Source organism: Drosophila arizonae, chromosome 2, assembly GCF_054131065.1.
Source record: "Drosophila arizonae isolate 15081-1271.41 chromosome 2, UAZ_ARI_1.0, whole genome shotgun sequence".
Classification (NCBI taxonomy): domain Eukaryota; kingdom Metazoa; phylum Arthropoda; class Insecta; order Diptera; family Drosophilidae; genus Drosophila; species Drosophila arizonae.
This window is the reverse complement of record NC_142922.1, coordinates 34,149,190-35,138,380: the sequence shown is the minus strand read 5'-3', so window position 1 is coordinate 35,138,380 and position 989,191 is coordinate 34,149,190. Positions and strand designations below refer to the sequence as shown.

At 39.2% G+C, this 989,191-nt stretch overlaps 12 protein-coding genes, 18 long non-coding RNA genes and 1 pseudogene across 82 annotated transcripts; 20 read left to right on the top strand and 11 right to left on the bottom strand.

Moving 5' to 3' along the window:
• Positions 1–24,087: 24,087 nt before the first annotated feature.
• Positions 24,088–25,750, bottom strand: LOC149270972 (uncharacterized). The gene is made up of 2 exons (XR_016271654.1): positions 24,455–25,750; positions 24,088–24,304 (listed from the first exon to the last, which is right to left on the bottom strand). It is a non-coding gene; the product is annotated as an uncharacterized LOC149270972 (long non-coding RNA).
• A 4,306-nt stretch (positions 25,751–30,056) lies between these two features.
• LOC149270971 (uncharacterized) lies at positions 30,057–52,951 on the top strand. The gene is made up of 2 exons (XR_016268491.1): positions 30,057–42,394; positions 42,480–52,951. It is a non-coding gene; the product is annotated as an uncharacterized LOC149270971 (long non-coding RNA).
• On the bottom strand, positions 42,849–324,266 carry Myo81F (unconventional myosin 81F). 25 transcript variants are annotated; one of them, XM_089461766.1, is made up of 23 exons: positions 324,127–324,266; positions 220,448–220,563; positions 219,223–219,285; positions 218,583–218,690; positions 215,230–215,374; positions 200,741–201,315; positions 184,459–184,701; positions 183,942–184,307; positions 183,230–183,366; positions 179,128–179,647; positions 166,585–166,697; positions 141,040–141,292; positions 137,876–138,472; positions 131,171–131,394; positions 108,283–108,421; positions 92,234–92,629; positions 91,118–92,093; positions 73,287–73,585; positions 54,257–54,589; positions 53,810–53,839; positions 53,325–53,732; positions 52,750–52,953; positions 42,849–43,119 (listed from the first exon to the last, which is right to left on the bottom strand). In XM_089461766.1, the coding sequence occupies exons 2-23, from the start codon at positions 220,556–220,558 to the stop codon at positions 43,042–43,044; spliced, it is 6,318 nt and encodes a 2,105-aa protein (XP_089317892.1). In that variant the 5' UTR covers positions 220,559–220,563; positions 324,127–324,266; the 3' UTR covers positions 42,849–43,041. The 25 variants fall into 25 exon arrangements, 21 of the variants coding, with proteins under 21 accessions (XP_089317892.1, XP_089317891.1, XP_089317894.1 ...); XM_089461765.1 differs by lacking the exon at positions 324,127–324,266 and adding an exon at positions 229,939–230,144; XM_089461768.1 differs by lacking the exon at positions 324,127–324,266 and adding an exon at positions 229,581–229,599.
• On the top strand, positions 176,069–177,567 carry LOC149270970 (uncharacterized). Its single transcript, XR_016268487.1, has 3 exons — positions 176,069–176,231; positions 176,318–176,849; positions 176,974–177,567. It is a non-coding gene; the product is annotated as an uncharacterized LOC149270970 (long non-coding RNA).
• On the bottom strand, positions 176,216–179,121 carry LOC149270969 (uncharacterized). Its single transcript, XR_016268490.1, has 2 exons — positions 177,587–179,121; positions 176,216–177,511 (listed from the first exon to the last, which is right to left on the bottom strand). It is a non-coding gene; the product is annotated as an uncharacterized LOC149270969 (long non-coding RNA).
• LOC149270968 (uncharacterized) lies at positions 180,168–182,055 on the top strand. Its single transcript, XR_016268488.1, has 2 exons — positions 180,168–181,404; positions 181,466–182,055. It is a non-coding gene; the product is annotated as an uncharacterized LOC149270968 (long non-coding RNA).
• LOC149270965 (uncharacterized) lies at positions 200,313–284,014 on the top strand. Its single transcript, XR_016268489.1, has 3 exons — positions 200,313–200,499; positions 282,953–283,475; positions 283,567–284,014. It is a non-coding gene; the product is annotated as an uncharacterized LOC149270965 (long non-coding RNA).
• Positions 236,549–511,038, bottom strand: Atg2 (Autophagy-related 2). Of its 19 annotated transcripts, none has more exons than XM_089461789.1 (21): positions 510,791–511,037; positions 506,293–506,614; positions 501,262–502,388; positions 500,835–501,109; positions 496,721–496,880; positions 480,628–480,707; positions 454,583–454,725; positions 447,140–447,260; positions 438,650–438,954; positions 423,914–424,077; positions 422,295–422,399; positions 389,684–389,766; positions 387,940–388,072; positions 386,768–387,388; positions 385,913–386,136; positions 379,775–380,551; positions 361,425–361,552; positions 334,116–334,270; positions 324,127–324,270; positions 241,041–241,331; positions 236,549–237,253 (listed from the first exon to the last, which is right to left on the bottom strand). In XM_089461789.1, the coding sequence occupies exons 1-21, from the start codon at positions 510,953–510,955 to the stop codon at positions 237,209–237,211; spliced, it is 5,568 nt and encodes a 1,855-aa protein (XP_089317915.1). In that variant the 5' UTR covers positions 510,956–511,037; the 3' UTR covers positions 236,549–237,208. The 19 variants fall into 19 exon arrangements, 17 of the variants coding, with proteins under 17 accessions (XP_089317915.1, XP_089317916.1, XP_089317919.1 ...); XM_089461790.1 differs by having other exon boundaries at positions 387,940–388,018; XM_089461793.1 differs by lacking the exon at positions 241,041–241,331.
• Positions 252,605–255,152, bottom strand: LOC149270967 (uncharacterized). Its single transcript, XM_089476321.1, has 2 exons — positions 254,658–255,152; positions 252,605–254,569 (listed from the first exon to the last, which is right to left on the bottom strand). The coding sequence occupies exon 2, from the start codon at positions 253,123–253,125 to the stop codon at positions 252,751–252,753; it is 375 nt and encodes a 124-aa protein (XP_089332447.1). The 5' UTR covers positions 253,126–254,569; positions 254,658–255,152; the 3' UTR covers positions 252,605–252,750.
• LOC149270966 (uncharacterized) lies at positions 259,240–261,681 on the top strand. The gene is made up of 2 exons (XR_016271265.1): positions 259,240–260,320; positions 260,407–261,681. It is a non-coding gene; the product is annotated as an uncharacterized LOC149270966 (long non-coding RNA).
• On the top strand, positions 301,913–302,758 carry LOC149270964 (uncharacterized; annotated as a pseudogene).
• Positions 304,517–311,385, bottom strand: LOC149270963 (uncharacterized). The gene has a single exon (XM_089461807.1). It carries the CDS (start codon positions 310,077–310,079, stop codon positions 304,857–304,859), a length of 5,223 nt encoding a protein of 1,740 aa, XP_089317933.1. The 5' UTR covers positions 310,080–311,385; the 3' UTR covers positions 304,517–304,856.
• Positions 362,113–364,182, top strand: LOC149270962 (uncharacterized). The gene is made up of 2 exons (XR_016270976.1): positions 362,113–362,830; positions 362,917–364,182. It is a non-coding gene; the product is annotated as an uncharacterized LOC149270962 (long non-coding RNA).
• On the top strand, positions 398,011–405,631 carry LOC149270961 (uncharacterized). Of its 3 annotated transcripts, XR_016270120.1 has the most exons (3): positions 399,153–404,297; positions 404,384–404,913; positions 405,038–405,631. It is a non-coding gene; the product is annotated as an uncharacterized LOC149270961 (long non-coding RNA). The 3 variants fall into 3 exon arrangements; XR_016270118.1 differs by having other exon boundaries at positions 398,011–404,913; XR_016270119.1 differs by having other exon boundaries at positions 398,011–404,913; positions 404,975–405,631.
• Positions 511,039–521,756: 10,718 nt separating the features above from the next.
• LOC149270960 (uncharacterized) lies at positions 521,757–527,295 on the top strand. Its single transcript, XM_089464388.1, has one exon. It carries the CDS (start codon positions 521,965–521,967, stop codon positions 526,954–526,956), a length of 4,992 nt encoding a protein of 1,663 aa, XP_089320514.1. The 5' UTR covers positions 521,757–521,964; the 3' UTR covers positions 526,957–527,295.
• A 6,460-nt stretch (positions 527,296–533,755) lies between these two features.
• Positions 533,756–534,462, top strand: ND-MLRQ (NADH dehydrogenase (ubiquinone) MLRQ subunit). 2 transcript variants are annotated; one of them, XM_089472876.1, is made up of 4 exons: positions 533,756–533,908; positions 533,968–534,021; positions 534,117–534,263; positions 534,347–534,462. In XM_089472876.1, exons 2-4 carry the CDS (start codon positions 533,980–533,982, stop codon positions 534,407–534,409), a joined length of 252 nt encoding a protein of 83 aa, XP_089329002.1. In that variant the 5' UTR covers positions 533,756–533,908; positions 533,968–533,979; the 3' UTR covers positions 534,410–534,462. The 2 variants fall into 2 exon arrangements, with proteins under 2 accessions (XP_089329002.1, XP_089329011.1); XM_089472885.1 differs by having other exon boundaries at positions 533,792–533,864.
• An 8,749-nt stretch (positions 534,463–543,211) lies between these two features.
• Positions 543,212–565,321, bottom strand: mRpS5 (mitochondrial ribosomal protein S5). Its single transcript, XM_089463310.1, has 2 exons — positions 565,043–565,321; positions 543,212–544,377 (listed from the first exon to the last, which is right to left on the bottom strand). Exons 1-2 carry the CDS (start codon positions 565,176–565,178, stop codon positions 543,296–543,298), a joined length of 1,218 nt encoding a protein of 405 aa, XP_089319436.1. The 5' UTR covers positions 565,179–565,321; the 3' UTR covers positions 543,212–543,295.
• On the top strand, positions 564,296–565,224 carry LOC149270959 (uncharacterized). Its single transcript, XR_016268875.1, has 2 exons — positions 564,296–564,380; positions 564,456–565,224. It is a non-coding gene; the product is annotated as an uncharacterized LOC149270959 (long non-coding RNA).
• Positions 565,322–568,460: 3,139 nt separating the features above from the next.
• On the top strand, positions 568,461–569,207 carry LOC149270958 (uncharacterized). The gene is made up of 2 exons (XR_016268879.1): positions 568,461–568,663; positions 568,768–569,207. It is a non-coding gene; the product is annotated as an uncharacterized LOC149270958 (long non-coding RNA).
• Positions 569,208–623,886: 54,679 nt separating this feature from the next.
• Positions 623,887–625,647, top strand: LOC149270957 (uncharacterized). Of its 2 annotated transcripts, XR_016268474.1 has the most exons (3): positions 623,956–624,152; positions 624,237–624,325; positions 624,404–625,647. It is a non-coding gene; the product is annotated as an uncharacterized LOC149270957 (long non-coding RNA). The 2 variants fall into 2 exon arrangements; XR_016268473.1 differs by having other exon boundaries at positions 623,887–624,152; positions 624,237–625,647.
• A 5,164-nt stretch (positions 625,648–630,811) lies between these two features.
• Positions 630,812–838,562, bottom strand: Snap25 (Synaptosomal-associated protein 25kDa). Of its 7 annotated transcripts, none has more exons than XM_089461738.1 (8): positions 838,376–838,562; positions 811,082–811,178; positions 807,995–808,036; positions 748,461–748,509; positions 694,677–694,794; positions 643,149–643,277; positions 637,852–637,996; positions 630,812–631,028 (listed from the first exon to the last, which is right to left on the bottom strand). In XM_089461738.1, the coding sequence occupies exons 2-8, from the start codon at positions 811,175–811,177 to the stop codon at positions 630,966–630,968; spliced, it is 642 nt and encodes a 213-aa protein (XP_089317864.1). In that variant the 5' UTR covers position 811,178; positions 838,376–838,562; the 3' UTR covers positions 630,812–630,965. The 7 variants fall into 7 exon arrangements, with proteins under 7 accessions (XP_089317864.1, XP_089317869.1, XP_089317863.1 ...); XM_089461743.1 differs by lacking the exon at positions 811,082–811,178 and adding an exon at positions 759,667–759,715; XM_089461737.1 differs by lacking the exon at positions 748,461–748,509 and adding an exon at positions 759,667–759,715 and having other exon boundaries at positions 838,376–838,561.
• On the top strand, positions 734,624–739,446 carry LOC149270956 (uncharacterized). The gene is made up of 2 exons (XR_016268477.1): positions 734,624–739,163; positions 739,259–739,446. It is a non-coding gene; the product is annotated as an uncharacterized LOC149270956 (long non-coding RNA).
• Positions 756,059–756,670, top strand: LOC149270955 (uncharacterized). Its single transcript, XR_016268475.1, has 3 exons — positions 756,059–756,160; positions 756,221–756,285; positions 756,359–756,670. It is a non-coding gene; the product is annotated as an uncharacterized LOC149270955 (long non-coding RNA).
• Positions 820,081–820,940, top strand: LOC149270954 (uncharacterized). Its single transcript, XR_016268476.1, has 2 exons — positions 820,081–820,227; positions 820,285–820,940. It is a non-coding gene; the product is annotated as an uncharacterized LOC149270954 (long non-coding RNA).
• Positions 838,563–849,258: 10,696 nt separating the features above from the next.
• Positions 849,259–852,816, top strand: LOC149270952 (uncharacterized). The gene is made up of 2 exons (XR_016270187.1): positions 849,259–851,891; positions 852,195–852,816. It is a non-coding gene; the product is annotated as an uncharacterized LOC149270952 (long non-coding RNA).
• A 21,123-nt stretch (positions 852,817–873,939) lies between these two features.
• Positions 873,940–884,099, bottom strand: LOC149270951 (uncharacterized). The gene is made up of 2 exons (XR_016269045.1): positions 883,837–884,099; positions 873,940–881,726 (listed from the first exon to the last, which is right to left on the bottom strand). It is a non-coding gene; the product is annotated as an uncharacterized LOC149270951 (long non-coding RNA).
• Positions 884,100–913,044: 28,945 nt separating this feature from the next.
• Positions 913,045–915,804, bottom strand: Vps11 (vacuolar protein sorting 11). Its single transcript, XM_018017234.2, has one exon. The coding sequence runs from the start codon at positions 915,721–915,723 to the stop codon at positions 913,243–913,245; it is 2,481 nt and encodes an 826-aa protein (XP_017872723.1). The 5' UTR covers positions 915,724–915,804; the 3' UTR covers positions 913,045–913,242.
• A 1,694-nt stretch (positions 915,805–917,498) lies between these two features.
• On the top strand, positions 917,499–918,132 carry LOC108620394 (NADH dehydrogenase [ubiquinone] 1 beta subcomplex subunit 2, mitochondrial-like). Its single transcript, XM_018017303.2, has 3 exons — positions 917,499–917,676; positions 917,785–917,908; positions 917,971–918,132. Exons 1-3 carry the CDS (start codon positions 917,576–917,578, stop codon positions 918,040–918,042), a joined length of 297 nt encoding a protein of 98 aa, XP_017872792.1. The 5' UTR covers positions 917,499–917,575; the 3' UTR covers positions 918,043–918,132.
• Positions 918,133–918,786: 654 nt separating this feature from the next.
• Positions 918,787–920,537, bottom strand: RpL10 (ribosomal protein L10). Its single transcript, XM_018017295.2, has 5 exons — positions 920,409–920,537; positions 920,227–920,256; positions 919,856–920,161; positions 919,065–919,227; positions 918,787–919,010 (listed from the first exon to the last, which is right to left on the bottom strand). Exons 2-5 carry the CDS (start codon positions 920,247–920,249, stop codon positions 918,846–918,848), a joined length of 657 nt encoding a protein of 218 aa, XP_017872784.1. The 5' UTR covers positions 920,250–920,256; positions 920,409–920,537; the 3' UTR covers positions 918,787–918,845.
• Positions 920,538–922,889: 2,352 nt separating this feature from the next.
• Positions 922,890–931,724, top strand: LOC108620432 (U3 small nucleolar ribonucleoprotein IMP4). The gene is made up of 2 exons (XM_089476287.1): positions 922,890–923,148; positions 931,000–931,724. Exons 1-2 carry the CDS (start codon positions 922,965–922,967, stop codon positions 931,710–931,712), a joined length of 897 nt encoding a protein of 298 aa, XP_089332413.1. The 5' UTR covers positions 922,890–922,964; the 3' UTR covers positions 931,713–931,724.
• A 27,162-nt stretch (positions 931,725–958,886) lies between these two features.
• LOC149270950 (uncharacterized) lies at positions 958,887–959,563 on the top strand. The gene is made up of 3 exons (XR_016270230.1): positions 958,887–959,035; positions 959,096–959,160; positions 959,238–959,563. It is a non-coding gene; the product is annotated as an uncharacterized LOC149270950 (long non-coding RNA).
• Positions 959,564–989,191: the final 29,628 nt, after the last annotated feature.

Genomic DNA, 989,191 nt, shown 5'->3' with positions numbered 1-989,191 from the left:
AGAAGTTGTCCGCTCTGATGGAGCGGCCCACTGCCTCTTCCAGACGACGCCCTCTCCTTCCAGGAACCGTCCACATTCGAAAAGAATGTGGTTGGCGTCTTCCACATGCCCTCGCTCGCACCAGGGGCACTCGTCAGATTCCTCGTGGTTAAAGCGCTTCAACATAGCTCCGAAAGCATCCATGACCCGAGAAGGATCTGCGTAAGGTAGAAGTTAACCTCGCCATGTTTGCGGTTAAACCCATGGTTCAAGCTCCGGGATGAGCTTGTGCGTCCACCGCCTTTTAGCTGAGCTATTCCACCTTCTTGGCCATCGTGCGATGCTGTTCGCCCTGACAGCGTTGAGTCGCGTAGGCCCGTGCGAATCCGCTCCACGGGCTTTCGGCGACCAAATACTCCAGTGGCACCATACCGGCTATGACGAGCGCCGCGTCATCGGAGATAGTCCTGAAAGCGCGCTGACTCTGTTGCGCTCACCTGTAGATCGCGCAAATGCCTCGCTGTAGCTCGGCGTTGCCATCGCTCTTGCCCATATTGGCGCAGCATAGAGGATGACAGACCTAATGACGCTCATTAGGAGGAGACGTCGTTGCTGTTTAGGTCCCCGCGTGTAAAGCATGATTCTCGAGAGAGCTCTACAAGAATCAGCTGCCTTTTTATGCACATATTCTAAGTGCTCGCGGAAAGTTAATCTTGTGTCTATCATGACACCAAGATATTTTATCGCCCTCTTTGACGCAATGGTGACGCTGCCGATCTTTATATTGGCAGTTTCCACTCTTTTGCGACTGCTGACTAGTACAACTTCGGTCTTGTGTGCCGCAAGCTCGAGCCCAGCTCCTGTCAACCAGCTTCGTATGCGATTGATACTTTCGCTGCACATATCCTCTGTATCTTTGAGCTCCTTTCCTATGGCTACGACAGCTACATCATCAGCAAAGCCAATGGTGTGCGCGCCTGCTGGTAGTTCCAAGCGCAGTACGCCGTCGTACATGATGTTCCATAGGAGAGGCCCCAGCACTGAGCCTTGGGGTACTCCAGCTGACACTGTATGAGTTTGGGGACCCTCACTCGTGTTGTATACCAGTGTTCTTCCTCTGAAGTAGCTCTTTATTATCTCTCTTAGATATTTAGGGATATTATATTGTGACAGCGCATTCAGTATCATATCCCAATTAGCTGTGTTGAAGGCATTCCTTACATCCAGGGTCGCGATGATACAGTATTCCTTCGTCCCGTGCCTCCATCTGGAGCCTTGAATAGCGGAAGTGGCCAGACCAACAACTTTGTTAAGCGCGTCCGTTGTTGACCGGGCCTTCCGGAATCTAAATTGGTTTGGTGACAGGCCTCCGGCGCTTGCAATCGCAGTCTCCAGCCTAGAGCAGATCAGTTTCTCAAACACCTTTCCCATGGTGTCTAAGAGACAGATCGGTCTGTACGAAGATGGCTCATCTGGTGGTTTGCCAGCCTTGGGTAGCAATACCAGATTCTGGGCTTTCCATTTTACCGGGAACGTCTCTTGGATCAGGCATTCGTTAAATAATTCGGCGAACGTACTTGGGTGCAAGGCGAGGGCTAGCTTTAGCGCACGATTGCGGTTGTGTTTGTATGCGTGTGTGTGTGGGTATGTGTGTCTGTATGCGTGTGTGTGTATGTGTGCCTGTGTGTGGCGTTTGTGTGTGTATGCATGTGTGAGTGTATGTGTCGCAGTTCGCAGTTCGCAGTTCGTGTCGTGTTTCTTATGTAAGCTGAAAGACGCGAAAAATTATTGAAATATCTATTGCTCCAAGGGTTCAGGGGATCTCGTAGTCGAGCAGTCTCGACTAGAGCTTTCTTACTTGTTATATATCAAATTCAACTATGCAACAGCTGACTTTGAGTATGTGTCCCTATATTACAAAAAAAAAATACTATTTAATCTATTTGAGGTATATATATTCATAGTAAAAGAAAATTTTAAATTGTGAACAAAAATTTTTTTTGAATAAATGTCAAATAAAAACAAGTAAGAAGACTCTAGTCGAGACTGCTCGACTAGGAGATACCCTGAACCCTCCAAGCTGATATTCTAATCATTCTGCACTTCTTTTATGCACACATACATACAGATGCATCCACACGCACGCATAAGCCTGCGCTCTGCTAACTGCGCAGTAAGCAGCGACTGCGCTTGGGCTGCGCTGCAGTGTGGGCAATATTATGAGAATTTATTTGTCGAATAATTTCTTTTGTAAACATATGATCTTAATGAAACTTTTAGAGTGTAATCATATGGTAAATATGTGTGTACATTCCAAAGCACATGTCTCTAGTACTTGAAATGCGTTTTTTACGATTTGGAGGAGAAGGGGGCGTGGTATCCAAAATCTGTAAATTACAAAATCTTTGTATCTATTAACTTTATATACAACACAAATTTGAAGACTCCAGGTTTAAAAGTGTTCAAATTAGGCTAAAAAAACAAAATCAATTTTTCGATTATTCTCGATAAAAAAGTTATCGGACGATTTATCGAAAAAATAAAGCAAACTCGTACTGCGTATGGTACACACGAGTATGCAAATTAACTTCTTGACTTTGCAAGTTGATAAAAAAATAATTTTATATTTAGTGAACTTAGTGTTCTTTTATTAAACTCCAAAATTGAACTGATTACAAGATATGATCTTATGCTGCAAGTCAGCTAATGTTTATGCTAAAGCTTCCCTCATTAAAGCTCAAAGCTCAAAAGCTCCCAAGATTGGCTTACGTGATTTTATATCGGAATTGTGAAATTAAGATTTGTTTACATCAAAGCTGGGTTTCCGGCTCTATGGGCTCATGGAAACAACGCAGGGAGATCTTATGTTTATATTGAGGCTAAAACTGCTTACTCTGTGGGAATAGTGCAAGAAGCTTTTATGTCTGGGCTGAGTGGCGTGATACTATAGAGGGAATTATGTTATTTGACAGTTGTTTACATTTGTCATAAGATTTGCCTGAGTTGCGTGGTGATAACTCCCCCCTTTCTTAAGAAGGATCGTCCTCGATTCTTAACGATTTCTCATTAGAAATTCGATTTGATTATTTATGCCATTTAGTATATCAGAATTTTGAATATTTTGATTATTTGACGGGTTTGAAAATAACAAGTAAGAACGTTGCAGTCGGGCGTTACCGACTGCGGAATACTCATTCACATCCCATCAACAATTTAGTAGTTAAGTTTCGTTCTAATACTGTAGAATATACAGGTTTTTCCGATTTGCCACGCCCCAACTGGGCGTAGACACCTCATTTTTGGTCAGTTTTTAGAAAGAGATAACGTTACCCTAACTGCAAAGTTTGAATGCTTACCCTAAAAAAATGTGAAAATTACAGGGTATTTTTCGATATGCCACGCCCCTAAAGAGGCCTAAAAATTATTTTTGGGGAATCGATAGAGGAGGCTACCAGTAACTCAACTATCCAAATTTGAAGCTTCTAGTATTATACTTTAGGAGATATAAACTTTTGCGGTTTGCCACGCCCCCTGTGGGCGGACATATATCCGACAAAACTTTTTGGTCTTGGGTGATCAGTCCGAGTATATATACAAAATTTGAGGTCTCTGCCATCAATAGTGTCCAAAATATAGGAGAATTTAAAAAATCACTATATCTTCAGGTCCGATTTGCCACGCCCCCAACGGGCGTAGACTTATAATTTATCTTCAGACTTTATAGAATCATACCATTAGCTGACGTGCAAAATTTCAGCATTCTAGGTTTACAACTTTAGGAGATACAGTTTTATCCGATTTGCCACGTCCCCAATGGGCGTAGATATATCCGCCATAGCTCGTAATCTTGGGTGGTCAACGCGGACCTACATACCAAGTTTCAGCTTTCTAGCTCTTCAACAAACATGATTTCTGGTATATCGGAAAATGCATTTTCCGATTTGCCACGCCCCTAGTGGGCGGATCGGGAAAATTTTAACACTTTATAAATCGGAGATATACACGAGTATGTGTTCCAAATTTCAAGTCTCTAGCTTCAATAGCGCCGAAATAAATTGCGTTCATACGGACAGACGGACAGACGGACGGACGGACAGACGGACAGACAGCAAGACGGACATTGCACAAAACCAATATACTGATTCACTTTCGTGAATGAGTATAAAAATGTAATAGGGTTGAAATTGTTCCTTGAACAAAATTTGAGAAGCTTTATCATAATGAATGTAAAAATTATTAAAAAGATAATGACTGTTAGCTGAAACTTGGTAATGTAGGTCCGCGTTACCACCCAAGATCACGAGCTATGGCGGATATACTAGCCCATTGGGGGCGTGGCAAATCGGAAAAACTGTATCTCCTAAAGTTGTAAACTAGAATGCTGAAATTTTGGCACGTCAGCTAATGGTATGATTCTATAGTCTGAAGATAACTTATAAGCCTACGCCCGTTGGGGCGTGGCAAATCGGACCTGAAGATATAGTGATGTTTTTTACTTCTCATATTTTGGACACTATTGATGGCTGAGACTCAAATTTTGTATATATACTCGGACTGATCACCCAAGACCAAAAGTTTTGTCGGATATTGTCCCCCACAGGGCGTGGCATAACCGCAAAAGTTTATATCTCCTAAAGTATAATAGCTAGAAGCTTTCAATTTGGGATAGTTGATGTACTGGTAGCCTCCTCTATCGATTCCCCAAAATAATTTTTCGCCTCTTTAGGGGGCGTGGCATATCGAAAAATACCCCGTATTTTCACATTTTTTAGGGTAGCATCAAACTTTGCAGTTAGGGTAACGTTATCTCTTTCTATTAAAATCTGACCAAAAATGAGGTGTCTACGCCCAGTTGGGGCGTGGCAAATCGGAAAACCCTGTATATTCTACAGTATTAAATTAAATTGTTGATGGGATGTGAATGAGTATTCCGCAGTCGGTAACGCCCGACTGCAACGTTCTTACTTGTTTTTTTCTGATATTTTTGTGCAGCTTGTGAATTTCTTATTAACTAAATCGATGAAGCAGTTCTTTTCGTAGACAATTTGAGCAAAGGTATTATAAATTTCGGCTTTAAAGTTTTTTATAAGATAAAAAGTGTTCTTACATTTAGCGATCTTATCGTCTATAAATAGTTTTCCATCTGATGGGGAAATTGCTTTACCATGGTATAACTTACAATTATGGTTAATAGTTGGATATTTATGAAAACTATAATTAAACCTTGGTATGAGATAATTGAAAAAGAGGATACGTCTAGGAGGTCAATAAGAGTAATATTGAATGCTTCGTGATAAATATGTTTGTCATGTCTTGTTTATTTAAAATTTTGGGTTTATTATGTTGGCTTTTGAAATGTAATAGTGTCGAGCAGATTTTGTAGGTCAAGTGATAATAGTTTTAATCGATATTTTTTCAATAATATTTCTTGATTGACTTTAATATTTTCTAGAAATTTGTTATTTTAGTAACTTCTTTAAAAATGCAGAATTATTTGATTTTGGTATATTATTATTTTCAATGATTTATTTTGAATTGTTAACATGTCATTATGGTCTGGTGTTCCAGTAATCCATTTAAAAATAGTACCTAATTCATTGATACTTCGCTTAGAGACTCTATGGGGTGTAAGTTGAGAAAGAAGGGTTTTAATTAAATTTAGTTCCATAGTTATTTCCCAGTCAGTAGAGTTACTTCTATTACTAAAAAATGTTAGCTCTTTTTCAAATATGTCATTATAAAAACTTAAATTAGTAACGTGGAAGACTTCTCCGAATGTTTCGTATAATAAAAAATTGTCAACGTCCTCAAGTAAAACGTAGTCGTCATTGGAGTAGTTTATGATATCGGGGCGGCAGAAGGGCAGTAAAGTGATTAGTACATATAAAATGGTCATGCTAAAAATTAAAAAAAAAAATTGTTTATTAAGATCTTATATTATCTTTATGAATTATGCGGTCTCTATTATTTATTTTTACTGTATTTCCTAAATCTTCTTTGACTACTTGTTTTTTATATTTCGGCTGTAATTTATTTCTTTCGCCGCCATGTTTTTTTTCATAAATGACTTGACCTACTTATAATTTTTAGATATCCTTTTTTTGTTATGGTATTCTAGCTTTTGGATTGAGCTGATTCTAGTTTTTCGGGGCAATTCAGAATGATTTATTTTGTTGAATAGAATTTCGCATGGTTTTTGCTGGGTTGTTGATTGTATTGTGTTATTATATTCTTTAACTGCGCGGTATATGACTTCAGAATAGTTAATTATATTAAATTCTTCTTGGATGCATCGAGAAATTTCAATAAGTGTTGAGTGAACTCTTTCTACTTGACCGTTACTAAGGCTGTGTCTGGGGTCTGTATAATAAATAGTTATGCCTGAACGGGACATTGTTTGATTGAATTGTGCTGATGAAAAACTAGGTTCATTATCTAGCATTATTGATTTAGCAAATGGAAAGATTTGGATCAATTCTAATACCTTGTTAGCCATATCAGACTTGTTATTGATTTCTTAATAACTAGGAATTGGAATAAGCATCTATACAAGTGATGAATGAAAGTTTTGTGAGCATAAAAAATATCTATATGTAACTGTTCACCTTCTGTTTTTGGAATCGGTGCTTTGGAATAAGTATTTGTTTTGGGTTTCTGTCGTATTTATTTTTATTGCAGATTTCGCAATGTCGTATGTATTGTTTGAGATTTTGTATAGTGTTGGCCAATAGTAATATTTAAGAATTTGTTTGAGATTTTCATCGAAACCTCTATGAGCACGAGCATGTGTTTCTTCTATAATGATTTCTTGGTCGTTTTTGTTTCGATATCTACGACAAATTTTCTGGTAAATAAAAATTTATTTGTAAAGGATTTTTAGCTTATTTTGAATTTCGTATAAGTCTTCAGACTGCAATGGATTCCTGTAGTTATATTTGGCTGTAGAAACTCTTTAAGTATTGTGATTAGTTGTCTAGTATATCATATTCTATAATATGTCTAGTTTTATTGAATGGGTTACATTTTTTGTGGATAGTGAAACTATGTTGTTTCTTCTAATATGTAATCATGACTGCTGTCGGCTGAATGTATGGTTTCTATATCGGATGAAGATTCATTGTCAGACGAGGGTTTGTTATCGGACATTTGATTGTTTTCAGTGGAGATGTGGTTTATTACTACTCTGGATAATGCGTCAGCAACAACATTGGTTGACCCAGGTTTATAGAGAATGGTTGGGGAAAATTCCTCAATGAAAGCGTGCCATCTTTTCATTTTTTTAATTAGGATTTCGTGCAGAAACCGCGAAAGAAAGTGGTTGATGGTCTGTTTGAATTTCTAGATTTGTAATACCATATAAGTAATTACGAAGATTTTTTAATGCCCAGACAATGGCATATAATTCCCTTTCGTTTGTTGCATAATTTTTCTCTGTTTTATTTAAAGTTTTTGAAATGAATGTTATTGGTTTTATTTTCTGTGAAAGGACGGCGCCTATAGCGATGTCGGAAGCGTCTGTAGTAAGAACGAACTTTTTGGAATAGTCTGGTTGAGTTAATTCAACCTTTGTAGCTAAATGTGATTTTAAGGCTTCGAATGCTAAATGGGCTTCGTCGTTTGGAGATATTTTTGTTTTTTTTTGACATATGTTTTGAAATCATACCATTATGTCCTTGTAGCAGTTTGTCAGTGGCTTGGCTATATTTGCGTAGTTTTGTACGAATTTTCTGTAATAATTAGTTAGACCTAGAAAGCTTCGTAATTCTCTCAAGTTATTGGGAGGGGGATATTTCAAAATAGTTTCTATCTTTTTGGGGTCGGTTGCGATAGTGTTATGAGATACCATATATCCTAAGAATTCGATTCTTTTTAAAGAATTTAGATTTTTCTAGAGATATTTTCATATTGGCTTTAAATAATATTTCAATGATTTCTCGTAGGTCGTTGAAATGTTGTTCGATATTTTCTGAAAAGACTATTATGTCATCTATATAGATGTGGCAAGTTTTGCCAATTTTGTCGCGTAGAATATTGTCCATTGCTCTTTGGAAAATGCTAGGTGCGTTCGCAAGTGAAGAAATTCATATTTTCCATTATTAATGGAAAAGGCGGTTTTTTCAATGTCTGCGTTTTTCATCAAGATCTGATGAAAACCAGACTCTAGATCAATAGTTGAGAAGAACTTTGCTTTACCTAAATTAGATAGTATTACCGAGGGATCTGGCATCGGATATCTATCAGGGATTGTATTGCTATTCAGTTTTTTATAATCAATAACCAACCTGTGTTTTGGTGTGCCATCTTCATTAAAACCCTTTTTTCCTACAACCCATACTGGAGAGTTATAAGGATTGGAGTATCTGTTACCGTTCTGATTTCACCTCTTATATCTGTTCTAAAAGGAAGAGATATTTGTATTTGGGAGTGTTTGGTTTTAATTTCCTGAATGATTTGTCTTCAAGATTTGCGGATTAACCATTTCATCAATGGAATGGTTTACTTTGCATATAGAAGTACTTGTAGAGGATACCGACAATTCTTGTTGCCTGCTCTTTTTAGCTTTCTTCATTTTATGCTTATTTCTCTTGAAGTTCAGTTTGGGGCAATCAGAGTCACTTGATGACGATGATTCTATGTCAGATACATTGAATAATGAATCGGATTTAAGAGTTTCATAATTTAGATAAGGAATGGCACAATGCTCCTTATCTAGATTTGAATTTACTAAATTAATTTTTTCCGTTTTATTATTATACTGCAAGGAACCTTTGATAGGTCAATTATTGCATTGATATCTTTTAATAGATTATAGCCGATTAACAACAGCTTCTAGGTTACTGATTTCATAAATCTATTGTATAACGTTTGCCAAAAATATTTATATTATGAAAGTGTGTTATGATGCTGTATCCGTTTACAGTTTTTACTCTTTTTTAATAGCTAGCTCCTCTGGGTTATCATATATTCCCTTTTAATATAACAACATGTAGCACCTGTATCTATTAGTACTTTTAATTGTTTGTTTATTTTTTTATCTATTCTATAGATGAATGGGAGGTCTCCCTTGCTCTCTAAAAAATGATCTTCCTGAATATTATTTACGCGCATAACCTTTTTCGGTTGTTGAATTGTTTGTGAAGAGAATCCTCTTTTATTGGCTTGCTCCAAATTTGGATTCTGTTGAAAGGACGGGTTTTGTATTTGAATGGATCTATCTACATCCATCGGTTCTTGAGGGGTTGAGCGTTTGGATGTTTCTGATTTTGCGAGCTTTGATTGAATCGCAAGCGGTTATCATATTTTTTATAAGGTTGATCAGATTTGTTTTGCTTCGTTGTTCCGTTTTATTCGCATGTGATTGTTGCGAATTAAAGGAATGGTTATAAGCGAAATTAGCTCTTTGATGATTCGCTTCTAGTTCTTGAGCTTTTGCTAAAGCATTTGGAAGGTTTTCTGGGTTAAGAGAAAACAAAATGTTGGATAATGAGCCGTTAAGGCCTGTAATGAAAACTCGCAAAGCGTTATCCCTATTTTTAGTATTTAATTCGTTAATTAAATTAGCTTTATCGCCGTATGTCATGATAGTTTTGTTTATTATCTGAGTTAGTTTTTTGTTGACCAGATTGTAATAGTCAAGAACTGATAAGTTACCCTGTCGTAATAAGCTTAATTCTTGTTCCAAAATATGCATCGGACGCTTGTCACTATATGCAAAATCTAATCTAGCAAGTATCGCCTCAAAGTTAAGTACGGTTCCATGATTGGTTAGGACATCGTTTGCCCTACCAGTGACCTTGTTTCGAAGTATTGTTAAAGCACCTACGTATCTTCTACTGCCTTTTATACATTCGCATAGCGCCGCAAGCTGCTTCACGCCAGCTTACATACGCGTTATGGCTTCCTGAGAACTCAGTAAAGATTTAATTATATCAAACGATTCATCGCATCGAATCGCTTCATTGATAACTGTTGCTCTAAACTCCGTTCATTAGTAGATGATAGTGTTAATTGGGATTTTAATTCTGAAATTTGATCTTGCAGTGCTCTAGTATGAGTTGCTATCAGTTGAGCTATAATATCTGCTGTCAGATTATTAGCCATTTTGAATTATCTGTAGTCACCTTTAATTTTCCTAAATTTCAATTAACTCGTCCAGGTTTAGTACAATTTTAAATGAATGTTGGTTTAGTAAAAATTTAAATGAATGTTGTTTTAGTACAATTTAAAACAATCAATATTTTAATAATAATTTTCTTATTTAAAAAATTCACGATCGCTCACGTAGTAGTGCTTCTTTCTGGGGGTTTCAGCAAATTGGGTAGGTCGTCCTTCCTTCCTTCCTTCCTTCTTAATCGTCTTTTTGGTCGCAGATTTTTGTTGTTTACTTTTAGATTTTGGTTTGGCCACAGATTTTTGTTGTTTACTTTTAGTTTTTGGTTTGGTACTTTTACACTTGTTCATTGAATATTCTATATATTAATAATCGATTCTTTAACTTTTGTTAACGTTATGGTTTTTTTGTAAGCACAATTGTTTTGTTCTTTTATCAAAACTTTTTAATGCACTTTTTGGTTGAGTTCCAGAAACCTTTTGTTTCTGTTGGGTTTAATTTTTTTAACACTTTTTAGTTCACGTTTAAAATTTCGGCGGCGTACGATTACATTAAAAGGTTTTTATATTCTTTCAATGTGTTTTCTTATTTAACGTATGCCCCACGTTGGGCGCCAATTAACTTCTTGACTTTGCAAGTTGATAAAAAAATAATTTTATATTTAGTGAACTTAGTGTTCTTTTATTAAACTCCAAAATTGAACTGATTACAAGATATGATCTTATGCTGCAAGTCAGCTAATGTTTATGCTAAAGCTTCCCTCATTAAAGCTCAAAGCTCAAAGCTCCCAAGATTGGCTTACGTGATTTTATATCGGAATTGTGAAATTAAGATTTGTTTACATCAAAGCTGGGTTGCCGGCTCTATGGGCTCATGGAAACAACGCAGGGAGATCTTATGTTTATATTGAGGCTAAAACTGCTTACTCTGTGGGAATAGTGCAAGAAGCTTTTATGTCTGGGCTGAGTGGCGTGATACTATAGAGGGAATTATGTTATTTGAAAGTTGTTTACATTTGTCATAAGATTTGCCTGAGTTGCGTGGTGATAACTTGCATACGTAAGCGGACCGCTGCTCTGGCGACGTCACTGGCAGGGTAGCCAACCGATTTTAGCTGTACGTGACAATTGTCTTAGAATTAAGAATTAATTCAATAAAACACAAGCAATCCAATCGGATGTGTTTTCAACCAATTGCAATAATATAAGTGAGAACATATGATTTCTGGCATATCGGAAAATGCACAGAGAGAGTTCTCAGTGAGAGTTAACAGACGTGTTTACTATTGTGCTCTTGTTTTCCTTGTTGAATATTCTTATAAATTTCAAATAATTGCGGTTCGGTTGTATATAGCAAATATCTATATTTTCCTGTGCAAGGTTTGATCCGTTGTTCACTGTTTTTAATAATTTGCTTTTTTTTTTAATTTGTGAAGTTTTGTGTGCAGCGGCGGTTCATTAGTTTCATTATTTGCATTTTTGCTTTAGTGTTTCTATTTGTTGGCGGTCCACCAGTTCACTCTTTCTAAGTGTGTTAGTGTGAGTGTTTGCATAATTTGCTCTCACTATCTACTGTTGTTGTATTTGCCTCTCTTGAATCTTTGATTTTTGTGCTGTGCAAGTATACTCTCTCGCTGTGGACTTTTGATCCGCTCTGTAACGGCTGTTTTTGTTGTTGACTCGCTCTCTCAACATATATTTCCGTTGCGCTCTGTAACGGCTGTTTGTTGTTGGACTCGCTCTCAACACATTTATACCTCTCTTGGTGCTTACATTTCTGTTTACATTCAGCAATTTTGTGATCTATCCCAATTGCCAATATGAGTTGCTGCAAAAAGCTTGCACTTTCAGGCAAACAGTTGATTCTGCACAAGTGAAATTTATAAGTTGCTGGCTGTGTGATAACATGATGCATACTAAGTGTGCAGGTCTTACTGGGCGTGAATATGACAAGATTATGTCTACTACTAAAGCTGTTAGTGAAGGCGTACGCTGGTCTTGTCCGATTTGCTTGGAAAAACAGATCAACTTTTCTAAAATGTATAGTGCTGTGAGGGCTCAATTTTTAAAACTGAAGAAGATTTCTATGCAGTTGACCAGTGACATGGCAAGAAATATTAAATCAGTATGGCTTTCAAAGTCCTCTCCCTCAATTGGAGACTCCTTTGTTGTCGGTAACTCCTTCTGTAATAGTACCGTCACCTAATTCGCTTGCTCCTCCCTCACCTTGCGCTTCTGTTTTATCGTCGGCTCCAAATTCTCTAGATCCTCCTTCAGCTTGTCCCATATCTGTTTCTCCTATTGAGGCTTCTATTGAAACTCAAGCCCCTGTCCCAAATTTGGTTACTACTTCTATTGTTGCTCAAACAAAGAGTGACAATAAGTCAGCCTCTCCTAGCATTACCTTATCTGTTGTCTCTCTTGAAAGCACTAGGCACTACCATTGAGGCAGTATCGGCTTTTATCTCAAATAAGATTCCGGCTAATGTTTTTATATCGAAGTTTAGTTTCGCGACACCGAAATTGCTTCGTTCAAAATCAATGTGCCTATAGAATACTTTATAGAATACTTTATAGAATACTACTTGTGATCCTAATTTCTGGCCACCTCATGTAGTGTTCATGAATTTAAACCCAAAAATCGTAACAGATCGATGCCTATTTCAGTAAATTTACCTTCGGTGCAATCTTCATCAAACGTTGTACCAAAAAACTAAATTACTTACCAACCTCTTCTCAGCTGTCCCTGATTTATCAAAATGTTCATGGATTTAAACCCAAAAATCGTACCAGATCGATGCCTATTTCAGTAAATTTACCTTCGGTGCAATCATCATCAAACGTTGTACCAAAAATGTACGTGGCTAAAACTCAAAACTTAAAAGTCTTTTCTTGCATAGTTTTAGTGTACAATATGATATTATCGGTTTCACTGAAACATGGCTAAGTAATAATTTTATTAATAGTGAAATTCTTTCAAGTAACTTCACTATTTATAGACTCGACCGTTCGTCGCGCAGAGGTGGGGGGGGTGGGGTGTAATTGCGGTTTAAATCCATTATCCACTCTGAATTGTTTACCTTTTCGTCCCTTCATGATGTGGAGATTATAATGGAGATTATGCTCACCACATAAATTGTATTAAAGAAGTTAATGAACATGTAAATGATAGAGATTGTCTTCTTGTGTTCGGTGATTTTAATATTCGTCTTCAACTTGTAATGCAAATTACTTTATTCCGACAATTGATCACTATCTTTTTGATGAATTTTTTAACCTGTCTATGTTTCAGATGAACTCTATTTCAAACCATCTTAATAGCACTCTTAATCTTGTGTTTATTAATCATGATTCGCTCATTAATGTCGGGAGATCAACTCCTTTCTGCTTACCTGAGGATATATATCACCCACATTAGAGGTTTTATTAACTATCGCTAATCCTCCCTCTACTACTCCAATGCCTTCTAAACTTAGTCGCTGTTATCGTAAATGCAATTTCGTTTTGCTTAACGAATTAATTAATTCAACAGACTGGTCTATTTTATATGAGTCGGTTGATATTAATTTAGCAGCATCGTTTTTTTATTCTACCTTAAACTCTATTCTGTATGTTTGTGTCCCTCTCCGCTGTATTTCGCTAGTTTCAAATAAGCCACCTTGGTTTACCAAAACTCTTTCGAACTTGAGAAACATTAAAACTAAATGTTTTAAAAATTACAAAAAGTCTGGTTCAAGTATTGACTGGTCCAAATATTCCATTGCCAAGTCAAACTTCAGTCTTTTAAATTCTAGCTGTTATGAGAATTATCTTACACGTTGCAAATGTCAGTTTACTCGAGATCCCAAACAATTTTTTCATTTGTAAACTCGAAGCGCAAATCTTCTGGTTTGCCGTCCTCATTTGTCCTTGGAGGAGAAAAAAACTTGCAACGATCAGGATTCCTCTAATCTATTTGCTGATTTTTTTCTTCTGCTGATCTCCACAGCAGTTAATATCCATATTCACTTCCTGAATATGGATCTATAAATAAATAAATAAAATAAATGTTTTTCTGCATAAATTGATTAGTGGTGATATTGATTCGTCCTCTTTGTTGGGTCGTCTAAATTTTTCGGTTCCGTCCCGAGCAACTAGACACTATCGTCCGCTTCATTTACTTGTATGCACTAGGGATTATTCTTTGCACAGTGCGTTTCATGTTCTTTGTGTTGATTTTAATAAATATTATCACGTTTTTATACCCTGAACCCATTTTCAATGGGAAATCAGGGTATAATGGTTTTGTTGAAATGTATGTAACAGGCAGAAGGAGGCGTGGCAGACCCCACAAAGTATATATATTCTTGATCAGGGCGACGAGCTGAGTTGATTTGGCCCTGTCCGTCTGTCTGTCCGTCTGTCCGTCCGTCCGTCTGTCCGTCTGTCCGTATATATGAACGCGTCGATTTCAGAAGATATATGAGCTAGAGACTTCAAATTGTTTTTTTAATGTCCGTAATTACAGCGCGCATATCAAGTTTATCATTAACAAGTAAGAACGTTGCAGTCGGGCGTTACCGACTGCGGAATACTCATTCACATCCCATCAACTATAGTTAAGTTTCACTCTAATACTGTATAATATAGAGGCTTTTCCAATTTGCCACGCCCCTACTGGGCGTAGACACCTAATTTTTGGTTAGTTTCTAGAACGAGATAACAGTACCCTAACTGCAAACTTTGAATGCTTACTCTCAAAAAAGTGAAAATTACAGGGTATTTTTCGATATGCCACGCCCCTAAAGAGACGTAAAAATTATTTTTTGGAGAATCGATAGAGGAGGCTACCAGTAACTCAACTATCCAAATTGAAGCTTCTAGCTATTATGCTTTAGGAGATATAAATTTTTGCGGTTTGCCACGCCCCCTATGGGCGGACATATATCTACCATAGCTCGTTGGACTTGGGCGATCAACCCGCGTATATATACCAAATTTCAGATCTCTAGCATCAATAGTGCCTAAAATATACCAGAATTCGAAAAATCACAATATCTTCAGGTCCGATTTGCCACGCCCCTAGTGGGCGTAGATATATAATTTTTACCCATCTTCATAGAATCAAAACATCAGCTTACGTGCAAAATTTCAGCATTCTAGGTTTATAACTTTAGGAGATACAGTTTTATCCGATTTGCCACGCCCCTAATGGGCGGAGATATATCCGCCATAGCTTGTGATCTTGGATGGTCGGCGCGGACCTACATACCAAATTTCAGTTTTCTAGCTCTTTAACTAACATGATTTCTGGTATATCGGAAAATGCATTTTCCGATTTGCAACGCCCCTAGTGGGCGGATCGGGAAAATTTTAACACTTTATAAATCGGAGATATACACGAGTATGTGTTCCAAATTTCAAGTCTCTAGCTTCGATAGCGCCGAAATAGATTGCGTTCATACGGACAGACGGACAGACGGACGGACGGACAGACGGACAGACGGACGGACAGCAAGACGGACATTGCACAAAACCAATATACTGATTCACTTTCGTGAATGAGTATAACAAGTAAGAACGTTGCAGTCGGGCGTTACCGACTGCGGAATACTCATTCACATCCCATCAACTATAGTTAAGTTTCACTCTAATACTGTATAATATAGAGGCTTTTCCAATTTGCCACGCCCCTACTGGGCGTAGACACCTAATTTTGGTTAGTTTCTAGAACGAGATAACAGTACCCTAACTGCAAACTTTGAATGCTTACTCTCAAAAAAGTGAAAATTACAGGGTATTTTTCGATATGCCACGCCCCTAAAGAGACGTAAAAATTATTTTTTGGAGAATCGATAGAGGAGGCTACCAGTAACTCAACTATCCAAATTGAAGCTTCTAGCTATTATGCTTTAGGAGATATAAATTTTTGCGGTTTGCCACGCCCCCTATGGGCGGACATATATCTACCATAGCTCGTTGGACTTGGGCGATCAACCCGCGTATATATACCAAATTTCAGATCTCTAGCATCAATAGTGCCTAAAATATACCAGAATTCGAAAAATCACAATATCTTCAGGTCCGATTTGCCACGCCCCTAGTGGGCGTAGATATATATCTTCATAGAATCAAAACATCAGCTTACGTGCAAAATTTCAGCATTCTAGGTTTATAACTTTAGGAGATACAGTTTTATCCGATTTGCCACGCCCCTAATGGGCGGAGATATATCCGCCATAGCTTGTGATCTTGGATGGTCGGCGCGGACCTACATACCAAATTTCAGTTTTCTAGCTCTTTAACTAACATGATTTCTGGTATATCGGAAAATGCATTTTCCGATTTGCAACGCCCCTAGTGGGCGGATCGGGAAAATTTTAACACTTTATAAATCGGAGATATACACGAGTATGTGTTCCAAATTTCAAGTCTCTAGCTTCGATAGCGCCGAAATAGATTGCGTTCATACGGACAGACGGACAGACGGACGGACGGACAGACGGACAGACGGACGGACAGCAAGACGGACATTGCACAAAACCAATATACTGATTCACTTTCGTGAATGAGTATAAAAAGCGATAACTCATTCCGATCTTTTTTATCGATAAAAAACCTTATCGAAAACCAGTTATAAAATTATATCTTCTACACCTTTATTGCTAGAGTCTCCAAATTTTTAATGTATGCTTATATGCAATTTATACAAATTCGGTTTTTGTTAAAATTTACCCATACCCTTAAATTCACCCCTCACCCTCACTTTTGTAAAAAGCGTATTTCAAATACTAGAGACTTGTGCTTTGGAAATTACATGCATATTCATGTTATAATCATGAAAGTTTCATGAAGATCGTATGTCCACAAAAAAAGTTTTTAAGCAATTAAGTTCTCATATTAAGCGCACACTGCAGCCCATGCGTGTTTATGCGTGGGTGCTTGTGTGTGTATGTGTTTGTGTATGTGTGTATGTATGTGTGTGTGTGTTTTTTTTTTTTTTTTTTTTTATATTCATTTATTGACAAAATTATATAACAAATTACAAGTTGCGTGGTGGCTAGGATAGCGCGCGGTGCTTGCGGGACGGCGGGTAAAGCATTGCTTCGCAAGCACTATGCGCTACCTTAGCCTGAGACAGCTCGTCTTCTCAGTCGCTCGACTCTGCGGAGCTCCATCATCACCGTGGCCACGAAGGTGCTTGTTAGTTCCCAAGCTTCCTCCGATTCCAGCATGGCGTTGACTAAGCTGTCCGCTCTGATGGAGCGGCCCACTGCCTCTTCCAGACGACGCCTCTCCTCCAGGAACCGTCCACATTCGAAAAGAATGTGGTTGGCGTCTTCCACATGCCCTCGCTCGCACCAGGGGCACTCGTCAGATTCCTCGTGGCCAAAGCGCTTCAAATAGCTCCGAAAGCATCCATGACCCGAGAGGATCTGCGTAAGGTAGAAGTTAACCTCGCCATGTTTGCGGTTAACCCATGGTTCAAGCTCCGGGATGAGCTTGTGCGTCCACCGCCCTTTAGCTGAGCTATTCCACCTTCTTTGCCATCGTGCGATGCTGTTCGCCTTGACAGCGTTGAGTCGCGTAGGCCCGTGCGAATTCCGCTCCACGGCTTCGGCGACCAAATACTCCAGTGGCACCATACCGGCTATGACGAGCGCCGCGTCATCGGAGATAGTCCTGAAAGCGCAGCTGACTCTGATTGCGCTCAGCCTGTAGATCGCGCAAATACCTCGGCTGTAGCTCGGCGTTGCCATCGCTCTTGCCCATATTGGCGCAGCATAGAGGATGACAGACCTAATGACGCTCATTAGGAGGAGACGTCGTTGCTGTTCAGGTCCCCGCGTGTTAAGCATGATTCTCGAGAGAGCTCTACAAGAATCAGCTGCCTTTTTATGCAAATATTCTAAGTGCTCGCGGAAAGTTAATCTTGTGTCACCAAGATATCTTATCGCCCTCTTTGACGCAATGGTGACGCTGCCGATCTTTATATTGGCAGTTTCCACTCTTTTGCGACTGCTGACTAGTACAACTTCGGTCTTGTGTGCCGCTAGCTCGAGCCCAGCTCCTGTCAACCAGCTTCGTATGCGATTGATACTTTCGCTGCACATATCCTCTGCCAATGGTGTGCGCGCCTGCTGGTAGTTCCAAGCGCAGTACGCCGTCGTACATGATGTTCCATAGGAGAGGCCCCAGCACTGAGCCTTGGGGTACTCCAGCTGACACTGTATGAGTTTGGGGACCCTCACTCGTGTTGTATACCAGTGTTCTTCCTCTGAAGTATCTCTTTATTATCTCTCTTAGATATTTAGGGATATTATATTGTGACAGCGCATTCAATATCATATCCCAACTAGCTGTGTTGAAGGCATTCCTTACATCCAGGGTCGCGATGATGCAGCATTCCTTCGTCCAGTGCCTCCATCTGGTGCCTTGAATAGCGGAAGTGGCCAGACCAACAACTTTGTTAAGCGCGTCAGTTGTTGACCGGGCCTTCCGGAATCCAAATTGGTTTGGTGACAGGCCTCCGGCGCTTGCAATCGCAGTCTCCAGCCTAGAGCAGATCAGTTTCTCAAACACCTTTCCCATGGTGTCTAAGAGACAGATCGGTATGTACGAAGATGGCTCATCTGGTGGTTTGCCAGCCTTGGGTAGCAATACCAGATTCTGGGCTTTCCATTTTGCCGGGAACGTCTCTTGGATCAGGCATTCGTTAAATAATTCGGCGAACGTACTTGGGTGCAAGGCGAGGTCTAGCTTTAGCGCACGATTTGGGATCCCGTCCGGCCCTGGAGCTGTGTTGGTTCTAAGACCTCGGAGAACTACTGATATTTCTTCCTCTGTAACTAAAACAATTTCAGTGCTCGTTGAGCCCTGATCAGCAGACTCGGACTCAGGGGCGTGAATGGAGCTTAAACTTTCTGGAAAGAGTGTTTCCACAATCGATTTAAGCTCCAGACGATCCGTAGGCTGCACCTGTCTACCTGCGTATAGTCTTTTAACTACTATCTTATATGCCCTGTCCCAAGGGTCATATTCGGCTGAGTCGCACAACTGTAAAAAACATTCTCTTTTGCTTGCCCGAATGGCCTTCTTCAGCTGTCTTCTAGCTGCCTGGTAAGCTAACTGTTTCTCAAAAAACGTTGACCTACCGCGAGCCCGTTGGTAGCTGCTTTTCGCCTGGATGCATTTGCGACGAATGTCACCTATTTGCGTATTCCACCAATACGTAGGCTCATGTTGTCGCATGAACTGCTTGCGGCGTAACATGCTGCTATTTGGGCTACCATTTGGCATGCTCTGGCCTCAGCATTACCAATTGTACCCAGAGACTGAATGGCCTCTGAAAAGACCGCGGGATCAAAAGTATCTAGCCGATACGACTCCCTCCACAATGTTGACGCCCTGGCAGGTGGCTCACCTATTGTGAACAGAAGTGCCGTATGATCGCTGCCTGTATAGCTATCGCAATGGCTCCATGTTGCTCCCCGAAAGAGGGATGAAGTGACAAAAGTAATGTCGATAACAGACCCGTATCCCGCCCGACTGAAGGTGTACTCATGGCCAGTGTTGAGCAGTGCAACATCTAGTGTCGCGAAGATCTCCAGTAGGATACGACCTCTGGCATTTGTTGTGGGGCTACCCCATTCTAGCGCCCAGGAGTTAAAATCTCCAGCTATAATGGCCTTCCGACCCCTAGCATCCTCGGCAAGCTCGTCGAGCACCGTCGTGAATTCACTGAGCTGCAAGCTGGGGGCCAGATAGCAACTGTAAAGCCATAAGCTACCATATCGGCCACGTACGAACCCATTGAATGACTTAACATTCGAAAGTACGTTCGTTGAGTTGCCGCATAACCACAACGCAGCTTTGCCATGAACGTCTGTTGACCATGTCCTAGGGCAGCTGGTTATACAGTGGTGGGGCTCACTGAGAAAAGCTACGTCTATACATTTTTCCCTAATGGTCTGCTCTAGAAGATCTTGGGCAGCAACACAATGATTTAAGTTAAGCTGCAAAAACCTTAACATTTCATTTTACGAGCAGCTTCACGGTAAGATGGGCACTTGAAGCTGCCTGCTGAATGGTCCGTCTGCTTTTCACCTTTCCGGATGCAGAGGCTACATTTTGGTGGCTTGGTGCATGCTTTGGCACTGCGACCCATCTCTCCACACCTGAAACAGGCGCCCTTTAAGTCACAGTCGCTGCCGCAGTTTGCTGCCATATGACCGTAATCGAGGCACTTGAAACAGCGTTTAGGCTGCTCCACGGCTCGGATACGGCAAACTACCCATCCTATTCTAATTTTGGACAGCTCGAGCAGAGTTTTAGCTTTCCCAATTGGAAGACCAACCGTAGATCTTTGCTGTCCACCAAAAGCTGGCCGAAGCGATTTGATAGCCTCAATGGGGAGTGAGCTATCCTTCAACTCCACCCTAATTGCCTCCAAGATCTCCTCTTTGGTCGCTAACTCATCTAGATCGCGAATCTCAACTTGAGCCGATTCGGTAAGTGTTTTAACTACCGCTCGGTCTCCCAAGGCCTTGCCTACAGCTTCGTGCAGAGCCTCAGCGCTATGCTCCGGCTTCCTACTCAGTTGCAATAAAAGGTCCCCCTTAGCTGTCTTCCTAATGCCTTGAACGTCGCTGCTCAGATGCTTCAAATTTGGGTCGCTTTTAACTACACGAAGCATGTCCGCATAGCTGCAACCCCCTACGCCTGAAATCACAATCGCGTCAGTCCTGGGACGTTTTTGCATAGGCTTTCGCCCTTTAACGACTGTCCAGTTGCTCTGGTTTGTCTGTCGAGCGGCCTGGTTTGAAGTTTCAGCTGTAGCCCGTAGAGCCATTGGTTCTTTTGGGTTCGATGCACTTCTATTCGGCCTCGGCTTTTTGAGGGAGTTTTCCTCTGTTCGGAGGCAACTTCCCTCGACCGCTTGGGAGTATTGCTACCTACTGTAGCACTTATGCGCGCTGCCTTAACATTTTCGCCTACTTTTTTGAGTGGCGTGGTCTGCACGTCCAGGTGGCGCATAGTGCTTGCGAAGCAATGCTTTACGGCCGTCCCGCAAGCACCGCGCGCTAACCTAGCCACCACGCAACTTGTAATTTGTTATATAATTTTGTCAATAAATGAATATAAAAAAAAACACACACACACACATACACAAACATCGATCTTCACGATCTTCATGAAACTTCCAGATTATGATTATAACATGGATATGCATGTAATTGCCAAAGCACAAGTCTCTAGTATTTGAAATACGTTTTTTACAAAGTGAGGGTGAGGGGGTGAATTTAAGGGTGGGGGTAAATTTTAACAAAAACCGAAATTGTATAAATTGCATATAAGCATACATTAAAAATTTGGAGACTCTAAAGGTATAGAAGATATAATTTTATAACTGGTTTTCGATAAGGTTTTTTATCGATAAAAAAGACCGGACAGACGGACAGACAGACGGACAGGGCCAAATCAACTCAGCTCGTCGCCCTGATCAAGAATATATATACTTTGTCTCTGCCACGCCTCCTTCTCCCTGTTACATACATTTCAGCAATACCATTATACCCTGATTTCCCATTGAAAATGGGTTCAGGGTATAAAAAGAATATCAATTTCCAATGGTCTGAGGAATGCCAAAATGCATTCGAATATTTAAAGAAAGCCTTAATTAAGCCCACATTGTTGAAATATCCTGATTTTAATAAAGAATTTCGCATAATTACAGATGCAAGCAAATACGCATCTGGAGCTGTACTAACACAAAACTATGGAAATAAACAACTCCCAGTTGCATACAACAGAACAAGAACTAGCAGCAATGCGCTTTCACGCATAACTATTGAAGAGTTAAAAAATATAACGTATACTTTTAGTATACTTAAAGTCACTACAAGAAATCAAAGTAAACAGAAAAAATCCCGCGCGGGGATTTGCCTACAACGCTTCTAAGCCCATCGTATATGAAGTCATTTGCAATGACGAAATACGGAAAGTAGTGACCTTTCACATAACGAATTATATATGTTTTTTGAAGCATGGAAAGAAAGTTATGGCAAGAATTGATGTTGACGATCTGTACACCAATGAAACCCTTGACTTAAGTCAATTCTTCCAAAGGCTTGAAAAGCAAGCCGGTATGCTTAGAATCAGCCAACTCAAAGTGGCACCGAGCGAAAAGATCTTTGAAATAACTTCAATAGAATCTCTCAAAAAAAATGGGCAATGTAATATTGAAAACATTAAGAGTAGCGCTACTCAAGCGGGTGACCCTAATTAATAATAATGAAGATCGAGAAGCGATACTATTTACATACCATGATAATCCAATTCAAGAAGATCATACAGGCATTACAAAAACTTTGGCCAAAGTGAAAAGATATTATTATTCGAAAAATATGACACGTCATATCAAAGAGTACATTAAGAAATGTCCAAAATGCCTAAAATCAAAAGAAACGACAAACGTAAAGACTCCAATGACAATAAAGGAAAGCCTGATACATTCTTTTGACAGAGTGATAGTAGACACTATAGGTCCACACTTACGTTAATATGTGATTTAACAAAATACTTAGTTTCAATCCCAATTCCGAATAAAAGTGCAACAACTGTTGCCAAAGCAACAAATTTTATTCTGAAGTACGGTCCAATGAAGACGTTCATTACGGACATGGGAACAGAATATAAAAACTCAATTATAAAGGTCTGGTGGTGATATGCAGTAGACGTTATGTTGTCTATTTTTAAATATTTGCAAAAGTCCTTTATAATTGAGTTTTTATATTATATATAAGTTAAGCGCTCCCACACTAGAGTACTAGTGATTGGGAACGCTGTGTTGGGTTGTTGTGAATATATAACAACTTGGTGTTCAATGAAATAATATATTTTATATCATTTGGAACAATAGGTCTAATATATTTTAACTAGCAGTCCCAGCAAGCGTTGCATTGCCCTACCCTTATTTCTAGGTAAAAAATGATTAAAAGGTATGTTGTTCAGGTTGGGATACACTCTAATTAATTTATTAATCAGATTTTCATTCAAGCACCTTGTGGTAAACGACATTCTTCGTTTTTTGGTCAGGTGCAAGAACAATAATGCGGATGGTTTGCCAACACGTGAGCATGCCACGTACAATTGACCATGAGAAAAACACGCATTTTCTAGATTGAGGCCACAAATAGTCAAAGATTGGCCCTGTGATTTGTTGATCGTCATGGCGAAGGCAAGACGAATCGGGAATTGAATTCGTTTTAAACTCAAAGGGCATATCTGTTGGGATCATCGGAATCCTTGGAATAAGAACTTCCTCATCTTTAAATTTTCCTTTGAGTATCGACGCGTGAATAACATTGCTCAACAGTTTTCTTATTACTAAACGCGTTCCATTGCACAGTTTTGGTTGGTTTAAATTTCTAAGCATGATAACTACCGAGCCAACCTTCAGTTGTAAATTGTGCGGTGGTAAACCAGGCACATCCAAGGAGTTCAAAAATTCAGTTGGATAATTAGTGGCTTCATCTTCGTTTGTTACACAGTCGATAGATTTAAATGAATACAGAGTACCAACGATTTTATTTTGAATTATAAAATTAAGGTCATCCACATCTTTATTTTTAGCTGCCAAAATTGCTCGCTCACTTAACCATTTAGTATTTTTGTGGAAAGCAATGATATTCGAAAATACTTTGTTGATAAGCTCATCTTTTGAGGAGACGAAATTGCAAAAATTTTGAGGAAATGAAATCAAGCCACTCCTTTCGTCAACAGGAATACGGCCATTACCGATATTCAGCAACTGCTTCGAGAAATCATCAGCAGATAGATCGTTCAACAATGCAACTCTCATATTTACAGACAGTTGAAGTTTGGTTACATATCGCCACAGATTTGATGCTTTAAGGCAAGCGTTTATTTCGTCGGCAAACAACGTCCATTGGACCAATGCAAACTAAACGATTCAAGCTGTAGTCAATGGTACAATCATATCGAAACGCTGCTCGATTCAAATCAATCCTTGAACCATTTCTTATTGCCGTTTCACGGGCTGCCTCTCTTTGAGAAGCACGAATTAAGGCCCTTCTTTGCTGGGTACTAACGCGGCGCCTTTCTCGTTCTTCGTCAGATAATTGACTCGCGGTATTCCGTAGCCTAATTGCATTATGGGTCCGCTGGGAAAGATTAGATCTTCTAGGACGCGGCATTTTCATTAATAGTAATACTGAATATGCACAATCGCACAAAACCACATAAAATATCGAGAAATCGAGAAATATAAATAAAAATTATTTACAAAAATAATGTCGAGAAATACAAATATAAATTATTTACAAAAATAATGTCTGAGAAAAACAAATTCAACAATACCTACCTGAACTTTCGAGATATTTTGCTTTTGTCCGTATGCGTATTGTTTTTCAAAATTTTTTTTTTTTAACAAATGTGCTTTTTTATGAATAGTCAGGTTCGCCTGAGGCTGTGCCGTAGACTGACTGACTACATTTGTTTATTTACTTCTACACTATTGTCAAAACTGTCACTGTTACCAAGCCTACTGGGTATAAAAAAAATTTGAACATTTGGGGAAAAAACCGCGTTTTTCAAGTATTCGGCAAATTTTTTCAGTATTTTTAAGACCCTATACTAAACTCGTTGCGGAGACAAATCCAACAAATCAAAAACCATGAAAATTGGTTCAGCCCAAATCAAGTTATAAGCAGTCTTCACTTTTACACAACTTTCTTTTATATATATAGATAATTTGGAACAATAGGTCTAAACTCTCTCTAGTCCGAATATAAACTGAACTAAATCGTTAGGTTCTCCCGTTGAATGTCTGACTGGACTCGCCAGCCTCCTTAGATTGTCGATAGTCTTAACTCTTCCTCATCTAAATATCTGCGTCCCGCAGATCAGGGTGCATATGTCCATTATAATGATATTCATCCAATATAAATAGTCCAATATAATGATATTTATCCAATATAAATTTTTTATCCATAGTCGATAGTTCCAGAATCCATAAATTAGCATAAAGAGGGCCATCGATATCCACCTTCAAGTTAATTCAAAGCATTCATAGTTCCATACATTTAGTATTTATTGTAAGCGCATTTATTTCATTCCCTCTGGCATCTCGGAAATACCTATTACCATGAATGATCGAAACTAGGAAGGATATACCACGTGTAAAATGCTGTGGATGCTATGGGTGCTAAGGAAGTTAAGGAAGCTAAGAGGATCATAACAACTTAATTAATTAAAATGTGCATTTTCCTTGTTATACCCTGAACCCATTGAAAATGGGAAATCAGGGTATAATGGTTTTGTTGAAATGTATGTAACAGGCAGAAGGAGGCGTGGCAGACCCCACAAAGTATATATATTCTTGATCAGGGCGACGAGCTGAGTCGATTTGGCCCTGTCCGTCTGTCTGTCTGTCCGTCTGTCCGTCTGTCCGTATGTTTGAACGCGTCGATTTCCGAAGATATAAGAGCTAGAGACTTGAATTTTTTTTTAAATGACCGTATATACAGCGCGGACGTCGAGTTTGCTTTTAAAATTCGATAAATCATCCCGTTATGTTTTTATCGAGTAAAAACATTCAAACATTCATAGCTAATTGTGAATGATTTTTCTTTTTTTTTAATTTCTTAAATATTCAATATAATATGTAGATCATATGCTGAAAGTTTCATTAAATTCCGTTCAGTCAAAAATTAATAAAAAATAATCAAATATTTGGCCAATTAACAAACGCACGTGCAGCAGCTACAACAAATACATCACATCAACTGTTAGTTTCGTTTAGTTTTGGTAGATGGCGCAGCAGCAGTGAATCTATTTGAGTTTTGCCAGCGCCACCAGCAGGAGTGGGGTGGCCTAGTGTGTTAGATGCATGACGCTCGATCAAGAAGTCGCGGTTCGAATCCCGATCGGTGCAACACTGATGTTATTTTTTTTTTAATTGTTTCAAAATATTTTTATATTTTTATAAATGCGTTTTCTATTTAATTTATATTTTTAAATACACCGAAATTGAAATTTTAACTATACTTTATGTGCGTTTTTAATAGTTTGGTTATTCTAGCAGATTCTTAGAATCACATCAGCAGTTAGTTTCGTTTAGTTTTGGTAGATGGCGCTGTAGCAGTGAATCTTTTTGAGTTTAGCCAGTGCCACTAGCAGGAGTGAGGTGGCCTAGTGTGTTAGCAGCATGACGCTCGATCGAGGAGTCGCGGTTCGAATCCCGATCGATGCAACTGATGTTAATTTTTTTTAATTGTTTCAAAATATTTTTATATTTTGTTAAATGAGTTTGGTATTTTATTTATATTTTTAAATACATCGAAATTGAAATTTCAGCCATACTAAATGAGCATTTTTATTTGTTGGGTTCAGGGTAGTATCTAGTCGAGCACTCTCGACTAGAGTTTTCTTAATTGTTTTTTCCTATTTTCTTAAGTGTGATTTATGAAGAATTTTTCCAGTTTTTGTTTTGATTGTCATATTTCGGTTTTCCTTTACTTCGTCTTTTGCAAATCTTAATTTGATTGTTTCTTTTATATTATTTCATTGAATTACTAATTGTATTGAATTACGTGTGTTATGTGTATTACAACGTGTGTTATTGAGTTGTCTGTTATAGAATTACTTGTATTACTAATTACTAGTTGTATTATCTTTTGTTAACGAACCGGCAAACAGTTTTTATTATTTTATATGGCTTGGGAAGCCCTCAGGATCATTTTTGGTGAGGGTGGTTCCACAATCATCTGGTCTCTCTATTACTTTCGTTTCATTTATTTATTTATTTTACTTCTTTTTTTATATATTTTTGCCAGACTTATTCTTTTCCGAAAGGGAAGCCCAAAGTATTCCTCTTTCATTCTAGGACCTACTAGGGTATGGTTATTCCACGATCGAATAGAAGGTCTCTGCAATTCATGTTTTTAGACTCATTCACGAATGTGAAATGAGTATATTGGATTTGTGCAATGTCCGTCTTGCTGTCCGTCCGTCCGTCTGTCCGTATGAACGCAATCTATTTCGGCGCTATTGAAGCTAGAGACTTGAAATTTGGAACACATACTCGTGTATATCTCCGATTTATAAAGTGTTAAAATTTTCCCGATCCGCCCACTAGGGGCGTGGCAAATCGGAATATGCATTTTCCGATATACCAGAAATCATGTTTGTTGAAGAGCTAGAAAGCTGAAATTTGGTATGTAGGTCCGCGCCGATCACCCAAGATCACAAGCTATGGCGGATATATCTCCGCCCATTAGGGGCGTGGCAAATCGGATAAAACTGTATCTCCTAAAGTTGTAAACCTAGAATGCTGAAATTTTGCATGTAAGCTGATGTTTTAATTCTATGAAGATAGGTGAAAAAATTATATATCTACGCCCACTAGGGGCGTGGAAAATCGGACCTGAAGATATAGTGATTTTTCGAATTCTGCTATATTTTAGGCACTATTGATGCTAGAGACCTGAAATTTTGTATATATACGCGGGTTGACCACCCACGTCCAACGAGTAGATATATGTCCGCCTATAGGGGGCGTGGCAAACCGCAAAAGTTTATATCTCCTACAGTTTAAGAGCTAGAAGCTTCAAATTTGGATAGTTAAGTTACTGGTGGCCTCCTCTATCGATACCCCAAAAATAATTTTTAAGCCTCTTTAGGGGCGTGGCATATCGAAAAATACCCTGTAATTTTCACATTTTTTGAGCGTACGAATTCAAATTTTACATTTAGGTAACCGGTTGCTCGTTCTAAAAACTGGCTAAAATTGAGGAGTCTACGGCCATTAGGGGCGTGGCAATCGGCATTTACATTTATGTATATGTACACATAAGTAGGCTTAATAGGCATTGATAGCACGGAAGGAAACATTTGTATAAAATTAATAAAATATAAAAAAGCTAAACTAACAAAAATTTGCAATTTACAAAAAAGTGTTTTCAGCGGGATTTGAACTCGCACCCAACCCAAACAGCATGTTTGTCAAAATAGCTAAAATAAAGATCGTCGGCGCTTCAGCCACCGCGTCGTTTCGATCAAGAGTAGTTAAAACGAAATCACATTATTGTTATGACGCCGCATAGCAAAGAAAAGCCAGTGTAGCGGCTGGAAATTCAAAAACAATGCAAAGACAAATCAATCGCAACGGGATTCTTAGAATATGCTAGAGCACGCATTTATGGGTACATACATACACACATACAAATGAGCGCGTGTATAAGGCTGGAATGCTTGATGCTATGCGTGCAGGCTTACATATATAATTATATATACATATGTATGTATTTGCGTATATGTATTTGAGGGCTATTTATGAAGAAACAAATTAAAACTTATAAAATCATTCGACTAAGAAAATGAAAAATATTAAGTGCCATTCAGTCAAGCTCGCACCTTCCCAATAAAATATCTATTTTATAAAAAACGAAATATGTATGACAAAATAAAAAAAATAACACAGCAAAGGTTCGAACCTCCCCTACTCTAACATTACTTGCGTCGCCCTTAGCACCCGCGCCATTGCTTTGCTCGAGCAATCGGTTGCTAAAATAGAATAGCTTAATAAGAGAGCGTCATCAGACAAAACTACAGTAACGGCTAGAAAGTCCAGAAATCAATCGAAATTCTAAGAATGTGAGAAAAGGCGCGCTTCTGTCTGTACGCATAGAATAGACTATGAGTGTGTGCACAAGCATAGGAAAATCGCGCTGATCTGCTGTTAGCTTGAAGCCGGTATCCAATGTATGGATATAAATATATAATAAAAATCAAAATTGTATAAATTATATATGTATGTAATTTGAATGCAATAGCTATCGATGATTTTCCAATTTTAATGGCATCATGCCGTGTTTTTTGCTGCGCACTAGACTTGAAAATTGCACTATATACTCTGGTTGACAGCGTTTGGGCTGTGAATGAGTCTTCTGCTATCGGTATCGCCCGATTGCAACGTTCTTACTTGTTATTTTTGCATATTTATGCTTTGCTTGTTGATTAGAGATTTCCAGACAAACGCCTTTTAATTTTGTTATATAGTTAGTGCTTTAAACTTAACTTTAACCACTAGGTTTCTTTTAATTTATACGGAAACCCATCATTCAACACAGGTGGAAATTGTGACGTTTATTTGTTTATGACATTTGTCTTACGGCAAGGATTTGAACCTCGATACGAGAATCAATCTCGTACCTGCAAATTTCTTGTATTTTCGTTTTAAGAGTCGTCTCGACACGGATTTGAACCTAGGTATTGCCATTATGTTATAGAATTATCTAGTGCACCAACACTTGCTAGAAATTATGTTATTATTTACTGTATTATTATGTTATGGCAAGGACTTTCACCCCATTACTTTGCAAATCGCAGAAGTACTTCGAAATTTTGCCAACAATTGCCCAATTGGATTGGAACAATTTATTTGTACTTGCTTTTTATACCCTGAACCCATTTTCAATGGGAAATCAGGGTATAATGGTTTTGTTAAAATGTATGTAACAGGGAGAAGGAGGCGTGGCAGACCCCACAAAGTATATATATTCTTGATCAGGGTGACGAGCTGAGTTGATTTGGCCCTGTCCGTCTGTCTGTCCGTATGTATGAACGCGTCGATTTCAGAAGATATAAGAGCTAGAGACTTCAAATTTTTTTAAAATGCCCGTAATTAAAGCGCGCATTTCAAGTTTCTTATCGATAAAAAACCGTATCGAAAACCAGTTATAAAATTATATCTTCTACACCTTTATTGCTAGTCTCCAAATTTTTAATGTATGCTTATATGCAATTTATACAATTTCGGTTTTTGTTAAAATTTACCCCCCACCTCTAAATTCACCCCCTCACCCTCACTTTTGTAAAAAGCGTATTTCAAATACTAGAGACTTGTGCTTTGTTAATTACATGCATATGCATGTTATAATCATAATCTGAAAGTTTCATGCAGATCGTACGTCCACAAAAAAAGTTATTAAACAATTAAGTTCTCATAGTAAGCGCACACTGCAGCCCATGCGTGTTTATGCGTGGGTGCTTGTGTGTGTGTGTGTGTATGCGTTTGTGTGTGTATGCGTGTGTGTGTGTGTATGTGTGTCTGTATGCGTGTGTATGTGTATGTGTGCCTGTGTGTGCGTACGTGCCTGTGTGTGTGTGTGTGCGTGTTTCGTGTGTAATCTGAAAGACTCGAAAAATTATTGAATTGCTCCAAGGGTTCAGGGGATCTCGTAGTCGAGCAGTCTCGACTAGAGCTTTCTTACTTGTTTAATAAGTTATTTTAATAGAATTATTGACGTCACCATTTCCCTTTATTTCCGTGAAGAATGTATGTCCCTGCTCGGGCGCCAGTTAAGCTCTCCCACACTAGAATACTAGTGATTGGGGACGCTGTGTTGGGTTCTTGTGAATATATAACAACTTGGTGTTCAATGAAATAATATATTTTATATAATTTGGAACAATAGGTCTAATATATTTTATATAATTTGGAACAATAGGTCTAAACTCTCTCTATTCCGAATATATTGTATCACAATATTTATGCTCATAACAATCGAGTGCAAAGGTCTTTAAATCCATTGCTGAGTAGGCAGATCTTACAGCGCAAGACTCTGTCGCAATAAGTAATATGATACATCACCCGCTGCTGTGGCATACATATAAACATATTTTTATGTAAACATTATATATATACATATACACTTTTATATATTTATGCATTTATACATTAATACACATAATTATTTTTACACTAGAAGACATATACATTTATACATAAACAGACCGCCGCTCCGCCGGCAACATATGTATATGCATACATAAGCGGACCGCTGCTCTGGCGACGTCACTGGCAGGGTAGCCAACCGATTTTAGCTGTACGTGACAATTGTCTTAGAATTAAGAATTAATTCAATAAACCACAAGCAAACCAATCGGATGTGTTTTCAACCAATTGCAATAATATAAGTGAGAACATATGATTTCTGGCATATCGGAAAATGCACAGAGAGAGTTCTCAGTGAGAGTTAACAGACGTGTTTACTATTGTGCTCTTGTTTTCCTTGTTGAATATTCTTATAAATTTCACATAATTGCGGTTCGGTTGTATATAGAAAATATCTATATTTTCCTGTGCAAGGTTTAATCCGTTGTTCACTGTGTTTTTAATAATTCGCTTTTTTAATTTGTGAAGTTTTGTGTGCAGCGTCGGTTCATTATTCGTTGTATTTTCGTTGCGCTCTGTAACGGCTGTTTGTTGTTGGACTCGCTCTCAACACATTTATACCTCTCTTGGTGCTTACATTTCTGTTTACATTCAGCAATTTTGTGATCTATCCCAATTGCCAATATGAGTTGCTGCAAAAAAGCTTGCACTTTCAGGCAAACAGTTGATTCTGCACAAGTGAAATTTATAAGTTGCTGGCTGTGTGATAACATGATGCATACTAAGTGTGCAGGTCTTACTGGGCGTGAATATGACAAGATTATGTCTACTACTAAAGCTGTTAGTGAAGGCGTACGCTGGTCTTGTCCGATTTGCTTGGAAAAACAGATCAACTTTTCTAAAATGTATACTGCTGTGAGGGCTCAATTTTTAAAACTGAAGAAGATTTCTATGCAGTTGACCAGTGACATGGCAAGAAATATTAAATCAGTATGGCTTTCAAAGTCCTCTCCCTCAATTGGAGACTCCTTTGTTGTCGGTAACTCCTTCTGTAATAGTACCGTCACCTAATTCGCTTGCTCCTCCCTCACCTTGCGCTTCTGTTTTATCGTCGGCTCCAAATTCTCTAGATCCTCCTTCAGCTTGTCCCATATCTGTTTCTCCTATTGAGGCTTCTATTGAAACTCAAGCCCCTGTCCCAAATTTGGTTACTACTTCTATTGTTGCTCAAACAAAGAGTGACAATAAGTCAGCCTCTCCTAGCATTACCTTATCTGTTGTCTCTCCTTGAAAGCACTAGGCACTACCATTGAGGCAGTATCGGCTTTTATCTCAAATAAGATTCCGGCTAATGTTTTTATATCGAAGTTTAGTTTCGCGACACCGAAATTGCTTCGTTCAAAATCAATGTGCCTATAGAATACTTTATAGAATACTTTATAGAATACTACTTGTGATCCTAATTTCTGGCCACCTCATGTAGTTGTTCATGAATTTAAACCCAAAAATCGTAACAGATCGATGCCTATTTCAGTAAATTTACCTTCGGTGCAATCTTCATCAAACGTTGTACCAAAAAACTAAATTACTTACCAACCTCTTCTCAGCTGTCCCTGATTTATCAAAATGTTCATGGATTTAAACCCAAAAATCGTACCAGATCGATGCCTATTTCAGTAAATTTACCTTCGGTGCAATCATCATCAAACGTTGTACCAAAAATGTACGTGGCTAAAACTCAAAACTTAAAAGTCTTTTCTTGCATAGTTTTAGTGTACAATATGATATTATCGGTTTCACTGAAACATGGCTAAGTAATAATTTTATTAATAGTGAAATTCTTTCAAGTAACTTCACTATTTATAGACTCGACCGTTCGTCGCGCAGAGGTGGGGGGTGGGGTGTTAATTGCGGTTAAGTCCATTATCCACTCTGAATTGTTTACCTTTTCGTCCCTTCATGATGTGGAGATTATAATGGAGATTATGCTCACCACATAAATTGTATTAAAGAAGTTAATGAACATGTAAATGATAGAGATTGTCTTCTTGTGTTCGGTGATTTTAATATTCGTCTTCAACTTGTAATGCAAATTACTTTATTCCGACAATTGATCACTATCTTTTTGATGAATTTTTTAACCTGTCTATGTTTCAGATGAACTCTATTTCAAACCATCTTAATAGCACTCTTGATCTTGTGTTTATTAATCATGATTCGCTCATTAATGTCGGGAGATCAACTCCTTTCTGCTTACCTGAGGATATATATCACCCCACATTAGAGGTTTTATTAACTATCGCTAATCCTCCCTCTACTACTCCAATGCCTTCTAAACCTAGTCGCTGTTATCGTAAATGCAATTTCGTTTTGCTTAACGAATTAATTAATTCAACAGGCTGGTCTATTTTATATGAGTCGGTTGATATTAATTTAGCAGCATCGTTTTTTTATTCTACCTTAAATTCTATTCTGTATGTTTGTGTTATTAAACAATTAAGTTCTCATAGTAAGCGCACACTGCAGCCCATGCGTGCTTATGCGTGGGTGCTTGTGTGTGTGTGTGTGTATGCGTTTGTGTGTGTATGCGTGTGTGTGTGTGTATGTGTGTCTGTATGCGTGTGTATGTGTATGTGTGCCTGTGTGTGCGTACGTGCCTGTGTGTGTGTGTGTGCATGTTTCGTGTGTAATCTGAAAGACTCGAAAAATTATTGAATTGCTCTAAGGGTTCAGGGGATCTCGTAGTCGAGCAGTCTCGACTAGAGCTTTCTTACTTGTTTAATAAGTTATTTTAATAGAATTATTGACACGTCACCATTTCCCTTTATTTCCGTGAAGAATGTATGTCCCTGCTCGGGCGCCAGTTAAGCTCTCCCACACTAGAGTACTAGTGATTGGGGACGCTGTGTTGGGTTCTTGTGAATATATAACAACTTGGTGTTCAATGAAATAATATATTTTATATAATTTGGAACAATAGGTCTAATATATTTTATATAATTTGGAACAATAGGTCTAAACTCTCTCTATTCCGAATATATTGTATCACAATATTTATGCTCATAACAATCGAGTGCAAAGGTCTTTAAATCCATTGCTGAGTAGGCAGATCTTACAGCGCAAGACTCTGTCGCAATAAGTAATATGATACATCACCCGCTGCTGTGGCATACATATAAACATATTTTTATGTAAACATTATATATATACATATACACTTTTATATATTTATGCATTTATACATTAATACACATAATTATTTTTACACTAGAAGACATATACATTTATACATAAACAGACCGCCGCTCCGCCGGCAACATATGTATATGCATACATAAGCGGACCGCTGCTCTGGCGACGTCACTGGCAGGGTAGCCAACCGATTTTAGCTGTACGTGACAATTGTCTTAGAATTAAGAATTAATTCAATAAACCACAAGCAAACCAATCGGATGTGTTTTCAACCAATTGCAATAATATAAGTGAGAACATATGATTTCTGGCATATCGGAAAATGCACAGAGAGAGTTCTCAGTGAGAGTTAACAGACGTGTTTACTATTGTGCTCTTGTTTTCCTTGTTGAATATTCTTATAAATTTCACATAATTGCGGTTCGGTTGTATATAGAAAATATCTATATTTTCCTGTGCAAGGTTTAATCCGTTGTTCACTGTGTTTTTAATAATTCGCTTTTTTAATTTGTGAAGTTTTGTGTGCAGCGTCGGTTCATTATTCGTTGTATTTTCGTTGCGCTCTGTAACGGCTGTTTGTTGTTGGACTCGCTCTCAACACATTTATACCTCTCTTGGTGCTTACATTTCTGTTTACATTCAGCAATTTTGTGATCTATCCCAATTGCCAATATGAGTTGCTGCAAAAAAGCTTGCACTTTCAGGCAAACAGTTGATTCTGCACAAGTGAAATTTATAAGTTGCTGGCTGTGTGATAACATGATGCATACTATGTGTGCAGGTCTTACTGGGCGTGAATATGACAAGATTATGTCTACTACTAAAGCTGGTAGTGGAGGCGTACGCTGGTCTTGTCCGATTTGCTTGGAAAAACAGATCAACTTTTCTAAAATGTATACTGCTGTGAGGGCTCAATTTTTAAAACTGAAGAAGATTTCTATGCAGTTGACCAGTAACATGGCAAGAAATATTAAATCAGTATGGCTTTCAAAGTCCTCTCCCTCAATTGGAGACTCCTTTGTTGTCGGTAACTCCTTCTGTAATAGTACCGTCACCTAATTCGCTTGCTCCTCCCTCACCTTGCGCTTCTGTTTTATCGTCGGCTCCAAATTCTCTAGATCCTCCTTCAGCTTGTCCCATATCTGTTTCTCCTATTGAGGCTTCTATTGAAACTCAAGCCCCTGTCCCAAATTTGGTTACTACTTCTATTGTTGCTCAAACAAAGAGTGACAATAAGTCAGCCTCTCCTAGCATTACCTTATCTGTTGTCTCTCCTTGAAAGCACTAGGCACTACCATTGAGGCAGTATCGGCTTTTATCTCAAATAAGATTCCGGCTAATGTTTTTATATCGAAGTTTAGTTTCGCGACACCGAAATTGCTTCGTTCAAAATCAATGTGCCTATAGAATACTTTATAGAATACTACTTGTGATCCTAATTTCTGGCCACCTCATGTAGTTGTTCATGAATTTAAACCCAAAAATCGTACCAGATCGATGCCTATTTCAGTAAATTTACCTTCGGTGCAATCTTCATCAAACGTTGTACCAAAAAACTAAATTACTTACCAACCTCTTCTCAGCTGTCCCTGATTTATCAAAATGTTCATGAATTTAAACCCAAAAATCGTACCAGATCGATGCCTATTTCAGTAAATTTACCTTCGGTGCAATCATCATCAAACGTTGTACCAAAAATGTACGTGGCTAAAACTCAAAACTTAAAAGTCTTTTCTTGCATAGTTTTAGTGTACAATATGATATTATCGGTTTCACTGAAACATGGCTAAGTAATAATTTTATTAATAGTGAAATTCTTTCAAGTAACTTCACTATTTATAGACTCGACCGTTCGTCGCGCAGAGGTGGGGGGTGGGGTGTTAATTGCGGTTAAGTCCATTATCCACTCTGAATTGTTTACCTTTTCGTCCCTTCATGATGTGGAGATTATAATGGAGATTATGCTCACCACATAAATTGTATTAAAGAAGTTAATGAACATGTAAATGATAGAGATTGTCTTCTTGTGTTCGGTGATTTTAATATTCGTCTTCAACTTGTAATGCAAATTACTTTATTCCGACAATTGATCACTATCTTTTTGATGAATTTTTTAACCTGTCTATGTTTCAGATGAACTCTATTTCAAACCATCTTAATAGCACTCTTGATCTTGTGTTTATTAATCATGATTCGCTCATTAATGTCGGGAGATCAACTCCTTTCTGCTTACCTGAGGATATATATCACCCCACATTAGAGGTTTTATTAACTATCGCTAATCCTCCCTCTACTACTCCAATGCCTTCTAAACCTAGTCGCTGTTATCGTAAATGCAATTTCGTTTTGCTTAACGAATTAATTAATTCAACAGGCTGGTCTCTTTTATATGAGTCGGTTGATATTAATTTAGCAGCATCGTTTTTTTATTCTACCTTAAATTCTATTCTGTATGTTTGTGTCCCTCTCCGCCGTATTTCGCCAGTTTCAAATAAGCCACCTTGGTTTACCAAAACTCTTTCGAGCTTGAGAAACATTAAAACTAAATGTTTTAAAAATTACAAAAAGTCTGGTTCAAGTATTGACTGGTCCAAATATTCCATTGCCAAGTCAAACTTCAGTCTTTTAAATTCTAGCTGTTATGAGAATTATCTTACACGTTGCAAATGTCAGTTTACTCGAGATCCCAAACAAATTTTTTCATTTGTAAACTCGAAGCGCAAATCTTCTGGTTTGCCGTCCTCATTTGTCCTTGGAGGAGAAAAAACTTGCAACGATCAGGATTCCTCTAATCTATTTGCTGATTTTTTTCTTCTGCTGATCTCCACAGCAGTTAATATCCATATTCACTTCCTGAATATGGATCTAAAAATAAATAAATAAAATAAATGTTTTTCTGTATAAATTGATTAGTGGTGATATTGATTCGTCCTCTTTGTTGGGTCGTCTAAATTTTTCGGTTCCGTCCCGAGCAACTAGACACTATCGTCCGCTTCATTTACTTGTATGCACTAGGGATTATTCTTTGCACAGTGCGTTTCATGTTCTTTGTGTTGATTTTAATAAATATTATCACGTTTTTATACCCTGAACCCATTTTCAATGGGAAATCAGGGTATAATGGTTTTGTTGAAATGTATGTAACAGGCAGAAAGAGGCGTGGCAGACCCCACAAAGTATATATATTCTTGATCAGGGCGACGAGCTGAGTTGATTTGGCCCTGTCCGTCTGTCTGTCCGTCTGTCCGTCCGTCCGTCCGTCTGTCCGTCTGTCCGTATATATGAACGCGTCGATTTCAGAAGATATATGAGCTAGAGACTTCAAATTTTTTTTTTAATGTCCGTAATTACAGCGCGCATATCAAGTTTATCATTAAAAATCGATAACTCATCCCGATCTTTTTTATCGATAAAAAACCTTATCGAAAACCAGTTATAAAATTATATCTTCTACACCTTTATTACTAGAGTCTCCAAATTTTTAATGTATGCTTATATGCAATTTATACAATTTCGGTTTTTGTTAAAATTTACCCCCACCCTTAAATTCACCTCCTCACCCTCACTTTTGTAAAAAGCGTATTTCAAATACTAGAGACTTGTGCTTTGGCAATTACATGCATATCCATGTTATAATAATAACAATCTGAAAGTTTCATGAGGATCGTACGTCCACAAAAAAAGTTATTAAGCAATTAAGTTCTCATAGTAAGCGCTCACTGCCGCCCATGCGGGTTTATGCTTGTGTGTGTAAATGTTTGTGTATGTGTGTGTATGTTTTTTTTTTTTTTTTTTTTTTTATATTCATTTATTGACAAAATTATATAACAAATTGCAAGTCGCGTGGTGGCTAGGATAGCGCGCGGTGCTTGCGGGACGGCGGGTAAAGCATTGCTTCGCAAGCACTATGCGCTACCTTAGCCTGAGACAGCTCGTCTTCTCAGTCGCTCGACTCTGCGGAGCTCCATCATCACCGTGGCCACGAAGGTGCTTGTTAGTTCCCAAGCTTCCTCCGATTCCAGCATGGCGTTGACTAAGTTGTCCGCTTTGATGGAGCGGCCCACTGCCTCTTCCAGACGACGCCTCTCCTCCAGGAAATGTCCACATTCGAAAAGAATGTGGTTGGCGTCTTCCACATGCCCTCGCTCGCACCAGGGGCACTCGTCAGATTCCTCGTGGCCAAAGCGCTTCAAATAGCTCCGAAAGCATCCATGACCCGAGAGGATCTGCGTAAGGTAGAAGTTAACCTCGCCATGTTTGCGGTTAACCCATGGTTCAAGCTCCGGGATGAGCTTGTGCGTCCACCGCCCTTTAGCTGAGCTATTCCACCTTCTTTGCCATCGTGCGATGCTGTTCGCCCTGACAGCGTTGAGTCGCGTAGGCCCGTGCGAATTCCGCTCCACGGCTTCGGCGACCAAATACTCCAGTGGCACCATACCGGCTATGACGAACGCCGCGTCATCGGAGATAGTCCTGAAAGCGCAGCTGACTCTGATTGCGCTCAGCCTGTAGATCGCGCAAATGCCTCGGCTGTAGCTCGGCGTTGCCATCGCTCTTGCCCATATTGGCGCAGCATAGAGGATGACAGACCTAATGACGCTCATTAGGAGGAGACGTCGTTGCTGTTCAGGTCCCCGCGTGTTAAGCATGATTCTCGAGAGAGCTCTACAAGAATCAGCTGCCTTTTTATGCAAATATTCTAAGTGCTCGCGGAAAGTTAATCTTGTGTCACCAAGATATCTTATCGCCCTCTTTGACGCAATGGTGACGCTGCCGATCTTTATATTGGCAGTTTCCACTCTTTTGCGACTGCTGACTAGTACAACTTCGGTCTTGTGTGCCGCTAGCTCGAGCCCAGCTCCTGTCAACCAGCTTCGTATGCGATTGATACTTTCGCGGCACATATCCTCTGCCAATGGTGTGCGCGCCTGCTGGTAGTTCCAAGCGCAGTACGCCGTCGTACATGATGTTCCATAGGAGAGGCCCCAGCACTGAGCCTTGGGGTACTCCAGCTGACACTGTATGAGTTTGGGGACCCTCACTCGTGTTGTATACCAGTGTTCTTCCTCTGAAGTAGCTCTTAATTATCTCTCTTAGATATTTAGGGATATTATATTGTGACAGCGCATTCAGTATCATATCCCAACTAGCTGTGTTGAAGGCATTCCTTACATCCAGGGTCGCGATGATGCAGTATTCCTTCGTCCCGTGCCTCCATCTGGTGCCTTGAATAGCGGAAGTGACCAGACCAACAACTTTGTTAAGCGCGTCCGTTGTTGACCGGGCCTTCCGGAATCCAAATTGGTTTGGTGACAGGCCTCCGGCGCTTGCAATCGCAGTCTCCAGCCTAGAGCAGATCAGTTTCTCAAACACCTTTCCCATGGTGTCTAAGAGACAGATCGGTATGTACGAAGATGGCTCATCTGGTGGTTTGCCAGCCTTGGGTAGCAATACCAGATTCTGGGCTTTCCATTTTGCCGGGAACGTCTCTTGGATCAGGCATTCGTTAAATAATTCGGCGAACGTACTTGGGTGCAAGGCGAGGGCTAGCTTTAGCGCACGATTTGGGATCCCGTCCGGCCCTGGAGCTGTGTTGGTTCTAAGACCTCGGAGAACTACTGATATTTCTTCCTCTGTAACTAAAACAATTTCAGTGCTCGTTGAGCCCTGATCAGCAGACTCGGACTCAGGGGCGTGAATGGAGCTTAAACTTTCTGGAAAGAGTGTTTCCACAATCGATTTAAGCTCCAGACGATCCGTAGGCTGCACCTGTCTACCTGCGTATAGTCTTTTAACTACTATCTTATATGCCCTGTCCCAAGGGTCATATTCGGCTGAGTCGCACAACTGTAAAAAACATTCTCTTTTGCTTGCCCGAATGGCCTTCTTCAGCTGTCTTCTAGCTGCCTGGTAAGCTAACTGTTTCTCAAAAAACGTTGACCTACCGCGAGCCCGTTGGTAGCTGCTTTTCGCCTGGATGCATTTGCGACGAATGTCACCTATTTGCGTATTCCACCAATACGTAGGCTCATGTTGTCGCATGAACTGCTTGCGGCGTAACATGCTGCTATTTGGGCTACCATTTGGCATGCTCTGGCCTCAGCATTACCAATTGTACCCAGAGACTGAATGGCCTCTGAAAAGACCGTGGGATCAAAAGTATCTAGCCGATACGACTCCCTCCACAATGTTGACGCCCTGGCAGGTGGCTCACCTATTGTGAACAGAAGTGCCGTATGATCGCTGCCTGTATAGCTATCGCAATGGCTCCATGTTGCTCCCCGAAAGAGGGATGAAGTGACAAAAGTAATGTCGATAACAGACCCGTATCCCGCCCGACTGAAGGTGTACTCATGGCCAGTGTTGAGCAGTGCAACATCTAGTGTCGCGAAGATCTCCAGTAGGATACGACCTCTGGCATTTGTTGTGGGGCTACCCCATTCTAGCGCCCAGGAGTTAAAATCTCCAGCTATAATGGCCTTCCGACCCCTAGCATCCTCGGCAAGCTCGTCGAGCACCGTCGTGAATTCACTGAGCTGCATGATGGGGGCCAGATAGCAACTGTAAAGCCATAAGCTACAATATCGGCCACGTACGAACCCATTGAATGACTTAACATTCGAAAGTACGTTCGTTGAGTTGCCGCATACCCACAACGCAGCTTTGCCATTAACGTCTGTTGACCATGTCCTAGGGCAGCTGGTTCTACAGTGGTGAGGCTCACAGAGAAAAGCTACATCTATACATTTTTCCCTAATGGTCTGCTCTAGAAGATCTTGGGCAGCAACACAATGATTTAAGTTAAGCTGCAAAAACCTTAACATTTCATTTTACGAGCAGCTTCACGGTAAGATGGGCACTTGAAGCTGCCTGCTGAATGGTCCGTCTGCTTTTCACCTTTCCGGATGCAGAGGCTGCATTTTGGTGGCTTGGTGCACTGTGACCCATTTCTCCACACCTGAAACAGGCGCCCTTTAAGTCACAGTCGCTGACGCAGTTTGCTGCCATATGACCGTAATCGAGGCACTTGAAACAGCGTTTAGGCTGCTCCACGGCTCGGATACGGCAAACTACCCATCCTATTCTAATTTTGGACAGCTCGAGCAGAGTTTTAGCTTTCCCAATTGGAAGACCAACCGTAGCTCTTTGCTGTCCACCAAAAGCTGGCCGAAGCGATTTGATAGCCTCAATGGGGAGTGAGCTATCCCTCAACTCCACCCTAATTGCCTCCAAGATCTCCTCTTTGGTCGCTAACTCATCTAGATCGCGAATCTCAACTTGAGCCGATTCGGTAAGTATTTTAACTACCGCTCGGTCTCCCAAGGCCTTGCCTACAGCTTCGTGCAGAGCCTCAGCGCTATGCTCCGGCTTCCTACTCAGTTGCAATAAAAGGTAACCCTTAGCTGTCTTCCTAATGCCTTGAACGTCGCTGTTCAGATGCTTCAAATTTGGGTCGCTTTTAACTACACGAAGCATGTCCGCATAGCTGCAACCCCCTACGCCTGAAATCGCAATCGCGTCAATCCTGGGACGTTTTTGCATAGGCTTTCGCCCTTCAACGACTGTCCAGCTGCTCTGGTTTGTCTGTCGAGCGGCATGGTTTGAAGTTTCAGCTGTAGCCCGTAGAGCCATTGGTTCTTTTGGGTTCGCTGCACTTCTATTGGGCCTCGGCTTTTTTGAGGGAGTTTTCCTCTGTTCGGAGGCAACTTCCCTCGACCGCTTGGGAGTATTGCTACCCACTGTAGCACTAATGCTCGCTGCCTTAACATTTTCGCCTACTTTTTAGAGTGGCGTGGTCTGCACTTCACAGTTTTTAACCGAACAGTTGCAGAACGCTTCGGCCGTCTTGTGAAGGCTGACCGCCTAGCCAGCTCCTCTCTCATTAAGGCATTTATATGCCGCTGACCCCCAAATAAGGCAGACAAACCCTCTAGTGTGGCTCCTATTTGAGCTAACGCTTCTTTTAGTGACTTGGGTGCGTGGCACTCAGCCACTGGAGCCTGATTAGAAGTCGACGGCTGCGCCAACGCCCTCTGTTGTTGCTGCGGCGATCGCTGCAACGAGGAACGACGCGCAAAAGCTTGCAGCTCGTCCTACTGGCTACTAATATAATCTGAGTTTACAACCCGCAGTAACTTAAACTCAACTACAGCGAGAGCCCGAAAGTATGCACTACTTTTAATAACTGCTACTTCACTCCAGCAGCTAGGTTGCTGTCTTTGCTAAGGCTTAGCAACGCACCAACGTTAGTGAGCAGCTGATTGCCCGATGCAATTTCCACCAATTTGCGCAAGTGTGACGCCTAAAGTAACAAAATTTACGCGCCCACAAAAGACAAGGAAAGGAAAGAAGCCCTGACGCCAAAACACTGACGCTATCGCCCCCCCTCTCTTGCACCTCCGAATTATACCGCTTGGGAATTCCACGAACCGAGTAAGTCTCTGGTAGTTTTTTGAGGTCGCTGGGTACGCCGCGCCCACAGCAAACACGTTGACTTCAGTTCTTTCCACTTTCACAGGGGAAAACACAGTTCAAGCTATTGTCTACGATGGACCACGATGATATCGACCGCACTCCGTGAAAACGCAACTCGAACTCCATGTGTGTGTATGTGTTTATGTATGTGTATGTATGTGTTTGTGTATGTGTGTTTGTATGTGAGTGTGTGTATGCGTTTGTGTCTGTAAGCCTGTGTGTGTATGTATGCCTGTGTGTGCGTACGTGCGTGTGTGTGTGTGCGTGTTTCTTGTGTAAGCTGAAAGACGCGAAAAATTATTGAAATAGCTATTGCTCCAAGGGTTCAGGGGATCTCGTAGTCGAGCAGTCTCGACTAGAGCTTTCTTACTTGTTGTCAATAGCTTTAAGAAATAAATAAATATTATATTCATTACAAACATGTCATTTCTTTATTAAATAATACAGTTTTTATTAATATTAGCTGTACTCACCACCTTGAATATATTATATTCATTACAAACATGTAATTTCTTTATTAAATAATACAATTTTTATTAATAATTAGCTATAAGGTCCAATTTTAACTGATCGTCTTAATATAAGGAACACGTTGGTGTGAGAATTTATTGATTTAAATTGGAATTCATCGCCTTTTTCACTATTTCAGAGTATTCATTTATAAGCGTTGCTATCTGGAAAGCCTGAAAAATAAAAATAAATTATGTTAATATTATATAAATTTATGAAACAAGTAAGAAAGCTCTAGTCGAGACTGCTCGCTTACGAGATCCCCTGAGCCCCTCGAGCAACTGATACTTCAATAATTATTTCAACGCACACATACACGCACACACACAGACATAGACACGCATAAACGCGCATTGTCTGCAGTGTGGGCTTACTATGGGAACTTAATTTTTCAATAACTTGTGGATGTACTTTTCTCATGAAACTTTCAGATTATAATTATAGCATGGATATGCATGTAATTGCCAAAGCAAAAGTCTCTAGTATTTGAAGTACGCTTTTTACAAAAGTGATGGTGAGGGGGTGAATTTAAGGGTGGGGGTAAATTTTAACAAAAACCGAAATTGTATAAATTGCATATAAGCATACATTAAAAATTTGGAGACTCTAGCAATAAAGGTGTAGAAGATATAATTTTATAACTGGCTTTCGATAAGGTTTTTTATCGATAAGAAAAGATCGGGATGAGTTATCGATTTTTAATGATAAACTTGATATGCGTGCTGTAATTACGGGCATTTTAAAAAAAAATTTGAAGTCTCTAGCTCTTATATCTTCTGAAATCGACGCGTTCATACATACGGACAGACGGACAGACAGACGGACAGGGCCAAATCAACTCAGCTCATCGCCCTGATCAAGAATATATATACTTTGTGGGGTCTGCCACGCCTCCTTCTGCCTGTTACATACATTTCATTCATTTGTCACTAATGCATGCACAAGTCTCTAGTATTTGAAAAACACCTTTTACAAATATGTGGGTGAGCGGGTGAAAACAAGGGGGGGAAATTTTAACAAAAACCGAAATTGTATGATATATTCTAGCTTTAAAGATGTAGGAGATATAATGTTGAAACTATAGAGTGAAAGCAAAAAAAAAAAAAAAAAACAAGTAAGAAAGCTCTAGTCGAGACTGCTGACTACGAGATCCCCTGAACCCTTCGAGAAATAGCTATTTTAATCATTTTTTGCGTATTTCTGCTTACACAAAAAACACTCACACACACACACAAACACATACACACACAAGCAGCCACAGAGGAAGAAATCATAGTAACTCTCCGGGGTCTTAGAACCAACACTGCTCCAGGGCCGGACGGGATCCCAAATCGTGCGCTAAAGCTAGCCCTCGCCTTGCACCCTAGTACGTTCGCTGAATTATTCAACGAATGTCTAATTCAAGAGACTTTCCCGGCAATATGGAACGCCCAGAACCTGGGGTTGCTACCCAAGGCTGGCAAACCACCAGATGAGCCATCTTCATACAGACCGATCTGTCTCTTAGACACCATGGGAAAGGTGTTTGAGAAATTGATCTGCTCTAGACTGGAGACTGCGATTACTAGCGCCGGAGGCCTGTCACCAAATCAATTTGGATTCCGGAAGGCCCGGCAACAACGGATGCGCTAAACAAAGTTGTTGGTCTGGCCACTTCCGCCATCCATGGCACAAGATGGAAGCATGGGACGAAGGAATACTGCATTATTGCGACCCTGGACGTAAAGAATGCCTTTAATACAGCTAGTTGGGATATGATACTGAATGCGCTGTCACAATATAATATCCATAAATATCTTAAAGAAACAATAAAGAGTTACTTCAGAGGAGAACACTGGTATACAACACGAGTGAGGGTCCCCAAACTCATACAGTGTCAGCTGGAGTACCCCAAGGCTCAGTGCTGGAGCCTCTCCTATGGAACATCATGTACGACGGCGTACTGCGCTTGGAAACACAAGCAGGCGCGCACAGTCGCAAAAGAGTGGAAACTGCCAATATAAAGATCGGCAGCGTCACCATTGCGTCAAATAGGGCGATAAGATATCTTGGTGTCATGATAGACACAAGATTAACTTTCCGCGAGCACTTAGAGTATGTGCATAAAAAGGCAGCTGATTCTTGTAGAGCTCTCTCGAGAATCATGCTTAACACGCGGGGACCTAAACAGCAACGACGTCTCCTCCTAATGAGCGTCATTAAGTCTGTCACCCTCTATGCTGCGCCAATATGGGCAAGAGCGATGGCAACGCCGAGCTACAGCCGAGGCATTTGCGCGATCTACAGGCTGAGCGCAATCAGAGTCAGCTGCGCTTTCAGGACTATCTCCGATGACGCGGCACTCGACATAGCCGGTATGGTGCCACTGGAGTATTTGGTCGCCGAAGCCGTGGAGCGGAATTCGCACGGGCCTACACGACTCAACGCTGTCAGGGCGAACAGCATCGCACGATGGCAAAGAAAGTGGAATAGCTCAGCTAAAGGGCGGTGGACGCACAAGCTCATCCCGGAGCTTGAACCATGGGTTAACCGCAAACATGGCGAGGTTATAAATTGCATATAAGCATACATTAAAAATTTGGAGACTCTAGCAATAAAGGTGTAGAAGATATAATTTTATAACTGGCTTTCGATAAGGTTTTTTATCGATAAGAAAAGATCGGGATGAGTTATCGATTTTTAATGATAAACTTGATATGCGTGCTGTAATTACGGGCATTTTAAAAAAAAATTTGAAGTCTCTAGCTCTTATATCTTCTGAAATCGACGCGTTCATACATACGGACAGACGGACAGACAGACGGACAGGGCCAAATCAACTCAGCTCATCGCCCTGATCAAGAATATATATACTTTGTGGGGTCTGCCACGCCTCCTTCTGCCTGTTACATACATTTCATTCATTTGTCACTAATGCATGCACAAGTCTCTAGTATTTGAAAAACACCTTTTACAAATATGTGGGTGAGCGGGTGAAAACAAGGGGGGGGAAATTTTAACAAAAACCGAAATTGTATGATATATTCTAGCTTTAAAGATGTAGGAGATATAATGTTGAAACTATAGAGTGAAAGCAAAAAAAAAAAAAAAACAAGTAAGAAAGCTCTAGTCGAGACTGCTGACTACGAGATCCCCTGAACCCTTCGAGAAATAGCTATTTTAATCATTTTTTGCGTATTTCTGCTTACACAAAAAACACTCACACACACACACAAACACATACACACACAAGCAGCCACAGAGGAAGAAATCATAGTAACTCTCCGGGGTCTTAGAACCAACACTGCTCCAGGGCCGGACGGGATCCCAAATCGTGCGCTAAAGCTAGCCCTCGCCTTGCACCCTAGTACGTTCGCTGAATTATTCAACGAATGTCTAATTCAAGAGACTTTCCCGGCAATATGGAACGCCCAGAACCTGGGGTTGCTACCCAAGGCTGGCAAACCACCAGATGAGCCATCTTCATACAGACCGATCTGTCTCTTAGACACCATGGGAAAGGTGTTTGAGAAATTGATCTGCTCTAGACTGGAGACTGCGATTACTAGCGCCGGAGGCCTGTCACCAAATCAATTTGGATTCCGGAAGGCCCGGCAACAACGGATGCGCTAAACAAAGTTGTTGGTCTGGCCACTTCCGCCATCCATGGCACAAGATGGAAGCATGGGACGAAGGAATACTGCATTATTGCGACCCTGGACGTAAAGAATGCCTTTAATACAGCTAGTTGGGATATGATACTGAATGCGCTGTCACAATATAATATCCATAAATATCTTAAAGAAACAATAAAGAGTTACTTCAGAGGAGAACACTGGTATACAACACGAGTGAGGGTCCCCAAACTCATACAGTGTCAGCTGGAGTACCCCAAGGCTCAGTGCTGGAGCCTCTCCTATGGAACATCATGTACGACGGCGTACTGCGCTTGGAAACACAAGCAGGCGCGCACAGTCGCAAAAGAGTGGAAACTGCCAATATAAAGATCGGCAGCGTCACCATTGCGTCAAATAGGGCGATAAGATATCTTGGTGTCATGATAGACACAAGATTAACTTTCCGCGAGCACTTAGAGTATGTGCATAAAAAGGCAGCTGATTCTTGTAGAGCTCTCTCGAGAATCATGCTTAACACGCGGGGACCTAAACAGCAACGACGTCTCCTCCTAATGAGCGTCATTAAGTCTGTCACCCTCTATGCTGCGCCAATATGGAGCGATGGCAACGCCGAGCTACAGCCGAGGCATTTGCGCGATCTACAGGCTGAGCGCAATCAGAGTCAGCTGCGCTTTCAGGACTATCTCCGATGACGCGGCACTCGACATAGCCGGTATGGTGCCACTGGAGTATTTGGTCGCCGAAGCCGTGGAGCGGAATTCGCACGGGCCTACACGACTCAACGCTGTCAGGGCGAACAGCATCGCACGATGGCAAAGAAAGTGGAATAGCTCAGCTAAAGGGCGGTGGACGCACAAGCTCATCCCGGAGCTTGAACCATGGGTTAACCGCAAACATGGCGAGGTTAACTTCTACCTTACGCAGATCCTCTCGGGTCATGGAAGCTTTCGGAGCTATTTGAAGCGCTTTGGCCACGAGGAATCTGACGAGTGCCCCTGGTGTGAGCGAGGGCATGTGGAAGACGCCAACCACATTCTTTTCGAATGTGGACGGTTCCTGGAGGAGGGCGTCGTCTGGAAGAGGCAGTGGGCCGCTCCATCAAAGCGGACAACTTAGTCAACGCCATGTTGGAATCGGAGGAAGCTTGGGAGCTAACAAGCACCTTCGCGGCCACAGTGATGATGGAGCTCCGCAGAGTCGAGCGAATGAGAAGACGAGCTGTTCCAGGCCAGGCATTGTGCTTGCGAAGCAATGATTTACGGCCGTTCCGCAAGCATCGCGCACTATCCTAGCCACCACGCAACTTGCAACTTGCAAACGAATATATAAAAAAAAAAAAAAAAAACATTGTAAACGCATGGGCTGCAGTGTGCGCTTACTATGAGAACTTAATTTTGTAATCACTTTTTTGTGGACATACGATCTTCATTATACTTTTAGATCGTAATTATAACAATAATATTCGTGCATTTGTCAAAGCACAAGTCTCTAGTATTTGAAATACGCCTTTTACAAAGGTGAGGGTGAGAAGGTTGATTTAGGAGTGGTGGGTAAATTTCAACAAAAACAGAAATTGTATAAAATAGGAGATATAATTTTATAACTGATTTTCGATAAGGTTTTTTATCGATAAAAAAGATCGGGATGATTTATCGATTTTTAGTGATAAACTCGATATCCGCGCTGTAAATACGGACATTTAAAAAAATGGAAGTCTCTAGCTCTTATATATATATTGGAAAATCACCGATAGCTATTGCTATCATCATTGCATCATGGCATTTAAATTACATATACAATTTATAAAGTTTTGATTTTTATTATATATTTATATCCATATATTGAATACCGGCTTCAGCTAACAGCAGATCTGCGCGATTTTCCTATACATGTGCACACACTCATCGTCTATTCTATGCGTATAGACAGAAGCGCGCCTTTTCTCACATTCTTAGAGTTTCGATTGATTTCTGGACTTTCTAGCCGTTATTGTAGTTTTGTTTGATGGCGCTCTCTTATTAAGCTATTCTATTTCAGCAACTGGCTGATCAAGCAAAGCAGTGGCGCGGGTGCTAAGGGTGACGCAAATTATGTTAGAGTAGAGGAGGTTTGAAACCTCTTCGATGTTATTATTATTATTATTTTTTGTTTTTTTTTTTCATACATATTTCGTTTTATATAAAATAGATATTTTATTGGGTAGATGCGAGCTTGAATGAATGGCACTTAATACTTTTCTTTTTCTTAGTCAAATAATTTTATAAGTTTAAATTTACGCAAATACATCGATAGAGGAGGCCACCAGTAACTCAACTATTTAAATTTGAAGCTTCTAGCTCTCAAACTGTAGGAGATATAAACTTTTGCGGTTTGCCACGCCCTCTATGGGCGAACATATGTCTACCATAGCTCGTTGGACTTGGGTGGTCAACCCGCATATGTATACCAAATTTCAGGTCTCTAGCATCAATAGTGTACAGAATATAGCCGAATTCGAAAAATCTCTAGCTTCACTAGCGCCGAAATAGACTGCATTCATAGGGACAGACGGACGGACAGTAAGACGGATATTGCACTTATTTATAATAAGTATAACTATTCCAGACATAGAATTGCCACACACGCACACATAACGAAGCGAGAGCAAGCAGCCGTAGGCAAGGGTCAAGGGCCTACGTCGGCTGCTCAGCGATCGTGCGCTAGCACGAAGCGGCATGAAGGTGTCAATTAGAGCGATACATAAAACAGTCAACAACAAAAAAAGGAGAGATACATAAAACGGCCAACAACATTGAAGCGCAGTAGAAGAGCTTGCAAAGAAATGTTTGGCCACAGCAGGGCTGTGTATGCGTGCGCAAATGAGCGTACGAAAAACGGTATCAGGGCGATACCGTACCCGGCCTAGAACCCAGCAATAAGGCAGGGTAGGCTAGAATACGCTGGAAGAGGACAAACAGGACCAATTATAAGTTAAAAGTCTCGGCAGCGGTGGCAGTTGCGAAAGACATGGATTTTACCAGTTCTCAACACCAACCCGAAAATTTTTCTGCAGCGTTTCAACAGAGTGTGGTTGCGGACGCCTGTCACACGACTGATGTCACCAGCTGTGAGATTTAGGCGTCGGAAGCAACGACGCACAGTTGGACCTCTGCTGAAAGAGCGTGGCAAAAATAAGTAAAGTCATAATCACCGATTTTGGATTTTTTGATGCCATTGGAAATTAACCATTGGGACAGGGGTTCCAAAAATTTTTGAAAAAAGGTGAATGTAAAGGGTAGTTATACCCCTCAAAGTTGGGTAAATTTTCAAACTGAACCGAAACCTAGAAATTTTGTAAAAAAAAGTTGCAATTTGCGACCGAACTGAAGCAAATATAATGTACGGATTATTGACTTCTTGGTATCGTTGGAAAAATTGGCTTATTCCCAACAAAATAAAAGAAAAACAAGTAAGAAAGCTCCAGTCGAGACTGCTCGACTAGGAGATACCCTGAACCCTCCAAGCTGATATTCTAATCATTCTGCACTTCTTTTATGCACACAGACATAAACATGCATCCACACGCACGCATAAGCCTACGCTCTGCTAACTGCGCAGTAAGCAGCGACTGCGCTTGGGCTGCGCTGCAGTGTGGGCAATATTATGAGAATTTATTTGTTGAATAACTTCTTTTGTAGACATAAGATCTTAATGAAACTTTTAGAGCGTAATCATATGGTGAATATGTGTGCACATTCCAAGTCCCAAGTCTCTAGTACTTGAAATGCGTCTTTTACAAATTGGGGGTGAAGGGGGCGTGGTATCCAAAATCTGTAAATTACAAAATCTTTGTATCGATTAACTTTATATACAACGCAAATTTGGAGACTCCATCTCTAAAAATGTTCAAATTAGGCTTAAAAAACAAAATCAATTTTTCGATTATTCTCGATAAAAAAGTTATCGGACGATTTATCGAAAAAATAAAGCAAACTCGTACTGCGTATGGTACTCACGAGTATGCATGCCAAATTTCAGCTCTCTAGCTCTTATAACTTCTGAGATCGACGCACTCATACGGACGGACGGACGGACGGACGGACAGACGGACAGGGCTATATCGACTCAGCTCGTCGCGCTGATCAAGAATGTATATACTTTGTGGGGTCTGCCACGCCTCCTTCTGCCCGTTACATACTTTTTCACAAAACCATTATACCCTGATTTCCCATTTTCAATGGGTTCAGGGTATAATTATGTCAATTCGTTATTAGTTTACGAGATAGATTCATTCTAGGTAACGTTAAAATTTTGCCCTTTTTTTTACCTAAAGTGGATTAAATATATTGATTCCCGGCGATTCCCAAACTTCGGTTTATACACACGAGTTAAGAAATGTATATTCTACATTCATAAAAAATTGGCTGCGCGAATTTGCGATATTGGTTTCCTATAGAAAAAAACTAACCCAAAATCGGCATAAAAACGCACAAAATGTACTAAAAACGGTCAAATTTGCATACAGCTGTATGCAGTAGGTAAAAATGCCGACGGCAAAACGTTTGTTGAATAGGGTTGGGTTTTTTATAAATTGTTGTTAAAATTTCCGTTGCTGTCCCTTTTTGTTTCTACCTAATCAAAAATATTGTCAACAAACACTTGTTATTGGTCCCTTTTTTTTTCTACATTAAGTTTATTAGATATTAACCCATATATAAAAGAGTGCAAGCAGAAAAACTAAAAAAAAAAAAGAAAAAAAATAACAAAAAATCTGATTTCTAAGAAATAATTATTAAACTAGTAATATTTAAGAAATATAATAAAATAAAAAATATATTTTCAATCAAAAAGTTTACTTTTTCATACAAAAATGTGTAATTTTTGACTAAAATCACATTTTTTATGTTTGAGGTAATACTGTGAAGCAACCTATTCACACATCACCTTATGCTTTAGCTCAGCTCAAGCTTGAAGAATTCTCTTTCGAATGATTTTTAAATTTTCGAAATACCTTGCTTGGTTCAAAAGTTATGATTTTTGCAGCGCAAAATGAGCAAAGGTCCTACTGTGCGACGTCTGTGGCACGAATTCCTAGCAGCAGTAACAGAAACGACTGCAGAGCCCCACCGGAACACCCTCAATAGTCAGAATAACAGCCGGAACCAGCAAAGAGACGTCTACAACGGCGAGTGATAACGAGTGGCAAATGGTATAAATGCCAACTGCCACTCGCACATGCGTCAATTCCACCGGGGGCTGCAAACACAATATGTAAGTTTTGCATGACGTTCAGCGATCAGCGCGAACGGAATCTTCGCTTCAACAGATTCTGCAATGGTTTCGTGTCGCACGCACGACGATAATTAGCCGCGACCGTTAGCCGAGATGCCGTTCGGGCCCAGGTGATAGTAGTGGACACTTTCACTCGCAGGGCAACAATGGTACATCGGCCAATGGGAGGCTGTCACGTGATTTGGCGGGAAAGCGGCGTCACCCCACTTTACCGTTTTCTGGCACGCGAACAAGCCACGAATCAGGGCCTGTGGCTGGGCCACAGAGAAATTAAAGTGAGAGCGATGAGTAAAGAGAGATAAATGGAGAGCCGAACAAACTCCCAATGAAAGTGCAATGTACCGAAAATCAACGCTAGTGGAAAATAAGGACATCGAAGGACTTCCTGGAGATCGTGGGAACAGAAAAGACATCCAAAGGGGATCCTTGCAACGACTATAAAAGGATAAGAGACATTGGTAGAGACGAAGACAACGCCAGCAGCTTTAGCGAGGTCTGCACAGACAGGAGCGAGTCAGCTAGTAGCGAGTCGCATAGTAGGAGTGGCCTGTATATCCCAGCGAACCGCCGGAGCTTATAGAACCAAATCCTGGCGCTCTCTGAAACGCTCAACACTCTCCCAGCCGGAGTACGCTGAGCTTGCTCTCGTTCATCCTGTGGCAGGTGTGTCTTGCAGAGGCGAGTCGCCATAAATTGTACTCTAATTGAAGTGTCAAATATACATTACGTTTAAATCTAGATCCCAATTGACTAATTATTATCGCAGGGGCTTCAACAATTACATTTGTTGGCACGAACTCATAGTCGGCTGAAACTAGCTTATTATGCGAAATTTACGTTATCTATAGATTTTGATTTAACTTAATCATTAGGAAAATTCGAAACTTATTTTATAAACGTATATTATATCATTACCTGAGATGTACTTAAAATAACTTTAGATTGCTTCTTTTCCGTTCCAGTAAAAATCATCAGTGAATTCATATTAGGCGAGAATGATATCAAAGATTCATATTCATGTGAGCATAAAATATTTCGTGATCTGTGCTCTAGTAAATGGATACCATTTTGATCAACTGCTAACCACAACATCCTCGGCCAATTAGAAGTAAAAGATTGCTGCAATATATATTATTTAGATTTTAATTACATTTAGTACGGTTAAGTAATTTAGATAATTTTGTGTAAGTCTGTAAATATACATATATTAAAACATTAACTTCCTGGGCTAACATACATACATTTTTCTATTGCTGAATAACAACATGTACTAGAATCTCTATTTATTAATCTTAAATGATTATCTTAAGGAGATTATCTTAAGGAGAGCAATTCACCACCAGTCAGAATAATGACACACAATACGTGTCTAATCTCTTTTATATAAATACAACCTGCAGAACTGGAATTATATATATGCAAAAGTGGCCCCTGTGCTGTGGCCATATCAATGTTATCAATAAGACAACACATTTTTAATAATTACTTACCATTACGTCAAAAATTGTTGCACGATGAAGCGGCCAACTTTGTATTAGGTTCAAGAATGCTTTTTTCGCTTCTACCGGCAACATTCCTTTTAAACTTTGGTGATGCATCGCAACGGCTCCATGAGGAATATTTGGTACGAACCGTGGTGGTAAACAATGACTGGCAACAGATCCGTAGTCATTGACATTGTCAGAATAATCTCCAAGTTCCAATTGCGCTTGAAGGGCAGTAAGCATTATAGCTTCCATTTCGGTTATAGGATATCGTTCACTTCTTAGAGAATGTAATATTTGATGATAAAGTAATTCTTTTTCTATTGCGTCATCCAGATTGATGTAAGCATCACAAAACAAATGCTTCTTAAATAAAAACGCCTGATGTTGTTGGGGTTGCATAGAACTGTTGATCTGTGGAACAGAGTTTAGAAAAAATTACAAATAATTTAATGATAAGCAGTGACTATGGCTATGGGTTTTTAGTTTACCATATATCTTGATATATTTTGATGGTGAGGCTAAAAATAAGATAGAATTATTTATAGAGAAATTATTCAGGCAAAAGAGACATGCTTATCAGTTTCAAACTAGCGAGCTTATTTGATATGCTTCACTATTTTACAAATTCCAAATTACAAACAATTCAGAGTACTTAAGTTGAGACTGCTCCACTAAGAGATCCCCTGATACCCGCAAAAATGTGATATTCCAATCATATGCATCTAAACGTACGAATAATTATTATGCTGTTAACTGTACAGTTGCAGCAATTGCGCTTGGAATATACAGCTTAACCTGATTGTTCCAATTATTTGTTTTTAATATTTTTGCATATCTATCAAATAGTTAGCATGGATCTATAGGCAAAATTTTGAGTTTCTAAGTTTAAAGATGTAAGATGTATAATTTAATGGTAGCAAATTAAAATCACTCACCGAAGGATGATAATCCTTTTTGGATACACTGCGATAACGCTCCCATTTTGCCATTACATCACAAACCTTCTCTTCATTTGATAAACTTCTTTCAGTATTCCCCAACATTTCATACAATGCATATCCTAAAGAATTTTCCTGTAGGCCAATTGTTTTTTTAATTATTTGAATAACGTCATTGGCCGTTGAGCTGGGATGAAACTCAAACGAATAATATTGTCCATCCATAAAAAAGACTTTGGAATAGCATGGCCTTCGATTTGTCGTACATAATATCTCTTCACAGCTCGGGGTCCATTGTCGACGCCTTGTTCCTTGGGTCCTTAGAAAACACTTAAAAAAATATTGAAATTGAAAATAGTTACATTTATAAATTAAAGTATAAGCAGACAATTCAGTCCGGCACCATCAAAATATTCAGTCAACCAAAATAAAACAAGTAAGAAAGCTCAAGTCGAGACTGCTCGACTACGAGATCCCCTGAACCCTTGGAGCAATAGGTATTTCAATAAATTTTCGCGTCTTTCAGCTTACACAAGAAACACGCACACACAGGCATACATACACACGCACGCATACAGACACAAACGCATACACACACTCACATACACACACACATACACATACACAAGCACATACACACACACACACAAACACATACACACATAAGCACCCACGCATAAACACGCATGGGCTGCAGTGTGCGCTTGCTATGAGAACTTAATTGTTTAATAACTTTTTTTATGGACGTACGATCTTCATGAAACTTTCAGATTATGATTATAACATGAATATGCATGTAATTGCCAAAGCACAAGTCTCTAGTATTTGAAATACGCTTTTTACAAAAGTGAGGGTGAGTTGGTGAATTTTGAGGTGGGGGGTAAATTTTAACAAAAACCGAAATTGTATAAATTGCATGTAAGCATACATTAAAAATTTGGAGACTCTAGCAATAAAGGTGTAGAAGATATAATTTTATAACTGGTTTTCGATAAGGTTTTTTATCGATAAAAAATATTGGGATAAGTTATCGATTTTTAATGATAAACTTGATATGCGCGCTGTAATTACGGACATTTTAAAAAAAATTTGAAGTCTCTAGCTCTTATATCTTCTGAAATCGACGCGTTCATACATACGGACAGACGGACAGACGGACGGACGGACAGACGGACAGACGGACAGACAGGGCCAAATCAACTCAGCTCGTCGCCCTGATCAAGAATATATATACTTTGTGGGGTCTGCCACGCCTCCTTCTGCCTGTTACATACATTTCAACAAAACCATTATACCCGGATTTCCCATTGAAAATGGGTTCAGGGTATAACAAGTAAGAAAGCTCTAGTCGAGACTACTCGACTACGAGATCCCCTGAACCCTTGGAGTAATAGCTATTTCAATCATTTTTCGCGTCTTTCAGCTTACACAAGAAACACGCACACACACACACACACGCACGCACACACAGGCATACATACACACACATACACACACATACACATACACAAACACAGGAGTTCGAGTTGCGTTTTCACGGAGTGCGGTCGATGTCAACGTGGTCCATCGTAGACAATAGCTTGAACTGTGTTTTCCCCTGTGAAAGTGGAAAGAACTGAAGTCAACGTGTTTGCTGTGGGCGCGGCGTACCCAGCGACCTCAAAAAACTACCAGAGACTTACTGCGCGGCGGTTCGTGGAATTCCCAAGCGGTATAATTCGGAGGTGCAAGAGAGGGGGGGCGATAGCGTCAGTGTTTTGGCGTCAGGGCTTCTTTCCTTTCCTTGTCTTTTGTGAGCGCGTAAATTTTGTTACTTTAGGCGTCACACTTGCGCAATAAGAAAAATCAAGTGCATTCACTCTAACAGCTGTTAGTAGTGCTGGAAATTGCATCGGGCAATCAGCTGCTCACTAACGTTGGTGAGTTGCTAAGCCTTAGCAAAGACAGCAACCTAGCTGCTGGAGTGAAGTAGCAGTTATTAAAAGTAGTGCATACTTTCGGGCTCTCGCTGTAGTCAAGTTGAGTTTAAGTTACTGCGGGTTGTAAACTCAGATTATAGTAGTAGCCATTGCCCACTACAGGCTTCACGCCGTGGTAGTCGGAGCAGAAATGGATGCCTTGATGGAGGACGAGCTGCAAGCTTTTGCGCGTCGTTCCTCGTTGCAGCGATCGCCGCAGCAACAACAGAGGGTGTTGGCGCAGCCGTCGACTTCTATCCAGGCTCCAGTGGCTGAGTGCCAGGCACCCAAGTCACTAAAAGAAGCGTTAGCTCAAATAGGAGCTACACTAGAGGGTTTGTCTGCCTTATTTGGGGGTCAGCGGCATATAAATGCCGTAATGAGAGAGGAGCTGGCTAGGCTGGTCAGCCTTCACAAGACGGCCGAAGCGTTCTGCAACCGTTCGGTTAAAAACTGTGAGGTGCAGACCACGCCACTCAAAAAAGTAGGCGAAAACTTTAAGGCAGCGAGCATTAGTGCTACAGTAGGTAGCAATACTCCCAAGCGGTCGAGGGAAGTTGCCTCCGAACAGAGGAAAACTCCCTCAAAAAAGCCGAGGCCCAATAGAAGTGCAGCGAACCCAAAAGAACCAATGGCTCTACGGGCTACAGCTGAATCTGAAACTTCAAACCAGGCCGCCCGACAGACAAACCAGAGCAGCTGGACAGTCGTCAAAGGGCGAAAGCCTATGCAAAAACGTCCCAGGACTGACGCGATTGCGATTTCAGGCGTAGGGGGCTGCAGCTATGCGGACATGCTTCGTGTAGTTAAAAACGACCCAAATTTGAAGCATCTGAGCAGCGACGTTCAAGGCATTAGGAAGACAGCTAAGGGGGACCTTTTACTGCAACTGAGTAGGAAGCCGGAGCATAGCGCTGAGGCTCTGCACGAAGCTTTAGGCAAGGCCTTGGGAGACCGAGCGGTAGTTAAAACACTTACCGAATCGGCGCAAGTTGAGATTCGCGATCTAGATGAGTTAGCGACCAAAGAGGAGATCTTGGAGGCAATTAGGGTGGAGTTGAAGGATAGCTCACTCCCCATTGAGGCTATCAAATCGCTTCGGCCAGCTTTCGGTGGACAGCAAAGAGCTACGGTTGCTCTTCCAATTGGGAAAGCTAAAACTCTGCTCGAGCTGTCCAAAATTGGAATAGGATGGGTAGTTTGCCGTATCCGAGCCGTGGAGCAGCCTAAACGCTGTTTCAAGTGCCTCGATTACGGTCATATGGCAGCAAACTGCGGCAGCGACTGTGACTTAAAGGGCGCCTGTTTCAGGTGTGGAGAGATGGGTCACAGTGCCAAAGCATGCACCAAGCCACCAAAATGCCACCTCTGCATCCGGAAAGGTGAAAAGCAGACGGACCATTCAGCAGGCAGCTTCAAGTGCCCATCTTACCGTGAAGCTGCTCGTAAAATGAAATGTTAAGGTTTTTGCAGCTTAACTTAAATCATTGTGTTGCTGCCCAAGATCTTCTAGAGCAGACCATTAGGGAAAAATGTATAGATGTAGCTTTTCTCAGTGAGCCTCACCACTGTAGAACCAGCTGCCCTAGGACATGGTCAACAGATGTTAATGGCAAAGCTGCGTTGTGGGTATGCGGCAACTCAACGAACGTACTTTCGAATGTTAAGTCATTCAATGGGTTCGTACGTGGCCGATATGGTAGCTTGTGGCTTTACAGTTGCTATCTGGCCCCCAGCATGCAGCTCAATGAATTCACGACGGTGCTCGACGAGCTTGCCGAGGATGCCAGGGGTCGGAAGGCCATTATAGCTGGAGATTTTAACTCCTGGGCGCTAGAATGGGGTAGCCCAACAACAAATGCCAGAGGTCGTATCCTACTGGAGATCTTCGCGACACTAGATGTTGCACTGCTCAACACTGGCCATGAGTACACCTTCAGTCGGGCGGGATACGGGTCTGTTATCGACATTACTTTTGTCACTTCATCCCTCTTTCGGGGAGCAACATGGAGCCATTGCGATAGCTATACAGGCAGCGATCATACGGCACTTCTGTTCATAATAGGTGAGCCACCTGCCAGGGCGTCAACATTGTGGAGGGAGTCGTATCGGCTAGATACTTTTGATCCCGCGGTCTTTTCAGAGGCCATTCAGTCTCTGGGTACAATTGGTAATGCTGAGGCCAGAGCATGCCAAATGGTAGCCCAAATACAGTGTGCCTGCAATAGCAGCATGTTACGTCGCAAGCAGTTCACGCGACAACATGATCCTACGTATTGGTGGAATACGCAAATAGGTGACATTCGTCGCAAATGCATCCAGGCGAGAAGAAGCTACCAACGGGCTCGCGGTAGGTCAACGTTTTTTGAGAAACAGTTAGCTTACCAGGCAGCTAGAAGACAGCTGAAGAAGGCCATTCGGGCAAGCAAAAGAGAATGTTTTTTACAGTTCTGCGACTCAGCCGAATATGACCCTTGGGGCAGGGCATATAAGATAGTAGTTAAAAGACTATACGCAAATAGACAGGTGCAGCCTACGGATCGTCTGGAGCTTAAATCGATTGTGGAAACACTCTTTCCAGAAAGTTTAAGCTCCATTCACGCCCCTGAGTCCGAGTCTGCTGATCAGGGCCCAACGAGCACTGAAATTGTTTTAGTTACAGAGGAAGAAATATCAGTAGTTCTCCGAGGTCTTAGAACCAACACAGCTCCAGGGCCGGACGGGATCCCAAATCGTGCGCTAAAGCTAGCCCTCGCCTTGCACCCAAGTACGTTCGCCGAATTATTTAACGAATGCCTGATCCAAGAGACGTTCCCGGCAAAATGGAAAGCCCAGAATCTGGTATTGCTACCCAAGGCTGGCAAACCACCAGATGAGCCATCTTCGTACAGACCGATCTGTCTCTTAGACACCATGGGAAAGGTGTTTGAGAAACTGATCTGCTCTAGGCTGGAGACTGCGATTGCAAGCGCCGGAGGCCTGTCACCAAACCAATTTGGATTCCGGAAGGCCCGGTCAACAACGGACGCGCTTAACAAAGTTGTTGGTCTGGCCACTTCCGCTATTCAAGGCACCAGATGGAGGCACGGGACGAAGGAATACTGTATCATCGCGACCCTGGATGTAAGGAATGCCTTCAACACAGCTAGTTGGGATATGATACTGAATGCGCTGTCACAATATAATATCCCTAAATATCTAAGAGAGATAATAAAGAGCTACTTCAGAGGAAGAACACTGGTATACAACACGAGTGAGGGTCCCCAAACTCATACAGTGTCAGCTGGAGTACCCCAAGGCTCAGTACTGGGGCCTCTCCTATGGAACATCATGTACGACGGCGTACTGCGCTTGGAACTACCAGCAGGCGCGCACACCATTGGCTTTGCTGATGATGTAGCTATCGTAGCCATAGGAAAGGAGCTCAAAGATACAGAGGATATGTGCAGCGAAAGTATCAATCGCATACGAAGCTGGTTGACAGGAGCTGGGCTCGAGCTTGCGGCACACAAGACCGAAGTTGTACTAGTCAGCAGTCGCAAAAGAGTGGACACTGCCAATATAAAGATCGGCAGCGTCACCATTGCGTCAAAGAGGGCGATAAAATATCTTGGTGTCATGATAGACACAAGATTAACTTTCCGCGAGCACTTAGAATATGTGCATAAAAAGGCAGCTGATTCTTGTAGAGCTCTCTCGAGAATCATGCTTAACACGCGGGGACCTAAACAGCAACGACGTCTCCTCCTAATGAGCGTCATTAAGTCTGTCACCCTCTATGCTGCGCCAATATGGGCAAGAGCGATGGCAACGCCGAGCTACAGCCGAGGCATTTGCGCGATCTACAGGCTGAGCGCAATCAGAGTCAGCTGCGCTTTCAGGACTATCTCCGATGACGCGGCGCTCGTCATAGCCGGTATGGTGCCACTGGAGTATTTGGTCGCCGAAGCCGTGGAGCGGAATTCGCATGAGCCTACGCGACTCAACGCTGTCAGGGCGAACAGCATCGCACGATGGCAAAGAAGGTGGAATAGCTCAGCTAAAGGGCGGTGGACGCACAAGCTCATCCCGGAGCTTGAACCATGGGTTAACCACAAACATGGCGAGGTTAACTTCTACCTTACGCATATCCTCTCGGGTCATGGATGCTTTCGGAGCAATTTGAAGCGCTTTGGCCACGAGGAATCTGACGAGTGCCCCTGGTGCGAGCGAGGGCATGTGGAAGACGCCAACCACATTCTTTTCGAATGTGGACGGTTCCTGGAGGAGAGGCGTCGTCTGGAAGAGGCAGTGGGCCGCTCCATCAGAGCGGACAACTTATTCAACGCCATGCTGGAATCAGAGAAAGCTTGGGAACTAACAAGCACCTTCGCGGCCACGGTGATGATGGAGCTCCGCAGAGTCGAGCGATCGAGAAGACGAGCTGTCCCAGGCTAAGGTAGCGCATAGTGCTTGCGAAGCAATGCTTTACGGCCGTCCCGCAAGCACCGCGCGCTATCCTAGCCACCACGCAACTTGCAATTTGTATAATTTTGTCAATAAATGAATATAAAAAAAAAAAAAAAAAAAAAAAAAAAAAAAAAAAACATACACAAACACATACACACACACATACACAAACACATACACACACAATTACATACATATACACACACAAGCATAAACACGCATGGGCGGCAGTGAGCGCTTACTATGAGAACTAAATTGCTTAATAACTTTTTTTGTGGACATACGATCTTCATGAAACTTTCAGATTATGATTATAACATGGATATGCATGTAATTGCCAAAGCACATGTCTCTAGTATTTGAAATACGCTTTTTACAAAAGTGAGGGTGAGGGGGTGAATTTAAGGGTGGGGGGTAAATTTTAACAAAAACCGAAATCGTATAAATTGCATATAAGCATACATTAAAAATTTGGAGACTATCAATAAAGGTGTAGAAGATACAATTTTATAACTAGTTTTCGATAAGGTTTTTTAGCGTTAAAAAAAGATCGGGATAAGTTATCGATTTTTAATGATAAACTTGATATGCGCGCTGTAATTACGGGCATTTTAAAAAAAAATTTGAAGTCTCTAGCTCTTATATCTTCTGAAATCGACGCGTTCATACATACGGACAGACGGACAGACAGACGGACAGGGCCAAATCAACTCAGCTCGTCGCCCTGATCAAGAATATATATACTTTGTGGTGTTTGCCACGCCTCCTTCTGCCTGTTACATACATTTCAACAAAACCATTATACCCTGATTTCCCATTGAAAATGAGTTCAGGGTATAAATATTGAAATATTGAAAGGTGTAAGAGACAAACTCTGACCCCTACAACCTCATCGATATGATGAGAATAACTAATAGACCAACGCGGAGTCTTAGAAACACAGCGATAAAATAAGAATATGTAATAGACCAAAACCTTACACACTCAGCAATAGACGCACTAGATTTAAGGGTTGAAATTACGTATGAGTATCAAAATCAAGTGTATTCACAAGGTATATACTTTTATGATTTGCCACAAATGGTTAATCTTGGTAGTTATGCGAGTAAAAATTCCATATTTTTAAACTCCTTCATTTTGAAATTTTCATGATTCCGAAATCGAATTTTAAAAAATAATAATTTTTACACAAATAGCAAATAGCAGGTACTGCGATGGGAAAAGAAAAGACAAAATTAACAAAATGTTCCCCAAATCATGACGGACCCACCTCCAAAGTCTGTCCTTGAAAAAAACATAGGACGATTTCTCCAATCATGCCAATAAGAATCAAACCAATCAGGATTATTCAGGTTAAACTTCTTCCCATCAGAAAATATGACCTGTTAGGTAAAAGTTTATAAATACAGGTATCCCTTGTATAACGCGGTCTTATACAACACGGTTTCGAAATAACGCGTCGATCTCAGAAGATATAAGAGCTAGAGACTTGAATTTTTTTCCTTTGTCCGTGTATAGCATGCGCATATCGACTTTTGCTTGAAATATCGATAAATTGCCCCGTTAATTTGTTATCGACTAATAACATAATTGAAAACCAGTAATAAATTTATATCTCCTACATCTTTAAAGCTAGAGTCTCCAAATAATATATAATAATATATATAATATAATAATATGCATTTTATACAATTTCGGTTTTTGTCAAAATTTACCCCCCACCCTTAATTTATCCCCTCACCATCACATTTGTAAGAGGCGTATTTCAAATACTAAAGACTTGTGCTTTGGTAAATACATGCATATCAATGATATAATAATAAAAAAAAGTTTCATGAAGAAAGTACATCCACAAGAAAAGTTATTGAACAATTAAGTTCCCTTAGTAAGCGTGCGTGCGTACCTCTGTGTGTGTGTGTGTGTGTGTGTTTTTTTTTATACCCTGAACCCATTGAAAATGGGAAATCAGGGTATAATGGTTTTGTTAAAAGTATGTAACAGGCAGAAGGAGGCGTGGCAGACCCTACAAAGTATATATATTCTTGATCAGGGCGACGAGCAAAGTCGATTTAGCCCTGTCCGTCTGTCTGTCCGTCCGTCCGTCCGTCCGTCCGTCCGTCCGTCCGTCCGTCCGTATGTATGAACGCGTCGATCTAAGAAGATATAAGAGCTGAAGACTTGAAATTTTTTTTCCTACGTCCTTGTATACCACGCGCATATCAAGTTTTTCTCTATATATCGATAACTACTCCCGATATTTTATTATCGATTAAAAACCTTATCGAAAGCTAGTTATTTAATTATATCTCCTACACCTTTAGAGCTAGAGCTTCCAAATTTTAAATGTATGTATTTTATATAATTTCGATTTTTGTTGTAATTTACCTCCCACCCCTATATCCACCTTTTCACCATCACCTTTGTAAAAGGCGTATTTCAAGTACTAGAGACGTGTGCTTGGAATGTACATACATGTGGAATGTACATACATTTTCACCATATGACTACACCTTGAAAGTTTCATTAAGATTGTACGTCTAGAAATTAAATTATTCAACAAAAAAATTCTAATAATGTTGCCCACACTACAGCGCAGCCCAAGCGCAGTCGCTTCTAATACATGCGTGTGTATGTATGTGTGTCGAAAAAAAAGTGCAGACTGATTAGAATATCAGATTAGAGGGTTCAGGGTATTTCCTAGTCGAGCAGTCTCGACCAGAGTCTTCTTACTTGTTTTTTATACCCTGAACCCATTTTCAATGGGAAATCAGGGTATAATGGTTTTGTTGAAATGTATGTAACAGGCAGAAGGAGGCGTGGCAAACACCACAAAGTATATATATTCTTGATCAGGGCGACGAGCTGAGTTGATTTGGCCCTGTCCGTCTGTCTGTCCGTCTGTCCGTATGTATGAACGCGTCGATTTCAGAAGATATAAGAGCTAGAGACTTCAAATTTTTTTTTAAAATGTCCGTAATTACAGCGCGCATATCAAGTTTATCATTAAAAATCGATAGCCCATCCCGATCTTTTTTGATCGATTAAAAACCTCCTCGAAAACTAGTTATAAAATTATATCTTCTACACCTTTATTGCTAGAGTCTCCAAATTTTTAATGTATGCTTATATGCAATTTATAAAATTTCGGTTTTTGTTAAAATTTACCCCCCACCTCTAAATTCACCCCCTCACCCACACTTTTGTAAAAAGCGTATTTCAAATATTAGAGACTTGTGCTTTGGCAATTACATGCATATCCATGTTATAATCATAATCTGAAAGTTTCATGAAGATCGTACGTCCACAAAAAAAGTTATTAAACATAGTAAGCGCTCACTGCCGCCCATGCGTGTTTAGCTTGTGTATATGTATGTAATGGATTGTCTATGTGTGTGTGTGTGTGTGTGTGTGTGCGTGTATCTTGTGTAAGCTGAAAGACGCGAAAAATTATTGAAATAGCTATTACTCCAAGGGTTCAGGGGATCTAGTAGTCGAGCAGTCTCGACTAGAGCTTTCTTACTTTTTTTTTTTTTTTTTTTATATATATATTCTTTTATTGACAAAATTATATAACAAATTGCAAGTTGCGTGGTGGCTAGGATAGCGCGCGGTGCTTGCGGGACGGCCGTAAAGCATTGCTTCGCAAGCACTATGCGCTACCTTAGCCTGGGACAGCTCGTCTTCTCAGTCGCTCGACTCTGCGGAGCTCCATCATCACCGTGGCCGCGAAGGTGCTTGTTAGTTCCCAAGCTTCCTCCGATTCCAGCATGGCGTTGACTAAGCTGTCCGCTCTGATGGAGCGGCCCACTGCCTCTTCCAGACGACGCCTCTCCTCCAGGAACCGTCCACATTCGAAAAGAATGTGGTTGGCGTCTTCCACATGCCCTCGCTCGCACCAGGGGCACTCGTCAGATTCCTCGTGGCCAAAGCGCTTCAAATAGCTCCGAAAGCATCCATGACCCGAGAGGATCTGCGTAAGGTAGAAGTTAACCTCGCCATGTTTGCGGTTAACCCATGGTTCAAGCTCCGGGATGAGCTTGTGCGTCCACCGCCCTTTAGCTGAGCTATTCCACCTTCTTTGCCATCGTGCGATGCTGTTCGCCTTGACAGCGTTGAGTCGCGTAGGCCCGTGCGAATTCCGCTCCACGGCTTCGGCGACCAAATACTCCAGTGGCACCATACCGGCTATGACGAGCGCCGCGTCATCGGAGATAGTCCTGAAAGCGCAGCTGACTCTGATTGCGCTCAGCCTGTAGATCGCGCAAATGCCTCGGCTGTAGCTCGGCGTTGCCATCGCTCTTGCCCATATTGGCGCAGCATAGAGGATGACAGACCTAATGACGCTCATTAGGAGGAGACGTCGTTGCTGTTTAGGTCCCCGCGTGTTAAGCATGATTCTCGAGAGAGCTCTACAAGAATCAGCTGCCTTTTTATGCACATATTCTAAGTGCTCGCGGAAAGTCAATCTTGTGTCTATCATGACACCAAGATATCTTATCGCCCTCTTTGACGCAATGGTGACGCTGCCGATCTTTATATTGGCAGTTTCCACTCTTTTGCGACTGCTGACTAGTACAACTTCGGTCTTGTGTGCTGCTAGCTCGAGCCCAGTTCCTGTCAACCAGCTTCGTATGCGATTGATACTTTCGCTGCACATATCCTCTGTATCTTTGAGCTCCTTTCCTATGGCTACGACAGCTACATCATCAGCAAACGCCGTCGTACATGATGTTCCATAGGAGAGGCCCCAGCACTGAGCCTTGGGGTACTACAGCTGACACTGTATGAGTTTGGGGACCCTCACTCGTGTTGTATACCAGTGTTCTTCCTCTGAAGTAGCTCTTTATTATCTCTCTTAGATATTTAGGGATATTATATTGTGACAGCGCATTCAGTATCATATCCCAACTAGCTGTGTTGAAGGCATTCCTTACATCCAGGGTCGCGATGATGCAGTATTCCTTCGTCCCGTGCCTCCATCTGGTGCCTTGAAAAGCGGAAGTGGCCAGACCGACAACTTTGTTAAGCGCGTCCGTTGTTGACCGGGCCTTCCGGAATCCAAATTGGTTTGGTGACAGGCCTCCGGCGCTGGCAATCGCAGTCTCCAGCCTAGAGCAGATCAATTTCTCAAACACCTTTCCCATGGTGTCTAAGAGACAGATCGGTCTTTACGCAGATGGCTCATCTGGTGGTTTGCCAGCCTTGGGTAGCAATACCAGATTCTGGGCTTTCCATTTTGCCGGGAACGTCTCTTGGATCAGGCATTCGTTAAATAATTCGGCGAACGTACTTGGGTGCAAGGCGAGGGCTAGCTTTAGCGCACGATTTGGGATCCCGTCCGGCCCTGGAGCTGTGTTGGTTCTAAGACCTCGGAGAACTTCTGATATTTCTTCCTTTGTAAAACAATTTCAGTGCTCGTTGAGCCCTGATCAGCAGACTCGGACTCAGGGGCGTGAATGGAGCTTAGACTTTCTGGAAAGAGTGTTTCCACAATCGATTTAAGCTCCAGACGATCCGTAGGCTGCACCTGTCTACCTGCGTATAGTCTTTTAACTACTATCTTATATGCCCTGCCCCAAGGGTCATATTCGGCTGAGTCGCACAACTGTAAAAAACATTCTCTTTTGCTTGCCCGAATGGCCTTCTTCAGCTGTCTTCTAGCTGCCTGGTAAGCTAACTGTTTCTCAAAAAACGTTGACCTATCGCGAGCCCGTTGGTAGCTTCTTCTCGCCTGGATGCATTTGCGACGAATTTCACCTATTTGCGTATTCCACCAATACGTAGGCTCATGTTGTCGCGTGAACTGTTTGCGACGTAACATGCTGCTATTGCAGGCACACTGTATTTGGGCTACCATTTGGCATGCTCTGGCCTCAGCATTACCAATTGTACCCAGAGACTGAATGGCCTCTGAAAAGACCGCGGGATCAAAAGTATCTAGTCGATACGACTCCCTTCATAAGGTGCCCTGGCAGGTGGCTCACCTATTGTGAACAGAAGTGCCGTATGAAATCTGCCTGTATAGCTATCGCAATGGCTCCATGTTGCTCCCCGAAAGAGGGATGAAGTGACAAAAGTAATGTCGATAACAGACCCGTATCCCGCCCGACTGAAGGTGTACTCATGGCCAGTGTTGAGCAGTGCAACATCTAGTGTCGCGAAGATCTCCAGTAGGATACGACCTCTGGCATTTGTTGTGGGGCTACCCCATTCTAGCGCCCAGGAGTTAAAATCTCCAGCTATAATGGCCTTCCGACCCCTAGCATCCTCGGCAAGCTCGTCGAGCACCGTCGTGAATTCACTGAGCTGCATGCTGGGGGCCAGATAGCAACTGTAAAGCCATAAGCTACCATATCGGCCGCGTACGAACCCATTGAATGACTTAACATTCGAAAGTACGTTCGTTGAGTTGCCGCATACCCACAACGCAGCTTTGCCATTAACGTCTGTTGACCATGTCCTAGGGCAGCTGGTTCTACAGTGGTGAGGCTCACTGAGAAAAGCTACATCTATACATTTTTCCCTAATGGTCTGCTCTAGAAGATCTTGGGCAGCAACACAATGATTTAAGTTAAGCTGCAAAAACCTTAACATTTCATTTTACGAGCAGCTTCACGGTAAGATGGGCACTTGAAGCTGCCTGCTGAATGGTCCGTCTGCTTTTCACCTTTCCGGATGCAGAGGTGGCATTTTGGTGGCTTGGTGCATGCTTTGGCACTGTGACCCATCTCTCCACACCTGAAACAGGCGCCCTTTAAGTCACAGTCGCTGCCGCAGTTTGCTGCCATATGACCGTAATCGAGGCACTTGAAACAGCGTTTAGGCTGCTCCACGGCTCGGATACGGCAAACTACCCATCCTATTCTAATTTTGGACAGCTCGAGCAGAGTTTTAGCTTTCCCAGCTTTGGAAGACCAACCGTAGCTCTTTGCTGTCCACCAAAAGCTGGCCGAAGCGATTTGATAGCCTCAATGGGGAGTGAGCTATCCTTCAACTCCACCCTAATTGCCTCCAAGATCTCCTCTTTGGTCGCTAACTCATCTAATGCCCTTTAACGACTGTCCAGCTGCTCTGGTTTGTCTGTCGAGCGGCCTGGTTTGAAGTTTCAGCTGTAGCCCGTAGAGCCATTGGTTCTTTTGGGTTCGCTGCACTTCTATTCGGCCTCGGCTTTTTTGAGGGAGTTTTCCTCTGTTCGGAGGCAACTTCCCTCGACCGCTTGGGAGTATTGCTACCTACTGTAGCACTAATGCTCGCTGCCCTAACATTTTCGCCTACTTGTTTGAGTGGCGTGGTCTGCACCTCACAGTTTTTAACCGAACGGTTGCAGAACGCTTCGGCCGTCTTCGACCAGCCTAGCCAGCTCCTCTCTCATTACGGCATTTATATGCCGCTGACCCCCAAATAAGGCAGACAAACCCTCTAGTGTAGCTCCTATTTGAGCTGACTTGGGTGCCTGGCACTCAGGCACTGGAGCCTGATTAGAAGTCGACGGCTGCGCCAACGCCCTCTGTTGTTGCTGCGGCGATCGCTGCAACGAGGAACGACGCGCAAAAGCTTGCAGCTCGTCCACCATCATGGCATCCATTTCTGCTCCGACTACCACGGCGTGAAGCCTGTAGTGGGCAATGGCTACTAATATAATCTGATTTTTATTATTGCGCAATTGTGACGCCTAAAGTAACAAAATTTACGCGCCCACAAAAGACAAGGAAAGGAAAGAAGCCCTGACGCCAAAACAATGACGCTATCGCCCCCCCCCCCCCCCCCCCTCTCTTGCACCTCCGAATTATACCGGTATTATCTGGTAGTTTTTTTTGAGGTCGCTGGGTACGCCACGCCCACAGCAAACACGTTGACTTCAGTTCTTTCCACTTTCACAGGGGAAAACACAGTTCAAGCTATTGTCTACGATGGATCACGATGACATCGACCGCACTCCGTGAAAACGCAACGTAACTCTGTGTGTGTGTGTGTTTGTGTGTGAGTGTGTGTGTGTGTGTGTGTTTGTGTGTGTGTGTGTGTGTGTGTTTGTGTGTGAGTGTGTGTGTGTGTGTGTGTGTATATGTGTGTGTATGCGTGTGTGTGTCTTGTGTAAGCAACAAGACGCTTACTTATTTTTTGTTTTGTTTTTTTAGACTCATTCACGAAAGTGAAATGAGTATATTGGTTTTGTGCAATGTCCGTCTTGCTGTCCGTCCGTCTGTCCGTATGAACGCAATCTATTTCGGCGCTATTGAAGCTAGAGACTTGAAATTTGGAAAACATTTTCGTGTATATTTCCGATTTATAAAGTGTTAAAATTTTCCTGATCCGCCCACTAGGGGCGGTATACCGATATACCAGAAATCATGTTTGTTGAAGAGCTAGAAAGCTGAAATTTGGTATGTAGGTCCGCGCCGATCACCCAAGATCACAAGCTATGGCGGATATATCTCCGCCCATTAGGGGCGTGGCAAATCGGATAAAACTGTATCTCCTAAAGTTGTAAACCTAGAATGCTGAAATTTTGCATGTAAGCTGATGTTTTAATTCTATGAAGACAGGTGAAAAAATTATATATCTACGCGCACTAGGGGCGTGGCAAATCGGACCTGAAGATATAGTGATTTTTCGAATTCTGCTATATTTTAGGCACTATTGATGCTAGAGACCTGAAATTTTGTATATATACGCGGGTTGACCACCCACGTCCAACCAGCTATGGTAGATATATGTCCGCCTATAGGGGCGTGGCAAATCGCAAAAGTTTATATCTCCTACCGTTTAAGAGCTAGAAGCTTCAAATTTGGATAGTTAAGTTACTGGTGGCCTCCTCTATCGATGCCCCACAAATAATTTTTAAGCCTCTTTAGGGGTGTGGCATATCGAAAAATAACCTGTAATTTTCACATTTTTTGAGCGTAAGAATTCAAATTTTGCATTTAGGTAACCGGTTGCTCGTTCTAAAAACTGGCTAAAATTGAGGAGTCTACGGCCACTAGGGGCGTGGCAATCGGCATTTACAGTGCCCGGATTGCGACATTTATATGCGTCAGCCATCTATTTATGTATATGTACACATAAGTAGGCTTAATAGGCATTGATAGCACGGAAGGAAACATTTTTATAAAATTAATAAAATATAAAAAAGCTAAAATAACAAAAATTTGCAATTTACAAAAAAGTGTTTTCAGCGGGATTTGAACTCGCACCCAACCCAAACAGCATGTTTGTCAAAATAGCTAAAATAAAGATCGTCGGCGCTTCAGCCTACAGCACCACCGCGTCGTCTCGATCAAGGTTAGTTAAATTGAAATCACATTATTGTTATGACGCCGCATAGCAAAGAAAAGCCAGTGTAGCGGCTGGAAATTCAAAAACAATGCAAAGACAAATCAATCGCAACGGGATTCTTAGAATATGCTAGAGCACGCATTTATGTGTACATACATACACACATACAAATGAGCGCGTGTATAAGGCTGGAATGCTTGATGCTATGCGTGCAGGCTTACATATATAATTATATATACATATGTATGTATTTGCGTATATGTATTTGAGGGCTATTTAAGAAGAAACAAATTAAAACTTATAAAATCATTCGACTAAGAAAATGAAAAATATGAAGTGCCATTCAGTCAAGCTCGCACCTTCCCAATAAAATATCTATTTTATAAAAAACGAAATATGTATGACAAAATAAAAAAAATAACACTTTACTGTGGTTCGAACCTCCCCTACTCTAACATTACTTGCGTCGCCCTTAGCACCCGCGCCATTGCTTTGCTCGAGCAATCGGTTGCTAAAATAGAATAGCTTAATAAGAGAGCGTCATCAGACAAAACTACAGTAACGGCTAGAAAGTCCAGAAATCAATCAAAATTCTAAGAATGTGAGAAAAGGCGCGCTTCTGTCTGTACGCATATAAAAGACGATGAGTGTGTGCACAAGCATAGGAAAATCGCGCTGATCTGCTGTTAGCTTGAAGCCGGTATCCAATGTATGGATATAAATATATAATAAAAATCAAAATTGTATAAATTATATATGTATGTAATTTGAATGCAATAGCTATCGATGATTTTCCAATTTTAATGGCATCATGCCGTGTTTTTTGCTGCGCACTAGACTTGAAAATTGCACTATATACTCTGGTTAACAGCGTTTGGGCTGTAAAGGAGTCTTCTGCTATCGGTATCGCCCGATTGCAACGTTCTTACTTGTTTTTATTCTCATTCTGTATGTTTTCATCATCGTTCATCATAATAAAATACTTTTGTATATCTATCTATACTAATATTGTTTTGTATTATTGTATGACGTTCATCAAAGCCTAAATTATTTTAGCTAAAAGGTAACATGACATTCTTTGACTTTTGGGCGGTACGAAGTTCGCCGGGTCACCTAGCTACATATATATATTTAGAGTTTATGTACAAATAAAACAGCAAACAATATTTGCAAATAAACTTAAATTGTTGCTTGAAAAAATTTAATTTCTTTTAATCCACAAGGCAAAATAATGTGAAGACCGTTTGCGTCAATAAATCATTAATCATATAACTCGCTCGATCGATTCTCGTCGAAAGAACGTCACACGAATAGCTGAACTCAATTCTCTCAAGAGAAAACAAATAAGTAGGCTCCAGTCGAGACTTCTCGACTAGGAAATACCATGAGATCTCCAAGCTGATATTCTACTCATTCTGCACATCTTTTATGCACACATGCATAAACACGCATCCACACGCACGTAAATCACACGCTCTGCTGAATGCGCAATAAGCAGCGACTGCGCCTGGGCTGAGCTACAGTGAGGGCAATATTATGATTATTGTAGTAGGACTATCTTTATGAAACTTTTAGAGCGTGATCATTTGCTGAACATGTGTGTAAATTTCAAATCACAAGTCTCTAGTACTGAAATACGTTTTTTTACAAATTGGGGCGAAGGAGGCGTGGTATATAAAATGTTGGTATATAAATCTGTGAATTAAAAAATTAATTTTTATTCATCGAATGTATATACACAGTGAATCCGAAATCTCTAGGTCTAAAAGTGTTCGAATTAGGCTGAAAAAATAGGGTCGACTTTACGATTATTCTCGATAGAAAAAGAAAAACTAAGACAAATTTTTACTGGGTATGGTATACACGAGTATGCATGTTCTCTAGCTCTTATATCTTCTGAGATCGGCTTGCTCATACGGACGGACGGACAGACGGGCGGGGCTATATCGACTCAGCTCGTCGCCCTGATCAAGAATATATATACTTTAAGGGGTCTGCCGCGCCTCATTCTGCCTGTTACATACATTTCAACAAAACCATTATACCCTATTTTCCCATTGAAAATGGGTTCAGGGTATATAAAAGAAACAGAAGTAAGAAAGCTCTAGTCGAGACTGCTCGACTACGAGATCCCCTGAACCCTTGGAGCAATAGATATTTCAATAATTTTTCGCATCTTTCAGCTTACACAAGAAACACGCACACACACACACGCACGTACGCACACACAGGCATACATACACACACACGCATACAGACACACTTACACAAACACACACTCACATACACACACACTTACACAAACACATACACACACATACACACACAAGCACCCACGCATAAACACGCATGGGCTGCAGTGTGCGCTTACTATGAGAACTTAATTGCTTAATAACTTTTTTTATGAGCGTACGATCTTCATGAAAGATTATGATTATAACATGAATATGCATGTAATTGCCAAAGCACAAGTCTCTAGTATTTGAAATACGCTTTTTACAAAAGTGAGGGTGAGGGGGTGAATTTAGAGGTGGGGGTACATTTTAACAAAAACCGAAATTGTATAAATTGCATATAAGCATACATTAAAAATTTGGAGACTCTAGCAATAAAGGTGTAGAAGATATAATTTTATAACTGGTTTTCGATAAGGGTTTTATCGATAAAAAAGATCGTGATGAGTTATCGATTTTTAATGATAAACTCGATATCCGCGCTGTAATTACGGACATTTTAAAAAATATTTGAAGTCTCTAGCAACGAAAGATAGATCTGTTCCATTACCCATATTGCACATGTATTTAAAGATATTAAATATTTTGAACTTCAAAAAAAAATTTGGTGACTATATCTCTATATATATATCTATATATCTATACTTGAAATTTGGAGAGTTGTAGGAAATATGATTGTATAGCTAATTTTCAATAAAATTTGTAATTGATAACAAAATAATGGGACTAGTTATCAATTTTTATGAAGAAACAAAAAATTTAAAGTTCCTAGCACTTTTAACATATAAACGGACAGGCGGAAATGGCTAAATAGACGGCGTTTGTCGTCATGATAAGGAATATATATACTTTATGGGGTCTGTCACGCCTGCTTCTGACTGTTATATACGTTTAATGAAAACTTAATACCCCGATTTCACATATTCAAGCGGTTCAGTTATACCTATGTGTATATTAGCGCCAAAGACCGATAATAGATTTTAAAATTTTAATAAAATTTGGAAAATTTTTGGATTATAACCATAAAATTCTCTACTGTTTATAATAATTAATTAAATAATATTATTTATAAATAATTAATTAAACTGCATCGACCATTATTCAATTACTTACTTTTTCTGCAAATCTGGCATACTTTCCTTCTTCAGATATGAAATCACTAGAACACCGTTTTAAATGTGCCATCAAGTATTTTCGAATAACTTTTGTAGATGGCAATATAACACTGCATGCAACAGACAATAAAGCCCAATTTCGCAGGTTTACCCTTGAGTTAGCATCAGGGTGATCCGTAGTTTGTTTAATAAGTTGAAGATAAAGTTCATTTAGTAGAGAATCCTTTCTCATGCATTTATCCATAATGGATTGTACTATACGTGTATGCTCATCCTCCGCTCGCTTTATTGTGTCGCCTGAAATAATATTAAATTATTTTTGTCAAATCAATGAACTGATAAGAGAAACAAGTAAGAAAGCTCTAGACGAGACTGCTAGACGACGAGATCCCCTGAACCATTCGAGCAATAGTTATTTCAATAATTGTTCGCTATACGAATGCTCTTGGTGCGGACGAGGTCTAGTGGAGGATGCCAACCACGTCTTATTCGATTGTGGACGCTTCCTAGAGGAGAGGTGTTTCCTTGAAAAAGTGGGTCACTCCATTAGAGCGGACAACATAGTCAACGTAATGCTGGAATCGGAGGCAGCTGGGCAACTTATAAGCACCTTCGTACCCACAATTATGATGGAGCTTCGCAGAATCGAGCGAAGACGAGCTGTCCCAGGCTAAGGGAGTGCAAAGTACTTGCGAAGCAATGCTTTACGGCCGTCCCGCAAGCATCGTGCGCTAAACGTAAAGCTGTTAATAAATGAATAACAAGTAAGAAAGCTCTAGTCGAGACTGTTCGACTACGAGATCTCCTGAACCCTTGCAGTAATAGCTATTTCAATAATTTTTCGCGTCTTTCAGCGTACACAAGAAACACGCACACACACACACACGCAAGCACGCACACACAGGCATACATACACACACACACATACACATAAACATTTACACACACACACACACACACACACACACACACACACACACACACACATACACACACAAGCATAAACACGCATGGGCGGCAGTGAGCGCTTACTATGAGAACTCAATTGTTTAATAACTTTTTTTGTGGACGTACGATCTTCATGAAACTTTTAGATTATGATTATAACATGAATATGCATGTAATTGCCAAAGCACAAGTCTCTAGAGGGTTCGGGGGTGAATTTAGGGGTGGGGGTTAAATTTTAACAAAAACCGAAATTGTATAAATTTGAAGTCTCTAGCTCTTATATCTTCGGAAATCGACGCGTTCAAGCATACGGACAGACGGACAGACGGACAGACAGACAGGGCCAAATCAACTCAGCTCGTCGCCCTGATCAAGAATATATATATTTTGTGAGGTCTGCCACGCCTCCTTCTCCCTGTTACATACATTTCAACAAAACCATTATACCCTGATTTCCCATTGGGTTCAGGGTATAAAAAACAAGTAAGAAAGGTCTAGTCAAGACTGCTCGACTTCGAGATTCCCTGAGCCCTTAGAGCATTTCAATCATTTTTTGCGTCAATCTGCTTACACAAGACACACGCACACACACATACATACACACACACACCCACACACACATATACACGCACACAAGCACCCAAGCCTAAACACACATGGACTGCAGTGTGCACTTACTATGAGAACTAATAACTTATAATAACTTTTCTTATGGATGTACTTTGATCATGAAACTTTCAGATTATGATTATAACATGGTTATGCTGGGAGAGTGAGGGGATGGATATAGGGGTGAGGGGTAAATTTCAACAAAAATTTAAATTATATTAAATACACATAAGAATACGTTTAAAATTTGGAAGCTCTTGCTCTAAAGGGGTAGGAGATATAATTAAATAGCTAATTTTCGATAAGGTTTTTAATCGATAATAAAATATCGATATTTAGAGAAAAACTCGATATGCGCGTGATATACACGGATCTATAAAAAAAATGAAGTCTTATATCTTCTGAGATGGACGCGTTCATACATACGGACGGACGGACGGACGGACAGACAGACGGACAGAGCTAAATCGACTCAGCTCGTCCGCCTGATCAAGAATATATATACTTTGTGGGGTCTGCCGCGCCTCATTCTGCCTGTTACATACATTTCAACAAAACCAGTATACCCTATTTTCCCATTGAAAATGGGTTCAGGGTATATAAAAGAAACAGAAGTAAGAAAACTCTAGTCGAGACTGCTCGACTACGAGATCTCCTGAACCCTTCGAGCAATAGGTATTTCAATCATTTTTCGCGTCTTTCTGCTTACACAAGACACACGCACACACACACAAGCACACACGCACAAACACACACACGCATACACACACACACACACAAGCACACACACGGCAGTTCGAATTAAGTTTTCGTGAAGTCAACGAGTATGCAGTGGGCGCGCCGTACCCAGCGACTCTTGAAAAGAACAAAGACTTACATCGCAGCGGTTCGCGGAGTACCCCGGTGCTAGAATCCAGTGGTACAAGAGAGGGGGCAATAACGTCACTGTTTTGGCGTCAGGACTTTTTTCTTTCCTTTTCTTTTTCACGCGAAAATATTTGTCACTTTAGACATCACACTTGCGCAATTAATAAAAAGCAGGTGCACTTACGCGTCCGCTGTTAGTAGTGCTGCGAATTGCAGCGGACAATCAACTGCTCACTAACTTTGATGAGTTTCTAAGTCTTAGCAAAAACAGCAACCTAACTTCTGTAGTGAAGTTGCAGTTTTTAAAGTAGTGCATACTTTAGGCTCTCGTCGTAGTTAAGCTGAGTTTAAGTTACTGCGGTCTTTAAACTCAAATTATATTAGTAGCCATTGCCCACTACAGGCTTCACGTCCCTCAAAAAAGCCAAAGCCTAATAGAAGTGCAGCGAACCCAATAGAGCCAATGGCTCTACGGGCTGCAGCTGATAAATCAAACCAGACAGGTCGACAGACAAACGCAAACAGCAGGACGATCATTAAAGGACGCAAGCCTTTGCAAAAACAACCCAAAAGTGATGCAATCGCGATCTCAGGCGTAGGTCGTTGCAGCTATTTGGACATGCTTCGCGTAGTCAAGAGCGACCCAAATCCAAAATATCTGAGCTGCGATGTTCAGGGCATTGGGAAGACAGCTAAGGGGGACCTTTTGTTGCAATTGACTAGGAAGCCGGAGCATAGTGCTGAGGCACTGCACGAAGCTGTAGGCAAGGCCTTGGGCGACCGAGCGGTAGTTAAAACACTTACCGAATCGGCGCAAGTTGAGATTCGTGACCTAGATGAGTTAGCTAGCAAGGAGGAGATCTTGGAGGCAATCAGAGTTGAGTTGAGGGATAGCTCACTCCCCATTGAGGCCATCAAATCGCTACAGCCTGCGTTTGGTGGACAGCAAAGAGCTACGGTTGCTCTTCTAGTTGGGAAAGACAAAACTCTGCTCGAGCTGTCTAAAATTAGAATTGGATGGGTTGTATTCCGTATCCGCGCCGTGGACCAGCCTAAACGCTGTTTCAAGTGTCGCAGCCAATGTGACCTAAAGGACGCCTGTTTTAGGTGTGGAGAGATGGGTCACAGTGCAAAACCATGCACCAAGCCACCTAAATGTAGCCTCTGCGTCCGGAAAGGTGAAAAGCAGATGGAGGTACGGGACGAAACAATACTACATTATTGCGACTCTCGACGTTAAGAATGCCTTCAACACAGCTATTGGGATATGATACTGGATGCTCTGTCACAATATAATATCCCTAAATATCTAAAAGAGACAATAAAGAGCTACTTCAGAGGAAGAATACTGGTATACAACACGAGTGAGGGTACCCAAACTCATACAGTGTCGGAGTATCCCAAGGCTCAGTGCTAGGGCCACTCCTATGGAACATCATGTACGACGGCGTTTGCTGATGATGTAGCTGTCGTAGCCATAGGAAAGGAGCTCAAAGATACAGAGGATATGTGCAGCGAAAGTATCAATCGCATACGAAGCTGGTTGACTCGAGCTGGGCTCGAGCTTGCGGCGCACAAGACGGTAATCGTCCTAGTAAGCAGTCGCAAAAAAGTGGAGACTGCCAATATAAAGATAGACAACGTCACCATCGCATCAAAGAGGGCGATAAAGTATCTTGGCAGCATGATAGACACAAGATTAACTTTCCGCGAGCACTTAGAATATGATCATAAAAAGGCAGCTGATTCTTGTTGAGAGACCGTCTCCGATGACGCGGCGCTCGTCATAGCCGGCATGGTGCCACTGGAGGATTTGGTCGACGAAGCCGTGGAGCGGCTGTCCCGCAAGCATCCCGCACTATCCTAGTCATCACGCATATTGTAAAATAGCTATATAACACAGAGCATACAAGATAGTAGTTAAAAACAATACGCAGGTAAACAGGTGCAGCCTACGGGTCGCTTGGAGCTTAAATCGATTGTGGAAACGCTATTTCCAGATAGATTAAGCTCCATTCATGCACCTGAGTCCGTGTCTGCAAGTCAGGGCTCAACGAGCACTCAAATTGTTCTAGTTACAAATGAAATCTTAGTAGCTCTCAGAGGTCATAAATCAAACACAGCTCCAGGGCCGGACGGGATCCCAAATCGTGCGCTAAAGCTAGCCTCGCCGTCCACCCTAGTACGTTTGCCGAAGTATACAACGAATGTTTAATTCAGGAGAAGTTCCCTGCAGCCTGGAAAACCCAGAATCGACTCAGCTCGTCGCCCTGATCAAGAATATATATACTTTGTGAGGTCTGCCACGCCTCCTTCTACCTGATACATACATTTCAACAAAACCATTACACCCTGATTTCCCATTGAAAATGGGTTCAGGGTATAAATATTTGGAGACTCTATCATTAAAGATGTAGGAGATATCATTTTATATATGATTTTCGATAAGGTTTTATATTGATAAAATTGCAATCAATAGTGTTCAATATATAGCCGAATTCGAAAAATCACTATATCTCAAGGTCCGATTTGCCACGCCCCTAGTAGGCCCCTAGGTTTACAACTTTAGGAGATACAGTTTTATCCGATTTGCCACGCCCCTAATGGGCGGAGATATATCCGCCATAGCTCTCTTGATCTTGGGTGGTCGACGCGGAACTACATACCAAATTTCAGCTTTCTAGTTCTTCAACAAACATGATTTCTGGTATATCGGAAAATGCATTTTCCGATTTGCCACACCCATAGTGGGCGGACCGGGAAAATTTTAGCACTTAATAAATCGGAGATATACACGAGTATGCGTTCTAAATTTCAAGTCTCTAGCTTCAATAGCGCCGAAATAGAATGCGTTCATACGGACAGACGGACAACAAGACGGACATTGCACAAAACCAATATACTCATTTCACTGCGGAATACTCATTCCATACTGGGCGTAGACACCTCATTTTCGGTCAGTTTTTAAAACGAGATAACGGTACCCTAACTGCGAAGTTTGAATGCTGACGCTAAAAAAAATTTGAAAATTACAGGGTATTTTTCGATATTCCACGCCCCATTGAATCATCGCAGACCCCATAAAGTACAAATATTCTTGATCAGGACGACGAACTAAGTCGATATAGGTCTGTCCTCTGTCCGTCCGTATGAGCAAAAGGTTCTCAGAAGATATATGAGCTAGAGAAAATTGGCATGCATACTCGTGTATACCATAAGCAGTACAAGTTTATCATATTTTTTCGATAACTCATCCGATATCCTTTTTATCGAGAATAATCGAAAAATCGATTTTGTTTTTTAACACTTTTAGACCCGGAGACTTCAAATGTTATTAGAACATAAATGGGATACGTTAGGTTTTGTGGTCTAATTATAAACCAATCCTCTGACCTATTAATAATCTAATCTGCAATTAAATCTTTTAGTGAAGTCTAGTTCTATTATTCGATTACCCCTGTTGTTTTGTCTCTGATAATACAGGACAGCGTTTGACATCCCTGTTGCCTCAGTGCAACTGTTGACAAATTTGCATACGGCTTCGTTCATGTTATTACACGTTCCCGCCTGCATGATAAGTTTTACATTATCTATAGAGCAGTTTTGGGTCATGGCTTTTACGACTTGTCAAACTCTACACGTTGTTGTTTGATGTTGGTCACAATTTCTGACCATTCCATCAATTATAGTTCGTATTTTGTGTTTATGACTGCATCTTATCGATGTAATCGTATAAGCAGTATCGTAGCTGAACCAAGTATGGGATGTTCCTCAACTACGGTTTTAACAATTACATAAGGTAATGTGCTAAGTGCTATGCCCTTTTCTATTTGAATTAAGCCAAATAGTGGGCTTGCGATACTTTCAAAGGTATCTATATTTTTCGAAGTCAGATACTATAATGAATTCGGGATGCCTTTGTAATATTCTCAACGAGTTTATTCTACAATTCGGGTCTTTGTTATAAATTCAATTTATTTTTCCCATCATTTTAGAAAATTTCGAATTACTTACTATTTTTAGCGAATTTTATATGTCAGACAATATGTGTGCCTGGGTTTCTAGATGTGTTTTGCTGAATTATCAGCAGCCTTTGAGGTTTTGCCTCCATTATTTTTATACCCTGAACCCATTGTAAATGGGAAATCAGGGTATAATGGTTTTGTGAAAAAGTATGTAACGGGAAGAAGGAGGCGTGGCAGACCCCACAAAGTATATATATTCTGGATCAGCGCGACGAGCCTAGTCGATATAGCCCTGTCCGTCTGTCCGTCCGTCCGTCCGTCCGTATGAGTGCGTCGATCTCAGAAGTTACAAGAGCTAGAGAGTTGAAATTTGGCATGTATACACGAGTTTGCTTTTTTTTTTTTGATAAATCAACCGATAACTTTTTTATCGAGAATAATCGAAAAATCGACATTGTTTTTTCAGCCTAATTTTAACACTTTTAGACCTGGAGACTTCAAATTTGCGTTGTATATGTCGCGCCCTCACAATATTATGAATATCGTGCTATCACTATTATAAGCAGTGTGTCATCTCTATATTTTAAGATTAAGAGCGTAAAGAGGAAAGAATAAAATGTACTTCGAAATAACGCTTAATGTTGTATGTGTGTCTATGCGACGGCCGTTGTTTCAATTCCATTCGTTTATTCACCGATCCGTTATCCTAACCTGGCAGACGTTTCTGTCTGACGCAGTCTGGGCCCGACAGTAAGTTAGAGCGAGATAAGAATAACAATTGCAATACATGTGAGCGAGAATGTGTGTGAGTACACAAAAATTAGCAGAGAGATGGCACAGCGAAGGTTGGCAGTTTCGAAAAGAGATTGAAAGAGCAAACATGTCGCGGCCCAGAAAGCGTCCGGTTATGGATTTTAATGATATTGAAAGTGCTAATCCGACATCAGAAGTGGGATCAGATCCACCCCAAACAAATCCCGATGACCGATTGTGCGCGATCTTGGAATCGCAACACCGAAACTTGCTGGAAGTTATAAACGCAGTGAAAAGTGGCCAAAATGAACAAAATACAAAAAAAAATAATTACATTGCCAAAATTCAATCCCAATGTTACGGGATCGAGTGCAGCAGCTTGGTGTGCTATAGCCGACTTTATACTGACCGAAAACCCTTTGAAAAGCTCTGCCCTTCTCATGGCACTTAGTAAATCGTTGGACGGCGACGCAGCTTATTGGCTGTCTCAAATATCGTTTGCTGGGATGACATGGATGCAGTTCCAGGAATTGTTTCTACAGAACTTTGAAGGCCACGAAACAACAGCTGCAACTATCTTCAACATCTTAAATAGTGGTCCAAATGTTGATGAGGGTCTGGCTGAACAGTTACGTCACTTGTCTCCAAATGGAAGGATGTGAGCATCGAGGAAATCGCTGTATCGGTTGTGTTGGCGCATGCAGCTAAAATTGAGCCGAAATTACAACGAACGATATTTACAACCAATATTAAATCTCGTAATGAGATGCGAAACGAGCTTAGTGCATTTGATTTTGGCAAGAGGAAAAGCAACTCGGTTCCCGAAAACTCTGCGAGTAAGAATATGCGACTTCAACCCATCTCTAAGTGTCACTTTTGTGGGAAGCAAGGACGTAAAGTGGCCGATTGTCGTGCAAGACGAATCCCAGGAAATTCACAACAGAACTCAACTCAGCCGATACACGTGTCTTGGAGAAGCAGCGAAAATCTACAATAATCTGTTTTAAATGTGGAGAAGCTGGACATATTCAATCGGCCTGCCCTAGAGGATCATCAGCACCAGTTAAAAATAGAGTAGAAGAAAAACGTGTAAACATTTGTCATGTAAAAGAGCCTCTTGATAATTTAATACAGTCCGGTGAGTCGTATCCATTTTATTTTGATTCTGGAGCTGAGTGTTCTCTTGTAAGAGAAGCTGTGTCCCGAAAGTTTTCTGGCAAGAGAATTAATAACGTTGTTCACCTTAAAGGTATCGGAAATAATTCTATAACTAGCACGATGAAAATTTTATCAAATGTCATTATAGACGAATATTCACTTGAAGTTGTATTTCATATTATGTTGAATGAGTACCTAAATTACGATATAATAATAGGTCGAGAAATCCTGTGTAATGGTTTTAGCGTTACAATATCAAACGAAAAAGTAGAATTTTTAAAATCAAAATCTATATGTGCGGTAGCAGTTTCAGATAACCTCGTTGATTTGACCACTGTAGATAGTGGAGTAAGCGGCCTAGACAAAGTTCGTTTGTTACCAATTTTAAAAAAATATTCTAATTCTTTTATTAATGGGATACCAAAAAGCCGAGTTATAACAGGTCAACTGGAAATACGCTTAGTGAACCCAAATAAGACAGTACAACGAAGACCGTATAGACTAGGATTGGAAGAGAAACAAATAGTGAGGAATATGATTGAGGAATTATTAAAAGCAAATATTATCCGGCCTAGTTGTTCGCCATTTGCCAGTCCCATCATACTAGTTAAAAAGAAGAACGGGTCAGACCGACTCTGCGTAGATTTTCGAGAACTAAATTCTAACACAGTGGATGATAAGTATCCGTTGCCGTTGATAAACGATCAAATAGCTAGGCTTTGCGGCGCAAAGTATTTTTCTTGTCTAGATATGGCGAGCGGGTTCTATCAGATTCCTATCCACGCAAATTCGATAGATCGCACAGCTTTCGTCACTCCAGACGGGCAATATGAGTTCTTAGCAATGCCCTTCGGGCTAAAAAATGCCCCGTCAGTGTTTCAACGAGCAGTGATGAAAGCTCTAGGAGAACTTGCATATTCATACGTAATCGTTTACATGGACGACATTATTATAGTTGCTGAAACGATAGACGACGCATTTAACCGGTTGGAATATGTGTTGAAAATATTGTCGGAGGCTGGATTTTCTTTTAACGTTGCTAAGTGCTCGTTTTTAAAATCCAGCGTTGAATATCTGGGCTTTGAAGTCAGAGAGGGTGAAATTCGCCCAAATCCCCGCAAGAAACGTTCACTGTCTGACTTGCCCCGTCCACAATCTGTAACTCAAGTTAGACAATTTATTGGACTGGCGTCATATTTTCGACAATTTATCCCACAGTTTTCACAAATAATGAAGCCACTGTATGGTCTCACTTGTAAAGACAAAGTATTTGAATGGAAATTAGAGCATGAAGAGATTCGTCAAAAAATTATTAAAGCATTGACAGATGAACCGGTTCTTATCATATTTAATCCGGATTATCCGATCGAACTGCATACTGATGCCAGTATGGATGGATACGGAGCGATTTTGCTGCATAGGATTGATGGTAAGCCTCGCGTAGTCGAATATTATAGTAGACGAACTTCTTCCGTTGAGTCTCGATATCACTCGTACGAATTAGAAACTTTAGCTCTATACAACTCAATGAAGCATTTTCGCCACTATTTACAGGGCAAACATTTTGTAGTTTATACAGACTGTAATTCGTTGAAAGCCTCACGTTTAAAGGCTGAACTGACGCCAAGAGTCCATCGTTGGTGGGCTTATATGCAATCTTTCAACTTTGACATACAATATAGACCTGGTAGTAAAATGGCGCATGTAGACTTCTTTTCTAGAAATCTTTTACCCAATAAAATGAATACCCAAGTACCTATCAAGCGGGTACAGCTAGCTGAGATTTCGAATAACTGGCTTTTGGCGGAGCAACAAAGAGATCCAGAGACTTCTTTGATAATTTCGAAACTTCAAAATGATGAGCTTGAGGAAAGCATAGCAAAGACTTATGAGCTTCGATCAAAAATTCTTTATCGAAAAGTTCAAAGGAATGGAAAAACACGATGCCTTCCAGTTATCCCCCGACCGTTTAGATGGTCTGTTGTGAACCATGTCCACGAGGCAATTGTACACCTTGGTTGGGAAAAGACCTTAGACAAAATGTATGAGTTTTACTGGTTTGATAACATGCGTAAATATGTGCGCAAATTTGTAGAGAACTGCATTACATGCAAATTGACAAAACCATCGTCAGGCAAACCACAAGTAGAGCTCCATCCCATACCAAAAGTAGATATTCCGTGGCACACGGTTCACATTGACATCACTGGTAAATTAAGCGGAAAAAGTGATCAAAAGGAATATGTAATAGTTCAAATCGATGCCTTCACCAAATTCGTTTACTTATATCACACAGTCAATATTAACGCAGAAAGTTGCATTAGTGCAGTCAAATCCTTGATTTCGTTTTTTGGTGTGCCAACAAGGATAATTGCAGATCAGGGCAGATGCTTTACAGGCAATGACTTTAACAAATTTTGCACCATGCAAAAAATTGACTTACATTTGATAGCAACGGGGGCTAGTCGAGCAAATGGCCAAGTTGAACGCGTTATGAGTGTACTGAAACATATGCTAACCGCCATTGAGAGTAGTGAGCGTTCTTGGCAAGACGCTTTAGGTGAAATTCAATTGGCTATAAACTGTACAACAAAGCGAACTACAAAAGCCAGCCCATTAGAATTACTAATTGGAAAAGAAGTAAGACCTTTAAATATGTTACATGTTTGTGAAAATGAAGATAAGACAGATATAAGTAATGTAAGAAAGATTGCCAAAGAAAATATTGAACAGAACGCTCGTTACGAAAAAGAGAGATTCGACAAAAATAAATCTAAAATTGTTAGATTTAAGCTCGGCGATTATGCACTGCTCAAGAATGAGGAAAGACACCAAACTAAATTAGATCCCAAATTTAAAGGTCCGTTCTTAGTGACAGAGGTTCTCGATGGAGACCGTTATGTTTTGAAGTCCTTAGTCAACAAGCGAACTTATAAGTATTCGCATGAGTCGTTGAGGCGTATGCCGGCGGAGGGGATTCCCATTGAGTTGGAAATGTGTAGAGACGGCGTTGAAAGAGACGTCAATGAAGGCGTTGAAAGAGACGTCAATGAAGGCGTTGAAAGAGACGTCAATGAAGGCGTTGAAAGAGACGTCAGTGACATGTTAGTGGAGTCTAACATGTGAGATATCAGACACTATGCCGGGGAATCTTGCTGATATGTGACTTAACTACTAAAGCTATTAGTCGCTGGTAGGCACGTATAGTAAGATTTTGAGTGGGCTGTTGTCCTGATGATCTGAGTAAACCTCACATAACTAGTGGAAATCCTTTTGCTACCGGATACATCACAAGAATAATTGTTCTATCTTGGAGACTCTGTCAATTGAATGACCTACTCGAGAAAATATAAATTGACTGGATTTTTATTTAAAGTAATAGGTTTGGACTGATTTGTCTTTTAAATTGAGCTGTGCATACTGCCGTTTAGTTTATTTTATTAGTTTTTTTTAGATTGTAACACACGAGGACGTGTGAACGTCAGAATGGCCGTGTCGCGCCCTCACAATATTATGAATATCGTGCTATCACTATTATAAGCAGTGTGTCATCTCTATATTTTAAGATTAAGAGCGTAAAGAGGAAAGAATAAAATGCACTTCGAAATAACGCTTAATGTTGTATGTGTGTCTATGCGACGGCCGTTGTTTCAATTCGATTCGTTTTTTCACCGATCCGTTATCCTAACCTGGCAGACGTTTCTGTCTGACGCAGTCTGGGCCCGACAGTAAGTTAGAGCGAGATAAGAATAACAATTGCAATACATGTGAGCGAGAATGTGTGTGAGTACACAAAAATTAGCAGAGAGATGGCACAGCGAAGGTTGGCAGTTTCGAAAAGAGATTGAAAGAGCAAACATGTCGCGGCCCAGAAAGCGTCCGGTTATGGATTTTAATGATATTGAAAGTGCTAATCCGACATCAGAAGTGGGATCAGATCCACCCCAAACAAATCCCGATGACCGATTGTGCGCGATCTTGGAATCGCAACACCGAAACTTGCTGGAAGTTATAAACGCAGTGAAAAGTGGCCAAAATGAACAAAATACAAAAAAAAATAATTACATTGCCAAAATTCAATCCCAATGTTACGGGATCGAGTGCAGCAGCTTGGTGTGCTATAGCCGACTTTATACTGACCGAAAACCCTTTGAAAAGCTCTGCCCTTCTCATGGCACTTAGTAAATCGTTGGACGGCGACGCAGCTTATTGGCTGTCTCAAATATCGTTTGCTGGGATGACATGGATGCAGTTCCAGGAATTGTTTCTACAGAACTTTGAAGGCCACGAAACAACAGCTGCAACTATCTTCAACATCTTAAATAGTGGTCCAAATGTTGATGAGGGTCTGGCTGAACAGTTACGTCACTTGTCTCCAAATGGAAGGATGTGAGCATCGAGGAAATCGCTGTATCGGTTGTGTTGGCGCATGCAGCTAAAATTGAGCCGAAATTACAACGAACGATATTTACAACCAATATTAAATCTCGTAATGAGATGCGAAACGAGCTTAGTGCATTTGATTTTGGCAAGAGGAAAAGCAACTCGGTTCCCGAAAACTCTGCGAGTAAGAATATGCGACTTCAACCCATCTCTAAGTGTCACTTTTGTGGGAAGCAAGGACGTAAAGTGGCCGATTGTCGTGCAAGACGAATCCCAGGAAATTCACAACAGAACTCAACTCAGCCGATACACGTGTCTTGGAGAAGCAGCGAAAATCTACAATAATCTGTTTTAAATGTGGAGAAGCTGGACATATTCAATCGGCCTGCCCTAGAGGATCATCAGCACCAGTTAAAAATAGAGTAGAAGAAAAACGTGTAAACATTTGTCATGTAAAAGAGCCTCTTGATAATTTAATACAGTCCGGTGAGTCGTATCCATTTTATTTTGATTCTGGAGCTGAGTGTTCTCTTGTAAGAGAAGCTGTGTCCCGAAAGTTTTCTGGCAAGAGAATTAATAACGTTGTTCACCTTAAAGGTATCGGAAATAATTCTATAACTAGCACGATGAAAATTTTATCAAATGTCATTATAGACGAATATTCACTTGAAGTTGTATTTCATATTATGTTGAATGAGTACCTAAATTACGATATAATAATAGGTCGAGAAATCCTGTGTAATGGTTTTAGCGTTACAATATCAAACGAAAAAGTAGAATTTTTAAAATCAAAATCTATATGTGCGGTAGCAGTTTCAGATAACCTCGTTGATTTGACCACTGTAGATAGTGGAGTAAGCGGCCTAGACAAAGTTCGTTTGTTACCAATTTTAAAAAAATATTCTAATTCTTTTATTAATGGGATACCAAAAAGCCGAGTTATAACAGGTCAACTGGAAATACGCTTAGTGAACCCAAATAAGACAGTACAACGAAGACCGTATAGACTAGGATTGGAAGAGAAACAAATAGTGAGGAATATGATTGAGGAATTATTAAAAGCAAATATTATCCGGCCTAGTTGTTCGCCATTTGCCAGTCCCATCATACTAGTTAAAAAGAAGAACGGGTCAGACCGACTCTGCGTAGATTTTCGAGAACTAAATTCTAACACAGTGGATGATAAGTATCCGTTGCCGTTGATAAACGATCAAATAGCTAGGCTTTGCGGCGCAAAGTATTTTTCTTGTCTAGATATGGCGAGCGGGTTCTATCAGATTCCTATCCACGCAAATTCGATAGATCGCACAGCTTTCGTCACTCCAGACGGGCAATATGAGTTCTTAGCAATGCCCTTCGGGCTAAAAAATGCCCCGTCAGTGTTTCAACGAGCAGTGATGAAAGCTCTAGGAGAACTTGCATATTCATACGTAATCGTTTACATGGACGACATTATTATAGTTGCTGAAACGATAGACGACGCATTTAACCGGTTGGAATATGTGTTGAAAATATTGTCGGAGGCTGGATTTTCTTTTAACGTTGCTAAGTGCTCGTTTTTAAAATCCAGCGTTGAATATCTGGGCTTTGAAGTCAGAGAGGGTGAAATTCGCCCAAATCCCCGCAAGAAACGTTCACTGTCTGACTTGCCCCGTCCACAATCTGTAACTCAAGTTAGACAATTTATTGGACTGGCGTCATATTTTCGACAATTTATCCCACAGTTTTCACAAATAATGAAGCCACTGTATGGTCTCACTTGTAAAGACAAAGTATTTGAATGGAAATTAGAGCATGAAGAGATTCGTCAAAAAATTATTAAAGCATTGACAGATGAACCGGTTCTTATCATATTTAATCCGGATTATCCGATCGAACTGCATACTGATGCCAGTATGGATGGATACGGAGCGATTTTGCTGCATAGGATTGATGGTAAGCCTCGCGTAGTCGAATATTATAGTAGACGAACTTCTTCCGTTGAGTCTCGATATCACTCGTACGAATTAGAAACTTTAGCTCTATACAACTCAATGAAGCATTTTCGCCACTATTTACAGGGCAAACATTTTGTAGTTTATACAGACTGTAATTCGTTGAAAGCCTCACGTTTAAAGGCTGAACTGACGCCAAGAGTCCATCGTTGGTGGGCTTATATGCAATCTTTCAACTTTGACATACAATATAGACCTGGTAGTAAAATGGCGCATGTAGACTTCTTTTCTAGAAATCTTTTACCCAATAAAATGAATACCCAAGTACCTATCAAGCGGGTACAGCTAGCTGAGATTTCGAATAACTGGCTTTTGGCGGAGCAACAAAGAGATCCAGAGACTTCTTTGATAATTTCGAAACTTCAAAATGATGAGCTTGAGGAAAGCATAGCAAAGACTTATGAGCTTCGATCAAAAATTCTTTATCGAAAAGTTCAAAGGAATGGAAAAACACGATGCCTTCCAGTTATCCCCCGACCGTTTAGATGGTCTGTTGTGAACCATGTCCACGAGGCAATTGTACACCTTGGTTGGGAAAAGACCTTAGACAAAATGTATGAGTTTTACTGGTTTGATAACATGCGTAAATATGTGCGCAAATTTGTAGAGAACTGCATTACATGCAAATTGACAAAACCATCGTCAGGCAAACCACAAGTAGAGCTCCATCCCATACCAAAAGTAGATATTCCGTGGCACACGGTTCACATTGACATCACTGGTAAATTAAGCGGAAAAAGTGATCAAAAGGAATATGTAATAGTTCAAATCGATGCCTTCACCAAATTCGTTTACTTATATCACACAGTCAATATTAACGCAGAAAGTTGCATTAGTGCAGTCAAATCCTTGATTTCGTTTTTTGGTGTGCCAACAAGGATAATTGCAGATCAGGGCAGATGCTTTACAGGCAATGACTTTAACAAATTTTGCACCATGCAAAAAATTGACTTACATTTGATAGCAACGGGGGCTAGTCGAGCAAATGGCCAAGTTGAACGCGTTATGAGTGTACTGAAACATATGCTAACCGCCATTGAGAGTAGTGAGCGTTCTTGGCAAGACGCTTTAGGTGAAATTCAATTGGCTATAAACTGTACAACAAAGCGAACTACAAAAGCCAGCCCATTAGAATTACTAATTGGAAAAGAAGTAAGACCTTTAAATATGTTACATGTTTGTGAAAATGAAGATAAGACAGATATAAGTAATGTAAGAAAGATTGCCAAAGAAAATATTGAACAGAACGCTCGTTACGAAAAAGAGAGATTCGACAAAAATAAATCTAAAATTGTTAGATTTAAGCTCGGCGATTATGCACTGCTCAAGAATGAGGAAAGACACCAAACTAAATTAGATCCCAAATTTAAAGGTCCGTTCTTAGTGACAGAGGTTCTCGATGGAGACCGTTATGTTTTGAAGTCCTTAGTCAACAAGCGAACTTATAAGTATTCGCATGAGTCGTTGAGGCGTATGCCGGCGGAGGGGATTCCCATTGAGTTGGAAATGTGTAGAGACGGCGTTGAAAGAGACGTCAATGAAGGCGTTGAAAGAGACGTCAATGAAGGCGTTGAAAGAGACGTCAATGAAGGCGTTGAAAGAGACGTCAGTGACATGTTAGTGGAGTCTAACATGTGAGATATCAGACACTATGCCGGGGAATCTTGCTGATATGTGACTTAACTACTAAAGCTATTAGTCGCTGGTAGGCACGTATAGTAAGATTTTGAGTGGGCTGTTGTCCTGATGATCTGAGTAAACCTCACATAACTAGTGGAAATCCTTTTGCTACCGGATACATCACAAGAATAATTGTTCTATCTTGGAGACTCTGTCAATTGAATGACCTACTCGAGAAAATATAAATTGACTGGATTTTTATTTAAAGTAATAGGTTTGGACTGATTTGTCTTTTAAATTGAGCTGTGCATACTGCCGTTTAGTTTATTTTATTAGTTTTTTTTAGATTGTAACACACGAGGACGTGTGAACGTCAGAATGGCCGTGTCGCGCCCTCACAATATTATGAATATCGTGCTATCACTATTATAAGCAGTGTGTCATCTCTATATTTTAAGATTAAGAGCGTAAAGAGGAAAGAATAAAATGCACTTCGAAATAACGCTTAATGTTGTATGTGTGTCTATGCGACGGCCGTTGTTTCAATTCCATTCGTTTATTCACCGATCCGTTATCCTAACCTGGCAGACGTTTCTGTCTGACGCAGTCTGGGCCCGACAGTAAGTTAGAGCGAGATAAGAATAACAATTGCAATACATGTGAGCGAGAATGTGTGTGAGTACACAAAAATTAGCAGAGAGATGGCACAGCGAAGGTTGGCAGTTTCGAAAAGAGATTGAAAGAGCAAACATGTCGCGGCCCAGAAAGCGTCCGGTTATGGATTTTAATGATATTGAAAGTGCTAATCCGACATATACAATGTTAATGGATACAAAGATTTTGTAATTTACAGATTTTGGATACCACGCACCCTTCGCCACCAATTTGATCGCATTTCAAGTGGTTTGGAATGTACACATATTTTTGCTATGTGATTACGCTCTGAAAGTTTCATTAAGATTGTATGTCTACAAAGATATAAGAATTTTTTTTCCTAGATCCGTGTATATCACGCGCATATCGAGTTTTTCTCTAAATATCGATAACTAACTCCAATATTTTATTATCGATTAAAAACCTTATCGAGAGCTAGTTATTTAATTATATCTCCTACACCTTTGGAGCTATAGTTTCCAAATTTTAAATATAGATTTATTTGTATTTTATACAATTTCGGGTTTTGTTAAAATTTACCCCCTACCCCTATATCCACCCCCTCACCCTCAGCTTTTTAAAAGGCGTATTTCAAATACTAGAGACTTTTTCCTTGGCAAAAACATGCATATCCATGTTATAATCATAATCATGAAGAAAGTACGTTCTAAAGTTCTTATAGAAAGCGCACATGGTGTTTAGGCTTCTGTGCGTGTATGTGTGTGTATGCATGTGTGTGTGTATATGTATGTGTGTGTATGCGTAAGTGTATGTTTGTGTGTAGCTTTTGCTCGAAGGGTTCAGGGGATCTCGTAATCGATCAGTCTCACTAGAGCTTTCTTACTTGTTGGGAATTAATTAACTAAATTCAAAAGTACCTGATATTCCAAGGCCGGAAAATTGTAATATTAAATCAAATATTTGAATCATTGTTGTTTCATCTTGATCCGTCAATGAGCTTAGACAAAACGTGAGTTGCTGTTTACTGAATGCCCAAAATGAATGAGAAAATCCTTTATATGTTTCTCCGTGGTCTTGAGGACTTGTCCTTTGTTCTGCACGTAATTTTTCGATACGATGCTTGGATAGGCGTCTCAGCGTGTTTCGTAAGAAACCGCCTGATTCATGAGGTTTTCGCACTATATTTAAGTCTATTAATTGCCTGCGGCATATAATAACATTTTGATACAATCTGGTTCTATCCTCATTGGTGATTCCTTTTCCTTTTTTAGTGCAATCAAAATTACTTAATATCCAATTTGATAATGATGGATAATATGAAATAATAAGAGCGCCAATTTCATGCTTTTGTACTGTTTCAAATACAAAACATTTTTGCAAATCCAGAAAAATGCTATCATCTTTCGTAAGTCTGGGCGATTGATTAGTAGTGCGATTGAGAGATATTGTAAGAAAACTATCACTTGGATCTATAAAAATTGATTCTATATCTGTATATTTAAACTGATATATAATGACTTTATCTTCAGGTTGAATGAGTAAAACTCCTTCACAATTGATTCCTAAAATTATATTATTGACAAAACTCCAATATCCTTTATAAATTACGTTAAACATGGTTGTTCCGTAAAGTGGGTATTGCATAACACAACTTAAGTACAACACTTTAGCAGTTAATTCATTTCTTGATGATCCATATTGTCGATGTGCTTGAGCAAGAATCGGTATCCAAAACTGTTGTTCTCTTGTTTTAGAAATTCGGTTTGGTAAAAAGCTATTGATATCACAATAATACTCAGGCTTCGGCTGATTAGATGGATCCCCAAGTGCTACCTGTGCTTGCAAACCAGCTAATTGTAAAGCAACTTTTTCACTTACTGGAAATTCATCACACTAAAGAAAATAAATAAATTATTCAATTTTTATGCCGTACATATTTATATTACATATTATTATTAATATTAGTCAAAGAAATAGCGATCAAAATAGTTTTCTTATTTTGTTTGAATACTTAAGAAATATGAATATCTTACCTTTACAATACTGTATACTGCTTGGGCGTACAACATTCCAACTTCAACAGGATCCTGGGATAATTCTCGAGTTGGTTTGAACAATCTTTTTTTAAAGACAAATCTATTTTCCCCGTAAGTAGAAGCATTTGAAAGTCTTTTGTAACTATTAGGCGAGTTTTGCTTAGACTCCCATTCAGAGATAATATCATATAAATATTCAAAGCTTTTTATATGCTCTTCGCCATCTGGACGGGATTGAAATATTGCCCAACCTTCAATTGATGCCAAATTAAGTTTATCTGCAAGTTTCTGTACTGCATCGATAGCTGTATCTGTGGGATGAACGTCAATAGCCTTTGTTCGAGAATCTAAAAAGAAAAATCGACAGACAATTGTGCCGAGTCGTCTCATAGCCTACAAATAAAAACATTTATAAATTTAAATTAGCAACTAAGATCTTTGTAAATATGAAGCTATATAATATGGCTCACTTGTAGTAACAAGAGCATTAAGCAAAAAGAGTTTTACTAGACTCCCATTCAGAGATAATATCATATAAATATTCAAAGCTTTATTACATTTTATACATATGCTCTTCGCCATCTGGACGTGATTGGAAAATTATCACCTAAAATACGCCGCTCTCGACGCATCCGCTTGATGTCATAATGAGTATAACTCATTCACGAAAATGAATTTGTTTTTTTTTTTTTTTTCGGCGCTATTGAAGCTAGGGAAATTCGGAACACATACTAGTGTATTTATTTATTTCTTAAGGATAATTGACAAACATAGAGTCAACTTAAAACAAGTAAGAACGCTCCAGTCGAGACTGCTCGACTAGGAGATACCCTGAACCCTCTAAGCTGATACTCTAATCATTCCGCACTTCTTTTATGCACACATACATACACATGCATCCACACGCACGCATAAGCCTGCTCTCTGCTAACTGCGCAGTAAGCGGCGACTGCGCTTGGGCTGCGCTGCAGTGTGGGCAATATTATGAGAATTTATTTGTCGAATAATCTTTTGTAGACATACGATCTTAATGAAACTTTTAGGGTGTAATCATATGGTGAATATGTGTGTATATTCCAAAGCACAAGTCTCTAGTATTTGAAATGCGTTTTTTACAAATTGGGGGAGAAGGGGGCGTGGTATCCAAAATCTGTAAATTACAAAATATTTGTATCGATTAACTTTATATACAACGCAAATTTGAAAACTCCAGGTTTTAAAATGTTCAAATTAGGCTAAAAAAAACAAAATCAATTTTTCGATTATTCTCGATAAAAAAGTTATCGGACGATTTATCGAAAAAAATAAAGCAAACTCGTACTGCGTATGGTACTCACGAGTGTGCATGCCAAAATTCAGCTCTCTTGCTCTTATAACTTCTGAGATCGACGCACTCATACGGACGGACGGACGGACGGACGGACGGACGGACAGACGGACAGGGCTATATCGACTCAGCTCGTCACGCTGATCAAGAATATATATACTTTGTGGGGTCTGCCACGCCTCCTTCTGCCCGTTACATACTTTTTCACAAAACCATTATACCCTGATTTCCCATTTTCAATGGGTTCAGGGTATAATAAAAAAGCCTAAACAAAGTACAGAGAATATCACTAGTAGCACCGACCCGATGGGGGTGTTTTATTTGCCAGTCCGGCCACCTATGCCCACATTTCACAGTCAAATATGGTCAGTGCTACTAGTGAAGCTATGAAAAACAAAGGTGTTAGTAAGAAAACTTAAACAACATATTAAATGCATAAATATTAACTATATAAAACTAAAAAAAAAAAAAAAAAAAAAAAAAAAAAAAAAAAAAAAAAAAGAAAAACATTAATAAAATAAACAAAAAAGAAAAAAAAATTATAATAATTATAATAAATACGAAAAAAAGAGAAAAGAAAAAAAAAATTGAGAAAGATTTAGTACTGAAAAAGGAAAATGAAGATATTAAAAGAAGTTGCGAAAGAGATAATACAGATTATGAGAAATCAAAAAAGAAAAGAGTAAGGGAATAGTTGAAATAGAGTATAGGATAGAATTGAGAATTCACAGCACAACATTGGCAACGAAAAATGTATACCAATGCTTAGGCCTGGGCATTGTGAGTGGTTTCCCTAAGATAAGCTGACAGAGTAGATTTGAGTTTAGGAAGAGAGAGCTCTAAGGGAAAAACGTGATAGTATTTATTAAAATTCACGCAAAGGACATAAAACGCACTGTGCAAAGAATAATCCCTAGTGCAGACTGGTAAGTGGAGAGGCCGATAGTGTCTAGTTGATCGGGACGGAACCGAAAAACTTAGACGACTCAAAACAGAGGCTGAATCAATGTCACCACTAATCAATTTATGCAAAAAAACAATTCCTAGAATTGTTCTGCGATTGTTTAGCGATGGAAGGTCAATCAGCTGGAGCCTACTATGATAAGACGGTAATCGTACATTACTGTCCCATCTAAGGTCTCTTAAGGCAAAGAGAACAAACTGTTTTTGGACCGATTCAATACGATCCTGATACAGTTTATGCTGAGGAGACCATACAACAGAGTAGTACTCTAAGATAGGACGCACAAGCGAAGTAAATAATCGCTTGGTGGTAAAAGGGTCTTTAAATTCCTTAGACCAACGTTTAATAAAGCCGAGCACACTTTTGGCTTCATTAACTATGGTAGAAATTTGAAGATTGAAGTTAAGTTTACAGTTAAAGAGCACACCAAGATCTTTGACTGTATAAATGCGTCTTAGGGAAATGTTGCTAATTTTATAATCAGCAATTAGAGGAACGGTACGACTGAAGGTCATTATCATACACTTTGAACCATTTAAGTCCAGCTGGTTTGCCACACACCAAAGTTGAAATGCATTAAGGTCATCTTGAAGGTGAGGATGACCATTTGCATTGGAGTATGGAAGGCAAAGTTTAACATCATCAGCATACATAAATATAGTAGAATATGAGATACAGCTAGGAAGGTCATTTATGAAAAGGGAAAAGAGCAATGGACCCAAATGGCTACCCTGAGGTACACCAGACGATACAAAGATCTCTTTAGACATAGCTGTTCTCAGCAAGACTCTTTGGGTTCTACCCATTAAATAGGAAGAAATCCAAGACACAAGTCTAGGAGAAAATCCTAAGCGTTCAAGCTTCAGAATTAATATGTGATGATGTACAGAGTCAAATGCTTTACTGAAGTCAGTATAAATAACATCAGTTTGCATTTTTTTACCAAAGCTGTCATTAACGAGCGAAGTAAACTCAAGTAAATTAGAGGATGTTGATCGATTTTGAACAAAACCATGTTGAGATGGTTGAATAATCGATTTGCAAAAATGCTGCAAGGCCGACGTTATTATTTTCTCAAATAACTTCGGAATAGCAGATAATTTGGCAATGCCTCTATAATTGGAAATATCAGATCTTCCACCTTTTTATACCCTGAACCCATTTTCAATGGGAAATCAGGGTATAATGGTTTTGTTGAAATGTATGTAACAGGCAGAAGGAGGCGTGGCAGACCCCACAAAGTATATATATTCTTGATCAGGGCGACGAGCTGAGTTGATTTGGCCCTGTCCGTCTGTCTGTCCGTCTGTCCGTCTGTCCGTCCGTCCGTCTGTCCGTCTGTCCGTCTGTCCGTATGTATGAACGCGTCGATTTCAGAAGATATAAGAGCTAGAGACTTCAATTTTTTTTTTAAATGTCCGTAATTACAGCGCGCATATCAAGTTTATCATTAAAAATCGATAACTCATCCCAATCTTTTTTTATCGATAAAAAACCTTATCGAAAACCAGTTATAAAATTATATCTTCTACACCTTTATTGCTATAGTCTCCAAATTTTTAATGTATGCTTATATGCAATTTATACAATTTCGGTTTTTGTTAAAATTTACCCCCCACCCTTAAATTCACCCCCTCACCCTCACTTTTGTAAAAAGCGTATTTCAAATACTAGAGACTTGTGCTTTGGCAATTACATGCATATTGATGTTATAATCATAATCTTTCATGAAGATCGTACGTCCACAAAAAAAGTTATTAAGCAATTAAGTTCTCATAGTAAGCGCTCACTGCCGCCCATGCGTGTTTATGCGTGTGTGTGTATATGTATGTAATTGTTTGTGTATGTGTGTGTGTGTATGTGTGTGTGTGTATGCGTTTGTGTGTGTATGCATGTGTGTGTGTGTGTGTCGCAGTTCGCAGTTCGTGTCGTGTTTCTTATGTAAGCTGAAAGACGCGAAAAATTATTGAAATATCTATTGCTCCAAGGGTTCAGGGGATCTCGTAGTCGAGCAGTCTCGACTAGAGCTTTCTTACTTGTTTATATAAGGGAATGATAAAAGAATCTTTCCAAATTGACGGGAACACAGAAGTATCCAAGGACAAGTTAAACAATTTTAGTAGTTGTGACTGAAGAGAAACACTGCACTCTTTAAACACACAATATTATCTGCACCAGGAGAGAAAGATGATTTCAATGTCCTAATGGCTACAGCCAGAGAGGCAGCAGTAACTTTAGGAGCATTTATAGACCCAAATTCAGGAAGTAAATATGGATATGAGTTGCTGTAGAGATCAGCAGAAGAATAAGTGGATTGAAAAAAATCAGCAAATAGATCAGAGGAATCCTGGTCATTGCAAGTTTTTACACCACCAAGGACAAATGAGGACGGCAAACCAGAAGATTTACGCTTCGAATTAACAAATGAGTAAAATTGTTTGAGATCTTGAGCAAACTGACGTATAAGATAATTCTCATAACAACTAGAATTTAAAAGATTGAAATTTGACTTGGCAATGGAATATTTGGACCAGTCAATACTTGAACCAGATTTTTTATAATTTCTGAAACATTTGGTTTTAATGTTTCTTAAGTTCGAAAGTGTTTCGGTAAACCAAGGTGGCTTATTTGAAACCGGCGAAATACGGCAGAGAGGGACACAAACATCCAAAATAGAGTTTAAGGTAGAATAAAAGAACGATGCTGCTAAATTAATATCAACCGACTCATATAAAATAGACCAGTCTGTTGAATTAATTAATTCATTAAGCAGAACAAAATTGCATTTACTATAACAGCGACTAAGCTTAGAAGGTATTGGAGTATTAGTGGGAGGATTATCAACACTGAATAAAACCTCTAAAGTGGGATGATGTGTATCCTCTGGTAAGCAGAAAGGAGTTGATCTCGCGACATTAATGAGCGAATCATGATTAACAAACACAAGATCTAGAGTGCGATTTAGATGGTTTGAAATAGAGTTAATCTGAAACATAGACAGGTTAAACAATTCATCAAAGAGATAGTGATCGATAGTCGGAATAAACTAATTTGCATTAAAAATTGATGACCAAGAAGTGTTGGGAATATTAAAATCACCCAAAACCAGAAACAAGTTTTTATCATTTACATACTCATACATTTCTTTAATACAAGTTATATGTTGAACATAAATTTGTATATCAGACGATGGAGGGATGTAAGAGCAAGTGATAAATAATTAGTACGATGGGAGAGTTAATTTAACCCCTATAATCTCTGCATCATGAAGGGACGAAAAGCTAAACCCTTCGGAGAGAATACAGGATTTAACAGCAATTAACACCCCACCCCCTCTACGCATAGCACGGTCAAGCCTATAAATAGTGAAATAACTTGAAAGGATCTCGCTATTATGAACATTTTTACACAACCATGTTTCAGTGAAGCAATAATATAATATTGAACACTAAAACTATGTAAGAATAAATTTTTAAGTTTAGTATTAGGGCCGCGTACATTTTGATAAACCAGGGACATATGAGAAGAGGAATGTAAACTATTTAGTTTTTTGGTATAATGTTTGATGTTGATTGCACCGAAGGTGGATTCAAGGAAACAGGAGTTGATTTGTTGCGATTCTTAGGTTTGAATTCATACACGTGAGGTGGCCAGAATTTAGGGTCACATATGGTTGTAAAATATTCCATCGGCACATTAATCTTAAATGAAGCAATTTCTCGCGGAGTTGCGAAACTAAACTTCGATATAAAAACATTGGCTGATATCTTGCTAGAATTAAAAGCAGATACTGCCTCACATGTAGTATCAGATGAAAGCCTAGATAAAAATACTTGCTTTCGAGGAGAGACAACGGATAAGGTGATGCCCGGAGTGGCCGACTTATTGTCACTCTTTGTTTGAGCAACAATAGAAGTAGTATCCAATTTTGGAACAGGGGCTTGGGTTTCAATAGAAGCATCAACAGGAGAAACAGATATGGGACCAGGTGAAGGAGGATCAAGTGAATTAGGAGCCGATGACAAAACAGAGGCGCAAGGTGAGGGAGGAGCAAGCGAATTAGGTGACGGTACTATTACAGAAGGAGTTACCGACAACAAAGGAGTATCCAATTGAGAGAGAGGATTTTCAAAGCCGTACTGATTTAATATTTCTTCAGCAGCAGCCATGTCACTGGTCAACTGCATAGAAATCTTCTTCAGTTTCAACAAGTAAGAAAGCTCCAGTCGAGACTGCTCGACTAGGAGATACCCTGAACCCTCCAAGCTGATATTCTAATCATTCTGCACTTCTTTTATGCACACATACCTACACATGCATCCATGCATAAGCCTGCGCTCTGCTAACTGCGCAGTAAGCAGCGACTGCGCTTGGGCTGCGCTGCAGTGTGGGCAATATTATGAGAATTTATTTGTCGAATAATTTCTTTGGTAGACATACGATCTTAATGAAACTTTCAGAGTGTAATCATATGGTGAATATGTGTGTACATTCCAAAGCACAAGTGTCTAGTACTTGAAATGCGTTTTTTACAAATTGGGGGAGAAAGGGGCGTGGTATCCAAAATCTGTAAATTACAAAATATTTGTATCGATTAACTTTATATACAACGCAAATTTGAAGACTCCAGGTCTAAAAGTGTTCAAATTAGGCTAGAAAAACAAAATCAATTTTTCGATTATTCTCGATAAAACAGTTATCGGACGATTTATCGAAAAAATAAAGCAAACTCGTACTGCGTATGGTGCACACGAGTATGCATGCCAAATTTCAGCTCTCTAGCTCTTATAACTTCTGAGATCGACGCACTCATACGGACGGACGGACGGACGGACGGACAGACGGACAGGGCTATATCGACTCAGCTCGTCACGCTGATCAAGAATATATACACTTTGTGGGGTCTGCCACGCCTCCTTCTGCCCGTTACATACTTTTTCACAAAACCATTATACCCTGATTTCCCATTTTCAATGGGTTCAGGGTATACAAATTGAGCCCTCACAGCACTACAGTTGATCTGTTTTTCCAAGCAAGTCGGACAAGACCAGCGTACGCCTCCACTACCAGCTTTAGTAGTGGACATAATCTTGTAATCACGCCCAGTAAGACCTGCACACTTAATATGCATCATATTATCGCACAACCAGCAATTTATAAATTGCGGTTGAGCAGAATCAACTGCCTGCCTGTAACTGCAAGATTTTTTACAGCAACTCATATTGGCAATTGGGATCAAACACAAATTACTGAATGTAAACACAAATGTAAAAAACAAAGAGAGATATAAATGTGTTGAGATCGAGTCCAACAACAAAACAGCCGTTACAGAGCGCAACGAAAATATATGTTGAGAGAGCGAGTCAACAACAAAGACAGCCGTTAAAGAGCAGATCGAAAGTACACAGCGAAAGAGTATACTTGCACAACACGAAAATCAAAAATTCGAGAGAGGCAAATACAACAACCGTAGATAGTGAAAGCAAATTATGCACACACTACACTAACAAAACTTAGAAAGAGTGAACTGGGGAGAGCGCCAACAAATAGAAACACTAAAGCAAAAATGCAAATAATGAAACTAATGAACCGACGCTGCACACAAAACTTCACAAAATAAAAAAGCAAATTATTAACAAGTAAGAAAGCTCTAGTCGAGACTGCTCGACTACGAGATCCCCTGAACCCTTGGAGTGCTAGCTATTTCAATAATTTTTCGCGTCTTTCAGCTTACACAAGAAACACACACACATGCATAAACACATACACACACAAGCACCCACGCATAAACACGCATGGGCTGCAGTGTGCGCTTACTATGAGAACTTAATTGTTTAATAACTTTTTTTATGGACGTACGATCTTCATGAAACAAAGCACAAGTCTCTAGTATTTGAAATACGCGTTTTACAAAAGTGAGGGTGAGGGGGTGAATTTAGAGATGGGGGGTAAATTTTAACAAAAACCGAAATTGTATAAATTGCATATAAGCATATATAAAAAATTTGGAGACTCTAGCAATAAAGGTGTAGAAGATATAATTTTATAACTGGTTTTCGATAAGGTTTTTTATCGATAAAAAAAGATCGGGATGAGTTATCGAATTTTAATGATAAACTCGATATCCGCGCTGTAATTACGAACATTTTACAAACAAGTAAGAACGTTGCAGTCGGGCGATACCGATTGCAGAAGACTCATTCACAGCCCAAACGCTGTCAACCAGAGTATATAGTGCAATTTTCAAGTCTAGTGCGCAACAAAAAACAGGGCATGATCCCATTTAAAATGGGAAAATCATCGATAGCTATTGCTATGATCATTGCATAATTGCATTCAAATTACATGCATATGTATATAATTTATACAATTTTGACTTTTAATAATATACATGTATTTATATCCATATATTGGATACCGGCTTCAAGCTAGCAGCAGATCAGCGCGATTTTACTATACATGTGCACACACTCATCGTCTATTCTATGCGTACAGACAGAAGCGCGCCTTTTCTCACATTCTTAGAATTTCGATTGATTTCTGGACTTTCTAGCCGTTACTGTAGTTTTGTCTGATGACGCTCTCTTATTAAGCTATTCTATTTTAGCAGCTGAGTGCTCGAGCAAAGCAATGGCGCGGTTGCTAAGGGCGACGCAAGTAACGTTAGAGTAGGGAGGTTCGAACCTCTACTATGTTTTTTTTTTTTTTTTCATACATTTTTCGTTTTTTATAAAATAGATATTTTATTGGGAAGGTGCGAGCTTGACTGAATGGCACTTAATACTTTTCATTTTCTTAGTCGAATAATTTTATAAGTTTTAATTTGTTTCTTCTTAAATAGCCCTCAAATACATATATGCAAATACATACATAGTATATATGTAAGTCTGCACGCATAGCATCAAGCATTCCAGCCTTATACACGCGCTCATTTGTATGTGTGTATGTATGCACACATAAATGCGTACTCTAGCATATTCTAAGAATCTCGTTGCGATTGATTTGTCTTTGCATTGTTTTTGAATTTCCAGCCACCACTCTGGCTTTTCTTTGCTATGTGGCGTCATAACAATAATGTGATTTCGTTTTAACTTCTACTGATCGAAGCGACGCGGTGGTGCTGTAGGCTGAAGCGCCGACGACCATTATTTTAGCTATTTTGACAAACATGCTGTTTGGGTTGGGTGCGAGTTCAAATCCCGCGGAAAACACTTTTTTGTAAATTGCAAATTTTTGTTATTTTAGCTTCTTTTAAATTTTTTTAAATTCATAAAAATGTTTCCTTTTGTATTATGAATATCTATTAAGCTTATTTATATGTACAAATGCATAAATAGATGGCTGACGCATATAAATGTCGCGATACGGGCACTGTAAATGCCGATTGCCACGCCCCTAGTGGCCGTCGACTCCTCAATTTTAGCCAGTTCTTAGAACGAGTAACCGGTTACCTAAAGGCAAAATTTGAATTCTTACGCTCAAAAAATGTGAAAATTACAGGGTATTTTTCGATATGCCACGCCCCTAAAGAGGCTTAAAAATTATTTTTGGGGCATCGATAGAGGAGGCTACCAGTAACTTAACTATCCAAATTTGAAGCTTCTAGCTCTTAAATTGTAGGAGATATAAACTTTTGCGGTTTGCCACGCCCCCTATGGGCGGACATATATCTACCATAGCTCGTTGGACTTGGGTGATCAACCCGCGTATATATACCAAATTTCAGATCTCTAGCATCAATAGTGCCTAAAATATAGCAGAATTCGAAAAATCACTATATCTTCAGGTCCGATTTGCCACGCCCCTAAGGGACGTAGATATATAATTTTTCCACCCATCTTCATAGAATTAAAACATTAGCTTACGTGCAAAATTTCAGCATTCTAGGTTTATAACTTTAGGAGATACAGTTTTGTCCGATTTGCCACGCCCCTAATGGGCGGAGATATATCCGCCATAGCTTGTGATCTTGGGTGGTTGGCGCGGACCTACATACCAAATTTCAGCTTTCTAGCTCTTCAACAAACATGATTTCTGGTATATCGGAAAATGCATTTTCCGATTTGCCACGCCCCTAGTGGGCGGATCGGGAAAATTTTAACAGTTTATAAATCGGAGATATACACGAGTATGTGTTCCAAATTTCAAGTCTCTAGCTTCAATAGCGCCGAAATAGATTGCGTTCATACGGACAGACGGACAGACGGACAGACGGACAGACGGACAGACGGACGGACAGCAAGACGGACATTGCACAAAACCAATATACTCATTTCACTTTCGTGAATGAGTCTAAAAATTTGAAGTCTCTAGCTCTTATATCTTCGGAAATCGACGCGTTCAAACATACGGACAGACGGACAGACGGACAGACAGACAGACGGACAGGGCCAAATCAACTCAGCTCGTCACCCTGATCAAGAATATATATACTTTGTGGGGTCTGCCACGCCTCCTTCTGCCTGTTACATACATTTCAACAAAACCATTATACCCTGATTTCCCATTTTCAATGGGTTCAGGGTATAAAAACACAAGCGAACCACGGATATTTGCAATATTATATATAGATATTTGCAATATTCAAATTTAACATTACAATATAACTAAGAAAACAATAATAATTGCAGAGCACAAAAATAAACACGTCTGTTAACTCTCACTGAGAACTCTCTCTCAGTATATCTCCGATTTATATAGTGTTAAAATTTTCCCGATCCATCCACTAGGGGCGTGGCAAATCGGAAAATGCATTTTCCAATATACCAGAAATAATATTAGTTAAAGAGCTAGAAAGCTGAAATGGCGAGCTATGGCGAATATATCTACGCTCATTGGGGGCGTGGCAAATCGGATAAAACTGTATCCCCAAAAGTTTTACATCTAGAGCGCTGAAATTTTGCACGTAAGCTAATGTTATGATTTTTAAAAGTTTACTAACTACTACTACTAAAATTATATGTCTGCGTCCATTAGGGGCGTGGAAAATCGGATCTGAAGATATAGTGATTTTTTAAATTCTGCTAATTCTAATATATTATATTCTATAATAATATACTCGGGCTGACCCAACAAGACCAAAAAGCTTCCACGGATATATGTATGTCCGCCCACAGGGGCCTGGCAAACCGCAAAAGTTTATATCTACTAAAGTATAATAGCTAGAAGCTTCAGATTTGGATAGTTGAGTTACTAGTATGGATTACCCAAATATAATTTTTACGCCTCTTTAGGGGCGTGACATATCGAAAAATACCCTGTAATTTTCACATTTTTGGAGCATTCAAATTTTGTAGTTAGGCTACCGTTAGCTCGTTCTAGGAACTAACCAGTAGGGCCGTAGCAAATCGGGGTGTAAATGAGTATTCCAAAAGTCGGTAACGCCCGACTGCAACGTTCTTAGTTACGGCGTTATAGCTTAAGGCCTTCAATAAAATAAGCGAGCATAAATGAAGTCTTAAAACAGAATTAAAAAGATGCCAAGCGTAAAGGTGTCGAATAACTTAGGTTTTTGCATGCAGTTTTTTCTTCGTATTTGATCGACTTGAGAAAATCAGTGCGTTACGACCACTCAAACATGCAAGACTACATTTTCATATGCTATGCGCTATTTTCGCGTTACTCTCTGTTACTTATTCATTCTGTTTCTCTAATCTCTTTCCCATTATGTGCGCCCAAGCAACTGCGCAGAAAAATTTTCATCTGTTCACGACCAGCATGCTACTTACAGGTCCCGTGCTACATGAATGATCATTTTTGTGACTGTATGCGAACTTATCAACTCATGTACTCGCACTCAATCTCTTACTCCTTCACTTCTTTTTTGCTCAGCTGAATATTCTGCCTGAGTCATATATGAGTGCACTCTTTCACTCAATGCGTATTCGGTTAAGCTTTCATGTCACTCAACATACATACATATATATGTCAAAGCACAAAAAACAGTTTCCCTTAGCGCAGCAAGTTTCGGTGGCCGTCCACTTCTCAAACGATTGTGAATTCTTTGTCTCACTAATTTCTACTGCCTACCACCGAGCCCCACTTGACGACAACTACAACTACTACAACTACAACTACAACTGCACTTTTCCAGCCTACAAAACATAACCGACCAGCCACGATACATCCAGTCGCGAAACACACAAAATAGCAAAACCATACGTATTCACATGCTGCACTCTAAATACTCTTAACAACTTTACTATGCATGCTGCGCTCGTGTGAGACCAAAACAATCACCATACCCTGTCATAGTACTCGCATTCTTTGTTCAAGGGAATCGAACACACACGCACAAGTACGAAGGCATGCAAAAAGGGAAATAGGCAAGTAGGTAGAAAGCACCATTACAGTGCGCGCCAATTTATTAATTCTACTTGCGCTTCGACACGGCCATCCTGACCTTATCACGGCCTCGGGTAACTCTTACAAAAAAACTTTACTCAATAAATCAATTTATTCAAAAATTATCAACCATATTTCATTCCCGTTTCTTCTCAAAAATTTATTGATAATAACTATTTTCCATACAGAATCTTATCTTCAGGTTTTAGTTTCATTTTTGAACTAACATAATTCATCTTCTTTAACTTAATTCAACTTCCTTTATAATTCTTTACAGTTTCATAGTTCCAACTGATCTACATAAAATTATCTTATGTGCCAGGCGCCATCATCAAAACATTTAACAGTTTCTCAATACGTTACTGTCTCTTGCAACAGCTTTTCAAAACATTACTGTCTCTTTCAACAGTTTCTCAATACATTACTGTCTCTTTTAACAGCTTTTCTTTCAATCATTCATATCATCATCACGACCCTTTAATTCAACTGATAGCTCATAGTACCTTTAACTTGTACATTTGCTCTACAAACTTTTAATATTATTATTTATATTTTTATACTCTGAACCCATTGAAAATGGGAAATCAGGGTATAATGGTTTTGTGAAAAAGTATGTAACGGGCAGAAGGAGGCGTGGCAGACCCCACAAAGTACATATATTCTTGATCAGCATGACGAGCTGAGTCGATTTGGCCCTGTCCGTCTGTCCGTCCGTCCGTATGAGTGCGTCGATCTCAGAAGTTATAAGAGCTAGAGAGCTGAAATTTGGCGTGCATACTCGTGAGTACCATACGCAGTACGAATTTGCTTTATTTTTTCGATAAATCGTCCGATAACTGTTTTATCGAGAATAATCGAAAAATTGATTTTGTTTTTTTAGCCTAATTTGAACAGTTTTAGACCTGGAGTCTTCAAATTTGCGTTGTATATAAAGTTCATCGATACACAGATTTTGTAATTTACAGATTTTGGATACCACGCCCCCTTCTCCCCCAATTTGTAAAAAACGCATTTCAAATACTAGAGACTTGTGCTTTGGAATATACACACATATTTACCATATGATTACACTCTGAAAGTTTCATTCAAGATCGTATGTCTACAAAAGAAATTATTCGACAAATAAATTCTCCTAATATTGCCCACACTGCAGCGCAGCCCAAGCGCAGTCGCTGCTTACTGCGCAGTTAGCAGAACGCAGGCTTATGCATGGATGCATGTGTATGTATGTGTGCATAAAAGAAGTGCAGAATGATTAGAATATCAGCTTGGAGGGTTCAGGGTATCTCCTAGTCGAGCAGTCTCGACTGGAGCGTTTTTTTTTTTTTTTTTTTTTTTTTTTTTTTTTTAGAATCTTGTGTATTACAAAGTATTAACAAATACAAAAAACTGAGTTTCCAAATAATAATTTTAGAAAAAGGCTTAATACTAGCTAACTACTCTTACTGGACATTACTTAGATCATCTGGACAACACACCCAAAGTCACACTTTCAGTGACTACCAGCGACTCAATAGAATAACCCATAAACTCGTGTCCCTAATAGCAACAGATCAGTCACATGCTTATCAGTAAGACTCTCTGGTATAGTGTCTGATACCCACCAATGTATCTCACATGTTAGGTTCTACTACTTCCACTTCTCTCTACTGGCGTTTTTTCAACGTCTTCAATTTCACATCTCCTTCCCCTCTAAGACTTTCTTTTCTTATACTCATTTATAAAACTAAAATACAAATAAAATAAAAAATCTCATTTACATCAAAATTTAAATCTTGGCAATTTTACAACAAACTATTTCTGCTCTTATTTCAAAAATTGCGAATTATTCACAATAATAATAATAATAATAATTATATCAGAATCTTTGTGTAAAATAATCACAAATGCATGAGAAAAATTTCTGGAGAAGAGGTCAACATGACCCATTCTTTTGACTTTTTTGACTTTTTTATCGAGAATAATCGAAATTGATTTTGTTTTTCAGCCAAATTTGAACACTTTTAGACCTAGAGACTTAAGATTTACTGTGTATATACAGTTTATCGATACGAAGATTTTGTAATTTACAGATTTTGGATACCATGCCCCCTTCGCCACCAATTTCTAACTACACAGTCAGCAGAGCGCGTGATATATGTGCGTATGGATACATGTGTGCATAAAAGTGCAGACTGATTAGAATATAAGCTTGGAGGGTTCAGGGTATCTCCTAGTCAAGCAGTCTCGACTAGAGCCTCCTTACTTGTTTTTTTTTTTTTTTAATTTTTATCACCCCATGCACAGACGATCTAGACACATTTAATTGCTTGTTGATCTCCGTAAGTGTCATCCCAGATTTAAAATAATCTCTAATCAATACTCTGATTTCATTGCAAATAGGCTTACCAATTACCATCGTTGCTAAACTTTCACTGATCTGCACCAATTTTAAAATTTTTGCATTCTGTTTTGCTATATTATTAGCAGACGACTATAACTAAAAAAAGATTCTGTTACATTGATTGCTTTTTTTTTTGCTTTTATTTTGAGATAAAGTTAAGCTTACGCAGCGTTCGAATAAATAGTCCTAATTTTTTATTATCTCTTAAGTCATCCATTTGAATAAATTACTCATAATGTTGTTTCGTTTTTATAAATAGATGAGAATAAAATTCTCTTTAAAACGAAATGCATTTGTATGTGTCATCTTTAGTATTATTGATAATATAGTGTTTTATTGTTCAAATTAATAGTGGTTTGGGGTGCTGCACGTGCGTTTGTTAAATTACAAAACATTTCAATATTTTTTTACCGGAATTTAATGAAACTTTCAGCATATGATCTACATATTCTATTGAATATTTGACAAATTAAAAAAATTAAACATAATTCACAATTAGCTATACTAGCATCTGACTTTAGCCTGAATGTTTTTATTCGATAAAAACATAACGGGATGGTTTATCGAATTTTAAAAGCAAACTTGACATCCGCGCTGTATATACGATCATTCAAAAAAATTAAAATCTCTAGCTCTTACGAACTTACAAACAGACGGACAGACGGACAGGGCTAAATCGACTCAGCTCGTCGCCCTGATCAAGAATATATAATTTGTGGGGTATGCCACGCCTCCTTCTGCCTGTTACATACATTTCAACAAAACGATTTTACCCTGATTTCCCATTTTTAATGGGTTCAGGGTAATGCCGAAAGGGGCTGACCTATTGTCACTCTTTGTTTGAACAACAATTGAAGAATCCAATTTTTGAACAGGGACTTGAGTTTCTTTAGCAGCATCAACAGGAGAACAGGAGATTCGTGACCAGGTGGTGTAGACAAAACAAAACACAAGGTGAAGGAGGAGCAAGCGAATTTGGTGACGATGTTAGTATAGAAGTGGGGGGAAAGAGTTTTCTTAATACTTACAGCAACTTCTACACTTGAAGGCGGTTGTAATCGCGTCGATACTTTTGTACATTTACAATTATCGAAACACCACTGAGCATACTGCCTTAGTTTTCCATCCAGAACTTCCAGTTTTTCTTTTAAAAATGAAAAGTAATATCTGAAAGAAACATATTAATAACGAAGAGTAAGTTGTTAAATAAATCCACTTTTACCGAATTCAAATTTTGAACTGTTTTACATACCTACTAACATACTAATCACCCTTTCACCCTCTAAAAGGGTACATTTTCATAATGTATAGTCAAGTGGCCCTTTTTATACCTTTATCCTTTATTCTATTTTGGCTCTTCCTTTACTCTTTTAATTTATTATTTCTTATTCTTTGTCATTATCAACTATTCTTGCAACAACTGTTAATACTTTCCGTTTTATACCATGAACCCATTTTCAATGGGAAATCAGGGTATAATGGTATTGTTCAAATGTATGTAACAGGCAGAAGGAGGCGTATCAGACCCCACAAAGTATATATATCAGGGCGACGAGCTGAGTCGTCCGTCTGTCCGTATTTATGAACACGTCGATTTCAGAAAATATAAGAGCTAGAGACTTAAAATTTTTAGACTCATTCACGAAAATGAAATGAGTATATTGGTTTTGTGCAATGTCCGTCTTGCTGTCCGTCCGTCTGTCCGTCTGTCCGTCCGTCCGTCTGTCCGTCTGTCCGTATGAACGCAATCTATTTCGGCGCTATTGAAGCTAGAGACTTGAAATTTGGAAAACATTTTCGTGTATATCTCCGATTTATAAAGTGTTAAAATTTTCCCGATCCGCCCACTAGGGGCGTGGCAAATCGGAAAATGCATTTTCCGATATACCAGAAATCATGTTTGTTGAAGAGCTAGAAAGCTGAAATTTGGTATGTAGGTCCGCGCCGATCACCCAAGATCACAAGCTATGGCGGATATACCTCCGCCCATTAGGGGCGTGGCAAATCGGATAAAACTGTATCTCCTAAAGTTATAAACCTAGAATGCTGAATGCACGTAAGCTGATGTTTTGATTCTATGAAGATAGGTGAAAAAATTATATAGCTACGTCCACTAGGGGCGTGGCAAATCGGACCTGAAGATATAGTGATTTTTCGAATTCTGCTATATTTTAGGCACTATTGATGCTAGAGACCTGAAATTTGGTATATATACGCGGGTTGGTCACCCAAGTCCAACGAGCTATCTCCTACAGTTTAAGAGCTAGAAGCTTCAAATTTGGATAGTTAAGTTACTGGTAGCCTCCTCTATCGATATTTAAGCCTCTTTAGGGGCGTGGCATATCGAAAAATACCCTGTAGTTTTCACAATTTTTGAGCGTAAGAATTCAAATTTTGCATTTAGGTAACCGGTTGCTCGTTCTAAAAACTGGCTAAAATTGAGGAGTCTACGGCCACTAGGGGCGTGGCAATCGGCATTTACAGTGCCCGGATTGCGACATTTATATGCGTCAGCCATCTATTTATGTATATGTACACATAAGTAGGCTTAATAGGCATTGATAGCACGGAAGGAAACATTTTTATAAAATTAATAAAATATAAAAAAGCTAAAATAACAAAAATTTGCAATTTAATAAAAAGTGTTTTCAGCGGGATTTGAACTCGCACCCAACCCAAACAGCATGTTTGTCAAAATAGCTAAAATAAAGATCGTCGGCGCTTCAGCCTACAGCACCACCGCGTCGTTTCGATCAAGAGTAGTTAAAACGAAATCACATTATTGTTATGACGCCGCATAGCAAAGAAAATCCAGTGTAGCGGCTGGAAATTCAAAAACAATGCAAAGACAAATCAATCGCAACGGGATTCTTAGAATATGCTAGAGCACGCATTTATGTGTACATACATACACACATACAAATGAGCGCGTGTATAAGGCTGGAATGCTTGATGCTATGCGTGCAGGCTTACATATATAATTATATATACATATGTATGTATTTGCGTATATGTATTTGAGGGCTATTTAAGAAGAAACAAATTTAATCTTATAAAATTATTCGACTAAGAAAATGAAAAGTATTAAGTGCCATTCAGTCAAGCTCGCACCTTCCCAATAAAATATCTATTTTATAAAAAACGAAATATGTATGAAAATATAAGAAAAATAACACAGCAAAGGTTCGAACCTCCCCTACTCTAACATTACTTGCGTCGCCCTTAGCACCCGCGCCATTGCTTTGCTCGAGCAATCGGTTGCTAAAATAGAATAGCTTAATAAGAGAGCGTCATCAGACAAAACTACAGTAACGGCTCGAAAAACCAGAAATCAATCAAAATTCTAAGAATGTGAGAAAAGGCGCGCTTCTGTCTGTACGCATAGAATAGACGATGAGTGTGTGCACATGCATAGGAAAATCGCGCTGATCTGCTGTTAGCTTGAAGCCGTATCCAATATATGGATATAAATATATGTCAAAATTGTATAAATTATATATGTATGTAATTTGAATGCAATAGCTATCGATGATTTTCCAATTTTAATGGCATCATGCCGTGTTTTTTGTTGCGCACTAGACTTGAAAATTGCACTATATACTCTGGTTACAGCATTTGGGCTGTGAATGAGTCTTCTGCAATCGGTATCGCCCGACTGCAACGTTCTTACTTGTTTTTATATGTCCGTATTTACAGCGCGGATATCGAGTTTATCATTAAAAATCAATAACTCATCCCGTTATTTTTAATAGATAAAAAACGTTATCCAAAACCAGTTATAAAATTATATCTTCTACACCTTTATTGCTGGAGTCTCCAAATTTTTAATGCATGCTTATATGCAATTTATGCAATTTCTGTTTTTGCTAAAATTTACCCCACCTCTATATCCACCCTTCACCCTCAGCTTTTTTAATAAGCCTATTTCAAATACTACAGACTTGTGCTTTGGCAAATATATGCATATCCATGTTATAATCATAATCTGAAAGTTTCATGGAGATCGTATGTCCACAAATAAGGTTATTAAACTATTAAGTTCTCATAGTAAGCGCACACTGCAGGCAATGCATGTTTAGGCGCTCGTGCGTATCCCTGTGTTTGTGCATGCGTGTGTGTATGTATGCGTGTGTGTGTCCGTGCGTGTGTGTGTGTGTGTGTGTATGTGCGTGTTTCTTGTGTAAGCTGAAAGACGCGAAAAATTATTGAAATAGCTATTGCTCCAAGGGTTCAGGGGATCTCGTAGTTAAGCAGTCTCGACTAGAGCTTTCTTAAACCCATTGAAAATGGGAAATCAGGGTATGATGGTTTTGGGAAAAGTATATAACAGCCAGAACTTCTGGCCCAGAAGCAAGCGTGGCAGACTCGACAAAGTATATATATTCTTGATCAGGGCGACGAGCTGATTCGATTTAGCCCTGTCGCCTGTCTGTTCGTCCGTATGTATGAAAGCGTCGATCTCAGAAGATATAAGAGCTAGACACTTGAAATATTTTTTCCTAGGTCCGTGTGTACCATGCGCATATAGAGTTTTGCTTTAAAAATCGTAATATATATATATTTCATATATTCACCCCCTCACCCACATATTTATAAAAGGCGTACTTCAAATACTAGAGACAAGATCCCAAACAATTTTTCTCGTTTGTAAACTCGAAGCGTAAATCCTCTGGTTTGCCGTCCTCATTTGTCCTTGGAGGTGAAAAAACATGCAATGATCAGGATTCCTCTGATCTATTTGCTGATTTTTTTCAATCCACTTATTCTTCTCCTGATCTCTACAGCAACTCATATCCTTATTCTCTTCCTGAATATGGATCTATAAATACTCCCAAAGTTACTGCATCCTCTCTGGCTGCAGCCATTAGGACATTGAAATCATCTTTCTCTCCTGGTGCTGATAATATTCCTAATTGTGTGATTAAAGAGTGCAGTGTTTCTCTTCAGTCACAATTACTAAAATTGTTTAACTTGTCCTTAGATACTTCTGTGTTCCCTTCAATTTGGAAAGAATCTTTTATCATTCCCTTATATAAAAAAGGTGGAAGATCTGATATTTCCAATTATAGAGGCATCGCGAAATTATCTGCTATTCCGAAGTTATTTGAGAAAATCATAACATCGGCCTTGCAGCATTTTTGCAAATCGATTATTCAACCATCTCAACATGGTTTTGTTCAAAATCGATCTACGTCCTCTAATTTACTTGAGTTCACTTCGCTAGTTAATGACAGCTTTTCCAAAAAAATGCAAACCGATGTTATTTATACGGACTTCAGTAAAGCATTTGACTCAGTACATCATCACATACTAATTCTTAAGCTTGAACGCTTAGGATTTTCACCCTGTCTTGTCTCTTGGATTTCATCCTATTTAACGGGTAGAACCCAAAGAGTCTTGCTGAGAACAGCTATGTCTAAACTTATCTTTGTTTCGTCTGGTGTACCTCAGGGTAGCCATTTGGGCCCATTGCTCTTTTCCCTTTTTATAAACGACCTTCCTAGTTGTATCTCGTACTCCACTATATTTATGTATGCTGATGATGTAAAACTTTGCCTTCCATACTCCAGGGCAAATGGACATCTTCACCTTCAAGATGACCTAAATGCATTTCAACTTTGGTGTGTGGCAAACCAGCTTGACCTAAATTGCTCAAAGTGTATGACAATGACCTTCAGTCGTACCGTTCCTCTAATTGTTGATTATAAAATTAGCAATATTTCCTTACGACGCATCTTTACAGTCAAAGATCTTGGTGTGTTCTTTGACTGTAAACTTAACTTTAATCTTCATATTTCTACCATCATTAATGAAGCCAAAAGTGTGCTTGGCTTTATTAAACGTTGGTCTAAGGAATTTAAAGATCCTTTTATTACCAAGCGCTTATTTACTTCGCTTGTGCGTCCTATTCTAGAGTATTGCTCTGTCGTATGGTCTCCGCAACATAAACTGTATCAGGATCGTATCGAATCGGTCCAAAAACAGTTTCTTCTCTTTGCCTTAAGAGACCTTAGATGGGACAGTAATTTACGATTACCGTCTTATCATAGTAGGCTCCAGCTAATTGATCTTCCATCGCTAACCAATCGCAGAACAATTTTAGGAATTGTTTTTCTGCATAAATTGATTAGATGTGATATTGATTCGTCCTCTTTGTTGGGTCGTCTAAATTTTTTGGTTCCGTCCCGAGCAACTAGACACTATCGTCCACTTCATTTACCTGTGTGCACTAGGGATTATTCTTTGCACAGTGCGTTTCATGTTCTTTGTGTTAATTTTAATAAATATTATCACGTTTTTTCCTTAGAGCTCTCTCCTTCTAAAATAAAAAGTGTACTATCAGCTTATCTTAGGGAAATCACTCACAATGCCCAGGCATAAGCATTGGCCTACGTTTTTGCTGCTAATGTTGTGTTAGTGATTTCTCAATTCTATTCTTATACTCTATTTTTGGCTCTTCCCTTTCTCTTTTCTTGTTATTATTTCTTATTCTTTTTATTATCTTTTCTTGCAACTTCTTTTATTACCGTCCTTTTTCTTTTTCTATACTTTATCTCTTCTTATTTTCTTTTTTTTTATTATTGTTTTTTTTAACTTTTATTTATTTATTTATTTTTTTTTATATTATTATTATTATTTTTTATTTTTATTATTATTTTAAGAATTATTTTAATTATGCTAGATATTGTTAATAACCAACATTTTAATATTTTATTTTTTTTAAGTTTCTTACTAACACTTTCTTTTCATAGCTTCAATAGTATCACTGACCATATTTGGCTGTGAGACGTGGGCATAGCCGGCCGGACTGGCAAATAAAATACCCCCATCGGGTTGGTGTTACTATTTGAAATTATATCGTGTACTTTGTATAGGCTTTTTTAAATTAAAATTGACTCTCGTTTTTGTCAATAGCTTTAAGAAATAAATAAATAAATAAATAAACAACGAACAATGAAGTTACCATAGTAAACCCACACTACAGCCAATGCGCGCGTGCGTATCCGTGTGTGTGCATTTGCGAATCAGTATTGAAATATCAGTTGCTCCAAGGGATCTCGTAGTCGAGCCGTCTCGACTAGAGCTTTCTTATTTTTCGAGTAACAACTTCACATATTGACTTTTTGGCCGGGAGTGGCCCCATATTAGTTCTACTCCTTAATTCACGTGAAGTCTAGTCTAGTTTTTAAGAAAAATATATACTACAACACAAGACACATATACAACTTTGAACACATACTACAAAATTCTAAACTAGAATTTATATCAAGCACACCTGACTCTGTACGAATAATTACTTCGTCTAAATAAAGTCACCAAAAATTTTGAAAGCTTGTAAATGTAAAGAAAGTTTTGGCCACATGTTTGACTTTGGGCCCTTGTTCTCACGCAGGGTTGCATCAACTAATCTATATTTACTATTATTTATGCTGCTCCAAAGACGAATTTCATCCTTTTTGGTCCATGGTCAATTTTAGCTAAGGATATAAATTTTGAGCTATCTTTGGTGATAAAAAATATTACAGGTCGTTTTTTTCATTTGCTGCTATTCTGCATTGCTTCAGTGTTTATTTTCTTAAAATACTAATATTATACAATTGATTACGAAATGGGAGCAGTAATGAACAGCACGTAGGTTAATAATAACAAGTAAGAAAACTCTAGTCGAAAGTGCTCGACTAGATACTTCCCTGAACCAATCTAATAAAAACGTATATTTAGTAATGTAGTATAGTTTTAGTTTCAATTTCGTAATTTTTAAAAATATAAAAGAAGGAGAAAACTTATTTAATTAAATATATAAAAATTTTGAAACAATTAAAAATCAAACATCAAATGCGCGCGCTTTGAATACGAGCCCGAGACGTCTCGAACGAGCGTCACGCCACTAGTCACGATGCCACTCAATAGTTAATTCGAAATTTTTACGGCAAAACTGAAATAGCTTCACGCTGCAGAGCCATCTAGCAAACCTAAACCAAGTAAGAAGACTAGTCGAAACTGCTCGACTAGGAGATACCCTGAACCCTTTAATCTGATATTCTAATCAGTCTGCACTTCTTTTCGACACCCATACATACACACGCACGTATTAGAACGCGCTCTGCTAACTGCGCAGTAAGCAGCGACTGCGCTTGGGCTGTGCTGTAGTGTGGGCAACATTATACGAATTTATTTGTTGAATAATTTAATTTCTAGACGTACAATTAATGAAACTTTCAGGGCGTAATCATATTGTGAAAGTGTATGTGCGTTCCAAAGCACACGTCTCTAGTACTTGAAATACGTCTTTTACAATAGTGAGGGTGAGGGGGTGGATTTAGAGGTGGGGGGTAAATTTTGATAAAAACCGAAATTATATAAAATACATATAAATCTACGTTTAAAGTTGGGAAGCTCTATCTCTAAAGGTGTAGGAGATATCATTAAATAACTAGCTTTCGATAAGGTTTTTAATCGATAATAAAATATCGGGAGTAGTTTTCAATATATAAAGAAAAACTTTATATGCGCGTGATATACACGGACCTAGGAAACAAAATTCAAGTCTCTAGCTCTTATATCTTCTGAGATCGACGCGTTCATACATACGGACGGACGGACGAACGGACGGACGGACAGACAGACGGACAGGGCTAAATCGACTCAGCTCGTCGCGCTGATCAAGAATATATATACTTTATGGGGTCTGCCACGCCTCCTTCTACCCGTTACATACTGTTTCACAAAACCATTATACCCTGATTTCGCATTTTCAATGGGTTCAGGGTATAAAAACGTACAGTTAGTATGGTAACATTTCAATTTCGATGTATTTAAAAATATATAAAGGAATTATAAAGCTCATTTAATAAAATATATAAATATTTTGAAACAATTAAAAAATATACATCAATTGCGCGCACTCTGGATTCGAACCCGAGAGCTTCCGAACGAGCGTCACGCCGATAGCCTCAACGCCACTTCACGTTTCGAAATTTTGATGGAAAAACTGAAATTGATTCACTGATGCAGCGCCATCTAGCAAACCTAAACGGAACTAACTGCTTATGTGATTCTGAGAATGTGCTAGAAGTGTATATGTATGTGTGCACACGTATATGATAACTGTTGTAGCTGCTGCATGTGCGTTTTTTAATTGGAAAAACATTTTATTGTTGCTTAATTTTATTCGATTGACTTTACGGAATTTAATGAAACTTTCAGCATATTATCTACATATTCTATTGAATATTTGACAAACTAAACAATTAAGAAAGCTCTAGTCCACACTGCTCGACTACGAGATCCCCTGAACTCTTCTTCTTCCCCTGAGCTCTTGTATCTTCTGAAATCGACGCGTTCAAGCATACTGACAGAAGGACAGACAGACGGATAGAGCCAAATCAACTCAGCTCGTCGTCCTGATTAAGAATATATATATATACTTTGTGGGGTCTGCTACGTCTCCTTCTGCCTGTTACATACATTTCAACAAAATCATTATACTCTGATTTATCATTTTCAATGGATTCAGGGTATAACAAGTAAGAACGTTGCAGTCGGGCCTTACCGACTGCGGAATACTCATTCACATCCCATCAACAATTTAGTAGTTAAGTTTCACTCTAATACTGTATAAAATACAGTTTTTCCCGATTTGCCACACCCCTACTGGGCGTAGACACCATTTTTGGTCAGTTCTTAGAACGTGATAACGGTACTCTAACTGCAGAGGCGGTGATCTCACCAAGGCATGAGTACATGTTGAAACTCCGGGCCGAGGAAGAGGATGCCATTCTAATATGTCGCCAGGCGCTGCGGCGTATAAAAACCGCTGTCACTAAGCAAAAAAATATCAGTCTGGATGTTAAAAGCGGGGTATCCGACTTAGACGAACTGCTCGATATTCTAGGACACTGCAGGAACTCCTGGAAGAAGCTGGAGGCTGAAGCAACTAAGCAGAAGCAATTAGAACCAGCAGCAGAGAGAAAGGCATGGATCTTGGAAACGGTGGAAACACCTACCATTCAAAAGAGACAGGCCTCTAGCCCCTTAGATTCTGACAAAAAACTTTGCAAGGGACAACAGAATCTGTGGCAAAAAGTCACCAGAAAAGGGGTTTCAAAACAAAGAGCGGAAAAGACTTCTTCGGCACCCGCAGTGAAGCCGAAAGCAGTAGCACAACCAACAAGAAAAGAGAAGAAAAACCCTCCCCGCACAGAAGCAGTCCTCATAAAACCTGAAAGTGGACAAAGCTACGTAGATGTTTTACGAAACATACGCAGCACAATCCAATAGGACGAAAAGGAAAATGTGAGAGCCATAAGAAAAACCCGAAACGGGGCACTCCTTGTAGAACTCAGCAAAGGGGAAAAGTTACAACCGGAGCAGGTTGAAAAACTTAAGGCTACCGTTGAGAAAACAGCTACGGTAGCCGAGTCAAAGCCTACAGCGACAGTAGAGATCCGAGATCTTGACTCACTAACTGTAGAGTCTGAGGTGGCTGAGGCAGTGCGACAAGTCCTTGATAATTCATCAGCGGACTTGCGCATAAAAGTCATTGCACCAAACAGTCGAGAGCAAGTAAGGGCTTTTGTAACTTTAGAAAGCCAATTAGCGGAGGCGTTGCTGAGCTCAAATATTAAAATTGGCTATGTCAGGGCTAGGTCCAGGATGTGTAAGCCCATCCGTAGATGCTACAGATGCTTCGGGGTCGGTCATCTGCAGACCAACTGTACAGGACCGGACCGAAGTGGTGGTGGCATCTGCATTAAATGTGGTGAATCAGGTCACAAGATGAAAAAGTGCACAAACCCACCAAAATGCTGCATTTGCACGGATGCAGGGCGCACTTCTGTTGATCACATGCCGGGATCGCAGAAATGACCAAGCACTCGACAAACTACAGCAAAATGTTGAATTCTCCAAGGAAATCTACAACGGAGCAAAACGGCGGATGCACTTTTCACACAGATAGTAGCAGAACATGCTATTGATGTAGTGATCATCAGTGAGCAATATAAGCGAAAAGAAACCGGTGTCTGGTTAGAGGATAACACTAAGACTGCTGCCATATAGATCCCCAGTAGTAGTGGACAACGAACACTAGAAAGCAGGATGGGAAACTGCTACGTCTACGCACGCTTCAGAGAAGTTGCAGTAGTCAGTTGCTACCTAACTCCTAGCGATGACATAAACACCTTCCAGAATAAACTGAATGCAGTCGAGGATATGCTCGTGGATCGACGCCAGCCCTTCATTGTGGCAGGCGATCTGAATGCACGACAAGTAGACTGGGGTATATCCTCTATTAACTCTAGAGGACGGAAAATCATGGATATGGCCGCTAGGTCCGGGTTAGTGGTAGCAAACTTCCATAGGCCGGGATGTGAAGGCACAATACCGGACGTAACCTTTGGATCCGAACACATCGTAGATCGGATAAAAGACCGGAAGATACTCGATGACTTCGCGGGCAGTGATTACGAGTATATATCATATATATATATACCAATCAGCAAAACCCTCCACTATGCCCAAGAAAGGCTTCCCACAGATGGGACATAAACAAGGTGGATACACGCAAATTACTAGCTGAACTAGATAGACGTGAACGACAGTTCGACGGCACATTGACCTCGAAGCAAGTGGTCGAAAGAAGCCTAACAGCTATGGAAAGAGCGTGTAACGCTTCGATGCCAAAAACTCACAGCAAACACGGGGGTAGACGACATGCGTACTGGTGGAACCACGATATTGCAGAAAAAAGGAAAGTATGCATACAATGTAGAAGAAGGCTAACAAGGGCACGACGCTCTGGAAATTTTATGACGGAAGCATTTGCAGCTAAGATTGCGAGAATAGAACCATCGATTGCTATCACACGCAGTAAGCCTGACAAGTGGAAAGAGCTCTGCAAAGATATAAATAAAGACCCTTGGGGACTTGGTTACAAGATAGTCACGAAGAAGCTGAGAAACCACGGAGCAGTGCCAAGCGTGGATGATTAAACGATGGATCACAAAGTGGAAACACTATTTTCAACACACATCCACGAGACGCATGTGCGAACAACCGTAGAGTTCGATGGTTCAGTCCCAAATTTCACCGAGGAAGAACTCAAGACTGCGGCTCTCTCCCTAAAGAATAAGAAAGCGCCGGGACCAGATAATATACCGGCAGAGATACTGAAGGTGATAGCATCAGGACGGCCTACTTTCCTCCTTAGGATGTATAACGCATGTCTAAAAGAAAGGATATTCCCAGAAGCGTGGAAAGAACAGAGACTGGTGCTCATTAGCAAAGGCAAAGGTGATCCCAACTCACCTTCGGCTTATCGCCCATTGTGTATGCTAAACACAGCGGGCAAGCTGTTAGAAAATCTCATAAGACCCAGACTACTCGCCGCAGTAGAGGCCGCTGGAGGACTTAGCTCCAGGCAACACGGGTTCAGAGCTGGAAAATCCACAATGGGAGCTATCGATGAAGTGGTTCAGGCAGCCAGAGCTACGCAAGGAGGAAATGCATACTCGCGCCCAGTGGTCCTGCTAGTAGCGCTGGACGTTAAAAACGCGTTTAATAGTGTAAAGTGGACCGATATGCTTACTTCCTTGGAGCATCGTTTCCATATAACGGAGTACCTGATGAATATGATCAGAAGCTATTTGCAGGATCGAATACTTTTGTACTCCACATAGACTGGTACGAAACGGTATAGAGTGACTGGAGGAGCTGCACAGGGGTCAATCCTGGGACCTGTGGAATATAAGCTACGACGACATCCTAGGACTGCCAGAAACACGATAGAGGCCCAAAAGAGACTTACCCAAGTCATGATCCGCACGCGGACATGGCTCAGCTCTCGAGGATTGGAACTAGAAGTGTATATGTATGTGTGCACACGTATATGATAACTGTTGTAGCTGCTGCATGTGCGTTTTTTAATTGGAAAAACATTTTATTGTTGCTTAATTTTATTCGATTGACTTTACGGAATTTAATGAAACTTTCAGCATATTATCTACATATTCTATTGAATATTTGACAAACTAAACAATTAAGAAAGCTATAGTCCACACTGCACGACTACGAGATCCCCTGAACTCTTCAAGCAATAGCTATTTCAATCGTTGTATAAAATGCATATAAATCTACATTAAAAATTTGCAGACTTTAACTTCAAAGTTGTAGGAGATATGATTTTATAACTGATTTTCGATAAGGTGTTTTATCGATAAAAAAAATAACGGAACAACTTATCGATTTTTAAAGCAATAGCGGACACGGACCACACGGACATTTTACAAACAAAATTGAGCTCTCTAGCTCTTTTATCTTCTGAAATCGACGCGTTCAAGCATACTGACAGAAGGACAGACAGACGGATAGAGCCAAATCAACTCAGCTCGTCGTCCTGATTAAGAATATATATATATACTTTGTGGGGTCTGCTACGTCTCCTTCTGCCTGTTACATACATTTCAACAAAATCATTATACTCTGATTTATCATTTTCAATGGATTCAGGGTATAACAAGTAAGAACGTTGCAGTCGCACACACAAGCACCCACGCATAAACACGCATGGGCTGCAGTGTGCACTTACTATGGGAACTTAATTGTTTAATAACTTTTTTTGGCGACGTACGATCTTCATGAAACTTTCAGATTATGATTATAACATGAATATGCAAGCACATGTCTCTAGTATTTGAAATACGCTTTTTACAAAAGTGAGGGTGAGGGGGTGAATTTAGGGTGAATTTAACAAAAACCGAAATTGTATAAATTGCATATAAGCATACATTAAAAATTTGGAGACTCTAGCAATAAAGGTGTAGAAGATATAATTTTATAACTGGTTTTCGATAAAAAAGATCGGGATAAGTTATCGCTTTTTAATGATAAACTTGATATGCGCGCTGTAATTACGGACATTTAAAAAAAATTTGAAGTCTCTAGCCCTTATATCTTCTGAATTCGACGCGTTCATATAAACGGACAGACGGACGGACGGACAGACGGACAGGGCCAAAACAACTCAGCTCGTCGCCCTGATCAAGAATATATATACTTTATGGGGTCTGCCTGTTACATACATTTCAACAAAACCATTATACCCTGATTTCCCATTGAAAATGGGTTCAGGGTATAAAAATGGAATCTTCGGAAAAGAAGAGACTTCTCAGAACAGGCGGCAAAGAGTAATCGACAGCAAACCATAGTCTCGTGGAAGGCGAGATGGTCAAGCGAAAGGTATGGAAGTTGGGCCGCTAGAATAATTCCCGATCTAGAGAAGTGGATAAATAGAAAACACGGTGAAACGTCGTTCTATTTGGCACAACTACTGTCCGGACATGAATACTTTCGAAAGTATCTAAATAAGATGGGGAAAACTGCTGAATCCAGCTGTATTTACTGCGAAAATGCAATGGACGATGCAGAACACACTTTCTTTAACTGCAACAGGTGGTCGGAAGAAAGAATCGAACTGGCATAAACAGTCGTTGAAGTCGAAGTAGAGACATTAGTACAGCAAATGTGCAGTAGCATAGATGCTTGGAAAAAAGTCTATGACTTCGCCGAAAAGGTTCTTCGGTGGAAAAGTATGACCTGGACGCAGGCACACAAAGGGCAACGCTCATTTAGAGCACAATTGCGGGATAGCTCCTGGCTCCAAGGTGGTTTCGAGCCCCAGAAGAGGAGTTTTTTTTAGTCGGTAAGCAGTCATGCAGTCCGACACACCGGCTAGAGTGACGACCTGACTGACAGTGCATAAAGCATTTTTTCCTACCTCAACCCACAAAAAAAGAAAAACAAGTAAGAAAGCTCTAGTCGAGACTGCTCGACTACAAGATCCCCTGAACCCTTGGAGCAATAGATATTTCAATAATTTTTCGCGTCTTTCAGCTTACACAAGAAACACACACACACACACACGTACGCACACACAGGCACGCATAAACACGCATGGGCTGCAGTGTGCGCTTACTATCAGAACTTAATTGTTAAATAACTTTTTTTATGGACGTACGATCTTCGTGAAACTTTCAGATTATGATTATAACATGAATATGCATGTAATTTTAGCATTTTACAAATGTGAGGGTGAGGGGGTGAATTTAAGGGTGCAGGGGTAAATTTTAACAAAACCCGAAATTGTATAAATTGCATATAAGCATACATTAAAAATTTGGAGATTCTAGAAATAAAGGTGTAGAAGATATAATTTTATAACTGGTTTTCGATAAGGTTTTTTATCGATAAAAAAAGATCGGGATGAGTTATCGATTTTTAATGATAAACTTGATATCCGCGCTGTAATTACGGACATTTAAAAAAAAATTGAAGTCTCTAGCTCTTATATCTTCTGAAATCCACGCGTTCATATATACGGACAGACGGACAAACAGACAGACGGACAGGGCCAAATCGACTCAGCTCGTCGCCCTGATCAAGAATATATATACTTTGTGGGGTCTGCCACGCCTCCTTCTGCCTGTTACAACAAAACCATTATACCCTGATTTCTCATTGAAAATGGGATCAGGGTATAAAAAACAAGTAAGAATGCTCCAGTCGAGACTGCTCGACTAGGAGATACCCTGAACACTCCAACCTGATATTCTAATCATTCTGGACTTCTTTTATGCACACATACATACACATGCACTTATAAGCCTGCGCTCTGCTAACTGCGCAGTAAGCAGCGGCTGCGCTTGGGCTGCGCTGCAGTGTGGGCAATATTATGAGAATTTATTTGTTGAATTTCTTTTGTAGACATACGATCTCAATAAAACTTTCAGAGCGTAATCATATGGTTAAAATGTGTGTGCATTCCAAAGCACAAGTCTCCAGTACTTGAAATTTTTTACAAATTGAGGGCGAAGGGGACGTGGTATCCAAAATCTGTAAATTGCAAAATCTTTGTATCCCTTAACTTTATATACAACGTAAATTCTCCAGGTCTAAAAGTGTTCAAATTAGGCTGAAAAAACCAAGTCGATTTTTCGATTATTCTCGATACAAAAGTTATCGGATGAGGTTTCGAAAAAATATGATAAACTCGTACTGCCTATGGTATACACAAGTATGCATGCCGAATTTCAGCTCTCTAGCTCTTATATCTTCTGAGATCCTTTTGCTCATACGGACGGACGGACGGACGGACGGACGGACAGACGGACAGGGCTATATCGACTCAGCTCGTCGTCCTGATCAAGAATATATATACTTTATAGGGTCTGCGATGATTCCTTCTGCCTGTTACATACTTTTCACAAAACCATTATACAACAAGTAAGAAAGTTCTAGTCGAGACTGCTCGACTACGAGATTCCCTGAACCCTTGGAGCAATAGATATTTCAATAATTTTTCGCGTCTTTCAGCTTAAACAAGAAACACGCACACACACACACAGGCACGTACGCACACACAGGCATACATACACACACACGCATACAGACACACATACACACACACATACGCATACACACACAAACGCATACACACACACATACACAAACACATACACACACAAGCACCCACGCATAAACACGCATGGGCTGCAGTGTGCGCTTACTATGAGAACTTAATTGTTTAATAACTTTTTTTTATGGACGTACGATCTTCGTGAAACTTTCAGATTGTGTATGTATGTGTTTGTGTATGTGTGTGTGTATATGAGTGTGTGTATGCGTTTGTGTCTGTATGCGTGTGTGTGTATGTATGCCTGTGTGTGCGTACGTGCGTGTGTGTGTGTGTGTGTGTTTCTTGTGTAAGCTGAAAGACGCGAAAAATTATTGAATTATCTATTGCTCCAAGGGTTCAGGGGATCTTGTAGTCGAGCAGTCTCGACTAGAGCTTTCTTACTTGTTAATGATAAACTTGATATGTGCGCTGTAATTACGGACATTTTAAAAAAAAATTTGAAGTCTCTAGCTCTTATATCTTCTAAAATCGACGCGTTCATACATACGGACAGACGGACAGACGGACGGACGGACAGACGGACAGACAGACGGACAGGGTCAAATCAACTCAGCTCGTCGCCATGATCAAGAATATATATACTTTGTGGGGTCTCTCACGCCTCCTTCTCCCTGTTACATACATTTCAACAAAACCATTATACCCTGATTTCCCATTGAAAATGGGTTCAGGGTATAACAAGTAAGAACGTTGCAATCGGGCGATACCGATAGCAGAAGACTCATTCACAGCCCAAACGCTGTCAACCAGAGTATATAGTGCAATTTTCAAGTCTAGTGCGCAGCAAAAACCACGGCATGATGCCATTAAAATTGGAAAATCATCGATAGCTATTGCATTCAAATTACATACATATATAATTTATACAATTTTGATTTTTATTATATATTTATGTCCATACATTGGATACGGCTTCAAGCTAACAGCAGATCAGCGCGAGTTTCCTATGCATGTGCACACGCTCATCGTCTATTCAATGCGTACAGACAGAAGCGCGCCTTTTCTCACATTCTTAGAATTTTGATTGATTTCTGGACTTTCTAGCCGTTACTGTAGTTTTGTCTGATGACGCTCTCTTATTAAGCTATTCTATTTTAGCAACCGATTGCTCGAGCAAAGCAATGGCGCGGGTGCTAAGGGCGACGCAAGTAATGTTAGAGTAGGGGAGGTTCGAACCACAGTAAAGTGTTATTTTTTTTATTTTGTCATACATATTTCGTTTTTTATAAAATAGATATTTTATTGGGAAGGTGCGAGCTTGACTGAATGGCACTTCATATTTTTCATTTTCTTAGTCGAATGATTTTATAAGTTTTAATTTGTTTCTTCTTAAATAGCCCTCAAATACATATACGCAAATACATACATATGTATATATAATTATATATGTAAGCCTGCACGCATAGCATCAAGCATTCCAGCCTTATACACGCGCTCATTTGTATGTGTGTATGTATGTACACATAAATGCGTGCTCTAGCATATTCTAAGAATCCCGTTGCGATTGATTTGTCTTTGCATTGTTTTTGAATTTCCAGCCGCTACACTGGCTTTTCTTTGCTATGCGGCGTCATAACAATAATGTGATTTCGTTTTAACTACTCTTGATCGAAACGACGCGGTGGTGCTGTAGGCTGAAGCGCCGACGATCTTTATTTTAGCTATTTTGACAAACATGCTGTTTGGGTTGGGTGCGAGTTCAAATCCCGCTGAAAACACTTTTTATTAAATTGCAAATTTTTGTTGTTTTAGCTTTTTTATATTTTATTAATTTTATAAAAATGTTTCCTTCCGTGCTATCAATGCCTATTAAGCCTACTTATGTGTACATATACATAAATAGATGGCTGACGCATATAAATGTCGCAATCCGGGCACTGTAAATGCCGATTGCCACGCCCCTAGTGGCCGTAGACTCCTCAATTTTAGCCAGTTTTTAGAACGAGCAACCGGTTACCTAAATGCGCAATTTAAATTCTTACGCTCAAAAAATGTGAAAATTACAGGGTATTTTTCGATATGCCACGCCCCTAAAGAGGCTTAAAAATTATTTGTGGGGCATCGATAGAGGAGGCCACCAGTAACTTAACTATCCAAATTTGAAGCTTCTAGCTCTTAAACGGTAGGAGATATAAACTTTTGCGATTTGCCACGCCCCTATAGGCGGACATATATCTACCATAGCTGGTTGGACGTGGGTGGTCAACCCGCGTATATATACCAAATTTCAGGTCTCTAGCATCAATAGTGCCTAAAATATAGCAGAATTCGAAAAATCACTATATCTTCAGGTCCGATTTTCCACGCCCCTAGTGGGCGTAGATATATAATTTTTTCACCTATCTTCATAGAATTAAAACATCATTTCATCAGAATTTCAGCATTCTAGGTTTACAACTTTAGGAGATACAGTTTTATCCGATTTGCGATCTTGGGTGATCGGCGCGGACCTACATACCAAATTTCAGCTTTCTAGCTCTTCAACAAACATGATTTCTGGTATATCGGAAAATGCATTTTCCGATTTGCCACGCCCCTAGTGGGCGGATCGGGAAAATTTTAACACTTTATAAATCGGAGATATACACGAGTATGTGTTCCAAATTTCAAGTCTCTAGCTTCAATAGCGCCGAAATAGATTGCGTTCATACGGACAGACGGCCAGACGGATTCACTTTCGTGAATGAGTCTAACAATGATTTCCCATTGAAAATGGGTTCAGGGTATAAGAAAAAAAAAAACAAGTAAGAAAGCTCTAGTCGAGACTGCTCGACTACGAGGTCCCCTGAACCCTTGGAGTAATAGCTACTTCAATAAGTTCTCGCGTCACAAGAAACACGCACACACACAAACACGCAGGAGTTCGAGTTGCGTTTTCGTGGAGTACGGTCGACGTCATCGTAATCCGTCGTGGACAATAGCTTGATCTGTGTTTTTCCCTGTGAAAGTGGAAGAACTGTAGACAACGTGGTTGCTGTGGGCGCGAAGCACCCAGCGACGGCAAAAACTATCAAAGACTTACTTCGCGGCGATCTCGCGGAGTACCCCAGTGGTACAATCCGGTGGTGCAAGAGAGGGGGGCAATAGCACTGCTCCAGTGCTGAGGCTCTGCACGAAGCTGTAGGCAAAGCCTTGGGTGACCGAGCGGTAGTTATAACACTTACCGAATCGGCTCAAATTGAGATTCGGGACCTAGATGAGTTAGCAAGCAAAGAGGAGATCTTGGAGGCAATTAGGGTGGAGTTGAAGGATAGCTCATTACCCATTGAGGCTATCACGTCGCTTCGACCGGCTTTTGGTGGACAGCAAAGAGCTACAGCTGCTCTTCCAATTGAAAAAGCCAAAACTCTACTCGTACTGTCCAAAATCAGAATTGGATGGGTTGTATGCCGTATCCGCGCTGTGGACCAGCCTAAACGCTGTTTCAAGTGCCTCGATTACGGTCATATGGCAGCAAACTGCGGCAGCGACTGTGACTTAAAGGGCGCGTGTTTCAGGTGTGGAGAGATGGGTCACAGTGCCAAAGCATGCACCAAGCCACCAAAATGCAGCCTCTGCATCCGGAAAGGTGAAAAGCAGACGGACCATTCAGCAGGCAGCTTCAAGTGCCCATCTTACCGTGAAGCTACTCGTAAAATGAAATGTTAAGGTTTTTGCAGCTTAACTTAAATCATTGTGTTGCTGCCCAAGATCTTCTAGAGCAGACCATTAGGGAAAAATGTATAGATGTAGCTTTTCTCTGTGAGCCTCACCACTGTAGAACCAGCTGCCCTAGGACATGGTCAACAGACGTTAATGGCAAAGCTGCGTTGTGGGTATGCGGCAACTCAACGAACGTACTTTCGAATGTTAAGTCATTCAATGGGTTTGTACGCGGCCGAAATGGTAACTTATGGCTTTACAGTTGCTATCTGGCCCCCGGCATGCAGCTTAGTGAGTTCACGACGGTGCTCGACGAGCTTGCCGAGGATGCTAGGGGTCGGAAGGCTATTATAGCTGGAGATTTTAACTCATGGGCGTTAGAATGGGGTAGCCTCACAACAAATGCCAGAGGTCGTATCCTACTGGAGATCTTCGCGACACTAGATGTTGCACTGCTCAACACTAGCCACGAGTACACTTTCAGTCGGGCGGGATATGGATCTGTTATCGACATTACTTTTGTCACTTCATCCCTCGTTCGGGGAGCAACATGGAGCCATTGCGATAGCTATACGGGCTGCGACCATACGGCACTTCTATTCACAATAGGTGAGCCACCTGCCAGGCCGCCAACCTTGTGGAGGGAGTCGTATCGGCTATATACTTTCGATCCCGCGGTCTTTTCAGAGGCCATTCAGTCTCTGGGCACAATTGGTAATGCTGAGGCCAGAGCATGCCAAATGGTAGCCCAAATACAGAGTGCCTGCAATAGCAGCATGTTACGCCGCAAGCAGTTCACGCGACAACAAGAGCCTACGTATTGGTGGAATGCACAAATATGTGACATTCGTCGCAAATGCATCCAAGCGAGAAGAAGCTACCAACGGGCTCGCGGTAGGTCAACGTTTTTTGAGAAACAATTAGCTTACCAGGCAGCTAGAAGACAGCTGAAAAGGGCCATTCGGGCAAGCAAAAGAGAATGCTTTTTAGAGCTGTGCCCTTGGGGCGGGGCATATAAGATAGTAGTTAAAAGACTATACGCAGGTAGACAGGTGCAGCCTACGGATCGTCTGGAGCTTAAATCGATTGTGGAAACGCTCTTTCCAGAAAGTTTAAGCTCCATTCACGCCCCTGGGTCCGAGTCTGCTGATCAGGGCTTAACGAGCACTGAAATTGTTTTAGTCACAGAGATAGAAATCGTAGTAACGGTCCGGGGTCTTAGAACCAACACTGCTCCACAGCCGGACGGGATCCCAAATCGTGCGCTAAAGCTAGCCCTCGCCTTGCACCCTAGTACGTTCGCTGAATTATTCAACGAATGTCTAATTCAAGAGAAAGCCCAGAACCTGGTGTTGCTATCAAAGGCTGGAAAACCACCAGATGAGCCATCTTCATACAGACCGATCTGTCTCTTAGACACCATGGGAAAGGTGTTTGAGAAATTGATTTGCTCTAGACTGCAATTACTAGCGCCGGAGACCTAAACAGCAACGACGTCTCCTTCTAATGAGCGTCATTAGGTCCGCCATCCTCTATGCTTCGCCAATATGGGCAAGAGCGATGGCAACGCCGAGCTACAGCCGAGGCATTTGCGCGATCTACAGACTGAGCGCAATCAGAGTCAGCTGCGCTTTCAGGACTATCTCCGATGACGCGGCGCTCGTCATAGCTGGTATGGTACCACTGGAGTACTTGGTCGCCGAAGCCGTGGAGCGGAATTCGCACGCGCCTGCGCGACTCAACGCTGTCAGGGCGAACAGCATTGCACGATGGCAAAGAAAGTGGAAAAGCTCAGCTAAAGGGCGGTGGACGCACAAGCTCATCCCGGAGCTTGAACCATGGGTCAATCGCAAACACAGCGAGGTAAACTTCTATCTTTCGCATATCCTCTCGGGCCATGGATGCTTCGGAGCTATTTGAAGCGCTTTGGTCACGAGGAAACTGACGAGTGCCCCTGGTGCGGGCGAGGGCATGTGGAAGACGCCACATCCTTTTCGTATGTGGACGGTTCCTGCACGAGAGGCGTCGTCTAGAAGTGGCACTGAGCCGCTCCATCAGAGCGGACAACATTGTCAATGCCATGATGGAATCGGAGGAAGCTTGGGAACTAACAAGCACCTTCGCGGCCTCAGTGATGATGGAGCTCCGCAGAGTCGAGCGAATAAGAAGACGAGCTGTCCCAGGCTAAGGTAGCGCACAGTGCTTGCGAAGCAATGCTTTACGGCCGTCCCGCAAGCATCGCGCACTATCCTAGCCACCACGCAACTTGCAATTTGTATTATAACAAGTAAGAAAGCTCTAGTCGAGACTACTCGACTACGAGATCCCCTGAACCCTTGGAGCAATAGCTATTTCAATAATTTTTCGCGTCTCTCAGCTTACACAAGAAACACGCACACACACACACACACACGCACGCACACACAGGCATACATACACACACATACATACACACACATACATACACACACATACACACACACACACATACACAAACAATTACATACATATACACACACAAGCATAAACACGCATGGGCGGCAGTGAGCGCTTACTATGAGAACTTAATTGATTAATAACTTTTTTTGTGGACGTACGATCTTCATGAATGACACACAAACATTTACATACATATACACACACAAGCATAAACACGCATGGGCTTAATTGCTTAATAACTTTTTTTGTGGACATACGATCTTCATGAAACTTTCAGATTATGATTATAACATGGATATGCATGTAATTGCCAAAGCAATTAATTAGCAATAAAGGTGTAGAAGATATAATTTTATAACTGGTTTTCGATAAGGTTTTTTATCGATAAAAAAATATCGTGATGAGTTATCGATTTTTAATGATAAACTCGATATCCGTGCTGTAATTACGGACATTTAAAAAAAATTTGAAGTCTCTAGCTCTTATATCTTCGGAAATCGACGCGTTCAAACATACGGACAGACAGACGAACAGGGCCAAATCAACTCAGCTCGTCGCCCTGATCAAGAATATATATACTTTGTGGGGTCTGCCACGCCTCCTTCTGCCTGTTACATACATTTCAACAAAACCATTATACCCTGATTTCTCATTGAAAATGGGTTCAGGGTATAAAAAAAAATAACATTAACTGACGTGCAAAATTTCAGTGTTCGTGATGTAAAACTCTTCGAGATACAGTTTTATCCGATTTGCCACGCCCTCAATGGGCGGAGATCCGCTATAGCTCGTGGTCTAGGGTGGTCAACGCGGATCTATATTCCAAATTTCAGCTTTCTAACTTTTCAATTAATAAGATTTTTGGCATATCGGAAAATGCATTTGCCACGCCCCTAGTGGGCGGATCGAGAAAATTTTAACACTTTATAAATTGGAGATATATATGTATGAGTATGTATTCCAGCTTCAATAGCGCCGAAATAGATTGCGTTCATAAGGACAGACGAACAGGCGGACGGACAGCAAGACGGACATTGCACAAAACCAATATACTAATTCACTTTCGTGAATGAGTATAAAAACTGAAGTTCTATAAAATGCACATGAATCTATATTGAAGACTCTAGCTCTAAAGATGTAATAGATATTATTTTAGTTTTCTATATAAGGGCATGCCTCCACCTACTCATTACATACATTTCAAGAATACCATTATATCTTGATTTCCCGTATTAAATGGGCTCAGTTCCTATTCCCTTAAGGTATTTTTATCGACCCTTTCAAAATACGGACAGACGGTCGGGCGAACATATATAATAGTACGAAAAATGTTTAAATACAATAATTTATCTTATACATACCTAAATAATAATTTACTTGGTTGGAAAGCAACTATTGTCAGACACATTAGAAGCCACAAACGGTCCGTCCACTCCAAATTGGGATTATTTGTTGTTTGTCGCATGCATTGCACAAAAATTTCATCTCTCAATTCTTCTCTTTCAATACCCAAGCCAATGATATATTGAATGCTTTGGAGCTCACGTTCCGCATTTTGTTCACCACGCATATATTTAGAAAGTTCCTAAAGATAAGGACAATAATTTTATTAAAATATTAAATGATTATATAATTTAATCTATATATATAAAAGAAAGTTGTGTAAAAGTGCTCCAACACTTATAGCTCGAGATCTGCTCGACCAATTTTCATGGTTTTTGATTTGTTGAATTTGTCTCCGCCACGAGTATAATAGTAGATCTTAAAAATACTGAAAAAATTTGACGAATACTTGAAAAATCGCGGTTTTTTCCTTAAAGTTTCAAATTTCAATTGATACTCAGTAGGCTTGATAGCAGTGACAGTTTTCCGTCCTGCTCTCATATTATACAATAGTATAGAAGTAAATAAACAAATGTAGTCAGTCAGTCTACGACACAGCCTCAGGCGAACCTGACTATTCATAAAAAAAGCACATTTGATAAAAATAATACGCGTGCGTACAGAAGCTAAATATCTCGAAAGTTCAGGTATTTGTTTGTATCAAACATAAATTTGTGTAAATTATTTATATTTATATTTCTCGATTGTTTTATGTGGTTTTGTGCGAGGGCATATTCAGTGATACTATTGATAACAAGTAAGAACGTTGCAGTCGGGCGTTACCGACTGCGGAATACTTATTCACATCCCATCAACAATTTAGTAGTTAAGTTTTGCTCTAATACTGTAGAATATACAGGTTTTTCCGATTTGCCACGCCCCAACTGGGCGTAGACGCCACATTTTTGGTCAGTTTTTAGAATGAGATAACGGCACCCTAATGCATTTTCCGATTTGCCACGCCCCTAGTGGGCGGATCTGGAAAATTTTAACACTTTATAAATCGGAAATATACACGAGTATGTGTTCCAAATTTCAGTCTCTAGCTTCAATAGCGCCGAAATAGATTGCGTTTATACGGACAGACGGACGGACGGACAGCAAAACCAATATACTGACTCACTTTCGTGAATGAGTATAAAAATGCCGAGTCCTAGAAGATCTAATCTTTCCCGGCGGACCCATAATGCACGTAGGCATCGGAATATCGCGAGTCAATTATCTGACGAAGAACAAAGGGGCCTTAACCCTCTAAGCCCCAAGCGAGCCTCTAGGCACATATTTTATTTTTAATTTTTTAAAAATAACTAAGAGCTTTTAGTAAATTTAAAAAACGTAGGACTGTTAAAAATACTTGCCAAAATGCCCTAAAAAAGTTTTAAAGCTCTCAGACACTTTAAATATATACTTTTCATAAACAAATGTTCACATCACATAAAATTTCGCGCCAAAAATTTCAGCTGCTGCATATTGTCTTTAGAAGTGTTGATAAAAGCGAATTTATAAAACCTATTGAACTCAATATTTTTTTCGTGAAAGTTAGGATAATTTACTATACAAATGAAGTTTAAATGGTGCGAATATGTTGAAATTGAGCTTAGTAGCATCGTAAAAGTGATAAGAGCCTTGAGGCACTCTTGGGGCTTAACGGCAAAATTTGTTGTCATCAGCTATTCCACAACTGCTTGCACTTCTTGTATGATTTCTGTGTGATTTTTATTTATTGTTGAAAATTGTTAATAGAGATTGAAAAATAGCTTCAAGAGGGCACTATAAATGGTCTGATGAATGAACAACTCCTGGAGTTGCTCGAATCAGTACCTTCGGATATGGACATGTCGAGTATATGAAGTGACAAAGAGGATGAAAACCTGGAAGAGTTTCTAAAGACTGTATTAGAAGATGCGTCTACGGTACCCTTAATGTGCAGTACTTTTGAAAACATTGACAATAATGTGCAGAACTATGAGCCTACTCGAAAATCTCCTAATAGGCCTCAATCAGCATTGCCAGTTATTGAAGTAGCAACACGTGTATCTTTACCGTCTTCTGGTGGCTTATTTAGGCTTAGTAGGCAAATCATTACTTTTATTTGTAGTCCAACTCATTAATTTGTTATGAGTAGATATCAAGTAAATTAAAAAGGAAGTTATATGGCACAACAATCAAAGATATTGCACATTAACAATATATATTTTCAAGGCGACTCTTCGTTAGCATCCTAAATTAACTCATCTGAAAACTCCGCATCAACTATTTTTTTTTTTTTTTAACTCTGATATTATAAATATGATAGTCGAGGACGCGCATCCCTGAAGGAAAATATTGCCAACAAGGTTAAAATCACAACGGAAGATATTTATCACTATATCAGCACTTTAATTTACATGCCAATATACCGCCATCACATACTATGAGGTCGCCAATTTCTCGGCGACCCTTGCAGCCACAACTCAAATAATGCCAAAAATTAAATAACCACCCAATAAAGGACTTGAGGTGTAACTTTTTGAATCATTAGACCCCATGAGCCAGAGCAGTTGGATCGCAATGTGGGAAAAAGATGGTCAAGCACTGCAAAACTTCACAAACGCAGTGCATTTGCATATTGTGCAAACTGCATTTATGCCTCTCGGCCAATGAAAATTGTTTTGCTGAGTATTACAGCAACAAATAATATGATTTAAAGAAAAAAAAATTTAAAAAAATAAAAAAAAAATTATTTTTTTTGGGAAATATTTTTTTTACCCTTTAAGCCCCAAGAGTGCCTTGAGGCACTTATTTAAATTTTCTCACCTTCCAGGTAAACGAAAGCTTCTACATTTTTTCTGAGTTCATATTTGAACTCAGGAGCCCCTATTTACTTAAAAAAAAATTATTCGAATTAATTTCTGCCTTTATTTTAGAAAGTAGTCTTAGAGGGTTAATTCGTTAATTAATTTAAAGAGAGGCAGCCCGTGAATCGGCAATAAGAAATGGTTTAAGAATTGATTTGAATCGAGCAGCGTTTCGATATGATTGCACCATTGACTACAGCTTGAATCGTTTAGTTTGCATTGGTCCAATGGACGTTGTTTGCCAGCATGCTATGCTATGAACAATTCTCCAAGATTTAATGCTCCAACAATCGATGAAGTGGCAATCCTAATTGTTGGTGAAAGCTTGGAAGCACGCGATATTGTGCTTACACGACGCAGTACTGGGCAACTACTAAGAATATCTGAAACGCACGGTTCACCGCTGATGTTTTGGCAAGGAGACGATCAACAAATCACAGGGCCAATCTTTGACTATTTGTGGCCTCAATCTAGAAAATCCGTGTTTTTCTCAAGTGTTGCTCACGTGTTGGCAAACCATCCGCATTATTTGTTCTTGCACCTGACCAAAAAACGAAGAATGTCGTTTATCACAAGATGCTTGAATGAAAATCCGATTAATAAATTAATCAGAGTTTATCCCAACCTGAGCAACATAGCTTTCAACAATTTTTTACCTAGAAATAATGGATAGGGCAATGCAACGTTTGCCGGGCCAGCTAGTTACAAATAAGTAAGAAGGCTCGAATCGAGACTGCTCGACTATGCAATCAAGAAGAAACACCACATGCACACACACATACATACATATGCACATAGGCACACATAGGAACTTAATTGATTAATACAATTTTTTGTAGATGGATTACCTTTCAACAAGTTAGAACGTTGCAGTCAAGCTTTGCAAACTGCAGAATACTCATTCACATCCCATCAGCACATTCACTACTCATTCACATCTAATACTGTAGAGAATTCGGGTTTTCCGGTTTGCCACGCCCCTACTGGGCGTATACATATCATTTTTTGTCAAATCAGAAAAATATTTACAAATTTTCTTAGGTAATCTACACTGGAGGAAAACTGCAGATACACTTTTGACATATATCGTAGCGGAATACGCTATCAATATAGTGATCATCAGTGAGAAATACAAGCGAAAAGAAACCAGAGTGGTTAAAGGACGACACTAAGACTGCTGTCATATGAATACCCAGTAGCAGTTGACACCTGCTACTAGAGAACAAGTTAAGAAACTACTACCTTTACGCATGCTTCAGAGAAGTCGCAGATGCTATCTAACTCCTAGCGACGACATAAACAAATTTCAAAATAAATTGGACGCAACCGAGGATCTGACGGCAGCCATTCATTTTGGCAATCGATCTGAATGCTCGAGCAGTAGAATATGGTTAGTGGATTTAACACTTGGATCCGAGCACATTGTAGATGGGATAAAGGACTGGAAAATAATCAATGACTTCACTGGCAGTGATCACGAGTATATCTTATATACTCGTCGGATACCAGTCGACAAAACCCCATCGTATCCTAGAAAGACTTCACAGACACAGATGGGGTATAAGTAAGGTGGATACGAAAAAATTAATAGCTAAATTACATAGACGAGAGCGACAATTCGACGGTACATTGAGCTCAAAGCAAGTGATCGAAAGATGGCAATAACTATAGGAAGAGCGTGCAGCGTTTCGACACGAAAAACGCTTAGTAAACACGGAGGTAGAGGATAGGCGTACTTGTGGAACTAAAAAAAACACTAACAAGTAAGAAAGCTCTAGTCGAGACTGCTCGACTACGAGATCCCCTGAACCCTTGGAGTGCTAGCTATTTCAATAATTTTTCGCGTCTTTCAGCTTACACAAGAAACACACACACATACACAAACACATACACATACAAGCACCCACGCATAAACACGCATGGGCTGCAGTGTGCGCTTACTATGAGAACTTAATTGTTTAATAACTTTTTTTGTGGACGTACGATCTTCATGAAACTTTCAGATTATGATTATAACATGAATATGCATGTAATTGCCAAAGCACAAGTCTCTAGTATTTGAAATACGCGTTTTACAAAAGTGAGGGTGAGGGGGTGAATTTAGAGGTGGGGGGTAAATTTTAACAAAAACCGAAATTGTATAAATTGCATATAAGCATACATTCAAAATTTGGAGACTCTAGCAATAAAGATGTAGAAGATATAATTTTATAACTGGTTTTCGATAAGGTTTTTCATCGATAAAAAAAGATCGGGATGAGTTATCGAATTTTAATGATAAACTCGATATCCGCGCTGTAATTACGAACATTTTACAAAAAATTTGAAGTCTCTAGCTCTTATATCTTCGGAAATCGACGCGTTCAAACATACGGACAGACGGACAGACGGACAGACGGACAGACAGACAGACGGACAGGGCCAAATCAACTCAGCTCGTCACCCTGATCAAGAATATATATACTTTGTGGGGTCTGCCACGCCTCCTTCTGCCTGTTACATACATTTCAACAAAACCATTATACCCTGATTTCCCATTTTCAATGGGTTCAGGGTATAAAAAGAGCACGACGCTCTGCAAATTTCACGACGGAAGCGGGGCAGATACTGAAGGTGATAGAACCAGGACGGCTTATTTTTCTACTCTAAAAGAAAGGTTATTCCCAGAAGCATGGAAAGAGCAGACTCTCATTAGCAAACTCAAAGGCGGTCCCAACAAACCTTCGAGTTACCGCCTATTCTGTATGCTGAACACAGCTGGCAAGCTGTTAGAAAAGGTCCTAAAACCCAGACTAGTCGCTGCAGTAGAGACTGCTGGAGGACTTAGTCCCAGACAACATGGTCAGAGCTATCGATGAAGTGGTTTAGGCAACCAGAGTTAGGAAAGAGGAATAACATACTCGCGCCCGGTGGGTAGCGATGTATGAACGCACATCTTAAATGCAGAAGTAATAAGGCGAAACCCCATGTTATCTGTGCAGAGAAAAGAAGCCTTAAGGATAACATCGGCGTACTGCACAGTCTTTCGAGCTGCCGTGACCGTGATAGCAGGAGTCATACCGGTCATATTTGCTTGCCCAAAGGCGCAAGAAAATATGGATTCTCCGGCAAAGTGGAGAATTCTCGGAACAGACGGCAAAAAGCATACAACAGAAAACCATAGCCTCTTGGAAGTCAAGATGATCATGCAAATGATATGGAAGATGAACTGCAAAAGTTATCCCCGATCTAGAGCAGTAGATATATTGAAAGTAAGTGAAAAGTCTTTCTATTTGACAGAAATACTCTCCGGTTATGGACATTTTCGAAAGTACCTAAATAAGATGGAAAAACTGTAGAGTCTAACTGTATTTACTGAGAAAAAGCTGCAAAAGGTAGTATGAGGATAGTATCGAGTTGGCAAAAAACTGTCGGTGAAGTGAAATCATAGATACTTGCAAAACATTTGTATCTTCCAAAATGTATAATGTTGTGATGACTCAATTTTTAAAGCAGATATATGTCTAGGGAATGGCGTGGTAAATGCGAAAGTGCATTTTCAGATACCACCTAAGATCAAAAAGCTATGGCGGGTATATCTACGCCCATAAGGGGCGTGGCAAATCGGCTAGAACATTGAAATTTGTCACATGACCTAATGTTACGATTATATAAAGATTGAGTAGTCGAGTTGTCTCGACTTCAGCTTTCTTACTTCTTAATCCATGATTTTTTAATATTATATAAAAATGTAATTAGTCAAAATATATTGTACTTTGCTTCTTATAAATAAAATTCGATTTAATGTAACAGTTTTGATAAGGCGATCGTGACCGAATTTATGCATTTATTAGTGAATATACTTACTCGAAATATATTACAAGATAGAGAAATGTTTTCAGGATCATACATGTGTATATGTGATGTCGCAATTTTTTCAGATCTAGTAAATGTAATCATTTCATTTTTTGGCACGAGATCCATAGCTTTCTTGCCTTTTCTAGTTATTGTTGAAATTAAAGTTCCATCTACGAAACGCTCGTGAGCATTAAAAAAATGTTCGGCAAAATTCAAAATATTATAGCGTGAGTCATTGTTGTAGACCTCATTTTGAATTTCATTTTGATGCATTTCTAATAGTTTTTTTTCAACTCTGAACTTTCTTCTTTGTTCACGTTCATTTTCTACAAGTGTTGGTGATACTGTCAGTTTTATCCCGTTTTCTGTTTCTCGTGTGGATAAAGGTAAAGCTGTATTTATATCTGTAGTATGTTTAATTTCATTTGAATGTGTCAGTGCTTCATATATGGGTTCCGGTTTCGAATTTCGAGATCTAGTTTCGATGCTATTTATTGGAGGTGGAGGTGGAGCCATTAAAGGTTCAGGAAGTGATGAAGTTGGTAACATATTCTTCTTTTGTTCATCTACGAAATTTAATGGTTCCTTTTGCATGCAAGTTTCAATCTAAAAGAAAACGAATTTATTAATAATATTATAATATGTTATCTATTAACTTTTTTGTATACTCTGAACCCATTGAAAATAGGAAATCATAATAGTTATGTGAAAATGTAATATATTAACATTTGAATATTATGAGCATGTTCTGAAAGTAGAATGGAAATAGTCCCATAATTAACAAATAGATTTCATAATACATAATCGCTGCTAGCTGCGTGTTTATAATATACAGTATGAATAGAATATCTGTTCCTAGTCGAGCAACCTCTACTAGAGCAGTTTTACTTGTAATGCTGTAGCCACCATTTATTGAGAAGTTTTGCCAATTTAATATATAGTAGTCACTATTTTCCCATGTCATAACTGACAATACTTAAGAATTTAATATACCCTCCAGAGAGCGTTCTCAGTGAGAGTTAACAGGCGTGTTTACTTTGTGCTCTGCGAATTTGCTTGTTTTATCAATTAATTTTGATAAAGATTCACATAATTGCGGTCGGTTTATATTTGCAAATATCTATATATTCCTGCTGATCCGTGGTTCGCTGTGTCATTAATAATTGCTTCTTATACCCTGAACCCATTGAAAATGGGAAATATAATATATAAATAAATATAATAATATAATTATTTGAATGGTTTATAATGGTATAATGGTTTTGTTGAAATGTATGTAACAGGCAGAAGGAGGCGTGGCAGACCCCACAAAGTATATATATATTCTTGATCAGGGTGACGAGCTGAGTCGATTTGGCTTTAACCGTCTGTCTGTCCGTCCGTCTGTCCGTATATATGAACGCGTCGATTTTAGAAAATAGAGATTAAAAAAATTTTTTTAATGTCCGTATTTATTGGATATTGAGTTAATCATTAAAAATCTATAACTCATCCCTATATATTTATCGATATAAACCTTATCGAAAATCAGTTATAAAATTATATCTCCTACATCTTTTGAGCTACAGTCTCCAAATTTTGAATGTATATGCATTTTATACAATTTCGGCTTTTGTTACAATTTACCCCCGCCCCTATATCCACCTCCTCACCTACATGTTCGTAATAGGCGTATTTCATATATATATATACATATACATATACTTTTGTTCCGCTCCGTAACGGCTATTTCTTGTTTGACTCGCTCTATCAACATATTTACTGGTCTTACTGGGCGTGAATATGACTAAATCGATAACTCATCCCGATATTTTTATCGATAAAAAACCTTATCGAAAATCAGTTATAAAATTATATCTTCTATACCTTTATTGCTAGTCTCCAAATTTTTAATGTATGCTTATATGCAATTTATACAATTTCGGTTTTTGTTAAAATTTACCCCTATATTCACCCCCTCACCATCACATTTGTAAAAGGCGTATTTCAAATACTAGAGACTTCTGCTTTGGCAATTGCATGCATATCCATGTTTTAATCATAATTAAAAAAAAAGTTATTAAGCAATTAAGTTCTCATAGTAAGCACTCACTGCCGCCCATGCGTGTTTATGCTTGTGTGTGTATATGTATGTAATTGTTTGTGTATGTGTGTGTGTGTGTGTGTGTGTGTGTGTGCATGTTTCTTGTGTAAGCTGAAAGACGCGAAAAATTATTGAAATAGCTATTACTCCAAGGGTTCAGAGGATCTCGTAGTCGAGTAGTCTCGACTAGAGCTTTCTTACTTGTTTAAAGTGAAGAAGATTTCTAAGCAGTTATCCAGTGACATGGCTGCTGCTAAAGAAATTTTAAATCAGTATAGCTTTGAAAGTCCTCTCTCTCAATTGGAGACTCCTTCGTTGTTGGTAATTCCTTCCGTAATAACAACGTCACCTAATTCGCTTGCTCCTCCCTCACTTTGTGCTTCTGTATTGTCATCAGCTCCCAATTCCCAATATTTAACAACTATATGTGATCTTAAATTCTGGCCACCTCATGTATGTAGTTGTGCATGAATTCAAACCTAAGAATCGTAACAAATCGACTCCTTTTTTCCGAAAATCAACCTTCGGTGCAATCATCATCGAAAGTTATACCAAAAAACTAAATAGTATGCAATCTTCTTCTCAGAAGCTTAAAGTCTGCAGTTAAAAATATATTCTTGCATAGTTCATAGGGGTTTAATTAAGCCTCCATCATGCTCATTATTTATCATATGCTCTTATATCCCTTCCTTTTCTGATGTGCAAGTTTATGCTCAACATACATCTTCTATTAAAGAAATTCATGAGCATGTAAATGATAGACTTGCTTCTTGTGTTGGGTGATTTTAATATTCCGGTCATCAACTTGTAATGCAAATTACTTAATTCCGAAAATTTACCACTATCTTTTTTATGAATTGTGAATCTTTTTTAGATCTTGTGTTTAAACCTTATTATGGATGAGATCGATATTTTTAAATAAGCTCGACGGACGGACGGACAGACGGGCAGGACTAAATCAAATCAGCTCGTCACCCTGATCAAGAATATATATATTGTCACGCCTCCTTCTGTCCACGATACCTTAATTTCCCAGTTTTTATTTTCTTTAGGATATAAAAAGCATTGAGGGTTCATTATAGTTACTCACTTCGCCATCAAGATCCTGTACCAAACTACTCATAGTGTCATTAATTTCTTCAATTACTGAATTAGTTGGTACGGTTGTTCCTTCTGTCAAGAATGCAAACAAATTATCTAAATCCACCGTATCTAAGTTTTGCGCAGATCCATCTTCAGTAGAATTATTTTCAGAAACTGTGTTTTTGTCAATTGATTTTCCTATACTATTATTCATGTGTTCCGCCATATTAGTAAGCACTTTCATTTCTGTTTGTACTAATCTGAAAGGAAATTCAATAAGTTAAAATATTAACACATTTGTATTTGGAAATGTTAAGTAAAATAATTTCCATCGAGAAAAACAATATTGTTACTGCGTAAAATATATATTTATATAGTATCTGTGTTAATAATGAATGTACCATACCGTTTCCAACTACATATCACCAAAATATTAGTAAGAAACAAGTAAGAAAACTCTAGTCGAGAGTGCTCGACTAGATACTACCCTGAACCCAACTAATAAAAATGCCCATTTACTATGTTTAAAATTTCAATTTCGGTTTATTTAAAAATGTAAATCAAATAGAAAACTTATTTATCAAAATAAAAAATACTTTGCAACAATTAAAACAAGTAAGAAAGCTCTAGTCGAGACTGCTCGACTACGAGATCCCCTGAATCATTGGAGTAATAGCTATTTCATCTTTCGTCTTTCAGCTTACACAAGAAACACGCACACACACCCACAGACACACGCAGGCACGCACACACAGGCATACAAACACACATACACAAACATACGTACACAAACACATACACACACAAGCAGCCACGCATAAACACGCATGGGGTGCAGTGTGCGCTTATTATGAGAACTTAATTGTTTAATTACTTTTTTTGCGGACATACGATCTTCATGAAAGGTTATGATTATAACATGAATATACAGGTATTTGCCAAAGCACAAGTCTCTAGTATTTGTAATACGCTTTTTACAAATGTGAGGGTGAGGGGGTGAATATAGGGGTGGAGGATAAATTTTAACAAAAACCGAAATTGTATAAATAGCATATAAGCATACATTAAAAATTTGGAGGCTCTAGCAATAAAGGTGTAGAAGATATAATTTTAAAACTGGGTTTCGATACGGTTTTTATCGATAAAAAAAGATCGGGATGAGTTATCGATTTTTAATTATAAACTCGATATCCGCGCTGTAATTACCAACATTTAAAAAAAAATTTAAGTCTCTAGCTCCTATATCTTCGGAAATCGACGCGTTCAAACATACGGACAGACGGACAGGGCCAAATCAACTCAGGTCGTCGCCCTGATCAAGAACATATATACTTTGTGGGGTCTGTCACGCCGCCTTCTCCCTGTTACATACATTTCAACAAAACCATTATACCCCGATTTCCCATTGAAAATGGGTTCAGGGTATAAAAATTAACAATATATATATACACTCATGGTCAAATTAATAGGTGTGACCCAAAGATTCTAGCATATTTTAGAATAAGTACGGTATGAAATTTATTTTGTTAGGTATGGCCACACTTTTTGAAAAGGAAATAGGCAAAATCCCCCTAAAAAAATTTACTCGCTAAAAGGTTTAGGCTGTTATACATTCTCTACCTCAAAATTGGCCTGGACACATTAATAGGTGTGTTTAACTAAACAAAAAATTATTAAAATATTAAAGAGTTTTTAAGTAAGCAAAGGTACTATTTTTATTGAATATAATTTGATTGGAGCATCAAAATTTTTATTTTTATTAATTGAGTAGTGTTATGCTGCCATATGCCCACGACAACATACATCTAAAATAGAAATTCCAACAGGATAACGATCCTAAATAGGACTCCCCAGTAGTTAAGGATTGGTTTCATGAAAATAGGATTGAAGTTTATGAGTGGCAAGTCAGCCTCCAGATCTCAATCCAATTGAGAACCGTTGGGGACACCTGAAAAGGCAAGTTTCCAAGACTACCTGCTTCAATTACTCCCAATTATTGGAAAATACTCAGGAGGAATGGAGCACCATTCCTGTGGAAAGGTGTTGAAAGTTAATATCCTCTATGCCCCAAAGAATCAGCAGTCAGCAGTCAACAGTCATTGCGAATAAATGCGGATATACAGGGTATTAACCATACTTATCTAAATATGTTCTAAATATTCTACAATATTTCAGAAAATTTATATATATTTTTTTTTTTATTTGCTGGGCACACCTATTAACCTGGCTAGCGAAATTTTGAGTTTTTTGTGAAGTATGCCGAATTTATGCTAAAAATTTTTATTGTTTAAACTGGTTTTTTGTTGTTGTTATTCTATGATGTGTCTATTTTTTAATATAAGTTGAATTTTTTAGTTACATGAAAAAATATAGACGTTATTCCCATTTCAAAAAAAAAACAAAAAAATTTCACACATACAATAACATACAATATATCAATGTAGACATATACCCAACATAAGTAAGGGTATCATGCTCACACTTTGGTGCTTCTTTTATATTATAACAGCTAAACATAAGTGCAGTAATATGATCGATCACTTATGTATAAGCCGCAGAGCTCGCAAATAAGAGTTGATCGTTTTTTATACCCTGAACCCATTTTCAATGGGAAATCGGGGTATAATGGTTTTGTTGAAATGTATGTAACAGGCATAAGGCGGCGTGGCAGACCCCACAAAGTATATATATTCTTGATCAGGGCGACGAGCTGAGTTGATTTGGCCCTGTCCGTCTGTCTGTCCGTTTGTCCGTCTGTCCGTCCGTCCGTATGTCCGTATATATGAACGCGTCGATTTCAGAAGATATAAGGGCTAGAGACTTCAAACTTTTTTAAAATGTCCGTAATTACAGCGCGCATATCAAGTTTATCATTAAAAATCGATAACTCATCCCGATCTTTTTTTATCGATAAAAACCGTATCGAAAACCAGTTATAAAATTATATCTTCTACACCTTTATTGCTAGAGTCTCCAAATTTTTAATGTATGCTTATATGCAATTTATACAATTTCGGTTTTTGTTAAAATTTACCCCCCACCCTTAAATTCACCCCCTCACCCTCACTTTTGTAAAAAGCGTATTTCAAATACTAGAGACATGATCTTGCATATTCATGTTATAATCACAATCTGAAAGTTTCATGAAGATCGTACGTCCACAAAAAAGTTATTAAGCAATTAAGTTCTCATAGTAAGCGCTCACTGCCGCCCATGCGTGTGTGTGTGTGTGTGTGTGTGTGTGTGTGTGTGCGTGTTTCTTGTGTAAGCTGAAAGACGCGAAAAATTATTGAAATAGCTATTACTCCAAGGGTTCAGGCGATCTCGTAGTCGAATAGTCTCGACTAGAGCTTTCTTACTTGTTTGTATATGCTTTGCTTCGTATCATAACCGGAAAAATTGTGCAGACACGATCTCGCTCTGAGCGGCAGTCTTTGTATTGCTTAGAATCGATTTCGATTAGACCCATTGAAATGACTCATTCGTGTGACGTTCTCAAATAACAGTCGCATAAAGACTAATATGATTTTCGGTCACACAAAGACTCTTAGCAAGAGACTATTTGACTAAAAAACTCAACCGAAATGATCTTTGCCTTCGTGTGCATGAGCGCATGAACGCAACAATCGCGTGTGATTACCCATACATACCCAAAAGACTGTTTGCTTCATTTAATTCAGGTAAACGATCAGTGACTGACTTGAGGGAAACGAAAACAGAAAAAATAACAGTCTCGCTCAGAGCGTGAGCAGACCTAAGCCAGTCGCGACAAAATCAGTTTCTATCTAAGTCTTTTTGATTATTTGCAGACAACGAAAAAGTGTCAACTGTTATTTGCGAGCTATGATAAACCGGCCTTCAGCGTGAGATCTGCAACGTACTTAAACGCTAAAATCTATATGCCTTCTGCATGTATATACAAACATATATACACACACATACGGCATGCTATACTCCCATTCTGCCGCTGCTTTAAGCGACAGAATTCTTTATGTAGACTTTTTTTTATTTTAGGCTAAGACATTAATTGAATAAAATACGGAGAGCATTCGCTGTCCAGAACTCAAACCAAAGAGTTCATGCCTTTCAATTAAAAACGTTGTTTACATGGCGACCGTGACATGTGTCACTTTTGTGCATTTTACGTGGCAAAAGCAGCAGCAACTGCAGCAATAACCAAACAACAACAACAGCAAAAACAACAAAAGCAACAACAGCAGCAACAGCGACAGCAAAAGCAACAGCAACTGCAGCAATAACAACAACAACAACAACAGTAACAACAGCAGCAAAAGCGACAGCAAAAGCAACAGCAACTGCAGCAATAACAACGAGGACAACAACAGCGATAGCAGCAATAACAACAGCAAAAACAACAACAGTAACAACAGCGGCAGCAAAAGCAACAGGAACTGCAGCAATGACAACAACAACAACAACAGCGAAAGCAGCAACAACAACAGCGACAGCAGCAACAACAACAAACCAGAATAACAACAATAACTTATTAAAAAAGCAAGTACATATAAATTGTTCCAATCCAATTGGGCAATTGTTGGCAAAATTACGAAGTACTTCTGCGATTTGCAAAGTAATGGGGTGAAAGTCCTTGCCATAACATAATAATAACATAATAACATAATTTCTAGCAAGTGTTGGTGCACTAGATAATTCTATAACATAAAAGAAATCGTGGCTGAATGGTGGTATTGGCAATACCTAGGTTCAAATCCGTGCCGAGACGACTCTTAAAACGAAAATACAATAAATTTTCAGGCATAATGGTGGTACGAGATTGATTCTCGTATCGAGGTTCAAATCCTTGCCGTAAGACAAATGTCATAAACAAATAAACGTCACAATTTCCACCTGTGTTGAATGATGGGTTTCCGTATAAATTAAAAGAAACCTAGTCGTCAAGGTTAAGTTTAAAGCACTAACTATATAACAAAATTAAAAGGCGGTTGTCTGGAAATCTCTAATCAACAAACATTGCATAAATATGCAAAAATAAAAACATGAATTGCAGAGACCTTCTATTCGATCGTGGAATAACCATTACCCTAGTAGGTCTTAGAACCAAAAAGGTATACTTTGGGCTTCCCTTTCGGAAGAGAATAAGTCTGGCAACAATATATAAAAGAAAAAAGTAAAATAAATAAAGAAATGAAAGAGAGAGACCAGATGATTGTGGAACCACCCTCACCTAAGTAGGTCTTACACCAAAAAGGATCCTGATTATTATTATTATTTTTTGATAAGGCTTGGGAAGCCAAGCCATATAAAATAATAAAAACTGTTTGCCGGTTCGGTAACAAAAGATAATACAACTAGTAATTGGTAATTCAAGTAATTCTATAACAGACAACGCAATAACACACGTTGTAATACACATAACACACGTAATTCAATACAATTAGTAATTCAATGATATAATGTAAAAGAAACAATCAAATTAAGATTTGCAAAAGACGAAGTAAAGGAAACCCGAAATGTGACAATCAAAACAAAAACTGGAAAATTTCTTCATAAATCACACTTAAGAAAATAGGAAAAAAAAGGGAAATGCACATTTTAATTAATTAAGTTGTAATAATCCTCTTTTAACTTCCTTAACTTCCTTAGCACCCATAGCATCCACAGAATTTTACACGTGGTATATCCTTCCTAGTTTCGATCATTCATTGTAATAGGGATTTCCGAGATGCCAAAGGGAATGAAATAAATGCGCTTACAATAAATACTAAATGCATGGAACTATGAATGCTGTGAATTAACTTGAAGGTGGATATCGATGGCCCTCTTTATGCTAATGGACTCTGGAACTATCGATAAATATCATTATATTGGGCAATTTATATTGGATAAATACACTGACCAGAGAACACATAGACTAGACATGTAGTACAAAGTTTTTCAACACCGAAAAATCTGTCTCCTAGGGCCTATCAATTTCGTATTTGCTCGGCTCTTCACTTTTTAGGTTCGGGCTACGAAAATATGCGAAAGTACAATCATTCCGCTTCATGCGCTCGACCTAGATGGTCAAATGTTGAATAAAAGATGCCTCTATTCTCAATTTTTGTTCTTGCTCTCTCGCTTTCTCAAATATGTATATGTATGTATGCATGTGAGCACAAGCAGCAGCTCACGAAAATTGAAATTTCTTCGGGTTAGACTGCCGAGTATTCCGAACTCTTCAAACCGTTTACCAAGCTCGTAGAAAATATTTGCGTTTTCGTTATTATTTGTGGGAAGGGTATGAAAGCGTTGGTGCGCATAATGAAAATGTTTTCGCGATGAGCATGCACACACAAACTCTCGCTTGCTACATGTACTATGAGCATTTGTATGCCTGTGTGCGAAGCTCTTGCCGCCTGTAGCATTTTTACAGTCCAGCATTTGCATTTGGTCGATCTTGTGAAGTCCTCACATACATATGTATGTATGTATATACATTTGATTGATGGGATGTGCTGTTCACAATTATAGGATATCACTTGTAGAAGCTTTTGTATACCTATGTGCCTTTACATGCGCGTGTGTGTATATCTTTGTTTGTATGCTTGGGAGATGAACATTGGCGTGTGCCTACCTCAACTTTTAATGGTGTGAACCAATTTGAGGAAGCGCGCTTATATTTAAATAGCGGACTAACTAAAGTGTCAGGTGCACTTCCCATTACTTTTGATACGTTTTTTTACTTGCATGCACCTGTACATGTATGTACATATATGAACGGGTACAGGGGACCGAAAATTTTATCCCATTTTTCCCACTGAGTTTAATTTTTAAAAATGCATTCTGATAGGCCAACAGTCATTGAAATAAATGTGTGTGTGCATGCTCGTCGCGAAAATGTATTCTTTATGTGTACAACAGGCAGCAAGAGCTTCCTTCACTGTCATACATTTGGCCATACATGTACTAAGTGTGCAAGTGAGTGTGCATGCTCGTCGCGAAATCATATTCTTTGTGCGCATCAAAACTTTCATACCCTTCCCACGAATATCCATCGAAACGCTACATTTTGTTTGCATGGGCGTGGCAAACGCTTTTTAAATTTCGGTGTAACCTTCACTCAAAAGGGGATCGTGGCGAACAAATTTCAACAAAAAACGCAGAGCGCATAGAACGTGCCGGCGAGTAACTCATACACATATGTATGTATGTACATACATGTATGTACATATATGTGTGTGTGGTATAGTGACTGGGTAACTCGCGCTTATCTTTAAGCATCTGATTTTATTTCAATGACTGTGGGTTTGCCTATCAGAATGCATTTTTAATATTCGGAATACACTTCACGTAAGGGAAGAAACGGCAGTCTAACCCGAAGAAATTTCAATTTTCGTGAGCTGCTGCTTGTGCTCACATGCATACATACGTATTTGAGAGAGCGAGAGAGCAAGAACAACAAGTAAGAAGGCTCCAGTCGAGACTGCTCGACTGGGAGATACCCTGAACCCTCTAAGCTGATATTCTAATCATTCTGCACTTCTTTTATGCACACATACATACACATGCATCCACACGCACGCATAAGCCTGCGATCTGCTAACTGCGCAGTAAGCAGCGACTGCGCTTGGGCTGCGCTGCAGTGTGGGCAATATTATAAGAATTTATTTGTCAAATAATTTCTTTTGTAGACGTACGATCTTCATGAAACTTTCAGAGGGTAATCATAATGTTCAAATATATGTACATTCCAAAGCACAAGTCCCTAGTATTTGAAATGCGTTTTTTACAAATTGGGGGCGAAGGGGGCATGGTATCCAAAATCTGTAAATTACAATCTTTGTATCCATTAATTTCATATACAACGCAAATTTGAAGTCTCCAGGTTTAATAGTATTCTAATGAGGCTGAAAAAACAAAATCAATTTTTCGATTATTCTCGATAAAAAAGTTATCGGATGATTTATCGAAAAAATAAAGCAAACTCGTACTGCGTATGGTACACACGAGTATGCATGCCAAATTTCAGCTCTCTAGCTCTTGTAACTTCTGAGATCGACGCACTCATACGGACGGACGGACGGACGGACGGACAGACAGACGAACAGGGCTATATCGACTCAGCTCGTCACGCTGATCAAGAATATATATACTTTGTGGGGTCTGCCACGCCTCCTTCTGCCCGTTACATACTTTTTCACAAAACCATTATACCCTGATTTCCCATTTTCAATGGGTTCAGGGTATAAAAATCGAGCATAGAGTCATCTTTTATTCAACATTTGACCATCTCGGTCGAGCGCATGAAGCGGAATGATTTTACTTTCGCATATTTTCGTAGCCCGAACCTAAAAAGTGAAAAGCCGAGCAAATACGAAATTGATAGGCCCTAGGAGACAGTCTATGTGTTCTCTGGTCAGTGATAAATATCATTATATTGGACAATTTATATTGCATGAATATCATTATATTGGAAAATTTATATTGGATGAATACCATTATATTGGACAATTTATATTGGATGAATATCATTATATTGGACAATTTATATCGGATGAATGTCATTATAATGGACATATGCACCCTGATCTGCGGGACGCAGATATTTAGATGGGGAAGAGTTAAGACTATCGACAATCTAAGGAGCTGGAGAGTCCAGTCAGACATTCAAGGGGAGAACCTAACGAGTAGAACAGATTTAGTTCAGTTTATATTCGGACTAGAGAGAGTTTAGACCTATTGTTCCAAATTATATAAAATATATTATACCTATTGTTCCAAATTATATAAAATATATTATTTCATTGAACACAAAGTTGTTATATATTCACAAGAACCCAACACAGCGTCCCCAATCACTAGTACTCTAGTGTGGGAGCGCTTAACTGGCGCCCGAGCAGAGAAATAAAGGGAAATGGTGACGTGTCAATAATTCTATAAAAATAACTTATTAAAAAAGCAAGTACAAATAAATTGTTCCAATCCAATTGGGCAATTTTTGGCAAAATTACGAAGTACTTCTGCGATTTGCAAAGTAATGGGGTGAAAGTCCTTGCCATAACATAATTATACAATAAATAATAACATAATTTCTAGCAAGTTTTGGTGCACTAGATAATTCGATAACCTAAAAGAAATCGTGGCTAAATGGTGGTATAGGCAATACCTAGGTTCAAATCCGTGCCGAGACGACTCTTAAAACGAAAATACAATACATTTTCAGGCATAATGGTGGTACGAGATAGATTCTGGTATCGGGGCTCAAATCCTTGCCGTAAGACAAATGTCATAAACAAATAAACGTCACAATTTCCACCTGTGTTGAATGATGGGTTTCCGTATAAATTAAAAGAAACCTAGTGGTCAAAGTTAAGTTTAAAGCACTAACTATATAACAAAACAAGTAAGAAAGCTCTAGTCGAGAACTGTGGTTGCTGTGTGCGCGACGCACCCAGCGACGGCAAAAACTATCAAAGACTTACTTCGCGGCGGTCTCGCGGAGTACCCCAGTGGTACAATCCGGTGGTGCAAGAGAGGGGGGCAATAGCGTCACCGTTTCTGGCGTCAGGGCATTCCTCTTTCCCTTTCTTTTTTTAAGCGCGAAAACATTTGTCACATTAGGCGTCACATTTATGCAAATAATAAAAAATCAGGTGCATTCACTCTAACAGCTGTTAGTAATGCTGGAAATTACAGCGGACAATCAGCTGCTCACTAACTTTGGTGAGAGGAGATCTTGGAGGCAATTAGGGTGGGGTTGAAGGATAGCTCACTCCCCATTGAGGCTATCAAATCGCTTCGGCCAGCTTTTGGTGGACAGCAAAGAGCTACGGTTGCTCTTCCAATTGGGAAAGCTAAAACTCTCCTCGAGCTGTCCAAAATTAGAATAGGATGGGTAGTATGCCGTATCCGAGCCGTGGAACAGCCTAAACGCTGTTTCAAGTGCCTCGATTACGGTCATATGGCAGCAAACTGTCGCAGCGACTGTGACCTAAAGGGCGCCTGTTTCAGGTGTGGAGAGATGGGTCACAATGCAAAAGCATGCACCAAGCCACCAAAATGTAGCCTTTGCATCCGGAAAGGTGAAAAGCAGACGGACCATTCAGCAGGCAGCTTCAAGTGCCCATCTTACCGTGAAGCTGCTCGTAAAATGAAATGTTAAGGTTTTTGCAGCTTAACTTAAATCATTGTGTTGCTGCCCAAGATCTTCTAGAGCAGACCATTAGGGAAAAATGTATAGATGTAGCTTTTCTCAGTGAGCCTCACCACTGTAGAACCAGCTGCCCTAGGACATGGTCAACAGACGTTAATGGCAAAGCTGCGTTGTGGGTATGCGGCAACTCAACGAACGTACTTTCGAATGTTAAGTCATTCAATGGGTTTGTACGCGGCCGAAATGGTAACTTATGGCTTTACAGTTGCTATCTGGCCCCCAGCATGCAGCTCAGTGAATTCACGACGGTGCTCGACGAGCTTGCCGAGGATGCTAGGGGTCGGAAGGCCATTATAGCTGGAGATTTTAACTCCTGGGCGCTAGAATGGGGTAGCCCCACAACAAATGCCAGAGGTCGTATCCTACTGGAGATCTTCGCGACACTAGATGTTGCACTGCTCAACACTGGCCATGAGTACACCTTCAGTCGGGCGGGATACGGGTCTGTTATCGACATTACTTTTGTCACTTCATCCCTCTTTCGGGGAGCAACATGGAGCCATTGCGATAGCTATACAGGCAGATTTCATACGGCACTTCTGTTCACAATAGGTGAGCCACCTGCCAGGGCACCTTATGAAGGGAGTCGTATCGACTAGATACTTTTGATCCCGCGGTCTTTTCAGAGGCCATTCAGTCTCTGGGTACAATTGGTAATGCTGAGGCCAGAGCATGCCAAATGGTAGCCCAAATACAGTGTGCCTGCAATAGCAGCATGTTACGTCGCAAACAGTTCACGCGACAACATGAGCCTACGTATTGGTGGAATACGCAAATAGGTGAAATTCGTCGCAAATGCATCCAGGCGAGAAGAAGCTACCAACGGGCTCGCGATAGGTCAACGTTTTTTGAGAAACAGTTAGCTTACCAGGCAGCTAGAAGACAGCTGAAGAAGGCCATTCGGGCAAGCAAAAGAGAATGTTTTTTACAGTTGTGCGACTCAGCCGAATATGACCCTTGGGGCAGGGCATATAAGATAGTAGTTAAAAGACTATACGCAGGTAGACAGGTGCAGCCTACGGATCGTCTGGAGCTTAAATCGATTGTGGAAACACTCTTTCCAGAAAGTCTAAGCTCCATTCACGCCCCTGAGTCCGAGTCTGCTGATCAGGGCTCAACGAGCACTGAAATTGTTTTACAGAGGAAGAAATATCAGAAGTTCTCCGAGGTCTTAGAACCAACACAGCTCCAGGGCTCCAGGGCAAATCGTGCGCTAAAGCTAGCCCTCGCCTTGCATCCAAGTACGTTCGCCGAATTATTTAACGAATGCCTGATCCAAGAGACGTTCCCGGCAAAATGGAAAGCCCAGAATCTGGTATTGCTACCCAAGGCTGGCAAACCACTAGATGAGCCATCTTCGTACAGACCGATCTGTCTCTTAGACACCATGGGAAAGGTGTTTGAGAAACTGATCTGCTCTAGGCTGTAGACTGCGATTGCAAGCGCCGGAGGCCTGTCACCAAACCAATTTGGATTCCGGAAGGCCCGGTCAACAACGGACGCGCTTAACAAAGTTGTCGGTCTGGCCACTTCCGCTATTCAAGGCACCAGATGGAGGCACGGGACGAAGGAATACTGCATCATCGCGACCCTGGATGTAAGGAATGCCTTCAACACAGCTAGTTGGGATATGATACTGAATGCGCTGTCACAATATAATATCCCTAAATATCTAAGAGAGATAATAAAGAGCTACTTCAGTGGAAGAACACTGGTATACAACACGAGTGAGGGTCCCCAAACTCATACAGTGTCAGCTGGAGTACCCCAAGGCTCAGTGCTGGGGCCTCTCCTATGGAACATCATGTACGACGGCGTACTGCGCTTGGTAGTCGTGGCCATAGGAAAGGAGCTCAAAGATACAGAGGATATGTGCTGCGAAAGTATCAATCGCATACGAAGCTGGTTGACAGGAGCTGGGCTCGAGCTTGCGGCACACAAGACCGAAGTTGTACTAGTCAGCAGTCGCAAAAGAGTGGAAACTGCCAATATAAAGATCGGCAGCGTCACCATTGCGTCAAAGAGGGCGATAAAATATCTTGGTGTCATGATAGACACAAGATTAACTTTCCGCGAGCACTTAGAATATGTGCATAAAAAGGCAGCTGATTCTTGTAGAGCTCTCTCGAGAATCATGCTTAACACGCGGGGACCTAAACAGCAACGACGTCTCCTCCTAATGAGCGTCATTAGGTCTGTCATCCTCTATGCTGCGCCAATATGGGCAAGAGCGATGGCAACGCCGAGCTACAGCCGAGGCATTTGCGCGATCTACAGGCTGAGCGCAATCAGAGTCAGCTGCGCTTTCAGGACTATCTCCGATGACGCGGCGCTCGTCATAGCCGGTATGGTGCCACTGGAGTATTTGGTCGCCGAAGCCGTGGAGCGGAATTCGCACGGGCCTACGCGACTCAACGCTGTCAAGGCGAACAGCATCGCACGATGGCAAAGAAGGTGGAATAGCTCAGCTAAAGGGCGGTGGACGCACAAGCTCATCCCGGAGCTTGAACCTTGGGTTAACCGCAAACATGGCGAGGTTAACTTCTACCTTACGCAGATCCTCTCGGGTCATGGATGCTTTCGGAGCTATTTGAAGCGCTTTGGCCACGAGGAATCTGACGAGTGCCCCTGGTGCGAGCGAGGGCATGTGGAAGACGCCAACCACATTCTTTTCGAATGTGGACGGTTCCTGGAGGAGAGGCGTCGTCTGGAAGAGGCAGTGGGCCGCTCCATCAGAGCGGACAACTTAGTCAACGCCATGCTGGAATCGGAGGAAGCTTGGGAACTAACAAGCACCTTCGCGGCCACGGTGATGATGGAGCTCCGCAGAGTCGAGCGATCGAGAAGACGAGCTGTCCCAGGCTAAGGTAGCGCATAGTGATTGCGAAGCAATGCTTTACGGCCGTCCCGCAAGCACCGCGCGCTATCCTAGCCACCACGCAACTTGTAATTTGTTATATAATTTTGTCAATAAATGAATATAAAAAAAAAAAAAAAAAAAAAAACACACACACACATACATACACACATACACAAACACATACACACACAAGCACCCACGCATAAACACGCATGGGCTGCAGTGTGCGCTTAATATGAGAACTTAATTGCTTAAAAACTTTTTTTGTGGACATACGATCTTCATGAAACTTTCATGATTATAACATGAATATGCATGTAATTTCCAAAGCACAAGTCTCTAGTATTTGAAATACGCTTTTTACAAAAATGAGGGTGAGGGGGTGAATTTAGAGGTGGGGGGTTTATTTTAACAAAAACCGAAATTGTATAAATTGCATATAAGCATACATTAAAAATCTGGAGACTCTAGCAATAAAGGTGTAGAAGATATAATTTTATAACTGGTTTTCGATAAGGTTTTTTATCGATAAAAAAGATCGGGATGAGTTATCGATTTTTAATGATAAACTTGATATGCGCGCTGTAATTACAGACATTTTAAAAAAAATTGAAGTCTCTAGCTCTTATATCTTCTGAAATCGACGCGTTCATACATACGGACAGACGGACAGACGGACAGGGCCAAATCAACTCAGCTCGTCGCCCTGATCAAGAATATATATACTTTGTGGGGTCTGCCACGCCTCCTTCTCCCTGTTACATACATTTCAACAAAACCATTATACCCTGATTTCCCATTGAAAATGGGTTCAGGGTATAAAAAAGAAGTGTCCAATAGACGGCGATGGCCCTCTTGTTAGTCCTTATTGTGTTTATACATGCACAGAGGTGCGTAAATAAATTTAAAAAAAAAAAAATTTTCAGATTTAAGAAAAATTTAATAATAAATTCATATAATCCAATGGTACACTTATAAGGATAAGCTGTTAATACTATATTAAAAAACAAGTAAGAAAACTCTAGTCGAGAGTGCTCGACTAGATACTACCTTGAACCCAACTAATAAAAATGCCTATTTAGTATGGCTAAAGTTTCAATTTCGATGTATTTAAATATATAAATTAAATAAAAACTCTGATGAAAATATAAAAATATTTTGAAACAATTAAAAAAATTAACATTAATTGCCTCGATCGGGATTCGATCGAGCGTCATGCAGCTAACACACTACGCCACCTTACTTCTGAAAGCGGCGCTGGCAAAACTCAAATAGATTCACTGCTGCAGCGCCATCTACCAAAAATAAACCAAACTAACAGCTGATGTGACTCAAAGAATGTTTCAGAAGAAGTTTGAATGTATGTGTGCACACGTATACGATGCGGTTGTAGCTGCTGCACGTGCGTTTGTTAATTGGCCAAATATTTGATTATTTTTTATTAATTTTTGACTGAACGGAATTTAATGAAACTTTCAGCATATGATCTACATATTATATTGAATATTTAAGAAATTAAAATAAATGAAAAATCATTCACAATTAGCTGGCATCTGACTTGAACTTGAATGTTTTTACTCGATAAAAACATAACGGGATGATTTATCGAATTTTAAAAGCAAACTCGACATCGCGCTGTATATACGGTCATTTAAAAAAAACAAGTAAGAAAGCTCTATTCGAGACTGCTCGACTACGAGATCCCCTGAACCCTTGGAGTAATAGCTATTTCAATAATTTTTCGCGTCTTTCAGCTTACACAAAAAACACGCACACACACACACACACACACACACGCACGTACGCACACACAGGCATACATACACACACGCATACAGACACAAACGCATACACACACTCACATACACACACACATACACAAACACATACATACACATACACACACAAGCACCCACGCATAAACACGCATGGGCTGCAGTGTGCGCTTACTATGAGAACATAATTGTTTAATTGTTGTTTTTTATGGACGTACGATCTTCATGAAACTTTCAGATTATGATTATAACATGAATATGCATGTAATTGCCAAAGCACAAGTCTCTAGTATTTGAAATACGCTTTTTACAAAAGTGAGGGTGAGGGGGTGAATTTAGAGGTGGGACTACATTTTAACAAAAACCGAAATTGTATAAGCATACATTAAAAAATTTGGAGACTCTAGCAATAAAGGTGTAGAAGATATAATTTTATAACTGGTTTTCGATAAGGATGAGTTATCGATTTTTAATGATAAACTTGATATGCGCGCTGTAATTACGGACATTTAAAAAAAATTTGAAGTCTCTAGCTCTTATATCTTCTGAAATCGACGCGTTCATACATACGGACAGACGGACAGACAGACGGATAGGGCCAAATCAACTCAGCTCGTCGCCCTGATCAAGAATATATATACTTTGTGGGGTCTGCCACGCCTCCTTCTGTTTGTTACATACAACCGACAAAAATTTTGAAAGGTGTTCGACGTGTGGAAAGGAGTATAATCAAAAGCCCAAAACACAAAATATGTTTATCATTTTCTTTTATAAATTTTTACTTCATTGAATTTAGTAAAATAACTGATTTTTTATATTATTTTACATTAACCGAATTTTAAAGAGCTTTAATTGTTTAAAACATTTAATAGGCCAAGTTTTTTAATACTTAATTACAGTTGTTTCATATTGACGACTATCGGGGTACTATCGACGATACAATCGACAAATATCGATGGGTCTGAATTTACAATCGCCCACTATCGATAGTTTCGCACCTCTAATAGACACATATACGCACGCACGCATAAATAAGCATGAGCTGCAGTGTGACTTTACTATGGGAATGTTAAATATTTAATAGGTTGTGGATGAACTTCCTTCATGAAACTTTTAGATTGTGATTGTATTATTATGAGTTCATTTATCACAATTTAGCACAATTCTCTAGTATTTGAGATACGCTTGTTACAAATATGGTCGAGTTTATCACAAAAAATCGATTACGCATCCCGTGCGTTTTTATCGTTTTTAAAACCAGTTATGAAATGATATCTTCTACACCTTTATTGCTAGAGTCTCCAAATTTTTTATGTATTATACAATTTCGGTTTTTGATCAAATTTACCCCCACCCCTAGATCCACCCCCTCACCGTCACTTTTGTAAAAAGCGTATTTCAAATACTAGAGACTAGTGCTTTGGCAATTACAAGCAAATCCATGTTATAATCATTATCTAAAAGTGATATGAAGATCGTATGTCCACAAAAAGTTATTAAACAATGATTTGCTCATGGTAAGCGTACACTGCAGCCCATGCGTGCTTATGCATGTTTGTGTCTGTGTGTGTGAGTGTGTATGCGTGTTTGTGTGCGTGTATGTATGTATATATGCGTGTGTGCGTGTTTCTTGTGTAAGCTGAAAGACGCGAAAAATGATTGAAATAGCTATTGGTCCAAGGGTTCAGAAGATCTCGTAGTCGAGCAGTCTCTATTAGAGGCTACCTACCTGTCTTTGGATAAACTCGATATCCGCATATATACGGACATTTAAAAAAAATTAAAGTCTCTAGCTCTTATATCTTCTGAAATCGACGCATTCAAACATACAGACAGACGGACACGGCAACATGATTTCTTCTTCTTCTTCTCTTCCTGCATTGAATTTTATTCTGCTAAAGCAACCTCTAAAGAAACAAGTAAGAAGAGTCTAGTCGAGACTGCTCGACTAGGAGATACCCTGAACCCTCTAATCTGATATTCTAATCACTCTGCACTTCTTTTCGGCACACATACATACACACGCACGTATTAGAACGCGCTCTGTTAACTGCGCAGTAAGCAGCGACTGCGGTTAGGCTGCGCTGCAGTGTGAGCAACATTATAAAAATTTATTTGTTGAATAATTTAATTTCTAGACGTACAATCTCAATGAAACTTTCAGAACATAATCATAATGTATATACATTCCAAAGCACAAATCTCTAGTACTTCCAACAAAAACCGAAATTTTATAAAATACATATAAGTCTACATTTAAAATAGGGAAGCTCTAGCTCTAAAGGTGTAGGAGATATAACTAATATGATCGATAATAAAATATCGGGAGCAGTTATCAATATATAGAGAAAAACTCGATATGCGCGTGATATACACGGACCTAGACAAAAAATTTCAAGTCTTTAGCTCGTATAGCTTCTGAGATCGACGCGTTCATACATACGGACAGACGGACGGACGGATAGACATACGGACAGGGCCAAGTCGACTCAGCTCGTCTCCCTAATCAAGAATATCCTATTGCATACTTTTAACAAAACCATTATACCCCGATTTCCTATTTTCAATGGGTTCAAGGTAAAATCCAAGTCGCAAAATTAAATGAAATTTTTACAAGCATGCACTATCAAACCCTATCTATTCTCTAAAGATGGAAGTACTATTACAAAAACTAGCAGCCTATTTTCCCCGAACGATAACTAGCAACATCGATGCTTTTGTCTCGATATTTTTATGAGTACGATGCTTTTCTTTTGATACCTCTCATCATGTACTCGATCGATAGATCGATACTTTGCATTCGATATCATATCTCCAGATGTGGCAAATGTGTTGGTAACGCTCGACTGAAACGTTCTTACCTGGTTTTGTATATTATAATTGAATATTTATTTATAGTGTTAAGCTTAGTGACCGGTAACTTATTTCACGCACCTTATAAGTTAACAACAAATATATTCTTCAAGTTAAAAACAAAAATATTCTACATTGCAACAAAACCCAATGGGAATTGTTGCAACACAAATAAAACGTAACAAGCTGATCAGACCAATAAGCCAAAACTGCTGACACAATGTCTAGCGGACTTCTTGCACACGCCAACCAGAGCTCCAGCAATTCTAAGAAGAATTGCACAACGGTTCAACAACACCACGAGCGACGCCGCTGCCAACGTCGTCGACTGAACCACAGCTCAGCTAGGGATAGAATTGATTTAAGTAATTTAGTTGCAAATTTGTTCTTGAATAAAACGGACTGCATTTAAGCAGTAAAATATAAAAACATCTTTTTTTACCGTTTAAATAAAGAAAGAACTTAACTGGCGCCCGAGCAGGGACCGGCTTCGCGCGCAATACAGCAAAACGTTTAGTACGTGCGTGATACTGCAAGTTAAAAGCAGAGTCGGTTTAAATAAAATGAATATTCGATCGCGTTACAACACAGCAAAACGCCTGTACGAGCGCGACCGAAAATCACTAAAGCAACTCACATCGCGTAACTTCGACGTTCAGTGAAATTTGTGAAAGGTAGTCTGGAACGTAATAGTTCGATTGCCCATCGGTGGACGGTAATCCTGTACGGCCCGCCCACAGGATACTTCAACGGATTCTGGTCGCAGGATCCCCAGTAGGAACAGCCAAAAAGGATGAAATCCGAATCAGCAGTGAAGACCGCCACATCATCATTATTGTAAGTTAGAAATATAAAAATACGAAACTAACAAAACTAAAACGAACAAGTGTAATACAATATAAGAATATTTAAGAAAACCCAAAAGTAAATAAGTGTAATAAAATATAAGAAAAATTTTTGAGAAAAATAAAAGTTAAACAAGTTTAAGAAAATTTAAGAAAAATTTTGAGAAAAATAAAGAGAAAAAATAAAATATTAAGAAAACACAAAAATTAAAAAAGCGTAAAGCGATCAAATTCAAAGTGACTACAATAGTAGTATAAAATCACTCAACTTTGCGATTCCCAAGGGACCCTCCAAAGTAGAAGGGAAAAACCAGCCACTGGTCTTAATATAAAATAAAAATAAAAAATTTAAATTTAAAAGAAAAAAAAAAAAACAATTTTTTATAATAAAAATTTATTTATGGAAATTAAGTTGTACTAATGATAATCATAAACTAACACTAACATCAATAAATTCAATCAGAAATCCACCTGTAAACATAAAACAATAGATCAAAGCCACAAAAAAAGGCAATTAATAACGTATGGCTAACGAGAATAATTTGATTAGGCCCCCAGTGTTAGTCGAACAACCCCAAGTAGGTGCACATATTATCAATAGACAGCAACAACGACATATAGACCGTCAGAACGAACACTTACAGAACAGAGGCATGGCGAATAACGCAGAACAGTTGATTGCAGCCACTGTCGCTCAAATTTTGACAGAACAACTTCCGACGCTAGTGAGACAAATAATTAATCCTTCCAGGGAATTCAATGACGTGGACGATCAGACCATAAATGACAATCAAAATTTGAACGACCTTAACAGAGTACCAGACATTGTCAAAAGTCTTAGGGAATTTTCCGGCAATAAGATCGAATTTAGCTCATGGAAAAAGAGTGTGGATCGCATACTCTCCATATATGCAAGCCAAGTTGGATCACCAATGTACTATGGCATTTTGCATACAGTGAGAAATAAGATCATCGGCCAAGCCGACGCGGCCCTCGAATCGTACAATGTACCCCTTAATTGGAATGCCATCTCCAAGTGTCTCACACTGCACTATGCAGATAAAAGAGATATAAATACATTAGAATACGAGATGACTATGTTAATACAGGGCAACAACCAGACAGTAGAACAGTTTTATCAGGTTGTCTATAACCAGCTGACTTTAATACTGAACAAGGTAGGATGTATGGAACTCAGTAGAGAGTCAGAACTACTCATGACGAAAATGTACAGAGAAAAAGCACGTGGAGACTTGCCACGTATTCTTAGCATAAAGGAACCAGCAGACCTTCCCTCAGCCCTCCATTTATGTTTGAAATTAGAAAATCAGAACTATAGAACAAACATAGCCTTCAATAAAAGCCATCAAACAGGTCACAAAAGCGTAGCCCGAAACACAACACCAACCATGTTACCACCGTGTATGGTTCAATACGCACAAAATTCCCCTCAGATGATGAGAACTGTACCAATTGATTTCAGAGCTCAAGTGCCAATGCAACATGCATGGCCAAATACCATGAATCAGGGACACCAATACCATAGACAACAATATTACCAAACGCAACCTCATCAGACAAACGTACCGCCCCGACCATTAGCACCCAAACCACAGCCACGCCCCGAACCAATGGACGTTGACAAAAGCATCCAAACACGGATGGTAAATTACATGAACAGGCCAAATTTTGAACCAGGGAAAAGACCTCCACCAATAGCAAATACAACAGATAAAAGACAAAGAAATTTTAATATTCAAATGGGAGAGGAATATCCCGACAATGACTACCACAACGCTTCCATAAGTATGGAAGAATACGGACAGACCATCGAAAGCTACGAACAACAGACCGAACACGAACAATCACTACAAGAGTACGCACAACAAATTGAACAAAATGACGACGAACAAGAGAGCCTCATTGAACATGATAACATCAATTTTTTTAGAATAACTAGCTCTTCGCTTCCTTACATAGAATGTAAGACAAAAAGCGGAGAAATACTTAAAATACTAATAGACACAGGTTCAAACAGAAACTACATACAGCCCAAACTAGTTTCTAACCCTATTCCCAATCAAAAGCCTTTCGAAGCCGTAACAGTCGGCGGAAATATAAAAATAACTCACCATAAAATCGCTAATCTCTTTGACAGACAAGATATCCAAGTAAAATTTTTCCTATTACCTACGTTAAAAGCATTTGACGCAATTCTGGGCAACGACAGCCTTAAAGAACTAGACGCCGTAATCCATAGCAGCAAGAATCAATTAATAATTAAAGATACCATATTTATACCCCTTAGACAGAAAAAAATCGAGGCAGTTAACATTGTCATACCACGGACAGATCACATGACTATCGAACAGAAACAAAGATTAAAACAGTTAGTTACGAAATACCCCAATTTATTTGCCACCCCAAACGAAAAATTAACCTACACAACCAATGTAAAAGCAGAAATTCGAACCAAGACAGATTCACCCATATATTCTAAATTTTACCAATTCCCAATGTCTTTAAAAGACGAAGTCCATAAACAAATACGAGAACTTTTAGAGGACGGAATTATTCGCCCATCCCGATCACCCTACAATTCACCAGGGTGGATTGTTCCCAAGAAAATGGATGCTTCCCAAGAAAAAAAAGTATATAATGGTTATTGATTACAGAAAGCTTAATAAAGAAACAATAGCACACAAGTACCCTATTCCAGAAATAAACGAAGTACTAGCACAACTTGGGAATAATAAAATTTTTTCAGTGCTTGACTTAAAAAGTGGCTTCCACCAAATTCCATTAAAAGAAGCAGATATTGAAAAGACCGCCTTCTCCGTAAACAACGGAAAATACGAGTTTACAAGACTCCCTTTCGGTCTGAAAAACGCACCTTCTATTTTTCGTAGGGCGTTAGATGACATTCTTCGTGATATATCGGCAAGATATGCCTATTTAGCATATATGCATATTTAGAAAAGATAATGAAACACATGCTGAAAATCTGGACACAATTTTTCGAACTCTTCAAGAAGCTAACATGAAATGTCAGTTAGACAAATGCGAGTTCTTTAAAGACAAAGTAGAATTTCTCGGCTTTGTCATCTCAGATAAAGGCGTCGAGACTAACCCAGACAAAATAGCAACCATAGCCAAGTATCCCTATCCAAAAACACTCAAAGATTTGAGATCCTTCCTCGGACTCTCTAGCTACTATAGAAGGTTCATAAGAGATTTCGCTATGTTGGCAAAACCACTTAGCTCTCTTTTAAGAGGGGAGGATGGACGAGTGTCCAAAAGCCAGTCTTCAAAAAAACTAATTAATCTCAATCAAGAAGCCATTGATTCCTTTGATAAAATCAAAAACGCTCTAATATCCAATGAAGTCATTTTACAATACCCAGACTTTAATAAGGAATTTCAATTAACAACAGACGCATCTAATTATGCAATTGGAGCAGTCTTATCTCAGAATAAACGACCCATATGCTTCCTTTCAAGAACATTGTCAAAATCTGAAGAAAATTATGCCACTAATGAAAAATAAATGTTGGCGATTATTTGGGCACTAAAAGCCCTCAAAAATTACCTTTACGGTAAGGCAAAAGTAAAAATATACACAGACCATCAACCACTTACACATTCGCTTAGCAGTTGGAATGGCAACGCTCGAATCAAACGATGGAAAACGTACCTAGAAGAGTTTGATTATGAACTCCTTTATAAACCAGGCAGGGATAACACAGTAGCAGACGCATTGTCAAGAATACCCATAGTAAACCAAATCAATTCAGTAACATCCACTCAGCATAGCGCAGAAAGTTCAAGTCATAACCTAATACCTAGTATGGAGGTCCCGATAAACGTATTCAAGAATCAAATATTCTTAAACAAAGCTAACACAGACGACTATAAATTCCAAATTCCGTTCCCAACTTTCCATAGACACCTACTAACTAGACAAGAGCTCACAGAAAATAACTTAGTTCAGATATTAAAAAAGTATTTAAACCCTTCTGTAATTAACGGAATAATAACGTCAGAAGAAATCATGAACCAAATTCAACAAATATACCCCAAACACTTTAGGAATTATAAAATCAGATTCACCCAGACACAAGTGAAGGACTTGACTAATGAAACAGAGCAGGATGAACATATACTAAAAATACACAATAGAGCTCACCGCAACGCAATAGAAAATAAAAAACAATTATCAGAAACCCATTACTTCCCTAAAATGAAACAGAAAATAGCGACATTAGTCAAACAATGTCAAGTTTGTAAAGAAGAAAAATACGGCAGACAACCAAACAACCCTAAACTAAACGAAACACCCATACCTCAATATCCTGGACATATAATTCATGTAGACATATACACGACAGGCAAAAACTTAGTCCTGACAGCAATAGATAAATTTTCGAAACTAGCCCAAGGACGCATCATCAAATCTAGAGCAATAGAGGACATTAAAAAACCACTTCACGACATTTTATTTTATTATGGAGTTCCGAAATTCGTGGTCATAGATAACGAAAAATCTCTGAATTCAGCATCCATAACATTCATGATGCGAGATCAATTAGGGATTGAAATTTATAACGCTCCACCTTATAAAAGCACAGTCAACGGCCAAGTCGAACGATTTCACTCTACGCTTTTAGACATCATGAGATGTAACAAAAGAAAACAAGAATATAAAACCTTTCAAGAATTAATTGACAAATCAATATACGAATATAACTACACCATTCATTCAACGACTAACAGACGACCACTAGATTTGTTTTTTGGCAGAAACCTAACGACGAACCCAGAACAATATGAAAAATCTAGACAAGACAACATTGACAGACTTAGACAGAAACAAATGATGGACTTACAGAACCACAATAAAAGACGCAACGAAATACGTACCTACACACCAGGACAAGAAATATACGTCAAGATCAACAACAGACTAGGAACTAAATTGTCTCCCAGATATAAAAAAGAAACAGTAAAAGAGGACAGAAACATAACAGTACTAACCTCAACAAATAGAGTCATACATAAAAGTAATATAAAAAACGTTTGACATTTATATACTACTCGCAATAATGGCGATGATGGTACAACCTATCGAACCGAATATGGACATAACGAATCATACGGAAGCACAAACCATAACGATCTACGACGGATTAGGCAAGATACAAACAACGACAACAAGAATTATTCATATTATTAACTTAGGCAAAATTAAAGAAGCTTTAGAGCAGATAGAATTTCATACAGAAAAAATTTTAAATTTAGCAGTTTATACCACACCTTGCACCACGAAATTAACCAAACTCACTTGACTTTACGCACTATAGATTATGACATTAACAAGAGGACCACAAGGACCATTAATATTCTAGGCACAGCTTGGAAATACATAGCAGGCAACCCAGATCATGATGACTTCGTGCAGATAGAAGAACATATTAATAAAGTCATAGATAACAATAACAAACAAGTAATAATAAACTCACAGTTAGAACAAAGATTAAATAAGCTGACCACAGTTACCAATACCCTTACAAACAATATACGGAAAGACGATAGATTCACACATGATATAGCGGAAAGTTTACAGAACCAAGTTAGATTGATCAAAGAGGAGGTTATTAATATAAAATATGCCATACAATGGGCAAAAGTTAACGTAATAAACTCATTTTTACTAAAAAAGGCAGAAATAGATGAAATAGAGAGAATCTTCAAAGCTGGTAGAATGCCTTCATTGTCTGTAGAAGAAATGCTAGAATATTCAGACGTGGCCATATTTCACAATACTACTACTTTGTTTTATGTAATAAAAATACCTAACGTAGAAGAAACTGATTATGAAAGAAATAACGTTATCATAAACATAGAGTATAAAGAAATATTGTCTCGCACAAATGTAATGTTTGGAATTATAAAAAATTGTAAAAAATATAATAACATTAAGATTTGTTCAAAAAATAACATTGTCAACATTAGCAATAGTACATGTTTGCCTAGGCTCCTCAATGGAGAAAAGTCGCTGTGTGAGTTCAGTAACGCCGAGCATGTGGAACCCATCGAAGAAGTGGCCAACGGTCTTCTGATCCTCAACAACTTTGATGGAGTGGTGAGATCGACGACAAAGAGTACATGGTTAAATGGCACCTATGTCATTCGCTTTACCAACGAGTCCATTTCAATTGGCAACCGGACTTTCAACAACCTAGAGAGCAGCACACTGAGAGTCGGCTCCTCGATAATACAGATGACACCAGAAGAATCGAGACGACTCCAAATTCTATCACTAAATGCTTTGCAGGCATTACACATCAACAATACCCAAAGACTAGAACACCTAAAACTTACGACACAGGCAATATCATCCATAATATTGGTCTGCATAGTCGTGATTATCATTGTCATTGCCTTCCTCTACACAAAGAGGGCGAAAAAAATTACGTTACTATTGGACAATAGCCAGGTACAGAAAGTAACAGAGGCACCAAGACGAACCATAGAAAACATACAGTTCAACGACATTCCCTTCTTTTAATGATCGCTTGAGGACAAGCTCAAGTCAAAGGGGGAAGAGTTAACAACAAATATATTCTTCAAAAAAACCCAATGGGAATTGTTGCAACACAAATAAAACGTAACAAACTGATCAGACCAATAAGCCAAAACTGCTGACACAATGTCTAGCGGACTTCTTGCACACGCCAACCAGAGCTCCAGCAATTCTAAGAATTGCACAACGGTTCAACAACACCACGAGCGACGCCGCTGCCAACGTCGTCGACTGAACCACAGCTCAGCTAGGGATAGAATTGATTTAAGTAATTTAGTTGCAAATTTGTTCTTGAATAAAACGGACTGCATTTAAGCAGTAAAATATAAAAACATCTTTTTTTACCGTTTAAATAAAGAAAGAACTTAACTTATATAATTATATATAGTAGTATATATTATATGTATATAGTAGTAATTATATAGTATATATAAGTAGACTGCTATTCGTATATTTAATTACCTCTCGCAATCTTCAATTGCCTTATAATCATTCGTAGGAGTTTCAAATGTGATTCTTTCGCGTTTTTTCATTTCTTCATCAACACGACGCATTTCACGTAAAGCAGTTGCCACCTATGAAATATTGATACTATTAATTTAACACGTCGTTTCAGTTATTAATGGGATTGATAAGAAAAATATATTATTATGGTATGGTAGAATGAATATACATAAAAAAATTGTACATTTTTTCTGGCGTGTGATACTTAAAAGATGTAAAAAACCTCACGTAATAAAGGATAAAGAGAGAGATAATATTATTTTTGGGTCACGATGTAAGAAAATATTCGAAGTATGATATAGAAATACTTTAAATTTGTATTCAGTTTTTAATTTCACAACTGATTGCTTCATTTAATTTGATCATCAAACTATATATATTAGTTTCGAATATAATACAGATTTTTCATAGACCAGACTTCAATTATTTACGAGTGCTAAAAAAGGACTTCTCAATTTAGTTTGATTAGCCTATTATCTTGTCCGTGGCATTAGTGATTAGTTATTAGATTAACTACTAATAAATTACTAAACATAAAGAAGTTATAAAGAGGTTGCGCAGTCAAAAATGATACATGTACAGTCGGCAAAAAAAAGTTTAGGTACACTCCTTAAATCAACATTCATTGTTAAAAATACCCTTTAAGTTATATGGCAATTAATGAATTAAGATTAGTTTACAGATAATAGAGGTATTTATTTATGAAATTGGCAAAACAAAATTTGTTCGCTTCATGTGTGACCTTTTTATGCACCAAAAAAGGGTTAAGCTACCTAAATGCAGGCCAAAATATAATAATATCCCACGAAAAAACGGCAACACTTGAAGTTCAACCAAGATCAGGCCGTCCTGAACAATTGAGTATCAATGATAATCGTGTGCATCACCAAACTGTGCGAAATGTGCTCCACAAGGAGGGGCACAATGCCCGAACTTCGCGCAAGAAACCTTTGATTTCCGACGCCAATTAAAAACAAGTAAGAAGACTCTAGTCGAGACTGCTCGACTAGGAGATACCCTGAACCCTCTAATCTGATATTCTAATCAGTCTGCATTTCTTTTCGACACACATACATACACACGCACGTATTAGAACTCGCTCTGCTAACTGCGCAGTAAGCAGCGACTGCGCTTGGGCGGCGCTGTAGTGTGGGCAACATTATACGAATTTACTTGTTGAATAATTTCTAGACGTACAATCTTAATGAATCTCTAGTACTTGAAATACGCCTTTTACAAAGGTGAGGGTGAGGGGGTGGATATAGGGGTGGGGGTAAATTTTGATAAAACCCGAAATTATATAAAATACATATAAGTCTACATTTAAAATTTGGAAGCTCTAGCTCTAATGGTGTAGGAGATATAATTAAATAACTAGCTTTCGATAAGGTTTTTAATCGATAATAAAATATCGGGAGTAGTTATCGATATATAAAGAAAAACTTGATATGCGCGTGATATACACGGACCTTTTCAATGGGAAATCAGGGTATAATGGTTTTGTTGAAATGTATGTAATAGGCAGAAGGCGTGGCAGACCCCACAAAGTATATATATTCTTGATCAGGGCGACGAGCTGAGTTGATTTGGCCCTGTCCGTATGTCTGTCCGTATGTTTGAACGCGTCGATTTCCGAAGATATAAGAGCTAGAGACTTGAATTTTTTTTAACATGTCCGTAATTACAGCGCGGATATCGAGTTTATCATTAAAAATCGATAGCTCATCCCGATCTTTTTTTTACCAATAAAAACCCTTATCGAAAACCAGTTATATTATTATATATATAAATTATATCTTCTACACCTTTCCAAGTCTCCAAATTTTTAATGTATGCTTATATGCAATTTATACAATTTCGGTTTTTGTTAAAATTTACCCCCCACCCTTAAATTCACCCCTCACCATCACTTTTGTAAAAAGCGTATTTCAAATACTAGAGACTTGTGCTTTTGCAATTACATGCATATCCATGTTATAATCATAATCTGATCTAATCTGATAATCTAATTTTCATGAAGATCGTATGTCCATAAAACAAGTTATTAAACAATTGAGTTCTCATAGTAAGCGCTCACTGTCGCCCATGCGTGTTTATGCTTGTGTGTGTATATGTATGTAATTGTTTGTGTATGTGTGTGTGTGTGTGTGTGTGTGTGTGTATGCCTGTGTGTGCGTGCGTGTGTGTGTGTGTGCGTGTTTTTTGTGTAAGCTGAAAGACGCGAAAAATTATTGAAATAGCTATTACTCCAAGGGTTCAGGGGATCTCGTAGTCGAGTAGTCTCGACTAGAGCTTTCTTACTTGTTGGAATAAGTTAATAGTAAGGTTTTTATGTGGCCAAATATATCATAAAAGATCGCATCAACATTTTTGTTTATTTTGTAACATATGTGAGTGTGTTGGTGTTTGCTAGCTGCTTGACTGCTATGTAAAAAGCACTGACTTGGCTCTACCAATATTCGGTCCCTACTCGGGCGCCAAAATTTACGTAGTGCTAGCTAGCTATAGATCATGAGGTAACGTGCGGGATCTCCTGGTCCCGTAGCTCATTCGGGAGTGTGGGGAGGTTCGTTGTTACCTCTCAGATCTTTGTACACAAATTTTAATATTTTAAGATCCCTAAAGTTTTTTTATTATTTAGTCCTCATGACCGAAGTGAAAGGGAAAGGGGAAGACGAACACAGAGTTTGTGAGTATAACAGAACCGAAAAAACCTGAATGGCCAAGCCTTAGATGATGTTTGGCACACGCTTCTCTACCCTACCCTACCATGGTTTTTATTAGAAATTTGGTAAAAACCCCCAAAGAGAAATTTATACGTCTTCCTACCCCAATATATTACCAAATTTATTTGACGTCATACCTCCTTTTCAATAAGTGGCGAAAATTTTCAAATTCATTTTTTTTTTTTTCAACTTTATTGGCGGGTGCACAGACTCAAAAAAAAAAACTAATGTTCTTAGAACTAATATACAAAACTTATATATAAACTCTCGCACTGCTACCCAACTTCATCTTCATTCAAAAATAATTTTTAAACATTATTTACAAATTCTTATTTACAGTTTTTTTTCTGGTCGTATATATTTAAAACATTTTTTTTTCTATTTAATATTCATCTATTTATTTTCATACTCCTACTACTACTATATTGTATTTATTTATCTATTTTCATTTGTATTTACCAGAGCTTGCAAATGAGAGTTGAGCGTTTTTTCGTTTATTCTCTTTCTCGCATCATACTCAAAAAAAATTGTGTAGACACGTCTCTCTCTGAGCGTCACTCTCTGTTTTTCTTCAGCATCTGTTTCGCTCAGACGCAGTGCGATGACTCATTCGTGTGACGCACTCACATGAGTGTCGCGTAAAACTAACACGATTTTCTCTCACACAAAGCCTCTCAGCAAGAAACACTTTGACTAACAAACTCAGCAGAAAATGTTTTTGCCTTCGTGTGCATGTAAATACACGCATACATACATACAAAAAGAACGCAGCAATCGCGCATGATTACCCATACAAACGCAACTTACCGTTACTTCATTTAACTCAAGCAAACGATCAGTGTTTGACTTGAGGAAACGAAAACAGAAACAACTATCTCCCTCAGAGCGCGAGAGAGCTAAGCCAGACGCGACAAAAACACTTTCTGTCTGAGTATTTTTTGCCTGTGTCACTGAAAGACACTTTTTTGCAGACAACGAAAAAGTGTTAACAGTTTTTTGCAAGCTATGGTATTTACCAAATGTTTTCTATATATATATTTGTTTGATTATTTAAAAAAAAAAATTTTTTTATATATTTATTTATTTTTTTCTACCATTATTAGTTTTATCTATTTTAGTAATATTTATTTATTTATTTATTTATTTATTATTTTTTTATTTATTTATTTAATTTAAATTTGAATGGATTTATTTTGATTTATTCTGTATATTTACTGCATAAAAAAAACGAATGAATTCACAGAACTAATATATAATATAATAATATATAAAAACGCAAGGAAAAGAAACTTGTATTCATTGTGATATTTTTTTTCTTTTCTTCAAAAAAAATAAATTTTTTTTTTTAATTTTTTTGTTCCATTCTATTTAAACATTTTTTTCAATTCAAATCATTGGGGATAGGGGCACATAGGGGTTAAACACTTACAGTTTGCTTTTACTCCCGCGTCGAAAGGCCTTTCTGCGTGGTGGTGTCAGCTGTGAAGTGTATATAAACCATATATAAACTTTTTTTTTCTTTCTTTCGCGTTAAGTTTTCGTTGAAGGGTATTAACTGTGTGATTCATTGCTCTTATTTTTTTTTTTTTGTTTTTTTTTTTATTTATATGTTATTTATAGATTTTATTTTTTTTTTGAATTATTACAACATTATATTTGTCTGCTCTTCTCTTTAAGCACTTCTTCTTCCAAAAAAATGGCTTCTCACTTGTTGTCGGCGATGTAATTGTCTTGCACAATTCTCTTTTTTTTTTCGAGCTCTTTTCTTTCAAGTTCTTTTCTTGATGTTTCGAAGTTTTTTTTATCTGTTATATATATGCTACATTACACTAGTGCTACACTAAGTTTAAAAATTACTATTTCATTAATTATATATTTTTATATCTATATTTTTTTCTCTACGCTTTCAGTTTTGCATATATATTATATATGCATATTTATGCACTGTTTTTTTTTTTTTTTTTTTTTGTGGGTTGTTTTCTATTTGGTTTTATGTGTTTCGCGACTAAAATTTGGTTCTAGTTTTTGTCACTTTATTTTTTTTCTGCACTCTGCCGTTCCTCTCCCCCGTCGCTGAGATCTTCTGAGACTGCAGTTTTTTTCGTGCCCTAACCTCCGCTCGACAAGGTGACCCTTGTTGGCGCGAAGTTAGGGTATTTAAGACAAGAAATGGACAGAAGTCCACTGAAAAACCAAAAATCTTTCTTAATTTTTTTTTTTTTTTTACACTGCTCATATATATGTATATATATATCATATATATGCTTATATATGTAAATCCTGAAAATCCCGCCGCCACCACGATCGTTTACGCTTTTTGCGTTTTGATAGCGCTTGGGTTTGTTCTTTTTAAATTATAATTTTTTATTTATATAATCAAGTTGTTTTTTTTTTTTTTTTCTTTCTTTGTAACTCTAAGTACAAAAAAAAATTTGTTTATTTTTTATAAGCAAAAATTGGTGCACAATTCTTCGTGATGCGGCCGGAAAAGACTAAATTGACCAATGTGGCTCTTTTTATACCTACACATTCCAGTCTCCGCTCTTCCTCTTCTTGGAAAGTAAGAAGCGAAGATGGGTGCAATTAACCAGCTGTGTCCCAAGCTTTGAAGGTTCTTGCAAAAGCTTGCTCTCGCAATGTTAGCTTTTGCAAGATCAGCTGGTATTGCAGTGCAGGCGACAAAATTGTCGCGAATGATATGCACTGCAATTATTTATTATCATTACATCTATTCTTTGACCATTGCATACACGATAATCTGATACGATAGTTAGAAGATTAGCGGGAATCAGATACGAACATCTTTCGCATGATAAATTCCAACTTCTTTGCCTAGTACATTTTCCATATTTTTATTATTTGTGCGACTTTGCTCTGATGAACTGATGTGACTTGACGGTGACATTTGAACAGACGGACGCTGTAAAGCATTAGGCGGAGACCCATTGCTTACATTCAAGGACGACATTACTCGAGTTAAGGTTTTCTCGATCATATTTTATAGTGGAACAATAAACTGGGGCGTGATCCTCGCGACGATTGGTACCTGCACGACCTCTTCTTCGCGTGTTTATTCCCCGTGAAAGAGGATGTTCATTTTGGTTGGTGCCGATACTGTCGTCTACTTCTACTAACGGCTCTTCACTCACCTCTAACGCACGCTGATCTGATGTGACTCTTTGAGTATCTACGTCTTTTAATGATTTGGCCAAGTTACGAGTTACTGCTCGAGTACTTGGACCTGGGACTGACGGATCTGCTTGGTTCGAATGAGGCGAACAATTTCCTATAACTACCTTCAAATCTTGTATATTTATCACAGCTGCACAATTAGGACAAGTGTTGCGATCATTCAATCACTCTTCCAAGCAACGCTTATGGTAAATATGCTTACAATTAGTGATATAGCACGATTGAGTATTTGTCAAAACCTGACCACATATGTCGCAATTCTTCCCAGCATCATCCGAAGATGCGGAATGACGTTGTGGACTACAAGCAAGAGGGATAGTGGCTTCAACTATTACCTCACAACGGTTCTACAAAAAAACTCCTATAAGATTTAAAAAAATAAATTTTACTAATTCAAATGAATTCTTTTGGTTAATATAAATGGGGAGGAAGTCAATTCCATATTTTTTTTTACATTCTGGTATAAACACATAAGGAATACAAACTGGGCTATTGCATCTAACATCCGATGTCGAATTGGCGAAGCAATATTCATCAATGAAGTAATATACTTATTACAACATGAATGTACTATATCGACCAACTTTTCTTATCGGGAATGAAAACCCGATAATAAATTTATTGTCATATTATCTTGAAAATATAGGGTATCCATCTTCGGCAGGGTATCCAATCTTAGCTTAATACACAAAATTCCAGAAGCGGACCTTTATTACTAAAGTCACATGTACTTCAATAAAAATATAAAAGGTTATCGAAAACAAACGAGCTATTGTGAAAACAGATCTTAATTCTGATTGTTTTGTTTGTGTATAAATGAGTGTGCTAGTAAAGAAAATGCGTTGTCGGCAATGCATCCGCTCTCAGTCAAATGCAAAAGTTCCAATACAACTGCATTTAATTTACCAATCTTTAAACTAACTGTTAACTAACTATCGTTAGTGTATCGGATATTCACAATACGGTGTGCGGCTACTAGCTCCTTATTTTAACTAAAGAGTAAAATCGAATCTAGCATGCCCCATCTTGAATTCGGATCACTGAAAGCATATCATTTTTAACGACTACTACGCTCACTACCTCATGATGAAATCGATGGGTAAAAAGCATAATATCGCTAAAGATTAACGCTCCTCAGTGCCCCACGTTGGGCGCCAAAAATTTATGTAACATATGTGAGTGTGTTGGTGTTTGCTAGCTGCTTGGCTGCTATGTAAAAAGCACTGACTTGGCTCTACTAATATTCGGTCCCTACTCGGGCGCCAAAATTTACGTAGTGTTAGCTAGCTATAGATCATGAGGTAACGTGCGGGATCTCCTGGTCCCGTAGCTCATTCGGGAGTGTGGGGAGGTTCGTTGTTACCTCTCAGATCTTTGTACACAAATTTTAATATTTTAAGATCCCTAAAGTTTTTTTATTATTTAGTCCTCATGACCGAAGTGAAAGGGAAAGGGGAAGACGAACACAGAGTTTGTGAGTATAACAGAACCGAAAAAACCTGAATGGCCAAGCCTTAGATGATGTTTGGCACACGCTTCTCTACCCTACCCTACCATGGTTTTTATTAGAAATTTGGTAAAAACCCCCAAAGAGAAATTTATACGACTTCCTACCCCAATATATTACCAAATTTATTTGACGTCATACCTCCTTTTCAATAAGTGGCGAAAATTTTCAAATTCATTTTTTTTTTTTTTCAACTTTATTGGCGGGTGCACAGACTCAAAAAAAAAAACTAATGTTCTTAGAACTAATATACAAAACTTATATATAAACTCTCGCACTGCTACCCAACTTCATCTTCATTCAAAAATAATTTTTAAACATTATTTACAAATTCTTATTTACAGTTTTTTTTCTGGTCGTATATATTTAAAACATTTTTTTTTTTTCTATTTAATATTCATCTATTTATTTTCATACTCCTGCTACTACTATATTGTATTTATTTATCTATTTTCATTTGTATTTACCAAATGTTTTCTATATATATATATTTGTTTGATTATTTAAAAAAAAAAAAAAATTTATATATTTATTTATTTTTTTCTACCATTATTAGTTTTATCTATTTTAGTAATATTTATTTATTTATTTATTATTTTTTATTTATTTATTTAATTTAAATTTGAATGGATTTATTTTGATTTATTCTGTATATTTACTGCATAAAAAAACGAATGAATTCACAGAACTAATATATAATATAATAATATATAAAAACGCAAGGAAAAGAAACTTGTATTCATTGTGATATTTTTTTTCTTTTCTTCAAAAAAAATAAATTTTTTTTTTAAATTTTTTTGTTCCATTCTATTTAAACATTTTTTTCAATTCAAATCATTGGGGATAGGGGCACATAGGGGTTAAACACTTACAGTTTGCTTTTACTCCCGCGTCGAAAGGCCTTTCTGCGTGGTGTTAGCTGTGAAGTGTAGAAATATGGGGTATATGGCAGACGGGGACGAACAAAACAAACTTTAAATTTGTTTAACACACAATTGTTTTTTTTTTTTTTTTTTTTTTTGATTTCCTTTTGTTAGCTATCTAATTATTGAATTTTTATTTATTTAACCATATATAAACTTTTTTTCTTTCTTTCGCGTTAAGTTTTCGTTGAAGGGTATTAACTGTGTGATTCATTGCTCTTTTTTTTTTTTTTTTTTTTTTATTTATATGTTAATTATAGATTTTATTTTTTTGAATTATTACAACATTATATTTGTCTGCTCTTCTCTTTAAGCACTTCTTCTGCCAAAAAAAGATAGCTTCTCATTTGTCGTCGGCGATGTAATTGTCTTGCACAATTCTCTTTTTTTTCGAGTTCTTTTCTTTCAAGTTCTTTTCTTGATGTTTCGAAGTTTTTTCTCTGTTACACATATGCTACATTACACTATTGCTACACTATGTTTAAAAATTACTATTTCAATAAATATATATTTTTATATCTATATTTTTTTTTTCTCTACGCTTTCAGTTTTGCATATCTATATATATAAAAGAGAGTTGTGTAAAAGTGTCCAAGCACTTATAACTCGAGATCTGCTGGACCAATTTTCATGGTTTTTGATTTGTTGGATTTGTCTCCGCCACGAGTAGGTCAGAAGATCTTTAAAATACTGAAAAAATTTGACGAATACTTGAAAAACACGGTTTTTTCCCTAAAGATTCAAATTTCCATTTATACTCAGTAAACTTGACAACAGTGACAGTTTCGGCCCTGTATAGAAGTAAATAAACAAATGTAGTCAGTCAGTCTACGGTCTCCTGACCTCGAGCAGACCTGACTATTCAAAAAAAAAAAAAAAAAAAAAAAAAAAAAAAAAAAAATTTCAAATCAAAAGGAAAAATATTTCAAATCAAAAATCTGCAAAAAATCAAAAGATTAAAACCTGACTGTTCAAAAAATAAATAAAAAATTAAAAATTCGAAATTAAAAAAAAAAAAAAAGGTAATTATTAAAAAGTGTATTTTTGGCTTTTTATATTTTCGGACTTTTAAACTTTATAAATATTTCAAATCAAAAATCTGCAAAAATAAAAAAAAAAAATAAAAAGATTAAAACCTAACAATCAAAAATAAATAAAAAATTCAAAATTCAAAATTCGAAATTAAAAAAAAAAAAGTTAATTATTAAAAATTGTATTTTTGGACTTTTACAAAAGCTAAATATCTCGAAAGTTCAGGTATTTGTTTGTCTCAAACATAAATTTGTGTAAATTATTTATATTTATATTTCTCGATTGTTTTATATGGTTTTGTGCGAGGGCAGTATTACTATTAATAAAAATGCCGCGTCCTAGAAGATCTAATCTTTCCCGGCGGACCCATAATGCAATTAGGCAACGGAATAGCGCGAGTCAATTATCTGAAGAAGAGCGAGAAATCGCCCGAGAAAGGCTCCGCGTTAGTACCCAGCAAAGAAGGGCCTTAATTCGTGCTTCTCAAAGAGAGACGCAGCCCGTGAAAAGGCAATAAGAAATGGTTCAAGGATTGATTTGAATCGAGCAGCGTTTCGATATGATTGCACCATTGATTACAGCTTGAATCGTTTAGTTTGCATTGGTCCAATGGACGTTGTTTGCTAGCATTGTGGCGCATTGAAGTTTGCTGGTGAAACGCCCGGTTTGTGCTGCCTTAGTGGTAAAGTGACATTGCCATTAGCGGTCACCATAGCCATTGCGTTCCCTGCTTTATGGCGAAACACTAGAATCACGACATTTTCTAGCGAACACTCAAAAATACAATGCCTGTTTCCAAATGACATAATTTGGGGCGGAAAATATTGGAGACGGATATTTAAGGTAATTTACGTTAAAAATTTTATTTTCTATGACTGCCAAAAAAAAATTTTGAATAATGTAGTTTGTTAGATTTCTGTAAATAGTGTTTGTAAATATAACTATAACTATGGCTTTGAATTTAAAGATTCAAGGCCAGATTTGCCATCGCATTGGATCATTGCAACCTATTGAAGATGCACAGCAAAAATTCTTGCAAATATACTTCATGGGCAATATGGAAGAACAACTTGACCGGCGTCAAGAAATGAACACAGCTATGAAAAGAGCAATTCTCCATGATTTGCATGCTTAGAAATTTAAACCAACCAAAACTGTGCAATGGAACGCGTTTGGTGATAAGAAAACTGATGAGCAATGTGATTCACGCGTTGATACTCAAAGGAAAATTTAAAGATGAGGAAGTTCTTATTCCTAGGATTCCGATGAGCTCAACAGATATGCCCTTTGAATTTAAACGAATTCAATTCCCGCTTCGTCTTGCCTTCGCCATGACGATCAACAAGTCACAGGGCCAATCTTTGACTATTTGTGGCCTCAATCTAGAAAATGCGTGTTTTTCTCATGGTCAATTGTACGTGGCATGCTCACGTGTTGGCAAACGATCCGCATTATTTGTTCTTGCACCCGACCAAAAAACGAAGAATGTCGTTTACAACAAGGTGCTTGAATGAAAATCCGATTAATAAATTTATCAGTGTATCCCAGCCTGAACAACATAGCTTTCAACAATTTTTTACCTAGAAATAATATAGAGGGCAATGCAACGTTTGCCGGGCCAGCTAGTATGCTTATATATATGTAAATCCTGAAAATCCCGCCGCCACCACGATCGTTTACGCTTTTTGCGTTTTGATAGCGCTTGGGTTTGTTCTTTTTAAATTATAATTTTTTATTTATATAATCAAGTTGTTTTTTTTTTTTTATCTTTCTTTGTAACTCTAAGTACAAAAAAAATTTGTTTATTTTTTATAAGCAAAAATTGGTGCACAATTCTTCGTGATGCGGCCGGAAAAGACTGAATTGACCAATGTGGCTCTTTTTATACCTACACATTCCAGTCTCCGCTCTTCCTCTTCTTGGAAAGTAAGAAGCGAAGATGGGTGCAATTAACCAGCTGTGTCCCAAGCTTTGAAGGTTCTTGCAAAAGCTTGCTCTCGCAATGTTAGCTTTTGCAAGATCAGCTGGTATTGCAGTGCAGGCGACAAAATTATCGCTAATGATATGCACTGCAATTATTTATTATCATTACATCTATTCCTTGAGCATTACAATTTCGTTTCGTTTAACCACTTTTTAATACTGTTAAATTGAAAAATCGTTGTGTACCTAAACTTATTTTTCGACTGTATATACATCAAACTGCAGAAGTTGCATGAGCACATAGAATGAAATACACGTATGCCGACAAAAAAAAAAAAAACAAGTAAGAAAGCTCCAGTCGAGACTGCTCGACTAGGAGATACCCTGAACCCTCCAAGCTGATATGCTAATCATTCTGCACTTCTTTTATGCAAACATACATACACATGTATCCACACGCACGCATAAGCCAGCGCTCTGCTAACTGCGCAGTAAGCAGCGACTGCGCTTGGGCTGCGCTGCAGTGTGGGCAATATTATGAGAATTTATTTGTCGAATAATTTCTTTTGTAAACATATGATCTTAATGAAACTTTCAGAGTGTAATCGTATGATGAATATGGGTGTATATTTCAAAGCACAAGTCTCTAGTACTTGAAATGCGTTTTTTACAAATTGGGGGGAAAGGGGGCTTGGTATCCAAAATCTGTAAATTACAAAATCTTTGTATCCATTAACTTTATGTGCAACGCAAATTTGAAGACTCCAGGTCTAAAAATGTTCAAATTAGGCTAAAAAAACAAAATCAATTTTTCGATTATTCTCGATAAAAAAGTTATCGGACGATTTATCGAAAAAATAAAGCAAACTCGTACTGCGTATGGTACACACGAGTATGCATGCCAAAATTCAGTTCTCTAGCTCTTATAACTTCTGAGATCGACGCACTCATACGGACGGACGGACGGACGGACAGACGGACAGGACTATATCGACTCAGCTCGTCGCGCTGATCAAGAATATATATACTTCGTGGGGTCTGCCACGCCTCCTTCTGCCCGTTACATACTTTTTCACAAAACCATTATACCCTGATTTCCCATTTTCAATGGGTTCAGGGTATAAAAAAAATGATAGGCTATGCTTCGATCAACCTATATAAATAGTATGTTTAAAGCTTATTAGTTGTATTTTCTTACCTCTCTTGCAAATACACCACGTAGTCGACTTTGTATTATTATTACGCTTCGACGTATTCTTAAAAATTTAATTCGCAATTTCCAACCCCTATACGCGTGTTGTATAATAAGTATAGATTTCTTTACATGCATATAATTCTTATTGTTTAAGTAACGTCTCCAGTTTTTCTGTATAATTATTGAGTTGGCACATCTTATCCTTTTTCTTTCATCCTCCAACGGCTCAATTGCAGAGCTTCTTAAAAATATTTTTGTTTTGCCAATTTGCCACTCAGTTTCTGGGACTTTAAGCTCTTTTAATACAAGCAGTATATCATTAAGGCTATTTGAAAATGTTTTATTTCTTATCACACATTTATATTTTGATATGAATTCTGAGAAAGTCAGATGAATTGGAAAGCCTTCGCGTCTAATTCGAATTATATCTAAAATTCCAAGGTACCTCAATTGATCGAGAACTAAGGACTCATTGTATATATTTGCTTGTTTAAGAGAATTTGGTTTTATACATCGAATATACCTGTAAAAAATTGTTTAAAGTAATTATTAAAGATTATTTCAATGCAAAGACTTCCATATTTGTAAACTCTAATATTATAAAAGTATTATACATATTTTGAAAATTCTAAATAAGAAGGGTCTTGTCGAGGAGATACCTTGAACCCTCCAAGCAGATATTCTAATCATTCTGCACTTCTTTTATGCATACATACATATAAATATTACGCACATATAAACACGAGCTGTGATAACTGCGCAGCTAGCAGCATTTGCGCTTGGGCTGCAATGTGAGCAATATTAAGACTTTTTGTTGAATAATTTCTCTTGTAGTGGGACTATTTTCATAAAACTTTCAGAACGCGATCAAATGTTCATTTCAAAGCAAAAAAAAAAAAACAAGTAAGAAGGCTCCAGTCGAGACTGTTCGACTAGGAGATACCCTGAACCCTCTAAGCTGATATTCTAATTATTCTGCACTTCTTTTATGCACACATACATAAACATGCATCCACACACACGCATAAGCTTGCGCCATAAGCTTGCTAACTCTGCTAACTGCGCAGTAAGCAGCGGCTGCGCTTGGGCTGCACTGCAGTGTGGGCAATATTATGAGAATTTATTTGTCTAATAATTTCTTTTGTAGACATACGATCTTAATGAAACTTTCAGATGTAATCATATGGTGAACATGTGTGTACATTCCAATGCACAAGTCTCTAGTACTTGAAATTGGAAATTGGGGGAGAAGGGGGCGTGGTATCCAAATTTTGTAAATTACAAAATCTTTGTATTGATGAACTTTATATAAAACCAAATTTGAAGACACGAGGTCTAAAAATGTTCAAATTAGGCTAAAAAAAAACAAATTCAATTTTTCGATTATTCTCCATAAAAAAGTTATCGGACGATTTATCGAAAAAATAAAGCAAACTCGTACTGCGTATGGTATACACGAGTATGCATGCCAAATTTCAGCTCTCTAGCTCTTATAACATCTGAGATCGACGCACTCATACGGACGGACGAACAGACGGACAGGGCTATATCGACTCAGCTCGTCACGCTGATCAACAATATTTATACTCTGTGGGGTCTGCCACGCCTCCTTCTGCCCGTTACATACTTTTTCACAAAACCATTATACCCTGATTTCGCATTTTCAATGGGTTCAGGGTATAAAAAATAATCGAGTATGCATTAAAATTTTAGCTCTCTAGATCTTATATCTTCTGAGATCTCGACGTTGAGACTTACGGTCGGACGGACAGGGCTATATCGACTCAGCTCGTCACCTTGATTAAGAATATATGTATATATACTTTATGAGATCTGCGAAGCTTTCTTCTGTAGTATTACTTTTCATTCTTTTCATTTTATAGCTTAGAATCTATTTATATAGAAGAGAGTTGTGTAAAAGTGTACCGAGACTTATATATACATATATATACTTATATTTGATATGTGCTGGACCAATTTTCATGGTTTTTGATTTGTTGGATTTGTCTCCGCCACGAGTAGGATAGATCTTAAAAATACTGAAAAAATTTGACGAATACTTGAAAAACGCGGTTTTATCCATTGATACTCAGTAGGCTTGATAACAGTGACAGATTTAGGTCCTGCTCTCATATTATACAATAGTATAGAAGTAAATAAACAAATGTAGTCAGTCAGTCTACGGCACAGCCTCAGGCGAATCTGACTATTCATAAAAAAAAGCACATTTGATAAAAGTAATACGCGTGCGTACAGAAGCTAAATATCTCGAAAGTTCAGGTATTTGTTTGTCTCAAACATAAATTTGTGTAAATTATTTATATTTATATTTCTCAATAAGGCATCGGAATATTAAATCTTCAAGCTACTGAACAACCGACATGTAACATTTCAAAACACTCCGCAATGGCCAAAGTTTAAGTAGCATCAAAAATTATCAGAGATGTTTTGGTGGTTCAATGATTTTATTGTCTGGCGATATCCGACAAACACTACCAGTAATTCCAAGATTACTGTAATTCCAAGATTACTGTAATTCCAAGATTACTGCTGCCGAAATAAACGCTTGCCTCAAAGCATCAAATCTGTGGAGATATCTAACCAAACTTCAACTGTCTGTAAATATGAGAGTTGCATTGTTGAACAATCGATCTATCTGCTGATGATTTCTCGAAGCAATTGCTGAATATCGGTAATGGCCGTAATCCTGTTGACGAATCGAGTGGCTTGATTTCATTTCATCAAAATTTTTGCAATTTCGTCTTATCAAAAGATGAGCTTATCAACAAAGTATTTTCGAATATCATTGCTTTCCACAAAAATACTAAATGGTTAACTGAGCGACCAATTTTGGCGGCTAAAAATAAAGATGTAGATGACCTTAATTTTATAAATCAAAATAAATTCGTTGGCACTCTGTATTCATTCAAATCTATCGACTGTGTAACAAACGAAGAAGAAGCCACTAATTATCCAACTGAATTTTTGAACTCCTTGGATGTGCCTGGTTTACCACCGCAAAATTTACAACTGAAGGTTGGGTTGGCTCGGTAGTTATCATGCTTAAAAATTAAAACCAACCAAAACTGATGAGCAATGTGATTCACGCGTCGATACTCAAAGAAAAATTTAAAGATGAGGATTCCTAGGATTCCGATGATCCCAACAGATATGCTCTTTGAGTTTAAATGAATTCAATTCCCGATTCGTCTTGCCTTCGCCATGACGGTCGAGAGTGCTCGACTACATACTACCCTGAACCCAACTAATAAAAATGCCCATTTAGTATGGCTAAAATTTCAATTTTGATGTATTTAAAAATATAAATGAAATACAAAATTCATTTAATAAAATTTAATATAACATTTTCAATGGGTTCAGGGTATAAGAAATAAAAAGAAGCACTAAGTATGATGCTTTTGAGTACCGAATACTGAAGTTAAGCAGGCTTAGTCATTTAAATATTCTTGACTTTTGGGACGGATAATAAATTTATTGTGGGAAAAACTTTTTTTTTTTAATCGAAACTATTGATATTTTTTCTACGATACGATCTATAAAAAATAATCGACAACCTTACTCAAAATGCTTCAATTTTTATACTTATTCACGAAAGTGAATTGTACTAATTCCTTTGTACTATACAACGCGGTTTGGAAAAATTAGGTTTCAGTACAATGCGAAATATAGGTTTATATAACGCGAAGGGGATTCGAGATTATCACAAAGAATCGATATCATTCCGTTATTCACCCCCTCACCATCACTTTTGTAAAAGGCGTATTTCAAATACTAGGGACTTGTGCTTTGGCAAATACATGCATATCTATGTTATATTCATAATCTGAAAGTTTCTTGAAGATAGTCCATCCACAAGAAAAGTTATTAAACAATAGTTCCTATAGTAAGCAGCCAATGCGTATTTATGTGTGCGTACGTATGTCTGTGTGTGTGCGTGTATGTGTGCATATGCGAATAATTATTGAAATATCAGTTGCTCGAAGGGTTCAGGGGATCTCGTAGTCGAGCAGTCTCTACTAGAGATTTCTTACTTGTTTAATTTAGTTTTGTCTATACACATTAACTAATACTGATATAAACTTACCATAGTTTTGTATTCTGGAGTACGTCGATCAAAGACTGTAATTGTTGACGAAATTGATCGCTGACTGTAGATTTGGATTTACTTGTACCCCGTTGGTTGGTTGAAACGTTAGGTATTAAATTAGAGCACGATTGATCCTTTATATAATGAAATAAAATTACGGTTGTTGTGAAGCGACGAGAAAAATAATCTCATTTAACTATTTAGTTTCCTATATAGTAGTATGTATTGTATTGTTGCCAGGATTACGAACTAGGAGATTATCTGAGGACCGATTCGTTTTTAAATATACGCAATACATTTAACACTGACTAATAAAATTTTTGCTTTTGCAAGTAATCTAAAACCTTCAAAATTAAATAACATACAAAATAAAATAAACCTGAGCATCACGAGAATTCAAACCTGATGATTATGTGCCGGCAATAATGATCCCACGGAGAGAAAAGCGAAAATTACCAACTATCACTATCTGTGTGCATTGTGAGCCATATTGAACTATTAAAAACTTCATCTAGAACAGAATTACGGTATTACAAAATTTGTATCTTATTCGCATACTTAAATACATAGTACATGAATAACAACATATGCAATACGTTGATTGTGGGAATTGGTGTATCTCCTAGTTGGGTATTTCCAACTTTAGCTTTATTTTGAAAAGTCCTTAAACGACATTTGTCGTTTTATTAAAAAAAAAAAAAAAACTTACCTGGCTTTTAGCAAGATCGCAAAGAAATGTGTGTTCACTACGACTCATATAATCAAAAAGAACATCTTGTTGCATATCTCGATTTTTATCAACAAATCCCTCTACTGAATAAATTACTTTTCCTGCGTAGTGTCTAATACCAAACTCTGTTTCCCAATGGCGACGATCTAAACCCTTTATGTACATAGGATTGTATTCGAATTCCGCATGCAGATTATTCAAATACGCTGAATCCGATCCCTTGGGCATGTGACATTGTTCAGTGAGAAGTTTGAATATGCACCGAGGAGGTTTTTCTATAAGCTCCAAGCATAATGAGTTATCTGTAAACTCAACGTGAGTATAATGTATATCTTCTTGCTTATACTAAAAAAGAGATTTAGATTTTAGTTACAATATTATCAGAATAAAAGTCTAGTATATGCGATACGAAAAATTAAAATTCGTTCATAATTGAGAACCAATTGATGAAAAAATAATTTAATATTATAATATTATATATTTCTTGTATACTTACTATTGAAAGTTCCAACGCGAAGACGTAATGATTAAAAAATTTGTGCAACTTTTCATTCGTATAGTTAATACAAAGTTGTTCGAATGAATTCCTTGTAAAATTCTCGAAACCGAAAATATCAAGAACTCCTAGAAATTGATTAAAATCTTTTCCAGGACTTGTGCATATGTTTATTTTATTTACAAGCCAAGTAAAAGTCTTAGAGTACAAGGCTCTAGCCATCGCATGTCGATTTTCTCTAGCCTTTAATGAAAGAAAAAATTATGGTTTCAATGAGTTCTATTTTTATCAAGTTGCACAACCAAATGCACTTGTGCAGGGGAATAACGATAATGACCAGATCAGGATAATCATGCAGAAATATTTAAAAAGACATCAGATTACCGAAGTATAAACAACGGAAGCGGCGGCGATGCTTAGTCTACTGTGCTCGAGCTGTCCAAAATTAGAATAGGATGGGTAGTATGCCGTATCCGAGCCGTGGAACAGCCTAAACGCTGTTTCAGTCATATGGCAGCAAACTGTCGCAGCGACTGTGACTTAAAGGGCGCCTGTTTCAGGTGTGGAGAGAAGGGTCACAGTGCAAAAGCATGCACCAAGCCACCAAAATGAAGACTCAGCATCCGGAAAGGTGAAAAGCAGACGGACCATTCAGCAGGCAGCTTCAAGTGCCCATCCTACCGTGAAGCTGCTCGTAAAATGAAATGTTAAGGTTTTTGCAGCTTAACTTAAATCATTGTATTGCTGCCCAAGATCTTCTAGAGCAGACCATAAGGGAAAAATGTATAGACGTAGCTTTTCTCAGTGAGCCCCACCACTGTATAACCAGCTGCCCTAGGACATGGTCAACAGACGTTTATGGCAAAGCTGCGTTGTGGGTATGCGGCAACTTTCACGAACGTAATTTCGAATGTTAAGTCATTCAATGGGTTCGTACGCGGCCGATATGGTAACTTATGGCTTTACAGTTGCTATCTGGCCCCCAGCATGCAGCTCAGTGAATTCACGACGGTGCTCGACGAGCTTGCCGAGGATGCTAGGGGTCGGAAGGCCATTATAGCTGGTGATTTTAACTCCTGGGCGTTAGAATGGGGTAGCCTCACAACAAACGCCAGAGGTCGTATCCTACTGGAGATCTTCGCGACACTAGATGTTGCACTGCTCAACACTAGCCACGAGTACACCTTCAGTCGGGCGGGATACGGATCTGTTATCGACATTACTTTTGTCACTTCATCCCTCTTTCGGGGAGCAACATGGAGCCGGGGTCTTAGAACCAACACTGCTCCAGGGCTGGACGGGATCCCAAATCGTGCGCTAAAGCTAGCCCTCGCCTTGCACCCTAGTACGTTCGCTGAATTATTCAACGAATGTCTAATTCAAGAGACGTTCCCGGCAATATGGAAAGCCCAGAACCTGGTGTTGCTACCCAAGGCTGGCAAACCACCAGATGAGCCATCTTCATACAGACCGATCTGTCTCTTAGACACCATGGGAAAGGTGTTTGAGAAATTGATCTGCTCTAGACTGGAGACTGCGATTACTAGCGCCGGAGGCCTGTCACCAAATCAATTTGGATTCCGGAAGGCCCGGTCAACAACGGATGCGCTAAACAAAGTTGTTGGTCTGGCCACTTCCGCCATCCATGGCACAAGATGGAAGCATGGGACGAAGCAGTACTGCATTATTGCGACCCTGGACGTAAAGAATGCCTTCAATACAGCTAGTTGGGATATGATACTGAATGCGCTGTCACAATATAATATCCCTAAATATCTTAAAGAAACAATAAAGAGTTACTTCAGAGGAAGAATACTGGTATACAATACGAGTGAGGGTCCCCAAACTCATACAGTGTTAGCTGGAGTACCCCAAAGCTCTGTGCTGGGGCCTCTCCTATGGAATATCATGTACGACGACGTACTGCGCTTGGAACTACCAGCAGGTGCGCACACCATTGGCTTTGCTGATGATGTAGCTGTCGTAGCCATAGGAAAGGAACTCAAAGATACAGAGGATATATGCAGCGAAAGTATCAATCGCATACGAAGCTGGTTGACTGAAGCTGGGCTCGAGCTAGCGTCACACAAAACTGAAGTTGTCCTAGTCAGCAGTCGCAAAAGAGTGGAAACTGCCAATATAAAGATCGGCAGCGTTACCATTGCGTCAAAGAGGGCGATAAAGTATCTTGGTGTCATGATAGACATAAGATTAATTTTTCGCGAGCACTTAGAGTATGTGCATAAAGAGGCAGCTGATTCTTGTGGAGCTCTCTCGAGAATTATGCTTAACACGCGGGGACCTAAACAGCAACGACGTCTCCTTCTAATGAGCGTCATTAGGTCCGTCATCCTCTATGCTGCGCCAATATGGGCAAGAGCGATGGAAACGCCGAGCTACAGCCGGGGCATTTGCGCGATCTACAGACTGAGCGCAATCAGAGTCAGCTGCGCTTTCAGGACTATCTCCGATGACGCGGCGCTCGTCATAGCCGGTATGGTACCATTGGAGTACTTGGTCGCCGAAGCCGTGGAACGGAATTCGCACGCGCCTGCGCGACTCAACGCTATCAGGGCGAACAGCATTGCACGATGGCAAAGAAAGTGGAATAGCTCAGCTAAAGGGCGGTGGACGCACAAGCTCATCCCGGAGCTTGAACCATGGGTAAACCGTAAACATGGCGAGGTAATCTTCTACCTTACGCAGATCCTCTCTGGACATGGATGCTTTCGGAGCTATTTGAAGCGCTTTGGCCACGAAGAATCTGACGAGTGCCCCTGGTGCGAGCAGGGCATGTGGAAGACGCCAACCACATTCTTTTCGAATGTGGACGGTTCATGGAGGAGAGGCGTCGTCTGGAAGAGGCAGTGGGCCGCTCCATCAGAGCGGACAACATAGTCAACGTCATGCTGGAATCGGAGGAAGCTTGGGAACTAACAAGCACCTTCGCGGCCACAGTGATGATGGAGCTCTGCAGAGTCGAGCGAATGAGAAGACGAGCTGTCCCTCCACCTCCTTGCAAAGCAATGCTTTAAGGCCGTCCCGCAAGCTCCGCGCAATATCCTAGCCACCACGCAGCTTGCAACTTGTACTATAAAGATTGTCAATAAACGAACATAATAAAAAAAAAAAAAAAAAACACACAGACGGACGGACAGACAGACGGACAGGGTCAAATCGACTCAGCTCGTCACCCTGATTAAGAATATTTGCGGGGTCTGCCACGCCTCCTTCTGCCTGTTACATACATTTCAACAAAACCATTATACCCTGATTTCCCATTGAAAATGGGTTCAGCGATTTACTGCTTTTATTGTGCTTGTGTATCTAAAGATATATAAATAAAACCATATTTCGCACATACCGAGTTTTCTCTATATATCGTTAACTACTCCCGATATTTTACTATCGATCAAAAACCTTATCGAAAGCTAGTTATTTAATTATATCTCCTACACCTGTAGAACTAGAGCTTCCAAATTTAAAATGTGGACTTATATGTATTTTATATAATTTCGGTTTTTGTTGTAGTTTACCCCCATCCCTATATCCACCCCTTCACCAGCACCTTTGTAAAAGGCGTATTTCAAGTACTAGAGACTTGTTCTTGGCAAGTGCACGCAAATTACTGATATAATTACGATCTGAAGATCGTATATCCACAAAAAAAAACATTATTAAACAAGTAAGAACGTTGCAATCGGGCGATACCGATAGCAGAAGACTCATTCACAGCCCAAACGCTGTCAACCAGAGTATATAGTGCAATTTTCAAGTCTAGTGCGCAGCAAAAAACACGGCATGATGCCATTAAAATTGGAAAATCATCGATAGCTATTGCATTCAAATTACATACATATATAATTTATACAATTTTGATTTTTATTATATATTTATATCCATACATTGGATACCGGCTTCAAGCTAACAGCAGATCAGCGCGATTTTCCTATGCTTGCGCCTTTTCTCACATTCTTAGAATTTCGATTGATTTCTGGACTTTCTAGCCGTTACTTTAGTTGTGTCTGATGACGCTCTCTTATTAAGCTATTCTATTTTAGCAACTGGTGGCTCGAGCAAAGCAGTGGCGCGGGTGCTAAGGGCGACGCAAGTAATGTTAGAGTAGGGGAGGTTCGAACCTTTACTGTGTTATTTTTTTTTATTTTTTCATACATATTTCGTTTTTTATAAAATAGATATTTTATTGGGAAAGTGCGAGCTTGACTGAATGGCACTTAATACTTTTCATTTTCTTAGTCGAATAATTTTATAAGTTTAAATTTGTTTCTTCTTAAATAGCCCTCAAATACATATACGCAAATACATACATATGTATATATAATTATATATGTAAGCCTGCACGCATAGCATCAAGCATTCCAGCCTTATACACGCGCTCATTTGTATGTGTGTATATATGTACACATAAATGCGTGCTCTAGCATATTCTAAGAATCCCGTTGCGATTGATTTGTCTTTGCATTGTTTAACTACTCTTGATCGAAACGACGCGGTGGTGCTGTAGGCTGAAGCGCCGACGATCTTTATTTTAGCTATTTTGACAAACATGCTGTTTGGGTTGGGTGCGAGTTCAAATCCCGCTGAAAATACTTTTTTGTAAATTGCAAATTTTTGTTAGTTTAGCTTTTTTATATTTTATTAATTTTATAAAAATGTTTCCTTCCGTGCTATCAATGCCTATTAAGCCTACTTATGTGTACATATACATAAATGTAAATGCCGATTGCCACGCCCCTAATGGCCGTAGACTCCTCAATTTTAGCCAGTTTTTAGAACGAGCAACCGGTTACCTAAATGTAAAATTTGAATTCTTACGCTCAAAAAATGTGAAAATTACAGGGTATTTTTTCGATATGCCACGCACCTAAAGAGGCTTAAAAATTTTTTATGGCATCGATAGAGGAGGCCGCCAGTAACTTAACTATCCAAATTTGAAGCTTCTAGCTCTTAAACTGTAGGAGATATAAACTTTTGCGGTTTTATCCGATTTGCCACGCCCCTAATGGGAGATATATCCGCCATAGCTTGTGATCTTGGGTGATCGGCGCGGGCCTACATACCAAATTTCAGCTTTCTAGCTCTTCAACAAACATGATTTCTGGTATATCGGAAAATGCATTTTCCGATTTGCCACGCCGATCGAGAACATTTTAACACTTTATAAATCGGAGATATACACGAGTATGTGTTCCAAATTTCAAGTCTCTAGCTTCAATAGCGCCGAAATAGATTGCGTTCATACGGACAGACGGACAGACGGACGGACAGCAAGACGGACATTGCACAAAACCAATATACTCATTTCACATTCGTGAATGAGTCTAACAATTCCCATAGTTCCCATAGTAAGCGCACACTGCAGCCCATGCGTGCTTAGGCGTGGATGCTTGTGTGCGGGTATGTGTGTGTGTAATATATACGGACATTGAAAACAGGTAAGGCTCTAGTCGAGACTGCTCGACTAGGAGATACCCTGAACCCTCCTTGCTGGTATTTTAATCATTCTGCACTTCTTCTATGCATACATATATAAACATGCTTCCAGACGCACGTATAACAACGCGCTCTGTTCACGGCGCAGAAAGCAGCGACTGCGCTTGGGCTCGCTGCAATGTGGGCAATGTTATACGAATTTATTTGTTGGATAATTTAATTTCTAGACGTACAATCTTAATGAAACTTTCAGAACGTAATCATAATATTTAAATGTATGTACATTCTAAAGCACAAGTCTCAAGAATTTTTTTACAAATTGGGGGCGAAGGGGGCATGGTATCCAAAATCTGTAAATTACAAAATGTTTGTATTCATCATACGTATATACACAGTAAATCTGAAGTTTCTAGGTCTAATAGTATTCCAATGAGGCTGAAAAAACAAAATCAATGTTTCGATTATTCTCGATAAAAAAGTTATCGAATGATTTATCGAAAAAATAAAGCAAACTCGCACTGCGTATGGTACACTCGAGTATGCATGCCAAATTTCAGCTCTCTAGCTCTTATAGCTTCTGAGATCGACGCATTCATACGGACGGACAGATGGACAGGACTATATCGACTCAGCTCGTCGCGCTGATCATGAATATATATACTTTGTGGGGTCTGCCACGCCTCCTTCTGCCCGTTAAATAATAAATAGACGGACAAACAGATCTACAGGGCTAAGTCGACTTAGCTCATTGCCCTGATCAAGCATATTATAGTATGTTGCACATCGTATAAGCATATGCTCACAGTATTGTAGGGTATACAATATATCAATGTAGACATATACCCAACATAAGTAAGAGTATCATGCGCACAACATAGCAACACTTTGTTGCTTCTTTTATATTTAAACAGTTATACATAAGTGCCGTAATATGATCGGTCACTTATGTATAATACGCCCTGCAGCGTGAGATCTTCAACGTAAGCATTATTACGTTCTCGTCAACGCCGTAGCTTAAACGCTAAAATCTATATGCCTTCTGCATATACATATATACACACACATACGGCATGCTATATACTCCCGTTCTGCCGATGCTTTTAGCGATAGAATTCTTTATATGCACTTTATGTATTTTAGGCATAGCTCGCAAATAACTGCAAAAAAGTGTCTTTCAGTGACACAGTCAAAAAAACTCAGACAGAAACTGTTTTTGTCGCGTCTGGCTTAGCTCTCTCGCGCTCTGAGGGAGATAGTTTTTTCTGAAGTAACGGTAAGTTGCGTTTGTATGGGTAATCACGCGCGGTTGCTGCGTTCTTTTTGTATGTATGTATGCGTGTATTTACATGCACGCGAAGGCAAAAACATTTTCTGCTGAGTTTGTTAGTCAAAGTGTTTTTTGCTGGGAGGCTTTGTGTGAGGGAAAATCGTGTTAGTTTTACGCGACACTCATGTGAGAGCGTCACACGAATGAGTCATCGCATTGCGTCTGAGCGAAACAGATGCTAAAGAAAACAGAGAGTGACGCTCAGAGAGAGACGTGTCTGCACAATTTTTTTTGGTTATGATGAGAATAAACGAAAAAACGCTCAACTCTCATTTGCAAGCTCTGATTTTAGGCTAAGACATTTATGGAATACGGAGAGCATACGCTGTCCAGAACTCAAACCAAAGAGTACATGTCTTTTAATTAAAAACGTTGTTTACATGGCGACCGTGACAAGTGTAACTTTTGTGCATTTTACGTGGTTGCATACCTTTTGGCTGTTCGAGGCGGACAAGATGGCCCCGCCAATGAAGATCTAAAGAAAATTCTCAACTCTGTCGATATGGATATCAAGGAGCTGAAGGGCAAAAGCATAGACTATCTGATCAAAGAGAATCGTGAGCAGCTATCATCGATGCCCGTTGGTGGTGTAGATGACGTCATGAGCTTCGCCCTCTTCGAATAAGCCAACTTCCTTTAACATTCGTATGTACTAAACATACGAAAATCAACAGCAGCAACAGCGACAGCAGCAATAACAACAGCAAAAACAACAACAGCGACAGCAGCAACAGCAACAACAACAAACCAGAATAATAACAACAGCAATGATCCGCAGCAACAGTGGACAAATTCATATCTACGAAAAAAAAGCCTGTGCGAAACCTGCACCGGCCACGCCCAGCGCGCCAAGCTGGGCCCTGAAACCGACAGCGCTACTTAGGGCTCACAAATAAATAAATAAATAAATTTTAACAAAAACCGAAATTGTATAAATAAAGGTATAGGAGATATATTTTTATAACTGGTTTTCGATAACGTTTTTTATCGATAAAAAAATAACGGAATGAGTTACCGGTTTTTAGTGATAAACTCGAAATCCGCACTGTAAATACGGACATTTACAAAAAATTTGAAATCTCTAGCTCTTATATTTTCTGAAATCGACGCGTTCATACATACGGACAGACGGACAGACAGACGGGCAGGGCCCATTGAAAATGGGTTCAGGGTATAAAATAAAAAAAAATTGTAAGAATATATAATATTTGTTTTAAGAATACAACATAGCATATAAAGATATAAATACACAAAAAAAAATGTTTTTTATTTTAACTACATTATATTACGTTATTTTTTTAAAAAAGGGAGGTGTAGCATGTTGCATGTCGTATAAGCATATGCTCACAGTATTGTAGGGTATACAATATATCAATGTAGACATATGGCCAACATAAGTAAGAGTATCATGCTCACAACATAGCAACACTTTGTTGCTTCTTTTATATTATAACAGCTATACATAAGTGCCATAATATGATGGTTCACTTATGTATAAACCGTAAGCATCATTACGTTCTCGTTAACGCCGTAGCTTAAACGCTAAAATCTATATGCCTTCTGCATGTACATACAAACATATATACACACACATACGGCATGCTATATACTCCCATTCTGCCGATGCTTTTAGTGACAGAATTCTTTATATACACTTTATGTATTTTAAGCTAAGACATTTATTGAATAAAATACGGAGAGCATACGCTGTCCAGAACTCAAACCAAAAGGTACATGTCTTTTAATTAAAAACGTTGTTTACAATATATACTCTATGGGGTCTGCCATCCCTCCTTTTGCCTTCTAGATACATTTCAACAAAATCAGCATACCCATTTTCCCATTTCCCAATTTCAATGGGTTCAAGGTATAAAAACTTCAAAGCGGCATATTTATAATATACAGTACGTATATACCTCTCAGTGCGATAAACCTTAAACCAGTTTTAGCAACATTTTTAAGGGTTTTCAAAAATAAATTTTACAGGACTTTGTTGACAGAGGCATGTTCGTAGAATTTACAGAAATTTGTGTTCAATTTAAAGAAAACTAAGAAAGAGCCGTGAACTTTCGCTGTGTTGACATCTTTGCTTGCATTTTGATGTATCAAAATTACAGGCTACAGTAGCAAATTTGACTTTATTAAGTTCGGAGCAGACTTTTAGATTTACAGACAATGTAATTAAGTAAATTTAGATAATTTTTAAGAAATGCTACTTGGAAAGCAATTATCTTATTATGAATAGGACCGTATCTTTTTCAAGGAGAGGCTTTGGAGTTGGCTCCTTCATAATTTGGTGAGCATTTTGTTCATTTGGTACCTGGGAATTGAGGTTTGTAACAAGCCGAATTAACAGCGAAGAGTATATTCAAACTCTGGATAGTAGTCTCATTCCATATTTAAGGGAATTTCATGAAAAACCAATGGTTTTCCTAAGTAGTATTTGAAGGAATGTCATGTTGATGTCCTTCACTGTCCACCATGTTGTCCAGATCTCAACCTGATACAAAATGTCTGGAGTATTCTTGCAAGACGGGTGTATGCCAATAATCGCCAATTTGGGACAGTTGGAGATCTTAAAAAGAAAATTCTAAATTAATGGCAAAGTCTTTAAAAGGACCTTTTATTAAATTTGTTGGTTTCAATGAAGAAGCGAATTTTTAAAGTAACTATTGCAAATAGAGGCCACATTAAATATTAATATTCGTTTTTCCATCAGTCCGGATTTTGTTTTTACCAAATAATGAAATTGAGCTTATAGCTTAGTTCTATTCTTTTTTTTACTTCTTTTTAAGAAATTGTTTTAAAATCGTTAATTTTAAGTGCAATTCATAATTGAAATATAAAACTACTCATTTATCATGATTTTGAGGGAATATGTCATAGGGTAAAATTTTCAGCCAATTTGTTGAAAAATTTCTTTTGCAGACATAAAATCTTAATGAAACTTTCCGAGAGTAATCGTATGGTGAAATATGTGTACATTGTAGTACTTTTTACAAATTGGGTGCGAAGGGGGCATGGTGGCCAAAATCTGTAAAACAAAATCTTTGTATCCATTAACTTTATATACAAAGCAAATTTGAAGTCTCCAGGTCTAAAAGTGTTCAAATAAGGCTGAAAAAACAAAGTCGACTTTTCGATTATTCTCGATAAGAAAGTTATCGGGTGAGTTATCGAAAAAATAAGATTAACTTGTACTGCCTATTGTATGCATGAGTATGCATGCCAAATTGCTCTCTAGCCCTTATATCTTCTGAGATCGACGCACTCATACGGACGGACAGACGGACAGGGTTATATCGATTCATCTCGTCGCCCTGATCAAAAATATACAGTAGAATCCGGTTATAGCGACACTCAAGGGACCGTCGATTTTAAATCGCTATACCCGGCGAACGATTTAACCAGAAAGAGTAAAAAATATTTTTTTAAATTCTTTTTTACGGTTGCCATGTTCGTAATAGCTTTTACTATAAAACAATTTAAATTTGTAATCAAAACAACCATCTTTTAGAAACTTATTTCAATAACATAGTTTAGAAACATTTTTTTGACGTCGGCATTGTACTTTGTCTCTCTCCCTCTCTATGTCTTAGCAGCATTTGTGGCGTTGCTACGCACACAAGCAAGGGTATTGATCACTGACACTAACCAGAGAGCACATAGACTAGTGGAAAGCTTTTTGCACGCTTTTTCTGAGGCTTTAACACCCCAGACAGCTTTGGATTCGCTCGGCTCCTTACTTTTAAGTTCGAGCTACGAAAATATATGAACGCTCAATCATTTCGCTTCATGCGCTCGACCGAGATGGTCAAATGTTGAACAAAAGATCCCTCTATGCTCAATGTTTCCCTTGCTCTCTCTCTCTCTCTCTCTCTCTCTCTCTCTCTCTCTCTCTCTCTCTCTCTGTCGATACTCTCTGCTCTCTCAAATGTTTATATGTATGTATCAGCTTTTTTCCCGTCAAATCTGGCTTTTTTGAAAAGCCGATCGCGGGAAAAATTCCAAAACAGCGTGCAGCGGGAATTCTGGATTTTTTGAAGAATAATTTGCTTTATTTCCGCTTTTATTTTATTTATTGAAGAAATTTTCGTATTTTGTATGGATAATTCGTATGAAAAATTAAGTTTTCTTCATTGTAGGTAAATTAAAACCAAATAGTTCTGTAATTCAATTTTCAGTGAACGAACCAAGCGGTAATAATATGGAGCTAACCAAACTAGTATATGATTTATATTTAATTCAGAACAACTTATTGTGAACAACAATATCGAACTTTTTGATTCTATGTAAATGAAACGAAAAGACTAAAGAAAGTATGCAACTCTTTTTGTACAAGAATTTATGTCTTTAAAGTTGCCGACAAATTTTCAAATAGTGAAAAATGTTGATTCCTTTTCATGCATATATATTTTTGGAGAACATTGATAGTATTGAACCCCAATATAAGAACATCCACTCAATTCAGTAGGAAACTACTCAAGACGCTACAAAGTTTTGAGCTGAGAAGCGTGTTCTAAGGGTTTGATAGGATATATGAAATTTAGGAACTTGGCCACTTTTGCATTACTTTCTTTGCCAATGCCCAAGTGGGTAACATTTTTCGTCAGATCAATACTGTGATGCTTAACTCAATTCCAAGCATCAGGTAAAACATATATATTATAAAACTTCACAGATACGGCTTGCGGGGGTTGAAGAAATGATGCCATGATTATAAGTTGTTAAAAATATATTTAAATATCAATCAAATCAAAGCAAAAACCATCAGCTTTTTTCCGATTTTTTTCACAAAATTTCGGCTTTTTTTTAAAGTATCTTCCCACTAAAAACAGCTTTTTTTGCTCAACAAAAATTGGCAACACTGGTATGTATGCATGTGAGCACAAGCAGCAGCTCACAAAAATTGAAATTTCTTCGCAGCAAGAACCTATGCCTTCCCTTCTGTGTGAAGAGTATACCGAACTTTTCAAACCGTTTGCCAAGCTCCTACAAAACATTTGCGTTTTCGTTATTATTTGTGGGAAGGGTATGAAAGCGTTGGTGCTTATCATGAAAATGCTTTCGCGACGAGCGTGCACGCACGCACTCATCCTTGCTACATGTACTATGCCTGGGTGCGAGGCTCTTACTGGCTGTAGCAATTTGAAATCCTAGCATTTGAATTTGGTCGATCTTGTTAAGTGCTCACATACATATGTACAGCTGCGAAAAATAAAATAGCACCACTTGCAAACGCAAAGTTTAAGAAGTTCTCCTAGGTGCATTTATCAGTGTATTGATCTACTTTTTTCTTGTATATAAGCAGAAAATAATTAATAATCGCAACAAGCCAGAATTATCCCAAAAATATTAATCGTTTTTATATAATTCAAAAAATTCTCAAAAAAGTCGTAAAAAAAACCGAAAAAAATAATAGCACCACTAACCCTTTTCAAGTGAAAATCTGTATTTTTCGCAGATTTGAATATCTTCAAAAGCACTTATTGATGAGATTTGTTGTTTATATATCTATTTTGATTTAAAAATTTTCAGAATTTGTGAAAATTTGCAAAAAAAAAATGGGTCGTGAAAAGCATTACCCCACCGAACAACCCAATCTCATCAAAAAGTTGATTTTAACTCGAAATTCTCACAGGAAAGTTGGTCATTTGATGGGTTGTTAAAATCAAATGATCCACAATGCATTAATACATAAAAAAAATTGATGAAAAGCGCGGATTGCGTTGAGTTCTGACGCAAAATCATGTCACTCGTCTCATTCACGGGAGTAAAAGGATCCTTTTAAGCCGGCTACTCAACTGAAAAAGGACCTAAACATATCAGCAATGGACCAAACAGTACGGAAATATTTAAGACATCTCGATTTGAACACTTTTCGTTCAAGAAAAGTACCATATTTGAATATAAAACACATTTCCAAACGGATGGCGTTTGCAAAAAAGCAGTCTCATACTAATACACTTGATCCGCCATGTTTAAGGGTTTTTTTTATATCTAGGACCGAATTTTAAGTTCTGTGGATGTCTCACGTAGGACCGCGATCCTTTTCCACTAAAAATTAGCATCTTACTTTCATTATTCAAAAGTATGTTTCTCCATTCCTGTGTAGACCAATTTTTGTGTTTCCCTTGCAAACGCCATCCGTTTGGAAATGTGTTTTATATTCAAATATGGTACTTTTCTTAAACGGAAAGTGTTCAAATCGAGATGTCTTAAATATTTCCGTACTGTTTGGTCTATTGCTGATATGTTTAGGTCCTTTTTCAGTTGAGTAGCCGGCTTAAAAGGATCCTTTTACTCCCGTGAATGAGACGAGTGACATGATTTTGCGTCAGAACTCAACGCAATCCGCGCTTTTCATCAATTTTTTTTATGTATTAATGCATTGTGGATCATTTGATTTTAACAACCCATCAAATGACCAACTTTCCTGTGAGAATTTCGAGTTAAAATCAACTTTTTGATGAGATTGGGTTGTTCGGTGGGGTAATGCTTTTCACGACCCATTTTTTTTTGCAAATTTTCACAAATTCTGAAAATTTTTTAATCAAAATAGATATATAAACAACAAATCTAATCAATAAGTGCTTTTGAAGATATTCAAATCTGCGAAAAATACAGATTTTCACTCGAAAAGGGTTAGTGGTGCTATTATTTTTTTCGGCATTTTTACGACTTTTTTGAATTATATAAAAACGATTAATATTTTTGGGATAATTCTGGCTTGTTGCGATTATTAATTTTTTTCTGCTTACATACAAGAAAAAAGTAGATCAATATATTGATAAATGCACCTAGGAGAACTTCTTAAACTTTGCGTTTGCAAGTGGTGCTATTTTATTTTTCGCAACTGTATGTATTTATGTATATACATTTGATTGTGTGTACGCATGGGAGGCGTTGCACACAATTATGGGATATAACTTGTAGAAGCATTTGTATGCCTGTGTGCATTTGCTTGTGCGTGTGTATGTATGTATGTATGCAAGGGAGATGAACATTGGCGTGTGACTCCCTCAACTTAGAATGGTGTGAACGATTTTGGGTTTTATTTGAAGAGGCGTGTTTAAATTTAAGTAGCTGACTAACTAAAGCAACAAATGCACTTCCCATTACTTTTATAGGTATATTTTAATTGCATGAGTTTTATGACATCTAACAGATGCACCCTTTAAAATGAGTCTATTTGGCCCGTATATGTATGTATGTATGTACATACATATGCTTCTTATTAAAAAGGTAAATTTCACCTGTATATGTGCAGGTGCTAGGGATCGAAAATTGCATTCCAATTTGTCCACTGGGATTAATCAGGTACTACATTTAAAAACAAGTAAGCTCTAGTCGAGACTGCTCGACTACGAGATCCCCTGAACCCTTGGAGTGTTAGCTATTTCAATCATTTTTCGCGTCTTTCAGCTTACACAAGAAACACGCACACACACACACACACACACACACACGCACGTACGCACACACAGGCATACATACACACACACGCATACAGACACAAACGCATACACACACTCACATACACACACACTCACATACACACACACATACACAAACACATACACACATACACAAACACATACCCACACAAGCACCCACGCATAAACACGCATGGGCTGCAGTGTGCGCTTACTATGAGAAATTAATTGACTAATAACTTTTTTTGTGGACGTACGATCTTCATGAAACTTTCAGATTGTGATTATAACATGGATATGCATGTAATTGACAAAGCACAAGTCTCTAGTATTTGAAATACGCTTTTTACAAAAGTGAGGGTGAGGGGGTGAATTTAGAGGTGGAGGGTAAATTTTAACAAAAAACCGAAATTGTATAAATTGCATATAAGCATATATAAAAAATTTGGAGACTCTAGCAACAAAGGTGTAGAAGATATAATTTTATAACTGGTTTTCGATAAGGGTTTTTATCGATAAAAAAAGATCGGGATGAGTTATTGATTTTTAATGATAAACTTGATATGCGCGCTGTAATTACGGACATGTTAAAAAAAATTCAAGTCTCTAGCTCTTATATCTTCGGAAATCGACGCGTTCAAACATACGGACAGACGGACGGACGGACAGACAGACAGACGGACAGGGCCAAATCAACTCAGCTCGTCACCCTGATCAAGAATATATATACTTTGTGGGGTCTTCCACGCCTCCTTATGCCTGTTACATACATTTCAACAAAACCATTATACCCTGATCTCCCATTTTCAATGGGTTCAGGGTATAAAAAATCATTCGGATAGGCAAACTCACGATCATTGAAATAAAATCATCTACTTAAATGTAAGTGCGCCTCTTCAAATAAAACCCAAAAATCGTTCACACCATTCTAAGTTGAGGGAGGCACACGTCAATGCTCATGTAGCATGCATACACACATAAACACACACAAACATACGCACATACATATAAAGGCACTCAAATGCTTCTACAATGATTACCCCATCATTTGTGAGCATCGCGGCCCCTGCGTACACACAATCAAACATATGTATGTAAGTGTGAGCAGTTTACAAAATCGACCTAATGCAAGTGCTGGGCATGTAGCAAGGGAGAGTGTGTGTGCATGCTCGTCGTAAAAACTTTTTCATTATGCGCCCCAACGGTTTTATACTCTTCCCACAAATAGTAACGAAAACGCAAACATTCTGCACGAGCATGGCAAACGGCTTGAAAAGTTCGGAATACTCTTCACTCAGAAGGGAAGGCATGGGTTCCTGCTGCGAAGAAATTTCAATTTTCGTGAGCTGCTGCTTGTGCGCACATTCATACATATATATACACATTCGAGAGAGAGAGAGAGCAAGGGAAACATTGAGCATAGAGGGATCTTTTGTTCAACATTTGACCATCTCGGTCGAGCGCATGAAGCGAAATGATTCAGCGTTCGTATATTTTCGCAGCTCGAGCCTAAAAGTAAGGAGCCGAGCGAATCCAAAGCTGTCCGAGGTGTTAAAGCTTCAGAAAAAGCGTGCAAAAAGCTTTCGACTAGTTGTCTAGTCTATGTGCTCTCTGGTTAGTGTCACTAATCAATAAATACATGCATACATTTCTAGCAGAGTCTTTTTATGCTGAAATTTGTTGTCATTATTTCGGATTTTTTTTTTTTTTTTTTTATCACGTCGTGCTAACCAGTGATAGACTCAAAAATATGAAAAAAAATCGTCGGCATAGCGGATTGTCGTTAAAAGCGGAGACGTACTAAGCGGAGGCTCTTTCATATAAGTTTGTATTTGAATTTTCGTCGACATAACCGGTTGGACGCTTTAAGCGGAGTCGTTATAACCGGATTCTACTGTATATACTTTATAGGGTCTGCGATGATTCCTTCTGTCTGTTACATATTTTTCACAAAACCCTTATACCCTGATTTCCCATTTTCAATGGGTTCAGGGTATTACTAGATTTATTGATTCAGCGAATCGATGATTTAGATTTAATAATTTAAAAACATATTTCCACTTACTTCATGGAGCTTTAATGGTATTTCCGTTATGTTTCCTCGCACGTTTATCTGGCGTAGCAATAGGACCATTTTAAGCTCATTAGTGCTGAGACCCATCATTTTAGATAATATGACAATAATTTCTTCATCAGTTTTGGAAAACTCGCATCGTTCACCATCTATATCCATAAATTCGATATTACCCAACCATAATATAGAACTTAAGACCTTAAAAATACAATCTATATCTGACTGTGGAATTTGCAATACAGTAAGAGCCATTGTTAGTTCATTGAATTTCCTTGATTCTAAGTTTATGTCCACTGAAATATCTTCAATGGTATTTAAATATCTGTAAAATTCTGGAGGTCTTAAGCAAAAATTTTCTTGCATTTGCTTGTTTGTTTGTCCTTGCGCTACTAATTGATACATAACGTGATAATTTCGTTCTCCTGGTCCTTGAAATGTTATCCGTGATTGCTCTAGTAAATAATCTTGTATTACGCAACCTTCGATAGTGTGTTTCTCATTGAAGCAGACTTGCATAAATTTTCCAAACCGGGAACTATTGTCGTTACGAATAGTTTTAGCATTGCCTGAAAAAAAAAATCATTTTTATAAAAATAATTTAATTCTGATATTGCAATCATTTTGCAACTCTATAATGCAGTTGAAATTAAATTGTTGGATAAATATGAGCTTTCTTAAGCAAGCTCGAAAGTTTGGCATAAACTCTAAAAGTAAAGCTAGAGGGTTAAAATACTTAAAGTAGACTAAAACAGAACTTCGGAAAATTTATTTTAAATATCACGCCTTCACACCGGACCTTTGTTACCTATTGATTCAATCATGTCATAATTTTTACTAAAATTTTACATCAAGCTTACAGCACATATTTTTATATAAAAACAAGTAAGAAGGCTCTACATATTTTTATATAAAAGCAAGTAAGAAGGCTCAAGTCGACACTGCTCGACTAGGAGATACCCTGAACCCTCCAAGCTGGTATTTTAATCATTCTGCACTTCTTTTATGCACACATACATACACATGTATCCACACGAACGTATAAGTACGCAATCTGCTAACTGCGAAGGGGCGAAGAGGGCGTGGTATTCCTATTGTGCACGCTTTTGCAACAGCAAGCACGCAAAAAACAAGCGAAGGCGTGCACAAAAAAAACCGCAACTCTGCACATAGTATACTTTCAGCTTGTGTGTGTCAAGTATTTTTGCGAGGCGAGCGATCGTACGCATTAAAAACACCGGGGTGTCAAAATCACCCAAGATTTACGTGATGTGCAGGCCTCTCTTAAGCCGCTGATATGCACCGATGTCCTGATCGGTGCCGCTGATGATCCGCAAGGATTCCCTCTGGATGTCCTTGCTTTTCCCACGATGTCCTTGCTGTTCCCACGATGTCCCACGATGGAGCTGCTGGTGGCCTTTTATACCCCAGCCACAGGCCCTGCTTCGTGTGGTAACGGGGCCTGTTCGGCTCTGGAGCGGGGCCTTTTTGTTGGCTCGTGCCCATAAAAACGGTAAAGTGGCGTAATCTGGGTGACGCCACTTTCCCGCCAAATTGCGTGGCAGCCTCCCATTGGCCGAAGTACCGTTGTTGCCATGCTAGTGAAAATGTCCACTGCATCTCGGCCCGAACGGCACCTCGGCTAACGGTCACCGATGATCTTCGTGTGCGACGTGAACCCATTGCTGAATCTGTAGGAGTGAAAGAGACCGCCTCTAACAGGACTTTGACCCCCTTTCCAGTGCGAGGGTCGCTCCTATAGTATTCGCGTCGCTGTGTGGAGCAACATGTATATGCACGTATATATAAACGCACAAATACGTACGTTCACATACATTAATACGTGCATACCTATATTGCTCCTCACACAAAGGTGAGGGTGAGGGGGTGAATATAGGGGTGGGGGGTAAATTTTGATAAAAACCGAAATTGTATAAGATGCATATAAGCATACATATAAAATTTGGAGACTCTAGCAATAAAGTTGTAGGAGATATAATTTAATAACTAACTTTCGATACGGGTTTCAATCGATAAGAAAATATCGGGAATCAGCTCGTCGCCCTGATCAAGAATATATATTGTAGGCTCTGCCACGCCTCCTTCTGCCTGTTACATACTTTTAACAAAACCATTATACCTTGATTTCCCATTTCCCAACGCAAATTTGAAGACTCCAGGTCTAAGTGTTCAAATTAGGCTAAAAAAAACCAAATCAATTTTTCGATTATTCTCGATAAAAAAAGGTTTCGGATGATTTATCAAAAAAATGACAAATTTCAGCTCTCTAGCTCTTATAACTTCTGAGATCGACGCACTCATACGGACGGACGGACGGACGGACAGGGCTATATCGACTCAGCTCGTCGCGCTGATCAAGAATATATATACTTTGTAGGGCCTGCCACGCCTCCTTCTGCCCGTTACATACTTTTTCACAAAACCATTATACCCCAATTTCCCATTTTCAATGGGTTCAGGGTATAACAAGTAAGAAAACTCTAGTCGAGAGTGCTCGACTAGATACTACCCTGAACCCAACAAATAAAAATGCTCATTTAGTATGGCTGAAATATCAATTTCAATGTATTTAAAAATATAAATAAAATACCAAACTCATTTAATAAAATATAAAAATATTTTGAAACAATTAAAAAAGTTAACATCAGTTGCACCGATCGGGATTCGAACAACTTCTCGATCGAGCGTCATGCAGCTAACACACTAGACCACCTCACTCCTTCGAGTGCCTCTGACAAAACTCAAATAGATTCACTGCTGCAGCGCCATCTACCAAAACTAAACGAAACTAACTGCTGATGTGATTCTAAGAATCTGCTAGAATAACCAAACTATTAAAAACGCACATAAAGTATAGTTAAAATTTCAATTTCGGTGTATTTAAAAATATAAATTAAATAGAAAACTCATTTATGAAAATATACAAATATTTTGAAACAATTAAAAAAAATTAACATCAGTTGCATCGATCGGGATTCAAACCGCGACTTCTCGATCGAGCGTCATGCAGCTAACACACTAGGCCACCCCACTCCTGCTAGTGGCGCTGGCAAAACTCAAATACACTGCTGCTGCGCCATCTACCAAAACTAAACGAAACTAACAGCTGATGTGATTCAACGAATGTTTCTAGAAGAAGTTTGAATGTATTTGTGCACACGCACGTGCGTTTGTTAATTGGCCAAATATTTGATTATTATACTCATTCACGAAAGTGAATCAGTATATTGGTTTTGTGCAATGTCCGTCTTGCTGTCCGTCCGTCTGTCCGTCTGTCCGTCCGTCTGTCCGTCTGTCCGTATGAACGCAATCTATTTCGGCGCTATTGAAGCTAGAGACTTGAAATTTGGAACACATATTCGTGTATATCTCCGATTTATAAAGTGTTAAAATTTTCCCGATCCGCCCACTAGGGGCGTGGCAAATCGGAAAATGCATTTTCCGATATACCAGAAATCATGTTTGTTGAAGAGCTAGAAAGCTGAAACTTGGTATGTAGGTCCGCGTTGACCACCCAAGATCACGAGCTATGGCGGATATATCTACGCCCATTGGGGGCGTGGCAAATCGGATAAAACTGTATCTCCTAAAGTTGTAAACCTAGAATGCTGAAATTTTGCACGTCAGCTAATGGTATGATTCTATAAAGTCTGAAGATAAATTATAAGTCTACGCCCGTTGGGGGCGTGGCAAATCGGACCTGAAGATATAGTGATTTTTTAAATTCTCCTATATTTTGGACACTATTGATGCCAGAGATCTCAAATTTTGTATATATACTCGGACTGATCACCCAAGACCAAAAAGTTTTGTCGGATATATGTCCGCCCACAGGGGGCGTGGCAAACCGCAAAAGTTTATATCTCCTAAAGTATAATAGCTAGAAGCTTCAAATTTGGATAGTTGAGTTACTGGTGGCCTCCTCTATCGATGCACCAAAAATAATTTTTACGCCTCTTTAGGGGCGTGGCATATCGAAAAATACCCTGTAATTTTCACATTTTTTTAGGGTAAGCATTTAAACTTTGCAGTTAGGGTAACGTTATCTCTTTCTAAAAACTGACCAAAAATGAGGTGTCTACGCCCAGTTGGGGCGTGGCAAATCGGAAAAACCTGTATATTCTACAGTATTAGAACGAAACTTAACTACTAAGTTGTTGATGGGATGTGAATGAGTATTCCGCAGTCGGTAACGCCCGACTGCAACGTTCTTACTTGTTTTTTATTAATTTTTGACTGAACGGAATTTAATGAAACTTTCAGCATATGATCTACATATTATATTGAATATTTGAGAAATTAAAAAAAAAGAAAAATCATTCACAATTAGATATAGTGGCATCTGATTTGAACTTGAATGTTTTTACTCGATAAAAACTTAACGGGATGCTTTATCGAATTTTAAAAGCAAACTCGACGTCCGCGCTGTATATACGGTCATTTAAAAAAAAATTCAAGTCTTTAGCTCTTATATCTTCGGAAATCGACGCGTTCAAACATACGGACAGACGGACGGACGGACGGACAGACAGACAGACGGACAGGGCCAAATCGACTCAGCTCGTCGCCCTGATCAAGAATATATATATACTTTGTGGGGTCTTCCACGCCTCCTTCTGCCTGTTACATACATTTCAACAAAACCATTATACCCTGATTTCCCATTGAAAATGGGTTCAGGGTATAAAAAGAAACGATAATTAACGATAATTAACGAAAATGGTAATGAGTGCGTGACAGGCGAAAAACGTCTCGAGTGAGTTTACAGTGAAGTGCGCTCAAGGCGTCATAGCTTTCGCTTTTCAATATAAGCGAGAATAAATGTCTTAAAACGGAATGAAAAAGGTGCCAAATCGTAAAGGCGTCAAGTCACTCGCTGTATGCATTCCTGCATGCATTTTCTACTTCGTATTTGCTCAGATTGATGCGTAACTCTTGCCCTACCTCTTTCTGCTTCCCTACTTATTATTAACTCATATACTCGCACTCACACTCCCACTCCTTCAATTATTTTTTGCTCGGCTGAATATTTTGTCTTAATATACGTAGTAATATATGAGCACACTCTTTCACCCAATCCTTTTTCGGTTAGCTTCCATTAATCAACATATGTATGTACATACATATGTATATCTCGAAGTGCCCTAGTGCATGCACACATACATACATACATACAGTGGTTCACAGCTTATTTCAACCAGCACCTCAAAAAAAGTTTGCTGATCTATAAAATCTAAACTATAAAATCTATCAAAAAAAATTAAACGCTGGTTGTTAGTGTGATGTTTAAACTAATACAAAATCAATTTATTTATTTTTTAAATATTTTTTTAATATTTCAAATTGATTAAAATCTAAAAAATGACACCAAAACAGTTCCACAGCTTATTTCAACCACTTATGAAATAAAATTATTAAAACTATGTGTTTTTTTAAATAACAGAAAATTAATATTTTGTGTGACTGCCCTTTTGGTTAACTACCATTTTAAACCATTTTGGGATAGATTCCACCAACTTTTAAGTGACTTCTGCAGTAATTTTATCCCATTCCGCAACCAATGCAGATTTTGTGTTCGACTTCTTTGATATTTTGTGTTTGCGAATGTTTATTTCCGAAACCCACTACCAATTTTCGATTACATTTATTTCTGATGACTGGGCTAGTGGCTCATAATGTAGATCAGCCAAGTTTGGAGAATTTCCGCAGTGCATTTCGGATCAATATCTTGGTAAAATCTGAAGTCATCCTTTATGCCCAGTTTTTGAGCACTTTGAATTAAATTAGACTTCACAATATCAAGATATTTCCCTTTATCCATCGTAGTCTCTATAAACTCCATGTTCCCAACGCCGGCTGCTGACATACAGGCCCAAACCATAACGTTACCTCAGCCATGCTTTACTATAGCCATCAAATTATTTGCGTCAAGCGCTGTATTAGGCTTATGCCAACAATATGAGAGCCATTTCAAGCCAAATAAATTGAATTTGGACTCATCGCAAACTATGAAAAGGTTCCAGAATCGAATGTCCTTGTGCAAGTGCTCCTCGGCAAATTTTTGGCGACACTTCATTATTTTGTAGTTAATAAAGGCCTTCTTGCGTGGTACTCTGTCATTAAAGTCATGTTCCCGAAGCGTACGGCGAATAGTTTCTGGGTGGCATGACTTGCCAACTCTTCCTTAACATCATTGGCCACTTGTCGTACCGATAGCCTTGGGTAGTCTCGGATTTTTATGACAATACAGCGCTCATCCATGGGATTCAAAATTTTGTTCGGAGCAGTTCTACCTTTATTGTGGGTTCTATTTTCACGGAAAAATCGGTATATGATGCTTTTAACTGTAGAATCGCTAGATCCAACCACCTCATCGATTTTTGTACGGGAATGGTCATTTTCATAGAGTTTGACAACAAGTTCCCGCTTCTCAATAGTTGTGCGTGGTCCCACTTTGCTAAATTCACTCTTCTGCAAGTTGAGCTCTCCAAATTCAACACAAACTTATATCATCACATTGCGAAGCCATTGAATGAAGCATATAACAAGAATCTACATCTGCATTGCTAAATAACGGACTTTAATCAGCTGCAAAGTTTGTGGTTGAAATAAGCTGTGGAATTTTTTTGGTCTCATTTTTTAGTTTTTAAGCAATTTTAAATCTCTAAAAAATATTTAAAAAATAAATTTTTATTTATTTTTATTTTACAAAGTTAGCTATAATACACAAGAATATTAAAGCTAAGTATATAATAAGAGCGCTAGCGACCAGGCCTTCGGACCTATGTAGGATTATATCTTATTTGTTAAATTACAATCTTGTAAATATCTATATATTTTATTTATATTTATTGTTGTGACGTAGGGTAAGATGGATGAGGGTAGTATATTTGGAAAATGAGCTTTTCTAATGCTAACTAATTTTTTGCAGGTGTCCAGCAGGTGTGCGGTAGAGAGCTCTAGACCACATAAGTGGCAGTTCCACTGCTACTGCTGTGTCCTATCCGGAGGCGGGTGAAAATAGTGCTTTTCGTTCGGGATGTGTTGATAGGGAACTTGACTTTCTCCAAATTTGGGTTGCAGTTCCTGTATCTGTGATGAAAATTAGCCCAGATTTCGATTTTTTGCGAGTGGAGCTGTTTGAGAATAACTTTTCGCAGATCTTTTTCCGCTGAAGGGAGTATCATGATTGTGGGATACTTTGACATTGCTTTTGCTGCATTGTCAGCCAACTCATTGCCCCTAATGCCCCTGTGGCTGGGAACCCAAAATATGTTAAGTTTTAGAGGGGTTTTTATTAAACTTTCCCGTATCTGGACGATTGTTGGGTTTGTGTTAGATAGATTTTTGACAGATTCTACAGTCGATAGGCTATCGGTACATATCGTAAACTTTCCAGTTCTGCCTTGTGCGTAAACGATGGCTTTCAGAATAGTAGTGTTCCTGCTGATAGAATTTTACCATTGATGTCAACGCATGCGAATGCAGTGAGTTCAGCTGATTTTGTTGCGTCAGTGAATATCCACGTTCGATTAACATAAAATTCCTTGGCTGTTTCATTATAAAATAGTTGGCGGAAAGTTTCCCCGTTTGTGTGATTTTTTGGAAATTCCTGTAGCCCGCAGTTAATAGAGGATTGGCTAAGAAGCCATGAAGGGGCGCTGGGGATTTTCGGTGTTGTTGGAGTTGCGATATTCCATTCTTTGGAGAGAGCGGCGCATCGGCGTATTGTGGAGAGGTATCGGTAGGTTCTCCGTTGATTTATAGCTTTCCGTACCACAGTTTGAAGGAGCTGGTTGGGTGAGCAGAACATTTTCGGGATAAGCAGGACTGTTGTTTCTGCAACTCTGTCCTCCATTGTGGACAAACCCGCTTCTGCTAGGACGCATTTTATTGGAGATGTTGGGAAGGCGTTGATACTGCGACGAACCGCTATGTGGTAGGCTGGTTTAAACAGGCGGATATGTGACTTTGCACACCAGCCGAATATTGGCAACGCGTAATCTATTTTTGCCAGTATAAGAGCCCTGGCGACATTTATAAGACTATTTGTATTTATTAAGGAATGTTTGGAGCTAAGATATTTTATAATGTTTAGTTTTTTTTCAAGGTTATCTCTGAGATACAGCCAGTGATTTTTAAATGACATTCTCTTGTCGAAATATAGGCCTAATATCTTAAGAGCCTGGACGCATTCTATAGTAAAGTTATTAAAGCTTAAACTAGAGTATGTACATCTTTTTTTTTACAAATGTGCAAAATTTTACATTTACTGGGAGATAGGGTTGCACCAGAGCCCAGACCCCAGTTGTATATTTCCTTAAGTATATCTTTTAAAATATTGTTAAGTTTTGTTAAGTCCTTGATTTTACTAAAGATTATGGCATCATCTGCGTACATGATTGATTGAATTTTTTTATGATTAGATACAATTTTGTTGATTTTTTCAAATGCTATAATGAAGAGAATAACCGATAATGGTGATCCTTGGGGAATGCCAGTATATAAATTGTGATAGTTTGAAAGTACGTTGTTGATCCTGACTCGAAATGAGCGGCGGGTCATAAAAGCCTTCACTATATTGAAGACTTTTGTACCCACCCTCCATTGTTCGAGTTGCTGAAGAACAGTATGAGCTCCTACGCGATCAAATGCCTTTTCGCCAAAAGCGTGACATGATTTCTTGAGGAAAGGGCGTCTGACACGAAGTGCTGCAAGTGCAGCAGAGAGTCCATCGTACTGTGTTTGGGTTTGAAGCCTACTTGGTTCGAGCTGATCAGTTTATTTTTGGTAGCGTACCATAAGAGTCTACGGGCGATCATTTTTTCGAATGTTTTGGCTATACATAGAAGTAATGAGATGGGTCGGTAGCTAGCAGCTTCATCAGATGGTTTGTTTGGTTTTGGGATAGGTACAATGATAGCAGATTTCCACACGTGGGGGTACTGACCAACAGAAAATATATTGTTGTATAGCTTTAAAAGCTCTGCTTTGCCTGTGGCGGGCAGTTGTTTAAGCATCGGATACGAGATTCTGTCGTGACCTGGTGTTTTGCCTTTAGCCTTTGTTAGGGCAGTTTCTAGTTCTAACTCTGTGAAATCGTATTCGAGTTGTTTAGCAGATAGACTAAGTCTACCAGGAGCATGAACATACTCAAGGGATGCTGCCTTTTGTTGCCTGTATTGAATGTTGAAGTTGCAGTCTTCGGAATACTTTGACCAAGTTGTGGCAAATATGTTCGATATTTCTATTCCGTTATTGATGTATTATTAGCTCTGATACACTTAAGCTGGGGAGGGGGGACTCCCACCAGGGATTTAATGTCGTGCCAGATTTTTTTGGAGGAGGATTGAGGAGAAATATTGGATGTGAAGGCACCGAGGCTCTCACGTTTGGCTTCTTTAACTGCACGCTTAAAGAACGCATTTGCTCTTTTGTAAGCTATGAGGTTAGCATCTGTCATTATACTCATTCACGAAAGTGAATCAGTATATTGGTTTTGTGCAATGTCCGTTTTGCTGTCCGTCCGTCTGTCCGTCTGTCCGTCCGTCCGTCTGTCCGTCTGTCCGTATGAACGCAATCTATTTCGGCGCTATTGAAGCTAGAGACTTGAAATTTGGAACACATACTCGTGTATATCTCCGATTTATAAAGTGTTAAAATTTTCCCGATCCGCCCACTAGGGGCGTGGCAAATCGGAAAATGCATTTTCCGATATACCAGAAATCATGTTTGTTGAAGAGCTAGAAAGCTGAAACTTGGTATGTAGGTCCGCGTTGACCACCCAAGATCACGAGCTATGGCGGATATATCTACGCCCATTGGGGGCGTGGCAAATCGGATAAAACTGTATCTCCTAAAGTTGTAAACCTAGAATGCTGAAATTTTGCACGTCAGCTAATGGTATGATTCTATAAAGTCTAAAGACAAAATTATAAGTCTACACCCGTTGGGGGCGTGGCAAATCTGACCTGAAGATATAGTGATTTTTTAAATTCTCCTATATTTTGGACACTATTGATGGCAGAGACCTCAAATTTTGTATATATACTCGGACTGATCACCCAAGACCAAAAAGTTTTGTCGGATATATGTCCGCCCACAGGGGGCGTGGCAAACCGCAAAAGTTTATATCTCCTAAAGTATAATAGCTAGAAGCTTCAAATTTGGATAGTTGAGTTACTGGTAGCCTCCTCTATCGATTCCCCAAAAATAATTTTTACGCCTCTTTAGGGGCGTGGCATATCGAAAAATACCCTGTAATTTTCACATTTTTTTAGGGTAAGCATTCAAACTTTGCAGTTAGGGTAACGTTATCTCTTTCTAAAAACTGACCAAAAATGAGGTGTCTACGCCCAGTTGGGGCGTGGCAAATCGGAAAAACCTGTATATTCTACAGTATTAGAACGAAACTTAACTACTAAATTGTTGATGGGATGTGAATGAGTATTCCGCAGTCGGTAACGCCCGACTGCAACGTTCTTACTTGTTTTGTATTTATAGGTTTGCCATAATTTTTGCTTTTTATCCCGATGATCTCCCAGATTTTTCTTCCACCAAATTATCTTTCTTTTAAATGTGTGGGGTTTGTTTTGTGGAATTGCTTTATTTGTCGCCATTCGAATTGATTTGGTCATTTGGGAGACTTGCAGTTGAATGTCTGCATTTTGTGTGAATGAGGTGTGGGTATTATAGTTTAAACGAAACAATTCCCAATTGGCTAAATCAATTTTGAATTTAGGGGAGAATTTAGACATTTCAAAATGAAACTGATTTAGTATTTCGGTTATGACTGGGAAATGATCGCTGCTGTATAAGTCGTTTAAAACTTCCCAATTGCAGTGTGGATGCAGATTAGAGGAGATAAACGTGAGGTCTATGTGTGTGTAAGTCTTATGTGTGGAAAAATGTGTTGGACTGCCATTATTCAAAAGAGATAGGTTAGTTTTTTACCTCTGGAGGTGGTGCGTGGAGAGCCCCAAGCAAAACCCCAGGCATTGAAATCTCCAGTAAACAATAGTGGAGCGGAGAAGCTGTTTATTATTGTAAGTATTTCGTTCCCAGAAAAATATTGATCAGGGGGGATATAGCTGTTAAGAATAGTAAATTTTTCGTTAAGTTTTAATTGAATGGCCAAGTGAAGTATACTTGAGCTAGTCAGAGAAGGGAGCAGAGACTGCGGTAGGTGCCTTTTAACAAGAATTCCTATTCCTTGTTTGGCATTAAGGTTGTGTGGTAGGTTAGTGAAGTAACCTATGTATTGTTTGTTGCAGATTATGTTTTTTGAGTTAAAAGGTAAGTTAGTTTCTTGAAGACATATTATATCTGGATTTATATTATTTATTAGAATCGTTAATTCATCAAAATTATTTATATATCCTTTTAGGTTCTATTAAATAACTTTAAATAAATGAAGTAATAATTGATATATGTATGTCTTCAGGGAACATAGTATTTTTTTTTTTTTTTTTTTATTTATTATTTATTATTATTGTTGTATCAGTCGGATATTGAATCAGTTGGTTCAAGATCGATGGTGTTATTTGGGGTTGAATCAGATAATGACTCAATTGAGCCACAATCGGTGGTGTTGTTTTGTGTTAAGTGTGAGTGAGTAGGTGATTTTGGTTTTGTTCGGTTATTGAGTGTTTTTTTCTAAGAAATGAGATAGAGAAGGGGACAGCTGGGATGAAGAGGGAAGTGGTGAGGAGAGAGTAGAAGGAGATTGAGAGTTATTATGTGGAAGCGAGTCGGGCGACGAGAGGCGATCGTCAGAGCCAGCAATATTGCTCTTATCAGTGTAACGGTTTATGTTGTACTTTGCTTTTTGTGCTGTGCTATTTTCGTTTTCTATGTTTGCTGTGACTGCGGCGTAGCTGTCGGGCTTGGATTGTTTAGGCAAGGCAACTTTGTAATGAAGCTTTGCCTCTCTCATTGTACACTTCTTCGTGGTTTTTATTTTCAGTATTTCTTTTTGCTGTAAGAACGCACTACATTTTTTTGTCTGAGGCAGCATGGTTCTGTGAGCAATTCACGCACTTTGGAGAGCAGGTACCAGAGTGCGGGGTGAGTCCACAGTTACTACACCTTGGTTCGTTCTTGCAGTATTTTTGGGTATGGACGAGTTTTTGGCAAGATTTGCACCGCATGGGATTCGGAACAAATTCGGATACCTTTACAGTGTGCCAGCATATGTCGATTTTCGATGGAAGGTTGTAGAGATCGAAAGTAAGAAGCATAACACCCGACGGTTTCGCTACACCCTCAACTTGCTTGGTGAATTTGTAGATTGCGATAACTTTTTGGGAGGCGAGCTCTTCAAGAATTTCGTTTTCGGGCACGTTAATAAAGTAGGGTGCATAAAGTCCCTTTAACCGAATTAAGTGATTGGTGGAGTTGGCATTCTATTTTGCATATACCTGGGAGTTCTTTTGCGTTGATGAATTTGTTGGCGTCGTCGATTGATTGAACCAACATTAGTAGATTTCCGTCTTTTAAATTTGTTATTGCATTAATATTCTTATTGATGTGCTTAAGCGCCTTGTGTACAGCGAAGCAAGAATATTCTGAGATTGTTTTATCACTGTCTTTGGCGGAGATTATTATATATTTTGGGTTAGCAATGTTGTTAGATGGCAGTTCGGGAAAGTCATTTAAAGTTTTTGAAGGTGGTTTACGTTTTTTTGTTGGGGGACTGTCGGCCAGAGTGCTGAACCGATTATGTCCCAGGTTTGGGGGCCCCGGGCCACCCATGGTTTTTTTTTTTTTTTTTTATCTGCGATCAAGCGCTTTGAACTAATATTTTGTAAAAGTAACGGTTGATAGAAAGAGTGTGAGGAGAGAAGAGAACTGATAACAGCACGATTGGTTAGCAACTAACGTCTGCTCGCGATGAGTGTTAGTCGGTGACTGATTTAAAAAATAAATAAATTGATTTTGTATTAGTTTAAACATCACACTAACACCTTGCGTTTTAATTTTTTCAATATCCCCAATAGTTTAGATTTTATAGATCAGCAAACATTTTTTTTTTAGGTGCTGGTTGAAATAAGCTGTGAACCACTGTATATACATACCGTCGCATTCCCACGAAATGATCGAGTCTTTATTTTTTTGCAAAATTGAGATTTTAATGCAGAACGGTTAGAAAACATCTGTCTCACATACTATCACATACCTACATATTCTAAAATACAGTGACATTAACATCCTGTAAAATTAAATTTTTCGACATACGATCATTTTGCGCAAATGCGACGATATGTTTTACCAAATAAATGACATGACGATCTCAATAGTTTCAATTGGGAAAATTATATCATTAATTATATTTTTATGTATTTTGAAACAATTAAAATACACATCAATTGCGCGCTGTGGGGTCGAACCCGAGACTTCTCGGTCGAGCGCCCCACTCTTAGTAAAAAAGTGTTATGGCAAAACTGAAATAGGTTCATTGCTGCAGAGCCATCTAGCAAATCTAGAGTGAACTAACTGCTGAGAACTATAATAATTGTTAATTCATTAACGTCGATTGACTTAACTTAACGATTAATAAATGACAAATCATCCACAATTAACTGTACCGCCATCTGACCTTCACTGGGAATTCTTGTGAATTAGGAGCCGGCATCCAAAATATAACGAATTGTATATATATATATTTAAAATTTTGAGACTCTGGCTTTAATGATGTAGGAAATATATTTTAGTACCGATTTTCGATAAGTTTTAATCGATAACAAAATAACGGGACTAGTTATCGATTTTTGGAGATAAACTCGATATGCTATGTATAAATTTGAAGTCTCTAGCTCTTATATCTTATAAGATCGGCGCGTTCAAACATACGGAGAGACGGGTGGACGGACAGACAGACGGATAGGGCAGACAGAATTGAACTCAGGGTATAATAAACTGCCTGTTACATACATTTTAAGAAAACCATTATACCCAGATTTCCTATTGAAAATGGGTTCAGGGTATACAAATGTAAAGTCTGTAGCTATCATATATCTGCGTTCAAGCATAGGGACAGCTCATCGCCAAGAATATACATACACTTCAACGACCATTACACCCAGAATTCACACTTTGAATGGGTTTAGGGTATAAAAAACAAACTTCTTTTATTGGATAAAAACGCTAAAAGAAACGCATGTAATGTCTCTAGTATTTGAAATACCATTTTACAAAATATGATGAAAATTTGAAATACTTTAGTTATATACAGACCGCTACAAAAAAGGAAAGCTAGGGAGAGGATCCTTCTGAGATCGACAGAAAGCTATCATCATTCAATAATATATACATATAGGATCTGCCTGTTGGATACATATTTATAAAAACATTTAATGGATTTAGTGAATAATAATAGGTCAAATTTCTTACTTTAACGAAGCTCGTCTTTTCTGTTATGCTTTTATTTCTATTAAATTAAAAACTAGAATAATTTTATTTACCGAATGCTTCCAATATGGTATTCGCTTCTAATATTTGTTGTTGAATCCAAGACGAAACATTAGATGTGATGGCACACAAGTATTGTAAAACAAATTTTGTTGACTCTGTCTTTCCAGCTCCAGATTCTCCAGAAATAAGGCATGACTAATTAACATTAAAAAAAAAACTTTACATAAATTTATTTCTTGTTAAAAGCATTATAACATTAAAACAAACAACTCAAACATCTATTTATTTGTGAAACTGGACAAATAAAAAACTGCTCGACAAGAAGATACCCTGAACTCTGCAAATGATATTCCAATCATTCTGCACTTTTGCACTTTTATACACACATAAAAGAAACACATGTCCATCTATATCTATGCGCACCTATTAGAACGCGCTCTGCTATCTGCGTATTAATCAGCGACTGCGCTCGGGCTATGTTCAAGAAAATTTCATCACGTGATCATATTGTGTGTATATTCCAAGGAACAAGTCTCTAGTATTTAAAATACGTTTTTCACAAATTGCAGTTAAAACGGGTGAGGTATCGAAAATCTGTGTATTTATCAAATGTAAAGCACATAAAATCTGAAATCTCCATGTCTAATAGTGCTCAAATTAGGTTGAACAAGTAAGTGTTCTACTCGACTACGAGATACCCTGAGCCCTCGAAGCTGATATTATAATCATAAAATAAGATAAACTTGCAATGTGTATGGTAGTCTAGTCTCTAGCTCTTATATCTTCTGAGATTTTGGCGTTCGAACAGACAGAAGCAAAAACGGACAGCTAGGACTAAATCGACTTAGCTCGTCGCCCTGATCAAGGATATATATACTTTAACAGGCAAAAGGAAGCCTCGCAGACCCTATAAAATATATATTCCTGATTAGGGCGACGAGTTGAGTCGATACAACCTTATCCGTCCGTCCGTCTCGGGAGATATAAGAGGCATATACGTTTTTTTCAAGTCCATGTATATCACGCTCATATCGAGATTTTTTCCAAAAATCGATAACTTCTCCCGTTATTTTGTTACCGATTAAAGCTCTTATCAGAAATTAGTTATATAATTATATCTCCTACACCTTTAGAGCTAGAGTCGTCAAATTTTAAATGTAGGTTCATAATTATTTTATATAATTTCGATTGATATTATAATTTACCCACCCGCCCATATATCCACCCTCTAACCATTAAATTTGCAATTCAATGTTATAATCACGATCTTAAAGTTTCATACAGATAGTCCATTTACACAATAAAAAGTTATTAAACATTACGGGTGTGGGGTTAATTTTGACAAAAACATATAAAATTTTGAGACTCTAGCTTTTAAGATGTAGGAGATATAAATTTATTACTGGTTTTCGATAATGTTTTTAATCGATAAAAAAATAACGGAGCAAGTTATCGATATTTAAAGCAAAACTCAATATGCGCGTGCTATACACGGACCTAGGAAAAATTTCAAGTCACTAGCTCTTGTATCTTCTGAGATCGACGCGTTCAAACATACGGACAGACGGATAGAGCTAAATCGACTTAGCTTGTCGCCCTGGTCAAGAATGTGGCGAGCATGTATGGATACATGTTGGCCAAGTCGACTTTAAAATGCCTGTAAAAACCAAAAATTTCATGAATCTGTCTGAAATTTTGGAAGTAGATTCATTTGATATATTTAAGTAAGATGGTAAAATCATTTGTTTCACTTTTTGATTATAATTTCAAGTTTTTCAGATGGATACATAAAAAGAGCTATGTATCCACTTTTGCTCGTTTTAAACTTTTTTAAAATATTTACTATTTTTAATATTTTGTCCAAAGCTCTTTAGCTGTAATCACACTAGCAATGCACTTAGGCAAACTCTCCACCACTTTTCCAAAAGAGGCATGCGAAATTTCGCTCAACTTTGCCCGGATCCGACACTAAAACCCCTTCATCCCAGTCGGTGGTGTAGCTTACATTGAGAGCATTTTTTTAACTAATGCCCAGAAATTTTCATGGGGTTTTGGTCTAGGCTTTGAGTAGGCCACTTCTTTATCAAAAATTTTTGATAATCGAGTTAATTCTTGACGATTTTCGCTTTGTTCTGGGGTTCATTGTCCTGCTGAAACACGACTTCTTCCCCGAGAGACGCACTATTATCCATAAAGTCTGGAAGGTAGACCTTCATAATATTCAGAAGTTCTTCCTTAATCATAAGTCCATCGATCTCAACCAGCTGGTAGAGGTTCCACATGGGAAACAGCCTCATACCATCAGGCACACTCCACTATGCTTCATGACATAATTCTTATAAAGCTTTCCCTGTTGCCGGTGCTAATAATACTCCTTTCCGTCACACTGGTAGTGATTTATTTTGGTATCATTTGACCAAATAACCCTCTTCCAATCGTATTCGGTTCGATTTCTATGGTCTTCGTAGAATTTGAGGCGAGCGGACATCTGTAAAATTATTAGCTCAAAATGACCATGAAGCATAGTGGAGTGTGCCTGATGGTATGAGGCTGTTTCACATAGTGGAACCTCTACCAGCTGGTTGAGATCGATGTACTTATGATTAAGGAAGACTGTCCGAATATTATGAAGGTCTACCTTCATGACTTTGTGGATAATAGTGCATCTCCCGAGGAAGAAGTCGTGTTTCAGCAGGACAATGAACCCCAGAACAAAGCGAAAATCGTCAAGAATTAACTCGATTATCAAAAATTTTTGATAAAGAAGTGGCCTACTCAAAGTCCAGACCAAAACCTCATGAAAATTTCTGGGCATTAGTTAAAAAAATGCTCTCAATGTAAGCTACACCACCGACTGGGATGAAGGGGTTTTAGTGTCGGATCCAGGCGAAGTTGAGCGAAATTTCGCATGCCTCTTTTGGAAAAGTGGTGGAGAGTATACCTAAGCGCATTGCTAGTGTGATTACAGCTAAAGATCTTTGGACAAAATATTAAAAATAGTAAATATTTTAAAAAAGTTTAAAACGAGCAAAAATGGCTACATAGCTCTTTTTATGTATCCATCTAAAAAACTTGAATTTAGAATCAAAAAGCGAAACAAATGATTTTACCATCTTACTTAAATATATCAAATGAATCTAATTCCAAAATTTCAGATAGATTCATGAAATTTTTATGTTTTTACAGGCATTTTAAAGTCGACTTGGCCAACATGTATCCATATGTTCTCGCCACTGTATATGCTTAATGGAGTCTGCCACGCATCCTTCTGTCTGTTACATACATTTAACAAAACCATTATACCCTGATTTCCCATTTTCAATGGGTACAATAAATATTGTGGCTTGGCAAGTTTTTAAAATAATAATAAATAAGTAATACATATATAATAAACACTAGTTACCTGATTAATTTTTTCTTCAACAATGCTTCTATAGGCAGCTTCAGCTAATGCAAAAACATGGGGATCTAATGAACCCATTTTGGCCATGTGGTATTGCTGAACATAATCCTTAATAAAAATGTTTGATCAAAATAATTAGTTAAGTAATCTTTAGGTTTAGGATTTAAGCAGTGAAATAAAATACATATAACCGGGTTTAATTTACTTTAAAATAAATATTTAAGCTTATCTAAGGAGAATAAAGTCTGACATTTAAGCAAAGAACACAAACGCTCAGGGCTATATGGTTCAGTTCGATCCAGAGACTTTAGACCTAATTTTTACTAATTTATTCACTAAAGAATATTATTTCATTTAGTTGTCTTCGCGGAATAGAGTTTCGCTAGTGCTTTAGTGGAGATATGCTTAACTGCTTAACAACAGTTCTAGTCTATATTGCTCGATATCCCCCGAACTCTTCTCCACATCAGTTTAATAATAACGCGTGGATTTTTGAAAGCAGAAGTCTCTAGTAGTTGATTGACCAACAATGTTTTACAATGTAGTATTATTAGAAAAAATACCCATATAGAAAACGATTTTTAAAATAAAAATAACATATCTATTATTATTATTAATTAACCTAAACGGAAATACGTACCTTATTAAAAATATTAATACATTTGTATGGATTTACTGCGATTAATATCGTTCCAGAGTATGTCTAAACTTATATGTTAAGAGTAACCAATGGTCTAAGTAATTAACTAATTCTTTTTTTTTTTGTAATTTATATTTTTTTATTTAAAAAATATATTCTATATAAATAATAAATTTAAATAATAGTAAAATTTTATTTTAGGCTAATGATTAATTTTACCATATTATTAAAAAGCCCTAAAATAGATACGATTTATTTCATTTTACGTGTTTTAGTTGAATACTTATAAATCTATAATTATCGATCAAAATCCGTAATTTTTTTCGTAGCTCAACAGTCACGAAGGAAATTAATCTGATTGTACCAAGTCTCAAAACTCAAAACCCAGCAGTTAATATTTATAATAATTATATTTAAACAAACAAAATTACCTATTATAATTTTTTTCTAAGCTTGGAAAAACTAAATTTTCTATAATTTCTTGATAATCTTTAATGATTGACCGAAAATACACGATCATTATAGGTGTGGCAAAACGAATATAGATTCAACAGCGTCAGTCCATTTCGCATGGACATAGTAGAAAAACTGCAGCGACTTTACAGCTAAACAGTCATCTTGCAAATATACGTATAGGGAACATGGTTGTGCGATGATCAACGCTACTTGCAAGTTGATGTATTCAATAAAATTGAATGAAAAAGTATGCGATCTACATATAATAAAAAAATGATAAAAATACACCAAAATGTATATGCAAAAGTTAGTGAGTCTAGCTCTAAAATTGTAGGATGTATAACTTTATAATTGTATTTCGATAGTTATTTTAAGCGCTAAAAACGGTAATGGTTATCGAGAAACAGACGGCCGCACACAGACGAACAGGGTATAAACGACTCAGCTCCTCGCCATTCGAATGGGTTCAGGCTGTACAAATGTACTATGTAAATGGGCGTATCAGAGTATTTTCTATGTGGCTTCGTTTATATATTTCATGAATATAGATTATGAAATAAAGATGGTCAATGTTCTAAAATTTTATTGTTTTAATAGAATAGACATTTCATATTGTAGATTTCAGTAAGGCGTAAATCGAATTATTTAAAGTTGATTATGAACTTCGTCTTTTTGAATTCCATCAATAGAAAATTACGTTTATATCTGTAAGGTATATAAATATATAATAATAATAATAGAATGCAATCAATTAGTTTTAAAAGGATACATATATTATATCTTTAGAATATCGAAGTCTTAAATTATAGTTTATTCCATCTTCGTCTATTTCGCTTATTGTTGTCATGTCAGCAACACTATTGTTTGAAGTAGTCGCCATTTTTTCTGAAAAGTAATAAATAAATAATTAAATTAAATTTTCAATGTTAAAATCTTTCACTATAAAACTATACAAATTTAACGTTGTTGTCCGTATAAACGCCAAGATATCTCTCTACAGATATAAGAGCTAGAGACATTTTACATGTATACTTATATAGTCGATATCAACGTCCTTCCTCTCGCTGGCAACCAATATTCATCCAACATATTATAAACTTTTGATGGCCGCAGAGTAATCGCTATTCGGTTTGAAATATAACAAGTAAGAAAACTCTAGTCGAGAATGCTCGACTAGATACTACCCTGAACCCAACAAATAAAAATGCTCATTTAGTATGGCTGAAATTTCAATTTCGATGTATTTAAAAATATAAATCAAATACCAAACTCATTTAATAAAATATAAAAATAATTTGAAACAATTAAAAAAAGTTAACATCAGTTGCATCGATCGGGATTCGAACCGCGACTTCTCGATCGACCGTCATGCAGCTAGTGGCGCTGGCAAAACTTAAATAGATTCACTGCTGCAGCGCCATCTACCAAAACTAAACGAAACTAGCTGCTGATGTGATTCTAAGAATCTGCTAGAATAACCAAACTATTAAAAACGCACATAAAGTATAGTTAAAATTTCAATTTCGGTGTATTTAAAAATATAAATTAAATAGAAAACTCATCTATGAAAATATAAAAATATTTTGAAACAATTAAAAAAAAATTGACGTCAGTTGCATCGATCGGGATTCGAACCTCGACTTCTCGATCGAGCGTCATGCAGCTAACACACTAGGCCACCCCACTCCTGCAAGTGGCGCTGGCAAAACTCAAATAGATTCACTGCTGCTGCGCCATCTACCAAAACTAAATGAAACTAACAGCTGATGTGATTCAACGAATGTTTTTGTTGTAGCTGCTGCACGTGCGTTTGTTAATTGGCCAAATATTTAATTTTTTTTTTATTAATTTTTGACTGAACGGAATTTAATGAAACTTTCAGCATATGATTTACATATTATATTGAATATTTGAGAAATTTAAAAAAAAAGAAAAATCATTCACAATTAGCTATAGTGGCATCTGATTTGAACTTGAATGTTTTTACTCGATAAAAACATAACGGGATGATTTACCGAATTTTAAAAGCAAACTCGACGTCCGCGCTGTATAAACGGTCATTTAAAAAAAAAATTTAAGTCTCTAGCTCTTATATCTTCGGAAATCGACGCGTTCAAACATACGGACAGACGGACAGACGGACAGACAGACAGACGGACAGGGCCAAATCAACTCAGCTCGTCACCCTGATCAAGAATATAAGTACTTTTTGGGGTCTGCAACGCTTCCTTCTGCCTGTTACATACATTTCAAGAAACCCATTATACCCTGATTTCCCATTGAACGCGTCGATCTCAGAAGATATAAGAGCTAGAGACTTGAAAGTTTTTTCCTAGGTCCGTGTATATCACGCGCATATCGAGTCACTAAAGCTAGAGAGCTAGAGCTTCCAAATTTTATAGAGCTAGAGATTCCAAATTTTATATATAGACTTATGTATTTTATCTACCCCTATATCTACCTCCTCACCATCACCTTTGTAAAAGGCGTATTTCAAGTACTAGAGACGTGTGCTTTAGAAGGTACACACATTTTCATATGATTACGGTCTGAAAGTTTCATTAAGATTGTACGTTTAGAAATTAAATTATTCAACAAATAAATTCTCATAATATTGCCCACACTGCAGCGCAGCCCAAACGCAGGTCGCTGCTTACTGCGCAGTTAGCAGAGCGCGTTCTACTACGTGCGTGTGTATGTATGTGTGTCGAAAAGAAGTGCAGACTGATTAGAATATCAGATTAGATGGTTCAGGGTATCTCCTAGTCGAGCAGTCTCGACTAGAGTCTTCTTACTTGTTATAAAATATATATTTTATTTTGAAGGTACGAGATTGAATAAATAGCACTTTGCGCTCATTTGTATTTGCGTATGTATGTACATATAAATGCATACTCTAGCATATTCTAAGAATCTCGCTGCGATTGATTTGTCTTTGCATCGATTTTTAATTTCCAGCCGCTACACTGGCTTTCCTTTGCTATATGGCGTCATAACAATAATATGATTTCGTTTTAACTACTGTTGTTCGAAACGGCGCGGTGATGCTGTAGGCAGAAGCGCTGGGGATCTTTATTTTAGTTATTTTGAAAAACATACTATTTGGCTTGGGTTCGAGTTCAAATCCCGCGGAAAACACTTTTTTGTAAATTGCAAATTTTTTAAAATTTAGCTTGTTTTATATTTTTTAATATATGAATATCTATTTAGTAGAAATACATAATTAGATGGCTGACGCATATAAATGTCGCAATTCAGGCACAATAAATGCCGATTGCCACGCCCCTAGTAGCCGTAGATTCCTCATTTTTTGGCCAGTTCTTAGAACGAGCAACTGGTAACCTAAACGCAAAATCGATAGAGAAGACTACCAGTAACACAACTATCCAAATTTGAAGCTATTATATATCTAGCAATAGCTAGCTAAAGTATAATAATACTTTAGAAGATATAAACTTTTGCAGTTTACCACGCCCCCTATGGGCGGACATATATTTACCATAACTCGTTGGACTTGGGTGGTCAACCCGATATATATACGAAATTTAAGGTCTCTGAATAGTGCCTAAAATGTAGCAGAATTCGAAAAATCACTATATCTTCAGGTCCGATTTGCCACGCCCCTAGTAGGCGTAGATATATAATTTTTACACCCATCTTTATTGAAACGAAACATCAGCTCATACGCAAAATTTCTATATTTACAACTTTAGGAAATACAGTTTTCTCCGATTTATAGATATATATATATATATCCGCCATAACTCGTGATCTTGGGTGGTCGACGCGGACCTGCATAGCACATTTCAGCTTTCTAGCTTTTCAACAAACATGATTTCTGGTATATCGGAAAATGCATTTTCCGACTTGCCACGCCCCTAGTGGGCGGATCGGGAAAATTTTAACACTTTTTAGATCGGAGATATACACGAGTATGCGTTCCAAATTTCAAGTCTCTAGCTTCAATAGCGACGAAATAGATTGCGTTCATACGGACAGACGGAAGGACAGCAAGATAGACATTGCACAAAACCAATATACTCATTTCACTTTTGTGAATGGATATTAAAAAAAAACCTTTACAAAGTTTTTGACATATTATTTTTCGTTTTTATACCCTGAACTCATTTTCAATGGGAAATCAGGGTATAATGGTTTTGTTAAATGTATGTATCAGGCAGAAGCAAGGCATGGCAGACCCCATAAAGTATATATATTCTTGATCAGGGCGATGAGCTGAGTTGACTTAGTCCTGTCTGTCTGTCAGTATGTTTGAACGTGTCGATTTCAGAAGATATAAGAGCTAGAGACTTTTTTAATGACCCTATATACAGCGCGGATGTCGAGTTTGCTTTTAGATTTCGATAAATCATCCAGTTATGTTTTTATCGAATAAAACATTCAAGTTCAAATCAGATGCCAGTATAGCTAATTGTGAATAATTTTTAATTTTTTTGTTAAATATTCAATAGAATGTGTAGATCATATGCTGAAAGTTTCATTAAATTCCGTTAAGTCAATCGACGTTTAAAAATAAGAAAATGTTTGGCCAATTAACATACGTACGTGTAGCAGCTACAACAGTTATCATATACGTGTGTACACATACATTCAAACTTCTTGCACATTCTTAGAATCACATCAGCAGTGAGTTTGGTTAAGTTTTGCTAGATGGCGCTGTGGCAGTGAATCTATTTCAGTGTTGCCAACGCAGCTTCTAAAAGTGAGGTGGCGTAGTGAGTTACGACGTGACGCTCGATCGATAAGTCGTGAGCTCGAATCCAGAGCGGCGCAGCTAAAGTTAACTTTTTTAATTGTTTCAAAATATTTATATATTTAATTAAATGAGTTTTCTATTTCTCCAATATTTTTAGAATACATCGAAATTGAAATTTTTTCTATACTTAATGCATTTTTATTAGTTTGGTTTAGGGTAGTATCTATTCGAGCACTCTCGACTAGTGTTTTCTTACTTTTTTTTTTTTTTTTTTTTTTTTTTTTTTTTTTTTAACAATAAGAATGATTGAGCAAAATCGTTTTGGCAATTTCACCATATATTATGAATTATGAATTTTAATATAGAAAATTTTGTAAGAATTGAGCAACCGTTTATAATTTTCTTAATAATGTCACCTAAGCTAAAATATACATCAGTAGCTCAGAGAAAAATGATCCTGCATTTGCTCGATCAAGGTAAATTTTATGCAGAAATTAGAGAGATAATGGAAAGAAACCGTTTCACCATTCGAAGCTACGTTCATAAACATACAGGTCGCCTTAAATTGTTGAACAGCCATGAATGCAGGAAAATCGTTCGAAAGGGGCAAGTGAATTCCAAAATAACATCAACATAGATTGCTGCCGAGCTTACAAAAGAAATAGGGAGGGATTTTTATTTATTTATATCTTAAAGATATTGACAAAATCGGGAGTCAACATAAAATTAAAAGGCCTACACAAAGTACAGAAAATAATTACAATAGTATCACCAACCGATGGGGGTATTTTATTTGCCAGTCAGGCCAGCTATGCCCACGTTTCACACCCAAATATGGTCAGTGATACTACTGAGACTATGAAAAGAAAGTGTTAAAAAGAAAATAAATATTAAATATGGAAATATTAAGTATAGATAATATAATAATTAAAATAATTCTTCATATAAAAAAAAAAATCATAATAAAAATAAAAACAAGAAAACTCTAGTCGAGACTGCCCGATTAAGAGATCCCCTGAACCCTTCGAGCAATAGTTGTTTCGATCATTTTTCGCGTCTTTCTGCTTACACAAGACACACACACACACAAACGTATACACACAAGCATACAAACACACATATATACAAACACACGCACACACACAGAGATACACACGTTATCGATATTTAAAGCAAAACTCGATATGCGCGTGCTATACAAGAACTTAGGAAAATAAATTGCAAATCTCTAGCTCTTATATCTTCTGAGATCGACGCGTTCAAAAATACGGACAGACGAACGGACGGACAGACGGACAGAGCTAAATCGACTCAGCTCGTCGCCCTGAACAAGAATATATATATATATATATATATATATATATATATATATATATATATATATATATATATATGGCGTCTGCCACGCCTCCTTCTGCCTGTTACATACATTTAACAAAACCATTATACCCTGATTTCCCATTTTCAATGGGTTCAGGGTATAAAAAGGAAAGTATTAACAGTTGTTGCAAGAATAGTTGATAATGACAAAGAATAAGAAATAATAAATGAAAAGAGTAAAGGAGGAGCCAAAATAGAATAAAGGATAGGGTTGAGAAATCACTACACAAAATTGGCAACGAAATCTATACCAGTGCTTATGCTTGGGCACTGAGAGTGATTTCCCAAAGATAAGCTAAAAGAATTTTATTTTAAGAAGAGAGCTCTAAGGAAAATACATGATAATATTTATTAAAATTAAGGCAAAGAACATGAAACGCACTGTGCAAAGAATAATCCGTAGTGCGCACAGGTAAATGAAGCGGACGAAATTGTCTAGTTGTTCTAGTTGTTATACAACAGAGCAATACTCTAAGATAGGACGCACAAGCGAAATAAATAATTGCTTGGTAATCAAAGGATCTTTAAGTTCCTTAGGCCAACGTTTAATAAAGCCAAGCACGCTTTTGGCTTCATTAATGATGGCTTCATAATGATGGCGTGTGGCTAGACGGAAGCCGCGCTTCAAAGATGCTTAAAAAAGAAGCGTTTGAGCTACACTAAGGAATATTTTAGCAAGCAATCTGATTAAAGTCAAGTCTTGTTCTGTGATGAGTGCAAATTCAATATATTTCGATCGGATGGGCGTAAAACTGTTTGAACAATTCCAAATACGGCGTTTCACAAAAACAATATTACGCCAAGATTAAGCATGGTGGTTGTGGGGTTGCATTTCTGCTGCAAGTGTGTCCGAATTGGTATTTGTATTCAAATGTTTTGAAAGATAACCTTTAAAAAGTGCCGAAAAGCTAGAACTGCCAAGTTCGTTCACATTTCAACATGACAACGACCCCGAGCATTCTGCCCATATAATACCGCCCATGTGTTACTCCACCCATCTCCGGACCTAAATCCAGTTAAACACTTTTGGAAAAAATTGGATGGGCTCATCTCAAAACGGGTAAAAACAAATCAAGCTCTTATCGAAGTATGGCAAAAAATTAGTGAAGACGTCACTAAAAATAATTTTGTTCGATGCCAAACCTCTTATCTGCCATTATTAAAGTGTTAAAGGCTTACATACCAAATGTTATAGTTATTATCATTTTTTTTTTTTTTTTTCATGATATTTTTACGTTTTTAAAGTTTGATTTTGGTGTGGCGTGTACGTTAAAGTTTTTCGCAATATTCTTACTGTATAATTAAATAAATACCGAATTCTATTTAGTAAATTTTTTGTTTTATTAAAAAAACGTTAGAAAACTCTTTAAAAATTTCTACAAAGTTAAAAAAAAAAAAACCTGCTGAGCCAATCATTTAGTTCGCCACTGTAAATAAAGTTTGGCAAGAAAGCGTTTACACACAAGGAAAAAATTTTATTTTTTTACTTTGAAGCGAAATAAAAGCAGTAAGAATATGCATATTCTGCATATTCAATTTTTTATACCATGAACCCATTTTCAATGGGAAATCAGGGTATAATGGTTTTGTTGAAATGTATGTAACAGGGAGAAGGAGGCGTGGCAGACCCCACAAAGTATATATATTCTTGATTAGGTCGTCCCGTGTTGATTTGGCCCGGTCTGTCTGTCTGTCCGTATGTTTGAACGCGTCGATTTCCGAAGGTATAAGAGCTAGACACTTCCATTTTTTTAAAATGTTCGTTATTACAGCGCGGATATTGAGTTTATCATTCAAAATCGATAACTCATCCCGATCTTTTTTTCATCGATAAAAAACCTAATCGAAAACCAGTCATAAAATTATATCTTCTACACCCTTATTGCTAGAGTCTCCAAATTTTTAATGTATGCTTATATGTAATTTATAAAATTTTGGGCTTTCTTAAAATTTACCATCCACCCCTATATTCTCCCCCTCACCCACACATTTATAAAAAGCGTATTTCAAATACTAGAGACTTGTGCTTTGGCAAATACATGCATATCCATGTTATAATCATAATCTGAAAGTTTCATGAAGATCGTACGTCCATAAAAAAGTTATAAAACAATTAAGTTCTCATAGTAAGCACACACTGCCGCCCATGCGTGTTTATGCTTGTGTGTGTGAATGTATGTGTAAATGTTTATATGTATGTGTATATGTATGTATGCCTGTGTGTGCGTGCGTGCGTGTGTGTGTGTGTATGTGCGTGTTTCTTGTGTAATCTGAAAGACGCGAAAAATTATTGAAATAGCTTTTACTCCAAGGGTTCAGGGGATCTCGTAGTCGAGCAGTCTCGGCTAGAGCTTTCTTACTTGTTTTTTAATGAAACTAGATAAATTAGACTATAAACTATATTAGTAAGTAAAAAAATAATAACAATATGTTTCCATTAACAAAAGAAAATAACAAAAAACAAAAGAAGTAACAAAAATCAGCTGACAAGAAAGTGTTTACACAACTAAAACAATTAATTCATTATAGTGTTTTAACTACTTTTTAGTTAAAACTAATACTTTTTTTTGGCCACCGTTGGCATCTATGACTGCTCCCAAGCGTCTATTCATCGATTGGGCCAAGTTTCTGACATATTCCACTGGGATATTTTGCCATTCTTCCAAAACAATGGTTTTCAGCTCATTTTTATTCTTTGGATGCCTCTTGGCGGTCCTCTTATTCAGATAAGCCCACAAAATCTAAACGAGGCTTAAGTCCAGGCTTTTAGCTTGCGTATCCAACACATTTTCCAGTTATAAAGTAGCCAGCACCTCACAATATGTGTGGGATTATTGTCTTGACAAAACCTAAAAGTTGGTTTGCCATTGACAAAGCACTAGTTACTAAATGTGTGCGCAAAATGTCCAAATACTGTCCAATATCCATGGTGTTCTCAATAAAACATAGATATTCAACTCCTTTGCCTGAGATGCACCCCCGGACCATTACCGAAAGCTTTCCAAAATCAACAATCGGTATTATATTTTTCTTCTCGAGGGCTTTTATGGGTTCGCGCCGCTCTCTAGTTGGACCATTCTTATAATATACCATCATTTTGGATTCATCGCAAAATATTATTATTATGATTTCCGTACATTCTATGAAACGTTAGACGCTTTTGAGCGTGATCTACCGACATCAGTGTTTTTTTCCGGGCTGGTCGGGACGACAGATCGTTACGTTTTAGTGCCCTTCCGACACTTTCCCGGGAAATGGTTATGCCACACTCCTCCTTTAGGTCACTGGCAAGCTTTCTTGTCAAAATAATGGGTTTCTCGTCCATTTTTCTGAGTATAATTCATAATAGATGAGGCCGTCCTTTAACTTTAACCTTTAACTCAAGCCTATCCTCTTTTTTATTGCACGGCTTAGTATGTTATATACCTTTTTCCAAGAAATCAAAAACATTTGGCCAATCTCTGTGGCAGTTTTACCCACCAAAAGGCATCCAAAGAATAAAAATGAGCTGAAAACCATTGTTTTGGAAGAATGGTAAAATATCCCAGTGGAATATGTCAGAAACTTGGTCCAATCGAAAAAATAGTATTATTTTTAACTAAAAAGTAGTTAAAACACTATAATGAATTAATTGTTTTAGTCGTGTAAACACTTTCTTGTCAGCTGATTTTTGTTACTTCTTTTGTTATTTTCTTTTGTTAATGGAAACATATTGTTTTTTTTTTTTTTACTTACTAATATAGTTTATAGTCTAATTTACCTATTTTTATCAAAAAAAAAAAAAATTGAATATGCATATTCTTACTGTTTTTATTTCGCTTCAAAGTAAAAAATTAAAATTTTTTCCTTGGGTGTAAACACTTTCTTGCCAAACTGTATACGGTCACAATAACTTATACTTTTATAAGACATTATAGTGATATGTAATTCATACACATACATACATATGTACATATGAATGTTAAATGTATGAGGTTAGCTTTTATATGCTTCAATACAAATTATAATGTAAATAAATAATTATTTTTGTTGTTATTAAGAGCTTACTTTATACACACGCATATAATGAGAAATATACATATTCATAATATTTTACATGTACATATCTAGTACGCTTATCACTGAAGTGTTGAGAATAGAATAGCATTCATGTATGTACTTACAAATAAAATATTTTATATCTCCAGACTTATATTTTTCATTAATATTTCCTAAGACTTTAGGCAGAGAAAACTATTTTAAGAAATACGTCGTCGGCACATGCTTTTTGTTTTAACTATTAAATGTTTTCAAAAAAACTGTCCACATTACTGTTGATTGCTCGACAACACAATCGCTAACTAATGACGGCAAATAGTCCTTGAAATAATCGACATGAAATGGAATGGAACATACTCTGCGATTCTCGATTAATTTCAAATTCCATGTACATATATACCTCCACTAACCAGAGAACACATAGACTAGACATCTAGAACAAATTTTTTCACCGATGAAAAAATGCGCTGAGAAGACTACACAACTTTGTATTTGATCGGCTCAGTCTCTTGAGGCTCAAGCAGTGAAAATATTGCACGATAAAATCAGTGTGCGGCAAGCGCTCAAGTCATAAAGGCTCATTTGACAGTAACTCTACAATTCAAAGAATACAAAATTGGCAAACTACTGAATCGCTAGACAATTATTATCCCATCTCATGCATCCATACACATATGTATGCAAATGTATGTGCTCCCTCAAAGGCCGATCAACGGTAAATTTTGGGCATTACAATTTACTCAGACAGCAAATGTTACGCACACAAGCCACAAATGCTCACACATGTTTCCAGAGACTGCAAGTGTGTGTGTACTTGCCCGTCGCGAAATTATATTCTTTATACGTATCAACGCATTCATACCCTTCCCACGAATAACCATCGAAACGCTTACATTTTGTTTGCATGAGCGTGACAAACGCTTTTATGATTTCGGTATACCCTTCACTCAAAAGGAAAGAGCTGGGATCGTCGCGAACAATTTTTAATTTCTGTGCGCTGCTGCTATTCGAGAGACCATAAATAGAGGGAGAGTGAGAGAGTAGGACAAATAGCGCATATGCGTGCTTCATATAAGAATGACACCATTTCGTTTGAGCGCTTGCAGTACAGTGATTTTGTCGTGCAATATTTTCACTGCTTGAGCCTCAAGAGACTGAGCCGAGCAAATACGAAGTTGTGTAGTCTCCACAGCGCATTTTTTCGTCGATGAAAAAATTTGTTCTAGATGTCTAGTCTATGTGTTCTCTGGTTAGTGTAATAACATAGAAATGTGTGCATATGCCTTTTAGAAATATATGATGAGGGGGTGGATATAGGGGTGGAAATAAAATTTAAAAACAAAAATCGAAATTGTATCTAGCAGATATAAATTTATTACGGGGAAAGTTATCGATTTTTTAAGAACTTAGAAAACAAATTTCAAGACTCTAGTTCTTATATCATCTTAGATCGACACGTTCAAACTAGGGCTGCAAAACCATCGATAGATGTTCCCCTCGATAGATTTATCCATCGATGGAATTAACCATCGATACTATCGATAGTTCCATCGAAAATTTGAAGTTCTTAGAAATGAACAAATTTTCAATAATTTAAATCATACATCCAACATAAAATGATTCATGCAATATTGTATAAGAATACAATACATACAATACAAAAGTAATCGGATAGTTATTTGATGGTTGTTTATCTAATAAAATATATATTTTATTACATATGGATAATTGTTAATCAGTGCAAATAATTAAATTCATTTTTATATGTTTCAAGCTGTTTATATTAATTTTATATGGTATTTAAAGCAGTTTCGTCTTAACAATATAAAATTAAAATAGGTCTTAATACAAAAAAGGTACATGATTTCATTTTGAGATGCCTTTGATACAAAAATTATAAAAATTAAGTAATTTCTAGAGAAAAAAAAAAAACACACACACACACACACATTTACTTGCACAACATCGTATTCGCTCGGCTTGGTATTGGCTGGCTCGGGTAATGAAAGATAGCACGACGAAATCAGTGCGCTCTAAGCACGCAAACGAAATGGTCATGTGTGCGCTTTGCGTTTTTTGTCTTACTCTCCCTCTCTCTCTATATGTATGTATGCATGTGCTCACTTCACATGGCAGAACAACGGCAAATTTTGGGCTTTACAATTTGCACAGGCTGTTGTCCACAGAAAGAATACATTTTCGCTACGAGCATGCACACACACATATACATCCTTGCTACGTGTATGTGCTTTTGTGTGCGTGCGTCGCGAAACTCAATTCTTTCTCAGTATTTTCGTCAATCATCAGCCAGTGCAAATTGTAAAGCTCAAAATTTTCCGTTGTTCTGCCATGTGAAGTGATGATTACACCGCAAGCAGACGAAGAATAGATGATAGCGCGGCTGCGCTTAGCGCCACTTAATCCAGCGTGATATTGAAAAGATCTTTAACGATAGCAGACGCGACGTTCAGATCATATATTTTATTAAAGGCAAAACGTGGGTGAAATATCATACTATATAAAAAAATTATATCTGTGCAAGATAGTGCAAGCAACAAACCATTTAATTAGTTGTCTAGTGATTTGGCAATAGGTACGTTAAAGTACAAGTGTTTATAATTCGCTAATTATTTATTAATTTAGGTGACCACCTTGATTTAGCTCAATAGCTAGAACTGTCACTGTGTTTCTTGTGTAAGCTGAAAGACGCGAAAAATTTCTGAAATATCTATTGCTCCAAGGGTTCAGGGGATCTCGTAGTCGAGCAGTGTCGACTAGAGCTTTCTTACTTGTTTTTATACGATTCGTGCGGTCAATTGCACGCAGCTATAAAATAAAAGACCTGACTGCGCAGCAGATTAATTACCACAAAGACAAGACATCCTCACCGACACAGAGATAACTCTCAACGGCATAAGATTCCATTAACGGCCAAAAGAGAGATTCCACCCACAAGAACCGGAAATAAAGAAATCGTGAACTCTAAAACAACGTGGGACACATCATCTAGATCTTGGCCTTGCCCAAATACATGAGTTAAGTAAGGACCCGGCGGAATGTAGAGCAATGCGTCAGCTGAGGCGCTGATGTAGGAACACAGCGAAGATAGCCAGAGCAGACTATGTGTGTTGCTCTGAAAAGGTTTTTATAAAGCAAACAAAAAAAAAAAAAAAAAAAACAAGTAAGAAAGCTCTAGTCGAGACTACTCGACTACGAGATCCCCTGAACCCTTGATTAATAGCTATTTCAATCATTTTTCGCGTCTTTCAGCTTACACAAGAAATACGCACACACACACACACACAAACATTTACATACATATACACACACAAGCATAAACACGCATGGGCGGCAGTGAGCGCTTACTATGAGAACTTAATTGCTTAATAACTTTCAGATTATGATTATAACATGGATACGCATGTAATTCCCAAAGCACAAGTCTCTAGTATTTGAAATACGCTTTTTACAAAAGTGAGGGTGAGGGGGTGAATTTAAGGGTGGGGGGTAAATTTTAACAAAAACCGAAATTGTATAAATTGCATATAAGCATACATTAACAAGTGAGAACGTTGCAATCGGGCGATACCGATAGCAGAAGACTCATTCACAGCCCAAACGCTGTCAACCAGAGTATATAGTGCAATTTTCAAGTCTAGTGCGCAGCAAAAAACACGGCATGATGCCATTAAAATTGGAAAATCATCGATAGCTATTGCATTCAAATTACATACATATATAATTTATACAATTTTGATTTTTATTATATATTTATATCCATACATTGGATACCGGCTTCAAGCTAACAGCAGATCAGCGCGATTTTCCTATGCGTGTGCACACACTCATCGTCTATTCTATGCGTACAGACAGAAGCGCGCCTTTTCTCACATTCTTAGAATTTCGATTGATTTCTGGACTTTCTAGCCGTTACTGTAGTTGTGTCTGATGACGCTCTCTTATTAAGCTATTCTATTTTAGCAACTGGTGGCTCGAGCAAAGCAGTGGCGCGGGTGCTAAGGGCGACGCAAGTAATGTTAGAGTAGGGGAGGTTCGAACCTTTACTGTGTTATTTTTTTTATTTTTTCATACATATTTCGTTTTTTATAAAATAGATATTTTATTGGGAAAGTGCGAGCTTGACTGAATGGCACTTAATACTTTTCATTTTCTTAGTCGAATAATTTTATAAGTTTAAATTTGTTTCTTCTTAAATAGCCCTCAAATACATATACGCAAATACATACATATGTATATATAATTATGTATGTAAGCCTGCACGCATAGCATCAAGCATTCCAGCCTTATACACGCGCTCATTTGTATGTGTGTATTTATGTACACATAAATGCGTGCTCTAGCATATTCTAAGAATCCCGTTGCGATTGATTTGTCTTTGCATTGTTTTTGAATTTCCAGCCGCTACACTGGCTTTTCTTTACTATGCGGCGTCATAACAATAATGTGATTTCGTTTTAACTACTCTTGATCGAAACGACGCGGTGGTGCTGTAGGCTGAAGCGCCGACGATCTTTATTTTAGCTATTTTGACAAACATGCTGTTTGGGTTGGGTGCGAGTTCAAATCCCGCTGAAAATACTTTTTTGTAAATTGCAAATTTTTGTTAGTTTAGCTTTTTTATATTTTATTAATTTTATAAAAATGTTTCCTTCCGTGCTATCAATGCCTATTAAGCCTACTTATGTGTACATATACATAAATGTAAATGCCGATTGCCACGCCCCTAATGGCCGTAGACTCCTCAATTTTAGCCAGTTTTTAGAACGAGCAACCTAAATGTAAAATTTGAATTCTTACGCTCAAAAAATGTGAAAATTACAGGGTATTTTTCGATATGCCACGCCCCTAAAGAGGCTTAAAAATTATTTTTAGGGCATCGATAGAGGAGGCCACCAGTAACTCGTTTTTTATAAAATAGATATTTTATTGGGAAAGTGCGAGCTTGACTGAATGGCACTTAATACTTTTCATTTTCTTAGTCGAATAATTTTATAAGTTTAAATTTGTTTCTTCTTAAATAGCCCTCAAATACATATACGCAAATACATACATATGTATATATAATTATGTATGTAAGCCTGCACGCATAGCATCAAGCATTCCAGCCTTATACACGCGCTCATTTGTATGTGTGTATTTATGTACACATAAATGCGTGCTCTAGCATATTCTAAGAATCCCGTTGCGATTGATTTGTCTTTGCATTGTTTTTGAATTTCCAGCCGCTACACTGGCTTTTCTTTACTATGCGGCGTCATAACAATAATGTGATTTCGTTTTAACTACTCTTGATCGAAACGACGCGGTGGTGCTGTAGGCTGAAGCGCCGACGATCTTTATTTTAGCTATTTTGACAAACATGCTGTTTGGGTTGGGTGCGAGTTCAAATCCCGCTGAAAATACTTTTTTGTAAATTGCAAATTTTTGTTAGTTTAGCTTTTTTATATTTTATTAATTTTATAAAAATGTTTCCTTCCGTGCTATCAATGCCTATTAAGCCTACTTATGTGTACATATACATAAATGTAAATGCCGATTGCCACGCCCCTAATGGCCGTAGACTCCTCAATTTTAGCCAGTTTTTAGAACGAGCAACCTAAATGTAAAATTTGAATTCTTACGCTCAAAAAATGTGAAAATTACAGGGTATTTTTCGATATGCCACGCCCCTAAAGAGGCTTAAAAATTATTTTTAGGGCATCGATAGAGGAGGCCACCAGTAACTTAACTATTCAAATTTGAAGCTTCTAGCTCTTAAACTGTAGGAGATATAAACTTTTGCGGTTTGCCACGCCCCCTATAGGCGGACATATATCTACCATAGCTCGTTGGACGTGGGTGGTCAACCCGCGTATATATACAAAATTTCAGGTCTCTAGCATCAATAGTGCCTAAAATATAGCAGAATTCGAAAAATCACTATATCTTCAGGTCCGATTTGTCACGCCCCTAGTGGTCGTAGATATATAATTTTTTCACCTATCTTCATAGAATTAAAACATCAGCGTACATGCAAAATTTCAGCATTCTAGGTTTACAACTTTGGGAGATACAGTTTTATCCGATTTGCCACGCCCCTAATGGGCGGAGATATATCCGCCATAGCTTGTGATCTTGGGTGATCGAATTGCTAAATTACGAAATTTTTACACTAAGTATGGCTAGACTATGGACAATTAAAGAAATAAATAAAGTAGAGAATCATTTCATGTCCGCAAATAATGGAATGGAATGATTTATATAAAGAGCTAAATAACATAAAAGTTGACTTTGATAAATCATATATGTAAGTCACTCACACAAAACAGGCCGATTCAAAAAACTATAGTTAAAAAACATGTAGAAATATTAGTAAACTGCTTTAATGAAGCACGTATACTAATACATGGCCAGAGAGAGAAATTAAATCAGAATCATTGGTCTCAAGTATCAAAATTTTTGATCAGAGTACGATCTAATTTAATATCTATTAAACTAAAGTACAATTTAGATATTTCGGTACCAACCATACTTAACACTTCTTTATCGATTGAAACTGGTGATAAACCACAATCAACAGAAGAAACTAACACTGACCAAATAGAATCAGAAGAACTAAACACAGATCTTAAAATAGAAGAACAGGATTTAAATAACTGTTTGAAGCTGCCGAGCTTTTTCGACAACTCTGGCTCCAATCATTTACGAAGGCAAAAAATAAAAACCAAAACGATATAATTTAGCTTATTATTTATTAATTTAATGTGGACACTGTTTAGGCAAAGTTATTTCGATGCGAGGGTGACAAATTTGTAGGTGTTGCGCGAATGAAGACTATTTTTGTACAGAGTTTAAAAGAATATAAATAAAGAGGAGTATGCAATTAACAGAGCGGATGAGATTTACATATGTATGTGTGTTATGCTTTGTTATGTGCAAGAGTGCGCTAACAGCGAATGAGAATGACAAAGGCAAGAGATTAACTTAAGAGAAGCTTATTTAACTATTAAGAGCAATTATTAGCTGCTGCGCCGAACATCCTCTCCACCGTTAAAATACCATGACTTTTAACAGGATCATCAACCGGAAGGACGCACAGCTTATTGACAGCTCGACGTGTAGTTCCATCGGCTCCAGCGATGATCTCAACGACCCGGGCTAATGGCCACTTCAAAGGTGGCAGGTTTTCGTCTTTTACACAGACGACATCGTTGACCTTGATAGAAGGCCGTGGGGTCCGCCATTTTCCACGCTGTTGCAGAATCGTGAGGTATTCCTCACTCCATCACTTCCAAAACAACTGCTGTATGTATGTCATACGCTGCCAGCGATCGAGGCGATTACAGTTAATCCGAGATAGATCTGGTTCGGGGAAGTCGATAAGTGGTCGACCAATCAGGAAATGCCCTGGAGTGAGAACTCCAAGATCATCAGGGTTTTCTGAAATTGGAACAAGAGGACGAGAATTGATTATAGCCTGAATTTGGCACACCAATGTGCGCAGTTCATCGAAACCAAGTGCCGATCCCATAGACCGATATAGGTGCCTTTTAGCTGTCTTCACTGCTGCCTCCCAAAGACCGCCAAAATGTGGCGAACGAGGAGGTATGAATTTCCAATCGAAGCTGTTGTTGATGCAGTAGTTGTGAACTTCAGTACGATGTTCCTGGCTCAAAAATAAACGTCTCAGATCCGCCAACTCGTTCCGTGCACCCACAAAGTTGGTTGCGTTGTCTGACCAGATGCATGTTGGAATGAGGGCGCCCAAAAAGGCAGCTGTCGACAAATCCTTTGCAAGCTCCACCCATACATCCTTAGTTGTGAAACAAACGAACACGCAGACGTAGCATTTTACTGATGCTCTATTTCGTCCATCGGGCTTGTAATAAAAAGGTCCACAATAGTCAACTCCAGTGATTGTGAATGCCGGTGAGCACTGTGCACGCTCCTTAGGCAAGTCTGCCATTATATGCTCAACTAGGCGAGGCCGGGATCTGCAGCAAATTATGCATTTTCGCAATGCTCGGGCAACAGTTTTCATGCCGCCTATGGGCCAAAACTGCAATCGAATAGCTGCAAGCAAAGCCTGCGGTCCGGCGTGGTGATGCATTTGATGAAAATGGGATATTATAGCGAAGGTTAAGGGATGGTTTTTGAGTAAAATAATTGGGTGACGTGCATCGAAGCCGAGAGTAGCATGCCCCAAACGACCACCAACTCTTAGTAGACCAAAATCATCCATAAACGGAAATAGCGAAAGAATGGCGCTTGACGAGTGTATATTCCTTCCATTCTGTAGGGCAGAGTATTCCGTTTGCAACTGAGCTCTTTGAGCAAGACGACATAATAGGAACGATCCTTGACGCAGATCATCCGATGATAACTCAGGTGATTTTATTTTCCGGATGAATTTATGAACATAACCAAAGATTCGCTTCATTATTCCGAATGAATTTATGTACTTGAATGACAAAGAGATGTCCACATGCTCTGCCGACAGCAAGACTCTATGACGCATTTCAGGCAAGCATGCTTCAGGCAAGCAGTGCCTAGGCCAATAACATTTTTCCTCTTGCAAAAAAGAAGGTCCATGCATCCATAATTTCGAGTGCAAGAGCTCTAACGGTGCTGCTCCTTTAGATAACATATCTGCAGGATTCATCTCAGCTGGCACGTAATGCCACTCCATGCCGATTGTGAACTGCTGTATGGCACAAACCTTGTTAGCAACACAAACATTGAATTTGGATGGTTCTTCCTTTAGCCAAGACAAGACCACCGCTGAATCTGACCAGCAATGCATCTCACATTCGAACAAGTTCAGTTTCTCTATCTCGCTTATCAAGTTCGCAAGCAGAAATGCAGCGCATAACTCAAGCTTAGGCACAGTGAGGGTCTTTAGTGGGGCGACTCTAGCCTTGGAACAGAGTAGATGCACTTTAACAGCATTATTCTTCGATGACCGAACATAAACACAAGAGCCATAGGCCTGAAGGCTAGCATCGCAGAAGGCATGTAATTCAACTCTTGCTTTAAGTTGGAGTACATAACGAGGAAATGTTGCATTTCTCACTTGATGAAAGTCCTTACAAAATTCGCTCCAAATCGTTTCCAATGATTGTGGTAGACTCTCATCCCATTGTAGCTTGTCTCTCCACATGCGTTGCAAGATGATTTTTGCCCTAGTTAATATTGGTCCGATCAAACCTAACGGATCGTAGCATCGCGCCATGGTTGACAGAACTGAACGTTTTGTGTGTTTTCCAACACTAATTTTGGGCTCGAAACTGAATACGAAGCTATCCTTTCGAGGCTCCCAGATGAGTCCAAGAGTTTTTGTCACATCGGTCCCATCGCCGAGTTTGAGAAAACTCTCCTGCTCGATTTCTGGAACCCCGCGAAGAATGTTGATTGAGTTTGAGCACCATTTTCTCAATTTGAAGTTGCCTCGCTCAAGAAGATTTTTAGTTTGTTCCATTATGTCGCGAACTTCTTCAACTGAATTGCCTCCTGAGATCAGATCGTCAACATAGAAATCTCGCAAAACAGTTTTAGCTCCTAGGGGGTATGATGATGACTCATCCATTGCTAATTGGTGCATTGCACGAATAGCCAAAAAGGAAGCGGGCTTAGTCCCATAAGTGACGGTATTCAATTTGAAGACTAGAATGTCGTCGTCTGATGAGTTTCGCCATAAGATACATTGAAGCGTTGCATCAGGCTCTGAAACCTTCACACACCTATACATTTTACTAATATCACCTGTAAGTGCAATGGAAAATGTGGGAAAACGAACGAGTGTGTGAAACAATGTAGCTTGTATGGTCGGTCCTGACATAAGAATATCATTTAATGAATGCCCAGATGTGGTAACAGCCGAACCGTCGAATACCACTCTCAGCTTTGTTGTCGAACTTTCTTCCTTGTATACACAATGATGAGGCAAGAAGTATTTGCATTTAGAAATCTCTGCGCTGGGCACCGGTGACATATGGCCGAGATCAATATATTCTTTCATAAATGCAGAGTATTTTTCCTTCATAGCATGATTTCTAGCAAACTTACGCTCCAAATTTAAGAGCCGACGCTTGGCCTGCACATAAGAGTCGCCCAAAGATTCGAAGCCATGCTTTTTTGGCAAGCAGACTAAGTATTCCCCTGAAGACAATCGACGATGAGTTGCGATGAAATGCTGCTGACAGTGGAGCTCCTCTGTTGTTACCTTGGCGATAGGCTCGTGCTCCACTTCCCAAAACCAAATCATCAAGCCGAGTGCTGAGATTGGTATCATCGGAAGCTCTTTGAGTTACGATGAACGATGAGAGTTTGGGGGCCGATTGCCCGCCACCTGATATGATCCAGCCGAGTTGAGTTTTCTGCAAAACTGGCAACCCAGGTGCCAACATAATTTGCCCAATACACAACAGCTCAAAGAAAAGACCAGCTCCGATGAGAAGATCAATCCGCTGTGACTTATAAAATAAGGGATCAGCTAGGGGTATGAGGGTATGTTCCAACTATTAGTAGACATGGAAATTCCAGGCTGATTATCAGTAATCGTCTTGGCGATGATTGCGCTGATGGTAGTTGAGTAATCTGAAATCCGCGATTTCAGAACGAGATCGACTGAGTATCCTTCAGTTGAGCAGCTAGCATCTCCAATGCCAGAAACTGCAGTAAGCGACTTTCTTTTTCGGAGCTGAAGCTGATTAGCGAATTGCGTGGTAACAAAGTGAAATTGAGATCCTGAATCTAAGAGTACACGACACGGAACGAATGTTTCAGCTCGATTCTTAACAAGGATTATAGCAGTGGCTAGAAGCACAACATCAGACGAATGAGGCGACAGATGGGCTTGAGGCAAAGAAGGTGACATTGCAACCATAGCAGAGGAATGTATTGCATTTGTTTGTTGGACAGTGTTGGATGTATCTACTGAAGATTGATTGTAATGCAATAAGGTATGGTGCTCCGATTAACAAGTGCGGCAGGTACTAGATTTGCAATCTTTCAGCTGATGCCCCTTTCTTAGGCAATTTAGGCACAGAGCGAGTCTCTTGGCCTCCTTATGTCGTGCAATGGGTGGCAATTGCTCAAAACGCTTACATTGAAATATCATGTGGCTCGTGTCTTCGCAAAAGACACAACGACTGGGAGTTTTGGAAGCAACAAATGATTTTCTTAAATGTGTACTCACGATCTTCCCTGACTTGCCAACCTGACCAACCTGCAAAACTTGATCCACATTTTCAAGCATTCGACACCGCTCTTGCAAGAACGTTGACAACTTGGCCCACGACGGTAACTCATTTGCTGATGATCGTTCCTCCCATTTGGCCTGAGTGCATTTGTCCAATTGCTGCAACACTGTTTGCACGATGATACAATCAGCGACTTCTTCCCTCGATGCAAGAGAATCCATAGCACGAATGTGAGATGTAACCTTATCCGCCAACTGCCTCAGTCTGCCCACAGATGAATCTGCCTTCTCAAGCCCAAATATCGCTCTGATGTGTGCCTGTAAAATAAAACGTTTATTATCAAATCGACGTTGAAGAATATCCAGAGCGACGCTATTGTTAGCCCTATTTATTTCCAATGAGCCGATGGTATCCAGCGCAGCACCACTTAAGCAGGACCGAAGATGTTGGAGCTTCTCAATAGGGCTGAGATCAGAGCCAGCATCTATGATCGTTTTGAACATAGAGAAAAAGTTTTCCCACTCAGTATAGATTCCACTAAATTTTGGCAATTCCAACTGCGGCAAACGCGACCGATTTGACATAATGAGCACTGGATGAGCATTTGTAAAGCTTGTATTAAGTGTCGAAGAAAACTGTTGATTTGGCCGACTTCCCAGTTCACGTTGAAGCAGGGCCTTAAACTTCAGTAGAATTGATTCAAGTTTCGCAGGTAAATCACTGGATATGGACTCAAAATCTGATTCTTCTAAGTTCGTGTGAACCGCATCGAAATTTGACTCTAATTTGGTGATTGAGTCCAAAAGTACACGTAAATCACACGAATCCATATGGCTCAATTTGTCCGCGTCTGATTCGGCATATAGACTTTCAAGTCTATCGAACAGCGCTTTCGTTTTACCACTAACCAGAGAACACATAGACTAGACAACTAGTGGAAAGCTCTTTGCACGCTTTTTTTGAGGCTTTAGCACCCCAGACAGCTTTGGACTCGCTCGGCTCCTTACTTTTAGGTTCGAGCTACGAAAAAATACGAACGCACAATCATTTCGCTTCATGCGCTCGACCGAGATGGTCAACTTTTGAACAAAAGATCCCTCTATGCTCAATGTTTCCCTTGCTCTCTCTCTCTCTCGATGCTCTCTGCTCTCTCGAATGTGTATATGTATGTATACATGTGAGGCTCACATTGTGAGCACAAGCTGCAGCTCACGAAAATTGAAATTTCTTCGCAGCAAGAACCCATGTCTTCCCTTCTGTGAAGAGTATACCGAACTTTTCAAACCGTTTGCCATGTGTTTTCGTTATTATTTGTGGGAAGGGTATAAAAGGGTTGGTGCGCATAATGAAAATGTTTTCGCGACGAGCATGCACACACACACTGTCCCTTGCTACATGTACTATGTACTGCATGTGAGCACAAGTAGCGCTCACAAGAATTGAAATTTCTTCGCAGCAAGAACCCATGCTTTCCCTTCTGTGTGAAGAGTATACCGAACTTTTCAAACCGGTTGACATGCGTTTTCGTTATTATTTGTGGGAAGGGTATGAAAGCGTTGATGCGCATAATGAAAATTTTTCGCGACGAGCATGGACACACACACTTACAGTATGCTACATGTACTATGAGCATTTGTATGCCTGTGTGCGCCCTTGCTGGCTGTAGCAATTTGAAATCCTAGCATTTGAATTTGGTCGATCTTGTGAAGTGCTCACACTTACAGAAATATGTTTGATTGTGTGTACGCAGGGGCCGCGATGCTCACAAATGATGGGGTAATCATTGTAGAAGCATTTTAGTGCCTTTATATGCATGTGCGTGTGTGTATGTTTATATGTATGTGTATGCATGCGACATGAGCATTGACGTGTGCCTACGACAACTTAGAATTGTGTGAACGATTTTGGGTTTGACCGGAAGAGGCGCGCTTATATTTGAGTAGATGATTAACTGAAGTAACAAGTGCACTTCCTATTACTTTTAAAGGTATTTTTTAATTGCATGATTTTTATGACATCTAACGGATGCACTCTTTAAAATGGGTCCATTTAGCCAGTATACGTATGTATGTACATACATATGCTTCTTATTAAAAAGGTAAATTTCACCTGTATATGTGCAGGTACAAGGGATCGAAAATCGCATTCCAATTAGGCCACTGGGATTGATCAGGTACTACATTTCTAGCAAAAATCATTCTGATAGGCAAACCCACGATCATTGAAATAAAATCATCTACTTAAATATAAGCGCGCCTCTTCCGGTCAAACCCAAAATCCTTCACACAATTCTAAGTTGTCGTAGGCACACGTCAATGCTCATGTCGCATGCATACACTTATAAACATATACACACGCACATACATATAAAGGCACTGAACTGCTTCTACAATGATTACCCCATCATTTGTGAGCATCGCGGCCCCTGCGTACACACAATCAAACATATTTATGTAAGTGTGAGCACTTCACAAGATCGACCAAATGCAAATGCTAGGATTTCAAATTGCTATAGCCAGCAAGGGCTTTGCACACAGGCATACAAATGCTCATAGTACATGTAGCAAGGGACAGTGTATGTGTGCATGCTCGTCGCGAAAACATTTTCATTATGCGCACCAACGCTTTCATACTCTTCCCACAAATAATAACGCAAACGCATGGCAAACGGTTTGAAAAGTTCGGTATACTCTTCACTCAGAAGGGAAGACATGGGTTCTTGTTGCGAAGAAATTTCAATTCTTGTGAGCGCTACTTGTGCTCACATGCAGTACATAGTACATGTAGCAAGGGACAGTGTGTGTGTGCATGCTCGTCGCGAAAACATTTTCATTATGCGCACCAACCCTTTTATACCCTTCCCACAAATAATAACGAAAACACATGGCAAACGGTTTGAAAAGTTCGGTATACTCTTCACAGAAGGGAAGACATGGGTTCTTGCTGCGAAGAAATTTCAATTTTCGTGAGCTGCAGCTTGTGCTCACAATGTGAGCCTCACATGTATACATACATATACACATTCGAGAGAGCAGAGAACATCGAGAGAGAGAGAGAGCAAGGGAAACATTGAGCATAGAGGGATCTTTTGTTCAAAAGTTGACCATCTCGGTCGAGCGCATGAAGCGAAATGATTGTGCGTTCGTATTTTTCGTAGCTCGAACCTAAAAGTAAGGAGCCGAGCGAGTCCAAAGCTGTCTGGGGTGCTAAAGCCTCAAAAAAAGCGTGCAAAGAGCTTTCCACTAGTTGTCTAGTCTATGTGTTCTCTGGTTAGTGGTTTTACGCTTTAGATAAGTGACCTGAGATGCAGGCACTTGATCAGCACTCGATTCTAAATTATTCATTTTAGTCACAAATTTATTTGTTTTATGTTCACTTTTGAAAGAACACTTGCAATTGCAAAGTTAATGTACAAGCTAATAGTTCCACTTATGCACATATAATTTATCTGCACATTTTATATGCAAGCCCACTGTACGTATATACATATGTATGTACGTGTGTGATCGAGACAACTATTTTCGGAATAGTTGTGCAGACGCTACATAAAAGGCGCTAAACGCGATGATCCACGGACGAAAGAAAAAATGATAAAGATAATCAGAATGCAAAGCCACTGCATGCAGATTATCTGAGTTTTGATTTATGTATGTGTGTGTGTCCTCTACGATTGACACAGCTTTTTAGGTTTGCGCGCTTTCTATGCAGATGCAGCTGAGAAGGCGCCAACCGCGACGAACGAAACGGCAATTAAAAGAGGATGCAAAAAACTCAAGACAATTGCATACACATACATATATGCAGTTCGAACGAAATGTTAAATGTTTTACAAGGTTGTGTCACAATGAAATTGATAATTTGAATGCACTATCTTGCACAAATGTTTTGTAAATTTCACTGATGAGCGACGCCAAGATGGTGTAATAACTTATAACGCGCTAAGCGAGCACCACAGAGTGTATTAGGATCACGTCGGGGTCACCAGAATGTTTGAAGCTGCCGAGCTTTTTCGACAACTCTGGCTCCAATCATTTACGAAGGCAAAAAATAAAAACCAAAACGATATAATTTAGCTTATTATTTATTAATTTAATGTGGACACTGTTTAGGCAAAGTTATTTCGATGCGAGGGTGACAAATTTGTAGGTGTTGCGCGAATGAAGACTATTTATACCCTGAACCCATTTTCAATGGGAAATCAGGGTATAATGGTTTTGTTGAAATGTATGTAACAGGCAGAAGGAGGCGTGGCAGACCCCACAAAGTATATATATTCTTGATCAGGGCGACGAGCTGAGTTGATTTGGCCCTGTCCGTCTGTCTGTCCGTCTGTCCGTCTGTCCGTCCGTCCGTCTGTCTGTCCGTCCGTCCGTCCGTCCGTATGTATGAACGCGTCGATTTCAGAAGTTATAAGAGCTAGAGACTTCAAATTTTTTTTAAAATGTCCGTAATTACAGCGCGCATATCAAGTTTATCATTAAAAATCGATAACTCATCCCGATCTTTTTTTTATCGATAAAAAACCTTATCGAAAACCAGTTATAAAATTATATCTTCTACACCCTTATTGCTAGAGTCTCCAAATTTTTAATGTATGCTTATATGCAATTTATACAATTTCGGTTTTTGTTAAAATTTACCCCCCACCCTTAAATTCACCCCCTCACCATCACTTTTGTAAAAAGCGTATTTCAAATACTAGAGACTTTAGCTTTGGAATATACACACATATTCACTATATGATTACGCTCTAAAAGTTTCATTAACATCGTATGTCTACAAAAGAAATTATTTAACAAATAAATTCTCATAATATTGCCCACACTGCAGCGCAGCACAAGCGCAGTCGCTGCTTACTGCGCAGTTAGCAGAGCGCAGGCTTATGCGTGCGTGTGGATGCATCTGTATGTATGTGTGCATAAAAGAAGTGCAGAATGATTAGAATATCAGATTAGAGGGTTCAGGGTATCTCCTAGTCGAGCAGTCTCGACTAGAGCTTTCTTACTTGTTTTGTACAGTGTTTAAAAGAATATAAATAAAGAGGAGTATGCAATTAACAGAGCGGATGAGATTTACATACGTATGTGTGTTATGCTTTGTTATGTGCAAGAGTGCGCTAACAGCGAATGAGAATGACAAAGGCAAGAGATTAACTTAAGAGAAGCTTATTTAACTATTAAGAGCAATTATTAGCTGCTGCGCCGAACAATAACCTTACTATTCCCGCTGTTTTGATGCCAGATCCAGATAATTTTACAGATTCTGATACTTCTTCAGATAACAATATCACAATGGCACAAACAAATATTGAATTCATAAATACGGCAACTAAGCTTATACCAGCCTTTGACGGTAAAGCTGAAAATTTGCAAAGTTTTGTAGATGCACTAAAAATATTGAATTTAAAAGGCGAACACGAAGAATTAGCAATTTCGATAATAAAATCAAGGCTAAAAGGTGTCGCTAGAAATTTACTAGAAAATGAAACATCTATATCTGAAATCATTTCTAAATTAAAACTCAATGTAAAAGGCGAAACTGTACAGGTGTACAGGAAATTATAAAGGTAGTTTTCGCGCTCGTAAGAATAACATGAAACTTTCAGATTATGATTATAACATGGATATGCATGTAATTCCCACAAGCACAAGTCTCTAGTATTTGAAATACGCTTTTTACAAAAGTGAGGGTGAGGGGGTGAATTTAAGGGTGGGGGGTAAATTTTAACAAAAACCGAAATTGTATAAATTGCATATAAGCATACATTAAAAATTTGGAGACTCTAGCAATAAAGGTGTAGAAGATATAATTTTATAACTGGTTTTCGATAAGGTTTTTTATCGATAAAAAAAGATCGGGGTGAGTCATCGATTTTTAATGATAAACTTGATTTGCGCGTTGTAATTACGGACATTTTATTATATCTTATATCTTCTGAAATCGACGCGTTCATACATACGGACAGACGGACGGACGGATAGACGGACAGACGGACAGACAGACAGACAGGGCCAAATCAACTCAGAATATATATACTTTGTGGGGTCTGCCACGCCTCCTTCTGCCTGTTACATACATTTCAACAAAACCATTATACCCTGATTTCCCATTGAAAAGAGGTTCAGGGTATAATAACAATAATTATAATAATAATAATTATAATAACAATAATGGACGAGGCCAATATAGAGGAAACTCAAGAGGCCGTGGCAACTCGAATAGAGGCCACAACAATAATAACCAGGGCAATATAAGAGTTACCAATAATACATCGGAAAACTCGAATCCCCCTTTAAATGCTCAACAGTAGAAAATGCAAGGGTTCATACAATTAATCTCAGTCCGAACATATTTGTATCATTCAACCATGTGCCTACAGGAAAAGAAATTGTCTTTTTAGTAGACACAGGTGCAGACATTTCAGTAGTTAAAGAAAATTTTGATGTCTTTCATGACATACAAAGCACTTATATAATATAGACATGAAAATAGAAAGCAATCTGTATTATCTCAACTAGAAAACTTTCCTCCACAATTCAAATCGCAGCTTTCAAACTTATGCACCCAATATAATGATATATTTGGATTGGAATCCGAACCAATCAGCACAAATAATTTTTATAAACAAATACTGAGATTAAAAGATGATGAACCAGTGTACACAAAAAACTATAGAAGCCCACACAGTCATGTTGATGAAATACAAAAACAAGTCGGAAAGTTGATAAAAGACGGAATTGTCGAACAATCTGTATCTGAATATGATAGCCCATTATTACTTGTCCCTAAAAAATCATCCCCAGGATCAGATCAAAAAAAATGGCGATTGGTAATTGACTATCGTCAAATTAATAAAAAACTACTGTCCGATAAATTTCCACTCCCAAGAATTGATGATATTTTGGATCAACTTGGACGAGCAAAATATTTTTCATGCCTTGACTTAATGTCAGGATTTCATCAAATTGAACTCGAAGAAAGTTCAAGAGACATAACGTCATTTTCAACGAGCAATGGCTCGTATCGCTTCACGCGATTACCGTTTGGTCTAAAAATAGCGCCTAATTCATTTCAAAGAATGATGACTATAGCATTCTCTGGATTAGAACCTTCACAAGCATTCCTTTATATGGATGACTTAATAGTTATAGGTTGTTCCGAAAAACATATGCTTAAAAACTTAACAGACGTTTTTGAGAAATGTAGGAAATACAATCTAAAGTTACATCCAGAAAAATGTTCATTTTTTATGCATGAGGTGACTTTTCTTGGTCATAGATGCACAGATAAAGGAATACTTCCAGATGACAAGAAATATGAAGTCATCATGAATTACCCAGTCCCGCACAATGCGGATAGCGCCAGACGTTTTGTAGCCTTTTGCAATTATTATAGACGATTTATTAAAAATTTCGCCGAATATTCCCGGCACATAACAAGATTATGTAAAAAGAATGTTCCTTTTGAATGGACAGAGGAGTGCCAAAATGCATTCCGATATTTAAAAACAAAACTCATGGAACCTACTTTACTACAATATCCAGATTTCAGCAAGGAATTCTGTATAATAACTGACGCAAGTAAGCAAGCGTGTGGAGCGGTTTTAACTCAAAACCATAACGGAATCCAACTTCCCATTGCATACGCGTCAAGAGCTTTTAGTAAAGGAGAAAGTAATAAATGTACAACTGAGCAGGAATTATGTAGCTGCAATACACTGGGCAATATTACATTTTCGACCATATATTTATGGAAAACACTTTACGATCAAAACAGATCACAGACCCTTAAATATATCTATTCTCAATGATCAATCCGAGTTCTAAACTGACACGTATGAGGCTAGAATTAGAAGAGTACGATTTTACAGTCGAATATTTAAAGGGAAAAGATAATCATGTAGCTGATGCGTTATCAAGAATAACCATTAAAGATCTACAAAATATTACAGGAAAGTCACTACGAGATATCAAAATAGACAGAAAATCCGCGCGGATAAGAAAGAAATAGAATTGCCTAGGCAATCTATAGAAAAAGCTATAGAAAAAGGAGAAAGTAATAAATGTACAACTGAGCAGGAATTATGTAGCTGCAATACACTGGGCAATATTACATTTTCGACCATATATTTATGGAAAACACTTTACGATCAAAACAGATCACAGACCTTTAATATATCTATTCTCAATGATCAATCCGAGTTCTAAACTGACACGTATGAGGCTAGAATTAGAAGAGTACGATTTTACAGTCGAATATTTAAAGGGAAAAGATAATCATGTAGCTGATGCGTTATCAAGAATAACCATTAAAGATCTACAAAATATTACAGGAAAGTCACTACGAGATATCAAAATAGACAGAAAATCCGCGCGGATAAGAAAGAAATAGAATTGCCTAGGCAATCTATAGAAAAAGCTTCAAAGCCCAACGTATATGAAGTCATAAACAATGACGAAGTACGTAAAGTAGTGACCTTGCATGTAAAGAATACTATTTGTTTATTAAAACATGGTAGGAAGATTACTGCAAGATATGATGTTAGCGATTTATATACCAATGGAATCCTAGACCTAGGTCAATTTTTCCAAAGGCTTGAAATGCAAGCCGGTATAAACAAAATCAGCCAACTCAAAATGGCACCGTGGGAAAATATCTTTGAACATGTTTCAATAGATAATTTTAAACAAATGGGCAATAAAATATTGAATACAAGGAAAGGGACTATTCTGTCTAAATTCCATGACGATGCAATACAAGGAGGTCATACTGGCATTACAAAAACCTTGGCCAAGGTCAAAAGACATTATTTTTGGAAAGGTATGACTCGAGATATTACTGAGTACATACGAAAATGTCAAAAATGCCAATTAGCTAAAATAACCAAGCACAATAAGACTCCATTGATAATAACTGATACGCCAATAAACGCTTTCGACAGGGTGATAGTAGACACTATTGGTCCACTACCAAAATCAGAAAATGGCAACGAATATACAATCACTCTAATATGTGACCTAACTAAATATTTAGTTGCCATACCAGTTCCAAATAAGAACGCGAACACTGTCGCTAAAGCAATTTTTGAATCATTTATTCTAAAGTACGGTCCAATGAAGACGTTTATTACGGATATGAGAGCAGAATATAAGAATTCAATTATAAATGATCTATGCAAATATTTAAAAATTGAAAATATAACATCTACCGCACACCACCACCAGACAGTCGGAACAATAGAACGCAGTCATAGAACTTTCAATGAATACATACGCTCTTATATATCGGTTGATAAAACTGATTGGGACATATGGCTTCAATACTTCGTTTTCTGTTTCAACACTACACCCTCAATGGCACATAATTACTTTCCATATGAGTTAGTGTTTGGTAAAACAAATAATTTACCAAAACAATTTAATAGTATAGATAATATAGAAACCATATACAATATAGATGACTATGCTAAAGAAAGTAAATATAGATTAGAAGTAGCATATAAAAGAGCTAGAATAATGTTAGAAAAAAATAAGGAAAATAATAAGATACTATATGATCAGAAAGTAAACAACATAGATATATCAGTAGGAGATAAAGTCTTGTTAAGGAATGAAACAGGTCATAAGTTAGATTATAAATATACTGGTCCTTATAAAGTATCGGAAATAGGAGATAAAAATAACATTATAATAACAAATAATAAAAACAAAAAACAAACAGTACATAAGGATAGGTTAAAAATGTTTATTTCATAATTGTGTTTAGTATGGCCATGCTAAAACAAAAACACTACTTTAAATTTGAATGTTATTTGTAATTTCACATATACACTAAAAAAAAAAAAAAAAAAAAAAAAAAAAAAAAAATAAAAGCTGCCCCAGGACATGGTCAACAGACGTTAATGGCAAAGCTGCGTTGTGGGTATGCGGCAACTCAATGAACGTACTTTCGAATGTTAAGTCATTCAATGGGTTCGTACGTGGCCGATATGGTAGCTTATGGCTTTACAGTTGCTATCTGGCTCCCAGCATGCAGCTCAGTGAATTCACGACGGTGCTCGACGAGCTTGCCGAGGATGCTAGGGGTCGGAAGGCCATTATAGCTGGAGATTTTAACTCCTGGGCGCTAGAATGGGGTAGCCCCACAACAAATGCCAGAGGTCGTATCCTACTGGAGATCTTCGCGACACTAGATGTTGCACTGCTCAAAACTGGCCATGAGTACACCTTCAGTCGGGCGGGATACGGGTCTGTTATCGACATTACTTTTGTCACTTCATCCCTCGTCGCAAATGCATCCAGGCTCGCGGTAGGTCAACGTTTTTTGAGAAACAGTTAGCTTACCAGGCAGCTAGAAGACAGCTGAAGAAGGCCATTCGGGCAAGCAAAAGAGAATGTTTTTTACAGTTGTGCGACTCAGCCGAATATGACCCTTGGGGCAGGGCATATAAGATAGTAGTTAAAAGACTATACGCAGGTAGACAGGTGCAGCCTACGGATCGTCTGGAGCTTAAATCGATTGTGGAAACACTCTTTCCAGAAAGTTTAAGCTCCATTCACGCCCCTGAGTCCGAGTTTGCTGATCAGGGCTCAACGAGCACTGAAATTGTTTTAGTTACAGAGGAAGAAATATCAGTAGTTCTCCGAGGTCTTAGAACCAACACAGCTCCAGGGCCGGACGGGATCCCAAATCGTGCGCTAAAGCTAGCCCTCGCCTTTCACCCAAGTACGTTCGCCGAATTATTTAACGAATCCCTGATCCAAGAGACGTTCCCGGCAAAATGGAAAGCCCAGAATCTGGTATTGCTACCCAAGGCTGGCAAACCACCAGATGAGCCATCTTCGTACAGACCGATCTGTCTCTTAGACACCATGGGAAAGGTGTTTGAGAAACTAATCTGCTCTAGGCTGGAGACTGCGATTGCAAGCGCCGGAGGCCTGTCACCAAACCAATTTGAATTCCTGAAGGCCCGGTCAACAACGGACGCGCTTAACAAAGTTGTTGGTCTGGCCACTTCCGCTATTCAAGGCACCAGATGGAGGCACGGGACGAAGGAATACTGCATCATCGCGACCCTGGATGTAAGGAATGCCTTCAACACAGCTAGTTGGGATATGATACTGAATGCGCTGTCACAATATAATATCCCTAAATATCTAAGAGAGATAATAAAGAGCTACTTCAGAGGAAGAACACTGGTATACAACGCGAGTGAGGGTCCCCAAACTCATACAGTGTCAGCTGGAGTACCCCAAGGCTCAGTGCTGGCGCCTCTCCTATGGAACATCATGTACGACGGCGTACTGCGCTTGGAACTACCAGCAGGCGCGCACACCATTGGCTTTGCTGATGATGTAGCTGTCGTAGCCATAGGAAAGGAGCTCAAAGATACAGAGGATATGTGCAGCGAAAGTATCAATCGCATACGAAGCTGGTTGACAGGAGCTGGGCTCGAGCTTGCGGCACACAAAACCGAAGTTGTACCAGTCAGCAGTCGCAAAAGAGTGGAAACTGCCAATATAAAGATCGGCAGCGTCACCATTGCGTCAAAGAGGGCGATAAGATATCTTGGTGTCATGATAGACACAAGATTAACTTTCCGCGAGCACTTAGAATATGTGCATAAAAAGGCAGCTGATTCTTGTAGAGCGTCATTAGGTCTGTCATCCTCTATGCTGCGCCAATATGGGCAAGAGCGATGGCAACGCCGAGCTACAGCCGAGGCATTTGCGCGATCTACAGGCTGAGCGCAATCAGAGTCAGCTGCGCTTTCAGGACTATCTCCGATGACGCGGCGCTCGTCATAGCCGGTATGGGGCCACTGGAGTATTTGGTCGCCGAAGCTGTGGAGCGGAATTCGCACGGGCCTACGCGACTCAACGCTGTCAGGGCGAACAGCATCGCACGATGGCAAAGAAAGTGGAATAGCTCAGCTAAAGACGGTGGACGCACAAGCTCATCCCGGAGCTTGAACCATGGGTTAACCGCAAGCATGGCGAGGTTAACTTCTACCTTACGCAGATCCTCTCGGGTCATGGATGCTTTCGGAGCTATTTGAAGCGCTTTGGCCACGAGGAATCTGACGAGTGCCCCTGGTGCGAGCGAGGGCATGTGGAAGACGCCAACCACATTCTTTTCGAATGTGGACGGTTCCTGGAGGAGAGGCGTCGTCTGGAAGAGGCAGTGGGCCGCTCCATCAGAGCGGACAACTTAGTCAACGCCATGCTGGAATCGGAGGAAGCTTGGGAACTAACAAGCACCTTCGCGGCCACGGTGATGATGGAGCTCCGCAGAGTCGAGCGACTGAGGTAGCGCATAGTGCTTGCGAAGCAATGCTTTACGGCCGTCCCGCAAGCACCGCGCGCTATCCTAGCCACCACGCAACTTGCAATTTGTTATATAATTTTGTCAATAAATGAATATAAAAAAAAAACAAAAAAAAACACACACATACACAAACAATTACATACATATACACAGACAAGCATAAACACGCATGGGCGGCAGTGAGCGCTTACGGACAGACAGACAGACGGACAGGGCCAAATCAACTCAGCTCGTCGCCCTGATCAAGAATATATATACTTTTTGGGGTCTGCCACGCCTTCTTCTGCCCGTTACATACATTTCAACAAAACCATTATACCCTGATTTCCCATTGAAAATGGGTTCAGGGTATAAAAAGCTTGGATGCAGACCAACAACTCCCCATTAAGTATTCTCCAAAAGAAGCATTGGTGCTTTATATTGATGGCGATTACACAAAGAACTCATACAATCTATTGCAATCAGGTTTGTTTTGCGATCGGCGAAAAAAATGTGCTATCCGGATTGCATCAGAACGGAAGAAAGTTGGGCTGAAGTTCCATTACAACAAATGCTGGACCACACAATTACGAGAATTGTTGGTGCGCATCCCGAAGTTTTTAGCCAAATCTCGGATAATGGAAATAAATATAAGTCTTTGAGCCTCATTTCTACATGGGGTTGCAATGGGAGTTCGGGACACGCGACATACCGACAGAGCTTCAGTAATTTGGAGCTTAAGATGGCAGATGAGCGCATATTTTTCATATGCATAGTACCGCTACAATTACAATATGAAAGCCTAGTACTTTGGAAAAATCCTCGCCCGGCATCGACTCGGTATTGCAGACCTTTAAAAATAATGTTTGCCAAAGAATCAACAGAATTGGTTAGAGCGGAAATTAAAAGAAAACAAGTAAGAAAGCTCTAGTCGAGACTACTCGACTACGAGATCCCCTGAACCCTTGGAGTAATAGATATTTCAATAATTTTTCGCGTCTTTCAGCTTACACAAGAAACACGCACACACACACGCACGCACGCACGCACGCACACACAGGCATACATACACACACATACTAACACACACACACACACACACACACACACACACACACGCACACACACACACACATACATACATATACATACGCATGCACAAACATTGAGAGTTCGAGTTGCGTTTTCACGGAGTGCGGTCTATGTCATCGTGATCCATCGTAGACAATAGCTTGAACTGTGTTTTCCCCTGTGAAAGTGGAAAGAACTGAAGTCAACGTGTTTGCTGTGGGCGCGGCGTACCCACCGACCTCAAAAAAAAACTACCAGAGACTTACTGCGCGGCGGTTCGTGGAATTCCCAAGCGGTATAATTCGGTGGTGCAAGAGAGGGGGGCGATAGCGTCAGTGTTTTGGCGTCAGGGCTTCTTTCCTTTCCTTGTCTTTTGTGGGCGCGTAAATTTTGTTACTTTAGGCGTCACACTTGCGCAATAAGAAAAATCAGGTGCATTCACTCTAACAGCTGTTAGTAGTGCTGGAAATTGCATCGGGCAATCAGCTGCTCACTAACGTTGGTTAGTTGCTAAGCCTTAGCAAAGACAGCAACCTAGCTGCTGAAGTGAAGTAGCAGTTATTAAAAGTAGTGCATACTTTCGGGCTCTCGCTGTAGTCAAGTTGAGTTTAAGTTACTGCGGGTTGTAAACTCAGATTATATTAGTAGCCATTGCCCACTACAGGCTTCACGCCGTGGTAGTCGGACGAGCTGTAAGCTTTTGCGCGTCGTTCCTCGTTGCAGCGATCGCCGCAGCAACAACAGAGGGTGTTGGCGCAGCCGTCGACTTCTAACCAGGCTCCAGTGCCTGAGTGCCAGGCACCCAAGTCACTAAAAGAAGCGTTAGCTCAAATAGGAGCTACACTAGAGGGTTTGTCTGCCTTATTTGGGGGTCAGCGGCATATAAATGCCGTAATGAGAGAGGAGCTGGCTAGGCTGGTCAGCCTTCACAAGACGGCCGAAGCGTTCTGCAACCGTTCGGTTAAAAACTGTGAGGTGCAGACCACGCCACTCAAAAAAGTAGGCGAAAACGTTAAGGCAGCGAGCATTAGTGCTACAGTAGGTAGCAATACTCCCAAGCGGTCGAGGGAAGTTGCCTCCGAACAGAGGAAAACTCCCTCAAAAAAGCCGAGGCCGAATAGAAGTGCAGCGAACCCAAAAGAACCAATGGCTCTACGGGCTACAGCTGAAACTGAAACTCCAAACCAGGCCGCTCGACAGACAAACCAGAGCAGTTGGACAGTCGTCAAAGGGCGAAAGCCTATGCGAAAACGTCCCAGGACTGACGCGATTGCGATTTCAGGCGTAGGGCGTTGCAGCTATGCGGACATGGTTCGTGTAGTTAAAAGCGACCCAAATTTGAAGCATCTGAGCAGCGACGTTCAAGGCATTAGGAAGACAGCTAAGGGGGACCTTTTACTGCAACTGAGTAGGAAGCCGGAGCATAGCGCTGAAGCTCTGCACGAAGCTGTAGGCAAGGCCTTGGGAGACCGAGCGGTAGTTAAAACACTTACCGAATCGGCGCAAGTTGAGATTCGCGATCTAGATGAGTTAGCGACCAAAGAGGAGATCTTGGAGGCAATTAGGGTGGAGTTGAAGGATAGCTCACTCCCCATTGAGGCTATCAAATCGCTTCGGCCAGCTTTTGGTGGACAGCAAAGAGCTACGGTTGGTCTTCCAATTGGGAAAGCTAAAACTCTGCTCGAGCTGTCCAAAATTAGAATAGGATGGGTAGTTTGCCGTATCCGAGCCGTGGAGCAGCCTAATCGCTGTTTCAAGTGCCTCGATTACGGTCATATGGCAGCAAACTGCGGCAGCGACTGTGACTTAAAGGGCGCCTGTTTCAGGTGTGGAGAGATGGGTCACAGTGCCAAAGCATGCACCAAGCCACCAAAATGTAGCCTCTGCATCCGGAAAGGTGAAAAGCAGACGGACCATTCAGCAGGCAGCTTCAAGTGCCCATCTTACCGTGAAGCTGCTCGTAAAATGAAATGTTAAGGTTTTTGCAGCTTAACTTAAATCATTGTGTTGCTGTCCAAGATCTTCTAGAGCAGACCATTAGGGAAAAATGTATAGATGTAGATTTTCTCAGTGAGCCTCACCACTGTAGAAACAGCTGCAATAGGACATGGTCAACAGACGTTAATGGCAAAGCTGCGTTGTGGGTATGCGGCAACTCAACGAACGTACTTTCGAATGTTAAGTCATTCAATGGGTTCGTACGTGGCCGATATGGTAGCTTATGGCTTTACAGTTGCTATCTTGCCCCCAGCATGCAGCTCAGTGAATTCACGACGGTGCTCGACGAGCTTGCCGAGGATGCTAGGGGTCGGAAGGCCATTATAGCTGGAGATTTTAACTCCTGGGCGCTAGAATGGGGTAGCCCAACAACAAATGCCAGAGGTCGTATCCTACTGGAGATCTTCGCGACACTAGATGTTGCACTGCTCAACACTGGCCATGAGTACACCTTCAGTCGGGCGGGATACGGGTCTGTTATCGACATTACTTTTGTCACTTCATCCCTCTTTCGGGGAGCAACATGGAGCCATTGCGATAGCTATACAGGCAGCGATCATACGGCACTTCTGTTTACAATAGGTGAGCCACCTGCCAGGGCGTCAACATTGTGGAGGGAGTCGTATCGGCTAGATACTTTTGATCCCGCGGTCTTTTCAGAGGCCATTCAGTCTCTGGGTACAATTGGTAATGCTGAGGCCAGAGCATGCCAAATGGTAGCCCAAATACAGAGTGCCTGCAATAGCAGCATGTTACGTCGCAAGCAGCTCACGTGACAACATGAGCCTACGTATTGGTGGAATACGCAAATAGGTGACATTCGTCGCAAATGCATCCAGGCGAGAAGAAGCTACCAACGGGCTCGCGGTAGGTCAACGTTTTTTGAGAAACAGTTAGCTTACCAGGCAGCTAGAAGACAGCTGAAGAAGGCCATTCGGGCAAGCAAAAGAGAATGTTTTTTACAGTTGTGCGACTCAGCCGAATATGACCCTTGGGGGCATATAAGATAATAGTTAAAAGACTATACGCAGGTAGACAGGTGCAGCCTACGGATCGTCTGGAGCTTAAATCGATTGTGGAAACACTCTTTCCAGAAAGTTTAAGCTCCATTCACGCCCCTGAGTCCAAGTCTGCTCAACGAGCTCAACGAGCACTGAAATTGTTTTAGTTACAGAGGAAGAAATATCAGTAGTTCTCCGAGGTCTTAGAACCAACACAGCTCCAGGGCCGGACGGGATCCCAAATCGTGCGCTAAAGCTAGCCCTCGCCTTTCACCCAAGTACGTTCGCCGAATTATTTAACGAATCCCTGATCCAAGAGACGTTCCCGGCAAAATGGAAAGCCCAGAATCTGGTATTGCTACCCAAGGCTGGCAAACCACCAGATGAGCCATCTTCGTACAGACCGATCTGTCTCTTAGACACCATGGGAAAGGTGTTTGAGAAACTGATCTGCTCTAGGCTGGAGACTGCGATTGCAAGCGCCGGAGGCGTGTCACCAAACCAATTTGGATTCCGGAAGGCCCGGTCAACAACGGACGCGCTTAACAAAGTTGTTGGTCTGGCCACTTCCGCTATTCAAGGCACCAGATGGAGGCACGGGACGAAGGAATACTGCATCATCGCGACCCTGGAAGTAAGGAATGCCTTCAACACAGCTAGTTGGGATATGATACTGAATGCGCTGTCACAATATAATATCCCTAAATATCTAAGAGAGATAATAAAGAGCTACTTCAGAGGAAGAACACTGGTATACAACACGAGTGAGGGTCCCCAAACTCATACAGTGTCAGCTGGAGTACCCCAAGGCTCAGTGCTGGGGCTTCTCCTATGGAACATCATGTACGACGGCGTACTGCGCTTGGAACTACCAGCAGGCGCGCACACCATTGGCTTTGCTGATGATGTAGCTGTCGTAGCCATAGGAAAGGAGCTCAAAGATACAGAGGATATGTGCAGCGAAAGTATCAATCGCATACGAAGCTGGTTGACAGGAGCTGGGCTCGAGCTTGCGGCACACAAGACCGAAGTTGTACTAGTCAGCAGTCGCAAAAGAGTGGAAACTGCCAATATAAAGATCGGCAGCGTCACCATTGCGTCAAAGAGGGCGATAAGATATCTTGGTGTCATGATAGACACAAGATTAACTTTCCGCGAGCACTTAGAGCTCTCTCGAGAATCATGCTTAACACGCGGGGACCTAAACAGCAACGACGTCCCCTCCTAATGAGCGTCATTAGGTCTGTCATCCTCTATGCTGCGCCAATATGGGCAAGAGCGATGGCAACGCCGAGCTACAGCCGAGGAATTCGCGCGATCTACAGGCTGAGCGCAATCAGAGTCAGCTGCGCTTTCAGGACTATCTCCGATGACGCGGCGCTCGTCATAGCCGGTATGGTGCCACTGGAGTATTTGGTCGCCGAAGCCGTGGAGCGGAACTCGCACGGGCCTACGCGACTCAACGCTGTCAGGGCGAACAGCATCGCACGATGGCAAAGAAAGTGGAATAGCTCAGCTAAAGTGCGGTGGACGCACAAGCTCATCCCGGAGCTTGAACCATGGGTTAACCGCAAACACGGCGAGGTTAACTTCTACCTTACGCAGATCCTCTCGGGTCATGGATGCTTTCAGAGCTATTTGAAGCGCTTTGGCCACGAGGAATCTGACGAGTGCCCCTGGTGCGAGCGAGGGCATGTGGAAGACGCCAACCACATTCTTTTCGAATGTGGACGGTTCCTGGAGGAGAGGCGTCGTCTGGAAGAGGCAGTGGGCCGCTCCATCAGAGCGGACAACTTAGTCAACGCCATGCTGGAATCGGAGGAAGCTTGGGAACTAACAATCACCTTCGCGGCCACGGTGATGATGGAGCTCCGCAGAGTCGAGCGACTGAGAAGACGAGCTGTCCCAGGCTAAGGTAGCGCATAGTGCTTGCGAAGCAATGCTTTACGGCCGTCCCGCAAGCACCGCGCGCTATCCTAGCCACCACGCAACTTGCAATTTGTTATATAATTTTGTCAATAAATGAATATATAACAAGTAAGAAAGCTCTAGTCGAGACTGCTCGACTACGAGATCCCCTGAACCCTTGGAGTGCTAGCTATTTCAATAATTTTTCGCGTCTTTCAGCTTACACAAGAAACACACACATATACACAAACACATACACACACAAGCACCCACGCATAAACACGCATGGGCTGCAGTGTGCGCTTACTATGAGAACTTAATCTATATATATAAAAGTGTCCAAGCACTTATAACTCGAGATCTGCTGGACCAATTTTCATGGTTTTTGATTTGTTGGATTTGTCTCCGCAACGAGTTTAGTATAGGGTCTTAAAAATACTGAAAAAATTTGCCGAATACTTGAAAAACGCGGTTTTTTCCCCAAATGTTCAAATTTTTTTTATACCCAGTAGGCTTGGTAACAGTGACAGTTTTGACAATAGTGTAGAAGTAAATAAACAAATGTAGTCAGTCAGTCTACGGCACAGCCTCGAGCAGGCCAGACTATTCAACAAAAAAAAAAAAGACTATTCAACAAAAAAAATTTTTTCCTAATCAAAAAGAAAAATATTTCAAATCAAAAATCTGCAAAAATTCAAAAAAAAAAAATCAAAAGATTAAAACCTGACTGTTCAAAAAATAAATAAAAAATTTAAAATTCGAAATTCAAAAAAAAAAAGGTAATTATTAAAAAGTGTATTTTTGGCTTTTTATATTTTTGGACTTTTAAACATTCTAAATATTTCAAATCAAAAATCTGAAAAAATTAAAAAAAAAAATCAAAAGATTAAAACCTAACAATCAAAAATAAATAAAAAATTAAAAATTCGAAATTTAAAAAAAAAAGTTAATTATTAAAAAGTGTATTTTTGGCTTTTTATATTTTTGGACTTTTACAAAAGCTAAATATCTCGAAAGTTCAGGTATTTGTTTGTCTCAAACATAAATTTGTGTAAATTATTTATATTTATATTTCTCGATTGATTTATATGGTTTTGTGCGAGGGCAGTATTACTATTAATAAAAATGCCGCGTCCTAGAAGATCTAATCTTTCCCGGCGGACCCATAATGCAATTAGGCAACGGAATAGCGCGAGTCAATTATCTGACGAAGAGCGAGAAATCGCCCGAGAAAGGCTCCGCGTTAGTACCCAGCAAAGAAGGGCCTTAATTCGTGCTTCTCAAAGAGAGGCAGCCCGTGAAATGGCAATAAGAAATGGTTCAAGGATTGATTTGAATCGAGCAGCGTTTCGATATGATTGCACCATTGATTACAGCTTGAATCGTTTAGTTTGCATTGGTCCAATGGACGTTGTTTGCCAGCATTGTGGCGCATTGAAGTTTGCTGGTGAAACGCCCGGTTTGTGCTGCCTTAGTGGTAAAGTGACATTGCCATTAGTGGTCTCGCCACCAGAGCATTGCGTTCCCTGCTTTACGGCGAAACACTAGAATCACGACATTTTCTAACGAGCACTCAAAAATACAATGCCTGTTTTCAAATGACTTCATTTGGGGCGGAAATTATTGGTAACGGATATAATCCGACATTTAAGGTAATTTACGTTAAAAATGTTATTTTCTATGACTGTCAAAATAAAAAAAAAAAAAAAAAAAAAAAAAATTTTGGAATAATGTAGTTTGTTAGATTTATGTAAAAAGTGTTTGTAAATCTAACTATAACTATGGCTTTGAATTTAAAGATTCAAGGCCAGATTTGCCATCGCATTGGATCATTGCAACCTATTGAAGATGCACAGCAAAAATTCTTGCAAATATACTTCATGGGCAATATGGAAGAACAACTTGACCGGCGTCAAGAAATGAACACAGCTATGAAAAGAGCAATTCTCCAAGATTTGCATGCTTAGAAATTTAAACCAACCAAAACTGTGCAATGGAACGCGTTTGGTGATAAGAAAACTGATGAGCAATGTGATTCACGCGTCGATACTCAAAGGAAAATTTAAAGATGAGGAAGTTCTTATTCCTAGGATTCCGATGATCTCAAAAGATATGCCCTTTGAATTTATTTGAATTCTCGCTTCGTCTTGCCTTCGCCATGACGATCAACAAGTCATAGGGCCAATATTTGACTATTTGTGGCCTCAATCTAGAAAATGTGTGTTTTTCTCATGGTCAATTGAACGTGGCAAGCTCACGTGTTGGCAAACCATCCGCATTATTTGTTCTTGCACCTGACCAAAAAACGAAGAATGTCCTTTACAAGGCGCTTGAATGAAAATCCGATTAATAAATTAATCAGAGTGTATCCCAACCTGAACAACATAGCTTTCAACAATTTTTTACCTAGAAATAATATAGAGGGCAATGCAACGTTTGCCGGGCCAGCTAGTTGTTTAATAACTTTTTTTTTTTTTTTGGGACGTACGATCTTCATGAAACTTTCAGATTATGATTATAACATGAATATGCATGTAATTGCCAAAGCACAAGTCTCTAGTATTTGAAATACGCGTTTTACAAAAGTGAGGGTGAGGGGGTGAATTTAGAGGTGGGGCGTAAATTTTAACAAAAACCGAAATTGTATAAATTGCATATAAGCATACATTAAAAATTTGGAGATTCTAGCAATAAAGGTGTAGAAGATATAATTTTATAACTGGTTTTCGATAAGGGTTTTTATCGATAAAAAAAGATCGGGGTGAGTTATCGATTTTTAATGATAAACTCGATATCCGCGCTGTAATTACGAACATTTTACAAAAAATTTGAAGTCTCTAGCTCTTATATCTTCGGAAATCGACGCGTTCAAACATACGGACAGACGGACAGACGGACAGACAGACAGACGGACAGGGCCAAATCAACTCAGCTCGTCACCCTGATCAAGAATATATATACTTTGTGGGGTCTGCCACGCCTCCTTCTGCCTGTTACATACATTTCAACAAAACCATTATACCCTGATTTCCCATTTTCAATGGGTTCAGGGTATAAAAAAAAAAAAAAACATACACAAACATTTACATACATATACACACACAAGCATAAACACGCATGGGCGGCAGTGAGCGCTTATTATGAGAACTTAATTATACCCTGAACCCATTTTCAATGGGAAATCAGGGTATAATGGTTTTGTTGAAATGTATGTAACAGGCAGAAGGAGGCGTGGCAGACCCCACAAAGTATATATATTCTTGATCAGGGCGACGAGCTGAGTTGATTTGGCCCTGTCCGTCTGTCTGCCCGTATGTCCGCCTGTCCGTCTGTCCGTCCGTCCGTCTGTCCGTCTGTCCGTCTGTCCGTATGTATTAACGCGTCGATTTCAGAAGATATAAGAGCTAGAGACTTCAAATTTTTTTTTAAATGTCCGTAATTACAGCGCGCATATCAAGTTTATCATTAAAAATCGATAACTCATCCCGATCTTTTTTATCGATAAAAAACCTTATCGAAAACCAGTTCTAAAATTATATCTTCTACACCTTTATTGCTAGAGTCTCCAAATTTTTAATGTATGCTTATATGCAATTTATACAATTTCGATTTTTGTTAAAATTTACCCCCCACCCTTAAATTCATCCCCTCACCCTCACTTTTGTAAAAAGCGTATTTCAAATACTAGAGACTTGTGCTTTGGCATTTACATGCATATCCATGTTATAATCATAATCTTAAATTTTCATGAAGATCGTACGTCCACGAAAAAAGTTATTAAGCAATTAAGTTCTCATAGTAAGCGCACACTGCCGCCCATGCGTGTTTATGCTTGTGTGTGTATATGTATGTAAATGTTTGTGTATGTGTGTGTGTGTGTGTGTGTGTGTGCGTGTGTTCTTGTGTAAGCTGAAAGACGCGAAAAATTATTAAAATATCTATTGCTCCAAGGGTTCAGGGGATCTCGTAGTCGAGCAGTCTCGACTAGAGCTTTCTTACTTGTTGCTTAATAACTTTATTTGTGGACGTACGATCTTCATGAAACTTTCAGATTGTGATTATAACATGGATATGCATGCAATATGCATAATTGCCAAAGCACAAGTCTCTAGTATTTGAAATACGCTTTTTACAAAAGTGAGGGTGAGGGGGTGAATTTAGAGGTGGGGGGTAAATTTTAACAAAAATCGAAAAATTTGGAGACTCTAGCAATAAAGGTGTAAAAGATATAATTTGATAACTGGTTTTCGATAAGGGTTTTTATCGATAAAAAAGATCGGGATGAGTTATCGATTTTTAATGATAAACTTGATATGCGCGCTGTAATTACGGACATTTTTAAAAAAATTTGAAGTCTCTAGCTCTTATATCTTCTGAAATCGACGCGTTCATACATACGGACAGACGGACGAACGGACGGACAGACGGACAGACAGACGGACAGGGCCAAATCAACTCAGCTCGTCGCCCTGATCAAGAATATATATACTTTGTGGGGTCTGCCACGCCTCCTTCTGCCTGTTACATACATTTCAACAAAACCATTATACCCTGATTTCCCATTGAAAATGGGTTCAGGGTATAAAAAGTAAGAAAACTCTAGTCGAGAGTGCTTGACTAAATACTACCCTGAACCCAACAAATAAAAATGTCTATTTAGTATGGCTGAAATATCAATTTCGATGTATTTAAAAATATAAGTAAAATACAAAACTTATTTAATAAAATATAAAAATATTTTGAAACAATTAAAAAAGTTAACATCAGTTGCACCGATCGGGATTCGAACCGCGACTTCTCGTTCCAGCGTCATGCAGCTAACACACTACGCCACCTCACTTCTACAAATGGCTCTGGCAAAACTCAAATAGATTCACTGCTGCAGCGCCATCTATCAAAACTAAACGAAACAAACAGCTGATGTGATTCAACGAATGTTTCTAGAAGAATGTATGTGTGCACACGCATACGATGCTGTTGTAGCTGCTGCTCGTGCGTTTGTTAATTGGCCAAATATTTGATTATTTTTTATTAATTTTTGACTGAACGGAATTTAATGAAACTTTCAGCATATGATATACATATTATATTGAAGATTTGAGAAATTTAAAAAAATGAAAAATCATTCACAATTAGCTATAGTGGCATCTGACTTAAACTTGAATGTTTTTACTCGATAAAAAAAATAACGGGATGATTTATCGAATTTTAAAAGCCAACTCGACGTCCGCGCGTATATACGGTCATTTGAAAAAAAATTCAAGTCTCTAGCTCTTATATCTTCGGAAATCGACGCGTTCAAGCATACGGACAGACGGACGGACGGACAGACGGACAGGGCCAAATCAACTCAGCTCGTCGCCCTGATCAAGAATATATATATACTTTGTGGGGTCTGCCACGCCTCCTTCTACCTGTTACATACATTTCAACAAAACAATTATACCCTGATTTCCCATTGAAAATGGGTTCAGGGTATAACAAGTAAGAAGCTCTAGTCAAGACTGCTCGACTACGAGATCCCCTGAACCCTTCGAGCAATAGCTGTTTCAATCATTTTTCGCGTCTTTCTGCTCACAAAAGACACACACACACGCACATACACAGAGATACGCACGCACGCATAAATACGCATTGGCTGCAATGGTGGCTTACTATGGGAACTTAATTGTCTAATAACTTTTCTTGTGAATAGACAATCTTCATGAAACTTTCATATTATAAATATAACATAGATATGCATATATTTACTAAAGCACAAGTACCTAGTATTTGAAATACGCCTTTTACAAATGTGACGGTGAGGGGTAAATTTTGACAAAACCCGAAATTGTATAAAATGCATATAAGTATACATTTAAAATTCGGAAGCTCTTGCTCTAGTTTTGGTTTTCGATAATGTTTTTAACCGATAACAAAATAACGGGTAAAGTTATCGATATTTAAGCAAAGTTCGATATGCGCGTGCTATACACGGACCTAGGAAAAAAAGTCTCTAGCTCTTATATCTTCCGATATTGACGCGTTCATACATACGGACGGACGGACGATCGGACGAACAGACAGACGGACAGGGCCAAATACATACATTTCAACAAAACCAAGAGATATACCAAGATTTCCTATTGAAAATTGGTTCAGGGTATAAAAAATTTCCCCAGGTTGGCGCGATTGTTAGCCACTATCACTAACCAGAGAACACATAGACTAGACATCTAGAACAAATTTTTTCACCGACGAAAAAATGCGCTGAGGAGACTACACAACTTCGTATTTGCTCGGCTCAGTCTCTTGAGGCTCAAGCAGTGAAAATATTGCACGACAAAATCAGTGTGCTGCAAGCGCTCGAACGAAATGGTGCCATTCTTATATGAAGCACGGCTATGCGCTATTTGTCCTACTCTCTCTCTCTCTCACTCTATCTCTCTCTCTATGGCCTCTCAAATAGCAGCAGCGCACAGAAATTGAAAATTGTTCGCGACGATCCCAGCTCTTTCCTTTTGAGTGAAGGGTATACCGAAATCATAAAAGCGTTTGTCACGCTCATGCAAGCAACATGTAAGCGTTTCGATGGTTATTCGTGGGAAGGGTATGAAAGCGTTGATACGCATAAAGAATATGATTTCGCGACGGGCATGCACACACACACTTGTAGTCCCTTGCCACATGTATGAGCATTTGTGACCTGCGTTCGTTACTCTTGCTGCTTGTAGCCATTTTATAGCCCAGCATTTGCATTTGGTCGGTCTTACGGACTGTCATAACCACATTACACAGATGTACTATGTATGAACATACATATGTATGTACATAAGTACATTTATATATTATTATTGCTAATCATGTTTATAAATGTGTTTATATCCGTAAATAATTATATATAATTAAAATTATTTTATACACATTTTCAACCGAAAAAATTATCGTAAAACACTACTAACTTTATTAAATGCTTTGCGATATATGAAATACACATGACATATTATACTCAAGCTTTACTCATTATTGTCAAAAATTTCTAATTAAGTCATAATGGCCCATTTGATAGTCACCCTACGATTCAAATCATACAAAATTTACAAACTACTAAATCCAGAGACAATTAGCTTGCCATCCCATACAAGCATACACATACACAAATGTATGTATGCATGTGCTCACTTCACAAGGCAGACCAACGGTAAATTTTGGGCTGATGATAGACGAAAATACTGAGAAAGAATTGAGTTTCGCGACGCACGCACACAAAAGCACATACACGTAGCAAGGATGTAAATGTGTGTGTGCATGCTCGTCGCGAAAATGTATTCTTTCTGTGCAGAACAGGCTGTGCAAATTGTAAAGCCCAAAATTTGCCGTTGGTCTGCCTTGTGAAGTGAGGACATGCATACATACGTTTGTGTATGTGTATGCTTGTATGGGATGGCAAGCTAATTGTCTCTGGATTTAGTAGTTTGTAAATTTTGTATGATTTGAATCGTAGGGTGACTATCAAATGGGCCATTATGACTTAATTAGAAATTTTTGACAATAATGAGTAAAGCTTGAGTATAATATGTCATCTGTATTTCATATATCGCAAAGCATTTAATAAAGTTAGTAGTGTTTTACGATAATTTTTTCGGTTGAAAATGTGTATAAAATAATTTTAATTATATATAAATATTTACGGATATAAACACATTTATAAACATGATTAGCAATAATAATATATAAATGTACTTATGTACATACATATGTATGTTCATACATAGTACATCTGTGTAATGTGGTTATGACAGTCCGTAAGACCGACCAAATGCAAATGCTGGGCTATAAAATGGCTACAAGCAGCAAGAGTAACGAACGCAGGTCACAAATGCTCATACATGTGGCAAGGGACTACAAGTGTGTGTGTGCATGCCCGTCGCGAAATCATATTCTTTATGCGTATCAACGCTTTCATACCCTTCCCACGAATAACCATCGAAACGCTTACATGTTGCTTGCATGAGCGTGACAAACGCTTTTATGATTTCGGTATACCCTTCACTCAAAAGGAAAGAGCTGGGATCGTCGCGAACAATTTTCAATTTCTGTGCGCTGCTGCTATTTGAGAGGCCATAGAGAGAGAGATAGAGTGAGAGAGAGAGAGAGTAGGACAAATAGCGCATAGCCGTGCTTCATATAAGAATGGCACCATTTCGTTTGAGCGCTTGCAGCACACTGATTTTGTCGTGCAATATTTTCACTGCTTGAGCCTCAAGAGACTGAGCCGAGCAAATACGAAGTTGTGTAGTCTCCTCAGCGCATTTTTTCGTCGGTGAAAAAATTTGTTCTAGATGTCTAGTCTATGTGTTCTCTGGTTAGTGCCACTATTCTTTGAATTTTCAATGCTGTGTGTCATTTGTGTCATTTAGTGTGATTACAGTGTCATTAGGAGCCAATCAACCTTTTTTGTGCGTTGCGATTTTTATTATAGATAAAAATATCGAACAAAGAGTTTGTGTGAAATTTTGTGTTTCATACAAAATTTCTTATGCCAAAACGTTGGAAATGTTGAAAAAAACATTTGTTGATACAACCATTTCGAAAACTCAAGTTTACGTTAGGTATCAATCGTTCAAAGAGAGGTGAACGATTTAACACGTTCAGGACGACCTTTGACCTCTTCAACTGAAGAATTCGTGGTGTTGTTCAATCGGAATTCTTACTGGAGGGCCAGACCGTCAATAAAGAATATATTATCTTGGCGTTATAAAGCGTTTGAGAGAGAATGTTCGTCGCAAAAGACCAGAACAACAGTTGGATTTTCCACCACAGTAATGCACAAGCACACAAAGCGATCATTGTGAACGAGTTTTTGAACAAAAATTCAACAAATATCATCGAACAACCACCGTACTCTGTGACTTTTTCCTGTTTCCAAAACAGAAACAAGTAAGAACTTTGCAATCGGGCGATACCGATAGCAGAAGACTCATTCACAGCCCAAACGCTGTCAACCAGAGTATATAGTGCAATTTTCAAGTCTAGTGCGCAGCAAAAAACACGGCATGATGCCATTAAAATTGGAAAATCATCGATAGCTATTGCATTCAAATTACATACATATATAATTTATACAATTTTGATTTTTATTATATATTTATATCCATACATTGGATACCGGCTTCAAGCTAACAGCAGATCAGCGCGATTTTCCTATGCTTGCGCCTTTTCTCACATTCTTAGAATTTCGATTGATTTCTGGACTTTCTAGCCGTTACTGTAGTTGTGTCTGATGACGCTCTCTTATTAAGCTGTTCTATTTTAGCAACTGATGGCTCGAGCAAAGCAGTGGCGCGGGTGCTAAGGGCGACGCAAGTAATGTTAGAGTAGGGGAGGTTCGAACCTTTACTGTGTTATTTTTTTTTATTTTTTCATACATATTTCATTTTTTATAAAATAGATATTTTATTGGGAAAGTGCGAGCTTGACTGAATGGCACTTAATACTTTTCATTTTCTTAGTCGAATAATTTTATAAGTTTAAATTTGTTTCTTCTTAAATAGCCCTCAAATACATATACGCAAATACATACATATGTATATATAATTATATATGTAGGCCTGCACGCATAGCATCAAGCATTCCAGCCTTATACACGCGCTCATTTGTATGTGTGTATTTATGTACACATAAATGCGTGCTCTAGCATATTCTAAGAATCCCGTTGCGATTGATTTGTCTTTGCATTGTTTAACTACTCTTGATCGAAACGACGCGGTGGTGCTGTAGGCTGAAGCGCCGACGATCTTTATTTTAGCTATTTTGACAAACATGCTGTTTGGGTTGGGTGCGAGTTCAAATCCCGCTGAAAATACTTTTTTGTAAATTGCAAATTTTTGTTAGTTTAGCTTTTTTATATTTTATTAATTTTATAAAAATGTTTCCTTCCGTGCTATCAATGCCTATTAAGCCTACTTATGTGTACATATACATAAATGTAAATGCCGATTGCCACGCCCCTAATGGCCGTAGACTCCTCAATTTTAGCCAGTTTTTAGAACGAGCAACCGGTTACCTAAATGTAAAATTTGAATTCTTACGCTCAAAAAATGTGAAAATTACAGGGTATTTTTCGATATGCCACGCCCCTAAAGAGGCTTAAAAATTATTTTTAGGGCATCGATAGAGGAGGCCACCAGTAACTTAACTATTCAAATTTGAAGCTTCTAGCTCTTAAACTGTAGGAGATATAAACTTTTGCGGTTTGCCACGCCCCCTATAGGCGGACATATATCTACCATAGCTCGTTGGACGTGGGTGGTCAACCCGCGTATATATACAAAATTTCAGTCTCTAGCATCAATAGTGCCTAAAATATAGCAGAATTCGAAAAATCACTATATCTTCAGGTCCGATTTGCCACGCCCCTAGTGGGCGTAGATATATAATTTTTTCATCTATCTTCATAGAATTAAAACATCAGCTTACATGCAAAATTTCAGCATTCTAGGTTTACAACTTTGGGAGATACAGTTTTATCCGATTTGCCACGCCCCTAATGGGCGGAGATATATCCGCCATAGCTTGTGATCTTGGGTGATCGGCGCGGACCTACATACCAAATTTCAGCTTTCTAGCTTTTCAACAAACATGATTTCTGGTATATCGGAAAATGCATTTTCCGATTTGCCACGCCCCTAGTGAGCGGATCGGGAAAATTTTAACACTTTATAAATCGGAGATATACACGAGTATCTGTTCCAAATTTCAAGTCTCTAGCTTCAATAGCGCCGAAATAGATTGCGTTCATACGGACAGACGGACATACGGACGGACGGACAGACGGATAGACGGACGGACAGCAAGACGGACATTGCACAAAACCAATATACTCATTTCACATTCGTGAATGAGTCTAATTACCACTTCGTGGATCCCGTTATGAGAGTACTGAAGACATAAAAACTAATTCGCAACGAGAAGTGAATGCCATCCCAGAATATAGCTTTAAAAAGTGTTTCGAGGACTGGATTTTTCGTTGCAAGAAGGGTATTGCATCAGAAGAGGCCTATTTGAAGGGGATATAATAATAATAAATTTAGATGATTGATAAGTTGTTTTTGTTTTATTTGAAATTTCTGGGTACTTATTTGACAGAATGTATGTCTTTATTAACCACATCAGCCATTGCTGGTATTTTCAAGTTGTCCGTTCGTTAGCTTAATCGACAAAAATTCGCTTATAAAGACATTTAGCGTATATTATATATTTTAATTTTTTGTCTGCTTCCATTTGTCCTTAGCTTCACGTGTAGCTTCCGGGACAAGAGAACTTTTAGCTCCTCCCAAAATATTTGATGTTGCTTGAGTTGCTAGTGCTGCCGAACACAACACTAATTGAGGCAATTGTCTAACTACAGCACCAACTGCTCCACTATATCCTTTTTGATCATGCTGATGAAATGAGCTGTTACACGTTAAACGGACAAAAAACAAGAACGTTGCAGCCGGGCGTTACAGACAGAGTTAAATCGATTCATCTCGTCGCCCTGATCAAGAATATATATACTTTATGGGGTCTGTCACGCCTCCTTCTGCCTGTTACATACATTTCAACAAAACCTTATACCCTGATTAACATCAGTTGCACCGATCGGGATTCGAACTGCGACTTCTCGGTCGAGCGTCATGTCGTATGCATTCAAAACTCAAAAAACTAAACCAAACTAACATCTGAGGTGGATGTTCTAGAAGAAGTTTGAATGTATGTGTGCACACGTATACGGTACTGTTGTAGCTGCTGCACGTGCGTTTGTGAATTGGCCAAATATTTGATTATTTTTTATTAATTTTTGACTGAACGGAGTTTAATGAAACTTTTCAGCATATGATATAAATATTATATTAAATATTTGAGAAATTTAAAAAAATTAAAAATCATTCACATTTAGCTGTAGTAGCCTCTGACTTGAACTTGAATGTTTTTATTCGATAAAAAACATAATGAGATGATTTGTCGAATTTTAAAAGCAAACTCGACATCCGCGATGTATATACGGTCATTAAAAAAAAATCAAGTCTCTAGCTCTTATATCTTCGGAAATCGACGCGTTCAAACATACGGACAGGCGGACAGACGGACAGCATCAGCATCGTTTTTTTTTTTATAACACTTTAAACTCTATTCTGGATGTTTGTGTCCCTCTCTGCCTTGGTTAACCAAGTCTCTTTCGACCTTAAGAAACATTAAAACTAAATGTCTTAAAAATTATAAAAAGTCTGGTTCAAGTGTTGACAATTATATATTTCGCTTGTGCGTCCCATCTTATAGTATTGCTCAGTTGTATGGTCTCCGCAGCATAAACTGTATCAGGATCGTATCGAATCGGTTCAAAAACAGTTTCTTCTCTTTGCCGTAAGGAACCTTAGCTGGGACAGTAATATACGATTACCGTCTTACCATAGTAGGCTTCAGCTCATTGATCTTCCATCGTTAATCAATCGCAGAACAATTTTAGGAATTGGATTTTTGCACAAATTGATTAGCGGTGACATTGATTCGTCCTCTTTGCTGATGCGTCTTAATTTTTCGGTTCCGTCCCGAACAACTAGACATTATCGTCCGCTTCATTTACCTTTGTGCACTACGGATTATTCTTGGCATTGTGCGTTTTATGTTCTAAGTGTTAATTTTAATAAATATTATCACGTATTTTCCTTAGAGCTCTCTTCTTAAAATAAAAAGTTTACTTTTAGCTTATCTTCGGGAAATCACTCTCAGTGCCCAGGCATAAGCACTGGTTACATTTCCTTGCCAATGTTGCGTAGTGATTTCTCGATCCTATCCTATATTCCTTTTTGTCTCTTGTTAACTCATTTCTTTTTATACCCTGAACCCATTTTCAATGGGAAATCAGGGTATAATGGCTTTGTTGAGATGTATATAACAGGCAGAAGGAGGCGTGGCAGACCCCAGAAAGTATATATATTCTTGACCAGGGCGACGAGCTGAGTTGATTTGGCCCTGTCCGTCTGTCTGTCTGTCCGTCTGTCCGTATGTTTGAACGCTTCGATTTCCTAAGATATAAGAGCTAGAGACTTCAAATTTTTTGGAAAATGTTCGTAATTACAGCGCGGATATCGAGTTTATCATTAAAAATCGATAACTCATCCCGATCTTTTTATCGATAAAAAACCTTATCGAAAACCAGTTATAAAATTATATCTTCCACACCTTTATTGCTAGTCTCCAAGTTTTTTATGTATGCTTATATGCAATTTATACAATTTCGGTTTTTGTTAAAATTTACCCCCCACCCCTATATTCACCCCTCACCCACACTTTTGTATTAAAGGCGTATTTCAAATACTAGAGACTTGTGTTTTGTACATCCATATATAATCATAATTTGAAAGTTTCATGAAGATCGTATGTCCACAAAAAAAGTTATTAAACAATTAAGTTCTCATAGTAAGCGCACACTGCGCCCATGCGTGTTTATGCTTGTGTGTGTATGTGTTTGTGTATGTGCGTGTAAATGTTTGTGTATGTGTGTGCATGTTTCTTGTGTCCAAGGGTTCAGGTTGTGTCCAAGGGTTCAGGGGATCTCGTAGTAGAGCAGTCTCAACTACAACTTTCTTACTTGTTATTTCCTGTTCTTTGCTCTTTTTACTATTTCTTGCAATATTTGTAATACTTTCCTTTTTATACCCTGAACCCATTTTCAATGGGAAATCAGGGTATAAAGGTTTTGTTAAATGTATGTAACAGGCAGAAGGAGGCGTGGCAGACCCCACAAGGTATATATATTCTTGATCAGGGCAACGAGCTGAGTCGATTTGGCCCTGTCTGTCTATCCGTCTGTCCGAAGATATAAGAGCTAGAGACTTGACTTGTCCGTGTATATCACGCGCATATCGACTTTTTCGTTAAATATCGATTACTCCGGATATTTTATTATCGATTAAAAGCCTTATCGAAAGCTAGTTATTACTTATATCTACTACACCTTTAGAGCTAGAGCTTCCACATTTTATGTGTAGACTTATATGCATTTAATATAATTTCTATTTTTGTTGTAATGTACCCCCCTCACTATCACCTTTGTAAAAGGCGTATTTCAAGTACTAGAGACTTGTGCTTTAGAATGTACATACATTAGAACAATATGATTATGTTCTGAAAGTTTCATTAAGATTGTACGTCTAGAAATTAAATTATTTTTTTTTATTTATTTACTTTTTACAAATGATTATTTTATTAATTTTCACACAACTGCGGACGGTTGCTAGTGGCTACATATTCCTGTGAAAGGTTTCATCCGTGGTTTGCTGTATCTTTTATAATTACTTTTTTAATTTGTGAAGTTTGGTGAAGCGTAGATTTGCTATTTTTTGGCGCTCTCCCCATTTCACACTTTATACTTTTGATTAGTGTGATTGTTTAGTATTCTTGCTCTCTCGATTTCTATTGTGGTGCTGTGATACTCTCTGTTTTTCTTTCGTTACGCTCTGTAATGGCTGTTTTGTTGTTGGACTTGCTCTCTCAACATAATCTTTCTTTCTGCTCTTTAACGGCTGTTTGTTGTTGGACTCGCTCTGTCAACATATTTTAAGCTCTCTTTATTTATGTTTCTGCTTAATTTCTACTTGATCCCAGATGCCAATATGAGTTGCTGCAAAAAATCTTTCTCGTTCAGGCAGGCAGTGGACTCTGCACAAGCGCAGTTTGTAAATTGCTGGTTGTGCGATGATTTGATGCATACTAAATGTTCAGGTCTCAGTGGTCGTGACTATGACAAGATTATGTCCACAGGAAAAATTGGTAGTGGGTCTTGTCCGATTTGCTTAGAAAACAGATTATATTTTCTAAAATGTATAACGCTGTAAGGGCTCAATTTTCAACCGAAGAAGATTTGTAAGCAGTTATCCATATAGCTGCTACGGAAGAAATATAAACTCAATATAGCTTTGAGAGTTGCCCTTCTCAATTGGAGGCTCTTTCGTTGTTGGTACCTCCTTCTGTGCTAACATCGTCACCTAATTCGCTTGCCCCTCCCTCACCTTGATTTTCAGTTTTGTCATCCGCTCCTAGTTCACTTGTTCCCGCATCACCTGTTCTTGAATCTATTGTTTCTCCTGTTGAGGCTGCTATAGAAATTCAAGTCCCTGTTCGAAAATTGGACTTTGCTGTTGTTCAAACAAAGAGTGACAATAAGTCAGTCACTCCCGGCAATACTGTCGTCTCTCCTCGAAAGCAAGTTTTCTTATCTAGGCTTTTATCTGATACGACCTGTGAGGCAGTATCTGCTTTTATTACAAGCAAGTTTAGTTTCGCAACTCCGCGAGAAATTGCTTCATTCAAGATTAATGTGCCGGTAGAATATTTTAAAACTGTATGTGATCCTAATTTCTGGCCACCTCATGTATTTTTTCATGAGTTCAAACCTAAAAATCATAGCAGATCGACTCCTATTTCAGTAAATTTACCTTATAATTTACAATCTTCTTCTCAGCTGTCTCTGATTTATCAAAATGTACGTGGCTTAAATTCTAAATTTAAATATCTATTCTTTCACAGTTTTAGTGTACAATATGATATTATTGCACTCACTGAAACTAAAATAATATTCATAATAGTGAACTCCTTTCAGGTAATTTCACTACTTATAGAATCGATCGTTCGGTGCGCAGAGGGGGTGGGGTGTTAATTGCTGTTAAATGTATTATCCTTTCTGAATCGTTTACCTTTTCGTCCTTCGTGCTCATTGTTTATCACATGTTCTTATATCCTTCCCTCTTCTGATGTACAAGTTTATGCTCAACATATTAATTGTATTAAAGATAGAGACGTGCTTCTTGTGTAGAGTGATTTTAGTATTCCGAACACTTCTGGGTCATCAACTTGTAATGCAAATTACTTTACTCCGACAATTGATCACTATCTTTTTGATGAATTTTTAACCTGTCTATGTTTCAGCTGAACTCTATTTGTAAAAATCTGAATCGCATTAATCATTCATTAATCATGATTCGCTCATTAATGTCATGAGATCAACTCTTTTCTGCTCACCTGAGGATATACACCACCCCACTTTAGAGGTTTTTTTAACTGTTGATAATCCTCCCACTAATACTCGTTTGCCGTCTAAACTTAGCTGCTGTTATCGTATGAGCAATTTTGTTTTGCTCATCGAATTAATTAATTAAACAGACTGGTCTCTTTTATATGAGTCGGTTGATATTAATTGGGCAGCATCGATTTCTTTTATACCACCTTAAACTCTATTCTGGATGTTTGTGTCCCTCTCTGCCGTATTTCGCCAGTTTCAAATAAGCCACCTTGGTTAACCAAGTCTCTTTCGACCTTAAGAAACATTAAAACTAAATGTTTTAAAAATTATAAAAAGTCTGCCAAGTCAAATTTCAATCTATTAAATTTTAGTTGTTATGAGAACTATCTTATACGTTGCAAACGTCAGTTTTCTCGAGATCCTAAACAATTTTACTCATTTGTAAACTCGAAGCGTAAATCTTCTGGTTTGCCGTCCTCATTTGGCCTTGGTGGTGAAAAAAAATCTTCAGGATTCCTGTGATCTATTTGAATATTTTTTCAATCCACTTATTCTTCTGCTGATCTCTACAGCAACTCATATCCATATTCACTTCCTGAATATGGGTCTATAAATACTCCTAAAGTTACTGCAGCCTCTCTGGCTGCAGCCATTAGGACATTGAAATCATCTTTCTCTCCCGGTGCCGATAATATTCCTAGTTGTGTGATTAAAGAGTGCAGTGTTTCTCTTCAGTCACAACTACTAAAATTGTTTAACTTGTCCTTAGGTACTTCTGTGTTCCCTTCAATTTGGAAAGAATCTTTCATCATTACTGTTGAAGGTTTTTCTTAAATGAAACACGGTATATGTAGGCGCAACGCAAAAAGTTTATTTAACACAATATTCAGTAACAAGTACACTTCTTCACGTACCGCGACTTAACTAACCGAGCCGACACACTGACATTGATCTTTCACAATGAACTTACTGAATGAATTTTGGCTCGACTTACAGCACGCTTATATACCTACTTCTACTGCATATCGAATGTTCTGGATGTCTCCTTATGCTTCTATGTTTGCGTCTATTTCATAATCCAGAACATTCGGTTTCTTATTCTAGAGACAAATGTGCGATCAGCCGACGACTGTGTTTACCGTTAGCTCAAATGCTCACTTGATGATGAGTTTTTCTAGATCAATCCTCAACACCCTCCCTAAAACTCAACATCTCTATAACAAATTTGTCCCTTATTCCTCATTCCCAATTTCTCTCTTAGATACAAAAATCTGGGCTTTGGCAAAGCTTTAGTAAAAATGTCAGCGATCTGCTCTTCACTCTTTACATACCTTACATCTATCTCACCTTTCTCAAATAAATCGCGTACAAAATGATATTTAACATCTATATGTTTGCTTCGTTGATGAAATTCAGGATTTTTGATTAGCTTAATCGCACTTGTATTATCTATAAACAAGATGTAGTTACTTAAATTAATGTTACAATCAAAAAACAATTTCTTTAGCCATATCATTTCCTTACTTGCTAGAGCTGCACTTACATATTCGGCTTCTGTTGTTGATAAAGATACACTTTGTTGTTTTTTACTTTGCCACGTTATTGCAGCATTCGCATATTTACACAAAATTCCAGATGTAGATTTCCGAGTTTTCTTATCACCTGCATAATCAGCATCACTATATGTCTCAAAAATATTATTATTTTTACTGTATAAAATTCCCAAATCCATCGTTCCTTTCAAATAACGAAATATTCTCTTAACTAACGTCCAGTGATGCTGCTTCGGGTTTTCTAGCTCTCGGGAAACTACATTAACAGAAAAACTTATATCTGGCCTTGAAACAACTTGTAAAAACATTAAATTTCCTATTGCTTCGCGGTAAGGTGCATTACAATTATTTTGTTCAGATACATTTTCATCATTATTACATTCAACTGGCGTGGAGACAATGTTCGCATTTATCATATTACATTTTTCTAAAATTTTCTTTATATAATTTAAAGGCAAGCTTTGTGTAATAAATGTAACAGGGCAACCATAAAAATCTGGCATACGAATCTGTGATCTATCTCGCAATCGCCGACCCATTTCACTATTATTATGTTCAGTTGATTCATCTTCAATTTTATTATTTTCGTATTCACTTTCATTAGTCTCACTTTCAGAATTGTCAACTAAAATTTCAGGTTTTTTAAACTGAGCTGTAAAGTTTTCTGGTTTAAAACATACATCTCTACTTATAATTACATCTCTCATATTTGGAACATATACACGATATCCTTTGCAATTTTCAACGTATCCTACTATAAATCCTTTAATAGACTTTTTATCTAATTTTCTCCTTTTTTCTTTTGGTACATGTACAAAACATTCAGTCCCGAAAATTTTAAGATTTCCGATATCTGGCTCTTTCTTGAACCACAACTCATATGGAGTTTTATTCCCATGTTTTGTTGGACCTGTGCGGTTAATTACATAAACTGCAGTGTTTACTGCTTCTGCCCATAGAAATAATGGTAACTCAGAATTAGAATGCAACATTGATCGTGCAGCTTCAATAATAGTTCTGTTCTCACGTTCCGCAACTCCATTCTGTTCAGGTGTATAAGGAGCATTAACAATATGTTTTATTCCCTTCTTATTAAAGAACAGTTTAACTTCTTTATTAATATATTCTCTACCCCCATCGCTGTGAATTTCTTTAATGTTTTCATGAAATTGATTCTGAATTGCCTGAATAAAAATTTGGAGTTTTTCAAATACTTCCGACTTATGACGTATAAAATAAACTTCCCGATAACTTGAATCTTTAAAGCTAACAAAATACAACTTTTTACCAATAGACTCTACCTCTATCGGACCGCAAACATCAGTATGAATTATCTCTCGTGTCTTTGTTGCACGGTCAATATTTTTGTGAAATGTTAGCCGATGCTGCTTCCCATAAGCACATCCTTCACAAAAGAAATCATTTTCTAGAAAATCAATATTCTTATTTTTCAAATAATCGCGAACATGTCGAACGTTTTGATGACAAAACCTCTCGTGCCATACTTGTAAAGAATCACTTTCTTTCGATTCTATTTTTCTTGTTAAATTACACAATTTTGGCATCGAAACATTCGCATCTAATTTTAATAAGTTTCCGAACCTAGAACCCGTTGCAATTATTTTATTATCACGTCTCAACAAACACTGTGTTCCTTTATTTTTAATAAGACAATCAACACCCCTTTTTGCAGCTGACATAATAGAAAATAAATTGTAAACTATTTCCGGAACATACAAAACATCAAACATTGTCGTCGCCCTTTTATTATTATTGACATAAGTTTCAATATCAATATTACCTTTTCCGTGCGCCGTGATATATTTACCGTTACCTACGCCTATCCTCAGGGGCTCCAAAAATTCTTCATAAGTAGAATACCAATCTCGACGCCTTGACATGTGATCAGAAGCTCCTGAGTCGATCACCCACACGTCATCTTCTCTGCCGTCCCTGCTCGCAATCAATCCTTTCCTCGATGATTCACCCGATTCTCCTTGATTATTTTCCGCTTGACTTCCTGCATTTCTCCTTTGGTGACAGGTGTTGCTCTTGTGGCCTTTCTTCTTGCATATATAACACCTGTAGCAGTCCTTCTTCAGATGTCCCATCACGCCGCAGTTATAGCACTTCATAATTTTCTTCTTATTTTCATGTTCTCTTTTATTTTTGCCGTTGTCGGCAACTAACGCTGTTGACTCTTCAGGTACCACTTCTTGTTCTTTTGACCGCATTTCTTCTGTCATTAAACGAGTCGTCAAATTGTTCAATGTTCTTTTGCTGTCTTCGACCGAATCCCACGCACTATGAAAATAGTTAAACTTTTGAGGCAACGATGACAGGATTCGCGACATTAACATTGTTTCAGGCACAGCACTTCCAAGATTTTTCATCTTGCTCCACAAAACTTCCAACTTTGAAATATTGTAGTCCACACTCTCACTTTCAATCCATTTGAAATCAAAAAATTGTTTCTGAATAGCCGATAAATTTTCTTCTGATTTCATATCATACACTGAGTTCAATTTTATCCACATTTCTCTTGCTGTTTTGCAGCTCACAATCAATTCCATCGGTCTTCTCTCGATAGAATGAATAATTATTTTCCTTGCAGTCTTATCAGCTTTCAAGAACCTTTTCGAGTCTCTCTCGTATGTTGCAGACTCCTGTGTCGGACACGTCAAACTACCTTCACAAACGGCAAGAACATCGTCGTCTTCTTCCAATAGCGTACGAATCATAAAACACCACAAATGCCAATTGTCTTTGTCGCGTAATCGTTCAATTCTCATATTTAATGGCTCCATTTTCATTGTCTTTATTTAGTTACAAATTTGCCACTAATTCACTTTTGTACTTGCACTCGATTTCACACTACATTACACGTTTAGCACTGTCTGGGCCCATAACCTGTTGAAGGTTTTTCTTAAATGAAACACGGTATATGTAGGCGCAACGCAAAAAGTTTATTTAACACAATATTCAGTAACAAGTACACTTCTTCACGTACCGCGACTTAACTAACCGAGCCGACACACTGACATTGATCTTTCACAATGAACTTACTGAATGAATTTTGGCTCGACTTACAGCACGCTTATATACCTACTTCTACTGCATATCGAATGTTCTGGATGTCTCCTTATGCTTCTATGTTTGCGTCTATTTCATAATCCAGAACATTCGGTTTCTTATTCTAGAGACAAATGTGCGATCAGCCGACGACTGTGTTTACCGTTAGCTCAAATGCTCACTTGATGATGAGTTTTTCTAGATCAATCCTCAACAATTACCCTTCATAAAATTATCTGCTATTCCGAAGTTATTTGAGAAAATTATAACATCGGCCTTGCAGCATTTTGGCAAATCGATTATTCAACCATCTCAACACGGTTTTGTTCAAAATCAATCAACGTCGTCTAATTTACTTGAATTTACTTTGCTTGTTAATGCTTTTCTAAAAAAATGCAAACTAATGTTATTTATACTGACTTCAGTAAAATATTTGACTCAGTACATCATCACATACTAATTCTAAAGCTTAGGATATTCACCTAAACTTGTGTCTGGGATTTCATCTTATTTAATGGGTAGAACTCAAAGAGTCTTGCTGAGAACAGCTATTTCTAAACTTATCTTTGTTTCATCTGGTGTGCCTCAGGGTTGCCATTTGGGTCCTTTGCTCTCTTCCCTTTTTATACCCTGAACAAATTTTCAATGGGAAATCAGGGTATAATGTTTTTTATACTCATTCACGAAAGTGAATCAGTATATTGGTTTTGTGCAATGTCCGTCTTGCTGTCCGTCCGTCTGTCCGTCTGTCCGTCTGTCCGTCTGTCCGTATGAACGCAATCTATTTCGGCGCTATTGAAGCTAGAGACTTGAAATTTGGAACACATACTCGTGTATATCTCCGATTTATAAAGTGTTAAAATTTTCCCGATCCGCCCACTAGGGGCGTGGCAAATCGGAAAATGCATTTTCCGATATACCAGAAATCATGTTTGTTGAAGAGCTAGAAAGCTGAAACTTGGTATGTAGGTCCGCGTTGACCACCCAAGATCACGAGCTATGGCGGATATATCTACGCCCATTGGGGGCGTGGCAAATCGGATAAAACTGTATCTCCTAAAGTTGTAAACCTAGAATGCTGAAATTTTGCACGTCAGCTAATGGTATGATTCTATAAAGTCTGAAGATAAATTATAAGTCTACGCCCGTTGGGGGCGTGGCAAATCGGACCTGAAGATATAGTGATTTTTTAAATTCTCCTATATTTTGGACACTATTGATGGCAGAGACCTCAAATTTTGTATATATACTCGGACTGATCACCCAAGACCAAAAAGTTTTGTCGGATATATGTCCGCCCACAGGGGGCGTGGCAAACCGCAAAAGTTTATATCTCCTAAAGTATAATAGCTAGAAGCTTCAAATTTGGATAGTTGAGTTACTGGTAGCCTCCTCTATCGATTCCCCAAAAATAATTTTTACGCCTCTTTAGGGGCGTGGCATATCGAAAAATACCCTGTAATTTTCACATTTTTTTAGGGTAAGCATTCAAACTTTGCAGTTAGGGTAACGTTATCTCTTTCTAAAAACTGACCAAAAATGAGGTGTCTACGCCCAGTTGGGGCGTGGCAAATCGGAAAAACCTGTATATTCTACAGTATTAGAACGAAACTTAACTACTAAATTGTTGATGGGATGTGAATGAGTATTCCGCAGTCGGTAACGCCCAACTGCAACGTTCTTACTTGTTTTTTTTTTAAATGTATGTAACAGGCAGAAGGAGGCGTTGCAGACCCCATAAAGTATATATATCATGATCAGGGCGACGAGCTGAGTCGATTTGGCGCTGCCCGTCTGTCTGTCCGTCCGTCTGTCCGTATGTATGAACGCGTCAATCTCAGAAGATATAAGAGCTAGAGACTTTTTTTCCTAGGTTCGTGTATAGCTTTGTGTAGAACTTTTCGTGTAGAACTTTGCTTTAAATATCGATAACTGTACCCGTTATTTTATTATCGGTTAAAAACATTATCGAAAACCAGAGCTAGAGCTTCCGAATTTTAAATGTATACTTATATGCATTTTTTACAATTTCGGGTTTTGTCAAAATTTATACATACATTTAACAAAACTATTATACCCTGATTTCCCATTGAAAATGGGTTCAGGGTATAAAAACTATTAAACTTCATCATGACTATAACTCTTCTACGGCAGGTAAAAAATGGGAAATCAGAGTATAATGGTTTTGTGAAAAGTATGTAACAGGTAGAAGGAATTATCGCAGACCCCAAAAAGTATATATATTCTGGATTTGGACGACGAGCTGAGTCGATATAATCCTATCCGTCTGTCCGTCCGTCCGTATGAGCAAAAGGATCTGAGAAGATATAAGAGCTGAAATTTGGCATGCATACTCGTGTATACCATAGGCAGTACAAGTTTATCATATTTTTTTCGATAACTCATCCGATAACTTTTGTATCGAAAAATGGCCTTTGTTTTTCAGCCTAATTTTAACATCATTTGACCTGAAGACTTCAAATTGGCGCTGTATAGAAAGTTAATCGATACGAAGATTTTGTCGTTTTCAGATTTTGGATACCACGCCCCCTGAAATGAGTATATTGGTTTTGTGCAATGTCCGTCTTGCTGTCCATCCGTCTGTCTGTCTGTCCGTATGAACGCAATCTATTTCGGCGGTATTGAAGCTAGAGACTTGAAATTTGGATATATTTGTATATCTCCGATTTGTAAAGTGTTAAAGTTTTCCCGATCCGTTCACTAGGGGCGTGGCAAATCGGAAAATGCATTTTCCGATATACCAGAAATCATGTTTGTTGAAGAGCTAGAAAGCTGAAATTTGGTATGTAGGTCCGCGTCGACATCCCAAGTTCACGAGCCATGGCGGATAAATATTTTAGATATTCTGTTTCTAACTGTACAGTCAAATTGAAGCTCATGAGTATTTCAACTAATAAGCTTTACTGGTTTTCTACCCCGCCATTTATATATATATATGTATATTTATGGGTATATATGTATTCCAGATTTCAAAATTGCTTGGAACTGGCTTGTATTCATACGGATAGATGTCAAAACGGTCATATCTAGGGATACAATATCGAATGCAAAGTATCGATCATGTACTTGTCGGAGAGTTATTTGAATATAGATATCGATTGGCAATACCGATAGTTATATGCTTTGAGTGGCATTTTAAGTTATTAAACTCCCTAATTGCTGAGCGTAGTCCGTGCACGTAGTGTTGGGAAGTGGCAACGAGTAGAATTGCCATATCGTCTGAAAACGGCTCCAGAGCAGTTGAGATGCAATAGTCGAGATGAACGCACGCATACGTAATTCCTGAAGCTCCAACGCTATAAACAAAACGGCGGCAAGGCCGTTACAAATGTGGAGCCGATTTCATCAGATGGTGAAATAGCGAATTGGGAAAATATTGCTGAAGACCCGACATCAGAAGTGGGATTGGTCCGCCCTAACACTAATGTCGACACACGTTTCGCCGACCTAGAGAAGCAAGTCAGAGATCTCAAGGAAATAGTCGCACAGGTAAGCAATCCATTGAGGGCAAAACTAATGCAAAACAAGTTTGTCTGCCAAAATATAATGCGTATTAACTGAGTGCGGATGATTTCTCCAGGCGCACGACGGTTGACTTAATCATTGCAGATAATCCTCTCCAAGGTAGCGATCTCGTCATGTCGCTTAGTCGAGCTCTGGAAAACAGCGCTTCGCAGTCCTGTCCAACAGCAAACAGAGACAAGGAAATGTCGGCGTACATGAGAAGCATGTGGTTGTCTGTTCTGTGGTAGAGCCTCTCGGACAATTAAGCGTATCTGGTGAGAGTGTAACATTTTGTTTCGATTCTGGTGCCGAATGCACTTTAGTAAAAGAATCAGTAGGCAAGAAAAATTGTGTAACATGGTAGTCTTAAAACAATGTACAATGTTTGGAGAGATATTACCAGATTCCTAGACTAAAGCGTTCAGTATACTTTTCTTGTTTAGATATGGCAAAGCGAATTCTATGAAATACCCGTACATCCAGATTCAGTAGAGTGAATAGCCCTCGAAACGTCGGAAGGGCAGTACGAGTTTTTGGTGATGCCGTTCGGATTAAAGAATGCTCCGTCAGTGTTTCAACGTGCGGTAATTAGGGCATTAGGTGACCTATCTTATTCATACAGTATCTTTTATATTGCCGATATTTGTATTATTGCACAGACAAGAGAAGACGCAAACAGTTCTAGATATTTTGACAAAAACGGGGGTTTCTTTCTCTCTCTCGGGTAGACAATTAGGCCCAATGAACGACAGATAGCAGCACTCGTGGTATTACCACCACCGCAATCAGTTACATAAGTAAGACAGTTTATAGGACTTACCTATTTTCGTCAATTTATTTATTCTAATGTTTTCAGAAATAATGATGCTTCTGTTTTAACTTCTCACTAATAATAATGTATTTGTATGGAATGAACAATACGAAGAAACAAGACGACCAATCATATCAATTTAAGCTATATTCGACCCTCAACAACCTTTCGAATTGCATACAGATATCAGTAGTGTAGTATCCATGTACGGATGTAATTCTACTGCACAAAATTTACAATAAGCGGCATGTGGTCGAGTATTTTAGCAAAATAACTTCTCTTGCTGAGTTCAAGTATCACTCTTACGAGTTGGAGACAGTTTTTAATGTAGTGAAGCATTTCCGCCATTACTTGCTTGGCAATGATTTCGCCCTATTCACGGACTGCAATTCGTTAAAGGCAAGCTTCAACAACATTAATATATCTCCAAGAGTCTTTAGGTGGTGGGTATAACTTCAGGGAGATATGGGCTTGGAAGAAAATACATACATTGTTTTGTTTAGAAAAATTCAAAGGAATGACAGAAATCTTTGTTTTCCTATGATACCCAGAGCATTCAAGTGGTCGGTCATAAACCACGTACATAAAGCAATAATGCATTTTGGATGGCCAAATACGTTATTTGTTCAACAATATGTCGAAATACGGTAGAAAATTGGTTGAAAATTTCATTATCTGCAAATTATCCAAATCAAAGTCTGACAAAATTCAATCAGAGCTGCATTCTATACCAAAAATAGAGATCCCGTGTCATACCCTGCATATTGATATAACGGGAAAGTTAAGTGGAAAAGAGAGGTTAAGAAATACGTAATTGTCTTAATTGATTCGATCACCAGATATATTTTGTTATATCATTCCACACAGATTGAGATCTTTTACTAACCCTAAAGAGGCGTAAAAATTATTTTTGGGTCATCGATAGAGGAGGTTACTAATAACTCAACTATTAAAATTTGAAGCTTCTAGTTTTTATACTTTAGGAGATATAAACTTTTGCGGTTTGTCACGCCCCCTGTGGGCGGACATATATCCGTCGAAGCTTTTTGGTCTTGGGTCGTCAGCCCGAGTATATATACCAAATCTAGCATTAATAGTGTGCAACATATAGCAGAATACAAAAAATCCCTATATAATCAGGTCCTATTTGCCACGCTCCTAATGGGCGTCCACATATAATTTTGAATTTATTTTTTCATTTCATTTATCTTTATAGAATCATAACATTAGCCTACGTGCGAAATTTCAGCGTTCTAGTTTTAAAACTCGAGGAGATACAGTTTTAACAAACAACAAATATTTGATTATTTTTTATTAATTTTTGACTGAACGGAATTTAATGAAACTTTTCAGCATATGATATACATATTATATTGAAGATTTGAGAAATTAAAAAAAATGAAAAATCATTCACAATTAGCTATAGTGGCATCTGACTTGAACTTGAATGTTTTTACTCGAAAAAAAAAATAACGGGATGATTTATCGAATTTTAAAAGCCAACTCGACGTCCGAGCTGTATATACGGTCATTTTAAAAATTCAAAATTCAAGTCTCTAGCTCTTATATCTTCGGAAATCGACGCGTTCAAACATACGGACAGACGGACGGACGGACAGACGGACAGGGCCAAATCAACTCAGCTCGTCGCCCTGATCAAGAATATATATACTTTGTGGGGTCTGCCACGCCTCCTTCTACCTGTTACATACATTTCAACAAAACAATTATACCCTGATTTCCCATTGAAAATGGGTTCAGGGTATAACAAGTAAGAAGCTCTAGTCAAGACTGCTCGACTACGAGATCCCCTGAACCCTTCGAGCAATAGCTGTTTCAATCATTTTTCGCGTCTTTCTGCTCACAAAAGACACACACACACGCACATACACAGAGATACGCACGCACGCATAAATACGCATTGGCTGCAATGGTGGCTTACTATGGGAACTTAATTGTCTAATAACTTTTCTTGTGAATAGACAATCTTCATGAAACTTTCATATTATAAGTATAACATAGATATGCATATATTTACTAAAGCACAAGTACCTAGTATTTGAAATACGCCTTTTACAAATGTGATGGTGAGGGGGTGGGGGGTAAATTTTGACAAAACCCGAAATTGTATAAAATGCATATAAGTATACATTTAAAATTCGGAAGCTCTTGCTCTAGCTCTGGTTTTCGATAATGTTTTTAACCGATAACAAAATAACGGGTAAAGTTATCGATATTTAAGCAAAGTTCGATATGCGCGTGCTATACACGGACCTAGGAAAAAAAGTCTCTAGCTCTTATATCTTCCGACATCGACGCGTTCATACATACGGACGGACGGACGAACAGACAGACGGACAGGGCCAAATCAACTCAGCTCGTCGCCCTGATCAAAAATATATATACTTTATGGGGTCTGCCACGCCTTCTTCTGCCTGTTACATACATTTCAACAAAACCAAGAGATATACCAAGATTTCCTATTGAAAATTGGCTCAGGGTATAAAAAATTTCCCCAGGTTGGCGCGATTGTTAGCCACTATTCTTTGAATTTTCAATGCTGTGTGTCATTTGTGTCATTTAGTGTGATTACGGTGTCATTAGGAGCCAATCAACCTTTTTTGTGCGTTGCGATTTTTATTATAGATAAAAATATCGAACAATGAGTTTGTGTGAAATTTTGTGTTTCATACAAAATTTCTTATGCCAAAACGTTGGAAATGTTGAAAAAAACATTTGTTGATACAACCATTTCGAAAACTCAAGTTTACGTTAGGTATCAATCGTTCAAAGAGAGGTGAACGATTTAACACGTTCAGGACGACCTTTGACCTCTTCAACTGAAGAATTCGTGGTGTTGTTCAATCGGAATTCTTACTGGAGGGCCAGACCGTCAATAAAGAATATATTATCTTGGCGTTATGAGGCGTTTGAGAGAGAATGTTCGTCGCAAAAGACCAGAACAACACACCACAGTAATGCACCAGCACACAAAGCGATCATTGTGAACGAGTTTTTGAACAAAAATTCAACAAATATCATCGAACAACCACCGTACTCTGTGACTTTTTCCTGTTTCCAAAACAAAAATTACCACTTCGTGGATCCCGTTATGAGAGTACTGAAGACATAAAAACTAATTCGCAACGAGAAGTGAATGCCATCCCAGAATATAGCTTTAAAAAGTGTTTCGAGGATTGAATTTTTCGTTGCAAGAAGGGTATTGCATCAGAAGAGGCCTATTTGAAGGGGATATAATAATAATAAATTTAGATGATTGATAAGTTGTTTGTGTTTTATTTGAAATTTCTGGGTACTTATTTGACAGAATGTATGTCTTTATTAACCATATCAGCCATTGCTGGTATTTTCAAGTTGTCCGTTCGTTAGCTTAATCGACAAAAGTTCGCTTATAAAGACATTTAGCGTATATTATATATTTTAATTTTTTGTCTGCTTCCATTTGTCCTTAGCTTCACGTGTAGCTTCCGGGACAAGAGAACTTTTAGCTCCTCCCAAAATATTTGATGTTGCTTGAGTTGCTAGTACTGCCGGACACAACACTAATTGAGGCAATTGTCTAACTACAGCACCAACTGCTCCACTATATCCTTTTTGATCATGCTCCTCAATGGCTGCTTCCAGAAGTGTAGTCGCAGATTCATTTATTCCCTTAAATTAAAATTTAAAAAAATTTATTTTTTTGTATTATTTATTATTTCTTCTACAACATTAAAAAAAAAACATAATTTGCATTATTTATACAGTTTATCAAGAAAAATTGTACATACTGAGAAAAAGTTTTGAGTTCAGATGCATAATTAATAAGTTTTTTTTTTTTTTGAAAAAGAAATTTCCGATGATTTAAAAAGGCTATTATATATGCATCTAACGTCAAAAAGTGAAAAATGAGCTTTTACAGCCTAGCGGTAATTTTTATATGTAGCTCTAAACGGACAAAAAACAAGAACGTTGCACACGGGCGTTACAGACAGAGTTAAATCGATTCATCTCGTCGCCCTGATCAAGAATATATATACTTTATGGGGTCTGTCACGCCTCCTTCTGCCTGTTACATACATTTCAACAAAACCTTATACCCTGATTTTCCATTGAAAATGGGTTCAGGGTATAAAAAGGAAAGTATTACAAATATTGCAAGAAATAGTAAAAAGAGCAAAGAACAAACCTAAAAATCATAGCAGATCGACTCCTATTTCAGTAAATTTACCTTATAATTTACAATCTTCTTCTCAGCTGTCTCTGATTTATCAAAATGTACGTGGCTTAAATTCTAAATTTAAATATCTATTCTTTCACAGTTGTAGTGTACAATATGATATTATTGCACTCACTGAAACTAAAATAATATTCATAATAGTGAACTCCTTTCAGGTAATTTCACTACTTATAGAATCGATCGTTCGGTGCGCAGAGGGGGTGGGGTGTTAATTGCTGTTAAATGTATTATCCTTTCTGAATCGTTTACCTTTTCGTCCTTCATGATGCGGAGATTATAGGGGTTACATTAACTCTCCAATCGTGCTCATTGTTTATCACATGTTCTTATATCCTTCCCTCTTCTGATGTACAAGTTTATGCTCAACATATTAATTGTATTAAAGATAGAGACGTGCTTCTTGTGTAGAGTGATTTTAGTATTCCGAACACTTCTGGGTCATCAACTTGTAATGCAAATTACTTTACTCCGACAATTGATCACTATCTTTTTGATGAATTTTTAACCTGTCTATGTTTCAGCTGAACTCTATTTGTAAAAATCTGAATCGCATTAATCATTCATTAATCATGATTCGCTCATTAATGTCATGAGATCAACTCTTTTCTGCTCACCTGAGGATATACACCACCCCACTTTAGAGGTTTTATTAACTGTTGATAATCCTCCCACTCATACTCCTTTGCCTTCTAAACTTAGCTGCTGTTATCGTATGAGCAATTTTGCTTTGCTCATCGAATTAATTAATTAAACAGACTGGTCTCTTTTATATGAGTCGGTTGATATTAATTGGGCAGCATCGATTTCTTTTATACCACCTTAAACTCTATTCTGGATGTTTGTGTCCCTCTCTGCCGTATTTCGCCAGTTTCAAATAAGCCACCTTGGTTAACCAAGTCTCTTTCGACCTTAAGAAACATTAAAACTAAATGTTTTAAAAATTATAAAAAGTCTGCCAAGTCAAATTTCAATCTTTTAAATTTTAGTTGTTATGAGAACTATCTTATACGTTCCAAACGTCAGTTTTCTCGAGATCCTAAACAATTTTACTCATTTGTAAACTCGAAGCGTAAATCTTCTGGTTTGCCGTCCTCATTTGTCCTTGGTGGTGAAAAAAAATCTTCAGGATTCCTGTGATCTATTTGCAGATTTTTTCAATCCACTTATTCTTCTGCTGATCTCTACAGCAAATCATATCCATATTCACTTCCTGAATATGGGTCTATAAATACTCCTAAAGTTACTGCAGCCTCTCTGGCTGCAGCCATTAGGACATTGAAATCATCTTTCTCTCCCGGTGCCGATAATATTCCTAGTTGTGTGATTAAAGAGTGCAGTGTTTCTCTTCAGTCACAACTACTAAAATTGTTTAACTTGTCCTTAGGTACTTCTGTGTTCCCTTCAATTTGGAAAGAATCTTTCATCATTACCCTTCATAAAATTATCTGCTATTCCGAAGTTATTTGAGAAAATTATAACATCGGCCTTGCAGCATTTTGGCAAATCGATTATTCAACCATCTCAACACGGTTTTGTTCAAAATCAATCAACGTCGTCTAATTTACTTGAATTTACTTTGCTTGTTAATGCTTTTCTAAAAAAATGCAAACTAATGTTATTTATACTGACTTCAGTAAAATATTTGACTCAGTACATCATCACATACTAATTCTAAAGCTTAAGCGCTTAGGATATTCACCTAAACTTGTGTCTGGGATTTCATCTTATTTAATGGGTAGAACTCAAAGAGTCTTGCTGAGAACAGCTATTTCTAAACTTATCTTTGTTTCATCTGGTGTGCCTCAGGGTTGCCATTTGGGTCCTTTGCTCTCTTCCCTTTTTATACCCTGAACAAATTTTCAATGGGAAATCAGGGTATAATGTTTTTTTTTTTTTAAATGTATGTAACAGGCAGAAGGAGGCGTTGCAGACCCCATAAAGTATATATATCATGATCAGGGCGACGAGCTGAGTCGATTTGGCACTGCCCGTCTGTCTGTCCGTCCGTCTGTCCGTATGTATGAACGCGTCAATCTCAGAAGATATAAGAGCTAGAGACTGTTTTTCCTAGGTTCGTGTATAGCTTTGTGTAGAACTTTTCGTGTAGAACTTTGCTTTAAATATCGATAACTGTACCCGTTATTTTATTATCGGTTAAAAACATTATCGAAAACCAGAGCTAGAGCTAGAGCTTCCGAATTTTAAATGTATACTTATATGCATTTTATACAATTTCGGGTTTTGTCAAAATTTATACATACATTTAACAAAACTATTATACCCTGATTTCCCATTGAAAATGGGTTCAGGGTATAAAAACTATTAAACTTCATCATGACTATAACTCTTCTACGGCAGGTAAAAAATGGGAAATCAGAGTATAATGGTTTTGTGAAAAGTATGTAACAGGTAGAAGGAATTATCGCAGACCCCAAAAAGTATATATATTCTGGATTTGGACGACGAGCTGAGTCGATATAATCCTATCCGTCTGTCCGTCCGTCCGTATGAGCAAAAGGATCTGAGAAGATATAAGAGCTAGAGAGCTGAAATTTGGCATGCATACTCGTGTATACCATAGGCAGTACAAGTTTATCATATTTTTTTCGATAACTCATCCGATAACTTTTGTATCGAAAAATGGCCTTTGTTTTTCAGCCTAATTTGAACATCATTTGACCTGAAGACTTCAAATTTGCGCTGTATAGAAAGTTAATCGATACGAAGATTTTGTCGTTTTCAGATTTTGGATACCACGCCCCCTGAAATGAGTATATTGGTTTTGTGCAATGTCCGTCTTGCTGTCCATCCGTCTGTCTGTCTGTCCGTATGAACGCAATCTATTTCGGCGGTATTGAAGCTAGAGACTTGAAATTTGGAACACATGCTCGTGTATATCTCCGATTTGTAAAGTGTTAAAGTTTTCCCGATCCGCTCACTAAGGGCGTGGCGAATCGAAAAATGCATTTTCCAATATACTAGAAATAATGTTTGTTGAAGAGCTAGAAAGCTGAAATTTGGTATGTAGGTCCGCGTCGACATCCCAAGTTCACGAGCTATGGCGGATAAATATTTTAGATATTCTGTTTCTAACTGTACAGTCAAATTGAAGCTCATGAGTATTTCAACTAATAAGCTTTACTGGTTTTCTACCCCGCCATTTATATATATATATATGTATATTTATGGGTATATATGTATTCCAGATTTCAAAATTGCTTGGAACTGGCTTGTATTCATACGGATAGATGTCAAAACGGTCATATCTAGGGATACAATATCGAATGCAAAGTATCGATCATGTACTTGTCGGAGAGTTATTTGAATATAGATATCGATTGGCAATACCGATAGTTATATGCTTTGACTGGCATTTTAAGTTATTAAACTCTCTAATTGCTGAGCGTAGTCCGTGCACGTAGTGTTGGGAAGTGGCAACGAGTAGAATTGCCATATCGTCTGAAGACGGCTCCAGAGCAGTTGAGATGCAATAGTCGAGATGAACGCACGCATACGTAATTCCTGAAGCTCCAACGCTATAAACAAAACGGCGGCAAGGCCGTTACAAATGTGGCGCCGATTTCATCAGATGGTGAAATAGCGAATTGGGAAAATATTGCTGAAGACCCGACATCAGAAGTGGGATTGGTCCGGCCTAACACTAATGTCGACACACGTTTCGCCGACCTAGAGAAGCAAGTCAGAGATCTCAAGGAAATAGTCGCACAGGTAAGCAATCCATTGAGGGCAAAACTAATGCAAAACAAGTTTGTCTGCCAAAATATAATGCGTATTAACTGAGTGCGGATGACTTCTCCAGGCGCACGACGATTGACTTAATCATTGCAGATAATCCTCTCCAAGGTAGCGATCTCGTCATGTCGCTTAGTCGAGCTCTGGAAAGCAGCGCTTCGCAGTCCTGTCCAACAGCAAACAGAGACAATTAAGCGTATCTGGTGAGAGTGTACCATTTTGTTTCGATTGCCGAATGCACTTTAGTAAAAGAATCAGTAGGCAAGAAGTTAGCAGGGAAAAAATTGTGTAAGATGGTAACATGGTCTTAAAACAATGTACAATCTTTGGAGAGATATTACCAGATTCCTAGACTAAAGCGTTCAGTATACTTTTCTTGTTTAGATATGGCAAAGCGAATTCTATGAAATACCCGTACATCCAGATTCAGTAGAGTGAATAGCCCTCGAAACGTCGGAACGGCAGTACGAGTTTTTGGTGATGCCGTTCGGATTAAAGAATGCCCCGTCAGTGTTTCAACGTGCGGTAATTAGGGCATTAGGTGACCTATCTTATTCATACAGTATCTTTTATATTGCCGATATTTGTATTATTGCACAGACAAGAGAAGACGCAAACAGTTCTAGATATTTTGACAAAAACGGGGGTTTCTTTCGTTCTTGAGAACCACTATTGCCAACCTAGATTATGAGATCTCGGGTAGACAATTAGGCCCAATGAACGACAGATAGCAGCACTCGTGGTATTACCACCACCGCAATCAGTTACATAAGTAAGACAGTTTATAGGACTTACCTATTTTCGTCAATTTATTTATTCTAATGTTTTCAGGCTGCAGCCATTAGGACATTGAAATCATCTTTCTCTCCCGGTGCCGATAATATTCCTAGTTGTGTGATTAAAGAGTGCAGTGTTTCTCTTCAGTCACAACTACTAAAATTGTTTAACTTGTCCTTAGGTACTTCTGTGTTCCCTTCAATTTGGAAAGAATCTTTCATCATTACCCTTCATAAAATTATCTGCTATTCCGAAGTTATTTGAGAAAATTATAACATCGGCCTTGCAGCATTTTGGCAAATCGATTATTCAACCATCTCAACACGGTTTTGTTCAAAATCAATCAACGTCGTCTAATTTACTTGAATTTACTTTGCTTGTTAATGCTTTTCTAAAAAAATGCAAACTAATGTTATTTATACTGACTTCAGTAAAATATTTGACTCAGTACATCATCACATACTAATTCTAAAGCTTAAGCGCTTAGGATATTCACCTAAACTTGTGTCTGGGATTTCATCTTATTTAATGGGTAGAACTCAAAGAGTCTTGCTGAGAACAGCTATTTCTAAACTTATCTTTGTTTCATCTGGTGTGCCTCAGGGTTGCCATTTGGGTCCTTTGCTCTCTTCCCTTTTTATACCCTGAACAAATTTTCAATGGGAAATCAGGGTATAATGTTTTTTTTTTTTTTAAATGTATGTAACAGGCAGAAGGAGGCGTTGCAGACCCCATAAAGTATATATATCATGATCAGGGCGATGAGCTGAGTCGATTTGGCGCTGCCCGTCTGTCTGTCCGTCCGTCTGTCCGTATGTATGAACGCGTCAATCTCAGAAGATATAAGAGCTAGAGACTGTTTTTCCTAGGTTCGTGTATAGCTTTGTGTAGAACTTTTCGTGTAGAACTTTGCTTTAAATATCGATAACTGTACCCGTTATTTTATTATCGGTTAAAAACATTATCGAAAACCAGAGCTAGAGCTAGAGCTTCCGAATTTTAAATGTATACTTATATGCATTTTATACAATTTCGGGTTTTGTCAAAATTTATACATACATTTAACAAAACTATTATACCCTGATTTCCCATTGAAAATGGGTTCAGGGTATAAAAACTATTAAACTTCATCATGACTATAACTCTTCTACGGCAGGTAAAAAATGGGAAATCAGAGTATAATGGTTTTGTGAAAAGTATGTAACAGGTAGAAGGAATTATCGCAGACCCCAAAAAGTATATATATTCTGGATTTGGACGACGAGCTGAGTCGATATAATCCTATCCGTCTGTCCGTCCGTCCGTATGAGCAAAAGGATCTGAGAAGATATAAGAGCTAGAGAGCTGAAATTTGGCATGCATACTCGTGTATACCATAGGCAGTACAAGTTTATCATATTTTTTTCGATAACTCATCCGATAACTTTTGTATCGAAAAATGGCCTTTGTTTTTCAGCCTAATTTGAACATCATTTGACCTGAAGACTTCAAATTTGCGCTGTATAGAAAGTTAATCGATACGAAGATTTTGTCGTTTTCAGATTTTGGATACCACGCCCCCTGAAATGAGTATATTGGTTTTGTGCAATGTCCGTCTTGCTGTCCATCCGTCTGTCTGTCTGTCCGTATGAACGCAATCTATTTCGGCGGTATTGAAGCTAGAGACTTGAAATTTGGAACACATGCTCGTGTATATCTCCGATTTGTAAAGTGTTAAAGTTTTCCCGATCCGCTCACTAAGGGCGTGGCGAATCGAAAAATGCATTTTCCAATATACTAGAAATAATGTTTGTTGAAGAGCTAGAAAGCTGAAATTTGGTATGTAGGTCCGCGTCGACATCCCAAGTTCACGAGCTATGGCGGATAAATATTTTAGATATTCTGTTTCTAACTGTACAGTCAAATTGAAGCTCATGAGTATTTCAACTAATAAGCTTTACTGGTTTTCTACCCCGCCATTTATATATATATATATGTATATTTATGGGTATATATGTATTCCAGATTTCAAAATTGCTTGGAACTGGCTTGTATTCATACGGATAGATGTCAAAACGGTCATATCTAGGGATACAATATCGAATGCAAAGTATCGATCATGTACTTGTCGGAGAGTTATTTGAATATAGATATCGATTGGCAATACCGATAGTTATATGCTTTGACTGGCATTTTAAGTTATTAAACTCTCTAATTGCTGAGCGTAGTCCGTGCACGTAGTGTTGGGAAGTGGCAACGAGTAGAATTGCCATATCGTCTGAAGACGGCTCCAGAGCAGTTGAGATGCAATAGTCGAGATGAACGCACGCATACGTAATTCCTGAAGCTCCAACGCTATAAACAAAACGGCGGCAAGGCCGTTACAAATGTGGCGCCGATTTCATCAGATGGTGAAATAGCGAATTGGGAAAATATTGCTGAAGACCCGACATCAGAAGTGGGATTGGTCCGGCCTAACACTAATGTCGACACACGTTTCGCCGACCTAGAGAAGCAAGTCAGAGATCTCAAGGAAATAGTCGCACAGGTAAGCAATCCATTGAGGGCAAAACTAATGCAAAACAAGTTTGTCTGCCAAAATATAATGCGTATTAACTGAGTGCGGATGACTTCTCCAGGCGCACGACGATTGACTTAATCATTGCAGATAATCCTCTCCAAGGTAGCGATCTCGTCATGTCGCTTAGTCGAGCTCTGGAAAGCAGCGCTTCGCAGTCCTGTCCAACAGCAAACAGAGACAATTAAGCGTATCTGGTGAGAGTGTACCATTTTGTTTCGATTGCCGAATGCACTTTAGTAAAAGAATCAGTAGGCAAGAAGTTAGCAGGGAAAAAATTGTGTAACATGGTAACATGGTCTTAAAACAATGTACAATCTTTGGAGAGATATTACCAGATTCCTAGACTAAAGCGTTCAGTATACTTTTCTTGTTTAGATATGGCAAAGCGAATTCTATGAAATACCCGTACATCCAGATTCAGTAGAGTGAATAGCCCTCGAAACGTCGGAACGGCAGTACGAGTTTTTGGTGATGCCGTTCGGATTAAAGAATGCCCCGTCAGTGTTTCAACGTGCGGTAATTAGGGCATTAGGTGACCTATCTTATTCATACAGTATCTTTTATATTGCCGATATTTGTATTATTGCACAGACAAGAGAAGACGCAAACAGTTCTAGATATTTTGACAAAAACGGGGGTTTCTTTCGTTCTTGAGAACCACTATTGCCAACCTAGATTATGAGATCTCGGGTAGACAATTAGGCCCAATGAACGACAGATAGCAGCACTCGTGGTATTACCACCACCGCAATCAGTTACATAAGTAAGACAGTTTATAGGACTTACCTATTTTCGTCAATTTATTTATTCTAATGTTTTCAGAAATAATGATGCTTCTGTTTTAACTTCTCACTAATAATAATGTATTTGTTAAGGCATTTGGATTTGCCTTCTGAAATATTATTATATATTATTATAAGAAATTGAATTATTATGAAGTATTAATTATATATTATTATCGAAATTGTATAGGTTAAGTAATTGAAGCTGAACCACTGTACAGAGAAGTTGTTATTGTACACGCTAGCACGGGAGTGTCGCTCTCCAAAAGATCGCTCTCTCGCTGCTCGCTGTTAGATGCGCATAGGTGCGCTCTCTACTGTGCAAGCTGCGCTTGCGTTCATGTTAAATTTAATAAATTCAGTACAAAATTGAACACCGGTGCCAGCACTTCGTATATTTCAGAGAGACCGCAAGTTGCTGTCTACTTTTTTTTATATTATACACTGGCCATCGAAGGACCAGACTCCTTTTGGAAGGACATTTTTGGCGCCCCCGGGTGGACACTCTCTGGAATTGAAGGAAGCTGGATTATGGATTTTGTGGATAATCAGGGAAGTACATAAATACATAGAGCACATAGATGACCAAGTAATGCAAGCCATAAATAAATAAATGCATTACTTGAGACATACAAAATATTAATGTATGTACAATCTACGCCTATGTACATTGTGTTGAGCTTATTTCAAATTGAAATTAAAAAAAAAAAATAAATAAAAATAATAATAAGGTGCATATTGACCTTTGATCTGCAAATAATTCAATCTCTATTGCCTCGCATAATCCAAGTTTTCTTTGGCGCCGTTAGTGTGTTACAGTTTTTTTGCTCATTTTCGTCTCGCACTTTCGTTTTGCGCTTGCGCTCACAGCTCGCTCTCGCTCGCACATAAAAGTTCGTTCTCGCTTGCACAGATAATTGCGCTCTTAATTTACGCTCTTCATTTGCATGCGCGCTTGCAATATCGTTTGCACTCGCGCTTGCACTTATAGTTGCGCTCTCGTTTTACTGTCTCGCTTGCACATATTAGTGCGCGCTCACTTTGCGCTCAGTGCATACTCACTTGCTATATCGTTTGCACTCGCGCTTACACAGCAAATTTCGCTTTAATTTACGCTCATCATTTGCATGCGCGCTTGCAATATCGTTTGCACTCGCGCTTGCACTTATAGTTGCGCTCTCGTTTTACTGTCTCGCTTGCACATATTAGTGCGCGCTCACTTTGCGCTCATTGCATACTCACTTGCAATATCGTTTGCACCCACGCTTGCACACGCAGCAGCGCTCTCGCTTTGCGCTCAAAACGTGCGCTCGTCACTTGGATCTATTTTCGCTCAAAACTTGCACTCTCGCTTTGCGCTCATTGTATGAGCTCGATCTGCACTTATATTTTGGCATTCATACCGGCGCGCTCTCGCTTGTGAATGCATTGCACTCAGTCGCTCAACAGTCAAATATAACTCAATAGACCACTTGCCCAAATAGTCACTCAACATTTTGGTTGTTGTCTTCGCTATATCGTATCAACTGTCTGTAACAGTCACTCAAGTATAGTTTAACACTGCCAGCGTAATATATTGAGATTTATTACGATCGCGCGCATTTGTTAACATTCTTGAATTGCTCTTCGCTTGTTGTCATACATTAAGTGAACTTTTATTTGTTTCGATTGAAATTGGTTTCAACTGAGCATCACTTATAGCATCATGACTAACAAGCGAGGAAAGAATAGGTCTATGGACGAGTCATCATCAGAGCGTGTCGAAGCTCTGTTGGCCGTTTACAAAAATGTTACAAACGACATAACACGCATTAATAAATCATTAAAAGATTACACTAAACCAGTAGAGCCATTTGAAATTGAATGTCGACTTGAGATATTGAACCGCTACATAGAAAAGGCCTTTAAGACACAACAAGAGTTGGACGACATTAACGCAGATTTAGTGCCTCGGTCAACGTTAGAAGATTTGTGTGTATCGACAAAGGCACTTCTTATGAAGCGAGGTAGTGATAGCCAACCTAAAAGTGAGAGTCCCGCGAACTCTACAATGATTAGCTCAGTGTCACATTCTAGGAATCTACCGAATATAAAGCTGCCAAAGTTTAGCGGAGAATATTCGGAATATAAGAATTTCATTGGACTTTTTGAGAGTTTAGTCGACAACGAGCCAGGGTTATCAAATATAGAAAAGTTTAACCACTTGTTGTCATGCTTGGACAAAGAAGCATTAGGCACTGTCAAGGCATATCAGGTGACAGATGCAAATTATCCAAAAGCGTTAGCTGCTTTAAAAAATGTGTACGACAATCAGTGTCTCATATTTTTTAACAGCATTTCAAAACTATTTGATCTCCCACACATGTCCGAACCGTCAGCATCATCTTTGCGCATGCTGATAGACTCAGTCCGTGCCATTTACGAATCTCTTTTATCGCTAGGATCTGATAAGCAGATTTCGAATGCCATGCTCATCCATTTGGTAATGATGAAAGTGGACGCTGGCACGCGCTCTAGGTGGGAAGAGAATCTTGACTACAATAAGCTTCCATTGTGGCAAGATTGTGAAGCTGCCTTGAACAGACGGTATCAGCATTTAAGTGCTGAAGACTCATCTGGTCCACGTCGTAAGGTAGCTCAGGATAATAAGAAAAGAATTGGGAAAACTTCTCTAGCTGTCGCTCTGCCAAGTGAGCCGCAGAGTCCCAAATGCGTGTTTTGTAAAAAGAACGATCACTTCATTCACTCGTGCTCGTCGTTCGCAGCAATACCTTGCCAGAAACGTTTTACGTTCGCAAAGAGCTATCCGCTCTGTATAAATTGTTTGCGAACAGGACACTCAGTGGCTGCTTGCAAATCAGCCCACTGTCGTGTGTGCTCTAAGCCGCACCATACCATACTGCATAGATACAGCTCTGAAGCGGCTCAAAGTAGCTCAGCAGTTGTATCAGCAGTCCCTCGTGTCACTTCGTCACAGATTTCATCTGTAAATCACGCACGGATAGCCTCTGATCAAGTTCTTTTGGCAACTGCAGTTGTGAAGATAAAAGATCAATCTGGATCTTATCACTTAGCTAGAGCTTTATTAGATTCCGGCTCGCAAGTAAATTTCATAACTGAAGAACTGGCAAAACAGTTGAAATTAAAACGGCAAAGATCTGGGATTCAATTGTTGGGCATTGCTAATTGTCAGTCATCTGTTCGGCACAGCGTTCAAACTTCGATAGCGTCCCGAACGGACGACATAGAAATCCGAACAGACTTTGGTGTGTTACGTTCCATTTCGTCGTATCAACCAGAGAAGCACACTGAAGAGATCAAGGTACCTGATAATGTACAATTAGCTGATCCTCAATTCCACAAGCCGCAACGTATTGATTTGTTGCTCGGTGCTGATATCTTTTTTGATATATTAAGAGAAGGCAAAATAAAAGGATCCGATAACAACCCAACATTGCAATTGACTGCCTTTGGTTGGATTGTATCTGGTCGCTGCCGAACATTGAATGCAGCTACTAGTTCGTCGACTTTCATTAGCGTCGTAAACGACGACATAGCTATAGATTCAATAGTTCGCAAGTTCTGGGAGTTGGAAGAAAAGCCAAATACAATTAATTCGAATTTGTATACCCCAGAGCAACAACTGTGCGAGAAGTCATTTGTGGAGACTATTTGCCAAACTACCTCGGGTCGTTTCAGAGTGTCGCTGCCATTCAAATCAAGCCCACATTGTCTTGGTACGTCTTACGACACAGCCAAGCGACGATTTCTGGCCTTGGAAAGAAGAATGAGCAAGCAAGAAGACATTCGGCCAATGTATATTGACTTTATGAAAGAATACTTGGCCTTGGGTCACATGAGCCCAACTAACAATCAAATTCCGAGAGAGCCGCATTATTTCATCCCATATCAATGCGTGCTAAGACCGCGCAGCGCATCCACTAAACTTCGAGTAGTGTTTGATGCCTCTAGCAAGTCCTCCTCTCAATTGTCGCTGAATGATCTACTCATGGTGGGTCCGACCATCCAGCCGCAGTTATGGGAGACTTTGCTAAGATTTCGACTTCGTCCTTGGGCTGCTACAGCAGACATCGCTAAAATGTACCGTCAAATTGAACTTGACGAGTCCCACCGCAACTTTCAACTTATTGTGTGGAGGGAAACGCCCACTGATCCGTTACAAATCTTTCGATTAAACACAGTAACGTACGGGACAGCGACTGCTCCATTCTTAGCAATTCGATGTTTAAAACATCTAAGCGACTTGCATGCTTCCACTCATCCAGCTGCTGCAAGATCGTTAGCCCGAGATTTCTATGTTGATGACCTGTTGACAGGAGCAGATAGCGTCGAAGAATTGTGCTTGTTGCATCGAGACTTGATAGCAATTCTTCAAAAGTTTGGATTTCCTCTCACAAAATGGTCGTCCAATTGTAAACAACTCGCAGCACAACCAGCTAGAAACGATATAGTTATTGGTCATCAAGAGGACACAAAAACATTGGGATTAATTTGGAATCCAATGAATGACAGCTTTAGATATTCCATGAACTGTCCAGTAGAAGTTCAACAGACCAAAAGATCCGTTTTGTCATTTGTAGCAAGGTTATACGACCCCTTAGGTTTGTTAAGTCCGATCGTAACTCGTGCGAAGGTCCTTTTACAGGAAATGTGGTTGCACAAACTTGGGTGGGATGACCAATTGCCTGTTCAAATGAGGCAAGAATTTGAGGCAGTAACTAGCTGTTTCTCAAATCTAAACTCGTTGCATATACCTCGTTACGTTGGCACACTTAAATCGAAAGGATGTCAAATCCATGGATTTGCTGATGCCTCAACGAGAGCTTACGGTTGTTGTTTATACGTAAGAATGCAAACAGATAAGGGTATCACTACCAGGCTGCTAGTCGCTAAATCTAAGGTAGCGCCCTTGAAAACAAAATCTGTTCCGCGGCTGGAGTTGTGTGCTGCAGAATTGTTAGCTACCTTATGGGATGCGGTAAGGAAAGTACTTGATTGTCCTATTAATCAAGTCACATTTTGGTCAGACTCTGAGGTGGTGCTTCATTGGCTGCGAATGCATTCATCTAGCTTGAACACATTCGTTGCTAATCGCGTTGCAACCATCCAAGAGTTGACAACTAATGTATCTTGGCGTCATGTACCAACGAAAGACGACCCAGCAGATATTGTATCTCGGGGATGTTCAGTTGAGGAGCTTAAAACATCATTGTGGTTTTGCGGACCAGGATTTTTAAAGCTCTCTGACACATTGTGGCCAGCCAACCCACAAATCACCCTATCAAAGGAGTTAGAGCTGCTAGAGAAGCGTAGAACTGCAATTACTATGATCGCGGTCGATGAGGTAGCAAATCCTATGGGCAATCTTCCCGCTGATCGCTTACATGGAAATAGGCCATTTGAGATCAGTGGAGTGGACTTTTGCGGTCCAATACTAGTTTCGCTGGGAATTCGGGGCAAATCGCCAGTCAAAATGTATATTGCCATATTTGTTTGCTTTACTTCGAAGGCAGTGCATCTTGAATTAGTCACCGATTTAACCACAAATTCATTTCTAATGTGTTTATCCAGGTTCGTTGGTCGACGTGGGCTTGTCCGGAAGCTGTACTGCGACAATGCCACCAATTTCGTGGGTGCTGCACGCACGCTGGACCTCAAAGCTACGTTCCATGGCAACACAGCGGACATGGAAATGTTTGCTGCGGAGCGGGGCATGGAGTTTGTATTCATCCCTCCTCGAGCGCCGCATTTTGGCGGCCTTTGGGAAGCGGCGGTGAAATCCGCCAAAGGTTTGCTGCTGAAAGCGATGGGCAGCGCTCGACTACGGCAAGACGAGGTGGCCACCGTGCTGGTCGAGGTCGAGGCCGTGCTCAATTCGCGGCCAATGGTCGCTCCCAGCAGCAACCCCAACGACGGCGAAGTGCTCACGCCAGGGCACTTCCTGATAGGAGCAACGCTCGTGCCGCTGCCAATCGCGTCCACAGAGCCAGTCGACGACGCCAAGCTGACACTCTTAAAAAGATGGCAGCTGACATCCAACATCAAGCGTCGATTTTGGAACGACTGGTCAAGGGACTACCTGCTCAGCCTGCAGCAGAAGTCAAAATGGACGAAGGAGAGACAGAACATACAGGTCGGAGCAGTCGTGCTCGTGGGAGAGGACAACGCTCCTCCACAACAGTGGATGCTAGGCGTGGTGACGGAAGCCATAGTCGGAGGAGATGGTAGAGTGCGCGTAATTGTCGTTAAGACAAAAAATGGCACATATAAAAGGGCAATTCATCGCGTTGCACCACTGCCACTCCACTAATACACCATGTTATTGAAGCCCTGCGGCCTTTCAACGCGGCCGATGTTAAGGCATTTGGATTTGCCTTCTGAAATATTATTATATATTATTATAAGAAATTGAATTATTATGAAGTATTAATTATATATTATTATCGAAATTGTATAGGTTAAGTAATTGAAGCTGAACCACTGTACAGAGAAGTTGTTATTGTACACGCTAGCACGGGAGTGTCGCTCTCCAAAAGATCGCTCTCTCGCTGCTCGCTGTTAGATGCGCATAGGTGCGCTCTCTACTGTGCAAGCTGCGCTTGCGTTCATGTTAAATTTAATAAATTCAGTACAAAATTGAACACCGGTGCCAGCACTTCGTATATTTCAGAGAGACCGCAAGTTGCTGTCTACTTTTTTTTATATTATACACTGGCCATCGAAGGACCAGACTCCTTTTGGAAGGACAGTATTTGTATGGAATGAACAATACAAAGAAACAAGACGACCAATCATATCAATTTAAGCTATATTCGACCCTCAACAACCTTTCGAATTGCATACAGATATCAGTAGTGTAGTATCCATGTACGGATGTAATTCTACTGCACAAAATTTACAATAAGCGGCATGTGGTCGAGTATTTTAGCAAAATAACTTCTCTTGCTGAGTTCAAGTATCACTCTTACGAGTTGGAGACAGTTTTTAATGTAGTGAAGCATTTCCGCCATTACTTGCTTGGCAATGATTTCGCCCTATTCACGGACTGCAATTCGTTAAAGGCAAGCTTCAACAACATTAATATATCTCCAAGAGTCTTTAGGTGGTGGGTATAACTTCAGGGAGATATGGGCTTGGAAGAAAATACATACATTGTTTTGTTTAGAAAAATTCAAAGGAATGACAGAAATCTTTGTTTTCCTATGATACCCAGAGCATTCAAGTGGTCGGTCATAAACCACGTACATAAAGCAATAATGCATTTTGGATGGCCAAATACGTTAGAGAAGACATTTTGTCATTATTTGTTCAACAATATGTCGAAATACGGTAGAAAATTGGTTGAAAATTTCATTATCTGCAAATTATCCAAATCAAAGTCTGACAAAATTCAATCAGAGCTGCATTCTATACCAAAAATAGAGATCCCGTGTCATACCCTGCATATTGATATAACGGGAAAGTTAAGTGGAAAAGAGAGGTTAAGAAATACGTAATTGTCTTAATTGATTCGATCACCAGATATATTTTGTTATATCATTCCACACAGATTGAGATCTTTTACTAACCCTAAAGAGGCGTAAAAATTATTTTTGGGTCATCGATAGAGGAGGTTACTAATAACTCAACTATTAAAATTTGAAGCTTCTAGTTTTTATACTTTAGGAGATATAAACTTTTGCGGTTTGTCACGCCCCCTGTGGGCGGACATATATCCGTCGAAGCTTTTTGGTCTTGGGTCGTCAGCCCGAGTATATATACCAAATCTAGCATTAATATATATAATCAGGTCCGATTTGCCACGCTCCTAATGGGTGTCCACATATAATTTTGAATTTATTTTTTCATTTCATTTATCTTTATAGAATCATAACATTAGCCTACGTGCGAAATTTCAGCGTTCTAGTTTTAAAACTCGAGGAGATACAGTATTAACCGATTTGCCACGCCCCCAGTGGGCGTAGATATATTCGGGATGGGCGTAGATGGGTGGTCGATGCAATTCTGCATTCCAAATTTCAGCTTTCTAGCTGTTGAGCTATCGAGATTTTTCGAATAGCCTTAAATTATTAAACGATTGAATTTACTTAATGATTAGTTTATTAGCGATTATTAGAGTTTACAGAGTTTATGTGATAGACGCGAGCAAGCGACTAGGCTGTCGTGCTGTCCGCTACTATGTTTGGAATAGTCAATCTAACACTGCATCTGCTCTAAACAAGAGTTAATTGCATACTAAGTACAATGTACGCGAGCCGGCGGATTAAGCTGAGCCGGTGCGTGGGTGAAAAAGACAACGCAAAAGGGAGAGCGTGATCTCCGTTACAAATTCTCTTAAATGATAGCATATTCTATGAACTGCCGCTCTTAATCATAATGAAGCGATGATTGCTGAGCCCAACATCCTCCCCCCGTTGAAGACTTAGTCTTCAACAGAATCCTTAAGGGGCAGCAAGCACAGCTTATTTGTAGCTCTTCTTATCTCGCCAGCTTCAGTTTTTAGTAGGGCTACCCGTGCAACGCCATCACTTCCAGGGATAAGTTCGATTATTCTGGCTAGTGGCCACTTAAGTGAAGGTAGATTCTCATCCTTCACAAGAACTATGTTGCCAACAGCCAAGCCAGGTTTGGAGGTTCTCCATTTCGCTCGCTGTTGTAACAAGTTGAGATATTCGTCCCGCCAACGAGTCCAGAACACCTGCTGGAGATAGCTTACGCGCTGCCAAGCATCCAAACGATTAAAATTGAGCCCTGTCAGGTTTGGCTCACTGAAGGACGAAGGAGGGCCACCGTTGAGGAAATGCGCAGGAGTCAACACGTCTATGTCTGATGGGTGCTCTGAAATCGAAACTAAAGGGCGTGAATTAACGACAGCAGCGATGTTGCAAACCAGTGTGCGAAGCTCATCGTAGGTTAGGACGGAGGACCCAACACATCGGTAAAAATGATGCTTCGCTGTCTTCACTGCAGCCTCCCACAAGCCACCAAAGTGAGGCGATCGTGGAGGGATGAAATGCCATTCGATTGAGTCTGCCAAACAGAAATCCTTCACAGCCTTCTGGTGGGTGTCTGACAGAAATAGACGCTTCAACTCCTGAAGCTGATTGCGGGCACCAAGAAAGTTTGTGGCGTTATCCGACCAGATTTGACTTGGCTTTCCTCTGGTGCATATGAAACGTTGAAGTGCATGCAAAAATGCCGCGGTAGTTAAATTCTTGACTAACTCCAACCAAATAGCCTTCGTAGCAAAACAAATAAACACACAAACGTAGCATTTCACAGGCGCCTTGTTTCGTGACTCAGGCTTGTAAAAGAAGGGTCCGCAAAAGTCGACTCCAGTCACTCCAAAGACCCGATAGCCGTCGACTCGATCCTTGGGTAGATCTGCCATTATGTGTTCAACGAGTCGGGGCCTTGCACGAAAGCAAATTACGCATCTCTGAATTACACTGGCTACAGTTTTTCTACCACCAATTGGCCAGTATTGGGAACGAACCAACGCTAGCACTGCTCGGGGACCAGCGTGCAAGTTTCGCTGATGGAAATGCATTATGATGGCTCTAGTTACTGGATGAACCTTGGGCAAAATAATTGGATGGCGACTATCAAAATTTAAAGTTGAGTTTTTGAGACGGCCATCGACACGTAGCAGCCCAATTTCATCAAGGAACGGTGACAGCGAGGCTAGACTGCTGGATGACGGAATCATTCCTTTATTTCGAAGAGCATTTATGTCGTCTGAGAGATGTGTTCGTTGAATCATTCTTAACAGTATATGAGTGCCGTTCCGGATGTCTGCTAGGGTTATTCCTGGACCATGACTTTTTTTAATAAACTTTGATACGTATGCAAACGTACGCTGCAAGCGGCCGAAAGAATTAACAAACTTGCAGTCCATAGAGACATCATGGACTGCGTCCTTTACAAGAAGCACAGTTCTTCGACGCTCAATTGAAGTTCTTTCTGGAAGTGCTGAGACTGGCCACTGAGATCTGGGCTTGCAGAGGAAACCTGGACCGTTGAACCAATGTAATGATGCATTTAAATCCGAGGGCAATGCACCCCGAGATAATATATCCGCGGGATTCAGTGTTGTAGGTATATAGTGCCATTCCATTGCTGATGTGAGATCTTGTATCGTGGCGATGCGATTTGAAACAAAAACGTTAAATCGTCCGGGCTCGTCATTGATCCAAGAAAGCGCAACAGTAGAGTCAGACCAACAATGAAACTCGCCTGCGAAAATGCCTAAGCGAGCCACTTCATTCATTAGACGCGCAAGCAACTCTGCCCCGCATAGTTCCAGCTTGGGAACCGTGAGCGTTTTTAGAGGCGCAACTCGAGACTTAGAGCAAAGCAACCTGCTGATGGTATGCTGACCTCTGGATACAATATAAATGCAAGCTCCGTATGCCTCGATGCTGGCATCGCAGAATCCATGGACCTCAACCTTCGATCCTGGTATTAATGATAGCCTGGGAAATGCACTACTAAGACCATTGCCAAAGTTGCTGCAAATGTCTAGCCATGCAGTGTGACATGCAGACGGGAGACTCTCGTCCCAATCAAGTTTATGCCTCCAGAGTTGTTGCAAGAAGATTTTAGCTTTCGTTATTACTGGGCCGACCAGGCCGAGGGGATCATAAAACCTAGCAATAGAAGAGAGAACAGAGCGCCTGGTGGGCTTAGAGGCTGAATTCAGGGCTAGATATGAGAAAAGAAGTTGATCAGATGCCGGATCCCATGCAAGGCCAAGTGTCTTTGTAATGTCGCTGCCATCGTTGAACCTAATGAGTGATTCCTTGTCGCAGTCTGTTACGCCGTCCAGTACCATGGGATGGCTTGAACACCACTTCCTCAATTTAAACTTCCCACATGCCAAGATTCCAGCTGTCTCTTGCATAACAAGTCTTGCTTCTTCGACTGAATTTCCTCCACTAATCAAATCATCAACATAGAAATCGCGAAGCAGTACGTCGGACCCGACTGGGAATGCGTTCCTTTCATCTACGGCAAGCTGATGCATGGCGCGCACAGACAAAAATGACGCTGGTTTTGTTCCATATGTTACCGTATCAAGCCTGAAAACTTCCAACTCATCATCTGGCGAATTCCTCCATAAAATGCATTGTAGATAGCTGTCCGGCTCAGGTACTTTCACGCAACGATACATTTTGCAAATATCGCCGGTGAGTGCAACTGGATAAGATCGGAAGCGCAATAATATGTCGACTAATTTTGGCTGAATGACGGGACCTGACATTAGAATGTCATTCAACGAATGCCCAGTTGTTGTAGATGCAGATCCATCAAAGACGACGCGAAGCTTGGTAGTTGTGCTATCATCCTTCAGAACGCAGTGATGAGGAAGAAAATATCTGCATAGATGCAATGAATCTAGAGGAACGCGTGACATATGACCAAGTTCAAGATACTCTTTCAGAAATGCTGAGTATTGAGACTTTATATGCGGCGAACGACTCAATTTCTTCTCCAAATTGAGAAACCGATGTCGCGCTTGCTCATAAGAATCTCCAAGAAGCTCGCAACTAAGCTTAACAGGCAGGCGTACTGTATATTGGCCACTAGCCAATCGATTGTAATGCCTCGCAAAATGCGCTTCGCAGTCTGAGTCTTCCTTGCTGAACTTTACAATGGAATCGCTGCAGCGCTCAACTTCCCAAAAGCGACGAACTAGAGTGTCCAACTTGATGTCAGCACAGGAGTCTGTAATCGGATCCAAAGGCGTCTTTGAAGCTATTAGCACGGAGTTGTGGTTGCGAGCCTCGCCACCTGATACAACCCAACCAAGACGAGTCTTCTGTAACAATGGAAGTCCAGGCATCAACTTGATTTGTCCCACACAGAGCAAATCATAAAACAGGCTAGCTCCGATAAGCAGATCTACTCGTTGCGGCCTATGGAAAGCTGGATCTGCCAACACTATATTTTGCGGTATGCTCCAATTGCTCGTATTCACATTAGAACTGGGCTGCCTGCCAGTTATATTTGTAGCTACCATAGCCGTTATGCTAGTTGTATATTCAGATGCATGAGCTTGAAGAGTGAGGCAAATGCTGCTGCCATCCATGGCAACATTGGAGTCGCCTACGCCGCATACAGATGCAACCGCTTTTGTTCTCTTAAGTTGCAGGAGATTCGCAAATCTGGCTGTAATGAGATGTAGTTGAGAGCCTGAATCTAAAAGTGCACGACAAGGAACAAGCTCGCCAAACCGATTCCTTGCCAGAACCACTGCGGTAGCCAGGAGCACAACGTCGCTGTGCCGATCCTGGGATAAGAGAGTAGTGGCTGGTGCTGAGGGCTGAGGGATGGTCTGTACTCTTGATGTTGAAGATTGTTGATGGGGCGGAATTGCTGCCTGCGATGTGCTGGAGTGGCCGAGGTGAAGAAGCGTATGATGCTTGACTCCACAGACCCGACAACTGCGCGAGCCACATTGTCGCGACTGATGACCTCCCTTGAGACAATTCAAACATAAGCCAGCCTTTCGGACCTCATTCAGGCGAAGACCAGGAGACAAGTTTGCGAATCTTGGGCATTTGTAGATTGTGTGCTCAAGATCATTACAAAAATTGCAACTGTGCGTACTGTGGCCGGTTATTAGAAATGCTGATCTGCTGGTAGCAACCTTACTGCAAGAATTCATCGGCTTACTTGACGAATAGTTTGTAAGAGCAAATTTCATCGATTCCAAAGTACGGCAACGAAGCTCAAGAAACGAGGAGACTTCTTCATATCTGGGTATCTGAAGAGCCATCTCTGAGTTGTCCAATTTCTCTTCCCATTTAGCTTGTGAGGCCTCATCAAGCTTCTGTAGCAGTATCTGAGCAATCATGGCACTGGCTATCTGCTCTGTTGTGCCCAGACTACTGAGCGCACGCATATGGACATTGAAGCTGTCAGATAGCTCACGCAGCTTGGTTATGGATCCGTTTTCTACTCTTTTGAGACCTAAGATCTTTACGATGTGGGCCTGGAAGATTAAACGTCGATTATCATATCTCTGCTTTAATAAATTTATGGCAATTGTATAATTATCATTAGAAATTTCCAAAGAGCGAACCGTATCCAACGCTGCGCCATCGAGGCAGGACCGGAGGTGCTGAAGTCTTTCCATATTGCTGATTTCTGGCCGACTTTCAATGATTGTAGAAAACATTGAGTAGAAATCAGCCCAATTAGCATATCCACCGCTGAACGTAGGTAGCTTTAATGGCGGCAACGCAGGTGCAGTCTGCAATCTGGGAGCGGATGCGCGAGGAGGGTCACTTGGACGACTAAACGTGGAACTGTGATGCACTTGAGCAGTACGACTTTGCACTTCGGACATTATTGTTGACTGCATGACCATTATTAAATCATCAAAGTCAGTGCGCAAATTGCTGGACATCTCAGTAAAGTCGAGCTCCTCTAGACTTTCATGGGCCTTGCTAAAAGAGTGGCTTAGCTTGTCGATATGCTCCAGTAGAACATTTAGAGTGCTGTCACTGTGATCGGCAAGAGCATCTGAATCGACCTTGGATTGTAGCTTTTTTACGCGTTCAAACACCGACTGTACCTTGAGCTTATAAAACCGCACGCGATCTTCGGGAGCAACTGCACTAGCATCTAAATTCGCCATGACGAGTACAGCAAGAGTAACACGATAGAGTTCAAAGTCGTTGGTGCGAGCGCGATTGCAAGAGTAAAGTAAATGTATATATGCTATAGCGCAGACACAAACTTGGAATAAGTCGTATTTGTCGAGCAGAGTACTTGCAACTTTAATAAACTGGCAAAGAATTATATTATGATACTCAAATAATATACACGTATGAATTGTTGCACACCGGTACGATTATTATGGACGCGCTCGTATCGCAGCCGTGGCGAAAGAGTGCAATGTCAACGAAGAATAACGGCAAGCATGTAATTACACTGTGCTTATGCAAACTTAATCACTTATAGATTGAAGCTATAGAACACGCAGTCACTAACCATAGACATAGTTCAGAAATTAGCAGATTCTTTATTAGATTGTCATTTGCAGAAGTTTTCGCATGTGTACTACTTTTACGGGCGCCAGTGTATTGCAGACCGAACGAAAGAGTGTCTGGCGAATTGGCAAAGTAACGGCACGCAACTAATCGCTATATACACTGCTTATGTTCACGGGTGTATGTATGTGTGTGATGCTGTCAATATATATATATGCAAATATGTAGAAAGAAACGAAAAGAGAATCACGTCGGGGTCACCAAATGTTGAGCTATCGAGATTTTTCGAATAGCTTTAAATTATTAAACGATTGAATTTACTTAATGATTAGTTTATTAGCGATTATTAGAGTTTACAGAGTTTATGTGATAGACGCGAGCAAGCGACTAGGCTGTCGTGCTGTCCGCTACTATGTTTGGAATAGTCAATCTAACACTGCATCTGCTCTAAACAAGAGTTAATTGCATACTAAGTACAATGTACGCGAGCCGGCGGATTAAGCTGAGCCGGTGCGTGGGTGAAAAAGACAACGCAAAAGGGAGAGCGTGATCTCCGTTACAAATTCTCTTAAATGATAGCATATTCTATGAACTGCCGCTCTTAATCATAATGAAGCGATGATTGCTGAGCCCAACACTAGCTCTTCAATTAATATGATTTCTGGCATATCGGAAAGGCATTTTCCAATTTACCAGAGATAAACGAGTATGTCTTCCAAATTTCAAGTCTCTAGCTTTAATAGCACCCATTCTTATGTGACAGCCAAATATAATTCAAGCCTTAAATTGATCAAACTAGTAACACGTCAAATATGGCAAATCAAGCACTATGATGCTTACACTGTGCAGTACACTGTGGTTAGGACTTGCAGAGGGGACTTGAGATGTGCCGCAGCTCGCCGCAAACTTCTAGGGAAAACATTACGAAGCCTAACCACCGCTGGTAGCTTAGTGCTTTCAGAGCGACTTGCTTGAGAAATCAGGGTATAATGGTTTTGTTGAAATGTATGTAACAGGCAGAAGGAGGCGTGGCAGACCCCACAAAGTATTTATATTCTTGATCAGGGTGACGAGCTGAGTTGATTTGGCCCTGTCCGTCTGACCGTCTGTCCGTATGTATGAACGCGTCGATTTCAGAAGATATAAGAGCTAGAGACTTCAAATTTTTTTAAAATGTCCGTAATTACAGCGCGCATATCAAGTTTATCATTAAAAATCGATAACTCATCCCGATCTTTTTTTATCGATAAAAAACCTTATCGAAAACCAGTTATAAAATTATATCTTCTACACCTTTATTGCTAGAGTCTTCAAATTTTTAATGTATGCTTATATGCAATTTATAGAATTTCGGCTTTTGTTAAAATTTACCCCCCACCCTTAAATTCACCCCCTCACCCTCACTTTTGTAAAAAGCGTATTTCAAATACTAGAGTATAAACGCGTCGATTTCAGAAGATATAAGAGCTAGAGACTTCAAATTTTTTTTTAAATGTCCGTAATTACAGCGCGCATATCAAGTTTATCATTAAAATTCGATAACTCATCCCGATCTTTTTTTATCTATAAAAAACCTTATCGAAAACTAGTTATAAAATTATATCTTCTACACCTTTATTGCTAGAGTCTCCAAATTTTTAATGTATGCTTACATGCAATTTATACAATTTCGGTTTTTGTTAAAATTTACCCCCCACCCTTAAATTCACCCCCTTACCCTCACTTTTGTAAAAAGCGTATTACAAATACTAGAGACTTGTGCTTTGGCAATTACATGCATATCTATGTTATAATCATAATCTGAAAGTTTCATGAAGATCGTACGTCCATAAAAAAAGTTATTAAACAATTAAGTTCTCATAGTAAGCGCACACTGCAGCCCATGCGTGTTTATGCGTGGGTGCTTGTGTGTGTATGTGTTTGTGTATGTGTGTGTGTGTATGTGTATGTGTGTGTGTATGCGTTTGTGTATGTATGCGTGTGTGTGTGTGTATGTGTGTCTGTATACGTGTGTGTGTATGTATGCATGTGTGTGCGTACGTGCCTGTGTGTGTGTGTGTGCGTGTTTCTTGTGTAAGCTGAAAGACGCGAAAAATTATTGAAATATCTATTGCTCCAAGGGTTCAGGGGATCTCGTAGTCGAGCAGTCTCGACTAGAGCTTTCTTACTTGTTAAGTTAGTATTAATTTTATAAAAATTCTAATCTCTAATAAATAGATGGGCTGTAAGGTGGCTCACCTGCGACCCACTTTACATTGCACTCGCGCCATGAGCAAATAGGAGTTTGTAAGTAATAAGATTTGTACTAGATAGGAGTTTGTAGTTGATAAGATCCGATTTAGTAGAATATAAACTGGTTAATTTTTTTATTTTTGTAGTGACTAAGTTAAGTAATAAGTAATATTAAGTAAGTAATAAGTTAATAATAAGACATTGTTAATGTAGATTAAGTAGGATTTGAATAGTGGGTGGGCCCGCGATCGGCAATGCGACCATGCAGCTTAAAAGCTCGCTGTGGTGAGTCTGCATTGCCGACGCCGACCAAGCAGAATAGCAGCGAAAGCTGCAAGCGGAGTTTAATTAGTTTTTGGCAGGCACCGCGATCAAACGCATTTTGTTGGAGTTTTCGACATTCGGCACGAGCGGTCGCGTGCGGGTCAGAGTTTGACACTCGGCGCGAGACAGACGTTTTGTATTAGATGTAGCGAGAAGACGAATAGTTATAATGAATAAACTGAGTATAACCGAAGAAAATATCGTGTTTTTATTGGTAGTTAGTTCCTATCACCCTATTAACCTTCGTCATTAACAATGGGCGTGGTCGGCGAGGCACACCCCACGTGGTCACCTAACCTCTATCTGGTATATTTCCCCCCTTTTTCTCTAACACTGCATGTCCCGTAGAAACTTAAAAATTTCTTGTAAGTTCAGGCCCTGGTGAGACTGAGTCTCTTACCCCGGCCTAAGAAAAGTAACCTTACAAATGGCGCCCGAGCAAGGAATGCAGGATAGCGTAGTATACGGACGGCGTAAAGACCCGCCGGTATGCTCAAGTAAAGGTGCTGGGTAATAGAGGTGATCGGTGGGCTGTTTGTGGAGGTTAGTTTTGTGGGAAAATAGGAAGCTGAGGTAATGTGCGGATATAAAGCAGCGAAAATTAAAGGGAAAACAAGTAAGAACGTTGCAGTCGGGCGTTACCGACTGCGGAATGCTCATTCACATCCCATCAGCAATTTCGTAGTTAAGTTTCGCTCTAATACTATAGAAAATACACCTAGACAATGCATTGACCTAGGAAAATGCATTTTCCGATTTTCCATGCCTCTAGTGGGCGGATCGGGAAAATTTTAACACTCTATAAATCGGAGATATGTTCCAAATTTTAAGTCTCTAGCTTCAATAGCGCCGAAATAGATTGCGTTCATACGGACAGACGGACGGACAGCAAGACGGAGACTGCACAAAACCAATATACTAATTCACTTTCGTGAATGAGAACAAGTAAGAAAGCTCTAATCGAGACTGCTCGACTACGAGATCCCCTGAACCCTTGGAGCAATAGATATTTCAATAATTTTTTGCGTCTTTCAGCTTACACAAGAAACACGCACACACACACACACAGGCATACATACACACACACGCATACAGACACAAACGCATACACACACTCACATGCACACACACACACAAACACATACATACACATACACATGCACACACACATACACAAACACATACATACACATACACAAACACATACACTCACAAGCACCCACGCATAAACACGCATGGGCTGCACTGAGCGCTTACTATGAGAACTTAATTGCTTAATAACTTTTTTTTATGGACGTACGATCTTCATGAAACTTTCAGATTATGATTATAACATGGATATGCATGTAATTGCCAAAGCACAAGTCTCTAGTATTTGAAATACGCATTTTACAAAAGTGAGGGTGAGGGGGTGAATTTAAGGGTGGGGGGTAAATTTTAACAAAAACCGAAATTGTATAAATTGCATATAAGCATACATTAAAAATTTGGAGACTCTGGCAATAAAGGTGTAGAAGATATAATTTTATAACTGGTTTTCGATAAGGGTTTTTATCGATAAAAAAAGATCGGGATGAGTTATCGATTTTTAATGATTAATTACGGACATGTAATTACGGACATTTTAAAAAAAATTTGAAGTCTCTAGCTCTTATATCTTCTGAAATCGACGCGTTCATACATACGGACAGACGGACAGACGAACAGACGGACAGACAGACGGACAGGGCCAAATCAACTCAGCTCGTCGCCCTGATCAAGAATATATATACTTTGTGGGGTCTGCCACGCCTACTTCTCCCTGTTACATACATTTCAAGAAAACCATTATACCCTGATTTCCCATTGAAAATGGGTTTAGGCTATAATAAAAAGGAGAACGAGAAAAGTATACATATAGTGAGTGCGGAAGCTCATAACGGGTATACCCTACGGTGGTCACGTGGTTGAGGGTAGAAAGTTCGAAAATCGGCGAGAGAGAAACGAAAAGCGGTAACGGTGCCAAAAGTACAGCACGTGCAAAAGATCGGAAACATGCCCATGCACAAGCATGGGCACACGCCGGGTCGTCATGACGCGCGTCGCCGAGAATAAGTGTTTAAAGTGAAGAAAGGAATAAACGAATAGATCAACAAAAAAGCAGTGAAAATTGGGAAATATATATGCATATGTATATATAAGAAAAGTTTTTTTTTGGTTTTTATTTTCTTGTGGCAAGTCGAGCATACCCTGCGAGTGAAAATTCGAAAATATACATATATACGCGCATATATGTATGTATGTATAAGAATTGTTTTTTTGTTTTTTTTTGGCAAGTCGGGCATACCCAGCGAGTGGAAAACAAGTAAGAACGTTGCAATCGGGCGATACCGATAGCAGAAGACTCATTCACAGCCCAAACGCTGTCAACCAGAGTATATAGTGCAATTTTCAAGTCTAGTGCGCAGCAAAAAACACGGCATGATGCCATTAAAATTGGAAAATCATCGATAGCTATTGCATTCAAATTACATACATATATAATTTATACAATTTTGATTTTTATTATATATTTATATCCATACATTGGATACCGGCTTCAAGCTAACAGCAGATCAGCGCGATTTTCCTATGCTTGCGCCTTTTCTCACATTGTTAGAATTTCGATTGATTTCTGGACTTTCTAGCCGTTACTGTAGTTGTGTCTGATGACGCTCTCTTATTAAGCTATTCTATTTTAGCAACTGATGGCTCGAGCAAAGCAGTGGTGCGGGTGCTAAGGGCGACGCAAGTAATGTTAGAGTAGGGGAGGTTCGAACCACAGTAAAGTGTTATTTTTTTTTTATTTTTTCATACATATTTCGTTTTTTATAAAATAGATATTTTATTGGGAAGGTGCGAGCTTGACTGAATGGCACTTAATATTTTTCATTTTCTTAGTCGAATAATTTTATAAGTTTTAATTTGTGTCTTCTTAAATAGCCCTCAAATACATATACGCAAATACATACATATGTATATATAATTATATATGTAAGCCTGCACGCATAGCATCAAGCATTCTAGCCTTATACACGCGATCATTTGTATGTGTGTATGTATGTACCCATAAATGCGTGCTCTAGCATATTCTAAGAATCCCGTTGCGATTGATTTGTCTTTGCATTGTTTTTGAATTTCCAGCCGCTACACTGGCTTTTCTTTGCTATGCGGCGTCATAACAGTAATGTGATTTCGTTTTAACTACTCTTGATCGAAACGACGCGGTGGTGCTGTAGGCTGAAGCGCCGACGATCTTTATTTTAGCTATTTTGACAAACATGCTGTTTGGGTTGGGTGCGAGTTCAAATCCCGCTGAAAACACTTTTTTTGTAAATTGCATATTTTTGTTAGCTTAGCTTTTTTATATTTTATTAATTTTATAAAAATATTTTCTTCCGTGCTATCAATGCCTATTAAGCCTACTTATGTGTACATATACATAAATGTAAATGCCGATTGCCACGCCCCTAATGGCCGTAGACTCCTCAATTTTAGCCAGTTTTTAGAACTGCCACGAAGTCCTAGTCCTAGCCAGTCTCGCACCCAGCTAAACTGACTGTCGCCACGATTCAACTCCGGTGTATCACGCTCGGCTTTGAGTCGCGTGACCAATGCAGCGGGCTGTGGTGACACATGTAACGAGAAGAGCACCTCTGCCTAGCACACAGCCAAGCTGACCATCGCCACGATTCAACTCTGGCGTGTAACACTCAGCTTTGGATCGCGCGATCAGGGCTGTGAGCTGTGGCGAGATACCTGCGACGAAAAGAGCCCCCTGCCTGGCACACAGCCGAGCTGACTATCGCTACGATTCAACTCTGGGGTATAACACTCAGGTTTGTATCGTGCGATCAGTACTGCGGGCTATGGCGAAACACTTGCATCCCAGAGAGTCAATCTCGAGGACAAAATAGCCGGTGGCCGCCCAGAACCAGCTCTGGTGTATAACACTCAGAGTCTCGTGTGTTGGCCACCGCGCATTCAACCTCGAAACCGGCCACTCTGGCCCACTTCACGATATTTCACAGTCACTTGGTATTTTTTTCTTCGATGAAGCCTTTATTTCATTTTCACTAATAATAACCTAGCATAACATTGTTCCGGCACTCGCCCTCACTAAGAAAAGAAAACACGTGTCCTATGAAAAGTTGCTGGCTGTCATGTCAAAGTCGTTGTGTTCCGTGTGTACGTCTGTCCGCTTCCAGAGTCCAAGTTCAAGTCCCCTAGCTCAAATTTGGCAATTAGCGCTGAGCCTCCAGCTTAGAACGCTGCAGCTTTTAATTCTGCTTGGCGCGGCGTCGCTGCTTCGATCTGCATCCTATTGTGCGAGAGCATCTTACTCTTAGCGTCGCTCTGCACTCTTAACTCTGCACCGCTGCATTGCGTGGTATGCGTATGCATTGCTAAAGCTTTTTGCTCTTTGCGCAGCTTTGCGCCGCTGTGTTGTCGTATGCGCTTTGCCGCGCGCTCTTTTGTTTCGGCTGCACTGCTGTGCAGAAAAGAGAAGCGCCGGTAGATTTCTTTTCGTTGTCGTCCGATGCTGCGCTGTTTCGTTTTAGTGCTCGCCGTTGTTGTTGTTGTTGTTGTCTCTATGCTGCACTGTGTGAATTGCCCGTCGATGCAGACTGTACCCGGTCGATCGCAGTTAGATTTCTCCGTGTCGTTTTCTGTCGCTGTCCGTTTTGTCGTTGTTGTTGTCCGTTGCTTGCCTTGTTAATGTTGTTGTTACTATGTTCAATTGCGTAGCCTGCGAGCAATGCAAGTTGTGCGTTTGCTGAGCGCCGTTAATCTTACTCCGTTGCGTTTTCTGTCCTCGTCCGTTTTGTCATTGCGTCCGTCTGCTGTTGCGTCGCCCTGTTACTACCCTACACTATAAGGATAAAATGGGTATATCTACTTTGCTTAAATTATGACTTCATTATTTTCTCTTAATTCTAACAAGTGTACTTAAAACTATTGTATTACTGGGGCGTAAAAATGTGATACTTCACACCCCCCCCCCCCCCCCCCTTTGTTACCGCGTGAAAAATGAACGAGCTGGTGAGTGTTACCGCGTCGACCCTACCTGGTACGAGTGCCTTTGATATTAACCTACTACACCGTTCAGTTGGCCCCCTTAAACTACTCCAGCATATCAAATCAAATATCCCACGACGATGCTTCTTGAAATTCCACGACGATATATCTAATATCCCACGACGATGCAGTGTAGCTCTGTAAATATCCTACGGCGATGCTCCGAGGCTGTGAAATGCCCTGCGGCGATGCACTGAAAGGCTGAGGTGAGATGCGCAGGTGATGTGTACCCGTCGAAGGCTGGTTGACCAGTGAAAATGTGTGCCCAGCTCTGTCTCTGCCTCCTATCTGCGATGCTGCTGACACCCGAGTTCGGCCTCGGCTACTCAGTCCGATCTTGTCTCTGTCCGTTACTAACTCTCACTTAACAGTGCTGTTTTCTTTAATTTTTCTTTGCTATGCCAATCGATACGCTGTCTCGTGGTTGCTACTGCGCCATTTTGCCGCTATCGGCGGCCGTTTTGCAGTATAGAAGTTTCTATTGCGCGTTTCTACTGTTTCGCTGTTTTTCTAAGGATCTTCTACCGCTATCTGGTTTCTCACTAGTCTCTACTGGTGCCTTGTGTAGTTCTTTCTAAACGGGGCTTTAATCCCAGAAAGAATCCACTCTCATTAATCCCGTGTCCCTGCTCGGGCGCCACTTGTAAAGAAGTAATTTCTACGGCCGGGGTACAACTCTCAGTCTTCCCCAGAGTCACTTACAAGAAATTTGTAAATTCGCCGAGACCACGGAATGAGAGCATATAGTGAGCCGAAATGGCCGAGCTATCCGTGTTTGGGGCACCAATATACCTTACTGGAGAAACTGCAGTTGGAATGGGGTGGCCTGGGAATGCTGCGGTCCAGCTCTGGCGTATAACGCTAAGAAGCGGGATAGCAGTGCCTGCCGTGTGCTACCTAGCGTGCCTAGAGTACGCTGACCCAGCCTCGAGAACAGCCGCGTGGATCGCCACCTCGACTCGGCTCTGGCGTATAACTGCTGGAGCGCCACTCTTGGTGTTCTCGAGGACCGATAACCAGTCCTCGAAAACCACCACCGACCACTGTTTCGACCCAGCTATGGTGTCCAGAGTCCAAGTTCAAGTCCCCTAGCTCAAATTTGGCAATTAGCGCTGAGCCTCCAGCTTAGAACGCTGCAGCTTTTAATTCTGCTTGGCGCGGCGTCGCTGCTTCGATCTGCATCCTATTGTGCGAGAGCATCTTACTCTTAGCGTCGCTCTGCACTCTTAACTCTGAACCGCTGCATTGCGTGGTATGCGTATGCATTGCTAAAGCTTTTTGCTCTTTGCGCAGCTTTGCGCCGCTGTGTTGTCGTATGCGCTTTGCCGCGCGCACTTTTGTTTCGGCTGCACTGCTGTGCAGAAAAGAGAAGCGCCGGTAGATTTCTTTTCGTTGTCGTCCGATGCTGCGCTGTTTCGTTTTAGTGCTCGCCGTTGTTGTTGTTGTTGTTGTCTCTATGCTGCACTGTGTGAATTGCCCGTCGATGCAGACTGTACCCGGTCGATCGCAGTAAGATTTCTCCGTGTCGTTTTCTGTCGCTGTCCGTTTTGTCGTTGTTGTTGTCCGTTGCTTGCCTTGTTAATGTTGTTGTTACTATGTTCAATTGCGTAGCCTGCGAGCAATGCAAGTTGTGCGTTTGCTGAGCGCCGTTAATCTTACTCCGTTGCGTTTTCTGTCCTCGTCCGTTTTGTCATTGCGTCCGTCTGCTGTTGCGTCGCCCTGTTACTACCCTACACTATAAGGATAAAATCTACTTTGCTTAAATTATGACTTCATTATTTTCTCTTAATTCTAACAAGTGTACTTAAAACTATTGTATTACTGGGGCGTAAAAATGTGATACTTCACAAGTTATCGGATAAGTTATCGAAAAAATACGATAAACTTGTATACACGAGTATGCATGCCAAATTTCAGCTCTCTAGGTCTTATATCTTATGAGATCCTTTTGCTCATACGGACGGAGGGCGGACAGACGGACAGGGCTATATCGACTCAGCTCGTCCTCCTGATCGAGAATATATATACTTTATGGGGTCTGCGATGATTCCTTCTGCCTGTTACATACTTTTCACAAAACCATTATACCCTGATTTCCCAATTTCAATGGGTTCAGGGTATAAAGACAAGTAAGAAGGCTCCAGTCGAGACTGCTCGACTAGGAGATACCCTGAACCGTCTAAGCTGATATTCTAATCATTCTGCACTTCTTTTATGCACACATACATACACATGCATCCACACGCACGCATAAGCCTGCGTTCTGCTAACTGCGCAGTAAGCAACGACTGCGCTTGGACTGCACTGCAATGTGGGCAATATTATGAGAATTTATTTGTTGAATAATTTCTTTTGTAGACATACGATAACGCTCTTTTAGAGCGTAATCATATGGTACAAAAGTGTGTACATTCCAAAGCACAAGTCTCTAGTACTTGAAATGCGTTTTTCACAAATTGGGTGAGAAGGGGGCGTGGTATCCAAAATCTGTAAATTACAAAATCTTTGTATCGATTAACTTTATATACAACGCAAATTTGAAGACTCAAATTAGCCCAAAAAACAAAATCAATTTTTCGATTATTCTCGATAAAAAATAATAAAGCAAACTCGTACTGCGTATGGTACACACGTGCATACACATATGCATGCCAAATTTCAGCTCTCTAGCTCTTATAACTTCTGAGATCGACGCACTCATACGGACGGACGGACGGACAGAAGGACAGGGCTACATCGACTCAGCTCCTCGCGCTGATCAAGAACATATATACTTTGTGGGGTCTGCCATGCCTCCTTCTGCCCGTTACATACTTTTTCACAAAGCCATTATACCCTGATAAGAGCAAGTGAAATCAAAAATGGACTAAGTGAAAATGAAATAAAACAAATAAAACAAAATAAAGTTAAACAAAGCTCGCAAATAACTGTTAACACTTTTTCGTTGTCTGCAAAAAAGTGTCTTTCACTGACACAGCCAAAAAAACTCAGACAGAAGCTGTTTTTGTCGCGTCTGGCGTAGCTCTCTCGCGCTCTGAGGGAGACAGTTGTTTCTGTTTTCGTTTCAAGTCAAACACTGATCGTTTGCTTGAGTTAAATGAAGCAAACGGTAAGTTGCGTTTGTATGGGTAATACGCGATTGCTGCTTTCTTTTTGTATGTATGTATGCGTGTATTTACATGCACACGAAGGCAAAAACATTTTCTGCTGAGTTTTTTAGTCAAAGTGTTTTTTGCTGAGAGGCTTTGTGTGAGGTAAAAACGTGCTAGTTTTACGCGACACTCATGTGAGAGCGTCACACGAATGAGTCATCGCATTGCGTCTGAGCGAAGCAGATGCTAAAGAAAACAGAGAGTGACGCTCAGAGTGAGACGTGGCTGCACAATTTTTTTGGTTATGATGCGAGGAAGAGAATAAACGAAAAAACGCTCAACTCTCATTTGCAAGCTCAGAAATTAAATAAAATTAAATTTAAAAAAAAAAAAAAAAAATTAAAATAAAATAAATTGAAGCGAAGCGAAACCGTTTTTTATCAATAAAAAATATCGGGATGAGTTATCGATTTTTAATGATAAACTCGATAATCGCGCTGTAAATACGGACATTTCAAAAAATTTAAAGTCTCTAGCTCTTATATCTTTTGAAATCGACGCGTTCATACATACGGACAGACGGACGAATAGACAGACGGACAAGGCCAAATCAGCTCAGCTCGTCGCTCTGATCAAGAATATATACACTTTGTGGGGTCTGCCACGCCTCTTTCTGCCTGTTAGATACATTTCAACAAAACCAATATACCCTGATTTCCCATTGAAAATGGGTACAGGGTATAAAAGGGTAAAATGCGAAAACGAGAGAAAAGAGGTAAAATGAGGAAATCAAGAGACAGAGAGAAAAAAAAAGATGTAAGAGACAAAAGAGAAAAAAATAAAGAAAGTAGAGAGGTAAAGCAAAAAAAAAACAAAAAACAAAAAGGAATATAAAAAGATCAAGAAAATGAGAAGAAAAGGTGGAACAAGCAGGAATAATAGACTAGACGGGAAAGCGGAACTATCGAGACGTCGAGGAGTGAGGAAGACGGCAGCACGACTGGCGAAGATGTACCATTGGCCGGGCATGATCAGAGATGCCGTAAAGTACATAAAGCGCTGCGAGACGTGCCAGGAGTTCAAAAGCGTGCAACAAGAGCCGGCCGGGCAGAAGCTGACCAGACAGGTGGCGGAGCTAATGGCGGTCTTATGGGCGAATTTCGTGGGTCTCTGGCCTCGTTCCAATTGTGGGAACACAATGCTGTTGGTGTTTCATGATGCTCTCGCCAAGTGGGTGTTCCGAGAGCTCACGCTGAGCAGATTTGGAGTGCTCAAGACGTTCGGTTGCGACAACAGGATGCAGTTTGTGAGCAGGAGTTTCGAGTCTTTGATGAAACCTTTGGGTGTGGTACTCCAATACACGGCGCCTTACTCGCCGTAGGAAAACCCAACGGATTGGACGAATCGCACAGTGATGATCATGAGAGCGCAATACATCGAGGGTCATCAAAGTTCGTGGGACGAACTTTTGTCCGAGATAACGCTGGCGGTCAATTCCCGTGAGGCAGATCCTACGGGCTTTACACCGGCATTCCGAATGTTAGGGCGGGAGCCACGTTAGCCCGCCGCATCATACGACGACGGAAATAGAGCAGCGGATATGGAGTCACGGATCAGGCTGGCTCACGGGCCAGCGCTGAACGTCAGGAGGATAAAGGCGGATTCAGTAGAGGTAGCGTCGCCACTGGATGGGCAAGACGCGCAGGAAGGGAGCGGCCGATCCAGAGGTTAGGACTGGCTCGCTCGGGGAAACATGGAGGGGACGGGCCCGGAGGTGTTGCACGGGGTCGCGGCACCAAAGGAAGGCCCGAGGTCGTCGGTCGCGATATTGCCAGTCGACGTGCAGGGCGCGTCCAGTCTGGGCACGCTGTCCGACGGAAGGAAAAGGATGAACGAGAGGAAAAAAAAGAACGAAGGAACGCCAGATGAGTTGGAGGATGATTTGAAGAAGTTTCTGGAAGCGGAGTTGGCAGGTGGGCAGATGGACGAGTCGCTTCGAGCTGAGGTCATGGAGCTGTCGACGTGGCGCATGTGCGTAGATTATCGACGGATCCGCAGTGCCCAGAAGAAAGCTGTTCCAGCGACGGGTGATGCCGTTTGGACAAATTCCTGCAGGCGCAGCGTTCCAGAGGACCTTGGGTGACTGACGGCGCCCACAACATAACGGTGGCGGCAGGAGACGAGGTTACCCGGTTAGGTAAAAGGGGGGGGGGGGGGGGGGGGGGGGGTGTGAGGTGGCTCACCTGCGACCCACCTTACATTGCACTCGCAGCCTTGAGTAGATAGGAGTTTGTAGGTAATAAGATTTGTAATAGATAGGAGTTTGTAATTGATAAGGTTAGTAGTTGATAAGATCCGATTTAGTAGAATATAAGCTGGTTAAGTTTGTGATTTTTGTAGTAAGTTAAGTAATAAGTTGGTAGTTTGTAAGACATTGTTAATTAGATATTAAATGGTCATTAGTGACATAGCAAGTAGCTTTTGTAGATTAAGTAGGATTTGAATAGTTGGCGGGCGCGCGATGCCGACCAAGCAGAATAGCAGCGAAAGCTGCAAGCGGAGTTTAATTAGCTTTTGGCAGGCAGCGCGAACAGACGAATTTTGGAGGGTTGGAATTTTCGGTGTTCGGCGCGAGCGGTCGCGCGCGGGTCCGAGTTTGAAACTCGGCGCGAGCAGAAGTTTTGTATTAGATTTAACCTATAACCTTTTTTTTTCTCTAACACTGCATGTCCCGTAGAAACTTACAAATTTCTTGTAAGTTCTGGCCCTGGTGAGACTGAGTCTCTTACCCCGGCCTAAGAAAAGTAACCTTACAGGGTTTGCCTATCAAGGGTTATAATCTCCTCTTTTACTTCATACATGATTGCTGTTGTCTGTTTTATTGTATCTTACTATTATTTATTTTTTATCAATAGATATCCTTAATTATTATTAATATAAAAATTACCTCTTTTACGATTGAGTACGCATTTGCAACACCTTCTCGTAAATCCTTTGGGCGGAAGTGTCGTTTCCTGTCATGCTTAGATTTTCTTTTTCTTTTTAATGATGGTCCAGAAGACAACATGTCAAATGTGGTTTCTGCCGTAAGCTAAAATAATTTTAAAAAAATTGGATTATATATTACCATAGCATTATATATTACCTGAATCATGGTTTTATACGCTGAACTTATTTAATGATTTCAAGGTTTTATTTCCGCATTTGCATAGTTCATAGCTGGTTTTATTATGCCTCAATGGTATCGAAAAGCACACATTAACAGGAATTGCTTACATATCTATCATATCATAAAATTACACAAAAAACGCAGCTATCATCATCATCAAAGTTTGTGATATACCAGAAATAGTATTTTCCGGTTCCATACATAGCTGTGTGAGTTAGTTATTATACCCTGAACCCATTTTCAATGGGAAATCAGGGTATAATGGTTTTGTATGTAACAGGCAGAAGGAGGCGTGGCAGACCCCATAAAGTATTCTTGATCAGGGTGACGAGTTGAGTCGATTTGGCCCTGCCCGTCTGTCCGAGCAGTCTCGACTAGAGCTTTCTTACATGTTTTTATACCCTGAACCCATTGAAAATGGGAAATCTGGGTATAATGGTTTCGTTAAATGTATGTAACAGGCAGAAGGAGGCGTGGTAGACCCCATAAAGTATATATATTTTTTTGATCAGGACGACGAGCAAAGCCGATTTAGCCCTGTCCGTCTGTCTGTCCGTATGAATGAACGCGTCTATCTCAGAAGATATAAGAGCTAGAGAGTTAAAATTTCTTTCCTACGTCCATGTATATCACGCGCATAACGAGATTTTCTCTAAATATAGATAACTCCTCCCGATACTTTATTATCGATTAAAAACCTTATTGAAAGCTAATTATTTAATTATATCTTCTACACCTTTAGAGCCGCATATGCATTTTATAGAAATTCGATTTTTGTTGTAATTTACCCCTCACCCCTATATCCACCCTCACCATCACCTTTGTAAAAGGCGTATTTCATGTACTAGAGACGTGTGCTTTGGAATGTACATACATTTTTAACATATGATTACGCCCTGAAAGTTTCATTAAGATTGTACGTCTAAAAATGAAATTATTCAACAAATAAATTCTTATAATGTTGCACACACTACAGCGCAACCTAAGCGCAATCGCTGCATACTGCGCTTCAAGTGCCCATCCTACCGTGAGGCTGCTCATAAAATGAAATGTTAAGGTTCCTTCAGCTTAACTTAAATCATTGTGTTGCTGCCCAAGATCTTCTAGAGCAGACCATAAGGGAAAAATGTATAGACGTAGCCCTAGGACATGGGCAACAGATGATAATGGCAAAGCGGTGTTGTGGGTATGTGGCAACACAACGAATGTTCTTTCGAATGTTAAGTCATTTAATGGGTTCGTACGTGGCCAATACGGTAGCTTATGGCTTTACAGTTGCTATCTGGCCCCCAGCATGCAGCTCAGTGAATTCACGACGGTGCTCGACGAGCTTGCCGAGGATGCTAGGGGTCGGAAGGCCATTATAGCTGGAGATTTTAACTCATGGGCGTTAGAATGGGGTAGCCACACAACAAATGCCAGAGGTCGTATCTTACTGGAGATTTTCGCGACACTAGATGTTGCACTGCTCAACACTGGCCATGAGTACACCTTCAGTCGGGCGGGATACGGGTCTGTTATCGACATTACTTTTGTCACTTCATCCCTCTTTCGGGGAGCAACATGGAGCCATTGCGATAGCTATACAGGCAGCGATCATACGGCACTTCTGTTCACAATAGGTGAGCAACCTGCCAGGCCGCCAACCTTGTGGAGGGAATCGTATCGGCTGGATACTTTTGATCCCGCGGCTTTTTCAGAGGCCATTCAGTCTCAGGGCACAATTGGTAATGCTGAGGCCAGAGCATGCCAAATGGTGGCCCAAATACAGAGTGCCTGCAATAGCAGCATGTTACGCCGCAAGCAGTTAACGCGACAATAAGAGCCTACGTATTGGTGGAATGCGCAAATAGGTGACATTCGACGCAAATGCATCCAGGCGAGAAGAAGCTATCAACGGGCTCGGGGTAGGTCAACGTTTTTTGAGAAACAATTAGCTTACCAGGCAGCTAGAAGACAGCTGAAGAAGGCCATTCGGGCAAGCAAAAGAGAATGCTTTCTAGAGTTGTGCGACTCAGCCGAATATGACCCTTGGGGCAGGGCATACAAGACAGTAGTTAAGAGACTATACGCAGGTAAACAGGTGCAGCCGACGGATTGTCTGGAGCTTAAATCGATTGTGGAAACACTCTTTCCAGAAAGATTAAGCTCCATTCATGCCCCGAAGTCCGAGTCTGCTAATCAGGGCTCAACGAGCACTCAAATTGCTTTAGTTATAGACGAGGAAATCTTAGTAGCTCTCAGAGGTCTTAGAACCAACACAGCTCCAGGGCCGGGCGGGATCTCAAACCGTGCGCTAAAGCTAGCCCTCGTCTTGCACCCTAGTACGTTCGCCGAATTATTCAACGAATGCTTAATAAAAGAGTCGTTCCTTGCAAAATGGAAAACCCAGAACCTGGTATTGCTACCTAAGGCTGGAAAACCACCAGACGAGCCACCTTCATACAGACCGATCTGCCTCTTAGACACCATAGAAAAGGTGTTTGAGAAATTTATCTGCTCTAGACTGGAGACTGCTATTGCTAGCGCCGAAGGCTTATCACCATATCAATTTGGATTCCGGAAGGCCCGGTCAACAACAGTTGCTCTAGAAAAAGTTGTTGCCCTGGCCACTTCCGCTATTCAAGGCACCAGATGGAGGCACGGGACGAAGGAATACTGTATCATCGCGACCCTGGATGTAAGGAATGCCTTCAACACAGCTAGTTGGGATATGATACTGAATGCGCTGTCACAATATAATATCCCTAAATATCTAAGAGAGATAATAAAGAGCTACTTCAGAGGAAGAACACTGGTATACAACACGAGTGAGGGTCCCCAAACTCATACAGTGTCAGCTGGAGTACCCCAAGGCTCAGTGCTGGGGCCTTTCCTATGGAACATCATGTACGACGGCGTACTGCGCTTGGAACTACCAGCAGGCGCGCACACCATTGGCTTTGCTGATGATGTAGCTGTCGTAGCCATAGGAAAGGAGCTCAAAGATACAGAGGATATGTGCAGCGAAAGTATCAATCGCATACGAAGCTGGTTGACAGGAGCTGGGCTCGAGCTAGCGGCACACAAGACGGAAGTCATCCTAGTAAGCAGTCGCAAAAAAGTGGAGACTGCCAATATAAGGATAGGCAGCGTCAGCATCGCGTCAAAGAGGGCGAGTATCTTGGCGTCATGTTAGACACAAGATTAATTTTCCGCGAGCACTTAGAATATGTGCATAAAAAGGCAGCTGATTCTTGTAGAGCTCTCAAGAATTAGCTTAACACGCGGGGACCTAAACAGCAACGACGTCTTCTTCTAATGAGCGTCATTAGGTCCGCCATCCTCCCAATATGGGCAAGAGCGATGGCAACGCCGAGCTACAGCCGAGGAATTTGCGCGATCTACAGGCTGAGCGCAATCAGAGTCAGCTGCGCTGTCAGGACTATATCCGATGATGCGACCTTGTCATAGCCGGCATGGTGCCACTGGAGTACCTGGTCGCCGAAGCCGTGGAGCGGAACTCGCACGCGCCTGTGCGACACAACGCTATCAGGGCGAACAGCATTGCACGATGACAAATGAAGTGGAATAGCTCAGCTAAAGGGCAGTGGACGCACAAGCTCATCCCGGAGCTCGAACCATGGGTTAACCGTAAGTACGCGAGGTTAACTTCTATCTTTCGCAGAACCTCTCGGGCCATGGATGCTTTCGGAGCTATTTGAAGCGCTTTGGTCACGAGGAAACTGACTAGTGCCCCTGGTGCGGGCGAGGGCATGTGGAAGACGCCAACCACACCCTTTTCGTATGAGGACGGTTCCTAAAGGAGAGGTGTCGTCTAGAAGAGGCACTGGGCCGCTCCATCAGAGCGGACAACATAGTCAACGCCATGCTGGAATCGGAGGAAGCTTGGCAACTAACAAGCACAATCGCGGCCACAGTGATGATGGAGCTCCGCAGAGTCGAGCGAATAAGAAGACGAGCTGTACCAGGCTAAGGTAGCGCATTGTGCTTGCGAAGCAATGCTTTACGGCCGTCCCGCAAGCATGGCGCGCTATCCGAGCCACCACTCAACTTGCAACTTGTAATACAATAAGATTGTCAATAAACGAATATAAAACAAGTAAGAAAGCTCTAGTCGAGACTGCTCGACTACGAGATCCCCTGCACCCTTGGAGCAATAGATATTTCAATAATTTTTCGCGTCTTTCAGCTTACACAAGAAACACGCACACACACACAGGCACGTACGCACACACAGGCATACATACACACACACGCATACAGACACAAACGCATACACACACTCACATACACACACACATACACAAACACGTACATACACAAACACATACACAGTGCAGTGTGCGCTTACTATGAGAACTCAATTGTTTAATAACTTTTTTTATGGACGTACGATCTTCATGAAACTTTCAGATTATGAGTATAACATGGATATGCATGTAATTGCCAAAGCACAAGTCTCTAGTATTTAAAATACGCCTTTTACAAAAGTGAGGGTGAGGGGGTGAATTTAGAGGTGGGGGGTTAATTTTAACAAAAACCGAAATTGTATAAATTGCATGTAAGCATTAGAGAGCTGCATGGCAGCACTCATAACCTAGCAAAATTGAGTCCACTTGAATTGAGACTGAGTGAGTGAGTGAGGGAATACAAACTAGTTGATAGAATGTGAGTTCGTATGGACTCTTTCTTTCAGCTTACACAAGAAACACGCACACACACAGACATACACACACGCACGTACGCACACACAGGCATACATACACACACACGCATACAGACACAAACGCATACACACACTCACATACACACACTCACATACACACACACATACACATGCACAAACACATACACACACATACACAAACACATACACACTCAAGCACCCACGCATAAACACGCATGGGCTGCAGTGTGCGCTTACTATGAGAACTTAATTGTTTAATAACTTTTTTTATGGACGTACGATCTTCATGAAACTTTCAGATTATGATTATAACATGGATATGCATGTAATTGCCAAAGCACAAGTCTCTAGTATTTGAAATACGCTTTTTACAAAAGTGAGGGTGAGGGGGTGAATTTTGAGGTGGGGGTACATTTTAACAAAAACTGAAATTGTATAAATTGCATATAAGCATACATTAAAAATTTGGAGACTCTAGCAATAAAGGTGTAGAAGATATAATTTTATAACTGGTTTTCGATAAGGTTTTTATCGATAAAAAAGATCGGGGTGAGTTATCGACATTAAAAAAAAAATTTGAAGTCTCTAGCTCTTATATCTTCTGAAATCGACGCGTTCATACATACGGACAGACGGACAGACGGACGGACGAACAGACGGACAGAAGGACGGACAGGGCCAAATCAACTCAGCTCGTCGCCCTGATCAAGAATATATATACATAATTTGTGGGGTCTGCCACGCCTCCTTCTGCCTGTTATATACATTTCAACAAAACCATTATACCCTGATTTCCCATTGAAAATGGGTTCAGGGTATAAAAAGGATGAGAATAAATAAGACGTAAATAGGAATACAACATATAACCGAAGCATACAGGCGTCGAGGCACTTGAGTTTCTGCATGCATATATCTTCGTGTCAACACTTCGTATTTGCTCGGCTCCGTCGCTTGAGGGTTGAGCAGTGAAAAAATCGAATGCCAAAATCAGTGCGCTGCGAGCGGTCAAGCAGAAAGCACGCATTTTAATATGAGGCCTGGTTGCGCACTTATTTTTTCTTATTTTCGTTCTCTCTCTCTGCCCTTTCCATTTATATCGAACTTTTGAAAGGGTTTGCCTTGCTCATGCATGTTAGTGTTTTCATGTCATTATGTTATGTTTCGATCTATCCATAATCTTATTAACTTTTATATTAATTAATTATAATACAAAGTATCTAATTGAGCATTCAGAATTTACTAAGCGGACCAAAAAGATTTATGCGGGTCATAAAATTCATACTTATGTACTATTTAAAAATGCCAGGATGCTTATGCCAATCGCTTATGTATTTGCTGTTTATTCTCGTATGAGACACTAATATTTGCTAATCTTTTTTGGTACTCTATCTATCTCCCTCTCTCAATATGAGCGAAAATTGAAATTCCTTCGCGACGATCCCGTTATAAACACACTGTTGCAATCCCTTGCTATATGTAACGCCTGTGTGCGTTAGTCTTGCTGCCTATGTAATATGCCTGTAGAAAATGTGAGCGAAAATTGAAATTCCTTCGCGACGATCCCGTTATAAACACACTGTTGCAGTCCCTTGCTGTATGTAACGCCTGTGTGCGTTAGTCTTGCTGCCTATGTACAATGTAAATTCGAAAATTTACCGTTTGTTTTGTCTAATTACAATGCTTAATGGTATTATGAAAAAGTTCATTCCTTCGACAAGTTGTAAGCAAGCCGACCTTTCAGCTATGGACGGAGAAAATAATTCTATCGAAATTGCATGTAAACTTTGGTTGTTTAAATTTACTTGAAATAAACATATGTACATATGTATGTAGGTTCCTGAAAACGCAGAGGATATTAAGCAACATCTTCTGAGTGGCATATATAAACTGACTGCGAAGAGAGGCCGTAGCGAAGTGTGGAATTATTTCTCAGTAATTGAAAAAGAAAATGGAACGCAATTGGCTGACACTGTAGCCTGTAAGATGTGTTATTCTGTTTTCAAGTTTACAGGAAGCACGTCGAATTTGGTCAAACATAAATGTTATAAAGTGAACGCAAAAGAAATACGCAAATCTTTAGCTATCGAAGTAAATGCTGAAACAAAACAGGAATGTGTAACTATCTCAACTGAATGGGTTATTAAAAACTGTCGCCCTCTAAAAATGATAGACGATTCTGGTCTAAAAAAGTTTTCATCATTTTTAATTAATGTTGGCGCAACGTTTGGTTCCAATGTCAACGTAGACAAATTACTGTCATGCCCAACAACAATATCCCGAAATATTATAACATTGTATGAGTCACATTTTGGCCCAATAAAAGCCGAAATACAAAAATATAAATCCTTCGGTTATGCTATTACCACTGACTTATGGACGGATAGCTTTTTAAAATCGTCATATTTGTCTTGTACGGTGCATTACATAAAGGAAGGGGTTCTTGTGGAGCGTTTAATGGCCATGAAATTTATGAAAGAAACGACATGCACTGGTTTGTTATTATAATTTATTTATTTTTATTTATTTATTTTTTTATTATTACTTTTATTTATTTATATTTTTTCATAAATATTCGAGCCTAAATAGTGGAAATACTAACTCAATTCGGATGCGATTTGGAATTGGATAATCCCGTAATTGTAACAGATCGTGGGTCAAATATGGTGAAAGCATTTTGCGGCTTCGAAAAAAACCACCTGCTTAACAATGCTATAGAGAAAGCTATTGATGCTGTCCCCGCGGTAGGAAATATTGTCTCCATTTGTACGAAGCTTGTAAAATATTTTAAGAAATCCGGTATTAACTTTTCATTAGGATTATCATTAAAAAACTTTTGCCCTACTCGCTGGAATACAGTCTATTACCTATTAAAATCAATTGAAGTTAATTGGATTGAGATAACAACCATATTAAGAGATAAAAATCAAATAGCCAGAATTGAAGGAATTAATGTAAGTGAGGTAGGTTCCATAGTCCGTATCCTAGAGGCATTTGAAACTGTGTCAAAAAAAATTGAAGCTTCTCAACGGCCAACAATACATTTAATTCTTCCAAATTTAAATAAATTACACAAAATCTGTGAAATCGATTACACAGATATTGAAAATATTCAAGATCTCAAGCTAAAACTCCAAACCCAAATTTCAATTACCATCCTTTCGAATTTATCTAAATATCACAACATAGCTCTATTTCTCTTCCCCCCCACAAACAAATTAAAGCAGTTCACAGACACTGAAAAGGATACTATAATAAATGAATGCAAAAATATTATGAAACATTTTCGTGCAGAAAGTATTGCTACTACTGACATCACAGAAGCAGAAGAAGATGAATTTGCTGAATATATTGAGCATCAGCAAGTTGATAGCACTACAGACATTGTAGGACAGGAAATAGCCGGGTACTCGAATCTAAACATTACATACCATTCAAACTTTGATGTCTTAGCTTGGTGGAATATGCACCAACATATTTTCCCATTATTACATAAAACTAGCTGCAAAATTTTCTGTATTCCAGCGAGTAGCGCCGCTTCAGAGAGAGTATTTTCTAAGGCTAGAAACTTGATTACTGAGAAACGCTGTTACTAGCCACGAATCCAGATCACATAAATAAAATTATGTTTCTCAATTCTAATATGAACTAAACAAATAAATATATTGTATTACAAAATTACATAGTCTTTCGTTTGTTTGTTATTTATGAGAAGGGTATAAAAGCATTCGTACGCACAAAGAATGTGTTGTCGCTACGAAATTGCAACGCTAAATTTGCCGTGTGTCAGCCGTCTGGTTTGCACACACACAATTACATTGCCCTTCGTGTTTTCCTTTTTTTTTTTTTTTCGTTGCTGGCAGCGCAGCAACTCATACACTCGGCAAAGCAACTCATATACTCAGACTCAAACTTATTTATTCTTTTTCGCTCAATACAATATTGTGCATCCAAGTCATATACGAGCGCACTCACACACTCATACAATTTTCGTTTTGCGCTCGGTGCCACTCATCTCAATATGAGCATTGTTAATTCGAAGTCGTTTTTTCGGCACTCATGCAGCTCTCTAGTAAGCATACAGTAAAAATTTGGAGACTCTAGCAATAAAGGTGTAGAAGATATAATTTTATAACTGGTTTTCGATAAGGGTTTTTATCGATAAAAAAAAGATCGGGATGAGTTATCGATTTTTAATGATAAACTTGATATGCGCGCTGTAATTACGGACATTTTTAAAAAAATTTGAAGTCTCTAGCTCTTATATCTTCTGAAATCGACGCGTTCATACATCGAAGAAAAATATCGGGATGAGTTATCGATTTTTAATGATAAACTCGATATCAGCGCTGTAATATATGCAATGTATACAGTTTCGGTGTTTGTTAAAATTTCCCTCCCACCCCTATATTCACCCCTTCACCATCACTTTTGTTAAAGGCGTATTTCAAATACTAGAGACTTGTGCTTTAGCAAATACATGCATATCCATATTATCATAATCATAATCTGAAAGTTTCATGAAGATCGTATGTCCACAAAAAAAGTTATTAAACAATTAAGTTCTCATAGTGTGCGTGTGCGTATTTCTTGTGTAAGCTGAAAGACGCGAAAAATGATTGAAATAGCTATTACTCCAAGGGTTCAGGGGATCTCGTAGTCGAGCAGTCTCGACTAGAGCCTTCTTACTTGATATGGTTGATTTTTATCCAAAAACTCTAGAAATTCAAGATTCAAATTTGTCGGAGAGTTCTCATTTCTCGCGTCCTATATTAAATCATTTTGCATATCACAAATTTCAACCATCATGCTTCTCTAAAATATGATTTTTCGGGTAAAACGGGTTGAGCGGCGTAACCCGCACCTTCCCGCACCCAACCCGAAACTCGACTTTTCAGTCCATACCCACGGGTAGCCGCGGGTGCCCACGGGTACCCGATAAAAGCCCGGCCCGTGCCCACCTCTAATTAGAATATCAGATTGAAGGGTTCAGGGTATCTCCTAGTCGAGTAGTCTTATATAAATAATTTATTGTAATTATTCGACCCGATTTTTGATGGCACAGTTCATTTGAATTTACCTGAAGTAGCTGAATTAACCTTGTTGTTATCTCAAGTGCAGCAAATGCAGTTCGGGCACTAAAGCTTTGTGCCCCCAGTTGAAAGCCACGAATGAATCTTCCGTCCTTGTTATATTGCTGTAAAGGTAGTCTGAACAAGTCGAAAAAACCTTGAACTGAAATAAAATGGTGGTTAATATATTAATTAATTATACTTCAATAAAATACATAAAAAGCTATTGAAGTACTTAAAAGCCCTGTAAATTATACTTGAAAATTATAAATTATACTTATACAAAATGATTTCCGCTTACGTATACATAACACAATAATAAAACAAGTAAGAAAGCTCTAGTCGAGACTGCTCGACTACGATATCCCCCGAACCCTTCGAGCAATGGCACCTTCAGTTATTTTTCTTACACAAGAAACACGCACACATACAAGGACCCACGCATAAACACGCATGGGCTGCAGAGTGCGCTTACTAATACTGAGAACTTAATCAGATCGTAATTATAACAATAATATGCGTGCACTTACTAAAGCACAATTCTCTAGTATTTGAAATACGCCTTTTACAAAGGTGAGGGTGAGAGGGTTAATTAGAGGTGGGGGGTAAATTCTGACAAAAACCGAAATTGTATGAAATGCATATAAGCACACATTTAAAATTTGGAGACTCTAGCTTTAAAGATGTAGGAGATATCATTTTAAACTTGTGTTTTCGATACGGTTTTTTATCAAAAAAAAGATCGGGATGAGTTATCCATTTTTGATGATATACTTGAAATCCGCGCTGTAATTACGGACATTTTGAAAAAAAATTTGAAGTCTCTAGCTCTTATATATTCTGAAATCGACAGACGGACGGACAGACAGACGGACAGGGCCAAATCAACTAAGCTCGTCGCCCTGATCAAGAATATATATACTTTGTGGGGTCTGCCACGCCTCCTTCTCCCTGTTACATACATTTCAACAAAACCATGATTTCCCATTGAAAATGGGTTCAGGGTATAAAAAACAAGTAAGAAAGCTCTAGTCGAGACTGCTCGACTACGAGATCCCCTAAACCCTTGGAGCAATAGATATTTCAATAATTTTTCGCGTCTTTCAGCTTACACAAGAAACACGCACACACACACGCACGCACGCATACAGACACACAGGCATACATACACACACACGCATACAGACACACATACACACACACACACACGCATACACACACAAACGCATATCACTCTAACAGCTGTTAGTAGTGCTGGAAATTGCATCGGGCAATCAGCTGCTCACTAACGTTGGTGAGTTGCTAAGCCTTAGCAAAGACAGCAACCTAGCTGCTGGAGTGAAGTAGCAGTTATTAAAAGTAGTGCATACTTTCGGGCTCTCGCTGTAGTCAAGTTGAGTTTAAGTTACTGCGGGTTGTAAACTCAGATTATAGTAGTAGCCATTGCCCACTACAGGCTTCACGCCGTGGTAGTCGGAGCAGAAATGGATGCCATGATGGAGGACGAGCTGCAAGCTTTTGCGCGTCGTTCCTCGTTGCAGCGATCGCCGCAGCAACAACAGAGGGTGTTGGCGCAGCCGTCGACCTCTATCCAGGCTCCAGTGGCTGAGTGCCAGGCACCCAAGTCACTAAAAGAAGCGTTAGCTCAAATAGGAGCTACACTAGAGGGTTTGTCTGCCTTATTTGGGGGTCAGCGGCATATAAATGCCTTAATGAGAGAGGAGCTGGCTAGGTTGGTCAGCCTTCACAAGACGGCCGAAGCGTTCTGCAACCGTTCGGTTAAAAACTGTGAGGTGCAGACCACGCCACTCAAAAAAGTAGGCGAAAACTTTAAGGCAGCGAGCATTAGTGCTACAGTAGGTAGCAATACTCCCAAGCGGTCGAGGGGAGTTGCCTCCGAACAGAGGAAAACTCCCTCAAAAAAGCCGAGGCCCAATAGAAGTGCAGCGAACCCAAAAGAACCAATGGCTCTACGGGCTACAGCTGAATCTGAAACTTCAAACCAGGCCGCCCGACAGACAAACCAGAGCAGCTGGACAGTCGTCAAAGGGCGAAAGCCTATGCAAAAACGTCCCAGGACTGACGCGATTGCGATTTCAGGCGTAGGGGGTTGCAGCTATGCGGACATGCTTCGTGTAGTTAAAAACGACCCAAATTTGAAGCATCTGAGCAGCGACGTTCAAGGCATTAGGAAGACAGCTAAGGGGGACCTTTTACTGCAACTGAGTAGGAAGCCGGAGCATAGCGCTGAGGCTCTGCACGAAGCTGTAGGCAAGGCCTTGGGAGACCGAGCGGTAGTTAAAACACTTACCGAATCGGCGCAAGTTGAGATTCGCGATCTAGATGAGTTAGCGACCAAAGAGGAGATCTTGGAGGCAATTAGGGTGGAGTTGAAGGATAGCTCACTCCCCATTAAGGCTATCAAATCGCTTCGGCCAGCTTTCGGTGGACAGCAAAGAGCCACGGTTGCTCTTCCAATTGGGAAAGCTAAAACTCTGCTCGAGCTGTTCAAAATTAGAATAGGATGGGTAGTTTGCCGTATCCGAGCCGTGGAGCAGCCTAAACGCTGTTTCAAGTGCCTCGATTACGGTCATATGGCAGCAAACTGCGGCAGCGACTGTGACTTAAAGGGCGCCTGTTTCAGGTGTGGAGAGATGGGTCACAGTGCCAAAGCATGCACCAAGCCACCAAAATGTAGCCTCTGCATCCGGAAAGGTGAAAAGCAGATGGACCATTCAGCAGGCAGCTTCAAGCGCCCATCTTACCGTGAAGCTGCTCGTAAAATGAAATGTTAAGGTTTTTGCAGCTTAACTTAAATCATTGTGTTGCTGCCCAAGATCTTCTAGAGCAGACCATTAGGGAAAAATGTATAGATGTAGCTTTTCTCAGTGAGCCTCACCACTGTAGAACCAGCTGCCCTAGGACATGGTCAACAGACGTTAATGGCAAAGCTGCGTTGTGGCTATGCGGCAACTCAACGAACGTACTTTCGAATGTTAAGTCCTTCAATGGGTTCGTACGTGGCCGATATGGTAGCTTGTGGCTTTACAGTTGCTATCTGGCCCCCAGCATGCAGCTCAGTGAATTCACGACGGTGCTCGACGAGCTTGCCGAGGATGCCAGGGGTCGGAAGGCCATTATAGCTGGAGATTTTAACTCCTGGGCGCTAGAATGGGGTAGCCCAACAACAAATGCCAGAGGTCGTATCCTACTGGAGATCTTCGCGACACTAGATGTTGCACTGCTCAACACTGGCCATGAGTACACCTTCAGTCGGGCGGGATACGGGTCTGTTATCGACATTACTTTTGTCACTTCATCCCTCTTTCGGGGAGCAACATGGAGCCATTGCGATAGCTATACAGGCAGCGATCATACGGCACTTTTGTTCACAATAGGTGAGCCACCTGCCAGGGCGTCAACATTGTGGAGGGAGTCGTATCGGCTAGATACTTTTGATCCCGCGGTCTTTTCAGAGGCCATTCAGTCTCTAGGTACAATTGGTAATGCTGAGGCCAGAGCATGTCAAATGGTAGCCCAAATACAGTGTGCCTGCAATAGCAGCATGTTACGTCGCAAGCAGTTCACGCGACAACATGAGCCTACGTATTGGTGGAATACGCAAATAGGTGACATTCGTCGCAAATGCATCCAGGCGAGAAGAAGCTACCAACGGGCTCGCGGTAGGTCAACGTTTTTTGAGAAACAGTTATCTTACCAGGCAGCTAGAAGACAGCTGAAGAAGGCCATTCGGGCAAGCAAAAGAGAATGTTTTTTACAGTTGTGCGACTCAGCCGAATATGACCCTTGGGGCAGGGCATATAAGATAGTAGTTAAAAGACTATACGCAGGTAGACAGGTGCAGCCTACGGATCGTCTGGAGCTTAAATCGATTGTGGAAACACTCTTTCCAGAAAGTTTAAGCTCCATTCACGCCCCTGAGTCCGAGTCTGCTGATCAGGGCTCAACGAGCACTGAAATTGTTTTAGTTACAGAGGAAGAAATATCAGTAGTTCTCCGAGGTCTTAGAACCAACACAGCTCCAGGGCCGGACGGGATCCCAAATCGTGCGCTAAAGCTAGCCCTCGCCTTGCACCCAAGTACGTTCGCCGAATTATTTAACGAATGCCTGATCCAAGAGACGTTCCCGGCAAAATGGAAAGCCCAGAATCTGGTATTGCTACCCAAGGCTGGCAAACCACCAGATGAGCCATCTTCGTACAGACCGATCTGTCTCTTAGACACCATGGGAAAGGTGTTTGAGAAACTGATCTGCTCTAGGCTGGAGACTGCGATTGCAAGCGCCGGAGGCCTGTCACCAAACCAATTTGGATTCCGGAGGGCCCGGTCAACAACGGACGCGCTTAACAAAGTTGTTGGTCTGGCCACTTCCGCTATTCAAGGCACCAGATGGAGGCACGGGACGAAGGAATACTGTATCATCGCGACCCTGGATGTAAGGAATGCCTTCAACACAGCTAGTTGGGATATGATACTGAATGCGCTGTCACAATATAATATCCCTAAATATCTAAGAGAGATAATAAAGAGCTACTTCAGAGGAAGAACACTGGTATACAACACGAGTGAGGGTCCCCAAACTCATACAGTGTCAGCTGGAGTACCCCAAGGCTCAGTGCTGGGGCCTCTCCTATGGAACATCATGTACGACGGCGTACTGCGCTTGGAACTACCAGCAGGCGCGCACACCATTGGCTTTGCTGATGATGTAGCTGTCGTAGCCATAGGAAAGGAGCTCAAAGATACAGAGGATATGTGCAGCGAAAGTATCAATCGCATACGAAGCTGGTTGACAGGAGCTGGGCTCGAGCTTGCGGCACACAAGACCGAAGTTGTACTAGTCAGCAGTCGCAAAAGAGTGGAAACTGCCAATATAAAGATCGGCAGCGTCACCATTGCGTCAAAGAGGGCGATAAAATATCTTGGTGTCATGATAGACACAAGATTAACTTTCCGCGAGCACTTAGAATATGTGCATAAAAAGGCAGCTGATTCTTGTAGAGCTCTCTCGAGAATCATGCTTAACACGCGGGGACCTAAACAGCAACGACGTCTCCTCCTAATGAGCGTCATTAGGTCTGTCATCCTCTATGCTGCGCCAATATGGGCAAGAGCGATGGCAACGCCGAGCTACAGCCGAGGCATTTGCGCGATCTACAGGCTGAGCGCAATCAGAGTCAGCTGCGCTTTCAGGACTATCTCCGATGACGCGGCGCTCGTCATAGCCGGTATGGTGCCACTGGAGTATTTGGTCGCCGAAGCCGTGGAGCGGAATTCGCACGGGCCTACGCGACTCAACGCTGTCAGGGCTAACAGCATCGCACGATGGCAAAGAAGGTGGAATAGCTCAGCTAAAGGGCGGTGGACGCACAAGCTCATCCCGGAGCTTGAACCATGGGTTAACCGCAAACATGGCGAGGTTAACTTCTACCTTACGCAGATCCTCTCGGGTCATGGATGCTTTCGGAGCTATTTGAAGCGCTTTGGCCACGAGGAATCTGACGAGTGCCCCTGGTGCGAGCGAGGGCATGTGGAAGACGCCAACCACATTCTTTTCGAATGTGGACGGTTTCTGGAGGAGAGGCGTCGTCTGGAAGAGGCAGTGGGCCGCTCCATCAGAGCGGACAACTTAGTCAACGCCATGCTGGAATCGGAGGAAGCTTGGGAACTAACAAGCACCTTCGCGGCCACGGTGATGATGGAGCTCCGCAGAGTCGAGCGATCGAGAAGACGAGCTGTCCCAGGCTAAGGTAGCGCATAGAGCTTGCGAAGCAATGCTTTACGGCCGTCCCGCAAGCACCGCGCGCTATCCTAGCCACCACGCATCTTGCAATTTGTATAATTTTGTCAATAAATGAATATAAAAAAAAAAAAAAAAAAAAAAAAAAAAAAAAAAAAAAACACACAAACGCATACACACACACACATACACACACACACATACACACACACATACACAAACACATACACACACACACATACACACACACACATACACACACACATACACAAACACATACACACACACATACACACACACACATACACACACACATACACAAACACATACACACACATACACAAACATTTACATACATATACACACACATACACAAACATTTACATACATATACACACACAAGCATAAACACGCATGGGCGGCAGTGAGCGCTTACTATGAGAACTTAATTGCTTAATAACTTTTTTGTGGACGTACGATCTTCATGAAACTTTCAGATTATGATTATAACATGAATATGCATGTAATTGCCAAAGCACAAGTCTCTAGTACGCTTTTTACAAAAGTCAGGGTGAGTGGGTGAATTTAACCGAATTTGTATAAATTGCATATAAGCATACATTAAAAATTTGGACACTCTAGCAATAAAGGTTTAGAAGATATAATTTTATAACTGGTTTTCGATAAGGTTTTTTATCGATAAAAAAGATCGGGATGAGTTATCGATTTTTAATGATAAACTTGATATGCGCGCTGAAGTCTCTAGCTCTTATATCTTCTGAAATCGACGCGTTCATACATACGGACAGACGGACAGACAGACGGACAGGGCCAAATCAACTCAGCTCGTCGCCCTGATCAAGAATATATATACTTTGTGGGGTCTGCCACGCCTCCTTCTCCATGTTACATACATTTCAACAAAACCATTCTACCCTGATTTCCCATTGAAAATGGGTTCAGGGTATAAAAACACTATACCCTGATTTCCCATTGAAAATGGGTTTAGGGTATAACAATAAAGAAAGCTCTAGTCGAGGCTGGTCGACTACGAAATCCTCTGAACTCTTCTAAATATTGATATTTCAATAATTATTTCTACTTACATAAAAAACACACACATAGGCTTACTATGAGAACTGAATTGTTTAATTACTTTTCTTGTCGATGGACTATCTCAATGAAATAGATCGTAGATCGTGATCATAGCATTTAAAAGCGGGTATGCGCCAAAGCACAAGTCTCTATATTTAAAATACGCCTTTTAAAAATATGTAGGTAAGGGGTGGATTTATGCGTGGGGGTTAAATTACAACAAAAATCGCAATTATATAAAATACATTTAAGTCTATATTTAAAGTTTGGAGACTATAGCTAAAAAGGTGTGGGAGATATAATTAAATAACTAGTTTTCGATAAGATTATTAAGCGATAACAAAATATCGTGAGTAGTTACAGATTTGGTATACAGGGACCCAGAAAAATTTCAAATCTCTAGCTCTTATATCTTCTGAAATCGACGCGTTCATACATACGGACAGACGGACAGACGGACAGACAGACGGACAGGGCCAAATCAACTCAGCTCGTCACCCTGATCAAGAATATATATACTTTGTGGGGTCTGCCACGCCTCCTTCTCCCTGTTACATACATTTCAACAAAACCATTATACCCTGATTTCCCATTGAAAATGGGTTCAGGGTATAAAAAAGAAAAAAAGAATAAAATAAGAAGAGATAAAGTATAGAAAAAGAAAAAGGACGGTAATAAAAGAAGTTGCAAGAAAAGTTAATAAAAAGAATAAAAAATAATAAAAAAAAAAGAGTAAGGGAAGAGCCAAAAATAGAGTATAAGAATAGAATTGAGAAATCACTAACACAACATTAGCAGCAAAAACGTATGCCAATGCTTATGCCTGGGCATTGTGAGTGATTTCCCTAAGATAAGCTGATAGTACACTTTTTATTTTAGGAGGAGAGAGCTCTAAGGAAAAAACGTGATAATATTTATTAAAATTAACACAAAGAACATGAAACGCACTGTGCAAAGAATAATCCCTAGTGCACACAGATAAATGAAGCGGACGATAGTGTCTAATTGCTCGGGACGTACCCAAAAAATTTAGACGACCCAACAAAGAGGACGAATCAATATCACCACTAATCAATTTATGCAGAAAAACAATTCCTAAAAATGTTCTGCGATTGGTTAGCGATGGAAGATCAATTAGCTGGAGCCTACTATGATAAGACGGTAATCGTAAATTACTGTCCCATCTAAGGTCTCTTAAGGCAAAGAGAAGAAACTGTTTTTGGACCGATTCGATACGATCCTGATACAGTTTATGTTGCGGAGACCATAGGACAGAGCAATACTCTAGGATAGAACGCACAAGCGAAGTAAATAAGCGCTTGGTAATAAAAGGATCTTTAAATTTCTTAGACCAACGTTTAATAAAACCAAGCACACTTTTGGCTTCATTAATGATGGTAGAAATATGAAGATTAAAGTTAAGTTTACAGTCAAAGAACACACCAAGATCTTTGACTGTATAGATGCGTCGTAAGGAAATATTGCTAATTTTATAATCAATTAGAGGAACGGAACGACTGAAGGTCATTTTCATACACTTTGAGCAATTTAGGTCAAGCTGGTTTGCCACACACCAATGTTGAAATGCATTTAGGTCATCTTGAAGGTGAAGATGTCCATTTGCCCTGGAGTATGGAAGGCAAAGTTTTACATCATCAGCATACATAAATATAGTGGAATACGAGATACAACTAGGAAGGTCATTTATAAAAAGGGAAAAGAGCAATGGGCCCAAATGGCTACCCTGAGGTACACCAGACGAAACAAAGATAAGTTTAGACATAGCTGTTCTCAGCAAGACTCTTTGGGTTCTACCCGTTAAATAGGATGAAATCCAAGAGACAAGACTGGGTGAAAATCCTAAGCGTTCAAGCTTAATAATTAGTATGTGATGATGTACTGAGTCAAATGCTTTACTGAAGTCCGTATAAATAACATCGGTTTGCATTTTTTTGGAAAAGCTGTCATTAACAAGCGAAGTGAACTCAAGTAAATTAGAGGACGTAGATCGATTTTGAACAAAACCATGTTGAGATGGTTGAATAATCGATTTGCAAAAATGCTGCAAGGCCGATGTTATGACTTTCTCAAATAACTTCGGAATAGCAGATAATTTCCCGATGCCTCTATAATTGGAAATATCAGATCTTCCACCTTTTTTATATAAGGGAATGATGAAAGATTCTTTCCAAATTGAAGGGAACACAGAAGTATCCAAGGACAAGTTAAACAATTTTAGTAATTGTGACTGAAGAGAAACACTGCACTCTTTAATCACACAACTAGGAATATTATCAGCAACAGGAGAGAAAGATGATTTCAATGTCCTAATGGCTGCAGCCAGAGAGGATGCAGTAACTTTGGGAGTATTTATAGATCCATATTCAGGAAGAGAATAAGGATATGAGTTGCTGTAGAGATCAGCAGAAGAATAAGTGGATTGAAAAAAATCAGCAAATAGATCAGAGGAATCCTGATCATTGCATGGTTTTTCACCTCCAAGGACAAATGAGGACGGCAAACCAGAGGATTTACGATTCGAGTTTACAAATGAGAAAAATTGTTTGGGATCTCGAGTAAACTGACGTTGGCAACGTGTAAGATAATTCTCATAACAGCTAGAATTTAAAAGATTGAAGTTTGACTTGGCAATGGAATATTTGGACCAGTCAATACTTGAACCAGACTTTTTGTAATTTTTAAAACATTTAGTTTTAATGTTTCTCAAGTTCGAAAGAGTTTTGGTGAACCAAAGTGGCTTATTTGAAACTGGCGAAATACGGCGGAGTGGGACACAAACATCCAGAATAGAGTTTAAGGTAGAATAAAAAAACGATGCTGCTAAATTAATATCAACCGACTCATATAAAATAGACTAGTCTGTTGAATTAATTAGTTCGTTAAGCAAAACGAAATTGCATTTACGATAACAGCGACTAAGTTTAGAAGGCATTGGAGTAGTAGAGGGAGGATTATCGATAGTTAATAAAACCTCTAAAGTGTGGTGATATATATCCTCAGGTAAGGAGAAAGGAGTTGATCTCGCGACATTAATGAGCGAATCACACAAGATCAAGAGTGCGATTAAAATGGTTTGAAATAGAGTTCATCTGAAACATAGACAGGTTAAACAATTCATCAAAAAGATTGTGATCAATTATCGGAATAAAGTAATTTGCATTACAAGTTGAAGACCAAGAAGTGTTCGGAATATTAAAATCACCCAACACAAGAATACAATCATTTACATGTTCATTAACTTGTTTAATACAATTTATGTGGTGAGTCGTGCGGACGTAAATTTAAAGGGAAGTATCTGGTATGTATTAGACGTCTGCATGATTACATTCATAACAAAGCCACATTGAGTAAATTCGAACTGAGTAGAATATGAGTGAGTGAAAAGGACAGAATGAGACGAATGTGTATACTACTGTTTCGCAAGACGAACATGTTGTGTCTCATGCCGAATGACTGAGTATAACGAAAGAAGAGCAAAGTGAAATGAAAACTTCGAAAACACTCGAACTACTTAAGTAGTTCGAAGAATATTTTGTGTATTCATTTTGTGCTTTGAGAAATTGTGAGCAGACGTGAGAAAAAATGGAAGCGGAACCTGCAGGAAAAAATGTATGTATTTTTCGGCAAATACCAGCGTGTTGTTTTTTTGTGTTTTGTTTTGTTTAAAGCTTGTGTTTTAGTTTTACTAACAAAATGTGTAGTTGTGACCGTCTATATATGTTTCCTGTGTTGTTATTTGCAGATTTAATATTTATTTGGCCAATAGCTTCCAACCCTGATAGCATTAATAAAATTATGTTTTTAAATTCTAATATTATTAATTAATTATTTGTAATAAATATATAAGTTAAAAATTCCACAACAAAAAATACATTGCACACATATTTCTTTATTTTTTCCTCTTTCTTTTAACAGATACACACAGCAGAAAACAGCTGACAATATTCGAATGTATTCAATATACAACATTTAATAGCTTCTGCTCTTCACTCACTCTTTTCGTTTCTTTTCGGATATATTTTTGTGCTGCCGAGAGAAACACGACTTCAGTCGCTCACTCATTCTCATTTCGTTTTGTACAAGTTTTCACTCAATTCAATGATGACTTTGTACAGTTGAATGTGCTTTTTATGCCATTCATGTATGTATCTTACATGTATTTTTAATGACAAAAAAATTAATAATGTTTAATTTACAGATGCTATAAAAACCGAAGGGTCCGCTAAGAATACCTATATAAGTACAATAAGAAACTGCTTTCGCGTCCGGAAAGGTCGACTGGCAAAGCAGAAGTTCGATAATAAGGACAAACTAGATAATAAGACATAGCTTAAGATTTAGATGTAGATAAATATAATAAAATAGTAATAAGACATAGACTATACATTTCTTTATAGGTATTAATAAATAATAAATAATAATTTTTTAAAATTAAAACAAAAATACTACATTACTCAACCGTTTCTATCTTTCAATTAGTAATCAATTATTTCTGCAATTACATTGCATTAAGAAGTAAGCCATTTTATATAGTGGGAAAATGGTTTGCAGGTATATTGTGTTGTAATGTACGCACATTACTAACCCATAAGCGATTTTGAAAATGTATAAGGCGTTTTCTTCAGGCTGCGGAATTTCTACATTACAATATTTAAAAAGCATACGCATGGGTAATGCAGAGCCGAAGGAAACTTCGTCACCTCATTACTTTCTGCATTACAAAATTCAATAATTTCATGCACCCGGGAGAACAAGCGGCCATTCCTTAAAAAAGTAAGGCAGCTTGTAATCGATCTTTTCATGCACACAGGCGACAAGTAATGCATTAGTAATGGACAAAATAATGGGCATTTCCGCCACTGGTCATGTAGAGCAAACTTTTTCAGCACGGAAAAAATGCGCTGAAGAGACCGGACAACTTCGTATTTTGTCGGCTCGGTCTTCTGAGGCTCAAGCAGTGAAAATAAGGCACGACAAAATCAGTGTGCTGCCACTGCTGCAACGAAATGCACGCATTACCAAATGAATATTTAACGAATGCCTGATCCAAGAGACGTTCCCGGCAAAATGGAAAGCCCAGAATCTGGTATTGCTACCCAAGGCTGGCAAACCACCAGATGAGCCATCTTCGTACAGACCGATCTGTCTCTTAGACACCATGGGAAAGGTGTTTGAGAAACTGATCTGCTCTAGGCTGGAGACTGCGATTGCAAGCGCCGGAGGCCTGTCACCAAACCAATTTGGATTCCGGAAGGCCCGGTCAACAACGGACGCGCTTAACAAATTTGTTGGTCTGGCCACTTCCGCTATTCAAGGCACCAGATGGAGGCACGGGACGAAGGAATACTGTATCATCGCGACCCTGGATGTAAGGAATGCCTTCAACACAGCTAGTTGGGATATGATACTGAATGCGCTGTCACAATATAATATCCCTAAATATCTAAGAGAGATAATAAAGAGCTACTTCAGAGGAAGAACACTGGTATACAACACGAGTGAGGGTCCCCAAACTCATACAGTGTCAGCTGGAGTACCCCAAGGCTCAGTGCTGGGGCCTTTCCTATGGAACATCATGTACGACGGCGTACTGCGCTTGGAACTACCAGCAGGCGCGCACACCATTGGCTTTGCTGATGATGTAGCTGTCGTATCCATAGGAAAGGAGCTCAAAGATACAGAGGATATGTGCAGCGAAAGTATCAATCGCATACGAAGCTGGTTGACAGGAGCTGGGCTCGAGCTTGCGGCACACAAGACCGAAGTTGTACTAGTCAGCAGTCGCAAAAGAGTGGAAACTGCCAATATAAAGATCGGCAGCGTCACCATTGCGTCAAAGAGGGCGATAAAATATCTTGGTGTCATGATAGACACAAGATTAACTTTCCGCGAGCACTTAGAATATGTGCATAAAAAGGCAGATGATTCTTGTAGAGCTCTCTCGAGAATCATGCTTAACACGCGGGGACCCAAACAGCAACGACGTCTCCTCCTAATGAGCGTCATTAGGTCTGTCATCCTCTATGCTGCGCCAATATGGGCAAGAGCGATGGCAACGCCGAGCTACAGCCGAGGCATTTGCGCGATCTACCGATGATGCGGCGCTCGTCATAGCCGGTATGGTGCCACTGGAGTATTTGGTCGCCGAAGCCGTGGAGCGGAATTCGCACGGGCCTACGCGACTCAACGCTGTCAGGGCGAACAGCATCGCACGATGGCAAAGAAGGTGGAATAGCTCAGCTAAAGGGCGGTGGACGCACAAGCTCATCCCGGAGCTTGAACCATGGGTTAACCGCAAACATGGCGAGGTTAACTTCTACCTTACGCAGATCCTCTCGGGTCATGGATGCTTTCGGAGCTATTTGAAGCGCTTTGGCCACGAGGAATCTGACGAGTGCCCCTGGTGCGAGCGAGGGCATGTGGAAGACGCCAACCACATTCTTTTCGAATGTGGACGGTTCCTGGAGGAGAGGCGTCGTCTGGAAGAGGCAGTGGGCCGCTCCATCAGAGCGGACAACTTAGTCAACGCCATGCTGGAATCGGAGGAAGCTTGGGAACTAACAAGCACCTTCGCGGCCAAGGTGATGATGGAGCTCCGCAGAGTCGAGCGATCGAGAAGACGAGCTGTCCCAGGCTAAGGTAGCGCATAGTGCTTGCGAAGCAATGCTTTACGGCCGTCCCGCAAGCACCGCGCGCTATCCTAGCCACCACGCAACTTGCAATTTGTTATAATTTTGTCAATAAATGAATATAAAAAAAAAAAAAAAAAAAAAAAAAAACATGTACAATCACATACACACACATACACAAACACATACATACACAAGCACCCACGCATAAACACGCATGGGCTGCAGTATGCGCTTACTATGAGAACTTAATTGTTTAATAACTTTTTTATGGAAACTTTCAGATTATGATTATAAGATGAATATGCATGTAATTGCCAAAGCACAAGTCTCTAATATTTGAAATACGCTTCTTACAAAAGTGAGGGTGAAGGGGTGAATTTAGAGGTGGGGAGTTAATTTTAACAAAAACCGAAATTGTATAAATTGCATGTAAGCATACATTAAAAATTTGGAGACTCTAGCAATAAAGGTGTAGAAGATATAATTTTATAACTGGTTTTCGATAAGGTTTTTTATCGATAAAAAAGATCGGGATGAGTTATCGATTTTTAATGATAAACTTGATATGCGCGCTGTAATTACGGACATTTTAAAAAAATGAAAGTCTCTAGCGCTTATATCTTCTGAAATCGACGCGTTCATACATACGGACAGACGGACAGACGGACAGACAGACGGACAGGGCCAAATCAACTCAGCTCGTCACCCTGATCAAGAATATATATACTTTGTGGGGTCTGCCACGCCTCCTTCTCCCTGTTACATACATTTCAACAAAACCATTATACCCTGATTTCCCATTGAAAATGGGTTCAGGGTATAAAAAGAAAAGTATTAAGTGTTATTCATTTAAGATCGCACCTTCCCAATAAAATATCCATTTTAAGTAAGAAGTTTCTAGTCGAGACTGCTCGTTTTTTACGAATTAGGGGAGAAGAGGGCGTGGTATCCAAAATCTGTAAATTACAAAATCTTTGTATCGATTAACTTTATATACAACACAAATTTGAAGACTCCAGATCTAAAAATGTTCTAATTAGGCTCAAAAAACAAAATTAATTTTTCGATTATTCTCGATAAAAAAGTTATCGGGCGATTTATCGGAAAAATAAAGCAAACACGTACTACGTATGGTACACACGAGTATGCATGCCAAATTTCAGCTCTCTAGCTCTTATAACTTCTGAGATCGACGCACTCATACGGACGGACGGACAGACGGACAGGGCTATATCGACTCAGCTCGTCGCACTGATCAAGAATATATATACTTTGTGGGGTCTGCCACGCCTCCTTCTGCCCGTTACATACTTTTTCACAAAACCATTATACCCTGATTTCCCATTTTCAATGGGTTCAGGGTATAAAAATATTATACATATATATATATATATATATATATATATATATATATATATATATATATATATATATATGTCGGGGCGATGCGTTTCTCATTCTGACCCTTACACGTCCCTGTGTTATATAGGGCATCATTCTACATTACCTTCTATGCTTTATTATTTATTCTATTTTATTTATTCATAGCTACTTTTATTTAATTTATTCATTTATTATTTTTATTTATTTATTTGTTTTATTTTATTCATTTTGTTTTGTTTATTTATTTCCTTATTATTTATTTTATTTATTATTTTATTTTATTTATTTATTTATTTATTTATTATTTTTATTATTATCATTATTTATTTGTTTTATTTTAGTTAAAGATATTTTTAATTTAATTTCTATTTATTTATTTTTATTCTTTACTATTAATAGTTATTACAGTTCGATTTTACATTCGCATTTTCTTAGATTTCGGTATCTTTCAATATTATCATTAACATTACTCTTCTGTTATTCTCGATTCTGCAAACTTCGTCCTGCCAAGACGGACGGATACCACATCGTCTCTCTTAGACGGTTAACTCATCGTCACACCTGACGGCTACCACATCGTCTCTCTTAGACGGATAACTCATCGTCGCACCTGACGGCTACCACATCGTCTCTCTTAGACGGATAACTCATCGTCACACTGACGGATACCACATCGTCTCTCTTAGACGGATAACTCACCGTCACATCTGACGGATACCACATCGTCTCTCTTAGACGGATAACTCATCGTCGCACCTGACGGATAACCCATTGTCTAACCGTTATTCCTCTTTTGTCTTTTGCTTTGCATCTTGCATATTCTATGTAGCGACACAGTCTCGTCACTATGAAGTTTTACTACATTGCAAAGAAGCACCGCAACATTGTGTCTGACTGACTGACGCAACAGTGCACCAATACATTGCTACATCATCAACATTTCACTTCCATGTTGTTATCATACTCCTGTTATGTCAAATTCTCATGTTAATTACATAAATATCTAACACGGCCTCAACGCAGCGCAGCCCAAGCGCAGCCGCCGCCCACAGCGCAGCCAGCAGACGCGTGCATGCGCCACCGTATGCGTACACAAAAATGCGGAAAATAACCAGAACAACAGCCCAAGGAGCCAAGGGCATCTCACAGTCGAGCAGTCTCGACCCGAGTACTGTCACTTGTTTCATATAGCCTTTTTTGCAAAGCTATCTTTAACCAAGGAATAATACACAAGAATCAAAGATAATTGGAAAGCTCTCACCTCGGCTCAGTATACTTATATTCGATTCATCTACCACACATATTTCAGCTACAGTCGCACATAAATTTTCAGCGTCAACGTCTGCCACGTCAGCGTTAAATTTTCGGAGAATGACGTCACGTTTCTGCTGCTAACTTTACGTATTGATAGTCTTGACAAATTTGGTTTTGTAGGCCCAAAATCGTACGCCACTGCTCCTCCGAGAACGTAGGAGGTGGTGCCGATCCCACTTCTGATGTCGGGGCGATGCGTTTCTCATTCTGGTTTTCCATTTTAGCTGCGTGTAATAACGAATTCCCGGCGTGTCGCTAAACTTTTTTAAATGCACTTACTCGTTCAATCGTCCTCGACCAAGTGTGTCTTCTCTTCTACTCTCGAAACTTCTAATCATGGTCGCATATTCTTGTTCATCGAAAGCACAGCGACCCTGCTGCGAACGACATGACTAGCAGTTTCGCTCTCACCCAGCGACACCCGGGACTACGTTCAGCAACAGCTATTGTTGTCTCTCTCCTAGTGACAGTGCATCCTTTAATTGCACCACAACATTATATCAATCGATTAACACGATATCAAGATATCTAATTGCAATTTCAACAGTGTAATATCGCACTGACACGACATATATAAAGTTTACATATATATACATATATAAAATATACTCCCGTTCTGCCGCTGCTTTTAGCGACAGAACTCTTTATGTATATATATATATATATATATATATATATACATATATAAAATATACTCCCGTTCTGCCGCTGCTTTTAGCGACAGAACTCTTTATGTAAACTTTATGTATTTAGGCTAAGACTTTTAATGAAACATAGAGAACATTCTCTGAAGAACACTCGAAGTCACAACTGAGTCGCTATATTCGTTTATCTACAATAAAGCGCACCGCTGTCCAAAAGAAGTAAAGTTACAGATTTTGGAAAAATTTTATTTTATCAAAATAAGCTATCAAATCAAATTATGGAGCTCATCCTGTCAAGCTTATAAAATGCAAAAATATGATAACCTACACCGGTATCAGCACATCCATGCGAAATAATACACGTGGACATCTTAACATTACGGATATCGGTAAAATTTAAAAATTTGCAAAGCTTTTTCAAATCGATTTAAACCTAAGACCTATACAACACCTCAGTACACTGTTAACAAACAAAAAACAGACATATTCAACAGAACTTCTAGGATAAATTATCAAGGGTTTGAAAATTTTACTGTAGTAAATGTCCACTTTATGTCCACTTTATCAAATGTTCACTGTACTCAGTAACATACATATATACATATACAAAGAATGTCACAAATACATTGTTACAATTGAACTGCCATATTCATAAATAACTCGCAGTCACAACATAAGAGGTAACATGATCACTCGCAAGTGCATGTGCCTTAACAGAGCGCGAGTACTAACTCCACTGAGTCGGCTATACTTTACATGCGCGACTGTTTCGTAAACAAGTGGACACATTACCCCCTCTCCGTCTGCGACTCTCGCCAGACCACTAAGCTAACATATATGTATATGTACGAAGCCGCTCCGCTGCTGGCGTAACTGCGGCTCTAACCATAAGAATATAATGAATAAAGAACATTCGTGAGTAAAGTCAAAAGAGGCACTGACGTGCCATCGTATAAATTCTTTTATGTTAAAACTGCGGCAATTCTTCAGCAACATGGCGACCGTGACCAGTCCTTTTAAGGACTAACCTGATCAACATTGGAAATTGGAGAAATTGGAAATAAGGCAAAACTAACCACAACGGGAACAACAACGTCCACCGGAAGCGAAGCAGCAGCAGGCAATAGCATCAGGAAAAACTGTGGCTAAATACTGAGTGAGTAGAGGCTCTGAGCAATGCCTAAGACTAGGCGCAGTGGAGTTGAAAGAAGGCTTAAAAATAAAAAAGCCTAGCTCCTCAAACTGCTGTTTACCACCAACACAAAAATAAGTTGGGAAACAGGCAATAAACTACAATATCGAGTCAATTCAGCAACAATATAAAAGCTCATCCTCTACAAATTAAGAAAATATTAAGAAAATAAAACAACAGCCTGTGCGAGTACCGCCAGCGGCGTTCCAACAGCCTGACCAAGGACCATAGGGCCGGCAGCGCTACATAGAGCGCGCAACATACTTCTAAATATAAAAAAATACTTCTAAATCTAAAAATTTGTTAAGCTAAGAATTATATTAAGTCTAAACACATGCAATGTCAAGAAATGTTTGTAATACTGAGCGATAATTGCGTTGCTCGTAATAGAGTATGGCCTGAAAGCCATACGAAACATTAGCCAGGAGATCACTGTGCTCGACTAGATACTACCCTGAACCGATACGATGTATTTAAAAATATAAATAAAATACCAAACTCATTTCATAAAATATAAAAATATTTTGAAACAATTAAAAAGTTAACATCAGTTGCACCGATCGCGACTCGAACCACAACTTCTCGATCGAGCGTCATGCAGCTAACACACTAGGCCACCTCACTCCTGCTAGTGGCGCTGGCAAAACTCAAATAGATTCACTGCTGCAGCGCCATCTACCAAAACTGAACGAAACTAACTGCTGATGTGATTCTAAGAATCTGCTAGAATAACCAAACTATTAAAAACGCACATTAAGTATGGTTAAAATTTCAATTTCGGTGTATTTAAAAATATAAATTAAATAGAAAACTCATTTATGAAAATATAAAAATATTTTGAAACAATAAAAAAAAAATTAACATCAGTTGGATCGATGGGGATTCGAACCGCGACTTTTCGATCGAACGTCATGCATCTAATACACTAGGCCACCCCACTCCTGCTGGTGGCGCTGGCAAAACTCAAATAGATTCACTGCTGCTGCGCCATCTGCCAAAACTAAACGAAACTAACAGCTGATGTGATTCAACAAATGTTTCTAGAAGAAGTTTGAATGTATGTGTGCACACGCATACGATGCTGTTGTAGCTGCTGCACGTGCGTTTGTTAATTGGCCAAATATTTTATTATTTTTTATTAATTTTTGGCTGAACGGAATTTAATGAAACTCAGCATATGATCTACATATTATATTGAATATTTGAGAAATTTAAGAAAAGAAAAATCATTCACAATTAGCTATAGTGGCATCTGATTTGAACTTGAATGTTTTTACTCGATAAAAACATAACGGGATGATTTATCGAATTTTAAAAGCAAACTCGACGTCCGCGCTGTATATACGGTCATTTAAAAAAAAAAAGTCTCTAGCTCTTATATCTTCGGAAATCGACGCGTTCAAACATACGGACAGACGGACAGACGGACAGACAGACAGACGGACAGGGCCAAATCAACTCAGCTCGTCGCCCTGATCAAGAATATATATACTTTGTGGGGTCTGCCTCGCCTCCTTCTGCCTGTTACATACATTTCAACAAAACCATTATACCCTGATTTCCCATTGAAAATGGGTTCAGGGTATAAAAACAAGAAAGAAGGCTCTAGTCGAGACTGCTCGACTAGGAGATACCCTGAACCCTCTAAGCTGACTTTCTAATTATTCCGCTCTGCTAACTGCGCAGTAAGCAGCGACTGCGCTTGGGCTGCGCTGCAGTGTGGACAATATTATGAGAGTTTATTTGTTGAATAACTTCTTTTGTAGACATACGATCTTAAATGAAACTTTCAGAGTGTAATCATATGGTGAATATGTGTGTACATTCCAAAGCACAAGTCTCTAGTACTTGAAATTCGTTTTTTACAAATTGGGGGAGAAGGGGGCGTGGGATCCAAAATCTGTAAATTACAAAATCTGTGTATCCATTAACTTTATATACAACGCAAATTTGAAGACTCCAGGTCTAAAACTGTTCAAATAAGGCTGAAAAAACAAAATTAATTTTTCGATTATTCTCGATAAAAAGTTATCGGATGAGTTATCGAAATAATAAAGCAAACTCGTACTGCGTATGGTACACACGAGTATGAATGCCAAATTTCAGCTCTCTAGCTCTTATAACTTCTGAGATCGACGCACTCATACGAACGGACAGACGGACAGAGTTAAATCAACTCAGCACGTCGTGCTGATCAAGAATATATATACTTTATGAGGTCTGCGATGACTCCTTCTGCCCGTTACATACTTTTTCACAAAACCATTATACCCAGATTTCCCATTTTCAATGGGTTCAGGGTATAAAAATAATCCACATACCTCTTTTAGCTTCCCGAAAAGCACCCACAGAATTTATATTCCGACGAGAGAGAGTTTAGACATATTGTTACTAAATTATATAAAATATATTACTTCATTGAACATAAAGCTATTTCCGTCCGTCCGTCTGTCCATATGAACGCAATCTATTTCGGCGCTATTGATGCTATAGACTTGAAATTTGGAACACACTCGTGTATATCTCCGATTAATAAAGTGTTAAAATGCATTTTCTGATATGCCAGAAATCAAATTAGTTGAAGAGCTAGAAAGCTGGAATGTAGGTCCGCGTCGACCACCCAAGATCACGAGCTATGGCGGATATATCTACGCCCATTGGGGGCGTGACAAATCGGATAAAACTGTATCTCCTAAAGTAATAAGTCTCAAACGCTGGAATTTTGCACGTGACTTGATGTTTTAAATCTATAAAAATGGGCGAAATAATTTTATATCTACGCCTACTAGGGGCGTGGCAAATCGGACCTGAAGATATAGTGATTTTTCCAATTCTGCTATATTTTAGGCACTATTGATCCTAGAGACATAAAATTTGGTATATATACGCGGGTTGACCACCCAAGTCCAACGAGCTATGGTAGATTTATGTCCGCAAAAGTTTATATCTCCTACAGTTTAAGAGCTAGAAGCTTCAAATTTGGATAGTTGAATTACTGGTAGGCTCCTCTATCGATGCCCCAAAAATAATTTTAACGCCTCTTTAAGGGCGTAGCATATCGAAAGATACCCTGTAATTTTCACATATTTTTGAGCGTATGAATTCAAACTTTGCATTTAGGTAACCGGTTGCTCGTTCTAAGAACTGGCCAAAAATGAGGAGTCTACGGTAACTAGGGACGTGGCAATCGGCATTTATAGTGCCCGAATTGCGATATTTGTGTATTCTAATTATCTAATTATGTATTTGTACATATAAATAAGCATAATAATACGGAAAGAAACATTTTTATGAAATTTAAAAATTATTAAAGAAGCTAAAATAACAAAAATTTGCAATTAAAAAAAAAAAAGAGTTTTCCGCGGGATTTGAACTCGCACCCAAGCCAAAAAGCATAATTGTGAAAATAACTAAAATAAAGATCGCCGGCGCTTATGCCTATAGCACCGCGTCGTTTCGAGAAACAGTAATTAAAACCACTAACTAGAGTTAGTGGTTAGTGTTAAAATGTGTAGGTGGCTCATTTGTCCATTTTGTAGGGGAGAGGACTTTGTAGACGATAAGATTGGGAGTGAATAAGCTGAAGTTGTCAAGTTATATTTTGAGTTGCATTTCGTAGCGAATAACTTCAAGCCAGTGGATATATTTTGTAGCAAATACGTGAAATTGTTGAATTATATTTAGAGTTAAATTTTGTAGTGAATAAACTGAGCTATATTTTATAGCAGATAAGTTGAAGTCATGAAAGTAAGTTAGGTAATAAGTAGGATAAGTGTTAGTTTGTAAAGTATTGCTAATTAATTAATAAGTAGTCGTAAGTGTGATAGAAACTAATTTTAGAATATAAGCATAATTCAAATTAGTGGGCGAGCGCACGATCAGCAATGCAGCAAGCTCGCGGTGGTGAAAGTTGCATTGCTGATGCCGTGATGAAATCTGCACAGCAGCAGAAGATAATTAAAAGCTGCGTGCAGATTTTAATGAATTTTGAGCGCCCGAAGCGAGCAGATGTGTTCGGGTGATCTGGAGTATTTTCGACGCGAGGTATAAAGTAAGCATACATGAATATGGTCGTGTACTCATTTACTGCCCCACTAACTCCCCACAGCACGCATCGCAACCCCAACCCCAGCGATCTCGAGTGCGTTTGATCGCGCCACTCGATTGCTGCCGCCCTCCCGCGTGCAGACGCGTGGGCGCGGTCGGCGAGTTCAGGCCGCGTGGTTGCCTAACCTATAACAGCGCCCCCCTCTCCCATTTCTCTAACTCTGTATGTCCCGTAATAACTTATAAATTCCTTCTAAGTTTTAGCCCTGGGCAGACTGAGACTCTGACCCCGGCCTGAGAATAAAGTAACTTTACAAACGAAATCACATTATTGTTATGACGCCATATAGCAAAGAAAAGCCAGTGTAGCGGCTGTAAATTAAAAAACAATGCAAAGACAAATCAATCGCAACGAGATTCTTAGAAAATGCTAGAGTACGCATTTATGTGTGCATACATACACACATACAAATGAGCGCGTGTATAAGGCTGGAGTGCTTGATGCTATGCGTGCGGACTTATATATACATATTTACACCTATATATGTATTGTATATGTATATGTATATGTATTTGAGGGCTATTTAAGAAAAAACAAATTTAAACTTATAAAATTATTCGACTAAGAAAAAGGAAAGTATTAAGTGAAATTCATTCAAGTTCGCACCTTCCCAACAAAATATTTTATAAAAACCGAAAACGAACGCCAATTCCGAAGAACGCAAAATGAGCCATACCAGCTAGTGTGCCAAAATGAGTAATATTGAAAAAACAAGTTCAGTGGCTCAGTTCAGTGAACTCACTCACTCATGAGCTATCCAAGTCTAATTCAAAGCTCGAACGCGTAAGTAAATTGTAAAAATTTTAATTTTAGTTATTTCATTTTGGATTTTTCCCTCAGAAGTACTTATTATCAATTCAATTATAATATTAATATTATATTTGTTGAAGATTTTCGGTTTAAGTTGTTTAAATACTTTTAAGTTTGAATATTGTTTTCATTTCTTTTTTATCTTATATTACATTCCATTACATATTTACCTATTACTGCTGTGAAAATTATGAATGAATCTATTTTTAACTTGCTTCAAATATTGGTTTTTGTTTTCGTTTTATATAAATATACAACAGTTATAAATAATAGCTGTAAATGAAGTCAGAAACATTTTTTAGTATCGTTCTATATATGCAGACTTTAAGAAAAAATTGAGTAAATTGTAATTATTTTAAATTGTCGATAGTACTATCGATAATATCGATGGTTTTCACTATCGGATATGAAAAGGTTGATGGCCTCACCATCGATAGTTTTGTATCCCTAACGCCTAGTCTAGTCGGGCGTTACCGACATCCCATCCGCAATTTGTTAGTTTTACTTTTATACAGTAGTTTTTCCCGATTTGCCACGCCCCTACTGGGCGTAGACACCTCATTTTTGGCCAGTTCTTAGAACGACCTAACGGTGCCCTAACAGAAAAATTTGAACGCTTATGCTCAAAAATTTTGAAAATTACAGGGCATTTTCCGATATACCACGCCTTTAAAGAGGCGTAAAAATTAATGTTGGGGTATCGATACAGGAGCTTACCAGTAATTTGAAGCTTCTAACTATTATACTTTAGGAGATATAAGCTTTTACGGTTTGCGCAAAACCAATATACTAATTCACTTTCGTGAATGAGTGATTTCCCTTAGGTAAGCTAAAAGCAAGGATTTTATTTTAGGAAGAGGAATCTAAAAGGAAAATATGTTATATCTATATATATAGCAGAAAGTGTGTAAAAGTGCTCCAACACTTATAACTCGAGATCTGCTGGACCAATTTTCATGGTTATTGATTTGTTGGATTTGTCTCCGCCACGAGTAGGATAGTAGATAAAAATACTGAAAAAATTTGACAAATACTTGAAAAACGCGGTTTTTTCCCTAAAGTTTCAAATTTTTATTGATACTCAGTAGGCTTGATAACACTGACAGTTTTCGGTCCTGCTCTCATATTATATGTACAATAGTATAGAAGTAATTAAACAAATGTAGTCAGTCAGTCTACGGGAAAGCCTCAGGCGAACCTGACTATTCATAAACAAGTAAAAAAGCTCTAGTCGAGACTACTCGACTACGAGATCCCCTGAACCCTTGGAGTAATAGCTATTTCAATAATTTTTCGCGTCTTTCAGCTTACACAAGAAACACGCACACACACACACACACACACACAGGCACGCACACACAGGCATATATACACACACATACACACACATACACAAACACATACACACACAAGCACCCACGCATGGACGGCAGTGAGCGCTTACTATGAGAACTTAATTGTTTAATAATTTTTTTGTGGACGTACGATCTCCATGAAACTTTCAGATTATGATTATAACATGGATATGCATGTAAATGCCAAAGCACAAGTCTCTAGTATTTGAAATACGCTTTTTACAAAAGTGAGGGTGAGGGGGTGAATTTAAGGGTGGCGGGTAAATTTTAACAAAAACCGAAATTGTATTAATTGCATATAAGCATACATTAAAAATTTGGAGACTCTAGCAATAAAGGTGTAGAAGATATAATTTTATAACTGGTTTTCGATAAGGGTTTTTATCGAGAAAAAAAGATCGGGATGAGTTATCGATTTTTAATGATAAACTTGATATGCGCGCTGTAATTACGGACATTTAAAAAAAAATTTGAAGTCTCTAGCTTTTATATCTTCTGAAATCGACGCGTTCATACATACGGACGGACGGACGGACGGACGGACGGACAGACAGACGGACAGGGCCAAATCAACTCAGCTCGTCGCCCTGATCAAGAATATATATACTTTGTGGGGTCTGCCACGCCTCCTTCTGCCTGTTACATACTTTTAACAAAACCATTATACCCTGATTTCCCATTGAAAATGGGTTCAGGGTATAAAAAAGCCCATTTGATAAAAATAATAAGCGTACGTACAGAAGCTGAATATCTCGAAAGTTCAGGTATTTGTTTATCTCAAACATAAATTTGTGTAAATTATTTATATTTATATTTCTCGATTGTTTTATGTGGTTTTATGCGAGGGCATATTCAGTGTTACTATTGATAAAAATGCCGCGTCCTAGAAGATCTCATCTTTTCCGGCGGACCCATAATGCAATTAGGCAACGGAATAGCGCGAGTCAATTATCTGACGAAGAGCGAGAAATCGCCCGAGAAAGGCTCCGCGTTAAAATTGCCATTAAATCTTCAAGCTACTGAACAACCGACATGTAACATTTCAAAACACTCCGCCATGGCCAAAGTTTTAGTAGCATCAAAAATTATCATATGGGACGAATGCACAATGGCAACGTTCATTGGAAGCACTAGACCGAACATTAAAAGATCTGCGCAATGACTCGAGATGTTTTGGTGGTTCAATGATTTTATCTGGCGATTTTCAGTAATTCCAAGATCTACTGCTGTCGACGAAATAAACGGTGTAACCAAACTTCAACTGTCTGTAAATATGTTGCATTGTTGAACGATCTATCTGCTGATGATTTCTCGAAGCAATTGCTGAATATCGGTAATGACCGTATTCCTGTTGACGAGTCGAGTGGCTTGATTTCATTTCTAAAAATTTTTGCAATTTCGTCTCATCAAAAGATGAGCTTATCAACAAAGTATTTCCGAGCAATTTTGGCGGCTAAAAATAAAGATGTGGATGACCTTAATTTTATAATTCAAAATAAAATCGTTGGTACTCTGTATTCAATTAAATCTATCGACTGTGTAACAAACTAATTATCCAACTGAATTTTTGAACTCCTTGGATGTGCCTGGACTATTTGGCCTCAATCTGAAACTGAGTTTCGATAAGGATTTTTATCGATAAAAAAATTATTATTATCGATTTTTGGCGATAAACTCGATATCCGCGCTGTATATACGAACATTAAAAAAAAATTTCAAGTCTCTAGCTCTTATCTCTTCTGAAATCGACACGATCATACATATGAGACGAACAGGGTCAAATCGACTCAGCTCGTCGTCCTAATCAAAAATATATATACTTTGTGGGGTCTGCCACGCCTCCTTCTGCCTGTTACATACATTTCAACAAAACCATTATACCCTGATTTCCCATTGAAAATGGGTTCAGGGTATCAAAAACTGTTTTAAGTGGGAAGATACTAAAAACACGTGAACCCATTGAAAATGGGAAGTAAAGTATATATATTCTTGATCAGGTTGACGAGCTTAGTCAATATAGCGGGAAGATACTAAAAAAACACCTGAACCCATTCAAAATGGGAAATAAAGTATATATTCTTGATCAGAATGACGAGCTGAGTCTATATAGCCCTGTCCGCATGTCCGTCCGTCCGTATTAACGCCTATATCTCAGAAATTATTAGAGCTAGAGATTTGAAATTTAGCTTACACACTTGGGTATACCATACGCAGGTTTTCATATTTTTTCGATAACTCATCCGATAACTTTTTTAAAGAGAGTAATCGAAAAATTGATTTTGTCTTTTTCCAGCCTAGTTTGATTACTTTTAGACCTAGAGACTTCAGATTTAGTGTTTATATCAGGCACCGTAAGGATTATAACATTAATATAATGATTGAAAATAATTTTTTTACAAAAAATTGCTAATAAAAGTTTATCCTTTTATTGAATTTTCCGTAAAATAATAACGGTCCCTGGTTTATACACATTTGATGAATACAAAAATTTTGTAAATTACAGATCTTGGATACCGCTAAGTACTAGAAACTTGTGCTTTGGAGTGTACACACATTCTAGCCATATGATCACGCATTGAAAGTGCTTACTACAAGAGAAATTATTCAACTAATAAAATCTCATGATATGCCCACACGGAAGTGTGGTCGCTTCTAGCTACGCAGTCAGCCGAGCGCGTGATTATATGTGCGTGCGGATGCATGTGTATTCATGTCTGCATAAAAGAAGTGCAGAATGAGTTTAGCGGGCTCAGGGTATCTCCTAGTCGAGCAGTCTCGACTGATACCGCCTTACTTGTTTTGCATACAAACTCTTTAAAATGCATTGTACTGACAATGCTAACTGCGCATTTAGCTAGGCGCGTGCATATTGATGCATAACAATATGTGTGCAAAAAAGAATCTTAAAAAAATTAGCTCTTCGCAGAGTCCTGTAGATCTCCTAGTCGACAATAGTGTAAAAATAATTAATATATACATTATTTTAAACTGATACTACTTACATAATTGCAAAACAGCATTTGTAGGCCCGATTCCACTCAATATGTTTGGTAGTTGATTTCTTTTTATGTCTTTTAGCCACTCCTTACTTACAAATTCAAAAAGTTTATTCCAACCAAGAATCCCTCTTCTAAAATGAAAGGCAAAGGATATATATTAACTTTTACAAATTAATTATGGAAACTGACTTATTTAGTTTTCCTAATTTATAAATTTAACACATTTGATATATTTATGTTTTTGTCAACCCTGTTTCATGGCTTTATTATTCCGGAAACATACATATTAACAAGTAAGAAAGCTCTAGTTGAGACTACTAGACTACGAAATCCGCTGAACCCTTCGAGCAACTGATATTTTAATATTTATTCGCACATGCACACACAGACACAGACATACTCACGCACGCATGGGCTGTAGTGGCTTGTTATGGGAAATTGATTGTTTAATAAATTTTTTCGTGGGTGGACTATCTTTATGAAACTTTTAGATTATGAATATACATAGATATGCATGTATTTGTCAAAGCACAAGTCTCTAGTATTTGAAATAAGCCTTTCACAAATATGTGGGTGAGGGGGTGAAACTGCTTAAACTAACTTAAACTACAAACCGGTCTTTTTACTTATGATAATCACTGTAGATTCAAATAAAATTTATGATAGATTCAAATATTTAATATATTATCTATATATATAAAAAAAAGTTGTGTAAAAGTGTCCAAGCACTTATAACTCGAGATCTGCTGGACCAATTTTCATGGTTTTTGATTTGTTGGATTTGTCTCCGCAACGAGTTTAGTATAGGGTCTTAAAAATACTGAAAAAATTTGCCGAATACTTGAAAAACGCGGTTTTTTCCCCAAATATTCAAATTTTTTTTATACCCAGTAGGCTTGGTAACAGTGACAGTTTTGACAATAGTGTAGAAGTAAATAAACAAATGTAGTCAGTCAGTCTACGGCACAGCCTCGAGCAGGCCAGACTATTCAACAAAAAAAAAAAAGACTATTCAACAAAAAAAAATTTTTTCCTAATCAAAAAGAAAAATATTTCAAATCAAAAATCTGCAAAAATTCAAAAAAAAAATCAAAAGATTAAAACCTGACTGTTCAAAAAATAAATAAAAAATTTAAAATTCGAAATTCAAAAAAAAAAAAAAACAGTTAATTATTAAAAAGTGTATTTTTGGCTTTTTATATTTTTGGACTTTTAAACATTCTAAATATTTCAAATCAAAAATCTGAAAAAATTAAAAAAAAAAATCAAAAGATTAAAACCTGACTAATCAAAAATAAATAAAAAATTAAAAATTCGAAATTTAAAAAAAAAGTTAATTATTAAAAAGTGTATTTTTGGCTTTTTATATTTTTGGACTTTTACAAAAGCTAAATATCTCGAAAGTTCAGGTATTTGTTTGTCTCAAACATAAATTTGTGTAAATTATTTATATTTATATTTCTCGATTGATTTATATGGTTTTGTGCGAGGGCAGTATTACTATTAATAAAAATGCCGCGTCCTAGAAGATCTAATCTTTCCCGGCGGACCCATAATGCAATTAGGCAACGGAATAGCGCGAGTCAATTATCTGACGAAGAGCGAGAAATCGCCCGAGAAAGGCTCCGCGTTAGTACCCAGCAAAGAAGGGCCTTAATTCGTGCTTCTCAAAGAGAGGCAGCCCGTGAAATGGCAATAAGAAATGGTTCAAGGATTGATTTGAATCGAGCAGCGTTTCGATATGATTGCACCATTGATTACAGCTTGAATCGTTTAGTTTGCATTGGTCCAATGGACGTTGTTTGCCAGCATTGTGGCGCATTGAAGTTTGCTGGTGAAACGCCCGGTTTGTGCTGCCTTAGTGGTAAAGTGACATTGCCATTAGTGGTCTCGCCACCAGAGCATTGCGTTCCCTGCTTTACGGCGAAACACTAGAATCACGACATTTTCTAACGAGCACTCAAAAATACAATGCCTGTTTTCAAATGACTTCATTTGGGGCGGAAATTATTGGTAACGGATATAATCCGACATTTAAGGTAATTTACGTTAAAAATGTTATTTTCTATGACTGTCAAAATAAAAAAAAAAAAAAAATTTTTGGAATAATGTAGTTTGTTAGATTTATGTAAAAAGTGTTTGTAAATCTAACTATAACTATGGCTTTGAATTTAAAGATTCAAGGCCAGATTTGCCATCGCATTGGATCATTGCAACCTATTGAAGATGCACAGCAAAAATTCTTGCAAATATACTTCATGGGCAATATGGAAGAACAACTTGACCGGCGTCAAGAAATGAACACAGCTATGAAAAGAGCAATTCTCCAAGATTTGCATGCTTAGAAATTTAAACCAACCAAAACTGTGCAATGGAACGCGTTTGGTGATAAGAAAACTGATGAGCAATGTGATTCACGCGTCGATACTCAAAGGAAAATTTAAAGATGAGGAAGTTCTTATTCCTAGGATTCCGATGATCTCAAAAGATATGCCCTTTGAATTTATTTGAATTCTCGCTTCGTCTTGCCTTCGCCATGACGATCAACAAGTCACAGGGCCAATCTTTGACTATTTGTGGCCTCAATCTAGAAAATGTGTGTTTTTCTCATGGTCAATTGAACGTGGCAAGCTCACGTGTTGGCAAACCATCCGCATTATTTGTTCTTGCACCTGACCAAAAAACGAAGAATGTCCTTTACAAGGCGCTTGAATGAAAATCCGATTAATAAATTAATCAGAGTGTATCCCAACCTGAACAACATAGCTTTCAACAATTTTTTACCTAGAAATAATATAGAGGGCAATGCAACGTTTGCCGGGCCAGCTAGTATATTAATATATTATATATTATAATTGTGGATGGGTTGTACAAAACCGATTTCATGATTTTCTTTAACAGACATATCTACTTATCTCTACAGATGGCGTTGTGTAACCCTAATTATGTATGATGATGATTAGTGAAATATTGAACTCTTTTCTGAAGCAATTGCACTGCTGTCAGTTAGTTTACTGGTCACATTTAGACTAACTGATAGTAATATTTGTTCTCTTTGCAAATTAATTCAATATTTGTCTCTTCCCATGTAGACTATTCATTAATCTATGTATGTTGTAAACGACTTTTATTATACCCTGAGCCCATTAAAAATGGGAAATCAGTGTATAATGGTTTTGTTAAATGTATGTAACAGGCAGAAGGAGGCGTGACAGACCATAAAGTATATATATTCTTGATCAGGGCGACGAGCTGAGTCTATTAAGCTCTGTCCGTCCGTCTGTCCGTATGTTTGAACGCGTCGATCTCAGAAAATATAAGAGACTTGAAATTTTTTTCCTAGGTCCGTGTATAGCACACGCATATCGAGTTTTGCTTTAAATATCGATAACTTGCCCCGTTATTTTGTTATCAATTAAGTTCCCATAGTAAGCCAACACTGCAGCCAATGCGTGTTTATGCGTCCGTACTTATGTCAGTGTGTGTGCGTGTATGTGTGCATATGCGAATAATTATTGAAATATCACTTGCTCGAAGGATTCAGGGGATCTCGTGTTCGTGCAGTCTCGACTAGAGCTTTCTTACTTATTATATGTATGTAACAGGCAGAAGGAGGCATGGCAGACCCCACAAAGTATATATATTTTTGATCAGGGCGACGAGCTGAGTTTATTTAGCCCTGTCCGTCTGTCCGTATGTTTGAATGCGTCGATCTCAGAAGATATAAGAGCTAGAGACTTGAAATTTTTATACCCTGAACCCATTGAAAATGGGAAATCAGGGTATAATGGTTTTGTGAAAAAGTATGTAACGGGCAGAAGGAGGCGTGGCAGACCCCATAAAGTATATATATTCTTGATGAGCGCGACGATCTAAGTAGATTTTGGCCGCCTGTCTGTCTGTATGCTTAAGCGCGTCGATCTCAGAAGATATAAGAGCTAGACACTTTAATTTTTTGTATACCTTGAACCCATTGAAAATGGGAAATAATTGTATAATGGTTTTGTTGAAATGTATGTAACAGGCAGAAGGAGGCGTGCTCGAATTAACAGTTCGCAATATACATACATATGTATGTATATGTATGTGACATAGAAGCTAAGCTGAAAACGGGTAAGTGAAGGAGTGCGCTCGTATATGACTCAAGACAGCATATTCAGCTGAGTTCGACTACATGAGCTGATAAGTTTACATACAGCCACAAAAATGATCATACATGTAGCATGCTTGTGCGCACGTAGAGGGAGAGATCATAGGGAGCCAGAAAGAGTAAGAGAGATTGTGAGGCGGCGCCCCAGTTACCGCCTCACGATCATAAGAGAATGAAGAAATGTTTAATGTTTATTTTGAGTTTGAGCCGATGAAATGTCTAGTTTGGAGAAGTGTTTATTTACGAATTTGAATTAATGAAAAGTTCAGTTGGTATCAGAATTGATGAAATGTTTAGTTTATTTTGTATTCGCTAAGATGTAGAGTTAAATTAATAAATTAAGTAGGCTTAATTAGGGTTAGTTTTGTAGTCGTTGGGGTTTAGATTTAGCAAGTAGAAATTAAGTTAGTAAAGTAAGTAGTATTGGTTTTGAATTGATAATTAATAGTTTTTAGATTTATAATTAATAGTTAAACAAGTAGGTTAAGCAGAAGTTGATATTAGGTACACAGAGAATTGAATTGATATTTGAAAATGCCGCCCAAAGCGCTGACAATTTATCGGCGATCGGCGGCGCAACCCTGCGTGGAGAGTTGTGAGCGGAGAGTTGCGTCGCCGACGCCGAGCGCTTTGGGCAAGCGCAGAAAAGAAACGATTAGTCGAGTGGTGGGCGAGCAATAGTCAAGTGGTTAAGCGCGAAATTGAATTGTGAAACGCGGTTAGATTAAGCGGCATCTCAAATAAAAAGGAAAGAAACTGGAGAACGGATTGGCAACTTTTATTAAATTAAACGGCAACTGGAGCAAAGTTTGACGGCGACGAGGCAAAAGAAAAGGGGTGAGAAGACACTGGAGAAGAAAAGGTACACGTGAGTGGCGGTCCCCATATTAGATTTTCCCCCTCTCCCATTTCCCGACCAATAACGTTAAATATTCCCCACCCCCCCCCCCCTGGTGTCTCACTATTACATAAAAATAAATTCCTTGTGAGTACACCCTGGGTAGACTGAGTCTATCCCAGCATCCGTAATTTACTACTTTACAAGTGGCGCCCGAGCAGGGACACAGGGAGGTGCGCGGTGTATCGTATGGCCGAGGGGAAACGGCGGAAATTATAATAAATATATAAAAGTGCTATATTTTGATATATAAAACCTTAAAAATCTTGATCGAGAAGAGTAGAAAATTTATGTGTATATATATATATGTGCATGTGTGTTTAACGATTTTGGCGCAAGCTGTACTTTTCGGCGCCATAATCGTTTTACCGTTGGTTTTCTTCTCTCGTCGCTTTTGAATCTTTATACCCTGGACAGCGCGATCGCTGTGAGGTATATCTGTTTGGTTGCTTACATTTCATCACGTATTTACTCATTGCTTATATGTCTGGTTTTGGTGGTAGTTGATTAAATATATTATATGTCGGAATTAATATATATGGTATATTGAAGTAAATATATATATGTGGTGCATATAAGCGTATATGCATGAAGGAGTGTAATGGTATATGGGTATGTTTGTGCGAGTAAATACCCGAGAATATTGTTATATGTGCAAGTAGTGGTTGATTTTGACATGTGAATATCTTCTCTGAGTGGCAAGTCGAGTATACCTTGCGAGTGAGAAAAGAAAAAGTAGAGTATACTGGTAACGGTAAAGAGGCGAATTGCGCGTCTAATTCGAATTTCGGCGCGTCGATTTTGTGCATATTTATTCGCCAATATATGAGTATACGCATTTGCATATATGTATGTATGTTTGTGTGCATGTCTGTAGTTATATGCAAACATATACAGTCTGTCAAGAATGAGTTGGCACACTGAAAAAAATTTTTTTGACTTTGGATGCAAATATCTAAGTCAATAATGCATACAAATTATTTTTTTCAAATAGGAATATGTTTAATATTATTTCATTAATTTAAATATAAAAATAGAAAGCATAACATTCAATATGTAAAAAAAAATCAACAAAAACAAAGAATACTCATAAATAACAATGTCAATAATGTGTTGGCACACTTACAATCTATGAATCTTAACTTAAAATTAAAGCTAAAATATGATTAAGTAACATAATTTTAATATTTAGTGTGGCCTCCCTGGGCATTTAAAACATGTTGAAGGCGTTTTTTCATATATGCTATAAGGTTTTTAATTAAATCAAGAGGGATTTTCTCCCACTCCTCAATTATAGCTGATTTGAGTTGTGTGCGGCTCTTAGGATTCCTTTTCCAACTTTCTTCTTCAAGTATGCCCACACATGTTCAATCGGGTTAAGGTCAGGGCTCTGGGGGGGGTGTGTCAATCACTTTGCCACAGTTGTACAGCAGCCAAGTGCGAACAGTGAGTTCTTTATGCTTCGGATCGTTGTCCTGATAAAATTTAAAATTTGGCTTGTTGCCATTCAGAAAGCCGAATTTAGCCGCACTTGCTCTCAAATTTGCTCTCAAAATTTGGAGGTACTGCTCTGCATTCATTGTGCTTTCAATGAATGCAATTTCTCCGACTCCCTTGCTTGATATACACCCCCATATCATCACCGATAATTTGCCAAATTTAATAGTGGGAATAATATTTTTGCTGTCAAGAGCCGTTAATGGCTTGCGCCATACCCTGGGAGGACCATCATTATAGTACTGCATCATTTTTGTTTCATCACGGAATATGACGTCCTCCCAATATTCTGCGGGGTATTTTCGATATTTGCTTTTGATAACAGAGGCTTTTTCCGCGCTACTCTCGAACTGTACTCATGGCTCATGAGGGCTTTGCGTACCGTTTCATGTGAGACATCTATGCCACATTCTTGCTTCAGCTCTTTAGCAAGACATCTTACAGAAATATGCGGATTAGCGTTCACTTTTCTGAGAATAAGACGCTCTACTCGTCCAGTGATCTTTTTTTCGGCCCTCCTCCCGTCTTTAAAAGCAGCCTATTTTCTTTTTCGGCCCGGTTTATAACGTTATAAACCGTTCTCCTGGGCACAGAAAACATGTCCATCAATTCTGGAACGAATTTGCCCATCTCGTGGTTGTAATAGATGAGCTGCACCATCTCAAAGCTTAATCGCTTTCCAGGCATTTTAAAAAAATATGAAATTTGTGCTTAAATGCGTAACTAGAGAAAATTGACAATCAAATGGCAAGAAATGTAAAAGAAAACGTACATAGATGCATAAAATATCATACCGTTACTTCTAAGAATTAGAGCAAAGCAGATGTGCAAAGCGCTTAGTGCCAACACATTATTGACACTGTTATTTATGAGTATTCTTTGTTTTTGTTGATTTTTTTTTTACATATTGAATGTTATGCTTTCTATTTTTATACTTAAATTAATGATATAATATTAAACATATTCCTATTTGAAAAAAATAATTTTTATGCATTATTGACTTAGATATTTGCAACCAAAGTCAAAAAATTAAATTTTTTTTCAGTGTGCCAACTGATTCTTGACAGACTGTATATATGCATGCAGACTAGAGTGCATATACATATATACGCATTTTGTCCGTTTGTTACTCCCGCTATTCGCTATATATATGTATGTAGTTGAGAGCGCATAGGCGAGTGAAAGAGAAAGAGCGAGGATCAATTTTGGCCGCTTGTCCGTTACATATGTATGTATGCAGGTTATAGCGTACATACATATATACGCGCTTTGTCCGTTTTTTTTTACTCTCGCTATTCGCTGTATGCATACATATATGCATATGTGAGCGCATAGGCGAGTGAGAGAAAGAGAGTGAGAGTCAATTTTTGGCTGGTTGTCTATTACACGGTTCCGCTTCATTCTATATAGGGTATATTCGACATGTTGGTGCGAAAATACGTGTCGCAGAGATTTGTCCGGTTTTGGCGGCCTGAGGCCCACTGTGCAGCTCGACTACTATAGTTTATTCGCCTGTTGCGTTATTTCGCGATACCCGACCTAGGCAGATCCGACCAAATAAATAAGAAAGAAAAGATAAAAAAACATAAAAATAAAAAGAAAATAAAAGAAAAGAAAGAAAAGAATAGAAAGAAAATAAAAAAACAGAAATGAAAAGAAAAGGAAAGTAAATCAAAATAAAATGAAAAAGATAGATATTAAACATAAATAAAATAAAAAATGTAAATAAATAGAAGTAAAATAAAATGTAAATAAATAAAAAAATTAATAAAAATAAAAATAAATGAAAATAAAAATAAATATAGATAAAAATTTTGTGTATATATAAAATAAAAATAAAGTAAACATAAAATAAAATAAATACAATAAAATTAAATAAAATAAAACAAAAATAAATAAAATAAAATAAAATAAAATAAAAATAAAACACAAATAAATAAAACTAAATAAATAAAATAAAATAAATAAATTAAAATAATAATAAATTAAATAAAATTGAAATAAAATAAATCAAAGTAAAATAAAATTAAATCAAAATAAAATGAAATAAAAACAAAAACGACGCATGACAAATAGAAAAGGTCGGAGCGAATTGGAATAAAGCAAGACGAGGTAGAAGGTATTCGAGGAGTGAGAAGAGCAAAGGGAAGAGAGATAAAACGAGGAGAAAATAAAAGGGGATAAGTCCCGAGAGTGAAGACGGAGTAGAGTAACAAAGGAAATTAAACAAAGGTATCGAAAGAAAACGATCAAGGAAAATGAAAGTGTGGGAATGAAGATGAAATACAGCAAGTTAAACGAAGGGAAAAGGAATTAAAGGCGTATAAAAAGGAAGCGAAAAGGAATAAAACGAATGAACGAGGAAGATCTAACTGAAAGTAAATACGGGGATGAGAAGAGGAGATGAAGTAAAAAAAAAAAAAAAAAAAAAAAAAGGGAAATAGAAATTATAATAATAAAGAGAATGATAATAATAATAAAGTAAAAATCACGATAGCGCGAGAGTTCGGCCTGGATGTTGAGGGCCGAGTAGAGGATCTAAGGAAAAGGCTCTCTATGTTCATACAGAGCAACAACTATTCGGCGGAGGCCAAAGCGAGATTGGCCGAGATCGAGAAGCGCTTCGCGAAAGGGCCCGAGTTCACTCTGGGAGGCAATGCGCCAAGCATGGGCAGCCGGGCTTATCAAAAATCGGAGCCGGATTTGCGAAAGGTTCAAGAACAAGGTCCCGTTCAAACAGAGTCCCTGAGACTGAGAGTGCCCATGGCGAACAGCGCGGCGGTGCGACGTCGTGAAGAGCGGAAGGAGTTTGGCAACACTGGAGAAGACGAGGCGGTAGCGACAATTCCGAAGACTGGCCGACAAGTCCCCGCGTCTACGATCCCGTTAGAGAGGTCCCCACCCTGGGGGGTCGCCGAACAGGTTCGTAAATGGGGCATGCGCTATGATGGCCGAACGGACCCGTTGGGCTTCGTGGAGATCGTGGAAGAGAGGGCGATCACCTACGGCATCGAGTTAGATCAGATGCTACGAGCGATGAGCGAGGTATTCGCGGATAAGGCGGCGAAGTGGTTCTTGACCAGCGGGTTGAGAGATTCTTCGTGGGCCGATTTCAGGAGGGAATTCTTGGATTTCTTCCTCCCCTCGCAGTACTTCGAACGCCTGGAGGATCAAATAAGGTCGCGTCATCATCGCGAGGTATTCGCGGATAAGGCGGCGAAGTGGTTCTTGACCAGCGGGTTGAGAGATTCTTCGTGGGCCGATTTTAGGAGGGAATTCTTTGATTTCTTCCTCCCCCAGCAGTACTTCGAACGCCTGGAGGATCAAATAAGGTCGCGTCATCAGAGAGAAGGAGAAAGTTTCAAGGACTACCTAATCGAGCTTAGGTTGTTGATGCGGCAGGCACGATATAGCGCGGCGCAGGAACTGTATCGAGCATATGAGAATGCGGCCCCGGACTATCGGTTGTACGTGAGGCGTCATGACTTTGTCACGCTGACACAACTCACGCAGATGGCTGCCGAGTTTGAGAATGTCCAAGGTCAGAGGAGGGAACAAGGCAGAGAGGCTGTGGCAGATAGGACGAAGACAGCATGGTCGAAGCCGGCGGAAAATCGACCAAACAACCCTTTCCGCACACAGGCGCCGGGATCCCAAGTCAGAGGTCAAGCAGCAGGAGCAGCGATGGCGCCCACGGCGGTATCCCAAGAGGCTGTCCACCGGATGATGGTGCAGGAGGGCGAGTCTGGAACGGCGACACGACGAACTTGCTATCGCTGCGGGCAAGTAGGTCATTTCGCACGCGAATGCCAAAGCGGGCAAGCACCATCCTGCCAGCGATGTGGAAAGAAAGGTAAAAGCACGCGGGAATGCTGCGAGCGCGACGACGCTGGAGCGGGGCGGCGCCGCTTAGATAGCAAAGATGAGGTGAAGAATCCACTTTCGGTGGAGGAGGGGAGGATCGTCGCGGCGGTGGTGATTGGGGGTCGAGCGATGACGGCCACAATCGACACCGGGGCCACACGCAGTTGCATAAGCGAAGACTGTGTGCGCAGGCAGGGGATCCGAGGCGAGATCCAGGAGATGCAGTCCCGGATTAGATTGGCTGATGGATCCACGCTGGAGATAACGAAGAGGATAAGTGTGGAGGTGAGTCTCGCAGGAAAGGTTGCAAAGATGACATTGCTCGTCATGCCGGCGATGCTGGACCACCTTCTCCTGGGGATGGACTTCTTGTGCGCTATGGACACCACATTGTGTTGTGGCAACGCAGCGCTTACCATGAAGATGAAGGAGGAGCCGAAGGAAGAGACGTCCCTGAGAAGCGGACCGCATGAATCGAAAGAGAGCGACCAGTCTGGAGGGCCACAGTCGCTTGTTCGATCAAGGATTCGCGAAAAGGAACGGAAGAGAGGCCCCGAAGCACCGTGTTGGTCCCCGACGCAGAAAGGGGGCGCGGCGTCAACGGGCGAAGGATTGCCGATCGATGGGCAGGGCACGTCGCAGGGCGGCGGACCACCGGCCCGGCCGATCAAGAGATGGCGCGAGATCCCGAAAAGAGAGCTCGGGAGGTGTCCCCAGCTGGCGAGGGCAAAGGATCTGGAGGAAGGACTAGAGGAGCTTCCCCCAGAAGTTTGGTTGGTGGGATTGGAGGCGGAGGATGTCGACGAAATTCAGAGTAGTCAGTCACCGCAGAGTCCAATATACCAAGAAGAGGATGTGGAGAATACAGAGCCTTCCCCCGACGACACGGGGTGGCCAGAGGACCTGGAGGACGACCTGAAGGAGTTTCTGGAAGCGGAGCTGGCGCTTTTCAAGGGGCTCGACGGAGTTTCAAATATCGCCGAGCATAGCATAAGGATGCGGGATGATAAGCCTCTTAAGCAAAGATATTATCCCAAGAATCCGGCTATGAGGAAGGTAATTGACGAACAGGTAGACGAATTGATTAGAGCTGGAGCCATCGAGCCGTCGCGGAGCCCGCATAGCGCACCTATCGTTCTGGTAAAGAAGAAGACCGGAGATTGGCGCATGTATGTGGACTACAGGCAGCTGAATGCACACTCAATCCCAGACGCCTATCCCGTTCCACGTATCAATCACATTCTCGAGAGGCTGAGACACGCACGATACATATCCACCCTGGATTTGAAGATATATATTGGCAAATCCCCATGGCAGCAGATAGTAGAGAATGCACGGCGTTCACGGTCCCGGGGAGAGGGTTATTCCAATGGCGAGTGATGCCATTTGGTTTACATTCAGCAGGCGCTACGTTCCAAAGGGCGTTGGACACAGTAATAGGACCGGACATGGATCCGCATGCTTTTGCATACTTAGACGACATTGTGGTGATCGGCGCCACGAAAGCGCAGCATGTGGAGAACTTGAGGGAAGTTTTCCGCCGATTGAGGAAAGCCAACCTTCGAGTAAACCAGAAGAAATGTAGCTTCTTCAGGAAAAGTTTGGTCTATCTCGGGCATGTCATCAGCGAAGAAGGGATACGCACAGATCTCGCAAAGGTCGAGGCGATCCGCCGCTTCCCGACACCATCGACTCTCAAAGAACTGCGGCAGTGTTTGGGAATGGCATCGTGGTACAGGCGATTCGTGCCAAACTTTGCGTCGACGGTGGAACCAATGACGAGACTCCTTAAGAAAGGCCACAAATGGGAATGGAGCGACGAGCAAGAGGAGTCATTGAAGCAACTCAAAGAGAGCCTCACGACCGCGCCAGTGTTGGCGTGTCCCGATTTTTCAGCGAGGTTCGTACTACAGACGGATGCCAGCGACTACGGCTTGGGCGCAGTGCTCACACAAGAGGTCGAAGGCGAGGAAAAGGTGATTGCGTACGCTAGTCGGAAGATGTTGAAAGCGGAGCTCAATTATTCAGCTACAGAAAAGGAGTGCCTAGCAATTGTCTGGGCTATCAGGAAAATGCGTTGATACCTCGAAGGCTATCGATTTGAGGTAGTTACAGATCACTTGGCATTGAAGTGGCTTAATTCAATAGAGAGCCCCACAGGGAGAATCGCGGGGTGGGCACTGGAGCTGCAGCAGTTCCAATTCGACATCCGCTATCGACGAGGGAAACTAAATGTGGTGGCCGACGCACTCTCTCGCCAACCTGTGGGAAGCTGCTAGCGAATGATGGGGACTTGCAAGGGGTTTGCAAGTGGATAGCGAGGATGCGTGGGAGGATCAAGGAGGATCCAGAGAAGTTCAAAGATTACGTTGAGGAGAACGGGCAGCTGTACCGTAATTTTGGCCAACGGGTGGACGACGAAGACTACATTCCCTGGAAATTGTGCGTCCCAACCCACCAGCGGAAAAGAGTGCTGCAAGAATGCCATGACGCTCCCACAGCGGGGCATCAAGGCGTGAGGAAGACGGTTATGAGGCTGGCGCAAAGATACTACTGGGGATGTTCCGGGAAGCGGCTCTATATGTGAAGCGATGCGAGGAGTGCCAAAAGTTTAAGAGCGAGCAGCGCAAACCAGCGGGTCAGATGCTGACCAGGCAAGTAGCGGAGCCCATGTCGATTCTGTGCGCGGATTTCGTAGGTCCCATGCCTCGATCGAAGCGCGGGAACACAATGTTGCTTGTGTTCCATGATGCGTTCGCCAAATGGGTGGAGCTGGTGCCGTTGAAGAGGGCAACCGCGGCGTTGCTGCAAGCGGCTTTCAGGGAGCGCATTTTGGCTCGATTCGGAGTCCCCAAGATGTTCGTCTGTGACAACGGCGCGCAGTTTGCGAGTAAGGGATTTCGGTCATACATGGAGTCCTTGGGGGTGCGGCTACAGTTCACTGCCCCGTACTCCCCGCAAGAAAATCCGACCGAGAGGACCAATCGCACCGTAAAAACGATGATAGCCCAGTACATCGAGGGACATCAGAGTTCGTGGGATGTGCTGCTACCAGAGATATCGTTAGCGATTAACTCTAGTGTCGCGGATTCTACTGGATTCACGCGTTCCTGATGATGGGTAGAGAGCCTCGCCTCCCGTCTACCCTTTACGACGAGGTCACTCCCGGGTCGGCAACGAGGGAAGTCGACTTAGAGACAAGGAAAGAGACGATGAAAGAAATCTTCGAAGTGGCCCGTAATAATTTGCAAAAGGCGTCGAAGGACCAAGGCAGGTATTACAATCTGCGCCGACGAGAGTGGAGACCCGCGCTGGGGTCGATGGTTCTGCTGCGGCAGCACCAGCTGTCCAACGCAGCGGAGGGCTTCGCGGCGAAATTGGCGCCCAAGTTCGAGGGCCCCTACAGGGTCGTCCACTTTATCTCCACCAACGTGGTGCGACTCGCTCGAGCGGGCGAACGAAGGAAGAGGGTGGCCAACCTTTCCCAGCTTAAGCCTTTCTACACTGAGGAGGAGGAGACCGGCGAGACGATGCTGAGAGAGGAAACGGGAGAGGAGGGAAGATTCGATCGGCCTAAATCGAGCATTGGCACGCCGCTCGAATGAAAGAGACTCGATTGCATGAAACCCCGCTATCCCCTCTACCACCTCTTTGAAAAACCTCACTAATCTCACACTAACGCATTAACTGTTTTGGTCAAGAAGAGATCCGAGAGAGAGCGAATATTAATGTTCTAATTCCCACAGATAAGCGAAATGGAAGACGACGTGATCACTATCAGTAGTGACGAGGAATGGGAGGAGGCATTTCCTCAAGGGTCGTCGTGGGAGAGGCAGCCACGCACCGGTCCTGTCCCTTCCATCCATCACTCCACGATTGACTTATCGGTGGCTTTGGAGGACACAATTATGGTGCTGAAGTGAAGTTTCACCACAATATATGTACCAGCGCCTGGAGTGCAGCGGACTCCACCGCACGTGGAAGAGCCGGCGTCTACTCCCACTTCGCCGACTCCGTCCCAGGTGGAGGGCCACAGTATCTAAACAGACGAGGAGTTAGAGTGTTGGGCCAGCCCGATACCGTGAGCTGCAGATGAACGCGAGGAGGAGAGCAACGCGGAAGAGGTCCCCGACCAGCTCCCGCCACGCGAGGTAGGAGGCGGCAGGGAGCACTGTCCCTCCGCCCCAAATCCTGCCTCGAGGGTGGCGTCGCGAGCGGAAGCCGGAGAGCCAGAGAAGCTTTGGACGAGGAGGGGCGAGCGGCGAGAGGATGCGGAGCCGATGCCGACTCCACGGCGCCGATTAAAGGACGATCGAGGCGATAACCGACGCCGCGACTCCGCTTTCGCTATGTTCCGGGGGCCGCCGAGAACAGGCGTGGATTGGCCCAGCCGGTCTATCGTCCGGAGCGCACGAGTCGACAGTCTAGTGCAGGCCGCCGGGATCGAGGTGCCAGATCCCCGAACGCCGATGGAGCGTCGAGCAGTGGCAGGGCGGACCGACGGAGACGACCAGCAAGCGACGCCGAGCCGCGGCCAAAATGGCGGAAACTAGATGATCCCCGTCTGGCGGGGTCGAGCCATCGGAGGGAGCTAGATGATGTCCTCGATGGATGGCAAGCAGACGAGGCGTCCCAGTCAAGAGCAGAGGATAGTGCGGGACGAGAGGGCTTCGTGTCCATCCCGCGGGACTGGACAGTGCGCCCGGAGGGCACGGTTCTAGCCGAAGAAGTAGTAGAGCTGGTGAGGAGGGAAGCGGAGGTTTGCAGTCGCCGACATCGCCGCACGCGCTTCAAAGTGACGTCGGACGCCGGAGCCTATAATGTCACGGTGGCGGCCACAGGAGCCGTGGTCGTCTCCTTGATTAAGTAAGGGGGGGGGTGTGAGGCGGCGCCCCAGTTACCGCCTCACGATCATAAGAGAATGAAGAAATGTTTAATGTTTATTTTGAGTTTGAGCCGATGAAATGTCTAGTTTGTAAGAGAGAATTGAAGAAGTGTTTATTTACGAATTTGAATTAATGAAATGTTCAGTTGGTATCAGAATTGATGAAATGTTTAGTTTATTTTGTATTCGCTAAGATGTAGAGTTAAATTAATAAATTAAGTAGGCTTAATTAGCAAGTAGAAATTAAGTTAGTAAAGTAAGTAGTATTGGTTTTGAATTGATAATTAATAGTTTTTAGATTTATAATTAATAGTTAAACAAGTAGGTTAAGCAGAAGTTGATATTTGGTACACAGAGAATTGAATTGATATTTGAAAATGCCGCCCAAAGCGCTGACAATTTATCGGCGATCGGCGGCGCAACCCTGCGTGGAGAGTTGTGAGCGGAGAGTTGAATTGTGAAACGCGGTTAGATTAAGCGGCATCTCAAATAAAAAGGAAAGAAACTGGAGAACGGATTGGCAACTTTTATTAAATTAAACGGCAACTGGAGCAAAGTTTGGCGGCAACGAGGCAAAAGAAAAGGGGTGAGAAGACACTGGAGAAGAAAAGGTACACGTGAGTGACGGTCCCCATATTAGATTTTCCCCCTCTCCCATTTCCCGACCAATAACGTTAAATATTAACCCCCCCCCCCCCCCTGGTGTCTCACTATTACATAAAAATAAATTTCTTGTGAGTACACCCTGGGTAGACTGAGTCTATCCCAGCATCCGTAATTTACTACTTTACAAGATAGTAACGCAAAAATAGCGCATACAATATGAAAATGTGATCATGCACATATGTATGTATATTTGAGCTCTCGCAGCGCACTGATTTTCTCAAGCCGAAAAAATACGAAGTAGAAAATGCATTTTAAGGCTTCATTTATTCCCGCTCATTTTATTGAAAGCCGTAAGCTATAAGGCTTTGAGCTCACTCCAATGTTAGCTCACTCAAGACGTTTTTCGCGTATCACGCACTCATTAACTTTTTCGCGAATTATCGTTTTCCTGAAATTTGTTAATTAACATGGCTTATCAGTTGAGAGTGTCAATAAAACGTATTGTCTAAATCTATCTAATTAATAAATTTGTATATATGTATATTAGCGCTAGGACTTTTGAGGTAATTTACCACAGTGAGTATTTAGGATACGGAATTTAGTGTAACTATTTTAGAGCATATCAATATTTTACACTGTATAAGTTAATGACCGTTTTATTTCATTTATATTTTGTAACATATCGAAATAAAAATTTTCAACCCTACTAAATATGATTATACTCATTCACGCTATTGAAACGAGTATATTCGTTTTGTGAAATGTTCGTCTGTCCGCGATTTTTCTCGGCGCTATGGAAGCTAGAGCACATACTCATATATATCTATGTAAGCTAATAATATGATTCTAATACAGATATGACCACACCCACAAGAGACGTGGCAAATCGGGCCTGAAGATATAGTGATTTTTTTTAAATTCTGCTATATTTTGGACACTATTGATGCTAGAGACCTCAAGTTTGGTATTTATACTCGGGATGACCACCCAAGCCCAAAAGGATTTGACCGCCTACAAGTTGACAAACCGCAAAAGTTTATATCTGCTAAAGTATAAGAGCTAGAATCTTCAAATACGAAGTAGAAAATGCATGCGTTAACTAGAGTGATTCGACGCCTTTACGCTTTGGTATCTTTTTCATTTTGTTTTAAGCCTTAATATATTCTCGTAAAATATAACGAAGCTATGACGCCCTGAGCTCGGTACAATATAAACTCACTCAAGACGTGGTTCGCCTATCACGCAATCATTCACTTTTTCGTTAATTATCGTTTTTTGACTTTTATTAATTCACATGACTAATCAATTCAGAGTGACAATAAAAGGCATTCTTTAAATCTTTATACATATAAATATTTGACACTGTATAAATTAATAAGCTTTTTATACCCTGAACCCATTGAAAATGGGAAATCAGGGTATAATGGTTTTGTTAAAAGTATGTAACAGGCAGAAGGAGGCGGGGCAGACCCCACAAACTATATATATTCTTGATCATACGTCCGTCCGTCCGTCCGTCCGTCCGTATGTATGAACGCGTCGATCTCAGAAGATATAAGAGCTAGAGACTTTAAATTGTTTGCCTAGGTCCGTGTATATCACGCGCATATCGAGTTTTTCTCTATATATCGATAACTACTCCCGATATTTTATTATTGATCAAAAACGTTATCGAAAGCTAGTTATTTATATATCCTATACTTTTAGAGCTAGAGTTTCCAAATTTTAAATGTAGACTTATATGGATTTTATATAATTTCGGTTTTCGTTGTAATTTACCCCCCACCCCTATATCCACCCCCTCACCCTCATCTTTGTAAAAAGCGTATTTCAAATACTAGAGACATGTGCTTTGGAATGCACATACACTTGAACATTATGATTATGTTCTTTCATTAAGATTGTACGTCTACAAATTAAATTATTCAACAAATAAATTCTTATAATGTTGCCCACACTGTAGCGCAGCCCAAGCGCAGTCGCTGCTTATTGCACAGTTAGCATAGCGCGTTCTAATACGTGCGTGTGTATGTATTTGTGCCGAAAAGAAGTGCACAGTGATTTTAATATCAGAATGGAGGGTTCAGGGTACCTCCTAGTCGAGCAGTCTCGACTAGAGTCTTCTTACTCGTTTTTCCTTTATATTTTTAAACATATCAAAATTGAAATTTTGCGCCGTACTAAATGTGCATTTTTATTAGTTTGGTTCAGGGTAGTATCTAGTCGAGCACTCTCGAGTAGAGTTTTCTTACTTGCTAAATTTTGTTCTTTGTTTAACTTTTTTAATTATTTTAGCGTTAATGTAATTTAATAAAAAAAAAAATTTTACATAGATTATATATATATATATATAGAATATAATCAATGAGCAGATATATATATTCAATAGACAATGTATCTGCTAATTGATTATATTCTTAAAGTATTTTAATCATTACACAATAGAAACTTACCGATTAATAACTTCACGTAGACATATTCCAGATCCCTGTAGCTGTGCGAGTCCCATTATTAATCCAGTTATTGGGCCATGAGATAGTTCAACTCTCCGACCATGATAGTCAAAGCAGATTGGTAAAGCTGGACTGAATATAAACTCCTTAAAATAAATGGGATTATCTTCATCTTCAATAGAAGTTTCTGGATCTATTATTGCATTCATTATATCAGTATCTGTTTCATCATTACGTTTTGAATCAGGAATGCTATTTGAGGTTTCGTATATGGCCACAGTATTACGTTTTAAGTTATTTAAAGATGTTGAATTTTCAGAACTTTTAGCTAAAGCTAAAAAAAATTCTTCCAGAAACAATAGAGTGTCTTGGTCAATATTAAGTCTTATAGGTAAAATTGAGACTTTCAATGAACACTCTTCTCCTCGGTGTTTCTTAAAATTGGATCGAGCATTCAGTGCTTTTATCATAATCATATTTTCATCATTCTTTTGTGGTGCGTTACTTTTATGGGGATGGTAAAGAAGCTTGTTGATGTCCGAAGAAAGTAAACGATCACGTATCTCAATATCCGAAATAACTAGTACTTGTCGAGATGAATAAATTGAATTTTTGGGGTATGCATCATAAGAGAAACGAATTTTTGTAAATTGTATTTCAACAAGAACATCTAAATTACGACATGTATTCATATTCATATTTTTTGTCTTTGTTTGATGCTTGCTTGGAGCTTGTGATACTCCATGCTCATATGTTTCAGACATTCCCTCTGTGCAACTAAAATCAGAAAATTAATTAATATATAAACAGATGTTACATCTCTCTTCACTAATATTTTAAGTTTTGAAAAATATCAAAATGATATTTGATATATATATAATAAATTTATAATCCGTCCTAAAAAACAAGAACCATAAGAATTGTTATTATTATTTTTTTGTAATTATAAAGACCGCTTAACTCCAGTATTCGGTACTCAAAGAATTAAAAAAACGCGTTCAGTGATTTGATTATCCGTCATACGACTTCGTGAGTCGCTGACAACACATTTTATTGCCGAAGCAAGTCGCTACGAAGGTACTAATTACTGGATTGCTTTCCCTAGCTTCAATTTTTCCGCACAGTGTACTGCCAATCTATGCATCATTGTGCTTGATTTTCATATGCGACGCCATATTTGGTGTGTTACCATTTATTTTTATTATTTTAAGGCACAAATTACATTTGGCTGTTCTATTTTTAAAGTCCGAACAATTCGTTTTAACCTTATTCAATTTGTATACCCTGAACCCATTTTCAATGGGAAACCAGGGTATAATGGTTTTGCCAAAATGTATGTAACAGGCGGAAGGAGGCATACCAAACCCCACAAAGTATATATATTCTTGATCAGGGCGACGAGCTGAGTTGATTTAGCCCTGTCCGTCTGTCTGTCCGTCCGTCTGTCAGTATGTTTGAAAGTGTCGATTTCAGAAAATATAAGAGCTACAGACTTAGGTCCGTGTATACCACGCGCATATCGAGTTTTGCTTTAAAAATCGATAATTTGCCCCGTTATTTTGTTATCGATTAAAAACCTTATCGAAAATCAGTTATAAAATTATATCTCCTACATCTACGTATTTCAAGTACTATAGACTTGTGCTTTGACAATTGCAGGCATTTTTATGTTATAATCATAATCTGAAAGTTTCACGAAGAAAGTGCATCCACAAAAAATGTTATTAAACAATTCAGTTTCAATAGTAAGCCACCACTGCAGCCAATGCGTGATTAAGCGTGCGTATGCCTGTGTGTGTGCGTGTGTGTGTGCATGTGCGAATAATTATTGAAATATCAGTAGCTCGCAGGGTTCAGGGGATCTCGTAGTCGAGCAGTCTCGACTAGAGCTTTCTTACTTGTTTTACTTTTTCGCAAGATTGACCACCTCAAAAATATCGCAAAAAAAAAAAATATATATATAAGTGTTCGTCCATCTGTCTATCCGTAGGATTGCCGAGAACTAGAGAGTTGCTCGATTATGAGCACTTCGAGAAACTGATATTTCAATCATTTTTCGCTTCACACAAGTATACGGACGCACGCATATAGGAACTTGATTGGGTATATGATAATAATATTTCAATGCGTGTATTTTTCAAAGAAAGTCTATTTTACTTTAAATAATCTTTTTCAAATATAGATCGAATGGGGTTGATATGGGAGTGGGTTGAATTAAAAAAAAATGGAAAGATGCAAGGAACATGATTTTAAATTTGCTTTTCAATAAGATTTTTAATTGTAAACAAACTTTCCAATTTCAAGTCTCTATCTCCTATCTTCTGAGATAGACGTGCTCAAAATTAACACAGGCACCGACCCATTTTCAATGGCTACACGTTATAACCACTCATAGTCATACTAAATGATTACAAAAGTTTAGTGATTAATATCAGGGACTGTAACGATTATAATTTTTATAGAAACCAATTAAAACAAGTAAGAACGTTGCAGTCGGGCGTTACCGACTGCGGAATACTCATTCACATCCCATCAACAATTTAGTAGTTAAGTTTCGTTCTAATACTGTAGAATATACAGGTTTTTCCGATTTGCCACGCCCCAACTGGGCGTAGACACCTCATTTTTGGTCAGTTTTTAGAAAGAGATAACGTTACCCTAACTGCAAAGTTTGAATGCTTACCCTAAAAAAATGTGAAAATTGCAGGGTATTTTTCGATATGCCACGCCCCCAAAGAGGCGTAAAAATTATTTTTGGGGAATCGATAGAGGAGGCTACCAGTAACTCAACTATCCAAATTTGAAGCTTCTAGCTATTATACTTTAGGAGATATAAACTTTTGCGGTTTGCCACGCCCCCTGTGGGCGGACATATATCCGACAAAACTTTTTGGTCTTGGGTGATCAGTCCGAGTATATTACAAAATTTGAGGTCTCTGTCATCAATAGTGTCCAAAATATAGGAGAATTTAAAAAATCACTATATCTTCAGGTCCGATTTGCCACGCCCCCAACGGGCGTAGACTTATAATTTATCTTCAGACTTTATAGAATCATACCATTAGCTGACGTGCAAAATTCCAGCATTCTAGGTTTACAACTTTAGGAGATACAGTTTTATCCGATTTGCCACGCCCCCAATGGGCGTAGATATATCCGCCATAGCTCGTGATCTTGGGTGGTCAACGCGGACCTACATACCAAGTTTCAGCTTTCTAGCGCTTCAACAAACATGATTTCTGGTATATCGGAAAATGCATTTTCCTATTTGCCACGCCCCTAGTGGGCGGATCGGGAAAATTTTAACACTTTATAAACCGGAGATATACACGAGTATGTGTTCCAAATTTCAAGTCTCTAGCTTCAATAGCGCCGAAATAGATTGCGTTCATACGGACAGACGGACAGACGGACAGACGGACAGACGGACGGACGGACAGACGGACAGACGGACGGACAGCAAGACGGACATTGCACAAAACCAATATACTGATTCACTTTCGTGAATGAGTATAATAAGAAATATTTGATGAGTAACTTAAAAAGGAAACAAGAAAGCTCTAGTCGAGACTGCTCGACTACGAGATCCCCTGAACCCTTGGAGTAATAGCTATTTCAATAATTTTTCGCGTCTTTCAGCTTACACAAGAAACACGCACACATACACACACACACACACACACACACACACACACACACACACACACACACACACACGCACGCACACACAGGCATACATACACACACATACACACACACATACACACACACACACACACACAAACACACACACATAGGTGATTCGAGTTGCGTTTTCGTGGAGTACGGTCGACGTCATCGTGATCCGTCGTGGACAATAGCTTGATCTGTGTTTTTCCCTGTGAAAGTGGAAAGAACTGTAGACAACGTGGTTGCTGTGGGCGCGACGCACCCAGCGACGCAAAAACGATCAAAGACTTACTTCGCGGCGGTCTCGCGGAGTACCCCAGTGGTACAATCCGGTGGTGCAAGAGATGGGGGCAATAGCGTCACTGTTTTTGGCGTCAGGGCTTTCCTCTTTCCCTTTTTTAAGCGCGAAAAGATGTCATATTAGGCGTCACATTTGTGCAAATAATAAAAAATCAGGTGCATTCACTCTAACAGCTGTTAGTAGTGCTGGAAATTGCAGCGGACAATCAGCTGCTCACTAACTTTGGTGAGTTGCTAAGTCTCAGCAAAGACAGCAACCTAGCTGCTTTTGTGAGGTAGCAGGTATTAAAAGTAGTGCATACTTTCGGGCTCTGGCTGTAGTTAAGTTGAGTTTTACTGCGGTCTCTAAACTCAAATTATATTAGTAGGCAGTGCCCACTACAGGCTTCACGCCGTGGTAGTCGGATCAATATGGAGGCCATGATGGAGGAGGAGCTGCAAGCTTTCGCGCACCGTTCCTCGTTGCAGCGATCGCCGCAGCAACAACAGAGGGCGTTGCCGCAGCCGTCGACTTGTAATCAGTCTCCAGTGGCTGAGTGCCAGGCACCCAAGTCTTTAAAAGAAGCGTTAGCTCAAATAGGAGTTTGTCTGCCCTATTTGGGGGGCAGCGGCATATAAATGCACTAATGAGAGATGAGCTGGCTAGGCTTGTCAGTCTCCACAAGACGGCCGAAGCGTTCTGCAACCGACCGGTCAAAGACTGCGAGGTGCAGACCACGCTGGTCAAGAAAGTAGCTGAGAAGGCGAGCGTTAGTGCTACAGCAGGTAGTAATACGCCCAAGCAGTCGAGGGAAGCTGCCACTGAGCAGAGAAAAACTCCCTCGAAAAAGCCGAGGCACAATAAAAGCGCAGCAAATCCAATAGAGCCAATGGCTCTACGGGCTGCAGCCGATAAAACCAACCAGGCAGGTCGGCAGACGAGCTCGAACAGCTGGACGGTTGTTAAGGGACGCAAGCCGCTACAAAAACATTCCAGAAGTGACGCCATCGCGGTTTCAGGTGTAGGTGGTTGCCACAGTGATGATGGAGCTGCGCAGAGTCGAGCGAATAAGAAGACGAGCTGTACCAGGCTAAGGTAGCTCATAGTGCTTGCGAATCAATGCTTTACGGCCGTCCCGCAAGCATCGCGCGCTATCCGAGCCACCACCATCACCATCACCACTTGTAGTATAATAAGATTGTAAATAAACGAATAAAAAAAAAAAAAAAAAAAAAACATACACACACACACATTGTGGACATACGATCTTCATGAAACTCTTCAGATTATGATTACAACATGGATATGCATGTATTTGCCAAAGCACAAGTCTCTAGTATTTGAACTACGCTTTTTACAAAAGTGATGGTGAGGGGGTGGATATAGGGGTGGGGGGTAAATTTTAACAAAAACCGAAATTGTATAAATTGGAATTAAGCATACATAAAAAATTTGGAGACTCTAGCAATAAAGGTGTAGAAGATATCATTTTATAACTGGTTTTCGATAAGGGTTTTTATCGATAAAAAAAGATCGGGATGAGTTATCGATTTTTAATAAACTCGATATACGCGCTGTAATTACGGACAGCTCTTATATCTTCTGAAATCGACGCGTTCATACATACGGACAGACGGAAAGACGGACGGACAGACAGACGGACAGGGCCAAATCGACTCAGCTCGTCACCCTGATCAAGAATATATATACTTGGGGTCTGCCACGCCTCCTTCTGCCTGTTACATACATGTCAACAAAACCATTATACCCTGATTTCCCATTGAAAATGGGTTCAGGGTATAATTATTTATCATCATAAATAATTTATATGATGAAAATAAAAAATATTTATTACAGATCAATTTTTATATAAAAAAACAAATTATAACTTTTATATCCAATTTTTATAATAAAAATTAATAATAAGCGTTATGACGTAACTTTTATAAAAATTGAATTGAAATATCTCTTGAACTAAAGGAAAATGGGTTCAAGGTAAAATAATTAATTAGAATACGTGTAGATAGATAGACACAATTATCCAATCCCATCGACCTGATCATAAATATGTATAAATAACAGTTCTTATAATGGACATACAACTATTAATAACACTATGATAGCTGCCTTAGCAAAAACCACTTATTTAAAAATATTTTGATTATTAGAATGGTTTGCAATTCACATACCTGGTATTATCTTTCGGCTTTGATTTTGTAATATCAGGAAAATCTTTTCCTCCGTAAAGATGCCATGTAAATGTCATTTCACATAATGTATAACTGTGCTCAGGAATTGGAAAATTAGGAGGAGGGCTTAGAATATCATTTTTTTCACTGGGTAAACTAAAATGATTGTCAACTATTTGCAGAGGACCATCAGAAACGTATATCTGGTCGACACCAAAATTATCCTTCAGAGCAAAATATGAAATAAAAATATTTATATATAGTTTAAGTAATCATTAGCTTAACCTATTTAATTTAAAAGGTTCGCAGAGCATGAAAACAATGCCACTGATTCTATTTTTGCCTGCTAGAGCTTTCTCCTGCCGGCAAATGTGCGAAGCCACGTTAAAATAACGTATAATCCCGTCAAGTTAGGCTGGTTATTTAGTTGTTAGCGTTACAGAGTTTTATCAGCTACCAAAAGAAAATTCAATTGTTTTTATTATCTCCATTCATATATTACTTGACTTCCTCAACGAACCGATTCATCTACTTCACGTGTTACACTTTTAAACTGCCTTTGCCGTCCGCTGACTCTGAGCTCTGGTTTCCAATCAATAGTTCTTGCACGCTTGAGCCACTTGCCTACCTCGGCATTGCCGTTCCCCATGGTGTTGGCAATGCAACTTCAACATAGCTCCTGCTCTACGACCTCTCCCGTGCTTTCACCACGCTGGGCAAGGTTGCCAGTCGCATTACTAAAGATATAATAATATTATACTAATTTTTATTTATGCCTTTTCTCATATGAACATGAAACAACCCTTCTTAACATACAATACGATAGAGAATAGTAACATAATGGTTCTTACTTACCATAAACAAAATGTCCTCGCCGTGTATTATGTGGAACTCTTTTTCTTCTAAAGTCGGCGCAACATTTAATGAAATAGCTCCAAGATCGGTATTGATAAAGGAGTTTTCAGTTGTGTCATATTTATAAAAATCTTGTGATCTCATATCAAAAATTTGATCAAAGTCAAACCTGTTGTTGCTTAATATTGGTTTACTTTGTAGACTCTCATTTTCGATTTTGAGAATTTCATCAAAAGGTTGAGGCACGGAAAGAGTTTTCACATCCTTAACTGCATCTGCCATAAGTGTATTTACTTGATTTACCGTTTTATCATTAGTATGGTCAGCATTTCTAACTGGTGTTATATCCGTTTTGTTAAAATTATTTGCGTTATTCATACTTGTTTTAAAGTCTTTATCATTAGCAATATATGCTATAAGTTGTGCTAAGACCTCTGCTCCGTCATAACAGGTTTTTAAATGAATATCATGTATTGATGATCTCAAATCAATGCTTGGGTATGACTTATTGTGCTCATTAAGGTGCATAGAAAAATTTAATAGTCCAACATTTAAAACTGGTACTAAGCCCGATTTGTTAATGCTTGTAATAAATTCCTGAACATCGTTTACAGCCTTATCCTAAAATCATCCAACAAAAGTTACTAAATTCAAAGTACTGTAATAGTGTATGCAAAATTAATTAAACAAGTAGCAATGTTTCAGTCGGTCGTTACCGACCGTAGAATATTCATTAACTGTCCAAGCATGGCCAGATCCATATTTCAAAGCAATGAAGTATGCCCACAGAAATTTAATTTATGAATTTTACGTATAACTAGAGGAGTCATCCACTAAGTCAACAGTCTAATTGTGAAGTTTACTGCTATCATGATTTAGTCATTATCTAAATATCATGTCTTGAGTTTCCAAACCGAGTATAAAATTAATTTCAAGTTTAATATACGCTATATAATTTTTTATCGATCTGTAATTTTTGGGCATTTAGCAAATTTTGAGAGATATAATTTTATAAGCAATTTTCCATTTTAACAGTGGGAATAATACTTTGTGTACTTTTCTTAGTGTAGCTTTTGGCATTTGGATTGGTGGATTTCAATATGTAAATCTTGGAACATACTCGTATAATAATATTTATATATATATTAATATATTTAACGAATTATACTTACTTTTTGGCCGATTGAGAGTATGCAATCTTCACTAATCAGTCGTAAAGTACAGCCGGTCATGGGATAAATAATATTGCTGCTAAATGAACAATATCCAATATCCAATAAAGCTCGGTAAGGTAAGTATTTTGGCCTAAAATATTAATCGACTATATGAACGAGCGATCGACCTGAACCCTTGAAGAAACTGATATTTTCTGCTTAGACTACAATATTCACACACATATACACAGCGTAAGCTTGCCTGTAAATTATTTAATATTTTTTTCTGTAGATCGACTGTCCATAAAACTTTCAGAACGTGAAAATTATAGAACATATATTATTATCTTAATTTTTGAAATTCCATTTTATACAAATTTGATGGAAAGGGTATTATAATAAACAACAATATTCTTTAAAATTCACAAGAATATATTAAATATATTGTACAGTTTTATCTACTATTAAAACTACAGAGAAAAAATATATAGGGTTTCTCAATAAGGGCGGGTAGATGTTGAAATAAAAGAAAAAAAGCTGTGTGTGAGGTATTGACAAAATAATTTTTTTATTTGAAAGGTATATATGCCATTAAATGTGGAATATGACATCATGCCCGTCTAGACTTCTAACGGTGTAGCGCATCCGAGTGGTCCTCACCAACGGAGTTTTAAAACAAGTAGGAAAACTCTAGTCGAGAGTGCTCGACTAGATACTACCCTGAACCAAACTAAAAAAAACGCAAATTTAGTATGGCTTAAATTTCAATTTCGATGTATTTAAAAATATAAATAAAATACAAAACTCATTTAATAAAATATATAAATATTTTGAAACAATTAAAAAAATTAACATCAGTTGCGCGCTAGGGGTTCGAACCCGAGACTTCACGATCGAGCGTCACGCCCCTACACACTAGACACCCTCACTTTCGGAAGCCGCTTTGGCAAAACTGAAATAGATTCATTGCTGCAGCGTCATCTAGCAAAACTAAACCAAACTAACTGCTGATGTGATTCTAAGAATCTAAGAATAACCAAACTAATAAAAACGCACATTTAGTATGGTTAAAATTTCAATTTCGGTGTAATTAAAAATATAAATGAAATATATAAATATTTTGAAACAATTAAAAAAATTAACATCAGTTGCACGCTTTGGATTTGAACCCGCGACTTCTCGATCGAGCATCACGCCGGTAGTCACTACGCCACCTCACTTTTCATTGGCAAAACTGAAATAGATTCACTGCTGCAGCGCCATCTAGCAGAACTAAACCAAAATAATTGCTGATGTAATTTTAGAATGAATGCGCTAGAAGAATTTTGAATGTATGTGTGCTCACGTATACGAAAACTGTTGAAGCTGCTGCACGTGCGTTTGTTAATTGGTCGAACATTTTATTATTTTTATACACTGAGCCCATTTCCAATGGGAAATCAGGGGATTTCGTAGTCAAACAGTCTCGACTAGAGCTTCCTTACTTGTTTTTTCCAAAAATCAATACCTACTTTGATATTTTGTTATGGAAAATTCAAATATCGAAAATCAGTAATGAATTCATATATTCTACATGTTATGGCGACTACAAACTTTTAATGTAGATTCATATATAATTAATAGAATATTATTATTTTTTTTTTTTTTTCATTCACAATTTTTATTGTAATTTTTGAAATATCAGTTGCTCGAAGGGTCCGGGGGATCACGTAGTCGAGCAGTCTCGACTAAAGCTTTATTTCTTGTTTAAGTCATGACTTACCTATATTCAATGGCCAAATTCCAAATATGTCCTTGAATTTCCGAAACAAGAGCATAGGGCTCATATGATTCAATAGGATAGTCCTGCGAATAATTAATAATAATTTAGATAATCAGTCAGATATATATTCTAAAACAAGTAAGAAAGTTCTAGTCGAGAGTGCTCGACTAGATACTACCCTGAACCCAACTTATAAAAATGCCCATTTAGTATGGCTGAAATTTCAATTTCGATGTATTTAAAAATATAAATAAAATACCAAACTCATTTAATAAAATATAAAAATATTTTGAAACAATTAAAAAAAATTAACATCAGTTGCATCGATCGGGATTCGAACCGCGACTTCTCGATCGAGCGTCATGCAGCTATCACACTAGGCCACCTCACTCCTGCTAGTGGCGCTGGCAAAACTCAAATAGATTCACTGCTGCAGCGCCATCTACCAAAACTGAACGAAACTAACTGCTGATGTGACTCTAAGAATCTGCTAGAGTAATCAAACTATTAAAAACGCACATAAAGTATAGTTAAAATTTCAATTTCGGGGAAACCTCTTTTATGAAAATATAAAAATATTTTGAAACAATTAAAAAAAATTAACATCAGTTGCATCGATCGGGATTCGAACCGCGACTTCTCGATCGAGCGTCATGCAGCTAACACACTAGGCCACCCCACTCCTGCTAGTGGCGCTGGCAAAACTCAAATAGATTCACTGCTGCTGCGCCATCTACCAAAACTAAACGAAACTAACAGCTGATGTGATGCAACGAATGTTTCTGTTGTAGCTGCTGCACGTGCGTTTGTTAATTGGCCAAATATTTGATTATTTTTTATTAATTTTTGACTGAACGGAATTTAATGAAACTTTCAGAATATGATCTAAATATTATATTGAATATTTGAGAAATTAAAAAAAAAGAAAAATCATTCACAATTACCTATAGTGGCATCTGATTTGAACTTGAATGTTTTTACTCGATAAAAACATAACGGGATGATTTATCGAATTTTAAAAGCAAACTCGACGTCCGCGCTGTATAAACGGTCATTTTAAAAAAAAAAATTCAAGTCTCTAGCTCTTATATCTTCGGAAATCGACGCGTTCAAACATACGGACAGACGGACGGACGGACAGACGGACAGACAGACAGACAGACAGACGGACAGGGCCAAATCGACTCAGCTCGTCGCCCTGATCAAGAATATATATACTTTGTGGGGTCTGCCACGCCTCCTTCTGCCTGTTACATACATTTCAACAAAACCATTATACCCTGATTTCCCATTTTCAATGGGTTCAGGGTATAAAAAATTTTCAAAAATAATGTCAACTTTTGTTGGTAGATCACTATTCACTTTTATAATCCCTTTAATTCTGAGCTTTTAAACAATTGATGTTTATAACGATTCAAATTCAGGGAGGGAAATTGAATCACATTTTGTTTAATATTCGAACCTAATTGTATTTTGTGAACGTTTTCTTATAATAAAAAGACTACAAAATAAATTTCCATATATTATTACTTGAAATCATGTCTAGATCGATTTTAAAACAGAATTGTAGCCACCGGAAGAGGTCAAGGTCCGCCTATAGAATACATATAGAAAAGTGCGAGAAGATAGAAAACAAGTAAGAAAGCTGTAGTCGAGACCTTGGCCCTGAACCCTTCGAGCGAGCAACTGATATTTTAATAATTATTCGCACATGCACACACACAGCCATACGTACACACGCATAAGCACGCATTGGCTGCAGTGGTGGCTTACTATGTAAACTTAATTGTTTCATAACTTTTCTAGTGGATGGACTATCTTCATGAAACTTTCAGATCGTAATTATAACAATAATATGCGCCACTTCCCAAAGCACAAGTCTCTAGTATTTGAAATACGCCTTTTACAAATATGTGGGTGAGGGTGGATATAGAAGTGGGGGTAAATTTTAACAACAATCGAAACTGTATAAAATGCATATAAATATACATATAAAATTTGAATGCTCTAGCTTTAAAGATGTAGGAGGTATAATTTTATAACTGATTTTTGACTAGGTTTTTTATCGATAAAAAAAGATCGGGATGAGTTATCGATTTGTAGTGATAAACTCGATATCCGTGCTGTTAATACGGACATTAAAAAAATTTAAGTCTGTAGCTCTTATATCTTCTGAAATCATACATACGGGCAGACGGACGGACATACAGACGGACAGGGCCAAATCAACTCAGCTCGTAGCCGTGATCAAGAATATATATACTTTATGGGGTCTGCCACGCCTCCTTCTGCCTGTTACATACATTTTTCATTCATTTCATTTTTATACCCATTTTCAATGGATTCAGGGTATAAAAAGTGATAAAATGAGAGGAAGTGCAAGTACCGAAAGTCAACGCGAGTGTTAAATAAGGACATCGAAAGACTTCCAGGACATCGTGGGAACGGCAAAGATAACCAGAGGCAATCCTTGCAGCGACTATAAAAGGATAAGAGACATTGGTGCGGATGAGAAAAACACCAGCAGCTTTAGCGAGGCCTTCACATCGTCCGTACGTACATTACGTTCAAACCTAAGTCACAATGGACTAATTATTATCGTAGGGGCTTCAACAAATTAATTTGTTGGCACGAACTCACAGTCGGCTGAAACTAGCCCAGTTTAGCCTCGGGATAAACCGAAGATTCGTTACAGTTGATAAATATGGGATTTAAGTTTTACATAGCTTTCTCTATTTTCTTCGTTAGCTTTAGAAACATTAACGGTGACTATCATGTATTCATATTCAGCTAAAGGAAAACGAGTCCTATATAGAGCCTGGTAAGAGGAGTGCACTCTAGCACGGATGTCGTGCAGATTTAAACATGTTTAATGGGACATGAGATCAAAAACAAATTCAACTCACGCTGCCGAATCGACAAAGCGCCGTAAACAACTCTAGTCAAGAATGCTCTACAAAATACTACCCTGTATGAAAGCTCTAGTCGAGACTGCTCGACTACGAGATCCCCTGAACCCTTGGAGCAATAGATATTTCAATCATTTTTCGCGTCTTTCAGCTTACACAAGAAACACGCACACACACACACACACACGTACGCACACACAGGCATACATACACACATACACACACACATACACAAACACACACACAAACATTTACACACACAAGCATAAACACGCATGGGCTATGAGAACTCAATTGTTTAATAACTTTTTTTGTGGACGTACGATCTTCATGAAACTTTCAGATTATGATTATAACATAGATATGCATGTATTTGCCAAAGCACAAGTCTCTATTTGAAATACGCTTTTTCCAAATGTGAGGGTGAGGGGGTGAATATAGGGGTGGAGGGTTAATTTTAACAAAAACCGAAATTTTATAAATTGGAACTAAGCATACATAAAATATTTGGAGACTCTAGCAATAAAGGTGTAGAAGATATCATTTTATAACTGGTTTTCGATAAGGTTTTTTATCGATAAAAAAATATCGGGATGAGTTATCCATTTTTAATGATAAATATACATTGTGGGGTCTGCCACGCCTCCTTCTGCCTGTTACATACATTTCAACATAACCATTATACCCTGATTTTCCACTCAAAATGGGTTCAGGGTATAAAAACGGTTTTATTTAATTATTAAGCATGTGTTGGCTGCCAAAACTTTTTTATTATTAAAGTTCGAGGACTAACCACAGAACACATAGACCGGACAAGTAGTTTAAAGCGTTTTGCACACTTTTTTTCGGGAGTTATCTCCCAGACCACTTCGTATTTGCACGGCTCCTCACTTTTCGGTTCGGGCTACGAAAATATACGAAAGCACAATCATTTCGCTACATGCGCTCGACCAAGATGGTCAAATATTGAACAAACGAACACTATGCTCAATTTTTTTCAATGGGTTCAGGGTATAAAAACTACAGTAGCGGCTAGAAAATCCAGATATCAATCGAAATTCTATGAATGTGCGAAACGCCGCACTTCTGTCTGTACGCATAGAATAGACAATAAGTTTGTGCACACGTATATGAAAATCGCGCTGATCTGTTTGAAGCCGGTATACAATAAATGTATATAAATATATAATAAAAATTAAAATTGTAAAAATTATATATGTAATTTGATGATTCTAGCTGCAATGATGCAATGATGATAGCAGTAGCTATCGGGGATTTTCCAATTTTAATGGGATCATGCCATGCTTTTTGTTGCGCACTAGACTTGAAAATTGCATTATATACTCTGGCTGATAGCGTTTGGGCTGTGAATGAGTATTCTGCAATCGGTATCGCCCGACTGCAACGTTCTTACTTGATATACCCTGAACCCATTTTCAATGGGAAATCAGGATATAATGGTTTTGTTGATATGTATGTAAAAGGCAGAAGGCGTGGCAGACCCCACAAAGTATATATATTCTTGATCAAGGCGACGAGTTGAGTTGATTTGGCCCTGTCCGTCTGTCTGTCCGTCCGTCTGTCCGTATGTATGGACGCGTCGATTTCAGAAGATATAAGAGCTAGAGACTTCAATTTGTTTAAACCCTGAACCCATTTTCAATGGGAAATCAGGATATAATGGTTTTGTTGATATGTATGTAAAAGGCAGAAGAAGGCGTGGCAGACCCCACAAAGTATATATATTCTTGATCAAGGCGACGAGTTGAGTTGATTTGGCCCTGTCCGTCTGTTTGTCCGTCCGTCTGTCCGTATGTATGAACGCGTCGATTTCAGAAGATATAAGAGCTAGAGACTTCAAATTTTTTTTTAAATTTAAAATGTCCGTAATTATCATTAAAAGTCGATAACTCATCCCAATATTTTTTATCGATAAAAAGCCTTATCAAAAACCAGTTATAAAATTATATCTACACCTTTATTGCTAGATCCTCCAAATTTTTTATGTATGCTTAATTCCAATTTATACAATTTCGGTTTTTGTTAAAATTTACCCCCCACCCCTATATCCACCCCCTCACCATCACTTTTGTAAAAGGCGTAGTTCAAATACTAGATACTTGTGCTTTGGCAAATACATGCATATCCATGTTGTAATCATAATCTGAAAGTTTCATGAAGATCGTATGTCCACAATGTGTGTGTGTGTATGTGTTTGTGTATGTGTGTGTGTATGTTGTTTTTTAGACTCATTCACGAAAGTGAAATGAGTATATTGGTTTTGTGCAATGTCCGTCTTGCTGTCCGTCCGTCTGTCCGTCTGTCCGTCTGTCCGTATGAACGCAATCTATTTCGGCGCTATTGAAGCTAGAGACTTGAAATTTGGAACACATACTCATGTATATCTCCGATTTATAAAGTGTTAAAATTTTCCCGATCCGCCCACTAGGGGCGTGGCAAATCGGAAAATGCATTTTCCGATATACCAGAAATCATGTTTGTTGAAGAGCTAGAAAGCTGAAATTTGGTATGTAGGTCCGCGCCAACCACCCAAGATCACAAGCTATGGCGGATATATCTCCGCCCATTAGGGGCGTGGCAAATCGGACAAAACTGTATCTCCTAAAGTTATAAACCTAGAATGCTGAAATTTTGCACGTAAGCTAATGTTTTAATTCTATGAAGATGGGTGAAAAAATTATATATCTACGTCCCTTAGGGGCGTGGCAAATCGGACCTGAAGATATAGTGATTTTTCGAATTCTGCTATATTTTAGGCACTATTGATGCTAGAGATCTGAAATTTGGTATATATACGCGGGTTGATCACCCAAGTCCAACGAGCTATGGTAGATATATGTCCGCCCATAGGGGGCGTGGCAAACCGCAAAAGTTTATATCTCCTACAATTTAAGAGCTAGAAGCTTCAAATTTGGATAGTTAAGTTACTGGTAGCCTCCTCTATCGATGCCCCAAAAATAATTTTTAAGCCTCTTTAGGGGCGTGGCATATCGAAAAATACCCTGTAATTTTCACATTTTTTGAGCGTAAGAATTCAAATTTTGCATTTAGGTAACCGGTTACTCGTTCTAAGAACTGGCTAAAATTGAGGAGTCGACGGCCACTAGGGGCGTGGCAATCGGCATTTACAGTGCCCGTATCGCGACATTTATATGCGTCAGCCATCTATTTATGCATTTGTACATATAAATAAGCTTAATAGATATTCATAATACAAAAGGAAACATTTTTATGAATTTAAAAAAATTTAAAAGAAGCTAAAATAACAAAAATTTGCAATTTACAAAAAAGTGTTTTCCGCGGGATTTGAACTCGCACCCAACCCAAACAGCATGTTTGTCAAAATAGCTAAAATAATGGTCGTCGGCGCTTCAGCCTACAGCACCACCGCGTCGTTTCGATCAATAGAAGTTAAAACGAAATCACATTATTGTTATGACGCCACATAGCAAAGAAAAGCCAGAGTGGTGGCTGGAAATTCAAAAACAATGCAAAGACAAATCAATCGCAACGAGATTCTTAGAATATGCTAGAGTACGCATTTATGTGTGCATACATACACACATACAAATGAGCGCGTGTATAAGGCTGGAATGCTTGATGCTATGCGTGCAGACTTACATATATACATATGTATGTATTTGCATATATGTATTTGAGGGCTATTTAAGAAGAAACAAATTTAAACTTATAAAATTATTCGACTAAGAAAATGAAAAGTATTAAGTGCCATTCAGTCAAGCTCGCACCTTCCCAATAAAATATCTATTTTATAAAAAACGAAAAATGTATGAAAAAAAAAAAAAAAAAAAAAAAACATAGTAGAGGTTCGAACCTCCCTACTCTAACGTTACTTGCGTCGCCCTTAGCACCCGCGCCATTGCTTTGCTCGAGCACTCAGCTGCCAAAATAGAATAGCTTAATAAGAGAGCGTCATCAGACAAAACTACAGTAACGGCTAGAAAGTCCAGAAATCAATCGAAATTCTAAGAATGTGAGAAAAGGCGCGCTTCTGTCTGTACGCATAGAATAGACGATGAGTGTGTGCACATGTATAGTAAAATCGCGCTGATCTGCTGCTAGCTTGAAGCCGGTATCCAATATATGGATATAAATACATGTATATTATTAAAAGTCAAAATTGTATAAATTATATACATATGCATGTAATTTGAATGCAATTATGCAATGATCATAGCAATAGCTATCGATGATTTTCCCATTTTAAATGGGATCATGCCCTGTTTTTTGTTGCGCACTAGACTTGAAAATTGCACTATATACTCTGGTTGACAGCGTTTGGGCTGTGAATGAGTCTTCTGCAATCGGTATCGCCCGACTGCAACGTTCTTACTTGTTTTTTTTATATTCCTTTATTTACAATCTTATTATACTACAAGTGGTGGTGGTGGTGGCTCGGATAGCGCGCGATGCTTGCGGGACGGCCGTAAAGCATTGCTTCGCAAGCACTATGAGCTATCTTAGCCTGGTACAGCTCGTCTTCTTATTCGCTCGACTCTGCGCAGCTCCATCATCACTCCGATTCCAGCACGGCGTTGACTATGTTGTCCGCTCTAATGGAGCGGCCCAGGGCCACTTCTAGACGACGCCTCTCCTCCAGGAACCGTCCACATGCGAAAAGGATGTGGTTGGCGTCTTCCACATGCCCTTGCCCGCACCAGGGGCACTCGTCGGTTTCCTCGTGACCAAAGCGCTTCAAATAGCTCCGAAAGCATCCATGGCCCGAGATGATCTGCGAAAGATAGAAGTTAACCTCGACGTGTTTGCGGTTAACCCATGGTTCGAGTTCCGGGATGAGCTTGTGCGTCCACCGCCCTTTAGCTGAGCTATTCCACTTCATTTGCCATCGTGCAATGCTGTTCGCCCTGATAGCGTTGTGTCGCACAGGCGCGTGCGAATTCCGCTCCACGGCTTCGGCGACCAGGTACTCCAGTGGCACCATGCCGGCTATGACAAGTGCCGCATAGTCCTGAGAGCTCAGCTGACTCTGATTGCGCTCAGCCTGTAGGTACTTCCAAGCGCAGTACGCCGTTGTACATGATATTCCATAGGAGAGGCCCCAGCACTGAGCCTTGGGGTACTCCAGCTGACATATGCATACATATTGAATAACCACAGTAACAAGAGTACTAAAAGAGTACACACTGTAACACTTTGTTGCTGTGTTTATGTAAACAGAAACCCGGTCTTTAACCCGTGGCCGAAATATGGGTCGGTCGTCGCTCTCCCAGAATATGCAAGTGTCAGCATTCTGCTGAGACGCGCCGACCACTTGACAGAACTCAAGTGTATGCATATGCACAATCGCCAAGTTCAAGAGAGCATAAATACACATATAACATATACACATATAACATACATATATGAAATATACATAACAGTCTCTCTGCTGCCCAAAACCTTATGTTTCGCGGCAACGAGACTTAGGCTTATTTAGAACCTAAGTAGAATGTTTAAGGTCAGAAACAACCAAGCGTTGGAAGCGGCAACACTGCTGCCTCCAATTAATAAAAAATATAAAACAAACAAAACTCTTTATCCTGGCGACTCTTTGCATGGCGACCGTGTAGCTGGAAGCCTGCAAACCCGCTGATCCTGTCAGGATCCGATAAATCACCACTGCAAACCCATTTCCAACAAAAATCCAGCAACAACAACAAACATTAACATGTCTTCGAAGAGCTACTGGGACGTTCGACGCAAACTATAGATGGATCACTATAGATGAACTGGATTTTAAATGAACTGACAGCAAAACAAATACCGAAGAAAAGCAAAGAATGCCCCAAGGACTGCGAGGGAGTCTGGAGTCCATACTGCATTGGCACATGCAGTAACAATACAGCCTGTGCGATGACCAGCACCGGCAACGCCTGAGCTCATAGGCCCCGGACAACAGCAGCAGCAACAAAAGACAGCAGCAGCAGCAACAAAAAACAGCAGCAGCAACAACGACAACAGCAGCAGCAACAAAAGACAGCAGCAGCAGAAACAAACTAAGGACCGACAGCGTTTCCAAGAACGCCCACCACAAAATTTTTTTTTCCAAACTTAAAAATGCACTGCGCTGCATACAAATTAATCATAATATATAATTGTTAAAATTGAGCGGAAACATTTCTGCCCGATTAGAAGTATAGTCTGTAACGCTATACGACCCAATAGGTAGAGACCTGTAAAAATTTTATTAATGAACGACAACAGAATAAGTAAATCTGTTGAAAATTTATGTAACGTAAAACACTTTAGTAATATACATACAAAATCCACAAAAATGGGTTTAGTAGATTTAAAATCTGTACTCTACAGCAAATGTAATAAATAAAGTAGAAACAAATAATACAGATTTACAATTGATATTATTAATAATAATTGTCGTAATAATGAGCGCAAATTGTATTTACAAATTACATAACAAATGTCTAAAACAAAATATATATGAGCCAAGCAAATGACTTGGACAAAATATAAATATATAAAATAACAACAAAAAGCGCAATATATTTAAGATGGTACAAAGAAAAATAAATAAAATAAAAATAAATTACAAATATATATGAAATTGCTAATATACAAAACTTTTACACTAAGTATGGCTAGACTGAGGACAATTAAATAAATAAATAAAGTAGAGAATCATTTCATGTCCGCAAATAATGGAATGGAATGATTTATATAAAGAGCTAAACAACATAAAAGTTGACTTTGATAAATCATATAAGTCACTCACACAAAACAGGCCGATTCAAAAAACTACAGTTAAAAAACATGTAGAAATATTAGTAAACTGCTTTAATGAAGCACGTATACTAATACATGGCCAGAGAGAGAAATTAAATCAAATCTCAAGTATCAAAATTTTTGATCAAACTACGATCTAATTTAATATCTATTAAACTAAAGTACAATTTAGATATTTCGGTACCAACCATACTTAACACTTCTTTATCGATTGAAAATGGTGATAAACCACAATCAACAGAAGAAACTAACACTGATCAAATAGAGTCAGAAGAACTAAACACAGATCTTAAAATAGAAGAACAGGATTTAAATAACCTTACTGTTCCAGCTGTTTTGATGCCAGATCCAGATAATTCTACAGATTCTGATACTTCTTCAGATAACAATACCACAATGGCACAAACAAATATTGAATTCATTAATACGGCAACTACGCTTATACCAGCCTTTGACGGTAAAGCTGAAAATTTGCAAAGTTTTGTAGATGCACTACAAATATTGAATTTAATAAAAGGCGAACACGAAGAATTAGCAATTTCGATAATAAAATCAAGGCTAAAAGGTGTCGCTAGAAATTTACTAGAAAATGAAACATCTATATCTGAAATCATTTCTAAATTAAAAATCAATGTAAAAGGCTAAACTGTACAGGTGTTATCAGCAAAACTGATGAACATACAGCAACGCAACAAAACTGCTAACCAATACACACAAGAGGTTGAGCAGATGACAAAAATGTTAGAAGGTGCATAAATAAAAGACGGCTTATCTCTAGAGTTAGCCAGAAGTTATTCTACTCAGCATGCTGTCAAAGCAATGACTGCAAATTGCACAATAGATAAGGTAAAACTTATCATGCAAGCAGGCACCTTCAACAATATGAATGAGGCCGTCTCTAAATTTGTTAATTGTTGCACAGAGGCAACCGGGCAGCAAAACTCTGTCCTATATTACAATAATAATTCATAGCGGGGCGGAAACCGCGGACGCGGAAAATTTTAATGGTAGTTTTCGCGGTCGCAACAATAACAATTACAATAACAATAACAATAATTATAATAATAATAATTATAATAACAATAATGGACGAGGCCAATATAGAGGAAACTCAAGAGGCCGTGGCAACTCGAATCGAGGCCACAACAATAATAACCAGGGCAATATAAGAGTTACCAATAATACATCGGAAAACTCGAATCCCCCTTTAAATGCTCAACAGTAGAAAATGCAAGGGTTCATACAATTAATCTCAGTCAGAACATATTTGTATCATTCAACCATGTGCCTACAGGAAAAGAAATTGTCTTTTTAGTAGACACAGGTGCAGACATTTCAGTAGTTAAAGAAAATTTTGATGTCTTTCATGACATACAAAGCAATTATATTATAGACATAAAAGGAATAAGTAATGAAGTAACCAAATCCAAGGGGTTAACTTCTATTGAGATACAGACCACATACATACTCAAACACGATTTTCATATCGTAGATCTACAATTCGCTATTCCTTGTGATGGCATATTAGGAATCGATTTTATAAAAAAATACAACTGTCAATTTGACTTCAAGCCATCTGAAGATTGGCTTATAATTAGACCTAATAACCTAAAATTTCCAATTTATGTTCCAATAACATACAGTTCTGGCAACAACTCAATACTTCTGCCAGCGAGATCCCAGGTTATTAGAAAAATCAATCTAAATTCAATAGAAGACAGTGTATTGATTCCAAATCTAGAAATTCAGCATGGTATTTACACAGCAAGTACCATAGCAACACCTAAGAACGCTTTTATAAAACTACTAAATACAACAAATAAAGATCAAGTAGTCAGTACAAGTAATTTAGCGTTTGAATCACTTTCAAACTAATAGTGAAAATAGAAAGCAATCTGTATTATCTCAACTAAAAAAAAAACTTTCCTCCACAATTCAAATCGTAGCTTTCAAACTTTGCACCCAATATAATGATATATTCGGATTGGAATCCGAACCAATTAGCACAAATAATTTTTATAAACAAAAACTGAGATTAAAAGATGATGAACCAGTGTACACAAAAAAACTATAGAAGCCCACACAGTCATGTTGATGAAATACAAAAACAAGTCGAAAATTGATCAAAGACGGAATTGTCGAACAATCTGTATCTGAATATAATAGCCCATTATTACTTGTCCCTAAAAAAACATCCCCAGGCTCAGATCAAAAGAAATGGCGATTGGTAATTGACTATCGTCAAATTAATAACAAATTACTGTCCGATAAATTTCCACTCCCAAGAATTGATGATATTTTGGATCAAAATATTTTTCATGCCTTGGCTTAATGTCAGGATTTCATCAAATTTAACTCGAAGAAAGTTCAAGAGATATAACGTCATTTTCAACGAGCAATGGCTCGTATCGCTTCACGAGATTACCGTTTGGTCTAAAAATAGCGCCTAATTCATTTTAAAGAATGATGACTATAGCATTCTCTGGATTAGAACCTTCACAAGCATTCCTTTATATGTATGACTTAATAGTTGTAGGGTGTTCCGAAAAACATAAGCTTAAAAACTTAACAGACGTTTTTGAGAAATGTAGGAAATACAATCTAAAGTTACATCCAGAAAAATGTTCATTTTTTATGCATGAGGTGACTTTTCTTGGTCATAGATGCACAGATAAAGGAATACTTCCAGATGACAAGAAATATGACGTCATCATGAATTACCCAGTCCCGCAAAATGTGGATAGCGCCAGACGTTTTGTAGCCTTTTGCAATTATTATAGACGATTCATTAAAAACTTCGCCGAATATTCTCGGCACATAACAAGATTATGTAAAAAGAATGTTCCTTTTGAATGGACAGAGGAGTGCCAAAATGAATTCCAATATTTAATAACAAAACTCATGGAACCTACTTTACTACAATATCCAGATTTCAGCAAGGAATTCTGTATAATAACTGACGCAAGTAAGCAAGCGTGTGGAGCGGTTTTAACTCAAAACCATAACGGAATCCAACTTCCCATTGCATACGCGTCAAGAGCTTTTAGTAAAGGAGAAAGTAATAAATGTACAACTGAGCAGGAATTATGTAGCTGCAATACACTGGGCAATATTACATTTTCGACCATATATTTATGGAAAACACTTTACGATCAAAACAGATCACAGACCCTTAAATATATCTATTCTCAATGATCAATCCGAGTTCTAAACTGACACGTATGAGGCTAGAATTAGAAGAGTACGATTTTACAGTCGAATATTTAAGGGGAAAAGATAATAATGTAGCTGATGCGTTATCAAGAATAACCATTAAAGATCTACAAAATATTACAGGAAAGTCACTACGAGATATCAAAATAGACAGAAAATCCGCGCGGATAAGAAAAAAATAGAATTGCCTAAGTAATCTATAGAGAAAGCTTCAAAGCCCAACGTATATGAAGTCATAAACAATAACGAAGTACGTAAAGTAGTGACCTTGCATGTAAAGAATACTATTTGTTTATTAAAACATGGTGGGAAGATTACTGCAAGATATGATGTTAGCGATTTATATACCAATGGAATCCTAGACCTAGGTCAATTTTTCCAAAGGCTTGAAATGCAAGCCGGTATAAACAAAATCAGCCAACTCAAAATGGCACTGTGGGAAAATATCTTTGAACATGTTTCAATAGATAATTTTAAACAAATGGGCAATAAAATATTGAATACATTAAGAGTAGCGCTAGTCAACCCGGTGACCCTTATAGAAAAAAAAAAAAGGAAAGGGACTATTCTGTCTAAATTCCATGACGATGCAATACAAGGTCATACCGGCATTACAAAAACCTTGGCCAAGGTCAAAAGACATTATTTTTGGAAAGGTATGACTCGAGATATTACTGAGTACATACGAAAATGTCAAAAATGCCAATTAGCTAAAATAACCAAGCACAATAAGACTCCATTGATAATAACTGATACGCCAATAAACGCTTTCGACAGGGTGATAGTAGACACTATTGGTCCACTACCAAAATCAGAAAATGGCAACGAATATGCAATCACTCTAATATGTGACCTAACTAAATATTTAGTTGCCATACCAGTTCCAAATAAGAACGCGAACACTGTCGCTAAAGCAATTTTTGAATCATTTATTCTAAAGTACGGTCCAATAAAGACGTTCATTACGGATATGAGAGCAGAATATAAGAATTCAATTATAAATGATCTATGCAAATCTATATATATAAAAGAAAGTTGTGTAAAAGTGAAGACTGCTTATAACTTGATTTGGGCTGAACCAATTTTCATGGTTTTTGATTTGTTGGATTTGTCTCCGCAACGAGTTTAGTATAGGGTCTTAAAAATACTGAAAAAATTTGCCGAATACTTGAAAAACGCGGTTTTTTCCCCAAATGTTCAAATTTTTTTTATACCCAGTAGGCTTGGTAACAGTGACAGTTTTGACAATAGTGTAGAAGTAAATAAACAAATGTAGTCAGTCAGTCTACGGTCTCCTGACCTCGAGCAGACCTGACTATTCAAAAAAAAAAAAAAAAAAAAAAAAAAAAAAAAAAAAAAATGTTCAAATCAAAAGGAAAAATATTTCAAATCAAAAATCTGCAAAAAATCAAAAGATTAAAACCTGACTGTTCAAAAAATAAATAAAAAATTCAAAATTCGAAATTAAAAAAAAAAAAAAGGTAATTATTAAAAAGTGTATTTTTGGCTTTTTATATTTTCGGACTTTTAAACTTTATAAATATTTCAAATCAAAAATCTGCAAAAATTAAAAAAAAAAATCAAAAGATTAAAACCTAACAATCAAAAATAAATAAAAAATTCAAAATTCGAAATTAAAAAAAAAAAAGTTAATTATTAAAAATTGTATTTTTGGACTTTTACAAAAGCTAAATATCTCGAAAGTTCAGGTATTTGTTTGTCTCAAACATAAATTTGTGTAAATTATTTATATTTATATTTCTCGATTGTTTTATATGGTTTTGTGCGAGGGCAGTATTACTATTAATAAAAATGCCGCGTCCTAGAAGATCTAATCTTTCCCGGCGGACCCATAATGCAATTAGGCAACGGAATAGCGCGAGTCAATTATCTGACGAAGAGCGAGAAATCGCCCGAGAAAGGCTCCGCGTTAGTACCCAGGGAAGAAGGGCCTTAATTCGTGCTTCTCAAAGAGAGGCAGCCCGTGAAATGGCATCAAGAAATGGTTCAAGGATTGATTTGAATCGAGCAGCGTTTCGATATGATTGCACCATTGATTACAGCTTGAATCGTTTAGTTTGCATTGGTCCAATGGACGTTGTTTGCTAGCATTGTGGCGCATTGAAGTTTGCTGGTGAAACGCCCGGTTTGTGCTGCCTTAGTGGTAAAGTGACATTGCCATTAGCGGTCACCATAGCCATTGCGTTCCCTGCTTTATGGCGAAACACTAGAATCACGACATTTTCTAGCGAACACTCAAAAATACAATGCCTGTTTCCAAATGACATAATTTGGGGCGGAAAATATTGGAGACGGATATTTAAGGTAATTTACGTTAAAAATTTTATTTTCTATGACTGCCAAAAAAAAATTTTGAATAATGTAGTTTGTTAGATTTCTGTAAATAGTGTTTGTAAATATAACTATAACTATGGCTTTGAATTTAAAGATTCAAGGCCAGATTTGCCATCGCATTGGATCATTGCAACCTATTGAAGATGCACAGCAAAAATTCTTGCAAATATACTTCATGGGCAATATGGAAGAACAACTTGACCGGCGTCAAGAAATGAACACAGCTATGAAAAGAGCAATTCTCCATGATTTGCATGCTTAGAAATTTAAACCAACCAAAACTGTGCAATGGAACGCGTTTGGTGATAAGAAAACTGATGAGCAATGTGATTCACGCGTTGATACTCAAAGGAAAATTTAAAGATGAGGAAGTTCTTATTCCTAGGATTCCGATGAGCTCAACAGATATGCCCTTTGAATTTAAACGAATTCAATTCCCGCTTCGTCTTGCCTTCGCCATGACGATCAACAAGTCACAGGGCCAATCTTTGACTATTTGTGGCCTCAATCTAGAAAATGCGTGTTTTTCTCATGGTCAATTGTACGTGGCATGCTCACGTGTTGGCAAACGATCCGCATTATTTGTTCTTGCACCCGACCAAAAAACGAAGAATGTCGTTTACAACAAGGTGCTTGAATGAAAATCCGATTAATAAATTTATCAGTGTATCCCAGCCTGAACAACATAGCTTTCAACAATTTTTTACCTAGAAATAATATAGAGGGCAATGCAACGTTTGCCGGGCCAGCTAGTATTTAAAAATTGAAAATATAACATCTACCGCACACCACCACCAGACAGTTGGAACGCAGTCATAGAATTTTCAATGAATACATACGCCTCTTATATATCGGTTGATAAAACTGATTGGGACGTATGGCTTCAATACTTCGTTTTCTGTTTCAACACTACACCCTCAATGGCACATAATTACTGTCCATATGAGTTAGTGTTTGGTAAAACAAATAATTTACCAAAACAATTTAATAGTATAGATAATATAGAAACCATATACAATATAGATGACTATGCTAAAGAAAGTAAATATAGATTAGAATTAGCATATAAAAGAGCTAGAATAATGTTAGAAAAAAATAAGGAAAATAATAAGATACTATATGATCAGAAAGTAAACTACATAGATATATCAGTAGGAGATAAAGTTTTGTTAAGGAATGAAACAGGTCATAAGTTAGATTATAAATATACTGGTCCGTATAAAGTATCGGAAATAGGAGATAAAAATAGCATTATAATAACAAATAATAAAAACAAAAAACAAACAGTACATAAGGATAGGTTAAAAATGTTTATTTCATAATTGTGTTTAGTATGGCCATGCTAAAACAAAAACACTACTTTAAATTTGAATATTATTTGTAATTTCATATATACACACACAAAAAAAAAAAAACATATTAAATAAAAAAATAAAAATTAAATAAATAAAAAATAAATAAATATAAAACGAAAAAACATATTGAATAAACTATTCATTTTAATCATCATCATACTTAAAAACTAATTTCTTAAGTACATCGTATAAAATAAGTCCTTAATATTACGTTATTTTTCAAAAGGAGGGAGATGTAGTATGCATACATATTGAATAACCACTGTAACAAGAGTACTTAAAGAGTACACACTGTAATACTTTGTTGCTGTGTTTATGTAAACAGAAACCCGGTCTTTAACCCGTGGCCGAAATATGGGTCGGTCGTCGCTCTCCCAGAATATGTAAGTGTCAGCATTCTGCTGAGACGCGCCGACCACTTGACAGAACTCAAGTGTATGCATATGCACAATCGCCCAAGCTCAAGAGAGAGCATAAATACACATATAACATATACATAAATAATATATAAGAAATATACATAACTGTCTCTCTCTGCTGCCCAAACCTTATGTTTCGCGGCAACGAGACTTAGGCTTATTTAGAACCTAAGTAGAATGTTTAAGGTCAGAAACAACCAAGCGTTGGAAGCGGCAACATTGCTGCCTCCAATTAATAAAAAATATAAAACAAACAAAACTCTTTACCCTGGCGAGTCTTTACGTGTTGTATACCACTGTTTTTCCTCTGAAGTAGGTCTTTATTATCTCTCTTAGATATTTAGGGATATTATATTGTGACAGCGCATTCAGTATCATATCCCAACTAGCTGTGTTGAAGGCGTTCTTAACGTCCAGGGTCGTGATGATGCAGTCTTGCTTCGTTCCGTGCCTCCATCTGGTGCCTTGGATGGTGGAAGTTGCCAGGGCAACAACTTTTTCTGGCACATCAGTTGTTGACCGGGCCTTCCGGAATCCAAATTGATTTGGTGACAGGCCTCCGGCGCTAGCAATATCAGTCTCCAGTCTAGAGCAGATCAATTCCTCAAACACCTTTCCTATGGTGTCTAAGAGGCAGATCGGTCTGTATGAAAATGGCTCGTCTGGTGGTTTGCCAGCCTTAGGTAGCAATACCAGGTTCTGGGTCTTCCATTTTGCAGGGAACGTCTCTTGTAGTAAGTATTCGTTGAATAATTCGGCGAACGTACTAGGGTGCAAGGCGAGGGCTAGCTTTAGCGCACGATTTGGGATCCCGTCCGGCCCTGGAGCTGTGTTGGTTCTAAGACCTCTGAGAGCTACTAGGATTTCTTCGTCTGTAACTAAGGCAATTTGAGTGCTCGTTGAGCCCTGCTTAGAAGACTCCGACTCCGGGGCATGAATGGAGCTTAATCTTTCTGGAAAGAGCGTTTCCACAATCGATTTAAGCTCCAGACGATCCGTCGGCTGCACCTGTTTACCTGCGTATAGTCTTTTAACTACTATCTTATATGCCCTGCCCCAAGGGTCATATTCGGCTGACTCGCACAACTCTAGAAAGCATTCTCTTTTGCTTGCCCGAATGGCCTTCTTCAACTGTCTTCTGGCTGCCTGGTAAGCTAATTGTTTTTTGAAAAACGTAGACCTACCCCGAGCCCGTTGATAGCTTCTTCTCGCTTGGATGCATTTGCGTCGAATGTCACCTATTTGTGTATTTCACCAATACGTAGGCTCTTGTTCTCGCGTGAACTGCTTCCGGCGTAACATGCTGCTATTGCAGGCACGCTGTATTTGGGCCACCATTTGGCATGCTCTGGCCTCAGCATTACCAATTGTGCCCTGAGACTGAATGGCCTCTGAAAAAGCCGCGGGATCAAAAGTATCCAGCCGATACGATTCCCTCCACAAGGTTGACGCTCTTAACATTGAAAGAACTTAACATTCGAAAGAACATTCGTTGTGCTGCCACATACCCACAATACCGCTTTGCTATTAGCATCTGTTGCCCATGTCCTAGGGCAGCTGGTTCTACAGTGGTGAGGCTCACTGAGAAATGCTACGTCTATACATTTTTCCCTTATGGTCTGCTCTAGAAGATCTTGGGCAGCAACACAATGATTTAAGTTAAGCTGAAGAACCTTAACATTTCATTTTACGAGCAGCCTCGCGGTAGGATGGGCACTTGAAGCTGCCTGCTGAGAGTCCGTCTGCTTTTCACCTTTTCGAATGCAGAGGCTATATTTTGGTGGCTTAGCGCATCTCTCCACACCTCAAACAGGCGCCCTTTAGGTCAAAGTCGCTGCCGCAGTTTGCTCCCATATGACCGTAATCAGGGCACTTGAAACAGCGTTTAGGCTGATCCACGGCGCGGATACGGCATACAACCCATCCAATTCCGATTTTATTAATTTATTCTCTTAAGGATAATTGACAAACATGGAGTCAGCTTAAAATTAAAAAAGCCTAAACAAAGTACAGAGAATATCACTAGTAAATGCATATATATTAAATGCGTATATATTAACTATATAAAATTAAAAATAAAACAAGTAAGAAAGCTCTAGTCGAGACTGCTCGACTAAGAGATCCCCTGAACCCTTGGAGCAATAGATATTTCAATAATTTTTCGCGTCTTTCAGCTTACACAAGAAACACGCACACACACACACGCAGTTGCGTTTTCACGGAGTGCGGTCGATGTCATCGTGGTCCATCGAAGACAATAGCTTGAACTGTGTTTTCCCCTGTGAAAGTGGAAAGAACTGAAGTCAACGTGTTTGCTGTGGGCGCGGCGTGCCCAGCGACCTCAAAGAACTGCCAGAGACTTACTGCGCGGCGGTTCGTGGAATTCCCAAGCGGTATAATTCGGTGGTGCAAGAGAGGGGGGGCGATAGCGTCAGTGTTTTGGCGTCAGGGCTTCTTTCCTTTCCTTGTCTTTTGTGAGCGCGTAAATTTTGTTACTTTAGGCGTCACACTTGCGCAATAAGAAAAATCAGGTGCATTCACTCTAACAGCTGTTAGTAGTGCTGGAAATTGCATCGGGCAATCAGCTGCTCACTAACGTTGGTGAGTTGCTAAGCCTTAGCAAAGACAGCAACCTAGCTGCTGGAGTGAAGTAGCAGTTATTAAAAGTAGTGCATACTTTCGGGCTCTCGCTGTAGTCAATTTGAGTTTAAGTTACTGCGGGTTGTGAACTCAGATTATAGTAGTAGCCATTGCCCACTACAGGCTTCACGCCGTGGTAGTCGGAGCAGAAATGGATGCCATGATGGAGGACGAGCTGCAAGCTTTTGCGCGTCGTTCCTCGTTGCAGCGATCGCCGCAGCAACAACAGAGGGTGTTGGCGCAGCCGTCGACTTCTATCCAGGCTCCAGTGGATGAGTGCCAAGCACCCAAGTCACTAAAAGAAGCGTTAGCTCAAATAGGAGCTACACTAGAGGGTTTGTCTGCCTTATTTGGGGGTCAGCGGCATATAAATGCCTTAATGAGAGAGGAGCTGGCTAGGCTGGTCAGCCTTCACAAGACGGCCGAAGCGTTCTGCAACCGTTCGGTTAAAAACTGTGAGGTGCAGACCACGCCACTCAAAAAAGTAGGCGAAAACTTTAAGGCAGCGAGCATTAGTGCTACAGTAGGTAGCAATACTCCCAAGCGGTCGAGGGGAGTTGCCTCCGAACAGAGGAAAACTCCCTCAAAAAAGCCGAGGCCCAATAGAAGTGCAGCGAACCCAAAAGAACCAATGGCTCTACGGGCTACAGCTGAATCTGAAACTTCAAACCAGGCCGCCCGACAGACAAACCAGAGCAGCTGGACAGTCGTCAAAGGGCGAAAGCCTATGCAAAAACGTCCCAGGACTGACGCGATTGCGATTTCAGGCGTAGGGGGTTGCAGCTATGCGGACATGCTTCGTGTAGTTAAAAACGACCCAAATTTGAAGCATCTGAGCAGCGACGTTCAAGGCATTAGGAAGACAGCTAAGGGGGACCTTTTACTGCAACTGAATAGGAAGCCGGAGCATAGCGCTGAGGCTCTGCACGAAGCTGTAGGCAAGGCCTTGGGAGACCGAGCGGTAGTTAAAACACTTACCGAATCGGCGCAAGTTGAGATTCGCGATCTAGATGAGTTAGCGACCAAAGAGGAGATCTTGGAGGCAATTAGGGTGGAGTTGAAGGATAGCTCACTCCCCATTGAGGCTATCAAATCGCTTCGGCCAGCTTTCGGTGGACAGCAAAGAGCTACGGTTGCTCTTCCAATTGGGAAAGCTAAAACTCTGCTCGAGCTGTCCAAAATTAGAATAGGATGGGTAGTTTGCCGTATCCGAGCCGTGGAGCAGCCTAAACGCTGTTTCAAGTGCCTCGATTACGGTCATATGGCAGCAAACTGCGGCAGCAAACTGCGGCAGCGACTGTGACTTAAAGGGCGCCTGTTTCAGGTGTGGAGAGATGGGTCACAGTGCCAAAGCATGCACCAAGCCACCAAAATGTAGCCTCTGCATCCGGAAAGGTGAAAAGCAGACGGACCATTCAGCAGGCAGCTTCAAGTGCCCATCTTACCGTGAAGCTGCTCGTAAAATGAAATGTTAAGGTTTTTTCAGCTTAACTTAAATCATTGTGTTGCTGCCCAAGATCTTCTAGAGCAGACCATTAGGGAAAAATGTATAGATGTAGCTTTTCTCAGTGAGCCTCACCACTGTAGAACCAGCTGCCCTAGGACATGGTCAACAGACGTTAATGGCAAAGCTGCGTTGTGGGTATGCGGCAACTCAACGAACGTACTTTCGAATGTTAAGTCATTCAATGGGTTCGTACGTGGCCGATATGGTAGCTTGTGGCTTTACAGTTGCTATCTGGCCTCCAGCATGCAGCTCAGTGAATTCACGACGGTGCTCGACGAGCTTGCCGAGGATGCCAGGGGTCGGAAGGCCATTATAGCTGGAGATTTTAACTCCTGGGCGCTAGAATGGGGTAGCCCAACAACAAATGCCAGAGGTCGTATCTTACTGGAGATCTTCGCGACACTAGATGTTGCACTGCTCAACACTGGCCATGAGTACACCTTCAGTCGGGCGGGATACGGGTCTGTTATCGACATTACTTTTGTCACTTCATCCCTCTTTCGGGGAGCAACATGGAGCCATTGCGATAGCTATACAGGCAGCGATCATACGGCACTTTTGTTCACAATAGGTGAGCCACCTGCCAGGGCGTCAACATTATGGAGGGAGTCGTATCGGCTAGATACTTTTGATCCCGCGGTCTTTTCAGAGGCCATTCAGTCTCTAGGTACAATTGGTAATGCTGAGGCCAGAGCATGCCAAATGGTAGCCCAAATACAGTGTGCCTGCAATAGCAGCATGTTACGTCGCAAGCAGTTCACGCGACAACATGATCCTACGTATTGGTGGAATACGCAAATAGGTGACATTCGTCGCAAATGCATCCAGTCGAGAAGAAGCTACCAACGGGCTCGCGGTAGGTCAACGTTTTTTGAGAAACAGTTAGCTTACCAGGCAACTAGAAGACAGCTGAAGAAGGCCATTCGGGCAAGCAAAAGAAAATGTTTCTTACAGTTGTGCGACTCAGCCGAATATGACCCTTGGGGCAGGGCATATAAGATAGTAGTTAAAAGACTATACGCAGGTAGACAGGTGCAGCCTACGGATCGTCTGGAGCTTAAATCTATTGTGGAAACACTCTTTCCAGAAAGTTTAAGCTCCATTCACGCCCCTGAGTCCGAGTCTGCTGATCAGGGCTCAACGAGCACTGAAATTGTTTTAGTTACAGAGGAAGAAATATCAGTAGTTCTCCGAGGTCTTAGAACCAACACAGCTCCAGGGCCGGACGGGATCCCAAATCGTGCGCTAAAGCTAGCCCTCGCCTTGCACCCAAGTACGTTCGCCGAATTATTTAACGAATGCCTGATCCAAGAGACGTTCCCGGCAAAATGGAAAGCCCAGAATCTGGTATTGCTACCTAAGGCTGGCAAACCACCAGATGAGCCATCTTCGTACAGACCGATCTGTCTCTTAGACACCATGGGAAAGGTGTTTGAGAAACTGATCTGCTCTAGGCTGGAGACTGCGATTGCAAGCGCCGGAGGCCTGTCACCAAACCAATTTGGATTCCGGAAGGCCCGGTCAACAACGGACGCGCTTAACAAAGTTGTTGGTCTGGCCACTTCCGCTATTCAAGGCACCAGATGGAGGCACGGGACGAAGGAATACTGTATCATCGCGACCCTGGATGTAAGGAATGCCTTCAACACAGCTAGTTGGGATATGATACTGAATGCGCTGTCACAATATAATATCCCTAAATATCTAAGAGAGATAATAAAGAGCTACTTCAGAGGAAGAACACTGGTATACAACACGAGTGAGGGTCCCCAAACTCATACAGTGTCAGCTGGAGTACCCCAAGGCTCAGTGCTGGGGCCTCTCCTATGGAACATCATGTACGACGGCGTACTGCGCTTGGAACTACCAGCAGGCGCGCACACCATTGGCTTTGCTGATGATGTAGCTGTCGTAGCCATAGGAAAGGAGCTCAAAGAAACAGAGGATATGTGCAGCGAGAGTATCAATCGCATACGAAGCTGGTTGACAGGAGCTGGGCTCGAGCTTGCGGCACACAAGACCGAAGTTGTACTAGTCAGCAGTCGCAAAAGAGTGGAAACTGCCAATATAAAGATCGGCAGCGTCACCATTGCGTCAAAGAGGGCGATAAAATATCTTGGTGTCATGATAGACACAAGATTAACTTTCCGCGAGCACTTAGAATATGTGCATAAAAAGGCTGCTGATTCTTGTAGAGCTCTCTCGAGAATCATGCTTAACACGCGGGGACCTAAACAGCAACGACGTCTCCTCCTAATGAGCGTCATTAGGTCTGTCATCCTCTATGCTGCGCCAATATGGGCAAGAGCGATGGCAACGCCGAGCTACAGCCGAGGCATTTGCGCGATCAACAGGCTGAGCGCAATCAGAGTCAGCTGCGCTTTCAGGACTATCTCCGATGACGCGGCGCTCGTCATAGCCGGTATGGTGCCACTGGAGTATTTGGTCGCCGAAGCCGTGGAGCGGAATTCGCACGGGCCTACGCGACTCAACGCTGTCAGGGCGAACAGCATCGCACGATGGCAAAGAAGGTGGAATAGCTCAGCTAAAGGGCGGGGGACGCACAAGCTCATCCCGGAGCTTGAACCATGGGTTAACCGCAAACATGGCGAGGTTAACTTCTACCTTACGCAGATCCTCTCGGGTCATGGATGCTTTCGGAGCTATTTGAAGCGCTTTGGCCACGAGGAATCTGACGAGTGCCCCTGGTGCGAGCGAGGGCATGTGGAAGACGCCAACCACATTCTTTTCGAATGTGGACGGTTTCTGGAGGAGAGGCGTCGTCTGGAAGAGGCAGTGGGCCGCTCCATCAGAGCGGACAACTTAGTCAACGCCATGCTGGAATCGGAGGAAGCTTGGGAACTAACAAGCACCTTCGCGGCCACGGTGATGATGGAGCTCCGCAGAGTCGAGCGATCGAGAAGACGAGCTGTCCCAGGCTAAGGTAGCGCATAGTGCTTGCGAAGCAATGCTTTACGGCCGTACCGCAAGCACCGCGCGCTATCCTAGCCACCACGCATCTTGCAATTTGTATAATTTTGTCAATAAATGAATATAAAAAAAAAAAAAAAAAAACATACGCACACACAGGCATACATACACAAGCACGCATACAGACACAAACGCATACACACACTCACATACACACACACATACACATACACAAACACATACACACACATACACAAACACATACACACATAAGCACCCACATATAAACATGCATGGGCGGCAGTGAGCGCTTACTATGAGAACTTAATTGATCAATAACTTTTTTTGTGGACGTACGATCTTCATGATTATGATTATAACATGGATATGCATGTAATTGCCAAAGCACAAGTCTCTAGTATTTGAAATACGCTTTTTACAAAAGTGAGGGTGAGGGGGTGAATTTTGAGGTGGGGGGTAAATTTTAACAAAAACCGAAATTGTATAAATTGCATATAAGCATACATTAAAAATTGGAAACTCTAGCAATAAAGGTGTAGAAGATATAATTTTATAACTGGTTTTCGATAAGTTTTTTATCGATAAAAAAAGATCGAGATGAGTTACCGATTTTTAATGATAAACTTGATATGCGCGCTGTAATTACCTCAAAATTCACCCCCTCACCCTCACTTTTGTAAAAAGCGTATTTCAAATACTAGAGACTTGTGCTTTGGCATTTACATGCATATCCATGTTATAATCATAATCTGAAAGTTTCATGAAGATCGTACGTCCACAAAAAATGTTATTAAACAATAAAGTTCTCATAGTAAGCGCTAGTTACCAACCCAACAACACACACAAACACATATTCAATAATTCTTTGTACACACATAAGCACACACAAAAACACTCAAACACACACAAACACATATTCAATAATTCTTTGTACACACATAAGCACACACAAAAACACTCAAACACACACACAATTATAAAATACCTACACATAAGCATTGTACTCTTTGTAAGAAGATACGAAACAAAGAAACCAAAAAACTTAGAAATAAAGACTTACTTCTGTTTTGGCATTTGAATGAAGAGGACGTTTTATTAATATCTTGACACCTACATATATACACCATCTAGCTCCCGATGGTAATTCGCTCACTGCCGCCCATGCGTGTTTATGCTTGTGTGTGTATATATATGTAAATGTTTGTGTATGTGTGTTATGTGTTTGTGTATGTGTTATGTGTTATGTATGCGTTTGTGTGTGTATGCGTGTGTGTGTGTGTCTGTATGCGTGTGTGTGTATGTATGCCTGTGTGTGCGGACGTGCGTGTGTGTGCGCGTGTTTCTTGTGTAAGCTGAAAGACGCGAAAAATTATTGAAATATCTATTGCTCCAAGGGTTCAGGGGATCTCGTAGTCGAGCAGTCTCGACTAGAGCTTTCTTACTTGTTTATATAAGGGAATGATAAAAGAATCTTTCCAAATTGACGGGAACACAGAAGTATCCAAGGACAAGTTAAACAATTTTAGTAGTTGTGACTGAAGAGAAACACTGCTCTCTATAATCACAAACCTCTAAAGTGGGATGATGTGTATCCTCTGGTAAGCAGAAAGGAGTTGATCTCGCGACATTAATGAGCGAATCATGATTAAGAAACACAAGATCTAGAGTGCGATTTAGATGGTTTGAAATAGAGTTAATCTGAAACATAGACAGGTTAAACAATTCATCAAAGAAATAGTGATCGATAGTCGGAATAAAATAATTTGCATTAAAAATTGATGACCAAGAAGTGTTGGGAATATTCAAATCACCCAAAACCAGAAACAAGTCTTTATCATTTACATGCTCATAAATTTCTTTAATACAAGTTATATGTTGAACATAAACTTGTATATCAGACGATGGAGGGATGTAAGAGCAAGTGATAAATAAGGAGTACGATGGGAGAATTAATTTAACCCCTATAATCTCTGCATCATGAAGGAACGAAAAGCTAAACCCTTCGGAGAGAATACAGGATTTAACAGCAATTAACACCCCACCCCCTCTACGCATAGCACGGTCAAGCCTATAAATAGTGAAATTATTTGAAAGGATCTCGCTATTATGAATATTTTTACACAACCATGTTTCAGTGAAAGCAATAATATCATATTGAACACTAAAACTGTGTAAGAATAAATTTTTAAGTTTAGTATTTAGGCCGCGTACATTTTGATAAACCAGGGACATATGAGAAGAGGAATGTAAACTATTTAGTTTCTTGGTATAATGTTTGATGTTGATTGCACCGAAGGTGGATTCAAGGAAACAGGAGTTGATTTGTTGCGATTCTTAGGTTTGTATTCATGCACGACTACGTGAGGTGGCCAGAATTTAGGGTCACATATGGTTGTAAAATATTCCATCGGCACATTAATCTTAAATGAAGCAATTTCTCGCGGAGTTGCGAAACTAAACTTCGATATAAAAACATTGGCTGATATCTTGCTAGAAATAAAAGCAGATACTGCCTCACATGTAGTATCAGATGAAAGCCTAGATAAAAATACTTGCTTTCGAGGAGAGACAACGGATAAGGTGATGCCCGGAGTGGCCGACTCATTGTCACTCTTTGTTTGAGCAACAATAGAAGTAGTATCCAATTTTGGAACAGGGGCTTGGGTTTCAATAGAAGCATCAACAGGAGAAACAGATATGGGACCAGGTGAAGGAGGATCAAGTGAATTAGGAGCCGATGACAAAACAGAGGCGCAAGGTGAGGGAGGAGCAATCGAATTAGGTGACGGTACTATTATAGAAGGAGTTATCGACAACAAAGGAGTATCCAATTGAGAGAGAGGATTTTCAAAGCCGTACTGATTTAATATTTCTTCAGCAGCAGCCATGTCACTGGTCAACTGCATAGAAATCTTCTTCAGTTTCAAAAATTGAGCCCTCACAGCACTATACATTTTAGAAAAGTTGATCTGTTTTCTCAAGCAAGTCGGACAAGACCAGCGTACGCCTCCACTACCAGCTTTAGTAGTGGACATAATCACGCCCAGTAAGACCTGCAGACTTAGTATGCATCATATTATCGCACAACCAGCAATTTATAAATTGCGGTTGAGCAGAATCAACTGCCTGCCTGTAACTGCAAGATTTTTTGCAGCAACTCATATTGGCAATTGGGATCAAACACAAATTACTGAATGTAAACACAAATGTATAAATGTGTTAAGAGCGAGTACAACAACAAAACAGCCGTTACAGAGCGCAACGAAAATATATGTTGAGAGAGCGAGTCAACAACAAAAACAGCCGTTAAAGAGCAGAACGAAAGTACACAACACGAAAATCAAAAATTCGCGAGAGGCAAATACAACAAACAGTAGATAGTGAGAGCAAATTATGCACACACTACACTAACTAAACTTCACAAAATAAACAAGTAAGGAAACTCTAGTCGAGAGTGCTCGACTAGATACTACCCTGAACCCAACAAATAAAAATGCCCATTTAGTATGGCTGAAATTTCAATTTCGATGTATTTAAAAATATAAATAAAATACCAAACTCATTTAATAAAATATAAAAATATTTTGAAACAATTAAAAAAAATATCATCAGTTGCATCGATCGGGATTCGAACCGCGGACTTCTCAATCGAGCGTCATGCAGCTAACACACTAGGCCACCTCACTCCTGCTAGTGGCGCTGGCAAAACTTCAATAGATTCACTGCTGCAGCGCCATCTACCAAAACTAAACGAAACTAACTGCTGATGTGACTCTAAGAATCTGCTAGAATAACCAAACTATTAAAAACGCACATAAAGTATAGTTAAAATTTCAATTTCGGTGAAAACTCATTTATGAAAATATAAAAATATTTTGAAACAATTAAAAAAAATTAACATCAGTTGCATCGATCGGGATTCGAACCGCGACTTCTCGTTCGAGCGTCATGCAGCTAACACACTAGGCCACCCCACTCCTGCTAGTGGCGCTGGCAAAACTCAAATAGATTCACTGCTGCAGCGCCATCTACCAAAACTAAACGAAACTAACAGCTGATGTGATTCAACGAATGTTTTTGTTGTAGCTGCTGCACGTGCGTTTGTTAATTGGCCAAATATTTGATTATTTTTTATTAATTTTTGACTGAACGGAATTTAATGAAACTTTCAGCATATGATCTACATATTATATTGAATATTTGAGAAATTTAAAAAAAGAAAAATCATTCACAATTAGCTATAGAGGCATCTGATTTGAACTTGAATGTTTTTAGTCGATAAAAACATAACGGGATGATTTTTCGAATTTTAAAAGCAAACTCGACGTCCGCGCTGTATATACGGTCATTTTAAAAAAAAATTCAAGTCTCTAGCTCTTATATCTTCGGAAATCGACGCGTTCAAACATACGGACAGACGGACAGACGGACAGACGGACAGACAGACAGACGGACAGGGCCAAATCGACTCAGCTCGTCGCCCTGATCAAGAATATATATACTTTGTGGGGTCTGCCACGCCTCCTTCTGCCTGTTACATACATTTCAACAAAACCATTATACCCTGATTTCCCATTTTCAATGGGTTCAGGGTATAAAAAGCAAATTATTAAAAACACAGCGAACCACGGATCAAACCTTGCACAGGAAATATAGATATTTGCAATATTCAACCGAACCGCAATTATGTGAAATTTAACATTACCATATAACTAAGAAAACAATAATAGTTGCAGAGCACAAAAATAAACACGTCTGTTAACTCTCACTGAGGACTATCTCATTTTGGACAGCTCGAGCAGAGTTTTGGCTTTTCCAATTGGAAGAGCAACTGTAGCTCTTTGCTGTCCACCAAAAGCCGGTCGAAGCGACTTGATAGCCTCAATGGGGAGTGAGCTATCCTTCAACTCCGCCCTAATTGACTCCAAGATCTCCTCTTTGCTCGCTAACTCATCTAGGTCACGAATCTCAATTTGAGCCGATTCGATAAGTGTTTTAACTACCGCTCGGTCTCCCAAGGCTTTGCCTACAGTTTCGTGCAGAGCCTACTAAGTTGCAACAAGAGGTCCCCCTTAGCTGTCTTCCTAATGCCTTGAACGTCGCCGCTCAGATACTTTAAATTTGGGTCGGTCGGTCACGAAGCATGTCCGCATAGCTGCAACCACCCACGCCTGAAATCGCGATTACGTCACTTCTGGGTCGTTTTTACATGGGCTTGCGTCCTTTAACGACTGTCCAGCTGTTCGGGCTTGTCTGTCGACCTGCCTGATTTGAACTTTCAGCTGTAGTCCGTAGAGCCATTGGCTCTTTTGGGTTCGCTGCGCCTTTATTATTGGGCCTCGGCTTTTTTGAGGGTGTTTTCCTCTGATCGGTGGCAACTTCCCTCGACCACTTGGGCGTATTACTACCTGCTGTATCACTAACGCTCGCTGTTTTAGCCTTCTCAGCTACTTTCTTGATCAGCGTGGTCTGCACCTCACAGTCTTTGACCGGTCGGTTGCAGAACGCTTCGGCCGTCTTGTGAAGACTGACCAGCCTAGCGTGTGTGTGTGTATGTATGCTTGTGTGTGCGTGCATGCGTGTGTGTGTGTGTGTGTGTGCGTGTTTCTTGTGTAAGGTGAAAGACGCGGAAAAATGATTGAAATAGCTATTGCTCCAAGGGTTCGGGGGATCTCGTAGTCGAGCACACTCGACTAGAGCTTTCTTACTTGTTATACCCTGAACCCATTTTCAATGGGAAATCAGGGTGGAATGGTTTAATTGAAATGTATGTAACAGATAGAAGGAGGCGTGGCAGACCCCACAAAGTATATATATTCTTTATCAGGGCGTCGAGCTAAGTCGATTTGGCCCGGTCTGTCTGTCTGTCCGTCCGTATGTATGAACGCGTCGATCTCAGAAGATATAAGAGCTAGAGACTTTAAATTTTTTTCCTAGGTCCGTGTATATCACGCGGTTCTCTATATATCGATACCTACTCCCGATATTTTATTATCGATCAAAAACCTTATCGAAAGCTAGTTATTTATATATCCTATAATTTTAGAGCTGAAGTTTCGAAATTTTAAATGTAGACTTATATGGATTTTATATAATTTCGGTTTTCGTAGTAAATTTACCCCCCACCCTCATATCCACCCCCCTTTGCAAAAGGCGTATTTCAAATACTAGAGACTTGTGCTTTGGAATGTACATACATTAGAACAATATGATTATGTTCTGAAAGTTTCATTTAGTTAGCAGAGCGCGTTCTAATATGTGCATGTGTGTGTATGTGTGCCAAAAAGAAGTGCAGAGTGATAAGAATATCAGATTAGAGGGTACAGGGTATCTCCTTATCGAGCAGTCTCGACTAGAGTCTTCTTAGGCTAAGACCATACTCTTTCATTTTGAATAAAGCATTCGCAATTTACCACTCAAAGCAGACGATACACTTTTTTAATGTTTACAGTGAAAATAAAGGGAAAAATCACAGCAGAACAAGAGAAATCGTTGGAATAGCAGAATAAGAGCAGGGTCCAAAAAAAATTATAATGTGGGTGAAAAAGTATGGTTAAAATCTAACAAAAGATTGGGAAATAAGCTTTCGCCCCTATTCACTGAAGCAACAGTGGAGGCGGACCTGGGTACGACGGTTCTAATTAAAGGGAGGGTGGTCCATAAGGACTGTCTTTAGTCGGCTACAAAAAATTCCTCTCAGAATTTGGATTTATAGATGAATCCATTTTCTTACTAAGCTAATAAGTTTCAAATATATCTCACTTTAGGTTACGATATTTTTTGGCTCTGACAGTGGCAACGCTGACTGTGACCGAAGCGACACTAAGACTTACCCATAATTGACGGAGACGTGACAATTTGGGACAAATACAGGTACTTGGGATACACGACGAACTTGACATCATTCGAAACTTACGTTGACGAGACAAGACAACATGAGACAAGCACTGACGACCGACATTCAACATATTGCCACGTTCATTGCGACGCAGTATAAATTTGATAGGTAGAGCCCTTAAGGCAAATGGAGGAACCCCAGATTTTGTCGACTGGGAGCAAATAAAGTTCAAACAGGGTCAGTTAATAGATTCCTAAAATAGGCAAATCGAAATCAACAATAAATTTCAAGTACGACTTAATGAAGTTTCGAAGGCACTTAATGCAATTCTATAACCTGATGCGGAAGTTGAGCATCTCTATTCAACAATTCTAGCGAAGAACAGAATGATTATTACAAATCTTGAAGATCTAATTCTATCCGTAACACTTGCCAAAACAAGTAAGAAGGCTCCAGTCGAGACTGCTCGACTAGGAGATACCCCGAACCCTCCAAGCTGATACTCTAATCATTCTGGACTTCTTTTATGTACACATACATACACATGCTCGTATAAGCACGCACTCTGCTAACTGCGCGGTAAGCAGCGGCTGCGCTTGGGCTGCGCTGCAATGTGGGCAATATTATGAGAATTTATTTGTTAAATACTTTCTTTTGAAGACATACGATCTTATGGAAACTTTCAGAGCGTAATCATATGGTGAATATGTTTGTACATTCCAAAGCACAAGTCTCTAGTACTTAAAATGCATTCTCGTGTGTACCATACGCAGTACAAGTTTATCATATTATTTTTTATCGAGAATAATCGAAAAATTGATTTTGTTTTTTCAGCCTAATTTGGATGTATATATATGGACGTATGTGTATACACAGTTGATATATACATAGATTTTGTAATTTACAGATTTTGGATACCACGCCCCTTCGCCCCCAATTTTGAAAATACGTATTTCGAGTATGCATACATTTTAACTATATATCACGCTCTGAAAGTTTCATGAAGATAGTCTTACTACAAGAGAAATTATTCAACTAATAAATTCTCATAATATTGCCCACACTGCAGCGCAACCCAAGCGCAGTCGCTGCTTACTGCGCAATTAGCAGAGCGCGTGCTTATACGTACGTGTGGATGTATGTGTGCATTAAAGAAGTGCAGAATGATTAGAGTATCAGCTTGGAGGGTTCGGGGTATCTTCTAGTCGAGCAGTCTCGACTGGAGCCTTCTTACTTGTTTTAGACTCCATTGTTGTTGGCGCTGCTATGGTTATCACTGGGAGTTTCAGTCTGTATTGTCGCTTTTCTCTTCAGCTCAACTTATAGTCGCTGTTTCAGTCTCCGCAGATAGTTAAACTCAAGGTCGTTTCTGGAGAGACCATAAGCCCATCACGCCCTACCACATTCAGGAACAGAGTTTCATGGGGAGCGGAATGTTGTAGAACCATTTGTCATTTTTTAACACATTTGTCATTATTTAGCACGTCTGTCATTTTGTGGTAATATTTATAACTTTATTCTAAGCTTAATCAGTTATCAGATAAATCGATACAATGAGTATTATTATCAAAAAATTAAATAATATAAAATAAATCCACAATAAAAAATCTCTACAATAAAAAAATTAAAGCTCTACTTACAGTTATATTAAGAAAATCTATTAATTGATATAGCCAGTGATTTACTGAGGGTGCTGGTTTATGCCACAAACTAGCTCCATTTAATCCAAACGCAAGCTTCATTCTCTGTAAAATTCAATATACATTGTTATTCTTTTTAAGTATTTATAAAAGTTGGTCGAAATTTACACACATAGAACAGAAATTTTTCAAAAATTTTAGGGATACATTTGAATACAATGAAACAGTACAAATTGCACTGGTTTTACATACAACATCAACACTATTTTCTTCACTAAGCACTCATTCAAATCCACTTGCACAGTCGCTTAGTATTAAACTCTTTATACTTCCGTTTGCCAACCCGCATCTAGTTCACACTCACATCTTTTTTATTACACATCCAAACTTTTTGAATGCCACAGTCAATCTTTGTTATTATACCCTGAACCTATTGAAAATGGGAAATCAGGGTATAATAGTTTATAGGCCTGGCTTAAAATTTTAGACAGTTTGTTCCAAGATTTTCTGATAAATGAACTTCACACCGAAGAATTCAAATATAATTCGTACGAGTTGCTGTGAAGCACTTTCATTATTTCAATTGTAAACATTTTCTATATACTGATGCTATTTGTTAAAAGCAAACCGCACAAAAGCCGAATTCATGCAAAGAGAGCATCGATGCTGGGCGTACTTACATTCATTTGATTTCAAAGTAGAATATCGGAAAGGGACCCCCCAAATAGCAAATGCAGATTTTCTGTTCCAAAATACTTTACCCACAGACGTTGGTGAAGTTGGTGTAGATTTAGCAGAAATTAAAGATTGTTGGTTATTGGTGGAGCAGCGACGCAATTCGGATATAATAGATATTATCAAGCAATTAAATGCTGGGGAAACTCAAAATTATGTTTTTAGGGCATCGATAGAGGAGGCTACCAGTACTCAACTATCCAAATTTAAGCTGTAAGATATAAAATTTTGCTGTTGGCCACGCCCCCTATGGGCGTTAGCTCGTTGGACTTGGGTGGTCAACCCGCGTATATATACAAAATTTCAAGTCTACCATCAATAGTGCCTATAATATAGCAGAATTCGAAAAATCACTATATCGTCAGGTCCGATTTACCACGCCCCTAGTAGACGTAGATATAAAATTATTTCACCCATTTTTAAAGAATTAAAACACCAGCTCACGTGCAAAACTTAAGCATTCTAGACTTATTACTTTAAAAGATACAGTTTTATCCGATTTGCCACGCACCAAATGGGCGTAGATATATCCGCCATAGCTCGTAATCTTGGGTGGCCGATGCGGATCTGCATTTCAAATTTCAGCTTTCTAGCTCTTCAACTAATATGATTTCTTGTATATCGGAAAATGGATTTTCCGATTTGCCACGCCCCTAGTGGGTGGATCAGGAAAATTTTAACACTTTAAAAATCGGAGATATACACGAGTATGTGTTCCAAATTTCAAGTCTCTAGCTTCAATAGCGCCAAAATAGATTGCGTTTATACGGACAGACGGACGGACAGCAAGATGAACATTGCACAAAACCAATATACTAATTTACTTTCGTGAATAAGTATAAAAATTCTACAGTGAACATGCATATATATTTAATGTACATTACCTTTAAACGTTTTTCTGGTTTCTTTTTAATTTCAGCTACAACTGAGATAATTTCGTGACGGTTATTTGTTACTCTCTTTTCTTCGGAAATATTGCAAATTATTCGCGTTAAGTTGTTGTCGATTTCATCGGTCCATGCAGCATCCACTTCTTGAAAAACTTGTCCTATAAATAAAACAAAATAACAGATATGTATGATGAAAGAAGTTGATGCCGAATGTTATAAAAATACATAAAGTTTGGCAAGAAAGATTTTACACACAGATTTTTTTGCTTTGAAGCGAAATAAAACAAGTAAGAAAGCTCTAGTCAAGACTGCCCGACTACGAGATCCACTGAACCCTTCGAGCAATAGCTGTTTCAATCATTTTTCGCTTCTTTCTGCGTACACAAGACACACACCCGCACACACACAGAGATACGCACGCACGCATAAACACGCATTGGCTGCAGTGGTGGCTTACTATGGGACCTTAAGTGCTCAATAACTATTCTTGTGGATGTACTTTCTACATTAAACATTCAGATTATGATTATAATATGGATATGCATGTATTTGCCAAAGCACAAGTCCCTAGTATTTGAAATACGCTTTTTATACCCTGAACCCATTTTCAATGGGAAATCAGGGTATAATGGTTTTGTTGAAATGTATGTAACAGGGAGAAGGAGGCGTGGCAGACCCCACAAAGTATATATATTCTTGATCAGGGTGACGAGCTGAGTTGATTTGGCCCTGTCCGTCTGTCTGTCCGTCTGTCCGTCTGTCCGTATGTATGAACGCGTCGATTTCAGAAGATATAAGAGCTAGAGACTTCAAATTTTTTTTAAAATGTCCGTAATTACAGCGCGCATATCAAGTTTATCAATAAAATTCGATAACTCATCCCGATCTTTTTTTATCGATAAAAAACCTTATCGAAAACCAGTTATAAAATTATATCTTCTACACCTTTATTGCTAGAGTCTCCAAATTTTTTATGTATGCTTATATGCAATTTATACAATTTCGGTTTTTGTTAAAATTTACCCCCCACCCTTAATTTCACCCCCTCACCCTCACTTTTGTAAAAAGCGTATTTCAAATACTAGAGACTTGTGCTTTGGCAATTACATGCATATCTATGTTATAATCACAATCTGAAAGTTTCATGAAGATCGTACGTCCATAAAAAAAGTTATTAAACAATTAAGTTCTCATAGTAGGCGCACACTGCAGCCCATGCGTGTTTATGCGTGGGTGCTTGTGTGTGTATGTGTTTTTGTATGTGTATGTGTATGTATGCGTGTGTGTGTGTGTGTATGTGTGTCTGTATGCGTGTGTGTGTATGTGTGTCTGTATGCGTGTGTGTGTATGTATGCCTGTGTGTGCGTACGTGCCTGTGTGTGTGTGTGTGTGCGTGTTTCTTGTGTAAGCTAAAAGACGCGAAAAATTATTGAAATATCTATTGCTCCAAGGGTTCAGGGGATCTCGTAGTCGAGCAGTCTCGACTAGAGCTTTCTTACTTGTTACAAATGTGAGGGTGAATAAGTTTGGACAAAAACCGAAATTGTATAAAATGCATATAAGTATACATTTAAAATTTGGAGACTCTATCTTTAAAGATGTAGAAGATATACATTTATTAGTGTTTTTCGATAATGTGTTTAATTGATAACAAAATAACGGGGCAATTTATCGATATTTAAAGCAAAACTCGACAGGCGCGTGCTATACACTGAACCCATTGAAAATGGGAAATCAGGGTATAATGGTTTTGTTGAAATGTATGTAACAGGCAGAAGGAGGCGTGGCAGACCCCACAAAGTATATATATTCTTGATCAGGGTGACGAGTTGAGTTGATTTCGCTCTGTCCGTCTGTCCGTATGTTTGAACGCGTCGATTTCCGAAGATATAAGAGCTAGAGACTTCAAATTTTTTGTAAAATGTTCGTAATTACAGCGCGGATATCGAGTTTATCATTAAAAATCGATAACTCATCCCGATCTTTTTTTCTCGATAAAAAACCTTATCGAAAACCAGTTATAAAATTATATCTTCTACACCTTTATTGCTAGAGTCTCCAAATTTTTAATGTATGCTTATATGCAATTTATACAATTTCGGTTTTTGTTAAAATTTACCCCCCACCTCTAAATTCACCCCCTCACCCTCACTTTTGTAAAAAGCGTATTTCAAATACTAGAGACTTGTGCTTTGGCAATTACATGCATATCCATGTTATAATCATAATCTGAAAGTTTCATGAAGATCGTACGTCCACAAAAAAAAGTTATTAAACAATTAAGTTCTCATAGTAAGCGCACACTGCACCCCATGCGTGTTTATGCGTGGGTGCTTGTGTGGGTATGTGTTTGTGTATGTGTGTGTATGTGTTTGTGTATGTGTGTGTGTATGTGAGTGTGTGTATGCGTTTGTGTCTGTATGCGTGTGTGTGTATGTATGCCTGTGTGTGCGTACGTGCGTGTGTGTGTGTGTGTGTGTGCGTGTTTCTTGTGTATGCTGAAAGTCGAAAAATTATTGAAATAGCTATTGCTCCAAGGGTTCAGGGGATCTCGTAGTCGAGCAGTCTCGACTAGAGCTTTCTTACTTGTTTTTTTTTTTTTTTTAATTACGAGCACTCTCGACTAGAGTTTTCTTCCTTTTTGTACTCAGTCAGTAAAGTGAAATGAGTATATTGGTTTTGTGCAATGTCCGTCTTGCTGTCCGTCCGTCTGTCCGTCTATCCGTATGAACGCAATCTATTTCGGTGCTATTGAAGCTAGAGACTTGAAATCTGGAACACATACTCGTGTATATCTCCGATTTATAGTGTTAAAATTTTCCCGATCCGCCCACTAGGGGAGTGGCAACTCGGAAAAAACATTTCCGATATACCAGAAAGTTGAAGAACTAGAACTTAACTTAAACTTAAATTTGGTATGTAGGTCCGAGTCGACCAACCAAGATCACGAACTATGGCGGATATATCTCCGCCCATTGGGTGCGTGGCAAATCGGATAAAACTGTATCTCCAATAGTTTTACAGCTAGAACGCTGAAATTTAGCACGTCAGCTAATGTTATGATTCTATAAAGTCTAATGACAAAATTATATTTTTACGCCTATTAGGGGCTATATTTAGACACTATTGACGCTACAGACCTTAATATGTTATAAAGCAAAACTCGATATCCGCGTGGTATATACGGACATTTAAAAAAATTGTGGGCTCTAGCCCTTATATATTCAGAAATCGACGACATCAAACATACTGACAGACGGAGAGACGGACGGACGGACGGACAGACAGACAGACAGACAGGGCCAAATCGACGCCAGAATACATATACTTTATGGGGTCTGCGATGACTTCTTCTGCCGTTACATACTTTTTCTCCATTATATCCTGATTATACCCTGATTTCCCATTTTCAATGGGTTCAGGGTATACAAAATATGTTTTCAAAGAGATATTAAGTTCCTTGGCCCTTGCGTGTATGGTCTCAAATGAAAACGAATTGCAGTACGATTCTGACGAGTGCGGCAAGAGTCGGCGTTTTCGCAAACTGATTCTAGACCAAAGTGGATTGATTCAAGAATATTGCAACAAAAACAGCAAAAGATGAAGAGATTGAAAGATTTCTTAGCACTCTCGGTGACATCGTCCACCCAAAGAAAAACAAGTAAGAACGTTGCAATCGGGCGATACCGATTGCAGAATACTCATTCACAGCCCAAGCGCTATCAGCCAGAGTATATAATACAATTTTCAAGTCTAGTGTGCAACAAAAATCTTTGCATCATTGCAGCTAAGATCTTCAAATTACATATATGTATCATTTATACAATTTTGATTTTTATTATATATTTATATCCATATATTTGATACCGGCTTCAGGCTAGCAGCAGATCTGCGCGATTTTCCTATACATGTGCGCAAGCTCATTCTATGCGTACAGACAGAAGCGCGCCTTTTCTCACATTCTTAGAATTTCGATTGATTTCTGGATTTGCTACCCGTTACTGTAGTTTTGTTTGATGACGCTCTCTTATAAATTCTATTCTATTTTAGGAACTGGCTGGTCAGGCAAAGCAGTGGCGCGGATGCTAAAGGCGACGCAAGTTATGTTAGAGTAGGGGCGGTTCGAAACCTCTTCGATGTTTTTTTTTTTTTTTTTTTTTTTTGATATATTCATTTTTTATAAAATAGATATTTTATTTGGAAGGTGCGAGATTGAATGAATGTCACTTAATACTTTTATTTTTCTTAGTCGAATAATTTGATAAGTTTAAATTTGTTTCGTCTTAAATAACCCTCAAATTCATATACGCAAATACATACAAATGAATATATGTATATATGTAAGTCTATATATGGCAAGCATTTCAGCCTTATACATGCTCTCATTTGTATGTGTGTATGTATGCACACAAAATTGCGTACTCTAGCATTTTCTAAGAACCTCGTTGCGATAGATTTGTGTTTGCATTGTTTTTGAATTTCTAGCCGCTACAGTGTCTTTTCTTTACTATGTGGCGTTGTTTTAAGTTAAAACGAACACAAACAAGTAAGAACGTTGCAGTCGGGCGTTACCGACTGCGGAATACTCATTCACATCCCATCAACAATTTAGTAGTTAAGTTTCGTTCTAATACTGTAGAATATACAGGTTTTTCCGATTTGCCACGCCCCAACTGGGCGTAGACACCTCATTTTTGGTCAGTTTTTAGAAAGAGATAACGTTACCCTAACTGCAAAGTTTGAATGCTTACCCTAAAAAATGTGAAAATTACAGGGTATTTTTCGATATGCCACGCCCCTAAAGAGGCGTAAAAATTATTTTTGGGGAATCGATAGAGGAGGCTACCAGTAACTCAACTATCCAAATTTGAAGCTTCTAGCTATTATACTTTAGGAGATATAAGCTTTTGCGGTTTGCCACGCCCCCTGTGGGCGGACATATATCCGAAAAAACTTTTTGGTCTTGGGTGATCAGTCCGAGTATATATACAAAATTTGAGGTCTCTGCCATCAATAGTGTCCAAAATATAGGAGAATTTAAAAAATTACTATATCTTCAGGTCCGATTAGCCACGCCCCCAACGGGCGTAGACTTATAATTTATCTTCAGACTTTATAGAATCATACCATTAGCTGACGTGCAAAATTTCAGCATTCTAGGTTTACAACTTTAGGAGATACAGTTTTATCCGATTTGCCACGCCCCCAATGGGCGTAGATATATCCGCCATAGCTCGTGATCTTGGGTGGTCAACGCGGACCTACATACCAAGTTTCAGCTTTCTAGCTCTTCAACAAACATGATTTCTGGTATATCGGAAAATGCATTTTCCGATTTGCCACGCCCCTAGTGGGCGGATCGGGAAAATTTTAACACTTTATAAATCGGAGATATACACGAGTATGTGTTCCAAATTTCAAGTCTCTAGCTTCAATAGCGCCGAAATAGATTGCGTTCATACGGACAGACGGACGGACGGACAGACGGACAGACGGACGGACAGCAAGACGAACATTGCACAAAACCAATATACTGATTCACTTTCGTGAATGAGTATAAAAAGATCTGCTGCTGCTCATACCGCTCTAGCACATTTGTTTTACTCTCATCTCGCTCTGTTATCATCTCGCTATGTTCTCATCTGGCTCTGTTCTCATCTTGCTATGATTTCACCTCGCTCTCTGTTTTCAGCTATCGCTTTCGCTATCCGTTTTCAGCTACCGCTACGGCAAAGTGTAGCACATCATTTCGTTTTGTGCTATTGCTATCGCTACAGATTTTAACACAACAAACTAAGAGAGCAGAGCAGAGCAGAGCTACCACTCCCGAGAGCAGAGCAGAGCAGAGCTACCACTCTCGCGGTAGCGAGAGCATAGCACAATTTTTATTGCTATTGCTGCTACAGAGTAGTTTTTGCAAACGCTGGTTTTAACTACTGTTGCTCGAAACGACGCGGTGGTGTAGGCAGAAGCGCCGGCGATCCTTATTTTAGTTATTTTGACATGAACATGCTATTTGGCTTGGGTGCGAGTTCAAATCCCGCGGAAAACTCTTTTTTGTAAATTGCAAATTTTTATTATTTTAACTTCTTTTATATTTTTTAAATTTCATAAAATTTTTTTTATTTTTTTTTTTTTCGTATTATGAATATTTATTAAGCTTATTTATATGTAAAAATACATAATTAGATGGCTCACGCATATACACAAATGTCGCAATTCGGGCACTATAAATGCCGATTGCCATGCCCCTAGTGACCGTAGACTCCTCATTTTTGGCCAGTTCTTAGAACGAGCAACCGGTAACCTAACTGCAAAGTTTGAAATCATACGCTCAAAAATATGTGAAAATTACAGTGTATCTTTCGATATGCTACGCCCCTAAAGAGGCGTTAAAATTATTTTTGGGGCATTGATAGAGGAAGCTACCAGTACTCAACTATCCAAATTCAAGCTGTAAGATATACAATTTTGCGATTGGCGGGAAAATTTTAACACTTTATGAATGGAAGATATACACGAAATTTAAAGTCTCTAGCTTCAATAGTGCCGAAATAGATTGCGTTCATACGGACAGACGGACGGACATTGCACAAAACCAATATACTCATTTCACTTTCGTGAATGAATATAAAAACTACAGTAGCGACACTGACCAGAGAACACATAGACTAGACATGTAGAACAAACTTTTTCAACACCGAAAAAATGCGCTGAACAGACCGGACAACTTCGTATTTGGTCGGCTCGGTCTTCTGAGGCTCAGGCAGTGAAAATAAGGCAAGACAAAATCAGTGTGCTGCGACTGCTGCCACGAAATGCACGCATTACTAAATGAAGCACGGCTATGCGCTCTTTTTCCCTTACTCACTCTCTCCCTCTCTTTATGGTCTCTCTCTATGGTCTCGAATAGCAGCAGCGCACAAAAATTGAATATTGTTCGCGACGATCCCAGCTCTTTCCTCTTGAGTGAAGGGTATACCGAAATCATAAAAGCATTTGTCAAGCTCATGCAAACAAAATGTAATCGTTTCGATGGTTATTCGTGGGAAGGGTGCTCACTTCACAAGGCAGACCAACGGCAAATTTTGGGCTGATGATAGATGAAAATACTGAGAAAGAATTGAGTTTCGCGACGCACGCACACAAAAGCACATACACGTATCAAGGATGTAAGTGTGTGTGTGCATGCTCGTCGCGAAAATGTATTCTTTCTGTGCACAACAGCCTGTGCAAATTGTAAAGCCCAAAATTTGCCGTTGGTCTGCCTTGTGAAGTGAGCACATGCATATATACATTTGTGTATGTGTATGCTTGTATGGGATGGCAAGCTAATTGTCTCTGGATTTAGTAGTTTGTAAATTTTGTATGATTTGAATCGTAGGGTGACTATCAAATGGGCCATTATGACTTAATTAGAAATTTTTGACAATAATGAGTAAAGCTTGAGTATAATATGACATGTGTATTTCATATATTGCAAAGCCTTTAATAAAGTTAGTAGTGTTTTACGATAATTTTTTCGGTTAAAAATGTGTATAAAATAATTTTAATTATATATAATTATTTACGGATATAAACACATTTATAAACATGATTAGCAATAATAATATATAAATGTACTTATGTACATATGTATGTATGTTCATACATAGTACATCTGTTTAAAGTGGTTATGACAGTCCGTAAGACCGACCATGAGAGAGTTCTCAGTGAGAGTTAACAGACGTGTTTACTATTGTGCTCTTCAATTATTCTTGTTTTCTTAGTTAATTATTCTTATTAAATTTCACATAATTGCGGTTCGGTTGTATATAGCAAATATCTATATTTTCCTGTGCAAGGTTTGATCCGTTGTTCACTGTGTTTTTAATAATTTGCTTTTTTAATTTGTGAAGCTTTGTGTGCAGTGTCGGTTCATTAGTTTCATTATTTGCATTTCTGCTTTAGTGTTTCTATTTGTTGGCGCTCTCCCCAGTTCACTCTTTCTAAGTTTGTGTGAGTGTGTGCATAAGTTGCTCTCACTATCTACGGTTGTTGTATTTGCCTCTCTTGAATCTTTGATTTTTGTGGTGTGCAAGTATACTCTCTCGCTGAGGACTTTTGATCTGCTCTGTAACGGTTGTTTTTGTTGTTGACTCGCTCTCTCAACATATATTTTCGTTGCGCTCTGTAACGGCTGTTTGTTGTTGGACTCGCTCTCAACACATTTATACCTCTCTTGGTTTTTTCATTTCTGTTTACATTCAGTAATTTTGTGATCTATCCCAATTGCCAATATGAGTTGCTGCAAAAAAGCTTGCACTTTCAGGCAAACAGTTGATTCTGCACAAGCGCAATTTATAAGTTGCTGGCTGTGTGATAACATGATGCATACTAAGTGTGCAGGTCTTACTGGGCGTGAATATGACAAGATTATGTCTACTTCTAAAGCTGGTAGTGGAGGCATACGCTGGTCTTGTCCGATTTGCTTGGAAAAACAAATAAACTTTTCTAAAATGTATAGTGCTGTGAGGGCTCAATTTTTAAAACTGAGGAAGATTTCTATGCAGTTGACCAGTGACATGGCTGCTGCTGAGGAAATCTTAAATCAGTACGGCTTTGAAAGTCCTCTCTCTCAATTGGATACTCCTTTGTTGTCGGTAACTCCTTCTGTAATAGTACCGTCACCTAATTCGCTTGCTCCTCCCTCACCTTGCGCTTCTGTTTTGTCGTCGGCTCCCAATTCTCTAGATCCTCCTTCACCTTGTCCCATATCTGTTTCTCCTATTGAGGCTTCTATTGAAACTCAAGCCCCTGTCCCAAATTTGGATGTTACTTCTATTGTTGCTCAAACAAAGAGTGACAATAAGTCAGCCTCTCAGAGCATTACCTTATCTGTTGTCTCTCCTAGAAAGCAAGTTTTCTTATCTAGGCTTTCATCTGACACTACCATTGAGGCAGTATCGGCTTTTATCTCAAATAAGATTCCGGCTAATATTTTTATATCGAAGTTTAGTTTTGCGACACCGCGTGAAATTGCTTCGTTCAAAATCAATGTGCCTGTAGAATACTTTAAAACCCTTTGTGATCCTAATTTCTGGCCACCTCATGTAGTTGTTCATGAATTTAAACCCAAAAATCGTAACAGATCGATGCCCATTTCAGTAAATTTACCTTCGGTGCAGTCTTCATCAAACGTTGTACCAAAAAACTAAATTACTTACAAACCTCTTCTCAGCTGTCCCTGATTTATCAAAATGTACGTGGCTTAAACTCAAAACTTAAAAGTCTTTTCTTGCATAGTTTCAGTGTACAATATGATATTATCGCTTTCACTGAAACATGGCTAAGTAGTAATATTCATAATAGTGAAATTCTTTCAAGTAATTTCACTATTTATCGACTCGACCGTTCGTCGCGCAGAGGTGGTGGGGTGTTAATTGCGGTTAAGTCCATTATCCACTCTGAATTGTTTACCTTTTCGTCCCTTCATGATGTGGAGATTATAGCGGTTAAATTAACTCTCCCATCGTGCTCATTATACATCACATGTTCTTATATCCCTCCCTCTTCTGATGTACAAGTTTATGCTCACCACATAAATTGTATTAAACAAGTTAATGAACATGTAAATGATAGAGATTGTCTTCTTGTGTTGGGTGATTTTAATATTCCGAACACTTCTTGGTCTTCAACTTGTAATGCAAATTACTTTATTCCGACAATTGATCACTATCTTTTTGATGAATTGTTTAACCTGTCTATGTTTCAGATGAACTCTATTTCAAACCATCTTAATCGCACGCTTGATCTTGTGTTTGTTAATCATGATTCGCTCATTAATGTCGCGAGATCAACTCCTTTCTCCTTACCTGAGGATATATATCACCCCACTTTAGAGGTTTTATTAACTATCGATAATCCTCCCTCTACTACACCAATGCCTTCTAAACTTAGTCGCTGTTATCGTAAATGCAATTTCGTTTTGCTTAACGAACTAATTAATTCAACAGACTGGTCTATTTTATATGAATCGGTTAATATTAATTTAGCAGCATCGTTTTTTTATTCTACCTTAAACTCTATTCTGGATGTTTGTGTCCCTCTCCGCCGTGTTTCGCCAGTTTCAAATAAGCCACCTTGGTTCACCAAAACTCTGTCGAACTTGAGAAACATTAAAACTAAATGTTTTAAAAATTACAAAAAGTCTGGTTCAAGTATTGACTGGTCCAAATATTCCATTGCCAAGTCAAACTTCAATCTTTTAAATTCTAGCTGTTATGAGAATTATCTTACACGTTGCAAACGTCAGTTTACTCGAGATCCCAAACAATTTTTCTCATTTGTAAACTCGAAGCGTAAATCCTCTGGTTTGCCGTCCTCATTTGTCCTTGGAGGTGAAAAAACATGCAATGATCAGGATTCCTCTGATCTATTTGCTGATTTTTTTCAATCCACTTATTCTTCTCCTGATCTCTACAGCAACTCATATCCTTATTCTCTTCCTGAATATGGATCTATAAATACTCCCAAAGTTACTGCATCCTCTCTGGCTGCAGCCATTAGGACATTGAAATCATCTTTCTCTCCTGGTGCTGATAATATTCCTAGTTGTGTGATTAAAGAGTGCAGTGTTTCTCTTCAGTCACAATTACTAAAATTGTTTAACTTGTCCTTGGATACTTCTGTGTTCCCTTCAATTTGGAAAGAATCTTTTATCATTCCCTTATATAAAAAAGGTGGAAGATCTGATATTTCCAATTATAGAGGCATCGCGAAATTATCTGCTATTCCGAAGTTATTTGAGAAAATCATAACATCGGCCTTGCAGCATTTTTGCAAATCGATTATTCAACCATCTCAACATGGTTTTGTTCAAAATCGAGCCCGTCCTCTAATTTACTTGAGTTCACTTCGCTTGTTAATGACAGCTTTTCCAAAAAAATGCAAACCGATGTTATTTATACGGACTTCATTAAAGCATTTGACTCAGTACATCATCACATACTAATTCTTAAGCTTGAACGCTTAGGATTTTCACCCAGTCTTGTCTCTTGGATTTCATCCTATTTAACGGGTAGAACCCAAAGAGTCTTGCTGAGAACAGCTATGTCTAAACTTATCTTTGTTTCGTCTGGTGTACCTCAGGGTAGCCATTTGGGCCCATTGCTCTTTTCCCTTTTTATAAACGACCTTCCTAGTTGTATCTCGTACTCCACTATATTTATGTATGCTGATGATGTAAAACTTTGCCTTCCATACTCCAGGGCAAATGGAAATCTTCACCTTCAAGATGACCTAAATGCATTTCAACTTTGGTGTGTGGCAAACCAGCTTGACCTAAATTGCTCAAAGTGTATGACAATGACCTTCAGTCGTACCGTTCCTCTAATTGTTGATTATAAAATTAGCAATATTTCCTTACGACGCATCTTTACAGTCAAAGATCTTGGTGTGTTCTTTGACTGTAAACTTAACTTTAATCTTCATATTTCTACCATCATTAATGAAGCCAAAAGTGTGCTTGGCTTTATTAAACGTTGGTCTAAGGAATTTAAAGATCCTTTTATTACCAAGCGCTTATTTACTTCGCTTGTGCGTCCTATTCTAGAGTATTGCTCTGTCGTATGGTCTCCGCAACATAAACTGTATCAGGATCGTATCGAATCGGTCCAAAAACAGTTTCTTCTCTTTGCCTTAAGAGACCTTAGATGGGACAGTAACTTACGATTACCGTCTTATCATAGTAGGCTCCAGCTAATTGATCTTCCATCGCTAACCAATCGCAGAACAATTTTAGGAATTGTTTTTCTGCATAAATTGATTAGTGGTGATATTGATTCGTCCTCTTTGTTGGGTCGTCTAAATTTTTTGGTTCCGTCCCGAGCAACTAGACACTATCGTCCGCTTCATTTACCTGTGTGCACTAGGGATTATTCTTTGCACAGTGCGTTTCATGTTCTTTGTGTTAATTTTAATAAATATTATCACGTTTTTTCCTTAGAGCTCTCTCCTTCTAATATAAAAAGTGTACTATCAGCTTATCTTAGGGAAATCACTCACAATGCCCAGGCATAAGCATTGGCATACGTTTTTGCTGCTAATGTTGTGTTAGTGATTTCTCAATTCTATTCTTATACTCTATTTTTGGCTCTTCCCTTTCTCTTTTCTTTTTATTATTTCTTATTCTTTTTATTAACTTTTCTTGCAACTTCTTTTATTACCGTCCTTTTTCTTTTTCTATACTTTATCTCTTCTTATTTTCTTTTTTTTATTATTGGTTTTTTTAACTTTTATTTATTTATTTATTTTTTTTTTTATATTATTATTATTATTTTTTTTATTTTTATTATTATTTTAAGAATTATTTTAATTATGCTAGATATTGTTAATAACCAACATTTTAATATTTTATTTTTTTAAGTTTCTTACTAACACTTTCTTTTCATAGCTTCAATAGTATCACTGACCATATTTGGCTGTGAGACGTAGGCATAGCCGGCCGGACTGGCAAATAAAATACCCCCATCGGGTTGGTGTTACTATTTGAAATTATATCGTGTACTTTGTATAGGCTTTTTTAAATTAAAATTGACTCTCGTTTTTGTCAATAGCTTTAAGTAATAAATAAATAAATAAATAAATAAATGCAAATGCTGGACTTTAAAATTGCTACAAGCAGCAAGAGTAACGCACGCAAGTCACAAATGCTCATACATGTAGCAAGGGACTACAAGTGTGTGTGTACTTGCCCGTCGCGAAAAAATATTGTTTATGCGTATCAACGCTTTCATACCATTCCCACGAATAACCATCAAAACGCTTACATTTTGTTTGCATGAGCGTGACAAATGCTTTTATGATTTCGGTATACCCTTCACTCAAGAGGAAAGAGCTGGGATCGTCGCGAACAATATTCAATTTTTGTGCGCTGCTGCTATTCGAGACCATAGAGAGAGACCATAAAGAGAGGGAGAGAGTGAGTAAGGGAAAAAGAGCGCATAGCCGTGCTTTATTTAGTAATGCGTGCATTTCGTGGCAGCAGTCGCAGCACACTGATTTTGTCTTGCCTTATTTTCACTGCCTGAGCCTCAGAAGACCGAGCCGACCAAATACGAAGTTGTCCGGTCTGTTCAGCGCATTTTTTCGGTGTTGAAAAAGTTTGTTCTACATGTCTAGTCTATGTGTTCTCTGGTCAGTGGTAGCGACTAGAAAATCCAGAAATCAATCGAAATTCTAAGAATGTGAGAAAAGGCGCACTTCTGCCAGTACGCTTAGAATACTCGATGAGTGAGTGGACATGTATAGGAAAATCACGCTGGTCTGCTGCTAGCTTGAAGCCGATATCCAATATATGGATATAAATATATAATAAAAATCAAAATTGTATAAATAATATATGCATGTAATTTGAAGATTCTAGCTGCAATGATGCAACGATGATAGCAGTAGCTATCGATGATTTTCCAATTTTAATAGAATCATGCCCTGTTTTTTAAATTTAACTCAAGCAAACGATCAGTGTTTGACTTGAGCGAAACGAAAACAGAAATAACTGTCTCGCTCAGAGCGCCAGCGTGAAAGACATTTATTTTCAGACAACGAAAAAATGTCAACAGTTATTTGCAGCTATGCTGATTTCCCATTTTCAATGGTATGAAAGTGAATAATTAAGTTTTGGAAGCTTACGCTTCAAAAATCTTAGCATTACAGGGTGTTTTTAGATATGCCATGCCCCCAAAGAGGCGTAGATATGATTTTTAAGTCCTCAATAGAGGAGGTTCCCAGTAACTCAACAACATTAAAACATTTGGATTTAAAGTCTCTTTAATAAGGCCAAAAAGATTGCGTTCATAAGGACAGACGGACGGACATTGTACAAAACCTATATACTTATATCACTTGCGGCCAGTCAATAAAACCTCGAAGCCAAGCCTATAAAACGTCAGTCAGTTTTTCTTTTTATACCCTGAACCCATTTTCAATGGGAAATCAGGGTATAATGGTTTTGTTGAAATGTATGAGGCGTCGCAGATCCCACAAAGCATATATATTCTTGATCAGGGCGACGAGCTGAGTTGATTTCGCCTTTTCCGTCTGTCCGTCCGTATGCTCGTATGTTTGAGCGCGTCGATTTCAGAAGACATAAGAGCTAGAGACTTCAATTTTTTTTAATGTCCGTATATACAGCGCGAATATCGAGCTTATCACTAAAAATCGATAAATCATCCCGATCTTTTTTATCGATAAAAACTTTATCGAAAATCAGTTATAAAATTATATCTCCTACATCTTTGGAGCTACAGTCTCCAAATTTAAAATGTAGACTTATGTGTATTTTATACAATTTCGGTTTTTGTTGAAATTTACCCCCCCCCCCCCCCCCCCCCCTTTATTCACCCTTCACCCACAAAAAAGGCGTATTTCACATACTAGAGACTCGTGCTTTGGCAGGTGCAAACATATTATTGTTATAATTATGATCTGAGTTTCATGAATATCGTATGTCCACAAAAAAAGTTATTGAACAAGTAACTTCCCATAGTAAGCCAACACTGCAGCCAATGCGTGTTTATGTGTGCGCGCGTGTGTGTGTGTGCGTGTGTGTCTTGTGTAAGCAGAAAGACGCGAAAAATGATTGAAACAGCTATTTCTCGAAGGGTAGGGGATCTTGTAGTCGAGCAGTCTCGACTAGAGCTTTCTTAATTCTTTTAGTTATATATATAGTTTAGTTATATATAAACTTACCAGAGTGATGAACGTCAATTTCTTTAATTTGAATACAAAAATAGCTTAGATTTTTTTCATTGTTAAGAGCAGCTGCCGAAAATAGCCGAAAATCTTTGAATTTCACCTGGAGCTTTCCGCGTTGAGATAAATGTCTTATCGCTTCAACTTCCTGAGCATTGGTGTAGACTACTATTACACCCTGCTTAACAGATAATTCAAAGCTGCTAACGGGTTTTTCATGATTTATTATTGAAGAGTGTGGCTCCCACATTAATAAGTCGCTATTTAGACGGTTATAAATAATTTCATAAATTTCTTTGGATCTATAAAGAAAAAAAGAAGTTTGTAATTAAATATATAAAATTGATTTTAATTCGACTACAAAATACATAGATGTCAGAAAAGGATAAAGCACTTAAAATCATTTTAATTAAAGCCGTAGTTTATTTGTATGCATGCTAGTATCTATATTTATAAAATTTCAAAATAAAGTTTTTTGTGGCAATATTATGAGAATTTTATTGTTGAATAGTTTCTTTTGTAGATAGACTATCTATATGAAGCACAAGTCTCTACTACTTGAAATGCGGCGAAGGAGGCGTGGTATCAAAAATCTGTAAATCACAAAATCTTTGTATTCATCAAATGTATACACACAGTAAATCTGAAGTCTCTAGGTCTAGGTGTTCAAATTAGGTTGAAAAACAAAATCAATTTTTCAGCTCTATAGCTCTTATAACTTCTGAGACGGACAGGGCTATATCAGGGCTACCAGTTTAGCAATTTAGTTGCTAGATCTGGCAACTTTTAAAAACATTCAGCAACTTTTTTTATACCCTGAACCCATTGAAAATGGGGAATCAAGGTATAATGTTTTTTTTTTTAAGGTATGTAACAGGCAGAAGGAGGCGGGGCGACGAGCTGAGTCGATTTGGCCCTGTCCGTCTGTCTGTCTGTCCGTATGTTTGAACGCGTCGATTTCCGAAGATTTAAGAGCTAGAGACTTCAAATTTTTTGTAAAATGTTCGTAATTACAGCGCGGATATCGAGTTTATCATTAAAAATTCAAATATTTCAAATACTAGAGACTTGTGCTTTAGCAATTATATGCATGTCTATGTTATAATCATAATCTGAAAGTTTCATGAAGATCGTACGTCCATAAAAAAAGTTATTAAACAATTAAGTTCTCATAGTAAGCGCTCACTGCCGCCCATGCGTGTTTATGCTTGTGTGTGTATATGTATGTAATTGTTTGTGTATGTATGTGTGTGTTTTTTTTTTGTTTTTTTTATTTTTTATATTCATTTATTGACAAAATTGACAAAATTATATAACAAATTGCAAGTTGCGTGGTGGCTATGATAGCGCGCGGTGCTTGCGGGACGGCCGTAAAGCATTGCTTCGCAAGCACTATGCGCTACCTTAGCCTGGGACAGCTCGTCTTCTCAGTCGCTCGACTCTGCGGAGCTCCATCATCACCGTGGCCGCGAAGGGGCTTGTTAGTTCCCAAGCTTCCTCCGATTCCAGCATGGCGTTGACTAAGTTGTCCGCTCTGATGGAGCGGCCCACTGCCTCTTCCAGACGACGCCTCTCCTCCAGGAACCGTCCACATTCGAAAAGAATGTGGTTGGCGTCTTCCACATGCCCTCGCTCGCACCAGGGGCACTCGTCAGATTCCTCGTGGCCAAAGCGCTTCAAATAGCTCCGAAAGCATCCATGACCCGAGAGGATCTGCGTAAGGTAGAAGTTAACCTCGCCATGTTTGCGGTTAACCCATGGTTCAAGCTCCGGGATGAGCTTGTGCGTCCACCGCCCTTTAGCTGAGCTATTCCACCTTCTTTGCCATCGTGCGATGCTGTTCGCCCTGACAGCGTTGAGTCGCGTAGGCCCGTGCGAATTCCGCTCCACGGCTTCGGCGACCAAATACTCCAGTGGCACCATACCGGCTATGACGAGCGCCGCGTCATCGGAGATAGTCCTGAAAGTGCAGTTGACTCTGATTGCGCTCAGCCTGTAGATCGCGCAAATGCCTCGGCTGTAGCTCGGCGTTGCCATCGCTCCTGCCCATATTGGCGCAGCATAGAGGATGACAGACCTAATGACGCTCATTAGGAGGAGACGTCGTTGCTGTTTAGGTCCCCGCGTGTTAAGCATGATTCTCGAGAGAGCTCTACCTCTTGTGTCTATCATGACACCAAGATATCTTATCGCCCTCTTTGACGCAATGGTGACGCTGCCGATCTTTATATTGGCAGTTTCCACCCTTTTGCGACTGCTGACTAGTACAACTTCGGTCTTGTGTGCCGCTAGCTCGAGCCCAGCTCCTGTCAACCAGCTTCGTATGCGATTGATACTTTCGCTGCATATATCCTCTGTATCTTTGAGCTCCTTTCCTATGGCTACGACAGCTACATCATCAGCAAAGCCAATGGTGTGCGCGCCTGCTGGTAGTTCCAAGCGCAGTACGCCGTCGTACATGATGTTCCATAGGAGAGGCCCCAGCACTGAGCCTTGGGGTACTCCAGCTGACACTGTATGAGTTTGGGGACCCTCACTCGTGTTGTATACCAGTGTTCTTCCTCTGAAGTAGCTCTTTATTATCTCTCTTAGATATTTAGGGATATTATATTGTGACAGCGCATTCAGTATCATATCCCAACTAGCTGTGTTGAAGGCATTCCTTACATCCAGGGTCGCGATGATGCAGTATTCCTTCGTCCCGTGCCTCCATCTGGTGCCTTGAATAGCGGAAGTGGCCAGACCGACAACTTTGTTAAGCGCGTCCGTTGTTGACCGGGCCTTCCGGAATCCAAATTGGTTTGGTGACAGGCCTCCGGCGCTTGCAATCGCAGTCTCCAGCCTAGAGCAGATCAGTTTCTCAAAACACCTTTCCCATGGTGTCTAAGAGACAGATCGGTCTGTACGAAGATGGCTCATCTGGTGGTTTGCCAGCCTTGGGTAGCAATACCAGATTCTGGGCTTTCCATTTTGCCGGGAACGTCTCTTGGATCAGGCATTCGTTAAATAATTCGGCGAACGTACTTGGGTGCAAGGCGAGGGCTAGCTTTAGCGCACGATTTGGGATCCCATCCGGCCCTGGAGCTGTTTTGGCTCTAAGACCTCGGAGAACTACTGATATTTCTTCCTCTGTAACTAAAACAATTTCAGTGCTCGTTGAGCCCTAATCAGCAGACTCGGACTCAGGGGCGTGAATGGAGCTTAGACTTTCTGGAAAGAGTGTTTCCACAATCGATTTAAGCTCCAGACGATCCGTAGGCTGCACCTGTCTACCTGCGTATAGTCTTTTAACTACTATCTTATATGCCCTGCCCCAAGGGTCATATTCGGCTGAGTCGCACAACTGTAAGAAACATTTTCTTTTGCTTGCCCGAATGGCCTTCTTCAGCTGTCTTCTAGCTGCCTGGTAAGCTAACTGTTTCTCAAAAAACGTAGACCTACCGCGAGCCCGTTGGTAGCTTCTTCTCGCCTGGATGCATTTGCGACGAATGTCACCTATTTGCGTATTCCACCAATACGTAGGCTCATGTTGTCGCGTGAACTGCTTGCGACGTAACATGCTGCTATTGCAGGCACACTGTATTTGGGCTACCATTTGGCATGCTCTGGCCGCAGCATTACCAATTGTACCCAGAGACTTAATGGCCTCTGAAAAGACCGCGGGATCAAAAGTATCTAGCCGATACGACTCCCTCCACAATGTTGACGCCCTGGCAGGTGGCTCACCTATTGTGAACAAAAGTGCCGTATGATCGCTGCCTGTATAGCTATCGCAATGGCTCCATGTTGCTCCCCGAAAGAGAGATGAAAAAAAGTAATGTCGAGAACAGACCTGTATCCCGCCCGACTGAAGGTGTACTCATGGCCAGTGTTGAGCAGTGCAACATCTAGTGTCGCGATGATCTCCAGTAGGATACGACCTCTGGCATTTGTTGTGGGGCTACCCCATTCTAGCGCCCAGGAGTTAAAATCTCCAGCTATAATGGCCTTCCGACCCCTAGCATCCTCGGCAAGCTCGTCGAGCACCGTCGTGAATTCACTGAGCTGCATGCTGGGGGCAAGATAGCAACTGTAAAGCCATAAGCTACCATATCGGCCACGTACGAACCCATTGAATGACTTAACATTCGAAAGTACGTTCGTTGAGTTGCCGCATACCCACAACGCAGCTTTGCCATTAACGTCTGTTGACCATGTCCTAGGGCAGCTGGTTCTACAGTGGTGAGGCTCACTGAGAAAAGCTACATCTATACATTTTTCCCTAATGGTCTGCTCTAGAAGATCTTGGGCAGCAACACAATGATTTAAGTTAAGCTGCAAAAACCTTAACATTTCATTTTACGAGCAGCTTCACGGTAAGATGGGCACTTGAAGCTGCCTGCTGAATGGTCCGTCTGCTTTTCACCTTTCCGGATGCAGAGGCTACATTTTGGTGGCTTGGTGCATGCTTTGGCACTGTGACCCATCTCTCCACACCTGAAACAGGCGCCCTTTAAGTCACAGTCGCTGCCGCAGTTTGCTGCCGCAGTTTGCTGCCATATGACCGTAATCGAGGCACTTGAAACAGCGTTTAGGCTGCTCCACGGCTCGGATACGGCAAACTACCCATCCTATTCTAATTTTGGACAGCTCGAGCAGAATGGGAAGAGCAACCGTAGCTCTTTGCTGTCCACCAAAAGCTGGCCGAAGCCATTGATAGCCTCAATGGGCAGTGAGCTATCCTTCAACTCCACCCTAATTGCCTCCAAGGTCTCCTCTTTGGTCGCTAACTCATCTAGATCGCGAATCTCAACTTGAGCCGATTCGGTAAGGGTTTTAACTACCGCTCGGTCTCCCAAGGCCTTGCCTACAGCTTCGTGCAGAGCCTCAGCGCTATGCTCCGGCTTCCTACTCAGTTGCAGTAAAAGGTCCCCCTTAGCTGTCTTTCTAATGCCTTGAACGTCGCTGCTCAGATTCTTCAAATTTGGGTCGCTTTTAACTACACGAAGCATGTCCGCATAGCTGCAACCCCCTACGCCTGAAATCGCACTCGCGTCAGTCCTGGGACGTTTTTGCATAGGCTTTCGCCCTTTAACGACTGTCCAGCTGCTCTGGTTTGTCTGTCGAGCGGCCTGGTTTGAAGTTTCAGCTGTAGCCCGTAGAGCCATTGGTTCTTTTGGGTTCGCTGCACTGGTTTGAAGTTTCAGCTGTAGCCCGTAGAGCCATTGGTTCTTTTGGGTTCGCTGCACTTCTATTGGGCCTCGGCTTTTTTGAGGGAGTTTTCCTCTGTTCGGAGGCAACATCCCTCGACCGCTTGGGAGTATTGCTACCTACTGTAGCACTAATGCTCGCTGCCTTAACATTTTCGCCTACTTTTGTGAGTGGCGTGGTCTGCACCTCACAGTTTTTAACCGAACGGTTGCAGAACGCTTCGGCCGTCTTGTGAAGGCTGACCAGCCCAGCCAGCTCCTCTCTCATTAAGGCATTTATATGCCGTTGACCCCCAAATAAGGCAGACAAACCCTCTAGTGTAGCTCCTATTTGAGCTAACGCTTCTTTTAGTGACTTGGGTGCTTGGCACTCGGCCACTGGAGCCTGATTAGAAGTCGACGGCTGCGCCAACGCCCTCTGTTGTTGCTGCGGCGATCGCTGCAACGAGGAACGACGCGCAAAAGCTTGCAGCTCGTCCTCCATCATGGCATCCATTTCTGCTCCGACTACCACGGCGTGAAGCCTGTAGTGGGAAATGGCTACTAATATAATCTGAGTTTACAACCCGCAGTAACTTAAACTCAAATTGACTACAGCGAGAGCCCGAAAGTATGCACTACTTTTAATAACTGGTACTTCACTCCAGCAGCTAGGTTGCTGTCTTTGCTAAGGCTTAGCAACTCACCAACGTTAGTGAGCAGCTGATTGCCCGATGCAATTTCCAGCACTACTAACAGCTGTTAGAGTGAATGCACCTGATATTTATTATTGCGCAAGTGTGACGCCTAAAGTGACAAAATTTACGCGCCCACAAAAGACAAGGAAAGGAAAGCAGCCCTGACGCTAAAACAATGACGCTATCGCCCCCCCTCTCTTGCACCTCCGAATCATACCGCTTGGGAATTCCACGAACCGCCACGCAGTAAGTCTCTGGTAGTTTTTTTGAGGTCGCTGGGTACGCCGCGCCCACAGCAAACACGTTGACTTCAGTTCTTTCCACTTTCGCAGGGGAAAACACAGCTCAAGCTATTGTCTACGATGGATCACGATGACATCGACCGCACTCCGTGAAAACGCAACTCGAACTCCATGTGTGTGTATGTGTGTGTGTGTGTGTGTGTGTGTGTGTGAATGTGTGTGTGTATGCGTGTGTGTGTGTGTATGTGTGTCTGTATGCGTGTGTGTGTGTATGTATGCCTGTGTGTGCGTACGTGCGTGTGTGTGTGTGTGTGTGTGTGTGTGTGCGTGTTTCTTGTGTAAGCTGAAAGACGCGAAAAATTATTGAAATAGCTATTACTCCAAGGGTTCAGGTAGGTTCTCGTAGTCGAGCAGTCTCGACTAGAGCTTTCTTACTTGTTATTATATATTTATATCCATATATTTGATACCGGCTTCAGGCTAGAAGCAGATCTGCGCGATTTTCCTATACATGTGCGCAAGCTCATTCTATGCGTACAGACAGAAGCGCGCCTTTTCTCACATTCTTAGAATTTCGATTGATTTCTGGATTTGCTAGCCGTTACTGTAGTTTTGTTTTGTTTGATGACGCTACATGCGACGCAAGTAATGTTAGAGTAGGGGCGGTTCGAAACCTCTTCGATGTTTTTTGTTTTTTTCATATAAATTTCGTTTTTTATGAAATAGTTTTTTTATTTGGAAGGTGCGAGATTGAATGAATGTCACTTAATACTTTTCTTTTTCTTAGTCGAATAATTTTATAAGTTTAAATTAATTTTTTCTCAAAAAGCCCTCAAATACATATACGCATATACATACACATGTATATATGTTAATATGTTATATACATAAGTCTGCACGCATAGCATCAATCATTCCAGCCTTATACACGCGCTCATTTTTATGTGTGTATGTATGCACACATAAATACGTACTCTAGCATATTCTAAGAATCTCGTTGCGATAGATTTGTGTTTGTATTGTTTTTGAATTTCCAGCCGCTGCACTGTCTTTTGTTTGCTATGTGGCGTCATAACAATAATGTGATTTCGTTTTAACTGCTATTGCTCGAAACGACGCGGTGGTGCTGTAGGCAGAAGCGCCGGCGATCCTTATTTTAGTTATTTTGACATGAACATGCTATTTGGCTTGGGTGCGAGCTCAAATCCCGCGGAAAACTCTTTTTTGTAAATTGCAAATTTTTATTATTTTAACTTCTTTTATATTTTTTAAATTTCATAAAAATGTGTTTTTTTTTTCGTATTATGAATATCTATGAAGCCTATTTATATGTACAAATACATAATTAGATGGCTCACGCATATACACAAATGTCGCAATTCGGGCACTATAAATGCCGATTGCCACGCCCCTAGTGACCGTAGACTCCTCATTTTTGGCCAGTTCGAGCAACCGGTACCCTAAATTCTTCAGGTCCGATATAAAATTATTTCACCAATTTTTATAGATTTAAAACATCAAGTCACGTGAAAATTTCAGCATTCTAGACTTATTACTTTAGGAGATACAGTTTTATCCGATTTTCCACGTCCCAAATGGGCGGAGATATATCCGCCATGGATCGTGATCTTGGGTGGTCGACGCGGACCGACATACCAAATTTAAACTTTATAGCTTTTCAACTAACATGGTATATCGGAAAATGCATTTGCAACAAAACCATTATACCCTGATTTCCCATTGAAAATGGGTTCAGGGTATAAAAATAATTGTGAAGACCGTTTGGATTGAGTTTTCAGTCAATCTCTCATTTACTGAGTCTCATTGTGCGACCGACAATCGTATCGCTCTTTAAACGATGATCATTAAATGAACGTCACACGAATAGCTCAACTCAATAGTCGAGAGAAAAAAAAACGAGAAGAAACGAAGTCTCCTGGTGAGAGCTAGAGCGAGTGTGTATATCATTTTTCGGTTGTGTTCGTGAACAGAGCATACAAAATAAAACGATTGACAGTCATTTGCAAGCTATGATTTCAACAAAACCCTTATACCCTGTTTTCCCATTTTCAATGGGTTCAGGATATAAAAATATAAGACCTGGAGACTTCAGATTTACTATGTGTATACATTTGATGAATACTAATATTTTGTAATTTACAGACTTTGGATACCACGCCCCTTCGCCACGAATTTGTAAAAAACATATCTTAAGTACTAGAGACTTGTGGAATGTCACACATTTGAATATGCCCTGATAGTTTCACGAAGTTAGTCTTATTACAGGAGAACTTATTCATCAAGTAAATTCTCATAATATTACCCACACCGGGGATTTATTTAAATATATATTCCAAGGTCAAATTAAACTATACTTACTCTATTACAATTTTAATAACCGGAATTGAAGCCAAAATTTTAATGTTGGATAATTGCTTACAGCTTTCACAGAAGTCGACAATTTCATCAGTATCTCCTGGCAGAAAAAAATCGCTTTTATCTAAAAGAATAAAGAAAAACATATGTTTAATAGTATTAAGGTCGAAGCAGAAGGAATGTATAGTAAACTAAATTAAAGAATCAACTTACTATGATAAAAAGTTACTGTATATTCTAGGTATGCATAAAGAAATAAGAAGTTTATTCTTTGTCAAATATAACCATAATATATACATATATATTGTTTTTCATTTAAATAGTGAATGTTTATGATGAAAACTTATTCTTTAACGTATAAGTAATATTTAGAAATTTTACGTTGTGAGTAAGACTCTTCAAGTCGAGACTCCTTGAATGAATAAAGTCAAGCACACTTTTGGTTTCATTAATGATGGTAGAAATATGAGATTAAAATTAAGTTTACAGTCAAAGAAAACACCAAGATCTTTGACTGTAAAGATGCGGTGTAAGGAACGGTACGACTGAAGGTCATCATGCAATGGCTTGCCACACACCAAAGTTGAAATGCATTAAGGTCATCTTGAAGGTGTAGATACCCATTAGAGGCCTGCATGAATACGTCTCAAACGCTAAGCGAGACACCCGGGTCTTGGTGGTGCTTGGTTTCACACTGTTTCGTTTTGTTCAAATAGTGTAAACCCAAGCATCGTGGACGAACGAAACAGAACGAGCATTGCTCACATACCGAACAGTTCGGTATGCAGATGCTTGTACAGAAAGGAAGCAACGAACGAAAGAGACGATAAAGCATAATTCAAGTATTGTTTTCGTTTTAGTTATCAGCTAGTGATGCCAGTTTATGCTATTTACTAAAAAATTCGTTATAGCCTATAGCCATAAATCTAGCAATCATAAATCTTTTCAAGTTCGTATAGTACTTAATATTGCAGCATATTACTGAGTAGACTATAAAACATTTTGCATTTCAGCAAAAAAGAAAAAAATGTTAGTTTCTAAACATATCAGTTAGTTTTTATAATCTAGGTAGCTATTCTAGCATTTATTTTCAATTTTTAGCCAATTCTAGCCTGATTTTTGCTCAGCAACGGCGCTCAAAGTGCAGTAAAAGTACCGTACGATTTTTTTTGACGTTACTCGCTTTTCGTTTTGTTGTCGCCAAGACTTCGAGTACCATTCGTTTCGTTTTGCAGCAATGCTTGGTATGCTCAAACACTTGCAAGTATCAGTATATTTGGAAGACGACCACAAGCAAGCATACCCATGCAGGCCTCTAATACCCATTAGCACTGGAGTATGGGAGGCAAAGTAGTACATCATCTGCATACATAAATATCGTAGAATGAACAGCTAGGAAGGTCATTTATAACAAGTAAGAAGATACCCTAAACCCTCTAATCTGATATTCTAATCACTCTGCACTTCTCTTCGGCACACATACATACACACGCACGTATTAGAAGTCGCTCTGCAACTGCGCAGTAAGCAGCGACTGCGCTTGGGCTGCGCTGCAGTGTGGGCAACATTATAAGAATATAAGAATTATGTATTGAATAATTTAATTTCTAGACGTACAATCTTAATGAAGCTTTAAGAGCGTAATCATATGGTGAAAATGTATATACATTCCAGAGCACAAGTCTCTAGTACTCTCTCCAAATATTCCATTGCCAAGACAAACTTCAATCTTTTAAATTCTATCTGCTATAAGAATTATCTTACACGTTGCAAACGTCAGTTTGCTCGAGATCCCAAACAATTTTACTTTTTTGTAAATTTGAAGCGTAAATCTTCTGGTTTGCCGTCCTCATTTGTCCTTGGTGGTGAAAAAACTTGTAATGACCAGGATTCCTCTGATCTATTTGCTGATTTTTTTCAATCCACTTATTCTTCTCCACTTATTCTTCTATTTACTTATTCTATATACTTATTCTGATATTTCCACTTATAGAGGCATTGCCAAATTATCTGCTATTCCGAAGTTATTTGAGAAAATAATAACGTCGGCCATGCAGCATTTTTGCAAATCGATTATTCAACCATCTCAACATGGTTTTGTTCAAAATCGATCAGCATCCTCTAATTTATTTGAGTTTACTTCGCTCGTTAATGACAGCTTTGGTAAAAAAAAATGCAAACTGATGTAATTTATACTGACTTCAGTAAAGCATTTGACTCTGTACATCATCACATATTAATTCTTAAGCTTGAACGCTTAAGATTTTCTCCTAGACTTGTGTCTTGGATTTCTTCCTATTTAATGGGTAGAACCCAAAAGTCTTGCTGAGAACAGCTATGTCTAAAGAGATCTTTGTATCGTCTGGTGTACCTCAGGGTAGCCATTTGGGTCCATTGCTCTTTTCCCTTTTCATAAATGACCTTCCTAGCCGTATCTCATATTCTACTATATTTATGTATGCTGATGATGTTAAACTTTGCCTTCCATACTCCAATGCAAAAGGTCATCATCACCTTCAAGATGACCTTAATGCATTTCAACTTTGGTGTGTGGCAAACCAGCTGGACTTAAATTGTTCAAAGTGTATGACAATGACCTTCAGTCGTACCGTTCCTCTAATTGCTGATTATAAAATTAGCAACATTTCCCTAAGACGCATCTATACAGTCAAAGATCTTGGTGTGCACTTTGACTGTAAACTTAACTTCAATCTTCATATTTCTACCATCGTTAATGAAGCCAAAAGTGTGCTCGGCTTTATTAAACGTTGGTCTAAGGAATTTAAAGACCCTTTTACCATCAAGCGATTATTTACTTCGCTTGTGCGTCCTATCTTAGAGTACTGCTCTGTCGTATGGTCTCCTCAACATAAACTGTATCAGGATCGTATTGAATCGGTCCAAAAACAGTTTCTTCTCTTTGCCTTAAGAGACCTTAGATGGCACAGTAATGTACGATTACCGTCTTATCATAGTAGGCTCCAGCTAATTGACCTTCCATCGCTAACCAATCGAAGAACAATTCTAGGAATTGTTTTTTTTGCATAAATTGACAATGATTCAGCCTCTCTGTTGAGTCGTCTAAGTTTTTCGGTTCCGTCCCGAACAACTAGACACTATCGGCCTCTCCACTTACCAGTCTGCACTAGGGATTATTCTTTGCACAGTGCGTTTTATGTCCTTTGTGTGAATTTTAATAAATACTAATACGTTTTTCCCTTAGAGCTCTCTCTTCCTAAACTTAAATCTACTCTGTCAGCTTATCTTAGGGAAATCACTCACAATGCCCAGGCATAAGCATTGGTATACATTTTTCGTTGCCAATGTTGTGCTGTGAATTATCAATTCTATCCTATACTCTATTTCGACTATTCCCTTACTCTTCTCTTTTTTGATTTCTAATTATCTGTATTATCTCTTTCGCAACTTCTTTTAATATCTTCATTTTCCTTTTTCTTAATTTTTTTTTCTTTTCTCTTTTTTTTTTCGTAATTATTATAATTATTATAATTTTTTTTTTCTTTTTTTGTTTTTTATTTATTTTATTAATGTTTTTTTTTTTTGTTTTTAGACTCATTCACGAATGTGAAATGAGTATATTGGTTTTGTGCAATGTCCGTCTTGCTGTCCGTCCGTCTGTCCGCCTGTCCGTCCGTCCGTCTGTCCGTCTGTCCGTATGAACGCAATCTATTTCGGCGCTATTGAAGCTAGAGACTTGAAATTTGGAACACATACTCGTGTATATCTCCGATTTATAAAGTGTTAAAATTTTCCCGATCCGCCCACTAGGGGCGTGGCAAATCGGAAAATGCATTTTCCGATATACCAGAAATCATGTTTGTTGAAGAGCTAGAAAGCTGAAATTTGGTATGTAGGTCCGCGCCGATCACCCAAGATCACAAGCTATGGCGGATATATCTCCGCCCATTAGGGGCGTGGCAAATCGGATAAAACTGTATCTCCTAAAGTTATAAAGCTAGAATGCTGAAATTTTGCATGTAAGCTGATGTTTTAATTCTATGAAGATAGGTGAAATTATATATCTACGCCCACTAGGGGCGTGGCAAATCGGACCTAAAGATATAGTGATTTTTCGAATTCTGCTATATTTTAGGCACTATTGATGCTAGAGACCTCAAATTTTGTATATATACGCGGGTTGACCACCCACGTTCAATGAGCTATGGTAGATATGTGTCCGCCTATAGGGTGCGTGGCAAACCGCAAAAGTTTATATCTCCTACAGTATAAGAGCTAGAAGCTTCAAATTTGGATAGTTAAGTTACTGGTGGCCTACTCTATCGATGCCCTAAAAATAATTTGTAAGCCTCTTTAGGGGCGTGGCATATCGAAAAATACCCTGTAATTTTCACATTTTTTGAGCGTAAGAATTCAAATTTTACATTTAGGTAACCGGTTGCTCGTTCTAAAAACTGGCTAAAATTGAGGAGTCTACGGCCATTAGGGGCGTGGCAATCGGCATTTACATTTATGTATATGTACACATAAGTAGGCTTAATAGGCATTAATAGCACGGAAGGAAACATTTTTATAAAATTAATAAAATATAAAAAAGCTAAACTAACAAAAATTTGCAATTTACAATAAAGTGTTTTCAGCGGGATTTGAACTCGCACCCAACCCAAACAGCATGTTTGTCAAAATAGCTAAAATTAAGATCGTCGGTGCTTCAGCCAACAGCACCACCGCGTCGTTTCGATCAAGAGTAGTTAAAACGAAATCACATTATTGTTATGACGCCGCATAGCAAAGAAAAGCCAGTGTAGCGGCTGGAAATTAAAAAACAATGCAAAGACAAATCAATCGCAATGGGATTCTTAGAATATGCTAGAGCACGCATTTATGTGTACATACATACACACATACAAATGAGCGCGTGTATAAGGCTGGAATGCTTGATGCTATGCGTGCAGGCTTACATATATAATTATATATACATATGTATGTATTTGCGTATATGTATTTGAGGGCTATTTAAGAAGAAACAAATTTAAACTTATAAAATTATTCGACTAAGAAAATGAAAAGTATTAAGTGCTATTCAGTCAAGCTCGCACCTTCCCAATAAAATATCTATTTTATAAAAAACGAAATATGTATGAAAAAATAAAAAAAATAACACTTTACTGTGGTTCGAACCTCCGCTACTCTAACATTACTTGCGTCGCCCTTAGCACCCGCGCCACTGCTTTGCTCGAGCAATCAGTTGCTAAAATAGAATAGCTTAATAAGAGAGCGTCATCAGAAAAAACTACAGTAACGGCTAGAAAGTCCAGAAACCAATCGAAATTCTAAGAATGTGAGAAAAGGCGCGCTTCTGTCTGTACGCATAGAATAGACGATGAGTGTGTGCACAAGCATAGGAAAATCGCGCTGATCTGCTGTTAGCTTGAAGCCGGTATCCAATGTATGGATATAAATATATAATAAAAATCAAAATTGTATAAATTATATATGTATGTAAATTGAATGCAATAGCTATCGATGATTTTCCAATTTTAATGGCATCATGCCGTGTCTTTTGCTGCGCACTAGACTTGAAAATTGCACTATATACTCTGGTTGACAGCGTTTGGGCTGTGAATGAGTCTTCTGCTATCGGTATCGCCCGATTGCAACGTTCTTACTTGTTTATTTTTAATTTTATATAGTTAATATATACGCATTTAATATGTTGCTTAAGTTTTCTTACTAACTGGTAGCACTGAACATATTTGGCTGTAAAATTGGGCATAGCTGGCCGGACTGGCAAATAAAACACCCCCATAGGGTCGGTGCTATTAGTGATATTCTCTGTACTTTGTTTGGGCTTTTTTAATTTTAAGTTGACTCTATGTTTGTCAATTATCCTTAAGAAAATAAATAAATACATAAATAAATATATACTTTGTGGGGTCTGCCACGCCTCCTTCTGCTTGTTACATACTTTTAAAAAAATTATACCCTGATTTCTCATTTTCAATGGGTTCAGGGTATAAAAACTAAAACTAACTAGAGACCTCAAATTTTGTATATATACTCGGGCTGACCACCCAAGACCAAAAGGCTTCGACGGATATATGTCCGCCTACAGGGGGCGTGGCAAACCGCGAAAGAGCCAGAAGCTTTGGATAGATTTATAGATTATTGGAGATAAACTCGATATCCGCGCTATATGTTCAAATCCACGAAATTTCCAGGAAATTCACAGGAATTCAAGTCTCTAGCTTTTATATCTTCTAAAATCGACGCGTTGAAACATATGGACAGACAGATAGCGCGTGTGAAACTTGTAGATCGGATCGTGATCATAGCATTAAAATTCGCGCATGTGACAAAGCACAAGTCTCTAGTATTTGAAATACTCCTTTTACAAATATGTGGGCCAAGGGGGCGTGGTATCCAAAATCTGTAAATTACAAACTCAAGTATTCATCATATGTATATACACAGTAAATCTTATGTCTAAATCCAGGTCTAAAAGTGTTCAAATTAGACTGAAAAAACAAAATCAATTTTTAGATTACTCTCTATTAAAGAGTTATCGGATGAGTTATAGAAAAATATGATAAACTTGTACTACGTATGATATACACAAGTCTACATGCAAAATTTCAGCTTTCTAGCTCTTACGGACGGACGAACGGAGAGGCGGACTGGCTATATCGACTCAGCTCGTCGTCCTGATCAAGAATATATATACTTTATGGGGTCTGATTCTTTCTGCCTTTTACATACTTTTCACAGTATACAAATTTATTAAAGACAGCGAACCACTGCTCAAAACCTTATTATAATTATTTAACTAAAAAAAAAATCTAATTTACAGAGCACAAAAATAAACACGACTGATCACTCTCATTGAAAACTCTCTCTTGCATATTAATTTTCGTTATGGATAATTGATTGCATTTTTCGCTACACTGAGACGAAAAACTTATTCTCTATGTTCAAAGAAATCATATATGCCGATCCTGATCTCTAACAAATACATATGGGGCAGCATTTTCGTTCCTGCTTAGTGCTGCTGCTTTGACACCATCAGATCATTGATAGATCAACACCATACAAATATTCTTGCTCGAGGAAACTTTAATTGGTGGTGTTCCACCAATTCGCAAATGTATTTTTCGATAACAAATTTTTCGAAATAATTTTCATCAGAAGAACCACGATGCAGAAACGCATTCGTTGCTTGTAAAAAGTGGACTATAGACTGCCAAAGCATTGCTGACTTACCTACCGGACTTGACTTGTGAGTGTACGTAGCTTGTTGACGGATCTGAGGATAAAGTTCATAGCTACTGCATCAAAAACAGCTGGTGGTATTATCATATAAATTACAATATAAATTTTCTTAACATTTAAAACACGTTTTAAAAACTAAGGAGTGCGCTTTAACTTTTTCGGATTTTTCGAAATTATTTATTAAATAAATATACAAACCTGAATTATCATGAAATCCTTCAATATTTGTTGAATAGCCATATGAGCACTTAGAACTGAAAGGCGATCTACGTTTTTGTATTGGACAGTTTTCAATAGAACTTATCGGTGCATCATTGTTGAAGTCGATTTTAAAGCAAATTCTAAAAAATAAATATATAAAAATATAATAGATAATTTTTTCATTCTTATAGCAGTAGGTTTCTGATATAGTTTTCGCCTTTTATTTTTACTTCATCCTCCTATTTAGCGAGATAAATCAAGCTAAATAAAATTCTTCAACTTAAAGTATATTACCATTTTGAGTATAATCCATAGCGTAATATCTGTAGAAAAATTTAAGACTTAACTTTAATACTCATAAACGTCCGAAATAAGTTTAGAGTTTTTATACCGTGAAAATCGGAAATCAATTGTAACTTAAAATTTTGTGGTAAGTCCCCATATACAGTTTGGCAAGAAAGTGTTTACACACAGGGAAAAAATTTGAATTTTTGGCTTTGAAGTGAAATAAAAACAGTAAGAATATGCATATTCAATTTTTTTTAATGAAAATAGGTAAATTAAACTATATACTATATTAGTAAGTAAAACAAGTAAGAAAATTCTAGTCGAGAGTGCTCGACTAGATACTACCCTGAACCCAACAAATAAAAATGCTTATTTAGTATGGCTGAAATTTCAATTTCGATGTATTTAAAAATATAAATAAAATACCAAACTTATTTAATAAAATATAAAAATATTTTGAAACAATTAAAAAAATTAACATCAGTTGCATCGATCGGGATTCGAACCGCGACTCCTCGATCGAGCGTCATGCTGCTAACACACTAGGCCACCTCACTCCTGCTAGTGGCGCTGGCAAAACTCAAATAGATTCACTGCTGCAGCGCCATCTACCAAAACTAAACGAAACTAACTGCTGATGTGATTCTAAGAATCTGCTAGAATAACCAAACTATTAAAAACGCACATAAAGTATAGTTAAAATTTCAATTTCGGTGTATTTAAAAATATAAATTAAATAAAAACGCATTTATGAAAATATAAAAATATTTTGAAACAATTAAAAAAAATTAACATCAGTGCTGCACCGATCGGGATTCGAACCGCGACTTCTTGATCGAGCGTCATGCAGCTAACACACTAGGCCACCTCACTCCTGCTGGTGGCGCTGGCAAAACTCAAATAGATTCACTTCAGCTGCGCCATCTACCAAAACTAAACGAAACTAACAGCTGATGTTTTTGTTGTAGCTGCTGCACGTGCGTTTGTTAATTGGCCAAATATTTGATTATTTTTTATTAAATTTTGACTGAACGGAATTTAATGAAACTTTCAGCATATGATCTACATATTATATTGAATATTTGAGAAATTTAAAAAAAAGAAAAATCATTCACAATTAGCTATAGAGGCATCTGATTTGAACTTGAATGTTTTTACTCGATAAAAACATAACGGGATGATTTATCGAATTTTAAAAGCAAACTCGACGTCCGCGCTGTATATACGGTCATTTAAAAAAAAAAATCAAGTCTCTAGCTCTTATATCTTCGGAAATCGACGCGTTCAAACATACGGACAGACGGACAGACGGACAGACGGACAGACGGACGGACGGACAGACGGACAGACAGACAGACGGACAGGGCCAAATCGACTCAGCTCGTCGCCCTGATCAAGAATATATATACTTTGTGGGGTCTGCCACGCTTCCTTCTGCCTGTTACATACATTTCAACAAAACCATTATACCCTGATTTCCCATTTTCAATGGGTTCAGGGTATAAAAAAATAACAATATGTTTCTATTAACAAAAGATAATAACAAATAACAAAAGAATAAAAAAAAATCAGCTGACAAGAAAGTGTTTACACAACTAAAACTATTTACTCATTATAGTGCTTTAACTACTTTGTAGTTAAAGCTAGTACTTTGCGTTAGCATCTATGAGTGATCCCAAGCGTCTATTCATCGAGTGGACCAAGTTTCTGACATATTCCACTGGAATATTTTACCATTCCTCCAAAACAATGGTTTTCAACTCTGTTTTATTCATTGGATGCCTCTTGGCGGTTCTCTTCTTGAGATAAGCCCACAAATTCTCAATAGGGTTTAAATCTGGGCTTTGAGCTGGCGTATCCAACACAGTTTTACAATTATAAAGTAGCCAGCACCTAACAATATTTGCCTTATGTTTGGGATCATTGTCTTGATAAAACCTATAAGTTGGTTTACCATTGACAAAGAACCCAAATTTGTTGGCACTGGCTACTAAATGTGTGCGCAAAATGTCCAAATACTGCCCAGCATCCATGGTGTTCTCAATAAAACATAGGTCTCCAACTCCTTTGCTTGAGATGCACCCCCAGACCATTACCGAAAGCTTTCCAAACTTTACAGTCGGTATTATATTTTTATTCTCGAGGGCTTTTAGCGGCTTGCGCCACACTCTAGTTGGACCTTCGTTATAGTATAGCATCATTTTGAATTCATCGCAAAATATAACATCATCCCAATATGAATCCGGCTGATTTTTATGCATTCTAGCAAACGTTAAACGCCTTTGAACGTGATCTGCCGACAACAGTGGTTTTTTTCGGGCTGCTCGGGACGAGAGATCGTTTCGTTTTAGTGCACTTCTGACACTTTCCCGGGAAATGGTTATGCCACATTCCTCCTGCAGCTCACTGGCAAGCTTCCTGGTCGAAATGGTTGGTTTCTCGTCAATTTTTCTCAACATAAACCGCTCTGCCCTGGGTGCTAATAGACGAGGCCGACCTGTTGCGTGCTTTGACTCGACCCTATCCTCTTTTTTTGCACGGTTTAGTATATTATAAACCGTTTTCCGAGTGATCAAAAACATTTGGGCAATTTCAGTGACAGTTTTACCCAATGTGTGGTTATAATACACTAACTGGGCCATATCAAATGATACACGTTTGCCTGGCATTTTTAGTTAGTGAAAATAATGCTATTACCGGAATAAATGTTTCAACAAATAATGAAACCACACAAAAAATTGTAGCTGTCATCGCTGTCGATCGGAAAATTCCGGGAAACAACGGAAAATTTAGAATATGCGACAAAAAGAAACGAAAAAGCGAGTTGTGTAAACACTTTCTTGTCAGCTGATTTCTGTTACTTCTTTTGTTATTTGTTATTATCTTTTGTTAATAGAAACATATTGTTATTTTTTTTTTACTTACTAATATAGTATATGGTTTAATTTACCTATTTTCATTAAAAAAAATTGAATATGCATATTCTTACTGTTTTTATTTCACTTCAAAGCAAAACATTCAAATTTTTTCCCTGTGTGTAAACACTTTCTTACCAAACTGTATATCAAATTATAGCTCGGATTAAGCCAATCTTTCTATTATAATCCATCCCTCTGATTAATAGAAAATATTTACGCTTAACCCATAGAAAATGGGAAATCAAGGTATAAGGTTTTGTGAAACTGTACGTTACAGGAAGAAGGTGGCGTGGCGGACCCTGCGCGTCATCAGGTTAGCGCGCCCTTTTTCACCGTAAATGCTCAATAAAATCTTTTCCCTAGGTCCGTGTATATCGAGTTTTTCTCCAAAAATCGATTACTACTCCCGATATATTCTTATCGATTAAAAATCTTAATGAAAACTAGTTATTTAATTATATCTCCTACACCTTTAGATCTAAAGTCTCTAAACTTTCAATATAGACTTTTAGGTATTTTATATATTTACGGTTTTTGTTGACCCTCACCCCTATATCCACCCCTTCTACAATATCATTGTAGAAGGCGTATTTGAAATACTAGAGACTTGTTGATTACCACATGCACGCATGTTAATGTTATTATCCCGATCCCGACAAGAAATTGTATTAAACAATTAAGCAATTAAATTAACAACATTTTTGGCCAATTGACAAATGCACGTACAGCAGCCACAACAGTTTTCCTATACATGTGCACATATCCATTCGAACTTATGCTAGCATATTCTTAGAATCACATTAGATTGGTTAAGATTTGCTAGATGGCGCTGCAGTATTAAACCTATTTCAGTTTTGCCATCACACTTTTGAAATGTGGAGTGGCGTTGTTGCCAGCAGCGTGACGCTCGATCGAGAAATATTGGGTTTGACTCCAGAGCGAGCAATTTATGTTAATTTGAATTATTTCGAAATATTTATTTTTTCCAACTGCGACTAGTAAGAGAGCGTCATATCATTTTTTTTTTTTACTCATTCACGAAAGTAAGAAAGAATGTGTGCAATGTCCGTCTTGCTGTCCATCCGTCTGTCCGCCTGTCCGTCCGTCCGTTTGTCCGCTTGTCCGTATGAACGAAATCTATTTCGGCGCTATTGAAGCTAGAGACTTGAAATTTGGAACACATACTCATGTATATCTCCGATTTATAAAGTGTTAAAATTTTACGGATCCGCCCACTAGGGGCGTGGCAAATCGGAAAATGCATTTTTCGATATGCCAGAAATCATGTTAGTTGAAAATCTAGAAAGCTGAAATTTGGTATGTAGGTCCGTGTCGACCATTTAAGATCACGAGCTATGGCGGATATATCCCCGCCCATTGGGGGCGTGGCAAATCGGATAAAACTGTATATCCTAAAGTTGTAAGTCTAAAATGCTGAAGTTTTGTACGTGAGCTGATGTTTTGATTCAATAAAAGTGGATGAAATAGTTTTATATCTACGCCTACTGTACGCATAGAACAGAAGATGAGTGTGTGCACATTAATAGGAAAATCGGGCTGAACTACTGCTACCTTGGAGCCGGTATCCTATATATGTACGTATTTATAATAACAAGTAAAAAGACTCTAGTCGAGACTGCTCGACTAGGAGATACCCTGATCCCTCTAATCTGATATTCTAATCAGTCCGCACATCTTTTCGACACACATACATACACACGCACGTATTAGAACGCGCTCTGCTAACTGCGCAGTAAGCAGCGACTGCGCTTGGGCTGCGCTGTAGTATGGGCAACATTATAAGAATTTATTTGTTGAACAATTCAATTTCTAGACGCACAATCTTAATGAAACTTTCAGGGCGTAATCATATGGTAAAAATGTATGTACATTCCAAAGCACACGTCTCTAGTACTTGAAATACGCCTTTTAGAAAGGTGAGGGTGAGGGGGTGGATATAAGGGTGGGAGGTAAATTACAACAAAAATCGAAATTATATAAAATACTTATAAGTCCACATTTAAAATTTGCAAGCTCTAGCTCTAAAGGTGTACGAAATATAATTAAATAACTAGCTTTCGATAAGGTTTTTAATCGATAATAAAATATCAGGAATACTTATCGATATATAAAGAAAAACTTGATATGCGCGTGATATACACGGACCTAGGAAGCTCTTATATCTTCTGAGATCGACGCGTTCAAACATACGGACGGACGGACAGGGCCAAATCGACTCAGCTCGTCGCCCTGGTCAAAAATATATATACTTTGTGGGGTCTGCCACGCCTTCTTCTGCCTGTTATATACTTTTAACAAAACCATTATACCCTGATTTCCCATTTTCAATGGGTTCAGGGTATAAAAAGCAAAATGATATATTTAATTTGAAGATCCTAGCTGCGATGATGCAATTTTTATGTGATGCCCTGTTTTTTGTTGTACACTAGACTTGAAAACTGTACTATATACTCTGGTTGATAGCGTTTGGGCTGTGAATGAGTATTCTGCAATCGGTATCGCCCGATTGCAACGTTCTTACTTGTTTGTAATACATACACTGCGCGTCATCAGGAAAGCGCCCCCTGTACACTCAATCTCAATGCTGAATAAAAGCTAAACCATAAAAGCTTCATCTTTAAATTTTATTTGTATTATACTACATGTATTTCTCTTTAACATAAAAAAACAAGTAAGAAAGCTTTAGTCGAGACTGCTCGACTACGAGGTCTCCTGAACCCTTGGAGTAATAGCTATTTCAATAATTTTTCACACACACACACACACACACACACACACACACACATACACACGCATGGGCGGCAGTGAGCGCTTACTATGAGAACTTAATTGCTTAATAACTTTTTGTGGATGTACGATCTTCATGAAACTTTCAGATTATGATTAGAACATGGATATGCATGTAATTGCCGAAGTACAAGTGAATTTAAGGGTGGGGGTTAAATTTTAACAAAAACCGAAATTGTATAAATTGCATATAAGCATACATTAACAAGTAAGAACGTTGCAATCGGGCGATACCGATAGCAGAAGACTCATTCACAGCCCAAACGCTGTCAACCAGAGTATATAGTGCAATTTTCAAGTCTAGTGCGCAGCAAAAAACACGGCATGATGCCATTAAAATTGGAAAATCATCGATAGCTATTACATTCAAATTACATACATATATAATTTATACAATTTTGATTTTTATTATATATTTATATCCATACATTGGATACCGGCTTCAAGCTAACAGCAGATCGGCGCGATTTTCCTATGCTTGTGCACACACTCATCGTCTATTCTATGCGTACAGACAGAAGCGCGCCTTTTCTCACATTCTTAGAATTTCGATTGATTTCTGGACTTTCTAGCCGTTACTGTAGTTGTGTCTGATGACGCTCTCTTATTAAGCTATTCTATTTTAGCAACTGGTGGCTCGAGCAAAGCAGTGGCGCGGGTGCTAAGGGCGACGCAAGTAATGTTAGAGTAGCGGAGGTTCGAACCACAGTAAAGTGTTATTTTTTTTATTTTTTCATACATATTTCGTTTTTTATAAAATAGATATTTTATTGGGAAGGTGCGAGCTTGACTGAATAGCACTTAATACTTTTCATTTTCTTAGTCGAATAATTTTATAAGTTTAAATTTGTTTCTTCTTAAATAGCCCTCAAATACATATACGCAAATACATACATATGTATATATAATTATATATGTAAGCCTGCACGCATAGCATCAAGCATTCCAGCCTTATACACGCGCTCATTTGTATGTGTGTATGTATGTACACATAAATGCGTGCTCTAGCATATTCTAAGAATCCCATTGCGATTGACTTGTCTTTGCATTATTTTTGAATTTCCAGCCGCTACACTGGCTTTTCTTTGCTATGCGGCGTCATAACAATAATGTGATTTCGTTTTAACTACTCTTGATCGAAACGACGCGGTGGTGCTGTTGGCTGAAGCACCGACGATCTTAATTTTAGCTATTTTGACAAACATGCTGTTTGGGTTGGGTGCGAGTTCAAATCCCGCTGAAAACACTTTATTGTAAATTGCAAATTTTTGTTAGTTTAGCTTTTTTATATTTTATTAATTTTATAAAAATGTTTCCTTCCGTGCTATTAATGCCTATTAAGCCTACTTATGTGTACATATACATAAATGTAAATGCCGATTGCCACGCCCCTAATGGCCGTAGACTCCTCAATTTTAGCCAGTTTTTAGAACGAGCAACCGGTTACCTAAATGTAAAATTTGAATTCTTACGCTCAAAAAATGTGAAAATTACAGGGTATTTTTCGATATGCCACGCCCTTAAAGAGGCTTAAAAATTATTTTTAAGGCATCGATAGAGTAGGCCACCAGTAACTTAACTATCCAAATTTGAAGCTTCTAGCTCTTATACTGTAGGAGATATAAACTTTTGCGGTTTGCCACGCACCCTATAGGCGGACACATATCTACCATAGCTCATTGAACGTGGGTGGTCAACCCGCGTATATATACAAAATTTGAGGTCTCTAGCATCAATAGTGCCTAAAATATAGCAGAATTCGAAAAATCACTATATCTTTAGGTCCGATTTGCCACGCCCCTAGTGGGCGTAGATATATAATTTGTTCACCTATCTTCATAGAATTAAAACATCAGCTTACATGCAAAATTTCAGCATTCTAGCTTTATAACTTTAGGAGATACAGTTTTATCCGATTTGCCACGCCCCTAATGGGCGGAGATATATCCGCCATAGCTTTTGATCTTGGGTGATCGGCGCGGACCTACATACCAAATTTCAGCTTTCTAGCTCTTCAACAAACATGATTTCTGGTATATCGGAAAATGCATTTTCCGATTTGCCACGCCCCTAGTGGGCGGATCGGGAAAATTTTAACACTTTATAAATCGGAGATATACACGAGTATGTGTTCTAAATTTTAAGTCTCTAGCTTCAATAGCGCCGAAATAGATTGCGTTCATACGGACAGACGGACAGACGGACGGACGGACAGACGGACGGACAGCAAGACGGACATTGCACAAAACCAATATACTCATTTCACATTCGTGAATGAGTCTAAAAATTTGGAGACTAGCAATAAAGGTGTAGAAGATATAATTTTATAACTGGTTTTCGATAAGGTTTTTTATCGATAAAAAAAGATCGGGATGAGTTATCGATTTTTAATGATAAACTTGATATGCGCGCTGTAATTACGGACATTTGAAAAAAAATTTGAAGTCTCTAGCTCTTATATCTTCTGAAATCGACGCGTTCATACATACGGACAGACGGACAGACGGACAGACAGACGGACAGGGCCAAATCAACTCAGCTCGTCGCCCTGATCAAGAATATATATACTTTGTGGGGTCTGCCACGCCTCCTTCTCCCTGTTACATACATTTCAACAAAACCATTATACCCTGATTTCCCATTGAAAATGGGTTCAGGGTATAAAAATGTAACGAAAATTTGGTCATCAGATTAGCGCCCCCTGCGATAAATTCAATTTAATTAGTTAATGACCAAAAATAACACCTGTATTTTAAGATATTATTTTTAAGTAATATTAGTAGTGCGTAGTGCCGTTTTTTGTTTGAAATTACTTCAAAAATTAGATATGGAATTATAAAGTTATTCAATATAATTCAAGTATATGGTTGACCAAGCGTGTTCAGTACCTTCGATTAACTCTGTCTTTGTACTATAATGCTTTCCGGACACATATACTTTCCTGACCAACCATCCCCAGACGTTTCCAATGATATTAAGGTCGAGTGAGTATGGTGGCCACGCCATGAGATCAATTTTTTGGCCCTGAATCCAGGACTTCAGGGATCGGGTGGTCTGAATTGGAGCATAATCATGCTGGAAAATCTAATGCCGGTTTTCAGACAGGTTATAGAAATGCGGAACAGCAGTTTTAAACACGAAGTTATAGTCCTATGCGTCCATGCGCGATGTCAAATATTGAAGCTTGCAAGTACTGTAGTAAGATGTTGATACCCACACCAATGCCATTTATTTATATGTTACAGTCAACAGACTGGACTGTAGGATCTCTATGCTAATGCCGAGATTATCCATATAACTAAAAATGGTTGTTTATTGTTTCATCTGACCATATTAACAGTTTCAAGTCATATGGACAATTCTGGCATTAGCTGAAAGCTCCTACAGTCCAGTCTGTTGACTGTAACATTACAGTAAGGCAAACTGTCAAGCGCAGTGGCTGCTCTCTTTTGTTTTGGGGGAGAATAAACAAAAATTGTGCTGGACTCTTGGTTTTAATCGATGGAATAACGTTTCATGAGCAATACCTGATCACTTTACAAAAGAATTTGGGAGAATTAAGTGAACATATGGGTTTTACTACTGAAAAATGCAGAACAATGACTCAAAGAACACGTCTAAATTGGTCAAAAAGTGGATAATATGGCAAGGATTCAAGTCCCTGAAGTGTCCTGAATACTCTTCAGACATGAATATCATTGAAAATATATGGAGTCATGTGAAATCGCAGCTTGCGAATTATGGGTGGCCCCAAATAGAATGAAAGGGCTGTGGGAGAGGACCAAGGACATTTGGTGCGCGACTTTGCTGAAATGGTGCGACGGTACACAGAAATAATGGCAAATGACATTAATGAGCAAAAAAAGTCAAAAGTGCTATGCATTAATTATTAAAAAATTATTAATAAATACATTTGTTGAAAAATGACCCGGGTGCAAAACTGTAACATTTGACTTTCTTTACATTTTTATTTCTTATAATTATTCCAGTCAACCGAATGATTTCAAATTTTCAGGTAAGACAGCTAAATACCATACTAACAAAATAAAATTAAGATCCTAAACATCCATGTAGTAGAAGCAAAAATACAGACTCTTAAAGTTGCAACATTGAATTCGCGTTACAGTTTTGCTCGTCACTGTACGTATTTTCTGTGCGTTCATATGCATATAAGTGCATAAACAAGTTGCTCCACACAGCGACGCGGGTACTGTAGGAGCGACCCTCGCTACTGGGGTCAAGGTCCGACTATAGTCGGCGTCTTTCTTTCATCGAGGACTGTTAGCCGAGGGGCCCTTCGGGCCGGGAGATAATAGTGGACACTTTCACTCGCAGGGCAGCAACGGTACTTCGGCCAATGGGAGGCCAACACGTGATTTGGCGGGAAGGTGGCGTCACCCTAGATCATGCCACTTTACCGTTTTATTGGGCACGAGTGGCAGAAAGGCCCCGCTCCAGAGCCGAACAGGCCCTCTTACCACACGAAGCAGGGCCTGCGGCTGGGCTATAAAAGGCCATCGGCAAAAGAGTTACGTGTGAGAGTGATTATTGAGGGTGAAGATTCTGAGAGCAAAAGTGATAAGTGAAAGTCAATGCGAGTGGCAAATCAGGACTTCAAAGGACTCCCAGGACATCCTGGGAACAGCAAGGACATCCAGAGGGAGTGAAACTAGCGTGTCTTAGCACAACACTCTCCCAGCCGGAGTACGCTAAGCCAGCACTCGGTCTCCTGTGGCAGGTGTGCCTCGCGAAAGCGAATCATCACATAATTTTACTAAATTTATAAACTTATTCAAGACAATATACTTTACGTTTTTGTACCATAAATAACAAGTGACTAATTATTATACTCACAGGCAGCTGAAACTAGCCCTGCTTAGACTCGGGATAAGCCGAAGTTTCTTTACAATGTATGTATATATTTTGAGTGACATAGAAGCTAAGCCGAAAACGGGTGAGTGATACATACATATATGAATCAAGGCAGAATATTCAGCCGAGCAAAAAAGAATTGAAGGAGTTGGAGTGTGATCATATATGTAGCACGGGACTGTAAGTGTGTGTGTGTATGCTTGTGCACGTATAGAGGGAGAGATTATAGGGAGAAATAAAGAGTAAAAGAGAGAGAGAGAGAGAGAGAGTAACGCAAAAGAGCGCATAATATATGAAAATGTGATCATGTACATACAGACATATGTATGTATGTTTGAGCTGTCGCAACGCACTGATTTTCTCAAACCGAGCAAATACGAAGTACAAAATGCATGCTCGAGTGATTCATTCCGTTTTAAGGCTTCATTTATTCGGATTGTCGTTAAAAGCGGAGATATACTAAGCGGAGGCTCTTTCATATATGGGGACCAACCAAGACATCGAGTTTTTGTCGACATAACGCTTTAAGCGGAGTCGTTATAACCGAATTCTATTGCCCATTCTTACACTCATTTTCTTTTAGGTTTTTCTCTTTGCCTATTGCACGCAACTTCTTAGTTTTTATTTTGATTTCATTATCATCATATGAGATGTGATGTGTGAGTCAAAACCCGTTGTTTTATTTTCTATTCTTCTTTATTTTCGTAAAGAATGCGTGCACTTATTTTGCGTCATCAGATTAGGGCCCCCAACTGCAATTGTAATTATCTGCTGCGGCACTTACACTCACTAAATTTTGTATGAAGCTCAAAGTATTCAATATATTTATAGTATGTGCAAAGAAACAGTTTTATCTTTAAGGGAAAATCAAAGATTAAGGCATATTTGAATCTGGACTATGCTACCATAAAATTGCTGAAAAAACAGGAAAAACAGAAAACTAATTGGCAATTTTCTTACAAATAGGGAAAACTATAGAAAAAACTATATAAGCGGTAATAATCAAGTGATTTCAGAAGAAAATAGAAGAGCATTAGTTCGAGAAGCTTCGAATTCCCATGAATCGACCACCAAGATTAAGGATAAAATCGGTGTTAAGACGAGCTTATCAACGGTCCAAAAAGTAAATAAACAAGTAAGAAGGCTCCAGTCGAGACTGCTCGACTAGGAGATACCTTGGGCGCTCTAAGCTGATATTCTAATCATTCTGCACTTCTTCTATGCACACATACATACAAATGCATCCAAACGCGCGTATGCATCCAGATGCGTAAGCTTGGGCTGCGCTGCAGTGTGAGCAATATTATGAGAAATTATTTGTTGAATAATTTCTTTTGTAGACATACAATCTTAATGAAACATTTCGAGCGTAATCATATGGTGGAAATGTGTGTACATTCCAAAGCACAAGTCTCCAGTACTTGAAATGCGTTTTTTACAAATTGGGGGCGAAGGGGGCGTGGGGTCTGCGATGACTTCTGCCCGTTACATACATTTTCACAAAACCATTATACCCTGCTTTCCCGATTTCAATGGGTTCAGGGTATACAAAATTAATTACTTAAAGAGACCGAATTAAAAACAAGTAAGAACGCTGCAGTCGGGCGTTACCGACAGCGAAATACTCATTCACATCCCATCAACAATTTAGTAGCTAAGTTTCGCTCTAATACTGTAGAAAATACAGTTTTTTCCGATGTGCCACGCCCCTACTGGGCGTAAACACCTCCTTTTCGGTCAGTTTTTAGAACGAGATAACGGTACCCTAACTGCAAAGTTTGAATGCTTACCCTCAACAAATTTGAAATTTACAGGATATTTTTCGATATGCCACGCCCCTAAAAAGGCGTAAAGATTATTTTTGGGTCATCGATAAAGGAGTTTACTGGTATCTTAACTATTTAAATTTGAAGCTTCTAGCTATTATACTTTGGAATATATAAACTTTTGCGGTTTGCCACACCCCCGTGGGCGGACATAGATCCGATAAAGCTTTTTGATCTTGGGTGATCAGCCCGAGCATATATACAAAATTTGAGGTCTCTGCCATCAATAGTGTCGAAAATATAGCAGAATTTAAAAAATCACTTTATTTTCAGGTGCGATTTGCCACGCCCCTAGTGTGCGTAGATATATAATTTTTTCACCTATCTTCATAGAATCACAACATTAGCTGACGTGCAAAATTTCAGCGCTCTATCTGTAAAACTCTGAGAGATACAGTTTTTTCTGATTTGGTACGCCCCCAATACGCGGAGATATATCCGCCATAGCTCGTGATCTTGGGTGGTCGACACGGACCTACATACTAAATTTCAGCTTTCTAGCTATTCAACTAACATGATTTCTGACATATCGGAAAATGCATTTTCAGATTTGCCACGCCCCTGGCGCATCGGGGAAATTTTAACACTTTATAAATCGGTGATATACACGAGTATGTGTTCCAAATTTTAAGCCTGTAGCTTCAATAGCGCCGAAATAGATGGCGTTAATACGAACAGATTAATAATAGACGTTAATAGACAGACGGACGGACAGCAAGACGGACATTGTCATTATTCACTTTCGTGAATGAGTATACAAATAAATACACCAGTCGATGTGCTGAGAAAAGAAATACGCATTAATTTTGCCCGGGCTAATTTGACGTGGTCGACCCAATGGCAGCGTGTTGTCTTTTCTGATGAGAAAATTGAATTTGGAAGGGACTGATGGCTATAATTATTATATCCATGACCTACTCATAGAAGAACATTTGGAACGGTTTCCAATCCACTGCGGCGGGAAGGGTGGTGTGGCATTGGTGTAGGGTGCAATATCTTACTACGCCACTTGCAAGCTTCAATTGCTGTTTCGCATTTCTATAACCTGTATGAAAACCGGCATTAGATTTTCCAGCATGATAATGCTCCAATTCAGACCACCCTATCTCTGAAGTCCTGGATTCAGGGCTAAAAAATTGATCTCATGGTGTGGCCACCATACTCACTCGACCTTAATATCATTGGAAACGTCTGGGGATGGTTGGTCGGGAAAGTATATGAGTCCGGAAAGCACTATAGTACAAAGACAGAGTTAATCGAAGGTACTGAACACGCTTGGTCAACCATATCCTTGAATTATATTGAACAACTTATAATTGCCTTCCTAATCGAATTTTTGAAAAATTAAAAAAAATGGCACTACGTACTACTAATATTACTTAAAAATAATAATAGCTTAATATACAGGGGTTATTTTTGTCATTAACTTAAAAAAATTGAATTTATCGCAGGAGGCTCTAATCTGATGACCAAATTTTTGTTACCTTTTTATACCCTGAACCCATTTTCAATAGGAAATCAGGGTATAATGGTTTTGTTAAATGTATGTAGCAGGCAGAAGGAGGCGTGGCAGACCCCATAAAGTATATATATTCTTTATCAGGGTGACGAGCTGAGTCGATTTGGCTCTGTCCGTCTGTCCGTCCGTCTATCCGTATGCTTGAACGCGGCGATCTCAGAAGATATAAGAGTTAGAGACTTTAAATTTTTTCTAGGTCAGTGTATAGCACGCGCATATCGAGTTTTTTTTTAAATATCGATAATTTGACCCGTTATTTTATTACATTATCGAAAACCAGTATTAAATTTATATCTTCTACATCTTAAAGCTAGTCTCCAAATTTTTTATGTATACTTATATGTATTTTATACAATTTCGCTTTTTATCAAAATTGACCCCCATCTCTAATTCACCCCCTCACCATCACATTTGTAAAACGCGTATTTCAAATACTAGAAACTTGTGCAAATACATGCATATCTATGTCTCCGAGCGTGGTTCAATGGTAGGCACAAAAGGGCAAGTGAGCGACGCAAGTCAATTCTGTGCTAGACTTCGGCCACCGAAACTCGCTGCGCGATTAGAAAATGAATCAATTTAAAGACGCGTTTATATCAGAAGTGGGATCGGGCTCGGCACCTAACAACGAAGCTGAGCCGTGGAAAGCACTAACGCGGTTGTTCTGCCAAAATTCAATGCAGACCTTGTTGGCGCCGATGCGTCGGCATGGTGCTCTACGGTGAATGCCTTTCGAATCATGCTGGAAATGGATGTCGAGGAGAATGCAGCTTCCGAAACGCTGGCTAGGCTGGCTCAAGTTGATAGCAGATTGCAACGCATGACCTTCACCTCAAATGTGCGCACCATATGTGACTTGCAAACCGAGTTAAAAGCATTTACATTTAACAAAAGGAAGATGACGTCGCGGGAACAAATGTGTTTGCTTGACATCAAGAGGCAAAAGTTTATAAAACAATAAAATTAAAATTTGATTAATTCGATTAACTTGTAAAAGCCGGCATCTGACGAGCTGAATGTGAATTGGTGCAATTGCCCAAAATTAACAGCGCAGCGGGAAGGATCATATTCATGCATGTTCACGTTGTTTTTTTTTTTTTCGAACAACGAGAGTGAGCGAGAAAAAAGTGGCATCAAGCGAAAAAAAAATTACATATGACAAAATGCGTGGAGCAGTGCCACCGTATGTAATGGGAAAATGTTTGAATGCGAAGAATGAGATTCCAGAATGTCCATTGATGACAGAAAAGCTAAGTAAAAAATTTGTTGGTAGTTCATTTTTATGCTGAAAGCCAGTGGTAATACTAGAATATAAGTTATCATGTAAAGCTTTGTAAATCCAAAGTTTCATTCGATACAGAGGCTTAAAAGCTATCACTCGAAGCTTTGTTCCCACAAAGCTATTCTCAGTTGATAGCACTATCATTGAATCTCCCTGTGGTTATCACTCAAAGCTTTGTCCCCACAAAGCTATTCTCAGCTGATAGCACAAACGTCAAATATCCATGTGGTTGCTGACGTGGCGTCCGATTATTGGCGGAAATGCAAAAGCTTTATGATGGGCAAGCTTTATCTCTTGGAGCAGATCGCGTGGCCGGCAGTATCAAAAAGAACTCACCTAAGAGCAACACGCACAAGCTGTTGCTAATAGCTATTAATTAGAATAAAGTCGAGCTGATACAAATCTTTTGTGGATCGCAAAATAAAGCCTCCACAAAAATACAAAAATACAAAATAAAATAAATGGCGCCCAACGGAAAAACCTGTACTACAAGAAAAATCCAGAGGACCGACCTACACGCATTGAAAACACTGGACGAATATAGACGAAAAGCATCAACGCGGCGAAAAGAATTTTGCAAATACATTAAATAACTCTAAAACCAATGTAAGTGATCTGCTCATTTTTGTATGAATTTTCTCAAACACGTGTTTAAAAAAAAAATAATTTAAAAAAAGAAATAATTTAAAGAAAGAAAACTTTTTTGAAAAATTAACTTTAAATGAGACTATATTAAAAATGAATGCAGATCAAGTTAAATTTTTGGTAGACGAAGCTGTTGAAAATACACGAAGAGAGTTTGAGGCCGAATTAAATAATATAAAAAGCCAAATTAGTGGTATATCTAATAAACCGGCTGCAAAAACGTGGGAAAAAGTTAAAATTGTGCCGGGGATAAAATGTGAAGAAACGCTTGATGCTGTGAAATCTCTTCCCGATTTTTCTGGGCAACCCGGTACATACGTGTCTTGGCGCGACGCAGCGCATGTGTATGAGATTTTTAAAGAGTTTAATGGGAGTTCACGCCACTTTCAAGCTGTAACAATTATAAGAAATAAAATTAGAGGTGCTGCTGACGGTGTATTATCATCTTTTAGTACAGTGCTCAATTTCGATGCGATAATTGCTAGGTTGGATTTTACTTACTCGGATAAGCGTCCGGCTTACCTTATTGAACAGGAATTGTCAACATTGAGACAGGGAACAAAGACAATCCTCGAGTTTTACAACGAAATAGAGAAAAAACTTACGCTGTTAACTAATAAGACTATTATGACTTACGAAGCAGATATTGCTAACGTAATTAATGAAAAATATAGGGGCGACGCATTGAGGGTATTTATATCTGGATTAAAAAAACCCCTATGCGATATAGTATTTGCATCTAGGCCCTCTGATCTACCATGCGCACTTGCACTAGCAGAAGAAGTTGGTGCAAACCATGAACGTTATACTTTTGCCTCGCATTTTGCAAAAGGTTCGTCTGAAACGTTTACGAGGAGTAGGCAACCAACTCAAAGAATCACTAACTCAGAATCGGTGACAGGCATTCGCAATCCACATTTATCTAACAGGCAAACGACTTCAGTTAGTGACTCAAACTCTGTAGCACAGACCAATGACAACCAGAAATTGCTAAAAGGTAACATCACGCCGGTTGTTACTCAGTCTTTGGGCGAACCAATGGATATTGACCCTTCTACGTCTCGTTTTAGACTAAACACGTCGTACCCAAGTCGAGGCCAATCGGGCAGGCAACATTCTAATTTTCAGCAATGGGTTAACAATCCACCTGATCGTCAAAGTTTAAAAACCAATCATTTAAGAATTAATCATCTGAGTGAAGAAAAGTCTGATCTTGATGAGGTATACAATGACCGTGGCGAACAAGAAGTAGCAGATATCGAAGAAGATCAGGTTAATTTTTTAGTGGCAGTTCCCCTCCTGCCGTGGATATCTAGATATGTAGGGGGGAAAGAAGTAAAACTGCTACTCGATACGGGAGCATCGAGAAGCTATATTAAACCATTGCCTATGCTAAAAGGTATTCGGCAGACTGATAAGAAATTTTCTGTAAAATCCATACATGGAACTACATTTATAACCCGTAAATGTAGAATTAACGTATTTGGTGTAACTTCCGATTTTTTTATTCTCCCAAATCTTATATCGTTTGATGGCGTTATAGGGCTCGATTTATTAGAAAAAGTTAATGCGACTTTGAATTTCAAAACTAAACTTATCACTCATGACTATGGTAGTGAAACTATACAGTTTCTGGCAGGCCAGGATGTTAGTCATTTGCAGGTTCGATCTGAGGCAGTGCCGTTGGCCATTAAGGAGCTTTTCGATGAAATGATGAAGGAGAAATCCGGCGTTTTTGCAGATCCCAATGAAAAGCTCCCATACAATACCAATATCGTGGCAACAATTCGAACACGTGATGAGGAGCCAACACACTCTAAACTATATCCGTACCCTATGAGTGTTACATCGTTTTTAAATAATGAAATACAATTGCTGCTCGACAACGGCATTATTAGACCGTCGAGATCTCCATACAATAATCCCATATGGGTCGTAGATAAAAAAGGTATTGACGAAAATGGAGTTAGGAAAAAGAGAATGGTTATAGACTTTAGAAAGTCAAATGCAAAAACTATTGATGACTCATATCCCATTCCAAACATCGAAGTTATTATGTCCAATCTGGGCGATTCCAATTTCTTCACGACGCTTGACCTTAAATCAGGGTTCCACCAAATCGAGCTTTCAGAGCGAGACCGAGAAAAAACAGCCTTTTCGGTTAGCAGTGGAAAATATGAGTTTTGTCGCCTCCCTTTTGGACTAAAAAATGCTCCCAGTGTGTTTCAAAGAGCGATTGATGATGTTCTGCGAGAACATATTGGGAAATATTGCTTTGTTTATATTAATGACGTCATCATTTTTTCTAAAACTATGGAGGAGCACCTAAAACATATAGAGTTGATACTATCAAGCCTTTATGCATCAAATATGAGGGTATCGGCTGAGAAATCAACATTTTTTGAAGACGAAGTTGAGTATCTGGGTTTCGTGGTTAGTCGCAGTGGAATTAAAACTTGTCCCAAAAAAGTTGAAGCAATCAAAGTATTTCCGGAGCCATGTACGTTAAAAGCTCTGCGATCCTTCTTAGGATTGTCTGGTTACTATAGGCGATTTATAAGGGATTACTCAAAGATTGCGAAACCATTGACCAGTATTCTTAGAGGCGAAAATGGTAGTGTCCCAGGGTCACAGTCCAAAAAGATAGTAATTTCATTAGATGAGAGTCAACGAGAAGCGTTTAATAAACTAAAACAAATTTTGGTCTCAGAAGAGGTTATGCTCGCGTATCCAAATTTTCGTAAGCCTTTTGAGCTTACAACCGACGCTTCTTCAAATGCGTTGGGTGCAGTCTTGTCTCAAGATGGTCGTCCCGTCACAATGATTTCAAGAACTCTTCAAAAAGCCGAAGAACATTATGCGACCAACGAGAGAGAGTTGCTTGCTATTGTTTGGGCTATTAAAACGTTAAGAAATTATCTTTATGGAGTAAAGGGCCTTAAGATCTATACGGATCATAAGCCCCTGACCTATGCCGTATCGGATCGAAATCCGAATTCAAAAATCCAAAGATGGAAAGCGTTCATTGAGGAGTACGATGCCACACTTCTCTATAAGCCCGAAAAAGAGAATCAAGTTGCAGATGCATTATCTCGCCAATACTTAAACTATACTGAAGAAGATAATAGTTCGGGCATGGCAACAATTCATAGCGAGGAATCTTATTCAAATGCTATAGAATCCGTTACCAGACCAGTCAACTGCTACGCCAACCAAATAATTCTTGAGCAGGGAAAAACACCTTCTAAGCGAACTACCATTTTGTTTGGCAAGAAAATACGGCATATTATAGTTTTTACCGATTTTCAGAGCTTAATTGACACGGTGCATGACTGCGTTAAATTGGGAGTAGTTAATGCAATTAAGTGTGAATTGTCAGTTCTTGGTAAAATTCAAGATCGTCTGGTTGAGCTTTTCTCTAAAACTTGTTTCCGACACACCGAAAATATGGTTACTGACGTTTTTAACCCCAACGAGCAGCTCGAAATTATTAACCAGGAACATAATAGAGCTCATAGAGCTCCACAAGAAAACGTAAAACAAATTATTCGAGATTATTTTTTTCCCAAAATGGAGAAAAAGGCTAAGGAAGTTGCTTTAAACTGTAGGATTTGTTTGCAGGCAAAGTATGCTAGACACCCAACGAAGCATCCAATCTGCGAGACCCCTATTCCAACTTATGTCGGGGAACTTCTGCACGTTGACATTTACTCTACGGACTCAAACTATTTCCTGACATGCGTGGACAAGTTATCTAAGTTTGCAGTAGTGCAAAAAATAGCATCTCGTACAATATTGGATGTAAAAATACACCTTCTGCAGCTGTTAAATATATTTTCTCGAACAAAAACTATTTATTGTGACAATGAGCGGTCTCTAATCTCTAATACTGTTGTATCATGTCTTCGTGACCATTTCGGTATAACAATTGCAAGTGCTCCACCTATGCACAGTACATCGAACGGGCAGGTCGAGAGATTTCACAGCACCTTAAGCGAAATTGGTAGATGTTTAAAGTTAGCAAAAGGAATCGAGGACACAGCGGACATTATTTTACTAGCCACTATAGAGTACAATAGAACTGTTCATTCGGTAACAGGGCAGAAACCAATCGATTTATTTAATTCAAATGTAGAAAAGTCTAAAGCGGCTATGAATCAGGTTAGAAAAGCTCAAGAAACTGAATTATTAAATCATAATAAGAAAACTGTTGATCGCAAATATATAAAAGGGGATAAGGTTATGGTGAAATCCAATAAACGACTTGGTAATAAATTAACTCCCTTATATAAAGAAGCCATAATCGAAGAGGACTTAGGATCAGCTGTTAAGATTAACGGAAGAGTCGTGCATAAAGATAATATCAAATAAATATACAAAGCAAAAAGGAAAAAATAAAATAAAACAAAAAAAATCAAAATAGAATAAAATTTAAAAATATTTCATGCAAATTGAGCATTTCATATTTTTGCATATTAATTTTGTTAGTTATAAAATAGTCTAAGCAACAATTGTTATGCATTTCACAAGGAAAACCACCACCGATACTATGTCGCCTGGATCAGCGATTTGGCCAGACATGAAAAAAAGCCCACCTTCTCATGGCTTTGTGCAGAATGGCGGGTGGCAATTGGAAGCTGATCATATTCTACGGAATCGAGGACGACCCCGATTGAGGGGGGGAGTAGTTATCATGTAAAGCTTTGTAAATCCAAAGTTTCATTCGATACAAAGGCTTAAAAGCTATCACTCGAAGCTTTGTTCCCACAAAGCTATTCTCAGTTGATAGCACTATCATTGAATCTCCCTGTGGTTATCACTCAAAGCTTTGTCCCCACAAAGCTATTCTCAGCTGATAGCACAAACGTCAAATATCCATGTGGTTGCTGACGTGGCGTCCGATTATTGGCGGAAATGCAAAAGCTTTATGATGGGCAAGCTTTATCTCTTGGAGCAGATCGCGTGGCCGGCAGTATCAAAAAGAACTCACCTAAGAGCAACACGCACAAGCTGTTGCTAATAGCTATTAATTAGAATAAAGTCTAGCTGATACAAATCTTTTGTGGATCGCTAAATAAAGCCTCCACATTACAAAATAAAATAACTTATATAATATGCAAAGATTTTTAAAATCTTTCGTTAAAGCCCATGAAAAACAAGTAAGAAAGCTCTAGTCGAGACTGCTCGACTACGAGATCCCCTGAACCCTTGGAGCAATAGCTATTTCAATAATTTTTCGACTTTCAGCATACACAAGAAACACGCACACACACGCATACATACACACACACGCATAGACACACACACACAAGCAGCCACGAATAAACACGCATGGTCTGCAGTGTGCGCTTACTATGATAAATTAATTGTTTAATACATTTTATGATTATAACATGAATATGCATGTATTTGCCAAAGCACAAGTCTCTAGTATTTGAAACACGCCTTTTACAAAAGTGAGGGTGAGGGGGTGGATATAGAGGTAGGGGGTATATTTTAACAAAAACCGAAATTGTATAAATTGCATATAAGCATACATAAAAAATTTGGAGGCTCTAGCAATAAAGGTGTAGAAAATATAAATTTTATAACTGGTTTTCGATAAGGTTTTTAATCGATAAAAAAGATCGGGATGAGTTATCGATTTTTTATGATAAACTCGATATCCGCGCTGTAAATACGGACATTTTAAACAAATTCAAGTCTCTAGCTCTTATATCTTCGGAAATCGACGCATTCATACATACGGACAGACAGACAGACGGACAGGGCCAAACCGACTCAGCTCGTCGCCCTGATCAAGAATATATATACTTTGTGGGGTCTGCCTCCTTCTGCCTGTTACATACTATTAACAAAATCATTACCCTGATTTCCCATTGAAAATGGGTTCAGGGTATAAAAATGAATAAAATTGTTTAAGGTCTCGAGCACGCTGACGTTTGCCACGTATAAGATTATTCTCATAACAATGAGAATTTAAAAGATTTAAATTTGACTTGGCTATGGAATATTTAGACCATTTATAACAACACTTAAATCAGACTTTTTATAATTTGTACAATATTTAGTTTTAATGTTTCTTAAATTCGAAAGAGTCTCAGTAAACCAAGGCGGCTTATTCGAAGCAGAGGAACACAAAAATCCAGCATATAGTATGAAATACTAATTCGTTCGTGATTTTCGATAATGTGTGAGGCGGCGCCCCAGTTACCGCCTCACGATCATAAGAGAATGAAGAAATGTTTAATGTTTATTTTGAGTTTGAGCCGATGAAATGTCTAGTTTGTAAGAGAATTGAAAAGGTGTTTATTTACGAATTTGAATTAATGAAATGTTCAGTTGGTATCAGAATTGATGAAATGTTTAGTTTATTTTGTATTCGCTAAGATGTAGAGTTAACTTAATAAATTAAGTAGGCTTAATTAGGGTTAGTTTTGTAGTCGTTAGGGTTTAGATTTAGCAAGTAGAAATTAAGTTAGTAAAGTAAGTAGTATTGGTTTTGAATTGATAATTAATAGTTTTTAGATTTATAATTAATAGTTAAATAAGTAGGTTACGCATAAGTTGATATTTGGTACACAGAGAATTGAATTGATATTTGAAAATGCCGCCCAAAGCGCTGACAATTTATTGGCGATCGGCGGCGCAACCCTGCGTGGAGAGTTGTGAGCGGAGAGTTGCGTCGCCGACGCCGAGCGCTTTGGGCGAGCGCAGAAAAGAAACGACGAGTCGGGAGTCGAGTGGTGAGCGAGCAAGAGTCGAGTCTGGAGTCGAGTGGTGAGCGAGCAAGAGTCGAGTCGGGAGTCAAGAGTCGAGTGGTGAGCGAGCAAGAGTCGAGTGGTGAGCGAGCGAGAGTCGAGAAACGAATAGTCAAGTGGTTAAGCGCGAAATTGAATTGTGAAACGCGGTTAGATTAAGCGGCATCTCAAATAAAAAGGAAAGAAACTGGAGAACGGATTGGCAACTTATATTAAATTAAACGGCAACTGGAGCAAAGTTTGACGGCGACGAGGCAAAAGAAAAGGGGTGAGAAGACACTGGAGAAGAAAAGGTACACGTGAGTGGCGGTCCCCATATTAGATTTCCCCCCTCTCCCATTTCCCGACCAATAACGTTAAATATCCCCCCCCTGGTGTCTCACTATTACATAAAAAATAAATTTCTTGTGAGTACACCCTGGGTAGACTGAGTCTATCCCAGCATCCGTAATTTACTACTTTACAAATGTTTGAATCGATAACAAATTGACAAGACAAGTTGTCGATTTTTTGAGATAAACTCGAAATCCGCTCTGTATATACGGACAAGTCTCCAGCTCTTATATCTTCTGAGATCGACGCGTTCATACATAAGGACAGACGGACAGGGCTAAATCGACTCAGCTCGTCACCCTGATACTGAAAAAATATAACATGTATTTCAACTAAACAATTATACCCTGAAATCCCATTTAAATGGGTATAAAAATAAATTATATAAATTTTGCTTGTAATTTGAAGATCCAATATGCTAAGATGTACTAGATATAAAAGCTATTGTTAAAGCTTTTGGATATATGCCCTCGTTTTTTTTTTTATACCCTGAACCCATTTTCAATGGGAAAATCAGGGTATAATGATTTTGTTGAAATGTATGTAACAGGGAGAAGGAGGCGTGGCAGACCCCACAAAGTATATATATATTCTTGATCAGGGCGACGAGCTGAGTTGATTTGGCCCTGTCCGTCTGTCTGTCTGTCCGTCTGTCCGTCCGTCCGTCTGTCCGTATGTTTGAACGCGTCGATTTCCGAAGATATGAGAGCTAGAGACTTGAATATACAGCGCGGATGTCGAGTTTGATTTTAAAATTCGATAAATCATCCCGTTAAAGTAATTCTCACATTTTTTGAGGGTAAGCATTCAAATTTTGCAGTTAGGGTACCGTTATCTCGTTCTAAGAACTGACCAAAAATGAGGCGTCTACGCCCAGTAGGGACGTAGCAAATTGGGATTTTGCATTTTCTACAGTATTAGAACGAGTTTTAGCTACTTAATTGCTGATGGGATGTGAATGAGTATTCCGCAGTCGGTAACGCCGACTGCAACGTTCTTACTTGTTTACTCTGGACTAGAGGTGGGCACGGGCCGACTTTTTTGCACCCGGCCCGATCCGCCCACGCTCAAAAGTTCAAAATTGTATCCGTACTCGAAAGCAAACAATATTTTCATAAACGCAACCAACCCGCCCGCCCGATACACTTACAAAAAATTTAATTCTCAAAAATTACAACAAATATTTTGTTCTCAAACATAACAATTTAATTCTTAAAAATTACAATATTATTTACAGAAATATTACATGTTTTTATATAAAAACAAGTAAGAAAGCTCTAGTCGAGACTGCTCGACTACGAGATCCCCTGAACCCTTGGAATGTTAGCTATTTCAATCATTTTTCGCGTCTTTCAGCTTACACAAGAAACACACACACACACGCACGTACGCACACATACACACACACGCATACAGACACACATACACACACACATCCGCATACAGACACAAACGCATACACACACTCACATACACACACACATACACAAACACATACACACACACATACACAAACACATACACACACATACACAAACACATACACAAACACATACACACACATACACAAACACATACACACACAAGCACCCACGCATAAACACGCATGGACGGCAGTGAGCGCTTACTATGAGAACTTAATTGTTTAATAATTTTTTTGTGGACGTACGATCTCCATGAAACTTTCAGATTATGATTATAACATGAATATGCATGTAAAAAGCACAAGTCTCTAGTATTTGAAATACGTTTTTTACAAAAGTGAGGGTGAGGGGGTGAATTTAGAGGTGGGGGGTAAATTTTAACAAAAACCGAAATTGTATAAATTGCATATAAGCATACATTAAAAATTTGGAGACTCTAGCAATAAAGGTATAGAAGATATAATTTTATAACTGGTTTTCGATAAGGTTTTTTATCGAAAAGATCGGGATGAGTTATCGATTTTTAATGATAAACTCGATATCCGCGCTGTAATTACGGACATTTAAAAAAAAAAATTTGAAGTCTCTAGCTCTTATATCTTCGGAAATCGACGCGTTTAAACATACGGACAGACGGACAGACAGACAGACGGACATGGCCAAATTAACTCAGCTCGTCACCCTGATCAAGAATATATATACTTTGTGGGGTCTGCCACGCCTCCTTCTGCCTGTTACATACATTTCAACAAAACCATTATACCCTGATTTCCCATTGAAAATGGGTTCAGGGTATAAAAAAAGGAGCATATCAAGATTGGCGCTTAATACCCTTGTTCGACTTTCATTTAAAATTTTTCCAGAAGAGGAGAGTACTCGCTCGCTTGTTGCACAGCTTACCCGAATACATAAAATATTTTTTGCCACAATTTAAGGTCCGTTGCCTCCTGCTAAAAATCTAAGATTGACAAGTTTGAATTATAGCGTGTGGCATAATATTTATCAATTTCTAAGTCAATTGCATTTTTGCCAGGTTCGTCAAGTTTTCTTTTTAATTTGTCGGAGAGTTTTCAATTCTCGCGTCCTCAATTGAATCATTTTGCATATCATAAATTTCAACCATCATGCTTTTGACGGTCTCCAAAATATAATTTTTTTCGGGTAAAAACCCGGCCCGTCCCCACCTCTACTCTGGACCTTTTGACGGACCTCCTTTTCGTAGGACAGCTATAGATGATTTTTCAATGCGCATTAGAGACTTGAAAATTGCACTACACATATACTCGGGTTGGTTGCGTTTGGGATGCGAATGATTATTCTGCAACGCTCTTACATTATATGAAAGGTTAAAAACAACATTGCTTACTTATTGACCTCAGTTAGACAATCCAATTTACTATAGTACGAACATTGCAATATTTTGATTTCGGTCTCAAACGTATCATTCTGAAAAAAATTATATTAAGAAAAATAATTAGCAAATATGTTATATTTTAAATAAGTAAAACAAGTAAGAAAGCTCTAGTCGAGACTACTCGACTACGAGATCCCCTGAACCCATGGCTATTTCAATAATTTTTCGCGTCTTTCAGCTTACATAAGAAACACGCACACACACACACACACACACGCACACGCACGCACGCACACACAGGCATACATACACACACACACATACACACACATACATACACACACACACACATTTCATTTTACGAGCAGCTTCACGGTAAGATGGGCACTTGAAGCTGCTCGTAAAATGAAATGTTAAGGTTTTTGCAGCTTAACTTAAATCATTGTGTTGCTGCCCAAGATCTTCTAGAGCAGACCATTAGGGAAAAATGTATAGATGTAGCTTTTCTCAGTGAGCCTCACCACTGTAGAACCAGCTGCAATAGGACATGGTCAACAGACGTTAATGGCAAAGCTGCGTTGTGGGTATGCGGCAACTCAACGAACGTACTTTCGAATGTTAAGTCATTCAAAGGGTTCGTACGTGGCCGATATGGTAGCTTATGGCTTTACAGTTGCTATCTGGCCCCCAGCATGCAGCTCAGTGAATTCACGACGGTGCTCGACGAGCTTGCCGAGGATGCTAGGGGTCGGAAGGCCATTATAGCTGGAGATTTTAACTCCTGGGCGCTAGAATGGGGTAGCCCCACAACAAATGCCAGAGGTCGTATCCTACTGGAGATCTTCGCGACACTAGATGTTGCACTGCTCAACACTGGCCATGAGTACACCTTCAGTCGGGCGGGATACGGGTCTGTTATCGACATTACTTTTGTCACTTCATCCCTTTTTCGGGGAGCAACATGGAGCCATTACGATAGCTATACAGGCAGCGATCATACGGCACTTCTGTTCACAATAGGTGAACCACCTGCCAGGGCGTCAACATTGTGGAGGGAGTCGTATCGGCTAGATACTTTTGACCCCGCGGTCTTTTCAGAGGCCATTCAGTCTCTGGGTGCAATTGGTAATGCTGAGGCCAGAGCATGCCAAATGGTAACCCAAATACAGAGTGCCTGCAATAGCAGCATGTTACGCCGCAAGCAGTTCACGCGACAACATGAGCCTACGTATTGGTGGAATACGCAAATAGGTGACATTCGTCGCAAATGCATCCAGGCGAGAAAAAGCTACCAACGGGCTCGCGGTAGGTCAACGTTTTTTGAGAAACAGTTAGCTTACCAGGCAGCTAGAAGACAGCTGAAGAAGGCCATTCGGGCAAGCAAAAAAGAATGTTTTTTACAACTGTGCGACTCAGCCGAATATGACCCTTGGGGCAGGGCATATAAGATAGTAGTTAAAAGACTATACGCAGGTAGACAGGTGCAGCCTACGGATCGTCTGGAGCTTAAATCGATTGTGGAAACACTCTTTCCAGAAAGTTTAAGCTCCATTCACGCCCCTGAGTCCGAGTCTGCTGATCAGGGCTAACCGGCACTGAAATTGTTTTAGTTACAGAGGAAGAAATATCAGTAGTTCTCCGAGGTCTTAGAACCAACACAGCTCCAGGGCCGTACGGGATCCCAAATCGTGCGCTAAAACTAGCCCTCGCCTTTCACCCAAGTACGTTCGCCGAATTATTTAACGAATGCCTGATCCAAGAGACGTTCCCGGCAAAATGGAAAGCCCAGAATCTGGTATTGCTACCCAAGGCTGGCAAACCACCAGATGAGCCATCTTCGTACAGACCGATCTGTCTCTTAGACACCATGGGAAAGGTGTTTGAGAAACTGATCTGCTCTAGGCTGGAGACTGCGATTGCAAGCGCCGGAGGCCTGTCACCAAACCAATTTGGATTCCGGAAGGCCCGGTCAACAACGGACGCGCTTAACAAAGTTGTCGGTCTGGACACTTCTGCTATTCAAGGCACCAGATGGAGGCACGGGACGAAGGAATACTGCATCATCGCGACCCTGTATATAAGGAATGCCTTCAACACAGCTAGTTGGGATATGATACTGAATGCGCTGTCACAATATAATATCCCTAAATATCTAAAAGAGATAATAAAGAGCTACTTCAGAGGAAGAACACTGGTATACAACACGAGTGAGGGTCCCCAAACTCATACAGTGTCAGCTGGAGTACCCCAAGGCTCAGTGCTAGGGCCTCTCCTATGGAACATCATGTACGAAGGCGGTACTGCGCTTGGAACTACCAGCAGGCGCGCACACCATTGGCTTTGCTGATGATGTAGCTGTCGTAGCCATAGTAAAGGAGCTCAAAGATACAGAGAATATGTGCAGCGAAAGTATCAATCGCATACGAAGCTGGTTGACAGGAGCTAGGCTCGAGCTAGCGGCACACAAGACCGAAGTTGTACTAGTCAGCAGTCGCAAAAGAGTGGAAACCGCCAATATAAAGATCGGCAGCGTCACCATTGCGTCAAAGAGAGCGATAAGATATCTTGGTGTCATGATAGACACAAGATTAACTTTCCGCGAGCACTTAGAATATGTGCATAAAAAGGCAGCTGATTCTTGTAGAGCTCTCTCGAGAATCATGCTTAACACGCGGGGGCCTAAACAGCAACGACGTCTCCTCCTAATGAGCGTCATTAGGTCTGTCATCCTCTATGCTGCGCCAATATGGGCAAGAGCGATGGCAACGCCGAGCTACAGCCGAGGCATTTGCGCAATCTACAGGCTGAGCGCAATCAGAGTCAGCTGCGCTTTCAGGACTATCTCCGATGACGCGGCGCTCGTCATAGCCGGAATGGTGCCACTGGAGTATTTGGTCGCCGAAGCCGTGGAGCGGAATTCGCACAGGCCTACGCGACTCAACGCTGTCAGGGCGAACAGCATCGCACGATGGCAAAGAAGGTGGAATAGCTCAGCTAAAGGGCGGTGGACGCACAAGCTCATCCCGGAGCTTGAACCATGGGTTAACCGCAAACATGGCGAGGTTAACTTCTACCTTACGCAGATCCTCTCGGGTCATGGATGCTTTCGGAGCTATTTGAAGCGCTTTGGCCACGGGGAATCTGACGAGTGCCCCTGGTGCGAGCGAGGGCATGTGGAAGACGCCAACCACATTCTTTTCGAATGTGGACGGTTCCTGGAGGAGAGGCGTCGTCTGGAAGACGCAGTGGGCCGCTCCATCAGAGCGGACAACTTAGTCAACGCCATGCTGGAATCGTAGGAAGCTTGGGAACTAACAAGCACCTTCGCGGCCACGGTGATGATGGAGCTCCGCAGAGTCGAGCGACTGAGAAGACGAGCTGTCCCAGGCTAAGGTAGCGCATAGTGCTTGCGAAGCAATGCTTTACGGCCGTCCCGCAAGCACCGCGCGCTATCCTAGCCACCACGCAACTTGCAATTTGTTATATAATTTTGTCAATTTTGTCAATAAATGAATATAAAAAAAAAAAAAAACAAAAAAAAACACACACATACATACACAAACAATTACATACATATACACACACAAGCATAAACACGCATGGGCGGCAGTGAGCGCTTACTATGAGAACTTAATTGCTTAATAACTTTTTTTGTGGACGTACGATCTTCATGAAACTTTCAGATTATGATTATAACATAGACATGCATATAATTGCTAAAGCACAAGTCTCTAGTATTTGAAATACGCTTTTTACAAAAGTGATGGTGAGGGGGTGAATTTAGAGGTGGGGGTATATTTTAACAAAAACCGAAATTGTATAAATTGCATATAAGCATACATTACAAATTTTGAGACTCTAGCAATAAAGGTGTAGAAGATATAATTTTATAACTGGTTTTCGATAAGGTTTTTATCGATAAAAAAGATCGGGATGAGTTATCGATTTTTAATGATAAACTTGATATGCGCTCTGTAATTACGGACATTTAAAAAAAAATTTGTCTCTAGCTCTTATATCTTCTGAAATCGACGCGTTCATACATACGGACAGACGGACAGACAGACGGACAGGGCCAAATCAACTCAGCTCGTCGCCCTGATCAAGAATATATATACTTTATGGGGTCTGCCACGCCTCCTTCTGCCTGTTACATACATTTCAACAAAACCATTATACCCTGATTTCCCATTTTCAATGGGTTCAGGGTATAAGAAACATCTATTCGAGACTGGTCAATTATGATATACCCTACACGCACTCTGCTAGCTGCGCAGTAGGCCGCGACTGCGCTCGGGCTGCAATTTGGGTAATATTATGAGAATTTATTTGTAGAATAATCTTTTGTAGTGGGGCTATTTTCATGAAACTTTCAGAACGTCATCATAATTTATAATATCAATGACCAAACAATACATGTATACATGTAAGTAAAAACATTCGCATTGAACGCAACACATTTTTATACCCTTCATACAAATAATAGTAATAATCTTAAAATTGTAAATTTTCATTGTAAACTCCTTTAACAGTCTAGTATACGTTTCAATCAGAAGGGCAATGGAGGGAAATGGGCTCGTCGCCCAGAAATTTTAACATATGAAAATAGTGCCTACACGTTCTTAAACTGTCATTAATGAATTTTATTGACTTGTTTTTTTTTTTTTACATATTTAATTTTATGTTTTTTATTTATACGTAAATTTATAAAATAATATTAAACAGATTCCTATTTAACGCAATTGTTTTTATGTAGTGATGACTTTAAGCCCACAAATGCTCATACATGCCCGTCGCGAAATAATATTCTTTATGCGCATCAACACTTTCATACCTTTCCCACAAATAATCATCGAAGCGCTTACAGTTTGTTTGCATGAGCGTGGAAAACGCTTTTAAGATTTCGGTATACTCCTCTTTTAAAAGTAAAAAGCTCGGATCGCAGGAAGAAGTTAAAATTTTTGTGATTTGAAAGACCATAGAGAGAGAAAGAAAAGGGAGATAGAGTGTCAGAAAGAGTAGGACAAATAACGCAAAGCGCATATGAAGGGACCATTTTGATTGCAGTGCACTGTATTCGTCGTGCTATCTTTTCATTGCCCGAGCTAAAAAATACCAAGGCGAATACGAAGATGGTTGGTTCCTACAAGGCACATTTTTCGGCGTGGAAAAAAATTGTTCAATATGTCTTTCAAAATGCTAACATTAATATTATGAGATCTAAGGAATTATCTAATATCTGGTATGCCCAACAGTACACTTCTGAGGTTTCGCAACATCGACAAGATTAGTCGTAATATTCGCGTTTTTGCAGCACTCCTCTTTTATGTGACGCGTAGGACGTCGGTTGACCACTTTTCTAGCGCACCTACGTTCTGTCGATTCGTCCATTAGAAGAAATACAGTCCTACACTATAACGGAAAGCTTTCCAAACTTAAAATTCGGCACAAGGTTGTTAGCCTGGAGTGCTGTTTTTGTTTCCGCCACTGTTCGTAACCAAATTTCAGATGCTTATTTGTGGGTTTTTCTTTCACGGTCTTTAGTATATGTGAACAATCCCGTTGAGAGCTTTGCTGGGACTTTTGAGCTATTTATTTCCAGTCAATTACATTTTACCGCTCGATTAACTGTTCTAAGTTTAATATTTCAGCTAACGACTTGCTGGACTTTCCTTTGGTATAATTAAAATAGAACATCATATTGCCATCGGTGAATTCATTGGACATGGCAAAAATGTTTTAAGAAATGAAAGTCTTGCTATTCTTATTTTATTTTTACACTTATTTCCTTTAAGAATACATACAAAACAACATACAAAAAAAAAAAAATTGTCTTTCCTATTTAAAATTGAACTTGAACTTTCAAACAATTAATGGACATACTGGATTTATAGGTTCAACTTTATACAACTTCTACGCATGTCTATAGATTTTGTAAATCAGAACAATACAGACTGACAAATTGACCAGCAGTGAAGTATTGTGTAGTCTAATAATAGCAAGTAAGAAAGCTCTAAAAAAATAAATAGTGATAAACTCTATATCGGCGCTATACATATGGACATTTAAAAAAAATTTGCAAATACATGCATATCCACAAGAAAAGTTATTAAACAATTAAGTTCCCATAGTGAGCCACCACTGCACTGAAGTGCTAAAATTTTCCCTATCCGCCCACTAGAAGCGTGGCAAATTGAATATGCCAGAAATCATATTAATTGAAGAGCTAGAAAGAATACGAATCCGCATCGACCACCCAAGATCACGAGCTATGGTGGATATATCTACGCGTAATGGGGGCGTGGAAATCGGATAAAACTGTATCTCCAAGAGTTTTACAGCTAGAGCGCTGAAATTTTGCACTTCAGCTAATGTTATGATTCTATAAAGTCTAAAGATAAAAATTGTAAGTCTACGCCCTTTAGAGGCGTGGCAAATCGGACCTGAAGATATTGTGATTTTTTAAATTCTGCTATATTTTGGACACTATTTATGCCCACCTCAAATGTCCATACCTCAAATTTGTATATATACTCGGACTGATCACCCAAGACCAAAAAGCTTTGTCGGATATATATCCGCCCAGAGGGGCGTGGCAAACCGTAAAAGTTTATACCTCCTTAAGTATAATAGCTAGAGCTTCAAATTCAAATAGTTAAGTTACCAGTAACCTCCTCTATCGATGACTTAAAAACTATTTTTACGCCTCTTTAGGGGCGTGTCATATCGAAAAATACCCTGTAATTTTCACATTTTTTGAGGGTAAGCATTCAAACTGCAGTTAGGGTACCGCTATCTCGTTCTAAAAACTGACCAAAATGAGGTGTCTACGCCCAGTAGAGGCGTGACTAATCGGGAAAAACTGCATTTTCTACAGTATTAGAGCAAAACTTAGCTACTAAATTGCTGATGGGATGTGAATAAATATTCCGGAGTCGGTAACGCCCGACTGCAACGTTCTTACTTGTTTAAATACACATTTCGTTTTTTATAAAATAGATATTTTATTGGGGGTGCGAGCTTGAAGGAATGGCACTTACTTTCCTTTTTCATATTCGTATAATTTTATGTTTAAATTAATTTTTAAATAGCCCTCAAATATATATACGCATTCTAGCCTTATATACGCGCTCTTGTGTATGTATGTATGTATGCACACATAAATGCGTAATCTAGCATTGCGATCGATTTGTCTTTGAATTATTTTGAATTTTCAGCCGCTACAATAATGTGATTTCGTTTTAATTACTGTTGTTCGAAACGACTCAGTGGTGCTGTAGGTAGAGGCGTGCTGTAGGTAGTTATTTTGACAAACAAATTTGTAAATTGCTAATTTTTGTTATTTTAGCTTCTTCTTTAGACCCTGAACCCATTGAAAATGGGAAATCAGGGTATAATGGTTTTGTTAAAAGTATGTAACATGCAGAAGGAGGCGTAGCAGACCCAACAAAGTATATATATTCCTGATCAGGGCGACGAGCTAAGCCGATTTAGTTCTGTCCGTCTGTCTGTCCGGCCGTTAAATTATTCAAGAAATAAATTCGTATAATATTGCCCACACTGCAGCGCACACACTGCTTATGACGCAGTTAGCAGAGCGCGTTCTAATACGTACGTGTGTATGTATGTGTGCCTAAGAGAAGTGCAAAGTGATTAGAATATCAGATTGGAGGGTTTAGGGTATCTCCTAGTCGAGCAGTCTCGACGAGAGTTTTTTTATTTTTTAAATTTCATAAAAATGTTTCCTTCTGTGTTTTCAACGTCTATTAAGTCTATTTATATATATAAATACATACACAGATGGCTACCACGCCCCTAGCGGCCGTAGACGCTTAATTTTTGGCCAGTTTTTAGAACGAGCTGACGGTAACCTAAATGAAAATTTTAATTCTTACACTCAACAAATTTTTTAATTACAGGGTATTTTTCGATATGCCACGATCCTAAAGATGGCGTGACACTTATTTTAGGGAGATCGATAGAAGAGTTTACCAGTAACTCAACTATTCAAGTTTGAAACTTTTACTCAACTTGCAACTTGTAGAATAATAAGATTGTAAATAAACGAATATAAAACAAGTAAGAACGTTGCAATCGGGCGATACCGAAAGCAGAAGACTCATTCACTGCCCAAACGCTGTCAACCAGTGCAATTTTCAAGTCTAGTGCGCAACAAAAAACACGGCATGATGCCATTAAAATTGGAAAATCATCGATAGCTATTGCATTCAAATTACATACATATATAATTTATACAATTTTGATTTTTATTATATATTTATATCCATACATTGGATACCGGCTTCAAGCTAACAGCAGATCAGCGCGATTTTCCTATGCTTGTGCACACACTCATCGTCTATTCTATGCGTACAGACAGAAACGCGCCTTTTCTCACATTCTTAGAATTTCGATTGATTTCTGGACTTTCTAGCCGTTACTGTAGTTTTGTCTGATGACGCTCTCTTATTAAGCTATTCTATTTTAGCAACTGATTGCTCGAGCAAAGCAGTGGCGCGGGTGCTAAGGGCAAGTAATGTTAGAGTAGGGGAGGTTCGAACAACAGTAAAGTGTTATTTTTTTTATTTTTTCATACATATTTCGTTTTTTATAAAATAGATATTTTATTGGGAAGGTGCGAGCTTGACTGAATGGCACTTAATACTTTTCATTTTCTTAGTCGAATAATTTTATAAGTTTAAATTTGTTTCTTCTTAAATAGCCCTCAAATACATATACGCAAATACATACATATGTATATATAATTATATATGTAAGCCAGCACGCATAGCATCAAGCATTCCAGCCTTATACACGCGCTCATTTGTATGTGTGTATGTATGTACACATAAACGCGTGCTCTAGCATATTCTAAGAATCCCGTTGCGATTGATTTGTCTTTGCATTGTTTTTGAATTTCCAGCCGCTACACTGGCTTTTTTTTTGCTATGCGGCGTCATAACAATAATGTGATTTCGTTTTAACTACTCGTGATCGAAACGACGCGGTGGTGCTGTAGGCTGATCTTTATTTTAGCTATTTTGACAAACATGCTGTTTGGGCTGGGTGCGAGTTCAAATCCCGCTGAAAACACTTTTTTGTAAATTGCAAATTTTTGTTATTTTAGCTTTTTTATATTTTATTAATTTTATAAAAATGTTTCCTTCCGTGCTATCAATGCCTATTAAGCCTACTTATGTGTACATATACATAAATAGATGGCTGACGCATATAAATGTCGCAATTCGGGCACTCTAAATGCCGATTGCCACGCCCCTAGTGGCCGTAGAATCCTCAATTTTAGCCAGTTTTTAGAACGAGCAACCGGTTACCTAAATGCAAAATTTGAATTCTTACGCTCAAAAAATGTGAAAATTACAAGGTATTTTTCGATATGCCATATTATTTTTGGGGCATCGATAGAGGAGGCCACCAGTAACTTAACTATCCAAATTTGAAGATTCTAGCTCTTAAACTGTAGGAGATATAAACTTTTGCGGTTTGCCACGCACCCTATAGGCGGACATATATCTACCATAGCTCGTTGGACGTGGGTGGTCAACCCGCGTATATATACAAAATTTCAGGTCTCTAGCATCAATAGTGCCTAAAATATAGCAGAATTCGAAAAATCACTATATCTTCAGGTCCGATTTGCCACGCCCCTAGTGGGCGTAGATATATAATTTTTTCACCTATCTTCATAGAATTAAAACATTAGCTTACATGCAATGCTTTCAGCATTCTAGGTTTATAACTTTAGGAGATACAGTTTTATCCGATTTGCCACGCCCCTAATGGGCGGAGATATATCCGCCATAGCTTGTGATCTTGGGTGATCGGCGCGGACCTACATACCAAATTTCAGCTTTCTAGCTCTTCAACAAACATGATTTCTGGTATATCGGGCGGATCGGGAAAATTTTAACACTTTATAAATCGGAGATATACACGAGTATGTGTTCCAAATTTCAAGTCTCTAGCTTCAATAGCGCCGAAATAGATTGCGTTCATACGGACAGACGGACAGACGGCTAGACGGACAGACGGACGGACAGCAAGACGGACATTGCACAAAACCAATATACTCATTTCACTTTCGTGAATGAGTCTAAAAAAAAACCTGAATAAAAACCGAAACTGTATAAATTGCACATAAGCATACATTAAAAATTTGGAGACTCTAGCAATAAAGGTGTAGATATAATTTTATAATTATATTATGTAGATATAATTTTATAACTGGTTTTCGATAAGGTTTTTTTATCGATAAAAAAGATTGGGATGAGTTATCGATTTTTAATGATAAACTCGATATCCGCGCTGTAATTACGGACATTTAAAAAAAAATCGAAGTCTCTAGCTCTTATATCTTCTGAAATCGACGCGTTCAAACATACGGACAGACGTACGGACAGACGGACAGAGCCAAATCGACTCAGCTCGTCGCCCTTATCAAGAATATATACTTTGTGGGGTCTGCCGCGCCTCCTTCTGCCTGTTACATACATTTCAACAAAACCATTATACGATTGAAAATGGGTTCAGAGTATAAAAAGTATTGGCACAAAAGGCCTAATCAGTCCTTTCTATCGGTAGTCAATCACCCTAATACTTTTTGAGTCCTCCTTTAGACTGAATAACCGCCTGCAAACGTCTCTTCATGCTAATTAATAGCGTTGACTTTTCATATTCGGTTATTGAGTCTAAAGGAGGATTCAACATACCCAAATTTCAAGTCTCTAGCTTCAATAGCACCGAAATAAACTGTGTTCATGAGGACAGACGAACAGCAAGACGGACATTGCAAATAACCAATATTTCACTTTCGTGGATTAGTATAAAAAAAAGGTAATTTCTAATATAGTTTTAGTTCTTATACCCTGAACCCATTGAAAATGGAAATCAGGGTATAATGGTTTTGTGTAAAGTATGTAACAGGCAGAAGCAATCATCGCAATAAAGTATCATAATTATAGCCAACCCAGCAACTTAAACTTTGAGCCAGTCTTAACAACATTTTTAAGGTTTTTCAAAAATAAATTTTACAGCACTTTGTAGACTGGAGCATGTTCAGTAGATTTCATTGAAATTTTTGTTGAATTTATGGAAATCTAAGAAAGAACCGTTAACTTTTGCTCTGCGCTAGCATTTTTGCTTGCATTTTTATGTAGCATACTTTTAGCCCGCTGTCGCAAATTTTAGTTTATTAAGTGCGGAGCAGACTTTTGGTCTGTAATTAAGTAAATTTAGATAGTTTTTAAGAGATGCCGCTTGGAAAACCATTATCTTATTATGAAAAGGGTCGTATTTTCTCAGTTTTCGAGTCAGGAGAGTCTATTTCGAGTATTTTATGAATTTTGAAAAGAAGTCAAAGTGAAATTAAAATTTTTTTGGACAGCCCCGAAAAATAAGGATCAAGAAACCGTACTGAGCGAAAGCCGTTACTAATTGCGCACGACAAACGCAAAATTATTAAGAAAGCCAGCAACAGTTCAACCGCTTGTACAGCATTGGCTACACATGTGGCCGAATCTATGTCAGCGATGACTGTTTGGCGAGTACTTAAGAGCTCAGGAATCATAAATAGGTCTAAACTAAGTCGACACAAGGTTGCTCGACTTGATTTTGCCGATGGACATACTGCGACCGATCTGACATACGCGCGTTTGAATCATTGTCTTTTGGCTTACAGTAGGTTTATAAATTTTAACCCTAACAGGTCATATTTTCTGATGGGATGAAGTTTAACCTGGATGGTCCTGATGGGTTTGATTCTTTTTGGCATGATTTGAGAAAGATTCCTATGTTTTTTTCAAGGACAGACTTTGGAGGTGGCTCCGTCATGATTTTGAGGTACATTTTGTTTATTTGGTACCTTGGAATATATGCTTGTATCGAGCCGAATGAACAGGCTCTGGATAGTAGTCTTATTCCATATTCAAGGGAATTACGTTAGAAACCAATGGTTTTTCAACAGGATAATGCCAGAATCCATGTGAGCAGAACGTACAAAGGAGTGTTTGGAGGAATTTCAGGTTGATGTCCTTGACTGGCCAGCATGTTTTTCAGATCTCAACCCGATAGAAAATGTCTGGGATAATGTTGCAAGACGTGTGTATGCTAAAAATCGCCAATTGGAGACAGGTGGATATCTTAAAAACCAAATTCTAAATGAATGACAAAGTTTCGAAAAGGAACTTTTATAAAATTTAGTGGTTTCAATGAGGAAGAGAATTTTTGAGTTAGCTAAGGCAAATGGAGGCCGGATTAAGTATTAACATTAGTTTATCTATCAATCCGCAACGAATTCGGATTTTTTTTTTTACCAAAATATGAATATGGGCTGTAATTTTGATACAGCAAATGGTTCTGTTTTAAGTGAAAAAGTATTTTGCCATTCATAGTTGAAATATTGAACTACTCAATTTCGAAGATTTTGAGAAAATATGCCATTTGGGAAAAATTTTCAGCCGATTCGCTTAAATGGATTAAAAGTGATCTATAATTATGATAAGCACTGTATTTTTGATAAGGACGACGGGCTGAGTCGACTTAGCCCTGTTTGTCTGTCTGTCCGTCCGTATAAACGCCTAGATCTCAGAAGTTCTAAGAGCTAGAGCCTTGATATATGGCATGCATACTCGTGTATACCATACGCAGTGCAAGTTTATCTTATTTTTTGATAACTCATCCCCTAAGTTTTTTATCGAAAAATTGACTTGCTTTTTCAGCCTACTTGGAACACTTTTAAACCTGGAGACTTAAATTTACTGTGTATATATATATATTTTTTAAATTACCGATTTTGGATACCACGCCCCCAATTTGTAAAAAACATATTTCAAGTACTAGAGATTTGTGCTTTCGAATATACACACATTATAATAAGCTGGGATTTCTTGGCCCCCATTGGCACCACACTGTAGTGTGACGGCTTGACACTGAAGGCTGAGCCAAGAATTCCACAGTCGAGCGGACGGCAAGAGGAAAAGCTATCCGTTGCTGTGGCCAGCATGGAGGCGGCTCCAGAGACGCAATTGGAGGCGAATATGGAGGAGCAAAAGCTACTGCACGAGGATCCAGAGGTGGACGTTTTTCTGAGGCATGAGCTGAAGAAGTTCCAGCATATCCATACCCTCTGCCGCGGTTGCATCACATTCTGGATCAGCTGGGAGAGGCACGATACATCAGCTGCTCGGATCTGAAGAATGGGTATTGGCAGAGCCAAGGCTGCCCAAATCGATGTTTGACGCGAAAACCATCCGCAAGGCCGGGAGGCACAGAGCCCAGTGGAGAGAGCCACCAAGATGCGCGAAGTGTTCGCCGCGGCAGTGGAAGCCGGCCTTATGGGACAAGGTAAGTGTAAGGGATTCGCTGCAAAACCAACACGTTATGGAGGCCCATGCACAGTTTTGTCTCCAGTCATCTGCCGGATCAAGTTAGAGGCGAGGACGGCGCATGTGGCGGATCTCAAGCCGTAGAGCAATAGAGCTGTTTCATTTTTTTTTCTTTTTTTAAATAAAATGAATAATAGAAGAAAGGGAGTGAATAATAGAGAGAACAAGGGAAACATTAAGCATAGAGGGATCTTTTTTTCAACATTTGACCAACTCGGTCGAGCCCATGAAGCGAAATGATTGTGCTTTTGTATATATTCGTAGCCCGAACCTAAAACTGAGGAGCCGAGCGAGTACCAAATTGTCTGGGGTGCTAACGCTCGTAAAAAAAGTGTGCAAAACGCTTTACGCTACTTGTCCGGTCTATGTGTTCTGTACTTAATGTCAATGGTTAGTGGTGGAATTTGAAATTAATCGACAATCGCAAAAAAAACAAAAACATGTTCCGAATGACGTATTTTTTAAAATATTTTCCTCGGCCTAAAGTCTAAGAATATATTAATGAAAAATATAAGTCTGGAGATCTTTACACTACATTGTCCGGTCTATGTGTTCTATGGTTAGTGATAGCATGTAGTACAAAAATTCATGTGTTAACTAAATATGTTTTAATTAATAGGTTGCCCGAAAATTAATAGTGAAAAATGTTGATTCGTTTTCTTGCATATGTATATATTTTGCGAGTAAACAAAAATAGTATATTTTCCATACTAGAGTTATTCTATTCAAAGATTATTGAAAGTATTGAACACGAATTTAAGAATATTCACCTAATTCAGTGGGGAAATTCTTACATAGTTTAGGGTGAGAGGTGTGCTTATAAGTATTTGGGAGGAAATAAAAAATGTAGGGACTTGGCCACTTTTGCAATGGCATTGCTTTCCTTGCCATGATCGAACGCGCAAGTGGTAAGAAGTTTTAGTCATGTCAATACAGTAAAAACATAATTTCAGCTTTTTTTAAAGTATCTTCCCGCTAAAAACAGCTTTTTTTGCTCAACAAAAGTTGGCAACACGGGTTAATATACAGCGAAGTGTATTGCTTCTTACTCGCATATACGAAAAAAAAACAAGGAAGAAGCCAAAATGTATCTAAAATCTCGCAATTTTGTGGTCGTAAGCGTATCTGGAAAACCACAGTTGCTACCGATAAATTAACTGTAGATGGTTGCACAACAACAAAGTGTTCGAATGGCGAGCGCACGCAGTGTACAGTAGTGTACCTTAAACTTAGCTTTAAGTGCATGCGCAATACAGAGAATACAACAACAAGCAGTGCATGCAAGCAGCACCCACATACAAACCTAACAAAAACGAACAAGTAAGAATAATTATTCGCATATGCACACATACACGCACACAAGCAGACATACGTACGCACCCATAAACACGCATTGGCTGCAGTGTTAATTGTAATTGTAATTGCAGTGTAATTGCTTACTAACTTTTCTTTTGGATGGACTATCTTCATGAAACTATCAGATTATGAATATAACATAGATATGCAGGTATTTGTCAAAGCACAAGTCCCTAGTATTTGAAATACGGGTTTTACAAATGTGATGGTGAGGGAGTGAATGAGAGGTGGGGGGAAAATTTTTATACATGAAAAATTTTGAGGCCCTAGCTTTAAAGATGTAGGAGATATAAATTTATTACTGGTTTTCGATAATGTTTTTAATCGATAACAAAATAACGGGGCAAGTTATCGATAATTACAACAAAACTCGATATGCGCGTGCTATACACGGACCTAGGAAAAAAAATTTCAAGTCTACCTCTTATATCTTCTGAGATCGACGCGTCCAAGCATACGGACAGACGGAGAGACGGACGGACGGACAGACGGACAGGGCTAAATCGACTCAGCTCGTCCCCCTGATCAGGAATATATATACTTTATGGGGTCTGCCATTCATCTTTCTGCCTGTTCCATACATTTCACAAAACCATTATTCCCTGATTTCCCATTGAAAATGGGTTCAGGGTATAAAAAGGAGGAAAAACAACAAACACCGTACATGCCAGGCAGAAGAAACACACACACAACGAAGCGAGAGCAAGCAAGCGTAGGCAAAGGCATAGCGATCGATAGCGCACGTACCGGCACGAAGGTTTCAAAGGTAACGATACACAAAACAGCCAACAACAAATCAAGCAGAGATACATAAAACAGCCAACAACAAAACAAAGCGACACCTAAAACCGCCACCAACAGTGCAACGCAGTAGAAAGCTTGCCATAACAAATGTTGGACTCCAGTAGGGCTGTACGCCTGCCTGAAATCCAGCAATAAGGCGGGGAAAGGCTAGAACAGGCTGAATAGAGGACACACAGGACCCGTTATATGCTGCCGCCAACGCAACCGGGCAGCGCGGCAGCATAGGGAATTAAAGGGCATGTGGGCATCGGGCCGGTCACACGTATTGCAGTGTCAAAGTTCAAACACGATGGTCTCGTGTTTCCCCGAAGGAAGAGGGAAGTGTGAAGAGGTATGCACGTATTAATGTATATGAACGTACGTATTTGCTGTGCGTTTATATTCATATACGTGCGGCTCTCGCTACTGGAAAGGAATCAAGATCCGACTATAATCGGCCTCTTTCGTCACCCCAGATAACGCCATTTTACCGTTTTCTGGAACCCGAACAGACCCCGAATAGGGACAAGCTTTATATATCTAATTTATATTTTTTGTATACTTACACAATAATATCCATCGATTTGATCAACAAATATGCAGAAATATGATTTCCACTCAATTAATATATTCAATAAATTAAATAAGAGATAGTCCTTCCTTATATTTTTATTTAACCTTTCAACTCTTTCGCTGTTTTTTGATAAGCCGCCGTTTACCGGGAACCTAATAAAAAATAAAAGGTAAACAAAAATGTATTTATTAAAAATCACATAATATAATTATACTTATTCACGAAAGTGAATTAGTGAAAACTCAAATTGACCACGCAAGATCAAAAGGATAATATCTACGCCTATTATATAGCTATAAGGTTCCAAAGCTGAAATTTTGTAGTTCAATTAATCGGGGTATCCACAGTCGAACTTGTTACACGAATATGTTTTCCTACTAACGCGAAACATCACTTTGGATTGTGAACATGAAAGCGAAAGATAACAAAATTGTAACCTTAATGGTAATACATGTTTTTTTTATAATTTTTATAGCAAAAAATCAAAAATAAATAATAATTTTTTTAGTAATTGAACAAAAAATATTTTTAATCATTATAAATAATTTATATGATAACAAGTAAGAACTTTGCAGTCGGGCGTTACCGACTGCGGAATACTCATTCACATCCCATTAGCAATTTAGTAGTTATGTTTCGCTCTAATACTGTAGAAAATGCAGTTTTCCCGATTTGCCACGCCCCTACTAGGAGTAGACACCCCATTTTTGGTCAGTTTTTAGAACGAGATAACGGTACCCTAACTGCAGTTTGAATGCTTACCCTCAAAAAATATGAAAATTACAGGGTATTTTTCGATATGACACGCCCCTAAAAAGCGTAAAAATTATTTTTGGGTCATCGATAGAGAAGTTTACTGGTATCTTAATTATCTAAATTTGAAGCTTCTAGCTATTATACTTTGGGAGATATAAACTTTTACGGTTTGCCACGCCCCCTCTGGGCGGACATATATCCGACAAATCTTTTTGGTCTTGGGTGATCAGCCCGAGTATATATACAAAATTTGAAGTATGTAGCATAAATACTGTCCAAAATATAGCAGAATTAAAAAAATTACTATATATTCAGGTCCGATTTGCCACGCCCCTAATGGGCGTAGACTTACAATTTATAGAATCATAACATTAGCTGACGTGCGAAATTTCAGCGCTCTAGCTGTAAACCTCTTGGAGATACAGTTTTATCCGATTTGCCATGCCCCCAATGGGCGTAGATATATCCACCATAGCTCGTGATCGTGGGTGGTCGATGCGGATTTATATTCCTTCTAGCTCTTCAATTAATATGATTTCTGGCATATTCGATTTGCCACGCTCCTAGTGGGCGGATCGGGACAATTTTAACACTTTATAAATCGGAGATATACACGATTATGTGTTCTAAATTTCAAGTCTCTAGCTTCAATAGCGCCGAAATAGATTGCGTTCATAAGGACAGACGGACGGACAGCAAGACGGACATTACACAAAACCAATATACTAATTCACTTTCGTGAATGAGTATAATAATTCACTTTCATGAATGAGTATAATAATTCACTTTGGTGAATGAGTATAAAAATCAAAAATAATTATCACAGATCAATTTTTATAAAGAAATCAAATCATTTTATTTCCAATTTTTATAATAAAAATTAAATATAAGAGTAATAACATAACTTTTATTATAACAAGTAAGAAGGCTCCAGTCGAGACTACTCGACTAGGAGATACCCTGAACCCTCTAAGCTGATACTCTAATCATTCCGCACTTCTTTTATGCACACATACATACACATGCATCCACACGCACGCATAAGCCTGCGCTCTGCTAACTGCGCAGTAAGCAGCGGCTGGGCTTGGGCTGCGCTGCAGTGTGGGCAATATGAGAATTTATTTGTCGAATAATTTCTTTTGTAGACACACGATCTTAGTGAAACTTTCAGAGTGTAATCATATGGTGAATATGTGTGTACATTCCAAAGCACAAGTCTCTACTACTTGAAATTCGTTTTTTACAAATTGGGGAAGAAGGGGGGCGTGGTATCCAAAATCTGTAAATTAAATTACTGTAAAATTAGGCTAAAAAACAAAATCAATTTTTCGATTATTCTCGATAAAAAAGTTATCGGACGATTTATCGAAAAACTCGTACTGTGTATGGTACACACGAGTATGCATGCCAAATTTCATCTCTCTAGCTCGACGCACTCATACGGACGGACGGACGGACAGACGGACATAGCTATATCGACTCAGTTCGTCACGCTGATCAAAAATATATTTACTTTGTGGGGTCTGCCACGCCGCCTTCTGCCCGTTACATACTTTTTCACAAAACCATTATACCCTGATTTCCCATTTTCAATGGGTTCAGGGTATAAAAATTGAAAATAAAAATTGAATTGAAATATCTGTTGAACTAAAGGAGCTAGATCATATATTTTTGTATATATATGATCTACGCATTAATACCTTTCATTTGATGTATAATACGCATGTTAATCTGTACATTCGAAAATTCGATAAATCATCCAGTTATTCAATATTATATTCAATATAATATGTAGATCATATGCTGGAAGTTTCATTAAATTCCGTTCAGTCAAAAATTAATAAAAAATAATCAAATATTTGGCCAATTAACAAACGCACGTGCAGCAGCTTCAACAGTATCGTATACGTGTGCACCCATACATTCAAACTTCTTCTCGAACATTCACATCAGCTGTTAGTTTAGTTTAGTTTTAGTAGATGGCGCTGCAGTAGTGAATCTTTTTATTTTTTTGACAGCTCAGCTTCCAAAAGTGAGGTGGCGTAGTGAGTAGCGGCATGACGCTCGATCGAGAAGTCCCGGTTCAAATCCCGATAAGTGCAGCTGATGTTAATTTTTCTTAATTGTTTCAAAATATTTTTATATTTTGATAAATGAGTTTTCAATTTAATTTATATTTTTCAATACACCGGAATTTTTATTTTAACCATACAAAATGTGCGTTTTTAATAGTTTGGTTATTCTAGCAGTTTGGTTATTCTTAGAATCACATCAGCAGTTAGTTTGTTTTAGTTTTGCTAGATGGCGCTGCAGCAAAATCTATTTCAGTTTTGCCAAAATGTCTTCCGAAAGTGAGGTAGCGTAGTGAGTAGGAGCGTAGCGCTCGATCGAGAAGTCGCGCGTTAGAATCCCGAGTGGTGCAACTTAAGTCAATCTTTTAGTTGTTTGAAAATATTTTTATATTTTATGAAGTGAGTTTTGTATTTCATTTATATTTTTAAATACATCCAAATTTAAATTTTAGCCATACTAAATCGACATTTTTATTAGTTGGGTTCAGGGTAGTATCTAGTCGTGCACTCTCGACTAGAGTTTTCTTACTTGTTTCCTCTCTCCTTTGGGCTTCTTATGAGCCTCAATTTTTGAAAATTCATAACTCTTATTTGCGGTCCCTGCTGTTATACACATTCGAATATTTGACGAATACAACATTTCGTGTAAAAATTTCGACTATGAATTTCCCGCCATTAATGTTACAATTCTATAAAAATCAATGAAAAATGTAAGTACACGCCAACTGGAGGGGTGGAAAGCTAGTGTGTATATATTCAATTTGACAGATTAAAATAAATAAGAAGTAAGATAGTCGAGACTGCCCGACTACGAGATCCCCTTAACCCTTCGAGCGACTGACATATTAATAATTATTCGCACATGCATACACACACGCACACACACAGGCATACGCTCGCACGCATAAACACGCATTGGCTGCAGTTCCGGCTTACTATGGGAATAATTTATTAATAACTTTTCTTGTCGATGGACGATCTTTAGGAAGCTTTTATATTATGATTATACATATACATGCATTTGCCAAAGAACAAATCTCTAGTATTTGAAATACGCTTTTTACAAATATGTGGGTGAATATAAGGATGGGGGGTAAATTTTAACAAGAAGCGAAATTGTATAAAATGCGACAAGACTCTAGCTGTATAGATGTAGGAGATATAATTTTGAAACTGAAATCGGCGCATTCATAAATAAATAATGATCTATTGTAATATTGTAATATGTTAATCATTGCAACGCTTAAGCCATCTTATCTAAATCAAGAAAATACTTACCTTAAATAACATTTTATGGATTTACATCTAATATTCATATCCATTGTAATAACAGTTTTTGAAATGTTTTCATCCTCATTCTCCTCCTGTATAAATGGAGATGCTGCTAATAACGAACTTAATCTATCGTAAATTGAAATATCAAGCTCAGCAGAACAGTCGTCTAAGGTTAATTCAATTTTGTTGCTGGTAATATTATGGTTTTGTTTGAAAAGACACGAGGATATATGTGACAGAATAATTTCGGGTCGAGTGTGATATCCGTCTTGGCAGTTCTGCAGAAAAATGATTTATTTATTTTAATTACTTTTGCTTAATTTTTTTTTTTTTTTAATATTTTTATTATAAGCTTTAAAACGTATTATATTTAATTATATACGGAGGAGGAGGATTAATAAAAGATAAGAAAAATAATAATTGAACTTACTTTTTTTCGGTCGAACATAATTAAATGATTAATTTTGTTATCGAGAATTTCACAGATGTCACACATTGTTGCTGATAATGTTGTTCTTAAAATTAATTCATTACATAATCTTTTCTGATTTCCGCTTACTAATAATGATGAGACCATTAGTAATAGATAATTTTTGTTTGGTATTGGAATATAACATTTTTCGTCAGCTCTTTCAATAAATGCCGTTTGAAAAAAATGAGTAGCAGTTTCGAAATAGTTTGTTAAACTTTGAGTGGTATATATACAGCTAGACCCAATATTACTATACGCGTTTTCAAATAGAATATCGCTATGCAAAATGACACCTACAATTTTATATATTTGCAATTTAAACTTTAAAATTTCACCAGATTTTTCATCAGATCCCTCATTTATTTGAGCATTGCTATATGATGTTGTTATGCTGTTTGTAGACGTTGAAGAGGTTAAAGATTCGCATTTTTTTGACTTTTTGTTATCACTAAAATAGTCTAATTTTTTATAGCCTTCGTCTTCAGCACACCATTCTTTATCTTGTTCAACAATTCCAGACATTTTTTTAGAGAAATGAGTTTTATGTATTTCAGGCTTTAACTCGGAATAGCTCTGGATCAACTTATCATTTGGGCGTACTTTATCAAACCCTTTGAATATCCGAATCAACATATGTGTTTGTCGTGGGGTCAACATGAAATAAATATCGTCTATTGTAACTTCCAAGTTAATTTTTGGACCAATAATGTTTTCGGTTTGCTTAACACTTATTTTAAAATTTTGACATCCCTTAAATTCAACAATCTTACAAAGCCGTCCAAGAGATAGCAACTCCGCTATATTAGTTTCAGTACTTGATATTTCTGAAGTATGAATCGTTAAATCAGAAGTTACCAGATTATGTTTAGCTATCATTGGTAACGCTTTCATATTGAGAGACTTATCTGTGATGCCGTTTTCAATTAAGTCTCCATCTGAAGAAAAATATTTTTCATATCCAGTTTGGTTTTTATATTCAATATGATTTGCTTTGATTGATATAATCAGCTTCTTAGATGATTTTGGCAGCACATATTCGATATTAATCGTTGTGTTAGTTAAATTTGCATGTATTCTATTAAGAACTGAAAAATAGAAAAATTATTAAGAGATAATGTATAAATACAGTTGTATTGATCATGTAGTTATGTAATTTAGTTATATTTTATATAATGTCCATTTCTTTAAATTCTAAGTTCCGACGTTTCACAATATCCCAAAAAATTTATTATCCGAATATATGAATATTTCAATATATATAAAAACGTGCTTGCCACACGATAAGTTAGATGAAATCATCACATGTAATTACTGTTTATTTTTGCATATATACATATACAATTGTATATACATCTAAATATCTAAATATATCCAAAGAGAATTTCTAAGACGTTTATAAAGCACCTTAAAAAGAATGTCCAAATCCATAGATACCGTGATAAACTAGACATATTGCTTAGTAACTTGTCATTATTAGTTCTATATTTTGTAAGTAATACTCCACGGAACACAATTTAAATTGTTAGATTTTTTGCTAAATCAACAATAATTCTGGACAATAAAATACACACAAACATTTATCCATATATAATGTTAGTTACAGATTACAAATACTTACTTTTTCTTACTTTTTCATTCAGATTTTTTTTTTTTTTTTTTTTCATTTTAAATGAAAACAATAATAATTTAAGCATTTGCAACAGCAGAACATTTTTCGTCCCAATTTTTACTTAAAAGCTTCAACAGATCAGCTGACTTTAAGACGTTCCCACAAAGAAAGAATTGACCTCCGGTACAAACAAAAATTTTTTTCTATATAATTGGAGTGTTAACAACTATGGAATACAAAACTTCTTAATATTTCACCATAAATTTTTGGACTTTATGGCACCTATCACGGAAAATCGCCCATAGTGCACTGTGGTAACTATAAATTGCTTCTAGGGCTAGTATACATAGGTATTGATTAGATAGATTCGAACATGTTAATTAAAAAAAGTAAAAACAAAAAGATAATTAACGAAAATGTGAATGAGTGCGTGATAGACGAAAAACATGTAGAGTGAGTTTACATTAGAGTGCGGCCTTCAATAAAATGAGCGAGAATAAATGAAGCCTTAAAACGTAATGAAAAAGATGCCAAAGCGTAAAGGCGTCGAATAACTGGAGTTTTTGCATGCATTTTTTTCGTATTTGCTCGGCTTAAAAATCAGTGCGTTACGACCGCTCAAATATACATAACATATATTTGATTTTCTTTCTGTATTTTATTCATTTTCTTTCTGTTTCCCTATGCTCTTTAACTCTATGCGCGCAAAAGCACTTGCGCACACACAACCCGTTTTCGGCTCAGCTTCTATGTCACTCAACATATATACATACATATGTATGTACGGGGCTACACGGGGCTAATAAGAAAGTTCCACAAGTTAATAAGTAAGTTCTTGTTATATGCATTATTTACTGTTTTCGCAGTGAGATGATATAAATTTGTGCTGAATTTGGAGAACTCAACTTGCAGAAAAGTGAATTTACCAAAGTAGGACCACGCAAAACTATTTAGCAGCGGGAATTGGCTTTCAAACACTTTAAAAATGACCATACCCGTAGAAAAATTGGTGAGATGGTTGGATTTACTGTTCAAAGCATCATATGCCGATTTGTCCGTGAAAATAGAATGATGAGGCCATATTTAATTCGTTTGGTTCGGATGGGCCCTCTTATTGTTGGGAACTTCGAATTTATAGAGACTACGATTGATAAAGGCAAATATCTTGATCTTTTGATTTGATATTTAAAATTTTATTTTATTTAAAGGAGGACGTCAGAATAACCAAGATAATGACCCGAAACGCACTGCGGACTTGGTATAAAAATATTTGGAAAAACTTCAACGTACCCGTAGCCCTGTCCGTCTGTCCGTCCGTTCGTTCGTATGAGCAAGCCGATCTCAGAAGATATTAGATCTAGAGAGCTGAAATTTGGCACGTGGTAGGCCCACATACTTGGGTAAACAATTATCAGGTGGCTAGAAGAGAGTTAAAGAAAGCCATTTCTGTGACTCAGCCGAATAAGACCCTTGGGGCAGAGCATATAATATAGTAGTTAAAATAATATATGCAGGTAAACAGATGCAGCCTACGGATCGCTTGGAGCTTAAATCGATTGTAGAAATGATCTTTCCAGAGATTTTGAGCTCCATTCATACCTCTGAGTCCGTGTTTGCTGATCAGAGCTCAACGAGCACTCAAATTGTTTTAGTTACAGACGAAGAAATCTTAATAGCTTTCAGAGGTCTTAGCTCCAGGGCCGGACGGGATCCCAAATCGTACGCTAAAGCTAGAATTATATAACGAATGTTTAATTCAGGAGACGTACCCTGCAACCTGGAAACCCCAGAACTTGGTATTGCTACCCAAGGCTGGTAAACCACCAGGGGAGCCATCTTCGTATAGACCAATCTGCCTCTTAGACGCCATGGGAAAGGTGTTTGAGAAATTTATTTGCTCTAGAATGGACTCTGCTATTGCTAGCACCGGAGGCCTGTCACATAACCAATTTAGTTAAGTAAAGAGCTACTTCAGAGGAAGAACACTGGTATACAACACGAGTGATGGTCCCCAGACTCATCTTGGAACTACGCACACCATTGGCTTTGCTGATGATGTAGCTGTCGTTTCCATAGGCAAGGAGCTTAAGGATACTGAGGATATGTGCAGCGCAAGTATAAATCTCATACGAAGCTGGTTGACAGTCTTAGTCAGCAGTCGCAATAGAGTGGAAGCTGCCAATATAATGATCGTCAGCAACACCATCGCGTCAAAGAGGGCTATAAAATATCATAGCGTCATGTTAGACGCAAGATTAACTTTCCGCGAGCACTTAGAATATGTGCATAAAAAGGCAACTGATTCTTGTAGAGCTCTCTCAAGAATTATGCTTAACACGCGGGGACTAAAACAGCAACGACGTCTCCTTCTAATGAGCGTCATTAGGTCCGACATCCTCTATGCTGCGCTAATATGGTCAAGAGCGATGGCAAAGCCGAGGTACAGCCAGGGCATACCAAATAAAAAATATATTTAAAATAATATATTTTTGTTTCTATTATTTAATTTAAAAAAAAAAAAAAGTACGTTGAAGCTTTTCCCAATACTTGTTTTGTATAATTTAGTAAATACCCTATTCTATTTAGGTAATTTTTTGTTTTATTAAAATAAACAAGTAAGAAAGCTCTAGTCGAGACTACGAGAACCCCATGAACCCTTCGATCAAGAGCTATTTCAATTACTTTTCACGTCTTTCTGCTTACACAAGAAACTCACACAAACGCGCATGGGCTGCAGTGTGGATAGACATCTTCATTGAAATTTCAGATCATGATTATAACGATGCGTGCATAAGCCAAAGCACAAGCCTCTAGTATTTTAAATATGCTTTTTACAAATTTAGTGGTGAGGGGTGAATATTAGAGTGTGGGGGGAGGGGGAGAATTATAATAAAAATCGAAATTGCATAAAGTAAAATAAAATGAATCTATATTTTTAGACTCCAGCTTTAAAGATGTAGGAGATATAGTTTAATAACTGATGTTCGATGTTCGATAAAATTTAAACGCGATATCCGCGCTATATATACGGATATTTAAAAGAAAATTTGAAGTCTCCAGCTCTTATATCTTTTGAGATCGACGAGCTCATACATACGGACAGACAGACGGACGGACTAAATCGACTCAACTCCTTACCCTGATCAAGAATATATGTACATTGTGGGGTATGACACGCATTTTTCTGCCTGGTAGATACATTTCAACAAGATTATTATACCTTGATTTCCCATTTTCAATGGGTATAAAAACGTTTAAAAAGACTTAAAAGATTGCTCTAAAGCTATAAAATCGTACTGTGCCAATACATTAGTTTCTCACTGTATGTATGTACATTCCAAATTTAAATTCTCTACTTGTATTCTCTATATTTTACTTACCATTGTCAATCGTTTCAGCAAATTTTTCCAGTCCAATCAATGTATTGTTGTGGTTTAAAAATGGTATATCATCATCAATTTGCTTCATACATTCCTCCGCCATTTGCATAGAACTACTCACGGACGACCACATAGATTCCAACATAGTCGTTCCACTTTGACAGCGTGTAACTGGTCTTAAAGTTATTGTCAAATTTGAAACATTAAGAGAACTATCATTTGTCATAAGAGCATTCCAAGGTACCATTGCCGTTAGGCATCCAATATGCCCAGATATGACTTCAAAAGCCCAACCTTGATCTTCAAATAAATCATTAAGGGCCTAAAATTAGATTATTTAAAATAAAGATATGAAACTTATATTGATAAAGTTATTTATTTAATCAGCGTTAAAATTTATGAGCTACTGGCTTAAAAATTGCATACATTCGAGTCTTGATTATTTGTACCCCGCTAAATCGAAAAAATTCTATCCCCTTGAAAGAAATTCGTTTATGATAATTCTTGATAATTTAAATTTCTATGAATGTCGAAATACAAATCATCCTATTCCTACTTCAAATTATCGGGATTCTACTGTATATATTAATATTCCACCTAAAAACTAGTTAATAAACAAGTAAGAAAGCTGTAGTAGAGATGGTAATATCGATAGTATGGATGGAGTTTCTGTTGTTAAATAGATATAGATTGATATTAATATTTAAATCTATTTTACACAAACAATTTTATATACAGTAGAATCCGGTTATAGCGACACTCAAGGGACCGTCGATTTTACGTCGCTATACCCGGAGGACGCTTTAACCAGAAAGAGTAAAAAATATATTTTTTCTTTTTCATTTTTTTTACGGTTGCCATGTTCGTAATAACTTTTACTATAAAACAATTTAAATTTTTAATCAAAACAACCATTTTTTATAAACTTCTTTCAATAACATGGTTTAGAAACATTTTTGTGACTCGGCATTGTACTTTGTCTCTCTCCCTCTCTCTGTCTTAGCAGCATTTGTGGCGTTGCTACGCATGCAACCATGGGTACTGTTTACTGATCAATATATACATTTCTAACAGTCTTTTTATGCTGAAATTTGTTGTCATTATTTCGCGTTTTTTTTTATCACGTCGGTGATTGACTCAAAAATATGAAAAAAAAAATCGTCGGCATAAGCGGATTGTCGTTAAAAGCGGAGACGTACTAAGCGGAGGCTCTTTCATATTAAGCTCTATCTGGTATGTATAAATCATCGTAGCTTTATATTTAATGACAACAAATTAGTAATGTTTAATTAACAGATGCTATTAAAACCGAAGAGTGGATTAAAAAGAGCTAACTATTATGAACTGCTTGCTTGCGGGCTCAGAAAGGTCGGTTGGCGAAGCAAAAATTTTACCACAAAAAATAAAACAATACATTAATATGTATTTATGTAAATATGGACCGAGTGAATTTGGATTTTATGATTGTAAATAATATTTTGCTAATACGACATATTAAATTATAATTATTATCAATTTAAATACAAAATCATAGCTCGCCATTACTGTTAACACTTTTTCAAAAAACTCAGACAGAAACTGTTTTTTTCGCGTCTGGCTTAGCTCGCTCGCGCTCTGAGGGAGACAGTTATTTCTGTGTTCATTTCGCTCAAGTCAAACACTGATCGTTTGCTTGAGTTAAATTAAGCAAACTGTCAGTTGTGTTTGTATGGGTAATCACGCGCGATTGTTGCGTTCTTTTTGTATGTATGTATGCATGTATTTACATGCACACGAAGGCAAAGATCATTTCTGTTGAGTTTTTTAGTCAAACTGTTTTTTGCTGAGAGTCTTTGTGTGAGCGACAACCGTAATACTCTTTACGCGACACTCATGTGAGAGCGTCACACGAATGAGTCATTGCATTGCGTCTGACCGAAACAGATTTTAATGAAAACAAAGAGTGTCGCTCAGAGCAACATCGTGTCTGCACAATTTTTTCGGTTATGATGCGAAGCAGAGCATAAACGAAAAAACGATCAACTCTCATTTGCGAGCTCTGTAAAAAATGCTACATTACTGAATCGTTTAATTTTTCAATTAGTAATCAATTATTTCTGCAATTACAATGCACAGATGTAAGCCATAGTATATAGTGGGGAAATTGGTTGCGGGTATATTGTGTTTTAATGTATGCACATAACTAACCCATACGAGATTTTGAAATTGTATGTATAATTCGTTTTCTTCAGGCTGCGGAATTTTTGCATTACAATATTCCATAGCTCGCAAATAACTGTTAACACTTTTTCGTTGTCTGCAAAAAAGTGTCTTTCACTGACACAGTAAAAAAAACTCAGACAGAAACTGTTTTTGTCGCGTCTGGCTTAGCTCTCTCGCGCTCTGAGGGAGACAGTTGTTTCTGTTTTCGGTTCCTCAAGTCAAACACTGATCGTTTGCTTGAGTTAAAGGAAGCAAACGGTAAGTTGCGTTTGTATGGGTAATCACGCGCGATTGCTGCGTTCTTTTTGTATGTATGTATGCATGTAAATGCACACGAAGGCATTTTCTGCTGAGTTTTTTAGTCAAAGTGTTTTTTGCTGAGAGGCTTTGTGTGAGGGAAACTCATGTTAGTTTTACGCGACACTCATGTGAGAGCGTCACACGAATGAGTCATCGCATTGCGTCTGAGCGAAACAGGTGCTAAAGAAAACAGAGAGTGACGCTCAGAGTGAGACGTGTCTGTACAATTTTTTTGGTTATGATGCGAGGAAGAGAATAAACGAAAAAACGCTCAACTCTCAATTGCAAGCTCTGCAATATTCAAACAAGTAAGAAAGCTCTAATCGAGACTGCTCGACTACGAAATCCCCTGAACGCCTCGAGCAATAGCTATTTCAATAATTATTCGCATATGCACACATACACGCACACACACAGATATACGTACGCACGCATAAACACGCATTGGCTGCAGTGTTGGCTTACTATGGGAACTTAATTGTTTAAAACTTTTCTTGTGAATGGACTATCTACATGAAACTTTCAGACTATAACATAAATATGCATGTATTGCCAAAGCACAAGCCATAGTATTTGAAATACGCCTTTTACAAATGTGAAGATGAGGGGGTGAATTAGAGGTGGGGGGCAAAAACCGAAACTGTATAATATCCATAAAAGTATATATATAAAATTTGGAGAGGCTAGCTTTAAAGATGTAGGAGATATAAATTTATTACTGGTTTTCAATAATGTTTTTAATCGTTAACAAAATTAAAGCAAATCTCAATATGCGCGTGCTATACACTGACCTTGGAAAAAAATGTCAAGTCTCTAGCTCTTATATCTTCTGAAATCGACTCGTTTAAAAACATACGGACAGACGAACGGACGGACAGACGGACATGGCTAAATCAACTCAGCTTGTCGCCCTGATCAAGAATAGATATACTTTTTGGGGTCTGCCACGCCTTCTTCTGCCTGTTACATACATTTTAACATATATACCTTGATTTCCCATTGAAAATTGGTTCAGGGTATATAAATGAGTATATTCAAAAACTCATGGTTGGATATCTGAGAGTTTTATTAATTTTTGAATATAAAATAGACAGTCGGCAAAAAAGAGAGGTATTTATTTATGAAATAGGCAAAACAAAATTTGATTTCTTCATATGTACCAAAAAAGGCTTAAACTACATAAATGCAGTCCAAAATAGTTTAGGTACACTTTATCTGACCCTTTTACTGTTAAGTCAATTTCAACATTTCAAACGGTAAATTTTCTTCTTTGCATTGCTCAGAAGCACCATTTTGGGATTCAGTAATTTGGAGTGACGAATCCAAATTTAACATTTTTGGATCAGATGGGGCTCAAAAAGTATGGAGAAAACGCAATACTGCTCTACAGCTAAAAAGTTTAACTGCAACTGTGAAGCATGGAGACGGAAACGCGATGGTCTGGAGGTGTATGGCGACATCTAGAGTTGGGAAACTGGTATTTATAGATACCAATATGGATAAACATTACTCTTATCTTGTGAGAAAGTCGCTTTTAAACATGTATAACACAAAGCAGTTACCCGCACATTTGGAATTTACTAGATAAAAGGATCCGGTAATATAAAATATCCTCAAAAGATTCCCTAAAGTCAGTTTAGAGTTGCGAAGTACGCGTCGTCGACTGCTGCAGTAATTGCTGCAAAAGGCGGTCCTAATAAATATTAATACATATTTATAGATAAGTTTTTTTTAAATGTAACTAAACTTTTTTGGAATGTTTTTCTTTTTTTTACATATTTAGTCTAATTCAACTGTTTTTTATTGAAATAAGTATATATAATTGAATATATTGTAATATGTAATTAAAAAGATCGCATTAGCACATTTGTTTATTTAGTTTCATTTAACCACTTTTTAATAGAGTTAAGTTGAAAAACCGTTGTGTACTTAAACTTTTTTTGCCTACTGTATATATATTTATTATTTATACTATAATAGTCTCAAGGCAACTTACCTTAACCTTTAGTGATATATTTTCAACAACAGCTTGTCCATTGTAAAGATCAATTTTTAATTGTTCTAAGTTTAAATTATTTTCAAAAAACTGACCCAGATACCTCTGTAACAGGTATCTACAGGTCTTTGTTTTCAATCCATCCCAAAGATTGAACCAAGACATTATAGCGTTAGGAAAAATTAATAATACGTCGTTAGCCCTTTGTTATTGTTTTCAGTTAGTGATGTGTTAAATGTAGAGCTAGAAAAGACATCGATGGTATTATCGATATATCGATAGTTTTGTGTTTGTGAAAAAGTCGATGTTCGATCACTACTGTCGATGGTTTTTTATTCTTTTGCATGTGCTCGAAGTTAGGGCTGCAAAACCATCGATAGATGTTCCCCTCGATAGATTTATCCATCGATGGAATCAACCATCGATACTATCGATAGTTCCATCGAAAATTTGAAGTTCTTAGAAATGAACAAATTTTCAATAATTTAAATCATACATCCAACATAAAATGATTCGTGCAATATTATATAAGAATACAATACATACAATACAAAAGTAATCGGATAGTTATTTGATGGTTGTTTATCTAATAAAATATATATTTTATTACATATGGATAATTGTTAATCAATGCAAATAATTAAATTCTTTTTTATATGTTTCAAGCTGTTTATATTAATTTTATATGGTATTTAAAGCAGTCTCGTCTTAACAATATAAAATTAAAATAGGTCTTAATACAAAAAAGGTACATGATTTCATTTTGAGATGCCTTTGATACAAAAATTATAAAAATTAAGTAATTTCTAGAGAAAAAAAAACACACACACACACACACAACATCGTATTCGCTCGGCTTGGTATTGGCTGGCTCGGGTAATGAAAGATAGCACGACGAAATCAGTGCGCTCTAAGCACGCAAACGAAATGGTCATGTATGCGCTTTGCGTTTTTTGTCTTACTCTCCCTCTCTCTCTATATGTATGTATGCATGTGCTCACTTCACAAGGCAGACCAACGGCAAATTTTGTCTATCAGCTCAAAATTTGCCGTTGGTCTGCCTTGTGAAGTGAGCACATGCATACATACGTTTGTGTATGTGTATGCTTGTATGGGATGACAAGCTAATCGTCTCTGGATTTAGTAGTTTGTAAATTTTGTATGATTTGAATTGTAGGGTGACTATCAAATGGGCCATTATGACTTAATTAGAAATTTTTGACAATAATGAGTAAAGCTTGAGTATAATATGACATGTATATTTCATATATTGCAAAGCATTTAATAAAGTTAGTAGTGTTTTACGATAATTTTTTCGTTTGAAAATGTGTATAAAATAATTTTAATTATATATAATTATTTACGGATATAAACACATTTATAAACATGATTAGCAATAATAATACATAAATGTACTTATGTACATACATATGTATGTTCACACATAGTACATCTGTGTAAAGTGGTTATGACAGTCCGTAAGACCGACCAAATGCAAATGCTGGGCTTTAAAATTGCTACAAGCAGCAAGAGTAACGCACGCAGGTCACAAATGGTCATACATGTGGCAAGGGACTACAAGTGTGTGTGTGCATGCCCGTCGCGAGATCATATTCTTTATGCGCCTCAACGCATTCATACCCTTCCCATAAATATATATCGAAACGCTAACATTTTGTTTGCATAAATGTCGCAAACGATTTTAAGATTTCGGTATACTCTTTACTCAAAAGGAAAGAGCTTGGACCGTCGTGAAGAAATTTCAATTTTTGTGCGCTGCTGAGCTTCATGATTTGAGAGCCCACAGAGAGAGAGAGAGAGAGTTAGAGCGAGAGGGAGAGTAAGACAAAAAACGCAAAGCGCATGCATGACCATTTCGTTTGCGTGCTTAGAGCGCACTGATTTCGTCGTGCTATCTTTCATTACCCGAGCCAGCCAATACCAAGCCGAGCGAATACGAAGTTGGCCGGGACCTGCCACACAGATTTTGCGGCGTGGAAAAACGTTGCTCTACATGTCTAGTCTATGTGTTCTCTGGTCAGTGGTAGTAAATTATCGATGGATGAAAAAAACCATCGATATATCATGAAAGCCAAAATCCATCGATACTATCGATAGACCCCATCGATGGATTTGCAGCCCTAGTAAACATGCCTCCTCGAAAAAACTCGTTTAATATTTTAAAATATTTTGAAGACGATGGGTCGTCAGATGTGCAGTGCAAATCTTGTGATCGGGTTTTTAAAAAAGATCGTACATTTAATTTAAAAAAACATATTACTGGAGTGCACAAAATAAAAGTAGATTATCAAGATAATGAGTCCTCTTGTTCAGAAAACATATCACAGCCCAGAAAAGAAACAATCAAAGTTAAAATAAACAAAAAACAGATTATTCGTTCGTACATAGGACTGGTAACAGAACAAAGTGTACCTTTCAATGTTTTAAATTTGGAACATATGAAAAACATAATAGATCCTATTTGTGACGGTCTTATAGAAAAGAGAGGAAAAAGCTTTAAACTAAATGGCAGGAAATGCAAAAACATGCTAAAACATGTGGCTGAAAACATTCGCAGTGAAATGCAACGTGAAATGCACGGCCGATTACTGTATTTAAAAATGGGCAGCGCAACTCGGCTTAACCGTAATATTTTTGGAATTAGCGCGATTTATTAATGAAAATGAAAGTATATCCCGGATATTAGGATTGTCTGAAATTAAAGGCGCTAGTGGAAGTACATCTAAAAATCTGGCCAAAGAAATTATAGTCACTTTGGACAAATACAATATCCGATTGAATCAAATTGTTTCAATTACATCAGACAATGCACTATGGGTAAAAACCCCGATATTTTGGCATAAATTGTCCCTGTTGAGATAGAAGGTTGACATTTTTTATACATACTAATATGTATTTTGTTTAATTTTGGATTTTTTTTTTTTCAAAATTTAGCCACGCCTACATCCCCTCCCCCTCCATACAAATTTATAAAGTATACAAATTAAGACTTTTCCTTATATACAAGTGTAAATTAAATCCTATTTATATTTTATATATATTTTTAATATGTTTTACATATATTTAATATATATTTTTGGATCCGCCCCATTCGCTGTAAGAAAAACAAAAGAAATATCATAAATAAGCATGAGTCAATTAATTTTTTAAAATTTGCTTTCAATACCTGAACAAAAATTTTAATCACTTTCTTCTTCTTCCAACTAAATACAATTGTCATCATAAGTGTCCTCATCTGTGCCATCAGAATCATCTTCCTCATCTTGGCTTTCGGTTGAGCCGGTGTGCTGGTTTGAAGTATTGTGAGAACAATCCTCTAAGAGTTCAACAACTTCTAATGGCAAATTCTTTCTCCTATTTCGCCGCGCTCGTTCTTTTAAGCTAAGGCTAGAAATAAGTGGATCAGATGAGTCAAGTGCTCTGTTAAACACATCACTTATATTCTCTAGCCGACTGCTCTTTCTAGCATGGGACTTCCGATCGTTCTTGTAGATTTTGTTTTGCGCTTCAGACGCATTTTCTCCCAAAAAGCCAACTGGAACTATACAATTGTCCATTATTTGATGTCCATGCACCAAAATTTTGTGGACAGTAGGAGACATTGGATACCAAATGTATTTTGCCGTGTGCATATAAGAGGTTTTCTCGCATAGATCTTTAAATTTCCAGGAGTTTACCTTATACTCGCAAGAAATAGTAATTAATATTGTATAAAAGTTTCTTAAAATTTGGTCTGTATGAAATTTTCAATACAAACTCCAGAAACCGAATCCATGCATGTAACGGGCTTACTACAAATTGAAGGCTTTTGGAATTAACAGCAAATACTGCAGAGTTGAAGTCAGTAGTTTTTAGTAATTGGTTTGGCTTTGCTCCACATAATGGGTGTTAATGCCAGATCCCATTAACAGGATTGCTCCTCCCCCACATAGCCCGGCTGTGTTATTAACAGCACTCTGTTGATGTAAATTAACAGCGTTCTGTTAATGGTACAACCGTTGGCTCTCGTCACTTGCCTCTCCTGGCTTTTATCTCTGACTTTTCAACGCCCTTTTGACATGTGTACAAGTACAAATTACATCGCCATCTTTCAAGGCACAAAATAAATAATTTTTAAAATCAAACCCACGTGTCCTCACTTATCACGACTCCACACTACAACAATGGGCATACTTGGCAAGAGTTGGTTCCAGTTAAAACATTTAAAACCTTAATAATATAACTTAATATTAACGAACAACGCGTTGAATTGGATATTTCAAGAACGTTCTGCTGCATCTGAAGAATACGATCAACTGTGTGATTCAACAAATTTTGCAACGAGACTTCAACTTTTGTTTCAGAGTACATGATATCCTCAGGTCGACATTTTAGTTTATTTTCTGCGTAATGTGGAAAGATGTCACATCGTTGTTTTTTATTAAGAGCCTTTATATTGAGATATTGCTGCTTAGTCAGTCCATTTTCAATTAAAAACGCTAATGCTTCATCAATATTAAATGGCATCGGGTCGTTCTTCTCAAGTTTACTCTTAACATCAGTTAAATTATCGTTGCTGATAGCCTTTTTCAAAACATATGTAGTATCTCTTTCCTTTAATTTTTTGGACGAAAGCAATTCAGCATATATCAAAAGAGGAGTCGAGTTGTCGTGCTCTGATGCAAGGGTAGAAGCCAATTTTCGTTTTAATCGAGGTCCAGCATCGTTATAGCCTTATTGCTTCCGACCTACTTTTTCAAGTGATCTGCCGTATGAAATCACTTTTATGCTCGACTCTAGCCAACGCGGGTGCTTTGCTTTTAGCCGTTCCAGCATTCGATTGCATTTAGGCAAATTATAATTTACAAATCGCACAAATTGTTTAACTTTAAGCTCAATGGCGTTTAGTTGATCGTCTGAAATATTTGCTTTGCCTATTTTCTGTACGATATAATCTACAACAGCGCTTTCTTGTCGCTTGTTGCTGCTCCACACTTCCAGCAGCATGGAATTGCAGAACTCATGTGTAACTGCAACATGCCGATTATTTTTTGAAGGGGCAAATATGAGCAAGAAGTCTTTTTATTATTGGGTTTAGCAAATATTAACACAGATTTTCTCATTTAAACATTTTAAATTCCTTTCTCGCCTCAAAAGCTACAACTCACGAAACGCACAAACAAGTTTTAGTTTTTATCTAAAAATACACAACAACAACACATTGCACAATTGGACGATAAATCACAGAACTACCACAATTAATATAATGATCTTATTTGACATACCTTCCTGAATCTTTTCCATAACAAATATTTTTCACTATCTAAAACACCCAAAGATTTACACACATTGAAAGTAGAGAATGATTTCCCGCACTTTTTTCAATTTACCATGCAACCCTGAATCAGCTGACTTTGACCACTAACCAGAGAACACATAGACTAGACAACTAGTGGAAAGCTTTTTGCACGCTTTTTTTGAGGCTTTAGCACCCCAGACAGCTTTGGACTCGCTCGGCTCCTTACTTTTAGGTTCGAGCTACGAAAAAATACGAACGCACAATCATTTCGCTTCATGCGCTCGACCGAGATGGTCAACTTTTGAACAAAAGATCCTTCTATGCTCAATGTTTCCTTGCTCTCTCTCTCTCTCTCGATGCTCTCTGCTCTCTCGAATGTGTATATGTATGTATACATGTGAGGCTCACATTGTGAGCACAAGCAGCAGCTCACGAAAATTGAAATTTCTTCGCAGCAAGAACTCATGTCTTCCCTTCTGTGAAGAGTATACCGAACTTTTCAAACCGTTTGCCATGCGTTTTCGTTATTATTTGTGGGAAGAGTATGAAAGCGTTGGTGCGCATAATGAAAATGTTTTCGCGACGAGCATGCACACATACACTGTCCCTTGCTACATGAACTATGAGCATTTGTATGCCTGTGTGCAAAGCCGTTGCTGGCTATAGCAATTTGAAATCCTAGCATTTGCATTTGGTCGATCTTGTGAAGTGCTCACACTTACATAAATATGTTTGATTGTGTGTACGCAGGGGCCGCGATGCTCACAAATGATGGGGTAATCATTGTAGAAGCAGTTCAGTGCCTTTATATGTATGTGCGTGAGTGTATGTTTATATGTGTATGCATGCGACATGAGCATTGACGTGTGCCTACGACAACTTTGAATTGTGTGAACGATTTTGGGTTTTAATTGAAGAGGCGCGCTTACATTTAAGTATATGATTTTATTTCAATGGTCGTGGGTTTGCCTATCAGAATGATTTTTGCTAAAAATGTAGTACCTGATCAATCCCTGTGGCCAAATTGGAATGCGATTGTCGATCCCTTGTACCTGCACATATACAGGTGAAATTTACCTTTTTAATAAGAAGCATATGTATGTACATACATACATATACTGGCTAAATGGACCCATTTTAAAGAGTGCATCTGTTAGATGTCATAAAAATCATGCAATTAAAAAATACCTTTAAAAGTAATAGGAAGTGCACTTGTTACTTTAGTTAATCATCTACTTAAATGTAAGCGCGCCTCTTCAATTAAAACCCAAAATCGTTCACACAATTCAAAGTTGTCGTAGGCACACGTCAATGCTCATGTCGCATGCATACACATATAAACATACACTCACGCACATACATATAAAGGCACTGAACTGCTTCTACAATGATTACCCCATCATTTGTGAGCATCGCGGCCCCTGCGTACACACAATCAAACATATTTATGTAAGTGTGAGCACTTCACAAGATCGACCAAATGCAAATGCTAGGATTTCAAATTGCTATAGCCAGCAACGGCTTTGCACACAGGCATACAAATGCTCATAGTTCATGTAGCAAGGGACAGTGTATGTGTGCATGCTCGTCGCGAAAACATTTTCATTATGCGCACCAACGCTTTCATACTCTTCCCACAAATAATAACGAAAACGCATGGCAAACGGTTTGAAAAGTTCGGTATACTCTTCACAGAAGGGAAGACATGAGTTCTTGCTGCGAAGAAATTTCAATTTTCGTGAGCTGCTGCTTGTGCTCACAATGTGAGCCTCACATGTATACATACATATACACATTCGAGAGAGCAGAGAGCATCGAGAGAGAGAGAGAGAGCAAGGGAAACATTGAGCATAGAAGGATCTTTTGTTCAAAAGTTGACCATCTCGGTCGAGCGCATGAAGCGAAATGATTGTGCGTTCGTATTTTTTCGTAGCTCGAACCTAAAAGTAAGGAGCCGAGCGAGTCCAAAGCTGTCTGGGGTGCTAAAGCCTCAAAAAAAGCGTGCAAAAAGCTTTCCACTAGTTGTCTAGTCTATGTGTTCTCTGGTTAGTGCTTTGACGAAGCTTAAAACATTATGGGTAGTCCCCAAAATTTTATCAAAATTGTTTTTAAGTCGGCTGGAGTTTTTTAAATGAATAAACAAAAAGTTGGCGAGTACTGAAAAATTTTTTTTTGGATTTATGCCAAAAAATCTGACTTTTTACCCATAGTGCAATGGAGCTAATATGATTAGAACAACAAAAACTTTATCACATATGTGGTTATATATCTGATGATGATTTTGAAGGCACAGAGGAAGTGGAAAAAAACATAGACTACACTGAGAAAATTGATAATTTTGAGACCCCAGAAGAATTGCATGTGGGTAATATACAAATATGCCGGTGTGCAGCACAACTTTGTGCACTTGATGTTTTAAAAAAGGCTTCAATGTCGCAACATGACGAAATACATTCGTAAGCCATCAAATGGTTATCGTGAGGTATTTGACTTTCGTAAACTAAAACTGCCTCAATTGGATTGTCCCACAAGATGGGGATCAACATATGAAATGATCGATCGACTGAACAAAGCAAAGGACGTTTTGTGCGACATTGAAGCAATCGAAAATAAAACGGATGATGAAAATTTCGACGCTAGCTCTATGTTGTAGGAGTTTATAGATTGCTACACCTGTATAATGAATCCACTGCAAAAAACTATTGTAAGATTCCAAGAAGAGCAATTGCACTACGGCAATTTTTACGCGCACTCACATGTAAGCAAATCAAATTTTAATATCATGGTCAGACGGTAAAGATTCAATTAGTTTTAAAATTGGCAAAACCCTCATTGAAAGCATAGATACTCGAACGGAAAAACTTATATCGAATGCGGGATGTTAGACACCTATTTGGGAGCTACAATATCGCCTACAGATGACTGCACGGATGTTTATACAAAAATCGAAACACTGAAGCTTCCTTACATGAAAGCAAATGTTAATGTATTGAACTTCTGGATAGAAAGAAAGTCGACTGATCCTGAACTGTATGCACTGAGCAAAGTATGCTTCGCCATTCCGCCAACACAAGTAAAAAGGATTGCTTTTGCTGCAAAGGATATGTTCATATATTTTTATTTTATTTATATAGGTCACAATAGAACGCGCATTTTCATCATTAAAACTAGTACTGGCCGACAATCGAAATAGGTTAAACCACGGCCCTTTGGAAAATATATTACTTGTCAAACTAAACTCATCCCATTTAGACAGCTTCCCTTCATTTGAAGACGAAGAAAACAATCAATTAGAAATACAAATTACTGCTTGTTTGGAATTTAATTTTTTTTAAAATATATTTTATAGCACAATGTGAAAATAAATGAATTCTTTTAATTTAACGTCTTAAAGGGCAATATGAGAGCAGCTACGAGAGCAACTACGAAAGCAACACAAAAGGAAATGAGAAAAACAATGCAAATGCTCCGTAGCAGCAAACATTTTTTTTTTTTTTTTTTTCATTTGCTCTGCTTTCATCTTGCTTTCAATGCTTGTGCTATTGCTACAACTACAAATAACGGATCGCAAATTTTTTGCTTTTGCTATTGCTCTTTGCTCCGATGTTCTATGCTTCTAGGCTTTGGATATTTTTGTTAGAGGGCAAAGAGCGTCGTGATCTCAGCCACGCTCTACACCTGTGCGAGGTGGTAGAGAACTAAGAAATACGAAACGCTTTTACTCCGAAGTTCCGGCAAACACCCCAAACACTCCCTCTCTAGACGGTCCTCCGCTCCTAGGCTCGCACCTCATAAACAGCAATTACCAAATACAACAACTAACTGGCAAGCTTTTAACCCCAGACTCTATTATGACCCTAATCCTATCGGAATTCCAGCGAATAAAACACAAATAAGAAATAGATTTGAATTATCATAACAAACAAGAAATAGATTTGAATTATCATAACAAATAGAAAACACCCACCAGAAAGTATCAGAGCGGCGAAACTGTTAGGGTAGATAAGCGACTAGGGTCAAAGCTAACCCCGAAGTTCAGAGAAGAAATAGTTTCATAAAACAAGAACACTACCATAAAAACACAATCAGGGAAAATTGTCCACAAGAATAACTTAAAGACATAATGTTCAGTTTCAGAATTCTCTTCCTGCCAATCTGCCTAGGGTTGGCCACTATATTAGACTACTCACATTCGCAGCTAATTCCCATAAAGACAGGGACCTCGAATATTCAACATAACAGAATACGAAACAGCATTCATCGACATAACCGACAGACTCAGCGAAGTGAATAGGTCACACCCACTCTTTCCTTTCCTCAAGTTCGAATGAGCAAAGGCCGAAAACGAGTTAAGACGGCTTAAACCGTTTAAAAGTAAGGCCAGGGCAATTGTCGCATTGGGTACTGCATGGTAATGATTGGCCGGTTTACCGGATCACCACGATCAGGAAATAATAACGAGCAAAATAAACGAACAACTCTAAAACAATAATAGACAACTAATCATAAATAAAGTACTTAACGATAGAATAAATTATCTAACCTTAGCTACAACAACATTTTCAAATCAAATATAGAGAGTAAATCTCTTTGTTAAGATACAAACTTCACATTCTGAAAGAAGAATTGAATAACTTAATTCATGCCGTTGATTGGGCAAAAACGAATACTATAAACTCCATGATACTATCTGTTGGGCTCAGCAATCATCGCTTCATTGTAATTAAGAGCGGCAGTTCATAAAATATGTTATCATTTAAGAGAATTTATAACGGAGATCACGCTCTCCCTTTTGCGTTGTCTTTTCACCCACGCACCGTCTCAGCTTAATCCGCCGGCTCGCGTACATTGTAGTTAGTATGCAATTAACTCTTGTTTAGAGCAGATGCAGTGTTAGATTGACTATTACAAACATAGTAGCGGACAGCACGACAGCCTAGTCGCTTGCTCGCGTCTATCACATAAACTCTGTAAACTCTAATAATCGCTAATAAACTAATCATTAAGTAAATTCAATCGTTTAATAATTTTAAGCTATTCGAAAAATCTCGATAGCTCAACATTTGGTGACCCCGACGTGATCTCTTTTCGTTTCTTTCTACATATTTGCATATATATATATTGACAGCATCACATACATACATACACCCGTGAACATAAGCAGTGTATATAGCGATTAGTTGCGTGCCGTTACTTTGCCAATTCGCCAGACACTCTTTCGTTCGGTCTGCAATACACTGGCGCCCGTAAAAGTAGTACACATGCGAAAACTTCTGCAAATGACAATCTAATAAAGAATCTGCTAATTTCTGAACTATGTCTATGGTTAGTGACTGCGTGTTCTATAGCTTCAATCTATAAGTGATTAAGTTTGCATAAGCACAGTGTAATTACATGCTTGCCGTTATTCTTCGTTGACATTGCACTCTTTCGCCACGGCTGCGATACGAGCGCGTCCATAATAATCGTACCGGTGTGCAACAATTCATACGTGTATATTATTTGAGTATCATAATATAATTCTTTGCCAGTTTATTAAAGTTGCAAGTACTCTGCTCGACAAATACGACTTATTCCAAGTTTGTGTCTGCGCTATAGCATATATACATTTACTTTACTCTTGCAATCGCGCTCGCACCAACGACTTTGAACTCTATCGTGTAGTGCAGTTGCTCCCGAAGATCGCGTGCGGTTTTATAAGCTCAAGGTACAGTCGGTGTTTGAACGCGTAAAAAAGCTACAATCCAAGGTCGATTCAGATGCTCTTGCCGATCACAGTGACAGCACTCTAAATGTTCTACTGGAGCATATTGACAAGCTAAGCCACTCTTTTAGCAAGGCCCATGAAATTCTAGAGGAGCTCGACTTTACTGAGATGTCCAGTAATTTGCGCACTGACTTTGATGATTTAATAATGGTCATGCAGTCAACAATAATGTCCGAAGTGCAAAGTCGTACTGCTCAAGTGCATCACAGTTCCACGTTTAGTCGTCCAAGTGACCCTCCTCGCGCATCCGCTCCCAGATTGCAGACTGCACCTGCGTTGCCGCCATTAAAGCTACCTACGTTCAGCGGTGGATATGCTAATTGGACTGATTTCTACTCAATGTTTTCTACAATCATTGAAAGTCGGCCAGAAATCAGCAATATGGAAAGACTTCAGCACCTCCGGTCCTGCCTCGATGGCGCAGCTTTGGATACGGTTCGCTCTTTGGAAATTTCTAATGATAATTATACAATTGCCATAAATTTATTAAAGCAGAGATATGATAATCGACGTTTAATCTTCCAGGCCCACATCGTAAAGATCTTAGGTCTCAAAAGGGTAGAAAATGGATGCATAACCAAGCTGCGTGAGCTATCTGACAGCTTCAATGTCCATATGCGTGCGCTCAGTAGTCTGGGCACAACAGAGCAGATAGCCAGTGCCATGATTGCTCAGATACTGCTACAGAAGCTTGATGAGGCCTCACAAGCTAAATGGGAAGAGAAATTGGACAACTCAGAGACGGCTCTTCAGATACCCAGATATGAAGAAGTCTCCTCATTTCTTGAGCTTCGTTGCCGTACTTTGGAATCGATGAAATTTGCTCTTACAAACTATTCGTCAAGTAAGCCGATGAATTCTTGCAGTAAGGTTGCTACCAGTAGATCAGCATTTCTCGTAACCGGCCACAGTACGCACAGTTGCAATTTTTGTAATGATCTTGAGCACACAATCTACAAATGCCCAAGATTCGCAAACTTGTCTCCTAGTCTTCGCCTGAATGAGGTCCGAAAGGCTGGCTTATGTTTGAATTGTCTCAAGGGAGGTCATCAGTCGCGACAATGTGGCTCGCGCAGTTGTCGGGTCTGTGGAGTCAAGCATCATACGCTTCTTCATCTCGGCCACTCCAGCACATCGCAGGCAGCAATTCCGCCCCATCAACAATCTTCAACATCAAGAGTACAGACCATCCCTCAGCCCTCAGCACCAGCCACTACTCTCTTATCCAAGAATCGGCACAGCGATGTTGTGCTCCTGGCTACCGCAGTGGTTCTGGCAAGGAATCGGTTTGGCGAGCTTGTTCCTTGTCGTGCACTTTTAGATTCAGGCTCTCAACTACATCTCATTACAGCCAGATTTGCGAATCTCCTGCAACTTAAGAGAACAAAATCTGTTGCATCTGTATGCGGCGTAGGCGACTCCAATGTTGCCATGGATGGCAGCAGCATTTGCCTCACTCTTCAAGCTCATGCATCTGAATATACAACTAGCATAACGGCTATGGTAGCTACAAATATAACTGGCAGGCAGCCCAGTTCTAATGTGAATACGAGCAATTGGAGCATACCGCAAAATATAGTGCTGGCAGATCCAGCTTTCCATAGGCCGCAACGAGTAGATCTGCTTATCGGAGCTAGCCTGTTTTATGATTTGCTCTGTGTGGGACAAATCAAGTTGATGCCTGGACTTCCATTGTTACAGAAGACTCGTCTTGGTTGGGTTGTATCAGGTGGCGAGGCTCGCAACCACAACTCCGTGCTAATAGCTTCAAAGACGCCTTTGGATCCGATTACAGACTCCTGTGCTGATATCAAGTTGGACACTCTAGTTCGTCGCTTTTGGGAAGTTGAGCGCTGCAGCGATTCCATTGTAAAGTTCAGCAAGGAAGACTCAGACTGCGAAGCGCATTTTGCGAGGCATTACAATCGATTGGCTAGTGGCCAATATACAGTACGCCTGCCTGTTAAGCTTAGTTGCGAGCTTCTTGGAGATTCTTATGAGCAAGCGCGACATCGGTTTCTCAATTTGGAGAAGAAATTGAGTCGTTTGCCGCATATAAAGTCTCAATACTCAGCATTTCTGAAAGAGTATCTTGAACTTGGTCATATGTCACGCGTTCCTCTAGATTCATTGCATCTATGCAGATATTTTCTTCCTCATCACTGCGTTTTGAAGGATGATAGCACAACTACCAAGCTTCGCGTCGTCTTTGATGGATCTGCATCTACAACAACTGGGCATTCGTTGAATGACATTCTAATGTCAGGTCCCGTCATTCAGCCAAAATTAGTCGACATATTATTGCGCTTCCGATCTTATCCAGTTGCACTCACCGGCGATATTTGCACAATGTATCGTTGCGTGAAAGTACCTGAGCCGGACAGCTATCTACAATGCATTTTATGGAGGAATTCGCCAGATGATGAGTTGGAAGTTTTCAGGCTTGATACGGTAACATATGGAACAAAACCAGCGTCATTTTTGTCTGTGCGCGCCATGCATCAGCTTGCCGTAGATGAAAGGAACGCATTCCCAGTCGGGTCCGACGTACTGCTTCGCAATTTCTATGTTGATGATTTGATTAGTGGAGGAAATTCAGTCGAAGAAGCAAGACTTGTTATGCAAGAGACAGCTGGAATCTTGGCATGTGGGAAGTTTAAATTGAGGAAGTGGTGTTCAAGCCATCCCATGGTACTGGACGGCGTAACAGACTGCGACAAGGAATCGCTCATTAGGTTCAATGATGGCAGCGACATTACAAAGACACTTGGCCTTGCATGGGATCCGGCATCTGATCAACTTCTTTTCTCATATCTAGCCCTGAATTCAGCCTCTAAGCCCTCCAGGCGCTCTGTTCTCTCGTCTATTGCTCGGTTTTATGATCCCCTCGGCCTGGTCGGCCCAGTAATAACGAAAGCTAAAATCTTCTTGCAACAACTCTGGAGGCATAAACTTGATTGGGATGAGAGTCTCCCGTCTGCATGTCACACTGCATGGCTAGACATTTGCAGCAACTTTGGCAATGGTCTTAGTAGTGCATTTCCCAGGCTATCATTAATACCAGGATCGAAGGTTGAGGTCCATGGATTCTGCGATGCCAGCATCGAGGCATACGGAGCTTGCATTTATATTGTATCCAGAGGTCAGCATACCATCAGCAGGTTGCTTTGCTCTAAGTCTCGAGTTGCGCCTCTAAAAACGCTCACGGTTCCCAAGCTGGAACTATGCGGGGCAGAGTTGCTTGCGCGTCTAATGAATGAAGTGGCTCGCTTAGGCATTTTCGCAGGCGAGTTTCATTGTTGGTCTGACTCTACTGTTGCGCTTTCTTGGATCAATGACGAGCCCGGACGATTTAACGTTTTTGTTTCAAATCGCATCGCCACGATACAAGATCTCACATCAGCAATGGAATGGCACTATATACCTACAACACTGAATCCCGCGGATATATTATCTCGGGGTGCATTGCCCTCGGATTTAAATGCATCATTACATTGGTTCAACGGTCCAGGTTTCCTCTGCAAGCCCAGATCTCAGTGGCCAGTCTCAGCACTTCCAGAAAGAACTTCAATTGAGCGTCGAAGAACTGTGCTTCTTGTAAAGGACGCCCATGATGTCTCTATGGACTGCAAGTTTGTGAATTCTTTCGGCCGCTTGCAGCGTACGTTTGCATACGTATCAAAGTTTATTAAAAAAAGTCATGGTCCAGGAATAACCCTAGCAGACATCCGGAACGGCACTCATATACTGTTAAGAATGATTCAACGAACACATCTCTCAGACGACATAAATGCTCTTCGAAATAAAGGAATGATTCCGTCATCCAGCAGTCTAGCCTCGCTGTCACCGTTCCATGATGAAATTGGGCTGCTACGTGTCGATGGCCGTCTCAAAAACTCAACTTTAAATTTTGATAGTCGCCATCCAATTATTTTGCCCAAGGTTCATCCAGTAACTAGAGCCATCATAATGCATTTCCATCAGCGAAACTTGCACGCTGGTCCCCGAGCAGTGCTAGCGTTGGTTCGTTCCCAATACTGGCCAATTGGTGGTAGAAAAACTGTAGCCAGTGTAATTCAGAGATGCGTAATTTGCTTTCGTGCAAGGCCTCGACTCGTTGAACACATAATGACAGATCTACCCAAGGATCGAGTCGACGGCTATCGGGTCTTTGGAGTGACTGGAGTCGACTTTTGCGGACCCTTCTTTTACAAGCCTGAGTCACGAAACAAGGCGCCTGTGAAATGCTACGTTTGTGTGTTTATTTGTTTTGCTACGAAGGCTATTTGGTTGGAGTTAGTCAAGGATTTAACTACCGCGGCATTTTTGCATGCACTTCAACGTTTCATATGCACCAGAGGAAAGCCAAGTCAAATCTGGTCGGATAACGCCACAAACTTTCTTGGTGCCCGCAATCAGCTTCAGGAGTTGAAGCGTCTATTTCTGTCAGACACCCACCAGAAGGCTGTGAAGGATTTCTGTTTGGCAGACTCAATCGAATGGCATTTCATCCCTCCACGATCGCCTCACTTTGGTGGCTTGTGGGAGGCTGCAGTGAAGACAGCGAAGCATCATTTTTACCGATGTGTTGGGTCCTCCGTCCTAACCTACGATGAGCTTCGCACACTGGTTTGCAACATCGCTGCTGTCGTTAATTCACGCCCTTTAGTTTCGATTTCAGAGTTTCACCCATCAGACATAGACGTGTTGACTCCTGCGCATTTCCTCAACGGTGGCCCTCCTTCGTCCTTCAGTGAGCCAAACCTGACAGGGCTCAATTTTAATCGTTTGGATGCTTGGCAGCGCGTAAGCTATCTCCAGCAGGTGTTCTGGACTCGTTGGCGGGACGAATATCTCAACTTGTTACAACAGCGAGCGAAATGGAGAACCTCCAAACCTGGCTTGGCTGTTGGCAACATAGTTCTTGTGAAGGATGAGAATCTACCTTCACTTAAGTGGCCACTAGCCAGAATAATCGAACTTATCCCTGGAAGTGATGGCGTTGCACGGGTAGCCCTACTAAAAACTGAAGCTGGCGAGATTAGAAGAGCTACAAATAAGCTGTGCTTGCTGCCCCTTAAGGATTCTGTTGAAGACTAAGTCTTCAACGGGGGGAGGATGTTGGGCTCAGCAATCATCGCTTCATTGTAATTAAGAGCGGCAGTTCATAAAATATGTTATCATTTAAGAGAATTTATAACGGAGATCACGCTCTCCCTTTTGCGTTGTCTTTTCACCCACGCACCGGCTCAGCTTAATCCGCCGGCTCGCGTACATTGTAGTTAGTATGCAATTAACTCTTGTTTAGAGCAGATGCAGTGTTAGATTGACTATTACAAACATAGTAGCGGACAGCACGACAGCCTAGTCGCTTGCTCGCGTCTATCACATAAACTCTGTAAACTCTAATAATCGCTAATAAACTAATCATTAAGTAAATTCAATCGTTTAATAATTTAAAGCTATTCGAAAAATCTCGATAGCTCAACACTATCATAATATGAAGTAGAAACAAGTAAGAAAGCTCTAGTCGAGACTGCTCGACTACGAGATCCCCTGAACCCTTGGAGTGCTAGCTATTTCAATAATTTTTCGCGTCTTTCAGCTTACACAAGAAACACACACACATACACAAACACATACACACACAAGCACCCACGCATAAACACGCATGGGCTGCAGTGTGCGCTTACTATGAGAACTTAATTGTTTAATAACTTTTTTTGTGGACGTACGATCTTCATGAAGATTATGATTATAACATGAATATGCATGCAATTGCCAAAGCACAAGTCTCTAGTATTTGAAATACGCGCTTTACAAAACTGAGGGTGAGGGGGTGAATTTAGAGGTGGGGGGTAAATTTTAACAAAAACCGAAATTGTATAAATTGCATATAAGCATATATAAAAAATTTGGAGACTCTAGCAATAAAGGTGTAGAAGATATAATTTTATAACTGGTTTTCGATAAGGTTTTTTTATCGATAAAAAAAGATCGGGATGAGTTATCGATTTTTAATGATAAACTCGATATCCGCGCTGTAATTACGAACATTTTACAAAAAATTTGAAGTCTCTAGCTCTTATATCTTCGGAAATCGACGCGTTCAAACATACGGACAGACAGACAGACGGACAGGGCCAAATCAACTCATCTCGTCACCCTGATCAAGAATATATATACTTTGTGGGGTCTGCCACGCCTCCTTCTGCCTGTTACATACATTTCAACAAAACCATTATACCCTGATTTCCCATTTTCAATGGGTTCAGGGCATAAAAAGTAAGAACGTTGCAGTCGGGCGTTACCGACTGCGGAATACTCATTCACATCCCATCAGCAATTTAGTAGTTAAGTTTCGCTCTAATACTGTAGAAAATGAAGTTTTTCCCGATTTGCCACGCCCCTACTGGGCGTAGACACCTCATTTTTGGTCAGTTCCTAGAACGAGATATGCCACTCCTTAAAGAGGCGTAAAAATTATTTTTAGGTCATCGATAGAGGAGTTTACTGGTATCTTAACTATCTAAATTTGAAGCTTCTAGCAATTACACTTTAGGAGGTATAAACTTTTGCGGTTTGCCACGCTCCCTGTGGGCGGACATATAACCGATAAAGCTTTTTGGCCTTGGGTATTCAGCCCGAGTAAATATACAAAGTTTGAGTTCTCTGGCATTAATAGTGTCCAAAATATAACAGAATTTAAACAAGTAAGAAAGCTCTAGTCGAGACTACTCGACTATGAGATCCCCTGAACCCTTGGAGTAATAGCTATTTCAATAATTTTTCGCGTCCTTCAGCTTACACAAGAAACACGCACACACACACACGCACGCACACACGCACACACAGGCATACATACACACACATACACACACACACACACACACACACACACATACACACATACACAAACATATACATACATATACACACACAAGCATAAAAACGCATGGGCGGCAGTGAGCGCTTACTATGAGAACTTAATTGCTGAATAACTTTTTTGTGGTCGTACGATCTTCATGAAACTTTCAGATTATGATTATAACATGAATATGCATGTAATTGCCAAAGCACAAGTCTCTAGTATTTGAAATACGCTTTTTACCAAAGTGAGGGTGAGGGGGTGAATTTAAGGGTGGGGGGTTAATTTTAACAAAAACCGAAAATAAATTGCATATAAGCATACATTAACAAGTAAGAACGTTGCAGTCGGGCGTTACCGACTGCGGAATACTCATTCACATCCCATCAACAATTTAGTAGTTAAGTTTCGTTCTAATACTGTAGAATATACAGGTTTTTCCGATTTGCCACGCCCCAACTGGGCGTAGACAGCTCATTTTTGGTCAGTTTTTAGAAAGAGATAACGTTACCCTAACTGCAAAGTTTGAATGCTTACCCTAAAAAAATGTGAAAATTACAGGGTATTTTTCGATATGCCACGCCCCTAAAGAGGCGTAAAAATTATTTTTGGGGAATCGATAGAGGAGGCTACCAGTAACTCAACTATCCAAATTTGAAGCTTCTAGCTATTATACTTTAGGAGATATAAACTTTTGCGGTTTGCCACGCCCCCTGTGGGCGGACATATATCCGACAAAACTTTTTGGTCTTGGGTGATCAGTCCGAGTATATATACAAAATTTGAGGTCTCTGCCATCAATAGTGTCCAAAATATAGGAGAATTTAAAAAATCACTATATCTTCAGGTCCGATTTGCCACGCCCCCAACGGGCGTAGACTTATAATTTATCTTCAGACTTTATAGAATCATACCATTAGCTGACGTGCAAAATTTCAGCATTCTAGGTTTACAACTTTAGGAGATACAGTTTTATCCGATTTGCCACGCCCCCAATGGGCGTAGATATATCCGCCATAGCTCGTGATCTTGGGTGGTCAACGCGGACCTACATACCAAGTTTCAGCTTTCTAGCTCTTCAACAAACATGATTTCTGGTATATCGGAAAATGCATTTTCCGATTTGCCACGCCCCTAGTGGGCGGATCGGGAAAATTTTAACACTTTATAAATCGGAGATATACACGAGTATGTGTTCCAAATTTCAAGTCTCTAGCTTCAATAGCGCCGAAATAGATTGCGTTCATACGGACAGACGGACAGACGGACAGATGGACGGACAGCAAGACGGACATTGCACAAAACCAATATACTGATTCACTTTCGTGAATGAGTATAAAAATTTGGAGACTCTAGCAATAAAGGTGTAGAAGATATAATTTTATAACTGGTTTTCGATAAGGTTTTTTACCGATAAAAAAAAGATCGGGATGAGTTATCGATTTTTAATGATAAACTGTAATTACGGACATTTTAAAAAAAATTTGAAGTCTCTAGCTCTTATATCTTCTGAAATCGACGCGTTCATACATACGGACAGACAGACGGACAGGGCCAAATCAACTCAGCTCGTCGCCCTGATCAAGAATATATATACTTTGTGGGGTCTGCCACGCCTCCTTCTGCCTGTTACATACATTTCAACAAAACCATTATACCCTGATTTCCCATTGAAAATGGGTTCAGGGTATAAAAATTTGTATGTATATATATCTTCAGGTCCGATTTTCCACGCCACTGATGGGCGTAGACATATAATTTGTCATTAGACTTGATAGAATCATAACATAAGCTGACGTGCAAAATTTCAGCGCTCTAGCTGTAAAACTCTTGGAGATACAGTTTTATCCGATTTTCCACGCCCCCAGTGGGCGTAGATATATCCGCCACAGCTCGTGATCTTGGGTGGTCGATGCGGATCTATATTCCAAAATTGAGCTTTCTAGCTCTTCAATAATATGGCCCCAAAAGCTTATAGCACATCATTAACATACCACTAACTACTAACGAAAATTGTATATCCACACTCCTAAAACCAATTAAGCAGGGAAAATTTATTAATGAAATAATATATAAGAATATTATCCAATGTAATAAGATAAATTACGCACTAAAATAAAATTGTGAACCCATAATGATAAGACAATATGTAATAAAGAAAATTTAGTAGATTTAAGGAACGATAACTGCGTCACCCCGCACATGACTAACCGGCAGCCGCTCTGTAGACTCATAAACAGCAAACACATAGCCGACCACGAAGAACTGCTGCCGGGTACGATTCTGCTGAACAACTTTAATAGTTCCATCTACGTCGACGAAGAGAAAATCGAACTGGAGGGCACATTCCTAATCCAAGCGTTAAATGCGATAATCAAAGTAGCAAACGATGTACACGAGTTGAAAGTGCTATCATATAATCGAAAGATTCCACCCCTCTTACAACTCAAATCACAGAGGAGCCAACACCTTGGAAACCGAGCAAATAAGAGAAGACAATTCAACACTAACAGCGGCGAACATTATGTCTTCAACGATCCTGGTGGTCATCGCAACCATTATTGTCTGGAAGCTGAAGCAAACATCGGGCACCGCTAAGAAAGCATCAAATGAGCCTAAAATTTTAACCATAACCCAAACAGGCTTATACATCGCTAACGGGGACGGCAGCATCTTAAAGCGGCAGTTACACCAAACGCGCCCCAAGTAACTCTGCAACAGTGCTAGTTCACTGAACCCAAAGCGGCTTTCTCCACGTGCGCTGCGTCAGCATTCCTACGGAGTCGAAAACAACAACGAACAGTTTTTAATAATTTATATATATATGTGTATATATACATATATGAATGAGATGGAATGATAATTGTCTCGCGATTTACTAGTTTGTCAATTTTGTATGGTTTTAATTGTAGAGTGACTTTCAAATGAGCCTTCATGACTTACATCATTCATTTTGGCAATAATGAGTACATCTTGAGTTAGTAAGACATGTGTATGTCCATTTAATGTTTTACCCGATATATTGCAAAGCATTCAATAAACTTATTAGTATATCACGATCATCTCTTCGGTTCAAAATGTGTGTAAACTAATTTTGGTAGTACCTAATGCCCATTTTTTCGGTTTTGAAAAAGTTTGTTCTACATGTCTCATCTATGTCACTAACCAGAGAACACATAGACTAGATCTCTAGAACAAATTTTTTCAACGACGAAAAAATGCGCTTAAGAGACTAGACAACTTCGTATTTGCTCGGCTCAGTCTTTTGAGGCTCGAGCAGTGAAAATATTGCACGACAAAGCCAGAGCGCTGCAAGCGCTCAAACGAAATGGTGCCATTCTTATATGAAGCACGGCTATGCGATATTTGTCCTACTCTGTCTCTCACTCTATCTCTCTCTATGGTCTCTCAAATAGCAGCAGCGTAGAGAAATTGAAAATTGTTCGTGACGATCCCAGCTCTTTTGTTTTGCTTTAAGGGTATACCTCAATCATAAAAGCGCTTGTCACACTCATGCAAACAAAATGTAAGCGTTTCGATGGTTAATCATGGGAAGGGTATGAAAGCGTTGATACGCATAAAGAATTTGATTTCGCGACGGGCAAGTACACACACACTTGCAGTCTCTGGAAATATGTGTGAGCATTTGTGGCCTGTGTGCGTAACATTTGCTGCCTGAGCAAATTGTGAGCAAATGGGAGCACTTCACAAGATCGACCAAATGAAAATGCTGGGTTTTAAAATTGCTATAGGCAGCAAGAGCTTCGCGCACAGGCATACAAATGCTCATAGTAGATGTAGCACACTGTAAGTGTGTGTGTGTGCATGCTCGTCGCGAAAACATTTTCATTATGCGCACCAGCGCTTTCATACCCTTCCCGCAAATAATAACGAAAACGCAAACATTCTGCACGAGCATGGCAAACGGCTTGAAGAGTTCGGAATACACTTCACTCAGAAGCGAAGACATGGGTTCTTGTTGCGCCGAAATTTAAATTTTCGTGAGCTGCTGCTTGTGCCCACCAGTGTTGCCGTTTAACTCCGAGAAAAATGGCTGAATCAGGACAAAAAATAAGCTAAATCCCAGACACAATTAGCTAAAAAAAATAAGCTAATATTTTAGAATTGTTTTTTTTTTTTTTTTTATTGTTGTAGGTAGATACACGTACAAATATTGTAACAAACATTTAATTTTCATGAAAAACAAAACGAAAATAATAGAAATTTTAACATTATATTCTACAGACTTTTTGGTCTCATAATTTAAATATTTCTTGGTTTCGATCGATTTGAGGCAGTTTGGAAAAACTCTGTAATCAAAACATCATCTGTTATCTCAGCTCAATTCGGATGTAAAATCTTAAAAATATTAGTTTCTGTTTTAATGAGACTTTATCCTTGATATTGAGTTTAACGTATCAATGTTCATCCTATTTCTTATTTAATAATTTATTAAATAGACTTGGCTAAAGACTCTTCCATTTTGGCATTCCGCCAAGGTAACATATGTATGCGAAGCGCAACAGCAAATCTATTGAACCATTATATGTTAGAGATGAAAGTATTGCAGAACTAGTGATATTAGCCTTTAATGGTTGTCAGAAATTAAACAAAATATGTATTAGCTGATTCTATTCATAAATTAGCCACATTTTCCGCTATCCGCAATTACCAAATATTTTCCGCAATCGCACTTAAAAATAAGCCAGATCTGGCTGAAAATACACCAAAACGGCAACACTGTACACTACTTGTCCGGTTATGTGTTCTGTGGTTAGTGATTCTATGGTTAGTGTAGTTGCCAGCTTGTTAATTTGTCTATTGATCGGTTATTGAGAAACTTTATTGTGGCTACTAATATGAGATATTAATCAAAATAAGTATTAGCTATTTCGATTCGTAAATAATCCAGGTTTTCCGCTATCCTCAATTCCCAAATTTTTTTACGAATCGCACTCGGAAATTAGCCCGATCTGGCCGAAAATGAGCCTAAACGGCAACACTGGTTCGGTCTGCGTGTAATCTAGTTAGTGATGTGATTTTTATATCTCAAGACTATCGATGACAAAAATCACCCATTGTGCAGAGAGGTAAAAATATCTCGATAGTGTCATCGATTGTTGCCCAGCTCTAACACTCAGTAAGACATTTAATATCAATCCATAGTTGATTAAAAGTAAAGAAGTAAGAAAATGTATTTAATTTAAAATATGTACATTTTGTAAATATTTATCTTTAACTAGTACACCTACATCATGCAGGGGCTCGGATTACAAAGTCTTAAAAAAAATCCAGCGGTAAGTAATTTCATTTTCTTCATATATTACATAACCATATTAAGTTGAAGGGAATTTTTTCGTTTTTCTTTTTTTTTTTTTTTGTTAATATGTAGTTGATTCCACTATACGTTTGCGTGGCTGCTGGAGCGATTGGAGCCGTTTATTATATGACTCGCCTAGCTACAAGGAATCCGGATGTTACATGGAATCGCTCATCCAATCCAGAACCATGGCAAGAATATAAGGACAAGCAATATAAGGTACTAAATTCAATTCACATTTATATTTTAGTATATTTGCTATATTTAATACCTTTGCTATTTTTTCTTTTGACTAATTTCAGTTTTACTCTCCCATAAGAGATTATTCTAAGACGAAGAGTGCAGCTCCGAAATTCGAGGAATAAGCTTTTCGAATGCAATTAAATTGATTGTCAGAATAAACGCATTAAAGTGCTGATGTTTTGGGGTTTCTAATTTACAAATATGCAAGCTCATTGATTGGGATAATATGTTCTAATGAAGAAAAATAATAAAACCTATAAGCACTAAGCAATATGTGGAAACCCGCGTTGACCGGCCCAAAGTAATACTTATAAATTACACCTCCACCTTTATGTATTTTCTGTCTGTCCTATTTGATTCTGGAATTGTCAGAATGGTCCTTCCGACTTTATCCATATCGCTCTGTTAGATATCCGACGTATCGATACTTAATTTCCAAGTAATTAAAATGTTTTTAGCAACTTGTAGTCATGGCAGCATTTCTGTATTTGTAAAGTTTTACAATATAAAGTTTGTCATGAAACAAATATACAATGTTTGACTTTAGATGAAGATATAAAAGCCATTTATTCAAAAACTATAATTTGTCAACCTGCGTACCAAATTTCAGGTTTCTAGCATCAATAATGCCTAAAATATAGCAGAATTCGAAAAATCACTATATCTTCAGGTCCGATTTGCCACGCCCCTAGTAGGCGTAGATATATAATTTTTTCACCCATCAACTTTAGGAGATACAGTTTTATCCGATTTGCCACGACCCCAATGGGCGGAGATATATCCGCCATAGCTCGTGATCTTGGGTAGTCGACGCGGATATATGTATGTATATTCCAAATTTCAGCTTTCTAGCTCAACTAACATGATTTCTGGTATATTGGAAAATGCATTTTCCTATTTACCACGCCCCCAGTTTACGAATCGGGAAAATCTTAATACTTTATAGATCGGAGATATGTATACACGAGTATGTATTCCAAATTTCAAGTCTCTAGGTTCAATAGCGCCGAAAAAAATTGCGTTCATACGGACAGGCGGACGGAAAAGAGGGACATTGTTCAAAACCAATATACTAATTAACTTTCGTGAATGAGTATGTAACAGGCAGAAGGAGGCGTTGCAGACCCCACAAAGCATATATATTCTTGATCAGGGCGACAAGCTGAGTTGATTTAGCCCTGTCTGTCTGTCTGTCTGTCCATCCGTCCGTCTGTCAGTATGTTTGAACGCGTCGATTTCAGAAGATACAAGAGCTAGGACCTCAATTTGTTTGTAAAATGTCCGTGTATACCACGCGGATATCGAGTTTGCTTTAAAAGTCGATAGCTCCTCTCGATATTTTTTTATCGATAAAAACCCTTATTGAAAATCAGTTACAAAATTATATCTCCTACAACTTTAAAGCTAGTCTCCAAATTATATGAAATTCATACAATTTCGGTTTTTGTTAAAATTTACCCCTAACCCCTATATCCACCCCCTCACCAACATATTTGAAAAAGGGGTATCTCAAATACTAGAGACTTGTGCTTTACATGTATATCCATGTTATAATCAGGGACCGCAAATAAGAGTTACGCATTAAATAAATTGAGGGTCAAAAGAACTCTTAAGAGTGAGGAAAACACATAAGGATTTCTTTTATGGCGAATTAAAAAAAAGTAAACTTTTATTTGTAATTTTTATTAAAAAATTATATTTAATTATTAAAATTGATTTTTATGATAAAAAAAAAACTCTTTTTTTTAATTTTTATAATAAGCAAAAATAATTATCACAGAACAATTTGTACATAAAAATCAAATCATATCTCTTATTTTGTATTTATACCCTGAACCCATTGAAAATGGGAAATCAGGGTATAATGGTTTTGTTAAAAGTATGTAACAGGCAGAAGGAGGCGTGGCAGACCCCACAAAGTATATATATTCTTGATCAGGGCGACGAGCTGAGTTGATTTGGCCCTGTCCGTCTGTCTGTCCGTCCGTCCGTCCGTCCGTCCGTCCGTCCGTATGTATGAACGCGTCGATTTCAGAAGATATAAGAGATAGAGACTTCAATTTTTTTTTTAAATGTCCGTAATTACAGCGCGCATATCAAGTTTATCATTAAAAATCGATAACTCATCCCGATCTTTTTTTATCGATAAAAAACCTTATCGAAAACCAGTTATAAAATTATATCTTCTACACCCTTATTGCTAGAGTTTCCAAATTTTCAATGTATGCTTATATGCAATTTATACAATTTCGGTTTTTGTTAAAATTTACCCCCCACCCTTAAATTCACCCCCTCACCCTCACTTTTGTAAAAAGCGTATTTCAAATACTAGAGACTTGGGCTTTGGAATATACACACATATTCACCATATGAGTACGCTCTAAAAGTTTCATTAAGATCGTATGTCTACAAAAGAAATTATTTAACAAATAAATTCTCATAATATTGCCCACACTGCAGCGCAGCCCAAGCGCAGTCGCTGCTTACTGCGCAGTTAGCAGAGCGCAGGCTTATGCGTGCGTGTGGATGCATGTGTATGTATGTGTGCATAAAAGAAGTGCAGAATGATTAGAATATCAGCTTGGAGGGTTCAAGGTATCTCCTAGTCGAGCAGTCTCGACTGGAGCTTTCTTACTTGTTGTATATATGTATGTATATAATCTACGCATTATTACCTTTCATTTGATGTATAATACCACTAACCAGAGAACACATAGACTAGACAACTAGTGGAAAGCTTTTTGCACGCTTTTTCTGAGGCTTTAACACCCCAGACAGCTTTGGATTCGCTCGGCTCCTTACTTTTAGGTTCGAGCTACGAAAATATACGAACGCACAATCATTTCGCTTCATGCACTCGACCGAGATGGTCAAATGTTGAACAAAAGATCACTCTATGCTCAATGTTGCCCTTGCTCTCTCTCTCTCTCGAATGTGTATATGTATGTATGCAAGTGAGCACAAGCAGCAACTCACGAAAATTGAAATTTCTTCGCAGCAAGAGCCCATGCCTTCTCTTCTGAGGGAAGAGTATTCCGAACTTTTCAAGCCGTTTGCCATGCTCCTATTTTTTTATTTTTTTTTTATACCCTGAACCCATTTTCAATGGGAAATCAGGGTATAATGGTTTTGTTGAAATGTATGTAACAGGCAGAAGGAGGCGTGGCAGACCCCACAAAGTATATATATTCTTGATCAGGGTGACGAGCTGAGTTGATTTGGCCCTGTCCGTCTGTCTGTCCGTCTGTCCGTCTGTCCGTCTGTCCGTCTGTCCGTATGTATGAACGCGTCGATTTCAGAAGATATAAGAGCTAGAGACTTCAAATTTTTTTTAAAATGTCCGTAATTACAGCGCGCATATCAAGTTTATCATTAAAATTCGATAACTCATCCCGATCTTTTTTTATCGATAAAAAACCTTATCGAAAACCAGTTATAAAATTATATCGTCTACACCTTTACTGCTAGAGTCTCCAAATTTTTAATGTATGCTTATATGCAATTTATACAATTTCGGTTTTTGTTAAAATTTACCCCCCACCCTTAAATTCACCCCCTCACCCTCACTTTTGTAAAAAGCGTATTTCAAATACTAGAGACTTGTGCTTTGGCAATTACATGCATATCCATGTTATAATCATAATCTGAAAGTTTCATGAAGATCGTACGTCCATAAAAAAAGTTATTAAACAATTAAGTTCTCATAGTAAGCGCACACTGCAGCCCATGCGTTTATGCGTGGGTGCTTGTGTGTGTATGTGTTTCTGTATGTGTGTGTATGTGTTTGTGTATGTGTGTGTGTATGTGTATGTGTGTGTGTATGCGTTTGTGTATGTATGCGTGTGTGTGTGTGTATGTGTGTCTATATGCGTGTGTGTGTATGTATGCCTGTGTGTGTGTGTGTGCGTGTTTCTTGTGTAAGCTGAAAGACGCGAAAAATTATTGAAATATCTATTGCTCCAAGGGTTCAGGGGATCTCGTAGTCGAGCAGTCTCGACTAGAGCTTTCTTACTTGTTTTATTTTTTTTTTAAGAGAAATTATAAAATGTATTTATTTACAGCTTAGCGCACCGCTACCTAATTGCACTGACCAGAGAACACATAGACTAGACATGTAGTACAAAGTTTTTTAACACCGAAAAATCTGTCTCCTAGGGCCTATCAATTTCGTATTTGCTCGGCTCTTCACTTTTTAGGTTCGGGCTACGAAAATATGCGAAAGCACAATCATTCCGCTTCATGCACTCGACCGAGATGGTCAAATGTTGAATAAAATATGCCTCTATGCTCAATTTTTGTTCTTGCTCTCTCGCTCACTCTGCTCTCTGCTCTCTCAAATATGTATATGTATGTATGCATGTGAGCACAAGCAGCAGCTCACGAAAATTGAAATTTCTTCGGGTTAGAATGCCGTTTCTTCCCTTAGTACATGCTCATAGTACATGTAGCAAGCGAGAGTGTGTGTGCATGCTCATCGCGAAAACATTTTCATTATGCGCACCAACGCTTTCATACCCTTCCCACAAATAATAACGAAAACGCATATATTTTCTTCGAGCTTGGTAAACGGTTTGAAGAGTTCGGAATACTCTTCCCACGTAAGGGAAGAAACGGCAGTCTAACCCGAAGAAATTTCAATTTTCGTGAGCTGCTGCTTGTGCTCACATGCATACATACATATACATATTTGAGAGAGCATTGGTGCACACGTTCCATTTTCGTGCCCATTCTTGGAATGCATCGAGATACTGCTGAAGTGTATTCGTGGCCTGTACAATGCAGCATCTTTTTGTGAGCACCGCAGTATCGTCAGCATATGTCGCAATAAGTACATCTCTTGTACCGAGATCAAGGAATGCAGTGTGGTTTGGCATATCCGCAGTGAATAGGACACGGCCTTGAGGGACCCCAGCTGCTATTGTTTTAGCAGAGGACTTGAAGCCATCAACAGTTACTCGGAATGTACGCTCTTCGAGAAAACTCTTAATGAGCTCGTACAGTTGTGGTGGTAGCAGTAGTTTGGCTTTATGAAGAAGTACAGGGTGCCACACTCTGTCAAAGGATTGCTCTATGTCTAAAAAGGCGGCGACTGCATACTTCTTTTTTTCCAGGGCTTCCAGGATAAAATTAACAACTCTGTGTAGCTGTTCTGGAGTGCCGTGTTGTAGTCTGAACCCAAACTGAAATTTTGGTATTGCCTTATTAACAGCCTCGATGTTGAGCAGTCTGTTAAGTATTAGCCTTTCCATCATTTTCCCAGTGTCGGAAGAAGGCTGATAGGTCTATAGGAGTTAACATCTGTAGGTTGTTTTCCAGGCTTCAGGAGCATTACAATGATCGCCGACTTCCATATTTTTGGAAATATCCTACTCGCAGTATACCGTTAAAGATCAGCACAAGGAGGTCCTCGCCCGAGGCCTTATTGGGCTTCAGCTTAGCTATACGCAGCTTAGCAGGCAGTGTCATTTGAAAAGGCGTTTCGAGAGATTCTTCAACAAAAATTCTTTGTCTTTCCGGAGCAAAGTTATGTGGACGAAAGCATTGCTCTAGATTAATCGCAAACACTTCTGATTTTTCCCATGAAGTACGGCACCAACCTCCACTCTGGTTCTTTAAAGCTGAGTTTGGTTTGGGCTGTGACTTATACCTTTTAGTGAGTCGCTAATAAGAGTAGTTTTTGGAAGCATCAGTGCCCAAATTTTTCAGCATATTATCAATTTCTATTTGGTTTCTTCGGGCAAGCACTTTTTGAAGATGATTTGCAAGCCTTTTCTGAATCTGTTGAATTCGAGCATCTCCTGTTCTCTCATATTCTCTCCTGACTCTGCGCTTGAGACGAATGAGATCACTTATTACAGAGGGTAATGTTTGCTGTCTATATGCTGCAGTGTTATGTTGGATTCTGGAATTGCTTGAGTAGCTGCTTGTTTCAGTTTATTCATAAAGCTGTTGATACCATTGTCAATGTCATCTGTATCTTGGATATCTACATCTAGATCGATATGTTGTATTAGATGACTCTTAAATATCTCTAAATACGCACGCATAAACACGCATTGGCTGCAGTGGTAGCTTACTTTTAGAACTTAATTGTTTAATAACTTTTCTTGTGGACATACGATCTTCAAGAAACTTTCATTTAACAAGTAAGAAGATTTTAGTCGAGACTGCTCGACTAGGAGATACCCTGAGCCCTCTCTGATATTCTAGTCACTCTGCACTTCTTTTCGGAACACATACATACACACGCACGTATTAGAACGCGCTCTGCAACATTACAAGAATTTATTTGTTAAATAATTAAATTTCTAGACGTACAATCTTAATGAAACTTTCAGGGCGTAATCATATGGTAAAAATGTATGTACATTCCAAAGCACAAGTCTCCAGTATTTGAAATACGCCTCTTCCAAAGGTGTGGGTGAGGGGGTGGGTATAGAGGCGGGGGGTAAATTACCACAAAAACCGAAATTATATAAAATACATATAAGTCTACGTTTAAAATTTTGAAGCTCTAGCTCTAAAGGTGTAGGAGATAAAATTAAATAGCTAGCTTTCGATATATAGAAAAAAAACTCGATATGCTCGGTTCGTGTAACCTAGAAAAAACAAGTAAGAAAGCTCTAGTCGAGACTGCTCGACTACGAGATCCCCTGAACCCTTGGAGTGTTAGCTATTTCAATCATTTTTCGCGTATTTCAGCTTACACAAGAAACACGCACACACACACACACGCACGTACACACACACAGGCATACATACACACACACGCATACACACACAAACGCATACACACACTCACATACACATACACATACACATACACAAACACATACACACACACGCATAACATACATACACACACGCATAAACACGCATGGGCTGCAGTGTGCGCTTACTATGAGAACTTAATTGTTTAATAACTTTTTTTGTGGACGTACGATCTTCATGATTATGATCATAACATGGATATGCATGTAATTGCCAAAGCACAAGTCTCTAGTATTTGAAATACGCTTTTTACAAAAGTGAGGGTGAGGGGGTGAATTTAGAGGTGGGGGGTAAATTTTAACAAAAACCGAAATTGTATAAATTGCATATAAGCATATATAAAAAATTTGGAGACTCTAGCAATAAAGGTGTAGAAGATATAATTTTATAACTGGTTTTCGATAAGGTTTTTTATCGATAAAAAAGATCGGGATGATTTATCGATTTTTAATGATAAACTTGATATGCGCGCTGTAATTACGGACATTTAAAAAACAAAATTTGAAGTCTCTAGCTCTTATATCTTCTGAGATCGACTCGTTCATACATACGGACAGACGAACAGACGGACGGACGGACAGACGGATAGGGCTGAATAAACTCAGCTCGTCGCCCTGATAAAGTATATATATACTTTATGGGGTCGGTCACGACTCCTTCTGCCTGTTACATACATTTTAACAAAACCATTATACCCTGATTTCCCATTGAAAATGGATTCAGGGTATAATAATCCAAATTTGGCCGAAAATAAGCCTAAACGGCAACACTGTTCACCAGATCGACAAAATGCAAATGCTGGGATTTAAAATTGCTACAGGCAGCAAGAGCTTCGCACACAGGTATACAAATGCTCATAGTACATGCGGCATACTGTAAGTGTGTGCGCATGCTCGTCGCGAAAACATTTTCATTATGCGCACCAACCCTTTCATACCCTTCCCACAAATAATAACGAAAACGCATGGCAAACGGTTTGAAAAGTTCGGTATACTCTTCACACAGAAGGGAAGGCATGGGTTCTTGCTGCGAAGAAATTTCAATTTTCGTGAGCTGCTGCTTGTGCTCACAATGTGAGCCTCACATGTATACATACATATACACATTCGAGAGAGCAGAGAGCATCGAGAGAGAGAGAGAGAGAGAGAGAGCAAGGGAAACATTGAGCATAGAGGGATCTTTTGTTCAAAAGTTGACCATCTCAAGATCAAGAATATATATACTTTGTGGGCTCTGCCACGCCTCCTTCTGCCATTTCAACAAAACCATTATACCCCGATTTCCCATTTTCAATGGGTTCAGGGTATAACAATTAAGAACGTTGCAGTCGGGCGTTACCGACTGCGGAATATTCATTCACATCCCATCAGCTATTTAGCAGTCTCTAGCTTCAATAGCGCCGAAATAAACTGCGTTCATACGCACAACAAGACGGACATTGCAGAAAACTAATATACTCATTTCACTTTCATGAATGAGTATATAAAGTATACGCTTAGGTAATGGAGAGCCGAAAGAAACTTCATCACTTCATTTCTTTTTGCATTACACAATACAATTATTTCATGCAGTCGGTAGAAAACGCGGTCATTTGTTAGGAAAGCAATGGAGCCTGTAATCGGTCTCTTCATGCACACAAGCGAGAATTAATCCATGACTAATGGACATAATAATGGGCATTTCTGCCACTGAGTAGAGGCATTTTTTGTTCAAAAGTCGACCATCTCGGTCGAGTGCATGAAGTGAAATGATTCAGCTTTCGTATATTTTCGTAGCCCGACCTTAAATGGAAGGAGCCGAGCAAATACGAAGTTGTGTCGGTCGCAATGCTCGAAAAAGAGGTGTGCAAAAAGCTACACTGCGTGTCCGGTCTATGTGTTTTTTGGTTAGTGGTTCTATGATTAGTGGTAGTACCTATGTTTTTAATATTCATATAGATGTGAAACGATCTATCTATCTAGAGTAAACGTTTTCAAGCGGCCAATGAAAATATGGTATGGGTGGTATGGTATATGCGCTGGGTGCCTCCACACTTTGCTAGACCATAGTGGCGAAATAATAGAATAGAAATAATAGAACGTAATATCGCTGAAGCACTTTTAAATGTAGAAGAATGAGTTACCGTTTTTCCCCAACAGAATATCCAATTTCACTCTTGTTTTGCGTAATGATTTACTATATTACAGCAAAAAATGTTTATTCAAAGTATACATATGTTGCGTAACGTTTTATTATGTTTACATATAACAATTTACCAATTTGTGCAAGCGAACATTTGATTGATTTCTAAATCGTTCTGCTTTACATTCAAATAAATGATGACCTTTAGAGTTTACATAATAAGGGGGTATTTTTTTTTTCCTTAATACAATTTTATTTCCCAAAGTGAACTGCATAAAATCGATAAATCGATTATTCTCGGAAATCTGTAAATCTTGGACGGGACTTGCTTTAATTTCTGTAAATCCATTCTTTGCCATTTGACGTTCAACAACATGCAATTTAGTTTCATTCGCTATATCGTTATATGATTTCTGTCGCATGAGCCCGATAAAAAATGCTTTCACAATGTGCTGAAGATTTGTTGAGCCTTCAATTTTTGCATATAGGTCCTGTATCCCTATAACTTTGCAAATCGTTTGTATTGCCCTGTGACATACTAAACCATACCCTTCCGGTTTTTTAAATACAAAAATTTTAGTTTTACCAAAGGCAGTATAAAAATCATGATTAATAGTTCTATTTTCATAAAGGTCAATGCTAATAAGTTTCTGTCCCGAACGATTTCTTGATTTCCGCAGGGCGGTTCGAACTTCAGGCGCTTTAGCTGTTGCGAATCCAGCTAATCCATTTTTATTTCCTGTGACAGATAGAACAGAGTATCGTCTTTTTCTCCCCATATTGCCTTTCATTATAAATACTATTTTATTCTCTAATACACGCGTATCGAATAACTTAAAATTCTCTTCTCCAACTGCATCTGGTGGCCCAATGCTACGACCTGGCATTTTTGTTCCCGACCAACCTCGATCTATTGGATTTAATTTCATGAGTTTGAAATTTCCCATTGAGTCACGCAAACTAATGATGCTGTTTTCTCTATCCATGTTTTCAAATTGTTTTTGTTGATGCGTAATTTCGTTTCCTCGTATAATTGGTGCATTAAGACCAGGCCAAATGAAATTTTTTTTGCCGAGCCCGATTGTTTGGCCTCTGTTCAAATCCTTTGCAACTTTTTTTCCAGTTCCTTTTCCACGACCTCTTTTCTTTCCAGCGTTGCTTACTGCTGTCACCCCACGCCAGATATCTTCGGCAGGTACTGCAAACAATAATACAAAACAAAATTTTGATAAGCACACAACACTATGCAAAAATACACATACTTTTAATTTGAATGTATTTCAATTTTATGTAATAAGAAAAGATAACGAATGCTTAAAACAAACATTTTAGAATGCTGCCAAATAACAGTGTAACTTTTGTAAGTCGAAATGCGCGTCTTTAGATTTGTGTAACATGAAGCAACTGTTATATTCTTCCCACAAATAATAATGGAAATGCTAAAATTAAAGAGGGTAAGAAATGCCATTTTAAAGCGAAATAATTGTGCCTATATGTATTAGTATATGAATAACCAGAGATGGAAAAAAAAGAAGAGGGAAACATAACGAAAATAAAACTCGATATCCGCGGCATATATACGGACATTTTAAATCAAATTTGAAGTCTCTAGCTCTTATATCTTCTGAAATCGACGCGTTCATACATACTGACAGACAGGGCCAAATCGAGTCAGCTCGTCGCCCTGATTAAGAATATATATACTTTGTGGGGTCTGCCACGCCTCCTTCTGCCTGTTACATACATTTCAACAAAACCATTATACCCTGACTTCTCATTTTCAATGGTTCCGGGTATAACTAGAGTCACCTAAAATTAAAAAGCCTACAAAAACTACAGCATGTAATGACAATAGTACGAGCTCAAACCACTATTAATTCGAAAAGCATGTTTTTTTGCAGTGCGCAATGTTTAACACACCAAAACATACCAATGCATTTCATCTTAAAGAGAATTTTATTCTCTTCATGATGAAAAAAAAAATAATGCTTTCTTTCCAACAACAACAAAAATATGAGTAATTTACTAAAACGGTATACTTAAGAAATAAGAAAAAATTGACCACTATTAATTCGAACGCTGCGTAATGTGATTTACTATCATACCCAAAACAATAATTTAATTAATATTAGAATTGTGTAACGCCGCCCTTGGCCTGAATTACACATTTAACTCGTTTTGGCATTGATTTTAACAAAGTTTTGCAATGCTCTTGAGAAATTGAGTCCCACATCTCCTGCAACTTGATTTTCGAATCAGCAATATTCCGTTGTGACTCATTTCGAAGCTGGGTTTTTATTAGCCACCAAATATTTTCCATTGGGCTTAGATCTGGACTATTTGCTGGCCAATTTAATTGATTATATTGCAGCCAATTTTTGGTTCCCTTAGCTGTGTGCGAATTCACCGCAATCTGATAGTTTTGGTATTGATGGCAACAAACTATCTTGTAAAATATTAATATATTTTTCAGCATTGAGTGTCCCTTCAATGAAATGACTTCTTCCTAATCCCTTGGCAGACATACATCCCCATACCATAGTGCTCGCAGGAAACTTTGTTGTTCTTTTAAGGCAGTCTTTATGATATGTTTCTGACTTTTTACGGATGACGCGTTTTCTCGTATCGCCGACACTAACATCAAATTTAGCTTCATCGCTGAATATGGTGGTATCCCATTGCCTTTGAGTCCAAGACATCCTCTCCCGAGCCCATATCCAATACTTTTTAATTGCAGTCGAGTCCACTCTCGGTGGACAGTTTTGCCAATTGTCTGCGACCACTTAGAAGCCTAATTTCTTAAAGATTGGCGACGATCAGCCTTAACAATTTTGGCCAGTTGTCTTTTGTCGCGCGGTGTTTTTGCTGATGTTCGGCCTCTATTCGCAACAGACGACTTAGGCAAATTTAATTGCTTGCTTATCTCCGTAAGTGTCTTTCCAAATTCAAAATAATCCTTAATCAATACTCTGATTTTTTTACAAATTGGTTTACCACGCACCATCGTTGCTAAACTTTCACTGATCTGCAGCAATTCTAAAATTTTTTTGCATGCTGTATTGTGACATTATTTGCAGATCCATAACTAGATAGTGATTCCGTTACATTAGTTGCTTTTGTTTTGCTCTTCTTGAGATTAAGGTAAGCTTACGCAGGGCTCGAATTAATAGTAGTCAATTTTTTCTTATCGCTTAAGTATACCGTTTTAGTAAATTACTCATTTTTGTTGTTGTTGGAAAGAGAGCATTATTTTTTTTTTCATCACGAAGAGAATAACATTCTCTTTAAGACGAAATGCATTGTTATGTGTTATCTTTAGTAGTATTGACAGGATAGTGTGTTAAACATTGCGCACTGCAAAAAAAACATGCTGTTCGAATTAATAGTGGTTTGGGCTCGTATCACTAACCCGAGGGGGGTATTTAATTTGCCAGTCCGGCCACCTTTGCCATACTTCACAGCAAAATATAGTCAATGATACTATTGAGACTATGAAAAGAATTATTAACAAGTAAGCAAGCTCTAGTCGAGACTGCTCGACGAAATCACAATAATTCTTCAAGTCTTTCTGCTTACACAAGAAACACACACACAGAAGAACACGCATTGGCAGAAATGTGGGCTTACTATGGGAATTTAATTGTTTAATAACTTTTCTTGTTGATGAACATGTTCATAAAGCTTTCAGGTCGTTAATACAACAATAAAGTGCGTGTATAGCGTATATACAAGTCTCAAATGTATGAAATACGTCTTTTACAAAGATAAGGAAGAGGGATGGATATAGGGACGGAGAATAAATTACAACAAAGAGAGATATAAATACCCAATGGCGACGAAGTGAATGAGGTCGGTCGAAATAATGCATTACATACGAGACGTAAAGTAATGCATTACCTATGAGATTTTTTTCAGCGCGTTTTTAATGTACAAAATAAAAACGACTACTCATACGAAAGAATCGAGCTGTTCTCAACTTCGTTTTTTTTTTTTTTTTTTTTTTTTTTTTGTTTATTTCGTTTTGTGTATGGAATGTGTCCCTTCTTTTATTTAGTTTCTTTGTCTGCGCCTATTCCTTTTGTGTGTATAGTGTTAATGAGTGTAAATACAAGTGCATAATTGTGTGATGATTTCTGTTTTCGTTTTTTCTTCCGCGACGCGTCACTTTTCTGATTCTGTTGTATTTCGCAGTGAGGTATAAATATAAATATGCTCTATCTGGTATGTATAAATCACCTTAACTTTATATTTAATGACAACAAATTAGTAATGTTTAATTAACAGATGCTATCAAAACCGAAGGGTGACCAAAAAGAGCTAACTATTAGGAACTGTTTGCTTGCGGGCTCAGAAAGGTTGGCTGGCGAAGAGAAAATTTTACCACATAAAATAAAACAATAAATTAATATATAGTTATGTAAATATAGACCGAATGAATTTGGATTTTAAGATTGTAAATAATATTTTACTAATACGACATATTAAATTATAATTATTATCAATTTAAATAATAAATGCTACATTACTCAATCGTTTCTATATTTCAATTAGTAATCAATTATTTCTGCAATTACAATGCACAGATGTAAGCCATATTATATAGTGGGAAAATAAGTTGCGGGTATATAAGCGATTTTGATTCAGGCTGCGGAATTTCTGCATTACAATATTAAAAACAAGTAAAAACGTTGCAGTCGGGCGTTACCGGCTGAGAAATAGTCATTCACATCCCATCAACAATTTAGTAGTTATGTTTCGCTCTAATACTGTAGAAAATACAGTTTTTTCCGATTTGCCATGCCCACACTAGGCGTAGACACCTCATTTTTGATCAAAAAATGTGAAAATTACAGGGTATTTTTCGATATGCAAAGCCCCTAAAAAGGCATAAAAATTATTTTTGGGTCATCGATAGAGGAGGTTACTGGTAACTTAACTATCTAAATTTGAAGCTTCTATCTATTATACTTTAGGAGATATCAGCTTTTGCGGTTTGCCACGCCCCCTGTGGGGGACATATATCCGACCCGACTTTTCGATCTTGGGTGATCAGCCCGAGTATATATACAAAATTTGAGGTCTCTGGCATCAATAGTGTTCAAAATATAGCAGAATTTAAAAAATCACCATATGTTCAGGTCCGATTTGCCACGCCCCTAGTGGGCGGATCGGGAAAATTTTAACACTTTATATATCGGATATATACACGAGTATGTGTTCCAAATTTCAAGTCTCTAGCTTCAATAGCGCCGAAATAGATTGCATTAATACGGATAGACGGACGGACAGTAAGACGGACATTGCCCAAAACCAATATGCTAATTCATTTTCGTAAATAAGTATAAAAATATACGCTTGGCTAATTGACAACCGAATGAAACTTCGTCACTTCATTACTTTCTGCATTACAAAATTGAATTATTTCATGCACCCGGTAGAAAACGCGGCAATTTGTTAAGAAAGTAATGGAGCTTGTAATCGATCTTTTCATGCACATAGGCGACAAGTAATCCATGAGTAATGGATAAAATAATGGGCATTTCCGCCACTGGGTACATGTAGCATACTATAAGTGTGTGTGTGCATGCTCGACACGAAAACATTTTCTTTATGCGCACCAACGAGCATGGCAAACGGTTTGAAGAGTTCGGAATAGTCTTCACACAGAAGAATTTTTGTAAGCTGCTGTTTGTGCTCACAGGCAAACTTATACATATCTATATATATAAAAGAGAGTTGTGTAAAAGTGCTCCAACACTTATAACTTGATATGTGCACACACACACACACACAAACACACACACACACACACACACACACAAACACACACACACACACACACACGTAAATACAATATACATGTAAACTTAAAAATAGGGGTTTGTTTGCAAGTGCACGCAGAGTTCTGCGAGCAAGTGTAAGTCGCTTTTTAAATTAACAGTTCATCCGCAGATTAAAGCGAAACTCTAAGAGGCAATCTATTACAAATAATGTTTCATTTCATTGCATAGTGTCTCAATAATAATAACAAATTGTGAAGTAGAAATGCTCAAAACAGAACTTTTGCATTTGTTCGGCTTTGTGTCTCAATATTTTGAGATGTACAATGCTTATCATAATTATAGCCCACTTATAATCCATTTAATCGAAAGGGCTGAAAATTTTTCCCAAATGACATATTTCCCTAAAATCTTAAAAAAAATAGTAGTTCAATATTTCAATTCATAATTGATAAAAATTGGTAAAAACTTTTTCACTTAAAATTAGCGATTTCTTAAAAAGAAGTAAAAAACAAAGAAAAACAGCTCCCATTTCCTGTATTAAAGTTATAGCACTATTTCATGTTTTGGTCCAAAAAATCCGAAAGCCACTAAATTTAATAAAAGGCCCTTTTCGAAATTTTGCCATTTATTTAGAATTTGTGTTTTAAGATTTTACAGTGACTCCAATTGGCGATTTTTGGCATACACCCGTTTTGCAAGATTACTCCAGACATTTTCTATCGGGTCGAGATCTGAAGAATATTCTGGCCAGAACAGCAACATGACATTCCTCCAAATACTCCTTTGTACGTCTCCTCACGTGGATTCTGGCATTATCCTGTTGAGAAACTATTGGTTTCTCACGTAATTCCCTTACAAATTTCAATTCCAAGGTTCAAAACAAGTAAGAACGTTTCAGTCGGGCGATACCGATTGCAGAAGACTCATTCACAGCCCAAATGCTGTCAACCAGAGTATATAGTGCAATTTCCAAGTCTAGTGCGCAACAAAAAACAGGGCATGATCCCATTAAAATTGGTAAATCATCGATAGCTATTGCTATTATCATTGCATCATTGCATTCAAATTACATACACTTTTGACTTTTAATAATATATATTTATATCCATATATTGGATACCGGCTTCAAGCTAGCAGCAGATTAGCGCGATTTTCCTATACATGTGCACACACTCATCGTCTATTCTATGCGTACAGACAGAAGCGCGCCTTTTCTCACATTCTTAGAATTTCGATTGATTTCTGGACTTTCTAGCCATTACTGTAGTTTTGTCTGATGACGGTCTCTTAATAAGCTATTCTATTTTAGCAACTGGCTGGTCAAGCAAAGCAGTGGTGCGGGTGCTAAAGGCGACGCAAGTAATGTTAGAGTAGGAGGTTCGAACCTCTTCGGTGTTTTTCCTTTTTTTTTTCATACATATTTCGTTTTTTATAAAATAGAATTTTATTGGGAAGGTGCGAGCTTGAATGAATGGCACTCCTTTTTCTTAGTCGAATAATTTTATAAGTTTAAATGTGTTTCTTCTTAAATAGCCCTCAAATATATTTACATATGTAAGTCTGCACGCATAGTATCAAGCATTCCAGCCTTATACACGCACTCATTTGTATATTTGTATGTATGTACACATAGCATATTTGAAGAATCTCGCTGCGATTGATTTGTCTTTGCATTGTTTTTAAATTTCCAGCCGCTACACTGGCTTTTCTTTGCTATGTGGCGTCATAACAATAATGTGATTTCTTTTTAACTACTGTTGATCGAATCGACGCGGTGGTGCTGTAGGCTGAAGCGCCGGCGATATTTATTTTAGATATTTTGACATGAACATGCTTTTCGGGCTTGGCTGCGAATTCAAATCCCGCGGAAAATTCGTTTTTGTAACTTGCAAATTTTTTTGTTATTTTAGCTTAATTTTATAAAAAATGTTTCCTTCCGTGCTATCAATGCCTATTAAGCCTATTTATGTGTACAAATACATAAATAGATGGATGACGCATATAAATGCCGATTGCCACGCCCCTAGTGGCCGTAGACTCCTCATTTTTGGCCAGTTCTTAGATCGAGCAACCGGTAACCTAAAGGAAAAATTTGAATTCCTACGCTCAAAAAATGTGAAAATTGCAGGGTATTTTTCGATATGCCACGCCCCTAAAGAGGCGTAAAAATTATTTTTGAGGCATCGATAGAGGAGGCTACCAGTAACTCAACTATCTAAATTTGAAGCTTCTAGATCTTAAACTGTAGGAGATATAAGCTTTTGCGTTTTGCCACGCTACCTGTTGGCGGACATATATCCGACAAAATTTTTTGGTCTTGGGTGATCAGCCCGAGCATATATACTAAATTTGAGGTCTCAGGCATCAATGTCGTCCAAAATATAGCAGAATTTAAAAAATCACTATATCTTCAGTTCGCGGACCTACATACCAAATTTCAGCTTTCTAGCTCTTGCCACGCCCCTAGTGGGTGGATCGGGAAAATTTTAACACTATATATCGGAGATATACACGATTATGTGTTTCAAATTTCAAGTCTCTAGCTTCAATAGCGCCGAAATAGATTGCGTTCATACGGACAGATGGACGGACAGCAAGACGGACATTGCACAAAATCAATATACTCTTTCACTTTTTGAATGAGTCTAACAAACAAACTGTTCCCCAAATCATGAAAGAGCCACCTCCAAAGTCATAGGATACTTTCTCAAATCATGCCAATAAAATCAAACCCATCAGGACCATCTAGATTTAACTTTCCCATCAGAAAATATAACCTGTTAGGGTAAAAATTTGTAAACATACTGTAAGCCAATAGAGGATGATTCAAAATCGCACATGTCAGATCGGTCGCAGTATGTCTTTCAGCAAAATCAAGTCGAGCAACCTTGTGGCGACTTAGCAAAATGAGTGCTTTGGTTAGTTTAGACCTATTTATTATCCCTGAGCTTTTAAGTACTCGCCAAACAGTCATCGCTGACATAGATCCGCCCACATTTGAGGTCAAAACTGTACAAGCGCTTGAGCTATTGCTGGCTTTGGTAATAATTTTGCGTTTATCGCGCAAAAAAATTGTAATTACAAGTCGACTTCTTTTCAAAATTCGTAAGGTACTCGAAATAGACTCTCCTGACTCAAAAAGTGAAAAAATACGCCCATTTTAATAATCAGATAATTGATTTTCAAGCGGCATCTCTTAAAAACTATCTACATTTATTTAAAGCCAAAAGTCTGTTCCGCAGTTAAACTCAAATTTGTTACTGAGGGCTATAATTATGATACAGAAAATGCATATATTTTGAACACAAATTTCAGTCTATTCTACTAAACATGCTCCTGTCAACAAAGTATTTGTTAATGCCAGATCCCATTAACAAGAATTGCTCCTCCCGCACCACACAATGTTATGTTGTTAACAGCATTCTGTTAATAACATCACCCAGTTCTCCTACTGGTTCGCGGTACTTAGCGCCCGCTGAGTACTTCGTCTCGCGACTACTTGTCACTTGCCTATCCTGGCATACATACATATATTACATACACTTTATACGACCGACACAGCTCTCATCCTCCAATAAAGATTAGGAAATTACACCCCGGTCTTTTTACTTATCGGCGACGCCACCACTCCAACATTTGGTCCTTCGAGCCGGATCTTCATCCACCTTCACACCAGCATTCCATCGGCCGTCGAGATAAGTACCCCATTCTTGTCTAGAGTAGTACATACATATATATATGCATAAATACACTGGCACCTCTCATCCGCCTTCCCTTGTATATACATATATATGTACTAATCTAGCAATATTTCGACTACATGCCTATATGTATATATTCTTATATATATAGATATGTATTAAGCTGTGTTTAAATCCGATTAATATTTATTAACACGAGAAGAACAATATCCTTTGTTGATCGTTTAATAAATTTATTTACATATTCTGCCTTTTCACACATCCGCACATTCGCCGGCTGCAGAGTGGCATATATACATACATATATATGTACATGCTCCTCGCTTAACTATTAAATAAAACACAATATCCTTTGTTATTTTTAATAGTTTTATTTTGCAATTTAATAATTAATCCTCCAAGCATAATTATTTCTACTTGTATTATTTATTTATTTGCTAATTGTGTGTCCGCTTTCTTCTGTTTGTACGAACATACGCTCATACATACATACACATCCATGTATGCACATATGACAACATATGGCGTACAAATAGCCAAGCAACACAATTAACATATATGTAAATTCACAATTGCAACTTCCACATACATATACACGACACATTTACAAAATAATAAACTTAAATTGTTAAATTGGTTGTTTTGTTTTGTGTCCAAGCAGCTGAGATCGTCACTAGTATCGATAACATTTTCAATAACTATCACCGGCCGCCACAATTTCTGACGATAGTTGTGTCACGATCAGTATTTATCGTATTTCAAAGAGCCATTGTAAAGCAAAATATAAAGCCACCCTTTTAATTATTAAATTTATCCTAATTACAATAATTAATTACAAAGTCGAATTTCAAATTAAGAATTTGGTTATTTAATTTATCCTAATTAAATAAATTAAACTTTTTTGCCTCTTCTTCTTCTTTGTTTTCGCTTTACTTGCTTAACAAGGCAATAATTCTTTTCCAATTTGCTCTACGTTCAGTTGACAACTTTCTTGCTCTTGTCAACTGAATTACTTTGCTCTTTGAGTGAATTTCTGTCTCCATATCAGAAATTTCCAGCAGCTAACTTCTAGTTAGCATCCATGTCTGATCGTTCGGGTCGAGCGCAACTTAGTGTACCAGCTTCGCGTCTGATCAAGCGCAGTGCCTCTGCATCACCCATTCCGTCCGGGAAACCGCAGACAAGCAGCACTTTCAAGCGTAGTCCGGTCGTCACCCGATCCAGTATAAAGCCCGCCAGTCCGTCTAAAATGTCGTTGTCTGACTTCATCTCGGCTGCGGATAGGCTCATCAAGTTTGAGTCGCGCATTGACGGTCCCGGAGACTCTAATGCCACCCAGGCGGCTCAGCTCCGGGCCTTCGAGATCCGTCGAGATCGGGTCAAGGCATTGTGGGATGATGCTGAGCAGCAATATAAGGTCTGTGCCAGAGCATTGAGCCAAGGGGCGAGCAGTGGCGAAGTTGAAGCCACGGAGGCCAAATTCGACAACTGCTACACTGTCTACGAGCGGTGTACGACCCATCTGGGTGTACAGATCGACGCACTTTCCGCATCGAGTACACCGCCCGCTCCTATGTCCGCTCCTTTCGCCACGTCTGAAGGCTGTCGCCTTCCACCCGTTGACATGGAAGTGTTCCACGGCGACTACTTGCGCTGGCCAACATTCCGCGATCTTTTTACTGCGATCTACATAAACAATCCGTGTTTAACTCCGGTGGAAAAGCTATTCCACCTTAATTCAAAAACAGCAGGCGATGCAAACGCACTAGTCGCAGAGTATCCTCTCACAAATGAAGGCTTTGCATCGGCTTGGGTCTCTTTGTGTGATCGGTTTGAGAATAAGCGGCTGTTAGTCAACAGTCAGCTTAAAACTCTTCTCAACCTTTCCAAGATCACCAAGGAGTCAGGCTCGGCTCTCAGAGAGTTGCATAGCACTATGCACAGATGTGTCACGGCAATCGAGCATGCTCAGATATCCACTGAAAGTTGGGATTGCATTCTTGTGTTCCTGTGCACTTCAAATTTGCCGGAACAAACTCGTTCTCTCTGGGAGCATTCATTGAAACGAAAAACAGAAATCCCAGCCTGGCAGGACGTCAGTCACTTCCTTAGCGAGCGCGCTCGTGCTCTTGAAGCTATGGAAGGTGACCGTTCTGTTCCAAAAGTTCCGAACTCAATTCCGAGATCTGCGAACCCTGCCCTTCCCGAACGACTGAACTCGTTCAGAACGCAAGTGGACACAATCGGCACAAGGTGCGATCTGTGTTCAAGAGAGAATCATCCAATCCGATTCTGCCATCAGTTTCTCCAACTATCCATTCATGAACGAGAAACTTACATAAAATCGAAGAAGCTTTGTCTAAACTGTTTCGCTAAAGGTCACCAGTTACGAGAGTGTACCAGTACTCACAACTGTTTCACGTGCAATGGTCGACATAACACCCTACTCCATAGGGACAATACTCTTCGGACCGCTGCTGCCTCCGCAACAGCTATAGCTCCGACTCGTACTCCAGTTATGTCCAACGTCCAAACGTATCTGGCTGCCAACACACGAGGTGTCCTCCTCGGCACGGCGGTGATTAATATATGCCATTTCGGCGCAACTTATCCCGCCCGTGCTTTAGTCGACTCAGGGTCCGAAGCGACTTTCATTTCTGAGCGACTGTTCCGAAAAATCAAGTTGCCATTCAAGTCCGTGCATACTCAGGTCTCCGGCCTGAATCAAGCAGTGACAGCTGAGGCACACAAGGTATGCAACTTTGATATTGGCTCACCGATGAAGCCGAGAATGCGAATCAAGGCTTCTGCTCTCGTCGTTCCAAATCTGGCTGGTAACATCCCTTCGTCCCCAGTTCCGCAACTCTTGTTAAACAAACTTCCGAAAATTCAGCTAGCTGACCCCGAGTTCTACAAGAGTGCGGAAATTGATGTCCTGATAGGCGCGGATATCCTTCCGACTATCATTCAGGGAGGTTATCACCCTAATATTTGTGGGCCTCTTATAGGTCTGGAGACTGTTTTCGGTTGGGTACTGACAGGCCCACTTTCACAGATGATACCAGGAACGGTCTCCTCCTTCACAACTCAGGTTTCCGTTTCGGAAGAGGCGAAACTTGAGTCTCCGCCAACCGTATCATCTGACGAAGCTCTTCCATTCCGAGCTCCAAACAGCACCACTCCGAAAGTGAGGGTCGGTTTCAAGGCTCTTCGTCCAGCACTGAATGATATTCTTCATTCAGGCCCATCATTTCAACCCAATCCTCGTCCTCCTCGTGCTGTCAAACTAACCTCCATGTTGTGTCCTAACGAGCAAGTAATTCTACCTCCAACTCATTCGATCTTCCAGATAAAGACGCCGTCATCAGAAAGCAGCAAGCCACGCGGTACCAATTCCTTCCAGTGCCGCGTGTGCCCAGGAGCCCACGGTCTCCGGGATTGCCAGCGTTTTCTGGGCCTTTCAGGGGAGAAGCGGATGCGTGCGGTACTTACACATAAGTACTGTACGAACTGCTTGGCTCACGAGCACTCCGGGCAATCCTGCCGAAGCAAGGGACGTTGCAAAACGTGTGGCCAGAATCACCACACGCTCCTGCATCTCCAGGGATCAGCACGTCTCTCCGCCTCGACTCCTAAACAGGCGGTCACAGCTCCGCTGACGACCTTGATCCGCACAGCAAGAGGTCTCCAGCTTGGACACGACGTCTTAATTTGCAATCCTTGCAAGGGGGGGGGGAGTATGTTAATGCCAGATCCCATTAACAAGAATTGCTCCTCCCGCACCACACAATGTTATGTTGTTAACAGCATTCTGTTAATAACATCACCCAGTTCTCCTACTGGTTCGCGGTACTTAGCGCCCGCTGAGTACTTCGTCTCGCGACTACTTGTCACTTGCCTATCCTGGCATACATACATATATTACATACACTTTATACGACCGACACAGCTCTCATCCTCCAATAAAGATTAGGAAATTACACCCCGGTCTTTTTACTTATCGGCGACGCCACCACTCCAACAGTATTGTAAAATTTATTTTTGAAAAACCTTAAAAATGTTGTTAAAATTGGTTCAAAGTTTAAGTTGCTTTGTAAGCTATAATTATAAGCACTGTATTATAAAATGTAAAATAAGTTTATATTAGTAAAATTTGATAGATTAGTTACAAACGAGAACGTTGCAGTCGGCCGTTACCGCCCATTCATATCCCATAAGCAATTTAGTAACCAAGTTTAGCTCTAATACTGTAGAAAATGCATTTTTTCACGATTTACCATTTCACTTTCGTGAATGAGTATAAAAACAGAAATATGTATGACAAAACATAACATCATGGAGGTTTTGAACTTAATCAACTAGTAATTAAAATAGAATAACTTCATAACAGAGCGTCTGGAAATCCAGAAATCAATCGCAATTTTTAGAATATGCTTGAAGGCGCGCTTTTGTTTGTACGCAGAGAATAAATGATGACATTCAGAACATGTATAGGAAAATTGCGCTGACCTGCTGCTAGCATGGAGCCGGTATCCAAAACATAACAAATTGTATAAATGTATGTAATTATAGATTCTAGCTCCAAAGATGTACTAGATATAAAAGGGAAAGGCTATCGATGATTTCTCAACTTTAATGGGATCAGGCCCTGCTTTTTATTACGCACTAAAGACTTGAAAGTAGCGCTATATAATCGTTCTTACTTGTTATACCCTGAACCCGTTTTCAATGGGAAATCAGGGTATAATGGTTTTGTTGAAATGTATGTATCAGGCAGAAGGAGGTGTGGCAGACCCCACATAGTATATATATTCTTAATCAGGGCGACGAGCTGAGTTGATTTGGCCCTGTCCGTCTGTCTGTCCGTCCGTATGTATGAACGCGTCGATTTTAGAAGATATAGGAGCTAGAGAATTGAAAATTTTTCCAAGGTCCGTGTATACCAAGCGGATATCGAGATTTGCTTCAAAAATCGATAACTTGCTCTGTTATTTTGTTATCGACATTGACGAAAACCCGTAATAAATTTATATCTGCTACATCTTTAAGGCTAGAGTCTCCAAATTTTAAATGTAGATTCATATGTATTTTATAGATTTTCGATTTTTGTCAAAATTTACCCGCCACTCCTATATTCACCCCCTCACCCTTTGTAAAAGGCGTATTTCAAATATTGTACTAAAGACATGTGCTTTGCATGCATATTCATATAATAATGATGATCTGAAAGTTTCATGAAGAAGATACATCCACAAGAAAAATTATTAAACAATTAAATTTCCATAGTAAGCCTACACTGCGGCCAATGACTGTTTATGCGTGCGTGCGTATATATGTGTGTGTGCGTGTGTGCTTGTGGGAATAATTATTGAAATATCAGTTGCTCAAAGAGTTCAGGGGATCTCGTAGTCGAGCAGTTTCGACTAGAGCTTTCTTACTTATTTTATTATAGATTGGAAACGTTAACGAAAAATCAGTTATAAAATTATGTTTCCTACATCTTTAGTCCCATATGAATTTTATAAAATTTCGATTTTTGTTATGTTCCTTCGAGCCGAATGTGTTATATTCAGAATACTTCAATCGCTAATGGTCGTTTGAGCAGGAGGAAGTATATTTAAGAGTTTTTTCTAGCCACATGGAAAAATGTCTCTATAAAAACAACAAGCAACATTAATATTTTAAAAAGAAAATATATATATATATAATATAAATTGTCAACCACCATAGACTACGATCAATTTTGGAAATGACATCGGAAATATCTTAGCAAGAAATGTTTTTTCCAAGTGGTTCGAGCCAGTCTTTTAGGTAGAAACAAGTAAGAAGGGTCTAGTCGAAACTGCTCGACTAGGAGATACCCTGAACCCTCTACGCTGATATTCTAATCATACACACGCATCCACACGAACGTATAATCACACGCTCTGCTGACCGCGCACCTAGCAGCTTAGTAGCTTAGGCTGCGCTGCAGTGTGGACAATACTATGAGAATTTATTAGTTGAATAATTACTCTTGTAGACGTACAATCTTAATAAAACTTTGAGAGCGTGATCATATGGTGAAAATGTGTGTATATTCCTAAGCAAAAGGCTCTAGTACTTGAAATGCGTTTTTTACAAATTGGGGGCGAATGGGGCGTGGTATTCAAAATCTGTAAATTACAAAATCTTCGTATCGATCAACTGTATATCCATAGTAAATCTGAAGTCTCTAGGCTTTAAAGTTTTTAAAAGATGATGAGCTAACGAGAATTGCTGCCATATCTTCCACATCGACATCAACGGTGAGTACCTTTGGAAATACATCAACAGATATCCAATGGATAATATTTCCACTGCGGAGACTGCAAAGGCGACTGGAAGTGCAGCTGGAGAGATAAAATATTATGAATACACATATTTTGTTATTTACAGATTTTGGATACCACGCCCTCCTCACCCACAATTTGTAAAAAACATATTTTAAGTACTGAGACTTACGCTTGGAATATACACACATTTGAACATTGAGACCACGTCTTTGGTATTAGGTGGGCGCCACGCATGTTGCTTCCAATCCGACCCATATACACTCATGATGAAAATAATAGGTACTCCCCTTAAAACTAAACTTTTTTGAGTTTATTTTCGCAAAACATTTTTTTTACTGCCCTTATATATTAATATATATTATATATATTAATACAAAATAAGTAAATTTGGAAGAAAAAAAAATTATTTTAAATCATTCAAAATCTTTTGCTATTTTATTTTTGGATCAAGATCCTTTATATCCCCTTTTATTTTCAAAACAATTTTTCTATCTGATTGGACATACTCCTAATTAAAGCTTGGCAAGTCTCATTCGTAATCTTCCTCCAGGTTTCTTGGACACAGTCCATTATTTGTTTATTATCACACTTTTTTTACCATCTGCTTTTTCAATGCACTACACACGTTTTCGGTTGGATTCAGATCAGGAGAATGACTGGGCTAAGCGAAAGTGTCCACCTTACTAACCTCGAGCCAAGTTTATACTATTGTAGACGAGTGTCTCGGGCCCAGCGCAGAGGCATGTTATCCTCAGCATATGGTAGCATTCTATTTTCGAGAATATCCCTATAGTCTGCTACTCTCATAACGTCAGATATTAGGAGAATCAGACGATACAGAAGCAACCCCACGCCATAATGTTTCCACCGCCATGCTTCACTATTTTTATACCCTGAACCCATTTTCAATGGGAAATCAGGGTATAATGGTTTTGTTGAAATGTATGTAACAGGGAGAAGGAGGCGTGGCAGACCCCACAAAGTATATATATTCTTGATCAGGGTGACGAGTTGATTTGGCCCTGTCCGTCTGTCTGTCCGTCTGTCCGTATGTATGAACGCGTCGATTTCAGAAGAGACTTCAAATTTGTTTTTAAATGTCCGTAATTACCGCGCGGATATCAAGTTTATCATTAACAAGTAAGAAAACTCTAGTCGAGAGTGCTCGACTAGATACTACCCTGAACCCAACAAATAAAAATGTTCATTTGGTATGGCTGAAATTTCAATTTCGATGTATTTAAAAATATAAATAAAATACCAAACTCATTTAATAAAATATAAAAATATTTTGAAACAATTAAAAAAGTTAACATCAGTTGCATCGATCGGGATTCGAACCGCGACCTCTCGATCGAGCGTCATGCAGCTAACACACTAGGCCACCCCACTCCTGCTAGTGGCGCTGGCAAAACTCAAATTGATTCACTGCTGCTGCGCCATCTACCAAAACTAAACGAAACAAACAGCTGATGTGATTCAGCGAATGTTTTTGTTGTAGCTGCTGCACGTGCGTTTGTTAATTGGCCAAATATTTGATTATTTTTTATTAATTTTTGACTGGACGGAATTTAATGAAACTTTCAGCATATGATCTACATATTATATTGAATATTTGAGAAATTTAAAAAAAAGAAAAATCATTCACAATTAGCTATAGTGGCATCTGATTTGAACTTGAATGTTTTTACTCGATAAAAACATAACGGGATGATTTATCGAATTTTAAAAGCAAACTCGACGTCCGCGCTGTATATACAGTCATTTAAAAAAAAAATTCAAGTCTCTAGCTCTTATATCTTCGGAAATCGACGCGTTCAAACATACGGACAGACGGACAGACAGACAGACGGACAGGGCCAAATCGACTCAGCTCGTCGCCCTGATCAAGAATATATATACTTTGTGGGGTCTGCCACGCCTCCTTCTGCCTGTTACATACATTTCAACAAAACCATTATACCCTGATTTCCCATTTTCAATGGGTTCAGGGTATAAAAATCGATAACTCAGCCCGATCTTTTTTATCGATAAAAAACCTTATCGAAAACCAGTTATCAAATTATATCTTCTACACCTTTATTTCTAGAGTCTCCAAATTTTTAATGTATGCTTATATGCAATTTATACAATTTCGGTTTTTGTTAAAATTTACCCCCCACCTCTAAATTCACCCCCTCACCCTCACTTGTGTGTGTATATATTTGTGTATGTGTGTGTGTATGTGTGGTGTGTATGCGTTTGTGTCTGTATGCGTGTGTGTGTATGTATGCCTGTGTGTGCGTACTTGCCTGTGTGTGTGTGTGCGTGTTTCTTGTGTAAGCTGAGAGACGCGAAAAATTATTGAAATATCTATTGCTCCAAGGGTTCAGGGGATCTCGTAGTCGAGCAGTCTCAACTAGAGCTTTCTTACTTGTTTTTTTTTTTTTTTTTTTTTTTTGTGAAGCGAGGATCAAATTCTTTATCTTTAAGGAGTCTTACATGCCTGGAATAGTTATTTCTATAATGCCCCATTTTTGTTTCGTTTTAAATAGGATAATACGCCACTTTTTTGACTTCAGATCCTTCCCAGGTGATGTGGTCTGTAGCAAAATTTTGCATCATCATAAAATTTTTGGTGCGCATCAAAGCAACCATTTTTTACGATACGGCCTGGTAGTTTAGCCATATGTATTATCTATTACGGAATCAAGGACCTTTGAAGATTTGAAAGGGTCGGAAAGGTTGCAATCCTTATAATGCGTCGGTCCAGTTCTAGTGTGGTTTTCGATGGACTTCCACGTGTTCCCATTTTATTGTGCATCTTTAAAGCATTTTGCACAACGTTAAGAGATCTGTTCATCAGTTTCGCAATTTCACGCAAAGATTTGCCATTCCTAAGGTTTTTAGCAATTCTGCGTTCCTCACTCGAATAATTAATATTTCGACCCATCTACATATTATAGTGATCTTTTTTTGTATACCCTGAACCCATTGAAAATGGGAAATCAGGGTATAATGGTTTTGTTAAAAGTATGTTACAGGCAGAAGGAGGCGTGGCAGACCCCACATAGTATATATATTCTTGATCAGGGCGACGAGCTGAGTCGATTTGGCCCTGTCCATCTGTCCGTCCGTCCGTATGTATGAACGCGTCGATCTCAGAAGATATAAGAGCTAGAGACTTGGTCCGTGGTCCGTGTATATCACGCGCATATCAAGTTTTCCTTTTTATATCGATAAATACTCCAGATATTTTATTATCGATCAAAAACCTTATCGAAAGCTATTTATTTAATATATATCTCCTACACCTTTAGAGCTAGAGCTTGCAAATTTTAAATGTAGACTTATTGGTATTTTATATAATTTCGATTTTTTTTTTGTAATTTACCCCCCACCCCTATATCCACCCCCACACCCTTACCTTTGTGAAATACGTATTTCAAGTACTAGAGACGTGTGCTTTGGAATGTACATACATTTTCACCATATGATTTTATTAAGATTGTACGTCTAGAAATTAAATTATTCTAATAAATTCTTATAATGTTGCCCACACTACAGCGCAGCCCAAGCGCAGTCGCTGCTTACTGCGCAGTTAGCAGAGCACGTTCTAAAACGTGCGTATGTATGTGTGTCGAAAAGAAGTGCAGACTGATTAGAATATCAAATTAGAGGGTTCAGGGTATCTTCTAGTCGAGCAGTCTCGACTAGAGCCTTCTTACTTGTTTTACTTTAAACATCTGTAGGAAGGTTACTTTCTGTTTGATAACAATAAAAGAAATCATTCTTATTCGGCCTGAAGAAATGGAGTGTACCTATTATTTTCAGCAGGCCCGTTTCAATGGATTACTATGAATTTAGGGGGCAATATAATATTTATTTGGGCATGCCAGATTGCTTTCTTAAAGTTACCATCCAGTTTTTTTTTTTTTTTTTTTTTTTTTTCCAAAAAAAACAGAAAATTAATTAATTATGACAGAATCTTAAAAATTCTTTGAGTCGAAATTTAAATCGTCGGATGAGTTCCAATATGATTGCCGCTAAGCAAATACCGAGCTCTAAGATCAGCACCTAAAACCAAATATGAGCTATAGCAGTCGCTGTTGCATGGCTGGACCGGCAAGTCGGGTTCGGGAATTAGAGACTTAGTTTTCATGGATGGTAATATGAACAATAATATGTACGTATCCTTTTTAAAGGAGAATTTGCTCCGAAATGCCGAAAAACTGTGTCTAGAAGGGAGATCCCGATAACATCAGGCAATTGACCAAAAACATAAACCGGGTATTGACTAGTCCTGGTTAATCTGGAACAGTGGTCATACCTAAACGTTATAGAAAATTTGTGGGCAAAATTGGGCGTGGCCATTCGGAAATGGTCAATATCAAATGAAACTGTCTCCAGCGAAATCACCCGAAAATTTTTTAACTCGATGAAATCACGATTAAAAGAGGTGATTAAACAAAAAGAAGGTAAAACAAGTAAGAAAGCTCTAGTCGAGACTGCTCGACTACGAGATCCCCTGAACCCTTGGAGTAATAGCTATTTCAATAATTTTTCGCGTCTTTCAGCTTACACAAGAAACACGCACACACACACAGGCACGTACGCACACACAGGCACACATACACACACACGCATACACACACAAACGCATACACACACACATACACAAACACATATACACACAAGCACCCACGCATAAGCACGCATGGGCTGCAGTGTGCGCTTACTATGAGAACTTAATTGTTTTATGGATCTTCATGAAACTTTTGGATTATGATTATAACATGAATATGCATGTAATTGCCAAAGCACAAGTCTCTAGTATTTGAAATACGCTTTTTACAAAAGTGAAGGTGAGGGGGTGAATTTAGAGGTGGGGGGTTAATTTTAACAAAAACCGAAATTGTATAAATTGCATATAAGCATACATTAAAAATTTGGAGACTGTAGCAATAAAGGTGTAGAAGATATAATTTTATAACTGGTTTTCGATAAGGTTTTTTATCGATAAAAAATATCGGGATGAGTTATCGATTTTTAATGATAAACTTGATATGCGCGCTGTAATTACGGACATTTAAAAAAAAATTTGAAGTCTCTAGCTCTTATATCTTCTGAAATCGACGCGTTCATACATACGGACAGACGGACAGTGCCAAATCAACTCAGCTCGTCACCCTGATCAAGAATATATATACTTTGTGGGGTCTGCCACGCCTCCATCTCCCTGTTACATACATTTCAACAAAACCATTATACCCTGATTTCCCATTGAAAATGGGTTCAGGGTATAAAAAAAATCCTAATTTTTTGACAATAAAGTCATTGAAATAAGCTGTGACATGGAAGAGGCCAGATACTTTAGTTTTCTTTAGTTTTAAATGTTATTAATTATAATAGAAAAATAATGAAGTGAGTTAATACATTAATAAAATAAACAATAAATAAGACCTCATTTGAATTTGTTGGATATCTTTACTGGTTTAGCGGAAATACGGTTCAAAGTTTTACTTTGCTGCTGCACAACATAAGGTGTGAGCCACTGTATGTACATACATATGTATGTATGTATGTTACAGATTTAAAGTCAGCAGCTTCAATAGCGCCGGATATACATATGTACATATGTATGTATATGCATATGTCTTAAGAACAGACGGGCGGACGGACAGCAAGACGAACATTGCACAAAACCATTATACTAATTTCACTTTGGAGAATAAGTATGTACATATATGTACATAACATATGACGTCACTACAAAGCTCTGCTGTTTGCGTAATTTACTGAGTCTTTTAATGGTCGTATGGAATAAATAATCATTGAATATATGTACATTCATTTGTTTAAAGTTTAATTCACAAGAGCCAGAACAATAATGAAATAAAATGTATGTATGACATATCTTACATACAAATTTCTAATTATTATATACATACATATGGCAATACACGTTCATATGTACCTACAACGCATACATTTGCATGTGCAAAAACAACACGTATGTATGTATATGAATCCCTATGTACATATATGTAAATGTACATATATACTTCAATGGCACGTGTACTTACGTTTATTAAAGAAGCTGATGTTACGTACAAGAACATATTTGGATAGAGTGCGTAGTGCACTTACAGATTTTCCTAGCTGCACCTCTGATGCCCTCCAGTTGGCTATTGTAAAATGCTTTAGTAACAGTCTGGCCATTTTATTATTTCTGTTTGACTTATAATCAATCAGTGTGCGTTCTGAACATTTATAAAAACTTCAATATTCCATTTTTTTTTCAGTATTTTCATAACACAATATCTATCGATACTTTGCGATAGCTAATGCAAGATAGCCGGCGCACAGCGTGCTCAAATGGGTTAATTGCAGTGTTGCCATATCAGCTTTTTTCCCATCAAATCTGGCTTTTTTGAAAAGCCGTTTGCGGGAAAAATTCCAAAACAGCGGGCAGCGGGAATTCTGGATTTTTTAAAGAATAATTTGCTTTATTTCCGCTTTTTTATTTATTAAAGAAATTTTCGTATTTTGTATGGATAATTCGTATGAAGAATGAAGTTTTCTTCATTGAAGTTAAATTAAAACCAAATAGTTCAGTAATTCAATTTACAATGAACGAACCAAGCAGTAATAATATGGAACTAACTAAACTAGGATATGATTTATAATTAATTCAGAACAACTTATTGTGAACAACAATATCGAACATTTTGATTCTATGTAAATGAAACGAATTGATTAAAAAATGTATGCAACTCTTTTGATAGCGTGTAGTACAAGAATTGATGTGTTTAAGGTTGCCGACAAATTTTCAAATAGTGAAAAATGTTGATTCCTTTTCATGCATGTATATTTTTGGAGAACATTTATAGTATTGAGCCCCAATAAAAAAACATCCACCCAATTCAGTAGGAAACTACTCAAGACGCTACAAAGTTTTGAGTGGAGAAGCGTCTTCTAAGGGTTTGATAGGATATAAGAAATTTAGGAACTTGGACACTTTTGCATTGCTTTCTTTGGCAATGCCCAAGTAGGTAACATTTTTCGTCAGATCAATACTGTAATGCTTAACTGAATTTCAAGCATCAGGTAAAATATATATATTATAAAACTTCACAGATACGGCTTGCGGTGGTTGAAGAAATGATGCCATGATTATAAGTTGTTAAAAATATATTTAAATATCAATCAAATCAAAGCAAAAAACATCAGCTTTTTTCCGATTTTTTTCACAAAATTTCGGCTTTTTTTAAAGTATCTTCCCACTAAAAACAGCTTTTTTTGCTCAACAAAATTGGCAACACTGGTAGTGTAAGGTATTTTGCACACTTTTTAGTTCCCAGACCACTTCGTATTTGCTCGGTTCCTCACTTTTAGGGTCGGGCTACGAAAATATGGGAACACAAAATCATTTCGCTTCATGCTCTCGGCCGAGATGGTCGACTGTTGAACAAAAGATCACTCTGTGCTCAATTTTTCCCTTGCTCTCTCTCTCTCTCTCTCTCAATGCTCTCTGCTCTCTCAAATATGTATATGTATGTATGCATGTGAGCACAAGCAGCAGCTCACGAAAATTGAAATTTCGTCGCAGCAAGAACCCATGTCTTCCCTTCTGAGTGAAGAGTATTCCGAATTCTTCAAGCCGTTTGTTTTCGTTATTATTTGTTGGAAGGGTATGAAAGCGTAGGTGCGCATAATGAAAATGTTTTCACGACGAGCATGCACACACACACTTACAGTATGCCGCATGTACTATGAGCATTTGTATGCCTGTGTGCGAAGTTCTTGCTGCCTGTAGCATTTTTAAATCCCAGCATTTGCATTTTTTCGATCTGGTGAACAGTGTTGCCGTTTAGGCTTATTTTCGGCCAAATTTGGATTATTGTACCCTGAATCCATTTTCAATGGGAAATCAGGGTATAATGGTTTTGTTAAAATGTATGTAACAGGCAGAAGGAGTCGTGACCGACCCCATAAAGTATATATATACTTGATCAGGGCGACGAGCTGAGTTTATTCAGCCCTATCCGTCTGTCCGTCCGTCCGTCTGTTCGTCTGTCCGTATGTATGAATATATAAGAGCTAGAGACTTCAAATTTGTTTCCTACGTCCGTGTATATCACGCGCATATCAAGTTTTTCTTTATATATCGATAACTACTTATTTTATTATCGATCAAAAACCTTATCAAAAGCTAGTTATTTAATTATATCTCCAACACCTTTAGAGCTAGAGATTCAAAATTTATATGTAGACTTATTGGTATTTTATATAATTTCGATTTTTATTGTAATTTACCCCCCACCCCTATATCCACCCCCTGACCCGCACCTTTGTAAAAGGCGTATTTCAAATACTAGAGACTTGTGCTTTAAAATGTACATACATTTTCACCATCTGATTACGCTCTGAAATTTTCATTAAGATTGTACTTCTAGAAATTAAATTATTCAACAAATGAATTCGTATAATGTTGCCCACAATGCAGCGCAGCTCAAGCGCAGTCGCGGTTAGCAGATCGCGTTCCAATACGTTCGTGTGTATGTATGTGTGTCGAAAAGAGGTGCAGGCTGATTAGAATATCAGATTAGAGGGTTCAGGGTATCTCCTAGTCGAGCAGTCTCGACTAGAGTCTTCTTACTTGTTTAAATTAAAATTGACTCTCGTTTTTGTCAATAGCTTTAAGAAATAAATAAATAAATAAATATACGTGCTTGTGGATGCGTTTGTATGCATGATCTTTTGTTCAACATTTGACCATCTCGGTCGAGCGCATGCAGCGAAATGATTTTGTGTTCCCATATTTTCGTATCCCGAACCTAAAAGTTAGGAGCCGAGCGAATACGAAGCTTTACACTACTTGTCCGGTCTATGTGTTTTATAGTTAGTGATATTGATGTCCAGGGCTGCCAACTTTGCGTTTTCCCGGCCAGATCTGACCATCAGCGGGGTATACACAGTCGAATTTGTTACACGAACATGTTCGCCGCGTTTGCCTACTAACTATGCGAACGCGAACATCATTTTAAAAAAAATTCTGGACTGTGAACATGCCAGCGGAAGAAAAAAATCGAGCTTAATGGCAATGAATTTTTATTTGAAACAAAAGAAGCTTCTTTTTATTTTTTCCAGTTCCCGCCTGTATGAAGCATGCCGACAATTTACTTTTGCTTTGACGACATCAAATGTGTCGTTTTCTTGGACAACTTCATATTTTATGATGCAAAAGTTTTTATTTTTATAGTTTTTGCTTTTATTTTGAAAACAATCAAGAAATTTTCTGTTCATTTTGGCCTATGTTGACTGTTCGAAAATGTTCGTGCGAACACTCGAATCCATTTTCGAATATCTTCGCACGAACGTTCGTAAGATAGAAACATTTCTATTTTTATGCGAGCACGAACGGCGAGCACATTCGAATATTTGACGAACACAGCATGTTCATGTAACAAATTCGTCTGTGGATAGCCCCAACTATCAGCTTCCAAATGCAGGAAAAATTGTAAACTAGCTGTGTGGCGGGAAATTAGGCATTTAAAAAAATCAAATCATCATTATTTAAAGTGCCTCCAAAGTACTTGAATATTATTGGCACAAACATTTCGTACACTGCCGAGGAGAAAATCGATTTTATTGAGCTCGATAATCGTGTGTCAATTTTCGAATAAAAATATAATTCATAACAAGTAAGAAAGTGCTAGTCGATCGTTTCTTTATTTGTTATGTGTGTCGCACAAATGATACTATATTTCCAATACCAATTATGACTAATTGTTTGTTCTTTTTCCAGCCAACCTGTGTGACAGACACAATTTAGTTAATTTAGTTAGAGAGCATTGCGTATTGTGGCCTAGGTCATGACAGCGCTAGCACATAATGCAGTCGGAGCACTGCCGGAAGTGTGGCAAAAATAAGTAAAGTCATTGAAAAAGATAAGGCTCACATGTACGGACTCTATAAATAGACAAATGGACACCAACCCTTGCAACCTCAGAGTCAGATATGTAAGAGACGAACACTGAGCTTTACAACCTCAGCGATAGGATAAGAATAGCTAATAGACCCGCGCGGAGCCTTACAAACTCTGCGATAAGATAAGAATATGTAATAGACCAATGCTGAGCCTTACACACTCAGCAATAGACGCACTAGATTTAAGGGTTGAAATTATGAATGAGTCTGGGTATATAAACCCAGGCTCAGAAGAATAAAGATCAATACGCAACTAAACACCATCAATGTCAAGTGTATTCGTTCAGTCATAATAACCGATTTTGTATTTTTTGATGCTATTCGGTTGGAAATTAGCCATAGGGACAGAATATTAAAAGTCAAAATTGTATAAATTATATATGTATGTAATTTGAATGCAATGATGCAATGATCATAGCAATAGCTATCGATGATTTTCCAATTTTTTTGGCATCATGCCCCGTTTTTTGTTGCGCACTAGACTTGAAGAGAGCATGCTCGATTGCAGTGACGCACCTGTGAATGGTGCCATGCAACTCTCTGAGAGCCGAGCCTGATTCCTTGGTGACTTTGGAGAGGTTGAGCAGGATTTTAAGCTGGTTGTTGACTAACAGCCGCTTATTCTTGAACCGATCACACAAGGAGCCCCAAGCCGATGCAAAGCCGTCGTTTATGACAGGATACTCTGCGACTAGTGCGTTTGAATCGCCTGCTGTTTTCGAATTAAGGTGGAATAGTTTTTCCACTGGAAAAACGCGGGCGGTGCACTTTATGCAGTAATGGCATCGATCTGCCTAGTGAACTGAGCTGTACACCACCCATAGAAGGTATAGCAGCAGTCGAATTTTTCCTCCATGGCTTCAACTTCGTCACTACCAGCCTCCTGGCTATGCGCTTTGGAACACGCTTCATACTGCAGCTGTGACTTTTCCCATAGGACCTTGACCTGATCCCGTCGGATTTTAAGAGCTTGGAGTTGTGCAGCCGGGGTGGAGCCAACCTCCTCAGAATAGTCGATGCGGGACTCAAATTTGATTAGCTTATCCGCAGCTCAGATGAAGTCAGACAGCGACATTTTTACGACAGGACTGCGATTGAATGTACTTGTTGTCTGCGGTTTCCCGGACGAAATGGGTGATGTGTAGTATGTTGTATGTCATATAAGCATATGCTCACAGTATTGTAGTGTATACAATATATGAAGTTGACATATGCCCAAAATATAAGAGTAAGAGCAGCATACTCACAACATAGCAACACTTAGTTGCATTATTTATATTATAACAGCTATACATAAGTGCCGTAATACGATCGGTCACTTATGTACAGACCAGCCTGCAGCGTGGGATTTGCAACGTAAGCATTGTTACGCTCTTGTCCACGCCGCAGCTTAAACGCTAAATGTATATGCCTTCTGCATATGCATACAAACATATACACACACACATACAGCATGCTATATACTCCCATTCTGCCGCTGCTATAAGCGACAGAATTCTTTATGTAAACTTTATGTACTTTAGGCTTAGATTTGATTTGAATAAAATACGGAGGGCATTCGCTATCCAAAACGACAACAGACAAGACATTGTTTTATTTACTTATCATTGTTTTTCGGTCATCACATGGCGACCGTGACCAGTCCTTATAAGGACTAACCGGACCAACAACAACAACGTCCACCGTGTTCTGCTGGATCAACAAAGCAACTTACAACAACAACGTCCACCGTGTTATGCTGGATCAACAAAGCAACTTACAACAACAACGTCCACCGTGTTACGCTGGATCAACAAAGCAACTTACAACAACAACGTCCACCGTAAGAGAAGCAGCAAGTATATCAATTGTCGCCATAGCTCGCAAATAACTGTTAACACTTTTTCGTTGTCTGCAAAAAAGTGTCTTTCAGTGACACAGTCAAAAAAACTCAGACAGAAACTGTTTTTGTCGCGTCTGGCTTAGCTCTCTCGCGCTCTGAGGGAGATAGTTGTTTCTATTTTCGTTTACTCAAGTCAAGTAAGTTGCGTTTGTATGGGTAATCACGCGCGATTGCTGCGTTCTTTTTGTATGTATGTATGCGTGTATTTACATGCACCCGAAGGCAAAAACATTTTCTGCTGAGTTTGTTAGTCAAAGTGTTTTTTGCTGAGAGGCTTTGTGTGAGGGAAAATCGTGTTAGTTTTACGCGACACTCATGTGAGAGCGTCACACGAATGAGTCATCGCATTGCGTCTGAGCGAAACAGATGCTAAAGAAAACAGAGAGTGATGCTCAGAGAGAGACGTGTCTGCACAATTTTTTTTGGTTATGTTGCGAGAAAGAGAATAAACGAAAAAACGCTCAACTCTCATTTGCAAGCTCTGATTGTCGCAGATCAACCACGATGTGGAGCCCAACTTTGTGCCCATCAAATTGCCCTCTTCTGAATGTGAACTAATCAACATATACCCAGCTCAACAACACTTCCCCCGCATGGTGGCAGCAGCAGTGGTGGCACCGGCACTACTACCATAATACATCCGCACCACATCAGCATGTGACACAGGAGACACAGCACATCATTAACAACAACAATAAGCATCTATAAGTATAGAGCCTGTGCGAAGACCAGCGCCGGCCAAGCCCAGCGCGCCCCGAAAACAAATAACAACAACAGCAACGACAGGAGCAGTAGCAAGATCAACAACAACAATAAGCATCTATAAGTATAAAAGCCTGTGCGAAGACCAGCACCGGCCACGCTCAGCGCGTCAAGCTGGGCCCTGGGACCGACAGCGCTACAAAGAGCACGCAACTTAGTATTAAATTAGAGTTAATTATATTAATATACAAAATAGCATATATTAAGAATAATATTTACAACTTAACATTAAGAAAAATTGTAATTAAACATTGTACTACTGAGCGACGATTGCGTTGCTCGGTATAGCGCATGGCCCGTAAAGCCATGCAAATTTTAGACAGGAAGACCACTGCGTTGGTCGAATAGGAAAAAGCAATATACACTTTTATATATATATATATATATATATATATATATATATGATGAATTATATATATAAGATGAATTATATATTTTTAAATAATATGCAAAATGAAAAGAAAAACTAGGCGCAGTGGAGTCTTACATAGGATAAAAAAACGTAAGGCCGAACTGCATAGGCTACTGTACGGACCCCAACAACTAAGTTGGGATACGTCAGTAAAATTACAGGCGGAGATCGAATTTCTCGACCCCGAAGAAAAAAAAATTAAACAAAACAAATCTGCCAGTTCAGAAAAGATTAACGTTAGCAGAAATATTGAAAAACTGGCAGATAAAGTAGAGGTTGTCGAGCCACAACCCAAGAAACAGTTGCCCGTACTAAAAAGGACGTGTCCAGCAGACTGCGAGGGCCCTCTTTTTAGTCCTTATTGCGTCTATTCATGCACAAAGGTGCGTAAATGACATAAAAAAAAGTTTTTTTTTAGCTTGACTTAAGAAAAATTTGAAAATACATTTATTTTATAGTATACTAATAAGACTAAATGATAAGAATAAAAAAGAAAACTTTTTAAATAAAAAAAAAAAAACATAATAATAAAAAAAATAGAAAATTTACTTTGAAATATAAAAATGGGAGGCAAAACCTCAAAGGCTGCTGATAATACAGCAAATGTGGTAAATTTTTTTTCATGGATACCACACCACATCTAGAAACGCATACACTGCTACTAGCTCTGTTGGTGGCCTTAACGGCTATAAATCTGTTAATGAAACCATTTCTATTGTAAAAGCGTACACTAAAAAACGGTATCTGAGTCGTGCAAACGATTTAGATAAAGTTTAAAATCCGAATATTATCTGACATATTGCAGAATTCGCCAACTAAAATAGTTCGTACTTCGAAATGTTCTAAAATGATCGGAAAAATACAAGAAATTTATAACAAAGAACCGAATTTTAGAATAAACTCGTTGACAATATTACAACGGCATTTCGAATTCATTCCAGTATCTGATTTCGAAAATAAATATATAGATACATTTGGAAGTATCGCAAGCCCGCTATTTGGCCTAACTCAAATAGAACAAGTAAAAAAGCTCTAGTCGAGACTGCTCGACTACGAGATCCCCTGAACCCTTGGAGCAATAGATATTTCAATAATTTTTCGCGTCTTTCAGCTTACATAAGAAACACGACACGAACTGCGAACTGCGAACTGCGACACACATACACTCACACATGCGTACACACACAAACGCACACACAGGCACACATACACACACACGCATAAAGACACACATACACACACACATACACACACACATACACAAACACATACACACACAAGCACCCACGCATAAACACGCATGGGCTGCAGTGTGCGCTTACTATGAGAACTTAATTGTTTAATAACTTTTTTTATGGACGTACGATCTTCATGAAACTTTCAGATTATGATTATAACATGAATATACATGTAATTGTCAAAGCACAAGTCTCTAGTATTTGAAATACGCTTTTTACAAAAGTGAGGGTGAGGGGGTGAATTTAGAGGTGGGGGTAAATTTTAACAAAAACCGAAATTGTATAAATTGCATATAAGCATACATTAAAAATTTGGAGACTCTAGCAATAAAGGTGTAGAAGATATAATTTTATAACTGGGTTTCGATAAGGTTTTTTATCGATAAAAAAAGATCGGGTTGAGTTATCGATTTTTAATGATAAACTTGATATGCGCGCTGTAATTACGGACATTTAAAAAAAAATTTGAAGTCTTTAGCTCTTATATCTTCTGAAATCGACGCGTTCGGACAGACGGACAGGGCCAAATCGACTCAGCTCGTCGCCCTGATCAAGAATATATATACTTTGTGGGGTCTGCCACGCCTCCTTCTCCCTGTTACATACATTTCAACAAAACCATTATACCCTGATTTCCCATTGAAAATGGGTTCAGGGTATAACAAGTAAGAAAACTCTAGTCGAGAGTGCTCGACTAGATACTACCCTGAACCCAACAAATAAAAATGCCCATTTAGTATGGCTGAAATTTCAATTTCGATGTATTTAAAAATATAAATAAAATACCAAACTCATTTAATAAAATATAAAAATATTTTGAAACAATTAAAAAAAATGAACATCAGTTGCATCGATCGGGATTCGAACCGTGACTTCTCGATCGAGCGTCATGCAGCTAACTCACTAGGCCACCCCACTCCTGCTAGTGGCGCTGGCAAAACTCAAATAGATTCACTGCTGCTGCGCCATCTACCAAAACTAAACGAAACTAACAGCTGATGTGATGCAACGAATGTTTCTGTAGTAGCTGCTGCACGTGCGTTTGTTAATTGGCCAAATATTTGATTATTTTTTATTAATTTTTGACTGAACGGAATTTAATTTCAGCATATGATCTACATATTATATTGAATATTTGAGAAATTTAAAAAAAAGAAAAATCATTCACAATTAGCTATAGTGGCATCTGATTTGAACTTGAATGTTTTTACTCGATAAAAACATAACGGGATGATTTATCGAATTTTAAAAGCAAACTCGACGTCCGCGCTGTATATACGGTCATTTTAAAAAAAAAATTCAAGTCTCTAGCTCTTATAACTTCGGAAATCGACGCGTTCAAACATACGGACAGACGGACGGACGGACAGACGGACAGGGCCAAATCGACTCAGCTCGTCGCCCTGATCAAGAATATATATACTTTATGGAACTGCCATAAACTGCCACGCCTCCTTCTGCCTTTTACATACATTTCAACAAAACCATTATACCCTGATTTGCCAATGAAAATGGGTTCAGGGTATAAAAAAAAATCAACAAAAAAAAAAAAACGATTCCAGCTATAGTCAATGGTGCAATCATATCGAAACGCTTCTCGATTCAAATCAATCCTTGAACCATTTCTTATTACCATTTCACGGGCTGCCTCTCTTTGAGAAGCACGAATTAAGCCCCTTCTTTGCTGGGTACTAACGCGGCGCCTTTCTCGGGCGATTTCTCGCTCTTCGTCAGATAATTGACTCGCGATATTCCGTTGCCTAATTGCATTATGGGTACGCCGGGAAAGATTAGATCTTCTAGGACGCGGCATTTTTATACCCTGAACCCATTTTCAATGGGAAATCAGGGTATAATGGTTTTGTTGAAATGTATGTAACAGGCAGAAGGAGGCGTGGCAGACCCCACAAAGTATATATATTCTTGATCAGGGCGACGAGCTGAGTTGATTTGGCCCTGTCCGTCTGTCTGTCCGTCTGTCCGTCTGTCCGTCCGTCCGTCTGTCCGTCTGTCCGTATGTATGAACGCGTCGATTTCAGAAGATATAAGAGCTAGAGACTTCAAATTTTTTTTAGAATGTCCGTAATTACAGCGCGCATATCAAGTTTATCATTAAAAATCGATAACTCATCCCGATCTTTTTTTATCGATAAAACACCTTATCGAAAACCAGTTATAAAATTATATCTTCTACACCTTTATTGCTAGAGTCTCCAAATTTTTAATGTATGCTTATATGCAATTTATACAATTTCGGTTTTTATTAAAATTTACCCCCCACCCTTAAATTCACCCCCTCACCCTCACTTTTGTAAAAAGCGTATTTCAAATACTAGAGACTTGTGCTTTGGCAATTACATGCATATTCATGTTATAATCATAATCTGAAAGTTTCATGAAGATCGTACGTCCATAAAAAAAGTTATTAAGCAATAAAGTTCTCATAGTAAGCGCACACTGCAGCCCATGCGTGTTTATGCGTGGGTGCTTGTGTGTGTATGTGTGTGTATGTGTTTGTGTATGTGTGTGTGTATGTGTATGTGTGTGTGTATGCGTTTGTGTATGTATGCGTGTGTGTGTGTGTCTGTATGCGTGTGTGTGTATGTATGCCTGTGTGTGCGTACGTGCCTGTGTGTGTGTGTGTGCGTGTTTCTTGTGTAAGCTGAAAGACGCGAAAAATTATTGAAATATCTTTTGCTCCAAGGGTTCAGGGGATCTCGTAGTCGAGCAGTCTCGACTAGAGCTTTCTTACTTGTTATTAATAGTAATACTGCCCTCGCACAAAACCATATAAAACAAGTAAGAAAGCTCTAGTCGAGACTGCTCGACTACGAGATCCCCTGAACCCTTGGAGCAATAGATATTTCAATAATTTTTCGCGCCTTTCAGCTTACCCAAGAAACACGCACACACACACACACGCATACATACACAAACGCATACACACACACATACACATACACACACACATACACATACACACACACATACACAAACACATACACACACATACACAAACACATACACACACATACACAAACACATACACACACAAGCACCCACGCATAAACGCATGGGCTGCAGTGTGCGCTTACTATGAGAAATTAATTGTTTAATAACTTTTTTTATGGACGTACGATCCTCATGAAACTTTCAGATTAGGATTATAACATGGATATGCATGTAATTGCCAAAGCACAAGTCTCTAGTATTTGAAATACGCTTTTTACAAAAGTGAGGGTGAGGGGGTGAATTTAAGGGTGGGGGGTAAATTTTAACAAAAACCGAAATTGTATAAATTGCATATAAGCATAAGCATTAAAAATTTGGAGACTCTAGCAATAAAGGTGTAGAAGATATAATTTTATAACTGGTTTTCGATAAGGTTTTTTATCTATAAAAAAAGATCGGGATGAGTTATCGATTTTTAATGATAAACTTGATATGCGCGCTGTAATTACGGACATTTTTAAAAAAATTTGAAGTCTCTAGCTCTTATATCTTCGGAAATCGACGCGTTCAAACATACGGACAGACGGATGGACGGACAGACGGACAGGGCCAAATCGACTCAGCTCGTCGCCCTGATCAAGAATATATGTACTTTGTGGGGTCTGCCACGCCTCCTTCTGCCTTTTACATACATTACAACAAAACCATTATACCCTGATTTCCCATTTTCAATGGGTTCAGGGTATAACAATCGAGAAATATAAATATAAATAATTTACACAAATTTATGTTTGAGACAAATACCTGAACTTTCGAGATATTTAGCTTTTGTACGCACGCGCAAAATTATTATTTATAAAGTTTAAAAGTCCAAAAATAAACTTTTTAATAATTAACTTTTTTTTTTTTGAATTTCGAATTTTTAATTATTTTTTGAACAGTCAGGTTTTAATCTTTTGATTTTTTGAATTTTTGCAGATTTTTGATTTGAAATATTTTTCTTTTCGATTTGGAAAATTTTTTTTTTTTGTTGATTTTTTTTTATACCCTGAACCCATTTTCAATGGGAAATCAGGGTATAATGGTTTTGTTGAAATGTATGTAACAGGGAGAAGGAGGCGTGGCAGACCCCACAAAGTATATATATTCTTGATCAGGGTGACGAGCTGAGTTGATTTGGCCCTGTCCGTCTGTCTGTCCGTCTGTCCGTATGTATGAACGCGTCGATTTCAGAAGATATAAGAGCTAGAGACTTCAAATTTTTTTTTAAATGTCCGTAATTACAGCGCTCATATCAAGTTTATCATTAAAAATCGATAACTCATCCCGATCTTTTTTTATCGATAAAAAACCTTATCGAAAACCAGTTATAAAATTATATCTTCTACACCTTTATTACTAGAGTCTCCAAATTTTTAATGTATGCTTACATGCAATTTATACAATTTTGTTGAGGATTGATCTCGAAAAACTCATCATCAAGTGGGCATTTGAGCTAACGGTAAACACAGTCGTCGGCTGATTGCACATTTGTCTCTAGAATAAGAAACCGAATGTTCTGGATTATGAAATAGACGCAAACATAGAAGCATAAGGAGACATCCAGAACATTCGATATGCAGTAGAAGTAGGTATATAAGCGTGCTGTAAGTCGAGCCAAAATTCATTCAGTAAGTTCATTGTGTAAGATCAATGTCAGTGTGTCGGCTCGGTTAGTTAAGTTCAAATCGTCGCGGTACGTGAAGAAGTGTACTTGTTACTGAATATTGTGTTAAATAAACTTTTTGCGTTGCGCCTACATATACCGTGTTTCATTTAAGAAAAACCTTCAACAAATTTCGGTTTTTGTTAAAATTAACCCCCCACCTCTAAATTCACCCCCTCACCCTCACTTTTGTAAGAAGCGTATTTCAAATACTAGTATGTATGCCTGTGTGTGCGTACGTGCGTGTGTGCGTGTTTCTTGTGTAAGCTGAAGGACGCGAAAAATTATTGAAATATCTATTGCTCCGAGGGTTCAGGGGATCTCGTAGTCGAGCAGTCTCGACTAGAGCTTTCTTACTTGTTTCTTTTGGTACATGTACAAAACATTCAGTCCCGAAAATTTTAAGATTTCCGATATCTGGCTCTTTCTTGAACCACAACTCATATGGAGTTTTATTCCCATGTTTTGTTGGACCTGTGCGGTTAATTACATAAACTGCAGTGTTTACTGCTTCTGCCCATAGAAATAATGGTAACTCAGAATTAGAATGCAACATTGATCGTGCAGCTTCAATAATAGTTCTGTTCTCACGTTCCGCAACTCCATTCTGTTCAGGTGTATAAGGAGCATTAACAATATGTTTTATTCCCTTCTTATTAAAGAACAATTTAACTTCTTTATTAATATATTCTCTACCCCCATCGCTGTGAATTTCTTTAATGTTTTCATGAAATTGATTCTGAATTGCCTGAATAAAAATTTGGAGTTTTTCAAATACTTCCGACTTATGACGTATAAAATAAACTTCCCGATAACTTGAATAATCATCTTTAAAGCTAACAAAATACAACTTTTTACCAATAGACTCTACCTCTATCGGACCGCAAACATCAGTATGAATTATCTCTCGTGTCTTTGTTGCACGGTCAATATTTTTGTGAAATGTTAGCCGATGCTGCTTCCCATAAGCACATCCTTCACAAAAGAAATCATTTTCTAGAAAATCAATATTCTTATTTTTCAAATAATCGCGAACATGTCGAACGTTTTGATGACAAAACCTCTCGTGCCATACTTGTAAAGAATCACTTTCTTTCGATTCTATTTTTCTTGTTAAATTACACAATTTTGGCATCAAAACATTCGCATCTAATTTTAATAAGTTTCCGAACCTAGAACCCGTTGCAATTATTTTATTATCACGTCTCAACAAACACTGTGTTCCTTTATTTTTAATAAGACAATCAACACCCCTTTTTGCAGCTGACATAATAGAAAATAAATTGTAAACTATTTCCGGAACATACAAAACATCAAACATTGTCGTCGCCCTTTTATTATTATTGACATAAGTATCAATATCAATATTACCTTTTCCGTGCGCCGTGATATATTTACCGTTACCTACGCCTATCCTCACCCGATTCTCCTTGATTATTTTCCGCTTGACTTCCTGCATTTCTCCTTATGTGACAGGTGTTGCTCTTGTGGCCTTTCTTCTTGCATATATAACACCTGTAGCAGTCCTTCTTCAGATGTCCCATCACGCCGCAGTTATATCACTTCATAATTTTCTTCTTATTTTCATGTTCTCTTTTATTTTTTCCGTTGTCGGCAACTAACGCTGTTGACTCTTCAGGTACCACTTCTTGTTCTTTTGACCGCATTTCTTCTGTCATTAAACGAGTCGTCAAATTGTTCAATGTTCTTTTGCTGTCTTCGACCGAATCCCACGCACTATGAAAATAGTTAAACTTTTGAGGCAAAGATGACAGGATTCGCGACATTAACATTGTTTCAGGCACAGCACTTCCAAGATTTTTCATCTTGCTCCACAAAACTTCCAACTTTGAAATATTGTAGTCCACACTCTCACTTTCAATCCATTTGAAATCAAAAAATTGTTTCTGAATAGCCGATTTCTCTTGCTGTTTTGCAGCTCACAATCAATTCCATCGGTCTTCTCTCGATAGAATGAATAATTATTTTCCTTGCAGTCTTATCAGCTTTCAAGAACCTTTTCGAGTCTCTCTCGTATGTTGCAGACTCCTGCGTCGGACACGTCAAACTACCTTCACAAACGGCAAGAACATCGTCGTCTTCTTCCAATAGCGTACGAATCATAAAACACCACAAATGCCAATTGTCTTTGTCGCGTAATCGTTCAATTCTCATATTTAATGGCTCTATTTTCATTGTCTTTATTTAGTTACAAATTTGCCACTAATTCACTTTTGTACTTGCACTCGATTTCACACTACATTACACGCTTAGCACTGTCTGGGCCCATAACCTGTTGAAGGTTTTTTCTTAAATGAAACACGGTATATGTAGGCGCAACGCAAAAAGTTTATTTAACACAATATTCAGTAACAAGTACACTTCTTCACGTACCGCGACGATTTGAACTTAACTAACCGAGCCGACACACTGACATTGATCTTACACAATGAACTTACTGAATGAATTTTGGCTCGACTTACAGCACGCTTATATACCTACTTCTACTGCATATCGAATGTTCTGGATGTCTCCTTATGCTTCTATGTTTGCGTCTATTTCATAATCCAGAACATTCGGTTTCTTATTCTAGAGACAAATGTGCGATCAGCCGACGACTGTGTTTACCGTTAGCTCAAATGCCCACTTGATGATGAGTTTTTCGAGATCAATCCTCAACACCCTCCCTAAAACTCAACATCTCTATAACAAATTTGTCCCTTATTCCTCATTCCCAATTTCTCTCTTAGATACAAAAATCTGGGCTTTGGCAAAGCTTTAGTAAAAATGTCAGCGATCTGCTCTTCACTCTTTACATACCTTACATCTATCTCACCTTTCTCAAATAAATCGCGTACAAAATGATTTTTAACATCTATATGTTTGCTTCGTTGATGAAATTCAGGATTTTTGATTAGCTTAATCACACTTATATTATCTATAAACAAGATGTAGTTACTTAAATTAATGTTACAATCAAAAAACAATTTCTTTAGCCATATCATTTCCTTACTTGCTAGAGCTGCACTTACATATTCGGCTTCTGTTGTTGATAAAGATACACATTGTTGTTTTTTACTTTGCCACGTTATTGCAGCATTCGCATATTTACACAAAATTCCAGATGTAGATTTCCGAGTTTTCTTATCACCTGCATAATCAGCATCACTATATGTCTCAAAAATATTATTATTTTTACTGTATAAAATTCCCAAATCCATCGTTCCTTTCAAATAACGAAATATTCTCTTAACTAACGTCCAGTGATGCTGCTTCGGGTTTTCTAGCTCTCGGGAAACTACATTAACAGAAAAACTTATATCTGGCCTTGAAACAACTTGTAAAAACATTAAATTTCCTATTGCTTCGCGGTAAGGTGCATTACAAGTATGCATGCCAAATTTCAGCTCTCTAGCTCTTATAACTTCTGAGATCGACGCACTCATACGGACAGACGGACAGGGCTATATCGACTCAGCTCGTCGCGCTGATCAAGAATATATATATATACTTTGTGGGGTCTGCCACGCCTCTTTCTGCCCGTTACATACTTTTTCACAAAACCATTATACCCTGATTTCCCATTTGCAATGGGTTCAGGGTATAAAAATTATATGTATATCTACGCCTACTAGGGGCGTGGTAAATCGGACTTGAACATATAGTGATTTTTCGAATTCTGCTAATTTGAAATTTCGTATATATACGCAGGTTGATCACCCAAGTCCAACGAGCTATGGTAGATATATGTATGTATGTCCACCCATAGGGGGCGTGGCAAACCGCAAAAGTTTATATCTCCTACAGGTTAAAAGCTAGAAGCTTCAAATTTGAATACTTAAGTTACTGGTAGCCTACTCTATCGATGCCCCAAAAATAATTTTTACGCCTCTTTAGGGGCGTGGCTTCTCGAAAAATACCCTGTAATTTTCACATTTTTTGAGCGTAAGAATTCAAATTTTGCATTTAGGTAACCGGTTGCTCGTTCTAAGAACTGGCAAAAATGAGGAGTCTACGGCCAATAGGGGCGTGGCAATCGGCATTTGCGTCAGCCATCTATTTATGCATATAGCTTATAGATATTCATAATACGAAAAGAAACATTTATATGAATTTAAAAAAAAATATAAAAAAGCTAAAATATCAAAAATTTGCAATTTAATAAAAAGTGTTTTCAGCGGGATTTGAACTCGCACCCAACCCAAACAGCATGTTTGTCAAAATAGCTAAAATAAAGATCGTCGGCGCTTCAGCCTACAGCACCACCGCGTCGTTTCGATCAAGAGTAGTTAAAACGAAATCACATTATTGTTATGACGCCGCATAGCAAAGAAAAGCCAGTGTAGCGGCTGGAAATTCAAAAACAATGCAAAGACAAATCAATCGCAACTGAGATTCTTAGAATATGCTAGAGTACGCATTTTTGTGTACATACATACACACATACAAATGAGCGTATGTATAAGGCTGGAATGCTTGATGCTATGCGTGCATGAAAACGCTAACATTTTGTTTGAACGTGGCGAACGCTTTACAAATTTCGGTATACCCTTCACTCATAAGGAACGAGCTGAGATCGTCGCGAACAATTTTCAATTTTTGTGCGCTGCTGCTATTCGAGAGACCATAGAGAGAGACCATAAAGAGAGGGAGAGAGTGAGTAAGGGAAAAAGAGCGCATTTTGTCGTGCCTTATTTTCACTGCTTGACCCTCAGAAGACCGAGCCGACCAAATACGAAGTTGTCCGGTCTCCTCAGCGCATTTTTTCGTCGGTGAAAAAATTTGTTCTACATGTCTAGTCTATGTGTTCTCTGGTTAGTGGTAGTATTTATACCCCATTGAAAATGGGAAATCAGTGTATAATGGTTTTGTTGAAATGTATGTAACAGGGAGAAGGAGGAGGCAGACCCCACAAAGTATATGTCGCAGCATAAACATACATATGGGCCACTGAGCGTGTGTTTTCATGTCGCTGCTATGCAATAGGTCTATTATGAAATTATTTGGAAATTCCAAGAATTATGAATATCGGTGGCGCCCTTTGAGCGACAGTCGCTGAGTGCGTTTGCAAAGCAACAGAAGCAGGTACTGATGCGAGAGTAAGAAAGGTTGAGTTCAGACAGTGGTACGTGCGAGTTGGAATTCGAGTTGGAATTATCGCCGTGCCTACAAATAACATTGACGATGCAAATTTGACAGCTCTATAAGTGCAAAACCGAAACCTTTTAGAATTCATAAAAAATATGCAGACACCAAGGGCATCGACAGTTGATGAGAATGGAACACACGTAATCCTGGCAAAATTTTATCCTGACGGAGTTGGTGCAGGTGCCTCAGCTTGGTGTACAACAGTGGATCTTATTTTTGCTGAGAGAATGCCCGAAGGTAGCGGGCTGATGATAACTTTAAGCGAGGCACTAGAGGGAAGCGCATCACAGATCTGCTTCGCCGGCATCAATTTAACGCTTTATTGGCATCGAAACGTCTGCTGCCGTACTGATGAAAATTTTAAATGGACGAACACAATTTGGAGAATGCTTCACCGAATATGGCAGTCGAATTGTCACCTTAGTAATGTCAAAATTTTAATCCAAGGACCTGGAAGAAATCGCCTTATTACTGGCCCTGGCTCACATTGCACAAGTTGATAGTAAATTGCAACAAGAACTACAAGCGCACACATTTGGGAAACACCACCTAGACGATGACGCATTTTCAGCAGGCTCCGAACGTAAGAGGTTTAAGCATCCCTTTCATGTGAAATGAAATTACTGTGGAAAGCCTGGAGACAAGTATGCCGAATGTCGTGCTCGGCAGAGGACCCCAATCCAGGGAAATGCCACTTCGAGGGTACAACGCAAGGGCCAAATGACCGGTCAACAGTCACATGTTTCAAACGCTTGCCCAAAAGGACGATCCCGAGGGAACGACCGTATAATCGACAAACGTGTAGACATATGTGCCGTAGCTGCACCATCAGGAACCATAACAAGTGCAACCAGTGAGTCTGTTCCATTTTGCTTTGAGACAGGAGCCCATAATTGCCCATAAATTTAGTGGTAAATTAATTCATAATATTGTTAAATTAAACGGCATAAGTAATGATTCAATATGTATAAATATTGACCAATATTATTTAGAGATCTGAGTACATGATATTTTGTATACGTTTTTGAAGCATGACGTGAAATTTTTATCCAAGGCTTTGGCGTAACTATGGACGCTATTAAATTCCAGATTTACGAAACTAACAGAGTAGATTTGCTTATAATAACCAATTATGAAGAAGTGATAGCATTGAATACTGAATTAGATGATTTGGATAAGGCAGCCTTGACAAATATTTAGAAATGTTATTCTGATCGGTTTATTGATGGAATACCAAAGACTAAGGTTACCAGAGGGCAGTTGGAAATCAGACTAATAGATCACCACAAGACAGTACAGAGGCGGCCATATAGACTTAGCGAGGATGAAAAAAACAAAAATGTAAAATTGAAGAATTACTTAAAGCTTATTCATCCAAGTTGTTCACCCTATGCTAGCCCCATAATGTTAGTCAAAAAGAAGCATGGCACTGAACGACTTTGTATGGACTATCGCATGTTAATCGAAAACACAGTTGCAAATTAGTACCCGTTGCCCCTCATCTCAGACTAACTTGCCAGACTTCGTGGTGCTAAATATTTTTCATGCTTAGATATGGCAAGCTGGTTTTAAAATTCCAGTGCACGAAGACTCGATTGAACGAACGGCATTCGTAACGCCTGAAGGTCAATACGAGTTCTTGACAATGCCATTTGATTTGAAAAATGCACCATCTGTGTTTCAGTGGGCAATAATTAAGGCATTAGGGACTTTAGCCTATACTTATGTAAGTTTGTATATTGATGATGTTCTCATAATAGCTGAAAGCAAAGAAGATGCGTTAGTTAGACTACTGACAGTACTAGACGTTTTAAAAATGTCAAGTTTTTCTTTTAATGCCACCAAATGTTCATTTCTCAATATTAGGATAGAGTATCTAGGATTTAAAGTGAGCAATGGAGAAATCAGGGCAAATATACGAAAAATTCAAGCTTTGACTGAATTACCACCTCCACATAATGTGTCAGAGCTAAGTTCATTGGGTTGGCCTCTTATTTTCGTCAATTTGGGTTAAACTTCTCAGAGACCCTTAATCATCTTACATCTAAGAAAAACACTGACTTTGTCTGGTTATCGGTGTAAATAAATGTTCAATGTTACTTCGTTGAATGATCATTATTCAATGATCGAATCATATGAATCAAAAAATGTCTTAGACTAAAAGTACATAGATTTATATATCTATGCCGCTGGGGGCAGCAGAGCGAAAGAGCGCAGTATGTATTTATGTATATGCAAAGGGCATATACATTAGTTCTCTATATGAGCCGTTGGGTTGTCAGGCGGCCAAATGCTGACACGGCTATATAAGCCGATATTGCGGAAGGCAACATTGGACAAATATGTAAATGTATACAAGCGGCAGCCGTTGGCTTGCCAAGCGATCAATTGCTGACGCGGCTATTCTCCACCACTTCCACCACTTCTCCGGCCCACTTGTGTGGCCGATAATATTTAAAGTACATTTATGATTACTTGATCGCTTCTTGTATATGTGTATATAGTGTACATAACTATGTGTCGGATATATATATTATTATTATATGAGACATACTACATCGGAGCATGAACAGATACGTGTAAGAATAATAACTGTGCTGACGCAGACACCAGTATTAATCATATTCGATACAAAATTCCCAATAGAGCTGCATACAGACAAGTTGTGTTGGCTATGGAGTGATACTGTTGCATAAAATAGACAACAAACCTCATGTAGTAGAGTATTACAGTAGGTGTACGTCTGCCGCCGAATCCAGGTACCATTCACCAACACTTCCGACATTATTTGCAGGGACGTAAATTTGTCATTTATACTGACTGCAATTCTTTAAAGGCCAGCCGTACAAAAACAGATTTGACACCGAGGGTTCATAGATGGTGGGTATTTTTGCAGGCATTGTGTAAAATGATAAAATGATAAAAGCGCTGAGCGCTCAGTTGTGAGCGGTTTTAATGTTCATCAGAGAATGCTCTCTGTATTTTATTCGTTCAAAGTCTTAGCCTAAGATACATAAAGTTTACATAAAGAATTCTGTCGCTAAAAGCAGCGGCAGAACGGGAGTATATAGCATGCTGGAGTATATATGTATGTATATATATATATGTTTGTCTGTACATGCAGAAAGCATATACATTTAAGTGCTTAAGCTACGGCGTGGACGAGAACGTATCAATGCTTACGTTGCAGATCCCACGCTGCAGGCCAGTCTATACATAAGGGACCGATCATAATACGGCACTTATGTATAGCTGTTATAATGTAAAAGAAGCAACAAAGTGTTGCATTTATGTTGTATTCTTAAAACAAAATATTATATATTTTGTAAATTTTTTTATACCCTGAACCCATTTTCAATGGGAAATCAGGGTATAATTGTTTTGTTGAAATGTATGTAACAGGGAGAAGGAGGTGTGGCAGACCCCACAAAGTATACCTATTCTTGATCAGGGCGACGAGCTGAGTTGATTTGGCCCTGTCCGTCTGTCTGTCCGTTTGTCCGTATGTTTGAACGCGTCGATTTACGAAGATATAAGAGCTAGAGACTTCAAATATTTTTGTAAAATGTTCGTAATTACAGCGCGGATATCGAGTTTATCATTAAAAATCGACAACTCATCCCGATCTTTTTTATCGATAAGAAACCTTATCGAAAACCAGTTATAAAATTATATCTTCTACACCTTTATTGCTAGAGTCTCCAAATTTATTATGTATGCTTTTATGCAATTTCGGTTTTTGTTAAAATTTACCCTCCACCCCTAAATTCACCCCCTCACCCAAACTTTTGTAAAAAGCGTATTTCAAATACTAGAGACTTGTGCTTTGGCAATATATGCATATCCATGTTATAATCATAATCTGAAAGTTTCATGAAGATCGTACTTCCACAAAAAAAGTTATTAAGCAATTAATTTCTCATAGTAAGCGCTCACTGCCGCCCATGCGTGTTTATGCTTGTGTGTGTATATGTATGTAATTGTTTGTGTATGTGTGTGTGTGTATGTGTGTGTATGTATGTGTGTGTATGTATGCCTGTGTGTGCGTGCGTGCGTGTGTGTGTGTGTGTGTGTGTGTGTGTGCGTGTTTCTTGTGTAAGCTGATTGACGCGAAAAATGATTGAAATAGCTATTACTCCAAGGCAAGGGCTCAGGGGATCTCGTAGTCGAGTAGTCTCGACTAGAGCTTTCTTACTTGTTTATATTCATTTATTGACAATCTTTATAATACAAGTTGCAAGTTGCGTGGTGGCTAGGATAGTGCACGATGCTCGCGGGACGGCCGTAAAGCATTGCTTCGCAAGCACTGTGCGCTACCTTAGCCTGGGACAGCTCGTCTTCTCATTCGCTCAACTCTGCGGAGCTCCATCATCACTGTGGCCGCGAAGGTGATTTTTAGTTCCCAAGCTTCTTCCGATTCCAGCATGGCGTTGACAATGTTGTCCGCTCTGATGGAGCGGCCCACTGCCTCTTCCAGACGACGCCTCTCCTCCAGGAACCGTCCACATTCGAAAAGAATGTGGTTGGCGTCTTCCACATGCCCTCGCTCGCACCAGGGGCACTCGTCAGATTCCTCGTGGCCAAAGTGCTTCAAATAGCTCCGAAAGCATCCATGTCCAGAGAGGATCTGCGTAAGGTAGAAGTTTACCTGACCGTGTTTGCGGTTCACCCATGGTTCAAGCTCCGGGATGAGCTTGTGCGTCCACCGCCCTTTAGCAGAGCTATCTTATCTATGCACATATTCTAAGTGCTCGCGGAAAGTTAATCTTGTGTCTATCATGACACCAAGATACTTTATCGCCCTCTTTGACGCAATGGTGACGCTGCCGATCTTAATATTGGCAGTTTCCACTCTTTTGCGACTGCTGACTAGGACAACTTCAGTTTTGTGTGCCGCTAGCTCGAGCCCAGCTCCAACCAGCTTCGTATGCGATATCTTCGCTGCACATATCCTCTGTATCTTTGAGCTCCTTTCCTATGGCTACGACAGCTACATCATCAGCAAAGCCAATGGTGTGCGCACCTGCTGGTAGTTCCAAGCGCAGTACGCCGTCGTACATGATATTCCATAGGAGAGGCCCCAGCACAGAGCCTTGGGGTACTCCAGCTGACACTGTATGAGTTTGTATATATTTATTGTTTCTTTAAGATATTTAGGGATATTATATTGTGACAGCGCATTCAGTATCATATCCCAACTAGCTGTATTGAAGGCATTCTTTACGTCCAGGGTCACAATAATGCAGTATTGCTTCGTCCCATGCTTCCATCTTGTGCCATGGATGGCGGAAGTGGCCAGACGAACAACTTTGTTTAGCGCATCCGTTGTTGACCGGGCCTTCCGGAATCCAAATTGATTTGGTGACAGGCCTCCGGCGCTAGTAATCACAGTCTCCAGTCTAGAGCAGATCAATTTCTCAAACACCTTTCCCATGGTGTCTAAGAGACAGATCGGTCTGTATGAAGATGGCTCATCCGGTGGTTTGCCAGCCTTGGGTAGCAACACCAGGCTCTGGGCTTTCCATTTTGCCGGGAACGTCTCTTGAATTAGACAGTCGTTGAATAATTCAGCGAACGTACTAGGGTGCAAGGCGAGGGCTAGCTTTAGCGCACGATTTGGGATCCCATCCGGCCCTGGAGCAGTGTTGGTTCTAAGACCCCGGAGAGATGCTATGATTTCTTCCTCTGTGAATAAAACAATTTCAGTGTGTGTTGAACCCTGATCAGCAGACTCGGACCCAGGGGCGTGAATGGAGCTTAAACGATCTGGAAAGAGCGTTTCCACAATCGATTTAAGCTCCAGACGATCCGTAGGCTGCACCTGTCTACCTGCGTATAGTCTTTTAACTACTATCTTATATGCCCTGCCCCAAGGGTCATATTCGGCTGAGTCGCACAACTCTAAAAAGCATTCTCTTTTGCTTGCCCGAATGGCCCTCTTCAGCTGTCTTCTAGCTGCCTGGTAAGCTAATTGTTTCTCAAAAAACGTAGACCTACCGCGAGCCCGTTGGTAGCTTCTTCTCGCCTGGATGCATTTGCGACGAATGTCACCTATTTGTGCATTCCACCAATACGTAGGCTCTTGTTGTCGCGTGAACTGCTTGCGGCGTAACATGCTGCTATTGCAGGCACTCTGTATTTGGGCCACCATTTGGCATGCTCTGGCCTCAGCATTACCAATTGTGCCCAGAGACTTAATGGCCTCTGAAAAAGCCGCGGGATCAAAAGTATCCAGCCGATATGATTCCCTCCACGAGGTTGACGCCCTGGCAGGTGGCTCACCTATTGTGAATAGAAATGCCGCATGATCGCTGCCCGTATAGCTATCGCAATGGCTCCATGTTACTCCCCCGGATGAAGTGACAAAAGTAATGTCAATTACAGATACGTATCCAGCCCGACTGAAGGTGAGCTCGTGGCCTGTGTTGAGCAGTGCAACATCTAGTGTCGCGAAAATCTCCAGTAAGATACGGCCTCTGGCATTTGTTGTGGGGCTACCCCATTCTAACGCCCATGAGTTAAAATCTCCTGCTATTATGGCCTTCCGACCCCTAGCATCCACGGCAAGCTCGTCAAGCCCCGTTGTGAAATCACTGAGCTGCATGCTGGGGGCATGCAGGTAGCAGCTGTAAGCCATTGGTCACGTACGAACCCATTAAATGACTTAACATTCGAAAGAACATTCGTTGTGTTGCCACATACCCACAACACCGTTTTGCCATTAGCATCTGTTGCCCATGTCCTAGGGCAGCTGGTTATACAGTGGTGAGGCTCACTGAGAAATGCTACGTCTATACATTTTCCCTTATGGTCTGCTCTACAAGATCTTGGGCAGCAACACAATGATGTGTGTGTGCGTGTTTCTTGTGTAAGCAGAAATACGCAAAAAATGATTGATCGAAGGGTTCAGCGGATCTCGTAGTCGAGCAGTCTCGACTAGAGCTTTCTTACTTGTTCTTGTTGTTGTTGTTCAGTTTCTGTTGTTGTTTTAGCAGTTGCTGCTGTAGTTGTTGTTGCTGTTGCGGCTGTTGTTATTGTTGCAGTTGCTGTTGCCGCTGTTTTCTGTTTGTTGTTGTTGATATTGTTGCGGTTGATCTTGCTTTTGCTGTTGCTGATACTGATAATGCTCTTGTTGTTTTTATTGCGGTTGTTGCGCGGAGCGCTCAGTTGTGAGCGGTTTTAATGTTCATCAGAGAATGCTCTCTGTATTTTATTCGTTCAAAGTCTTAGCCTAAGATACATAAAGTTTACATAAAGAATTCTGTCGCTATAAGCAGCGGCAGAACGGGAGTATATAGCATGCTGTATATGTATGTATATATAATAATAAGACCGACGTTATTGATTGAATAAAAAAAAAAATTTATTCTTAATAACTTATAAGAGAGTACAAGTGGCCTTAGAGCTGAATTAAAACTGAGCTACTGATTGAAAATTTGTTTGTCTTATATAGCTAGAAATATGTATCGATGGTGGCGTGATTTTGGTGAAGTGAGTGGCCTGATCGGTGACTCCTAAATATGCTTATACGACATGCAACAATTGAAAAGGCGTGCAAATAACACATGTTGACTATCTTTATCGGAATCCAGTGCACAAAGAACATAAAAGTATCAATAAAATACCTGAATTGAGAATAAATTTAACGGAAGTATCTGACAATTGGTTGGTTTCAGAACAACAACGAGATTCTGAAATACAAGATATAATACAAAAGCTAAATTGTAATGAGTCACTAGGAAATCTGGACAATACATATGAGTTGCGAAAAGGAATACTGCATAGAAAAATACAGCGAAATAATAAGACCAAATGTTTGCCGGTAGTCCAAAAAGCTTTAAGATGGGCAGTCATAAATCACGTTCATGAAGCAATTATGCATCTTGGATGGGAAAAGACGCTAGACAAAGTCTATGGGTATTATTGGTTTGAAAATATGTCAAAATATGTGCGTAGGTTTGTAGAAAATTGCATTACATGCAAAGTATCTAAGCCACCAGTGCACTATAGGAAAAAAAACCCCGAAATTTTGGCATAAATGCAATTGTTTTTGGTAATAAACATTTTAACTAAAGTAGAAAGAATTTTTAAAAATTTGTATAAACTGTCCCTACTATATAACCACTGACCAGAGAACACATAGATTAGACATGTAGAACAAATTTTTCTACAGCAGAAAATGTTAAGTTGGTCGACCACTATACTTCGTATTTGCTCGGCTCGGTCGCTGAAGGTTTGAGCAGTGAAAATATTGCACGAAAAAGTCAGTACGCTGCAAGCGCTCAAACGAAATGGTCCCATTCTTATATGAAGCACAGCTATGCGCTATTTGTCCTACTCTCTCTCTCTCTCTCTCTCTCTCTCTATCTCTATCTCTCTCTATAGTGGCTCAAATCACCGAACTCAGCAGCGCACAAAAATTGAATTGAAAATTGAGACGATCCCAGCTCTTTCCTTTTGAGTGAAGGGTATACTTATATCATAAAAGCGCTTGTCTCGCTCATGCAAACAAAATGTAATCGTTTGTATGGTTATTCGTGGGAAGGGCATGAAAGCGTTGATACTCATAAAAATGTTTTCGCGACGAGGATGCACACACACATTTACAGTACACATTACGGGACTGCCACGGACGATTGATGAACATATTGAGAAAGAATTGAGTTTCGCGACACGTCCAGACTGACGGACAGACGGACGGACAGCAAAATGGACATTGCACAAAACCAATATACTAATTCACATTCACGAAAATGAATTAGTATATTGGAGTATAAAAATAAACCCGAAGTGTTTCGGTTCTCTCGCGCGAAGTGCGGAGAGACGGAAAAAATCAACCTCAAAGAGTCAAAGTGATTCTGTTATCTCGCGCAAAGTGCGGAGAGACAGAGAGAAAAAAATCAAGTGAAGTGTTTCTGTGCTCTATATCAAAAGAGAGACAGAAAAGAAATACTACCAAAGGGTTTCTGTTCTGTATCTCAAAAGGGAGACAGAGTAAAACTACAATAACAAACCGTAAATTACGATGAAAGAGGGCGACTCTCATCAAAACCGTCAGAAGCCAACGGGAAGACGAATCTCATCAAAATTATCAAAAATAAAAGAAGAGTTAGAAAATAATCATACCTTATTGTTAAAAGTTAAGTGATCATTCATATTTTAAAAATAAGGAATTTGATAAAGCAATGAAAAGTATAAAAGATATGAAAGTAGAAATGATGAGGGCTGAGCAAGAAGAAAATAAAGAAGAGGTAAAGCAGGTTAGGTTAGTTACAGTTCACAAAAGTTCACAAAGGAATCTTCGATATTCGAAACAATAAAATTAGATTTTTATGGAATAGAATTTCAAAGCTAGTTTAGGAGCTAAAAAAACAAAATGTTTGAGGAAGAAGTGAATGAATTAGAATTTGATGTGCAAAATGAAAATGCAATGCAGTGCGTTAGAGGCCAAAAATAGTACCCCAATTCAACCCATAATCCAAGAAAAGATGGATAACCTTCCGGGACTACCAAAAATTCAGGTCCCAATATTTTTTTGAGATGCCAAAGATTGGGATTTATTCGCTGAATTATTTGGCGGCCTTATTAATAGTAAAAAAAGATTTAACTCCTATGAAATTCAGTTATTTAAAATCCAAATTACGAGGAGAAGCAAAGATCATGGTTGCTCATTTGTTAACAGGGTCCGCAGACAGTTATACTATCGCTTGGGAATTACTTACCAAACTATATGAAAATAATAGGAACATTTTTCCGGAACAATCGAACCGACCTTCCAAATTTAAATGTTGACTCGTCCAAGAGTATTAATTATTTTATTGATACAATTAAGTAGTCAAGACATATAATTAAAAGTAAGGCTCAACTTTCAGAAGTTGATTAAATTTTTGCACATATAATACTAAGGAAATTTAGTAAAGAGGCGCTTCAATTATACGAAAGCCAAATAAAAAAGACAAATTAAGTACAATTACTATCTGACGTAATTATAAATTCAGAAAGAGTTAATACGGTAGTAACAAAAAAAGAGGCCTTATTAGCCACAGCGGTAATTAAAATTAAAGCAATAAAGGGGAATTATATTAACTTAAAAGCCTTAATAGATAGTGGATCTCAAAAAAAAAAAAAAAACAATTATACCAGAGGAGGCCGCACAGTTACTAAGTTTGTAAGGTAGTAAATTTAAGCCGGGGACAGACTCAGTCTGCCCAGGGTGTACTCACAAGAAATTTATTTGAATCGTGAGACACCAGGGGGGGGGGGGGGGAGGGGGGATGTTAGTGATATGACCGGGAATAGGGAAAGAGGGGGAGAAAACTCACTATGAGAACCGCCACTCACGTGCACCGCTCGCTTCGTAATCGCCTCGCCGCCGTGCGATCCTCTGCTTATCCGCCGCCGCCTCTCCTAATGGAAACTCTTCTTCGTTTTATCTCTTTTCTACTGAGTCGCTTTATTTTTCACTCTTGACTTAGCTTAACCGCACTCAAAGATAACTTTCACAATTTAGTCTTGACTTTTTCCACCGACCGGCGGCTTCCGCTGCTCGATCCCGACTCCCCCTCGCTTTTCTTTTTGCCTTGCCCAAAGCGCTCGGCATCGGCGACGCAACTCTCCGCTCAAAACTCTCCGCGCAGGGTTGCGCCGCCGATCGATAAATCACCAGCGCTTTGGGCGGCATTTTCAAATGTAAATTTTTAAATGTAAACCCTAATCGCCCCACCTAAATCTTAACTTTAACCTTATTTAACTGAAAACTATATATACATTAAATTCAATATTAACTAAATGCTAAACAATTCAATTCAAGTCATTCAATAATGCATAATAATACTGAACAATAATAATACTAAACAACTCAACTAAAAATCAAATTCAATATTAACTTAATACTAAATAATACAACTAAAAATCAATTTTCACTTGTTATAAAAATCTTGCGAGGCGGTGATTGGCGAGCCGCCTCACACCCTTACTTAACAAGGAGACGACCACGGCTCCTGTGGCCGCCACCGTGACATTATACACGCCGTTCTCCGACGACACTTTAAAGCGCGTGCGGCGGTGTCGTCGACTGCAGGCGTCAGCTTCCCTCTTCACTAGCTCCACGACCTTCTCCGCCAAATCCGTGCCATCCGCACGCACCGTCCAATTCCGCGGGATGGATGGGGACGCCTCCCGTTCTGTATTATATTCCGTGCTTAACCGGGACGCCTCGTCCGACTGCCAACCCTCGAGAACGTCATCGAGCTCCCTTTGGTGGCTTGATCCCCTCAGACGAGAATCGTCCAGCTTTCGCCACTTGGTTTGGGATTTGGCGAAGCTATCTCGTCGCCTCCGTCGGGTGGCTCCAACACGGCCCGATGCTCCAGTGACGTCCGGGGATGCAGCACGCCAGTCTCGGCGGTCCACCCGAGGCCGTCCACTTGTCCGGTTTGAACGATAGACTGGTCGGGCCAATCGACGCCTGTTCTCGACGGCCCCGGGGACGTAACGAAACGCGACTCGCGTGGAGTCGCAGCGGTGATTCTCACTTGCATCGTCCTCCAACGGGCGCTGCGGCGTCGGCTTCGGCACCGCACCCTCGTGCCGATTGCTCCTCCTCGTCCACAGCTCCTCCGGCTCCCTGGCCTCCGCTCGCGACGCCACCCTCGAGGCAGGATTAGGGGCGGAGGGACAATGCTCCCTGCCGCTCCTACATCGCGTGGCGGGAGCTGGTCTGGGACCTCTTCTTCAGCGCCCTCGTCTTCGCCGTCTCTCGCGGCCCACGGTGTCGGGCTGGCCCATGTCTCCAACTCCTCGTCCGTCGGGATATCGCAACTCTCCGGCTGGGATGGGGTCGGCGAACCGGGGAGGGACGTCGGTTCCTCCACGTGCGGCGGAGTCCGTTGCACTCCGGGCGCTGGTATGTACATCGTCGTAAACTCTCCTCTCAGCACCATCATCATGTCCTCCAAGGCCACCGAGATGTTTATAGTGGAGTGGTGGATGGAGTGGACTTGACCGGTGCGTGGCTGCTCCTCCCGCGGCGGCTCTTGGGGAAGTGCCTCCTCCCACTCCTCGTCGCTGCTGATCGCGTCACTTCGTCTTCCATTTCGCTTATCTGTGTGAATCAGAATATTAATACTCGCCCACTCTCGGATCTCCTCTTGACCAAAACGGTTAGTGCGTTAGTATGAGATTAGTGAGGTTTCTCAAAAAAAAAAAATGGTAAAGGGGATAGCGGGGTTCACGCGATCGAGTTTCTTCTAGTCTTTGAGCGGCGCATCTTGGTTCGATTTGGGCCGATCGAATCCTTTTTCCTCCTCGGCTTCCTCTCTCAACGCCGTTCCGCCGGTCTCCTCCTTCTCGGTGTAAAAAAGCTTAAGCTGGGAAAGGTTTGCCACCCTCTTTCCCCGTTCGCCTGCTCGAGCGAGCCGCACCACGTTAGGGGAAATGAAATGGACGACCCTGTAGGGCCCATCAAACTTGGGTGCCAATTACGCCGCGAAGCCCTCCGCTGCGCTGGACAGCTGGTGCTGCCGCAGCAGAACCATCGACCCTAGCGCGGGTCTCCACTCTCGTCGGCGCAGATTATAATACCTGCTTTGGTCCTTCGACGCCTTTTGTAGATTGTTGCGGGCCACTTCGAAGATCTCTTTCATCGTTTCTTTCCTTGTTGTTAAGTCGACTTGCCTCGTTGCCGACCCGGGAGTGACTTCATCGTAGAGAGCAGACGGGAGGCGAGGCTCTCTACCCATCATCAAGAAAGCGGGCGTGAATCCGGTAGAATCTGCAACACTAGAGTTGATCGCTAGCGATATCTCCGGCAGCAGCGCATCCCACGAACTCTGGTGTCCCTCGATGTACTGAGCTATCAACGTTTTTACGGTGCGATTAGTCCTCTCGGTAGGATTTTCCTGCGGGGAGTACGGGGCAGTGAACTGTAACCGCACTCCTAAGGATTCCATGTACGATCGAAATCCTTTGCTCGCGAATTGCGCGCCGTTGTCACAGATGAACATCTTAGGGACTCCGAATCGAGCCAAAATGCGCTCTCTGAACGCCGCTTGCAGCAACGCTGTGGTGGCCCTTCTCAATGGCACCAGTTCCACCCAGTTGGCGAACGCATCATGGAACACAAGCAACATCGTGTTCCCACGCTTCGATCGAGGGATGGGACCCACGAAGTCCGCTCACAGAATCGCCATGGGTTCCGCTACTTGCCTGGTTAACATCTGACCCGCTGGTTTGTGTTGCTCGCTCTTGAACTTTTGGCATTCCTCGCATCGCCTCACATACCTGGCCGCTTCCCGGAACATCCCTGGCCAGTAGTATCGTTGCGCCAGCCTCATAACCGTTTTCCTCACGCCTTGATGCCCCGCCGTGGGAGCATCATGGCATTCCTGCAGTACCCTTTTCCGCTGGTGAGTCGGGACGCACAATTTCTAGGGAATATAGTCCTCATCGTCCGCCCGGTGGCCAAGATTACGGTATAGCTGTCCATTCTCTTCAACGTAATCTTTGAATTTCTCTGGATCCTCTTTGACCCTCCCATGCATTCTCGTTATCCACTTGCAAGGGGGATTGGCCTCCATTCGCTGTCAACTTTCCACAGGTTGTCGAGAGAGTGCGTCGGCCACAACATTCAACTTCCCTCGTCGATAGCGGATGTCGAACTGAAATTGTTGTAGCTCCAGTGCCCACCTCGCGATCCTCCCCGTGGGGCTCTCTATCGAGTTAAGCCACTTCAACGCCAAGTGATCTGTAACCACCTCAAACCGATATCCCTCGAGATAGCGTCAGTTTACTCGAGATCCCAAACAATTTTTCTCATTTGTAAACTCGAAGCGTAAATCCTCTGGTTTGCCGTCCTCATTTGTCCTTGCAGGTGAAAAAACATGCAATGATCAGGATTCCTCTGATCTATTTGCGGATTTTTTTCAATCCACTTATTCTTCTGCTGATCTCTACAGCAACTCATATCCTTATTCTCTTCCTGAATATGGATCTATAAATACTCCCAAAGTTACTGCATCCTCTCTGGCTGCAGCCATTAGAACATTGAAATCATCTTTCTCTCCTGGTGCTGATAATATTCCTAGTTGTGTGATTAAAGAGTGCAGTGTTTCTCTTCAGTCACAATTACTAAAATTGTTTAACTTGTCCTTGGATACTTCTGTGTTCCCTTCAATTTGGAAAGAATCTTTTATCATTCCCTTATATAAAAAAGGTGGAAGATCTGATATTTCCAATTATAGAGGCATCGCGAAATTATCTGCTATTCCGAAGTTATTTGAGAAAATCATGACATCGGCCTTGCAGCATTTTTGCAAATCGATTATTCAACCATCTCAACATGGTTTTGTTCAAAATCGATCTACGTCCTCTAATTTACTTGAGTTCACTTCGCTTGTTAATGACAGCTTTTCCAAAAAAATGCAAACCGATGTTATTTATACGGACTTCAGTAAAGCATTTGACTCAGTACATCATCACATACTAATTCTTAAGCTTGAACGCTTAGGATTTTCACCCAGTCTTGTCTCTTGGATTTCATCCTATTTAACGGGTAGAACCCAAAGAGTCTTGCTGAGAACAGCTATGTCTAAACTTATCTTTGTTTCGTCTGGTGTACCTCAGGGTAGCCATTTGGGCCCATTGCTCTTTTCCCTTTTTATAAATGACCTTCCTAGTTGTATCTCGTATTCCACTATATTTATGTATGCTGATGATGTAAAACTTTGCCTTCCATACTCCAGGGCAAATGGACATCTTCACCTTCAAGATGACCTAAATGCATTTCAACTTTGGTGTGTGGCAAACCAGCTTGACCCGAATTGCTCAAAGTGTATGACAATGACCTTCAGTCGTACCGTTCCTCTAATTGTTGATTATAAAATTAGCAATATTTCCTTACGACGCATCTTTACAGTCAAAGATCTTGGTGTGTTCTTTGACTGTAAACTTAACTTTAATCTTCATATTTCTACCATCATTAATGAAGCCAAAAGTGTGCTTGGCTTTATTAAACGTTGGTCTAAGGAATTTAAAGATCCTTTTATTACCAAGCGCTTATTTACTTCGCTTGTGCGTCATATTCTAGAGTATTGCTCTGTCGTATGGTCTCCGCAACATAAACTGTATCAGGATCGTATCGAATCGGTCCAAAAACAGTTTCTTCTCTTTGCCTTAAGAGACCTTAGATGGGACAGTAATTTACGATTACCGTCTTATCATAGTAGGCTTCAGTTAATTGATCTTCCATCGCTAACCAATCGCAGAACAATTTTAGGTATTGTTTTTCTGCATAAATTGATTAGTGGTGATATTGATTCGTCCTCTTTGTTGGGTCGTCTAAATTTTTTGGTTCCGTCCCGAGCAACTAGACACTATCGTCCGCTTCATTTACCTGTGTGCACTATGGATTATTCTTTGCACAGTGCGTTTCATGTTCTTTGTGTTAATTTTAATAAATATTTTCACGTTTTTTACTTAGAGTTCTCTCCTCCTAAAATAAAAAGTGTACTATCAGCTTATCTTAGGGAAATCACTCACAATGCCCAGGCATAAGCATTGGCATACGTTTTTGCTGCTAATGTTGTGTTAGTGACTTTTCAATTCTATTCTTATACTCTATTTTTGGCTCTTCCCTTACTCTTTTCTTTGTATTTCTTATTCTTTTTATTAACTTTTCTTGCAACTTCTTTTATTACTGTCCTTTTTCTTTTTCTATACTTTATCTCTTCTTATTTTATTCTTTTTTTTCTTTTTTTATTATTGTTTTTTTTTTTTAACCCCTTTTATTTATTTTTTTTATTATTATTATTATTTTTTTATTTTTATTATTATTTTAAGAATTATTTTAATTATGCTAGATATTGTTAATAACCAACATTTTAATATTTTATTTTTTTAAGTTTCCTTACTAACACTTTCTTTTCATAGCTTCAATAGTATCACTGACCATATTTGGCTGTGAGACGTGGGCATAGCCGGCCGGACTGGCAATAAAATACCCCCATCGCGTTGGTGTTACTATTGAAATTATATCGTGTACTTTGTATAGGCTTTTTAAATTAAAATTGACTCTCGTTTTTGTCAATAGCTTAAATGAATAAATAAATAAATAGCACCGCATTTTCCTGATCGCCCAGACAATCGCGAGGCATTCCTTTTCTGTGGCTGAATAATTGAGCTCCGCATTCAACATCTTCCAACTAGCGTATGCAATCACCTTCTCCTCGCCTTCGACCTCTTGCGTGAGCACCGCGCCCAAGCCGTAATCGCTGGCATCCGTCTGCAGCACGAACCTCGCCGAAAAGTCGGGACACGCCAACACTGGCGCGGTCTTGAGACTTTCTTTGAGTTTCTTCAATGATTCCTCCTGCTCGTCGCTCCATTCCCATTTCTGGCCCTTCTTGAGGAGTCTCGTCATCGGTTCCACCATCGACGCAAAGTTCGGCACAAATCGCCTGTACCACGACGCCATTCCCAAACACTGTCGTAACTCCTTGAGGGTCGAGGGTGCCGGAAAACGGCGGATCGCCTCAACCTTTGCGGGATCCGTGCATATACCTTCTTCACTGATGACATGTCCGAGATAGACCAACCTTTTCCTGAAGAAACTGCATTTCTTCCGGTTTATTCGAAGGTTGGTTTTCCTCAACCGGCGGAAGACCTCCCTCAAGTTCTCCACATGCTGCGCTCTCGTGGCGCCGATCACCACGATGTCATCTAAATATGCAAAAGCGTGCGGCTCCATGTCCGGTCCTATTACTGTGTCCAGCGCTCTCTGGAACGTAGCGCCCGCTGAATGTAAGCCGAATGGCATCACTCGCCATTGAAATAATCCTCTCCCTGGCACCGTGAATGCCGTGCATTCCCTGCTATCCGCCGCCATGGGGATCTGCTGGTATCCGCTCTTCAAATCCAGGGTGGATATGTATCGTGCGTGTCTCAGCCTCTCGAGGATGTGATTGATCCGTGGAACGGAGTAGGCGTCTGGGATTGAATGTGCATTTAGCTGTCTGTAGTCCACACACATTCTCCAATCTCCGGTCTTTTTTTTTACTAAGACGATGGGTGCACTATGCGGACTTCGCGACGGCTCGATAGCTCCAGCTCGAATCAATTCGTCTACCTGTTCGTCAATCACCTTCCTCATAGCCGGATTCTTGGGATAATACCTTTGCTTAAGAGGCTTATCATCCCGCATCCTTATGCTATGCTCGGCGATATTTGGGACTCCTTCGAGCCCCTCGAAAAGCGCCAACTCTGCTTCCAGGAACTCCTTCAACTCGTCCTCCAGGTCCTCCGGCCACCCTGCGCCGTCAGGGGAAGACTCCGTATTCTCCTCATACTCTTGTTGGCCTATTGAACACCCCGGTGACTGACTACTCCGAATTTTGCCTACGTCCTCCGCCTCCAATCCCGCCAACTTAACTTCTGGGGGCCACTCCTCCGGCTCTTCCTCCAGATCCTTCGTCCTCGCTAGCTGAGGACAGTTCCTGAGTTCTTCCTTCGGCGTCTTCCGACCTCTCTTGATCGACTGGGCAGGTGGCCCGCCACTCTTTGACGTGCCCTGCCCATCGACCGGCAATCCTCCGCCCGCCGACGCCGCGCCCCCCTTCTGCGTCGGGGAACCACACGGTGTCTCGTGGCCTCTCTTCCGTCCCTGTCCGTGAATCCTTGATCGAGCAAGCGGTTGTGGCCTCCCAGACCGGTCGCTCTCTTTCGATGCATTTGGCGCGCTTCCCAGGGACGCCTCCTCGTTCGACTCCTCCTTCATCCTCATGGTGAGCGCTGCGTTGCCACAATATACCGTGGTGTCTATAGCGCACAAGAAGTCCATCCCCAGGAGAAGGTGGACCAGCATCGCCGGCATGACGAGCAATGTCATCTTTGCAACCTTTCCTGAGAGACTCACCTCTTCGTTATCTCCAGCGTGAATCCATCAGCCAATCTAATCCGGGACTGCATCTCCTGGATCTCGTCTCGGATCGCCTGCCTGCGCACACAGTCTTCGCTTATGCAACTGCGTGTGGCCCCGGTGTCGATTGTGGCCGTCATCGCTCGACCCCCAATCACCACCGCCGCGACGATCCTCCCCTCCTCCACCGAAAGTGGATTCTTCACCTCATCTTTGCTATCTAAGCGGCGCCGCCCCGCTCCAGCGTGGTCGCGCTCGCAGCATTCCCGCGTGCTTTTACCTTTCTTTCCACATCGCTGGCAGGATGGTGCTTGCCCGCTTTGGCATTCGCGTGCGAAATGACCTACTTGCCCGCAGCGATAGCAAGTTCGTCGTGTCGCCGTTCCAGACTCGCCCTCCTGCACCATCATCCGGTGGACAGCCTCTTGGGATACCGCCGTGGGCGCCATCGCTGCTCCTGCTGCTTGACCTCTGACTTGGGAACCCGGCGTCTGTACGCGGAACGGGTTGTTTGGTCGATTTTCGGCCGGCTTCGACCATGCAGTCATCGTTCTTTCCGCTGTGGCCTCTCTGCCCTGTTCCCTCCTCTGACCTTGCACATTTTCATACTCGGCTGCCATCTGCGTGAGTTGCGTCAGCGTGACAAAGTCCTGACGCGTAACGTACAACCGATAATCCGGGGCAACGTTCTCGTAGGCCCGATACAGCTCCTGCGCCGCGCTATATCGTGCCTGCCGCATCAGCAACCTAAGCTCGATCAGGTAGTCCTGGAAATTTTCTCCTTCTCTTTGACCTTATTTGATCCTCCAGCCGCTCGAAATACTGAGGGGGGAGGAAGAAATCCAAGAATTCCCTCCTGAAATCGGCCCACGAAGAATCCCTCAACCCGCTGGTCAAGAACCACTTCGCCGCCTTATCCGCGAATACCTCGCTCATCGCTCGTGGCATTTGATCCAACTTGATGCCGTAAGTGATCGCTCTTTCTTCCACGATCTCCACGAAGCCCAACGGGTCCGTTCGGCCATCATACCGCATGCCCCATTTACGTACTTGTTCGGCGACCCCCCAGGGTGGGGACCTCTCTGACGGGATCGTGGACGCGGGGACTTGTCGACCAGCCTTCGAAGTCGTCGCTAACGCCTCGTCCTCTCCAGTGTTGTTAAACTCCTTCCGCTCTTCACGACGCCGCACCGCCGCGCTGGTCGCCACGGGCACCCTCAGTCTCAGGGACTCCGTCTGAACGGGACCTTGTTCTTGAACCTTTCGTAAGTCCGGCTCCGATTTCTGGTAAGCTCGGCTGCCCATGCTTGGCGCAGCGCCTCCCAGAGTGAACTCGGATCCCTTCGCGAAACGCTTCTCGATCTCGGCCAATCTCGCTTTGGCCTTCGCCGAATAGTTGTTGCTTTGTATGAATGTAGAGAGTCTTTTCCTCAAATCCTCTACTCGGCCCTCACCATCCAGGCCGAACTCTCGAGCTATTGTGATTAGCTCCTCCTTGCACCGCTGGTAAATCCACCCGACACTCAATCTCGGGTTATGATATTCGGCGTCTTCCATTCCAAATGTTTATTTATTCCCCTCAGTTTATTGAAATCTTATTTATTTATTTATTTTATTTTATTTTATTTATTTTTTTTTGTTTATTTATTTATTTATTTTTATTTCATATTTTTTTTTTTTTCTTTTCTCTTTCCCTTTTTATACCCTGAACCCATTGAAAATGGGAAATCAGGGTATAATGGTTTTGTTGAAATGTATGTAACAGGCAGAAGGAGGCGTGGCAGACCCCACAAAGTATATATATTCTTGATCAGGGCGACGAGCTGAGTCGATTTGGCCCTGTCCGTCTGTCTGTCCGTCTGTCCGTATGTTTGAACGCGTCGATTTCCGAAGATATAAGAGCTAGAGACTTGAATTTTTTTTTAAATGACCGTTTATACAGAGCGGACGTCGAGTTTGCTTTTAAAATTCGATAAATCATTCCGTTATGTTTTTATCGAGTAAAAACATTCAAGTTCAAATCAGATGCCACTATAGCTAATTGTGAATGATTTTTCTTTTTTTTTTAATTTCTCAAATATTCAATACTAGCTGGCCCGGCAAACGTTGCATTGCCCTCTATATTATTTCTAGGTAAAAAATTGTTGAAAGCTATGTTGTTCAGGCTGGGATACACTGATAAATTTATTAATCGGATTTTCATTCAAGCACCTTGTTGTAAACGACATTCTTCGTTTTTTGGTCGGGTGCAAGAACAAATAATGCGGATCGTTTGCCAACACGTGAGCATGCCACGTACAATTGACCATGAGAAAAACACGCATTTTCTAGATTGAGGCCACAAATAGTCAAAGATTGGCCCTGTGACTTGTTGATCGTCATGGCGAAGGCAAGACGAAGCGGGAATTGAATTCGTTTAAATTCAAAGGGCATATCTGTTGAGCTCATCGGAATCCTAGGAATAAGAACTTCCTCATCTTTAAATTTTCCTTTGAGTATCAACGCGTGAATCACATTGCTCATCAGTTTTCTTATCACCAAACGCGTTCCATTGCACAGTTTTGGTTGGTTTAAATTTCTAAGCATGCAAATCATGGAGAATTGCTCTTTTCATAGCTGTGTTCATTTCTTGACGCCGGTCAAGTTGTTCTTCCATATTGCCCATGAAGTATATTTGCAAGAATTTTTGCTGTGCATCTTCAATAGGTTGCAATGATCCAATGCGATGGCAAATCTGGCCTTGAATCTTTAAATTCAAAGCCATAGTTATAGTTATATTTACAAACACTATTTACAGAAATCTAACAAACTACATTATTGAAAATTTTTTTTTGGCAGTCATAGAAAATAAAATTTTTAACGTAAATTACCTTAAATATCCGTCTCCAATATTTTCCGCCCCAAATTATGTCATTTGGAAACAGGCATTGTATTTTTGAGTGTTCGCTAGAAAATGTCGTGATTCTAGTGTTTCGCCATAAAGCAGGGAACGCAATGGCTATGGTGACCGCTAATGGCAATGTCACTTTACCACTAAGGCAGCACAAACCGGGCGTTTCACCAGCAAACTTCAATGCGCCACAATGCTAGCAAACAACGTCCATTGGACCAATGCAAACTAAACGATTCAAGCTGTAATCAATGGTGCAATCATATCGAAACGCTGCTCGATTCAAATCAATCCTTGAACCATTTCTTATTGCCATTTCACGGGCTGCCTCTCTTTGAGAAGCACGAATTAAGGCCCTTCTTTCCTGGGTACTAACGCGGAGCCTTTCTCGGGCGATTTCTCGCTCTTCGTCAGATAATTGACTCGCGCTATTCCGTTGCCTAATTGCATTATGGGTACGCCGGGAAAGATTAGATCTTCTAGGACGCGGCATTTTTATTAATAGTAATACTGCCCTCGCACAAAACCATATAAAACAATCGAGAAATATAAATATAAATAATTTACACAAATTTATGTTTGAGACAAACAAATACCTGAACTTTCGAGATATTTAGCTTTTGTAAAAGTCCAAAAATACAATTTTTAATAATTAACTTTTTTTTTTTAATTTCGAATTTTGAATTTTGAATTTTTTTATTTATTTTTGATTGTTAGGTTTTAATCTTTTGATTTTTTTTTTAATTTTTGCAGATTTTTGATTTGAAATATTTATAAAGTTTAAAAGTCCGAAAATATAAAAAGCCAAAAATACACTTTTTAATAATTACCTTTTTTTTTTTTAATTTCGAATTTTTAATTTTTTATTTATTTTTTGAACAGTCAGGTTTTAATCTTTTGATTTTTTGCAGATTTTTGATTTGAAATATTTTTCCTTTTGATTTGAAAATTTTTTTTTTTTTTTTTTTGAATAGTCAGGTCAGGAGACCGTAGACTGACTGACTACATTTGTTTATTTACTTCTACACTATTGTCAAAACTGTCACTGTTACCAAGCCTACTGGGTATAAAAAAATTTGAACATTTGGGGAAAAAACCGCGTTTTTCAAGTATTCGGCAAATTTTTTCAGTATTTTTAAGACCCTATACTAAACTCGTTGCGGAGACAAATCCAACAAATCAAAAACCATGAAAATTGGTTCAGCCCAAATCAAGTTATAAGCAGTCTTCACTTTTACACAACTTTCTTTTATATATATAGATAATATGTAGATCATATGCTGAAAGTTTCATTAAATTCCGTTCAGTCAAAAATTAATAAAAAATAATCAAATATTTGGCCAATTAACAAACGCACGTGCAGCAGCTACAACAAAAACATTCGTTGAATCACATCAGCTGTTAGTTTCGTTTAGTTTTGGTAGATGGCGCAGCAACAGTGAATCTATTTGAGTTTTGCCAGCGCCACCAGCAGGAGTGAGGTGGCCTAGTGTGTTAGCTGCATGACGCTCGATCGAGAGGTCGCGGTTCGAATCCCGATCGATGCAACTGGTGTTAATTTTTTTTAATTGTTTCAAAATATTTTTATATTTTCATAAATGAGTTTTCTATTTAATTTATATTTCTAAATACACCGAAATTGAAGTTTTAACTATGATTAATGTACGTTTTTAATAGTTTGGTTATTCTAGCAGATTCTTAGAATCACATCTGCAGTTAGTTTCGATTAGTTTTGGTAGATGGCACTGCAGCAGGGAATCTATTTGAGTTTTGCCAGCGCCACTAGCAGGAGTGAGGTGGCCTAGTGTGTTAGCTGCATGACGCTCGATCGAGAGGTCGCGGTTCGAATCCCGATCGATGCAACTGGTGTTAATTTTTTTTAATTGTTTCAAAATATTTTTATATTTTATTAAATGAGTTTGGTATTTTATTTATATTTTTAAATACATCGAAATTGAAATTTCAGCCATACTAAATGAGCATTTTTATTTGTTGGGTTCAGGGTAGTATCTAGTCGAGCACTCTCGACTAGAATTTTCTTACTTGTTATACCCTGAACCCATTGAAAATGGGAAATCAGGGTATAATGGTTTTGTTAAAAGTATGTAACAGGCAGAAGGAGGCGTGGCAGACCCCACAAAGTATATATATTCTTGATCAGGGCGACAAGCTGAGTCGATTTGGCCCTGTCCGTCTGTCTGTCCGTCCGTCCGTCCGTCCGTCCGTATGTATGAACTCGTCGATTTTAGAAGATATAAGAGCTAGAGACTTCAAATTTTTTTAAAAATGTCCGTAATTACAGCGCGCATATCAAGTTTATCATTAAAAATCGATAACTCATCTCGATCTTTTTTATCGATAAAAAACCTTATCGAAAATCAGTTATAAAATTATATCTTCTACACCTTTATTGCTAGAGTCTCCAAATTTTTAATGTATGGTATGCTTATATGCAATTTATACAATTTCGGTTTTTGTTAAAATTTACCCCCACCCTTAAATTCACCCCCTCACCCTCACTTTTGAAAAAAACGTATTTCAAATACTAGAGACTTGTGCTTTGGCAATTACATGCATATCCATGTTATAATCATAATCTGAAAGTTGATGAAGATCGTACGTCCACAAAAAAAGTTATTAGTCAATTAAGTTCTCATAGTAAGCGCTCACTGCCGCCCATGCGTGTTTATGCTTGTGTGTGTATATGTATGTAATTGTTTGTGTATGTGTGTGTGTGTGTGTGTGTGTATGTATGCCTGTGTGTGCGTGCGTGCGTGTGTGTGTGCGTGTTTCTTGTGTAAGCTGAAATACGCGAAAAATTATTGAAATATCTATTGCTCCAAGGGTTCAGGGGATCTCGTAGTCGAGCAGTCTCGACTAGAGTTTTCTTACCTATTTTTATAATTATTATTTATATATATGCATCTCCCTTTTCTGGTTATTAGACTCTTTTCCTTATCTTATACAATTTCGCTTACATGTACCACATTATTCTATTTCATTTCGTTTCCTCTTAATCTACCCTTTGTTCTCTTTATTCTAGTTTTATTTTATTATCTTTATTTACTCTTAATCTTTTTCGTTGTTATATTTTGTTTTATTCTATTTATACCCTGAACCCATTGAAAATGGGAAATCAGGGTATAATGGTTTTGTTGAAATGTATGTAACAGGCAGAAGGAGGCGTGGCAGACCCCACAAAGTATATATATTCTTGATCAGGGCGACGAGCTGAGTCGATTTGGCCCTGTCCGTCTGTCTGTCTGTCCGTCTGTCCGTCTGTCCGTATGTTTGAACGCGTCGATTTCCGAAGATATAAGAGCTAGAGACTTGAATTTTTTTTTTTTTTTAAATGACCGTATATACAGCGCGGACGTCGAGTTTGCTTTTAAAATTCGATAAATCATCCCGTTATATTTTTATCGAGTATAAACATTCAAGTACAAATCAAATGCCACTATAGCTAATTGTGAATGATTTTTCTTTTTTTTAAATTTCTCAAATATTCAATATAATATGTAGATCATATGCTGAAAGTTTCATTAAATTCCGTTCAGTCAAAAATTAATAAAAAATAATCAAATATTTGGCCAATTAACAAACGCACGTGCAGCAGCTACAACAAAAACATTCGTTGAATCACATCAGCTGTTAGTTTCGTTTAGTTTTGGTAGATGGCGCAGCAACAGTGAATCTATTTGAGTTTTGCCAGCTTTGCTACCAGGAGTGGGCTGGCCTAGTGTGTTAGCTGCATGACGCTCGATCGAGAAGTCCGCGGTTCGGATCCCGGTCGATGCAACTGATGTTAGTTTTTTTTTAATTGTTTCAAAATATTTTTATATTTTCATAAATGAGTTTTCTATTTATTTATATTTTTGAATACACCGAAATTGAAATTTTAACTATACTTTATGTGCGTTTTTAATAGTTTGGTTATTCTAGCAGATTCTTAGAGTCACATTAGCAGTTAGTTTCGTTTAGTTTTGGTAGATGGCGCTGCAGCAGTGAATCTATTTGAGTTTTGCCAGCGCCACTAGCAGGAGTGAGGTGGCCTAGTGTGTTAGCTGCATGACGCTCGATCGAGAAGTCGCGGTTCGAATCCCGATCGATGCAACTGATGTCAATTTTTTTTAATTGTTTCAAAATATTCTTATATTTTATTAAATGAGTTTGGTATTTTATTTATATTTTTAAATACATCGAAATTGAAATTTCAGCCATACTAAATGAGCATTTTTATTTGTTGGGTTCAGGGTAGTATCTAGTCGAGCACTCTCGACTAGAATTTTCTTACTTGTTTATTTATTTATTTATTTATTTATTTTTTTTTTATTTACATTCGTTTTATCTATATCTTTATTTTTATATACACCCCTTTTTTTTTACCTTTTTTGTTCCTTTTCGCTTCTCTTTATTCGCTTTGAATTCATTTATGTTCGTTTAAGTGACTTTATATCATCTTCTCTTCGCATTTCTTTATTTGCTTCCAATTACCTTTTCTTTGTTCGCTCAGAAACCCGTTTTATTCCCTTTTCGCTTCTCTTTATACGCTTTAATTGGTCTTCCGTTAGTTTAACTTGCTTTATTTCATCTTCATCACCTTACTTTCCCTTGATCACTTTCTTTCGCTACCTTTACTTATATTTCTCCGTTACCTCACTCCATCTTCATTATCGAATCTTGCCCTTCTTCATATATGTATATATATGCATTCATATCATATATGCACACCTACCCCTGCACGCCTTTACTTTCGCGCCTAAAGTCGCGCCGTTAACATTTATATATATTTAAATATAGGGTACAATTGTGGTATGGTTTCTAATGGTGTATGAGTTTCGGGGAGTGGTTGCTCTTCTGGTGTTGAATTACTTGATGTTATGGCTGTTTCATGTCTTATGATAATTTTCTTAGATATTGTCTTAAATTTAATGATTACAAATAGTATTAGACTTATAATAGTAATTATAAAAGTTGTAGTGGTTATAATATTGAATGTCTTATTATATTTAGTATTTTCTAAAATTATTTGCTTTGTTTGTAGTAATGATATTGGTTCTGTTTTTGTGATATTATTTGTTACATAGATAGTTTGTGTGTAGTCAGAAAGTGTGTTTACAATTGAGATGTTATTTATTTGACGGTTACAATCATATATTTTAATTATATTATTACCCTGAATATTAATGTTATTTTTATTACAGTTTTGAATGATTTCTGATTTTGGGTAGCTCCAAGTTACAATAATGTTCGGTTCTATGTAATTGATTTGGTATGTTTTAAATGTTTTGGTATATTTACATTCTGCTGATCTTTGAGTGATTATGCTACTTATACAATCGTTTGTTTCTTGTTTCTTTGTGGCTCTTATATATGCTTTATTATTTAAGATGTAGTAAGTCTCAAAAGTATTTTCTATTAATGTATTATTTTGATTATCTGGGTATGGTAAAATCTTATAAAGTGGTGTTTTGCTTATTTTTTTCGGTACATGCGAAATTATGAATATTTCGTTTGTGTCTGATTTAAACCAAGTAGAAGTCTTTATGTTTAGAATTTTTTCAGAATTTATATTTAGCATATGCTGATGCTGTAAAAGTTTGGGGTTGAAAATGCCTAGTCTTGTTAGTTGCATGCCTAACTCAATATCTTCTATATATTCTGTGAAATGTTCTATATTGAAAATCAGATAATCTAGTTTCTTGTCTGCCTCTTGAGAGGTGGTTAAATTATTGAGCAATTCTATGTTTTTATACCCTGAACCCATTTTCAATGGGAAATCAGGGTATAATGGTTTTGTTGAAATGTATGTAACAGGCAGAAGGAGGCGTGGCAGACCCCACAAAGTATATATATTCTTGATCAGGGCGACGAGCTGAGTTGATTTGGCCCTGTCCGTCTGTCTGTCCGTCTGTCCGTCCGTCCGTCTGTCCGTCTGTCCGTATGTATGAACGCGTCGATTTCAGAAGATATAAGAGCTAGAGACTTCAAATTTTTTTTAGAATGTCCGTAATTACAGCGCGCATATCAAGTTTATCATTAAAAATCGATAACTCATCCCGATCTTTTTTTACCGATAAAAAACCTTATCGAAAACCAGTTATAAAATTATATCTTCTACACCTTTATTGCTAGTCTCCAAATTTTTAATGTATGCTTACATGCAATTTATACAATTTCGGTTTTTGTTAAAATTTACCCCCCACCTCTAAATTCACCCCCTCACCCTCACTTTTGTAAAAAGCGTATTTCAAATACTAGAGACTTGTGCTTTGGCAATTACATGCATATTCATGTTATAATCATAATCTGAAAGTTTCATGAAGATCGTACGTCCATAAAAAAAGTTATTAAACTATTAAGTTCTCATAGTAAGCGCACACTGCAGCCCATGCGTGTTTATGCGTGGGTGCTTGTGTGGGTATGTGTTTGTGTATGTGTGTGTATGTGTGTGTGTATGCGTTTGTGTGTATGCGTGTGTGTGTGTGTATGTGTGTCTGTATGCGTGTGTGTGTATGTGTGCCTGTGTGTGCGTACGTGCCTGTGTGTGTGTGTGTGTGTGTGCGTGTTTCTTGTGTAAGCTGAAAGACGCGAAAAATTATTGAAATATCTATTGCTCCAAGAGTTCAGGGGATCTCGTGTCGAGCAGTCTCGACTAGAGCTTTCTTACTTGTTATTTACTGCGTTTATTAAGTAGCTTAAGTCATCGTTTTGAGTTAAATTGTTAATTTTTTGCTCTAATTCTTCTTTGTCGGTTTGGTCTAAGGTTCCGAAAAGATATTTGCTTACTGTTCCTATTGCATTTATTAGACCTCTTTTATTTCTTTTAATAATTTGTATGCCATTTATTTGGCGATTTAATTTGTCTATTAAGTATTTTATATGCGTAATGTTTTTAAACGGTTCTGTCTCTTTGAGTAGGTTGTTATACGTATTTTGTATTTTTGTTAAATTCACTGTTAAGTAATGATATTCGTAGTCAGATGGCAAGTCCATGGTTCCTGTTTTGAAAACTAAGTAGCCGTTCGGTGCTTATATTGGGTTGATTTCAATGCTTTGATTGAGGGTGGGAGATGCCATTGATAAAACTGATAGTAGTAATATGGTGATTTCTGAAATTAATTGTCGTATTTACTTTCGTTAGTCTTTTTTTATACCCTGAACCCATTTTCAATGGGAAATCAGGGTATAATGGTTTTGTTGAAATGTATGTAACAGGGAGAAGGAGGCGTGGCAGACCCCACAAAGTATATATATTCTTGATCAGGGCGACGAGCTGAGTTGATTTGGCCCTGTCCGTCTGTCTGTCCGTTCTGTCCGTATGTCTGTCCGTCTGTCCGTATGTATGAACGCGTCGATTTCAGAAGATATAAGAGCTAGAGACTTCAAATTTTTTTTTAAAATGTCCGTAATTACAGCGCGCATATCAAGTTTATCATTAAAAATCGATAACTCATCCCGATCTTTTTTTATCGATAAAAAACCTTATCGAAAACCAGTTATAAAATTATATCTTCTACACCTTTATTGCTAGAGTCTCCAAATTTGTAATGTATGCTTATATGCAATTTATACAATTTCGGTTTTTGTCAAAATTAACCCCCCCACCTCTAAATTCACCCCCTCACCCTCACTTTTGTAAAAAGCGTATTTCAAATACTAGAGACATGTGCTTTGGCAATTACATGCATATTCATGTTATAATCATAATCTAAAAGTTTCATGAAGATCGTACGTCCACAAAAAAAGTTATTAAATAATTGAATTCTCATAGTAAGCGCACACTACAGCCCATGCGTGTTTATGCGTGGGTGCTTGTGTGTGTATGTGTTTGTGTATGTGTTTGTGTATGTGTGTGTGTATGTGTGTGTGTGTATGCGTTTGTGTGTGTATGCGTGTGTGTGTGTATGTGTGTCTGTATGCGTGTGTGTGTATGTGTGCCTGTGTGTGCGTACGTGCCTGTGTGTGTGTGTGTGTGTGCGTGTTTCATCTGTAAGCTGAAAGACGCGAAAAATTATTGAAATATCTATTGCTCCAAGGGTTCAGGGGATCTCGTAGTCGAGCAGTCTCGACTAGAGCTTTCTTACTTGTTTTCGTTTGAATTTCGATTTGTAGTGTGTTGTTTGTCGTCCTCTATTAGTTTCTATGTAATGTTTTTCGTCAGTTTGTGTTATTTGTCCTGTTTTCTTGAATGGTGTCGTTGTTTTGGTTTTAACTAGTGGGGCGTGTTTGTAGTCTGTGTCTATTTCGAAGTCGATTCGGTTTTTGTTGAGATTTTTTATTTGATTTATCTTATTTGCTTGTGTGTCATATTCAGGTGTACCTGCGTATATAAATATGTCTGCTGGGGTTCTGTTCGTTGTCAAGTGTTTTGTCTTATGGTTATAAATGTATAGAATGGTTTCGAATTTCGTCTGTTTGTTTTCTATGTCGGATTCTGTATTTATAATTCTAAGTTTTTCGTTAATCGTTCGGTGGAATCTTTCTATGTCTGAAATACCGTTTTTGCTAGTGGTGATATTAATTTTTACTTTTTCGGATTGTAACCAAGCTTGGAGAGCTGCGCATATAAATGCTGAATCTTTGTCTGCTTTTATTTCGATGGGCTTTCCCATGTCATTGAAAATTTTTATGATTGCTCTTTTAGTTTCGAGCCAATCACGACTGTTTACTTCTACTAAGTTTCCGTATTTCGAATATATGTCAATGCAAGATAAAAATTGTCTGTTGTCAATTAAATAAAAGTCCATGACGTATTTGTCTCTGGGATTGTATACTTCTGGAGTGATTTCAAAAGTCAGTTTTGTGTTTCTGTTTTCAGTTTTAGATAGATTGCAAATTTCGCATTCGTTAATGATATTTTGTATTAGATTTTGGTGGTCTGGAAAGTAATATTTTTCTCTGAACCAGTTGGTCGTTTTTGTAATACCGGGGTGGAGTAATTTCTTATGGTTTGAAAGAATTATTTCTTTAAATTCTGCAAAGGTGAGGATATCTTGTAATTTTGTTGAAGTTCTTATCGTTTTCGTTTTACTATCGGGATTTATAATTTCAGCGTAAGCTTTTTGGAATATTGGGAAATCTGAGAGGTGATGAAAGTATAAGGCATTATTTTTTAAACAAAGATCTGTCATTTCTGTATCTGTCATTTCTATGTATGTTACTTTTATTTTTGTTTTATGGAAATAATGTATTTTGTCGATTTTGTCTTCGTTACCTTTTATGAATTCAATTTGTCTGTTATATAAGTTTAAAGGTCTTTCTGAAATAGGTATTAAGTTTTGATTGTCTTCTTGAGCACTATGAATGGTTGCTCGGGAACTGTTAATTTCTTCTCCTAAAAGATTTTCTTCTAGTTTGATTCTAGAGAGGGCATCTGCTACGTGGTTTTCTTTTCCTGGTAGATATTTAATAGTATAGTCGTATTCGTTTAATTTAATCTTCCATCTTTGTAATTTCATTGTAATTTCCTAAAAGATTTTCTTCTAGTTTGATTCTAGAGAGGGCATCTGCTACGTGGTTTTCTTTTCCTGGTAGATATTTAATAGTATAGTCGTATTCGTTTAATTTAATCTTCCATCTTTGTAATTTCATGTTTGGTTCTTTGATATTGTGTAGCCATACTAATGGCTTATGATCGCTAAGGATTTGGAATTTTCGACCGAAGAGGTATGGTCTGAAATATTTGGTAGCCCATACGATGGCTAATAGTTCTGTAATAACCCGCTACTTTAAATAAAACACTTTATTTCCAAAGTAATAATACATATATTGTTCCGCTTCAATGCGGCCGCTTAGCTTGTCACAAAAGTACTAAACGCTAGAACTTGAATGGGGTGAGAAGTAACAAGAGATTATCAAGAGAGAGTGTTAACGGGCTCTGCTTTGTAGGCGTCGCTTTCTGCTTAGCATCTCGGTGCCGGTTCCCACATCTCTCCTTTCCTCACGAGCTTGAGCTTTAGTCCCTCAGTGGAGTTTCCGTGATCCTCTGCTGATGCTTGGTCCTCGAATTGTGCGGCTGGCTGTGGAGTTGGTTTTGTGGCCGGTATTGCAACCGATTTTGCGTTGGTGACATCGGCCGGTTTTGTTTCACCCGGGACCCTTTTAAGGTGATTTGCATTCCTTAAGAGCGTTTTCCCTCCCCCACTCACTTGTACTATATTCCCTTTTTTCTTTTTTAAAACTTCGTATTCAGTAGTGTCAAACATTGGTGTTAATTTGTGGGGAAAAACTACATTCTTGAGAACCACCTTATCTCCTACATTTATATTTACTTCCTTTGCTCCTCTCCTCTTGTCTGCAACTTCCTTCCCCTTCTGTTTATTAATGCAATCTTTATCCCTTTCCGCTGAATCAGCGAACTCCCTTACTAAATCTTGTATTCCTGGAATCTTGTCGCTAATTACTCGACTGAACATTAACTCAGTAGGAGCGGTGCCTGTGGTTCCATGAGGGGTTACATTGTACATCAGGGTGAAAGCTTGAATTTCATCCTTAAGATTTTTCTTCGTTTGATGAGCTATCTTCAACCGCTTGACTAATGCCTTGTTCATATTCTCGACCTCGCCGTTGGCTTGCGGCCAATAAGGAGGTGTTGTTAGTTGCTCGATGCCGCATGATTTACAGTAGTTTTTGAACTCAAGGCTTATATATTGTCGGCCATTATCAGTTCGCAATTGTTTCGGGTAACCCAGCCTACTAAAAATTTCCTTACATGCCCCAATTAATGATTCAGATGTGATGGAGCGTAGAAACTTAAACTCCATGTATCTGGAGTAATAGTCTATTCGGAAATTCTGTTCTCTTCATTGGTGGTGGATTTGTTGCTTGGGACACCAGAATACAATCAAAACAATTCTTCACGAATTTTTCGGTGTCTCTGTCAATTTGGGGCCACCAGATTTTGGACCTCAATCTCCGCTTCATGGCCGATTCCCCTGGATGTCCCTCATGTGCCAGCACCAGCACTTTTTGTCTCAATGTTGTTGGGATAACGATTCGAACTCCTCTAAGCATAATTGCTCCAATAGCCGACAGTTCATGTCGAAATGGATATAATTTATTCGACATTGCCGAATCCCAAGAGCCCTGTTGAAGGCACGTCATCGCGTCTACTATTTCCTCATCTATTGTGCTGTTTTCCGCAATTTCAGATATAGATATTGGTATTGGTGCAGAGCTTTCAACGATTCGCAATATGCTGTGCTCCCCCTTGATGTCGTAGCAATTGGATGGTGTTTGCTCACACAACCGGGACAGACTATCAGCAATGTTTTCCTTTCCCGATTTGTAAATAACTTTAAATGTATATGCTTGAGGACGCAGAAGCCATCTCTCGATACGCGCTGGAGGCTTTGATGTTGGCTTAAAAATGGTTTCTAGTGGCTTATGATCTGTCACTAATTCAAACTCTAGTCCTATCAAATAGAAATAGTATTTCTCTACTGCCCATACCAAAGCTAAACTCTCTTTTTCTGTCTGGGAGTAACGCTTTTCTACATCTGTTAAGCTTCTACTAGCAAATGCGATTATGTTTGGTTCCCCCTCATCGTTAAATTGTAATAGTACCGCACCTAGAGCCACAGGGCTGGCATCAGCGATTAATCGTGTTTTATTTTTGGGATTAAAATATGAGAGGTTCGGGATCTTAGTCAATACTGACTTTAGTTTCTGAAACCCATTTTCTTCAGTTGGTCCCCAAGTAAACTTCCGATCTTTCTTTACTAGCTCACGTAAGGGTTCCGTTAGGTCTGCTAGGTCTGCGATGAACTTGCCCACATAGGTTACTAGTCCTAGGAAACTACGAGTCTCTTCCTTATTTTTGGGTGCCCGAAATAATCTAATAGACTCTATTTTGTCAGGATCTACTTCAATTCCTTTGTCTGTTAAGATGTGTCCTAAAAATTTAATTCTGTTTGTTTCCCAACTGCATTTTTCATTATTTAGAGTTACATTATTATCTTTAAAAATGTTTCTAATCTGTTCCAGTGTTTTATCGTGCTCTTCTTTGCTATCCCCGAATATTATAACGTCGTCGATATAATTCATTACGTTGTTGCACGGTGCTAAGAGTTCTTCCATTCGTCGTTGAAAGATTTTCGGCGCCGCATTTATTCCAAACATTAGTCGCTTATACCTAAATAGGCGCCTAGGTGTAATGAAGGTCGTTATCTGCCTAAGTAGGCAAGTGATTCATCCAACTCCAATTGATGATACGCGTCCTTAAGATCCAGTCGTGAAAATATTCTGGCGTTTTTTAATTTAGTCATAAAAGATTCAAATGTTGGCAAAGGGTAGTTCTCACGAAGAATCGCCCGGTTGGCTTGCCTCATATCCAAGCATATACGAATATCACCATTACCCTTGAACGTGATCACCACCAGATATCCACGGGCTGTGACCCTCGACCGGTTCAATGATGTCCAGTTTGTAGGCTTCCTCTAACTTGGCATTGACTCTCCCTTCGAGCGCCACCGGAATGCGCCTCATTGGTTGTTTCACGGGATTAACGTAGGGGTCTATGGTTAGCTTCACTTTAACACCTTTCCACTTGGGAAATGGTGGCACGAGCTCAATGTTGTTAACCGGTAGTCCCACTCGCAGAACGTTCAACTTCGTTGCCGTTTCTCGTCCCAGCAGTGACTGCCGTCCTTTTTCAATTACGAAAAAGGATCACCTCGGGGTTCAACTTGATAGATATTGGTACCTCGGGGTTCAACTTGATAGATATTGGTGCCTCGAAAATACAAATAACGTTAAGAATTTGATCTGAGGCATATCCCCTAAATTGATTTTGTGAACTTCCGCGGACATTAAAAACGGTTGCCTTTTTCAATTGAAGAGTTAACCAATCGTCTTGCGAGATAAGGTTAAATCGGGATCCCGAATCAATTACTATTGAAACATCCGCCCCTCCAATTCTGCATTGCATCATCTCCTCATACTCCTCGTCACTGTCTATCTTAAAACAATTTCGTTGGATTGTCTTATTTCCCTCGGGATTCCCGTCTTCAATTCTATGCACATATTTGCGCTTGGGATTTCCTATCGCTTCTTTATTATTCGAATGTGGGTATGGGCGTTTAAGGTTTGTTCTGCATCTGCGGGCAAAATGACCTACGCGAGAGCAGCGACTGCACTTAACTTGACGTGCTGGACACATTGTACTGTCTTCCCTGTGTCCTGGCCGTCCGCACCTTCCACAATTCCCAATCTTCCCCGATTTTAAATTAGTTATTTTATGTATGGTTTCTGGCACTGGCTTCGATTGCATCAGCTGCGACTGCTTATTTATTTCCTCGTCCACTTGGCAGGCTTCGATAATTTCGCTTAAAGTATGTTCTTTTTCTAATAGTTTCTTTTTTAGCTCTGTACTAACCCACGTGTCGATGATTTTATCTTTAAAACAAATTTTTTCTATTTCGGCCTTTGTAGATCCAAAATTACATTTTTGAATTTGTTGACGCAACCGCAAAATGAACTTTCCAAATGTTTCACCTTCTTCGGGAGAGATTTTCCTAAAAAGGTGTATTTCAAAAGTCGAATTCTGCTTTGGGGAGAAATAAGCTGTCAACTTATCGACTAAAACAGTAAAGACATCGTTTTGATCGGCCTCGCTAAATTAAATTCTACTATGGCACCCGGCAATGCGTATGCAACCGTTTGCAACTGGGTACCACCTAAATGTAACAATTTTGTTCTTTTCTGAATTACTAATTTGACATCTTCCACCTCCAGATAATTCATAAAAGCTCGCAACCATTTTTCCCATTCATTCTGTAGTATTGCGTTTCCCAAGCTTTCACATAAGAAAGGTTTTATGACGCTTTCGGTCATTGCGATCAAGTATAGATGTTTGTCTACAAATAAAATCAACCATTAATTAGATGCTTCTGTCTAGCAAGTTGCATTTTATTGACTTTCTCATCGGCGGACTGCCACTGACCACTGTTTTTGTTTAATATCTAATCGGCATTCCGCCTCTGACCTTTGTCAGATAATTCTATTTATGAAACATTTATTGAATATTAATCGGCGTTTTGCCTCTGACCTTTGTCAGATCATTCTATTTATTAAACATTTGTTTAATACTAATCGGCGTTTTGCCCCTGACCTTTGTCAGATAGTTATCTTTTTAAACATTTGTCTAATATTTAGTCGGATTTTTCTTTCCCCTGACCTTTGCCAGATAATACTTCTTATTTCATAACAATTTTCACTTTCTTCTTTTTTTTTTTCATTGCCCGTGAGCAACGCATTTTACTTTATTTTGCATGTTAATGTGTACGCGTCCGTATGTGTGTATACATTCACACTTACGCTTCTTGTAATTACATTGCTTTAGGGCTTCTCTTACGAATATTTCTCTTTCTTTCTCTTCGAACTCGCGAGCACAAAGAACGTCACGCGGAAAGGGAAAGACAACGAAAACTAACGGATCCTATCCAGGCATTGGAATTGCATTGACACAGCCACGCTGCATTTATATTGTTTTCTTTTTCCTTTTCACCGTTCTGTTTCATCTTTTTCTTTTTATTTAACTATAATTATCTAGTTTGTTATATTTTTACATTTTTTCACCTCGTCGCCAATGTAATAACCCGCTACTTTAAATAAAACACTTTATTTCCAAAGTAATAATATATATATATTGTTCCGCTTCAATGCGGCCGCTTAGCTTGTCACAAAAGTACTAAACGCTAGAACTTGAATGGGGAGAGAAGTAACAAGAGATTATCAAGAGAGAGTGTTAACGGGCTCTGCTTTGTAGGCGTCGCTTTCTGCTTAGCATCTCGGTGCCGGTTCCCACAAGTTCTTTTTCTATTGCTGAATAATTAAGTTCGTGATCATTTAAAGTTCTACTTGCGAAACAGATTGCTTTGTGGTCCTGTGACTGCTCCTATAGCCACATTACTTGCGTCTGTGGTTAGAGAGAAAGTTTTGTTGTAATCTGGATAGATTAGTATTGGGTCATTTGTTATAAGTACTTTCATTTTCTCGAAGGCTGAGATGAAATCTTCGTTAGTTATATCAATTTTAGATTCCTTTTTCAATCCTAGAGTCAGTGGTTTTGCTATTTTGGCAAAATTTGGAATAAACTTGCGGTAAAATCCGCAAAGACCTAGAAAAGATTTAATTTCTTTAGGTGTCTTGGGAATTGGAAAATTTATTATAGCTGCTACTTTATCGGGATTAGGTTTGATTCCTTCTGTTGTTATTATATGTCCTAGGAATTGTGTTTCCTTTTTTAGAAATTCGCATTTGCCTAATTGGAGTTTTAAATTGGCTTTGCGTAATCTGTCAAATATCTTTTTTATGGAAGCTAAGTGTTCATCTAGTGAAGTTGAGAATATGATTATGTCGTCGAGATAAACTAGACAGTCTTTGAAGATTAAGTCTTCTAAAAGGTTATTCATACATCTTTGAAAGGTTGCAGGGGCGTTTTTTAGCCCGAAAGACATACGAGTGAATTCGTAATGCCTTTGTTTTGTTGAAAATGCAGTTTTTGCGATTGATTTAGGGTCCATTTGAATTTGATGGAAGCCCTTTGCTAGATCGATAGTGGTAAAATATTGGCATTTGCCAAGTTTATCAAGGATTTCATCCATGATGGGTATTGGGTATTTATCATCTATTGTGATTTCATTAAGTCCACGATAGTCAATGACTAAACGATATTTTGTTTCTTTGGAAGCGTCCTCTTTTTTAGGTACGATTATATTTTCTAATGATTCCCTGTTCTAACATTTCATTAATTTGCTTGTTGACTTCTTGGTCAAGAATTTGAGGGTGTCTATAAGGGTATTTATAGATGGGGTCCTCATGTTTAGTTATTATTTTATGTTTGATTGTACTAGTAAAGGTCAAATTTTCACCCTTTCTGTACTGAATGTCACTATAGTCGGGAAGTATTTTTTTTAAATTTATTTGTTTCTTCTGGATTTAGATGATCCAGTCTGTATTCGTATTTTTCTTCAATATTGTTATTTATTTCGTACGAAAATAAGTCGTACTCGAATTCTGTTGGAGGGTAAGGGGTTTCATTGGAAATTTCTTTATTATATTTGAATTTGAACGTGTAGTTTCTAAATAGTCCAGCGGGTCTATATTTTAACTAGAAGTCTGGTTGCACACGCGAGAGGTCACGTAGTACTTTAGCGGATTAGAATGATGATCTTAATTATTCACCAAACCAATCCTACCGGCTGCGCCAATAATAAGACCGACGTTATAGTTTGAATAAAAAAAAAAAATATTTATTCTTAATAACTTACAACAGAGTACAAGTGGTCTTAGAGCTGAATTAAAACTGAGCTGTGATTGAAAATTGTTTGTCTTATATAGCTAGAAATGTATATCGATGGTGGCGTGATTTTGGTGAAGTGAGTGGCCTGATCGCTCCTGATTGGTGACTCCCAAATATGCTGAATATGCAGTTCCCACGAGAAGGGTTCGATGCGTTGGAGTGCGACTCGTTTATATAAGTGGACGATGGGATGATTGTTGCTGAGGCGATTTGTTTATAAGTAGTCGCTAGGGCGATTTGTTTATGTTGAGTTATGAAGGGGATCGTGGCTTTGGTGTCGTGTTTAAGTGTGGGTGAGTGCTGATGGATATATTACTATGTATATTATTAGATAAATTAGTATATAGATGTACGTAATTATGTAAATATACATTTGCGTGAAGTGGATATCCGTAACACCAACCAAACAGTGGCACAATGATCTTTACTGCCAAAATTACTGATTAAGTCATAAAGGCTCATTTGACAGTCACTCTACAATTCAAACAGTACAAAATTGACAAACTACTGAATCGCCAGACAATTATTATCCCATCTCATACATACATTAGACGTCTGCATTAATAAAAAAGCACATTCAACTTTACAAAGTTATCATTGAATTGAGTGAAAACTTGTACAAAACGAAATGAGAATGAGTGAGCGACTAAATTCGTGTTTCTCTCGGCTGCACAAAAATATACCCGAAAAGAAACGAGGTGAGTGAGTGAGCAGCAGAAGCTATTAAATGTTGTATATTGAATACATTCGAATATTGTCAGCTGTTTTCTGCTGTGTGTATCTGTTAAAAGAAAGAGGAAAAAATAAAGAAATATGTGTGCAATGTATTTTTTGTTGTGGAATTTTTAAGTTATATATTTATTACAAATAATTAATTAATAATATTAGAATTAAAAAACATAATTTTATTAATGCTATCAGGGTTCGAAGCTATTGACCAAATAAATATTAAATCTGCAAATATCAACACAGAAAACATATATAGACGGTCACAACTACACATTTTGTTAGTAAAACTAAAACACAACAAAACAAAACACAAAAACAACTCGCTGGTATTTGCCGAAAAATACATACATTTTTTCCTGCAGCTTCCGCTTCCATTTCGCACGTCTGCTCATAATTTCTCAAAGCACAAAATGAATACACAAAATATTCTTCGAACTACTTGAGTAGTTCGAGTGTTTTCGAAGTTTTCATTTCACTTTGCTCTTCTTTCGTTATACCACTGACCAGAGAACACATAGACTAGACATGTAGAACAAACTTTTTCAACACCGAAAAAATGCGCTGAACGGACCGGACAACTTCGTATTTGGTCGGCTCGGTCTTCTGAGGCTCAAGCAGTGAAAATAAGGCAAGACAAAATCAGTGTGCTGCGACTGCTGCCACGAAATGCACGCATTACAAAATGAAGCACGGCTATGCGCTCTTTTTCCCTTACTCACTCTCTCCCTCTCTTTATGCTCTCTCTCTCTCTCTCTATATGGTCTCTCAAATAGCAGCAGCGCACAGAAATTGAATATTGTTCGCGACGATCCCAGCTCTTTCCTTTTGAGTGAAGGGTATACCGAAATCATAAAAGCGTTTGTCACGCTCATGCAAGCAACATGTAAGCGTTTCGATGGTTATTCGTGGCAAGGGTATGAAAGCGTTGATACGCATAAACAATATTATTTCGCGACGGGCAAGTACACACACACTTGTAGTCCCTTGCTACATATATGAGCATTTGTGACCTGCGTTCGTTACTCTTGCTGCTTGTAGCAATTTTAAAGCCCAGCATTTGCATTTGGTCGGTCTTACGGACTGTCATAACCACTTTAAACAGATGTACTATGTATGAACATACATACATATGTACATAAGTACATTTATATATTATTATTGCTAATCATGTTTATAAATGTGTTTATATCCGTAAATAATTATATATAATTAAAATTATTTTATACACATTTTTAACCGAAAAAATTATCGTAAAACACTACTAACTTTATTAAATGCTTTGCAATATATGAAATACACATGTCATATTATACTCAAGCTTTACTCATTATTGTCAAAAATTTCTAATTAAGTCATAATGGCCCATTTGATAGTCACCCTACGATTCAAATCATACAAAATTTACAAACTACTAAATCCAGAGACAATTAGCTTGCCATCCCATACAAGCATACACATACACAAATGTATGTATGCATGTGCTCACAATTTGCACAGGCTGTTGTGCACAGAAAGAATACATTTTCGTGACGAGCATGCACACACACACTTACATCCTTGCTACGTGTATGTGCTTTTGTGTGCGTGCGTCGCGAAACTCAATTCTTTCTCAGTATTTTCGTCTATCATCAGCCCAAAATTTACCGTTGGTCTGCCTTGTGAAGTGAGCACATGCATACATACATTTGTGTATGTGTATGCTTGTATGGGATGGCAAGCTAATTGTCTCTGGATTTAGTAGTTTGTAAATTTTGTATGATTTGAATCGTAGGGTGACTATCAAATGGGCCATTATGACTTAATTAGAAATTTTTGACAATAATGAGTAAAGCTTGAGTATAATATGACATGTGTATTTCATATATTGCAAAGCATTTAATAAAGTTAGTAGTGTTTTACGATAATTTTTTCGGTTAAAAATGTGTATAAAATAATTTTAATTATATATAATTATTTACGGATATAAACACATTTATAAACATGATTAGCAATAATAATATATAAATGTACTTATGTACATATGTATGTATGTTCATACATAGTACATCTGTTTAAAGTGGTTATGACAGTCCGTAAGACCGACCAAATGCAAATGCTGGGCTTTAAAATTGCTACAAGCAGCAAGAGTAACGAACGCAGGTCACAAATGCTCATATATGTAGCAAGGGACTACAAGTGTGTGTGTACTTGCCCGTCGCGAAATAATATTGTTTATGCGTATCAACGCTTTCATACCCTTGCCACGAATAACCATCGAAACGCTTACATGTTGCTTGCATGAGCGTGACAAACGCTTTTATGATTTCGGTATACCCTTCACTCAAAAGGAAAGAGCTGGGATCGTCGCGAACAATATTCAATTTCTGTGCGCTGCTGCTATTTGAGAGACCATATAGAGAGAGAGAGAGAGAGCATAAAGAGAGGGAGAGAGTGAGTAAGGGAAAAAGAGCGCATAGCCGTGCTTCATTTTGTAATGCGTGCATTTCGTGGCAGCAGTCGCAGCACACTGATTTTGTCTTGCCTTATTTTCACTGCTTGAGCCTCAGAAGACCGAGCCGACCAAATACGAAGTTGTCCGGTCCGTTCAGCGCATTTTTTCGGTGTTGAAAAAGTTTGTTCTACATGTCTAGTCTATGTGTTCTCTGGTCAGTGGTTATACTCAGTCATTCGGCATGAGACACAACATGTTCGTCTTGCGAAACAGTAGTATACACATTCGTCTCATTCTGTCCTTTTCACTCACTCATATTCTACTTAGTTCGAATGTACTCAATGTGGATTTGTTGTGAATGTAATCATGCAGACGTCTAACATACATATACATATGAATGCAAATGTATGTGCTCATTCAAAGGCCAATCAACGGTAAATTTTTGGCATTACAATTTGCTCAGGCAGCAAATGTTACGCACACAGGCCACAAATGTGTGAGCACACATGTTTCCAGAGACTGCAAGTGTGTGTGTGCTTGCCCGTCGCGAAATCATATTCTGTATGCGTATCAACGCTTTCATACCCTTCCCATCGATTATATCGATGGACTTTAATTTTTATGATATATGATTGGACTTTTGTCGATATCGATTTATCGCCGCTTTGAGTAACATATCAAACACATGTGAAATTTTCTTTTGTAACAAAATAATATTTATTGTTTGCGTACTTGATCTATTTTTTGGAAATTTAATAAATAGTTGACAAGCATAGTATATGGACATTGTTAAACATTGGTAGTTTTTCTTCAACATGGACAAGTTTGTCGTTTCAAGTAAGTATTTTATACCCTGTGGAGGGACACTTTACGTTAAAAAAAGTGATATTTTCTAGCCTGAACGTATTTTTCACATTTTAGATAAAACCTGCAATGCCTCCACTACAATTGCATCTTCAAATGCATTGACTGAATCCAATGAGCCTAGCACGAAACGAAAAAAAAAACAAGTAAGAAAGCTCTAGTCGAGACTGCTCGACTACGAGATACCCTGAATAGATATTTCAATAATTTTTCGCAACTTTCAGCTTACACAAGAAACACGCACACACACACACGCACGTACGCACACACAGGCATACATACACACACACTCATACAGACACAAACGCATCCACACACTCACATACACACACACAAACACATACATACACATACACAAACACATACACGAACACATACACACACAAGCACCCACGCATAAACACGCATGGGCTGCAGTGTGCGCTTACTATGAGAACTTAATTGTTTAATAACTTTTTTTATGGACGTACGATCTTCATGAAACTTTCAGATTATGATTATAACATGAATATGCATGTAATTGCCAAAGCACAAGTCTCTAGTATTTGAAATACGCTTTTTACAAAAGTGAGGGTGAGGGGGTGAATTTAGAGGTTGGGGTACATTTTAACAAAAACCGAAATTGTATAAATTGCATATAAGCATACATTAAAAATTTGGAGACTCTAGCAATAAAGGTGTAGAAGATATAATTTTATAACTGGTTTTCGATAAGGTTTTTTATCGATAAAAAAAGATCGGGATGAGTTATCGGTTTTTAATGATAAACTTGATATGCGCGCTGTAATTACGGACATTTAAAAAAAAATTTGAAGTCTCTAGCTCTTATATCTTCTGAAATCGACGCGTTCATACATACGGACAGACGGACAGACGGACGGACGGACAGACGGACAGACAGACGGACAGGGCCAAATCAACTCAGCTCGTCGCCCTGATCAAGAATATATATACTTTGTGGGGTCTGCCACGCCTCCTTCTGCCTGTTACATACATTTCAACAAAACCATTATACCCTGATTTCCCATTGAAAATGGGTTCAGGGTATAAAAACCACATCAGAAGTTTGGTCACATTTTGAGAAACTGATGAACATGCTTGTCAAATGCCGTCATTGCGGAAAAGAGTACCGCACGAGCGGCAACACTTCTAATATGATGGAACATATTACCCTTCGTGGTAAGAGACCAAGTTGAAACAGCTGCTCCAAAATTGGATCAATACGCCCCCAGCTCGGCGAAAAAAACATGTCTTGCTAATTCAGTGGCTGAAATGATTACGCTTGATATATTTAAGTTATCTTTAAAATCGTTATGTTGAATTTGTGTTGTGTTTTGGAACTGAAAATTTAATTTTATATTTTCTCTATATATATTCTATATTCTATACATATCTATATTTATTCTTATTCTGTAAATATGTACAAGGAAAAGTATGAAATTACAAGAGCATTATTTACATTTATTTCTATTATGAAAAGTACGGCCTTTATACAAAAAAAAGTTTAAAATTTGAAAGGAAAAAATGTTTGATGGAACCATCGATATAATCGATTATTTTTTCCATCGATGGACGGCTCCATCGATGGTTTTCCCAGCTCTACTTTCCACGAATAACCATCGAAACGCTTACATGTTGTTTGCATAAGCGTGACAAACGCTTTTATGATTTCGGTATACCCTTCACTCAAAAGGAAAGAGCTGGGATCGTCGCGAACAATTTTCAATTTCTGTGCGCTGCTGCTATTTGAGAGGCCATAGAGAGAGAGATAGAGTGAGAGAGAGTGAGAGACAGCGTAGGACAAATGGCGCATAGCCGTGCTTCATATAAGAATGGCATCATTTCGTTTGAGCGCTTGCAGCACACTGATTTTGTCGTGCGATATTTTCACTGCTTGAGCCTCAAGAGACTGAGCCGAGCAAATACGAAGTTGTGTAGTCTCCTCAGCGCATATTTTCGTCGGTGAAAAAATTTGTTCTAGATGTCTAGTCTATGTGTTCTCTGGTTAGTGGTCCCACACAACTTCGTATTTGCTCGGCTCCTCAGTTTTTGGGTTCAGGCTACGAAAACATAAAAAAACACAATCATTTCGCCTCATGCGCTCGACCACTAAACAGAGAACATATAGACCGGACACGTAGTGTAAGGTGTTTTGCACACTTTTTTTTGGAGCGTAATCTCCCAGACCACTTCGCATTTGCTCGGCCCTTCACTTTTAGGTTCGGACTACGAAAATATACGAAAGCACAATCATTTCGCTTCATGCGCTTGACCGAGATGCTTTCGATTTTTGTTGAAATTTAACCCCCACCCCTATATCCATCTCCTTACCAACATATTTGTATTTCAAATACTAGAGACTTCTGCTTTGGCACGTGCATGTATTTCAATGTCATGATTACGATTCAGCGATAGCACTAACCAGAGAACACATAGACTAGACAACTAGTGGAAAGCTTTTTGCACGCTTTTTTTGAGGCTTTAGCACCCCAGACAGCTTTGGACTCGCTCGGCTCCTTACTTTTAGGTTCGAGCTACGAAAAAATACGAACGCACAATCATTTCGCTTCATGCGCTCGACCGAGATGGTCAACTTTTGAACAAATGATCCCTCTATGCTCAATGTTTCCCTTGCTCTCTCTCTCTCTCTCTCTCTGCTCTCTGCTCTCTGCTCTCTGCTCTCTCGAATGTGTATATGTATGTATACATGTGAGGCTCACATTGTGAGCACAAGCAGCAGCTCACGAAAATTGAAATTTCTTCGCACCAAGAACCCATGTCTTCCCTTCTGAGTGAAGAGTATACCGAACTTTTCAAACCGTTTGCCATGCGTTTTCGTTATTATTTGTGGGAAGAGTATGAAAGCGTTGGTGCGCATAATGAAAATGTTTTCGCGACGAGCATGCACACATACACTGTCCCTTGCTACATGTACTATGAGCATTTGTATGCCTGTGTGCAAAGCCCTTGCTGGCTATAGCAATTTGAAATCCTAGCATTTGCATTTGGTCGATCTTGTGAAGTGCTCACACTTACATAAATATGTTTGATTGTGTGTACGCAGGGGCCGCGATGCTCACAAATGATGGGGTAATCATTGTAGAAGCAGTTCAGTGCCTTTATATGTATGTGCGTGAGTGTATGTTTATATGTGTATGCATGCGACATGAGCATTGACGTGTGCCTACGACAACTTAGAATTGTGTGAACGATTTTGGGTTTTAATTGAAGAGGCGCGCTTATATTTAAGTAGATGATTTTATTTCAATGGTCGTGGGTTTGCCTATCAGAATGATTTTTGCTAAAAATGTAGTACCTGATCAATCCCTGTGGCCAAATTGGAATGCGATTGTCGATCCCTTGTACCTGCACATATACAGGTGAAATTTACCTTTTTAATAAGAAGCATATGTATGTACATACATACATATACTGGCTAAATGGACCCATTTTAAAGAGTGCATCTGTTAGATGTCATAAAAATCATGCAATTAAAAAATACCTTTTAAAGTAATAGGAAGTGCACTTGTTACTTTAGTTAATCATCTACTTAAATGTAAGCGCGCCTCTTCCGGTCAAACCCAAAATCGTTCACACAATTCAAAGTTGTCGTAGGCACACGTCAATGCTCATGTCGCATGCATACACATATAAACATACACTCACGCACATACATATAAAGGCACTGAACTGCTTCTACAATGATTACCCCATCATTTGTGAGCATCGCGGCCCCTGCGTACACACAATCAAACATATTTATGTAAGTGTGAGCACTTCACAAGATCGACCAAATGCAAATGCTAGGATTTCAAATTGCTATTGCCAGCAAGGGCTTTGCACACAGGCATACAAATGCTCATAGTACATGTAGCAAGGGACAGTGTATGTGTGCATGCTCGTCGCGAAAACATTTTCATTATGCGCACCAACGCTTTCATACTCTTCCCACAAATAATAACGAAAACGCATGGCAAACGGTTTGAAAAGTTCGGTATACTCTTCACTCAGAAGGGAAGACATGGGTTCTTGGTGCGAAGAAATTTCAATTTTCGTGAGCTGCTGCTTGTGCTCACAATGTGAGCCTCACATGTATACATACATATACACATTCGAGAGAGCAGAGAGCAGAGAGCAGAGAGCAGAGAGAGAGAGAGAGAGAGCAAGGGAAACATTGAGCATAGAGGGATCTTTTGTTCAAAAGTTGACCATCTCGGTCGAGCGCATGAAGCGAAATGATTGTGCGTTCGTATTTTTTCGTAGCTCGAACCTAAAAGTAAGGAGCCGAGCGAGTCCAAAGCTGTCTGGGGTGCTAAAGCCTCAAAAAAAGCGTGCAAAAAGCTTTCCACTAGTTGTCTAGTCTATGTGTTCTCTGGTTAGTGGCGATAGTCTATCGACAAGAAAAGTTATTGAACAATTGAGTTCTCATAGTAAGCCAACACTGCTATCCATGCGTGTTTATGCGTGCTTGCCTCTGTGTGTATGTTTCTTGTGCAAGCAGAAAGACGCGAATAATTATTGAAATATCAATTCTTAGAAGGGTTCAGGGGATTTCATAGTCGAGCAGTCTCGACTAGAGCTTTCTTACTTGTTTTTATTATTATTTTATTTGTCATGCACTCGGGAGGAAACGCGGCCATTTGTTAAGAAAGTAATGGAGCTTGTAATCGGTATTTTAATGCATATAGGCGAGAAGTAATCTATGAGTAATGGACATAAAATGGGCATTTTCACCACTGAGATACAGCGCATTGCTATGCCTCGACCCTCCGGCTCGGAGGCTCGAGCCTCCGGCGACCGAACCGAGCAAATACGAAGTATAGTGGTCCGCCAACTTAACATTTTTGGCTATACCTGATCTTCAGAGCACAACTCGGATATATGACTAGTTACCAATGAAAATAGTAATTAATGAAGGGACAGTATACCGATCCACACCAAAGAAATATAAAAGATAAGTTTAATTACCAAAAGTATTGCTTGAACGATAATTTATTTAAATTTCGATAATATTTACGTACTTTTACAATCTGTTAGTTAGATGAATTTAATAACATTTTATAGTGAGCAATAAATGTTAAACAATTTCATCCTATTCATGTTATAAATTTTACCTAAATTCATTTCAAACGGATACAAAAATGTACATTTTTCTTCCGCATAATAAATACCTACGTTAAGTAGTGAAATTACGTGTCTTAATAATAAAAAAAAAATCCATAAATGATTGGTAAGTTTATACAGATTTATCTAATTTTGTATACCGCTTTACAAATCGTTATTTTTTCACTTCTAAAAGCAATATTTTTTTTTTTTTCATTATTTCGCCTGCGAATATTTAAATACCATAATAGATACAGAAATGTTATGAGATTCTTATAATAAATTTGATTTTCAAATCTTGAATTGATTTTTTTTTTTTTTTTTTAGGTTTCGAAGACATGAGAATGTAGTGTAATTGAAATAATATTCACACAAAATTAGAAAGAGTTTTATATTATATATATATAAATTATAATAAGCAAATAAAAGCTACATTCATTCACAAACCCGCATCAAGTATGGAAGCTCTAGTCGAAACTGCTCGATTCGATCCCCAGAGCCCTTCGAGCAACTCATATTTAAATATAGGAGTGGGTGGGTAGATATGAACGAAAATCTGAACTCTATAAAGGTAAATATGAATCTACATTTAAAATTTGGCGACTCTAGCTCTGAAGATGTAGAAATATAAATTAATTACTGATTTTCGATATTGTTTTTAATCTATAAAAAAAAATAACGGGACAAGTTATCGATTGTAAAGAAAAAAAGCGCGCGTTTTAAATTTTAAGTTTCTAGCTCTTATATCGTCTGAGATCGACGCGTTCAAACATATGGACAGACTGACAAGGCTAAATCGACTCAACTCGTCGCCCTGATCAATAGTGTAAATATTTATTTTATAGGGTCTGCAACGGCTCCTTCTTCTAAAAAAACAGTTTACCCTGATTTCCCATTTTCATTGGGTTAAGGGTATAAAAACAAGGTAAGGAAAACCTAACACCGTCAGTGGAGATGTGCGATGCATTCACAATATAGTTGCAGATCTGAACTAAAGTATCAGCTGACAGTTATATTAAAGCTCTATCGCAATTGCGAATATCAGAATGTAATAAAGCACACACATAATCTCATTTGTACGAACATACATTTATATAGAACTATATGTATATGCCATGCGCTTTTGTCAGATTCAATTGAAAACTTAATTTTTCTCATAGGATCAACATTTTCTACTTATATACATATTTATCAATTTATCTTTCTTATATAGCTGTATACATACATACATGTATGTTCGCTATTGAAAAAATTATATGAAAATGATCAGATTCATAGACGGGTTTCAAAATAAAAATATTACGAATGAGTTGCATTCGTAATGCATATAAAATTAAACTAGCTCTAAATTATATAATAGATTTAATATAATATTTGAAGTCCTATATGAGCAAAAATATTTTTTCATAGAGGATTTTAAAAAACAAGTATTTTTTTTTTTAATTTGCAAAAATGTATATATATTTATATGCTTCAATATGAGGATAAAATTGCTTAATATGCATATTGAGCATTTAAGAGCTTGACAATTGTGGTAAAAATAATTTATTTATTTAATTCAATATGTTCATGTTATTTACAACTGTTGGAGCACTAAGCAGTTACAAGAAACTCATCTTTTTTATATAACACTGATACCCTTTGAATAAATTTTGGTATGTACATGCATCAGTTGAGATCGGCTTATTTTAAAAGCTGGTGGGCTCGTTGATTGGCTACAGCTATTCTTGCTTCGTTAGATTCACCCTGCAATAAGAATGTACAAAAAATACATATGTATTAGCTTATTAGTTGTTTGATTGTATGAGTTAGAAATTAGGAAATACGATAGTAATATAAAAACAAATTAAGAACAAGTAAGAACGTTGCAGTCGGGCGATACCGATTGCAGAAGACTCATTCACAGCCCAAACGCTATCAACCATAGTATATAGTGCAATTTTCAAGTCTTGTGCGCAACAAAAAACACGTCATGATGCCATTAAAATTGGAAATTCATCGATAGCTTTTGTATTCAAATTACATAAATATATAATTTATACAATTTTGATATAAATTTATATCCATATATTGGATACCGGCATCAAGCTAACAGCAGATCAGCGCGATTTTCCTATGCATGTGCACACACTCATCGTCTATTCTATGCGTACAGACAGAAGTGCGCCTTTTCGCACATTCTTAGAATTTCGATTGATTTCTGGACTTTCTAGCCGTTACTGTAGTTTTGTCTAATGACGCTCTCCTATTAAGCTATTCTATTTAGCAACTAGCTGGTCAAGCAAAGCAGTGGTGCGGGTGCTAAAGGCGACGCAAGTAATGTTAGAGTAGGGGAGGTTCGAACCTCTACTATGTTATTTATTTATTTTTTTCATACATATTTCGTTTTTTATAAAATAGATATTTTATTGGGAAAGTGCGAGCTTGACTGAATGGCACTTAATACTTTTCATTTTCTTAGTCGAATAATTTTATAAGTTTAAATTTGTTTCTTCTTAAATAGCCCTCAAATACATATACGCAAATGCATACATAAGTATATATGTATATATGTAAGTCTGCACGCATAGCATCAAGCATTCCAGACTTATACACGCGCTCATTTGTATGTGTGTATGTATGTACATACACATAAAAGCGTACTCTAGTATATTCTAAGCATCTCGCTGCGATTGATTTGTCTTTGCATTGTTTTTGAATTTCCAGCCGCTACACTGGCTTTTCTTTGCTATGTGGCGTCATAACAATAATGTGATTTCGTTTTAACTACACTTAATCGAAACGACGCGGTGGTGCTGTAGGCTGAAGAGCCGGCGATCTTTATTTTAGATATTTTGACATGAACATGCTATTCGGCTTGGGTGCGAGTTCAAATCCCGCTGAAAACACTTTTTTGTAAATTGCAAATTTTTGTTATTTTAGCTTCTTTTATATTTTTTTTTTAATTCATAGAAATGTTTCTTTTCGTATTATGAATATCTATAAGCTATATGCATAAATAGATGGCTGACGCAAATGCCGATTGCCACGCCCCTATTGGCCGTAGACTCCTCATTTTTGCCAGTTCTTAGAACGAGCAACCGGTTACCTAAATGCAAAATTTGAATTCTTACGCTCAAAAAATGTGAAAATTACAGGGTATTTTTCGAGAAGCCACGCCCCTAAAGAGGCGTAAAAATTATTTTTGGGGCATCGATAGAGTAGGCTACCAGTAACTTAAGTATTCAAATTTGAAGCTTCTAGCTTTTAACCTGTAGGAGATATAAACTTTTGCGGTTTGCCACGCCCCCTATGGGTGGACATACATACATATATCTACCATAGCTCGTTGGACTTGGGTGATCAACCTGCGTATATATACGAAATTTCAAATTAGCAGAATTCGAAAAATCACTATATGTTCAAGTCCGATTTACCACGCCCCTAGTAGGCGTAGATATACATATAATTTTTATACCCTGAACCCATTGCAAATGGGAAATCAGGGTATAATGGTTTTGTGAAAAAGTATGTAACGGGCAGAAAGAGGCGTGGCAGACCCCACAAAGTATATATATATATTCTTGATCAGCGCGACGAGCTGAGTCGATATAGCCCTGTCCGTCTGTCCGTATGAGTGCGTCGATCTCAGAAGTTATAAGAGCTAGAGAGCTGAAATTTGGCATGCATACTCGTGAGTACCATACGCAGTACGAGTTTGCTTAATTTTTTCGATAAATTGTCCGATAACTTTTTTATCGAGAATAATCGAAAAATTGATTTTGTTTTTTTTTTTAGTCTAATTTGAACATTTTTAGACCTGGGGTCTTCAAATTTGCGTTGTATATAAGGTTAATCGATACAAAGATTTTGAAATTTACAGATTTTGGATACCACGCCCCCTTCTCACTCAATTTGTAAAAAAAAAGCATTTCAAGTACTAGCTTTGGAATGTACACACATATTCACCATATGATTACGCTCTGAAAGTTTCATTAAGATAGTATGTCTGCGCCCAAGCGCAGTCGCTGCTTACTGCGCAGTTAGCAGAACGCAGGCTTATGCGTGCGTGTGGATGCATGTGTATGTATGTGTGCATAAAAGAAGTGCAGAATGATTAGAATATCAGCTTGGAGGCTTCAGGGTATCTCCTAGTCGAGCAGTCTCGACTGGAGCTTTCTTACTTGTTTTACCCATCTTCATAGATTCAAAACATCAGCTTACGTGCAAAATTTCAGCATTTTAGGTTTATAACTTTAGGAGATACAGTTTTATCCGATTTGCCACGCCCCTAAGGGGCGCAGATATATCGGCCATAGCTTGTGATCTTGGGTGGTCGGCGCGGACCTACATACCAAATTTCAGCTCTCTAGCTCTTCAACAAACATGATTTCTGGTATATCGGAAAATGCATTTTCCGATTTGCCACGCCCCTAGTGGGCGGATCGGGAAAATTTAACACTATATAAATCGGAGATATACACGAGTATGTGTTCCAAATTTCAAGTCTCTAGCTTCAATAGCGCCGAAATAGATTGCGTTCATACCTCATAGACGGACGGACAGCAAGACGGACATTGCACAAAACCAATATACTCATTTCACTTTCGTGAATGTGTCTAAAAACTTCATACACAGTTCAGAGATAAGCTGCATTTACTTTACAATAGGACATTATTTTGAATAATAATTCTTTTAATGTACGGGGTCTGCCACGTTTCTTTTTTAAAAAGTTTGACAGCTCTTAATCGATTAGCTTAAAACGGATGCAGAATGTACAAAAATTTGTACGAAAAGACTAAGACTAACAGACTCAGCTCACCACTTTGCCAAGAATATAAATACTTTCTGCGAGTCTCCTACGGTGTTACATTCAATATAAAAAGCTGTTTTCCCCAGATGAACTGCACACGTTTCATCTCGTTTACTTTTGAAAAACATGCTATTTGATTGTTGTGAGAATTTGTATGTGGCAGAATTTAAAAAAAAAAATCGAAAATGTAGATTTTTATATTGTTTATATATCTTACAAATTCGCCTTTCCGTCTTAGAAATGAGTATTTATTATGCTCATTCACGAAAGTAAAATTAGTATATTGGTTTTGTGGAATGTTCGTCTGGCTGCCTGTCTGTCTGTATGAACGCAATTTATTTCGGCAGTATTGAAGCTAGAGAATTGAAATTTGGAACGCATACTCGTGTATATATCCGATTTATATTATGAAAATGCCTTTTCCGATATGCCAGAAATTATATTAGTTGAAGAGCTAGAAAGTTGAAATTTATTATGTCGATCCGCGTCGACCACCCAAGATCAAAAAGCAATGGTGAATATATATACTCCCATTGGGGGTGTGGCAAATCGGATCAAACTTTAACTCAAGCTAATGTTATGATTCTATAAAGATTAATGCACAACTATATGTCTAGACTCACTAGAGGCGTGGTAAATCGGACCTGAAGATATAGTGATTTTTGTAATTCTACTAAATTTTTGTCACTAGAGACCTCAAATTTGGTATATATCCACAGACTGACCACCCAAGACCAGAAAGCTACGGCGACTATATGTCCGCCCACAGGGGGTGTGGCAAACCGCAAAAGCTTATATCTCTTACAGTTTAAAACCTAGAACACAGAAGTTTCCAAAGACAAATTAAGCAAAGGTGCTCTAATCGGGACTGCTCGACTAGGAGATACCCTGAACCCTCAAGGCTGATATTTTAATCATTCTGCACTTCTTCTATGCACACATATAGCTGCGAAAATTTTGGAAATGCAAAGTTTAAGAAGTTCTCCTAGGTACATTTATCAATCTATTGATATACTTTTTGCTTGTATATAAGCAGAAAGCAATTAATGATCGCAATAAACAAGAATTATCCCAAAAATATTAATAATTTTTATAAAATTAAAAAAAATCTCAAAAAGTCGAAAAATGTCGAAAAAAAATAATAGCACCACTAATCCTTTTCGAGTGAAAGCCTGTATTTTTCGCAGAGTTGCATATCTTCAAAGCTCTTATTGATAAGATTTGTTGTTTATATATCTATTTGTATAAATTTGCAACAAAAAAAAAAAAAAACAAGTAAGAAAGCTTTAGTCGAGACTGCTCTACTACGAGATCCCCTGAACCCTTGGAGCAATAGCTATTTCAATAATTTTTCGCGCACGCACACACAGGCATACATACATACACACACACATACACATAAACATTTACACACACATACACACACAAGCATAAACACGCATGGGCGGCAGTGTGTTCTTACTATGAGATCTCAATTGTTTAATAACTTTTTTGTGGACATACGATCTTCATGAAACTTTCAGATTATGATTATAACATAGATATGCATGATATGCCAAAGCACAAGTCTCTTATATTTGAAATACTCTTTTTACAAAAGTGATGGTGAGGGGGTGAATATAAGGGTGGAGGGTAAATTTTAACAAAAACCGAAATTGTTAAAAATTGTATATAAGCATACATTAAAATTATAATTTGGAGACTCTACCAATAAAGGTGTAGAAGATATAATTTTGTAACTGGTTTTCGATAAGGTTTTTTATCAATAAAAAAAGATTGGGATGAGTTATCGATTTTTTATGATAAACTCGATATCCGCGCTGTAAGTACGAACATTTAAGATAAAAATTTGAAGTCTCTAGCTCTTATATCTTCGGAAATCGACGCGTTCAAACATACGGACAGACAGACAGACGGACAGGGCCAAATCAACTCAGCTCGTCGCCCTGATCAAGAATATATATGTATGTAATGTGGCATGAGAAGCGTTGTCGAGCGGTGTGGCACCCTAGTTACACAATAACAACAGGCTGGCAACTCCATTAAAAGACGAAGTCAGTGATTGAGAAGGCGTGGATGAAAGAAAACGTGTAGAGACAAGCTGTTAAGAAGAAGAAAGACGTACACGCGGGTGATTAGAAGTCAAGTAGTCCCAGTGTTTCTGCTTTGGAATATACCTACATTTAAATATTATGATTATGTTCTGAAAGTTTCATTAGGATTGTACGTCTAGATTCAACAAATAAATTCTTAGAATGTTGCCCACACTGCAGCGCAGCCCTAGCGCAGTCGCTGCTTACTGCGCAGTTAGCAGATCGCGTTCTAATACGTTCGTGTGTATGTATGTGTGCCGAAAAGTGCAGAGTGATTAGAATATCAGATTAGAGGGTTCAGGGTATCTCCTAGTCGAGCAGTCTCGACTAGAGTCTTCTTACTTGTTTGTATATGAAAGTTGGAGTCTAGTTCGAAAAACACCTGTTCACAGTTTGTTTATATTTGAAGAGATAATTGTGCAATCGAAGACTGTAGAAAATTCTATGAAAAAAAATGGTTTTTCGGTTGGTCAATGAATTACGCGCACATCAATTTTCTAAGTTTTATGTTAAAAAATTCAGCTTTTTTGGTTGGGTAAAAAAAAAAATTAATAATTCAATCATTTTCAGGTGGTATTAAAAAATATGAGAACGTCAAAATTTAGACTTCTCCCACTCACAGGGACTGTGTAACAGAAATATTGCCAAAACAAGTAAGAAGGATCTTGTCAAGACTGCTCGACTAGGAGATACCCTGAACCCTCTAAGCTGATATTCTACTTATTCTGCACTTCTTTTATGCACACATAAATACACACGCATCCACACGCATATAAGCAAGCGCTCTGCTGACTGCGCAGTTAGCAGCGACTGCGCCTGGGCTGCGCTGCAGTGTGGGCAATATTATTAGAATTTATTTGTTGAATAATTTCCTTGGTAGACATGCAATCTTAATGAATCTTTCAGAAGGTAATCATATGGTGAATTATAAGATTATAAGTCTACGGCTATCAGGGGCGTGGCAAATCGGACCTAAAGATATAGTTATTTTTTAATTTCTGCTATATTTTGGACACTATTGATGCCAGAGACCTCAAATGTTGTATATATAGTCGGGCTGATCACCCAAGACCAAAAAGTTTTGTCGGATATATGTCCACCCACAGGGGGCGTGGCAAACCGCAAAAGTTTATATATCCTAAAATATAATAGCTAAAAGCTTCAAATTTAGAGAGTGATTCAAAAATAATTTTTACGCCTCTTTAGGGGCGTGGCATATCGAAAAATACTCTGTAATTTTCACATTTTTTAGCGTAAGCATTCAAATTTTTCAGTTAGGGTACCGTTATCTCGTTCTAAGAACTGACCAAAAATGAGGTGTCTACGCCCAGTAGGGGCGTGCCAAATCGGGAAAAACTGCATTTTCTACAGTATTAAGGCGAAACTGAGCTACTAAATTGCTGATGGGATGTGAATGAGTATTCCGCAGTCGGTAACGCCTGACTGCAACGTTCTTACTTGTTGAAATATCAGTTGCTCGAAGGGTTCAGGGGATCTCGTAGTCGGGCAATTGCTTTCCAAATAAAAGTTATAAAGCAAATATTAACGAAAGTACCAGTTCGTCTAATCCAAGACCAGCAGTATATGTAAACTTCATTTGATTTTTTTTTTTTTGCAGAAAGTATCATGAAAACAAATTATTTTCTCTGGAATACGTATTATGCGTATTTATAATGTAATGTACCTTGCGATTAACTCGGTCAATTTGACGGTTCTGATTTTCCAGCTCGGAGCCCATATCCAACGCCATATTCCGGAGATTACCTATCATGGTATTAACCTGGCCCATATTTTCTTCCATTTCATCTTCTCTTGCATCGTTTGTTATTCTGAGAACAAAATATAAATAATTGTATTAATCAATCTGTTATTTACAATGGAATAAGTTGAAACCTTAGAAATTTTCTTCGTTTCGACGATTTACTAACCACTTAACTTAATAACGAGATACAAATGTTACTTTAAATTATACAATTTTTATACTCATTTTACTTTTGTTAAGTAAAATGAATATATTGGTTTTGTGCAATGTCCATCTTGCTGTTCGTCCGTCTGTCCGTGTTAGAGATCTGCATGGCAGCACTCATAACCTAGCAAAATTTTTTTTTCCTTCTCTCTCTGCCCTTTCCCTTTAGAGAGTATATCGAACTTTTGAAAGGGTTTGCCTTGCTCATGCATGTTAGTGTTTTCATGTCATTATGTTATGTTTCGATCTATCCATAATCTTATTAACTTTTATATTAATTAATTATTATACAAAGTATAAGTAAAAGTATTTTCTAAGGCTAGAAACTTGATTACTGAGAAACGCTGTTTACTATCCACGAATCCAGATCATATAAATAAAATTATGTTTCTCAATTCTAATATGAATTAAACAAATAAATATATTGTATTACAAAATTACATAGTCTTTCGTTTGTTTGTTATTTATGAGAAGGGTATGAAAGCATTCGTACGCATAAAGAATGTGTTGTCGCTACGAAATTGCAACGCTAAATTTGCCGTGTGTCAGCCGTCTGGTTTGCCCACCCACAATTACATTGCCCTTCGTGTTTTCCTTATTTTTTTTCGTTGCTGGCAGCGCAGCAACTCATACACTCGGCAAAGCAACTCATATACTCAGACTCAAACTTATTTATTCTTCTTCACTCATACAATTTTCGTTTTGAACTCGGTGCCACTCATCTCAATATGAGCATTGTTAATTCGAAGTCGTTTTTTCGGCACTCATGCAGCTCTCTAGTCCGTATGAACGCAGTTTATTTCGGCGCTATTGAAACTAGAGAAATTTGGAACACATGCTCCTGTATATCTCCGATTTATAAAGTGATAAAATTTGTCCAATCAGCCCACTCGGAGCGTGGAAAAACGGAAAATTCATTTTCCGATAGAAATCTGAAATTTAGTATGTAGATCCGCGTCGACCACCCAAGATCACGAGTTATGGCGGCGCGAGGCAAATCAGAATGCTGATATAGATATAGTAATTTTTTAAATTACGCTATATTTTAGGCACTATTGATGCTATAGAAAATTTGAAATATATACGCGAAATTGATATTTGGTATATATACGCGGGTTGACCCAGTCAAACGAGCTATTGTGGATATATCTCCGTAAGCGTAAGAGCTCAAATGTTGCAAATTTTTAGGTTACCGTTAGCTCGCTCTAAGAATTGGCCACTACTGCCATTAAGGGCATGGCAATCGGCATTTATAGTGCCCAAATCGCGACATTTATATGTGTGAGGCATTAAAACAAAAGCCAATTAAAAACAAAAGTTTTATGCGGAGTTCCAACCACCGCAATCTATAGCCACAAGAGGTGTGGCGAATCGGCATTTGTAGCTCCCAAATAAGACATTTATCCGCGTATGCCACTTATAAATGTATATAAATAAACTTAATAGATATTCATAATTCGAAAGAATCATTTTTATGAAATTTAAAAAAAAATAAAAGCTAAAATAACAAGTAAGAACGTTGCAGTCGGGCGATACCGATTGCAGAATTCTCATTCACAGCCCAAACGCTGTCAACCAGAGTATATAGTGCAATTTTCAAGTCTAGTGCGCAACAACAAAACAGGGCATGATCCCATTAAAATTAAAAAAATCATCGATAGCTATTGCTATCATCATTGCATCATTGCAGATAGGATCTTCGAATTATATATATTTATACAATTTTGATTTCTAATATATATATATATCCATATATTGGATACCGGCTTCAAGTAAACAGCAGATCAGCGCGATTATCCTATACATGTGCACACACTCATCGTCTATTCTTGCGCAAAGACAGAAGCGCGCCTTTTCGCACATTCTTAGAAGTTTGATTGATTTCTAGACTTTGTAGCCGTAACTGTAGTTTTGTCGGATGACGCTCTGTTATTAAGTTATTCTATATTAGCAACTGGCTGATCAAGCAAAGCAGTGGCGCTTCTGCTAAGGACGACGCAAATTATGTTAGAGTAGGTTCGAAACCTCTTCGAAGTTTTTTTTTTTCATACATAATTCGTTTTTTATAAAATAGGTATTTTATTGGGAAGGTGAGAGCTTGAATGAATGGCACTAAATACTTTTCTTTTTCTTAGTCGAATAATTTTATAAGTTTAAATTTGTTTCTTCTCAAATAGCCCTCAAATACCTATACGGAAATACCTACATACATATGTAAATATGTGTATATGTATAAGCACTAACCAGAGAACACATAGACTAGACATGTAGAACAAACTTTTTTAACACCGAAAAAATGCGTTGAAGAGACCGGACAACTTCGTATTTGGTCGGCTCGGTCTTCTGAGTCTCAAGCAGTGAAATTAAGGCACGACAAAATCATTACCAAATGAAGCACGGCTATGCGCTCTTTTTCCCTTACTCACTCTCTCCCTCTCTTTATGGTCTCTCTCTATGGTCTCTCGAACAGCAGCAGCGCACAAAAATTGAAAATTGTTCGCGATGATCTCAGCTCGTTCCTTATGAGTGAAGGGTATACCGAAATTTGTAAAGCGTTCGCCACGATCATAAAAAATGTTAGCGTTTTCATGCACGCATAGCATCAAGCATTCCAGCCTTATACATACGCTCATTTGTATGTGTGTATGTATGTACACAAAAATGCGTACTCTAGCATATTCTAAGAATCTCAGTTGCGATTGATTTGTCTTTGCATTGTTTTTGAATTTCCAGCCGCTACACTGGCTTTTCTTTGCTATGTGGCGTCATAACAATAATGTGATTTCGTTTTAACTACTGTTGTTCGAAACGAAGGGGTTAGTTATTTTGACATGAACATGCTAATTGGCTTGGGTGCGAGTTAAAATCCCGCGGAAAACTCATTTTGTAAATTGCAAATTTTTGTTATTTTAGCTGCTTTTATATTTTTTAAATTTCATAAAAATCTTTTTTTCTTTCCGTATTATGAATATCTATTAAATAGATGGCTGACTCATATAAATGCCGCGATTAGAGCACTATAAATGCTCCTAGTGGCCGTAGACTCGTCATTTTTGGCCAGTTCTTAGAACGAGCAACCGGTAACCTAAATGCAAAATTTGAATGCTTACGCTCAAAATATATGAAAATTACAGGGTATTTTTCGATATGACACGACCCTAAAGAGGCGTAAAAATTATTTTTGGGGCATCGATAGAGAAGGCTACCAGTAACTCAACTATCCAAATTTCAAGCTTCTAGCTCTTAAACTGTAGGAGATATAAACTTTTGCGGTTTGCAACGCTCCTATGGGTGGACATACATACATATATCTACCATAGCTCGTTGGACTTGGGTGGTCAACCCGCGTATATAAGTTAAGACTATCGACAATCTAAGGAGGCTGGAGAGTCCAGTCAGACATTCAAGGGGAGAACCTAACGAGTAGAACAGATTTTATTCAGTTTATATTCGGACTAGAGAGAGTTTAGACCTATTTTTCCAAATTATATAAAATATATTAGACCTATTGTTCCAAATTATACAAAATATATTATTTCATTGAACAAAAAGTTGTTATATATTCACAAGAACCCAACACAGCGTCCCCAATCACTAGTACTCTAGTGTGGGAGCGCTTAACTTATATACCATATTTCAGGTCTCTAGCATCAATAGTGCCTAAAATATAGCAAAATTCGAAAAATCACTATATTTTCAAGTCCGATTTGTCACGCCCCTAGTAGGCATAGATATTTTTCCACCTATCTTTATAGAATCGAACCATCAGCTGACGTGCAAAAGTTTAAAGTTTACAACTTTAGGAGATACAGTTTTATTCGATTTGCCACGCCCCCATATGGGCGGAGATATATTCGTGGTCGGGTCGGGTGGTCGCGGATCTACATACCAAAATTCAACTTTACAACTTCAACTAACATTATTTCTGGTATATCGGAAAATGCATTTTCCGATTTGCCACGCCCCTACAGGGCGGATCGGGACAATATTAACACTTTATAATTCTGAGATAGATTGCGTTCATACGGACAGACGGACATTGCACAAAACCAATACCCTCATTTCACTTTCGTGAATGAGTATAAAAACATTGAAGAGGTTTCGAACGTCCGCTACTCTATATATACATAACTTGCGTCGCCTTTAGCACCCACGCCACTGCTCTACCTGGTCAGCCAATAGCTAAATTAGAATACCTTAATAACAGAGCGTAATCTGAGTCAGATTATCTGACAAAACTACAGTAACGGCTAGAAAATCCAGAAATAAATCGAAATCCTAAGAATATGCTAAAAACCGTGCTTCTGTCTGTACGCATAGAATACACGAGTGTACATGCACACACACACGCACACAAACAGCCATACGCACGCACGCATAAACACGCATTGGCTGCAGTGGTGGTTTACTATGAGAACTTAATTGTTTAATAACTTTTCTTGAGGGTGGACTATCTTCATGAAACAAATGAATATAACATAAATATGTGCCAAGCACAAGTCTCTAGTTATTGAAACACGCTTTTTGCATTAAAAATTTTGTGACATTAGCCTTAAAGATATAGCAGATATGAATTTATTACTGGTTTTCAATGTTTTTAATCGATAACAAAATACCGGAGCAAGTTATCGAAAAAAATTCTATATCTCTTATATCTTCTGAGATCGTCGCGTTCATACATACGGACAGACGGACGGACGGACAGAGCTGAATCGACTGCCATTTAACAAAACCTTTATAACCTGATTTCCAATTTTCATCGGGTTCAGGGTATACAAAAATATATGTATTATTATTTCGTTTAAATTAACTTTGCCTATTCAATTTACGCTGATGCGGCATTAAATTAATAAATCGTATTGCCAAATTTTTTTGTGTTCATAAATGATTGGAGCCAGAGTTTCCGAAAAAGTTCAGCAGCTTCCAATAACTATAATACTCTTATTTTCCAATTTTAATTGGGTTAAGGGAATGAAAATACTGAACGAACATCAAGCAGAAAAAAAGAATGATACCTTCCAATATATCCGGCTTGAGCCATCATTCCGTTTCTATCATCCATTACTCTTTGCGGCTGATTGTTTACAACTTTTCCATCATCATTGCCTTTCCATGTACCGTCATCCTCTTTAAATGATTGGCTTCTGAAAAATGTAAATTTTCGATTTAATGGTTGGTCTTACGACTACAAATCAAATAATGTTTTATAAGCAAAACTAATGTGTGTGCTTTGGGAAATTTTTGTATATCTCGGTAGAATGGTTTTGTGAAAAGTATGTAACAGGCAGAAGGAGGCGTGGCAGACCCCACAAAGTATATATATTTTTGATATATCTTTAATTATATCTCCAACACCTTTCGAGCTAGAGCTTGCAAATTTTAAATGTAGACTTATATGTATTTTATATAATTTCGATTTTTGTTGTAATTTACCCCCACCCTTATATCCACCCCCTCACCCACATATTTGTAAAAGGCGTATTTTAAGTACTAGAAACTTGTGCTTTAGAATGTACATACATTTTCCCCATATGATTACGCTGAAAGTTCCATTAAGATTGTACGTCTAGAAATTAAATTATTCAACAAATAAATTCTTATAATGTTGCCCACACTGCAGCGCAGCCCTTGCGCAGTCGCTGCTTACTGCGCAGTTAGCAGAGTGCGCACTAATACGTGCGTGTGTATGTGTGTGTACCGAAAAGAAGTGCAGAGTGATTAGAATATCAGATTAGAGGGTTCAGGGTATCTCCTAGTCGAGCAGTTTCGTCTTGAGTGTTTTTACTTGTTTTCATTAGACATTATGGAATTATGACATTAGCTTAGGAGATACAGTTTTATCCGATTTTCCACGCCCCCAATGGGCGTAGATATATCCGGCAAAGCAAGTGTTCTTGTGTGGTCGATGTGGATAAAGTGCATATAAATACACATTCAAAATTTGGAGACTGTAGCTCCAAAGATGTAGGAGATATAATTTTATAACTGATTTTCGATAAGGTTTTTTTTTATCAATAAACAAAGATCGGGATGAGTTATCGATTTTCAATGACATTTTTAAAAAAATTGAAGCCTCTAGCTCTTATATCTTCTGAGATCGACGCGCTCATACATACGGACGGACAGACAGACGGACAGGGCCAAATCGACTCAGCATTTTTCGCGTCTTTCTGCTAAAACAAGAAACACGCACACATACACTCTCATAATCTTTTATTATACTCATTCACGAAAGTGAATCAGTATATTGGTTTTGTGCAATGTTCGTCTTGCTGTCCGTCTGTCGGCGCTATCTATTTCGGCGCTATTGAAACTAGAGACTTGAAATTTGGAACACATACTTAAAATTTTCCCGATCCGCATACTAGGGGCGTGGCAAATCGGAAAATGCAAGAGCTAGAAAGCTGAAATTAGGTATGTAGGTCCGCGTCGAAAACCCAAGATCACGAGCTATGGCAGATATATGTCCGCCCACAGGGGGCGTGGCAAGCCGCAAAAGTTTATATCTCCTAAAGTATAATAGCTAGAAGCTTCAAATTTAGAGAGTTAAGTTACCAGTAACATCCTCTATCGATGATTCAAAAGTAATTTTTACGCCTCTTTAGGGGCGTGGCATATCGAAAAATACTCTGTAATGTTCACATTTTTTGAGGGTAAGGATTCAAACTTTGCAGTTAGGGTACTGTTATCACGATCTAACAACTGACCAAAAATGAGGTATCTTCGCCCAGTAGGGGCGTGGCAAATAAGAAGAACCTGTATATTCTACAGTATTAGAGCGAAACTAAACTATTAAATTGTTGATGGGATGTGAATGAGTATTCGGTAACGCCCGACTGCAACGTTCTTACTTGTTTAGATTATGATTATGACATTATTATGCATGCATTTGCCAAAGCACAAGTCTCTAGTATTTGAAATACGCCTTTTACAAAGGTGAGGGTGAGGGGTGAATATAGGGGTGAGGGTACCTTCTAACAAAACCGAAAATATATAAAATATATATAAGTCTACATTTAAAATTTGGACACTTTAGCTGTAAAGGTGTAGGAGATATCATTAAATAACTAGCTTTCGATAAGGTTAAAATATCGGGAGTAGTTATTGATATTTAGAGAAAAAATGATCGGTTCCGTCCCGAACAACTAGATACTGTCGTCCGCTTAATTTACCTGTGTGCACTATCGATTATTCTTTGCATAGTGCGTTTCATGTTTTTATATCCTGAATCCATTTTCAATGGGAAATCAGGGTATAATGGGTTTCTTGAAGTGTATGTAACAGGCAGAAAAAGGCGTAGAGACTTGTGCTTTAGCAAATACAGTGACGAACTAAATTATTGGCACAGCAAGGTTTTCAAACTTGATAGCAATTTTTCAAGTATTTTGAAACGTTTTTTTAATGAATCAAAAAATTAACCCAATAGAATAAGAAATTTTTTAAATTATACAAAGAAAAATATTCCAAAAAACTTCATTGTACATTTATAAAATATTCAATAACCAAAAATAAACATCGATTTTCCTAAACAAAATTATTGGCACACTTAGTATTTTTTGTTTTTTGTTTTGTTTTTTTTTTTTTTTTAATAATTTGTTATGTTTCTTTATTTAAGCTTCACAAATTTGAATTTGTGTGTGTTTGTGTGTGTGTATATGTGTGTGTGTGTGTTTGTGTGTTGCAAGTTATGCGGCGGCTAGGATAGTGCGTTGCTTGCGGGACGGCAGTAAAGCATTGCTTCGTAAGCAGTATGCGCTACCTTAGGCTGGTACAGCTCGTGTTTTTATTCACTCGACTCTGCGCAGCTCCATCATCACTGTGGCCGCGAAGGTGCTTGTTAGCTCCCAAGCTTCGTCCGATTCCAGCATGGCGTTGACTATGTTGTCCGCTCTGATGAAGCGGCCCATTGCCTCTTCTAGACGACGCCTCTCCTCCAGAAACCGTCCACATTCGAAAAGAATGTGGTTGGCGTCTTCCACATGCCCTCGCCCGCACCAGGGGCACTCGTCAGTTTCCTCGGGACCAAAGCGCTTCAAATAGCTAAGAAAGCATCCATGGCCCGAGAGGATCTGCGAAAGATAGAAGTTAATCTCGCCGTGTTTGCGGTTAACCCATGGTTCGAGCTCCGGGATGAGCTCGTGCGTGCACCGCCCTTTAGCTGACCTATTCCACTTTCTTTTCCATCGTGCAATGCTGTTCGCCCTGATAGCGCTATGTCGCACAGGTGCGTGCGAATTCCGCTCCACGGCTTTGGCGACCCGGTACTCCAGTGGCACCATGCCGGCTATGACAAGCGCCGCATCATCGGAGATAGTCCTGAAAGCGCAGCTGACTCTGAGGTCGCAGCAGACTGAGGTCTGTAGATCGCGCAAATGTCCCGGCTGTAGCTCGGCGTTGCCATCGCTCTTGACCATATTGGCGCAGCATAGAGGATGACAGACCTAATGACGCTCATTAGGAGGACACGTCGTTGCTGTTTAGGTCCCCGCGTGTTAAGCATAATTCTTGAGAGAGTTCTACAAGAATTAGCTGCCTTTATGCACATATTCTAGGTGCTCGCGGAAAGTTAATCTTGTGTCTATTATGATGCCAAGATACTTAATCGGCCTCCTTGACGCGATGCTCACGCTGCCTATCCTTATATTGGTAGTCTCCACTTTTTTGCGACTGCTTACTAGGACGACTTCCGTCTTGTGCGCCACAAGCTCGAGCCCAGCTCCTGTCAACCAGCTTCGTATGCGATTGATACTTTCGCTGCACATATCCTCTCTATCTTTAAGCTCCTTGCCCATGGCGACGACGGCCACATCATCAGCAAAGCCAATGGTATGCGCACCTGCTGGTACTTCCAAGCGTAGTACGCCGTCGTACACAGGATAGGCCCCAGCACTGAGCCTTGGGGTACTCCAACTGACACTGTATAAGTTTGGGGACCCTCACTCGTGTTGTATACCAGTGTTCTTCCTCTGAAGTAGCTCTTTATTATCTCTTTTAGATATTTAAGGATATTATATTGTGACAGCGCATTCAGTACCATATCCCAACTAGCTGTGTTAAAGGCGTTCTTAACGTCCAGGGTCGCGATGATGCAGTATTGCTTCGTCCCGTGCCTCCATCTGGTGCCTTGGATGGCGGAAGTTCCCAGGCCAACAACTTTTTCTAGAGCATCTGTTGTTGACCGGGCCTTCCGGAATCCAAATTGATTTGGTGATAGACCTCCGGCGCTAGCAATAGCAGTCTCTAGTCTAGAGCAGATAAATTTCTCAAACACCTTTCCTATGGTGTCTAAGAGGCAGATCGGTCTGTATGACGATGGCTCGTCTGGTGGTTTGCCAGCCTTGGGTAGCAATACCAGGTTCTGTGTCTTCCATTTTGCAGGGAACGTCTCTTGTAGTAAGCATTCGTTGAATAATTCGGCGAACGTACTAGGGTGCAAGGCGAGGGCTAGCTTTAACGCATGATTTGGGATCCCGTCCGGCCCTGGATCTGTGTTGGTTCTACGACCTCTGAGAGCTACTAGGATTTCTTCGTCTGTAACTAAAACAATTTGAGTGCTCGTTGAGCCCTGCTTAGAAGACTCCGACTCCGGGGCATGAATGGAGCTTAATCTTTCTGGAAAGAGTGTTTCCACAATCGATTTAAGCTCCAGACCCGTCAGCTGCAGCTGTTTACCTGCGTATAGTCTTTTAACTACTATCTTATATGCTCTGCCCCAAGGGTCATATTCAGCTGAGTCGCACAACTCTAAAAAGCAATCTCTTTTGCTTGCCCGAATGACCTTCTTCAACTGTCTTCTAGCTGCCTGGTAAGCTAATTGTTTTTCGAAAAACGTAGATCTACCCCGAGCCCATTGATAGCTTCTTCTCGCCTGGATGCATTTGCGTCGAATGTCACCTATTTGTGCATTCCACCAATACGTAGGCTCTTGTTGTCGCGTGAACTGCTTGCGGTGTAACATGCTGCTATTGCAGGCACTCTGTATTTGGGCCACCATTTGGCATGCTCTGGCCTCAGCATTACCAATTGTGCCCAGAGACTGAATGGCCTCTGAAAAAGCCGCGGGATCAAAAGTATCCAGCCGATACGATTCCCTCCACAAGGTTGACGCCCTGGCAGGTGGCTCACCTATTGTGAACAGAAGTGCCATATGATCGCTGCCCGTATAGCTATCGCAGTGGCTCCATGTTGCTTCCCGAACGAGGGATGAAGTGACAAAAGTAATGTCATTACAGATCCGTATCCAGCCCGACTGAAGGTGAACTCGTGGCCAGTGTTGAGCAGTGCAACGTCTAGTGTCGCGAAAATCTCCAGTAAGATACGGCCTCTAGTATTTATTGCGGGGCTACCGCATTCTAACGCCCATAAGCTAAAATCTCCTGCTATAATGACCTTCCGACGCTAGCATCCTCGGCGCCGTTGTGAGATCACTGAGCTGCATGCTGGGGGCCAGGTAACAGCTGTAGAGCCATAAGCTACCGTATTGGTCACGTACGAACCCATTAAATGACTTAACATTCGAAAGAACATTCGTTGTGTTGCCACATACCCACAACACCGCTTTGCCATTAGCATCTGTTGCAGCTGGTTCTACAGTTGTGAGGCTCACTGAGAAATGCTACGTCTATACATTTTCCCCTTATGGTCTGCTCTAGCAGATCTTGGGCAACACAATGATTAAAGTTAAACTGAAGGAACCTTAACATTTCATTTTACGAGCAGCCTCGCGGTAGGATGGGCACTTGAAGATGCCTGCTGAGTGGTCCGTCTGCTTTTCACCTTTCCGGCTAAATTTTGGTTGCTTAGTGCATGCGTTTGCACTGTGACCCATCTCTCCACACCTGTAACAGGCGCCCTTTAGGTCATAGTCGCTGCCGCAGTTTGCTGCCATATGACCGTAATCAAGGGACTTGAAACAGCGTTTGGGCTGATCCACGGTGCGGATACGGCATTCAACCCATCCAATTCTGATTTTGGACAGCTTGAGCAGAGTTTTGGCTTTTCCAATTGGAAGAGCAACTGTAGCTCTTTGCTATCCACCAAAAGCCGGTCGCAGCGACTTGATAGCCTCAATGGGGAGTGAGCTATCCTTCAACTCCGCCCTAATTGGCTCCAAGATCTCAAATTAAGCCGGTAAGTGTTTTAACTACCGCTCGGTCACCCAAGGCCTTGCCTACAGCTTCGTGAAGGGCCTCAGCACTATGCTCCGGCTTTCTGCTCAATTGCAAGAAAAGGTCCCCCTTAGCTGTCTTCCTAATGCCTTGAACGTCGCCGTTCAGATTCTTTAGATTTGGGTCGGTCTTGACTACACAAAGCATGTCCGCATAGCTGCAACCACCCACGCCTGAAATCGCGATTGCGTCACTTCTGGGTCGTTTTTGCATGGGCTTGCGTCCTTTAACGACTGTCCAGCTGTTCGGGTTTGTCTGTCGACCTGCCTGATTTGAACTTTCAGCTGTAGCCCGTAAAGCCATTGGTTCTTTTGGGTTCGCTGCGCCTTTATTGGGCCTCGGCTTTTTTGAGCGTGTTTTCCTCTAATCGGTGGCAACTTCCCTCGACCGCTTGGGCGTATTGCTACCTGAGATCGCGCTAGTGCTCGCTTTCTCCACTACTTTCTGGAGCGTGGTGGAGCATGGTCTGCAGTTTTTAACAGGTCGGTTGCAGAGCTTTTCGGCCGTCTTATGGAGATTGACCAGCCTAGCCAGCTCTCATTAGGGCATTAATATGCCGCTGACCCCCAAATAAGGCAGTCAAGCCTTCTAGAGTAACTCCTATTTGGGTTAACGCTTTTTTTAGTGAGTTGGGCGCCTGGCACTCAACCACTGGGGACTGATTAAAGGTTGACGGCTGCGGCAGCGCCCTCTGTTGTTGCTGCGGTGATCGCTGCAACGAGGAACGACGTGCGAAAGCTTGCAGCTCGTACTCCATCCTGGCATCCATTTTTTGCTCCGACTACAACGACGTGAAGCCTGTAGTGGGCAATGGCTACTAATATAATTTGAGTTTACAGACCGCAGTATCTTAAACTCAGCTTAACTACAGCAAGGGCCCGAAAGTATGCACTACTTTTAGTAACTGCGTCTTCACTCCAGATGTTAGGTTGCTGTCTGTGCTAAGACTTAGCAACTCGCCAAAGTTAGTGAGCAGCTGATTGTCCGCTGCAATTTCCAGCACTACTAACAGCTGTTAGAGTGAATGCACCTGATTTTTATTAATTGCGCAAGTATGACGCCTAGTGACAAAACTTTTCGCGCTTGAAAAAGAAAAGGAAAGAGAAAAGCCGTGACGCCAAAACAATGACGCTATTGCCCCCTTCTCTTGCACCACTGGATTCTACCACCGGGGTATTCCACGAGCCGCCGCGCAGTAAGTCTTTGGTAGCTTTCGAGGTCGCTGGGTACGTTGCGCCCACAGCATACACGTTATCTTTAGATATTTCCACTTTCGCAGGGAAAAACTCGGAACAAGCTATAGTTAACGATGGATCACAATAACCTCAACCGCACTCCACGAAAATGCAACTCATAGCCGTTTGTGTCTGTGTGTGTTTGTATATGTGTGTGTGTATATATATATGTGTGTGTGTGTATATGTGGGTATGTGTGTATATTTGTGTATATCGTGCAGCAGAAAGACGCGAAAAATGATTGAAATAACTATTGCACAAAGGGTTCAGGAGACCTCGTAGTCGGACAGTCTCAACTAGAGCTTATTTACTTGTTTCAAATAACTTCGGAATAGCAGATAATTTCGCAATGCCTCTATAATTGGAAATATCAGATCTTCCACCTTTTTATATAGGGGAATATTGAAAGATTGAAGGGAACACAGAAGTTTCCAATAACAAATTAAACAATTTTAGTAATGGTGATTGAAGAGAACCACTGCACTATTTAATCACACAACTTAGAATATTATCGGCATCAGGAGAGAAAGATGGTTTCAGCGACCTAATGGCTGAAGCCAGAGAGGCTGCAGTGACCTTAGGAGCATTAAACAAAAACAAGAAGACTAGTCGATACTGCTCGACTAGGAGATACCCTGAACCCTCTAATCTGATATTCTAATCAATATGTACTTCTTTTCGACACACATACATACACACGCACGTATTAGAACGCGCTCTGCTAACTGCGCAGTAAGCAGCTACTGCGCTTGGGCTGCGCTGTAGTGTGTGCAACATTATAAGAATTTATTTGTTGAATAATTTAATTTCTAGACGTACAATCTTAATGAAACTTTCAGAGCGTAATCATATGGTGAAAATGTATGTAGATTCCAAAGCACACGTCTCTTGTACTAGTACTTGAAATACGCCTTTTACAAAGGTGTGGGTGAGGGGGTGGATATAGGGGTAGGGGGTAAATTACAACAAAAATCGAAATTAAATAAAATACATATAAGTCTACATTTAAAATTTGCAAGCTCTAGCTCTAAAGGTGTTTGAAATATAATTAACGAACTAGCTTTCGATAAGGCTTTTGATCGATAATAAAATATCGGGAGTAGTAATCGCTATAAAAAAAAAACCTTGATATGCGCGTGATATACACGGACCTAGGAAAAAAATTTCAAGTCTCTAACTTTTATATCTTCTGAGATCGACGCGTTCATACACACGGACGGACGGACGGACAGACAGACGGACAGGGCTATATCGACTCAGCTCGTCGCCCTGATCAAGAATATATATACTTTGTGGGGTCTGCCACGCCTCCTTCTGCCTGTTACACACTTTTAACAAAACCATTATACCCTGATTTCCCATTTTCAATGGGTTCAGGGTATAAAAAATCACTAATTTGTTTGTCATTAGACTTTATAAAATCATAACATTAGCCTACGTACAATTTCTACGTTCTATCTGTAAAACTCTTGGAGATATATATCCGTACATATCGTAGATATATCCGCCTTAGCTCGTGATCTTGGATGGTAGACGCGGACTTACATACAAAATTACAGCTTTCTAGCTCTTAAACTAATTTCTGATTTCTGGTATATCGGAAAATTCATTTTCCGATTTGCCACGCCCCGAATGGGCGGATCGGATAAATTTTAATATAATATACTATATATACTATAAATCGGGTATACATTCCAAATTTCAAGTTTCAAAAAAGTTGCGTTCATACAGACGGACGGACAACAAGACGCACATTGCACACAACAAATATACTAATTAACTTTCGTGAATCAGTATAATAATTAACTGTTCAATCAGCAGATATTCATCTGATGCGAAATCCATTAAGACTAACATAACAAAATCGCAACCAATTCTTCTTGCACTATGCAACCTATTGGCTTACTCGCAACGCAAGGAATTTTTTATCAGCTTCGTCTTCTTTTCAGCGCGCACTATGCTTGCGGGCGAGCGAATTCATATGATTTGTTCTACACAGTTTTCGTCTTCAGCTTCGTGTTCATCTTCTTTTTCGTCTCAGCGCGCATTATGTTTGCAGCCTAAGAGTGAAGTGTAACAGTACAGTCAATCTTCGTCGGCAGGGTACGCGCAGGTATATCCTAAGTATAGCCTAAGTATATAGTATACATATATACATATATATATATATATATACTAGCTGGCCCGGCAAACGTTGCATTGCCCTATCTATTTTTTCTAGGTAAAAAATTGTTGAAAGCTATGTTGTTCAGGTTGGGATACACTCTGATTAATTTATTAATCGGATTTTCATTCAAGCACCTTGTGGTAAACGACATTCTTCGTTTTTTGGTCGGGTGCAAGAACAAATAATGCGGATGGTTTTCCAACACGTGAGCTTGCCACGTTCAATTGACCATGAGAAAAACACACATTTTCTAGATTGAGGCCACAAATAGTCAAAGATTGGCCCTGTGACTTGTTGATCGTCATGGCGAAGGCAAGACGAAGCGGGAATTGAATTCGTTTAAATTCAAAGGGCATATCTGTTGAGATCATCGGAATCCTAGGAATAAGAACTTCCTCATCTTTAAATTTTCCTTTGAGTATCGACGCGTGAATCACATTACTCAGCAGTTTTCTTATCACCAAACGCGTTCCATTGCACAGTTTTGGTTGGTTTAAATTTCTAAGCATGATAACTACCGAGCCAACCTTCAGTTGTAAATTGTGCGGTGGTAAACCAGGCACATCCAAGGAGTTCAAAAATTCAGTTGGATAATTAGTGGCTTCTTCTTCGTTTGTTACACAGTCGATAGATTTGAATGAATACAGAGTACCAACGATTTTATTTTGAATTATAAAATTAAGGTCATCCACATCTTTATTTTTAGCCGCCAAAATTGCTCGCTCACTTAACCATTTAGTATTTTTGTGGAAAGCAATGATATTCGGAAATACTTTGTTGATAAGTTCATCTTTTGATGAGACGAAATTGCAAAAATTTTTGAGGAAATGAAATCAAGCCACTCGATTCGTCAACAGGAATACGGCCATTACCGATATTCAGCAATTGCTTCGAGAAATCATCAGCAGATAGATCGTTCAAGTTTGGTTACATATCGCCACAGATTTGATGCTTTGAGGCAAGCGTTTATTTCGTCGGCAGCAGTAGATCTTGGAATTACTAGTAGTGTTTGTCGGAAATCGCCAGATAATAAAAATCATTGAACCACCAAAACATCTGATATGATATAAAAAACCAAAAATACACTTTTTAATAATTAACCTTTTTTTTTTTAATTTTAATTTCGAATTTTGAATTTTTTATTTATTTTTGATTAGTAAGGTTTTAATCTTTTGATTTTTTTTTTTTAATTTTTGCAGATTTTTGATTTGAAATATTTATAAAGTTTAAAAGTCCAAAAATATAAAAAGCCAAAAATACACTTTTTAATAATTAACTTTTTTTTAACTTCGAATTTTGAATTTTTTTATTTATTTTTTGAACAGTCAGGTTTTAATCCTTTGATTTTTTTTAATTTTTGCAGATTTTTGATTTGAAATATTTTTCTTTTTGATTTGGAAAAATTTTTATTTTTTTGTTGATTTATTTTTTTTTTGAATAGTATTTTTTTTTTTTTTTTTTTTTTTTTTGAATAGTCTTTTTTTTTTTTTTTTTTGTTGAATAGTCTTTTTTTTTTTTTTTTTTTTTTTGTTGAATAGTCAGGTCTCCTCGAGGCTGTGCCGTAGACTGACTGACTACATTTGTTTATTTACTTCTATACAGGACCGAAACTGTCACTGTTGTCAAGGCTACTGAGTATAAATGGAAATTTGAATCTTTAGGGAAAAAACCGCGTTTTTCAAGTATTCGTCAAATTTTTTCAGTATTTTAAAGATCTACTGACCTACTCGTGGCGGAGACAAATCCAACAAATCAAAAACCATGAAAATTGGTCCAGCAGATCTCGAGTTATAAGTGCTTGGACACTTTTACAAAACTCTCTTTTATATATATAGATATATGTCGGGGCGATGCGTTTCTCATTATTGTTTTCCATCATAGCTGCGCGTAATAACGAATTCCCGGTGTGTCGCTAAACTCTTTTTAATGCTCTTTCTCGTTTAATAGTCATTCCAAGTGTGTCTTCTCTTCTACTCGTAAGTTCTAATCATGGTCGCATATTCTTGTTCATCGAAAGCACAGCGACCCTGCTGCGAACGGCATGACTAGCCGTCTCGCTCTCACCCAGCGACACCCGGGACTACGTTCAGCAACAGCTATTGTTGTCTCTCTCTTAGTGACAGTGCATGCTTTAATTGCACCACAATACTAAATCAATCGATTAACACGATATCAAGATATCTAATTGCAATTTCAACAGTGTAATATCGCACTGACACGACACGGCCATACTGACAGTTACACGTCCCTGTGTAATTCATTTCTCATAGTATCATTCCGACACGGCCATACTGACCCTTACACGTCTCTGTGTAATTATTGTATCATAATATCATTCCGACACGGCCATACTGATCCTTACACGTCCCTGTGTTATATAGGGCATCATTCTACAATACCTTCTATGCTTTATTATTTATTCTATTTTATTTATTCATAGCTACTTTTATTTTATTTATTCATTTATTATTTTTAATTATTTCTTTATTTTATTTATTTTGTTTTGTATATTAATTATACCCTGAACCCATTTTCAATGGGAAATCAGGGTATAATGGTTTTGTTGAAATGTATGTAACAGGCAGAAGGAGGCGTGGCAGACCCCACAAAGTATATATATTCTTGATCAGGGCGACGAGCTGAGTTGATTTGGCCCTGTCCGTCTGTCTGTCCGTCTGTCCGTCTGTCCGTCTGTCCGTCCGTCCGTCTGTCCGTCTGTCCGTATGTATGAACGCGTCGATTTCAGAAGATATAAGAGCTAGAGACTTCAAATTTTTTTTTAAATGTCCGTAATTACAGCGCGGATATCAAGTTTATCATTAAAAATCGATAACTCATCCCGATCTTTTTTTATCGATAAAAAACCTTATCGAAAACCAGTTATAAAATTATATCTTCTACACCTTTATTGCTAGAGTCTCCAAATTTTTAATGTATGCTTATATGCAATTTATACAATTTCGGTTTTTGTTAAAATGTACCCCCCACCCTTAAATTCACCCCCTCACCCTCACTTTTGTAAAAAGCGTATTTCAAATACTAGAGACTTGTGCTTTGGCAATTACATGCATATTCATGTTATAATCATAATCTGAAAGTTTCATGAAGATCGTACGTCCATAAAAAAAGTTATTAAACAATTAAGTTCTCATAGTAAGCGCACACTGCAGCCCATGCGTGTTTATGCGTGGGTGCTTGTGTGTGTATGTGTTCGTGTATGTGTTTGTGTATGTGTATGTATGTGTTTGTGTGTGTGTATGTGAGTGTGTGGATGCGTTTGTGTCTGTATGAGTGTGTGTGTATGTATGCCTGTGTGTGCGTACGTGCGTGTGTGTGTGCGTGTTTCTTGTGTAAGCTGAAAGTTGCGAAAAATTATTGAAATATCTATTCAGGGTATCTCGTAGTCGAGCAGTCTCGACTAGAGCTTTCTTACTTGTTTTTTTACTGTATTTATTATTTATTTTATTTATTATTTTATTTTATTTATTTATTGTTTTTATTATTATCATTATTTATTTATTTGTTTTATTTTAAAGATATTTTTAATTTAATTTCTATTTATTTACTTTTATTTTTATTCTTTACTATTAATAGTACTACTATTAATAGATTTCGGTATCTATCAATATTATCATTAACATTACTCTTCTGTTATTCTCGATTCTGCAAACTTCGCCCTGCCAAGACGGATACAACAATTCTTGCTATCATTCCTTATTCATACCAACCATTGGTCTTCAACATTATATCATTTTCGCTGTTATTTCAAGCTCTTCGTCTGAACTGACGGATAGCACATCGCCTCTCTTAGGCGGATAACACATCGTCACACCTGACGGATACCACATCGTCTCTCTTAGACGGATAACTCATCGTCACACCTGACGGCTACCACATGGTCTCTCTTAGACGCATAACTCATCGTCACACCTGACGGCTACCACATCGTCTCTCTTAGACGGATACTCCTCGTCGCACCTGACGGATAACTCATCGTCTCTCTTAGACGGATACTCCTCGTCGCACCTGACGGCTACCCCATAGTCTCTCTTAGATGGATACTCCTCGTCGCACCTGACGGATAACTCATCGTCTCTCTTAGACGGATACCTCATCGTCGCACCTGACGGATAACTCATCGTCTCTCTTGGACGGATAACTCATCGTCGCACCTGACGGATAACTCATCGTCTCTCATAGACGGATAGCTCATCGTCGCACCTGACGGATAACTCATTGTCTAACCATTATTCCTCTTTTGTCATTTGCTTTGCATCTTGCATTGTCTATGTAGCGACACAGTCTCGTCACTATGAAGTTTTACAACATCGCAAGGAAGCATCGCAACATTGTGTCACAGTGACTGACGCAACAGTGCACCAATACATTGCTACATCATCAACATTTCATTTTCATGTTGTTATCATAACATACTCCTGTTAAGTTAAATTCTCATGTTAATTACATAAATCTCTAACACGGCCTTCCTGACGATTACACGTCCTCGTGTACACAGTTAAAAACTCATATCATTTTTAATCAAAATAAGTTAACTTGATTACATACTTTCATCATCCAATATAACATTCGCACCATTTAAACATTTACATTTGCTCTCATTAATATTATCAAAATAAATCTTTCTGTTCATTGCCCACATAATCATTACTTTATCTCGTTACACATTTCCTAATGTCTTCAAATGATGATTAATGCAAATAAACTCAACCATTTGGATTTCACTTTTATCTCACGCCCATGTTACACCATCAAATAGCAGTGTTACGGGATATCTCATCTACATTCTCAAAGTACAACGTACTTTTCCGCAACCACTCTCCCATTTGGCTCTCCATCGAACGTCATTTTGTCAGAATATCGCTCAAATTCAGTAGCTCGTACTCTTGGCCATTTGGCTTTCCATTTTATCATACCACAGTTAAACAGGCTCTTGGCGCCACTCTGCGACGATATATACCACATATACCATGATCTTTCACTAGATTAAGTGTCCGCCATGAACAATGTCAGCCTTCACCAACGTGACCATTAACAACTGTGTATGATGTCCTCCACACCTTCTAGGTGGCAGAGGTAACCTCTTAACCAGCGTCTATTTCACCGTGGTCAATATCGTCAAATATTTCTGTTTCGATTTGCTTATCTGGCATTTCTCGTAAAAACTCATGCGAATACCTATATTTTCTCTTGTTTGTTAATGATTTCAACATGTAAGGGTCACCTTTTAGCAATTCAGTAACTATAAATGGTCCCTTAAATTTGGGATTCAGTTTTGTCTGATGCCGCTCTTCACTTATTATCAAAACGTAATCACCAATTTTGTATTTCTTAATTATACCCTGAACCCATTGAAAATGGGAAATCAGGGTATAATGGTTTTGTTAAAAGTATGTAACAGGCAGAAGGAGGCGTGGCAGACCCCACAAAGTATATATATTCTTGATCAGGGCGACGAGCTGAGTTGATTTGGCCCTGTCCGTCTGTCTGTCCGTCCGTCCGTCCGTCCGTCCGTATGTATGAACGCGTCGATTTCAGAAGATATAAGAGATAGAGACTTCAAATTTTTTTTTAAATGTCCGTAATTACAGCGCGCATATCAAGTTTATCATTAAAAATCGATAACTCATCCCGATCTTTTTTTATCGATAAAAAACCTTATCGAAAACCAGTTATAAAATTGTATCTTCTACACCTTTATTGCTAGAGTCTCCAAATTTTTAATGTATGCTTATATGCAATTTATACAATTTCGGTTTTTGTTAAAATTTACCCCCCACCCTTAAATTCACCCCCTCCCCATCACTTTCGTAAAAAGCGTATTTCAAATACTAGAGACTTGTGCTTTGGCAATTACATGCATTTCCATGTTATAATCATAATCTAAAAGTTTCATAAAGATCGTACGTCCATAAAAAAAGTTATTAAACAATTAAGTTCCCATAGTAAGCGCACACTGAGCCCATGCGTGTTTATGCGTGGGTACTTGTGTGTGTATGTGTTTGTGTATGTGTATTTATGTGGGTGTGTATGTGAGTGTGTATGCGTTTGTGTCTGTATGCGTGTGTGCGTATGTATGCCTGTGTGTGCGTACGTGCGTGTGTGTGTGTGCGTGTTTCTTGTGTAAGCTGAAAGTCGCGAAAAATTATTGAAATATCTATTGCTCCAAGGGTTCAGGGTATCTCGTAGTCGAGCAGTCTCGACTAGAGCTTTCTTACTTGTTTTTGCCTTATTTTTATACCCTGAACCCATTGAAAATGGGAAATCAGGGTATAATGGTTTTGTGAAAAGTATGTAACAGGCAGAAGGAATCATCGCAGACCCCATAAAGTATATATATTCTTGATCAGGACGACGAGCTGAGTCGATATAGCCCTGTCCGTCTGTCCGTCCGTCCGTATGAGCAAAAGGATCGCAGAAGATACAATAGCTAGAAAACTGAAATTTGGCATCCATATGCAGTACAAGTTTGCTTTATTTTTTCGATAACTCATCCGATAACTTTTTTATCGAGAATAATCGAAAAATCGACATTGTTTGTTCAGCCTAATTTGAACACTTTTAGACCTGCCACTCAACTTGCCGCTATTATCTATGTGTATAGTATGCCAAGGTATTTAAACTTTAGGAATGAGATGCATTTCCATTTGTATTTTTCCGGACGAAGGTTTAGCCAATTTGCACATTATACAATTTTCTACGAATTTCCTTACATATTTCGTCATATTTTTATACCCTGAACCCATTTTCAATGGGGAATCAGGGTATAATGGTTTTGTTGAAATGTATGTAACAGGCAGAAGGAGGCGTGGCAGACCCCACAAAGTATATATATTCTTGACCAGGGCGACGAGCTGAGTCGATTTGGCCCTGTCCGTCTGTCTGTCCGTCTGTCCGTCTGTCCGTCCGTCCGTCTGTCCGTCTGTCCGTATGTATGAACGCGCCGATTTCAGAAGATATAAGAGCTAGAGACTTCAAATTTTTTTTTAAATGTCCGTAATTACAGCGCGGATATCAAGTTTATCATTAAAAATCGATAACTCATTCCGATATTTTTTATCGATAAAAAACCTTATCGAAAACCAGTTATAAAATTATATCTTCTACACCTTTATTGCTAGAGTCTCCAAATTTTTAATGTATGCTTACATGCAATTTATACAATTTCGGTTTTTGTTAAAATTAACCCCCCACCCTTAAATTCACCCCCTCACCCTCACTTTTGTAAAAAGCGTATTTCAAATACTAGAGACTTGTGCTTTGGCAATTACATGCATATTCATGTTATAATCATAATCTGAAAGTTTCATGAAGATCGTACGTCCATAAAAAAAGTTATTAAACTATTAAGTTCTCATAGTAAGCGCACACTGCAGCCCATGCGTGTTTATGCGTGGGTGCTTGTGTGGGTATGTGTTTGTGTATGTGTGTGTGTATGTGTGTGTGTATGCGTTTGTGTGTGTATGCGTGTGTGTGTGTGTATGTGTGTCTGTATGCGTGTGTGTGTATGTGTGCCTGTGTGTGCGTACGTGCCTGTGTGTGTGTGTGTGTGCGTGTTTCTTGTGTAAGCTGAAAGACGCGAAAAATTATTGAAATATCTATTGCTCCAAGGGTTCAGGGGATCTCGTAGTCGAGCAGTCTCGACTAGAGCTTTCTTACTTGTTTTTTGTAGTTTTTACTTCTGCATTTCGGGACAGAAAATCTGCATGAAGCATTTGTCATTTTTATCAAATTTATCAAATATCTGTCACCATCTAAAACTTCTACCACCAAAAATGTACTAGAGATCCGCGCCTCGGAGCACGCACACCTGAGCACCACGATCACGCTCCGAAGGTCCCACAAAGACAGTCCCACCACAAGAGAAACCATCCAACAATCAAAGTCCCACAACACCGGCCTCACCGCAGCGCAGCTGCCGCCCACCACGCAGTCAGCAAACGCGTGCATGCGCCACCGTATGCATACACAAAAATGCGCAGAATAACCAGAACAACAGCCAAGGAGCCAAGGGCATCTCTCAGTCGAGCAGTCTCGACCCGAGTACTCTCACTTGTTTCATATAGCCTTTTGTGCAAAGCTATCTTTCACCAAGGAATAATACACCAGAATCAAAGATAATTCGAAAACTCTCACCTCGGATCGGTATACTTATCTTCGATTCATCTACCACACGTATTTCAGCTACAGTCGCACATCAATTGTCAGCATCAACGTCTGCCACGTCAGCGTTAAATTTTCGTAGAATGACGTCACGTTTCTGCTGCTCACTTCACGTATTGATAGTCTTGACAAATTCGGTTTTGTAGGCCCAAAATCGTACGCCACTGCTCCTCCGAGAACGTAGGAGGTGGTGCCGATCCCACTTCTGATGTCGGGGCGATGCGTTTCTCATTCTGGTTTTCTATCATAGCTGCGCGTAATAACGAATTCCCGGTGTGTCGCTAAACTCTTCTTAATGATCTTTCTCATTCAATAGTCATTCCAAGTGTGTCTTCTCTTCTACTCGTAAGTTCTAATCATGGTCGCATATTCTTGTTCATCGAAAGCACAGCGACCCTGCTGCGAACGGCATGACTAGCCGTCTCGCTCTCACCCAGCGACACCCGGGACTACGTTCAGCAACAGCTATTGTTGTCTCTCTCTTAGTGACAGTGCATGCTTTAATTGCACCACAATACTAAATCAATCGATTAACACGATATCAAGATATCTAATTGCAATTTCAACAGTGTAATATCGCACTGACACGACATATATATATAAATATATATATATATATATATATATATATATATATATATATATATATATATATACATATATATATCTTATAAGTTTAAAGAGTGAGCCACCATTCCCTTTTGATACCCATTGAAAATGGGATATCAGGATATAATGGATTTGTTGAAATGTGTGGGCGCATTGGAGTGCGAACTGCTAGCTGCTGCCAGTCGGCAGGAGCGTCAGGGGCCCCCAGGCGTTAGTGGGCCGTCTTCAGGACGAAGACAGCCAGATGACGGCGATCGTGGCCATTGGAGCCACTCAGCAAAAAACTACGATCAACACGGGACCCTCAAGCAGGTTTATCAACGAAAGGCTTGTTGACAGACTCTGAGGAGTGGGCGTGGTGCGCGCTACACGGCGGTGCATATGCTTGGCGGATGGCAGTTGCAGTCAGGTGCACTCGCAGCTGGAGACGAGGATCAGCCTGGGGAGTCAGCAAATTCAGATCCGTTCCTGACTCTACCAGGCGTGATCGACGATCTGGTGCTAGGATAGGATTTCTTGGCCAGCATGGGCACCATACTGGAGTGTGGCGGCGTACTCCAGCTGGAAGAGTATTGTGCTAAAGGCACGCTAGGTTCGCTTGAACGATCTAGAAGTCGTCAAGATTTGGTTTTGTAAGCTCCGGCGGTTCGCTCGGAAATACAGGCCACTCCTACTATTACTATCACCTGGACCCGAACGGCACCTCGGCTGATGGTCATCGATGATCGTCGTGCGTGCGACGCAAACCATTTGCAGAAACAGGCCGACTATAGTCGAACCTTGACCCCTTTCCAGTAGCGTATTCAGTATTCCCGTCGATGTGTGGAGCAACATGTATATGCATGTATATGTATGCATATAAATGCACAGGTAATACATACGTTCATATACACTAATACGTGCATACCTATATTACGATTACCATCTAACCGTAGTAGGCTTCAGCTTCATTGATCTTCCATCGTTAATCAATCCCAGAACAATTTTAGGAATTGTTTTTCTGCACAAATTGATTAGCGGTGACATTGATGCGTCCTCTTTGCTGATGCGTCTTAATTTTTCGGTTCCGTCCCGAACAACCAGACATTATCGTTTGCTTCATTTACCTGTGTGCATTACTTTGGTAAATGCATGCATATCCATGTTATAATCATAATGTAAAAGTTTTATGAAGAAAGTACATCCACAAGAAAAGTTATTGAACAATTAAGTTCCCATAGTAAGCAACCATTGCAGCCAATGCGTGCTTAAGCGTGCGTGTGTGTGTGCATGTGCGAATAAATATTGAAATATCAGTTGCTGGAAGGGTTAGGGGATCTCGTAGTCGAGCAGTCTCGACTAGAGATTTCGTACTAGTTTTTTTTAAACTATGGCTCAAACAAGTTGGTGTGAAAAATATAAGTAAAATATTATTATTATTATTATTATTATTATTATTATTATTATTATTATTATTAAGAAGTTACAATTAATATAAAATTAACTCTAACTTAAGTCGCTGGCAGCAGGGGCCTTCGGCTGGATGGTGTTTATTGTGATTATAACTTATTTTAAATAAGTATATACAGATTTTATTTTATAATACCAATATTTCTATATTTACATTTCATATTATTATACCCTGAACCCATTTTCAATGGGAAATCAGGGTATAATGGTTTTGTTGAAATGTATGTAACAGGGAGAAGGAGGCGTGGCAGACCCTTGATCTCTTGATCAGGGCGACGAGCTGAGTTTATTTGGCCCTGTCCGTCTGTCTGTCCGTCTGTCCGTATATATGAACGCGTCGATTTCAGAAGATATAAGAGCTAGAGACTTCAAATTTTTTTTTAAATGTCCGTAATTACAGCGCGCATATCAAGTTTATCATTAAAAATCGATAACTCATCCCGATCTTTTTTTATCGATAAAAAACCTTATCGAAACCCAGTTATAAAATTATATTTTCTACACCTTTATTGCTAGTGTCCAAATTTTTAATGTATGCTTATATGCAATTTATACAATTTCGGTTTTTGTTAAAATGTACCCCCCACCCTTAAATTCACCCCCTCACCCTCACTTTTGTAAAAAGCGTATTTCAAATACTAGAGACTTGTGCTTTAGCAATTACATGCATATTCATGTTATAAACATAATCTAAAAGTTTCATGAAGATCGTATGTCCACAAAAAAAGTTATTAAGCAATTAAGTTCTCATAGTAAGCGCTCACTGCCGCCCATGCGTGTTTATGCTTGTGTGTGTATATGTATGTAAATGTTTGTGTATGTGTGTGTATGTGTTTGTGTATGTGTGTGTGTATGTGTGTGTGTATGCGTTTGTGTGTGTATGCGTGTGTGTGTGTGTATGTGTGTCTGTATGCGTGTGTGTGTATGTGTGCGTACGTGCGTGTGTGTGTGCGTGTTTCTTGTGTAAGCTGAAAGACGCGAAAAAGTATTGAAATATCTATTGCCCCAAGGGTTCAGGGGATCTCGTAGTCGAGCAGTCTCGACTAAAGCTTTCTTACTTGTTATACTCATTCACGAAAGTGAATCAGTATATTGGTTTTGTGCAATGTCCGTCTTGCTGTCCGTCCGTCTGTCCGTATGAACGCAATCTATTTCGGCGCTATTGAAGCTAGAGACTTGAAATTTGGAACACATAATCGTGTATATCTCCGATTTATAAAGTGTTAAAATTTTCCCGATCCGCCCACTAGGGGCGTGGCAAATCGGAAAATGCATTTTCCGATATACCAGAAATCATGTTTGTTGAAGAGCTAGAAAGCTGAAACTTGGTATGTAGGTCCGCGTTGACCACCCAAGATCACGAGCTATGGCGGATATATCTACGCCCATTGGGGGCGTGGCAAATCGGATAAAACTGTATCTCCTAAAGTTGTAAACCTAGAATGCTGAAATTTTGCACGTCAGCTAATGGTATGATTCTATAAAGTCTGAAGATAAATTATAAGTCTACGCCCGTTGGGGGCGTGGCAAATCGGACCTGAAGATATAGTGATTTTTTAAATTCTCCTATATTTTGGACACTATTGATGGCAGAGACCTCAAATTTTGTATATATACTCGGACTGATCACCCAAGACCAAAAAGTTTTGTCGGATATATGTCCGCCCACAGGGGGCGTGGCAAACCGCAAAAGTTTATATCTCCTAAAGTATAATAGCTAGAAGCTTCAAATTTGGATAGTTGAGTTACTGGTAGCCTCCTCTATCGATTCCCCAAAAATAATTTTTACGCCTCTTTAGGGGCGTGGCATATCGAAAAATACCCTGTAATTTTCACATTTTTTAGGGTAAGCATTCAAACTTTGCAGTTAGGGTAACGTTATCTCTTTCTAAAAACTGACCAAAAATGAGGTGTCTACGCCCAGTTGGGGCGTGGCAAATCGGAAAAACCTGTATATTCTACAGTATTAGAACGAAACTTAACTACTAAATTGTTGATGGGATGTGAATGAGTATTCCGCAGTCGGTAACGCCCGACTGCAACGTTCTTACTTGTTATACCCTGAACCCATTGAAAATGGGAAATCAGGGTATAATGGTTTTGTTGAAATGTATGTAACAGGCAGAAGGAGGCGTGGCAGACCCCACAAAGTATATATATTCTTGATCAGGGTGACGAGCTGAGTTGATTTGGCCCTGTCCGTCTGTCTGTCTGTCCGTCTGTCCGTCTGTCCGTATGTTTGAACGCGTCGATTTCCGAAGATATAAGAGCTAGAGACCTCAAATTTTTTGTAAAATGTTCGTAATTACAGCGCGGATATCGAGTTTATCATTAAAAATCGATAACTCATCCCGATCTTTTTTTATCGATAAAAAACCTTATCGAAAACCAGTTATAAAATTATATCTTCTACACCTTTATTGCTAGAGTCTCCAAATTTTTAGACTCATTCACGAAAGTGAAATGAGTATATTGGTTTTGTGCAATGTCCGTCTTGCTGTCCGTCCGTCTGTCCGTCTGTCCGTCTGTCCGTCTGTCCGTCTGTCCGTCTGTCCGTATGAACGCAATCTATTTCGGCGCTATTGAAGCTAGAGACTTGAAATTTGGAACACATACTCGTGTATATCTCCGATTTATAAAGTGTTAAAATTTTCCCGATCCGCCCACTAGGGGCGTGGCAAATCGGAAAATGCATTTTCCGATATACCAGAAATCATGTTTGTTGAAGAGCTAGAAAGCTGAAATTTGGTATGTAGGTCCGCGCCAACCACCCAAGATCACAAGCTATGGCGGATATATCTCCGCCCATTAGGGGCGTGGCAAATCGGACAAAACTGTATCTCCTAAAGTTATAAACCTAGAATGCTGAAATTTTGCACGTAAGCTAATGTTTTAATTCTATGAAGATGGGTGAAAAAATTATATATCTACGTCCCTTAGGGGCGTGGCAAATCGGACCTGAAGATATAGTGATTTTTCGAATTCTGCTATATTTTAGGCACTATTGATGCTAGAGATCTGAAATTTGGTATATATACGCGGGTTGATCACCCAAGTCCAACGAGCTATGGTAGATATATGTCCGCCCATAGGGGGCGTGGCAAACCGCAAAAGTTTATATCTCCTACAATTTAAGAGCTAGAAGCTTCAAATTTGGATAGTTAAGTTACTGGTAGCCTCCTCTATCGATGCCCCAAAAATAATTTTTAAGCCTCTTTAGGGGCGTGGCATATCGAAAAATACCCTGTAATTTTCACATTTTTTGAGCGTAAGAATTCAAATTTTGCATTTAGGTAACCGGTTACTCGTTCTAAGAACTGGCTAAAATTGAGGAGTCGACGGCCACTAGGGGCGTGGCAATCGGCATTTACAGTGCCCGTATCGCGACATTTATATGCGTCAGCCATCTATTTATGCATTTGTACATATAAATAAGCTTAATAGATATTCATAATACAAAAGGAAACATTTTTATGAATTTAAAAAAATTTAAAAGAAGCTAAAATAACAAAAATTTGCAATTTACAAAAAAGTGTTTTCCGCGGGATTTGAACTCGCACCCAACCCAAACAGCATGTTTGTCAAAATAGCTAAAATAATGGTCGTCGGCGCTTCAGCCTACAGCACCACCGCGTCGTTTCGATCAATAGAAGTTAAAACGAAATCACATTATTGTTATGACGCCACATAGCAAAGAAAAGCCAGAGTGGTGGCTGGAAATTCAAAAACAATGCAAAGACAAATCAATCGCAACGAGATTCTTAGAATATGCTAGAGTACGCATTTATGTGTGCATACATACACACATACAAATGAGCGCGTGTATAAGGCTGGAATGCTTGATGCTATGCGTGCAGACTTACATATATACATATGTATGTATTTGCATATATGTATTTGAGGGCTATTTAAGAAGAAACAAATTTAAACTTATAAAATTATTCGACTAAGAAAATGAAAAGTATTAAGTGCCATTCAGTCAAGCTCGCACCTTCCCAATAAAATATCTATTTTATAAAAAACGAAAAATGTATGAAAAAAAAAAAAAAAAAAAAAAACATAGTAGAGGTTCGAACCTCCCTACTCTAACGTTACTTGCGTCGCCCTTAGCACCCGCGCCATTGCTTTGCTCGAGCACTCAGCTGCTAAAATAGAATAGCTTAATAAGAGAGCGTCATCAGACAAAACTACAGTAACGGCTAGAAAGTCCAGAAATCAATCGAAATTCTAAGAATGTGAGAAAAGGCGCGCTTCTGTCTGTACGCATAGAATAGACGATGAGTGTGTGCACATGTATAGTAAAATCGCGCTGATCTGCTGCTAGCTTGAAGCCGGTATCCAATATATGGATATAAATACATGTATATTATTAAAAGTCAAAATTGTATAAATTATATACATATGCATGTAATTTGAATGCAATTATGCAATGATCATAGCAATAGCTATCGATGATTTTCCCATTTTAAATGGGATCATGCCCTGTTTTTTGTTGCGCACTAGACTTGAAAATTGCACTATATACTCTGGTTGACAGCGTTTGGGCTGTGAATGAGTCTTCTGCAATCGGTATCGCCCGACTGCAACGTTCTTACTTGTTTATATATGCTTATATGCAATTTATACAATTTCGGTTTTTGTTAAAATTTACCCCCCACCTCTCAATTCACCCCCTCACCCTTTTGTAAAACGCGTATTTCAAATACTAGAGACTTGTGCTTTGGCAATTACATGCATATTCATGTTATAATCATAATCTGAAAGTTTCATGAAGATCGTACGTCCACAAAAGAAGTTATTAAACAATTAAGTTCTCAAAGTAAGCGCACACTGCAGCCCGTGCGTATTTATGCGTGGGTGCTTGTGTGTGTATGTGTTTGTGTGTGTGTTTCTTGTGTAAGCTGAAAGACGCGAAAAATTATTGAAATAGCTAGCACTCCAAGGGTTCAGGGGATCTCGTAGTCGAGCAGTCTCGACTATAGCTTTCTTACTTGTTTTTATTTAATTTTTTCATAGGAGGTGGTATGTTTTAGATTTTTTCAGAAACTCAATTATCTTACGGATGTTAATCTCGGTTGGGTTTGCTAGGATGGATAAGGGGCAGGTGTTTTGGAAGATTTAGGTATGCAGGTTAGAGGTTGCGGGGCAGTCGTAGACAATGCGTATTATATTAATGTTTGTGGTTGTGTGACAGTTGGGGCAAGGAGGGGTGTTGTCAGGGTTGTTATAGTGCCGTTGTGCCATTCTTGTCCACACACCCTAGTCTTAGCCTTAGAAATTTTATTTGATCACAGCGTGTGATGGTCTATATTTTTTTAGATAGTTTGACGTGTTGGATAGGTGTGTATTTCATCTCTGGTACCATCGGTGCAGAGCTCTATGTTCAGTTTAAGTTTTTTTGAGAGTTCGTTATTGAGGAGTTTGTTTATGTCTGTAGTGTTAAAGTTAGGGGTATAGTGAAGGGGCATATAAAATGTGTCTTTGGCTGCACTATCGGCTAACTCGTTCCCTTTAATGCCGCAGTGGCTAGGGATCCAAAGGAGTTTTATTTTTGAGTCAGATTGGGTAAGCAGGGTTCTAATAGTTGGGGGATAAAAGTTATTGTTAATATTGCGAATGGATTTTATGGATGCGAGGGAGTCGGAGCAAATTATATACTTTCCAAGTCTGCTTTTGATCAGATTTATTGCATCGAGAATGGCTATGGTTTCAGCTGATAGGATGGATGAATAATGGGAAAGGATGCATCTTTTCAGGATTTCGTTTTCGATCGTAATTGCAGAAGTGGCTGTGTTGTTAAGTAAAATATATGCACAAGGAAATGCAGCAGAATAAAATCGCTCAGAATGAAAGTGACGAGGAAGTAGATATGGAAAATCTTTTCTCTTTTTAATGAAAATGCATTACGATGTTGTGCTGGGTATCTTCTCTACAAATTATAACAAACAAGTAAGAAGACTCTAGTCGAGACTGCTCGACTAGGAGATACCTTGAACCCTCTAATCTGATATTTTAATCACTCTGCACTTCTTTTCGGCACACATACATACACACGAACGTATTAGAACTCGAACTGCTAACTGCGCAGTAAGCAGCTACTGCGCTTGGGCTGCGCTGCAGTATGGGCAACATTATAAGAATTTATTTGTTTAACAATTTAATTTCTAGACGTACAATCTTAATGAAACTTTCAGAACATAATCATAGTTCAAATGTATGTACATACCAAAGCACACGTCTCTAGTACTTGAAATACGCCTTTAACAAAGGTGAGGGTGAAAGGGTGGATATAAGGGTGGGGGGTAAATTACAACAAAAATCGAAATTATATAAAATACATACATTTAAAATTTGGAAGCTCTAGCTCGAAAGGTGTTGGAGATATAATTAAATAACTAGCTTTCGATAAGGTTTTTAATCGATAATAAAATATCGGGGGTAGTTATCGATATATAGAGAAAAACTTGATATGCGCGTTCAAGTCTCTAGCTCTTATATCTTCTGAGATCGACGCGTTCATACATACGGACGGACGGGCGGACAGACAGGGCCAAATCGACTTAGTTCGTCGCCCTGATCAAGAATATATGTATATACTTTATGGGGTCTTCCACGCCTCCTTCTGCCTGTTACATACATTTAACAAAACCATTATACCCTGATTTCCCATTGGCTCAGAGTATAACAAGTAAGAAAACTCTAGTCGAGAGTGCTCGACTAGATACTACCCTGAACCCAACAAATAAAAATGCCCATTTAGTATCTCTGAAATTTCAATTTCGATGTATTTAAAAATATAAATAAAATACCAAACTCATTTAATAAAATATAAAAATACCAAAACTAAACGAAACTAACTGCTGATGTGATTCTAAGAATCTGCTAGAATAACCAAACTATTAAAAACGCACATTAAGTATGGTTCAAATTTCAATTTCGATGTATTTAAAAATATAAATTAAATAGAAAACTCATTTATTAAAATATAAAATATTTTTAAACAATTATGAAAAATTAACATCAGCTGCACCGGATCGGGATTCGAACCACGACTTCTCGATCAAGCGTCATGCAGCTAACACACTACGCCACCTCACTTCTGCAAGTGGCGCTGGAAAAACTCAAATAGATTCAATGCTGCATCTGCCATCTACCAAAACTAAACGAAACTAACAGCTGATGTGATTCAACGAATGTTTCTAGAATGTATGTGTGCACACGCATACGATGCTGTTGTAGCTGCTGCACGTGTGTTTGTTAATTGTCCAAATATTTGATTATTTTTTATTAATTTTTGACTGAACGGAATTTAATGAAACTTTCAGCATATGATCTAGATATTAAATTGAATATTTGAGAAATAAAAAAAAAAAAAATAAAAATCATTCACAATTAGCTATAGTAGCATCTGACTTGAACTTGAATGTTTTTACTCGATAAAAACATAACGGGATGATTTATCGAATTTTAAAAGCAAACTCGACGTCCGCGCTGTATATACGGTAATTTTAAAAAATTGAAGTCTCTAGCTCTTATATCTTCGGAAATCGACGCGTTCAAACATACGGACAGACGGACGGATGGACAGACGGACGGACGGACAGACGGACAGACAGACAGACGGACAGAGCCAAATCGACTCAGCTCGTCGCCCTGATCAAGAATATATATACTTTGTGGGGTCTGCCACGCTTCCTTCTGCCTGTTACATACATTTCAACAAAACCATTATACCCTGATTTCCCATTGAAAATGGGTTCAGGGTATAAAAAGAAATGAGTTAACAAAAGACAAAAGGATAGGATCGAGAAATCACTACACAACATTGGCAACAAAGTGTATACCAGTGCTTATGCCTAGTCACTGTGAGTGATTTCACTGAGATAAGCTAAAAGTAAAGATTTTAATTTAAGAAGATTTTATTTTAAGGAAAATGCGTGATAATATTTATTAAAATTAACACATAGAACATGAAACGCACTGTGCAAACAATAATCCCTAGTGCACACAGGTAAATGAAGCGGACGATAATGTCTAGTTGTTCGGAACGGACCCGAAAAATGAAAACGCATCAGCAAAGAGGACGAATCAATATCACCGCTAATCAATTTATGCACAAAAACAATTCTTAAAATTGTTCCGCGATTGATTACCGATAGTCGATCAATTAGCTACTATGGTAAGACGATAATCGTAAATTACTGTCCCAGCTAAGACTCCTTAAGGCAAAAACAAGAAACTGTTTTTGGACCGATTCGATACGATCCTGATACAGTTTGTGCTGCGGAGACCATATAACTGAGCAATACCCTAAGATGGGACGCACAAGCGATATAAATAAATGCTTTGTAATAAAAGGATCTTTAAATTCCTTAGACCAACGTTTAATAAAGCCAAGCACATGATGGTAGATATATGAGCTTTGTCAAAGAAAACACCAAGATCTTTGACTGTAAAGATGCTTTTTAAGGAAATGTTACTAATTTTATAGTCAACAATTAGAAGAACGGTACGACTGAAGGTCATTGTTATACACTTTGAGCAATTCAGGTCCAACTGGTTTGCCACACATCAAAGTTGGAATGCATTTAGGTCATCTTGAAGATGAAGATGTCCATTTGCACTGGAGTAGGGAAGGCAAAGTTTGACATCATCCGCATACATAAATATAGTAGAATAAAAGATACATCTAGGAAGGTCAATATATGTATGTGTATTGCGAACTGTTAATTCGAACATCATTTTTCTGCAATTCACTCAGCACTCTAGTACATACATACGTATATATTAGAACAAGTAAGAAGACTCTAGTTGAGACTACTCGACTAGGAGATACCCTGAACCCTCTAATCTGATATTTTAATCACTCTGCACTTCTTTTCGGCACACATACATACACACGAATGTATTAGAACTCGATCTGCTAACTGCGCAGTAAGCAGCGACTGCGCTTGAGTTGCGCTGCAGTGTGGGCAACATTATAAGAATTTATTTGTTTAACAATTTAATTTCTAGACGTACAATCTTAATGAAACTTTCAGAACATAATCATAGTGTTCAAATGTATGTACATTCCAAGCCAAGTCTCTAGTACTTGAAATACGCCTTTTACAAAGGTGAGGGTGAGGGGCTGGATATAAGGGTAGTGGGTAAATTACAACAAAAATCGAAATTATATAAAATACATATAAGTCTACATTTAAAATTTGGAAGCTCTAGCTCGAAAGGTGTAGGAGATATAATTAAATAACTAACTTTCGATAAGGTCTTTAATCGGTAATAAAATATCGGAAGTAGTTATCGATATATAGAGAAAAACTTGATATGCGCGTGATATACACGGACCTTTTCAAGTCTCTAGCTCTTATATCTTCTGAGATCGACACGGACGGACGGACGGACAGACAGACGGACAAGGCCAAATCAACTCAGCTCGTCGCCCTGATCAAGAATATATATACTTTGTGGGGTCTGCCACGCCTCCTTCTGCCTGTTACATACATTTCAACAAAACCATTGTACCCTGATTTCCCATTTTCAATGGGTTCAGGGTATAAAAATATGTTAATATGACTTTTCATTGAAGAGCTTGTTTAAATTTACAAAACCTTTAAATTTTGTAGTTTTTACTACCTAAAATAGTCTATATCTTTTGAGTTCCGCCGAGTTCCGAGCATGGGCTTATACATACGTGTTACTGAATATGTCCTCTTTAATATCAATATAACTTTTGGTGCCCCTAGGTACCCCTTTGGGTTTCTGTATCAAAAAACTAACCCAATATCGGCATAAAAACGTACTAAATTTACTAAAAAAGGTCACATTTGTCTGTAGCTGCATGCAAAACGAAAAATTTGAGTTCATTGGTAAAATTTGTTTTTTCACAAATTAATTTTAACAAAAAATGTTTTAGTTTTTCATTTAAAAACATTAAATTTGGGACAAACATCACATTTTTCATGTTTGAGGTTAGACAGTGAAGAGCAAGAGCAGGGCAAAGCAAAGCAAAGCAAAGAAAGACAAGGCAAAGGCAAAGGTCAAGGGTCAACGCTGTAGAATGCTTGCAATAACAAATGTTGGGCTCCAGCAGGACTGTACGAAAACGGTATCTGGGCAAATACCATAACATCGCCTTGCCTGGAATCCAGCAATAAGGCGGGGAAGGGTAGAGCAGTCTGAATAAACGAAACACAGGACCCGTTATATGCTGCCGCCTACGCAGCCGGCGGCGCGTCAACATAGAGTATAAAATAGGCATGGGCTCAGCCTATTTTTTCGACGAGACATGGAAAGTGAACGTACAGCAACAGACGGTGCGGAACTGGATATCGGTCGGGTGCACCCAGCAAATCCTTGGTTGGGCTGAGTGGGCACATCGGTCCACACTCGGAGCACGTCTGAGTCAGGTGCGGCTGCCACCGATGAGCCTGCCTTTCACCCGCTGTGTGACCCGGTGAGACGCCTGCCTGGATCTGGACCCGTCGTCAAGTGTAGAGTCGAGTGCGGCCACGTCCGGCTCATAGTCGCCAGCGCGGAGTGCTTTGAGCAAGTTGAATAGTAGGAATGGAATGCATATCCGAGCGAACCGCCGGTATAAAATAGTATATATTCTTGATCAGGGCGACGAGCTGAGTTGATTTGGCCCTGTCCGTCTGTCTGTCCGTCCGTCCGTCCGTCCGTCCGTATGTATGAACGCGTCGATTTCAGAAGATATAAGAGATAGAGACTTCAAATTTTTTTTTAAATGTCCGTAATTACAGCGCGCATATCAAGTTTATCATTAAAAATCGATAACTCATCCCGATCTTTTTTTATCGATAAAAAACCTTATCGAAAACCAGTTATAAAATTGTATCTTCTACACCTTTATTGCTAGAGTCTCCAAATTTTTAATGTATGCTTATATGCAATTTATACAATTTCGGTTTTTGTTAAAATTTACCCCCCACCCTTAAATTCACCCCCTCCCCATCACTTTCGTAAAAAGCGTATTTCAAATACTAGAGACTTGTGCTTTGGCAATTACATGCATTTCCATGTTATAATCATAATCTAAAAGTTTCATAAAGATCGTACGTCCATAAAAAAAGTTATTAAACAATTAAGTTCCCATAGTAAGCGCACACTGAGCCCATGCGTGTTTATGCGTGGGTACTTGTGTGTGTATGTGTTTGTGTATGTGTATTTATGTGGGTGTGTATGTGAGTGTGTATGCGTTTGTGTCTGTATGCGTGTGTGCGTATGTATGCCTGTGTGTGCGTACGTGCGTGTGTGTGTGTGCGTGTTTCTTGTGTAAGCTGAAAGTCGCGAAAAATTATTGAAATATCTATTGCTCCAAGGGTTCAGGGTATCTCGTAGTCGAGCAGTCTCGACTAGAGCTTTCTTACTTGTTTTTGCCTTATTTTTATACCCTGAACCCATTGAAAATGGGAAATCAGGGTATAATGGTTTTGTGAAAAGTATGTAACAGGCAGAAGGAATCATCGCAGACCCCATAAAGTATATATATTCTTGATCAGGACGACGAGCTGAGTCGATATAGCCCTGTCCGTCTGTCCGTCCGTCCGTATGAGCAAAAGGATCGCAGAAGATACAATAGCTAGAAAACTGAAATTTGGCATCCATATGCAGTACAAGTTTGCTTTATTTTTTCGATAACTCATCCGATAACTTTTTTATCGAGAATAATCGAAAAATCGACATTGTTTGTTCAGCCTAATTTGAACACTTTTAGACCTGCCACTCAACTTGCCGCTATTATCTATGTGTATAGTATGCCAAGGTATTTAAACTTTAGGAATGAGATGCATTTCCATTTGTATTTTTCCGGACGAAGGTTTAGCCAATTTGCACATTATACAATTTTCTACGAATTTCCTTACATATTTCGTCATATTTTTATACCCTGAACCCATTTTCAATGGGGAATCAGGGTATAATGGTTTTGTTGAAATGTATGTAACAGGCAGAAGGAGGCGTGGCAGACCCCACAAAGTATATATATTCTTGACCAGGGCGACGAGCTGAGTCGATTTGGCCCTGTCCGTCTGTCTGTCCGTCTGTCCGTCTGTCCGTCCGTCCGTCTGTCCGTCTGTCCGTATGTATGAACGCGCCGATTTCAGAAGATATAAGAGCTAGAGACTTCAAATTTTTTTTTAAATGTCCGTAATTACAGCGCGGATATCAAGTTTATCATTAAAAATCGATAACTCATTCCGATATTTTTTATCGATAAAAAACCTTATCGAAAACCAGTTATAAAATTATATCTTCTACACCTTTATTGCTAGAGTCTCCAAATTTTTAATGTATGCTTACATGCAATTTATACAATTTCGGTTTTTGTTAAAATTAACCCCCCACCCTTAAATTCACCCCCTCACCCTCACTTTTGTAAAAAGCGTATTTCAAATACTAGAGACTTGTGCTTTGGCAATTACATGCATATTCATGTTATAATCATAATCTGAAAGTTTCATGAAGATCGTACGTCCATAAAAAAAGTTATTAAACTATTAAGTTCTCATAGTAAGCGCACACTGCAGCCCATGCGTGTTTATGCGTGGGTGCTTGTGTGGGTATGTGTTTGTGTATGTGTGTGTGTATGTGTGTGTGTATGCGTTTGTGTGTGTATGCGTGTGTGTGTGTGTATGTGTGTCTGTATGCGTGTGTGTGTATGTGTGCCTGTGTGTGCGTACGTGCCTGTGTGTGTGTGTGTGTGCGTGTTTCTTGTGTAAGCTGAAAGACGCGAAAAATTATTGAAATATCTATTGCTCCAAGGGTTCAGGGGATCTCGTAGTCGAGCAGTCTCGACTAGAGCTTTCTTACTTGTTTTTTGTAGTTTTTACTTCTGCATTTCGGGACAGAAAATCTGCATGAAGCATTTGTCATTTTTATCAAATTTATCAAATATCTGTCACCATCTAAAACTTCTACCACCAAAAATGTACTAGAGATCCGCGCCTCGGAGCACGCACACCTGAGCACCACGATCACGCTCCGAAGGTCCCACAAAGACAGTCCCACCACAAGAGAAACCATCCAACAATCAAAGTCCCACAACACCGGCCTCACCGCAGCGCAGCTGCCGCCCACCACGCAGTCAGCAAACGCGTGCATGCGCCACCGTATGCATACACAAAAATGCGCAGAATAACCAGAACAACAGCCAAGGAGCCAAGGGCATCTCTCAGTCGAGCAGTCTCGACCCGAGTACTCTCACTTGTTTCATATAGCCTTTTGTGCAAAGCTATCTTTCACCAAGGAATAATACACCAGAATCAAAGATAATTCGAAAACTCTCACCTCGGATCGGTATACTTATCTTCGATTCATCTACCACACGTATTTCAGCTACAGTCGCACATCAATTGTCAGCATCAACGTCTGCCACGTCAGCGTTAAATTTTCGTAGAATGACGTCACGTTTCTGCTGCTCACTTCACGTATTGATAGTCTTGACAAATTCGGTTTTGTAGGCCCAAAATCGTACGCCACTGCTCCTCCGAGAACGTAGGAGGTGGTGCCGATCCCACTTCTGATGTCGGGGCGATGCGTTTCTCATTCTGGTTTTCTATCATAGCTGCGCGTAATAACGAATTCCCGGTGTGTCGCTAAACTCTTCTTAATGATCTTTCTCATTCAATAGTCATTCCAAGTGTGTCTTCTCTTCTACTCGTAAGTTCTAATCATGGTCGCATATTCTTGTTCATCGAAAGCACAGCGACCCTGCTGCGAACGGCATGACTAGCCGTCTCGCTCTCACCCAGCGACACCCGGGACTACGTTCAGCAACAGCTATTGTTGTCTCTCTCTTAGTGACAGTGCATGCTTTAATTGCACCACAATACTAAATCAATCGATTAACACGATATCAAGATATCTAATTGCAATTTCAACAGTGTAATATCGCACTGACACGACATATATATATAAATATATATATATATATATATATATATATATATATATATATATATATATATATACATATATATATCTTATAAGTTTAAAGAGTGAGCCACCATTCCCTTTTGATACCCATTGAAAATGGGATATCAGGATATAATGGATTTGTTGAAATGTGTGGGCGCATTGGAGTGCGAACTGCTAGCTGCTGCCAGTCGGCAGGAGCGTCAGGGGCCCCCAGGCGTTAGTGGGCCGTCTTCAGGACGAAGACAGCCAGATGACGGCGATCGTGGCCATTGGAGCCACTCAGCAAAAAACTACGATCAACACGGGACCCTCAAGCAGGTTTATCAACGAAAGGCTTGTTGACAGACTCTGAGGAGTGGGCGTGGTGCGCGCTACACGGCGGTGCATATGCTTGGCGGATGGCAGTTGCAGTCAGGTGCACTCGCAGCTGGAGACGAGGATCAGCCTGGGGAGTCAGCAAATTCAGATCCGTTCCTGACTCTACCAGGCGTGATCGACGATCTGGTGCTAGGATAGGATTTCTTGGCCAGCATGGGCACCATACTGGAGTGTGGCGGCGTACTCCAGCTGGAAGAGTATTGTGCTAAAGGCACGCTAGGTTCGCTTGAACGATCTAGAAGTCGTCAAGATTTGGTTTTGTAAGCTCCGGCGGTTCGCTCGGAAATACAGGCCACTCCTACTATTACTATCACCTGGACCCGAACGGCACCTCGGCTGATGGTCATCGATGATCGTCGTGCGTGCGACGCAAACCATTTGCAGAAACAGGCCGACTATAGTCGAACCTTGACCCCTTTCCAGTAGCGTATTCAGTATTCCCGTCGATGTGTGGAGCAACATGTATATGCATGTATATGTATGCATATAAATGCACAGGTAATACATACGTTCATATACACTAATACGTGCATACCTATATTACGATTACCATCTAACCGTAGTAGGCTTCAGCTTCATTGATCTTCCATCGTTAATCAATCCCAGAACAATTTTAGGAATTGTTTTTCTGCACAAATTGATTAGCGGTGACATTGATGCGTCCTCTTTGCTGATGCGTCTTAATTTTTCGGTTCCGTCCCGAACAACCAGACATTATCGTTTGCTTCATTTACCTGTGTGCATTACTTTGGTAAATGCATGCATATCCATGTTATAATCATAATGTAAAAGTTTTATGAAGAAAGTACATCCACAAGAAAAGTTATTGAACAATTAAGTTCCCATAGTAAGCAACCATTGCAGCCAATGCGTGCTTAAGCGTGCGTGTGTGTGTGCATGTGCGAATAAATATTGAAATATCAGTTGCTGGAAGGGTTAGGGGATCTCGTAGTCGAGCAGTCTCGACTAGAGATTTCGTACTAGTTTTTTTTAAACTATGGCTCAAACAAGTTGGTGTGAAAAATATAAGTAAAATATTATTATTATTATTATTATTATTATTATTATTATTATTATTATTATTAAGAAGTTACAATTAATATAAAATTAACTCTAACTTAAGTCGCTGGCAGCAGGGGCCTTCGGCTGGATGGTGTTTATTGTGATTATAACTTATTTTAAATAAGTATATACAGATTTTATTTTATAATACCAATATTTCTATATTTACATTTCATATTATTATACCCTGAACCCATTTTCAATGGGAAATCAGGGTATAATGGTTTTGTTGAAATGTATGTAACAGGGAGAAGGAGGCGTGGCAGACCCTTGATCTCTTGATCAGGGCGACGAGCTGAGTTTATTTGGCCCTGTCCGTCTGTCTGTCCGTCTGTCCGTATATATGAACGCGTCGATTTCAGAAGATATAAGAGCTAGAGACTTCAAATTTTTTTTTAAATGTCCGTAATTACAGCGCGCATATCAAGTTTATCATTAAAAATCGATAACTCATCCCGATCTTTTTTTATCGATAAAAAACCTTATCGAAACCCAGTTATAAAATTATATTTTCTACACCTTTATTGCTAGTGTCCAAATTTTTAATGTATGCTTATATGCAATTTATACAATTTCGGTTTTTGTTAAAATGTACCCCCCACCCTTAAATTCACCCCCTCACCCTCACTTTTGTAAAAAGCGTATTTCAAATACTAGAGACTTGTGCTTTAGCAATTACATGCATATTCATGTTATAAACATAATCTAAAAGTTTCATGAAGATCGTATGTCCACAAAAAAAGTTATTAAGCAATTAAGTTCTCATAGTAAGCGCTCACTGCCGCCCATGCGTGTTTATGCTTGTGTGTGTATATGTATGTAAATGTTTGTGTATGTGTGTGTATGTGTTTGTGTATGTGTGTGTGTATGTGTGTGTGTATGCGTTTGTGTGTGTATGCGTGTGTGTGTGTGTATGTGTGTCTGTATGCGTGTGTGTGTATGTGTGCGTACGTGCGTGTGTGTGTGCGTGTTTCTTGTGTAAGCTGAAAGACGCGAAAAAGTATTGAAATATCTATTGCCCCAAGGGTTCAGGGGATCTCGTAGTCGAGCAGTCTCGACTAAAGCTTTCTTACTTGTTATACTCATTCACGAAAGTGAATCAGTATATTGGTTTTGTGCAATGTCCGTCTTGCTGTCCGTCCGTCTGTCCGTATGAACGCAATCTATTTCGGCGCTATTGAAGCTAGAGACTTGAAATTTGGAACACATAATCGTGTATATCTCCGATTTATAAAGTGTTAAAATTTTCCCGATCCGCCCACTAGGGGCGTGGCAAATCGGAAAATGCATTTTCCGATATACCAGAAATCATGTTTGTTGAAGAGCTAGAAAGCTGAAACTTGGTATGTAGGTCCGCGTTGACCACCCAAGATCACGAGCTATGGCGGATATATCTACGCCCATTGGGGGCGTGGCAAATCGGATAAAACTGTATCTCCTAAAGTTGTAAACCTAGAATGCTGAAATTTTGCACGTCAGCTAATGGTATGATTCTATAAAGTCTGAAGATAAATTATAAGTCTACGCCCGTTGGGGGCGTGGCAAATCGGACCTGAAGATATAGTGATTTTTTAAATTCTCCTATATTTTGGACACTATTGATGGCAGAGACCTCAAATTTTGTATATATACTCGGACTGATCACCCAAGACCAAAAAGTTTTGTCGGATATATGTCCGCCCACAGGGGGCGTGGCAAACCGCAAAAGTTTATATCTCCTAAAGTATAATAGCTAGAAGCTTCAAATTTGGATAGTTGAGTTACTGGTAGCCTCCTCTATCGATTCCCCAAAAATAATTTTTACGCCTCTTTAGGGGCGTGGCATATCGAAAAATACCCTGTAATTTTCACATTTTTTTAGGGTAAGCATTCAAACTTTGCAGTTAGGGTAACGTTATCTCTTTCTAAAAACTGACCAAAAATGAGGTGTCTACGCCCAGTTGGGGCGTGGCAAATCGGAAAAACCTGTATATTCTACAGTATTAGAACGAAACTTAACTACTAAATTGTTGATGGGATGTGAATGAGTATTCCGCAGTCGGTAACGCCCGACTGCAACGTTCTTACTTGTTATACCCTGAACCCATTGAAAATGGGAAATCAGGGTATAATGGTTTTGTTGAAATGTATGTAACAGGCAGAAGGAGGCGTGGCAGACCCCACAAAGTATATATATTCTTGATCAGGGTGACGAGCTGAGTTGATTTGGCCCTGTCCGTCTGTCTGTCTGTCCGTCTGTCCGTCTGTCCGTATGTTTGAACGCGTCGATTTCCGAAGATATAAGAGCTAGAGACCTCAAATTTTTTGTAAAATGTTCGTAATTACAGCGCGGATATCGAGTTTATCATTAAAATTCGATAACTCATCCCGATCTTTTTTTATCGATAAAAAACCTTATCGAAAACCAGTTATAAAATTATATCTTCTACACCTTTATTGCTAGAGTCTCCAAATTTTTAGACTCATTCACGAAAGTGAAATGAGTATATTGGTTTTGTGCAATGTCCGTCTTGCTGTCCGTCCGTCTGTCCGTCTGTCCGTCTGTCCGTCTGTCCGTCTGTCCGTATGAACGCAATCTATTTCGGCGCTATTGAAGCTAGAGACTTGAAATTTGGAACACATACTCGTGTATATCTCCGATTTATAAAGTGTTAAAATTTTCCCGATCCGCCCACTAGGGGCGTGGCAAATCGGAAAATGCATTTTCCGATATACCAGAAATCATGTTTGTTGAAGAGCTAGAAAGCTGAAATTTGGTATGTAGGTCCGCGCCAACCACCCAAGATCACAAGCTATGGCGGATATATCTCCGCCCATTAGGGGCGTGGCAAATCGGACAAAACTGTATCTCCTAAAGTTATAAACCTAGAATGCTGAAATTTTGCACGTAAGCTAATGTTTTAATTCTATGAAGATGGGTGAAAAAATTATATATCTACGTCCCTTAGGGGCGTGGCAAATCGGACCTGAAGATATAGTGATTTTTCGAATTCTGCTATATTTTAGGCACTATTGATGCTAGAGATCTGAAATTTGGTATATATACGCGGGTTGATCACCCAAGTCCAACGAGCTATGGTAGATATATGTCCGCCCATAGGGGGCGTGGCAAACCGCAAAAGTTTATATCTCCTACAATTTAAGAGCTAGAAGCTTCAAATTTGGATAGTTAAGTTACTGGTAGCCTCCTCTATCGATGCCCCAAAAATAATTTTTAAGCCTCTTTAGGGGCGTGGCATATCGAAAAATACCCTGTAATTTTCACATTTTTTGAGCGTAAGAATTCAAATTTTGCATTTAGGTAACCGGTTACTCGTTCTAAGAACTGGCTAAAATTGAGGAGTCGACGGCCACTAGGGGCGTGGCAATCGGCATTTACAGTGCCCGTATCGCGACATTTATATGCGTCAGCCATCTATTTATGCATTTGTACATATAAATAAGCTTAATAGATATTCATAATACAAAAGGAAACATTTTTATGAATTTAAAAAAATTTAAAAGAAGCTAAAATAACAAAAATTTGCAATTTACAAAAAAGTGTTTTCCGCGGGATTTGAACTCGCACCCAACCCAAACAGCATGTTTGTCAAAATAGCTAAAATAATGGTCGTCGGCGCTTCAGCCTACAGCACCACCGCGTCGTTTCGATCAATAGAAGTTAAAACGAAATCACATTATTGTTATGACGCCACATAGCAAAGAAAAGCCAGAGTGGTGGCTGGAAATTCAAAAACAATGCAAAGACAAATCAATCGCAACGAGATTCTTAGAATATGCTAGAGTACGCATTTATGTGTGCATACATACACACATACAAATGAGCGCGTGTATAAGGCTGGAATGCTTGATGCTATGCGTGCAGACTTACATATATACATATGTATGTATTTGCATATATGTATTTGAGGGCTATTTAAGAAGAAACAAATTTAAACTTATAAAATTATTCGACTAAGAAAATGAAAAGTATTAAGTGCCATTCAGTCAAGCTCGCACCTTCCCAATAAAATATCTATTTTATAAAAAACGAAAAATGTATGAAAAAAAAAAAAAAAAAAAAAAACATAGTAGAGGTTCGAACCTCCCTACTCTAACGTTACTTGCGTCGCCCTTAGCACCCGCGCCATTGCTTTGCTCGAGCACTCAGCTGCTAAAATAGAATAGCTTAATAAGAGAGCGTCATCAGACAAAACTACAGTAACGGCTAGAAAGTCCAGAAATCAATCGAAATTCTAAGAATGTGAGAAAAGGCGCGCTTCTGTCTGTACGCATAGAATAGACGATGAGTGTGTGCACATGTATAGTAAAATCGCGCTGATCTGCTGCTAGCTTGAAGCCGGTATCCAATATATGGATATAAATACATGTATATTATTAAAAGTCAAAATTGTATAAATTATATACATATGCATGTAATTTGAATGCAATTATGCAATGATCATAGCAATAGCTATCGATGATTTTCCCATTTTAAATGGGATCATGCCCTGTTTTTTGTTGCGCACTAGACTTGAAAATTGCACTATATACTCTGGTTGACAGCGTTTGGGCTGTGAATGAGTCTTCTGCAATCGGTATCGCCCGACTGCAACGTTCTTACTTGTTTATATATGCTTATATGCAATTTATACAATTTCGGTTTTTGTTAAAATTTACCCCCCACCTCTCAATTCACCCCCTCACCCTTTTGTAAAACGCGTATTTCAAATACTAGAGACTTGTGCTTTGGCAATTACATGCATATTCATGTTATAATCATAATCTGAAAGTTTCATGAAGATCGTACGTCCACAAAAGAAGTTATTAAACAATTAAGTTCTCAAAGTAAGCGCACACTGCAGCCCGTGCGTATTTATGCGTGGGTGCTTGTGTGTGTATGTGTTTGTGTGTGTGTTTCTTGTGTAAGCTGAAAGACGCGAAAAATTATTGAAATAGCTAGCACTCCAAGGGTTCAGGGGATCTCGTAGTCGAGCAGTCTCGACTATAGCTTTCTTACTTGTTTTTATTTAATTTTTTTCATAGGAGGTGGTATGTTTTAGATTTTTTCAGAAACTCAATTATCTTACGGATGTTAATCTCGGTTGGGTTTGCTAGGATGGATAAGGGGCAGGTGTTTTGGAAGATTTAGGTATGCAGGTTAGAGGTTGCGGGGCAGTCGTAGACAATGCGTATTATATTAATGTTTGTGGTTGTGTGACAGTTGGGGCAAGGAGGGGTGTTGTCAGGGTTGTTATAGTGCCGTTGTGCCATTCTTGTCCACACACCCTAGTCTTAGCCTTAGAAATTTTATTTGATCACAGCGTGTGATGGTCTATATTTTTTTAGATAGTTTGACGTGTTGGATAGGTGTGTATTTCATCTCTGGTACCATCGGTGCAGAGCTCTATGTTCAGTTTAAGTTTTTTTGAGAGTTCGTTATTGAGGAGTTTGTTTATGTCTGTAGTGTTAAAGTTAGGGGTATAGTGAAGGGGCATATAAAATGTGTCTTTGGCTGCACTATCGGCTAACTCGTTCCCTTTAATGCCGCAGTGGCTAGGGATCCAAAGGAGTTTTATTTTTGAGTCAGATTGGGTAAGCAGGGTTCTAATAGTTGGGGGATAAAAGTTATTGTTAATATTGCGAATGGATTTTATGGATGCGAGGGAGTCGGAGCAAATTATATACTTTCCAAGTCTGCTTTTGATCAGATTTATTGCATCGAGAATGGCTATGGTTTCAGCTGATAGGATGGATGAATAATGGGAAAGGATGCATCTTTTCAGGATTTCGTTTTCGATCGTAATTGCAGAAGTGGCTGTGTTGTTAAGTAAAATATATGCACAAGGAAATGCAGCAGAATAAAATCGCTCAGAATGAAAGTGACGAGGAAGTAGATATGGAAAATCTTTTCTCTTTTTAATGAAAATGCATTACGATGTTGTGCTGGGTATCTTCTCTACAAATTATAACAAACAAGTAAGAAGACTCTAGTCGAGACTGCTCGACTAGGAGATACCTTGAACCCTCTAATCTGATATTTTAATCACTCTGCACTTCTTTTCGGCACACATACATACACACGAACGTATTAGAACTCGAACTGCTAACTGCGCAGTAAGCAGCTACTGCGCTTGGGCTGCGCTGCAGTATGGGCAACATTATAAGAATTTATTTGTTTAACAATTTAATTTCTAGACGTACAATCTTAATGAAACTTTCAGAACATAATCATAGTTCAAATGTATGTACATACCAAAGCACACGTCTCTAGTACTTGAAATACGCCTTTAACAAAGGTGAGGGTGAAAGGGTGGATATAAGGGTGGGGGGTAAATTACAACAAAAATCGAAATTATATAAAATACATACATTTAAAATTTGGAAGCTCTAGCTCGAAAGGTGTTGGAGATATAATTAAATAACTAGCTTTCGATAAGGTTTTTAATCGATAATAAAATATCGGGGGTAGTTATCGATATATAGAGAAAAACTTGATATGCGCGTTCAAGTCTCTAGCTCTTATATCTTCTGAGATCGACGCGTTCATACATACGGACGGACGGGCGGACAGACAGGGCCAAATCGACTTAGTTCGTCGCCCTGATCAAGAATATATGTATATACTTTATGGGGTCTTCCACGCCTCCTTCTGCCTGTTACATACATTTAACAAAACCATTATACCCTGATTTCCCATTGGCTCAGAGTATAACAAGTAAGAAAACTCTAGTCGAGAGTGCTCGACTAGATACTACCCTGAACCCAACAAATAAAAATGCCCATTTAGTATCTCTGAAATTTCAATTTCGATGTATTTAAAAATATAAATAAAATACCAAACTCATTTAATAAAATATAAAAATACCAAAACTAAACGAAACTAACTGCTGATGTGATTCTAAGAATCTGCTAGAATAACCAAACTATTAAAAACGCACATTAAGTATGGTTCAAATTTCAATTTCGATGTATTTAAAAATATAAATTAAATAGAAAACTCATTTATTAAAATATAAAATATTTTTAAACAATTATGAAAAATTAACATCAGCTGCACCGGATCGGGATTCGAACCACGACTTCTCGATCAAGCGTCATGCAGCTAACACACTACGCCACCTCACTTCTGCAAGTGGCGCTGGAAAAACTCAAATAGATTCAATGCTGCATCTGCCATCTACCAAAACTAAACGAAACTAACAGCTGATGTGATTCAACGAATGTTTCTAGAATGTATGTGTGCACACGCATACGATGCTGTTGTAGCTGCTGCACGTGTGTTTGTTAATTGTCCAAATATTTGATTATTTTTTATTAATTTTTGACTGAACGGAATTTAATGAAACTTTCAGCATATGATCTAGATATTAAATTGAATATTTGAGAAATAAAAAAAAAAAAATAAAAATCATTCACAATTAGCTATAGTAGCATCTGACTTGAACTTGAATGTTTTTACTCGATAAAAACATAACGGGATGATTTATCGAATTTTAAAAGCAAACTCGACGTCCGCGCTGTATATACGGTAATTTTAAAAAATTGAAGTCTCTAGCTCTTATATCTTCGGAAATCGACGCGTTCAAACATACGGACAGACGGACGGATGGACAGACGGACGGACGGACAGACGGACAGACAGACAGACGGACAGAGCCAAATCGACTCAGCTCGTCGCCCTGATCAAGAATATATATACTTTGTGGGGTCTGCCACGCTTCCTTCTGCCTGTTACATACATTTCAACAAAACCATTATACCCTGATTTCCCATTGAAAATGGGTTCAGGGTATAAAAAGAAATGAGTTAACAAAAGACAAAAGGATAGGATCGAGAAATCACTACACAACATTGGCAACAAAGTGTATACCAGTGCTTATGCCTAGTCACTGTGAGTGATTTCACTGAGATAAGCTAAAAGTAAAGATTTTAATTTAAGAAGATTTTATTTTAAGGAAAATGCGTGATAATATTTATTAAAATTAACACATAGAACATGAAACGCACTGTGCAAACAATAATCCCTAGTGCACACAGGTAAATGAAGCGGACGATAATGTCTAGTTGTTCGGAACGGACCCGAAAAATGAAAACGCATCAGCAAAGAGGACGAATCAATATCACCGCTAATCAATTTATGCACAAAAACAATTCTTAAAATTGTTCCGCGATTGATTACCGATAGTCGATCAATTAGCTACTATGGTAAGACGATAATCGTAAATTACTGTCCCAGCTAAGACTCCTTAAGGCAAAAACAAGAAACTGTTTTTGGACCGATTCGATACGATCCTGATACAGTTTGTGCTGCGGAGACCATATAACTGAGCAATACCCTAAGATGGGACGCACAAGCGATATAAATAAATGCTTTGTAATAAAAGGATCTTTAAATTCCTTAGACCAACGTTTAATAAAGCCAAGCACATGATGGTAGATATATGAGCTTTGTCAAAGAAAACACCAAGATCTTTGACTGTAAAGATGCTTTTTAAGGAAATGTTACTAATTTTATAGTCAACAATTAGAAGAACGGTACGACTGAAGGTCATTGTTATACACTTTGAGCAATTCAGGTCCAACTGGTTTGCCACACATCAAAGTTGGAATGCATTTAGGTCATCTTGAAGATGAAGATGTCCATTTGCACTGGAGTAGGGAAGGCAAAGTTTGACATCATCCGCATACATAAATATAGTAGAATAAAAGATACATCTAGGAAGGTCAATATATGTATGTGTATTGCGAACTGTTAATTCGAACATCATTTTTCTGCAATTCACTCAGCACTCTAGTACATACATACGTATATATTAGAACAAGTAAGAAGACTCTAGTTGAGACTACTCGACTAGGAGATACCCTGAACCCTCTAATCTGATATTTTAATCACTCTGCACTTCTTTTCGGCACACATACATACACACGAATGTATTAGAACTCGATCTGCTAACTGCGCAGTAAGCAGCGACTGCGCTTGAGTTGCGCTGCAGTGTGGGCAACATTATAAGAATTTATTTGTTTAACAATTTAATTTCTAGACGTACAATCTTAATGAAACTTTCAGAACATAATCATAGTGTTCAAATGTATGTACATTCCAAGCCAAGTCTCTAGTACTTGAAATACGCCTTTTACAAAGGTGAGGGTGAGGGGCTGGATATAAGGGTAGTGGGTAAATTACAACAAAAATCGAAATTATATAAAATACATATAAGTCTACATTTAAAATTTGGAAGCTCTAGCTCGAAAGGTGTAGGAGATATAATTAAATAACTAACTTTCGATAAGGTCTTTAATCGGTAATAAAATATCGGAAGTAGTTATCGATATATAGAGAAAAACTTGATATGCGCGTGATATACACGGACCTTTTCAAGTCTCTAGCTCTTATATCTTCTGAGATCGACACGGACGGACGGACGGACAGACAGACGGACAAGGCCAAATCAACTCAGCTCGTCGCCCTGATCAAGAATATATATACTTTGTGGGGTCTGCCACGCCTCCTTCTGCCTGTTACATACATTTCAACAAAACCATTGTACCCTGATTTCCCATTTTCAATGGGTTCAGGGTATAAAAATATGTTAATATGACTTTTCATTGAAGAGCTTGTTTAAATTTACAAAACCTTTAAATTTTGTAGTTTTTACTACCTAAAATAGTCTATATCTTTTGAGTTCCGCCGAGTTCCGAGCATGGGCTTATACATACGTGTTACTGAATATGTCCTCTTTAATATCAATATAACTTTTGGTGCCCCTAGGTACCCCTTTGGGTTTCTGTATCAAAAAACTAACCCAATATCGGCATAAAAACGTACTAAATTTACTAAAAAAGGTCACATTTGTCTGTAGCTGCATGCAAAACGAAAAATTTGAGTTCATTGGTAAAATTTGTTTTTTCACAAATTAATTTTAACAAAAAATGTTTTAGTTTTTCATTTAAAAACATTAAATTTGGGACAAACATCACATTTTTCATGTTTGAGGTTAGACAGTGAAGAGCAAGAGCAGGGCAAAGCAAAGCAAAGCAAAGAAAGACAAGGCAAAGGCAAAGGTCAAGGGTCAACGCTGTAGAATGCTTGCAATAACAAATGTTGGGCTCCAGCAGGACTGTACGAAAACGGTATCTGGGCAAATACCATAACATCGCCTTGCCTGGAATCCAGCAATAAGGCGGGGAAGGGTAGAGCAGTCTGAATAAACGAAACACAGGACCCGTTATATGCTGCCGCCTACGCAGCCGGCGGCGCGTCAACATAGAGTATAAAATAGGCATGGGCTCAGCCTATTTTTTCGACGAGACATGGAAAGTGAACGTACAGCAACAGACGGTGCGGAACTGGATATCGGTCGGGTGCACCCAGCAAATCCTTGGTTGGGCTGAGTGGGCACATCGGTCCACACTCGGAGCACGTCTGAGTCAGGTGCGGCTGCCACCGATGAGCCTGCCTTTCACCCGCTGTGTGACCCGGTGAGACGCCTGCCTGGATCTGGACCCGTCGTCAAGTGTAGAGTCGAGTGCGGCCACGTCCGGCTCATAGTCGCCAGCGCGGAGTGCTTTGAGCAAGTTGAATAGTAGGAATGGAATGCATATCCGAGCGAACCGCCGGAGCTTACAGAACCAAATCCTGGCGTCTTCTGGATCATTCAAGCGAACCTAGCGTGTCTGTAACACAACACTCTCCCAGCCGGAGTACGCTGAGCCGCACTCGGGCATTAAGTGGCAAGAAAATATACATTACGTTCAAATCTAAATCACAGGGCCTTCAACAAATAAATTTGTTGGCATGAACTCACAGTCGGCTGAAAAAAGGCCAGCTTAGACTCGAGATAAACCGAAGATTCGTTACAATATCATAAAATAAGTTAATTAATTACCTTTATTTGAAATTTAAATTGATTTGATGAAACAACAATATCAAACTCCTGATTTAGTATTTCCCGGCCAATGACAATTGTTAAGGCAGTTGGATACATGCCTCTTTTTATTCCCTTAAACCATTGAAAATGGGAAAGCAGGGAATAATGGATTTGTTGAAATGTATGTAACGTGCAGAAGGAATTGATCTTTTTTTTTTTTTTAATGACCGTATTTATAGCCCGGATGGCGAGTTTACCTATAAAAATCGATAAATCATCCCGTTGTGTTTTTATCACAGCTCGCAAATGAGTGTAATCGTTTTATCTTATATGCTCTGCTTCGTAACATAACCGAAAAGATCATGCAGACACGATCTCGCTCTGAGCGGCTCTCTTTGTTTTGTTTAGAATCGGGTTTTGTCAAGCGCTTTACAATGTACATGTACTATGAGCATTTGTATGCCTGTGTGCAAAAATCTCGCTGCCTGTAGCACAATTAGAGCCCTTGTGAAGTGTGCAAAACGCTTTACACTACTTGTCCGGTCTATATGTTCTGTGGTTAGTGGCCAGACGTAACAAAAACAGTTTCTGTCTGAGCCTTTTTTACTGTGTGAGTGAAAAATACTTATTTGCAGAAAAAGTGTCAACACTCATTTGCGAGCTATGGTTTTCATAGATTAAAAACCTTAAGAAACAAGTCAGATACCAGCATAGCTAATTGCGAATGATTTGGCTTTTTTTTTTTAATTTATCAAATATTCAATAGACTATGTAGACCATATGTTGAAAGTTTCCTTAAATTACGTTAGGTCTATCGACGTTAAAAAATAACAAAATGTTTGGCCAATTAACAATTTTTGTTTATTTTTATGTTTTCAAAATATTTAATTTTCTCAATTGCAACTAGTAAAAGTTCCTTATGTCATTAGTTTTTGCAATACATATGTACATCCATAAGTATAAATATAGTTTTAGATCCGGAACATTACCCCCACTCCTATATTCACCCCCTTACCCACATATTTGTAAAAGGCGTGTTTCAAATACTATAGACTTGTGCTTTGGCAAATACATGCAAAACTATATTTTATTCATAATCTGAAGGTTTCATGAAGAATGTACATCTACAAGAAAAGCTATTAAACAATCAGGGGATCTCGTAGTCGGGCAGTCCGTACTAGAGCTTTCATACTTGTTATTATATTTATTTTTAACTAGTTGACCCGTCGAACTTCGTACCGCCTAACAATCAAAGAATGTCGTGTTACCTCTTAGCTGAACTAATTTAGGCTTTGATGAACGTAATACAATAATACAAATAATAATGGCAATGTCATTTTACCACAAACCGGGCGTTTCACCAGAGAACTTTAATACGCCACAACGCTGGCAAACAACGTCCATTGGACCAATGCAAACTTAACGATGGCAGATGTAGTCGATGATGCAAGCATATCGAAACGCTGCTCGATTTAAATCAATACTCAAACCATTTCTTCTTGCACTTCGAAGATTATTCCTTTGTTCATCTGTATGATAAGCTCGGCGATTTCTCGTTTCTAATTTAGCCGTTTCACGGGCTACCTCTCTTTGCTCTTGTGCACGAATTAAGGCCCTTCTTTGCTCCAAATTAAGGCGGCGCTCTTCTCAGGCGATTTTTCGCTCTTCGTCAGATAATTGATTCACGATATTCCGTTGCCTAATTGCATTACGGGTCCGCTGGGAAAGATTAGATCTTCTAGGACGCGGCATTTTTATTAATAGTAATACTGAATATGCACTCACACAAAACCACGTAAAACAATCGAGACATATATAATAGCTTATCAAGAAAAATCATAAACAACCTATGAATAAAATATTATATATCTACGCCTACTAGGGGCGTGGCAAACCGGACCTGAAGATATAGTGATTTTTCGAATTCGGCTATATTTTGGACACTATTGATGCTAGAGACCTGAAATATGGTATATATACGCGGGTTGACCACCCAAGTCCAACGAGCTATGGTAGATATATGTATGTATGTCCACCCATAGGGGGCGTGGCAAACCGCAAAAGTATATATTCCCTACAGTTTAAGAGCTAGAAAGTTCAAATTTGGATAGTTTAGTTACTGGTAGCTTCCTCTATCAATGCCCCAAAAATAATTTTTACGCCTCTTTAGGGTCGTGTCATATCGAAAAATACCCAGTAATTTTCATATATTTTGAGCGTAAGCATTCAAATTTTGCATTTAGGTTACCGGTTGCTCGTTCTAAGAACTGGCCAAAAATGACGAGTCTACGGCCACTAGTTGCATTTATAGTGCTCTAATCGCGGCATTTATATGAGTCAGCCATCTATTTAATAGATATTCATAATACGGAAAGAAAAAAAGATTTTTATGAAATTAAAAAAATATAAAAGCAGCTAAAATAACAAAAATTTGCAATTTACAAAATGAGTTTTCCGCGGGATTTTAACTCGCACCCAAGCCAATTAGCATGTTCATGTCAAAATAACTAACCCCTTCGTTTCGAACAACAGTAGTTAAAACGAAATCACATTATTGTTATGACGCCACATAGCAAAGAAAAGCCAGTGTAGCGGCTGGAAATTCAAAAACAATGCAAAGGCAAATCAATCGCAACGGGATTCTTAGAATATGCTAGAGCCCGCATTTATGTGTACATACATACACATATACAAATGAGCGCGTGTATAAGGCTGGAATGCTTGATGCTATGCGTGCAGACTTATACCATTAACCAGAGAACACATAGACTAGACATGTAGAACAAACTTTTTAACACCGAAAAAATGCGCTGAAGAGACCGGACAACTTCGTATTTGGTCGGCTCGGTCTTCTGAGGCTCAAGCAGTGAAATTAAGGCACGACAAAATCAGTGTGCTGCGACTGCTGCCAAATGCATTACCAAATGAAGCACGGCTGTGCGCTCTTATTCCCTTACTCACTCTTTCCTTCTCTTTATGGTCTCTCGAATAGCAGCAGCGCACAAAAATTGAAAATTGTTCGCGACGATCTCAGCTCGTTCCTTATGAGTGAAAGGTATTCCGAAATTTGTAAAGCGTTCGCCACGTTCATACAAAATGTTTGCGTTTTCATGATGATTTCTAAGACTATCTAAAGCTGACTAAGTTATTTTACTTGCATACACCTGTATATGTATGTACATATATGAACGGGTGCTAGGGATCGAAAATCGCATCCCATTTTGCCCACTGAGTTTAATCAGGTATTACATTTCCTTAAAAATGCATTCTGATAGGCAAACCCACAATCATTGAAATGAAATCAGGAACTAAAGATAACCGCAAATTACCCGCTAGTCACTATACCACACACATATACATATGTGTGAGTTACTCGCCGGCATCAAAGTATTGGGAAGTGCACTTGCTGGGCTTTAAAAGTGCTACAGGCATACTCATGCTCATAGTACACGTAGCAAAGCACAGTGTGTGTGTGCTCATCATGAAAACATTTTCATTATGAGCAACAACGCTTTTATACCCTTCCCACAAATAATAACGAAAACGGAAACATTTTGCATGAGCATGGAAAATGATTTGAAGAGTTAAGTATATTTTTCACACAGAAGGGAAGAAGCCCGAACCTAAAAGTGAAGGGCCAAGGAAATACAAAGTGGTCTGGAAGATAACGCTCGAAAAAAATTTGCAAAACGCTTTACACTACGTGTCCGGTCTATGTGTTCTCTGGTTGGTGATATGAATCTACATTTAAAATTTGACGGAAGATGTAGCAGCAATAATTATAATTATTTGTGACCAGATTTTTAATCGAACAAAAAAATAACCGAACAAGATATCGATTTTTGGAAACGAATAAACTCGATATCCGCGCTATATATCTTTTGAGATAGACGCGTTCAAGCATGCAGATAGACGGTTAGACGGACGGACAGACAGACAGTCAGACGGACAGGGCAAAATCGACTCAGCTCGCCGCCCTGATCAAGAATATATATACTTTGTAAGGTATGCCACGCGTTCTTCTGCCTGTTACATACATTTAACAAAACCATTACGTATGCACAGTGACGAACTAAATTATTGGCACAGCAAGCTTTTTAAACTTTAAAGCAACTTTCGAACTGTTTGTTTTTTAACGTTTTTTTAGTGAAACAAAAAATGTACTAAAAAGAATTGGTTATTTAATAAATATTAAATAAATATTATGTATTTAATTATACAGTAAAAATATTGCGAATAACTTCAACGTACTTTTTTTATACCCTGAACCCCTGAATCCGTCTGTCCGTATGTTTGAACGCGTAGATCTCAGAAGATATAAGAGCTAGAGACTTGAAATTTTTTCTTTCGTTCGTGTGTATAGCACGTGCATATCGAGTTTTGCTTTTAAATATCGATAACTAGCCCCGTTATTTTGTTATCGATTAAAAACATTATCGAAAACCAGTAATAAATTTATATCTCCTATATCTTAAAAGCTAGAGTATAATTTCGGTTTTTGTCAAAATTTACCACCCACCCCTAATTCACTCCCTCACCCTCACATTTGTAAAAGGCGTATTTCAAATATTAGGGACTTGTGCTTTGGCAAATACATGCATATCCATGTTGTTATATGTTTATGAACTTTGCAGATTGCGGGGTTCCTTGAAGCTTCGAATAAAAAATGGGTTTCTTTCCATAATCTCTCCAGTTTATGCATATAATTTGCCTTGATCATGTCTCTTTTAGCTTAGGTGCCATTATTAAGAAAAGTAAAAAAAATATGCTGAATTCTTACAGAATTTTCTATATTAAAGTTCAAATTTGCGAAGCTTTAAATAAAGAAACATAACATATAGTGAAATTGCAAAATGATTTTGCCCAATCGGTCAAATTGTTAAAAAAAAAAAACCAAAAAGTACTAAGTATGCCAATAATTTTGTTCAGCAAAATCGAGGTTTATTTTTGGTTATTCAATTTTTTTTAAATGTACGATGAAGTTGTCGGAATACTTTTTGTTTTGTATAATTTTAAAAATTCCCTTTCTATTTGGTTAATTTTCATTAAATTATTATTAATTAATTTAATTAATTTTCATTAAAAAAACGTTTCAAAAATTGCTATAAAGTTTAAAAACCTTGCTGTGCCAATAATTTAGTTCGTCACTGTACATTGAGTATCCAAAATGTCACAAAGGAACAAGAAGATACCATAAATTATAATATTACATCATATCAGAGGGTGGTCCTTCATAAATATTTTGTCACATTGTATTTACATACAATTTAATAACAACATTGAGCTGAGTTTCTTATTAAGGGGGTCGTGGATAAAATGTTTTAAAATATTTGATATTCTACAGTTTTCCAGGCTAAGACAAAATCGTTAGAAATCACTTGGATAATTTATTTTAATAAATTTGAAATAAATGTATTTTATGATCTTAAATGGCAATGAATGTATTGAATTGACAAAAAAATATAATTTGTGTTGATATTATTCAGAAAAATGTCTGTTTAATATTTACTTATTGCAGGGTAGTACACAAATGCCGCAACATTTTTCCATCCCACTCAGGTTTTTTTCAGCCTCTCTCATGTCGGCATTAATTTGATCCATGCCTTCTTCAATTCGGTCAAGTTGTTCTAAAAAGAAATATAAATGATATATTTTGTACCGATTATCATTGACTTACAAATAATACGTTATTATATTCTGAACCCATTGCAAATGGGAAATCAGGGTATAATGTATGTAACAGCAGGCGTGGCAGACGCCAAAAAGTATATATATTCTTGATCAGGACGACGAGCTGAGTTTGACCCTGTCCGTCTGCCTGTCCGTCCTTCAGTCAGTCCGTCTGTCCGTATGTATGAAAGTGTCGATTTATCGATAAAAAAAGATCGGGATGAGTTATCGATTTTTAATGAAAAACTTGATATGCGCGCTGTAATTACGCACATTTAAAAAAAAAAAATTTGAAGTCTCTAGCTCTTATATCTTCTGAAATCGACGCGTTCATACTTATGGACAGACGGACAGACAGACGGACAGGGCCAAATCAACTCAGCTCGTCGCCCTGATCAAGAATATATATACTTTGTGGGGTCTGCCACGCCTCCTTCTCCCTGTTACATACATTTCAACAAAACCATTATACCCTGATTTCCCATTGAAAATGGGTTCACGGTATAAAAACAAGTAAGAAAGTTCTAGTCGAGGCTGCTCGATTACGAGATCCCCTGAACCCTTGGAGTAATAGCTATTTCAATAATTTTTCGCGAGTTTCAGCTTACACAAGAAACACGCGCACACACGCACACACACACATACACAAACATTTACACACACATATGCACAAACACATACACACACAAGCATAAACACGCATGGGCGCAGAGTGCGCTTACTATGAGAACTTAATTTTTCAATAGCTTTTTTTGTGGACGTACGATTTTCAGATTATGATTATAACATGGATATGCATGTAATTGCCAAAGCACAAGTCTCTAGTATTTGAAATACGCTTTTTACAAAAGTGAGGGTGAGGGGGTGAATTTAGAGGTGGGGGGTAAATTTTAATAAAAACCGAAATTGTATAAATTGCATATAAGCATACATTAAAAATTTTGAGACTTGCAATAAAGGTGTCGAAGATATAATTTTATAACTGGTTTTCGATAAGGGTTTTTATCGATAAAAAAAGATCGGGGTGAGTTATCGATTTTTAATGATAAGCTCGATATCCGCGCTGTAATTACGAACATTTTACAAAAAATTTGAAGTCTCTATCTCTTATATCTTCGGAAATCGACGCGTTCAAACATACGGACAGACGGACAGACAGACAGACGGACAGGGCCAAATCAACTCAGCTCGTCGCCCTGATCAAGAATATATATACTTTGTGGGGTCTGCCACGCCTCCTTCTGCCAGTTACATACATTTCAACAAAACCATTATACCCTGATTTTCCATTTTCAATGGGTTCAGGGTATAAAAAACAAACAAACAAAAACAATGCGCTTATTTCCCATTGAAAATGGGTTCAGGGTATAAATTAAACAATTAAGTTCTTATAGTAAGCGCACACTGCATGCGTGATTAGCCGTGGGTGCTTGTCTGCGTGTATGTGTGTGTGTATCCGTGTGTGTTTCATGTGTAAACAGAAAGACGCAAAAAATTATTGAAAGAGATATTTTTTAACAACTATAACGTATAACTTATATGCAAATCGAAATATATTGTGTATATAGCAAACAGTACCTGTGTGTAAAAACTTCTACATGCTACAAGCTACAGACATTTTACAAGTAATAAGTGAAAATTTAATAAAGAGTGTTGTAAGGAGGCTCGCCCGCGACCCACCTCACATTAGATGTAATTTGGTAGTCGTTAAAGTTTAAATATAAGAATGGATGTGAAATAGAAGTTATGATTTTGAGTTAGTAGTATGTAAGCATAGTATTAATATAGAGTAGAGTTATGATTTTGAGTTCGGTTCAATTAGATGTAATTTGGCAGTCATTTTTTGCAGAGGAGAGCAGCAAAAGCTGCAGAGGCAGAGTTAGTTAGTTTTCGGCGCTTGAAAGCGAAAGACGGTTTTGAAAGCGAGTGTTCGGAATCAGTAATCGCGAGGAGATAAAAGATATAATCACGAGTTGGACAGGCGAGCGTAATGCAGTCTAAAAGTAAGCGCGGACTTGCCAACGAATTGGGACATTGTAGTTATCGCAGTAAGTTTGTAATAATAAATGGAGTCAAGAAACGAAATTTAACATCTATATGTTAGTTGCTGGTGGCGAACCTAATAATTAACGAGTAGCTTGAGTGCCCATACTAACTCCCGCACCACGTTCCCGCATAACTGCGATCCCGGCAATCTTGAGTACGCCAAGCTGCGCAGCTCGATCGCTGTCACCCTCCCGCGTGCAGACGCGTGGGCGCGATCGGCGAGGTTATGCCACGTGGAAACCTAACCTCTAATCAATGCCCCACCCCCCCTTCCCTTTCTCTCCGCCAACGTGACCCGCAGTTACTTATAAATTTTCTTGTGAGTTCTTGCCCTGGTAAGACTGAGACCATCACCCTGGCTTAAAAAAGTAACCGTACAAGTGGCGTCCGAGCAGGGACCCGGGGCCGGAGAGAGCGTGGTATACAGGCGGTGTCAAATTCCGCCGGCATATCCAAATAAAGGTGCTGGGTAATAGAGGTGTTTAAAATGTTGGTGGCGGTTAATTTTGAAAATATGAAAAGCGATGTGTTATAAAAGTGGATAGATAAAAGTGGAAAGAAAACAGTACAAAAAGAAAGAAAATATATAAGTGTGTATATATGTGTGCATATATATGTATATATGTATATATGTAGGCTTATATATGCGTATATATTTCTATGTGCATGCGCGTTTCTAGACTTTTGGCGCGCGCTGTACTTTTCGGCGCCGTAACTGTTGTACCGCTTTTTTTCTCTCTTCTCGTCGTTTCTAGATCTCTATACCCTTGACAGCGCGATCGCTGTAGGGTATATCCGTTTTGTTTTTGGTACTGCGTTACATATTTTCTCACTACTTATGTGTCTAATTTGGAGTTGAAAATATATATGTGAATGAGTATGAGCACATATATATATTTATATTAGAGTGTATATGAGAATAGAAATATATGGGTGAATATGAGCGTACAAACACTGCGCGTCATCAGGTTAGCGCCCCCCTCTTTAAATAAAATCTAAATCATCAGAGCTCCATCTTTGAAATTTTTTTACATTATACTCCATTTATTTGTCTTTAATATACAAAAAGAATGGCTACTGTAACAATAAGGATTATTTTTAAATAATTTTTATTGTAAAATGTACAACATTTTTCAATTTATTTAAGTTAACGACCAAAAATAAAACCTATATTTTAAGCTATTATTATTTTTAAGTAATATTAGTAGTGCGTAGTGCAATTTTTTATTTGAAATTACTTCAAAAATTCGATTAGGAATGGAATTATAAAGTTGTTCAATATTATTCAAGGATATGGTGTTCAGTACCTTCGATTAACTCTGTCTTTGTACTATAATGCTTTCCGGACTCATATACTTGCCTGACCAACCATCCCTAGACGTTTCCAATGATATTAAGGTCGAGTGAGTATGGTGACCATTCCATGAGATCAATTTTTTGGCCCTGAATCCAGGACTTCACGGATCGGGAATTGGAGCATTATCATGCTGGAAAATCTAATGCCGGTTTTCAGACAGGTTACAGAAATACGGATGTCAAAAAGAAATGCGCGATGTCAAAAATTGAAGCTTGCAAGTGCTGTAGTAAGATATTGATACCTACACCAATGCCACACCACCCCCCCGCCGCAACGGCATGGAAACCGTTCCAAATAATGTTCTTCTATGAGTAGGTCATGGATATAATAATTATAGCCATCAGTTCCTTCCAAATTCAAATTTTCTCATCAGAAAAGATAACATTGGACATTGCCATTGGATAGATCACGTCATGTTCGCCCGGCCAAAATAAATGCGTATTTCTTTTCTCAGCATATCGACTGGTGTCTTTTTTTATACCCTGAACCCATTTTCAATGGGAAATCAGGGTATAATTGTTTTGTTGAAATGTATGTAACAGGGAGAAGGAGGCGTGGCAAACCCCACAAAGTATATATATTCTTGATCAGGGCGACGAGCTGAGTTGATTTGGCCCTGTCCGTCTGTCTGTCTGTCCGTCTATCCGTCTGTCCGTCCGTCCGTCTGTCCGTATGTTTGAACGTGTCGATTTCCGAAGATATAAGAGCTAGAGACTTCAAATTTTTTTTAAAAATTTATCATTAAAAATCGATAACTCATCCCGATCTTTTTTTATCGATAAAAACCCTTATCGAAAACCAGTTATAAAATTATATCTTCTACACCTTTATTGCTAGAGTCTCCATATTTTTAGTGTATGCTTATATGCAATTTATACAATTTCGGTTTTTGTTAAAATTTACCCCTCACACTCACATTTGTAAAAAGCGTATTTCAAATACTAGAGACTTGTGCTTTGGCAAATACATGCATATCTATGTTATAATCATAATAAGTTATTAAACAATTAAGTTCTCAAAGTAAGCGCACACTGCCGCCCATGCGTGATTATGCTTGTGTGTGTATGTGTGTGTAAATGCTTATGTGTATGTGTGTGTGTGTGTGTATGTATGTATGCCTGTGTGTGTGTGTGTGTGCGTGTTTCTTGTGTAAGCTGAAAGACGCGAAAAATGATTGAAATAGGTATTACTCCAAGGGTTCAGGGGATCTCGTAGTCGAGCTGTCTCGACTTGAGCTTTCTTACTTGTTTTACATTCTGTTTCTTTAAGTAATTAACTTTCTTAATTGCTCTTTGGACCGTTGATAAGCCCGTCCTATTACTGATTTTAACCCTAATCTTGGTAGTCGATTCGTGGGAATTCGAAGCTTCTCGAAGTAATGCTCTTCTATTTCCTTCTGAAATCACTTGATTATTACCGCCTTAATCTTTGATTTTCAACCATACCATACCATCTTTACCCATACTATAAATATATTGAATACTTTGAGCTTCACAAAAAATTTGGTGAGTGTAATTGCAGTAAGCAAGATAATTACAATTGCATTTGGGGGCGCTAATCTGATGACGCAAAATAAGTGCACACATTTTTTGCGAAAATAGAGAAGAATAGAAAATAAAACATAACGGGTTTTCACTCGCGCTTTTTTTTGGTATGAGAGACATCTCATATGATGATTATGAAATTAAAAAAAACTAGTAAGAAAGCTCTAGTCGAGACTACTCGACTACGAGATCCCCTGAACCCTTGGAGTAATAGCTATTTCAATAATTTTCCGAGTCTTTCAGCTTACACAAGAAACACGCACACACACACACACACGCACGCACACACAGGCATACATACACACACATACACACACACACACACACACACACACACATACACAAACAATTACATACATATACACACACAAGCATAAACATGCATGGGCGGCAGTGAGCGCTTACTATGAGAACTTAATTGCTTAATAACTTTTTGTGGACGTACGATCTTCATAAAACTTTCAGATTATGATTATAACATAGATATGCATGTAATTGTTAAAGCACAAGTCTCTAGTATTTGAAATACGCTTTTTACAAAAGTGAGGGTGAGGGGGTGAATTTAAGGGTGGGGGTAAATTTTTAACAAAAACCGAAATTGTATAAATTGCATGTAAGCATACATTAAAAATTTGGAGACTCTAGCAATAAAGGTGTAGAAGATATAATTTTATAACTGGTTTTCGATAAGGTTTTTTATCGATAAAAAAAGATCGGGATGAGTTATCGATTTTTAATGATAAACTTGATATGCGCGCTGTAATTACGGACATTTTAAAAAAAATTTGAAGTCTCTAGCTCTTATATCTTCTGAAATCGACGCGTTCATACATACGGACAGACGGACAGACGGACGGACGGACAGACGGACAGATAGACGGACAGGGCCAAATCAACTCAGCTCGTCGCCCTGATCAGGAATATATATACTTTGTGGGGTCTGCCACGCCTCCTTCTGCCTGTTACATACATTTCAACAAAACCATTATACCCTGATTTCCCATTGAAAATGGGTTCAGGGTATAAAAACAAGAAGTTGCGTGCAATAGGCAAAGAGAAAAACGTAAAAGAAAACAAGTAAGAAAGCTCTAGTCGAGACTGCTCGACTACGGGATCCCCTGAACCCTTGGAGCAATAGATATTTCAATAATTTTTCGCGTCTTTCAGCTTACACAAGAAACACGCACACACACACACGCACGTACGCACACACAGGCATACATACACACTCACGCATACAGACACAAACGCATACACACACTCACATACACACACACATACACATACACAAACACATACACACACATACTTAACACATACACACATAAGCACCCACGCATAAACACCCATGGGCTGCAGTGAGCGCTTACTATGAGAACTTAATTGCTTAATAACTTTTTTGTGAACGTACGATCTTCATGAAACTTTCAGATTATGATTATAACATGGATATGCATGTAATTGTTAAAGCACAAGTCTCTAGTATTTGAAATACGCTTTTTACAAAAGTGAGGGTGAGGGGGTGAATTTAAGGGTGGGGGGTACATTTTAACAAAAATCGAAATTGTATAAATTGTATATAAGCACATATAAAAAATTTGGAGACTCTAGCAATAAAGGTGTAGAAGATATAATTTTATAACTGGTTTTCGATAAGGTTTTTTATCGATAAAAAAAGATCGGGATGAGTTATCGATTTTTAATGATAAACTTGATATGGACGGACGGACGGACGGACGGACAGACAGACGGACAGGGCCAAATCGACTCAGCTCGTCGCCCTGATCAAGAATATATATACTTTGTGGGGTCTGCCACGCCTCCTTCTGCCTGTTACATACTTTTAACAAAACCATTATACCCTGATTTCCCATTTTCAATGGGTTCAGGGTATAAAAATAATAATTTAATAAAAATAATTGTTGGGCTCAGCAATCATCGCTTCATTGTAATTAAGAGCGGCAGTTCATAGAATATGTTATCATTAAAGAGAATTTGTAACGGAGATCACGCTCTCCCTTTTGCGTTGTCTCTTTCACCCACGCACCGGCTCAGCTTAATCCGCCGGCTCGCGTACATTGTAGTTAGTATGCAATTAACTCTTGTTTAGAGCAGATGCAGCGTTAGATTGACTATTACAAACATAGTAGCGGACAGCACGACAGCCTAGTCGCTTGCTCGCGTCTATCACATAAACTCTCTAAACTCTAATAATCGCTAATAAACTAATCATTAAGTAAATTCAATCGTTTAATAATTTAAATCTATTCGAAAAATCTCGATAGCTCAACATTTGGTGACCCCGACGTGATCTCTTACGTTTCTTTTTACATATTTGCATATATATATATATTGACAGCATCACATACATACATACACCCGTGAACATAAGCAGTGTATATAGCGATTATTTGCGTGCCGTTACTTTGCCAATTCGCCAGACACTCTTTCGCTCGGTCTGCAATACACTGGCGCCCGTAAAAGTAGTACACATGCGAAAACTTCTGCAAATGACTATCTAATAAAGAATCACCTAATTTCTGAACTATGTCTATGGTTAGTGACTGCGTGTTCTATAGCTTCAATCTATAAGTGATTAAGTTTGCATAAGCACAGTGTAATTACATGCTTGCCGTTATTCTTCGTTGACATTGCACTCTTTCGCCACGGCTGCGATACGAGCGCGTCCATAATAATCGTACCGGTATGCAACAATTCATACGTGTATATTATTTGAGTACCATAATATAATTCTGTGGCAGTTTATTATAGTTGCAAGTACTCTGCTCAACAAATACGACTTATTCCAAGTTTTGTGTCTGCGCTATAGCATACATACATTTACTTTACTCTTGCAATCGCGCTCGCGCCAACGCTGTACTCTTGCTGTACTCGTCGTGGCGAATTTAGATGCTAGTGCAGTTGCTCCCGAAGATCGCGTGCGGTTTTATAAGCTCAAGGTACAGTCGGTGTTTGAACGCGTAAAAAAGCTACAATCCAAGATCGATTCAGATGCTCTTGCCGATCACAGTGACAGCACTCTAAATGTTCTACTGGAGCATATCGACAATCTAAGCCACTCCTTTAGCAAGGCCCACAAAAGTCTAGAGGAGCTCGACTTTACTGAGATGTCCAGCAATTTGCGCACTGACTTTGATGATTTAATAATGGTCATGCAGTCAACAATAATGTCCAAAGTGCAAAGTCGTACTGCTCAAGTGCATCATAGTTCCACGTTTAGTCGTCCAAGTGACCCTCCTCGCGCATCCGCAGCCCAGATTGGGCTGATTTCTACTCAATGTTTTCTACAATCATTGAAAGTCGGCCAGAAATCAGCAATATGCAAAGACTTCAGCACCTCCGGTCCTGCCTCGATGGCGCAGCGTTGGATACGGTTCGCCCTTTGGAAATTTCTAATGATAATTATACAATTGCCATAAATTTATTGAAGCAGAGATATGATAACCGACGTTTAATCTTCCAGGCCCACATCGTAAAGATCTTAGGTCTCAAAAGAGTAGAAAATGGATCCATAACCAAGCTGCGTGAGCTATCTGACAGCTTCAATGTCCATATGCGTGCGCTCAGTAGTCTGGGCACAACAGAGCAGATAGCCAGTGCCATGATTGCTCAGATACTGCTACAGAAGCTTGATGAGGCCTCACAAGCTAAATGGGAAGAGAAATTGGACAACTCAGAGATGGCTCTTCAAATACCCAGATATAAAGAAGTCTCTTCGTTTCTTGAGCTTCGTTGCCGTACTTTGGAATCGATGAAATTTGCTCTTACAAACTATTCGTCAAGTAAGCCGATGAATTCTTGCAGTAAGGTTGCTACCAGCAGATCAGCATTTCTAATAACCGGCCACAGTACGCACAGTTGCAATTTTTGTAATGATCTTGAGCACACAATCTACAAATGCCCAAGATTCGCAAACTTGTCTCCTAGTCCTCGCCTGAATGAGGTCCGAAAGGCTGGCTTATGTTTGAATTGTCTCAAGGGAGGTCATCAGTCGCGACAATGTTGTCGGGTCTGTGGAGTCAAGCAACATACGCTTCTTCATCTCGGCCACTCCAGCACATCGCAGGCAGCAATTCCGCCCTATCAAAAATCTTCAACATCAAGAGTACAGACCATCCCTCAGCCCTCAGCACCAGCCACTACTCTCTTATCCAAGGATCGGCACAGCGATGTTGTGCTCCTGGCTACCGCAGTGGTTCTGGCAAGGAATCGGTTTGGCGAGCTTGTTCCTTGTCGTGCACTTTTAGATTCAGGCTCTCAACTACATCTCATTACAGCCAGATTTGCGAATCTCCTGCAACTTAAGAGAACAAAATCGGTTGCATCTGTATGCGGCGTAGGCGACTCCAATGTTGCCATGGATGGCAGCAGCATTTGCCTCACTCTTCAAGCTCATGCATCTGAATATACAACTAGCATAACGGCTATGGTAGCTACAAATATAACTGGCAGGCAGCCCAGTTCTAAATGAATACGAGCAATTGGAGAATACCGCAAAATATAGTGCTGGCAGATCCAGCTTTCCATAGGCCGCAACGAGTAGATCTGCTTATCGGAGCTAGCCTGTTTTATGATTTGCTCTGTGTGGGACAAATCAAGTTGATGCCTGGACTTCCATTGTTACAGAAGACTTGTCTTGGTTGGGTTGTATCAGGTGGCGAGGCTCGCAACCACAACTCCGTGCTAATAGCTTCAAAGGCGCCTTCGAATTCGATTACAGACTCCTGTGCTGATATCAAGTTGAACAGTCTCGTTCGTCGCTTTTGGGAAGTTGAGCGCTGCAGCGATTCTATTGTAAAGTTCAGCAAGGAAGACTCAGACTACGAAGCGCATTTTGCGAGGCATTACAATCGATTGGATAGTGGCCAATATACAGTACGCCTGCCTGTTAAGCTTAGTTGTGAGCTTCTTGGAGATTCTTATGAGCAAGCGCGACATCGGCTTCTCAATTCGGAGAAGAAATTGAGTCGTTTGCCGCATATAAAGTCTCAATACTCAGCATTTCTGAAAGAGTATCTTGAACTTGGTCACATGTCCCGCGTTCCTCTAAATTCATTCCATCTATGCAGATATTTTCTTCCTCATCACTGCGTTTTGAAGGATGATAGCACAACCACCAAGCTTCGCGTCGTCTTTGATGGATCTGCATCTACAACAACTGGGCATTCGTTGAATGACATTCTAATGTCAGGTCCCGTCATTCAGCCAAAATTAGTCGACATATTATTGCGCTTCCGATCTTATCCAGTTGCACTCACCGGCGATATTTGCAAAATGTATCGTTGCGTGAAAGTACCTGAGCCGGACAGCTAACTACAATGCATTTTATGGAGGAATTCGCCAGATGATGAGTTGGAAGTTTTCAGGCTTGATACGGTAACATATGGAACAAAACCAGCGTCATTTTTGTCTGTGCGCGCCATGCATCAGCTTGCCGTAGATGAAAGGAACGCATTCCCAGTCGGGTCCGACGTGCTAATTCGCGATTAAAGATGGCAGCGACATTACAAAGACACTTGGTCTTGCATGGGATCCGGCATCTGATCAACTTCTTTTCTCATATCTAGCCCTGAATTCAGCCTCTAAGCCCTCCAGGCGCTCTGTTCTCTCGTCTATTGCTCGGTTTTATGATCCCCTCGACCTGGTCGGCCCAGTAATAACGAAGGCTAAAATTTTCTTGCAACAACTCTGGAGGCATAAACTTGATTGGGACGAGAGTCTCCCGTCTGCATGTCACACTGCATGGCTAGACGTTTGCAGCAACTTTGGCAATGGTCTTAGTAGTGCATTTCCCAGGCTATCATTAATACCAGGATCGAAGGTTGAGGTCCATGGATTCTGCGATGCCAGCATCGAGGCATACGGAGCTTGCATTTATATTGTATGCAGCGGTCAGCATACCATCAGCAGGTTACTTTGCTCTAAGTCTCGAGTTGCGCCTCTAAAAACGCTCACGGTTCCCAAGCTGTAACTATGCGGGGCAGAGTTGCTTGTGCGTCTAATGGATTAAGTGGCTCGCTTAGGCATTTTCGCAGGCGAGTTTCATTGTTGGTCTGACTCTACTGTTGCGCTTTCTTGAATCAATGACGAGCCCGGACGATTTAACGTTTTTGTTTCAAATCGCATCGCCACGATACAAGATCTCACATCAGCAATGGAAAGGCACTATATACCTACAACACTGAATCCCGCGGATATATTATCTCGGGGTGCATTGCCCTCAGATTTAAATGCATCATTACATTGGTTCAACGGTCCAGGTTTCCTCTGTAAGCCCAGATCTCAGTGGCCAGTCTCAGCACTTCCAGAAAGAACTTCAATTGAGCTTCTTGTAAAGGCCCAGTCCATGATGTCTCTATGGACTGCAAGTTTGTGAATTCTTTCGGCCGCTTGCAGCGTACGTTTGCATACGTATCAAAGTTTTTTAAAAAAAAGTCATGGTCCAGGAATAACCCGAGCAGACATCCGGAACGGCACGCATATGCTGTTAAGAATGATTCAACGAACACATCTCTCAGACGACATAAATGCTCTTCGAAATAAAGGAATGGTTCCGTCATCCAGCAGTCTAGCCTCGCTGTCGCCGTTCCTTGATGAAATTGGGCTGCTACGTGTGGATGGTCGTCTCAAAAACTCAACTTTAAACTTCGATAGTCGCCATCCAATTATTTTGCCCAAAGTTCATCCAGTAACTAGAGCCATCATAATGCATTTCCATCAGCGAAACTTGCACGCTGGTCCCCGAGCAGTGCTAGCGTTGGTTCGTTCCCAATATTGGTCAATTGGAGGTAGAAAAACTGTAGCCAGTGTAATTCAGAGATGCGTAATTTGCTTTCGTGCAAGGCCTCGACTTGTTGAACACATACTGGCAGATCTACCCAAGGATCGAGTCGACGGCTATCGGGTCTTTGGAGTGACTGGAGTCGACCTTTGCGGACCCTTCTTTTACAAGCCTGAGTCACAAGGCGCCTGTGAAATGCTACGTTTGTGTGTTTATTTGTTTTGCTACGAAGGCTATTTGGTTGGAGTTAGTCAAGGATTTAACTACCCCGGCATTTTTGCATGCACTTCAACGTTTCATATGCACCAGAGGAAAGCCAAGTCAAATCTGGTCGGAAGCATCATTTTTACCGATGTCGATGAGCTTCGCACACTGGTTTGCAACATCGCTGCTGTCGTTAATTCACGCCCTTTAGTTTCGATTTCAGAGCACCCATCAGACATAGACGTGTTGACTCCTGCACATTTCCTCAACGGTGGCCCTCCTTCGTCCTTCAGTGAGCCAAACCTGACAGGGCTCAATTTTAATCGTTTGGATGCTTGGCAGCGCGTAAGCTATCTCCAGCAGGTGTTCTGGATTCGTTGGCGGGACGAATTTCTCAACTAGTTGCAACAGCGAGCGAAATGGAGAACCTCCAAACCTGGCTTGGCTGTTGGCAACATAGTTCTTGTGAAGGATGAGAATCTACCTTCACTTAAGTGGCCACTAGCCAGAATAATCGAACTTATCCCTGGAAGTGATGGCGTTGCACGGGTAGAAACTGAAGCTGGCGAGATTAGAAGAGCTACAAATAAACTGTGCTTGCTGCCCCTTAAGGATTCTGTTGAAGACTAAGTCTTCAACGGGGGGAGGATGTTGGGCTCAGCAATCATCGCTTCATTGTAATTAAGAGCGGCAGTTCATAAAATATGTTATCATTTAAGAGAATTTGTAACGGAGATCACGCTCTCCCTTTTGCGTTGTCTCTTTCACCCACGCACCGGCTCAGCTTAATCCGCCGGCTCGCGTACATTGTAGTTAGTATGCAATTAACTCTTGTTTAGAGCAGATGCAGCGTTAGATTGACTATTACAAACATAGTAGCGGACAGCACGACAGCCTAGTCGCTTGCTCGCGTCTATCACATAAACTCTGTAAACTCTAATAATCGCTAATAAACTAATCATTGAGTAAATTCAATCGTTTAATAATTTAGAGCTATTCGAAAAATCTCTATAGCTCAACAATTATAAATTAATAAAAATAATAAATTAATAAAAATAATCTATATATATAAAAGAGAGTTGTGTAAAAGTGTCCAAGCACTTATAACTCGAGATCTGCTGGACCAATTTTCATGGTTTTTGATTTGTTGGATTTGTCTCCGCCACGAGTAGGTCAGTAGATCTTTAAAATACTGAAAAAATTTGACGAATACTTGAAAAACGCGTTTTTTTCCCTAAAGATTCAAATTTCCATTTATACTCAGTAGCCTTGACAACAGTGACAGTTTCGGTCCTGTATAGAAGTAAATAAACAAATGTAGTCAGTCAGTCTACGGCACAGCCTCGAGGAGACCTGACTATTCAACAAAAAAAAAAAAAGACTATTCAAAAAAAAAAAAAAATCAACAAAAAAAAAATTTTTTTTCCAAATCAAAAAGAAAACAAGTAAGAAAGCTCTAGTCGAGACTGCTCGACTACGAGATCCCCTGAACCCTTGGAGCAATAGATATTTCAATAATTTTTCGCGTCTTTCAGCTTACACAAGAAACACGCACACACACACACAGGCATACATACACACACACGCATATAGACACACATACATACACACACACGCATACATACACAAACGCATACACACACACATACACATACACACACACATACACAAACACATACACACACATACACAAACACATACACACACAAGCACCCACGCATAAACGCATGGGCTGCAGTGTGCGCTTACTATGAGAACTTAATTGTTTAATAACTTTTTTTTATGGACGTACGATCTTCATGAAACTTTCAGATTATGATTATAACATGGATATGCATGTAATTGCCAAAGCACAAGTCTCTAGTATTTGAAATACGCTTTTTACAAAAGTGAGGGTGAGGGGGTTAATTTAAGGGTGGGGGGTAAATTTTAACAAAAACCGAAATTGTATAAATTGCATATAAGCATACATTAAAAATTTGGAGACTCTAGCAATAAAGGTGTAGACGATATAATTTTATAACTGGTTTTCGATAAGGTTTTTTATCGATAAAAAAAGATCGGGATGAGTTATCGAATTTTAATGATAAACTTGATATGCGCGCTGTAATTACGGACATTTTAAAAAAAATTTGAAGTCTCTAGCTCTTATATCTTCTGAAATCGACGCGTTCATACATACGGACAGACGGACAGACAGACGGACAGGGCCAAATCAACTCAGCTCGTCACCCTGATCAAGAATATATATACTTTGTGGGATCTGCCACGCCTCCTTCTCCCTGTTACATACATTTCAACAAAACCATTATACCCTGATTTCCCATTGAAAATGGGTTCAGGGTATAAAAAATATTTCAAATCAAAAATCGAAAATGCGAAAATTCAAAAAAATCAAAAGATTAAAACCTGACTGTTCAAAAAATAAATAAAAAATTCAAAATTCGAAATTAAAAAAAAAAGTTAATTATTAAAAAGTGTATTTTTACCTTTTTATATTTTTGGACTTTTAAACTTTATAAATATTTCAAATCAAAAATCTGCAAAAATTAAAAAAAAAATCAAAAGATTAAAACCTGACTAATCAAAAATAAATAAAAAATTTAACATTCGAAATTCAAAAAAAGTTAATTAAAAAAAAGTTAATTATTAAAAAGTGTATTTTTGGGTTTTTATATTTTTGGACTTTTACAAAAGCTAAATATCTCGAAAGTTCAGGTATTTGTTTGTCTCAAACATAAATTTGTGTAAATTATTTATATTTATATTTCTCGATTGTTTTATATGGTTTTGTGCGAGGGCGGTATTACTATTAATAAAAATGCCGCGTCCTAGAAGATCTAATCTTTCCCGGCGTACCCATAATGCAATTAGGCAAAGGAATAGCGCGAGTCAATTATCTGACGAGGAGCGAGAAGTCGCCCGAGAAAGGCTCCGCGTTAGTACCCAGCAAAGAAGGGCCTTAATTCGTGCTTCTCAAAGAGAGGCAGCCCGTGAAATGGCAATAAGAAATGGTTCAATGATTGATTTGAATCGAGCAGCGTTTCGATATGATTGCACCATTGATTACAGCTTGAATCGTTTGGTTTGCATTGGTCCAATGGACGTTGTTTGCCAGCATTGTGGCGCATTGAAGTTTGCTGGTGAAACGCCCGGTTTGTGCTGCCTTAGTGGTAAAGTGACATTGCCATTAGTGGTCCCGCCACCAGAGCCATTGCGTTCCCTGCTTTATGGCGAAACACTAGAATCACGACATTTTCTAGCGAGCACTCAAAAATACAATGCCTGTTTCCAAATGACTTCATTTGGGGCGGAAATTATTGGAGACGGATATAATCCGACATTTAAGGTAATTTACGTTAAAAATTTTATTTTCTATGATTTAAAAAAAATTGGAATAATGTAGTTTGTTAGATTTCTGTACAAAGTGTTTGTAAATGTAACTATAACTATGGCTTTGAATTTAAAGATTCAAGGTCAGATTTGCCATCGAATTGGATCACTGCAACCTATTGAATATGCACAGCACAAATTCTTGCAAATATACTTCATGGGCAATATGGAAGAACAACTTGACCGGCGTCAAGAAATGAACACAGCTATGAAAAGAGCAATTCTCCAAGATTTGCATGCTTAGAAATTTAAACCAACCAAAACTGTGCAATGGAACGCGTTTGGTGATAAGAAAACTGATGAGCAATGTGATTCACGCGTCGATACTCAAAGGAAAATTTAAAGATGAAGTTCTTATTCCTAGGATTCCGATGATCTCAACAGATATGCCCTTTGAATTTAAACGAATTCAATTCCCGATTCGTCTTGCCTTCGCCATGACGATCAACAAGTCACAGGGCCAATCTTTGACTATTTGTGGGCTCAATCTAGACAATGTGTGTTTTTCTCATGGTCAATTGAAAGTGCTTGAATGAAAATCCGATTAATAAATTAATCAGAGTGTATCCCAACCTGAACAACATAGGTTTCAACAATTTTTTACCTAGAAATAATATAGAGGGAAATGCAACGTTTGCCGGGCCAGCTAGTGATTTAATAAAAATAATAATAAAACAAGTAAGAACGTTGCAATATCGGGCGATACCGATAGCAGAAGACTCATTCACAGCCCAAACGCTGTCAACCAGAGTATATAGTGCAATTTTCAAGTCTAGTGCGCATCAAAAAACACGGCATGATGCCATTAAAATTGGAAAATCATCGATAGCTATTGCATTCAAATTACATACATATATAATTTATACAATTTTGATTTTTATTATATATTTATATCCATACATTGGATACCGGCTTCAAGCTAACAGCAGATCAGCGCGATTTTCCTATGCTTGTGCACACACTCATCGTCTATTCTATGCGTACAGACAGAAGCGCGCCGTTTCTCACATTCTTAGAATTTCGATTGATTTCTGGACTTTCCAGCCGTTACTGTAGTTGTGTCTGATGACGCTCTCTTAATAAGCTATTCTATTTTAGCAACTGATGGCTCGAGCAAAGCAGTGGTGCGGGTGCTAAGGGCGACGCAAGTAATGTTAGAATAGGGGAGGTTCGAACCACAGTAAAGTGTTATTTTTTTTATTTTTTCATACATATTTCGTTTTTTATAAAATAGATATTTTATTGGGAAGGTGCGAGCTTGACTGAATGGCACTTAATATTTTTCATTTTCTTAGTCGAATAATTTTATAAGTTTTAATTTGTTTCTTCTTAAATAGCCCTCAAATACATATACGCAAATACATACATATGTATATATAATTATATATGTAAGCCTGCACGCATAGCATCAAGCATTCCAGCCTTATACACGCGCTCATTTGTATGTGTGTATGTATGTACCCATAAATGCGTGCTCTAGCATATTCTAAGAATCCCGTTGCGATTGATTTGTCTTTGCATTGTTTTTGAATTTCCAGCCGCTACACTGGCTTTTCTTTGCTATGCGGCGTCATAACAATAATGTAATTTCGTTTTAACTACTCTTGGTCGAAACGACGCGGTGGTGCTGTAGGCTGAAACGCCGACGATCTTTATTTTAGCTATTTTGACAAACTTGCCGTTTGGGTTGGGTGCGAGTTCAAATCCCACTGAAAACACTTTTTTGTAAATTGCAAATTTTTGTTAGTTTAGCTTTTTTATATTTTATTAATTTTATAAAAATGTTTCCTTCCGTGCTATCAATGCCTATTAAGCCTACTTATGTGTACATATACATAAATGTAAATGCCGATTGCCACGCCCCTAATATCCATAGACTCCTCAATTTTAGCCAGTTTTTAGAACGAGCAACCGGTTACCTAAATGTAAAATTTGAATTCTTACGCTCAAAAAATGTGAAAATTACAGGGTATTTTTCGATATGCCACGCCCCTAAAGAGGCTTAAAAATTATTTTTGGGGCATCGATAGAGGAGGCCACCAGTAACTTAACTATCCAAATTTGAAGCTTCTAGCTCTTAAACTGTAGGAGATATAAACTTTTGCGGTTTGCCACGCCCCCTATAGGCGGACATATATCTACCATAGCTCGTTGGACGTGGGTGGTCAACCCGCGTATATATACAAAATTTCAGGTCTCTAGCATCAATAGTGCCTAAAATATAGCAGAATTCGAAAAATCACTATGTCTTCAGGTCCGATTTGCCACGCCCCTAGTGGGCGTAGATATATAATTTTTTCACCAATCTTCATAGAATTAAAACATCAGCTTACATGCAAAATTTCAGCATTCTAGGTTTACAACTTTAGGAGATACAGTTTTATCCGATTTGCCACGCCCCTAAGGGACGTAGATATATAATTTTTCACCCATCTTCATAGAATTAAAACATTAGCTTACGTGCAAAATTTCAGCATTCTAGGTTTATAACTTTAGGAGATACAGTTTTGTCCGATTTGCCACGCCCCTAATGGGCGGAGATATATCCGCCATAGCTTGTGATCTTGGGTGGTTGGCGCGGACCTACATACCAAATTTCAGCTTTCTAGCTCTTCAACAAACATGATTTCTGGTATATCGGAAAATGCATTTTCCGATTTGCCACGCCCCTAGTGGGCGGATCGGGAAAATTTTAACACTTTATAAATCGGAGATATACACGAGTATGTGTTCCAAATTTCAAGTCTCTAGCTTCAATAGCGCCGAAATAGATTGCGTTCATACGGACAGACGGACAGACGGACAGACGGACGGACAGCAAGACGGACATTGCACAAAACCAATATACTCATTTCACTTTCGTGAATGAGTCTAAAAACAAGTAAGAAAGCTCTAGTCGAGACTGCTCGACTACGAGATCCCCTGAACCCTTGGAGCAATAGATATTTCAATAACTTTTCGCGTCTTTCAGCTTACACAAGAAACACTCACACACACACGCACGTACGCACACACAGGCATACATACACACGCACGCATACAGACACACATACACACACACACACACGCATACACACACAAACGCATACACACACACACACACACATACACACACACATACACAAACACATACACACACATACACACACAAGCACCCACGCATAAACACACATGGGCTGCAGTGTGCGCTTACTATGAGAACTTAATTGTTTAATAACTTTTTTTAACTTTTTTATGGACGTACGATCTTCATGAAACTTTCAGATTATGATTATAACATGAATATGCATGTAATTGCCAAAGCACAAGTCTCTAGTATTTGAAATACGGTTTTTACAAAAGTGATGGTGAGGGGGTGAATTTAAGGGTGGGGGGTAAATTTTAACGAAAACCGAAATTGTATAAATTGCATATAAGCATTAAATTTGGAGACTCTAGCAATAAAGGTGTAGAAGATATAATTTTATAACTGGTTTTCGATAAGGTTTTTTATCGATAAAAAAAAGATCGGGATGAGTTATCGATTTTTAATGATAAACTTGATATGCGCGCTGTAATTACGGACATTTTAAAAAAAATTTGAAGTCTCTAGCTCTTATATCTTCTGAAATCGACGCGTTCATACATACGGACAGACGGACAGACGGACGGACGGACAGACGGACAGATAGACGGACAGGGCCAAATCAACTCAGCTCGTTGCCCTGATCAGGAATATATATACTTTGTGGGGTCTGCCACGCCTCCTTCTGCCTGTTACATACATTTCAACAAAACCATTATACCCTGATTTCCCATTGAAAATGGGTTCAGGGTATAAAAAGAGAGAAAACAAGTAAGAAAGCTCCAGTCGAGACTGCTCGACTAGGAGATACCCTGAACCCTCCAAGCTGATATTCTAATCATTCTGCCCTTCTTTTATGCACACATACATACACATGCATCCACACGCACGCATAAGCCTGCGCTCTGCTAACTGCGCAGTAAGCAGCGACTGCGCTTGGGCTGCGCTGCAGTGTGGGCAATATTATGAGAACTTATTTGTTAAATAATTTCTTTTGTAGACATACGATCTTAATGAAACTTTTAGAGCGTAATCACATGGTGAATATGTGTGTATATTCCAAAGCCCAAGTCTCTAGTATTTGAAATACGCTTTTTACAAAAGTGAGGGTGAGGGGGTGAATTTAAGAGTGGGGGGTCAATTTTAACAAAAACCGAAATTGTATAAATTGCATATAAGTATACATTAAAAATTTGGAGACTCTAGCAATAAAGGTGTAGAAGATATAATTTTATAACTGGTTTTCGATAAGGTTTTTTATCGATAAAAAAAGATCGGGATGAGTTATCGAATTTTAATGATAAACTTGATATGCGCGCTGTAATTACGGACATTTTAAAAAAAAATTTGAAGTCTCTAGCTCTTATATCTTCTGAAATCGACGCGTTCATACTTACGGACAGACGGACAGACGGACAGACGGACAGACAGACGGACAGGGCCAAATCAACTCAGCTCGTCACCCTGATCAAGAATATATATACTTTGTGGGGTCTGCCACGCCTCCTTCTCCCTGTTACATACATTTCAACAAAACCATTATACCCTGATTTCCCATTGAAAATGGGTTCAGGGTATAAAAAGGGAGAAAGAGAAAGAAAAACAAAAAAAAAAGGAAAACAAGTAAGAAGACTCTAGTCGAGACTGCTCGACTAGGAGATACCCTGAACCCTCTAAGCTGATATTCTAATCATTCTGCACTTCTTTTATGCACACATACATACAGATGCATCCACACGCACGCATAAGCCTGCGCTCTGCTAACTGCGCAGTAAGCAGCGACTGCGCTTAGGCTGCGCTGCAGTGTGGGCAATATTATGAGAATTTATTTGTCGAATAATTTCTTTTGTAAACATATGATCTTAATGAAACTTTCAGAGTGTAATCATATGGCTAAAATGTGTGTACATTCCAAAGCACAAGTCTCTAGTACTTGAAATGCGTTTTTTACAAATTGGGGGAAAAGGGGGCGTGGTATCCAAAATCTGTTAATTACAAAATCTTTGTATCGATTAACTTTATATACAACGCAAATTTGAAGACTCCAGGTCTAAAAATGTTCAAATTAGGCTAAAAAAACAAAATCAATTTTTCGATTATTCTCGATAAAAAAGTTATCGGACGATTTATCGAAAAAATAAAGCAAACTCGTACTGCGTATGGTACATACGAGTATGCATGCCAAATTTCAGCTTTCTAGCTCTTATAACTTCTGAGATCGACGCACTCATACGGACGGACGGACGGACGGACGGACGGACGGACGGACGGACGGACGGACCGACAGACGGGCAGGGCTATATCGACTCAGCTCGTCGCGCTGATCAAGAATATATATCCTTTGTGGGGTCTGCCACGCCTCCTTCTGCCCGTTACATACTTTTTCACAAAACCATTATACCCTGATTTCCCATTTTCAATGGGTTCAGGGTATAAAAATTTTGTTTTTGTTTTATTGCAGCTTATTGTCTAAGACTCTACAGCGCATTTTGCGCAAAACCTTATTTGTTAGCTAGTATGCCGGTATAATTTATTTAATAATATATTATAATGTAATTTAATATATAACATAATATGATATAATATCTTTACCAATATTATGAAAATAAAATTTGGCAAACTATGATCATTTTAGAATTTCACCTATATTGACCCCAAGTACAGCTCGATCCCATCTAATTCCTACTTGCAATTGACTTCCAATTAAATATGTCAAGCGATGCAGATGCAGATGGAGCCACACGAAGCAACTGGCTGAGGATCAGTTCTCCTGTTTAAGCACACAGTGGCTGAGCTTCAATGCAAATTGCGGTGCGGAATGGCGCATGCCCGGAGTCCAGAAGAGACTATGCACTGCGCTGCATTTCATTAGCATATCACATGTTTGATGCGAAGGCGGGGATGACATTTTGACCAACAACAGCAACAACAACAACACCAACAACGTCGACAAGGGGAGGTAAATTTATGTGCGGCTGGGGAGCCAGCCGGTGGAAAGGATTAACGAGGATTAGCCTAGCCAGGCAGCCTGGCTGACTGACTAACTGACTCGACCAACGAGCTGACTTTTAAGTTGGCCCAAACGTGGCGAGGCGGCTCGCCGGTCTGGCTCGGACTGTGAAGCTACCGTTGATGGCATTTACGATAAATTTACGCAAGTCATTTGACAACGCTGTCGTCTGGCTCAATGGAGCGATGCTGCTCATCATTATGGGCCGAGTGCGCAATATGCAAAGCAGAGGGAAAAATTGTGGTAAGAGCTGATGTGCCACTGCCACTGCAGACAGCCAAAAGTCGTTGGCAGCAGTTGGCAAAAACAAACAAACAAAATGTCGCACATTAAGCGACTGAACATTTCTCAAGTGTCACGTATACGTCATGTGTGCCGCAGACATGATCAGCAGCCGTTGCAGCCGCACCACCACCACCACCACTAACACCACCAGCAGCAGCAGCAGCAAGCAATTAATTAATCCTGCACTTGGCCAAGACTCTGGTAAGCAGACAACGTTCAGCTAGAGACTGTTAGACCCACGTATGTGTAAGACCTGCCTGGTTAGCCCATGTCTACGTCTCCATTTGGCCAGCTCGTTCCCATTCATGGCTCAGTCACTGGCTTATTAAAACGTGTCTAGGAACAGGTGAATATAGCCACATAAATTACCACCTCTTCATTAGCTCTGTGCGTCTACACCGACTGCACAGTGGTTCCACATGAAAAGTGAAGTGCGCAAGTATATTAAATGAGAGCTCAGGAGCTTTTGAATATTTTTAGATATTTTAGTTGTCTTCTTAAATGGAATACTTATTTATGGGTAGGAAATAATAAAATAATTCCTAAAATTATTTTACGCTAAACACCCTATCGAATCCTTATTAATAGTTTATCTCTCTCTCTCAGTATATCGTACAGTCTATGTATAGAGTTGGTATAGCCTAGTCTATCGGTCCATCGAGCTATTTGTCTGTGCATCCGATATTTTGTCCATCTATCTGCCTGCGCTCTCTGTGCATTCGTCCGTGTGTCCGTTTGTCTTTCAGTCCATACGGCATTCTCTCTATCCGGCATTTGTACTTTCTTGTACTTTTTATATTCTAGAATTCCTTAAAGCAAATTCCATTCCTGATCCATGCAGTTGACTACACAGAATCACTTAGACAGTTTAAAGAGAAAGAGTATCGGAATTCTTTCAATTCTTGAACTCATCATGATCTCAGTCAAGTTCTATGACAATGGGCCCACTGTGGTGCTTGTGTTAACTTAAGCCTAGCCCCATTGCCTGTGCCGGGCAAATTGACTTACGGGCGCGTAATGGAATTTAATTTCTTGTTAGCCGGGTTAACTGCGACTGCAATTGCATCGAGATAAGTCCTTTATGCTCACGTATGCGTGCCTGACCCCATAAGCTAAGTCGGCCTGCCAGCTCACCTGTCCGACCCGGACGCGGACCCGGACCCAGGCCGGGTTGTTAGTGGGCCGTTCTTCCTGTGACACACTTCTGGCAATTAGTCATAGAAAATCGTGTAGTCGCCTCGGCTGCGTGTCTGCGTGCCTCGCAGCCATTGTGGGCCTAGCGTCAACGCGGACTTTTGTAATTTTAATCACTTCCCTCGACCAGAGAGTTATTAGACGGGGCCCAGGAGCCGCTGACCGAATGCAACCAGATTGTTTTACAACATAATTAGGTGAGCTTGTGGCTGAAGCCGTTGCACCACGCACAGCTGAATCGGAAGCATCGGCCGAGTAGGACAGGGGCTAAGCCATACGGGACTCATATGACTTAAGTAGTAAGGAATCGCTGATGTCGTTGGCAAAATTATGAAGTGCAGCCAAGTGCATGTTTTTGAATATGTTTTGTGATAGGGGCAGGCATAAAAAAAGAAGAAAAAACAACATAAACAAAAAGAACAAAAACTTTGCTCATAAAAACCAAGAACGCCCCTGTCATTGTGCTAAAGGCTCAGGCGATGGCCTGGCCACAAGTTTTCACGTTCCTGTTTGCAACTTTATTTCGATGCCCAAGGCGCGAGAACTACATTAACAACAACCACAGCCACAGCAGCAGCAGCAGCAGCAGCAGCAGCGGCAGCGACAACTGCAACAAGTCAACAACAATTCGACACACACACTTGCCAACTGGGCTGCCTGGTGTGAAAGCGTGTTGCTGGCCGTGTTCCTCTGGCCCGTGCTCCTTGCTGCATGTCCCTGGTCCCTGGTGCCTGATCCCTGGGCCTTGGCATTCGGTAAAGCGTTCAGCATCGATTCGTTATGATTGCATGTTAAATGGCTCCCGCTGAGTTATTACGAGACAAAATCCTTATTTATCGCTTTCTGATTTATTTGTAAACGATTTTTGCGCCCATCTCGTCCTTACCAACTCTACGCGCCTGTTAGCCTGGTTAGCTGGCCAATGGCCCCATCTAGATGGCCAGGTTTTGTTTGCACAGACCGCCAGACCCGGCAGCCGTATTTCTTAGCCATGGCTATTTTTACTGATTTCAACGCCTTTTTTTATGGCCAACAACAACAACCACATACATACGGCCAAGGGAAGAGTTTCGTGTTCTCTCCCTCTACCTCGCCCTCTTCCTCTTCCTCTGCTATATTTGCTTGTGGTTCGTCCATTGTGGCCGGCTTATCGCAAGTTTGTTGTTGTCGATTTGTGGTGGTGCTGCTGATGGTGGTGTTGGTGGTGGTGGTGTGTGAATTTGTGGCTGCTTACTTAATTTTGACATATTTATTTTAATGCCGTTATGGCTAAGTAGTGGGGCAGGACTTGTACTGTAACATTGTGGGATTTAAGGCACCTTCTGTATAAGACTTTACATTTTGGTATGGATTTTTGAAATTCTCTAATTTGTTTTAAATTAATTTTAAAAAAATTTATTTATGGGACAATTTAGTCTTGGTAATATTGTGTTGTGTTGATTTAAAATAAGTTTTTATAATAATACATTGATAAAGAATTGTCAACATAATGTCAATTCATGACTAGAAGTCAAATGAGAGGAATATGAAAAATTGCTCGTTTGCTATCCATATAAAACTGAGAACCAACAAGTAAGAAAGCTCTAGTCGAGACTGCTCGACTACGAGATCCCCTGAACCCTTGGAGCAATAGATATTTCAATAATTTTTCGCGACTTTTAGCTTACACAAAAAACACGCACACACACACAGGCACGTACGCACACACAGGCACACATACACACACACGCATACAGACGCACATACACAAACACACACGCATACTCACACAAACGCATACACACACACACACATACACACCCACATACACAAACACATACACACACAAGCACCCACGCATAAACACGCATGGGCTGCAGTGAGCGCTTACTATGAGAACTTAATTGCTTAATAACTTTTTTTATGGACGTACGATCTTCATGAAACTTTCAGATTATGATTATAACATGAATATGCTTGTAATTGCCAAAGCACAAGTCTCTAGTATTTTAAATACGCTTTTTACAAAAGTGAGGGTGAGGGGGTGAATTTAAGGGTGGGGGGTAAATTTTAACAAAAACCGAAATTGTATAAATTGCATATAAGCATACATTAAAAATTTGGAGACTCTAGCAATAAAGGTGTAGAAGATATAATTTTATAACTGGTTTTCGATAAGGTTTTTTATCGATAAAAAAGATCGGGATGAGTTATCGATTTTTAATGATAAACTTGATATGCGCGCTGTAATTACGGACATTTAAAAAAAAAATTGAAGTCTCTAGCTCTTATATCTTCTGAAATCGACGCGTTCATACATACGGACAGACGGACAGACGGACAGACGGACAGACGGACAGACGGACGGACGGACAGACGGACAGACGGACAGACGGACAGACAGACGGACAGGGCCAAATCAATTCAGCTCGTCGCCCTGATCAAGAATATATATACTTTGTGGGGTCTGCCACGCCTCCTTCTCCCTGTTACATACATTTCAACAAAACCATTATACCCTGATTTCCCATTGAAAATGGGTTCAGGGTATAAAAAGGAGAAGAAGACGGAAAAGTGAAAAGAAAGAGAAGAGAAAAGAACAAAAGAATAAAAGAGAAAGAAAAGAAAACTAGACTAAGCGGATAAGGAAATACATATTCGATAGAATAAGCGGGCAGAAGTAAAGTAAGTGGAGTGGAACAGCGAGCTGTCCAGACGACAACGATGGAGGGAGGATTATTCCACAATCAGTCGATAAGCGTCGGCTAGGTTTACCAGCGTAGTAAGGATGAGTTAATGGCAATAGCTCGTGATCTGGGGCTCGACGACGAAGACCGCGTCGACGACTTGAGGAAAAGGTTGTTTTCTTTCATCCAGGGCGGCAATTATTCGACGGAAATCAAAGGGCGGCTAGTTGCCCGGGAGGCGCGTTTCCCAAAAGAATCAGGATTCTCTCTGGGAGGCGCAGCGGCGAGCATGGGCAGCCGCGCCTATCAGAAGTCGGAGCCGGACCTACGGAAGGTTCAAACGAACGCGACCCCTCCTCAACAACGTCGCTGAAGTTGAGCGTACCCACGACGAGCGGTACGGCTAGTGGCCGGAGGGACGAGAGGCCGCGGGAATTCTGCTGTAGCGATGAAAACAGGGTGTTAACACTGGCACCGAAGGCAGACCTTCGAGTTCCCATCCCCTCTCCGCCGCCGGAAGGGCGCCCGCCTTGTGTCGTAGCTGAGCAGGTTTGAAAATGGGGGATGAGATATGACGGACGGTCGGATCCCCTTGGTTTCGTCGATATTCTGGAGGAGCAGGCGATCACGTACGGAATCGAGCTTGACCGGATGCCCAGAATGTTGAGCGAAGTGCTGGTAGACAAGGCGGCCAAATGGTTCCTAACCAGCGGGTTAAGGGATGCATCCTGGATGGAGTTCAAGAAGGAATTCCTTGACTTCTTTTTGCCGCCCCAGTATCTGGAACGTCTGGAGGTTCAGATTCGAACACGTCGCCAGCGAAAAGGCGAACTCTTCAAAGACTACTTGATCGATTGCTGATGCGTCAGGCTAGGTACAGCCCGACACAAGAGTTGAACAGGGCCTACGAAATTGCATCCCCGGAGTACAGGCTGTACGTACGGAGGCACGATTTCACGTGCCTCACCCAGTTGACACAGATGGCGACACAGATGAAAATGTGCAAGGCCAACGACAGGAACAGGAGAGGTGTATTGCGGCAAAGGCTACCTGGTCTAAACCCACGAAGGGCCGGCAGGGCAATCCATTCCGTGCGTAGGCTTCGGATCCCCGGTCTAGAGGACAGGCCGCGGACCAGGCGACGACGCAAACGGTAGCGCCGCCGATAGAGGCGACGAGTCGGATGATGACTCAAGACACTGGAGCTGGACAGGGTTGACAGCGAGTATGCTTCAGATGCGCGCAGGCCGGACACTTCGCTCGAGAATGTCTCAATGCGCCGATCATATTTTGCTGGCGTTGTGGACAGTTGGGCAAGAGCACGAAGGACTGTTGCGAGAAGAGCAAGGCGGGAAACGGCCAGGGGCGCCCTCCCCAGGAGCGGAGCGGCGCCAACTAAATAGTGGTGAAGGAGAAGTACCCGCTCAGCGTGGAAGACGGGAAGATCGTCGCGACGGTGCTGATCGGGAGTCAAAGAATGACCGCCACGATCGACACCGGGGCTACGCGCAGCTTCGTGAGCGAAGATTGCACGGGCCAATGGACGATGCAAGGCGAGTACTATGACGTGGAGTCAAGGACCAGACTGGCTGACGGGTCGGCCTTGAACGTCAAAAGGATGATAAAGACGGAAGTGGGTCTAGCGGGGAGAACGGCACAGACAATATTGCTCATAATGCCAACCATGCTAGACCACGTCATCCTAGGTATGGATTTTTTGTGTGCCATAGGCACCACGATATGTTGCGAAGGTGCCAAGTTGGTGATGAGGGTGGCGGAGGACACGGTGGAAGGAGCGTCGTCGACGGATAGACAGGACGCACGGATGAGGAGTAGCCGATCCAGAGGACAAGATTGGCTAGTTCACGGGGATGTAAAAGGATCTACTTCGGGGGATCGCGCGGGATCCCGGCACCGAAGGAAAGCCAGGGGGCGTCAGTCGCGGGATTGGCAGCTGGCGCGCAAGGCTCATCGAGCCTGGAACCGCAGGCTGATAAGAGAGAGGGTCAGAGGGGTGGGCCTGAGGAGCAACCGCCCAAAATCAAAGCGATGGAGTTGGAGAAGAGGGGCGAGCCCGGATGCGGCTCGCCGAGGGAAAAGGTGCAAGACGTAGGGCAAAGGGATGACAAGGAGTCCACGCTCGGCAGCAAGGAATGGCCAGACGAGCTGGAGGATGAAATAAAATAGTTTCTTTCTTTCTTTCGACAAGCCTTTGAAGCAAAGGTACTACCCCAGGAATCCGGATATGCAGAAGGTGGTTGACGAACAGGTGGACGAGTTGCTTCGGACGGGGGCCATTGAGCCGTCGAAGAGCCCACACAGCGCGCCTATAGTCTTGGTCAAGAAGAAGACTGGGGAGTGCGCATGTGTATTGATTATCGGCAGCTAAATGCTCATTCAATCCCGGATGCATACCCCGTCCCGAGGATCCCCCACATTTTGGAAAGGCTACGTCACGCACGGTTCATATCCACGCTGGATCTAAAGAGTGGCTACTGGCAGATCCCGATGGCGGCGGATAGTCGAGAATGGACCGCGTTCACTGTGCCCGGAAGGGGATTGTTCCAATGGCGAGTGATGCCATTTGGTTTGTATTCGGCGGGGGCGACGTACCAGAGGGCATTGGACACGGTCATCGGGCTCGACATGGAACCCCACGCGTTTGCATATTTAGACGACATAGTGGTTATCGGCGCGACGAAGGAGCAGCACGTGGCCAGCCTAAAAGAAGTTTTCCGGAGATTGCGAGTGGCCAATCTATGAATCAACGGGAAGAAATGTAATTTCTTCAGGAGGAAGTTGGCATCCCTTGGCCACGTGATAAGCGAAGGAGGAGATCTGCACCGATCCCGCGAAAGTCGAGGCGATCCAGAGCCTCCCATCCCCTTCGAATCTAAAGGATTTGCGGCGATGCCTAAGAATGGCGTCATGGTATAGACGGTTCGTGCCAAACTTCGCATCGCTGATACAACCAATGATCGAACTTCTCAAGGGTAGGAAGTGGATCTGGAGTGAAGAGCAGGAAGAGGCGTTGCAGAAACTGAAGGAGAGTTTAACGACCGCGCCTGTTCTGGCCTGTCCCGACTTCTTTGCCAAATTCGTGATGCAAACTGACGCCAGCGATTACGGCCTCGGTGCAGTGTTGACACAAGAAGTTGAGGGTCAAGAACGGGTGATAGCTTACGCGAATGTGGTGGCTGACGCGCTGTCCCGGCAACCTTTGTATAGCTGCCAGCAGGCCGAGGAGATGATCCCCCTTTGTAGCTGGATAGAGAAGATGCGAGAGAGAATCGTGAAGGAGCCTGAGAAGTTCCAGGATTACGTGGAAGAGAACGGACAATTATACCGGAATTTGTAACATCGGATTGACGAGGAGGACTTTATCCCTTGGAAACTCAGTGTCCCCAGCAGTTTGAGAAGAGTAATGATGGAGTTTCACGTCGCTCCCACGGCCGGACATCAAGGAGTGAGGAAGACGGCGGCACGACTGGCGCAAAGGTACTACTGGTCGGGCATGTTCCGCGACGCCGCCAGATACGTGAGGCGCTGCGAGACGTGCCAGAAGTTCATAACCGTGCAACAAAAGCCGGCAGAGCAGATGCTGACCAGACAGGTGGCGGAGCCAATGGCGGCGTGATTAGAGGCCGACGCTAGGCTCGGCAGTCCTGTTACGACAGCATCAACCGTCGAACGCGGCAGAAGGATTTACGGCGAAACTGGCGCCCAAATTCGACGGACCTTACAAGGTCGTCAAGTTCATCTCCCCCAATGTGGTTCGTTTGGCGAAGGAAGGCGAACGCAGGAGACGGGTGGCCAACGTCGCGCAACTGAAACCGTTCTACAGCGGCAAAGAAGAAGATGATACGATCCCGGAAGCTGGTGGCTGAAAATAACATAACTAAAGAGTCTAAGTCCACAGGGGAGTACGGCGATGGACGAAATAATCGAGCCCAGCAGCGACGTCGAGTTCGTGGACGCCGGGTCGGAGCGAGGCTCGGCCCGCGTCGAAGATTTCAGCAGCGACGACACCGAGCCATCTCCCGGGGAGGAGGCCCGAGGACGTCAGCGAGATCCAGAATAAAAAGCGGCTTAGTCCTGACGAGGACGGAGTGCACAGTCGAGTACTTAAGGGTGCCCGGGTGCTCGCCCGCGACCCACCTCACAGGGTTCAATTAGATGTTATTTGGTAGTCGTTAAAGTTTAGATATAAGAATGGATATGAAATAGATGTTATGGTTTTGATTTAGAAGTGTGTAAGCACAGTATTAAGGATAGTTATTAAGTGTGATTATTAGGTAGCGATTAGTCATAACAGCTAAATTTTGTAGTACGTAAGCATAGTAGTAAGCATAATCATTAAGTAGTAATTAGGCATAGCATAGCGACAATTAGGTATAGCAACTAGCTTTTAAGAGGGTAACAATAATTTGAATGTCGGGCGGGCGCGATCAGCAATGCAACTATGCAGCTCGAAAGCTCGCTTTGGTGAGGTTGCATTGCCGAAGTTGTGAGGAATTTTGCCGAGGAGAGCAGCAAAAGCTGCAGAGGCAGAGTTAGTTAGTTTTCGGCGCTTGAAAGCGAAAGACGGTTTTGAAAGCGAGTGTTCGGAATCAGTAATCGCGAGGAGATAAAAAGATATAATCACGAGTTGGACAGGCGAGCGTAACGCAGTCTAAAAGTAATCGCAGTCTATAAGTAAGTAATAATAAATGGAGTCAAGAAACGAAATTTAACATCTGTATGTTAGTTGCTGGTGGCGAACCTAATAATTAAAGAGTAGCTTGAGTGCCCATACTAACTCCCGCACCACGTTCCCGCATAACTGCGATCCCGGCAATCTTGAGTACGCCAAGCTGCGCAGCTCGATCGCTGTCACCCTCCCGCGTGCAGACGCGTGGGCGCGATCGGCGAGGTTATGCCACGTGGAAACCTAACCTCTAATCAATATCCCCTCCCCCCCTTCCCTTTCTCTCCGCCAACGTGACCCGCAGTTACTTAAAAATTTTCTTGTGAGTTCTGGCCCTGGTGAGATTGAGTCCATCACCCTGGCTTAAAAAGGTAACCTTACAGTGTTGCTAAGGAATTAATAGCAGTTAAGTTCTGAACTGTGGTGATCTATTGGGCTTAGTTCTACTATATGTTTTCAACAATAGACGACCAGAAATCAGCAATATGAAAAAGCTGCAGTACCTCTGGTCCAGTTTAAATGGCGCAGAGTTGGATGAACTTTACTCTTTGGAAATTTTTAATTACAATTATACGATTGCCATAAAGTTATTGAAACAGAGATATGACAACCGACGTTTACTTGATGTGGCCTCACAAGATATCAGGGAAGAGAAATTAGAGAGCTCAGAAGAAGTGTCCTCGTTTATTGAGCTTCGTTGCCGTACTTTGGAATCAATAGAATTTGCTCCAATAAACTAATCGTCCAGTAATCGTTCATCGTCCGATGAATTCTAGCAGCAAGATTGTTAGAGCTGCCCAAAATTCGCAAACTTGTCGCTTAGTCTTCGCCTGAATTAAGTCCGACTTTAATTTCTGGGAGATTTTTTATACCCTGAACCCATTTTCATTGGCAAATCAGGGTATAATGGTTTTGTTGAAATGTATGTAAAAGGCAGAAGGAGGCGTGGCAGTTTATGGCAGTTCCATAAAGTATATATATTCTTGATCAGGGCGACGAGCTGAGTCGATTTAGCTCTATCTGTCCGTCCGTCTGTCTGTCTGTCCGTCCGTATGTATGAACGCGTCGATCTCAGAAGATATAAGAGCTAGTCCCCTTAATTTTATTTTTAAATGACCGCAGATGTCGAGTTTACTTTTAAAATTTGATAAATCATCCCCTTATTTTTTTTAAACATTTCAAATTTAAATTTAAATTTAAACAATTTAACAATTTAAACATTTTCAAATTCAAGTCAGATGCCAGTATAGCTAATTGTGAATGATTTTTCTTTTTTTAAGTCGACGTTATCGACGTTAAAAAATAAAATGTTTTGCTAATTAACAAACGCACGCGCAGCAACTACAACAGTTTTCATATAAGTGCACACATACATTCAAACTTATTCTAGCATATTCTAAGAATCAAATTGCGACGAAGTGTTAGAATTCTAAACGGTTAGTTTAGTTTAGATTTGCTAAATGGCGCTGCAACAATGAATCTATTTCAGTCCTGCCATCAGGATTTCGAAACGTGAAGTGGCGTTGTGCCTAGTGGCGTGGCGCTCGATGGAAAGGTCTCGGGCTCAAGTCCAATGAAAATGCATTTTCCGATATACCAGAAATCATGTTAGTTGAAAAGCTCCTCTATCTATGCCATAAAAATAATTTTTACGACTATAGGGACGTTGCATATCGAAAAATTCCCTGTAATTTTTACATATTTTGAGCGTAAGAATTCAAATCTTGCATTTAGGTTACCGGTTGCTCGTTCTAAGAACTGGCCAAAATTGAGGAGTCTACGGCCACTAAGGGCGTGGCAATCGGCATTTATTGTGGCAGACATTTATATGCGTCATCCATCTAATTATGTATTTGTACATATAAATAAGCTTAATAGATATTCATATTACGGAATGAAACATTTTTATGAAATTTAAAAAATATAAAAGAAGCAAAAATAACAAAAATTTTGCAATTTACAAAAAAAAAGAGTTTTCCGTGGGATTTGAACTCGCACCCAAGCCAAATAGCATGTTCATGCCAAAATAACTAAAATAAAGATCGCCTGCGCTTCTGCCTATAGCACCACCACGTCGTTTCTTATAATATGTATATGTATATGTATATGTATATGTATATGTATATGTATATGTATATATATATATATATATATATATATATATGTATATACATATGTATTTGAAGGATATTTAAGAAACAAGTCTAACTTTATAAAATTATTCGACTAAGAAAAAGAAAAGTATTAAGTGTCATTCATTCAATCTCGCACCCTCCCAATAAAATATCTATTTTATAGAAAACGAAATATGTATGAAAAAAAAAATAATAACATCGAAGAGGTTTCGAACCCCCGCCACTGCTTTGCTTGATCAGCCAGTTGCTAAAATAGAATAATTTAATAAGAGAGCGTCAGCAGGCAAAACTACAGTAAGGCTAGAAAATCCAGAAATCAATCGAAATTCTAAGAATATGCTAAAAGGCGCGCTTCTGTCTGTACGCATAGAATAGACGATGAGTGTGTGCGCATGTATAGGAAAATCGCGCTGATCTGCTGCTGGCTTGGAGCCGGTATTCAATATATGTATGTACATCAGTGTTGCCAATTTTTGTTGAACAAAAAAAGCTGGTTTTAGTGGGAAGATACTTTAAAAAAAAAAAGAAATATTGTGGAAAAAATCGGAAAAAAAGCTAATGTTTTTTGCTTTGATTTGACTGATATTTAAATGTGTTTTTAACAACTTATAATCATGGCATCATTTCTTCAACCACCGCAAGCCTTATCTGTGAAGTTTTATAATATATATGTTTTACCTGATGCTTAAAATTGAGTTAAGCATCACAGTATTGATCTGACGAAAAATGTTACCCACTTGGGCATTGACAAAGAAGGCAATGCAAAAGTGGTCAAGTTCCTAAATCCTAACACGCTTCTCAACTCAAAACTTTGTAGCGTCTTGAATAGTTTCCTACTGAATTGGGTGGATGTTCTTATATTGGGGTTCAATACTATCAATGTTCTCCAAAAATATATATGCATGAAAAGGAATCAACATTTTTCACTATTTGAAAATTTGTCGGCAACCTTTAACACATAAATTCTTGTACTACACGCTATCAAAAGAGTTGCATAGATTTTTAAATCTTTTCGTTTCATTTCCATAGAATCGAAAAGTTCGATATTGTTGTTCACAATAAGTTTTTCTGAATTAAATATTAATCAAATCCTAATCTAGTTAGTTCCATATTATTACCGCTTGGTTCGTTCATTAAAAATTGAATTACTGAACTATTTGGAAAATTATTCTTTAAAAAAAATCCAGAATTCCCGCTGCCCGCTGTTTTGGAATTTTTCCCGCAATCGGCTTTTCAAAAAAGCCGGATTTGACGGAAAAAAAGCTGATTTGGCAACACTGAAATATATAATAAAAATCAAAATTGTATAAATGATACATATATGTAATTTGACGATCCTAGCTATAATGATGCAATGATGATAGAAATAGCTATCGATGATTTCCCAATTTTAATGGGATCATGCCCTGTTTTTTGTTACGCACTAGACTTGAAAATTTCACTATATACTTTGGTTGACAGCGTTTGGGCTGTGAGTGAGTATTCTGCAATCGGTATCGCCCGACTGCAACGTTCTGACTTGTTTTTTAATTGTTTCAAAATATTTATATATTTAATTAAATAAGTCTTCTATATCTCTTATATTTTTAAATACACCGAAATTAAAATTTTAACCATACTAAATGTGCGTTTTTATGCCCTGAACCCATTGAAAATGGTAAATCAGGGTATAATGGTTTTGTTGAAATGTATGTAACAGGGAGAAGGAGGCGTGGCAGACCCCACAAAGTATATATATTCTTGATCAGGGCGACGAGCTGAGTCGATTTGGCCCTGTCCGTCTGTCTGTCCGTCCGTCCGTCCGTATGTATGAACGCGTCGATTTCAGAAGATAGAAGAGCTAGAGACTTCAAATTTTTTTTTAAATGTCCGTAATTACAGCGCGCATATCAAGTTTATCATTAAAAATCGATAACTCATCCCGATCTTTTTTTCTCGATAAAAAACCTTATCGAAAACCAGTTATAAAATTATATCTTCTACACCTTTATTGCTAGAGTCTCCAAATTTAATGCTTATATGCAATTTATACAATTTCGGTTTTTGTTAAAATTTACCCCCCACCCTTAAATTCACCCCCTCACCCTCACTTTTGTAAAAAGCGTATTTCAAATACTAGAGACTTGTGCTTTAGCAATTACATTCATATCCATGTTATAATCATAATCTGAAAGTTTCATGAAGATCGTACGTCCACAAAAAAAGTTATTAATCAATTAAGTTCTCATAGTAAGCGCTAACTGCCGCCCATGCGTGTTTATGCTTGTGTGTGTATATGTATGTAATTGTTTGTGTATGTGTGTGTGTCTGTGTGTATGTGTGTGTATGTATGTGTGTGTATGTATGCCTGTGTGTGCGTGCGTGCGTGTGTGTGTGTGTGTGTGTGTGTGTGTGCGTGTTTCTTGTGTACGCTGATAGACGCGAAAAATTATTGAAATAGCTATTACTCCAAGGGTTCAGGGGATCTCGTAGTCGAGTAGTCTCGACTAGAGCTTTCTTACTTGTTATAAGTTTGGTTCAGGGTAGTATCTAGTCGAGCACTCTCGACTACAGTTTTCTTGTTTAATTTGCCTCATAAAAGGTGTCAATATTCAGCTTTCCTAAAAGAGTATCTCGAGCTTGATCACAACGCAGATATTTTCTTCCTCATCACTGCGTTTTAAAAATAGATAACACAACAACCAAGCTTCGCGTCGTCCGTAAGGTTATTCGGTAAATGACATTCTAATGTCAGGTCATGTCATTCAGCCGAAATTGATCGATATATTACTACGCTTTCGGTCCGACCCAGTTGCACTCACCGGCGATGTTTGCAAAATGTAATTAAGTAATGAATGTACCGGACGAGAACATATATCTGTAATGTATTCTATGAAGGAATTCTCCAGATGATGAGTTATAAGTTGATAAGGTCACATATGGAACAAAACCAGCGTCATTCTTGTATGTGAGTGGTACGAAAGCCTTTCGTCGGGACGTCACATTGCATGGCTGGATATCTCCAGTAACTTTGGCAGCGGCCTAGGAGTGCCTTCTGGTGGAAGACCCAGTTCATGAAGTTTCTTTGGACAGCTACTTTTGCATATGTATCAAAGCTTATAAAAAAGGGTCATTGTCCAGGTGTAACTCTCGCAGATCCGGAACGGCACGCATATACTTTTGAGAATGATTCAACGAGCCCATCTCTGGAACGTCATAACTACGCTTCGAGCTAAAGGAAAGGTTCCGTCATCCAGTAGTCTTGCCTCTCTGTCGCAGTTCCTTGATGAAATTTTGGGTGGTACGCGGTTCAAAAACACTTCGATAATTATTTTCCCCAAAGGTCATCTAAGAGCTCGAGCCACCATCATGGAGTACCATCAGCGAAACTTGTCCCCGAGCAGTGCTAGCTTTGGCTCGTTCCCAATATTGGTCGATGGGAGGTATGAAAAATGTAGCCAGTGTAATTCAGAGATGGCACATTTGCATATCTACCCAAAGATCGCGTCGATTTTTTCAGAACGTTCTTTTATGATCCTGAGGCACGAAACAAAGCTCTTGTGAAATGCTGCGTCTGTGAGCTTATTTGTTTTGGTACGAAAGCCATCAGGTTAGAGCTAGTCAAGAATTTAACTAATATCATAATTTACGATGAGCTTCGCTGCTGTCCTTAATCCATGCCCTTTTGCTTCGATTTAGGACCACCAATCAGACATAGACGTATTGACGTTTGGGCATTTCCTGAACGGTGGTTCAACTTCATCCTTCAGCGAGCCCAACCTGACAGTGCGTATTGGGCCAGCGAGCCGATTTTTCGACGAAAATTAAAGTTTTAAAGCTAGGTTCTTGAAAATTGGTACGATGTGATAGTATCGATACACATAATACACAATACACGATACACAAAATATATCTATGTTTCAGACCGATCTGTCGACGCCTTCCTTAGCCGCCCATATGAGATTGGTTTCCTCTTATTGATACTTGTACGGTAATTAATATTGCGAGCACTCATTAAATTCAATTTGAATTAATTTTTTAACACTTAACTTTTAATATTAATAAGTAAAAAACAAGTAAGAAGACTCTAGTCGAGACTGCTCGAATAGGAGATACCCTGAACCCTCCAATCTGATATTCTAATCACTCTGCACTTCTTTTCGGCACACATACATACACACGTACGTATTAGAACGCGCTCTGCTAACTGTGCAATAAGCAGCGACTGCGCTTGGGCTGCGCTGCAGTGTGAGCAACATTATAAGAATTTATTTGTTGAATAATTTTATTTCTAGACGTACAATCTTAATGAAACTTTCAGAACATAATCATAATGTTCAAAGTATGTACATTCCAAAGCACAAGTCTCTAGTATTTTAAATACGCTGTTTACAAAGGTGAGGGTGAGGAGGTGGAAATAGGAGTGGGGGGTAAATTTTATCAGAAATCGAAATTGTATAAAATATATATAAGTCTACATTTAAAATTTGCTCTAGCTCTAAAGGTGTAGGAGATATAATTAGATAACTAGCTTTCGATAAGGTTTCTAATCGATAATAAAATATCGAGAGTAGTTATCGATATTTAGAGAAAAACTTGATATGCGCGTGATATACACGGACCTAGGAAAACAAATTTCAAATCTCTAGCTTTTAGAGATCGAGATCGACGCGTTCATACATACGGACGGACGGACTTACGGACAGACAGACTGGGCCAAATTGACTCAGCTCGTCACCCTGATCAAGAATGTATATAGTTTGTGGGGTCTGCCACGCCTCCTTCTGCCTGTTACATACTTTTAACAAAACCATTATACCCTGATTTCCCATTTTCAATGGGTTCAGGGTATAACAAGTAAGAAAGCTCTAGTCGAGATTGCTCGACTACGAGGTCCCCTTCAAGAAACTGATATTTCAATAATTATTTGTTTATTTCTTTAATAAGCTTTTTACAAATTTAGGGGTGAGGGGGTTGATATAGGGATAAAATGAATGTAAATAAATTAAAAATTAAGTTAAACTTGGAGACAGTAGCTTTAAAGATGTAGAAGAAATACTTTTATAACTAATTTTCGATTTCCCATTTTCAATGGGTTCAGGGTACATATAACAGAGGATCGACTACGAAATCCTCTTCAAGCAACTGATATTTCAATAATTATTTGTTTATTTCTTTAATAAGCTTTTTACAAATTTAGGGGTGAGGGGGTAGATATAGGGATAAAATGCATGTCAATAAATTAAAAATTAAGTTAAACTTGGAGACAGTAGCTTTAAAGATGTAGGAGAAATACTTTTATAACTGATTTTCGATAAGGTTTTTAGTCGATAACAAAATAAAGGGATGAGTTATCGATTTTGGATATAATCTCGATATATGCGCTATATATACTAACATTTGGAAGAAAAGTCTCTAACAGTTATATTTTCTGAAATCGACGCGTTCGAGCATACGGACAGACAGACGGACAGGGCCCTGATCCAGAATATATATATTTGTTGGGGTCTGCCACGGTTTGCCGGTTTGCCAAGCCCCTAAAAAGGCGTAACAATTATTTTTGGCTCATAGATAGAATTGGTTATCAGCAACAAATCTATACTATACCAAGTAAGAAAGCTCTAGTCGAGACTGTTCGACTATGAAATCCCCTGAACCCTTCGAGCAATTGATATTTCACAATAATTCTTCTCATCTTTCTGCTTATAGAAGAAACAGTACATACACACACAGAGACATGTTCACGCGCGCATATACATCTTACATTATTATAATGATAATGAAGAGCTTTAAAAGTGGAACCAAAGTCTTGAAAAAGCTTTTAAAAAAGAACTATCGATCAGCTGATTATTGAATAGAGATTGGCGCATAAATGATAAGTTACCTTATATTGTTTCACACGCGTAAATTTCATCTAATAAATTCTAATAAATTATGGATAGTAAAGTTCTATATATACACTATACTATACAGTGTGTACTAGGGATCCAAAACAATCGATGGTACTATCGATGGTTTTCTAAAACGGCGATACCTCGATATTATTTTCGTCTATCGATAGTCTGACATTCAAAAAAGTGAACGTTAAGTTGGCGAACGCCAATTCCGAAGAACGCCACACGAGCTAGTGTGCCAAATGAATAATATTGAAAGAACAAGTTCAGTGGCTCAGTTCAATGAACCATTCATTTTAGCTCACTCACTCAGGAGCTACCCAAGTCTAATTCAAAGCTCGAACGCGTAAGTAAATTGTACAAATTTTAATTTTAGTTATTTCATTTTGGATTTTTCCCTCAGAAGTACTTAGTATCAATTCAATAATAATATTAATATTATATTTGTTGAAGATTTTCGGTTTAAGTTTTTTAAATACTTTTAAGTTTTGAATATTGTTTTTATTTCTTTTTTATCTTATATTACATTCTATTACATATTTACCTATTACTGCTGTGCAAATTATGAATATATTTTTAAGTTGCTTCAAATATTGGTTTTTGTTTTCGTTTTACATAAATATACAACAGTTATAAATAATAGCTGTAAATGAAGTCAGAAACATTTTTTAGTACCGTTCTATAAATGCAGACTTTAAGAAAAAATGGAGTAAATTGTGATTATTTTCAATTTTTGTTTATTTCTTAAAAAAATTAATATAAAGCTGTTCCATGCTGAAAGCAACTAATTGTATTCAGATTGTACTTGTGAGTCTTGCCTTTCATGGAAAACCGAAAACTCATCCCCGTTTGTCCCCCTTTTCGTACATTTTGTTAATATATGGGCGCGTTCGATTTTTTTCGCAATATGGTGCAACAACAATTGAAAAATTCAGTCAGGATCGGATGGCTGCAGTGTTGGCTTACTATAGGAATAATACCTTTTCTTGTCGATGGACTATTTTCATGAAACTTTTAGATTATGATTATAACATAGATATGCATGCATTTGCCAAAGCACAGGTCGCTAGTCTTTTAAATACGCATTTTACAAATATGTCGGTGAGGAGTGAATTTAGACAAAAATCTAAATTTTATAAAGTACATACATATGTATTAGAGGCCTGCATGAATACGTCTCAAACGCTAAGCGAGACACCCGGGTCTTGGGGGTGCTTGGTTTCACACTGTTTCGTTTTGTTTAAATAGTGTAAGCCCAAGCATCGTGGACGAACGAAACAAAACGAGCATTGCTCACATACCGAACAGTTCGGTATGCAGATGCTTGTACAGAAAGGAAGCAACGAACGAATGAAACGATAAAGCATAATTCAAGTATTGTTTTCGTTTTAGCTATCAACTAGTGATGCCAGTTTATGCTATTTACTAAAAAATTCGTTATAGCCTATAGCCATAAATCTAGCAATCATAAATAATAATATTGCAGCATATTACTGAGTAGACTATAAAACATTTTGCATTTCAGTAAAAACACTGACCAAAGAACACATAGACTAGACATGTAGAGCAACGTTTTTCCACGCCGCAAAATCTGTGTGGCAGGTCCCGGCCAACTTCGTATTCGCTCGGCTTGGTATTGGCTGGCTCGGGTAATGAAAGATAGCACGACGAAATCAGTGCGCTCTAAGCACGCAAACGAAATGGTCATGCATGCGCTTTGCGTTTTTTGTCTTACTCTCCCTCTCTCTCTCTAACTCTCTCTCTCTCTCTCTCTGTGGGCTCTCAAATCATGAAGCTCAGCAGCGCACAAAAATTGAAATTTCTTCACGACGGTCCCAGCTCTTTCCTTTTGAGTAAAGAGTATACCGAAATCTTAAAATCGTTTGCGACATTTATGCAAACAAAATGGTAGCGTTTCGATATATATTTATGGGAAGGGTATGAATGCGTTGAGGCGCATAAAGAATATGATCTCGCGACGGGCATGCACACACACACTTGTAGTCCCTTGCCACATGTATGAGCATTTGTGACCTGCGTGCGTTACTCTTGCTGCTTGTAGCAATTTTAAAGCCCAGCATTTGCATTTGGTCGGTCTTACGGACTGTCATAACCACTTTACACAGATGTACTATGTGTGAACATACATATGTATGTACATAAGTACATTTATATATTATTATTGCTAATCATGTTTATAAATGTGTTTATATCCGTAAACAATTATATATAATTCAAATTATTTTTTACACATTTTCAAACGAAAAAATGATCGTAAAACACTATTAACTTTATTAAATGCTTTGCAATATATGAAATACACATGTCATATTATACTCAAGCTTTACTCATTATTGTCAAAAATTTCTAATTAAGTCATAATGGCCCATTTGATAGTCACCCTACGATTCAAATCATACAAAATTTACAAACTACTAAATCCAGAGACAATTAGCTTGCCATCCCATACAAGCATACACATACACAAATGTATGTATGCATGTGCTCACTTCACAAGGCAGACCAACGGCAAATTTTGGGCTTTACAATTTGCACAGCCTGTTCTGCACAGAAAGAATACATTTTCGCGACGAGCATGCACACACACATTTACATCCTTGCTACGTGTATGTGCTTTTGTGTGCGTGCGTCGCGAAACTCAATTCTTTCTCAGTATTTTCGTCTATCATCAGTTACTGTCCCGTTTTACATGCATGTATGAGCCCTTATGTGTTAGTATGGGAAACTATTCTTGCTGCCTGTGGAATATTGTAAGTATGTGTGTTCATAATACGTGAACATTGGCTTGTGCTTGCCACGGGCTTTTAATTGTGCGAGCGATTTCGAATTAAATCTGCAGAAGGGAGTGTTAAACGACCTTTTTTATTACTTTGTGTGCTTTTTATTGCTAAGAATCGTGCCAAAATTATTAAAGTTTTTTTTAAAACTATGGCTGAGACAAGTGTTATAAAAAAATCAACTGATGGTGTCAAAAAATGTTCACGAAGAAATGGCGGGAAATGCATAATTGAAACGTGTGGTGCGAGTTATAGGCAAAGTTCCATGCATTTTCCGGTTAGATTATTTGCGTTTCCGTCTAAAGAATTTCAGTTAAACAAGTGGATTAAAGCATGTAATTTACCAAATAATTTCGACCCAAAAAGGTCTAGAATATGTAACAGGCATTTTGAACGGAAATATATTGGTAAACGTTTTTTACGAGTTAATGCAGTTCCAACTTTAAATTTGGGCAATTCAAATTTGCTCTCAAATAATAATGCTGACGTAAGTGATGACATTTATTCAATAGACTTTCAGGAAGAAAATATTATTCCTTATAGCTATACAAAGAAAAGTTTAGACAAAGTAGTGGATGGCTTTGTGAAGCCATCTGACACAGAACAGCAGCATCCGATCAGCAACATTCCAAATCCAAGTGACGAGGAAGATAATTTGGAGAATTTTTTGAGCTTTGACGATAGCTTAAAAAATCAATTGTGGCAAGATTTAAGTGCCGGTAGGTCTTCTTTTTGCTCAAATTGTTTGAAAAGAGAGCAAAATGAGCTATATTATAGGAACAAATACTATGATATGGGAGTAGACCTCAAAAAATCTCAGCAAGAATTCCTTAAATTAAAGAAGAAATATTTAGCTTTAAAAAATGCCTCTAGACACAGAAACATTTATTATAGAATTAGAAAGGTAAAAAAGCATGTTAATGTCTTCACGACAATTAACAATTTACCTCATGTTTCTGAAAATTCAAAAGTATTATGTAGAATGCTTTTGAAAAATAATCATGTCTATAATAGTGCTGAAAGGGCAATTGCCCAAAATATTAATTTTTATTCAGCTAGGACATATGATTATCTTAGGGATGTTCTTAATTTAAGACTCCCATGTAAGAAATCTTTAAATCGATGGGCGATTTTGAAAAATTTAGTTCCTGGATTTAATCCAGACTTATTAGAAAATCTGCAGGGCATTGTTGAGAAAATGAGCGCCAAAGAAAAATATGCCGTATTAGTTTGCGATGAGCTCAAAGTAAAAAGAGGGCTTCAGTACAATTCATCTCTTGACGAGATACAGGGATTTGAGGACGATGGTGTTAAAAGGAGTAAGTTTTTAGGACAGCAAGTCTGTGTTTTTCTTGTTAGGGCTCTTTTTGATAATTGGAAGTATGTTTTAAGCTATACGGTTTCAGCCCGTGGCATAAATCATACTGACCTGAAAAATAAAATAGAAGAAAATATTGGACTATCGCAAGCATTGGGGCTTAATGTCAAAGCCGTTGTTTGCGATCAGGGGTCCAATAATAGAGCTGTTTTCAATAGATGGGGTATTAATTTCAATAATTCTACATTTGAAGTCAATGGCGAAGAAATTTTTGCAATATTTGATGCACCGCATCTAATAAAATCTCTTCGAAATATTCTTTTAAAGAATAATATTTTTAACACCTGATGGCACAGTTTCATGGGGAATAATTAGAAAATTATATGAAACTGAAACCAAAAATTTAACTCGTTTATGTCCGAAATTAACCTTAAAGCATGTCAGTCCGAATTGTTTTGAAAAAATGAAGGTTAAATTTGCCACACAAATCTTTAGCCACAGTGTAGCTTCTGCGATACGCACTGTTATAGATTCAGGTGGGTTTGCTGATTGCAAAGACAGTGCAGTTGCAACGGCAATATTTATTGAAAAAATTAATAACCTCTTTGATTGCTTAAATAGTCATGTGCTATTTGATAGCAATCCTTATAGATGTGCTCTTAGGGAGAAAAATAATATTCACGAATACCTTCTGGAAATGCGTGATTATTTCCAAAATCTGCATTATCCACACAAAGTGTATTGCATTGATGGGATGATAATTACAATCTCATCGGTAATTGCTTTGGCAGAAAATATTTGGAGTGACAACAATGATCTTTTCTTTATTGCCACATCCAAATTGAACCAAGACCCATTAGAAAATTTATTTTATTTAATTAGAAGTCGGGGAGCGACAAATACCAATCCCACCATTTTTGAATTTAATTCTATAATATCAAGAATGTTATCTATGAAAATATTAACATCAGCATCTGTGTCTGGAAATTGCATTCCAGATGAAGATCTCATGTTGGCCAATATCATAGAAGATAGTGGGTCTCAACTATCTGTATTTCATGACCAATGTAATTCACGTCATACTGCTACAGATATTGAACCTGATGCTGATTTAGAAATAGAATTGTCATTAGATGCCACGATTGCTAATATACAAAATGCTTTTAATGAAAATGCATTGCGATATTTTGCTGGCTATCTTCTACACAAGCTGTTGCAAAGAACAGATTGTGAAGTATGTACAAATCTTTTAAAGTCATCAGATGAAATGCAGTGTTCTTCTGAGTATTTAATACTCAATAAAAATTATCATTATATAAATAAATATCTTAAGTTGAAAGCCCCTTCTGACCTTTTCTATAATATGATAAAACTGCATTTCGAAACGTTTAAGACCATTTTTGAAAAGAAACCATATATGCCACGTATCAAAGAGAAAATTGTTCTGTACTGCATGCACGCTACAGCAAAATCGTCTTTAGATACTGAATGGTTTTCTCCCACCCACCCTTGTTTTGAGCATAGGAAATTTATTCTTAATCAGTTTGTCTTAATTCTTATTAGGAAGAATTGTAAATGGCAAACTGAGAAAATTGTTGGTAAAACCAGCATAAGAAAAAGGAAATTAAAAATAATACACCAATAGGGAACTTTATATTAATTTTGGCACAATTCTTAACAGTAGAAAACAGTGAGGTTTTAATGAAAGGTCGTTAACACTCCCTCTGCAGATTTAATCCAAAATCGTTTGCACAATTAAAAGCCCTTGGCAGGCACAAACCTTATTATATGTATGTCAGAAAGTACGTATATATATGTATATATATACATATGTATGTATGCATGTACATACATATATACGTACTTACAATATTTCATAGGAATATTTCAAGCAGCATAGCGATTCTCACATACATATGTACATACATATGTAATTAGTTATGTATACATGTAAGTAAACACATATTTATTAAGCACAGAACATTCGTATATTCTTCATACAAATAATAACAATAATCTTAAAATCTTACATTGTCTTTCAACAGTCTGGTATACATATGTACTCTTCAAGAAGAAGTGCAATGAAGGGAAATGGACTGGCTTGAGCGGACAAACATATGTACATATGTATAAATTTACAAATTATATTATTCCCATGTTATTGAATTATCTTTGTTTTTATTATTGATTTGTTTATTGTTTATTTATTGTTAATACATATACATATATTGAATTTTATGTTGTATATTTATTAAATTAATCAAATAATATTAAACAAATTCCTATTTAAAACAATTGTTTTTATGAATTGATGACTTCGGTAGGCAAGCACACGATCATTGATACAAATTAAAAGGTACTTAAATAGAAACGCGATTCTGCAATGCGAACCCTAAATTGGTCAACCAATTCTAAGTTGAGGTAGGCACACGCCAATGTTCATGTCCCCTGCATACACATATGCACATACACACACGTACATGTAAAAGCCCACAGGCATACAAATGCTTCTACAAGTGCTATTCCATAATTGTGAGCATCGCGTCCCATGTGAACACACACACAATCAAATGATACATGTACAAGACCGACCAAATGCAAATGCTGGGCTTTAAAATTGCTACAAGCAGCAAGAGTAACGCACGCAGGTCACAAATGCTCATACATGTGGCAAGGGACTACAAGTGTGTGTGTGCATGCCCGTCGCGAGATCATATTCTTTATGCGCCTCAACGCATTCATACCCTTCCCATAAATATATATCGAAACGCTACCATTTTGTTTGCATAAATGTCGCAAACGATTTTAAGATTTCGGTATACTCTTTACTCAAAAGGAAAGAGCTGGGACCGTCGTGAAGAAATTTCAATTTTTGTGCTCTGCTGAGCTTCATGATTTGGGAGCCCACAGAGAGAGAGAGAGAGAGAGTTAGAGAGAGAGAGGGAGAGTAAGACAAAAAACGCAAAGCGCATGCATGACCATTTCGTTTGCGTGCTTAGAGCGCACTGATTTCGTCGTGCTATCTTTCATTACCCGAGCCAGCCAATACCAAGCCGAGCGAATACGAAGTTGGCCGGGACCTGCCACACAGATTTTGCGGCGTGGAAAAACGTTGCTCTACATGTCTAGTCTATGTGTTCTTTGGTCAGTGGTAAAAAAGAAAAAATATTAGTTTCTAAACATATCAGTTTGTTTTTATAATCTAGGTTGCTATTCTAGCATTTATTTTCAATTTTTAGCCAATTCTAGCCTGATTTTTGCTCAGCAACGGCACTCAAAGTGCAGTAAAAGTACCGTACGATTTTTATACCCTGAACCCATTTTCAATGGGAAATCAGGTTATAATGGTTTTGTTGAAATGTATGTAACAGGGAGAAGGAGGCGTGGCAGACCCCACAAAGTGTATATATTCTTGATCAGGGCGACGAGCTGAGTTGATTTGGCCCTGTCCGTCTGTCTGTCCGTCTGTTCGTATGTCCGTATGTCCGTATGTATGAACGCGTCGATTTCAGAAGATATAAGAGCTAGGACTTCAATTTTTTTTTCAAATGTCCGTAATTACAGCGCGTATATCAAGTTTATCATTAAAAATCGATAACTCATCCCGATCTTTTTTTATCGATAAAAAACCTTATCGAAAACCAGTTATAAAATTATATCTTCTACACCTTTATTGCTAGAGTCTCCAAACCAAATATGTTAAACTTGGACTCGTCAACGAAAATGACTTTGTTCCAGTAGCTGGTGTCCTTGTTTATGTACTCTTTAGCGAGTAGGAGCCGGCTTTCCTTATTTTTCTTACTAATGAAAGGCTTCTTGCGAGCAATTCTACCATGTAAATCATGGTCTCGGGGTATACGACGAATCGTTTCTGCACCACACGACTTCCCCAGCTGTTGCTCCATCTGACTAGCCAGTTTTGGAGCGGATAACTTGGGGTTTTCCTTCATTTGGCGCACAATGTATCGCTCATCGGTGTCATTGAAAATTTTGTTGGCAGCCGTTCTACCCCTATTAACCACTCTGTTTTAAAAAACAAATAGGTTTATTATGTTTTTTACTGTAGATTCGGGTAAATTAACGAACTCTGCAATTTTTCGCCGCAAAATTCCATTTTAAAAGTGGTGTAGCACCAATTCCCGCTGCTGTATTGTTGTGCGCTTTCCCATTTTTGCAAACACGTGTTTCCTTAACAAAATCTCACTTTGAATGGTAAAAATACTTCAGCTTCACATTGCGAATTCAATAATCAAACCAAAAACTGAAATAGTACCTTTAATTTCCATTTTACGCGAATATACCTGTTCTTAAAAAAGTGTGGGTCAAATAAGCTGTGACATTGAATTTATGAATTTTTTTAGTTTTTGTTATTTTCTTACCGTGTTTTTTTTAAATATCAATAAAAAAAGTTATGCTTTCCATTAATTTAATATTGAAATAACAATTCCACGTTTGAATTTTTCAAAAATTTGTATTGGGTAAAAAGTAATGAGCAGATGAAATTTTTATTTTACGGTGGGTCAAATAAGCTGTGAGCCACTGTAGGTATACTAAATCGGCTCAGCTCGTCGCTCTTATCAAGAAAATATATACTTCATGTGGTCTGCCACGCCTCCTTCTGCCTGTTAGATACATTTAACAAAACCATTAAAAAACCAATCCCATTGAAAATGGGTTCAGGGTATACAAAAATGATGATGGACCAAAGTGCATTGGTATAAGAATAATGCAACAAAAACAGATTGAAAGATTTCATAGCACTCTCGGTGACATCGCCAACCCAAAGAAAAAAAAGTAAGAACGTTGAAGTCGGGCGATACCGATTGCAGAATACCATAGCTCGCAAATAACTGTTAACACTTTTTCGTTGTCTGCAAAAAAGTGTCTTTCAGTGACACAGTCAAAAAAACTCAGACAGAAACTGTTTTTGTCGCGTTTGGCTTAGCTCTCTCGCGCTCTGAGGGAGATAGTTGCTTCTGTTTTCGTTTCCTCAAGTCAAACACTGATCGTTTGCTTGAGTTAAATGAAGTAACGGTAAGTTGCGTTTGTATGGGTAATCACGCGCGATTGCTGCGTTCTTTTTGTATGTATGTATGCGTGTATTTACATGCACACGAAGGCAAAAACATTTTCTGCTGAGTTTGTTAGTCAAAGTGTTTTTTGCTGAGAGGCTTTGTGTGAGGGAAAATCGTGTTAGTTTTACGCGACACTCATGTGAGAGCGTCACACGAATGAGTCATCGCATTGCGTCTGAGCGAAACAGATGCTAAAGAAAACAGAGAGTGATGCTCAGAGAGAGACGTGTCTGCACAATTTTTTTTGGTTATCATGCGAGAAAGAGAATAAACGAAAAAACGCTCAACTCTCATTTGCAAGCTGTGCAGAATACTCATTCACAGCCCAAACGCTATTAACCAGAGACTCTGGTCCAGAGTATAAGTGCAATTTTCAAGTTTAGTGCGCAACAAAAAACAGGGCATGATCCCATAAAAATTAGAAAATCATCGATAGCTATTGCTATCATTGCATCACTGCAGCTAGGATTGTCAAATAAAATATACGTATCATTTATACAATTTTGATTTTTATTATATATTTATATATGTAAATACATATATTGAATACCGGCTCCAAGCGCGATTTTCCTATACATGTGTCTATTCTATGCGTACAGACAGAAGAGCGCCTTTTCTCACATTCTTAGAATTTCGATTGATTTATGGATTTTCTAGCCGTTACTGTAGTTTTGTCTGCTGACGCTCTCTTATTAAACTATTCTATTTTAGCAACTGGCTGGTCAAGCAAAGCAGTGGCGCGGCTTCGAAACCTCTTCGATGTTATTATTATTTTATTTTTTTTTATACATATTTCGTTTTCTATAAAACAGATATTTCATTGGGAAGGTGCGAGATTGAATGAATGACACTTAATACTTTTCTCTTTCTTAGTCGAATAATTTTATAAAGTTAAACTTGTTTCTTCTTAAATAGTCCTCAAGTACATATGTATATACATATACATATTCTAAGAAACGACGTGGTGGTGCTGTAGGCAGAAGCGCAGGCGATCTTTATTTTAGTTATTTTGACATGAACATGCTATTTGGCTTGGGTGCGAGTTCAAATCCCACGTAAAACTCTTTTTTGTAAATTGCAAATTTTTGTTATTTTTGCTTCTTTTATATTTTTTAAATTTCATAAAAATGTTTCATTCCGTAATATGAATATCTAGTAAGCTTATTTATATGTACAAATACATAATTAGATGGATGACGCATATAAATGTCTGGCACAATAAATGCCGATTGCCACGCCCTTAGTGGCCGTAGACTCCTCAATTTTGGCCAGTTCTTAGAACGAGCAACCGGTAACCTAAATGCAAGATTTGAATTCTTACGCTCAAAATATGTAAAAATTACAGGAAATTTTTCGATATGCAACGTCCCTAAAGAGGCGTAAAAATTATTTTTATGGCATCGATAGAGGAGCTTTTCAACTAACATGATTTCTGGTATATCGGAAAATGCATTTTCCAATTACATTTGACTGTGGTGAATTAAAGATATGCTAAAGTAGTCAAATTTAAAATGTTTGATTTTGTACTGGTTAATAATTGCAAGAGGCATCAGTCAAAGTTAGATTCTATGTTTCGAAGGTATTTTTAAATAACTGAAATTTCAGAAAACGAGAAATATATGTCGATAAACCTAAAGAATACAAGACAGTATAACAGAATACGATTCGACAAATATAAGTCAAAAATTGTAAGATTTAAGGTTGGCGATTATGCACTGCTCAAGAATGAGGAAAGACACCAAACTAAATTAGATCCCAAATTTAAAGGTCCATTCTTAGTGACAGAGGTTCTCGATGGAGACCGTTATGAATCGTTGAGACGTATGCCGGCGGAGGGGATTCCCATTGGGTTGGAAATGTGCAGAGACGGCGTTGAAAGAGACGTCAATGAAGGCGTTGAAAGAGACGTTAGTGACATGTTAGTGGAGTCTAACATGTGAGATATCAGACACTGATATGTTGATATGTGATTTAACTTCTAAAGCTATTAGGGACACGGGTTAATGTGTTATAATATTGAGTCGCTGGTAGGCACGTATAGTAAAATTTTGAGTGGGTTGTTGTGCTGATGATCTAAGTAAACCTCACATAACTAGCGGAAATCCTTTTGCTACCGGATACATCACGAAAATAATTGTTCTATCTTAGAGACACTGTCAATTGAATGACTTACTTGAGAAAATTGAAATTAACTGGATTTTTATTCAAAGTAATAGGTTTGGATTTATTTGTCTTTTAAGTTGAGCTATGCATATTGCTGTTTAGTTTATCTTATTAGTCTTTAGTTTGTAACACACGAGGACGTGTGAACGTCAGAATGGCCGTGTCGGAGATGATAGTATTATTCGAATAGATATATCGGTTCATGCCTAGTATTGGGTAATATTGATAGAGTGAGATGTTAATTAACACTAATATCAAGTGTGGTCCTGACGAGGTTGCCAGTTGGTTACATGGATGTAATCGAACGTGCTAGTGAAAATCAGACAGTTGATTAGCAAGAGGAAGAAGGGCAACAGTGCAGGAACACGCTGCATTCCACAAAATTATCTAATCTGCAGAAATATCCGACATATTTTGTAATTTCATTAAAATGTTCTTTCCGTATTATGAATATCTATTAGGCATATTTATATTTACAAATACATAAATAGATGGCTGACGCATATAAATGCCGCGATTCGGGCACTATACATGCCGATTGTCACGCTCCTAGTGGCCGTAGACTCCTCATTTTTGGCCAGTTCTTAGAACAAACAACCGGTAATCTAAATGCAAAATTTGAATTCTTACGCTCAAAAAATGTGAAAATTACAGGGTATTTTTCGATATGTCACGCCCCTAAAGAGGCTTCAAAATTATTTCACCCATTTTTATTGAATTGAAACATTAGCTCACGTGCAAAATTTCAGCATTCTAGACTTACAACTTTAGGAGATACAGTTTTATCCGATTTGCCACGCCCCCAATGGGCGGAGACATATCCACCATAGCTCGTGATCTTGAGTGGTCGCGGACCTACATACCAAATTTCAGCTTTCTAGCTTCAACTAACATGATTTCTGGCATGTCGGAAAATGCATTTACCACGGCCCTAGTGGGCGGATCGGGAAAACTTTAACACTTTATATATCGGAGATATACACGAGTATGTGTTCCAAATTGAGTCTCTAGACTCAAGAGGGCCGAAATAGATTGAGTTCATACGAACAGACGGACAGACGGACATTGAACAAAACCAATATACTCATTTCACTCTCGGGAATGAGTAAAATCACTGATACTGAGACGATAATAAAGACTACTATCGAATTCTTGTATTCATTTCGTGCAAGAAGATACATAGATATGTATGTACATACATTAGACTTCAATTAAGGTTAACGGCGAAGGGTACGTTACTGACGGGTTGGTGGATTACAATTATAAAATAGTATTAGTGTATTTTAATGAGGTTTTGGTTCTGTGTCCATAGAACACATAAACCGGAAGAAGTAGTGTAAAGCGTTTTGCACACTTTTTTTCAAGCGTTAGTTCCCAGGCCACTTCGTATTTGCTGGGCTCCTAACTTTTAGGTTCGGGCTACAAAAATATGGGAACAAAAATCACCCCTCTACCCAGTGGCGACGACATGAATGAGGTCTGTTGAAATAATGCATTACATACGAGAAAAAAGTAATGCATTACCTATGAACATTTTTTTCAGCGCATTTGTGATCCACAAAATAAAAAGTGCGACTCATTCGACAGAATCGAGCTCTTGTCAACTTCGTTTTTGTATGCCCCTTCCCCGCTAACCAACAAACGATTTTCGTCTTTCGTTGCGTCGTGACGAAATCGCCTAATTTCGTTTTGGACTTTACCGTCTTTTGCATGGAAGGCGTGCCTTCTTTCGTTTGATTTCTTTGTCTATGCCTATTCCTTTTGTGTGTATAGTGTTAATGAGTGTAAATACCCGCCGCGGCGCGTCACTTTTCTGATATTGTTGAGCCGTGCGGACGTAAATTTAAAGGGAAGTATCTAGTATGTATAAATCATCTTACATGTATTTTTAATGACAAAAAAATTAATAATGTTTAATTTACAGATGCTATAAAAACCAAAGGGTTTACTAAGAAGACCTATATAAGTACAATAAGAAACTGCTTTCGGGTCCAGAATGGTCGACTGGCAAAGCAGAAGTTCGATTATAAGGACAAACTAGATAATAAGACATAGCTTAAGATTTAGATGTAGATAGATATAATAAAATAGTAATAAGACATAGACTATACATTTATTTATAGATATTAAGAAATAATAAATAATAATTTTTAAAAATTAAAATATAAAATACTACAGTACTCGAGCGTTTCTATCTTTCAATAAGTAATCAATTATTTCTCCAATTACATTGCATTAAGAAGTAAGCCATTTTATATAGTGGGAAAATGGGTTGCAGATATATTGTGTTGTAATGTACCTACATTACTAACCCATAAGCGATTTTGAAAATGTATAGGGCGTTTTCTTCAGGTTGCGGAATTTCTACATTACAATATTTAACAAGTAAGAAAGCTCCAGTCGAGACTGCTCGACTAGGAGATACCCTGAAGCCTCCAAGCTGATATTCTAATCATTCTGCACTTCTTTTATGCACACATACATACACATGCATCCACATGCACGCATAAGCCTGCGCTCTGCTAACTGCGCAGTAAGCAGCGACTGCGCTTGGGCTGCGCTGCAGTGTGGGCAATATTATGAGAATTTATTTGTTAAATAATTTCTTTTGTAGACATACGATCTTAATGAAACTTTTAGAGCGTAATCATACGGTGAATATGTGTGTATATTCCAAAGCCCAAGTCTCTAGTATTTGAAATACGCTTTTTACAAAAGTGAGGGTGAGGGGGTGAATTTAAGGGTGGGGGTAAATTTTAACAAAAACCGAAATTGTATAAATTGCATATAAGCATACATTAAAAATTTGGAGACTCTAGCAATAAGGGTGTAGAAGATATAATTTTATAACTGGTTTTCGATAAGGTTTTTTATCGATAAAAAAAGATCGGGATGAGTTATCGATTTTTAATGATAAACTTGATATGCGCGCTGTAATTACGGACATTTAAAAAAAAAATTTGAAGTCTCTAGCTCTTATATCTTCTGAAATCGACGCGTTCATACATACGGACGGACGGACGGACGGACGGACGGACGGACGGACAGACAGACGGACAGGGCCAAATCGACTCAGCTCGTCGCCCTGATCAAGAATATATATACTTTGTGGGGTCTGCCACGCCTCCTTCTGCCTGTTACATACTTTTAACAAAACCATTATACCCTGATTTCCCATTTTCAATGGGTTCAGGGTATAAAAAGTATACGCATGGGTAATGGAGAGCCGAAGGAAACTTCGTCACCTCATTACTTTCTGCATTACAAAACTCAATAATTTCATGCACCCGGGAGAAAAAGCGGTCATTCGGGTATGCTCAATGTTTCCCATGTTCTCTCTCTCTCTCTTTTTATCGATGCTCTCTGCTCTCCCAAATATGTATACATATGTATGTATAAATGTGAGCACAAGCAGCAGCTCACAAAAATTGAAAAAGCAAAGATTTTACATGAGCATGGCGAACGATTTGAAGGTATACTCTTTGCACAGAAGGGAAGAAAGGGAGTCTAACGCGAAGAAATTTAAATTTTCTCTGCTGCTGCTAGTGCTCATACGCATACATATTCATATTTATTCAATAGTCGACCATCTCGGCCGAGCGCATGAAGAGAAATGATTTTTGTTCCCATATTTTTGTAACTAAAAATTGGTCTGGGAACTAACGCTCAAAGAAAATTGTGCAAAACGCTTTACACTAAATGTCCGGTCTATGTGTTCTGTGGTTAGGGTAAGGGCCCTGTGCAAATTATAAATGAAATGAGACCTAGCTCCCAAATCAAACGAATTGAACATTTTTGCAACAGGTTTCCTACTTGTTTTCTACTTGTGTTATAGTTACCGGCGTCACTAAAGGCTTCTCCCAAATAATAATTGGTCGTTAGTTTGAATTATGCTGTTATCATCAACATATTGAGTTAGTATGATTCAATTTTGTACAACTTTAAATAAAACGTATTTTCTACTTTTATCAGTTGTTAAAATTTGTCTATATCCTTTTCAATATCTTACCTCCTTGCTCGTCCAACATAACAATGCTTCGCATCCCAACTTCCGCACTCTGAATAGAAATACATGTTGATTTTTAAATTAGTACTATAATGGGAGATACCATCAAAATTGTTCTATATCAATTTTATTTCTATAACATTGTATAATTGCTTAGAACTTTTGAAATAATCGAATCCTTATCTATATCACACAAGTAGAATATGATACATTGATTAGTCAAGTCCAATAACTTTTAAAATCGGGCAAGCAATGTGCTAGATTACTAACCATACAAAACATAGACTAGAAATCTGGAGTAACGCATTTTGCACAGTAAAATTTGAGCATAAGTTCCCAGGCCACTTCGTGAAATTTCACTCTATGTGGATGACTTTTAAACGAGAGAGTATTGAGAGAGAGAGAGGGAGAACGGAAAATATTGAGCATAGTGAAACTTCATATGTATAACAGACGAAACTAAATATTAGGGGCCTGAGCATATACGAATATGGTTAGTGGTTAGATGTAAGTAATGTATGTAATATATCTATTATATAGCAATAAAGAATAAAGGTCTAGCTTCATTTTTAGAAACGATAAAAATATAATGATCAGAAGTTTTTTAGAAATTAAATACGGAGATTTTGGAACTTAATATTATTGGAATATTATCCCCCTCCAACCAAATAAAAACAAACCACTTTTTTCAACAATTTTTGTTTTAGAAATTTTTTGTTATAAATGTTATTATCGCAATCTGCAAGTTTGCACACAACAGCATGTTTGCCAAATAAAAATATACGCATAAATACATATCTATAAATATGTATGTATCTACATATATACAAGAAATAGTTGCAATTCTTTGAAGAGACTTGATTACAGTGAATATGCACATATGTACATAGAAAAGAACTAGTGTGTCCTGTTCTCTTAAATGAAAAATGTACATCACAACAATCTATTTATTAAAAACAAGTAAGAAGACTCTAGTCAAAACTGCGCGACTAGGAGATACCCTGAACCCTTTAATCTGATATTCTAATCACACAATCTTAATGAAACTTTTAGAGCGTAATCATATGGTGCAAATGTATGTACATCCAAAAGCACAAGTCCCTAGTACTTGAAATACACCTTTTACAAAGGTGAGGGTGAGGGGGTGGATATAGAGGTGGGGGGTAAATTACAACAAAAATAGAAATTATATAAAATACATATAAATCTACATTTAAAATTTGGACGCTCTAGCTCTAAATGTGTAGGAGATATAACTAAATAACTAGCTTTCGATAAGGTTTTTAATCGATAATAAAATATCGGGAGTAGTTATCGATATATAGAGAAAAACTCGATATGCGCGTGATATACACGAACCTAGGAAAAAAATTTCAAGTCTCTAGCTCTCATATCTTCTGAGATCGACGCGTTCATACATACGGTCGGACGGACAGACAGACGGACAGGGCCAAATCGACTTAGCTCGTCGCCCTGATCAAGAATATATATACTTTGTGGGGTCTGCCACGCCTCCTTCTGCCTGTTACATACTTTTAACAAAACCATTATACCCTGATTTCCCATTTTCAGTGGGTTCAGGGTATCAAAAGTAAGAAAGCTCTAGTCGAGACTGCCAGAATACGAGATCCCCTGAACCTTTCAAGCAAATGTTATTTCAATTATAACAAAAACCGCAATTATATACAAAGCATATAAGTTGGAGACTCTAGCTTTAAAGATGTAGGAGACATAATTTTATAACTGGTTTTCGATAAGGTTTTTATCGATAAAAATTATGGGATGAGTTATCGATTTTTGGAGATAAACAGGATATGCGCGCTATATATACGGACATTTAAAACAAAATGTCCTATATAAATAAAAAAACAAAAAGGAGGAACGTTGCAGTCGGGCGTTATCGACTGCGGAATACTCATTCACATCCCATCAGCAATTTAGTAGCTAATTTTCGCTCTAATACTGTAGAAAATTCAGTTTTTCCCGATTTGGCGCGCCCCTACTGGGCGTAGACTCCTCATTTTTGGTAAGTTTTTAGAACGAGCTACCCTAACTGCAAAATTTGAATGCTTACGCTCCAAAAATGTGAAGAGGCATACAAATTATTTTTGGGTCAACGATGGAGGAGCTTACTAGTAACTCAACTATCTAAATTTTAAGCTTTTAGCTATTATACTTTAGGAGATATCAACTTTTGCGGTTTGCCACGCCCCCTATGGACGGATATACATCCGTCGAAATTTTTTGGTATTCGGTGGTCAGCCCGAGTATATATACCAAATTTGAGGTCTCTAGCATTATTAGTAGCCAAAATATAGCAGAATTAAAAAATCACTATATCTTCAGGTCCGATTTGCAACGCCCCTAATGGGCGTAGACAAATAATTTGTTCAATAATCTTTATAGAATCATAACATTATCCTACGTGCGTTCCAGCTTTAAAACTCTAGGAGATACAGTTTTATCCGATTTGTTACGCCCCCAATGGGCGTAGATGCATCTGTCATAGTTTGTAATCTTGGGTGGTCGATGCGGACCTACACTCCAAACTTCAGATTTCTAGGTCTTCAACTAATATGATTTCTGGCATATCGGAAAATGCATTTTCCGATTTGCCATGTCCCTAGTGGGCGGATCGAAAAAATTTTAACACTTTATAAATCGGAGCCACGAGCAAGACGGACATTGCACAAAACCAATATACTCTAATTCACCTGGGTCCGTGTATATCACACGCATATCGAGTTTTTCTGCCCAAATCGATAATTACTTCCGATATTTTATAATCAATTAAACCACTTATCGAAAACTAGTTAGTTAATAATATCTCCTACACCTTTAGAGCTACAGTCTCCAAACTTTAAATATAGACTTATGTGTATTTTACATAATTTCGGTTTTTATGGTAATTTAACCCTCACCCTTATATCCACCCCCTCACCGACATATTTGTAGAAAGCGTATTTCAAATACTAGAGGCTTGTGCACTCATTTCAATGTTAATATCATGATCTACAAGTTTTATGGAGATTGCATGGAGTTCATCAACAAGAAAAGTTATTAAGTTAAAAGTTATTGCAGTCGATGCGTGTTTATGCGTGCGTCTAATTATGTTTAGACCTAGAGACTTAAGATCTACTGTGTATATACCGTTGATGGATACAAAGATTTTGTAATTTACATATTTTGAATACCACGCCTCCTTCGCCTATAATTTGTAAAAAACTTTTTTGTGATTTTCTCATAATATCTCCCTAAGTGTAGCCCAAGCGCAGTCGCTGCTTACTGCACAATTAGCAGAGCGCGTGCTTATACGTACGTGTGGATGCATGTGTATGCATGTGTGCATAGAAGTGCAGAATGAGTAGAATATCTCCTAGTCGAGCAGTCTCGACTGGAGCCTTCTTGATTGTTGATATTCATTTTATCAGGACTGGAGAGCAGATTTTCTTTTAGTATATTTAAATGTATACAAACATGTATATAAATATCTGCATTCAGTATAGATAGAAGCTTCGATACATTAGAAAGATAAAGAAATGATTTGGACATCTCGATAGAAGTCACTTTATTTTCTGAGCAGATATATGGGGATTCTTCTTTTTCACTTCCAGAATTTTCTCTTTGTGTCTGTCCATATTTTTGATCGTCCGGCACGTGACAGTCGGCCGAATGACTTCCAAAACTTCCCTCGATAAATTACACTTTGTTTGTCGAGACATTTCTTTGAACTAATTGATTTCGACATTGATTTTTTTATACTCATTCACGAAAGTGAAATGAGTATATTGGTTTTGTGCAATATCCGTCCATTCCGACCGTCTGTCCGCATGAACGCAATTTATGTCGGCGCTATTGAAGCAAGTGGCAAATATATAGAGATTTTTCAAATCCGGCTATATTTTGGGCATTATTGATGCTAGAGACCTGAAATTTGGTATATATACGCGGGTTGACAACCCAAGTCCAAACAGCTATGGTGGATATATGTCCGCCTACGGGGGGCGTGGCAAACCTTTAAGAGCTAGAAGCTCAAAATTTTGACCCAAAAATGATTGTTACGCCTCTTAAGGGGCGTGGCATATCGAAAAATACCTAATAATTTTTACATATTTTAGCGAAAAATACCCAATAATTATAACATCTTATTGGCGTAAGCATTAAAATTTGGCACTTATCTTGTTCTTGTGGTTATAAAATATGAAATTAAACTTTTAAAATTGTTCCACTAAGAAAAAGAAAAGTATTGAGTGTTATTCATTCATTCATAGGCACACAAATGCCTAAGCAGGGCAGTATTTAATTTGGGAACGTGGCATTTCGTGGCAGCGTTCACAGCGCACGGATTTTGTCATGCCTTATTTTCACTGCTTGAGCCTAAAGAGACTGAGCCGAGCAAATACGAAGTTGAGCAGTCCCTTATGCACATTTTTTCGGCGTTGAAAAAGTTTGTTCTATATGTCTCGTCTATGTATTTTTTGGTCAATGATAAAAGGCAACAGCTATCGATGACTTTCCAATTTTAATGGAATCATGCCCTGTTTCTTGTGGCGCACTAGACTTCAAAATTGTGCTATATGCTTTGGTTGACAGCGTTTGGGATGTGAATGAGTATTCTGCAATGGGTTTCGGCTGACTGCAACGTTCTTACATGTTCTATATAAAACAAGTAAGAAACCTCTAGTCGAGAGTGCTCGACAAGATACTACCCTGAACCCAACCAATAAAAATGCCCATTTAGTATGGCTAAAATTTTAATTTCGATGTATTTAAAAATATAAATGAAATTAAAAACTCATTTAATAAGACATAAAAATATTTTGAAACAATTAAAAAAATTAACATCAGTTGCATCGCTAGGGATTCGAACCCGCGACTTCTCGATCGAGCGTCACGCAGCTACTCATCACGCCACCTCACTTTCACTGAAATATATTCACTGCTGCAGCGCCATTTAGCAAAACTAAACCAAACTAACTACTGATGTGATTCTAAGAATCTGCTAGAATAGTCAAACTATTAAAAACGAGCATTTAGTATGGCTAAAATTTTCATTTCGGTGTATTTAAAAATATAAATAAAATAGAAAACTCATTTATCAAAATATACAAATATTTTAAAACAAGTCAGAACGTTGCAGTCGGGCGTTACCGACTGCGGAATACTCATTCACATCCCATCAGCAATTTAGTAGTTAAGTTTCGCTTTAATGCTGTAGAAAATACAGTTTATTCCGATTTGGCACGCCCCTACTGGGCGTAGACACCTCATTTTTGGTCAATAATAATAGTGATACCCTAACTGCAAAGTTGAATGCTTACCCTCAAAAAATGTGAAGATTACAGGGTATTTTTCTATATGCCACGCCCCTAAAGAGGCGTAAAAATTACTTTTGAATCATTGATAGAGGAGGTTACTGGTAACTTATCTCTCTAAATTTGAAGCTTCTAGCTATTATACTTTAGGAGATATTAACTTTCGCGGTTTGCCACGCCCCTTGTGGGCGGACACATATCCGACAAAACTGTTTGGTTTTGGGTGATCAGCCCGAGTATATATACAAAATTTGAGGTTTCTGGCATCAATAGTGTCCAAAATATAACAGAATTTTAAAAATCACTATATCTTCAGGTCCGATTTGCCACGCGCCTAATGAGCGTAGATATATCCGCCATAGCTCTTGACCTTGGGTGGTCGACGCGAACCAAATTTCAGTTTTCTAACTTCAACTAACATGATTTCTGGCATATCGGAAAATGCATTTTCCCATTTGCCACGCCCCTAGTAGGCGGATCGGGAAAATTTTAACACTTTATAAATCGGAGATATACACGAGTATGTGTTCCAAATTTCAAGTCTCTAGCTTCAATAGCGCCGAAATAGATTGCGTTCATACGGACAGACGGACAGGCGGACAAACGGACGGACGGACAGACGGACAGACAGACGGACAGGGCCAAATCAACTCAGCTCGTCACCCTGATCAAGAATATATGTATATACTTTGTGGGGTCTGCCGCGCCTCCTGTTATATACATCTCAACAAAACCAATTTACCCTGATTTCCCATTAAAAATGGGCTCAGGGTATAATGAAAACATATAAAACATAAATAATTTTGGGTGGGGTTTTGGGGTTTGAAATTTTTTATACCCTGAACTAGGGATGCAAAACAATCGATGGAACTATCGATACTATCGATGTTTTTCTAAAACGGCGATACCTCGATATTATTTTCGTCTATCCATAGTCTGACATTCAAAAAAGTGAACGTTAAGTTGGCGAACGCCAATTCCGAAGAACGCAAAATGAGCCAATATTAAATGAGTAATATTAAAAGAACCAGTTCAGTGGCTCAGTTCAGTGAACTCACTCACTCATGAGCTACCCAAGTCTAATTCAAAGCTCGAACGCGTAAGTAAATTGTACAAATTTTAATTTTAGTTATTTCATTTTGGATTTTTCCCTCAGAAGTACTTCGTATTAATTAATAATATTAATATTATATTTGTTGAAGATTTTCGGTTTAAGTTTTTTAAATACTTTTAAGTTTGAATATTGTTTTTATTTCTATTTTATTGTATATTACATTCTATTACATATTTACCTATTAATGCTGTGAAAATTATGAATGGATCTATTTTTAAGTTGCTTCAAATATTGGTTTTTGCTTTCGTTTTATATAAATATACAACAGTTATAAATAATAGCTGTAAATTAAGTCAGAAACATTTTTTAGTACCGTTTTATATATGCAGACTTTAAGAAAAAAAATGGAGTAAATTGTAATTATTTTAAATTTTCGATAGTACTATCGATAATATCGATGGTTTTCACTATCGGATGTGAAAAATCGATGGCCCCACTATCGATAGTTTTGCATCCCTACCCTGAACCCATTTTCAAAGGGAAATCAGGGTATAATGGTTTTGTTAAAAGTATGTAATAGGCAGAAGGAGGCGTGGTAGACCCCACAAAGTATATATATTCTTGATCAGGGCGACGAGCTAAGTCGATTTGGCCCTGTCCGTCTGTCTGTCCGTCCGACCGTATGTATGAAAGCGTCGATCTCAGAAGATATGAGAGCTAGAGACTTGAAATTTTTTTCCTAAGTCCGTGTATATCACGCGCATATCGAGTTTTTCTCTATATATCGATAACTACTCCCGATATTTTATTATCGATCAAACACCTTATCGAAAGCTAGTTATTTAACTATATCTCCTACACCGTTAGAGCTAGATTTTCCAAATTTTAAATGTATTGTATTTTATATATTTTCGGTTTTTGTTGTAATTTACCTCCCACCCCTATATCCACCCTCTCACCCATATATTTGTAAAAGGCGTATTTCAAATACTAGAGACTTGTGCTTTGGCAAATATATGGTATATACATACATATACAAGTAAGAATGTTGCAATCGGGCATCACTGATTACGGAATACTCATTGGCATCCCATCAGCAATTTAGCAGCTAAGTTTAGCTCTAATACTATGGAAAATGTGGTTTTCCCGATTTGCCACGCCCCTACTGTGCGTAGACACTAGTGCTGTAAAGCTATCGATTGAACTATCGATCTATCGAATTTTTATATTTTTTCATCCATATCGATTGTTTTTGTATACTATCGATAGAGATGATATCGTGCGTTGCACATCAATTACTTTGGCGCAACTTCGCAAGTCGGCGGCTCTTTTTGGTAAGAAATTTATTTATATATAAGAAGCTATTAAGTATAAAAATAAGTATTTATTTGTAGGTAAATTTTCGTTGGTGTTGGTGGCGGAGGAAGGATGGATAAATATCTTTTGAAAAATCCACAGGGTAAGTTCCATTTCCCAACTAGCAACGCAAGTAACCAATTTAAGTTTTCTATGTATGTATGTGCTTTGTTAAGATGGAGAAGACATCAGCATTGAGGCTATTGAGGACAAGCAACTAGTTAAAAGACCACGAGTCGGAAGGTCATCGGTGTGGGGATATTTTGACAAAGTTAACAATGGTATGCCAGCAAATACGCTATTACGAAATTTTTGTGCATTCCTGCTTCATCCACGGAGTCAGAGCGATTGTTTAGCAAAGCTGGACAGATTATAACGGAACGACGAGCTGCCTTAAAAGCTAAGCATGTGGACATGCTTCTTTTTCTTCACCACAACTCTTGGATCTTAGCAGAAAACTAAAAGCCATACATTTCATTTTAATTTTATTCAACTTGTTTTATTTTGTTGTACTCCATGAAGGATCTCATATGTAAACAAATGAATTGTTTATTAAAATTTGTATTTTTTTATACCCTGAACCCATTTTCAATGGGAAATCAGGGTATAATGGTTTTGTTGAAATGTATGTAACAGGCAGAAGGAGGCGTGGCAGACCCCACAAAGTATATATATTCTTGATCAGGGCGACGAGCTGAGTTGATTTGGCCCTGTCTGTCCGTCTGTCCGTCCGTCCGTCTGTCCGTATGTATGAACGCGTCGATTTCAGAAGATATAAGAGCAAGAGACTTCAAATTTTTTTTTAATGTCCGTAATTACAGCGCGCATATCAAGTTTATCATTAATAATCGATAACTCATCCCGATCTTTTTTTATCGATAAAAAACCTTATCGAAAACCAGTTATAAAATTATATCTTCTACACCTTTATTGCTAGAGTCTCCAAATTTTTAATGTATGCTTATATGCAATTTATACAATTTCGGTTTTTGTTAAAATTTACCCCCCACCCTTAAATTCACCCCCTCACCCTCACTTTTGTTAAAAGCGTATTTCAAATACTAGAGACTTGTGCTTTGGCAATTACATGCATGTTAATGTTATAATCATAATCTGAAATTATTGAAATAGCTATTACTCCAACGGTTCAGGGGATCTCGTAGTCGAGTAGTCTCGACTAAAGCTTTCTTACTTGTTTATTGTTAAATATGCATTTATTTAGTTATTTTTGAACTTGAAAATATTTTCGATAGTACTATCGATACTATTGAATATTTGTTGTAAAACCATCGAAACTATTGAATGTTGCAACCATCGATAGTTTTACAGATCTAGTAGACACCTCATTTTTGGTCGAGCTAACGGTACCCTAACTGCAATTTGAATGCTTACGCTCAAAAAATGTGAAAATTATTTCGATATGCCACGCCCCTAAAGAGGCGTACATATTATTTTTGGGTCATCGATAGAGGAGGTTACTAGTATAGTATATTATTATACTTTATATGGACAGACAGACGGACAGGGCCAAATCGACTCAGATCGTCGCCATGATCAAGAAATATATACTTTCATCAAACCATTATATCCGGATTTACCATTTTCAATGGGTTCAGGGTATAAGCTGTAGTCGAGACTTCTCGACTACGAGATCCCCTGAACCCCACGAGCAACTGATATTTTAATAATTCTTTGCGTCTTTCTGCTTACACAAGAAATACACTCAGACATACACACACACACACTCACAGGCATTTGTAGGCACGAACGCATAAACACGCATGGGCTGCAGTGTGGGCTTACTATGGGAATTTAATTGTTTGATAACTTTTTTTGTGGGTGTACTTTCTTGATGAAACTTTTAGATATAGGGGTGGGTGGTGAATTATATAAAAAATCGAAAATTTATAATTTACATACAAAATTTGGCGGGAAGAGTTATCGATTTTTGCAGATGAAGTCGATGTCCGCGCTATATATACCGACATTTTAAAAAATTCAAGTATCTGTAAATATCTTTTACAGTGCCGGACATCGCTTATGACACTGTATATGAATACATTTTCGCTGCTTATTTAATGAATAAATATTTGGGTAGTTATTATTTTTCCTAATCGCTTTTTATACCCTGAACCCATTGAAAATGGGAAATCAGGGTATAATGGTTTTGTTAAAAGTATGTAACAGGCAGAAGGAGGCGTGGCAGACCCCACAAAGTATATATATTCTTGATCAGGGCGACGAGCTGAGTTGATTTGGCCCTGTCCGTCTGTCTGTCCGTCCGTCCGTCCGTCCGTCCGTCCGTCCGTCCGTCCGTCCGTCCGTCCGTCCGTATGTATGAACGCGTCGATTTCAGAAGATATAACAGCTAGAGACTTCAAATTTTTTTTAAAATGTCCGTAATTACAGCGCGCATATCAAGTTTATCATTAAAAATCGATAACTCATCCCGATCTTTTTTTATCGATAAAAAACCTTATCGAAAACCGGTTATAAAATTATATCTTCTACACCTTTATTGCTAGAGTCTCCAAATTTTTAATATATGCTTATATGCAATTTATCCAATTTCGGTTTTTGTTAAAATTTACCCCCCACCCTTAAATTCACCCCCTCACCCACACTTTTGTAAAAAGCGTATTTCAAATACTAGAGACTTGGGCTTTGGAATATACACACATATTCACCATATGATTACGCTCTAAAAGTTTCATTAAGATCGTATGTCTACAAAAGAAATTATTTAACAAATAAATTCTCATAATATTGACCACACTGCAGCGCAGCCCAAGCGCAGTCGCTGCTTACTGCGCAGTTAGCAGAGCGCAGGCTTATGCGTGCGTGTGGATGCATGTGTATGTATGTGTGCATAAAAGAAGTGCAGAATGATTAGAATATCAGCTTGGAGGGTTCAGGGTATCTCCTAGTCGAGCAGTCTCGACTGGAGCTTTCTTACTTGTTTTTTTTTAAGTTTCCCGTGATTCTTACATAAACTATATACCATTTGGGCATAATTTTATAAATCGCTGTAAGAAAATTTATTTAATTAAAATTCGAGTGATTATTGAATGATTAAAATCTCAAAAGAGTCAAACACAAAAGTTCTGGATCGTATCGACTGTATATACACATACATATATAATTATAATTTTTTATTATTAATTCTACGACAAATTGATGTATTCCATGAATTTCATCTCTCTTATATTCAGCAAAAATGATATACATGTAAATAGGGTTTGTAATCAACATATTATTTTATTTAAACAAATGCCGAATCTGAGATATGCAAAAATAAATGATTTCTCCAGCTCTGTAATTCTTAGTTTTTGTAGTTTAAATATTGTATTAAGTGTATATGTATCAATTATATCGCTTTATGATCTGTATTGCTGTAATTTGTATAAAATCTATTCAAATCTTGAGTTTTATAATTTATACCCTATAAAAATGTGATATATTGTTGTGTTAGTAGTGGACTCACCTCCTTGATCATCAAGGGCTACAAGTGTACGTATTCCTGCCTCCTTGCTCTGGTGTGCAGCAAAATGTAAATAGTTTGTAGAAGTGTATAGATAAGTGTTAGTATTGTATAAGTATATATATTAATAATAGTTTCTATCTTGGAATTAGTATTTATAGTTCAGTTCAATAAGTATACTTAAATAATGTAATTGAAAAAAAAAAATGTATGGCGCAAAACGCGGAATAGCGAAAGTTTTCAGTTTTAAACAAGTGGAGCACATAATCAAAAAGACGGATACATCTACCCACGTGACCCGTCAACACGCATTTTATTTGTCTTAAACTTTTACAGCTATAAGGTTAACACGTAAGAACCTTGCAGTCGGGCATTACCAACTCAAGAATACTCATTCACATCTTTTCAGTAATTTAGTAGCTAATACAGTAAAAAATGCAGTTTTTTCCGCCTCTACATGGCGTAGACACCTGGGTAAGTTCTTAGAACGATCAAACGCTTAAATAATGTGGAAATTACAGGATATTTTTTGATATTCCACGCCCGCGGCATAGCTTGTCTTAGGTGGTTGGCCCGAATATATATACCAAATTTCAGGTCTCTAGTATCAATACTGCAAAAACAAGTAAGAAAGCTCTAGTCGATATTGCTCGACTACGAGATCCCCTGAACCCTTGAGCAATAGCTATTTCAATCATTTTTTGCGTCACGCACACAAACAAACACATAAACACACAAGCACCCATGCATACACACGCATGGGTTGCAGTGTGCGTGGGTGAATGACTTGTTTTGTGGACATACGATCTTCATGAACCTCAGATCGTAATTATAACAATAATATGTGTGTACTTGTCAAAGCACAAGTCTCTAGTATTTGAAATACGCCTTTTACAAAGGTGTTGGTGAGGGTGTTGATTTAGGGGGAGGGGGTGGTGTTTATTTTCAACAAAAACCGAAATTGTACAAAATGGATATAAATATACATTCAAAATTTGTAGACTGTAGCTCCAAAGATGTAGGAGATATAATTTTATAATTGATTTTCGATAAGGTTTTTTATCGATAAAAAAGATTGGGATGATTTATCGATTTTTAGTGATAAACCCGATATCCGCGCTGTAAATATGGACATTTAAAAAAATTTAAGTCCTTGCTCTTATATCTTCTTAAATCAACGCGTTCAAACATACGGACGGACGGACAGACAGATAGACGGACAGGACTAAATCGAGTCAGCTCGTCGCCCTGATCAAGAATATTTTTACTTTGTGGGGTCTGCCACGCCTCCTTCTATACATTTCAACAAAACCATTATACTCTTATTTCCCATTGAAAATGGGTTCAGGGCACTGAGTGTGGTTGGCCAAGAGTATACCAAACTTTATATATATATATATATATATATATATATATATATATATATATATATATATATATATATATATTTTTTTTTTTTTTTTTAAACTATGAAAACTATAATTTCATATATATATATATAAGTTAATAAAATTACGTTTATATGAATAAAATCTTTTTATCTTATTATTATATTTTTATTTCTAAATAAACATGTGTTTGTGTATTCATAAGTAATATCACTAACCACAGAACACGTAGACCGGACACGTAGTGTAAAGCGTTTTGCACACTTTTTTTTCGAGCGTTGCGTCCCACAAAATTTTGTATTTGCTTGGCTCCTCACTTTTTGGGTTCGGGCTACGAAAATATACGAAAGCACAATCATTTCACTTCATGCGCTCTACCGAGATGGTCGACTGTTGAACAAAAGATCCCTCTGCGCTGAATGTTTCCCTTGCTCTCTCTCTCTCACGATGCTTTCTGCTCTCTCAAATGTGTATATGTATGTATGCATGTGAGCAAAAGCAGCAGCTCACAAAAATTGAAATTTCTTCGCGGCAAGAACCATAGCTCGCAAATAACTATTAACACTTTTTCCTTGTCTGCAAAAAAGTGTCTTTCACTGACACAGTCAAAAAAACTCAGACAGAAACTGTTTTTGTCGCGTCTGGCTTAGCTCGCTCGCGCTCTGTTTTCGTTTCCTCAAGTCAAACACTGATCATTTGCTTGAGTTAAATTAAGCAAACGGTAAGTTGCGTTTGTATGGGTAATCACGCGCGATTGCTGCGTTCTTTTTGTATGTATGTATGCGTGTATTTACATGCACACGAAGGCAAAAGCAATTTCTCCTGAGTTTTTTAGTCAAAGTGTTTTTTTGCTGAGAGTCTTTGTGTGAGGGAAAATCGTGTTAGTTTTACGTGACACTCATGTGAGAGCGTCACACGAATGAGTCATTGCATTGCGTCTGAGCGAAACAGATGCTAAAGAAAACAGAGAGTGATGCTCAGAGAGAGACGTGTCTGCACAATTTTTTTTGGTTATGATGCGAAGAAGAGCATAAACGAAAAAACGATCAACTCTCATTTGCAAGCTCTGGCAAGAACCCATGCCTTCCGTTCTGTGTGAAGAGTATACTAAACTTTTTAAACCGTTTGCCAAGCTCCTAAAAAATATTTGCGTTTTCGTTATTATTTGTGGGAAGGGTATGAAAGCGTTGGTGCGCATAATGAAAATGTTTTCGTGTCGAGCAAGCACACACACAATGTGTCCCTTGCTACATGTACTATGAGCATTTGTATGCTTGTATGCGAAGTTCTGGCTGCCTGTAGCAATTTTAAAGCCCAGCATTTGCATTTGGTCGATCTTGACACTTAATACTTTTCTTTTTCTTAGTCGAGTAATTTTATAAAGTTACATTTTTTTCTTCTTAAATAGCCCTCAAATACATATATACATATACATATTCTAAGAATATTCGTTGCGATTGATTTGGCTTAGCATTGCTTTTGCATTTCCAGCCGCTACACTGGCTTTTCTTTGCTATATGGCATCATAACAATAATGTGATTTGGTCTTAATTACTGTTGCTGGAAACGACGTGGTGGTGCTGTAGGCAGAAGCGCCGGCGATCTTCATTTTAGGTATTTTGACAAACTTGCTCTTTGGCTTGGATGCGAGTTCAAATCCCGCGGAAAACTCGTTTTTGCCAATAACAAATTTTTATTATTTTAGCTTTTTTTATATTTATAATTTCATAAAAACGTTTCATTTCGTATTTGAATATCTATAAAGCTGATTTATATGTACAAGTACATAAATAGATGGCTGACACATATTAATGTCGCGATTCGGGCACTATAAATGCCTATTGCCACGTCCCCAGGCCGTAGACTCCTCATTTTTTGTCAGTTTTTAGAACGACCTACGATGCATCGAGCATCGATGTTTTATTACCAATTTTTACCGATGCTTTCCGATGTTTTCGCTGATTCCGATGTGAAACGATGCATCGATGTTTTGTAAAACATCATTATCTGCGAATGCAGTTAACCCCATTTGAACGCCATGAGAGCATCAGTAAAAAAGTAAAAATAAATAACAAGTAAGAAAGTTCTAGTCGAGACTGCTCAACTACGAGATCCCCTGAACCCTTGAGCAATAGTTATTTCAATCTTTTTTCGCGTCTTTCTACTAACACAAGACACACACACACACACACACACTCAACGAATGTACTTTCGAATGTTAAGTCATTCAATGGATTCGTATGTGGCCGATATGGTAACTTATGGCTCTATAGTTGCTACTTGGCCCCCAGCATGCAGCTCAGTGAATTCACGACGGTGCTCCACGAGCTTGCCGAGGATGCTAGGGGTCGGAAGGCCATTATAGCAGGAGATTTCAACTCATGAGCGTTAGAATAGGGTAGCCACACAACAAATGCCAAAGGCCGTATCCTACTGGAGATCTTCGCGACACTTGATGTTGCACTGCTCAACACTGGTCACGAGTTCACCTTCAGTCGGACTGGATACGGATCAGTTATTGGCATTACTTTTATCATTTCATCCCTCTTTCGGGGAGCAACATGGATCCATTGCGATAGCTTTACAGGCAGCGATCATACGGCACTTCTGTTCACAATAGGTGAGCCACCTGCCAGGGCGCCAACTTTGTGGAGGGAATCGTATCGGCTGGATACTTTTGATCCAGCAGCGTTTTCAGAGGTTATTCAGTCTCTGGGCACAATTGGTAATGCCAGAGCATGCCATATGGTAGTCCAAATTCAGAGTGCCTGCAATAGGAGCATGTTACGTCGCAAGCAGTTCACGCGACAATAAGAGCCTACGTATTGGTGGAATGCACAAATAGGTGACATTGGACGCAAATGCATCCAGACGAGAAGAAGCTATTAACGAGCTCGGCGTAGGTCTATGTTTTATATACAGCTAGAAAACAGTTAAAGAAGGCCATTCGGACAAGTAAAAGAGGATGCTTCTTAGAGTTGTGTGACTCAGCCGAATATGACGCTTCGGGCAGAGCATACAAGATAGTAGTTAAAAAATACAGGTGCAGCCTACTGATCGCTTGAAGTTTAAAGCGATTGTGAACACGCTCTTCCCAGAAAGATTAAGCTCCATTCATGCCCCTGAGTCTGCTGATCAGGGCTCAATGAGCACTGAAATTGTTTTAGTTACAGACGAAGAAATCTTAGTAGCTCTCAGAAGTCTTAGATCTAACACAGCTCTAGGTCCGGACGGGATCCCAAATCGTGCGTTAAAACTAGCCCTTGCCTTGCACCCTAGTACGTTTGCCGAATTATACAAGCTGAAAAGCCCAAAACTTGAAACTTGCTACCCAAGGCTGGCAAACCACCAGAGGAGCCATCTTCGTATAGTTTTCCAAGGCACCAGATGGAGGCACGGGACGAAGCAATACTGCATCATCGCGACCCTGGATGTAAAGAATGCCTTTAACACAGCTAGTTGGGATAAGATACTGGATGCGCTATCACAATATACTATCCTAAATATCTAAAAGAGATAATAAAGAGCTACTTCAGAGGAAGAACGCTGGTATACAACACGAGTTGTAGTACTCCAAGGCTCAGTGCTGGAGCCTCTCCTATGGAATATTATGTATGACGGCGTACTGCGCTTGGAAGTACCAGCAGGTGCGCACACCATTGGCTTTGCTTAAAGATACAGAGGATATGTGCAGCGAAAATATCAATCGCATACGAAGCTGGTTGACAGGAGCTGGGCTCGAGCTTGCGGCGGCGCACAAGACGGAAGTCGTCCTAGTAAGCAGTCGCAAAAAAGTGGAGACTACCAATATAAGGATAGGCAGCGTCAGCATCGCGTCAAAGATTAAGTATCTTGGCGTCATAATACACACAAGATTAACTTTCCGCGAGCACCTAGAATATGTGCATAAAAGGCAGCTGATTCTTGTAGAGCTCTCTCAAGAATTATGCTCAACACGCGGGCACCAAAACAGCAACGACGTCTTGTTCTAATGAGCATCATAAAGTCCGTCATCCTTTATGCTGCGCCAATATGGGCAAAAACGATTGCAACGCCGAGCTACAGCTGGCATTGGCATTTGCGCCATCTACAGACTGAGCGCAATCAGAGTCTGCTGCGCATTCAGAACAGTCTCTGACGACGTGGCACTCGGAGGACATAGTTACCGAAGCCGTGGAACGGAATGTACACGAGCCAATACGACGCAACGATATCAGAGCGAACAGCATTGCACGATGGCAAAGAGGGGGGAGCAGCTCAACTAAAGGGCGGTGGACACATACTCTCATCCCGGAGCTTGAGCCATGGGTATACCGCAAACACGGCGAGGCTAATTTTTATCTTTCACAGATCTTTTCGGGACAAGGGTGCTTTCTTGCTACTTGAAGCGCTTTGGCCACGAAGAAACCGACGAATGCTCTTGGTGCGGACTAGGTCTGGTGGAGGACGCAAACTACATCTTATTCGAATGTGGACGCTTCTTAGAGGAGAGGTGTTGTCTGGAAAAAGCAGTGGGCCGCTCTCTTAGAGCGGACAACATGGTCAACGCTATGCTGGAATCGGAGGCAGCTTGGAAACTTATAAGCACCTTCACGGCCACAATTATGATGGAACTTCGCAGGATCGAGCAAAGACGGGCCGTCCCGCAAGCATCGTGCGCTACCATTATACATATAAGTATATAAGTAAAGTTGTTAATAAACGAATATAAAAAATAAAAAAAAAACTCGCACACACACACAAACACACACCCGCACACAAGCACCCACGCCTAAACACGCATGGGCTGCAGTGTGCGCTTACTATGAGAATTTAATTGTTTAATAACTTTTCTTATGGATAAACGATCTTCATGAAACTTTCAGATTAAAATTTTAACATGGATATGCATGCATTGCCAAAGCTCAAGTCTCTAGTATTTCAAATATGCATTTTATATAGAGGTGGGGGTAAATTTGAACAAGAACCGAAATTTTACAAGTTGCATATAATCTACATGAAAAATTTTGAGATTTTAGCTTTTAAGTTGTAGGAGATATAATTTTATAACTAATAAGGGTTTTATCGATAAACAAATATAATATAATAAATAAATATAATAAATGATTAATGAAGCAAGTAATAAAGATTAGCAGTGACGAAGAGTTCGCAGACGTCGAGCGGGAGGAGTCAGAGCAGGGCTCAGGGGACTACCATCCCCGATAGGAGCAGAAGTGGCCCCGTTTCTTACACACGCTCTACCATTCATCAGTGAACGTGGTCCACGACGCACAGTTGGACCTTTGCTCATTTTGCACAATATATTTAAAAATTTAAATAGAATTCCACAGAGAATCCTTCAATCTTTAAAATGAAGGTGATGTGTGAACAGGTGGCTTCACAGTTTTACCGCAAAGATGAAAAACGTGATTTTATACCAAACATTCATGCATATGTATGAAAAACTTAAATATTTTTTGTTGAAAATGATTTTATTTCAATTATTTACAGTAAATATGACTATGTCGGGTGTTACCGACTGCGGAATACTCATTCACATCCCATCAACAGTTTAGTAGTTAAGTTTCGCTCTATTACCGCCCCTACTGTGCGTAAACACCTCATTTTTGGTTAGTTCTTAGAACGTGATAACAGTACCCTAACTGCAAAGTTGGAGTGCTTACCCTCAAAAAATGTGAAAATTATAGGGTATTTTTCGATTAGCCACGCTCATAAAGAGGCATACAAATTATTTTTGGGTCATCGATAGAGGAGTTTACTGGTAACTTAACTATCTGAATTTGAAGCTACTAGCTATTATACTTTAGGAGATATCAACTTTTACTGTTTGCCATGCCCCCTGTGGGCGGACATATATCCGACCAAACTTTTTGGTCTTAGGTGATCAGCACGAGTATATATACAAAATTTGAGGTCTCTGGCATCAATAGTGTCCAAAATATAGCAGAATTTAAAAAATCAAATCGATTTGACACAACCATAATGGGTGTAGACTTATAATTTTGTCTTTAGACTTTATAGAATCAAAACATTATCTAACGTGCAATATTTCAGCACTCTAGCTGTAAAACTCTTGGAGAGTTTTATCCGATTTACCACGCCCCCAATGGGCGGAGATATATCCGCCATAGCTCGTGATCTAGGGTGGTCGACGCGGACCTACATACCGAATTTCAGCTTTCTAGCTCTTCAACTAACATGATTTCTGGCATATCGAAAAATGCATTTTCCGATTTGCCACGCCCCTAGTGGGCGATTTTAACACTTTTTAGATCGGAGATATACACGAGTATGTGTTCCAAATTTGAAATTTCTCTAGCTTCAATAGCTCCGAAATAGATTGCGTTCATACGGACAGACGGACGGACAACAAGACGGACATTGCACAAATGCAATATATTCGCGTCATAGACATGCACGCATAAACACGCATGGGCTTACCATGGGAACTTAATTGTTTAATCCTTTTGCTTGTGAACGGACTTTCTTTATAATACTTTTATATTGTGATAATAAGGGGAATAGTTATCGTTGAATTATTATACTCATTCACGAAAGTGAATTAGTATATTGCTTGCCGTCCGTATGCTTGAACGCGTTGATTTTAGAATATATAAGAGCTAGAGACTTCAATACCTATACCCTGAACCCATTTTCAATGGGAAATCAGAGTATAATGGTTTTGTTAAAAGTATGTAACAGGCAGAAGGAATCATCGCAGACCCCCCCAAAGTATATATATTCTTGATCAGGGCGACGAGCTGAGTTGATTTGGACCTGTCCGTCTGTCTGTCTGTCCGTCTATCCGTATAAGAGCTAGAGACTAGAAATTTTTTTAAATGACCGTATATACAGCGCGGATGTCGAGTTTGCTTTTAAAATTCGATTAATCATCCCGTTATGTTTGTATCGAATAAAAACATTCAAGTTCAAGTCAGATGACACTATAGGTAATTGTGAATGATTTTGGATTTTTTTAAATTTCTCGAATATGCAATATAATAATGTAGATCATATGCTGAAAGCTTCATTGAATTCCGTTCAGTCAAAAATTAATAAAATATAATCAAATATTTTTCCAATTAACAAACGCACGTGCAGCAGCTACAACAGTATCGTATACGTGTGCACACATTCAAACTTCTTCTAGAACATTCACATCAGCTGTTAGTTTAGTTTAGTTTTGGTAGATGGCGCTGCAGCAGTGAATCTTTTTGAGTTTTGACAGCTCAGCTTCCAAAAGTGAGGTGTCGTAGTGAGTAGCGGCATGACGCTCGATCGAGAAGTCGCGGTTCGAATCCCGATAAGTACAACTGATGTTAATTTTTTTAATTGTTTCAAAATATTTTTATATTTTGATAAATGAGTTTTCTATTTAATTTATATTATTAAATACACAGAAATTGAAATTTTAACCATACTAACTGTGCGTTTTATTAGTTTGCTTATTCTAGCAGATTCTTAGAATCACATCAGCAGTTAATTTGGTTTAGTTTTGCTAGCTGGCGTTGCAGCCGTGAATCTATTTCAGTTTGGCCAGTGCAGCTTCCAAATCTGCCACTGTGCAGTGTACTTCATAGTATAAGCCGCATTGTGCTTGTTATACTCATTCACGAACGTGAAATGAGTGTATGGGTTTTGTGCAATGTCCGTCTTACTGTCCGTGCGTCTGTCCGTATTACCGCAATCTATTTCGGCGCTATTGGAGCTAGAGACTTTTGAAATTTGGAACACATACTCTTATATATCTCCGATTTATACAGTGTTAAAATTTTCCCGATCCGCCCACGAGAGGCGTGGCAAATCGGAAAATGCATTTTCCGATATGCCGGAAATCATATTAATTGAAGAGCTAGAAAGCTGAAATTTAGAATATAGATCTGCGTCAACCACCCTAGATCACGAGCTATGGCGGATATATTTCTAAGCCCAGTAGGGGCGTCGCAAATCGAAAAAACTGTATTTCTACAGCATTAGTGCAAAACTTAACTACTAAATTGTTGATGGTATGTGAATGAGTGACTGCAACGTTTTTACTTGTTCACATTCGTGAATGAGTATAAAAAGGCAAAATTTGGACGTTACCTAAAATGAAACTATCTCCTAAACTAATAAACAGAAAGACATCATTATTCTTTTATTTTGTCGGGAATAAGCCAGCCAGCGCCGATTTAACACGAACCCCAAGGGAAGCCACCAACAGGAGTCACCCAGGGCAACGCTGCGGTACACGCCAGGAACTTTGGAGAACCGGGGCTAGCCAGCTAGCCAGCGAGCCACCTTTTATTTTTATTTATTTATTTTTTTTTTATATTCATTTATTGACAAAATTATATAACAAATTGCAAGTTGCGTGGTGGCTAGGATAGCGCGCGGTGCTTGCGGGACGGCCGTAAAGCATTGCTTCGCAAGCACTATGCGCTACCTTAGCCTGGGACAGCTCGTCTTCTCAGTCGCTCGACTCTGCGGAGCTCCATCATCACCGTGGCCGCGAAGGTGCTTGTTAGTTCCTAAGCTTCCTCCGATTCCAGCATGGCGTTGACTAAGTTGTCCGCTCTGATGGAGCGGCCCACTGCCTCTTCCAGACGACGCCTCTCCTCCAGGAACCGTCCACATTCGAAAAGAATGTGGTTGGCGTGGCCAAAGCGCTTCAAATAGCTCCGAAAGCATCCATGTCCAGAGAGGATCTGCGTAAGGTAGAAGTTTATCTCGCCGTGTTTACGGTTGACCCAAGCTCCGGGATGAGCTTGTGCGTCCACCGCCCTTTAGCTGAGCTATTCCACTTTCTTTGCCATCGTGCAATGCTGTTCGCCCTGATAGCGTTAAGTCGCGCAGGCGCGTGCGAATTCCGCTCCACGGCTTCGGCGACCAAGTACTCCAATGGTACCATACCAGCTATGACGAGCGCAGCTGACTCTGATTGCGCTCAGCCTGTAGATCGCGCAAATGCCTCGGCTGTAGCTCGGCGTTGCTATCGCTCTTGCCCATATTGGCGCAGCATAGAGGATGACAGACCTAATGACGCTCATTAGGAGGAGACGTCGTTGCTGTTTAGGTCCCCGCGTGTTAAGCATGATTCTCGAGAGAGCTCTACAAGAATCAGCTGCCTTTTTATGCACATATTCTAAGTGCTCGCGGAAAGTTAATCTTGTGTCTATCATGACACCAAGATATCTTATCGCCCTCTTTGACGCAATGGTGACGCTGCCGATCTTTATATTGGCAGTTTCCACACTTTTGCGACTGCTGACTAGTACAACTTCGGTCTTGTGTGCCGCTAGCTCGAGCCCAGCTCCTGTCAACCAGCTTCGTATGCGATTGATACTATCGCTGCACATATCCTCTCTATCTTCAAGCTCCTTGCCCATGGCGACGACGGCCACATCATCAGCAAAGCCAATGGTGTGCGCACCTGCTGGTACTTCCAAGCGTAGTACGCCGTCGTACATAGGAGAGGCCCCAGCACTGAGCCTTGGGGTACTCCAGCTGACACTGTATGAGTTTGGGGACCCTCACTCGTGTTGTATACCAGTGTTCTTCCTCTGAATGAGCTCTTTATTATCTCTCTTAGATATTTAGGGATATTATATTGTGACAGCGCATTCAGTATCATATCCCAACTAGCTGTGTTAAAGGCATTCCTTACATCCAGGGTCGCGATGATGCAGTATTCCTTCGTCCCGAGCCTCCATCTGGTGCCTTGAATAGCGGAAGTGGCCAGACCGACAACTTTGTTAAGCGCGTCCGTTGTTGACCGGGCCTTCCGGAATCCAAATTGGTTTGGTGACAGGCCTCCGGCGCTTGCAATCGCAGTCTCCAGCCTAGAGCAGATCAGTTTCTCAAACACCTTTCCCATGGTGTCTAAGAGACAGATCGGTCTGTACGAAGATGGCTCATCTAGTGGTTTGCCAGCCTTGGGTAGCAATACCAGATTCTGGGCTTTCCATTTTGCCGGGAACGTCTCTTGGATCAGGCATTCATTAAATAATTCGGCGAACATACTTGGGTGCAAGGCGAGGGCTAGCTTTAGCGCACGATTTGGGATCCCGTCCGGCCCTGGAGCTGTGTTGGTTCTAAGACCTCGGAGAACTACTGATATTTCTTCCTCTGTAACTAAAACAATTTCAGTGCTCGTTGAGCCCTGATCAGCTGAGTCGCACAACTGTAGAAAACATTCTCTTTTGCTTGCCCGAATGGCCTTCTTCAGCTGTCTTCTAGCTGCCTGGTAAGCTAACTGTTTCTCAAAAAACGTTGACCTACCACGAGCCCGTTGGTAGCTTCTTCTCGCCTGGATGCATTTGCGACGAATGTCACCTATTTACGTATTCCACCAATACGTAGGGTCATGTTGTCGCGTGAACTGCTTGCGATGTAACATGCTGCTATTGCAGGCACACTGTATTTGGGCTACCATTTGGCATGCTCTGGCCTCAGCATTACCAATTGTACCCAGAGACTGAATGGCCTCTGAAAAGACCGCGGGATCAAAAGTATCTAGCCGATACGACTCCCTCCACAATGTTGACGCCCTGGCAGGTGGCTCACCTATTGTGAACAGAAGTGCCGTATGATCGCTGCCTGTATAGCTATCGCAATGGATCCATGTTGCTCCCCGAAAGAGGGATGAAGTGACAAAAGTAATGTCGATAACAGACCCGTATCCCGCCCGACTGAAGGTGTACTCATGGCCAGTGTTGAGCAGTGCAACATCTAGTGTCGCGAAGATCTCCAGTAGGATACGACCTCTGGCATTTGTTGTGGGGCTACCCCATTCTAGCGCCCAGGAGTTAAAATCTCCAGCTATAATGGCCTTCCGACCCCTAGCATCCTCGGCAAGCTCGTCGAGCACCGTCGTGGTGAGGCTCACTGAGAAAAGCTACATCTATACATTTTTATACCCTGAACCCATTGAAAATGGGAAATCAGGGTATAATGGTTTTGTTGAAATGTATGTAACAGGCAGATGGAGGCGTGGCCGACCCCACAAAGTATATATATTCTTGATCAGGGCGACGAGCTGAGTCGATTTGGCCCTGTCTGTCTGTCTGTCTGTCCGTCTGTCCGTCCGTCCGTCTGTCCGTCTGTCCGTATGTTTGAACGCGTCGATTTCCGAAGATATAAGAGCTAGAGACTTGAATTTTTTTTTTAAATGACCGTATATACAGCGCGGACGTCGAGTTTGCTTTTAAAATTCGATAAATCATCCCGTTATGTTTTTATCGAGTAAAAACATTCAAGTTCAATCAGATGCCACTATAGCTAATTGTGGTTAATTTTTTTTTTTTTTTTTTTTTAAATTTCTCAAATATTTAATATAATATGTAGATCATATGCTGAAAGTTTCATTAAATTCCATTCAGTCAAAAATTAATAAAAAAATAATCAAATATTTGGCCAATTAACAAACGCACGTGCAGCAGCTACAACAAAAACATTCGTTGAATCACATCAGCTGTTAGTTTTGTTTAGTTTTGGTAGATGGCGCAGCAACAGTGAATCTATTTGAGTTTTGCCAACGCCACTAGCAGGAGTGAGGTGGCCTAGTGTGTTAGCTGCATGACGCTCGATCGAGAGGTCGCGGTTCGAGTCCCGATCGATGCAACTGGTGTTAAATTTTTTTAATTGTTTCAAAATATTTTTATATTTTCATAAATGAGTTTTCTATTTAATTTATATTTTTAAATACACCGAAATTAAAATTTTAACCATACTTTATGTGCGTTTTTAATAGTTTGGTTATTCTAGCAGATTCTTAGAATCGCATCAGCAGTTAGTTTCGTTCAGTTTTGGTAGATGGCGCTGCAGCAGTGAATCTATTTGAGTTTTGCCAGCGCCACTAGCAGGAGTGAGGTGGCCTAGTGTGTTAGCTGCATGACGCTCGATCGAGAAGTCGCGGTTCGAATCCCGATCGGTGCAACTGTTGTTAACTTTTTTAATTGTTTCAAAATATTTTTATATTTTATTAAATGAGTTTGGTATTTTATTTATATTTTTAAATACATCAAAATTGAAATTTCAGCCTTACTAAATGGGCATTTTTATTTGTTGGGTTCAGGGTAGTATCTAGTCGAGCACTCTCGACTAGAGTTTTCTTACTTGTTCCCTAATGGTCTGCTCTAGAAGATCTTGGGCAGCAAGACAATGATTTAAGTTAAGCTGCAAAAACCTTAACATTTCATTTTACAAGCAGCTTCACGGTAAGATGGGCACTTGAAGCTGCCTGCTGTAGTATTTCAAATATGCATTTTACAAATATGTGTGTAAGGGGTTGGATATAGAGGTGGGGGGTAAATTTGAACAAGAACCGAAATTTTACAAGTTGCATATAATCTACATAAAAATTTTTGAGACTTTAGCTTTTAAGTTGTAGGAGATATAATTTTATAACTAATAAGGGTTTTATCGATAAAAAATATAATATAATACACGCCAGGAACTTTGGAGAACCGGGGCTAGCCAGCTCTCCAGCGAGCCACCTTACATTGCTTTATTTGCTCACCATAGCAAGGAGTTTTTATAGTGCGTAAACTAGATAATCAGGTTTGATTTTTAGTTCGTAAGCCATTGAAGTTTTCATTTTGTTTTAGTTCCCATTAGTAGTTCGCAAGTCATTGAAGTTTTACGTTTTGTTGTAATTTTTATTTGTAGTACGTAAGTTAGATAAGGTTTCATTTGTAGTCCATAAGGCATTGTATACAAACACGCATTGGATGCAGCGGCGGCTTACTATGGGAAATTAATTGTTTAATAACTTTTCTTGTCGATTGACGATCTTCATTAAACTTTCAGATTATGAATATAGTGAGGATATATATGCATACATTTGTCAAAGCACAAGTCTCTGGTATTTGAAATACGTCTTTTACAAATTTGTTGGTAAGGGGGTGAATATAGGAGATATAATTTTATAACTGATTTTCGATAAGGGCTATAAAATATCGAGAGTAGGTATCGATATTTAGAGAAAAACTCGATATGCGCGTGATATACACGGACCTAGGAAAAAAGGTCTCTAGATCTTATATCTTCTGAGATCGACGCGTTCATACATACGGACGGAAAGACAGACAGACGAACAGGGCCAAATCGACTCAGCTCGTCGCCCTGCTCAAGAACATATACACTTTATTGGGTCTGCCAGGCGTCCTTCTTTTATATACATTTCAACAAAACCATTATACCCTGATTTCCCATTTTCAATGGGTTCAGGGTATAATACAAAAAATTGTTCGTGTTTCGTGGAGTATAAGTTACAAAAAGAGGAAATTAGTGATGAAGTTTAATACAAGATTATTATACCCTGAACCCATTTTCAATGGGAAATCAGGGTATAATGGTTTTGTTGAAATGTATGTAACAGGGAGAAGGAGGCGTGGCAGACCCCACAAAGTATATATATTCTTGATCAGGGCGACGAGCTGAGTTGATTTAGCCCTGTCCGTCTGTCCGTATGTATGAACGCGTCGATTTCAGAAGATATAAGAGCTAGAGAGTTCAAATTTTTTTAAAATGTCCGTAATTACAGCGCGCATATCAAGTTTATCATTAAAAATCGATAACTCATCCCGATCTTTTTTTATCGATAAAAAACCTTATCGAAAACCAGTTATAATTTTATATCTTCTACGCCTTTATTGCTAGAGTCTCCAAATTTTTAATGTATGCTTATATGCAATTTATACAATTTCGGTTTTTGTTAAAATTTACCCCCCACCCTTAAATTCACCCCCTCACCCTCACTTTTGTAAAAAGCGTATTTCAAGTACTAGAGAGAAAGTTTCATGAAGATCGTACGTCCACAAAAAAAATTATTAAGCAATTAAGTTCTCATAGTAAGCGCTCACTGCCGCCCATGCGTGTTTATGCTTGTGTGTGTATCTGTTTGTGTATGTGTGTGTATGTGTTTGTGTATGTGTGTCTGTATGCGTGTGTGTGTATGTGTGTGTGTATGCGTTTGTGTGTGTATGCGTCTGTGTGTGTGTATATGTGTCTGTATGCGTGTGTGTATATGTGTCTGTATGCGTGCGTGTGTATGTATGCCTGTGTGTGCGTACGTGCCTGTGTGTGTGCGTGTTTCTTGTGTGAGCTGAAAGACGCGAAAAATTATTGAAATATCTATTGCTCCAAGGGTTCAGGGGATCTCGTAGTCGAGCAGTCTCGACTAGAGCTTTCTTACTTGTTTTATGTGGTTTTGTGCGAGGGCATATTCAGTTTTACTATTAATAACAAGTAAAAACGTTGAAATCGGGCGATATAGCAGAAGACTCATTCACAGCCCAAACGCTGTCAACCAGAGTATATAGTGCAATTTTCAAGTCCAGTGCGCAGCAAAAAACACGGCATGATGCCATTAAAATTGGAAAATCATCGATAGCTATTGCATTAAAATTACATACATATATAATTTATACAATTTTGATTTTTGTTATATATTTATATCCATACATTGGATACCGGCTTCAAGCTAACAGCAGATCAGCGCGATTTTCCTATGCTTGTGCACACACTCATCGTCTATTCTATGCGTACAGACAGAAGCGCGCCTTTTCTCACATTCTTAGAATTTCGATTGATTTCTGGACTTTCTAGCCGTTACTGTAGTTTTATCTGATGACGCTCTCTTATTAAGCTATTCTATTTTAGCAACTGATTGCTCGAGCAAAGCAGTGGCGCAGGTGCTAAGGGCGACGCAAATTATGTTAGAGTAGGGGAGGTTCGAACCTTTACTGTGTTATTTTTTTGTATTTTTTCATACATATTTCGTTTTTTATAAAATAGATATTTTATTGGGAAGGTGCGAGCTTGACTGAATGGCAATTAATACTTTTCATTTTCTTAGTCGAATAATTTTATAAGTTTAAATTTGTTTCTTCTTAAATAGCCCTCAAATACATATACGCAAATACATACATATGTATATATAATTATATATGTAAGCTTGCACGCATAGCATCAAGCATTCCAGCCTTATACACGCGCTCATTTGTATGTACACATAAATGCGTGCTCTAGCATATTCTAAGAATCCCGTTGCCATTGATTTGTCTTTGCATTGTTTTTGAATTTCCAGCCGCTACACTGGCTTTTCTTTGCTATGCGGTGTCATAAGAATAATGTGATTTCGTTGTAACTACTATTGATCGAAACGACGCGGTGGTGCTGTAGGCTGAAGTGCCGACGATCTGTATTTTAGCTATTTTGACAAACATGCTGTTTGGGTTGGGTGCGAGTTCAAATCCCGCTGAAAACACTTTTTTGTAAATTGCAAATTTTTGTTATTTTAGCTTTTTTATATTTTATTAATTTTATAAAAATGTTTCCTTCCGTGCTATCAATGCCTATTAAGCCTACTTATGTGTACATATACATAAATAGATGGCTGACGCATATAAATGTCGCAATTCGGGCACTGTAAATGCCGATTGCCACGCCCCTAGTGGCCGTAGACTCCTCAATTTTATCCAGTTTTTAGAACAAGCAACCGGTTACCTAAATGTAAAATTTGAATTCTTACGCTCAAAAAATGTGAAAATTACAGGGTATTTTTCGATATGCCACGCCCCTAAAGAGGCTTAAAATTTTTTTTTTTGGGAAATTTGAAGCTTCTAGCTCTTAAACTGTAGGAGATATAAACTTTTGCGATTTGCCACGCCCCCTATAGGCGGACATATATCTACCATAGTTCGTTCGACGTGGGTGGTCAACCCGCGTATATATACAAAATTTCAGGTCTCTAGCATCAATAGTGCCTAAAATATAGCAGAATTCGAAAAATCACTATATTTTCAGGTCCGATTTGCCACGCCCCTAGTGGGCGTAGATATATAATTTTTTCACCTATCTTCATAGAAAATTTCAAGTCTCTAGCTTCAATAGCGCCGAAATAGATTGCGTTCATACGGACAGACGGACAGACGGACGGACAGCAAGACGGACATTGCACAAAACCAATATACTCATTTCACTTTCGTGAATGAGTCTAAAAATGCCGCGTCCTAGAAGATGCAATTAGGCAACGGAATATCGAGAGTCAATTATCTGACGAAGAACGAGAAATCGCCCGAGAAAGGAGTCGCGTTAGTACCCAGCAAAGAACGGCCTTAATTCATACTTCTCAAAGAAAGGCAGCCCGTGAAACGGCAATAAGAAATGGTTCAATGATTGATTTCGTCGAGCAGCGTTTCGATATGATTGCACCATTGACTACAGCTTGAATAGTTTAGTTTGCATTGGTCCAATGGACGTTGTTTGCCAGCATTGTGGCGCATTGAAGTTTGCTGGTTTGCCCGGTTTGGGCTGCCTTAGTGGCAAAGTGACATTGGTCCCGCCACCAAAGCCATTGCGTTCCTTGCTTTATGGCGAAACACTAGAATCACGACATTTTCTAGCGAGCCATCAAAAATACACTGCCTGTTTCCATATGACTTCATTTGAGGCGGAAATTATTGGAGACGGATATAATCCGAGATTTAAGGTAATTTACGTTAAAAATTTTATTTTCTATGATTTAAAAAAAAATTGGAATAATGTAGTTTGTTAGATTTCTGTACAAAGTGTTTGTAAATGTAACTATAACTATGGCTTTGAATTTAAAGATTCAAGGTCAGATTTGCCATCGAATTGGATCACTGCAACCTATTGAATATGCACAGCACAAATTCTTGCAAATATACTTCATGGGAAATATGGAAGAAAGACTTGACCGGGCGTCAAGAAATCAACACAGCTATGAAAAGAGCAGTTCTCCAAGATTTGCAGCAAATGCCTTATGAGCATCATGCATTGGTCAAGCTGTTCAAGAGTGCATTAGAGCGCATGCCAAGAGATGACTATAAAGCAGTAATCAGAGCAGATAAAAGACCAGCTGGAACACATGAACGCACATTTAATGCTCCAACAATCGATGAAGTGGCAATCCTGATTGTTGGTGAAAGCTTGGAAGCACGCGATATTGTGCTTACACGACGCAGTACTGGGCAACTACAAAGAATATCTGAAACGCACCATTCATATGACGCTTTGCAATACCCGCTGATGTTTTGGCAAGGAGACGATGGATATCACTTTAATATCAAAATGATTAATCCATTGAATGGTAAAATCATTGTTTTCATTTTACCTTTATATACATTTCATTCTGTTTGCTTTTGGTACACAAAAAAAGTTATCACTCTTAATTTAGTAGAGAGTAGCTGTAAGAGTCGTAAACCTATTAGGGGTTCTAAAATACAATTTTTACTGTATTTGTTTCAGGTGAGGAAACTGCCAAGAAGGTTAGTTCGATGAATTATTACGCATATCGTTTGATGATTCGTGAAAATTCTGACAATTATTTGTTGCGATTTCGTCGACTGTTTCAACAATACTGCGTTGACATGTACGTGAAAATCGAAACGGAGCGCCAGACTTTCATCCGTTTAAATCAAGCTAAATTGCGTTCGGAAGAGTATATTCATTTACGCGATGAAATAATCACAGGAGATTTTGAAAATGACGATTGACTATTTTACCAGTGACATACACAGGTAGCCCGCGTCATATGGATGAATATGCGCAAGATGCAATGACATATGTCAATATTTGACTATTTGTGGCCTCAATCTAGAAAATGTGTGTTTTTCTCATGGTCAAGTGTACGTGGCATGCTCACGTGTTGGCAAACCATCCGCATTATTTGTTCTTGCACCCGACCAAAAAACCAAGAATGTCGTTTATCACAAGGTGCTTGAATGAACAACATAGCTTTCAACAATTTTTTACATACGCACGCACGTATTAGAACGCGATCTGCTAACTGCGCAGTAAGCAGCGGCTGCGCTTGGGCTGCGGTTCAGTGGGGGCAACATTATAAGAATTTATTTAATGAAGAATTTAATTTCTAGACGTACAATCTAAACGAACATAATCATAATGTTCAAATGTATGTATTCCAAAGCTAGTAATTATAATACGCCTTTTACAAAGGTGACGGTGAGGAGGTGGATATAAAGGTAGGGGGTAAATTACAACCAAAACCGAAATTATATAACAAGTAGGAAAGCTCTAGTCGAGACTACTCGACTACGAGATCCCCTGAACCCTTGGAGCAATAGATATTTCAATAATTTTTCGCGTCTTTCAGCTTACACAAGAAACACGCACACACACACACGCACGTACGCGCACACAGGCATACATACACACACACGCATACAGACACACATACACACACACACGCGCATACACACACAAACGCATACACACACACACACACATACACACACACATACACAAACACATACACACACATATACAAACATTTACAAACACACAGGCATAAACACGCATGGGCGGCAGTGAGCGCTTACTATGAGAACTTAATTGCTTAATAACTTTTTGTGGACGTACGATCTTCATGAAACTTTCAGATTATGATTATAACATGGATATGCATGTAATTGCTAAAGCACAAGTCTCTAGTATTTGAAATACGCTTTTTACAAAAGTGAGGGTGAGGGGGTGAATTTAGAGGTGGGGGGTAAATTTTAACAAAAACCGAAATTGTATAAATTGCATATAAGCATACATTAAAAATTTGGAGACTCTAGCAATAAAGGTGTAGAAGATATAATTTTATAACTGGTTTTTGATAAGGTTTTTTATCGATAAAAAAATCGGAATGAGTTATCGATTTGTAATGATAAACTTGATATGCGCGCTGTAATTACGGACATTTAAAAAAATTTCAACTCTCTAGCTCTTATATCTTCTGATCAAGAATATATATACTTTGTGGGGTCTGCCACGCCTCCTTCTCCCTGTTACATACATTTCAACAAAACCATTACACCCTGATTTCCCATTGAAAATGGGTTCAGGGTATAAATAGCAATTTTCATACTGTGGTTCAGGTTTTTTTTTTTTTTCATTTTTTTTACCTCTTTGTCGACTGCAAAATTCCGATTAATGGTGGTTCGGAACTTGTATTTGACTCAGTGGTTCGATGACATATACAACGACTGCGCTTTACATTTGAAAAGTGACGGTGATTGAAACAAGATGTCGACCATTTATAAACAACATTTTCAAGATGCCTGGCTGCAGGATGACGAATTTAAGCTAAGGATTCGTATATCACCGATTCAACGCGAGCTTTTTGTGCATATTGCAAATCCTCAATTGGCGCAAAGCTTTTTGACATCCGCCTGCACGGTACCTCCAAAAAACATGTGGCTGTGATGGGCGCAGTTACCCAAAAAAATAAGTTGTCTTTCGTTCGTAAGTCGACCAAAACGGAGGAACAGGAAGCAGCTTTTTGCCAAACACACTGCGATTGAAACAAGTGATCACTTGTCAAAGCTGTGTGTGGAGCAGTTTTCAGCTTGCAAGGCTACTGCAAATATCAAATTAGGTCGAACAAAATGCACCTACATTATTAAAAATGTACTCGTAATGCATTTGATGGACGACTTGCGAACCGACATCGGAAACTCAACTTTTAGTCTTCTCTTGGACGAGTCCACTGACATTAGTGTGCAAACAAAAATTAAACTTCTATAATTTTAACAGATATGGACTACAAAGACACGGAAAATATTGCCATAATTATTCTCTACTATATGAGTACTTGACCCAAATTACTGGCAATAAGAAGTACACCGATTTATGTGAAGAAGATTACGAGCTAGATAGTATTTTAAGTATATATATTTAAGTATATAGTTAAATGTAAATATATAATAGTATATAATTTAAGACCATGTTGCTTATTAATTTAAGAGCTTTACATTTTGATTTTTGCAAATAAATTAAAATATTGGGCTTAGCAATTTTTTTGGCAATTTATAAAAATGTAGCAATTTTTGGCAACTTTTTCCCCCAAATCTAGCAATTTTTGCTTGGTAGATTCTGGCAGCACTGCGTGGGGCATGTCTCGCGACCACGCCCTTTGTTAATGGCGAAGGTTAATATGGTGATGGGAACAAACTACCAATAAACTCACGCTATTTTTTTCGTTTATACTCAGTTTATTCATTATAACCATCGTCTTCTAGCTAAATCTAATAAATCTAATAAATCTAAATCTAATAAACGTCTGCTCGCGCCGAGTGTGGAACTCTGACCCGCGCGCGACCGCTCGCACCGAGCGCCGAAAACTCCAACTCTCCAAAATGCGTCTGTTCGCGCTGCCTGCCAAAAACTAATCAAACTCCGCTTGCAGCTTTTGCTGCTATTCTGCTTGGTCGGCGTCGACAATGTTGCCTCACAACAGCGAGCGTTTAAGCTGCATGGTCGCATTGACGATCACGCGCCCGCCCACTATTCAAATCCTACTTAATCTATAAAAGCTACTTGCTATGTCACTTATGACCACTTAATGACTAATTACTAATTACTTACACACTACCAACTTATCTAACTTATTACTTAACTTACTCACTACAAAATCAAAAATTTAACCAGCTTATATTCTACTACATCGGATCTTGTCAACGACAAACTTCTATCTACTACAAATCTTATTACCTAAAAGCTCCTATCTACTTATGGCGCGAGTGCAATGTAAGGTGGGTCGTAGGTTAGCCACCTTACACGGTTAAAATTTACCCCCACCCTATATCCACCCCCTCACCAACATATTTGTAACAAATAAGAACGTTGCAATCGGGCATTGCTGACTACGGAATACTCATTCACATCCCATCAACAACTTAGTAGTTAAGTTTCGCTCTAATACTGTAGAAAATGCAGTTTTTCCGATTTGCCATGCCCACACTAGGCGTGGACACCTCATTTTTTGTAAGTTCTTAAAACGTGATAACGGTACCCTAACTACAAAGTTTGAATGCTTACCCTCAAACAATTTGAAAATTACAAGGTATTTTTGATATGCCACGCCCCTAAAGAGGCGTAAAAATGATTTTTGGGTCATCGATAGAAGAGCTAACTTAACTATCTAAATTTAAAGCTTCTAGGTATTATACTTTGAGAAATATAAACTTTTGCGGTTTGCCACGCCCCCGGTGGACATATATCCGACAAAGCTTTTTGGTCTTGGGTGATCAGCCCGAGTATATATACAAAATTTGAGGTTTCTGGCATCAATAGTGTCCAAAATATAGCAGAATTAAAAAAATCACTATATCTTCAGGTCCGATTTGCCACGCCCCTGATGGGCGCGGACTTATAATTTTATCTTTAGACTTTATAGAATCATAACATTAGCTGACGTTCAAAATTTCCGCGCTCTAGCTGTAAAACTCTTGGAGATACAGGTTTACAGCTTTAGGAGATACAGTTTTATCCAATTTGCCACGCCCCCAATGGGCGGAGATATATCTGCCATTGCTCGTGATCTTGGGTGTTTGACGCAGACCTACATACCAAATTTCAGCTCTTTAACTAACATGATTTCTGGTATATCAAAAAATGCATTTTCCGATTTGCCACGCCCCCAGTGGGCGGATCGGGAAAATTTTAACACTTTATAAATCGGAGATATACACGAGTATGTGTTCCAAATTTCAAGTTTCTAGCTTCAATAGCGCCGAAATAGATTGCGTTCATACGGACAGACGGACAGACGGACGGACAGCAAGACGGACATTGCACAAAACCAATATACTCATTTCACTTTCGTGAATGAGTCTAAAATTGAAAACACGTGTAGACATTAATGCAATATATTACACGAAATAGCCATGCAAAAGTTTGCGTGCAAAACAAAAATTGATTTGCATGAAATATTTGCATTGGTGTGAACATTTGTGCAAACTTTTGTTGCAAATTTTTTTTAACTTGCTGCAAATTGTTTGCATCGTGTGTACCTAGCTTTAGAGCTAGAGAGGCAGAAGGAATCATCGCAGATCCTATAAAGTATATATATTCTTGATCAGGACGAAATTTTGTATATATACGCGGGTTGACCACCCACGTCCAACGAGCTATGGTAGATATATGTCCGCCTATAGGGGGCGTGTCAAACCGCAAAAGTTTATATCTCCTACAGTTTAAGAGCTAGAAGCTTCAAATTTGGATAGTTAAGTTACTGGTGGCCTCCTCTATCGATGCCCCAAAAAAATTTTTAAGCCTCTTTAGGGGCGTGGCATATTGAAAAATACCCTGTAATTTTCACATTTTTTGAGCGTAAGAATTCAAATTTTACATTTAGGTAACCGGTTGCTCGTTCTAAAAACTGGATAAAATTGAGGAGTCTACGGCCATTAGGGGCGTGGCAATCGGCATTTACATTTATGTATATGTACACATAAGTAGGCTTAATAGGCATTGATAGCACGGAAGGAAACACTTTAACCCTCTAACGCTCATAAGTGTCTTGAGACACTTATTTTATTTTTAAATTTAAAAAAAAAGGGAGCTTTTTTGTCTTTCAAATATTGCTTGATCGTTAATAAAACATTCAAATTTACTGAGAAAAAAGCTTTAAAAGCTCCCCAGTGCTTTAAACGGTACTTTTTATTTTCATAAACACAAAACATATGTTTTTTCGCGCGTGTAAATTGATCTGCTGCATGTGCTGTTGTGCAACAATTATTTTACAAAATCTGTGAAAGCAATCCATTTAAAATAATTTTTTATTGGAAGGTATGTTTATTTACAATTAAAACTAGTTTACAAAAATAAAAATAAATAAAAAATGTGCGTTGTAGCTTAAAAACAGTGATAAGTGTCTTGAGACACTTTTGGGGCTGCAAGCAACTTTTTTTACCAGCAGCTATTTCACAACTGCTTGCAATTTTGTGTGTACACTTATTCATTATATGGATTGTTTTACTAGAAACTGACATATTAACCATATAAAGATGGCAAACCGGGTACGATTCAAATTATCCGATTTAACTGATGAACAGTTGTTGGAATTGTTTGAGAATGTCTCTTCCGATGCAGAGTTATCCGAGTCAAGTGACGACGAGGAAGATGACTTAAATGTGGCAGAAACTCTAATAGCTGCTGTGGAGGATATTAGCACAATATCATTTGCTTGTAATGATGAAGAGAATGTGCCTGATAATGGTCAGTCTGAGCCTATTAGGAAATCCTGAAAAGACAACGATCGCCGCTACCAACTATTAAAGGTATAACATGCGTGGCTTTGCCATCTTCTGGTGGCTTTACTGGTGCTGGTAAGACAACAACATTGCGATATATTATTTTATATTATGTGATTAGTTAATTAATGTCTTTTAGGTATTGAATCAATAGCAAAGGAGCCGAGCAAAATTTTGTGGCGACAGCAATTTATGCAATTGCATGTAAACAATGTTGCTTTTCAAGGCGACTCTTCATTGCCGGCTGAAATAATGAATCTCAAAACTCCTTCAGAGATATTTCGCTATTTTTTTGATGCCAAAATCATGGATATGATAGTGGAAGAAACCATGCGCGCAGCTTTAGTGGAGAACATATCAACAAGATTCCAAATGAACATTGAAGATGTTCATCATTATATAGGAATTTTGATATATATGTCAATATATCGCTACCCGAGTATGAGAAGCTACTGGGGAAGAAATGCCTTTTTACCCATTGCATCCAGTATGAACCGCACAAAATTTGAGACAATTAAACAGCACCTGTCATTACGTGATGAAAGCCAGCGGATCAAAAAGGGACAACCAGGCTACGATCCATTATTTCGCACTAGAAGACTTGTCGATTATCTTAATACAAGATTTGACTCAGTGCCAAAGCAACCACGCCTCTGTGTTGACGAACAAATGTGTAGCACAAAGATGAAACATCACTTACGACAATATATGCCCAATAAGCCATACAAATGGGGTATTAAGCTGTTCGTTTTGTGTGATTCATATGGCTATGCATACCGATTCGAAATTTATAGTGGAGCAGGCGATAACATTGTCTTACCTGGTCACCCAGATCTTGGTGCTTCGGCCAACATAGTAGTACGTTTGACCAAAACAGTACAAAGCTTTAAGCACCACATCGTCTACTTTGATAATTTTTATACCTCTTTGCCTCTAATGGTATATTTGCGAGCAAAGGGTATTTATAGCCTTGGCACAGTACGTGCGAATCGAATCCCCAATTGCAAGCTACCTGACGATACAATCATTAACAAAAAGCCGAGAGGGTTTTCGACTGAGTTCGTAGGCACGTCATACGGGGTAGAAGTCAGTAATGTACTTTGGAAGGATAACAAGGCCGTTCGCTTATTGTCAACTTACGTAGGTGTTAAACCGTTTGCTACGGAAAGTTTAAGTGAAAGAACACTTAAGATTGACCGTTATGACAGGAAGAAAAAGCAACATATTGAAATTGACTGTCCGCAAATAATTCGGGAATATAACTCACATATGGGCGGCGTTGATCTTATGGATGGACTTATGGGCCGTTATCACATCAAAGCTAAAACCAAAGATGCTGCTACTCGAATTTTTTATCATTGTATTGATATGGCAGCAACAAATGCTTATATTCTTTATAGGCGAATTCAAAAACAAAACGCAATCAGTGACAAATTGATGGAACTTCCCGATTTTCGCGAGTTAATCGCTGAAGGATTGGTGGCTTTTAGAAATAAAGCCCACGCAGGTCGTCCAGTCAGTACCGTATCTCTACAAGACCAGATGCAGTCACTATCTTTGCGAACAGATCGGTCACCCTTTTCACAATCCCCACGGGCCCGACCATCACAGCTTGAGCTTAAACTTGGAAAAAAAAACTTTACACCCAATAGCGGAATTACGTTTTGACCAAGTCAACCACTTCCCAAATTGGTTGGATCGGGACAATAAGAGACGGTGCAAGCTCTGTAAATCATCACAAACGCAATGCATTTGTGAAAAATGTAATTTACATCTATGCTGCACATCAACAAAAAATTGTTTTAAAACATATCATATGAATAATAAAAATTAACATTTCTATTAAATACGTTTTTTTTTTACTCTTAGATGCCCAAGAGTGTCTTGAGACACTTATTACCTTTTTTGCACCTGACGGCTAAACAAAAACTTCTATATTTTTTCTGAGTTCATTTTTGAGTTTAGAAGCCTAAATTTACTTAAAAAAAAATTGTTCCAATTATTTTCCTCCAATAGTTAAGAAAACAGCATTAGAGGGTTAATAAAATTAATAAAATATAAAAAAGTAAACTAACAAAAATTTGCAATTTACAATAAAGTGTTTTCAGCGGGATTTGAACTCGCACCCAACCCAAACAGCATGTTTGTCAAAATAGCTAAAATAAAGATCGTCGGCGCTTCAGCCTACAGCACCACCGCGTCGTTTCGATCAAGAGTAGTTAAAACGAAATCACATTATTGTTATGACGCCGCATAGCAAAGAAAAGCCAGTGTAGCGGCTGGAAATTCAAAAACAATGCAAAGACAAATCAATGGCAACGGGATTCTTAGAATATGCTAGAGCACGCATTTATGTGTACATACAAATGAGCGTGTGTATAAGGCTGGAATGCTTGATGCTATGCGTGCAAGCTTACATATATAATTATATATACATATGTATGTATTTGCGTATATGTATTTGAGGGCTATTTAAGAAGAAACAAATTTAAACTTATAAAATTATTCGACTAAGAAAATGAAAAGTATTAATTGCCATTCAGTCAAGCTCGCACCTTCCCAATAAAATATCTATTTTATAAAAAACGAAATATGTATGAAAAAATACAAAAAAATAACACAGTAAAGGTTCGAACCTCCCCTACTCTAACATTACTTGCGTCGCCCTTAGCACCTGCGCCACTGCTTTGCTCGAGCAATCAGTTGCTAAAATAGAATAGCTTAATAAGAGAGCGTCATCAGACAAAACTACAGTAACGGCTAGAAAGTCCAGAAATCAATCGAAATTCTAAGAATGTGAGAAAAGGCGCGCTTCTGTCTGTACGCATAGAATAGACGATGAGTGTGTGCACAAGCATAGGAAAATCGCGCTGATCTGCTGTTAGCTTGAAGCCGGTATCCAATGTATGGATATAAATATATAATAAAAATCAAAATTGTATAAATTATATATGTATGTAATTTGAATGCAATAGCTATCGATGATTTTTCAATTTTAATGGCATCATGCCGTGTTTTTTGATGCGCACTAGACTTGAAAATTGCACTATATACTCTGGTTGACAGCGTTTGGGCTGTGAATGAGTCTTCTGCTATCGGTATCGCCCGATTGCAACGTTCTTACTTGTTTTTTTTTTTATACCCTGAACCCATTGAAAATGGGAAATCAGGGTATAATGGTTTTGTTGAAATGTATGTAACAGGCAGAAGGAGGCGTGGCAGACCCCACAAAGTATATATATTCTTGATCAGGGCGACGAGCTGAGTTGATTTGGCCCTGTCCGTCTGTCTGTCCGTCTGTCCGTCTGTCCGTCCGTCCGTCCGTCTGTCTGTCCGTCTGTCCGTATGTATGAACGCGTCGATTTCAGAAGATATAAGAGCTAGAGACTTCAAATTTTTTTTCAAATGTCCGTAATTATCGATAAAAAACCTTATCGAAAACCAGTTATAAAATTATATCTTCTACACCTTTATTGCTAGAGTCTCCAAATTTTTAATGTATGCTTATATGCAATTTATACAATTTCGGTTTTTGTTAAAATTTACCCCCCACCCTTAAATTCACCCCCTCACCCTCACTTTTGTAAAAAGCGTATTTCAAATACTAGAGACTTGTGCTTTAGCAATTACATGCATATCCATGTTATAATCAGAATCTGAAAGTTTCATGAAGATCGTACGTCCACAAAAAGTTATTAAGCAATTAAGTTCTCATAGTAAGCGCTCACTGCCGCCCATGCGTGTTTATGTCTGTGTGTGTATATGTATGTAAATGTTTGTGTATGTGTGTGTATGTGTTTGTATATGTGTGTATGTGTGTGTGTATGCGTTTGTGTGTGTATGCGTGTGTGTGTGTGTGTGTGTATGTGTGTGCGTACGCGCGTGTGTGTGTGCGTGTTTCTTGTGTAAGCTGAAAGACGCGAAAAGTTATTAAAATATCTATTGCTCCAAGGGTTCAGGGGATCTCGTAGTCGAGCAGTCTCGACTAGAGCTTTCTTACTTGTTTTTTTTTTTTTTTTTTTTTGATTGCACTGCTTGCAAGTGACACTCATTTGCAAGTTCAGTTGAATTGAAAAATTCAAGGAATAACGACGTGTTTATATTATGTCGGCACAAAAATCGAGAGTTGCTCCTGTTGCTATATTAGCAATTTTGATAAAACGAAAAAAAAATGGAAAAAAAAACAGTCTGCCAAAATCAAATAAGAAATCTCTAGTCGAGACTGCTCGACTACGAGATCCCCTGAACCCTTGGTGCAATAGCTATTTCAATAATTTTTGGCGTCACACACACACACGCACGCACGCACGTACGCACGCACGCACAAGCATACATACACACACATACACACACAGATCAAACACGAGTTGCGTTTTCACGGAGTGCGGTCGATGTCATCGTGATCCATCGTAGACAATAGCTTGAACTGTGTTTTCCCCTGCGAAAGTGGAAAGAACTGATCCCGCGGTCTTTTCAGAGGCCATTCAGTCTCTGGGTACAATTGGTAATGCTGAGGCCAGAGCATGCCAAATGGTAGCCCAAATACAGTGTGCCTGCAATAGCAGCATGTTACGTCGCAAGCAGTTCACGCGACAACATGAGCCTACGTATTGGTGGAATACGCAAATAGGTGACATTCGTCGCAAATGCATCCAGGCGAGAAGAAGCTACCAACGGGCTCGCGGTAGGTCAACGTTTTTTGAGAAACAGTTAGCTTACCACGCAGCTAGAAGACAGCTGAAGAAGGCCATTCGGGCAAGCAAAAGAGAATGTTTTTTACAGTTGTGCGACTCAGCCGAATATGACCCTTGGGGCAGGGCATATAAGATAGTAGTTAAAAGACTATACGCAGGTAGACAGGTGCAGCCTACGGATCGTCTGGAGCTTAAATCGATTGTGGAAACACTCTTTCCAGAAAGTCTAAGCTTCATTCACGCCCCTGAGTCCGAGTCTGCTGATCAGGGCTCAACGAGCACTGAAATTGTTTTAGTTACAGAGGAAGAAATATCAGTAGTTCTCCGAGGTCTTAGAACCAACACAGCTCCAGGGCCGGACGGGATCCCAAATCGTGCGCTAAAGCTAGCCCTCGCCTTGCACCCAAGTACGTTCGCCGAATTATTTAATGAATGCCTGATCCAAGAGACGTTCCCGGCAAAATGGAAAGCCCAGAATCTGGTATTGCTACCCAAGGCTGGCAAACCACTAGATGAGCCATCTTCGTACAGACCGATCTGTCTCTTAGACACCATGGGAAAGGTGTTTGAGAAACTGATCTGCTCTAGGCTGGAGACTGCGATTGCAAGCGCCGGAGGCCTGTCACCAAACCAATTTGGATTCCGGAAGGCCCGGTCAACAACGGACGCGCTTAACAAAGTTGTCGGTCTGGCCACTTCCGCTATTCAAGGCACCAGATGGATGCACGGGACGAAGGAATACTGCATCATCGCGACCCTGGATGTAAGGAATGCCTTCAACACAGCTAGTTGGGATATGATACTGAATGCGCTGTCACAATATAATATCCCTAAATATCTAAGAGAGATAATAAAGAGCTACTTCAGAGGAAGAACACTGGTATACACTACGAGTGAGGGTCCCCAAACTCATACAGTGTCAGCTGGAGTACCCCAAGGCTCAGTGCTGGGGCCTCTCCTATGGAACATCATGTACGACGGCGTACTGCGCTTGGAACTACCAGCAGACGCGCACACCATTGGCTTTGCTGATGATGTAGCTGTCGTAGCCATAGGAAAGGAGCTCAAAGATACAGAGGATATGTGCTGTAGTATGTTGTATGTCATATAAGCATATGCTCACAGTATTGTAGTGTATACAATATATGAAGTTGACATATGCCTAAAATATAAGTAAGAGTATCATGCTCACAACATAGCAACACTTTGTTGCTTTACTTATATTATAACAGCTATACATAAGCGCCGTAATATGATCGGTCACTTATGTATAGACTGGCCTGCAGCGTGGGATCTGCAACGTAAGCATTGTTACGCTCTTGTCCACGCCGCAGCTTATACGCTAAATGTATATGCCTTCTGCATATGCATACAAACATATATACACACACATACAGCATGTTATATACTCCCATTCTGCCGCTGCTATAAGCGACAGAATTCTTTATGTAAACTTTATGTACTTTAGGCTAAGACTTTATTTGAATAAAATACGGAGAGCATTCGCTGTCCACAACTCAAAGATAATAGAGGTTCATTTTATTACATGGCGACCGTGACAGTTGTTACTGTCTGGCGTCACTTTCATATTTCGTGTCAAAAACTTAAGACTTAAATAAGTGTTACGTGGCTGCCAAATTGTTATGCTGATCTGGAAAAAAAAATCCTCAGCCTTGTGGGTATAAAAGCCGACTCCAAGCGTCTGACCCATGCCATCAACAAAAACAACAAAATGCAACAAAAACAACAACAGCAGCAACAGCAGCAACAGCAGCGTAATAGTGACACCAAAAACAACAAAACTGCAACAAAAACAACAACAGCAGCAACAGCAGCGTAATAGTGACACCAAAAACAACAAACCTGCAACAAAACAAGCTTCTAAGCCCAACGTATACGGCCTGTGCAAGGACCTGCACCGGCCACGCCCAGCCCTACAACAGGATCATGTGAACCGACAGCGCTACTCAGAGCGCGCAACGTTATAGACTATAATAATATATATTAAGATATAAAATTTAATTTTAGTTATACATTGTAAAATTGTACTACTGAGCGACGATTGCGTTGCTCGGTATAGCGCATGGCCCGTAAAGCCATGCAAAATTTAGACAGGAAGACCACTGCGTTGGTCGAGTAGGAAAAATAATAAAAATAAAAAAAAAAATAAAAAGAAAATAATAATAATTGATACAAAAAAAAGGGGAAATGATAGAAATTTGAAACAGAAATTAAAAAAAAAAAAATATATATATATATATATATATATATATATATATATATATATATAATATATATGTATATGTGAATAAATTATATTCTTAAATGAACGATATAAAAAAATGAAAAGAAAAACTAGGCGCAGTGGAGTCTTACATAGAATAAAGGCCGAACTGCATAGGCTACTGTATGGACCCCAACAACTAAGTTGGGATACATCAGTAAAATTACAGGCGGAGATCGAATTTCTCGACTCCGAAGAAAAAAAATTAAAAAAAAACAAATCTGCCAGTTCAGATAAGGTTAACGGTAGTAAAAATATTGAAAAACTGGCAGATAGAGTAGAGGTTGTGGAACCACAACCAAAGAAACAATTGCCCGTACTAAAAAAGAGGTGTCCAGCAGACTGCGAGGGCCCTCTTTTTAGTCCTTATTGCGTCTATTCATGCACGGAGGTGCGTAAATGACACACAAAATTTTTTTGTTTGACTAAGAGAAATTTGAAAATAAATTTATTTCATAATATACTTATAAAATTAAATGATTAGAATATAAGAATAAAAAAAAAAAAGGAAACCTTTTAAATAAAAAAAACAAAACATAATAATAAACAAAATTGAAAATTTACTTTAAAAGATTGACTTAAGAGAAATTTGAAAATAAATTTATTTTAATTTATTTCATAATATACTTATAAAATTAAATGATTAGAATATAAGAAAAAAAAAAAGAGAAAACCTTTTAAATAAAAAAAAAAAAAAACAATAATAAACAAAATAGAAAATTTACTTTAAAAGATCAAAATGGGAGGCAAAACCTCAAAGGCTGCTGATAATACAGCAAATGTGGTCAATGTTGTAGAAGTCATGGATACCACACCACATCTAGAAACGCATACACTGCTACTAGCTCTGTTGGTGGCCTTAACGGCTTTAAATCTGTTAATGAAAGCGTATCTATTGTACAAGCGTACACTAAAAAAACGGTATCTAAGTCGTGCAAACGATTTAGATAAAGTTTAAAATCCGAATATTATCTGACATATTGCAGAATTCGCCAACTAAAATAGTTCGTACTTCGAAATGTTCTAAAATGATCGGAAAAATACAAGAAATTTATAACAAAGAACCGAATTTTAGAGTAAACTCGTTGACAATATTACAACGGCATTTCGAATTCATTCCAGTATCTGATTTCGAAAATAAATATATAGATACATTTGGAAGTATCGCAAGCCCGCTATTTGGCCTAACTCAAATAGAAAAAGGCAAAGCACTTAGCACATTACCTTATGTAATGGTTAGACCCATAGTTGAGGAACATCCAATACTTGGTTCGGCTACGATACTACTTGTACGATTGCATCGATAAGATGCAGTCATAAACAGAAAAAAATACGAACTATAATTGATGGAATGGTCAGAAATTGTGACCAACATCAAACAACAACGTGTAGAGTTTGACAAATCGTTTAAGTGCCTCAATAAGAGCGCCTCGATAACAATTCAAACAAAAATAAAACATGTGCAAAATTTGGTTGAAATCTACAACAACGTTCGTCAGATAGTTTATAATAACGCACCAAGACTTACGCAATTGCACCACACTCAAGTAAATGATGTACTTAAAAGGCTGAGAGAAAACCTTCTATACATCTCAGAAAGGCACAAAATAGATATATTCGTGCCGAATATTCTTAATACGCCCGCTACTTTCCATGTGTCTGAAATTGATATAAAAATACAACAAGACACAATGGCCCAAACTGTCGTAGATTTCTTAAAGTTAGCTTCATCACTCATGCCAGAGTTCGATGGAAAAGCTGAAAATCTACGTAGTTTCGTGGATGCTTTGGAACTTATAGATTCCCTAAAGGGCAGCCACGAAGCAGTTGCCATAAACCTAATAAAGACTAAACTGAAGGGTAACGCACGTAATTTGATAAGCAATGAGCAGACAATTCCCGCCATTATTGCTAGCTTATCAAAGTCAGTTAAAGGAGAATCTGTAGAGGTATTATCTGCAAAAATCCTTAACCTGCAGCAAAGAAGCAAGACAGCCAATCAATACACTCAAGAGGTGGCAACTTTGGCAAAAGCTCTCGAAGGTGCGTATATAAGCGATGGTTTAACATATGAACTAGCAAACAAATATAGTACAACTTTAGCTGTAAAGGCCATGACCCAAAACTGCTCTATAGATAAGGTAAAACTTATCATGCAGGCGGGAACGTTTAATGACATGAACGAAGCCGTATGCAAATTTGTCAACAGTTGTACTGAGGCAACAGGTCAGTCAAATGCTGTCCTGTATTACCACAGACAAAACAATAGGGGTAACCGTGGGAATTACCACAGTCGAGGTAATAACCACAATAATGGTTACCAAACTAACAACACATACAGTAGAGGACAGAGCCGATATAGAGGCAACTCAAGAGGCCGTGGCAACTCGACAAGAGGCCACAACAATAACGTAAGAATTGTCAAGGAAGCTCCGGGAAACTCCCAAACGCCTCCAGATACTCAAAATTAACTAAAAGAATTTTTACCGTCAATTTAAGTCTCAATAACTTCGTGTCATTTAAAAATGTTGCAACAAATAAAAACATAACATTTTTGATTGACACAGGTGCAGATATCTCAATTGTTAAAGAAAATTCGGATGTTTTTCATGACATCCAAACCAATAAAATCATAGACATTCGAGGCATAGGTGAAGGAATAATAAATTCCAAGGGACTAGCCTCAATTGAACTACAAACAGGCAAATTTATTATTCCATACAAATTTCACATACTTCGATCAGACTTCGCAATCCCATGCGATGGAATAATAGGACTAGACTTCATTAAAAGATTTAATTGCAAGTTAGATTATAATAGCTCAGATGATTGGTTTATAATTAGACCGCAAAACTTAACGTATCCCATTTATGTTCCAATAACATTTATGTCTGGTACTAACTCAACCCTTCTACCAGCCAGATCCCAGGTGATACGCAAAATTAAATTATCTTCGTCCGAAGAAAATATTTTAATTCCCAATCAGGAAATTAAACCGGGTGTCTATGTTGCAAATACAATTACAACAGCCCAGAATGCGTTTGTCCGAATCTTAAATACAACCAGAACATATCAAATAGTAAACATAGATAAATTGAAATTTGAATCACTTTCGAACTACAATGTAGTTCAAAATTCCAAAGATAATAGAACAGAGTCCGTACTTAACAAATTAAAAAAGAATTTTCCACCCTTATTTAAAGAAAGACTTGAGAAACTATGCACCCAATATAGTGATGTTTTCGGACTTGAAACCGAACCAATCACAATAAACAACTTTTATAAACAAAAATTGAGACTTAAAGACGATGAGCCAGTATACGTGAAAAATTATCGATGTCCGCATAGCCAAATAGAGGAAATCCAACGCCAAGTTGGAAAGTTAATTGAGCAGAATATTGTTGAACCGTCTGTTTCATCCTATAATAGCCCACTTTTATTAGTTCCCAAAAAAGCCCTTCCGGGCACAGAAGAAAAAAAATGGCGATTAGTAGTTGACTATCGCCAAATAAATAAAAAATTGTTGTCCGATAAGTTTCCACTCCCCAGAATTGACGATATTCTTGATCAACTGGGTCGAGCAAAATATTTTTCATGCCTCGATTTAATGTCAGGCTTCCATCAAATTGAACTTGAGGAAAACTCAAGAGATATAACGTCCTTTTCGACAAACAATGGTTCGTATCGCTTTACGCGATTACCATTTGGTCTAAAGATAGCGCCTAATTCTTTTCAGAGAATGATGACAATAGCATTCTCAGGTCTAGAGGCCACTCAAGCTTTCCTTTACATGGATGATTTAATCGTCATTGGTTGTTCTGAACAACATATGATTAAAAATTTGACAGATGTTTTCAATGTTTGCAGAAAACATAATCTGAAACTACATCCAGAAAAATGCTCATTTTTCATGCACGAGGTGACATTCTTAGGTCATAGATGCACAGATAGAGGAATCTTACCAGATGACAGCAAATTTGATGTCATTAATAATTATCCTGTCCCTACGGACGCAGACAGCGCTAGAAGATTCATTGCATTTTGCAATTACTATAGACGTTTTATACAAAACTTCGCCGAACATTCACGGCACATAACAAGATTATGTAAAAAGAATATCCCATTTGAATGGACAACAGAGTGTGAAAAAGCATTCCAATATCTAAAAAATAAACTTGTTCAACCAAATCTACTACAGTACCCTGATTTTAGCAAAGAATTTTGCATAATCACAGATGCAAGCAAACAAGCATGTGGTGCAGTTTTAACTCAAAACTATAATGGACACCAGCTCCCAGTTGCATATGCATCAAGAACATTCACTAAAGGTGAAAGCAATAAGAGTACTACAGAACAAGAACTAGCAGCAATACATTGGGCAATAACACATTTCCGACCATATATTTATGGCAAACACTTCACAGTTAGAACGGATCACAGGCCTTTAACATACCTATTTTCTATGGTAAACCCAAGCTCAAAATTAACACGCATGCGACTCGAGTTAGAAGAATACGATTTCACGGTAGAGTATCTGAGAGGAAAAGACAATTTTGTAGCAGACGCTTTATCTAGGATAAAAATATCCGATTTAATTGATATGAACAAAAAAGTCCTGAAAGTCACTACCAGGCAACAAAGTAGACAAAACAATATCCGCGCAGATAATAAAGAGAGACTATTGCCAAGGCAAAGTCTAAAACAAGCTTCTAAGCCCAACGTATACGAAGTCATCACAAATGACGAGGTACGAAAAGTAGTGACCTTGCGACTAACAGATTCTACATGTTTATTGAAACATGGAAAAAAAGTTATAGCAAGAATTACAGTTAGCGATTTATACTCCAATGGAATCCTCGACTTAGGTCAGTTTTTCCAAAGGCTTGAACGACAAGCCGGGGTATATAAAATCAGCAAACTAAAAATGGCACCGAGCGAAAAGATCTTTGAATCAATTTCAATAGAGTCTTTTAAAAATATGGGCAATAATATATTAAAGAATTTAAGAGTAGCGCTACTCCAGCCGGTGACCATAATAAATAATGAAAAAGAAAAAGAAGCAATTTTGTCTACATTACATGATGATCCAATACAAGGAGGTCATACAGGCATTACAAAAACTTTGGCCAAAGTAAAGAGACATTATTATTGGAAAAATATGACACGTCATATCAAAGAGTACATTAAGAAATGTCCAAAATGCCTGATGTCAAAAACGACAATACATACAAGATCACCAATGATCATAACTGAAACACCACAATATGCTTTCGACAGAGTGATAGTAGACACAATTGGTCCACTACCACGATCGGAAAATGGCAATGAATACGCAGTTACGCTAATATGCGATTTAACAAAATATTTAGTAGCCATTCCAATTCCGAACAAAAGCGCAAAAACTGTTGCCAAAGCTATATTTGAAGATTTTATTCTGAAGTACGGTCCAATGAAGACGTTCATTACGGACATGGGAACAGAATACAAAAATTCTATTATAACTGATCTGTGCAAATATTTAAAAATAGACAACATAACGTCTACAGCACACCATCATCAGACATTAGGTACCGTTGAAAGAAGTCATAGGACATTCAATGAGTACATTCGTTCATATATATCAGTAGATAAAACTGATTGGGACATATGGTTACAGTATTTCGTGTATTGTTTTAACACAACACCATCAGTAACTCACAATTATTGTCCATATGAATTAGTATTTGGTAGACAGAACAATCTACCAATTCAATTTAATAGCGTAAATAGCATAGAACCTATATATAATATAGAAGATTATTCTAAAGAAGTTAAGTTTAGGCTAGAACACGCGTATAAGAGAGCGCGAATACTTTTAGAAAACAATAAAATTAAACAAAAAGAAGAAAATGATAAGAAAGTATTAGATTTTAAAATAGAAATAGGAGACAAGGTCTATTTAAAAAACGAAACAGGTCATAAGCTAGAGCCTGCTTATATAGGACCATTTGAGGTCACTAGTATAGAAAATAATAATAATATAGTTATAAAAAACACAAATAGTAAGAATAAAACACAGAAAGTTCATAGGGATAGACTAAAAAAGATTTAAACAAGTAAGAAAGCTCTAGTCGAGACTGCTCGACTACGAGATCCCCTGAACCCTTGGAGTGCTAGCTATTTCAATAATTTTTCGCGTCTTTCAGCTTACACAAGAAACACACACACATACACAAACACATACACACACAAGCACCCACGCATAAACACGCATGGGCTGCAGTGTGCGCTTACTATGAGAACTTAATTGTTTAATAACTTTTTTTATGGACGTACGATCTTCATGAAACTTTCAGATTATGATTATAACATTAATATGCATGTAATTGCCAAAGCACAAGCCTCTAGTATTTGAAATACGCGTTTTACAAAAGTGAGGGTGAGGGGGTGAATCTAGAGGTGGGGGGTAAATTTTAACAAAAACCGAAATTGTATAAATTGCATGTAAGCATACATTCAAAATTTGGAGACTCTAGCAATAAAGGTGTAGAAGATATAATTTTATAACTGGTTTTCGATAAGGTTTTTCATCGATAAAAAAAGATCGGGATGAGTTATCGAATTTTAATGATAAACTCGATATCCGCGCTGTAATTACGAACATTTTACAAAAAATTTGAAGTCTCTAGCTCTTATATCTTCGGAAATCGACGCGTTCAAACATACGGACAGACGGACAGACGGACAGACGGACGGACGGACAGACGGACAGACGGACAGACAGACAGACGGACAGGGCCAAATCGACTCAGCTCGTCGCCCTGATCAAGAATATATATATTTTGTGGGGTCTGCCACGCCTCCTTCTGCCTGTTACATACATTTCAACAAAACCATTATACCCTGATTTCCCATTGAAAATGGGTTCAGGGTATAAAAAGCAGTGTTTTTCTTTCATTTTTCAAAAAAAAATCCAACCAAATTAGTGGTTGTTTGATTATTTCAAACCTATATATTGATATACTAAAAACAAAAAAACAAAATCCGAAAATAATCAATTGATCAAATTAAACACAATATATATATATATAGAAATACTAACGTATAAAATACAAAAATTACAAAAAAAAAAAAAAAAGAGAAAATTTTTTTTTTTCTTCCCCCTAAATATCATATAATACACAAAAAAAAAAAAAAAATAAAAACATTTATGAAACAAAAATTAATTAATTAAAAAAAAAAAAAATTTTTTTGTAAACACCTAAAATATTTTGTCATAAGAATACATCATAACAAAAAAAAAAAAACTAATAATAATTTTTATTTTAAATAACTACATTATATTACGTTATTTTTTTTAAAAAGGGGAGGTGTAGTATGTTGTATGTCATATAAGCATATGCTCACAGTATTGTAGTGTATACAATATATGAAGTTGACATATGCCTAAAATATAAGTAAGAGTATCATGCTCACAACATAGCAACACTTTGTTGCTTTACTTATATTATAACAGCTATACATAAGCGCCGTAATATGATCGGTCACTTATGTATAGACTGGCCTGCAGCGTGGGATCTGCAACGTAAGCATTGTTACGCTCTTGTCCACGCCGCAGCTTATACGCTAAATGTATATGCCTTCTGCATATGCATACAAACATATATACACACACATACAGCATGTTATATACTCCCATTCTGCCGCTGCTATAAGCGACAGAATTCTTTATGTAAACTTTATGTACTTTAGGCTAAGACTTTATTTGAATAAAATACGGAGAGCATTCGCTGTCCACAACTCAAAGATAATAGAGGTTCATTTTATTACAGTGCAGCGAAAGTATCAATCGCATACGAAGCTGGTTGACAGGAGCTGGGCTCGAGCTTGCGGCACACAAGACCGAAGTTGTACTAGTCAGCAGTCGCAAAAGAGTGGAAACTGCCAATATAAAGATCGGCAGCGTCACCATTGCGTCCAAGAGGGCGATAAGATATCTTGGTGTCATGATAGACACAAGATTAACTTTCCGCGAGCACTTAAAATATGTGCATAGATAAGATAGCTCTGCTAAAGGGCGGTGGACGCACAAGCTCATCCCGGAGCTTGAACCATGGGTTAACCGCAAACATGGCGAGGTTAACTTCTACCTTACGCAGATCCTCTCGGGTCATGGATGCTTTCGGAGCTATTTGAAGCGCTTTGGCCACGAGGAATCTGACGAGTGCCCCTGGTGCGAGCGAGGGCATGTGGAAGACGCCAACCACATTCTTTTCGAATGTGGACGGTTCCTGGAGGAGAGGCGTCGTCTGGAAGAGGCAGTGGGCCGCTCCATCAGAGCGGACAACTTAGTCAACGCCATGCTGGAATCGGAGGAAGCTTGGGAACTAACAAGCACCTTCGCGGCCACGGTGATGATGGAGCTCCGCAGAGTCGAGCGATCGAGAAGACGAGCTGTCCCAGGCTAAGGTAGCGCATAGTGCTTGCGAAGCAATGCTTTACGGCCGTCCCGCAAGCACCGCGCGCTATCCTAGCCACCACGCAACTTGTAATTTGCTATATAATTTTGTTAATAAATGAATAAAAAAAAAAAAAAAAAAAAAAAAAACACACATACACACACATACACACACACACACACACACACACATACACACACACACACACACACACACATATTGAAAATGGGAAATCAGGGTGTATAGTGGTTTTGTTAAAAGCATGTAACAGGCAGAAGGAGGCGTGGCAGACCCCACACAGTATATATATTCTTGATCAGGGCGACGAGCTGAGTCGATTTGGCCCTGTCCGTCTGTCTGTCCGTCCGTCCGTCCGTTCGTCCGTATGTATGAACGCGTCTATCTCAGAAGATATACGAGCTAGAGACTTGAAATTTGTTTTCTAGGTCCGTGTATATCCGTGTCCGTGTATTTTATCGATTAAAAATTTTTTTTCCTGTAGACAAATAATTTTTTGCCAGTTCTTGGAACGACGCTTAAATAGCACTACTATAAATACTAAATACTACATATGCCTAATTTCAACCCTTAAATCGAGTGCGTCTATTGCTGAGTGTGTAAGACTCAGCATTGGTCTATTACATATTCTTATATTATCGCAGAGTTTGTAAGGCTCCGCGTGGGTCAATTAGCTATTCTTATCCTATCGCTGAGGTTGTAAGGCTCAGCGTTCGTCTCTTACATAATCTGACTCTGGGGTTGCAAGGGTTGGTGTCCATTTGTCTATTTATAGTCCGTATATATGACCCTTATCTTTTCCCAGCGCACTACCTGCTAGTCGTTGAGTGCGTCGGAGGCATGTATACGATCTTCGTATATTCATATGTTCCCATACTTATCATATTTCTATGTTCATGCATGTGCATGAACATTCTGCGGGGGGCCAGAGAAGGTAATAGCTGACAATTCCTGTCCCTAGTTTCTCCTCTTACTTGTGTACACGAGAAATAGATATATGATAATTATTGATAATCTTGACGAAATTTTTATACCCTGAACCCATTTTCAATGGGAAATCAGGGTATAATGGTTTTGTTGAAATGTATGTAACAGGCAGAAGGAGGCGTGGCAGACCGCACAAAGTATATATATTCTTGATCAGGGCGACGAGCTGAGTTGATTTGGCCCTGTCCGTCTGTCTGTCCGTCTGTCCGTCTGTCCGTCCGTCTGTCCGTCTGTCCGTATGTATGAACGCGTCGATTTCAGAAGATATAAGAGCTAGAGACTTCAAATTTTTTTTAGAATGTCCGTAATTACAGCGCGCATATCAAGTTTATCATTAAAAATCGATAACTCATCCCGATCTTTTTTTACCGATAAAAAACCTTATCGAAAACCAGTTATAAAATTATATCTTCTACACCTTTATTGCTAGTCTCCAAATTTTTAATGTATGCTTACATGCAATTTATACAATTTCGGTTTTTGTTAAAATTTACCCCCCACCTCTAGATTCACCCCCTCACCCTCACTTTTGTAAAAAGCGTATTTCAAATACTAGAGACTTGTGCTTTGGCAATTACATGCATATCCATGTTATAATCATAATCTGAAAGTTTCATGAAGATCGTACGTCTATAAAAAAGTCATTAAACAATTAAGTTCTCATAGTAAGCGCACACTGCAGCCCATGCGTGTTTATGCGTGGGTGCTTGTGTGTGTATGTGTTTGTGTATGTGTGTATGTGTTTGTGTATGTGTGTGTGTATGTAAGTGTGTGTATGCGTTTGTGTCTGTATGCGTGTGTGTGTATGTATGCCTGTGTGTGCGTACGTGCGTGTGAAAGACGCGGAAAATTATTGAAATAGCTAACACTCCAAGGGTTCAGGGGATCTCGTAGTCGAGCAGTCTCGACTAGAGCTGTCTTACTTGTTATTTTATTTGTAGATGCTTTCTGAATTTGTTCTCCATATGCAGTAATCGTGTCATAGCGTGCTTGCGCGATTTTCCTGACGGTTGAAATGTGGGTCTGCCAGCTTGCAGCCCATCCAGTCTTTATTGATGTCCATTTCAATTTTCTTGCTCGGTAGAGCTCTTTGCAGTTTTGGCATAATAAGTGCCTCCGTTCTGGTGACGAATTTGCTTGTCATCCTTGATTTGATTGTCAAGCAAACGCTGTTTTTTTTAGAACTTCAACGTTTTGTGAAATTCCTTGTACTCCCACTTTCCGCTTGATTCGGCGCAGTTGTAGTCGTTGACATATCAATGTCTTTTGCGAGCCTCCATCGATGAGGGCCCTTAGCTGCTCATATTTTCCGGACTTGTTTTTAATCCGAATAAGCGCAGTTGCTAACAACGTATCTTGTCCGTTGCTTTCTTTGAGACAATTGATGCTGAAGGTCTCGTTTTCGTTCGCATCCTCGTGAAGCAGATTGTTCTGTGATTTGGTACAATACTTGCATGACCAATCCTTTTGGCACTCTTTCATGCTATGGGTACCTAGGCATTTAAACAAACTCCTTGCGTTTTTTAACTGGCTCTGCTTTAAATTTTGAACACCTGGTAATTTCGTGGTTGTCCAGGTTGCAAAAACGGCATCTTTTGTAGTTCGTTCTCTTTGCTTCAATGAGCGTCTGGACGGCCCTTATCTGTACTGCGTCTATTGAATTGTATAGTTGATCAATAAACCCGAGTACATTTTTCAAGGACTGATTTTCTCTGGCCCTCGTTACATGTTGCTTCCTTCGAGAATCTTTGTAGCAAAATCTGAGCGATTAGTACATCAGCATCGTTACCAATTTAGCCTACTTCTTTAATGATGTGAATACTCCCATTTGCTGTGTCCAAGAATTGGCGGATCCTGCCTTCATCATCATTTTCCAGCAGTTCCATATCCACTAGCTGGTTAACGGCGCTTGCGAATATCTTGCGCTTATTTTCATAGCGCTTGCATATAAGTTCCCACGCCGAATCGTAGCTAGAAGATGATCCACTTAACAAATGGCTTACTACCATTTAGGCATCTCCTTTGAGGCATGATTTCAGGTAGTTCAGCTTCCTTGTGTCGCTGATATCCTTCCTTTTGTGGATCATGTCGGAGAACAAGTTGAAGAACGTTGGCCACTCTTTGGGACTTCCATTAAATTGAGAAAGATCCGATTTTGGTAGCTCTGGAACGTCTCCTTTCATACTGTGGAAGACACCTAACTTTCTTTTAAGTTTCTTTGACAAAGTGTGGACTTTAACTTCCACATGTCGTCGATTAAATGGGTGAGCTTATCATATTTCACCTCTAAATCTGTAAGCGTAGACTGGACTTTATTCCATAGGAACTCTAGCGTTTCTTTGCTGTCTAGAGTTTCCTCCCGGTTGCTGAGCTCAATGTTGGCTAGCACCTTTTCAATGTGCAGCCTTACTCTTTGAGCTCTTATTTCCACAAGCTCTACCAGATAGCCCATTGAGGCTGAGCCACTTCGTGAAAACAGTACTTCCTTTGAGTTTGCTGGATACCTCAGTTTGCATATGCCAATTCATGCTAGTGGATGGTTTGTCGGTATCTATATTGAGGTCGGTAGCTTCGACCTTCATCAGGGCCTCCTTGTAGATCCTTACTTTTCCCAGTAATCCATCATATATTTTCTCAGTAAAATATATATGGTTTGGGGTACAGATTTTAGTCAGTGTAGAGTGGTTGAATTCTTCTGCCAACTTATCCACGACTTCTAACGCATCCTTATCAGCTATGGCTTTTATAATTGTGTCATACAGGTCTGATTGCTTTTTTAGCATATCAATACCCTTTCCTGACAGCATTTTGTTGCGGTTGCTGTAGTTTTTGTTTATTGGTTGTTAATTTATTCTTTGGCTTGACCCGTTGGAGGTGTTTTTGTTTTGATCGCCTTGTTGATCTTGCTGTGCCTCTACTCACAGCGTGGATTGGTAAGCATGATGCATGTATACGATCTTCGTATATTATACATAACATGATCCCCGCAACAACAGGGCATGATCCCATTAAAATTGGAAAATCATCGATAGCTATTATGATTATTGCATCATTGCCTTACATACATATATAATTTATACAATTTGGATTTCTACTAATATTTATATCCATATATTTGATACCGGCTTCAAGCTAGCAGCAGATCAGCGTGATTTTCCTATACATGAGCACACACTCATCGTCTATTCTATGCGTACAGACAGAAGCGCGCCTTTTCTCACATTCTTAGAATTTCGATTGATTTCTGGACCTTCTAGCCTTTACTGTAGTTTTGTCTGATGATGCTCTCTTATTGCTATTATATAGCAACTAGCTGATCAAGCAAAGCAGTGGCGCAGGTGCTAAGGGCGACGCAAATTATGTTAGAGTGGGGGAGGTTCGAAACCTTTTCGATGTTTTTTTTTTTTTTTTTTTCATACCTATTTCGTTTTTTATAAAATAGATATTTTATCGGGAAGGTGCGAGCTTGAATGAATGGCACTAAATACTTCTTTTTCATAGTCGAATAATTTTATAAGTTTAAATTTGTTTCTTCCTAAATAGTCTTCAAATACATATACGCAAATACATAAATATGTTTATATATGTATGTAAGTCTGCACGCATAGCATCAAGCATTCCAGTCTTATACACGCGCTCATGTGTGTATGTACACATAAATGCGTACTCTAGCATATTTTAAGAATCTCGTTTCGATCGATTTGTCTTTGCATTGTTATACCCTGAACCCATTTTCAATGGGAAATCAGGGTATAATGGTTTTGTTGAAATGTATGTAACAGGCAGAAGGAGGCGTGGCAGACCCCACAAAGTATATATATTCTTGATCAGGGCGACGAGCTGAGTTGATTTGGCCCTGTCCGTCTGTCTGTCCGTCTGTCCGTCCGTCCGTCTGTCCGTATGTATGAACGCGTCGATTTCAGAAGATATAAGAGCTAGAGACTTCAAATTTTTTTTAAAATGTCCGTAATTACAGCGCGCATATCAAGTTTATCATTAAAAATCGATAACTCATCCCGATCTTTTTTATCGATAAAAACCTTATCGAAACCCAGTTATAAAATTATATCTTCTACACATTTATTGCTAGAGTCTCCATTTTTAATGTATGCTTATATGCAATTTATACAATTTCGGTTTTTGTTAAAATTAACCCTCCACCCTTAAATTCACCCCCTCACCCTCACTTTTGTAAAAAGCGTATTTCAAATACTAGAGACTTGTGCTTTAGCAATTACATGCATATTCATGTTATAATCATAATCTAAAAGTGTCATGAAGATCGTACGTCCACAAAAAAAGTTATTAAGCAATTAAGTTCTCATAGTAAGCGCTCACTGCCGCCCATGCGTGTATATGCTTGTATGTGTATATGTATGTAATTGTTTGTGTATGTGTGTGTGTGTGTATGTGTGTGTATGTATGTGTGTGTATGTATGCCCGTGTGTGCGTGCGTGCGCGCGTGTGTGTGTGTGTGTGTGTGTGTGTGTGCGTGTTTCCTGTGTAAGCTGAAAGTCGCGAAAAATTATTGAAATAGCTATTACTCCAAGGGTTCAGGGGATCTCGTAGTCGAGTAGTCTCGACTAGAGCTTTCTTACATGTTTTTGAATTTCCAGTTGCTGAACGGCTTTTCTTTGCTATGTGGCGTCATAACAATAATTTGATTTCGTTTTAACTACTGTTATTCGAAACGACGTGGTGGTGATGTAGGCAAAAGCGCCGGCGATCTTTATTTTAGTTATTTTGACATGAACATGCTATTCGGCTTAAGTGCGAGTCCAAATCTCGCGGTAAACTAATGAGTTAATGAATTAATGAATGAATTAATTAATTAATTAATTTATTAATTAATTAAGCATAATTATATATACAAATACATAAATAGATGGCTGACGCATATACATCAATTCCGCAATGTGGGCACTATAATTGCCGATTGCCACGCCCCTAGTGGCCGTAGAGTCCTAATTTTTTACCAGTTCTTAGAACGACCAACCGGTAACCTAAATGCAATTTGAATTCTTACGCTCAAAAAATGTGAAAATTATAGGGTATCTTTCGATACGCCACGCCCCTAAAGAGGTTTAAAAATTATTTTTGGGGCATCGATAGAGGAGGCTACTAGTAACTCAACTATCCAAATTTGAAGCTTCTAGCTCTTAAACTCTAGGAGATATAAACTTTTGCGGTTTGACACGCCCCCTATGGGCGGACATATATCTACCATAGCTCATTGGACTTGGGCGGTCGACCCGCGTATATTTTTCAAATTTCAGATCTCTAGCATCAATAGTGCCTAAAATATAGCGGTCGACGCGGACCTACATACCAAATTACAGCTTTCTAGCTCTTCAACTAAAATGATTTCGTGCATATCGGAAAATGCATTTTCCGATTTGCCACGATTTGGGCGGATCGGGAAAATTTTACTCATTTACGTAAGTTCCCTGGATACCTCAGTTTGCATATGCCAATTCTTGCTAGTGGATGGTTTGTCGGTATCTATATTGAGGTCGGTAGCTTCGACCTTCATCAGGGCCTCCTTGTAGATCCTTACTTTTCCCAGTAATCCATCATATATTTTCTCAGTAAAATATATATGGTTTGGGGTACAGATTTTAGTCAGTGTAGAGTGGTTGAATTCTTCTGCCAACTTATCCACGACTTCTAACGCATCCTTATCAGCTATGGCTTTTATAATTGTGTCATACAGGTCTGATTGCTTTTTTAGCATATCAATACCCTTTCCTGACAGCATTTTGTTGCGGTTGCTGTAGTTTTTGTTTATTGGTTGTTAATTTATTCTTTGGCTTGACCCGTTGGAGGTGTTTTTGTTTTGATCGCCTTGTTGATCTTGCTGTGCCTCTACTCACAGCGTGGATTGGTAAGCATGATGCATGTATACGATCTTCGTATATTCATATGTTCCCATACTTATCATATTTCTATGTTCATGCATGTGCATGAACACTAGCTCTAAAGGTGTAGGAGATATAATTAAATTAATCATTTGCGATAAGGTTTTTAATCGATAACAAAATAAAGATGATGACCTGAAAATAATTGTTACGCCTCTTATATATATATTTTTAGAGAAAGTTCTGACCATGACCATGTAGGGGCGCAAACCTACATTCCGAAATTTAGCTTTCTAGCATTCATTTTTTTCCGATTTTCCATGCCTCTAATAGGCGGATTGGGAATATTTTCACACGTTACAAATTGAGGCTATACGAGAATATGTGTTCCAAATGTCAAGTCTCTAGCTTCAAAAGCGCCAATCAAAATTGCGCTCATGCGAACAAACGGACGGACATGCGCAAAAACCAATAAACAAATACGCAAATGCCAGAGTCCTTAAGGAAATTGGCTAAGTTGTGAACTTCGATTTTACTATAAAGAAAATATAATGCTATATTGAAAAATTATTAATTAAAAGTATGACGCAAGCCATTAATTACATTGGAAAACAGAACTAGTAACAAGGCTCTAGTTGAGACTGCTCCACTAGAAGAACCCTCTAAGCCGTTATTCTAATCATTCGGCATTTCTTTTATGCACACATACACACAAATGCATCCACACGTGCATGTAAGCACGCGCTCTGCTAACTGCGCAGTAAGCAGTGACTGCGCTTGGGCTGCGCTGCAGTGTGGGCACTATCATGAGAATTTACTTGTTGAATAATTTCTATTACAGTAGAACTATCGGCATGAAACTTTGAGAACATGATCATATGGTTAAAATAGGCGTACATTCCAAAGCACAAGTCTCTAGTAATTGAATTACAAATTGTTGGCGAAGGGGGCGACGTATCCAAAATCTGTAAATTACAAAATATTCGTATTCATCAAATGTATGTATGTACACAGTAAATCCGAAGTCTCTAGGTCTAAAGTTTTTTTAATTAGGCTGAACAAAATCAATTTATCGATAATTCTCGATACAAAAGATATCGAATAAGTTATCGAAAAATACGATAAACTTGTACTGCGTATCGCAGCATGCAAAATTTCACCTACCTAGCTTTTATATCTTCTGAGATCGATGCGTTCATTCATACGGACGGACGGACGGACGGACAGACAGACAGACAGGGCTAAATCGACTCAGCTTTATATATACTTTGGGGGGTCTGCCATGATTCCTTCTGCCTGTTACATACTTTTAACAAAACCATTATACCCTGAGTTCACATTCTCAATAAGTTCAGGGTATAATTATATCAACTGTTAAATTTAAAAAAGATATAGATCCAAAACCCTTAGGCTAATTTATTTTATATGTAGCCAACTCTAAAAGTCTTGTACAGTTCAATTATAGAACGTAAATATTAAACCTAATTATATCAATGAGTTGTAATTAAATAAATACCATTATCACTGGTCACAATAATTTCAACCATTTCAAGCAGACAGAAATGCAGAAAATGAAGTGTTAAAAGACGCGAGTTTGTAAATAAAACATATCTTACCTCTTCGCAGAGAGCAAGCATTCGCCGCGTGCTTTCCAAAGACTGAAATATAATACATTTTTATATTAGAAATTATTTTAAAACGACTTAAAAACTTTGTATATTACATTATAATTGCGAAAACTAATAAGATCCCCTTAAAAATGTATATATGTAAAAAAAAAAAAAAACAAGTAAGAACGTTGCAGTCGGGCGATACCGATTGCAGAATACTCATTCACAGCCCAAACGCTCTCAACCAGAGTATATAGTGCCAGTCTAGTGCGCAACAAAACAACATGATCCCCGCAACAACAGGGCATGATCCCATTAAAATTGGAAAATCATCGATAGCTATTATGATTATTGCATCATTGCCTTACATACATATATAATTTATACAATTTGGATTTCTACTAATATTTATATCCATATATTTGATACCGGCTTCAAGCTAGCAGCAGATCAGCGTGATTTTCCTATACATGAGCACACACTCATCGTCTATTCTATGCGTACAGACAGAAGCGCGCCTTTTCTCACATTCTTAGAATTTCGATTGATTTCTGGACTTTCTAGCCTTTACTGTAGTTTTGTCTGATGACGCTCTCTTATTGCTATTATATAGCAACTAGCTGATCAAGCAAAGCAGTGGCGCAGGTGCTAAGGGCGACGCAAATTATGTTAGAGTGGGGGAGGTTCGAAACCTTTTCGATGTTATTATTTTTTTTTTTTTTTTCATACTTATTTCGTTTTTTATAAAATAGATATTTTATCGGGAAGGTGCGAGCTTGAATGAATGGCACTAAATACTTCTTTTTCATAGTCGAATAATTTTATAAGTTTAAATTTGTTTCTTCCTAAATAGTCTTCAAATACATATACGCAAATACATAAATATGTTTATATATGTATGTAAGTCTGCACGCATAGCATCAAGCATTCCAGTCTTATACACGCGCTCATGTGTGTATGTACACATAAATGCGTACTCTAGCATATTTTAAGAATCTCGTTTCGATCGATTTGTCTTTGCATTGTTTTTGAATTTCCAGTTGCTGAACGGCTTTTCTTTGCTATGTGGCGTCATAACAATAATTTGATTTCGTTTTAACTACTGTTATTCGAAACGACGTGGTGGTGATGTAGGCAAAAGCGCCGGCGATCTTTATTTTAGTTATTTTGACATAAACATGCTATTCGGCTTAAGTGCGAGTCCAAATCCCGCGGTAAACTAATGAGTTAATGAATTAATGAATGAATTAATTAATTAATTAATTTATTAATTAATTAAGCATATTTATATATACAAATACATAAATAGATGGCTGACGCATATACATCAATTCCGCAATGTGGGCACTATAATTGCCGATTGCCACGCCCCTAGTGGCCGTAGAGTCCTAATTTTTGACCAGTTCTTAGAACGACCAACCGGTAACCTAAATGCAATTTGAATTCTTACGCTCAAAAAATATGAAAATTATAGGGTATCTTTCGATACGCCACGCCCCTAAAGAGGTTTAAAAATTATTTTTGGGGCATCGATAGAGGAGGCTACTAGTAACTCAACTATCCAAATTTGAAGCTTCTAGCTCTTAAACTCTAGGAGATATAAACTTTCGCGGTTTGACACGCCCCCTATGGGCGGACATATATCTACCATAGCTCATTGGACTTGGGTGGTCGACCCGCGTATATTTTTCAAATTTCAGATCTCTAGCATCAATAGTGCCTAAAATATAGCAGAATTGAAAACATCACTATATCTTCAGGTCCGATTTGCCACACCCCTATATATCCGCCACAGCTCGTGATCTAGGGTGGTCGACGCGGACCTACATACCAAATTACAGCTTTCTAGCTCTTCAACTAAAATGATTTCGTGCATATCGGAAAATGCATTTTCCGATTTGCCACGATTTGGGCGGATCGGGAAAATTTTACTCATTTACGTAAGTGAATCAGTATATTGGTTTTGTGCAATGTCCGTCTTGCTGTCCGTCCGTCTGTCCGTATGAGCGCAATCTATTTCGGCGCTATTGAAGCTAGAGGCTTGAAATTTGGAACACATACTCATGTATATTTCCGACTTATAAAATGTTAAAATTTTCCAAAAAGCTTTGTCGGATACATGTCCAACGGGGGCGTGGCAAACCGCAAAAGTTTATATTTCTCAAAGTATAGTGCCTAAAAGCTTTAAATTTAGATAGTTAAGTTACCTCTTCTATCGATGACCCAAAAATCATTTTTACGCATATCAAAAATACCCTGTAATTTTCAAATTGTTTGAGGGTAAGCATTCAAACTTTGTAGTTAGGTTACCGGTTGGTCGTTCTAAGAACTGGTCAAAAATTAGGACTCTACGGCCACTAGGGGCGTGGCAAATCGGAAAAACCTGTATTTTTTACAGTATTAGAGCGAAACTTAACTACAAAATTGTTGATGAGATGTGAATGAGTATTCCGCAGTCGGTAACGCCCGACTACAAAGTTCTTACTTGTTTCCTATAGTGCAGGTGTGGCTTAATACGGGAATGTAATTATTTTATAACTTTTTTTGTCGCTGGACGATCTTCATGAAACTTTTAGATTATTATTATAACATGGACATGCATGCATTTCTCAAAGCACAAGTCTCTAGTATTTGAAATACGCCTTTTACAAATATGAGGGTGAGGGGGTGAGTATAGGGACGGACAGACAGACGGGCAGGGCCAAATCGACTCAGCTCGTCGCCCTGATCAAGAATATATAAATATACTTTGTGAGGTCTGTCTTTTGTGTTGTTCAACTTTACTTGTACATTCTAAAATGCAAAAAAGTTTGGTTAAATTCTATAGAATTTTAAAATTTTTACAAGATAAATTTGTTGCTGAACTACCGAAAAGTCTAAGAGTCACGTGAAAGTAACTATTAGAGAGAAATAGTTTTAACATTTTATCAAAGAATCTTCAATAATTATTAAATAGCTTTCGTTCATAAGGATAGAAGAGAACACAGGCGTTCAGATGTACTTACTAATATGCTAGAATCTAATAACTCGATTCATTCTGTTTTGCAGGCCTTCATAAATAATAAATTAGGAATTTTTAAAAATATTAGCTACCTCATCAGCAACACTCTGCGACTTAATCTGCAATTCTTCAAGTTCAGTTTTTGGGACCTGTGGACCAGGTATTTCATCCGAAGGTTCCGCTGGCATCCTAAATACAATAGATTATAGTTAAAAAATTAATAATTAACAGGCAATACAGAATTCAAAATATAGTTTTGAAATTATTATATAAAATATTCTTATTCTTATTCTAGTATTATAAAGGCTGATTTTAGTTTCACTTAAATTATTTAATTAATTGAAAGTGAAATGTCAATGGATGCTATACACTTTGGCCCGCCGCAGAATGTTCAGGCATGAACATACGAATATGCCACGCCTCAGAACAGAACCATTATTAAGAGTTATCAACTGGGTGTCGTCAACCATCAATATTTAAAGAGAAATATATGATGGCATAATGGCATAAATATGACCTATAAAGAATTAATGAAAGTCGAAGTTACCACGCCATAGACACAGACCAACTTTATAGCTGGGAAACGAGACCGGAGACATCAAAGAAAGAAATGGCTTCATTTGCTGGTTCGACCACATTAGTAAACCTTGTAGGCCAACATTGAGATCAGCAACCAGGAGGAAATCTTTAGATATAAATAAATGCTAGATTTCCTCTGGAACAAAGTCCAGTCAACGCTCAACGATTTGGAGGTAAAATATGATAAGCCTATCTGACACTTCCTCACTTTAAAGGAAGTCCAAAGGAGTGGAGAAGTTCTTCGAGCAGTTCACCAGAATAATTCACGACAGAATGGGTATCAGCGACAAGACGAAACTAATATACCTAAAAATGTATCTCAAAAGTCATAAGCCATTTCTCAAGCGGAATTGCCAAATATTTGGCATAAAGTCGAAAATTTCCAATTAAAAATTTACCAATTAAAAATTATATTCCAATATATTCAAAGTAGATTCCATATATATGAAAGATCAATAAATGTTTTGCTTAAAATGCAACCCTGTCTTTGTGATTCAGCTTCAAAGGCCAGAGTATGTAGAATAAATAACCAAGAAAAAATGTGTGTTAAAATTATCGACATGTTATATATTTATATTGTTTTGTATAGTCTAAAAAGACAGAAATTCAGTGCAATGTGTTAGAGTAGAACTTCCTGTAGAGTAGAATTTTATACTCTATGATATGATGTTTCTGCGATATGAAATGTCGGTCAAAATAAAGTAAAAAGTATGTATTAAAAGTTACAAATAATCCTCTTGGGCTACTTTAGATTTGTAGATCAGCTTGGGTTCTGTCATGCAACGCTACTGGACGTATGGATTGACAGCGAGAGAAAAACAAGTAAGAAAGCTCTAGTCAAGACTGCCCGACAACGAGATCCCCTGAACCCTTCGAGCAATAGCTGTTTCAATCATTTTTCGCGTCTTTCTGCTTACACAAGACACACACACGCACACACACACACACGCATACACACACACATATACATGCACATGCATATACATCTTCATGAAACTTTCAGATTATGATAACAACATGGATATGCATGTATTTGCCAAAGCACAAGTCCCTTGTATTTGAAATACGCCTTTTACAAATGTGAGGGTGAGGAGGTGAATTAGGGGTGGGGGGTAAATTTTTACAAAAACCTTATTGTATAAAATGCATGAAAACGCTAACATTTTGTATGAACGTGGCGAACGCTTTACAAATTTCGGTATACCCTTCACTCATAAGGAACGAGCTGAGATCGTCGCGAACAATTTTCAATTTTTGTGCGCTGCTGCTATTCGAGAGACCATACAGAGAGACCATAAAGAGAGGGAGAGAGTGAGTAAGGGAAAAAGGGCGCATAGCCGTGCTTCATTTGGTAATGCGTGCATTTCGTGGCAGAAGTCGCAGCACACTTATTTTGTCGTGCCTTAATGTCACTGCTTGAGCCTCAGAAGGCCGAGCCGACCAAATACGAAGTATTCCGGTCTCTTTAGCGCATTTTTTCGGTGTTGAAAAAGTTTGTTCTACATGTCTAGTCTATGTGTTTTCTGGTTAGTGATATAGCTTTAAAGATGTAGGAGATATAAATTACTGGTTTTCGATAATGTTTTTAATCGATAACAAAATACGGAGCTAGTTATCGATGTTTAAAAAAACTCGATATGCGCGTGCTCTACACGGACTTAAGAAAAAAAGTCTCTAGCTCTTATATCTTCTGAGATCGACGCGTTCAAACACACGGACAGACGGACGGACAGAGCTAAATCAACTCAGCTCGTCGTCTGCTACGCCTCCTTCTGCCTGTTACATACATTTAACAAAACCATTATACCCTGATTTCCCATTGAAAATGGGTTCAGGGTATAATTAAAAGTTTAGATCATAGATCACAAATAATAACTTCATCAGTGATGCCGGTAGGCTGTCTTGGGGAAAATGTGTCTGAAGCCAATAAAATTTTACAAGCATGACTGGCTATTGCATGCTCGACACAATGTCATAGAGCTCTTAGATACGCCCCATTTTGATACCCTCTCAAATATTCAACATTTAACTGATGATTACAGTTGTAATGACGATTGTGATGATGCTGATATGGATGATATTAATCGATATGCATTTGAATAATATGTACTAATTTTACAATAAATTGTTCGAATGAGCTTCATCGTCAAATATATAAATTAAGATCTGTTTTTAAGTATCATTTAATGAAGTCATGAATTCCTTTACTAGCTTATTAAATAAGAGATTCAAAAATATCATGCTTATTAAAAATTGTTGCACTTTTTTTAAAGCTTTTACAATTTCATTTGAGATTACGTATACACTTAGTTCGGCAATAATGAAGCAATCGACAACTTCAATAGATGCAAACAGCTATATTAACGCAAACAAGTAAGAAGGTTCCAGTCGAGACTGCTCGATTAGGAGATACCATGAACCCTTCAATCTGATATTCTAATCATTCTGCACTTCTTTTATGCACACATACAGACACATGCATCAACACGCAGGACTGCGCTTGGGCTGCACTGCAGTGTGGGCAATAGTATAAGAATTTATTTCTTGAATAATTTGTTTTGTAGACGGACAATCTTAATGAAAGAGAGCGTGATTATATGGCTAAAATGTGTGTACATTCCCAAGCACATGTCTCTAGTACTTGAAATACAAATTGGGGGAAAGGGGGCGTGGTATCCGAAATCTATAAATTACAAAATATAACTTCTGAGATCGACGCACTCATACAATGGACGGACAGACGGACAGGGCTATATCGATTCAGCTCGTCGTCTTGATCAAAAATATATATACTTTATGGGGTCTGCGATGATTCCTTTTGCCTGTTACATACATTTCAACACAACCATTGTACTCTGATTTCCCATTTTTAATAGGTTCAGGGTATAACAAGTAAGAAAGTACTCTGAACAAAACTAATTAAAACGTTAAAATTTTAATTTGTATATATTTAACAAGTAAGAAAACTCTAGTCGAGAGTGCTCGACTAGATACTACTCTGAACCAAACTAATGAAAATGCACATTTAGTATGGCTAAAATTTTAATTTCGATGTATTTAAAAATATAAATGAAATAGAAAACTCGTTTAATTAAATATATAAATATTTTGAAGCAATTAAAAAAATTAACATCAGTTGCTCGCTCGGGGTTCTATCCGGAGACTTCTCGATCAAGCGTCATGTCCCTACTTACTAGACCACCTTACTTTTCCAAGCTGCTTTGGCAAAACTGAAATAGATTCACTGCTGCAGCGCCATCTAGCAAAACTAAACCAAACTAAATGCTGATGTGATTCTAAGAATCTGCTAAAATAACCAAACTAATAAAAACGCACCTTTAGTATGGTAAAAATTTCAATTTGTTTGTATTTAAAAATATAAAAGAAATAGAAAACTCATTTAATTAAATCTATATACAGTAGAATCCGGTTATAACGATTCCGCTTAAAGCGTCCAACCGGTTATGTCGACGAAAATTCGATGTCTTGGTTGGTCCCCATACAAACTTATATGAAAGAGAGGGAGAGAAACAAAGTACAATGCCGACGTCACAATAATGTTTCTAAACCATGTTATTGAAATAAGTTTATAAAAAATGGTTGTTTTGATTAAAAATTTAAATTGTTTTATAGTAAAAGCTATTACAAACATGGCAACCGTAAAAAAACGAAAAAAAAATATATATTTTGTACTCTTTCTGGTTAAAGCGTCCTCCGGGTATAGCGACGTAAAATCGACGGTCCCTTGACTGTCGCTATAACCGGATTCTACTGTATATATATGTCGGGGCGTTGCGTTTCTCGTCCATGTTTTTCATCTTAGCTGCGCTTACCAACGAATTCCCGGTGTGTGGCTAAACTTTTTTAAATGTTGTTACTCGTTCAAATAGTGCTGCAAGTCCATCGATGGAAATATCGATAGATCGATGGAATTTCTTTTGCTAGATAAATCGATGCAATTTTCTCAATGTCGATAAATCGCTACAGACGCCAAGCCACTAGTAACTTCATACGTTGATACTCAAACAAGTAAGAACGTTGCAGTCGGGCGTTACCGACTGCGGAATAGTCATTCACATCCCATCAACAGTTTAGTAGTTAAGTTTCGTTCTAATACCGCCCCTACTGGGCGTAGACACCTCATTTTTGGTAAGTTCTTAGAACGTGATAACAGTACCCTAATTGCAAAGTTTGAATGCTTACCCTCAAAAAATGTGAAAATTACAGGGCATTTTTCGATATGCCACGGGGATATGCCACGCCCCTAAAGAGACATAAACATTTTTTTAGGTCATCTATAGAGGAGGTTACTTGTAACTTAACTATCTAAATTTGAAGCTTCTAGCTATTATACTTTAGGAGATATCAACTTTTGCGGTTTGTCCGAGTATATATACAAAATTTGAGGCTTCTGGCATCAATAGTGTCCAAAATATAGCAGAATTAAAAAAATCACTATATCTTCAGGTTCGATTTGCCACGCCCCTAATGGGCCTAGACTTATAAATTTATAGAATCATAATTTTAGCTGACGTGCAAATTTTCAGCGCTCTGGCTGTAAAACTCTTGGAGATACAGTTTTATCCGATTTGCCACGCCCCCAATGGACGAAGATATATCCGCCATAGCTAATGATCTAGGGTGGACGACGCGGACCTACATACCAAATTTCAGCTTTCTAGCTCTCCAACTGAGATGATTTTTGGCATATCGGAAAATGCATTTTCCGATTTGCCAAGCCCCTAGTGGACAGATCGGGAAAATTTTAACACTTTATAAATCGGAGATATACACGAGTATGTGTTCCAAATTTCAAGTCTCTAGCTTCAATAGCGTCGAAATAGATTGCGTTCATACGGACATACGAACAGACGGAAGGATGGACAGACGGATGGACAGCAAGACGGACATTGCGCAAAACCAATATACTAATTCACTTTCGTGAATGAGTATAATAATTCACTTTCGTGAATGAGTATAATTATTATTAAAATTAGAATCTATTTTGCACAAACAATTTGATTTATTTTTTACTATATAGCACATAGATACCTATTTACCACATTATTTAAATTAGAAAAATTAATTAAAATTTTTTATCCCATCTAGTAAGACTCATACAATTAATAGCAATCACGTTTTTTCTAATTGTTTTGGATTTTAGATAAAAGTGCTTCTTCGCCTGCAGACGCCAATGAGGAATCTTCATTTGCTGTTGCGGTAGACACAGAGAATATTGCGCCTCCGAATAAGCAAATGGAATGTGAGAAATCTCAGGTATGGAAGTTTTTTGAAAAATGCAAAGAAAAAACTTTGTGAAATGCCTGCTGTGTGGGCAGCAATATAAAACGAGCGGGAACACAGTCTAAAGCCAGAAGCTGTCCATATGCTAATTTTCTTAACGCACAATAATTGGCTACATAATGGATCTCACGATCATTAATTTCAGTTTTAAGCTCAAGACTTTTGTGAAAGATAGTCAAGCTTTGTTTTTTAATTTTAAGTTAAATTTTAAGACTTGTTAATTACAGTCGAACATTTTGTTATACCCTGAACCCATTTTCAATGGGAAATCAGGGTATAATGGTTTTGTTGAAATGTATGTAACAGGCAGAAGGAGGCGTGGCAGATCCCACAAAGTATATATATTCTTGATCAGGGCGACGAGCTGAGTCGATATGGCCCTGTTCGTCTGTCCGTCTGTCTGTCTATCCGTCTGTCCGTATGTTTGAACGCGTCGATTTCCGAAGATATAAGAGCTAGAGACTTCAATTTTTTTAAAATGACCGTATATACAGCGCGGACGTCGAGTTTGCTTTTAATATTCGATTCAGAGGTTTATTAGAGACTAAAAAATACAAATGAATATATGCTGCAGCGCAGGCAGCCGAAAATGAACTTAAAGCATACACGAATGAATCTCCGTTACAATTAACAGAACTTAACATGAGAACAATGTTAGACAAAGAAATAGACATCCAGCGGTGCTTACATACATAATTTTAACAATAAATCATCACGTTATGTTCTTATCGAGTAAAAACATTAAAGTTCAAGTCAGATGCTGAAAGTTTCATTAAATTCCGTTCAGTCAAAAATTAATAAAAAATAATCAAATATTTGGCCAATTAACAAACGCAAGTGCAGCAGCTACAACAGCATCGTATGCGTGTGCACACATACATTCTAGAAACATTCGTTGAATCACATCAGCTGTTAGTTTCGTTTAGTTTTGGTAGATGGCAGATGTAGCAGTGAATCTATTTGAGTTTTGCCAGCGCCACTTGCAGATGTGAGGTGGCGTAGTGTGTTAGCTGCAAGACGCTTGATCGAGAAGTCACGGTTCGAATCACGATCGATGCAACTGATGTTAATTTTTTTTAATTGTTTCAAAATATTTTTATATTTTCATAAATGAGTTTTCTATTTAATTTATTTTTTTAAATACACCGAAATTGAAATTTTAACTATACTTTATGTGCGTTTTTAATAGTTTTGTTATTCTAACAGATTCTTAGAATCACATCAGCGGTTAGTTTCGTTTAGTTTTGGTAGATTGCGCTTCAGCAGTGAATCTATTTGAGTTTTGCCAGCGCCACTAGCAGGAGTGAGGTGGCCTAGTGTGTTAGCTGCATGACGCTTGATCGAGAAGTCGCGGTTCGAATCCCGGTCGATGCAACTGATCTTAATTTTTTTTGATTGTTTCATAATATTTTAATATTTTCATAAATGAGTTTTCTATTTAATTTATATTGTTAAATACACCGAAATTGAAATTTTAACTATACTTTATGTGCGATTTTAATAGTTTGGTTATTCCACCAGATTCTTAGAATCAAATCAGCAGTTAGTTTCGTTTAGTTTTGGTAGATGGCGCTGCAGCAGTGAATCTATTTGAGTTTTGCCAGCGCTTCTTGACGAAGTGAGGTGGCGTAGTGTGTTAGCTGCATGACGATCGATCGAGAAGTCGCGGTTCGGATCCCGATCGGTGCAACTGGTTTTAACTTTTTTAATTGTTTCAAAATATTTTTATATTTTATTAAATGAGTTTTGTATTTTATTTATATTTCTAAATACATCGAAATTGAAATTTCAGACATACTAAATGGGCATTTTTATTTGTTGGGTTCAGGGTAGTATCTAGTCGAGCACTCTCGACTAGAGTTTTCTTACTTGTTTTTATTTTAGTTTAGGATAGATAGGATAGTTTTAGGATAGACTTTTTTGTGATGAACTGGAATACAATTATTTTTATGAGTTAAGACGAAAAATCGTGAATTGTTTTGAACTTACTATGTATAAATGTTTATAAAGTTAATTCTCTTTTCTATGAATTTTCAACAATTTTTAAATGATGGAGCTATTTTCGATGGAGCCATCGATACTATCGATATTTTAATCCATCGGACTCAAACAAAATCGACGGATGGTCCATCGATGGTATTGAACGGTTCAATAGTCTTTGACCACTAACCACCGAGCACATAGACCGGACAAGTAGTGTAAAGCGTTTTGCACACTTTTTTTCGGGAGTTATCTCCCAGACCACGTCGTAATTGCTCGACTCTTCACTTTTAGGTTTGGGCTACGAAAATATACGAAAGCACAATCATTTCGCTTCATGCGCTCGACCGAGATGGTCGACTGTTGAACAAAAGATCCCTCTGCGCTGAATGTTTCCCTTGCTCTCTCTCTCTCACGATGCTCTCTGCTCTCTCAAATATGTATATGTATGTATGCATGTGAGCACACGAAAATTGAAAATTCGTCGCGTTAGACTCCCGTTTCTTCCCTTCTGTGTGAAGAGTATACCTAACTTTTCAAATCGTTTGCCATGCTCATGCGAAATGTTTGCGTTTTCGTTATTATTTGTGGGAAGGGTATGAAAGCGTTGGTGCGCATAATGAAAATTCGCGACGAGCATGCACACACACACACAATGTCCCTTGCTACATGTACTATGAGCATTTGTATGCCTATGTGTGAAGCTCTGGCCGCCTGTAGCAATTTTGAAGCCCAGCATTTGCACACAGAAGGGAAGGCATGGGTTCTCGCTGCGAAGAAATTTCAATTTTCGTGAGCTGCTGCTTGTGCTCACATGCATACATACGTATACATATTCGAGTGAGCAGAGAGCATCGTGAGAGAGCAAGGGAAACATTCAGCGCAGAGGGATCTTTTGTTCAACAGTCGACCATCTCGGTCGAGCGCATGAAGCGAAATGATTGTGCTTTCGTATATTTTCGTATCCCGAGCCCTGGGAGACAACTCCCGAAAAAACTGGGCAAAATGCTTTACACTACTTGTCCGGTCTATGTGTTCTCTGATTAGTGTACATACTTTAATTGCACTACGATACTAATCAATCAATTAACATAAATTGCCAGTCTTTCTCATCACTACTGCATCAAGAAATCAAATTGAACCGTCTACAGTGTAATATATAGTGTAATAAATACTAAAAAATTGACGAATACTTGAAAAATGCGATTTTCCCCTTTTGCTATTGAGGATCTTTGCATTGTCATTGAGAATTTACTCAGTAGGCTTGATAACAGTGACAGATTTCGGTCATGCTCTCGTGTAAAAAAATTATTCATGCACATTTTATTAATGACGAACGTGATTAATAAATATACGTGTTTTATTAGTATAAAAGGTAAGGCAAAGAATGAGCAATCAAATACAATATTACGCTACTGAGTACAAAGAACAGATAAAGAAAGTCAACAAAGCAATGGAGATGTCCGTGTGAGCATAGCGCAGTTACGTACATCAGAATTGGAAAGGGCACGAGATGAGCGAAGCCAGCAAAAACAATTAGAACGAAGAGAAGCGCGCAGGTTCAGCCGTAGGAATTGACCGACCTCACCTAGCATTTCAGTATGAGCCTGAGGAGCCTATTACGCTCATTCCAAAATGGCCATTGGTACATTGGACAAGGAATGCCCGCACGGCCATGCTCTTAAATTTAAAAATGAGCCGATCAAGATGTGTTGCTCATCAGAAAAAGTAAAAGCCCCAGAAATTGAAATTCATGTTTTCAAATGACATCGTTTGGAGCAACGGGAATAGTTGAACATACTGCTGCAAATGGTCAGCAATTTAATTCCTCATTCAAAATCAAAGGCCAATTTACAAATTTACTTTATGAGTGGCGAGGACTCCGAACGCGCACTCGCCAATCGCGTGAATGCGCGTTGCAAATATAATTACCTCAATTCACCACTTGCAATGCGCATCGTCAGAGAGCTGGGCGCTCTGTTAAATGAGCACAATGAATATTGTGCATTCCATTGCGGAGTCTACCAGTAACTTAACTATCTAAATTTGAAGCTTCTAGCTATTATACTTTGGGAGATATCAACTTAATATCCGACAAAACTTTTTGGTCTTGGGTGATCAGCCCGAGTATATATACAAAATTTGAGGTCTCTGGCATCAATAGTGTCCCAAATAATGAGCGTACACTTATAATTTTTAGACTATGGAATCATAACATTAGCTGACGTGCAAAATTTCCGCGCTCTAGCTGTAAAACTCTTGAAGATACAGTTTTATCCGGTTTGCCACGCCCCCAATAGGCGGAGATATATCTGCCATAGCTCGTGGTCTAGGGTGGACGACGCGGACCTACATACCAAATATCAGCTTTCTAGCTCTTCAACTAATATGATTTCTGGCATATCGGAATATGCATTTTCCGATTTGCCACGCCCCTAGTGGGCGAATCAGGAAAAATTTAACACTTTATTAGTCGGAGATATACACGAATAGCGCCGAAATAGATTGCGTTCATACGGACAGACGGACGGACAGCAAGACGGACATTGCACAAGACCAATATACTAATTCACTTTCGTGAATGAGTATAACAAGTAAGAAAGTCGAGACTGCTCGACTTTGAGATCCCCTGAACCCTTCGACCAATAATTATTTCAATCATTTTTCGCGTCTTTCAGCTTACACAAGCAACACGCACACATACACACACATACACACACACACGCATGCACACACGCACACGCATGCACGCACGCACACGCATACACACGCATACACACACATACACAGAGTTCGAGTTGCGTTTTTGTGGAGTACGGTCGACGTCATCGTGATCCATCGTGGACAATAGCTTGATCTGTTTTTTTCCCTGTGAAAGTGGAAAGAACTGTAGACAACGTGATTGCTGTGGGCGCAACGCACCCAGCGAAAAGATTTGTCACATTAGGCGTCACATTTGTGCAAATAATAAAAAATCAGGTGCATTCACTCTACTAGCTGTTAGTAGTGCTGGAAATTGCAGCGGACAATCAGCTGCTCACTAACTTTGGTGAGTCGCTAAGTCTCAGCAAAGACAGCAACCTAGCTGCTGGTGTGAGGTAGCAGGTATTAAAAGTAGTGCATACTTTCGGGCTCTCGCTGTAGTTAAGTTGAGTTTAAGTTACTGCGGTCACTAAACTCAAATTATATTAGTAGGCAGTGCCCACTACAGGCTTCACGCCGTGGTAGTCGGAGCAATATGGAGGCCATGATGGAGGAGGAGCTGAACGCTTTTGCGCGCCGTTCCTCGTTGCAGCGATCGCCGCAGCAACAACAGAGGGCGTTGCCGCAGCCGTCGACTTGTAATCAATCTCCAGTGGCTGAGTGCCAGGCACCCAAGTCTTTAAAAGAAGCGTTAGCTCAAATAGGAGTTACGCTAGAGGGTTTGTCTGCCCTATTTGGGAGGCAGCGGCATATAAATGCACTAATGAGAGAGGAGTAGCTAGGCTGGTCACTCTCCACAAGACGGCCGAAGCGTTCTGCAACCGACCGGTCAAAGCCTTCGAGGTGCAGACCACGCTGGTCAAGAAAGTAGCTGAGAAGGCTAAAACAGCGAGCATTAGTGCTACAGCAGGTAGTAATACGCCCAAGCGGTCGAGGGAAGTTGCCACTGAGCAGAGGAAAACTCCCTCGAAAAAGCCGAGGCACAATAAAAGCGCAGCAAATTCAATAAAGCCAATGGATGCAGCCGATAAAACCAACCAGGCAGGTCGACAGACGAGTTCGAACAGCTGGACGGTTGTTGAGGGACGCAAGCCGCTGCAAAAACTTTCCAGAAGTGACGCCATCGCGGTTTCAGTTGTAGGTGGTTGCAGCTATGCGGACATTCTTCGCGTAGTGAAGAGCGACCCAAACTTAAAGTATCTGAGCGGCGACGTGCAAGGTATTAGGAAGACAGCTAAGGGGGACCTTTTGTTGCCGAGCGGTAGTTAAGACACTTACCGAATCGGCTCAAATTGAGATTCGCGACCTAGATGAGTTAGCAAGCAAAGAGGAGGTCTTGGAGGCAATTAGGGTTGAAGGATAGCTCACTCCTCATTGAGGCTATCAAATCGCTTCGGCCAGCTTTTGGTGGACAGGAAAGAGCTACGGTTGCTCTTCCAATTGGGAAAGCTAAAACTCTGCTCGAGCTGTCCAAAATTAGAATAGGATGGGTAGTATGCCGTATCCGAGCCGTGGAACAGCCTAAACGCTGTTTCAAGTGCCTCGATTACGGTCATATGACAGCAAACTGGAGCAGTGACTGTGACCTAAAGGGCGCCTGTTTCAGGTGTGGAGAGACGTTCAGACGTTCATGGCAAAGCTGCGTTGTGGGTATGCGGCAACTCAACGAACGTACTTTCGTGGTCAATATGGTAACTTATGGCTTTACAGTTGCTATCTGGCCCCCAGCATGCAGCTCAGTGATTTCACAAAGGCGCTTGACGAGCTTGCCGAGGATGCTAGGGGTCGGAAGGCCAGATTTTAACTCCTGGGCGTTAGAATGGGGTAGCCTCACAACAAATGCCAGAGGTCGTATCCTACTGGAGATCTTCGCGACACTAGATGTTGCACTGCTCAACACTGGCCACGAATACACCTTCAGTCGGGCGGGATACCGATCTGTTATCGACATTACTTTTGTCACTTCATCCCTCTTTCGGGGAGCAGCATGGAGCCATTGCGATAGCTATACGGGCAGCGATCATACGGCACTTCTGTTCACAATAGGTGAGCCAGGGCGTCAACCTTGTGGAGGGAATCGTAGGAGAATCGGCACGGGGTAGGTCTGAAGAAGGCCATTCGGGCAAGCAAAAGAGAATGCTTTCTCGAGTTGTGCGACTCAGCCGAATATGACCCTTGGGGCAGAGCATATAAGACAGTAGACTATACGCAGGTAAACAGGTGCAGCCAACGGATCGTCTGGAGCTTAAATCGATTGTGGAAACGGAAGAATACAACACGAGTGAGGGTCCCCAAACTCATACAGTGTCAGCTGGAGTACCCCAAGGCTCAGTGGTGGGGCCTCTCCTATGGAATATTATGTACGACGACGTACTGCGCTCTGAACTACCAGCAGGTGCGCACACCATTGGCTTTGCTGATGATGTGGCCGTCGTCGCCATAGACAAGGAGCTTGAAGATACAGAGGATATGTGCAGCGAAAGTATCAATCGCATACGAAGCTGGTTGACAGGAGCTGAGCTCGACCTTGCGGCGGCGACAAGACGGAAGCCGTCTAGTAAGCAGTCGCAAAAAAGCGGAAACTGCTAATATAAGGATAGGCAGCGTTACCATCGCGTCAAAGAGGCCGATTAAGTATCTTGTCATGTTAGGCACAAGATTATCTTTCCGTGAGCACTTAGAATATGTGCATAAAAAGGCAGCTGATTCTTGTAGAGCTCTCTCAAGAATTATTCTTATCACGCGGGGACCTAAACAGCAACGACGTCTTGTTCTAATAAGCGTCATTATGTCTGTCATCCTCTATGCTGCGCCCATATGGGCAAGAGCGATGGCAACGCCGAGCTACCCCTGGGACAGTTGCGCGATCTACTGACTGAGCGCAATCAGAGTCAGCTGCGCTTTCAGGACTATCTCCAATGATGCGGCGCTTGTCATAGCCGGCATGGTGCCACTGGAGTACCTTGTCGCCGAAGGCGTAGAGCGAAATTCGCACGCGCTTGTGCGACACAAAGCTATCAGGGCGAACAGCATTGCACGATGGCAAAGGAAGTGGAATAGCTCACCTTAAGGGCGGTGGACGCACAAGCTCATGCCGTAGCTCGAACCATGGGTTAACGGCAAACACGGCGAGGTTAACTTCTATCTTTCGCAGATCCTCTCGGGCCATGGATGCTTTCGGAGCTATTTGAAGCGCTTTGGTCACGAGGAAACTGACGAGTGCCCCTGGTGCAGGCGAGGGCATGTGGAAGACGCCAACCACATCCTTTTCGTATGTTGACGGTTTCTGGAGAAGAGGCGTCGTCTAGGAGAGGCACTGGGCCGCTCCATCAGAGCGGACAACATAGTCAACGCCATGCTGGAATCGGAGGAAGCTTGGGAACTAACAAGCACCTTCGCGGCCACAGTGATGATGGAGCTGCGCAGAGTCGAGCGAATGAGAAAACGAGCTGTACAAGGCTAAGGTAGCGCATAGTGGTTGCGAAGCCATGCTTTACGGCCGTCCCGCAAGCATCGCGTGCTATCCGAGCCACCACTCAACTTGCAACTTGTAGTATAATAATATTGTAAATAATCGAATATAAAACAAGTAAGAAGACTCTAGTCGAGACTGCTCGACTAGGAGATACCTTGAACTTTCTAATCTGATATTCTAATCAGTCTGCACTATTTTTCGACACACATACATACAAACGAACGTATTAGAACGCGCTCTGCTAACTGCGCCGTAGGCAGCGACGGCGCTTGGGCTGCGCTGTAGTGTGGGCAACATTAAAAGAATTTATTGTTTGAATAATTTAATTTCCAGACGTACAATTTTAATGAAACTTTCAGAGAGTAATCATATGGTGAAAATGTATGTACATTCCAAAGCACACGTATCTAGTACTTGAAATACGCCTTTTACAAATGCGAGGGTGAGGGGGTGGATATATGGGTGAGGGGTAAATTTTGCCAAAAAACCAAAGTGTATTAAATGCATGTCAACATACATTTAAAATTTGGAACCTCTAGCTCTAAAGATGTAAAAGATATAATTGGATACCTAGCTTTAAATAATGGTTTTGATCGATAATAAAATTTTGGGAGTAGTCATAGAGTTTATAGAGAAAAACTCGATATGCTCATGATATATACGGACCTAGGAAAAAAATTTCAAGTCTCTAGCTCTTATATCTTCTGAGATCGACCGTATGTATGAACGACATACAGACGGACAGACAGACAAACGGACGGGGCCGAATCAACTCAGTTCGTCGCCCTGATCAAGAATATATATACTCTGTGGGGTCTGCCACGCCTCCTTATCCCTGTTACATACATTTCAACAAAACCATTATACCCTGATTTCCCATTGAAAATGGGTTCAAGGTATAAAAAAAACACACACACACATATACACACACAGTTGCGTTTTCGTGGAGTACGGTCGACGTCATCGTGATCCATCGTGGACAATAGCTTGATCTGTGTTTTTCCCTGTGAAAGTGGAAAGAACTGTAGACAACGTGGTTGCTGTGGGCGCGACGCACCCAGCGACAGCAAAAACTATCAAAGACTTACTTCGCGGCGGTCTCGCGGAGTACCCCAGTGGTACAATCCGGTAGTGCAAGAGAGGGGGGCAATAGCGTCACTGTTTTTGGCGTCAGGGCTTTCCTCTTTCCTTTTCTTTTTTCAAGCGCGAAAAGATTTGTCACATTAGGCGTCATATTTGTGCAAATAATAAAAAATCAGGTGCATTCAGCATTCAGCAGACAATCAGCTGCTCACTAACTTTGGTGAGTCGCTAAGTGTCAGCAAAGACAGCAACCTAGCTGCTGGTGTGAGGTAGCAGGTATTAAAAGTAGTGCATACTTTCGGGCTCTCGCTGTAGTTAAGTTGAGTTTAAGTTACTGCGGTCACTAAACTCAAATTATATTAGTAGGCAGTGCCCACTACAGGCTTCACGCCGTGGTAGTCGGAGCAATATGGAGGCCATGATGGAGGAGGAGCTGCAAGCTTTCGCGCGCCGTTCCTCGTTGCAGCGATCGCCGCAGCAACAACAGAGGGCGTTGCCGCAGCCGTCGACTTGTAATCAGTCTCCAGCGTTAGCTCAAATAGGAGTTACCCTAGAGGGTTTGTCTGCCCTATTTGGGGGGCAGCGGCATATAAATGCACTAATGAGAGAGGAGCTGGCTAGGCTGGTCACTCTCCACAAGACGGCCGAAGCGTTCTGCAACCGACCGGTCAAAGACTGCGAGGTGCAGACCACGCTACAGCACGTAGTAATACGCCCAAGCGGTCGAGGGAAGTTGCCTCCGAACAGAGAAAAACTCCCTCGAAAAAGCCAAGGCACAATAAAAGCGCAGCAAACCCAATAGAGCCAATGGCTCTACGGGCTGCAGCCGATGGAACCAACCAGGCAGATCGACAGACGAGTTCGAACAGCTGGACGGTTGTTGAGGGACGCAAGCCGCTGCAAAAACTTTCCAGAAGTGACGCCATCGCGGTTTCAGGTGTAGGTGGTTGCAGCTATGCGGACATGCTTCGCGTAATGAAGAGCGACCCAAATTTAAAGCATCTGAGCGGCGACGTCCAAGGTATTAGGAAGACAGCTAAGGGGGACCTCTTGTTGCAACTTAGTAGGAAGCTGAAGCATAGCGCTGAGGCGCTGCACGAAGCTGTAGGCAAAGCCTTGGGTGACCGAGCGGTAGTTAAAACACTTACCGAATCGGCTCAAATTGAGATTCGGGACCTAGATGAGTTAGCAAGCAAAGAGGAGGTCTTGGAGGCAATTAGGGTTGAAGGATAGCTCACTCCTCAAATCGCTTCGGCCAGCTTTTGGTGGACAGCAAAGAGCTACGGTTGCTCTTCCAATTGGGAAAGCTAAAACTCTGCTCAAGCTGTCCAAAATTAGAATAGGATGGGTAGTATGCCGTATCCGAGCCGTGGAACAGCCTAAACGCTGTTTCAAGTGCCTCGATTACGGTCATATGACAGCAAACTGGCGCAGTGACTGTGACCTAAAGGGCGCCTGTTTCAGGTGTGGAGAGATGGGTCACAGTGCAAAAGCATGCACCAAGCCACCAAAATGTAGCCTCTGCTTCCGGAAAGGTGAAAAGCAGACGGACCATTCAGCAGGCAGCTTCAAGTGCCCATCCTACCGTGAAGCTGCTCGTAAAATGAAATGTTAAGGTTCTTGCAGCTTAACTTAAATCATTGTGTTGCTGCCCAAGATCTTCTAGAGCAGACCATTAGGGAAAAATGTATAGATGTAGCATTTCTCAGTGAGCCCCACCACTGTATAACCAGCTGCCCTAGGACATGGTCAACAGACGTTCATGGCAAAGCTGCGTTGTGGGTATGTGGCAACTCAACGAACGTACTTTCGAATGTTAAGTCATTCAATGGGTTCGTACGCGGCCGATATGGTAACTTATGGCTTTACAGTTGCTATCTGGCCCCCAGCTTGCAGCTTAGTGAATTCACGACGGTGCTCGACGAGCTTGCCGAGGATGCTAGGGGTCGGATGGCCATTATAGCTGGAGATTTTAACTCCTGGGCGTTAGAATGGGGTAGCCTGACAACAAACGCCAGAGGTCGTATCCTACTGGAGATCTTCGCGACACTAGTTGTTGCACTGCTCAACACTGGCCACGAGTACACCTTCAGTCGGGTGGGATACGGATCTGTCATCGACATTACTTTTGTCACTTCATCCCTCTTTCGGGGAGCAACATGGAGCCATTGCGATAGCTATACGGGCAGCGATCATACGGCACTTCTATTCACAATAGGTGAGCCACCTGCTAGGGCGTCAACCTTGTGGAGGGAGTCGTATCGGCTAGATACTTTTGACCCTGCGGTCTTTTCAGAGGCCATTCAGTCTCTGGGCACAATTGGTAATGCTGGGGCCAGAGCATGCCAAATGGTAGCCCAAATACAGAGTGCTTTCAATAGCAGCATGTTACGCCGCAAGCAGTTCACGCGACAACAAGAGCCTACGTATTGGTGGAATGCACAAATGCACATCCAGGCGAGAAGAAGCTACCAACGGGCTCGCGGTAGGTCTACGTTTTTTGAGAAACAATTAGCTTTCCAGGCAACTAGAAGACAGCTGAAGAGGGCCATTCGGGCAAGCAAAAGAGAATGCTTTTTAGAGTTGTACGACTCAGCCGAATATGACCCTTGGGGCAGGGCATATAAGATAGTAGTTAAAAGACTATACGCAGGTAGACAGGTGCAGCCTACGGATCGTCTGGAGCTTAAATCGATTGTGGAAACACTCTTTCCAGAAAGTTTAAGCTCCATTCACGCCCCTGGGTCCGAGTCTGCTGATCAGGGCTCAACGAACACTGAAATTGTTTTAGTCACAGAGGAAGAAATCATAGTAACTCTCCGGGGTCTTAAAACCAACACTGCTCTAGGGCCGGACGGGATCCCAAATCGTGCGCTAAAGCTAGCCCTCGCCTTGCACCCTAGTACGTTCGCTGAATTATTCAACGAATGTCTAATTCAAGAGACGTTCCCGCAAAATGGAAAGCCCAGAACCTGGTGTTGCTACCCAAGGCTGGCAAACCACCAGATGAGCCATCTTCATACAGACCGATTTGTCTCTTAGACACCATGGGAAAGGTGTTTGAGAAATTGATCTGCTCTAGACTGGAGACTGTGATTACTAGCGCCGGAGGCCTGTCACCAAATCAATTTGGATTCCGGAAGGCCCGGTCAACAACGGATGCGCTAAACAAAGTTGTTGGTCTGGCCACTTCCGCCATCCATGGCACAAGATGGAAGCATGGGACGAAGCAGTACTGCATTTTTGCGACCCTGGACGTAAAGAATGCCTTCAATACAGCTAGTTGGGATATGATACTGAATGCGCTGTCACAATATAATATCCCTAAATATCTTAAAGAAACAATAAAGAGTTACTTCAGAGGAAGAACACTGGTATACAATACGAGTGAGGGTCCCCAAACTCATACAGTGTCAGCTGGAGTACCCCAAGGCTCAGTGCTGGGGCCTCTCCTATGGAATATCATGTACGACGACGTACTGCGCTTGTAACTACCAGCAGGTGCGCACACCATTGGCTTTGCTGATGATGTAGCTGTCGTAGCCATAAGAAAGGAGCTCAAAGATACAGAGGATATGTGCAGCGAAAGTATCAATCGCATACGAAACTGGTTGACTGGAGCTGGGCTCGAGCTAGCGGCACACAAAACTGAAGTCAGCAGTCGCAAAAGAGTGGAAACTGCCAATATAAAGATCGGCAGCGTCACCATTGCGTCCAAGAGGGCGATAAAGTATCTTGGTGTCATGATAGACACAAGATTAACTTTCCGCGAGCACTCAGAATATGTGCATAAAAAGGCAGCTGATTCTTGTAGATCTCTCTCAAGAATTATTCTTAACACGCGGGGACCTAAACAGCAACGACGTCTTGTTCTAATAAGCGTCATTAGGTCTGTCATCCTCTATGCTGCGCCAATATGGGCAAGAGCGATGGCAACGCCGAGCTACAGCCGGGGCATTTGCGCGATCTACAGACTGAGCGCAATCAGAGTCAGCTGCGCTCGTCTTAGCTGGTATGGTACCATTGGAGTACTTGGTCGCCGAAGCCGTGGAGCGGAATTCGCACGCGCCTGCGCGACTCAACGCTATCAGGGCGAACAGCATTGCACGATGGCAAAGAAAGTGGAATAGCTCAGCTAAAGGGCGGTGGACGCACAAGCTCATCCCGGAGCTTGAACCATGGGTCAACCGTAAACACGGCGAGATAAACTTCTACCTTACGCAGATCCTCTCTGGACATGGATGCTTTCGGAGCTATTTGAAGCGCTTTGGCCACGCCAACCACATTCTTTTCGAATGTGGACGGTTCCTGGAGGAGAGGCGTCGTCTGGAAGAGGCAGTGGGCCGCTCCATCAGAGCGGACAACATAGTCAACGCCATGCTGGAATCGGAGGAAGCTTGGGAACTAACAAGCACCTTCGCGGCCACAGTGATGATGGAGCTGCGCAGAGTCGAGCGAATGAGAAGACGAGCTGTCCCAGGCTAAGGTAGCGCACAGTGCTTGAAGTGCTTGAAGCAATGCTTTACGGCCATCCCGTAAGCATAGCGCACTATTCTAGCCACCACGCAACTTGCAACTTGTATTAAAGATTATATAAAGATTGTCAATAAACGAATATAAAAAAAAAAAAAAAAAAAAAAAAAAAAAAAAAAAAACACACACACACATACACAAACACATACACACACAAGCACCCACGCATAAACACGCATGGGCTGCAGTGTGCGCTTACTATGAGAAATTTATTGTTTAATAACTTTTTGTGAACGTACGATCTTCATGAAACTTTCTTACTTATTATACCCTAAACCCATTGAAAATGGGAAATCAGGGCATAATGGTTTTGTTGACATGTATGTAACAGGCAGAAGAAGCGTGGCAGACCCCACAAAGTACACACACAAGCACCCACGCATAAACACGCATGGGCTGCAGTGTGCGCTTACTATGAGAACTTTATTGTTTAATAACTTTTTTTGTGGACATACGATTTTCATGAAACTTTCTTACTTATTATACCCTAAACCCATTGAGCACATTCAGGGTATAAAAGAACACACACACACATACACACACACTAATACACACACACACACACATACACAAACACACACACATACACAAACACATAAACACACAAGCACACACGCATAAACACGCATGGGCTGCAGTGTGCGCTTACTATGAGAACTTTATTGTTTAATAACTTTTTTTTTGGACATACGATCTTCATGAAACTTTCTTACTTATTATACCCTAAACCCATTGAAAATGGGAAATCAGGGTATAATGGTTTTGTTGACATGTATGTAACAGGCAGAAGAAGCGTGGCAGACCCCACAAAGTATATATATTCTTGATCAGGGTGACGAGCTGAGTTGATTTAGCCCTGTCCGTCTGTCTGTCCTCAACTCCCGCAGAGATAAGACGTGTCGCAATACATTAAACCTCGCTTAACGCCAGTGCATCTAAAAGTAACAGTAAAACTCTTCAAAAAAAATTCAAACACAAAAGAAAACAAAGACAAAACAAATCGCACGTTGCAAACCGTTAAACCGGGCTTCAGCCCAACAACAACAAACATGCTCGATCCACCAGCCATACACAAAATCAACAGAAACAACAACACACAACTGGGCGAACCGAAATATATAATACTAAAACGCGATGATAACTGCACATTCGAAAAAGTGTCTCCCTTTATAATCAAAAAAACAATAGACTACACTTGCGGAGGTGAAGTCGAATCTTGCAAAAAAACAAGAGACGGCTCGCTCCTAGTAAAGACCAAAAACAAACTGCAAGCTATAAAACTATTAAAGCTAACTAAAATGACAGACTTCAACATTATCGCATCAGAACACAAAACATTAAATTTCACAAAAGGAGTTATCTATTGCAACGAACTAAGGGACATAGACGAAAACGATATATTACAAGAATTAAAACCACAAAAGGTAACAGAAGTTAAAAAAATATTTAAAAAACAATCAAACGCTGCCCACCAAACAACAAACACTGCAGACAACAACGTCAAACTTACCGAAACAGGGCTTATTACGTTAACGTTCGCAACACTTAAACTACCAGAAACCATCAGAATCGGATACGAAACCGTACGGATCCGGCCATACATACCACTTCCACTCAGATGCAAAAACTGCCTTCGCTTTGGTCACCCTACTTCAGCCTGCAAAAACTCAGAATCATGCAAAAACTGCTCTGAACAAACACACACAAACGGAATCGAACAATGCAAGAACAGCAAAAAATGCCTTAACTGCAAAAATAACCCTGAAATCGACCATCAACACTCACCTCTCGATCGACAATGCCCCACATTCCGCAAACAACAAGAATTAACAGCTATAAAAATAACCGGTAAAGAGGATCACAAAACAGCACTTAACATATACTTTACAAGACACAGTCAACAACTGGGAAACACATATGCTAAAATACTCACACTCCCGACTGCACACACAGGAAACACCCGTCCAACCAACACACTCTCCAGGAATCTAAACACATACTCAGAAGACTGCTCGCTACAACCATCAACTTCCACACCAATATCGATACACAATCCACCAGCCAACTCAATAAAAGTAACAGAAACACGATCAATGCACCAAAAAGAACATAATAATCAACAGACTACAACAGAGGACATGGAAACCGACTGTAATCTGACAAACACAACATATACATCACAACAGACCAGCAATCTAAAATTAAAAATATTTTCTAAAGATCCCAAAACTAACACCCTCTCTACCAATTTCAAATCCACAAAAACAAAGACAAAACCCAAAACTTTAACTAAGAACCAACAAACAAACAACAGCGATAGTGAATCTATATAAACAAAGTAGCTAAATCAACTTAAAACTTAAACACTTAAACACTCTTAGATACTTAAACACGAAAACTTATACTTATTTATAACAATGCTTAAGATTTTACAATGGAACATAAAAGGATACACTAACAACTACAACGAACTCCTAACTATTATAAAAAAACACTCACCACAAATAATATGCCTTCAAGAAACACACTATTATAATACACACATACCTGTACCAATCCCAATTAACTACCTAATTTTCACCAATACAGCTTCCAACAGATTCGGTGGCACAGCCATATTAGTCCACCAATCTGTTGGCCATACCCAGATTAACCAAACCGGCTACTTTGAATCACTTACCATAGAAATAGAATCAAAAAGAAAAATTCGAATAACATCAATATATATTTCCCCTAACAAAAATTTTTCCACTAAATCTTTAAACGACAACATCGATACAACCAACAATAGCCAGATTATTGTAGGTGATTTCAACAGTTGGCATAACAGCTGGGGCTCACCACAAACAAACAAGAGAGGTAAAAACCTTCACAAATTCCTTCAGAATGCAAACCTACACATCCTTAATGACGGATCTCCAACACACTTCTCAACACACAACACATTCACACACACAGACCTATCCTTATGCTCACCTCAACTTACACCCTTCGCTAATTGGAAGATTATCGATGACCTTCACGGCAGCGACCACTTCCCAATCCTTATTTCACTATTCTCCCAGTCAAAAACAAACAACTCCTTTCGCCCCTATTTTAAAATAAAAGAAGCCAATTGGCCATCCTTCACTCAATATACCCACGATAAAGACGAAATCGTGCCAATATGCTCAAACATAAACAAAGAAACTGCAAACATTACCAAAATCATTCTCCAATCAGCCCACCATAATATACCACAAACCTCTCCCAACCACTTCAAAAAAAATACACCTTGGTGGAACAAAACACTTAGCGTACTTAGAGCAAACAAACAAAAAACATGGAAAATATTCAAATACAACAATAACACTGACAACTTAATCAACTACAAAAGAGCCAACGCAATCTTTCGCAGGGAACTTAAACTATCTAAAATCAAAGCCGCAAACGAATTCACCTCCACAATACAGCACAACACCCCCTCCGACAAAATTTGGGCCAACATCCGCCGTTTCTGCGGACTTAGCCCAGTCAAGTAAATCCATTGCATAACCAACCCATCCAACAACCTACCCACAATAGACCCAATCTCCATAGCCCAACTATTCGCCCAACACTGGTCTAACCAATCCAAAGATGACAACTTTAAACAAACCTTCATAACAAACAAATACTCAAACAGATCAAAAAACTACATACCCCACCCCTCAGCACAAATCATAGAATCCGACATATCCCAAATCGAACTCCTTTCCGCATTACACTCACTTAAAGGAACCACACCCGGCATCAATAGAATATCATACCCTATGATTAAAAATAGCTCCAACACAGTCAAAACCCGTATCAAAAACCTCTTTAACAACATATTCAATAACTTCATACCACAATCCTTTAAAACCAGCCTAGTGATCCCCATCCTAAAGTCAAACTCACACAAGACATTAATCACAAACTACAAACCAATTTCCCTAAACTGCTGTCTCGCAAAAACTCTAGAAAAAATTATTGCAAAACGCCTTTGGTGGTTCGTCACCAAAAACAATTTGATCCACCCTAATCAAACAGAATTCAAACGCGGCAAGTCTGTTTCAGATGGTCTGCTCATAGCAGACTATCTTTTAACAAAGTCGCTGCGCACCAAAAAGCACTCCTCTGTCATTGCTCTTGATTTTTCAAAAGCTTTCGACAGGGTCGGAGTGCACTCCATAGTCGACCAATTAATAGAATGGGAAATGGGCCCCAAAATGATAAACTTCGTAAAAAACTTTATGTCCAACAGGAAAATCAAAATCAAAATAAAAAACACATTCAGTCACCCCCTCCCACTCTTTAACGGGATCCCCCAAGGATCACCCATATCAGTTATACTTTTCCTAATTGCTTACAACAAACTTTCCCACATAATTAGCCTACAAAAAGAAATCCAATCTAGTGCCTATGCAGACGATTTTTTCCTAATAATTCCCCTCAATAGACAAAAGAACCAAACATGCAACCTTGATTCCCTTTTTGCAAACATCCAACAATGGTGCTCATACTCAGGAGCATCACTATCCCTAGACAAATGCCAACACCTACATATTTGTAGGAAACAAAACTGCAAATGCAAAATTTCCTCAAACAACATAACAATTCCCGAAGTAAATAACCTCAAAATTCTAGGCCTAACAATAAACAACAAATACAGATGGGACTCACACATAAAATACATTCAACCATCCCTTAACAAAAAACTCAACATAATAAAATGCTTAGCCAGCCCCAAATTTAACTGTAACACCCACACACTGGTTAACATAGCAAAGGCAACACTCGTAGCCAAAATTGACTACGCCTTATTCATATATGGACACGCCCCTAAATCGTCTCTTAACAAACTAAAAACAACACTTAATGCAGGAATACGCGCAGCCCTAGGAGCCCTTCCCTCAACACCAATAGCCAATCTGCTTTTCGAAGCTAATATACCCACATTAGAACAAAAAAGAGACCTCATGACAGCAAAAACATTCAAAACTATTTTACACAGCGCAAACTCCCCAATCCAAAAATATACCAAACAAATTAAACACCACAACACAAAGAAATTACAATCCGCAATAGAAAGAACCATAACATCCTGCAAAGAGCATAATATTCCCCAACCAACCTATCACACCCCAATGGCTATTCCCCCCCTCTAACATCAACACTTCACTACACGACCTCAGAAAACCCAACACATCACCAGAAATATACCAAAAAATGTTTCTAGACATAAAATACAAACACCAAAGACACAATTTCATCTACACAGACGGCTCATTACAACATAAGACAGCTACATTTGCCATAACAACCGAAACAGAAGTTTTAAAAGCAGGTATCCTTCCACATTATTCCTCCATCCTCTCTGCAGAAATAATAGCCATTCTGGAAGCCATAAGACTGATAAGAAACAAAAAAGGAAACTTCATAATATGCTCTGACTCCTTATCAGCAATCAAATCAATCGGCAACATAAACAACAACAACTTTTATCCCACATTAATAAGAACAATCCTAACCCTAACCAAAACCAAAATAAAACTCCTCTGGATCCCGAGCCACTGCAACATAAAAGGCAACGAACTTGCTGACCAAACCGCCAAATCCACAATTAATTCCCCACTCCATTACACTCCCAACTTCAACTCCACAGATATAAACAAATTTCTAAAAAAATAACTTAATTCATAAACTCATAAATAACATAGACCACTGCAATACATGGTACCAACAATTCAACAGCAACCTTTCACACACAGAACACTACCTAAAAAATTTAAACCAAAAAGATATAACACGCATAGATCAAATAAAAATTCTAAGGCTCAGATTAGGACACACAAGATTCACCCAACAACACTACATCAACCCTGACGATATAACACCCTGTCCAAACTGCAACTCAACATCCGACCTAAACATAGAACACATACTAAACAAGTAAGAACGTTGCAGTCGGGCGTTACCGACTGCGGAATACTCATTCACATCCCATCAACAATTTAGTAGTTAAGTTTCGTTTTAATACTGTAGAATATACAGGTTTTTCCGATTTGCCACGCCCCAACTGGGCGTAGACACCTCATTTTTGGTCAGTTTTTAGAAAGAGATAACGTTACCCTAACTGCAAAGTTTGAATGCTTACCCTAAAAAAATGTGAAAATTACAGGGTATTTTTCGATATGCCACGCCCCCAAAGACGCGTAAAAATTATTTTTGGGGAATCGATAGAGGAGGCTACCAGTAACTCAACTATCCAAATTTGAAGCTTCTAGCTATTATACTTTAGGAGATATAAACTTTTGCGGTTTGCCACGCCCCCTGTGGGCGGACATATATCCGACAAAACTTTTTGGTCTTGGGTGATCAGTCCGAGTATATATACAAAATTTGAGGTCTCTGCCATCAATAGTGTCCAAAATATAGGAGAATTTTAAAAATCACTATATCTTCAGGTCCGATTTGCCACGCCCCTAACGGGCGTAGACTTATAATTTATCTTCAGACTTTATAGAATCATACCATTAGCTGACGTGCAAAATTTCAGCATTCTAGGTTTATAACTTTAGGAGATATAGTTTTATCCGATTTGCCACGCCCCCAATGGGCGTAGATATATCCGCCATAGCTCGTGATCTTGGGTGGTCAACGCGGACCTACATACCAAGTTTCAGCTTTCTAGCTCTTCAACAAACATGATTTCTGGTATATGGGAAAATGCATTTTCCGATTTGCCACGCCCCTAGTGGGCGGATCGGGAAAATTTTAACACTTTATAAATCGGAGATATACACGAGTATGTGTTCCAAATTTCAAGTCTCTAGCTTCAATAGCGCCGAAATAGATTGCGTTCATACGGACAGACGGACAGACGGACAGACGGACGGACGGACAGACGGACAGACGGACGGACAGCAAGACGGACATTGCACAAAACCAATATACTGATTCACTTTCGTGAATGAGTATAAAAACTGCACTGCAACATCCCACATAAGAAAAGAAATCTTCAAAAACGTATGCCCCTTAAAAATGCTATCAAACCCAACATCAACCAACATTCCCCAAATAATAAAATACCTAAAGAAATCAAACCTCTACCACATCCTATAAACCTTTAAAACCTATTATAAGTAAAATATGTAAATATGTTAAAAAATGTTAAAATATTCTTAATCCGATAAGCCGAAGGCCCATGCAGCCAGCGCTTTAAAAATTTAAGTTAGTTTTAATTTTAATTAACTCTAACTCTAAGATAAATAAATAAATAAATAAATATCATTGTATATATGTATGTACATTTGTATGTATGTATACAGGAATGTGTGTATACAGGAATGTGTGTATACAGGAATGTATGTCCATACATACATACATATGTATTACTGTAGTGGATGTATTTCGTACATATGTAGGTAAATCTAAAAATTTTTATAAGTCGACAATATTAAATAGAATATAAAAAATAGGAAAATAATATTGATTTTAGGGTTGAAAATTATCTATGTATGTATGTAATTAAACGAATGATATTGTTATTGATTCTGCGCACTTTTTAGAATGACTGTATGCATATTTAATAAATATAATTGAAGATAAGAATACGATTGTTTAATATAAAAAATTATATTAAATGAAAATCGAACATTCACCTACATTTATCTATTATTTTTACCCATCGTGTAATTAAGAATATTTTTCAATTTTTGTAACTTACTTGATTTAAATAGATTTTTAGCGTTGATTAAAATAAATCTTGCACTTATAAGTATATTTATACTTATTTAGGATATAAAAGTCGACTAAGGAATAAATTTAACAGGACAATTTTCCGCTCTGATAAGAACAAACGATACTTTGTACAGTTCTTTTCCACAATTGTTTCTCTACCCTTTAAAAGACAAAAGCGAGGAATAGTTGGTTTTAAGACACTTTGTATGATGCCTATTTAGTGGTGATACACTAAAAATTTGTTCATAATTACTGTATGATATAAAACTGATATAATTATTAAAAGTGTAAATGATATATATATATTTATATATTTTAAGTACACCAAATTTGAGTGTTAATATAATTGTTATGATAATATGTAAAGGGTATTTAAAATTAACTGTTACATTAAATGTATCACTTTTGTTTTTTATTTTATTGATAAACATGTTTATAAAATACATTAAACATAATCAAATTATAAATTTATGTTTCATAAAGGGTATTTTATAGTCGTTGCATGTGGGTGTGACTCCATCGATAAACATAGTATTTGCGCGCGCATTGTTTACAGTGTTGCCATTTATTCTAGAGCACCATAAGCTGGTATAGCTGGAAAGGATATATGTATGTATATATAAGATATAACAAAATTCTTGACCTTATTTTTGACTCGGTCTCGTTCGAATTAATAAAAATTAGATACATATATCGATCATTATACCCTGAACCTATTGAAAATGGGAAATCAGGGTATAATGGTTTTGTGAGAAGTATCTAAGGGGCTGGAGTCATCGCAGACCCCATAAAGTATATATATTCTTGATCAGCCCGACGAGCTGACTCGATATAGCCTTGTCCGTTTGTCCGTCCGTCCGTATGAGTGCATTGATCTCAGAAATTTTAAGAGCTAGCGAGCTGAAATTTGACGTGCATACTCGTGTGTACCATACGCAGTACAAGTCATATTTTTTCGATAACTCATCCGATAACTTGTTTATCGAGAATAATCGAAAATTTATTTTCTTTTTTCAGCCTAATTTGAACACTTTTAGAACTAGAGACTTCAGATTTACTGTGTATATACAGTTACTGTGTATGTACAGTTGATCGATACGAATTTGAAAGTTGCAGATTTTGGATACCAAGCCCTAGGGATGCAAAACTATCGAACGTGAGGCCATCGATCTTTTCACATCCGATAGTGAAAACGATCGATATTATCGATAGTACTATCAAAAATTTAAAATCATCACAATTTACTCTATTTTTTCTTAAAGTCTGCATTTACAGAACGGTACTAAAAAATGTTTCTGACTTCATTTACAGCTATTATTTATAACTTTTGTATATCTATATAAAAACAAAAACCAATATTTAAAGCAACTTAAAAATAGATTCATTCATAATTTTCACAGCAGTAATAGGTAAATATGAAATAGAATGTAATATAAGATAAACAAGTAAGAAAGCTCTAGTCGAGACTGCTCGACTACGAGATCCCCTGAACCCTTGGAGTGTTAGCTATTTCAATAATTTTTCGCGTCTTTCACACGCACGTACGCACACACAGGCATACATACACACACACGCATACACACACTTACATACACACACACATACACAAACACATACACACATACACAAACACATACACACACAAGCACCCACGCATAAACACGCATGGGCTGCAGTGTGCGCTTACTATGAGAACTTAATTGTTTAATAACTTTTTTTGTGGACGTACGATCTTCACGAAACTTTCAGATTATGATTATCACATGGATATGCATGTAATTGCCAAAGCACAAGTCTCTAGTATTTGAAATACGCTTTTTACAAAAGTGAGGGTGAGGGAGTGAATTTAAGGGTGGGGGGTAAATTTTAACAAAAACCGAAATTGTATAAATTGCATATAAGCATACGTTATAAATTTGGAGACTCTAGCAATAAAGGTGTAGAAGATATAATTTTATAACTGCTTTTCGATAGGGTTTTTTATCGATAAAAAAAGATTGGGATGAGTTATCGATTTTTAATGATAAACTCGATATCCGCGCTGTAATTACGAACATTTTACAAAAAAATTTAAGTCTCTAGCTCTTATATCTTCGGAAATCGACGCGTTCAAACATACGGACAGACGGACAGACGGACAGACGGACGGACGGACAGACGGACAGACGGACAGACAGACAGACGGACAGGGCCAAATCGACTCAGCTCGTCGCCCTGATCAAGAATATATATACTTTGTGGGGTCTGCCACGCCTCCTTCTGCCTGTTACATACATTTCAACAAAACCATTATACCCTGATTTCCCATTTTCAATGGGTTCAGGGTATAAAAAGAAATAAAAACAATATTCAAAACTTAAAAGTATTTAAAAAACTTAAACCGAAAATCTTCAAGAAATATAATATTAATATTATTATTGCATTGATACTAAGTACTTCTGATGGAAAAATCCAAAATGAAATAACTAAAATTAAAATTTTTACAATTTACTTACGCGTTCGAGCTTTGAATTAGACTTGGGTAGCTCATGAGTGAGTGAGCTAAAATGAATGGTTCAGTGAACTGAGCCACTGAATTTGTTCTTTCAATATTATTCATTTTGGCACACTAGCTCGTGTGTCGTTCTTCGGAATTGGCGTTCGCCAACTTAACGTTCACTTTTTTGAATGTCAGACTATCGATAGACGAAAATAATATCGAGGTATCGCCGTTTTAGAAAACCACCGATAGTATCGATAGTACCATCGATTGTTTTGCATCCCTACCAAGCCCCCTTCGCACCAAATTCGCATTTCAACTACTAAAGACTTGTGCTTTGGAATGTACGCATATTATTATTATATGATTACGCTCTGAAAGTTTCATTAAGATTGTAAGGCTACAAAAGAAATTATTCAACAAATAATTTCTCATAATATTGCCCAGCGCAGCCCAAGCTCAGTCGCTGCTAGCTGAGCAGTCATACTTACGAAATGGTACGAAATGGTCCCGTTGTATGCGCTCTGCGTTTTTTGTCTTACTCTCTCTAACACTCTATCTCTCAAATTATCAAGCTCAGCAGCGCACAAAAACTGAAATTTATTTGCGACAATCCCAGTTCCTTCCTTTTGAGTGAAGAGTATACCGAAATCTTAAAAGCGTTTATCACGCTTATGCAAGCAAACTGTAAGCATTTCGATGTGTGCGAAGCTCTTGCTTGTCATAACCATTTCACACAGATGTACTATGCATGAACATACATACATATGTATACATATATATTTTTCTATAAAGTATTTGACTTAATTCTTCTAAAGATCGTGTTTTCTTTCAAAATCTAAATCTTTAATAGTTAGTTAGTCTCATCCAGCGTTTCTTTTCATTTTACATATAGATGTAAGTTAACACCAGTCAATGCATAGCAATTCCTCTTCTCCCCTACCATCAACTTGGCGCCTCTGCTTCCCAACGTGTCTCGGCAGCGGCAGCGGCCGTTGCCGTTTTGCTGCTGCGACGTCGACGTCGACCTGGAAAACGAAAAGGAAGAGAAGCCGCCGCCTGACGAAGGGCAGTCAGTGGCTGGCAGCTGAACTGGACGAGACGATACTTTTAACAAATACTAACAATTCATTGCGAGATTATAACGATTTAAATCGAACTATTCCGAGATTGTTTTTCTTTTGGTTTATCCGAATCTGGGAAACTAAATAACGATAAGTATAACCCTTGGACGTGGTCGCCACTAGAGTAACAAGGCGTCACGATCGTTAACTGGCGCCCGAGCAGGGACCACTTCGTTTATAAAATTGTGCGGATAAGAAATAGAAATATAGTGCCACGAGTATTCCCTAAATAAAAAATAAAAAATTAAATAATACGTGAAATTTTTTTCAGTTGTTGCGCGCAAAACGATCAAATATAAGCGACTAAAAATAAAAAATACGTAAATAAAAAATTAAGATAATAATTATTAAATTAAATAATATGCAATGATACGGAAGTTTTGAAGTTTTGAACCCTCCAAGCTGATATTCTAATCATTCTGCACTTCTTTTATGCACACATACATACACATGCATCCACACGCACGCATAAGCCTGCGCTCTGCTAACTGCGCATTAAGCAGCGACTGCGCTTGGGCTGCGCTGCAGTGTGGGCAATATTATGAGAATTTATTTGTTGAATAATTTCTTTTGTAGACATACGATCTTAATGAAACTTTCAGAGCGTAATCATATGGTGAATATGTAATACATTCCAAAGCCCAAGTCTCTAGTACTTGAAATGCGTTTTTTTTCAAATTGGGGGAGAAGGGGGCGTGGTATCAAAAATCTGTAAATTACAAAATCTTTGTATCGATTAACTTTATATACAACGCAAATTTGAAGACTCCAGGTCTAAAAATGTTCAAATTAGGCTGAAAAAACAAAATCAATTTTTCGATTATTCTCGATAAAAAAGTTATCGGACGATTTATCGAAAAAATAAAGCAAACTCGTACTGCGTATGGTACTCACGAGTATGCATGCCAAATTTCAGCTCTCTAGCTCTTATAACTTCTGAGATCGACGCACTCATACGGACGGACGGACGGACGGACGGACGGACAGACGGACTGGGCTATATCGACTCAGCTGGTCGCGCTGATCAAGAATATATATACTTTGTGGGGTCTGCCACGCCTCCTTCTGCCTGTTACATACTTTTTCACAAAACCATTATACCCTGATTTCCCATTTTCAATGGGTTCAGGGTATAAAAAGCCATAGATACCATAACTCGCGCGAATCAAAATAATAAAAATAAATGTAATAAAAAACAAGTAAGAAAGCTCTAGTCGAGACTGCTCGACTACGAGATCCCCTGAACCCTTGGAGTGTTAGCTATTTCAATAATTTTTCGCGTCTTTCACACGCACGTACGCACACACAGGCATACATACACACACACGCATACACACACTTACATACACACACACATACACAAACACATACACACATACACAAACACATACACACACAAGCACCCACGCATAAACACGCATGGGCTGCAGTGTGCGCTTACTATGAGAACTTAATTGTTTAATAACTTTTTTTGTGGACGTACGATCTTCACGAAACTTTCAGATTATGATTATCACATGGATATGCATGTAATTGCCAAAGCACAAGTCTCTAGTATTTGAAATACGCTTTTTACAAAAGTGAGGGTGAGGGGGTGAATTTAAGGGTGGGGGGTAAATTTTAACAAAAACCGAAATTGTATAAATTGCATATAAGCATACGTTATAAATTTGGAGACTCTAGCAATAAAGGTGTAGAAGATATAATTTTATAACTGCTTTTCGATAGGGTTTTTTATCGATAAAAAAAGATTGGGATGAGTTATCGATTTTTAATGATAAACTCGATATCCGCGCTGTAATTACGAACATTTTACAAAAAAATTTAAGTCTCTAGCTCTTATATCTTCGGAAATCGACGCGTTCAAACATACGGACAGACGGACAGACGGACAGACGGACGGACGGACAGACGGACAGACGGACAGACAGACAGACGGACAGGGCCAAATCGACTCAGCTCGTCGCCCTGATCAAGAATATATATACTTTGTGGGGTCTGCCACGCCTCCTTCTGCCTGTTACATACATTTCAACAAAACCATTATACCCTGATCTCCCATTTTCAATGGGTTCAGGGTATAAAAAGAAATAAAAACAATATTCAAAACTTAAAAGTATTTAAAAAACTTAAACCGAAAATCTTCAACAAATATAATATTAATATTATTATTGCATTGATACTAAGTACTTCTGATGGAAAAATCCAAAATGAAATAACTAAAATTAAAATTTTTACAATTTACTTACGCGTTCGAGCTTTGAATTAGACTTGGGTAGCTCATGAGTGAGTGAGCTAAAATGAATGGTTCAGTGAACTGAGCCACTGAATTTGTTCTTTCAATATTATTCATTTTGGCACACTAGCTCGTGTGGCGTTCTTCGGAATTGGCGTTCGCCAACTTAACGTTCACTTTTTTGAATGTCAGACTATCGATAGACGAAAATAATATCGAGGTATCGCCGTTTTAGAAAACCACCGATAGTATCGATAGTACCATCGATTGTTTTGCATCCCTACCAAGCCCCCTTCGCACCAAATTCGCATTTCAACTACTAAAGACTTGTGCTTTGGAATGTACGCATATTATTATTATATGATTACGCTCTGAAAGTTTCATTAAGATTGTAAGGCTACAAAAGAAATTATTCAACAAATAATTTCTCATAATATTGCCCAGCGCAGCCCAAGCTCAGTCGCTGCTAGCTGAGCAGTCATACTTACGAAATGGTACGAAATGGTCCCGTTGTATGCGCTCTGCGTTTTTTGTCTTACTCTCTCTAACACTCTATCTCTCAAATTATCAAGCTCAGCAGCGCACAAAAACTGAAATTTATTTGCGACAATCCCTGTTCCTTCCTTTTGAGTGAAGAGTATACCGAAATCTTAAAAGCGTTTATCACGCTTATGCAAGCAAACTGTAAGCATTTCGATGTGTGCGAAGCTCTTGCTTGTCATAACCATTTCACACAGATGTACTATGCATGAACATACATACATATGTATACATATATATTTTTCTATAAAGTATTTGACTTAATTCTTCTAAAGATCGTGTTTTCTTTCAAAATCTAAATCTTTAATAGTTAGTTAGTCTCATCCAGCGTTTCTTTTCATTTTACATATAGATGTAAGTTAACACCAGTCAATGCATAGCAATTCCTCTTCTCCCCTACCATCAACTTGGCGCCTCTGCTTCCCAACGTGTCTCGGCAGCGGCAGCGGCCGTTGCCGTCTTGCTGCTGCGACGTCGACGTCGACCTGGAAAACGAAAAGGAAGAGAAGCCGCCGCCTGACGAAGGGCAGTCAGTGGCTGGCAGCTGAACTGGACGAGACGATACTTTTAACAAATACTAACAATTCATTGCGAGATTATAACGATTTAAATCGAACTATTCCGAGATTGTTTTTCTTTTGGTTTATCCGAATCTGGGAAACTAAATAACGATAAGTATAACCCTTGGACGTGGTCGCCACTAGAGTAACAAGGCGTCACGATCGTTAACTGGCGCCCGAGCAGGGACCACTTCGTTTATAAAATTGTGCGGATAAGAAATAGAAATATAGTGCCACGAGTATTCCCTAAATAAAAAATAAAAAATTAAATAATACGTGAAATTTTTTTCAGTTGTTGCGCGCAAAACGATCAAATATAAGCGACTAAAAATAAAAAATACGTAAATAAAAAATTAAGATAATAATTATTAAATTAAATAATATGCAATGATACGGAAGTTTTGAAGTTTTGAACCCTCCAAGCTGATATTCTAATCATTCTGCACTTCTTTTATGCACACATACATACACATGCATCCACACGCACGCATAAGCCTGCGCTCTGCTAACTGCGCATTAAGCAGCGACTGCGCTTGGGCTGCGCTGCAGTGTGGGCAATATTATGAGAATTTATTTGTTGAATAATTTCTTTTGTAGACATACGATCTTAATGAAACTTTCAGAGCGTAATCATATGGTGAATATGTGTGTACATTCCAAAGCCCAAGTCTCTAGTACTTGAAATGCGTTTTTTTTCAAATTGGGGGAGAAGGGGGCGTGGTATCAAAAATCTGTAAATTACAAAATCTTTGTATCGATTAACTTTATATACAACGCAAATTTGAAGACTCCAGGTCTAAAAATGTTCAAATTAGGCTGAAAAAACAAAATCAATTTTTCGATTATTCTCGATAAAAAAGTTATCGGACGATTTATCGAAAAAATAAAGCAAACTCGTACTGCGTATGGTACTCACGAGTATGCATGCCAAATTTCAGCTCTCTAGCTCTTATAACTTCTGAGATCGACGCACTCATACGGACGGACGGACGGACGGACAGACGGACTGGGCTATATCGACTCAGCTGGTCGCGCTGATCAAGAATATATATACTTTGTGGGGTCTGCCACGCCTCCTTCTGCCTGTTACATACTTTTTCACAAAACCATTATACCCTGATTTCCCATTTTCAATGGGTTCAGGGTATAAAAAGCCATAGATACCATAACTCGCGCGAATCAAAATAATAAAAATAAATGTAATAAAAAACAAGTAAGAAAGCTCTAGTCGAGACTGCTCGACTACGAGATCCCCTGAACCCTTGAAGTAATAGCTATTTCAATAATTTTTCGCGTCTTTCAGCAAGACACACGCCCACACACACACACACGCACGCACCAGTGCTGTCATAATTTTTCGAGCAAATAGAGCCAGATTGGCAAAAAAAAAAGAAGCTAAAAGAAGCTAAATTCAGGAAAAAATAAGCCAAAATAAAAGCTGGGTTTAAAAAACACTATTTTCTTAATTAAATTCATTTATGATTATTCATTTGTTTTTAATTGTTTGAGTCCTTCAACTATAGACAAGGAATCTCCACTTTCAAGAAAAATATTCAAATCAGGAACGTCGAAATCTCCACGAAATCACTCCACTCTCAACAGAGACGTATTTAATAACGACACCTAAGACCATTAACGTAGAAATTATAGATATATGTATATGCATATACATATATACAAATTATAAAGTATTCAATCTTTTAAAGAGAGGTCAGGTGTTTAATAAATACTTGTTATTTACCAAGCCGCTTTGTCACTTGATTCGTCCAAAACCAAAATAAATTTAACGCTTCCAATCTTATTTCTTCCAGAAAATGAGGAGCCAACGAATGTTTAATTATGTTGTACATTTAGTACGGTGTAGTTTAAATCGCTAAACGCTCATGCTGTCGCATAATTTATTGGCGGAGAGTACCTAGGTTGTTGATGAGAGCAATTAATGTGTGATTTGCCACATAGAGGAAAAGTGCTGTTGGTTGTTGCTGTGGTTTTTGTTGGAGTTTGCCCAAAATCAATTTTTTCTTTCTGTGCCCATCTAATTCGTGCACGTTAGTGTTTTTTTGTTGACACACGAAACCTGTTGCTCATACCACGAAATGATTTCTATAGATTGTATGATATAAAATCATGTATCGATACTTGTATTCATGATTTTTAGTGTTGACAGCGATAAGAACAAAATAAATCAAAATAAGTAAATGAAAATTAAATAAAGCTAAAATAGAGCTACATTAATTTATTGAAAGCCAGAATTCCCGCAGCCCGCCGTTTTCGAATTTTTCCCGCAGTGGGACTTCAAATAAAGCCAGATCTGACGGGAAAAAAGCTGAAATGACAGCCCTGGCACGCACACACAGGCATACATACACACACATACATACACACACACACACACACACAGACACACACACACATACACAAACAATTACATACATATACACACACAAGCATAAACACGCATGGGCGGCAGTGAGCGCTTACTATGAGAACTTAATTGCTTAATAACTTTTTTGTGGACATACGATCTTCAGATTATGATTATAACATGGATATGCATGTAATTGCCAAAGCACAAGTCTCTAGTATTTGAAATACGCTTTTTACAAAAGTGAGGGTGAGGAGGTGAATTTAAGGGTGGGGGGGGGTAAATTTTAACAAAAACCGAAATTGTATAAATTGCATATAGGCATACATTAAAAATTTGGAGACTCTAGCAATAAATGTGTAGAAGATATAATTTTATAACTGGTTTTCGATAAGGTTTTTATCGATAAAAAAAGATCGGGATGAGTTATCGATTTTTAATGATAAACTTGATATGCGCGCTGTAATTACGGACATTTAAAAAAAAATTTGAAGTCTCTAGCTCTTATATCTTCTGAAATCGATGCGTTCATACATACGGACAGACGGACAGACGGACGGACGGACAGACGGACTGGGCCAAATCAACTCAGCTCGTCACCCTGATCAAGAATATATACACTTTGTGGGGTCTGCCACGCCTCCTTCTGCCTGTTACATACATGTCAACAATACCCTGATTTCCCATTGAAAATGGGTTCAGGGTCAGTGTTGCCAGGTTTTGAGACATAAAAATAGCAAAATCGTCTCTAAAAAATAGCTGAAAATAGCTAAACAAATTTTAAAATAGCTTACAAAATAGCTGAGAAACCTTTATGCATTATGCATTTACTTTAAATTTTATTTTTAAATGTTATTTAATAATGTTACAATTTGGTCCAAATCCAAATCATCATCAGAATTATATTTTTGATTAACTGGAATCATGTTTAAATGAAATCATGGAATATGTTTACATTTTTTGCCCAAAGACGCCAATCGCAGTTTTGTTTTTTTTGTCGCGGCAGGCATTTTAATATCGTGCGATTTGGCAAAAACACTGCATTTGCAGTATATACAATACGCCCGCCTGTTGTCCGACTCATCCTCCTTAATCCAATTCTTAAATTCGGTGATTGTTTTCCAGGAATCACGAAATTTCTGCTTATATTTTTTATCCATCACATACAATTAATGCCAAGAAGCGCGCCAAGAAGAATTAGCGATGGTGTAAATTCACAACTGATGTTATAAGTACGATAAAGTCGTGGTGGTAGTATCGCGCAGATCATTACGTACAATTTGGGACTTAATCGAAAAATGTTGTTTTTTTTTTGCTTTAAATACTAAAATCAAATTCAAAATATTCGTTTGTAAAATAGCTAAATTTATAGCTAATAGCATTTTCAAAATTTTCATAGCATTTAGGGTTCAAAAATAGCTAAAAATGCTATTAAATAGCTAATCTGGCAACACTGTTCAGGGTATAAAAAGTCTGTGGAAAATGTGTACGTAATCTCTATGTTGAGAGATGCGTGGGTTCGACTCCCTTCGCAGACCAAATAAAGAAATAACAAGTAAGAAAACTCTAGTCGAGAGTGCTCGACTAGATACTACCCTGAACCCAACAAATAAAAATGCCCATTTAGTAAGGCTGAAATTTCAATTTTGATGTATTTAAAAATATAAATAAAATACCAAACTCATTTAATAAAATATAAAAATATTTTGAAACAATTAAAAAGTTAACAACAGTTGCACCGATCGGGATTCGAACCGCGACTTCTCGATCGAGCGTCATGCAGCTAACACACTAGGCCACCTCACTCCTGCTAGTGGCGCTGGCAAAACTCAAATAGATTCACTGCTGCAGCGCCATCTACCAAAACTGAACGAAACTAACTGCTGATGCGATTCTAAGAATCTGCTAGAATAACCAAACTATTAAAAACGCACATAAAGTATGGTTAAAATTTTAATTTCGGTGTATTTAAAAATATAAATTGAATAGAAAACTCATTTATGAAAATATAAAAATATTTTGAAACAATTAAAAAAATTTAACACCAGTTGCATCGATCGGGACTCGAACCGCGACCTCTCGATCGAGCGTCATGCAGCTAACACACTAGGCCACCTCACTCCTGCTAGTGGCGTTGGCAAAACTCAAATAGATTCACTGTTGCTGCGCCATCTACCAAAACTAAACAAAACTAACAGCTGATGTGATTCAACGAATGTTTTTGTTGTAGCTGCTGCACGTGCGTTTGTTAATTGGCCAAATATTTGATTATTTTTTATTAATTTTTGACTGAATGGAATTTAATGAAACTTTCAGCATATGATCTACATATTATATTGAATATTTGAGAAATTAAAAAAAAAAAAAATCATTCACAATTAGCTATAGTGGCATCTGATTGAACTTGAATGTTTTTACTCGATAAAAACATAACGGGATGATTTATCGAATTTTAAAAGCAAACTCGACGTCCGCGCTGTATATACGGTCATTTAAAAAAATTCAAGTCTCTAGCACTTATATCTTCGGAAATCGACGCGTTCAAACATACGGACAGACGGACAGACGGACGGACGGACAGACGGACAGACGGACAGACAGACAGACGGACAGGGCCAAATCGACTCAGCTCGTCGCCCTGATCAAGAATATATATACTTTTGGGTCTGCCACGCCTCCATCTGCCTGTTACATACATTTCAACAAAACCATTATACCCTGATTTCCCATTGAAAATGGGTTCAGGGTATAAAAAGTTGAAAAAGCCGACGGCAAATTTTTAGAGGGCAGTGCACTTGTAATGTGATGTCAGGGTTCGACTCCCTGCCGTGCGGTGATATTCAATTTGAATTATTAAAAATGTTATATAAAATCATGCAGCTAAGGTCGGTGGCTAAAAAATATTGGTGGGCAGTGCATGTCAGGGGTCCGACTCCCCGCCACCCGACCCGAAACCCCACTGATAATTTGCGCACATTTTATAATCGAAAGTGGTCTCAGTTTTAATTTTAAGAGATAACCACTGTGGCAGCTTCAACCTGCAAGTGGCATTTTTTTAATTTTAAGAGATAACCACTGTGGCAGCTTCGACCTGCAAGTTTCAGTTACAAGCACAAAAAGCAAAACAAAACGAAAGAGTAACATGCAGTGAGTGTGAGTGCAAGTGCGTTACGTGCTGATAGAGGTGTGTGGTTATGCACTGTGTTGGAAAGGCCTTGCAATCAAAAATAAAAGACAAAATACAAATATTGCGTTCGGCTGCCCAACGGTTCGTGGTGTCGTTCTTACCCCAGTAGGCTGTAACAGGCTAAAAAGGATAATAAGGACCTCCCGTTAAGTGCAAATCAGCCCACACCTTGGCATACGATACGCTGCAACTTACGCCTGTGCGCAAATGAAAAAAAAAATGTTTTTTCTTCTTTCTTTGAAATAAAAAATAAAAATTGAACATGACGATATGAAGATACAATGTGACACTATAAAAAATACCCTATAAATTTACCCCATTAAAAATAAAAAAATTAATAAATAAAGATAAATACGATCAATCAAATAAAGGAAAAAGGAAAAATTAGGTTTTTCTGTCTCTCTTAATTGCAACATTTTTATGCCCTGAACCCATTTTCAATGGGAAATCAGGGTATAATGGTTTTGTTGAAATGTATGTAACAGGCAGAAGGAGGCGTGGCAGACCCCACAAAGTATATATATTCTTGATCAGGGCGACGAGCTGAGCTGAGCTGATTTGGCCCTGTCCGTCTGTCTGTCCGTCCGACCGTCTGTCCGTATGTATGACCGCGTCGATTTCAGAAGATATAAGAGCTTTTTTTAAATGTCCGTAATTACAGCGCGCATATAAAGTTTATCATTAAAAATCGATAGCTCATCCCGATCTTTTTTATCGATAAAAAACCTTATCGAAAACCAGTTATAAAATTATATCTTCTACACCTTTATTGCTAGTCTCCAAATTTTTAATATATGCGTATATGCAATTTATACAATTTCGGTTTTTGTTAAAATTTACCCCCCAACCTCTAAATTCACCCCCTCACCCTCACTTTTGTAAAAGGCGTATTTCAAATACTAGAGACTTGTGCTTTGGCAATTACATGCGTATCCATGTTATAATAATAATCTGAAAGTTTCAAAGATCGTACGTCTACAAAAAAAGTTATTAAGCAATTAAGTTCTCATGGTAAGCGCTCACTGCCGCCCATGCGTGTTTATGCTTGTGTGTGTATATATATGTATTTGTTTGTGTATATATGTGTGTGTATGTGTGTGTGTGTATGCGTTTGTGTGTGTATGCATGTGTGTGTGTATGTGTGTCGCAGTTCGCAGTTCGTGTCGTGTTTCTTATGTAAGCTGAAAGACGCGAAAAATTATTGAAATATCTATTGCTCCAAGGGTTCAGGGGATCTCGTAGTCGGGCAGTCTCGACTAGAGCTTTCTTACTTGTTTTAAATATTTTACTAATTCAAGTTTTTATCCCCGACAGATTAAAGAAGTCAGCATACTCATACGCAAAGTAGCGCACACACATTGAGAACACCGACTAACATTTATTCTGGATTAAATAATTTTTTCAATCCCATATAGACTTAAGTAAAAATTGTTAGTATTAAGAAGAAAATTGTATTACTAACACATTGCATATCACCAGCATCCCATTACCTAATTAATATACCTAATATCAACGCGATCTCTTCACGTCTTCAAATATTGCGAACCACACGCCGCCAAACGCCTGCGACAATCACCGGTGACACGGAATCTCGTGTTGCACAGGCAAATGACATCACTCCGGTCACCCAGAAGGTTGTCTGATCTGTGGGACGCAGATACTTAAGGGGGGAGGAGTTAACACCAGTCAATGCATAGCACTTCCTCTTCTCCCCTACCATGAACTTGGCGCCTCTGCTTCCCAACGTGTCTCGGCAGCGGCAGCGGCCGTTGCCGCTCTGCTGCTGCGACGTCGACGTCGACCTGGAAAACGAAAAGGAAGAGAAGCCGCGGCCTGACGAAGGGCAGTCGGTGGCTGGCAGCTGAAATCGACGAGACGATACTTTTAACAAATACTAACAATTCATTGCGAGATTATAACGATTTAAATCGAACTATTCCGATATTGTTTTTCTTTTGGTTTATCCGAATCTGGGAAACTAAATAACGATAAGTATAACCCTTGGACGTGGTCGCCACTAGAGTAACAAGGCGTCACGATCGTTAACTTGTATATACATATATCGAATATATATAAATTTAATCTTTTATAACTATTCTTGTTCAATTTCTAATATATATGTAAGTGAATCATGAGGTCCAGAAGCTGTTTAAATATGTACATTTAGTGTGCATATTTAGCTTGGCGGTTGCAAACGTTTGATAAAATAAATTATAAAATCTATTTCGTTGTAATTTATTGTATTTTAAACAAAAAACAATTTAAAGAAAATATTTTTTGCTATTTATTTTTTGGAATGTAAAACTATGTTCTTTGAAATCTAACAGATTTCTTTTTTCGTTAGGTTTTTGAGGGCAGTCTGAAAAGTTTACTGTGTAAATAACAACGGATAAGTATTCACCAATATGAAAAAGGGTATATATGTACGGTTATTCTTTCTTTTTGTTAAATGCCAAGACCTGGAACACTTGGAGTAAAATCTATAATTACTGGAAAATTTGCATTTTTGAGATATCATAAATATCTACTTTCTGAAATTATATCCCCAATTATTTCATCATAATTTTCCTATAACCATTTTCTTTTCTTGTGTATGATTATCTATTTTTACTTGTATCTTTTCAAACCACCCTCATACTGGGTTTCATCTTTAAAGCACCTGTTTAATAATTGTATTATGCTGCTTAAACTATATAATGGGTATATGTACAGTCGACTCTTGTTATTTCAATCCTGCGTTATTTCGAACCTCTCATTAATTCAAAGATATCACGAGTCCCCTACAAAATCTCTTTATATTTCGAATTATGTCCATACATTTTTATGCACTCAGTAATTCGAACTAAAAAATCATTGCTAAGATGCAGTAATTCGTACTCATATGGTTAAACACTCGACAATTCGAATTTGCGAAGTTTCTTGGTGTGTTAGTAAGAACTTTGAATTTGAATTTTGGGACTCCCCTGAAACTAACTTTACTGTGCGTGGTTGCGTGTTACGCATAAAACATAGGCACATTTTGATGCTCGCTTCCGCACGAATCGCTTCGTTATTAAAATTATTTATGAAATGAGTCCTAAAAAGTATAAAAGTTTGACGATTGCTGAAAAGAAGAAACTAATTTAAAAAATAGAAGGATGTGAAAAGAAAAGCGATGTTGCAAAAGAATTTAAGATTCCACTCAGTACTCTCTCAACCATAATAAAAAACAAGGAGAATGTTACTGCTGCTCCAACTGCTGGGGGACAGAAGAGAACAAGTAAAGGTGAATTTCCTCGTCTGGAAGAAAGCCTGTCATTTGGCTTAGACAGTGTAGAGGACAAAAAGTATCTATTAGCGGACCTTTGTTAAAGGAAAAAGCTAAAGAGTTCGCGTCTACTCTAAACATACAAAATTTTGCGGCAAGTGAAAGGTAGCTTACAAATTTCAAAAAGAGGAATGGAATCGTGTTAAAAAAGTTTGTGGAGAAAGTGGTTCTGTTGATGATGCTGTTTGCTCAGATTGGCATAGTAAATTGATGACACTGATAGAAAACTATGATGCCCGAGACATTTTTAATATTGATGAAACTGGCCTATTTTTTAAATGCTTACGGGACAAGACGTTTACATTTAAAAATGAAATGTGTCATGGAGGAAAATATAGCAAAGAACGGTTGACAGTTCTACTTGCAGTAAATATGAATGGATCGGAAAAACTTAAGCCCTTAGTAATAGGAAAAGCAATGAAACCGCGATGTTTTAAAGGAGTGAAATCGTTTCCTACTGATTACTGTGCTATCAAAAAAGCTTAGATGACAACGTTCTGTTGTTGTTTTTAACAATTGGCTTTTAACAGTTAATGGAAACATGAAACGACAAAAGAGAAAAATTTTACTATTTTTAGACAATTGCACTGTTCACAACAGTCCTCCTACATTGTCCAACGTAGATCTCCACTATTTTCCGCCAAGTACAACTTCCAAACTGCAATCATTAGACCAAGGGATCATTCATAATTTAAAGACGTTGTATCGCAAAGAAATTGTTAAGATCGTTTTGGGATCTCCCGACAAGCAGTTAACTACGAATATCACGGTTCTGAACGCTATTTTACTGATTGACAAGGCATGGAGAGCTGTAAGTCGCCTGACAATTCTTAACTGCTTCATAAAATCGGGTTTCGTAAAAGAAGATCAGGACAATTTGCAAATCATTATGGATGATGAAGAATCATCAATGATACCACTTGCTGACATCAGCGATGTGACTTTTTCTGACTATTTTCAAGTGGATGAAGATGTTGCTGTTTCAGGATCCCTATCCGATCGGGAAATTTTATCTGCGACAGATACGAATGAAAAGAGCAACGATGAAGATGAAGACGATACATCAGAACCTTTGGAAACGGTGTCAGTTAAGGTAGTAAGAGCCTCATTGGATAACTTATAGAACTTTTGTCCACAAAACGAAACTGATGAAACAACATATCAGGCACTTTTTGTCCTTAAAAAAAGTATGTGCTTCGAGGCAAACCCGTATAAATAAGTACTTTATAAAGCTTAATTAATTTGAACATATGTACATTACGTTAAATAAAAGCTCTTGATAATTCGAAGTTTTATTTATTTTCTCTTAAAATTTCGAAGCATTTATTATTTCAAACATTCGATAGCTCGAAATATTTTATGAGTCCTTGGAATTTCGAAATAACGAGAGTCGACTGCATATAAATTTATATTGACATATGCTTCTCTCCCTATCACCGTCTATCTTTCCCTCCATATTCGAAACCTCAAAAACTGAGTTCCATCTAAAAAACGAGCTACATCGAAATTTCGTGGCATAAATTTATCTAAAATATGTTCAATGCTACATAGATTTTGAATATACAGTCGCATCTCGATAATTCGTAATGGCAAGGGAACCGAACTTTTTACGAATTATAGAGGTTTTCATTTAACGGGGTGTAAGAAATCAATATACAAATTTAAGGAGTTTTTATATTTAACTTTATTTCAACAATTTTAACTTATTAAAAATAAATAAAATACACATTCATTTCAATATTATGTAATTAAAAACAAAATTAAACATAAACAAAATCATGTTAACGAAAAATTTATAAAAATTTAAAAAATCTTGTAATTTTATGGTTTTATGTTCGTCATACTTCTTTTTAAACCCTGAACCCATTTTCAATGGGAAATCAGGGTATAACAGGCAGAAGAATGCGTGGCAGACCCCACAAAGTATATATATATATATATATATATATATATATATATATATATATATATATATATATATATATTCTTGATCAGGACGACGAGCTGAGTTGATTTGGCCCTGTCCGTCTATCTGTCTGTCCGTCTGTCCGTATGTTTGAACGCGTCGATTTCCGAAGATATAAGTGCTAGAGACTTGAATTTTTTTAAATGACCGTATATACAGTACGGATGTCGAGTTTGCTTTTAAAATTCGATAAATCATTCCGTTATGTTTTTATCGAATAAACACATTCAAGTTCAAGTCAGATACCACTATAGCTAATTGTGAATGATTTTTCATTTTTTTTTAAATTTCTTAAATATTCAATATAATATGTAGATCATATGCTGAAAGTTTCATTAAATTCCATTAAGTCGAAAATTAATTAAAAATAAACAAATATTTTTCCAATTAACAAACGGACGTGCATCAGCTACAACAGTATCGTATACGTGTGCACACATACATACATTCAAACTACTTCTGAGAAGTCGCGTGTGAGAATCCCGAGCGGTGCAACTGATGTTAATTTTTTTAATTGTTTCAAAATATTTATATATTTTATTTAATGAGTTTTGTATTTCATTTATATTTTTTAATACACCGAAGTTGAAATTTTAGCCATACTAAATAGGCATTTTTATTAATTTGGTTCAGGGTAGTATCTAGTCGAGCTCTCGACTAGTTTTCTTACTTTTTTTTTTTTTTTTGTATATTGTAGCACACGATGCATGCGGGACGGCGTTCTTGTTCGTTCGATTCTGCGGAGCTCCATCATCACTGTGGCAGCGAATGTGCTTGTTAGTTCCCATGCTGCCTCCGATTCCAGCATGACGTTGACCATGTGGACCGCTCTGATAGAGAGGCCCACTGCCTCTTCAGACAACGCCTTTCGTCTAGGAAGCGTCCACATTCGAATAAGACGTGTTTGGCGTCTTCCACCACACCTCGTCCGCACCAAGGGCATTCGTCGGATTCCTCGTGGCCAAAGCGCTTCAAGTAGCTCCGAAAGCATCCGTATCCCGAAAGAAGCTGAGAAAGATAGAAATTAACCTCGCCGTGCTTGCGGGTCTAAAATAATGTTATATTGCTCTTAACAGTCAGATTCGTGATCTAAATCAGAATCCGAATCTGAATTTTCCGGATCGGAATTAATAGTTTTCTGGGCCGGCGGAGATACTGCCTTTAGAAGATATATGACATCTTGTGGAAGATATTCCTTTTTTATTTGATTTTGTCTTTTATTCAGACATATGCTTGATATAAACGGATCTGATGAATCCATTGCTCTATAAAACACATCAGCCATGGTATTCAGTCGGCTATTTTTTCTTGCATGTGATTTTCTGACACTTTTGTAATATTTGTTCCGAGCTTCTGAAGCATTTTCGCTTAAACATCCAACCGGAACTAAGGATGAGTTCATAATTTGCCTTCGGTCTACCCATTGCAGATGAAGATGCCAGATCCGTCACATTTTCATCTAACGTCAAAGTAATTGACTGCGAAAGCCACCTTGCGTGTTGAGCCTTAAATCTTTGCAACATTCGATTGTACTGCGGCAAATATTTTTTGACGTGATTCAGAAAAATCCTGATTTTTTCAGTAAATATATCCACCTGAGCAGCACTGAGATCAGATTTGTTTACTTTTTCCAATACCCATATGATAATTGCACCATCGTCGCGCTTGCTGTTGTCCCAAACTTCCAGCAACGTTAAGCGCCGAAACTCATATTTGGCTGCAACATGTCAACTTATTCGAAAAGGAACAAAAAGGGGCAGAGGAAACTTATTAATTCCGAATATATAAACATTAATCTTTAACATGTCGTTTTTAGTTGCGCGCTCAAGCGCGCTCAGAACGAGTAATACACCACGAAACACGGCTCTATTTGTTAAATTTCACCTGTAAAAAGACACCAACAACAATTGCACATACACAGCTAAACATTCACAATCTTGACAAACTAACACTGAACATTAATTTTAATTACCTGTGCTTTTACTTTCCATGATTACAATATTCTTTTTCTTTAAACAATCAAGCTCAAAACAATGACAAAGCTTAATCAATTTTAAAGTTGCATACGATAATTTAAGCTTGCATTGAAACAGCTGACTTTAGTTGCGCGCCAAATTTAAATGACTAATTTGAAAAATTTTTTAAAAACGTTTTTTTCTTATCTAATCTAATCCAAAAACAAGTAAGAAAGCTCTAGTCGAGACTGCTCGACTACGAGATCCCCTGAACCCTTGGAGCAATAGATATTTCAATAATTTTTCGCGTCTTTCAGCTTACACAAGAAACACGCACACACACACACACAGGCATACATATACACACACGCATACAGACACACATACACACACACACACACGCATACATACACAAACGCATACACACACACATACACATACACACACACATACACAAACACACACAAGCACCCACGCATAAACACGCATGGGCTGCAGTGTGCGCTTACTATGAGAACTTAATTGTTTAATAACTTTTTTTATGGACGTACGATCTTCATGAAACTTTTAGATTATGATTATAACATGGATATGCATGTAATTGCCAAAGCACAAGTCTCTAGTATTTGAAATACGCTTTTTACAAAAGTGAGGGTGAGGGGGTGAATTTAAGGGTGGGGGGTAAATTTTAACAAAAACCGAAATTGTATAAATTGCATATAAGCATACATTAAAAATTTGGAGACTCTAGCAATAAAGGTGTAGAAGATATAATTTTATAACTGGTTTTCGATAAGGTTTTTTATCGATAAAAAAAGATCGGGATGAGTTATCGAATTTTAATGATAAACTTGATATGCGCGCTGTAATTACGGACATTTTAAAAAAAATTTGAAGTCTCTAGCTCTTATATCTTCTGAAATCGACGCGTTCATACATACGGACAGACGGACAGACGGACAGACAGACGGACAGGGCCAAATCAACTCAGCTCGTCACCCTGATCAAGAATATATATACTTTGTGGGGTCTGCCACGCCTCCTTCTCCCTGTTACATACATTTCAACAAAACCATTATACCCTGATTTCCCATTGAAAATGGGTTCAGGGTATAATAAGTTAAATTTTCAGTTATGAATAAATAAAAAAAAATGACTTTATTCCAAAAACTCAGGAGAGAGTTCTCAGTGAGAGTTAACAGACGTGTTTACTATTGTGCTCTGCAATTATTCTTGTTTTCTTAGTTATATATTCTTATAAAATTTCACATAATTGCGGTTCGGTTGTATATAGAAAATATATATATTTTCCTGTGCAAGGTTTAATCCATTGTCCACTGTGTTTTTAATAATTTGCTTTTTTAATTTGTGAAGTTTTGTGTGCAGCGTCGGTTCATTAGTTTCAGTATTTGCATTTTTGCTTTAGTGTTTCTATTTGTTGGCGCTCTCCCCAGTTCACTCTTTCTAAGTTTGTTAGTGTGAGTGTGTGCATAGTGTGACTCGCTCTCTCAACATATATTTTCGTTGCGCTCTGTAACGGCTGTTTGTTGTTGGACTTGCTCTCAACACATTTATACCTCTCTTGGTTTTTACATTTCTGTTTACATTCAGTAATTTTGTGATCTATCCCAATTGTCAATATGAGTTGCTGCAAAAAAGCTTGCACTTTCAGGCAAACAGTTGATTCTGCACAAGTGCAATTTATAAGTTGCTGGCTGTGTGATAACATGATGCATACTAAGTGTGCAGGTCTTACTGGGCGTGAATATGACAAGATTATGTCCACAACTAAAGTTGGTAGTGGAGGCGTGCGCTGGTCTTGTCCGATTTGCTTGGAAAAACAGATCAACTTTTCTAAAATGTATAGTGCTGTGAGGGCTCAATGTTTAAAACTGAAGAAGATTTCTATGCAGTTATCCAGTGATATGGCTGCTACTGAAGAAATATTAAATCAGTATGGCTTTGAAAGTCCTCTCCCACAATGGGAGACTCCTTTGTTGTCGGTAACTCCTTCTGTAATAGTACCGTCACCTAATTCGTTTGCTCCTCCCTCACCTTGCGCTTCTGTTTTGTCGTCGGCTCCAAATTCTCTAAATCCTCCTTCACCTTGTCCCATATCTGTTTCTCCTATTGAGGCTTCTATTGAAACTCAAGCCCCTGTCCCAAATTTGGTTACTACTTCTATTGTTGCTCAAACAAAGAGTGACAATAAGTCAGCCTCTCCTAGCTTTACCTTATCTGTTGTCTCTCCTCGAAAGCAAATTTTCTTATCTAGGCTTTCATCTGACAGTACCATTGAGGCAGTATCGGCTTTTATCTCAAATAAGATTCCGGCTAATGCTTTTATATCGAAGTTTAGTTTCGCGACACCGCGTGAAATTGCTTCGTTCAAAATCAATGTGCCTGTAGAATACTTTAAAACCCTTTGTGATCCTAATTTCTGGCCACCTCATGTAGTTGTTCATGAATTTAAACCCAAAAATCGTACCAGATCGATGCCTATTTCAGTAAATTTACCTTCGGTGCAATCTTCATCAAACGTTGTATCAAAAAACTAAATTACTTTCAAACCTCTTCTCAGCTGTCCCTGATTTATAAAAATGTACGTGGTTAAACTCAAAACTTAAAAGTCTTTTCTTGCATAGTTTCAGTGTACAATATGATATTATCGCTTTCACTGAAACATGGCTAAGTAATAATATTCATAATAGTGAAATTTTTTCAAGTAATTTCACTATTTATAGACTTGACCGTTCGTCGCGCAGAGGTGGTATGGTGTTAATTGCGGTTAAGTCCATTATCCACTCTGAATTGTTTACCTTTTCGTCCCTTCACGATGTGGAGATTATAGCGGTTAAATTAACTCTCCCATCGTGCTTATTATACATCACATGTTCTTATATCCCTCCCTCTTCTGATGTACAAGTTTATGCTCACCACATAAATTGTATTAAAGTTAATGAACATGTAAGTGATAGAGATTGTCTTCTTGTGTTGGGTGATTTTAATATTCCGAACACTTCTTGGTCTTCAACTTGTAATGAAAATTACTTTATTCCGACAATTGATCACTATCTTTTTGATGAATTGTGTAACTTGTCTATGTTTCAGATGAACTCTATTTCAAACCATCTAATTCGCACTCTTGATCTTGTGTTTATTAATCATTAATGTCGGGAGATCAACTCCTTTCTGCTTAACTGAGGATATATATCACCCCACTTTAGAGGGATAATCCTCCCTCTACTACTCCAATGCCTTCTAAACTTAGTCGCTGTTATCGTAAATGCAATTTCGTTTTGCTTAACGAATTAATTAATTCAACAGACTGTTCTATTTTATATGAGTCGGTTGATATTAATTTAGCAGCATCGTTTTTTTATTCTACCTTAAACTCTATTCTGGATGTTTGTGTCCCTCTCCGCCGTATTTCGCCAGTTTCAAATAAGCCACCTTGGTTCACCAAAACTCTTTTGAACTTGAGAAACATTAAAACTAAATGTTTAAAAATTACAAAAAGTCTGGGTCAAGTATTGACTGGTCCAAATATTCCATTGCCAAGTCAAACTTCAATCTTTTAAATCCTAGCTGTTATGAGAATTATCTTACACGTTGCAAACGTCAGTTTACTCGAGATCCCAAACAATTTTTCTCATTTGTAAACTCGAAGCGTAAATCTTCTGGTTTGCCGTCCTCATATGTCCTTGGAGGTGAAAAAACTTGCAATGATCAGGATTCCTCTAATCTATTTGCTGATTTTTTTTCAATCCACTTATTCTTCTGCTGATCTCCACAGCAACTCATATCCATATTCACTTCCTGAATATGGATCTATAAATACCCTTAAAGTTACTGCATCCTCTCTGGCTGCAGCCATTAGGGCATTGAAATCATCTTTCTCTCCTGGTGCTGATAATATTCCCAGTTGTGTGATTAAAGAGTGCAGTGTTTCTCTTCAGTCACAATTACTAAAATTGTTTAACTTGTCCTTGGATACTTCTGTGTTCCCTTCAATTTGGAAAGAATCTTTCATTATTCCCTTATATAAAAAAGGTGGAAGATCTGATATTTCCAATTATAGAGGCATCGCGAAATTATCTGCTATTCCGAAGTTATTTGAGAAAATCATAACATCGGCCTTGCAGCATTTTTGCAAATCGATTATTCAACCATCTCAACATGGTTTTGTTCAAAATCGATCAACGTCCTCTAATTTACTTGAGTTCACTTCGCTTGTTAATGACAGCTTCATTTCATCCTATTTATCGGGTAGAACCCAAAGAGTCTTGCTGAGAACAGCTATGTCTAAACTTATCTTTGTTTCGCCTGGTGTACCTCAGGGTAGCCATTTAGGCCCATTGCTCTTTTCCCTTTATATACCCTGAACCCATTTTCAATGGGAAATCAGGGTATTATGGTTTTGTTGAAATGTATGTAACAGGTATATATTCTTGATTTGGCCCTGTCCGTCCGTCCGTCCATCCGTCCGTCTGTCCGTCTGTCCGTATGTATGAAAGCGTCGATTTCAGAAGATATAAGAGCTAGAGACTTCAAATGTCCGTAATTACAGCGCGCATATCAAGTTTATCATTAACAAGTAAGAAAGCTCTAGTCGAGACTGCTCGACTACGAGATCCCCTGAACCCTTGGAGCAATAGATAGCTTACACAAGAAACACACACACACACACAGGCACGTACGCACACACAGGCATACATACACACACACGCACACATACACATACACACACACATACACAAACACATACACACACAAGCACCCACGCATAAACACGCATGGGCTGCAGTGTGCGCTTACTACTAATAATAACTTTTAATAACTTTTTTTATGGACGTACGATCTTCATGAAACTTTCAGATTATGATTATAACATGGATATGCATGTAATTGCCAAAGCACAAGTCTCTAGTATTTGAAATACGCTTTTTACAAAAGTGAGCGTGAGGGGGTGAATTTAGGGGTGGGGGGTAAATTTTAACAAAAACCGAAATTGTATAAATTGCATGTAAGCATACATTAACAAGTAAGAAAGCTCTAGTCGAGACTGCTCGACTACGAGATCCCCTGAACCCTTGGAGCAATAGATAGCTTACACAAGAAACACACACACACACACACACAGACACGTACGCACACACAGGCATACATACACACACACGCACACATACACATACACACACACATACACAAACACATACACACACATACACAAACACATACACACACAAGCACCCACGCATAAACACGCATGGGCTGCAGTGTGCGCTTACTATGCGAACTTAATTATACCCTGAACCCATTTTCAATGGGAAATCAGGGTATAATGGTTTTGTTGAAATGTATGTAACAGGCAGAAGGAGGCGTGGCAGACCCCACAAAGTATATATATTCTTGATCAGGGTGACGAGCTGAGTTGATTTGGCCCTGTCCGTCTGTCTGTCCGTCTGTCCGTATGTATGAACGCGTCGATTTCAGAAGATATAAGAGCTAGAGACTTCAAATTTTTTTTAAAATGTCCGTAATTACAGCGCGCATATCAAGTTTATCATTAAAATTCGATAACTTATCCCGATCTTTTTTTATCGATAAAAAACCCTATCGAAAACCAGTTATAAAATTATACCTTCTACACCTTTATTGCTAGAGTCTCAGAGCAGTCTCGACTAGAGCTTTCTTACTTGTTGTTTAATAACTTTTTTATGGACGTACGATCTTCATGAAACTTTCAGATTATGATTATAACATGGAAATGCATGTAATTGCCAAAGCACAAGTCTCTAGTATTTGAAATACGCTTTTTACAAAAGTGAGGGTGAGGGGGTGAATTTAAGGGTGGGGGGTAAATTGTAACAAAAACCGAAATTGTATAAATTGCATATAAGCATACATTAAAAATTTGGAGACTCTAGCAATAAAGGTGTAGAAGATATAATTTTATAACTGGTTTTCGATAAGGTTTTTTATCGATAAAAAAAGATCGGGATGAGTTATCGATTTTTAATGATAAACTTGATATGCGCGCTGTAATTACGGACATTTTAAAAAAAATTTGAAGTCTCTAGCTCTTATATCTTCTGAAATCGACGCGTTCATACATACGGACAGACGGACAGACGGACAGACAGACGGACAGGGCCAAATCAACTCAGCTCGTCACCCTGATCAAGAATATATATACTTTGTGGGGTCTGCCACGCCTCCTTCTCCCTGTTACATACATTTCAACAAAACCATTATACCCTGATTTCCCATTGAAAATGGGTTCAGGGTATAAAAATTTGGAGACTCTAGCAATAAAGGTGTAGAAGATATAATTTTATAACTGGTTTTCGATAAGGTTTTTTTATCGATAAAAAAAGATCGGGATGAGTTATCGAATTTTAATGATAAACTTGATATGCGCGCTGTAATTACGGACATTTTAAAAAAAATTTGAAGTCTCTAGCTCTTATATCTTCTGAAATCGACGCGTTCATACATACGGACAGACGGACAGACAGACGGACAGGGCCAAATCAACTCAGCTCGTCACCCTGATCAAGAATATATATACTTTGTGGGGTCTGCCACGCCTCCTTCTGCCTGTTACATACATTTCAACAAAACCATTATACCCTGATTTCCCATTTTCAATGGGTTCAGGGTATAAAAATTTGGAGACTCTAGCAATAAAGGTGTAGAAGATATAATTTTATAACTGGTTTTCGATAAGGTTTTTTATCGATAAAAAAAGATCGGGATGAGTTATCGAATTTTAATGATAAACTTGATATGCGCGCTGTAATTACGGACATTTTAAAAAATTTGAAGTCTCTAGCTCTTATATCTTCTGAAATCGACGCGTTCATACATACGGACAGACGGACAGACGGACAGACAGACGGACAGGGCCAAATCAACTCAGCTCGTCACCCTGATCAAGAATATATATACTTTGTGGGGTCTGCCACGCCTCCTTCTCCCTGTTACATACATTTCAACAAAACCATTATACCCTGATTTCCCATTTTCAATGGGTTCAGGGTATAAAAATCAATAACTCATCCCGATCAGGGGATCTCGTAGTCGAGTAGTCTCGACTAGAGCTTTCTTACTTGTTATAAATGACCTTCCTAGTTGTATCTCGTATTCCACTATATTTATGTATGCTGATGATGTAAAACATCACCTTCAAGATGACCTAACTGCATTTCAACTTTGGTGTGTGGCAAACCAGCTGGACTTAAATTGCTCAAAGTGTATGACAATGACCTTCAGTCGTACCGTTCCTCTAATTGTTGATTATAAAATTAGCAATATTTCCTTACGACGCATCTTTACAGTCAAAGATCTTGGAGTGTTCTTTGACTGTAAACTTAACTTTAATCTTCATATTTCTACCATCATTAATGAAGCCAAAAGTGTGCTTGGCTTTATTAAACGTTGCTCTAAGGAATTTAAAGATCCTTTTACTACCAAGCGCTTATTTACTTCGCTTGTGCGTCCTATCTTAGAGTATTGCTCTGTCGTATGGTCTCCGCAACATAAACTTTATCAGGATCGTATCGAATCGGTTCAAAAACAGTTACTTCTCTTTGCCTTAAGAGACCTTAGATGGGACAGTAATTTACGATTACCGTCTTATCATAGTAGGCTCCAGGTAATTGATCTTCCATCGCTAACCAATCGCAGAACAATTTTAGGAATTGTTTTTCTGCATAAATTGATTAGTGGTGATATTGATTCGTCCTCTTTGTTGGGTCGTCTAAATTTTTCGGTTCCGTCCCGAGCAACTAGACACTATCGTCCGCTTCATTTGCCTGTGTGCACTAGGGATTATTCTTCGCACAGTGCGTTTCATGTTCTTTGTGTTAATTTTAATAAATATTATCACGTTTTTTCCTTAGAGCTCTCTCTCTTTCTAAAATAAAAAGTTTACTATCAGCTTATCTTAGGGAAATCACTCACAATGCCCAGACATAAGCATTGGCATACGTTTTTGCTGCTAATGTTGTGTTAGTGACTTTTCAAATCTATTCTTATACTCTATTTTTTGCTCTTCCCTTATTCTTTTCTTGCAACTTCTTTTATTACCGTCCTTTTTCTTTTTCTATACTATATCTCTTCTTACTTTATCTTTTTTTATACCCTGAACCCATTTTCAATGGGAAATCAGGGTATAATGGTTTTGTTGAAATGTATGTAACAGGCAGAAGGAGGCGTGGCAGACCCCACAAAGTATATATATTCTTGATCAGGGCGACGAGCTGAGTTGATTTGGCCCTGTCCGTCTGTCTGTCCGTCTGTCCGTCTGTCCGTATGTATGAACGCGTCGATTTCAGAAGATATAAGAGCTAGAGACTTCAAATTTTTTGTAGAATGTCCGTAATTACAGCGCGCATATCAAGTTTATCATTAAAAATCGATAACTCATCCCGATATTTTTTTATCGATAAAAAACCTTATCGAAAACCAGTTATAAAATTATATCTTCTACACCTTTATTGCTAGAGTCTGCAAATTTTTAATGTATGCTTACATGCAATTTATACAATTTCGGTTTTTGTTAAAATTAGCCCCCCACCTCTAAATTCACCCCCTCACCCTCACTTTTGTAAAAAGCGTATTTCAAATACTAGAGACTTGTGCTTTGGCAATTACATGCATATTCATGTTATAATCATAATCTGAAAGTTTCATGAAGATCGTACGTCCATAAAAAAAGTTATTAAACTATTAAGTTCCCATAGTAAGCGCACACTGCAGCCCATGCGTGTTTATGCGTGGGTGCTTGTGTGTGTATGTGTTTGTGTATGTGTGTATGTGTATGTATGTGTTTGTGTATGTGAGTGTGTATGCGTTTGTGTCTGTATGCGTGTGTGTGTATGTATGCCTGTGTGTGTGTGCGTGTTTCTTGTGTAAGCTGAAAGACGCGAAAAATTATTGAAATATCTATTGCTCCAAGGGTTCAGGGGATCTCGTAGTCGAGCAGTCTCGACTAGAGCTTTCTTACTTGTTTATTATTGTTTTTTTAACTCTTTTTATTATTTATTAATTTTATTATTATTTTTTTTATTTATTTTAAGAATTATTTCAATTATGTTAGATATAGTTAATAAACCTACATTTTAATATTTTATTTTTTTTTAAGTTTTCTTACTAACACTCTCTTTTCATAGCTTCAATAGTATCACTGACCATATTTGGCTGTGAGACGTGGGCATAGCCGGCCGGACTGGCAAATAAAATACCCCCATCGGGTTGGTGTTACTATTGAAATTATATTCTGTACTTTGTATAGGCTTTTTAAAATTAAAATTGACTCTCGTTTTTGTCAATAGCTTTAAGAAATAAATAAATAAATAAAATCTCAGACTTTTTGACCATAGTGCCATGGTTCAAGCTCCGGGATGAGCGTGTGTGTCCACCGCTCTTTAGTTGAGCTATTCCACCTTTTTTGATTGCGCTCTGTCTGTAGGTGGCGCAAATGCCCCGGCTATAGCTCGGCGTTCTTGACAATTCAGTTTCTCCCGATTTGCCACGCTCCTACTGGGCGGAGGCACCTCATTTTTGGTCAGTTTTTAAAGCAAGCTAACAATACCCTAACTGCATTTGAATGCTTACGCTCCAAAAATGTCAAAGTTACAGGGTATTTTTCGATATGCCACGCCCCTAAAGAGGCGTAACAAATATTTTTGGGTCATTGATAGAGGAGATTACTAGTAACTTCATTATCCAAATTTCTAGCTGTTATACTTTAAGAGACATAAACTTTTGCGGTTTGCCACGCCCCCTGTTATCAGCCCGAGTATATATACAAAATCTTAGGTCTCTAGCATTAATAGTGTCCAAAATATAGCAGAATTAAAAAATCACTAAATCTTCAGGCCGATTTGCCACGCCCCTAATGGGCGTAGACATATACTTTTAATTAAAATAATTAATTAATCATTAATCCATAGACATACATATACTTTTAATTAATATAATTAATTAATCATTAATCTTTATAGAATCACTAGTTGACTCGGCGAACTTCCTACCGCCTAACAGTCTCTATATAAATAAAACAAGGTCGGGTTTGTTACAGCACTTATAACTCGAGATCTGCTGGACCAATTTTCATGGTTTTTGATTTGTTGGATTTGTCTCCGCCTCGAATATCAGAATATATCTTAAAAATACTGAAAAATTGTCGAATACTTGAAAATTCGTTATTTTCCCTTAACGTTCTTTAATTTCTGAGCTGTCAGCGCGTTGCAAAAGGTGAATTGAGGTGATTATAGTTGTAAGGGGCATCCACGCCATTGGCGAGTGCGCGTTCGGCATCCCCGCCACCCATAAAGTACATTTTTTTAAATTTTGGCATTGGTAGCAATTAACTTCGAATTTTCGCATTGACTGCAAGAACAACGAAGATCGGTTCCAATAAGGAAGCCGTGCAATGCTTCTGGCGGTGTTTCAATTTTTGGGAGTATTACTTTTCCTAATGAGCAGCACATCCCGATTGGCTCAATTTTAAAGGCATTGCAGTAAGGGTATTCTTTGTCCAATTTACCAATGACCACTTTGGAATGTGCTGTAAATACTCGATTTACTTTTTGACGTTGTCGGTCAGTTCCTCTATGGCTGTTGACTACGAATCTGCGCACTTCTCTTCGTTCTAATTGTCTTTGCTGGTTTCGCTCATCTCGTGCCTCTTGCATTGCTTTGTTGCTGTTCTTCATCTGATCTTTGTGCTCTTCTATCTTGCATGCCTATAGATTTGAGTGTTTGACGACTCTACTAATCAAACATAAATTAATCAAGTTGAAAAACTGTTTGGTGATAAACAGTAACGTAATATTCTATTCGATTGCTCATTATTTGGCTTACGTTTACACGTATATTTATTAATCACGTTCACATATTAATAAAATGAACATGAATAATTGTTTAACATGAGAGCATGAAGTCATTTGGAAACAGACATAAAACAATCAAGACAACCTCTTTAACTTAATAAATAATTTACACAAATTAATGTGTAAGACAAACAAATATCTACCAGAACTTTCGAGACATTTTGCTTCTGAACATACGCGTAAAATTTGTCAATCTTTTTTTTTTTTTTTAAATACACATAAAAGTTTATTTATTCACGTATTGATGATATATGTATGAATAATTGTTTAACATGGGAGCAGGACCGAAAACATCACTGTTATTAAGCCCACTGGGTAAATTCTCAATTTGACAGCTCCGAAATTAAAGAACCTTTAGGGAAGATAACGCGTTTCTCAAGTATTCGTATTTTTTAAGATATACTCTCCTAATCGGGGCGGGGACATCTATATATATTATATATAGATATAATATATATATAGATAAAATTAGCCTACGTGCGAAATTTCAGCGTTCTAGCTTAAAAACTTTCAGAGATACAATTTTAAGCCATTTGCCAAGCCCCAATATGCGCCATAGTCCGTAATCAGCTTTCTAGCTCTTCAATTAATATGATTTCTGGTACATCGGAAAATTAATTTTCCGATTTGCCACGCCCCTAGTGGGCTGATCGAAAAATTTTTAACACGTTATAAATCTGAGATACAAAATTTTACGTCTCTAGCTTCGATAGCGCGGAAATAAACTGCGATCATGCGAACAGACGGACGAACAGCAAGACGGACATTGCACAAAACCAATATACTATTGCACTTTCGTGAATGGGTATAATCACAAAAAATATTAGATATTTGGCCAAAAAAAAACCGATAAAAAATTTTTTTTAACAAAAAAATCTATATATTGATATTTCGATATATTTTCGATAACCCTAGCTCAAACATACGGACAGACGAGCGCACAGACAGACGGACAGGGCCAAATCGACTCATCTCGACGCTCTTATCAATAATATATATAATTTGTGGAGTCTACCACGACTCTTCCTGCCTGTTCGAGCAAGCTTGACTACAGATTGATACCACTGACCAGAGAACACATAGACTAGACATGTAGAACAAGCTTTTTCAACACCGAAAAAATGCGCTGAACGGACCGGACAACTTCGTATTTGGTCGGCTCGGTCTTCTGAGGCTCAAGCAGTGCTGCCAGAATTTTGAAGGCAAGAATGCTAGAATTTCAAAAAAAAAGTTGCTAAAATTGCTAAAAAATTTATTAAAATTGCTAAAAGAAATTGCCAAATTTTGTTAAAATTTTATATGTTAAATTTATTACTTTTAATTATGATTAAGTTTTTAAATGATTGTTAAAATGTCGTCCAATTGTCCCAATATACTTTCATCATCATTAATAGCATATTTGGAGCTGTCGCTTATTTTTGCCAAACATTTTTTTGGCAGCACATAATTATGGCAGCATTTATCATGCCTTTGTAATCCATATCTTTAATATTTTTCTAAGTTTGTATAAAGAGTTTTTATTAATTTTATGTATAGGCACAGTGCAGCCTCATGCTCCTCCGTCTTGTCAAATTTTACAACAAAAGGCAAATTGTTTTTTTGTGTACACGCACCCATCGCACTTATATGTTTTTTTGTGGCAGCGTGGTGGCGCACATCATAAAGCTTCGCGCCAATAGTGCACTTGCAATAGGCGCAATAGGCCCTTGTTGAGTCTGTGTCATCCTTGCGAATCCACTCTTTAAACTCGCCACTCAACCACACATCGCGAAATTTTTGGGTATACGTTTTTGGCATATTTTATAAAACTTTTAATGAATCTAACAAAACAGCATACAATCACTAACCAGAGAGCACATAGATGAGACAACTAGTGTAAAGCGTTTTGCACACTTATTTTCGAGCGTAATCTCCCAGACACTTCGTATTTGCTCGGCTCTTCCCTTTTAGGGTTCAGGCTACGAAAATATGGGAGGTCAAAATCATTCGTCTTCATGCGCTTGACCGAGATGGTCGACTATTGAACAAAAGATCTCTATGCGCTGAATGTTTCCCTTGCTCTCTCTCTCTCACGATGCTCTCTGCTCTCTCAAATATGTATATGTATGTATGCATGTGAGCCTCACATTGTGAGCACAAGCAGCCGCTCACGAAAATTGAAATTTCTTCGCTGCGAGAACCCATGCCTTCCCTTCTGCGTGAAGAGTATACCGAACTTTTCAAACCGTTTGTCATGCGTTTTCCTTATTATTTGTGGGAAGGGTATGAAAGCGTTGGTGCGCATAATGAAAATTTTTTCGCGACGAGCATGCACACACACTTACAGTATGCTACATGTACTATGAGCATTTGTATGCCTGTGTGTGAAGCTCTGGCTGCCTGTAGCAATTTTGAAGCCCAGCATTTGCATTTGTCGATCTTGTGAATTGCTCACATACATACAGTGGCTCCAACGCCAAATCGGACAAGACTATTTATTTATTTCAATAAGTATTTTCTTTAGCAGTAAGTTAAATTTTTACCGTTTTCACATTTTTTCTCAACTCTATTATGTATTAGCCCCCTAAAACAAAAAAAAAAATTTTTAATTTCAAATGGCAACATTTTTTTTATTTTAAAAAACTAACAACAAGTCCGATTTTGAGCTTCAACGCCAAATCGGACAAAAGAAAACTTTAATAAAAATAAGAGAAAAACTTAATATTTAATATTTTGTTGCAAAACCTTTGTTTGCGACAACAGCCTGCAAGCGATTGGGAACTGATTTGACCAACTTTTTGCAGATCTCTGGCTCTATGGAGTCCCAAGCTGCAAGTAATCCCATTTTCAATTGGTCCAGATTGTTATACCGGTTTTGGTAAACTTTCCTCGCCAAAATTTCCCACAGATTTTCTATTACGTTTATATCCGGGCTCTGGGCAGGCGTTTGGATCAATTTGGGACAATTATGGATTAGCCAGAGCCTAGCTAGCATTGAAGTGTGCTTGGGGTCGTTGTCTTGATAGAAAGCAAAGTCTTCAAGTATCCCCAATTTCTCCGCACTCTGCTTAACATTTTTTTTCAAAATATCAAGGTAGCCAAATTTATCGAGTATGCCATCGATAAAGTGCAAATGGCCAACTCCCGCACTCGACATACAGCCCCAAACCATGACTGAACCTCCTCCATGCTTAACAGTGCCTATTGTGTTCTTGGGCTCAAACTCAGTATTTGGTTTACGCCACACATACACCTTACCATCGGACCCATGCAAATTAAATTTACTTTCATCAGTAAACAACACCTTTAAATAAGATAATTAGCAAAAAAAGAAAGGTATTTAATATGATATACAACCAACTAACATGATTCCAAAAGTCATCCGTTTTTAGCAAGTACTCTTTCGCGAATTTTACCCTAAACGCTTTGTTCTTAGGGCTAATATAAGGCTTTTTTTGGGCAACTCGGCCATGCAAATCATACCGATGCAAAGTATTGCGCACTGTGTTATCACACACATCCTTTCCAAAGTTTGTTTTTAATGACATCCTTAGTTCCTTTGCGGTTTTAAAGGGATCAACCTTAATTTCCCTTATAATCGACCGCTCCTCCCTTGAGTTTAATCGCTTTCTTTTTCCCTCCTGGCTTTTGTTAATCAATCTTCCATCTTCCCGAAACCTTTTTATGATATCATGGACGGTAGATTTGCTTCTTCCGACCAGCTCTGCTATTTCTCTAACAGTTTTGCCATCAAAATGCAGTTTTAATATTATTTGGCGTGCCTCAACACCAGTTTGCTTCCCACGTGGAGCCATTTCGCAAAAATAATTTGTGTTACTGTACGCCTATGAGCTTGAGAACATAACGAAACGCAATAAGCAAAACAAAAACGAAAATCTCCGCCAAATAACGGATATTTTTCTTGCAGTTTTCTTTTGTCCGATTTGGCGTTGAAGCTCAAAATCGGACTTGTTGTTAGTTTTTTAAAATAAAAAAAATGTTGCCATTTGAAATTAAAAAATTTTTTTTTTGTTTTAGGGGGCTAATACATAATAGATTTGAGAAAAAATGTGAAAACGGTAAAAAGTTAACTTACTGCTAAAGAAAATACTTATTGAAATAAATAAATAGTCTTGTCCGATTTGGCGTTGGAACCACTGTATGTATGTATGTATGCATGTATATACATTTGATTGTGTGTACGCATGGGAGGCGCTGCTCACAATTATGGGATATGCCTTTACATGTGCGTGTGTGTATGCATGGGAGATGAATATTGGCGTGTGCCTCCCTCAACTTAGAATGGTGTGAACGATTTTGGGTTTTATTTGAAGAGGCGCGCTTACATTTAAGTAGCTGATTTTATTTCAATGATCGTGGGCTTGCCTATCAGAATGATTTTTTCTTTTAATGTAGTACTTGATTAATCCCAGTGGGCAAATTGGAATTAATCAAGTGAAATTTATCTTTTTAATAAGAAGCATATGTATGTACATACATACATATAGTGGCCAAATGGACACATTTTAAAGGGTGCATCTGTTGGATGTCATAAAAATCATGCAATTAAAAAATACGTAATGGGAAGTGAACTTGTTACTTTAGTTAGTCAGCTACTTAAATGTAAGCGCCCACTGGGATTAATCAACTACTACATTAAAAGAAAAAATCATTCTGATAGGCAAGCCCACGATCATTGAAATAAAATCAGCTACTTAAATGTAAGCGCGCCTCTTCAAATAAAACCCAAAATCGTTCACACCATTCTAAGTTGAGGGAGGCACACGCCAATATTCATCTCCCATGCATACACACACGCACATGTAAAGGCACACAGGCATACAAGTGCTTCTACAAGTTATATCCCATAATTGTGAGCAGCGCCTCCCATGCGTACACACAATCAAATGTATAAGTTAAGTTCTTTCTTTATTAAAACGGGAAAAAATAAGATGTTTTTATATTTTACTGCTTAAATGCAGTCCGCTTTATTGAAGAACAAATTTGCAACTGAATTACTTAAATCAATTCTATCCCTAGCTGAGCTGTGGTTCAGTCGACGACGTTGGCAGCGGCGTCGCTCGTGGTGTTGTTGAACCGTTGTGCAATTCTTCTTAGAATTGCTGGAGCTCTGGTTGGCGTGTGCAGGAAGTCCGCTAGACATGGTGTCAGCAGTTTTGGCTTATTGGTCTGATCAGCTTGTTACGTTTTATTTGTGTTGCAACAATTCCCATTGGGTTTTGTTGCAATGCAGAATATTTTTGTTTTTAACTTGAAAAATATATTTGTTGTTAACTCTTCCCCCTTTGATTTGAGCTTGTCCTCAAGCGATCATTAAAAGAAGGGAATGTCGTTGAACTGTATGTTTTCTATGGTTCGTCTTGGTGCCTCTGTTACTTTCTTTACCTGGCTATTGTCCAGTAATAACGTAATTTTTTTCGCTCTCTTTATGTAGAGGAAGGCAATGACAATGATTATCACGACTATGCAAACCAATATTATGGATGATATTGCATGTGTCGTAAGTTTTAGGTGTTCTAGTCTTTGGGTATTGTTGATGTGTAATGCCTGCAAGGCCTTTAGTGATAGAATTTGGAGTCGTCTCGATTCTTCTGGTGTCATCTGGATTATCGAGGAGCCGACTCTCAGTGTGCTGCTCTCTAGGTTGTTGAAAATCCGGTTGCCAATTGAAATGGACTCGTTGGTAAAGCGAATGACATAGGTGCCGTTTAACCATGTACTTGTTGTCGCCGATGTCACCATTCCATCAAAGTTGTTGAGGATCAGAAGACCGTTGGCCACTTCTTCGATGGGTTCCACATGCTCGGCGTTACTGAACTCACACAGCGACTTTTCTCCATTGAGGAGCCTAGGCAAACATGTACTATTGCTAATGTTGACAATGTTATTTTTTGAACAAATCTTAATGTTATTATATTTTTTACAATTTTTTATAATTCCAAACATTACATTTTTTCGAGACAATATTTCTTTATACTCTATATTTATGATAGCGTTATTTCTTACGACTGGTTTCACAATTAGATTTTCATAATCATTTTCTTCTACGTTAGGTATTTTAATTACATAAAACAAAGTAGTAGTATTGTGAAATATGGCCACGTCTGAATATTCTAGCATTTCTTCTACAGATAATGAAGGCATTCTACCAGCTTTGAAGATTCTCTCTATTTCATCTATTTCTGCTTTTTTTAGTAAAAATGAGTTTATTACGTTAACTTTTGCCCATTGTATGGCATATTTTATATTAATAACCTCCTCTTTGATCAATCTAACTTGGTTCTGTAAACTTTGCGCTATATCGTGTGTGAATCTATCGTCTTTCCGTATATTGTTTGTAAGGGTATTGGTAACTGTGGTCAGCTTATTTAATCTTTGTTCTAACTGTGAGTTTATTATTACTTGTTTGTTATTGTTATCTATAACTTTATTAATATGTTCTTCTATCTGCACGAAGTCATCATGATCTGGGTTGCCTGCTATGTATTTCCAAGCTGTGCCTAGAATATTAATGGCCCTTGTGGTCCTCTTGTTAATGTCATAATCTATAGTGCGTAAAGTCAAGTGAGTTTGGTTAATTTCGTGGTGCAAGGTGTGGTATAAACTGCTAAATTTTAAATTTTTTTCTGTATGAAATTCTATCTGCTCTAAAGCTTCTTTAATTTTGCCTAAGTTAATGATGTGAATAATTCTTGTCGTCGTTGTTTGTATTTTGCCTAGTCCGTCGTAGATCGTTATGGTTTGTGCTGCCGTATGGTTCGTTATGTCCATATTCGGTTCGATAGGTTGTACCATCATCGCCATTATTACGAGTAGTCTATAAATGTCAAACGTTTTTAATATTACTTTTATGTATGACTCTATTTGTTGAGGTTAGTACTGTTGTGTTTCTGTCCTCTTTTACTGTTTCTTTTTTGTATCTGGGAGACAATTTAGTTCCTAGTCTGTTGTTGATCTTGACGTATATTTCTTGTCCTGGTGTGTAGGTACGTATTTCGTTGCGTCTTTTATTGTGGTTCTGTAAGTCTATTGTTTGTTTCTGTCTAAGTCTGTCAATGTTGTCTTGTCTAGATTTTTCATATTGTTCTGGGTTCGTCGTTAGGTTTCTGCCAAAAAACAAATCTAGTGGTCGTCTGTTAGTCGTTGAATGAATGGTGTAGTTATAGTCGTATATTGATTTGTCAATTAGTTCTTGAAAGGTTTTATATTCTTGTTTTCTCTTGTTACATCTCATAATGTCTGAAAGCGTAGAGTGAAATCGTTCGACTTGGCCGTTGACTGTGCTTTTATAAGGTGGAGTGTTATAAATTTCAATCCCTAATTGATCTCGCATCATGAATGTTATGGATGCTGAATTCAGAGATTTTTCGTTATCTATGACCACGAATTTCGGAACTCCATAATAAAATAAAATGTCGTGAAGTGGTTTTTTTATGTCCTCTATTGCTCTAGATTTGATGATGCGTCCTTGGGCTAATTTCGAAAATTTATCTATTGCTGTCAGTACTAAGTTTTTGCCTGTCGTGTATATGTCTACATGAATTATATGTCCAGGATATTGAGGTATGGGTGTTTCATTTAGTTTAGGGTTGTTTGGTTGTCTGTCGTATTTTTCTTCTTTACAGACTTGACATTGTTTGACTAATGCCGCTATTTTCTGTTTCATTTTGGGGAAGTAATGGGTTTCTGATAATTGTTTTTTATTTTCTATTGCGTTGCGGTGAGCTCTATTGTGTATTTTTAGTATATGTTCGTCCTGCTCTGTTTCATTAGTCAAGTCCTTCACTTGTGTCTGGGTGAATCTGATTTTATAATTCCTAAAGTGTTTGGGGTATATTTGTTGAATTTGGTTCATGATTTCTTCTGACGTTATTATCCCGTTAATTACAGAAGGGTTTAAATGCTTTTTTAATATCTGAACTAAGTTATTTTCTGTGTACTCTTGTCTAGTTATTAGATGTCTATGGAAAGTTGGGAAAGGGATTTGGAATTTATAGTCGTCTGTGTTTGCTTTGTTTAAGAATATTTGGTTCTTGAATACGTTTATCGGGACCTCTATACTAGGTATTAGGTTGTGACTTGAACTTTCTGCGCTATGCTGAGTGGATGTTACTGAATTGATTTGGTTTACTATGGGTATTCTTGACAATGCGTCTGCTACTGTGTTATCCCTGCCTGGTTTATAAAGGAGTTCATAATCAAACTCTTCTAGGTACGTTTTCCATCTTTTGATTCGAGCGTTGCCATTCCAACTGCTAAGCGAATGTGTAAGTGGTTGATGATCTGTGTATATTTTTACTTTTGCCTTACCGTAAAGGTAATTTTTGAGGGCTTTTAGTGCCCAAATAATCGCCAACATTTCTTTTTCATTAGTGGCGTAATTTTCTTCGGATTTTGACAATGTTCTTGAAAGGAAGCATATGGGTCGTTTATTCTGAGATAAGACTGCTCCAATTGCATAATTGGATGCGTCTGTTGTTAATTGAAATTCCTTATTAAAGTCTGGGTATTGTAAAATAACTTCATTGGATATTAGAGCGTTTTTGATTTTGTCAAAGGAATCAATGGCTTCTTGACTGAGATTAATTAGTTTTTTTGAAGACTGGCTTTTGGACACTCGTCCATCCTCCCCTCTTAAAAGAGAGCTAAGTGGTTTTGCCAACTTAGCGAAATCTCTTATGAACCTTCTATAGTAGCTAGAGAGTCCGAGGAAAGATCTCAAGTCTTTGAGTGTTTTTGGATAGGGATACTTGGCTATGGTTGCTATTTTGTCTGGGTTAGTCTCGACGCCTTTATCTGAGATGACAAAGCCGAGAAATTCTACCTTGTCTTTAAAGAACTCGCATTTGTCTAACTGACATTTCATGTTAGCTTCTTGAAGAGTTCGAAAAATTGTGTCAAGATTTTCTGCATGTGTTTCATTATCTTTGCTAAATATGATAATGTCGTCTATGTAAATGAAGCATATCTTGCCGATATGATCACGAAGAATGTCATCTAACGCCCTTTGAAAAATAGAAGGTGCGTTTTTCAGACCGAAAGGGAGTCGTGTAAACTCGTATTTTCCGTTGTTTACGGAGAAGGCGGTCTTTTCAATATCTGCTTCTTTTAATGGAATTTGATGGAAGCCACTTTTTAAGTCAAGCACTGAAAAATTTTTATTATTCCCAAGTTGTGCTAGTACTTCGTTTATTTCTGGAATAGGGTACTTGTCTGCTATCGTTTCTTTGTTAAGCTTTCTGTAATCAATAACCATTCTATACTTTTTCTCTTGGGAAGCATCCATTTTCTTGGGAACAATCCACACAGGTGAATTGTAGGGTGATCGGGATGGGCGAATAATTCCGTCCTCTAAAAGTTCTCGTATTTGTTTATGGACTTCGTCTTTTAAAGACATTGGGAATTGGTAAAATTTGGAATATATGGGTGAGTCTGTCTTGGTTCGAATTTCTGCTTTTACATTGGTTGTGTAGGTTAATTTTTCGTTTGGGGTGGCAAATAAATTGGGGTATTTCGTAACTAACTGTTTTAATCTTTGTTTCTGTTCGATAGTCATGTGATCTGTCCGTGGTATGACAGTGTTAACTGCCTCGATTTTTTTCTGTTTAAGGGGTATAAATATGGTATCTTTAATTATTAATTGATTCTTGCTGCTATGGATTACGGCCTCTAGTTCTTTAAGGCTGTCGTTGCCCAGAATTGCGTCAAATGCTTTTAACGTAGGTAATAGGAAAAACTTTACTTGGATATCTTGTCTGTCAAAGAGATTAGCGATTTTATGGTGAGTTATTCTTATATTTCCGCCGACTGTTACGGCTTCGAAAGGCTTTTGATTGGGAATCGGGTTAGAAACTAGTTTGGGCTGTATGTAATTTCTGTTCGAACCTGTGTCTATTAGTATTTTAAGTATCTCTCCGCTTTTTGTCTTACATTCTATGTAAGGAAGCGAAGAGCTAGTTATTCTAAAAAATTAATGTTATCATGTTCAATGGGGCTCTCTTGTTCGTCGTCATTTTGTTCAATTTGCTGTGCGTACTCTTGTAGTGATTGTTCGTGTTCGGTCTGTTGTTCGTAGCTTTCGATGGTCTGTCCGTATTCTTCCATACTTATGGAAGCGTTGTGGTAGTCATTGTCGGGATATTCCTCTCCCATTTGAATATTAAAATTTCTTTGTCTTTTGTCCGTTGTATTTGTTATTGGTGGGGGTCTTTTCCCTAGTTCAAAATTTGGCCTGTTCATGTAATTTACCATCCGTGTTTGGATGCTTTTGTCAACGTCCATTGGTTCGGGGCGTGGCTGTGGTTTGGGTGCTAATGGTCGGGGCGGTACGTTTGTCTGTTGAGGTTGCGTTTGGTAATATTGTTGTCTATGGTATTGGTGTCCCTGATTAATGGTATTTGGCCATGCATGTTGCATTGGCACTTGAGCTCTGAAACCAATTGGTACAGATCTCATCATCTGAGGGGGATTTTGTGCGTATTGAACCATACGCGGTGGCAACATGGGTGGTGTTGCGTTTCGAGCTACGCTTTTGTGACCTGTTTGATGGCTTTTATTGAATGCTATGTTTGTTCTATAGTTCTGATTTTCTAATTTCAAACATAAATGGAGAGCTGAGGGAAGGTCTGTTGGTTCCTTTATGCTAAGAATACGTGGCAAGTCTCCTCTCAAACCTCTGATGAAAGTGTCTAATGCTTTTTCCCTGTACATTTTCGTCATGAGTAGTTCCGACTCTCTATTTAGTTCCATACATCCTACTTTGTTCAATATTAAAGTCAGCTGGTTGTAGACAACCTGATAAAACTGTTCTACTGTCTGGTTGTTGCCCTGTATTAACATAGTCATCTCGTATTCTAATGTATTTATATCTCTTTTATCTGCATAGTGCAGTGTGAGACACTTGGAGATGGCACTCCAATTAAGGGGAACATTGTAAGATTCGAGGGCCGCGTCGGCTTGACCGATGATCTTATTTCTCACGGTATGCAAAATGCCATAGTACATTGGTGATCCAACTTGGCTTGCATATATGGAGAGTATGCGATCCACACTCTTTTTCCATGAGCTAAATTCGATTTTGTTGCCGGAAAATTCCCTAAGACTTTTGACAATGTCTGGTACTCTGTTAAGGTCGTTCAAATTTTGATTGTCGTTTATGGTCTGATCGTCCACGTCATTGAATTCTCTAGAAGGGTTAACTATTTGTCTCACTAGCGTCGGAAGTTGTTCTGTCAAAATTTGAGCAACAGTGGCTGCAATCAATTGTTCTGCGTTATTCGCCATGCCTCTGTTCTGCAAGTGTTCGTTCTGACGGTCTATATGTCGTTGTTGCTGCCTATTGATAATGTGTGCACCTACTTGGGGTTGTTCGACTAACACTGGGGGCCTAATCAAATTATTCTCGTTAGCCATACGTTATCAACTGTGACTTTGATCTATTGTTTTATGTTTACAGGTGGATTTTTGATTGAATTTAGTTAGTTAGTTAGTGTTAGTTTATGATTATCATTAGTACAACTTAATTTAATATAAAGAAATTTCTGATATAAAATTTTTTTTTTTTTTTTTTTTTTTTTTTTTTTTAAATTAAATTTAGCTTTTATTTTTATTTTGTATTAAGACCAGTGGCTGGTTTTTCCCTTCTACTTTGGAGGGTCCCTTGGGAATCGCAAAGTTGGGTTATTTTATACTACTATTGTAGTCACTTTGAATTTGATCGCTTTACGCTTTTTATTTTTTTTTTTTTTTTTTTTTTTTTTTTTTTTTTTTTTTTAATATTTTATTTTTCTCTTTATTTTTCTAAAAATTTTTCTTAAATTTTCTTAAACTTGTTTGATTTTTATTTCTCTCAAAAATTTTTCTTATATTTTATTACACTTATTTAATTTTTATTTTTCTCAAAAACTTTTCTTATATTTTATTTCACTTATTTGTTTTAGTTTTAGTTTTGTTAGTTTCTTGTTTCGTGTTCTTATGTTTCTAACTTACAATAATGATGATGTGGCGGTCTTCACTGCTGATCCGGATTTCATCCTTTTTGGTTGTACCTACTGGGGATCCTGCGACCAGACTCCGTTGAAGTATCCTGTGGGCGGGCCGTACAGGATTACCGTCCACCGATGGGCAATCGAACTATTACGTTCCAGACTACCTTTAACGAATTCCACCGAACGTCGAAGTTACGCGACGTGAGTTGCTTTGGTGATTTTCGGTCGCGCTCGTACAGGCGTTTTGCTGTGTTGTAACGCGATTGAATATTCGTTTTATTTAAACCGACTCTGCTTTTGACTTGCAGTATCACGCACGTACTAAACGTTTTGCTGTATTGCGCGCGAAGCCGTTCCCTGCTCGGGCGCCAGTTAAGTTCTTTCTTTATTAAAACGGGAAAAAATAAGATGTTTTTATATTTTACTGCTTAAATGCAGTCCGCTTTATTGAAGAACAAATTTGCAACTGAATTACTTAAATCAATTCTATCCCTAGCTGAGCTGTGGTTCAGTCGACGACGTTGGCAGCGGCGTCGCTCGTGGTGTTGTTGAACCGTTGTGCAATTCTTCTTAGAATTGCTGGAGCTCTGGTTGGCGTGTGCAGGAAGTCCGCTAGACATGGTGTCAGCAGTTTTGGCTTATTGGTCTGATCAGCTTGTTACGTTTTATTTGTGTTGCAACAATTCCCATTGGGTTTTGTTGCAATGCAGAATATTTTTGTTTTTAACTTGAAAAATATATTTGTTGTTAACTTATATACATGCATACATACATACATATGTATGTGAGCAATTCACAAGATCGACAAATGCAAATGCTGGGCTTCAAAATTGCTACAGGCAGCCAGAGCTTCACACACAGGCATACAAATGCTCATAGTACATGTAGCATACTGTAAGTGTGTGTGCATGCTCGTCGCGAAAAAATTTTCATTATGCGCACCAACGCTTTCATACCCTTCCCACAAATAATAAGGAAAACGCATGACAAACGGTTTGAAAAGTTCGGTATACTCTTCACGCAGAAGGGAAGGCATGGGTTCTCGCAGCGAAGAAATTTCAATTTTCGTGAGCTGCTGCTTGTGCTCACAATGTGAGGCTCACATGCATACATACATATACATATTTGAGAGAGCAGAGAGCATCGTGAGAGAGAGAGAGCAAGGGAAACATTCAGCGCATAGAGATCTTTTGTTCAATAGTCGACCATCTCGGTCGAGCGCATGAAGACGAATGATTTTGACCTCCCATATTTTCGTAGCCTGAACCCTAAAAGCGAAGAGCCGAGCAAATACGAAGTGTCTGGGAGATTACGCTCGAAAATAAGTGTGCAAAACGCTTTACACTAGTTGTCTCATCTATGTGTTCTCTGGTTAGTGATACAATTTAAAGCTCAGCGCACAAATGACACTCGATCACTTTCGATGAATTTGTAAACTACTTATTGTTCACAACTATTGAACTATTGTTCACAAGTTTGTGCATTTATCGATATTATTATGATTTTGAACAAGTTGAGTTCTTTCACTGACCAAAGAACACATAGACTAGACATGTAGAGCAACGTTTTTCCACGCCGCAAAATCTGTGTGGCAGGTCCCGGCCAACTTCGTATTCGCTCGGCTTGGTATTGGCTGGCTCGGGTAATGAAAGATAGCACGACGAAATCAGTGCGCTCTAAGCACGCAAACGAAATGGTCATGCATGCGCTTTGCGTTTTTTGTCTTACTCTCCCTCTCTCTCTCTAACTCTCTCTCTCTCTCTCTGTGGGCTCTCAAATCATGAAGCTCAGCAGCGCACAAAAATTGAAATTTCTTCACGACGGTCCCAGCTCTTTCCTTTTGAGTAAAGAGTATACCGAAATCTTAAAATCGTTTGCGACATTTATGCAAACAAAATGTTAGCGTTTCGATATATATTTATGGGAAGGGTATGAATGCGTTGAGGCGCATAAAGAATATGATCTCGCGACGGGCATGCACACACACCTTGTAGTCCCTTGCCACATGTATGAGCATTTGTGACCTGCGTGCGTTACTCTTGCTGCTTGTAGCAATTTTAAAGCCCAGCATTTGCATTTGGTCGGTCTTACGGACTGTCATAACCACTTTACACAGATGTACTATGTGTGAACATACATTGTATGTACATAAGTACATTTATATATTATTATTGCTAATCATGTTTATAAATGTGTTTATATCCGTAAACAATTATATATAATTCAAATTATTTTTTACACATTTTCAAACGAAAAAATTATCGTAAAACACTATTAACTTTATTAAATGCTTTGCAATATATGAAATACACATGTCATATTATACTCAAGCTTTACTCATTATTGTCAAAATTTTCTAATTAAGTCATAATGGCCCATTTGATAGTCACCCTACGATTCAAATCATACAAAATTTACAAACTACTAAATCCAGAGACAATTAGCTTGCCATCCCATACAAGCATACACACACACAAATGTATGTATGCATGTGCTCACTTCACAAGGCAGACCAACGGCAAATTTTGGGCTTTACAATTTGCACAGCCTGTTCTGCACAGAAAGAATACATTTTCGCGAAACTATTCTTGCTGCCTGTGGAATATTGTAAGTATGTGTGTTCATAATACGTGAACATTGGCTTGTGCTTGCCACAAAATGGCAGCACTGGTGTGTACGCATGGGATGTGCTGCTCCCAATTATGGGATATCACTTGTAGAAGCATTTGTATGCCTATGTGCCTTTACATGTGCGTGAGTGTATATCTTTGTTTGTATGCTTGCGAGATTAATGGTGTGAACGATTTTGGATTTTAATTGAAGAGGCGCGCTTGTACCTTTTATTTTCTATTATTATATGTAACTCATACACTTATGTATGTATGTACATATGTACATATATATGTGTGGAACAGTGCTGCCATTTTAGCCATTAAGTTGCTAGATCTAGCAATTTTGAATTTGAGTTTGCAATTTTTTTTTTAAATTGCTATTAGCCACAAATATAGCTATTTTTAAAAAAAATTATGCAACTTTTAGCAATTTTGTGATTTTTGTGATCTCACAATAACATCATCTAAAAAGAACTCAACTTGTTCAAAATCATAACAATATCGATAAATGCACAAACTTGTGAACAATAGTTCAATAGTTGTGAACAATAAGTAGTTTACAAATTCATCGAAAGTGATCGAGTGTCATTAGTGCGCTGAGCTTTAAATTGTATGCCTTTTTGTTAGATTCATTAAAAGTTTCATAAAATACGCCAAAAACGTATACCCAAAAATTTCGCGATGTGTGGTTGAGTGGCGAGTTTAAAGAGTGGATTCGCAAGGATGACACAGACTCAACAAGGGCCTATTGCGCCTATTGCAAGTGCACTATTGGCGCGAAGCTTTATGATGTGCGCCACCACGCTGCCACAAAAAAATATATAAGAGCGATGGGTGCGTGTACACAAAAAAACAAGTTGCCTTTTGTTGTAAAAAGTGACAAGACGGAGGAGCATGAGGCTGCACTGTGCCTATACATACATTGCAAAACACGCAGCAATAGTGACAAGCGATCATTTGTCGCAATTATGTGCGCACCAATTTGCAGCTTGCCAATCGGCAGCAAACATAAAATTGGGCAGAACAAAGAGAAGTCATATAATAAAAAATGTTCTTGCCGAACACTTTGCGGAAAATTTGCGGGCTGATATTGGTGATTCAGTCTTTTGCTAGATGAATTGTTTAAATTTTCTTAAATCTTTAGGAGTTGCTATTAACTATTTCAGCAATAGTAAAGGCACAATTGTCTCAACATTTCTAAGCCTTGAGCTTATTGAAGTGGGCGACGCGATATGCATAGCAGATGCAGCTCCAAATATGCTATTAATGATGAAGAAAGTATATTGGAACAATTGGACGACATTTTAACTATCATTTAAAAACTTAATCATAAATAAAAGTAATAAATTTAACATATAAAATTTTAACAAAATTTGGCCATTTCTTTTAGCAATTTTAATAAATTTTTTAGCAATTTTAGCAACTTTTTTTGAAATTGTAGCAATTCTTGCCTTCAAAATTCTGGCAGCACTGGTGTGGAATAGTGACTGCGTAACTCGCGCTTATTATATTATTAAGCACCTGATTTTATTTCAATGACTGTGGGTTTGCCTATCAGAATGCATTTTTAAAGAAATGTAGTACCTGATTAAACTCAGTGGGAATAAGTAAGAAAGCTCTAGTCGAGACTGCTTGACTACGAGATCCCCTGAACCCTTGGAGTAATAGCTATTTCTATAATATACAAAGTATATATATTCTTGATCGGGGTGACGAGCCGAGTCGATTTACATCTGTCCGTATGTATGAACGTGTCGATTTCAGAAGATATAAGAGCTAGAGACTTCAAATTTTTTTCAAATGTCCGTACTTACAGCGCGGATATCGAGTTTATCATTAAAAATCGAAAACTCATCCCGATCTTTTTTATCGATAACAAACCTAATCGAAAACCAGCTTTAATTTAAAATTTACCCCCACCCTTAAATTCACCCCCTCACCCTCACTTTTGTAAAAAGCGTATTTCAAATACTAGAGACTTGTGCTTTGGCAATTACATGCATATTCATGTTATAATCATAATCTGATGTGTGTGTATGCGTGTGTGTGTATATGTATGGGTATGTATGCCTGTGTGTGCGTGCGTGCGTGCGTGTGTGTGTATTTGTGTGTGTGTGTGTGCGAAAAATGATTGAAATAGCTATTGCTCGAAGGGTTCAGCAGTCTCAGTCGAGCAGTCTCGACTAGAGCTTTCTTACTTGTTCAAATAAGCATATGTTCATAGTATAAGCGCTTGGACTGCGCTGTAGTGTGGGCAACATTATAAGAATTTATTTGTTGAATAACTTAATTTCTAGACGTACAATCTTAATGAAACTGTCAGGGCGTAATCGTATTGTAAAAATGTCTCTAGTACTTGAAATACGCTTTTTACAATGGTGAGGGTGAGGGGGTGGATATAGTGGTGAGGGGTAAATTACAACAAAAATCAAAATTAAATAAAATTCTTATAAGTCTACACTTAAAATTTGCAAGCTTTATCTCTAAAGGTGTAGGAGATATGTATATCTAAATAACTAGCTTTCGATAAGGTTTTTGATCGATAATAAAATATCGGGAGTAGTTATCGATATATAGAGAAAAACTTGATATGCGCGTGATATACACGGACCTAGAAAAAAAAAACCTTCAAGTCTCTAGCTCTTATATCTTCTGAGATCGACGCGTTCATACATACGGACGGACGGACGGACGGACAGGGCCAAATCGACTCAGCTCGTCGCCCTGATCAAGAATATATATACTTTGTGGGGTCTGCCACGCCTCCTTCTGCCTGTTACATACTTTTAACAAAACCATCAGATCAGGGTATAGATTTCCCACTGAAAATGGGTTCAGTGTATGAAAAGAAAACAGCAAAGGAAAAGCTAAAAAAGAATATAGGATAGGATTGAGAAATCACTACACAACATTGGCAACGAAATGTATACCAGTGCTTATGCCTGGGCACTGTGAGTGATTTCCCTAAGATAAGCTAAAAGTAAAGATTTTATTTTAGGAAGAGAGAGCTCTAAGGAAAATACGTGCTAATTTTTATTAAAATTAACACAAAGAAGGTGAAACGCACTGTGCAAAGAATAATCCCTAGTGCACACAGGTAAATGAAGCGGACGATAATGTCTAGTTGTTCGGAACGGAACCGAAACATTGAGACGAATAAACAAAGAGGACGAATCAATATCACCGCTAATCAATTTATGCAGAAAAACAATTCTTAAAATTGTTCCGCAATTGATTACCGATAGACGATCAATTAGCTGAAGCCTACTCTGATAAGACGGTAATCGTAAATTACTGTCCCATCTAAGATCTCTTAAGGCAAGAGAAGTAACTGTTTTTGGATCGATTCAATACGATCCTGATACAGTTTGTGCTGCAGAGACCATACAACTGAGCAATACTCTAAGATAGGACGAAATAAATAATTGCTTTGTAATAAAAGGATCTTTAAATTCCTTAGAGCAACGTTTAATAAAGCCAAGCACACTTTTGGCTTCATTAATGATGGTAAATATATGAGTTTTAAAATTCAGTTTACAGTCAAAACACCAAGCTCTTTGACTGTACAGATGCGGGTTAAGAAAATGTCAACCATTAGAAGAACGGTATGACTGAAGGTCATTGTTATACACTTTGAGCAATTTATGTCCAACTGACTTGCCTCACATCAAAGTTGTAATGCATTGAGCTCATCTTGAAGGTGTAGATGCCCATTTGCACTGGAGTATTGAAAGCAAAGTTTTACATCATCCGCATACATAAATATGGTAGAATAAGAGATACAGCGAGGAAGGTCATTTATAACAAGTAAGAAAGCTATAGTCGAGACTGCTGCACACACACATACACGCACGCACGCACACACAGGCATACACACACACGCATACACACACACACATACACACACAAAGGGTGTGCCGGGGCATTTGCGCGATCTACAGACTGAGCGCAATCAGAGTCAGCTGCGCTTTCAGGACTATCTCCGATGACGCGGCGCTCGTCATAGCTGGTATGGTACCATTGGTCGCCGAAGCCGTGGAGCGGAATTCGCACGCGCCTGCGCGACTCAACGCTATCAGGGCGAACAGCATCGCACGATGGCAAAGAAAGTGGAATAGCTCAGCTAAAGGGCGGTAGACTCAGAAGCTCATCCCGGAGCTTGAACCATGGGTCAACCGTAAACACGGCGAGGTAAACTTCTACCTTACGCAGATCCTCTCTGGACATGGATGCTTTCGGAGCTATTTGAAGCGCTTTGGCCACGAGGAATCTGACGAGTGCCCCTGGTGCGAGCGGGGGCTTGTGGAAGACGAGGGCATGTGTGGACGGTTCCTGGAGGAGAGGCGTCGTCTGGAAGAGGCAGTGGGCCGCTCCATCAGAGCGGACGATGTTATTGTGATCCATCGTTTCAATAGCTTGCTCCGAGTTTTTCCCTGCGAAAGTAGAAATATCTAAAGAAAACGTGTATACTGTGGGCGCAACGTACCCAGTGACCTCGAAAGTTACCAGAGACTTACTACGCGGCAGTTCGTGGAGTACCCCGGTGGTAGAATCCAGTGGTGCAAGGGGGGCAATAGCGTCATTGCTTTGGCGTCAGGGCTTTTCTCTTTCCTTTTCTTTTTCAAGCACGAAAAGTTTTTTCACTAGGCGTCACACTTGCGCAATTAATAACAAGTAAGAACGTTGCAGTCGGGCGTTACCGACTGCGGAATACTCATTCACATCCCATCAACAATTTAGTAGTTAAGTTTCGTTCTAATACTGTAGAATATACAGGTTTTTCCGATTTGCCACGCCCCAACTGGGCGTAGACACCTCATTTTTGGTCAGTTTTTAGAAAGAGATAACGTTACCCTAACTGCAAAGTTTGAATGCTTACCCTAAAAAAATGTGAAAATTACAGGGTATTTTTCGATATGCCACGCCCCTAAAGAGGCGTAAAAATTATTTTTGGGGAATCGATAGAGGAGGCTACCAGTAACTCAACTATCCAAATTTGAAGCTTCTAGCTATTATACTTTAGGAGATATAAACTTTTGCGGTTTGCCACGCCCCCTGTGGGCGGACATATATCCGACAAAACTTTTTGGTCTTGGGTGATCAGTCCGAGTATATATACAAAATTTGAGGTCTCTGCCATCAATAGTGTCCAAAATATAGGAGAATTTAAAAAATCACTATATCTTCAGGTCCGATTTGCCACGCCCCCAACGGGCGTAGACTTATAATTTATCTTCAGACTTTATAGAATCATACCATTAGCTGACGTGCAAAATTTCAGCATTCTAGGTTTACAACTTTAGGAGATACAGTTTTATCCGATTTGCCACGCCCCCAATGGGCGTAGATATATCCGCCATAGCTCGTGATCTTGGGTGGTCAACGCGGACCTACATACCAAGTTTCAGCTTTCTAGCTCTTCAACAAACATGATTTCTGGTATATCGGAAAATGCATTTTCCGATTTGCCACGCCCCTAGTGGGCGGATCGGGAAAATTTTAACACTTTATAAATCGGAGATATACACGAGTATGTGTTCCAAATTTCAAGTCTCTAGCTTCAATAGCGCCGAAATAGATTGCGTTCATACGGACAGACGGACAGACGGACGGACGGACAGACGGACAGACGGACGGACAGCAAGACGGACATTGCACAAAACCAATATACTGATTCACTTTCGTGAATGAGTATAAAAATCAGGTGCATTCACTCTAACAGCTGTTAGTAATGCTGGAAATTGCAGCGGACAATCAGCTGCTCACTAACTTTGGTGAGTTGCTAAGTCTTAGCACAGACAGCAACCTAACATCTGGAGTGAAGACGCAGTTACTAAAAGTAGTGCATACTTTCGGGCTCTTGCTGTAGTTAAGCTGAGTTTAAGATACTGCGGTCTGTGAACTCAAATTATATTAGTAGCCATTGCCCACTACAGGCTTCACGTCGTTGTAGTCGGAGCAAAAAATGGATGACAGGATGGAGTACGAGCTGCAAGCTTTCGCACGTCGTTCCTCGTTGCAGCGATCACCGCAGCAACAACAGAGGGCGCTGCCGCAGCCGTCGACCTTTAATCAGTCCCCAGTGGCTGAGTGCCAGGCGCCCAACTCACTAAAAGAAGCGTTAGCCCAAATAGGAGTTACTCTAGAGGGCTTGACTACCTTATTTGGGGGTCAGCGGCCTATTAATGCCCTAATGAGAGAGGAGCTGGCTAGGCTGGTCAATCTTCATAAGACGGCCGAAAAGCTCTGCAACCGTTCGGTTAAAAGCTGTGAGGTGCAGACCATGCCGCTCCAGAAAGTAGTGGAGAAAGCGAGCACTAGCGCGATCTCAGGTAGCAATACGTCCAAGCGGTCGTGGGAAGTTGCCACCGATTAGAGGAAAACACCCTCAAAAAAGCCGAGGCCCAAAAAAGGCGCAGCGAACCCAAAAGAACCAATGGCTCTACGGGCTACAGCTGAAAGTTCAAATCTCACTCCCCATTGAGGCTATCAAGTCGCTTCGACCGGCTTTTGGTGGACAGCAAAGAGCTACAGTTGCTCTTCCAATTGGAAAAGCCAAAACTCTGCTCGAGCTGTCCAAAATCAAAATTGGATGGGTTGTATGCCGTATCCGCGCTGTGGATCAGCCTTAACGCTGTTTCAAGTGCTTTGATTACGGTCATATGGCAGCAAACTGCGGCAGCGACTGTGACCTTAAGGGTGCCTGTTTCAGGTGTGGAGAGATGGGTCACAGTGCAAACGCATGCACTAAGCCGCCTTCGCATCCGGAAAGGGGAAAAGCAGACGGACCACTCAGCAGGCAGCCTCAAGTGCCCATCCTACCGCGAGGCTGCTTAACTTAGCTTAACTTAAATCATTGTGTTGCTGCCCAAGATCTTCCAGAGCAGACCATTTCTCAGTGAGCCTCACCACTGTAGAACCAGCTGCCCTAGGACATGGTCAACAGATGCTAATGGTAAAGCGGTGTTGTGAGTATGTGGCAACACAAGGAATGTTCTTTCGAATGTTAATTGTTAATTATGGCTCTACAGCTGCTACCTGGCCTTCAGCATGCAGCTCAGTGATTTCACAACGGCGCTTGACGAGTTTGCCGAGGATGCTAGGGGTCGGAAGGCCATAATAGCAGGAGACATTAACTCATGGGCGTTAGAATAGGGTGGCCACACAACAAATGCCGGTGGCCGTATCTTACTGGAGATTTTCGCGACACTAGATGTTGCACTGCTCAACACTGGCCACGAGTTCACCTTCAGTCGGGCTGGATACGGATCTGTAATTGACATTACTTTTGTCACTTCATCCCTCGTTCAGGAAGCAACATGGAGCCACTGCGATAGCTATACGGGCAGCGATCATACGGCACTTCTGTTCACAATAGTTGAGCCACCTGCCAGGGCGTCAACCTTGTGGAGGGAATCGTATCGGCTGGATACTTTTGATCCCGCGGCTTTTTCAGAGGCCATTCAGTCTCTGGGCACAATTGGTAATGCTGAGGCCAGAGCATGCCAAATGGTGGCCCAAATACAGTGTGCCTGCAATAGCACCATGTTACGCTGCAAGCTCCTTCTGGAATAACATTGATGCTGCTATTGAAACTCAAGTCACTGTTTAAAAATTGGATAGTTCTCTTATTGTTGTTCAAACAAAGAGTGACAATAAGCCAACCACTCCTGGTATCACCTTATCTGTCGTCTCTCCTCGAAAGCAAGTATTTTTATCTAGACTTTCATCTGACATGTGAGGCAGTATCTGCTTTTATTTCAAGCAAGATTTCAACCAATGTTTTTATATCGAAGTTTAGTTTCGCAACTCCGCGAGAAATTGCTTCATTTATTAATGTGCCGTTGGAATATTTTACAACTATATGTGATCCTAAATTCTGGCCATCTCATGTAGTTGTGCATGAATTCAAACCTAAGAATCGTAACGAATCGATTACTGTTTCCTTGAATCTAGCCTCGGTGCAATTATCATCGAACATTATACCAAAAAATAAGGTATGCAATCTACTTCTCAACTGTCCCTGATTTATCAAAATGTACGTGGCTTAAATTCTAAACTTAACACAGTGTACAACATGATATTATTGCATTCACTGAAACCTAAGTAATAATATTCATAATAGTGATATCCTTTCAGGTAATTAAATTAACTCTCCAATCGTGCTCATTGTTTATCATATGTTCTTATATCCCTCCCTCTTCTGATGTACAAGCATGTAAACAACAGCATGTAAATGATAGGGACTTGCTTCTTGTGTGGGCTGATTTTAATATTCCGAACACGTCTTGGTCATCAATTTGTAATGCAAATTACTTTATTCCAACAATTGATCACTATCTTTTTGATGAATTGTTTAACCTGTCTATGTTTCAGCTGAACTCTATTTTAAACCATCTAAATCGCACTCTAGATCTTGTGTTTGCTAATCATGATTCGCACATTAATTTCGCGACATCAGCTCCTTTCTGCTTACCAGAGGATATACATCACCCCACTTTAGAGGTTTTATTAACTGTTGATAATCCTCCCACTAATACTCCAATGCCTTCTAAACATAATCGCTGTTATCGTAAATACAATTTTTTTTTTTTGGATAACGAATTAATTAATTCAACCGACTGGTCTATTTTATATGCAAGCATCGTTTTTTTATTCTACCTTAAACTCTATTTTGAATGTTTGTGCCCTCTCTGCCGTATTCCGCCAGTTTCAAATAAGCCACCTTGGTTTACCAAGACTCTTTCGAACTTGAGAAACATTGTAAGGTGGCTCGCCCGCGGCCCACCTTACATTGCGTAAGATTTGTAGTAGATAGGAATTTGTAGCGAGTAAGTTAAGTAATAAGTAGAACAAGTTGTTAGTTTGTAAGACATTGTTAATTAGTCGGTAAGTAGTCGTAAGTGTCATAGCAGTTAGTTTTGTAGAGTAAGCGTAATTTGAATAGGGCGCGCGATCAGCAATGCAACCGTGCAGCTCGAAAGCTCGCGGTGGTGAATTGCATTGCTGGTCGCGTGGTAAAATCTGCACAGCGGCAGAAGAGGATTGAAAGCTGCGTGTAGTATTTAGTCAGTCTGGAGCTCTCGATGTGAGCAGACGCGCTCAAAAGGGAAAAATAAAACTAACTAGCAGACATAAAGGTTATGAGGCGACAAGATTAATAAAGTAAGGAAATGCACGTAGAGATGGTTGCGTATTTATTCGTAGCTAGTTTAATAATCAATTTGTTAGTTTACTAATCATAACTAACACTAACTGGTAGTTTGAACGAGGTCACGACCCGTTCGCCGGAAGGTCAAAACTCTGGCAGTAAAATCGCGTGGTCTTGAGTGAACGCCGGCGGCAACGCTGGGCGTTCCTCGATCCGCGGTCTACCGATCGTAGTGGCCCCACTAACATTCCACGACACGCTTTCGCAGCCCCGACCCCCGCAATCTGGAGTGCGCCTGATCGCGCCACTCGATTGCGGCCGCCCTCCCGCGTGCAAACGCGTGGGCGTGGTCGGCGAGCTCAGGCCACGTGGTCACCTAACCTATACAACTCCCCCCCCCTCCCCCATTCCTCTAACTCAATACGTCCCGTATCTACTTACAAATTTCTTGTGAGTTATGGCCTTGGGTAGACTGAGACTCTGACCCCGGCTGGAAAATAATGTAACCTTACAAGTGGCGCCCGAGCAGGGACGCGGGGCTAGAGAGAGTGTGGTATACGGGCGGCGTAAAAACCTGCCAGCATACCCAAATAGAGGTGACGGGCAATAGAGGAGATTGTGTAGTTATTTGGTGGTTAATTTGAATATGGGCAGTGTGCGTATAAAAGCAGCAAAAGGCAAGAACATTCATGGTAAAGTGCAAAAATTAAAAAGTGAAGGCACCCTACGACGGCCGCGGGGCGGGGGTCAGAAATTTCGGGAAGCGTCGAGCGAAAAAACGGGACTAGAAAACCGTTGCGGCGCCGAAAAGTACAGTGCGTGCGAAAATATTACGCAGACGCGTAAAACCGAAAACGCATGTGCATAAGCATGTGCACGCGCGGGGGCAGCGTAGCGAACGTCGCCGAAATGCAGCAACGAGAAGTGGTAAGAGCAGAGTGTGTATATATGTATGCACATATCAAAAGTAAGTAACAGAGGACAAAAAAAAAAAGAAAAAAAAAAGCGGTCAGAGTGAACGAAATTAAAGATCAGCAAGATTATTGATGCCGCTGCAATTGCACCAAGGAGTTAATAGTTGAGATAAAAGTGGTTATAAATGAAGTAAGAGGAGAATTGAAAGCATTTAGTGCCGACGGCAAGCGAATATACGCGCCATAAGAAAGTGTAGTTGTGAAAAAAAAAAACAGTCAAGGAAACGCGCATAGTCAAGGGTGCAAGTGTGCATATATATATGTATGTACATGAGTGAATGTAAGGATTAGCGGGGAGAGAACGAAAAGTGAAATAGTGAAGTGTATATATGTATGTGCGCATAGACGAGTGCGCATATGTATATATATACATATATATGTGCATGTGAGACAATTAGTCAAGAGGGGGTGAGCGGCGGAGTGTATATATGCATGTGCGTGGGTGCATGCGTGCATGCATGTATATACATGCGAAGCGCTCAGTTAAGAGAGAGTGAACAGTGAAGGGGACTATGCGCGCATAGGCAAGGGTACATATGTGTATATGTATGTGAGAAGACGAATTGAGAGAGAGAGAGAGAGAGAGCGATCGGTCAAGCGTATGTGTGTGATTATGCGCATATGACACTGGGCGATTTTTATACTCATTCACGAAAGTGAATCAGTATATTGGTTTTGTGCAATGTCCGTCTTGCTGTCCGTCCGTCTGTCCGTCTGTCCGTCTGTCCGTCCGTCCGTCTGTCCGTCTGTCCGTATGAACGCAATCTATTTCGGCGCTATTGAAGCTAGAGACTTGAAATTTGGAACACATACTCGTGTATATCTCCGATTTATAAAGTGTTAAAATTTTCCCGATCCGCCCACTAGGGGCGTGGCAAATCGGAAAATGCATTTTCCGATATACCAGAAATCATGTTTGTTGAAGAGCTAGAAAGCTGAAACTTGGTATGTAGGTCCGCGTTGACCACCCAAGATCACGAGCTATGGCGGATATATCTACGCCCATTGGGGGCGTGGCAAATCGGATAAAACTGTATCTCCTAAAGTTGTAAACCTAGAATGCTGAAATTTTGCACGTCAGCTAATGGTATGATTCTATAAAGTCTGAAGATAAATTATAAGTCTACGCCCGTTGGGGGCGTGGCAAATCGGACCTGAAGATATAGTGATTTTTTAAATTCTCCTATATTTTGGACACTATTGATGGCAGAGACCTCAAATTTTGTATATATACTCGGACTGATCACCCAAGACCAAAAAGTTTTGTCGGATATATGTCCGCCCACAGGGGGCGTGGCAAACCGCAAAAGTTTATATCTCCTAAAGTATAATAGCTAGAAGCTTCAAATTTGGATAGTTGAGTTACTGGTAGCCTCCTCTATCGATTCCCCAAAAATAATTTTTACGCCTCTTTAGGGGCGTGGCATATCGAAAAATACCCTGTAATTTTCACATTTTTTTAGGGTAAGCATTCAAACTTTGCAGTTAGGGTAACGTTATCTCTTTCTAAAAACTGACCAAAAATGAGGTGTCTACGCCCAGTTGGGGCGTGGCAAATCGGAAAAACCTGTATATTCTACAGTATTAGAACGAAACTTAACTACTAAATTGTTGATGGGATGTGAATGAGTATTCCGCAGTCGGTAACGCCCGACTGCAACGTTCTTACTTGTTTTTTGTATGCTTGCGCATGCGGGTGCGTGTAATTATGCTCATATGACACTAGGCGATTTTGGCTGATGCGCATGTGACACTAGGCGATTTTGCTAATGCGCATAAAATAAAATAAAATAAAATAAAATAAAATAAAATAAAATAAAATAAAATATAAAAAAATAAAATAAAATAAAATAAAATAAAATAAAATAAAAATAGAATAAAATAAAATAAAATAAAATAAAATAAAATAAAATAAAATAAAATAAAGTAAAATAAAATAAAATAAAATAAAATGAAAACGCACTGGAACGGAGCGAAGCGGAACATAGCAAGGTTAAGTAGGCTAAAGCGAAGCGAAGTAAAAGCAAAGATATAGCGAAGCCAAGTCAAGCGAAGATGAAGTGAGGCGATATGGAATAAAGTGGAGAGAAAATAAAGCAAAGAAAACTGAAGCGGGGTGAAGCAGAATAAAAGGAGATAAAATAAAAAGAAATGAGAGTAGAGCAAAGTAAAAAATAAAATAAAGTCGAGAGATCTGAAGCGAAATAAAAGTAAAGGGAAGAAGAGTAAGGTAAAAGGAAGAATAAAGTCCAGTAATGCGAAATAAAGTTACGAAAATTAATTAAAGCGAAACGAACTAAAGAAAAGTAAGGAAAGGTGGAGTTAAAGTCGAAGTAAAGTAAAAATATAGTAGGGACAAGTGAAATAAAGGAAATAAGGCGGAGTCAATCGAACTGAAGTAAGAGTAAAGTCGAGCAAAATAAAAGTAAAGCAAAAGTAGGTGAAGTAAAGTCAGATAAAACGAGAGTGGAGAAAGGTAAATAAGTAAAACGGAAATAAGATCAAGAAAATCGGGAGAAAGAGCGTAAAATAAGAAAAGAGAATGGAAAAATAAAAGAAAAAAAAAACGAAATAAAGGAAACAAAAGAGATTAAGATGAAACAAAGAAGAAGAGTAAAAGAGAACAAAATAGATTAAGACGAATAAAGAAAAGAGAAGAGAATAAAGAAGTAAAATAAGGTAGATTAAGACGATAAAAGCAAACGAAATTGTATAGAATAACAAAATTGGAAAAAAAGGATAAATAAAAAAAAAAAAATTGAAAATTGAATTGAAGAAAAAAAGAGGGAAAAGAAAAAATAAACAACAAAGAAATAAAGAAGAAAGAAAAAAACTAAAGAAAACAAGTAAGAAAGCTCTAGTCGAGACTGCTCGACTACAAGATCCCCTGAACCCTTGGAGCAATAGATATTTCAATAATTTTTCGCGTCTTTCAGCTTACACAAGAAACACGCACACACACACACACAGGCATACATATACACACACGCATACAGACACACATACACACACACACACACACGCATACATACACAAACGCATACACACACATACACATACACACACACATACACAAACACATACACACACACATACACAAACACATACACACACAAGCACCCACGCATAAACACGCATGGGCTGCAGTGAGCGCTTACTATGAGAACTTAATTGTTTAATAACTTTTTTTATGGACGTACGATCTTCATGAAACTTTCAGATTATGATTATAACATGGATATGCATGTAATTGCCAAAGCACAAGTCTCTAGTATTTGAAATACGCTTTATACAAAAGTGAGGGTGAGGGGGTGAATTTAAGGGTGGGGGGTAAATTTTAACAAAAACCGAAATTGTATAAATTGCATATAAGCATACATTAAAAATTTGGAGACTCTAGCAGTAAAGGTGTAGAAGATATAATTTTATAACTGGGTTTCGATAAGGTTTTTTATCGATAAAAAAAGATCGGGATGAGTTATCGAATTTTAATGATAAACTTGATATGCGCGCTGTAATTACGGACATTTTAAAAAAAATTTGAAGTCTCTAGCTCTTATATCTTCTGAAATCGACGCGTTCATACATACGGACAGACGGACAGACGGACAGACAGACGGACAGGGCCAAATCAACTCAGCTCGTCACCCTGATCAAGAATATATATACTTTGTGGGGTCTGCCACGCCTCCTTCTCCCTGTTACATACATTTCAACAAAACCATTATACCCTGATTTCCCATTGAAAATGGGTTCAGGGTATAAAAAAACAAAAAAAAAAGCAAAGAATAAGAGAAGAATAAGAGAAGGAAAAGAAAAGTAAAGAGAACAAACCTAGAATAATATAGAATAAGAAAGAACGAAATAGAGTAAGAGAAAACGAAATAAAATAAGACGCGTTAATGTATATGAAATGGAATATAATAAGATGAACAAAGAACAGTAAAATAAAGCGGAATAGATTAAGATGAAATAAAGAAAATGAAATAAAGCGAAATGGAAAAGGATGAAGTTCGGAAAGAGGAGACGAAAAAGAAAGAAAAGAAAAGAAAAAAGGATGTAAAGATGTAAAAGATGTAAGGGATAAAAGAGGATAAAGAAAAGAAAGAAAAACAAAGAATGTAAGGGGACAAGGTCGAAAGGAAAATATAAGAGAATAAAAGATCAAGGGAATGAAAGGGTGGGATAATCCAGAGTAAAAGAGTAAGACTAATGTAAGCGGAGCGGAGAAGCAGACTATGGAGACATCGAGGTGTGAAGAAGACGGCGGCACGACTGGCGCAGAGGCAACATTGGCCGGGCATGTTCGGAGATGCCACCAAGTACGCGACGCGCCGCTAATGCCGGAAGTGCTAGAAGTTCAACAGCGCGCAACAAAAGCCGGCCGGGCAGATGCTGATCAGGGGAGTGGCGGAGCCAATGGCAGTCTTGTGCGCAGACTCCGTGTTCCATGATGCTCTCGCCGAGTGGGCGTTCTGGGAGCGCAATCAATCTGGTGTGCAAAGAAGACGAGTCGCACAGTGAAGGTCATGATAGCGCAATACATCGAGGGCCATCAAAGTTCGTGGGACGAGCTATCGCACGATGTAGCGCTGGCGGTCAATTACAGTGTGGCCGACTCTACGGGTTTTACACCGGCACGTTTGCCCGCCGCACTATACGACGAGGGAAATGGAGCAGCGTATGGAGATGAGGATCAGGCTGGCGCACGGACCAGCGCTGAACGTCAGAAAGAGAGAGAAGCTTCGACAGAAGGAGGGAGCTGGGTGGCCCGCAAGAGCTACAGCTATATTTTGGACACTATTGATGGCAGAGACCTCAAATTTTGTATATATACTCGGACTGATCACCCAAGACCAAAAAGTTTTGTCGGATATATGTCCGCCCACAGGGGGCGTGGCAAACCGCAAAAGTTTATATCTCCTAAAGTATAATAGCTAGAAGCTTCAAATTTGGATAGTTGAGTTACTGGTAGCCTCCTCTATCGATTCCCCAAAAATAATTTTTACGCCTCTTTAGGGGCGTGGCATATCGAAAAATACCCTGTAATTTTCACATTTTTTTAGAGTAAGCATTCAAACTTTGCAGTTAGGGTAACGTTATCTCTTTCTAAAAACTGACCAAAAATGAGGTGTCTACGCCCAGTTGGGGCGTGGCAAATCGGAAAAACCTGTATATTCTACAGTATTAGAACGAAACTTAACTACTAAATTGTTGATGGGATGTGAATGAGTATTCCGCAGTCGGTAACGCCCGACTGCAACGTTCTTACTTGTTTTTTGTATGCTTGCGCATGCGGGTGCGTGTAATTATGCTCATATGACACTAGGCGATTTTGGCTGATGCGCATGTGACACTAGGCGATTTTGCTAATGCGCATAAAATAAAATAAAATAAAATAAAATAAAATAAAATAAAATAAAATAAAATATAAAAAAATAAAATAAAATAAAATAAAATAAAATAAAATAAAATAAAATAAAAATAGAATAAAATAAAATAAAATAAAATAAAATAAAATAAAATAAAATAAAATAAAGTAAAATAAAATAAAATAAAATAAAATGAAAACGCACTGGAACGGAGCGAAGCGGAACATAGCAAGGTTAAGTAGGCTAAAGCGAAGCGAAGTAAAAGCAAAGATATAGCGAAGCCAAGTCAAGCGAAGATGAAGTGAGGCGATATGGAATAAAGTGGAGAGAAAATAAAGCAAAGAAAACTGAAGCGGGGTGAAGCAGAATAAAAGGAGATAAAATAAAAAGAAATGAGAGTAGAGCAAAGTAAAAAATAAAATAAAGTCGAGAGATCTGAAGCGAAATAAAAGTAAAGGGAAGAAGAGTAAGGTAAAAGGAAGAATAAAGTCCAGTAATGCGAAATAAAGTTACGAAAATTAATTAAAGCGAAACGAACTAAAGAAAAGTAAGGAAAGGTGGAGTTAAAGTCGAAGTAAAGTAAAAATATAGTAGGGACAAGTGAAATAAAGGAAATAAGGCGGAGTCAATCGAACTGAAGTAAGAGTAAAGTCGAGCAAAATAAAAGTAAAGCAAAAGTAGGTGAAGTAAAGTCAGATAAAACGAGAGTGGAGAAAGGTAAATAAGTAAAACGGAAATAAGATCAAGAAAATCGGGAGAAAGAGCGTAAAATAAGAAAAGAGAATGGAAAAATAAAAGAAAAAAAAAACGAAATAAAGGAAACAAAAGAGATTAAGATGAAACAAAGAAGAAGAGTAAAAGAGAACAAAATAGATTAAGACGAATAAAGAAAAGAGAAGAGAATAAAGAAGTAAAATAAGGTAGATTAAGACGATAAAAGCAAACGAAATTGTATAGAATAACAAAATTGGAAAAAAAGGATAAATAAAAAAAAAAAAATTGAAAATTGAATTGAAGAAAAAAAGAGGGAAAAGAAAAAATAAACAACAAAGAAATAAAGAAGAAAGAAAAAAACTAAAGAAAAAAAAACAAAAAAAAAAGCAAAGAATAAGAGAAGAATAAGAGAAGGAAAAGAAAAGTAAAGAGAACAAACCTAGAATAATATAGAATAAGAAAGAACGAAATAGAGTAAGAGAAAACGAAATAAAATAAGACGCGTTAATGTATATGAAATGGAATATAATAAGATGAACAAAGAACAGTAAAATAAAGCGGAATAGATTAAGATGAAATAAAGAAAATGAAATAAAGCGAAATGGAAAAGGATGAAGTTCGGAAAGAGGAGACGAAAAAGAAAGAAAAGAAAAGAAAAAAGGATGTAAAGATGTAAAAGATGTAAGGGATAAAAGAGGATAAAGAAAAGAAAGAAAAACAAAGAATGTAAGGGGACAAGGTCGAAAGGAAAATATAAGAGAATAAAAGATCAAGGGAATGAAAGGGTGGGATAATCCAGAGTAAAAGAGTAAGACTAATGTAAGCGGAGCGGAGAAGCAGACTATGGAGACATCGAGGTGTGAAGAAGACGGCGGCACGACTGGCGCAGAGGCAACATTGGCCGGGCATGTTCGGAGATGCCACCAAGTACGCGACGCGCCGCTAATGCCGGAAGTGCTAGAAGTTCAACAGCGCGCAACAAAAGCCGGCCGGGCAGATGCTGATCAGGGGAGTGGCGGAGCCAATGGCAGTCTTGTGCGCAGACTCCGTGTTCCATGATGCTCTCGCCGAGTGGGCGTTCTGGGAGCGCAATCAATCTGGTGTGCAAAGAAGACGAGTCGCACAGTGAAGGTCATGATAGCGCAATACATCGAGGGCCATCAAAGTTCGTGGGACGAGCTATCGCACGATGTAGCGCTGGCGGTCAATTACAGTGTGGCCGACTCTACGGGTTTTACACCGGCACGTTTGCCCGCCGCACTATACGACGAGGGAAATGGAGCAGCGTATGGAGATGAGGATCAGGCTGGCGCACGGACCAGCGCTGAACGTCAGAAAGAGAGAGAAGCTTCGACAGAAGGAGGGAGCTGGGTGGCCCGCAAGAGCTACAGAAAGGAGTAAGGATCTGACGGGTGGACTCAAGGAGCGGCCACCGCAGATCAAAGTAAGGATCTGACGGGCGGACTCAAGGAGCGGCCACCGCAGATCAAAATAAGGATCTGACGGGTAGACTCAAGGAGCGGCCACCGCAGATCAAAGTAAGGATCTGACGGGTGGACTCAAGGAGCGGCCACCGCAGATCAAAGTAAGGATCTGATGGGTGGACTCAAGGAGCGGCCACCGCAGATCAAAGTAAGCATCTTATGGGTGGACTCAGGGAGCGGCCACCAAAGATCAAGGCAATCAAGTTGGAGAAGGATGGCGAGAAGGTGAATTGAACGAGTTTCTAGAAGTACGGAAGGTGATGAGTCGCTTCGAGCTGGAGCCATTGAGTCGTCGACGAGCCCACACAGCGCACACACAGTTCTAGTTGAGGAGGGGACTGGCAAGTGGCGCGTGTGCGTAGATTATCGACAGCTTAGCGCCCACTTGATCCCGGACGCATATCCTGTTACGACGATCTTGTACCTTCCGGAGGGGCTGCGACGCACTCGATTTACCTCTACCAGGGATCTAGAAAGTAAGCACTGGCAGATCTCAACGGCGGCGGGTAGTCGAGCGTGCACCAGTCCGTAGTGCCAAGAGGAGAGCGGTCCCAGTGGCGGAGGATGCTGTTTCGGGAACATTCTGCAGGCGCAACGGAGCGACGTGTGACGAATCTGAGGAAGGTCACCCGTCGGCAGCGTGGAAAGACGAGTAACCTCAAAGATGGATGGAAATGGAGTTTGGCGAACGGCACAGAGGAATGGTAGATGACGGCGCCTACAACGCGATGGTGGCGGCTTCAGGAGGCGAGATCGCCTCCTCGGTTAAGTAAGGGGGGGGGGGGGGTGTAAGGTGGCTCGCCCGCGGCCCACCTTACATTGCGTAAGATTTGTAGTAGATAGGAATTTGTAGCGAGTAAGTTAAGTAATAAGTAGAACAAGTTGTTAGTTTGTAAGACATTGTTAATTAGTCGGTAAGTAGTCGTAAGTGTCATAGCAGTTAGTTTTGTAGAGTAAGCGTAATTTGAATAGGGCGCGCGATCAGCAATGCAACCGTGCAGCTCGAAAGCTCGCGGTGGTGAATTGCATTGCTGGTCGCGTGGTAAAATCTGCACAGCGGCAGAAGAGGATTGAAAGCTGCGTGTAGTATTTCGTCAGTCTGGAGCTCTCGATGTGAGCAGACGCGCTCAAAAGGGAAAAATAAAACTAACTAGCAAACATAAAGGTTATGAGGCGACAAGTTTAATAAAGTAAGGAAATGCACGTAGAGATGGTTGCGTATTTATTCGTAGCTAGTTTAATAATCAATTTGTTAGTTTACTAATCATAACTAACACTAACTGGTAGTTTGAACGAGGTCACGACCCGTTCGCCGTAAGGTCAAAACTCTTGCAGTAAAATCGCGTGGTCTTGAGTGAACGCCGGCGGCAACGCTGGGCGTTCCTCGATCCGCGGTCTACCGATCGTAGTGGCCCCACTAACATTCCACGACACGCTTTCGCAGCCCCGACCCCCGCAATCTGGAGTGCGCCTGATCGCGCCACTCGATTGCGGCCGCCCTCCCGCGTGCAAACGCGTGGGCGTGGTCGGCGAGCTCAGGCCACGTGGTCACCTAACCTATACAACTTCCCCCCCCCCCCTCCCCCATTTCTCTAACTCAATACGTCCCGTATCTACTTACAAATTTCTTGTGAGTTATGGCCTTGGGTAGACTGAGACTCTGACCCCGACTGGAAAATAATGTAACCTTACAACATTAAAACTAAATGTTTTAAAAATTATAAAAACTCTGGTCCAAGTGTTGACTGGTCCAAATATTCCATTGCCAAGAAAAACTTCAATCTTTTAAATTCTAGCTGTTATGAGAATTATCTCATACGTTGCAAACGTCAGCTTGCTCGAGATCCCAAACAATTTTACTTTTTTGTAAACTTGAAGAGTAAATCTTCTGGTTTGCCGTCCTCATTTGTCCTTGGTGGTGAAAAAACTTGTAATGACCAGGATTCCTCTGATCTATTTGCAGATTTTTTTTCAACCCACTTATTCTTCTGCTGATCTTTACAGCAACTCATATCCATATTCACTTCCTGAATATGGGTCTATCAATTCTACTTTCCGGTTGCAGCTATTGCGTCGTTGACATCATGTTTGTCTCCTGATGCCGACAATATTCCAAGTTGTGTGATTAAAGAGTGCAGTTTTTCTCTTCAGTCACCATTACTAAAATTGTTTAATTTGTCTTTGAAAACTTCTGCGTTCCCTTCAATTTGGAAAGAATCTTTCATTATTCCCTTTTATAAAAAGGTGGAAGATCTGATATCTCCAATTATAGAGATATTGCGAAATTATCTGCTATTCTGAAGTTATTTGAAAAAATTATAACATCGGCCTTACAACATTTCAAATCGATTATTCAACCTCAACATGGCTTTGTTCAAAATCGATCAACGTCCTCTAATTCACTAGAATTTATTTCTCTTGTCAATGACAGTTTTTCTTAAAAAAATGCAAATGCATGATGTTATTTATACTGACTTCAGTAAAGTCTTTGACTCAGTACATCATCAGATACTTATTCTAAAGCTTAAACGTTTAGGATTTTCAGCTAGACTTGTGTCCTGGATTTCATCCTATTCAAAGAGTAGAACCCAAAGAGTCTTGCTCAGAACAGCTATTTCTAAACTTATCTTTGTTTCGTCTGGTGTACCTCAGGGTAGCCATTTGGGTCCATTATTTTTTTCTCATTTTATACCCTGAACCCATTTTCAATGGGAAATCAGGGTATAATGGTTTTGTTGAAATTTATGTAACAGGCAGAAGGAGGCGTGGCAGACCCCACAAAGTATATATATTCTTGATCAGGGCGACGAGCTGAGTCGATCTGTCTGTCTGTCTGTCTGTCCGTCCGTCTGTTCGTCTGTCCGTATGTATGAACGCGTCGATTTCAGAAGATATAAGAGCTAGGGACTTCTTTTTAAGTGTCTGTATTTACAGCGCGGATATCGAGTTTATCATTAAAAATCGATAACTCATCCCGATCTTTTTCTTATCGATAAAACCCCGTATCGAAAACCAGTTATAAAATTATATCTCCTACAGCTTTATTGCTAGAGTCTCCAAATTTTAAATGTATGCTTATATGCAATTTATGCAAATAACAGGCAGAAGGAGGCGTGGCAGACCCCACAAAGTATATATATTCTTGATCAGGGCGACGAGCTAAGTCGATTTGGCCCTGTCCGTCTGTCTGTCCGTCCGTATGTATGAATCGACGCGTCGATTTCAGAAGATATAAGAGCTAGAGACTTGAAATTTTTTTCCTAGGTCCGTGTATATCACGCGCATATCAAGTTTTTCTCCAAATATCGATAACTACTCCCGATATTTTATTATCGATCAAAAACCTTATCGAAAGCCAGTTATTTAGTTATATCTCCCACACCTTTAGAGCTAGAGCTTGCAAATTTTATATGTAAACTTATATGTATTTTATATAATTTCGATTTTTGTTGTAATTTACCCCCCACCCCTATATCCACCCCCTCACCCACACCTTTGAAAAAGGCGTATTTCAAGTACTAGAGACGTGGGCTTTGGAATGTATATACATTTTCACCATATGATTACGCCCTAAAAGTTTCATTAAGATTGTACATTTAGAAATTAAATTATTCAACAAATAAATTCGTATAATGTTGCCCACACTACAGCGCAGCCAAAGTGCAGTCGCTGCTTACTGCGCAGTTAGCAGATCGCGTTCTAATACGTTCGTGTGTATGTACTTGTGCCGAAAAGAAATGCAGAGTGATTAGAATATCAGATTAGAGGGTTCAGGGTATTTTCTAGTCAAGTTGTCTCGACTAGAGTCTTCTTACTTGTTTACATTCGTTTGTTTAAAATCTTATTATACTACAAGTGGTGGTGGTGGTGGCTCGGATAGCGCGCGATGCTTGCGGGACGGCCGTAAAGCATTGCTTCGCAAGCACTATGCGCTACCTTAGCCTGGTACAGCTCTTCTTATTCGCTCGACTCTGCGCAGCTCCATCATCACTGTGGCCGCGAAGGTGCTTGTTAGTTCCCAAGCTTCCTCCGATTCCAGCATGGCGTTGACTATGTTGTCCGCTCTGATGGAGGAACCGTGCACATACGAAAAGGATGTGGTTGGCGTCTTCCACATGCCCTCGCTCGCACCAGGGGCACTCGTCAGTTTCCTCGTGACCAAAGCGCTTCAAATAGCTCCGAAAGCATCCATGGCCCGAGAGGATCTGCGAAAGATAGAAGTTAACCTCACCGTGTTTGCGGTTAACCCATGGTTCGAGCTCCGGGATGAGCTTGTGAGTCCACCGCCCTTTAGCTCAGCTATTCCACTTCCTTTGTCATCGTGCAATGCTGTTCGCCCTGATAGCGTTGTGTCGCACAGGCGCGTGCGAATTTCGCTCCACGGCTTCGGCGACCAGGTCGTCATCGGAGATAGTCCTGAAAGCGCAGCTGACTCTGATTGCGCTCAGTCTGTAGATCGCGCAAATACCCCGGCTGTAGCTCGGCGTTGCCATATTGGCGCTCTTGCCCATATTGGCGCAGCATAGAGAATGACGGACCTAATGATGCTCATTAGAAGAAGACGTCGTTGCTGTTTGGGTCGCCGCGTGTTAGCATAATTCTCGAGAGAGCTCTACAAGAATCAGCTGCCTTTTTATGCACATATTCTAAGTGCTCACGGAAATTTAATCTTGTGTCTAACATACATAAAATACATAAAATTAATATAAGCCCATTTTTTTTTTTTTTAATCCAGGATTCCCGTCCCCCGTTGTTTTGGAATTTTTCGCACAATTGGATTTCAACCAAGTAAGCAAACTCTAGTGAAGACTGTTCGACTACGAAATCCACCCTTCGAGCAATAGCTACTTCAATCATTTTTCGCGTCTATCGGCTTACACAAGACACACGCACACACACAAATACACACACACACGCATACACACACACAGGCATACAGACACACATACACACACATTCACACACACACATACACGCACAGAAGCACCCACGCCCAAACACAGTTGTGCAGTGTGCGCTTACTATGAGAACTTAATTGTTTAATAACTTTTTTGTGGAACTACGATCTTCAGTTGATATTTGCAAATATCTAGATATTCCTGTGCAAGGTTTCGATCCGTGGTTTGCTGTGTTTCTATTATACCCTGAACCCATTTTCAATGGGAAATCAGGGTATAATGGTTTTGTTGAAATGTATGTAACAGGCAGAGGCGTGGCAGACCCCACAAAGTATATATATTCTTGATCAGGGCGACGAGCTGAGTTGATTTGGCCTTGTCCGTCTGTCTGTCCGTCCGTCTGTCCGTATGTATGAACGCGTCGATTTCAGAAGATATAAAAGCTAAAGACTTCAAATTTTTTTGAAATGTCCGTAATTACAGCGCGGATATCATGTTTATCATTAAAATTCGATAGCTCATCCCGATCTTTTTTATCGATAAAAGACCTTATCGAAAACACTAACCAGAGAACACATAGACTAGACAACTAGTTTAAAGCTCTTTGCACGCTTTTTTTGAGGCTTTAGCACCCCAGACAGCTTTGGACTCGCTCGGCTCCTTACTTTTAGGTTCGAGCTACGAAAAAATACGAACGCACAATCATTTCGCTTCATGCGCTCGACCGAGATGGTCAACTTTTGAACAAAAGATCCCTCTATGCTCAATGTTTCCCTTGCTCTCTCTCTCTCTCGATGCTCTCTGCTCTCTCGAATGTGTATATGTATGTATACATGTGAGGCTCACATTGTGAGCACAAGCAGCAGCTCACGAAAATTGAAATTTCTTCGCAGCAAGAACCCATGCTTTCCCTTCTGTGTGAAGAGTATACCGAACTTTTCAAACCGGTTGACATGCGTTTTCGTTATTATTTGTGGGAAGGGTATGAAAGGGTTGGTGCGCATAATGAAAATGTTTTCGCGACGAGCATGCACACACACACTGTCCCTTGCTACATGTACTATGTACTGCATGTGAGCACAAGTAGCGCTCACAAGAATTGAAATTTCTTCGCAGCAAGAACCCATGTCTTCCCTTCTGAGTGAAGAGTATACCGAATTTTTCAAACCGTTTGCCATGCGTTTGCGTTATTATTTGTGGGAAGGGTATGAAAGCGTTGATGCGCATAATGAAAATTTTTCGCGACGAGCATGGACACACACACTTACAGTATGCTACATGTACTATGAGCATTTGTATGCCTGTGTGCGCCCTTGCTGGCTGTAGCAATTTGAAATCCTAGCATTTGAATTTGGTCGATCTTGTGAAGTGCTCACACTTACAGAAATATGTTTGATTGTGTGTACGCAGGGGCCGCGATGCTCACAAATGATGGGGTAATCATTGTAGAAGCATTTTGGTGCCTTTATATGCATGTGCGTGTGTGTATGTTTATATGTATGTGTATGCATGCGACATGAGCATTGACGTGTGCCTACGACAACTTAGAATTGTGTGAACGATTTTGGGTTTGACCGGAAGAGGCGCGCTTATATTTAAGTAGATGATTAACTAAAGTAACAAGTGCACTTCCTATTACTTTTAAAGGTATTTTTTAATTGCATGATTTTTATGACATCTAACGGATGCACTCTTTAAAATGGGTCCATTTAGCCAGTATACGTATGTATGTACATACATATGCTTCTTATTAAAAAGGTAAATTTCACCTGTATATGTGCAGGTACAAGGGATCGAAAATCGCATTCCAATTAGGCCACTGGGATTGATCAGGTACTACATTTCTAGCAAAAATCATTCTGATAGGCAAACCCACGATCATTGAAATAAAATCATCTACTTAAATATAAGCGCGCCTCTTCCGGTCAAACCCAAAATCGTTCACACAATTCTAAGTTGTCGTAGGCACACGTCAATGCTCATGTCGCATGCATACACATACATATAAACATACACACACGCACATGCATATAAAGGCACCAAAATGCTTCTACAATGATTACCCCATCATTTGTGAGCATCGCGGCCCCTGCGTACACACAATCAAACATATTTCTGTAAGTGTGAGCACTTCACAAGATCGACCAAATTCAAATGCTAGGATTTCAAATTGCTACAGCCAGCAAGGGCGCACACAGGCATACAAATGCTCATAGTACATGTAGCATACTGTAAGTGTGTGTGTCCATGCTCGTCGCGAAAAATTTTCATTATGCGCATCAACGCTTTCATACCCTTCCCACAAATAATAACGCAAACGCATGGCAAACGGTTTGAAAAATTCGGTATACTCTTCACTCAGAAGGGAAGACATGGGTTCTTGCTGCGAAGAAATTTCAATTCTTGTGAGCGCTACTTGTGCTCACATGCAGTACATAGTACATGTAGCAAGGGACAGTGTGTGTGTGCATGCTCGTCGCGAAAACATTTTCATTATGCGCACCAACCCTTTCATACCCTTCCCACAAATAATAACGAAAACGCATGTCAACCGGTTTGAAAAGTTCGGTATACTCTTCACACAGAAGGGAAAGCATGGGTTCTTGCTGCGAAGAAATTTCAATTTTCGTGAGCTGCTGCTTGTGCTCACAATGTGAGCCTCACATGTATACATACATATACACATTCGAGAGAGCAGAGAGCATCGAGAGAGAGAGAGAGCAAGGGAAACATTGAGCATAGAGGGATCTTTTGTTCAAAAGTTGACCATCTCGGTCGAGCGCATGAAGCGAAATGATTGTGCGTTCGTATTTTTTCGTAGCTCGAACCTAAAAGTAAGGAGCCGAGCGAGTCCAAAGCTGTCTGGGGTGCTAAAGCCTCAAAAAAAGCGTGCAAAGAGCTTTCCACTAGTTGTCTAGTCTATGTGTTCTCTGGTTAGTGTCGAAAACCAGTTATAAAATTATATCTTCTACACCTTTATTGCTAGCACTGACCAGAGAACACATAGACTAGACATGTAGAACAAATTTTTCTACAGCAGAAAATGTTAAGTTGGTCGCCCACTTTACTTCGTATTTGCTCGGCTCGGTCGCTGGAGGTTCGAGCAGTGAAAATATTGGACGACAAAAACAGTGCGCTGTGAGCGCTCAGACGAAATGGTCGTGATTATGTATGAAGCACATCTATGTGCCATTTGTCCTACTCTCTCTCTCTCAGTTCCTCTCTCTCGCTCTCTATGGTCGATGAAATCATCACTCTCAGCGGCGCACAAAAATTGAAATTTTTGTTCGCGACGATCCCAGCTTTTTCCTTTTGAACGAAGGGTATACCTAAATCATAAAAGCGTTTGTAAGGCTCATGCAAACAAAATGTAGCGTTTCGATGGATATTCGTGGGAAGGGTATGAAAGCGTTGATACGCATAAAGAATATGATTTCGCGACGGGCAAGTCACACACACTTGCAGTCTCTGGAAACATGTGTGAGCATTTGTGGCCTGTGTGCGTAACTCTTGCTGCCTGAGCAAATTGTAATGCCCAAAATTTACCGTTGATTGGCCTTTGAGGGAGCACATACATTTGCATACATATGTGTATGTATGTATGAGATGGGATAATAATTGTCTGGCGATTCAGTAGTTTGTCAATTTTGTATTTTTTGAATTGTAGAGTGACTGTCAAATGAGCCTTTATGACTTAATCAGTAATTTTGGCAGTAAAGATCATTGTGCCACTGGTTGGTTGGTGTTACGGATATCCACTTCACGCAAATGTATATGTACATATTTACGTACATTTATATACTAATTTATCTAATCATATATATATACATATATATAATTATAATTAAATATTTTATTCAAATTTCAACCGAAAAAATTTTATCGGGGTACACTTACATATATGTTTATTAAATGCTTTACAATATATTGGCTAGTGCACTATAAATATCCGTAACACCAACCAACCAGTGGCACAATGATCTTTACTGCCAAAATTACTGATTAAGTCATAAAGGCTCATTTGACAGTCACTCTACAATTCAAACAATACAAAATTGACAAACTACTGAATCGCCAGACAATTATTATCCCATCTCAGACATACATACACATAAATATGTATGCAAATGTATGTGCTCCCTCAAAGGCCAATCAACGGTAAATTTTGGGCATTACAATTTGCTCAGGCAGCAAGAGTTACGCACGCAGGCCACAAATGCTCACACATGTTTCCAGAGACTGCAAGTGTGTGTGTGCTTGCCCGTCGCGAAATCATATTCTTTATGCGTATCAACGCTTTCATACCCTTCCCACGAATATCCATCGAAACACTACATTTTGTTTGCATGAGCCTGACAAACGCTTTTATGATTTAGGTATACCCTTCGTTCAAAAGGAAAAAGCTGGGATCGTCGCGAACAAAAATTTCAATTTTTGTGCGCCGCTGAGAGTGATGATTTCAGCGACCATAGAGAGCGAGAGAGAGGAACTGAGAGAGAGAGAGAGAGTAGGACAAATGGCACATAGATGTGCTTCATACATAATCACGACCATTTCGTCTGAGCGTTCACAGCGCACTGTTTTTGTCGTCCAATATTTTCACTGCTCGAACCTCCAGCGACCGAGCCGAGCAAATACGAAGTAAAGTGGTCGACCAACTTAACATTTTCTGCTGTAGAAAAATTTGTTCTACATGTCTAGTCTATGTGTTCTCTGGTCAGTGGTTAAACACACCTATTAATGTGACCAGGTCAATTTTGAGGTAGAGAATGTATAATAGCCAAAACTTTTTAGCGAGTAAATTTTTTGGGGGGATTTACCTATTTTCTTATCAAATAGTGTGGCCATACCTAACAAACAAAATTTCGTGCTGATAGATGTTGTCATACCGTAATTATTCCAAAATATGCTAGAATTTTTGGGTCACACCTATTAATTTGACCATGAGTGTATATACGTATGTGTATATGTATATGCATGCATAACTTCAAGCATTCCAGCCTTTCTTATACACGCGCTCATTTGTATATGTCCTTTGTTATGCGGTCTATTCGTTATGATGTGAGTTTCGCGCAAAACATTTTTTTGCTAAGTTGAAAATTTATAATATAAATTATATTGTTTGTATTTCATAAAAATATTTATAAAGTTCTTAGCTAGCCACTACAAATGCTGACTCGCAGCGCCTTTGTGGGCGTAGATTGTCGTGGCTCGAATCCCGTTGAAAACTTTTATTGTTTTTACATTTTTTAAAGATTTATAATTTCTTACTTCCGTGTTATCATTGCCTATTAAACCTATTTATGAAAATGTCAAATCGGAAATGCACTATAGTAACAATATTTAAGCTCTTTCAATAGTTCTGTTAAGTTTTCCTTTAATACTTTCTTTTCATAGTTTCTGTAGTATCACTGACCATAATTGGCTGTGAATTGGGGGATAGCTGGTCGGACTGGCAAATAAAATACCCCTTTCGGTTTGGTGATACTAATGTAAAAATTCTGTGCTTTTTGTGAGCTATTTAATTATGGTTTAGTTGACTCTCAATTTGTCAATATCTTTAAAAAAAAAATTAAATTAAATAAATAACACAGACTAGACATTTAGTATAAAATTTTTCAACGAAGATAAAATGTACTGACTAGACAACTTCGTATTTGCTCGGCTCGGTCTTTTGAGGCTCAAACAGTGAAAATAAGGGACGACAAAATAAGTGCGCTGCGACCGCGGACACGAAATAAACACATTTCCATTTGAAGTATATTTATGCGTTCTTTTCCCCCTACTTTCACTCTCCCGCTTTTTATGCTCTATCTCTATGGTCTCTGAAATAGCAGCAGCGCACGCATGGGACGCGATGCTCACAAATTATGGGGCATTAGCTGTAGATGGATTTGTGTGCTTATTTGCCTAATTAGGTGCATGTATACACATTCGTATACATGCATCGGACATGAACATTTAAGAGTGTCTACCACAACTTAGAATTGTGAGAGCGTTTTCGGGCTCGAATTCCAGAATATTTTTTATTCGCATGATTTTTATACCCTGAACCCATTTTCAATGGGAAATAAGGGTATTAGGGTGTACTATAAATGTATGTAACAGGCAGAAGGAGGCGTGGCAGACCCCACAAAGTATATATATTATTTATCAGGGCGACGAGCTGACTTTATTTTGCCCTGTCCGTCTGTCTGTCTGTCTGTCCGTCCGTCCGTCCGTCCGTATGTATGAACGCGTCGATCTCAGAAGATATAAGAGCTAGAGAGTTGAAATTTTTTTCCTAGGTTCGTGTATATCATGCGTATATCGAGTTTTTCTCCAACAGATAACTACCCCCGATATTTTGTTATCGATTAAAAACCTAATCGAAAACTAGTTATTTAATTATATCTCCAACACCTTTCGAGCTACAGTCCAAGCTTTAAATGTAGACTTATATGTAGGTATTTTATATAATTTCGATTTTTGTTGTAATTTAATCCCCGCCTCTATATCCACCCCCTCACCCTCACCTTTGTAAAAGGCGTGTTTCAAATACTAGAGACTTGTGCTTTTTCTTTTTTTTGTGCAAGCATGTAGCTTGTCTATATTATATTCATAGTCTGAAAGTTTCATGAAGATAGTCCACCCACAAGAAAAGTTATTAAACAATTAGGTCCCCATAGTAAGCCATCACCGCAGCCAATGCGTGTTTATGCGTGCGTGCGTATGTGTGTGTGCATGTTCAAATAATTATTGAAATACTTGTTTTCTGTACTTTTTGTAGGCTATTTAATTATAGTTTTAGTTGACTCTAGTTTATCAATATCTTTAATAAAATGAATATAAACTCATAAATTTATTGGGGCTTTTAAAATTCAGCTTTATTTCATATTTATTAATACTATTTAATACATAGTGTACATAAATAAATCTATGAAATTTAAAAACAATTGTAGTTAGAATCATAATTTTCATCAAATGGATTTTTTGAAAATTCCGATGTTTTATTATAGGCGACACAAGCTTCTTTTTTTTATAACACTCATTCTATTTTTATAAGCTATGAATTCCAGTTGCGAAAATATTTGAAACCCCCTTCATTATATCACAGGACTTAGTGATTAAATCAAGTTGTTCATCATCTAATTTAGGGTATTCTAAGACGGTACCACACAACCCACATCCGACATCATCGTAGTTTTTTGTGTCATAATTAGTGCGTACACAATCTTTATGGAATGAATGCTGACAAAGGTAATAAATCGATGGCATATGTAAGGATTGCCGGCAGACATCGCAATACTTGTTACGAAATTCTATTGGATTCAATTTATAATGTGATTCCAGTGAGTTATGGATTGCTATTTCGTAGTTAAGATCTCCAATGGAGCCAAGCTCACATTTTGCATCCATTATGTTTTTCATGAATTTTTCACTTAAAAACGGTTTACAATCTTTTATTTTTATATCGGATCCAGCACACACTTTTTGCAATATCGTGAGCAATGACCGTGGACCGACTGTCAACAATGACGCAAGATTCGGGTTCTTCTTTATGTGTTGATCTAAGCATTGAAGAAAGCTTTTATCATCTTCAGAAATATTTTCAGATTCCTCACTAGTTTTAAAATTTTCAATTCCAATGGCAAATAAATAGGTCTTTGAAAGTGTTAATATCTTCTCAAATCTAATTGGCATTTTTTTTACTAAATTAGTTATATCCTCAACTGAGATTTTATTTTCTTGCCATAAACCCAAATAAAGGCTAAATAAATAATAGAGTAATTTTTCATCGCCAGGTGAATAGTTTTCTATATAGTACGATAATAAATTTACGTTAAGTTCTGAATAATCTGGAAATATCATTAAAAAACGAAGTATGTTTTTTATTTTATGGCTTTTTACCAAAGATTTCAAAGTATTTAAAACAATAGTGGAATCGACCAATAAAACTTCACGTCCATACTCAAGGAAAAAATTAAAAATATCTTCTTCGTCAGCATTATGAAAGTCGACTCCTTGAAAATTATTCACTGTATAATTAACATCTGATAAATTGATACTTCTATTTGAAATCTGTTTAAAATCAATAATGTGGGTAGTATCATTTCTAATAATCCATAATTTTCTAATCCTCGAACGTAGCCTTTGCCGATCAGAGCAAATGTCGAGTAATTTTTGATGATCAAATGTACTGATTTTACTTTCTAATAATTTATTTACATACTGTATTAAATTATCATTGTGTCTTGAACTTAATAGTTTTGAAATAATTTGGTAAGGTTTAAAAATTCCGATGGTTTGAGCATACTCAGTAACTGCTCTAGCATAGAAACCTTTGAGTAATAAATTATTACCGTATTTTAAACGTAAATATGCCATATTATTATATTGATGCTGACTTTCGTCTTTTTTCAACATCATTAGTGCGTTATTATGCATACACTTTGCAATAAGAGTTTTAACTTTAATATTTGTCGGATACTCTTTTAACTCATGGACATTAAATTTACATACATTCTTTGAATTGTCATCTTTGGTGATAAAATAGTAGACCTTATTGGAACTTACACAGTCAATCACAGTGGATATTCGCTTGTGTAATAAAATTAACTTGTTATCAATATCAACGACTGTAATGGCTGATCCAAAATTAGTTTTAACTACAACAAGAAGATAATTGTCAATCCATGAAAGAAATTGCTTATGTCCTTCAAATGCATAACATGGTCCCCGACAATCGCGTCTAAAACAGTAGATGGCGTCATCACGACCAACAACTAGAAATGAATCTGAAACAGCTGGTTGAGATAAAGTGCAACACTGATTAGCCATATTGTGATTGCTGTCAAGAACCATTTTGGAATCGATTATATTTTTATCATTTAATTGTATACAATATATTACATCCACACTTGTAACAAACACATTGCAAGCTTTCATTTCATTTTGTTGATCACAAATTGCAAATTGAATTCCATTTATCGGGCTTGAGGCAATAGTGTGCCTGCGCATATTCAAGGACAGATCCCGATTGATACTCCCAAAATATAGCAGTATATCACCTTTTTCAAACCCGACACCTAAAGCAAATAATTTTTCGAGGCCACTGAAAGAGATCTCTAAAACGGTTGCAATACTTGTAGCTGACAAATTTATGGTTGATAAACATGGTGGATGTTCCTCCTTTTTCGTCTGGTTTAAATCATATATACAAATGCATAGAGCGTAATTATCATTTTGCGAAAGTACAGCAAGTATATTGGTGGTTGTTATACAGCATAATTTGATCGGTTGATGGCCGTCAGGGCACTTTAAACTTATCTGCCGGGATTTAACTCCATTTTCCATCAAAACATAAACCATTCCACTTTTAGAACACAATACAAATTTGATGTTTGGTTTTCCATTTGCAGATTTAATTAAATTGCAGCAATGCGCTGCAATTTCCGTGTTTTGAACATTTAATTGTATGGATGGCAAAGCAACTAAATCAAAAATTTCAACATTTTTCCATTCGAGGAAACTCATCATGCCAAACTTTTATAAAACTATAAGAATAGTAAAGATGAGAGATAAGCTTGTTTAAAGGCGATAATTTGAATTACTGTCGATATACATATGTATCTAATCTCATAGCACCACTGACCAGTGTTGCCGTTTTTTCCCAAGAAAAAATAGCCGAATCAGGACAAAAACTAAGCAAAAACACTGACCAGAGAACACATAGACTAGACATGTAGAACAAATTTTTCTACAGCAGAAAATGTTAAGTTGGTCGACCACTTTACTTCGTATTTGCTCGGCTCGGTCGCTGGAGGTTCGAGCAGTGAAAATATTGGACGACAAAGTCAGTGTGCTGCAAGCGCTCAAACGAAATGGTGCTATTCTTATATGAAGCATGGCTATGCGCTTTTGTCCTACTCTCTCTCTCTATGGTCGCTCAAATCACCGAACTCAGCAGCGCACAAAAATTGAAATTTGTTGGCGACGATCCCAGCTCTTTCCTTTTGAACGAAGGGTATACCTAAATCATAAAAGCGTTTGTAAGGCTCATGCAAACAAAATGTAGCGTTTCGATGTATATTCGTGGGAAGGGTATGAAAGCGTTGATGCGCATAAAGAATATGATTTCGCGACGGGCAAGCACACACACACTTGCAGTCTCTGGAAACATGTGTGAGCATTTGTGGCCTGTGTGCGTAACTCTTGCTGCCTGAGCAAATTGTAATGCCCAAAATTTACCGTTGATTGGCCTTTGAGGGAGCACATACATTTGCATACATATGTGTATGTATGTATGAGATGGGATAATAATTGTCTGGCGATTCAGTAGTTTGTCAATTTTGTATTGTTTGAATTGTAGAGTGACTGTCAAATGAGCCTTTATGACTTAATCAGTAATTTTGGCAATAAAGATCATTGTGCCACTGGTTGGTTGGTGTTACGGATATCCACTTCACGCAAATGTATATGTACATATTTACGTACATTTATATACTAATTTATCTAATCATATATATATACATGTATATAATTATAATTAAATATTTTATTCAAATTTCAACCGAAAAAATTTTATCGGGGTACACTTATATGTTTATTAAATGCTTTACAATATATTGGCTAGTGGACTATAAAAACTTGAAATGAAATACGCATGTCTTTCTACAGTGTTAGAGCTAAACTAAGCTACTAAGTTGCTGATGGGATGTGAATGAGTATTACGCAGTCGGTAACGCCTGACTTCAACGTAATTACTTGTTTTCTTTAATGTCCGTAAAAAAAGTCGATCCACAAGAAAAGTTATTAAGCACTTAAGTTCCAATAGTAGGCGCACACTGCAGCCAATGCGTCATTATCCGTGTGCACGTATGTGTATGTGTGCATGTGTTGTTTCTTGTGTAAGCAGAAAGACGCGAAGAATTATTGAAATACCAGTTATTCGAAGGCTTCATCTCGTACTTAAGCCGTCTCGACTAGAACTTTCTAACTTGTCATGAATCATATATTTATTCGAAAATTGACACACGATTATCGAGCTCAATAAAATCAATTTTCTCCTCGGCAGTGTACGAATTGTTTTTGCCAATAACATTCAGGTACTTTGGAGGCACTTTAAATAATGCTAGTTTGATTTTAAAAAATGACAAATTTCCGGCCTGCAGCTAGATTACAATATATCCAATTGGCAGTTAAAAAGTGCCAGATCTGGCCGATAAAGAGCTAAGCTGGCAGCCTTGGTGGTTAGTGATTTCATACTTCACGAATATAATTATCAAACCTGCTTCTTCCAACATGTGTATTTATCGATATTTTATATAATTCCATATGTAGCTACTAGCTAGCTTTCATGTATATTGTTAGGTGTAGACCAGCATAAAAAATGTTCGGAAATTTGAAAGTCTTTCAAAGTGTATTAGCGGCAGAGAAAGCAATTACTTTTTTAAATGGTAGCAAAAAAATCATTAAAAGACAAAGTCATGTGTAAGTCTAAATTGATTAATTAATAATCAATTGATTATTTTGATTTTTCGGCAACCTTATATAATTTGTGTGTACTATTGTCATTTATTATCAATTTGAATTCTCTAGCGTGTCATACCGTAGTGCCCCACCGCCTCATTCAAAGGCAACTAGAATTGGAGCAGTAGCCGTTGGGGGGGCCATGTGGTGGTGGGTTATTTGGCACCTTTGGCATGAGCCAGATCACATCACGGTTAGTATTAAGTGATGTTCACGAATCAACTATAACTGTCTGTTTATAATTATTTATTCCAGGGAGAGTTCGACTATCCCAATGCTGCAAAATGGTCTAATTTCCACTTAGGAATTCCTCGTGATGAAAAATAGTAAAATATATTCACATTAAAATCTTATTAACAAATTTTCACTTACAGAGAAAAAATTAAAAATAAAAATAAATTTTGCAAGCACGTACAATACAGTGAGAGTACAATTCTTAGAGCTGAGTAATATTACCAAACAGCTATCTAGTAATCTAGAAGCTGGTGAAGAATTATTAAATGCGTATAATTTTGATAATTCTCATCTTCAAACGGGGACATCTATGCTAGTATCACTTTCTGTGTTGTCGCCTAAATCACTTGCTACTCATAGTTCTGACTGGATCTAGAGTTGTATTGATTTGTCTATAACACCCATTGCTACTAGTGCATTGGATAATCAAGAGTCTACTACTAATAATAAATATCTTAAAAGCATTCTGTGGTTTTTCATTAAGTTCGTCTACTACTGATTCAAGTAATATATTAAAAGCATCGCCTTTGGTTGTTCATAGAGTGAATAACAATCAGCCGGTTATTTCGGATACTATTGTCCCTACTTTATCGGTCGTCTCCCCTCGAAAGCCGATGTTCTCATCCAGGCTTTCATCCGATACAACGTGTGAAGCAAAACCAGCACATATTGCAGGAAATCTCAGTTTTTTTTTCGAAATCTAAAATAAATGTACCTATAGAATATTATACAGGTGTAAGAACAATTTCATATGAAATCCTTTTTCACTATTTTGTATGCTTATTTTGTATGTGGTTGTTAACCAGATATACATGAACAAGTGCAAGGTGCAATATATTTATCTGTATGCTGTATGGACAATGATCCATAAATTTATTGATCAATTGGGGTTTAGTTTAGGCATAAAGATCACGCTGAGCCTTTTCCCATGCAGCTATTGGACCATGTTCAGGTCGGTATTTAACATTGCATCCGTCCTGCTCGAAGCGATTGTCATCACGGAGCTCTTCATATCGTTCCCGATCATACTTGGTGAAGCCCCATTTCTTTGATACGTAGATCTATAATAAAATACATATTAATATCAGAAGTTAACAGGAATATTTGCTCTTTACCTTTTGGCGGCCGGGAAACTTGAACTTTGCGCGTCGCAATGCTTCTACAACTTGGGCTTTGTACCTGTCACTGGAGCGCACAGACATAATCGGCTGTCCAATTCTTACACGAGCAACAGTACCCTGCGGCTTGCCGAATGCACCTCTCATACCAGTTTGCAGCCTAAGAAACACATATTAACATATTTTAATGCAATTTGCACTTATTAAATATCAAAACAAGTAAGAAGGCTCTAGTCGAGACTGCTCGACCAGAGACTGCGCTACATTGTCGGCAATTTATTTGTTTGATAATTTCTCTTGTAGTTGGACTATGTTCATAAAACTTTCAGAACGTAATCATGTTTATTCCAAAGCACAAGTCAATACTTTTTGAAATTGGGAGCGAAGGGGGCGTAGCATCCAAAGTCTGTAATTTACAAAATCTTCGTATTCATTAAATATACATATATATACACAATGAATCTGAAGTCTCCAGTTCTAATAGAATTCAAATTGGGCTGAAAAACGAGACCAATTTATCCATTCTCGAAAAAAAAAAAAAATTTTGGTGAGTTATACATAAGTATGCATGCCAAATTTCACTTCTCTAGCTTTTTCTTCCGAGTTCGACGTGCACATACGGACGGACAGACTAGCCCTGATCAAGAATATATATAATTTATGGTGTCTGCGATGATTCCTTCTGTCCGTTACATACTTACTACCATTATTATTATTATTATATTTCTTATTTTCAATGGGTTGAGGGTATGATAAGAGACATAAAAATTAAAATATAAATATCTTACCTATCAGCTCCAGCACATGACAACATTTTGTTGATGCGAATGACGTGGAACGGATGCAAGCGCATGCGGATATGAAATTGATCCTTTCCACAGAACTTCACCAAGTACTTGTTACAGCAAATGCGTCCAGCTTCTAAAGCCTCACTACTCAATTGTTCATACTCATCGGACACCAAATGCACACATAAGGGAAAGTCCTCGACAGTTGCCTTTTTCCTACCTAAATCAAAAATTCGAATTTTTGGGTCGGGTACACCACGACAAAATCTTGACTTAGGATAGGGCTTGTTTTTACAGTATCGGTAACTAAAACACAAAAATTGAGTTAAGTAAAACTTAAGTGAATGGATATGATTAATACATGAACATACCATCTAGCTGGCCGACGACCCATATTGAATCTAAAAATATTGAAATTAATAGTTTAGAATTTCTAGACATATTCAAACTAATTAATGGAAGGATTCGTAATGAATCTACTTTATCGATTAATAATTAAGAACATATAATAATCTGATGTCTTTAGATAACCAATTGATACGAACATACGTACCTTTCACAGCGCAGCTCAAAACGAAAGGAGGAATTGGCAGGCAAGCGGAAGTAGGTACCAAATATGTTTTTTAATATGTTATCGTTAATCGTTCAAACAGAGCTTGTCAAGATAGTAACTTCTTTCTAAAAGCTTGTACCAGTAACCAAGGAACACATAGACCGGACAAATAGTGTAAAGCGTTTTGCACACATTTTTTCGGGAGTTATATTATGTGAGCACTTCACAAAATCGACCAAATGGAAATGCTGGGCTTCAAAATTGCTACAGGCAGCCAGAGCTTCACACACAGGCATACAAATGCTCAAAGTACATGTAGCAAGGGACATTGTGTGTGTATGCATGCTCGTCGCGAAGGTATTTTCATTATGCGCACCAACGCTTACATACTTTTCCCACAAATAATAACGAAAACGCAAATATTTAGTACGAGCATGGCAAACGATTTTAAAAGATAGGTATACTCTTCACACAGAAGGAAAGAAACGGGAGTCTAAGGCGACGAAATTTCAATTTTCGTGTGCTCACATGCATACATACATATACATATTTGAGAGAGCAGAGAACAGAGAGAGAGAGAGAGAGAGAGAGAAAGACAGCAAGAAAAAATTGAGCATAGTGGTTTCTTTTGTTCAATATTTGACCATCTCGGTCGAGCGCATGAAAAATGATTGTGCTTTCGTATATTTTCGTAACCCGAACCTAAAAGTGAAGAGCCGAGAAAATATGAAGTGGTCTGGGAGATAACTGCCAAAAAAGTTTGCAAAACGCTTTACACTACTTGTCCGGTCTATGTGTTCTGTGGTTAGTGCACTAACCAAATAACAGATGGACTAGACATCTAGAACAAATTTTTTGCGCGCTGAAAATGTATATCGTAGGTCCCAAACAACTTCGTATTCGTTCGGCTCGGAATTTGTGGCTCGGGTAATGAAACATAGCACGACGAAATCAGTGCGCTGCAAGCACGCAAACGAAATGGTTCCCTTGAATGCGCTTTGTGCTATTTGTCCCACTCTATCTAACACACTATCTCTCTATGATCACTCAAACCATCAAGCTCACCAGCTCTTTCCTTTTGAGTGAAGAGTATACCGAAATCTTAAAAGGCTTTTGCCACGCTCATGCAAACAAACTGTAAGCGCTTCGATGATTATTTGTGGGAAGGGTATGAAAGCGTTGATACGCATAAAGAATATGTATTCGCGCCGTGTGTGCCTGTGTGTGAAGCTCTGGCTGCTTGTAGCAATTTTGAAGCCCAGCATTTGCATTTGGTCGGTCTTACGAACTGTCATAACCACTTTACACAGATGTACTATGTATGAACATACATATGTACATAAGTACATTTATATATTATTATTGCTAATCATGTTTATAAATGTGTTTATATCCGTAAATAATTATATATAATTAAAATTATTTTATACACATTTTCAACCGAAAAAATTATCCTAAAACACTACTAACTTTATTAAATGCTTTGCAATATATGAAATACACATGTCATATTATACTCAAGCTTTACTCATTATTGTCAAAAATTTCTAATTAAGTCATAATGGCCCATTTGATAGTCACCCTACAATTCAAATCATACAAAATTTACAAACTACTAAATCCAGAGACAATTAGCTTGTCATCCCATACAAGCATACACATACACAAATGTATGTATGAATGTGCTCACTTCACAAGGCAGACCAACGGCAAATTTTGGGCTTTACAATTTGCACAGGCTGTTGTGCCCAGAAAGAATACATTTTCGCGACGAGCATTCACACACACATTTACATCCTTGCTACGTGTATGTGCTTTTGTGTGCGTGCGTCGCAAAACTCAATTCTTTCTCAGTATTTTCGTCTATCATCAGCCCAAGTGTGTGTGTGCATGCCCGTCGCGAGATCATATTCTTTATGCGCCTCAACGCATTCATACCCTTCCCATAAATATATATCGAAACGCTAACATTTTGTTTGCATGAATGTCGCAAACGATTTTAAGATTTCGGTATACTCTTTACTCAAAAGGAAAGAGGGACCGACGCGAAGAAATTTCAATTTTTGTGCGCTGCTGAGCTTCATGATTTGAGAGCCCACAGAGAGAGAGAGAGAGAGAGAGAGAGAGAGAGAGAGAGAGAGAGAGAGAGAGAGAGTTAGAGAGAGAGAGTAAGACAAAGAACGCAAATAGCATACATGACCATTTCGTTTGCGTGCTTAGAGCGCACTGATTTCGTCGTGCTATCTTTCATTACCCGAGCCATCCAATACCAAGCCGAGCGAATACGAAGTTGGCCAGGACTTGCTAGACAGATGTTGCGGCGTGGAAAAACGTTGCTCTACATGTCTAGTCTATGTGTTGTTTGTGCAAATTAATATATACCGTTTTTGTTCCATTTCCAAAAATCCGGTTATTTTGACATCATTGATTTTTAGAAATAATGACAAGTATCTTTCAAAGGTTATTTGTGTTACTTACCTTTGAAAATATCGATATTTAAAACGCTAATATTCAGATATAGATTCGCGTGGTAAGGCACTTTACGGAAAAATAAGAATGCTAAGGAAACAGGCAAGACAGAGAAGAGAATTCCTATATTCCAAAGCGCTGAATGAACGGATTCTAAAAAAAAGAAAAGATTTGGATGTTATAAGTGATCACTTAAAAAGAAACACGCTCCTGAGGTCTTCCTACATTTTGGATGGAGTTTCGGTCTATAATTCTCATAAATATAGTGGAGGTAATGTTTAAATAAAAACTATACATACATACATACATAAATACAATGTGAGTCACTGAAAATCGTAAACCTATTTTATATGCATTCGTCAGAGTAAATGCATAAAATATGTTACAAAATTTAGAAAAATATTTAAAAACTAAAATGGGTTTATTGATATTTTTCGAAATAAAATAAAACTTAAAAAAATCAAACATCAAAAATCAAAATTTCATTTTTCATCGAAAATCAAACAGCTAATTTTCTTTGACAAAAAAGTAATCACTAGTACTTTGTTGGTCTCCCTTTGGCATTTTTGATCGTTGCTATACGTTTTGGCATAGAGTCCACCAGCTTTCAACAAGTTTCCTGCCCGATTAATAATATTATAAACTGTTCTATGCTTAATATTAAACATTTCAGCTAACTCCTTGATAGTTTTTCTTTTAATATAATTAAAATGCACTAATTGTCATCGGTGCGTTTACCAGGCATTGCAAAAATTTAAATTTTATGAAAAATAGTTGTGATCCCACGACTTTATTAAAACGAATGAATTTGCGAAAGACTTGATGTCCCGTTAGTTTTTTCCCGTCTTCTTTCAACTGATGTTTGCATTTTGCAAAGAATTAATGGACATAATGGTTTTCTTGAAATGCATATAACAGGGAGAAGGAGGCGTGGCAGACCGATACAGAATACAAAAATTATTTGTAAATGAGTTTTATGGGCGGGAGTAAAATCTCTTCTATGACAATTCTTAAACATCATGTCAAAACCAAGGCAGCCCTTCAAGTACCTGGTGCGTCGCCAATTGTTATACTTCAGTTCAATGCAGAAAATAATAGCTCGACAGTTGGAAATTTTACAATATGCTCAAGCTACGAAAGTCTCCGACAATGCGGTGCAATCGGGAAAGCTCATACTACAGAATACGGCCTTGTGGAAGGCAATATGGTCAAGCGAAAAGTACGAGTGATAAGCTAGAAAAATGATCTACTATTACTAGTATTTACTGTGAAATACATTATTGCAAATTTAAATTTAAATATGAAATTTAAATTCAGATGGTCCAAAGAAAAAATCTTTTCAGAAACTATCAGAGAAATAAAACAAGTAAGAAAATTCTAGTCGAGAGTGCTCGACTAGATACTACCCTGAACCACTGACCAAACAACACATAGACTAGACATGTAGAGCAACGTTTTTCCACGCCGCAAAATCTGTGTAGCAGGTCCCGGCCAATTTCGTATTCGCTCGGCTTGGTATTGGCTGGCTCGGGTAATGAAAGATAGCACGACGAAATCAGTGCGCTCTAAGCACGCAAACGAACTGGTCATGCATGCGCTTTGCGTTTTTTGTCTTACTCTCCCTCTCTCTCTCTCTAACTCTCTCTCTCTCTGTGGGCTCTCAAATCATGAAGCTCAGCAGCGCACAAAAATTGAAATTTTTTCACGACGGTCCCTCTTTCCTTTTGAGTAAAGAGTATACCGAAATCTTAAAATCGTTTGTGACATTCATGCAAACAAAATGTTAGCGTTTCGATATATATTTATGGGAAGGGAATGAATGCGTTGAGGCGCATAAAGAATATGATCTCGCGACGGGCATGCACACACACACTTGTAGTCCTTTGCCACATGTATGAGCATTTGTGACCTGCGTGCGTTACTCTTGCTGCTTGTAGCAATTTTAAAGCCCAGCATTTGCATTTGGTCGGTCTTACGGACTGTCATAACCACTTTACACAGATGTAATATGTGTGAACATACATATGTATGTACATAAGTACATTTATATATTATTATTGCTAATCATGTTTATAAATGTGTTTATATCCGTAAATAATTATATATAATTCAAATTATTTTATACACATTTTCAACCGAAAAAATTATCGTAAAACACTACTAACTTTATTAAATGCTTTGCAATATATGAAATACACATGTCATATTATACTCAAGCTTTACTCATTATTGTCAAAAATTTCTAATTAAGTCATAATGGCCCATTTGATAGTCACCCTACAATTCAAATCATACAACATTTACAAACTACTAAATCCAGAGACAATTAGCTTGCCATCCCATACAAGCATACACATACACAAATGTATGTATGCATGTGCTCACTTCACAAGGCAGACCAACGGCAAATTTTGGGCTTTACAATTTGCACAGGCTGTTGTGCACAGAAAGAATACATTTTCGCGACGAGCATGCACACACACATTTACATCCTTGCTACGTGTATGTGCTTTTGTGTGCGTGCATCGCAAAACTCAATTCTTTCTCAGTATTTTCGTCTATCATCAGCCCAAGTGTGTGTGTGCATGCCCGTCGCGAGATCATATTCTTTATGCGCCTCAACGCATTCATACCCTTCCCATAAATATATATCGAAACGCTAACATTTTGTTTGCATGAATGTCGCAAACGATTTTAAGATTTCGGTATACTCTTTACTCAAAAGGAAAGAGGGACCGTCGTGAAGAAATTTCAATTTTTGTGCGCTGCTGAGCTTCATGATTTGAGAGCCCACAGAGAGAGAGAGAGAGAGAGAGAGAGAGAGAGAGTTAGAGAGAGAGAGAGAGGGAGAGTAAGACAAAAAACGCAAAGCGCATGCATGACCATTTCGAGCGCACTGATTTCGTCGTGCTATCTTTCATTACCCGAGCCAGCCAATACCAAGCCGAGCGAATACGAAATTGGCCGGGACCTGCTACACAGATTTTGCGGCGTGGAAAAACGTTGCTCTACATGTCTAGTCTATGTGTTGTTTGGTCAGTGCCTGAACCCAACAAATAAAAATGCTCATTTAGTATGGCTGAAATTTCAATTTCGATGTATTTACAAATATAAATAAAATACCAAACTCATTTAATAAAATATAAAAATATTTTGAAACAATTAAAAAAAATTAACATCAGTTGCATCGATCGGGATTTGAACCGCGACTTCTCGATCGAGCGTCATGCAGCTAACACACTACGCCACGTCACTCTTGCTAGTAGCGCTGGCAAAACTCAAATAGATTCACTGCTGCAGCGCCATCTACCAAAACTAAACGAAACTAACTGCTGATGTGATTCTAAGAATCTGCTAGAATAACCAAACTATTAAAAACGCACATAAAGTATAGTTAAAATTTCAATTTCTTTGTATTTAAAAATATAAATTAAATAGAAAACTCATTTATGAAAATATAAAAATATTTTGAAACAATTAAAAAAAAAACTAACATCAGTTGCATCGATCGGGATTCGAACCGCGACTTCTCGATCAAGCGTCATGCAGCTAACACACTAGGCCACCCCACTTCTGCTAATGGCGCTGGCAAAACTCAAATAGATTCACTGCTGCTGCGCCATCTACCAAAACTAAACGAAACTAACAGCTGATGTGATTCAACGAATGTTTCTGTTGTAGCTGCTGCACGTGCGTTTGTTAATTGGCCAAATATTTGATTATTTTTTATTAATTTTTGACTGAACGGAATTTAATGAAACTTTCAGCATATGATCTACATATTATATTGAATATTTCAGAAATTTAAAAAAAAGAAAAATCATTCACAATTACCTATAGTGGCATCTGATTTGAACTTGAATGTTTTTACTCGATAAAAACATAACGGGATGATTTATCGAATTTTAAAAGCAAACTCGACGTCCGCGCTGTATATACGGTCATTTAAAAAAAATTCAAGTCTCAAGGTCATATATCTTCGGAAATCGACGCGTTCATACATACGGACAGACGGACAGACGGACAGACGGACAGACAGACAGACAGACAGACGGACAGGGCCAAATCGACTCAGCTCGTCGCCCTGATCAAGAATATATATACTTTGTGGGGTCTGCCACGCCTCCTTCTGCCTGTTACATACATTTCAACAAAACCATTATACCCTGATTTCCCATTTTCAATGGGTTCAGGGTATAATTAGAGATAATGTGAAATGTAGTACCTCAGATATTGCTTTAGTTTAGACGGTGCTTGAACAAAGAATTGGCGGTGTTATTTGTGGCGAGAGTAGCTAAAATGTTCTGTGTTTCAGAGGTGATACTTGTAAGGCGGTGGCTTGGTAGCGAGTTTTACATGTTTTATTGTTTTCATTTTTATACCCTCTACCCATTTTCAATGGGGAATCAGGGTATAATGGTTTTGTTGAAATGTATGTAACAAGGAGAAGGAGGCGTGGCAGACCCCACGAGCTGAGTTGATTTGGCCCTGTCCGTCTGTCCGTATGTTTGAACGCGTCGATTTCCGAAGATATAAAAGCTAGAGACTTCAATTTTTTTTTTAAATGTTCGTAATTACAGCGCGGATATCGAGTTTATCATTATAAATCGATAACTCATCCCGATCTTTTTTTGTCGATAAAAAACCTTATCGAGAACCAGTTATAAAATTATATCTCCTACACCTTTATTGCTAGAGTCTCAAAATTTTTAATGTATGCTTATATGCAATTTATACAATTTCGGTTTATGTTAAAATTTACCCCCCACCCCTAAATTCACCCCCTCACCCTCACATTTGTAAAAGGCGTATTTCAAATACTAGAGACTTGTGCTTTGGCAAATACATGCATATCCATGTTATAATCATAATCTGAAAGTTTCATGAAAATCGTACGTCCACAAAATTATAAACTATTGAGTTCTCATAGTAAGGGAACACTGCCGCCCATGCGTGTTTATGCTTGTGTATGTATGTGTGTGTAAATGTTTACGTATGTTGTGTGTGTGTGTGTATGTATGTATGCCTGTGTGTGTAAGCTGAAAGACGCGAAAAATGATTGAAACAGCTATTACTCCAAGGGTTCAGGGGATCTCGTAGTCTCGATTAGAGCTTTCTTACTTGTTTAAATAAACATATCGTCTAATTGTCCAATTTAGTGGACAACTAACCCGCTATGTTGAGTATAAGTTCCCAGACCACATTTCGGTTCGGGCTACAAAAATTTTGGAGCTATAAACCATTTGAATTCCTACGAGTGGCCGAGATCGGTCGACTATTAAACGAAGTCCCGCTGTGCTCAATGTTTTCCATGCTCTCTCTCTATCTATACATTAGGGCACAAGCAGCAGCTCATAAAAATAGAAATTCCTTCGCGTTAGTCTCCCGTCTCTTCCATACTGTGTGAAGAGTATACCTAACTCTTCAAATCTTTTGTCATGCCCATACTAAATTGAAACACTATGCTCATGCAAAAATTTGCTTTTTATACTCTGAACCCATTTTCAATGGGAAATGGTTTTGTTGAAATTCATGTATCATGCAGAAGAAGGAGGGTCATGGCAGACCCCACAAAGTATAAATATTCTTGATCAGGGCGACGAGCTGAGTTGATTTAGCCCTGTCCGTCTGTCCGTCCGTCTGTCAGTATGTTTGAACGCGTCGATTTCAGAAGATATAAGAGCTAGAGACCTAAAAATCGATAACTCCTCCCGATCTTTTTTATCGATAAAAACCGTATCGAAAATCAGTTATAAAATTATATCTCCTACAGTTTTTGAGCTACAGTCTCCAAATTTTAAATGTATATTGATCTGCATTTTATACAATTTCGGGTTTTGTTAAAATTTACCCCCCACCCATATATCCACCCCCTCACCACTATGTTTGTAAAAGGCGTGTTTCAAATACTAGAGTTTTGCTTTGGCAAGTGCACGCATATTATTGATATAATTAAGATCTGAAAGTTCCATGAATTCCGTGCGAATTCCGCTCCACGGCTTCGGCGACCAAATACTCCAGTGGCACCATACCGGCTATGACGAGCGCCGCGTCATCGGAGATAGTCCTGAAAGCGCAGCTGACTCTGATTGCGCTCAGCCTGTAGATCGCGCAAATGCCTCGGCTGTAGCTCGGCGTTGCCATCGCTCTTGCCCATATTGGCGCAGCATAGAGGATGACAGACCTAATGACGCTCATTAACAGGAGACGTCGTTGCTGTTTAGGTCCCCGCGTGTTAAGCATGATTCTCGAGAGAGCTCTACAAGAATCAGCTGCCTTTTTATGCACATATTCTAAGTGCTCGCGGAAAGTTAATCTTGTGTCTATCATGACACCAAGATATCTTATCGCCCTCTTTGACGCAATGGTGACGCTGCCGATCTTTATATTGGCAGTTTCCACTCTTTTGCGACTGCTGACTAGTACAACTTCGGTCTTGTGTGCCGCAAGCTCGAGCCCAGCTCCTGTCAACCAACTTCGTATGCGATTGATACTTTCGCTGCACATATCCCTGTATCTTTGAGCTCCTTTCCTATGGCTACGACAGCTACATCATCAGCAAAGCCAATGGTGTGCGCGCCTGCTGGTAGTTCCAAGCGCAGTACGCCGTCGTACATGATGTTCCATAGGAGAGGCCCCAGCACTGAGCCTTGGGGTACTCCAGCTGACACTGTATGAGTTTGGGGACCCTCACTCGTGTTGTATACCAGTGTTCTTCCTCTGAAGTAGCTCTTTATTATCTCTCTTAGATATTTAGGGATATTATATTGTGACAGCGCATTCAGTATCATATCCCAACTAGCTGTGTTGAAGGCATTCCTTACATCCAGGGTCGCGATGATACAGTATTCCTTCGTCCCGTGCCTCCATCTGGTGCCTTGAATAGCGGAAGTGGCCAGACCAACAACTTTGTTAAGCGCGTCCGTTGTTGACCGGGCCTTCCGGAATCCAAATTGGTTTGGTGACAGGCCTCCGGCGCTTGCAATCGCAGTCTCCAGCCTAGAGCAGATCAGTTTCTCAAACACCTTTCCCATGGTGTCTAAGAGACAGATCGGTCTGTACGAAGATGGCTCATCTGGTGGTTTGCCAGCCTTGGGTAGCAATACCAGATTCTGGGCTTTCCATTTTGCCGGGATCAGGCATTCGTTAAATAATTCGGCGAACGTACTTGGGTGCAAGGCGAGGGCTAGCTTTAGCGCACGATTTGGGATCCCGTCCGGCCCTGGAGCTGTGTTGGTTCTAAGACCTCGGAGAACTACTGATATTTCTTCCTCTGTAACTAAAACAATGTGTATGTGTGTGTGTATGCGTGTGTGTGTGTATGCGAGTGTGTGCGTGCATGTGTGTGAGTATGCAAGTGTGTGCGTGCGTGTGTGTGTGTGTGTGTGTGTGCGTGTTTCTTGTGTAAGCAAAAAGACGCGAAAAATGATTGAAATAGCTATTACTCGAAGGGTTCAGGGGATCTTGAATGAAAGAAAATGATTTTTCGACATGTATGCTTCGTGTATGAGCTCTTGCTGCCTGTAAGAATTGTGAATCTCGATATGCCAGAAATAATATTAGTTGGAGCTGAAATTTGGTATGTCCATATGTAGATTCGTATTGACCACCCAAGACCAACAAACTATGGTAGATTTATCTACGCCCATTGGGGACGTAGCAAAGAAGAAAAGAAACACTTAGGCATGCACGCATAATCTCGCATGGACTGCAGAGGAGGAACTTAATTGTTTAATAACGTGTCTTGTCGATTGACTATCTTCATGAAACTTTTAGATCGTGAATACAACAATAAAATGGGTGCATGTGCCAAAGCACAAGCTTCTAGTATTTGAATTACATGTTTTATAAATGGGTGATGGGGGTGGATATAGGGGTGGGGGGTAAATTTGAACAAAAATCGAAATTCTATAAAATACGCACATACGTGCGTGCCTTTGTTTGGCTGAAAGATCATGCCTTCATAGGGATCAGTCGACTAGAGCCTTATTGTTTCATTTGCTCTGGTTCATAAAATAATTATTAAGTAAACAGCAACATTTTTTAAAACTTGTTTCATAAGTAATTACTTTTCTTAAAATCCTAATTAATACATTTTTATATAATTCGTTTCGTTTTTTAGATGTGGAAAATGAAAACATATCTACTATTGATGAATACAAATATGCTGGCTGTCAGGATCCGAAGATTATGTTAACTACATCCCATGAGCCGTCTTCACGCCTGAAAATGTTTATGAAAGAACTTAGACTAATATTTCCTAATGCCCAACAAATGAACAGAGGAAAATATCAACTAAAAACATTAATGCATGCATGTCGAGCTAATAATGTTACAGACTTTATAGTAGTGCATGAGCATCGGGGCATTCCCGATAGTCTTGTGATATGTCATTTGCCATTCGGACCAACAGCTTTCTTTAATATAACCGACGTTACAATGCGCCATGATATCCCTAACATTGGACCTATGAGTGAACAGAAACCGCATTTAATTTTCAGTAATTTTAAAAGCAATATTGGTTTAAGAACTGTACAAATTTTAAAACATTTGTTCCCGGTACCAAAAGAAAAATCTGAAAGGATTATTTCATTTATTAACAATGAAGATAAAATTTCATTTAGACACCATCAATATAAATATGTAAATAAAGAAATTGAATTAACGGAAGTTGGACCCAGATTTCAATTAAAGTTGTATCAGATTAAACTTGGAACACTAGAAAATATTAAAGCTGTTGATACTGAATGGGTTAGTCGTCCGTACTTAAATACAAGTATCAAAAATTTAGTTTTTTCGAATACAAATATATTTACTAATAAAATCAATGGTTAATATACACAAAAATGATTTCTTTTTCCACACTGGACCCGCATTGTTTTAATATGTACCTGGCACGTGTGCATTATGGTTTTCTGTAACATTCTTCAATAGTTCCCCTAATACCTACGTGCTTATTCGATAATTCTTTATAGCCGTTATCTACAAGTGTTTAAATGTACGAAAATGAGTTTGGGTTATAATGATATGCCATTTGCCATTCGAGCCAATAGCATTTGAGGCAATGCTACATGTTGTTGCTAATCTAGGGATTTGCAGGAGCTGTCCCTTTCTCTAGCAATTCATTTAGTCGCCAAGTTTAAGCAAAATAGCAAAATTGGTTAAACATTCTGCTGTACTGTGTGCGGCTATTTCAGAAAAATAAAGGTATTGTATTTTGCGCATTAATATACCGGGTCGATCAAAATAAATACATAAATAATTTGGAAATTATTTTTATGGGCGGGAGTAACATCTGTTCTCTGACGATTCTTGAACATCCTGTCAAAACCAAGGCAGCCCTTCAAGTACCTGGTGCGTCGTCAATTGTTATACTTCAGTCCAATGCAGAAAATAGCAGCTCGAAAGTTGGAAATTTTACAATATGCGCAAACTACTAAAGTCTCCGACAATGCGGTGCAATTGGGAATGCTCATACTACAGAATACGGCCTTGTGGAAAGCAATATGGTCAAGCGAAAAGTACGAGGGATTAGTTGCAAAAATGATCTAATAGTACTAGAGCTTTGGCTATACGGCTCTACTGTGAAATTTTAATGTATTGAAAATTTAAATTTAAATATGAAATTTAAATTCAGATGGTATTCAAATGAAAATATCTTTGCAACGACTTCCGGAGAAATAAAACAAGTAAGAAAACTCGAGAGTGCTCGACTAGATACTACCAGCGTTTGAAAATGCTACGCTACTTCGTAGTTTTTATACTCATTCACGAGAGTGAAATGAGTATATTGGTTTTGTGCAATGCCCGTCTTGTTGTCCGACCGATATACCAGAAATCATGTTAGTTGAAGAGCTATGTAGAAAGCTGAAATTTGGTATGTAGGTCCGCGTCGACCACCCAAGATCACGAGCTATGGCGGATATATGTCCGCCCGTTGGGCGGATAAACCGTATCTGTTAAAGTAATAAGTCTAGAATGCTGAAATTTTGCACGTGAGCTGATGTTTCAATTCAATAAAAATGGGTGAAATAATTTTATATCTACGCCTACTAGGGGCCTGGCAAATCGGACCTGAAGATATAGTGATTTTTACAATTCTTCTATATTTTAGGCACTATTGATGCTAGAGACCTGAAATTTGGTATATATACGCGGATTGACCACCCAAGTCCAACGGCGAAAAAAATTATATCTCCTACAGTTTAAGAGCTAGAAGCTTCAAATTGTTGAAATATTGGTAGCCTCCTCTATCGATGCCCCAAAAATGGCATATCGAAAAATATCCTGTAATTTTCACATTTTTTGACCGTAAGAATTAAAATTTTGCATTTAGGTTACCGGTTGCTCGTTCTAAGAACTGGCTGAAAACGAGTCTACGGCCACTAGGGGCGTGGCAATAGGCATTTATAGTGCCCATATTGCGGCATTTATATGCGTCAGCCATCTATTTATGTATTTGTACCAGAGCTTGCAAATGAGAGTTGAGCGTTTTTTCGTTTATTCTCTTCCTCGCATCATAACCAAAAAAAATTGTGCAGACACGTCTCACTCTGAGCGTCACTCTCTGTTTTCTTTAGCATCTGTTTCGCTCAGACGCAATGCAATGACTCATTCGTGTGACGCTCTCACATGAGTGTCGCGTAAAACAAACACGATTTTCCCTCACACAAAGCCTCTCAGCTAAAAAACTCAGCAGAAAATGTTTTTGCCTTCGTGTGCATGCAAATACACGCATACATACATACAAAAAGAACGCAGCAATCGCGCGTGATTACCCATACAAACGCAACTTACCGTTTGCTTCATTTAACTCAAACGATCAGTGTTTGACTTGAGGAAACGAAAACAGAAACAACTATCTCCCTCAGAGCGCGAGAGAGCTAAGCCAGACGCGACAAAAACAGTTTCTGTCTGAGTTTTTTTGACTGTGTCAGTGAAAGACACTTTTTTGCAGACAACGAAAAAGTGTTAACAGTTATTTGCGAGCTATAATTTTTATACATAAATAGGCTTAATAGGCATTGATAGCACGGAAGGAAACATTTTTATAAAATTAATAAAATATAAAAAAGCTAAAATAACAAACATTTGCAATTTACAAAAAAGTGTTTTCCGCGGGATTTGAACTCGAACCCAAGCCAAATAGCATGTTCATGTCAAAATATCTAAAATAAAGATCGCCGGCGCTTCAGCCCTCCGCATTATTGACACTGTTATTTATGAGTATTCTTTGTTTTTGTTGATTTTTTTTTTACATATTGAATGTTATGCCTTCTATTTTTATACCCTGAACCCATTGAAAATGGGAAATCAGGGTATAATGGTTTTGTTAAAAGTATGTAACAGGCAGAAGGAGGCGTGGCAGACCCCACAAAGTATATATATTCTTGATCAGGGCGACGAGCTGAGTCGATTTGGCCCTGTCCGTCTGTCTGTCCGTCCGTCCGTCCGTCCGTCCGTCCGTCCGTATGTATGTATGAACGCGTCGATTTCAGAAGATATAAGAGCTAGAGACTTCAAATTTTTTGTAAAATGTTCGTAATTACAGCGCGCATATCAAGTTTATCATTAAAAATCGATAACTCATCCCGATCTTTTTTTATCGATAAAAAACCTTATCGAAAACCAGTTATAAAATTATATCTTCTACACCTTTATTGCTAGAGTCTCCAAATTTTTAATGTATGCTTATATGCAATTTATACAATTTTGGGTTTTGTTAAAATTTACCCCCTCACCCTCACTTTTGTAAAAAGCATATTTCAAATACTAGAGACTTGTGCTTTGGCAATTACATGCATATCCATATTATAATCATAATCTGAAAGTTTCATGAAGATCGTACGTCCACAAAAAAAATTATTAAGCAATTAAGTTCTCATAGTAAGCGCTCACTGCCGCCCATGCGTGTTTATGCTTTTGTGTGTATCTGTTTGTGTATATGTGTGTGTATGCGTTTGTGTGTGTATGCGTGTGTGGGTGTGTATGTGTGTCTGTATGTGTGTGTTTTTTTTTTTTTTTTTTTTTTTTATATTCATTTATTGACAAAATTATATAAATTAACAAATGGCAAGTTACGTGGTGGCTAGGATAGCGCGCGGTGCCTGCGGGACGGCCGTAAAGCATTGCTTCGCAAGCACTATGCGCTACCTTAGCCTGGGACAGCTCGTCTTCTCGATCGCTCGACTCTGCGGAGCTCCATCATCACCGTGGTCGCGAAGGTGCTTGTTAGTTCCCAAGCTTCCTCCGATTCCAGCATGGCGTTGACTAAGTTGTCCGCTCTGATGGAGCGGCCCACTGCCTCTTCCAGACGACGCCTCTCCTCCAGGAACCGTCCACATTCGAAAAGAATGTGGTTGACGTCTTCCACATGCCCTCGCATGCCCTCGCACAGGCACTCGTCAGATTCCTCGTGGCCAAAGCGCTTCAAATAGCTCCGAAAGCATCCATGACCCGAGAGGATCTGCGTAAGGTAGAAGTTAACCTCGCCATGTTTGCGGTTAACCCATGGTTCAAGCTCCGGGATGAGCTTGTGCGTCCACCGCCCTTTAGCTGAGCTATTCCACCTTCTTTGCCATCGTGCGATGCTGTTTGCTCTGACAGCGTTGAGTCGCGTAGGCCCGTGCGAATTCCGCTCCACGGTTCGGCGACCAAATACTCTAGTGGCACCATACCGGCTATGACGAGCGCCACGTCATCGGAGATAGTCCTGAAAGCGCAGCTGACTCTGATTGCGCTCAGCCTGTAGATCGCGCAAATGCCTCGGCTGTAGCTCGGCGTTGCCATCGCTCTTGCCCATATTGGCGCAGCATAGAGGATGACAGACCTAATGACGCTCATTAGGAGGAGACGTCGTTGCTGTTTAGGTCTCCGCGTGTTAAGCATGATTCTCGAGAGAGCTCTACAAGAATCAGCTGCCTTTTTATGCACATATTCTAAGTGCTCGCGGTAAGTTAATCTTGTGTCTATCATGACACCAAGATATCTTATCGCCCTCTTTGACGCAATGGTGACGCTGCCGATCTTTATATTGGCAGTTTCCACTCTTTTGCGACTGCTGACTAGTACAACTTCGGTCTTGTGTGCCGCAAGCTCGAGCCCAGCTCCTGTCAACCAACTTCGTATGCGATTGATACTTTCGCTGCACATATCCCTGTATCTTTGAGCTCCTTTCCTATGGCTACGACAGCTACATCATCAGCAAAGCCAATGGTGTGCGCGCCTGCTGGTAGTTCCAAGCGCAGTACGCCGTCGTACATGATGTTCCATAGGAGAGGCCCCAGCACTGAGCCTTGGGGTACTCCAGCTGACACTGTATGAGTTTGGGGACCCTCACTCGTGTTGTATACCAGTGTTCTTCCTCTGAAGTAGCTCTTTATTATCTCTCTTAGATATTTAGGGATATTATATTGTGACAGCGCATTCAGTATCATATCCCAACTAGCTGTGTTGAAGGCATTCCTTACATCCAGGGTCGCGATGATACAGTATTCCTTCGTCCCGTGCCTCCATCTGGTGCCTTGAATAGCGGAAGTGGCCAGACCAACAACTTTGTTAAGCGCGTCCGTTGTTGACCGGGCCTTCCGGAATCCAAATTGGTTTGGTGACAGGCCTCCGGCGCTTGCAATCGCAGTCTCCAGCCTAGAGCAGATCAGTTTCTCAAACACCTTTCCCATGGTGTCTAAGAGACAGATCGGTCTGTACGAAGATGGCTCATCTGGTGGTTTGCCAGCCTTGGGTAGCAATACCAGATTCTGGGCTTTCCATTTTGCCGGGAACGTCTCTTGGATCAGGCATTCGTTAAATAATTCGGCGAACGTACTTGGGTGCAAGGCGAGGGCTAGCTTTAGCGCACGATTTGGGATCCCGTCCGGCCCTGGAGCTGTGTTGGTTCTAAGATCTCGGAGAACTACTGATATTTCTTCCTCTGTAACTAAAACAATTTCAGTGCTCGTTGAGCCCTGATCAGCAGACTCGGACTCAGGGGCGTGAATGGAGCTTAAACTTTCTGGAAATAATTCGGCGAACGTACTTGGGTGCAAGGCGAGGGCTAGCTTTAGCGCACGATTTGGGATCCCGTCCGGCCCTGGAGCTGTGTTGGTTCTAAGATCTCGGAGAACTACTGATATTTCTTCCTCTGTAACTAAAACAATTTCAGTGCTCGTTGAGCCCTGATCAGCAGACTCGGACTCAGGGGCGTGAATGGAGCTTAAACTTTCTGGAAAGAGTGTTTCCACAATCGATTTAAGCTCCAGACGATCCGTAGGCTGCACCTGTCTACCTGCGTATAGTCTTTTAACTACTATCTTATATGCCCTGCCCCAAGGGTCATATTCGGCTGAGTCGCACAACTGTAAAAAACATTCTCTTTTGCTTGCCCGAATGGCCTTCTTCAGCTGTCTTCTAGCTGCCTGGTAAGCTAACTGTTTCTCAAAAAACGTTGACCTACCGCGAGCCCGTTGGTAGCTTCTTCTCGCCTGGATGCATTTGCGACGAATGTCACCTATTTGCGTATTCCACCAATACGTGGGCTCATGTTGTCGCGTGAACTGCTTGCGGCGTAACATGCTGCTATTGCAGGCACTCTGTATTTGGGCTACCATTTGGCATGCTTTGGCCTCAGCATTACCAATCGTACCCAGAGACTGAATGGCCTCTGAAAAGACCGCGGGATCAAAAGTATCTAGCCGATACGACTCCCTCCACAATGTTGACGCCCTGGCAGGTGGCTCACCTATTGTGAACAGAAGTGCCGTATGATCGCTGCCTGTATAGCTATCGCAATGGCTCCATGTTGCTCCCCGAAAGAGGGATGAAGTGACAAAAGTAATGTCGATAACAGACCCGTATCCCGCCCGACTGAAGGTGTACTCATGGCCAGTGTTGAGCAGTGCAACATCTAGTGTCGCGAAGATCTCCAGTAGGATACGACCTCTGGCATTTGTTGTTGGGCTACCCCATTCTAACGCCCAGGAGTTAAAATCTCCAGCTATAATGGCCTTCCGACCCCTAGCATCCTCGGCAAGCTCGTGCTCGAGCACCGTCGTGAATTCACTGAGCTGCATGCTGGGGGCCAGATAGCAACTGTAAAGCCACGCTACCATATCGGCCACGTACGAACCCATTGAATGACTTAACATTCGAAAGTACGTTCGTTGAGTTGCCGCATACCCACAACGCAGCTTTGCCATTAACGTCTGTTGACCATGTCCTAGGGCAGCTGGTTCTACAGTGGTGAGGCTCACTGAGAAAAGCTACATCTATACATTTTTCCCTAATGGTCTGCTCTAGAAGATCTTGGGCAGCAACACAATGATTTAAGTTAAGCTGCAAAAACCTTAACATTTCATTTTACGAGCAGCTTCACGGTAAGATGGGCACTTGAAGCTGCCTGCTGAATGGTCCGTCTGCTTTTCACCTTTCCGGATGCAGAGGCTACATTTTGGTGGCTTGGTGCATGCTTTCGCACTGTGACCCATCTCTCCACACCTGAAACAGGCGCCCTTTAAGTCACAGTCGCTGCCGCAGTTTGCTGCCATATGACCGTAATCGAGGCACTTGAAACAGCGTTTAGGCTGCTCCACGGCTCGGATACGGCAAACTACCCATCCTATTATAATTTTGGACAGCTCGAGCAGAGTTTTAGCTTTCCCAATTGGAAGAGCAACCGTAGCTCTTTGCTGTCCACCAAAAGCTGGCCGAAGCGATTTGATAGCCTCAATGGGGAGTGAGCTATCCTTCAACTCCACCCTAATTGCCTCCAAGATCTCCTCTTTGGTCGCTAACTCATCTAGATCGCGAATCTCAACTTGCGCCGATTCGGTAAGTGTTTTAACTACCGCTCGGTCTCCCAAAGCCTTGCCTACAGCTTCGTGCAGAGCCTCAGCGCTATGCTCCGGCTTCCTACTCAGTTGCAGTAAAAGGTCCCCCTTAGCTGTCTTCCTAATTCCTTGAACGTCGCTGCTCAGATGCTTCAAATTTGGGTCGTTTTTAACTACACGAAGCATGTCCGCATAGCTGCAACCCCCTACGCCTGAAATCGCAATCGCGTCAGTCCTGGGACGTTTTTGCATAGGCTTTCGCCCTTTGACGACTGTCCAGCTGCTCTGGTTTGTCTGTCGGGCGGCCTGGTTTGAAGTTTCAGATTCAGCTGTAGCCCGTAGAGCCATTGGTTCTTTTGGGTTCGCTGCACTTCTATTGGGCCTCGGCTTTTTTGAGGGAGTTTTCCTCTGTTCGGAGGCAACTTCCCTCGACCGCTTGGGAGTATTGCTACCTACTGTAGCACTAATGCTCGCTGCCTTAACGTTTTCGCCTTTTTTTTTGAGTGGCGTGGTCTGCACCTCACAGTTTTTAACCGAACGGTTGCAGAACGCTTCGGCCGTCTTGTGAAGGCTGACCAGCCTAGCCAGCTCCTCTCTCATTAGTGCATTTATATGCCGCTGACCCCCAAATAAGGCAGACAAACCCTCTAGTGTAGCTCCTATTTGAGCTAATGCTTCTTTTAGTGACTTGGGTGCCTGGCACTCAGCCACTGGAGCCTGGTTAGAAGTCGACGGCTGCGCCAACACCCTCTGTTGTTGCTGCGGCGATCGCTGCAACGAGGAACGACGCGCAAAAGCTTGCAGCTCGTCCTCCATCATGGCATCCATTTCTGCTCCGACTACCACGGCGTGAAGCCTGTAGTGGGCAATGGCTACTAATATAATCTGAGTTTACAACCCGCAGTAACTTAAACTCAACTTGACTACAGCCAGAGCCCGAAAGTATGCACTACTTTTAATAACTGCTACTTCACTCCAGCAGCTAGGTTGCTGTCTTTGCTAAGGCTTAGCAACTCACCAACGTTAGTGAGCAGCTGATTGCCCGATGCAATTTCCAGCACTACTAACAGCTGTTAGAGTGAATGCACCTGATTTTTCTTATTGCGCAAGTGTGACGCCTAAAGTAACAAGATTTACGCGCCCACAAAAGACAAGGAAAGGAAAGAAGCCCTGACGCCAAAACACTGACGCTATCGCCCCCCCTCTCTTGCACCACCGAATTATACCGCTTGGGAATTCCACGAACCGCCGCGCAGTAAGTCTCTGGTAGTTTTTTGAGGTCGCTGGGTACGCCGCGCCCACAGCAAACACGTTGACTTCAGTTCTTTCCACTTTCACAGGGGAAAAACACAGTTCAAGCTATTGTCTACGATGGACCACGATGACATCGACCGCACTCCGTGAAAACGCAACTCGAACTGTATGTGTGTGTGTGTGTATGTGTGTCTGTATGCGTGTGCGTGTATGTATGCCTGTGTGTGCGTACGTGCGTGTGTGTGTGCGTGTTTCTTGTGTAAGCTGAAAGACGCGAAGAATTATTGAAATATCTATTGCTCCAAGGGTTCAGGGGATCTCGTAGTCGAGCAGTCTCGACTAGAGCTTTCTTACTTGTTATATTTAAATTAATGAAATAATATTAAACATATTCCTATTTGAAAAAAATAATTTTTATGCATTATTGACTTAGATATTTGCAACCAAAGTCAAAAAATTCAATTTTTTTCAGTGTGCCAACTCATTCTTGACAGACTGTATATACATATGTACATATGTATGTATATATTTGCGTAAATGTATTTGAGGGCTATTTGAGAAAAAATTAATTTAAACTTATAAAATTATTCGACAAAGGAAAAGAAAAGTATTAAGTGCCATTCATTCAATTCAAATATTTTTTTATAACAAGTAAGAAAGCTCTAGTCGAGAGTGCCCGCCTACGAGATCCCCTGAACCCTTCGATCAATAGCTGTTTCAATAATTTTTCGCGTCTTTCTGCTTACACAAGACACATACACACGCTTACACACACAGGCATATACAGCATTTGTGGCCTGCGTGCGTAACTCTTGCTGCCTGAGCAAATTGTAATGCCCAAAATTTACCGTTGATTGGCCTTTGAGTAATCACATACATTTGTATACATATGTATGTGTATGTATGTATGAGATGGGATGACAATTGTCTGGCGATTTACTAGTTTGTCAATTTTATATGGTTTCAATTGTAGAGTAACTGTCAAATAATGAGTACATCTTGATTTAGTATGATATGTCTATGTCCCCTTAATGTTACCATAGCATTTAATAAACTTATTAGTATCTACGATCATCACTTCGTTTGAAAATGTGTTCAAACTAATTTTAATTATATATAACTAGCTGGCCCGGCAAACGTTGCATTGCCCTCTGTTGTGGAATGATCTCGAAAAACTCATCATCAAGTAAGCATTTGACCTAACGGTAAACAGTCGTCGGCTGATCGCACATTTGTCTCTAGAATAAGAAACTGAATGTTCTGGATTATGTACATGCATACATTCCAAATGAAATAGACGTAAACATAGAAGCATAAGGAGACATCCAGAACATTCGATACGTAATAGAAGTAAGTATATAAGCATGCTGTAGATCGAGCCAGAGTTCATTTAGTAAGTTCATTGTGTAAGATCAATGTCAGTGTGTCGGCTCGGTCAGTTAAGTTCAAATCGTCGCGGTACGTGAAGTAGTGTACTTGTTACTGAATATTTTTGTTGTGTTAAATAAACTTATTGCGTTGCACCTACATATACCGTGTTTCATTTAAGAAAACCTTAACACCCTCCATATTATTTCTAGGTATTTTGTATTTTTGAGTGTTCGTTAGAAAATGTCGTGATTCTAGTGTTTCGCCATAAAGCAGGGAACGCAATGGCTCTGGTGGCGGGACCACTAATGGCAATGTCACTTTACCACTAAGGCAGCACAAACCGGGCGTTTCACCAGCAAACTTCAATGCGCCACAATGCTGGCAAACAACGTCCATTGGACCAATGCAAACTAAACGATTCAAGCTATAGTCAATGGTGCAATCATATCGAAACGCTTCTTGATTCAAATCAATCTTCTTATTGCCATTTCACGGGCTGCCTCTCTTTGAGAAGCACGAATTAAGCCCCTTCTTTGCTGGGTACTAACGCGGCGCCTTTCTCGGCCGATTTCTCGCTCTTCGTCAGATAATTGACTCGCGATATTCCGTTGCCTAATTGCATTATGGGTCCGCCGGGAAAGATTAGATCTTCTAGGACGCGGCATTTTTATTAATAGTAATACTGCCCTCGCACAAAACCATATAAAACAATCGAGAAATATAAATATAAATAATTTACACAAATTTATGTTTGAGACGAACAAATACCTGAACTTTCGAGATATTTAGCTTTTGTAAGCCAAAAATACACTTTTTAATAATTAACTTTTTTTTATTTTGAATTTAAAATTTTGAATATTTTATTTATTTTTGATTAGTCAGGTTTTAATCTTTTGATTTTTTTTTTAATTTTTGCAGATTTTTTATTTGAAATATTTATAAAGTTTAAAAGTCCTAAAATATAAAAAGCCAAAAATACAATTTTTAATAATTAACTCTTTTTTTTTTTAATTTCGAATTTTGAATTTTTTGTTTATTTTTGATTAGTCAGGTTTTAATCTTTTGATTTTTTTTTTTATTTTTGCAGATTTTTGATTTGAAATATTTATAAAGTTTAAAAGTCCAAAAATATAAAAAGCCAAAAATACACTTTTTAATAATTAACTTTTTTTTTTTAATTTCGAATTTTTTATTTATTTTTTGAACAGTCAGGGTTTAATCTTTTGATTTTTTTTTAATTTTTGCAGATTTTTGATTGGAAATATTTTTCTTTTTGATTTGGAAAAACAAATTTTTTTTTGTTGATTTTTTCTTTTTTTTTTGAATAGTCTTTTTTATACCCTGAACCCATTTTCAATGGGAAATCAGGGTATAATGGTTTTGTTGAAATGTATGTAACAGGCAGAAGGAGGCGTGGCAGACCCCACAAAGTATATATATTCTTGATCAGGGCGACGAGCTGAGTTGATTTGGCCCTGTCCGTCTGTCTGTCCGTCTGTCCGTCTGTCCGTCTGTCCGTCCGTCCGTCTGTCCGTATGTATGAACGCGTCGATTTCCGAAGATATAAGAGCTAGAGACTTCAAATTTTTTTTAAAATATCCGTAATTACAGCGCGCATATCAAGTTTATCATTAAAAATCGATAACTCATCCCGATCTTTTTTTATCGATAAAAAACCTTATCGAAAACCAGTTATAAAATTATATCTTCTACACCTTTATTGCTAGAGTCTCCAAATTTTTAATGTATGCTTATATGCAATTTATACAATTTCGGTTTTTGTTAAAATTTCTCCCCCACCCTTAAATTCACCCCCTCACCCTCACTTTTGTAAAAAGCGTATTTCAAATACTAGAGACTGTGCTTTGGCAATTACATGCATATCCAAGTTATAATCATAATCTGAAAGTTTCATGCAGATCGTACGTCCATAAAAAAAGTTATTAAGCAATTAAATTCTCATAGTAAGCGCTCACTGCAGCCCATGCGTGTATATGCTTGTGTGTGTATATGTATGTAATTGTTTGTGTATGTGTGTGTGATTGTATGTGTGTATGTATGTGTGTGCGTGTTTCTTGTGTAAGCTGAAAGTCGCGAAAAATTATTGAAATAGCTATTACTCCAAGGGTTCAGGGGATCTCGTAGTCGAGTAGTCTCGACTAGAGCTTTCTTACTTGTTTTTTTTTTTTTTTTGTTGAATAGTCTTTTTTTTTTTTTTTGTTGAATAGTCAGGTCTGCTCGAGGCTGTGCCGTAGACTGACTGACTACACTTGTTTATTTACTTCTATACAGGACCGAAACTGTCACTGTTGTCAAGGCTACTGAGTATAAATGGAAATTTGAATCTTTAGGGAAAAAACCGCGGTTTTCAAGTATTCGTCAAATTTTTTCAGTATTTTAAAGATCTACTGACCTACTCGTGGCGGAGACAAATCCAACAAATCAAAAACCATGAAAATTGGTCCAGCAGATCTCGAGTTATAAGTGCTTGGACACTTTTACACAACTCTCTTTTATATATAAAGATTACTGTATTTTATCGATATATGCATTCATAAACATGAATTTGTATAATAATATACATATGTATGTACATATGTACATATGTACATATGTATGAAGTGGATATGACAGTCTGTAAGACCGACCAACCACCAATTTTCGGCTTTACAATTTGCACAGGCCACAAATGCTCACACATGTTTCCAGAGACTGCAAGTGTGTGTGTGCTTGCCAGTCGCGAATTCATATTTTTTATGCGTATCAACGCTTTCATACCCTTCCCACGAATATCCATCGAAACGCTAAATTTTGTTTGCATGAGCCTGACAAACGCTTTTATGATTTAGGTATACCCTTCGTTCAAAAGGAAAGAGCTGGGATCGTCGTCAACAAATTTCAATTTTTGTAGGCTGCTGAGTTCGGTGATTTGAGCGACCATAGAGAGAGATAGAGAGAGAGAGAAAGAGAGTAGGACAAAAGCGCATAGCTATGTTTCATATAAGAATGGGACCATTTCGTTTGAGCACTAACCAGAGAACACATAGACTAGACAACTAGTGGAAAGCTTTTTGCACGCTTTTTTTGAGGCTTTAGCACCCCAGACAGCTTTGGACTCGCTCGGCTCCTTACTTTTAGGTTCGAGCTACGAAAAAATACGAACGCACAATCATTTCGCTTCATGCGCTCGACCGAGATGGTCAACTTTTGAACAAAAGATCCCTCTATGCTCAATGTTTCCCTTGCTCTCTCTCTCTCGATGCTCTCTGCTCTCTCGAATGTGTATATGTATGTATACATGTGAGGCTCACATTGTGAGCACAAGCAGCAGCTCACGAAAATTGAAATTTCTTCGGAGCACCCATGTCTTCCCTTCTGTGAAGAGTATACCGAACTTTTCAAACCGTTTGCCATGCGTTTTCGTTATTATTTGTGGGAAGAGTATGAAAGCGTTGGTGCGCATAATGAAAATGTTTTCGCGACGAGCATGCACACATACACTGTCCCTTGCTACATGTACTATGAGCATTTGTATGCCTGTGTGCAAAGCCCTTGCTGGCTATAGCAATTTGAAATTGCATTTGGTCGATCTTGTGAAGTGCTCACACTTACATAAATATGTTTGATTGTGTGTACGCAGGGGCCGCGATGCTCACAAATGATGGGGTAATCATTGTAGAAGCAGTTCAGTGCCTTTATATGTATGTGCCTGTGTGTATGTTTATATGTATGTGTATGCATGCGACATGAGCATTGACGTGTGCCTACGACAACTTAGAATTGTGTGAACGATTTTGGGTTTTAATTGAAGAGGCGCGCTTACATTTAAGTAGATGGATTTTTTAAAGAATAATTTGCTTTATTTCCGCTTTTTTATTTATTAAAGAAATTTTCGTATTTTGTATGGATAATTCGTATGAAGAATGAAGTTTTCTTCATTGTAGTTAAATTAAAACCAAATAGTTCAATAATTCAATTTACAATGAACGAGCCAAGCAGTAATAATATGGAACTAACTAAACTAGGATATGATTTATAAAAAAACATCCACCCAATTCAGTAGGAAACTACTCAAGACGATACAAAGTTTTGAGTGGAGAAGCGTCTTCTAAAGGTTTGATAGGATATAAGAAATTTAGGAACTTGGACACTTTTGCATTGCTTTCTTTGGCAATGCCCAAGTAGGTAACATTTTTCGTCAGATCAATACTGTAATGCTTAACTGAACTGGTGGTTGAAGAAATGATGCCATGATTATAATTTGTTAAAAATATATTTAAATATCAATCAAATCAAAGCAAAAAACATCAGCTTTTTTCCGATTTTTTTTCACAAAATTTCGGCTTTTTTTAAAGTATCTTCCCACTAAAAACAGCTTTTTTTGCTCAACAAAAATTGGCAACACTGGCTCGAACCTCCAGCGACCGAGCCGAGCAAATACGAAGTAAAGTGGTCGACCTACTTAACATTTGTTCTACATGTCTAGTCTATGTATTCTCTGGTTAGTGTCGAAAGCTAGTTATTTAATTAAATCTCCCACATCATTAGAACTAGAGCTTCCAAATTTTAAATGTTGACTTATTTGTATTTCATATAATTTCGATTTTTGTTGTCCTTTAACCCCACCCCCTCTTTCTCACCTTTGTAGAAGGCGCATGTACATATATGTATGTATGTTATATTAACGTCCTGAAAGCTTCAAGACCATAGTTCATCAACAAGAAAAGTTTTAAAACAATTAAAGTTCCATAGTGAGCCCACACTGCTGCCAATGTGTGTTTATGATATCATCCCTATGTTTTTCTGTGTGTGAGTGTGTAAGCAAAAAGACTCGAATAATTATTGTGAAATATCAATTCTCGGCTCTGTCCGTTTGTCCGCCCGTCTGCCTGTCCCTATGTATGATCGCGTCGATCTCAGAAGATGTAAGAGCTAGAGACTTAGTATATTGGTTTTGTGCAGTGTCCGTCTGTTCGTATGAGCGCAGTTTATTTCGCCGCTATTGATGCTAGAGACTTGAAATTTGGAACACATACTCGAGTATTTCTCCGGAACATATTATCGGAAAATGCATTTTCCGATATGCCAGAAATCATATTACTTGAAGAGCTAGATCCGCATCGACCACCCAAGATTACGAGCTATGGCGGATATATCTCCGCCCATTGGGGGGCGTGGCAAATCGGATAAAACTGTATCTCCTAAAGTTGTAAGCTTAGAATGCTGAAATTTTGCACGTAAGCTGGTGTTTTAATTCTATAAAGATAGATGAAAAAAATATATATCGATGCCTATTAGCGGCGTGGCAAATCGGACCTGAAGATATAGCGATTTTTCGAATTCTGCTATATTTTATGCAGTATTGATGCTAAAGACCTACGCGGGTATATATATATGCGGGACCACCCAAGTCCACCACCAAGTAAGAATTCAAATTTTGCATTTGGTTACCGGTTGCTCAATGGGTTCGTACGTGGCCGATATGGTAACTTATGGCTCTACAACTGCTACCTGGCCCCCAGCATGCAGCTCAGTGAGCTCACAACGGTGCTTGACGAGCCGACGATGCTAGGGGTCACCTTCAGTCGGGCTGGATACGGATCTGTTATTGACATTACTCTTGTCACTTCATCCCTCTTTCGGGAAGCAAGATGGAGCCATTGCGATAGCTATACGGTCAGCGATCATACGGCACTTCTATTCACAATATGTGAGCCACCTGCCAGGGCGTCAACCTTGCGGAGAGAATCATATCGGCTGGATTCTTTTGATCCCACGGTCTTTTCAGAGGCTATTTGGTCTCTGAGCACTATTGGTAATGCTGAGGCCAGAGCATGCTAATCGCTAGCCCAAATTCAGAGTGCCTGCAATAGGAGCATGTTACGTCGCAAACAGTTCACGCGACGCAAATGCATCCAGGCGAGAAGAAGCTATCAACGGGCTGGCGGTAGGTCTACGTTTTTTGAGAAACAATTAGCTTAGCTAATTGCTCTAGCTCTAGCTGCCTAGAAAATAGTTGAAGAAGGACATTCGGATAAGTAAAAGAGAATGCTTCTAAGTGTTGTGTGACTCAGCCGAATATGACCCCTGGGGCAGGGCAGATAAGATAGTAGTTATAAGACTATACTCAGGTAGACAGGTGCAGCCTACGGATCGCTTGGAGCTTAAATTAATTGTGGAAACGCTCTTTCCAAAACGATTAAGCTCCATTCACGCCCCTGTGTCCGAGGCTGCTGATCAGAGCTCAACGAGCTTTCAAATTGTTTTAGTTACAGACGAGGAAATCTTAGTAGCTCTCAGAGGTCTTAGAACTAACACAGTTCCAGGGCCGCACGGGATCCCAAATCGTGCGTTAAAACTAGCCCTCGCCTTGCACCCTAATACGTTTGCCGAATTATACAATGAATGTTTAATTCAGGAGACGTTCCCTGCAAAATGAAAAACTCAGAACCTGATATTGCTACTCAAGGCTGGCAAGCCACCGGAAGAGCCATCGTCGTATAGACCAATCTGCCTCTTAAACAACATGGGAAAGGTGTTTTGAGAAACTGATATACTCTAGACTGGAGACTTCTAATGCTAGCGCCGGAGGCCTTGGAACCTCCAGCAGGTGCGCTTTTTGATGATGTAGCTGTCGTAGCCATAGGAAAGATACAAAGATACAGAGGATATGTGCAGCGAAAATATCAATCGCATACAAAGCTGGTTGATTGGAGCTGGGCTCGAGCTAGCGGCACACAAAACTGAAGTCGTCTTAGTCAGCAATCGCCAAAGAGTGGAAACTGCCAATATAAAGATCGGCAGCGTCACCATTGCGTCCAAGAGGGCGATAAAGTATCTTGGCGTCATAATAGACACAAGATTAACTTTCCGCGAGCACCTAGAATAGGTGCATAAAAAGGCAGCTGACTCTTGTAGAGCTCTCTCAAGAAATATGCTTAACACGCGGGGACCAAAACAGAATCGACGTCTCCTTCTAATGAGCGTCATAAAGTCCGTCATCCTTTATGCTGCGCCAATATGGGCAAAAGCGATTGCAACGCCGAGCTACAGCTGGGGCATTTGCGCCATCTACAGACTGAGCGCAATCAAAGTCTGCTTCGCATTCAGAACAGTCTCTGACGACGCGGCGCTCGTCATAGACAGCATGGTGCCTCTGGAGGACTTAATTGCCGAAGCCGTGGAACGGAATGAACACGAGCCTATACGACGCAACGATATCAGAGCGAACAGCATTGCACGATGGCAAAGAAGGTTATCCCTGAGCTTGAGCCATGGATAACCTGCAAACGCGGCGAAGTTACTTTTTATCTTTCACAGATTCTATCGGGACATGGTTGCTTTCGGAGCTACTTGAAGGGCTTTGGCCACGAAGCAACCGACGAATGATCTTGGTGCGGACGAGGTCTGGTGGAGGACGTCAATCACGTCTTATTCGAATGTGGACTTCCTTCCTAGAGGAGAGGCATTGTCTGGAAGAAGCATTGGGCCACTCCATTAGATCGGCCAACATGGTCAACGTGATCCCACATCAAAAGTGCTCGACTAGATACTACCCTGAACCCAACAAATAAAAATGCCCATTTAATATGGCTGAAATTTCAATTTCGATGTATTTAAAAATATAAATAAAATACCAAACTCCTTTAATAAAATATAAAAATATTTTGAAACAATTAAAAAAGTTATCATCAGTTGCACCGATCGGGATTCGAATCACAACTTCCCGATCGAGCGTCATGCAGCTAACACACTAGGTCACCTCACTCCTGCTAGTGGCGCTGGCAAAACTCAAATAGATTCACTGCTGCAGCGCCATCTACCAAAACTAAAAAGAAACTAACTGCTGATGTGATTCTAAGAATCTGCTAGAATAACCAAACTATTAAAATCGCACATAAAATATAGTTAAAATTTCAATTTCGGTGTATTTAACCATATAATTGAAATAGAAAACTCATTTATGAAAATATAAAAATATTTTGAAACAATTGAAATAAATTAACATCAGCTGCACCGATCGGGATTCGAACCGCGACTTCTCGATCGAGCGTCATGCAGCTAACACACTACGCCACCTCACTTCTGCAGCTGATGTGATTCAACGAATGTTTCTAGAAGAAGTTTGAATGTATGTGCGCACACGCATACGATGCTGTTGTAGCTGCTGCTCGTGCGTTTGTTAATTGGCCAAATATTTGATTATTTTTATCAATTTTTGACTGAACGGAATTTGATGAAACTTTCAGCATATGATCTATATATTATATTGAATATTTTAGAAATTAAAAAAAATGAAAAATCATTCTGGCATCTGACTTGAACTTGAATGTTTTTACTCGATAAAAACATAACGGGATGATTTATCGAATTTTAAAAGCGCTGTATATACGGTCATTTAAAAAAAATCAAGTCTCTAGCTCTTATATCTTCGGAAATCGACGCGTTCATACATGCGGACAGACGGACGGATAGATACACAGGCAGGGCCAAATCGACTCAGCTCGTCGCACTGATCAAGAATATATATACTTTGTGGGGTCTGATTTCCCATTGAAAATGGTTTCAGGGTATAAAAATAAAAGAAACCATTAAATTTGTATACCTAGAACCCATTGAAAATGGGAAATCAGGGTATAATGGTTTTTTTTAAAATTATGTAACAGGCAGAAGGAGGCGTGGCAGACCCCACAAAGGATCAGGGCGACGAGCTGAGTCGATTTGGCCCTGTCCGTCTGTCTGTCCGTCCGTCCGTATGTATGAACGCGTCGATCTCAGAAGATATAAGAAATTTTTTTTTTTGCGGCAGCAGTCGAGTGGCGCGATCAAGCGCACTCGAGATGGCTGTGGTCGGGGTTGCGAAGGCGTGCTGTGGGGTGTTAGCGGGGCCACTACAGATGGTAGACCGCGGGTCGAGGAACGCCCAGCGTTGCCGCAGACTCGCAGACAGCACAGTTTTCCCTGCCGGAGATTTACTCATCCGGCGAACGGGTCAAAACCACGTTCAAACTACCAGTTAGTGATGCTACGGTTAACTGCGGTTAGCGTTAAGGGTTGGTATGTTAGGCGAGTTACTGTAAATGAGTACACGACCATGTTCATATATGCTTACTTTATTACAAAATGCTTCCTAACCTCAATTAAAACGCCTGAGCCGCGCGTCGAAAATACTCCATATCACCCGAACACGTCTGTTCGCTTCGAACGCTCAAAACTAATTAAACTCTGCACGCAGCTTTTAATTCTCTTCTGCTGCTGTGCAGATTTCACCACGGCATCAGCAATGCAACTTTCACCACCACGAGCTTTGAAGCCGCACGGTTGCATTGCTGATCGTGCGCCCGCCCACTAATTTGAATTACGCTTATATCCTAAAACTAGTTGCTATCACTCTTACGACTACTTATTAACTAATTAGCAATACTTTACAAACTAACACTTATCCTACTTATTACCTTGCTTACTTTCTACCAAAATATGATTTAAGGACTTCAACTTATCTGCTATAAAAAGAACTCAGCTTATTCACTACAAAATATAACTCAAAATATAGTTCAAATATTTCACTTATTTGCTACAAAAATATATCCACTGGTTTCAACTTATTCGCTACAAAATATAAATCAAAATATTAGTTGACAACTTCGAGTATAGAAGTATAGTGGTTGGTCAACTTTAAAGTTTCCAGCTGTAGAAAATTTTTTTCTACATGTCTAGTCTATGTGTTCTCTGGTCAGTGACTCAATTCAACACACTTAGATAGTGCCATCGACTATTTAAGTTTATTTGAAAACGACAATTAATAACTAAGTTTAAGTTCGCTTTCAATTTTTTAAAACTATTTACACTTTGGATACTTAAATTTAATTTAAAGTCATAACTGAATTCGGCAACTAATATGTACATTTATACATACAATTCTACATGCATAAGTTTTGTTTTCCTATTTACTTAATACATTACTTAGATTAGATTATTTTAATTTTGGCATTGAAAAAATATTATGATTTTTGTAATTTGAATAACTGGTTTCATTTTTAAACTTTCACATTTCATTCTGTAATTTGGTTTAATCCCAATTGCCAATATGAGTTGCTGCAAAAAATGTGCGATAATTTGATGCATACTAAGTGTGCAGGTCTTACTGGGCGTGGGTACGACAAGATTATGTCCACATCTATGGTTGGTAGTGGAGGCGTACGCTGGTCTTGTCCGATTTGCTTGGAAAAGCAGATCAACTTTTCTTAAATGTATAGTGCTGAGAGGGCTCAATTTTTAAAACTGAAGAAGATTTCTAAGCAGTTATCCAGTGATATGGCTGCTACTGAAGAAATATTAAATCAGTATAGCTTTGAAAGTTCTATCTCTCAATTGGAGACTCCTTCCGGAATAACATCGTCACCTAATTCGCTTGCTCCTCCCTCACCTTCTGCTTCAGTTTTGTCATCCAATCTTAATTCCCTTGATCCTACATCACCAGGTCCCCAATCTATTGTTTCTCCTATTGATGCTGCTATTGAAACTCAAGTCCCAGTTCAAAAATTGGATAGTTCTCTTATTGTTGTTCAAGCAAAGAGTGACAATAAGCCAACCACTACTGGTATCACCTTATCGGTCGTCCCTCCTCGAAAGCAAGTATTTTTATCTAGACTTTCATCTGATAAGACATATATCGAAGTTTAGTTTCGCAACTTCGCGAGAAATTGCTTCATTCATTAATGTGCCGTTGGAATATTTTACAACTATATGTGATCCTAAATTCTGGCCATCTCATGTAGTTATGCGTTATCAATTATGCAATTATCATCGAACATTATACCAAACAAGTAAGAACGTTGCAGTCGGGCGTTACCGACTGCGGAATACTCATTCACATCCCATAAACAATTTAGTAGTTAAGTTTCGCTCTAATACTGCAGAAAATACAGTTTTTTCGGATTTGCCATGCCCCTACTGGGCGTAGACACCTCATTTTTGGTCAGTTCTTAAAACGTACCCTAACTGCAAAATTTGAATGCTTACCCTAAAAATATGTGAAAATTACAGAGTATTTTTCGATATGCCACGCCCCTAAAAAGGCGTAAAAATTATTTTTGAGGCATCGATAGATAACTTAACTATCTAAATTTGAAGCTTCTAGATCTTAAACTGTAGGAGATATAAACTTTTGCGGTTTGCACAAAATTTTGTGGTCTGGGTGATCAGCCCGAGTATATATACTAAATTTGAGGTCTCTGGCATCAATGTCATCCAAAATATAGCAGAATTTAAAAAATCACTATATCTTCAGGTCCGATTTGCCACGCCTCTAATGGGCGTAGGCTTATAATATAAATTCACGAAACTGAAATGAGTATATTGGTTTTGTGCAATGTCCGTCTTGCTGTTCGTCCGTCTTTCCGTATGAACGCAATCTTTTTCGGCGCTATTGAAGCTAGAGACTTGAAATATACACTATATACTTGGATATACACACTCGTGTATATCTCCGATTTAGAAAGTGCTAAAATTTTCTCGTTCCGCCCACTAGGGGCGTGGCAAAAATTTGAGGTCTCTAGCTCTTATATCTTCTGAAATCGACGCGTTCATACATACGGACAGACGGACAGACGGACGGACAGACAGACGGACAGATGTAAATCGACTCAGCTCGTCGCCCTGATCAAGAATATATATACTTTGTGGGGTCTGCCACGCCCCCTTCTGCCTGTTACATACATTTCAAGCAAAACCATTATTTATTTATTTATTTATTTCTTAAAGCTATTGACAAAAACGAGAGTCAATTTTAATTTAAAACAAGTAAGAAAGCTCTAGTCGAAACTGCTCGACTACGAGATCCCCTGAACCCTTGGAGCAATAGATATTTCAATAATATTTTTCGTCTTTCAGCTTACACAAGAAACACGCACACACACACACACACACACAGGCATACATAGCCTCGATTACGGTCATATGGCAGCAAACTGCGGCAGCGACTGTGACTTAAAGGGCGCCTGTTTCAGGTGTGGAGAGATGGGTCACAGTGCCAAAGCATGCACCAAGCCACCAAAATGTAGCCTCTGCATCCGGAAAGGTGAAAAGCAGACGGACCATTCAGCAGGCAGCTTCAAGTGCCCATCTTACCGTGAAGCTGCTCGTAAAATGAAATGTTAAGGTTTTTGCAGCTTAGCTTAAATCATTGTGTTGCTGCCCAAGATCTTCTAGAGCAGACCATTAGGGAAAAATGTATAGATGTAGCTTTTCTCAGTGAGCCTCACCACTGTAGAACCAGCTGCCCTAGGACATGGTCAACAGACGTTAATGGCAAAGCTGCGTTATGGGTATGCGGCAACTCAACGAACGTACTTTCGAATGTTAAGTCATTCAATGGGTTCGTACGTGGCCGATATGGTAGCTTGTGGCTTTACAGTTGCTATCTGGCCCCCAGCATGCAGCTCAGTGAATTCACGACGGTGCTCGACGAGCTTGCCGTGGATGCTAGGGGTCGGAAGGCCATTATAGCTGGAGATTTTAACTCCTGGGCGCTAGAATGGGGTAGCCCAACAACAAATGCCAGAGGTCGTATCCTACTGGAGATCTTCGCGACACTAGATGTTGCACTGCTCAACACTGGCCATGAGTACACCTTCAGTCGGGCGGGATACGGGTCTGTTATCGACATTACTTTTGTCACTTCATCCCTCTTTCGGGGAGCAACATGGAGCCATTGCGATAGCTATACAGGCAGCGATCATACGGCACTTCTGTTCACAATAGGTGAGCCACCTGCCAGGGCGTCAACATTGTGGAGGGAGTCGTATCGGCTAGATACTTTTGATCCCGCGGTCTTTTCAGAGGCCATTCAGTGTCTGGGTACAATTGGTAATGCTGAGGCCAGAGCATGCCAAATGGTGGCCCAAATACAGTGTGCCTGCAATAGCAGCATGTTACGTCGCAAGCAGTTCACGCGACAACATGATCCTACGTATTGGTGGAATACGCAAATAGGTGACATTCGTCGCAAATGCATCCAGGCGAGAAGAAGCTACCAACGGGCTCGCGGTAGGTCAACGTTTTTTGAGAAACAGTTAGCTTACCAGGCAGCTAGAAGACAGCTGAAGAAGGCCATTCGGGCAAGCAAAAGAGAATGTTTTTTACAGTTGTGCGACTCAGCCGAATATGACCCTTGGGGCAGGGCATATAAGATAGTAGTTAAAAGACTATACGCAGGTAGACAGGTGCAGCCTACGGATCGTCTGGAGCTTAAATCGATTGTGGAAACACTCTTTCCAGAAAGTTTAAGCTCCATTCACGCTCCTGAGTCCGAGTCTGCTGATCAGGGCTCAACGAGCACTGAAATTGTTTTAGTTACAGAGGAAGAAATATCAGTAGTTCTCCGAGATCTCAGAACCAACACAGCTCCAGGGCCGGACGGGATCCCAAATCGTGCGCTAAAGCTAGCCCTCGCCTTGCACCCAAGTACGTTCGCCGAATTATTTAACGAATGCCTGATCCAAGAGACGTTCCCGGCAAAATGGAAAGCCCAGAATCTGGTATTGCTACCCAAGGCTGGCAAACCACCAGATGAGCCATCTTCGTACAGACCGATCTGTCTCTTAGACACCATGGGAAAGGTGTTTGAGAAACTGATCTGCTCTAGGCTGGAGACTGCGATTGCAAGCGCCGGAGGCCTGTCACCAAACCAATTTGGATTCCGGAAGGCCCGGTCAACAACGGACGCGCTTAACAAAGTTGTTGGTCTGGCCACTTCCGCTATTCAAGGCACCAGATGGAGGCACGGGACGAAGGAATACTGTATCATCGCGACCCTGGATGTAAGGAATGCCTTCAACACAGCTAGTTGGGATATGATACGGAATGCGCTGTCACAATATAATATCCCTAAATATCTAAGAGAGATAATAAAGAGCTACTTCAGAGGAAGAACACTGGTATACAACACGAGTGAGGGTCCCCAAACTCATACAGTGTCAGCTGGAGTACCCCAAGGCTCAGTGCTGGGGCCTCTCCTATGGAACATCATGTACGACGGCGTACTGCGCTTGGAACTACCAGCAGGCGCGCACACCATTGGCTTTGCTGATGATGTAGCTGTCGTAGCCATAGGAAAGGAGCTCAAAGATACAGAGGATATGTGCAGCGAAAGTATCAATCGCATACGAAGCTGGTTGACAGGAGCTGGGCTCGAGCTTGCGGCACACAAGACCGAAGTTGTACTAGCCAGCAGTCGCAAAAGAGTGGAAACTACCAATATAAAGATCGGCAGCGTCACCATTGCGTCAAAGAGGGCGATAAAATATCTTGGTGTCATGATAGACACAAGATTAACTTTCCGCGAGCACTTAGAATATGTGCATAAAAAGGCAGCTGATTCTTGTAGAGCTCTCTCGAGAATCATGCTTAACACGCGGGGACCTAAACAGCAACGACGTCTCCTCCTAATGAGCGTCATTAGGTCTGTCATCCTCTATGCTGCGCCAATATGGGCAAGAGCGATGGCAACGCCGAGCTACAGCCGAGGCATTTGCGCGATCTACAGGCTGAGCGCAATCAGAGTCAGCTGCGCTTTCAGGACTATCTCCGATGACGTGGCGCTCGTTATAGCCGGTATGGTGCCACTGGAGTATTTGGTCGCCGAAGCCGTGGAGCGGAATTCGCACGGGCCTACGCGACTCAACGCTATCAGGGCGAACAGCATCGCACGATGGCAAAGAAGGTGGAATAGCTCAGCTAAAGGGCGGTGGACGCACAAGCTCATCCCGGAGCTTGAACCATGGGTTAACCGCAAACATGGCGAGGTTAACTTCTACCTTACGCAGATCCTCTCGGGTCATGGATGCTTTCGGAGCTATTTGAAGCGCTTTGGCCACGAGGAATCTGACGAGTGCCCCTGGTGCGAGCGAGGGCATGTGGAAGACGCCAACCACATTCTTTTCGAATGTGGACGGTTCCTGGAGGAGAGGCGTCGTCTGGAAGAGGCAGTGGGCCGCTCCATCAGAGCGGACAACTTAGTCAACGCCATGCTGGAATCGGAGGAAGCTTGGGAACTAACAAGCATCTTCGCGGCCACGGTGATGATGGAGCTCCGCAGAGTCGAGCGATCGAGAAGACGAGCTGTCCCAGGCTAAGGTAGCGCATAGTGCTTGCGAAGCAATGCTTTACGGCCGTCCCGCAAGCACCGCGCGCTATCCTAGCCACCACGCAACTTGCAATTTGTCATATAATTTTGTCAATAAATGAATATAAAAAAAAAAAAAAAACACAGGCATACATACACACACACGCATACAGACACAAACGCATACACACACTCACATGCACACACCAGGCTGCCCGACAGACAAACCAGAGCAGCTGGACAGTCGTCAAAGGGCGAAAGCCCATGCAAAAACGTCCCAGGACTGACGCGTTTGCGATTTCAGGCGTAGGGGGTTGCAGCTATGCGGACATGCTTCGTGTAGTTAAAAACGACCCAAATTTGAAGCATCTGAGCAGCGACGTTCAAGGCATTAGGAAGACAGCTAAGGGGGACCTTTTACTGCAACTGAGTAGGAAGCCGGAGCATAGCGCTGAGGCTCTGCACGAAGCTGTAGGCAAGGCCTTGGGAGACCGAGCGGTAGTTAAAACACTTACCGAATCGGCGCAAGTTGAGATTCGCGATCTAGATGAGTTAGCGACCAAAGAGGAGATCTTGGAGGCAATTAGGGTGGAGTTGAAGGATAGCTCACTCCCCATTGAGGCTATCAAATCGCTTCGGCCAGCTTTCGGTGGACAGCAAAGAGCTACGGTTGCTCTTCCAATTGGGAAAGCTAAAACTCTGCTCGAGCTGTCCAAAATTAGAATAGGATGGGTAGTTTGCCGTATCCGAGCCGTGGAGCAGCCTAAACGCTGTTTCAAGTGCCTCGATTACGGTCATATGGCAGCAAACTGCGGCAGCGACTGTGACTTAAAGGGCGCCTGTTTCAGGTGTGGAGAGATGGGTCACAGTGCCAAAGCATGCACCAAGCCACCAAAATGTAGCCTCTGCATCCGGAAAGGTGAAAAGCAGACGGACCATTCAGCAGGCAGCTTCAAGTGCCCATCTTACCGTGAAGCTGCTCGTAAAATGAAATGTTAAGGTTTTTGCAGCTTAACTTAAATCATTGTGTTGCTGCCCAAGATCTTCTAGAGCAGACCATTAGGGAAAAATGTATAGATGTAGCTTTTCTCAGTGAGCCTCACCACTGTAGAACCAGCTGCCCTAGGACATGGTCAACAGACGTTAATGGCAAAGCTGCGTTGTGGGTATGCGGCAACTCAACGAACGTACTTTCGAATGTTAAGTCATTCAATGGGTTCGTACGTGGCCGATATGGTAGCTTATGGCTTTACAGTTGCTATCTTGCCCCCAGCATGCAGCTCAGTGAATTCACGACGGTGCTCGACGAGCTTGCCGAGGATGCTAGGGGTCGGAAGGCCATTATAGCTGGAGATTTTAACTCCTGGGCGCTAGAATGGGGTAGCCCAACAACAAATGCCAGAGGTCGTATCCTACTGGAGATCTTCGCGACACTAGATGTTGCACTGCTCAACACTGGCCATGAGTACACCTTCAGTCGGGCGGGATACGGGTCTGTTATCGACATTACTTTTGTCACTTCATCCCTCTTTCGGGGAGCAACATGGAGCCATTGCGATAGCTATACAGGCAGCGATCATACGGCACTTCTGTTCACAATAGGTGAGCCACCTGCCAGGGCGTCAACATTGTGGAGGGAGTCGTATCGGCTAGATACTTTTGATCCCGCGGTCTTTTCAGAGGCCATTCAGTCTCTGGGTACAATTGGTAATGCTGAGGCCAGAGCATGCCAAATGGTAGCCCAAATACAGAGTGCCTGCAATAGCAGCATGTTACGTCGCAAGCAGTTCACGCGACAACATGATCCTACGTATTGGTGGAATACGCAAATAGGGCGAACAGCATCGCACGATGGCAAAGAAGGTGGAATAGCTCAGCTAAAGGGCGGTGGACGCACAAGCTCATCCCGGAGCTTGAACCATGGGTTAACCGCAAACATGGCGAGGTTAACTTCTACCTTACGCAGATCCTCTCGGGTCATGGATGCTTTCGGAGCTATTTGAAGCGCTTTGGCCACGAGGAATCTGACGAGTGCCCCTGGTGCGAGCGAGGGCATGTGGAAGACGCCAACCACATTCTTTTCGAATGTGGACGGTTTCTGGAGGAGAGGCGTCGTCTGGAAGAGGCAGTGGGCCGCTCCATCAGAGCGGACAACTTAGTCAACGCCATGCTGGAATCGGAGGAAGCTTGGGAACTAACAAGTACCTTCGCGGCCACGGTGATGATGGAGCTCCGCAGAGTCGAGCGATCGAGAAGACGAGCTGTCCCAGGCTAAGGTAGCGCATAGTGCTTGCGAAGCAATGCTTTACGGCCGTCCCGCAAGCACCGCGCGCTATCCTAGCCACCACGCATCTTGCAATTTGTATAATTTTGTCAATAAATGAATATAAAAAAAAAAAAAAACACACACATACACACACACATACACAGTAGTGCTGTAAAGCTATCGATTGAACTATCGATCTATCGAATTTTTATATTTTTGCGTCCATATCGATCGTTTTTGTATACTATCGATAGAGATGATATCGTGCGTTGCACATCAATTACTTTGGCGCAACTTCGCAAGTCAGCGGTTCTTTTTGGTAAGAAATTTATTTTTATATAAGAAGCAATTAAGTATAAAAATAAGTATTTATTTGTAGGTAAATTTTCGTTGGTGTTGGTGGCGGAGGAAGGATGGATAAATATCTTTTGAAAAACCCACAGGGTAAGTTCCATTTCCCAACTAGCAACGCAAGTAACTAATTTCAGTTTTGTATGTACATATGTATGTGCTTTGTTAAGATGGAGAAGACAGCAGCATTGAGGCTATTGAGGACAAGCAACTAGTTAAAAGACCACGAGTCGGAAGATCATCGAAATTTTTGTGCATTCCTGCTTCATCCACGGAGTCAGAGCGATTGTTTAGCAAAGCTGGACAGATTATAACGGAACGACGAGCTGCCTTAAAAGCTAAGCATATGGACATGCTTCTTTTTCTTCACCACAACTCTTGGATCTTAGCAGAAAACTAAAAGCCATACATTTAATTTTAATTTTATTCAACTTGTTTTATTTTGTTATACACCAATAAGGATCTCATATGTAAACAAATGAATTGTTTATTAAAATTTGTATTTTTTTATTGTTAAATATGCATTTATTTAGTTATTTTTGAACTTGAAAATATTTTCGATAGTACTATTGATACTATTGAATATTTGTTGTAAAACCATCGAAACTATTGAATGTTGCAACCATCGATAGTTTTACAGCTCTAATACACAGACACATACACACACATACACAAACACATACACACACAAGCACCCACGCATAAACACACATGGGCTGCAGTGTGCGCTTACTATGAGAACTTAATTGTTTAATAACTTTTTTTATGGACGTACGTTCTTCATGAAACTTTCAGATTATGATTATAACATGAATATGCATGTAATTGCTAAAGCACAAGTCTCTAGTATTTGAAATACGCTTTTTACAAAAGTGAGGGTGAGGGGGTTAATGTAAGGGAGGGGGGTAAATTTTAACAAAAACCGAAATTGTATATATTGCATGTAAGCATACATTAAAAATTTGGAGACTCTAGCAATAAAGGTGTAGAAGATATAATTTTATAACTGGTTTTCGATAAGGGTTTTTATCGATAAAAAAAGATCGGGATGAGTTTCGAACTTTAATGATAAACTTGATATGCGCGCTGTAATTACGGACATAAAAAAAAAAAAAAATTGAAGTCTCTAGCTCTTATATCTTCTGAAATCGACGCGTTCATACATACGGACAGACGGACAGACTGACAGACAGACGGACAGGGCCAAATCAACTCAGCTCGTCACCCTGATCAAGAATATATATACTTTGTGGGGTCTGCCACGCCTCCTTCTCCCTGTTACATACATTTCAACAAAACCATTATACCCTGATTTCCCATTGAAAATGGGTTCAGGGTATAAAAACAATAATAAACAAGTAAGAAAGCTCTAGTCGAGACTGCTCGACTACGAGATCCCCTGAACCCTTGGAGCAATAGATATTTCAATAATTTTTCGCGTCTTTCAGCTTACACAAGAAACACGCACACACACACACACAGGCACGTACGCACACACAGGCATACATACACACACACGCATACAGACACACATACACACACACACACGCATACATACACAAACGCATACACACACACATACACATACACACACACAAACACATATACACACAAGCACCCACGCATAAACACGCATGGGCTGCAGTGTGCGCTTACTATGAGAACTTAATTGTTTAATAACTTTTTTTATGGACGTACGATCTTCATGAAACTTTCAGATTATGATTATAACATAGATATGCATGTAATTGCCAAAGCACAAGTCTCTAGTATTTGAAATACGCTTTTTACAAAAGTGAGGGTGAGGGGTGAATTTAAGGGTGGGGGAGAAATTTTAACAAAAACCGAAATTGTATAAATTGCATGTAAGCATACATTAAAAATTTGGAGACTCTAGCAATAAAGGTGTAGAAGATATAATTTTATAACTGGTTTTCGATAAGGTTTTTTATCGATAAAAAATATCGGGATGAGTTATCGAATTTTAATGATAAACTTGATATGCGCGCTGTAATTACGGACATTTTAAAAAAAATTTGAAGTCTCTAGCTCTTATATCTTCTGAAATCGACGCGTTCATACATACGGACAGACGGACAGACAGACGGACGGGGCCAAATCAACTCAGCTCGTCGCCCTGATCAAGAATATATATACTTTGTGGGGTCTGCCACGCCTCCTTCTCCCTGTTACATACATTTCAACAAAACCATTATACCCTGATTTCCCATTGAAAATGGGTTCAGGGTATAAAAAGAATAAAATAAGAAGAGATAAAGTATAGAAAAAGAAAAAGGACGGTAATAAAAGAAGTTGCAAGAAAAGTTAATAAAAAGAATAAGAAATAATAAAAAGAAAAGAGTAAGGGAAGAGCCAAAAATAGAGTATAAGAATAGAATTGAGAAATCACTAACACAACATTAGCAGCAAAAACGGATGCCAATGCTTATGCCTGGGCATTGTGAGTGATTTCCCTAAGATAAGCTGATAGTACACTTTTTATACCCTGAACCCATTTTCAATGGGAAATCAGGGTATAATGGTTTTGTTGAAATGTATGTAACAGGCAGAAGGAGGCGTGGCAGACCCCACAAAGTATATATATTCTTGATCAGGGTGACGAGCTGAGTTGATTTGGCCCTGTCCGTCTGTCTGTCCGTCTGTCCGTCTGTCCGTCTGTCCGTCTGTCCGTCTGTCCGTCTGTCCGTATGTATGAACGCGTCGATTTCCGAAGATATAAGAGCTAGAGACTTCAAATTTTTTTTAAAATGTCCGTAATTACAGCGCGCATATCAAGTTTGTCATTAAAATTCGATAACTCATCCCGATCTTTTTTTATCGATAAAAAACCTTATCGAAAACCAGTTATAAAATTATATCTTCTACACCTTTATTGCTAGAGTCTCCAAATTTTTAATGTATGCTTACATGCAATTTATACAATTTCGGTTTTTGTTAAAATTTACCCCCCACCCTTAAATTCTGCCCCTCACCCTCACTTTTGTAAAAAGCGTATTTCAAATACTAGAGACTTGTGCTTTGGCAATTACATGCATATCCATGTTATAATCATAATCTAAAAGTTTCATGAAGATCGTACGTCCATAAAAAAAGTTATTAAACAATTAAGTTCTCATAGTAAGCGCACACTGCAGCCCATGCGTGTTTATGCGTGGGTGCTTGTGTGTGTATGTGTTTGTGTATGTGTGTGTATGTGTTTGTGTATGTGTGTGTGTATGTGTATGTGTGTGTGTATGCGTTTGTGTATGTATGCGTGTGTGTGTGTGTCTGTATGCGTGTGTGTGTGTGTCTGTATGCGTGTGTGTGTGTGTCTGTATGCGTGTGTGTGTATGTATGCCTGTGTGTGCGTACGTGCCTGTGTGTGTGTGTGTGCGTGTTTCTTGTGTAAGCTGAAAGACGCGAAAAATTATTGAAATATCTATTGCTCCAAGGGTTCAGGGGATCTCGTAGTCGAGCACTCTCGACTAGAGTTTTCTTACTTGTTATTTTAGGAGGAGAGAGCTCTAAGGAAAAAACGTGATAATATTTATTAAAATTAACACAAAGAACATGAAACGCACTGTGCAAAGAATAATCCCTAGTGCACACAGGTAAATGAAGCGGACGATAGTGTCTAGTTGCTCGGGACGGAGCCAAAAAATTTAGACGACCCAACAAAGAGGACGAATCAATATCACCACTAATCAATTTATGCAGAAAAACAATTCCTAAAATTGTTCTGCGATTGGTTAGCGACGGAAGATCAATTAGCTGGAGCCTACTATGATAAGACGGTAATCGTAAATTACTGTCCCATCTAAGGTCTCTTAAGGCAAAGAGAAGAAACTGTTTTTGGACCGATTCGATACGATCCTGATACAGTTTATGTTGCGGAGACCATGCGACAGAGCAATACTCTAGAATAGGACGCACAAGCGAAGTAAATAAGCGCTTGGTAATAAAAGGATCTTTAAATTCCTTAGACCAACGTTTAATAAAGCCAAGCACACTTTGGGCTTCATTAATGATGGTAGAAATATGAAGATTAAAGTTAAGTTTACAGTCAAAGAACACACCAAGATCATTGACTGTAAAGATGCGTCGTAAGGAAATATTGCTAATTTTATAATCAACAATTAGAGGAACGGTACGACTGAAGGTCATTGTCATACACTTTGAGCAATTTAGGTCAAGCTGGTTTGCCACACACCAAAGTTGAAATGCATTTAGGTCATCTTGAAGGTGAAGATGTCCATTTGCTCTGGAGTATGGAAGGCAAAGTTTTACATCATCAGCATACATAAATATAATGGAATACGAGATACAACTAGGAAGATCGTTTATAAAAAGGGAAAAGAGCAATGGGCCCAAATGGCTACCCTGAGGTACACCAGACGAAACAAAGATAAGTTTAGACATAGCTGTTCTCAGCAAGACTCTTTGGGTTCTACCCGTTAAATAGGATGAAATCCAAGAGACAAGACTGGGTGAAAATCCTAAGCGTTCAAGCTTAAGAATTAGTATGTGATGATGTACTGAGTCAAATGCTTTACTGAAGTCCGTATAAATAACATCGGTTTGCATTTTTTTGGAAAAGCTGTCATTAACAAGCGAAGTGAACTCAAGTAAATTAGAGGACGTAGATCGATTTTGAACAAAACCATGTTGAGATGGTTGAATAATCGATTTGCAAAAATGCTGCAAGGCCGATGTTATGATTTTCTCAAATAACTTCGGAATAGCAGATAATTTCGCGATGCCTCTATAATTGGAAATATCAGATCTTCCACCTTTTTATACCCTGAACCCATTTTCAATGGGAAATCAGGGTATAATGGTTTTGTTGAAATGTATGTAACAGGCAGAAGGAGGCGTGGCAGACCCCACAAAGTATATATATTCTTGATCAGGGCGACGAGCTGAGTTGATTTGGCCCTGTCCGTCTGTCTGTCCGTCTGTCCGTCTGTCCGTCCGTCCGTCTGTCCGTCTGTCTGTATGTATGAACGCGTCGATTTCAAAAGATATAAGAGCTAGAGACTTCAAATTTTTTTTAGAATGTCCGTAATTACAGCGCGCATATCAAGTTTATCATTAAAAATCGATAACTCATCCCGATCTCTTTTTATCGATAAAAAACCTTATCGAAAACCAGTTATAAAATTATATCTTCTACACCTTTATTGCTAGAGTCTCCAAATTTTTAATGTATGCTTACATGCAATTTATACAATTTCGGTTTTTGTTAAAATTTCTCCCCCACCCTTAAATTCACCCCCTCACCCTCACTTTTGTAAAAAGCGTATTTCAAATACTAGAGACTTGTGCTTTGGCAATTACATGCATATTCATGTTATAATCATAATCTGAAAGTTTCATGAAGATCGTACGTCCATAAAAAAAGTTATTAAACTATTAAGTTCTCATAGTAAGCGCACACTGCAGCCCATGCGTGTTTATGCGTGGGTGCTTGTGTGGGTATGTGTTTGTGTATGTGTGTGTGTATGTGTGTGTATGCGTGTGTGTGTGTATGTGTGTCTGTATGCGTGTGTGTATGTGTGCCTGTGTGTGCGTACGTGCCTGTGTGTGTGTGTGTGTGCGTGTTTCTTGTGTAAGCTGAAAGACGCGAAAAATTATTGAAATATCTATTGCTCCAAGGGTTCAGGGGATCTCGTAGTCGAGCAGTCTCGACTAGAGCTTTCTTACTTGTTTATATAAGGGAATGATAAAAGATTCTTTCCAAGTTGAAGGGAACACAGAAGTATCCAAGGACAAGTTAAACAATTTTAGTAATTGTGACTGAAGAGAAACACTGCACTCTTTAATCACACAACTAGGAATATTATCAGCCCCAGGAGAGAAAGATGATTTCAATGTCCTAATGGCTGCAGCCAGAGAGGATGCAGTAACTTTGGGAGTATTTATAGATCCATATTCAGGAAGAGAATAAGGATATGAGTTGCTGTAGAGATCAGCAGAAGAATAAGTGGATTGAAAAAAATCAGCAAATAGATCAGAGGAATCCTGATCATTGCATGTTTTTTCACCTCCACCGGCAAACCAGAGGATTTACGCTTCGAGTTTACAAATGAGAAAAATTGTTTGGGATCTCGAGTAAACTGACGTTTGCAACGTGTAAGATAATTCTCATAACAGCTAGGATTTAAAAGATTGAAGTTTGACTTGGCAATGGAATATTTGGACCAGTCAATACTTGACCCAGACTTTTTGTAATTTTTAAACATTTAGTTTTAATGTTTCTCAAGTTCAAAAGAGTTTTGGTGAACCAAGGTGGCTTATTTGAAACTGGCGAAATACGGCGGAGAGGGACACAAACATCCAGAATAGAGTTTAAGGTAGAATAAAAAAACGATGCTGCTAAATTAATATCAACCGATTCATATAAAATAGACCAGTCTGTTGAATTAATTAGTTCGTTAAGCAAAACGAAATTGCATTTACGATAACAGCGACTAAGTTTAGAAGGCATTGGTGTAGTAGAGGGAGGATTATCGATAGTTAATAAAACCTCTAAAGTGGGGTGATATATATCCTCAGGTAAGGAGAAAGGAGTTGATCTCGCGACATTAATGAGCGAATCATGATTAACAAACACAAGATCAAGAGTGCGATTAAGATGGTTTGAAATAGAGTTCATCTGAAACATAGACAGGTTAAACAATTCATCAAAAAGATAGTGATCAATTGTCGGAAAAAAGTAATTTGCATTACAAGTTGAAGACCAAGAAGTGTTCGGAATATTAAAATCACTCAACACAAGAAGACAATCTCTATCATTTACATGTTCATTAACTTGTTTAATACAATTTATGTGGTGAGCATAAACTTGTACATCAGAAGAGGGAGGGATATAAGAATGGGCGGAAAGGTAAACAATTCAGAGTGGATAATGGACTTAACCGCAATTAACACCCCACCACCTCTGCGCGACGAACGGTCGAGTCTATAAATAGTGAAATTACTTGAAAGAATTTCACTATTATGAATATTACTACTTAGCCATGTTTCAGTGAAAGCGATAATATCATATTGTACACTGAAACCATGCAAGAAAAGACTTTTAAGTATTGAGTTTAAGCCACGTACATTTTGATAAATCAGGGACAGCTGAGAAGAGGTTTGTAAGTAATTTAGTTTTTTGGTACAACGTTTGATGAAGATTGCACCGCGTTTGATGAAGATTTCGCGGTGTCGCGAAACTAAACTTCGATATAAAAGCATTAGCCGGAATCTTATTTGAGATAAAAGCCGATACTGCCTCAATGGTACTGTCAGATGAAAGCCTAGATAAGAAAATTTGCTTTCGAGGAGAGACAACAGATAAGGTAAAGCTAGGAGAGGCTGACTTATTGTCACTCTTTGTTTGAGCAACAATAGAAGTAGTAACCAAATTTGGGACAGGGGCTTGAGTTTCAATAGAAGCCTCAATAGGAGAAACAGATATGGGACAAGGTGAAGGAGGATTTAGAGAATTTGGAGCCGACGACAAAACAGAAGCGCAAGGTGAGGGAGGAGCAAACGAATTAGGTGACGGTACTATTACAGAAGGAGTTACCGACAACAAAGGAGTCTCCCATTGTGGGAGAGGACTTTCAAAGCCATACTGATTTAATATTTCTTCAGTAGCAGCCATATCACTGGATAACTGCATAGAAATCTTCTTCAGTTTTAAAAATTGAGCCCTCACAGCACTATACATTTTAGAAAAGTTGATCTGTTTTTCCAAGCAAATCGGACAAGACCAGCGCACGCCTCCACTACCAACTTTAGTTGTGGACATAATCTTGTCATATTCACGCCCAGTAAGACCTGCACACTTAGTATGCATCATGTTATCACACAGCCAGCAACTTATAAATTGCACTTGTGCAGAATCAACTGTTTGCCTGAAAGTGCAAGCTTTTTTGCAGCAACTCATATTGACAATTGGGATAGATCACAAAATTACTGAATGTAAACAGAAATGTAAAAACCAAGAGAGGTATAAATGTGTTGAGAGCGAGTCCAACAACAAACAGCCGTTACAGAGCGCAACGAAAATATATGTTAAGAGAGCGAGTCAACAACAAAAACAGCCGTTACAGAGCAGAGCAACAACCGTAGATAGTGAGAGCAACTTATGCACACACTCACACAAACTTAGAAAGAGTGAACTGGGGAGAGCGCCAACAAATAGAAACACTAAAGCAGAAATGCAAATAATAAAACTAGTGAACCGACACTGCACACAAAGCTTCACAAATTAAAAAAGCAAATTATTAAAAGCACAGTGAAAACGGATCAAACCTTGCACAGGAAAATATAGATATTTGATATATATAACCGAACCGCAATTATGTGAAATTTAATAAGAATAATTAACTAAGAAAACAAGAATAATTGAAGAGCACAATAGTAAACACGTCTGTTAACTCTCACTGAGAACTCTCTCTATACCCTGATTTCACATTGAAAATGGGTTCAGGGTATAACAAGTAAGAAAGCTATAGTCGAGACTGCTCGACTACGAGATCCCCTGAACCCTTGGAGCAATAGCTATTTCAAAAATTTTTCGCGACTTTCAGCTTACACAAGAAACACGCACACACACACACACACACACAGAAGGCCATTCGGGCAAGCAAAAGAGAATGTTTTTTACAGTTGTGCGACTCAGCCGAATATGACCCTTGGGGCAGGGCATATAAGATAGTAGTTAAAAGACTATACGCAGGTAGATAGGTGCAGCCTACGGATCGTCTGGAGCTTAAATCGATTGTGGAAACACTCTTTCCAGAAAGTTTAAGCTCCATTCACGCTCCTGAGTCCGAGTCTGCTGATCAGGGCTCAACGAGCACTGAAATTGTTTTAGTTACAGAGGAAGAAATATCAGTAGTTCTCCGAGATCTCAGAACCAACACAGCTCCAGGGCCGGACGGGATCCCAAATCGTGCGCTAAAGCTAGCCCTCGCCTTGCACCCAAGTACGTTCGCCGAATTATTTAACGAATGCCTGATCCAAGAGACGTTCCCGGCAAAATGGAAAGCCCAGAATCTGGTATTGCTACCCAAGGCTGGCAAACCACCAGATGAGCCATCTTCGTACAGACCGATCTGTCTCTTAGACACCATGGGAAAGGTGTTTGAGAAACTGATCTGCTCTAGGCTGGAGACTGCGATTGCAAGCGCCGGAGGCCTGTCACCAAACCAATTTGGATTCCGGAAGGCCCGGTCAACAACGGACGCGCTTAACAAAGTTGTTGGTCTGGCCACTTCCGCTATTCAAGGCACCAGATGGAGGCACGGGACGAAGGAATACTCTATCATCGCGACCCTGGATGTAAGGAATGCCTTCAACACAGCTAGTTGGGATATGATACGGAATGCGCTGTCACAATATAATATCCCTAAATATCTAAGAGAGATAATAAAGAGCTACTTCAGAGGAAGAACACTGGTATACAACACGAGTGAGGGTCCCCCAAACTCATACAGTGTCAGCTGGAGTACCCCAAGGCTCAGTGCTGGGGCCTCTCCTATGGAACATCATGTACGACGGCGTACTGCGCTTGGAACTACCAGCAGGCGCGCACACCATTGGCTTTGCTGATGATGTAGCTGTCGTAGCCATAGGAAAGGAGCTCAAAGATACAGAGGATATGTGCAGCGAAAGTATCAATCGCATACGAAGCTGGTTGACAGGAGCTGGGCTCGAGCTTGCGGCACACAAGACCGAAGTTGTACTAGCCAGCAGTCGCAAAAGAGTGGAAACTACCAATATAAAGATCGGCAGCGTCACCATTGCGTCAAAGAGGGCGATAAAATATCTTGGTGTCATGATAGACACAAGATTAACTTTCCGCGAGCACTTAGAATATGTGCATAAAAAGGCAGCTGATTCTTGTAGAGCTCTCTCGAGAATCATGCTTAACACGCGGGGACCTAAACAGCAACGACGTCTCCTCCTAATGAGCGTCATTAGGTCTGTCATCCTCTATGCTGCGCCAATATGGGCAAGAGCGATGGCAACGCCGAGCTACAGCCGAGGCATTTGCGCGATCTACAGGCTGAGCGCAATCAGAGTCAGCTGCGCTTTCAGGACTATCTCCGATGACGCGGCGCTCGTCATAGCCGGTATGGTGCCACTGGAGTATTTGGTCGCCGAAGCCGTGGAGCGGAATTCGCACGGGCCTACGCGACTCAACGCTATCAGGGCGAACAGCATCGCACGATGGCAAAGAAGGTGGAATAGCTCAGCTAAAGGGCGGTGGACGCACAAGCTCATCCCGGAGCTTGAACCATGGGTTAACCGCAAACATGGCGAGGTTAACTTCTACCTTACGCAGATCCTCTCGGGTCATGGATGCTTTCGGAGCTATTTGAAGCGCTTTGGCCACGAGGAATCTGACGAGTGCCCCTGGTGCGAGCGAGGGCATGTGGAAGACGCCAACCACATTCTTTTCGAATGTGGACGGTTCCTGGAGGAGAGGCGTCGTCTGGAAGAGGCAGTGGGCCGCTCCATCAGAGCGGACAACTTAGTCAACGCCATGCTGGAATCGGAGGAAGCTTGGGAACTAACAAGCATCTTCGCGGCCACGGTGATGATGGAGCTCCGCAGAGTCGAGCGATCGAGAAGACGAGCTGTCCCAGGCTAAGGTAGCGCATAGTGCTTGCGAAGCAATGCTTTACGGCCGTCCCGCAAGCACCGCGCGCTATCCTAGCCACCACGCAACTTGCAATTTGTCATATAATTTTGTCAATAAATGAATATAAAAAAAAAAAAAAAACACAGGCATACATACACACACACGCATACAGACACAAACGCATACACACACTCACATGCACACACCAGGCCGCCCGACAGACAAACCAGAGCAGCTGGACAGTCGTCAAAGGGCGAAAGCCCATGCAAAAACGTCCCAGGACTGACGCGTTTGCGATTTCAGGCGTAGGGGGTTGCAGCTATGCGGACATGCTTCGTGTAGTTAAAAACGACCCAAATTTGAAGCATCTGAGCAGCGACGTTCAAGGCATTAGGAAGACAGCTAAGGGGGACCTTTTACTGCAACTGAGTAGGAAGCCGGAGCATAGCGCTGAGGCTCTGCACGAAGCTGTAGGCAAGGCCTTGGGAGACCGAGCGGTAGTTAAAACACTTACCGAATCGGCGCAAGTTGAGATTCGCGATCTAGATGAGTTAGCGACCAAAGAGGAGATCTTGGAGGCAATTAGGGTGGAGTTGAAGGATAGCTCACTCCCCATTGAGGCTATCAAATCGCTTCGGCCAGCTTTCGGTGGACAGCAAAGAGCTACGGTTGCTCTTCCAATTGGGAAAGCTAAAACTCTGCTCGAGCTGTCCAAAATTAGAATAGGATGGGTAGTTTGCCGTATCCGAGCCGTGGAGCAGCCTAAACGCTGTTTCAAGTGCCTCGATTACGGTCATATGGCAGCAAACTGCGGCAGCGACTGTGACTTAAAGGGCGCCTGTTTCAGGTGTGGAGAGATGGGTCACAGTGCCAAAGCATGCACCAAGCCACCAAAATGTAGCCTCTGCATCCGGAAAGGTGAAAAGCAGACGGACCATTCAGCAGGCAGCTTCAAGTGCCCATCTTACCGTGAAGCTGCTCGTAAAATGAAATGTTAAGGTTTTTGCAGCTTAACTTAAATCATTGTGTTGCTGCCCAAGATCTTCTAGAGCAGACCACTAGGGAAAAATGTATAGATGTAGCTTTTCTCAGTGAGCCTCACCACTGTAGAACCAGCTGCCCTAGGACATGGTCAACAGACGTTAATGGCAAAGCTGCGTTGTGGGTATGCGGCAACTCAACGAACGTACTTTCGAATGTTAAGTCATTCAATGGGTTCGTACGTGGCCGATATGGTAGCTTGTGGCTTTACAGTTGCTATCTGGCCCCCAGCATGCAGCTCAGTGAATTCACGACGGTGCTCGACGAGGATGCCAGGGGTCGGAAGGCCATTATAGCTGGAGATTTTAACTCCTGGGCGCTAGAATGGGGTAGCCCAACAACAAATGCCAGAGGTCGTATCCTACTGGAGATCTTCGCGACACTAGATGTTGCACTGCTCAACACTGGCCATGAGTACACCTTCAGTCGGGCGGGATACGGGTCTGTTATCGACATTACTTTTGTCACTTCATCCCTCTTTCGGGGAGCAACATGGAGCCATTGCGATAGCTATACAGGCAGCGATCATACGGCACTTCTGTTCACAATAGGTGAGCCACCTGCCAGGGCGTCAACATTGTGGAGGGAGTCGTATCGGCTAGATACTTTTGATCCCGCGGTCTTTTCAGAGGCCATTCAGTCTCTGGGTACAATTGGTAATGCTGAGGCCAGAGCATGCCAAATGGTAGCCCAAATACAGAGTGCCTGCAATAGCAGCATGTTACGTCGCAAGCAGTTCACGCGACAACATGATCCTACGTATTGGTGGAATACGCAAATAGGGCGAACAGCATCGCACGATGGCAAAGAAGGTGGAATAGCTCAGCTAAAGGGCGGTGGACGCACAAGCTCATCCCGGAGCTTGAACCATGGGTTAACCGCAAACATGGCGAGGTTAACTTCTACCTTACGCAGATCCTCTCGGGTCATGGATGCTTTCGGAGCTATTTGAAGCGCTTTGGCCACGAGGAATCTGACGAGTGCCCCTGGTGCGAGCGAGGGCATGTGGAAGACGCCAACCACATTCTTTTCGAATGTGGACGGTTTCTGGAGGAGAGGCGTCGTCTGGAAGAGGCAGTGGGCCGCTCCATCAGAGCGGACAAGTTAGTCAACGCCATGCTGGAATCGGAGGAAGCTTGGGAACTAACAAGTACCTTCGCGGCCACGGTGATGATGGAGCTCCGCAGAGTCGAGCGATCGAGAAGACGAGCTGTCCCAGGCTAAGGTAGCGCATAGTGCTTGCGAAGCAATGCTTTACGGCCGTCCCGCAAGCACCGCGCGCTATCCTAGCCACCACGCATCTTGCAATTTGTATAATTTTGTCAATAAATGAATATAAAAAAAAAAAAAAACACACACATACACACACACATACACAGACACATACACACACATACACAAACACATACACACACAAGCACCCACGCATAAACACACATGGGCTGCAGTGTGCGCTTACTATGAGAACTTAATTGTTTAATAACTTTTTTTATGGACGTACGTTCTTCATGAAACTTTCAGATTATGATTATAACATGAATATGCATGTAATTGCTAAAGCACAAGTCTCTAGTATTTGAAATACGCTTTTTACAAAAGTGAGGGTGAGGGGGTTAATGTAAGGGAGGGGGGTAAATTTTAACAAAAACCGAAATTGTATATATTGCATGTAAGCATACATTAAAAATTTGGAGACTCTAGCAATAAAGGTGTAGAAGATATAATTTTATAACTGGTTTTCGATAAGGGTTTTTATCGATAAAAAAAGATCGGGATGAGTTATCGAACTTTAATGATAAACTTGATATGCGCGCTGTAATTACGGACATTAAAAAAAAAAAAAATTGAAGTCTCTAGCTCTTATATCTTCTGAAATCGACGCGTTCATACATACGGACAGACGGACAGACTGACAGACAGACGGACAGGGCCAAATCAACTCAGCTCGTCACCCTGATCAAGAATATATATACTTTGTGGGGTCTGCCACGCCTCCTTCTCCCTGTTACATACATTTCAACAAAACCATTATACCCTGATTTCCCATTGAAAATGGGTTCAGGGTATAAAAACAATAATAAACAAGTAAGAAAGCTCTAGTCGAGACTGCTCGACTACGAGATCCCCTGAACCCTTGGAGCAATAGATATTTCAATAATTTTTCGCGTCTTTCAGCTTACACAAGAAACACGCACACACACACACACAGGCACGTACGCACACACAGGCATACATACACACACACGCATACAGACACACATACACACACACACACGCATACATACACAAACGCATACACACACACATACACATACACACACACAAACACATATACACACAAGCACCCACGCATAAACACGCATGGGCTGCAGTGTGCGCTTACTATGAGAACTTAATTGTTTACATTTGTTACAGACACACATACACACACACACACGCATACATACACAAACGCATACACACACACATACACATACACACACACAAACACATATACACACAAGCACCCACGCATAAACACGCATGGGCTGCAGTGTGCGCTTACTATGAGAACTTAATTGTTTAATAACTTTTTTTATGGACGTACGATCTTCATGAAACTTTCAGATTATGATTATAACATAGATATGCATGTAATTGCCAAAGCACAAGTCTCTAGTATTTGAAATACGCTTTTTACAAAAGTGAGGGTGAGGGGTGAATTTAAGGGTGGGGGGTAAATTTTAACAAAAACCGAAATTGTATAAATTGCATGTAAGCATACATTAAAAATTTGGAGACTCTAGCAATAAAGGTGTAGAAGATATAATTTTATAACTGGTTTTCGATAAGGTTTTTTATCGATAAAAAATATCGGGATGAGTTATCGAATTTTAATGATAAACTTGATATGCGCGCTGTAATTACGGACATTTTAAAAAAAATTTGAAGTCTCTAGCTCTTATATCTTCTGAAATGGACGCGTTCATACATACAGACAGACGGACGGACGGACAGACGGACAGACGGACAGACAGACGGACAGGGCCAAATCAACTCAGCTCGTCGCCCTGATCAAGAATATATATACTTTGTGGGGTCTGCCACGCCTCCTTCTCCCTGTTACATACTTTTAACAAAACCATTATACCCTGATTTCCCATTTTCAATGGGTTCAGGGTATAACAAGTAAGAAAGCTCTAGTCGAGACTGCTCGACTACGAGATCCCCTGAACCCTTGGAGCAATAGATATTTTAATAATTTTTCGCGTCTTTCAGCATACACAAGAAACACGCACACACACACACACAAACATGCACGTACGCACACACAGGCATACATACACACACGCATACAGACACCACATACACTCAGAGTTCGAGTTGCGTTTTCACGGAGTGCGGTCGATGTCATCGTGATCCATCGTAGACAATAGCTTGAACTGTGTTTTCCCCTGCGAAAGTGGAAAGAACTGAAATAAACGTGTTTGCTGTGGGCGCGGCGTACCCAGCGACCTCAAAAAAAACTACCAGAGACTTACTGCGCGGCGGTTTGTGGAATTCCCAAGCGGTATAATTCGGTGGTGCAAGAGAGGGGGGGCGATAGCGTCATTGTTTTGGCGTCAGGGCTTCTTTCCTTTCCTTGTCTTTTGTGGGCGCGTAAATTTTGTCACTTTAGGCGTCACACTTGCGCAATAATAAAAATCAGGTGCATTCACTCTAACAGCTGTTAGTAGTGCTGGAAATTTCATCGGGCAATCAGCTGCTCACTAACGTTGGTGAGTTGCTAAGCCTTAGCAAAGACAGCAACCTAGCTGCTGGTGTGAGGTAGCAGGTATTAAAAGTAGTGTATACTTTCGGGCTCTTGCTGTAGTTAAGCTGAGTTTAAGATACTGCGGGTTGTTTACAAAAAAAAAAAAAAAAAAAAAAAAAAAATGCGGGTTGTAAACTCAGATTATATTAGTAGCCATTGCCCACTACAGGCTTCACGCCGTGGTAGTCGGAGCAGAAATGGATGCCATGATGGAGGACGAGCTGCAAGCTTTTGCGCGTCATTCCTCGTTGCAGCGATCGCCGCAGCAACAACAGAGGGCGTTGGCGCAGCCGTCGACTTCTAATCAGGCTCCAGTGGCTGAGTGCCCAAGTCACTACAAGAAGCGTTAGCTCAAATAGGAGCTACACTAGAGGGTTTGTCTGCCTTATTTGGGGGTCAGCGGCATATAAATGCCTTAATGAGAGAGGAGCTGGCTGGGCTGGTCAGCCTTCACAAGACGGCCGAAGCGTTCTGCAACCGTTCGGTTAAAATTTCAGGCGTAGGGGGTTGCAGCTATGCGGACATGCTTCGTGTAGTTAAAAGCGACCCAAATTTGAAGCATTCAAGGCATTAGGAAGACAGCTAAGGGGGACCTTTTACTGCAACTGAGTAGGAAGCCGGAGCATAGCGCTGAGGCTCTGCACGAAGCTGTAGGCAAGGCCTTGGGAGACCGAGCGGTAGTTAAAACACTTACCGAATCGGCTCAAGTTGAGATTCGCGATCTAGATGAGTTAGCGACCAAAGAGGAGATCTTGGAGGCAATTAGGGTGGAGTTGAAGGATAGCTCACTGCCCATTGAGGCTATCAAATCGCTTCGGCCAGCTTTTGGTGGACAGCAGAGAGCTACGGTTGCTCTTCCAATTGGGAAAACTCTGCACGAGCTGTCCAAAATTAGAATAGGATGGGTAGTTTGCCGTATCCGAGCCGTGGAACAGCCTAAACGCTGTTTCAAGTGCCTCGATTACGGTCATATGGCAGCAAACTGCGGCAGCGACTGTGACTTAAAGGGCGCCTGTTTCAGGTGTGGAGAGATGGGTCACAGTGCAAACTCATGCACCAAGCCACCAAAATGTAGCCTCTGCATCCGGAAAGGTGAAAAGCAGACGGACCATTCAGCAGGCAGCTTCAAGTGCCCATCTTACCGTGAGGCTGCTCGTAAAATGAAATGTTAAGGTTTTTGCAGCTTAACTTAAATCATTGTGTTGCTGCCCAAGATCTTCTAGAGCAGACCATATAGATGTAGCTTTTCTGAGTGAGCCTCACCACTGTATAACCAGCTGCCCTAGGACATGGTCAACAGACGTTAATGGCAAAGCTGCGTTGTGGGTATGCGGCAACTCAACGAACGTACTTTCGAATGTTAAGTCATTCAATGGGTTCGTACGTGGCCGATATGGTAGCTTATGGCTTTACAGTTGCTATCTTGCCCCCAGCATGCAGCTCAGTGAATTCACGACGGTGCTCGACGAGCTTGCCGAGGATGCTAGGGGTCGGAAGGCCATTATAGCTGGAGATTTTAACTCCTGTGCGCTAGAATGGGATAGCCCCACAACAAATGCCAGAGGTCGTATCCTACTGGAGATCTTCGCGACACTAGATGTTGCACTGCTCAACACTGGCCACTGGCCCGACCTTCAGTCGGGCGGGATACGGGTCTGTTATTGACATTACTTTTGTCACTTCATCCCTCTTTCGGGGAGCAACATGGAGCCATTGCGATAGCTATACAGGCAGCGATCATACGGCACTTCTGTTCACAATAGGTGAGCCACCTGCCAGGGCGTCAACATTGTGGAGGGAGTCGTATCGGCTAGATACTTTTGATCCCGCGGTCTTTTCAGAGGCCATTCAGTCTCTGGGTACAATTGGTAATGCTGAGGCCAGAGCATGCCAAATGGTAGCCCAAATACAGAGTGCCTGCAATAGCAGCATGTTACGTCGCAAGCAGTTCACGCGACAACATGAGCCCACGTATTGGTGGAATACGCAAATAGGTGACATTCGTCGCAAATGCATTCAGGCGAGAAGAAGCTACCAACGGGCTCGCGGTAGGTCAACGTTTTTTGAGAAACAGTTAGCTTACCAGGCAGCTAGAAGACAGCTGAAGAAGGCCATTCGGGCAAGCAAAAGAGAATGTTTTTTACAGTTGTGCGACTAAGCCGAATATGACCCTTGGGGCAGGGCATATAAGATAGTACTTAAAAGACTATACGCAGGTAGACAGGTGCAGCCTACGGATCGTCTGGAGCTTAAATCGATTGTGGAAACACTCTTTCCAGAAAGTTTAAGCTCCATTCACGCCCCTGAGTCCGAGTCTGCTGATCAGGGCTCAACGAGCACTGAAATTGTTTTAGTTACAGAGGAAGAAATCCTAGTAGCTCTCAGAGGTCTTAGAACCAACACAGCTCCAGGGCCGGACGGGATCCCAAATCGTGCGCTAAAGCTAGCCCTCGCCTTGCACCCAAGTACGTTCGCCGAATTATTTAACGAATGCCTGATCCAAGAGACGTTCCCGGCAAAATGGAAAGCCCAGAATCTGGTATTGCTACCCAAGGCTGGCAAACCATCAGATGAGCCATCTTCGTACAGACCGATCTGTCTCTTAGACACCATGGGAAAGGTGTTTGAGAAACTGATCTGCTCTAGGCTGGAGACTGCGATTGCAAGCGCCGGAGGCCTGTCACCAAACCAATTTGGATTCCGGAAGGCCCGGTCAACAACGGACGCGCTTAACAAAGTTGTTGGTCTGGCCACTTCCGCTATTCAAGGCACCAGATGGAGGCACGGGACGAAGGAATACTGCATCATCGCGACCCTGGATGTAAGGAATGCCTTCAACACAGCTAGTTGGGATATGATACTGAATGCGCTGTCACAATATAATATCCCTAAATATCTAAGAGAGATAATAAAGAGCTACTTCAGAGGAAGAACACTGGTATACAACACGAGTGAGGGTCGCCAAACTCATACAGTGTCAGCTGGAGTACCCCAAGGCTCAGTGCTGGGGCCTCTCCTATGGAACATCATGTACGACGGCGTACTGCGCTTGGAACTACCAGCACGCGCGCACACCATTGGCTTTGCTGATGATGTAGCTGTCGTAGCCATAGGAAAGGAGCTCAAAGATACAGAGGATATGTGCAGCGAAAGTATCAATCGCATATGAAGCTGGTTGACAGGAGCTGGGCTCGAGCTAGCGGCACACAAGACCGAAGTCGTACTAGTCAGCAGTTGCAAAAGAGTGGAAACTGCCAATATAAAGATCGGCAGCGTCACCATTGCGTCAAAGAGGGCGATAAGATATCTTGGTGTCATGATAGACACAAGATTAACTTTCCGCGAGCACTTAGAATATGTGCATAAAAAGGCAGCTGTTTCTTCTAGAGCTCTCTCGAGAATCATGCTTAACACGCGGGGACCTAAACAGCAACGACGTCTCCTCCTAATGAGCGTCATTAGGTCTGTCATCCTCTATGCTGCGCCAATATGGGCAAGAGCGATGGCAACGCCGAGCTACAGCCGAGGCATTTGCGCGATCTACAGGCTGAGCGCAATCAGAGTCAGCTGCGCTTTCAGGACTATCTCCGATGACGTGGCGCTCGTCATAGCCGGTATGGTGCCACTAGAGTATTTGGTCGCCGAAGCCGTGGAGCGGAATTCGCACGGGCCTACGCGACTCAATGCTGTCAGGGCGAACAGCATCGCACGATGGCAAAGAAGGTGGAATAGCTCAGCTAAAGGGCGGTGGACGCACAAGCTCATCCCGGAGCTTGAACCATGGGTTAACCGCAAACATGGCGAGGTTAACTTCTACCTTACGCAGATCCTCTCGGGTCATGGATGCTTTCGGAGCTATTTGAAGCGCTTTGGCCACGAGGAATCTGACGAGTGCCCCTGGTGCGAGCGAGGGCATGTGGAAGACGCCAACCACATTCTTTTCGAATGTGGACGGTTCCTGGAGGAGAGGCGTCGTCTGGAAGAGGCAGTGGGCCGCTCCATCAGAGCGGACAACTTAGTCAACGCCATGCTGGAATCGGAGGAAGCTTGGGAACTAACAAGCACCTTCGCGGCCACGGTGATGATGGAGCTCCGCAGAGTCGAGCGACTGAGAAGACGAGCTGTCCCAGGCTAAGGTAGCGCATAGTGCTTGCGAAGCAATGCAAGCACCGCGCGCTATCCTAGCCACCACGCAACTTGCAATTTGTTATATAATTTTGTCAATAAATGAATATAAAAAAAAAAAAAAAACCACATACACACACACACACGCATACACACACAAACGCATACACACACACATACACAAACACATATACACACATACACAAACACATACACACACATACACAAACACATACACACACATACACAAACACATACACACACAAGCACCCACGCATAAGCACGCACGGGTTGCAGTGTGCGCTTACTACAGCGCGGATATCAAGTTTATCTTTAAAAATCGATAACTCATCCCGATATTTTTTATCGATAAAAACCCTTATCGAAAGCCTGTTATAAAATTATATCTTCTACACCTTTATTGCTTGAGTCTCCAAATTTTTAATGTATGCTTATATGCAATTTATACAATTTCGGTTTTTGTTAAAATTTAACCCCCACCTCTTGATTTACCCCCTCACCATCACTTTTGTAAAAATCGTATTTCAAATACTAGAGACTTGTGCTTTGGCAATTACATGCATATTCATGTTATAATCATAATCTGAAAGTTTCATGAAGATCGTACGTCCATAAAAAAAAGTTATTAAACAATTAAGTTTCCATAGTAAGCGCACACTGCAGCCCATGCGTGTTTATGCGTGGGTGCTTGTGTGTGTATGTGTTTGTGGATGTGTGTGTATGTGTTTGTGTATGTGTATGTATGTGCTTGTGTATGTGAGTGTGTGTTTTTTTTTTTATATTCATTTATTGACAAAATTATATAACGAATTGCAAGTTGCGGGGTGGCTAGGACAGCGCGGGGTGCTTGCGGGACGGCCGTAAAGCATTGCTTCGCAAGCACTATGCGCTACCTTAGCCTGGGACAGCTCGTCTTCTCAGTCGCTCGACTCTGCGGAGCTCCATCATCACCGTGGCCGCGAAGGTGCTTGTTATTTCCCAAGCTTCCTCCGATTCCAGCATGGCGTTGACTAAGTTGTCCGCTCTGATGGAGCGGCCCACTGCCTCTTCCAGACGACGCCTCTCCTCCAGGAACCGTCCACATTCGAAAAGAATGTGGTTGGCGTCTTCCACATGCCCTCGCTCGCACCAGGGGCACTCGTCAGATTCCTCGTGGCCAAAGCGCTTCAAATAGCTCCGAAAGCATCCATGACCCGAGAGGATCTGCGTAAGGTAGAAGTTAACCTCGCCATGTTTGCGGTTAACCCATGGTTCAAGCTCCGGGATGAGCTTGTGCGTCCACCGCCCTTTAGCTGAGCTATTCCACCTTCTTTGCCATCGTGCGATGCTGTTCGCCCTGACAGCATTGAGTCGCGTAGGCGCGTGCGAATTCCGCTCCACGGCTTCGGCGACCAAATACTCCAGTGGCACCATACCGGCTATAACGAGCGCCACGTCATCGGAGATAGTCCTGAAAGCGCAGCTGACTCTGATTGCGCTCAGCCTGTAGATCACGCAAATGCCTCGGCTGTAGCTCGGCGTTGCCATCGCTCTTGCCCATATTGGCGCAGCATAGAGGATGACAGACCTAATGACGCTCATTAGGAGGAGACGTCGTTGCTGTTTAGGTCCCCGCGTGTTAAGCATGATTCTCGAGAGAGCTCTACAAGAAACAGCTGCCTTTTTATGCACATATTCTAAGTGCTCGCGGAAAGTTAATCTTGTGTCTATCATGACACCAAGATATCTTATCGCCCTCTTTGACGCAATGGTGACGCTGCCGATCTTTATATTGGCAGTTTCCACTCTTTTGCGACTGCTGACTAGTACGACTTCGGTCTTGTGTGCCGCTAGGTCGAGCCCAGCTCCTGTCAACCAGCTTCGTATGCGATTGATACTTTCGCTGCACATATCCTCTGTATCTTTGAGCTCCTTTCCTATGGCTACGACAGCTACATCATCAGCAAAGCCAATGGTGTGCGCGCGTGCTGGTAGTTCCAAGCGCAGTACGCCGTCGTACATGATGTTCCATAGGAGAGGCACCAGCACTGAGCCTTGGGGTACTCCAGCTGACACTGTATGAGTTTGGGGACCCTCACTCGTGTTGTATACCAGTGTTCTTCCTCTGAAGTAGCTCTTTATTATCTCTCTTAGATATTTAGGGATATTATATTGTGACAGCGCATTCAGTATCATATCCCAACTAGCTGTGTTGAAGGCATTCCTTACATCCAGGGTCGCGATGATGCAGTATTCCTTCGTCCCGTGCCTCCATCTGGTGCCTTGAATAGCGGAAGGACTCAGGGGCGTGAATGGAGCTTAAACTTTCTGGAAAGAGTGTTTCCACAATCGATTTAAGCTCCAGACGATCCGTAGGCTGCACCTGTCTACCTGCGTATAGTCTTTTAACTACTATCTTATATGCCCTGCCCCAAGGGTCATATTCGGCTGAGTCGCACAACTGTAAAAAACATTCTCTTTTGCTTGCCCGAATGGCCCTTTTCAGCTGTCTTCTAGCTGCCTGGTAAGCTAACTGTTTCTCAAAAAACGTTGACCTACCGCGAGCCCGTTGGTAGCTTCTTCTCGCCTGGATGCATTTGCGACGAATGTCACCTATTTGCGTATTCCACCAATACGTAGGCTCATGTTGTCGCGTGAACTGCTTGCGACGTAACATGGTGCTATTGCAGGCACACTGTATTTGGGCTACCATTTGGCATGCTCTGGCCTCAGCATTAACAATTGTACCTCTGAAAAGACCGCGGGATCAAAAGTATCTAGCCGATACGACTCCCTCCACAATGTTGACGCCCTGGCAGGTGGCTCACCTATTGTGAACAGAAGTGCCGTATGATCGCTGCCTGTATAGCTATCGCAATGGCTCCATGTTGCTCCCCGAACGAGGGATGAAGTGACAAAAGTAATGTCAATAACAGACCCGTATCCCGCCCGACTGAAGGTGTACTCATGGCCAGTGTTGAGCAGTGCAACATCTAGTGTCGCGAAGATCTCCAGTAGGATACGACCTCTGGCATTTGTTGTGGGGCTACCCCATTCTAGCGCCCAGGAGTTAAAATCTCCAGCTATAATGGCCTTCCGACCCCTAGCATCCTCGGCAAGCTCGTCGAGCACCGTCGTGAATTCACTGAGCTGCATGCTGGGGGCAAGATAGCAACTGTAAAGCCATAAGCTACCATATCGGCCACGTACGAACCCATTGAATGACTTAACATTCGAAAGTACGTTCGTTGAGTTGCCGCATACCCACAACGCAGCTTTGCCATTAACGTCTGTTGACCATGTCCTAGGGCAGCTGGTTATACAGTGGTGAGGATCACTCAGAAAAGCTACATCTATACATTTTTCCCTAATGGTCTGCTCTAGAAGATCTTGGGCAGCAACACAATGATTTAAGTTAAGCTGCAAAAACCTTAACATTTCATTTTACGAGCAGCCTCACGGTAAGATGGGCACTTGAAGCTGCCTGCTGAATGGTCCGTCTGCTTTTCACCTTTCCGGATGCAGAGGCTACATTTTGGTGGCTTGGTGCATGCGTTTGCACTGTGACCCATCTCTCCACACCTGAAACAGGCGCCCTTTAAGTCACAGTCGCTGCCGCAGTTTGCTGCCATATGACCGTAATCGAGGCACTTGAAACAGCGTTTAGGCTGTTCCACGGCTCGGATACGGCAAACTACCCATCGTATTCTAATTTTGGACAGCTCATGCAGAGTTTTCCCAATTGGAAGAGCAACCGTAGTTCTCTGCTGGCCACCAAAAGCTGGCCGAAGCGATTTGATAGCCTCAATGGGGAGTGAGCTATCCTTCAACTCCACCCTAATTGCCTCCAAGATCTCCTCTTTAGTCGCTAACTCATCTAGATCGCGAATCTCAACTTGAGCCGATTCGGTAAGTGTTTTAACTACCGCTCGGTCACCCAAGGCCTTGCCTACAGCTTCGTGAAGGGCCTCAGCGCTATGCTCCGGCTTTCTGCTCAGTTGCAACAATAGGTCCCCCTTAGCTGTCTTCCTAATGCCTTGAACGTCGCCGCTCAGACGCTTTAAATTTGGGTCGGTCTTGACTACACGAAGCATGTCCGCATAGCTGCAACCTCCCACGCCTGAAATCGCGATTTCATCACTTCTGGGTCGTTTCTGTATGGGCTTGCGTCCTTTAACGACTGTCCAGCTGTTCGGGTTTGTCTGTTGACCTGCCTGGTTCTTTTGGACTCGCTGCGCCTTTATTGGGCCTCGGCTTTTTTGAGGGTGTTCTCCTCTGATCGGTGGCAACTTCCCTCGACCGCTTGGGCGTATTGCTACTTGAGATAGCACTAGTGCTCGCTTTCTCCACTACTTTTTGGAGCGGCATGGTCTGCACCTCGCAGTTTTTAACCGGTCGGTTGCAGAGCTTTTCGGCCGTCTTATGGAGATTGACCAACCTAGCCAACTCCTCTCTCATTAGGGCATTAATATGCCGCTGACCTCCAAATAAGGCAGTAAAGTCGTCTAGAGTAACTCCCATTTGGGCTAACGCTTCTTTTAGTGAGTTGGGTGCCTGGCACTCAGCCGCTGGGGACTGATCCGACGGACTGAGTCGACGGCTGCGACAGCGCCCCCTGCTGTTGCTGTGGTGATCGTTGCAACGAGGAACGACGAGCGAAAGCTCCATCCTGGCATCCATTTTTTGCTCCGACTACAACGACGTGAAGCCTGTAGTGGGCAATGGCTACTAATATAATTTGAGTTTACAGACCGCAGTATCTTAAACTCAGCTTAACTACAGCAAGAGCCCGAAAGTATACACTACTTTTAATACCTGCTACCTCACACCAGCAGCTAGGTTGCTATCTTTGCTGAGACTTAGCAACTCACCAAAGTTAGTGCGCAGCTGATTGCAAGACAAGTAAGAAAGCTCTAGTCGAGACTGCTCGACTACGAGATCCCCTGAACCCTTCGAGCAATAGCTATTTCAATAATTTTTTAATTTCACACACAAGTTCGAGTTGCGTTTTCGTGGAGTGCGGTCGATGTTATTGTGATCCATCGTTGACTATAGCTTGCTCCGAGCTTTTTTCTGCGAAAGTGGAAATATCTAAAGAAAACGTGTATGCTGTGGGCGCAACGTACCCAGCGACCTCGAAAGCTACCAGAGACTTACGGCGCGGCGGTTCGTGGAGTACCCTGGTGGTAGAATCCAGTGGTGCAGGGTTTTTCTCTTTCCTTTTCTTTTTCAAGCGCGAAAAGTTTTGTCACTAGGCGTCACACTTGCGCAATTAATAAAAATCAGATGCATTCACTCCAAGAGCTGTTAGTAGTGCTGGAAATTGCAGCGGTCAATCAGCTGCGTACTAACTTTGGTGAGTTGCTAAGTCTCAGCAAAGACAGCAACCTAGCTGCTGGTGTGAGGTAGCAGGTATTAAAAGTAGTGTATACTTTCGGGCTCTTGCTGTAGTTAAGCTGAGTTTAAGATACTGCGGTCTGTAAACTCAAATTATATTAGTAGCCATTGCCCACTACAGGCTTCACGTCGTTGTAGTCGGAGCAAAAAATGGATGCCAGGATGGAGCTTTCGCTCGTCGTTCCTCGTTGCAACGATCACCGCAGCAACAACAGGGGGCGCTGTCGCAGCCGTCGGCTCAGTCCGTCGAATCAGTCCCCAGCGGCTGAGTGCCAGGAACCCAACTCACTAGGCTTTACTGCCTTATTTGGGGGTCAGCGGCATATTAATGCCCTAATGAGAGAGGAGTTGGCTAGGTTGGTCAATCTCCATAAGACGGCCGAAAAGCTCTGCAACCGACCGGTTAAAAACTGCGAGGTGCAGACCATGCCGCTCCAAAAAGTAGTGGAGAAAGCGAGCACTAGTGCTATCTCAAGTAGCAATACGCCCAAGCGGTCGAGGGAAGTTGCCACCGATCAGAGGAGAACACCCTCAAAAAAGCTGAGGCCCAATAAAGGCGCAGCGAGCCCAAAAGAACCAGGCAGGTCAACAGACAAACCCGAACAGCTGGACAGTCGTTAAAGGACGCAAGCCCATACAAAAACGACCCAGAAGTGATGAAATCGCGATTTCAGGCGTGGGAGGCGAGATGAGTTAGCGAGCAAAGAGGAGATATTGGAGTCAATTAGGGTGGAGTTGAAGGATAGCTCACTCCCCATTGAGGCTATCAAGTCGCTTCGACCGGCTTTTGGTGGACAGCAAAGAGCTACAGTTGCGCTTCCAATTGGAAAAGCCAAAACACTGCTCAAGCTGTACAAAATCAGTATTGGATGGGCTGTATGCCGTATCCGCGCCGGGATCAGCCTAACCGCTGTTTCAAGTGCCTCGATTACGGTCATATGGCAGCAAACTGCGGCAGCGACTGTGACTTAAAGGGCGCCTGTTTCAGGTGTGGAGAGATGGGTCACAGTGCAAACGCATGCACCAAGCCACCAAAATGTAGCCTCTGCATCCGGAAAGGTGAAAAGCAGACGGACCATTCAGCAGGCAGCTTCAAGTGCCCATCTTACCGTGAAGCTGCTCGTAAAATGAAATGTTAAAGTTTTTGCAGCTTAACTTAAATCATTGTGTTGCTGCCCAAGATCTTCTAGAGCAGACCATTAGGGAAAAATGTATAGATGTAGCTTTTCTGAGTGATCCTCACCACTGTATAACCAGCTGCCCTAGGACATGGTCAACAGACGTTAATGGCAAAGCTGCGTTGTGGGTATGCGGCAACTCAACGAACGTACTTTCGAATGTTAAGTCATTCAATGGGTTCGTACGTGGCCGATATGGTAGCTTATGGCTTTACAGTTGCTATCTTGCCCCCAGCATGCAGCTCAGTGAATTCACGACGGTGCTCGACGAGCTTGCCGAGGATGCTAGGGGTCGGAAGGCCATTATAGCTGGAGATTTTAACTCCTGGGCGCTAGAATGGGGTAGCCCCACAACAAATGCCAGAGGTCGTATCCTACTGGAGATCTTCGCGACACTAGATGTTGCACTGCTCAACACTAGCCACGAGTTCACCTTCAGTCGGGCTGGATACGGATCTGTAATTGACATTACTTTTGTCACTTCATCCCTCGTTCGGGAAGCAACATGGAGCCACTGTGATAGCTATTCGGGCAGCGATCATACGGCACTTCTGTTCACAATGGGTGAGCCACCTGCCAGGGCGTCAACCTTGTGGAGGGAATCGTATCGGCTGGATACTTTTGATCCCGCGGCTTTTTCAGAGGCCATTCAGTCTCTGGGCACAATTGGTAATGCTGAGGCCAGAGCATGCCAAATGGTGGCCCAAATACAGAGTGCCTGCAATAGGAGCATGTTACGCTGCAAGCAGTTCACGCGACAAAAAGAGCCTACGTATTGGTAGAATGCACAAATAGGTGACATTCCATGCAAATGAAGCTATCAACGGGCTCGGGGTAGGTCTACGTTTTTCGAAAAGCAATTAGCTTACCAGGCAGCCAGAAGACAGTTGAAGAAGGCCATTCCGGGAAGCAAAAGAGAATGCTTTCTAGAGTTGTGTTACTCAGCCGAATATGACCCTTGGGGCAGGGCATATAAGATAGTAGTTAAAAGAATATACGCAAGTAAACAGGTGCAGCCGACGGATCGTCTGGAGCTTAAGTCGATTGTGGAAACGCTCTTTCCAGAAAGATTAAGCTCCATTCATGCCCCGGAGTACGAGTCTGCTAATCAGAGCTCAACGAGCACACAAATTGTTGGTTCTGTGCAATGTCCGTCTTGCTGTCCGTCTGTCCGTATGAACGCAATCTATTTCGGCGCTATTGAAGCTAGAGAAATTTGGAACACATACTCGTGTATATCTCCGATTTATAAAGTGTTAAAATTTACCCGATCCACCCACTAGGGGCATGGCAAATCGGAAAATGCATTTTCCGATATACCAGAAATCATGCTAGTTAAAGAGCTAGAAAGCTGAAATTTGGTATGTAGGTCCGCGTCGATGGCGGATATATATCCGCCCCTTGGGGGCGTGGCAAATCGGATAAAACTGTATCTCCTAAAGTTGTAAACCTAGAATGCTGAAATTTTGCATGTCAGCTAATGTTATGATTCTATAAAGTCTAAAGACAAAATTAAGGGCATATCGAAAAATACCCTGTATCACATCATTGTTATGACGCCATATAGCAAAGAAAAGCCAGTGTAGCGGGTGGAAATTCAAAAACAATGCAAAAACAAGTAAGAACGTTGCAATCGGGCGATACCGATAGCAGAAGACTCATTCATAGCCCAAACGCTGTCAACCAGAGTATATAGTGCAATTTTCAAGTCTAGTCCGCAACAAAAAACACGGCATGATGCCATTAAAATTGGAAAATCATCGATAGCTATTGCATTCAAATTACATACATATATAATTTATACAATTTTGATTTTTATTATATATTTATATCCATACATTGGATACCGGCTTCAAGCTAACAGCAGATCAGCGCGATTTTCCTATGCTTGTGCACACACTCATCGTCTATTCTATGCGTACAGACAGAAGCGCGCCTTTTCTCACATTCTTAGAATTTCGATTGATTTCTGGACTTTCTAGCCGTTACTGTAGTTTTGTCTGATGACGCTCTCTTATTAAGCTATTCTATTTTAGCAACTGATTGCTCGAGCAAAGCAGTGGCGTGGTGCTAAGGGCGACGGAAGTAATGTTAGAGTAGGGGAGGTTCGAACCTTTATTGTGTTATTTTTTGTTATTTTTTCATACATATTTCGTTTTTTATAAAATAGATATTTTATTGGGAAGGTGCGAGCTTGACTGAATAGCACTTAATACTTTTCATTTTCTTAGTCGAATAATTTTATAAGTTTAAATTTGTTTCTTCTTAAATAGCCCTCAAATACATATACGCAAATCATACATATGTATATATAATTATATATGTAAGCCTGCACGCATAGCATCAAGCATTCCAGCCTTATACACGCGCTCATTTGTATGTGTGTATGTATGAACACATAAATGCGTGCTCTAGCATATTCTAAGAATCCCGTTGCGATTGATTTGTCTTTGCATTGTTTTTGAATTTCCACACGCTACACTGGCTTTTCTTTGCTATGCGGCGTCATAACAATAAAGTGATTTCGTTTTAACTACTCTTGGTCGAAAAGACGCGGTGGTGCTGTAGGCTGAAACGCCGACGATCTTTATTTTAGCTATTTTGACAAACATGCTGTTTGGGTTGGGTGCGAGTTCAAATCCCGCTGAAAACACTTTTTTGTAAATTGCAAATTTTTGTTATTTTAGCTTTTTTATATTTTATTAATTTTATAAAAATGTTTCCTTCCGTGCTATCAATGCCTATTAAGCCTACTTATGTGTACATATTCATAAATAGATGGCTGACGCATATAAATGTCGCAATTCGGGCACTGTAAATGCCGATTGCCACGCCCCTAGTGGCCGTAGACTCCTCAATTTTAGCCAGTTTTTAGAACGAGCAACCGGTTACCTAAATGCAAAATTTGAATTCTTACGCTCAAAAAATGTGAAAATTACAGGGTATTTTTCGATATGCCACGCCCCTAAAGAGGGTTAAAAATTATTTTTGGGGCATCGATAGAGGAGGCCACCAGTAACTTAACTATCCAAATTTGAAGCTTCTAGCTCTTAAACTGTAGGAGATATAAACTTTTGCGGTTTGCCACGCCCCCTATAGGCGGACATATATCTACCATAGCTCGTTGGACGTGGGTGGTCAACCCGCGTATATATACAAAATTTCAGGTCTCTAGCATCAATAGTGCCTAAAATATAGCAGAATTCGAAAAATAACTATATCTTCAGGTCCGATTTGCCACGCCCCTAGTGGGCCTAGATATAATTTTTTCACCGATCTTCATAGAATTAAAACATCAGCTTACATGCAAAATTTCAGCATTCTAGGTTTATAACTTTAGGTTTATAACTTTAGGAGATACAGTTTTATCCAATTCTAATGGGCGGAGATATATCCGCCATAGCTGGTGATCTTGGGTGATCGGCGCGGACTACATACCAAATTTCAGCTTTCTAGCTCTTCAACAAACATGATTTCTGGTATATCGGAAAATGCATTCTCCGATTTGCCACGCCCCTAGTGGGTGGATCGGGAAAATTTTAACGCTTTATAAATCGGAGATATACAAGAGTATGTGTTCCAAATTTCAAGTCTCTAGCTTCAATAGCGCCGAAATAGAATGCGTTCATACGGACAGACCGACGGACAGAAAGACGGACATTGCACAAAACCAATATACTCATTTCACTTTCGTGAATGAGTCTAACAAATCAATCGCAACGAGATTCTTAGAATATGCCAGAGTTCGCATTTATGTGTACATACATACACACATGAGCGCGTGTATAAGGCTGTAATGCTTGATGCTATGCGAGCAGACTTACATATATATACATATATACGTATGTATGATTTGCGTATATGTATTTGACGGCTATTTAAGAAGAAACAAATTTAAACTTATAAAATTATTCCACTAAGAAAAAGAAAAGTACTAAGTGTTATTCA

Coding starts and splice junctions, on each gene's coding strand:
- Myo81F (XM_089461766.1), bottom strand. CDS start 220,558: ATGGCGACTACTTCAAACAATAGTGTTGCTGACATGACAACAATAAGC. Junction 215,375..218,582: donor TTGAAGAAAAAATTAATCAG/GTAACTAGTGTT, acceptor AATGTTAATTAG/TCATGCCTTATTTCTGGAGA. Junction 53,733..53,809: donor AAAATATATCAAGATATATG/GTAAACTAAAAA, acceptor TCTGTTCCACAG/ATCAACAGTTCTATGCAACC.
- LOC149270967 (XM_089476321.1), bottom strand. CDS start 253,125: ATGCCCTCGCTCGCACCAGGGGCACTCGTCAGATTCCTCGTGGCCAAA.
- LOC149270963 (XM_089461807.1), bottom strand. CDS start 310,079: ATGGCGAATTTAGATGCTAGTGCAGTTGCTCCCGAAGATCGCGTGCGG.
- Atg2 (XM_089461789.1), bottom strand. CDS start 510,955: ATGTCTTGGTTCAATCTTTGGGATGGATTGAAAACAAAGACCTGTAGA. Junction 422,400..423,913: donor AACCAGAAAAACGTTTAAAG/GTAATGTACATT, acceptor TGAATTTTACAG/AGAATGAAGCTTGCGTTTGG. Junction 241,332..324,126: donor CGTACTCAATCGTAAAAGAG/GTAATTTTTATA, acceptor TTTATTTTACAG/GCACACATCAGAGCGATATT.
- LOC149270960 (XM_089464388.1), top strand. CDS start 521,965: ATGTCCAGTAATTTGCGCACTGACTTTGATGATTTAATAATGGTCATG.
- ND-MLRQ (XM_089472876.1), top strand. CDS start 533,980: ATGCAGGGGCTCGGATTACAAAGTCTTAAAAAAAATCCAGCG. Junction 534,022..534,116: donor GTCTTAAAAAAAATCCAGCG/GTAAGTAATTTC, acceptor GTTAATATGTAG/TTGATTCCACTATACGTTTG. Junction 534,264..534,346: donor ATAAGGACAAGCAATATAAG/GTACTAAATTCA, acceptor GACTAATTTCAG/TTTTACTCTCCCATAAGAGA.
- mRpS5 (XM_089463310.1), bottom strand. CDS start 565,178: ATGGCCAGACTGTTACTAAAGCATTTTACAATAGCCAACTGGAGGGCA. Junction 544,378..565,042: donor CATCAGCTTCTTTAATAAAC/GTAAGTACACGT, acceptor TATTGTTTGCAG/TACCTGCCGAAGATATCTGG.
- Snap25 (XM_089461738.1), bottom strand. CDS start 811,177: ATGCCAGCGGAACCTTCGGATGAAATACCTGGTCCACAGGTCCCAAAA. Junction 748,510..807,994: donor TGCTTGCTCTCTGCGAAGAG/GTAAGATATGTT, acceptor ATTTCTATTCAG/AGTGCGGAAGTTGGGATGCG. Junction 637,997..643,148: donor CAAGCCGGATATATTGGAAG/GTATCATTCTTT, acceptor TTTTGTTCTCAG/AATAACAAACGATGCAAGAG.
- Vps11 (XM_018017234.2), bottom strand. CDS start 915,723: ATGATGAGTTTCCTCGAATGGAAAAATGTTGAAATTTTTGATTTAGTT.
- LOC108620394 (XM_018017303.2), top strand. CDS start 917,576: ATGTTCGGAAATTTGAAAGTCTTTCAAAGTGTATTAGCGGCAGAGAAA. Junction 917,677..917,784: donor ATTAAAAGACAAAGTCATGT/GTAAGTCTAAAT, acceptor TGAATTCTCTAG/CGTGTCATACCGTAGTGCCC. Junction 917,909..917,970: donor ATGAGCCAGATCACATCACG/GTTAGTATTAAG, acceptor TATTTATTCCAG/GGAGAGTTCGACTATCCCAA.
- RpL10 (XM_018017295.2), bottom strand. CDS start 920,249: ATGGGTCGTCGGCCAGCTAGATG. Junction 919,228..919,855: donor TCATGTGCTGGAGCTGATAG/GTAAGATATTTA, acceptor TGTGTTTCTTAG/GCTGCAAACTGGTATGAGAG. Junction 919,011..919,064: donor AGTTTCCCGGCCGCCAAAAG/GTAAAGAGCAAA, acceptor ATTTTATTATAG/ATCTACGTATCAAAGAAATG.
- LOC108620432 (XM_089476287.1), top strand. CDS start 922,965: ATGCTAAGGAAACAGGCAAGACAGAGAAGAGAATTCCTATATTCCAAA. Junction 923,149..930,999: donor TTCTCATAAATATAGTGGAG/GTAATGTTTAAA, acceptor TTCGTTTTTTAG/ATGTGGAAAATGAAAACATA.